At 37.7% G+C, this 1,153,433-nt stretch overlaps 2 protein-coding genes and 2 long non-coding RNA genes across 39 annotated transcripts; 1 reads left to right on the forward strand and 3 right to left on the reverse strand.

Annotated features, from left to right (window-relative positions):
- Positions 1-22,688: 22,688 nt before the first annotated feature.
- NOL4 (nucleolar protein 4) lies at positions 22,689-724,300 on the reverse strand. Of its 15 annotated transcripts, XM_084964462.1 has the most exons (18): positions 724,179-724,300; positions 722,537-722,633; positions 668,995-669,121; positions 638,264-638,464; positions 608,742-608,947; positions 526,425-526,574; positions 375,224-375,307; positions 364,967-365,116; positions 363,946-363,986; positions 338,641-338,752; positions 337,595-337,707; positions 332,407-332,539; positions 216,490-216,773; positions 145,020-145,199; positions 144,088-144,279; positions 126,772-126,885; positions 79,174-79,354; positions 22,689-23,085 (listed from the first exon to the last, which is right to left on the reverse strand). In XM_084964462.1, exons 10-18 carry the CDS (start codon positions 338,699-338,701, stop codon positions 22,892-22,894), a joined length of 1,452 nt encoding a protein of 483 aa, XP_084820588.1. In that variant the 5' UTR covers positions 338,702-338,752; positions 363,946-363,986; positions 364,967-365,116; positions 375,224-375,307; positions 526,425-526,574; positions 608,742-608,947; positions 638,264-638,464; positions 668,995-669,121; positions 722,537-722,633; positions 724,179-724,300; the 3' UTR covers positions 22,689-22,891. The 15 variants fall into 15 exon arrangements, with proteins under 15 accessions (XP_084820588.1, XP_084820586.1, XP_084820585.1 ...); XM_084964460.1 differs by lacking the exons at positions 526,425-526,574; positions 608,742-608,947; positions 638,264-638,464; ... (1 more) ...; positions 722,537-722,633; positions 724,179-724,300 and adding an exon at positions 475,202-475,343; XM_084964459.1 differs by lacking the exons at positions 375,224-375,307; positions 526,425-526,574; positions 608,742-608,947; ... (2 more) ...; positions 722,537-722,633; positions 724,179-724,300 and adding an exon at positions 476,161-478,100.
- On the reverse strand, positions 239,947-245,481 carry LOC146402798 (uncharacterized). The gene is made up of 2 exons (XR_014807846.1): positions 240,679-245,481; positions 239,947-240,391 (listed from the first exon to the last, which is right to left on the reverse strand). It is a non-coding gene; the product is annotated as an uncharacterized LOC146402798 (long non-coding RNA).
- Positions 724,301-750,841: 26,541 nt separating the features above from the next.
- LOC146402799 (uncharacterized) lies at positions 750,842-756,898 on the reverse strand. Its single transcript, XR_014807848.1, has 2 exons — positions 754,276-756,898; positions 750,842-754,132 (listed from the first exon to the last, which is right to left on the reverse strand). It is a non-coding gene; the product is annotated as an uncharacterized LOC146402799 (long non-coding RNA).
- A 167,898-nt stretch (positions 756,899-924,796) lies between these two features.
- On the forward strand, positions 924,797-1,143,244 carry DTNA (dystrobrevin alpha). Of its 22 annotated transcripts, none has more exons than XM_021096233.2 (23): positions 924,797-924,930; positions 1,004,720-1,004,787; positions 1,013,805-1,013,885; positions 1,039,855-1,040,068; positions 1,054,402-1,054,487; positions 1,061,129-1,061,283; positions 1,064,031-1,064,136; positions 1,067,026-1,067,192; positions 1,070,229-1,070,353; positions 1,074,678-1,074,761; positions 1,085,618-1,085,695; positions 1,086,252-1,086,344; positions 1,101,264-1,101,351; positions 1,103,543-1,103,640; positions 1,109,194-1,109,307; positions 1,115,585-1,115,681; positions 1,117,534-1,117,554; positions 1,125,568-1,125,727; positions 1,127,491-1,127,580; positions 1,129,093-1,129,261; positions 1,132,887-1,133,019; positions 1,135,511-1,135,559; positions 1,139,556-1,143,244. In XM_021096233.2, the coding sequence occupies exons 2-22, from the start codon at positions 1,004,721-1,004,723 to the stop codon at positions 1,135,526-1,135,528; spliced, it is 2,244 nt and encodes a 747-aa protein (XP_020951892.2). In that variant the 5' UTR covers positions 924,797-924,930; position 1,004,720; the 3' UTR covers positions 1,135,529-1,135,559; positions 1,139,556-1,143,244. The 22 variants fall into 22 exon arrangements, with proteins under 22 accessions (XP_020951892.2, XP_013854742.3, XP_084820584.1 ...); XM_013999288.3 differs by having other exon boundaries at positions 1,142,128-1,143,244; XM_084964458.1 differs by lacking the exon at positions 1,135,511-1,135,559 and adding an exon at positions 1,076,539-1,076,628 and having other exon boundaries at positions 1,142,128-1,143,193.
- The last annotated feature ends 10,189 nt before the right edge of the window (positions 1,143,245-1,153,433 follow it).

Genomic DNA, 1,153,433 nt, shown 5'->3' on the forward strand with positions numbered 1-1,153,433 from the left:
GCACTTTATGCCAGTGGCTGCTATTCTAGGAAAGCAGATTTGCCTGTGACTCTCTAGTATTGTGTCTTACTAGTGGCTATTTGCCCTGAGTTCTCAATTCTGAGTCCAGGAAAAGTCAATGATGTTCAGCTCTTTCTTGGTATTAGTATAAAAGGGACAATTTCCAAGCTTTTACATGTCAGAGCTAAAACAGGAAGTCCCTTGTCCTTAAGTTTTTGTTCTGTAAGATTCACTTTTTAGAACAATTCTGTCTTCATCCCACTGGTCTAAGTGGGGCACTCTTCCTTTTCAATGGTGGGACCTATGGGCGAAAATAATACTTTTTGTATCCTTCCTGAATAGAGGCTGCTGGAACTTTGAAACAAGATTTTCTAAAGACTTGAGGCTCACACAGAGAAATCATCATCACTGAAAAATTATCTGGTTTATAGGATACAGATTACTTCATTTACATTTAGGGTTACCTACAGGTGACCTCTTTGCCAAGTTTCCATTCTCCTTCTTTGTCACAAAGGTCATAATATCTCTTACTTCCTGGAGAATTCTCATATATTTCTACATTCATCAAAGTTCAAAGATGTTGAGAGAGAGAGGAGAGAAATCCTGCCAGGCATGTTGTAGCTAAAGATCTGGTCTTTTCACATGAAGGCTCCCTTCAGTGAGCAATTCACCCTACCATCTTGTATTATAAATGTGTCTCAATGTCCCAAGAGGTTAACCTTCCACAAATGGTAACAATCTATTTTAAATCAGAGGGAAATTAAAAAGAAATATATTTATACACCTGCTGGGTAGTAGATACCCAGTAAGTGTTGTTTTTTTAAAATTTATTGAAGTATAGTTGCTTTACAATGTTATGTTAACTTCTGTATAGAAAAGTGTACACACATTCTTTTTCATATTCTTTTCTGTTACTGTTTATCAAAGGATATTGACTATGGTTCTCTGCTATACAGTAGAACCTTGCTATTTTTTCCTTTTTACGTGTAGTAGTTTGCATCTCCCAATCCATCCCAAAATCCATCCCTCCCTCACCCTTGGAAACCACAAGTCTGTTATCTATGTCTGACTCATTTTCTGTTTTGAAGATAGGTTCATTTGTGTCATATTTTAAATCCCACATATAAATGATAACCTATGGTATTTGCCTCTCTCTGTATGACTTACTTCAATTAGTATGATAATCCCTAGGTCCATCCATGTTGCTACAAATGGCATTATTTTATTCTTTTTTATGACTAAGTAGTATTCCATTATGTATACCATATCTTCTTTATCTGCTCATGTATTGATGGACATTTAGGTTACGTCCATGTCTTGGCTATTGTAAGTAGTGCTGCTGTGAACATAGGGGTGCATGTATATTTTCAAATTAGAGTTTTGTCTGGATATATTGCTAGGTCATATGGAAACTATATTTAGTTTTTCGAGGAACCTCCATACTGTTTTCCATAGTGCCTGCACCAATTTACATTCCCACTAACAGTGTAGGAGGGTTCCCTTTTCTCCACACCTTCTCCAGCATTTGTTATTTGTAGACTTTTTATTAATGTCCATTCTGACTACTATGAGGTACCTTATTGTAGTTTTGGTTTGAATTTCTCTAATAATTAGTGATGTTGAGCATCTTTTCATGTACCTACTGGATATCTATATGTCTTCTTTGGAGAAATGTCTATTTAAGTCTTCTGCCCAATTTTTATTCGGTTGTTTTGCTGTTTGTTTATTTTGGAAATTAAGCCCTTGTTGGTCATATCATTTTCAAATATTTTATCCCAGTCTATAGGTTATCGTTTCATTTTATTTATGTTTCTTTTATGTGACAAACTTGGGTCCCTGTTGTTGATTTTTCTTTGATTTGTATGGTCGTGGGAGACTGACAGCAAGCATTTATGTAATCAATGAATGAATGAAACTATGTCTAGGAATTTGAAACAGAGGTAAATAGATTTGAGGTAAGATAATAAATTGGTTTTGAATGTTTTCTAATGGTCTTGATCTTCTAGAACACAAGAGGAAAAAGTGGAAGAGATGATGATGATAATAGGCAGAATTACAGCAATAACTTGCCTTTACAAAAAAAAAAAAAGAATGAAAATAAGGTTGTTGCTTTAACCACCATATTAGCTTAACTTGGATTTTTCACTCCCAACCCTACCCCCACCCCCCACACTATTTGCCCCACACTCCAATTTGTCCTCCATTGTGTACTCAGAATTTCTCAGTTTAAACTTGATTATGGACTGGAGAATAGACTTGTGGTTGCCAAGGGGGAGGGGGATGGAGTGGGATGGTTGGGGAACTTGGGGTTAATGGATCCAGACTATTGCCTTTGGAATGGGTAAGCAATGAGATCCTGCTGTATAGCACTGGGAACTATGTCTAATCACTTATGATGGAGCATGATAATGTGAGAAAAAAGAATGCATACTTGTATATGTAACTGGGTCACCATGCTGTACAGTAGAAATTTGACAGAACACTGTAAACAAGCTATAATGAAAAAAAGTAAAAATAAAAAAATCTTTTTTCCTAGCAACATCTATAGTCATCCCTCAAATGTGTCCTTCAGTATAAAATCTCACCGATTCCAACGTCAACCATGCATTTCCACATTTCCTGTGGCTACAACACTATATTTTGCTTGTTGAACTTCTATGTATCTCTTAAACTTGCCTGCTTTTTATGTCAAGTCTTTACTGAAGAGTCTTTCCCTTTGACAGGTTCAGTTTCTCTTTGTACACTTATTATTAAACATTTCGTAGTAAAAAACCAAATTTATACATTTTTATTGCTTCCTATGCATAGCTGTATCCTATAAAAAGCCTTTGTTTGCTGAGTACTGGGGAAGATGTGGTGTGAGAAGCAGTGTCCATGGCTAAGAACAAGCATAGCCTAGAGTGTCAGCTGCCTACACCTGAAAGTCTGCTCTGACTCAATTTGTATCATCTATGTAATTTTTGTCGTTACTTCACCTCTATGCCTTAGTTTCCTCAACTATAAAAATATAGATGATAATATTAAAACCTAACCCATTGTGTCCCTGTGAAGATGAAATGAGTCAATCCTTAAAAGACTCTTGGGCATAAGTACACGATAATGTTTGCTCTGTTCCTGACCACAAGGGTCATGACAGTAATGATGATGGGGAGGTGAAGAAGTGGGGGTACTGAATTACTTTGTCTAATAAGTAGTGGAGACATTTGAGTTTGGAGAAGTGAGAAGAATTCAGGAAGGAAAAAAAAGTTAGTGAGGCTGGGCAGAGAAAGAACACATTGTTGGTAGCATAGGAAGAATGAATTTTAGAACACAGACCCATCTAGTTAAGATTTTAAATATTTTGCTAGTAGTTTGTGACAGAACTACCTCCTAGCCCATCTTCCATATGAGATCACAAAATCTACTTTCCAAATAACACTTTTGGTGCTGTAGGATTCCTTCTGGCTTGAGAGATGTAGTGAGATCTATTTCAGAGTAGTGCGGGACATAAATACAGTATCATGTGGGGAGAGCAGACTTCAAACTGCAAGTCTATGTCCTCTAACAATGATTCCTAGAGGTCAGTACCCAGGTGTTATTTATACTATAAACAACATTTACTCTCCAGCTTTCACTGCCTCAGAGAGAATAACAATGGGGGCAGCAGGACTATTAGTATTTTTTTCTGAACTCTCTTAAGTGACACTACTGGAATCCCTGTACTTTCCCTTTCTACTTCTAAAAAAAAAAAAAAATCCCTTAATCATCACCTATGGGTATCTCTGCATGGCTCTCTTAGTCATGTTCTGGTGGCCCATAGTCAACAATGATAATGCATGTTTCTTGTTATTCCTTCTTTTATTAGTAGTAACCCTTTGCCATTATGATTCTCAGGGTCTTCCAGTAGGACAGTCTTGTTCCGTCAGTTTCAGATAATACCTCTTGTGTTTTAGCTCCTTTTCAGCTTTTTCTTTTCAGGCACATTCCTTTTGAAATTTAAAATACTTCCATAAGGCCAGTTAGAGAATAATCAAGCTGATACTTTTGTTATTCGTCCCCCCAAATCCACCCCCAGAATTTAGGTGCCCAGAGTAAAGCCCTTGAGGAGTGACCCCCATTTATCTGGAGGGCCCTCCCCACAGGGAAAGGAAGTCTTTGTTCTTCATTTGTGTCTGAGAGCTAAAGTTTTGAGGACATCTATCCATTTTGACAAGTTTTATCCACACTTCTTCCAGGAGGACTCTTAAGAATATCATGCAAACAATATCAATCTGTTCTGGTGAACTTGTACTCCATACTGGATCCCCCTTACACTCTTTGCTGGAATCAGTCTCTGCTGGGAGCTTGATTTCAGTTTATTTATTGCAAGCTCAGGACTGGTGGACCATAGCTGCTTTCTATTCCTAATCCATGTGAGTGCCAATAGGCATGAAAACCGATCAGCCCATTTGATTTTTTAAAAAGATTCACTTTATGTGGAGTTGTTAAACCATTAACAAGACTGTGCCATCAAAATATTCTCATGAAATAACACTTTTTTTTAGTTCTGGATTTTCTTGCACATAGAAGATACTCATATTCTAACATGTGCTTTCTGAAATTGATGTGACCTAATCGAATAGTATTTTACAAAGCAGAAAAGTAAGTAATCTTATCTGAAATAATTGGCCAGAGAGACCATGTTCAAATTAGTCTACCTTATTTATAATTTGAATTTTGTTCATTTCCTTAAAATATTTAAAGTCGATTTATATTAATACAAGTGACAGAAAACAGAGTAATTAAAATAAGTAAGTCAAGAAGAGGGAGACAGAGGAAGCAGGTGTCTGGGTGAGTCAGTTATACTAAAAGAGTGGAAGAGGCAGCTCTGCGTTTCCTGTCGACAGGGTAAGATGCACAAACAAATTTATCTTGTAATTGACATATTTGGAATGATTACTATGTATCAAGTCCAGTTCTAAGGGCTTTTTCTGAGTGAATTCTTTTACTTCCACAACCACTCTATGAGGCAAGTATTATCCACATCCACATTTTACAGATTAGTAAACTGAAAAAAGAAAGGTGAAATAACTTGCCCAAGGTAGTGTAGCAAGTATATAAGAACTGAAATCTGAACTCAGGCAGTCTGACTTCAGAGTTAATGCTCTTACCCAGAGTGCTTATTCTGACTCTCCAAGAGTCAACCAAGTGGTAAAAACTTCCTCTTGTCCAATTTTAAGAAAAATGTATTTCGTGTAACCTTATCTGGGTGACATAATCAAAAATAAACATCAAAACTTGGTTCTGCTGTAATAGCACAGGGAACCAAATCCAATCACTTGTGATAGAACATAATGGGAAATAATATGAGAAAAAGAATGTGTATATATACATCTGGAAATTTCTGTATAGCAGAAATTGACAGAATATTGTATATCAACTGTAATAAAAAAGTTAAAAAAAAACTCGTTTTCATTTTTGCATAGGAAAAAACATATTCTCCATGAGGCAAAAAATAAATAAATAGACAAAAAAAATTAAAGTTTGGGGATCAGCATTCTCCTATAATTTTGAGGCACATGCACATTGCTTTTAATGTAACTAAGCACAGATTAGGTTTTTGGGTTTTCTTTTTTTTTTAATTTTATTGGAGTATAGTTGACTGTTAATATGATACAATGACAATGTATTATATTCAGGTGTACAGCAAAGTGAATCAGTTATCCATATGCATATATTCATTCTTTTTTCCCATATGGGTTATCACAAACTGTTGAGTAGATTTCCCTCTGCAATACAGTAGGTTCTTGTAAATTATCTATTTTATACAGTAGTGTGTATATGTTATTTCCACCCTCCTAATTCCTCCTTCTGCTCAATGGTTTCCCCTCTGGTAACCATAAGATTAGTTTTGAAAGCTGTGAACTTGTTTCTATTTTGTGAATAAGTTTTTTTGTGTCATTTTCTTTTTAGATGCCACATATAAGTGATATCATATGATATCTGTCTTTCTCTGACTTCACTCCATATGATAATCTGTAGGTCCACATTAGGTTTTAAAGGTACTAGGAGTTCTCTCAGTGAACTTGTCTCTTAGACTGTCTTGCTCATATGGCAGATGTTTGAAGCAAGGTTTTGGAAGTGTCTGCTTGAAATCAGTATGGGTGGCTCATTCAGCCAATGCTTAAAAACACATAGTGCAAAGAGTTCTGTAGTGGATCAGGAGTAATGATACCCAACTGGTATCCATGAAAGTGCGGGTTAAGGATCCAGCATTGCCATGAGCTGAAATGATCAGGTCACAGACACAATTCAGATCTGGCTTTGCTGTGGCTGTGGCATAGGCTGGCAGCTGCAGCACTGATTCAACTCTTAGCCTGGGCATATATGCCGTGGGTATGATCCTAAAAGAAAAAAAAATACATAATGTAGGTTATTAATGAAAGTCCCATGTCTCTAGGACTCAGAATACTGGTTTGTGGGATGGTATCATCATCTGGATAAGCCCAGGATTACAGATTGGAAGGATTTGCTTTATCTCCTCGTGGATGTAGGGTTTGGTGGTGTGAACTTTGGAACTGGAAGAGACAAATTTGAAGAGCAAAGGACAAAATCAGATATAATCAATCAGTCTTATTATCTATCAAATAAACTTAATATTTATAAGATACATTGTTAAAAACCAGGTACTATATTTATATTACCATATCATTATATTTATAATATTATACATAAAGTTTACCCCATAATAGTTAAAGAGAAAACTGAAATAAATATAGGTTAATGTAAATAAATAAGTACTGCCTCTAATATTCAAAGAGAAGTTTAATTTTTAGCAGTTTAATTTAGATGATCCCTATAATTACCTTCCTCGAGAGAATGCCAGATGGTGAGAATTTATATAGAGAGAATTATTAAACAGCTCACATTTAAAAAATATTTCTACTCAAAACAGATTATTTTTGTTTTCAAAACGTCCTATATATGGGCTTTTTTTTTTTTAAGATTTTGCTGGTAGTCATCTTATATTCCCCCTGTTTATTTTTGGAAATAGACATAGAGGTGGAGGAAAGCAATTGAGGACATAATTTACTCTAGCAAAGAGAAAATTTTTGTTTCCAGATAACAAATCTTGAAGTGCTTTTTGGCTGGTTATCGTTTGCTGTTATTCTCTCTTCCAGGAGGGGGCAGGATGTTGCAGTCAGTGAACTCACAGACTCTTAAAGGGTTAAGTGAAGAGCAGTATCACATTCATTTAGAGTTACTGTTTACCTAATTCAAAAGCTGTTACTTTTTTTTCCTTATATATATTTTGTATTAAGTCCCTCAAAGAGACTGTGATCATTTGAAAAATACTGTATTTTAACACATCAATACCTTTCTCCTCCAGAGTTTCTGTGAGCTTTCACAGATTTCAAGAAAGTATTTTCCATTGTTGATTAAAAAAAAAAAAAAGGAAGTGGTCATCCACTATATACTCCTGTCTCTATCCATATGTTGTTGCATTTTAGAAGGAAAAGACAAAATGGGCATTTGTTATTAACTAATATGTAAAATAACATATCTAATACTTTGCAGCAATGCTTGTGCCTAGCCTTCTTCCAGGCATGGATTGCAGAAATAAGTAGAACAAACTCTTGTCTGTAAGAAGCCTATATTCTACTGAAAGAAGACAGAATATCCACAAACAAGTTACCAACTAAATAAAATGACTGTAGGCACTCATAATTGTTGGAAAGAAAAATAAATAGGTTAGAGAATGGAATAGGTTAGTAGCTTAGTAGTTGGGAAGACCTCTCTGGTAACTAAGAGGCATTCCCCAAATTCTATAAGAGCTGCTTGCCTTTTTTCTTTTTCTTTTTTTTTTTTTCTTTTTACAGCTACATCTGTGGGGTATGGAAGTTCCCCAGGCTAGGGGTCAAATCTGAACTGCAGCTGCAGGCCTACACCATAGCCATGGCAACACCAGACCCAAGACACAGCTGCAACCTGTGCCACCTATGCCGGATACTTCCACTGAGTGAGGCCAGGGATCAAAACCACATCCTCACATATAGTATATGGTCCTTAACTTACTGAGCCACAACGGGAACTTCTGGGCTGCTTTTAAGAGCTCATTTTTGGTCCATGGTTTGCCCCTAAGAGCTATTTTTCCCACTAAATAGTATAACCTGGTGATTGTATCCTTAAAATAGCTCATAATAGATCTGGAGTCAGGAAAAAAACACAACAAAGCAGTGTTTGAATTCTGGCTACGAAACTGGAAATCTATTTTAGACACATCTGACTTCTTGAAGACTTTCCTCAACTGAAATGTGGTGATCATACTATTAATAAGCAAAGTTATTTATGCCATTAAAAATCATTTATAAAAGGGGTCTAGTAGAGTGACTGGCCTAGGAGTAGTAGATATCGATAGTCTATAATATAGTGTTTACACCAGATGTTGACATTTTCTGTAAAGGATCAGACAGTAAATATTTTTGGCTTTATGGGTCATAGAGTCTCCATTGCATCTACTTTACTATTATAGTGTGAAAACAGCCATGTACAATATGAAAGTGAATGAACATGATCGTGGTGCAATAAACTTTATAAAAGCAATGCTGGATTTGACCCACTGACTGTGATTTTATGACCCCTGTTGTGGAAAACATGCATGGGTCCAAATGTATTTATAAAATTCAGTAATTGTAATTGTAATAGTACAATTACAGTAATTGTAATATATTGTAAATGGCAATCACCAAATATAGCACCAGTTCTGTGCCAAAAAACATTCAGTGATCTGAGTGTACCAGAAACCCGTCTGCCTATTGGAAAGATGGAAAAGACTGGGTGGTTAAGCACTGTCTGTTTTTGTTGTCAATCAGAAGGCCATGGCCTGGGGCCACCCTTCTATCAGAGCAGAGCTGCTAATGGATGGAATGGAGTCTCTTGGATGAGAGATGGGTGTTTTATTTGGGGGAATAGTAGGATCCATGGGGTTCAGAGCCTCTTAGTAGCATAACTTTCTAGGAATATTTCTCAACTTTGAGCTCAAGGTGTCGTTTTATTTCCCTTCAAATGTGACCACTTACTGGCCCATCTCTTCCCTTTCTCTGGTCTAGGCTAGAAGTTCTAAAACTTTCAAGTGCATCTGAATTGCCTGGGAGAGCTTATAACAAAGTTAGATGGCTGTGCCCCACTTACGCTGTAACCCCACTCTGCATGCACACCCCCATTCTGATTCCAATACAGCTGTGATGATGCTCTGGAGTCTAGATTTTTAACACATGCACACTGATAAAAGGTAAGCTGAGGCTTATTAAAAATGTTCTGAGTTTATTTAAACAAAAATCGAATTGACAGGGCAGCACCAAACTGGATACGATTAAAGGTGTTCTTCTAGATGTCCATGGTGGCCTAGCGATTAGGGACCCAGGTATTGTCCCTCCTGAGGCTCTGATTACTGCTGTGGCTAGGTTTGATCTCTGCCCTGGGAACTTACACATGCTACAGGTGTGGCTAAAAACAATTAATTAATTAAAAGAAACTTTTTTTTAAGTGTTTTGCCAACAGGAGCCAAGGGGAAAGACTTTACAGAGAAAATTGGAAATAGGAGATTATTGATTGGCAACTGCTTAAAACCTAGTTGACTGTTTGTGATTGGTTGTCCTTGGAGCTTGGACCTTGCAGCCATGAGGCCTTTAGAGGCTTAGATTTGGGTTTGCTTCCATAGGAGGCAGCCATGGCTTTCAAGCTTCCTCAGTCTACTGGTCTCCTTGTGTATTAATGCAACCCCCTCCCTGGCTCATTCAGCTGACACCTTCTTGAGAAGTCCTGCCCTAGGCGAAAAACTTGCTCGGCATCTGACAGGCAGATGGGCATAAAGATGGGCTTCTGTTTCTGAAGGAGAAATAAAAAGGGCTCTTTTGACCTCTTTCTCTCTCCTTACCAGGCAACTCTACCACCATGGAGACACCTCTCTTTGCCCTACCTAGTAAATTTGACATCCAGGGGAGCAAGCTGGGGAGCTGAGGGCAATGAAGGGATTTGGGAGGAAAGAGAAGAGGAAGCACACATAAAACCTATTTGTTGGATGGGGTGTTTTACCTTAGCTTGACCTTGAGGCTTGGCCCAGCCCACAGAGACTGGCCAGCATTGGGTGCTATCGATTCTTCATGGCTAGAGAAGCAATAGTTGTCCAATACCAAAAGAAAAAGCTCAAGAGAAACCTTAAAATTTTTCTCAGTGAAAACGTATCTTGCACAGTTTCACTCTGTCCTCTCCCCACAGAAAGGCAACTAACAGATCAGTCAAAATGAATTCAGCTGTCATTTTCTGAGAACTACCACACTAAGGTAAAGAAGTGTTTGTGGTCAGAGGTCTAGAATGGCATAAAAATGGGTATTTAAGGGCATGAAAAATGGCATAATTTTTTGAATTGGAGGATTCAAGGGATTGCATAAGTTTTGGAATTAGAGGATTTAGGCATGTGCATTTGTGTACTCATTTTATTTTTCATCATAAGGCAAGGCTTTCTTTATGTGTGTCTTGGGATTTTTCACTGATGTGAAATAAATTGCTAGAGAGGCAGGGTAGTGCGATAGTTAAGATTTGGCCCCCTTTTAGCTGAATGACATTGGAAAAACTCATTTTACCTTTCTATGCTTTAGGTTTCTCATCTGGAAAATGAGGATGATATTGCCTCCTTTTTATATAGGTTAAAACAGTGAGAAGTTACACCTGCTGACACGGCATGTTGTATACCACTGCTCAGGGGGTACTGGCTGTCATGGACCAGGGAATCATACTCTTGATCTAGTTCTACAGAAAATGGAGTCCATTCTGCACTGATTCTACTCTTTCAGTTAAAAATTTATGAAATAACATTTTTTTAAATTTTCTTTAGGGAGAGCTTCTTATGGAAATATGGAGTATGTAGCTCAGGTGTTTCAACAGAGGGGTCAAAATTTTGGGCCTTGGAGCTAGACATTGCCTCCAATTGTATCTTCTTACTAGTGTATCACAGTGGATAAGTTGTCAAGCTGCTGCTGCCTCAGTTTCTTCATGGACAAAAGTAGGATAGAAATCATGCATCTTTGAATTCCCAGTATGGCTGAGAACTAATAGAAAATTCCTGACTCCCAGTAAGAGCTCAGAAAGTATTAGTCATTGGCATTATTCCAACAAAAAGGGGTAGGTAACTGACAAAGGACAGAGTTGGGAAATGGAGGGAGTTGGAGGGAGAGGGAGAGTACTCTTCTGGATGATTTTTGGTTCCTTTTATAGAGAAGTGATGTGGGTTTGGGTCTGGATCAGAGTCTTAAAGAATTAGAAAAAGTAACCCACATAGGGTTTAAATGTAAATTGAAAGTTTTTGTCATGTGTCCAATTGCCAAATAACTGTGTCTAAAATGGAGTGAGCAAACAGATAGAAATTTTATTATGGCTCAAGTATGCCTTATTTTCTGAGTCAGTGTAGTTTTCATGTACATGGAAACCCACCTGGGCATAGTGGAAGCAACATCTGTGGACATTACTCTGCTGCCCAGGTGTGCAAATCAGGGCCGAGAAGCATGTTTCCTGTCAAGAACTGGGACAGGCTCTTTATGTTTTTAGCTTTCATTTGGTTATATTGGTCTGCAAAGAACTCTTCCTATTGTCTAAAATTCAACAACACTGCTAAGGGCTTGGATAGAATGCAAAGAAAGAGTAGTGCCCTTTAATTCTAAACTTTATTTGGTGTGTGCCATAAAACCTGTTCTATTTTCATATTTACTGCCATGCTCATATTTGTGAAAGAGCTGATTCTCATTTTACACATGGACAAACGGATATAGCCCAGTGGTTGTCAGCACAGGGCCTGGTGCCAGAATCCTTACTGGTGACCTGCAGGCCCTTCACAAGCATGTATTTCTTTCTATTGAAATCTCCCACCTCTGACGGCGAGCAGCCTAGGGTTCTGCAGGTTAGAAGCACTGCATACATTCTGGTTGAATGAATTTCCTAATGAATTTTTATTAGCAAAAAAAAAAAACAAACTTAACAGGCAAAGGAGGAGAGAAAATCAAAAGATATTCTGGCTTAATATCTCCAAGGTTATAAATGTGTCAAAGGATGGGTAATTGAGTCAAAAAACATAGATAAAATATATGTTTCTAACGCATAAAAGACAAAACAGCTCTTTGAAATGCAATGTGATATAGTGGGGCCAGGGTGGGGACAAGGAAAACATAGCAGAATTAGAAGCTGGCTTCTTGTCTTGGCCATAACAATTTGAAGAGGTCCCAAACTCTGAGCTTTGGTTTCAGAAAATGATTATAAAATCTTCTGTCTTCCCTGTGATAGGGATCAAAGAAATCAATGCATATGATATAGTGCTTTCTAAATTATAAAGCTCTCAAAATTGTCCACTAATAGTTCTATTTTTAAGATAAATATCATGTGCTGGAACTTACATATTAAGAATATATGCTCAAGGGAGTTCCTGTTGTGGCACAGCAGAAACAAATCCGACTAGAATCCATAAGGATGCAGGTTCGATTCCTGGCCTTGCTCAGTGGTTCAGGGATCCAGAGTTGCTGCGAGCTGTGGTGTAAGTCTCAGATATGGCATTGCTGTGTCTGTTGCGTAGGCCGGCAGCTACAGCTCTGATTGGACCCCTAGCCTGGAAACTTCCATATGCTGCAGGTGCAGCCCTAAAAAGGCAAAAAAAAAAAAAAGAATACATGCTCAAGAACAGAAACAGACTCACAGACTTTGAAAACAAACTATGTTTACTGAAGGGGTCAGGTGCATGGGGGAGGGATGGATGGGGATTTGGGATTGGCATATTCAGACTGCAGTATATGGCATGACTGGCCAACAGGGACCTGCCATATAGCACAGAAAATGCTACCAAATGTTCTGTGGTAACCTATGTGGGAAAAGAATCTGGAAAAGAATGGATCTGTATATCTATAATTGAATCACTTTGTTGTACAGTAGAAATTATCACAAAATTGTAACTCAACTATACTTCAATAAAACTTAAAAAAATGAAAAAAAGAATACCTACACAATTTCTTTTATTCTGCTTAGTATTCAGTTAGGTGTCCAAAAGGGGTTGATGAGGTGGTGAAGAGGGAGATAAAAGATTGTGTAAAGTAGTTGGCCAAGCTCAGCTGGGCTTTCCTTCCTGAGGGTCTATGATTGTATATTTAGGATTTATTTCCAGTGGGCAGAAGAGGTGGTCTCTTCTGTCACCACCCAGCAGCAGTGTTTAGATTAATGAGATGCTGTCCCAAAGGACTGGTGCCCCTGTTTTTGCTTTATATGTAGGCAGATGCCCAATCCCAAAAGTTCTTTTTCATTTTCTTGCAGTTTCTCCTTTCTCCCCAGGCTCCAGCATTACCCCATCTGGACATGGGGTCGCTGTGGCTAAAACCACTGCTGCCACCCCCCGGGGGCCCAAGAGTAGCCCTTACCTGGAGGGCTGAGCAAAATCACAACCAACCCAGCCTGCTCATAAGAATGAGAGGGTAGTTGCCTAGACTGTACGTAGCTCTGGGCAGAAGGATACACCAATTAACTTCTGTGGGGGGAAATTCAGTGAGAAAGAAATCCTCTCCAAACATGACATTGAATGCATTAGTGAGGAGTATGGCTTCCTCTTTAATTCTAAGATCTTGGGTAGAGATCTGAATTTGACCTTTGCCATAAGCAGTCTCTGTAGCCAAGCTGCATAATAATTGAAAGAAGGGGGATAATTGATTTACGAGTGGAACAGGCACATCCTGGTGTTCCTGCTGGTCTAAAATGGGCGCTGCTCTGCTCTGCATGGCACGCGTGGAGCACAAGTGATATATCACACATTGCATTGTCATGTCTTCTGAAAGAAACCCACAGCTCATGAGGAATTTTCAGTTCACCAGCACACAAACAAAACAAAAACTCAACATTCAGTCCATGTAAAGAGATTGACATATAAGTGCCAACAAGACCCACTCCAGTGCTAGGCTCACTAGAGAAACTCTGATTTTTTTTTTTTTTTCATCTTTGAAGGTGCCACATGCTCTCCTTGGTCTGGTGTGGTGTATAAGGCATCCTTCCTATCTCTCTTTCTACAGTGGATAGAAAAAATTTATCATTGCATACATTTTTTGCTTTTTTTTTTTTTTTTTTAAAGAGCCGTTGAAGCAAGATGGCTTATAATGAAAGGTTTGTCATAGGTGACATTGTTATAATTTAAGGTTGTCAAATGAAGTGAGAAATTATTTCCCTGGTCTCAGAGTTTATTGTTGCAAGCAAAGCATTTATTTGTAGAGAAAAAAAAATGTCTGATTGGAAGATATTTTATTTCAAATTTAAAAAAAAAACTTGTATAAACTGTTCCATGTCTGCCTGTCTGCCCTTCTTTGCTTTTGGTTGGCTATGTAGGGGCCGTGCTGTTTCTTTACATTTTATTCATATTTGTGGGTTATGTTCATTGTTTGACTTAACTGTTTCTCATAATAAGCTATGGTGAGATTCTCCCTGGCATCTCTTTCCCATTTTTCTTTTTTCATCTAAACTCACACTTCTCTTTGACCTGTAGCCTGAGAGTGAGGTATCTGAGTCCCACCTGCTTTGGTTTTACTGAGAGTATGGAGAGCGGGGTTCTGAAAGGTGATGGTGGCCATTGAGTTTGGGGCAACCTGGCTGTGATCATTGTTTTCTGCAATGTCATTTGTAGCCCAGTGTCATAACTCAGTGCACTTAGGCAGGACTCTGTGCTATCCTATATTTAGGGACAGAAAATTAAAGAGTCCTAAACTCCCAGTTTCAGGGTGGACTCTCTGAAACTTCTAGGGGTTGAATCAGAGCTTTAGCTGCCAACCTATGCCGTGGCAACACTGGAACCTTAACCCACTGAGTGAGGCCAGGGATCAAATCTGCATTCTCATGGACACTGTGTCAGATTCTTAACCTGCTGAGCCACAGTGGGACCTCCTGAAACTCAATGACAGAGGCAATGAGATCCAATAACTCATTTCTCTCAATGCCCTCCCCTTTTCTCCAGCACCTTTCCCTGTTTCCCTCTCAGAAGAGAAAATGAAATAAGGGAACCATGTAAGTTTGGGCTGCTGGATTGTTAGTCAGGGATGGGGAGGGAGGTTAAGGGCAGGGGAAAGAGGACAGGATGGGAAATAGGTGAGGGAGAGGCTGTGTTGAAATCTCCATTTCTTTTTGTAAAAACATACCCTGATGATCACTGTCTTCCTCTCTTTACTCTTCAACTTGTCTTTTTCACCAGAGGACCCACAAAATGGCAAGTCCTAAAAGTATTTCTAGTTCTGGAGAGCCCTTGTAAGAGCATCAAAGATCTTGGCATTCTCGAAGGGTTGTATACACGTTTCCAAGCTGGTCTACCCACCCCCTAATTCTCCTTTCTTCCAACCAGGGCTTAAATAGTGGAGTTTTCAGCATTCCGTTCCACTCATTCTCTTTCCTCAAGATTTGTTTTCTAAGGAAGAAGTCATATCAATTTGTGACATTGACTGAATTTTCCTGGTTCTGACTTTTCAATGGTTCTAGGACAAAGCCTGTTCCTTCCTTGTTTGTATGCTACGTATGTAATAATTTTTGCATCTTACTCTTAGGAGTTTTATTTACTTGGGGATGGAGGGAGGGCCTGTAGTCTAGCATTATTTCACCTTCTCCTGCGGAAGTTCTCACAGAGAGTCAGCAGAGGCACTGATGGACACTTAGAACTCCATGAGCCCATCGGTGTCTCTCCATCCTCTGCAGGACACAGCCACCTTCCTTAGCATGGCATATCAAGCCCTGTATGGTCTGGCTCCTTTACTTCTCTCCCAAGGACTCTTTTCATCTCAAACTCTGCTCTCTGGCAACACTAAACTGTGTGAGTGACTGCACACCACACTATCCATGCCTCCTCTGTCTTCTTGTGTCATCCTCTGCCGTTGAAAAATGTCTTTGACACATCTTTTATTATTTTCTTCTGTCCTCCCCAAACACACACATCAGCTTTGCCAGGTATTCCTCACAGCTTCATCTTTGTGACCAACTAGCCCCCTGCCCACCCCTCTACTGCCAAAGTTAGGGTCTTTGTCCTCCTTGGACCTGGCTGACCTGTTTCTATCATTACATATTGCATTGTTTCTCTTTATCCTTTTGTATTATAGCCATCTGTATCTCTGTCTCCTCTGCTTAGATGTGACCCCTTGAAGCAGGATTAATTTTTCTGTATCAGAGCCCAATGCCTAGGACATAGTAGATTAAAGAATACACTATTAAAATGGATGAAAATGAAAACAGCTAAGAGGCTTACTCCTCTATGGGATTTAGTTCAAGGCAGTCCTTAGAATTCTTCCACTAGCAACGGAACAAAAATTAAATAATCTGTGTGGAACCTCTGGCCACTTGTTTCATCACTTCAATGAAGTGTCTTAAGTAGAGTCATTTCTCACAGACAGCTGATCTAATCCATTCTTCAATAAACAAAGAATATGAGAAATAAAAACTTTCAAGGGAAAAAACTTATTCTAACTCCACACTTTAGTAATAGTATTTGCACTCTGTTTCCATGCTTTTATTGTCATTTTTTCTCTTAGCATTAAAAATGGTCTTGAATTACCTTTGATCTTCTCTTCTTTCAGCAGATAGCCAATGAATGGGAAAAAAACCATAGTAAATGAGGGTAATAAAAATTTTAATATGTAAATAACAATACAATTTTCTCACAAAGAAATGAAGGTAAAGAGGCTTAATTTTTAAACACATTTGATTATCCTACATTCAATAGATATATTATTGCCAAACCCTCCCTTTTTAAAGACATGCCATCTAATAACATTGAATGTTAATATATCTTTTGTTTGTTCAGAGTAAACAAAATGCCAATGGTAATTGCCACTAGAAGTTTTATGAATGTGGTTGATTTACTTACAGAATTTAATTTAAGATTTGGATCCTCTTGCACATATTCTGGCCTAATGAGATGGCCTTAAACATATTTCAAGGAATTTCTTGGGAAGAATCAATTTCTAAGAAATCAAAGTAAGGAAAGAGTCCAGAGGTATTTTTGTTTCATTTCCCTTGAAAGATTTAGCTGCACACTTACCACGTGTATTTGTTTATTACATTTAATTTGAATGTGAGCTATTTGAGAAAAATGCCATTAAAATAATTTTCAAAAGACTATACCTTTTATACAGAAGAAAATGTACAGATAGAGCAGCTGACAAATATTTGTAAAATGTTTGTGCTGCTGACTTAGGATCTTTACTACAGGTGAATGGACAAGATAGAACTGGATACAGAGAGGTATTCAATAGAAAAAAAATAGAAAAGGATATCAAAACAGAAATATACTCACAGACATGGAGAACAAATTTGTGGTTGCCAGGTGGGGAGGGGAGGGAATGGGATGGATGGGAAGTTTGGGGTTGGTAGATGCAAACTATTATATTTAGACTAGAGAAGCAATGAGGTCCTACTGTACAGCACAGGGAACTGTGTCCAATGTCTTGGAACAGAACATGATGGAGGATAGTATGAGAAAAAGTATGTATACATATGTATGACTGGGTCACTATGCTGTACAGCAGAAATTGGCACAACAGTGTAAATCAACTATACTTTAAAAAAAAATGTACTGTAATAGGCAGAATAATGCTCCCCAGAGGAAGATATTCACATCCTAATCATCAGAATCTGTCAATATGTTTTGTTACATGTCAAATTAAGGAATTAAGTTTGTCGATAGAATTAAAGTTGTTAATCATCTGACTTTAAAACAAAAAGATTGTCCTACTTGATCCATATGAGCCCAGTGTACTCATAAGGGTCCCTAAAGATGGAAGACATGGCAAAAGAGGTCAGAGTTACAGAGTTATTTGACGATGCTAAGCTTGAAGATTGAGGAAGGGGCCACCAGTCAAGAAGGGTAGAGAGCCTCTGGGCTATAGTAGGTGGGGAAACGGATTCTCCCCAAGAGCCGCCAGAGAGGAACACAGTCCTGCTGATGACTAGATTTTAGCCTGATGAGACGTCCAACGTACCAGACTGTAAAATCATCTGTGGTGTTTGTAGTAATTTGTTACATTGCAATAGAAGACGAATGCAGGTATCCTCATATAACATAACACTATGCAGGCATCAGAAATAAGAATACCTAATGATGTGGAAAGTATTCATGGCGTATTGTTAGTACAGAACAGCAGATGAGGAAACACCATACGCAGTAAAAACAAAAATATTTACATACCTGTTTAGATAAACTCTGAAAGATATATAATGTTATTCATGTTTTTTATGGATTATTTTTCCTTCTTTTCCTGTATTTCTCATTTCTTTTGCAATCAGAAAATAAAATTAAATGTTGAAATTGAGTGACCTTAAAATGGAGTTCCCATCGTGGCTCAGTGGTTAACGAACCCAGGTAGCATCCTTTAGGACATGGGTTTGATCCCTGACTTTGCTCAGTGGGTTAAGGATCTGGTGTTGCCATGAACTTGATGTAGGTCACAGATGTGGCTTGGATCCCTCATTGCTGTGGCTGTGCTGCAGGCTGGCAGCTACAGTTCTGATTTCACTCCCTAGCCTAAGAACCTCCATATTCCATGGGCATGGCCCTAAAAAGACAAAATAAATAAATAAAAATTTAAAAAAAAGACAAACAAACAAACAAAAAATACCAAAAAACTAGATAGGAGAGGAGTTCCCATCATGGCCCAGTGGTTAACGAATCCGACTAGGAACCATGAGGTTGCGGGTTCGGTCCCTGCCCTTGCTCAGTGGGTTAACGATCCGGCGTTGCCCTGAGCTGTGGTGTAGGTTGCAGACGCGGCTCGGATCCTGCGTTGCTGTGGCTCTGGCTAGGCCGATTCGACCCCTAGCCTGGGAGCCTCCATATGCTGCGGAAACGGCCCAAGAAATAGCGCAAAAAAAAAAAAAACAAAAAACCTAGATAGGAGATTAAATTCTACGAGTAGATAAACCTTTTAAAATCTTTTAAGAAAGGAGATTTTAATTATATTTAATTGGTAAAGTCCTGTAGGTTAGTTTAAGCTTAATCTTTTGCCAGAATTCTGTATCTCAAACACCATTTTAAAGATAAATTATGTGAATGTCTGCCTGCTTTATGTTTGGAATTTTTTTCCTGCAAATTAAAGTTTGGAATCTGGGCTATATGAAATTAGAAAATATTTTTGTTATGCAAAGATGAGTCTTTGAGTGATATTTGTGTTAATGGTACCAGGATTAATTTTTAAAAATAACTAGATAGGGAGTTCCCATCGTGGCTCAGTGGTTAAGGAATCCAACTAGGAACCATGAGATTGCAGGTCTGAACTCCTGGCCTTGCTCAGTGGGTTAAGGATCTGGCGTGGAAGTGAGCTGTGGTGTAGGTCGCAGACGTGACTTGGATCCCACATTGCTGTGGCTCTGGCATAGGCCGGTGGTACAGCTCCGATTGGACCCCTAGCCTGGGAACCTCCATATGCCATAGGAGCAGCCCTAGAAAAGGCAAAAACACCAAAAAACAAAACAAAACAAAAAAACAGTACCAGCATAGTGTCTAAGATTAGAATCTCAGGGGAACAAATTTACCTTTATGGGTTCAGCTGAATAACCCTTTTTATCTTTCCTTACTGGATTCACTACTGGCACCCATCATTGTTTAAAGAAGTCACTTCCTTCAGGCTTTCCTTCATGCTTTATGTGTTTGATTTTCGTTAGGTGGTCTGTTTTATTGTTGCTCTTTGCAAAGAACATAATTTAAAGGAAATTAAACCTGTATAAATGGGATAAAACTCTCCATGTTAAGTCAAATGCTTTACTTGATGTCAACAATATTTTTAATAACTATTATCTCTCTACACAAATAAAACTGTTAAACTTATAGAATAAAACAGGCCTGTTTCTGAGGCAGTGCTGAACTTAAGGATTTAGTACCTGGTAGGCAATAGAAGGCAGCAACCAATAAAGGGAGTTCCACATCAGGAGTACCTGGGTCAAATAATGGCTTTAGTTCTCACTGTTGCCAGTGAGATAAAAGTTACATCACCTTCTTACACCTCCTTGTAAAATGAAAAGTGACTTCCCCTATATCCTAGTGTTTCAGTAAAGCAAATAAAATGACTTTCCACGTGTAAATAATCTGTAAATGGTGGTAATTGTTATTGGAATGCCCTTTATACCAAGTGTTGTTACTTCACACAATTTAAGAAAATTCAGTAACTGCTTGTATTTGCATTCTCTATGGTTACATTCTCTGTGGAATGGTTTCTTGTTAAGTGTGATAGAGTATACTACACATATGACAAGAAACTTCTGCTGTATGAAGAGCTATCAGAAGTGACAGAAATTTCTATTTGATCTCTGTGTTTATGATAGTTTTCTATCACCTCATGTGAGTGAGAATATGAACCTGCACCCAGTTTCTCCAAAATGCTTTACAAAGGGGATGTGATCACTATTCTCTTGTGACAGAAGGGGTTAAAGAGGACCTGTGCTTTCAGGTACAAGTTGCAAAGGAAAAGAGAAACAAAATGGCCTCTCAGCTCTCCCAGAGAAACAATGGGAATCCCCATATCCACATTCTTTTAGATGAACGTGCAAAAAGCAAAAGATTGGGGAATTTAGTCCTTGATGGATGGGTGTGGGAGTTATAATTTAAGATGAAAATGAAATGGAAACAAGAGCACCTTGCCAGAACCCACGTTCTTTAATTCTTTAATCCAATTGCTTTATCATCACTATGAAGGAATTTTTATGTATATGCTGAACTCAAACCTGGGTATTACTTTGTGAAATAGTAACCATGCCAAAACTTCAGATACTATTACAACAAAACCCTAAGCATAAAACAGACACGTAAAATAGATGTTTCTCCCCAAATTTTAAATCAGAGTAAAACAGCCAGATTACTCATGTAAAAATGGGGAATAAAAGATAATAAATTCTTAAATCAGTTTTAAACAATCAAATGATATACCTATTGTATATTAATCTGTTTTACTCCTTCGTGGAATAAATTATTTGACTGACTGTGAAGACTCTGGGGGAACTTGTGATGTTTTTGAGAAATGTTTGAACTGTAAATTTTGTGCTATATATATGTACAAAATAACATCTCATATTATCGAGAAAGTTTATAAGGTTTCACAATCATTGTTTAACACAGAAATATGTTTATTAAAACCAACAAAACAGAAAATTATACCAGCCCTCGATTTTTGAATTTTCATTTAAATAAGCAAACTCTAAATCCACACCTTAAAAGATGTTTGTGCATCTATGTATTTTCAAAATACTCATATTTCAATAAGATTTTCACATTATGTTCACCAACAGTATCACAAAAGTTTTTTTTGTTTGTTTTTTGTTTACATAACTGTAAGGAACAGTAATTCTAGAAACACTAGAAGAAAAAAGCATAGCAATGTCCACAGTTACAATAAAAAGTGCACATTACTTGGTCACAATCACAGTCATTACTTGAAAAACTATATGTAACAAGTAGTTAAGAAATATCACTGATGCCTTAAACTTATCAAAAACCAAATGACATAAATTTTACATGAAATAAGGCAAATTCAGGAATGCACAAAGAATTTATAATCCAACAAAGCTAAACAACAGAAAAAAAATTGTACAAGAAGCATAAACTAATGTACTCCTCCCTAAATGTTTAAAAAATAGACTTGCCTCAATGCACAAAGAAAACACCATTCGTGTGTATCCAACACTATAAAATAAGAAAGAAGGGTGAAGTATGGGGAATAGGAGGGGACAGTTCACTGTGAGTTGCAGCTGCATCCACTGATAATTCTTTACATCATTTTTTTTCACCTATAACTGTAAATTAGACAAATCAGATCAGGAGAGGTAATGGTCTTTTTGGAAACTACTTCTGAAAGAGAGAAAAGAAAACTACACACGAGTGCACATTTTCAGATTGTCACTTGCAACCTCTTAACATTCAATCATCTACATCCAATTGCTGCTAGAGGGATGGCCGTTAAAACAGCAGCGGCAATCCGGGGGAAGCAGCTCTAAGAAACCAAGGTGTGATTTTTTTTTTTTTTCCAATGATATGTTCTTTTTAATAAAAATTCTGTGGTGAAAGCGGCTATGGCAAATCTGCAGTGCTGAGTGGGATGCTTGAGACTGACACGAGTGGAGAAATGTAGGCTTCTCTTAGAAGTCGTTCCTGATGTGATGATCTTAACGTAGGAAAGGGTTTTTTCTGTTATTTGTTGTTGTTTTTCCCCAGCATCAAGTGTTATTTTTGTAGAAGAATTTGGAAAGAAGAGAAGGCAAAGGGATGTGGAAAAGGTACTTAGTTTCTCAAAACAGTTTTCTTTTAGGACCTATGAAAAATTTACCAAAGTAAAAATGACACTTTTGAATGAAAAACAAGTTTTCTTTTTATAAAATTACATATATATATATATTTTAAAATACAAGATCCTTTTCATTGTTTTATCCTGTAGTAACAAGAAATTTTGGCTTTTTTTTTTTTTTTTTTTTTTTTTTTTTGCCAGATACTACAGCTTTCAGTCCAGTAACTCAGTAGCAAATTCCACTAATATTTCACTTGGATCTTGAACTATTTTTGATACCACAAGCTTCTTCTGTTTTATCCTTGAATTAGGAATATGCAGCCTTTTTTTTTCCTTTTTTTTTTTTTTTTTTTTTTTTTTGCCCCAGATATTTATGCTGGCACACTGAAATAAAAAGCAGTAGGCTGGACACATTAAAGTATCTCAAGTACTTCAGAGGTCAGAGTTCCTTTGAAGCACCTTTACACATCACTTTATGGATCAAGGACAATGTGGCATAATGGAAGTATTTTTCTTAAGACTGTGCAGTAAAACCAGATGCATCTCTGCCGGGAAATCAAAATGTCATTAGTGGAAACTGCAAATTTAGACCTCAGTGAAGAGGATCGTCATTTGACTCAGTTCTGTTGCAAAATAAGATTTTCCAGTTCATCGGCGGAACGCAATAAAAATGCAGCTGATTCTCGATATCCTGCAACGAGCTGTCTCACTGCATTGATTTCGGTTGGACTCAGCTGGGGTCTGGAGCTCGAACTGCTGGAGGATCCTGAGCTGGTTGCCAACTGCCTCTTCATGCTGAGATCGGTGGGTCCTAGAAAAAAAAAAAATCACAAATTTGAGCAATTTGTCTTTTGGTATCTTGAACATGAGCACTAAATAAATTACTGTTGATTTAATTTAGGTATTCCTTCGTGAGAAGCTACCGATACCTTTAATCAAATACACCGGCTGTCAGAAAGACTGACGACCACAACGATGGAAAAAAGAGAGGCTGGGTTTTCCCTCAGACCCTTTGTCTAGCCTCTGGAAGTCACCCTTTACTGTAGAAAGACAGTGAAAACCTCTTAACATGTGCTTTTTGTAATTTTCAGTGTTAATTCCACCTCCCAGGTGTCAATACTTCTCTGTAGGAGTGGAAATGATGGGAATCACATTTTTTAATTTGCTACATTCGTTAAATAATTTGGATACCACCAATTCAGAAGTCAAAGAGCCGACAGGGTGAGGTGAAAGACCCTATATTATAAACACCTCAATTTAGAACAAAAGCAATTGAGGACTCTGGGGATTCAATGACATGTTTAGAGGTCAGTAACTGAAAAGTGGCACAGTAAGGATGTGAGTGGTGTTTTATTTCCTTTCAGGCCAGTGCTTTTTTCCACCAGGTTGGTTAGTATTTAAAAGTGTGAATATATTAGACTAAAGTTTGCTTTTGAAATGTGTTATATGATTAGTACAAACAATGCCACAAAGAAACCAGGCTTGGAATACTGCTTTAGGTATTGCTAAAGTTGCTTCCATATTTATTTGCCCAAAACATTCATGTGTCTTTTTTCCCTTATATATACTTAAATCATATAGGTCTGCTTTTTGATGACATTTTGTAAATTTTTACTAGAATTTCATTTACGAAGTTGATTTAAAACTCTTCAAGTATTTGTGCTCAGATGCTTTGTATGATTATTCTTAGATTATGAAGGTTTTATTATATACCTAAGTATTCACTTTTATAGTTCTTAAGCTATCCCTTTAATTATTAAATTTTTGGTAATAAATTCAAATCCTTGAAAACACATTACTAAGCACATGACCAAAGGCATGCTTAAAAACTGTAGCAGCTCTATATCTTGACAATATTTTAACAGCATTTTTCCTAAACCTAACAATTTTTCAGATTTTAGTATGTATTTAGTGAACTAAAACAAGGGATATTATTTTACCCTTCTAGTTCTGCTTGAGGCAAAATAGAAACAGGTCAAGATCCAGCCCCCTCCACCTTCTGTCCCAAAGGGAAAATAGGACTTCTGTCAGCTAAGAGGCAGATGCCCCATAAGAGGGAAGTAGCTTCACTTGGAATTTAATTAGTCCAGACACAAGGGTAACACACAAGAACTCTGATAGTGGAGAGAAAATTATCTCCACCTCTGCCATGGCCTTCGAAGCTCTGATTTTCTAGCAGGAGCAATCTGCCATTTGCTCCGTTTACAAAATCATGACACAGACATAACAAGCTGAAAGGGGGAGATACAGGGATGTCACAGTTGCAAACAGGGACACTGAAAAAGCAAATCATCAACAGCAATTGTTTGGAAGATTCTGAGTGGATTTAGTCAGGCTCATGATATAACAGAAGTTTTGTTCTTTGGATGAACCAAATTTAAATTTTACTTATTTTATTTACATTTCAGAATGCTAGGACAAATTTTTTTTTTTTAACTTACGTATTTTTAGATTTTATCTTACTGAAGAATAGTTGATTTACAATGTTTGTGGTTCAATTTGTACACACACACGCACATATTACATATCCTTTTCTAGGATGGTTTATCACAGGATATTGAATATAGTTCCCTGTGCTATACAGTAGGACTTTGTTGTTCCTATCTGCTAATCATAAACTCCCAATCCAACTCTCCCCAACTCTATCTCCCCCTGGCAACCACAAGTCTGTTCTCTATCTAGTACAATTAAAAAAAAATTTATTGAAATATAGTTGATTCTATCTGATACAAACTTTTATGAAAGAAGAGTGAAAGAATTCCCCTCTCAGTTATGTAGATACCTATTATTTTATTGGCTGAGTGTCTTTATTTCATTAGAAAGCATACCATTTTGTGATGTTTTTTGCTGCCAAGCCAAGTTACTTATTGGCATCCCAAATGGGAGTTGAGAAAAGGTGGGGCTAGGGCTCCAGTTCTCTTTGGGGTGAGAGAGGTTGTGATTTTATTCTAATACTGAAGTTTCTGGGCAACTATCCACTTCTGGTTCAAAAGTATATACTTCCAAACTGAGACATGGCTTTTACTTTTTTTTAAAACAGATCATTATTAACATGGGTAAACTTAAGAGAGCTCAGTAATTTAGAAGCCATTCACAGCTCCTGTTACTTTTAGTTCTGGAAGAAAGTTGACTTCACTATCTTGGCTTCTTTTGGATCTACAGGATCAGGATTGAGAATATAAATCAAAAATATAAGGAATTCTTTTTGCTGAGTGTTTATTATTCAAAGCATCAAAGTTATGAGGTTGACTAGGGAAGCAAAAAATTAAAATATTCACAAATGAAACAACTGTTTGGCTAGTGACTACTCAAACAATGCTTCCCTGTTTGTCACTAGTATTCATTTCTGCCTTATTGAGTCAATGTCATACTTTACTGGATTGGCTTAACCCAGACATTTTAATGTAATTATAATGTACGTCATCATAAAGCAAAATTTCAAATTTTATGAAAATGCTGAATTTAAAAAAGTCGAAGTAAAATATTCTTAGACACCTGGTCAAATCACAGACAAGACCCCTGAAAAGAATGGTTTTGGAAGAATGGGACTAGTTAATAAGAAAATGAACAAGGATGATGACATATTAGATGCTTAAAGAGATAATGATTTGAATATCAAATGCTGAGGCATATATATTCAGGAAACTTGACAAGGCTCATTTCATATAAGTACAGCTGACCCTTGAACACATGGGGTGAGAGGTGCTGACTCTTTGCCATGGTGCAAATCTCCGTGTAAACTAGAGTCTGCCCTCTTGTATCCTCTACCTGTGCAGATTCAGGTAACTGAAAATAGTGGAATACAGTAGTATTGCTATTGAAAAAAGCTGTGTGTAAAAGGGGTCACACAGTTCAAACTCATATTTTTCAAGGGTCAACCGTACTTACATTTTAGCCAAAATGATGCAGACCTTCTTAATGTTCATTCTGAAAAGTTGAATAAGAGATAAAAGATATTTCGTGCTAACATGCAATGTTGTTAGAAAAATAAGCCCCACTAAAACCAAAGCTTGATTTACTTTTTAAAGGTTTTTGGGGAGACATTTAACTTATGCATAAATTTTAATTAAATGAAAATGTAGATCTATAATTCTTTTTATTTTTAAAATTAAATATCAGTTGAATACCTTCCCCCTATTTATGGTACGTTTCTGGTCCTTGGTTTAATTAGATTTACCTTTGTGGTCTTATTTTTGTGTCAATTACCCACAGATAATAGAGACCTCTGGACAAAGTTTAATTGTGTTTGTGCAAAGAAAATCATTATTTTTATTTCACAGATGTTTATTAAAAACCTACTATCTTCTAGCGTAGTCAAATTCAGAGAGACAAAAAGCAGCGTGGTGGTTGCTAGGGGCTGAGGGGAGGAAGGAATGGGGACATTGTTTAACAAGTATAGAGTTTCAGTTTTATAAGACGGAAAATTTCTGGAGATGGATGGTTGCACAATAAAGTGAATGTGCTTAAGGGCACTGTGTACTTAAAAGTGGTTAAAATGGCAAATTAAAAAACAATTGGAGTATAGTTGACTTAAGGTTGCGTTAGTTTCTGGTATACAGAAAAGTGAGCAGTTACACATATATCCATTCCTTTTCAGATTATTTTTCCATATAGGTTATTACACAATATTGAGTAGATTTCCCTGTGCTATACAGTAGGTCCATGTTACCTATCTATTTGATAGATAGTAGTATATATATGTTAATTCCAAACCTCCTCATTCACCCTCACCTCAGTGTTTCCCCTTTGGGAACCATAAGTTTGATTGCAAAATCTTTGAGTCTATTTTTTTTTTTTTTTTGTCTTTTTCTAGGGCCGCACCAGAGGCATATGGAGGTTTCCATGCTAGGGGTCTAATCGGAGCTGTAGCCGCCAGCCTACGCCACAGCCACAGCAACACAGATCCTTAACCCACTGAGTGAGGCCAGGAATCGAACCCATAACCTCATGGTTCCTAGTCGGATTCGTTAACCACTGAGCCATGACAGGAACTCCTTTGAGTCTATTTCTGCTTTGTAAATAAGTTCTTTTGTATCTTTTTATGAGGTTCCACATATTAGAGACAAATCAAAAGAAAAGTATTTTTTAAAAAACTTGGTAACAATTTTTATTATATATACTGAGGAGAAATGCAAGACCTATGAATGTGGGCACCCTTTGCATCTTTTTTACCACATTGTAGCTGTTGGTGGTGTATGGCATAAAGGCAAGGCTCAATAAATACTTGTGTAAGAAATGAGTGAGAAATGCCAGATATTTCTACAGCCGACACTCAAGAAATGGAGAATGAGTGATGTCATTAATAACACCCAATTATGGTTAAAAGGAAACTAGTTAGACATAAAAAACAGTAGATTTAGTGTAACTTATTTGAATAAAGTTACCTCTACTATATGAGAATATTATGTCTATAAAAGTTATCCAAAGTTGTGAAAAAAATAATCTAAGTAGAATTGCTTATCACAGTACTTTCTACATGAATTGTTGCTGAAAAAGAGAAAAATAGTTATGTTCATCTCCTACCACTAAATATTACAATGACTCTTGAGCTGGGTATAAAAAGGTCGTAGCTGTGTGTAAGCTTCTCCTACTCTCCCTCCTTCACCTAAAACTTCCACTCCCAAGTCATGCACTCTGAAATGTTGGAATAACTTGTAATTCATTTAACAATTTTAAATAAGTGAGTGACATTTTCAGATGCATGCTTTTAAACATTATGGGTCAGATGGTAAATATTTTAATCACTACAGGTCAAGAGGCATTTAGGTACCTATAGTTAAATTTTCATAAGACTTTTTGTGGACATATAACATTTATTTCAGATGTTCAACATAATGACTTGGTATTAGTAGATATCATTAAATGATCACTGCAGTAAGTCTAGTTAACATCCATCATTGCACACAGTTACCAACTTCTTTTTCTTCTGATGAGAACTTTTAAGGCTGATTTTTAGCAATTTTCAAATGTGCAATACAGTATTATTAATTCTAGTCACCAGGCGGTACATCACATCTCCATGACTTATTTATATAATGACTGGAAGTTTGTATCTTTTGATGACTTTCACCCATTTCATTCACCCCTGTACCCACCTGTTCTTTGTATCTGATTTTTTAATGTTTTTTTCCCAATTCTGCATGAATTGGAATCATATAGTATTTGTTTTTCTCTTATTTCACTTAGCATAAAGCCCTTGTAGTCTATTCATGTTATCACAAATAGCAATATTTCCTTTTATTTTTATGGCTAAGTAGTATTTCATTGTCCTTTTTTTCCCTCTTTTTAGGGCCACACCTGAGGCATATGGAAATTCCCATGCTAGGGGCTGAGTCGGAGCTGCAGGTACCAGCCTATGCCACAGCAACATAGATCCAAGCCACATCTACGACCTATGCCACATCTTGTAGCAACATAGGATCTTTAACCCACTGAGCAAGGCCAGGGATTGAACCTGCATTCTCACAATGGGAAAGCCTCATTGTCATATTTTTTTTTTCTTTCTATTTTTAGGGCTGCACCTGTTGCACATTGAAGTTCACGTGCTAGGGGTCAAAACAGAGCTGAAGCTGCCAGCCTATACCACAGCCACAGCAATGTGGGGTCCAAGTCACATCTGCAACCTACACCATGGTTCATGGCAACGATGGATCCTTAACCCACTGAGCAAGGCCAGGGATCGAACCTGCGTCCTCATGGATACTAGTTGGATTTGTTACCACTGAATCACAATGGAAACTCCTCATTGTCGTATTCTTAATCCACCTGTCTATGAATGGACAATTGTTTCCATATTTGGCTATTGTAAATAATGCTGCAATGAACATAGGGCTACAGTTATCTTTTCAAGTTAGTGTTTTCATTTCCTTCCGATAAATACCCAGAAGTGGAACTGTTGGATCATATGGCAGGGGGTTACTCAAATGTGTCTGATTCAAGATAAAACATAACATATTTTATTAGCAATTTCTTGTGAATTTTACTATTTTGACTTCAAACGAAGACCTTTTGTTTTTTAAAGATAAAAAAGAATCTGCTTTTATGGCCACATCTAAATGACTTATTTGGTTTAGGGTTACAATAGAAAGATCTTACAGTTTGGGGCGATGAGAGAGAAATGGCTGAAGTCCCTTTTGTCCCAGAGCTCCTGCTCAGGGCTCTATGAATATGGTGTGAAAGGCTATCTATCTATTTATTTCATATATATATATGTATATGTATATGTATGCATATATATAATGTTTAATGGGGTCCTTGTTTAATGAACAAAGTTGGTAGTATAGGTGAGGGCTGAGGGGCTCAGAAGAAGGGAGAAGCAAGGACTGTAGTGGTGAGCACGTGAGCAGAACACTGCCTCCCAGCACTTCTCTTTCCTTGCTAGAAACTCACACTGTCCCCCTTGGAACTGCGCTGCAGTCTGGTGGGTGAGCAGAGCACAGTAATTGGGCCCATTTTATAGTTGGAGAAACTGAGATTCACTGCCTTGCCCAAAGTCACACAGGGTTCCTGGTCCTTCCTTCTATACCACAGTGGTCCAGCTCAGAAGAAATATGAGTAGTTGGGCAGGGAAGGACAAATGCCCCCATAGGAATAACAAACAAAGATGTGGAGACAAGCAGGAGTGTGGTGTGTAGGGTGCTGGCTAGAACAAAGTAGTGATATAGCTCAGGGAGTTTTCTCTAAAGCCAGAATTTAGTTATATTTAAAAATATTCAAGAGACTTTAAAAATAGGCCTAATGGCCTATATAAAATCATACTAAGGTGGTATCTTTTGGTTCCTCCTTTGCCAGAGCTTCAATTTGATCCTGGTTAATTGCATGAGCTGATAATTCTAGTTGGTAGTGGCGATTTCCTCAGGTTCCTGATATCTTTCATTAGTGGCCATCAGTCTACAGCTCATACAAAAGCAATGCCAGAAACAATGGTGAAATATTTGCAGTTTCTACCTGAACACACTTCTTGCATTATTCTCTGAATAAAGGTCTTCTAATTATCAACTTTGGTAGCCAAGATCATGATAAGTCTCATCTGGTATTGGAAGAATACTGGCCTAGGAAAAATGAGTTTGGAAGTGTTCCCTTCTCTCCTGTTTTTTTTTTTTTTTTTTTTGGAAAAGTTTGAGGATTGGTATTAGTTCTTTAAATGTTTGGTAGAATCCAATGAAGTTGTATGGTTCTAGACCTTTATTTTTTGTTGGAAGATTTTTTGATTACTGATTCAATCTCCTTAACCTCCTTACCAGTAATTGGTCCTATTCAGATTTTATAGTTCTTCATGATGCAGTCTTAGCAGGTTGTGTTTTAGAAATTTATCTATTTGTTCTCAGTTGTCCAATTTGTTGGCATGTAGTTGTTCGTAGTAGTTTCTTATCATCCTTTGTATTTTTATGATATCAATTGTACTGCCTCCTCTTTCATTTCTGATTGCATTTGAGTCCCCTCTTTTTTTAAAGTAAGTTTGTCAATTTTATCTTTTCAAAAGAATAGCTTTTATTTTTATCTTTCTATTGTCTTTCTAGTCTCTTTTCATTTATTTTCACTCTGATCCTTATTATTTCCTTCCTTCTACTAACTTAGGGCTTAGTTAGTTCTTTTTCTAGTTCCTTGAGGTGTAAAGTATAATTGTTTTTATGAGATCTTTTTTTTTGTTTCTTGGTGGAGGCACGTATTACCATGAACTCTTGGGATAGCTTTTGCTGTATCTCATAAGTTTTGGTATGTTGTAGTTCCATTTTCCACTCTTATTAGTCTTGAGGTATTTTCTGATTTCTCTTTTGATTGCTTCTTTGACCTATTGGTTGTTAAGTGGCATGTTGCTCAACCTCCACATATTTGTCAATTTTCTATTTTTTGTAATTAATTTCTGGTTTCATAATATTGTGGTCCAAAAAGATGCTTGATATTATTTGAATTTTATTAAATTTATTAAAACTTGTTTTGAGGCCTAATATCTGATCTATTCTAAAGAATGTTTCATGTGCACCTAAGATGGCATAGTCTGCGTATTTGCATTAAAGCATTCTGATCTAACATGTCATTTAAGGATATGTTTCCTTACTGATTTTGTCTAATCTATCCATTCATGTAAGTGGGATATTAAAGTCTACTATTATTGTACTATTGTCTATTTCTCCCTTTAGGTATATTAACACTTGCTTTATATATTTATGTGTTCTTATGTTGGGTGCTACATATTTACAAATGTATCATTTTACTGTACTGACTCCTTTATAATTATGTAAAGACCCTCTTTGTCTTTTATTATAGTTTTGTCTTAGTGTCTATTTTGTCTGATATAAATATAGCTATTCAAACTTTCTTTTTATTTCCATTTGCATGGAACATCTTTTTCAATCCCTTCCCTTTCAGTCAAGTTTCTGTGTGTCCTTACATCTGAAGTGAGTCTCTTTTTGGCAGTATCTAGATGGGTTTCATTTCTTTAACCCATAACAACCTCTGTCTTTTTATTGGAGAATTTAGTCCTTTATATTAAAAGGAATTATTATTATTTAATTTTATTGGAGTATAGTTAACTTACAGTGCTGTGATAGTTTCAGGTGAATCAGTTATACATATACATATATCAATTCCTTTGCAGATTCTTTACCCATATAGGTTATTATATAGTATTGAGTAGATTTCTCTGTGCTATATAGTAGGTCCTTGTTACTTATCTAATTTATAGATAGAAGTATGTATATGTTAATCCCAAACTCTTAATTTATCCCTCCCTCCCCCCAAAGCATTTCCTCTTTGATAACTTTGGTTTTGAAATTTTTTAGTGTGTTTCTCTTTTGTAATTAAGTTCCTTAGTATCATTTTTTAAAAAATTAGATTCCACATATTAGTGATTTCATGTAGTAGCTGTCTTTGTCTGACTTCATTTCATATGATAATTTCTAAGTCCATCCATGTTGCTGCAAATGGTATTATTTTGTTCCTTTTTTTTTGTTGAATAATATTCCATTGTATATATTACCACATCTTATTTATCCATTCCTCTGTGGATGGACAGGTTGCTTCCATGTCTTGACTGTTGTAAATAGTGCTTCTATGAACACTGGGGTGCAGGTGTCTTTTCAAATTATGGTTTTCTCCAGATGGCCAGGAGTGGGATGGCTGGATTATATGGTAGTTATACATTTAGTTTTCTGAGGAATCTCCATACTGTTTTCCATAGTGGTTGTACCAATTTACATCACCACCAATGATGCAGGAGGGCTTCCTTTACTCCATACCCTCTCCAAGACTTATTTTTTGTAGACTTTTTGATGATGGCCATTCTGACTGGTGTAAGGTGATACCTAATTGTAGTTTTTATTTGTATGTTGAATAATTAGTGATGTTGAGCATCTTTTCATGTGTTTTTGGCCATCTGTCTGTCTTCAAAGAAATGTCTATTCAGATAATTTGCCTATTTTTTATTTTTTATTATAGTTAATTTATAATGTTCTGTCAGTTTCTGCTGTATAGCAAAGTGACCCAGTTATACATATGTATACATTATTTTTCTCACATTATCCTCCATCATGTTCCATCACAAGTGATTGGATATAGTTCCCGGTGCTATGCAGCAGAATCTCATTGCTTATCCACTTCAAATGTGACAGTATGCCTCTAATATCCCCAAACTCCGAATCCACCCCAGACCCTCCCCCTACCCCCTGGGAAACATGAGTCTGTCCTCCATGTCCATGATCTGTTTCTGTTTTGGAGATAGATCATTTGTGTCATATTTTAGACTCCACATGTAAGTGATATCACATGGTGTCAGTTTTTCTTTTTCTGACTTAATTCACTCAGTAAGAGAGTCTCTAGTTCTATCCATGTTGCTGCAAATGGCATTATTTTGTCCTTTTTTATGGCTGAGTAGTATTCCATTGTATATATGTACGACATCTTCTTAATCCATTCATCTGTTGATGGACATTTAGGTTGTTTCCATGTCTTGGCTATTGTGAATAGCACTGCGATGAACATACAGATGCATGTATATTTTTCAATGAAAGTTTTGTCCAGATACATGCCCAGGAGTGGGATTGCTGGGTCATATGGTAGTTCTATGTGTAGTTTTCTGAGGTACCTCCATACTGTTTTCCATAGTGGTTGTACCAATTTACATTTCCACCAAAAGTGTAGGAGTGTTCTCTTTTCTCCACATCCTCTCCAGCCTTTGCTGTTTGTGGACTTGTTAATGGTGGCCACTCTAACTGGCATGAGGTGGTACCTCATTGTAGTTTTGATTTGCATTTCTCTAATAATTAGTGATGTGAGCATTTTTTCATGTGCCTGCTGGCCATCTGTAGGTCTTATTTGGAGAAATGTCTATTTAGGTCTTCTGACCATTTTTTGATTAGGTTGTTTGTTTTTTGTTGAGTTGTATGAATTGTTTGTATATCTTGGAGATTAAACCATTGCCAGTTGAGTCATTTGCAAAAGTTTTCTCAATTCTGTGGGTTGTCTTGTTGTCTTTTTCATGGTTTCCTTTGCTGTGCAGAATCTTTTGAGTTTAATTAGATTACATTGGTTTATTTGTGTTTTCATTGTCTTTATTATAGGAGGTGGGTCAAAAAATATGTTGCTGTCATTTATGTCAAAGATCATTCTGCCTGTTTTTATCTATGTTTATAGCATCTTCTGCTTATTTTTATATATAAAGTGGCATGAGATGTTTGTATATTTGGGAGATTTATTCCATGTCGGTCACCTCATATACAAGGATTTTATTCCATTGGGCAGGTTGTCTTTTCCTTTTTTTATGGTTTCCTTTGCTGTGTAAAAGCTTAAGTTTAATTAGGTCCCATATATTTATTTTTGTTTTTTTAATCACTCTAGGAGGTGGATAAAGAAGATATTGCTCCAATTCATGTCAGTGAGTGTTCATTTTTTATTTTATTTTAGGTATTTAGTCCATTTTGAGTTCATGTTTGTGCATGGTATAAAAGAATGTTCTAATTTTCTTTTACATATAGCTGTTCAGTTTTCCTAGCACCATTTATTGAAGAGACTATCTGTTCTCCATTGTATGTTCTTGCCTCCTTTGTTGTAGATTAACTGACCATAGGTGTATGGGTTTATTTCTGGGCTTTCTCCACTGTTCCTGCTGATCTATATTTCTGATTTTGTGCAAGTACCATACTGGTTCAATAGCTTTGTAGTATAGTCTGAAGTTGGGGAGCCTTATCTCTCCAGCTCCATTTTCTTTCTCAAGATTGCTTTGGCTATGCAAGGTCTTTGTGTTTCCATACAAATTTAAAATGCTATTGGTAATTTCATAAGGATTGCATTGAATCTGTAGATTGTTTTTGGTAGTATAGTCATTTTGACAATACTGATTCTTCCAATCCAAGAACATAGTATAACTTTTCATCTGTTTGTGTCATCTTGATTTCCTTTATCAGTGTCTTATATTTTTTGGAGTACAGAGTATAGTTTTCAGAGTTGAGGTCTATGATACAGGCCTCTTTAGGTAGGTTTATTCCTCTTAGGTATTTTATTCTTTTCGATGAAATGGTAAATGGGATTGTTTCCTTATTTTCTATTTTTGATTTTTTGTTGCTAGTATATAGGATTGCAAGAGATTTCTGTGTTTTAATTTTGTATCCTGAAACTTTATTGAAATTTTGATGAGCTCTAAGAGTTTTCTGGCAGAATCTTCAGGATTTTCTATATATAGTATCATGTAATCTGAAAACAGTGATAATTTCACTTATTCTTTTTCAATTTTGATTCCTTTTGTTTCTTCTCTGATTGTCATAGCTAGGACTTCAAAAACCATGTTGAAAAAAGTGGTGGGAGTGGACATTCTTGTCTTGTTTCTGATCTTTAAAGGTATTATTGATATATATGTACTTATTGCTGCCATTTTGTTAATTATTTTCTGGCTTTTTTATAATTCCTCTGTATTTTCTTCTCTTTCTCTCTTCATTTGTGATTTGATTTTCTGTAGTGGTATACTTAGATATCAAAACTGATGAAGACACCACAAGAAAAGGAAATTACAGACCAATATTCCTGATAAACATAGATGAAAAAAATGTCAGCAAAAATAATAGCATACTGGATTCAATGACACATTATGGAATAACACATTAAGGTCAAGTTTGAATTATTTCAGTGATACAAGAAGTTCAACATCTGCAAATCAATCAATGTGATACACCACATTACAAAGTAAAGGATATAAATCATATGGTTATATTACCAGGTGAAGAAAAAGCATTTGAAAAAATTCAACATCCATTTATGATAAAAACTCTCAATACAGTAGGTATAGAGGGAATGTACCTCAATCTAATAAAGGCCATATATAATGAGCCTAAACTAACATCAGTGGTGAAAAGTTGAAAACTTTTCCTGTAAAACCAGGAACTAGACAAAGATGAACACTCTCCACTTTTAGTCAACATAATATTGAAGTTCCTAGCCAGAGCAATTAGGCAAGAAAAAGAAATAAAACATTCAAATTGGAAAGGAATAATTAAAGCTGTCACTATTTACAGATGACATAATATTATGTGTAGAAAAGCTACAAACTCACCAAAATTGTTAGGACTGAAAAAACAAATTCAGTAAATTTGCAGGATAAAAAAAGAATATACAAAAGTCTATTGCATTTCTTCTACATACTAATAATAAATGATAAGAAAGGGAAATGAAGATAGCAACCACATTTACAATTATATCGAAGGGAAAAAACATATTTTGTAACACAGCTCTACTAGCAAGAATGAACTTTTTTGGGGGGTAATATTTTGCTTAATTGCAGTTGAAATTTAGGGTTCCCTATAATCTAACTCAGTTTTAAGTGTTCTTCCATTAATTTGGTTCTGTACAGAGATTTTCTCTTAATTTGCCTATGAAAATATCAGGCAGATATACTTTTCCAAATACCGATAACAGCTCACAAGAATATGAATTTAGTTAAGCATATTCATCACTTGGAAATCATTTGTAGTATTCTGTTTGAGTTTTCTCTTGATACTTGCCATTTAGCATGTCAATTCATGCAGATTAATTGCTTCCAATTAAAGGTTAGCCTGGAAGCTATTCAAGTGAACACTAAAAAGGATTTTGAAATACGGCAAGTTACTTTGCACTTAGCACCGAGGTCCATAAAAACATCATTGAGCCTGCAGTATTTGCTCAGTAAATATATCCACCAGAAAATTGTGTGGGAATGGAATTTTAATTTCTTATTTTAACTTTGAGAGTATCACAAGTTTATAAATCAGGTAACCATTAATTGTGATTCAAACAATATTGGTCATCAGCAAAATGACTTTACCACAGCCTAAGCTTCACATAAGCATTGTTTTGCCTTGAATGTAGGTTGATTTTGTCATTGTCAATTCTGCAGTAAATGCTAATTCACAAAGCTATTCAGTGTTTGATAATAAAACGAGTCTAGCTCTTATTCAGAAAAATTTCAATCTTAGCCCTGACCTGAAAAATAATAGAAATAAAAATTGACCACTAATACATCAAAATGTGGTGTGGTAGAAGAAATTAGAATATTCAGATTCTGTTTCTGACAAAATTTCGCAGATGTTAGATGAGGACAAATGAAATTTAAAGCTGATTCTATTGTTTTGATAATACTCGATGGATTCAAATATTTTTTACAATGTGTCTGCTGATGAATAGTTCAAGGCATAACCATATGCCTTATGTAAAAGAAAATCTAGTAATTTTATCCAAATAATCCACTGTTGCCTCACAGGTCTTAGAAGATTCCACATCAGGTTGCAGTGAATTAGTTTTTTTCTTAACTCTGAAAATATACCTAGCTAGAGTTGTTCCACTCTACTATTCAGAGATGCCAATTCTTCTGTCAGTTCAAACTCAACATTGATTCCTCATACAACAACAGAGCAATAGGAGAAATTCCTCAAACAACAGCAGAGCAGTAGGAGAAACATCTCAACTTATTAAAAGACAAGGGAAACAACTTGGAAGTTGTTTATTTTTCCTTGGTTTTAACTGACCATTGATACTGATAATATCTTGATTTCTTCAATTCCTTAAGCACTTTTTTTTGCTATACTGATATAGTCAAATCAGTTTATTTTCTCTGGACGCATTTCTTCAGCTGCTATAGTCCAACGCAATTTAATAAATTCACCATCAATAAGGGAAGTGATATTTCTGGCTTGAATAATATATATATCACTTGGAAACTCTGGTTGTGGGTTGATTTTCATTTTATATTTTGATCAGGTGTTTAATAGAGATATATCATTGATAGTATTTTCATAGTCTTCTGCCAAAAAGTGAAAAAAAAATTAACCATTATTCTTCAGCAGTTTGGCTTAATTAGCTAATGTAGATTATAGCAGATACACATAACTAGATTCAAGGTGCTAATGAATTACATTTATATTCACAAGTGATTGCAATATAATTTGCTTTTATAATACTATTTTTGATGATAGGATTACAGTAGCATCAGAAAATATCCTGGATATTTCCCATTTATTTTTCTTTCCCTCTTTTTAGAACTTTTTCTCCAAAATAACGGTTATCTAGTTTTTGAAGTTTTGATAAAACTCTTTTGTAAAGCCATCTGGGTCTGATTTCTTGAATGGATAGATTTTTATAATACTGATTCAGTCTAATCATTTAGAATATCTATTCCTTTTTTAGCTGATATCGGTCAGTTATATTTTTGTAAAACAGTCATATCTCTAAATTTTCAAGTATACTTGCATAAAGTTATAGATTATTATAATTTTGAAATCTTTATTTAAAATTTTTTTTTAAATTTCCCCAATACAGTTTTTTTTCTACTGTACAGCATGGTGACCCAGTTACACATACATGTATACATTCTTTTTTCATCTTTAATGCTTCCTTCCTCTTAGTTTATTCTGCCAAATATTGTAAAAGTCCTTTCAAAGAGTCTGCTTTTTAATTTATTGATCTCCTGTATTATTTCTTTGTTTTATATTTAATTTCTCTGTTTTTCTTTCTTATGCCGCATTTTCTCTGATGTTTCAAACTTCTTGAGTTAAATGAGTAGCTCAGTAATTTCTATTCTTTTATAATGTGTGTGTCAAAATACCTTTATTTCCATCACATGAATTTAATGTGCAGTGTTTTTATCTTCATAAATTATGAAGACAACATTTCTGAACAAAGTATTATCAGCATATTAATGATACTTGGGTTGTCACCATTTGTTTAAGTAGTCAATACATCTGAGAGAATGTATATTATCAGATAGCTGGGACAGATTCTAGCATTTTTCAAATCCAAAGGAATTTTTTTCTATCCCAGCTTCTGAGAGAAGTGTGCTAAAAGTCAAAGGCTGTGATTGTGGCTTGTCCATTTCTTCTTGTAATTTTGCTCTCCTTTTATTTATTGATTTTGAGGTTATGATACTGGGGCACATAGTTTCCAGACAATTGTAACTTTATGATGAATTTAATTCCGCCTTCAACTTTCATCATTAGGTTATAAATCTTTTATGCCAAAACCTTTGTCAAATTTTGACTTACTAGTGTACACACACAAATATATTATAAAATATCCTTTAAACACTTCTCCAATATATTTTTATATGGGTCTTTTTTATCAATGTAGAATTATATTATGCATCTGCCTAAGAACTGAGCTGTTCATTTACCTCAAGTTTGAAACAGACAGGAAGGGTTAATGCAAGGTCTGGGATCACTCCATCTTCAGGCAACTCACTCTTCTGTTTAAGAGAGAAGAGCTGATACTACAATTAAGTGGAAACCATTTGTCTCCCTTTTAAAATATGTCAAACCGGAGATATTTTCAACATATTTGGGTCTAATGGCAGGCCTTATATGATTGTGCTTTGAAGTACTTAACTCCTCTTGACCTCATCACACACATTTGCTCTTCTCTACTTAATGAACACTGATTACCAGTATTAGACTACTAAAGAAGGGTTTTTATCTATAAAGCATACTAAAGAAGGGTGTTTATCTATAAAGCATGCAAAAGATTTCTGAGATACTTATTCTACAGATATCTAAGAAAAATGGTCTCAATATCAGGGCCAAATAGTTTTGTAAATCATCATGTAAGGGTGAAATGAGGAGTATGTGGATCACCCCTCTTCTTCTTTCAAAATATTCTCCTTTATAAAACTAAGGATCAAACACTGACAGCAACTACATTTTGAAATAGCCATCATAATATATTCTGATGCTGACTTGAAGGCAACTTTGATAGTTTAAACTGCAATCAATATCCCATACATTAAAAAAAAATTATACATGATTGTCCCAAGGCAAATTTAGCTGAGTCTTTATATAACTTCAAAACACAAATCTCTTGGACCTGCCTTTAAAAATTCATCTATTAAAGTTCCCCCTTACCAGGTCTTCTTATATTTCATCTTTTTTTCCCCCAAGAGATTAGACTCAATTTTCTACCTAATCAATCTGAAAAGACTCAGTCATTTTTTTTCCCTTTGGCCTACCTAATCTTTCTTCTACTTATATTAGCTAATTCCTGGTACTCAGCTCTATAAACCGCCTGAGGTTACTTAATGTGTGGTTGTTCTATTTGAGATTCAAATTCAATATTTTATAGATATCTGACTAAGCATTTTGATAAACTGTGGGATGACCTAAAAGTATTAAATACTGCCCAGCAGAGTCAGAAATTCGTGTGTTGGGGGGAAACTCTCAGCATGTTTCCTGCCTATTTTTTGCTTGTGAACAAAAATATTACAGCAAGGAGGGAGAAGAGTTACTTTTTAACTTCAGCGAACTTGAACATACTATATGATGACATAATGAATTACTGTGTTATTTGCTGAACTATTGGTTTCTGCTTTTTCTGACCACTGCAGTCTTAGTTTTCTAGCAATGTCTAAAGATTAGGAAGAAATATTATAAACAAGTGGCATGATAACATGAAAACATCCAGGATGCCCTAAGGAAAGACTAGGTATTTGTTTTATTCCTTTACGCTTTTATTTTGTTCCATTTTTAAGAGAACAAAAAACCAATAAGCCACAATTTTAAGTGTAGGTTGCAAAATGTATCTGTTTGTGTTTATTCAATCTATTTCAAGAAATATTTGAAGACCCTTGAAAGATGTAAATTAGATGGAAACACTACCTGTGTTATTAAAGTTCTGATAACTCAAGTAAATGGTTAAAAAATACTAATAAATTTGAAGTCAGGCATAAGTTTCTTCTCTAAATCATAAACACTCATTTATTATACCCATAGAAAGGACATGGCATATAATAATATTATAAAACTAGCAAGTGAAATACATGAGTTCAAGTCCTAATGCAGAAAACTTCTAGACAGGTGAATGTGGGCTAATTATTAATTTTCTCTGAGATTCCCAATGTTACTGAATACCACTACTACTTTTGTCTGTTTGTCAGGGTCTTGGAGCAGGGAAAATTAAATTGTAAGTGTTAAATGATCCAATAAGATTTTTTCTTAGCTAGGACCTTATCTTTGTCTTAACCCCTCAGTGATAATAAAGGATTCAGGGATTATTTCTGTTAAAGTCCAAGAATTTATTCAAGTTGATGTGACTTATGGTATTAATCAAGGTTCTCCAGAGAAACAGAACAAACAAGGTGTGTGTGCGTGTGTGTGTGTGTGTGTAAAATACATATCCAATAAGCAAGTGGCTCACTTGATTATGGAGATTGGGAAGTCCTATGACCTGCAGTGGGCAGGCTAGAAACCCAGGAAAGCTGAGGGTGTAGACTAGTCCTAAGGCCTAAGATCCAGGGAAGCTTATAAGTGCCAGTCTAAAAGTTGGCAGGCTTGTGACCAAAGAATTTCTGATATTTCAGTTTAATTCCAAAACCAAGAAAAAACCCAAAGTCCTAGCTCAAGCCTTTAGGCAAAAGGTTTGCTCTTTCTTAGCCTTTCTGTTCTGTTCAGGTCTTTATTTGATTGGATAAGGTCCACCCACATTAGAGAAGGCAATCTATACCTAGCCTATTAATTCAAATGTTAATTCCCCCCCCCTTTTTTTCTTTACTTTTTAGGGCTGCACCTTGGCATATGGAAGTCCACAGGCTATGGGGTGAATTGGAGCTATCGCTGCCAGCCTATGCCAGAGCCACAACACCAGAGCCACAGCAATGTAGGTCAATGTCTGTAACCTACACCCCAGCTCACGGCAATGCCAGTTCCTTAACCCACTAGGTGAGGCAAGGGATGGAACCTGCATCCTCGTGGATGACTAGTGTCAGATTCATTTCTGCTGTGCCACAAGAGGAACTTCCTCAAATGTTAATTTCATCCAAAAACAACCTCCCAGATATACTTGGAATGTTTAGCTAAAAGTCTGGGCATCTTGTTGTCAATCAAGTTGACATATAAAAAAAATCATATTCATTATATCTTATTCAAAATAATTTTCCCTCTGATCCCAAATGTCAGGTATTCTAAATACCAAGACAAATTTAACAAATATGTGTTGCCTTTTGTTTATATGCTCAGTAGGAAAATTAATTATTTTAAATTCCTAGTTATTGAACACATATTCAGGTATTGAGCTTATACCACAAAGATTAAAAACTTAGGATAACAGCCACCTTAGCAGAAATACTGATGGCTCCCTTGGTAAAACATATGGGAATCAGTGAAGTAATAACCCCTCTGGTTGGGATCACTAATAATTAACAATCAGAATGACAGTTAATATCTGTAATACTGTAATATTACAATAATATTATAAAAATCTAATATTTACCCTTAGCTTGGTGATTATATTAGAGAATAATTTTTTAGTGAAAAAAATTCTTAAAGTATAATAGTTTATTGTCTCATTGATTGTATTAAGGGACAAAATGGGAGAATATTTTCTTTTTTATAAATTTTTCAATATTCTCATCATTATCAGTAACCTAAAAATGATATAATTTCAATTCATGTTTTTTAAATCCCTTAAAATTCACTATAAATAAATAATAATTACAGAACTCATAAAAACTCATATATATAGGATCCTACAGGTATAAGTTATATATGTATATAAAAGTACAAAGGAAGTGGTTTAGTTTGATAAATTTGTTTTCAAAATTGTCAGAGATCTTACTATGTTTAATTTTTTGTGTGTGTACAGTCTCAAAAATTTTTATTAACACTTCCTTGAAGAAAAAGTTTAAATGGTACATATTCAAGGTAATTTTTCTATTTTTTTCTTTGGAAGTGAGGTGAAAATGGGATGGGTAGTACTGCTACCTATGAAGTATCCATTTTGCCTTCTATTCTAGTAATTAAAAGTTAAGAGAAAATCACTAACTTGAAACTAAAGTCAGCAAGCATGGCTATTCTGCATGTTTAAAAAGAATATCTAATACTATAAAACTGGATTGTGATGATCATTGTACAATTATAAATGTAATAAATTCATTGAGTAGTAAAAATAAATAAAATTTTTAAAAAGAATATCTAAGAGTGACACCAGCATCATGGTGACTTAAGATGTTCCTCCTTTTCATCCCTAGTATTGAACAATAAATTAGACTTTCATCTATAAACAAAAGCATATTTGTGGGAAATGCAAGATCCAGCACTATATGCTAGGGGGCCCTTGGAGAGCCTCATCCACCTGTGTGTCTGGTAATAGCAGAGCCAACAAACCTGCCCCAACTCCTCTAATGAGGCTGGGAAACAAAACATGGAGAGTGCTGACCTGGGCAGAATTTTCACAACTCCAGCCTTCCCAAGCATAGATTCCAACATGCTACTAGAACAACAACAATAAAAATCTGAGTTTGATTTGTAGTGGAGATGATAAGAGGAATTAACCCTGAATCACAGCTCCCCTACCACCCTAACCCAAAGCAACACTACAAGGAACATTATTGGACAGTGGCAACATCAATACAAGGAGAGTGGTGAGTAAGTACCTGGCTATGCTAGTTATGTGGGATGCTCCTGGAGAAACACATTTATCTTCAGCAGCACCCAGAGTACTGAGGTGAGACCTCCATAATTGTGGTGAGGGAGGAGACTGAGAAAGAGGCAGATAAGAATATCAAAGGGTATTATTATAGGGATGTGATCCTTGCTAACTGCACTCAGAACTTCAACAAGAAGTCCACTCCTGAGCTTCTCAGAGTACCCCACCTAAGGATCTCCTTAGTGAGTCCATGGGTACTACCAATACCACAAGTGATAAAACCACACCTCTCCCCACTTTGTACTCAAGAGCATGCACAGGGAGAGAGTAGGCTACAGTGTTGAGCACAAGTCTGGTATATGGAGTACTGTCAGAAAAGCAGATCAAGTTCTGTGGGCACTGCCTTCAAAGGTGGAGAAAACCCCATATATATTAGCACCAACAAGGAGTATACCCCACCTGAAGGCAATTGGTAATATAATTTTTCTCTTTTGGCTGTGTCTGTGGCATGCAGAAATTACCTGGCCAGGGATAGAACCTGTGCCACAGCAGTGATCTGAGGCACAGCACATTAGTGACAATGCTGTACTTTAACTCATTGTACCACATGGGACATCAGGCAATTAGTGACATTTTAAGGAGGTTTCTGTTCATTCAAATGTGAGAGCAGCCATACAAAACTACAAGGAACACTGAGTTCCTTCTGTGGCACAATGAGATAGGTGGGTCTTGGGAACACTGTGACGAAGGTTCGATCCCCAGCCCAGCACAGTGAGTTAAGGACCTGGCATTGCCACAGCTGTGGCTTAGATCACAACTATACCTCAGATATCTGATCCCTGGCCCAAGAACTCCACATGCTGTGGTGGGGGGGGGAATTCTATGAGGGAAATATGTTATCAAAAAGTAGCTATTCTCCAATAATGAAGCTCTGAGGCAGGGATTTTTGTGATCTAGCTGATAATTCAAATACATGTGTTTTATTTTGTTTTGTTTGTCTGTTGTCTTTTCAGGGCCACACTCCCAGCATATGGAGGTTCCCAGGCTAAGGGTCTAATTGGATCTGTAGCTGCCAGCCTATGCCACAGCCAGAGCAATGCAGGATCTGAGCCTCATCTGTGACCTATACCACAGCTCATGGAAATGCCGGATCCTTTACCCACTGAGCGAGACCAGTGATTGAACCCACAACCTCATGGTTTCTAGTTGGATTCATTTCCACTGCGCCATGACAGGAACCCCCAAATACCCATTTTTAAGAAACTCTGTGAACAACAAGAAAACCCAGAAAGACCATTCAATGAAATCAGAGGGAAAATGAAAAAAAAAAAAAAATGACAGACTTAGCAAGGAGACAGAAATCATAAAGATACCAAACAGAAACTCTGATTCTCTAATATCCAGCACAAATGACCATTTCCACAGAAAAGAAAATCATGGACTTGGAAAATAGACTTGTGGCTGCCTGATGGGAGAGGGAGGGAGTGGGAGGGATCGGGAGCTTGGACTTACCAGACACAACTTGGAATAGATATACAAGGAGATCCTGCTGAGTAGCATTGAGAACTATGTCTAGGTACTCATATTGCAACAGAACAAAGGGTGGGGGAAAAATGTATACATGTAAGAATAACTTGATCCTCTTGCTGTACAGTGGGAAAAAAATAAATTATAAAAAAAAGAAACTCTGATTCTGAAGAATTTGATGAATGAAATGAAAATTCCAGTAGAGAACACCTGTAGCTAGTACTGCAAATAGAATAAATAAATTATAGTATAAATTTTTGAAATAACCTGATTAGACCAGAACAAAGGAAAACAGCTAAATAGTAAAGAAAGCCTATGTGATCTATGGGATTCCATCAATAGAACAAATACTGGAATAATTAAGATTCCAGAAAGAGCAGAGAGAAAGAAAGGAAGCAGAAAACTTATTTAACGAAATAACAGCTGAGGATTTCCTAAGTCTCAGAAGAGACTTGGGCATCTGAGTTTGTGAATATAGCAGATCACTCTATTATATCAATGCAAAAAGGCTTTCTCTTAAACTCATTATAATTGGAGTTCCATCATGGCACAGTGGTGAATGAACCCAAATAGGAACCATGAGGTTGCAGGTTCGATCCTTGGCCTTGCTCAGTGGGTTAGGGATCCAGCGTTGCCGTGAGCTGTGATGTAGATCGCAGACACAGCTCAGATCCTGGATTGCTGTGGCTGTGCTGTAGGCCGGTATCTACAGCTCCAATTAGAGCCCTAGCCTGGGAACCTCCATATGCCGCAGGGGCGGTCCTAGAAAAGGCAAAAACAACAACAAAAAAACAAAACCTCATTATAATAAAACTGGCATGCAAATCTATGAAACTAGAACATACCCTCATACCATGCTCAAATATAAACTCAAAATAGCTTAAGTATTTAAATATAAGACGAGATACCATAAAACTGGAAGAGAACATGGGCAAAACATTATGACATCAACTTTACAAATGTTTTCTCAGGTCAGTCTCCCAAAGCAACAGAAATCAAAGCAAAAATAAGCCAATGGGACCTAAACAAACTGACAAGCTTTTGCACAGCAAAGGAAACCAAAAACAACAAAAAAGGCAACTTAGAGAATTGGAGAAAATAGTTTCAAATGATGCAATCAACAAGGGCTTAATCTCTAAAATATACAAGCAACTTATACAACTCAACAGCAAAGAAGCCAACAACACAATGGAAAAATGGGCAAAAGACCTGAATAGACAGAATTCCAAGGAAGATATACAGATGGTCAACAAGCACGTGAAAAAATCCTCAGCATCTCTGATTATTAGAGAAATGCAAATCAAAACTACCATGAGATACCACCTCACACCAGCCAGAACGGCCATCATTAATAAGTCCACAAATAACAAATGCTGAAGAAGGTGTGGAGAAAAGGGAACCCTCCTGCACTGTTGGTGGTAATGTAAGCTGTTACAACCACTATGGAGAACAGTATGGAGGTACCTTAATAAACTATACATAGAACTACCATATGACCCAGGAATCCCACTCTTGGGCATGTATCTAGACAAAAGTTTCCTTAAAAAAGACACATGCACCCACATGCTCATTGCAGCACCTTTCACAATAGCCAAGACATAGAAACAACTGAAATGTCCACCAACAGATGATTGTATTAGGAAGATGTGGTGTATATGCAGGATGGAATATTACTCAGCTATTAAAAAAGAACAAAATAATGCCATTTGAAGCAACATGGATGGAACTAGAGACTCTCATACTAAGTGAAGTAAAGTTGGAAAGAGAAAGAAAAATACCATATGATATCACTGATATCTGGAATCTAATATACAGCACAAATGAACCTTTCCACAGAAAAGAAAATCATGGATTTGGAGAATAGACTTGTGGTTGCCAAGAGGGAGGGGGAGGGAATGGGATGGATTGGAAACTTGGGGTTAATAGATGCAAACTATTGCCTTTGGAATGGATTAGCAATGAGATCTTCCTGTTAAGCACTGAGAACTATATCTTGTCACTTATGATGGAGCATGATAATGTGAGAAAAAAGAATGTATACATGTATGTGTAACTGGGTCACTATGCTGTACAGTAGGGAAAAAACTGTATTGGGTAAATAACTATTAAAAATAAAAATTAATAAAATAAAAAATTAAACTGGAAAAAGTGAAAGATGAGGAGAGAATCCTAAAAGCAGCCAAGGGAAGAATGATCATAACCTATCAAGGGAACCCTGTCTATGCCATCAGCAGATTTCTCAGGCCAGGAGAGAGTGCAAAGACATATTCAAATTGTTCAAAGAAGGAAATTTCCAGCAGATAATATTCTATCTGAAAAAATTATCCTTGAAAAAAGAAGGAAAAATGAGGCCTTTCTCAGAAAACAAAAAGAAACAAACAAAAGAAAACAAAATTTAAAAATATATGACTGGAGAGATTTTATTACCAGTAGAAGTGCCATACAAGAAATGCTGAAATAAGGTCTTTAAAAAGGAAAGAAGTAAATCAGTGATGAAAAGATATGAAAATATATCACATAATGGTAACATGAAGGTAAATAAATCTATAATAAAATTTAGCTACTAGAACTCAATAATGATATCAAAATACAAAAGGGAGGAGTACCCACTGTGGCTCAGTAGGTTAAGAACTGGACATAGAGCATCTGTGAGGATGTTGGTTTGATCCTTGGCCTTTCTCAATGGGTTAAGGATCCAATGTTGCCTCAAGAGTCATTGTAGGTCATAGATGTGGCTTGGATCCAGCATTATGTGACTGTTGTGTAGGCTGGCAGATGCAGCTCTGGTTTGATCCCTAGCCTAGGAACATCCATGTGCTGCAGGTGCAACTGTAAAAAGGAAAAAAAAATACAAAAGGGAGGAAAAAAATACAACAGGGAGAGTAATCCAGTGAAGCTTTTTAGGCAGTTGAAATTAAGTTGCTATTAGGGATGGGGTCAAGATGACAGTGGAGTAAGACGTGGTGCTCACCATGTCCCACAAACACATTAAAAAAAAAAAACCCATCTACATATCGAACAATTCACACAGAAAACCCACTGAATGCTGACAGAGGACCTTAAACCTCCAAAAAGGGCAAGAGACTCTCCACACAACTAGGTAGAAGAAAAGGAAAGAGAGAGAGAGAAAGGAATCAGGAGGGGACCAGCACTTCTGAGAGGAAACTGTGAAAGAGAAATGAAGTGCAGCAGCTGGACTCAGGAGAGCAAATAGAGAGAAGACTGCACAATTGGTATGATATCCTAGGACACTGCAGCATGAGACACTTGCGTGCAATCTGGGTGCTAACACTCTGGCTCCAGAGGTCAGTTCTGGGGAGAGGACTAGGGTTGCCTGTGTGGAGACAACCTGAGGGAGCTAGGGAGCAGTGCACCACAGCCAAGGGAACCTGGGAGGAGGTCTGGGCCCACAGGAAGCAAGGCAGCATTGTTGGGAAGGACAAGAGGAAGAAGTGTGGGATGCCATAGGAATATCTTTCTCCATGCATGTGTAGACTCTCAGAGGGAAGGTCTAAGGATAGCGAGGTGCTTCTCATGTGGGCTATGGATGACAGCCCCTCTTCTGCCAAGTATGGGCGGCAGCATCTCCTGTGGGGACTAAGTGTGATGGGGTGATTCTTGCAGGGTCTATAGGTGGTGGTGGCAAGTCACCACAGTTTCCTCTGACTCCAGAGGTGGGCAGGGACTGCCACCACTAGGGGTCCAAGAATAGGCACTACCTGTAGCTCCAGTTACCTCAGAGGTTGGCACAGAAAAGGACACTGTAAGTGAGGACCAACCATTGTTGCTCTATAGCCCCTGCGAATGCACACACACTGCCCTACCACTGCAAATGCTCTAGGTGCCACCTAAACACGCCTAAGGCTCACTGCCACTTCCTTGGGCCCTGCAACAAGGAGCAGCCTGTACCACCTTCCTGTGGGTCTTTTCTATTGTCAGTGGCCTAGAAAACAGGCACTGGATCCTAGTCCTACTCATTGCTTCCATCTAATTGGAAGGACATGCAGTACTCTAGGAAGGAGAAAACAGCCTGCATGCACTCAGGAAAAAGACAGCAAGCATCCAAAACTTCACACCCAAAATAAATAGCAAGCCCTCACAAAATTCCCAGGAGCACTCTTACATATAAATAGCCTTCCAAGACTATAGTAGTTGATTTCCCTAAACTCAGAGTAAGAAAAATAAAACAAAATGAAGAAGCTCAGAAACCAAAGAACAGGAGAATTGTTAAAAGAACAGGAGAATTGACCTGAAGGAGAAAACTGAAAGAGACCTCTGCAGTACTAACAGACACTGAGTTCAAAAAGGAGATAGTGAAAATACTGAAGGAATTATGTGTGAATGTGAAGGATTTAAGAGTGTATATAAACTGTAATGAAGACTACTTTAGAAAGGAACTAGAAAATATAAGGAGGAACCAAGAAATATTAGAAAATTCATTTGCAGAGACACAAACTGAGTTAAAGGCACTGAAGAGCAGAATGAATAATGTAGAAGAACGAATTAGTGATTTGGGAGATAGAATAATGGAAATCACCCAATCAGGACAGCAGACAGAAAACCAAATGAAAAAACATGAGAGCAATATAAGAGATCTAAGGGAAATTATAAAGCAGGCCAATCTGCTCATAATGGGGATGCCAGAAGGCAAAGAAAAAGAAAAGGGGATTGCAAATATATTTGAAGAAATTATGGCTGAAAACTTTCCAAATCTAATGAACAGATATCAAGGTATAGGAAGCAGAGAGGGCCCCAAACAAATTAAACCCAAACAGACCCACACCATAATAATAATAAAAGTGGTTCTTTGAGAGGGTAAACAAAATTGACAAACCTCTGGCAAGACTTACCAAGAAGAGGAGAGAAAGAACTCAAAATAAGAAATGAGGAAGGAGAAATCTCAATGGATATGGGAGAAATAAAAAAAAATAAGAGACTACTATGAACAATTATATGGCAACACATTTGACAACCTAAAAGAAATGGACAACTTTCTAGAGACTTACATTCTGCCAAAATTGAATCAAGAAGAAATAGATCAATTGAACAGACTTATCACTGGAAATGAAATTGAGTATGTAATATAAAACACTCCCTACAAATAAAAGTCCAGGACCAGAGGGCTTCACAGGCAAATTCTACCAAACATTATACAAAAAAGAACTTTTACCCATTCTTCTTAAACTTTTCCAAAAGGTTGAAGAAGGAATACTCCCAAAGACAGTCTATGAAGCCACCATCACCCTAATACCAAAACCAAAGATACTATCAAAAATACCAGTCTCCTAAAGCAATAGAAATATAAACAAAAATAAACAAATGAGATCTAATAAAACTTACAAGCTTTTGCTCAGCAAAGGAAACCATAAAAAATACAACTACAGAATGCGAGAAAATAATTTCAAACTATGCAACTGACAAGGGCTTTATCTCTAAAATACCCAAACAACTCTACAATAAAAAACCAAACAACCCAATTGAAAAATGGGCAGAAGACCTACATAGACATTTCTCCAAAGAAGACATAAGGATGGCCAACATGCACATGAAAAAAATTCTTGACATCACTAATTATCAGAGAAATGCAAATCAAAACTACAATAATGTACTACTTCACACTGATCAGAATGGCCATGGTCAGTAAGTCTACAAATAACAAATGCTGGAGAGGGTATGGAGAAGAGGGAACCCTCCTACACTTTTGGTGGGAATGTAAATTGGTAAAACCATTATGGAAAACAGTATGGAGGTACCTCAGAAAACTAGAACAGCCATGTGATCCAGCAATCCTACTCCTGGGCATGTATCCAGATGAAACTTTCATTGAAAAAGATCAATGTGCCCCTATGTTCATTGCTGCACTATTCACAATAGCCAACACATGGAAAAAACCTAAATATCCATTGACAGATGACTAGATTAGGATGTGATACATATACACGATGGAATACTACTCAGCTATAAAAAAGAACAAAATACCATTTGCAGCAACATGGATGGAACAAGAGACTCTCATTCTAAGTGAAGTAAGTCAGAGTAAGACAAATACCATATAATATCACTTATATCTGGAATCAAATATATGGCACAAAGGAAACTATCCACAGAAAAGTAACAAACTCATGAGCATGCAGAAAAGACATCATTGCCAAGGGAGAGGTAGAGGGGGAGGGAGTGGGATGGACAGGGAATTTGGGGTTAGTAGATGCAAACCATTGAATTTGGAGTAGATAAGCAATAAGATCTTGCTGCATAGCACAGGGAATTATATCTAATCACTTGTGATGGAATACGATGGAGGATAATTTGAGAAAAAAATATAAAAAACTGGGTCACTTTGCTGCACAACAGAAGTTGACAGAACATTGTAAATCGACCATAATTTAATTTTTTTTAAAAAAGAAATTAAGTTGCTATCAGCTAAAAATGGGGTGTATTATCTATGAGATATTTTATTTAAGCCTCATGGTAACCACAAAGCAAAAACCTAGAGGAGATTCAAAAAATATAAAGAGTAGCCAGAGCATACCACTGTGAAAAATCCTCAATTTAAAAATGTAGGCTGAAATAGAGAAAAAAAATAATTGAAATACTTAACCAGCAAATAATAAGATGCTATTAGGAAGTCCTTACATATCAATAACAATTCTAAATGTAAGACAAGAGGTCAAGATAGAAGAATAAGAAGATAACAAGCTTGATTCCACTCATATGAACACAGTTACAACTATTTACAGAGCAACTCTCTATGAGACTGAACTAAAACTGTCCAAAACCAGTGATATAAGGAAGAACCCACAATGAGGAAGGGCAGAGATCCACACCCCCAGGTGGGTAACCCACAATAATGAAGACTATCATGAGCCCAGAATTTCTCCCTGAGTAGCAAGGGATCCATGCCCCAAACAGGACTTCTAGCTCAGAAGCCCTGCACTGGGTTGATGAGGCCCCAGCAAGCTGACCTTTGAAAACTAGTGAGGCTTACATTCAGGAGTGCTGAAAGGCTCTAGGAAACAGAGATTCCTATTAAAGGGTATGCATAAAATTTCACTGCTCTGAGTTCCAGCACAGAGGCAGTGATGTGAAATGCACCTGAGTCAGACCCATTTCCTTATCTTGGAGAACCTTCCAGAAGAATATGAGACACATAAGCCTGCTCCTGGGGACAGATGGCAGTCATTGTGAGGATTTTATTCTACTACCTTGTGCTGGTGTACATTTTGTAATCTTCTCTCAAGACTACTAGGGACAGAGAGGCCTGAATCATCTATTAGCAGTCCTGTACAGCTAGCTGCATGGTCTGGGTTAGGGGAGACCAGTTCTTCCCACCAGCCAGCACAACCACAGTAGTCACTCAGGCTATAACAGATGAGTGCATGCAGCACACAAAGGGAACACTCTTGAGGCATCTAGCTCTGGTGACTAGAGGGAAGTGTGCTACTGGGCCACATAAGATAAAGGAGCCATACATAAGGCTACTTCTCCATGATCAGGAGACAAATGGACATACATAATACATTGAAACGAACATAGAAAATTAGGCAAATGAGGAGGCAGAAGAATATGTTCCAAATGAAGGATTAAAACAAAACCCCAGAAAAAGAAGTAAATTAAATTGAGATAAGCATTATTCCTGATATAGACTTCAAAGTAATAATCATTGGAATCTTAACTGATTTCATGAAAAGGATGGATACACACAGTGAGAACATCTACAAACAGAAAATAAAAGAACCCGCCAAAACTGGAGAATACAAATAACTGAAATGGAAAAAAAAAACACACTAGAGAGAATTAACAGAAATATAGATAATAGAGAAGAATGGATTGGTAATCTGGAAGACAGAGTGGTTGATATTATTCAAGCTAAATAGAAAAAAGAATTTTTAAAAAATAGTATAGTTAAAGGACTTCTGGGACAACATCAACCATACAAACATATGAATTACAGTGGTCCCAGAAAGAAAAGAGAAAGAAATGGGCAGAGAATATATTAGAAATATAATAAATGAAAAGTTCTATAAACTAATGAAACAGACATCTAGGTACAAGAAGCATCCCAAACAAGATGAACTCAAAGAGATCCACATCAAGACCTATTATAAATAAAACAGCAGGAGTTCCCGTTGTGGCGCAGTGGTTAACGAATCCGACTAAGAACCATGCAGTTGCGGGTTCGATCCCAGCCCTTGCTCAGTGGGTTGGCGATCCGGCCTTGCCGTGAGCTGTGGTGTAGGTTGCAGATGTGGCTCGGATCCCGCGTTGCTGTGGCTCTGGTGTAGGTCTGTGGCTGCAGCTCTGATTAGACCCCTAGCCTGGGAGCCTCCATGTGCCGTGGAAGCGGCCCAAAGAAATAGCAAAAAAAAAAAAGACAAAAAAAAATAAATAAGTAAATAAATAAAACAGCAAAAATTAAAGATGAAGAGAGAATCTTTAAAGCAGTAAGAGATAAGCAAATTGTTACATGGGGGAACTCCCATAAGACCATTACCTGACTTTTAAGTTTTAACTTTCAGGCCAGATGGGAGTGGCATGATATATTTAAAGTTCTCAAAGAAAAAAAAGAAAAAACCTAGAAACAAGAATATGCTACCTGGAAAGATTATCATTCATAACTAGAGGAGAGATAAAGAGTTTTACAGACAAACAAAACATACACAAGTTGATCACGACAAACCAACCTAAAAAGAAATTTTAAAGGGACCTCCCTAAGCAGAAATAAAAGGCCACAGTTAGAAATAGGAAAATTAAGAAAGAAAAACATATCATTGGCAAAGACAAACACACACCCTTATAAAGCTAGGAGGAAGTTTAAAAGACAAAAGTAGTAAAAGTAGTAAAATCACTTATGTCTACAATAGGTAGATAAGGGATACATGAATCAAAAAGATGCAAAATATGTCAAAACAAAACATTGGCTTTGATTTGCATTTCTCTAATAATTAGTGATGAGCATATTTTCATGTGTTTTTTGGCCACCCGTATGTCTTCTTTGGAGAATTTTCTGTTTAGATCTTGTGTCCATTTTTTGATGGAGTTTTTTGTTTTTTGTTTTTTGTTTTTTTTTTTTTTTTTGGTATTGAGCTGTAGGAGGTGTTTATAAATTTTGGAGATTAAATGCTATCAATTACACGTGGAATCTAAAAAAAGGACACAATGAACTTTGCAGAACAGATACTGACTCACAAACTTTGAAAAACTTATAATTTCCAAATGATACAGGTTGGGGGGTTGGGGGGGATGCACTGAGGGTTTGGGATGGAAATGCTATAAAATTTGGTTGTGACAATTGTTGTACACCTATAAATGTAATAAAATTCATTAAGTAATAAAAAAAGAAAGAAAACATTGGGGGGAGGGTAGTAAAAATCTAGGGCTCTTAGAATGTGTTTGAGTTTAAGAGATTGTAAAATTAAAATAATACCTCTCTCTATATATAGGCTGTTCTAAACCTCACAATAACAAAAAATCTATGAGAGGTGTACAAAAAAATAAAAAGAAAGGAATTTAAACATAATGATAAATAAAGTCATCATATCACAAAGACTCAAGAGAAGAAAGGAGCATAGAAAACTACAGAACAATCAGAAAATGACTAACAAAATTGTAGTACCAAAACTATCAATAATTACTTTAAATGTAAATGGACTAAATGCTCTAGTCAGAAGACATCAAATCCAGAATAAATGAGAAATGCAAGATCCACATATATGCTGCCTAAAAGAGACATACTTCATATCTAAAGACTTATGTAGAATGAAAGGGATGGAAAAATAAAGGCTGTGCAAATGCAAATGAAAAGAAAACTGGGGGTAGCAATGCTTAGAGAAAATAAGACTTTAAAACAAAGACCATTAAAAGACACAAGGACACTACATAATCATCAAAGGATCAATCCAAGAAGCTATAACAATTGTAAATACATATGAATCCAAAAGAGAAGCCCCAAAATATACAAGGCAAATGCTAACAGCCATAAAAGGAGAAATCAACAGTACCATATTAATAGTGGAAGACTTTAACACAATGGACAGATCATTCAGACAGAAAATCAACAAGGAAACATAGACCTTAAATAACACACTAGATCAAATTGACTTAGTTGATATTTATAGAACATTCGATCCCAAAGCAACAGAATGCACATTCTTCTCAAGTGCACATGAAACATTTTCCAGAATGGATTACATCTTGGGCCACAAACCAAACCTTGGTAAATTTAACAAAATTGAAATCATATCAAGCAACTTTTCTGACCACAAGGCTATACAATTAGAAATCAACTATAAGAAAAAAAAATGCAAAGAACACAAACACATGGAGACTAAATAATATGCTACTGAACAACCAATGGATCACTGACGAAATCAAATAGTAAATCAAACAATATCTAGAGACAAATAACAATAAAGAAACAACAATCCAAAACCTATGGGATGCAGCAAAAGCAGTTCTAAGACAGAAGTTGACAGCAATACAAGCTTACCTCAGGAAACAAGAAAAATCTCAAGTAAAAAATCTAACCATATATCTAAAGCAAGTAGAGAAAGTAGAATAAACAGAATCCAAAGTTAGTAGAAGGAAAGAAATCATAAATGTCAAGGCAATAAAAAAATGAAATAGAGACAAAGAAAATGATAGAAAAAATCAAAGAAACTGAAAGCTTGTTTTTTAAAAATATCAATAAAATTGATAAATCTTTGCTATACTCATCAAGAATAAAAAAGAGAAGGCTAAAATAAATAAAATTTGAAATGGAAAAGGAGAAGTTACAATGTACAAAGAAATATAAAGGATCCTAAAAGACTACTACAAGCAACTTTATGCCAATAAAATGGACAACCTAGAAAAAATGAACAAACTCTTAGAAAAATATAACCTTACAAGATGGAACCAGGAAGAAATAGAAAATATGAATAGACCAATCACAAGTACTGAAATTGAAAATATGATTTAAAAAACTTCCAACAAACAAAAGTCTAGGACCAGATGGCTTCACGGGCGAATTCTGTCAAACATTTAGTGAAGAGTTAACATCTATAATTTTGAAACTTTTCAAAAAAATTGTAGAGGAAGGAACACTCAGAAGCTCATTCTATGAGGACACCATCACCCTGATACTGAAACCAGACAAAGATACCACACACACACACAAAAGAAAATTACAGGCCAACATCATTGATGAACATGGTTGCAAAAAGCCTCAACAAAATATTAGCAAACTGAACCCAGCAATACATTGAAAGGATCATACACCATGATCAAGTGGGATTTGTCCTAGAGATGCAAGGACTCTTCAATATCTGCAAATCAATCAGTGTGATATACTGAATTAACAAATTTAAGAATAAAAACCATATGATCATATTGCCTGATGCAGAAAAAGAATTTGACAAAATCAGCACCCATATACAAAAAAAAAACCCTCCAGAAAGTGGGCACAGAGGGTACCCACCTCCAGATAATGAAGGCCATCTATGACAAAGCCCACAAATAACATCATTCTCAACAGTGAAAAGCTGAAAGAATTCCCATTAAGATCAAGAACAGACAAGGATGTCCAATCTCTCCAATTTTATTCAGCATAGTTTTGGAAGTTCCAGCCTCAGCAATTAGAGAAGAAAAGAAATAAAAGGAGTCCTAATTAGATAAGAAGTAAAAGTGTCACTCCTTGCAGATAACATACTATGCATAGGAAATCCTAAAGATGCTACTAGAAAACTATTAGAGCTCATCAATGAATTTGGTAAAACTGCAGGATACAAAATTAAGACAGAAATCCATTGCATTCCTATACACTAACAATGAAAGATCAGAAAAAAGAAATTAAGGAGACAATCCCATTTACCATCACATCAAAAAGAATAAAATACCTAGGAATAAACCAACCTGAAAAGACAAAAGACCTGTACTCTGAAAACTATAAGATGTTTGATGAAAGAAGTCAAAGATGGCACAAACAGATGGAAAGATATACCATGCTCTTTGATTTGAAGAATCAATATTGTCAAAATGACTATACTACCCAAGGCAATCTACAGATTAAATGAAATATCTATCAAATTACTAATGGAATTTTTCACAGAACTATAACAAAGAATTTTTAAATTTGTAAGGAAATACAAAAGACCCCAAGTAGCCAAAACCATCTGAGAAAGAAAAATAGAGCTGGATGAATCATGTTCCTAACTCCAGACTTTATTACAAATACAAGGTAATCAAACAATATGGTACTGGCACAAAAACAGACCTATAGATCAGTGGACCACTATAGAAAGCCCAGAGATAAACCTAAGCACCTACAATCAATCTATGACAAAGGAGGCAAGAATATACAATGGGGGAAAAAAGTCTCTTCAACAAGTGGTGCTTAGAAAACTGGACACCTACAGTAAAAAAATGAAATTAGAACATTCTCTAACACTATATACAATAATAAACTCAAAATTGATTAAAGATCTAAATGTAGGGCAGATACTATAAAAAACCATAGAGGAAATCATAGGCAGAATGCTGTCGACATAAATTGCAGGAATATCTTTTTGGATCCACATCCCAGAGTAATAAAATGAAAACAATTTCTCCTTTTATGTCTGTTAGTATTTGTCGTATGTATTTGGGTGGTCCTATATTACAGGCATGTATATTGATGATTGTATTCCTCTTCTTGAATGGATCCTTTTATCATTAAAAAGTGTCCTTCTTTGTCTTTCTTTATGGCCTTTATTTTAAAGTCTATTTTATCTGTTAAGAGTATTGCAACTTCTGCTTTCCTGTCTTGTCCATTGGCATGAAATATCTTTTCCCACCCCCTCACTTTCAGTCTATGTGTTCTTTGCCCTAAGGTGAGTCTCTTGTAGACAGGAGATTGTAGGCTTTTGCTTTTTTTAACCAGTCTGCCACTCTGTGTCTTTTGATTGGAGGACTCAATCCACTGACCCTTAAGGTAATTATTAATATGTATTTATTGCCATTTTACACCTTGTTTTCCAGTTGATTCTGGGTTTCTCCTTTGTTCCTTTGGTTTTTATTTATTTATATTTTTTTGGTTGGATGATTTCCATTTATTTTACACTTGCGTACTTAGATTTTGTGAATATAATGTTTCATTGTGGTTTCTGGTTACCTTGTTTTTTAAGTATGTTGTCGCCTTCCTATATCTGCTTGCTTTAGCCTGATAGAAATATAGGCTCAAACACATTATTAAAATTTAAAAAAAGAATCTATATTTTCTTACCTTCCTTTCCCACATTCTATGATTTTGTAGTCCTTTTTAAACATCTTTATGTTTGTCCTTTTGCTGTTCCTTGTGTTTATCACCACTTTTACAACAGTTTTTTTCCTTTTAGATTTAAATGATTGCTTTCCAATTGTGATTTCCCCTGTGAAATTTCTTATTTCTTTTTTATTTACAGAAGCCCTTTCAGTATTTCTTTTAGAATGGGTTTAGTATTGCTGTACTCTTTTAGCTTTTGTTTGTTGGAGAACTTCTTTATTTCTCCTTCTATTTTAAATGATATTCTTGCTGGGCAGAGTATTCTAGGCTACAAATTTTTTCCTTTTAGAACTTTGAATATATCTTGCCACTCTCTTCTGGCCTGTATTATTTCTGTAGAGAAATCAGCTGATGGCCTTAAAGGGTTCCCTTATAATTAACATTTTGTGTTTCTCTTGCTACCTTTAGAATCCTCTCAATATCTTTAATTTTTTTTCCATTTTTATTATAATATGTCTTGGTGTGGTCATATTTGGGTTCAACTGGTTTGGAGCCCTCTGTGCTTCCTGTATCTTGCTATTTCCTTTAGATTTGGAAAGTTTTCAGACATAATTTCTTCAAATATATTTTCAACCCCCTTTACTTTTTCTTCTCCTTCTGGGATTCCTATTATGTATAGACTGGCCCTGTTTATATTATCCCATAGACCTCTTACATTGCTTTCATGTTGTTTCATTTGGTTTTCTGTCTGCTGTCCTGAATGGGTGATTTCTATTATTCTATCTTCCAAATCACTAATTTGTTCCTCTGCTTTATTCGTTCTGCTCTTTAGTGCTTTAGCTCAGTTTGGAAGTGAATTTTCTAATTTTTCTTGGTTCCTCCATATATTTTCTAGTTCCTTTGTAAAGTAATCTGCATTACAGTTTATATACACTCAATTCCTTCATAATCGCCCTTAATTCCTTCAGTATTTTCACTACCTCATTTTTAAACTCAATGTCTATTAGACTGCAGAGGTCAGTTTCATTGTTTGCTCCTTCAGGTGAATTCTATTGTTCTTTTTACCTAGGAATGGTTTCTGAACTTCTTTATTTTGCTTATATATTTTTTTTTCTGTGAGTTTACGGAAACAAAGTTGTAGTCTTGGAGGACTATTTCTACTCAAGAGTGCCTCTTTGTATTTTTGGGGGGATACTATTTATTTTTGGTGTGGGAGTTTGGATATTTGCTGTCTTTTTCTTCAGTGTGTACAGGCTGTTATCCCTAGTGTGCTGAGTGTGTTTGCAGGGAAAAGGAGGCAATAGTAGGTGCCTGTTTGCTGGGCTCTTGACAGTATCAAGGACCTGCAGGAAGGTGGCACAGCCTACTCCTAGTTGCAAGGCCCTGAGAAGTGGTAATGAGCCTCATTCAGATTTAGGAAGTGCCCAGAGCATTTGGCAGTGGCAATGGCAGGGTGTATGAGTTCCCAGGAGAGTGAGAGCAACAACAGATGGTTTTGATGGCAATGCTCTCCTCTGTGGTGCCTTCTGAGATGACTGGGGCCTGTTCATGGCCCCTTATTGGTGGTGGGACATGCCCAGCTCTGGAGTCAGAGATAATTGCAGTGGTTTGCCCCCACCATGTGTAGACTATGCAAGAAGAACCCTATTCTGCTTAGCCCATGCAGGTGATGCTGCCCAGCCTGTTCCTAGTTGCAGGGTCCTAGGAAGTGAGTGATCAAACATGTGTGGGTGCTGCCTGGAGTAGAATGTAAAAGCAAAATAAACAAATGTAAAGCTATTAAACTGAAAAGGTCCTGCATAGCAAAAGAAACCATAAAAAAGACAACACACCAAGTGGGATAAAATCTTTACAAATGATGCAACCCACAAGGGATTAATCTCCAAAATATATAAGCATCTCACACAGCTTTATATCAGAAAACAAAATAGCCCGATCAAAAAATGACCAGAAGATCCAAATAGATATTTCTTCCAAAGAAGACAGACATATGGCCAAGAAGCACGTGAAAAGATACTCATATTACTATTAGAGAAATGCAAATCAGAATTATAATGAGGTACCACTTCAGCCAAAATGGCCATCAAGAATCTACAAACAATAAGTGCTGGAGAGGGTGTGGTAAAAAGGGAACCCTCCTATACTGTTGGTGGCAACCACTATGGACAACAGTAGAGAGATTCCTCAAAAAAATAAAAATAGAGTCACCATATGTCTAGCAATCCCACTCCTGGGTGTATACCTGGAGAAAACTATAATTTGAAAAAAATGCACCCCAATGGTCACTGCAGCACTATTTACAATAGCCAAGACATGGAAGGAACCTAATTGTTCATTGACAAAATACTGGATAAAGAAGATGTGGTAATATATACAAATAATGTTACTCAGCCTTAAAAAGAATGCAATAATGCCATTTACAGCAACATGGATGGACCTAGAAATTAAGATATTAAGTGAAGTTAAGTCAGACAGGGAAAGACAAATATTATATGATATTACTTATATGTGGAATATAATGAAAATGATACAAAGTAACATTTATGAAACAGAAACAAACTCAGAGATTTCAAAATTAAACTTAGAGTTACCAAAAGGGAAACTGTGGGGGGAGGGATAAATTGGTAGAATGGGATTAATACATATACACTAATGTATATAAAATAGATAACTAAGAAGAACATACTTTATAGCACAGGTAGGTCTACTCAATATTCTCTAAAAACTATATGGGAAAAATAATAGATATATGTATGTGTATATATATATATATATATACATATATATATATATATATAACTGATTCACTTTTCTGTAAACCTGAAGGTAATACAACATTGTAAATGAACTAAACCCCAATAAAAATAAAAGATAAAAAAGGACGTAATACGAGAAAAGAAAGGTGTTGCATAATTATAAAGGTGTCAATCCAATAGGAATATATAACACTATTAAATTTACATATACCCAAAATATGCACAACTAAATGCATAAGCAATTATTGAAAGACTTCAAAGGAGAAACTGATAGTAACAATAATAATAGAGGGCTTTAGCACTTCATTTGTATCAAAGGGCATATCATCCAGACAGAAAATCAATAATGAAATATTGGCTTTAAATGCCTTATTAGACTAGTTGTTCTTTATAGATTTATACAGAAGATTTTATCCAAAAACAGCAGAATGTACATTTTTTTCAAGTGCACATGAAACATTCTCCAGGATAGATCACATACTTGACCAGAATAGAAGCCTTAGAAAATTTACAAAGATAAAAATTATACCAAACATCTTTTCCAACCACAATAACATGACAGTAGAAATTAACCACAAGAAAACAACTGGAAGAAAACACACAAAAAAAACATCTGCAGTCTAAACAACCAATGACTCACTGAATAAATCAAATAGGAAATATGCAAATACCTAGAGATAAATGAAGTACCAAAATCTATGGGATGCAATAAAAACAATTCTAAGACACAAATTTATAGTGATACAGGCCTACCTCAGGAAATAAGGAAAAAAAAAACTCACATAAGTGATTCAAATTAAACCTAAAGAAACTAGGAAAAAAAAATAAACAAAACCCCAAGTTAGTTAAAAAAAAAAGGGAATAATAAAGATCATTGCAAAAATAAATGAAATAGATACTTTAAACATTAGAGAAGATCAATGAAACTAAGAGCTGGTTCTTTGAACAGATGGAACTGATAGCCCTTTAGCTAGACTCATTAAGAAAAAAAGAGAGGGGGCCCTAATAAATAATGTTAGAAATGAAATATTATTAGTTACAACCAACACCACATAAATACAAAAGATCTTAAAAGATTACTACAATGATATGCCAACGAATGGACAACCCAGAAATATACAATCTTCTAAGAATGACTCATAAAGAAATATAAAATTTTAACAAATTGCTAGTTATTAAATAACTTTTTTAATAAATAAAAATTCCAACTATGGTCCAGGAACAGTCTACTTCCCAGCTGAATTCTACCAAACATTTAAAGAAGAGTTTACACTTATCCTTCTCAAACTATTGCAAAAACTGAAGAGGAAAGAAATTCCTAAAGATTCAACCAAAAAACTGTTGGAACTAACAATAAATTCAGTAAAGTTGCAGAATATAATATCAACATCTAGAAATCAGTCATGCGTTGTATTTTTTCATGGTAATAAATTTGAAATTTGTTCTATAAGAAATGCGAAATCTCTGATTTTTTCTTTTTTTAATTCTTTTTATTTAAGATAAAAAGTGTTTCTATAACAATAAAATATGTGAAAATATTGAAAATGACCCCATTCTTGATGGTATAAAGACAATGTAATAATTACAAATAAATTATACCAAGTGAAACATCTATATAATGAAAACTTCAAGATCTTGATTGAAAAAATTTGAAGAAACAGTGGAAATATATTCCATGTTCATGAATCAGAAGAATATATTAATATTGTTAAAATGTCTATCTACCCAAAGCTATCTGTAAATCCAACACAATGCTGATCCAAATTCCAGATGCATTATTCACAGAAATAGAAAAATAATCCACACAGAAAACTACCCAGTATTCTGTGATAATCTATGTGGGAAAAGAATCTGAGAGAGAATGGATATGTGTATATGTATAATTGGGTCACTTTGTTATACAGCAGAAATTATCATAGTCTCTTAAATTAACTATACTTTAATAAAACTTAAAACCCACAAAAAAGAAAAATAATCCTAATAGCCAAAGCAATCATGAGAAAGAATAAAGCTTGAGGCATCACACTCCCTGATTTCAAACTCCACTTTAAAACTAGAGTAATTAAAACAGTGTGGTACTGCCCTAAAAACAGACATGTAGACAAATGGAACAGAATTAAGAATCTAGAAATAAACCTCTGCAAATACAATTACCTAACATTTTACAGGGGATCCAGGCCCACTCAATGAGGGGAGGAAAGTCTCTTCCACAAATGGTATGGGGAAAATTGGATAGCCACATGCAGAAAAATGAAATCAGAACCATATCTTACACTGCTCACAAAAATTAGCTTGAAATGGATTAAAGATGAACAAAAATTCCTGATACCATAAAATTCCTAGATGAAAATAGAAGAATTATTATTTGGATGTGATACCAAAAGCATAAGTAACAAAAGCAAAAGTCTAACAAGTAGGACTATATAAAACTGCACAGCAAAAGAAACCAACAAAATCAAAGGCAAACCACAGAATGAGAGAACATACGTGCAAACTACAGTTAGTATCCAGACTATAAAAACAACACATATAACTCAACAATAACAAGAAAATACAGCCCAATTTTTAAATAATGGGCAGAGGAACTATATACACATTTTTCCAAAGACGACATCAAAATGGCCAACAAGTACATTCCAATGCTGAATATCCCTTATCATCAGGGAATGGACAATCAAAACCACCTCATCACATATGTCAGAATGGCTATCAAGAAAACAAGCATGAGCAAGGATGTAGAGATAAGGAAATCCTTATACATTATTGGTGGCACCATAAATTGTTTCATTCACTATGGAAAACAGTGTGGAGGTTCCTCAAAAACAGAACTATCACATCGTTCAGCAATTCCACTTCTAGGTATATAGCCAAAGAAAATGAAAACAGGGTATTCAAGAGATATAACCACTTCCATGTTTATTGCAACATTATTCACACTAACTAGATATGGAAACAACCTAAGTGTCTGTTAACGGTATGTGCATACACATACATAGACACACACACATATACATATACACATATATATCACTAGTTGTTTATCCATATATATACATACACATATAAATGTATATGTATATATACACAATAGAATACACACAATAGAATATTATTCAGCCATGTGAAAGAAGGAAAGCCTGCCATTTGCAACTATGTTGGTAGCCCTTGAAGGTGTTATACTAAGTTAAACTTCAAAGATGCTAAGACATTAGGCTTAATTGTTTCCTACCCGAAAAATGAAATGAAAATTATTTGATGTTATGTGTGAAATATATCTCAAAAAAGATAAATGTCCTTGAGTTCCTGCTGTGGCACAGTGGGTTAAAACTCTGACTGCAGCAGCTTAGTAGCTGCTGAGCAATGGGTTTGATTCCAAGCCAGGGACAGTGGGTTAAAAGATCTGGTGTTGCTGCTGTGGTAAAGGTTGCAGTTGCAGCATGGATTCAAATCCCTGGCTGGTAATTTCCATATGCCATGGGTATAGCCATTAAAAAAAAATAATAAATAATAAACAGATTTTCAGTTTTTAAAAAGTCTATATTTAGTTTACAATATAGTTTATTATCCCAAACTATGAAGAAAAAAGTGACTTGCATGAAAGACAAAATATTTATACTGAAAAATTATCTTTATTACCGTTTTAGTCAGTAAACCTTGGAAGTAAAAATATAGATTCCAGAAATACAGACTTTTAAGAAGCAATGTTTGGAGATAAGAGTACATGTGCCTGTCTTCCCTCAGTAATTTTGTATCAAATATTCACTTTGTCAAAAATCTAGAAATGTTAAATGACTATTTTTATGAATCTATACAAAATATTTTTGTGTATGCGAAGAGTCCCAGCATTGATGAAATCAATCCATGGACGTTAATGTCCTCCTCCCAATATCTCACCTTTGTTTTTGCTGTATTAAAAGGAAATTAATATTTTACAGGAAACAATAAATCATGAGAACAGATCATAGTTGGACAGAGTGGTGGGAAATAGCCTATGGAAAGTGAGGCTATGAAAGAGGTGAATATATTATAAATACACAAGAACATGTCTGCTTGGAAACATCACACCAAAAATAAACATAGTATAACTTTTCTCATAATTATAGACACACTGTGTTTAAAATATGTTTCCAGGAACAGTGTTAGAAAACATAATTATCCCTAGAATATTGCTTTAAAGAACAAGAGAAATGTATATTGCCAGAAATAGGAATCAGAAAAAAAATTCCTAAATTTATTTATTTTTGTCATTTTTTGTCTTTTTAGGGCTGCATCCATAGCATATGAAGGTTCCCAGGCTAGGGGTCTAATTAGAGCTGTAGCCACTGGCCTATACCACAGCTACAGCAATGCCAAATCTGAGCTGTGTCTGCGACCTACACCAAAAATCACGGCATTGCTGGAACCTTAACCCACTGAATGACACCAGGGATCGAACCCGCAACCTCATGGTTCCTAGTTGGATCTGTTTCTTCTGTGCCACAATGGGAAATCTAAAAGTTCCTAAATTTAGAGTAGTGTACAAGCTCCCTGTAGATATATTCAGAGTATGCAAGAGGATTATATTCCCTAATGGATTTAAATTACCAGAAATAATTTGTTTCTGCCTGTGACCATTGAGATCTTGGTCAGAATGCTAGTCATCACACATTTAAGTTTGTAGTCTTTTGTGAATTCTGGATTTGAGTGAGTGGACCAAATAGCAACTCAGGAGGCAAAGCTGGACTGTGTAAATGCACCATCAGACACATATACTTCCAACAGTCCTAGCAGTTGTACCTGGGTGGGAGAAAGGGTTTCAGAAAAAAACATTTGTGGGTTAGTCAAGAGCCAAATATCATTTAAAACGACTGTGTGCCTTGAAATCACAAAAGAAATATTAGCTTTGTAATTGCAATCATACTTGGCATTTGAACTTTTTTAACATGAAAGAGGAAAAAAAAAAAAAAAACAACTCTGGCCTTTCTATCCTCTGAGAGTGTTTCAGGCAGACAGACTCAAGATCTCTAGGGAGGCTATGGAAGCAGCCTGGTGTCTGTTTTAGAAAGGTGCATCAATCCTGAGCCCAGAAAAGAGGGATATAGAAAGGGCTAATTCAATTTCCACAGAGAGAGGGATATTTCTGACTTCCTAGATAAGTAGAACATTCTGAACTCCCCATGAGAGCTCTTCCTGAGTAGCAGAGAGCTGGTAAGGCCAGGAAATTTTAACTGATTTGTTCAGATAGATTCTCAGAGGACATGTTAAAGTTCAAAGGAGATTGTTAAGAAAAATTACCCAAGCCAACCATAATGAACTCATGCCACCTGGAAAGCCCCTGAATGGTACACCAGCAGGCTCAAGAAGAAAGGTCCCAGAATACTAATGAAGTCTTTTTATTCTACCCCTTCAGTGAGTAGTCACAAACATAAAATTCTCAAGAGGATCTTAAGAGTACATAAGATCCACTGTACTGTAGAGAACAGGCTTTTAGGAAGCTGCTGCAAGAAAAGCCTGATCAATATTGAGCTATAAGACCAATTACATGTGCTGGGTAGTCCAGGAAAAACACAGGGTCACTCACCTCTCTTTTGAGAGCCCCTTCTCTGAGGCTCCCTGGCCTACAGAAACCTGCTAGAAGATGTAAAGGCTCAGTCAGGGAAACTGAAAGATGCTTCATTTTATTTTGCAGATAATTCATATCATATTCCAGCAATGGGATATAACTTCCAGTTATTAAAATTGGCAGCTAAGCATCATGGCCCCAAAACTCTATGTATTGAGATACATACATGTGCAAAAAATTCACAGTCTCAGTTGGATTTTAGGTTATTATAGGATATATAGAAAGGGCAGGGAAAAACAGAGTGATCTCAGTGTCAAAATTGTGGTCTTGTTTCAAATATATGGAGTTTGGGCTTGCTTTCTCTAAATGCAAAATTTCAAACTCTGTTATACCTAAATTCTTTCAAAATTTGTTTCTGGTTTTAAAGTAATCCAAGCCTATGCCAGAGATTTTTTTTTTTTTTTTTTTTTTTTTTGCTATGCCTGCAGCATGTGGAAGTTACCGGGCCAGGGGCTGAACCCATGCTGGAGTCACAGCTTGTGCCACAACTGCAACATGGGATCCTTAACCTGCTGAGCCACAAAGGAACTTCCCCAAAGAGGTTTTCAATACCTATGTTACAACTTATTAGCTCTTCTGAGACCCCTAAAATAACTAAAAGTTATTTAAAAGCTGAGCAGCTTGAATTAAAAACATTATTATTAAGAATCAGCATTTAAGTTTTCGTAAGGTTATTCACTGACCCCACTTATTTCATTGAGGAGTGAATGATACATAATTAAATGCAAGGAGCTGATGAAATAAATGTATAAAAGGTTTTCTACAATAATAAAACCATCCAAAGGTCAATATAGTGGTGTAGATGAGATAATTAGAGCCTTAGAATCAGTGCTATTCAATAGACATTTCTGTGGTAACAGAAATGTGTGCTGTTCAATACAGTAACTGCTCACCACGTTAGCAACTGAACACTTGAAATGTGTCCCAATGTGACCAGGGAACTGAGCTTTAAATTTCATTTCATTTTAATTTATTTCAACATCAATAGCCACATGTAGCTAGTGGCTATTGTACTGGAGAGCACAGACGCTGGTAAACTTGCATTTGAAAGAAATGGAGTTTTGTCTTATGTTTAAGTCTTTAAGCCATTTTGAGTTTATTTTTGTGCATGGTGTGAGGGTGTGTTCTAGTATCATTGTGTGTTCTAGTTTCATTTACATAGAGCTGTCCGGTTTTCCCAGCACTACTTGCTGAAGAGACTGTCTTTTTCCCATTTTATATTCTTGCCTCCTTTATTGAAGATTATTGGACCATAAGTGTCTGGATTTATTTCTGGGTTCTCTATTCTTTTCCATTGGTCTGTATGTCTGTTTTTGTACCTGTACTGCACTATCTTAATTACTGTAGCTTTGTAATATTGTCTGAAGTCTGGGAGAGTTGTGCATCCTGCCCTTTTTTTTTTTTTCCCTCAGGATTGCTTTGGTAATTCTGGGTCTTTTATGACTCCATATAAAATTTTGGATTGTTGAAAGAAATGGAAAATAATCAAAATAAGGATACAAATCAGTAGGATTTAAAGTAGGAAACTATTCTGATTAAGTCAAGTCATCAAAGGCACACATATAGGAGAAACTGGCTTACTAAGAATGGTCACAATAAGTTGGACATGGTGATGGAAAACTCTCTAGATACAAATGAAGTTCCCACTATGTGCTGTAGAATATGCTTTGAAGTTTACAGGGACTCTATTGAAATCTAATTACTGCATAGTCCCAATTACACTGACTACTATTAGACCATACAGTTACCTTTCTTCATACTATTAATCATCAGGTGGGTCTTCCCATTGTGTAAAGGGCATATGAATTAACCAAAGGGGATTGCTTAACTTCTATGAATTGCTTTCAGGCTCTCCTCTGTAAAATCATTATCTACATAGTTTTACATAAGAGACCATATGTATTTTTCACACCAGAAACACTTAGCTGGTTTCCAGGAGCAGTTTGCTTTCCTCCCCAGGCCTCTGCATTATTTCTTGCCATGTGGCGAGTGATCCAGAACAAGCTTTTAAGAGGGTAAGGTAAAAGTAAAAAGAATACCTTGCCAGTTCCCTAGATAATTATGGTAAACATTTGTTTCCTGAATCAGAAGACTTAAACTGAATACATTTTAAAACAGAATTTTACACGATTCGTGTAAAACAGAATTTACACGATTATTTCAAACTATTGAATATTTGATATGAAATACTTGTCTTCCAATATTGTATTCTCCAGGGTATTACGAAAAAAAGAACAAACTTTAATAAGACATCCTCAACTTCAATTGATTTTCCCTATTCTCGATTACATTTAATTAAGTTCTTTAAAGAGGCACAATATTTTATTGGAATGATTTCTTTCCCTGAGTCATTTATTTATCCACTATTCACTGGAGCACCAATATGAGCTGGTTATCTACTGACACTGATGATATGATATTCAAAAAAGTCACCTTGCTTGCCCTCAAAGTGTACAACCTAGTATAAAAAAGGAGCACATGGTAGACAGGTTGAAAATAAAAGACAGAAGCCTATAATATCATGGGAACATAAAGGAAGAGAACTTCATGGGTGAAGCAACTAGGAAAGAATCATAGAGACTGTAATAACTGATACAGATCAGTGCATGGGAGGGCATTTCTGCGTGAGACAACCCCAGAAACAGCCAATAATATCTGTGGGGATGAAGAATTCATTTTTAAAATAATTTAATATGAGGTTTCTTGGGATGCCTGGATGAAGCTGTGTGCGGGACAATTTGATATAAAATCTCAAGATCTGGGCAAAGCATGGGGGAGATTATGCAGCTTTCAGCATATTCTGAAGTTGAAACCATGAGAGGAGCTAGGGGGTTCTCCTTTCACTAGTGTGCAGAACGAGAGGATTAAGGGCATGAGGGCAGGATGCTAGGAGAATTCTAGCATGGGTAGAGGGAAAAGGCTCAGGAAGGCAGCAGGAGAAGAATTATCTGGTGACAAGATGATATGGAAGCAAGAGAGTAGATGTTTCAAGGCTTTAGTGATCAACAAATTCAAATATACCAGATTCAGATATACCCAAGAGATACGGTAAGATTAAGGGCAAAAAGCCTTTGTAGTTTAGTAATAAGTGGAATCACTGATGGACTGAACTTGAACAGTTTCAGTCAATTAGAGTGGATTGAAGAGTAAATTGTAGATGAGAAGTGAAGACAGGAAATTAACAGAAGCACCCCTTTGACAATTTCAGATGAGCAGTGATGTTTCAGAATGCTGATGCCTAGAGACAGCAAAAGCCACATACCAAGCCTGTCATACCAGTATAAACCAGCTCTAGTGTAGTGGTGAATCTTATGGCCAAGCTTCTTCAGATGCATAATTATAGGCTCTAATCCAAAGCATCTTTATAACTGACAATCCCTAATATTAATGAGGAGTGAAGAAGATCACAGATATAAAGATGCAGGCAAACTAGAAATTGCTATACAAATGTTAGTTATTATGGTCATTATTACTACAATTTAATCTTGTTAGATTTTGGTCTGTATATCAGCCCAGTTTATATGAGAGTTGAAAAACAAATTGAAAAGTCTGCCCAATGGGGTTTGTGGAGAGGAAACATCAGTAGTTAACTTATGCATTATGCATATAATTTAGACTCAATAGATCCAGTGGATAACTGCAGTGAACAATTGCCCTCTTTAGACAGCTCAATGTGAACTTCCTGATAGAAAAAAAAGCATTCCAAAGTCCTATGTAATTGGATGTGATAATAATGGGAGGATTGGCTGCTTGCTTGCTTCTCATTTCAGTGGGATAATTTGAATAAGTTCTTTATAAAAAATTGTAACTGCTGTCATTTTGATAACACTCCAACATGAAAATTTGGATTGTTGGGAGCAGAACCTTGCCAGCTCTAAACAAATGGAGGTTGGCTGATGAAGGATATGAAGTACACCCTTTCCATGCTATGAAGTTTCCAACATGGGCAAACTTTTCCTGTTACTGGTGTGTTCAAGCTTAAGCAGGAGTTGATAAAACTCTTTAGAGCCTTCCCTCTTTCACCCACAAAATTCTCAAGTTCAGTCACTCTGCTTTATCCATGATAAACCCTTTACCCTGCCATTCAATACAGAGCAATACTTTTGTCTTTGTCCTTTTTTGACTTTGGCACTGTTATTTTTTTAAAAAAATTATTCATTCATTAAGCCAATAGGATTGAATACTTACTGTATTTCTGGCATTATTCAGGGGATGTAGTAGTGAACAAGACAGAGTTCCTACTTTCAAGGGGGGCACATCTATTCAGGGAAAAATATCTGAGGACATATGTTACAATTTAATGAGATAAGTGCTAGAATAAAGGTATATTCAGGAGGATAATTAATCTTCCAAAAGGTGAAAGAGTGGCAAGGTGGAGTAAGGTTTCACATAGGAAATACTATCAGTCTTACAAAATTTTGATGTTTAGACAAGAGGTGGAGGAATATTTTATCTTTTTGATTTGTTACTTTCTTCAAGTCAGTGATTCTGCCTTATTCAACTTTTTGTCTCTTAACATAATGGAATGTTTACATCCCCCATCCCCTAAATTAATTTGCTGAAATCTAGTCTCCAATGTTATATTAGATGGTTGGGGCCTTTGGGAGGTCATGAGGTCATGAGGGTAGAGTCCTCACAAATGGGAGTAGTGCCCTTATAAAAGAGTGACCTCAGAGAGCTCCACTAAGTGAAAGAGATGTCAGAGAGCTCCACTAAGTGAAAGAGACACGGTGAAAAGAGGTCCCCTGTGCACCAGGAAGCAGACTCTCACCAGACACCAAATCTGCCAGCATTTTAATCTTGAACTGCCCAGCCTCCAGAATGGTGAGAAATGTTTGTTTGCTTAAGCCACTCAGTCTATGGTATTTTTGTTATAGAGGCTCAAACAGACTAAAAAAGTATTTACTACAGTGACTTGAACAGGAGAACCCAAAAATATTTGTTAAATTAAATCTAAATGTAGTTAACAGGATCCTTTTTTAATTCTTCTGCTTTCACATTTTTCTTGAACATAGTATAATCTGCAGGGTTCATGTTATTACATTAGTTTAGAAGGTTCTGCAAATATTGTATCTTCAATCTTTGCCCTCCTATGTATGCTACCAACCCATGCTATTTCCCAGTTTCTGCATTAATGGTATGAGTTCCTATCATCTTCATCTGCTTTATAAATTAAGCCAAATGTGTAGCTAATTCAGCCTGGTCTCTTGAAAGTTGTTGTTCCCTTCCACACTTTTCAGAAGATCTCCACAAACTCTAAAGTCAAGTATTCTCGGAGTTCCCATCATGGCTCAGTGGTTAACGAATCCGACTAAGAACCATGAGGTTGCGGGTTCAACCCTTGGCCTTGCTCAGTGGGTTAAGGATCCGGCGTTGCCATGAGCTGTGGTGTAGGTTGCAGATGCGGCTTGGATCCCACGTTGCTTTGGCGCTGGCGTAGGCCAGTGGCTACAGCTCTGATTGGACCCCTAGCCTGGGAACCTCCATGTGCCACAGGAGTGGCCCAAGAAATGGCAAAAAGACAAATAAAGAAAGAAAGAAATATAAAATAAAATCAAGTATTCTCAAACTTAGATTAACTGAAGTCATCAGCCATCATATAGGATGTTGGCATCTCACATAATGCTAATCTTCTGCTACGCCTTTTTAGCTTTCAAGATTTATGTATATGCATGTAGTTTCATTCTCCATAGCTCCAAATCTGTTACAGGGAATTACTATTCTGATGTCTTAAAAATGAAAAACAAGCTAAAGATAATACCATTTTAAAAAATCAGAATGTTTGGGGTTCCCAGAATTTATAAAGAAAGTTCCCAAAGAAAGGACATTGTAGGATTGATCAATCTTTCCATGGTTAAAATAAGCAAAACTTAAACAAAATCAAAAAAGCAGTAGCCAACAGCAGTGTTTAAAGGTAGAATGTGTTTTTGAGAAGAGGCGTTATTTAAAGCTCCTTCATAATATGAAATTAACTCTTTCCCTTGCTATCATTGCTATAGTTAGAGCCTTTTCTCAAATGTGAGCCAGAGAAATTTTCTTTCTTTTAGCTCTAAAGCTGTTAGTTGCTTATATTGGTTTTTTGCCTTTTAAAATTTTTTCTTTTCAATTACACTCAGCCCAAGACCATTGTTCAAAGAAATCTACGTCATTTTTAATTTTCCACATGCCATACTGGTTATTCTGCTACTTTTGTTTCTTTTGAGCAGTACACAGACAATCTAAGATGGTCAATATTGTTCTTTGCTGTGTCCTTAAGAGATCTTTATCTTATCATACAAAAGCCAAAATATGCATTATCTAAACACCCAAAAAGTCAACTTGTTTGACCTTGAGCAAGTCATCTAATTTACCTGGCCTGTTTCTTTCTTAATAGCCTTTAAAAAATTAATAGGTTGCTATAAAATTATTTTTTCACTCCTTTTAGACTCTATTATTCTGTGGTAGTGAGGTTTTAGGGGGAGAGAATTACAGACAAGGTGGACTTCATCATAGCACTGAAATATTTACATTCAAACAGCAAATTTATAGAAACTGCTTTCTAGCAAAACTGTTTTCTTCAAAAACTGCTCACTTATATGGCTGCATACATAATGTCATTTTTCTAAGAACAATGAGAGCCTGCAAAAGGGTTTTAGATAATGAAGTGATGTGATCAGGTTTTCTTTTTCTTAAAGGTTACCTTGGTTCCTCTGGGGAGAATGGGTAGATGGGCAAGAACCTTGCTTATTAAAAATTCACAGCAACATTTTTTTCCTTCAATTTCCCTCTCAATTTTCACTCTTGATTGGCAGTTGTTCCAAAGTTCTTCCCTCTCTTCTCTAAAAAAACTCTCTAAAAATATTCTCACTGGTTTCTGCAGTCTTCTCCCTCATTGTATATATTATCTTTCTTCTTATCAGTAGCTTCCTGCCTTTTTCATGAAAACTCAACTCTTCCTCCAACTTACTGAATAAATTAAAGAAGCAAAGTGGGACATGAAATATGGAGTCCCACAGGGTTCTGCTCAGAAGTGCCTCATGCTCTGTTTAATGCTCTACGTTCATCTAAAGACCTCACCTTTGATTTGGCATTGGGTTCCCAAAATTGCTTAGCCATTTATGGAGCAAATATAAATTATTTTTGTTGTGTGAGTATTGGTAAACATGTGCTCTATGTTCTTCTGTATGTCACTTCCATGTCCAAAAATTTGCCTACATTTCTTCATTTTTAGTGTCATGATAATCTAAGTTACCATTGTCTTTTCCTGATATTACATAAATAATTAATATTAAGCAAAAGAGACTTTTTAAAAAAAGTTTCTATATATAAAGAGGAATATTTTACAATGATAAAAAGATCAATCTATTAAGAAGATTTAACAACATAAACAATGTAAGTACCTAATCTCAGAGTACCAAAATAAATGAAACAGAACTGTCAGAATTGAAGGCAAAAATAAATAGTTCAACAATAGTTGGAGACCCCAATACTCTTCTTTCAATAATGGACATACAATCTAGGCAGACAATCAACGAGAATTTAGAAGACTTGAATATCACTGTAAACCAACTTGGCCTAATACATATTTACAAAGTACCCCTCTACCAGTGGCAGAATACCCATTCTTCTCAGGTACACGTGGAACATTCTCCAGGACAGACCATAATCTGGGTCATCCAACCAGCTTCAATACACTTGAAGAACTGAAATTATACAAAGTCAGTGACAGAAGAAATTTGAGAAATCCACAAACACATGACAATTAAACAACATACTCCTAAATAACCAATGGATCAAAGAAGAACTGACACAAGAAATTAGAAAATACTTTGAGGTGAATGAAAGCAAATACACAGCATACTGAAACTTACATGATGCAGATACAACAGTGCTTAGAAGGAAATTTATAGGTGTAAATGTCTAAAAAAAGACCTCAAATAAATGTCATAACTTTTCAGGTTAAGACACTTGAAAATAAGGGCAAACTAAATGTAAGCAAAATGAAGGAAATAATAGATATGGGAGTGGAAATCAATGAAATAGAGAATAGAAAAACCATAAAGAAAACAAATCTACAAACAATAAATGTTGGAGAGGGTGTGAAGAAAAGGGAACCCTCTTAACACTGTTGGTAGGAATGTAAATTGGTACAACCACTATGGAGAACAGTGTAGAGATTCCTCAAAAAAGTAAAAATGGGACTACCATATGATCCAGCAATCCCACTCCTGGGCATCTATATGGAGAAAACCATAATCTGAAAAGATACATGTACCCCAATGTTCACTGCAGCAACTATTTCCAAGACATGGAAGCAACATAAATGTCCACTGATAGAATAATGGATAAAGAAGATGTGGTACATATATACAATGGGATATTACTCAGCTATAAAAAAAGAATGAAATAATGTCATTTGCAGCAAAATGGATGGACCAAGAGATTATCATACTAAGTGAAGTTAGCCAGTGAAAGAAAATTATCATATGATATCACTTATATATGTAATGTAAAAAATGTATACAAATGAACTTGTTTGCAGAACAGAAACAGACTCACAGACTTTGAAAACAAACTTAGAGTTACCAAAGGGGAAAGGTTAGGGGGAGGGATAGCCTGGGGGTTTGGGATTGGCATATGCACACGGTGGTATATGGAATGACTAGCCAATGGGGGGGACCTGCATAGGTAACTCCACCCAATATTCTATGATAATCTTCATGGGAAAAGAATGGATATGTGTTTATGTATAACCGAATCACTTAGCTGTACAGCAGAAATTATTACAACCTTATAAATCAACTATACTTCAAAAAAAACTTTAAAAAAAAGTAACAAAAACTTTACCTAGAATTACGAAGAATAAAGAGGGGAGCACTCAAACAATAAGAATTAGAAATGACTGTGGGGGCATCACTACTGAACTTAAAAAAAATAAAAAGGATTATGAAGGAATACTATGAACACTTGTTCAATAAATTATGCAGGTGAATAGACAAATTCCTGTAAATACACAAACTACCTAATTCAAAAAGAAATAGACAATATAAGTAGACTTCTAAGAAGTAAAGAGATTGATTTAGGAATCAAAAACCTCCCAGAAAAAAACCCAAGAACAGATAGCATCCTTCCTGAATTCTATGAAACATTAATTAATACCACTACAAACTATTTCAAACAATAGAAAAAACAGAATGTTTTAAAGGAAACATTCCATCTAACATTGCATCCCAAAGGGAAATACTTAGCAATAAAATTAACAAAGTGCAAAGCTTGTGTTGCAAATACGATAAGACACTGTTGAGAGAAATTTTAAAAGATTGAAAGACATCTCATATTCAGTCTGTTTTTTCCTCAAAATGTTAACCATAGAGCTACCACATGTATGGAATAGCAATTCCCTTCCCAGATATATAGTCCATAGAATTGATAACACCTACATATGTATATATAAACTTTGACATAAATGTTTATAGCAGCATTAGTCATGGTAAACCAAAAGTGGAAAAAACCGAGGACCCATCAATTGGGCTAAACAATTGATGAATTGCTAAACAAAATATGACATGTCCATAGAATGAACATCATTTGGCAATAAAAAAATGAAGCATTGATGCATACTATAATATAGTCTAGTCAGGCACAAAAAGACCACATGTTGTGTGATTCATTCATTTGTACAAAATGTCCAGAATGAGAGAGTTTCCGGAGACAGCAGAGTTGCTTTACCAGTGGCTATCACTTACCTCAATACTTACTTCTATTACACAAATTGTTAGCTCAGTGGTTTACAATGTGGTCTTTGATGTCAGAATGGTTGTGTCTGAGTCCTGGCCCTCTCCTTTATTAAGGAAGGACTTTGGGCAAGTCACTCAGCTTCTCTGAGCCTTACAAAATAGTTTTCGATCATGTTAGAAAAAAAGGGAGTAGTACCTAGGAAAAATTTTTTCAAATGGGAGCAAATTCAGTTTTATACAAATTTCCCTCAAATTGCAGAATGCACTCCATAGGACTATATAAGGATTCAACAGAGACTACACTGAAACATCAGAATGACTCAGTAAGTGGTAGTTGTTATTATTAGTTAATGTCAAATAAATTTCAAAAAAATGAATGAATTTTTAAATCTAGAAGACAAAAATTTGTGCCAAATAAAATCTTTAATGACTATACCCTTTTTCCCCCAATTTTTTTTTCAGGGTCACACCTATGGCATTTTTCCAGGTTAGGGGTCAAATTGGAGCTACAGATGCCGTTCTATGCCACAGACACAGCAACACCAGATATAAGCTGTGTTTGCAACCTACACCGCAGCTCATGGCAACTCGAGATCCTTAACCCACTGAGATAGACTAGGGATCGAACCCACATCCTCATGGATACTAGTCAGATTTGTAACCCACTGAGCCATGATGGAACCCCTATCTAATTCCTACTTGTTACATAAAATATTTGTAAAGAAGAGTAAGGTTTTCTAGCCTTATAGGCTAAAAAAAGGCTTAACTTTTGTTTATGTTTTCATTTTCTGGTCTTGGACTTGCTCTTTGCTGCTGATTTGCTGTTCAAACAAAAATAAAGAGTTGAAAACAGCTGAGAAGGCTCACTAGCTGGCTTTTTTAAAAAAAACTGAATATACACTTGAAACTTAATTTTTTTTCTGAAGCAAACTGCTTTCTCTTTCTCTTCCACTTGAGGTACTGCTCTTTTGAGCGGGAGGGCAATTGATACAGACTAAAGCTCAGTGATCCTCTCCTTAGAGGACCTTTGATTTTAAGGTAAACCAAAGAGCCCCAGCCTTCCAGCAGAACACTCTAGAATACATGGGGCACATATTCCTACTATTGCAAGGTAACTGATTTTCTAGGCTATTTACTTATTTGATACTAATAATGGAATTTTATCCCAAATACATTAAAAGCTCACCAAACCTAATTCAAATTTTCAAATTAGTCTTTGTCTCCAGGAATTTTCAGGAGAAAAATAAAGGAAATATATATTTCTATTAAAACAAAACAACACTGAGGTCTTAATGATAGTACCAATTCAAATACAAGATTAAGGAGTTTTTGCTTAAACTTATTGATTTTGCATCTTTATCTATCTGACCTCCAGTTGAAAATCCTAGCTTTTACTGACACCAACATAATTACAAAATTTGCTTTAAACTATAATACACACACAACAGTTCCAAAATAATAATATGATTACTGAAAATAGTTTAAGGTTGTATTATAAGCTTTTATGCCGTGGAGTCAAATTATGAACTTTGAGATTACCTGGAAAATTTCCTCATTATGGGGCTATGCCAGCCACTCAATAAACAGGTAAAATTCATTTGCATCATTTTTCTATAATATTAGGAATTCTTAAAATCAGATTGTTTCATAATTATGTCACTATATAAATAATTTCAAGGTTAAATTTACAAAACAAAGTATAAAAACTAAGTATATTCAGAGAATTCTGTCTTATATTCCTTTCCTCATATTGTTCCTCCCCATTCCTGGTTCTATGTAAATTTAATAAAATTATATATATCCTTCTTTAGCATACTATAAGTATTTTTTCCTACTTCAGGTACAGAAAGATATTTTTTTGTTACTTTTTATAGCTTCATGTTACTCTCTTTGGCTACACTATAAATGAATATGGGGACATTATAATTGAATATGATGGACTTTTTTTTGGTAACCTTTTTTTTATTCCCATTTATAAATGACATTGCAACAAACTGCTTTGTGCATATGTCTTCCTGTATTTTTGCCAGTGTGCCTTTGAGATAAATTCCTAACAAGAGATTCCTAAAGAGATTGCTAGGCCAAATGTCAAATGAATGTTTAATTTTGCTAGATATTACCACATTTATTCCAAATTTTTGCATTTTTACCAGCAATGCATGAGAATACTCATTCCCCCCACAGCCTTCTCAAAGGAACATTTTGTAAATATTCAGATTTTTATTAATCTGGCAGATAGAAGCTGCATTTCTCTTATTAGGAGAGAATGGTTTTCAGTAACTTAGGTAACTATATTCAAGGGACATTTGCATTGCTTTCTATGAGAACTGTGTGTTCATATTTCTAGCCTTATTTTTTTAATATATAATTTTGATTACTCCTTTTTTTAAGAAGACTTTCATGTACTGGCCTATTAAGTATTGTATAGGTTGCTAATAATTTTTCAGTTTATCATTTCATTTTTATTTTTTTTACATTTTTTATCATGCAAAAGTTGTGTGTGTGTAATAAAACTTTAAGTACACTTTAGGAAAGCTTTCCTACAGCCCAGTTATAAGAAATTCAACCATTTAATTTATTCCTAATATATGAGTGGCTTTACAGTACACATTTAGACTTCATTCTGGTATATAAGTTCAAGAAATTCCTAATAATCTACCAAGCATGAGCCAGTAGGAGTTGGTTCCAGCATACCACTCATTGCTGGTGGAACATGCCATTGTCATTGACAAGCTGTTGGCTGGAGATACATGGGTAGTGTCTGCGTGATGTTTCAGTTTGTATCTTCTTAGGTATAATAACTGTGTATATTTTCATCAAATCAATAAAGTTCCTGGTGCCTCAAACTTTCCAAATTAAAACCTCTTTGAACACTGAGAACATGTGTCATTATTTTTGATGAAGTGTACAATATAGCTTCAAGGAAAAATGGATAACTACTTGGCAAAAAAATTTGTTATTCCTGTAGCTGAGATTTTTCTGGAATAAAACAGCAATCATTCAGTAGCATAACAGTGCTGCTACTTTTAGAAACAGCAACAGAATAGAAAGATGTTCTCGTAGGGAAAGGGACATTATGTACTAAATGGTCTTGTTTTTAGCAGACTGACACTGACTATATTGCTTATAACACCTTATTCACATTATTCTCTCCGGATTAGAGAATATAACATCCTCAAATGGACGCAAAGAAACATAAGATACAGTAAAAACTCACCACTACTAGAAGCATCATTCAGATTTAGCAGTCCCCCTCCTAGCCCTCTGTAACTATGGTAACTGTAGGTACCATTTCCATTGATATACAGCACCTCCTGTGAGCCTGAAACAGCTGAGGTTGAGTAAGTGCCTTGGGCCGCCTCTGGTTTACACTGTTTGTCACCTGGAGCAGATTCATCCTGCAATGACAATAGCATTTCATTATTTACCAAATCATCATACAATTTCACCTTGAACAGGAGTATCTTATTGTTAACTACATGTCTGCATTGAATAAGAAAAAAAGTAGTCAAGTTAGCATATATGCACATTTTTAACAACTTTGCTAAAAACTATTAAAAGGAAAGCAAAGTAACAATGTGAGACAGATTGGAGATGAGGCAAGTTCCAGTTTCCAACTGAAGTTAAAATTACATGAAGAGAGTTGTTCACAATAGCCAAGAGAAGGAAGTAGCCTAAATGTCTATTGACAGGTAAATAAAGAAAAGATGGTATAGGACTTCCCTGGTGGCTCAGTAGGTTAATGATCCAGCATTGTCTCTGCTGTGGCACAGGTTCAATCTCTGACCCAGAATTTTAGCATGCCATGGGAATGGCCAAATATACATATATATGAAAATATGGCATATAAATACAATGCAATAGTATTCTGCCTCAAGGAAAGGAGGAAATCCTGTTATATCCTACAATATGGATGAACCTTCAGAACATAATGCTAAGTGAAATAAGCCAATCACAAAAAGACAAAGGTGGCATAATTCCACTTATTTTAAATAAAGTAGTCAAGCATAGAGAAAGAGAAAGCAGAACGGTGGCTATATGAGTCCAGGGGTAGGGAGTTGTTCAATGGGTGATTCAGTCATGCAGGATCAGGGAGTGGTTCTGGGTGGGGGGGCGTCCTGTTGCACAAAAATGTATATGTGGTTGACAATATCGGAAATCATTGGGATGGTGAATTTTATACTAAAAGTTAACAAAAGCTCTAGTTAGGCTTAAAAAATTACATTGAAGAGAAGTTACGATTTGCAAAAATTGGTTTTCTTGAAATTTTTTTTTTTAAGTCTGCTCTCTGTAGCTCTCTATTTCATGGCCGTAAGAAAGATTTATGGTGTGCTGATCCCACACTAGACACATTACATGCATCACAACAGCCTTACAAAGATCTGAGTAAACCCAGGCAGTTTAGCTTGTTTTTCTTTTCTTTTCCCTTTTTTTTTTTTTTTTTTTGTCTTTTTGCCATTTCTTGGGCAGCTCCCGTGGCATATGGAGGTTCCCAGGCTAGGGGTCCAATTGGAGCTGTAGCTGCTGGCCTATACCAGAGCCACAGCAACACGGGATCCGAGCCACACCTGCAACCTACACCACAGCTCACAGCAGTGCTGGATCCTTAACCCACTGAGCAAGGCCAGGGATTGAACCTGCAACCTCGTGGTTCCTAGTCAGATTTGTTAACCACTGAGCCATGATGAGAACTCTTTGTTTTTCTTTTCTTAAGTTGCAATGGTACTACAAACTGTTCTTCAAAACTACTAAACATGTCAAGTTGTAAGGATACTGAAATTATAAGTGGCAATAAATTGTATATATGGTCATAGTAAAACAGATTGAACAAATTTCTCTTCAGCTGGGAGTTTCGAAAGGACATACAACATACATGATTTCGCTTGCCTATTGTATTGTACATCTTTTCTTCTTTTTTTTAATAAGAAGGAATTAGAAATGCAAATCAAAACAACTATGAGATACCACCTCTTAGCTGTAAGAATAGGCATCATTAATAAGTCCCCAAATAAACGCTGAAGAGGGTATGGAGAAAAGGGAACCCTCTTGCACTGTTGGTGGGAATTTAAGTTGGTACAACCACTATGGAAAACAGTATGGAGGTACCTCAGAAAACTACACATAGAACTATCATATGAACCAGCAATCCCACTCTAGGGCATATATCTGAGCAAAACTTTCTTTGAAAAAGACACAGGCACTCTCATGTTCAATGCAGCATTATTCACAATAGCCAAGACATGGAAACAACCCAAATGTCCACCAACAGATGAATGGATTAAGAAGATGTGGTATATATACACAAGGGAATACCACTCAGCCATAAAAAGAACAAAATAATGCCATTTGTAGCAACGTAGATGGAACTAGAGACTCTCATGCCAAGTCAAGTAAGTCAGAAAGAGAAAGACAAATACCATATGATGTCATTTATAGCATAAATTTAATATATGGTACAAATGAACCTTTTCATGGAAAAGAAACTCATGGACTTGGAGAACAGACATGTGATTGCCGGGGGGGAGGAGGGAGTGAGATGGACTGCAAATCTGGGGTTAACAGATGCAAACTATTTCATTTGGAATGGATAAGCAATGAGCTTCTGCTGCATAGCACAGGGAACTGTATTTAATCACTTGTGATGGACCATGAAGGAGAATAATGTGAGAAAAAGAATGTATTATATGTGTGACTTTTTTTTATATGTGTGACTATTATATGTGTGACACTTTGCTGTACAGTAGAAAATTGACTATATACCAACGGTATACCACTGTATACCAACTATAATACTATAATTAAAAAATCATTATTGAAAAAGAAACATTTCTAGGGAATCCTTAGGAGTTTTTATTTTCATAATCAGAAGTTTTTGCAGCTTATAAATTTAGAGTACATGTTTAGGGAAACAAATTTTCAAATACATTCTTTTTGTGGCATCAAGTATTAGAAAAAGAGGAAGCATGGGAAAAAGTTTGCTTTATGGATCCAGTGGTATTGCTACAGTCAGAGACAGTATAATCTTTCACATAGTGAAAGCATTGCCATGATTATCAAAATCATGCAGTTAATGACCTCGCTTTGTTCTTGTAATCTTTTCAACTATAACTGATCTATTCAACTCTATTCCACTCAGCTGTAGATCTTAGAACATTGATCTATAAGCATTTCACATTTTCATTTCTAAGACTATGAAATAAACAGCAAAATCCTTCAATGTAAATTAAACTGAAAATAAGAATTTTCCCAGCATTGCTTTTAAAAAAACAAACTGACAAATTAGTGTCTGAATTGCAATGTCTACTTGTAATTCTCTCCTGCCATTTAAACCTTAGAAATCCCTGGGAAGGTAAATTACTTTAGAGAAACACTTCTCCTGGGAGAAACTGCACTAGAGAAGGGATCCAGAATAGAATCAGATTTTACTGGTATCGCTGGCTTTACCATTTAAACTGGCAAGACAGCAAGTTCCAGAATTTTTTTTAATACTGAAAAGTTGCTCTTCGTGAAGAGAAAGTACCCAAAGACTTAGATCATGGACCAAAGAGGACAGGGGGATTCACCATTTTATCACTGATAATAGGGACTTTTTCTAAAGATATAACAATACATACATTTTTTTGTTTGGGGTCTTTTTGGTCCTATGATCAACTTTATATTACAGATAGTAAGAGAGTTTAAATATGCTGATATTGAAGATGATATTTCCAGGAATTTTTTGTTGGTGGAAGTGCGTGCCATAATAAGCAGGTCATATGAATTTATAGTGCTACTATAAAAAGCAACTATTAATAAAGCAACATTCATAGTACAGAAACAGAGCAATGTTTAGAATCTGTAACCAGCTGTCTTTTAATTGGCATATTATGATGACAGGGTGAGTGGGAAATGGTCAAACCAATGATGACTACTACCAATGATGACTACTTATATAGTATCTAAAAGTTTTGTTTTTTTGTTTTTTTTAAGGGCCACACCCTTGCCCTAGTTTCCAGGCTAGGGGTCAAATCGGAGCTGCAGCTTCCAGCCTACACCACAGCCACAACAATGCCAGATCCCAGCTGGGTCTGTGATTTACACACAGTTTGTGGCAATGCCAGATCCTTAACCCACTGAGCCAGGCCAGGGATCAAACCTGAATCCTCATAGATCCTACTCAGGTTCGCAACCTGCTGAGGCACAATGGGAACTTGCAAAAGTTTTTCATAAAGATACAATGAAATGGTCTTCCTTCTAGGTGTGCTAATCTCCTCCCTGCCTGGGGACAGAGATTATTATATGTATTATATATATACATACTTGAGTATGCGTATATATGTATGTATATTATATATAATACACACATATGTATATATAACATGTTATATAATATATAATAATTTAGAAAATTATATATCAATTATATAACAATTATACATAATAATATAATATGTATAATTAATATACATACATATAATACACACATATATGTACACACATATTATGCATATATAATATACACACATACATATATATGTATAATATAATATACACACATACATGTATATATGTATAGACACACACATATATATATACTTCCATTACAGAGTACAGATATGTATTATATATTCATTCAGTTTAAACTTATGAAGTAAGGAGTTCCCATAATGGCTCAGTGGAAATGAATCTGACTAGCATCCATAAGGATGCAGGTTCAATCCCTTGCCTTACTCAGTGGGTTAAGGATCTGGTGTTGCTGTGGTTGTGGCATAGGCTGGAGGCTATAGCTCTGATCAGACCCCTAGCCTGGGAATCTCCATATGCTGTGGGTGTGGCACTAAAAAAGGAAAAAAAATAAATTTATGAAATAAGTAAAGCTCAGCAGTAAATTGATAGATGAATCTGTGATATTTGCATAGTTTAATTTTTTTCATATATATATAACTTCTATTTCCTATAAAGGAGTATATTTTAAACTACTCTCTTTGGAACTCAAGGCTTCTAGGGGAAATGCCTCAGAGTCTTCCTGAGACTAGGGAGCAAGGGCACAGGGATATGCTTTCCCATTATGTCCTTCTTTACCCAGAGGAGCAGCTCTGCTTTGGTCTCCCTCTATACTCATAAAATCACCACATCTGAGGCATTATCAAAACCACTGGGCTAGGAGGTATTGTTTCTATAAAGACATGTAAGACATGTAGCTATTGCAACTCTGAAAGAAGCCAGAATATTCTTTCTTCAAAGCAGTTTTCAGATCATTAGAAAGAGGCTAGCCTCAATTCCACTACTAGTATAACTTCCCAGCTACCTGACTGAAAATGACTTGGGCAACATGATAAAATCTGAGTTTCTAGTTTGCAAAAATGAGTGGCTCTTATGCTTACATACCCAGTTTATCTTGGTGTGTTTGAAAAATGACAATAAAATACACCTATTGGAGAAGCTTCTTAATGATGATAAAAAAAAAGGGAGAAGGCCTTGTCTCCACAGTATTTTTCTCTTCAGTTCTTTGTATGCTAGAATTAATTTGTATTATTAAACATACTATTTTTTTCAAATTTGCCTCAGTCTTTTCATTATTAACTGTTATTCTAAACCACAGTAACTGCACTGAGCAGGCAGATAATTAATTCCATTAATAATCAAAACAGGCCTTGTAGGGAATCATTTGTATTCAGATGTAGGTTTACACTATTAATGCTTTGGCAGTCCACTATATGTTGAAAAATACAACATACAAAAATCCCAATAAAATCTGTTCTGCAGTGTATTTGGGGCAAAAGTTTAATATAAAGTTAATTCATGTTTTTTGTGGATTACTATTATTAGTTTCAAAGAAGCACAGATTTTAATGACATAAAAAATAAATATCCCCTGGAGTCATATTTTATCTCTGTAAGCAACTTTCAATAATTACTAGTTCCCAAAGTTCTCAAAGCTGACAGCTTGCCCCCTGGGTGCTATGAAGATTATTTTAAAAAGAGGATAATACTAATATGCTACAAGACTACATATCTAGGCAATGAAATAAATTTTATTCATCAAAATGTAGAAAAGTCCTATCTCAGCTTTTATGAAAAATATTTCAAAATTTCCCTAAATTTTCCATTAAAAAGGTAGTATCAACATGATGGAATGACCATCAGCATTGCACCAAATAATGCAGAGTTGTTTTGATTCAGATTTCCTTCATTAAAAATATACAACAGAGTAAACAGTTACAGTGACTTCAATAATTAGGCTCTGGTCTTATCGATATATATCTCCTTTATGTATATAAATATGTATTTCATATTTCCAAAAAAATGGGCTTACAATAGGATGGATTATTACTTACAGATGGAGGGTAAGATCAGGAATGATGTAGGAGAGCAGATATTGTTTACTCATGACCTTCTCATTTACACACTGTTTGGGAAGACTGGTCTGTACTCCTTTGTACCCTATCCATGGAAACTGGACAGGACAAACTTGAGTTGCTGAACCTAACCTGGTTCTTGGACCACAGAGACTGAATTCCTAACTCACTTCAGATGTAAAGGAATCCTTTATTCAGGTACCTTACAAAGATATGTTTTGTTCTTTTTCTTTTTTGGCTGCCCCATGGAATATGGAGTTCCTGGGCAAGGGATCCGATCTGAGCTGCAGTTGAGACCTACACCCGAGCTGTAGCAATGCCAGATCCTTTTACCCACTGTGGTGGGCCAGAGATTGAACCTACATCCTGGTGCTGAAGAGACAGCAGGAACTACAACATGGTTTTTTTTCCCCTTTTTTTTTTTTTTGCTTTTTAGGACCACCCTAGCGGCATATGGACGTTCCAGGCTAGAGGTCTAATCGGAGCTGCAGCTGCTGGCCTACACCACAGCCACAGCAATGCCATATCCGAGCCACATCTGTGACCTACACCACAGCCCACGGCAATGCTGGATCCTTAACCCACTGAGCGAGACCTGGGATCGAACCTGCAACCTCATGGTTCCTAGTTGGATTCTTTTCCACTGTGCCATGACAGGAACTCCAATGATGTTTTAAAAAATAAAATCTGATTCCATTAAACTTTTTAACAATAGGTCTTTAAAAAAATTGCCTTTATCGAGCTCCCCTCGTGGTGCAGTGGTTAACGAATCCAATTAGGAACCATGAGGTTGCGAGTTCAATCCTTGGTCTCGCTCAGTGGGTTAAGGATCCAGTGTTGTCAGTGAGCTGTGGTGTAGGTCGCAGACACGGCTCGGATCCAGTGTTGCTGTGGCTCTGGCGTAGGTAGGCGGCTACAGCTCCGATTGGACCCCTAGCCTGGGAACCACCATATGCCATGGGCGTGGCCTTAGAAGAGACCAAAAAAAAAAAAAAAAAAAAATTGCCTTTATATCTCCTAAGAATTCTACTTTTTCTTAGATTTTATTTTTCCTACCAACTGTTAATTATGCTGTCTTTTAAAATTAACTTTTCTCTGTCTATAAAGATTATCAGAAAACTCCAGTAACATTTTTTGCTAGATTCAATAATCCAATCTTTTCTTCTGTTTGCCTTTCACCTTACACTGTTATAGCAACTGGAGTTTTGCAAGGCACTGTTGCATCAATATGGAACAGTTCACCACTGAGGTGGTCAGAGTACAAGTGATGTATCTTTGTAGAAAAAGAAATACTTGCACAGATGGCACACAAATTTATCACTGCAAAAAAAAAATTAAACATGGATAATTCAGGCATCGATTTGCCTGAACTTTCTGTAATGTTGTTACTAGACTTCTATCCTTACATGTGCTTTGAATTCTGTATGATAGAAGCAGTTTTACTTAACTTACTGCTCTAAATTTCCCCTTTTGCTCTTTAAGTATAGATGAGGCCAGGGAGTGCAATTTATTTCACATATAAACTGCTGGAAAACATCTCTACCTTCTAAGAGCTTCGCTTCTTCCATTTGATAGCAAGTGTTCCAGAATTAAGCACCTGGTTAAGAGTTTCCAGGGAAATTCACACAAGATCTGAGAGAACCAAAGCTCCAATTCAAACTGCTTTCCTGCTAAGGAAAAAAAAAAAACAGACTGCCCTTAAAGTAAATGTGCTTATTACTTGGGATGATGAGAAGTGATTTATGATGCCATCAAAACACACACGCATACACTCACATCTATAGCAACACTCAGTAACTTTTTTTCATGTAGTTAGGAGCATCGATATAACCTCCACGTCTTGGTCACACGAATGATTAAGATGTTGACACAGATGTTGTTCTTTGTAAAGATGCTCCCAAACCCACTAGAAAATTAATAGGGAAAAACAGGTTTTAACTAAATCTAAAGAGCTGAATGATAAGATCTGAAATAATGGAGAAGCTGGATTTTGTTTCTGACTTGAGAAACCAAAACTACAGCAGGATAGCTTTAACCCATTAAACTCTTCCCAGAATAGGTTATTGTGTTAACCAACTCCCTTTGTAGCAATATTTACACATGCACTACCCACACACATGATTTTATAAATAATAAAGTTTTGAGAAACACTGACTTAAAGAAAAATGGAAAATATATATGGTCCTCAACCTGATATGTATGGATGCATGGCTGAAAAATTATAAACCAGTATACTGCAAAGCCATCTACTCCAAAATTCTTCCTAATGGACGTAAAGTTTTATTTCTAACTTTTTTTATTTCTAACTTTTTTTTATTTCTCTCTCTGCTAGTAGAGAGTTAGTATTTTAAATTGCAACCTTAAATTTAACACTTTTTTACTTAGCTATTGACCCCCCAAAATGGGAGTTTAAAAAATAGACGTCTTTTGTCTATAGGCTTCTAACACTTAATGTCAAGTTCCTTTGTTAATATAACCAAAATGAAAATTTAAAAGTAATGTTCCTGGAGTTCCCATTGTCGCTCAATGGGTTAAGGACCTGATGTAGTCTTTGTAAGGATGTGGCCTCGCTCAGTGTGTTAAGGATCTGGTGTTGCCGCAAGCTGCAGCAGAGGTCTCAGTTGTACCTTGGATCCGGTGTTGCTGTGGCTGTGCTGTAGGCATGCAGCTGTAGCTCCAATTTGACCCCTATCCTAGGAACCTCTGTATGCCACAGGTGCGGCCATAAAAAGAAAAAAGAAAAAGTAATGTTCCTTTGATGTTCTAAAATCCGACTGCAGATACAAATTTTTTGGTCATCAATTTCATGTGTTTCATGGTATTTTTCACCTCAGAAAAATCTGTCAACTTTAGTACAGCAATACCAAACTGGCAATTTTTCACATTCAATTTTACTTTAAGAATAAGAAATATTTTCTTCTAATTGCAGTATTTTTGTTTTTCCTGAGTTTTTATCTTTTACTTATTTTTTTAAATCTAAACTTAAACATCTTTGACTAAATCCCTTTATTGGCAATTGGGCTCTATTGATAAAAAAAAAAAAAACTTCCTTAAATCATTTATTTCTTAATCTTAATATTCTCTTTTGGTAAGATAGTTGCATTATTTTACCTAGTGATTCTAGGTAAAGTAATGGCAGGAATGGTTTCTGATATTACCCATATAATTCAATTCTCAAATTCTCACTTCTAGTTTCTGCCTTCCCTCTGAGGTTCATGCCTGAATTTCCTATTCCTCGGTTACATTAACTTAACATTTTGAAATTAAATTTATTTTCTCTTTCCTCTAGATACCTATTATAAAAATTTTAAATTAAAAATCAAAACAACACCTGTTCTATTACCAGAGTTTCTTTTTCTAGGTTTTGCAGCATGCCAAGATTTTTTTTTTCTCTTACACAGGCTTCCCTCATACAAGACCCAAGCCTTCTCAGCTCCATCTTGGAAATGGCCCTGGTTGTCAACTGAGAAACACTCACTGCTAATACAAAATTCAGAAACCCATAATTTCTCCTTTGGGCTATTGTGATCACCTCCTGACCAGTGTTGGTTCCTTTACATCTTGTCCACCTCTTTTCAAATGTATCTTTTGAAATCACTTATCATGTTGATTTCTCTTTAAAAGCTTCTGAGATTTCTTGTTTCCTGGAGAATAAAACCAAAGCTCCTGGCCCTCAAGAGTTTGACAACAATCTTGCCAGTGACAATTTCTGCCATTTCCTCTCACACACTCCATATTCTGGTCATAGCTTAAACTGAAAAAATAAATCTTACCAGTGTAATATTCTGAGTCACCTACATTGCCATGTATGTGTACTGATATTCAGCAAGTTTCTTACCTGCAATTATTATGTATTATATCCTCTGATGCTGGTTTATCATTTAATTTTTAATTTTACTTCCACAATTTTCACCTATATATCTAATGATGAATAACAAACTAAAGTTTTCTTTAGAGCGTTTTAGTACTTTTACTTTTTGTGAGATCAAAAATTGTTTTGTAGATAAGGCAGACTTATTCATGGCTTTTATCAAAAGTAAGGAGGAAAAAAGATGGCATTTTCCTTTTATGTATTCTTACTAACCTAAATTCCAAAATAACAGAATATTTTTCCCCCTAAATCTCTGCTCTATCCCCCAGATGCCCTCAAACAAAAGTAAAACCTATTTATTTTAAATTCTGTATATTCTTCTATTATATTCTGTCTTCTATCATAACGATAAAATTATCTTTATGAAAAAAATGCAAGAAAAGAAAATAGAGAATAAAAGATATCCTAGAAGAGAACAAAGCCTTCAATCATATATGTAAATTAGTTTTTTAGTTCTCAGATTACTATAGATAAAAGACCTTGGACCAAATATCCTATAACTGATGAGAAGTCTAAAAAGAGTGTCAACACAATTATTCTAACAATTAGAAATTTCTGCATTGTAGCAACATGGATGGGCCTAGAGATTATCACACTAAGTGAAGTTAGAGAAGGACAAATATCATATGAGATCACTTATATATGAAATCTAATTTAAAAATGATACAAAAGAACTTATTTATAAAACAGAAACAAACTCATAGATTTTGAAATCAAACTTATGGTTACATGGAGGGGAGGAATAAATTATGAGGATGGGGAGTTCCTGTCGTGGCGCAGTGGTTAACGAATCCGACTAGGAACCATGAGGTTGCGGGTTCGATCCCTGCCCTTGCTCAGTGGGTTAATGATCCGGCGTTGCCGTGAGCTGTGGTGTAGGTTGCAGACGCGGCTCGGATCCCTCGTTGCTGTGGCTCTGGTGTAGGCCGGTGGCTACAGCTCCGATTCAACCCCTAGCCTGGGAACCTCCATATGCCGCGGGAGCGGCCCAAGAAATAGCAACAATAACAACAACAACAACAACAAAGACAAAAGACAAAAAAAAAAAAAAAAAAAAAATTATGAGGATGGGAATAACATATACATGCTACTGTATATAAAATAGATAATTAACAAGGGCTTACTATACAGCATAAGGAAATATACACAATACCTGTAATAACCTATATGGGAAAAAAGAATGGATATCTGTATATGTATATGCTGATTCACTTTGCTGTATACCTGAAAGTAATACAACATTGTAAGTTAACTATACTACAATAATTTAAAAAAAAGGCATTTCTCCAAAACAATATTCTAAACATGATAGCTACATTAGAATATTTAGCTATAAAAAATTACAGCTAAAACCAAAATTCTGAAAAAATAAATATCACAGTTGTAATAAAAATTAATAACTATTTGTAGCAATTAAACTTTGAGTACAATGGAGATGGATAAGATATTTTTCAAAGAAGTTAAGCATTAACTACTACATAAGAATCCTATGAACATGATGATGTCAGAAGATTAGGGCTAATAACAGCATAATTAACAGCTATCTAGAATATGATGGGCACCTTGGAGAGGTTCATTATTTTATCTACAGTGTGATCAAATTTGATACATGACAAGGATTTCTAAGGGGATTTAATTGGTAGTTAATTCTAGTCTGATAACAAGACACTGAAAAACAACTTTTTTTTTGGCAGTGCCTATGGCATGTGCCACAGCACATGAGCCACAGCAGTGACAATGCCGAATCCCTAATCCGCTGAACCACCACAGAATTCCATTAAGACTTCATTTTTATTTTATTTTGTCCATGCATAATATGTATATATTTTTATTTCATGCTAAAATAAATACATAAGTTTTAATGCTTTTTTTGGTAACATTTCAGTTCAGACCAAACAAAAATAATGCATACCTCTTTAAAAGATAAATTAAGAGAAACAAATTGACTTTCTTTTCATTTCTATGAATATCAGTTTTCCCAAAGTACCAGATTAGGCTACAGTTTGTGTTAAAACTAGGGCTGAAGCGAGTTCCCGTCGTGGCGCAGTGGTTAACGAATCCGATTAGGAACCATGAGGTTGTGGGTTCGGTCCCTGCCCTTGCTCAGTGGGTTAACGATCCGGTGTTGCCGTGAGCAGTGGTGTAGGTTGCAGACACGGCTCGGATCCAGCGTTGCTGTGGCTCTGGTGTAGGCTGGTAGGTACAGCTCCGATTGGATCCCTAGCCTGGGAACCTCCATATGCCGTGGGAGTGGCCCAAGAAATAGCAAAAAGACAAAAAAAAAAAAAAACAAAAAAACAAAAAACTAGGGCTGAATACATTGTCACAAATGGCTACATAAACAGAAGTTGACAAAACTCAAGTCAAGTACTTTAAAAGTGACCTCTATGATGCTATTTATTTATCCCAGATGTCAGTCACCCAAAATCTTCTAAGTATAGTTCTGGGAGTTTTTACCATGGGCTTAAGAAAATTAGGCTCAACTGGGAGAAAGAATTTTGAAAAACACAATGAATGTTTTTTTAAAAAACTTGGCCATGGCAGACAATTTTCATCTTTTCATATTTCTTTTTGAGTAAGTAGAAAAACTTGACTAATGATGCTATTTCAACACCTATGCAGGAGGTAATCATAGATGGTTTCAAAATTAGAAACAGGTGTGCCGGCACAGTTGAATGAGCAGAACAACGAACAATCCCTTCTGAATGTCACTGTACATCACAGATTCCTTCACAGCTACTTTCAGTGAACATTACGTAGTAAATCAGATAGTAAACATAATTCCATCTAAATTGTATATCTTAAAGGAGCCATATAATTGAGATCTTAATCCCTACACATTGGAATAAAAGCTTACAGGTTATTATAAGTTAATTTAAACTGCATGTAAAAATTATCCATCCATTTTGATATTTCAAGTATATTAATTATGAAATAGTTGAACTAAGGTAATTAGAAAAGCCATCAAAATGGTGATGCCTGAATCACTGAGGGATAATGCTTTTATATTAATGTGAAATTAAGTTTTAAAGGGAACATGCAAGAGGCAACATAAAGTGATCTAAAAATAAATAATCTAGTGATGAATTTAAAGCACATCATTTAAGTCTGGCTACATGTTGGTGTTATAAGTACATATAAGTAAAATGTTTTTTTGGTAATAATACTGCTTGATATAACTTAGCTATGTATATTGATCTGATTTATCATGTTAACTATGGGTGTAAGATACATGGTAAGAAAAGAAATATCATTGTTTGGCATATTTCTTCAAATATCAGATATAAAGTTAATAATTTTATTTCCCTCTGCAATTAAAAACTCATTTCTTATTCAAGAAGTCATTAATTTTTAGAAGTTCTCTATTCTACCTTCTCAAAAATATACCTAAGTAAATCTATCAATGTTCTTTTTTTTGTCTTGGTTTTTTTTTTTTTTTTTCCTTTCTTTTTTTGTCTTTTCAGGGCCACACTGGCAGCATATGGAGGTTCCCAGGCTAGGGGTTTAATCAGAGCTTCAGCTGCTGGCCTATGCCAGAGCCACAGCAACACCAGATCCAAGCCACGTCTTCGACCTACACCACAGCTCATGGCAGCACCGGATCCTTAACCCACTGAGTGAGACTGGGGATCAAACCCGCAAGCTCATGGTTCCCAATTGGATTCATTTCCGCTGTGTCATGACGGGAACTCCCTCAATATTCTTGAACATACTTATATTTAAAGAGTAGTGGTGTATCTTTCTTAAGATATTGAATTATTTTATATCACTCCATAATAAATTTTGGTAGAAACAGACTGACTAAACTTCTTCAGCTTTTGCTCTCCTGGAGTCTGCTAATTTCTCTGCACAATTTCCCTACAAGATTTTACACCAAAGACCTAAATGTGTAGTTAGGACCTTTTCCCATGTCCACATTTTATGTGCTTACTGAACATAAATAGCTGCATGCCCCACAGTGCATCCTACTCAATATGTATGTCAAAATTATACACTTTATCTTCTCCCACTCTAACCTCTCCAGCCATAGTTTGCTCTGGCTCTTGAATTCTTTATTTCAGTGAATGACATCTTTATCTATCCAGTCTCCTGAGCTAGAGACCTGTGCCATATTCAAAAGCCATTTTTATTATTTCATATGTACATTCCAGGACAAAGTCTTATACAGCCAATTTTATTTATTAGTGAGTTATTCCAACAATGTTCTGTTAAATCCCTTCTTTTGTATGGGAGAAAGATCATCAGATCCCTGCCCTCAAGGGACCTATAGAGGTATGAGGCAGAAGAAAGACTAGACGAGGAAGAAATAAAACTATAAATTAATAAGTTCAGACAGTGATAATCAGCCAATCAGGCAATCAGCCACAAAATGGAATGATAAAGAGGCAGTTATATGAAGATACAGGGCGTGTGTGTGTGTGTGTGTGTGTGTGTGTGTGTGTGTATGTGTGTGAACACTGCATTGAAATCCATTCTACCCTTGATATGAAACATTCTTCAAATCCAAAGATCTCATTATCCCTATAATCCCTGGAGTTTGGTTAAATTAGGTCATATAAGCATTTACATAACTTAGACTAGAATTTGCCTTTGAAAAAGAAATCGTAACAACACATGCTTTTGCTGGTACGCTGAACATACTTAATTTTCCCTCTAGACACTCACTCTAACATTGTTTCCTGGGTGAATGGGTGAATAACCACCGTGAACTTAATCATCTGGGCTCACCTCCTCTCTGGCTGCTAGAGTTTCATCAACAGGAAGCCCCAAGAGGAGTTTAGAGAGGAGTGTGTTGGGGTATTTAACCCCCAGAACCCTTTCCGGCCACACGATGGTCTAGGAGCAGCTGTGTTCCTGGATGCAATCAGATAACCTTCCTACAGGGCTTTGGTTCCTATCTGGTTCTGCTAACAGTTCCCATCTACTGCTTGATTGACTTCTTTAGCCTATCCTGCACGTATGTAAATAGTTCCTTAATTAAACAGTCTTCAATTACTCCTTTGAATACATTGTCTCTCACCTGCTGGGACCTAGAATGACAAAGTGCTGCTCACCATTGAGCCAACCAGCGACTAACAAGTATACTTTCTTATCTATTTTATTCCTTCAATATTCCCTTTTTGTATGGTGTTGATATTCCAAAACATGACTTCTCATTGACCAGTATGTCAAACCACTATAACTTATCTACCCCAAATGCTCTAACATAAATATAAAACTTCTTGGAGTATTTTCCATATCACTAAATCCATCAGGTGTTCCATCAGCCCCATATTCCCCCTAGAAGCCTCTCTTCTGGACCTCTTTATTCTTTTATGCCAATCTGGAAAGAGGATTCTCTAGGACTGCTATGAAATCATCCTCCATAGCCTTCTCCGTCTCTCCCATTTCATATTTTCTTTTGGATTCACTAACTTCTTCCTTGAATTATGTTCTTTCTCCAGTGGAAACATTCTCCAATAACCTTGTGGGAAAGGCTACATGGAAGATGAACCCAGAAAATTATTATTTTTTTTTACTTTTTAGGGCCTCCCCTGCAGCACATGAAGGTTCCCAGGCTAGGGGTTGAATCAGAGCTACAGCTGCCGGCCTGCACCACAGCCACAGCAGCTCAGGATTCGAGCTGCAACTGTGACTTACACCACAACTCACAGCAACATCAGATTCTTAATCCCACTGAGCAAGGCGAGGAATCAAACCCTCAACCTCATGGTTCCTAGTCAGATTCATTTCAGCTGTGCCACGATGGGAACTCCAGAAAATTATTTTTGCTCTCATGCTTGACTGATAATTTGTCTGGATATAAAGTTTTCTTAAGAATTTTGCAGGTTTTGCTGCCATATTTTTAGTGTTGAGGATGGTTTTTGCTGATCAATGTGCTTTGGCTTTCTGATTCTTTATATGAGACTTTTTTTTTCTCCCTCCCTGGAGTGTTTAAAATTTTCTATTTCGTGTATTCTGGAAAGTTCATGATGATGTGATTGATATAGACTTTTTTTTTTTTTTTTTTGCATTTACTGTCCTGATAAATTTTTTGGCTATTTCATCCTGGTAATGCATGTTTTTCAGTTTTGAGTGAAAATGTTATTTTAGATCATTTCTTCCTCTATTTTCTCTATAACTTTTAGCTAGATGTTGACTTTCCTAAATTGATTATTATTTTTTTTAAATCTATTTCTTTTTTTTTTTTTTTTTTTTTTAGGGCTGTACCTGCAGCATATGGAAGTTCCCAGGCTAGGGGTCCAATTGGAGCTGTTGCTGCCGGCCTCCGCCAGAGTCACAGCAACGCTAGATCCAAGCTTCATCTGTGACCTATACCACAGCTCACAGCAACTCTGGATCCTTAACCCACTGAGTGAGGCCAAGGATCGAACTGGCAACCTCATGGTTCCTAGTCGGATTCATTTCTGCTGAGCCACGATGGGAATTCCTTTGTCTACTTTTTAAAGTTTCCAAGTAATTTCCCAAATGACTCTCCAAGTCTTATATTATATATACATATATATAATATATATATGAATATAAAAATATATATATGTGAATATAAAAATATTATATATATATTTGGTTTTTGGTTTTTAGGGCTGCACTTGTGGCATATGGAGGTTCCAAGGCTAGGGGCTGAATTGGAGCTACAGCTGCCAGCCTACACCACAGCCACAGCAACACCAGATCCTCAACTCACTGAGAAAGGCCAGGGATTGAACCCATAACTTCATGGTTCCTAGTCAGATTTGTTTCCGCTGCACCACAACAGGAACTCCTTAAAATATTTTTTACTATCGTGTATATTTTTTATACTCCAAGAGTTTAATTTTATTATTCTTTTTCATTCACTTTTATTTACTTATTTATTTCTCAATGAATTTATTACATTTATAGTTGTACAATGATCATCACAACCCAATTTTATAGCATTTCCATCCAAAACCCTCAGTGCATCCTCCTACCCCCTAACCTCTCTCCTTTGGAAACCCTAAGTTTTTCAAAGTGAGTCAGTATCTGTTCTGCAAAGTTCACTATGTCTTTTTTTCAGATTCCACATGTAAGTGATAGCATCTGATGTTGATGTCTCGTTATTGGACTAACGTCACTTAGCATGACAATTTCTAGGTCCATCCATGTTGCTAAAAATGCTGTTATTTTGTTCCTTTTAATGGCTGAGTAATATTCCATTGTGTATATATACCACATCTTGATCCACTCCTCTGTTGATGGGCATTTAGGTTGTTTCCATGTCTTAGCTGTTGCAAATAGTGCTGCAATGAACATTGGAGTACATGTGTCTTTTCGAGTCATGGTTTTCTCTGGGTAGATGCCCAAGTGTGGGATTGCTGGATCAAATGGTAGTTCTATTTTTAGTTTTCTGAGGAATCTCCATACTGTTTTCCACAGTGGTTGCACCAATTTACAATCCCACCAACAGTGTCATAGGGTTCTTTTTTCTCCACACCCTCTCCCACACTTATTGTTTGTAGACTTTTTGATGATGGCCATTGTGGCTGGTGTAAGGTGGTACCTCATTGTGGTTTTGATTTGCATTGCTCTCATAATGAGTGACGTCGAACATATTTTCATGTGTTTTTTGGCCATCTGAATATCTTCTTCAGAGAATTGTCTGTTTAGATTTTCTGTCCATTTTTTGATGGCATTGTTTGTTTTTTTGGTATTGAGCTACAGAAGACATTTATAAATTTTGAAGATGAATCCCTTGTCAGTCGATTCATTTGGAAAGATTTTCTCCCATTCTGTGGGTTGTCTTCTCATTCACTTTTGATATCAATAAAATATCTTTTTTTAAATCTCTCTAAGGATATGGACTATTTTGCGCCAAAATTTTCTTCTGTTCTTTGCTTTGCTTCTGATATTTGAGTGTCAGGATCTATAGTTCTTTTTCTCTCTGGCTCCTCAATTTTTGAGAGAAGAATTCTAATCTCCTCGGGGGAGGGAATAGCTATGCTGTCTCTATTTTTGGAGCTAAAAAGAGAAAAAAGCCATACAGCAGACATATATAATCTTCAGGTTGAAGAACTTATTTTGTTCATTTTCGGTATAATTTTCTTGCTGCTATATCTGACATCCTGGGTTTAGAGCCTTTTGCCTCTTTTTCTCTACATAATAAGCCTCTCATCTCCTAATTGGGTGGGGAGAGAAAGAGGGCTTCTGGTCATACAGATTTGAGGAGGGGACCTGCAGGTCTAATAACTTCTCAGATAAACCAAACCAATTCTTTTATTTTCATACATATGCAACTCCACTTTTTGTAATACCTGGTGCCCTCAGTTCTCAGACTTTCCAGGATCTCTAGGGATTGAATGACTTATCAGTATTTTCCTATCGTCACTTGGAGGTCAGATTTCCATTTTCCAAAAATGAGCTGGAATCTCTCACCCTTTCTTGAGTCCTCCTTCATCTTTTATCTCCTTGTAGATCTACACTTTTTAAATTTACTTACAATTATTTTAGTGGGATTTTGGAAGGAAATAGAGATGAAGGCAAGGATTCAATTTTCCATGCTAGAAGACATGTACACTTCAAAAGTTTAATGTATATATTAAATTACTGGTAGGAAAACTTTGTGAAGTAATACAATATGTTTAGGATTTGGAGAGATACATTAGGTATATCTCTTTATTTCAGATTATTGTCCTCTGAAATGGCTTCAATATATGCAATGGAAACCTCTATCTGAAATTCTCTTTGATAGAAAAATAAAATTTAAAATAGGTAAGCAGAGCAATCCCAGTTTCAATTATAATGGCAGTGTCATTAAAGTTTATAAAGTTAAAAATTATTAAGAAATAACTCATGCTAAACTTATATAACATTTTCTTTGTGAAAGAACTATTAATGAAAGGTAGATCAGGGTGATTTTCTGTCCATAGGACAGGGAATGTGACAAAATAAAGCAGTTTCTGAAAGTACTGTGAGGATGGTCCACATCCAGAGACCGATGAACATGTTGGTGCAAGTAGAAGAAAGAACTTTAGAAGGCGTGCCACAGGATTTTGTCGTAAATGCTATGCTATTCAGTTTTTAAATTGAGACACATATGTACATTGATGAAATATTGAAAAATTTGTGTGAAAATAAGAAACAGGATGCAAAGAATGAAGGGGGATGTTAAAAAAATGCAAAGTCATCAGCAACAGGATATGAACAACTTCATTATAGGTTAATATTTTATAAGATGAACTTAACAGGGCTAAAACTATAGCTTTACACTTAAGTCTAAAATATTACCTATACACACAAGGTGAGTGAAAAAAGTCATAAATTAGCATCTCTGCAAAATTGTACAGTTATAATTAAGATTTTATTAAAATATTTATTGAGTATACATGCAAGACACACCAGTTATAGTAAATGATCCAGATAGCATGTTTGCTTTCAGTAAACTCACATGTTAGCATGAGGAACAGGTAGCATTTTAGAATTTGTTATAATTGATTTAAGTCTAACAATGGAGAATGGTTAATATTAGGAATGTATAATAGGAGACCTAACGTACAATGAATTAGACAAAATTACCTAATGCTATCTTAGGCTTCATTAATAAAAGTATATAATGCCTAGAATGCTGAGCTTCTGGCACTTAACTACTCCTTAAATAAAGAATGATGCTAACTCAAAAAAAGAAATGTCATATTATCAAGAAATATTATACTATCAAGTACTGTACCATCAGGTAATAATTATAGTAACATTTACTATACGCCAGGAACTCTGCTAAATGGCTGTCATAGAATCTTGATCCACACATGTCAGTGAACTAGATTTTATTAAATTCTCATTTTGTAAATTGAAAAGACAGGCACAAAGATTGCTAAGGGACTTATCCAAGTTCACATAGTGGTAAGTTTAGGGACTGAGATCTAAATGTGGGAACTCTGTGTAGTTTTCAGGCTTAACTGATACGCTGGGCTGAGCAAGTCAAGTCTTCCTGGGAGCCCTGCTATGAGCTATCACAAGCTGAACCCATCCAGGTGGGGAAAAACTAGGATGCTAGAAGATCTCAACATTTTATAACAAAGATAAAGGAACTGGAAGTGTTTAACTAGAGAAGACATAGAGAAACATTCATTTGTTGGTGCATTGGGAATTATCATTATCAGGCTTACCCTGTCAAACACTGCTGGGGACTCTGTTACATGTGGCTAGAATGGGTAGAGGGAAATTGGTCACCCAAAGTAGATCTTACCCACTCAGTGTTCCACAGTGTAAGTTAATTTTGTTAGGCAGTTAAGACACAAAAGGCAGAAAAGAAAGACAGCTAGCTATACCATTTTACTATCTGATGCTAATTTATTTTAATGGGAAATAATGTAAAAATAGAATTGAGAATTTTTTCAAATAAAAAATACTTCATTTTATATCTGTTTAAGGACAGGATTAAGATGGCAGATTAGTAGGACTGGAGCTCAACTTCTCTCATAAAAACAACAAAATTACACCCAAATGCTGAGGCACTTTCAACCAAATGGACTGGAAACTTTCAAAAAGATATCCCACTCCAGAAGACAAAGAGGAGGATACATCAAGAGGTAGGAGGGGAGATTATGTGACATAAGCAACCCCATACCTCCCGGGTAAGATGCCCCACAGACTGGAAAGTAATTGTTTTATCATGGGGACTCACCTACAGGGCTGAGAGTTCTGAGTCCCACATCAAACCCCCATACCTGGGGATCTGTCACTGGAAGAAAGAGCCCCTGGAGCATCTGGCGTTGAAAGTCAGTGGGGCTTGTGTGCAAGGAGCTCCATGGGACTGGGGGAAACAGAAACCCCATCCTTGAAAGGTGCACACAGACTTTCATGTGCACTGGGTCCCAGGGCAAAGCAGGGGCTCCATAGGAATCTGGGTTAGACCTGACTGCAGTTCTTGGAGGATCTCCTGGGAAAATAGGGGGTGAATGTGGCTTGTTGTGGGGGAAGGGCATTGGAGGCAAAGCTCTTGGGAATATTCAGCAGCATGCCTTTCTCTGGAGGTGGCCATTTTGGGAAAATCTTACCCCACCCATCAGTGCTGAGAAGCCCCAGGCCAAACAACAATCCAGGTAGGATCACAGCCCCACTCATTGGTAAACGGACTGCCTAAAGACCCCATAGGCACACAGAGACAAAGCCACACCCACCAGAGGGATAGGAATCATCCCCACCTACCAGTGGGCAGGCACCAGTCCCCCCCCCCATCAGGAAGCCTACAGCAAGCCCCCATACCAACTTCAGCCACAAGAGGTGCAGACACCAGAAGTAAGAGAGGCTACAACACTATTGTCTGCAAAAAGGTTGCCACACCAAAAACCTATAAGAATGAAAAGACAGAAAACTATAACTCATATAAAGGAGAAAGAAAAAAACCCAGAAAAACAGCTAAGTGATCAGGAGATTCTCAGCCTCCAGGACAAAGGCTTTAGACTGTTGATGCTAAAGATGATGCAAGACATTGAAAAAAAACTGGAGGCAAAAATGGATAATTTACAGGAAACATTGAGCAAAGAAATACAAGATATAAAACTTAAGCAAGAAGAGATGCGAAATACAATAACTGAAATTAAAAAATTAGAAGCAGCCAACAGCAGAATACAGGAGGCAGAAGAATGAATCAGCAAGGTGGAGGACAGATTAGTGGAAATCATGGATGTGGAAGAGAAAAGAGAAAAAAGATTGAAAAGAAATGAAGGGAGTCTCAGAGAACTCTGGGACAATGTTAAATGCACCAACATCTGTATCATAGGGATGCCAGAAGAGAGAGAGAGGGACAGAAAAAAATATTTGAAGAGATAATAGCTGAAAACTTCCCTAACATGGGAAAGGAACCACTCCCTCAAATCCAGGAAGCACAACGAGTACCTTATAAGATTAACCCAAGGAAGAACACCCCAAGACACATATTAATCAAACTGACCAAAATTAAAGACAAAGAGAAAATATTGAAAGCAGCTAGGGAGAAGAAACAAATAACATACAAGGGAACCCCGATAAGGTTATCAGCAGATTTTTCAGCAGAAATTCTGCAGGCCTGAAGGGAGTGGCATGATATACTTAACATGATGAAAGGAAAAACCTCCAAACAAGATTACTCTACCCAGCAAGGCTCTCATTCAGATGTGAAGGAGAAATCAAAAGCTTACAGATAAGCAAAAGCTAAGAGAATTCAGCAACACTAAACCAGCTTTACAACAAATACTAAAGGAACTTCTCTAGGCAGAAAAGAAAAGGCAGCAACCAGAAACAAATACCACAAATGACAAGGCTCACCAGTAAAGGTATATATATACAGTAAAGATACGAAATCATCCACACATAATTATGCTACCACAATCAGAAATCATGAGAAGAGAAGGGTACAAATACAGGACACTGGAGATGCACTTGCAATTAAGAGACCAACAACTTAAAACAATCTCATATATATATAGATTCACATTAAAACTTCACAGTAACTGCAAACCAAAAATCTACAATTGATACACAAACAAATAAGAAAAATCAACTCAAATACAACACTAAAGATAGTCATCAAACCAGAAGAGGAGAGAACAAGGGAAGAAGGGAAGAAAAAAGAGCAGCAAAAACAAATCCAAAACAATTAATAAAATGGCAATAAGAACATATATATCAGTAATTACCTTAAATGTTAATGGACTAAACGCCCCAACCAAAAGACATAGACTAGCTGAATGGATACAAAAACAAGACCCATATATATGCTGTCTTCAAGAGACCCACTTCACTTTTAGGGATGCATACAAATTATATCCATTTAATAAAAAATACTTACTAAAATAAATGTTATATTTTTTTTTTGACATGCCTAGTACCAAACATATCTACTTTTAGGTATATCTTCAGATTCCATTGGCAAAAAATTCGAACATTTTTATTAATCTTTTAAAATTTACAAATTCCCCTAAACTATAGCTTCAAGTTCAAACATCAATTATCAAAGGGGTGTTTGTATTCTAAAATAGTCTTGAAAAATAAAATTAGGTAAAGTGAACAATAACAGTACCACACAGGTTATTCCTCCATGAATTCAGCCTTATCTTCTCCTCAAAATTTCTCTTTGATGGGATTTACTCTGTTTTAGCCCAGGCACTCTGTAGGAGGCTGGATTTGCTGATAAGCAGTTTTTCCATTTTAGTACAAAATCAGCAAGGTGATAAATAGTTTTGAATTTCTAGGAGCCTAAATTATGCAAATGAACTACAGCTTTTTCCCCCTCCTCTGTTGCCTTTTGTGGGCCCTTGCAAAAGGACTGAGGAAGACAGTCTTGTGTGTAAACCAGTGGACAGCACATCAGAACCCTCAGTAAAATGCTGAGCCCTTCCCTCCACCTTTTTTTGTCTCCATGTATCTAGATGGACAAAGGGGCACAGTTCTGTCTGCCTGCTGAATCCAACTGAGTAGGGTTGTATTAATCTTTGTAAAATTCTTTAAGTCCTTTTACTGAGAGTAAAATACTGCATAGGTACCATATTTAGCAACACTGCCACTCAAAAAGAAAACGATCATCTTCAGTTTTACCAAAGGCTAATTAAAAAATGAGGATCTCATTCTAAAATGTCTACCTTTGGCCGAGGGGGGGGTGTGGGTGTGGGGGGTTGCTTTCTGAAGGCTGCCTTTCCTTCTTGGGCTTGTTCACTCCTACTACTTTAAGTGTTTTATGAGCCATGGGCTTGCAGGATGCTTAATGCCAGGTATCTCATTTTAAATGACTTTTTAAATTTTTTGTTTGCTTTATAAATGTCTTATAATTCTAGCTTAGAGACTCTGGCCCCATTTAAAATAAATATATCTTTGACTGAATATAAATAATGTGTTTATCTCTTTGGGGACCCAGAGGCTTATCTTCCTTCTAAACTTACCAGGAGTAATAAGCAACTCAGTTCAAAACCACTATGATAGACTAATGCCAAGGGGATAAGAAAAAAACCATAGGCCCAATTGCCTTCCTTTTGTTTTGTGCCATTACTTGCTGCTGGTTTCAAGTAGCTCACAGAAGTCATGCAGAAGGAAATAAACCTTGATCCAGTGGTTGGTTAAAGACAAAAGTCCTAATTTAGCTTGAGTTTGATTTATATTTATATATTTTATCAATATATATTCATATACTCATAAATTCTGATATATGTATTATTGCTAAAATAGCAAGCATCCTCTCAAGAACAAAACCACACACTTGTCCATGTTAAAATATAGAGAAGAGCGAAATTTAAATAGCTTTCTTATTCCTATTTCCTATTCTTTAAACATAAGTTTCTATTCTGCCATAGAAATGTGTAGAGGAGATAGTATCTTTGCATTCATGCAAGTTGGAATGGATAAAACATCTAAAGACTGTCTTGTTTCTCATCCTAGGCTAATTATTTTTTTCAAACAATGAGTAAAGCTTTATTATTTTTTTTTTTCTTTTTACGGCCACATCTGTGGCACATGTAAGTTCCCAAGCTAGGGGTCAATTTGGAGCTGCAGCAGGATCTAAGCCAAGCCATAGCAATGCAGGATCTGAGTGCATATGTGTCAGGTTTTGGGAACGCAGTATCCTTAACTCTGTGAATGAGGCCTGGGATGGAACCTGTATCCTCACAGAGCCTATTTTGGGTTCTTACCTGTTAAGCTGCGATGGGAATAACAAAGCATTAATTTTTAAAGCAAAAACATTGGCACATATGTTTGGATGAAAAAGACTGAGCTAATACTGGCTAAACCAAAAGTCTTGATATACTACAAGATATCAAACTCAACTGCCTCTAGGGACCATGGGTGAAGAGGTCTGGATATAAGACAATGGGGGAGTTTGAGGGCAGTGTGGATGCAAGAGCACATGCCCCACCGAGAAGTGTTTAAATGCAAACATTTTGCAGCAGTGTTCAGGCCAAGTAAAACGTCTGAATTCTGCCATCCCTCCTGTATACTTTTGAAATAAATAGATTTAATGCACTGAGAAATTTCTTGATTCATTTTTTTTAAGTTTGTTTTTAAAATACTGGAGCAGTGCTTTTCTGATACATTGAAGCAAGTCACAGGTGAAAAAGCAGGGGAATTGAATTATTCCTGGATATGTGTAAAATCTAATGAGTGTGATTCATCTCTGCACTGGGCCCAGTGGCCACAGAAATAGCTCAGCCCCCATTCCTCATCTGTGTCTCATAAACAGCGGCTCTTGAGTTAATTGATGCAAAAGCTACCTTGACTTCATATTTGAGGTTTGAAGAACACAGGGCTCTGTCTTGTAACAAAGAACAGAAATGCAGGACCTTACTTCCTCCTGATTGGGTTGCTCAGGAAGGGATTAAGGGAGGGAATTTGCAGCCAACCAGCACTGGTGTTTATTCCCTCATCCTTGCAGGGATTCAACCCATTAAAGTGCTTGCCTTTATTGTAGGATACACACAACTTTCCAGAACATGCCTTGAGTGGGTGCCTCTATAGTTAATAACCTATTGTCAAATTTTCTACAGTGCTTTAGTATTCAGAGAAAAGCCATGAGATAAACAAAGAAACAGAAGACAGCAATATACAGAGAGAGGTTAATTTCAGTTTGATTTTAGAACAGAATATACACATTCAAAGCTTTCTCAGCACTGTAGAGCTAATGAATGGACAGTACTTTTTTAAAAGGAAGATCATGAATAATTGAATAATCATTAAGAAGCACTTATTATTAGTCTAATCAGGGGATATACACAGGGTCTGTACGCATGAATTGCTGGGTTCCAGAAGAGCTTTGTCTTTAAGGCAGAAAAAAAATCATTTAAAATCTATATTATACTCCCATTTTCATATGTAATATTTATTACAATTAAGCAAAATATTTTGGAAAAATAAAAGATAAAGATGTTTTTAAAAAAGAACAGATTTTGTGTGGGGGGTGTAAAATACTTATTATGTTTGATAGTAACAACACAATGGAGTATGTATGTATTTGTTACATTCGTGAAAGAGCAAAGCATATATCAATAGTCAATAGGGCTAATATTTATCTTCTTTTTAAAAAATTCCATTTGCAATATATGTACTCTTCACATCTATCATTGATTTCAGTTGACCAGCATTTCTTCACATTTTGCTACAAAATTTCTTTTTTATGAGTTTATTTACATTATATACAAGAGAGAATCTATACCAGTCTCTTGATGATAAAACTCATATAATTTAAGAAAAAACAAATACATGAAGAGAAACATTAGCCAAATCTCAAATCTTTAAGTAAAACTCAATATAATTTATAAATGCTTTTTCCCCTCATTTCAATAGAATTGGAGGTAGTTATAGATTTGCATTTATAGACACTTTAAATTCTATGCCTTCAATAGTTCTATTTCTAAATTTTTATTAGGTGTAACTCATGGGCATAAAGGCATACACACATTCTTCAAAAAAATGTAAAACTGAAGTTAGCTCATGTTATGGGTTGAATTTCCTAACACAAAGCAACCAGTTCTTGAAGATCTGGGAAATTTTCCAGATAGTGTGCTTTGGAAACAGGGTGTGGCCAGACAACTCTTGCCAAAGAGATTAGGTGTGTGAGTCATAGGTCCAATCAACAACCTCAGCAAACGCTAGAGATACAGAGGAGGTGATCCAGGAAGGATATGTCAAATAATGTGGATCACCTTGACATCCACAGATGACTTGAAAGGTTTTGAGAATTTTATACCAGCAAAAAAACAGCAATCCTGAATTGAAAAGGACAGAAATAGGGGAAATGAAAGAATGACTCCTAGGGCAAAGCCAAAGATGTAGAGATCAGAGAGGGCAGAACTTACTGAGCCCAGCCAACTAGATGTCTTAGTTCTTAGGCAGAGAGGGTAGCACCACCATGTAGGTTAGCCAAGTGGGTGGGGTTGCTGCCCAGGTGTACTGGGCGGACAGAGCTTAGAGACACAAATAAGTATTCTCAGGCCTTGAAATCTAATGGGGATTTAAATCTTGTTGGGTTTCACAGTGGCTTGAGATCTGTGACCCTTTTCCCCCCTCCCCATTTCACCCTTTTGGAATGGGAATGTCTATCCTATGCCTCCCCCATCTTTGTATTTTGGAAGCATAGAACTTATTTTTTAGGTTTCACAGGTCCACAAGTGGATAGGAATTTTCACCCAGAATGACCCATACTGGATTTAGATGGTTTAGAAGAAAAGATTTGAGATTTTTATTTATTTATTTTTAAATTTTTATGGCTGCCCCTGTGGTATATGGAAATACCTGGGCCAGGGATTGAATCTGAAACACAGCTACAGCAACACCAGATCCTTTGACCCACTGCACAGGGGCCAGGGATCAAACGTGTACCTCTGCAGCAACCAGAGCCACTGCAATTGGACTCTTAATGCACTGCACCACAGCAGGAACTCCAGATTTAAGACTTTTAAAGTTAATTATATTTAGGTGAGATTTTTGATTTAGAGCTGATTCTGGAATGGGATAAGACTTCTGTTGAGGAGTCCTCTTTCTGGCTCAGTGGTTAACAAAACCAACTAGGATTCATGAGGATGTGGGTTCAATCCCTGGCCTCACTGAGTGGGTTAAGGATCCAGCGTTGCCGTAAGCTGTGGTGAAGTTCGCAGATTCGGCTCATTTCCTGCATTGCTGTGGCTGTGGCATAGGCCAGCAGCTGTAGCTCTGATTTGACCCCAGCCTGAGAAATTCCATATGTCGCTGGTGGGGCCCTAAAAAAAAAAAAAAAAAAAAAGACTTCCGTTGAAGCTGGGATGGGTGAATGTCTTTTGCAAAAGGGAAAGACATGAATTTGGTGAGAAGGGGAGAAGGAAGACATTACAGGTTGAATTGTATTGAGGTACGAGATAGCTGGGCCCCAAGCTGATGGGTTGTGACATTTTGAGATATGACACCTACAGGAGCATTAGGCCCCAGTCAAGTGAAAGACAAGGTGACCACAATTTCCTCTCGCTCTACTTTGGTTGAGAAGGACCTTCCAGCCTGATGCATTCACAGATTAAGGTTTTCAATCTAGGGAGGAGGCCTGAGGTAAGAGGGTCACCAGCCCATAATATATCCTGCCAACCTCCCAGGAACCTTCACACTGGAATCCTTCTTGTCAAAAAGATGATTGTGCCCACCAGGAAGGACCCTGAGTTAGACCAAATATGGGTACAAATGAGATAGCTGGCTGGAGACAACCTCCACCCCTAAACCCCAGAGGACTGCCCACCCCCCAAAATAAAAGCAATCTAACCAACTCCTGTTGTGCACAGCTCACTCTGCAAGCTTACTCATGTATGTTCTTTTACACATACTCTGCTTCTAATAAACTCTGCACTTGCTTCATGGTCTTGGTCTCCTTGCTGAATTCCTTCTCCAAGGAAGACAAGTAACAAGATCCTCTTACTGCCTATCTCAGTATCATCAAAAACATATATGGAATCTAAAATATGGCACAAATGCAACTATCTACAGAACAGAAACAGACTCATGGACATAGAGAACAGACTTGTGGATGCCAACAGGGAGGGGAAGGGAGTGAGGTGGATTGGGAGTTTGCGGTTAATAGATGTAAACTATTACATTTAGAATGGATAAGTAATAAGGCCCTGCTATATAGCATGGGGAACTATATCCAATCACTTGTGAGAGAACATGATGGAAGATGATATGAGAAAAAGAATGTGTGTGTGTGTGTGTGTGTGTGTGTATGAATGACTGGGTCACTTTGCTGTACAGCAGAAATTGGTACAACATTGTAAATCAATTATACTTTAAAAAAGATCAAAACAAAACAAAACAAAAAATGCTAAAGTCCCAACCCCTGATACCTGCAAATGTGACCTTATGTAGAAATAGGATCTTTGTAGATGTAATCTAGTTTAGATAAGACCATACTGATAAGGATGGGCCTTAACCCAGTATGACCTGTGTCCTTGTAGGAACAGAAGAGATATAGACACAGAGTGAAGATAGCCATGTGAAGATAGACCCAGTGATGGCTGCTACAAGCCAAGGGATGACTAAAGCTATGAGAAGCTGGAAGAGGCAAGGGAGGATCTGCCCCTAGAGGCTTTGAGGGGAGCCTTGATCAAGGCACCCTTCCAGTGCCTTGATTTTGGCAAGGGAGGATCTGCCCCTAGAGGCTTTGAGGGGTGCCTTGATCAAGGCACCCTTCCAGTGCCTTGATTTTGGACTTTTAGCCTCCAGAGTTCTGAGCTAATACATTTCTGTTGTTATAAGCTACAGAGTTAGTGATACTTTGTCATGGGATCCCTAGGAAACAGCCCACTATAGTAAACACTGTTTTCCTTTGGACATTCAGCATCCGTCTCCTCCCCTTCCTTCCTTTAGTAACTATATCTGATTTTTCTTTCCCACTCTCATTCTATGTGCTGTGCATAGCCATGAATCCAAAACTGATCACGCAACCTACGAATATTCTGTTCTCCTGGCCTCAGCAGTTGCTTCAGGTTTGAATGTGAACCTGAAACATTCCAAGGGGAATATGGAAAACTGGAGCTGCTGCCACCATGAAGGAGAACCTGTTTAAGAATAGAAGCAACAAAAATGCTACAGAACCAAGAGATCTCTGAGAGAGATCCTATTTATCTACAGGACAATAAACCACATGTATAGCTGGTCCTACCGCTAGAATTTCTTCTTACCTAAGCTTATACATTTCCTTTTGATTAAACCATTTTTCATTAACCTTTTCAATGCTTTCACGTAGGAGATTTCTATGTGTTAGAACTCCTAACTCTTGGCACTGCTCTCCTTCAGTTGCTTTCAATGTCACTGAATGCTAGATCACGCTCTCCTGGGCCACTTCTAAACTTAAAATGAAAAATAAAGATTTTTGATCTTGTGTTTGATTACTGAATGAAAGAAATAACTAGAACATTCCTAATTCTAGTTATCTCTGAGAGAAAAAGCAAAAAAGATCTCTCCTCATCTCTAAATTTGTCCTCAGATATTTTCCTATATAATAGCCATTCTTGTCAGCAGAATATTGCAACATAGAGACAGTAGACAGTAGACAAATGTTCCTTAATTTCTTCCCAGGGGAATACCATGACGAGCACCTCTCTTCATATATAATATATGAATTTAGATTAGATAGTATATATCTTCAATTTTTGCGACATTGAGGTTAATATATTTTATGTTTTAACATACATTCTTAAAGGTAATGTCATTAGAGTACATTATATTTCAATGTTTACATTCTCTTGTGTCTAAACACATTGTGCTTCCAAGCTTTTTGGAAAACTCCACAATTTCAAACCTGATTCATAACAGATACAAAATTCAACTTTGACTCAAAATGTTAAATTAGGTTTACCATGTATTCAGATTATTATTTATGTATCCTTTTGTAATTTCTGAAATGCTGGTCTGAAATTACTATAGAGTCAATATCTCAATCTTCCACAAGCTTTAAGCAAAAATAAATTATCACTATTAAGATTATACTTCTATTTTTCCTTTGTCAGCAGCATTATTTATATTTTAATCAGCTCAAAAATATTGAATGAAAAAATGTAATTTTTCAACTTCTCCTAAAGGTGGAAATACATATTTATTGAGAAAGAGAAATAATACACCTACTTGGATGTGGGTCCTAAACTTTTAAAAAGTCTTCCTAATACTTATTCCTTAATTCTGTAAAGTCATGATTTAGAAAATATTTAGAAATTCTTTAAGGTCATGATTCTCTGCTGATTATATACAGATTCTCTGCTGATCATTTATAGTATTAGGATTTTTGTTCTTTTTTTGTTTGTTTTAGGCAGAATATTGTCACATATTTTATTAATCTTGGAATAGAAATCATATTTTTGCTAAAAATTTATGCATTTAACAGTTTATCTGAATGTTTAGAAATTATGCATGCATGAATTATAATTGTTTATAGAATATGACTACATAATGATATATAATTTAATGTTGCTTTTACAACCTCAGTTTTGGGAGAATACATCCACATTATACCAAATTTAGCCTACTAAACCAAAGGCAATATTTTAAAAATTCAAATGAGTACCCTTGTAACAATCCCCAAAGCCTTTTAAAACATATTGTCCTCTCTTTTATGTGGACATAATGCATTTACCTATACACACATCTTGTTATAGATAACCTTAACTAGCTATCTTTTGTATATAAAACACAGATCTAAAGGGGCATGCATATATTTAGGAATAAGCAAAGAGTAAGGACAAAATTATTTATTTGATGCCTAAAGACACAGCATACATAGCTTACAAAAATCTACATCCAGATTACAGCATTTGAATCTTTCTTTTGTTAGCAATGCTGTTTAAAATAACTTCTCCCCAAGGAACAATACCCTAGATACATCACTGCAAAGCCTCTAACTGCAGTCATTGCCATTAAACAAGGACTTCTTATGAAATGAGTACTTAAAATTAGATGAGTGCCAAGGAAAGGAGAGAGATGGTCACCACTAAGGAACAATTAATATTCATACTTGTATACATTAATGTTCAAATGTGCTGCATTTAGGGTGGAACTTCCTCCCAACCTAGCCTGCACTAGCACTTGTTTTCAGCTGCTCTATTCAGCTTGCTGCTATGACAACTACCCAAGGGCAAATGTCAGGTCAGCTCCCAGCATTTGTGTCTCACTCTAATTGCTTTGTCAGAAACCTAATAGCTGCCTTCTTTTCCTACTGAACACTGAAAAGCAATAGTGCCCAAAGAACTAAATGTTGAGACATTTTTTATCCTTTCCCCAGCCTATACCCTTCCTTCCTATCATATTGTATTTGTGATTTTCCCCACTTCATGCCAAAACTGTTTATTAAGCTGTCATGATAACATGTTAAAATGAAGTATTAATTCCAATGATTGCTAATATTGATAATATTTAGCCACATATTATCATTCTCAGGTTTAAGCATTCCTATTGTGTTGGCAGACACCTCATTAAAAGATTCTTTCCTTCCCTAAAACTAAACTTTTTGCCATGCTACATCAATGAATGGATATTTGTTCAGTGCTTACCCATCATCCCAGTATATAACTAGATATCTTGGGGGCTCAAAGTGTGAAAACCAAAGCTGTTTTAATCCCACAGAGTGACACAAAAGTTTAGAGTCAGTATTCCAAAAGAACCTAGAGGCCATTACCCTGTTAACTGGGTATATTATCAAGCCCAAAAATATGTTGTGCTCATAGTCTTTGCTACATAGAGAACTAGGACAGGGCCTTAACTTTGTGGGCTGAGCTTGGATTCAGGAGGCACTTAAGGTAGGTGTGCTTTGCGATGGGTGTATAGGAGTGAAACTAGCATTAGCAAACTACCTGGGCAAAGACATACTGGTGGAAAGAGGGTGTGCTCAGAGCATTAAAAATTCTGCTCAGAGTTTCCGTCGTGATGCAGTGGTTAATGAATCCGACTGGGAACCATGAGGTTCCGGGTTCGATCCCTGCCCTTGCTCAGTGGGTTAAGGATCTGGAGTGGAAGTGAGCTGTGGTGTGAGTCACAGATGCGGCTTGGATCCCGCGATGCTGTGGCTCTGGTGTAGGCTGGTGGCTACAGCTCTGATTCGACCCTTAGCCTGGGAACCTCCATATGCCACAGGAGCAGCCCAAGAAAAGGCAAAAAGACAAAAAAAAAAAAAAAAAAAAAAAAAATTCTGCTCAACATTCAGGTACTCCTAAGTCCCCCAAATGTCCTTTATATAAAAAGAAAACAGGAGCAACAGTGAAGCACTACATTTTCTATCTATGTAATTTTTAGCCATGAATAAAAATAGTAATGATGTGTACCTCACCAAGTTTTGGGGGGAAAATGAGAAAATTTATGTGCATGCAAATTAAAGTAGGAGAAAACATACAAACATTAGTATAACTATACGTGATGTGTTTCCCAAACATGCCTTGATTTATTTCCCAAATATAGTTGAGATGACACTTTGAATGGTGAAGAACTTAGCATTTAAATCCGAATCCAGGTATCTGAAATGGTTTCAACTACTTTTGTTCTTAGAATATGAAGTATCAAATGCATGGTAGTTCAGAAAGTTCCTTTAACATAAAAAAACCAGACAGATTTCTTTATTTTTCAAAATGACCTCAAATGCAGGATCTCACATAAAAAATTAAAGATACACAGATAACTGAGCAGTTCCCTGGAGAAGTTTTCCTCACACTCACAGAGACATATGGAGCTTGAGAGCTTCATTGAACTTTTCAAACTTACTTCATAGACAATAATAAAGGATAGAAAAATGCAACTGAATTAAATTAATGTGATCCTCTGAGTCCTGCAACCAAAACAGTATTCAAATCCTTGCATGCTGTATCAACATAGGATGGCCTTAAGATCTGGAATTTATGAAGCATTCTGATTTTCATTACTCACAACATTACCCTGAAATCAAAAGGGAGCTAAATTCTTTGTACCATATTGGTCTTTTTTCCTTCTTTTTTTAAAGAGAAATTCTGTTTTGGCAGTTCCCATCATGGCTCAGTGATTAATGAATCTGACTAGGAACCATGAGGTTGTGGGTTCGATCCTTGGCCTCACTCAGCAGGTTAAGGATCTGGGGTTTCCATGAGCTATGGTGTAGGGTGCAGACATGGCTTGGATCCTGCGTTGCTGTGGCTCTGGTGTAGGCCGGTGGCTACAGCTCCGATTAGACCCCTAGCCTGGGAACCTCCTTATGCCACAAGCGTGGCCCTAGAAAAGACCAAAAGAGAAAAAAAAAAAAGAGAAATTCCGTTTCTAGTGAAATATGAAAAAAATCACCAAAGAAAGCAAGCAAGAAGGAAGGGAAAAAAAAAAAGGAAGGAAAATCTAAAGTAAAAAAAAAAATTATATGAAATAAACTTATTAAACTAAATGGTCTATAAGATTCTCTATAGTCCTAATTTTTTTAAAATGAGTCTAGTATGTCCCACAGCAAAAATTATACTTTAATAATTTGAAAAATAGGCTCTTCTTTTGAAAACCTGTGTAGGTATTAGCAATCCCCTAGCAACTTTGTGTATATGCCCATATGTGTATTTGTGCTGCTTCAGAGTTTCCACTTTATTTTCCAAAGGCCTGAATCAAAGGCTACATTCTTCTTCTAAACATCTCAGGTCCCTTCACCTGAAAGCAATCATGTAGCAAAAATAAATAACCAATAGGAAAGAAACTGGCATACAGTAAAAAAAAAAATTGTTATTTATTGATGGAGCTCGTAATGCCTATGGGATTCAGATGAACCCTTCATTTACATCTACCTATTTCATTATTTAAGTTTACAATTTCAAGTATGGCCTCTTTTTGTACTTTTGCTCTTTGCCCTTTTTCTAGAACTCAGAACCATGACTTCTATTAAATCTCACTAGGATTTTCACAGAGGATTTGGGAAGAGGAGGCTAGTCTCAAACCTCAGGGATGAAAAAAGTGATGGTTCCAACCATGCACTGGGAATTCCCTGAGTGATCTTGAATATCAGCACAAGAATGCACTGATATGTTTTCTTAAATAACGGAACTGGAAACAAAACCAAGAAAAATAAGAACACAGAATGTTACCCAGAGGAATGATTTAATGAGAAGTTTGATCTTAATGAAGGGATACTTTCAACTGAATTGTTTCATTGAAAACACTATTTTGACCTTGTTTTTGTGTTCAAGAAAAAACATTCAAAGGAGCTTAAAAATAAATGTGACTTGGTATTTCATCTATATAAGCATCACCTTCCTCTTGATGAATGAGTACAGGTAAGAGCTCTTACAAAATAGCTTTGTGTGAACTCTTAAAAGAGGTAGTCTTCTTTACATTCCTTCAACAGGGTGTAAATAAGAACAAATACAAACAATCCTGTAGACATTGAGAAGCCATCACCTCCCAAGGCAATAGAAATAAAAGCAAAAATAAATCAATGGGACCTAATCAAACTGACAAGCCTTTGCAAAGCAAAGGAAACCATAAAAAAGAACAAAAATACAACCTATGGAATGGGGGAAAATATTTTCAAACAATGCAACTGACAAGGGATTAATCTCTAAGATATACAGACAACTTATACAACTCAACAGCCAAAAAACCAACAACACAACTGAAAAATGGGCAAAAGACCTGAATAGACATTTCTTCAAAGAAGATATACAGATAGCCAAGACGCATATGAAAAAATGTTCAACATCACTAAATATTTAAGAAATGCAAATCAAAACTTCAGTGAGACACCAATTCACACCTGTCAGAATGGCCATTATTAACAAGTCAACATATAACAAATGCTGGAGAAGTTGTGGAGAAAAGGCACCCTCCTACACTGTTGGCGGGAATGTAAATTGGTACAACCGCTATGGAAAACAGAATGGAGGTACCTCAGAAAACTAAATATAGAACTAACACATAATCCAAAAATCCCACTCTTGGGCATATATCTGGACAAAACTTTCCTTGAAAAAGATACATGCACCTGTATGTTCATTGCAGCACTATTCACAGTAGCCAAGACATGGAAATGACCTAAATGTCCATGGAGAGATGGATGGATTAAGAAGATGTGGTATATACACACAATGGAATACTACTCAGCCATAATAAAGAACAAATAATACCATTTGCAGCAACATGGATGGAACTAGAGATTCTCACACTAAGTGAAATAAGTCAGAAAGAGAAAGACAAATATCACATGTTATAACAAATCTAGAATCTAATATATGCACAAATGAACCTTCCACAATAAGAGGCTCATGGACTTGGAGATCAGACTCATGGTTGCCAAGAGGGTGGGGGAGGGAGTGGATTGGACTTGGAGTTTGGGCTTAATAGATGCAAACTATTGCATTTGGAATGGATAAGCAATGAGATTCTAATGTATAGCATTGGGAACTCTATCTAGTCACTTGTGATGGAGCAGGATGGAGGATAATGTGCGAAAAAGAATGTATATATATATATGTGTGTGTGTGACTGGGTCACTTTGCTATATAGTGGAAAACTGACAGAACGCTGTAAACCAATTATAATTGCAAAAACAAAAATCATTAAAAAAAAGAAGCCATTGCATGACTGAAAGGAAAACAAACAAAAATTGTTGACAAGGCAAAGAACACTGATAACTTAGGAGAGATGGGGCTTCTTCAGAGGTTGAGAGATTACATGAGAGACTGATCCATTTCAGCAAAGTTAATAGATAAAGATCAACTTTGCTGCCAAGCCTATTAGAAAGCCAGGTTCCCTTTACCATTATGAGAAAGAGGTAAATTGTCAATAAAGCAAGTTGATCTGCTTCAGAGAGTTTTCTCTAGGACAAACTCTTGTTCCTGCAGTACCTGTGACTGTAGCTAAGGCACTAATGTCAGCACCACATGATTCTTAGGAAAGATTAATAACTAAATCCATCTTTAAAAGTTATGCTCCAAAGTCTTTCATGAAATAAAGATGCTTTGATAATTTAGAAATATTTCCACTAAATATGAAAGTAAAATCATTTGTAACAAAGGCTAATTGACAGCTACCTACAATATCCAGCTCTGCAGAAATCCTCCTTTCCCAAAGTGCTGAATAACAATGTGTATTTCTTGAGGTCACCTGAGTCATGTCAAACTCTTTAGGATATATTTGTCAAGCTATGATATTATCAAATTTCATAATAAATTTGTGGCTATGACTAAATGTCCCCAAAACACATAAAATTACTGTTTTAGAGTCTCTAATAGTTTTCTGAAGTGGTTAGATTAAAGAGAAAAGACAGGACAAAGAATGAACAAATTATGAGAAATAAACTATAAAAATGAATACATTTGGCATAAACCAAATATCTCAGACTCTTCATTTATCTGCTAACCCTAAAATAACTGGTTTTGAAATAAATAATATTAACAAAAGTGCTATCTTCATGGAGAACTCAGTAAACCATATGTTCCTCTGACTTTGGCACTGACAAGTGTATCAACATAGTATGTTGAATTTCTCTCTCTGAATTCAAACCACCTACTCATATCCTGACGTTTATTCACTTGAAATTAATAACATCCTAAGCCAAAGATGTACCTAAAATTTTTTTAAAAAGTCATTTCTATACAAATGTGAGAGAATTCTCAATGAAGCTAGAAAACAAGATAGGAGAACAGAGTAACAGGAAGACCAAAAAATAAAAAATGAGGCAGTTCCCATTGTCCCCCACACAAACCCCATAGATGCCACCCAAAAGAAAGTTTCTCAGATTTCAGATTCCCCATCCATAAAAAGGGGAACCCATCTGTCATACTTCATAGTACTATTGAGAGTCCAAGAGAATCATGCACTGTACATCACTATTCAGATATAAATTGATATATCATGATAAGAAAAATACACATGATAGGGAAACATTTTATACAGAAGTAGCCTTACTCTCAATTTTTTAAAAAAAGATAAAAAAGTCATTGTTTGAGGGAAACCATAATGTCAGTTTGAGACATCATAAAAAGAGAAAAAGGATGAAAAATATTTATGATAGAAAGAACAAAAATCTTTGTATATATTTACCCAAGTTGAAACTATAGGAGGACATTAAACTTTGATTCCTCATTAGCTGAGCTAACACTGTAGCCGTGAAGAGTATGTATTCCCAAATCACTCATTTTTAGCTTAGAAATACCCTGTGGTAGATTAATCTTCATAATTACTTTTTGGCATGAGTTCAGATTTAAATATTGTCACATTTAAATAGCAAATCTAAAATGTAGATGGTAGAAAAAGTAATTCTTGCTGAACTGAAACCTCACCTTTGCCCTTAGTACACCCACACTTCATTATCCTTTAAATTCTGAAGCTTCCTAAAAATTGGACGTGTCACTCTTCCTCCCACTCATCTCTGTCATGTACTCCAAGTTAATAATTTAACAAAGTGCATGAAATGCCCCCAGTCTAGCTTAAACCTTCGCTTCCAATCCCCTCTCCTTTTATTTCTTCCCAAAGAAGCTCAGGTTTCCCGTACAAGAGATTACTGTTTTTAATACTGAGGAAACTTTCATATTCAGAAGGGCTCCATGTGTCTGGAATATCACCTGCTAACTTTTTTTGTCTCTTAAAATCTCCTGCATTTTTAAAGGTCTGTCTCAAACAGACAAACTCTAGGTAGTGTCTCAAATAGTGCCTCCGCTGGGAAGCCCTCCTGGATTCCACAGGCAGAATTAGGAACACTTTTCCTTGACTCTCAAAACATTCTAATCACACTCTTAAAATTTCACTGATCATGCTAATTTCACTTATCTTTAATATAATGTGAGTTTCTAGAGGATAGATATTATATTTCATCCATCTGCAAAGAGAAAAAAAAAAATACCTGCTCAGTAGCAAGTAACAGGTAAATCTTTAGGAAAGTTTCTCCATCCTTGTTTTGTATTCTCTGTACCAAGCAAAATGTTTTCCATATAATGAATATTTGCTAAATAAACTATTTTAGGGCTATTTAGCAGTAATTTTCTCCTATTAATCCTATTTTCTGCTGACAAAGATACATGAACTATTTAAGACACTACCTAGAGTAGTTCAAAAACCTTGGAAAAAATAAAAATTTAAAACTTTTGTCATTAAAAAGTTATCTTGAAAGAACTCAAGTTGGAAATAACAGATGTCTGAAGTCCAGCCACATTATTAAGTTAATGCTGAAAGGATACAGATTCATAAAGCAATTATCTTATTCATATAATATCAACAGAATGCAGGTCAAAAATTCTTTCAAAATGGCCATCATTAATAAATCCACAAATAACAAGTGCTGGAGGGGTTGTGGAGAAAAGGGAACCCTCCTGCACTGTTGGTGGGAATGTAAACTGGTACAGCCATTATGGAGAACAGTTTGGAGATACCTTAGAAATCTATACATAGAACTTCCATATGACCCCGCAATCCCACTCTTGGGCATATATCTGGACAAAACTCTACTTAAAAAAGACACATGCACCTGCATGTTCATTCCAGCACTATTCACAATAGCCAGGACATGGAAACAACCCAAATGTCCATCGACAGATGATTGGATTTGGAAGAGGTGGTATATATACACAATGGAATACTACTCAGCCATGAAAAAGAATGACATAATGCCATTTGCAGCAACATGGATGGAACTAGAGAATCTCATACTGAATGAAATGAGCCAGAAAGACAAAGACAAATACCATATGATATCACTTATAACTGGAATCTAATATCCAGCACAAATGAACATCTCCTCAGAAAAGAAAATCATTGACTTGGAGAAGAGACTTGTGGCTGCCTGATGGGAGGGGGAGGGAGTGGGAAGGATCGGGAGCTTGGGGTTATCAGACACAACTTGTAAATCTATTCTAAGGAGATCCTGCTGAATAGCATTGAGAACTTTGTCTAGATACTCATGTTGCAACAGACGAAAGGGTGGAGAAAAAAATGTAATTGTAATGTATACATGTAAGGATAACTTGATCCCCTTTCTGTACGCAAATGAGTAGATGGTTCAGTGTACACCTAGTCACACTCTAACGGTGAATGTACAAATAGTATATATAAATGATGGAAACTGATGACATGCATTTCTAAAGATTACTGAGCTTTGTCCTTTTGCGGCCTTATATTTGTACCTAACTGTTGGATGCTATGGGGTCCCTATTGTCATTTATAACATGGTAATTTAATTGATGGTGACTTCTAAATTAGAAAAGGATGTAACTGTAATCTCAGGAGATATTTAAAAGAGGGGAATGATGAATACAAAATGGAATTACAGTTTAAGAATAAAATGGGAATTAGAAATCATTTGTGGCTTCATTTTTTGACTGAGGCATAATTGCTATGGTCATTGACACTTAATTGCTTCGTCCTTGCAAAGAAATAAAATTATACCAAAGGGCCTGGTTATTTTTATCTTATACTATGCAATTTTTACTTTTAGGCTCTGGCAAATTTAAAAACAAAATGTAAACAGAAAGTAGAAAGAAGAATGGTGGGAGAATTCATTTGACATAATGAATATAAAGTCTAAGGAATACTGTGGGCTTTGAACCCCAAAGCCAGTCTCTTCAAAGTGGGAGTAACTGAGTTACAAGTTCACTATCAAGCAATAGATGTCAGAACCTATGATTCTCATTCCTACATTTAAATACTAGACTAGTCTGTCCATAGCAGTACTTTTTAAAGAGAGTATTACCACTCCTAGGGGACATTTAGAAAATATATAGCAGGACACGCAGGCATGAAGTGGGTGGGGGATCAGCTTAAACGGAAGCTGTGTCATGTTTCAGGTGGTCTCAATCAACTAAGAATTATCCCTGTTTCCCTGTGAATTTTAAAAAGTCCCCCTGGATAGTTTTAAGGTAAAAACCTGAGCTTAAAGTTTAATTTCATTTTGGGTATGAACACAGGGTTTTTGTGCATGCTTTAAAATATATGTCAATAAAACCATAAATCTCTTAAAAGAGAACATAGGCATAACACTCTTTGATATAAATCACAGCAGTATTTTTTGGATCTGTCTTCTAAGACAAAAGATATTAAAATAGAAATAAACAATGGGACCTAATTAAACTTAAAAGTTTTACACAGCAATGGAAATCATTGACAAAATGAAAAGACAGCCTATGGCATGGGAGAAAATATTTGCGAATGATATGATTGATAAGGGGTTAATACCCAAAATATATAGATAGCTCATACAACTCAATATCCAAAATTCCCAAACAACCTGATTAAAAAAAACAAGCCAAGGACCTGAGTAGATATTTTTCCAAAGAAGACATGAAAATGGCCAACAGGCACATGAAAAGATGCTCAACATCACTAATTATCAGAGAAATGAAAATCAAAACAACAATGAGATACCACCTCACCTGTCAGAATGGCTATCATCAAAAGGGATACAAAATAACAAGTGTTACTGAGGATGTAGAGGAAAAGGAACTCCTTCTACACTGTTGGTGGGAATGTAAATTGGTGTAGTCACTATGGGAAACAGTATGGAGATTCTTCAAAAAACTAAACATAAAACTACATATAAGCTAGCAATTCCATCACCATAACCCATAGTCAGTAGATTGGCTTTTTTGAATGTGGGTGAGCAGACCCAAGTTTGGCTCAGTAGCAGTATTTCTGTTTTAAAGGACTGGTAGACTTCACAAGTGAATCCATCTAGGTCTTTCTCTATGAAAAGGCTTTTAACTTCACATATGCATGCTATGGTATATGGAATGGATGGTCAACCAGGACCTAATATACAGCAAAAGGAAATCTACTCAAAATTCTGTGATAACCTATATGGGAATGGATATGTGCATATGTATAACTGAATCACTTTACTGCACAGCAGAAACTAACACAACATTGTAAATCAACTATATTTCAATAAAACATATATATATATATATGTCAAATTGTCTCAGGAATACACTACCATGTAAATCAAGGCACTATTGTGCTATGTTTTGTTTGGAATTTTACCTACAGTTTTTCACCATTTGGAAGGTTTGTGTCACCAAATGCTGTGAGCTACCACAATACAAATGTATAGAGGACAGTCACAGCTGTTGCTTCCTCACTGATCTGAGGGACAGGGATAAGCAGCTGGTGACTTCATTTTATCTTCTAGTGATGTGCAATCCCCACATTTCCACATCAAAGCACATGTTATTTGATTCTATATTATGTGTTAAATAAAAAAGTAATACTTACATTAAAATCAAGGCATTATACATACATATTTAAATTGTGAGCATAGATAATTTATATTAACCACAAATTGCATTTTGGGACCTAAAAGTGGGGCATTTTGAGGTGTTTATTATAAAAAAGAAATGCTATTTTCGAGAGGTTTAGGAACCAATGGTTAAGAATCAAAAATTCCTGGAAGTTAAAGCAATATTTTAATAGGCATATGTTTATAAAACAAACAGTAATTCCTTATTTTTTTTAGGAATAATGTATAAATTAAGGGCATGGACCTTATATGTATAATGAGCTTTTAAAACCTTACTGGTTTTTGACCCAATTCTTATAATTTATCCTAAAGAAATAACTGGCAAGGTATCATTCTACAGACAAATTATGGTAGAAAAAAATAAAATCAACACTTAATTTTTAGAAAACACTACATGACAGGATATTAAGTGCTTTGTAAAAATAATCTATAAGCATACATAGGGATACAGTAAATATCCATAACATTATGCTAAATGGAAGGATACAAAATGATACCGTTTCCTTTGGGGGGGGGGGTGGTTGCATATGGGGCATATAGAAGTTTCCAGGCTAGGGGTGGAATTGGAGCTGCAGCCACAGCCACAGCAATACAGGATCTGAGCCACATCTGCAACCAACACCACAGCTCACGGCAATGCTGGATGCTTAATCCACTGAGAAGGGCCAGGGATCAAACTCACATCCTCATGGATAGTAGTCAGGTTCATTACTGCTGAGCCACAATGGGAACTCCTTATTTTTCTTTTTAAAGCAGCAAGTTTTGTATAGAAAAAGGAGTAGAAAAAATTATACTCTGAAACCAAATGGTAGACCAACTAGTACATTGTATTTCTTCTTTATACATTTCTATACTTCCTACATTATCAAAAATAAACCTGTTGTCTGAAAAGACTTTATTTTTAAATGTTATTATAAGCATGGTCTTTTAAAAGTACAAGGATTGGATCCAGGTGGCGCTCCATCCTGAGCAGCTGTGACTTAAAAGCCCAAAGCCTCAGTTTCTCTGCTTCATTAAAAGCCATGACAGTTACAAGAAAATAGGCTTGCAACCCCCATGACACAGTGCTACATCCATAAATATTTCTGCTGCTGCCGCTGTTATAATATGATTATGAATGAGGAAAATAAGGCCCATTACAGTTAGATGACTTAAGAAGTATATTCTGTCTCAATTGCTTAAAAGTATATGTATTATAGAAGATATATAATACATTCCAGGAACTACTGTAGGTATTACTTTGCTTCTCTTACATAGTATAATTTCTCTTTTGGATAAAAGGGCCATGCTGAAACACGTTGGGACACTCAAAGGCCTAGTTTTTTTTTTTTTTTCTTTCCCTCCAAAATTTTCTAGACTGAAGCTAGATGTAGAATAAAAGCTGAAGGTAGTTGAGAGAAGAGGTAGAGGGATGCAGGCTTAAAGCCACAGAAATGAGTTTGGAGCCATAACTCAGTTACTATCACAATGTTGCATTTTAAATGTAAAATCCTATTGAAAACTATGTCTTTCAGTTATACATTTATGAAAGTTTGGAGTTCCTATTGTGGTGCGGCAGAAACGAATCCAACTAGGATCCATGAGGATGCAGGTTCAATCCCTGGCCTTGCTCAGTGGGTTAAGGATCCAGCATTGCTGTGAGCTGTGGTATAGGTCACAGACAAGGCTCGGATCCCACGTTGCTGTGGCTGTGGTGTAGGCTAGCAGCTGTAGCTCTGATTTGACCCCTAGCCTGGGAACTTCCATATGCTGCAGGTGCAGCCCTAAAAATAAAAACAAAAAAGATTATAAATTTCACCAAAAGGACATACAAATACAGGAGGAAATCTGAAAGAAAAGAGCTGCCTGTCTCAAAAACTGTCTTGACTGTGACATTTTAGATAATTTTCAAATACATATATGACAAAATCAAATTCTGTATTACAATTGTCACCACGCTTATGTAGCCATATTTTCAACCTTTACACCTATGATTATGTTTCTTTTAGAAATATGCACACTCATTAGTACCCTAACAGAACAAAGGAAAAAAAATCATGAAGACAGACAGGTGGCAGCAAATTCACTAGTGCTATCGAAAACAGTAACAGGAACTATGGGCTTACTAAATTCTTTTAGGTCTTGGGCTAAAGGTTTCCTGCTGGTTTGCTCACAGTGATTTTCTTTTTTAACTTAGAGATCCATCAGGTTTCAGTATTTTCCTTCCTGTTTTCTCACCTTTTAGTATGTTGCAAACAACTAACATGCCACTTTCCCCCCCACCCCCATGGTGCTCTTTTCAGTGGAGTCAAAGGTGTCATATCACAGCCTACCATGGATTTCCCATCTGTCCCAATCACTGAAAAAATCTGTCACCCCGCATTTATGCTGCATTGTCCTTCCTGAGTCCTGGATCTTCTGAGAAAGCCCTTGACCACTGGTTTTATGTGACCCTTTCCATAACACTACAAGCTAATTTAACTTGAAGAACTGAATAGAGAAAAGAACCCAAAGGAACCCTAACATTAATCAGAAACTTCAAAAATCCTAGGAATACAATACATGCCTTTCCTCAAAAACAGCAACAAATACTTACCTGTGGAAGATAAATCACCAGCAAGTGCTAGTCTAATCTCTTTCACTTTCTGCCTCTGTCTCTGGTGAGATGAATAGTAACTCAAAATAATGAGATTTATTTGTTTTTAAGGAAATAGTAATGAAATAATATCTAAATAATGAAGATGGAGAAAAAGACAATCTTTGAATATGAACTGTATCACAGAATTATGAATGTGAAGTCTGACTTTGCCCATCTCTTTGAATTGCCAAAGTGAGAAAGAATCTCTGAGGTAGTATAAAAATTCCAGATTCTCATGTTAAAAGAAAAGAAATGCTGAATATATTCTAAAATGCATTGGGGATTGAACTCAGCTCTGTGCCCTCTGATTCCTGATGAGGCAGTAGACTCCTGCCCTTGCCACTGGCTTGCTTCAGGGCTGAGGCTGCCTCATCTGGATCCTGGTGCAGGTGGATATACGAAATAGAGTATTTAACACATCCATAATACCTTTCATGTTCATAGCTCAAAGACCTTTATAAAACCCAATTAATTCATCAAGTTTCACAAACTCTGAAGGACACATATAATTACCATGCTCCACGCAGCGAACCAGGAGCAGCAAGTAGCCAGACGTGTGGCTGAACAGAATCTAGATTTTCATTGTCCAGTTTTTGAACTTTCATGCACCCACACAAAAGCAGGGGCACAATGAAAACTTTTTGAGTCACTGGAAGATTCTCAGAATTATGAGCTGGCTTAAGAATATGCCAGGAAAAGGATGATGACATTGCCAGCACCCAGAAGAACTCTGGTTCTCTCCACTTAGGCAAAGAGTGTTTAGATTCAATTAGGAGAACTCCCCCCCACCCCATCTCGAGGCTTTGGTGAAAAGTGCAAAATCACTTGGTAGAAGCCTTTGTGCTATACACCAAGTGAAATCTATAGAATTCATAGTAAGAAGAAACAGTTTAGATATTTTTCAATGTCTAGGTTTGATATATTCAAAAATACTAAACAGACACTACACTGGTGTTCACAGTACACAACCCACTCCCCAGATGAAGGGAAGCACTTTGGGGGGTTTGTAATCTTTTTTAAGCCCAAATCTAGATAAAAATGACCTGCTTGGGAGGAGCTGCTTACTGGGGAAACCTGGTTTGCTAGTTGTGGAAGAGTGCAAGAATCTCTGTGAACCAAGCAGAAGAGTCTTCCAACAGAAAACAGCACTGTCAAAAACATTGTGAGAAGAGGAGCCAATTATTTGTTTAAGGAGGTCCCTCCTGAACAGGGATTTTCTCTCAGGGAACATAATTCATGAAAAGGATCATGGCGGGATCACCAGTGTCAGCCTCGTGTAATATAAACATATACCCTGACTTGCCTGTGAAGCCCAGAGACCTTGTACAAACCATCCCTCTTGTCTGAGCCTCAGTTTTCCTTATATATAAATGAGACTAATGATACCTGCCCTTATGAGGTTGTTGAGAAGACTTCATTATAAAAAAAATTGCCAAGTGCCTATCAGGTTTCCAATAAATCACAGATGTGTTTTCTATCATTTCTTCCATATCTCCTATAAGTCCTTAACCCCCGTGAAGCATTTTAGGGCCTAGAAAGAACATTCCAATGTGGGATGATATTAGATATCCCCCATCCCCAAGTGACAGAGCCTTGTAATAATACATGACCACTATGCATGAGGACACGGAAAAATAAAACAGTTTATATGTGGAGTAGGGTCAAGAACCATTGGTTTCAACCCTAGAATTCTACCATTTCCATTTCTAGAATACTGATCTTTTCTCTAATGGACTTAGTCTGACTTTAAAACTCCTGTATCTGAGACAGTACAATTAAGGCTTCTTTATAGTTTTACTGATACCAATGCAATGACAGAAAAGTTAGAGCACTAATAAGAGTGGCTTTTCTAGAATTTTTTTATGCTTACCACATGTCAGGCAAATTGCTAAGTACCTAACATAAATCTATCATTTAGGGGTCTCACACATCCCCTGTAAGATGAGTAGAGTTATTATTGTTATTTTACATATGAGCAAACTGAGGCACAGAGAACTAGAATAGTTTGCTAAAGGTCACAGTAAGGGTAGAGCTGAGAATCAAAATCAGTTGTATTTAACGCCAGAATGTGCAGTCTTAATCACTGTGCTAGGTGGTATCGTACATTGGGCAATAACTTATTTAAGCAAGAAAAATTTTAGAGATATAATAATGATAAACTCTCAACCGAGGACATATATATGTGAATAAATATGTTTGGCAAAGAATGATTAACAAATTAAAAATTAGCAATTTCAAATCTATGTTAACTGAGCCTAATATCATACTTTTTATGTAACTAAAGACTTCAACTTTTGCACTATTCAGAATTATTGGTGCATGCTATTTTAAATATAAACACATACTGTTAAAAATAAAGCCATTCTAAAACATTTTAAAATATGCTAAGCCTGGAGTGGAAAAAAATTTTTATTCCATTTTCTTTGAAGTGCACTGGCTCACAGGAAAAACCAAACTGGGCTGATAATTTAGTCTCCTCACTCAATGAGAAATATGAAGCACCCATATCATTTGTTGTAAAAATAACTTAAAAGTCAGAATACAGCATACTCTACGTACAGCACTTAAAATTAGATGTTACACTTTAGTTCCTTATTATGGATATCAAGAGAGAGGGCTCAAGAGAAAAAGGAAACAGAGGAAGACATTCCAGACATGAGAAGGGGAGACAGATAGATGCAGATAAACCATGAGAACAACTGGGTGAAACATCAGTGAACAATGCACCAAAAAATACATACATCTACACGACATGGATATACGGCCTTAGAAAAGATGTGTAAAAAGATAGTACTTGATGGCTATATAGTAACTGATTTATTAATGAAAAAATAAGCCCAGGACATAGATTCCCACTGTTTTATATCCCTATTTTACAGCTTTCTGGTTTTCAAAGTTATGCTGAGTTTTCCACATTCCCTTCATAATCTATTGACATTCAGCAGTGGACCAGAGGAAATCAGAGAGAGGTTCACTTTCCTTTAAAAAAAAAAACCCACAATCAGGTCACTATCATAAGGCTCAGGCAAATTTACAAAACTATTATAAATGATCAGTTAGAGCCTCTTATTTAAATAAGTCATGAGCCTTGAGATTGGGTACTATACAGAATTATAACTCATTAATTTTACAATTGCACATCTTTCATCTCAGAAAATTTTTGTCATTGAATTCCCACTGATCTCATGGCCATTCATTTTCAAGTTTAAATTCACATCACAAAGACAAAAAAAAAAATGATATCTTTGTGGACTTTAAATCCATTCTGGAGAATTTGCTCTTCTCCATAAAGGAGATTAACTTAACTGTACATGCTATGATCTTGGGGACCCCAAGATGCCTCAGTACCTGCTGTCTATCCAGACGCATCCTCTTGGCGGCATTTCTACTCTCACTCTCACAGGCGGAAGCCAAGATACTCTCTGCAACTGCTGAAGTAAGGTGGGAAGGAATAGGTCGAGACTAAAAAAAAAAGAGAGAGAAAAAAACATGAAAGATTATTAACAGTATCATTAACAGATCAATGCTATTCTCAGAAGATCTCCTAGGATGTACAAGAGTATCCATTTAATTTCAACTGAACTGATTGCCATAGAAAGAGGAAATGGAAATTGCAAAGATGAATAATGAAAGCTAGTTAGAGGTTAAAGCTATAGTTCCTACACAGATTCCTTGTTCATTCCTGTAGTTCCTTTGTCACAAGTGTTTAGTCTGGGCCATTAAGCTGGAGTTTGAAGAGGCAGTGGCAAAATTGCTGACTGGGTTTTGTAAGTAAAACAAGTCCTTTAATTCTCTTAGAACACATGACAATGCACAACAAAACAAAACAAAAGCAAGTGACAGGGCTGAAACAGTTGGAAAAACTGACAGACATTCAGACTATGTCTAGCAATATTAATATGAAGTATTATGAATATTTACAGTCTAAGTTGTGACACAATTGATGTGAGTAAAATCTTTTTTTAAAACCTTACTTTTGCTTGAGAACAAACTAAAAAGTCAGGCTTAGAACAATTTTGCTATAAGAAAAATTCGGTGTTCTAGATGTGAGATGTCTGTGTGTTCTTACATGCTTTGTTTTATTTACAAAATATGTGTTAATATTGTTAATCTAATAGGTACATGTTGGAAATCCATCTTCTATGTAGCCCACATAGAAATTCATTAACCCCCCAACTCAGCTCCTAATTAACTACAAATTGTTTGTGATTTTCCATATCATTTGTGATAATCAGAAAAGTTTTCCATTTTTCCCCATAATTATATGCAAAATCATCAAACTGGAAGATGAAGTACTTAATGATACTGAACAGCTTTTTTAATTAAGATAAGCAAATGATAGATAAGAAATAACATAAAAATTAAACCAGATAACAACATATGAAATTACATAATAAAGGCCTTTTAGGAATCTAGCACATATAATGGCATGCCATCTTAGAGTTTTCAAAGCCTCAGTCCAAAATGTGTATGGATGCCGTACATGTTTATTAGAGGCCTCCAAATGAATAGAGATCTTTTAATTATTTTTTAAACGAACGTGAGTATGTTTTTATTGGACTTGAGTCATTTTGCTAACCCTGGGATGTATGATGTGTTTTAGCAAACTGAACCACAGCATTTCCAGCTCCAACGATATTCTAAAACAGCTAAATTCAGACCACAGTGTTTTAATATAAGCTCCTCAGTGGAATTTGTTTAGTGCAGAAAGAGACCAGGCTTTGACTTTATTTAACTAGGAAGCAACTTCTGCAGCCTATGCTCCCATGCTTCCACTTCCAAAGCAGCCTCTGGAGGCAAAAAGGTAGTAAAGGTATAGGGTACAGTCTCCACCTGCTAACCCTTTGAGGTGATGGACACTTTGACCGTAAAGCATTGGGATGTTTAGAATGCTACTTTTGGTCAAAGAAAAGAAAGAGGCTTCTGAGATAGCCGGAAAGATTTTAAGAAGGAAATTACAAAGCCAGAACAGTGTGCTGGGAAAGAGGTGGGTTGAATGGGGTGAACATTAAAAAAAAAAAACAAAAACAAAACCATTATATAAAGATATATATATATATATATAATTTCAAAACTCAGGTTGCTTCATTTAATTCTGTATCTGACTGAGTATGGATAAGATAGTCTAGCTCAGAACTGAAATACAGTAAGCTACAAAAACCAGTGTTTCATTAAAAGATGGTCATAGCATGGCTCAAATTTATAATCCAACCCCCATGGGAATTGGAAGTACAATGTTGTCTTTCTCAGTTGAATTATGTTTGGAATAAAAGTGTTAGAGGAAAAATGGGAATAAGAACACTCATTGTGAAAAAATAAAAATCATCTATTTGATGGTAGCTAGCATTATCCACATAGAAGTGAGAGTTCACATCTTTATAAATTACATCATTAGACACTCCATCTGGTTCTAGGGACTGAATTAACAGAAGCCAAGTAAAATATCAGCAGCCTCCATTTTCTTGATCTAGTTATTGATAGACACATGAAATCCAGAGACCTATTTCTGTTCTTCATTCCCTTTGATTTTTCTCTCTATCTGGTATCTCTAATCAGAATTAGGAATATATAATGCTATGGAACTTTATTAATCTGATTAAATTGTAGTAATAAACACATACATTCCTTAAATGCCTAAAAGTTTACTGAACAAAAGAGAACACCAGGTAAAATATCTCTTTAACTAAAATAGGTTGAACTGAGTCACCATTCTGTACAGTAGGAAAAAAAAATTGTATTGGGGAAATAATTGAAAAAATAAAATAAAATAAAAATAGGTTGGTAGCATTTCCTTTCAAACTCTTTAATATTTAAAAACAAAATGGGAAATGACTTTACTAGAACAGTATATGCTTGTGCCTAATAATGTATAGATTTTCCTTTTTGGAGAAAATGAAAGATTTGTGCCTTTCCCAGATAAGTTGAATTGGTAGTCTCAGAAACTTGAATAATATCTTGGTTGAGTGGAGCTAAAATATTTTTTAAGGTCATTGGATAACCTAATTATTTCAAGATTTTGGGAAAAAATTAACTTCAAGATAAAGCCATCATGTACTCTTTCCTTTTAAGTGGGGAAAATGAGTAGATTCAAAGACATATGCTTAGATATGACCAGAAGTTAAAACAGCATAATTTTGAAAGAAGAGTTGGTCTGAGTTTATTGTAGAATCATAATCTGATAACTGTAAATGGCCATAGAAATCATTCAGTACAAAATTCTTCTCTATGAGTTTGAAGAAACTTTTTTGCCTAAGGACAAACTGAGCTAGACAGAGAAGCCAGGTTTCATGGCTTCCAATTCTCACTTCTTCCACTCTCCTAATTATGTTGCATACTTAGTACTTTCAGATAATTTATTATTAATAATATAAAATATTTTAGGAAAAAAATTCTTACATACAAACTGCTGGTTCAACTGAAAAATAAGCAGACCAAAGATAGCCCTTTATGTGTCTGTATTACAGTCAAAATATCTGATTCGAGTTCATAGGGCAGAATGAATGAATAAAATCTATATTATAGTTAAATCAATATATATGTGTTTTTCAAAGCATTTATGATTATCTTTAATACATAATGAAATATATACCTTCAAGGGGAAACCAGTATTGTTCATCCTAAGCTAATTTTAAGGTAAATATTAATGATACCTAATTCATTAGAATGCTTAGATGTATAGACATGAATACAAAAGTCTTAGATTAATTATCTTCCAAACAAAACTTGAGAAAAGTACTTACATCAGTTATATTTTAAAGAAAATCAAATTAAGTCCTGTATAACTTGTCCACAATCACAAAGCTATGATGTTGGAAACACCTGAATTCATATTTAAGTCTGATGATAAACTGGGAATAAAAACTCTCAGTAAAGTTTATTCTCATTTCACAACCAAGGCCTCGGTGAGTTGAAATAAAGTTACAGTTTTTTGTTTTTGTTTTTTACTTATTTTTAAAAATTGGCTAGAGTTTTTAAATGCTACACATTCCTCCAGAGGGGTCCATTTACATCTTGAATTTAAGCAAAGAATGTATTGGGATCTCCCTAAAACCCTTCTCTTAAAGTGATCAAAATCCTCCTAGTCTATTTTCCTACTAATTCTTAAAACCTTCCTTCTTTAATAGCATGATAAAACAGAACTTATCTAAATTCCATCACATGTTCTAAACCGATACAATCTAAATTCAAAGTTATACAACCAAAAGTGCCAAGAAATTATTGTACATGAAACATAATAAAGCTTAGTTTCATGCTCCAAATGAGAATGAGAAGCCAGGCAGAGAAGTTCCTTCTCTCCTGTGAAGCAATCCTGGTAAAAATCCCCTTGATTCTAATACTGATAAGCCAGTAATAAATGCCAATGCTCCTCAATACACATGGGGCTGCTCAATGCCTTGTTATAAAATACTAAATATGAAACTCTTTTGCTTATTCTTCCTCCATAATTTGGCCATTATCTACTTCACAGCTCAAAAGTACATAGACCAAGAGCGTGAGAAGGAAATTAATCAATTTTGCTCCTTATAAAAACTATTTGATCACAGAGACACTTAAAACTATTATTTGGTCTGAGTTCTCCAATCTGTCTTCATGGGAACTCTTCTTTCCTTTATTACACTTATGAGTGGAGATCTCATTCTAAAGTGACCAATATAATGCCTTTCTAGCTGTGTGTTAAGGGCTGTAATCACAGATTCCACCAGGAATAAATGCTGAAGGGTCCCTCTTACACAAGTAAGAGTGGCCATAAAACACAAAAGCTTCCATCGTAATAACTTGAGATAATATTTCAACCAAAAATCAAATGCAAAAAATTCAATAATTTATGGAAAACAAAACTTATCCTTCTGGTTGAATAGAGCTCAGTAAATCTGTATAATATATATCCTAGAAGATCTAAAAATAATGATTCAAAAACGTATATAATCATAGATTCTACATGATCTATACATAGATTGAGATTTGTTATCTAGTTCTTTCTTGGATGTGAGATCATGCTAACTAGGCTTCATTAATTATCTCTTCATAATTAGCTGTCATCTTCCACTGGGATGAGCTGATCTTTCTCCAGCACTGTTCTTATTGTAATAATTATCTATGCCCAAATCAGTGGTGGTTGTTTCATTAAACAGATGGCTAAACAGTCACAGGGAGCTTCTGGAGTTTAAAAAGTCACATTTTAATTGGGGACTTAAGATTTGATAGTTGTTGGCACAATGTAAATGTGTCTTTCCTTACACATGCATGTAAAATCTACCACCACACCAACAAATTATTCCATTTTTTATCTTAAAACTAAACATTAGAGTCCTTTGAACTTTTACTATACATTTAAGCTGCTGTAGGATTTTTTTTATAGTGCAAAAAAGTAAAAATAAATCAAGAATGTAAGCTTCTGTTCCTGGGTTAATGTGTCAATGCTCTAGACTCTTGGTGTTTAAGTAGAGTTTAATCAAGTATTTGACAAACCAGATTGAGAACAACTGTGACATCCACCACAGATTTTAAGTAGAATGCGCTTTTTCAAAATAATTAAAGCAGTAATTCAGTAATCAGAGTTTAAGTAGGGTTCTTAATTAAGAAGATTTCTCCTATCTTGTTACTTTATAAAATACATAATTTAGAATTTTGCAGCTTAGATGATATGTATATTCATTCCATCACCCTCCAAATAGAATACTCCTCCCTAAACACATAATTGTTACAGTGCAAAAAGTTACAGTTCCCAAGAGATTTCTTCTACTGACCAGGTAGCTTCCTTTGTAGACATCAGTAGAATGAAGTAACTATTTAACAACTAAGTCAGACAGACCTGGATATTATTGTGAAATCATCTTCTTACAATCTGCCTTATTGATTTTGCTATTTAATTTCTCCAAGTCTCACTCATTCTGCCAAGTATCACTATTTCTACTTTTATGAATGGCAAAACTGAGGCTCAGTGAGTAAGTTATGAAGAGGAAAAATAATCTATCATGGGGTAGTTGTTAGAATTCCGTGAAGTGAGGTACATAAAGTCACTGATATCTTCACTAGTCTATTCAACAAATATACTTAATGAGCACTTTTAATATGTCAGGAACTGTGCCAAGTCTAAAGATTTGGAGATAAAACAAAATCAATACTATCTCTGTTATCATAGAGTTTACTTTACAAGTTAGTACAATGCCTAGCACACAAGGTATAGTGTACATGCAATAAAGTGTGTTAGAGACTCATAGCCTTTTATCAGCAATTCTGAGATCCAAAGACTGCATAAGTTGAAATATTACAAAAACTTAAGCCAAACTCATTTGGCAGAAGAAACCGATATGAGAATGTTTATAATCTTTATTTTTTCTTCTCTCTGTGAACACTCATATTATTTGTGGCATAAAGACAAATATATTTGTGCACGGGATGTTTCTCCAAACCCCAATGTGAGTGTTGAGCATTAAACATAACATGTAATTTGTCAGAAAATCCAAAATCCATGATCCAAAATTTTAGGTAAAGATGAAGATGTGGACTAAAATATTAGGGTCTGCCTTGACCCTACCCTATATAGTTTCGGTGGGTGTGATAAACAAAGTCCCTTATTGACCTAGCTTTGGCCACATACCTTAGTCTTGGACAATCATGGGAGCCCATCTCTTAGTTCCCAGTGACTCATTCAAGAGTTGGACATTTGATCCAGATAAGGCCAATCCAAGACCTTTCATGGAAATGGATACCTGGAGCTGGAAGACTGCTCTTGGAATGGGAGTTTTAAGAACAGATGCTTCTAGCTGCTGATGGCAACAGGTAGCAAGACTCTGTCTGAGAGGTGAACCAATACTCAAGAGAAGCACTGGGAGAGTGGCAAAACCCTGACATTTAAGCCCATAGATCCAGCTATGTGAGAATCCTTGGACTTTCCAGTTTCTTGAGAAAAAAAAAATCTCTTGACTAATTTGAAAGGAGTTTAAAAACATATTTTAAACAAAAATGCTAATTAACTTTCATCCAGGCTTTGATTATGAGTATTTCATTATGAATTAATAGTCTATGCTTTGCCCTTAATTTCAGAACGTTATTTTCCTTTAAGAATGATCTTTCAAAGTATGTGGGGCATTGTTAAGTCTTATAGTTAACACTAAAGCCCAGTTTAGCTAATGTCATATAACAATACATCTGACCAAGACAAGATAAACTAAATTTTCAAATAAAATGACATGTTTTCATTTTAACTGACTGCTTACTTAAATCTCCACTAGGAAACATCTTTTAATTCTGAAAATAAGTGATTATGTGTACTTATGCTTATTGGGGCTCGTGGCATCTTTTCTCCAAATAGTTTACTTGTGAAACCAAAAATATACACAAATTCCACTCATACAATTAATATCACTACATATTCACACTTATTTCCAAATAGATTAAAAAAATTTTTTAAATAGTGTTTTAAGAGCTAAAAAGAGAGTTAAAAATTAAACATTCTAAGACTGCCTTCTTTAGGGGAAAAAAAAACCCAACTCCCTAAAGACATAAAATACATTAGGCTAGATTTTCAGTTGTTAGTAGTTTTTGAAATTGAAATACCAATTGCAGAATACTGTGAAAAACAGAGCACACAACAAACACTAGCTTATTTCCCAACTAATTTCTACCACAAAGTAGCATTAGTAAATGTCCACTCATTCACTCATCTTTCATTCAGGAATTTTAATTCAACTGAATTGAACAGGGACTGAGCAACTTTCACAAGCAACTAATTGTACTTTATAAGACATAGTGGATGATACAAATATGAACAAGTTAAGAAGCAGAGGAAGTCAAAGAACGTAACTTCTTACTTGGGAGCTAAGGCCCATATATAAATAACAGCAATATAAGACAGGATAAAATAAAACTACAGAAGTATCACAAAGTACAATTTGCACATGGAAGAAAGAGAGATTTTAAGGCTGCTTCTAACTAGAAGTGAGGAGTAAAGAAAGACATATTTGATTCAGTCCTCCAAGGAATTCAACAGATTGAGGCAGCAAGGGTTTCCCAGCCAAGAGAGCAGTGGATTGCAATTTTAAATTAGACTGCATTTTATCCTGTGCCTCAGAGACCAGGTACCATGCGATGCGGGAGTTTTCATATTTGTTATTTCAAGTGCTGCTGGTTTTCATTTTTCACATAGTATAAGTGCTATTTGTTTCCATTTTTTCCCAAGAGGAATCCTAAGTATAAGGGATACAAGGGCCATAAGTAACAACTGATAAAATGTACCTAAGAACCAAGATCCACAGACAAAAATCAGGCTGCTTTTCTTCAAATGCTCACCAATGCTGCTAATTTTTCAGTGTCTACTTCTGAGTTGTTTCTGTTTTCTTAGAGTACATTTTAGTTCATCCAGAGACAGCTTGTAAGTGGTAATTTCAGTAGTTGCCTGAAGTTTCTCTTTCTTCTTCACTCTGGAAGTTGAGTTTGGCTGGACACTGATTCACAGATTAAAAGCAGTTTCTCTAAAAATTGCGTACTTTTTTTTTAAAGTATTTTTGAAGATTGTCTCCTGACATCTATTTTGAGGACAAGTATTATGGGTTCAGTCAGTTTTTCTGTTTTAGATAATTTCCTGTTTCTTCCTGGTGACATTTAAGAATTTCTTGGGTCTGCTATGGTTTCGCCTTGACATACATAGGTGTGACTTTGTTTTTATTTGCACAGCTCAGGATTGATCTATTTTCTGTATTATTAATATTAATGGTCTAATTAATCCTGAAAAATTCTTCTTCCACATTTGTTTGAATTTTGTCCTTATTCTAATTTCTCCTCTGGAATGTCTATTAGAGCTATATTATTCTATTCCCCAAGTTAACTTCTTTTATTTATATATATTTTTCCCCTTCTTTTCTTCTTTCTATGAGTAATTTACAAAATTCTGTGTTCCAATTTATTGATTTTTTCTCTTTGGCAACTTATCTGCCATCCAATAAAGTTTTAATTTCAATGTTTATAATACCTGCCATTTCTTTTTTTTTTTTCCTTTTTTCTTTTTTCTTCTTAGGGCAGCACCCATAGCATATAGAAGTTCCCAAGCTAGGGGTCAGGTTGAAGCTATAGCTGCTGGCCTATGCCACGGCCAGAGCAATGCCAGATCTGAGCCATATCTGCAACCTACACCACAGGTCACGTTAACACTGGATCCTTAACCCACTGAGTGGGGCCAGAGATTGAACCTGCATCCTCATGCATGCTAGTTGGTTTCATTACCACTGAGCCACGATGGGAACTCCTCATTTTGTGAAGATGTAATTTGATATTTCTAATTCATCTTTAATAGAGGAACAGTCCTTCTAGCATTCCAGCTTTATATACAGTTTTCTGTGTATGTTCCTGCCTAGTCACAGAACAAGATTAAAATTTCCAGAACTTCAGTTGGAATTCAGATCCCAGCCCTGACCTGCTTGGGCCTAAAATCACTTTTTTCTATCTCCCTACCCTATCAGAAAATAATAATTTTGCAACAAATTAAGAGTTTACAAGTCTGGCTGTGAGTTCTCTATTAATTTCAAGTTTTGGAAATTTCCTTTTCTTTCCCTTAAGCTTATCTAGGTATTTAAAATTGTTATATTTTACTCAGGATTTGTATGTATTTGTAGAAGGAAAGTGAGTTGGGTGTGTGAGGGGTATTACATGAGACTCAGGTCAATATTTTGCTTCAACTAAAAGACTGATCGGTGAGTAACTCTGAAAGCTATGATGGATACAATCTTTACATTTTAGTTACTTTTCAATTTTATTTCATTTTATTTTTTATTTTATTTTTGTCTTTCTAGGGCCACATCTGCACCATATGTAAGGTCCCAGGCTAGGAGCCTAATCAGAGCTGCAGCTGCTGGCCTACTCCACAGCCACAACAACCTGGGATTTGAGCCACATCTGCAACCTAAACCATAGTTCATGGCAATGTTGGATCCTTAACCCACCGAGTGAGGCCCAGAGATTGAACCAACATCCTTGTGGATATTAGGCAAGATCGTTACTGCTTATCCATGATAGGAACTCTGCTACTGTTCAATTTTAGTAAATAAGCTACATTTACTAAATAGAAAGAGTGGTACCCATGGACTCTGACTGAATCAGACAAAACCAGTGGAGCAAGAGAACTTACACTGGGAGGAGTAGCAGTCTCCTGTGACAAATGAAATGTTGAATAACTGTGCACATTATAAGAAATGGGGGAAAGGGGTTCAGATTCTATGCTAAACACTTTATTTTCATTTTTACATGTTAAGACCCCAACTGCCCTCTCTTTTAGAAAAATGGAGATTCAGCCACATCACATAAAATTGGACAGGAATTGAACCTAGGTCTCTCAGTTTCAACAGGCCATACTCCAACATACTATAGTTAGAAATTTAGAATTTGTCCTGAGATGACAAAAGTTTGACAGTATAAAAGCCAGAGTGGAGGAAGACGACTCCAGGAGCAAAGGTGAATCTATCATAAAGCCACTGAAGTTCAGACCACGGGGTCCTTCACCTGGATGGTACTATTGCTGTTTCTGGATGGTGGGAGTATTCTAGGGAGGGAGGGCAAGCCAAGTTAAAATCAAGAAGTATTTATCTGTAAGTGTGTCTGAAAATTGTCTAAAGATATATCTGAAGCAAAAGATTTGAATCTTCAAGATTTCTCTGTGTTTGGTAGTTTCAGTTGTGGTGCAGTGTAAATGAATCCGACTACTATCCACAATGATGTGGGTTTGCTCCCTGACCTCACTCAGGAGATCGGGGATCCCGCATGGCTATGGTTGTTGTCTAGGCTGGCAGATGTAGCTTCAATTTGACCCCTAGACTGGGAACTTCCATATGCCGTGGGTGTGCCCCTAAAAAGAAAAAAAAAAAAAAAGATTTCTCTGTGTTAAAAAATTTATGTAGAGTTTCCTGGTGGGCTAGCGGTTAAGGATGAGCCATTGTCACTGCTGTGGTGTAGGTTTGATCCCTGGCCTGTAAATTTTCACATGCTGCAGCTATGGCCAGAAAATAATAATAAAAAATAAAATTTTATGTGATATGTTTTCTAACTATAGATAAATATTTATCTTTCTACTTTATTTTTTACTCATAATTTTATATTACTTTTCTTTTGAATAAAGATCCCAAATTTTATAATTTTCATGCACAAACCCTAATTCCTTCTCTGCTTATGAATAGAGGGTAGGGAAAGAGTGTGAGATGAAGTTAGGGAGTTGAGTTAGAAGGATTATGACCATGATGGAAGATGAAAGAATGTGTATATACATATATATATGTATGACTGGGTCACTTTGTTGTTCAGCAGAAATTGGCATAACATTGTAAATCAACTATAGTTTAATAAAAAATAAATTAGAAAGATTGTGCAAGAGTATAGGTGTGAGGTGTGAAAGGTTAGAACTCAAACAATAGCTGATAAAATTCAAAATTATGGGGCTGATTTGGGAAACAGCAAAGGAAGAATAAACAGACTTTGGCCATTGGTAGGCTATAAGCCATAAGTATAGAGTCAAATCTCATTCCAAGGTTATGAACACTTGTGTAAATGACAATGGTAGTGCTATTCCTGGAAACAGGTAAAGAGGAATTTACTGATGATGTGGTAGCTGAGATGGAAGATTACTAGAGAGAATGAGTGATGGAGAAGCAAAGAATTCAGTGAGGATATAACAATACATTTGTCTAGCATGTAGCTGATGAAATACCACATGCTTTGTCTACGATAGGGATCTACTTTGAGGGTAGAGTACTGTATACAGGAGCAGACCTCTGCAGCCATGAGTAGGATAATATGCAGTAGATGGCCAGGCACAGAATCTTAAGAAGTGCCACAAATCAATAAAAGGTACATGAGTAGAAAAAGAAAAAAAGAGTCTTAAGAAAATGGGATAATTTATAGCTTTGGAACTGGTGCAAAGAACTAATGTCCTAAAAACTAATTCAACGTAGTGGTGAGACCAAGAGCCTGAATTTAGGGCTTCACGGGGGGAGTTGGTCATAACAGGGATGATCTGTGAGTATAAAATAATCATTCAGGGAACCTGGCAAAGAAAGACGGACTCATTAAGTTTTCAAGGAAAGATTACAGAAGAGAAGGTGTAAGATTCAATTTATTTCTTGGTACCTGGGGACCTTTTTAAGGCAGAAGAGAAGAAAAAGGAAGACTCATTGAAAAAGGAAAAGGTGAAAATACGACTTTAGGGATGGTAGATGGTAAATGAAGCAATGTTGTGAAGGAGGTGATAAGGGAGCAGAGGCATCAGCCTTATCCAGGGCAAATAAGACCAGGATAGTTTCTCTCTAAAGACAACAGGGAATACCTGAAAAATTTTAGGTGACTGAAAAATTTTAATATTGCTTGTGCAGGCTGTTTGAGTGAAAGTAAAGACTAAAGAAATAATGCTAATAATGGCTAAAGTGATACAGATGACTGAAACTGAGAAAGTGGAAGAAATAGGTTCAGAAGATTAGATATAAAAATTATTAAGGAGGGTATTTGTAGGAAGTAATTAAGGAGAAATGTGATGAATAAAGAACTTGGCGGATGGTATCAAAGCATCCTGGGGAATAGTAGATGACATCTATAAAAGAGAGGGCAAAATTTGGTACAAATAGCAGGTGGGGAATTCAAACAAAATGTGTTTGCTAATTAGCATCAATTACGTTAATTGGTCACAAAGAGAAAAATGTGGATAATTGTGCTCACACGCATGAAGAATATTATGAATAATAATGGCTGCACAGGTATAAAGTTCTTAATTAAGATTTTGTATGAAGGGCTTGGCATGCTTCTGATCAAATTTTTAGTTTAAAGTAGCACTTTAATTCATTTTTAATATAATGTTTCTATTTGCTAAAGGATGGATAGCAAGTGTCAGTGGAAATTTTAAAATGCCTAAGATATCAGGAAAGCTGTGAATTGAAGATGAATTCTGATCTCTCTACTTTTGTCTGCATCAAACAAATAGAGGCAAAGAATGATTAGTCTAATACCCTCAAAGATGTAGTATTTCCTAATCATTTAATATTTATTTTCTAATAAGAGAACTATGAAATCAGAAAGTCAGATACCAAAGTCACTGAGAAGGGTATTATAGGATGTAACTAAGAAGAAATACTATGAATAAAGAACTTAGAAGATGGTATGAAAGTCTGGTTTTCCCATTAGTTAATTTACACATTTGTTTTAAAATTTATATCTCTTTCCCCCTTAGATATCTGAGCCACTAAGGAAATATGTATGGTAAAACAGTTTAAACAAAAAGATAATTGGGGGTAGTTCCTACTGTGGCTTAGCAGGCTAAGAACCCAACATAGTGTCCATGGGGATGTGGGTTCAATTCCTGGCCACACTCAGTGGGTTAAGGATCCCAGCGTTGCTGTGTCTGTGACATAGGCCTCAGCTGCAGGTCCAAATTGACTCCTATGCTGCAGGTATGGCCATAAAAAGAAAAAAAAAAAAAAAAGAAGAAGAAGGTAACTGGGACCTTAAAAGAATTTTGGCTCTGAACTTCCTGACAGTCACACAAGTGAACATATTAAGTTGATAGGAAAATATAAAAGTACTCTATTTCTGCAGGAGGAAAACATTTTTTCATTACATGCTAAAAGAGGGTTTAGAAATGAGATATTTATAGCAGACATTAAGTAGCCTAGTAGACAAAGTCCCTTGAAAAATTTTACAAAATATAGCATGAGAATTAATTCTTCAAACAAAGATAGTCAATTACATAATCTTAAGAGACAAGTTAAATATGTAATTTTTTAAGAGGCTGGGCTTATGGAATTCAAATGTGTAGGCTACTTGATCAAACTTGGTATAGTGGCAAAATATGAGATACAAGAGGAAAGACAGAATGAAAGTCACTTAGACCATCTCCCCTAAATATTTTCACTTGATTTTATAAAAATACATCTAAAGGTATTCAGCATGGTAAAAGAGTCTCTGAACAATGCAAACTCAGAAAATTAAGAGAGAAATCATATCACATAACATAGATAATACTCAGGTATGGACCAACTCCACCATGTTCATAAAGCTTTTCTTTTATGGTCTTATAAATTACAGGTGCTCTTGAATTTAAGATAAGGAAACCTTGGAGAAATACATTTTTTTTTTTGAACAATCAGCCAGTATTCTTCAGAAATTAGCCAAAGTAATTTGAGAGTCAAAGCTGCATAAGAGAATCAGTCAGTAACTATTTGATATATTTGTCTAAGGATTATTATAATGGCTACTTAACTCATTGGTTATTAAAATCTACAGAAAACTAAGACAGCACTCCGTATCACACTTAGATTTAGTTTTCATAAAACATATTTTTATATTCAACACTGATGGCTTTATGATTTGAGATGAGGGAACAGTGAAATGGTGAAAATGTATAGAAAAGCATCACAATTTGTTTATCCTACTTATTTTAGAGACTGGAGCAATGACAGAAATTTTGGCCACTTATACAAATCTGACTAAGACCTTCGGGATCTTGATGATTCAAGTGAGATAAGAATGTACAAATACACACTCTAGTATCTGTATGCATTCAGTTAAGTCAATAAAATGTATCTGTGTTGTAAATTCTTAAGGGATAGTGTAGAATAATTAAACATGAATAGATTTTGTATTAACAAGAGCAGAAAATTAGTCAGAGGGAATGCTAAGATTCTCAACTATACCACTGCTATAAGCTGTGATAAACCACTTCTACGGGAATATCTCTTCGAATTTCTTAATCAAAGTCAGTAGGAAACATATAATTCAGGTTGTTGGCTTAGAAACTCTAAGTAACTGGATGAACTAAGCTTGCTGAATGTCCACTCTTCATTTTATAATTCAGAGTTTCCTATCAAATAATCGTACACTTTCCAATTCTACTTTACAAATATATTAAAAACTTCTTAACATTGCCTTGTTGACTTATTAAGCATTGCAAAATGTAATTAAAAGTCACCTACTTCTCAGGATAAAAATATCTCTCAATTTCACTTCTCATTTTTGTTGTTTTTTAAATATTCCATTAACATTTTGCCTGAATTTTCTCTTATTTATTTAATAAATATAAATATAAATATATTTATTAAATAAATATAAATAAACAGAATGATACAGCCTTCATATATTTCAAATTAAGAATCTGTAATTTCTCACTTATTTTATTCAAAAGGTCCAAAAGATCTTTCCACATGTCATATACTTGTAAAAATAGTCATATATTAAAAATAATATTTTCTTTATGTCTACCTTCAGCAAAAACAATAAAAGAATTTTTTTAAAATGTTGGTTCAATATAAAAAATCTGTGGATATTATCTTACATTAAAATTTAAAATCATGAGGGCAAAAACATTAATGTACAATATTTAGTTGTAACTACTATCTGCCCTAGTCATGCCTTTTTCTGCCTGTTCTAAATAAAGATGAGTGTGTCAAATTGAAGACACACTCCATGACAGAGAAGTGATTCATAAAATAAAATAAAATTCCCAGGGTCAACTAGATGGCAAATTTAATTTTTATTTCAGTAGTACATTAGTGAGTAATGTATTTTTTCTAATGAGCTAAACTATAATATCAATTTTCACGCATGTTTTTATTTAACATCATATATATATTAGGCATTATATTATTATTTAAGCACTTCCCTTCCTACGACTTGTAACCTCAGTGAATCATGATGATGAGGGATCATGTTAAACATCCCTAATTAACAAATCAAACATCTCTTGTATTTATTGCTACTTTGTATGATGTCATACATATTTTATATATATACTCAATAAATGAAAAATAGATGAATACGTGAAAATTGTTAAAAATACAATAGCATTTATTTACGGTATTTTCTCCTTCATGATTAAGTGTGTAACCCTACCTGATTTTATATTAAGTTAACTACTTTGCATTTCTCTATGCATAGCACAAGATTAACAAAAAAGAGATGTCCATATTTGGTAAATAAATACAAATAATAATAATAATAATAAAAACCTGTGATTATCTCAAATTTACCTTAGAGAAATTAAGAATTCCACGTGGCCATTTTTTTCTCTTCAAGAAAGATTAGTAAATAAAAAAAAAAAACTATATTATGGAAAACATGATACATTGTACTAAGGAAAGAATCTCTAGGGAGTTCCCATTGTGGTGGAGTGGAAATGAATCCAACTAGTAACCATGAGAATGAGAGTTCAATCCCTGGCCTTCATTTCCAAAGGAGAGGCTTGAGCCCAGGAAGTTGAAGTAACTTTCCTGGGTCACACAAGTTTCTAAAGGCTGGATCCAGAACTCCAGACCAGGCTCTCTGGGGCCCAAGCCTAGTGCTAGTGATCATCTTGGCAGACTGCCTTTCTATAAGGAACTGTCATTTTTCTTAAAATCTAAAGATATTTTTAGACACCACTGCAGAAAAACTGAAAATAGAATATTTATTACTTGTCATTCATTTTGGTTATGTCTGAAAAATGATTTTTCATATGACATACTCTAAAACCTTGCCTATATCTCCATCAACTCCTATTCCATCACACCTAATAAATTAGAGGTACTGATAACACTAATAGTCTTGGATTTTATGGAGCATTCTCAAAAGTAGAAATAAAATAGTTTCAGAAAATTTCTTTTTTCTTTTTTTTTTTTTTTTTTTTTTGTGTGTGTTTTCCTAGGGTCGTACCCGCGGCATATGGAGGTTCCCAGGTTAGGGGTCTAATCGGAGCAGTAGCCACTGGCACACACCAGAGCCACAGCAATGTGGAATCTGAGCCGCATCTGCGACCTACACCACAGCTCACAGCAACGCCGGATCCTTAATCCACTGAGCAAGGCCAGGGATGGAACCTGCAACCTCAAGGATCCTAATCAGATTTGTTAATCACTGAGCCAGGACTGGAACTCCAGTTTCAGAAAATTTCTAATACATATCTACTCACAAACATAAAAATACAAAGAGATTAAAAAATATATTGTAAAAACTACTTCTACATATAACAATTCAATCAAGGTGAGATAGAATAATGTTCAAATAACATTGCTAACTACTTTCCACCCTTAAATAATCAAACTTTGGCATAATATGATCATCCATCTATAAAGCCCAGGTGAATATAAAAGCTCATGTTAACCATCCATAAGCACACAGATATACCAAGTATACAAAAGCCCTATTGTTCACATAAAGATTTTCATTCCCTGATCTTTACTTTCAAGGACTGCTATTTGTTAATCTGCATGAAAATAGTATTACTTAGATGAATCCATCCATTTCCTTTTGTTCCAGAGAAAGCCATTCTCACATGCCTTCTAAAGCAACCAGTGGTGCTTCACTTCAAGGCTTGATTAACCTTAGATTTGCTTTAGTAGTAACAGAAAGAAAACACGCAGGAATGAGATGCTGGTTCTCACTGGTGTTCACTCATATGACCCTCATTTCCTAGGACATGGTACCACGTAGGCCTGTGAGTGCTGGTCTCACGAGGTATTCCTTATTGAATCAACAAAGGGGATAAATACTTCAGGAAGATGAAAAGGAAAAAAAAAAAAACAAACAAGCAAACAAAAATCCCTTGGACCTGACATTATGGAAAAAATTAAAAAGACACTAAGATGAAAAAAAATAATAGTGTCATGGTTTACATGTGGAATTTTGATGGAATCTAGGGCTGTGTTTTCATTCAAAACTCACCATCTCAAAACCACTTCTTTTCATCCGCCTGCAGGACTTGAGGTAAGTACGTATGCGTTTTCGGGCACGCTCTTGATACTCAGGGAATTGTCGCCTGCATGAGTCAATGATAGCCTGGATCTTTTCTTTGGGCTGCTTAGAGATTGGGACCATTCGGTCCAAGTTTTCATCTACAAACAGCCTGACAAACATCTGTTGGCAAGAGGGAGACAGAGGAGAAGGGTTTGGAGGGCTGCTCTCTGCTGTTCCTAGCTTCCTGTCTTGATTACTGATAGGAAAATACTCTTTTCTGGTTTATGCACCGGTGAACTTTGCAATGGACAACCAGAAATTTTAAGCAAACACCCTTTAAAGACTTTCTAAATGGCTGGATTAAAAAATAGAGAGAGAAAGTGAGAGAGAGAGAGAGAGAAAGGCAGACAGACAGACAGACAGACAGAAAAGTATAGACTATCGCGTAGAAAAAAAATCAGGAAATAACAGTAGACTGTGACAATTAGGCACCCCAGAAAATTTCTTTATTAATAATAACATATGACTTGTTCTATTGCTACCCTGTGCAGTATACTAATCTCTGATAACAGACAATTGACTCTTTTGTCATGCATAATTAGATAAGCTGGGAAAGCAAAAGAAATAACGGATGCTGGGCAGACTCTTCCAGGGAGAAGCTGAGGCCCCCTTCATCCGCTAGGTAAACATGCATACTCACACAACACAACTCCAGTTTTCAGCTCACATTTGGCTTTAAAATTCTAAACAAAACACAGCAATTCTGGTGTCTGGTTGGCAAAGAGTGTTTCATGTACTTTTTAAATCCTTCTGTAAATTAAACAAACATGTGTCTAAAATATCCACATTTACCAACAAGCAACAACATGAAAGTGAAGTGGTAAAAATTCAGCCACCCAGGGCAAGGTGGCGGGACTCACATTAAAAGCTTTCAGCCGCTCAGCCTCCACGCCATCGGTCTCGTTAACTTTCTCTGAGTCGTCGTGGTCATCATGGTCATCTTCATCCTCGTCGCCCCTGTTTAGAGACAGGTCCTCAGCACCCCGGTCTACGCTCTCGTTTTTGCCCGAGTCGTAGCTTGAATAGCTATGTGCAGGGGACTGAAAAGAAAGGGGAAAATCACCGCTTTGAAATGTCTTGCACAGGGTTATCCATTTTGTTTAATTTTTATTGTCCACCTTGTCTCAAAAGTCATGTTTAAATGAGGTGACAGTTCTTGAGCTGTGGCTCTTTTAATTTAAATCAAAATTAACTGAGATGAAATCCAATTCAGAATTCATTGCCTCCGTCACACCAGTCATTTCAAGTGCTCAATTGCCAAGTAGAACATTTCCATCACTGCAGAAAATTTTCCTGAATTTAGCTTTTAGAGAGCAATTACTGTTTCCATTCAATGTACACATTCCAAAAAAAAAAAAACCTTGTAATCAGTTTTGCAGAAGAAGCATCGAATCACATATTCTTTGAAATAGAAATGACCTCAGAGCTGAGTCAGTTTAACTGTATTAGTATTTTTAAAACAAATAAGAAAATTAAGGGGTAGGTATACTTAATTGTACAAAGACTGCACAACAAGACTGTACAAAATACTGAAACTAAGACTGCTATTTATAGGACAATATGCTTTAAAAGCTTATAACTTATCTATGATACTAAAGATGGCATCTGATTTTGGCTCGGAAAAAAAGGAGCTCGTTTTCCTCCTAATCATTGGTTAAGCTTAGTGTTTCATAATGTATAAAAGAAGATAAATGCCAACCAAGACAATTGTCACAAGATCTGATAATTATGTTCAAGACCAACCATGGGTCCTGCTGTGGTAACTCTTCTTTGTTAGCCCAGCACCTGTTTCCTTTCTGGATCAGCCCCTGCTTTACCAGGTGAAAATACCAATCCTATGGGTGCGAACCTACCCTAGTCATGAGTGCCTCAACTTCACTTCTAGGTGAAGAAAGCTTGCCTGTTATTAAAATAAGTTGAATCCAGCAGAGCTAAGCAGGATAGAAACAGTTCTGATAACATCTGAGCATCTAGTTTCAATGGTGCCTGAAATTAAAATAACTCATGGAGCTTTCAGCTTCATGGTACTATATCCTCCCTGTGCCACATGCAAGTGCCCAACCCCTCAACTTCATTTATATTTTTGCTTAAATCTGAGTTTCAGCCATTTACCATTGAGTCTGGAGTGGTACAGAAATCACTCATTAGAAGGTCAAATTAATGACCCTTTTGCACACACTGACTTGGACACATGGGTAGCTCTGGCCAAAGGGATAATAATATTTCTGTAAACAGTAGCTACCCTCAAATATACCATCAAATCTATAAAAGCTTTTGAAAGATCTTTACAATGGGAAATTTTAAATCATCAGTGTTCAGGGAGTTTCCATCATGGTGCAGCAATAATGAACTTGGCTAGTTCCATGTGGATGCAGTTTGATCCCTGGCCCCACTCAGTGGGTTTAGGATGTGGTGTTGCTGTGGCTGTGATGTAGGCTGACAGCTATAGCTCCGATTTGACCCCTAGCCTGGCAACCTCCATATGCCACAGGTGCAGTCCTAAAAGGCAAAATAAAATTAAATAAATAAATAAATCAGCAGTGTTCAAAAATGCCTCTGTGCAATGATAACACATGTTGCATGCTTTCAGGATTGCACTAGTATATTAATACTGTATAATCAGAGGAGCGGTAACAAAACTAGAATAGATTACTGACATTGAAAGCAAAGTTTCAAGTTATTTATTTAATGATTGATGAGAAAGAAGAGTTCATTGTGATAAATACTGCTAGTGCAGCAGGATGACCTCCTGATAATCAGGGAGAGCTAACATGAGCCTGTGGTTTTGTCTGTCTTTATAGTCCACGGAGAGAGGAGAAGTCTTACAATATACCTGCCGACCTGCTAAATGGTTGGGGAAAGAGAGGTCTTCTGATTCACTTGCTGGTTGGTTGTGGACATATAATGCCCTCATAGGGGTGAGGAGTGGACCACATACCTTTCCTAGTAGGGGGGAAGAAGAAGGCCAGGGTGCTCAAGGGGGGCAGTGGGGGGGGGGGCGAGAACTCTGTAACCATTACAATGAGATGAGTGGGATGATAAGGGTTTGGTAATTTTTATCTCTACCAGGGGCTTTTTGAGTTTTATCTCCTTAGAGAGGCCTTGAAGTTACAATTTAAAAACCAGTATATTTTTACAGTTCAAATCATTAACGAGGTAGAATTACCTAATAAAATATCAGGCAAATATTCCACAGGCTTGAAAAATATACCATATATGCTTTTTAAACAAATTTTTTAAATGTTATCATAATGCACTTATCTGAATACAAATATGCTGGACTAATTTATTCTTTCTAGACATGATTGGTGAGACACATAGGCCAGCCATCTGCTATAAACAGTATTACTTTGAACCATGAAGGATTTATAGCCCTAGTCACACAAGGTAAAGAAAACCTATCACAGGACGCGAGAATATTCAGGATCTAAGTCTAGAGCAAAATCAGTGTTTTCTCCTTCTATAATATAAACTGAAATTTTTGTAACTCTGAATTCTGTTTCTCAGATGGTGTGTCATTATTTGCTTGCCTCACTGTTGAAGATATAACCAGCTTTCAAGCCCAATCAGATTAAGTTCAATTTCCACAAAGATTCCCATTTCCACCTCAGTCTACTTCAGTCTTTCCCTTCCCTGTGAACTCTTTTTTTTTTTTTTTTTTTTGGCAGGGGGTAGAGGGGGGCTCGCCCATGGCATGTGGAAGTTCCTGGGCCAGGTATCGAACACATACCACAGCAGAGACAGAGGCACCTGCAGTGACAATGCCAGATATTTAACCTGCTGCACCACTGGGGAACTGTGAACTTTTAATATCCAATGGCATTTGACACAGAATTAAACTTAACCATTGCTCTCGACTTTTTGTGTTAATATGCACGTTCCTTCAAGCTAGTGTTAAATAGGAATCAAAACATATCCTTCTACTTTTCTCTCACAGCATCTAAGAAAACTTCTCTACAAAGTTGGCATTTAAGACTATAGCTGTCCTTTTTCTACAAAAATATACGGGAGTGAAGATAAGCCACAGAATGGAAGAAAATATTTGAAAAAGACACATGTACCCATAATATACAAACAACACTAAAAAGTCAACAAGAAAACAAACAACCTGGTTAAAACAGGGGCCAGAGACTTTAAAAGACACCTCACCTTAGAAGATATATAAATGGTAAATAGGCATATGAAAAGATGTTCCTATATCATCCATGTCCTTGGGGAAATACGAATTAAAACAATAGGATACTACTACAGACGATTAAATGGTCAAAATCTGGAACACTAACATTAAATGCTGGTGAAGATGTGGAGCAGCAGAAACTATCATACATTGCTGGTAGAAATGCAAAACAATATCACCATATTCAAAGATAGCTTGTGTTTTATGCTGAAACTGAACATACTCCTCATATGATCCAGCAGTTGTGCTCCTTGGTATTTACCCAAGGAATTAAAAATTTTGTCTGCACAAAACCTGCACATTGATGTTTCTAGCAGCTTTACTCATAATTGCCAAAACCTGGAGACAACTAAGGTATGCTTCAGCAGGTGAGTAAATAAATAAACTGTGGTTCATCCAGATAGTGGAATCATATATAACCCTAAAATAAATGAACTATCAATAGCCATGGGAAGACACAGAGAAACCTTAAATAGATGTTACTAAGTTAACGAAGCCAACTGATCTCAAATACTCTCTCATATTGTATGTTCTCAAATACATGACATTCTAGAAAAGGCAAAACTCTGCACGGTAGAAAGATCAGTGGTTGCCAGAGTTTAGGGGGTCAGGAAAGAAAAATAGCTATAGCACAGAAGATTTTTAGGGCAATGAAAATACTCTATATGATACTACATCTATGCATATAAGTCATTATACAGTTGCACAAATCCATGGAGTGTACAATACTATGAATGAACCTTAATATAAACTATGGATTTTGTGTAATTTTAATTCATCAGCATACATTTATCAATTATAATACATGCACTACTCTGATAAGTGATGCTGATAAGGGGGAAACTATGCATGTGTAGTAGGAAGAGGGTAGATAGGAAAGCTTTGCCCTTTCCTCCCAATTTCACTAGGAATCCAAAACTGCTCTAAAAAAGTCTTTTTTTAAACAAATGTGGGAATATGGGTATTGGGGTGATGATACAGAATCAAGCAATAAAAACTACTATAGGCCTCCTAATAACCTACAAAAAATATGAGTCATTGCCTCATAAACCTCTCTCACCTTCAGTAAAAACTTTGAATGATCATACCCTAAGAATCCTTCATTTCAGGAACAATTATTTTCTTATTCCCTGGGTAAATCCAAAATATCCAAATTAGATCTTAAAAAATACAGAGATATAAAGAATCACAACCTCTTCCCTAGAGGAGATATGCCCTTGCTTATCCTCAAAACGCAAGTATCGGTTTATGGGGCCAAGATTAGATTTTTGTCTGATTTAAATATTATATTCAATTTATTCCTCTTGAGATAATATGTGACCCTCCTTAAGAAAAAAACCTCCCTTTTTATTTTTTCCATCTTTTTAGGGCCACACTCCTGGTACATGGAAGTTCTCAGGCTAGGGGTCAAATTGGAGCTGCAGCGCTGGCCTACACCACAGTCACAGCAACGCCAGATCTGAGCCCTGTCTGCGACCTGACATTACAGCACCACAGCCCACAGCAATGTCAGATCCTTAACTACTGAGCAAGGTCAGGGATCAAACCTGCATCCTCATGGTTACTATTCAGATTTGTTTCCACTGAGCCAGCATGGGAACTCTAGCAAAAACCTTCTTGAACATATATTTGCACTTCCCTTCTGTCATATTTTTCCACCCTAACAGAATTGCCAGCTCTGGACCCAGAAAAATCCCTGAGAGGGATCACTGAGAGGAAGCATAATTTTACTTTTAAAGAAAGCTTGATCACTCTGCGTTCAGAGCATAGATTGGCTCGGATAGCAACATCAGTGTTCAATAGGAGATGCAGCTGGGGCTAGGGTCCATTTCTGACATACAGAGCCAAGGGAAAAAGACAAAACATTTTTATTTCTTCATTATGCCCTAAATAAGGGAGGAACCACATGAATTCAGTGTCAGGCATCCATGCTTTCATATATTTTTGTACATAGCTCTGCCATAGCTCTGATCATGAAGTATTATGCAAGTTAGCTTATATGTTTATATTTCACATAGACTAAGAGTTACTTGAGATTGAGTCACTTAGAGACTACACCTTTTCCATATTTATAACCTTGCATAATGTCAAGCCCATAATAAGAATAAAGTAAATGTTTTCTAAGTAGGTGAAGGCTAACATGCTGGAGTTGTGCAGAAGATGATCTGAATTAATTTTTTAAATTGCAATTTAAAAATTTATCTTGCCAGTTGTGTTTTTATTGAGGTATAATTGACATTCATTGTATTAGTTTTAGATGTACAACAAATGTTTCTATATTTGCAAATACATATTATGAAATGATCGTCACAATATTTTCAGTTAACATCTGTCACCAAATTTTTTCTTATGATGAGAACTTTCAAGATATATTTTCTTAGCAACTTTCAAATATGCACTATAGTATTATTAACTGTAGTTACCATGCTGTACACATTAATTCCTATGACATTCTGTAACTGAAAGTTTGTCTTTTCTAGTAACCACCAATCTTATGTGTTGTTGTTATCAATATTCCACATATAAGTGAGATCATATGGCATCTGTCTTTCCCTGTCTTTTTCACTTATCATGATGTCCACAAGGTGCATCCATGTTTTGCAAATGGCAAGACTTCCTTCCTTTTATGTTGAATAATATTCCATTGTGTGTATGTGTATATATATATACATATATCACATTGTATGTGTATATATATCACATCTTAAGCTAATCGTCTGTTGATGGACAATTAGGTTATTTCCATATATTGGCTATTTAAATAATGCTCCAATGAATATGGAGTGCACCTATCTTTTTGAGTTAGTACTTTTTTCCCTCAGATAAATACCCAGAAGTGGAATTTCTGGATGATATGACAGTTCTATCTTTAATTTTTTGAGGAACCTCCACACTGTTTTTCACAGTGGCTGCCCCAATTTACATTCCCACCAACAATGCACAAAAGTTCCCTTTTTGACATATTCTCACCAATACTTGTTATTTCCTTTCTTTTTGATAATAGCCATTTTAACATGTGTGAGGTGATATCTCATTGTGGTCTTGATTTGCATTTCCCTGATGATATGTAGGGCCACACCTGGAGCATATGGCAGTTCCCAGGCTATGGGTTGAATTGGAGCTGTGGCCGCTGGCCTATACCACAGCCACAGCAACACCAGATCCGAGCTGCATCTAAGACCTACACCATAGCTCAGGGCAACGACAGATCCTTAACCAAGTGAGGCCAGGGATTGAACCTGCATACTCATGGATACTAGTTAGATTCATTTCTGCTGAGCCATGATGGAACTCCTGATTAGTGATAGTAAGCATCTATTCATGTACCTGTTGGTCATATGTATATTTTATTTAGAAAAATGTCTATTCAGATCTTCTGCCCATTTAAAATTGGATATTTTTGCTATTGAGTTGTATGAGTTTTTTAAAGATTTTTATTTTTTCCTTTATAGTTTACAATGTTCTGTCAATTTCTACTGTACAGCAAAGTGACCCAGTCATACATATATATATATATATATATATATACATTTTTTTCACATTATCCTTCATCATGTTTCATCACAAGTGACTAGATATAGTTCCCTAGTGCTATATAGCAGGATCTCACTGCTTATCTACTCCAAATTCAACAGTTGGCATCTATTAATCCCAAACTCCCAGTACAACCTACTCATGAGTTCTTTTAATATATTTTGGATATTAACCTCTCATCATATACATGATTTGAAAATAATTTCTCCTTTTTAGTAGGTTGCCTTTTCATTCTGTTATTTGTTTTACTGTGCAGAAGTTTTTTTATTTGATATAGTCTCACTTGTTTATTTTTGCTTTTGTTGCCTTTGCTTTGGGGTCAAATCTAAAAACTCATCACCAAGCCTGATGTCTAGGAGCTTACAACCTGTTTTCTCTAGGATTTTTATGCTTTCAAGCCTTAAAGTCTTTGCTCAATTTTGGGTTAATGTTTATGTACGGTGTAAGACAGTGATCCGGTTTTCCCAACACAATCTACTGAAGAGACAGTCTTTTCCCCATTTTATTCTTGGCTCCTTTGGCATAAATTAATTGACCACTTAAGTGTGGGTTTATTTCTGGGCTCTCTAATCTGTTCCATTGATCTATGAGTCTGTTTTTATGTCAATATCATACCTCTAATTTTACTCTTCTTTCACAAGATTGCTTTGGATTTGTAGTTCCATATGAATTTTAGTTATTTTTCCTATTTATGTGAAAAATGCCTTTGGAATTTTGGCAAGGATTGCACTGAATCCATACATTGCTCTAGGTTATATGGACATTCTAAAAATATTAAATCCTCCAGTCCATGAACACGTAAGATATTTCCATTTATGTGTCTTCAATGTTTTCATCAAATGTCTCATAGATTTTAGCCCACAGGGCTTTCACCTCATTAGTTAAATTTATTCATAATTACTTTATTCTTTTTGACATAATTCTAAATGTGACTATTTTCTTAATTTCTCTTTCCAACAGATCATTACTATTACTATAGAAATGCAACAGATTTCTGTATGCTGAATTTGTATCTTGAAATTTCCCTGAATTCAGCCAGTTATTTTTTAAAATATCAGTTATTCATCACCTTATCCATTAGGCAATCTTAACACCATTAAAAGTGTGATGATCAGACACTGTGTGCCTTCTGATGTGATGCAAAATGAAGTATACAGCATAATTAAAGAAGCAAGCCTATATAAAAAAAAAGGATTTGAATCTAATCAAATCTCAGCCTAGAAACAGTGGTTTTCAAAGAGTGCCTATTAGATCAGCAGAATGCATATCTTCTGGGAACTTATTAGACATGCAGATTACTGGCCACCATCCTAGAACACCTGAATAGGACAGTTTGGAGACCCAGAATCTGTGTTTTAATATACCTTCCAGGGGATTATGATACAGCACAAGTTTGAGGATCACTAGTCTGAAGCTAACTTCCATTTATAGGAAATAAGACAGATAAAATAAGTTAAAAGACACCAAAGGAAGCAGACAGACAAATTCAAAATTTGAGACACTGTAAGGACAATTGACTTTGGTTCAGTAATACACTGGTGACAAAGGAAAAATAACTGACATGTTAGAAAGATTTAAAAGATTTAATAAAATGAATTGTGTTGACCTTGCTTGTATCATGATTGCATTAAATGCAAAAGAGACAATATTAAGAAAATTGGGAATATCTGACTATGGAGAGGTTATTAGATGATAACATTGAATTCTTATTAATTTTGTTAGATATAATGAACTAACATTTGGCTAAGTAAATATTTATGTAAGAAAACATCCACATTTGTTAGAGGCATAAATTGAGGACTGAAGGGATGAAATGACAAGGATATTTAGAATTTGTTTTATATACTCCAGTAAAAAGAAAGGCAAAAAGGTAAAAAAAAAAAAATGGAAAGTCAGTCACTATTGAATTTGAGCATTGAGCATTAATAGTTCCTTGTATTATAGTCTCTATTTTTAAATATATTTTAAACTTTTAAAGTGAATTTTTAAATGTTAACAGTGTGTAATTAGTTTCATATCTCCTTCATTTTGAATATTTTTAAATGACAACTATTCAACAACATTTAAAGAAGCATTACTTAAAGCATTAGTTTAGGCTCCTAGGATCGAATGGATCCAAAATTTTTAAGGTCTGAATGTTATAAAATTTGGAGTGGAATGTATTTTAAAAATTATGTGGAAAAGTGAATGTTTACTTAATATGAAAAAAATGACAAAAACTTAGAAGATTCTAAAAGCTTATAAATGCTACAAACATTACAAAATGCAGAAAAATAATATTTTAAAATTAAATAACTCCCTAGCTCATCTCTATAATACTGTTTTCTTTCCACATTTCTTGGCTACACATTCTTTGATTGCTTCTTTCAATGACAATGACTTTGTATTATCATATAGTGAATAGAAAAATAATTCAGTGTTCATGGAATGTTTCTTTTATTGTTGATGGTTTAGAAACTTTCTTCTTCAAATTAAATATCACTAATATCATGTAAATTGCTACACTGTTTTCAGTTGGGGAAACTCTTAATCAAGTTCCTTTCATATTTATGGCATCTTAAGTTTTCTTGGGAAGTGACTGATGTCTTCATTAGTGACATTTATGAGGTTTATATTTTCTTCATTGATACTAGTATTTTCTTTCAAATCTAATGTGAGATTTAAATCTTCCAACATGTTAATATAATTCATTTCTCTTTATTCACTGTATTTTTCTTCCTCCTAAAGAAATATTTTCTTTAGTAAGATGGGAAAATTTTTTAATTAAAAGTCACTTACTTCTCAGGATAAAAATATCTCTCGATTTCACTTCTCATTTTTGTTGTTTTATAAATATTCCACTAGTATTTTGCCTGAATTTTCTCTTATTTATTAAAAAATATAAAGACAACAGAATGATACAGCCTTCATATATTTCAAATTAAGAATCTGTAATTTCTCACTTATTTTATTCAAAAGGTGCAAAAGATCTTTCCACGTGTCATATACCATTGTATGAAGGGGACACAAGATATCTCTTGTGCAATATTACTTAAAATTGCATGTGAATTTGCAGTTATGCATTTGTAAACCATCTTTTTTTTTACTGGTTTACAATTGTGTATGTGCTTTCCCAAGACTATGATTAATTCTTAGTAAGCAGTTTTGGATAAAGAAGTCACATTTGACTTTTTTTTTTTTTTTTTGTCTTTTTAGGACCACCCTCACAGCATATAGAGGTTCCCAGGCTCGGGGTCAAATCAGAGCTATAGCTACTGGCTATCTCACAGTCACAGCAATGCAGGATGATAGCTACATCTATGACCTACACCACAGCTCATGGCAACCCCGGATCCTTAATTGAGCAACGCCAGGGACTGAACCTATGTCCTCATTGTTGCTAGTCAAATTGTTTCCACTGAGCCACCACAGAAACTCTTGACTCTTCATTTTGACATTTTCCAAGTGTGTATCACCAAATAGATCAAATCTGCATTACTTTAAAGATTCTCATGAAGTTTTCATTGTTTGAAAATCACTCCATCTCAACTTCTGAAAAGAAATCTCCCTCATTTAATAATATGAAAACCACAGCTACTTTGTTGGCTCTTCAAAATGATATTAAATCTTTTTTCAAGCTTGTTCTTCAAAATATGTTGGTTAGCACAGTGGTTCTCTCATTTGGGCATACATCAGAATTACACAAAGGATCCATTAAAATACAGAGTACTTGCCCCATTTCTCTCTCTCTCTCTCTCTCTTTTTTTTTTTTTTTAGGTCCACACCTGCAGCACATGGAAGTTCCCAGACTAGGGGTTGAACTGGAGCTGCATCTGGTCTAAACCATAGCTGCAGCAATGCCATATCCAAGAGATGCCTGCAACCTATGCTGCAGCTCACAGCAAGGCCGGATACTTAAGTCACTGAGTGAGGCCAGGCATCCTCATGGATACTAGTTGGGTTAGTAAGGCACTGAGACACAACGGGAATTCCTGGGCCCCATTATTATACATCTTCAGTGTGGCCCAAGAATTTTGATTGCTAACCAGTGCCCAGATGCTACAGATGCTGCTGGTCTTCATCCATTTGAGTTGCTAAAATAAAAACACTATAGACTGGTGGCTTGAACCAAAACATTTATTTCTCACAATTCTGGAGGCTGGGTAGTCCAAGATCAAGCTGTCTGATGAGGACCTGCTTCTTGGTTCAAAGATTATAAAATTTGACAACCACAAAAATAATTTAAGATTGTGGTTAACTGTTTAAGTCTAATCCAAGTATAATTGTTAAAATTTAAAAAATGCAAATTAGATCACAGATTATACTATTAAACTAAGTAATGGATATCTATTAAAAATCTAAATCATTTCCAATAAAGATAATATATTGAAACATTTAATGTTAAACATAAGTTTATCCACTTTTTATTTTTGGACTTTTTACAGAGAGGCAAAAGATGCTTGGGTCTATTAATAGAAGTTTTGTGTTACATTAAAAATTGTGCTATAAAAGCATCTATCTAAAAACTAAGTTTTCTATATTTTTAAATTTGTTAACCTACTATGTAGTGCTAATATAAAATAGGTCACAGTTACCTACTCCCTAATTTTCACTAGAAAGTAAAGATTATTAATAGTAAAAAATTTATTATGTAGACATCAAAAGATAATTCCTGAATTAGAAACACTCAAATTAAAACATGGAATGAGTCTCGGGTATATTGTTATAAAGCAACTTATATAGTGAGCAGTGATTGTCTACTCTTCACAGTGATTGAGTATAATATTAGAAATTTCTTAAATGATAATGATAGGAAATTGGTTAATGGTTACCTCATTTCAATTTTGAGGAGCAGTTTAAGTTTTGCTTATGATTTTCAGAGACATATGCAAGAAAGGACCCAAGTCAAGTTAGTTTTAACAAAATAAGCTAAAGCAAGCTTTGTTTGATTAAAGTGGACTTGTTTCATTAGGGAAATTTTAAGTTTTGTTGACATATTTTTTTAATACTTAGAGAGTGTGCATTCTTTTCTATAATTTGTCTTTAAAATCCAACACATGTTTTATAAATATAGCACATCTCAGACTAGTCATATTTCAAGTATTCAATAGCCACATATTCTATATTTGTACATATTGCAGTATAATCACCAAACCCAACTAGAGAGAAACTTTCTTCATAAGACAGTCTTTGTTTCCTAAGCCAATTACATTAAAGGTAATGATAAACAGACCAATATGCTAATAATTTTTGTACTTTTTAACAGGGATAAAATTAAATCCTAGTTTTGTATCAGTATGTTTTAAAAAATATATAAATAATTCTATTCAATATTAGCCAGATTTGACCTCACACATAAAAATTTCTTTTCCACAATTCTTCTGCAACTTTCTATATCCACTTAGCCCTTGTCCCCTAACCCCCCTTTTTTTGCTTTCTCATTTTGGAACAATCCTTATATATATATATATAAATTACATTTTCTCCCTTACCCAAAACAGACAAAAATACCAAAAACCCAAAACCAACCAACCAAAGAATGTCCTTCGTACCTTTCATCAAAAAACACATTATATTTTCCTTACTTCCTTTTCATATAGTTGTTTTCTTTCACACTTATTGTTGCTAGTTTTATTTTATATATTGCTTATATATTTTAATTATTAGTACCACTTTTAGATAGTGAGTCAGAAATATAAAAGACAGCAAACTCTCTTGCTATTCTAAACATAAATCTTTTCATTCTGATGAATATAATTTGATTTATTAATGATGGAAGTCGTCTATAACAATCAGCTTTTTTGAGGATGGGGGGCCTTAGAAACATGCATTGCAATCATACCAAGAGATTCAACACTATACATCTAACGAATTATGTTAGATATTTTCAAGCAAAAAAGAAGAGAAATATTGGTCAGACAACACAAAATCTGATGAAGCAGGGGCAGGGTAAAGGGTATAAGCTGTTATTCTAAAATGGGTTTAGAATAACTGCTTCTCATCACTATCTTCTAGAACACATGCCTAGTGTGCTGATGGTTACTGAAGTTTTTTTACCTGAGAAAATAATTGGTCATCATTCTGCAGATCCCATTTAGAAATGGAAGCCATACATCAAAAGCAACACATTTTATCTGAAGTTAATGTAGACTTCCATGTGAAAGAATTACTCCTGAGAGAATTTGAAATATATTTTAAACAATTTGCCAAGGCTTTTATTTTTATTATACAAATAATGACATAAATATGTGCTAGGAAAGACATTTCAGGTTTCTTTCAACCCCCCATGATCAGCGATGACACCACTTTTAAGAGGAAGAATCCAACAAAGTGTATGTTCTTGAAGCTTCTAGAGATCGATGTCAGGGATACTGACTTTATCTTTTGTTACAAAACAAGAATATAATGATGTTAGAGAAGTCTTTTAAAGATAACAAAAAGGTAAAATATGTGAATCCCTGATTTAACTCTTCTTTCAAAGTCTCTAACACAACTATTTAAGTTATTAGCCTATCACCCGGAAGGGAATCCCCAAATGGCAAAATTTACCTTCCAGTATCTAGCCCTATAAATAAAATAATAAAGGGTAAGTGCAGATATCAGATCTTGCAACAGCTATTGTGAATAATCATTAAATTCTGTTCAAATGCTTTTTAAAAGATGAAAAATGTTATGTATATTAACATACATTCCTTCACATCCAAATTTTACTATAATAACATCTCATACGCTTTTAGAATATTTTTTTTTTCTTCTTAGAGTTAAAATTTAGTTGAAAGTGAGATTTGGAAGTGAACTGAACTCCCAATCATTAATTCCATCACTAAAAATTAAAATGATTACAATACTGTACTGATTTTGAGGCATTATTACTATTTATATTTACAAGGGAGTAAAGTAATTTCACACAGCCTAGGATTTAGACAATAAAAACAATCGATGTTTGGTACAACTGTCAAGTCTGGTACCTATTATTAGAATCCTTTTAACTCACACGTTAAATAATTAATCTTGTTTAATTTGTCTTATTTTTAAAATAAATCTAGTAGTGAATGATAGCAATATCATCATCAATAGTAGTAATGATAATAATCAATGTGGTTAGTGGCTGCTATTTTGGGCAACATAGATCTTTATTAATGACCTCGACTTTGAGAGAAATGTCTTTGTATAGGCTAGGAGCTCTAAATAAGATATGATTCTGCCAGAGTATTTCAGAAATCTTAGCACTGAGGACAAATTTCATTTTAATCCTTGGAATTATATGTCAACTTTAGATCTGTTCATGGCAGTTGACTTCACTGAATGTTATCTAAATCCAAATATAAATGTTTTTTCAGTTACATGAATAATTTTCAGATCTTACAGAAATATGAGACTGTTTTCCTTTGATATTTACTTCTGAAGGGATGAGTGTGGGTAATGGTTGATGACAGAACAACAGTATGTAATACACATGAACTTTTAGATTATAGATGTAAAATCTGAAAAATGAGGCTGGAATAGACATTATAGCATACATATTTCTAGGCCTCTGGGACAAAATTAAGAACAAAATCCACCCCACATTCCCCTCTGGATGTAAAATCAGTAGAATAAGAAGGCAAGAAGATTGAGATAACTAGTACATAAAAGTACTATTTATCAGTTTTCTAATTAACATCTCAGATTTATTCATGCTCAAACAACATTCCAGATACAATCTTGTACTTTAAAATTGTAAATAGAATTATCTGTACACCTATTTTACTCATTCATTTAATACCCTAGCCATATTTCCTGACTCCATGTCTAGTTAATTACATAAAAATATACTATTTTTAAAATGTCCTGAATTATGAGATTAAAAATATTATTACATGTTCACATCTTTTATTTAAAAACTTTGGTCCTACATGTGTTTGGAACTTAGAAATTTTTTTGGATTCAGATAAAGCATGCAGACCATAAACTCTCTAGTTTGAAATATCCCAGAAGTACACTATAAAACATATTAGTATTTCTTCAGAAAATCATATGAATATGTACACCAAAAAGGGACAAATAAAAACCAAAATAGCTTCATGTCAATTCAGGTCAGGTTTTGCCAAAAATGAGTTTGTCACAAATTTATGCTAAAAAATTTATTTATGAGAGACTTTTTGTTTATGGATTGTGAAAAAGAAACTGTAGGCTTATAATGTATTGAAATCTTCAATGTTTAAATTAGATTTTATTTCTAAGCAGCCTGTTTATGAAGAAGTTTTAATGAATTACAATTATTTAACTACTTCAAAAACTAGATCTGAATATGGAAGGGATGGTGGCATTATCAGACCATTAATTTAAAACAACTATGATTAATATGCTAAGGACTCTAATGGAAAAAGTAGACAATACACAAGAAGAGATCAGTAATATAAGTAGAGAGGTGAGTTTTGATAAAGAATAAAAAAAATGTGATAGACCACATTCTAGGCCATAAAAATGCCTTAGCAAATTTTAAAGATAGAATCATATAATATATCATCTCAGACCATAAGGAATTAAACTAAAAATTGATAACAAAGATAGCTGCAAAATACCCAAATACTTGGAGATTAAGCAACACTCTTTTAAATAACACATGGGTCAAAGAAGAGATCTTGAAAGTTAAAAATACTTTGAACATAATGAAAGTGGAATACAACTTACCAAAATTTATAGTATGCAGCTAAAGCAATGATTAGAGAGAATTTTATTGCATAGAATGTACCTATTAGAAAAGACCAAAGATCTAAATTCAATTATCTAAGCATATACCTGAGGGAACTTGAAATACAAGAGCAAATAATATTCAAAGTAACCAGAGAAAATAAGTAATAAAATTGATAGAGGAGAATTCAATGAAATTGTAAACAAATAGATAATAGAGAAAAATCAATGAAACTAAAAGCTGGTTTCTTGAAAAGACCAGTAAAATGTATAAGCCTCTAGTCAAGATAATAAAGAAAATAGGAGAAAGACAAGTTACTAATATCACAAGAAAGAAAAGGTACATCACTACAGATCCCATTGACATCAAAAGGAAAATAAGAAAATGCTATAAACAACAATTTGCCCACAATTTTGGTAACCTAGATGAAACATACTAATTCCTTGAAAAACACAAATTCACATGAGAAGAAATAGACAATCTGAATAGGCTGGTAATCTGCTGAAAATTAAATCAACAATGAACTTTCCAAAACTGACAACGTGATACCCAGATGGGTTCAGTGATGAATTCTACCAAACATTTAAGGAAGAAATCATATGAATTTTCTACAATAACTTCTAAAAAATAGAAGCAGATATAATGCTTTCTAACTCATTCTATGCAACCAACATTTCCTAACCCCAAAACTAGGTAAACAAATGACAAGGAAACTACAAACCAATATCTCTTATGGACTTAGATGCAAAAATCTCCAACAAAATAATTAGCAAATTGTATAGGAAACCAATAACGTATAAACAGAATTATACACCATGATCAAGTTGCATTTATCTCAGATATGGTAGGTGCATTCGACATTTGCAAATCACTTAAGGTAACTCATCATATGAACAGATCAATTACATGAAAAGAAAAGTTTAATGATCATATCAATAGGTGCAGAAAAGGCCCTGGACAATATCTAACATTCATTCATGATATAAACTTTAGGCAAATAGAGGTAAAAAGAAAATCTAAAAGAAACGTGCAGCTAACATCATCACACTTAATGGTGAGAAACCAGCTTTCCTGATGACATCTGGACTAAGGCAAGTATATTCCATTTCACCACTCCTTTTCAATATCATACTGATTAAACTGTCTTTTTTCACAGATGAGATAGTTATCTAGTATAAAATATAAACTAGGAGTTCCCATCGTGGCTCAGCAGTTAACGAACCCAACTAGTATCCATGAGGACACAGGTTTGATCCTTAGCCACACACACACACAAAGTGACAAAAGCACTAATAAGCAATTACAGTAAGGTTGCAGGATACGAGATTAATCTGCAAAAGTCAGTTGTTTCCTCATATAAGTAATGAACAAGTGAAACTTAAAAATAATATTACATTACATAGAAATAAATGAAATATTTAGTTACAAATGCAATAATATCCATAAGATCTATATGAACAAAACTACTGATAAAGAAAATGAAAGAAAAATAAGTAAAACTGGGAGGTATTACATCTTCATTGACAAGATTCAATATGGTCAGGGAGGCAATTCTTCCTAAATTGATCTAGAGAATCAATGCACCCCCAGTCAAAATCCCAACAAGATATTTTTTGATTATCAATGAACTGATTCTAATGTCTATATTGAAAGACAAATGACTCAATGAGGACAATTCAGTATTGAAGAGAAGAACAAAGTCAGAGAACTGACACTTCCAGACTTCAGTACTTACTCTAAAGATACAGTAGTGGAGTTCCCATCATGGCTCAGTGGTTAACGAATCTGTCTAGGAACCATGAGGTTGCATGTTCAATCCCTGACCTTGCTCAGTGGATTAAGGATCCAGTGTTGCAGTGAGCTGTGGTGTAGGTCACAGATGCGGTTTGGATCTGGCATTGCTGTGACTCTGGCATAGGCCAGCAGCTACAGGTCCAATTAGACCCCTAGCCTGGGAACCTCCATATGCCACAGGAGCGGCCCTAAAGAAGGCAAAAAAAAAAAAAAAAAAGACAAAGAAAGAAAGAAGCAGTAGTAAAGAGAGTGTGGTATTGGTGAAAGAATAGATCAATGAACAAATAAAGAATCCAGAAATAGACAAACATAAATACAGTCAACTAATTTTTGACAAAGTAGTAGTAAAGGTAATATAATGAAGAAAATATAGTCTTTTCAATAAATGATACTGGAAAAACTAGACAACCATATGCAAAAATAGACACAGGCATTATACACTTCACAAACCTTAAAGCAGATAATAGACCTACATAGAAAATGCAAAACTACAAAACTCCTGGAAGATAACATAGGAGAAAATCTATATGGCCTTGTGCATGGCCATGACTTTGGTGATACAACAACAAAAACATAACTTATGATAAGATAATTGATAAATAGGATTCCTTTAAAATTTAAAATGTCTGCTTTGTGAAAGACATTGCCAAGGAAATGAGAAGACAAGCCACAGACTGGGAAGAAACATTTATAAATGACACACCTGATAAACAGTGTTATCTAAAACATACCAAGAGTTCTTAAAACTCAACCTAATAACCCAACTAAAAAATGGGCACAAGATCTGAAAAAGCACATCATCTAAGGAGATATATACAGAGAGCAAATAAGCATATGAAAAGATATTCAACATCATATGTCATCAGAGAATCAAAAATTAAAACAAAAATTAGACACCATTACATACCTTTTAGGATGGTGATAATCCAAAACATTAATAACACAAAATGCTGGGAAGGATTTGGAGCAAGAGGAACTCTTACTCATTGTTGGTGGGAATGAAAAATAGTTTAGTCACTTTGGAAGACAGCTTGTAGTTTCTATAAAACTAAATAGACTCTTATCATATGATCCAGCAATCAGCCTTGTTGGTATTTATCCAAATGCGTTGAAAACTTACATTCACAAAAATCCTGAACACCAATTATTAGAGCAGAATTATCTATAACTGTCAAAACTAGGAAGCAACCGTCATGTCCTTCAGTAGGCAAAAGGATAAACTGTTGTGCATCTGGACAATGGAATATTATATATTGCTAAAAATAAATGATCCATCAAACCACAAAAAGACAGGGAGGAAACTTAAATGCATATTACCAAGTAAAAGACGACAATATGAAAAGGCTATGCTGTACGGTTCCAACAATATGGCATTTTTGGAGGCAGCAAAACTGTGAAGATAGTAAAAAGAACAGTTTTCAAGGGTAAGGAGGAGGGAAGGACAAGTAGGCAGAGCACGGAGGATTTTTAGGACAATAAAAGAGTTCTATAGATACCATGATGGTGGATACATGTTGTACACATACATTTGTCCAAACCTGTAGAATGTACAACAGTAAGATGTAATCCTAATGTGAACTATGAATTTTGGGGTGATAAGTATGTGTCAATGTAGGTTCATCATTTATAACAAATGCTGCATTCTGGGGAGGGATGTTGATGAGGAGGTTATGAACATGTGGAGACAGGAGGTGGTGGGTGATCTATGGGAATTTTCTGTACTTTCAATCAATTTTGCTGCAAGCCTAAAACTGCTCTAAAATATTTTTTAATATATTTTTTTAAAAATATAAAACCATCAGTGCTTTCAAACTACTCATCAGATCCTTGGCTTTATTTTTTATTACCTTTCTTTCATTTCTCTTTAACACTTGGCTAAACTGTTGCCCTTTCTATTTATATTAGATTGAATCATATGAACTTACCATTTCTTATAAGTCAAAAAATGTCAAATATTGGCAATTTCAACTAGCTCAAATAAATAGTTAACAATAGAAGAAAATAAACTACAGTAAAAAGCTAGTACCTAGCTTGTAAAAAAATTTCTTAAAGATTAATTCTGACTTGTCTGTACATGATTTCAGTCAGAATAAAGAAGTTACCTGGGCATTAACCAAGGTATGGCCTATGGAAAAATATGTTCCACGGTCAAAGGAAACTGGGTCCTCATACCTTATACAAAAGATGGATTAAAATTTTTTTTTTTTTTGCCATAGGGCCCTATATCTGTCCAACAACAAGAAACAAAGGATATATTATCTTTTGACCAACAAATTAAATCACGGTAAATTAATGATAAATAAGAAATTATAAGGAAATGTAATGCAAGCCTAAGTTTAATCCAATTTTAACTCTTACTCTACCTTCAGCTCATATATACAGGGAAATATACCTCCAGATAGACTCATCAGACTAATACAGAAATATTCTTCTGGGTTGGCATACGTGACTTTGCGAGGTTCCCAAAGCTGCTAAATTTTGTCATTAAAAAAAAAAAAAAACAGAATAAAACAGCAACATAAAACCTAGTGATTTTTATTTATTTATCAACTCTGCAGAAATGTAATATGTCCTCACATTTTTACAAATTGTCAGCATTTGTTCAAGGGCTATCTTGAACTCAAGCAATTAAATTCTCCCTCCCACTTTTGCTATCTGTGTGACCTTACTCTAAGTCTTAGCACCCAGGTTCCTCAATAAAAACTGAGGATAATGATACCTCACATGACTGCAGTGAGGAATAAATGAGATGATGTTTAAAAATACAAGTGAATTAAAAATTATTTCCCAATGAGAGAAGTGATATAATACATCAAACAAGTGAACTAAAATATGTCTACAATATGATTAAATATTTAAAGACTAGTTTAAAAATTATTTTAAAACAAATTAACCCTAACTGGTTATACCTGTTATAAGATTTCACATGAGGTAATTTTTGAGATTGATGTTTTTGACAGCTGATGAATTGATACATTTGAAAGTATACTCAAGCAGTATATACCCTCTCATGGATGGGGAAAATAAAACCCTCAAGGCACTTAATTTTGAGTGCCTAAATATTGTACTGCCAAATATTTTGATTACCTGAGTTTTTGTATTTTGTGTATTTTAAAATGCTATCTTTTATGGAGAAAAAAGCTTTCATGGCTATGACTATATCAATAACTCACAGTTATTCCTAACCCTCAAAAATATTTTAGATACTTTAATTTGTTTTTATCTAGAGCAATATTTAAAAAACATCATGTCTTAGTATTCTTTATCATAGAGTAACATTAAATGAAACAATATTGGATGAATAAAATGCAATCAACTATTTTAGTTTTGCAGCAAAGACTGTAAGTTATTGGTTTTAGGTAAAATTCTAACCATAATCTGTCTTTGGTGTTTGCTGGGGAAGATATGAAATATACAGAAAGATATTTTAAATGAAGACAAAGTTCTCACCTCCTTAATCTCTCTAAATTGATTGGCTCATCTGTATAGACTTGGGCAGAGTCACATGGCCAATGGCTACTATTCACTTTGATTTTATAAAGAAACTCTAATAAAAATGCATAGATGAACAAATAATAACTGGAATTGGTTATAAGTCTGATCAAATCAACATTTCAATGCTTTATTACTAAGCCAAAATAAAATAAAATAATGAAAAACAAAAATGTGCCTGATATGAAATATTATTTTTACTTATGTTGCCTAGAGTATAGCACAAACAATGTTATATTCACTTATATTTATTAGTCTGAAACGTATATGTGTTAAAAACAGTAATTTTAGTTATTCAATATGTTGATTTAAACTCTATTAATGCTCTTTTAATAACTTTGGGACAAGACCAAATAATATTTCATTTTACTGAAACTGGCAGGAGCTGCAAACCAATGTAGGTACAATGGTGTCAATTTACATGAAACAAGTTAGTCCAAACAGCATTATGCTAAATGAAGAACTAAATCATGTATTTAATTTTTTATGAAAACAACTATTTTAAAGGAAAATTGAGTTTGAAACTCACAATTGACCTTCAAGTTTATTATTTCCATTGCATAAATCCTTATAGATTTAAATAAAGATATAATCTTTCTGGAACAGAAAGAAAATTGATCCCAGTTTCTCCTGTTCGACTCTTATTGTTACAAGAGAGAAGTTTAAAAGGCAAGTCTTGGTGAAATTATTGTCTTGTGGCAATTAATGATTAAAATCCATTTTATTGCTCTAAAATAGCTCATGATTTTTTTTCCCCAAAGTTCCAAGTCTACAGATTAGGAGTGCTAAGCTGTTTTTTAGGCTGATGTGGAATATTCTGTTATACAACAAAAGGATATTGATCTTTAAAATGAGTATAATAAGGATTAAAATATCTAAAACCATTGCCTATTACTTATTCTGCAGAATAGTCAATCCAAATGTCATAAATCTAGTATAACTCTTCAAATTATTCCTCAGCCTTGGTCATATCAAGATAAATTGATAAAAATATTTCCAATCCATTTAAAGGATTTTTAGCAGAGTATTAACAGCCAATCTACTAAATGTCTTAAAGAAGTGAGGAATAGTCGCACAATTTTACTTCTGTTTTTGGCTAGGGGAAACAAACAAAAAACGTGTGGTATTACATGATATTTTTTGGAGGAAGTAGGTTTTATGTTTTGGAAAATCATTATGATGGATTCATTAGGTATATGTTCATATACTTGATGTATAGATCAATAACTCTTCTTGATTCCGTAAGAGAAGAGAACACAGAGCAAATGCTGCCTCCAGAGAGAGAGGTGAATACAGGGATGCAAAGCTTAAGGGAGAACTGTTTCACATGCAGAGACCACTGAGGGAATCAGTGCTAGGGTAGGAAAACCTGGACTGCAACTGATGAATTACTGGAATCTCAGTGTTAACAACTTCAACAGTCAGAAACTCTAGAAGGACTCAATTACAGCCCACCCCTACCCCCACCCTATACTGTAAAAATTACCTTCAGGAGCTCAACCAAGATTCTAACACTAAATACTGGAGAAAAATCCATTCTTGCTTCTGGCAGAGGAAGAGGGAAAGGAACCGTTTTGAAATAAGCCAGAGCACTTTCCTTCTTAAATAGCCTGCCATCAGGAGAAACTAATTAATCAGAGCTTGACCTGCTGAGGTTTCAAAGCAGCCTAACTGATGCTGGAAAGGAAATAACCCAGCTCCAGCTCATTCAAACTAACTTGTCCCACGTAAGGGGGAGGTAGAAACTGAGAAACAATTGTGAACTTCACAAGCTGGAGGCACAGACTCACTTAAAATACTGAGACCTACAGGACTACGGAATACTTTCTCTCCCCCAACACTTAAAAACCACATTATCAAAGGCCCATTTACAATGTTCCTTATATGTAGTACATCGAGTCCGGCTATTAAGAAAAAAGTATAACGTGTAGCAAAAGGCCAAAAACACAGTTTGAAGAGACAGAATAGTATTAGAACCAGACATGGCAGGTATGTTAGAATTATAGACTGAAAATTTTAAAACATATATATATGAAAAATGTTAAGTACTCTAAAGGATAAAGTTGACAATGTTAAAATTAAAAAACCAAAGAGATCAGCTCTGAAAATTCCCTGAGCATACAAAACCAATGTAGTCATACAAACAAAGCTTAATTTAGCTTATTTTGCAAGACTAACTTGATCTGGGTCATTTGCTTATGTCTCTGGAAATCATAAGAAAAGTGTAATGTTTCCCACACTTGAAATGAAGTAACCACTAACCAATTCCTATCATTATCATTTAAGAAAATGATATTATGACCAATCACCGTAAAGAATAAACAGTCTGAGTTTTTGCTGTATAAGCTGCTTTATAATGATAAGCCTCTGAACTCATTCCATGTTTGATTTACATGCTCCCAGTTCATGAACTGCCTTTTTTGTGTGTGCACAATGTACTTTTACTGATTATCTACTTTGTTGATTCACTGCTTTTGCTTCTTCTATTTTGAACTTTGAAAATAGCATGCAAGAAGAGATGGTCAGTAAAACAGAGAGACATAAATCCTAACGGAAAAATTCTAGAGATTAAAAATTTGCAACAGAAATAAATAGGCTTTTTAGTAGACTGGGCATAGATGAGGGGGAAAAAAATCTCTGAGATAGAGGATATATCAGTAGAATCCTCAAGAGCAGAAAAACAAAAAGAATAATAACTTAAAATAAATGCAACAGAAATACCAAGGACTATGGGAAAACTACAAAAGGTATATTATACACATAATAAGAATAAGAAAGAAGAAAGAAATGAACAGAAGAAATAGGTGAAAAAATAACTACTGAGAATTTCCCAAAATAAATATCAGACACCAAACCACAGATCTGCTCATAAAACACCAAGCAGGACAAAAGCTCCCTCTTCTCAAAATATGCCTAGGCATATTATTTTCAAATTATGGAAAATTGAAGATAAAGAAAAAAATCTGAAATAAGTCAGGGGAAAAATAAACCATACCTATACAAGAAAAAGATAAGAATTACATCCAACTTCTTAGAAACCAAGCAAGCAAGAAAAGAACAGAGTAAAATATTTAAAGTATTGAGAGAAAAAAATCCACCAACCTAAATTCTGTACCTTGCAAAATCATCCCTTTAAAATGTAGAAGAAATAGAGATTTTCTCAAACGAAAATTGAGGGAATTTTTTGCCAGTAGAATTGTTTGCAAGAAATGTTAAAAGAAATTCTTTAGAGAGAAGGAAAATTATACAGGGTAGAAATTTTGTTCTTCATAAGGAAAGGAAGAAAATTGAGGAAGGAATAAGTGATGGCAAAATAAAAACTTTTTCTTAATCAATCTTACCTATAATAATTTTCTCAAAATAATAATATCAACAATATATTCAACTATGTATGCTCATATATATTACATGTATATGTTTATGTATGCTAATATGTAAATAAAATGAATGATATCAATAATATAAGGGATGGGAAGAAGGAATTAGGATATATTGACATTACAAGGTAGTCACTCTACTTGTGAAGTGGTATAGTGTTATTTGAAAGTGGACTTGGATTGGTTGTAAATTTATATTGCAAATTTAGGGCAACAACTAAAAAAAAAAACTTTAAAAGGAATAATTAATATACTAAAGAAGGAGAGAAAATGAAGCATAAAATGCTCAATTAAAACCTTAAAAGGCAAAAATTGGAACAAAGAACAAGGCAATAAATAGAAGTAGCATCAAATATGGCAGACATTAATTCCATTATGCCAGTAATCATGTTGAAAGTCAAAGTTTAAATGTACCAACTGAAAGACAGAAATTGTCAGAATGGATCAAAAAACATGATCCAACTACATCCTGTTTACAAGAAACTCTTTTTATTTATTTTGGCTGTGCCCACAGCATGTAGAATTCCCAGAAGAACCTCACATTAAATATAAAAGCATATATAAATTAAAAATAAATGGATAGTCAAAAATATAACACTCTAGCAATTAACAAAAGAAAACAAGAGTAGATATATTAATTTCAGACAAAATAGAGTTCAAAAATAAGGAAAGTAATAAGGGATAAAGAAAGGCACTATTAATGGTAAGAGGTCAGTTCTCCAAGAAGACATAACAATTCTTAATGTGTAGAACCTAACAACAAAGTATACTACTACATGAAGCAACAACTGATAGAACTGTAGGAGAAACAGATTAATCCACTTTTATTAATGTTGAAGATTTCAATACCTCTCTCTCAAAAAAAGACATATCTAGCAATCAGGAAGTCAGTAAGGACATGATTGAAATCAGCACTATTAAACAACTGGATATAACTGACACCTATAGGCTACTTCATGCAACAAAAGCAGAATATATATTTTTCTGGGAATTCCCATTGAGGCTCAGTGGGGTAAGGACCCAGTGTTGTCTCTAAGGATGTGAGTGCTGGCCCTGGCCTTGCCTAGTGGGTTAAGGATCCAGTATTGCTACAAGCTGTGGTGCAGGCTGCAGATGTAGCTTGGATCCCATGTTGCTGTGGCTGTGGTGTAGGCCTGCAGCTGCAGCTGCAGCTCCTATTTGACATGTCTGGCCCAGAACTCCCTTATGCCACAGGTGCAGCCATAAAAAGAAAAAAAAAAGCAAATTATACATTATTTTTAAGCTCACATAGAATATTCATCAATATAGAACCACATTTTGGGCCACAAACCACACCTTATCACACTAAAGGAATAGAATCACACTAAAGGAATATAAATCAGACAATATCTGCTCTCAGACTACAGAGAAATTAAACTAGAAATTAGTAACAGAAAGATAATAAGAAAATTCCAAAACGCATAGAGATGAAACAACACACTTCTAAGTAACACATGGTCAAAGAAGATAACTCAAGAAAACTTGAAAAGTATTTTGAAAATGAAAACACAACTTGTCAAAATTTGTGAGATGCAACAAAAGCAGTGCTTAAACGGAAATTTCTAGCATTGAATGTATATATTAGAAAGGAAGAAAAATCTAAAATAATGACATAACTTTCCACTTTAGGAAACTAGAAAAAATAAGTACATACTAAGCCCAAAGTAATCGGAAGAAAAGAAATAATAAAAATCAAAGCAGAAATCAATTAAATTTGAAAACAATAGAGAAAATCAAGCCAAAACATAGCTCTTTGAAAAGATCAATAAAATTTATAAACCTCTGTTTGGGATAATGAAAAAAAAAATAGGGTATACGGTATTAAAACTGAAAGAGAGGATATCACTAAAGATTTCACAGACATTAAAAGGATAATAAAGGAATACTACAAACAACTCTATGCATAATAATTTGATAACCTAGATTAAATGGACCAATTTTTTGAAAGACACATTTTGAAAGACACAAGTTCACTCTAGAATAAGTAAATGATCTGAATAGGCCTGTATCTATTAAATAAATTGAATCGATAATTAATAACTTTCCAAAACAGAAAGCATGATACTCAGGTAAGTTCACTGGTGAATTCTACCAAACACTTAAGGAGAAATTATACCAATTATTTATACAAATATTTAGAGAATAGAAACAGAGACAATGCTTTCTAACTCATTCTATGAGGTCCATATTAGTCTAATACGAAAATCAGACAAAGATATAACAAAGAAATAAAAATACAAACCAATATCACTAGTGAACATTGAGAACAAAAATCCTCAACAAAATAATAATAAATGGAATCCAAAGAACTATCCACAACAAAATGAAAGTTATCCCAGGTTGCAAGGCAGGCTCAACCTTCAGAAATCAATTAATATAGTCCATCACATTTGCAGACTAAAAAAAAGTCACATGATTATGTCAATACATGAAAAAAAGCATTTTACAAAATACAACATCTATGCATGATAAAAGTTCTCAGTAAACTAAAAACAGAAGGGAACTTTCTCAACTTGAAAAAACAATATATGAAAAAAACCTATAATTGACATCTTACTAAATGATGAGGAACTTGAAGCTTTCTCAGGAAGATCAGATACAAGGCAAAGATGGCCCCTGTCAGAACTCCTTTTTCAGCATTGTGCTGGAAATACTTGCTAATGCAATAAGGCAAGAAAAGCCAACAAAGTGTATACATATTGAGAAGGAAGATATAAAACTGTTGTTGTTTGCAAATGAAATAATAATTCACATAGAAAATCTGAAAGAACTGACAAAAAATTCCTGAAACTGATAAGCAGTTATAACAACATTGCAGGTTACAAGGTTAATACACAAAAGACAAATTGCTTTCCTATACATCAACAATAAACATGTGGAACTTCAGATTAAAAACACAATACCAGAAAAAGATATACCATTTACATCAGCACCAAAATAAATGAAATAGGTAAAATATAGAAAAATATGCACAAGATCTAGGTGAGTAAAACCAGAGATCTCTGATGAATAAAATCAAAGAGGAGAGATATTCCAGGTTCATAGATAGGAAGACAATATTGTTAAGATATCAGTTCTTCCAATTTAAGCTATAGATTTAATGCAACTCCAATTAAAATACCAGAAAGTTATTTTATGGATAAACTATAATGAGATAAAAAGCACATCTATTAGAATGATAAAAACAAAACTGACAATACCAAGGACTAGTGAGGATACAGAGCCACTAGAACTGTGATACTTTAGTGGCAGGAAGGCAAAATCATACAGCCAATTTAGCAGTCTGTTTGGCAGTTTTTTTTAAATGTAAACATACTTATTATTATATAAAAATCCCATTCTATGCATTTACACCCCTCCCAAATGAAAACATGTTTACACAAACGACTGTTCTGTAATGTTTATGGTGACATTGTTCATATTGTCCCAAACTGGAGAAAATCCAAATGCCCTTCAACTGGTGAATAATCAAGTTATGGTTACCTATACAATGCAACATTATTCAGCAATAAAAAGAAACTATTAAGAAATGGAGCTAAATTACAATCTTAAATGAGTTTTGCTGAGTGAGAGAAGCCAGATTCAAGGCTACCCACTATGTGACTCAGTTGATATAACATTCTGAAAAAGGCAGAACCATAGAGACAAAAATAAAATTAGTGATTTCTGGGGGAGAGAGGGGGGTTAGGCATGTACTACAAAAAGGAAAAAGGGAACTTTGAGGGGATTTTTTTGTCAATGAATCTTTTGGGTACTTATATAGGTATATATATCAAAACTTGTAAAACTATACACTAAGAAGGGTAAATTTTACTTTCTGTAAAATATCCTATAAAATAATACTGAAAATAAAACTGAGGACTCACTTTAGCTTTGGGGCAGTTAAAATGACCATGGCCATGACTGTAGCTTGGAGAAATAAGTCATTTCATAGTTGGAAGTGACCATGAAACTTCAGAAAATTATGTCATAGGAAAATGACGAATTATAACAAGGATGATTGGAAAATATTCCTCAGAGTTTCTAAGAATTATCTGGAAAGGAAAACAGCAGAAGAAAAAATTTCACTCCCTGTCAATCTGGCCAAGTAGGAAGTCAGAGCTTTTAACAGTGTGAGCAATAAAAAGTCATAACCTGATTTTGATTTCTTAAGATGTACAAGAACATATGTACTACATATTATGATTCTTTGCAGCTATGACCCCAAGCATAAATATGTTTGGGTTTAATATCTTCTTGATCCTTCTATAAAACAAAACAAAACAAAACAAAAAGCTGGAGGAGAGAATCATTATTCTCCTTTGTAAAATGAGTGATATTAGCCTAAGATAGATTTAAAAAACATTTTATTAAAGTATAGTTGACTTACAATGTTTCTTCAATTTCTGCTGTACAGCAAAATGACCAAGTCATACATATATATACATTTTTTTCATACTTTCATTCATATTCCAACCCAAGAGACTGGACATGGTTCACTTTGCTATACAGTAGGACCCCATTGCTTATCCATTCCAAATGCAACACTTTATGTCTACTAACCTCAAACTCCCCATCCATCCCACCCCCTCCACCTGGCAGCCACAAGTCTGCTCTCCATTTCCATGATCTGTGTCTGTTTTGTAGTTAGGATCATTACAAAAAGATACATGCACTCCTATGTTCATTGCAGCACTATTCACAATAGCCAAGACATAGAAACAACCTAAATGTCCACTGACAGATTAATGGGTTAAGAAGATGTGGTACATATACACAATGGAATACTACTCAGCCATAAAAATGACCAAATAATGACATTTGCAGCAACATTGATGGAACTAGATATTTTCATATTAAGTGAATTAAGTCAGAAAGAGAAAGAAAAATACCAAATGATATCACTTATATGTGGAATCCAAAATATGGCAAAAATGATCCTAGCTAAGAGACTTTTCATAATTAACCCAAAGCGATGCAACTAGCAGAGCCAAGACCCATTCCCAGGTCTCCTGAATCCAAATCTTTTTTTTTTTTTTTTAGCGAGTATATGAGTGATCTCCACCCAGGCACATGTGCACCAAGAGCCACCAAGAGGGGAAGTCATTATAATTAGTGGGTACCAATGGGTATCACTGGAGAGGCCCCAAGGTCCCCAGGAACAATAAAACCAGAATATGTCTACTTCTATCAGTGAAGCAGACTGCAATTAAAGTGCTCTGCCCAAGAAACAAGAAGAACCACCTTATTTGCTGCCCTTTCCTTGAGGAGGTCAGGCAACTCAAGGTGATGCAAATGCTCACCTAGCATATAAAAATGGGTTTCCAGGTCAGAAAATAAGGTTCAAAGTTGTTCATGAAATATAAAATTCTCATGCAGATCATAATGTAGTTTTTGAAAAAAAAAACTGTCATGGAGCAAAGTCTATTTTATATTTTTAGAGGAAAATAAAACCTTCTCAAAATAAGCTAAAGGGTCACAGTCAATTTTATTCTTCCAGGCTTCTCTAACACACATTGGCTACCACTAGACCTCTCCTCTCTCTTCTTTTGGAATCCCAGAAACTAGGTACAGGTGGAAAGCTCCAGAGTTTCAGAGGATGTCAGAATTATGAAACATCTGAGCATAAGAATGTACTTGACTCTTGATTGTTTCTTTAGAGAGGGATAAATGGCCCCATGAAATGGCCCAGTCGGAGTTCCCATTGTAGCTCAGTGGTAATGAACCTGACTAGTATCCATGATGATGTGGGTTCAATCCCTGACTTCGCTCACTGGGTTAAGGATCCAGAGTTGCTGTAAGTGCAGTGTAGGTCACAGATGAGGCTTGGATCTGACACTGCTGTGGCTGTGGTGTAGGCAGGTGGCTGCAGCTCCCATTCAACCTCTAGCCTGGAAACTTCCATATGGCACAGGTGTGCCCCTCTCCCCACCAAAAAAAAAAGAAATGGCCCAGACAGTGAAGCCCTGCTCACCTAAGAAAAGGCAAGTTACTGGGAACTGGTAGGGGGCATCCCTCTTTCCAAACATTGTGATCTTTGACATCAGACACATGTGGATATCTTCCCATGCATAACAATATTTGGGACCATGAGCAACCACCAGTATGGATGAAGGAGACTATGAGCCAATTGGAGAGTGGGCAAGATTGATCACTTATATTTACACACCTACCTCAAACTAGTATAGCTACACATGCATCCTATGGGAAAGGTAAAGAAGACATACATTTTATATATTGGAATTCTGTTGAAGACCAAAGAAAGAAAAAAACTACTTCTAAAATCTCTATACTATATAGAAAATCCTCCTTTTCATGGACAATGACATGAAGCACAATATGGAAAATTCCATCAGAAATATAAAATAGATGTTTAAAATCAAAGGCAAAAGTCACTCTGAATCAAAGCCTAAAATATAGACTGACTCATGATATTAAAGGGATTTGTAGCAATTAACCATTGCATCTTAGTGAGATGAATGATAGCATCTGTTAATAATTACAAACCAGCTGGAATCAGAGAAATACCAAAAAAAATTTAACACACAATATCTCTAAACAAAATGATGAAGATAGTTTGCCAGAAGCCAGACCAATAGATAAATAACTTTTAATACAGCTTCTATTAATAGGTTTTTAGAATAATTTTTGGACGGCATCAGACAAAAAGGATGTGTTTTCACAAATAATGTCTGGTCCAGCACAAAATACTATGGATATTCACTTAACCTTATTATCATATTTATTTTCTGTAGACACAGATGGTAAATGACATTATTATGCTCAGCATATTTCAATGATTAAGGGCAGATTTTTATAAAATCCAAAGCAAATCCCTTAGGGAATTACTAAGGAAGTGTAACAATTCATCGTGAATAATTAATGAGTTAATATTGGCAAAGCAATTAAAAAATTCCTGGCATACAGAGGCACTAAATGTTTGATAAAATACAAATAAATACCATAGCTAGATTAGGGATATTTTATTGACACCTCCCTATAGCTGTGGCATGACTGTGACATACAATATGTCATGTACAATGTCCAATACATTAGATATAAACCTTTCAGCCTTTTTTTTTTTTTTTTTGACTTTTTTTTTAGGGTTACACCCATGGCATATGGAAGTTCCCAGGCTAGGGATCTAATCAAGGCTGCAGCTGCTGGCCTACACCACAGCCACAGCAACACCAAATCTGAACCAGGTCTACAACCTATAGCACAGCCCATTTCAAGGCTGGATCCTTAACCTACTGAGTGAGGCCAGGGATTGAACCCACGTCTTCATGGATACTAGTCGGGTTGGTTACCACTGAGCTACAATGGGAACTCCCAAGCCTCTTTTAATTCCATTTATGATAACATGTAAGAATATAATGAGTAAATTATTTTGCTTACCAAATATTTATTGAGCACCTATTATGTGCCAGGCAATGTTCTGAGGACTGCCAATGTAGTAACTAAGTAAAACACAAGACCCTACTCTCTTGGGAAACTATTTTCTACTACGAAAGGATTATAATCAGGAGATAGTTAACCAAGATAACTTCAGATATTGATATGTATCATGAAAAAAAATCCAATAAGATCTCCTAATAGTGATGGAAGATTGAAGTTCTTGGTTCAATAATATCAAAACAACTTCATAAAATAATCCCTTTTGGAAAATAGAAGCCAGCTAATTTTTCATATCTCACTTCTAATTATTCTTGGTCACTACCTAAAAGTAAACACTTCATCCATTCTTTCAAACATCCTACTATGCTATGTATGTTTCACATAGTTTAACCACTCTCCTTCCACCCCATCTTTCCATAGCAAGAACACTCTGAGTCACTCTGAGCCTTGAAGAAGAGAACACACCTTCATCCTCTCCTCATGATATGTTAAGCACAGGCTTTCTGAAACCTATGCCTTCTCCGTGGAGCTTGTCAATTTATATTGCGCATTCGTCCAACCTCTACATTTGACCAAGTCCAAGACATTGGCCTATGCATTTTATATATTTTATTTTCCACATATTATGTTTTGACATCTTATTAACTTTTCTGTTTGAAGAGATACTGCCCCTCCCAAGCCTGGCCCATTCTTAGATCTGACAAATAGTTCAGCCTGGGTCATGCCTTTGACATGCAGACTCACCAACCCAGAGTCCTTTACCCTCTAAGGCTCATACACTCCAGGAGGCAATTTTCCTCTGCTTTAATCAACTCAGAGCCAGGTACCAGGCAACTAAGGACAACTTCTAGGGTTTAGAGTCTGCTGAAATTATTTAAGTTAGCCAATCCTAAATTTTTTTGTCTTCCCTGTCTTGTCTTTCCCCAAGAAATTCTAAGAAAAGACATGGCCTCCCCTTGTTCCTGCTCCTTTTTTGTCCTGTTGGATGCTGGTGCTTCATCATGTATCCTGCCTGGTTTGCTGTGCTACTGGTTCCCAGGATCTTTAAGTATGATAAAACTTTGTTTTCCAGAGCCTCTCCTGTGTCTCCTCTGGTGGCTGCTTATGACCAGACCACTTCCTAAAAAACAGGATAGGCTGCGGTGCTCTGAGGTCCATAATGCCCCTTCCAAACACTTATTTTTCCATTGTTTCATGAAAACAGCTCTTACTTTGAAGTCTGTCTATCCAATTTTGAGCCCCTAATCTTTCCTCATTTGCTGTTTTTTACCTGTTGTTCACTTCCCTATATTTAAAGATGTATTTATCACCTGGCTCACACTCTTCCTTTTCTACTCTGAGTGACTTTAATGTCCTTAAAGACGATGTATTCATCATCCTAGTCTCATAATTCCATCTACTCCTGAATTCAAATGATATTCGTTTTCATGCCATTTTAGCCATATTCATATAAGATATATCCTAGATCTTGATATCATAAGAAATTATTCTTTTGAAACATAAAACCTCGATTTTCAATTCCTTGATTATAATTTTTACTTTTATTTATATCCACTATGTCTGTTACCAGTCTTCATGAAGTTGTGTAATCCTTTAACCAAAATGTCTCCCAATTTACCAGTCCCTCCCCATTTTTATTACTTTGTCTATCTAAAAATTTAAACATAACCTCCCACATTGCCTCACCAGCATTTACAATTAACTTATCCTTTGATATTTAGCTGAATTCAATATGGTAAAGAGCTACCTTGCATCACTCATTGAACCAGTCACACTGGGAAATCTGGGAAAGTTATACAACTTTCAGGTTAGTGTCCCCTCAGAATTGTGTTTGTCAACCTCACCTAGGCACCATGTTTCCCAGTCATGCCTGTGTATGTCTCATTGGTTCTACTTCCTTAGTATTAGACTCAAAACTTTCCCAGCCTTTTCAGGTTCCTAGTCTTATTACCTACCTTTACTTCCCTTATCTTTCACAGTTAAAATTCCTGAACAATCTTGCCTTATCTAAATAGAAAACTTAATTCCTCTATATCCACCCTTCTCTTATTCTAGTTTAGGATTTCCTGTAGACTTTTAATTCTCTTTACTAACTGTATTGCCCTATGTTTGTCCAATTTGAACCCAGTTTCCATACAACTGCAAGACTACAACCACGTTAAAACAAAACTAAACCTAATAGTCCTATTTTGAATCCTTCAGTTACTGACTACCTTCAGGGTCAAATCCAGTATTTCTCCAGTGATGAAACTGTATTCCAGTCTTGTTTTTGCCTACATGCTCATGTCTTCCTGCCTCAATCTAAGAAGCCCATGGTCCTGCTGTACTGACGTGGCAGCATTATTTTGTTCTTACCATGTCCTGTTGCTCTTCTCTTCCTTATATACACTACTTCAGCTTTGTCAATTTAGTAAACTTCTCCTACAGCTGAGTAAACTCCTACTAATCTTTCAAAATTCATTGAAAGAAAATTTGAAGTCTTTCCCAATCCCCATCTGTCCTACTCAAATGGGTTAGGCGTCTTCCTGTGCATCCCCATATCATAAACATTAACACATTTTCTTTTTTTTCTTTCTTTTTGGCCACAACCATGGCATGTGGAAGTTCCTGGGCCAGGGATCAAACCCGCACCACAGGAGTGACCCAATCCACTGCAGGGACAATGCCAAATCCTTAAATTGCTGAGTCACATGGGAACTCCAACATATTTTCTCTCTTTCCTTTTTTTTTTTTTTTTTTTGGTTGGTTTCTTGGGGGGGTGTTTGTTTTTTTCTTTTTCGGTTTCTTTACCCATATAAATTATCACAGAAAATTGGGTAGAGTTTCCTGTGCTATATAGCAGGTACCCACTGGCCCACCATTCCATGTGCCACAGTGTTCATATGCCAATCCCAAACCCCCCATCCATCTCTCCCCACAACTGTCTCCTTTGGTAACCATAAGTTTGTTTTCAGTCTGTGACTCTATTTATTTGTAGTCTTTTTTTAGTTTCCACATATAAGTGATATCATATTATCTTTGTCTGACTTACTTCATTTGGTATGATAATCTCTAGGTCCATCTGTGTTGCTGCAAATGGTATTATTTCATTCTTTTTATGGCTGAGTAATAATAGTCCATTGTATATATGTACCATATCTTCTTTATCCATTCCTCTGTCAATGGACATTTAATTTAGGTGGCTTCCACGTCTTGGTGCATGCATCTTTTTGAATTATGGTTTTCTCTAGATATATGCCCAGGAGTGGGATTGCTGGATCATAAGATCATATGATCTATTTTTAGTTTTTTGAGGAATTTCCATACAGTTTTCTATATCAGTTGTACCAATTTACATCCCCAACAGCAGTGTACAAGGTTCAATTTTCTCCACACCCTCTCCAGTATTTATTGTTTGTAGACTTTTTTTTTCCTTTTTTGACTGCACCTGAGACATTTGGAAGTTCCAAGACCAGAGACTGAATCCAAGCCACATCTTTGATCTATGTCTCAGTTGTGGCAGTGCTGGATCCTTTACCCACTGTACTAGGCTAGGGACTGAACCAACAATACCACAGAGACAAGTCAGATCATTAAACCACTGCACCACAATAGGAACTCCCATTTGAAGACTTTTCGATGATGACCATTCTTACTGGTGTGAGGTGATAACTTATTGTAGTTTTGATTTACATTCCTCTAATAATGTTGAGCATTTTTTCATGTGCCTACTATCCAGGCATATGTCTTCATTGGAGAAATGTGTATTTAGATCTTTCCCCATTTTTTAATTGGATTGGTTATTTATCATGATATTGAGATTCATGAGATGCTTGTATATTTTGGAGATTAATTCCTTTTCAGTTGCTTAATTTGTAAATATTTTCTCCAATTATGTGTGTTTGGTTTTTATTTTATTTTATGGTTTCCTTTCCTATACAAAAAAATGTTTAAGTTTAATTAGGTCCCACTTGTTTATATTTGTTTTTATTTTCATTACTCTAGGAGGAGGATCCAAAAAGATATTGCTGTGGTTTATGTCAGAGAGTGTTCTGCCTATCTTTTACTCTAAGAGTTTTATAGTTCCAGGCTTATATTTAGGTCTTCAATACATTTTTGAGTTTATTTTTGCGTATGGTGTTAGAGTGTGTTCTAATTTCACTCTTTTAAATGTAGCTGGTTCAGTTTTTCCAACACCATTTGTTGAAAAGAATATATTCTCTCCATTGTATATTGTTGCTTCCTTTGTCATTGATTGGTTAACCATATGTGAATGGGTTTATTTGGGGGCGTTCCATCCTGTTCCATTGATCTATGTTTCTGTTTCTTTCTGCCAGTATCATACTATTTTGATGACTGTAACTTTGTAGTATAGTCTGAGGTCAAGAAGACGATTCTCCAAGCTCCATTTTTCTTCCTCAGGATTGCTTTGGCTATTTGGAGTCTTTTTGTTTCCATACAAATTTTAAAATATTTTGTTCTAATTCTGTGAAAAATGCTATTGGTATTTTGATAGGGATTGCATTGAATCTGCAGATCTCCTTAGGTAGTACAGTCATTTTGACAATATTGATTCTTCCAATTAAAAACAGTGTATCTTTCCATATGTTTGTGTCATCTTCAATTTCTTTCAAAAGCATCCTATATTTTTGAGAGTACCGGTCTTTTGTCTCCTTAGGTAGGACTATTCCTAATTATTTTATTCCTTTTGATGCAATGGTAAATGCGATGGTTTCATGAATTTCTCTTTCTAAACTTTGTTGGCAGAGTCTAGAAATGCGAGGGGTTTCTGTGTATTGATTTTGTATCCTGAAACTTTATTGAATTCATTCATGAGCTCTAGTAGTTTTCTGATAGCATCTTCAGGATTTTCTATGTATGGTATCATGTCATCTGCAAATGGTGTCTGTTCTACTTCTTTTCCAATTTGGATTCCTTTATTTGTTTTTCTTCTCTGAGTGCCATGGTTAGGACTTCCAAATCTATGTTGAATAAAAGTGGCAAGAGTGGACATCCTTGTCTTGTTCCTGATCGTAGCAAAAATTTCTTTCAGCTTTTCACTGTTGAGAATATTAGCTGTAGTTTTGTCATAGATGGCCTTTACTACATTGAAGTAGGTTCTTTCTATGCCCACTTAATGGAGGGTTTTTATTATAAATGGATGTTGGATTTTGTCAAAAGATTTTCTGCATCTATGATGATCATATGGTTTTTATTTTTCAATTTGTGAATGTGGTGTATCACACGATTGATTTGAGGATATTGAAAAGTCCTTGTTCCTGGGATAAATCCCAGCTGATGATGGTGTATAATATTCTAAATTACTGTTGGATTTGGTTTGCTAGTATTTTGTTCAAGAATTTTGCATCTATGTTCATTAGTGATATTGGCCTATACTTTTCTTTAAAGTATATTGGGTGGGATCTTTGTCTGGTTTTGGTGTCAGGATGATGGTGGCCTCATAGAATGAGTTTGGGAGTGTTCCTTCCTTTGCAATTTTTGGAATAGTTTCACAGGAATAAGAGTTAACTTGTCTCTAAATATTTGAGAGAATTCACCTGTGAAGCCATCTGGTCCCAGACTTTTGTTTGTTGGAAGTTTTTTAGTCACAGTTTCAATGTCAGTACTTGTGATTGGTCTGTTCATCTTTTCTATTCCTGGTTCAGTCTTGGAAGATTGTACCTTTCTAAGAATTTGGCCATTTCTTCTAAGTTTTTAATTTTATTGTCATATAGTTGCTTGTAGTAGTATTTTATGATCCTTTGCATTTCTGTGATATTTGTTGTAACGTCTCTTTTTTATGTCTAATTTTATTGATTTGAGCCCTCTCCCTTTTATTCTTGAGGAGTTTGGCTAAGGCTTGGTTCTTTTCAAAGAACCAACTCTTTATTTCATTGATATTTTCCATTACTTTCTTTCTCTCTATTGCATTTATTTCTGCTCTGATATTTATGATTACTTTCCTTCTACCAACTTTGGGTTTTGTTTCTCTTTTCTTTCTCTAGTTGCTTTAGGCATAAGGTTAGGTTGTTTATTTGAAGTTTTTCCTGTTTCCTGAGGTAAGTTTGTATTGGTATAATCTTTCCTCTTAGAACTGCTTTTGCTTTATTGCAAGGGTTTTGTATCATTTTGTTTTCATTTTCATTTGTCTCTAGGTATTGTCTGACTTCCTCAGTAATCCACTGGATATTTGGTAAATACTGTCTAGTTTCCACATATTTCTGTGCTTTGCATTTTTTTTCTTGTTGATTTCTAGTCTTATAGCACTGTGGTCAGAAAAGATGCTTGATATGATTTCAGTTTTCTTAAATTTAACAAGGGTTGATTTGTGGTTCAGAAAGTGATCTGTCTTGGAGAATGTCCCAAGTGCACTTTAGAAGAATATGTTTTCTGCTGCTTTCAGATGTAATGTTCTACAAATATCAATTAAGTCCATCTGGTCTAATGAGTCATTTAAAGCCTGTGTTTCCTTATTGATTTTCTGTCTGGATGATCTGTCCATTGTTGTAAGTGGGGTGCTAAAGTCTCCCACTATTACTGTGTTATTGTTAATTTCTATTTTTATGGTTGTTAGCAGTTGCCTTATACATTGAGGTGTTCCTATGTTGGGTGCATATATATTTACAACTGTTATATCTTCTTCTGGTATTGATCATTTGATTGTTATGTAATGTCCTTCTTTGTCTCTTGTAACCATCTTTATTAAAGTTTTATCTTGTCCAGTATGAGTATTGCTAATGTAGCTTTCTTCTGATTTCTGTTTGTATGGAATATCTTCTTCCATTCTCTCAATTTTATTTTGTATGTGTCCTTAAAACTAAAATGAGTCTCTTGTAGACAGCATATATATGAACCTTGTTTTTATAGCCATTCAGCCAGTCTATATCTTTTGGCTGAGGCATTTAAGCTATTTACATTTAAGGTAATTATCGATATATATGTTCCTCCTGTCATTTTTTGTTTTCAATATGTTTTTGCTGGTCTTTATTCTTCTCTTCTTTTGTTCTCTTATGGTTTAATGACTATCTCAGTGTTGTATTTGCATTTTTTTTTCTTGGTTTGTGTATCTATTGTATAATTTTGGTTTGTGGTTACATGAAGATTTGATACAGGAGTCTTTATATATACAGTATTGTTTTACATTGCTGATCTCTTAATTTCAAATGTATTGCCAATATCCTGCATTTGTACTGTCCATTTCTCACTATTATTGGTTTTGATATCATATTTGCATGTAGATGATTTCCTACCTTTACTGTATGTTTTCCTTTACTGGTGAGCTTTCTCATTTGTAATTTTCTTGTTTCTGGTTGTTTCCTCTTCTCTTCTACCTAGAGAAGTTCCTTTAGTATTTATTGTAAACATGGTTTGGTGTTGCTGAATTTTCTTAGCTTTTGAATGTCTTTGAAGGTTTTGATTTCTTTGTCAGTTCTGACTGAGAGCCTTGCTGGGTTGAGCATTCTTGGTTGTAGGTTTCCCTTTCATCACATTAATTATATCATGCCACTACCTTCTGGCCTGCAGAGTTTCTGCTGAAAAATCAGGTGATAAATTTATCAGGGTTCCCTTGTATGTTATTTGTTTCTTTTCCCTAACTGCTTTCAGTATTTTCTCTTTGTCTTTAATTTTGGTCAATTTGATTAATAGGTATCAGGGTGTTTCTACTTGGGTTTATTCTATATGGGACTCATTGTGCTTCCTGGACTTGAGTAATTCCTTTCCTATATTAGGGAAGTTTTCAGATATTTTCTCTTCAAATATTTTCTCCAATCCTTTCTCTTCTCCTTCTGGAACCTCTATAATGTAAATATTGCTGTGTTTAATGTTGTCCCAAAGTTATCTTTGACTACACTATCCTCATTTATTTTCATTCTTTTTTAAAATTCTGTTCTGCATCAGTGATTTCCACCAGGCTGTCTTCCATCTTGCTTGGTCATTCTTCTGCCTCCTGTAACCTGCTATTGATAACTTCTAGTGAATTTTTCATTTAGGTTGCTATGTTGTTCATCTCTCCTTGTTTGTTCTTTAGTAACAAGCAAATCTTCTATTTCTTTGTTAAACATATCTTATAATTTTTCAATCTTTGCCTCCAGTTTTGTTTTTTTTTTTCCCTGAGATCTTTCATCATCAATTCTATTGTTATTCTGAAGTATTTTTCATGTAGATTACTTATCTCCATTTATTTTAGTTGGTCTTCTGGGTTTCTGTCTTGTTCCTTTGTCTGGAGCATATTTATCAGACTTTTCATTTTGTCTAGTTTTCTGTGTTTGTGGTCTCCTTTCGGGAGGTTGCAGGGTTGTAGCTTCACTTGCTTCTAGTTTCTGCCTTCTGTTAGGTGAAGTTGACAGAGGCTTGTGGCAGGCTTCATGGTGGAAGGGACTTGTCCCTGCGCTCCAGTGGGTGGAGCTGAGTCTTGTCCCTCTGGTAGATGGGGCTGTGTCTCTGGGTGTTGTTAGAGATGGCTGTGTGCCTGGGAGGATTTTAGATGTCTTGTGATGGATAGGGCTATGTTCCAATCTTAATTGTTGCTTGCCCTGGGGCTTCTCAGCACTGGCCTTTGGTGGGGCCAGATTTCTCTAAAATGGCAGCCCCCAGAGGAGCGCATACCTATGATTATTTTCTGGAACCTCCAAGACCAGTGTTCTGCCCCCACAGTGAGACGTAACTGACCCTCTTCTGAAAAGACCCTCCAAGACCCCCAGGTGGGTCTGGCCTACGTTTTTATGGAGTCCCTGCTTTGCCCTGGGACCCAGTGCATGTTAAACTTTGTGTATGCCTTCAAAGAGTAGAGTCTCTGTTTCCCTGAGTCCTGTGGAGCTCCTGTGCTGAAGCCCCACTGGCCTTACAATGCCAAATATTCGGGGCTCCTCTTCCCAATGCCAAATCCCCAAGTGTGGGAACCTGACATGGGGTTCAGAACAGTCAGTCCTGTGGGAGATCCTCTGTGATATAGTTAATTTCCAGTTTGCGGATTGCCCACCTGGTGTGTATGGGATTGTTTACATCAAGAAAGTACCCCTCCTACTGTCTTGTTGTGGCTTCTTTTGTCTTTGGGTGTAGAATATCTTTTTTGATAGCTTCAAGTCTATTTTGTCAATGGTTATTCAGCAGTTAGTTGCAATTTTGGTGTTTTCATGAGAGAAGATGAGATCAAGTCCTTCTACTCTGCAATCTTGTCTCGAGTCCTCAATATATTTTCTCTTAATGAACTCTATTTTCTGCTGTATGAGCAATGCAAATTTCATTGTTTTGTTTGTAGCAGTGTCTAGGACCTACTGCAATTTGAAATACAAATGGTTATTTAACAACTAATAATGATAATTTTTATATGAGCAAAACTTTCATCTGTGTGTTTTCATACACTGTGTGATAACCTACTGTCATGTTGGTCCACATTTCTTGGACCTTTCATGTAAAAAAGGTCCACCTGAATAAAACTTTATCTATAAGTAAATGCCTATTTCCATTTTAAATTGCAGTTTACTTCAAAAGATGATTGTGAAAATAACAAGTATTAACTAAGTGGTCTTATCTATTCTGTTTAACAACCACTCTTTTGCCAGCTATTCAATAAGCTAGTGCACTTGATTTCTCTGGAATACAACTATTAATCCTATCTTACTTTTTAAAACTGAAATAATACCAGAGAAGTTTTTTTTGTTTTGTTTTGTTTCATTTTACATTTATGGGTGGTGGTGAGTATTAGTCTGTGTGTTTGTGGAAGTGGGGAGGAAAGAGAGGTAGATACATATGAACAAGAAAACAAGTTAAATGAACCAATGGAGCAGTATTTTCATAAACTAATTATTTTAAATCTCTCATGGCCAATACAATAGCTGCTAAGCAGTGTCTATTTTATTCCAAATTAAGTAAAATTAAAAATCTATTTCTTCTCGGCATTCCTGCTGTGGTGCAGCAGAGTCAAAGGCGAATGGTATCCATGAGGATGCAGATTCAAACCTTGGCCTCTTTTAGTGGATTAAGGATCCAGCATTGCTATGAGTTGTGGTGTAGGTTGCAGATGTGGCTCAGATCCTATCTTCCTGTGGTTGTTGCATGGGCTGGCAGCTGTAGCTCTGATTCCGATTTGGCCCCTAGCCTGGGAACTTCCAAATGCCATGGGCACAGCCCTAAAAAGTGAGCACACATGCACACACACACATACACACAAATTATTTCTTCTCAATACAAATTTAGTTCTTTAGTCATATAACCATATTTCCTATGTTCAATAGCCACATGTGTGGCTAGTAGTTCCCATAGTGAACAGTGCAGAACATTTCTGTCACTCTAGAAATTGCTGTTGGAGAGGTTTGCTCAAGCTACTTAAATCTACACAGCACATGGACAACTGTCTATAATAATATAATTTGAGGCTAAATTAAATCATAGGATTTTGCACGTTTAATACATCTACAAGTAAAATTAATAAAATCATTATTGTAAAATTAGTCATGTCCTCTCCAATTATAAACAGCCAAATTTTTCAAGCAGATATCTGCAAGCTTTTAATGAAAAACACTTGACATTACAGAATCAGAGGTTAATTCTCCCATCAGTGCATGCATAAATCTTCTATAAATATTAATAGCAGAATGTTAATGATACTCCAAGATCAACATGAGAATAGTTTCTATACTATGAAAATCTATTTTCTCTCCTTTCTATTCTACTTAACCTGAAATTGCACCTAGCATTTGCATAGCTTTAAATTCTGATTTATAATTAAATAAAACCCCATTGTGATGCCTTAAGCTCCAAATCTATTCTTTTTAGTCCAAGATTTGGGGTGGTATAGGATAAATTGAGATAGTCTCTTAAAAAATATTCAACTTAAACTCTAATTCCACTTAAACTTTCTTTTTTTCTTTTGTTCTTGTTCCTTATAAATGAATATGATGAGCCAAACAAAATATTTCTAATAGAAAGCAGTGATCTTTCTCCACAATGGGGTCCATGTAGGTGATAAGGAGAAACATTGCCTTCCTCAGAAGTTCAGTTTTGAATTACGTCTCCCATGCCATCTGACTGAATCTTGGTCATGTAAGACTTAACACAAGAGACATGATGAGGGGTTATGGAAATGAAAAATAATTAATTTCAGAATGAATAGAAAAGAAAATTGTAAAGAAAAATGAGAGGAATGGAAAGATAAACTCAAAAAGTATGTGCATCTCTTCAGGAAAAGACAGAGGCACTGAAGTTAAAAGAAAATACAGCCTCAGCTCTGTATTATTCCATTTAATAAAATACTAACAGAAAAATTAAATTCTTGTTCCTTTTGTTTTTACATTTCATTCCCCTATTTTTAAATTTCTTTCCTGCTTTTTTATTCCCATAAGCAAACTTTCAAAGGTGGATTGATGCCCATGATTGTAGAAGAGCGATGATTTATATTTCTCACACTAGGCTTGCTTCTATAATACCAGATCCTAAAAGATCTTGAAAGTCTTTCAAAATTAATTGAATTCATGAGTTGACAGGCCCAGAGAAACGTCTGGCAGGACAGCATTGGGATCTCTGTGAACCCATGACCCAAGAAAATAGACTGCAAAATTTGTGACAAACATAAAACAAACCAAAACCAAAACAACAAAAACAAATACCAAACCAAATACTGACATCTCTGGAATTGGTCCTACAGGAACACAGAAAATGAAGAAATATCTATTCAAACAAATCTATTACAATTTTGTAAAAAAAGTGAGAGTCTGTGAATTTAAATCAAGACCATCCCCACACTGCCCTCTTCCAGCTCAATGAGACAGAAATTCTACTCCAGACTGATGCAACCAAAAACACAGAGCTCCCTCTCCTTACTTGATGGCAAAAGACTGGATGCTTTCACCAAAGACTGGGACACAAACAAGGATGTACACTCTTTTTGCTACTTTTATCCATAATGATGCCAGAGGTTCTTGTCATAGCAGTTTTATTTTTTTTAAAAAAAGAAAGAAATATGATCCAGATTAGAAAAGAAAAAGTAAAAGCATCTCTGTTCACAGCTGAAATGATCTTGTACATAGAAACCCCCAAGGAATCCTCTGAAACGCTAATAAATGAGTTTGGTAAACTTGCAGAATACTGATCTTGCATTGATCTTATATACAAAAATTAATAGGATTTCTGTACAGTTGCAATGAACACGTCAAATAAGAAATTTTATTTTTTTATTTAGGATTGCATAAAAAGTATTTAAGAATACACTTTGAAAAAGAGTACAAAGGTTAAACTCTGAAATCTATAAATATTTTTGAAGATCTAAGTGAATGGAAAAAAAATTCATGGATCTTGTTCATGAATTTTAAGACTTAATATTGTAAAGATGGTAATCTCCTATTGATCTTCAGATTCAGATAAATTATTATGAAAATCCTAGCTTTTTCTCCCTCCCCCATCCCTTTTTTCTTTCCTTTCTTCTTTCTTTTTCCTCCCTCCCTTTCTTTCTTTCTCTTTCTTTCTTCCTTCCTTTCCTTTCCTTACCTTTCTTTCTTCCATTCCTTTCTTCCCTCCCTTCTTCCTTCCTTTAAAAATTGACAAGCTGATTCTAAAATCTATACAGAATTGTAAGGAACCTGGAATAATCAAACTTTGAATTAAATAAACAAAATAGGAGGGTAATTAATACAATGAATTAATGGCATAGGATAGACATAGAAATAAATGGAATAGAATCGACCGTTTCTTTTTTGTAGTACGAACATTATTCTCTTAAAGCTTTCAAGTATGCGAGATTGTTAGCTATAATCACTGTTCTATATACTAGATCCTGAGAACTTTCTCATAACTGAAAGTTTGTACTTTTGATCAGCATCTCCCCATTGCCCTCAACCTCCAGCCTCTATTCTAAATTCTTCTTTCTGTTTTTGTGAGTTCAGGTTTTTAGATTGTACATATAAGTGCTCTCATACAGTATTTGTCTTTGTCTTCCTTTTAAACTCCATCCATATTGCTGCAAATTGCAGGATTCCTTTCTTTCTCATGGCTGAGTATGTATTACGTCCATCAATGGATGAATAAATGTGGTATATATTTTAAGTGGACTGTTATTCAGCCAATAAAAAAGAAGGAAATATAGCCACTTGGGACAATATGGATGGACCTTGAGGACATTATGCTAAATGAAATAAGTCATACAGTCAAATAAATAAGAAAAATATCACATTATTTCACTTACAATGGAATAAAAATAAATTGAACTTGTAGATGCAGATAATAGGTTGGTGATTTCCAAAGGAGGAGGGAGGGTTAATAGGTGAAATGGGTACAGGTGGTCAAAAAAGCACAGTCAGTCTTCTAGGTGTAAAATAAATACCTTCTAGAGATGTAATGTATAGCCCAGTGACTATAGTTAATATTGTCAGAGAAAGGCAAGATGGTGGAAGAGTCAGGGGACGTGCTCGCCCTCTCCCACAAACACACACACACAAAAATGCATCTACATGTTAAACGACCGGCACAGAACAGCAACTAAACGCTGGCAGAAGAACTTAAACTTCCAATAACGGTAAGAATCTTGTGACATAACTGGGTAAAACAAGAGAAAAGAGGAGAGTGAGAGAAGGGGAATCAGGACTGGATGGGTGCTCCCAAGAAGGAACTGTGAAGGAGAAAGGGAACCCACACCCTGGAAAGTCACCTAATCGACAGAAAGATCAACCAAGTTGGAGGAATTTCCAGACACTGAGAAGAGCGAAGCAGTAGGTCTGAGAACTGAAAAACAGAATGAGAGCTGAACAGATCATCTGAACTACTGGCACAATCGCCAAAAAACAAGACGCTCATGTGGGGGCTGGGCACTGAGACTCCGCTCCAGAGGTTAGTCCCTGGGAGCAGGCTGGGGTTGGCGGTGTGGAGACAGCCTGGGGGATTCAGAAGCAGTTGGTCAGGTTGGCGGTGTGGAGATAGCCTGAGGGATTAGGAAGCAGTGCGTTGCCAGTAGAGGGAGCAATATGCTAAGGGCTGGGGAGTGGAAAGCCAAAACAGGGAACCTGGGAGAAGAGCTGGACCCACAGGAGAGACAAGGCACCAGTGTTGGGGAGGGGAGAGAAGGAGGGGTGGGCCGCCATAAAATACTCCTTGTGCCCCAGCAAGTGAGCTTGCCCACCAGCTAGCAGAGATCTGTGATTCCCAGTGCATCCCCCCTACCCCTACTCCACATGCACGCCTGACCTGAGGTCGCCTGCCATCAAGGAGGGCTGGCCTCACCACTCATGGGAAGCCAACCACCTCAGGGGCTTTCCCCGCCCTGGCCTGCCCCCCTTCTGGAGAGGCTACACCTCCGTGGAGCAGTGCCCAGCACCGCCAGCCCCCTGGAAGAGCCCCACAGCCCCAAAACACCACAGCAAGCTCTGCTTGGCCATGGACCAACTTCTTTCATTGCAGGGCGGTCCTGCCAATTCCAGCTGCCCTGGGGAAGTGCCCCATTGTCTCCCAGCAGCCCTGTTAGCTGCTCTCACCCTCAGGAGGTGCTGCACTCCTGCAAAACAGCTGCACAGGACCACCAGCCCCCTGGAACAGCTCCGCAGCCCAGAAATGCCAGAGCAAGCTTTGCCCGGCCACAGGAAGTCTGCCTCCATTGCAGTGCAGACCTGCTAGTCCCGCCTGCCCTTGGAAAGTCCTCCATTGCTTCACAGTGAACCTGCTAGCCCCGCCCACCCTCGGGAAATGCTCTGCAGCCTCAAAGAAAACCAGCCAACACCACCAGGCCTTGGGAAACACTCCACAGTAGTGCCAGGGCAAATCCTGCCCTGCCACGGGGAGTACACCTACACCAAGAAAAAGAAAATAACAAGCAAGATGAAGAAACTCAGAAACCATTCCTAGTTAAACCAACAGGAGAACTCACCTAAAGCAGTCAACAATGAAACAGAACTTTGCAGTCTGACAGACTTGGAGTTCCAAAGGGAGAGATACTGAAAATACTGATGGAATTAAGATATGAACAATAATGCAGACTTCCTCAGAAAGGAACTAGAAAATATAAGGAGGAGCCAAGAAAAACTAGAACATTCATTTGCAGAGATATAAACTGAGCTAAGGGCAGGAAAAACAAAATGAATAATGCAGAAGAACAAATTAGGGAAATGAAACATAGAATAATGGAAATCACCCAAATAGGACAGAAGACAGAAAACCAAATGAAAAAACACGAAAGCAATATAAGAGACCTATGGGATAATATAATGCAGGCCAATCTACACATAATAGGAATTCCAGAAGGAGTAGAAAAAGATAAGGGGATGGAAAATATATTTGAAGAAATCATCATTAGAAACTTCGCAAATCTAAAGGATACTGATTTCAAGATACAGGAAGCACAGAGGACCCCAAACAAGTTGAACCCAAACAGACCCACACCAAGACACATTATAATGAAAATGGCAAAAGTTAATGATAAAGAGAGGATCCTAAAAAGCAGCAAGAGAAAAGCAAAATGTCACTTATAAGGGAACCCCCATAAGGCTATCAGCTGATTTCTCTACAGAAACTCTATAGGCCAGGAGGGAATGGCAAGATATATTTAAAGTGCTGAAAGGAAAAAAAATTGCAACCTAGAATACTCTATCCAGCAAGAATATCATTTAAAATAGAAGGGGAAATAAAATTTTTTTCCAACAAACCAAAGCTAAAAGAATACAGCAATAAAAAACCCATTCTAAAAGAAATATTGAAAGGGCTTCTCTAAACAAAACAAAAAAAAAAAAGATAGAGACAAGAAGAACTAGGATGGAGGAAACCACAATCAAGTGCAGTCATTCAAATAAGCCAGCACACAGATCTAATCATGAACATGTGTATAACAATATAAAATTAAAAAGAAAAAGAGACATCAAAATCTTAAAATGTGGGTAAGGGCAGTAAGGAAATAAATAGCTTCTTTTCTTTTCTTTTTTTTTAATTTTAGTATGGTAATGAAGTATTTGAACCTACAGGACTATCAGGCTAAAACACACAGTTATAGGAAGGGGTTAACATACTTTAAAAACAGGGCAGCCACAAATCAAAATCAAACATTACATTTGCAAAAAGTGAAAAGAAAAACACTCAAGCAGAAAATAATTGGAGACCATCCAACCAAAAAAAGAAAGAAAGAATAAAGAATCATAGATTCAACTGTAAAACGAGGTTTAAAATGGCAATAAATAATTGTCTATCAATTATCACCTTAAATGTCAATGGACTGAATGCTCCAATCAAAAGACAGAGTGGCTGATTGAATAAAAAAGCAGAAACCTTCAATCTGTTGCCTACAAGAAACTCACCTTAGGACAAAGGATACATATAGATTGAAAGTGGGGGGGGGTGGGAAAAAATATTTCACACCAATGCAATACTCATATCAGACAAAATAGACTTTAAAACGAAAGCCATAAAGAAAGACAAAGGAGGACACTATTTAATGATTAAGGGATTCATTCAAGAAGAAGATATTACTATTGTCAACATATAAGCCCCAAATGTAGGAGCACCCAGATACACACAACAAATATTAACAGACATAAAGGGAGAAACTGATGGGAATACAATCACAGTAGGAGACTTTAATACCCTGTTCACATCAATGCACAGATCATCTAGAGAGAAAACCAATAAAGCAACAGCAATCCTAAAGGAAATAATAGAAAAGTTAAGACTTAATTGACATCTTCAGGACACTACATCCAAAAAAATCAGAATACACATTCTTCTCAAGTGCACACGGAACATTCTCAAGAATTGATCACATATTGGGACACAAAGCTAACCTCAACAAATTTAGGAGCATAGAAATTATTTCAAGTATCTTCTCTGACCACAATGGTATGAAACTAGAAATCAACCACAGGAAAAGAAATGAGAAAAAACTTACTACATGGAGACTAAACAACATGCTACTAAAAAACCAATGGGTCAATGAGGAAATCAAGAAGGAAATTAAAAAATACCTTGAGACAAACAATAATAAAGACACAACCTCTTAAAAATCTATGGGACACCACAAAAGCAGAGCTCAGAGGAAAATTCAGAGCAATACAGGCCTTCCTCAAAAAAGAAGAAAAATCTCAGATTGACAACTTAACCCAACACCTAAATGAATTAGAAAAAGAACGAAAAAGACCTAGAGTCAACAGAAGGAAGGAAATTATAAAGATCAAAGAGGAAATAAATAAAATAGAGATTCAAAAAACAATAGAGAAAATTAATAAAACCAAGAGCTGGTTCTTTGAAAAGGTAAAAAAAATTGACAAACCCCTGGCTGGACTCACTAAGAAGAGGAGAGAATGAACCCAAGTAAACAAAATTAGAAATGAAAAAGAAGAAATCACAACAGATACAGCAGAAATACAAAAAACCATAAGAGAATACAATGAAAAATTACATGCTAACAAATTTTGACAATCTGGAAGAAATGGACAACTTTCAGGACAAGCCTGCCAAAACTGAACCAAGAAGATATATATCAACTGAATAGACTGATCACTAGGAATGAAACTGAATACGTCATAAAAACACTACCTACAAATAAAAGCCCAGGACCAGGTGGCTTCACAGGTGAATTCTACCAAACATACAAAGAGGATCTGGTGCCGATCCTCCTTAAACTTTTTCAAAAGGTCAAGGTAGAAGGAACACTCCCAAGACATTCTATGATGCCACCATCACCCTAATTCCAAAACCAGACAAAGATACTGCCAAAAAAGAAAACTATCAGCCAATATCTTTGATGAATATAGATGCAAAAATTCTCAACAAAATTTTAGCCAACCGAATCCAACAACATATAAAAAAGATTATACACCACGACCAGGTGGGGTTCATCCCAGGTTCACAAGGATGGTTCAACATATGAAAATCAATCAACGTCATACACCACATTAACAAAAGAAAAGTCAAAAACCATATGATCATCTCAATAAATGCATAAAAAGCATTTGACAAAGTCTAACATCCATTTATGATAAAAACTCTTACCAAAGTGGGTATAGAGGGAACATTCCTCAACATAATCAAAGCCATTTATGACAAGCCCAAAGCAAATATAATACTCAATGGAGAAAAGTTGAAAGACTTCTCACTCAAATCTGGAACAAGACAGGAATGCCCACTTTCACCACTGCTACATTTTTGGAAGTCCTAGCCATAGCAATCAGACAAACAAAAGAAATAAAAGGCATCCAAATAGGAAGAGAAGAGATAAAACTGTCACTGTATGCAGATGACATGATACTATACATAGAAAATCTTAAGGAATCAACTCAAAACTGATCTGATCAACAAATTCAGCAAAGTAGCAGGATATAAGATTAACATTCAGAAATCAGTCACATTTCTGTATACTAACAATGAAATATTAGAAAAGGAATACAAAAATACAACACCTTTTAAAATTGCACCCCCAAAAATCAAATACCTGGGAATACCCCAACCAAGGAGGTAAAAGACATACGCTGAGAACTATAAAATATTAATAAAGGAAATTAAAGAAGATGTAAAGAAATGAAAAGATATCCTATTTTCATGGATTGGAAAAATTAATATTGTAAAAATGGCCATACTACGCAAAGCAATCTGCAGATTCAATGCAATCCCTATCAAATTACCCATGACATTTTTCACAGAACTAGAACAAACAATCCAAAAAATTTATATGGAACTACAAAAGACCCAGAATTGCCAAGGCAATCCTGAGAAACAAAAACCAAACAGGAGGCATAACGCCCCCAGACCTCAAGCAATATTACAAAGGCACAGTCATCAAAACAGTGCGGTACTGGTACCAAAACAGACATACAGACCAATGGAACAGAATAGAGAACCCAGATATAAACCTGGACACCTATGGTCAATTAATCTTTGACAAAGGAGACAAGAGCATAAAAAGGGGAAAAGAAAGTCTTTTCAGCAAGCATTGCTAGGAAAACTGGACAGCTGCATGCATATCAATGAAACCAGAACACACTCTCACACCATGCACAAAAATAAACTCAAAATGGCTGAAAGACTTAAATATACAACAGGACACCATCAAACTCCTAGAAGAAAACATAGGCAAAATATTCTCTGACATCAACCTCATGAATATTTTCTCAGGTCATTCTCCCAAGGCAACAGAAATAAGAGCAAAAATAAACCAATGGGACCTAATCAAACTGACAAGCTTTGGCACAGCAAAGGAAACCAAAAAGAAAACAAAAAGACAACTTACAGAATGGGAGAAAATAGTTTCAAACGATGCAAAGGACAAGGGCTTAATCTCTAGGATATACAAGCAACTCATACAACTCAACAGCAAAAAAGCCAACACTCCAATGGAAAAATGGGCAAAAGACCTGAATAGACATTTCTCCAAGGAAGATATATAGATGGCCAACAAGCACATGAAAAAATGATCAACATCCCTGATTATTAGAGAAATGCAAATCAAAACTACCATGAGATACCACCTCACACCAGTCAGAATGGCCATCATTAATAAGTCCACATCTAACAAGTGCTGGAGGGGGTGTGGAGAAAAGGGAACCCTCCTGCACTGTTGGTGGGAATGTAAGATGGTACAGCCACTATGGAGAACAGTATGGAGGTACCTTAGAAATCTATACATAGGGAATTACCATATGACCCAGAAATCCCACTCTTGGGCATATATCTGGACAAAACTTTCCTTAAAAAAGCCACATGCACCTGCATGCTCATTGCAGCACTATTCGCAATAGCCACGACATGGAAACAACTCAAATGTCCATCAACAGATGATAGGATTAGGAAGCCATGGTATATATACACAATGGAATACTACTCAGCTATAAAAAAGAATGACATAATGCCATTTGCAGCAACATGGATGGAACTAGAGACTCTCCTACTGAGTGAAATTAGGAAGAGAAAGACAAATACCATATGATATCACTTATAACTGGAATCTAATATCCAGCACAAATGAACCTTTCCTCAGAAATGAAAATCATGGACTTGGAGAATGGATTTGTGGCTGCCCGGTGGAGAGGGAGGGAATGGGAGGGATTGGGAGCTTGGGGTTAACGGATGCAAAGTATTGCTCTTGGAATGGATTTACAAGAGATCCTGCTGTGTAGCATTGAGAACTACGTCCAGGTATGTACATCGCAACACAACAATGGGAGGAAAAAATATATATATACATGTATGTGTAACTTGGTCCCCATGCTGTACAGTGGAAAAAATAGATAAAAATAAAAAAATAATAATATTGTCTTATATATTTGAAAGGTAAGGAAATAGCCCTCAGAAGTTCTCATTATACACAAAAATGTGTAACAATGTGTTATAAGGGATGCTAACTAGACATTGTGATGATCATTTTGCAATATATACTTATATCGAATTGTTATGTATATGAAACTAATATTGTCAATTATCTCAAAAATTAAAACTCGAATTGTACACATTAAATTGGTGAATTTTATCCTATATAAACCATATAGCAATAAAATTCATAAAAAAAGAAAAAGTTGATCAGATTGGTTAGCTGATCCTCCTCATGCATAAATAATAGGATCAGTTATCTAACCCTTTACCAATATACATGAGAGCATTTTCCCCACCATGAACCCTTCTCAGACTTATATATCTTTTGAAGTCATGAGTAACAAAAGAAAGAGAAAACATGGATAACAGACAGAGAAATAACAGGTAGAGAAAGAAAAATTCCACACCTTTAAAATATTTATGCCATTCATTTGCTAATCTGTAGGGAAAGAGTTAGTTTCATATTGAAAAATCAAGAATAAATTGGGTTGGAAAAGATAAAATTATTATGCAGAAAACAAAGAGATGAGCATATGGATGTTATATTTTTGTACATCAGTTTTCAAATACATCAGATTTAAAGAGCTCATGTTTTATTGATTAGAAGCACCTAAAATCGCATACAGGTTCAGTATTTTCATATGGTAAGTGTTGAAGAAATGTCTACTTGCTTGCTGAATGAATGAATGGGGGATGTGTCACAGAGAATCTGAGAGAGAACACTTCCCAAGTTTACTAGGTGCATGGTCCTATGTCTAGTACATAGTTGGCCATTGGCAAGTATTTATATTCCCCCTACCCTTTCTTCTCCTTCCACATACTTCTCGTACATTTTTCATCACAGTAGACTTAGAGGTCCTGAGCAGAATGTAAAAGAGTATGGAAAAGACATAGTTGTCTCGAAATATTTGCTAACATTCCTTCAGAAACTATAAATTGGATTTTGAGTGGTGGATTTTTGAGTTAAAGAGAACACCTCGTGCAACTCTATCATTTCTATTCTATTTAAATACAGAAAATTTAAATAGGTATGTAGTTCCTCATTATTTTTAGAAACATATTCAGAAAATGCTATTTTTTCTGAATTTAGTGTAGACATAAAATCACAAGACATTTTACGTCTTAATTTGAATATGACACACTAAGAAATATATTATAAAACAACATAATATCTAAGAATTACTTAGGGAAATTCTGAATGTATACATGTATAATGACTAGAGTTATTATGGAGCTATTATTACAGGTAAATAATTATTGATAATTGTCTTGACTGGGGTGGAAGAGGGAGAGTGGTGTACCTGTGTCAAATGAGACCAAATTTTCAGAGGCTGGTGATAGAGATTACTTTGGTCTAGATGGGGTTATCTCAGGTTTGGCAAATGTACCACTATTATCATAACCCAAATTCAGGATACACCTAATTAATCACTTTTCTTACTGAAGCTGGGCAAGATGTGTCTCCAGACCAGGCAGCCTTTACTAAGTATTTGAAACTGAAACAAAAGATGAAAGTTATTTGCCATTCCTAGGATAAAAATTATTCAGTTGTCATATTGATTTGGAATATCTCTCAGCTAAAACTGAGGATTAGATAGATAAGAAATAGTTTGGGGGACATAACCAGGCATTTAGCATTTATTCCGACTGTCCATGAGTGATGCAATTTCAAAAATATAATGTGGCCCTTATAGTCAACCTGTTCAAGACCTGGTTCCCTGCTGAAAGGGCAAGAAGTCAGGCAAAAAATGCTTACAAAACACCACCTGCTCTCTGATAACTATTGTAGATTGGCTTAATTCAGAATTTGTTTAAATCATTTATTTTACCATGACCTTAACACTGTGTTAGGAACTTAGAATTGAAATATGAACAAAATATTTTTCTTGCCCTTCAGATAGTTATAATTATTACGGAATGAAAAGATTGAAGTCTATATAGATTTTTTCACAGTCCTTTTTTTCCATAATAATTTATTTTTCATTGAACTTTGGCAAAATTCCTATTGAACATGTCAGTCCGTCTTAGTCTTGATAAGATAAAATTGGGAAAGATGTGTTATCATAATTAGATCAAGATCTCAAAGTTCCCAGCACACTCTTGAGATCTGGTGATGGTATCTACATTAAATCAAAGAATCCCAAGGGGGAAAGCTCACAACAGTGCGAGCACTTGACAGTGTGGGGGAAGGATAATGTCTGTATCTGTTCTCAGTGCCTGGAAACTCCTCTGCAGACATCATCAGATGCTAATCTATTTTCTCTACTTAGGAATAGTGACAATGCTGTCATAACAAAGATGTTCTTAAAATTCAACAATGACTTTGAGAGAGATGGTGATTTGATACTGAATTTATTTCCTAGAAGTAAGGAACTACAATCCTGAATGTAAAAAAGAATAGCAAAAACATTCTCTAAAACATTTTAACTCTGAAATGTGAGTTCCTCACAGAAAAAAGGATCCTATAAATCATAAGGAAAAACATATTCCTACATTTTATAAATCATGACAGTATAACCTGCATACATCAAGAATCTCAGCACAAATAAGAATTACTTTAATTCAGTTATTCCTAGTGACTATAAACCAAATGACTTAGAAAATTTAATCATTTTTATAGAGCGGATAACATTCAATACAACTTTTCTTTAATTGAATTCTTCCTCAACACTTATGAGAAGATTAACATCTCCAAGTACAACTTTTTAACACTACAAATGATGCTAACTAAATGCTAAAATCTCTAGTGTTCAATTGTAGATTTCTTTCTCCCAGATAATCCCAAACTACGTAATTGGCCTCCTCCTTTTTTTCTTCTCATATCCAGAACATTAGCTAAGAACAATATGCCCTTCACCATCGCCCAGCTGGCCTGGCTCAGTCAATAAACACTTCTTAGAAATTGTGCTAAATGTTAATGCCTCAGAGATGGATAATTTATGTTTCTTCTCTGTTTCAACATAGGAGAAAATCTTTTAAATGAATACTTAGAACCTAACAATGTAAATGGTATGACAGAACTATACACCAGATCTAACAGACTAAAGAAGGTGGTGCTATGCTTGTATCAGAAAAGACTTCACAGCACTGAACCAAGTTGTAAGAAATGGATGGAAGCACATCAGGTCAAGTGTGTGTGTGTGTGTGTGTGTGTGTGTGTGTGTGTGTGTGTGTGTGTTGATGGGAGGTGGGGGGACTGGGGTAGGATGAAGAAAGCAGACACAGTGAATATTCCAGGTACAGGAAGAGGATATTCAAGGACAGTATTTCTAAAAAAGCTAGAATTCAGGTTTCATCATAGTGCTAAATACTAAGGCTGAAATTAAACATAATGTTTAAGCACTAGAGAAAGAGGAGCAGAGGGCTATGGGAGCATGGATGAGGAGAGGCAAATATCCAAAAACTGGGTGTCAGTACAGCTTTATGGGTGACAATGACAGCTACATAGAGGCCTCCTTCAGTAATTTGCAGTACCATCTTCCCAGGTCCCCATTCCAGGAAAGAGTTAACCAAAACACCTTGGTTGGATCATTTAAAAACTTTCAAAAATGATCTTTTTGATCCCACTTTGGTTCATCCAGTTTTAGACCAATAGTCTAAGAGAGTCTAAAAATGAGTTTGACACATAGAAAATCATAAATATATATGACTAAATGAAGAATCCTAAGCAGAAAGGATTATTCTCTCACTTATGGGAGAACTAATTGAACTAATATGAGATTAAGTAATTTTGTTCAAGCATTCACAGTTTAGTCAGTTGCTGAAATCTAAGTCAACTTTCTTCCCTCTTTCTGGATGGAAACTCTTTTCCTTTTAAAATTCATGTAAAATAGGATGTTCCCAGGAAACTCTTTCCTGACCATCCTTAAACTCTCTACCACTCCTCTCAGTAAAATGAATCACTTATAATGCAGTGTATTTTCATTCTTAAATGAATGCATTTAGCAGACTACCATATAGTAATGTGTTTGTTTCCTCTCTTAATGTTCCTGGAGTAAGGACCTGTCTTTTTCATTTTGGCAATCTTAGTGCTTAGTATATAAGTGGTGCTCAAAATAGAATTTGCTGAATCCAGTTGAAAAGTTAAGATAATGTACTAAAATACTAACTTCAACTTATACTCCATTTTTTTTTATAACCATACTGTTACTTTAACCAAATGGAATTTAAAACATCATACAAATCTGATGACCCCATTTACCCTAAGTGCCTTATTATAAGGAAACGGTATAGTGACTCATACCTCAGTTCTCTGAGATCTACCATTCAGCTGAAGGCCTCCAGGAACATCCCAATCAATGGCTCCTTCCCATCTCCAACTCCAAAGAATACATCTTTAAAATGATCCATCACTTTCCCTTCTGGTACCTGAGTCTGGACATGCCAGGTTCTCTGTATTTTCTGGCTCTCTGTCAGCTTCATCTCAATCCCTCCTCTCTGTTCTCCCTCTTTTATCCAATAGAGAAAGGCTCCAGTTTGTTGGCTGCTAATTTCCTGTCTGATCACCTGCTGGTACCATGCTGATGACACCTACTTCTTTCCTCTCCATTCTTTCTCCTTAACGTTGGTCTCACATTTCCTCCAGCCAGCCAGTCATGCCTAACTGACCCTCTAGCACCTGAAATTCCTTAAGGTCAGAACAGACTGCACAGCTCTTGCCCTGGCAATGGCCCTTGTACCTCTCTCCCTGAAACGTTCCTTCCACCTCCTGTCTACAGCATTCTCAAACCATTCCATGTCACACTGACATATCCATCTTCTGCCCAAGGCTCGTGCTCCCTGCATATATTTCCATGGTTCCCCAAGCTCAGGGACACCAATCAAGTAGCACATCAGGACCAGCCCTGAGAAATGCCTGCCTTGATTTGCTTTTATGTGCTCCTTAGTTCATCTAAACTCAAAACTATGGTATATTCTTGTTTTTGTGACTTTATTCTCTGCCTTCCTTAAACGTCTCTTCTTTTAACTATCTTTATTCTTGGGTTCCTGCAGATGCTTTCCTTCACAAAACTGCCTTCAATTCTCTGCTTTGCGTTTTCGTGGAACAGTTCTGCACATAGGATTGACATTGATCTGTTTTCATTTTTCATTTTTATTATATCTTACGATAGCCCCTTCAGAGGCAATTCTGGAGCCTCCATAGTCCCTGGTAGGGGAACTGACTGTATAGAAACTGAGGACCCTTTGATGACTCAGACAATTCTGACCCAAAGACAATTTCCTCAAATAATCCTAGTTTTGTTTAATTATTTCAGCATTATAGAGGCATGTCTTATGAGAAGTCTAACACCAGGAATAACATTTAAATTATAATGTAGAAATAAATATCACAGGGTAATTCTGGTTTTAAAAAGTTTGTCTTGGAGTTCCCATCGTGGCTCAGCAGAAATGAATCTGACTGGTATCCATGAGGACACAGGTTCAATCCCTGGCCTCCTCAGTGGGTTCATATCCAGCATTGCCATGAGCTGTGGTGTAGATCGCAGACACAGTTGGATCTCACATTGCTGTGGCTGTAATGTAGGCCAGCAGCTACAGCTCCAATTTGACCTCTAGCCTGGAAACCTCTGTATGCCATAAGTGCAGCTTTAAAAAGACAAAAAAAAAAAAAAAAAAAAAAAAAAAAAAGAAAGTTTGTCTTAGGTGGTGGAGAGACAAACAAGGGGGAGGAGTTTTAAAGGACAGTGAAAACACACTGTAGGATACCATAATGATGGATGCATGTCATCATACATTTGTCCATAGAGTGTACAACACCAAGAATGAACCCTGAGGTGAACTGTGGACTTTGAGTGATTATGATGTATCAATATAGATTCAAATCTATCAATGGTAACAAATGTACTACTCTGGTGAGAGATGTTAATAATGAGGGAGGTTATGCAGGTGTGGAACAAGGGTTTTCTCTGTACCTTTCTCTTACTTTTGCCATGAACTTGAAACTGCTCTAAAAGTTGTCATAAAACTGTCTTATATACCAAGGTGAAACCAATTAGAAACACTTTTTTTATATTGTTTGTACATTTGAGAATCACAACATAAGACCTCATAAACCCCCAAATAGCTCCTTTACCAGCCTGCTACAATGATGTCCTTAATCACCAAATTGGAAATTTACTTCATTGGAGTCATTTTTTTATTTTTTATTTTATTTTTTTTAATAATTTTTTTATATTCCCACTGTACAGCAAGGGGGTCAGGTTATCCTTACATGTATACATTACAATTACATTTTTCCCCCACCCTTTCTTCTGTTGCAACATGATTTACAAGGAGATCCTGGAGTCATTTTTTTAAATTGAAATGTATTTGACATATAACATTGTATAAATTTAAGGTGCATGGCATGTTAATTTGACACGTTTATATATTTATAATTTGATGGCCACTGTAGTGATAATTAGCATCTCTATCACATCACATAATTATCATTTCTTTTTTCGATGGGAATAATTAAGACATAGTCTCCTTTTTTTCTTTTTAGGGCTGCACCTGTGGCACATGGAGGTTCCTAGGCTAGGGGTTGATCAGAGCCTCAGCTGCCAGCATACACCAGAGCCACAGCAACACTGGATCCAAGCCGCATCTGCAACCTACATCACAGCTTGTGGCAAAGCTGGATCCTTAACCCACTGAGCAAGGCCAGGGATCACACCTGCAACCTCACAGACCCTACGTCGAGTTCTTAACCTGCTGAGCCATAACGGGAACTCTAAGATGTAGTCTCTTAACAAGTGTGATGATTATAATACAATATAGTTTATATTCACTATACTGGGCATTCGATTTCTCGGAGTTATTTACTACTTGTTGCAAGTTTGTACCCTTAAACATCTGTTCTATCTTCCCACTCCCACCTACCCTGGTAACCATCATTTTATTCTGTTTATTTTTTTTACAAGTTTGTCTTTTTTAGATTCCACACATAAGTGATATCATGCAGTATTTGTTTTTCTCTAAATTATTTCACTTAGCATAATGTCCTCTTGATCTATCCATGTTGTCGCAAATGACAAGGTATCCTCCTTTCTCATTGCTGAATAATATTTCACGTGTGTGTGTGTGTGTGTGTGTGTGTGTGTGTGTGTGTGTATGTACTCCCCACATTCTACTTATCCATTCATCCACTGATGGGCACTTAGGCTGGTTCAGTATCTTGGCTATTGTGAACAATGCTGCAGTAAACAAAGGAGTACATACATATCTTTGATATCCTGTTTTCATTTCCTTCAAGTGTCTACCCAGAAGTAGAATTCCTGGATCATAAGGTAGATCTATTTTTTAATTTTTTGATTTAAAAAACTGTTCATATTGCTCTCCATAGCAGCTGAACCAATTTACATTCCACCAACAGTGTATTCCCCTCTCTCCACATCCTCACCAACACTTATTATCCTATGTCTTCTTGGTGATGAGTATTCTACTAGGCATGAGGTGATATCTCATTGCAGCTTTGATTTGTTACTTCCCTGATGATTTGTGATGCTGAACATATTTTCATGTACCCATTGGCCATTTGGATAACTTAACTGGAAAAAAATTCTATTTAGTGCCTTTGCCCATTTTCTAGTCAGCTTAGTTGTTTTCCTTTTTTTCTCACTTTTTTCTTTTTTTGCTATGTACTCTTCATATATTCTCAATTAACCCTTTCTGATACATGATTTACAAAATTTTTCTCCCTTTCTCTAGGTTGCCTTTTCATCTTGTTGATTGTTTCTTTTGCTGTACAGAAGCTTTTAAGTTTGATGTACCCGATTTATTTTTATTTTTATTGTTCGTGCTTTGCTGTCATATTCATTTAAGTCCCAGTTCATTGTGAAATATTCAAATGAGAATCTCTGGCCCAGGGAAGAAAGACCATGCATACATATTACTTGGAGTAGGACGTATTCATATTCCAGATTAAGGTCGGAGCCAGCTGCATGGTGGGGAGTTTGAGGAAGCAAGGAGGCAATGTGTGAGGAAACTGGTATTGAGGGAAAATGGGTGGGATTAGATTAATGCAATATATTCCCACATCACTGCATCTTTTCCCTTCAACAGATGTTTTATAGGGAACAAGCCTCACGTATGTAAATCATTTTAATGTGTGACCACCCTCATCCACCGTCTTATCCTCATTCTTCATGGATTATGAAAAAAAAAGAGGTTTTTTGGTTTGTTTGTTTTTTTTAACTGACCGAGGTATAGGTTAATGAAGGAAGGTGACATTTGAATTGAACAGATTCCAACAGGGTCAGGAAAGATTTTAACAAGCAGAAATTGCAAGGTATCTTAGCATCTATTTCTAGGAGTACATGTTACAAATTCACAGAAATGGGTCCTAGAATAAATGCCTATAAAATGCCTCTGGGAATGTATTATATATTCCAGATTCCTGGAAAATAGGTGTAACTAAAATAAAATAAAGAAGGAAATGGAAACAAAGAGAGGAAGAAAAGGAAAGTAGGATATACTAGTTGAAATAAATTAATATGCTTCTCTAAATTGTCAATCTAAGTAATTAGTGGGCTATTAAAAATGGATATCGAACTCCCCAAATAAACATTTATGAATTGAGAACACTTTTGCAAGATTCATCTAAGCTCTAAATTCTGGAGTCAATATCAACTACCATAGCAATTTCATTTATTGTGCACTTATGTGAAAAAATACACACAGCATTATTTAAGCTTCACAATTGCCTATAGGTTTAAGTATTATGATCTTCATTTTATGATGAAGTACCCAGGCTTAAAAAGTATAGACTTGTTCAAAGTCACAGAGCTGATAAGTATTGCTTCCTGATCAGGAAACAACTCTAAATTATAAAACAGAAGCTAGGGGTCTCAACATTAAGTCAAATTTGCTTCTGTTCATTTTAAAACCCTAATCCATGATCTCAACTTATACTGTAGTAGTTGAAATGTGAGCCAAATGATTTGGAGTTTAAATTCAAACAATAGAATTTAGTCATGTTTATAACTTCTTTGAGTCTTCATTTTCCCTTATGTGAAAAATGGGAATAATATTAGAGCCTTATTCCATTGTGTTGTTATAAGGATTATAGGAGTTAGTTTTTAGAAGAGTGCCTGGATAATAGCAAAGAACTCAATGAATGTTACCTGTCATTATTATTCTTTGGGACCAAGTTAATAACTTAGTTCTCCTTTTTAAAAAAACTCTGCCATTTGTTACCCTCTTGACCCCACCTAATTCCAAGATCTCTATTTCAAAAATATTAAAAAAATAATAACAAAGTTACAGATAGTTGCTCTTAGGGTTATAAGATTCATCAAATATTAATGAAAATTGTAAACTGTTATATTAGACAAATTAGAACGTACTGCTGTCTCTGACATTATCTTTTTTCTTCTTTCCCCAAATTTTGGGTCAGTAACAAGTGTTTCAAGGAGTGATATTCATACCCATTATTTTGAGACATGTATAAATCACTTCAAGGTGTTTCAACTACATTTTTTTCTCTTAGGGATCCTCCACCATTCTCAAGATACCTACAGGCAAAATTACAATTTTAACCATTTGACGTTACTCCAAATGAAAGCAAACCAAAGTAAAACAGACAAGAACACATACACAGATAAACAACAAAATACTCTCTAAAAACCTCAAAAAATCATGAACACAAGAACATTCAAGATAAAACTCCTATTTCATTTAGAGCTATGATGAATCATCAAATAAAGACAAAGATAACAATTGGTCCATTTTCTTTGTTTTGTATTTGGTCAGCAATACAGCCTATCATTCTAACCAGATTATCTATGAATGTATGGCCTCTATGGCTGAAGGACAAGTTGAGATTCTTACATATTTTGAAAGGAATTCGAGGAGTTCCCATCATGGCACAGAGGAAACAAATCCGACTAGGAACCATGAGGTTGCGGGTTCGATCCCTGACCTTGCTCATTGGGTTAAGGATCCAGTGTTGCCATGAGCAGTGGTGTAGGTCACAGATGCGGCTTGGATCTGGCATTGCTGTGGCTCTGGTGTAGGCCGGCAGCAACAGCTCTGATTGGACCCCTAGCCTGGGAACGTCCATATGCTGCAAGTGCAGCCGTAAAAACAGACCAAAAAAAATGTGAAATGAACTAACATGGACTGGAACACACATAGTAGGCCCTCAAAATGATGGTTCTATAATCCTTCTTTCTGTGATAAAAAATATAAGCATGTGTAATGGTAAGCATGATGACATAAAAATACAAAAGGACACCAATTTGGGTGGTGTTGGGAGTCACTTGGGTTGATCTCAATTTCTTTGTATGCAGAATGAAATGGTTCCTGATTTTTAAAATTATGTTATTCTACAGTGTAGTTAATTTTATAGTTCCTGAGCACAGCAAGCATTTTCTCCACAAAAGCATTATACATTTTTAAATTTAGATTGAAAAAAGGGTATATACCTCAAAACAAATATACTATATTATTCTTATAAATCTTTTGATATTCTTATAAATGTTTTGATTTAAAAAATCTGCTAAAAACAGAAGGAAAAATATGACCAATAGGAGAACTGAAGTTGCTGTAACTTGTAAGAATGAAAACACACAATATATCTGTATAATACATATGTAAATAGGTATGTATATATGTACATCATATAATATGAATGCATTTTTAAATTTGTAGATAACAAAATGAAAACATAAGCTTAAAATTTACCCTGGGACTTCTTAAAGACCCACTCTAACTCAGCTATCCATTTGTTTTCATTCATTCACTAAAATGATAAATGCATATTTTAGAGACTTGCTTAGGTTTTCAACAGAGGCATCTGGTATATTATTTTCATTCTGTAGAATAATTCACAAAGAAAGCAAAAAATATTTGTATAAGAAATGCCACTGCTAGTATTTGCCATTTATCAAGTAACTCTCCATGAGTTGTACTACATCTCTGCCTCTATGCATTGTTTGCCCATCATAGTCATTATATGGTCAATAAACATGACTGGGCTCATCCAACATCAGCAAGTATATGTGAAGTGAAAAGTAACATGGGCTGCAGATGATCTGGGTTCAATACCAGGCTTTATCACATAAGTGATAATACAGTTAATTTCAGTTAAATAGTTTAACATCCATAGATTTTATGTCCTTATGTTTCAGTGAGACTGGTAATTACACATGGTCTCCTTATCATCTTGAGTTGATCTAAATTATAAGCATTAAAGCATTATACAAATATTCATCATGATTAGAGTTGATATGGCATTCCAATATCACCATCCTTTCATCCTGTGGCTGTTAGTTTATTTTTCACCCAATTCTTTCCATGCAACATTCTCTCTATATATACATATATTTATTAGAGAGTTGATTTACAATGTTGTGCAAATTTCTGCCGCACAGTAAAATGATCCAGTCACACATGTACATACATTCTTTTTCTTGTATTATCTTCCATCATGGACTATCCCAAGAGATTGGATCTAGTTCCCTGTGCTATACAGTAGGACCTCATTCTAAATGTAATAGTTTGCATCTGCTAATGACAAACTCCCAGTCCATCCAACTCCCTCCCTCCTCCCCCCCTTGGCAACCACAAGTCTGTTCTCTATGCCTGTGAGTCTGTTTCTGTTTTGTAGATAGGTTCATTTGTGCCATATTTTAGATTCCACATATAAGGGATATCATATGGCATTTGTCTTTCTCTTTCTGATTTACTTCACTTAGTATGAGAATCTCTAGTTGTATCCATGTTGCTGCTAATGGCATTATTTCATTCTTTTTAGGACTGAGTAGTATTCCACTGTATATATGGACTATATCTTCTTAATCCATTCATCCACTGATGGATTAGCTTGGTTCCATAAACATACTAAATATTTCTTAAATCTCTGCATTTCTTTCCATCCCTACTACCACTTCACTAAGATAGGACCTCACCCTCTATTTACAGCCTTCTCCATTTTTATGACACTTAAAATCATCTTCTAACCAAGATGCCACAATGATGAAGCCCAAAACACAATATTACCATGCTATTTCCTATCCAACATCCTAAAGTGACTCCCTGTAAACTAGAGTGATGTTCAAGCTTTTACAAGGGCATCCTGAGCTCACTCTAATCTGACACCCAAACTACCTCTCTAGACCCACCTCTCACCACTTCTATCCTCAACATTTATAGACACTTACCTTAATGCCTTGTTCACTTCTCCCCTTCACTAGGTGACTAATCTCCTACTTAATTGCTAAGAATTAACTTGGGAACTTTCAAGGCACAGTTAAAAGGCCTAGAAGGCACTCTCATACAAACTAATTTTCATATTATAATAAATTTATTTATTTATGTGTCTATATTTCTGGTTAAAATGTAAGTTCTAGACCTGTTTTTTCTTCTTCTTTTTCCTCTAGCACATATTAGGCACATTTTTATAATATATACTGTTATTTCTACTCTGAACATCTGAGCCAAAAAATCTCTATACAACACCAAAAAGTCAAAAATCAAAAATTATCAAATTAAAACAATAATAAGCTGGAATATCCATATAGCAAAGACCAAAATTATATTGTTCTAAAAGTTAATCCAGAAGTTCCCATTATGACTCAGTGGTAACGAACACGACTAGTATCCATGAGGATGCAGGTTCGAACCCTGGCCTCACACAGTGGGTTAAAGATTCAGCATTGCTATGAGCTGTAGTGTAGGTTGCAGACATGGCTCAGATCCAGCATTGCTGTGGCTGTGGTGTAGGCCTGCAACTGTAGCTCCAATTTGACCCCTACCCTGGGAACTTCCATATGCCGCATGTGCAGCCCTAAAAAATATAAATAAATAAAAGTTAATCCATTGTTTTTATGTTTCAAAAGGCAATCTCATCACCCCTAAATATTTCAAAGAGGTAGACTGAAAAACCAACTATTCATTGTATCTAAATAAAATCACATAGCAATTATTAATGGTAATTGTGAGAAATATTTTAAAAACTTTAATTTTATGATACTATCCATTTTGCTACAAATTTAAAGGAAAGATTGAAAATAATGTCACATGGGTCACATTGAGGTAGAATATATTTTAAAGTGAAAACTGAAGGGTCCTGGGAACTGAGCCAAAAGCTAAATATGCAGCAACTATATTGACACATTAACCCTCAAACAGTAATTACATTCATACCACAGTTATTACTTGAAACATTATCCTTTCAGGGACCAATTTGGAATATTTTACCATATTAAGTAAAATGCAGCTGGGTCACAGATACTAAGAGAAAATAGAGAAAACCAAAAAGAAAAAAAAATCAACGATACAGTGTTTTTAAGTTATGTATTTCCCTCCATTAGATTTTTTTCTTTTTTGGTTTTCTCCATTTTCTCTTAGTATCTGTGACCCATCTGCATTTTACTAGTTTAACTAGTTCTGTTTCTGTTCTCATCTATTAATAATTTTAAACATATCTATATCCAGATTTGGGTCGTCTTGGCCTTTTTAAAAGATGAGTAGTCCTTTAACACTTCTTCATGAGTCTTATTTTCCAAGCGCTTAATCAATATTTCCACTTTCTTCTGAGCTCTAATGTTACTAGTTGTCCTCTAAAAATATGACCATCTGCAAGTAGAAAATAAGTATCTCCTAAACTCTTCTAATGTAATATATATATTCTTTAGACTGGTTAATATGATTCCCAGCTAGTCTAGTAAGTGAGTTTGCCTGGTAACAAGCAATTTGTAAATGGCCTCGTCCAGTTCAGCTATTCTTTTTAGGCATTTCCCTCACTGACAAGTTTTTTAAATAATTTATAATCATTTTTGTTTGATATTATTCATAATGAAATTGTGAAATAAGTCAATATCAAACTCACTGGAATCTAAGCTTCTCAGAGATACTACATGACTTAGCTTTTATATTTCTCCTAAGTAGAACAGAGGCTAGCCTCAAAAAGATGGGAGGAAGAAATTGGTAATAGTGTCAGTTTATAACTTTGCACCGAATTGAGAGAACATTCCTAAAGACTTAAAAAGGCAGCACTGAACAGATGAGGGCTCACCCTTTAGTATGAAGTTCCACTGTGAGCTCAGCATTTGGATTTGGATTGCAACGAAGAATTTCTGAAACAAAATCCCAGGCGCCTTCACAATTTTTTTTTTTTTCCCTTTGCAATTTAAATGACTCAGCTTTCCCATCTAGCCTGTACAACTTTCTTTTTCTTTTCTTTTTTGCTTTTTAGGGCTGTACCTGCAGCATATGGAAGTTTCCAGGCTAGGGGTCAAATCAGAACTGTACCTGCTGGCCTGCACCACAGCTACAACAACACAGGGTCCAAGCCTCATTTGCGACCTACACCACAGTTCACAGCAATGGATACTTAACCCACTGAGCAAGGCCAGGGATTGAACCTGCATCCTCATGGATACTAGTCAGATTCGTTACTGTTAAGCCACAACAGGAAGTCCCTAGCCTGTATAACTTTCTTCAATCCAATTTCCTACTAATTCTGCCAGTTCTTCTTTTGTCAAGAGTTTTGAACCCAACTCTTGGCATTAACTTTCGTAACCATCATCCAACTTTAGATCTATATCGCTTCACCTAAGAATTACTCCATCTAACCACTTATATGAATTTTGAAATCCCCTATATTGTGGCTTCTAAAATATCCCCTTTTCTTATCTGGCTGCCTTCATTTTCTTTGGGGGTTCTTTTACCCCCTCAAACTCTTTTTATTCCTCTTGCTTCTAATGAGTTTATATTCTGCAGGATGTTACATTCTGAGCTCATCTCTTCTCCATCTATGCAATTCTAAGGTAATCTTATCAACCACAAGAGCATCAGATAGCACCTCTCTGAAATCTATCAAATGTCTCTCTCCAACTTGGATGTTTCTTCTAAGCTGACACCTATGTCCCTAATAACTATTAAACTTCTCTAATGGATACTGCCTAAGTACCATAAACTTTACATGTCAAACCTGCTTCCTTCAAATGTTTCTCATTCTGAATCTTGGTAAACATAATCACCATCTACTCAGGCAACCACGCCCCACATCCTGGAGTCTTTCAAAATGTTCTCTGCTGGAGTTCCCACTGAGGAACAGTGAGTTAAGAATCCGACTGCAGGAGTTCCCATTGTGGCTCAGCTGGTTAAGAACCTGACATAGTCTTCATGAGGAGGCAGGTTCAATCCCTGACCTTGCTTATGGTGTTAAAGATGTGGCATTGCCACAAGCTGCCACATAGGTTTCAGATGTCACTTGGATCTGGTGTTGCTGTGACTGTGGCTATGGTATAGGCTGGCAGCTGCAACTCCAATACGGCCCCTAGCCTTGGAACTTCCATATGCCACAGATGTGGGTGCAAAAAGAAAAGAAAAAAAATAAAAGAATCTGACTGCAGCAGATTGGGTCACTGAGGAAGTGCAAGTTCGATCCTCAGCCTGGTACAGTGGGTTAAAGCATCTGGCATTGCCACAGCTACAGCAAATTTTGCAGCTGCAGCTAAGATTCAGTCTCTGGCCTGGGAACTTCCATATGCATTATGAGTGGCCAATAAAAGAAAAAATTCTCTGCTTTAGTTTCCACATTCAATAAATCATTATTTCTCCAAATTATTTGAAAAACTACTATGTACCAGCTATTAAGCCAGGTGCTAGTCATACTACAGTAAGCAAGGTAGACATCATTGTTATGCCCATAGAATTTACACCCTATTGGGATGTACAGAGGTAAATAGGCCATTTATTAGTAATCTATGTGAAACACATTCCCAGGAGTTTGGCAATATACAGCCTATGCAGTTATGTATATGGATATTCCGCAAACATAATGTCAAAAGAACAAAAGTATCATGTTCATTTTTTTTTTTTAACTATGCCTCTGCATAACTTTTTTCCTAGATTGCCACAATGGCTCTTTAAGAATTTTCTGCCCACCCACCCTACCAGTTCCTATGTATTCATTCACTACAATGTTGCCACAACAATCTTTCTATAATTTCAATCTTATCATGCTAAATTCTACCTACTGGATACAATCCAAAGTCCTCAAACTGGCCTACAAAGGCTTTCTGATGGAGCCTCCTTTATACTCCTTTCCTCCACATGCTGTGGCCATGCTAAGTTCCTTGCATGCCGAGGGTACTCTCACTGCTCTAGGCCTTAAAACATGCTCTACCATGCGGAATCCTCCCCATCTGAATCACTTCTACTTGACCTTCACACTTATCCTTGGCATCAATCTCTATAAAATTTTCCTTAAGAATCATCATGGTCCCATCAGTGCCCCACCTCCACTCTCATTTCACTCTGCCATAGGCCCATCATATTACTTATGGAATCAGATTATAATTACATGCTTGCCTCTCTTTCCTGCTAGACTGTAAGCTTTTGAGGGACAGGAACCCTGCCTTGTTCAGTTTCACATTTTTGCTTCCCCTAACAGTGCCTTGCATGGAGGAGTTGCTCAATAACTATTGCATGAATAAATTAATTGATAGCAAATAGTCTGTCTTGCATAGTAACATCAAGTTCTTCCTCAAATACCATGTTATGAAGTCATACCTAGCTCAGTATGGACAGTGGTTCCCTAGCCCAGGAGGCCAACACACCCTCCTTGTCTGCATTTTAAGCCCTTCACTGCATCTACTAAGAGATTCCTGAAAAACAGCAATCATACACTTCCTTCAAAGTACAAGACTCACTTCCTGAAGGAAGCCCTCTTTATTACTTCAATACAAAGAGTATATTCTTACTTAGAACTCATCATATTTTAACATAGGCTTAGATATTTGCCTATATTTTTTACTAGGAAACTTTTCTTTGCATATGTGTAATAGAGAAGAACGAATCTGACTCCATAATGGATCTGTTTTTTTTCACTTTAACCTTTATATTCTATTGCTTTTGCTACAAGTTAAAAATATGGCCTATATCCTGAAATATGCAGGTTAGCCCATTCTCAAGGCTGTGACCTTTAAAGGTATAACTCTTCCATTCACATAGAGATAAAAAGTTGTAGAATAGAGAATAATATTTTCTTATTGGAGATTTATAGGAACATTGTGAATGGACCTACTTGGACAGCTGCAAGAACAAAGGATTCCAGCACTAAGAAGTTTGCACCAACCAACTACATCCCTGCCCCTTTTAGTACAAAAGAACCCTGAATTCCAACTCTGGTATCAGGCTCCTTTGGGACACTAGTTCACCATCTTCGCAGTCTGCTGGCTTCTCAAAAAAAGAAAAAAAAAAAAAAGAAAAATCACTGTTCCTTGCCACGATATATCAATTTATTGGCCTGTTATGTGGTGAGCAGCAAGAGCTTGGGCTCAGTAACATATGTTTTCTCTTTACTATGACCATGTATCAGGGGCCTAGTGAATAAAGACTCTTGGACCTTTGCGTTGTCTCTACTATCTACTCATTGCTGTGACTATAGTAGGTATTTAGTACTCTTCCATTTCTTTTCGAAGAAATTCCCTTTGGATTATGGTCCCAACATGCTGCCATAACTATTTTTACATATCCAATTATTATCTATTTCATCTGATTATATTTCTCAAAAGTGTCCATCAGAGCCAACCATTCTCTTGAAAGATGGAAAGAAAGTAGCTTCCCTATTCTATGCCCTTCTGATTTTTTTCTGTCTCTCTGGCTACATCTCAGGCAGCTGTGGAAGCTGTTCTTTCACCAAACCATTTAACACTCATCCTCAGAGGTGTCTCCTTCTCCCCTGGGCCCACTTCCCATCTTACTCTTTGCAGCTCAATCAACCTGGGCTTTTTATCATTCCATTTTAAGAGAGGTAGAAAAGGAACTTCATTCTGTATAAGGTATGCAAGAATGTGTTTCAATGAGCATAGTTCCTATAGTAATACTGAACAGGGGAGGGAAGAAAAGAGCAAACCACTGGATAATTTTAGAAGGAAAAAAAAAACAAAAAAAACAATAAAACCTCAGCATATACATAGCATAAAAAGGACTTTTTGCAATTAAGTTCTATAAAGACATGGTTATGTGGAAGGCAGGGAAACTTATGAGTTATTTTGTTCTATAAAATGTGACAGTGGGAGTTCCCGTCGTGGCGCAGTGGTTAATGAATCCGACTAGGAACCATGAGGTTGCGGGTTCGGTCCCTGCCCTTGCTCAGAGGGTTAACGATCTGGCGTTGCCGTGAGCTGTGGTGTAGGTTGCAGACGCGGCTCGGATCCCGAGTTGCTGTGGCTCCGGCGTAGGCCGGTGGCTACAGCTCCAATTCAACCCCTAGCCTGGGAACCTCCATATGCCGCGGGAGCGGCCCAAGAAATAGCAACAACAACAACAACAACAACAAAAGACAAAAAGACAAAAAAAAAAAAAAAAATGTGACAGTGATACAGTGATTCAGATCATGCTAGTGCATATAAAACCGTTTGTGTTCACATGATCTGGCTTTAAACCACAGAAGAAAGTACTACCCATTTACCACAGCCTCCCTCAGGCACAAGTGCTTAAGTGTCTGATAATGTCTAGTGACTTGCTTAAAAGATAAAACAACACACCCTCAGGCAAGCAAGAGGATTTTAAACAGAGCCAATTTAGAAAGCATAGTGCTTTAGCAAATTCAGAAATTAATCCAGATTAAGACATTTGGCTTTCAGGATCTATTTCAAAAGACCAATATGACAACTATAATTTAGAAGTGGGAGCAGGAAGGGATTCAAAATATATATGCCATAAAAATCCTCACATGTTCAAAAGTGTACCCACAAAAATTAGAGAGCATAGTCATGAGCATGTGTTATTTCAAAATGATACAACTACAGCTTAATTTTTTAGAGAATAAATCAATTGGGAATGGGGAAGATTGTAATTTATTCTAATATAGAGAATCTAGGACTTTAGATAATATGTCTGAAACCAAGTTCTGCTTTTTGTGTCATAGAGTTTATGATAAACTGCTTGTTCAAGTAGTTATTTAATCTATACATTTCTTCCAGAAAATTGACACTTTTCTCTTGTGTACATGAAGTAAGCTACTGACCAAAGTCCCCAGGTCTGTAAAGCAAACCTGAGAATTTAATTGAAACTTTATTGCTATATACACCTATCCAGTCTAGAAGAAATTAGATAATGATCTTTTTATAGTCCAAAATTGTATCTTGAGAGTTAAACTTTCAATGTGAGTTCAACAAATTCCCAAAGACAGACCCATAAAATTGCATAAGTAAAACATATTCAATCAAGTGATTCTATGTATAAAAACCCACCACTTTGCCTGAGAAAGGATCCATTTTGCTCAATTACTGAAGTTTATTCTATTTATGGACACAGTATCTATCATTACAAGTTTCTTGAAAGCCCATGTTGGGATTTATTTAAAATATTTTCAGTGATGATAACTTTCATCTTTTGTATAAATACATTTTTTTTTGGAGGAGTGCACCTGCAGCATATGAAAGTTCCCGGGCTAGGAGTCGAATCAGAGCTGCAGCTGCTGGCCTATGCCACAGCCATAGCAATGCAGGATCTGAGCTGTGTCTGCAACTTACACCACAGTTTATGGCAATGCCAGATCCTTAACCCCCTGAATGAGGCCAGGGATCGAACCTATATCCTCATGGATGTTAGTCACATTGGTTACTACTGAGTCACAATGGAAACTCCCTAAACACATATTTCTTTGTAACCTTCATGACCGACTTAAAAATTCCTTGAAAATCATAACACAACCTTACCTTGCTTCCATTTTCTCTTGCTTCTCGTTCCATCTTGAGGTCGGAAATTAGAAGATTCTTGTATTTGTTTTTTCCATTACTGTTGGGGTCATCTATTCTGTATTCCGAAGTCAGCTGTGCTGAGAGGGGGCTGTCACTCAGGTTCAGTGGCTGCTCGTCTTGCTCCAGCCCAGTTTTGCCATCACCGTTAGAATCGCCCATCTCCCTGCTCTGTGTTCCCCCTGAAGCAACAGAACTGTGGCCCAGAGTCTCATTGCCATTAAAGCTCTCTGCCGCAGAATCATCTGTTGGAAAGAAAAGTTTATATATTTTGATTTTAATTGGCATGCTACCCAGTTTCTACTTCAACTAGTGTAACCAAGCAGGATCTCGTGGGCATTCCCAGAGTAGGCCCTTCCCACATGTCCTCTGCTTTAGCTCCCCTCTGAAATATAACATGTGTCTTATTGGAAATTTATAGGAACATGGTGACCTGATCTCTGCGAACATCCTCAAGAACAAAGGATTTATGCACCAAGAAGTTTGCAGTAACTAACCATGCCCCTTCCTCACCTTGCCTTTAAAAATGCTTTACAAGTTTGGTTTGGGTAGTTCGGGATATTTAGGGGACACAGGCCACCTGTCTCATGGCATGGCCTTACAATAAACCTTTCTTTTCTCCAAACTCTGATGTTTCAGTTTGTTTGGCCTCACTGTGCATTGGGCACACAGATTTGTCTTAACAATTTTGGTGAAGCCAGCCTAGGGGTCTGAGACCCTGGCCCATTGACCTCAGTGGGGAAAGCCCCTTCCCTGACCCCTCAACAGCTGCCAGAGCCTTTTTCTCTGGCGATCTTTGGGGAACTGTCCTCAACAGGCGCTGTCCACCCAGAGCAAGAGGCTGTTCAGAGCCGAGAAATGTCCAAGACTCTGGTCCACTTTCAGTGTCACTTGAAAGGGGGTAAGTCGCTCCACCTTGCTCAGGCTGGGAATTCTCTCACTCTGTTTGGGTCCATTCTCTTTTGATAGCTTGTCCAGTTCTGGAGATTTCCTCCATTTAGGAGTAGAAGCGGAATTTTAGCCTACATTTGTACCACTGTACCTTATTTGTTGCTTGTGTTTTTGTGTGTACCATTTGGGGGTGAGCAACTCATGGTCCATTGTTTTTTGGGAGCCAGGCCACTCTGGAGGCCTCCGTCTGGGAATGGAGGTGGAATTTCTGGGCTACTTGTCTGATCCCTTGTTGTTTGTATATGGTTGTCGTACCTGCAATGGTTAGTTGAGACATCTGTGTAACAGGGCTTGAGTGTGATGACACCAAGTATCCTTCCCTACTGCCTTGGGTTATGCCTATTGTGGAGCACTGGTTAGGATTTTCCCTTTGCAATAGAAGGGAATCTCCCTTTTTGGTGCTAGGTTACTCTGATCTTGAGTTATTCAGGCCATTAATAACTAAGTACAGATAATCATAGTTTTGCTACATCTTAAAGCCCCCCTAGGGTGTATTTTGCAAAACTGGGAGGTGTTTAGTATGCTCCTAGATAGAGAGAGAAAGATTTTTCTATATTCTTGAGACTCTGGAGAAAATTGGTTAAGATGAAACTCTTCTAAAATTTCAAAACTGATTCTTTCTGCATACATAGTTAGAGAAAACTGACTTGATGAAATGCTTTTTTTTTTTTCCAGAATTCTAAAACAAATATATAGTCCTAGGAAAAAGCTTGATATTAACTAAATAAATTTGTCTTATTCCAACTGCTGTTTTGGTTTTTCATTTGCCTGGTGAATTGCCATGACATGCATGTTCATGATTTGCTATCTTTCCATTTGCATGTTGTTTATTGTTAAAAAGAGGAATCCTTTTTTGAAAATGTTGAGGAAATTGTTGATTTTGCCTTTTTGTTTTTGTTCTATGAGAATCAGATTTTGTTCTTTATGTGTATGTTTGCATATATATATATACACACACATACACACACACACACACACACACACACATACACACACATATAAATTTTATAGCATATAGGTGATTCACAATGTTGTGTTAGTTTCGGGTATACAGAAAAGTGAATCAGCCATACACATACATGTGTATCCATTCTTTTGAAGATTCTTTCCCTCATTGGGCTGTTAGCATAATTCCATGTGCCAGACACACAGTAAGTCCATGCTGAAACTTGGAGTTTGGAGCAGAGAAAGTTTCAATCCAGGACTATGCAAGGAGAAAGGTGGCTTGTGCCCCAAAATGTCCTGAACTCCCTGAACCAAAATTACAAAGCATTTTTATTTATTTATTTTTATTAGAGTATAGTTGATTTACAGTGCTGTGTTTATTCCTACTGTATAGATAGTGACATAGTCATACATACATATACATTCTTTTTCTCATACCATCTTTCATCATGATCTACCTCAAGAGATTGACTATAGTTCCCTGTAGTACACAATAGGACCTCATTGCTTATTCATTCTAAATGTAATAGGTTGCACCTACCAACCCCAAACTCTCTGTCCATTCCACTTATTCCTCCCCCCGCCCACAACCATAATTCTGCTTTCTGTGGCTGTGATCTATTTCTCTTTTGTAGATATAAAAGGAACCCAAATTGAAAAAGAAGAAATGCAGGAGTTCCCATCATGGTTCAGTGATTAATGAATCCAACTAGGAACCATGAGGTTGTGGGTTCGATCTCTGGCCTTGCTCAGTGGGTTAGGGATCTGTCTGGCTGTCAGGTAGATAGCAGATGCAGCTCAGATCCTGTGTTGCTGTGGCTCTGGCGGGCTGGTGGCATCTATAGCTCCAATTAGACCCCAACCTGGGAACCTCCATGTGCCATGGGAGCAGCCCTAGAAAAGGCAAAAAAAAAAAAAGAAAAGAAAAAGAAGAAGTGCAACTATCACTATTTTCAGATGACATGATACTCTACCTAGAAAATCTTAAAAACACTACCAGAAAAGTGTTAGAGCTCATCAATGAATTTCATAAAGTTGTAGAATACAAAAATTAATAAAAAGAAATCAACTGTATTTCTTTCTTTTTTTCTTTTTTTCTTTTTTTATTACTCAAATGAATTTATCACATCTGCAGTTGTATAATGATCTGTATTTCTATATACTAACAGTGAAAGATCAAAAAGAGAAATTAAGGAAAACACCCCATTTACCATCACATCCAAAAGAATAAAATACCTAAGAATAAGCCTACCTAAAAAGACAAAATACCTGTACTCTGAAAATTATAAGACACTGATGAAAGAAATCAAAGATGACACAAACAAATGGCAAGATATACCATGCTCTTGGATTGGAAGAATCAATATTATCAAAATGACTCTACTACCCAAGGCAATTCCTATCAAATTACCAATGACATTCTTCACAGAATGAGAAAAAGATTTTTTTTCTTTTTATGGCTGCACCTGCAGCATATGGAAGTTCCCAGGCTAGGAGTTGAATCAGAGCTGCAGCTGCCAGCGTACACCACAGCCAGAGCAAGGCAGGATTTGAGTCGTGTCTGTAAACTATGTAGCAGCTTGCAGAAATGCCAGATCCTTAACCCACTGAGTGAGGCCAGGGATCAACTGCATCCTCATGGATACTAGCCAGGCTCTTAAACCACTGAGCCACAATAGGAACTCCTTTGAGAAATATATTTTAAAATGTGTATGGAAACACAAAATACCTCAAATAACAAAAGCAATATGGAAAAAGGAAAATGGAACTTGAAGAATCAGGTTCCCTGACTTCAGACAATACCATAAAGCTACAGTTGTCAAAACAGTATGCTACTGGCACAAAAAACCAGATATATAGATCAATGGAACAGGACAGAAAGCCCAAAAATAAACCCAAGCACTGATGGTCAACTTATCTATGACACAGGAGGCAAGAACATACAGTGCCAGAAAGGCAGTCTCTTCAACTAGAGGTGATGGGAAAACTGGACAACTATAGGTAAAACAATAAAATTGGAACACTCTCTAACACCATACACAATAATAAACTCAAAATGGATTAAAGATCTTTGTGTGTATATTTACATTTGCCTTGTGTGTGAGCATGCTTGCTATGTGAAACTCAAATTAGTTTCCCCATTGCAGCCCCTGTAGGTGCATTCTCCAGAAGTGGATCATTTTCAGTCTGGATATATGTTTACCTTATTATGATTATATGTCTGTCTTTGGATAATATTGCTGAGGTTAACTTGACTCTATTTAAGTGACTTAAAGTAAGCACTTACAATTTAAATCTTCATAAGAATTAGAAAATTGGCCAAAATGAATTTCAGGTCCCCATCATCTGGGAAATATTCAGTCCTGAGTTGATAGCTAGTAATGAACCTAGCTTAGGCTTGCTGGTTTGATTATTATGGACACGTATTTTAGAGAATTAAATAAGTGTTTCTGAAAAATAAGTATAGTTTTTGAGAGATGCCTTTAATTACTTAAGATGCTTTTAAATGCTTATAATATAAAACACAACTAAAAGTATGATAAATAAGCAGATGAATTCCTAATGGTCCCAGCATAGACTTAGTGACCCAGTGACACCACTGATCCAGGTTCTTACCATATTTTCCTCTGCTATTCTTTGGTATTTTATTTTATTTTTTTTCTTCTATGGCTGTTCCACAGCACATGGAGTTCCTGGTCCAGGAATAAGATCCAAGCCACAGATTCAACATATGCCAGCCAGGGATCAAATCTGAATCCCAGAGCTCCAAAGACACCTCTGATCCCATTGTTCCACTCGTCCTCTACCATTCTTAGTATGTCAGTTGTGTCCTCAGATTTATTTCCTCATGATGTTAAGAGAGCTTCCATGGCACCAGGCTACATCCAACAAGGACCAGATTTGGGAAAGTATGAACCATTTGTCCTTTTCACCTTTATTAAATCAAAACATTGCAAGAAGAAAAGGAATTACACCAGGATTGCCTTAACCTAATCCTCATTCACTCACTCGGGCTAAGGAGGGACTGATAAAAAACATGAGCCTAAGAAATGAACCATGTTGGCAAGGAAGCATGAGGGGAATTGTGGGTGTGATCAATACAGATACATCTTTTATTCTGCCTGGGTTTACTGCAGGTCAATGGATTTAATTGCTTCTGTTTCAGCGTTTGTCAAGAAAAATTAAAATTAGCTTGATGAACTTCCTATAAGTAAATTATAAGTAAATAATAAGTAAATTATAAGTAAATAAGTAAATTATAAGTAAATTAGACGCAAATGGGATGAGAGCTTTTGGGTGACCACTTTAGAAATGGTTATATTTCAGGAATGTTTACTTAAGGATGGTCTCTCCAGATATTGGGTGTCTTGAAATTTTAGAGTTGTGTTAGGTTGGGTTGGATGATGGGTGTTTATTGAATAGCTAGGTCATTCTCAGGCAGGGTAAGATACTGAAAAATTAAGTACTGAATATTGGCTTCCCTTTACAGAGAAGCTAAATGTGTCTGGAACTATGTTGGCTGCCACACTGAGATATTTTCTATGAAAAGCACATTAAAAAATCATTATTGGTATTTATGTTTACCAACCTGCTGAATGCTAATAGTTTATAATTGCTTGCTTTGGATAAAAAAGGGAGTTTTATACCTGGTTGCACTGGATTAAATTAAATTAGGTAAATGGATTTTGTTATTAAAAGTAGGCTGGTGCAAGACTAGATTTGGTTCCACTTTGCTAAGACAATAAGTTTACTTAGGATGCTGCTTTTGATAACAGACTATGAACTTACTTGTCTTTAAGTAATCTGTACTTATTCTTAAAATTCACAGTGAAAATGCTGATATTTCTAATGAACTTTCTATCAAATTTAAATTAAATTTTGACCTCCACCTAACTTTGTGGTGCTTTAGAGGCCTCCTGAGGCATCCCAGAGAGGAGTATTCAACTAGTATTATTTGGTATGTTGAATTACCTGAGAAACATTGTCAAATGAGTGATAAGCTTCCTCAGATTTTATAGTATGGATAAATGTCACTACCATAGATATTCTAGAAATTATACAGGGTTTCTTAAATTTGGATATGGCCTGGTATAAAGCTGTAATTTTAGTTATTATCTCAAAATGTTGTATATCAAAACAACTTGGTTAAGCTTCTTTGTCAAGAAGCATATGATCAGATTCTTAACCTTGCCGTTTTAAGTCTTTAATAGACACTTAAGCTAATACTTTGAAAAACTGCCACATCTTTAAGAAGAAGGACCTTTTCCAAAAACAGATTTCTGATAACTTCAACTAGATACTTTAGAAGTCTAATGGAAACTCTGACTTCATAGAACTATAGGTAAGAAAGATTGGTTGTGTAGGACAGAATAAATGGATGAATATGGTGATGATTTTTTGCTTTTGACTGAGATGTTACTGGCTGTTGGTCTGTGTTTCTTTCCAGATGTGAGGAAATCTTTCCCCTTGGGCTAGCTGACTTAGTGGATTATGCTTTTGTGGGCAGAGTCGAAGCATTTGTACTTTCTCTCTACCTAACCCCATCCAGAGATTGAAAACTACCAGGTTCCCAAAAGCTTTTTCAGATAAATTAGCAAGGCCACCTTCTAATGGGTACAAAAAATCTCAAGGTATTCTGGGGACCTCAAAAAGGGAGGAATTTATCCAAATCTATAAGGTGAAATCTGACAGTTCCTTTACATAGATTTCCTGATCCTGAGAGACCTTTTAAATTTCAGTCTGAGACTGAAAACAAACAAAAATTAACACAACCAGTTGAAAGGAGCCAATATGATCCATTAACCAGACTAATTTTGAAATCAATCTTAATTTGGCTAGTTTTGATTTTAAAATGAGGGTGTTTTAAGAGAGAAAGAAAATATGTTTCAGTCAGTATCCAATTCTGATTCTGTTAACTGAGGTCTGCACTTACTCTCTAAGGCTCACCTCACAGAGAGTTCTTTCATTATATCTGGAAAAGGGTCAGTTACCCTACTTGTTTAATCTTGTGCAGTAGAACAGCATGGGAATCTAGTATAGTTATGACACAGAAAGTTAATAGGTATGGGAACTGGAACCAAAAACCAAAAGTCCAATTACAAATTAGATAAAACTAAGTCAGGTTCAAATAACTGTAGATAAAGAGGGAAAGAGAACTGTGTTATTTACTAAAGATTTACTACTCCCTGCCCAAGGCTTATGAATTCCATTCCACAATCACCCCTCATTGTCCCAGTCCAGCAGGGAACATCCAGAGCGGTCGTTGCCCCTTTCCCATAAGACTGTGGAGTGGACACTGACAGTGGGGAATTGTAATAGGGAATAACAAATGCTACTCCATATCAGATATGTTTCTTTTACTTTAACTTTTGTATAATTTATGGCATACATAATCATTCATCTCACGGAACTCTTCGTCATGCTTGCCTGTTAAACTAAAATAACTTCATTCAGCTCACAGGGAACATCCTGACCCAGCCCACCCATGATGGCTACAGGAAAGAAGAAATTAATGCATTCTCACCAAAAACCAAGAGACATTTACAACTTAATGATTTATATTGCCTGTTCTACAGAATTGTTATTTCTTGCATTAACAAATGTGTGACTGAGCTTCTGATAATATATAGCTCTACTTGATATCCATAATTATAATCCTGTACCTCTAGGTAAACAAGAAGCAACAAAAGGGAATATTTTCTTGGACCATAAGAGGATAGTAAGATAGGCAGTCCAGAGATTTTTGGCTACTGTTAATAAGGCCTAGTCTAATAATCACACACTGAGTGGCTTATCAGTGAAATCTTTGCAATACCTGGGAATAAGCATTCCTAGTACCGTGGGATGAAATGGTCATGAAATGCCCCCCAAACCATGTTCAAGTTTATGATACTAAAGAGACCCTTCCAACTACAAATTGCCATCTGCCTCTACGAAGATTAGGTCACTAGCCACTGCAGTTGCTGACCTTCAGCACCCTTTGAAGGAATTCAGAATGGACATTAGGAAGGAGGTACTCTGTGCTCTGGGAAAAACTTACAACCAGCCTTCAGACAGTTAGATATTTTCAAAAGATTTCATGAGCCCAAATTCCTTCATCATCTTATATCTCGAAAAACACTAAAATCATTAATGGTGGTATCAGCTTTGGCCACTGAGGAGACAAATGCATTTGGAAGTAAAAATGGAGTAGCTATGTCAGATTCAGAGGCCAGCAGCCATTCTCAAAGCAGGTGGATGGTAAAACTGAGCAGGCACCTGAGGATATATCTGTTAAGTTTATGATTAGCCTCTTTATCTCAACATTTATTCCTTTTCTTGTCCAAAACTTGTTCTCCTCAAGTTTAAGGAGTATCAGAAAAGAGGAGGGAATCATAAGTGAGCAGGGCCCTATGATGCCTTCCCAGGGCAGGCCTTTCCCCCATATCCTCTGCTTTAGCTCCTTTTTGAAATATAGCATATGTCTTGTTGGAGGTTTATAGAAACATGGTGACCTGAGCTCTGTGGACAGCTACAAGAACAAAGGATTTTTGCACCAAGAAGTTTGAAACAACCAACTATGCCCTTCCTCACCTCGACTTTAAAAATGCTTTACAGTTTTGGTTCAGGGAGTTTGGGATATTTTGGGAGCACAAGCCACCCATCTCCTTGCTTGGCCCTGAAATAATACTTTCTCTGCTCCAGAATCTGACATCTCAATTTGTTTGGCCTCATCATGCATCAGGCACATGGACTAGCACTAACACTAGCATTTATTGAGCTCCTTTCGTGTGCTTGGTGTTATGCTAACTAATTTTTATGTATGATTTGTAGTTCATCTTTTGCAATAAAATTGTGAAGTAGCCATTTTTATTTTTAATACAGTAGGCATATTTAGGCACAAAAAGTGAGGTAAAATAATTAGAAGATGAAACAATAAGATAGCTCAATCTCAAAGAAAAGTAAATTTAAAAAAGAAAGAGAATAAGATAACTGCCAATTATTTTGCAAGTAGTTTTGGCTTTTTCAATCATCCAGAGTTGGTGAAAATTCTCTGGTTTTCTTTTCTTTTCTTTTCTTCCACTCTGCTAGCGTGGTACATATTGGTACAAGTTTATGGGTGCTTAATATGCATCTAAAACATTAAATGTGCCTAGAAACTTTGCTCTAGTCATTATGAAGACTTTTAAGCCTAAGGAGTTTAATCATTGCATGCATCTCTGTGCAGGTAACAAGACATTTAAACCAGTATTATTTATAACACAAAATTTAGAAATGATATGAATGCCCAAAAATAGAGATATGGCTTAATATATGTTGGAACATTTGGAATATTGTGGAATTAATGTCCCATTTTAAATATACAGGAAAATGGGAGTCATGGTGTACTAAATGGAAAAAGCTAGCTACAGAAGGATGTGGTCCATGTGATCCTGGTTTTGTAAAAAGAAAATATATAAACACAAGAGCAAGAAGACTAAAAAGTTATAGTCTAAACCATTAATGTCGATGTCTTCATAACTGTGTGACACTGGATCTTCTGATATTCTTTGTTATCTACTCTATGCATAATTGATAATATATAAATCTATCACTTATATATAATTAAAAATATATATAATTTTTCTAATAACAAAATGGAATAGCTATAGAAAAAAGAAACATGGAAGGAGAAGGAAAATTAGGGAAATGTTTCTAGCTTTAAAATACATAATAAGCTGTTTAGAAGGAAATATATCAATGAAAATGTGCTGAGAATAAGAAATAAAATTCTGTTTCTCTTAATTTCCTTTTTACATTTCTGACAAGAATTTGCTATTAGTTTAAGTGATTGTGATGGACAAAGGTTTAGATTGCTTCTGTTAGGGCAGGCTTATTGGTGAAACCATATAAATATCAGTAAGCAAGAGCAATAATATTTGCTGATTTTTTTCTGAACTTTTTGTTTGATCTTTTTTTTATTCTTTTTCTTTTTTTTTTTTTTTTTTTTGGTCTTTTTTTGTCTTTTCCAGGGCCGTACCCATGGCCTATGGAGGTTCCCAGGCTAGGGGTCTAATCAGAGCTATAGCTGCCGGCCTACATCACAGCCACAGCAACGCCAGATCTGAGCCATGTCTGCAACCTACACCACAGCTCACAACAACACTGGATTCTCAACCCACTGAGCAAGGCCAGAGATAGAACCCACGACCTCAAGGTTCCTAGTCGGATTCATTAACCACTGAGCCATGACAGGAACTCCTGTTTGATTTCTGATAGTCTTAAGTATGTTTTCCTTTTGTAGGGTGTAGTGAAATATTTGGTGCCTTTCTAATCAATTAAATTCATGGAAATAATGTTTATATTCTGAAGGAGCAGTATAGCTCACCTGTTCATTTGTTTATTCAACAAACATTACTGAGTAGCTATTCTTAGATGAAGGGGGGTTAAGTATTTGGCCAATAGAGATACCTGTGGCTTCACTGAGTTCACAGATAATTTAAAGAGACAGAAAAATAAACATGCAACTGAAATATAGAGCATAAAAGGAGCGAGGGATCCAGAACAAGGGATAAAGACATTACAGAAGGCTTTCGAAAGCAGGTGGCATAGAGGCTGATTTCCAGAGGGTGAGTAAGCCTTACCTGGGTACAGAAATTGGGGAAGAACATTCCCCATCTGAAGATGGGTAGGTGCAAAGTTACAGAGGAAAGAATATGCACATGAGCAATAAAAGTAGAGAGCTGAGTGCAGAAGAGAGACTGAAGAAAGGGAAACCTAGGGAGGGAGGAAGAGAATGCAGTGTGAAGTGTTCTGGGTGTCAAAGCCAGGATTTGACCTTGAGAGCAAACAGAGATAATTTTAATTTATTGTGAGAAGTAATGAGAAAAAAGTATGTTTTAAAGTGACCACTCTGTCTTTGATGAGAAGAACAGTATGTAGGTGACAAAAAGGAAGTGGAGAGACCTGTTAAGAGATGTAGAAGCCATTTAGGTCAGCATTGTTGAAAGTTCAAACCTAAAACGAGAGCAGTGCAGAATCAAGGGAGGTGACTAGAAAAATCTTAATAGAACAAGTAAAATTTACAATGGTTAGACAAAGGTCCAGGACAAAGACTAGGTTTTTTGGTTTTAGTTAAAAAAAAAAAAAAAAGAAAGAAAGAAAACAAAAGACAGTGAGTTTAATTTTTAGCAAAATGGTATTTTTAAACAATTTTCTGAAACAGTATTTTGTGAGAAAGTTAAAACACTTTCACAGGGCAAGATTTTAAATCACTGTTTATATACCCATTCAAGAAAAAACTCATGTAGGGAAAAAAACAAGAGAATTTAGGGAAATAGCCATAAGTAATATGATGTGGTAGTTTCTATAGCTATTAATTTGAGAAATAGATATTTCGATAATAAAGAAATCAAATTAACATTCTTTTAACAATGAAATATCTGAGGTTGGAAAATAAAATGAGAGGAATGATTTATATAAGTAATTTGGAATTTTATGGATGGTCTCTTAGGCTAAGTCTTATAGTTATGCTAGAGTATAAAGGGCCATTTCTGATTATTTAAGTTATTCCTTTCCAAGAAAATCCAAAGAGACTATAATGGACACATTCAAGTCCAATTATTTAATTCATGAAGAAAACTGATTTAATATTTATGTACTAGAATCCTTTAAAATATAATAAAAATTTCACAAGAATATTGTATCAAATACATTAAAAATACAATTCTAAAGATACATTTGAAAATTAAATCTACATTAGCATAAAATAAATCCAATATCAATTATAGTTAAAAATTAAACAGGTTACATCTATTTCTCTAATCGTTATCATTATACATATTTAGTAAATAGTATAGCATTTATTTATATTTCAGGTAAGAGAAACATCATTTATCAAGAGAGTCTTTAAAAAAGTCATATATTTATAATTTTGCTATAAAGCATAGACAATGAAGGAGAAAATATTTTTAGACAGAGTGGTTCACTCCAGATGTTACCAAGGTAACTGAATTCAACGGCATTACATATTTCATTCCTGAGTAAATCAGTATGTTTCATGAAGAACAAATTAATGCTTTACTCATTTGTATCCAAGACATATTCACAAATTTTATCTTGTAAATGGTAAAAGAACCAATGATCTCATGTGACATCATTTTATAAATAAAAATTTAAAAGAAAGTTTTTGAGGTCTATATTAGAAAAATTTACTATAAAGAGGTGAGCAGACATTAAGCTGAGGATACATGGATACGTTTTTTGTTGTCTAGTTTTATTAATGTTTTTTAGTTTCTCTTCCTTAAAGATACTTTTTTAGAATTTAAACCCAAAATAATCTCAGACTCTTTTTTATTGCACCAATTCACATCAGTGGATTGCTTTAAAGGGGAAATCTGCTTCCTTACCCAATAGAGTTTGCTCCATCCTGAGCGGCTGCTGGCATGTGGGTATAGGGCTGCTATACAGTGAGTGTAGTATTTAGATCTGGAGGTATGACCTTAGGTTCGTGGGCCCAGAATGATGGTGCTTCTCTCAAGTTTCAGCCTGGGTACCATAGCATTGGAACCGAAAACTCTGTGTTTGAGTCCCAAGGAAAAATAGCACCTGGAACTTTGGACATTAAGAGTGCCTGGGGTACCTAGCAACAGAAGAGAATGTGGAATATGATGACAGGTAGTGTGGAATCTAGTGACATCAGGAGGGCAGATGGATATTTGGGTTGCATTTATGCTGGGGTTGGTTTTAACGGGAAGAATTTAGGGTGGTCCAGATGACCTTGGCGTGACTCTTCTCTAGAACACTAGCATGAATGGCAGGCTATTTGTTTTCTTCCTTCTCCTTCCCTACTCCCCAGTCCCTCCACCAATTAGCATGGACCCTAGGAAGACTATTTGTATAATTATTGCTAAATCCCCAACAGTATTTTGTGTGAAGTAGTTTCAACAGCACTAGAGCCAGTGGTTAGTTCTCCCTTTATAAGAGAATTAACATATAACAGTAATGTATGGTGTATGTGTGTGTATATTTAAGTCTGTCTGTCTGTCTAGCTATCTATCTACATACATGTATATGTATAGCTATCTTTCTATAAATAAACATACATGATATATATATGTACATGTGTGTGCATGTGTGTGTATGTATGTGTGTGTGTGTGTGTGTATATATATATATATATATATATTTAAAACCTCCCAAAGCACCTGACCTACTTTCGTACTTTCAGTAGCTCTTCATTATAGATTTAGGCCAAGTGCCTTGAGCAAAATGAATAGGAATATGTGTGTGTGTGTGTGTGTGTGTGTATACCACATCCTAAGATTAATACTTGGAAATTTAGTCCTAAAATGCAGGTCAGATGCTTATAGGGTCCAAAGAACTTTTGTTTGCCCCCAAAAGCAACTCAGTCCTCTACCTCTAGTCCTCTGAAGCTTTCACCTTAGAAAACTTCCTTTTCATATCACACTTGAAAACTAACTTTTAAAAGGGTTTAGATGTAAATAACCTTGCTCCAAAAAATTAGTCCCCTAATATCAAAAAAAAGTGGAAAAATTTTAAAAATCCTTCAAAATCTATTTACAATATAGAATTTAGGTGCAAATCCCTTTATGACTCCTGATCTCTGCCCTAGGGTTACCTATAAAAAATGGAAGCTTATCCATTGATAGACTATGCCTTACATCTTTCACATAGCTCCCTCTGCTCTAAAGCACAGAGCACTCAATCTTGTCTGAACTGATCCTTTGTAGCTCTCCTGCCCTGTTCCCACCTGCTCAACTCCCTAACTCCCACCTTTATTGCCCTTTTGCCTATCTGCATTTATGACCTAGAAATTCTGTATTCATTTCTCACTTCCCTTCTTCAAATCCTTCTGATGATTAAAATATCTATTTTACTTATCTTCTATGATATTTTTTAAACTCAATTATACAGGCTTGCTCTGTGTTTTATCTTTTGTTTTATCTATAAAAATTTCAATCACCAATTACACAATTCCTATGCTTTAAAGTCCTTATCACCACCAAACCTTCAAAAAGATAATCAAAAGTGCAATTTTCTATTTTTGTTTGTATTTGTAAAATATAATCCATATCACATACTATTTAACAATGCTAACTTCAATTCTTGCAAAAGGATAAATGCTACATCTTGAAGTCAAAATGTGCAGACTAAAGAGAAGTTTACTGATGCAGATACATTTATATATGTGGTATATATGCACATATGACTACTGCTGAAAGGTTAAAGGACATTGATTTTTTTGTTTTTTTTTTTTTCATTGTATGGCTGCACACAGAGCACATGGAAGTTCCAGGGCCAGGGATTAAATCCAAGCCACAGCTGTAACCTATGCCAAAGCTTCAGTAATGCTGGATCCTTTAACCCACAGAACCAGGCTGGGAATTGAACCTGCACCTCTGCAGCAACCAGAGCTGCTGCAGTTAAGATTCTTAATCCATTGCGCCATGGTGGGAATGCCAGGAAATTGATTATAAAATGATCAAACTGATATTGGGAGTAAGAAAGTAACAAGAAGATTCAGTTTTGTAGTAAATTAGTTCTACAGAAGATTGTTATTCTTGTTTGGGTGCTCTTAATTCGGCCCTTGCCATTGGAAAAATGGGCTCTAATTAAAGTAGCAAGATAGTAAAGGCAGAGCAATAAGCTACATGTTCCAAAGCATATAACTAAGGCTTAGCATACTAATTAAATAAAAATAAATCTGAGCTACTGATGAGGAGGTAATATATATTCATTATATTATTCTGTTTACAAATTTTAGCCAAATAACCTATTATGTGCTAGATACTCTGCTTAGCACTGTGAGTCCACAGAGACTCCATAAGGAATTTGTGTTTTTTGTTTTGTTTTGTTTTGGGGAGGTTATTTTTTATTTATTTTTTTTTTTTGCTTTTTTTAGGGCCACACCTGCAGCATATGGAAGCTTCCTGGCTAGGGGAATCAGAGCTATAGCTGCTGGTTACGCCACAGCCACAGCAATGCAGGATCTGAGCTGCATGTGTGACCTACACCATAGCTCATGGCAACACTGGATCCTTAACCCACTGAGTGAGGTCAGGGATTGAACCTGCATTCTCATGGATGCTAGTCTGGCTCACTATTGCTGAGTCGCAATGGGAACTTCCTGGAATTTTTTCTTAACTTAGACTATAGCAAAAGAATTATGATGCAAGGTGGGAAAAAGCATCTGTCCCACATGAGTTTCATATAAGGAGCAATGAATAAACAAGATTCTTCAGAGAGAGAAAAGTCACCTGTACAGTACTAGAGCACATCGGAGAAGGCATTTTTTTTTTTTTTACAAGAGGTGCGATTTGAAGGAGGTGAGATATATGCAGGTGTGTGATGGTGATGGTGGAGGCTATTCTAGTTCAGGCTGTGTAAGAAAAAGAACCAAAGGCAGGAAAGAGCTAGAAAAAGACAGGAAATTGAGTACATTCTACATTTCTACATACTAATACAGGGAAATATATATTTCAGAAAGTGTAGTTATTTTACGGTATATTCCTTTTTCTGGGTCACATTTAAATCATCGATCGTTCTCCCAGGGTAGGTACTTGGAGAAGACTACTAATTAGGGGTGTAATTTGTGAAAAGTCTATTTCCGTTCCTACTGCAGAACCATGGTCAACTGACTAATAAAATACTCTCCCTGTTCTAAGAAGTCTCATGTTTTTTAAAATGGCCATTGATATAATAACTTATTAATGGTTTCTTATTGTCTAAATAAGTTATACACTGATTTTTTTCATACTTACCCTTTAACTTCTTTAGGATTTCAAGGAACTATGCATTTTATAAAAATGATATTCATATATATATATGTACAAAAAAATTTTTTTGGCTTTTTAGGGCCTCACCTGTGGCATATGGAGGTTCCCAGGCTAGGGGTCAAATCAGAGCCACAGCCACCAGCCTAAGCCACAGCCACAGCTACAGCAATGCAGAATCTGAGCCGCATCTGTGACCTATACCATAGCTCATGGCAATGCCAGATCCTTAACCCACTGAGCAAGGCCAGGGATTGACCTGCAACCTCATGGTTCCTAGTCGGATTCACTTCTACTGTGCCATGATGGCAACTCCCATAATATTTTTGATAATTCCAGTATGATTCAGAAAAGTCTCTGATTTATTTGCTGATGAAGTCACAGCTACTGTGAATACTGCATTTTATTGACAGCATTCATAATAAAATAAAATGTTTTTTGGTTGTTGTTTGTTTTGCTTTTTTCTTTTTAGGGCCGTACCTGAGGCATAGGGAAGTTCCCAGGCTAGGGATTGAATCAGAGCTGTACCTGCTATCCTACACCACAGCCACAGCAACTCAGGATCCAAGCCACGTGTGCAATCTTCATTACTACTCAGGCAACGCTGGATCCTTAACCAACTGAGTGAGGCCAGGAATCAAACACACATCCTCATGGATACTAGTCAGGTTCATAACCCACTAAGCCACAACAGGAACTCCCAAAATACAATAAAATGTTAAATTTTAGTTAGAGCTAAGTGAAAATTACATACGTATGGACACACACACACGTATACATATATACATATACACGTGTGTGTGTGTGTGTATCTATCTCCAGCTTGGTGATTTTATATAAAGTTGACATCATTCATTTAAATTAATTGATAAGACAGACAATGTCATAGAGCATATTGCACTAATGCAGCTGAGTTAGGCATTCATGTAGTATTAGCAACTCACCAAGGAAGTTATTTACTGCTACAACTTAAACCCAAACAAGCAGTACTGAGGGTTTCTTGATGTTCTGTCTCATACAACAAGCAGTATATATGATGATAAAATCTCACTAAATTTAAAGTAAATCTAAGACAATCACTATATAGAAGTTCACTGTTTTCCAAGAAAGCGACATCTAACCTTACCTTGGGCGGGTAAGAAATATTCCAAAAACACATTACAAGGGCAATGGAAACAAGAAAGAATGTCATAGACTATTATAATAAAGGTCGTCTATTAGAAAATGATTTGACAACTTTTAGAAGAAGTGGCTCAGGGATTTATCATAAACTATCTTGAACCATAAACTAAGTTAAATGGACAAAAAAATTCACAGATTTGGGGTAAGTGATTCTGAAAAGAAATGTTCTAATTGAAACTAAAATTAATGTGATCCAAAAGGAGTTTCCTCTAATTTGTCATTTAGCCAAATAAAAACTCAAGAGGTTTCTTTTTGCAGTGTCAATAACAAATCAGGAAATACTTTATCCTTAAAACTGAAAAGCAATTAAAAAATAAGGAAACCAACTATCATGAGCTTACTGTTTTTTGTTTGTTTGTTCGTTCATTCGTTATTCATTTATTTTTAGGACCTCACCTGGGGCGTATGGAAGTTCCCAGGCTATGACCTACACCACAGATCATGGCAACACTGAATCCTTAACCCACTGAGCGAGGCCAGGGATCAAACTTGCCTCCTCATGGATACTAGTCGGGTTCATTACTGCTGAGCCATGATGGGAACTCCTAAGCTTACTGTTTGAAGCAAGTGTCATATAGCTGGATGGGACCTTGTCTATCTTCAAATTTATCCTTACAGGAAGCACTGTAGGGTGTTTCCACTTCATGGAAGCTTCCCCCTCTGGGAAACACCCTTGATTCACAGTGAAAAGGTATCAGCAGCCATATTTCTGTTTTGTCCGTTATCCTTTCTGGATCCTGATGCCTTCACTAACTTGAACAAATCAGCTATTATTCTGCCTATCCCCTTTTTTCTGAGCTCCTGTCCACCAGGCCATAAGCCATTTTCTTTCATTTGATGCCACAGTAGTTCTTTGGATCTGCATCACAATCTAGTTCACAGGGGACTGTAGCTGCCACACCGTGTCCTACTAGACACCACTACAGTTCTACATACAATGAAACCATGCTGAAATTGCGGGAGCAAAAATGGTATAATTGTGCCTACCTAGGCAAGACATAATGATAAGGGATAGAAGATAACTGTAAAATATAAAGGTCTGCCTTCTGGATGAGGAGGAATCTAGTATTCTGGAGCACACGATACTCACCCCGAAGTGAAGGATATGGTCTTAATGCTTGAACTTTTTACCACTAAGAAGAGGGCACATCACCTTTCAGGTTTCTTCTGGTGTAGATCACAGTGAAAGTGGATTTTTCCACTTGACTTTCAAGAAGACAAAGCGGATCTGATGGTATTCTAGGTATCTGTAGCTGACCAAGATTGTGGATGGAGCTGGGGAGAATTTCTATCAAGACAACCAAGGTTTTAAGGTAAGGCAATATAGTCTTCCTTGGGTGGCTTTGCCTTTTGATAACAGCTCCTGATGCTTTATCCAGTTGGCCCTCATGAACCAAGAACACCTGGTCCATTAAACGTTGTATTTAGGCATGACCCGTAGTCTTTCCTCATAAAGTAAAATTGCAATACATATAAATGAGTCTTTCCAGCCTCAGTGGTGTACAAGCAGGTTTCTAAAAACTGCCACACAATGGTTGCTTCTTTAATCTTTACAGTCTTAAAAGAAATTCTTCATAAAAATTGATTGAAAAATGTTGGCCTCATTTCCAAGACTCTTTGAAACACTGAAAAGGTACAGTCCTTTCATAGAGAAATTCAAATAGAGAAGAAAATCCACTAAATGGACAGGACTTTAAGCAAGTCTGGTTGCATCTCCTTAAAACAAAGACAGTCTACAGTTATTTTTTACACTATTTCTTTGACAGAGGTCCAATGGTATAGAGACTTGAAAAAGAACAGTGTGGAGTATTTTAAAGAGAAGTTAGAGGAAGGATGGTTTGTTTTTGTTCTTTTTTTTTTTTTTTTTTTTGCTTTTTAGGGCCACACCCACAGCATATGGAAGTTCCCAGGCTAGGGGTCAAATCAGAGCTACAGCTGCCGGCCTACGCCACAGACATAGCAACACCAGATCCGAGCCACATCTGTGACATATACCACAGCTCATGGCAACACCAGATCCTTAACCTACTGAGTAAGGCCAAGGATCGAACCACAACCTCATGGTTCCTAGCTGGATTTGTTTCGGCTGCACCACAACAGGAACTCTGGAAAGGTGGTATTTGATAGAACTTTCACAATAGGCTCAGGGCTTAAAAATATTCATATCTGTATTAATTTCCAATAAAACCCCACTAGTATAGGAGGTGAATTTAACAATCAGGTATACAGTCTGATTTCTCCTATAAATATCAATCATCCTACCTGTAAATCCTGATTTGTTCAGCAGGATCATGAATAGAGTAGAGAATTAAAACATGAGTAGAGAATACATGTGGGCTGTATCCTCTGGAACTGGGAGCTTCATTTACCATGTTGATCTGAGTACACAGTTTTCCAACAAAGTACCAAACCTTAAGATCTTGATAAAGTACAAAACTCTTAAGAAGCTTGCCAACTTCTCTGTGGCACAGCACTTGCATTAAATGCCTTTAAGCAGAGAGTATAGTTACTTGTCCTCAGTAGATGGACACATTTTTGACTTGGTCTTGTATTTCTTGCCTATTCTTGCTCCAACACCACCATATATGAACCACAGAATGTTTTAAATACTACCCTTTCTCTTCCCATACATTGATTTTAATCAAGAAAATCACATCAGGGAGTTCCCATCGTGGCGCAGTGGTTAACAAATCACAGATTAGGCAACAAATTCTTGTTACAAAACTTTGTGAGAAATTCCAATGCCCCTCCAATACGTTCCCATTTTTTTATTATTTTTGATTAATATAGTCAGACAATTTTTAAGCTGAAAATGCAACTTTTAAGTCCACAAATAACCATTGCTGGAGAGGGTGTTGAGGAAAGGAAACCCTCCTACACATTGGTGGGAATGTAAATTGGAACAACCACTATAGAAAATAGTATGGAGATACCTCAGAAAACTAAATATAGAACTACCATATGATAGTAGTAATCCCATTCTTGGGCATATAGCCAGACAAAACTTTCTTTGAGAAAGTTACATGCATCCATATGTTCATTGCAGCACTATTCACAATAGCCAAGACATGGAAGCAACCTAAATGTTCATCAATAGATGAATAGATTAAGAAGATGTGGTATATATACACAATGGAATACTACTCAGCCATAAAAGAACAAAATAATGCCATTTTGCAGCAACATGGATGGAACTAGAGACTCTCATACTAAGTGAAGTAAGTCAGAAAGAGAAAGACAAATACCATATGATACCACTTATATCTGGAATCTAGTATGTGACACAGATGAATTTTTCCACAGAAAAGAAACTCACAGACTTGGAGAATAAACTTGTGGTTGCCAAGGGGTAGGGGGAAGGAGTGGGATGGACTGGGAGTCTGGGGTTAATAGATGCAAACTATTGCATTTGGAATGGATAAGCAGTGAGATCCTGCTGTATAAAACTGGGAACTGTATCCAGTCACTTGTGATGGAGCATGATGGAGTATAATGTGAGAATAAGAATATATGTGTATGTTTAACAGAGTCACTTTGCTGCATAGCAGAAAATTGACAAAACGTTGTAAGCCAACTATGATGGAAAAAATAAAAATCATTAACAAAAAGCCTTAACTAATGCATAATATTTGTTTTACTTTTTCTCCCCCTGTATCTTTGGCATGCAGAAGAACCTGAACCATAGCAGCAATCTTTGCCACAGCAATGACAATGCCAGGTCCTAACTGCTGTACCACAAGAGAACTCCTGTTTTACTTCTGAAAGAATCAAGGAACAGAAATATTAAGTGACTTGACTAGGTTCAGTTAAAAAATATAAACTATATGTTAAAAGAACTTGGACGTCATGAAACATAATATAGTCATAGAACTGGCAGATGCTAAACTTGAAAAGAGAACACTTTTAGAGGTTATTGCAATATTACTGAAATATAGTTTCATGCAATATTTAAAGATTTTAATATGTTTTTATTATCTATCAGAAGATTAAATGTTAGAAATTACAAAGATCAATTTTTCTGTGTGCCAATATGGGAAATCATTCTGGCAAAATTATCAAAAGTTCAAATAAGTTTATCTCTAGAAGTGTTTAATTATGAAATATAAGCTACTGGAGGGTGATTTCTAGTTTTTATTCCTTTATCAATGTGTGATGAGCACATGGTAATTACCCAATAATATCCATTTGTTGAACAGGACCATCACAGGAGATCACAATCATGTATCTATTTAGTATCTGCTTAAGAAATAGACTGTGAGTCTTTTTACCTCTTTTATGTGTCCATCAACTATTTATTGTATGCATTATTGCATTAGACATTTTAGTAGGAAAAATCTAAAATTGTCCCTTCTCCTAAGATTCCACATGCCAGTTCCTAGAACCTATAAACATGATGAGATATTACTCCTGTGATCATGTCATGTCCTCTGGCACAGAGGATGTTCAATTCCCTGAATGGGCCTGATTTAATTACATGAGCAGTTAAAAGCACAGAGCTCTCTCCAGTTAGTGGCAGAAGAAGTTAGAGAGATCCAAAGCACCAAAAGTTTCTCACTGTTCCATTGATGGCTTAAAGATGGAGAAGGTCACATAAGAGAGAATGAAAGCAGTATTAAGGGGCAGGGCTGACAGCTGAAGAGGAAACAGGTACTCCAGTCCTACAGCCATAAGGAACTAAATTCTGCCAACAACTTGAATAAGCTCCAGAATGGATTCTTTACCAGAGTCTCCAGTTAAGAACTTCGACAAGCTGGCACTTTGATTTTAGCCTTTGTGATAACCTGAGCTTAAAACCTACTTTAACCTGCCTCAACTTTTGACCTTTAGAGCTGTGCAATATGGCTGTTTCTTTAAGCTGCTAAGCTTATAATTTATCACATGGCAATATAAAATCAATGCAGCGACACCCATAATGGATTTCCTCTGGTGTATTAGGCTAGGTAATACCACTCAACATTATTCAGGTATATTTCAAGGATAGGTATCTACTGGTGTTTCCCAAACTCTAATTGCTTCAGAATTTATTGGGTAGACTGTAAACAGTACAGATCTACTTGGGCACTAAAAACCTCTAACCCAACAAAAACGAGAAATCTTGGTTTAATCTATCTTGGTCAGGGGCAGGAAACCTAGAAGCAATTCTCCTATAAGATTTTTGTGGCCACATGTGAGAAATTAATGTAGATTATATCCAACAACTAACTGGTTGAATACGAAATTGTGGGAGGTGACCATTAATACCAAAGGAACTAAATGTGACTGATAGCCCTAAAACCTGAGCTCAGTAAGACAGAATCTAAGCATATTTTAATGCCATTTAACAAATCTCTAGGAAATTTTCAGAAAAAGAGCCTGGTCAAATATTCTCTCCCTTGATCAAAATAAATAAACAAACACCAGTCTGACACCTCCCCCCTTTTAAAAAGACTTCTAAAAGGATATGGTTTTGCCCAACAAGCTCATCTCAAAATGAACTAAAGGTGTTATTTTGGGGAAGAAGAATCACTTTGATTAACTTGATTAACAAACTCCTGGGCAAGAAAGTCTTTACCAGGATAAAGTATATGTCTGCAAAATCAGGAATTTTCACTCTGCCTATAACACAGACTCAGTACCAACTATGGGTTCACATGTGCTGAAATCACTGTCAGTTTTTGTTTACATAGTAGGTAACAAGTAACATTCTAAGAAAAATTGTCAAACTCTTCCAAGTCTGTTCTCCAGGTCCCTCATGTTCTTATTCCCATCTTCATGGCAAATCCTCAACATATTTGTGTGTACACCGGCTCCCCGTTAAGTCATTTTTTTCTGAGAAATAGATTGACAGATTGATTGTCCCTTGACTGAAATTCCCTCACAGAAAAAAAAATGCTACTTTAGCTAGCCACTAGTAATTTATACCTTTTATTTCTGATTATAGAATGGAAGGCTTTTTCTCATGGTATTTTCAGCCATTAGCAAGCAGGTGAAGAGGTGTATTATGTTTGGGGATCGTGTGTAGAAGAAATCCTGCAATCATCTAGACCTATTTCATTCCCAGGTTTTCAGAGTAAATTAAAGGCAAATGATTAGAGTGCATGCTCTGTGATGATGTTTTCTCTTAACCTTCCTCCTCTCAAAACAGTCCATCTCCTTCCAGCAGTGGGTGAGAGAAGACCACTCAGCAAGGAAGCTGAAGCTCTTGTGCCCAACATTCCTAGACTGTGAGAAACTTGAACCACCAAGCACTTCTTGGACATATTAAGCAAACCTTACATTAAGTATTCTGAAAGGCAGAGTTTCCATTATGGTTGAGTAGGGTAAGAACCTGACATAGTGTCCGTGTCGATACAGGTTCAATCAGTGGCCTTGCTCAGTGGTTAAGGATCCCTGGGTTGCCTCAAGCTGCTGAGTAGGTTGAAGATGTGGCTTGGATCCTGAATTGCTGATGCTGTAGCATAGGTGATTCGACCCCTAGCCTGGGAACATCTATACTCTGCAAGTGCAGCTCTAAAATAAAAAGAATCCTGAAAAACACCTACTCCACCCCCCACACTCCTTCCTCTTAAAGCATTGATCATTGGCTGGTTTGCTCTCAGATCCATTCTTTTTGTTTTCTTTTCTTTTCTTCTTTTTTTTTTTTTTTTTTTTTTTTGGCTACTTTAGGGCTGCACTTGCAGCATATGGAACTTCCCAGGCTAGGGGTGGAATGGGAGCTATTGCTGCCGGCCTACACCATAGTCACAGCAATGGGGAATCCGAGCCATGTCTGTGACCTACGCCACAGCTCATGACAATGACGGATCCTTAACCCACTGAGCAAGGCCTGGATGGAACATACATTCTCATAGATCCTAGCTGGGTTCGTTAACTGCTGAGCCATGAAGGGAACGCCACTCGGACCCATTCTTTTCCTTGCTTTGCAAGCCATTTCCCAGGTTTCCCTGACTAATAGCTTATTGGTTCAAACAATGGGAGATAGTGGTAGAGACTGGGGAAGGGAGAAAGAGAATAGGTCTGGGTATCCCCACTCCCCACTCCACACATACACTCTTTCTTTTTTCTTTTTTTTTTTTTTTTGTCTTTTTGCTATTTCTTGGGCCACTCCCGCGGCATATGGAGGTTCCCAGGCTAGGGGTCCAATCGGAGCTGTAGCCACCAGCCTACGCCAGAGCCACAGCAACGCGGGATCCGAGCCGCGTCTGCGACCTACACCACAGCTCACGGCAACGCCGGATCGTTAACCCACTGAGCAAGCGCAGGGATCGAACCCACAACCTCATGGTTCCTAGTCGGATTCGTTAACCACTGCGCCACGACAGGAACTCCCCACACATACATTCTTTCTGATTCAGAGATCCTCTCTGTCTCCAGCTCAGGGCTCCTTCTAAGAAGCATCTCCTGTGAGTCTGTTTCCCACTGGGTAGTGCTGGTTCTTGGCCTCTAGTAATTTCAGCTCCTCCCCAGCTTTTCCACCTCTAGCTACAGCAGTAGCTTCCTTCTGTTATTAAATTCTGCATGGCTTTACATATTGTAAAGATTACTTTGTATTAAATCTTTCTAATGAATGACATGGAACTGACAACATTTCCAGATTAGATGCAACTGATACAATTCCCCTTACTTTGGCCTGGTTTTCTAGAATGTGTGATGTTATTACAGTCAATATTTTGTGACTTCTTTTTCCTTCATAATATTAATGCATTAATTGATATCCAAGAGATTTTCATCAGGCTTGCTCTGCTATTTCTACCTCTAAGGCTGAAATCCATCACTGTCAGTAACAATGGCATTAATTAACTTAATGGCCATCCCAAAAGATCTGAAGTCATTAAGAGTTTGGGGGCAATTATAAAAACCATTGTTATTTACACACTTGTCAAAATATCGATCTCTTTCTAATAAAGACTAAATTATTCTAATTTATTTAAACCAAAAGATTCATCTGAGTATATTAAGTGCTTTGAATCATTAAACATCTTAATCATGTAATTCATTTTGGCAGTCATTTCCTTTACAGTATTCAAAACAGACCTAGGCATAAAATAAGACTATCAGGAGTTCCCATCGTGGCTCAGCAGTTAACGAACCTGACTGGCATCCATGAGGACACTGGCATCGCTCAGTGGCCTAAGGACCTGGCGTTGCTGTGAGCTATGGTGTAAGTTGAAGACTTGGTTCGGATCCCCCGTTGCTGTGGCTGTGGCATAGGCCAGTGGCTACAGCTCCGATTGGACCCCTAGCTTGGGAACCTCCATATGCAGCAGGTGTGGCCCCAAAAAGACAAAAAAAAAAAGACTATCAGTTTTCCTATTGTAAAGAGCTTGCTAAAGATAAAGAACTTGCTCAAGTCATCTTGACAGTGACAAATATAGGATTAAAAACTGGTTTCCCCATTCCAGACCAATTTTTTTTATCTAAATCATACAGCTACACCTCAGCAGGAAACACATGTTTAGGTATTACGAGAAGAGGAGCCTGAAAAAAGATAAGTGATATGCTTTGTGGGGAAAGAAAATAGTTAACTCTCAATTTAGGAGGCTCTTAGAGACAGTATAAATTGAAATGTGTCATCTGGGGTTACCCATTTTGCAGTACTTCACAAAATCAGGAATCAGAGTGAATAGCAGGCTCACCCTCACCCTCACCCTCACTTAACAAAAGCCTTCTACCTACTCTTCTTGGAATTAGCATAAACCCCCACAGCATGATGTTTTTACAAATGCAGATGAACTTTCAATATCACCATGATTATAAGAGTGCAGGCTGACCAATGACATGATATTTATAACCAAAGAAAATTCTAGTTGACACTCAGGGCTGAATGATTTCAAATGACAGTATTTTAGGAAACTTGCTAAAATTTTGAATAATAAAAGGAAGTAATTTACAAATACATGAGATCAAAGAACACGAATATTAACATCAGTATTTAAAGGCTGTAGAAAATCCTTGAAGAACAGTAACCTATTTGTTACCTTTCTATTGAATAAGTGATTTTCTTCTCATCACAAGACAAATGAAATGTGTAATAACCATGATGGCTATTAACTAGTGTCATGGCTATCATTTTCACACCCTATACATCTATCAAATCATTATGTTGTACACCCAAAGCTAATGTAAGGTTGTATGTCATTCATATCTCAGTTGAAAAAAATAAATAAATAAAGGAGTTACCATCAGACCACAGTTCTGATCTATTCAAAGCACCATAAAGCCAGGGACACTGTAGCCATCTCAACAGAGTAAAGCTCATATTCTCACCATCAACCCTGTCACCCTGAACCACCAGAGTCTGGGTGAAGGACAGACAAGAGCCAATAGTCACACTCATGGGAAAGGGTGTGAAACCTGGGTGACCATGAGTGGCTTCATTGCTGTGAATGAGTATCCAGTAAGTGCATAATGTGCAGAAAAAGGTGCCAGATTGAAAAGGACTATGAGTAAATAGAAAAGAAATGGGGAGAAGGGGAGAAAGACCTACCTGTCCAACTCTAAAACAAACTCTGCAAAAACAGCAAACAATGAGTTTGCAAGGAAGAGCATAAACTGTAAGTCAGGGACGTTTATAGTAAAGTGCTCAACTTTAATAACAGCAGAAACCTAGAATACACACGAGTCCATAAAGCCCTCAGACATGTGTCACCACCCAAGGATAAAATAGTGAAAAATTTTCAAATCAGACATAGTACTTGCTCTGGCTGTATTAACTACAGGAATTTAGCAAATAGTAAAGATAGAAGAGTTGTTTTCACATTTTGAATTTCTATTTCACTCTCAAACTCAGCATACCTCAGTCAGTTTAAAGCTCTAATTTTGTTAATCCTGAATTAAATACCCAAAGATTAGTTCTAGGACTGATTTTGGGAAAAAGCTGGATCATGGTTCAAGAGAACTATGAAAGCCCACAAAGCATTTGAGTTTGACACTGAGCAAACTCTTTCAAGTTGTGGATAGCTGAGGGGCTGGCTCTAAGTGAGCAGCCTGGGCAACATTAGGGCAGCCATCCTGCCTTAGATTCTCCTCAGAGCACAGGCTCTCCCAAACCCATCCCTACCAATGTCCATGGAATAATGTTTGAAACAAGGCCAGCTGTTTTTAAAGAGGATCAAAGAGGTCACGCTTTCTGCCTGGGGTGGAGCCTAATAGGTTCCTCTCTCAACCCAAAAGCTAGAAGCAGCATTCTAGACCAACCTTTCTGAAAACCAACAACCAGCCAAGGCTGTGTTCTCTCTCTGCCGAGGTGAACTGCTTTATTTTGGAAGATGTTGTCTAGAACAGGAAAAAAAATAAGATAATTTTCATAATTGATCTAATAATACTCCAGGATGACCAAAGACTAGTAAGAGAGAGGATCAGAATATCTTTAATTATCAACAGGGCCTAATCTAGAAATCAGCATCTGAGGTGACATATCAACAAGAATATTCACCTGCTCTGCTGTGGCACAAAAATTAATCATGAAAGGTCTCTCAAACATTGGTCGAATTTTGGGCCAAGGGGAGGAACTAGGAAATAAAATGTTGCTTGCCTTAACAGTAAACAAAGGATGTCACAGTCATCAGCGATTGCAGCCACCTCAGAGCAAGTGAGGCCTGAGGGAACTCAGGAAGGAAAGAAAGGATACCTGCCATCTAGCAGCCATCAGACTGCAGTCATTCCTGATGGTGAGCCCTTAGGATGGGAAAGCACAGGACACTGGCCCCAGATAACTAAAGCATACATCAAAGGAATAATTCAGTGAGCCCAGCCACTTGCATCTTCCCATATACAGAAAAGAACTAAATTCCTTGGGATATCTGGTTTTCTTTTATTAGCAGTCATCTTTTGTTCCTATTGAAACTGACAGTACTGACAGTCTGAACCTAGCCAGAACCCAGATTGGAACTTGAACCCATGTGTCAGGACTCACACCCAGCCTAAACCCAGACTGGGACTTGAACCCATGGTTTTAAATTAGAATCACTCACCCTGTGTCTGGAATCACTGAGGTTCAGGTTCTTCATGCCTCTGCACAGAAGGAATTCAGCAAGAGACAAAGTGACGGGCAAGAAATAGATTAAGATAGGACACTTGTGAGAGATGCCAATGGGCAGGTATGGAAGCTCTAGGATCCGGTGGGCTACAGTTTTATCATCCAAGGGGAGTGGGGATCAGAAAGGACTGCCTTTTCCTCTTTCTTTGAGCTCCTCCTTAGTATCCAATAAGGTGTGCATTCAAATCAGCAGAAGGGTGGTCCTCAAACTCCTGCCCTTGGTCTGAATCTGAATGCAGGCCTCATCCCACCCCCCCACCCAAGGACCTGAGGCAATTCTCACACCTCCACTAACAGGCCTGCCTTGTTCTGATGGCTTTTTTGAGCAATTTATTAATTTACAGTGATCTCCCAACATCACCTTGACTTTCCTCTCTACCTCTGATCCTCTATTGGGACTTCTACAACCACCTGTGACTACTCCATCCTTATCACTACTACCTGACCTTTGTTGCAAAACTCCTACATATCCTAGCTCCCTGCTTGCCTCCTTGGAGCCATTTCTTAGAACTATCTGAAATGCTGCCTCCCAGGCTATATAGTCCTCATTTTGCCCCAAGTAAATAAAACTTAACTTCTCCCCCAAATAATTTATACTTTCTAGAGACCCATTGATAGGCATTGTTTGCTCCATTTTACCAAAGTGAAAATAGTTGAGACTTCAAATGATCTCAAGATTCCTCTAAAGGGGGCACAGCTAATGAATAACAAAGCTGGCACTTAATGATAGATTTCACATCCAGCCCTTGGAAACTTCTATGCTCTATTAGCTCTCAAGGAAGGTAGGCTTTACAGATGGTTTGAGTAGGGGGATAGTAAAATATAAAGACAGCAAACTAAGGAGGAAGAGGCAAGATGAAGGCAGTGTGGAACAAGCTCTAAAACTGGGAGCAGTCCAACAGGCAGGAGAGAAGATATTTGGTGAAGGGTTCTAGGGCCAGGAATCCTGGTATTAGGAAGAAATATCCTGGGGGCTTTTGGAAATCAAACAAAATAGAGTGATCACATGATCATTGTTAGTGTTCAAGTAAAAGGATACTGAAGTTGGAGAAATTATCTCCAGGGATATGTCCTTTTCCTCTTGGTCTGATGCTCAGATCTGCTAAATTACAGACAATGAAAGGCTAAGGTCTTTTTCTTTGCTCGATGCATTGAAGCTAACATAATTTGTGTGTAGTAGATATTCAGCAAATGCCTCAAGAATTTTAATTGATTTTAATTAATTAATTGAATTGAAGTAATTGAATTTAATCTATTGATTTATTGAATTGAACCAATTAATTGAATTTAATTGTTTGGGTTTTTTTTTTTTTTTTTTTTTTTTTTTTTTTTTGTCTTTTTGCCTTTTCTAGGGCCCCTCCTGTGGCATATGGAGGTTCCCAGGCCAGGGGTCCAATCGGAGCTGTAGACGCAGGCCTATGCCAGAGCCACAGCAACTTGGGATCCGAGCCGTGTCAGCAACCTACACCACAACTCACAGCAACGCCGGATCCTTAACCCACTAAGCAAGGCCAGGAATCGAACCTGCGACCTCATGGTTCCTAGTTGGATTCATTAAATGCTGAGCCAAAACAGGAACTCCAGTTAATTGATTTTAATTGATGATTCTAATCCACATTGATTCTATTTTCTCAACTCCTGCTTTTCATAGTTCAAAATGTTATACACGAATTTTTCACCCAGGTAAGAAGCTATTTTCCACCAAATGTTCATGGAGAATGTGGATCTTGTTTTAATTTCTCTTTGCATAAAGTAATATATAAAGTCACCAAGTAGAAACAGAATATTTTTTAAAACTCAGTGGGAGAACACATTTTGGGTTTTGCTGGTGTTTTCTCTATTATAGGAAAAGGACTGGCAAAAAGTAATGTCAGGGTTTGTGAAAAATAAAAATGACTAAGAATTAAAAGGATTCTCAGGTAATAAATATCCTTTTTACAGCAGTGGTATATATGTGTGTTTTGATTAATAATGTTTATCATAAATCATTGAATTCTCAAAATAAAAATTCTGTCTTGAGTGACCATTAACAAACAATTTCTTTAAGTTTCTATACTGATTGTACTCATTTAAACTCTGAATAATACTAAAATAAGAGCTCTTACAAAGCGATTATTTCTAATTAACCGAGTTGCTCAAAATACACCCCTCCCTCCATGCTACTATACAACATTATATAACCACGGCCGTCGATGAAAACATCTTTTAGATAAAGTGCAGGTGATTCTGATTTGAAGGCTCTAGTTTCTTGACTTAAACTAGAGAGGAAACATTTACTCAGCTTCAAATGGCCTATTTAGGGGGTGTTCAGTGCTGATGGCACTTCTTCATGATCCTTTTCAAGCAGGAGATAGATGGGTCTCAGGCTGAGCAACTGTAATCTGATCGCTGTGAACAGATACTTCAAGAAAAAGATATATAGCAGGGGCAAGCAGAAGCTGTGTCCTGCTTGGATAAAAGAAAGAGACTATTTCTCATTTTTGAGGTCAAAGAGACCTCTGGAACAGGACTACACATTTGCAGAAAGCTTTCTGAGGGGTCAGAGGAGGAAGGAGCACCAGACCATCATAGCACATCCTGTCAACTTCCCAGAAACCCTGGCAGCAGAATCCATCCTGGGTGGAACATGCGGGTATGCACAGAGGAGGGCTGTGAGTCAGGCCAAATGTGGGCCCAAGGCCCGACGAAGCAAAATGATTGGCCAGAACAAGCCCAGAGGACTGCCCCATACAAGTGATTTAAACCACCTCCAAAGCTCAGGTCACTCTCTTCCTCTGTTGCTCTTTCTCTCTGTCTCTATCTCTCTCTCCCCTCTCCCCCTCTCCCCAGCCCAGACCAACACAGCCTGCCTGTGCTTTCTCCACAGCCATCTTCTCTCTTACTAAACACTTATTTGCTTCACTGTTCTTCCTCTTTGCCCAATTCTCTCTCCAAAGGGACAAGTTCTGGGGACCTACCTCAAGTGGTGTAGGATTCAGTGTTCTCGCCCTACAGCTACCCAAGAGCATTATCTCAGTGGCTCTCCATTCAAAGAAACTAAACAGGACAATTAACTACACTGAATAGATCATTTTAGTGTATGGATATTCTCTCTATACTCCCTTCTACAACAAATAAACCTGCCAACAGCCTACTGCCTTGGTAGCCACAGGATTTCCCCATGCCAACACAGCTAAGGCAGGCACCTGACCAAAGTACCATCACATCATAAAAGGTCAAAACTACAACCAATGTGGTCAAACCAGAAAGGTGATTTAGGTCAAAAAGATTCCATCTGTTCAGTGTGGGGGGTACTGATAAGTAGCATTAAAATCACCTGTGAACTTGTTAGAAATACTGCATCTCGGGCCTCATCCCAAACCTACCAGATCAGAATCTGTATTTTAACAAGACTGCCAGTCATCCAAGTGCATGCACAATGAAATCTCAGAAGCCCAAACTTCTAACTTGGTTAGGAGTCACAGCGGAAGCAAAGTCATACGGAAATACTGGGCTGGAGAAATTACCAGGGCCCATGTTCAAGCTGAATTCAACAGAGGAAGCCTGAGTTGGGGACAGAGTGACACAGAAAAAAAGGTACCTAATAGAGGGTTTACATGGCAAGTTGGCCTCCACGGTCTTGGTGTTGGCATAATTATCACTTGTGTCCCCTTTGTCTCTCAAATATGTTCTGGCTTGGGCAATAGATTATAGAATAACCCTCTGTATAACTCAATAAGGTCAAAGTTAATTCAAAGCCTGCCTGTTATATACTTTCTGTTCTTGAATTCCTTAAATCACAGTCTCCCATACTATGATACCTCTTTCTTACAAACACTGACACCTCCCTTCTGTCCTCATTATTTGAAGTATATGATACAAAAATACTGTTTAATTAGTGCCTACTATGTACTACAAACTAATTAAAATTATGTGCTGGGAACTTAATCCATTATGTTTAATCCTCAAAGCAGGCCTAGGTAATCTAATTTCGCAGGAGTATATTCTGATTTTTTTTTTTATTTTACTCTGTTTAAATATTTTTCTCCCAAAATATACTTTTTTAAAACAGGCATTGGTTTAATAACCAATCTATGATAGTAAATATAATGATATAACAACCTAAAATAAATAAAGAATTAAAACAAGATAACATTTCACATTTATTAAACATGCAAATCACTTTAGCTATTAATTACACCTTTTTTGGGGGGAGGGTAGATCACACCTGTGGCATATGGAGGTTTCCAGGCTAGGGGTTGAATCCAAGCTGTAGCCACCAGCCTATGCCACAGCCACGTCTGCAGCCACATCTGCGACCTACACCACAGCTCCCGGCAATGCCAGATCCTTAACCCACTGAGCGAGGCCAGAGATCAAACCTGCATCCTCTTGGGATACTAATCAGCCACAAAGGGAACTCCTATACCTGTTATTAAGTAGTTTAGAATGTACCATGAGTGGTTTCATGCCTCAAAATATAGATTATTTTCTCCTTTTTATAATAAGAACACTATCCTAAAAGCAAAGGAAAGTTGTGGTTTAATTAAAATCCTAGTTTGTTCACATTTTCTGGCATTAAGAAAAGGGAATCATGACAATTGTACTTATAGTCCTGATAATAAAAGCTTTGAACTTCAACATCTACATGCTTCATCTTAATATTTTTTAAAAGGATACACACAAGAACAGTGCATGCCCACGTTAAATAACTACAGAGTCCTAAATTCCAATTCTCTTATTATTTTTGCTTATTTTTCCTTTTAGGGAGCGTGAAGAGGGAATGGAGGCAGGAATATAGTTGGGTATCAGGCACAATGCTTGCCACATAGTAGGGGTTCAATAAGTTCTAAATAAATCGCCCAATAGATGGATAAAAGAAAGCGAGAAAAGGAGGCAAATGGAAAGGAAGGTAGGCAATGCTCCTTGGTAATCAGAAAGCAAATATACTCCTCAAAAACCAGAATATTGAAATAGTTCTGGTTTTACTGGCAATGATTGATAATAAGATAATAAGCAGTTCTATTGAATGTGCTGATACAGTTTCTCAGATATATGAATCAGAGTAGGAGAAAAAAACAAATGAAAGATTAAGAGGGGCAGTGGGAAGAACAAGGGATGGCAGGGAGGTGAGAGAGGAGGGGAGAGATGAATGGATGGAGAGGGGCAGGGAGGGGAGAGAGAGGTGAGGAAGTCAAAGGGAGGGGAGGGGAGAGGAGGAAAGTGGTTGAGAAGGAATACCTATTTCAGAGTGAATAATAACAATCATTTAGAAAGGGTTTATGTGATTGGGGTCTCTCTGGGTATCTCAAGCTCTGAGAAAGCAAGGAATAGGTCTGTCTTAACTCTCTGTTTTACACAGCTCAGCTCCTATGCCCAAGTGGGACTACTTCTCAAACCATCTTTGAGAAAGAGTTGGGTCCTTTTATTTCCAGTCTCTCATGGACAAATAATTTGTAAAAAAAAATAAAATAAAAAATAAAAAAACAAAACTAGAATCATAGCATACAAAATGCAAACCCATTCGCTGTTAAATTCTGCAGACATAAACCTTCTCTGTTCCAAATCAATTATTCGCCAGGGACCAGTAACAGTCTGAGGACCAATACTGGTCTACTAACTGCTCCTTGAAAAGCCTAACCTGGTAGAAACTTATTAAAATCCTGTAAAATGTGGAAACAGTATATACATCATAACATAAGCAATTTAGCAATAAATTATAGTTATATCATGCTTTTTGTGGAATTTGATCTAAATTCTTTTCTTGATTTTACTGCCACCACAATTCTGGGGAGACAACAGGGTGGTTACTATGACCCCTATTTTAAATGGGTACATTGCTGACAAAAGAAGGCTCATTTACTGATGATCCCACACTGAGCAGCAGAACAGAAGGGGACTCGGTTCTCTTGACTCCCAGGCTACTGCTTTTCTCCATAGGCTTGGGTGGCTCCTTTTTCCTGCCTTAAATTGGACAGACATGTGGCATTAATTAGCAAGCTGTAAGCACTTTCGTTTTCACTTTTGGCTAGCAGACTCCAGTGAATCTCTAATTTACACATTTCAGCTCTGTAGACATTTGCAGACCAATGTTTTAGAGCTAGTCTTTAATTTGGCTTAGCCTGCCTTTCATTATCTATAATGTTAAGATGCGTATTCCATTGCCATTCTAGCAGAGACCCTAAAGCAATTAATCAATGCTTCCCAAAAGATGTGTGTGGCCAATCCCATCCCACTTTTCTCAGGTCTATAAATTGTTAGGTCTTTTGTGGTAACAGCTGGTATAAAACAGTTCGTATAAAGGCAATATGAAAGCAATGACAACTTTAGCAAATTACTGGCAAAATGTTCTTTCCAACCCGTGATTCAAAGTAATAATAAAAATGAAAAGCATCTACATTCAAATTCTTAGCTGCCATTATTTTAAAAAGCATATATCTGTTGATCTATTATTTGTCTATCTTGTTGGAAAAGTACATAGCAAACTGCTAACAAAAATTATCCACAAGGAGTGCAGTGGGTTGGGAGTGGAAAACACTGGGACCCTTGCTTTCTTTTATAATTTTTATACTTTTGGAAATTTTTCTCATGAATTGATATACTTAAATAATAATACATTGGTGATACAAGTAATTCTAATAAGTCTACATATTTTACTCATGAATACATAAGACAAATATGTAATATTTCATTACTACCTTTTATTACTCTATCCACTGAACTTTGAAATAATATGGAAGGCAGGTTCTTAGCCCTCCAGTAGATAGATGAGGAAACTACAGTGGATACAAGGTTGAGATTCTACGGGAAGTATGTGTGAAGCTAAAGTTTGTATGCTTCCCACTTCCCCATGCTGCCAGGCAATGAAAAATGAGTATATTGTATTGTGTAATGGCATCTCTTTGTGTTTCGAACTTAGATAACATGGAGTGGATAAACAACAGAAAGAACCTTGTGTGACAGTGATTCAACTCAGAAATCAGGATAGTCCTAAGCCAAAATTGTTCACATAAGTTTGGTCAGAAGTATATTTTATGCTTTCAGTACCCTACTGAATTTTCCCTGTTATTGTCAAATCAATAAGAGATTCGTTTTGTGTTTAACAGATTAGAAAAGGATGTGAAGACCATGTTGAGTTGGCAAGGACCATGTACCACACAGAGGATAATTTCACCTGACAGCCAAAACTATTTTAGGATGGAGAAAGCACCAAGCAAGTATTTGCCAGACTGTAAATCTAATTTTCTTAAACAAGCCTAGTAATGCATAATTTGCTTCTAATTGATAATTCACCAAAGTTCAAATACTTAAAATAGATTTAAAATAACAGTTACTAATAGTTTCATGCTAGCTTTATCATTGTTTCTCTTGACCAGTTAGACTATGATACAAATTTTAAGAGAGGAGAGTTCACCAAGAAAACTAAGTCTTGGGGTCATAAAGAAACAATTAACAGGTAAAATTCTAAACTCTAAAAAAACCTTAAGGGAAAAAATTGGGAATGATGCGAGGCTTTGTAATAAAAAAATGAAGAGAAAAAAAATCATATTTTTGAGGCTTTTTTCCCCCACTCCCTACTGTGAAGAATGGCAAACAGAGGAAAGAACTAAAGGCAAAGAAGATTCCCCATATTCTCTATTTGGCAGGTGGTAAGAAAAGCACGTCTCCTTTCTGATACAGGTAATAGTCATCCCTTGGGACCTTATTAGCTACAGTAAAAAAAAAAAAAATTAGTTATCACCTTTAAATTTCCTACTGGCTTAAAGCAGTTTCTAGAGAGTGGATATACATGTGCAGCATTCTCCATCAAAGTCATGGCTTCTGGGATTTTCTAAATTTTGAAACTTTTTTCCAACTATTAGAAAAGATATATATATATATATAATTTTTCATTCTTCTTCTTATTCTTTTTAACTAATAGGGGTGACCATTATTAAACCAGGTTGGAAGATATAGATAGCATCAATCAAACAATTTCTTATTTTCCTTTTAAAATCTACCTTAGGTTTGTTCCACAAATCATTATATTAGCTATAGGGTAATAAGGATTGCTGTTCTTAATATTATACAGGGCTAAACTTTATAATCCTGTCGTGAGCTTTCACTAAGAGGTATGAGACATCAGTGATTCTGTTATAGAAGACATAATAGCCTTCAAAGGAGTTTTCTGTGGCATAAAGTTTTGCATGTGATTGAAAGGTACAGAATCAGGCTGCGGGATAAAATTAGATACACATTCAGGACCAAAAAGTGAAAACCTTAGTCTACAGGTCACGAAGACTGAATACCATTTAGTATATGTTGATGTTTTGACTCAGTTATCGGTTACCCACAAATCCTTTGAAGACCTGATTATAAACTCTGCCCTTTCTCTGTCTTGAATTTTCTTACGCTTCGCAATACATTCAATGAAGCCTACGATGGAAATCTGCATAGAGAAAAGGCATGTTCCCCAGCCAACATTGGTAGTCACTTATAAAAACGAAAAAGTTTCAAAGCCTCCCTCTCACCAAGAGCCTTTTTAAGTATAAAAGAGAACATTGTGCCAGAAAACCTGATCATGTTTTCCAAAGTTTAGAGAGACATTTCTACCATTTCCTGTCCCACTCATCAATGAACTCCAAGGGACTCACGTGGAAGACTTTAACTCTTTTAATCCTTTCCTATAAATGCTACACCTGTCCCTGTTGTCCCTGTGAGAAAACTAAGGCTCAGGGGAGATGAAGTCCAAACCACCAACTTGTGATAAACCTGGGTTTGAAGATGTGTTTTTCAGAAGAGGACTAGATGCTCTGCAGACTTTACCTGAGATCAAAAGAGTTAAAGTCTGCAGAGCGTCTAGTGCCTGATATGCTGTATTTCAAGGAAGGGTTTAGTATCATCTTTGAGGGGAGAGACAGCTGATCTTCATTTTCCTGCTGTATGCCTATGCAGAAAGACATCCAGAGTAAGGGTTTTAAATGCCTGTTGACTGAGTGATGAATGAAGCAATGACTGGATGGATGAATAATCTTCCGAATCTCAGAACGGCATTCCATCTATTAAAACTCTGACTGTCTTCATCATTTTCCCCTTTTTGGAATAGAATAAGTTTCTGTTATCTTGAGTGACCACTTTCATTTATTAAACATTAAGTGTGGCACAAATTTCTTTACCCTAGGTATCTCCTTTAATTCCCCAAATAATTCCATGAAATAGTTATTAAACACGACAACTGGACCAGACTGTGTCCAACAGCCTGCTGCTTACAACACAGGACTTTTGTGTACACAGAAACCCAGGGCAAGACAATAAAGACAACTGTTTCCTCATCATTCTCTCTCTCCATGGAGGGTCCAAAAACAAGTTTTTACAAGGCCTCATGAGAATGTGAGATAAAAAGTGAACAGAAATAATCCTCTGCTATTAGTTATATGACTTTAAAAATATTCCTTGACTTCTCTGAGTTTCATAAAACTGGGACATAATAGTAATTATATGTGTCTGAGGGTATTTTGATAATTAAATGAGATAATGTATACAAAAAGGTGCAATGTATAAGGATTTTTTAAAAAATGAATTTTCTTTGAGGGGAAATGTGGCTGCCTCCCCACAATCCTGTCCTTAGGGCATCTTTTTGAAAATGTAAGTGTGATAAGAGGAACACCCTTTTGATTTTTAGTGTGACCCTTCAAACTGTACAATTCCTGTCTCCAGAATTAGCTCAGTGCTTTCTCTTGCAAGAAAAACTGGAGATAATCAGAGATTCATCTATTTATCTCTTAAAGAGATAAATCTATTATAATTCTTTTTTATTCTACTTTACCATATAAATGTATGAAATTCTGTCCAGACTCTGTAGTCACTTTCATGTCACTTTACATTCTTACTCTATAACAAATTGTGTTTCCTTTCTTTTATCTAGGTATAGAGGGGTCTTTGGAGGGCAGGATTATTTGTATTTCTCCAAAACTTATAACTTGTAGAGTGCCAAAAGTGTTTATTGTTGAGGTTGTTATTGTAATTATTATAATTACTATCATTTCAGGATTACGGTCATAAAAAATTCTGCAGTTATACAGATAAAAAAGGCAATATAAAATATTTCTGTCCCTGGGTAATTGGGTAAGCTCTACAAAAGTAGTTCTCTTAAAATTCAGTTGAATATATACTTTTTTCCTTTGTACAGAATTTATTTTTACCACATATTAATGCCACAAGCAGAGTACAAAAGTTCCTTAGTTAGAAATTATTAAATTTTAGAATTGTCAGATTCCAGTAATGAAAGTTAAATTTCCTTTTGATCACATTAAAAAGTTGTACTTCAAAAGGAAAATACATGTCAAGTTCTCACTAACCTAATCGCTATATACATATATTAAAGAGGAAGTAAAATAGAATCGTAAAATAAATGCTAAGATGCTATGAAATCTCATTCATTGATGTGTGACCTTCTAAAATACACTGCATTGTGAGTAACGTAACTACTGTAATTAAATGCAGTATTTGTTTTTAAGGCTTATTTATCAAACAAGATGTCCAGAATCAAACTCAGAGCTGCTTCCATTATTTCCAACACTCTCCTCACAAACCCCCTCTTTCTATTGACTTTTCCTATGTCTAGTAATGACACCCATAGGTTTTAGGTTTGAAGGTTCTTTAATGCTATCCAATCATTGGCCAAGTCTGTCTTCTGCTTGTTTCATCACACTGCTTACCACAAGATATTTTGATTTTCAATCTCTCATTGCCACCAGATTGTTTTTATGAATGCCTGAACTTAAGCATTTTGCTCTATAATTCTTACCATCTGTCTTGTCGCCTGCCACTTGGCAGAGGTCAAATAAACCTTGGTTGTATAAATTAACACATGAGATGCCATAGACTATGTGTCTATAATTTCTTTCTCATCGATTTCCTACTCTTGATTCTGAGTGCTTCTATGCTACCTGAGGCTCTCAAGCCTATTCACTCTCCCTAACTACTGCCCAGACCATCTATTCATCACATTTGTAGGATACATCTTCCCAGAGTATAGCTCATGTTTTTCACACCTGGTTCATAAATGCTCAGTGGCGCCCATCTGCTTTCAAATGTATATATTATCAAAGTACAAAGCCCAGACTGATGTTCTGGTCTTTCTATAACCTGATTTCAGTAACTGCCCTAGCCACCTTCCACATACACCTTGCTGCCCATTTGCTTACATGCAACCCTAAGAAAACAGAAATTTAGCATCTTCCTTATTTGTCCTGAGCCATAAGTAAAATTTAGAGAATATGAAGAGAAGATTTTTATATCACCATAATCCCAAAATATTAAAAAGAGAAGAGGAATCATTACCATACTACAGTTTGTTCAACCATGTGTCACAGACTCTAAGTTTACATAAATAGTCAAATTGAACCTTAATTTGATTTTTAAAAGCATGTGCAGAAAATGTCCATGTCATGGTATTACTTTTTTTTTTTTTTTTTTTTTGGCCACACTTGTGGCATGTGGAAGTTCCTGGGCCAGAGATAAAAATCTATGCCACAGTAGTGAAAATGTAAGTGTGATAAGAGGAACAACCTTTTGATTTTTAGTGTGATTGCAGTGGCAATGCTGGATCCTTAACCCACTGTGCCACAAGAGAACTTTGGCATTACCTTTTACGCTGAAGATTTATTACTTATTTATTTATTTATGGTGTTTTTGTCTTTTTAGGGCTGCGCCCACAGCATATGGAGATTCCCAGGCTAGGGGTCCAATCGGATCTGTAGCCGCCTAGGCCAGAGCCACAGCAACACGGAATCTGAGCCGAGTCTGCGACCTACACCACAGCTCATAGCAACGCCGGATCCTTAACCCGCTGAGTGAGGCTAGGGATCGAAGCCATGTCCTCATGGATGCTAGTCGGGTTCACTAACCACTGAGCCATGATGGGATCTCCTTTTTTTTTTCATTTTTAATATTTACCATAATATACATATCAATCATCAGCCATAGTGGATAGTTTTAGAAGTTATCCTCAGCTTACATAATAACTGACCATTATTAAATTATGTATTAAGGCATTTTGTGTGGGTTTATTTGTTGAGTTCTCCAACGGAAGTTTATATTGTGATCTTCCTGCATCAGTGTTTCCTCTTTCACTTTTCTGTATTCTGGTTTCCCATGCACGAGTTCCGACCATTCCCAGATTACCTACTAACTGCAGAGCTTGCAGAAGATCTTGATGTTCTTACAATTTTTATCTTTAAACTGACTCCTGGACTTTCTAAATGACATTCAAAACCTCTGATACCTGTCCAAGAATGGAACAACCTGCTCTTTCAAAGAATTCCTGAAGCAATGCCTTTCAAGGGATAATTAGGTTTTGGAGGATGACCTGTTCCTCTCCAAGTAAGACCTTGACAGACTGGGAGCCCAAACTCAACTGGCCTCAGGGATGTGACAAACCCCTACCAGGTTTCAACTTAGAGCATCTGGCTCCAGTTCAATCATTACTGTATTTCCAAATAATAATAACTATTATAAGTATAATAATAACTATTATAAGTACAATAATAAGCACAGAAGACAGGAATGGAATATTTCCAATGATATTAACAAGTTGTTTTGTTTTTTCTTTATACTGGTTAAAAATACCTCTCAAAAAACTTTGGTTATGGTAGTAAATAGACTAAATCCTGACTTAATACTTTTTAATTATTATTCAACTATATGTTTGTACATTTTATTCTGTTAGCTCAGTAAATGGTGCCCATTTTTTTCTTAGTTATCCTTCTTTATTCCCAGTTCTGTTCTAGTCATTTTGAGCTTAGCATCCTATAGTAGACCTGAAGTTTCTCTCTTTTTAGCATAAGGTCATTCGTCAGTTTTCTCACTTTTGCCCAAAGTCTACGAAGAGAGATAAGTGACTCTAGTTTGTTTTCTGCAGGGGTGGAGGTGGGTAACCAGGGAGAAACAGCAGATTTGTTTCTCCTCTTTGTGATTTTTTAAGGGTCCTATGCTGAACTATTGATAGAAATCATGGAAAAGAGGTTGTTGGAATAATTTGCAATCATTTACTGAAAGGGGCTCCTAACTTACTGCTTTGTCTCCATTTTCTTAAGAGCACCAGGCTTCTGAATAGTTATGACTTGAACGCTATTACGCCAAGTATGACCCTTATGGCTTTGTGCATATTTCCTGACATATGAAGAGAATAATTTTATGTGGCCTTTTAATACCATTGTTCCTTTAAATCTAAGACATGTAGTCTATTCTGGCATTAAGTTTAAGAGAAAAGGAATATACGTGTGATCGTACTCTGCTTTTACAGCAACACCCAAATCTCTTTCATTCTGATAAAGCAGCACATTTCAAATGGCGATTACATATTTTTTATGATAATGGCTATATTTAGCACAGACTGTGATGGTAGTTGTAGTGTGGTAGTACATTAGTAGCCTAGGATTTGGGACTTGGGAGCTAAAACTCAGTTCTTAAATACACACTGTACACAAATGGTCATGATCAAAACAACTGAAAACATGATAAACACAGCATGATACAATTTTTACCATGAATATTTAAATAAAAACACATACACATATGTATGTGTATATGTGTGTATATATATATATATATATATATATATACACACACACACACACTTTCGGGGTAATACACACTGATAGTCAAAACCATACAATTTACAAGTTAGTAATATAGTATGTAAAATCCTTATGGTATTGAAGATTTTTTTAAAAAAATTTTTGGATGTGGATTAAAGTATACTTTGAAGTAATTACATTTTTGAAAGGCTAGACATCTCCACATAGCTATCAATATCAAACATTTAAATCCATAACGACGTTTTCTAGCTCTTAAGCTAAAATACATGCAATCCTTGGTAATTATATAAAATATGTACAAATATAATCCAAGAAGGGGTAATCTAAATAAACCCACACAGACAGCCCCTCCCATAATAAAATTCATTTGAGGCAAGCAACAGAAAATCCTGAAAGATTTACACACTGCACATGCTTTATCCTGAGAAGTTGAAGCAGCAGCTCAAACAGTAGAGCTAAATAAATTAATTTTCCACAAAGAATACCTTTTTATAATTTTATAGCTACCTTAAAAGAATTCTAGTACTTGTGTGCTTCTAAAAGGGTTTTCAAAAAATGTATACATAATTGAAAAAGGACATTTGCAATCATAAATGAAATTCCATCACTTTTTGGTGTTGAAGAAACACACCTGCTTAGACATATAGATTTTTTTCATGAGTTTTTTAATCCTTTCTTTCTAAGAAATTTTAAATTTAAAGGCACAAAAACCTAAGGTAAATAAATTAAGTGCTTAAAGCATATATATTTTGCTTATCTAATTTTGATTTGCTCCCAGGATTTTAGATGGACATTTCAGAAGTATCTAAAATTTTTCCTCAAGTTCCTGATGTGGTCAATCCTTTAAATACCACCTAGACTAGGAAAACACTGGCAGTCTCATCAGAGCCTCCTGCTGTCATTCTCCTGCTGCATGGGACAGTCTTCAACAAGACTTAGACAAACCTCATTCATCAATATTCTACTCTGGAGGAGCTGACACTTACTGTGAATTCTGCTCTTCAACTTAAATACCAGTGTCTGTGGCAGGCCAATTCTATCATGGCAGAGACAGCATCCCTCAGGCGAGGTCCAACCTTTCTCTCCAAGTGCACCCAGGGATTAGTCTGACTTCCCCTAAATTCTCTCCTCTGCACAGTAAGAGCTAATCTTTCCTGTATGAAGCAGGAGATGGTGTTGCTATGACAACAGAGCACATTCTAGCAGTGGGACTACGGAGATGAGCCTTCAAAGACTCAGGGAAACATGCACTCAGTTTTTCTCCAGGGCTATGGGCTCCTTCCTATAGGATTTAATCCCCCAACAAGTTTACTGAGAGACCAGGTTGTTGATTATCTATGCATTTAGCCATGGGGAGATCACTGGTTTAGAACATGGCTGGAAGATCACAGAATTCTTCAATAAAAGTGCATTCTCAGTTATATTAAATTTCCAATTTTAAATGCTCTGTACAGTTGTTTTAAAACACTACCCTCTCTTAAATTTAAAGCATTCTACTTACTCTAAGTTTTTCTGAAATAATATTAATATGTTAAGAATGGCGTTCTCAAGGGGGAAAGCTTTGTCTTTTTCTTTTTTGTTTGTATATCATCACCATTGTAACAACTTGAAGGTTAGATACACACACACACACACACACACACACACACACACACACATATCCATTTTCTCTCTCCGGCATCAACTGTCTGGAGCCTTGAGGTTTCAGGATGGGGGAGGGGATATGCTAACATAAGCAAATCCTTGAGGCCGCATTTTGCATACATATATTAGCCGGAGAATAATCACAATAAGCATTAATCATTTAGAAAAATAATCATCAGTGGAACTTAAGAGCCTTTGCAACAGCAAGAAGAGATCTAGTATCAGGTCATACTATACGAGGGCAGATTTTATATATTATTTTCAAATACACGAGTTATATTTTTGGAAAATAACGATTATTAATGATTATTTCATATTTAAATGGTCATTAATGCATTTTAATTGCCCTAATTGTATCCTATTTTGAACATTCATTTTTCTTTAGAGACATTCCTGTGCATTCAAACTTGTCCATTTCTTTCTCTGGAAGGAAAGGATACAGGGTTGGAAAAGGTTTTCCCCCTCAGCGGCCAAGGTTCAGTTTGCTGTGAATAAGGATTTCACCCAAGGAATCACCCAAACTGTCATTTTTACTCCTTGATTTCCCCATTATCCTTTCCATTTCTCAGTCCTTTACATCAAGAGCAGTTCTCACTAGGCACCACCCCTCCCCCACACAGAGCTGTGATCACTCCCCTTTGTGCCTGAAACAACAGAATCTGCATCACCTGCATCTACTCTTCCCCAGAAAGAGAGGACAGGACCTGTGGATGTTGCTGTCACTCAGAGTGAGGAATCTATAGTTAAGATGAATTCAGTGTCCTCCTGGCCTTCTAAAAAATCATCAGGCTATCTTTAGTTATTTCTTGCTTATCAGCCAAATACGTCTGAAATGCTCTAAGGTGATAATGAGAACAACAATATTGCAAATAAGGCACATATTTACGTAGAGTAATTCATGTAAAGTGGGAAGGGCATTTTAAAACTCACTTTGATTTGTGTTTCTAATTTCTACCATACTAAGAAAAAGCAGTCATACTTTTTTAATATGTGCCTTGGGATACATCTCCAGGACATATACATACTCACCTCATAGGTATATGCAGGACATTTTTCTCGCCACGGTCCTACTCCCAGAGCTTATTCTGAAGATACATTCTCATAATTCAAAAAGTTATGGCACCTGTTTTCATTATGTTCATTATTATCTAATTAGTAAGAGGCTATTTTTTTTTTTCATTTTTCACTCTCGTCTTCAGGGAAACTGGATAAATGCCAAGACATGTAAACAACATATGGTATACTTTCAAAATCAACCAACCAGAATTACTTATTTCTAAAGAATCACTTAGCTAAAAAAATATGTTGAAGACATAATTTCCTGCTCTAATAGCTAATGTTTACCATCTGCTATTCCTTTAAGACTAACTACCTGGAAATCAATCATGTTATATATTTTCCGGCTCTCCTACCCCTAAAAACCAGTATTATTTATTCTTCCAAAGTTTTTTTAAAGTAGGTTATACTGAAAGTGCCATAACTTATATTCAAATGTTGAAAATGAATTATAACCAACCAAGGTTAGATGAATGCCAGCAACCACTACTGTTAGAAATTTGTTCATCATTATCTCCAACATATTATTTTTGAGGCTCTATTTTTCAATATAATAATCACTATATCCCCTAAACATAACAATGCTTGTCTTAGGGGAAGCAAGGATAGGGAAAAAAGGGGAGAGAGCATTTTTCTGGAAGCTTGTTTTGAAGATGAAACCCAAGGTAGTTCTGAGAAAGAGGATGAAATACTGGAGCTCACAGCAAGTGGAGCAAAGGGAAGTCAAAACACATTTTTTCTAAGATGCTCCATTTGTAGAAAAGGTTACATATAGCCTCTAGACTTTACTGGACACTGAGCACAGACTCCAATGACAAACTACATGACCAATCTCTCTGTACCTCAGTTTCCTCACCTGCAAAATGGGGAAAACACTAGCACCATAGTATTTACCTCATGGAAGTCTTATTAAAATTATGTCTTATAAAATTATCAAAAATATATATATATTTCTCATGAGAATTCCCAGCATAGAGAAAATGCTACTTAATGTTAGGGATTATTGAGGATTTGGAATACAGGGTCATCTTTGTTTCCCCTCTTCCTAACACAATGTCTGCTGTAGGTTATGTACACAATAAATGTACCCAAGGTATTTTCCATATCAGTTATGACTTTCATATGTAATAAAACAAAGTAACTATATAATAATTAGGGATTCTAAAATAGACCAGAAGAGAAATATATATGCTTATATAACTATTATAGGTTTATAAAGTTTAATAAATATGTAAATATGTATTCAAAGAATAAAATTTTATTATGTAGCACTCTTTCGTGAACTAATTCTGCTTTAAGAGCTATTTGCTAAACAATAGCTACAGATTACAATGAACAGGCTCGTCTTCGAATACGAACAACATAATCCATTTTGGTTTTACAAGAGAATGACTCTTCACTTATTAGAAAAACATTCAGCACCGGCTTTAATAGATACTATGTTGGGGGCAGGGATACTAAGACTACATCACCTGCCTTGTCTCACTGAGTTCACAATCTAACATAGGAAGCACATATTCTCAGTGCCAGGCACAATTCTGAGTGCTGGGGAGACAAGAAGAAGCCAAATAAAGAGAAATGCTTATTCTCAAGAAGTCTACACCTGCTCTGTGTGTGTGTGTGTGTGTGTGTGTGTTTGTGTGTTGGGGACAGAGAATATAAGTATGTAAGTATTGTATTACCACTAGAGAGGAAAATAAAGCCAGACTGGGAAATCGTAAATGCAGTGGAAACAGGGACAAGATTTTAATTTTCATCATGTATGTATCATGCATATATGATAAAGGGTCCATAAAAGAGCCACAAACAAAGGACTATGAGCGCCTTTGAGCATAGTTAAAAGGACTATGATTGGCTAGGAGCTCCCACGCTGGTATGGTGACTTAAGAATTTATCTGCAGTGGCTCAAGTTGCTGTGGAGGCACAGGTACTATTCCCAACCCAGCACAGCGGGTTAAAGGATCTGGCATTGTCATAGATGCTGCATACGTCACAGCGGCAGCTCGGACTCAATCCCTGGCCCAGGAACTTCCATATGTTGCAGGTGCAGCCATAAAATTAAAAAGAAAAAAATTTTTTAAACGGGGTTAACTAACTCTTCCCTAGGAAATCCGGGAAGGCTTCATAGAGGAAGTGGTTAAATTCCAACTTGGAAATTTAAAAATAAAGAAAGAAAAGTTCTGGTTTGTATATCAAATAGTATTCTTTCATATCATCTGTTTGAATTTAATACCTACTACCTCAAAAGGAATAAATACCTAGAAATACTAAAATATATCAGAAGCTAAATATAAATCTATTAATTAATAACTATGGGTTTACAAAGTTCAAAAACATTGATGTCAGTTATCTGTAATTCTAGCATTTGAAATGATATACAGTTGATCCATAGAAGTATTTTCCCATAATTTTGAAATTATTGTTATTCTCCTAAGATTAAAGAAATACTGAAAAACATAATTATAACTCTATTTTACTTTGTATAACAAAATAAATTCCAGATGGGTCAATGATTTAAATTTCTAAAAAGAATAAAGTGGTAAAAATATGGAAAGAAAATGGTGTTAAAAACACTAAACACTGAACTCTGAAATATCAGATAAACAAATCCTGTTTGACCCAGACATATACCCACACCCAATTTTAATTATTTATTAAACATGGGTTTATTCAGCAGCAATAATGTGCCAGGTATTGGGAATACAAAGAAAAATAAGGCAGTCTGCCTTCTAGAAGTAGAGAGACAGGCAGGTACATAGCCTTTACCATTGAGAGTGATAATTATTGTGTAAGATTATGCTCAGAATGCTATCAGGAGACCTAGGAGAGAACTTTGTCCTGGTACAAAGAGATAGAACTATGAAATTATCAAAGGGGCCAGAGTCATAATGAAATATTATTTTGGAGCAGGCCAATGCTACCACTGAGATTAACCAGAAAAGCTAATTTTTAAAAACATATGTTTGAAATCTGTCTGAAGCTATCAAACAGCTAACAGACAACCAGGATTTGAGAGCCCAGAATCCCTGATAGAAGGAAATCAGAGAACTGTGAACCAACATTCTCTAAGCAACGTTTCCCCTCAGGGCAAATGCCAATTTTCCTGTGAAGAGAGACAGAAATCTGAGTATACATTGCTAAGAGGCAGAGAAAAGGGCAGAACGTTTGGAAATCTCATAATACTGTAAAGAGAAAAATAAAGGATTTCATACTGAAAAAGGTAGCCAGGATTCCAAGAGTCAAGATGCCAGAGAGAGTGTGGCATACAGAAGTGAGACCACAGCTCATGGTTCTGAGCTTAAGAGCTCTGCCTATTCTTTTGTTTAAAGTTAATTCAGTAATTGATTGATTTTATTTATTAATTTTTATTAGAGTTGATTTTCAGTGTTGTGCCAATTTCTGCTGTACAGCATAGTGACCCAGTCATACATGTATATACCTTCTTTTTCTCATACTGTCTTCCTTCATGTTCTTTTTTTTTTTTCTTTTCTAATCCCAAGAGATTGGATATAGTTCCTTGTACTGTACAGCAGGACCTCATTGCTTATTCATTCTAAGTGTAAAGTTGCAAGAGCAAAAGGCAGAGATAAGCAGAAAACGGTTATAAAACAGAGCGATGTGTATTGTACTCCCAGTTCTGGACTGAAAAGAATAAGACCTATATGGAGGAAGAGCTTTTGTGAATAATCCAGGCTCTCTATTGGGACCTCAGAAAGGTTAGACCCTATGCGTTGAGTAAAAAACTCTTGCATTTGGGGTGGATAAGTAATGAGCTCCTGCTGTATAGCATAGGGAACAATATCTAGTCACTTATGATGAAACATGATGGAGGATAATGTGAGAAAAAGAGTGTGTGAATATGTATATATGTATTTATATATATATGACTGGTCACATTGCTGTACAGCAGAAATTGACAGGACATTGTAAATCAACTATAATACAAAAAATAAAAATCTTTAAAAAAAAAACAGTTGCAGAAAGAAGCTTATTATAAGAACTGAAAATCAAGTTCAGTACTTGATTTGATTCAGATGACTGGGGGGCCTCTTTATCTGCCTATAGAGGATAAGGGAAATTCTCCCTGAATCAGACAACATTTCTCAGACCCTATAGTACTTTTCATACCCAGAATTTAATTTTTAAAAATGACAAGGCATACCAAAAAACAGAATCGAGACAAAACATTATGCAAAAACAGACAACAGAAAGACATACAGATAACCCAGTTGGAGTTACCAGAAACAAATTTTAAAATAACTGTGATTATTATATTTAAGGAAATAGATGAAAAAAGGTGGGAATTCCACCAGAGTGGGAATTTGTAAAATAGAGTCAAAAAGAAATTCAGGAATTTTAAATATGAGATAATTAAAATTAGATATTTATCCATTTATTTATTTATCAGTCGTACCCACTGCATATGGAAGTTCGTGGGCCAGGGACTGAATCTGAGCCATAGCTGCAGCAATGCCAGATCCTAAATCCACTGCATCATGCCAGAGATCAAACCGATGCCTCAGCAGTGACCCGAGCCACTGTCAAGACAACATGGAATCCTTAACCTGCTGCACCACAGCAGGAACTGCTAAAATTAGCTATTTGTGATAGACTTTTCAGTTGTTTATAGTTGAAGAGAAAAGTAGAAAGATTTAGCGAATGGGAATATAGATCAGTAGAGAACATCTCAGTTGAAACACTGAGTGTGTGACAAGTAGAAAAGAGAACTAGGAAGCTATAGGAAAAAGGAAAATAACAGTATGTTTGATGTGCTGGTAAATGTTTAACAACTAGTTCTCAAAAAAGTATGCATATATTATAAATTTCATTGATGTAAAATATGTAACATACAATTTATAAACAATGGCAATAAAATGCACATCCTTTTCTACTGTAAATTCCATATAGCAAAATGATTCTCTTGGAATACTTGACTTCCAGGCAATTTCATAATGAAGTTCAAAGCCCTCATCATGGCAAAACAAGCATTAGAAATCACCTAGTATACTTACAACATACTGTATACATACAATATACATCACCCAGTGTGTGTACAACATACACCTAGCATATTTACAACCTACAACATATATATACATATCCAGAGACTTGATATAATTAAAGCCTCATAGCAACTCTCTTAGACAGTGCAGTCCCCATTTTATAAAATGCCCGTGGATCAAAGCCCTGCCTTCCTCTAAAGCCTTATTTTTCAGCATTTAGCAAAAGAGGCTGGACTCTAATCTCATGTTAAATAACTGGAAGTTATTAGAACACATCACACTCTTCAATACCATGTCATATTATGTCTCATGCCCATTCACTCTCTTTCTGCCTGGAGTATCCTTCTGTTCCTCCTTCACTGGCTAATTCTGATTTTCCTTTAAGGTCTAGTTCAGCATCCTCTTGTTCTTGGAAGCCTCGCCCAAGTACCTCCAGACTGACAGATGTCCTTCTTCAGTGTTTCCACAATACCCTATACATATCGTAAGCACTATTTCCTAGAATATTTGTCTTCAAAAATGGACCCAAATGATTTGTGCATCCTGTAATTTTCCCCTTGTGAAAGACCCTCCCTGAATCTGGACTGGCCTAGGACTGACTTTAACCAATTCAATGTAGAGGAAGTGACCCTGTGGAAGTTCAGGACCTACCTCTTAAGAAGGTCTATCTCTTTTGCGTTTATAGACCCCTGGACCATCAAGTAAGAAGTCTTAATACGTGTAGGAAGAACAATATGGAGAAACCAGGGCTAGAACCACCTTGAGGCAATAAAGACAAGAAGGGACACTGACACGTGGAGTAAAACAGGCCCAGCTGTACCAGTGACCCAATGTCCTGGTAAAACAAACCTCTAGCCTTTCCCCACCAAGGCATCAAGCATGTGAGTGAGCCACTTCCAATGGTCCAAGCCAACCAAGCTCCCTAGCCAACATCGGGAAGAGCAGAAGCACTACCAGTTAAGCTGTCAAACCATAGAATCGTGATATAATATAACGGTATCATTTAAAGTAAAATTACGCTTTGAGGTGGTATTTTTATGAAGAGATTGATAACTAGAATATCCTGTCTCTCAGTCTGAGCAGCCTGAGAGTAAAATCTGCACTCTATCCACCCTTGTACTCATAATTACTGGAGCAATACTTTGGACACATATTTTTGTTTTTTGGTTTTGTCTTTTGTCTTTTTAGGAACACACCCACAGCATATGGAGGTTCCCAGGCTAGGGGTCAAATCAGAGCTTTAGCCACTGGCCAACGGCACAGCCACAGCAACACCAGATCTGAGCCATGTCTGTGACTTACACCACAGCCTACAGCAATGCCGGATCCTTAACCCACTGAGCAAGGCCAGGAATAGAACCTGCATACTCATGGATGCTTGTCAGATTTCATTTCCACTGAGCCACGACAGGAATTCCCAGAATCATTTTCAACACATGCTTGCTAAACTGAATTAATAAATTCTGTTCTCTTCAATTTGAATATGCAAACCCCTCCCAAACAACTCTGTTTTTAGATTTCATTCTGAACCAAGCTTTAGTAATACTGCTTCATATAGGTGGGAACTTCAATTATTTCTGTACCAAATGGATTAACCTAGTTATGCCCCCACCCACTGCCTTACTTCCCCCTCACTACTTTTTTATTTGCATGTATCTCTCATCAAAATATTATATGTTATTACTATATGTTGTTTATTGACCATCTCTCCATGCCACCCCCTTTTTCTCATTAAAATATAAGTGTCAGGAGGACAAAGAGAGGATTTTTTTTTTCCTATTTGGTTTACTGATTTATTCCTAGTACGTAGAACAATGCTTAGTATCAGCAGATGCAAAATATCTGTTGGTTGAATTAATTCATCCTTTAACAGAAAATGGACATATTTGTGAGCCACATTATAGAGAAAACGAGGACTTAGAGAAGGCATAATAGTTGGTGCCTAAGGAGGAGAACTTCATGACCTAAGGCAAGAAATTTTACTTCTCTGTGTTTTGGCAATTACTGTGGAATAAAAATCTGGGTGGAAATGAGATAAATGCATATGGAACACCCTGACCTCCTCAGAATAAAGGTGCTATGTAGATGCAGAAATATATGACATTCTGTCTTGCTATGTGACTTATTCCAAGTTGCAAAGGTATTTCTAGAATTCTGTATTTTTCTTCAGAAAACAAAACTTCAAATTAACTTACAGGAATATACAAGTCTGACATGCTCTAAGTGACCCAAGTTGCACACAGAAATAAACTCTAAGATGTCTTATAAAACAAAACAGCTTTATGCTATCATGTAGCAATCATTTAAATATATTATGATACAAAAATGTCATATAGAATATAATTAAAAACTAGGAACATACACATATATTTTGATTAGACACTAGTTCATACCAGATATTTGGAAGATGTTTGCTAATTAGTGTTGGATAAATAATACTAATCTTACATACAATAATTTTAATAATAGCATTTTTTATTAAGACAATAAATGTGGAGTTCCCATCGTGGCGCAGTGGTTAATGAATCCAACTAGGAACCATGAGGTTGCGGGTTAGGTCCCTGCCCTTGCTCAGTGGGTTAACGATCCGGCGTTGCTGTGAGCTGTAGTGTAGGTTGCAGACGCGGCTCGGATCCCGCGTTGCTGTGGCTCTGGTGTAGGCCGGCGGCTACAGCTCCGATTCGACCCCTAGCCTGGGAACCTCCATATGCCGTGGAAGCGGTCCAAGAAATAGCAAAAAAAAAAAAAAAAAAAAAAAAAAAAAGACAATAAATGTTACCTTAATGGTGTTCTTCAAGATATAGTGAATAAGAAAATTTCAACGAGCTGTTATTACTGACATTCTAATACTTGAACCCTAGCTTTACTGAGATAGAAGAGCATTATTAGTCCCTTATATTGTTCATTACATTAGTTCTAAGTGGAGATAGCTCAAGAGTGCTTTGGAAGAATACCACGTACACAAGATGTCCTCGTGGAATGATGACCACAGTATTAAAATGTTCCCGCAAGAAGGTCGACCAGTAGTCTGACTAAACACATCCTTTCAAGGCACATATCTAGCTTGGCTAGAATTATACTATTGGGTTGATTGTAATGTTGGCTTAGAGAAGATATATATTTTTGTTTTCGTCAGTTCTACATTAGTTGAGCAATAACTCATAAGAACCATGAATAAATGAAGGAAAAGAAAGTATAGCCAGTTTATTATAATTTCTATAGATTATTTTATTTATATACCATGTAATATTTTTAACCAGCAATACTGTAAGTTCATTGAGGTAAAGAGACTGTATCTTAAATATCTGTTGTATCCTACAGCATTTAAGAAGAGTGAACAATTAGTAAACAGTTATCATTGTTTATCATTGCTTAACATATCTTCTAGATGTGTTGTGAGGAATTAACTCATTTTAATAACTAAAGGAAGTAATTGTGTGTTATTTAGAATTACATAAGCCAGAAAATTTATTAAGTCTACCATGATAGGAAAAAAGTAAAGTAGGGACATGGAGAAAAGTGAAATAAAGACTGGGTGAGGTAAGGGCAATGGGCAAAAGTGGGGAATTAAAATAAGAAATGGCAAATGTCAAAACCTGGAATATTAATGAGCAATGGAGATTCATTTGAAGGAACAAAAGAAAATAAAGAAGTTGTTGAAGTCTCATAGATAAGAGAGAATGAAAAGACAATAATTAAATATTTTAGAAAAGTAAGGAAATATAACACTGGCTAATGGACCTTAAATCTCAATTAAATACATGAGCCTCACCTGAGGGGCAAGGAGGGGAAGTGGCAGAACCTCAACGAGCATGAATCCTTCCTAAAGAAGCCTCTGCCAGAATATCATAAATTAGCTATAAAGTAGGATCCTCTCATAAATATGTAATATGCAAGAATAGTAATACATGCTATTTTCATCCCGTTTCTCATTCAAAGTGTTCAAAATTTCTAAGAGACAAGTTTAGTCAAGTTTTTAGGTGGAATGTGTCAAATTAAAGATCATTAGATTATCTGATTTTTTTTAAAAATAGTAATAATATCGACTTGCATATTCCAGAATTAGGAAAAGAAGTTACTAATTAGCACTATATCATTAGTTTTCCATCATTACTGAATCCCTGCTTATGAATTGACAGGGAAGATAACTTTGACCTTCTCACTCATTCCTCTATTGCTTGTACTTTTGGATGAGGCATAGAGAAAAGATGAACCAATGAACCCAAATAAAACAAATAGAGAAAGGAAACCATAGTCCAATCTTAATTTGATTTTTTCCTACCATTGGCACCCCACTTCACTCCAAAAACAGATATTTAAGTTATCTATATGGAATTATTTATATCAAAATTTGCCAATCATTAATTGACAATATAAATTGTGCTATAGGAGTTTCCATCACAGAGCAGCGGAAACGAATCCGACTAGGAACCATGAGGTTTTAGGTTCGATCTCTGGCCTTGCTCAGTGGGTTAAGGATCCAGCGTTGCTGTGAGCTGTGGTGTAGGTTGCAAATGTGGCTTGGATCTGGCATTGCTGTGGCTCTGGTGTAGGCTGGCAGCAACAGCTCCGATTCAACCCCTAGCCTGGGAACCTCCATATGCCGCAGGTATGGCCCTAAACAGACAAAAATAAAATAATTAATTAAAATAAAAATAAATTGTGCTGTAGAAAAAAGACTGAATATTAAAATGAATAGATTGAGGCCCTTTCTCTTGCACTTATTATAGGACACAAGTCATCTCTTCAAGTCTGAGCTTTTTATCTCTTACAGAGGCAAATGAGAAAACTAATTCAACAGAAGTGATTAGACTGTGGGAAATAAAGCTGAAAAGACAGAAAAACTTTGACATTGGCAGCAGCATGAAAAACAAAGAGCCAAAGGCTTCAAGGCAATGGTTCCCTTATAGGGGTAAGCAATGGACAAATATTTCCTTTCCCAAACTAAGAGGCACTTTCAGTCCTTATTATCCTAGTACTTGATGTACTGGACTTTACCCATTAACTAGCTTATGTTTTTTTCCTACATTGGCACCCCACTTCACTCCAAAAACAAATATCTAAGATATCATATAATGAATTATTTATATCAAAGTTTGGCTATCTTTAATTAGCACTATAAATTGTGCTGTAGAAAAAAAAAGATTGAGTAGTGAAATGAAGAAATAGATTGAGGCCTTTTCTCTTGCACTTGCATATGGGACATAAGTCATCTCTTCAAGTCTAAGCTTTCATATCTCTTAAGGGGGCATTCAAGGAAACTAATCCTGGGTATATTTTGTCTGAAGAAGATAATGTTGACAATGCACTTTATAAAACATTACATGCAACAAAAATATAAACAAACATTACTGTTTCCAGATATTATTACTGTTTGAATTATTATTTTAATACAATGATGGTTAATAAATAAACTACTCAAATCAATAGAATGGCACAGAATCTTACATTAAACCTCGAGTATTTTTTCTCAAGTTGAGAATGCCTTGCTAATTAAAAGAAATACATTCTAGCAATTCTACAAGCATTTTAATATGGTTAAACTAATGTACAGGAAGCCATTAATTCTATGTATGTAGTTGGAAACTGATACAGTTTCTTCCTTGCCATATACTGACTGGTATGATTCAATGGTGCTTGTGTTTAAAAAGAATTAACAATTATGAGATACGAAGGCCATCATATAAAGTCAAGTACATCATATAGAACAAAATCAGCACATTATTACCTATGACACATGAAACATTTACACTTTTATTGTTGTAAGATGAGCATTATTGAAGGATCAAATGAATCCAAAGAAAGTGAAGCATCAACCACTGGACTAAACAGTGCATCTATAGCCACCTTCTCTTATTTGTTGAAATTTTAATGAAGCAGATCAAAGAAAAAAGAAAAATGAAGGCTACAACACAGGATTATCATCAACACCTCCCACAAGTATTATTGTCCTTTTACTCAACGGACAGTATATTATAGATTGTATATAGCCCCAAGGCACATATATATTTCCTCCCCTCCAAATATAATATCATAAAAGCTCTGTACCCTATAACCTTCATTTAGACATTGATCATGGAGTTCCTGCTGTAGCATAATGGGCTAAAGATCCAGCATTGTCTCTGCAGCTCCGCGGTTTCAATCTCCAGCCCAGCATAGCGGGTTGAGGATTTGACATTACTGCAGCTGTGGCATAGCTGCAACCTGGATTCAATCCCTGACCTGGGAACTTCCATATGCCATGGGTGCAGTACCCCCAACCCCCCCAAAAAATGAAAAAAAAAAGTTCATCTGAAGTAGTAGAAATAAAGAGTCTGACATCTAATCATTCATAAGGATAAACTGTTCTTGAGAATCACTTGCCAAAGTATATTTATCCTGGTAGATTTGTATGTATTCCAAGTTATGAAATATCCAGTTTATGCCCCATATTGTTTTTGTTACAAAAATTGTCCTTTGGAATTTTAAAATGTGAAACAAATATGCAGTATTATTAATAGTACTAGATGTGATACATATACTTTACTTGTGAATTGTGCATACAATTCAATAGTATTATTAATTGTGGTATAAATTAAATATTATATAAATTTGTATAGTTTGTCTTTATGCATCATTATTTCTCCAAACTTGAAAAAGTTGATTCGTCTTACAAATATTCCAAACATATTTCAGATTGTCTATATTAGCATGATCATTCTAATGTACAAAAATTTTGAAAACCATGACTTTTATTCCCTATGGTGTTTTTAGCATATATATAATTTTAAAAGGTGTTGTTTTTATGCAAAAAATATTTAAAATACACAATATTTACTTATGTTCTAGACAATATAATCTATGTAGATAGTTTGTGGGTTTTATTAAACCAACCCAATAAAATAGGCAATTAACTTGAGTAAGAGTCAAATAAGAATATCACCAATTCTTTAGAAGAGAAAAAGATTTCAAAGTTAGCACAGAAATCTAGCTTAAAGCAGCTTTAAGAGGAGTTAACTTTGCAAAAAAAAAAGAAAAAAGAAAAAAAGAAAAAAAATTTAAAAGAAAAAAAAGAGGTGTTAGAAGGAAAATCAAACGCTTAAAAGGAACACACAACAGAATTTATTCTTTCAAATATCACTAATCTAATAATTTCATTTGATTATTTATCTTTGATATTTGGTATTTATTTATTTTATTTGGAAGTTAAAACTTTTAAGTAACTAAGAACCAATAATAGTTTATTAATCCTCACATAAACTGGCTTCTATCATACTATCAGTTAAATGCCCATTCTCCTTATATGCCCACTGAAGTTAAAAATATATAACAATGCATTCTAAAATCCAGATATATATATTTGAACATTAGACATGCTAAAAGCCTCATTAAAAGAAATTCATATTATGTAATACAGAAAAGAATCTGAAAAATAGATATATACATATGTATAACTGAATCACTTTGCAGTACACCTAAAGCTAACACATTATAAATCAACTACACTTCAAATAAATAAATAAATAAATAAATATTAGTTTCCTTTTTTTAAAAGAAAAGGTTAAAACGCATGACTTTCATCATCTGTAATACTACAAAGCTTTCGGCATGCAAATGAGTTCCTCCTCAAAAAAAATATTCTACAATGTATTGATAAACCATTATAATATGAAACTCACTGAAAATAGAATGAATGATTCTTCTTATTTTTTAATTGGAAAGCTTATACACATCTACATCTCCTCATATACAGCACAATAACGATTTTAAAACTTCGAATCTGTTGGCTACATCTGACGATAGGCAATAAAGCCTTAGGATTTGTGATAGGAGATTATAAGAAGTGCTATGTAATTAATTTTTAGCAATTTTCAGAACATTTATTTATTTGATCTAATGGAGAACTTTAACATTTGAGGAAATTTCCACACAGAAACTTTAATGTTTTGCTACTAAATGACATATAGTTATAAGACTTTCAGAGGTTTTAAATATATATTTTTCAAAACATAACTCTTAAGAGTTTGACTTTAGAACTGTTAATATTTTAAAAATATAAGGAGACTCTTAGTCTGAATTGGTTTCAATTATTAATTCTAACAATAAAAATAATTTTGAAATATGCTTTGAGATAAACAGAGATTGGAAGAAATGCCTGAATAAGATTTTAAAATAATAGCTATGAATGATCTAAAAAAGAAGGCAAATTTGGGACATATCTTTTTATTTACTGAAAAAGGATTATTATGTATTTTTTCTAGATGATTCATTCACTCTTGAGAATTATCAAAGTATCTCTAAAGAGTTTTTTTTATCATTTCATTAGATTAAAATGGAAAGTTCTTTATTGCTATTCTGAAACATTAGCAGTTACTCTGGGTTTTTTGTTTGTTTGTTTTCAATTTCCTTTTCCTCCAATTATTTTAAGAGTATTTACACCCAATTAAAATATGTTTACAGGTAACAATATAAATTTAAATATCCTTGGACGTACTATGAAGGGAAAATTTATTCTGTAACATTGTTATAAAAGTATTACATTACTTACATGCAATTTTGAAAATGTTCAAACTTGAACTGCAGGCCCCACAACATTTAAAAGCAGCATATAGTTGCCAGTGGAGAGGACTATATGAAAAATCAGCACTAAAGTATTCCAGAGCTATCTACTATGCAAAATACTTTAATTACTTATATATGAAAAGCGCTTTAACATTTACAAAGCAGTTTTTGGAAGATGGAACACAATTATATGTAACATAACATATATGTAACACTTAACCTTTGTTCAAGAAAATCATGTTTGCTTTTTCTATTCTTTTTTTTTTTTTTGTCTTTTTTGTTGTTGTTGTTGTTGTTGCTATTTCTTGGGCCACTCCCGCGGCATATGGAGGTTCCCAGGCTAGGGGTTGAATCGGAGCTGTAGCCACCGGCCTATGCCAGAGCCACAGCAACGCGGGATCCGAGCCGCGTCTGCAACCTACACCACAGCTCACGGCAACGCCGGATCGTTAACCCACTGAGCGAGGCCAGGGATCGAACCCGCAACCTCATGGTTCCTAGTTGGATTCGTTAACCACTGCGCCACGACGGGAACTCCTGCTTTTTCTATTCTAACTGTAACAATAATACCGAACTCCAGTACAATTAATATAACAGAATAATTTGAAGGGGACAAGGGGTCACCGAAAATCAAAGAAACCTCTTCATCTTTAGACTGTCATAGTGTAAAGACTCACACTGGCAACATGAATCAATAGCCAAGTTACAAAAGAATAGCTAGTAAAACATAGACACATTTCAAAATATCTTCTATGTGTCAGGCATTAGTCTATGGATATAGTATGGGCAAAAAAGGGAAAAAAATCCCTTTTACTCCACTAGGGGAGAAAATAAAACAAAACAAACAAACAAACAAAAAAAACCATCAAAGTAAGTTACATAGATAGTTGAAGAAAATAATGTTATTAGTTAAAATAAAGTAGAGAAGGTGTATAAGGCTTGCAACTTAAGTAAGCTGGTTTTTTAAGGCCTTACTGGGAAGATATATGAGCAAATCCTAAAAGGAGGCGATGGAGTAAACAATGGATAATCACAGGTAAACTTAACAACAATCACAAAGAACCTTGTGTAGCTGGCCCATGTGAGGTACAGCACAGAGGATATTATAGTCAGCCCACCCAAAGGACTTTAATATCTACTACTGAGAGATGGGGAGGCCCCTGAAGGGTTTTGAGCAAGAATGACATGATCTGACTTTAGTTTCAAAAGGATCACCCACATTGAGAATATAATGTAGGATAGGAACGGAGACAAGTGTGGAAGCAGAGAGGCTACTGAGGCTACTTTAATAAGCCAGGCAAGTGATCTTGGTGGTTTGGACCAGGAGAGTAGATTTGGAAGTGGAGTATAGTATTCAAATTCTGGATGTGCTTTAAAATAAAAGGAAGAAACAGCAAATTTTCTGACTGATAGAATGCTATTGTAGAAAGAAGGATGTCATAGATAACTTGTAAGTATTTTGGTCTCAGCAACCTGGAGGATGGAATTACCGTTAAGGTGGAAAAGACTGCAGGTGGAATGGGTTTTATTTTTTAAATTTATTTGTTCATTATTTTGTGGAGAGAAGTTCAATTTTGGAAGTTCTAAGATGTTTATTTGGTATCCAGTTGGAAATGACAAATAGGCAATTGGGAATACAAGTCTAGGGCAAAGGGTAGAAATCTGATTTGGAGATTTAAGGGAGTCATCATGGCACTGATGATATGTAAAGACACAAGTCAAGAAGAGGTCACCAAAGGAGTGAATGCACATGGAAAAAGAAAATATTTGAAAATATCTGAGCCACAAAGCACTGAAAAGTTAAGAAATAAAGGAAATTACAAAAAATTAAGGAATGAGATTTCCTTATGGCACAGTGGGTTAAGGATCCAGCATTGCTGCAGCTGTGGCACAGGTTGCAACTGCAGCATGGGGTTTGATCCCTGGCCCAGAAACTTTCAAATGCCACAGGCACAACCAAAAAGAAAAAAAAAAAGTTATAAAAAGTTTTTTAAAAAACCAGAAATGTAAACATAAATAGTTTATTTTTAAAAATTAAGAAACAAACTGAGAAGAAAATGCCAGTGAGATAGAAAGAAAATTAGGAGGTGAGCAAAGAGCTGCTACAGTTTCCAGATCTACAGTGGACATGAATGTGGGTGACCAGTGGAGGAGCAGACCCATGACAGATGGAAAGACTTTGCAGGGATGAGGAGAAATCAGCCAAGATGAGAGGATAATTTGGTCTGGTGGAATAGTTTAATAACTTAAAATAGCTCCAAATATTTTTTTAAAAAATAGTATGTCAATTTTCTTTCCTTCTCTCCCCAAATTTTATCAAGAAAGCAGCAATGAAGAGGAAACAATGCAAAGAGAAACTGCTTATTCCTAAGTATGCTTACAGTAATTGAATGCCAATATGCTTTGCCATTGGGATCAAATAGTAAACAAACATAATTGGGACTACAATACACTCTCCTCTCAGCCCAAATGCTGACAAGATGCAAAATTCCTGGGAACGTAGGGTTTGGCAAATCAAAGATGAACTTAATATTATTAAAAATACGGCCTAGCCATATGAGGAATATCTTTCTTTGCAATGCACAGACTCTCAGAGGTCAGGGCTACAGGTGGTGAGGTGCCTCTTGCACAAGATATGGGTGATGGCTCTTGTGCTGGATATAGGTGGTGGTACCTCCAGCATGGGTTAAGCAGAATAGGGTACTTCTAGTGTGGTATATAATTGGTGGGGGCAAACCACTGCAGTAATCTCTGTCTTCAGAAGTGGGCATGGCCCAAGATCACTAGGGGTCCAAGAACAGACACTATCTATGGCCCCAGTCACCTCAGAAGTTGCAAGAGAAGAGAGCACCACAAGCAAGCAAATTCCATTGTTGCTCTCACTACCCTGCCACTGCCCCTGCCAAACGCTCCAGGCACTGCCTAAACATTCCTGAGTCTCACTGACACTTCCCGGGGCCCTGTGAGTAGGAGCAACCTGTGTCACCTTACCATAATTCTTTGCTGCTGTCAAGGGCCCAGAAACTAGCCCTGCCCTCTGCCTTCATCTCCCTGGAAGAATATGAAGTACCCCATCAAGGGGATAACAGCCTGCTCACACTGAGGAAAGAGACAGCAAGGATCCAAAACTCTCACACCAAAAATAAAGAGTAAGAACTCTTGCATATAAATAGCCATCTAAGACTACAGCAATTAGTTTCCCTAAACTCACAGAATAAGAAAAATTTAAGCAAAGCGAAGAAGTTCAGGAACCATTTCCAGTTAAAAGAATAGGAGATTCGCCTAAAGGAGCAAACAATGAAAAAGATCTCTGCATTCTAACAGACACTAAGTTCAAAAAGGAGATAGTGAAAATACTGAAGGAATTAAGAGTAGATATGAACAGTAATGCAGATTACATTAGAAAGGAACTAGAATATGTAAGGAGGAGCCAAGAAAAGTTAGAAAATTCATTTGCAGAGATGCAAGCTAAAACATGAAAGCAATATAAGAGATCTGTGAGATAATATAAAGTGGGCCAATCTATATGTAACAGGGATTCCAAAAGGAGAAGGAAAAGAAAAGGGGACAGAATGTATATTTCAATAAATTACGGCTGAAAACTTTGCAAATCTAAAGGAAACAGATATTAAGATACAAGAATCTTGTACAAGATATAAGAATCACAGAGGGCCTTGAACAAGTTGGAACCAAACAGTCCCACACCAAGAAATATTATAATAAGCATGGCAAAAATTAAAGCTAAAGAGAGGATTCTAAAGGAATCAAGAGAAAAACAAGAAGTTAATTATAAGGGAGCCCTCCCCCCATAAGGCTATTGGCTGATTTCTCTACAGAAACACTACATGCCAGGAAAGACTGGCAAGATATATCCAAAGTTCTAAAAGGGAAAAATTTGTAGCCTAGAATAGTCGACCCAGCAAGGTAGAATTTAAAATAGAAGGAGAAATAAAGAATTTTTCCCAAAAAACAAAAATTGAAAGAGTACAACAACACTAAACACATTCTAAAAGAAATAATGAAAGGGGTCTTTTAACATAAAAGAAATAATAAGAAATAGGATGGAGGAAACCACAACTGGAAAGCAATCACTTAAATAAGCCAGTATACAGATCTTAAAGAAGGAAAAAAAAAAAAAACTATTGTAAAGCGATGATAATCACAAGGAGCAACAAAAGGATAAACATGTTAAAAAAAGGACATCAAAAACATAAAAGGTGGGGAAGGAAAATAAGGATGTGTTTGATCCTATATGACTATCATGCTAAAGCAAGCTGATATAGGAAGGGGTTAAAATATTTAAAAAATAGGGCAACCACAAATAAAAACCAAATTATTACATTCACAAAATCTAAAAAGAATAGGACACAAGCATAAAATAAAAGGAAATCACCCAACCAAAAAAAAAAAAAAAGAAAGAAAAAGGAATAAAAGAGAAACATTAAATCAACTGGAAAACAAGGCTTAAAATGGCAATAAATACATGTTTATCAATAACTACTACAAACATCAATGGTTCAAATGCTCCAATCAAAAGACATAGACTGGCAGACTGAATGTAAAAGTAAGGACCTACAATAAGCTGCCTAAAAGGCACTCACCTTAGGGCAAAGGACACATATAAATTGAAAGTGAGGGGATGGAAAAAGATATTTCATGTGAATGGAAAAGAAGGAAAACAGGAGTTGCAAAATTCCTATCTGATAAAATAGACTTTAAAATGAAGGCCATAAAAAAAGACAAAGAAGGACACTTTAATGACAAAAGGATTGATACAAAAAGGTGATATTATACCTGTCAATATATATGCCCTAATATAGGAGCACCCAGACACATAAAAGAAACACTAACAGACATAAAAGGAGAAACTGATAGGAATACAATAAGAGTAGGAGACTTTAACACTCCACTTACATCCATGGACAGATACTCTAGACAGAAAATCAATAAGGCAGCAGAGATCTTAAATGACACAATAGAAAAGTTAGACTTAACTGATCATTACATCAAAAAAAATAAGAGCATACATTCTTTTCAAGTGCACATGGAACAGTCTCAAGGATTGACCATATACTGGGGCACATAACTAAGCACAACAAATTTAAGAGTATAGAAATTATTTTAAGCATCTTCTCTGACCATAATGTCATGCCATGCATGAAACTAAAAATCAACCACAGGAATAGAAATGAGAAAATATTGACTACATGGAGACTAAAAAAACATGCTACTAAAACAATCAATGAGTCAATGAGCAAATCAAAAAGGAAATTAAAAAATACCTCAAGACAAATGATAATGAAAACACAACCACTCAAAATCTAGGGGATGCCACAAAAGCAGTCTTAGAGGGAAGTTCATAACAATACAGGTCTTCCTAAAAAAAGAAAAAAAATCTCAAATTGACAACTTAAGACCCCCACCTGAAAGAATTAGAAAAAAAAGAGCAAAACAAAACCAAACCAAACCTAAGCCAGAAGGAAGGAAATCATAAATATCAGAGAGGAAATCAATAAAATAAAGAATCAAAACACAATAGAGAAAAAATCAATAAAACCAAGAACTGGTTTTTGTTTTCTTTTAATTTTTTACTGATTTTTTTCCATTATAGTTGATTTACACTGTTCTGTCAATTTCTACTGTACGCAAAGTGACCCAGTCTCTCTCTTACATACACACACATACACATTCTTTTTCTCACATTATCCTCCATCATGTTCCATCATAAGTGATGAGATATACAGCAGGATTTCATTGCTTATCTACTCCAAATGCAATAGTTTGCATATATTAACCCAAGACTCCCAGTCCAGCCCTCTCCCTCCCCAAGGGTAAATAAACTCGACATACCTCTAGACAGACTCACCAAGAAGAGGAAAGAAAGAATTCAAATAAACAAAATAAGAAATGAAAAAGGAAAAATCTCAATGGCTACTACAGAAATACAAAAAAACATAAGAAAATACCATGAACAATTATATGCCAACAAATTTGAAAATCTAGAAGAAATGGACAACTTTCTAGAGATATATATCCCACCAAAACTGAATCAAGAAGAAATAGATCAACTGAACACACTGATCACTAGGACAAAATGGCTTCACAGAGGAATTCTACCAAACATATAAAGAACTTATACCCATCCTCCTTAAACTTTTCCAAAAGTCTGAAGAACACTCGCAAACATTCTATGAAGCCCCCATCACCCTAATACCAAAACCGGACAAAGATACTACCAAAAAGAAAATCATAGGCCAATATCTCTGATGAATATAAATGCAAAAATTCTCAACAAAATTTTAGCCAACCAAATCCAACAATATAAAAAAAGATCAAACACCACAACCAAGTAAGATTCATCCAAAGTTCACAAGGATGGTTCAACATATGCAAATCAATCATGACTTACACTACAAAAGAAAAGTCCAAAACCACATGATCATCTCAATAGATGCAGAAAAAGCATTTGACAAAGTCCAACATCCATTAATGATAAAAACTCTTACCAAAGTGGGTATAGAGGGAACATAACATAATAAATACAATTTTTGACAAACCCCCAGCCAATATAATACTCAATGGAGAAAAGGTGAAAGCCTTCCCACTAAAATCTGTAACAAGACAAGGATGCCCACTCTCACCACTTTTTTTCAACACAGTATTGGAAGTCTTAGCCACAGCAATCAGACAAACAAAAGAAATAAAATGTATCCAAATTGGAAAAGAGGTAAAACTGTCACTGCATGCAGAGGACATGATACTACATATAGAAAACCCTAAGGACTCAACCCAAAAACTACTGGAACTGATTAAAGAATTCAGCAAAGGCAGGATACAAGATTAACATTCAGAAATTGGTTGCAGTTCCTATGTACTAACAATGAAGTATTAGAAAAGGCATATAAAAAAACAATACCTTTTAAAATCACACCCCCAAAATTAAATAAATAAGAATAAACCTGACCAAGGAGGAGAAAGACTTATACACTAAGAATTATAAAACATTAATCAAGGAAATTAAAGAGGATTCAAAGAAATGGAAAGATATTCTATGCTCCTGGGTTGGAGGAATTAATATCATTAAAATGGCTATACTACCTAAAACAATCTACAGATTCAATGCAACCCCTATTAAATTAACCATGACATTTTTCACAGAACTAGGACAAACAACTCAAAATTAATATGGAACCATAAAAGTCCCAGAATTGTCAAAACAATTCTTAGGGGAAAAAAACCAAGCAGGAGGGATAGCTCTCCCAGACTTCAGACAATATTACAAAGCTATAGTATCAAGACAGTGCAGCACTGGTACAAAAAAAAGACATACAGACCAATGGAACAGAATAGAGAACCCAGAAATAAACCCAGACACCTATAGTCAATTAATCTTCAACAAAGGTGGTAAGAATATCAAATGGGAAAAAGACAGTCTCTTCCACAAGTGGTGCTAGGAAAACTGGACAGCAGCATGTAAATCAATAAAACTAGAACAAACTTTTACACCATGCACAACAATAAACTCAAAATGGCTTGAAGACTTAAACATAAGAGAGAAGTCACCATAAAACTCCTAGAAGAGAATACAGGCAAAACATTCTCTGACATTAATCACACCTACAGAACGAGAAAATAATTTCAAACTATGCACCTGACAAGGGCTTAATCTCTAAGTATACAAACAACTCAACTGAAAAAAAACCAACAACCCAAATGAAAAATGGGCAAAAGACCTGAATAGACGCTTCTCCAAAGAAGACATAAGGAGGGCCAACAAGCACATAAAAAAAATGCTCAACATCACTAATTATCAAAGAAATGCAAATCAAAACTATAATGAGGTACAACTTCATGCTGGTCAGAATAGCCATCATTAGTAAGTCTACAAATAACAAATGCTAGAGACAGTGTGGAGAAGAGGGAATCCTACTACACTTTTGGTAGGAATGTAAATTGGTACAACCACTATGGAAAACAGTATGGAGGTACCTCAGAAAACTAAATATAGAACTACCATATGATCTAGCAATCCCACTCCTGCATATATCTAGACAGAATTTCATTGAAAAATATGTATGTACCCCTATGTCCACTGCAGCACTATTCATAATAGTCAAAACATGGAAACAACCTAAATGTCCATCAACAGATGAATGGATTAAGAAGTTGTGGTACATACGCACAATGGAATACTATTCAGCCATAAAAAAGAACCAAATATGCCATTTGCAGCAACATGGATGGAACCAGAGACTCATATTAAGAGAAGTAGGTCTGAAAGATAAAGGCAAATACCATATGATATCATTTATATCTGGAATATAATATATAGCACAAGTGAACCTATCTACAGAAAAGAAACAAACTCATGGACATGGAGTACACACTTGTGGTTGCCAAGGGGGACAAGGAGGGAGTGGGATGGACAGGGATTTGGGGGTTAGTAGATGCAAACTATTGCATTTTGAATGGATAAACAATGATATCCTACTATATAGCATAGTGAACTATATCTAAGCACTTGTATTGGGACATGATGGAGTATAATGTGAAAAAAGAAAGAATGTATATAAATGTATAACTGGATCACTTTGCTGTACAGCAGAAATGACAGAACATTATAAATCATGCATAATAAAAAATTTAAAAAAAGAAAGCATCAAGTAAAAATTATGGAATTGGAGAATATAGTGTCTTTGGATGAATTTAACATGTAATTTTGTAAATGGAATATCAAAAGGAGAGAAGAGAGAAAATGGAATTAAATATTTCTTAGAAAGTAAAAGTATGAAAAATTAAAGAAACTGATGAAAAATATCAATCCACAGATCTAAGAACCTCAACAAATCCTAATGAGAACTTACACACACACACACACACACACACACACAAACACATGAGCAAATTGCTGAAACTATAAAAGAATATCTTAAGACAGAAAAAATATACATAACTGAGAGAATGAATATTCAAATGGACAATGGTCAGGCCAAATACAAAAATAGAACTCTGATCCACAACTGCAGCAACCATCCCAGGAAACCAACCTATTTCCTATGGTAACTACCCCAGGAAACCAGCCTACTTTCCATAAGTCATACTTTTAGGACGTCAGATGACTAGCAACCAGTCTAAGATGTCAAAAAATAACTTGGAAACAGCTGTTTTAAAACAGCCAGAAGCTGATTACTTACTTACAGCTTCACTAATTTTTATTCCCACCTCCAACTTAGAACTAACCAGAGAAAGACCTACGCACTCCTAACTACTTTCACAGGATATCCCATTTTTAGTTAGCCCACCTCCAGCTTACACATACCAATTACTTCCAATCAGGGCATATGTGAACCTTTCCTTTTTTAATTACAAAGCTTTCCTGCTCCTCTCTCTGCCTTTATGTCTTTGTCAAACCTAAGTGATGGTAGCTGACTCTTGCTATAACAATCTCTGAATAAACTGCCATTGCCTGCTCTTATTTGGTGGGTCTTCATTTATTTCCACATAAGGTACAGAACAGGAATGACTGCTGACTACACGAAATAAACAATTCAACCCAGAACACACAAAAAAACCCCACAATCTTTAAAGTATTGTAGTGAAAATTACTCACAACCTAGAATTCTATTACCACAAAGTCCTTGAAAAATGAATGCACAATATAGATATAGCCAATAAATAACAATTGAGAGAACTTGTCACTAGCAGAATCTACACAATAAAAATGATGCAGCAAACCCTTAGTATAAAGGTAAATAATTCCAGATGGAAAATGAGCCTAAAGAAAAGTGAAAGAAGTTATAAATACAGGAAATTTAAATTACTATTTTTTTAATATTTATTACCTTCTGTAAAGGGCTATTAAAAGCAAAAATTGTATTGTAAATGTGGAGTTTATAAATTATGAAGTGAATCATGAAAACAACAACACAAAGAAAGGAAACAATTGGAAATTCATGATTTTAAAATTCTTACATTCAAAATAAAATGGCAATGTACAAATTCAAAGTGTACTACAGTAAGGTAGATATATATTGAAATGTCTAGATAACCACAAAAAGAGTAGAGTTAAAAATATAACTAAAATTCTCCAATTAAAATATATTGTCAGGCTCGAAATATATACCTAGTCTGTTGAGAGAGGTGGTAGGTGACATTCAACAGTATGCTGTCATATAGAGGTATATTTTAAATATAAATAAAAAGAGAGGTAAAAGCTAAAACTATAAAAGAACAAAGAGATAAAAACCAGTAAGGAGAAGAAGAATCAAGATGTCAGAGGAGTAAGATGTTGTACTCACCTTCTCCCATAAACACATCAAAAAAACACATCTACATGTAAAACAATTCACACAGAACATCTACTGATTGCTGGCAGGAGAATTTAAACCTCCAAAAAGGGCAAGAACCCCTCCAAATAACTGGATAAAACGAAAGAGAGAGAGAGAAAAGGAATCAGGATGGGAATCAGCATTCCTGAGAGGGAGCCATGAAAGAGAAAAGGAACCCACACCCCAGGAAGCCTTCTAACCAATGGGGAGATCAGCTAAGACAGAGGGACCTTAAAGTTGGTGAGAAAAGCACAGAAGCTGGACTGAGGAGTGCAAAGCAGACTGAGAGCCGCACAGCTGCACAACAGCCCCAGACACCACAGCCCGAGATAGTTGGGTGGGGACTGGGCACTGAGACTCAGGCTCCAGAGGTCGGTTCTGGGGAGAGGACTAGGATTGGCTGTGTGGAGACAGCTTGAGGGGATAGGGAACAGTGTGCCATGGGCTGGGGAGCAGAACACTACAGCCAAGGGAACCCAAGGGGAGGTCTGGGCCTACAGGAGGAGCAAGGCACCATTGTTGGGGAGGGCAAGAGGAAGAGGGACAGAAAGCCATAGGAATCTCCCTGTATACATGTGGGCTCTCAGAGGGTGGTGAGAGGCCACTTGTTTGGGCAAAGGGAGATTGGGCACTTTTTATGCGGGCTAAAAATGGCTGAGCACCTCTTATGTGGGTTAAGGGCAGTGGGAAGCTAAGTGCATTGTGATGTCTCTTGTGTGTCTACAGGTGGCAGGGACAAACCACAGCAGTCATCACAGAAACCAGAGGGAGGCATGGCCTGTCACCTTTAGGGGTCTGTGAATAGGCTCCACCTGTAACCCCAATCAGCTCAGAGGTAGGAAAAAAAGAAGAAACTACAACAAAGTATCACCCGTTGTTGCTCTTGCTCCCCTGGGAACACACCCACCCTGCTGCTGCCACTGCCAAATGCTCAGGGGAGCGCCCACACATCCTTGATCACTGTCACTTCCCAGGACCCTGCAACTAGGAGCAAACTGTGCAGCACCTCCTGCATGGGCTAAGCAGGATGGGGTGCTTCCTACATGTTCTACAGGTGGCAGGGGCAAACCACGGCAATTATCTCTGACTCCAGAGGTGGGGGTGGCCTGCCACAACTAGGGTTCTGTGAACAGGCTCCACCTGTAGCCCATCACCTCAGAGGGGACCACAGAAGAGGGCACTGTGAATGAACACCACCTGTTATTGCTCTCACTCCCCTGGGAACTCACACTGCCACTGCCAAATGCTCCAGGCTCTGCCTAAATCTGCCTGAGGCTCATCGCCACTTCCCAGGGACCTGCACCTAGGATTAGCCTGTGCCACCTCCTGAAGGGCCTTAATACTATTGCAGGAACCAGGCACTGACTACTGGTACTACCCATTCCCTCCTTCTCCCTGGAAACACACTCCGCACCCTGGGGATAACAGCCTACTCACACTGAAAGCAAATATCCAAAGTCCCATGGCAAAAATAAATAGTAATCCCCCATAAAATACGAAGGGTGCTCTTGGATAGAAATAGCCCTCCAAGACTATAGCTTGGTTTCCCTAAACTCACAGAAAAATAAAAATATAAGCAAAATGAAGAAGCTCAAGTATCATTCCTAGATAAAGAAACAGGAGAATTCTCCAGAAGCAGCAAACAATGAATTAGACCTCTGTAGTCTAATAGACACTGAGTTAAAAAGGGAGATAGTGAAAATACTGAACGAATTAAGGCTGAATATCAAGGAATTAAGAGGATATAAAAAGTAATGTAGATTACTTCAGAAAGGAACTGAAAATATATGGAGGAACCAAGAAAAATTAGAAAATTCATTTGCAGAGACACAAACTGAGCTAAAGGCACTAAAGAGCAGAGTAAATAATGCAGAGGAACCAATCAGTGACTTGAAAGATATAATAATGGAACTCACCCAGTCAGGACAGCAGACAGAAAAACCAAATGGAAAAAAAATGAAAGCCAATATAAGAGATCTAGGGGATAATATAAAGGGGGCAAATCTATGCATAGTAGGAATTCCAGAAGGAGAAGAAAAAGAGAAGGGGACTGAAAATATATTTGAAGAAAATAAGTCTGAAAACTTTCTAAATCTAAAGAAAACAGATATCAAGATATAGGAAACACAGAGGGCCCCAAACAAGTTGGAACCAAACAGGCCCACACCAAGACATATTATAATAAAAATGGCAAAAGTTAAACATAAAGGGACAATTCTAAAGGCAGCAAGAGAAATGCAAAGCATTAATTATAAGGGAACCCTCATAAGGTTATCTGCTGATTTCTCTAGAGAAACACTACAGGCCAGAAGATAGGGGCAAGATATATTTAAAGTTCTAAAAGGGAAAAATTTGCAACCTAATATTCTACCCAGAAAGAATATCATTTAAAATAGAAGGAGAAATGAAGAAGTTCTCCAACAATAACAACAACAAAGAAAAACTCAAAGAGTACATCAATACTAAGCCCCTTCTGAAAAAAATACTGAAAGGGCTTTTCTAAATAAAAAAGAAGGAGGAAGAATCAGGATGGAGGAAGTCACAATTGGAAAGCAACACTTAAATAAGCTAGTATATAGCTCTAAAAGGGAAAAAAAAAACTATTGCAAAAGTGAAGATAAAGAACAGCAAAAGGACAAACATAAAGATGTTAAAAAAGGGCTTCAAAGCATAGAACTGGGAGAAGGAAATTAAGAAAATCTAGACTTTTTTCCCTCAACGTGTTTGATCCTATATGATTATCAGGCTGAAGCAAGCAGATGTAGGAAGGGGTTAACATACCTAAAAAAACAGGGCAACCACAAATCAAAACCACACATTACATTCACAAAAACTAAAAAGAAAAGTACGCTAGCATAAAATAAATGGAAATCATCCAACCAAAGAAAGAAAGGAACAAAGGAGAAACATAGAATTAACTGGAAAACAAGGTTTAAAATGGCAATAAATATATATTTATTGATAATTACCTTAAATGTCAATGGACTGAATCCTACAATCAAAAGACACAGAGTGGTAGATTGGATAAAAAAGCAAAAACTTATAATCTGCTGTCTACAAGAGACTCATCTTAGGGCAAAGGACACATATAGATTAAATGTGAAGGGATGGGATAAGACATTTCATGCCAATGGACAAGATAGGAAAGCAAGAGTTGGAAATACTCATCAGACAAAATAGAATTTAAAATGAAGACCATAAAGAAAGACAAAGAGGACACTATTTAATAGCAAAAGGATCCATTCTAGAAGAGGATATTATAATTGTCAATATATAGGCCCCTAACATAGAAGCACTCAGACACCTACAACAAATACTAACGGACATAAAAGGAGAAATTGATGGGAATACAATAAGCGTAGGAAACTTTAACACCCCACTCACATTCATGGACAGATCCTCTAGACAGAAAATCAATAAGGCAACACAGATCCTAAATGACACAGGAGAAAAGTTAGTTTTCATTGACATCTTCAGGGCAAAAAAATCAGAATATACATTCTTTTCAAGGGCACATGGACCATTCTCAAGGATTGAGTGTATACTGGGGCATAAAACTAAGCTCAACAAATTTAAGAGAATAGATATTATTTGAAGTATCTTCTCTGACCACAATGACATGAAACTAGAAAACAACCACAGAAGAAGAAATGCGAAAAAAATCTAACTACATGGAGACTAAATAACATGCTACTAAAAAACCAATGGGTCAATGAGGAAATTAAGAAATACCTCAAGGCAAATGATAATGAAGGCACAAACATTCAAAATCTATCAGATGCCACAAAAGCAGTGGTTGGGGGGAATTCATGCTGATGATACGGGCTTTCCTCAAAAAAGAAGAAAAATCTCAAATCAACAACTTAACACACCACCTAAATAAATTAGCAAAAGAAGAACAAACAAAAACGAAAGTCAACAGAAGGAAGGAATTCATAAATATCAGACAAGAAATCAATAAAATAGAGATTAAAAAATGGTAGAAAATATCAATAAACCCAAGAGCTGGTTCTTTGAAAGGGTAAACAAAATTGACAAATCTCTGGCCAGATTCACCAAAAACAGAGGAGAAAAAAAACAAATAAACAAAAGAAGAAATGAAAAAGGAGAAATCTCAGAGGATACTGTAGAAATACAAAAAACCATAAAAGAATACTGTGAACAATTACATGCAAACAAATTTAATAACCTAGAATAAGTGGACAACTTATACAGCCCACCAAAACTGAATCAAGAAGAAACAGACAATTAAACAGAACTATCACTAGAAATGAAATTGCAGATGTAATAGAAACATTCCCTACAAACAAAAGTCCAGGACCAGACGGCTTCAAAGGTGAATTCTACCAAACATACAAAGAGGAACTTATATCCATCCTCCTTAAGCTTTTCCAAAAGGTTGAAGAAGAAGGAACACTTCCAAAGACATTTTATGAAGCCCCCATCACCCTAATACCAAAAACAAAGATACTACCAAAAAAAAAAAATTATTGGCCAATATCTCTAAGGAATATTGATGCAAAAATTCTCAACAAAATTTTAGCCAACCAAATCCAACAACATATAAAAAGTTCATATACCATAACCAAGTGGAATTCATCACAGGTTCATAGGATGGTTCAATATCACAAATCAATCAACATCATATACCACATTAACAAAAGAAAAGTCAAAAATCACATGATCTTCTCAAAGATGCAGAAAAAAACATTTGACAAAATCCAACATCCATTTATGATAAAAATTCTTATATTAAAGTAGGTATAGAGGGAGCATACCTTAATATAATAAAAGCCATTTATGACAAATCCACAGCCAGTATAATACTAAATGAAGAAAAGCTGAATGTCATCCTGCTAAAATCTGGAAAAAGACAAGAATGCCCATTCTTACCACTTTTATTCATCATAGTATTAGAAGTCCTAGCCAGAGCAAACAGCCAAAAAAAAGAAATAAAAGATATCCAAATTGGAATAGAAGAGAAAGAAATTTGTCACTCTATGCAGATGACATGATACTATATATATAGAAAACGCTAAGGGCTCCACACAAAAATTACTCAAACTGAAGAAAGAATTCATCAAAGTACCAGGATACAAGATTAACATTCAGAAGTCAGTTGCATTTCTGTGTACTAACAATGAAGTATTAGAAAAAGAATACAGAATTCCCATCATGGCTCAGTGGTTAACAAATCCAATTAGGAACCATGAGGTTGTGGGTCCAAACCCTGACCTCGTTTAGTGGGTTAAGGATCTGGCACTGCCATGAGCTGTGGTGTAGATTGCAGATGTGGCTCAGATCTGGCATTGCTGTGGCTGTGGCGTAGGCTGGCCGCTACAGCTCTTATTGGACCCCTGGCCTGGGAACCTCCATATGCTGTGGGTGCAGCCCTGAAAAGACAAAAGACAAAAAAAAAAAAAAAGCAATATCTTTTAAAGTTGCACCCCAAAAAATCAAATGTCTGAGAATACACCTGACCAAGAAGGTAAAAGATTTATATGCTGAGAGCTATAAAACATTAATCAAGGAAATTAAAGAGGATTCAAAGAAATGGAAAGATATTCCATGCTCCTGGGTTGGAAGAATTAATATCATAAAAATGGCCATACTACCCAAAGCTATTTACAGATTCAATGCAATCCCTTTCAAAGTACCCATGACATTTTTCACAGAACTAGAACAAACAATCCAAAAATTTATACGGAACCATAAAAGACCCAGAGTTTCCAAAGCAATCCTGAGGAACAAAAACCAAGGAGGTGGTATAGCTCACCCAGTCTTCAGACAATATTACAAAGCTATGGTAATCAAGACAATGTGTTACTGGTACCAAAACAGACATACAGATCAATGGAACAGAATAGAAAACCCAGAAAGAAACCCAGACACCTGTAGTCAGTCAATCTTTGACAAAGGAGGCAAGAATATACAATGAGAAAAAGACAGTCTTTTCAGTAAGTGATGCTGGAAAAATGAAACTGGAACACACTTTCACATCATGCACAAAAATAAACTCAAAAATGGCTTAAAGACGTAAAACATAAGACAAGACACCAGAAAACTCATAGTAGAGAGCATAGGCAAAACATTCTCTGATATCAACCTTACAAATGTTTTTTTAGGTCAGTCTCCTAATGCAAGAGAAGTAAAAGCAAAAATAAACCAAAGGATATAGAAATGCTATCGATTTCTGTGTATTGATTTTGTATCCTGCAATGTTGCCAAATTCGTGGATAAGCTCTAACAGTTTTCTGGTAGAGTCTTTAGGATTCTCTAGGCATAGTATCATGTCATCTGCAAATAGCGATAGTTTTACTTCTTCCTTTCCAATTTGGATTCCTTTTATTTCTTTTACTTCTCTGATTGCTGTGGCTAGGACTTCCAAAACTATGTTGAAGAGTAGTGGCGAGAGCACACAAGATTATTGTTTAAGATATAAGGGTAGTTCCTAGAAATGAAATGAAATTGTAGACATATGAATATTTTACAGTTTCTTGAAACATACCAGCAAATTGCTTCCTAGAAAGAGTACACCAATTTACATTTTCATCAGTGTGGCATATAAACCTCAACTTTACCAAAATCATATCTGTATCATAAAAATTCCATTATTTCTTAAAAATATTTTCTAGTTTGTTGGGGGAAATAATAATCCTTTTATTAGTTTCCATTTTTTAAATTTTATTCAGTTTTTTACTTTTTGGAGGATTGACTTTATATCCTGTCATCTCATGACTACTCTAAGAGAGATATAAAACAAAATGAAATGATTTCTGGTTTCTAGTTCTACCTGTAAGGAGCCACTGTGTCCTAACAAACAATTACAAAGCCAAAAAGACTGAAAAATCAAGAAATCTTCTTGGATCCATAAAAGAGGGGAGGGCATGGGGCAAAGAGCAGCCCTTAAGATTGGAGAGTCAGATAGACAAATACAGAAAGATTTAGTTTAAAAGAGCAGAGACTCATAAGATGAAACCACCGTAAGAACCAGTGCCTGTGTAGGAAACTGTGAGTGGTGAATTGCTGGAGGTTCAATGTGGATGGCTCTGAAAGTGAAAAACTTTAGGGAGATCTAGTCTTGGAGGCCCCCATAATATTGTGAGATTTGCCTCTGGGAGCTCAGATTCCCATAGTAAATATCAGAAAAGAATCCCCTTAGGCATCTGGTAAGGGGAGAGGTAAAGAAATAAGTTTGAAATAAACCAGAGCACTCTATTCTTCTACACAAGCTTGCCCTCAAGGAAAAAGAGTTAAGAAGAGCAAAATATGCTTGAGGATTATCAGAGCCTAACTGACCTAGGAAAATAAAATACCCACTCTGACTAACCTGCTCACATAAGGAGAGAGAAACACTTGTGGAGTTCACAGTCCACAAGCTCAGGGTCACTAAAAGGCTGAGACCTACCACATAGCTATAGACCGCTTAGTCTCCTCTGTTGGGCTTCAAGTCCCTTTCACAGGGATTGAACCCAAAGCCAATGGCCAAGACAAAAATTACCAGACCCTTATCATTGCCCCACCCATCTCGCTATAATGGTCCTTCCCCCACCTTGAGCTACCTGGCCTACTCCTTCCTGGCCCCTACTAGGAAATGTGTGTGGCCTATCCTCACTTCACCCCTATAGGGGCATTATATGTCCCCGACCAACCAACAAGTGTTTCATAAGACCAAACCCTCTTTCTGATAACCAATTAGCAGGACAGCAGGTATATCATGAGACCTCTCCCCTCCCTGGCGTACAAAAACACATGGCCACATGCTCAGTGTTGGCTCTCCCTGACTATCAGCAAGTCATCCTGCGGTGCTTGCAATGTCTCTTATCTCAATAAACTCTACTTTCTTTCCACCTCATCATGCTCAGTAAGTCTTCTTTCTTTTTATCCAATACGAGTCTGGAAGTTATTTTTTAACCCACATGCACAGACCACGACATTCTCCAAAAAACACCTAACCATTTACAACAGTTACAAAAAGAACATTTATAACAGTTCCTTTTACCCAGTAAAGCCTGTCTGATTATCAAGAAAAAATCAAAAGGCATACCAAAGGGAAACAAATAAACAAACCCATAATTTGAAGAGAAAGAACAAGCATCAGAACCACTCATTGCAGGAATGTTGGAATTACCAAACCAGAAATGTAAAACAACTAGGGTCAATATGCTAATGGGTTTTACTGACAAAGACAGGTGCAAGAAGAGCAGAAAAATACAAGCACAGAGATGGAAATATCAGAAAATAACCAAACAGAAAAGCTAGAGTGGCTTTGTTTTATTCTTTTTTGGCCACCCTGTGGCATATGGAGTTCCTGGACCAGAGGTCAGGTCTGAGCAGTGGGTGCAACTGATGCCACAGCTATGGCAACACCAGATCTTCAACTTACTGTCCCAGCTGGAGATTGAACCTGCGTCCCATTTCAGCAAAGACACTGACAATCCATTGCACCACAGCAGAAACTCTGGCTAAAGATTTTTTAAAAACTACCACAACAGAAATGAAGAATGCATTTAATGGTCTGACTAGAACACTGAACACAGTTGATGAAAGCATTTCTGGGCTAGAGGATATATCAATAGAAACCTCAAACACTAATTAAATAGCAAAGAGAACATAGACTGAAAAAAAAAAATACCAAACAATATCCCAGGGCTGTGGTACAACTCCAAAATGTATAACATACACATAATGGGAATTCTAGAAGGAGAAGGGAGAATGGGGGGGGGGAGATATATTTGAAACAAAAATTATTAAGAATGTCCCCCAAATTCACATGAGACACCAAACCACAAATCTAGAAAGCTCAGAGAAAAATAAGCGAGATAAATGTTAAAGGGTGGGAAAAACTAAACATAGTCATATACTTTTCAAATAATATAAAGTCAAAGATAAAATTCCCAAAGAACCAAGGGAAACAACACCAAGTACATGAACCCCCAGAACTTCTGGCTTTGAAAACTAGAGGGGTTTACTTTCAGGAGAGCTAGAGGACTATAGTAAACAAAGATTCTGCTCTTAACATATGCAAAATCTCATATGCTTCAAGACCCAAGGCAGAGGCCGTAATTCAAAGGGTGCCCAGGTAAGATCCACCTGCTGATATTGGAAAGCCTTCCAGAGAGGAAGCAGGCAAGGAGACTCCCCCAGAGATGGAGACACTAGCAGCAGTGATTTGTGGGAGTTTGTTCTGTTATAATGACACCAGAACTGGCAAGCACAATTTTGGAGTCTCTTTATAGATTATTAGTACCTGGGCTTGTCCAGCCCACTAGCATCCCAGAGCAGCTGTACTTCACCAGGGTACACAGCTAGTCACACTGGGACCTAGTCCTACTCATCCGTAAGCCAACAGCAGCTGCATGGCCTGGTCTGAGTAGCCAGTTCCTGAAGACACAAACCTTGCCCACAAGCAGGCTGTAAGCAGCTGTGTGCTACTGGGTTGCATAGCCAGACACACAAGGAGACAGTCTTGCCAACCTGTGTTTCTAAAGCAGTCATCTGCCACCAGGCTACACAGCCAACCACGCAAGAAGTCTAATCTGCCCTCCAGCAGGCCCACAGCCACAATATGAGGCAGGCCTTGTAGTGAAAAAGATTAGAAACAGCCCCACTCACCAGAACACCCAAAATACTCAGCCCTGCCACAAGAGAAGGGTGCATGCAGCCCACACAGGAGACATCCATAGAACATATAACTCTGGAAACCAGAGGGAGAGTGTGCTTCTTGAGCCCATAGGATGTTTTGAACATAAGACCCTTTCTCCAAGATCAGAAGATATAAGTGACTTACCTAATATATAGAAATAAACACAGAGAATTAGAAGAATTGGGAGACAGAGGGATATGTTTCAAATGAAAGAATAAGACAAACCTCAGAAAAAAAAAAACAAACTAGTAAATAAAATAGAGATAAGAAATATAAGCAATAAAGAGTTCCAGATAATGATCATAAGATGCTCACCTGAGAAATGGATGATCACAGTCAGAATTTCAACACTTAGAAAATATAAAAAGAAGCAAACAACATTAAGAATATGACAATGGAAATTAAAAATACACTAGAAAGATTCAGCAGTAGATTAGATGACACAAAGGAAGAACCATCATTCTAGAAGACTGAGGAGCAGAAAATCATGCAAACTGAATAGAAAAAAAAAATTAAAAGATTTTTAAAAAATGAGGATTGTTTAGGAGACATCTTAGACAACATTGAGCTTACTAACATTCTGTAAGATTCTCAAAAGGTAAACAGGGAGAGAAGACAGAATTTATTTGAAGAAATAAGTTGTAAACTTCCCTAACCTGGAACATTCAATCTCCCAAGGCTGAATCAGAAAGAAACTGAAAATAAGAACCTATAATGAAACTGAATCACTAATCAAAAACTTCCTGACAAACAAAAGTCCAGAACCTTATGTTTCATAAGTGAATTTTACCAACATACCTCAACAGAGTAAAAGCCATACAGTCAACATAAAAAACATACAGTCAACATCATACTCAGTGAGAAAAGTTGAGAGCATTTCCTCTAAGATCAAGAATAAGTCAAGGATGCTCACTCTCGCTATTTTAATTTAACATAATATTGAAGCCCTAGACAGAGCAATCAGACAAAAAAAAAAAAAAAAAAAGAGAGAGAAAAAAAGAATGTAAGGGAATCAATTTCAAAAAGAAGAAAAACTGTCACTGTTTACAGATGACAATATACAATACATAGAAAAATCCTAAAGATGATACCAAAAATTATTAGAACTAATAAATAAATAAATTCTATAACATTTCAGGATATAAAATTAACATTCAGAAATCTATTTCATATCTATACACTAATAACAAACAATCCAAAAGAGAAATTAAGAAAACAATCCCACCCATTAAAGGAATCAAAAAGAATAAAATAACTAGGAATAAGTCTAACCTAATAAGTACAAGACTTGTACCCTGAAAAACATAAGACATTGATAAAAGAATCAAAAGACAGAAAATAATGGAAAGATATACCATAATTATGGATTGGAAGAATTGATAATGTTAAAATAACCATATTTCCCAGGTAATGTACATATTCACTCCAATATCTACCAAAATACCAATGGCATTTTTCATAGAACTAGAATAAATAATTCTGTAATTTGTATGGAAACAAAAAAGACCCCCTCAAAGTCAAAGCAATCTTGAGAAAGAACAAAGTTAGAGGTAACACACTCCCTGTTCTCAAATTATACTATAAAGGTACATTAATCAAAACAGTATGTTACTGGAACAAAACAGATACAAGATCAATGGAACAGAATAGAGAACTTAGACATCCACACTTATACGGACAATAGGAGGAAAGAATACACAACGGAGAAAAGGTAATCTTTTCAATAAATGGTGCTGGGAAAACTGGACAGCTAAATGCAGAAAAACGAAACTAGACTACTTTTTCACACCATATCCAAAATAAGCAAAATGTATTAAAGGATTAAATATATGACCTGAAACCATAACATTCCTAGAAGAAAACATAGGAAGTATGCTTTTTGACATAATTCCTAGCAATATTTTTTGATCTGTGTCCTCAGACAAGAGGAACAAAAGCAAAAATAAACAAATGGGACTACATTGAACTGAATGGCTTTTTACACAGTGAAGAAAACCATCAACAAAATGAAAAGGCATCCTATTGAATATAAAAAGGTATTTGCAAGCAATATATCCAAGAAAGGGTTAATATCCAAAATAGGCAAATAACTCATATAACTCAACATCATAAAAAGCCTAATTAAAAATGAGTAAAGGAGCTGAATGTTCATTTGTCCAAGAAAGACATTCAGAAAAATTTCACAACATCACTAATCATAAGGAAAATGCAAATCAAAACCACAATGAGTTATCAACTCACATCTGTCAGAATGGCTATCATCAAAAAGACAGAAAGTAAAAAGTATTGGCAAAGATGTGGAGAAAAGGAGACCCTCATGCACTATTGATGGGGCTGTTAATTGATGTAACTACTATGGAAAAAGATATGGATGTTCATCAAAAAATCTAAAATAGAACTACCATATAGTCCAGCATTTTCACTTCTGGATATTTACCCAAAGAAAATTTTAAAAACCCACTAATTTAAAAAGACATATGCACCCCTATGTTTACTGCAGCATTACTTACAATAGCTAAGATATGAAAGCCACTTAAATGTCCATCAATAGATAAATAGATAATGAAAACATTATTATATATATATGTGTGTGTGTGTGTGTGTGTATACATAAACACACATGTATATAAAATTCTCAGCCATTAAACATGAAATCTTGACATTTGCAATAACATGGATGGATGGCTCTTGATGGTGGATCTTACTAACTGAAATTCAGACAGAAAAAGGCAAATACTATAAGATCTTACTTGTATATGGAATCTAAAAATCAAAAGAAAAGAAAATATTAATAGACTCATAGATACAGAGAACAAATATATGGTTACCAGAGAGAAGGTGGGGGCGTTGGATGAAATAGGTGAAGCGAAATAGAGGTGCAAGACTCTAGCTATAAAATAAGTCACAGGGATGTAATATACAGCATAAGGAATATGGTTCATAGTACTATAATAACTTTGTTTGGATCAGATTATTATTAGACTTATCCTGGGGATAATTTTGTTACTTGTGCAAATGTCAAATCACTATGTACTAACATAAAATTAAAGTAATATTGTAAAACAACTCTGTTTCAACTAAAAAAGACACAGAACCCAACAATGTATGTTGTCTATAAGTAATCTAGTTTAAATATAAAGACACAAATACATTAAAAGTAAAAGGGTGGATTGGGTCCTATTTATTTTTGTTTTTATTTTCATTATGAGATGCATCAAAAAAGATATTGCTGTGACTTACATCAAAGAATGTTCTGCCTGTGTTTTCCTCTAAAAGTTTTATAGTATCACCTTACTTTAAAAGCTTTTGCACAGCCAAGGAAATCATTAACAAAATGAAAGACGACCCAAAGAATGGGAAAAAAAAAATCTTTGCAAACAAAGTGATTGACAAGGAATTAATTTCCAAAATACACAAACATCTCATACAGTTTTATATCAATAAAACAAACAACCAAATTAAAAAATGGTCAGAAGTTCTAAACAGATGTTTCTCCAAAGAAGACAGATGGTCAAAAGTCACATGAAAAGGTGCTCAACACACTGATTTTAGAGAAATGCAAAGCAAAAGTACAGTGAGGTATCACCTTACACCAGTCAGAATGGCCATCATCAAAGGTCAACAAAAACTTAATGCTTTATTGAGTATGGAGAAAAGGGAACCATCCCACACTGTTGGTGGAAATGTAAGCTGGTACAACTACTATGAAGAACAGTATGGAGGTTTCTTAAAAAGCTAAATATAGAAGTACCATCTGATCCAGCATCTATCCAGAGAAAACCATTATGTGAAGATACATGCACTCCAATGTTCACTGCAGCAATATTTGCAATAGCCAAGACATGGAAGTAACATAAATGTCTATCAAGAGAGGACTGGATAGAGAAGATGAGGTGCATATGTACAATAGAATATTACTTAGCTATAAAAAAGCATGAAATAATGCCATTTGCAGCAATATGAATGGACCTAAAGATTATCATATAAGTAAGTCAGACAGAGAAAGACAAATATCATATGAGAGCACTAATATGGGGAATCACTAATATGTGGAATAAAAACGATACCACAGAACTTGCAAAACAGAAACAGACTCAAAGATTTTTTGAAACCAAACTTACAGTTATCAAAGGGGAAACATGAGGGGAGTGATAAATTATGGGACTGGGATTGACATATATACACTACTATATAATATAGATGGGTAACAAGAACCTACCGTACAGCACAGGGAAATTACTCAGTACTGTGTAATAACCTATATGGGAAAAGAATCTGAAAAGGAATAGATATATGTATACATATAACAGATTTACTTTGCTGTATGACTGAAATTAAGACAATTTTGTAAGTCAACTATATTCCAATAAACATTTGGGCAAAGAGATCCTACTGTATAGCACAGGAAATGTGTGTGATTGGGTCACTTTGCTGTACAACAGAACTTGAAACATTGTAAATCAACTATACTTTAATAATAATTGTAAAAAGAAATATAAAAATAATTACTACACACAAAAAATAAAAAAATAAAAAGTGTGTGGGTAAAGAGAAATTTACCATGCTAATAAGAATCAAAAGTAAGCAGAATATCTCTATCGATTTTAGGAAGTACAGTGATTAAAGTAAGTAAAGTTATCAGAGGTAAAGAAGGGCATTACGAATGATGAATAGGCCATTTCTCCAAGAAGATTTAACAAGTGTCAACAAAAGTGTGTCCAAATATGTGAGGCAAAAACTGATAAAATTTCAAGAAGAAGTATTGGAGTCCTCAATCATTATTTGGAGATTTCAAGTTTTCTCTCTCATAAATGGAACAAAACCAGTAGCCATAAAATTGGTAAGACATAATTGAATTTAACACCATCAATCAAGTGTATATAACTGACTTGCATAGAGTACAGTCTTTTCAAGTTCACATGGAAGATACACGAAGATAGAGCACATTCTGGACATTAAAACACAATTTGAGATGTTTAAAAGAATAGAAGTTATACAGTGTATGCTCTCAGACCATCATAGAATTAAACTAGAAATCAATAGCAGAAAGATAACAGGAAAACCCTCAAACATGTGGAGGTTAAAGAGCATACTTTTAAATAACCCACTGTTCAAAGAAGTCATCTCAAGAGAAACTTCAAAATAATTCGAACTAAATTAAAATGAAAACATAACTTATCCAAATTTTGGAGAAGCAATGAAAAAAGTACTTAGAGTGAAATACCTAGCATAAAGTGAATAATTTGGAAAGAAGAAAGATCTAAAATCAATAATCTGGGCTTCCCATTGTGGCTCAGCGGAAATGAATCTGACTAGCATCCATGAGGACACAGGTTTTATCCCTGGCCTTGCTCAGCAGGTTAAGGATCTGGTATTGCTGTGAGCTATGGCAGAGGTCACAAATGTGGCTCGGATCAAGCATTGCTGTGGTTGTGGCTCAGGCCAGCAACCACAGCTCCGATTTGATCCCTAGTCTGGGAACCTCCATATGCCACCAGTGTGGCCCTAAAAAGACCAAAAAAATACAAACAAAATAAAATCAATAATCTAAGTTTTTACTTTAGGAAACCAGAAAAAGAAAACCAAATTAACTCTAAAGGAAGAAAAAGAAAGAAACAATAACTACAGCAGAGATCAATGAATTTGGAAATAGGAAATCAATCTAAAAATAAAGAAACAGTGAAACCACATCATGACTCTTTGTAAAGATCAATAAAATCAGTAAGCCTCTAACCAGCCTGAGGGGAAAAAAAAAAATGAAAGAGGACATATTCTACTAATATCAGAAATGAAAATTGGGACATCATGATAGGTCTGGTGGATATGAAAAAGATAATAAAATATTGCAAACAATTTATGCCCATAAATTTGATAATCTGGATGAAATAGAACAATCCTTTGAGAGAAACAATCTGCCAAAACTCAAAGAAGAAATAGACTATCTAAATAGGCTTATATCTATTAATGAAATAATACAAACAATAACCTTCTGAAAGAAAGCACCAGGACCAGATGGGTTTCCTGATGAATTGTACCAAACATTTAACAAAGAAATTACACCCAAATGGTGTTGGGAAAACTGGACAGCTACGTGTTGCAAAATAATCAAAGAACTACTCTCTCACACTATAATAAAAATAAATTCAAAGTGAATTAAAGACTTAAATGTAAGACCTGCAACCATAAAATACCTAGAAGAAAACATAGGCAGTAAGCTTTTTAACACTGGTCTTAATAATACTTTTTAGATACATCTCTTCAGGCAAGGGAATCAAAACCAAAAAACAACAAATGAAACTACATCGAACTATAAAAAGCTTTTGCACAGAAAAGAAAACTATCAAAAGAATGAAAAGGCTTCTGACTGAATGGAAGAAGATTTTTTCAAACAATATATCTTGTAAGGGGTTAATATCCAAAATACATAAATAACTCATACAACCGAACATCACAAAAACAAACAACCAGATTCAAAAATGGGCAGAATATCTAAATAGACACTTTTCCAAAGCAACAGACACATGAAAAGATTCTCAACATCACTAAGTCATCAGGAAAATGCATGTCAAAACCACAATGCCGTATCACCTTACCACCTATTAGAATGGCTATTATCAAAAAGACAAATAATAAGTGTTAGTGAGAATGAGAAGAAAAGGCAACACTTATGCACTGTTTGTGGGAATCAAAATTAGTGTAGACACTACGGAAAACAGTGTGGAGATTTTCAAGTAAGTTAAAAGTAGAATTACATATGATCCAGGAGTTCTGCATATTAACCCAAAGAAAATGAAAACACTAATTTGAAAAGATAAATGTACCTCTATATTCTTTGCAATGCTATTTCAAAGAGCCAAGATATGGAAGTAACCTAAGAGCCTGTTGATAGACAAATGGATAGAGAATATGTGGTATATATATAATAGAATACTATTCAGCCATAAAAATGAAATAATGTCATTTGTAACAAATGGACAGACCTAATGTACTAAGTTAAGTAAATGAGACAAAGAAAGACAAATATTGTATGATTTCACTTACATGTGGAACCTAAAAAAACAAATGAAGAAACGAAACAGTAACAGTTAAAGATACAAAGAAGGAACAAATGGTTGCCAAAGAGGAGAGAAATGTAAAGAGGAAAAAAGCAAGCGAGGGAGATTGGGAGACACAAACATCCAGATGCAAAAAAAAAAAATCCAGATGCAAAACATCCAGATGCAAAACATCCAGATGCAAAAAAAAAAAAACATCCAGATGCAAAACATCCAGATGCAAAACATCCAGATGCAAAAAAAAAAACATCCAGATGCAAAAAAAAAAAAAACATCCAGATGCAAAAAAAAAAACATCCAGATGCAAAAAAAAAAAAAAATGAAATGTATAGTGTGGGGAATATAATCAGTAATCGTGTAATATAATATCTTTGGTAACATGTCACAGCTAGACTTACGGTGATCATTTTGAAATGTATAGATATATTAATCACTATGTTGTGTAACAGGAACTATTATAGTTTTGCAGGTCAATTATACTTCAAAAATAAAGATATAAACTTATAGAAAAAGAGATTATTGTGGTGACTAGAGATAGGGTGTGGGGAGAGAGGGAACTGGATGAAGGCATTCAAAGGGTACAAACTTTCAGTTGTAAGATAAATACTAGGGATGTAATGTACAACATGATAAATATAATTAACACTGCTGTTTGTTATACATGAAAGGTGTTGAGAGAGTAAATCCTAAGAGTTATCATCACAAGGAAATTATTTTTCCATTTCTTTAATTTTTAATCTATATGAGGTAATAAATATTCACTACACTTATTATGATAATCATTTCATGATGTAAGTCATATCATTATGCTCTACATCTTAAATTTATATAGTGTATGTCAATCATATCTCAATAAAATGGGTAGAAAAATAAAACATTAAAGTCTGGAAAGAAAAGAAATTATACCAATTCTTTATAATCTCTTTCAGAGGCTAGAAACCATGGTAATACATTCCTATTTCATTAATTCATTCTGTGAGGTCAGCATTATTCTTATTCCCAAATCAGATAAAGGCATTAATTGAAAACTACTGATTAATATCGCTCATGAGCCCAGATGCAACAAAATATTAGCAAATAAAATTTTAAAAATGTATAAAAAGAATTATACATCATGACTAGCTTATCCCTCAAATGCAAATCTAGTTCTACATTCCGAAGTTAATTAATGTATTCTATCACATCAAAATAGTTTAAAAATGATATATCATATCAACGAAAGCCAAAAAATTTGACAAAAATCCAAAACCTATTCATTTAAAACCTCAGTAAACTAGGAATAGAAGGGTACTTTCTTAACTTGATAAAGTCTATCTACAGAAACACACAGCTAACACACTCTTGATGGTGTAAAATTCAAAGCTTTCTCACAAGATCAGATATAAGAAAAGGATTCCTCTTCTCACTTCTCCTTTCCAACATCATATCTGAAGTCCTAGTTAAGATAATAAGGCAAGAGAAGGAAATACAATATATACATATAAGGAAGGAAGGCCCAGAACTGTTTTTGCTTACAGATGACATGTCCATGTAATGTAGAAAATCTGAAGAGCTGACTTCAAAACTCCTAGAATTAAGGAGTGATTATATCAAGGCTGTAGGATACACCATTAATACACAAAATCTAGTTGCCTTCTAATATACCTATAATGAATAAGTGGAATTTGAAATTAAAAACACAATACTCCTCAAAATGGAATACTAAGGTCTATGTCTAACAAAATTTATATGGTATCTATAAAAGAAAAACTATAAAACTCTGCAAGAACAAAATCAAAGAATAAATCAATGTTCATGAGTATGAAGAAAATATTGTTGTCAGTTTTTCAAAATTGATCTACAGATTCAATTAAATCCCATTTAAAATTCCAGCAAGTTATTTTATGGAAATAGAAAAGTTTATATAGACAAGCAAACGACTCAGACTAACTAATAGAATATTGAAGAAGAGGAATGAAGTTGGGAAATTAACACTACCCAAGTGAAAGACTTATTCTAAGTCTACAGCAGTCAAACTAGTGTGGTATTGGCCAAAGATTAGGTAAACCGAAAAACGGACAAGAATAAAAGGCCCAGAAATAGACCCACACAGATTTACTCAATTGATCTTTGATAAGGGAGTAAAGCACTACAATGAAGCAAAGACATTTTCCTCTTCCACAAATGGTGCTGGAACAACTGGACATCGACATGTAAAAAAATGAATCTAGACACAGTCCTTGCACCCTTCGCAAAAACTACCTCAAAATGGATCAAAGACATAAATGTAAATCAAAAACTAGAAAATTCCTAGAAAATAACCTAGGAAAAAAAACCTAGACGTACTTGAGTATGGTGATGCCTTTTTAGATAGAACCTCAAAAGCATGAGCTATAAGAGAAATAGTTATAAGCTGGGTTCCATAAAATAAATATTTGTCTTCTCTGCAGAAGATGGTATCAAGAGAACAAGAAGACAAGCCATAGACTGGGAGAAAATATTTGCCAAAGACACATCTGATAAAGGACTGTTACCTTAAAGATACAGAGAACTCCTAAAATTCAATAATAACAAAGAAACTCAATTTAAAAAAAAATGGGTCAAAGACATTAATTGATGCCTCAGCAGAGAAACTAAACAGATGGCAAGTAAGCATTTGAAAAGATGCTCCAAATCTGTGTCCTTAGGGAAATGCAAATTAAATTAACAATGAGATACCACTGCATAACTATTAGAATGGCCAAAATCCAGAACACCAACTTCACCAAATGCTGAGAAGGATATGGAGCAACAAGAACTCTCCTTCATTGCTGGTAGGAGTGCAAAATGGTACAAGCCACTTTGGAAGAGAGTTTGGCTATTTCTTAACAGCCATGCATACTCTTACCAAACAATCTAGAAATAATGCTACTTCGTATTTACCCAAAGGAGTTGAAAATTTATGTCCACACAAAAACCCTGCATATAGATGCTTACAGCAGCTTTGTTCATGACTGTCCAAACTTGGAAGCAACCAGATGCCCTTCAACACATGGATAAATAGCCTCTGGTATGTTCAGAAAATGGAATATTATTCAATGCTAATAATAAATGAGCTAGCAAGCCATGAGAAGACATGGAAAAACCTTAAGTGTACATTACTAAGTGAAAGTAGCCAGTCTGAAAATGCTATATACTGTGTGATTCCATCTATATGGCATTCTGGAAAAAGTACTAGGTAGACAATAAAAAGGTCAGTGGATTCCAGGGGTGAGCAGCGAGACAGAAGAATAAACAGAGCAGAGAGGATTTTCACATGAGTGAAAATATATGTATATATATACTCTATGAAACCTAAAAATCCCAAGTTCTTATAGAGTTTTACTTACCTCAGCCAATAAAACTTTTAATTATCAGTGTTTACAGTAGTCATTCTTTCATGGCTTATCTAATTTTATAAACAATATTTTATAAATTACGAAACAAACTCAAGCATGAAGAGTCATTAAAGTGTATTTTATAATAGAGGATGAAAGAGTACAAGTTTCATAGGCAAGAAAGATTGATTTTTCTCAGGTACCACACATTTTAAAAAAGAGTAGAGCACAATATAATAAGCACATAGCTACTTCTTCAGACTTTTCCCTCTCATTTACTGAACAATTTTAATAGACAACTTTCTTTTCTTAAAAGAGAAACATGTATTTCTGATTTTTGTTGGAGGCTTGCCAGATATGCATGTATACAGGCCATAGTGAATCAAAGAAACTAGATGGCGCTTGAAGAATGACGCTAATCTAGGCTTGCCAAATAATATAAGACTTTCCCAGACCCCTGGGGAAAAGGGAGTGAGACTGGAAATGTACACCATACCAGTGGCTGCTTGAAAGCAAGTTGCCAAATACTCCAGATGTCCTGGGTGGAAAGCCATTGACATTCTTGTTCTCATGACCAGAACCCTAAGGGAGTTGGAGGAAAGGGCTTAATAGCCTTAAGCATAAACAATATAATCTTTCTCTGGAGGGTTAATCATTTATAGCATCTATGAATACAAAGGGTCTGTGCCTTGCATATCTGTAGCCTTGATCAGTAACACTGTAAATGACACATGTGATTCTGTACCTACAAGGAAGTAGAAAATAGCAAATAAAAATCATGACTTGGCTCAGAGGGTTGCTGTTGCCTCCCGAAAGCGGTAGCCCACCGATGCCCACTCTGTTTCTTCATCTCTTCTTTCTTAAATCTGCGGCACTGCTGACTTTGGGACCTGAGTTGATGAGGTCTTGTCAGATTTTCTAAGAAATAGCAATTTTAGTGGTCTATAGCTGTGAAATTGCAGCTGCAGCTCTGATTCACCCCCTGGCCTGGGAACTTCCATATGCCCCAGGTGCAGCCCTAAGAAGAAGAAAAGAAAAATAATCATTCACCAGAATGGTACACTGCTTTTTATCCAAAGATGAGCTTATGTTTACTCATCATCCCTAAAGTTCACAATTTACCTTAGGGTTCACTCTTGATACTATTCATTTTATGAGTTTGGATAAATGTGTTTATATATACACACATTATACATATATAGGATTTAGTGTTTATTGTATATCATATAATTAGGCTTTCTTTTGTTAGAATATCAATTCCACCAGTTCCACCAAAACTGATAATTAAAAGTTTTATCGGCTGAGGTAAGAAAAACTCTATAAGAACTTGGGTTGTCTGCCTTGTCCACTGCTATGGTCCCAGCAGTAAAAAGTGTTTGACTGATAGTAAGGACTTAATAATTAAGGAATAGATAACTTAATTTTAATTTCAGTATATTAATAACTGTTGTCTTTTCAATCACTTTTACTAAATGCTTCCAGAAGGAATAAGTGAAAAAAAGATTTTTCATTCATCATATCATGTTGATCAAAGTTGTATAAGAAAGGATAGAAGGGGATAATCTCCATGTAGTTTTTACCATGATCTTGGCACAAGGGGCATACATAGCCAAAGTGAAGCACAATTCTGAAAAAGTCCAAAGCATGTTTTCTTTCAATACTCTTCTTCCTCTAATTTAAACAGTTTACAAATGAATAATTCTTGAAGCCAGTAGTGCATTTTACTGTGAGTACATACATCCTCTATTAGTTTCTCTATTTGTGAGTATATATATTATGAATTTTGTGCGTCTATGTGTGTATATAAAATATATATATAGACATACACATTTTTTTCCACACATGTAAGAGTCTTTAAGTTCCTGTAGCGCCTTCCCAATTAGAAGCTGATCATTTAAATTTAGGTGTTCATTCATATTTACAAAGGTTTCATTTTGAGGGGTGTGTATTATTTTAATTTTTGATAAGGGAGAAAGTATAAGAACCTTCAGATACCAAAAGTGTAATGGTAAAGTCTTACCTACCAATGAGAGATAACTGAGGGTGATACTTTAGTAGGAAGCAGACAGTAGCATGTGCACAGGGTGCCCTGAGCAAACTACAGAAACCCTGGCTACTTGCAAATGGTGCTTCCTCTTGACAGATGAATTATAAAAAGACTTCCATTCCTCTGAGCAGAGACAAGTTTGCACCAGCACATATGAATCAGCAGAATATGACTTGAAATCAGCCTTCACCCACTCTGGGACCAGCAGTCTTTGTAGAGCACACAAAGGTCATCACTTTACACCCACATACAGTAGCCAAGGGGAGCCTGGCTACATGTCTGGCATCTTCCGAATTCTGAATCTCAATGATAACATATTCTGCTTACTCAAAAGATGACCCTGGATAGTGTAAAATATGATTATCCAGCAACATGTGGCAAAAAAGAATTAGTGCTGGCGAACAACACTGAATCAAAGTCATCCCTTTTCTGCATTCATAAGGGTGTCCCTGCGTCTTAGCTAGAGTCATGTCTGAAAATAAGTTCACTTCACTAAATGACCCCAAAATGTTGGTGAGATGTTTCCTTAGGTTCAGATTGTTTTCTCTTCATTGCAGATGTAGTCATTATTTTGGTTAATGGGAAAAGGAATCAAATAACTTACATATTTTCCTCACCTTTTTCCAACAAGATGACACAAACATTTCTAATTTCACTTTTCACCTTTGCGAGCATATGGGACTGGAGCTGGCATGGAATAGGAGAATTATGACAGTGACATTTCTACTAAGCTTTACAAGCTAGGACTCTTCAAAGTACTGTAGGTGCTGGAGACTCTTGGACTGGAGGCTGTTACTTAGATCTTTAAATGTCCCCTGTACTCAACTACAGACAGACAGAAAAGTCACTTGAACAGTTTTAACTGACCTTCTCCCAAGCATAAGAGTTCGAAAAGGGGCTCCTGAATTCTTTCACACATATTTGAATTGTTACTTTCTTTCATATAAAATAATGTAAATGGAAGATCCCACTGAATAGCACAGTAACATGTGATAATTTCGGGGCTCTCAGACACAAATTTCCTACAAAATAGTGGCTGGTCACATTGATTATTTCTAACAAATAGCATCATTTTTAGCAATGTGACTGATTACAGTGTGAGTGCTTGAATGGTGAACTCTACTCATGCTTGGTTTGAATGCACCTGGCAAACTCCCTGGAGGCGCATTCACAAGTCAATGTGAAAATGTGTAATACCCGAGAGTAAGTTCTTGCTTTAGAATCAAATGGAATTCACATAGTCTACTGAATAAAAAGCAAGGCACACATTTCTCTTTAACTAATGTAATAAAACACATACGTGCATATACATGTTTAATTAAAGTACCCAATGCCCACCAACCACTTAAAAGTTTTCCCAAAAATTAACAGTCATGATACAATATATAAATGCTAGAGAAAAACAAAACACAATTCAAACAAACAAACAACAACAACAAAAGAAAAACTGCCAAATATCCTTAATTTCAAGTGGAATTAAAGTCCAGAGAATGAAAGATACATTACAAAGGAGGGGAAAATCACTTTCATTCATATGAAATACTTAATTTTAAATATTTATAGACATGAAAGATATTGGTAGAAATCTGATATCAGTAGACCTCTAGTGGTTATTAGAGTAATTCATAGTTTTACTATTTTCCACTACTGCCTCTCTCAGTGTAGAAAAAAAGAAAAAGGGGGTTCAAATGTTCCAGGATATTACCTTCCATGGCAACACTGCAAACAGTAGCACATATCTATTCATATCTTTTGAAAAAAACAAACAGTAGCACATATCTATTCATATCTTTTGAAAAAAATAAAAATAAAAAAATAAAACCAACTTCCAAAGTAGGATGACCTCAAACTACCAAATAAAAGCAGTCTGTCATTGCTACATTTGAAAAGCCCTTTTAGGTTTAAAACTCCATCCAGGTAGTTATCTTTCCCAACACAAAATAACTTCCCTGAAAAGAGAAACTCAATGAGTATTTGTGTATTATTTCTTTTCATCTCAGAGAGTTGAAATATGCTCACATTTTCTTTAAGCCAAGCTATTTTAGTCTAAGTGTAAATATGTGATCCATGGGAGTTCCAGGCATGGCTATCCTGCATTTCTGTGGCTGTGGTGTAGGCTGGCAGTGGAGCTCTGATTTGACCCCGAGCCTGGGAACCTCCATATGCCACAGATGCAGCCATAAAAAGCAAAAAAGAAAAAAAAAGAAAAAAAGAAAGAACAATGAATACAAAATTTTACTTGCAAGGGAGACAATAAATACATGTTTTCTCTTTCTATTAAAGTGAAATAGATATCAGGTTTGGAGGATGATGGTCATAAACCTCTCAGCATTGGTCCTGTCACAGAAGTTCCCATTAGGCGGATATAAATCAGATCTTAGTTGAAAGTAAAATGTCTCAGATGAAGTTAATTTCCTTCCTCTAAATTTACATCACTGTTACTAATGATAGGTTTTGCCCTTTATTAATAATGACAATGGGCAAAGCAAAAGATGTCTTGAAGCTCTAGCACTCTTCAGGTGACACTAGATGTTGTGGTTTTAGACAATGTCACACATTCCAAATGCCACACTTTAACAAACCAACTATCTTCTACAAGTAAGAATGTAATCCTTTGCTGCCTATTACCAAATAATTCATTTTAAAAAGGTAAATGTAGGAAAAGGCAAAACATTTAATAATGTTCAAGATAATTATGCGTCCATGATGACAAGCCCATATGAAAAGCAGTCATTCAATAATTACTCATATGGGGTCAAAATATATAGTTTTAAAACATCTGTTTTCATTTGGAGGAAGATTTCTAAAATGCCTAGTAACCATCTGTAAAGGAACTTAGGTACAAAATGAACCTGGTATCCAATTTCCTACAGAGCATTTAAAAGGAGGGAAATGGATCAGGATGAAAAATTTAAAGTGCTGTGAAAGTACCTTAGAAATATTAACTTTGGGCTTCGTCCCAGACTTAATGATGATTACCACTGACACAGTCACCAAACTCAAGTGTGTAAAAAAGAGGGCATTTTCCTTTTTAACTGATTTCAGTTTATTTGCCCCACTTTTGGGGGGGAAATTTATGTCATATTAAAGTAATTCAGTCATTTCCAGTAAAAGTCTTTTTTCGTATAACTACTCAGTCTCTCTTGTAAACTACTCAGCATTCTAACCTCCACCAGCACCCCTTCTGCTTCTCCCTGGAAGCCTTCATGATGTAGTATTGTATGAAGCTTAGAAAGGATAGGTGAAAAGAGAGGCCAGTTTATTCTGTCCTCATTGTTCCCCATGGAAGAGTAGCTTTTTCATCATTTGTCTGTCCTTACTGGATCTGCTGATGATGTCCGTGACCCCACTGGGGTTTCTAAGTGATAATTTCAGGACTTTTTCATCCCAACCACAGAGATTCTTCCAGTGACCAGATGTCTTAGATGCTTCTTCCTGGCCTTCCATTCCATGCCGGTGCGTGTCTGTGAGACTTTTCTTTAACCTGTTATCTCGTATCTCATGCTTTTGCTATTGTGCCCTTCAGATACTATGCTAGACACACAGTATCTTTGAGGTCAGCCATCTTTCTGATTACCCTATGGGTAATAAGACCCACACCCACTCTGTTCTTTTATCTGTCAAGCACATTCCAATTACTCTGCCACCCTGACCATGGTCATTAGACTTTTCCCAGAGAACCCTGCAGCTCATCCCTCTAAATTGCTCTTTTCCATAGAGTTGGACCACTAACAACTTCTTTGGGGAGGAAAAAAAAAGGTTGTTTTATGGTTTTAAAGATATATATCTATGCTATTAATTTTAAATATCTACTCAAGTACTCAAAAGCCAAGCAATTGATTCTTTAGTCATTCTATAACATGCTTAGCCTGAGGGCAGTTCATTTGGAAAGCTCTGGATTCTGCTTGAGAGGCAATGTGGCTGGCAAAAGTAGAAGGATTTGAAAAACCAAGCACACACATTTCAGCATCAAAATATTGCCCCATTAGACCTTAACAGTTTACAATGCACACGGCCTTTGCACATGCTGTGGCTTCTGCCTGACGTGCTCTAGTGTTTTCTCGCCTGTGAACTACTGTTCATCTTCTGGATCTCTGTCACTTCTGAGTGGTATTTCCAGCTCCTCTGTGGCCAGGTTAAATCCATGCCACTACTATCATCTCTCATGAGGGAGTATCATCCTTTACCTCATAGAACTTACAGTTTGTAATTATAAATCTAGTCATGTGTCCCCACTCCATTAGACTCCAGATAAATGTTAACACTGTAGAGCCCTTTTATGTTTTGCACACTGCTGAAATTTCTAACACTTCATATAATCCTCACAGCTATGTGTAATGGTGATTTTTTTACTGTAAATGATTATATTATCTTATTGGTTCATATCATAGACTCTGTGAAGCTTTAAAGAAAATATTACCCCAACTGAAAATAGAGGGCTAACCGTATGTGAAACGGTGTGTGTCAGGACACACAGGTCATGTCATAGAACTGGGATCTAAACGTTGGTCCTGTGAATCCCCTGGTGTCCATCACCCCACATCCTTGTCCACTGTAACCATCATCTTTAATAATACTTTGGAAACTGGTTTATAAAGAATACTTAGCAAACACTTGCTAAACAAGGTGAATTACTTTTAGTAGCAAACAACAGTATGGTTTATCAGAAAGAAAACTAAAGATATGGTTTAACATTGCAGTGAGAATAGTATGTAACCCAATAAATTACTTTGATTATTAAACAGCCTCACAGTATTATTATAATATCACCATGATGGGGTAAGAAAAAAAAATTTTTTCCAAAAAAAGTGAAAATACCTAGTCCGCCTGGAACTTATTTATAAATTTTTCATACCCAGAATAACATTTTTGTAATCTTTTTAAGAAAGCAGGAATAGACCCCTATCTATAGATGTAAATACAGAAGCTGGCCTATTTACAGACTGGCTGGCTGACAAGCCCAACAATACATGTGGGGATATTGACAATTGTTTAACAAAAAATATGCCCAAGTGGAAACTGGGTCTATAATTAGGCTTTCAATTCACCAAATATAGGATCTCGGAGCCACAAGCTAATACAGCCATCTAATAAATTTTATTGATCTACTTGTTCTTTTCATAAATGCAAGTATTTTGAATTTATAATATTAAGAGGCTCTTTTGATGTTTGATGCTTTATTTTGAAATTTTGCTCATATTTGTATAGGGCTGAATATCTCATTATCATATAAGTCCACTTCACTTAATCTGGAATAATTTCCACTTTATGTACCCTTTAACATTCTTAATGTTTTCTTTACACTAGTATGACTATTATTGTTATACAAAGTATGCCATTTTAAGACATGTGACTTGTGTGATTGATATTTCAAAATAGCTTCTTCATCTGGATGCTTTATTCAGGAAAATGGTACTCTTTTTCAAAAAAGTGTCCATTTTATTGTTATTTCACACAAAGCAAAGCTGAACTGTTACCCCCAAAAAGCTTATAAGATAAAATAAATCCTCATTGGCATGAGTGGATGGTCATGAATGACAAGTAATTTGGGGTTTTTTTTTGTCCCCTTCTGCCAAACCTTGGTCTTATTAGTTAGAATAAAGCAGAGTAAAATAAAATAAAGAGACTCAAAATAAGGACTGTAGTAGAGGAGGCCAATCACAATTTCTCATTGTCCTTTCCATACAAGGGAAGAATGGGGGAAAGGCAAGAAATTGTCAAAAGTCAATTACATATTTAGCAGATAAAAAGAAATATGAATTTTAAACACAGGACAATTACTCTCAAGAGATATTATTAAAATAAACAGGATTTAAGTTTGCTACTCCTATTTTAGAAAGCCAGGCGAAACCAATAGATTTCAATGGCTAGAAATAATATTTTAATTTCTTTGTAACAAAGGAGAAACAAAGATTCATGCATGAAAATAGGGAAGTATGGGGAAACATCGACAAGTAGCCATTATAGACAGATTAAAAAGCACAGGCAATGGTGAAATATTAGTCTGAATATTCATGTTCTTTTCAGAAAATAAGAACTTGATGGGATGGTTGAGCATGCATGGCATAAAATAATGCATGTAGGTAAGAGTAGTTACAGAATATAATAAATGCAGTGGTTACAGAAGTGGGCTTGGGGCAATTTGGAAGCTCATCTTTAAAAGATGTAGGCTCCAGATCTAGAATCCCCGTGTTCCAATCCAGATTCTACCACTCAGCAATTGGATAATGATAGTGACTTAGCCTCAGTTTCTTCATCTATGCCATGAAAATAATAAGTCCCTACTTCATAGGATTGTTGTGACAATCTACAAAGTTAATTCTTGGGGCAGTGCCTGGCATTTTATTTCTCCCCATTTTCTACCGTCACTTTCATTTGGAAATATGTAAAAGAATAATCTGATTTTTGATGGTTGAACCCAAATGAGAGTTTAGATATTTTCATCAACTCTAAAACTGAGTTATGCACATGACATTTAGAAAGACAAACCGCTGATGCTGTTGATGTGTATTAAGAGGGTAAGTACCTTCTCACTGACACCAATTTAGGACACTGGCATCAATGTCCAGTGTACTAAAGTCCCCCGTACCTATATGATTTTTCTTCACTGATTTATGATAGATTTGAATAAAGACAGAACTGAGTAGTTATATTTTTTATTTTTATGACACTAGGATCTACTCTCCAAGATGTTATACTAAAGCAATAATGATATGTTACTGGATATGTTAGTGAAATAAATCCGCATGGTGAAAGACACACTGATTGACAATATTCGACTGTCAAAACACTCAAAATTTCTGAAATGTATATAGACATTTGAGGTTGTCAAAGCTTTAATGATTTTGCTGTTGAAGGAAATCCTAAGACCCTTCGGTACCCTAAGACCTCAGATAAATTTTACAAAGAGCACTTGAAGGAAAACAGTAATTATTTTTGAAAACACTAAAACTCTGATTCATTCATTCTCTCTCTTCCCCCCCACCTCTCTCTCTTCCCCCCACCTCTCTCTCTTCCCCCCCACCTCTCTCTCTCTCTCCCCTCCATCCTTCCTTCCTTGCTTCCCTCTCTATACACACACAGACCCACTCATACGCATATATGCGGATAATTATTATGCACACACATACGTTCAGGGAGGAAGAGAAATAAGGATTCTTATGAATGATGAACATAAAGAAGAAGAAAAACAGGGAATGTTAATTTCACATCTTGGCAACATCTATGAGTCTTTGTTGAATACAATTTCTCACTAAAGACACAGAAGATTGGCAGCAAAAAGAAGACAGAGAATGATTTTGGATGATGCTTGCAGTCAAGGCAGGAAGGAAAACTGGGACTGGGAAATCTGCTTCTCCAGCAATCACCCTGGTTCTTGAAGTACTCATCATATGTGTATCTTAGAATTAAAATGGCTCTTGAAAGATGGAAAAGGCTTCTGGGAGAAGAATGGGGATGTCTCCATCCTTCTTTAATCCCTTTCTCTAGTATGAGAAAGCACTTATACCAGTTTGGAGATTCATATAAAATTATGGAGTCCTGTTTATTTTTTAAAGCACAGTATTTTGTCAGGATGAAGACAACAGAAAATGTTACAGGTGAGAAAGAGAATCCTAACAGCGTAAACACTCCAGAGTATTCTGGAGCTAGGATGCATCTCGCAGAGCGGTTATCTAAACTTCTCATTTTCAAATGTAGTAATGGTGACCCAAAGATGTCAACAATTCTTAGATAAACACGCAAAATTAATTACTGGCAGAGCTGGGACAAGAAATCAGGTCTGAAGATTTTAAATTAAGAGTACATTCTTCATGTTGCCTTATAAATGAATTTACTTTTAAGTTTTCAAAGTTATTTTTTTTGTTCCATTGCTCTCTACTGGATTTGAGACGTAAAGGGAGATAGCATAGGCATCAGGAACTCCAAAGTAAGATGTGAAAAAGACAGATTACTCATTCATGGGCAAGGAAATCAACCACCTGTCTAATGTCTGGCAAGAAAGACTGAGTCTAAGGATTGAGTATGATTTCACTATAGCAGTGAGGAGACAGAGAAGAAATTTCAAAACATCATTTCAAATTAAAAAATGCATTCTGGGAGTTCCTATTGTGGCTCAGCCAGTTATGAGCCTGACCAGTATCCAGGAGGATGAGGGTTTGGTCCCTGGCCTTGCTCAGCGGGTTAAGGATCCAGCATTGCCACAAACTGAGGCATGGGTCACAGATGAGGCTTGGATCTGGCATTGCTGCAGCTGAGGTATAGGCCTATAGGTACAGCTCCAATTCCACCCCTAGCCCAGGAACTTCCATATGTCACAGGCCTGGCCCCTAAAAAAGCAAAATTTAATTTAAAAAATTTAAATAATAAAAACTACATTCTACTATATATAAAACACTGTGTTTGGCTCCAAAAGCAGTGTGGAAGGATGCAAAGGACACACTGTTTCCTGCCATCAGGGCACTCCCCATCAAATAAAGTTAGCCTGATATGAAAACAATTGTACTATAAATTTATAATATAACGAAATATCCTTTCAAATGCCTTAATATATTCCAACTGTTTTTCCCTTTCATCGACCCACCACCCCCATCATCTAAGTATAATCTTTGTAAACCTAATAAATAAATTTTTTTTATGGTCAGCTTAGTCCCATTTTTTACCTACTTTACATCTGTACAACTCTCATCCAACAACAGTTTCAAGGCCCTCCTCAACACTGAGATTATTTTTGCCTGAAGGCTAAAGCTGATTGATAAAAAAATGATAATAGCTAGCTGTCCCACATTAGCAACAAGAAATTTGTAAAGAAATACAGCATGGTGTTGGCTTTACAGTGAGAGTTTTTAAAGGCTAGCCATGTGATGGTAAAAAGAATCAAAAAAATTAGAAAAAAAGCGAATTGCTCAAGACTTTTAAGTTGGGAAAACTCAGGTGGTTCTGATTCTATAATATGGCTAGATTCATAGATTTATTAGTTCAAGTTTTATTTGAATAAATTCACAAAAGATGTGTACTTTCTAACGTCTCTCTAGCACCATTATAAAATTTTGAGCTTATGCATTATCAGACAGCCAAAACTCAGCAGCTGAGGACTAAAGGTCTCATCTTATGGTGGTTCCAAGAGAATTTTGGCATCTCCCAAAGACACTGAAACATTGAACATTGGATCTATGGGTAAAAAATTTATAAACAAAAATCTCAAATAGATTCAGAAGACCAGAATGAGGGCTCTCATATGCTGCAATGATAGCAGTGCCCAACAGGAAGAAGAAAGATTTCTTTTTTTTCCTAGCAAGGACTCAGCCAATGAAAACCCCTGGACTCTTTGTTTACTATAGTCCTCCAAACTCCCTTTTCCCCTCTGTAAAAGAGTTCTCCTTCCTTTGTATGTGAGGACTTTTATGAGGCTCATGGTTATAAACCTCAAGTTGCAATTCTCTGCTAATCCTAAATAAACCCATCTCTGCTTCAGAAATATCTGGCAGTCTATTTGCTTTAGGTCAATATTTTGGCGGCCATGCAGAGACCAGAGAAGACTCCTGAAGGCTCAAGAGTGGTACCCACAATCGAGTCCACTGTGGCTCACTGCTTTCTTGCCAAACCTAGAGTTTGAAGGTATACCTTTCTCCTAGATCTGAGTTCACAACGTTTTGTGTTTGAAGGTCTCTAGGCTTTATTTTGGACCTATTTTAAGTTTTGTCCATCTGGTTAAGGCCTTGATCTGTATGCGAGTACTCATTTAGCCCTCCAGTCTGATTTTGAAGTCAGACTGTTTCAACCCAGGTTGGCTGAGAAGCCATCTGCCCATTCCTTCAGAAGCAGGGGCTGCTTCACTAAAACTGCAAATCCAGCTACCTCACTGGCCTATCTTTTTGGAATAAAGGCAGTTCTCTGGCCACTGGCTGAAAAGCCTTTGTCCTTGCTCCTCCTGCACCAGGCTGTTTCCTTAGACTGGCTGGTATGAGGCCTAAAGGGTACTGGAGATGGAAACTGTTTCAATTGAGCCAATTTAAGCTGTAGGCTATTTAAGCTGTTTGAAAATTTTTCCTTCACTCTAGAGAAAAACTTGTGAGAAACAGGATCCCAGATATCTAAATATTTTGAGGGTGCCTCCCCAGAATCTGGCCAAATTTAAGTTTAAAAACTATGCTCTTGGAGTTCCCGTCATGGCTCAGTGGTAATGAATCATGAAGTATCCATGAGGAGGTGGGTTTGATAGCTGGCCTTGCTTGGTGGGAGAAGGATCTGGCATTGCCATGAGCTGTGACACAGGTCACAGATGCAGCTCAGATCTGGCACTGCTATGGCTCTGGCATAGGCCAGCAGCTACAGCTCTGATCAACCCCTACCCTGGGAACTTCTATATGACTGGTAGGCCCTGAACAAAAAGGTAAAAAAAATCCCCAAAACAAACAAAAAATATGGTCTTTCCTCACGTGCATTTCTAATTGGTATTTTGAGGTTTTCCCACACTATCAGGAGTCTAAAATTGCCTCCCTGCAAATTAAGATTTTCAGATTAACTGAGGCAAATAAATGATTAAAGAAAGACAAACCCTAAAGGCCTCAGGCTCTTTTTCCTTCAATTGTCTCAGAATTGTCCTCTGGCACCATCTTGTCTCCCTGGCTGCTCAAGGTCAGACTTTGCCTCTAGCACATTTTCCTCATTCCTTCATCCCAATTCTCTCTCTAACCTTGGTTCCCCATACCAAATCTCTCACTAAATGTCCCCCTTATTCTGAGGCTCTCCCCTCTCCCCCTTTCTCTGAATTTATTAGGTTCTGCCTCTTTAAAAGTAAGCCTTCTGGAGTTCCTGTCTTGGCTCAGTGGTAATGAAACTGACTAGTATCCATGAGGACACGGATTTGACACCTGGCCTTGCTCAGTGGGTTAAAGATCTGGCGTTACAGTGAGCTGTGGTGTAGGTCGAAGGTGCGGCTCAGATCCTGCATTGCTGTGGCTATGGTATAGGGCAGCAGTTACAGCTACCGTTAGACCCCCAGCTTGGGAACTAATATATGCTGTGGGTATGGCCCTAAAAAGACAAAAAAATAAATGAACTGAACTGAAATGAAATTAAGACTTCTGAGGATCCAGAGGGTACCTTAATTTCTTATATTCCCTTGACTAAAGCTGAACCCTCAGACTTTCTAAAGAATTTAATATAGTCATTTAAACATAGCAATCTGGTTTCCTGGATTTACATCAGTTAGTTCAGAAGCTTACTGGTGAAGGCCAGGCCCAGCACTGGATGAAAACCACTAATTGGGAAAATTCTGAAAGGTCTCTGGAATTACAATTGGGAGATCAGCCTGCTAATTTATTATACGATCAGACATGGACAATTGCTAGGCAACTTCATCAAGCAATCCCCAGGGTTTTTCCAAAGCTTGTTGATAGGAACAAAACTCAGGGCTGCAAACAAAAACCCAACAAACCTGTTCATGACATTACAATCAACTTTAAATTATTTTTAAAGAATTGATTTAGATTATTTTTAAAGAAAATTCCTTCAGATGTTGATTTCTTCCAGATAGCTTTTAATTCTATATTTATTAATGGGCTGAACTGAGACCTTTCCCTTATAGTAAAAAGGACCAGGATGGAATGGGAAACTACATCCAACTCAGATTTAGTTAATCTGGCAAAATACCTCTCTCACATGCTAGATGGGCCTTAGAAGTAGACTACCAAATTCTTAATCTTCAAATCTAGCAAATAAAGGCTCCTACATAATACCAAAACCCTCTTAGTTTCTGCTATTATTTTATTTATTTATTTATTTATTTATTTATTTATTTTCTTTTTAGGGCAGCACCCATGGCATACGGAGGTTCCCAGGCTAGGGGTCCAATTGGAGCTGTACCTGCCAGCCTACACCACAGCCACAGCAATGAGGGATCCCAGCCACATCTGTGACCTACACCACAGTTCAGGGCAAATGCCAGATCCTTAACCCACTGAGCCAGTCCAGTGATCAAACCCACAATCTCATGGTTACTAGTTGGGTTAATTAACCACAGAGCCATGATGGGAACTATTTGGGGGGGGGGGTCACTTTCTGCTATTATTTCAGAGAGCCAGGACTTTAGGGAAAGAGAATGTTACGAATTTAAGCACTTTAGGTGTTTTGTAACCAGCCTTTCCAATGTCCTTCCAATTCTCAATGACAAGGCTCCAAGGAACTAAAGAGCTCTTCCCAACCCTCCTTCCTTAATTGGCTTGGAGAAACATTTCTCCAGATTGGGGATGAGTCTCTTCTAATCCTGACACTAGAGCCACTTTCTTGGTGCTCTAACGCACTACTGTAAAGTTGCCCCTGCCTCAAGTACTGAAACAATTCTAGTGGGGATCACGAATGAACCTGTCTCTGAACCCATTCCCTCTTATTTACACCCTTTGAGAAATATACGCCCTTTTCTTTTCTCCTCAGTTCCTCAGTCTCTAAACATGTATTGGACTAAGAATTCTTAGAGAAGTATCATATGAAATTTCTTTTTCTCAAAAGGAGGAAATAATTCTAGGAGTTCACTGTAGTCATCAAGGTAACCAACCAGGTCAATTAAATGACACCTTGACATGTTTTATTTGTTGCATCTCCAATGGCATTAGAGCTGATTCTGGAAACACTCTTTGTTCCTACTGAATCAGCAACCACACTCCTTATGGTAAACCTCCAACTGATATTGACAAAATTCACAGCACATCTCCCATTAAAATTCAAATAGATTCCAAAATCAATTGGAACCTTGTAAGTAAATCAGCCCTTCAAAGCATAAAGCCTGTAATAGAAGATTTCAAGGCTGAAGGCCTTGTTATGTCTTGTACTAGCCCTTGTAACACTCCTATTGGACTAGTGAAAAAAACCTAAGGGCCATGGGCAAAGATGTGTCTGGGACCTCTAAGCAATAAACAACACTGTTATCCCTCCACACCTTGTTGTTACTACAATTCATTCCTACAGGAACTAAATTCATTTCTGTAATTGATTTAGCAGTATATTCTTTAGTATTCCAGTTGATGAAGCTGGTCAATATCTCTTTACATTCACTTGGGAAGAAAAATAATTCATCTGGACAGTAATGCCTTAGTGTTTCACTGAGTGCCTTTAATTTCTTATAAATCCTGAAGGCTGCTCTGGATGATATAAAGTTTCCTAGAGGTTCTATTTTGTTGCAATATGTGGATGATTTGCTTCTTTGCTCTCCTTCTCAAACCTCCTCACAAGAAGACAGCATTCAGTTGCCAAAGCTATTAGCTTTAAAGGGACAGGAAGTCACTAAAGAAAAATCACAGTTTGTCCAAACCCAGGTTCAATATTTAGGGCATGTAATACCAGAACAAGGGCTACACACAGGTACAGGCACGCTTCAAGTTGTCCTAAATTTCCCAAAACCCAAATTTAAATGTCAGCAGCAAGGCTTCCTCAAACTGATTAGTTATTGCTGAAATTGGATGCCACATGTCTCTCTTAATGCCAAGTCTCTATATGTTTCACTAAAGAACAACAACCCAGATCCTATTCTATGCTAAATGAATAGCATAGTCTTTAAGACTAAAGGAGAGTTTGATGGACCCACCTGCCCTTGGGCATCCCAGTTAGCAGATTACCTTTTTTTCTTTCTGAATATGAAAAGGAAGGAAATCCCCTTTGGGTACTTGCCCAAAAAACATGGGGACCACGATCTACCCACATTACTGTCAGCAACTGGACTCTGTGGTACCGGGATAATCCCCTTGTCTTAAAAATATTGCCATCACTGTTCATTTGGTTAAGACCATCAAGAAACTTGCTGTGGGATCTCCTTTAACCTTTTTTTTTTTTAATAAATGTTTGCACCAATTTTGTGCTGCTCCTGAATTCTCACCACACTCATCATTTCTCATTCAGCCACCTCACCTCCTGTGAAGTCCTTTGGTTAAATACTCCTCACATAACTCTTTTACATTGTAATAACCTTGATCCTACTATTTACCTTTTCCTCTGTCACTGACGAAGTCCCTCACAACTGCTCAGCACTGACAAATAACCTCCTGACTCTTCATGATGATTTACAGGAAACTCCTCTGGAGAAATCTCACTATGTGCTATCAGGGGATGAAGACCTTAAGGATCTTGTAATGAAGACCTTAAGCATCTCTTAATCATCGATTGGAAAAGACTCCTCCAGAAGAACTCAAATGTAATACAGATGTACCAATCAAGTACTTCTAACTAACCCATGTGCCACTAACTCCAAGAAATAGATTCTTAGATTGCTATGACACACCTACAGAATGCACTGGACCTCAAATGGATCTGCACATCATCTGGAAACTTGAAAAGTAAAAATTTCCTGGAATTAAAGCAGATGATATTTGATAAAACAGCTTTCCCAAGACATCTGGACCAAGCCTGTTGGAAGTGTGTCATCGAACTTTTGATGATGGCATAATGTTTAAGATTATCTCTAATTTCTTCAATCTTGATGATATATGGACCTCAGATAAAAAGTACCTGAGAGTTCACCTTACTACCACTCCTCATTATTCAAATGTGACCTTAATAGGTTTCTAACCTGCACACTTTTTCTTTGACATGAGACATTACTCCCAGGAAAGGTCCTTCCTGGCAATAAGAGACAGAAAGCCGATGAAACTAGAAAAACTCACTCTTGATCAGCGATGCTTTCAGAGGAGGAATTTGGTCAAAAGGGGAAAGTGGAAAAAATTGATCAACAGAAACCTCAATTAAATAGTGTTGGGAGCCTGGAAGAGGAAGCTCACATGCCCTGAGATGACAGAAGAGCCAAAGAGGAGGAAGAAAGACCTCATTTTCTTTCCTGGGAAGGGCTCAGCCATGAAAAGCCACAGACTCTTTATTTACTATAACCCTTCCAACTTCCTTTTCCCCTCTATAAAAACATTCTCCTTCCCTTGCCATGTGGGAACTTGCCTCATCATGACTAAAGAACCCGGACTTCAATTCTCTTCTAATCCTGAATAAACCCATCATCAGAAACAACCCAAATGTCCATTGACAGATGAATGGGTTCAGAAGATGTGAAACATATATAAAATGGAATACTATTGATCCATAAAAAAGAACAAAATAATTCCATTTGCAGCAATCTGGAAAGAACCAGAGATTCTCACACTAAGTAAAGTAAGTCAGAAAGAGAAAGACAAACACCATATGATATCACTTACATGTGGAGTCTAAAATATGGCACAAAGATCTACAAAACAGAAACATATCATGGACAATGAGGGCAGACTTGTGTTTGCCACAGAGAAGGAGGGAGACAGGGGAATGGATGGGGGAGTTGTGGGTTGTTAGATACAGACTGTTACATTTAGAATGGGTGGGTGAGGGGTCCTGCTCTATGGCACAGGCAACTGTGTCCAATCTCTTGGGTTAGAACATGATGGCAAATGAAAAAAAAAAAAAAAGTGTGTGTATGGGTGTCTGGGTCACTTTGCTGTACAGCAGAAATTGAAGGAACATTGTAAATCAACTAAAATAAAATTTTTAAATTCTAAATTAATTTGACAGCATTCACTGATCAGATTAGACTCTCTAGGCAAGTCTGGAACCAAGCCAATTTCTTTTTATTTTCCAGAGGCCCAAGACCTAGCTAAGACTGGACTGGTCTCTGGGGTGTGCAAACTTTGGAGTGAAATCAATAAGCTAATTTTGTATCAAGCACTCACTTATATGAAAAAGCACTTATGTGATATGAGTAAAGAATAAAAAAATGGAATTTTAACTTAAGATAAAACTTTCAAATAATATGATCCTAAATGCCAGAAGAATATACTATTCCCTAAAAAAGCGTATTAAATAAATGCAACCTCAGCACCTTTTTTCTGTACTTTTGCTTTATTTATATGTAAGCCAACTTGCTATTCCTTCTTCTGCTTTTGGAAGTAGAGAATTACTACTTAAAAGCAATTTCAAATGATTAAATATACACACACCAAGATACACACACATTCACAAGCATACATAATGTTACAAAAAAATCTAGCAATCAAAATTCCTCTAATTCACAGTAACATTAATTATCTATTTTCTTTATATAGCTTATAATGATACTTTATATTTCTGCAAATTATAATTACTTATAAAGCAACAGCTATGAAGAGAAAGCCCTCTAAAAGCTGCATCAGCTTAACTACCTCAATCCAGTAAAATTAATTAAATATTTCACCATGAGAATTATTTTTTTAATCTGGCATTAGAACAAGTTGAACTAAGAAAAAATATCAGTATTATATCATTTTCATCTATTTTAAGTCCATAAATATATGCAGCTTAAAAATTTAGAAAAAAAAAACACACTGTTAAGGATAAATTCAATTTTGGAAGTAAAAAACTTTATTACATTTATGTAAAAAGAAAATAAATCAAAATTCCTTTTTGAATTTTCACTTCATGAAAAATTTCCTAAACAAATAGAAACAAAACAAAAAGAAACAGTTGTAGAACAAAGAAAGTTACTTACACAAGACAATGCAACCTCAGTAGGGAATTTGGTGTTCAGTCTAAAGAAATTTCAGTAGCTTTCCTACTTAAAACTCACCATCATAAAAATTAACTACCATATTTTTCTATTAAGTACGCAGTTTTACATCATTTTTATTAAAAACATGTTTTATTAGATTTTCCTACTGAATTAAATAGTGAATAGTAGTTACTTCTATTGCTGGTTTGTATGCTTTAATATCAAAACTATTCTATTCAGCTAAATTAGATGCAATTTTAGTCAAAAAGATATTTTTGACTAAAATTGTATTCAAGTACACACAGAGCAGTTAGAATGGATTGTGTGTTTCTTAAATTAAATCCAATGTGTGCAATATACAGATAGATCAGACTGTAAAAACACATTAGACTAGTAGAAGGGTATTTTCAAAGTCATGAAGAATGCAGTATGTAGCAATTTTCATAACTAGGAAAACAGTGTTAACTGAAACTCAGAGACTTGCACAGTCCTTACTCAGAAGGTAACTCAGAAGGTATTACTGACCAAAAGCAGCATTTGAGCATGAACTACAACCACATGACACAATTCCATTGCTATCGTGATACTCCAAAACTGCCAGGTAGAAATGCAAGGAGTGTCCTTAAAAGCAGAGTCTGGAACACTGGTGTCACACTTTTTCCCACATGATAATCTTAGTCATCCCATCTGAGGTGGATCTCATAAATCTGTATTTTTTAATTAAATACATTTATGTTTTAAATACATATATTTTGATTTCATATTCTTCATGATCTATTTTATTCTAAATCTTGAGCTATTAGGTTGAATCGTTACGGTAATTTCATATGGTTTAACCTAATATGTCATGTTGATGTTGGGACATTAGAATGCAAAATGTTTACCTATTACTTGGAGATAACACATGCTTGGTTCCAGATCACCACAAAAAAAAGTGAATATCGTAATAAAGCAAGTCACATAAATTTTTGGTTTCCCAGTGCATGTAAAAGTTATGTTTAAAGTATACGGCAGTCAAGTGTGCAAAAGAATTATGTCAAAATTATGTACACACCTTAATTAAAAGAATACTTTATTGCTAAAAATGCTGTCATCTGGGCCTTCAGTGAGTCAATCTTTTTGCCATATTAATATTCTGATCACCAATCCTTTGCATCAAAGATCACTAATTGAAGATCACCATAACAAATATAATAATAGTGAATAGGTTTGAAATATTATGAATTTGTAAAAAATTCAATATTTGCAAAGCACAATAAAATGAGAGCAATGAAATGATGTATGCTTCTATTTAATTCCCTATAATATATTTATAGCTTACATTTTTACTAAATAGTTATATAACTGTTAGCAATGAAGACCTAAAAATTCTTTACAGTTTATTATAATTAATAGTTATAAGATTGTATGTGTATAAATATATATGTAAGATTGTATATAAATCTATTTTATATATACTATAAACCGTAGTCTATTATTTCTACGCAGATTAGCCACTAAAATCCAATTCATTGTTTCTTGCTTATCAAAAATGGCCTGACCAATTTAAGCATATCAAACAATTCTAGAATACAAATATTATAGAGAAAGGAGGAGTTTTTCAAATTCAGGCAAATGAACTACTCATCTCTTAAGTTCTATTAAAATGATCAAATATAACTCTGAATGAAAAAGTTACCTTGAATATACTACTTAAAAGTCCATCATGAGTGGAAACTGAAGTAAATGTTGATGAATGCTTTAAGAGATTCTTGACTCATAAGTCTTTCTCCCTCTTTTGTTGTTTCTAGACATTACCCCAACATTTTGTTTGGCATATAGGACGCTGCTAATTTTCAGTGTATAAGTAAGTTGTTGTCTGATACATGAATGAAGTACCAAATACTGCAAAAATGTACGTTAAAAAAAATCGACATTACTCCATTGAATCAAGAGACAATCAAGGGATGCTGAACACACTTCCCACAAGCAGTATATTATGATGTCACAATTAAAATCACACAAAATGAGGACCAAAAGGAAATGTATGCTTTTCTCTCCACTACAGTCTCTTACTTTTGCAATCCCTTAGCTGGTTAAGCTAATGTGCAAAGAGTTGAAGGGTGTGCTTCAACTTTCCTTTGTACTTATATAATCTTAAAAAAAAAAAAAAAAAGGCAAAAGGAGTCTGGGGTTAATAGATGCAAACTATTGCATTTGGAGTAGATAAGCAATGAGATCCTGCTGTAGAGCACAGGGAACTGTATCTAGTCACTTATGATGGAACATGATGGAGGATAATGTGAGAAAAAGGGATGTGTATATATGCGAGACTGGGTTATTTTGCTGTACAGCAGAAATTGACCGAACACTATAAACCAACTACAATGGAAAAAATAAAAATCGTTTAAAAAAGGCAAAAGAGAAAATACAATTGTTGTTACTTAAAAGTAGAGAATTCTTTGCTAATAATGATCTAATACTTTTGAGTTTAATAAAGCATAGATATTCCCTTAAAATATTAATAGTATACAATATAGCAATAACTCAGAAAAGCAATTAAAAGTGTTTTTAGAAAAGTAATTTTCTACCAGAAGTTGAATATTTATTTTACACTGAATCTTTAAGTCTCTTTCTAAATCTAACACTTTTGCCAGACATCTTTTAATAAATAACCCAAGACAACAACAGTAAATAAATCAGCTGTTCTTACAATGTACAAATTCAGAATAAATAACTAAGAAAAAAAGAATACTATTTTGAGCTAATCCATGTTCCCACAAATTTCTGGGATCAGGGATTAGAAGACAGAAGCCTTAAGTGACAGCATTTCTGCTTATAACCTATGAAATGGATGGCAGAAGAGAACACTTATAAACTGATAAACATCAAGCATCGTTCCACTTTTTGATCCAAGATTGCTTTTTGGAATTCCACAGACCACAATCACTGCGTAGCAAAACCTCTTTCACAATAAGTACTCCCACCTCCATTTTTTTGGCTGCTCCTGCAGCATGCAGAAATTCCCAGAGACCTAATATGCACCACAGCACTGACACCAGCCACAGCAGTGACAATGCTAGAGCCTTAACCCACTGAGCCACCAGGGAACTCCCCACAATAGGCTCCTTATTATCCATCATAGCTTCAAGGGCCTCATGTTTTTATGAGTAATTCAAAAGACCATACAATATTTAAATGATTTTAACCTAAAGACATTATAGTAATATTGCAAAAAAGGTTTTAAATAGCTTAATGTATTTTACAATGGGTTAAAGTGGTCAAAAGATACAAACTCCCAGTTCCAAAAAGTTCTAGAGGAGTTCTCATCGTGGCGCAGCGGTTAACAAATCCGACTAGGAACCATGAGGTTGAAGGTTCGATCCCTGGTCTTGTCAGTGGGTTAAGGATCCGGCGTTGCCGTGAGCTGTGGTGTGGGTTGCAGACTCGGCTTGGATTCCGCGTTGCTGTGGCTCTGGCGTAGGCCAGTGGGAACAGCTCCGATTGGACCCCTAGCCTGGGAACCTCCATATGCCGCAGGAGCAGCCCTAGAAAAAGCAAAAAAAAAGACCAAAAAAAAAAAAAAAAAAAAAGTTCTAGAGATGTAATATACAGCATGGTGACTATAGTTAATAGTACTGTACTGTATATTTGAAAGATGCTTAGAGTGTAGATTTGAATGTTCTCATCACACACAAAAAAAATTGTAACTATATGTGGTGATGGATATTACCTAGATTTATTCTCAGGATAATTTTGCAATGCCATATACATATATTGTTACGTTGTTCATCTGAAACTAATATGTTACATGTAAATTATTTCTCAATTTTTTTAATGAGGGTAAAATACTTCCTATGTAAAGATTCAAAGTTTCTGTATATTTTTAAAATTTAATATTTTCATTTAGTTAGGGGAGCATTATAAACATGAAATAAACAAAAGCAGCGGAATAGCACATCAGTCTTGACACATTCTTCTTTATCATATTCCTCATTCTGGTTTGCGTCTTCTCCATCTTTACCTAATTATCTAGCCTGGTGGCAAGACATTTTCCTTTTTCTCCTCCCTTTCCTCCATATGCACAATATTGTTATATCTCCAAAATGATCTGATTTTATATTCTTTCTTTCCCTTGGTAATGAACAGATTTAAAATCTTTCATAACCATAATGAGATGAAAACAGAAAAACTTTTTTTCTATTTTGTATAAATATATGTCCAATAACACATTGTTATACTTACCTGTGGTGTAATTATTGGGAAGAATTCCTTTAAAAAAATCACAATATGCTATTTAAACTTCCTTACAATAATATCTTAAAGTAATTGCTTAGTGTTAAAGAAAACAGAACATTTAAATTTAACTTTTAAAATTTTATATTGTTCATAATTTATGAATATTAAACTGGAATTTAGTTTCAAATGTTAAAATATAAATTTCTCTTATAATTTCTCCAAAGACTTCAGATACATCTAATCCAAGGCTGCAGAGAAAGGAATTTAACTGCCAAACCAAAATAGAACAATGTTCTAAAGCTACACTGTCCAATAAGTAGTCACCAGCTACATGTAGCTAGTAAAATATAAATTAACATTAATTAAAATTAAGTCAAATAAAATTGAAATTAGTCTCTCCTTTTCACTATCATATTTCAAGTACTCAAGAGCCACAATGACTAGTGACTATTGGATTGGACAGTGCAAATATACAACATTTCCAGAATCTCAGAAAGTCGATTAAGCAGGGTTTCCTAGACTTTCCTCCAATTTCCACTTCTAAGTTCTCCCCATTAGCCTCTTAATCTTCATTTTACTGGATTCTTACCAAAATGGTTCTTCTCTGCCTACACCAGTTGTTCTTAATTTGGGGAGATTTTGTGTCCTACAGGATATTTGCAATGTTTGAAGACATTTTTGATTGTCATGGTTGGGGGTAGGTAATACTGGGCTATAGTGGATGGAGGCCAGAGATGTTAAACATTCTACTATGCACAGGATGTGCTGTCACAGCAAAGACACATGTGTCAGTATTGCCCAGTTTGAGATACCCTGGACTAGACTACTCTAGATTGAAGCAGCATTCGGGTGTCCCACCTGCAACTGGACTTAGTACATCATAAGTCCTTACCTACTGACTACTCCTAAAGATTAATGCACATCAACCACAAGAAAGCAAGACACTCCCAGATCCAAGGTAAATCTAGTACTCAGAGTCCCCACTGATTTGAGAAAGACACAAACTAAAAGTTTAACTAGTATAAATTCTTAATTCTATAGTGGCAGGACTTTTCCTACATTAGTTAAAGGAACTACAGCCAAAAGTAAATGGTATTAGGTATACTTTTATTACTTTAGACTGTGTCTTAATTGAAGGTATAGGGACTATGTCTTTTTTGCTGACCATTATATATACATCTCTTAGCAAACAAGATAACCTAAAAGAAAAGTAATACTCAATGAGAAAAGCAAGATACAGATTAGTAAATTATATAAATCTATTTTTATAACACAAGGACAAAATATTCTGAATGTGTACATTGTGTGTGTGTATGTGTGAGTACAGAGAAAAATATGGGTTACCTATGACAGTGCTACTGTCAGGGTAAAGGAGAAAAGTAAAACAAAAAAAAAATATGTAAAAGTGATGTAACAAATCATGATTAAGGTGAAAAGTTATATTTTAATCATTTAAATAATGGAGCATTTAAGAACTATGTCAAACGGAGCAACAGAGAGGAAGAACCAAAGCATAAGAAGGTCCATTAATTAATAAGGTATTTGTATTATAGAAGAGAAATAGCTGATAAATAAGAACACTAATATTTAATACAGTGATGAGTCACCTGAAGAATGTAAAAATTTAGGTAATAGAGATGGAAGGAGTCATGAGATCAGGAAAGCTATCAGGACTCAGAGAGGTAAATATGGGACTCATAAGGGCACAGCATTGAAAGCCATGTGCTTTGATGTGATCATCTGGAGAAAAGGAGAGAGTTAAGAGTGGCACCCCAGCACACTCCATCATCTATAGAATAAGACCCAGAAAAGGAGCCCCAGATAGGTTCACCAGGAAGCCAACAGTGTGTTGTCCTTTGATGTGAGTAATGAGGGAGAAGAGGAATAAGGTCTCACCAGTGAATTAGGCAACTTGAAGACTGCTGGTTTCATATCCACAAGAGCAAGTGGAGTGAAGCGGTGAAGATGAAAGCCTACCTGCGGTGGGCCAGAAAAGTAGAAGAGGAGGTAGAGAGGATGAGGCAGGTCTGTCAATGAGTTTTGCTTGAAAGCCTGTTGTGTGGGTGGGGTGGAGAAAGGGGGCAATGAATGCAGAGGGCACCATGAGAACCAAAAAGACCTCCTAAAGGGGATATTTATTATATCATGTTTGTATGGCAATTCAGTGAAAAACCTATGCTGTAGAAGAAAGAAGGGGTAATTGCAAGAGGAAACTCAAGAAGTGTGAAAGAAAGGCATTTAACATGTAAGAGAAGGCTTTGGCTTAGGTTGGAGAAAGAACAACTAGATTATGTCCTTATCATGAAGTATCCATCAATACATGATGAGAAAATTCCTTTCTCCTAAGACGAAGTAATATTTGACATTATGTCACTGCATTTCATTAAAATCAATACTTGGAGTTCCCGTCATGGCGCAGTGGTTAGCGAATCCGACTAGGAACCATGAGGCTGCGGGTTCGATCCCTGGCCTTGCTCAGTGGGTTGACGATCCGGTGTTGCCGTGAGCTAGGTTCGATCCCTGGCCTTGCTCAGTGGGTTGACGACCCGGCGTTGCTGTGAGCTGTGGTGTAGGTCGCAGACGCGGCTCGGATCCAGCATTGCTGTGGCTCTGGCATAGGCTGGTGGCTACAGCTCCGGTTCGACCCCTACCCTGGGAACCTCCATATGCGGCGGGAGCGGCCCTAGAAAAGGCAAAAAGACAAAAAAAAAAAAAAAGAAAAAAAATCAATAGAGATTTTTATTATGCCAGCTGTCCCCTAGCCAAAGATTGACAATAGGCGACATTATTTTTTTATTTATTTTTTGTCTTTTTGCCTTTCCTAGGGCCGCTCCCGCGGCATATGGAGGTTCCCAGGCTGGGGGTCTAATCGGAGCGGTAGCCGCCAGCCTACACCAGAGCCACAGCAACGTGGGATCCGAGCTGCGTCTGTGACCTACACCACAGCTCACGGGCAACGCCGAATCCTTAACCCACTGATGGAGGCCAGGGATCAAACCCGCAACCTCATGGTTGCTAGTCAGATTCGTTAACCACTGCGCCACAATGTGAACTCCTACAACAGACAACTTTAATCAAGAAAACAAAGAATCTGCATCATGAGAGACATCCTTTTGTTATGGTCCCCCAAATTGAGGACTAAAAAAGCAATGGTATAAACAGGCAAAATACACAAATAAATATTAACAGAATGATATATATACACACATATTGTTTGTTTTTTTTTGTTTTTTGTTTTTTGTTTTTTTTGTCTTTTTGCCTTTTTTTTTCGAGGGCTGCTCCCGCGGCATATGGAGATTCCCAGGCTAGGGGTTGAATCGGAGCTGTAGCCACTGGCCTATGCCAGAGCCACAGCAACACAGGATCCAAGCCGCATCTGCAACCTACACCACAGCTCACGGCAACGTGGGATCCTTAACCAACTGAGCAAGGCCAGGGAACGAACAGGCAACCTCATGGTTCCTAGTCGGATTCGTTAACCACTGCGCCACAATGGGAACTCCACATATTGGTTATTATAGTGTCCTGGTGCTACACATTTTCCATTAAAAATCAAAATATGAAAATCTACTAATATTTTAGAAGAAAAAAAAAGGAATTTATTATCTATATCAGAAAAACTATAATCTTAGAAATTTCCCAAATAAATGTCATCTCTATTGCAATAGCTATTCTACAATATAGCAGGTAAAATGTGATTTTAAAACCACTGATGACTAATATGCCTCTCCTTCCTTTTAACTCATGCCAATAAGGACAGCAACATCTTTTAAACTCATCTGAAGTGGGGACAAAACCCCCCTCACCTTTTAAAAACTTTTTGTATGCGTAAAACCAAGGATTTCTCATTTGATGGATGACATAAACAGAACACTAACAGTAGCCAGAAATGCAGTAATATTTGCAAATAGTTTTTAAAAGCAAGTGTCAGAGAGAGCATAGAAAGATTTTTTTAATTAAAAAAATTTTTTTTTTTGCTATCAACAGCTGTAGGCACAAAAATACACAGTCAAAAAAGTTCATATAGGGAGTTCCCTTCATGGCACAGCAGTAACAAACCAGACCAGGATCTATGAGGATGTGAGTTCAATCCCTGGCCTCACTCAGTGGGTTAAGGATCCAGCTTTGCCATGAGCTGTGGTGTAGGTCACAGACATGGCTCGGATCTGGCATTGCTGTGGCTGTGGTGTAGGCCAGCAGATGCAGCTAGCTCTGATTTGATCCCTAGCCTGTGAACTTCCATATGCTGCAGATGCGGCCCTAAAAAGCAAAAAACAAAAAAAAAAGTTCATGTAAACTTGTTAATTACAGGAATAATAAACTAATTTTTAATAAAACTGGCCAATTTCCTTCCACTTGTAAACCTGAATTTTGAACCATAATTACACAAGGAACATACATTTACTTGCATACATAATTTTATAATTACAAAGACAAAAATCTACAAAGATAGTTTTCAAAGATCTCTGAATATATTAGACCTAAAGCATTAATTACCACGTCTATTCCCCCTACATATCCAGTTATCTTGACCTTGCCTGTTCCCTTTTCATTGGACCCAAGTTTTAAAAGATCACAATCTTTCTTTCATTTACAGCTTAATAAAGTAGCTCAAAAATCCTAGCAAAAATCTTCTCGCCTGGCCAAATCACTCTGTTAAAACCGTCCTTTTATACTATTTTTTGGCTATAACTTTGTCTTGTAGTAAAATTAAAACATCCAAATTAATCTTTCGATGATTTTTAAACTCTTAATATACAGTCAAGAGAATAATGGCCCAAGAAACCAAAGCTAGAAAATATCACAGAAACCCAAACAACATTGATAGAACTCATTTTAAGTTCAGGGAACAAAACATGAGCAAGCTTGGCTTTCATAATTAGTATTTGCAGTTTTAAACAAAGTACTTGAATCTAAAAATAATGAGGTGGCTAACATAACCAGAATACACCAATAAAAACCCCCACAAAAAAAACAAAAAAGAAAAATCCCCATAGAAACGGATAAAACATTAGCACAAGAATAAGAGGTTGTTGTTTTAATAAATTCTGACCCAAGATTTTATTGTCGTTTTGTTTTGTTTATTTGTTTGCTCAATTTGAAAGGCTTACCATCTTGCTGACTGTGAAGAGCCTGGGGACTTTGCATCCTTTCCTCAAGATTGGAGCTAAGATCAGAGTTCACAGCTGACATCCGTGTTGAATCACTCATATCAAATTCATCACTTTCTATTGAACTTTCATCCTGAAAATGGTTTCAAAATATTATCAAGTATCATAAAACATAGTATATTCAGATAACGACCATTTTATCTAAAAGGTTCCTTAGAGTTTAGCCAGTAAGTAAGATTTTACAGAACTCAGTCAAATATGTTACACATTAATAGATTCTGGAAATAACAACAGCATGAATTTTCCCTTTAAGAAGTTTCAAGACTTGTGAAGATTCAATGTATCTGTAAATAGGCAGATGTAAAAGGTAAAAAATGTATTTAGGAAGGATGTAGTTTGGGAATTATCTGAAGAGTTAAAAAAATGGATTTTTTTTAAATTAGTAAAAATACTTCCTAAAAGAGTCAATTACAAAGCCTAGTATCAAAAGAAATGTTTTGACTTTTAAAATAAATGACTTAATAAAATTTCATAAGCAAAAATCTTACAGTGCAATAAAAAAAATCTTAACTAAAAGTGTTTCTTTGGTAAAAAGAATACAATCTAATAGATGAATTTAACACTGCTACATCAAAAGTCCACATTTATTGAAGAACAAGTTAATCTTAGCACATCCTTTCTTTCCTTAGAATGGAATATAAACTGTATTGCAACCACAAAATGTTTTAGGTAAAAGTGTGCAAGATCCATTTTCTAAAAGCTGGTTGAGCAAATGGCTAAATTACCAAAAGGCAAGTTTGCCAAATGGTCAATTTATCAAAATCTGTCAAATACTAACTTAAACCAAATCTATGATAGGTTGCTATAATCATTTCCTTAAAGCAAACTCCTTTTGGACAACTGATTTTAAGGCAAATGCTGTGCTTAAGTAATGCAAATGTTTAATTGAAACCACCAGGTTTAACTTTAATTTATAAATATTTGATCTAAGAGTTTAACATTAATGTAATGACCAGCAATAGCAGTAGCAATAGTGCTGTTACTTATATTGCAGTCACTGTTTTTTTTTGTTTGTTTGTTTGTTTTTTAGGGTCGAACCTGTGGCATATGGAAGTTCCCAGGCTAGAAGTTGAATTGGAACTATAGCTGCTGGCCACAGCCATAGCCACAGCAATGCCACGGGATCCAAACTGTGCCTGAGACCTACACCACAGCTTATGGGAACACCAGATCCCCAGCCCACTGATTGAAGCCAGGGATAGAACCCATATCCTCATGGATAGTACTCGGGTTCATAACCCACTGAACCACAACAGGAACTCCCAGCAGGCACTGTTATTTTTATTTGTCCGCTCACCTCATCTCCATCACAACCAATGAGTTAGATAACAAGATTTACTCAGTTTTACAAACTGAGAAACTGAAGGACAGAGGAGTTAATTTATCATACTATTCTACACCAAAACTGGGATTCGTCATGATGTCATTCAGCCTCAAGAAAATAACTTCACTGAATAGGAAGGATCATCTTGACTTCATAAATGGCATCTAGGTATCAGCAAAGCTGCTTACAGTGCAATAAAAAAAATCTTAACTAAGATTGTTCTAGCAGACTCACAGTTGGTCTTCTTTCTGATCCCTAGGCGACGCCCAGGTGACATGGGTGCTCCTCCCTTAGCAAAAGTCTGATCATGTCTGGGAGTACTGAGAGGCACTAGCTCTTCATTAATTCAGCAAAGAAATGCCACCCTGTGAGGCCTCTGGGCAATCAGCTGCTCAGACTTCTCCCTACAGCTTGCCCTCTCCCTCGGTACCTTATGTTTTCTCCAATTCTAAATTCTAAGAAAACCCAAAACATCTGAAATAAATACGTATGTTTAAAAGGGAAAAACATAACAGAATTCAGTGTGCACATCCATGTTTAAAAAGTACCATAAACATATACATACATATATATGCACCCAATAGTTAGATGATACAGATATTCACTAAATACACTAAATACAGTGTCTGTAATATCAGAGTCTGGAGCCAGACTGCCTGGACTCAGATTTATGCTCCGCCGTCTATCAGATGTGTTACCTTAGGCAAGTTACCTAACATTTCTGTGCCTCAGTTTCCTCACCTATGAAGCAGGAATAATAGGAGTTCCCATTGTGGCACAGTGGAAATGAATTTGACTAGGAACCATGCGGTGGCGGGTTTGATCCCTGGCCTTGTTCAGTGGGTTAAGGATCCAGCATTGCCGCGAGCCTTGGTATAGATTGCAGATGCGGCTGGGATCCAGCGTTGCTGTGCCTCTGGCATAGGCCGGCAGCTACAGTTCCAATTTGACCCCATAGCCTGGGAACCTCCATATGCCACAAGTGCGGCCCTAAAAAGACAAAAAAACACACACACACCAAAAAACAGGAATAATAATAGTATCAGTCTCATAGGGCTATGTAAGGATTGAAGGGCTATAATATATGTAAAGTAGTTAAAACAATGTCATATATATAATAAGCACAAAACTGTTTGATATTGTTATATAGAATGTGTAACAAATACTGCTGTACATAAGATTCATATTTATTATATTACTTTAATACATACAAAACTAAATTTAAATATAATGGTAAAAGATGATCAATATGAGTTTGTAAAGTAGCTGTGGATACTATATGAATAGTCTTTATAAAAGCACATATTATATACACTACAAATAGCTAACTAGATGTAATCTAGTAAAATACTGTTTCCATGGTATGTGCATATGTGTGTGTGTCTGCACACACAACCATCTGAGATATACTGTATATGTGTGTGTGCATGTGTCTATGTGTAAAAAGTATGTGTGTGAGGCCATGTGTGTATGTTTAAAGAAAACTAGACACACAGAGTGAGGCTGCAGACTCTGTTCTATAGAATGGTTTATGTAAACTATGCATTATGGCTCATCAATGTACCTAGTGTGACTAAAGAACTGAAATTTTAATTTTAATGAATTTTAATGAATTTTCATTAAATTAAAATATCCCTGTATGGCTGGTAGCTACCATGTTGGACAATGCAGATTCAAGAGTTCCTCATTGTTGGATATTTTCAGTCATCACCATTAGCAATATAATAAATATCCTAATACATAAATTGTTTTGTACATCAAATTCCTTAGTATAATTCTCTAGTCAAAGCACTAAATAACTTTCTAAAGTTTTAAAATAATTATTGCCAAACCATCCCTCAGAAAGTTTATTATGGCTTAAACGCTCATCAACAGTTTATAAGAAGGTCAACTGATCTTACTTTGGATACAGTATTTTTAATTAAGGGATTCCCCATTCCTGGCCTTCTTAATTTCTCTTAATAGCATTTAGTACTGTCTTATATAAATACTTTCATTATTTACTTCCTTTATTGTCGATTCCCCTACCACCGCTAGAAGAGAAACTAAATGAAGGCAAGAATTCTGTCAATTTATTCAGCGTTTATCTCCATTATCTTCAAGGTTGGTGATTACATAGAAGGTACTCAATAAATACTGGTTGAAGGAATTGAAGAAACACCTATTAAAATTTAAATATAACATCACAAAGGAGTAACTCATTTGATCTCCATTTTAACAGGAGTTATCTTAACCATTTTCCGATCTTTCAATATACACAATTTCTAAAATTTTGTAAATAATCCCACTCATTTATCTGAATAGTTTCAAGACAGTGTATGCCCAATCGAGCATTTCTGAAAGGTAAGGATAAGAGTTATTTTCCTAGTTATTTATAATTTAAAGGATCTATTTCTCTTGTGTGAAACACTTTATGATTTTTCTAGAAGCCAGAAGGACTTAGCATATGTGGACTCCATTGTTGGCACAAAATTGATCTTACTTTTCGGCCTAGAAATAAACATATCAATAACAAATGAGTTTTCTACAAATAATTTGACAGCTCTAACTAGTTTATGAGGTTTTTTTTTTTTAAAGCTTTTCAACTATGTGATGAATCATGGGGATAATATTTTCATTCTCAGGGATGAATAAAACAGTAATATTTTCTTAATTGTCTTTCCTGTCTTTGAATGATTTTATTACTAGTTATTTAATCATTTATATGTAATATGGAATCTGATGCTGCCACTGCACTAATACAGATATTCTTACAGAGTGTACTTTTAATAAAGTCTTGAGATAGAACAATTTTGTGAATATTTTGAGATTAAACCTGCTCACATCAAGAGGAAAAACAAAAAACTTGATCTGAGTTTTATGAATAAAGTTAAAATAATTTATTTTAAAAGAATTTAATAATACCTCACCAAATAATTCTATGTTTAAAAATAAATATTTAATCACATTTCCTGTATAGAGAAATTTCAAGGAGGAGAGATTTATTAGCCTGAAAAACTATTCCTAATATAGATACTCTTAATGTGTACATTGACTAATGCTTCTAACTAGTTAACAAGGATTTACTAACCTCCTATTGTTATTAAGTATTTCGGGGGAATAGACATTGGGTACATATGTGATTTAGTCCCTGTCCTGAGGTACTGCAACTAAACTAATGTGAGTTAATTACTAGCCTAGAGAAGAATATTTAACAAATATGCCTTTAGTATCTAATATGTGTTGACAAGCACATTGCTAGAATCTTACTATACAAGTTAAATAGAATAATTTGAAACATCAAAACACCTCTAATTAAGAATCATCACTAAAAATCATAGAAAATGGAGAGAAATAGACAAAAAAATACATAGGAAAATGGTTAACTGAAAAATAGCTTTAAAATATACACAACATTTGGATGGTTGGGAAATGATTATACCTGAAAATAGCTATTAAATTGACTTTCTGATTTCCAGGTAAAATAGCCTGGTACTAAAATTTCCCTGGCCATATTTTAATTTGGAATATTTTCCTCTAAACTTTCTAGCCCTTTACCAAGGCTAGCTCGATGGTGGGCTATTAAGGAAAATGAGTCTCTCAGGAATGAACAAATTTCCACACAACACTAAGACAGATGTGGCAAGACAGGGAATCTCTGATGAGGACTGGGAGTTTCTGCCTGTTTCTGTGTGGTCCTAGTGACACTCCTTTCATTCAAAAAATAAATTATTATCTTCAAAATGCCATGATGCTTAATACAATAGTCACGGTTATCAAACTTCATTCTGACTTGTGATACGAATGTAGATATTTGCATTTTACCTCATCTTGCTGTGAGTTTAGCAGCTGAAGTTTCATGTGCTTCATATAGGCCATGGTAATTGGCATGTTGTAGTCAATCATGCTGGTCACCAAAGTGGGAGGTTTTCCATTATCTGTAATAAAACAGTTTTAATGGGTAATGAAAGTGATAATGCATCCTACCTGTAATTTCAGAATGATCAAATTTGTTCAATTTGAAATAAGATTCTAGATGCCAAGTGTTTATGAAATTGGAAGGATTAGAGATGGACCCTGGGGAGGGAGGGGGGGAATATCTGGTAAGATTCTACAAAGGTGTTTTGGGACAAATTAGCACTACAGATGAATTCACTACCTCCAACTATAGGGGAATTTTGTGATATCCTGGATAACAATGTGTAAAGCTAATATAGTGATTAAACAAAAGTATTGGTGCTTTTGTATTTTTTCTCCTTTGCTACACACTTACTTTCTATATGTACTATTTGAGTGCAAAAGGAAATTTGTTCTTTTTATTTTTAATTTTGCTGGTCTACTCATTCTCCTACACATGGGATTGGGCTAGCCTAAATGTATCTTTCAGATTCAGTTAATCTCAGGGAGAAACTCCACAGATCAAAAAAAAAAAAAAAATAGCTGAAATGATTTTTAATGAAAGCTAAAGCCAAATTACAACCTTGATGTAAAAATTTTCAGTGAAAGAATTTCATTACTCTTCATTACTTTTAGCAGTAAGGAATTGGGAGATTTAAAAGGACACAGATGGAACATCAATTTCCTTGCTGAATATATATAAAATATCATGAAATACATACAATAAATGAAAATTAAAACATTATTATAGGAAAAAAGTTATTTGTCATGGTCAAAATGATCTTTCTTCTGAGAGAGGACACTGAGTTACCCTGTAAGAGGATCTTCACTGTTCACCGACTCCTACTTGAATAAATGAGATGATCAGACTTGTTGAACTGTTTCGGTCCACCACATTTTTCTAAAAATGTGGAATATAAATTGCCATTATGAATAAAATTACTTTAAGTCTCACTATTTGACACTGCAGCTACCTTTATGATCTGTTCCATCTGGGTTTAAATGCATTCTTTTCTGGCACTCTGAGCAGCTCATTAGAAATCGTGTCACCGCTTCTCTTGGAAGGAAGGCATAGCTCTCTGAAATCTGAAATGATTCACAAAATAGAGGTGTTATTATATAAGCTGACTGGGCATGAGTCAACAGAAATGACCACTGTATTTTCCAATAGGACGCATTATTCCATAATGGCAGGAAGCACGATGAAAGCATGCACTGCATTTCATGCATCATTTCAAGAAATATCTATCCAACTTGATTGCATGTTTCTTAATAATAGCTAATAATGCGATGTGGAGGGAAAAATAAAATCAACCACATCTGGATGGATATCTGCTTATATTTCTGCATTTCTTTTAGGAAAAATAATCACAGTATACAGGTACTCTAGTGAATTTTCCTGGTTAAAATTTGCCAATACTGTTTCGGCAATTAAACTCATTGCTACGCCATCCAATTTTTATCTGATTTTACATATATTTTTAAAAATTTAGCCCCAATGAGAAACCATCAACTTTGGATTTTGCATTAATAAGCATTTCTTCATTACTGCTTTTTAAAGTATTTAAGTAAAAATAAAAAAGAATCCGAACAGAACTCATGTATCTATTTACTGCAGTGAATCATTCCTCCACAGAAAATGACACACCTGGAATGTATTTTGGCCACCTAGTTCATTTGCTATGTTATGTCAGTTTCTCATAATTTATGTCCACAGTAGTTCATATTGATTGTCAGAGCAAGTTTTCCCACTGCCTTCTACAGAACTTCTATTTTCAGAACCATGATCTAGAATCAAGTTAGAAATCAATACTCTTGTCAGTGACTCTTTAAATATTAACTTTTCAAAAACCAAGCCATTTCTCTCATCAAAGCAAAGAATTTCTGAAGTGAAACTGATAGACTGTTAAACCTTTCTAAACAAAAGCTGACACTGACTCAGATAGTGCTGCTAAGAAGTCTGATGCCGGGTGTTCCTTTTCCAGCACAGCTAGCACTGACACTGGTACATGAAATATGAGATAAGCAGGAAGAATAAATGAGTTGTAAATTAGACATAAGTGCCACAGACGATTCCTCAGATGCAGGCAGAGCTGTTATGAACACTGATGTATTTTACCTTTGTAGGAAAGAGGGAAATATGCACCTTGTGTATAATTGAGTATGAATCTGCTCCAATTCCATTAATGGTAATGGGATCAACTTTTGCTTATCCGTGATATAGAAAGAGCACAGCATCGAGGAAACCTCACATACTAAAACCCAGTCATTGTGAAGCCAATTTCCCCCTGAATGTAACATGAAAATCAGTCTGCATCACTCAGCCTATCTCTTTGACTCTTAGAAAAAAGAAGCCATAAGAATATCAAAGACAAGGAACAGGCCTACAACTAAAATCTGCCATGAACAATCCATGCACAGGTAATTTGAATTCAACTTGAGTAGGATTGTACCATATAAGAAATTGTGGGGGAAAATAAGCAGAGAAATTTGAAAGTATTTCATCAAAATATAGTCCTTGAATAAAGGAGTAAATACATGCAATTTAAATGTTCATTCATTCTCTGTCGCTCCTTTCTCTCTTTCTTTAATCACACCACACACACATACAAATTTGATTCCTATTTATCTATTTTACAGAAGGAACTAACACTTTTGCCTGTTGTATTTACCTCATTAGAGATCATTTTTTCTGACTCTTTGAAAACCCGTTTTCCAATAATTCAGAAGTCTATGATGCATGCTTTCTATTTTAACTCACACGGAGTGTGAGCTGGTACTAATAGAGCTGACCAATAAATTCATTAACAAACAGGATTTGAGAAAAATGCTCCATTGATTTTCACAGAGCATTTCTATTAAGGCTTTTCTCTCCTTATAGAAAATAGAAACCTTCAATTGAAAAAAAAAATTGCCAAATGATGGAGTTAAAGACCATTTTTTTCTGTGGACCTGATATTCTCCACAATGCGCCCTTTCCTCAGTGCTAATAAAACACCCTGTGGAGAACCCCTTCTAGAGAGGTTCATCACTGACTCAGTTGCATCATTTCTCCTAGCACTACTCAGCTCCAAATCAATTTTTGTCTTAGAATCATTAATCCTGTTACATTTTAAAAATAATTTTATTCTGAAAAACAAGTACCTATAATGAGCACACATATGTTACACAGGTGGACAAATATGCTATGTGTACCTGTGTGAATAAACGAATATAAAGTCCCACTCTGTGTCTTAGAAAAGACTATTGAGTAAGGATTGTATCACATTGTTCTCTGTGGTGTTATTCCGGGCATATCGCTATACGTTATTTAAGCGGAAAAAAAATCACTTATTGGGGGTTCTTTTCTTGGTGTTCAGAACCCATTTTATGGGGAGGCCTGCTGAGAAAAATCCCACTCTCCTCAGATCTCTCCTATCCCACCTCATGCTCACCGGTGCCCAAGGATCTTGTGGACTTTTTCGGCAAAAGGAGAAGAGATTCTCTGAATAGCTTTTTCAAGTTTCAAGTCTCACTTCTTTTTTGGGGGAGCCACCCCATGGTATATGGAGGTTCCCAGAGCTACAGGTGCTGGCCTACACTACAGCCACAGCAATGCCAGATCCCGATCCGAGCCACATCTGTGACCTACACCACAGCTAACTGCAACACCAGATCCCTGACCCACTGAACGAGGCCAGAGATCGAACCTGCATCCTTGTGGATGTTAGTTGGATTCATTTCTGCCGCCCCACAACAGGAACTTCCTCAGACTCACTTCTGAAACAACATTTCTCCTGCCATGGAGGAGAAAAGGGAATTTTTTTTTTTCCTATCTACTTTTTCCTCTCTAGATCCTCAAAATTAAGGACTCTAGGCAACCTTCACTGCTGAGGGTCTCAAAACATTTTTAAACAAAGAAGAAATGGCCTTTAAAAGTTCTAAAATTATGGTTCATTTGAACAATTACATTTCATAATCAAAGCCTGTAATGAAATACTGTGGTGGATTCTGTCCATATCCATACATAACCCCATTCAGAGATGACATGGAAAGTCTACATGAAGCCTCTATTGAACCTGAGGTCTGGGCTAAATGCCCCTATGGCCCTTGACCTAATGAATAGTCCTATTTCTGTGAATGTTTGAAATGCTAAATAGACTTTAAATAGATGTTCATAAATGGTGATAAAATTCTGACATATTCTTCTAGGCCTCCTATTCATCAAAGTCCTAACACCCTTCATACAATATATAAAAGCAAGGACAAATAAAATCTAGAAGATACAGAAGCTTAAAATATTTTGATTCACGGAGTTCCCATCGTGGCTCAGTGGTTAACGAATCCGACTAGGAACCATGAGGTTGCAGGTTCAGTCGCTGCCCTTGCTCAGTGGGTTAACGACCTGGCGTTGCCATGAGCTGTGGTGTAGGTTGCAGACGCAGCTGGGATCCTGCGTTGCTGTGGCTCTGGCACAGGCCAGTGGCTACAGCTCCGATTCAACCCCTAGCCTGGGAACCTCCATATGCCACAGGAGCAGCCCAAAGAAATAGCAAAAAGACAAAAAAAAAATTTTTTTTTTGATTCAGATACTTGAAATACCATTCTACTAATACTGTATTAATTAGATAAAATGCTATAGTTCATTCATAAATGTCTACTTCCTTGACCCACTTCTAAAATCTAATCACTTCTCTGTTTCTAGGACAAAAATTAGACTTTGAATATACAGTACAGAGTATTTCTAGAACACTAGTGAAGATAATATTCACTTGAAAATGCATTCTTAGAAATATATTCATATTTGGGAAGGATAAAGAGTATTTCCTTAGAATTTGTTTATCCACACAGAAACACTGTATCTTTATAATAATAATAATAAACATCACATGAATGAGTATTAACGTTGTTCTTTCTGAACTAAACACTAAAAAATACAACCACCACAGGACAAGCCCCATATATTGCTTGTAACAGAAAATAAACATCCAAAGGAAGGACTAGAACACCCATATTCAATCTTACAAATTAATGACCTCACATTATTTATCATTTAAATAATTATGAGGCATACCTTTCCAAGAAAAGTTACTTTGCATAAATTCACTTATTTTCTGAGAATAACACAATGCTTTATATTTTTCATTGGGTTTTGCATCCATTATTTTGGACTGTGGCTAATGCAGACTTTATGGTAATTTTTTGATAAGGGTTGACTGGTATAAAGGGATTAAATGAACTGCCAGTGTTACACAGTAGAGGGCAAAGCAAAAGAACTCAAACCTGAATCTCTCAAATCTTGGTCCATTTCTCCACATTGAATGGACCTTGGTGGGCTCTTCTAAAAGACAGATTAGACAAATGCTTAGGGTCCAAGGAAAGTAGGAACATCAAAGTAGGGTTTTTTTTTTTAATTTTGTATTCCAAAAAAAATACTCCAAAGTATCAGAGCATTCTCAAAGTCAGGATTTGGAAAAGTCCTTAAACTCGAGTTGTGGCTGAAATTTGCTGTTATTGTTGTTGTTGCTTTTTTTTTTTTTGTCTGTTAGGGCAGCACTCATGGCATATGGACGTTCCCAGGCTAGGGGTCAAATTGGAGCTACAGCTACAGGGCTACATCACAGCCATAGCAACACCAGATCTGAGCCGCATCTGTGATGTATGTCACAGCTCATGGCAACACTGTATCCTTAACCCACTGAGCTAGGCTAGGGATTGAACCTGCATCCTTATGGATACTAGGCAGATTCGTTTCCACTGAGCCATGATAGAAAATCCTGTTGTTGCTATTTTTAAGCTTTGAATTTGCTATGGTTGAGGGGTGGGAATGTTGTGGCACAACCTGATTTTGTCATTGCTTATCATTTCTAAAGACCTCATTTCATCTGCATATTGGACAACACTGATACTGTTTTCAATGAAAATACTGCATTCTAAGGCCATTAAGACTAGAATTCATCAGTAATGCAGAAAATAATGAATTGCATTGTTATTCTCTATTAGAAGTAGAAATCACCTCTCCACTTAAAAAAAATATGGCATATACTGCTACATAAAAATAACTGAACTGGAGTTCCCTGGTGGCTCAGTGGGCTAAGGATCTGGTGTTGTCACATCTACGGCTCAGGTCACTGATGTGGCACAGGTTTGATCCCTGGCCTTGAAACTTCTGCACAACATGGGAGCAGCCAAAAAAAAAAAAGAATAATAATAACTAAACTGCAGCATCTTTTGACAGACTAAACTTCAAAATCAGCCTCTAGGGCAAAGATATATGATATTAATTATCTAATGACAAACCCATCCACCTGAAGAAGGTCCAATGCTCAAGTCCCATAAAGGGCCCTGCTATTACTCTTACACTTGTGGGTTAAAATAAAAAGCTATTGGGAGTACATTTCTAAAAAGGTTTACTGATAAGTATTATAGTTGAAAGGAGGATGAGCATCTTCCTCTCTCCAATGCCCCTGTCTTTCTGAAGGAAGAAGAAACAGTGCTTTTTAAAATTTAAATCCGAATTTAAAGCCACATTCTGGAAATTGTCAAGCGCTAGTCACCTTCCCCTCAACAGCTTGGTTAAGGTAAAACTGTAACTTATCCAAAAGAATTGACGTGAAAAAAATCAAATGCAGTTAGTTTCCAAATCTCATAAATTTGATAATTTATAATTCGTAAAGTTTTCTTGCATTTACTTTTGAATAGTATAGTTTTAACTTCAGAAATAAGTCTTCTTTCTTACTTGGATCTGTACATATGAAGTAATACAAATATTAGAAAAAATTAAAAATCACTTAAAATAATTTACTAGCAAACTGTTGCTTTGCTGTACTTTTTCAGACTGTGTGTGTCACAATTACATGATGCAAGTTTATCTTATGAACTCAAGCCACATTTAATTGAGAGCAAAACTGATCACAGACAAGAGTTCCCATTGTGGTTGAGCAGGTTACAAAGCTGAGCAGTATCCATGAGGATGTAGGTTCCATCACTCAGTGGGTTAAGGATCTTCTGTTGCCACAAGTTGTGGCACAGGTCTCAGATGCAGCTCGGATCTGGCGTTGCTGTGGCCGTGGCATAGATTGGCAGCTGTAACTCCAATTGGACCCCCTAGCCTGGGAATTTCCATATGCCACTGGTACAGCCCCCCCCCCCCAAAAAAAGAAAAAATAATTAAAATAAAACAGGACTGTTTGTCTTGCTTTCTCAGTCCCAAGCTTTCTTCCTCTCTAATTTTAACTGTATTTAATTTCTAACCATTTCCAAGAGAAAGGTCATCAAAATTTACTCAGCTTATCCAGAAACCTACAACCCTCTGACTTCTGAAACAGTAGAGAACTGACAATTCCCTGAATTAAGAGTCTCCTTAATATCTGATGACTACTACTTACTTTGGCTCTCTTACACAAAAGGAAATGCTTCCTGAAACAGTATGTGCATGTTTGTTTCCCATTAATGCAAGCTTAATTAGAATTATGCTAAGTAGGAACTTTATATGGATTTTATCTATTAATCCTCACAACAGGTCCAGTAATTATTATCATTGCTATTATCATCTCTGTTTAACAGATGGGGAAACTAAGCAGAGAAGTTATATTATTTGTCAAACAATGAGAAGAGAGGACTTGCACGATAATCTGGTTTCAGAGACTTTTATTCACTTTTAATCACCATATTTTATAGCTTCTCCTCACTCGTCATCAGCATTTAAAATAGGAAGAGAGGGACAGTCTCATCCAAGAAGAGTTGGAATATTAACCTCACAGCATAGGTTAATTACACTAAAATGTTTATCATGTTCCCTGGTAGGAGGTACTTTTTAAGTATAAAATGTTCTGACCAGTTTGAGGTGACCCTTTTGAATATAAGGGCCAGTTAAGGCCTCACACCTTGTCTCAGGTTACAGAGTTCCAGGAGAAACACATCAGACCATGTACTAACAATACAGAGCTCCACCTGGAGGAAATTAACCAGCCATCTGTTCTGTTCTAGCAGAACTGAGGCTAAAGTGATGGCTGTGCCACAATGCTGTAATATTGTAACAGCCAGGATTAATTCAGAGGACTTCCTTTTTAACAGAGTAGACTATTTCTAAAGCAATAAGACTTCTAATTGCTAAAAGAAATTCACCAGTAGAGAAGTTATTGTTGGTTTCAGCTAATGGAATGAGCTGAAATAGACACATTGCACTACATATGTAAAATAATGACTCCTAGCAAAACAAAAAAACTAAAATCAAAAGACTGTCAACTGAAACCACACCATTCCTAAATTCACTAAAGTCCTAGGGAAAAAAAAAAATCAGACTAATGTTAGTCATTTGGGAAAGGAATAGTCAAGGGCTGAATTTCATAAGTAACATTACTCCACAGCGTGATGCCTTTGTATATATAGTGTGTTTCATTTCAGACTCTGAGCCTTAGAGCAAAACAATATTGGTCTAATCACATGATTTTTTAAAACTGTCTTCTCTACCTTCGCTTTATAAAATGTATTTAGAGAATAGAAATATTTACTAGAATAATAACATTAAAAACTTTATTTTTTGCCAAATATCATGCAGTAGTACACTCATGGAAGAATTTACTTCACTAGAATAATAACATTAAAAACTTTGTTTTTTGCCAAATATCATGCAGTAGTACACTCATGGAAGAATTTGCCTTTGGGGCCAGATTTTTAACATTTTTGCTTGTGAAACTCTTGAGATTACAAATAAAGAGTCTCCTAGTGGAATGTGTTTATCATACACTATTCAGTATTGTGATATATAACACCCAATATTGTGATAGTCTATCACAAACCACCTGCAGTATATGTAATTGGATAATAAAGATGTAGAGAAATTAATTTTTAAAAATTAATAAAATTAAAATATAATTGAACAGAGCCTATAAATCCAAATGCTATTAAAGACCTCACATGTCCTAATTCACAAGGACACCTAGTCCAAAGAGACCACTACCGGAGGTCTCTTGGAAGGGAAGTCTTGATTATGGGCAATATCTTCAGTTCAACAAGGGCCACTCTGTCTTTATCTACTTTACACACTGTATATTTTTTAATACATTTGAAGAGAGGTAATTAGAAAAGAACATCCCATAAACATATGACGCTTACAAACACTGTAATATTTGGCCCAGATATTTTTCTAGTTGTGTTACCAAACTGAAATGCTCAGCCAGTGGATTTAATCTTCTATTTATATGGGTTCTCTTTTACCCATTTCATGCATGCAAAAGGATAAGCAGTGAATATCATTATACTTCTACAGAGGAGCTTATTAATCTGAAGAGTTGCATATGGAAACAGCCTTGCAAAGATGAAGACAGTTTTCACCTAAACATTTATCTCTTAAACAAATAGCTATTAAATGCAAAGGTGCTATAATTATCCCTAAATATTAGATGTAGTTCTACACCACTAATGTGCCTAGGTATATAAAACTATTGGAACCACCTGCTGGTAATTGATCAATTTGAAGAGATTCCATAAAATGGTCTTGCTCAGAACTCAACACAAATACCCATAGGTTAAAAAGTGCATTCATAGTAAGATAAAAGGCCAGATAATTGGCCTGTCTAAGCAAATATGCATTTACTCTAGCCTTCAAAAATGTTTGCTTCAGAACCCTACTATTTCAGAATGACTCTGTGATATGTTGTATCTGTCTGACCTCTAAATATCTGTTAAATAACTGAATCCCAGTACCTTAACAATGTCTCCACTACCAAAACTAGGATGCTGCCAGATTTGCATTTTTGCCCCAAACACCACTGCCCCCTGGTGGCAGATTCTCACATTTTGGTTGGGTCCCTATCAATCCTGCCATATTGCTTGTTTTGCTATATCTGGTACTATCACTTACTCCAACACACTATTCAACAGTTCATATCACTGTTCCCTATTTCTTTTCCTTTGTTCCTCTCTGACCATTTTTACATTCAATCATTACACTAATCATCACCTCCTCTTGTCTTTTACATTTAGTTAAGTGGGGGCTACCAACCCAGTTAGGAATACCTTGGGTTGATATAAAGTAGGATGAATGTTCCTAGATAAAATTCAGCACAAAAAATTAAATGTGCATTTCAGATAAACCTGCAACATTGGGAATAACTTGTATTAAAATTATTCATTATATAAAATTAAAATATAACTAGACATCTTTTATCTTTGTTAAACCCGGCAACCTTGTAGGGTACATTTGTCCAAGATGAATGAAAATATGGGTTAGAGCCTGAAGATAATTTTATATTTGGAATACATTGTTATGTCAGGAAAATCTAAGAATATACCAAGAGCAAAAGTGAGACGCAGATTATTGGGGAGTCTGCAAGCAATCTGAAATCCCAGTGCCCACTGAAAGCAAAGTTTTCCAACTTTTTAGACCAACAGCACAGGTAGAAATATGTTTTACATCATAAGCCAGCACATATACACATTTCTACAATAAAATGGATCATTTTTATTCTCTATTTCATTTTTTAAAAGTTATCTTAACCCACAAAATTGGCCAGACAACCCACTAATGGGTAGTAATACAGAATGTGAAAAACACTGCTCTCAAGTATAGGAATGTAATCTGTCAGTCAGATGATACTTGCTGTGGTGTTGAGAGAAGATGGTGGTTATGTGGTCAAGTTAAAAATGAAAGCTGCAAATTCAAAGGAGGTCTAAAATAGGCAGGACAATTTTTGGACAGTTCAGGTCAAATTCTAGGCAGCTAAAAGCAACTTGGAAATCTGACACAAATGCTTCAAATGAAGTGTAAGGGGAATAAAAAGTGAACTAGTGCAGTCTGTGTCTTCCCAGGGATAGGGAAATGGGATAAGTGCAAGGCAAGAGGCAAAGACAGTGAACTTGGGCAATGCGGGGAGCCAAGGAGATGCAGGGACTCAAGAAAGGGACCTTGCCTGATGGCAGAACAATCCAAAGGCAGGTTTCTAGCCAAGGATAAAAGCCTGCCTGAATGGTAGGTACATGCCGAACGTGGGCTTCTGGTCAGGATAAAAGCCTGCCTGTATGGTACAAGCCGAGGGCAGGCCTCAGATTACACAGCTCTCATTTTGATGTTGATGGGGAAGAATTGGGGCTTTCCTGGGAAAACAATTTCCATGTTTGCACCAGAGAACATGGATTGTTTCTCCAGTGACCTAGTCTTTCCTGTTGTTTTATTTGTTATTCAGTTTTCCTCAGTCTTTCCTGATTATTTGCTTTTATTATTTCCCATTCTTATTTTCCTGTGGTGATTTGTGATTTAACAAAATTACAATAATAATATAATAAGAATTTCATCCTGAAGGACTTTCCCCTATTAAAATCCAACTTAATTAAAACATAGTGTTTGTCTACTAACTAGTTATACATTAAACTTTAGAATTAGGATTTTAATGAGGTCTATAGAAGTTAGACATATATTATTCTTGATCAAAAGAAACCCAGCTGTGAGTTTTGTCCTTGATTTTAGAAACTTTTAGTGGTAGCTGGCTAAGTTGATTGTATTTTCTCATACTGTCTCTCTGCCAAGGACACTTTGAAGATAGACACTAGTCTGAAGACAAAAATTGTTATGTTTGTGGCCTCTTCAGCTTGTAAAAATTGGCTGGCCATGAGATGGTTTGTGCTGGGTCTCCTCTTTCCCACATGATATGCTGTGCCTGTTTGTCCTTGAATTGTACTCACTAAATTTAGTTAAACTGAAGATTTTAGAACATGATGTATTGCTGCTGTACCATGTGATCAAAAAACAAAGCCTAACAGTTAACCAATGTACTTTTAACACTATGATGTAATCTGTAATGAAAACTGTCTATATAATCAACCACTTATGCCAATACAGTTTGAGCAGTCCAGCGCCCTGAAAGAAGGGACAAAGAGGCTGTCTCCGTGTGCACCCGCTGACACTGTCCATCCCCACAGGAATACCCTGGCTGCTGGAGCTGGACTCTGGCAGGGCTAAGGCACAGAAATCTACTACATGATGAAAAGAAACTAGAGGAGGTTGTTTCCATGTCTTGGCTATTGTGAATAGTGCTGCTATGAACACAGGGGTGCATGTATCCTTTTGAATTATAGCTTTGTCTGGATATATACGCAGGAATAGCCAGATTATGTGGTAGTTCTATATTCAGTTTTCTGAGGAAGCTCCATATTGTTTTCCATAGTGGTTGTACCAATAGCCAGATTATGTGGTAGTTCTATATTCAGTTTTCTGAGGAAGCTCCATATTGTTTTCCATAGTGGTTGTACCAATTTTTATTCCCTCCACAGTGTAGGAGGGTTCCCTTTCCTCCACACACTCTCCAGCATTTGTTATTTGTAGACTTATTAATGATGGCCATTCTGACTGGTGTGAGATGGTATCTCATTGCAGTTTTGATTTGCATTTTTCTAATAATTAGTGATGTTGAGCATCTCTTCCTGTGCTGACTGGCCATTGTGGGTATATCTTCTTTGGATAAATGTTTATTTAGATTTTCTGCCCATTTTCCTTTTTTCTATTTTTTTTTTTCTTTTTAGGGCTGCATCCACAGCATATGGAAGTTCCTAGGCTAGGGGTCAAACTGGAGCTGCAGCTGTAGGCCTATGCCACAGCCATGGCAATACTGGATCTGAGCCATACCTGTGACCTACACAACTGCTGGTGGCAACACCAAATCTTTAACCCACAGAGCAAGGCCAGGGATCGAACCTGCATCCTCAAGGACAATATTTCAGGTTCTTAACCTGCTGAGCCACAATGGAAATTCCTTCTGCCCATTTTCGATTGGATACTTTGTTTTATTGTTGTTGAGTTGTATGAGTTGTTTGTGTATTTTGGAGATTAAGCCTTTGTTGGTTGCATTGTTTGCAAATATTTTCTTCCATTCTGTAGTTTGTCTTTTTGGTATTTTTGTTTTATGATTTCCTTTGCTGTGCAAAAGTAAGTTTGATTAGGTCCTATTTGTTTACTTTTGTTTTTATTTCTATTGCCTTGGGAGACTGACCCAATAAAATATTGTATGATTTAGGTCAGAGAATTATTTGCCTACGTTCTCTTCTAGGAGTTTTATGTTGTCATGTCTTATGTTTAAGCCTATAAGCTATTTTGAGTTTATTTTTGTGCATAGTATGAGGGTATGTTCCAGTTTCATTGATTTACATGCAGCTGTCCAGTTTTCCCCACACTGCTTGATGAAGAGACTGTCTTTTTCCTATTTTATGTTCTTGCCTCCTTTGTCAAAGATTAATTGACAGGTGTGTGGGTTTATTTCTGGGCTCTCTACTCTGTTCCGTTGATTCATATGTATGTTTTTGTACTAATAGCACATTGTTTTGATTACTCCAGCACTGTAGTACCATCTGAAGTCTGGGAGAGTTACACCTCCTGCCTTTTTTCCCCCCTCAGGATTGCCTTGGCAATTCTGGGTCTTTTATGATTCCATATAAATTTTTGGATTATTATAGTTCTGTGAAAAATGTAATAGGCAATTTGTTAGGGATCACATCAAATCTGTAGATTGCTTTGGATGGTATGGACGTGTTAACAACATTAATTCTTCCAATCCAAGAGCATGGGATATCTTTCCATTTCTTTGACTCCTCTTTAATTAATTTCCTTGATTAATGTTTTATAGCTTTCAGTCAGGTTTATTCCTAGTTTTATTTTTCCTTGGTGTGATTTTAAAAGCAACTTTTTTTAATACTCCTTTTCTGATATGTCATTGTTGGTATACAAAAATGTAACCAATTTCTGAATATTAATCTTGAATTTGTTTATCAGACCAGGTAATTTTTGTGTGGAGTCCTTAGAGTTTTCTATGTATAGTATCATGTCGTTTGCATATAGTGACAAGTTTACCTCTTCCTTTCCAATTTGGGTACCATTTATTTCATTTTCTTGTCTGATTGCTGTTGCCAGAACTTCTAATACTATGTTGAATAAAAATGGTAATAGTGGGCATCCGTGTCTTATTCCAGATTTTAGCAGGAAGGATGTCTGCTTTCTCTCTATTGAGCATTACATTGGCTGTGTGTTTGTCATAAATGGCTTTTATTATATTAAGATGTCATTATGTCAGGAGATCCCATCGTGGCTCAGTGGTTAATGAATCCAACTAGGAACCATGAGTTTGCGGGTTCAGTTCCTGGCCTTGCTCAGTAGGTTGAGGATCCAGCACTGCCATGAGCTCTGGTGTAGGTCACAGACCTGTTTTGGATCTAGCATTGCTGTGATTCTGGCATAGGTCAGCAGCAACAGCTCTGATTAGACCCCTGGCCTGGGAACCTCCATATGCCATGGATGCAGCCCTATAAAGACAAAAAGACAAAAAAAAAAAGATGTCATTATGTCATAAATGGCTTTTATTATGTTTATCACCCACTTTGAGTTTTTATCACACATTTATGTTGGATTTTTTTCAAATGCTTTTTCTGCATCTACTGAGATGATCATGTTTTGGACTTTTCTTTTGTTAATGTGGTGTATGACATTGATTGATTTGCATATGTTGAACCAGGCTTGTGAACCTGGGATGGATCCCACTTGATCAAGGTAATGTATGTTCTTTTTATGCATTGTTGGATTTAGTTGGCTAAAATGTTGTTGAGAATTTTTGCATCTATATTCATCAAAGATACTGGGGTATAATTTTCTTTCTTGGTGGTGTCTTTGTCTGGTTTTGATATTAAGGTGATGGTGACTTCGTAGAATGTCTTTAGGAGGGTTCCTTCTTCTTCAATCTTTTGGAAGAGTTTAAGAAGAATAGGTATAAGTTCTTCTCTTTGTATGTTTGGTAGAATTTGCCTGTGAAGTTATCTGGTCCTGGATTTTTGCAGCGCTATACACAACAGTCAAAACATGGAAACAACCTAAATGTCCATCAACAAATGAATGGATTAAGAAGAAGGGGTACATAAATACAATGGAATACTACTCAACCATAAAAAAGAATGAAGTAATACCATTTGCAACAACATGGATGCAACTAGAGATTATCATACTAAATGAGGAAAATTAGAAAGAGAAAGACAAATACCATACGATTATCACTTATATGTGGAATCTAAAAAATAGCACAAATGAACCTATCTAAAAAACAGAAAAGAGATTCACAAACAGAGAACAGACTTGTGGTTGCCAAGGGGGAGAACAGAGGGAGTGGGATGATCTGGAAGTCTGGGGTTAGTAGATGCAAACTATTATATTTAGAATGGATAAACACAAGGTCCTATTGTATAGAACAGGGAAATATGTCCAATTTCCTGGGATAAACCATGATGGAAAATAAAAAAAGAATGTGCATATATATATGTATATATATATATTATTATAAAATATAAAAATATAAAAAATTATAATATAAAATTTAAAAAAAACTTATAAAGAGCAAACTAGTTGTTATTGTGGGAAGGGAAGGCAGAGGAGCGACAAATAGGAGTATGCAAGTGAGAGGTACAAACTTTTATAAAATAAGCTACAAGGATATATTTTGCAACATGGGGTATATAGCCAATATTTTATAATAATAACCACAAATAGAGTATAATCTTTAAAAATTGTGAATATCTATATTGTACACTTGTAACATGGAATAAATGTTAACAAGGATTAAAGACCTAGATATAAGACCAGATACTATAAAACTCTTAGAGGAAAACACAGGCCAAACACTCTCTGACATAAACGACAGTAACATCTTCTCAGATCCACCTCTTAGAGTAATGACAGCAAAAACAAAAATAACCAAATGGGACTTAATTAAACTTAAAAGTTTCTGCACAGCCAAGGAAACCCTAAACAAAACAAAAAGACAACCCACAGAATGGGAGAAAATGTTTGCAAATGAATCAACTAACAAGGGATTAATCTCCAAAATTTATAAACACATCCTATGGCTCAATACCAAAAAAACAAACAACTCCATCAAAAAATGAGCGGAGGATCTAAACAGAAAATTCTCCAAAGAAGACATACAGATGGCCAAAAAACACATGAAAAGATGTTTAACCTCACTCATTATTAGAGGAATGCAAATCAAAACCACTATGAGGTACCACCTTACACCACCCACAATGGCCATCATCAAAAAGTCTACAAACAGTAAGTGCTGGAGAGGGTGTGGAGAAAAAGGAACCCTAGTACACTGTTGGTGGGATTGTCAATTGGTGCAACCACTGTGGAAAACAGTATGGATATTCCTCAGAAAACTAAACACAGAACTACTATTTGATCCAGCAATCCCACTCCTAGGCATCTATCCAGAAAAAACCATGACACGAAAAGACACATGTTCTCCAATGTTCATTGCAGCACTATTTTCAATAGCCAAGAAACAACCTAAATGTCCATTGACAGAGGAGTGAATCAAGAAGATGTGGTACATATACACCATGGAATATTACTCAGCTATTAAAAGGAATGAAATAATGGCATTTTTAGCAACACGATGGACCTAGACATTATCATGCTAAGTGAAGTCAGTCATACAATGAGACGCCAACATCAAATGCTATCACTTAACATGTGGAATCTGAAAAATGGACACAATGAAGTTCTATGCAGAACAGATACTGACTCACAGACTTTGAAAAACTTATGGTTTCCAAAGGAGACAGTTTAGGGGATGGAGGAATGCACTGGGGGTGTGGGATGGAAATCCTATAAAATTGGATTGTGATGATCATTGTACAACTATAAATATAATAAATTCATTGAGTAATAAAAAAATTTATTTAAAAAAAAAACTAGAGGAGGAAAACAGAGTAGTGATGGCATTCCAGGGCAACATCAGATGAATTGGGCACAGCATCACTATACATTAGTAGGTCGATATATAAGGAGTTCCTGTTCTGGTTCAGCAGGTTAAGAGCCTCACACAGTATCTCTGTCAGGCTGGTCAATCCCTGGCCTCTCTCAGTAGGTTAAGGATCCAGCCTTGCTGCAAGCCGTGGCTTGGATCCAGGGTTGCCATGCCTGTGGGGTGTAGGCCTGCAGCTGCGACTCCAATTGACCCCTGGCCTGGGAACTTCCATATGCCACAGTTGCAGCCATAAGAAGAAAAAAAAAAAAAGATATAAGCAAACAAGAAACAGGATGTGATTTAAGTTAATTATAACTAATTCATTTTTATTAGAATAGTATTTGCTCCAATGATTGAACTTCAAATTTAGCTGCATTGCTTTGCACAAAAGAGCTTTATTTTCTTTTGTTTTATCCTATTATAAAGATAAACATTTTTAATTTGGTGTTGTATTTTGCAATAATTAAAATAGTCATCAACTGAGCAAATAAGACAATATCAAAAAGAGTCAGTCAAATAAACTGGAGACATATCTCTGAAATTGTGGGTAATGTTTTTGTGTTTCTTCTTATGTTAGAATATTTGACTGTTAAAGAACAGATAAGATAACAGAGAATTCTTAATATTAGATGAAAAAAAATGAGCAGAGACACAACGATAAAGGTTTCCTTCACACATGTTTCCTAATAGTAAAATAAAGAGAAACCCTAAATGTTGCTTGTAAACGACTCAGTAAAGCAAATATTTATGCAATAACGTGCAGCATGAATAGTTACATTAAAATTACAATTACACACAGAGACATGTGGGGAAATTACTTCCTGTCTTGATGTTTCCTGAAGAGTATATCTTCTGTAATACATTAGCATTTTGCTGGGGCTTAGGGGAGAACAAGTTGAAATCAACCTTTTGGGTTTAGAATTCAATGGCATGGCATGGTCAAGCCCATCCAGGCTCTTGCTGCAACTTCCTCTGTTAAAGTTTACCCTTTCTAAGCTCTGCTGGTCAGTGGAAAGGCAGCACTTCTATTAACTGGTAGCCAAGAATACTGCTACTGCCGTCACTAGAAACCAGCAATATTCAGCCATCTTAAAGGAAACGGAAAAAATATGGACAAGGTTAGGCTTCACTTTATTAAGAGTGCACTGAAAGTCTCACAACACTCATGTGTTGGTGCAAAGTACCAAGAATCCATGAGATGGTGACAATGTGCCATGGATGCAGAATTCCTTGTCTGGCTTCTTTGGTTGCTCCAAAACTGGCAAATAATGAAAATCTTTTTCTGAGATGCCGAGTAAGGTACTGGCCACATGGTTTCCCTTAGAAAACATCTCTCAACTTTGCGTATTTACTGTGTCGAGAGGTGACTTTGGAAAATAGGGAGCAGGGTGCACTTTGGTTAACACTTTATACTAACTGGGACTTGTGTTGCTGATACTTAATATTTAGGGGTTAGGGATAAAGTTTGGAATACCTGAGGCAATGCCAACTATTTGCCCCCTAAGTCCAGTGTCCTACTGAAAAATATTGCTCTAGACTATACACATAATTATGCAAACTAATGGATACATGTAACAAAAGGTATCATGTTTAGATATTCTTCACCGAAGAGTGAAAGCATACCCAGATAGAAATTTCTTGGTCAAAATTCCAAATTCTCAGAATCTGTTTCTTTCAAGAGCCATCTCTTTTCTCATAGTTGGGTCAAGGAGCAGAGACATGTTTACATATGGCTATGGCGTGTGTTGAGTGGGAGAGGATGTTGCCAGAAAAATGAAGGTGGAGGGGATGAGGAGAAGTAGAGTAGACAGAGAGAGAAAAAAAAAAAAACAGGTAAAGGCTGGTTACTTTTCACTTATCATGAAATGACTAAAACTGCTGCAGATAAAGCTAGTGAATAATACTTTCAATTCTGGAAAAGTCATGAATAAAGACATGGGTGTTATCCACGGACCAGTGGGGAGCACAGATGATACAAAGAAAGAAGTAGATCTCTCAGTAACTAGTTAGTATGGAAAAAAAGCTGTTTATAGCATCTGTCACCCCACAAACAACTCCATGTCTTTTTTTTAAATCATATTTCTATTTACCTTACTATAATGATAACATGTTTGAAGCAGTTATTACATTAAAACTTTTACATATATTATTTCTGAGCCTCAAAACAATCCTATAGATAATATATGCCCAAGTCACACATATAGAATTTACCTAATCAGGATTTAAAATCCAAGTCTAGCTGACATCAAAGCTGACATCATTTTTTCTACAACCTCATTCCAATAGCCCATGTCCTATTGTGCCTTCGTATTCTATTTTATCCCAATTAATTTATACAAGTGCGCACATGCATATAATGTGAGAAATTCAGGAGATTATCAATTACATCATCACAGAACCCAAGAATACCTAAATCTCTGGATTTGAATAAGAATCATATAGTAGTTGGCATTAATTGTCCAGAGCAGTTTTAAAAGCTGCATTGGCACATTTTCACCACTAGGGTGCACTGAAGTAGCAATTTATCAGGCTGAATATAAAGAGTTAATATTTCTCCAAAAGGTTAATTCCCTTTCAAGGAATATATCTATTTACAATAACACAACATTTATTAATGACAGGGTTAGTTGATGATAAACAGGTTTGGGTGAGTTATGTCTTTTGCTAGTCTCCACTACCAAAAAGAGAGCTTCCCAATAAAGAGTCTTTGCAGTTAATCTGCCCACCTGTGATAATTTTAACCTCACGCAGATGAGAAATACATCAATTCTGATGGATGGAAGTACACTAATTTTTTTGTTTCATGATTGCCATTTAATAACTGTCTTGCCACTGTTTTTTTCCCCCCTTCTGAGATGGTTTTATACATCTGACCGCTTAGTCTGAAGACTATTTTTATTTATCAAAAACAGTGAGACTGCTCCCATGTATAAGTGGGTTTAATATTATATGCACCATGTTTAAACTGAATAGCTGTTTTCAATATTTAGAAATCACCTTTGTAAAACCTATATATGTATGAGGGGAATATGTGGATGTGGGTGTGATACAGTAAAAAAATAATCCAACATGTGGAAATGTAAGTCATGTGTTTATAACCAGCCTCAAAAATGATAGCATTATTTAATGGAGCATCAGAATTTTCCCTGAAAAGCAACGGGAAAGTACTTCTGTTAAATGACTTTTGTTCACCTTATTCAGAGCCTGAAAAATTGCAGAAATCTGGGGTGCTATTCAAGATAAATATGAGTTGTGTAGTGCTGGGTCTTTTCAGCCATGACCTAAAACTCTGATCTTATTTCATTATCTCTATTTATAGTAACATCTTTATACCACTCAGTTGGTATCAAAAGGCAAGGACATCACAGAGACAAAGTGAACTTATTCAATAAGTATTTATGGAGTGTTCTACTATGAGACAGACCTTTAACAAAGCTGTGATTATAGAGTAGTATGAGAAACAGACATGGTTTCCCATCATTAGGGACTGCATGATTTTTTTTTAATATCGACTTTAGCTACAAAAATAGGAAAAAAAAAGAACAAAAATTCATCATTTGCAGCAACATGGGTGGACGTGGAGGGCATTATGCTAAGTAAGTCAAAGACAAAGACAAATACTGTGTATAGCTTATGTGTGAAATCTAAAAAATACAGCAAAATGGTGAATATGACAAAAAAGGTAGCAGGTTCACAGAGAACAAACTAGTGGTTATCAGTGAGGAAGAGAAGGTACAAACTATTGGGTGTAAGACAGGCTCAAGAATGTATTGTACAACATGGGGAATGTAGCCAATATTTTGGAATAACTATAAATGGAAAATCACTTTTAAATTTGTATTAAAATATAAATAAATGAATTGGAAAAAACAAAGCTCAAAAGTACCATAAAATACCTATAATTGAGTAATGTTTTACATTTATAAACTCTCCAAGATGAACTACTTATAAACTATAATTTTAGATGACTGACCTATTGTATAATAGTCTCGCTGAGTTCAATATTAAATAATGTCTACCAAAAAAGTTTGAATTTAGAATAACTTTAAGTTTTTTCTATCTCTATTTGATATCCAGAACAGTTGTTTAATTAAGATACTCTAGTTTGTAATAATAAAGTGAAATAAACAACATTGTCTGAATAAAAAAGACACAGACATATTTGTTTAACTGCTGCATGATTTTCCTTTTTTACATTAGGTCAAGAAGATTTTTTAGATATAAAATTAATTCCAAGCCCCAGAGAATATTTTCTTCAACCCTTTGCTTCAGAAACACCCTAGGCATGTACCTGGCTCTGGGGCAGGAAAAAGAAGAATTCACAATGGTGAAAGGAAGTGAGAAGGGATGCAAAACCACAGTATTCTTATATTCTATCAGTGAATCACGACTAGATAGTACTCTTACTGAGAAATCTATTTATTTTCACAGTTTTTTACTCTAATACTTTCTATTTCAAAACAGTACTCTCATCTTTTACAAATATTTCATTAAAAGAAATAGTGCCCTCCTCATTTGGAAAATATTTTCAGATGAGTTTCTGTAGAGGCTTTTTTTCATCCTGATCATGATAACATGATGCCAAACTGGGATTCATACAAAAATCAGGATGATCCTTTGCCATTTGGCATGTCAACAGGTTTATCTATGGAATGTCACACACTTCTTTCCTACATACTTCCCTATTCTTGAATTAAACCTAGCTAGATATGAGAGACAAACACATTTACAAAACATACAAAAGTCAGACTGCTAGCGGTCTAATTAATTTTTTTTAAATTTTTTTATGGCCATAGGTGCGGCATATGGTAGTTCCCAAGTGAGGGGTCAAAACTGGAGCTACAGCTGCTTGCCTTACACCCCAGCCACAGCAACACAGGATCTGAGCTGCATATGCAACCTACACCACAGCACACAGCAACGCTGGATTCTTAACCAACTTAGCAAAGCCAGGAGTTGAACCACATTCTCTCAGATACTAGTCGGGTTCGTTTCTGCTGAACCACAATGGGAACTACCCCTAATTTCTTCTTTAGCTTCTCTTGCCCAAGGATATTTGAAGTCCTATAAAGACGTGGAGGTCAATGGCTTAATCCAAAAAAAAAAAAAAATTAAACTCTAATTGGGAAGCAATTGATAAGGAAGGGAAATATATTTGAAGAGCAAGGCCTTGCTGGTCCTAACCATAGAACTAGATATAACCCCCTATTACAACAGTTTTGTAGACTATAGGATTGTAAAACAAGCAATACTGATGTTCACATGATCATATATGTTTTCAAGGAAATTGGAGGTGTGGTCACATCGGTTGTACTGCAACTCAAAATCACATTATAACTTAAGCAGCCCATTAGTTCATATTACTGTAAAATTTATAAAATTTCATATTACTGAAAAATCTGAACATAGTTCAGATTACTGTAAAATTTATAACAAAAATGGAGAGCAGTGAAAATCTGCTACACTGAGACATTTTAATGGCCTTTCTTCTTTGATTACTGTTTTAAAATTCTGGAAATTTGAAGTCTAATGACCATAGATCCTCTTTTTTTTTTTTTTTTTTTGTCTTTTTAGGTCCGCACTTGAGGCATATATGGAAGATCCCAGGATAGGGGTCTAATCAGAGCTGCAGCTGCTGGCCTACACCACAGCCACAGCATAGCTGGATCTAAGCCACGTCTGTGACCTACACCACAGCTAACAGCAATGCCGGATCCTTAACCCACTGAGCAAGGCCAGGGATCAAACCCACAGCCTCATGGTTACTAGTCAGGTTTGTTACTGCTGAGCCATGATGGAAACTCCCAGATTATTTTCATTATTATCATCATCATTGTTATTACTTATAGGAGAACTCTCTAGATGATAATGAAGCCAAAATCTTCTGTGTCTATGCTATGTTCAAGAGCCAATCTGCTTTTTCAAGAGCAGGAGGCATTTCCCTATATTTGAGCATTTCTTATGTCAACCAATTTGCTCACTTTGGTTACTATTTTCCTTGTGTCCCTTTGCACAGTAAAGGGACCAGCTGTAATTCCTTCAGAGTTTGAAGAAAATGGAAATATAGCTCCCTCATTTTACATGTGAGAAAACTGTGGCCTAAGCCAAAAAGAGGGTAAATGAATTGTTTGGAACTCCTGCATTTTAATATAGTGTTATTTTTCACATCACAATTGCTGCAAATTTTGCTCATTAGTCTCATTATAAGTTGACAAAAATTCTGGCAATTTTTACATAACAAACTAGCCCAAATGGTGCAAGTTAAAATATCCCATTTAGCAGGAGAGACACTGAACCAAAACACATTTATAAAAAGAACAGGACAGAAATGAAACTGACTAAAGTTTTGAGGTTAAATATTATAGACCTGATAGAATAGAGACATTTCCTTTTTAACATTCAGAGAAATTCTGCCCAAGATATGATTTTTTTCTATAGTACGTCCCTGGAAAGGAATATTCTATTCATAATGAAAGCAAATTCTTTAAAGGGAGCCAGTGTTTAAAGTTTTCAAAAAAATAATTTAAAATTAACTTAATAAGACTGAAAATCTGGCAAAAGAAGGGAAATAAATGAAGTTTTCATAAACTTCCTCTAGCAAAAGAGCTCCTCAATACAGGTACCCTGGCCTCCTTTCACGCTTCTATTCAGCCCAGTCAAAGGTTGGAGAACAGATGCACTGTACACTTCCAGAGAGAGTGACATTTATAAGATGCACAAAGAAGACTGCCTGAGTTATTACTATTCCTCTCTCTACCAACACAGAGGCATTGGGGCAAGCAGAGGAAATTACATCCATAATTATAATTAGGGCAACAACAGAACCATGTTGATTGTCCTGCTTGTCCTTCTACCTGGAACAGGACTAGTGTTTGGATAAAGGAAAATTAACAAAGCTGACCATAAGGCAAGATCTTTATGCCTATTAACTCATTTATTTCACCTTTGCCATGCATATCATCATCTGCCTCTAAACAGGAGGAGTAGGAAAAAAGTAAATAATTTGCCGAAAGTGACCCACATAGGACGTACTCAGTTTGAAATTTGAAACTGAGTTTGTCTGGCTTCTAGCCTGTTTTCTTTTAGTCACAGCATATGCTCTCCACTCAGAATTAAATGAATGTAATTATTGGCAGCTATGTAGTGAGTAATACATGTAGACTTACTGTATCACATTACAAGCTGTGTGTGTGTGTGCATGTGTGTGTGTACATACACATGCAGATGCATACTCTTCTCTCTACTGAAAACACTGACCTTCCCCTTCGTTCCTAGATTTCTACCAGTTACTTTTATTTTTCATGTAGCAAGAAAGAGCTCTGAAACTTAATATTTTAATCAGACCATAACTGAAGAAACCTTTCTGGAGAGGCAGTGTGCCTAGTCTGTGACAAAACACAAGAGAGAAAAGAGTGATATGTCCGTTGAAGATGGAATTCAGACAATAGTTGACAAGAGGTAAGGACTGGAAGACAACGTCCCGTATTTGTTCGCTTGTTTGCTTACAGTGTTAAAACATTAATTTGAAAGCAACTTTCCAAGTTGCTAAGTGCACCTGCATTCAATTTCAATTTTCAGCAGAAAGATATATTTAAGTTCCCCTCTTCTCCACTCTGTTAATGTAGGTAATCAAGTCAAAAATATTGAAGAAAACTCATTCAATGCACCAGTAAAGGTTTAACACACACAGGGATGAGTGAAGGGGGAAAAAAAGACCCAAAAGTCACTGGAAGTCAACTAAAAAGAGAAAAATTATAGTAGCCTTTACATATTCCTAAAATGTGTCATTTTATGTGGATTTTTTTTAAAGAGCTCATGAGTAATAAAATATACACCCTCCAATTTTTTCTCTAGTCAGATCAGATTGCAATAAAATTTAAGTTGTGTAATGACTAGATATTTCAAGGAATGATATACTGCAGATAGGTAAAAACAAATAGCATTCAAAAGTTAATCCAATATTAAAGGACCACCATTTCCTGCAGAGTGAAAACATAGAAAGATTTGCAAAAAAGGCAAAGTAAATAAAATGACCACTAAATCTACTGATAATATTATTAAGACAATATGACACGTTTTAATGATTAGTTGTATAAGTATGGTTTCTTGGCCATGTAGGATAAGGGAGAAAAGAAAGTCAGTAAACATAATCATGCATGTTCTATGAGATAATGTGTTAGAAGCAAAAAAATCATAATCTTAACGGGAACCATTATAATTGCAAGAGATACCTAAGCTAATTCTACCAATGACTAGCCAAGTCCAGCATTAGTATTGAGAACTAAATTCTGACCCAACAGTCTAGGGCCCCAATAGCACTGAATCATTTCATTTCAAATTGCATTTGGTTTTATGCCCCATTAGTTGAACATTTATATTAATTTTTAACATTAGACTTAAATTCATTGTACCATCGTGTGCACAGTTTTGCTGGCAATGAAACAGTGTTTTTTCTATGATGCGTTATTAATCCATAAAATGGAAATGTTTTCTCATCAGAATTCAAAAGGCAAAAGGTTAGATGATAAGAAACCTTCATGATATTAGGAAAAAGTGAGAATACTTTAGATGCAGAAGTAAAAATTAAACTTGGGAAAGAGAGGATCTTCAAGAAGGACATTCTCAGGAGGGAATGGTTGATGTTCCAGATGCTATTTACACATTCAAAGTTGGTATCTATTCCTATCCCAAAATGCAGAAAATGTCTTCAAAATGTTAATGCAAAATGATATGTGTTTGAAATGTGTTTACTAATTTATTGGAAGTGTTTAGCATGCATTATGGCAATGGATCGTACTTTTTACATTTAATTTAGGAAAAGCTAAGGTGAGATATTTGGGTCTATGTCATATTTTCATTTTACTTGAAGGTCACTAATAAGTGCATTTCAAAGGCTAAATCATTTTAAATTGCTTTTGGCACCTAAACAGATTTGGCTGCCATTTTGCTATTACTGACAATGAAGCCATTTTTTTTTTTTTTTTTTTTTTCAGTTTGCTTCTGTTTAGCACAACTGACCTTACAAATTCATACCTTACAAAGTCCTATAAAGTTCAGGTAGCTATTTCATGAAAATGAATTATCATAAAAGTAAATAGTTAGCAATATTAGTAGATATCTATATAATTTTTTCCCTATTAGTATCCAGAGATACAGCCCTGACTCAGGAGACAGGCAAAATGAGTATGTTCAGTAATATTAGTCTGCGCAAATATATCTTAAGAAGCTAGGTCACTGTCATTAGTCATGAAAAAAATGTCTCCTAGGATAATGTAAGTCAAAAGAAAGTTTATGTGGCAGAATTATGTAAGGAAACTTACAATAGTGCCTGCCCACAAACCATGCAATTTGGAAACAGCCAAGAAACAAAACCATAGAGAAGGAGAGATAAATACAACATGTATTAGGGGTTATTATGCAACTACAAAGATTCAATATGACCCTGGAAATATAGCAAAAAATAGTTATGGAAAAGAAGCTATTTCTTATGCTCAGTAGCTAATTTTCAAACATATGTACCTGTATTTGAAACTTTGAGCATTTCACACATTTTTCTGTATCTGAAAAAAAAATGGATCCAGACTGATATTGTGTATAAATATAGCTGAAAACAGTTAATATAAAGGTAGCCAAAAGCAAAATTCAATAAGAATTCTAAAAAAGGATATTATTCTGATTGCTAATAAAGTATTTCTGATGTACACTTTGCTCATATTGGAATAATTTACTGTTCAATTTTCCTAGAAAGGATGAATTATCTATAGAAAGATGATTTCATAAAATGTTTAATCAAAAAACTAAAGTGTCTAGACCAAACAGTAAGTATAATTGAAACTTTAGAAATAATATATAGCTCAATTTTGACAAAATATATTTCAATATATAACAGTTAATTAAATCTGTTTTCTAGATAATTTACCATAAAAACATTATCTTCATTTTAAAATGTTCAAGGGCACTAGGTCTATGAAAATAACACATATTTTTAAATAATCTATACTGGAAAATAAATGTGTACCCTTCAGAGAAAATGTATTTAACATAAGGTAACATAAGAAAAGCACATAATTTTCTTACCCCTGTGACTATAAGTATTAAATAAGAAATACCTGAATATATTAATATGATTTAAAGGGGAAGGACTATTAAGACAATAGTGATAGTACAAAACTTCATATGTTCTAGTACAGAACTTATACGACTTGATTATGTATTATATACTGAATATATAACACAAATAATCTTCCCATTTGTAGGCATTTGACTGAGACTACCACATTTTATGCTTATTTAGAGAAAATAAAGTGGTAATTCTAGAAACAAGTTTAAATTATAGTCAATAGACTTAGTGAACATACAACCAAAGCAGAATCAGTAATAATAATAGTTTAAATGTTGGGTATGACCATGACATGGTCTCATTTATGTTGAAGTCAGAATATTCCTAATTATTTAACCCATCTTTAATAAGCATATAATATGAAATTTTAACGTGCACGCCTTTTACTTTTTTTTTCTTTTCTTTTTTTTTTAAACTTACTGCTTTGTAAGTTCTCTTTTGTCCAGCATGTTTCCGAATTTGTTCTCCATTTGGCCCTGTTTCCACATGCATTGAATAGATGATGTCAAAGAAATCTTCAACAACAGCTACCCGCCGCAAAGACAGCTTCTCATCTACCCCTATGCCATCCTGGAAACAAAACCAAAAAAAAAAAAAAGAAAAGAAAAGAAAAGAAAAGAAAGGCACAAGATTAATAATAAGGGAGTACGTATTAAATATATAAAATTAACATGTAAAGTTCATTAGACAAAAATATTTCGATAAACTGAACCAAATCATCTAGATAGGAAAGTTTAAAAATTCATGATATAATATCTCATCATTTTGTACATTTTTTACATATAAAACTTTAAGAAATATAAAAAATGATAACAGGCATAGTTAATCATGCTTACTCATTAACGTCATCTTTTAGATTTATAACAACTTATAGCCATCAATATCACTTTCTTAAATTATTCTAAAATGTATTTTTAAGGCCCAGTAATTAGAATCAAAAGAGAACACTCTTTAACACCATATACAAAAATAAATTCAAAATGGACTAAGGACCTAAGTGTAAGACATGATACTATAAAACTCCTAGAGGAAATGATAGACAGAACACACTAAATTGTAGCACTTGTTTTTGGATCTGTCTCCTAAAGTAAGGAAATAAAAGCAAAAATAAACAAATGAGAGCTAATGAAACCTATAAGCTTTAGCATAGCAAAGGAAACCATCAACAAAACAAAAAGACAGTCTACAAAAAAGGAGAAGATGCTTGCAAATGAAGTGACTGACAAGGGATAAATCTCCAAAATAATACAAACACCTCCTGCAATGCAATATCAAAAAAACAAACAACTTAATAGAAAAATGGGCAGAAGATCTAAAGACATTTCTCAAAAAAAGACATACAGATTCCCAAAAACACATGAAAAAATGCCCAACATTGCTTCTTATTAGAGAAATGCAAATCAAAACTACTACCATGTCTCACCTTACACCAGCCAGAATGCCCATTATCAAAATACAAATGATAAATTCTGGAGGTGTGGAGAAAAGGGAACCCTTTTACACTGTTAGTGAGAATGTAAATTGGTGCAACCACTGTGGAAAACAGTATGGAAGTTCGTCCAAAAAATAAAAATTGAACAACCATATGATCCAGCAATCCCTTTCCTGAGTATCTATCTAGAGAAAACCATAATTCAAGAAGATACATGTACCCCAATGTTTATTGCAGCACTATTTATAACAACCAAGACATGGAGGCAACCTAAATATCCACTGACAGAGGAATGGATAAAGAAGATGTGGTACATATATACAATGAAATATTAGTCATAAAAATTAAATAATGCCATTTGTAGCAATACAGATGGACCTAAAATTATCATACTAAGTGAAGTTAGATGATAAAAGACAAACATCATATGACACCATTTATATGTGTAATCTTAAAAAAGGATTCTTTTTAAATTTTTATAAATTTTTATTTTTAGTTTATATTTTTCATGAAAATCATCCACTTCACACGATTTTACATATTTACTGCATACATAGGGTCTCGCAGTGTAATCTCTTGTATTTTACTGTTTGATTTTTGTACCCTTCCTCTTTCTTTTTTTTCCTTTTTTAAAAATTATTTCCCCAATACAATTTTTTTTCTACTGTACAGTATGGTGATCCAGTTACACATACATATATACATTCTATTTTCTCACATTACCATGCTCCATCATAAGTGACTAGACATAGTCCCTGGTGTTACACAGCAGGATCTCATTGCTAATCCATTCCAAGGGCAATAGTCTGCATCTATTAACCCCAAGCAACCCATCCATCCCATGTCCTCTCCCTCCCTCTTGGCAACCACAAGTCTATTCTCCAAGTCCATGAGTTTCTTTTCTATGGAAAGTTTCATTTGCACCATATATTAGATTCCAGATATAAGTGATATCATATGGTATTTGTCTTCCTCTTTCTGACTTACTTCATTCAATATGAGAGTTTCTATTTTCATCCATGTTGCTGCAAATGGCATTATTTTGTTCTTTTTTATGGCTGAGTAGTATTTCATAGTGTATATATACCACATCTTCCTAATCCAATTATCTGTAATGGACATTTGGGTTGTTTGCATGTCTTGGCTATTGTGAATAGTGCTGCAATGAACATGCAGGTGCATGTGGCTTTTTTAAGGAAAGTTTTGTTTGGATACATGCCCCAAAGTGGGATTGCTGGGTCATACAGTAGTTCTATGTATAGATTTCTAAAGTACCTCCATACTGTTCTCCATAGTGGTTGTACCAGCTTACATTCCCATCGACAGTGCAGGAGGATTCCCTTTTCTCCACACCCATTCCAGCATTTATTTGTGGACTTAGTAATGATGGCCATTCTGACTGGTGTGAGGTAGTATCTCGTGGTAGTTTTTATTTGCATTTCTCTAATAATCAGTGATATGAAGCATTTTTTTCATGTGCTTGTTGGCCATCTGTACTTCTTCCTTGGAAAAGTGTCTATTCAGGTCTTTTGCCCATTTTTCCATTGGGTTGTTGGCTTTTTTGCTGTTGAGTTGTATAAGTTGCTTGTATATTCTAGAGATTAAGCCCTTGTCAGTTGCCTCATTTGAAATGAAAGTTTTTTTAAAGGACAAAACTTTAGCTTTACTGACCAAGAAAAAGAGGGAGAAGACTCAAATTACTAAAATTGGGAATAAAAGGAATATCCCTACTGACCTAACAAAAACTTTTTTAAGTTTAAAAATATTATAAAAAACTGTATGCTAATAAATTAATCATATAAATGAAAAATTCCTATAAAGATACAAATTATTGGGATTAGAAAAATAGAAAATTTGCATAAGTTTGTCACAAGTAAAGAGACAAAATTAGTCATGAAAAAAACTTTTCATTAAGAAAAGTTCAGGTTCACAGAGTTTTACTAGACTAAACATTCAAGGAATTAAGGTCTATTCATCACAAAGTTTTCTAGAAAAATGGATGAGAAAACACTTCTCAAATCACTCTATGGGTCCAAGATTACTTTTATATCTAAACTAAATACATCACATAGAAAAAACTATAGACAAATATATTTATGAATATAGATATAAAAATCTTCAAAAAACTATTAACAAATAAAATCTAACCTTTTGTACCACAACCAAGTAGGATAATCCCAGGTTGGTTTAATATAAGAAAATGAATTAATGTAGTCTATCATAATAATAGAATTAAGGGCAAAAAGCATGCAATCACCACAACAGATGAAGAAAAATATTTGATAGAAAGAGTATACTTTTCTTAAAAAAACTCAGTAATCTAGGAATAGAAAAGAATCCTCAATATGATAAAGAACATCTTTAAAAACCTCACAATTAATATTTAATGATGAAAGACTGAATCATTTCCCTCTAAGGAACAAGACAAGAATGCTCGAGCCACTTCTATGTAACATTGTATTGGAGGTTCTAGTCAGGACAATTAATCAGTAAAAAGAAACAAAAGGCACCTAGATTGGAAAAGAGGAAGTAAAACTATATTTAAAGATGACATAATCTTGTATATAAAAATCCTAAGGAATGCACTAAAAAACTGTTAGAGCTAATAAATGAATTTTGCACAGTTAAAATTCAAAATCAATATACAAAATCAACTGTATTTCTATTAATTATCAATGAACCATAAATAAGAAAAAAATAATTTTATCCACAATTACATTAAAAAAGAACACTAGTTATAAATTTAGATTTTGCAAAGTTATCATTAGCAAAAGAAGAGCAAAACTTGTATATTGACAGCTGCAAAACATTATTTATAAGAAATTTAAAATGATTTAAATAAATGCAAAGACATCCTATGTTCATGGATCAGAAGGCCTAGTATTGTTAAGATGGCAATATTCAAAAACATGATTTATGGGAGTTCCCATCATAGCACAATGGAATCAAATCCGAGTAGAAACCATGAGGTTGTTGATTTGATCCCTGGCCTCACTCAGTGGGTTGGGGATCCAGTGCTGCCGTGAGCTGTGGTGTAGGTCGCAGATGAGGCTGGATTTGGCATTGTTGTAGCTGTGGCATAGGCTGGCGGCTACGGCTCCAAATAGACCCCTAGCCTGGGAACCTCCACATGCTACAGGTGCGGCCCTAAAAAGACAAAAGACAAAAAAAAAAAAAAAAAGACAAAAAAAAGATTTACATATTCAATGCAATTGCAATTAAAAAGGTATCTAGCTTTTCTGCAGAGATTGATAAGTTAAAATTCCTGTGTAACTGCAAAGTACCGAGAAAAAACAAAATAACCTTTTAAAAGAAGAAAACTGGAGACCTCACACTTGATTTCAAAACTTACTATAAATCTAAAGTAATAAACGTAGCATAGTACTGGCATGAGAACAGATATATAGATCAAAGGGATAGAAATGAGATTCCAGAGATAAACTTGTTTTCCATTCAATTCCAACACAAGTGTCAAGATAATGCAATGACGAAAGAATAGTCTTTTCAACAAATGGTGCTGAGATGATTGGATACCTAATGCAACAGAGTGAAATACAATCTCTATGTCACATCATGAAAATTAAACCACAATGACCATAGATCTAAATATAAGACCTAAAACTTTAAAGTCTTACAAGAAATCAGGAGTAAATATTTGTAATCTTTTTTAAGGCAAGGTCTTCTTAGTTATGATACCAAAAGCAAAAGCAGTAAGAGAAAAACTAATAAATTGAACTGCACCAATTTTGTAAAATCCATACTGCAAATGCTATAAACCAAAAAGTGAAATGATGACCGATCTACAAAAATGGGAGAAAATATTTGAAAATCCTATATCTAACAGAAGATTTTCATCCACAATACATGAAAACACTTACAACTCAGTAATGGGAAGACAAATAATCCAATTAAAATTGATTAAAAATTTGAATAGACATTTCTCTAAAGAAGATATTCAAATGGCTTAAGAACACACAAAAAAAGCTGCTCAGTGTCATTAGTAATCAGGGAAATATAAATCAAAACCTCAATAAGATACTGAGTCACACTCACTACAACTGTCATAAATAAAAATAAATACCGGTGAAGATAATGGAGAAATTAGAACCCTTATGCATTGCTGATGGGAATGCAAAATGATGCCGTTGCTTTAGAAAGTTTGGCAGTAACGTGGAAAATTAAACATAGACTTACTAGATGACTCATAAACCCATGCTTTTGTATATATTAATAGAAATGCAAATATACACTCATATAAAATATTGTACAATACATTGTATTATGTATTATACATAATACATCAGCATATTCATAATAGTCAAAAAAGTAGAAACAACTGATGAATATATATAAATACTTTATATAAAAATAATCATACAAAGAAGTAAAAGGAGAAAAAGTAATGATTCATACTATACCATGGATGAACTTGGAAGAGATCAAGATAAGTAGAAGAAGCCAGACACAAAAAAATCACATATTACGATTCCTATCATATGAAATGTCCAGAAGAAGCAAATTTACATAAAGTAAATTATTAGTTGCTTAGGACTTGGGAGGAAGAGAGAATAAAGATGACTGCTCATGGGTACAAGTGTCTTTTAGAATGGACAAAAATGTTCTAAAATTAGGTGACAGTGATATTTTTATATCCTACAAATCTGCTAAAAATGCTGAACTGTACACCCTAAATGGATGGATTGTATGGTGTGTGAGTTACATCTCAATAAAGTTGTTAAAGTACGTGGTCTCTAACAGCTTAGGATCTTGAGTTTAAAGATGCCAAAAAATAAAAAACAGAAGAGCAGCTCATATAATACTCATTCAAGCAGTCTACATCCATGTAAATAGAAATGGTTCAATCACCAAGGCTCACTTGTGGTATACTGGAAAGTGTTTAACAACTGTCTCAATAAAAACAAAATTATATAAACACAAAATGTTATAAATTTTAATGATATAAAAGATTTATAGTATGTAATTTATAAGTAATAATACAATATACAATATTTTTATTGTAAATTCCATATAAACAATTGGCTCTCGTGAGCTAGTACAACCTAGTTCTAGGATTCCACTGTTTTTATGTCATTCAAGATCAGTGAATGACATATATAATGAATTAAGTGAATATTTTACAGTATAGTTCCTGTGTTTAACCACTGATAAAAAAAAAGCCTCTGATAACAAAAACTCAAAAAATTAACTTATCTAACACAACATTTCAGGGTGCTATAAAACATACAGCTGGCTACATTTCTTTTCTTTCTTTTTTTTTGTTTTTTTGTTTGTTTTTTTTTTTTTTTTTTTTTTTTTTTTTTTTTTTTTGTCTTTTTTAGAGCTGTACCCATGGCAATAGAAGTTCCCAGGCGAGGGGCTGAACTGGAGCTATCGCTGCTGACCTACACAACACCAGATCTGAGCCGCATTTGCGACCTACTCTGAAACTTGTGGCAATGCTGAATCCTCAACCCACTGAGTAAGGGTAGGAATAGAACTCGCATCCTCATGGTTACTAGTTGGGTTCATTACCGCTAAGCTGCAATGGAAATTCCAAAAACTGGCTACTTTTGGAAAAACTTTGTATTAAAGCTTAAATAATAACACAACTAATCAAGTTTGTAAATTGAGTCTGTGATGGCAAATCTACTCAAATAAAAATTTTTTTTAATGCTTTTACTGTATTACATTGACACCAAAGTGATATTGAGGGAAAACAACGGTTAAGCTCAAAAATGAGTCACCCTCACTTCAATTTCTGCTAGCTTTCTGATTGCCAATTGCTGATATAATACATATACACATAAAAAATTAAGGCAATGCTATGAAATTAATCCATGAGAGATACCAAGCTTAGAGATGCTGACATTATTACAATGAAATCAAAATGTCATTCATGTTAAAAGATTAACATACAGTTCTACCTGCCTCTTCTTGGCTTTACAGGATCTACTGGGGAGATACTATTCCTGAGTTACAAATTCAATTTCCATTTCCAACTATATTATGAAGTCAGATAAGAATAACTGATGACAAAAGAACCACTGTGGGGTGAATCTCTCTCTTGCAATCCTTCCTGACTCCCATTCTCCATAGGAGATTGTGTCTGCTTGGGAGGTAACACAGCAAGAGATGGATGACACACTGACACTAGGATTCCACTCAAGAACACTTTCAGGTCAAAATAGGAGCGTTTATGCCAGTTTTTCACTCAATTAAAAAAAATTATAAGCCTAAAATTTGATACATCAAATATAACATCTACTGAAATAATTTTCTTTTCAGTTATAATAGAGAATTTAAACTCAGACCAACATAGCACATTTACTGCCTAGGAATCAATGAACGAAAATAATTATCATGTTTCTTCCTCAGTCCAACTGTTCTGAAACAGATATTCTAACTGCCAAAATCGTTATCATAAACTAATTGATGTGATAGACAGCATCTTTAGTGAAATATCTAGAAAGAAAAGTAGTATGAAGAGCTGTCAATTCATAATCAATGACGAAAACAACATAGTAAAAAAATGAGATTGTGAAAGATAAAAATCATTAATATTCAATTTTCAAGAGTCCTAGTCTCAGGGATTCACAGAGACCATCTATAAATAATCTAATCTAACTTTTACCAATATATTTGAGGTTCTGAGGGTTACCCTTGCTCCTACCCAATTCTGTTGACTCCATAATCTCACTTTCTCCTGGCAGATTAGTTGTCCCAGGCTGAGATACTGTGATACGGGATGAAAGATGAGGAGGATTCAGTCTGGGAAGACTAAAAAGCATCCAAAACAGAGCTGATTGCAGCCATGTAAGGACACCTAGATACTGTAGAATATGGTTCTGCAGGATAAATGCAATCAGGAAGTCCAGGAGTGGTGCAATATGCAGAGATACAGGTATTGACAAGGCTTAGGAATTTATCTCCACTATGTGCAAGATACTATGATAGATTTTTAGCTGACTTTTTAACTGATTGTTCTCAAAGACAACTGAAAAGATGTTTTTCCCATTTGAAAGAGCTTGTGGTCTACCACTAGAAGTTTTGACGACGTATGCTGAAAGAGACTATTATTAACAGAGTATGATAAAGTTAGTATGCTCCAAGGCTGGTTGCCAATCTTGGCTATACATTGGGATCTTCTGGTGAACTTTAAAGGACAGTATGTCTGATGTCTAAATTCCTCCCCGAGATAATGTGACCAAATTAGGTCAGAAATGCACCTGGGCATGGGTTTTTTAAAACACCTCCATTGGTGATTCTGACATATAGCAAAGCTGACAAATCAGTAGAGGAGTTAGTTACAGGTGAGAAAGGAAGAAAATGCTGGGCTCATGGGTGTCAGACTCAGTAGTCATTCATTATTTTTCATGCAGGGGGAATCCATTCAGGGTTCGTAAATGTGGGAATTCCAAAATAGATCAGTACCCTAAAGCAACTCCGGTAGTAGTAAAATGTAAAGTATATCCAGAGTGAAAAGGAAGGTACTGACAATAGGGGAAAGGAAGGGGCAGTTGAGAGAAAATTTGAGAAGGTAAAATTCAGCCATTGCTGGTGACTATTTAAAGGTAAGGGTTATACTAAAGAAATTAATGGAGCTGAAGATAAAAAGGAGGTAGGAATGGATAAAGATGTGGTACACACACACACATGCGCATGCACGCACGTGCGCGCGCACACACACACACACACACTGGAATATTACTCAGCTGTAAAAAAGAATGAAATAATGCCATTTGCAGCAACATGGATAGACCTAGAGATGGTTATACTAAGTAAGTCAGACAAAGACAAATATCATATGAGATCACATATGTAGAATCTTAAAAAATGACAGAAACTTACATACAAAACAGAAACAGACTCATAGACTTCAAAAGCAATCTTAAGGTTAACAAAGGTGAAAGGCGGAGGGAAGGGATAAGTTAGGAGTTTGGGATTAACATATATACATTACCATATACAAAACAGATAATCAACAGGGACCTACTGTATAGGATGGAAAGCTCTTTTCAATATTCTGTAATAACCTATATGGGAAAGAATCTGAAAAAGAATGGACATATGTATATGTATAACTGAATCACTTGGCTGTACACCTGAAACACACAACATTATAAACCAATTATACTCCAATATAAAATAAAAATTATTTTTTTTAAAAAAGGAGGCAGAGACGTGAATGAAACCAAAGGGAAAGAAAAAGAATGAAAGAGGGAAGTTGGCAGGTGACATGGAAGCCATGGGTGTGAGGTCAGAGGAAATGAGCAGTGCACCCTCCACTGCACCCTAAGCCAGGCCCACCTTGGGTGGTCCCTGATAATGTGGTGCACACGTGGTCCTTTACCCTCATAGCACTTCCTGAGGCCTGACACTGCTGTTATTCCCAGTTTACATACAGGACACTGGACACAGAAAGCATAAGTAACTTCTGCAAGTCACCAGATTGTGCTAGGATACAAAGTCAGGGCTCCAGAGCTGAAACAGTTACTCCTATGAAGAGGAAAGTGACATGAAAATACACATCTCCACTCTTATTGAAGCAGAACTTGCCAATTTTCAAAGTGGTCATCTTCAGCCAGAAACTCTTTTTTTTGCGTGCCACACCTGCAGCATATGGAAGTTCCCAGGCTAGGGGTCAAATCAGAGCTGCAGCTGCCAGCCTACACCACAGCCACAGCAATGCCAGATCCAAGCTGCATCTGTGACCTACACCACACAACTCACAGCAATGCTGGATCCTTAACCCACTGAGCAAGGCCAGGGATCGAACCTGCAACCTCACAGACACTAGTCAGATTCATTTCCAGTGAGCGACAATGGGAACTCCGGGAAACTCTTTTAACATTAGGGGAAGATTCTGCCATTTGGCCCTCAGGGCTTTAGTTAACTTAAAAATTGTATATTTAAAAACAAATAACCACAAAACAGCAGATAAACTAATGTATAAGAAAACTTCAGCTAAAAAAATCCAATTTTATGCATTGATTATTGAAGAAATTTACCCTAATTATATGTAAAACATAGTATATTTATAAAAAAAATTAAAAATAATGTTTCAGGGGGAAAATAGTATGACGACAGTAATGAAGAGAAAAATGAAGTATTTCAACCTAAAATACTTCACTCAAAAAAAATGTTTTGTGAAATCTCTATACAATTTATTAATTTTGTACCAACAATTTATTTGCAAAAAAATAGAGAAAATTTAATTCTACTTCCTTCCAAAATTGTTTACTTACCCAAGAAAACAGCACTGAATTCCAAGTTTATGTCTCTTCAATGAGAAGACAATTATAATCATTTATATGGAATATTCATTTTCTCTGCAGCATAAACAAAAGTCCAAGTTATTAGGAGGCCAGTCTCTGCCAGCGCAAAGAAGTCTGGGAAGACATTGCTTTGCCATATATTCAGATACAGGCAAAAGGAGCTTTCCTTGTCAGACACAGGAGAAACTTTTTACCACCTACCTGACACATTGTTGCTGCCCTTGAAGTAGAAATAACTTTCAATTTTGCGGTACTGATTAACCAATTATTATTAAGTCTGCATGTTTCCTTCTTTTTTCATTATTTCCCTGCATTAACATCTATTAAATGGTTTATGGAGTAAGCAAGAAAAAGGTAAAAACTATATTTCTATCCTTAACTGATTTGTTTAATATAAATGTAGCATTCATTTGGAGATTTAATTGTCTGAGCTGTCTCTTTTAGTCATTGTGGATAATTCAGTATTTGGCTATGCCTGAGAAGTCCAAATGCATCTTCTTGCATTTTCTCTTAATTATAATAGTCATAATCATTACCTAGGAAAGTCCCTTCTATACTTTGTTACTAGGAACCAGAACAAGGCAAATAAAAAGTGAGTTTTAGAGATATTGCTAATACCCATAGCAAACTTAATGATAAAATAAATAATAAGTTGAAAGATATAGCATCCATGGCTAGTAACCTATTATGCATAAGTATATTTGGAGGAAAATGCTGACAGAAAAAAAAATCATTTAAAGTTCTTTGCAAGACTATTTACAATAGCCAAGACATGGAAACAACCTAAATATCCATCAATAGAGGAACAGATTAAGATAGATGTGGTACTGATATACAATGGAATACTACTCAGCCATAAAAAAGGAAATAATAGCATCTGCAGCAACATGGATACAATGAGATTCTCATACCAGGTGAAGTCAGAAAGAGAAAGACAAATACCATATATCATTTATATGTGGAATCTAAAATGTGGCACAAATGAAGCCATCTACAAAACAGAAACAGACTCACAGACATAGGGAAGAGACCTGTGGTTGCAAAGGAAGAGGGTGGAAGTAGTGGGACGAGCTGGGAGTTTGGGGTTGGTAGGTGCAAATTATTACAATTAGAATGAATAACCAATGTTATTCTATAGCACAGTGAACTATATCCAATCCTCTTGGGATAGAACATGATGGAAGATAGTATGAGAAAAAGAATATATATATATATATATATATATATATATATATATATATATATACACACACACACACACACACACACATATGTAAATGGGTCACTTTGTGTGTACAGCAGAAATTGGCACAACACTATAAATCAACTATACTTAAAGAAAAAAAAAACTTTGGGGATAAGAAGACTAACTTTTGGGTCATAATCTGAGAAAAAAAGGAAGGCTTTATTTTAGGAAAACTCTGAGATTAGCACATTGTGGTACATCTGGCCATAAAGCAAGAATTTCTGACCTAATTAGAAGGCAAGGAATTAAAGCCTAGAAAGAAAAACTCTTCACTTTCTAAACTGATCAGCAGAGCTGTTACAGAATTTCGCTGGGAAGTAAACATGAAAATTTAGCTAGTGAGGTGTGTAAGTGAGATCTTCATTAAAACTTTGCTATCACATTTCCCCAACACTGCTATGCCCTATATTAATTATCATTACTATTACAATATTTTGATGAATGGTATTGACACTTAGGTTGGCAATCTAAAATTATCAATCTTTCTCTTATCCAGTAATCAAATAATTCTACTTTGGATTGGGTCTCCAATCCACTCCTACCCCCTTTTCTACTGGGGCTCCTGATTTACTGGCCCAGGAAATGCCCTCTGGAGTCCAGGAATTACAAAGAGGCTTAATAACATTGCAAAATCTATTTTTGATAAAGATTATCTTGTATGTAAAGCCTTGATTTGGGTTGATGAAGAATAGTGTTTTTCTGAGTTAGCACTGCCTACCATAGACTCAAAAATACAAGGTGACACAGGTACTGAGCACTATGTCTAAGTACTAAGTACACATACTGAGTTCTAAGCCAGCCCTGGCTCACACTATGGAAACAGCATTTTCTTTATCATTTTATCATTAATTGCTGTCCTTAAATTACTAAAAGTCTTCCTTAAAAATTATAACCATAAAAATTTACAATTTAAATTTCTACTGGACTTTTTTATGACTATAAGGTAAATATTAAACTCCTTTATTACACATTTAAATCTTAATCTGATTCCAATTAATTTACCACAGTCCACCTTATCTCTCACCATCCAACACATTCTGATCACAATGAACTTTTCAACTTTCCCTGAAAATTCCATAAAATTCATGAGTCATGACTTCCCCATTAGGAGCTAAGCTTTCTGCAGGCAAAGACTGCTTGTCTTTTTACTGCCAAGTCATAAGGACCTAGAATTGCACCAAGCAGAAACTAAATGGATTATAATTTTTGAGCAAATGAATAAATTAAGGAATTAATAAATGAATATTCTCTGCTTTCTCTTTAAAATGTCTTTCTTCAAATGGCAAATTCTTGTTCACCCTTCAAAATCAATGTCCAATATCAATGATGTTTTCCCTGATTCCTTAAAGCTATTCACTGATTCCTCCATGTTTGTACTTCCCTTTATTCATACCTGTTTTTAGCACAGTTTTTAGCATTTAAAATGCTATTTGGATTTTTAAAGTTTTTAATAATTTATATAGAGCGAAATGCTCAGATCTTAAGTATATTGTTCAGCCAGTCTGGGAAAAGGCATCAAACAAACATTTCAATCATCCTAGAGAGTTCTTTCATAACTCTTCTTAGTCAGGCCCTTCAGAGCAATGACTAATGATTTCAATCACCAGAGGTTAGTATCTGCCTATTCCAAGTGTTTTTTTAAGTGGGATTACACAGTTTGTACTTGTGTACTTGTTTGGGTCTCATTTCTTTTATTTAACATAATGATTTAGAGATCTATTCGTGTCTTTGTGCACAAGAAGTTTTTCTTTTTATTTCTGAATATTCCATTGCATGGCTAAGCCATGATTTGTCCATTTTCCAGTTGATACGCATCTAGGTTGATTCCTGTTTGGTGCTGTTATGAAAAAAAAAATTTGCTAGGTTGCATTTTAAACAATCTCTTCACTGTAAGATTCTTAATCTGAAGTTCCTATTGTGGCTCAGCCGACTAGTATCCATAAAGATGTGGGTTTGACCCTTGGTCCTACTCAGTGAGTTAAGGATGTGACATGCTGTGAGCTGTGGTGTAGGTCACAGATACAGTTCAGAGCCTCCATTGCTGTGGCTGTGGTACAGGCTGGGAGCTGCAGCTCTGGTTATACCCCTAGCCTGGGAACGTCCATATACATGGGTGTGGCCCTAAAAAGCCAAAAAAAAAAAAAAAAAAAAAATCCTTAATCTTCACAATGAGTTAATCAAGAAAAGATGCTTGGTGATAATTATTTTGAAAATTTAACACCTAATGTTAACACCATATGTCCATGGCATATAGTATTTGATCAGTTAAGATCCAAAGGAGTATAAATTGTATTTCCATAACCTGGATAATTTTTAGAATCTCTTTGCCAAACAGCTGGCTCATGCTGTAAGTACTGGGAAGTAGTACTACATTTTTATCTCTTTGAAGCAAGCTACTGTATTCCACCATTTACTTTCTAAGTTTCTTTATGAAATTCCCTTACATTTCTCCGGGCTTTGATTTCCTAATTTGAAACATGAAGAAAATTATTGCCCTTACCTCTTTGGCTCAATTTGAGAATTACCTGAACTTTACATGGAATTTAATAAGCACTGAACAAAGGTTAGTTACTTTATTATAGATAATATATGTCCTTCAAATATCTGACTTTTATATAAATAGACAGCTTGGGGGATATTTTCCTAAAAAAAATGTGGGAAAAATTAAAAGGTACTCAGAAGAGCTTACATGATGTTGAAGGAGAACAAAGTCAGAGGACTGACACTACCTGACCTCAAGGTTTACTATAAAGCTACAGTGATCAAGACAGTGTCAGATCGGTAAAAGAACAAATAGATCAATGGAACACAATATAAGATACAGAAATAGACCCAACTAAATATAGTCAATTGGTCTTTGGCAAAGGAGCAAAAGTAATATAATGGAGAAAAGACAGTCTTTTCAACAAATGCTACTGGAATAACTGGACATCTACATGTTAAAAAAAAAAAAAAAGATCTGGACACAGACCTTACAATCTTCACAAAAATTAACTGAAAATGTACTGTAGACCTAAGTCTAAAACTCAAAACTATAAAAGCTCTTAGAAGATAATATAGGAGAAAAACTAGATGGCTCTAGGCATGACAATGATTTTTTTGGTACAACACTAAAAGTAAGAAATAACTGATAAGGTGGACTTGGCTAAAATTAAAAACTTATGCTATGTGAAAGACACAGTCAAGAAATGGAGAAGACAATATCTGTAAAAAATATCTGACAAAAGATTGTGATCCAAAATACACAAAGAACACTTAAAATCCAACAAGAAAACCAACAAACTGATTTAAAAGTGGTCAAAAGACCTGAACAGATAGGTAACTGAAGAAGATATAGAGATGGAAAGCAAGCACATGAAAAGATGTTCCACATCATATGCCATTAGGAAAATGCAAATTGAAACAATAAGATAATCCCCACATGCATTTTAGAATTGCCAAAATCCAGAATGCTGACAATGCCAAATGCTGGTCAGGTTGTGGAGCCCCATTTATTGCTGGGGGGAGGCAAAATGATACAGCCACTTCGGAAGAGAGTTTGGCAGTTTCTTAGAAAACTAAACCTATTCTTACCATATGATCCAGTAATTGTGCTCCTTGCTATTTACCCAAAGGAGTCAAACACTTAGATCCATGCAAAAATCTGCACATGGATGTTTATAGCAGCTTTATTCATAATTGCCCAAACTTGGAAACAACCAAGATACCCTTCGGTAAGTGAATGGATAATGTGGTAAATCCAGTGCTAAAATAAATGAGCTATCAAACCATGAAAAGACATGAAGGAATCTTAACTGTATATTACTAAGGAAATAAGCCAATCTAAAAAGTCCACACACTATATGATTCAGACCATATGACATTCTGCAAAAGGCAAAAACTACTGAGATAAAAGAATTGTTAGTAACCAGGGGTTAGAAGGGAGGAAAGGAGAGATAGGCAAGGAACAGACAATTTTTAGGGCAGAGAAACTATTCTTTATGACATTGTAATGATGAATACACGTCATTATACATTTGTCGAAACCCACGTATGTATGCCAAGAGTGAATCCTCACGTAAACTATGAACTTGGGATAATAATGATGTGTCAGTGAACAAATGCACCACTCCAGTGTGGCATGTTGATAATGGTGGAGGCTATTCTTGTGTGAGGGTAGGGACTCTATGGGAAATCTCTGCAGTTTTTGCTCAACATTGCCATGAACATAAAATTGATCTAAAATAATTTAAAATGTAATTATTTTAATTATATTTTAATTAATATACAAATCAAATAATTATTTTAAGTGTATAAAACACAAAATTTAAATTTAGAAAAATACATGTAATTTAAAAATACATTTCAAAAGAAAGAAAAGGGAGTTCCCACTATGGCGCAACAGGATTGGCAACATCTCTGGAGTGCTGGGACTCAGGTTTGATGCCTGGCCTGGCACAGTGGGTTAAGGATCTGGCGTTGCCACAGCTGTGGCCTAGATCCCTGGCCTGGGAGCTCCATATGACGTGGGTGGCCAAAAAAGAAAAAAAAAAAGAAAAAAAGAAGAAAAGAAGTAAAATGCCATGGACTCCTTTTAAAAGTAAAAGCCTTGTTTTACTGTGTGATACAGTGGGAAGTTATTCAAGGGGACTAGGGGATCAAAAACCAGCTGAAGACTTTTTTAAAATGATTTTTATTTTTTCCATTATAGTTGGTTTACAGTGTTCTGTGAATTTCTACTGTACAGCAAAGTGACCCAGTCATACATATACATGCATTCTTTTTTTTTAATGATTTTTTTGGTAAAGTAACTTTGGTCAGTTAAAAAAAAAATCAATGAAAATTCACATAAAATTTAACCTAAAAATCTATTGTATTTATTTTAATTACATATATTTCTAAAAATATTTCTTCATATTTTTAGAAAAATTCATATGGAAAAAAATAAAATCTATCAATGAAAACATTCAGCATTCAGTTCCATTCCTTTTTAAAAAAAGAAAGAAACTCTCCACCATAAAACAACTAGAAAGGATTAATAGCAAGCATATTTTAAAATGCAGAGCTCTCAAAAAAGGCAAATTTCTGGGGTCATGTGAGCAAAACAGAAGTCACTACCAAAAACAGGACCTTCAAAAAGGAGACAACATAGGTAGTGAAAGGATGGTGTAAAAACAGTATCTGCTCATCTGTAAACAGAGGTGACAAGGTGACTTGTTTTACTTTCATCTGCCTCTTTATTCAGAGAAGAAGACTCACTTTTTGGAGAAATACTGAAGGAAAGTTGATAGAACTATTAGCCCACAGATTTAAGAAATATAAGAAATACCTAATAGGATAATTTTGTTTTAAAACAATCCACTCTTGAATATGTCATAGCAGAACTTCAGATAGCCACAGACTGGCCATATCAACAAGCAGCCAGAAAGATAGGAAGGATCACCAAAGGACCAATTCCGTGCCTGAATGCAAACCTCTCAATAGTCACAAAGTAAGATGACAGTAGACTGGGAGCTTCGTGATTCTGTAAGCAAATGCATATCAATTAAGAATTGTATAATCAGGTAAATTATCATTCAAGAATGAGAATTTTCAAGACAAACAAAAACCAAAAGCATTTACCGCCCTATTAAGGGAACTTAAAGGAAGTATTTTGGTTATAAGAAAATGGCTAGATTAGTCTAGAAAAGAAATAGCAAAATTAAAAAGTGTAATTTATTTGTAACATGTTTTGAGCAATTTTCCCCAAAGCATTTGTTAATAGATATCACATTCTTAAAGAGTCAACAGTCAGGAATTATTACTATATATATATGCTTTTTTTTTTTGTCCTTTGTATATTTTTAGGGCCGCACCCATGGCATATGGAGGTTACCAGGCTAGGGGTCAAATCGGAGCTGTAGCTGTCGGCCTATGCCACAGCCGCAGCAATGCAGGATCCTTAACCCACTAAGCTAGGCCAGGGATTGAACCCACGTCCTCATGGATACTAGTCAGGTTCATTGACCACTGAGCCATGATGAGAACTCCTATCCCCTGTATTTAAGGGGCATGAGAAACATGGGATGATTAAAAGAAATATGCCAAAATTAAGAGCTAGTTTTACAAGACACCACACAACTCCTAGAAGAGAACATAGACAAAACATTCTCTGACATCAACTATACAAATGTCTTTATGTCAGTCTCCCAAGGCAACAGAAATAAACACAATAATAAACCAATGGGACCTAATCAAACTGAAAAGCTTTGGCACAACAAAACAAACCATAAAAATAAAAAAAAAAAAAAAAAAAAAACAACCTACGGAATGGGAGAAAATAGTTTCAAACAATGCAACTGACAAGGGCTTAATCTCTAAAATATACAAACTTATACAACTCCACAGCAAAAAAACCAACAACCCAAGTGAAAAATGGGCAGAAGAACTGTATAGACATTTCCCCAAAGAAGACATACAGATGGCCAAGAGGCACATGAAAAAAATGCTCAGAATCACAAAATATTAGAGAACTGCAAATTAAAACTACAGTGAGACACCACTTCACACTGGTCAGAATGGCCATCATTAACAAGCTAACAAATAATAAATGCTAGAGAGGGTGTGGAGAAAAGCATAACCTCCTTCATTGTTGGTAGGAATGTAAACTGGTACAACCACTATGGAAAACAGTATGGAGGTACCTCAGAAAACTAAATATAGAACTACCATAGGATCCAGCAATCCCACTCTTGTGCATATATCTGGACAAAACTTTCATTGCAAAAGGTATAATATGCACCCATGTGTTCACTGCAGCACTATTCACAATAGCCATGACATGGAAACAACCTAAATATACACCAACAGATGAATGAATGGACTAAGAAGTTGTAGTATATATACATAAGAGAATACTATTCAGCTATAAAAAAGAATAAAATAATGTCATTTGCATAACATGGATGGAACCAGACTCTCATGTTAAGTAAGTCAGAAAGAGAAAGACAAATACCATATGATATCACTTATAACTGGAATCTAACATACGGCACAAATGAACTGATCTATAGAAAAGAAAATCATGGACATGGAGAACAGACTTGTTGTGGCCAAGAGGGAGGCGGAGGGAGTGGGATGGACTGGGATTTGAGGGCTAGTAGATGCAAACTATTGCATTTAGAGGATAAGCAATGAGATTCTTCTATATAGCACTGGGAACTATATCTAGTCACTTGTGATGGAACAAGATGGAGGAAAATGTGAGAAAAATAACATTTTATACATACATACATTTATACACACACACTTATGTATGTATGACTGGGTCACTTTGATGTACAGCAGAAATTGACAGAACATTGTAAATCAACTATAATAGAAAAAATAAAAATCTTAAAAAGAGCTAGTTTTGCTCCTGTGGCTTAGAGGCAATTGAGTTGTTTACATTTGTCTATTAATAAATAATGCTGCTGTGAATATTTTGTTTATAGTTTTGGAATGCCCATGCATTTACTTCTTTTGGTTATATAACTAAGGGCAGAACTGCTTAGTCATCAGTATGTTTATGTGATTGCACTATTTTCAATATTCGTGAAATAATGACAGATTGCTAGAAGGCCTGCAGTCATAAAACAAGAAGCACTAGTCTTTTCAATTTTCTTAACTTGGATTTCCCTCCAATATACATTGATCTTCTGTGCCATGCCTTTGCTTAGCTCCATAACATCATGAATGTATATTAAAATTGTTATGTGACAATAAGCTTATATCTTTTAAGTGCTTAATACTTTATGTGTATTACATCTTTTCATCTTGATAATAATTATTTGTTATTCTCATTTCACAGGGAAGGATGCTGAGGCTTATGGTTACATATAAAGGAAATGCAAAGTACTGCGAGAAATAAAATACCAAATATGGCATAGCCTCGAGGTCATTTCATTAGGAAATCTAGGAAACCTCTGGAAAGAGTGATTAGTCTCAGTGCACAGAAGCACAATGGTGTGGTTGAGGTGAGATAGAAACTTCTTTGTCTCTCATCTCAAGTCTAGTGGGCCAGGACCAGCCTGGTAGCTCTGCCATCGGAAGCATGTGACTTCTGAGGATTCTCCAGACATCGCTATTTCCCACCCAGAAGTAAAAGCATAGGAAGGAAATAAGTTGCCTTCATCACAACCACTTATGTATCATCAGTCCAAAATTAATCACAGGACCACATCTAGAGGCAAGGGAAACTACAAAATCTAACCGGTAAGATTGGGCAAAGGCAGTCATGTTTCCAGCTGAAGTTCAGAGGGTTCTATTTCTAAAAGGAAGAAAATAATAAATATGAAGGACAAGTGGAAGCCTCGGCCAGATTTACTAATCAAATCTGATGGAAACACAGGGCATGTGCAAAGTTATAGGTGGAATGGCCCGGAAAAGTAGGTTACAATCCAATTGGAGGGACTTGAAATTCAACCTGATATAGTAGTTAATGAGAAGCCTGTTTGTTTGCTTGTTTGATTTTTCTTATGGCTGCACCTGAAGCATATGGATGTTCCCAGGCCAAGGGTCAAATCAGAGCTGCAGCTGCCAGGCTGCGCCACAGCCACAGCAACACCAGATCTGAGCCACATCTGCAACCTATGCTGCAGTTTATGGCAACACTGGATCCTTAACCCACTAAGTGAGGCCAGGGATCAAACCTGCATCCTCAGGGAGACAGCATCAGGTTCTTAGCCCACTGAGCAACAACAGGAACTCCGAGAAGCCTATTTTAAAATACATATTTTAATTGGAGTATAATACAGAATCAAAAATGCATGTATCACAAATGTAGAGCATAATGAAGTCATACAAATTAAACAAACCCATGTAAAGATCACTCAAATTAAGAAATATAAGAGTAGTGGCATGCCCACAAGCTCCTTCATCCCTCTTGCCAATCAGTAACCTTGCTCATCTCCTCCAGGACAAAATCACACCTTAACTTCTCAGCATACATAAGGGTGCCTGTCTTGTTATGCCATTGTGTTTGTGGGATTCATACATGTTGTAGTGTGCAGCAGTATTTTTTATTTATTACTGCTACATAGTATCCCATTATAAAATATGCCATAATTTACTTAACCACTGTCCTCAAGATAAACATTTGTGTTGTTTCCAGTTTTCAGCAGTTAAAAATAACACTGGTATAACAGTTCCATTCATATTTTTTGGTGCACCCATCACCGAATTCTATTTGGTATATACCCAAGGAGTAGAATTTTCTTCTTTGATTATTTGTACATTCAATTTCTGTAGATCATGCCAAGCATCTGTATTAACTGTCCCTCTGACAGTATCTGAGCATCCTACTTGCTCTACATCTTACCAATGCTTGGGAGTGTCATTCTTTTTCCTTATAGCCATTCTGGTGAATAAGATTCTCATTTCTCTGATGACTTTCTAGTGCTTTTAATATTCATTCTCTGATGACTAATGAGATTGGGGATCCTTTCTTTCATTTATTAGTCAATTGTAGAGCCACTTTTGTTGAATATCCCTCCTAGTCTCTTGCTCAATTTTTTTATTGGATGGTCTTTTTCTTTTAATTTATAGTTCTAAATACAGTCTGTGTACACAGTTCTATATACAGTCTGAAAGTTGTTAGTTTGTAACTTTCTTCTCGGTGAACAGCTTTTGAATTTTTTGAATGACAGAGTGACATGAATAGCTGTGTATTTTGAGAACATTAATCTTCCATGAATATGTAAAAGTCAAGCAGAGAGATTTTTAAAGATAACATATATTCCTGGAGAAAGGGAATAAGGGCCTAATTTAGACAGAGGACATAATAATAGAAAAGGAAGGAAAATGATGAAAAAGATACTTCATAAAGGATTAATTCATCCATTTATTTATTCAATACTGAGAGGCCTTGATAACTGATTTGGAAAATTGTAGAATATAGGCCATTAATGAAGGACAGTGATGACTTCATAAAACAAGGCAATCAATATTGGCAGATGAGAATTTAGAAAAATGAGAGTTTGGAATTACTAAGGAGCCTTTAATATGGGATCAGCAAGACAAAAAAAAAAAATAGTAGCAGAAAGCCGGATTTTCCCCAATTTAAACACATTCTATTGGTGTTCCCATTGTGGTTCAGTGGGTTAAGAACCCAACTAGTATATATGAGCACATGGCTCAAATCTGGTGTGGCTGTGGCTGTGGCTGTGGCGTGGGCTGGCAGGTACAGTTTCGATTTGACCCCTAGACTGGGAACTTCATATGCCTCAGGTGTAGCCCTAAAAAGACAAAGGGAAAAAAGATATTCTATCATTCTTGCCATGATTAAAACTTCATATTAGGGAGTTCTCTTGTGGTGCAGTGGGTTAAGTCAGTCACTGCTGTGGTGCAAGTTCAATCCCTGCCCCTGGAACATCCCCATTCCCTGGGTATGACCCCCAAAATTAAAAAAACTAAAAAAAATAAAATAAAATCCCACTTTCTGATCACTCAAACAAGAAAAAATAAAATGGAAAATCATAGGCTTAAAAATTTGAATGGAACAGAAAACTCTTTTCTCAAGGTCAGTTTTTCCAAGAAGAAATATTTAGGGGGCAGAAACTTTAGGATGCCCATCTGTCAAAACATTCCCATTTCCTCCCACCCTAAGGATTGGCCATAATGCCCTTTCTCTACCAATTCTTAGACTCACGAGTAAATTAAAAGTAAAGGCTGTAGAACTTCCCCCAAATTCTTATGTTAAATTGTTCATCAGAGTGAGATCTCAGGTTGGCTCTCATTATCGTCAGTATCAACATATCATGTAATATTTATTGAGCTCTTCCCATGCACTGTATATCATACACATTACTTAGGTCATCTAAAGTCCTGTAAATAAGGATTTTTACTATTAATCCCATTGCATAGATAGAAAAGATGAAACAGAAAGATCAAGCAATTTGTCCAAAGTGACACAGCCGTTAAGTCAAGGAGCTTGGATATGAGCCAAGGTAGCTCAACTCTAGACCCTGCTTTCTTATCTACTGTTTCCTAAGCCCTACCTGTCCGAGATCATGTAATGATCATGGACAGGTAAGACCTTAAAAGTATTGCTAAGATTCACAGTAATTAGGATTCAGTAGTCAGGACCTGGGTTTGGGAAGCGCCATACGGCACAACACACTAGGGACAGAAATCGAGATTGAGACCCAATAAAGGGTTTTCTTGATAAAGAAAAAAAGACCACTGAAAACACTTCATTCTTGTTCCCTTAGCTCCCTCTCCAGGTCCACATCCCTATTCTTGCTAATCTCGAACACTATTATAGTCCTTAACATTCTTTCCACCTCCAATCTGTCATCATCTCCAATTCATTCTCCACCTCATGGCCAGAATGATATTTTAAAATTATAAAAGCATTCATGCTACTCTTCTTAAAAATATTCAGCGGCTTCCCCTTGCACTTAAGAGAAAATCCAAACTCCTCAGCAGGTTCACAAAATCCTTCAAAATTTTCCCCTCCCTCCCGTTCATTCCACTCTCACTGCCCCTCCACTTTCCCCTTCCCACCACACACACTGGCTTTTGCATTGATTCCCTCAACCCAACAAGTGCTTCTCTACCTCCGGATCACTGTGACAGCTCTACTTTCTGCCTGGCCTGTTCTTTTTCCAGCAGCTTAAACGTTTGGTTTCTTTTCATCCTTCATCTCAATTTAACACACAGAATTCTGCTTTGATCATCCCATCAAAAGTGCTCCTCCCACCTTATTCTTTGTCATATTACACCCCCACTTAGTTGTGTAGCAGACTTTCCCCAAAACTGTCATTTTATTACTCAGCTGTAAGTGTAGCCAAGTGTCTTTCCCACTAGAATTAAGCATCATGACAATGTCTGCCTGGCACGTGCTAGACGCCAATAAGAAATTTGATTAGATGAATGTTAAGAATCAATAAATGGCCCTCATGGTTCTTATCTGGGGGGACAGTAGGGTCACTTACAGAGATATGAATACAGTAGGAAAAGCAAGTTTTGGAGAGGAACATAGTTCAGGAGAGAGAGGTTGAATTTGAGATGCCCCCAGGTAAGACATATAGAAATGCCCATGAAGTAGCCAGAAATGGGGTCTAGGGTTCAGAGAAACATCTGCACAGGATAACATAGATTTAGAAAAGAATAATGGAGCAGATGAAACTATGGATGTGAATAGGGATGGCCCAGAAAAATACGCAGAATGGATAAAGCAGAGGAACAACATGTAATAATAATAAAAAAAAAAAGAAGAAAAAGAAAAGGAAAAAGTAAAAGACAGAGCCTTCAAAGTGGTCAAATAAGTGCCAGGAGAAGAAAGAGATTTTCAAGGAAAATGATAGGTAGGTTAGATCAAGAAGATCAAATTCTTAGCAGAAGATAAATAGGATGACAAATGATAAGAAGGATTCAGATTTACTGTTTAGGAAACCCTGCTGACCTCTGAGAGAGGTTGCAACAAAGCAGATTTGGACCCCGAAGACAAAAATGTTTCCAATTCATAGCTTTGTCTAGGGCTTGGACTATATAAAAACCTCTTTCAATGGCTTTGAAAACCCTGTGACACAGAAAGTATGACAAAACAAAATTATGAAGTATCTCACCTATCAGCTTTAGGAAAGATATAGTTAGCCTGCATTGTTGGGATTTTTGAAAGAAGTACCATTAAAATCGGTTGAAAAGGCTGGTCTATTCAAAACTGCAGAACCATGTGAGGAAACTCATGATTATCAGTAGCAAAAGCTACGAGGGTGCTTTCAGAGTGAAAGCTGTACCATATGACACATTAAACAGGAAAGACATTTGAGAGGCAAGAGGTTGTGACCAATAGCAGTTCACAGAGGCTGCCAGGTTATGGCTGGCAATTCAAGATTACAGAAACCTCAATTTGCTCTAATCAGGGAGAATCCTTCTTGCTAAGCACATTCATGCTGGTAGTCGGTAGAGATGCAACCATGCACTAAATTTTGAACCTGAGCAGAGTGTAAGTATTCTAGGGTATTTAATTTATACCCCCTTCTCTCTAGTTCAAAGGCAGACCCATGCTAAAATAACTTTCTTTGCAAAGCCAAAAAGTGATCTCAAACATGGATGGAATAGAGCCCAGAAGAAGAGAGATTTTAGCATTGGATTGGCATAAGGAACTGAAAAAACAGGGAAGGGGCTTCTGAACAACCCATTCTGTCTCTATTATGTCCCCAGATATTCTGACAAATAATTATTCCCCTCATTTGTCCCAAAGTGGTTAATTTCAATAAAAGGACATTCCAATAAATATTATCCATATCTTATAAATGGAAACTAGAAATTTCACTTATCTATTGTTATTTAAAAAAACAAAAAAACTTAAAATCCTTTTCTGTTGATAATTAGATTTGGCCCAGGACAGTATTCTACACAACTAAATAAGGAGTGAAGAAGAGGTGTGGGGTGGACACAGTATAAAAGGAGCCGCTTTTTCATCCTCTAGACTGATTTCTATGGAAGATGCTGACATACAAAATTCTGCGTGGAAAACTGAATAAAGGAAGGCACGGTAGAGGAAACCAGGGCGAATTTTGGACGTCTGCCCTCAGTTCCTGTTTGTGGGAGGCAAGCAGTGGCAGCTGCTGGTTTGGAGTTCCTAGTAAAGACCGCTGGGGCAAAAAAAAAAAAGGGCTCCAGTTTCTGTTTCTTTTACTTAGGCAGCAGTGGCTATAGCAGCCAGTAGAGGTGAGGGTGCCCTGGCGGTCTCCATGGCAACAGTGGATTGGTGGAGGTGAGACAGGAGCCCCCCATCCTGCAAACCTCTTCCTTGCCTCCTCAGACCTCGTGTTCGCTCTGGGCTGGTCTTCCAACCACGCAGGCTCTGTGAGGGGGAGCGGAGCTCCAGCCTCCCTGGCGTCCACAGCCAACTGCACGGTTGCCTTGGCAACAGTTGGAGGAGGGAGGCCAAGGCCCTTTTCCCTCCGGCGTTCCAGTCCTGGTGCTCTGAGTATGAGGGCTCCTAGGCGATTTGAGTCCTCCCCTAGTGAGGAGGTGGGCCACGCTCCGTACTCAGCATAGAGGGCGACACAGGCTGGAGACCCCCTCCTTGACTCGCCCTGCAAGCTGACAGCTCAACCGCCAGGCCTTGGAAAAGCATCTCTCTCCTCACCCCTCAGGGACAGAGGCACAGCCCTGCTGAGGCTGTGCTTTTTATCTTCCAAAGGTCTGAGAACCGGAAAAAAGCTTGCCCCACCCCAGTCTATCTACACATCCCCACATGTTAGTGGAGAAGAGTCAGCCTTCCTAGAAAGTAGAGGAGTCCCTCCTGGCCAACGACTCCCCTCAGAATTCCCTCCAGTTGCAGCAAGTTTGGCAACACCCTCCGCCGCCAAAAGCCCCTTCCATCCAGTTAAGGTTTTCTCTAAGGATTAGGATACTGAGTCCTCTCCCTTTTTTCTGCTCTTCCCCAGCATTTGGAGAGCAAAGGGTAGAGGCTCTGGGAGCATGCGGAAGGTGGCCAGGGGTCCCTCCAGGCCCCCGGGCTTCCTGCAGGATTGGCAGATTCCCTGGCCAAGGGCTCCCAGGGAAGAGGATGTTTTGGGCAGGGGCGGGCGGCGGGGGGGGGGCGGGGGGGGGTGTTGTCAGCAGTGTCCTACCATCCCAGCCAGGTAAATCATGTCCAGGATAGGCACCCCTGATGGTGATTCAGTATTGCATACAGAAAGTGATTTTGCTGAGAGCCTAAAAGGACTGAATTATATGTTTATTTACTGGAACAAAACAAGCACAGGTGGAGATGGGCGTCTCTTCTGGCAGCTAAGTCAGTGGACATGGTTGCCTTGCTTTTGAAGGCATCAGAAAACACTACGAGCTGAAAAGAAATAAATCTTATTGTTTAGGTATAGACAAGGAAAGGCCAAAGAAACTACTTTTCATTTTCCAGTTGAAATTTTGAGGACAATTCTTCTATAACTTATAACTTGAATGTCTTTTTCTTGAGCAATAATTGATATTTTATTGCTATAACTAGGAGTTTTTATAAAGCCTTTATTATTATCTTTTTGATAAGATGCACAAAATTTGAAAATTAAATTCATAAGCAATACCTGTGTGGCTGAATATACAATGTATCATTGATTTTTCCTAATATTCATGGAGATGCTTGATGAATCAGCTTATTGTTAAATAACTGCTTGTTACCTAGCATTTACAGCAAAGATTATCTTTAACTGGAGAAAATATGTAGGAAAACAAAAAGCATTGATCAATAGAATTACACCTAATAGTTTGCTTAAGAAATTTTGAAGTGATTTGTTTTATATGGATACATAATTTCTTATAAATATAAATACATTTGGATGCTAAATAAATATGGCTACAAAAACATAGAGGAACTTTGAATTAAATTTTTGAGATTAGATATATGCCTTAAAATGGAAATGAGACTATGTATAACTGAATTACTTTGCTATACAGCAGAAATTAATACATATGAATTAACTATACTTTAATAAAAAATTTTACAATAAAAAATTAAGGGACTATCAATAATAATGCAAATTGAAGTGTTCTCTGATTTTAACCATATATGTCCTACTGTCCTTGCATTGAGATATTCAACTGTATAAGGCAGTTACTTCAAAAGATGACTTTTCCAAAGAATTTCACTTTAATAATTAATAAAAACACTATACCTTTAATTGAATAGCCTTCCAAACTGCCAAACTACTTCAAATACTACTGGCAGAAAAATTTCTGCTATCTCCCTAATATTCCCTAAGAATATTATCCATTCCCTTAATGCCAAATTTGTTCCTTTTAAAAACATTTTTGCCCATATTGATTAAAAGGCAAATGAATATTTCAACTGGGCGGCAGATCTCACAGAAGAAGGTTGGTGATCAGAGCACAGCCCAATACAATGTGAAATTTAAGTGAATGGAAAGTGAAAAGAAAAGCTTTTAGCTTTCTGAACTGTTTCTTTTGCCATTTGGGAAGGTTAGCCTAGTTTCTCACCCTTACTATTTCGCATGGTATTAGAAACTCTCAGCAAGTCGGGGGCACTTTCAATTAGGTGTCAATGTTTGTATATTCAAGTAGTGTTCCATTTTCACAAGGTACATTATAGACTGGGGCACTAAAATATAAAACTTAACAGAAAGCTGTTAACTGAAGCTTTAAAAACAAATAATTTTCTGATCATTTAATATTACTGTGCACTACAATCAAGAAAGTTGGGAAAGAAAAGTACATTAAGAAAATGATTTTAAAGAGACATATACCATATAATTAATATGTAATTTTTTGTTCATAGATGTCTCTAGATAGTATAACCAGAAGTGATTTTTTTCTTTTGTTTTTCTTTACTGTTCCATAAAGTAAACTATATGGAACAATATAGTATAACTGTTATACTATATAACTATATAAAGCAGTTATTAATTTAATAATAGACATTAATATTGATAAATATCTACACTTTTAAAAGCACATCATATGTTTATTTTAAGGTATTAGTTGCGAGAGTGTCATATTTTTATATGTTAAATCTTTAGGTTGTACTATGTACCAGAAAAAAAAAGCAACTGAATAAAAAATTATAAAATATGTCCTTCCAAGAGCTGGGAACTTTTCGTAGGTTCTTAAAATCAAATATAGAACCAGATAAACTTGTATATAAATTGCCAACTTACTCATTAAACAATTTATATTATGAGAAATTGTTACATTTAAAATGTTCCTTAATCTTATTACAGGACTGCCAAACCTCCAAAGCATCATGTGATGGAAAGCTGACAGTTTTTATCCATTGCTCTGTCAGAATATAATCACATCACAGCTTATCTGAGCCAGTAGATACCAACTAATTTATAAGTTGGAGTTCAAGTGTTTGATAAGACATTAATAAAACATAAAAGGACACAACATAAAAATAGCCACCTTGTAATTCCCACTTCAACAGGGGTATACCACTTGAATTTGAAATAAATAAACTGATTCTGTCATAGGTGAGTAGGGAGGAATAGAAAGATGTTTGTCTTTTACAAAAAAATAGATTATGCAATAATTTGTCTATTCCATTTCCCCAAAGTCCTATTAAGAGGTATATTGTTTGAATGTGAGCTGATAATAAATATCCATAAATGCAACAGTGTCTACTAAAGCAATAAAACAATATTAACTAAAGAGTATAAATTTGTAAGATTCAAGCTGTTACCCCAACAGATATGTAATAATTGACATATAAAGTTCTTGTAAGCTTTAAAACCATCATCTTTGGTTTCTTACACTTCTCATATATCCATATTAAACTGTTCTCGAATTTGCTGATAGTTGCCTGTATATCTTGCTTGGTTTATTTATTCAATTTACTTTTTTGATTCTGACAATTCATTCTTCTCAGAGTAGCCAAAAGTATCTTTCTAAAATGAAAATCTGAGATTACGTTCTTTTTTTTTTTTTTTGGCTTTGGAAAATTCACCATGTTGATAAGTAGTTTATTCATTTTCACCTTTGCAGTGATTGAATTCTCCACATTTTGTTTAAACCATTCTCCCATTGATGCATATTTATATCTCCTCCAATTTCTCAGCTATTGCAAGCAACACACATTCTTGCTTATGTGTGAGATATTCTTATAAAGCTTTTTTTATGAACCTTAAATACTTCATAACAACCACAAAACATAAAAAGTAGCATCTAGTCATTACAGCCAGATTAGCTTCATGCTTCATGTTCCCTCATTCGATGTAGTTTGTGTTATTTCTTATAGGAGTTGATAATTTTAAAACATTAGAAGATGATAGACTAGAAGTTAAAAAGCCATTTAGAGGATAATTTGGTCTCTCTGAATTTGTCTTCTGAATACCTAGGAGTGGACTAGTAGGGTGGTACATGTGAAAATATTTATTCCACTTTACTTACAAAGGCTCTTCAAAGAAATTCCTATTTCTACTGTGTTTAAAAACTCTGGTTCCTCCTTTTTGTTTGTTTGTTTTTAGGGCTGCACAAGCAGCATATGGAGGTTCCCAGGCTAGGGGTCCAATTGTAGCTACAGCTGCTGGCCTATGCCACAGACACAGCAACGGCAAATCCGAGCCACGTCTTCGACCTACACCACAGCTCACAGCAGTGCCAGATCCTTAACCCACTGAGCAAGGCCAGGGATCGAATCTGCATTCTCATGGATCCTATTCAGGTTCATTAACTGCCTGAGCCATGACAGGAACTCCCTGGTTCCTCCTTCTCTTAATTTAATTTTTATTTTCTATTGGAGTACAGTTGATTTACAATGTTGTGTTAGGTTCAGGTGTAGAGCAAAGTGATTCAGTTATACATGTATACATATATCCCTTCCTTTTCAGATTCTTTTCTCCTATAGGTTATTATAGAATATTGAGAAGCGGTCCCTATGCTATACCGTAAGTCTTTGCTGATTTTTTATATATAGTAGTATATATATGTCAATCCCAAACTCCAAATTTATCCCTCCCCTCTACCCTTGGTAACCATAAGTTTGTTTTTGAAGTCTGTAAGTCTGTTTCTGTTTTGTAAGTTCTATTTTATCATTTTTATTAGATTCCATATGTGAGTGATCTCATATGATATTTGTCTTTGTGTGACTTACTTCACTTAGTATGACAATCCTTAGATCCACCGATATTGCTGAAAATGGCTTTATTTCATGTTTTTTTAGGGTCGAGTATTATTCCATTGAATATATGTACCACATCTTCTTTACCCATTCCTCTATCAATGGACATTTAAGTTGCTTTCGTGTCTTGGTTACTGTAAATAGTGCTACGACAAACATTGGGGGTGCATATATCTATTTGAATTATGGTTTCCTCTGCATAGATGTCCAGGAGGAGGATTGCTGGATCATATGATAGCTCTAGATTTAGTTTTTTAAGGAACCTCCATATTATTCCCCATAGTGGTTGCACCAGCTTACATTCCTACCAACAATATAGGAGGGTTTCCTTTTCTTCACACCCTCTCCAGCATTGTAGACATTTTGATGATGACCATTCTGACTGGTGTAAGGCGATACTCATTGTAGTTTTGATTATTTGTATTGCTCTAATAATTAGTGATATTGAGCAATTTTTCATGTACTTTTTGGCCATCTGTCTGGTTTCTTTGAAGAAATACTTATTTAGATCTTCTGCCCATTTTAGATTGGGTCAGGTATTTTGTTGATATTGAACTGCGTGAGTTGTTTGTATATTTTGGAGATTAATTAATCCCTTGTCAGTCACATTATTTGCAAATATTTTCTCCCATTCTGTAGACTGTTTTTTTATGTTGTTTATGGTTTCCTTTGCTGTGCTAATCAAGAATTTACAGTGGAGAAAAGACAGTCTTTAGTAAGCGGTGGTGGGGAAACTGGACAGCTACATGTAAAAGAATGAAATTAGAACATACTCTAACATCATACACAAAAATAAACTCAAAATGGATTAAACTAAATTTAAGACCAGATACCATAAAACTGTTAGAGGAAAACACAGGCAGAATACTCTTTGACATAAATCACAGCAATATCTTTTTGGATTCAACTCCTAGGGTAATGAAAATAAAAACAAAAATGAACAGAAGCTATGAGACTACCTCCCCAAGTATTATGCATAGATAGATGGAGAAAGAGCAAGAGAACACAAGCATTTTAAATGCATTATAACTCACACATAAGTATGGGAAATTCTTAAGGAAAAGACCCAACAATTTAAATTTAAAATGAAACCAGAGGAGTAAGCTATAAGAAAAAAACCCTAAGACTTAGGTTTCTCTGGAGTAATTTCCTCTACTAGGAAACTATAGCTTCTGGGGATTGGAGGGAAGGGAAAAAAAGACTAAACCTTGGATTCTGGAAAAATAACGAAAATGAAGTAGATCTATAGATTCAAGGAATTAGAAGGAAAGAAATAAATGAAAAATGACTGCACTTGGGGCAATATCTGCACACCCAGATTTCAGTTTACCAATTCTCTTTTCAATGTTACTAAATTTTTATTGAAACCTTTGAGTTTCTACTTTCTAAATTTTTCCTCTCTTTTTATTTTCTTTTTTTTTTTTTAATTTTATTTTTTTGTCTTTTTGCCATTTCTTGGGCCGCTCTCGCGGCATATGGAGGTTCCCAGGCTAGGGGTCTAATCGGAGCTGTAGCCACTGGCCTACGCCAGAGCCACAGCAACGCGGGATCCGAGCCGCGTCTGCGACCTACACCACAGCACACGGCAACGCCGGATCTTTAACCCACTGAGCAAGGGCAGGGATCGAACCTGCAACCTCATGGTTCCTAGTCGGATTCGTTAACCACTGCGCCACCACGGGAACTCCCTCTTTTTATTTTCTAAATTTCTCTATTCACTTTTACACAACTCTTTCTCCGTTAATTTAAGAAGATAACAAAAATTTCTACAACTGATAAAAATCATGAATCCAGAAATTCCAGAAATGCATATCAAAAAGAATAACTATTTTGAAATCTGCACCTAGATACATTGTAATGAACCTGTAGAACACCACAGAAAAGTTAAAAACAAAAAAAAAGTGAAGACATTTAAGAAAAATGACAGATAATCTGCAGAGAGACTAGGACTGAGAGTATATTTCTTAACAGGAGGTATAATAGAATGCAGAAAACAAAATGACCAAATGACCCAAGTAAAAGTTAAGACAATAGGTCTAAATGAAAATATTTTCAGCTATAAAATTAAGAAACTTAACCACTCATAGACTTTAAACTAAATCAACATCTAAAGCACTAATTTTGGCGGGGGGGGGGATGCCTCCAGAGGCAAAAACCAACAGACCAGATAAATAAATATGGAAAGAAACTACTGAATTTGGAGATGAGCCTAAAAACAACTGGGTTTATAAAATAATATTCATATGCTACATATATTTAAAAGAAATAATTACATAAAAAACGAATAATAATACTGCCTACATTCTAGGGTTCAGAAGAAAAAAATGAACTAAAAAATTATAATTCATGAAAATATGGTAGAAGTCAAATGATTAATGGGAAAATCAAGATGTGAATTTTAATAATTATACATGGACAAATGCAAATGGAAATCATTAGGATAAATCTAGTGTATAAATTTCAAATTAGTACATGGGAAAAATGTAAATTAAAAAATAATTTTAAAATGTCAAGGTAATGGAAAGGGGAACATTTTAAAAAACAAGGTAAATAAAAAACAAAAAAATGAGATATTAAAATATATAGACATAGGAGAGCTCCCATTGTGGCTCAGTGGTTAACGAATCTTGACTAGTATCCATGAGGATGCAGGTTCGATCCCTGGCCTCATTCAGTGGCTTAAGGATCCGGCATTGCTGTGAGCTGTAGTGTAGGTCTCAGATGTGGCTGGGATCCCAAGTTGCTGTGACTGTGGTATAGGCCGGCAGCTGTAGCTCTGATTCGACCCCTAGCCTGGGAACCTCCATATGGCACAGGTGTGGCCCTAAAAAGCAAAAAATAAAATAAAATATATAGACATGTACAAATAATCATAATATCATTTTTTTTTTCTTTAGGGCCACATTTGCCCTAAATATGGAAGTTCCCAGGCTAGGGGTTGAATTAGAGCTGCAGCTGCCAGCCTACACCATAGTGACAGCAACACTGGATCCACGCCTTCTCTGCACCTACACTACAGCTCATGGCAATGCCAGATCCTTAACTCACTGAGTGAGGCCAGAGATCAAACTCGCATCCTCATTGATATTAGTCGGGTTTGTTACTGCTGAGCCACAACAGGAACTCCACAATATCTTTCTAAGATGAGGACAAGGGACATTGTCAGACATACAAAGCCAAAAGAATTCATTACTAACAAACCTATACTAGAAGATATGCTAATATTCTTCAGACAGAAATGTCTTTCATGCAGAAGGAAATGATACCAGATGGAAATACGGATCTATAAAAAGGATGAAGGACACCAGAATGGTAACCACAGGGCTAAGTATATTAGAATACTATTCTTATTATGTATATCTTTAAAGATAATTGATATCTGAACAAACTAACAATGTATTATGCGACTTATCACATATCTATAGGAAAAATGTATAATAACAATAGCATAAATGTCAGGAGGGGGTAAATGAAAGTGTGCTATGGTGAGCTTTCTGAACTATATAAGTTGTATAATCCTTAAAGTGAGACTTTCGTAAGTTAAAGATATATACTGCAAACTCTTCAGCAACCACTATATTTAATTCAAAAAACGCAGAGAAAGTGGAAGAATCAAGAACTCATCAGATAAATAGAAAACAAACAGCAAGATGATAGACTTAACCCTATCATCATCAATATAAATGTTCTAGTGAATTCTCAATTACAAGCCAGACAGTGTATTAAAAATTTAAGACCCAACTCGGAGTTCCCGTCGTGGCGCAGTGGTTAACGAATCCGACTAGGAACCATGAGGTTGAAGGTTTGATCCCTGACCTTGCTCAGGGGGTTAAGGACCCGGCCTTGCGGTGAGCTTCGGTGTAGGCTGCAGACTCGGCTTGGATCCCACGTTGCTGTGGCTCTGGTGTAGGCTGGCAGCTACAGCTCTGAATAGACCCCTAGCCTGGGAACCTCCATATGTTGCTGGTGTGGCCCCAGAAAAGGCAAAAAAAAAATAAAAAAAAAATTTCAAGACCCAACTACATGCTACTTACAAGAAATGCACCTGACAGTTAAACTTTGAACAATGCAAGGCTTAAGGCATCTACCCCTATACATAACTTTATAGTCAGCCCTCCGTATTCATGGTTCCACAACTGCAGATTCAACTAACAGTGGATCATGTAGTACTACAGCATGTATTTATTGAAAAAAATCCCAATAAAAGTGGACCTTTGCAGATCAAATCTGTGCTGTTCAACTTTAAACTGTATATTTAAAGTTACAAATAGTTTAAAAGTAGAAGGATGGAAAACATATACCATGCTGATACTGGGGGTGGGGGTGGGGCTGTTATCACTGGAATGCAAAGTAGATTTAACATTTGAAAATCAATTGTTATTCATCATGTTAACAAAATAAAAATATGCTCAGTTCAATAACACAGAAAAGGTAATTTGACAAAATCCAACATCTATTTCTGGTAACAACTCTTAGGAAAGCAGGAATTGAAGGGATTGTGCTCAATAGGAAGGACATTTTACTACATTTTATATTTGAAAATGCACCTAAGTAAAATACATACTCCTCAGTATGAACTACCAAACCAGTCACAGCTTGGCCCTGTGAATTCTTTAACCTTGTCTCTCACAAGTCTCCCTTTCTCATTCCACTTAGCACCCATGCAGTGTTTTTTTTTAATTCTTAAACTATTTTCACTCTTGCTTCTTAGTCTTTGCACATGCTGCTTCTACCACTTCACCACTCCTCACTTTCTACACATCCCTTCCAGAGGAGCTAAGAATCATTTCTTTGCCTTTTCCACTTTTAACAGGCCACCTGCATTCCTTGGCTCACGGTCTATTTTTCCATCTTCAAAGTGCATCAGTCCAACCTCTGCTTTGGTCCTATATCTCCTTCTTTAAATCTAGCCCTTCTGCCTCCCTCTTATAAGGATCCTTGAGATTACTCCAGGCCTACCTAGAAAGTCTATCTCAAGAATCTAAACTTAATCACATCTTCAAATCCATTTTGCCATGTATGGTAACATATTCACAGCTTCTGGAAATTAGGATAAGAATATCTTCTGGAGACCATTATTCTGTCTACCACTGTGCTCAAATATTCTTGTTGAATATAGGAAGTTAGGTTTTATATTTTCTAACATTTCAAGCTATTTTCAAGTACTCCATATAGAAAAAATAATATCACTAGAAAATATCAAAGTAAAATTAACAAACTTGTCAACTACAAATTTGTTGGAAAATGTGTAGTATACATACAAAATAATAATTAAAAGAAAACTTCTAAGACTGTTAATCTACAGCCTAATACAGCAGCCCACTGTCAATAAATAGCACTGATGATAAAGCTTGCCATCTCTATGGCAACTAAAATGGATATTATTCTTGCTACATTTCCAGCTAGTGTACTATATTATTTATCTAGTTTGAAACCTCTGAACACGTTACTAATTCAGGCACTGAGCAAGCCATTAAAAGGAAATGTCAAAGCCAGATAGAGAATTAAGTGTCATAAACATATAATACATCAAAACCATATGTTTTCTCTTCCAGGGATTGTGCAATCGATATGACTTAGAGAGGATTTATAAAAAGAAGGGTGCTTTATAGCATTTTACAATATAGAAAATACTCAAGCATTATTAATCATCCAAACTGCATTTTATCATGCCATCTTCAACCTTTCTTGGAGAACCAAAGGCCTCGGTCTATTGATGGGTGTAAGATACAGTCTTAATATTATCTACCATTTCTTGGATTAATATATTATTTATTATTGTTCCCATATTACTTCAAATGTACATATTTTCTCTTTCACTATGGATTTGGTACTCCTTGAGACAGAAAACAAATATCTTATTTAAAACACCATTAATTTCTAACCCAGGATTTTACATATATGTGTGTGTGCATATATATATACACATTCACATATATACACACATATATATATAATAAATTATGATAAAATATAATTTTGACAATCCAGGTAAAGTTCTGTTACGTATCTGAAATTATCAAAGTAAATCTCCTCTAGGTCACCACCCAGCATTATAATAGCAAATGAACTAAATATTTTTGGATAACTACATCAATATTAATATGTTAATAAATTAATCTACTAACATAATTTTGAATCATCCAGTTTTTTGGGGTTTTTTTTGTCTTTTGTCTTTTCAGGACTGCACCTGTGGCATACAGAGGTTCCCAGGCTAGGGGTCCAATCAGAGCTACCGCTGCTGGCCTATGCCAGAGCCACAACAATGCTAGATCCAAGCTGCATCTGCAACCTACACCATAGCTCATGGGAATGCCATATCCTTAACCCACTGAGCGAGGCCAGGGATCAAACCTGCAACCTCATGGTTCCTAGTCAGGTTCACTTCCACTGTGCCACAACGGGAACTCCATGAATCACCCAGTTTTAAGTGCTATTAAAACAAGAAATAGTCAAACTTCCAAATCATTTAAAATGTTATTTTAACATTTTTATATAAAAATAAAAAGGTAAATATTTGCAAGTAAAAAATCAGTTTCTCTGTATCCACCAAATAAATGGTGAGGAAACATTCACAATATCTCCTTACTATTTACAATAGCCAAGAAATGGAAGCAACCTAAATGTCCATTAACAGAGGAATGGATAAAAAAGATGTGGTATATATATTAATGGAATATTACTAAGCCATAAAAAGAATGAAATAATGCCATTTGCGACAACATGGATAGACACAGAAATTATTCTTCTGAGTGGAGTAAGTCAGACGGATGTCACTAATATGTGGAACCTAATAAAGAATGACACAGGGGAACTTGTTAATAAAACAGAATCAGAATCAAAGATTTCAAACCAAACGTGTCAGCAAACGAAAATGTTGGGAAGGGATAAAATGTGAGGTTGGTATTGATACATACACACTACTATATATGGAATACATGACTAACAAGGACCTAATGTATAGCCCAGGGAAATCTACTCAATACTCTTGTAGTGACGTATATGGGAAGATAATTTGAAAAAGAATTCTTATTCATGTTGCTGTAACCTGAAACTAACATAACATTGTAAATCAACTATACCCCAATAAAATTTAATTTAAAAGAAGATATCTGCTTAAGGGGCCCAAATTACTAACCTGCTCTGAGGCTCCACAGATCTTGATCTATCTTCAGAGTATTACATGAATTCTTGAACGGCAAATCTTTGCCACATTCACAGATATTACAGATGTATCAAAATCAAATCTTGTCAGTGCCATGTGTTATCTGAATGTGCCTGTGCTTTTACTAAAGAAAAGCATCCTCTCAACATCGATGATATGTTCATCTTTTTCAATATGAAGGGTAATCTGTGTTTTAATTTCAATCATAATTTTTAAAAAGTGTTCATTTCCTCATTCGGGAACTTCCTTTGAATGTCAACTTATCCTTTCTATTAACTACTTCAAATAAGGTTTAAATACCCCTTGTGAAACTCATGACCTCACAGAGGGAAATGAGAGCTCCTAAATAGTACAACAATTAGGAAGGAAGATTATGGTCAACAAATCATCTTGTGTTATTCGGTTAATGTCCTACCAACTTGCTTGCCCCTTTAGAGTGAACTAAATTGCCAGCCTAATACTCAAAAACTTTGGTAAAAGCTTAAACCATACTATTCAAATTCAGTGTATGGAAGTACTGTCAACAAAAATGGAAGAGTAAGTACCTCCGAAAATCTGCTCTTTCTATAAACAATGAAAAATCTGCCATCAATTGTTAAGATTCAACAAAACACAAGAAACTCAGCAAGGGCTTACAACAACCCAGTAAGCCTTTGTTAAAGAAAAAAGAGATGACTCTTAGAAAGAACAGAGAAACTTACAGTGTTTTAACTTCCTCTAGTTCCATCTCCTAGTATGTTGCTCTGCAGTAGCTTTGAAAAATAACAGTCCCCACATGTTAGTACAGCCTTGTAGCCACCAGAGGAAAGAGAATGCAAGTGGAATTTTTTTTGAAGTCCCAAAGAACATTCGCATTTTTTATCTGTCTAGTAGTTTCCTGGAAGATTCCACTTAACAGGCTATCTGCAGTTGAATGACTCAGAACTCACCTAATGTGAAAAGACTTCCCCCAGGAGCACTTATGAAAAACAATTACAGAGAGATGTTTTATTTTTACAGCTGCCTAAGCCAATGAATAGCATTTCAATTAAACAATAGACTAAATAAAAGTTTAAAAGTAAAAACTATGGAATGAGACTTCCATAAGGTTTTGAAAGGCTCCACATATTCCCTAGGAATCCAGAACACTCACATAGAGAGAGATATTTTCACCCTAAGGGAAAGGTCTAAGAAAGCTCTAGTCTCAGGTCTAGCTGACCTTGACACTCTGCACAAGCAGGAAGTAAAGGTTAGGAAAGAGCTGTCAACTACCCAACTGAGTGTCAAACCTTTGCCCTAACACATAAATAGCCCCTTAGCAAATACTGGGCAATTTACTGGTTCCAGGAATTTAGCAACAAAGATTTTTATGTTGTGATAAAAATCCAAGCTACGTAAATAAAAAGGATTACAAGGGGATACTATGAATAGCTGTTTAAAAAAAAAAAAAAGGAGGTATAGTTGAAAGTGGACAAATTACTAGAAAACCACAAACTACCAAAAGTGACTCCAGAAAAAGGCAAAAAATCTGAATAGACACATAACAGAAAAAGAGACCAAATATCAATTTTTTAAAAAAATATAACAAAGATGAGCCTAGGATCATATGGCCTCACTGGTGAATTCTACCAAATGTTTAAAGAAGAATTAATATCTTTATTTTATACATACTCCTGAAAAACAAAAGAGGAGGAACTAGTTTTCAACTGATTCTGTAAGGTCAGTATCACCCCAATACCAAAATCATGCCATGACATCACAAGAAAAGAAAATTACAGATCAGTATCTCTTATGGACACAGATACAAAAATCTCCAACAAAATAATAGCTAGCTAATTTCGTCAGCATATGAAAATTATGTACACAATGACCACATGGGATTAATCACAGGACTATAAAGCTGACATAAAATAAACCCTGTAAAAATCAGTCTTAGAGAATACCCTAACAAATCCACTGAAAAACTGAAAGTATTAGTACATGAGTTGAGCAAGGTTGCAGGACACAAGATCAATATAAAAAATTCAGCTGTATTTTATACACTAACAATGAAAAATATGAAAATGAAATGAATAAAACAATACCCTTTACTATAACATAAAAATATGTAGAAATAAACTTACCAGACATGATGACTTGTACACTAAAAACTTCAAAATATTGTTGAAATAAATGACACGTGCACCCCTATCTTACACCATACCCCAAAATCAACTCTAAATGGATTAAAGACTTGGGAGTTCCCATTGTGGCACAGTGGAAACGAATCCGACTAGGAACCATGAGGTTGTGGGTTAGATCCCTGGCATTGTTCAGTGGGTTAAGGATCCAGCGTTGCTATGATCTGTGGTGTAGATTGCAGACGTGGCCCAGATCTAGTGTTGCTGTGGCTGTGGCTGTGGCTGTGGCTGTAGGCTACAGCTCTGATTCGACCCCTAGCCTGGGAAAGTCCACATGCTGCAGGTGCAGCCCTAAAAAGCAAAAATTAAAACAATAATAAATAAAGGAAAAAAATTCTGCATGACAAAGGAAATCATCAACAAAATGAAAAGGCAACCCCAACGGGAATAATAGAAAACACCTGCAAACCATATATCTGATAAGGGGTTAATATTCAAAATATGTAAAGAACTCATAAACTTAAAAGGAATAAAAACAAAATCTGATTTAAAAATGGGCAGAGGAGTTCCCACTGTGGCTCAGTGGTTAACAAATCCACCTAGGAACTATGAGGTTGAAGGTTCGATCCTTGGCCTCACTCAGTGGGTTAAGGATCCGGCGTTGCCCTGAGCTGTGGCATAGGTCGCAGATGCGGCTCAAATCTCGTGTGGCTGTGGCATAGGCAGGCGGCTACAGCTCCGATTCAACCCCTAGCCTGGGAACCTCCATACGCCACAGGTGCGGCCCTAGAAAAGACAAAAAAAAAAACCGCGGGGGCGGGGGGTGGCGGCTGAGGATCTGAACAGACATTTTCCAAAGAAAACATCCAAATGGGCAATAGATATATTTAAAGGTGCTCAACACCGCTTAATCAGTAGGCAAATGTAAATCAAAACCATAGTGATAGTCATCTCACACCTGTTGGAATGGCTATCATCAAAAAGACAAGAGGTGGGGTTCCCAGCATGCCAGAGTATAAACGAATCCAACTAGGGACCATGAGGTTGCAGGTTCAATCCCTGGCCTCACTCAGTGGGTTAAGGATCCGGTGTTGCCATGAGCTGTGGTGTAGGTCACAGACATGATTCTGATCTGATGCTGCTGTGGCTGTGGTGGAGGCCAGTAGCTGTAGCTCTGATTGGACCCCTGGCCGGGGAACCTCCGTATGCCACTGGTGGGGCCTTAAAAAAAAAAAAAAGACAAGAGGTAACAAGTGTTGACAAGGACATGAAGGAAAGGAAATGTAAATTGGTGCAACCATTATGGAAAATAAAATATTATAATTTTTCAGAAAATAAAAATTCTGTAGTCCCTGTTGTGGCTCAATGGGTTAAGGATTCTGTGTTACAAACAGGCATAGGTTGCAGATGAGGTTCAGATCCTGTGTTGCTGTGGCTGTGGCACTGGCCTTAGCGGTAGCTCCGATTTGACCCCTAGCCCACTAACTTCCATGTGCCACAGGTGTGGCCATAAAAAGAAAAAAAAAATAATTTTAAAAATAAAAATTCTATTATTTTCTAATGTCTCTTATGATTTAAAAATTCATGATATTGAACCAATTATATTTAAGTCAATAATAGCACATTCATAACAAACAAACCAACCAACCAGGTGTTTTCCTTAAACTTGGAAGTAAGGGGTGAAGGGATTTGAAAAGACTTGGCACAAAAATTACTTAAGTACAAAATTACTTGATTACAAAAGTACTTTCAATATAACATGATTACATTTTTTATTTTATTTTGTCTTTTGTCTTTTGGGGGCCGCACGTACGGCATATGGACTTTTCCAGGCTAAGGGTTGAATGAGAGCTGTAGCTGCTGGTTCATAGCTGTAGCAACGCTGAATCTGAGCCACGTCTGCAGCCTACACCACAGCTCACAGCAATGCCTGATCCTTAACCCAGTGAGCAAGGCCAGGAATCAAACCCATGTCCTCCTGCATACTAGTCAGGTTTGTTAACCACTGAGCCACAACAGGAATTCCTGATTACATTTTTAAAATTATTTTTTTTTCTTTTTTGGCCATACCTATGCCATATAGAAGTTCCTGGGTCAGGGATCGAATTGGAGCCAAAGCTGCAACCTATGCCACAGCTGCAGCAATGTGAGATCCTTAAACCACTGCACCAGGCCAGGGATTGAACCCATGCCTTAGCACTACCTGAGCCACAACAATGCAGGATCCTTAGCCTGCTATGCCACAGTGAGAACTCTGAATATAATTACATTTTATATTTCACTGTTAAACAACCTCTACTTGTTTTGCTTTCAAAGTACTACAGCATGATTTTTTTGTTGTTGTTGTTTACATGATCTCTTTAGGAGGGAGAACCAATTTCATTATTCTAGTTACACGACTTTGAAAAACTTTTTTGAAAGTACAAAGAATGACAACAGGATACCAGGCTTTTGAGCCAATACATTGCAACTGTAATGTAAAGCACTGTTAAAAGCTGTGTGTCAAAGAGGATACCAGTAGTTTCAGAGTTTGACATCTCAGTGCTACTGATTCCTTCAGCTCATCTTAACACTGACTCAAACTTAGAACTAAAGCTCAGATAATATTCAAACAAATGTAATATATGCTAAAATATTATGGGATAATTTAGAAGAATTATATAGTCATTGGGCAGATTTGTCTCTTTATTAAATATAATCTAACATCCTGATAAAATGGGACACATTTATACTGCATTTTAAAATTTACTTCAGGATAGTTACACCGAGTTTTGAAAATTCTGGTAGCAGTACTGTCTGCCAATCTATGCTGATATTATTTAAAATGAGTAAATAATTCTCCATCAAGAAATAAATCTTTAAAGGGAAAAAGGGAAAAAATAGAACTACCATATGATTCAGCAATACCCCTCCCGGGTATATATCCAAAGAAAATGAAAACAGAATATTGAAGTGACAGCTGCTGTCCCATGTTCATTGCATTATTCACAATAGTCAAGATACACAAAAACCTGAGTCTATCAATGGATGAATAAAGAAGATGTCATACACACACACACACACACACACGTAAATATTACTCGGCCATGAGAAAGGAGGAAATCCTACCATTTGTCACAACATATTGGACCTTGAGGGCATTATGCAAAATGAAGTAAGTCAGACAGAAAAAGACAAAAACTGCACAGTATCATTTATACATGGATGGTCAAAAAGATGGTCAAAAATCATAGAAACTTTTGGTAGAAAAAAGTTTTCCAGGGACACTGCTTAAAGTGAACAAATTTTCAGCTATAATATGAATAATATCTGAATCTCTAACATAAAGCATGGTGACTACCATTGATGATACTGTATCTTATAACTGAAATGTACCAAGAGAATAGACATGTTTTTCACCAAAAAAAATTAAGCTGATGGATGTGTTAATTACCTAGATGGGTGAAGTCCTCTTACTATGTGTACATATACAAATCACCACAATGTACACTCTAAATATCTTACAACTTACATGTAAACTTACCTCATAAAATTGAATTTTTAAAGAAAATACAAATAGAAAGATTTTCCAGGTTCCTAGAAGACTTAATATTAAGATAGAAATACTCCTCAAATTAACCTACAGATTCAACAAAAACTACATCAAAACTCCAAATGCCTATTTTAAAAAGGTACAAATTATTATGTATAAAATAAGCTACAAGGATATATTGTACAACATAGGGGATATAGTTGATATAATAACTATAACTGGAGTATAACTTTTAAAAAGTATGAATCACTATAGTGCACACCTGTAATATATAATATTGCACATCAATTATACTTCAAAAATAAATAAGGTTAGCAAAAAGAAATTGGCAAGTTGGTCCTAAAATTCATTAGAAATGCAAGGCTCAAAAAAGCTATACCAATCTAAAAAAAAAGAAAGCTAGAGAAGTCACTCTTCTTGAAGTCAAAACATACTACAAAGGTAAAATAACCAAGACAGCATAGTACAAGCATAAAGACAGACATACTGACCAATGGAGTAGACCTGAACATCCATAAGTAAATCATACATTCATAGTCACGTGATTTTTGACAAGGGTGCCAAGACAATTCAATAAAGGAAAGAATAGTCTTTGACAAATGGTGCTAGGACAACTGGATATGTACATGCAAAAAAATGATTTGGAAGCTTATCTCATTCCACATTCAAAAAGTAACTCAAAATAAAGCAATAACCTAAGTGTTAGAGCTAAAGTTATAATATTCTTAGAAGAAAACATAGGTGCAGATCTTTAAGACCCTACTTTAGGTAACAGTGTAGTAAATATGATAGCTATAGAATAATCAACCAATGATAACCAAGGATTTAGACAGTATCAAAACTAAAAAATTTACATGTTAAATAATAGATCAAAGAAGTAAAAATTCAAGTGGCAAAAAATATTTGCTCATATTTTATTGGATAAGGACATAGTTCCAGAACATACAAAGTCTACAGCTTTACAATAAACAAACAATCCAACTTTTAAAAATGGGTAAAGAATTTGAATGGACATTTCCCCAAAGAAGATACACAAATGGTCAATAAGCACATTAAATGGAGGAGACGAGATTAAGATGGCAGAATAGAAGGACTGGAGCTCAACTTCTCTCCTAAAAACAACAAAATTCACAACTAAAGACTGAGCAATCTGCACCCAAATGGACCGGAAACCCATACCCTACTCCAGAAGAAAAAGACGAGGCCACATCAAGAGGTAGGAGGGGTGATTTCGTGATATAAACAACCCCATACCTCCTGGGTGGGAAGCTCCACAGACTGGAAACTAACTGGTTCACAGAGACTCACCTACAGGAGTGAGAGTTCTGAGCTCCACATCAAAGCCTCACGTTCTGGGATCTGGCACTTGGAAAAAGAGCCCTTAGAGCCCCTGTCATTGAAGGCCAGCTGGGCTTGCGCGCAGGAGCTCCACAGGACTGGGGGAAATGGAGACCCCATTCTTAAAAGGCGCACACAGACTTTCACGTGCACTATGTCCCAGTGCAGAGCGAGGTCTCCACAGGAACCTAGGTCAAACCTGACTGCAGTTCTTGGAGGAAATCCTAGGAAACAGGGATGAATGTGGCTTGTTGTGAGGGAAGGACATTGAAGGCAAAGCTCTCGGGAATATTCAGCAATTGCCTTTCTCTGGAGGAGGTCATGTTGGTCAGTCAGTGCTGAGAAGCCCCAGGGCAAACAACAATCCAGGTGGGATCACAGCCCTGCCATCAGTAAACAGGCTACCTAAAGACCCCTCAGGCACACAGCTGCCCCTAATCCCATCCAGAGACTAAGCCCCACCCAACAGAGGGTTTAGAATCGGCTCCACCTACCAGTGGGCAGGCATCAGCCCCTCCCATCAGGAAGCCTACAACAAGCCCCCATACTGACTTCAGCCACAAGGGGGGCAGACACCAGAAGTAAGAGAGGCTACAGCTCTATTATCTATAAAAAGGTCACCACACCAAAAACCTATAAAAATGAAAAGACAGAGAACTATAACTCAGATGAGGGAGAAAGGAAAAACCCCTGAAAATCAGCTAAGCAATGAAGAGATTCTCAGCCTCCAGGAAAAAGACTTTAGACTGTCGATGCTGAAGATGATGCAAGACATTGGAAATAAACTGGAGGCAAAGATGGATAACTTACAGGAAACACTGACCAAAGAGATACAAGACATAAAACTTAAGAAGAGATGCAAAATACAATAACTGAAATAAAAAATTCACTAGAAGCAGCTAACAGCAGAATACAGGAGGCAGAAGAACGAATGAGTAAGGTGGAGGATAGATTAGTAGAAATTACAGATGCAGAACAGAAAAGAGAAAAAAAGATTGAAAACAAATGAAGAGAGTCTCAGAGAACTCTGGGACAATATTAAACGCACAAACATCCGTATTATAGGGGTGAAGAGAGAGAGAGAAGGGGACAGAAAAAATATTCCAAAAGATAATAGCCGAAAATTTCCCTAACACGGGAAAGGAGTCACTCATTCAAATCCAGGAAGCACAACGATTACCATATAAAATAAACCCAAGGAGGAATACACTGAGACACATACCTAATCAAACTGACCAAAAGTAAAGACAAAGAGAAAATCTTGAAAGCAGCTAGGGGAAAGAAACAAATAACATACAAGGGAACCCCGATAAGGTTATCAGCAGATTTTTCAGCAGAAACTCTGCAGGCCAGAAGGGAGTGGCATGATATACTTAACATGATGAAAGGAAAAAACCTCCAACCAAGATTACCCTACCCAGCAAGGCTCTCTTTCAGATTTGAAGGAGAAATCAAAACCTTCTCAAATAAGCAAAAGCTGAGAGAATTCAGCAACACTAAACCAGCCTTACAACAAATACTAAAGGAACTTCTCTAGGCAGGAAAGAAAAGACAGCAACAGGAAACAAAAATTCCACAAATGACAAGGCTCACCAGTAAAGGTATATATACAGTAAAGATACAAAATCATCCATGCACAATTGTACCATCAAAATCAGAAATCATGAGAAGAGGTGGGTACAAATGCAGGACACTGGAGATGAACTTGCCATTAAGAGAACAACAACTTAAAACAATCTCATATACATATAGACTCTTACATCAAAACTTCAGAATAACTGCAAACCAAAAATCTACAATTGATACATAAACAAGGAATCTCTGGAGAAGAAATATATCTCATAGTAAATAAGTGCATAATCCACCATGAAGGGGGTCATTTGACATCATTCTTGGAATGCGGAAGTCTTACATCTGATTCTGATTTCCTTTCCATCAAAGAATTTATGATAATTATAATTAAACAATGCACTGAACAATTAAATAATACGGTTCTACAATTGTATTATTAATAACCATTTCTCTCCATGGTACAATGTAAAGTCTATAATGTCTTGTTTATCACATCACCTAGAATGGTGTAATGCCTATATTGAAGAATCAATAAGAGGTAACAAATTATGAGGGAAAAAAAAAGTACATTAAATGATACTCAATGACTAATCATTTAGGTAAATGGAAACCACAAGATGATACTACTCCATATCCACGAGGATGACTATAATTTTTAAAAATGGGTAAGAGCAAGTGTTGGTAAACATGTGGAGAATTTGGAAAGCTCCTTCATTGCTAATGTACATTTAAACAGTAAAGCTATATTTTTTAAATAATGATTTTTATTGTTTTCCATTATTGCTGGTTTACAATGTTCTGTCAATTTTCCACTGTACAGCATGGTGACCCAGTTACATATACATGTATACATTCTTTTTTCTCACATTATTATGGTCCATCGTAAGTGACCAGAAATAGTTCCCAGTGTTACATGGCAGGATGTCATTGCTAATCCATTCCAAAGGCAATTGTCTGCATATATTAAGCACCCCATCCATCCCACGCCCTGCCCGTCCGCCTTGGCAACCACAAGTCTATTCTCCAAGTCCATGAGTTTCTTTTCTGCAGAAAGGTTCAATTGTGGAGTATATTAGATTCCAGATATAAGTGATATCATATGGTAATTGTCTTTCTCTTTCTGACTTCACTCAATATGAGAGTCTCTAGTTCCATCCATGTTGCTGCAAATGGCATTATTTCATTCTTTTTTTATGGTTGAGTAGTATTCCATTGTGTCTATATACCACATCTTCCTAACACAATCTTCTGTCGATGGACATTTGGGTTGTTTCCATGTCTTCGCTATTGTGAATAGTGCTGCAATGAACATGCAGGTGCATTTGTCTTTTTCAAGGAAAGGTTTGTCCAGATATATGTCCAAGAGTGGGATTGCAGGGTCATATGGTAGTTCTATGTATAGACTTCTAAAGTATCTCCAAACTGTTCTCCATAGTGGCTGTACCAGCTTACATTCCCACCAACAGTTCAGGAGGATTCCTTTTCTCCACACTCCCTCCAGCACTTGTTATTTGTGGACTTTAATGATGGCTATTTTGACTGGTGTGAAGTGGTATCTCATAATAGTTGTGATTTGCATTTCTCTAATAATCAGGGATGTTGAGCATTTTTTCATGTACTTCTTGGCCATCTATATATCTTCCTTGGAGAAATGTCTATTCAGGTCTTTTGCCCATTTTTCCATTGGGTTGTATGCCAAAAAATTTGACAATCTGGAAGAGACTTACAGTCTGCCAAAGCTGAATCAAGAAGAAATAGATCAACTGAACAGACTGATCACTAGAAATGAATTGACTATGTCATAAAAACACTCCTTACAAATAAAAGTCCAGGACCAGATGGCTTCACAGTCGAATTCTACCATACATACAAAGAGGAACTTATACCCATCCTCCTTAGATTTTTTTCAAAAAGTTGAAGGAAAAGTAACACTCCCAAGACATTCTATGATGCCACCATCACCCTAATTCCAAAACCAGACAAAGATACTGCCAAAGAAGTGACAGCAATCAGGCATGCGGGTATTGCCCACAGCATTTGGCAACGGCGGCAGCAAGGCGGGTTGTTTAGTCTACATGTAGTTGGTTTTTTCTCATTTCTTTTCCAGTGGTTGATTTCTACTTTCATGCCATGTGGTCAGAGAAGATACTTGAAATAATTTCTAAACTTTTAAATTTGTTGACATTAGCTTTGTGCCACATTGTGTGATCAATTCTTGAGAGTTTTCCATGTGCACTTGACAAGAATGTATATTCTGATTTGTTTTTGAATATAACGTCTTGAAAATGTCAATTAAGTGTAACTTTTCTATTGTGTCCTTTAGGATCTCTGTTGCCTTATTGGTTTTCTGTCTAGAGGATCTGTCCATTGATGGGAGTGGGGTGTTAAAGCCTCCTACTATGATTGTGTTCCCATCAATTTCTCCTTTTATGTCTGTTAGTATTTGCTGTAGGTATCTGGGTGTTCCTGTATTAGGGGCATGTATATTGATGATTGCAATATCCTCTTCTTGAATGGACCCTTTAACTGTTAAATAGTGTCCTTCTTTGTCTTTCTTAATGGCCTTCACTTTAAAGTCTATTTTTTCTGATATGAGTATTGCAACTCCTGCTTTCCTGTCTTGTCCATTGGCATGAAATATCTTTTCCCATCCCCTCACTTTCAACCTATATGTGACCTTTGCCCTAAGGAGAGTTTCTTGTAGACAGGAGATTGAGGGTTTTTGCTGTTTTATCCAATCTGCCACTCTGTATCTTTTGGAGCATTCAGTCCATTGATATTTAAGGTGATTATTGATAGATATGCGTTTATTGCCATTTTAAACCTTGTTTTCCAGTTGATTCTTTGTTTCTATTCTTTTCTTTTTTTGGTTGGATGGTTTCCATCTGTTTATGCTTGAGTACTTTTCTTTTCAGTTTTTGTGAATGTAATGTTCGGTTTTGCTTTGTGGTTGCACTGTTTTTTAAGCATGTTAAACCCTTCCTATATCTGTTTGCTTTAGCCTGATAGTCATTTAGGCTCAAATGCATCATTAAAAAATAGATAAATAAAATTAAAAAAGAATCTATATTTTCTTACTTTCTTTCCCCACATTGTATGATTTTGATGTCTTTTTTTTTTTTTTTTTAAACATCTTCATGTTTAGATCTGTATGCTGGCTTATTTAAGTGATTGCTTTCCAATCGTGGTTTCCTCCATTCTAATTCTTCTTACCTATTTTTTTTTTTCAATTTAGAGACTCTCTTTCAGTATTTCTTTTAGAATGGGTTTCATATTGCTGTACTCTTTTAGCTTTTGTTTGTTGGAGAACTTCTTTATTTTCCCTTCTATTTTAAATGATATTCTTGCTGGGCAGAGTATTCTAGGTTGCAATTTTTTTTACTTTCAGCACTTTCAATATATATTGCCACTCCCTTCTGGCTTGAAGTGTTTCTGTAGAGTAATCAGCTGATAGCCTTATGGGGGTTCCCTTATAATTAATGCTTTGCTTTTCTCTTGCTGCCTTTAGAATCCTCTCTTCATCTTTAACTTTTGCCACTTTTATTATAATATGTCTTGGTATAGGCCTGTTTGGTTCCAACTTGTTTGGGGCCCTCTATGTTTCCTATATTTTGACATCTGTTTTCTTCAGATTTAGAAGGTTTTCAGACATAATTTCTTCAAATATATTTTCAATCCCTTTTATTTTTTTTTTCCTTCTGGAATTCCTATTATGCATAGATTGGCCCACTTTATATTATCCCATAAGTCGCTTATATTGCTTTCATGTTTTTTTCATTTGGTTTTCTGTCTACTGTCCTGATTTGGTGATTTCCATTATTTTATCTTCCACATCACTAATTCATTCCTCTGCATTATTCATTCTGCTCATTACTGCCTTTAACTCAGTTTGTATCTCTGCAAATGAATTTTGTAGTTTTTCTTGGCTCCTCCTTCTATTTTCTTGTTCCTTTCTAAAGGACTCTGCATTAGTGTTCATATCCTCTTCCTTCAGTATTTTCACTATCTCCCTTTTGAACTCAATGTCTGTCAGACTGCGGAGGTCTGTTTCACTGTGTCTGATTTAGGTGAATTCTCCTGTTGCTTTAACTAGGAGTGGTTTCTGTGCTCCTTCATCTTGCTTGTGTTTTTCTTTTTCTGTGAGTTTGGGGTAGCCACACTGTAGTCTTGTAAGGCTGCTTCTATGCAAGAGTACCCCTTTGTATTTGGGGGAGGTTACTATTTATTTTTGGTGTGGGAGTTGGAATATTTTCCATCTCTTTCTTCGGTGTGAGCAGGCTGTTATCCCCAGGATGTTCAGTGTGTTTTCAGGGAGAAGAAGCCAACAGGTAGAGCCAGCAGTCAGTGCCTGGTCGCTGGGCTCTCAACAGCAGCAAGGATGGTGGTACAGGCTACTCATAGTTGCAGGGCCCTGGGAAGTGCTCTTGAGCTTTAGGTAGATCTGCAAGATGACCAGAGCATTTGACAGTAGCAGCAACAGGGTTCGTGAGTTCCTAGGAGAGTGAGAGCAAGAACAGCTTGTGTTTGATTGCAGTGCCCTCCTCTGAGGTCACTGGAACTGCAGGTAGTGCCTGCTCAGGGACCCCTAGATGTAGCAGGCCACGACCGCCTCTGGAGTCAGTGATAACTGCGGTGGTTTGCCCCCACCACCTGTAGACCTTGCATGAAGCAACCTGTCTCACCTAGCCCAAATAGGAGGTGCTGCACAGGCTGCTCCTAGTTGCAGGATCCTGGGAAGTGACAGCAATCAGGCATGCGGGTATTGCCCACAGCATTTGGCAACGGCGGCAGCAAGGCGGGTTTGTTCCCAGGGGTGCGAGAGCACCAACAGGTGGTATTTGGTCACAATGCCCTCTTCTGTGGTTCCCTTGAGGTGAACAGGTTTGTTCCCAGGGGTGCGAGAGCACCAACAGGTGGTATTTGGTCACAATGCTCTCTTCTTGGTGCCTTTGAGGTGAACAAGGCTGCAAGTGGTGTCTGTTCATGAACCCCTAGTGGTGGCAAGCCACTCCCACCTCTGGAGCCAGAGATAACTGCAGTGATTTGCCCCTGCCTCCTGTAGACCATACAAGAAGCACCCTGTCCCACTCAGTCCACACAGGAGGTGCTGTACCAGCTGCTCCTAGTTGTAGGGTCTTCAGAAGGGACAGTGACCAAGTGTTTGGCAGTGGCGGCTGTTGGGGGGGGGTGTTCCCAGAGGGGTGAAAGCAATGGCATGTGGTGCTTGGTTGTAGTGCCCTCTTTTTTTCTTTTTTGCTAACACGAGGTGACAGGGGTCAAAGGTGGAGCTCGCTCACAGGCCCCCATTGGTGGCAAGCCATGCCTCCCTCTGGTCTCTTGAGACAACCACTATGGTCTGTCCCTGTCACCTGTAGATCGTGAAAGAGGCACCACGACACACTTAGCCACCTGATGCCCTTAGCCCACACAAGAGGTGACTGGCTACTGGTAGCCTGCACAAGAAGTGCCCAGTCTCGCCTAAATGAGCAAAAGATTTTTGCTGCCCATAGCCTGCTACAGAGCCACTCCACCCTCTGAGAGCCTGCAGGCATGTGCACACTCCAGAGCTGGGAGTTTCCTATAGTGCTCCACCCCTCCTCCTCTTGCTACCCCCCCCAACAATGGCACATTGCCTCTCCTGCAGATCTGGACCTTCTCCAGGGTTCCCTCTGCTGTGGTGTTCCCTTCCCCAGCCCTTGGTATACTGTTCCCCCACCCGTGGCACACTGTTCCTTAGCTCCTTAGGCTGTCTCCACAGTGCCAACCCCAGTCCTCTCCCCAGGACTGACCTCCAGAGCCTAAGTCTCAGCGCTCAGCCCCTGCCCGAGCATCTCAGGCTGTGGTATCCGGGCAAATGGTTCAGATGATCTATGAGGCTGTCACTCTGCTTTGCCATTCTCAGTCCAGCTGCTGTGCTTTCCTTGGTGACTTTGAGGTCCCTGCAACTTGGCTGATCTTTCCATCAGTTAGGTGGCTTCCTAGGGTGTAGGTTCCTTTTCTCCTTCACAGCTCCCTCTCAGGAATGCTAGTCCCACTCTGATTCCTTTTCTCTCTCTCTCTCTCTTTTTTTTTTTTTTCTTTTATTCTACCCAGTTATGTCAAGAGTTTCTTGTCCTTTTTGGAGGTTTAAGTTCTTCTGCCAGCATTCAGTTGATGTTATGTGTGAGCAGTTTTACATGTAGATGTGGTTTTTTGATGTTTTTGTGGGAGAAGGTGAGTGTGACCTCTTACTTCTCCAACATCTTAAAAGGTTGATCCAGTAAAGCGATTTTGCAAACAGCTTGTCGATTCCTAAAAAAGTTATAGTGACCATATTACCCAGTAACTCCACTCCTCGGTATATAACCAAGAGAACTGAATGCACATGTCCACACAAAAAAACTGTACATCAATGTTCATTGCAGCATTATTCCTGATAACCAAAAGTAGCAACTACTCAAAGTATCCATCAACTAGTGAATGTTTAAACAAAATTTGTCATATCTATACAATGTATCATTCATAAATACAAAACCAGTGTACTAACACATGCTGCAACATGGCTGAACTTTGAAAACATTATGCTAAGTGAAAGTCTGACATCAAGGCCACATATTGTATCATTCCATTTATATAAAATGTCTAGAATAGGCAAATCCATTAAGATAAAAAAGCTGATTTATTTTCAGGGGCTAGGAGGAAGGAGACATGAAGAGTGAATGGTAATGGATGTGAGTAATTATTTTCAGGCTGATGAATATATTCTGCGATTATGTAGTGGTGATGGTTGCACAGCCTGGAGAATATACTTAAAACCACTAAATAGTTCGTGGTAAAGGGTCAATTTCATGGCACACAAATTTATTGGTAAAATAATAGTACAAAAATACATTTGTGAATGGTTTCATATTTTTACCAATTTACTGTAAAGTTAATGCAGGAAGAATAAAGCATGGAGGGAAACACATCAACGTGTTTAACAGTGGAAATTATAGGGCAGTGGAATTAAGGGTTTTTTTAAATTAAACTTCCTCTTTCTCCTTTTTAAAAATAATTCAACATCTAAGGATAACCTGACCCCCTTGCTGTGCAGTGGGAAAATAAATAAAAAAAAATAAATAAAAAAATAAAAATAATTCAATTAACTTTACACCTAATAATATGAACTTGATAGGACAAAAATGGACATCCATTTGCTAAAGAACACATGAAACCTGACCCACTCTTCCTACTGTATTAACGCAAAATGAATCACATAACAAATGTAATGTAAAAGTATGAAATATTTTCAACAGGAGAATATCTATTTATACACCATGAATAAGTGGGATTTGATCCAGGTATGCGAAGTTGGTTAATCAATTAATGAATCCCCTCATGTCAACAAACTAAAAGAGAAAAAAATGTCACATGGTTATATCAATAGAGGCAGAAAAAACTATTGACAAAACCAACACACATTAATGCTAAGGACCCTCAGGAAACTAGAAATAGAGAGGAACTGCCTCAACTTGACAAACGCTATCTGAAAAAAAAACAAAAAAACAAAAAAGGTACAGCTAATGTCATATTTAATGGTGAGAAACGCAAAGCTTTCCCACTAAGAACAGGTACAAGGCAAGGATTATTCCACTCATCTCCTTTACAACATTTTACTGGAAGTCCTTGCTAATGCTATAAGGCAATAAATGATATCCAGATTGGGAAGGAAGATGTAAAACTGTTCTTGTTCACAGAAGACATGATCTATATAGAAAATCTGCAAATACAATAAACAACACAAACCTCCTGGGGATTTATAAGAAATTATAACAAAGTTTCAGGATACAAGTCTAAATGTATAGAAGTCAACTGATTTTCCATATACTATCAATAAACAACAGATTTGAAATAAAACAGTATCAGTTGCATTAGCACTAAAAATGAAATACTTAGATATAAATCTAACCAAATATGTACAAGATCTATCTGAGAAAATTTGAAAACCTCTGGTGAATGAAATCAAAGAACTAAATAAATGGACAGATATATTCCACGTCCATGGATAGGAAAACTCAATTCAGTTCTTCCCAACTTAATCTATATATTCAAACAATTCTAAGGAAAATCCCAGCAAATTATTTTATGGGTAGCAACAGTTTTAAAGTTTACATGAAGAAGCAAAAGACTCAAAATAGCCAACACAATACTGAAGAAGAAAAAGTTGGAGGAATGACACTACCTGAATTCAAGACTTATTATAAAGCTGAAGTAATCAATGCATTGTGGTATTGATGTAACAATATACAAATATAATAATGTAACTGAATATAGAGCCCTTCTCCATCCCCATAAATGTACCTACCTAATCTTTGGCAAAAGAGCAAAAGCAATCCAATGGAGAAGAGATAGTCTTTTAAAAAATGGTGCAGAAACAACTGGATGTCCAAATAATGAATCTAGACACAGATATTATACTCTTCGTAAAAAACTAACTCAAAATGAATCATAGACCTAAAGGTAAAATGTGAAAATATAAAAACGCAAGGAGATAACACAGAATAAAACCTGGATGGCATTGGGTATTATGATACCTTTTTAGATATAACAATGTGAGCACAATCCATGAAAGAAATAATTTATAAACTGGCTAGATGAAAATTTAAAATTTCTGCTTTGCAAAAGAAAACATCAAGAGAATTAGAAGGCAAGCTGTAGAGTGGGAGAAAATATTTGTAAAAGACACATCTGACATAGGATGGCTATCTAAAATAAACAAAGAACTCTTAAAATGCAACAATAAGAAAACCAATAACTTAATTAAATCATGAGCCAATATCTTAATAGACAGCTCACCTAAGAAGATATACTATGGAGTTCCCATTGTGGTTTAGCAGTAATGAACCTGACTAGTATATATGAGGATGCAGGTTTGATCCCTGTCCGTGCTCAGTGGGTTAAGGATCCAGTGTTGCTGTGAGCTGTGGCGTAGTTGCAGACACAGCTCGAATCTGGCATTGCTGTGGCTGTGACATAGGTTGGTGGCTGCAGCACCGATTTGACCCCTGGCCTGGGAACTTCCACATGCCACACCGCAGCCCTAAAAAGAAAAACAAATAAGATATATTAATGGCAAATAATCATTATGAAAAGATATTCTGCATCATATGTCATCAGAGAAATGCAAGTTGAAACAATAACAACCATACACCTATTAGAATGGCCAAGGTCTAGAATACTGACAACGCCAAATGTTGAGCAAGGATGTGGAGCAATACAAACTCATTCATTGCTTGTGGGAATGCAAAATGGTACAGCCATTTGGGAAGATGGTTTGGCTTTTTCTTATAAAACTAAACATACTCTTACCATATGATCCAGCAATTGCACTCCTTGGTGTTTACCCAAAGGTGTGAAAACTTCTACCCACATACAAAAAAACCTGTGCATGGATATTAACAGTAGCTTTGTTTATAATTGCCAAAAACTGGAAGCAAGCAAGACGTCCTTCAATAGGTAAATGGATCAATCAACTGTTATACACCCAGACAATGGAATATTCAGCACTAAAAAAAAAAAAAAAAAAAAAAAAGGATCTATCAAATAATGAAAAGACATCAGCTAGGGGTGGGGAGCTTAAATGCATGTTACTAAGTGAAAAAAGCCAATGTGAAAAGGCTACACACTGTGTAATTACATCTGTATGACTTTCTGAAAAAGGCAAAACTACACAGACAATATTAAAGATTGCTGGATATCAGGGGCTGGGGAAGAGAGAGATGAATAGAGCACAGAGAACATTTAGGGCAGTGTGATATTATAATGATGAATATATGTCATTATACCTGTGTCCAAGTCCACAGAAAATAAAACACCACAAGTAAACCCTAAGTTAAATTACGGACCTTGGGAGATTATGAGGCGTTAATATAGGTTCACCCTTAGTAAATTTTTTTAAAGTACCATTCTGGTGAGTGGTATTGATAATGAAGGAGGCTATGCATGTATAGAGGTATGGAATAAGTCTCAAAAAAGAGAGTATCTGTTTAACCTTGGTTTAAGCAAAGAGTCCTTCAGTATGACACCAAAATACAATATGATCCATTGAAGAAAAACTGGTAAATTAGATATACAGCAAAATAGAAAACATCTGCTCTGTGAAAGACACTGTTTAAAAATGTGTAAAGACAAGACACAGCAGGGGAGAAATTATTTGCAAATCACATTTTTTTTAATGGCTGCACTACAGCATATGAAGTTCCCAGGCCAAGGATTGAATCTGGGCCACAGGACCAACACTGGATCTTTTAACCCACTGTGCCAGGCAGGGGATCAAACCTGCACCTCTGCAGCAACCCAAGCCACTGCAGTCAGATTTTAACCCACTGTGCCACAGCGGGAACTCTGAAAATCACATTTTTGATAAAAGATTTGTATCTAGGGTATACAAAAACCTCTCAAAACTCAATAATAAGCCAATAAATGCCCCAAATTAATAAACAAGTAATGATCTAAATGAACACTTTACCAAAGAATATATATGGATGCAAGAAGACAAAGGAAAAGATGCTCACTATCACTACTCATTAGGAAAAAAAGGAAAGTAAAACTACAATGAGATACCACTACACATCTTTAGAAATGGAAAAAATAAGCTGGCAATGTCAAGTATTAGGAGTAGAGCAACTGGCACCATATACTTTGCTAGTGGGAATGCAAATGGTATTGCCACTTTGGAAAACTGTTCAGCAACTTGTGATAAAATGAAACACACATCTATCATATGACATTGTATTCCCATTCCTAGATATTTATCCAAGAAATGAAAGCATATTCACACCAAAACTTGTATGCAAATGTTTATAACAACTCAATTCATAATAACTAAAAATTGGAAACCTTTCAGATGTCCTTCAATAAAGTAAATGGATAAATTACAGTATATTCACTCAAAGAAACAGCACTCAGCGACGTAAAGAAACAAAGTATTGATTCATGCACCATGAATAATCCTCAACTTAATTTTGCTAAATATAAGAAGCCAGAGCCAAAAGTCTACACATTGTGTGATTCCATTCATTTGGTATCCTATAAAAGGCAAAACTATAGGGACAGACAATGGACCAATGGTTTCTAAGTGTAAGGAGAGAAAAAAGGAGTTGTCTAAAAAGTAAAAGAATGGGGAATTTCAAGGGTAATGGAACCATTCCATACTTAAGTTGTGGTGGTGATTACATTACTCTATGCATTTGTCAAAACCCAAAGAACTGTATGTCAAAGAGAATTTTACTCAATGTAAGCAAAATATAGAAATAAAAGTCAGTAAAGACTATCTCAGAAGAAAACAAAATAAGTAATTAGGAAGAGAGTACAAATATTAAACAAATGTAACGAAGGAATTCTATCCCAATTCATACATGGACACATAAACTTATATACACATACTGGCCTGGAGAGAAGTGTGGTTTTTGTCAAAACATTGAACACATTAATTTTTATTTTATTTTACTTAGTCTTTTTAGGGCTCCACCCATGGCATATGGAAGTTCCCAGGTGAGGAGTCAAACTGGAGCTGTAGCTGCCAGCCTGCATCACAGCCATAGCAATACCAGATCTGAGCTGTGTCTGCAATCTACACCACAGCTCAGAGCAATGCCAGATCCCTAACCCACTGAGCAAGGCCAGTGATCAAACCCTTGTCCTCATGGATATTAGTCGGGTTCATAACCACTGAGCCACAACAGGAACTCCTCTAAAGTAATTTTAAATCTTCAACTGAGTTCTTGTAACTGCAAAGGAAAATTTGGTGCTAATTTTGAGTAAGTGCTGAATTCTCTGAATAAGACATTACTATTATTACCACAACAATGTTTTCATATTATACAAATTATATGTTAAGTATATACACTATATACATATTATATAAACACAAAAGCACTTTATGTTTCTGAGAGAGATATGTAAACAAAACATAATGGTGATTTTAACTTACAAATTATATATTAAGTATATATACTATATATATATAATATTATATTTAACAGCACATTATAATATTTCTGAGAGAGATATATAAATAAAAAAGATGGAAGATTGGAAAGCAGTAAAAAGAGGAATCAAAGAGCTATAAGAGAATAACTGATACTTGGAAATTGCCTGCATTACTATATTCCCCCCCCCCCCCAGTACTAGTAAATCTGCAATAAAGACTGAGTACATGGAGTAGGCAGGTGTCAGGAAGGAACTTATGGAAGGGACTGAGTTCTACCTTTGAGTGACATCAGTCTGAAAGGAAGAGTCACTAGGGACAGAGTAAATAGGATGAATTCTGAGGAGGTAGGGATTCAGATCCAAAGGTGACATGGAAATAAAACCTCCCCACAGATGCACAGAAATTTGGGGGAGAGTATTTGACTTTTCAAAATTCAGACTGGAGGCTTAAACCAACCTGTTAGAAGGGAATTTCTAGGTGACATGTGGATTACATATGGGGTACTGGGGAGCCATCAAACTGTTCATTGTCAAATAATTTAGAAAAATTAACCACTAGAAACCAAGTGTTTGCATAAAGGAAGAAGGAAGAAGACAGAGAAGAAAGGAATTGGTGAAACTGACACTGGAGAAACCAGAAGTCAGAATTCAAAGACAGTGAGTAGAAACCTCTGTAAAGGCTAAGCAGTACCACAGACCAAGGATTCAAAATTTTTGTGCTCTCCTGTTACCTGTTCTCTCTCTCCACTCACTATTTTGTTTCTCATTAAGAAATTAAGACATAGCACTGCCCTATCTACTTTATAAATCTACTTTTCAGTTTCAACTTGCCTCCTTACTAAGGTCCTCATGCACAACCATTAAAACACAGTGTCTATCTTAAAATTTGGATAATTCTGTTAAGAACTGTGAAGGATGTGAGATTTTCCCCCTACTTGCAAGCTAATTCAGCTTGCCATAATTTAAAGGATGGTGGCATAAGACACAAGATCCCTGCATTAGTGACAAATGGCCACTGGCCATTATAGGAATACTAGTAGCCAGAGGATCAGAATTTACATTAGTTCCCCAAGCTACAATACTCTCAGACCACCAAGGAGGCCAGTTGTTACCTGCATATATAGTGGGATGTATTACAGGAAAGAAACCCCAAGCTTAGGGAACCTGAATCTTTTATAATGGATAGTAAGACTGCCTAGAATTTGCCCTGGAAGAAGATATTGCCTTTATTATACTGAACAGTGAGCAAACCTACCCTTTGTCCCAAGACTGTTCATTCTAAAAATATTCTTTGAGGATAGTCCCAAAGGTGCCTCAATACACAAGACGTGCAGAAATGCTAGCAAGCTCTCAACGCTCCCCAAATTTTCTTTCTGGAAAATTATTAAATCATACCTTACAGCATCCTTTGTGAAAAAGAATTTCAGGTGGCCCTCATAAACACTCATCTTTATTTTTTCATCTTTTGTCTATATTAGAGATATCTGACTGCTTACCTCTAATTCATAGAGAACTACTGATAATCTGAAAAGGAAGTCCTCTAAACCCTTACTACATGACTGTTCCTAACTGAACAAAGGCCCCCTTCCCAAGAAACTGAGCTTGAGACAAAAGACTGAAGCAGCCAAGAATTGACAGCTTGGCAAGACAGTGTCATATGCAAACTAAAGACACAGAAGACAACTGGAAAAGTCTTACTTTTTAAAAAAGGTAATCTTTCAAGAGCAGATGGAACACCCATGCCAGCAGAAGCATTTCCAAGCCATCATACAATTCCACAGAGTGAAGAAAACCAAGGTTTTTAGCTCCAATGAGACCAACTCTACTCTCTTCAATTGTATTCCATGAAAATTTCTTGTTTCCCAGGAAGTTCCCTATAATATCCCCAAGTGGTTTTACATTTTCTTTGACTTTTTAGTGTAGGTTTAATAGTCTGCATCTAACAATTCTTGAATAAGTCTTAAATACAATTAACCTTCCTAAGGACATCATTAAGCCACTCAAATTACAGCCCAATCTTCTCCTTCTTCCTTAAGAAGATCGAGACAATTGTCATGAGCTCCTTTTACTCTCCCTCAAAAGACCTATAATACCAGCCATCTACCTAGAACATATATGTGGTAGCAATTTCCTTTTACACTGTATGCCTAATATGATGTGACAACCAGCAGTCCTTTGATCAAGGAAAATATTTTACCCTGACGTTGTGTTAGTTATTAGGCTTATAAATAACTTCCCAACATTATCAGAAATGAGCATGTTTGTTTTGGCAACACATGTTCAGCTCTGAAAAAATGTCACTGTACTTTTGAAATCTTTTTGGCCATTCATGACAAAAACTATCCATTTTATTAGGAAAAATCTTATTTTACACTTCCTCTGAAATACAGCTTTGACTGCTTTACAAAGACAACACTATGATTTCTTTTTTTTTTTTTTTTTCTGGAAAGTTAAGCAAAAACTTTCAGGATGTCAAGCACTGTTTTATAGTTTCATCATTGCCAATTTGCAAGGGAAAGCGTAGGAGGTTGAAACACAGTCAAAATACAATTTTCAGGAGTTCTCATCGTGGCTCAGCAGAAATGAATCCGACTAGGAAACAGGAGGTTGCAGGTTTGATCCCTGGCCTCGCTCAGTGGATTAAGGATCTGGCATTGCCATGAGCTGTGGTGTAGGTCGCAGACATAGCTTGGATCTGGCATTGCTGTGGGTGAGGTGTAGGCCAGCAGCTATAGCTCTGATTAGACCCCTAGCCTGGGAACCTCCATATGCCACAGGAGTGGCCTAAAAAAAAAAAAAAAATCCAATTTTCAGATATTCACCATTATATTTTCTATATAACTCTACTTTTTGAGCTCACTGAATGAAATAATACAAATTTCTATCCATTATCCATTTGTTCTAACATAGATATACCTGCATCCTCTATTCTGTTTATTTGTGAATTACATTACTCTCATACTTTGACAAATCACTTTATTTCCCTGGCTCACTTTTGTAAATTCAGGATATAATTCAATAAAATTATAGGCAAATTTCACAAATATAAATAATAACACAAAAGCACTTTTGCCAAGCTGACCTGCTCCCTCTTAACTGATAGTTAACCAAGACCAAATGAGGATATGTCCCTCATAGTACCTGAGCAATCAAGGATAAAATAGTCACGGATTATTATTGAGAATGTAAACAAGAATGTAATCTGATGATATAAGTAATCCTACACTTCGTATTTATTAAATGTATTTCAAACCAGTGTTTAATCCTTTTTCCCTCTGGCACAGCTAAACTGCCTGTGGACCATTTGATACTCAGCCAGACTGTAAAGTAGGTCAAAGATTTTGCTTTGATCTGTTCACTGTCTGAAGGCAAATATTTTCACCCATTTCTTTGACTACCACACACCTAGACCATCTAAGAACTAATATTTTCCCAAGTTCACAGTCCTTAACTGTGTATGTTTCAAATTTTGTCTTTTACTTTACTTGCCTCAACATCCTTTTGACTCCAAGGAGACAACTTTTATAAGCACGCCTTTTCCACCTAGTTTGGCCTCTCTAAATCTCTAACCCTCACTGCTATTTCCTTGGAAAATTTTTACTTCTGTGGTTAAAAAAAAAAAAAAAACTTTCAATTTTAATATTTCCAAGACAAACTCATTGCTATGTACTACCTAACATCAGAAGAAAATCTGCCTCATATTATCCCTGCCATTTGTCACATTATTGCACTAGCAACCCAGGCTCAACTTAAGAGCCTTTTATTTCCTAATTATTTTTTATTTATTTTAATTTCGTATTTACTTACTATTTTCAATAGTAAAGGTATTTATTATTTTTATTTCCTATTTATTTCCTATCTTCAATAATAAAGCCTTATTATCCTTTAAACCATGTTTATTTTATTTACAATTAGGTTTAAATTACAACTGTAATATGGGCTTCTCTTAAGAGCTAATATGATCCAAAGCTGCATGATAAAATAGTCGATACTTCAACCTCAACCTTCACATCCATGTCCTTTCACAGTGTTTCAAGATTACTATGGCACAACTATTGACATCGCATTGATTCTTGAAGCCAAAATTCATACTAAGTCTTTCTTTCCAATTCTACTGCAACTGCCTTAACTCAAGTCTGCCCTATCAAAATGACACTGTTTTTCATGTTTGAGCCTCTCTACTTTGTCCACAATCCACTCTATTCACAATCCACCATATTGATCTTGAGATCATGTTCTATTTTGCCACTTTCCAATATTAAAAACAAAACAACAATACCAACAGCCAGTTGAATAAAGTCTAAACTCCTTATTTCAACTTTCAATGTTAAGTAAACTAATTCATTATTAATTGTTATCCTTCCTCTAATCTTCTTTCTTCATCTATAGAATGAGGAATGCCTTATATCAAACAAACATTCTCACTGACTGTGAAATTATACAAGTCTACCTTTCAAATCTTAGCTTCCATTACTTCACTAAATGTTCTCTGCTTTTAAGTCCAGTGAAACTATAATTAGCCCTTGAACAACATCAGTTTGAACTGTGTGGATACACTTATATGGGGATTGCTTTCCAATAAATATGCAAAAATGTATGTGTAGAATATTATGTGCAAGACATATTGCAGTAGATAGTCTACCCTCACATAAACATAAGCTGAGTGACATTTGATATGAAATAAAGTGTTAGTTTTCTTACTATTTCATAATTTTTCTTTCAAAGAGTTACACTACCATATAGAAAAATTCTCTCTTTTTCAGTTGGAGAAACTTCATATCAGCTTATCATCACTGGGTAAGAAATTTTTTAATGTAACAAGGTTTCCAATACTGTATTATTACTATGACTATAATACAGTATGTCATAAAAACTGATAATTATTCATTCATTAGTGTGCAAGCCAGGCTATCATGAAGCAATCATAGGGATTACAGTAGGCAATCATAAAACAATATTGCTGCTCATTCATTACCAATGCATGAATTGCTACACCTGTAAATAAATACCAGGTTTGTTTTCACATTATCTTTTAATTTTGATGTGTACCATTAGTAATATATATAACATCTTGGAAGGAAGTATCAAGATGGCAGAGGAGTAAGATGTGGCACTGGCCTTCCTCCATAAATATATCAAAAAAAAATCTACTAGTAGAAAAATTTGCACAGAACATCTACTGAACACTGGCAAAAGACCTTAAACCTCCAAAAAGGGCAAGAAAGCCTCCACATAACTGGGTTGAACAAAAAAAAAAAGAAAGAGAGAGAGAGAAAAGGAATCAGGACAGGACTAGTAGCCCTGAGAGGGAGCAGTGAAAGAGGAAAGGAACCAACACCCTGGGAAACCATCTAACCAACAGAGAGATCAACTGGAGGTTAGACATGGAGGGACCTCAAAGTCACAGAGAAAAGTGCAGCAGCTGGACTAAGGAGAGCAAAGCAGAGTGAGAGCTGCACAGACCATCTGTACCACTGCCTGTGGACACTACAGCCTGAGATGCTCAGGTAGCAGCTGGGTATGGAGACTCAAGCTCCAGAGGTTAGTTCCAGGGAAAGAACCAGGGTTGGCTGTGTGGAGACAGCCCAAGGGGCTAGGGAGCAATGTTCCATGGCATGGGGAGCTGAATGTCACAGGCTGCAGAAAAGAATACCACAGCCAATGGAACCCAGAAGGAGGTCTGGGCCTGCCGTAGAATCAAGGCTCCATTGTTGGGGAGAAGGGACAGACTGCCAGAGAGAGGATGGAGTGCCTCTGGCACAGGCTACATGGGGAGGTACCACTTGCTCAGGCTATAGGCAACCAGGCACCTCTTGTGCAGGCTACGGGTGGCCATGTTGTGTGGGCTAAGGGAAGCAGGGGCAATGGGAGATGCAGCAGCTCTTGCGTGATCTATAGGCAGTAGGGACAAACCACAGCAGTCATCTCAGACACCAGAGGGAGCATGGCCCACCACCACTAGGGGTCTGTGAACAGACATCACTTGTGACCCCAGGCACCTCAGAGGTTGGTAAAGAAGAGGGCACTGCAACCAAGCACCACCCATTATTGCTCTCATTCCCCTGGGAACACACCCATCCTGCTGATGCCACTACCAAATGCTTTGGGCACTGCCTACACATGCATGATCACTGTGACTTCCCAGGGCCCTGCAACTAGGAGCACCCTCAACAACTTCCCACAGGTCCTTGCCACTGTCAAGGGCACAGCAACTAGGCACTGGCTACTAGGCTGTCCATTGCTTCCACTGCCCTGGAAACACACACAGCACCCTAAAAATAAAAAGTAAGCCCTAACAAAATACCCAGGGGTGCTGAAGCATACAAATAGCTCTCTAGGACTACAGTATTTGTTTTCCCTAAACTCACAGAATAAAAAAACTATATACATACATATATATATATATATATATATATATATATATATAAAACAATGTGTGTGTGTGTATATATATATAAAACAATGTGTGTGTGTGTGTATATATATATATATATACAAATGAAGACGCTCAGGAATCATTTCCAGTTAAAGGAACAAGAGAACTCACCTAAAGGAGCAAATAATGAAACAGACTTCTGCAGTCTAACAGACACAAAGTTCAAAAAGGACAGAGTGAAAATACTGAAGGAATCAAGAGTGAATATGAAGGAATTAAGAGCAGATATGAACAGTAATGCATATTATTTTAGAAAGAAACTAGAAAATAGAAGGAGGAGACAAGAAAAATTATAAAATTCATCCGCAGAGACACAAGCTAAGCTAAAGGGACTAAAGAGCAGAATGAATAATGCAGAGGATTGACTTAGTGACTTGGAAGATGGAATAATGGAAATCACCCAGTCAGGACAGCAGATAGAAAACCAAATGAAAAAACATCAAAGCAATATAAGAGATCTATGAGATAATATAAAGCAGGCAAATCTATGCATAATAGAGATTCCAGAAGAAGAAAAAGGGGATTGAAAATATATTTGAAGAAATTATGGCTGAAAACTTTCCAAATCTAAAGGAAACAGATATCAAGATACAGGAAGCAGAGAGGTCCCCAAACAAGTTGAATCCAAACACGCCCACACTAAGACATATTATAATAAAAATGGCAAAAGTTAAAGATGAAGAGAGAATTCTAAAGGCAGCAAGAAAAAAACAAAGAGTTATTTATAAGGGAAGCCCCATAAGGTTATTAGCTGGTTTCTCTACAGATACACTGCAGGCCAGAAGAAACTGGCAAGATACATTCAAAGTTCTAAAAGCCAAAATTTGTAGCCTAGAATACTCTATCCAGCAAGAATATCATTTAAAATAGAAGGAGTTTTCAACAAACAAAAACTGAAAGAGTATAGCAATACTAAATCCATTCTAAATGAAATACTGAAAGGGCTCCTTTAAATAAACAAGAAGTAAGAAGAAATAAGATGGAGGAAATCACAACTGGAAAGCAATCATTTAAATAAACCGGGTTACAGATCTAAAAGGAAAAAAAAAAAAACCTATTGTAAAAGTGATGATAAACAAAAGGAACAGCAAAAAAACAAACATGAAAACGTTAAAAAAAGAACTTCAAAATCATAAAATGTGGTGAAAGAAAGTTAAGAAAATCTAAACTATTTTTTACAGGGGTAGGGGAATGCAATTGATCCTATATGACTATCAGGCTAAAGCAAGCAGATATAGGAAGGAGTAAACATACTTGAAAAACATGGCAACCACAAATCAAAACCAAATATTACATTCACAAAAACTAAAAGAAAAGGACACAGCATAAAATAAAAGGAAATCATCCACCAAAGAAAGGGACAAAGCAGAAACATAAAATCAACTGGAAAACAAGGTTTAAAATGTCAATAAACACATATTTACCAGTAATTATCTTAAATGTCAATGGACTGAATGCTTCCATCAAAAGACAGAGAGTGACAGAGTGGATAAAAAAAATGAGAACCTACAATCTGCTGTCTACAAGAGATTCACCCTAGGGCAAAGGACACATATAAAGTGAGAGTGAGGGAGTGGAAAAACATAGTTTATGAGAATGGAAAACATAGGAAAGCAGGAGTTGCAATACTCACATCAGACAAAAAAGACTTTAAAACAAAGGCCATAAAGTAAGACAAAGAAGGACACTATGTAATGACAAAAGGATTGATTGAAGAAGAGGGTATTACACCTATCAATATATATGCGCCTAATATAGGAGCACCCAGATGCAAACAAAAAATACTAACAGACATAAAAGGAGAAATTGATGGGAATACAATAATAGTAGGAGACCTTAAAACCCCACTCACATCAATGGAAAGATCCTCCAGACAGAAAATCAATAAAGCAACAGAGATTATAAATGACACAATAGAAAAGTTACTTCATTGACATTTTCAGGACATTACATCCAAAAAACCAGAATATAAATTTTTTTCAAGGACACATGGAACAGTCTCAAGGATTGACCACATACTGGGGGCACAAAACTAACTTCAACAAATTTAAGAGTACAGAAATTATTTCAAGTATCTTCTCTTATCAGAGGAAAAGAAATGAGAAGAAACTGACTACATGGAGATTAAACAACATGCTACTAAAAAACCAATGGGTCAATGAAGAAACAAAAGAGAAATTTAAAAATACCTTGAGACAAATGATAGTGAAAACACAACCATTCAAAATCTTTGGGATGCTGCAAAAGCAGTGCTTAGAGGGAAATTCAGAGGGAAATACACACTTTCCTCAAAAAAAAAAAAGAAAAATCTCAAGTTGAAAACTTAACCCACCACCAAAAAGAATTAGAAAAATAACAACAAATAAAAACTAAAGTCAGCAGAAGGAAGGAAAGCACAAAGATCAGAGAGGAAATCAATAAAATAGAGATTTGAAAAACAATAGAAAAAATAAATAAAACCAAGAACTGGTTCTTTGAAGGGGTAAACAAAATGGACAAACCACTGGCCAGACTCACCAAGAAAAGGAGAGAAAGAACTCAAATAAGCAAAATTAGAAATGAAAAAGGAGAAACTCAACAGATACTGCAGAAATGCAAAAAAAAAAACATAAGAGAATACTATGAACAATTAAATGCTAACAAATTTGACAACCTAGAAGAAATGGAGGACTTTCTAGATATATACATTCTACCAAAACTGAATCAATGAGAAATAGATCAATTGAAAAGACTGATAACAAGAAATGAAATTGAATATGTCATAAAAACAATCCCCACAAACAAAAGTCCAGGAACAGATGGTTTCACAGGCAAATTCTATCAAACATACAAAGAAGAACTTATATCCATCCTCCTTAAACTTTTGCAAAAGGTTGAAGAAGAAGGAACACTCCCAAAAACATTCTATGAAGCCCCCATCACCCTAATACCAAAACCAGGCAAAGATACTACACCAAAAAAGAATTTTATAGGCAAGTATTTTTGATGAATATAAACACAAAAGTTCTCAACAAAATTTCAGCCAACTGAATCCAACAACATATAAAAAAGATCATACACCATGACCAAGTGGGATTCATCCCAAGTTCACAAGGTTGGTTCAACATATGCGAATCAATGTTATACACCACATTAACAAAAGAAAGGTCAAAAACCACATGATCATCTCAATAGATGCAGAAAAAGCATTTGACAAAGTCCAACATTCATTCAGGATAAAAACTCTTACCAAAGTGGGTACAGAGGGAACATAGCTTAACATAATAAAAGCTATTTATGACAATTCCACAGCCAATGTAATACTCAACAGAGAAAAGATGAAAGCCTTCCCACTAAAATCTGGAACAGGATCACGATGTCCCCCTCACCACTTTTATTCAACATAGTATTGGAAGTCCTAGCAAACCGCAATCTGACAAACAAAAGAAATAAAAGATATTCAAATTAGAAGAGAAGAGGTAAATTTGTCACTCTAGGCAGATGATATGATACTGTATATTGAAAACTCTAAGGACTCCATGCAAAAACTACTGGAAATAATCAAAGAATTCAACAAAGCAGCAGGACACAAGATTATCATTCAGCAACTGGTTGCTAACGAGGATATATTAGAAAAGGAATATAAAAATACAATACCTTTTAAAATCACATCCCCCAAAATTAAATACCTAGCAAGAAACCTGACCAAGGAACTGAAAGGCTTATATGCTGAGAACTATAAAACATTAATGAAGGAAATTAAAGAGAATTTGAAGAAATAGAAATATATTCCATGCTCCTGGATTGGAGGAATTAATACCATTAAAATGGCCATACTACCAAACCAATCTACAGATTCAATATAATCCCTATCAAATTACCCAGGACATTTTTCAAAGAACTAGAACAAACAATCCAAAAATTTATATGGAATCATAAAATACCCAGAATTGCTAAGGAAATCCTGAGAAAGAAAAGCAAAGTAGGTGGTATAACTCTCCCAGACTTCAGGCAATATTACAAAGCCACAGTAATCACGACAGTGTGGTATTGGTACCAAAACAGACATACAGACCAATGGAACGTAATAGAGAATCCAGAAATAAACCCAGACAACTATGGTCAATTAATCTTCAATGGAGACACAAATATAAAATGGGAAAAAGACAGTCTCTTTAGAGGTGGTGCTGGGAAAACTGGACAGCTGCATGTAAATTCATGAAAATGAAACACACCCTCACAACATGCACAAAAATAAATTCAAAATGGCTTAAAGACTTAAAACATAATACACTAGAAAACTCACAGAAGAGAATATAGGCAAAATATTCTCTGACATCAACTGTACAAATGTTTTCTTAGGGTAGCCTCTCAATGAAACAAAAATAAAAACAAAACTATCCAATGAGATCTAATCAAACTTAAAAGCTTTTGCACAGCAAAGCAAACCATAAAAAAATACAACCTATGGGATGAAAGAAAATAGTTTCAAATAATGCAACTGACAAGGGCTTAATCTCGAAAATATACAAACAATTTACACAACTCAACAACCAAAAAAACCAACAGCCCAATTGAAAAATGGGCAAAAGACCTGAGTAGACATTTCTCCAAAGAAGATGTAGATGACCAACAGGCACATGAAAAACTGTTCAACATCACTAATTACTAGATAAATGCAAATCAAAACGACTATGGTGTACCACCTCACACTGGTCAGAATGGCCATCATAAACAAATCAACAAATAGCAAATGCTGGAGAGTGTGTAGAGAAAAGGAACCCTCTTATTCTGTTGGCGGGAATGTAAAGTGGTACAATCACTATGGAAAACAGTCTGGAGGCATCTCAGAAAACTAAATATAAAACTACCATATTACACAGCAATCCCACTCTTGGGCATATATCCAGACAAAATTTTAACTGAAAAAGATACATGTGGAGTTCCCACCATGGCTCAGCAGAAATAAATCTGACTAGCATCCATGAGGATGCAGGTTTGATCCCTGGCCTTGCTCAGTGGTTAAGGATCTGGCATTGCCATGAGCTGTAGTGTAGGTCATAGACATGGATGGGATCCTGCTTTGCTATGGCTGTGCTATAGCTCCAATTCAACCCCTAGCCTGGAAACCTCCATATGCTATGGGGGCAGCCCTAAAAAAAAAAAAAAAAAAAAAAAAAAAAAAGGTACATGCACCTGTACGTTCATTGGAGCACTATTCACAACAGTCAAGACATGAAAACAACTTAAATGTCCAAAGACAGATGAATAGATTAAGAAGAGGTTGGTATATGCACACAATGGAATATTACTCAGCCATAAAAAAGAACAAAATAATGCCATGTGCAGCAACATGGATGGAACTAAAGACTCTCATACTGAGTGAAGAAAGTCAAAAAGAGAAAGATAATTACCATGTGATATCACATATCTGGAATCTTATATATGGCACAAATGAACCTATCTACAGAAAAGAAACAAACTCATGGACTTAGAGAATAGACTTGTGGTTGCAGATGGAGAAGGAGTGGGATGGACTGGAAGTTTGGAGTTAGTAGATGCAAACTATTTCATTTGTAGTGGATCAGCAATGAGATCCTGCTGTATAGCACAGGGTGCTATATCTAGCCACTTGTGATGGAACAAGATGAAGGATAACGTGAGAAAAGGAATGTACATTTATATATATATATGACTGTGTCACGTTGCTTTACAGCAGAAATTGACAGAACAATGTAAATCAACTATAACAGAAAAAATAAAAACCTAAAATAAATAAATAAATATATATATATGTAACATCTCATGTTTTGTATCATCTGGATAATATTTTTGTTGGTACTGGTAGACAATTCATCTTGTAAACATAGGACATAAACCTAGGTTATCAATAAACATAATACAGGATTGTATTTTTCTCTCATTTTCTTAATATTTTCTTTGTTTAAGAGTGCAGTAATATAATACACACAACATACAAAATATGCAGTAATCAAATGTTTATGTTATCAGTGAGGCTTCCAGTCAATAGTAGGCTAAATAGTTGGGAGGGAGTCAAAAGTTATACAAAGATTTTTCAACTGCATGGGGCCAGTGTTTCAATCCCTGCACTGCTCAAGGGTAAAGTGTATATGCATTTGCTAGCACTACAACTGCCAAAGCTTTTGCCCTGGCCATTCCTCTCTGCAAGCAATATTGATCTCTACCCTTAATAAAATGTTATCTATACATCATCATTACATTTTTCAGAAAATTGTGCTTAACCAGAATAACTACCTTCTATAAATTCCCAAAGCACGTAAATCTTGCTCCTCTTACAACACTGCAAACTTTTATAATATAGATATTTTAAAAAATCCTTTATGTTTTAGAGAAGTTTTAGGTTCACAGCAAAACCGAGTGGAAGATACAGAGACTTCCCTAATACTCCCTGCCCTGGACAAGCACAGATTAACCCATTATCAATACCCCCCGGCGAGAGTAAGTGGTACATTGGCCACAATCAATGAAACCACTCTCACTCAGAGTTCATAGTTTACATCAGGGTTCAATCTTTGTTGTTGTACACTTTATTGATTTGGACAAATGTTTAATGACATATACTTATCATTATTATACCATACAAAATAATTTCAGTGATAAAGTTAATGATTATCAAGATATACATTTCAGTTTTTCCCCCTATAGCTAATAAAATATTTCAAGGTCATATGCTATTCAATGTATGTTAAATTAATGTTATTTTAGTTTATAAATAAATCAACCTGAACAGAATAAAGCTAAAACCCTTTAAGCCAAGATTAAAATATTTACTTTATTTCCTTCCTTCATTTGCAAAAATAAATAAATATATTTAATTTCCATATGCTTATAAGATATATGACTCCAGAAGACTCACTTTGACATTTGGACCTGAAAATGCATTTTTAACCTTTTTTTTTTTTTTTTTTTTTGCTTTTTTGTTATGACCTCATCAGCTTTACCATCCAACTATACACAGGAAGATTTTTTAAGTTAAAAAATTATATAAAATATTTACTCCATACATATAGTATCCAAATGAACTTCAAAAATCCCTGTTTTGGCAGGAATTCAGACTTATAAACAAAGGCTTCTGTCTGCAATTATAGTCTATTTAAAGAGGGAAAACAGATTGATTGATAGTCATTCATCGTGATTTACAAGAGCTGAGATTGCTTATCTCTTGATAAGGATGACTAGAGGCCATATGTAACAGATCACATGCAAATAAAAGCTTGGAATATAAATGAAAATAATCTCAAAATACAATGCAACTTGAAAATGATATATATTATATGTATGATATATATAATATTTATCCAATGCTCTTCTAAAAATAATTGTCAAATAGTTACAATTTCAATAAAACTCTGTGTATATATTTAATATTTACATGAATGAATGTGCTGTCCTTTTTATATGAAGGTAGAATCACCCAGTAACTATGAGTAAAATATGCTTTGAATCGTTGGTAGGATTTATCAGTTTATAGTAAGTCATAGTCCTTTAATCCTTTTTATGGTATATACTCATAAACTGGGTGTAATGAGTCAAGGAAAGAGTTCACAGATAGTGTTAATATACAAAAACAGTGAGTACTTTATATTTCAAAACAATTATAAGTTGTATAATAAATAATTATAAATTATAATTGTATGTTTATACATAGGTCTGGTACACAGTGCAAAACTGTTTCACACACAATCATACAAATATGCTAACAGAGCCAAAGAAGTCCAATGGGGCCCATGATCATAAATATCCCATGTTATTTAAAATCCTTGTATAAGCTAATACACTCTAGCTTGAAATCATAGAATAGAAGCAGAGCTCACAAACAAGAACCAAACTTTAGCTGTGTTTTCCTGAAGCTACAGCTATATAATGATGGCACACAGTTTCAGAAAGTCTAGGACATATGTGATAAAGTAGGAAAATTCCATAAATACTTGAGTGTATCTCCACTCAATTCTTATAACTTCATCATTTTAGAACATACTGTCAGTTGAAAAATTGTAATTAAGTTGCACTCTTTTCATTCTGATTTGTCTAAACATTTGGAAAAATGAATTACAGAATATTGAAGGAAAAAGTACATACACACACACACTTTTCTCCTGCAATAATTAGCTGCGTAAGGGAGAAACTTTATTATGATACTCTAAGATACCATATCTCCGCTATATCCAATTGTAACGAGAACTCTTAAATCTTGGCTGGATTTTTACCTACAAGGATTCAGAAGCCTCTCTTGGCATCTGCAAAGACAAAGAGTCTTCACAGGTTTGTAGCCCTTAAAAAAGGAAAAAGATGGAGTTCCTGTTGTGGCTCTGAAGGTTAGGGACCCAATGTTGTTTGTGTGATGATGTGGTTCATTTCCTGGCCTCTCTCAGTAGGTTTAGGATCCAGTGTTGCCACAAGTGCAGGTCTCAGACATGGGTTGGATCTGGCATTGCTAGATGCCTTTGTTCAAAATTCAAATAATTAAAATCTTTTAACATGTTTTGTTTCATGTACTTACTTTCCAAGAGTTAATATTGGAATATTAGCTCTTTATTAACATCAGCTATTTTATTTTCTGCAGCTTTTGGATGATAGGGTTGCAGATAATTTTTGCATGTAATTGATATAGAAACTACTCACCTAAATGCAAATAGCTTTTAAAGAGCTAACATTTAACATACAGATATTTAGCTGACTCCAATTAATTCAAATTAATGGAAAGTTTACAGTGAAAAGGGATTGTCAAAGGACTTACCAGGATCTTGTAATTATAGGCTTGTGTTAAATCAATTATAAATAAAATTGAAAACAATACTTTATCAGAAATTACTGAGGTAGTTTTCATGAAACACTAAAGCATGACAGCATCATCTTTCTCAAATGTACATTTTATGGATTTTATTACTGACAATTGCCATCACCTTTTTATACTAATTACCCTCTCAAAATTGAAATTAATAAAAAGAAAAACCAAAGGATAAGTCACAAATAACAAAATTAGTATTTCTCAATATAGAAAACCAATCAGCTAAGTAAAACAGAAGTTGTAAATCTTTTTTTTTTTTTTTTGCTTTTTAGGACCACACCCACAGCATATGGAGGTTCCCAGGCTAGGGGTCGAATCAGAGCTGCAGCTGCCGGCCTATACAGCCACTCGGGATCCATGTATCGGCAACCTACACCACAGCTCATGGCAACGCCAGATTCTTAACCCACTGAGCAAGGCCAGGGTTTGAACCTGCATCCTCATGAACCCTAGTCAGGCTTGTTAACTGCTGAGCCATGAAGGGAACTCCAGAATTTACAAATCTTGATGATTCTCTTGATGCAAAATAATGAAAAGGCCAAACTTAGTTTGTATAAATTTTATGTTTGTATTGAAACACGATGACCTTTTAAACTCATACTGCCATGTTTTCCTTTGTCTCAGTTTTTGTAAAAGAAATGTTAAGTTTTTTTCCAAAAGAATACTATTTAACTTCAATAAAGCCATGCATCTATGTGTGCAAAAACAAGATTTTGTTTTTTATTTATTTATTTATTTATTTTTGTCTTTTTGCCATTTCTTGGGCCACTCCCGCGGCATATGGAGGTTCCCAGGGTAGGGGTCTAATCGGAGCTATAGCCACCAGCCTACGCCAGAGCCGCAGCAACGCAGGATCCGAGCTGCATTGCATCTGCAATCTACACCACAGCTCACAGCAACGCCGGATCATTAACCCACTGAGCAAAGGCAGGGACCGAACCCGCAACCTCATGGTTCCTAGTCGGATTCGTTAACCACTGTGCCACTACGGGAACTCCTTAAAAAATAAGCTTTTATGTTGACATTGCATTGAGGCCAATTATGCCAGTTTTAGAAGTGGTTGTATGCATTTTATTTTCCATGAGCAATGGTCAAGATATTTAAGACTTTAATAAGTGTCGCCTTGTCTGGAATTCTTCACTAGCATTGCTTCGATAAGGTGAAATAGCTTGGCGGTGGCATGAGGTGTACAAGTTCACCTATTTTTTTAAAAAAATGCTTTCCAAGGAGTTCCCATTGCGGCTCAGCAGAAACGAATCTGACTAGGAACCATGAGGTTGCAGATTTGATCCCTGGCCTCGCTCAGTGGGTTAAGGATCCCCGGCATTGCCATGAGCTGTGGTGCAAGTCAGACATGGCTGGGATCTGGTGTTGGGCTGTGGCTCTGGCTTAGGCCAGCAGCTGTAGCTCCGATTAGATGCCTGGCCTGGGTACCTCCATAAGCCGAGGGTGTGGCTCTAAAAAGACTAAAGGAAAAAAAAAAAAAAAGCCTTCCAAAAGATAAATTCATTTTTCCACTCTCCTAGCTACTGTTTATCCAGCTTTCTCACTTAAAAAAAAAAAGATAACCGCAGAAAATAAATATATTTATGAAGACGCCAAAAAGATATTAAAATCTCATCTGACAAAATAAAAAGGATCATTATGTGAGTGCACCTTTTCTTTTCCTCATGTTTGAAGAAAAAGCATTAATTTTTAATAACAGATTCCCTTCCCAAAGGTCTACACTGAAAACATCGTTTCCCTCAACATTCCTTGAGGACACAGAGAAACTTATTTGTACTATTATATCTGGTTCACAAAATCTTAAAGCTTCTGGAGATGGCTGTTCAAATGTGTATACATACTTTCCTTCGTAGAAATACTAAGGACCATCAACTAGATTACAAAGACTCTATCATCTGGTTTTAATCAAAGTATGAAAACATCACCACATCTTATGGAAACTACCAATAAGAGCCACATGAGACATGACTGGAAACCATACACATGCACAACGTTTAGAGTCAGAATCACAAAGTGATTTTAAATGACAGCATGATTGAGTAAATAATAAAGTAAATGTCCTACCTATCCCAGAAGTGAATCTGATGTTACTGAACTACTGGTGGTAGAACATGAATTTTGATTAGATGTTGACAACAAGGATTCGAGGGCCCTCAAGCAAACAGTTCTGAGGAGATTTATTCACACACTGTTAACTGCAAAATGTCCACATTTGCAGAAACTTTCCACATAATGGAGAGATTACTTGGCCTTTACAGAATCCAGCGGGAAGGGACTTACCCTTTGCAACAATTTCACGTATTTTCCGAGCACTCTGGCCTTTCTCCATGTAGAAAAGCCACACTGAAAAGTTCGAGAAACTAAATCATATTCAACAAATGAGTATTTTCCTCTAAACTGAATGATGTAGTTTAATTACATATAATGAAAAATCACAACTTTAGAACTTTGTAGATGTTTCTGAAAATATTTGAGGAAGGTTTTGCTAAATTGCTAGGTAGATATTTTAGAACTTTGGGGGATGGAGTTCTGCTACCTTTGTAGTCTCTCAAATGTACTTAAAGAGTAGATATAACTAAGTATATAGTTAAGTAGATATCTAGGCCCTGGATTTTTTGGTGGGGGGAGGGGGCAAAGATGTAGTGATGAATCTGTAGAGAGCCATTATGCAGAAGGAGAAAATAACACAAACAGCACTAACTCATATGCATGAATTAAGCAAGTTTCAATGATAGTCAACATATTACATTTAATTATGTCTTTACAATTAAGAAAATGTGAAGAAACTTTGAAACAATCTTATTTATCCCTTTTCTTATATGTTCACCCTTTTAAACCAAGAGCAGATGACAAACGGTACTTCGGAGTTGAACACAGGTGAAATGTAATCCAATCTCTTCACTTCATACTTCAGCAAGGTGAAGTTGAAAAAGAGGCCAATTAATATTTGACTTGACTGCATTAAACACATGCATGATGACTGATAATAGTCTAAAGGAACAAACAATACTCTAAAGGAACAAAAAAAAGTAAATGTTTTATTCAGCATTTACTGTGTGCTTGCTTTGTGCCAGGGGCTACACCATAGTGGGGAGAAAGTTAGATTCTGCCTGTTCCATGAAACACCTCATGGGAATGACAGGGTTTAATTAATTACACTAACATATGTATTATCAGAAAGTGTGGTTAAGTGCTGAAGAAGGAGTATTAATGAGACCAAAACTTCTCTTAGGTCTTAAAAAGGCATTGCTTGAGAGAAAATCTGAAGAATGTATAGGAGAAAACGAGTGATAGAGGTTACGGGGAAGGTGGTTCAACTTCCTGGGAGAGGGAACAACATATGCAAAGGACTTTGTGGGGGAGAGAGCATCATCACTTTAAGGACATGAATAAATCTAGGTCTACAGAAATCACCTAATCTGAAGAGAAAGAAGAAATGGATGGAAAAAAATAAACACGGCTTCAAAGATTTACAGGAAAACATTGTGTTCCATCATACAAGTAGCTGAAGTTCCAGAAGACAGGGAGAGAGAGGGCAGGATGAAGAAAATATTTGAAGAATTAATGGGCAAAAACTCAAATTTGGTGAAAGATATAAACTTACACAAAATATTACAAGACTCAATAAGTTCATCAAACCCCTATATGCAAAGAAAACCCCACAGAATCATGTCATAGTGAAACTGCTGTAAACCAAAGATAAAAAAAGATCATCTTCAAAACACGTAAATAAAAAACAATACATTCCATAGAGAATAGCAACTTAGATTTTCGTGAATTTCTTATTAGGAAGCATGCAAGTCAGAAGCTAGTAGAAAACTATCTGAAAGTTCTAAAAGGATTTATCAGTTTCTATTTATTATTTATTTATTTTGATTTTTTTTTTTTGCTTTTTTTTTTTTTAGGGCCGCTCCCAAGGCATATGGAGGTTCCCAGGTTAGGGGTCTAATCAGAGCTGCAGCTGCCGGCCGCAGCCACAGCGGCGCCAGATCTGTGGCGTCTGCAACCTACACCACAGCTCACGGCAACACTGGATCTTTAACCCACTGAGTGAGGCCAGGGATCAAATCTGCAACCTCATGGTTCCTAGTCGGATTCGTTAACCACTGCGCCATGACAGGAACTCCTGATTACTTACATTTTTAGCTTCTTAGGTTTAACAGGATAGCTCAGTGATTTCAGTCCTCCCATTCTCTATAAAGAGAAACACTAAAAGTGACAAACACCATTGAGGCTACATCAACTGGTTTCCATTATTACTCTTCAGATGTAAGCCATCTCTTAACTGTTCTTAAATAGTCATTTTTTTCTGTCTGCTTATAAAATTTTTCTCCTTGTCCATGGTTTTCTGATATTTCACTACTATGTGTCTAGTTAGGAATTTCCCTTTTATCTCTCCTGTTTGATATTTACCATATTTCCTGAATTTGTGAATTCTTCTCTTCCAAAGATCCTTGGTGATGCTAAGCAAATATATATTTGAAAAGCTCATCTCCTTTTATCTTCTGGGCCCAACCTTTTGTTAAATGGACATCTGACCATCTCGATGTGCCCTAATCCCTCTTTCCTATTTGCTATTACCATATCCATCTACTACATTCAAAGAAATTACCCACATTTAACTTTCAATTCACAAATTCCCTATTAAATTGTGTCAAATTCACAGTTTAACTTCTCAACTGACACTGGGAGAAGGCCATGTGAAGACTGTCACAGCCAGTGAACACCAGCAGAAGCTGGAAGACAGATTCTCCTTCCCAGCCCTCAGAAGGAATCCACCCTGCCAACACCTTTACTTTGGACTTCTAGGCCTCTAGAACTATTGAGACAGTAGCTCCTGCTGTTTTAAGTCACCCAATTTTATAACTTTTTTATGGTAGCCTTAGAAAACTGGCAGAATATACTGTAATAGTTTTTTTTAATATTTTCAGAAGATTCTGATACTTTTGCAAATTTTCCTGTCTTTTAAAAAACAAGTATCTCATTTCTTTCTTATATTTTGAGTCTATATGTTGTTTGTTTTTTTCATTGTTGTTGTTGTTTATTTTTGCTTTTTAGGGCTGCACCCACAGCACATGGAAGTTCCCAGGCTAGGGGTAAAATTGGAGCTACAACTGCCGACCTACACCACAGACACAGCAACTTGGGATCCGAGCTACATCTGTGACCTACACCACAGCTCATGGCAATGCTGGATCCTTAAACTACTGAGGAAAGCCAGGGATCTGCATCCTCACAGATACTAGTCAGATTTGTTTCCACTGAGCCACAACAAGAACTCCCTTGAGTCTATATTTTGAAAGGCATCTAAAACATATTCATCATATATGCTGTACCCAATAATTTCAACATCATAAATTCTTGGAGTTATTAATTCTCTTGGCAATTTTTGTTGATACTTAGTTAAGGGTGTTTGTTTGCCAATTTGTAATTTTGGCAAATCCTATACAGTTGAACTTTATCTATGGGAATCCTGGGAGGCAGGTGATTAAAACAGATCATTCTAAAGAAAGGGTGCATCAACTTCTGCCAGTCATTCTCAGCTGCTGCCAACCCTGATTCATTTATGGGTAATTTCTTAGATTGGAATCTCCAAGACCACACCTCAGATCAATATATATGGAAGGGGGGTCTATAGTTATGAATTATCCTAAGAGGTTTTCTTTCCTTTCCAGACCCAAGTCTGAGTAGAGAGTTTTCCTTGTTAAATATATCCTAGTCCACTATTCACTGAGAATGAAATTCTTTGATGGTTTCACTTTATGAGGGGTCTTAATTTCAATCTCCCACCTTATCGGATCCCAGGGGCCATATCTTCTGGCCCATAGACAGCTGTGAAAGTGTCAAACTCCAGTTTAATTAGGATCTTAAGAAGATGAAATCTGGTTAAAATAGGATCGTAGCTTTAAATGAAAAGAAGAGTGATCTAAAGAGGATTTGAAACATATTCGGGTTCACCTGCCCTCACACAAAAAATAATCCTTAAGGGAAAAAAATCTAGATTTATTTATCTCTGTATCTATAGCATTAAATATAGTTTTTGCTACATTCTCAACCAGACCAAACCATAAAAACCATACAAAACTTTTATATAACACCGGAAGATGAATCCCTCAAAATTCAGTAAATTTATAGTTCTAGTTGTCAGGGCACAAGCATAGAAATAATTGGCCAATAATAGGTCAAGTATGGGTCTGAATATTGTGGAAGGTTCTTTATCATAGCATAAGGTTAAAAAAAAAAAAAACAGTAACATTCGTTAATTCTAGGTGGTGAGAAGTCTTCCTACAGTCAAAAAGCACGAAACTTTTAAATTCCTCCCTACAATCACAAACCACCAAACTTTTATTTGTGTTTTAAAATTTTTTTTTCAGGAGTTCCCGTCGTGGCGCAGTGGTTAACGAATCCGACTAGGAACCATGAAGTTGCGGGTTCGGTCCCTGCCCTTGCTCAGTGGGTTAACGATCCGGCATTGCCGTGAGCTGTGGTGTAGGTTGCAGACGCGGCTCGGATCCCGTGTTGCTGTGGCTCTGGCGTAGGCCGGTGGCTACAGCTGCAATTCAACCCCTAGCCTGGGAACCTCCATATGCCGCGGGAGCGGCCCAAGAAATAGCAACAACAACAACAACAACAACAACAAAAAAGACAAAAAAAAAAAAATTTTTTTTCCACATTAGCTGGTACAATTTGGAGAGGGAGGAGGAGGATTTCTGTAAATATATAGAGAAAATGGTGGCTAACCTAACTAACTCTTTCTAACCTAGTCACCAACAATAACAGCAGCAGCATCTTAAATTGAGAGGGGAAAAAAGGGTACATATTAACCATTCCTTTTCTAATTTCTATTTTTTCCTTCAGTTTTCATTTTAGTAACTGTTAGGTTGTTTTTCAGCCCCGACACCATCTACAGATTATCGTCCCAGCCATAAGCAAAATAAGAGTTGACAGGGAAATTAGTGTGTTACTTTTCATTAGAGGAGGAGAAAATACTACTGGGAGGAAGAGCACTTTAGAAATTTCACTTTGAGTCATGTCTTCTAGCATTTTATAAAATGGACCACCAGCGATGTTGATTTGACAGCACTTCACCGGTTTTCTTTTTATAACCGACAAATCTTTAGAAATAAATCAAAAAACATGTGCCCATAAAGAGACGTGGTTGTCCTGGTTCTGGTACCAATCCATGATGTAGTTGATACCATTTGAGGAGAAATAATAAAGTGAAAATGAAGTGTTTTTCTTTAAGTTAAACTTATTTCATTTAAAGAGCTGTTTTAGTTTGGTTTGTTGTTTTAATGGCCTTACCTGCAGCATATGGAAGTTCCCTGGCTAGGGGTCAAGTCCAAGCTGCAGCTGCAGGTCCACGGCACAGCCACAGCAATGCCAGATCTGAGCCACATCTTCGACCTAAGCCACAGCTTATGGCAATGCCAAATCCTTAACCCACTGAGCGAGGCCAGGGATGGAACCCATATCCTCATGGATACTATGGTGGGTTCTTAACTCAATGAGCCACAACAGGAACTATTAAAGAGATGTTCTTGATTCTCACATTGTCCTTCACACTTTTTATTGTTAGGTTAAAATATTCTTATTTTGTAAAATGTTGGTATAATGGGTGACAGAGTTTTCGTTTTGTGTTTCTAATGTTCTTATACCCTTATACGGCAAAACAAAAATTTGGCAAATTTATTTCAGTCTCAGCTTTAATTTTTTTTTTAATTTACTAATCTATGAAATGAAAAAGTCTCCAGGAACCTAAGAAAGCAATATATTGATATACTGCACACAATCCTAATCCATTCAGATCAGACACCTAAACTATGCCACAGTGGTACCAAAAGTCAGCTACTAAAAGGAAAGAGCTGATCAGTTCAAAGGAATAAAAACCTTTGTTGGAATAAGTAAACAGCTAATTTAGGGAAAATATTCAATATAATAATTCTATGTGGCAAGAGGAATTCCATAAGGGGATTTTTTTTTTTCCTAAATGATCCTAACCAACAGAACAGTTCCTTATTAATAGAGAACATTTCAAAACTGAAGATAAGCTTCTGATTAAAAACAAAGTTTCATTTTTGTATTGAAGAAGCTAACCTTCATAACATATTTTTTCTTCTAAGTTTCAACCTATCTATATGGTTGAAATAGAGAGAAATTAAGAGAAATAGAAACACAGAAGAAAAATGTAGACAGATACACAAACACATACACACACATACACACAAAGACAGAAGAAAATGATGTTCTATTGGCTTTTTGCATTATCATTTCAAAACACACAGCTTTTAGTCAGAAATTTTGCTTCTATGACATGTACTATGCACCAGGAATTTCTCTAGAGTTTTACAAATATTAACTCATTTAATATTCATAAAAATTCCATGAAGTTTATCTATGAACAAAACAAAGCACTGATGTTAACTCACCAAAAGTCACTCAGCCAACATGTGACAGAGATGAAAATCCAACCCAGGCAGTCACCTTCCTTTAGAGCTCAATTTCTTAACCATTACCACTGCTGCCACCATGAATTAATAGTGGGCACTACAGTTCCCAAGAATCAGAAAACCAAAATAACCATATCTAAGGATGGTATAGAGCATATCAAATAAATCCTAAATATTTAATACTTTCTCTCAGCATCCTTGTTCCATTGACATTAAATAGTATGTCCCTCACAATTTCTTTCACAGTTCTACTTGTTCCCACCTGAGTGAACACTGGGCCATGTCTAATAAATTTCTGAGTTTAGACACTTCCACCTAGGATTCGCATTCAATAATAGTCACTTGGAAATTTTCAAAATTCTTTCCAGGCCGGAATCACAGTTTTAAAATTCTTGTAAATTTGGAGCGACTGTTGTGGTTCAATAGGTTAAGAACCTGAGAAGTATCCATGAGGATATGGGTTTGATTCCTGGCCTCTTTCAGTGGATTAAGGACCAAGCCTTGCCACAAGATACAATATAGGTCACAGATGTGGCTCAGGTTTACTGTTGCTGTGGCTGAGGTGTAGGCCTGAAGCTGAGGCTCCGATTCAACCCCTACCCTGGGAACTTCCATATGCCATGGGTATGGCCCTAAGAAAAATAAATTAATTTTAAAAAATAAAAATAAAACACTTGTAAATTTTCCATTTAAATCTATAATTTATATATACAATATGTATCATAAATGCAAATATTATACTTGGCACCATGAGAATACCAGCATTCCACCCTGATGTTCTAGTTAAGAATTAATCCTCTCCTCTCATCTCGATTCATGTTTAATCAGTACAGAAAACTTTCTCATTGCCTAGATTTGTGTAAACATATTTTCTTATCAATGCATATATTTGCTTATTTTATGTTTTGGAGCATTAAAACAGTTAACATATTATTAAATTATATTTGACTTGAGTCCAGTGACCAAATAGACTTGGGACTGACAAAGTTGATTTCTGCTTGTATCGACCTAACAAAAGGTCAAAATCCCACTTTTGCTACAATCATATTTTTTAATTATATATTTATCAAGCTCTTACTCTGGGATAGATACCACACAAACTTTAGGGATACTGAGATTAATCTAAGTATGGCTACTGTTAAGATGCTTATGTTTGGGAAATAAATTTTGACATATCCACTGAATCTCCCAGACTGAAATTGTTTGCTAACAATTTACAAATCTATATAATTTATTGTCATCTAGATGACTCACTTCAGTACCTTTGTCCTAGAGTTAAAAATCAAATCCTTCCTCCCACTGCCTGTAAACATTAGCATAATTGTTTCTAAAAATTCCTTTTTACAAAGATAGTTGCTGGCTGGGTGGTTGCACATGTTGATTTCTCTAATCCTGACTATATAGGTGAGCACTGTTGGGAAACTTTTCAAAGTAAGTGAAGTCCAACCATCTAGGTATTAGATATTAATGTTGGTGATGAATCAACTCAGTAAATAGCCATGACTTTTATAAAGTAAAAATTGTCTGAGAATATATTACAATGATACCTATCTATGGTCTTGTCTATATCTATGACAATTACCCAGAAAGACCAACTGGATAACTACTCAAAGATAATGTATCACCTCCTTAATGTTTTTAATTGGTATAAGTCATTATTGCCATTATACTGAAAAAATGGAGAGGAGGGGAAACTGCAACCTGCATGTAGCTGATCGGAAAGTAAAATGGTACAGACATTCTGGGAAACAGTTTGGCAGTCTAGCAAACCAAACATGCACTTACGCTATAACACATCAGTTGCACTCTTGGGCATTTATCCCAGAGAAATGAAAACTTATGTTCACACAAAACCTGTACACGAATATTTATAGCAGCTTTATGTGTAACAGCTCCAAACTGAAATCAGACCAGATATCCTTCAACAGATTAATGATTAAACAAATAGTGGTATATCCATCCTGTAGAGTACTACACAGCAATAAAAAGATACAAACTATTGATACACACAGAAACTTGGATAAGTTGCCAGGCAATTACACTGAGTGAGGGAAAAAAAAAAAAAAAAAAAAAAAAGCCAGTCCCCAAAGGTTATATATTGTATGGTTTCATTTTGGAATCACACATTTTAGAAATTTAGTATAGGTTAATGACCACCAAGGGCTAGGATTACAGGTCACAGGGGGATGAAGGGGTGGGAGAGAGGTGGGTGTTATAAAACGGTAGATTGCAGGATTCTTGTGTTGGAACTATTCGGTAACTTGAATATGGTAGTAGATACACAAACCCACATACAAAGCTAAATTGTGTAATATTTAATACACACACAACGACTACAAGTAAAACTGGGGAAATCTAAATATGATTGGTGGATTGTGGCAATACAATTATCCTGGCTGTGATATTATACTACAGTTTTGCAAAATGGTAACTAGCAGTGGGATGTGAGTACAAGTGAGTCAACAATTATCTCAGTTTAAGTTTCCATTCAGGGTCCATCGAGCTGAGGTGCCAGTGTGCAGTCATTTAGTCATTTCCCATTAGGAACTCTGATCTGAAGGGTGGTGAAAGGCCTTTGAAAGCAGCACTCTGTGAGCAAGTGAAACCAGACTCTGCACAAAGGATAAAACCTTAATATGTCCACTTCCCTGGGTTTTTAAAAACCCACCCTCTTGACAGGGGAAGAGAACAATGAAACACTTTACCTGAGTTGCCCCTGGCACCCATATTATAGCCTCTAGGTTGTCCACGCAGAGATCCAGGATCAAGATGGTGGAGGAGTAGATGTGGCACCGGCCTTCTCCCACGACCCATCCAAAAAAATCTACATATAGGACAGTTCTCACAGAACGTCTACTGAATGCTGGCAGAGGACCTCAGACTTCCAAAAAGGGCAAGAAAACCCCCAAATAACTGAGCAGAACAAAGGAAGAAAAAATTGAAAAATGGGCAGAAGACCTGAATAGACATTTCTCTAAAGATATTCAGATGGCCAACAAGCACATGAATAAATGCTCAAATCACTAATTATTACAGAAATGCAAGTCAAAACTATAATGAGATACCACCACACACTGATCAGAATGGCCATGATTAATAAGTATAATAAACAAATAACAAATACTGGCGAGGGTGTGGAGAAAAGGGTACCCTCTTTCACTGTTGGTAGGAATGTAAATTTGTACAACCACTATGGAAAACAGTAGGGAGGTAACTTAGAAAACTAAATGTAGACCTACCATAGGATCCAGAAATCCCAATTTTGGGCATATATCTGGACAAAACAAATATATATGTCTGGGTCACTTTACTATATAGCAGAAACTGACACAACAATGTAAATCAACTATAATAGAAAAATAAAAACCTTTTAAAAAAATAGGGAAGAGAAAAACAGGAATCAGGACAGGACTAGCACCCCTAGAGGGAGTTGCAAAAGAGGAAAGGAATCCATACACTGGGAGGCAACCTAACTGATGGGGAGATCAGCAAGGATTGAGGGGGAGCCTCAAAGCCTCAGAGAAAAGCACAGATAATCATTACCACCACCAAGGGCACCACAGCCTGAGACACTCAGGCAGGGTCTGGGTGCTGAGTCTCAGGCTTTGGAGGTCTGTCCCAAGCAAGAGGACTATAGTTGGCTGTGTGGAAACAGCCTGAGGGGGCTGGGGAGTGGTGAGCCATAGCCCAGGGAGTGCCAGGAGAGGCCTAGGCCACCAGAAAAGCAAGGCACCATTGCTAGGGAGTGTGAGAGGATGGGGGCAGGCCCTCCACAGAACTTCTTTCTCTGTGCATCTGTGGACATTTAGGTGGCAGGGTGCCACTTGCTGCGCTACAGGGGAAGGTGCAAACTGCTGTGGCCATCTCAGACTCACGCAGGTGTGGCCTGCCACCATCAAGGGCCCATGGCCAGGCACTACTTACTGTCCTGGCCTCCCCAGGGATCCCCACAGAGGGCCCTGCAACTGAGCACCACCCATTGTCCCCACCTCCCTGGGAATGTACATGCCCTGTCAGTGCTGATGGCAAGGGCTCTGAGTGCCACTCCCAACTCCCCAGGGGTCACTGACATTTCTGAGGACCCTGCAATCAGACACACCCTGCCATCTTCACCTCACCATGGGTTGTTGCCAATTCTAAGGGTCATGCAACCAAGCACTGCCTGAAGGTGCTGCACATTAACCCCATCTTCCTTGAAGCATGTTCAGGCTATGCTTCTACACACCCCCTATCAAGGAGGTAATGGGCTGCACATACTGAGAATACAGCAAGCATCCAAACCAAAAGCAGCCCTCATGCCAAAGAAATATAGTAAACCCAGGAGTTCCCATTATGGGTCAGCAGATTAAGAACCTGACTAGTATCTATGAGGATGCGGGTTCGATCCCTAGCCTCACTCAGTGTGTTAAGGATCCAGTGTTGCCATGAGCTTTGATGTAGGTTGCAGATGTGGCTCAGATCCCAAGTAGCTGTGGCTGTGATGTAGGTCAGCTGCTGTAGCTCTGATTCAATCCATAAACTGGGAACATACATATGCCACTGGTATGGCCCTAAAAAAAAAATAAAGCCATATAAAGTACCCAGGGATGCTCCTGTATATAAATAACCCTCCAAGACTACAAAAGAGAATTTTTTCCTAAACTCAGAGAGTAAGTGAAATATAAAGCAAAATGAAGACGATTCTCAATTAAAAGAATAGGAAAACTGGCCTGAAGTAGAAAAGTGTGAAACAGACCTTGGCAGTCTAATAGTCAAGTTGAATTCAAAAATAAGGTAATGAAAATACTGAAGGAATTAAAAATGAATTTCTACAGTAAAGCAGATTACTTTAAAAGGGAACTAACAACTATAAGGAGGAACCAAGAAAAATTAGAAAACTCATTTGCCAAGATGAAAGCTGAGCTAAAGGCATTGAACAGCAGAATAAATAATACAGAGGAATAAATAAGTGATGTGTAATACAGAATAATGGAAATCACCCAGTCAGGACAGCAAACAGAAAGCCAGATGAAAAAAAAAAAATGAAAGCAATATAAGAGATCCATGCAATAATATAAAGCAAGACAATCTACACATAATAGGGATCCATAAGGAGAAGAAAGAGGGAAGCGGATGAAAATGTATTTAAAGAAATTATGGCTGAAATTTTTCCAAATCTAAAAAAAGAAGCACAAAGAGTTCCAAACAAGGTGAACTCAAATAAACCTATACCAAGACATATTATAATGATAATGGCAAAAGTTAAAGATGAAGAGAGGATTCTAAAGGTAGCAAGAAGAAAATCAAAAAGTTAATTACAAGGGACCCCCTATAAATGTATCAGCTGATTTCTGTACAGAAATACTATAAGCAAGGAGAGAGTGGCAAGATTTATTTAAAGTTCTAAAAAGGAAATATTTGCAACCTAGAATATTCTACCCAGCAAGATTATCATTAAAATAGAAGAAATAAGAATTTCTCACACAAGCAGAACTAAAAGAATACATAAATACTAATCCTATCATAAAAGAAACATTAAAAGGTATCCCTTAAATAGGAAAGAAGAAGATATAGAATGGACGAAATCACAACTGGAAAGTAATCAATTAAAGAATCCAGTGTACAGATCTAATATAAAGAAAACAAAAACGTATTTGTGAAAGCAATGATTAACACAAGGAAAAGGAAAAGGATAATCATGATGTAAAAAAGGACATCAAAAAATCATAAAATGTGGGGAAGGAGAGTAAGAATATCTAGTGTCTTTTTTTAGAATGTGTTTGAGCCTATATGATTACCAGGCTAAAGCTAGCAGATACAAGACTATATTAACATATTTCAAAAAACAGGGCAATCACAAATCAAAAACAAACAATACATTCACAAATTAAAAAGAAGAACAATACACTCACAAATTAAAAAGAAGAACACAAGCATAAAATAAAAGGAAATCATCGAACCACAAAAAGAAAAAGAAAGGAACAAAGGAGAAACAGAATCAACTGGAAAACAAAGTTTAAAATATCAATAAATACATATTTATCAATAATTAACTTAAATGTCAATAGACTGGATGCTCTAATCAAAAGATTCAAAGTGGCAGACTGAATAAAAAAACAAGAGCCTACAATATGCTGCCAACAAGAGACCCACTTTAAAGAAAAGAATACACACAGACTGAAAGTGAAGGGATGGAAAAAGATATTTCTTGTAAATGGAAATTACAAGAAAGTGGAAGTCACAATATTCATATCAGAAAAAAGAGATTTTAAAACAAAGGCCATAGTAAGATAAAGAAGGACTCTATTTAATAATGAGAGGATCAATTCAAGAAGAGGACATCACACTCATCAATATATATGCCCCTAATATAGGAGCAACCAAATACATAAAACAAATACTAATAGACATAAAGGGAGAAATTGATGAGAACACACTAACAGTAGGAGTATTTAGCACCCCACTGACATCAATGGACAAATCTTATAGACAGAATATCAATAAGGCAACAGAGATCCTAAATGTCACGATAGAAAAGTTAGACTTAATTGGTATTTTAAGACCTCACATCCAAAAAATCAGAATATTAGTCTTTTCAAGTGCATATGGAACAGTCTCCAGGATTGACTACATACAAGGGCACAAAACTAACCTCAACAAATTTGAGTACAGAAACTATTTCAAGCATCTTTGCTGACCATAATGGCATGAAATTAGGAATCAACCAGGAAAAAAACTGACTACATGAAGACTAAACAACATGCTACCAAAAAAACCCAATGGGTCAAAAAGGAAATCAAAAAGGATGTTAAAAAATACCTTGAGACAAACAACAACTAAAACACAACTACGGGATGTTACAAAAGCAGTTCTTAGAGGAAAGTTCACAGTGATAAGGCCTACCTCAAAAAACAAGAAAAATCTCAAATTAACAACCTAATCTACCACCTAAAAGAACTAGAAAAAGAACAAACAAAACCTAAAGCCAGCAGAAAGAAGGAAATCATAAAGAGAGGAAATCAACAAAATAGAGATTAAAAAAAAATAGAAAAAAATCAATAAATCCAAGCATTGGTTCTTTGAAAGGGTAAACAAAAATTGACAAACTTCTGGCCAGACTTACCAAGAAGAAAGAAAAATCAAATAAACAAAATAAGAAATGCAAAAGGAGAAATCTCAACAGATACTGCAGAAGCAGATAAGAGTATACTATAAACAACTACATGCCAACAAATTTGACAACTTAGAAGAAATGAACAACTTTCTAGAGACATAGAGTCCACCAAAACTGAATCAAGAGGAAATAATTTGAACAGATGGATCACTATAAATAAAACTGAATATATAATTTTAAAAATACTCTACAAACAAAAGTCCAGGACCAGATGGCTTCACAGGTGAATTCTACCAAACATACAAAGAATAAATTATACTGATTTTTCTTAAACTCTTCCAACAGATTGAAGAAAAAATAACATTACCAAAGACATTCTCTGAAGCCACCATCACTCTAATACCAAAAGCAAAGATACTACTGAAAAAGAAAATCATAGGCCAATATCTTTGATGAATATAGATGCAAAAATTCACAACAAAATTTTAGCCAACAACATCTAAAAAGAAAATCATACACCACAACCAAGTGCAATTCATCCCAAGTTCATGAGGATGGTTCAACATACTCAAATCAATCAACATCATACACATTAACAAAAGAAAAGTAAAAAACCACATGATTATCTCAATGATACGAAAAAGCATTTGACAAAGTCCAGAATCCATTCAGGATAAAAACTCTTACCAATGTGGGTAAAGAGGGAACATACCTTAACATAATAAAAGCCATTTATCACAAACCCACAGCCAATATAAGACTGAACAGAGGAAAGTTGAAAGCCTTCCTGAGAAAATCTGGAACAAGATCAGGATGCCCACTCTCACCACTTTCATTCAACATAGTAATGGAAGTCCTAGCCATGGCAATCATACAAAAAAAGAAAGGAAGGAGGAAGGGAAGGAAGAAAAGATATCCAAATTGGAAGAGAAGAGGTAAATTTGTCACCATATGCAGATGTCATGGTACTTTATATAGAAAACCCTAAGGACTCCACACAAAAACTACTCAAAATGATTAAAAAAAAAATTCAGCAAAATAGGATACAAGAATAACATTGAGAAACTGGTTGTATTTCTGTATACTAACAACAAAATATTAGAAAAGGAATATAAAAAACAAATAAATTTTAAAATCACACACAAAAAGAATACCTAGGAATAAACTTGACCAAGGAGATGAAAGACTTTTTTGCTGAAAACTATAAAACATTAATCAAGGAAATTAAAGAGGATTCAAAGAAATGGAAAGATATCTCATGCTCCTGGATTGGAATAATTAATATTGTTAAGATGGCTATACTACCCAAAGCAATCTACAGATTTAATGCAATCCCTATCAAATTACTCAGGGCATTTTTCACAGAATTAGAACAAACCACCAAAAATTTATATGGAACCATAAAATTCCAAGGATTGCTGAAGAAATCCTGAAGTGGGGGGCGGGGGTGGGGGGGAGAAGAGGCATGGCAGAAGGCATAATTCTTCCAGACTTGAGCTAATACTACAAAACTACAGTAATCAACATAGTGTGGGATTGGTACATACATACGATGGAATATTAGCCATAAAAAAGAACGAAATAATGTGATTCTCAGCAACATGGGTGCAACTAGAGATTATCATACCAAGAGATACGATATGATTTCTCTGCAGAAAGAGCAAGACAGAAACCATATGATATAACTTATATGGGAATCTAAAATATGGCACAAATGAACCTATTTATAAAACAAAAGACACTCATCGAGAACAGACTTGTGGTTGCCAGGGTAGAAAGGGGAGGAAGTGGAACGCACAGGAGATTTGGGGTTAGCAGATGCAAACTCTTACATTTAGAATGGATACGTAAGAAGATCCCACATGTAGCACAGGGAAATATATCCAATCTCCTTGATAGACCATGATGGAAAATAATATTAAAAAATAATGTATATACATGTATGACTGGGTCATTTTTTCTGTACAGCTGAAATTGGCACAACATTGTAAAGCAACTATACTTCAATAAAAATTAAAAATAAAACTTCAATTTAAAAGTGGTGATTAGAGAGCTAAAACAATCTCTCTATCCTTTCTCTATCTCTGACACACACACACACACACACACACACACACAACTTTCTGCCTGGAAAGCAGCATGTCTACAAAAACTAAAGCCACTCCAGCAAGTGAGGCTGAAAGCTATATTAAAAATGGCAAACATGAAAATAGGAGCCTTGGTCCCTCCCTTTATGACATCAGGACTTTGCCACATCATCCCCTGAGTACCTAACTTAGCCCCTTTTTTTGAAGGAGTGGAAAAATAAACTTGTTTGAAAACTGAACAAACACAATGTTTCAAGAGCTAATAAGGCAGCACCGGCAGGATATCCCTCTTCTCATTACATCCCATCTCATTTGATATCACCTTGTACAATAGTTCTGAGTCAACAAAAACGCTGTATGCTTCTAAAGTTGTTCTCAACAAAACCTAAATCTGTGCATGCAAAAAACATATCCTACATACATATGACACTCTATTGCTCCACAACAGCATACATGAAATCTCTCCCAGGATCTCTGCAGTAAGAGAATCTGTACCTCTTGACCATGAGTTCTAGACCTTTTACCACAAATAATACCACCCAGTGATTAGTTCTTGTGGCCTGCAATAAGCGTTTTTAACACACTGGTCCCTTTATAAAGATGTTCTTTATAATAAAACTCTTTATAATATTTGTCATATTATCCCTTTTTATCTCAATAGTCTATGGTTCCCTAATCTTGTGTTTTTCACATTTAAATATAGGTACTTTATTTCAAAGTAATCATTGGTTTGCCTGAGGAGACTTTTTAAATGTATTTTGGTCAAAATCTGTCTTTGTCTTGGGTGATGGGTAAGACAAAGATAGGTAAAGGAAAAAAATCAGTCTCTATCTCTCCCTTGGCCATTTATGTTCTATTCTAGAGTCCTAAGCTTCTCTTCAACATATTTTTCTGAGTTTTTTCACATAATTTAATAAATTTTAAGACATTACAGACATAGATGCTACTTCAGTGTTGTACTTATTGAGAAAAGGAAGAGATAATGATAAGAAAAAGGGGAAGAATTAACATTTAAATTCACACTTGTCAGAAACTGACACATGAATCATATGTATTGACTCATTCAATCATCACAATAACCATGTGAAATAGCTATCATTCACTCTCCCCCTTTTTCACAGGTGTTGGGAGAACTTTGAAGTGTTAACTGCTGTCTTTCATTTGCATTTCTATGTGTGTCTTAGTCCCTTCCCCAGGACAACCAGGTTGTTAGGGCATTCCATAATACTGCTTTGGGGAAAGGTTATGAGGATGACATACATGGTTTAAAAATGTTCAACTCTTGGATTTTAAGTTTCAAAAGTTTACTTGGACTTGCAAGAGCCTGAGTTTTGGAGCTTTAGCAACCTAAAACCTGGAGCTTCATCCCATAATGTTTGTACCATAAGACAGAGACCTGAATAAATGTTGATGAAGTAATGAACAGTTTTCATACTTCCTGTGAAATGACAATTCTCTCACTGGGTGAAGACAGATGTGGAAGGAAGGAAATATAACTTTCATATTCATGAGTTCCTGAGAAGTAGCCCTGCTCTCTGAGCCTCACTAAAACCTAACTCTAACGAGTTCCAGGAAGCTAAACCCAGATGGTTTTGGGAATTCCTGCAACCCCAAATATAACGGGTAGGTGGCATATTTTCAATTTTTTTTCTGCATCTAACGTAGTTTGTGAGCAATAGAACAGAGGTAGCTGAATGCCAGTGCATATTAGTGTGAGACAGTCTCTAGGCTCCCACAGAAGAGTAGGTGAATTTATCCCACGATGGCAAGAAAAATAACAAAAGATCTGAGTCTTTGCACATCTCCTCTACTCAGAAGCAAGATGCACCACATTACCAATCTACATAATGGGAGCAAATGAATGGAGAAATGCACATCTCAGCAGATACTAGTGCTGTCAGCAGATAACCAGGGCTGTGACACTATGTAAACCATCCTTATTCCTTAGAACCCTGGGCAAAGGGCTACTACAGACTTACTGAAATTAACAGGAATTAACTAAAATTAAGTTTCCATTGGGTTTCATTTGCTCTTCTTTATCTAGTTCCTTGGGTGGAAGTTTAGATTATTGATTTGAGACATTTCATTTTTTGTGATGTAAGTGTATACCACCACTAAGTTTCCTCAAAGCCTTGCTTCCATAAATTTTGATATGCTACACTACCACTTTCATTCTGCTCAAAATATTGTCTAATTTTCTTTAGGATTTCCTCTTCCACCCACAGATTACTTAAGAGTATATTGTTTAATCTTTAAATACTTGGGGAGCTAACAGATGACTTTCTTCTATTGATTTGTAATTTAAACCTTTGTGGTCAGAGAATATCCTTTATATATTACATACAGTTATATGTATCACATGTAGATTTTAAAACACCACCAGATAATGCTATAAATTTTGCTTTTGAGTCATATATTTTAAAGAATATAAAAGATGAAAAATAGTCTATTTATAACTTTTTTTTTTGGTCTTTTTGTCTTTTTAGGGCTACACTGGCAGCATATGGAGGTTCCCAGGCTAGGGGTCCAATCAGAGCTGTGGTCACCAGCCTATGCCAGAGTCACAGCAATGTGGGATCCGAGCTGCGTCTGAGACCTACAGCATAGCTCACAGCAATGCTGGATCCTTAATCCACTGAGCAAGGCCAGGGATCAAATCCACATCCTCATGGATGCTAGACAGGTTTGCTAACTGCTGAACCATGACGGGAACTCCTAAAAAAAAAAAAAAAAAAAAAAGTCTATTTATAATTTCTGTTCCTCCTTTATTACTGAAGTTCCAAATTTCCTTCTTGTATCATTTCTCTTCATTCTGAAGAACTTCCTTTAGATTTTATTTTATTTTATTTTATTTTTTGGGGGGCTGCACCTGCTGCATATGGAAGTTCCCAGGCTAGGGGTCAGATTGGAACTGTAGCTGCCAGCCTACACCACAGCCACAGCAACACAGGATCTGAGCCACAGCTGCGACTTACACCACAGCTCACAGCAACACCAGATCCTTAACTCACAGAGCAAGGCCAGGGATTGAACCCGAGTCCTCGTGGATACTAGTTGGGTTCATTACTGCCAAGCCACCACAGGAACTCCCTTTTAGCATTTATTTTAGAACAGATGGAAAATGATTCATAATTTTTCTTCATTTGAAAATGTCTTTATATCACCTTCCTCCCTGAGGGATATTTTAATGGATATACCACTATTTCAAAAATTTTTTTAAAGTGTACCATCTTTTCTGATGAGAAGTCTATTATTTAAATTATTATTTAACTACATATATTGTGTTGTTTTATTTTAGGCTGCTTTCAAGATAGCTTTCTTTCAATACATTCATTATGATGTGTTTTATAATATTTTTTGAGATTGTTTGAGTTACACCAAGCATCTTGAACTGATCTGTCACCAAATTTGGGAAACTTCAGCCATTATTTTTCCAACTATTTTTCTTTTCTATCCTTTCTTTCTTCCTATTTTTTTTTTTTAATGGCCATACCCTTGGCATACAGAAGTTCTCAGGTCAAGGACTGAATCTGAGCCATGGCTGCAACATATATGCCACAGCTGGAGCAACACGGAATCATTTAACACACCACTAGGCTAGGGATTGAACCCGTGCCTCCACAGTGAACCAAGCCACTGCAGTTGGATTTCTGGGGGGCCACCAGTGGCATATGGCATTCCCAGGCCAGGAATCAGATTTGAGCCACAGTTTCGACCTACACCACAGTTGTGGCAAAACCAGATCCTTAAACCGCTGTGCCAGGCCAGGCATTGAACTTGCACCCCAGTGCTACAGAGATGCCACCAATCCCATTGCACCACAGCAGGAACTCTTGCAGGCAGATTTTTTTTCTTTTTTTTTTTTTGTCTTTTGAGGGCCACACCCATGGCATATGGAGGTTCCCAGGCTAGGGGTCTAATCAGAGCTGTAGCTGCCAGCCTACGCCACAGCAACACTAGATCCGAGCCACCTCTGTGACCTACACCACAGCTTACGGCAATGCTGGCCGTAACCACTGAGCGAGGCCAGGGATTGAACCCGAAACCTCATGGTTCCTAGTCAGATTTGTTTCCACTGTGCCATGAAAGGAACACCATATATATATATATATATATATATATATATATATATATATATATACTTTTTTTTTTTTTTTTTTAGTGTCCCACCCATGGCATATGGAAGTTTCCAGGCTAGAGTAGAACTGGAGCTGTAGCCACTGGCCTATACCATAGCCACAGCAATGCCAGATCTGAGCCGCATCTGTGACCTACACCACTGCTCACAACCAGGCCAGATCCTTCACCCACTGAGCAAGGCCAGGGGTCGAACCTGCAACCTCATGGATACTAGTCAGATTCCTTTCTGCTGAGCCATGACAGGGAACTCTGCAGTTGGGTTTATTAACCCACTGAGCCACAGTGGTAAACCAGTCCAACCATTTTTCTTCTATACCAATTCCTTTCTTTCTTTCTTCTATGATTTCAGTGTCAAAATGTTATATATTTTTAATACTGTCCCACATATCCCTGAGGTTTTTTTTTTTTTTTCCAATCTTTTCCACCCTATTTCTAAGACACGATAATTTCTATTGATCTATCTTTAAACTTACTGACTCTTTCATCTGGCATCTCCATTCTACTCTTGAGCCTACTCAGTAAATTTTTATCACTTAATGTATTTTTCAGTTCAAATCTTCACATTTTATTCCTTTTTTAAAAAGAACTATAGTTCCTTTTCCTCTACTGAGAATGCCTCTTCTCTTCATTTCAAAAGTATTTGCATTTTCTACATAGAGCAATGGTTATAATAGCTGTTTTATTTTGTTTTTTTATTGTAATCAATTGCTATTTCCCCAATACATTTTTTTCTTTTCTACTATACAGCATGGTGACCAGGTTACACATACATGTACACATTCTTTTTTCTCACATTATCATGCTGTTTTAAAGTTCTCCTAATTCCAGCATCTGACTCAACTCAGAGTTGGCATTTATTTTTTCTCTCCAATTTTCATCATTGTTATATGTGAAATAATTTTAGGTGGTATCCTAAACATTTTTAATATTATGTTGTGAGACTCTATAGTCTATTAAAATCCTCTGGAAAGTGCTATATGTTTACAGCATGCAATAAACCCTGCTAGATTCAGACCATAAGCACAACCTGACTTCTCACCAATAATCCCATTGTCAGTTAAGTTTTTAAATTTTACTGTGCTTCTTTGGGTCTACCCTGCATACAGGCAGTCCAGGAGTTAACTTGGGCCTTGTGCAGTAGTCTATACCATTCTCCAGTTCTCAAAGACTTAGCTGTGGTACTTTGCATATGCTCTTCACATTCACAGTTTGACAATGAATTCAGTTCACAAAAAGATTTAGGGAATCTCCTGTCTGGTATTTCCCTCATTCAACATCCTTTTTTTCTGATTCTGCTAGCCTGAAAATCTCAGTTCCTCTCAGCGTTTTAGCCTTCTGCACTTTGCACAATTTCAGAAGACTGCAACCATCTTCAAGAAAATAAGAGAGAGAGTATAATGGGATTTCGCATACACTCATTAGACCACAGGGGCCATTTCCCCCTGTCCCTCTGACCAATAAGAAAGGTATTCCAATCAGAATTTTAGGTCCCTCTCTGCCAGCACTGCCACTACACAGTAGCAGTGAAGCTCGGTGACTGAGACCACCCTTCAATTAAATCTAGGAGATAAAGGAGGGAAAAACAAAAACAAAAGCAAAACAAGAAACTCATCCCTTGTATTGTTGTGCTTGCAGTTGATATCCATCCCTATTCTGCCTTTTACTGTCATTTTTCAGAGTTCTCAGATAGTTGTGTTTTGTATTCTCTCTCAAGTTTTTAGTGTGATCAGTGGAAGAAATAGTCCATACCTTACACCATTCTGGCCAGCACTGGAAGCCCATATGACAGGGTTTTATTTATTTTTTTTTAGAAACATAGAATCATGAGCCCTCTCCCGACCCAGAATCTCCATTTTAACAAGATCTCAGGGCTAGAATACAAGAATAAGGCTTACAAAGCTTCTGAAACCTAAGAAGATTGATGTAAAGTCCTTCAATCAATTCTAAGACACATAAACATATTGTTTAAATGAAAAGATAATTATCGCAATTAAGTGGGAAAGGGAACTTAAAACAGTAAAATAAAATATGTCATACGGAAATGGTAAATTAGATAGAAAATGATGCTAACAACAAGGACCTACTGCATAACACAGAAAACTATATTCAATATCTCATAATAATATATAATGGAAAAGAATGTGAAAAAGAACGCATAATTGAATCACTTTGCTGTACACTGGAAACTAATATAACTTAATAAAGAATAAAGTAAAATAGAAATGGGCAAAAGTAAAATAAAATGTTTTAAAAAAGAAAGTTATGGTAGATATACTTGATTAGGTATTTGTAAAGCCATAAAAATAATCATCACGTCGACTATGTATAGTAACACAAAACTGATCAGTAACAAGGACCTACTACACAGCTCAGGAAAAGCTGTTCAATAATCTGCGATGGCCCACATGGGCAAAGAATCTGAAAAAGAATGGTTATATATGTATATGTATGGGTGGTTCACTTTGCTGTACACCTGAAATTAACACGTCATAAGACACCTATACTCCAATAAAATTTATTTTTAAAAAAAAGGGGAAAAAAAAGACTATTGAGAAGATCTTAATAATTTTAAATGAAAAAAGCACAATTCAAAGTTAAATAAAACTAGTATCACAACCCTATAGAGTAAGCCAAGTACCATATTTTAGAAAATAATTTAATCAGAAGAGAGCAACCAGGATGTTAAGGGAACTGGAAACTAGAATGACTGCACTGAAGGAAGAATTCTAAATGAGTTGGATAATGGACCCCCTTTTGTTTGCCTCCCTAATACCCATTTCCCCTTCCCTTCTCAACAGCTATTTTGGAGATCTCATCAGTTGATTAGACATAAGCTGATTAGACATAGACATTGTGAATTCCATCAAAACTCTTAAGGCATTATAGTATAAAAATCAAAATTACTTGGGATTTCCCATTCTGGCTCAGGGGGTTAAGAACCCACCATGGTGTCCATGAAGATGTAGGCATTCGATCCCTGGCCTCACTCAGTGGGTTAAGGATACAGCATTGCTCCAAGCTGTGGCATAGGTCACAAATGCAGCTTGGATCTGGTGTTGCTGTGGCTGTGGTATAGGCTTGCAGCTGCAGCTCTGATTCAACTCCTAGCCTGGGAAGTTCCATATGTTGTGGTGTGGCCATAAAAGAGAAAAGAAGAAAAAAAAAAACCCTTAAAATTACTTAATTTATACTGAAAAATTTAACAAATATTCTGAATATTGGCAACAGTTTGACCAGCACATTCTCTCTTTAGTCAAGTCATGTAGGATCCCAGGTAATCAAAAGGTGGCTTGTTAGACGTGGGTTTAAAGAGGGCCTAATAACACCACATAATTAAGTTATAGCATCTGGCTCATCTGGATGGAAACATTTTCTTCCATAATAGGGACATACCTTTGGGAAGCACCAAGTCTTTTGTCATTAAGGACTGTATATTATTTTATCAGCGCTGCCTATATGTGTATTTTTAACTCATATTTCCATGGCTAACCAAACATCACTTATTATAACTTTCTATATTAGTGCATAAAGCTCTTGGTATCCCTTTTGAAGCTGTTCAGTATATTTAAACAAAATAGTTAAAGTTGGAGGGGAGAGAAGGTAATCCATACACACGTTAATATCAAATTGTCATTTAATACATGCTAACATAGAATTACTTGCTAAATTCCTGTGATAAAGGTCTATTCCTTAAGTAAGGGCCTACTTACTGACATTCCAAGTATGTAAGCCCTCAATAATATATTGCCTATGACTTCTAGTTTCAGTTACTTCAAATCAGAATGAGAAACTACTACTTGCAAACTAGTAATCGAGGCTATGCAGAAACCTAAGTTTTCTTATTTCAACTTCATTTTTCCTAATTGTATATTTTAGCAATTCACATTTACTTCAAGACTTTCTAAAGCACTGAATTTAAGTTCATGCACTAATTTCACCAGTTTATGAAGTATTTAAATCATATATCATATAATGATAATAATTGAAACTCACAAAAAAGAATGTAGGACAAAACATAACTAATAACATGCCTACAACCCAATGTTATGCACACCAGAGTGCAAGTAACTACAGAATAGATGGCTATTAATGAGTCTGTCTACACCCTGAGAAGAGAGAATGGACCAAACTAAAGGATTCACCAAAACAATGTGGTGAATTGATTAGGTAATGAAACCCTATTAAGAGATCTTTTATTATATTTTCAAGCAAAATACTAACTAGTCTTGATTTGAAAATCCCACCTAATTAGGTCAATTGGTTAGAATATGATGTTATTATGACCAAGCTAGACATCAGATCCTTATGTGTGCCAATTAGCCTTGCTCCATGTTCCTAGATTAAATCCCTAAAGCCCTACCACCATCTGGCAACTGCAGTTAGGTCCACCTAAAAGTATTCTCGTTTTACTTCCTCACCCTGGCACCCTACCAAATAAAAAAGAGAAACTTCAAAAATATTGGCCAACCTTATCTCAATGACTGCTATCTTTATACATAATGATAAGACCAAAATATTCAAGTAATATTTTCTGAAAACACATTATAACTTTTAAAAAGGAAAATTACCACTAACAACAGAAACGCCCGGTCTCTGCTGCAAGGGAGTAAGGCAAGCTATTCCTTCTTATTACCAAAATGAAGTTTCCAACATCCTGACATTATATTCTGAATCTCCTCCTCAACCTTCCAGTTTTCTAACAGCTCCAAACCTCCGAAAAAATCTGTAACTGTGATAATAACTACCACAAATGAATACTTGATTAAAATTAGGAAGAGTGGAACATAAGAGCCTTTGAACAAACCTCAGATAGAAAGGAAAAATATATCAAAATAAAGATTTTTTTTTTCTTCTCAACATAGAGAGGAAAAAATGATTTCCAGTTCCTGCTAATATTTTAAGCAGAAGATAGAAGAATACTTATTACTGTTAGTTTCTATATTCTATTCCCCAAATATTAGGCAGGTCTTCTTAAAAATGTATAATATTATAATGTAATAATTATTTAAAAATAAAATTATAGAATGGTTATTTCTAATAAATTATAAGGAATCTATATATTTTTATTTCTCTAAGTACTCAAAATACTTAAACATACATTAATTATGTGAATAATAATCATTTGATATGTACATTCCTTCAGCTCCATCCTCCCAACCTAAAACAGTAAGCCATCTAACATTCCATTTAGAAGACAGATGGAATATACTGAAATAAAAAAAAAATTTAAGTAAAAACATTGAGAAAAATCAAAATAATGTATATGTATTATGTATGTGTATATGTAGCATTAGTAGCATATATATTATTAGAAATATCTATATTCCTGATGTGATCAATCATTAAATATTTCAAGGGATCTGTCAGAAATTACATATTTTACTAAATTATGGACCATCTCATCAAAAACAATTAAAATGGCAATGCATCAGGCACTAGGCCAGAATAACATTTAAATTGTTCCCAGCTGTATCTTAAACCACAAATAGCCTTAGTCAAATGCACTTTTTAAAAAGTTGTTCTAACTGAGCAAATGCTTTTCAGGAAATTTACACCAAAAAACTATGTATCCATTTTCTTTTGCTATATAACCACAATTGGGCGGCTTAAAACTTCACAAACTCATTATCTCACAGTTTCTATGGGTCCAAAGTCCAGTACATTTTAACTGGGTTTTCTACTCCGGTTCTCATTAAGCTGAAATCAAGGTGCTGGCCAGCTGCATCCTCACTTGGAAACCCAACTAGGGAAAGATCCACTTCCAAGCTTCCTTTGGTTGTTGGCAGAATTCATTTCCTTGCAGTTGTAGGACTTAGGTACCCACTGTTTTGCTAGCTGTTAACAAAGCATGCTCTCAGCTCTGAAGCACATGGCCCCCTCCATCTTAGCAACAGAGAACTTTCCTTGCACTAGACCCATCTCAGGCTTTGAAACTCTCCTTCTGTTATAACACAGGGGAAAAATTCTCTGCTTTTAAAAGGTTCATGTGATCAAGTCAGACCCACTTGAAAGAGCCCCCTTTCAAGTCAATGTGACATGTAACATAATACATTCACGGGAGTGAGAGCTCATCATCTTCCGAGGTTCCACTCACACTCAAAGGGAAGTGAATAAAAAAGTATGAGGATCATTTGGGAATCATCTTAGAATCCTACCTAACACAGTATAAAAAAATTGAAGAATCACAGGGAAGACCCTTACTGGCAGAGACATAAATGTGGACTTAAAATCAAAGTCTGAGGAATAAACACCTTGGAGTAATATTTAGAATACTGCCGTAAAGTAGAAACTCCATGTGCTAAGCAATATTTGAAACATTAACATAACCTTGAAAAGGTCTGTGCTTGAATAAGTATTTCATATAGCTATCTCCCCTAGGTTTTTGGAATGATTTCTCTGAGAAATCTTTGTAGTTGTGGAAGTAGTAACAACTAAGAAGTAAATAATTATTTCTCCGCAACTCCAAAAACAAACAAAAAAATATAAGATGATTTGATCTCTATTCATTTTAAGTGCCCTTAAATCTATGCTTTCTTATATTTCACAGAATCCTGTTTTTAATATTTTATTGGAATTAGTGAAGTCTGAAATGTATACAGCCTGATTCGATCACAAGACCAAGCTATTGAGTTACTGTTCAATATTGACTTACTGCTTGGTAATTTGATTTCAAAATCTTTATAATATTTCCTTATAACCTAGTATTTCCAACAATATGTTGTGTCAAAGGTACTATTTAACTGTTATTCTGTATTCATCTGATTTATATTCTGCAGCATAAACCACAGAGAGAACTCCATCTGCACCTATAAAACCTAAGCAATAACATCCCTGTTCAATTCTGGTAGGTGTCATTCCCTATAGAATGAAGACCAAACTGTTTAACAGTGCAGGAGAGGCTTTCCGTAATTCTGCCCCAGCCTACTTTTCCACTTCATCTTCCACCGTACCCTACACTTCAGTTAGCCTTGACTGTGTATCATTTCCTTAACTTACTTGTCTTTGATGAAATAAACTCTCGCCTCATACCAACACCAAATGTGTATGATTGTTTTATGGATGTCATGAATTTGTATGGCTAAGAAATCATTTTAATGTTGTGTTGATTAAATACAGAAGCACCCCCCTGTAAGAGAGGTAATATTTTAGCTGAATTGTAAAGTCTCCTCTTTTTTTTTTAGGGCAACGGCCATGGCATATGGCCAACGGCCATCGCAGGCTAGGGGTGGAATTGGAGCTGTGGCTGCTGACCTACACCACAACTCATGGCAACACTGGATCCTTAATCCACTGGGCGAGGCCAGGGATCAAACCCGCATCCTCATGGATACTAGTCGGGTTTATTACCACTGCACCATGACAGAACTCCCTGAATTGTAAGGTCTTAAACACAATGGTTTACCATGAGGCAATATTATACTATGGATTAGAGTAACTGTCTCCAAATCGGTACATGCACACCCCAGGGAATGCTGAGACAAAGAAAACAAATTAAAGTTGATGTTTATATATATTTAATATAGTCCTACATATTTCTATTTTTAAATATACGTTGCATTAAGTATTGATACAGAAGTGTATCTGTGTAAACATACACATATTGGGGGAATATTCACATTTCTTTTGTTGTTGTTGTTCTTTTTTTTATTTTAGGGCCACACCACGGCATATGGAGGGTCCCAGACTAGGAATCAAAACGGAGCTATAGCTGTTGGCCTATGCCACAGCCACAGCAACACCAGATCTGAGCCATGTCTGTGACCTATACCACAGCTCATGGCAACGCCAGATCCTTAACCCACTGAGTGAAGTCAGGGATTGAACCTGCGATCTCATGGTTACTAGTCAGATTCTTTCCCAACGAGCCATGATGGGAATGCCTTACATTTCTCATAACGAGAGTGCAGTACTTAAAAGAATTTGGAGACCTAAGCAAGGACTCTGGAATCCAAATGAAATAGTTTTTTGTCCCAACTCTAATACTTGGCAGCCATGCGATTTTAGAAATCTCAAAATCCTCAAGTATGTAATAAAAAGTGTTCATAATAGGACTATGGTCAACATTAAAAATGAAATTTTAAGGTACTAGTGCAATCCTTAACCTACATTAATAAAAGGGATAGGTAACAAGGATCTACTGTACAGCACACGGTAACCTACTCAGTACAGTGTAATATGGGAAAAGAATCTGAAAAAGAATGGATATATGTACATGTATAAATGCTTCACTTTACTGAACACCTGAAACTAACACAACTTTGTAAGTCAACTATAAAATTTCTAAGTCCAATAAAATTTATTTTAAAAATTTGTTAAATGTACAGCATCAATACAATACTATTAATTGTGTTAACATTCAATACTTGCTGTTATTAAATAAGAAATATAAGAAATATGCTATTTCAAGAGCTCTAAGTGACGAGAAAAGTCACCAGTTTCTCAGCCTTAAAAAAGAGCCCACCCTTACGTGCTATTGGTGGGACCATAAGATGGCGCCACTGTTAATGCAATATAGCAGGTCCCAAAAATCTACTATGCTAGAACTACTATGTGATCTAGCAATCCTACTTGAGGTTACACACCCAAAAGAATTGAAAGCAGGGTCTTGAAAGGACACCCTTCACACACCCATGTTCAGAGCAGCACTATTTGCAATAACCAAAGGTGAAAGCAACGCAATGTCCACTGACAGATGCATAAACAAAATGTGGTAAATATATACAATGGCGTATTACTCAGCCTTTACAAGGAAGGAAACCCTGTCAGATGCTATAGCGTCGATGAATCTTGAGGACATTATGCTAAATAAGATAACCACAAAAAGACAAACAGTGTAATTCCACTTATATGAGGTATCAGAAGTACTCAGATTCACAGAAACAAAGTAGAATGGTGTTTACCAGAGGCTAAGGGGGAGGGAAAAAGGGGAATTGTGGTTTCTGGGGTTTAGAGTTTCAGTTTTGCAAAAAGTTCTGGAGATCCATTACCCAACAATGTACATATACTTACTACTATTGCACTATACACATAAAAATGGGTAAGAGAGGACCTGCCTGGTGGCTCAGTGGTTTAAGAATCTGTGGCTCAGGTTGCTGCTGTGGTGCAGGTTTGATCCCTGGCCCAGGAACCTCCACATGCTGTGGGTATAGCCAAAAAATTTAAAAATATATATATAGAATCAAGGAAAAACAACCACTACCAGACAAAATTAAACCAGAAAACCATTTTTTAAAAAATGGTTAAGATGATAAATTGTTATTTTTTTTTACTATGTTAAATATATAAATATAATTTAAAAAAAAAAGAGTGCCCAATATGGCTATGAAACTAGTTGTGTGGTGGTAAATAAGAAGGGCCCATCTGTGGTATCAGGCTGGGAAGTGATTTTCACTTATTCCATTAATACTGAGCACCAGTGATATATTAAACATTATACAACTACTGAAGATCAACTCTCTTCCTTCAAAACAGGTTTTGGAAAAAATACCAAATTATCAAGTAACAGGCATATTGTACGGTATGATGTGGTATGGTATGGTATAGTACGGTGTGATAAAAACATGGTCCATCTGAGAGATGTTAAATTGGTTGAATCCACAGACTCTGTCACGTAATGACTATAAGGAGGGAAGAAAAGGAAGAAATCAAGCATGTCACCCAGATTTTTGGCTTGGATAGGTGAGCAAATTGTGTTGCCATCTGTAGAGAAAGAAATTTTTTTAATTAAAAAAGAAAAAAAAGAGGTCAGCTAACAGGACCTAAGATGGAGGAATGGAGAGAAGAAAAATTCATATCTGGTATGTTCAGTTTCAGATGCTTTAGGATATCCTGATGGACACATCTAGTAGAAAACGCAAAACACAGATGTGAACCTCAGAAGATGTGCATTAAGTCCCCAGAACAGAAACACAACTGAAGCCACAGACCTAAGTACCATCACTCAGGAAAAAGAAAGAGTGAGAAAAAGAATTCAAAATGTATCTTAGTGAAATTATTTATTTCAAGGATACATACATAAACAATCCATGAAATTTAGAAAAACATGTTTGTGTTAGAATTTTCACAGAGCTAAACACAATACGCACAATGTTCTGGTAGAAAGAGTCAAAGAAATTACACCTAGCTATTTGTCCTTGAGGTATAAAGGCAAAGGACAAGTGTTTTCAATTGCATATAAAACTCAAAGAATACTACACATAAACGCTTCTTTAGAGGAATAAAAAAAAAGATGGTCAGGAATTATAGCTAATCAACGAATGAATCAAATCAAAGAATTTAGAAGAAAACCCGGTAAAAGAGTAGATGATCACCACACAAATACAACAAAGGAAAAATAATTGCAATAAGCAAAGTACATACTATAACATAAATACAAAAAACCTTGACAGTAAAAGCAATTGTGCAATATAATTGATATAATACAATAACATATATAACAATTCTAATATAATAAATATAATCTAATATAAACAGGGAGATAGCAAGCAGGTGAGAAGTGAAGACGTATTTCCTCCATATGTAGCCTTGGGGAAAGTGAATTATATGGTATAAAATTGAAATTTGTAGCTGAAAAAAATAAATGTACTTCACTCTCAATGTTTTTCTTAATTTTTCTATTAATTTCAGGACTAAATACCTCTGTGAAGAAGTCTGTATCTAAGCAATTTTTGAATTTTGTGTATTTCTTTTTCTTTTATTTTGTTAATATTATCTTTTATTATTCCTATTTAAATTGGCACATAATTATCATCCTAGTTTCAGAAAATTATTTCTGCTGGTCCATATACAGTATGACTATCAATCATTATATCTAATCTTCTTTTGGGATACATGTTTAGAGGGACATCTGTACTGGTGCTCATAATTAGCTAATGGTAGTTACATCTGGGCAGGAGATTTAGCATAAATTTTTTAGCTGTTTTTTTTCCCTTTTCACTCAGATTTTTGAAATAATGAGAATGCACCACTTTTAAGAAAAAATCATCTTTATTTTCTAAATCATTTCTATTTTCTATGGAGCAGGTAGAAGAAATATGAGGATATATATACAAATGTATGAATCCTGCATTTCAACTACTTGCTACAGTATGATTTTGAGTTCATTATAAATAATTATAATTGCATCATTTTTGTCTTTGTTAATAGCTTCAATTTTTAGCATTTATATGTGCCAGGCATATGCTATATATGCTACATGCTTATGAGTATGAATGATTATTAATTCTTATCTAAAACTAATTAGGGAAGTAATATTACATACGTTTACAAAGAAGAAACTGTGTCTTTAGTTAAGAAACTTCCCCTAACTCACAGCTCCAGTAAATGTCAAATCCAGGATTCAAATCTTGCTCTAAAATCTATACCCTGCCCCCATGCCACATTTCCTGCCAACTATGCTGTCTGTGAAGTTTATCCTGTTCTGCCGAGACTATGAAAATAAATGTAACCTAAAACACATTAGATTTCAGTTTACTCTTCCCAGTTCGATATACAAAGTCTTGGCAAATACACTATGCCATTGGCGAAAGGTCTTTATGATCTTGATGTGGAGATGGAAGCTTCTGGAAGTTCTCGTGCCACATCCCCACATTTCCTTCCTCATCTTTCCTTGATCCTTTGCAGAAAGCCTAGAGTTAAAACCTTGACAAGCAGACTGAGCTGGCTCAGGAGGTTTACAGAGGGAATACATATATATTGCTGAGTCTCGCCCCTCACCTCTGCTGTAGGTATGAACAAGACAAAAAGAAGCAATGGAAAAGTCATGGATTGTCATCTTGGGCAATAAGAGTGAGATAGTCTTCATATACTTACAGAGGGTCTGATTTCCTCCTAAAATTCAGGGTTGGGGGGTCGTCTCTGTACGACCTCTGTTCCTTAATACTCACCGCCAATTGGCCTCTAGTAAAGTACCCACTGTTCCTTACAAAGGCTCTGTGCTAGAGACTTGCCATGAATTGATTCCTCACAACTGACAAGGAACCACTAAAGTCAGTTAATAAGCCACAATGTTGAGGATCATACTTGGGATCCCTTTGACCCCTGAAGACCAATGGTACAGAGGGTCCCCAAATCCCTTAAATGAAGAAAAAATGCATCACTTATCAATAGCAACTCCCACTGTGGAAGTATTAAGAGATATGCCAAAATGGGCTTATATCTTAATGACTACTAAAACAATTTGTTTCTGGGTCAGAGTTACAAAGTATCATCCTATACAGCTGGCATGTCCCTCAGCTTTGTTTTCTAGAATTTCCGCGGCACATTTCCAGATCAGGGTCTAATATAATTGACCTGTGCCCCAGGCATGGAGTTAGGCCAGATGAAAACATGCGGACTCGTTATGAGGAATTATTTCTTTCACCCTGATTGACATAAAAAAATAACCAAAACCATAGTAAAGAACTAAAAAAAAAACACAGTAACTGTTTATGAACCAATCCATGAATATTCATTCTAATCACGGTACAATAATCAATTAGTAGTATACACAGCAAGAACAATATGAAATCTGAGACTACAGATTGCAGAGCTGAATAAATCATCATTTTTAAAGGACACAACTAAAGATAATGCATTTTCTTTTCTGGATGAAAAATTCATTTTATGTTTTCTAGTGAAATAAATAAAAGGAAAAAATACACATGAATGGTAAAAATTAGACCAACATGACTGTTGCTACAAGTATAGGCAAGAAAAGCATTGCCCACATTATCGGATTTTATAGTTTGGCTATTCATTATCCTGTTTCCTTAAGACTGCAAAATAAACCAAAATGTGAGTTTACCAAAATTCCTAATGTTTTATACAGTGCAGCAGACTTTTAAAAATGCACAATTATGCATTAATCATATCGCTAACAGAGAGCTGTAATGAATTATCTTGTAACTCTCTAAGTTTACCTTCCATAATATCAAGTGGTACAATGTGGCTTGAATAGTTAAATTTTCAGTGTGATGTTTCAACTAATTGTTTCCAGAAAACAGAATGTCAGAATGTCAAACAGGATGCAAAGCTGCTAAAAACAAATGAAACTAGAACTATCAAAGATTCAAGTCACTATAGAGTGACCATAGTAATAATCCTAATTTAAAATGGTCACTGATTAAACATCTTTTTCATAACTGTTGTAACATTCCTGATTCTACGTTTCTAAATTTCTGACACCTTTAATGAAAGAACATATAAAAATAATAGTGATAGTATAGAAAAAAGCTTAGACTCAATGATGCTCAATAAACCACATGCGTGTGTACACACTCTCACATGCACACACGCATGCACGCACACACACACACACACAGTCCCACTCCAGACCTCAAATGGCTGAGTTGCAGGATGGTGTTGCCTGGTGACCAAATAGTATCTCCTCAGCCACACAGTAATCTAAACAGTGACAGATATGTTCCCTCAGTTTTAGGCATGGTCAGGATAAATATTAAAGGGTATATTTATCTTCTCCAATATTTTTAAGTCAGTTGTCACCTGCTTGATTTTTATCATCAGTTACGTTTAAACCTCAGGGGAAAAAGTATTTGCAAAGCTACATCTATTCTTTTTGAAAAACAAGACGTAGAATCAAGCTTTTTTTCAGACTGAAAGATAGTCCTGTTTCAACTGAGTCTGTGTGGTATGGATACTCTGTTCTGGTTCGACCTCCCAGTTGCTATTCGTCTCCCTTTCTTTGATTAAACACAAGGAGTTAATTAGCCCCTGCCTGTCCCCTTCCCTTCTCTCCTTCCCTTTTCACAGTAGTAATGATGTCTAATTATCAGCAGTAGTGGTTACTGCAACACCAGGCACAAATCTCTCTCAGTGACAGCAAAGCCAGCCATGAATGTTCAAACCTCAAAAAGCTAGAATGATTCTTAGTCCACTTGAAAACACCATTCAAACACAGTACTTAATGTCAATTGCTATGTCTTTGAAGTAAAATATATATGTTTATTGTTTTTCTGGTGACTGCACTATTGCTGTCATAAAGAGAAATCACCACACTTTTAAGGAAGAAATATTTTGAGATGTAGGGAAACAGAATAAAAGGGAACCTTTTATTTATTTTTTAACTCACTGAAATGATGATTGGCTGTCTCTCAGAGAAGGAGGAGCCTGTAATTCTATGTCGGGAGCAGCATAAAAATCTCACAAAGAGCAATAGGAGAGTTCATGAATTAAAAACCTCTTCAACGTTTCAAAACAGGCGTGAATGAAGATCAGAGCTCTTAACTACTCCATGGTAAACCATTATTCAAGAGCATCAGCTGAAGGATTACATTTTCTCGCGTAACTACATAAAATCTCTACTGAAACAAGAAGCACGTGTTACTTTATTATTAACCCTGGAGTTATTACTCTACTGTAGATATATTCGCAGCAGTTCTTGAACAACTCCGCATTAATTTTTGAATGAAAATGTAGTATCTGAGCATATGAATGCTGGTTTGAATTACTGGCATCCATGTTGATCTTAGTGCCTCTAGAATCATGTTAGAATTTTTAATTGATGTTTTTAAAAGACACACCTGTTTACACATACAGTGGGTGCAACCAAATCCATGCAAGTTTAAAGTCACTGGACCAATACACAGGTGAAGCTGACAAGTAAGCAGAGGCACCTGAGTGTAACATAAAAAATGAAAAACAAACTCTCTAGCAAGCAGTTAAAAAAAAAAACAAAACCAACCATATACAATCCTATTAAATAATATTTAGGTAAATTTATCTCAAATTATTATTTTTTTCATCAATTAGCCCAACATTGCCTAAAGGAAAATATATTTATGTTTTGAATTTTAATTTACTTTGTCTAACAGTAAGTTATTTTTAAAAATCAGGATGTTAACCTTTACTCCCAGTACAAATGAATGGAAGCACTTCATTCTCTATGACAGATTTCTGGCTCATGCAGATGTAAATAAACCTCAGTTCTAATCCATTCTCATCTACTCATTATTTGGTAAAGCAATTTCACCATTGTCTTTAGCCATGCCACATGTTAAAGGAGAAAGCTGCATTTATAGATCTATCTCCTTGAAGCTTTCCAACAATAGCACATTTTTTACAAAAAAAAAAAAAAACTTTTATGTGTGTTTCCATTTCACCTTTATTCCATTTCCCATTTTTCATATAAATTTCAAAAGAAATATACTTTCTTCAACTATCCCTAATTAATCTCAGAAAACCATAAGCTGCTTGCCAAACATAAAAGTCCTCCAAATAATCCTTGAAAAATTTTTCATGCACGTATTTCCAATTTAATATACCTCCTTTTGAGATAGAAGAATAGCCTTCAAGGCATCTCGTTTCTAGCATCCTCCAGGAATACTGCACGGGAAACAGTTGCCAGTAAGAGAGGGAGGAAAAGGCGCAAATGCTCAAGAAACCCCAAAGCGAGGCAAAAATGTACAGGATACCCTCCCCCACCCTTACTCCAGAAGATTACCCACCTAGCATGATGAAGAAAGGTCTTATGGATCTGATCTGCAATTGTACTTGTAGCTCACATTTCCCATCTCCTTAAAAAGAAAATAGACGCTGCTGCTGCTCCCCAACCTCACAGGCTTCTGCCTAGTGAGGCTGAGATATACTGAGCTCTCAATGCCAGCACCTTGCAGCGCCTCGGCTTAGAGCTTTGTGGCCATGAGACTAGAGCCATCCTAGAATGAGGAACCAATACATACACCACTTGATTGCACCCAAACCCATCTCTCTTTGTTGTTCGTCTTGTAGCTTCAGCTTTATTTATGAAAAGAGAAAGTGAGGAAGGGATGGAGTTGGGGGGGTGGGGTGGCGGGAGGAGGAATCTTCAGGACCTTATCTACAATCTAGAGTCCTGGCAAGATCTCCGGAGTGATCAAGGCGATCGGACCGCCCGGTGTCTCCCAGGCGGCGGTCTAACAATAAAACCTGATTGAGTCCAGGGGAAAACCCCATACCAACGACTAGAGCCACGTTCAGGCTTTGTGCCAATAAGGAGACACTGTAAACTATCGATCAGAATTGTCTTTTATCAGAGCGTGCGGCTGGCCTTTATGCGCGGTGGCGAAGGCGGGACACGCGCCAGGCGCCCAGCGAACGACATGGGACAATGGCCCAGCCCGAAGACGCCAGACGCCGCCAGATCCGAGGATGGCAGCTCCAGCAGCGGGTCCCGGAGACTGGAGGCAAGGAGGGCAGCGCTCTCTGGAGGTGCGCTGCCGCTTTAAAATAAAGAACCACAAAGACTCCACGTTGGGGGAAATGCGCCTGGCTCATGCTAGTGGGGAAGACTTGGGGAGGGGGTTGAGAAGGGGGGGGGCACAAGAGCCAACGGTAGCTCACGGTCCCCCCTATCTTCCCCTCCCTTCTCTCCCCTCCCCGCCAGGCTGCACGGGCAGAAAATAACACAGGAAGGAGAATCACTCACCGTGGTCTTGACCGGCACGTAGAGCACTTGCTTGGCGCCGCCGCTGCCCCCGCGGACCTCGTCGGGCTGGCCCAGCTGGAAACCCTTCGATTTGACCCAGAATTTAAATTTGGCGTTGTCCGTGGAGCTCGACTCGCAGCCGTTGAGGAGCTGGACGATCCGCTCGTATTTTTTACGGGTCACCGTCTTGGTCTTGCCTGAGTCCCCGTAAGTCCTGAGGCACCAGTCCTGGAACTGGCGGTACATGTCGCGCTCGCTCTCCATGTTCCCCGCTCGCGGCCGGATGCTCCCAGCGCACTTCGCACCTGTTCACCCCGGACTCATGAAAAATGCAGCCCCTGCCACGATGTAGGGACGCGAGGTCCCGGCCACTGCCAAAGCCTGCCTCGGGTGGGGGTGGGGAGAAGGGGAGGAGGGTCCGGCTGGGCACCAGCGATCAATGCCCTGTGCTACCAAGTCTCTGCTTCATTCGTAATTGCGACCGATGTCTTGGACGCTTTTCTCGTCCTCTTAGTGATGAGTCTCTTTAATATTGTGGGAGTAGGACCATCCTAACAGCATCTGGCCCAGAGGAGCTGGGTTTTGAATAATTAAAATCCCATTCCTTGGTTTATTAAAATCACAGTACTGACCTGAGGTGGTTCCTCGATGCCTCGCTCGGGCCGGCCGTGTATGGGCCAGGTAGGTGAAGCGCCGCGCTGCCTCCCCGCGAGCCCCAGAAGCTTCCCCAGCCTCTGGCCCCGCGGTCCGGGAGCGAGGGCTGCGCCTCTTTGGAAAGCAGCTGCCAGGCCGAGCGCCTGAGAGCCCGAAGGGCACCAGGGTCCCCGGGCTCTTCTTCCTCCAGGGTCCTGTTCCGCTTCGGCTTTCCCTGCGTGGGGCGTTCAGAGACTAGAACGAGAGAAAGTTCTTACCTGTCATGTTAAACCTATCCAATCCTGCTACACAGGAAATTTCTAAAGATATTTTTAAAATCGGCTTAAAATGTCATTTCTTCAGATGCATTTAGGCTAAATTCCAGCCCCGTAGGTAGGTTCCAGGAGTTAAGTCCCAGAATTAGCAAAGCAGTCACGAAGATTTGGCCATAGTTCTGTAGGACAGAATGTGGTACCCCAAAGAGATATCCGTTCCAAGGGGATGTGGGTAAACGACGGCAGGCCGCTGGCGGCGGGTCTCCCGGATAATGATGGGGTCCCCAGATAGGACTCCTCTGGTCTCTGCTGAACTGGGTAGAAGGCATAGAAGTAAGTTTATGATACAGATGCCTAAAACCTTTTGCGTGAAATTAAAATATAGCGATATATCATTTTCCCCTTGCTTGGTCACAGTTTACAGTTCACACGGGAGGTTTCGGGTGTCTGTTTTCCCCCTGCCACGTCATGGACACCCCCTCCACTGCTCAGAGTAGCCAAATATGAGTTCCTCTGGACGATTTCTCAAGCAAATGAAATCAGCGGTTCCTCCATTCAGAATTTCCATCCGTGTGTCACAGAGCTGGAAATAGGGGAGTTCCCATCCTCCTCGCGCTGCGATTGCGGCCGCTCCTCTTTATTCTACTCTCTGCGGAGGCCCGCGCCCGTCCCGGGAGGCGGCTCTACCAGAAAGGCGGCCCGACCCGTGCCCAGCGCCGGGCCCGTGTCCTAGCCCACCTTCGCCCCTCGTCGTCGTCTCCTAGACGAAAAGCCCCAAATGGGAACGCGGAGTGTTTGTACCCACTGCGCCGCAGCAGCTGGTCCCGGGCACTTGCAGAATGGTCAGTGGCTCCTGCTCGGCCAGGCTGAGTGTGCGTGTGTGTGAGCAAGGGAGCGAGGGTGTGCGGTGTGCAGGGGGTGCGCTGTGTGTGCGCGCGTCTCCGGGAAGGTCTCGCGGCGGCTGGAGCCGGGACTGACAGCCCGGGCGGAGCGCAAGCAGCTCCACACACTAAACCTCTCGCCTCTCCCCTCACCCCCACCCCTCCCACTCCCCTCTCCTCCCACCCTCCTTCCCCGGCCCCTTCCAAGCTCTCTGATTGGCCAATGGGACAAAAGTTTCTGTGGAGACGGCAGGGCGCTGACGTCACGGGCAGAATTGTCCCATTTAGGGATCCCGGGGGCAGTGCGCATGCTGCAGGCTGCAGGTTAGAGGCAGGAGGAGGTAGCAGCGGGCCCGGCGGCAGCCAGGTGGCGGAAAGGAGCACTCAGCATCCAGGTGGGGGGACGACTCCAGCAGGGTTTCCATGGAGATTCCTCTGGGTCTAGCCTAAAAACAGCAGATCAGCTGACACCATTAGCTCAGGACCTAATTACTGCTTATTGGAGCAACAAATGAGGGAGAGGGCCAGCTGCAAAGGAAGAGTTTTTATCCACCCCCCATCTCCTTTCTCCCTTCTCTCAGTGGCTCTAGAGTCCCGGGTGAATTCTCATTAACTTGCAAGATTCCTGCAACAACAGCTCCCCTTCTCTAGAGGCTACCCTGACTGCTTTTATTCTTTTTATTCCCTTCTTTTATATCAAAAAAAGCTAAAGTAAATCAGTTGTCCTGAGTCCTTTTTTTTGCCCAATAAATATTAGACCAGTAGAGCTCAGAGAATCCACTGACCAATAGAAGTCACAAGTGGATCTAATATAAAGGAGAGATCTCTTTAAATGTTTTGACTTGGTAGTTATCTTTAGGCTGTTCACATTTTTCAAAACATTCAATATATTAACTAGTTATTTGGAAGAAGCCATTGGACAGATAAATATCTTCAATCACCCTTCTAACTGTGGTATACTGCCCAGGAACAACTATCTTAAAAGTTTCCCTGTGATATCAGAGATAGAGATGTTCACAAGTGGAGAGATCTAGATTTTCTGGTATATTGGTCACCGGTTTCATGGAAGATTCTGGAAGTATAGTTGGTCATAAGATGGTCATTCATTCATGATTTTACATTCGTAGAGTTTACTTTCTCTTCATAACTCATTTTACAATATCAGGATTCTTTTTAGAAGCTCTTTCATTTGAGAAGTCATCTCATGTCCTCTGAGCCTGATTCAAGTACTTTTGGAATCGGAAAGCCTTTTTCTCTTAAGTTAAAATAATCTGTCTAAACTCCTCTGGATAGTGTCTTTCAAATATTTTTTTAACCTTATCTCAAGTAAGACATTTTACCTTGCCATAGAGTGCATACATACATCCGTCCTACAAAAATTTTATGAAACAGGTATTTTTAACATGTAATATATACCATGTGCCATTTTTATCCTATTTATCTTTGGTAAAGTATGGTCCTAACCTAAGAAATTTATTTTATGATCCAGCAAAGGATGGCTGGCAACCTATAGTTTGGAAAACATTGTTTTAGATCAAAAGAACTGCACTGCTCCTGGTACTATATTTACAGACTTTTTTTCTTGTCAGGGCCACACCTGTAGCATATGGAAATTCAGAGCTGCACCTGAGGTCTATGCCACAGCCACAACATCACCAGATCTGAGCATATCTTCCACCTCTGCTGCAACTTGCAGAGACACTGGATCCTTTACCCACTGAGCAAGGCCAGGGATTGAACCGACATCCTCATAGAGATTATGTTGGTTTCTTAACCCTCTGAGCCACATTGAAACTGACAGCACTAACGGCCTGAACCTAGCCAGGACACAAAGATTGGGACTTGAACCCACGTGCCAGGACTTGAACCCATGTGCTGGGCCTCAAACCCAGCCTAAAGCTACATTGTAACTTAAACCCATGGTTTTAAATTCGAGTTACCCTGTATCTGGATTCACAAAGTTTCAGGTTATTTATGCCTCCACGCAGAAGGAATTCAGTGAGAGACTAAGTGATAGGCAAGAAACAGATTTAATAGGATAGGACGCTGACAAGAGATGCAAGCCAGCAGGCAAGGAAGCTCTGTCCCAAGGATCCAGTGGGCCACAGTTTTATCATCCAAGGGGCATGGGGGGAGGGAAAGGCCTGCCTCTTCATTTCGGGGAGTAGTAGCTCCTCCTTAGTATCCTGTAAGGTGTATATTCAATTCAGCTGAAGGGCAATCTTCAAACTCTTGCCCTTGGCCTGAATCTGAATGCAGGCCTAATCCCATCCCCCACCCCATGACCTGAGGCAATTCTCACACCTCCAATAGTGAAGCAAGCCTGCTGTGTTCTTATGTCTTTCCTGAATTTTTCCTGAATTTACTGTGGTCTCCCACCATCTTCCAGGTTTTCCTCCTTATCTATGATCCACTGGGACTTCCACAACCACCTGTGCCTACTCCATCCCTATCAACATGGGAACTCCTCAAATAGAATCTTGATAACAGTTTGCATTTTCCTGTTTCCCAAGTAACTCCAACACAATGAACAATGCACAAAGTGCTTAATAAATACATACTGAGTCAAATCATAAAGGAAAAAGAGACGAAGGGAAAGAAGGAAGTAGGCAGGCGTAATCCTTGGCCATTCCCTTGCCTTTTGCTGTATGTTGTTTGGATGAAGTTGGATCCCACTTAAGGAAATACCAGAGCCTGACCAATTGCACGTGTTCATTCTATGTATGATTATACTTGAAATGCCAATATGTGGAAATTAGAACACTTGAGACATAAAGGATTCACAGAATACAAATGTGTCATCAACCCCCAGCTATATTTACTAAATTTGGTGTATAAGTGAAAAAACAACAGTTAAGAGAGATCATATAAGATGCATTATTTTTGGAAGGAAGAGGTAAAAGAATTAACATTGAAAGTGTATTCACATGGGACTAAAGGAATAGAGATTCCTAGGGCTCTAAGGGCCAAACTTCATGGAACCCTGTGGATTCTTTGGTCTCCAGTGGAACCAAAGTGTGCTCTGTTCTGCACTTGTCATTATTAATTGGCAGGCTGAGTCACCATCTTTTATCATATCTCTTCTACTTGAGAGCATAAACACTTGAAAAATCTAAAATCAGCTTTAGCAACTCACTCTGGATTCATTTTTCTCCTTTAAACTTCTCTAGAAGTTCCTCCCAACTCCACCGGGAGGGTCAAGTTGAGCCTTTTCTTCAGCTAAATTACTCACTGAACAGACTGCCCGGAATTTAACTGGCGTTTCCCCCAAGACACTTTCTTCAGAATTGTTTTTCTGCAGAACGTCTCTTTCCAAAAAGTGCCTCTTCATCCCCAGGTCTGAACACGGATGATCCCTAATCCCTGACCCATGGTTCTGCCTACTATTTATAGGAAGAGGAAGTCAGAAATTGTTATATAATAAAATTAGATATTAAAGATAATTCAGATTTTGAAACACAACATAATTTTATTGTGAAAGTAAAATTTCTTCCAACTTCATGGTCAGTTTGTAATATAAAGTTTAAAAAAATCTGGAGGGAGTTCCCACTGTGGCACAGTGGGTTCAGGATCAAGCATTGTCCTTATAGCAGCATTGGTTCATTCCCCAGCCCTGTGCAGTGGGTCAAGGATCCAACATTGCCACAGCTGTGGCATAGATTGCAGCTGTGGCTCGGATTTGATCCCTGACCTGGGAATTTCCATATGCTGAGGGTGCGACCAAAACCAAAATAATCTGGAAAATCTTGCTTTTTATATTAATCACAAATAGTCATGAAACACTACATATTCATCAGCAAAATGATACAGTGAAAACTATGGATAATCTGTAATCATAAAATAAAGGTTCAAAGAATAAGCCTTCATTCTTCCATTCATTTAATCACATTTTCAACAGATATTTGCTAAGCACCTATTTCTCTGATAGGCTCCAGGGTTAAATTAGTCAATAAGACAGATTTATGTCCTTATCTAATGGAACTTAAACTTTTCTAAGGAAAACATAATAAGCAAGGAAATAAATAATTAACACTCGAGGTAGGCGCTAGGTGGGAGAAAATGGTGTTACAATAGAAAAAATGACAAAGTAGAGGGACTTTCTGACTCAAGGAAGATCTATCTTCCTAAAGAAGACTAGTGCAACTGGAGTTTCTTGAGCTTGAAAGAGAGGGGTAAACTACAAAATGTGAGTATCCGCTGCTGCCATATCCTGTAGGGCACTTCTCACAGTGATAAGGAATTTGCATTTTATTATTGGTCCAGTGGAAAAATCAATTAAGTATTTAAAGCAGCAGAGTGATACATGAGATGCATTTTTTAGACTGTTCACTGGCCACTGTGAAAAGAGAAGGTTAGGAAGAGGCAAACATGGAAGCAAAATCTGTTAGGAAATTTGCGGTAGTTGTAGTCACTTGGGTGAAATATTATGGTGATAGATTAGAAAGGTAATGGTCAAGGTAAAGGGAAAGAAGTGATGGATTGAAGATGTATTTTAAACATACCAGAGGGCTTGTTGATGGATTGCATGTGGCAGGTGAGAGAAAAGATTGAGTTAACGATGACCAGATGGCTTCTGGCTTTAGTAGTATGGCTAGCGGAGGCCATTGACTCAGAGAGGGGAGTTTGAGAGAGGAACAGATTGGGAGTTGGAGGCTGAGGTAGGAGCAGAAGTAGGTTGGGATGGCGAGGCAGGAAGAAAAATTTAATTTCAGAAAAGTTAAATTTGAAATATAGAAAGAGTTGTTCATGTAGGAATTTGAATATAGAAGCTTGAACGACAGAGAAAAGTCTGGGCTGGAGATATAAATACAGGAAATTTAAAGCCATGGGAATGAATGACATCACTCTATCCACATTCCTCTATCCCCTCAAAGGGAGGGCTTCTATCTTTTCATATTGATTTTGTATAAACTAATACCCTAGGATTAAAATGGAATATCATGTCCTGAACAGCAGAAGTTAGCTCCTGTTGGCATAACAATGATGGGAATGTCTGAGAAAAATAGCAAAGCCATTTGAATCAGTCCTCGGTTGGACCTAAACTGTGAGTGAGTTCCAAAATTCATGTGGTCTTATCATTTAAAATTTAAAAAGGAAAGACAAATACCATATGAATGCCACTTACATGTGTAATAAAAAAAATACAACTAACGAATAAAACGAAAAAGAAGCAGACTCTAAAATATATAAGACAAACTAGTGGTTACTAGTGGGGAGAGGGAGGCAGGGAGGGGCAATATATGGGTATGAGAAAAAAAAAAGTTATTATGACGTTATATGAAATCATCTGTGTGAAACCCGAAAACTGTAAACTCTAGAATTTAAAGAATCTTTCATTCAATAAGTAATTAAATTTTTAAAAAATAGTCAAAAATAAAAATAAATTAAAATTTGACTTCTAAGAAAATAAAATTTTCAAAGGAAAGATTGAAAACTTTGGTTAGACATATTTTACTTTGGAACAGGACCTGGAGGCATGTTCAAATAGGAATCTACACTTTGAGGATGGCCTATGAGCAAATCTGTCACGGAATGGATGGGCGAAATATAGACTTTGTCTTCTGAGTCGAGACAGTAAGACAATTTGAGCTCTTTCTCTGGACTAAAGAGTGTGATAGAAGATCCTTGCTACTTTGAAACCTGGAAGTTCTATACATCCTTATGCCTCCCATGTTCAACCCTCTGCTAATAACTCTTCCAAGGAATTTGTAGAGGAAGCAAATGGCCAACTCAATCAGCAACTTTGTTACCATCTAGCATGGTAACTTTTCAAAATGAAACAGAATAAACAAAGTTAAAGCATAAATGTCCCAGTAGGGAAATTAAGGACTGACTTGAAAGTGTCACAAATCTGAATTTGTTAGTTAACTTCCATTCTATCGACTCTTTTTCCAAATAATAATGAAAAGAGCTTTCTTTAGTATGCTATAGCTATCCTTTGGTTCAGAAAAGAAATGCTTTTGAAAGAGTTTAAATTCCGTCCTGATCTTTAGGGCTGCCGTTACTAAGACACACACACACACACACACACACACACACACACACACAGAGTATTTTTTGAAAAAAAAAAAAAGGGTAAGCTATAGTATCAGTAGCTTTATTCCATTTTCTAACCAAAAGAAAAAACAGATTAGAAATTTATTATTTGTTGCTTGGCCCCAAATTGATTGATATATATGTTTGCTTGAAATGTTCAGCATTAAATATGATGCATTGGTCAGAACATAACCTCCAGATATATACTTAAGTGTGCAAACTAAGAACAAATTAGATTTGACAAGTCTAGCGGATTGGCTGAATTTCTCTTTAATTCCTACCTTTAACATCTCTATGTGCATAAGTCCATGGCACAACCATTTCCTGAACTTTAATAGCCACCTATGGATTCATTCAACATTCATTCACCTGACACTTTCATCTAGCTGTTAGATCTATGATAAAGTCCAAAGCTAAGAGTCTGGTGTTCGTGTCCCTTGTAACAGAGAAGAAAATACATTTATTTTTCTGGCCCCAAATATTGCTTTATTTCCAGTAGCCATATGGCTTATCTTTTCTTCCAAAATATATGTCTTAAAACAGTAATCCACATATCATCTTCGACTCAGTGGACAGCACGATTATAGAATCTCTACATTATTTTTAGAACAGTTATTTTGTCATGGAAAATAACTCTTTGGAGAAGAGGAAGAAACGCACCTCTGCCCAACTCCCATTACATTCTTCCACATTTCCAGTTTTCACTCTGATTTCTGTTGACTGAACTAATTATTACCTTACCATCATCATCTAGCCCTTATACCTTATTACGTATATTAGTAATCATTGTAGGACATTTTAACTTACATATTAAAAGTGACAAGAACAGACACAGATATTTCTTTGGCTAAAACCACAGGCTCTAGAAATAGTTTTCACAGGAAAGACATCTGAGTTCAAATATCAGAACTACAAAATAGCTATAAAAATGCTAAAATACTGTCCTTTGACAAAAGAGAGAAGTTAAGGGAAAAACTACCCCTAGTTTTCCTGGCACTATCCTGGTAGGCAATGAAAAACAAGGCAGAAAATGTTTTAGACTTCCCTTTTCTTTTATCCTTCTAAAATGAACAACTCCTATATCTTTAGAAAACTCTTTAATTAAAACTTCTTGATCAAAAAGCAGAGTAACCACTTAGAAGCTCCAAAAATTTAAGATCTTTTTACGGTTCATATTGAGTTTTGAAAATGAGAGTTAAATTTTAAAACATGAAGTATTCAACTTCTATACAAAAAATACATCTTAAGCAATTCAATTTAAACTGTCTACTTTGATGACTTTGATCTTGAGGGCTTGGAAAAGTAGAACACCAATATGGGGGTGACACCCTTCCATTTATCTTAATGAACTGTAAATTTTAGACTGAAGTAATATTCAAGGTAGAGTTTTACACATGTGTGCATGAGATACAAATTGCCTAACATATCACATAGCATAATTTATTAAGAATAACTTCACTAGGAGTTCCCACTGTGGCTCAGTGGTTAATGAATCCGACTAGGAGCCATGAACTTGTGGGTTCGATCCCTGCCCTCGCTCAATGAGTTAGGGATCCTGCGTTGCCAGGAGCTGAGGTGTAAGTTGCAGACCTGGCTGGGATCCTGCGTTGCTGTGGCTCTGGTGTAGGCCAGTGGCTACAGCTCCGATTCGACTCTAGCCTGGGAACCTCCATATGCCACGGGTGCGGCCCTAGAAGAAGACAAAAAAAAAAAAAAAAAAAAAGAATAACTTCACTAAGTACAATGAACCTATGAACCAACCAAATATTTAAGAGTCATTTTAGACATTAATTTGTAACTGGGTGTGATGAATGAAATAATCCTCCACATACTGAGGAAAGATGGAACAGCTCCTTGAGGGTCAGTGATTGAGAAGCGTCTACAAAGACAGCTTTGTTTCTGTGTATAGTTATGTGCACATATCTTCTTGTAGAAAAACAAATCAAACTGAATTTTGAAATAGCAGTAGTCCTTATAATCTCAAGATTTCTTTGACTCAAATAAAACCATCTGAGCATAGCATTTTGTTGGAGTATTAAATTTACTAGTCCCAAGTAAAGTAGATTTTATGCCTTATACTTTTAAAAATTGTTTCAAAATATTTATATGATCAATATTTTCTAAATTAGCAGAAAACTATGTAATTTTTAAGTATCGATCAGCTATTTAAGGAATACATAATGATGATATTGGCTGACATTTTACTAATATTCATCAAGGTAAAGGCATAGTACTGATTTATGCATTTTAAGAACAAAATTAATGTGGATTTCCACTTCTAGTGCTGTGGGCAACTAGGGATGCTAAGAAGACAACACAAGGATGCATAAGTTTTGACTGCTTGACTGGGCTCACAGGGAAAGTATCTCCCTCTCCCCTCCCACAAAAAAAAGTCCATTAAAACTGATCAGTGAGCAGTCAACACACCTAAGGAGCTAGATGTTCTTATGAGCAACATTAATATCAACATTATGGTAGAAAGACTGAACATTAGATCAGGAGCACAGTGTTGAAGCTGTTTTTGAAAATCCTATAATAAGCCAGAGACTCTTCAAGGGTGATAAAATAGTTATGAAGTTGGCCTTGCTACCTGGCTCATAATAAAGGTAAATATAAATTCTCTGTAGAGGAAAACATCCACAATGTGGGTCTGTCCTTGATTAAGATCGACCAAATATGACTATACAACCTGAAATGTCCAAAAATAAGAAAAGCAACTATCATCTATAAAAACCAGCATAAGTAACAAAACAAAAGTAAATTCACAAAGATTTTATTCAAAAACAAACAAAACTAATCTATGGTAGTAGAAGTCAGGTTAGTGGTTACTTTGGTTGTAGAGGACTCGAAGACAGTTTCTAAAATGGTAGTAACAATCTGCTTCCTACTCTACGTGCTAACTGCACAAGTGGTTCACTTTAGGAAAGTGTATTGAGTTATAGATGTATTACTAGCACACTTTTCACCATGTATATTAATATTCAGTTAAGAAGGTGACTTTCAAAAAGCAATAAGCATGAAAATTCTATGGAGCAATCACAATATTTTTAAAGTATACTTGATATGCTAAGAGAGGAGATAAAATGGAATCATAGAAAATGCTTAATTAAAACTAGAGAAGACAGGAAAATAAGACAGAAAAGAAAAAATAGAACAAAAATTTTAAAATATATGAATATGATCGATATTAATCCAATCATATCAATATAGTCACTTTAAATGTGAATGATCTAAATATGCAACTTAAAAGACAAAGATTGTCAGAGGGGATAACAAAACAAGATCCTACTGTGTGCTGGCTATAAGAAACTTACACAGACATAGAAAACAAACCTAGTGTTACCTAAGAGGATAGTGGGAGATGGGGGGATAAATTAAGAGCTTGGGATTTATATATACATGATAATATATATAAAATAATCAATAAGGACTTACTATATAACACAGGGAACTATATTGAATATCTTGTAATAACCTATAATGGAAAAGAGTCTGAAAAAGAACATATAGATATAGGTATCAAAATAGATATCACTGAATCATTTTGCTGTACTCCTGAAACTAACACAACACTGTAAATTAACTATACTTCAATTTGCAGCTGCAACCTACACTGCATTTGCAGGAATACAGGATACTTTAACTGCACTGGGTTGGGGATCGAACCCATGACTCTGCAGCAATCTGAGCTGCTGCAGTTGGATTTTTAACCCACTGTGCCATAGCAGGGACTCCTATACCTCCATTTTTAAAATGGTTATAAAAAAGAAACTGAATTTAAATATATAAATTCATATAGATTAAAAGTATAGGAATGGAGAAGTATATACCATGTTAACATAAATTTGAACGAGTGGACTTGAGGATAATATCATCAGGTATAAGGAGAGGCATATATAATTATAAAGTGATCAATTCTCTGATTACACATATTTCTTAATGTGTATGTACCTAACATCAAAATATATCAGGAAAAAACTGATAGAATTGCAAGGAGAAATAAATCCACTACTATAGCTGAGACTTCAACATCCCACTGCCAGTACTGGTAGATAAAGTGGGCATAAAATCAGTGAAGATACAGATGAACTGAACAGCATTATCAATCACCTTGACCTAGGTGATATTTATGGAACACTCCATCCAATAATAGTGGAATGCACATTCTTCTCAAGTCCACATAGAACAGTTATCAAAATATAACCTACCCTGGGCCAAATAACAAAACTTACAAATTTATAAGAATAACAATTATACAAAGTATGTCCCTATACCACAGGGAATTAAATTAGAAATCAATAACAGAAACATAGCCGGAAAAATCCCCCAATTTTTGAGATTAAACAAAACACTTAATAAATAACACATGAGTTAAAAAAAAATGATTGGGAGAAAAAATATGTATATTTTCAACTAAATGAAAATGAAAATTTATCTTATCAAAATTTGTGGGATGCAGCAAAAGTGCGGCATAGTGCGAAATTACACCGTTAAATACGTATTTTAAAAGAGAAGAAAAAACTAAGGAGTAAACTACCTTTCACCTTAGAAAACTAAGAAAGAAGAGCAAATGAAGCCAAAACAACAAGAAGAAAGGATGTAATAAAAAAGAGTAGAAATCAGTGAAATTAAAAACAGGAGGATAAGTGGGAGGGAGCTTGGGGTTATCAGACACAATTTAGAATAGATTTACAAGGAGATCCTGCTGAGTAGCATTGAAAACTATGTCTAGATACTCATACTGCAACAGAAAAAAGGGTGGGGAAAAATGTATACATGTAAGGATAACTTGATCCCCTTGCTGTACAGTGGAAAAAAAATAAATAAAAATTTAAAAAAAGAAAAAAATAATTAATTAATTAAAAAATAAAAATAAAAATAGGAGAATGGTGAAAATCAGCAAAATCAAAAGCAGCTTCTTTAGAAAATGCAATAAAAGCAGTACACCTCTAGCAGGCTAAGAAAAATAGACAGAAGACACAGATTACCTAAATCAGAAAAGAAAAAGTGGTCCTTACTACTTTTCACATGGACATTACAAAGATAATAGGAAATACTATGAAAAACCCTATGTCCACACACTTTATAACTGACTTAAAATGGACCAATTCCTTGGTAAACAAAAACTACCAAAACTCACATAAGGAAAAATGAACAATCTAAACAGACCTATATCTATCAAAGAAATTAAATCAACAATTAACAGTCTTCCAAAAGAGAAAGCTTCAGGCCCAAATGATAAATTCTACTGAGCTCTATCATTTAAAGGAGAAATAATTCTAACTTTATAAGCTCTTCTAAAAACTAGAAGCAGAGAGAATAGTTCCAATAGTTCCAAACTTATTCTATGAGGCCATTATTATGCTAATACCTAAATTAGATTAAGACATCTCAGGAAAGACAAACTGTAGACCAAGAACTCTCATGAACATAGAAGTAAATATTCTCAACAAAATGTTAGCAGATCACATAAAACAGTATCTGAACAATAATTGCACAACCCAACCAAGTGGGATTTATTCCAGATACAGAAGGTTGGTTCAATATTTGAAAGTCGATCATAGTTATCCACTATAGCAAGAGGCTGACGGAGAAAAATCATATGACCTTATCACCTGACACAGATAAAACATTTACAAAATCCAGCACCCACTTATTATAAAAACTCTCAGCTAGGTTGGAATAAATGGAACTTTAACTTGATAAAGGACATCTGCAAGCCTCCTAAAACTAACCTCACACTTAATAATGAAATCTCTCAAAGTTTTAGGTCCAGGCAAGAATGTCCCATCTCATCACTCCTATTCAATATTGTATTGTTAAGTCCTAGCTAGTGCAGTAAGATTTTTTTTAAGGAAAAGGAAATATACGTTGTACAAATGGGAAGGAAGAAATAAAACTGTCTTTTTCATAAATGGCATGATATCTATGTAGAAAGGTACACAATCTACAAACCAAAACTCCTGGAGCAAATAACCAATTACAGCAAGATTGCAAGATACAAGGTCAATATACAAAAGCCAGTCATGTCCATAAAGCAACAATTAACATTTTTAATTTGAAATGTTTAAAATGCCATTTATAATAGCATCAAAAATATATGAAATACTTTGATATATATCTAATGTATATATATGTATGTATATATGTTTACATATGTACATATTCAGGATTTATATGCAGAAAAGCAGTTATTTTGTAGAAATTAACAAATTTATTTTAAAATATATATAGAATGCAAAAGACCTAAAATAGTCAGCAGTCTAATGAATGAGGAGAACAAAGATGTAGGAAACAAAAGACTCAAGTTCAATGCTTGGTATAAAGCCATAGTAATCAAGACATTGCGATATTGGCTAAAGAATAGAACATATAGATCAACTGAATAGAATATATAGATCAATTGACAACCCCACCTCAAAATGTACCAAGGCAAATATACTGACTAAAGAGCAAAGGCTATTTAATGGAGAAAAGATATTCTTTTCAACAAATGGTTCTGGAAAAATTGGACATTCATACATGAGAAAAAAATAACCCAGACACAGAATTTATACCTCACATAATAAATAACTCAAGAAATATAGAACTTTATGTACTATCTAAAATCATAAACTTCGGAGTCCCCATGGTGAACCATGAGGTTGCAGATTCGATCCCTGGCCTTGCTCAGTGGGTTAAGGATCCGACATTGCCATGAGCTGTGGTGTAAGTCGCAGACGCGGCTCGGATCCTGTGTTGCTGTGGCTCTGGCGTAGGCTGGCAGCTACAGCTCCGATTCGACCCCTAGCCTGGGAACCTCCATATGCTGCAGGAGCAGCCCAAAGAAATAGCAAAAAGACAAAACAAAAATAAAAAAATAAAAAATAAAGACTTCTAGGTAATTCAGGCTTTATTAAAAATAAAGACTTCTAGGAATTCCCTTCATGGCACAGCAGTTAACGAACATGACTAGGATCCTTGAGGATGCGGGTTTGATCTCTGGCCTCGCTCAGTGGGTTAAGGATCCAGCATTGCTGTAAGCTGTGGTGTAGGTCGCAGACCTGGCTAGGATCCTGAATTGCTGTGGCTGTGGCGCAGGCCAGCCGCTGTAGCTCTGATTAGACCCCAAGTCTGGGAACTTCCATATGCTGTGGGTATGGTCCTAAAAAGCAAAAATAAATGAATAAATAAATAAAGACTTCTATGAGAAACACTACTGAGAGAGTGAAAAGACAAGACCCAGACTGGGAGAAAATATTTGCAAAACATATGTTTGATGAAAGACTTGTATTCAAAGTACACAATTCTTAAAACTCAACAAGAAAAAAAATTAATTGAACTTTAAAAATGGACCAAAAATCTCAACATACATCTCACCTAGAAAGATAAACATTTGGTAAATACACATATGAAAAAATGCCCCGCATAATTTTTCATTAATGAATTGTAAACTGAAACAGTAAGATTTCACCACACACCTGTTAGAATGACTAAAAATAAATAAATAAATACCAAAAGTTGACAAGGATGAGGAGCAATAGGAACTTTCATTGTCCATGGGGATGCAAAATGGTATAATACTTTGAGAGACAGTTTGGCAGTTTCTTATAAAGCAAAACACAGGTTTGTCACATAATCAGCAGTTGCAATCTTAAATTTCTACTCATTTAAAAATCTATGTACACACAAAAAACTACTTGTGAATGTTTCAACCATCTCTATCATCCCAAAACCAGAAGCAACCAAGAGTCCTTCAATAGCTTGTTGGGTAAACAAATCATAATACATTGAATATAATATAAAACTGTTTAGAAATAAGACAGATGAACTATGATTTCATTTTATAAATGATCATCCATACAATGGAATATTATTCACAAATAAATAAAATCATAGATAAATCTTAAACTTTGCATATTGCTAAGTGAAAGTCAGTCTGAAAATACTGCATACTGTCTCTTCCTAATTATATGATATTCTAGAACAGGCAAAACTATAGAGACAGTAAAAAAAATCAGTAGCTTCTTGGTGTTTGGGATGCAGATGGTTTGAATAAGTGAAGAACGGGAAACTTTTAAAATGTGACACTCTTCACCATGATACAATAGTGGACACAATAGTGGACAATATACATTTGTTGAAACCCATAGAACTTTATTACACAAAGAAAGAACCTTACATACGCTAATTTTAAATCATTTTGGAGGTCATGGGATCCCAGAATAGAATGCAGATGACAAAAAAGTTCTGTTACAAAATATATAGGAATATGATCTTACAGAAGGCAGAGGAGCTACTCATCTAAGTAAACTTGGAAATGAGTGCACTTTATGAAAACTAAGGCAAAAGGTAATTAATTTATTCAGGTGATTAACATATTGAAAGTCAGGGTTACAATTCTAATACTTCTGTACATGTACACTTGAATTGAACAGTTAAGTCAATGGATATCAGGGCTGGAACCGGGTCTCACTTCTGAAGCGGGAGCTTACAGGTAAGCAAAGGGAGAAGGCTAGAATGACCTAAGATTAGTTGAATTAGAGTTGGAGACACCAATATGAACTCCTGTTTGACCTAATATGGATACAGATGTTTGCACATAGAAACACTGATGAGTATGCATATACGTAATTAGTATATACACATATATATCTCCTTCTTAGCTGAGAGGTCCTCGAATAACAATACCCCAGTATCAGTGAGCATACCTAAAACATCTTGGTTTTTAATACTTTTCTAAAAGAGAAGCTACTAGTACTCCTTAGGGAAATAGCCGATTATTGGACTGCGGCAGGAAATAAAAAAGATGATTCTTGAACATTTTGTAGTATTAGAAAGTATCAAACAAATAGCAAACAACAGTAACAACAGAAGATGGGGTATGTCAAACATACAGGAACTAACTGCTAGAGCTCCCAATGGCCCAAGCTAGAAAATTTGAGCAAACATGAAAACCAATATTTTAGGTGTTCCTGTCATGGCTCAGTGGTTAGCGAATCCAACTGGCATCCATGGGGACACAGGTTTGGTCCCTGGCCTTGCTCAGTGGGTTCAGGATCTGGCGTTGCTGTGAGCTCTGGTGTCAGTCACAGATATGGCTTGGTTCCCGCATTGCTGTGGCTGTGGCGTAGGCTGGCAGCTGAGGCTACTATTTGACCCCTAGCCTGGGAACCTCCATATGCCGCAGATGCAGCCCTGAAAAAACAAAAACAAACATGTGATCTTGTCTAAAACAGCTCTCTTCTGGATAAAGGAAGGTCATTCCAAGACACTGTGGTGCCAAGTCAGTGTCTGATTCAGAATCAAAGTTGTCTTTGTAAAGAAGGAAAATTCCCTAGAAAAATACCCATTTCCTTGATGCTATGTAATATTTTACCTTGAAGTCTGCTTCAAGCCTTTGCAGAATGAAAGCCAAAACCTGTATCTCAATCACTTAATGCAGATTACTGATAAGTACAGAGAGTCCCCAAAGGAAAAGAAATATTTCTCTAAAAGAATATATTTTGGTGGCGGAGGGGGGGGAGATTTCCCTGGTAACTCAGCAGGTTAACGATTCGGTGTTGTCACTGTTGTGGCCCAGGTAGCTGCTGTTCAGGTTCAATCCCTGGCCATGGAACCTCTGCAAGGCCAAAAAAAAAAGCACTTAAGTTTAATAGAACAATGACAGTAAGAGACCATTTTCACATATATGCCATAATGCCTATACCTTGAGATTATTAACGCATAATTTTCCCATCTGAATATATGCATATAAAAGTTCTTTTCAGTCTAAGAGATACATAAAACAATAATATCCACATGTGGTACATTTGTCATTCCCTGCTGCTTTCCCTCTTGTCCTGCACTACCACCCCATTGAACATATTCTGGATCTTGATACACAAAATCAGTTTGAATTTTGGAGAATCCCCTGCCTTCTACATAGTTTAGTGGTTTGCGTTCATGGGATACTTAAAACTGTTTCTACACAAACTCTAGAAATATTAAACTAGAATTTAAAAAACAACAAAAGTCACCAAAATAAAAATCCTTGCATGTAACTCTAACAGAATATATGCAAGATCTATAAATGGAAAACTACAAAATTCTGATGAAAAATAATCAAAGTAGATATTAAAAAAATAAATATCTCAATTCTTTCCAGCTTGATCTATAGATTTTATACAATTTCAGTGAAGATCTGCATTAGCTATTTTGTAGATATTAACAAACTGTCTTCAAAATTTATGTGAAAAGTCAAGGACTACAATAAATAATATAATGTGGAAGAAGAACCAAGTTGGAGGACTTACATGAACTGATTTCAAAACTTATTATAAAACTGTAGTAATCAAAATAGCATGCATGCCATTGCTGAAAGAAGAGACATGCAGATCAAGGAAACAAAACAGAGCCCAGAAATGGAACAAACAAAATATAATTACTGATTTTTACAAAGGTGCAAAGACAATTCAATGGGAAAGGGTGGTCTTTTCAAGAAATGGTGCTGGAATAACTGGATATCCATACGCATAAATATGAACTGAGGCACAGACTTTACACTGAATACAAAAATTAACTCAAAATGAATCTTTCCATAGTTCCCGTCATGGCTCAGTAGTTAACAAATCAGACTAGGAACCATGAGGTTGCGGGTTCGATCCCTGGCCTCGCTCAATGGGTTAAGGATCCTGTGTTGCTGTGAGCTGTGGTGTAGGTCACAGATGCTGCTTGGATCCCGGGTTGCTGTGGCTCTGGCATAGGCTGGCAGCTACACCTCCAATTAGACCACTGGCCTGGGAACCTCCATATGCTGCAAGTGCTGCAAGTGTCTAGAAAAGACAAAAAGACAAAAAAAAAAAAAAAGAATCTTTCCATTCCAGCTCTCTTTGTGCTATTGATTTCTAATTTAATTCCTTGCAGTCTGAAGTCATATTTTGGATGATTTCTATACTTTTAAGTTTGTGAGATGTGTTTATGGCCCATGTCTGTAAATATTCCATATGAGCTTGTGAAGAATGGGCATTGGCCTTTTGTTGGATAGAGTGTTCTAAAAAATGTCATTTAGAACCAGATGACTGATGTTTCTGTGCAGGTAGTCTGTTTCCTGAGTGATTTATGCCTGCTCTATCTGTCCATTACTGAGAGAGGTTGAAGTATGAAACAGTAGTAGTACTTTTGTCTATTTTTTCTTCAATTCTCTCAGATATAGTGTCAGATATTTGGAGTATCTATTGTCAGCTATATAGCATTAGTGATTGTTATGTGTTCTTGGGGAAACTGACCCCTTTATCGTTATGTAATTCCCTTCTTTATCTCTGATAATTTTTCTTGCTTTGTTTTGTGCTTTGTCTAAAATTAATATTGGTACTTCAGCTTTCTTTTGATTACTGTTAGAATGGTATATATTTCTCCACTTCTTTACTTTTAGTCTATCTGAGCCTTTATATTCAATGTGGTTTTCTTATAGACAACATATAGTTGGGTCTTGTTTTATTATCACTGTAACGACATTTTTATAGTATATTTAGATATTCACATTTAAAGTGAATATAGTTGGATGAATACCTACCTATAGTAGATATAGTTGGATGAATACCTACCAGGTTTTGGTTTTCTACTAATTGCATTATTTTTTGTTTATTCCCCATCTCTTTTTCTGCCTTTAGTTTTTTTTTAATGATTTTTATTTTTTTCCATTATAGTTGGTTTACAGTGTTCTGTCAACTTCTATTGTACAGCAAAGTGACCCACTCACACACATATATATACATTTTTTTCTCACATTATCCTCCATCGTGTTCCATCATAAGTAACTAGATAGAGTTTCCTGTGCTATACAGCAGGATCTCATTGCTTATCCACTCCCAATGCAATAGTTTGCATCTATTAACCCCAGACTCCCAGTCCATTCCACTCCCTCCCGCTTCCCCTTGGCAACCTCAAGTCTGTTCTCCAAGTCTATGAGTTTCTTTTCTGTGGAAAGGTTCATTTGTGCCTAACATTAGATTCCAGACATGTGATATCATATGGTATTTGTCTTTCTCTTTCTGACTTACTTCACTTAGTATAAGAGTTTCTAGTTCCACCCATGGTGCTGAAAATGGCATTATTTTGTTATTTTTTTGTGGATGAATAGTATTCCATTGTGCATATATACCATCTTTTCTTAATCCATTCATCTGTTAATATTTAGGATGTTTCCATGTCTTGGCTATTGTGAATAGTGCCGCAATGGACATAGGGGTACATGTTTCTTTTTCAAGGAAAATTTTGTCCAGATATATGCCCAAGAGTGGGATTGCCGGGTCATATGGTAGTTCTATATTTAGTTTTCTGAGGCACCTCCATACTGTTTTCCGTAGTGGTTGTACCAATTTACATTCTTACCAACAGTGTAGGAGGGTACTCTTTTCTCCACACCCTCTCCAGCATTTGTTATTTGATGACTTGTTAATGATGGTCATTCTGACAGGTATGAGGTGGTACCTCATTGTAGTTTTGATTTGCATTTCTCTAATAATTAGTGATGCTGAGAACAGGCACATGAAATAATGCCTTTTTTCATTTTAATATAGCATTTTATTATTTAATTTTATCTCCTCTCTTAATGCACCAACTAGTCTTCTTTCAAACATTTTAATGGTGGTCCTAGCTCCCCAGCCAAGGAAATTCTATATGCTGCAGGTGTGGCAAACAAACAGACAAAAAAAACCGAAAAAACAAAAAAACATAGTAATTTCATTCATGAAGGATTCACTCTCAAGACCTAAAGTACTTCCCAAAGGTCCCATCTATTAATCTCAGCACATTGAGCATTAGGATTTCAAGGCTACCATAAAATGGCTTGTAGTTTTGCAATACTTACAGTTTAGCAACTGGGATAAAATGTAGTTTAAATTATATTTAACTATACACACTAGAAAAATAGAGATGTAGTGATACATTAATTCTACAATTTCAAACTATTATCTACAGCAGTGTTAAAGTATGGTCATCCCAGGACTAGTAGTGTCAGCCTCATCTGGAAGCTTTTTAGAAATGCAAATCCTTAAGCCCCAACCCAGACCCACTGAATCTGAAACTCAAGAGGAGGGAGCCAAAGAATCTTCATTTTAACAGCCCTCCAGTTGCTCCTGATGCTATCTCAGGTTTGAAAGTCACTGGTCAACACTAAATCATATTCACAATTGGAATTGAAATATAGTTACAATTTTTTAATTAAATTGTCTGTTAGCTTTGTACCTGTTGCCAAAAAAAGAGGCTACTCAATTAGTCATTATTAATGCTTCTATTACTCTGAAGACTATCTCAAGCAGTCACAAAATGAATTCCTAAAAATATACAAGGTTTGAGTGTGTGAATGGCAAACTTACAAGTTTTATTGTGAATGGAAAGGAAGGTTCCAGTTTATAAAATAAAATATTTTAAGTGTTTTATTGTGAAATAACTTTCTACTTGCAAAAACAGGGCAAAGATTTCCAACATACTCTCCATCCAGCTACTCAAACAGTTAACACTTTATATAACCATAGTGCAATGATTACACCCAGGAAATTTAAAATATTATTAAATAATCTGTAAACCTTACTAAAATTTCAGCAATTGTCCCATTAATGTCCTTTTACAAATATAAGCTCTAACTAGGACTGCACACTGCATTTAGTTGCCATGTTTCCTTAATCTCCTCTAATTTTGGATAGTTCTTTCTTGTTTTTCATGATTTTGAAACTTTTGATACATGCAGGTCAGCCAATTATTTTTGTATATATCCTTCAATTTAGTATTGTCTGATATTTTCTTGTAACTAAATTCAAGTCATTTGTTTCTAACAAAAACTTTGCAAATGAATCAACTGACAAAGGATTAACCTCCAAAATTTATAAACACCTTCTGCAGCTCAATACCAAAAAAACAAACAACCTCATCAAAAAATGGGAAGAAGATCTAAACAGACAATTCTCCAAAGAAGACATACAGATGGCCAAAAAACACATGAAAAGATGTTCAACCTAACTTATTATTAGAGGAATGCAAATCAAAACCACTATGAGGTACCACCTTATACCAGCCACAATGGCCATCATCAAAAAATCTACAAATAGTAAGTGCTGGAGAGGGTGTGGAAAAAAAGGAGCCCTAGTACACTGTTGGTGGGATTGTCAATTGGTGCAGCCACTGTGGAAAGCAGTATGGAGATTCCTCAGAAAACTAAACATAGAACTCCCATTTGATCAGGCAAACCCATTCCTGGGCATCTATCCAGAGAAAACCATGACTCACAAAGACACATGTACTCTGATGTTCATTGCAGCACTATTTTCGATGGCCAAGACTTGGAAACAACCTAAATGTCCATCAACAGAGAAGTGGATCAAGAAGATGTGGTACACATACACAATGGAATATTAGCCATTAAAAGGAACAAAATATTGGCATTTTTAGCAACATGGATGGACCCAGACATTATCATGCTAAGTGAAGTCAGCCATACAATGAGACACCAATATCAAATGCTTTCACTGACATGTGGAATCTGAACAAAGGACAGAATGAACTTCTTTGCAGAACAGATACTGACTCACAAACATTGAAAAACCTTACGATCTCCAAAGGAGATAGTTTGGGGGGTGGGGGGATATGCTGGGGCTGTGGGATGGAAGTCCTATAAAATTGGATTGTGATGATCATTGTACAACTACAAATGTAATAAATTCATTGAGTAATAAAAAAATAAATAAAATCACCAAAATATCTGTAATTAAAATGGAAAAAAAAGAATACTATTAAAATGATACTATGCCCTTCTCAGTGCTTTGTATCAATATGTTGTTATTTGAGTTCCCATTGTGGTGTACAGGAAACGAAGCTGACTAGTATCCATGAGGATATGATTTCAATCCCTGGCCTCACTCACTGGGTTGGGGATCCGGTGATGCTGTGAGCTGTGGTGTAGGTCACAGATGCAGCTCGATCCCTCATTGCTGTGGCTCTGGTGTAGGCCAGCAGCTGTAGCTCTGATTTGACCCCTAGCCTTGGAAACTTCCATATGCTCCAGATGGGGCCCTAAAAAACAGCAAAAAAATGTTGTTACTACTACTATTATCTTTGAACACTTGACTAAGGTGATATCTGACAGGTTTATTCATGGAAAGTTACTATTCTTCCCTTTATGATTAATAAGCATCTAATAATGGGGAAAATATTTTGAAAGTATGAAAATATTTTTTCTCATGATACTTTGCCCATCGATTTTAGGACTCACTGATGATTCTTGCTGCAACAATTATTCCAGTGGTATTTACCAAACAGTGAATGTTTAAAAATTCTGTAATTTCTTCTATACACATTAATTGGAGTTCTACTATAATGAAGAGCTATCCCTTACCTCCTTTCATTTTTGTGTTCAATTATATATTCATACCAGGACAAACTTGTAAAAATCTACTTTATTCTGTGGATTATACTCCATCACTATCACTATTTCTTTTGTTGTTCAAATTGACACCAATGTAGCCACTGAGAACTACAAGTTGTTTTCAGTGTCCTTTCAACATGCTGTTATTATCTTTTGAACACTTGCATACTTTCTGACACCACACGTTATTCCAGGCTCATTTTGTAATTTCCCCATCCCAACCCTGGAATCAGTATTTCTCCAAAAAACACTAGGTCATTAAAGAATGACATTTAGAAAGAAAGATGTGGACATGAGTTGTGCTCATTGATACTAAATTATCCTTGGTTCTAGGCACTTTTTTTTTTTTTTGGTCTTTTTGCCATTTCTTGGGCCACTCCTGCGGCATATGGAGGTTCTCAGGCTAGGGGTCCAATCGGAGCTGTAGCTGCCAGCCTACGCCAGAGCCACAGCAACGTGGGATCCAAGCCGCGTCTGCGACTTACACCACAGCTCATGGCAATGTCGGATCCTTAACCCACTGAGCAAGGGCAGGGACCGAACCTGCAACCTCATGGTTCCTAGTCGGATTCGTTAACCACTGAGCCACGACGGGAACTCCAATTCTAGGCACTTTTAATGGAAGGAGTTAAAGAAATATATGTACATGCACTTGAATGCACCCAAGTCTATTTCTCTGTCTACCTACCTGCTTCTATCTACCTACCTATCTAATCTATCTATCAAATCATAGATGATATTGACTCCCTCACTTACAATCTAATACCACATAGTTCATTCTAACTATACCCTCTTCCTAATTTGTAATTTCTTTTCATGAAAAAAAAAGAATTTGGCTTTCATTATTCACAATATACTTATTTTCTAAGTCTCCGAATATACCTGGAATAATTTCAGAATTGCTCACACATATCTCTGTTGAAAATAAATTATAGTCTAAAGTAGAGTATTTGTGTTCAATATATTTAGAACATATTGTAAACACCTTAATGTTTTACACTTAAACAGTTATATATTTCCAGAATTTTGTATTGCTATTTAACATAATTGAACATCTTCAGCTCAATAAGCATCAATCCAGGTGTACTATTTTTCACTTTTAGCACCTAATAAGTTTCAAGTATATAAATTTATCCTACACTTCTCATATTATTAAAGATTTTTATTTTTTTCTATTTTCCCCTTAGTTTATTTAGAAAAGAGAACAAACTGCAATAGTGTATAAGCTCCACAAGGGCAGTGATTTAGTGTTTCTGTTTCTGTTTTTTTCTTTTTCTACTGTAGTTCCAATGTCTAGCAAAGAACTTGACATATACTAGCCACTCAACAAAAACCGGTTGACTAGAGTATTCAAATAATTATACAAACAGTTGTATAATAATGGCAATTCTGCAAAAATTAGCTGTTGGTGGACAAACAATCACCACTAGGTGACAGTATAAAACATTCATACCTTAAGTAATGCAGAAATGTTCAAAACGGATCCATGAAAGGAAAATTAGGGATGTCACTCTGTAATATATATAGATTGACTGAGGAAAATCTAATGGTACCTATACAAAGGAAGCATTAAATCACATGTACAGCCTACTAAGTGCTCATCTGTGATAATAGGATGAACAATTTAGGAATCATAGTGGTGTTAGAAAAAAAAAAATGGATTGGGCCTCAAAGAGTTTTATCGTTAGTATTGGTGGACAGGAAGGAGATGTGTAATAGGAAAAGCACGGAATGAAGTGGAAGCTGCTTAAGCCACAGCAACAGTATTAAGATATCCATTAGGAGTTCCTGTCGTGGCACACTGGTTAACGAATCCGACTAGGAACCATGAGGTTGAGGGTTCGGTCCCTGGCCTTGCTCAGTGGGTTAAGGATCCGGCGTTGCTGTGAGCTGTGGTGTAGGTTGCAGACGCGGCTTGGATCCCGCGTTGCTGTGGCTCTGGTGTAGGCCAGTGGCTACAGCTATGATTCGAGCCCTAGCCTGAGAACCTCCATGTGCCGCGGGAGCGGCCCTAGAAAAGGCAAAAAAAGACCAAAAAAAAGAAAAAAAAAGATATCCATTAATCAAGGATAACTCCAGGATTCTAATGCTGAATGAAGCAGTAAGTCATTGCCAAGTTGAACAGTAAATTAACACGTAGGGAATATTGGTACTGTTTTGCGTGTTTTTAAGAAATAAGGATACTGAAATGCATGCTTATCTAATGTCACATAGATATTCTGATTTCAAGAATCGCTGATTTTTCTTGCTATTTAACATCCTGTTGCTCGTAAGTTCTTATTAAAAATAAATGTTGAATTTGAAATACTGCCCTAAAATTGTCCAAGTAGTGGGCTCTTAAAGTATCCTAAGAAAATCAGACCAGCAGCTGATTTTGTTTTGAGCTAAAATTATTTGTGAAGTTATTTTTGCTTTTAAGAAGTTTGTTTTATAATTATGTGAATTATAATACATGAATTTCATTGTCACTTCTTAATAAGTAAGAGTTCTTAGAGCTGGTCACTATTTCAATGAGAAATTAAAAATGTGAGGGTGAAACTAAAATATTCTTTCACTTCAAAGTGTTTCTTCTTTAGTGGGAACACAGAATCTATTTGAATAAGGTATGTTTAACCTAGAATTCTGATTTCCAGATATTCCTAGAGAGAGGACTTCAGTGCTATTTGGAATTTCTTTCCTTTGAAGGCTTCAAATGCATCTGCTGAACTATAAAGGAAAAAAAAAAAAACACATAAAATATACTGTTCAGATTTTTTTCTGTCTTTTTAGGGCTGCACCCATGGCATATGGAAGTTCCCAGGCTAGGGGTAGAATAAGAGCTGCAGCTGCTGGCCTGTTAGTTTCTCCTAGAGTAGAATCGATTGCCTTAAGGAAGTTAATCACTTACAAATTAAATATTATTTTAATTAAACAACTCTAAGAGTCAAAGACCAACTGGCAAGCAAGATTTGAAATAGAAAAAAAAATCAGAAAGTCATTATTTTAGGTCTATTTTTAAATATCAACGTGTTTGTCTAAACTAAATTTTTCTGGATATCGCTAAGGTTATTTGTGCTAGAAATGATCATGTATTTGGAATTTTAAAAGAATATTTGAACTTCACACATTTAGCACAGAACTTAGTATTTTCAACACAGACAGCTAAAACTTGTAATAGAGTAGTAACTAAAGACAAATTATCATTCTTCAGGAGTATTTCTAAATTTTAAATTAAAAAAAAATTTTTTTTGTTTTTTTGCCTTTTCTAGGGCCGCACCCACGGCATATGGGGGTTCCCACGCTAGGGGTCTAATTGAGCTGTAGCCTCTGGCCTATGCAACGCGGGATCCGAGCTACGTCTGTGACCTACACCACAGCTTAAGGCAACACCAGATCCTTAACCCACTGAGCAAGGCCAGGGATCGAACCTGAAACCTCATGGTTCCTAGTTGGATTTATTAACCACTGCACCATGATGGGAACTCCAGGAGTATTTTTAAATATAACTTTTTATTAAGTTTTGTCATTATATTTACATTAATTGCTATATTTTTTGCAAATATAAAGATATTACATAATTATTGACTATATTCCACACACGGTGCATTTCATACCTGTGACTCATTTTCTTTGCAGCTGGAAGTTTGTACCTCTTAATCTCCCTCACCTATGCTTTTCCTCCCCTCAATCCCCTCCCTCTTGCAACCACCCATTTGTTCTCTGTATTCATAATTCTGTTTCTGTTTTGTTATATTCATTCACTTGTTCTATTTTTTGGATTCCATATATAAATAAAATCATACAATGTTTGTATTTCTCTGTATGACTAATTTCACTTAGCATAATACCCTCTGGGTCCATCTATGTTGTCACAAATGGCAAAATCTCATTCTTTTTATGGCTGAGTAGTATTCCATTATAAATATGGAATACTACATTACACATGTATACACACATACACACACACATGTATGTATTTACTTACCACATCTTCTTTATTGGTTCATCTATTGATGGATACTTAGGTTCTTTACATATTTTGACTATTGTAAACAGTGCTTCAATACACAGAGGAGTGAATACATTTTCTAATTAGTCTTTTGTTTTCTTCGGATAAATACCCAGTAATAAAACTGGAGTACTATTTGTAGTTCTATTTTTAAATTTTAGAAAAATCTTCCTATTTTCCATACTGGTTACACCAATTTTCACTCCCACCAACAGTGTGCAAGGGTTCCCTTGTCAACATCCTTGTTAATACTTTCTCTGTTTGTTGTTGCTTTGATAATAGCCATTCTGAGGGGTATGAGTTGATGTTTCATTGTGGTATTGATTAGCATTTCCCTGATGATTAGTGATGATGAACATCTTTTCATGTGCCTGTTGGCCACCTGCGTTCTTAGAAAAGATATCTACTCAGATCCTCTGTCCATTTTTCAATTGGGTTGTTTGTTCTTTTGATGTGAAGTCTTATGAGTTCTTTGCATATTTGGATATTAACCCCTTATTGGATATGTCATGTGCAAATATCTTCTTCCATTTTGTTAGGTAGTCTTTTCTTTTGTTGATAGTTTCCTTTACTGTGAAAAAGCTTTTTAGTTTGATGTAGTTCCACTTGCTTATTTTTGCTTTTGGTTACCTTGCCTGGTTCCCTTTTTTAATATCCAGAAAAGTACTACTAAGATCAATGGCAAAGAACTTACTACCTCCTACATTTTCTTCTAGAAGTTTTATAGTTTCAGGCCTTATATTTAAGTTTTTAATTCATTTGGAATTAATTTTTGTGCATGGTATGAAAGTAGTAGCGCTGATAGAGCTGGGTCACAGGGTGGCTGTGCCCTCAGGGGGTCTTCAGGCAGCAGGGCTACTGGTGGATGGGGCCATGTTACTGCTGAGCTAGTTGCTTCTTCTGAGGCTTCCCAGTATAGGTGCCCACAAGCTGGTGGGTGGGTGGCAGGGCTGGGCCCCAAAGCTAATAAGCTAGAGGAAGGGTTCCACAATGGGGCTTGCCAGCACCAGGTGTCCTCATGATAGAACAAGTTCCCCAAAATGGTGCCTCCAGGGTCTGTGTCCACAGGGTGAGCTGTAGTTGGTGCCTGACCCTCCAGGAGACTCTCCAAGACCAGAAGGTGGATCTGACCCAGGTACCCTGGGTCCCAGAGTATAAGATTTTGTGTGTACCCTTTTCTTTTTTTCTTTCTTTCTTTTTTTTTTTTTTTTTTCTTTTCATTTTAAGGCTGCATTGGTGGCATATGGACGTTCCCGGGCTAAGGGTCGAATCAGAATTGCAGCTACCAGCCTATAGCACAGCACAGAATGAAGTGGAAACTGCTTAAGCCAGATCTGAGCTATATCTGCAACCTGTGCCACAGTTTGTGGCAATGCCATATCCTTAACCCACTGAGTGGGGCTAAGGATTGAATCCACATCCTCAGGAATACTAGTAGGGTTTGTAACCGGCTGAGCCACATCGGGATTCCCTTTTAGAGTGGAGCCTCTATTTCCCATGGCCCTCCAGCTCTCTGAAAATAAGCTCCACTGGCCTTGAAAGCCAAATGTTCTGGGAATTCATCTTCTCAGTGTAGGATTCCCAGGCTGGGAAGCCCGAAGTGGGGCTCAGACTCCTTGCTCTTTGGGGAGAGCCTCTGGAATTGTGATTATCCTCCATTTGTGGGTTACCCACCTCCAAGGGTATAGGTTTTGACTATGCTACCTCTCTGCCCATCCTGACTGTCTTGTTTTGGTTTCTTTTCATCTTTAGCTGTACAAGATCTATTTTTCTCATCTTCCAATCTTTCTGATCAATGGTTGCTACATGTAAAGAGTTGTAATTTTGCCCTGCCCAAGGGAGGAATTGAGCTCGGGGGTTTTCTACCCACCATCTTCCAGTTACAAGTTTTCTACAGTTGTTTTTATGAATAAAGCACATCCTGCCTAGAAAAAAGACGTAGTCTTAACAATGACAGATCCCTGTTAGTGGAGGATTAAGGGGAAAAAAGATGGTAAAGGCTCTCACGCAAAAAAGTATCCTGAAGTGGAATAAAATATCATTTATTCTGGAGTTCTCGTCATGGCGCAGCAGAGATGAATCTGCTAGTATCCATGAGGATGCAGGTTCAATCCCTGGCCCTGCTCAGTGGGTTAAGGATCTGGCATTGCCGTGAGCTGTGGTGTAGATTGCAGATGCGGCTTCGATCTAGCGTTGCTGTGGCTGTGGTGTAGGCAGTGGCTACAGCTCTGGTTCGACCTCTAGCCTGGGAACCTCCATAGGCCGTGGGTGCAGCCCTAAAAGACAAAAAATAAAAAATAATAAAATATCATTTATTAATAATAGAATAAGTGCAATATTATGTAATTTAACTCCCTTTAAATAATACATAAAAATAATATATTCTAACAAATAAAATGTGATAAATAAATGGAAACTCCCAGTTATGGAAAGATTAATATTACTTAAATTAATCATAAACTCATCCTTTGATGCATATCATGTATGCCATAACATAGTTAAAACATTCTAATAAACTAGAATCTAAATTATGCAAGCATTAATTTAATGCTTTGAACAAAGATCAGTTCACACACTGCATTTGACTATTTTCTGAAGGATATAGAAAATTACTAAAGTAATTGAATAAATTATAAAGGTAGACCACTTATAAATAACAACTTAAAATTATATTTGCCTATTATGTGCTAGGGATATATGTTAAAAGTACATGTCCAGAAAAACCCTCCAAAGTACTGAACAACTAAAAAGGATAGATTTTTTTAAAATTCCCAAAGCTTTAACGTGCTATACTCAATGATTACTTTTTCCAAAATATATTTTTAGCCTTTTTTTAAAAAAAATTTGTATTCAAAGTTCATGCTTACTATTTTTCCCCCTAAGTCATCCAACATTTTGAAGAGACTTAATCAATGTAAATAAAGTCCCACATTCTGAGATCCACATTTTCCTCACAGTGTCATTTTTCTTGTTTTTCTAATCCTCTATATTTCCTACAATCAGGAAATTAAATATAAAAGCTCAACTTGATTCTAGTGTAGCACTTTGAGTAAAAGTACCTAGTATGTCCTGTGATATTTCATCAGGAGGGATCAATGCCTCGTGGTCCACTATTAAGATTACTTCTCATCGTGTGATCAAAATCATGATTCCCACATATCTCCTCTGTAGATAGATGCATTTCTTCTCTGCCTGTTGAAATTACCGAGTGGTATTTTGGGGTAACACTCTGATCTCAGTGAGTATCCTGTTCCTCTATAACATTTCCCCTAATGATTTTAGTTTCCAGTGATGATATGTTTCTGAATTAGTTTCCTTGGGGTTACAAAATGGTCATTTTCTAATTCTATCATTACCTCTCTTTAAAATTGGCATTTTAAAATTTTTGTTTAAAAAAGAGAGGGAGAGGGAGTGTGCATTTTATCTCATTACCATGGGCTGAACTATATTTCCTCCAAAAGTTATGCTAAATGCCTAACTTTGCCTTTAATTACTAATTTTGAGGATAAGGAGTTAGTGTAATAGTCTCATTGATGGCAGGTCTCTCGCTCTCTGACACCACAATGACTTCACTGATTTTTACATATTCAGTGGTTACAGCCAATTATATTCATTATTCTTTCTGATGCTCAGATTGTTCCAAAACTAGTTCCTGGGTCCTTGTGACATATCTCCCTTCTTTAAGAGCTTGCTTGCTTTCTGGCACAACAAGATGTATCAGGCTCACTGTGTACATTCCCTGAGCCAGGCCTAAAGCAGCCATTTCTCCAAAATAGTGTCTAGAAACCACAATCTGGTCACAGGTGTGCTCACTGTAGATTTTAAAAATAGTGTTTAAATGCACGGCTGAGTTGGCATGGACATATGAGCTTTTGGAGGCATCTTGAGAGGTGGGAATGTGATTCTGACATATAGTTCTGGCTTTAATGAGCCCCAGGCATGGAGAAGAGTCAAAATTACTAGTTAGGGAGCACTCTAAAGGAAGGTGGAATCAGAAATCACAGAGAGCCTGGGATCCTGAAAGACAGAGCACTCTGCAGTTGAAATAGAAAGAGAAAAAAAGTACAGAGGGACATGGTGGGATATTTGCCTAGTTTGGCCATCCAGCTATACAGACCTGAAAAGACAAAAGAAATTTCTCCTTGAGATTTCCAAAATGTAAGTGAACCCTGATTTGAGATAGAAAGAAATTACCTAACACTAACTATCTGGCTTACAAAATCTGTAAGTCATATATTAGGTGATTCTTGGTTATTAGTGTACACACTCACCTTGGTTATTAGTGCTCAGCAGCCAGAGCACATTTTCTCTAAAAGGGTGACTTTTGGAGGGCTGTGCTCATGGAAGTTCATGGGCTAGGGGCTGAACTCACACAACAGCAGTGACTCGAGCCACACCACGGACAACACCAGGTCCTTAACCTACTGAGCCACCAGGGAAATCCTAAAAGAGTGACTTAAACCTCAACCTCACAAAATTCCCACAAGAAGGAAAGTAGCTACCATTGTAAAAAGAGAGGGAGAGAGAGAATTAATAGGAAAAAAAAATTTTTTTTTGTCTTTTTAGGGCTTCACCCATGGCATATGGAGGATCCCAGGATAGGGATCAAATTGGAGTTGTAGCTTCCGGCCCATGCCACAGCCACAGCAATGCAGGATCCAAGCCACCTCTGTGACCTACACCACAGCTTACGGCAACACTGGATCCTTGACCCAATGAGTGAGGCCAGGGATTGAATCTGCCTCATGGATACTAGTCAGATTTGTTTCCACTGAGCCATGACGGGAATTCTGGAAAAAAAAAAATTCAAAGCCTGAAGAATAATACACCAAGGATGAATATTATCAGGCAAGGAATATAAAACGAGTAGGTTTAAAGAAAAAAACGGGCAAGAGTCTGATACAGAATAAGAGATTTTCAAAGTTGACCAGGTACAGTTTTCAAGATTTCTAAATAAAACTTTTAGAAGTGAAAACTATAATCATCAAAATGAGCCACTCAATAGATGGTCTAAACACAAATTAACTCCTTCAGCTGAAGAGAGACTTCATGAAGGAGACTATTAATTTAACAAATTACCCAGAATGCAGCACAAAGTTATAAACAATGAAAATATGAAAGAAAAATTAAGAGATATTAAGGATAAAGTAAAAAGGTCACTCGGTGTCTATTCAGAGTCTTGAGAGAAGAACAGGGAGAACAGAAAAAAAGCAATATTCAGAGGGATAATGGGTGAGAATTTTCTAGAAGTAGTAAAGACACCAATTCTCAGGCTCAGAAAGCCCAATGAATTCCACAGAATTACTAAAACAAAATATACACCAAGACCTATGTGAACTGAAGATTGGCATTTACCATCTGCTTGTACGTGGACTGAATGATGAGCCACTGCAGCTACTGACCTTCAGTACACCTGAAAGGAGCTCAGCGTGGAGATCAGGAGTGAGGCACTCTGTGCTCTGTGAAAACTGGCAGAACAGGTCTTCAGATAGATATTTTCAAAAGATTCTGTGAATCTGATTCTTGCATCTCCTCATATCTAGAAAAGCACTAAAATCCTTCATGATGATGTCTGCTCCTTGTGACCAGAAGTCACCTTCACAAGACTAGCAGCAACCTTCTGCAAAATGTGTGCTTGGTTGCGTGTACTCCCCCCCTTCACCAAAATTACATATATACTGAAAGTCCCCCCACCTCTTTGGAGCGGTATTTCAGAGCTCTCTGAAATGCTGCCTTCCAGACTATAGTCCTCATTTTGCTCCCACTAAAACCTTAACTCACAACTCTCACATTGCGCTTTTTATTTTTTGCTTTTTAGGGCCGCACCTGCAGCATGTGGAAGTTCCTGGGCTAGGAGTCGAATCAGAGCTACAGCTGCTGGCCTACCCCACAGCCATAGCAACACGGGATCCAAGTTGCATCTGTGACCTACAGCACATCTCATGGCATCACCGGATCCCCAACCCACTGAATGGGGTCAGGGATCAAACCTGCATTTTTTTTTTTTTTTAAATTGACAGGTAACATAGGAGCTAGAGTAGAACTGTAGATCTATAAGGACAAAGAATTCAAAGAAAAAAGACACTTTTTATGAAGGAACATCAAAACAGACAAATTCTCAAAAGCAAAATAGAAGCCAGGAGACAGCTCAAAGAAGACTCAAGAGAAAATAAGTGGCAGCCAGAACTTTATCTCTACCCAAAACTATCATTTTAGGAATAAAGGTGATATACAGATATTTGGCAAACAAACCAAAAACACTAGTAAAGATGAATTAAAGATTATGTTTGGACAAAAACAAACAAAAAAGGCTTACTAAGAGAACAGTAAATGATATACTTCAGGAATAAGTAAAATGGTTTCAGAAAAAAAAAAAAACCTGCTAACTTTAAACTGTCACTTAAACATTTTAAAATACAGTATAAAAACCTCTTCAGTCAATCATTACTAAACCTAAAAAAAAACAGAAAAATACATTGGAACAGTGATAATAATGCTATATATCAAAAAATATGGGCTGCAGTAAGAGTTATTCAGAGGAAGACTTATGGAGTTAATGTTTTTTATACTTAAAAAAAGAAAAGCTGGAAATTAATGAGATAATAGTCTAGAAAATATACCACAAAAAGAGCAACAGAATAAATTGAGAATAAAATTAAAGACAGAAGAAAAAAGGGAAATAAGAAAGCACTGGAATTCATGAAAAATAAAAATAGCATGAATTTATGTGGATAGTAATTCTTAGAAAAGACCAATAATCTGATTATCATCTGGTATTACTATATTACTAATCAAAAGAAAGAATAGATACTAGAAATTTGAATTATGTAATAAATCTGTTACATTATTATAAAAAATATATTTCAATATACTCAGGTCACTATGTAACCTCATATTTTTTTCGTGTGTTTAAAAATATCACTTGATGAAAGTGTCCACAGACTTAATAGACTACCAAAGGGGTCCAAGGTACAAAAACATTATAAATTCTTTGTGTAATTTAAATAATGGATTAAAGTGTTTTAGGGCCATTATCTTCTTTTTTCCTTGGGATGCTAGGATACTTGAGCTTTTTTTTTTTTTTTTTTTGCTTTTACATAAAGCTTGTTATTGTGCATTATTTATTAATAAACTATTTTTAATTATAGTTGATTTACAGTGTTGTGTCAATTTCTGCTATATAGCATAGTGACTCAGTCATAAATATATACACATATATACATTCTTCATCTCATACTTCCATCATGTTCTATCCCAAGAGACTGACTATAGTTCCCTGTGCCGTAAAGTAGGACCTCATTCTAAATATAATAGTTTGCAACTACCAACGCTAAACTCCCCCTCCATCCCATTCCCCCTTCCCCTTTGGCAATCACAAGTCTGTTCTCCATGTCTGAGTCTGTTTCTGTTTTGTAGGTAGGTTCACTTGTGCCATATTTTAGATTCCACATATAAGTGATATATGGTATTTGTCTTTCTCTTTCTGACTTACTTAGTATGAGAATCTCTAGTTGTTTCCATGTTGCTACAAATGGCATTATTTTTTCTTTTTTATGGCTGAGTGGTATTCTATTTATATATGTATCACATCTTCTTAATCCATGTCCATGGACATTTAGGTTGTTTCTATATTTTGGCTATTGTGAGTAGTGCTGCAATGAACACAGGGGTGCATGTATCTTTTTGAATTGTAGCTTTGTCCTGATATATGCCCAGGTGTGGAATTGCTGGATGATATATTTAATTTCCTGAGGAACTTTCAGACACTTGAGTGTTTTTTATTGTTCACTTTTAAGACCTGCTAGATAGGTGGAAAGGATAGATAAAGTAACGGAGACAAATAAATGGACAGATGAATGAACAGACAATTGGATATACATATCTACAAAATGTTGGCCTATTGCCTTGAAAACACATTGACTATACATATTAGTCTGAAATTACCAATACATCTTAGATTTATTTCCTTTATTTACTTTAATAATTTAATAATTTATTTACTTTATTCACTTTAATAATTCTAAAATTTTCATTCAAATGTCTGTATTGTCTGAGATATTTTCACCAGTCTTTCCTCTTAGCAGTATTTTGCCCTGTTTTAGGCAATAAACTTACTGAATCTGGTCACTGATATAGTAGAATTTTTGAATTCTAAATGTACATTCCTTGTAATTAATGGGTATCTGTCATATACTCATCAGGGCTTTCAGTGGAGGATGTCAGATTTAATATAAACAACTCTCTCCACTCCCTCTTTATATATATATATATATATCTATCTTTTTAAACTGAAGATCACAGCTTTTAAAAATTTACAAAGAATGAGCCATCAGTAAACAAGAAAGCTTGAGAGAATCCTAGCTAATAAACAGAATTAGACGAAAGGGAAAAACAGATGGAGAAACCTCAGTCCTAAGCACTAAATGAAAGTATTGTCCCCAAGATAACCAAGGACTGGCTCCAAATTCTGACTCAACAAAGATAAAAATCAAGAATGGACCAGTTATTTAAAATGCTTTATAAATAATGTTTTAATTAAATAAGCCAACCCCAAGCAAAATAACTTCTAAAACAGGGAGTTGACCTGCCTGGGGTATAAACACTATTCGAAGCCCAAGAAAGAAGAGAAGAGAGGGGTTTACATAGACACAGCAGATGCTGAGGAAAGAAAGGGAAAAAGAGAAGTAGAAAGGGAAAAAGAGAAGTAGCACTAAAGAGAAAGATGCACTGAAGAGTTTTAATCTGGAATAAAGCCCTCTTTACTTTGTCTAATTATGCAAGTCCTCAGTCTGCTAGACAGGTCCATGCTCAGTAACCTACGGAGCAGTAGTAACTGACACATCCTATCCATGCAAATGGATCATTAATCATTCTAATCCTTTACTCCGTAAATACAGATTTTTATCTAAGGATCATCACATATTGGAAAAAAAAAAAAAAAAAAAAAACAAAGGCATCCATTACAAAAATCACATCGAATGAAACAAAGAAATAACCCTACTGGAAATAGAAATAATTTCAAAACCAAGGTAAAAGTTAAAATTATTTCAGTTAGTTTCCTCCAAGAAGTTTAAGAGGACACTGCATCCAGAAAAAAAGCATAAACTATTATTTCTTTAAAAAAGGAACTATTAGAGAATAAGAGTTTATGGAATTAAAAAATTTAACTTTGATTATGAAATACATTAGCCAATGCACTGAATAAAAGAATAATCAAGCAAGTCCAAGGTAGTGGAAAGATTATATTTAAGAAAAAAAAATTTTTTTTTGGAATTCCTGTTGTGGCTCAGCGGAAATAAATCAGACTAGAATCCATGAGGACTCAGGTTCGATTCCTAGCCTTACTCAGAGGGTTAAGGATCCTCCTTGCTATGAGCTGTGGTGTAGGTCACAGACGCTGCTCAGATCCTGCATTGCTGTGGCGGAGGCATAGGTTGACAGCTACAGCTCTGATTCCACCCCTAGGCTGGGAACCTCCATATGCCGTAGGTATGGCCCTAAAAATACCCCAAAAAATGAAAATTAAATTTAAAAAAGAAAAAAGAAAATTTCCACATTGTAGAATAGGTATATAATTATGTTATATATGAATAAGCACGATTTATTTATACATAGCATAAATATATGTACATATTGTCTTTCTTTAAAATGTTGAGGTTCAATTCCAGAATTCTAATGTTTAACTAATAGGAATTCCAGGAGGGGTTAATGATTAATGACAGGAAGGAAATAATCAAAGAAATAACAGAAACATTTTCAACTGAAAAGATTTATGGGGTATTGAGCTGGGTACAGAGCAGAAACTCACATATAAATATATTTTAGTGAAATATCAAGGCTTCAAGGATAGAGAGGAAATAAAAAAATCTTCCAGGGAAAAGATAATTAAAAAAAAGGTATGTACAATAATGAACCCAACTGATTTACCAAAATTACAGGCTCAAGAACAATGGAGAATACTACCAAATTTGAATGGGTAAATGATTTAAAATAATTCTATATATAGTTAATCTATCATTCAAACTTAAGAAAATAAATACATTTTAACATAAAAGGACAAGAAGGTTTACAAATCATTCCTACCTACTATGGATAAATAATGTTTGGAATATTACAAATCAAAGAAAAAGAAATGCAGAAGAAAGAAAGCCATGAGAGAAGAAAAGAATCAGCCTGAGTATGAGCTAGAAGAATGGTCCTCAACCCTATGCAAACTTAGAATCACACCTGAGCTTTTAAAATACTACTTTTCAAAGAGAAGGGCATTTAGGATACTCGTACTGTTCTATGTTTTAGATTACCAGTATACATATGTGTTCACTCTGTAATAATTAGTCACCAAAATTACACATGCCTAATTTCTACCCCAGATTTATTAAATAGGAAAATCTAGAAGTTCGGTACAAGTGTGGGCATTTTTTAAAAGTGCTACAGGTCTTTATAATTTGCCTCCTAAATTGAGTCCCTGCCCCCATAAGAGGCTAAAATGCAAAAAAGCTATTATTTTTTAACCCTGGTGCAGAAGGTTAAGTTAATCATGCTTCTTATTTCATAGCACATAAACTATCTTCTTGTTATATTCATTCATTAATTTATGTGTTACTTTATTTTCTTCTGTTAATCTCATTTTACATTCTTCCCCAGATAACCATCCTACTATTTTTAAGTATATCCTTTTGCTTGTAGTTTTATAAAATATGAAGCATTGTGTATGACTGTAATTTTAATTTATTTAAAAGGTATTGTGTTTGATAACTTTTCTGTTGCTTTAGACAGGTCCAGTTTAATATGATAAATCAAAAACTAGAACAATAATTATGAAATCTACTAATATAATGTTTAATATCAAAATGAACTATAAAAACTTTTTTAGAATATTTAATTTTAGAGACTAGAACTAGGCAAGGGAATAAAGATCTTTCATTTTACTAGACATTCGTTTTCCAGATGACTTCTTTCTCAAAAAGATCAAATTCTCTTACTTTTGAGGGTATGCAGTACCATTATGGCACACTGTATGCAATTTAGTTATTTTTATTCTTCTGAAGTTTTAATTTGAATATCACAGACATTTTTGGCTTATCAGTGTTGTGCTTTTAGATTAATTTTTATGTTTGTGCTTAGCACAGCATAGCATGTTTTCAAAACCCATAGAATGTTGTAGGCTCCTGTATTAAATGTGAAAACATTTTTTTACAAGTGATAGCTCTCTGTGATTACATTGCTTTGCTGAAAGAATTTAGTTTGCAACCAATACATTTGTGATCTCTTGAAAACAGCATCTTAAAAATATGGATCTGCCATCGGACAAGTATCATAATTTGATTTGAAATAACAGCACATATATATTGTGTGTACATACAAATATAAACACACAAGAATACATTTAATTACACATATTTAAACAGTAAAGCACATGTAAAAGCAGACAAAAAGGATAAAAAATGTAGAAAGATACAAATTCTTTAGGTATCTATAATATTCTGATCTCTCATGAACATATGTGGAATGAAAAGATAAATGCTTCCATTCTAAGATGCCAAAATATTAAGAAGAGCTTCCAGCTGCCATTGGGATTGACAGCTGCTACTCAGCCAGGGATGCCTTAGGAGTTGGCCAAGCTGGTCAGGTAGTGAGCATCGGCTTGAATTCCCAAGAAAATAAAAAGCAATTTTATATAGTCATTCCATATAAATGAGTGAGTTTCTTATTGAAAAGCCTGTATAACTGAAAATAAAGAATGTCAAGACCATGCAGTGATATGATATGGAAGATTAAATAAAAGAAAGTGTTTACAATATAGGTCAAAAGTACACATAGGCATATACATATCTGCCTGAAAATATTGGACTTTACATCAATGGAAATTGCTATCTTAATTTACGCATGTGTTACTGAATAATTTTTAACAGTTCTCATTGATGAATGAAGATGGTATACATCTTTGGATGCTGCATTACAGTTTCATTGGAAAAGTGAGTTAGCTGAAGCTGAATTCACAGGTATAAACTCACAAATGTACATTCATAGACACAGAAGGCATGGTCCATTTATAAAAATAATTTAAGGCAAGATTGAATCTGATGACTCTATTACCAACCTACATATCCTATTGTGTATATACTATAACAGAGAAAAAGGATGAAATTTTACACTAATTCAAAAAGATACATGCACCTCAATGTTCATAAGTAGCATTATTTATAATTATCAAGATACAGAAGTAATCTAAGCATCCATCAGCAGATGAATGGATAAAGAAGATGTGATACACACACACACACACACACACACACACACACACACACAAAGGAATACTACTCAGCCATAAAAAAGAACAAAATTTTGCCATTCACAGCAACATGGATGGATTTGGGGGGAAGTATGCTAAGTGAAATAAGTTAGAGAAAGACAGATATTGTACAATATCACTTATATGTAGAGTCTAAAAATTACAATAAGCTAGTGAATATAACAAAAAAAGAAGCAGGAATTCCCATTGTATATCAGTTGGTTAAGAGCCCAACTAGTATCCATGAGGATTCAGGTTCAATCCCTAGCCCCACTCAGTGGGTTAAGGGTGGGGCATTGTGATAAGCTATAGTGTAGGTCGCAGACATGGCTCAGATCTGGCATTGCTGTGGCTGTGGTGCAGGCCTGCAGCAGTAGCTCTGATTAGACCCCTAGCCTGGGAACTTCCATATGCCATGAGGGAGGCCCTAAAAAGCAAAGGGGAAAAAATATTGTGTATATGTATATTATATATGTGTGTGTGTGTGTGTGCGCGCGTGCGCGTGTATGTGTGATATATATATATATATATATATTATTCAGCCATAATAAAGAAAAGAGAATGAAGTTATGTGTATATACATATATATACATAAAATGTATATATAAACACACACATATATATATATATATATATATATATAACACTATCTTATTTCATCCATTCAATAACCCTGAAAGATAAACAGCACCAATGTTATAGGTGAAGAAACTAAGAGTGAAATAGATCAAATGACTTGCCTAGGATCCCGCAGCTTCAGATAGTATGAGGCATGAAGCCAGGCCATCAGAGTCAGTGTGACTCTACTGTGTGTCTTATCTTAACAACTTCAAACAACCACAGGAAGCCACTGCTCTATGCATATTTACAAAGTAGTCACTAGTTCTCTGGGTTTTTTCGGTTTTTTTTTTTTTTTTTTTTTTTTTTAGCAACATCATCTTTGATTCCAATACCCATACTGAAGAATAATTTCCCCCAAAGACGTCCGTATCCTAATCCCTAGGACATATGGATATGTTAAGGTTACATGACAAAGGGAAATTAAGGTTGATATTCAGCTGACCTTAAATCTCAGAGATCATCCTAAATCACTGAATGAGCCCAGTGAAATCATAAGAGTCCTTAAAAGTGAAAGAAGAAGGCAGAAAAAGACAATGAGAGGGAGATAAAACTATGGGAAAATGGTCAGAGAGATGCAATATTGTTGGTGTTGAAGAGGGTGGATGGGAGCCACCTGCCAAGGAATGTGGGCAGCCTATAGAAGCTGGAAAAAGCCAGGAGACAGATTCTCCTCGAAAGCCGCCAGAAACGGACACAGCCCTGCCACCACCTTGATTTTGGCCCAGTGGGATTCAATGTTAGACTTTACCTACAGAATTGTAAGATAAATTTGTGTCACTTAAGTTGCCAAGTTCATGGTAATTTGTTAGATGAGCAATAGAAATCAAATAAATATAACACCATATTAGTTTACAATAGCAAACACTTTTCTAATTTAAATACTTGAGGTCAGCAATGCAGCTGTAGTTCTGTTCAGTTCTTCTCTGTTAGCATTCTCATTCTGGAACTCAGTTCAAAGAATTAACTGCTATCTGAGTCATGCTATTTTTAAGTAAAGGGTAGGCATAAAAGACACAAGTCAAAACTAAAGCATATTCCAAGATGTGCTCAGATGTGGAATTCAGTCAGCCCTTGTATTGTGGATGCGGAATACCTGGATACAGAGGGTCAAATGTACCACCCACTTTATATAAGGAACTTGAGCATCCTTGCATTTTGGTACCCGAGGGAGGCCTGGAATCAATCCCTGGAGGATACCAAGGGACAATTCTATATCACATCTGCTCACATTCCAGTGGCCAAAGCACATCACATGACCAAGCCAAAAGTAACAGAAAGACAAGGATATGGCTTACTTGGCAAAAGTGATAGGGAAGTGTGATTGGTGATTTTTGTTTTTTTCCCCGAATGCTGGGGCATGCAGAAGTTCCCAGACCAGTGATCAAAGTGACAACCACAGCAGTAACCCAAGCGACAACAGTGAAAATGACAGGTCCTTGATTCACTGAGGCACCAGGGAACTCCAATTGGTGAATATTTAATACAATATATCACAAATATAAAGAACAATGATCTAGGGTGTGATATCTAAGCTGAATTTTCCTGTTTACCTTTTACTGAGCTAAATATGACCCTGGGAATGTCAAAGTAATTTGTTCTGGTCACTATTTTCCATGATTCCTCAGAGACAGAATGTGACTTAAAGAAAAAATAGTACAGATACATATGCTTTGATAGCTCCAGCTTCAGGAGTAAGGCAAACCTACTTGTCTATATTGTCCTACACTTCCAATTCCCTTTCCCTCTACATTATTTTCACTCAACCCATATTCACATGCCAGCTATTGTTGTAAACAGAATAGAGTATTTCTCTGCAGAGAATAATGAAACAAACGAGGGTGGGTGGGAACAGCTTATGAGGTTGATCCAAGGCAATGTTGCAAAGTAAATTAAATGTGGCTTGTCTTTGACACAGGCTTCATGGCTTCTGTATTCATTTTCCTGGCAGTGCTTCATTCCCGACACTGACCCCTAATGTTAGGAACTGTCTGTCTGTCCAGGCTCATGACAGTGCCCCATCCCACCCAGTCCTCTCTCATGGACATTCTGTGCCCACTAATATTTTCTTCTCCTTCTCCTTCTTCTTCTTCCTCTTCTCCTCCTCCCCCTTCCTCTACTTCTTCTTCCTCTCCTTCTTATTCTCCTTCTCCTCCTCCTTCTTCTTTTTTGGCCATGCCTGCAGCCTGTGGAAGTTCCAAGGTCAGGGACAGAATACAAGCCATAGGAGCAACCGGAGTCACTGCTGTGACAACACCGGTTCCTTAACTTGCTGCAACACAAGGGAACTCCATCATTCTTTTGTGCTATCAAACTAATCTGTCCTTTGTCCAGGTTAGTAGGGCTTTTTTAACAACTATGAATCTTTCTTAGTTGGTCCTTTCTCCAAATCTCCTCTTTAACACACTACACATTCATCAGAACCCGTTACTGGCAGCAAGGACTCCTATAGGCCCAGGCCTATCTAACTGAAAATGCAAACGTGTTTCCTAGGAATGGTATGGCTTCACCTCCACTAACAAGCCCACCCCATAGACATTTACTAAGCTTGCATCACATTTGAGGTTGTGTGGAATGAGCAGGGGATGCAAAGCCAAAGAAATGCAGTTTCTGACTATGGGCAGCTCATATTCTTTGAGGGGAAACACCTACATACACAAACCTGATCAGTTCTGTGTGCTGATCCAAGGCTGATTTGCACTCTGAGGCCTCAACCTTGCCTGGTTTTCTTCTACAGCACAAGTGGCCAAGACCTGCAGCATGTGGTTCTGCGGATACTCTGCCAGCTGACTCTCTGCTAGATTCAGCCAAAGGTAGGTGCTGACTAGAGATTGGAGGGTATTAAAAAATGATGAAAAATTGGGAGTTCCCATCATGGTGGAGTGGAAACAAATCCAACTAGGAACCATGGGGTTGCGGGTTTGATCCCTGGCCTTGCTCAAAGGGTTAAGGATCCGGCGTTGCTGTGAGCTGTGGTGTAGGTTGCAGACACAGCTCAGATCTGGCATTGCTGTGGCTCTGGCGTAGGCTGGCAGCAACAGCTCTGATTAGACCCCTAGCCTGGGAACCTCCATATGCCGTCGGTGCAGCCCTAAAAGACAACAACAAAAAAGAAAAATTAATGAATGAAAACTGGTTTCTGTTGTGACTCAGAGGGTTAAGGACTCCACATTGTCTCTGTGAGGATGTGGGTTTGATCCCTGGCCTCATTTAGTGGGTTAAGGATCTGGGGTTGCTGCAAGTTGTGGTGTAGGTGGCAGCTGTGGCTTGGATCCAGTGTTGCTGTGGTTGTGGTGTAGGCTGGCAGCTTCAGCTCTGATTCGATCCCTGGCCTGGAAACTTCCATATGCCTCAGCTATGGCTGTAAAAAGAAAAGGAAAAAAAATTAATGAAAACTGAGGCATGGAAAAATGAACAACTTGCTAAGATAACACAGGAGATGGCAGAAGTGAAATTTAAAACCTGAACTAATCAATAAAGAGCCCTCTTTCCCACCACCCTATATTTAACACAGTAATCTAACACTACCCATTGCCGCTGTGCAGAGCTATGAGGAAGGGGCGAACAGGAAGAGACTGACAGATAAGTTCTAAAGAGATGCGCAGACACAGAGAAGATCTTGAAGTACTGGAGGAAGCAGGAGAGAAGCTGTCTATGTGGGATTTTTCTGTTCAGTGTCCTCAAACAGTAAAAGAATGAGATAAAGGAAGGGAATTCAGGTAGGGGCAGTGAGGGGAAAGATGGGATAAGTTAGAAGGATGTGGCAATTAGGAGGTTCTTAGGGCTTTCCTGGTTATAGACGAGGAAGACTTAAGGAGGAAAAAAAACACAGAGAGGAGCACTGCTCAAATACTCTCAAGGGACCTCTAGGAGGTCCCTCCTAAAGAGGGAGAGGACCCTCCTAAAGGAGGTCAATGATGGCTTAGTGGTTAAGGACTCAGCTTTGTCACAGTTGTGGCTCAGGTTTGATACCTAGCCTGAGAACTTCCTCATGCTGTGGGCATGCCCCGCCTCCTCAAAAAAAGTGGCTTCCTAAAAGATGGGGATGTTACCAGCTCCATGTCCCAGGCAGGACCCCTGGCAATTCTCCTTTTCATGCCTTTATGCTTACCACCAATTCAGTCATGGGACTCAGCCACAGGGTCAGGTACTTTTCTCTGAGTACATATGTATAGTACATATGTATGAACAAACTCCACTGCAAGTGATGAGCCTGCAAGATGAAGCAAAGGCACTATGTGGGGTTACACAAAAACTAAAAATAGTCAACCAAGACTGTCTTTTTGGAGTTTAGGTGTTAGTTTAAAAAGAACAACAAAATAAGCATGGGTAAAATGATAAGTGCTTCTCTGTTTACAGAATACTGACATTATTGTAGTACCTTTGTCTCATCTCATAACCTTGCTTCTATTTCCCTGGGCATTTATTCTCCTCTCCACCTTTCTCCTTGACTAGGATGTGAGAAATGGAAGTGACTGTAGAAGATCGGTAGTATCTGAACAAATGGGACCTGATCAAATGTAAAAGCTTTTGTATTGCAAAGAAAGCCATTGATAAAATGAAAAGACCAGCTCCTGGAATGAGAGAAAATATCTGCAAACAATATGACTGATAAGGGGTTAATATCCAAAATATATAAACACCACATATAACTCAATAACAAAAAAATCAAACAACCCAATTCCAAAATGGGCAGAAGCCCTAAACAGACGGTTCTCTAAAGAAGACATACAAATGGCCAACAGACAGATGAAAAGATGCTCAACATTGCTACTCATCATGGAAATGCAAATCAAACTATAGTGAGATATCACCTCATACCTGTTAGAATGGCTATCATAAAAAGAACACAAGTAACAAATGTTGGTGAGGATATAAAGAAACCCTAGTACACTGTTGGTGGGATGTAAGTTGGTACAGTCATTATGGAAAGTATTATGGAGATTTCTCAAGAAACTAAAAATAGAACTACTGTATGATATAGCAATTCCACTCCTGGGTGTATATCTGAAGAAAATGAACAAAACTAATTTGAAAAGAAAGATGTACCTCAATGTTGAAAATAGTATTAATTACAATTGCCAAGATATAGAATCAACTTAAGTTTCTATCAACAGATGACTGGCTTAAGAAGATGTGGTATATATGCAAAATGAAATATTACTCAAACATTAAAAAAGAATGAAATTCTGCCACTTGGAACAATGAGGACAGATCTAGTGAGGATTATGCTTAGTATAATAAGTCAGAGAAATACAAATACGCTGTTATCGCTTACATGTGGAATCTCAAAAATTTTTAAAAATGAATGTATGTGACAAAACAAAAACAGACTCACAGATGCATACAACAAATAGTGGTTACCAGGGAGAGAGGAATGGGGAAGGGGCCCAAAAGGAGTGTGGGGTTAAGTGATACAAATTACTATGTATAAAATAGATAAGCAATGAGGATATATTGTACAGTACAAGAAAATATGGTCATTGTTTTGTAATAATGTTAAATGGAGTATAATCTATGAAAATTTTGAAGCACTGTGTTGTACACCTGAAAATAAAATAATGTTGTAAATCAACCATATTTCAATTTTAAAAAGCCAAGATGTGGAAACAACCTAAAGGTCCAACAACAGTTGAATGGATTAAGATGTGGTATATATACACAATGGAATACTACTCAGCCATAAAAAATAACAAAACAATGACATTTGCAACAACGTGAATGGAACTAGGGACTCTCATACTAAGTGAAGTAAGTCAGAAAGAGAAAGACAAATATCATATGATATCACCTCTATCTGGAATCTTATATATGGCACAAATGAACCTATCTACAGAAAAGAAACAAACTCACAGACGTGGAGAACAGACTTGTGGTTGCCAAGGGGAAGAGAGAGGGAGTAGGAGGGACTGGGAGTTTGGGGTTAGTAGATGCAAACTATTGCACTTTGAGTGGATAAGAAATGAGATCCTGCTGTATAGCATAGGGAACTTGTGTGTATAGCATAGTCACTTGTGATGAAACATGATGGAGGATAATGTAAGAAAAAGAATATACATATGTATATCTATACATATATACACACACATATATGTATGACTGGGTCACTTAGCTATACAGCAGAAATTGACAGAATATTATAAATCAACTATAATAAAAAATTTTTAATAAAAATTGTTTTGCCACTTCAAAAAAAAAAACTGTTACGCTTTTAACTCTTATTAATAAATGGAACTTTAGACTCAAATTAAAAAAAGAAAAGAATTAGTGTCTGGATCAATGTAGTTCTGACTGATTAACATGTCATTAAAACAGTGAAGAAATGAAAGTTGGACATACTTTTGTGTCTATATCAAATACAGCCATGGGAGCTGTTAGGCCCATACTTATTGGAGATTACATCTTATTAAACTGAAGAGAAGCCACTGGGGACACTACAAAATACTGCACATATACAATTCAATAATACATGAATAAGGGAAATGTATCAAAACAAGAAGCCCTGACTGTGCACTATACCTTCTTGGAGGGAGGAAGTTTGTTTCATCTGCACAAAACGAGTTTAAATATTAGGCTTAACCTCTGGGCTGGGCACTCAGCAGAGCAGGCCAAAGGCTGAACACCCTCATTCCTTCCTCTCCCTAGAGACTACAAGGAAAGCCGAGGAGTGGGTCGACCCAGATATCGGTGCACCACCATTACCTCTCCTGGCTGTTAAATCAGTAGCCATAACAAGCAGTGAAAACAACTCCACAAAAACCTCTGTCACCCATTGACTTTCAGCACCATAAGCCATGAACCAAATAACGTGCCAGGCGTTGGGGATATGATGGCCAGCAAGTTAGGTATGGTCCTAGCATAGAGGACTAATGAGGAAACTGAGGTTTAGAGAAATTATAGTTTCTAACCTGCCAGGAATCACACAGCTAGTTCCAGTAGAGCCAAGATTCACACCACCATCTGACTTTGAAAGCTCATTCTGGAGTGATGGTTGTGGCTCAGAGTAAACAAATCTGACTAGTATCCACGAGGACGAGGGCCTTGCTCAGTTGGTTAAGGATCTGGTGTTGCTGTAAGGTGTGGTATAGGCTGGCGGCTACAGCTCTGATTGGATGCCTAGCCTGGAACTTCCATATGCTATGGGTCTGGACCTAAAATCAATCAGTCAATCTATGTGTGTGTGTATGTATGTATGTATGTATGTATGTATGTATGTATATATATATCTGTCTATCTATCTATCTATCTATCTGCCTCATTCCCTCAGCTGCTACCCTAGTGACTAATTCTTTCCTTTATTCACTCTGAAACTTTTTCTCCTACAACTTTCAGGGCAATCAACTACATGGGACAGGTTGTCCAGTGCCTACAGAATGTTTCTTTAAATATGAATTTGAGGGTCCCTGGAATTGTAACCAGTTGCAATTTCATCCTAACTGATGAGCAGTGTGGGGCTGGGTCTGCCAAACTCTGGCTTGACTGAATGAATCAGCCTGAGGCTGTCCCAGGGAAGCCAGCAATTCTGCGGTGACTTTTCCCCTACAGATGGCCCCTCAGTCAGCTCTGAGGATGCAGGGGGAGGTCTGGCTGGGCATTTCAGCAGCAGCCTGGGTGGACAAAGGCCTGGGTGGATGCAGATGCCCAAGCAATTGGATTGAGTCTATTTCCTGTCATTTCAACCCAGTGTCATTTATTATTCAACTCCGAGTGTATTCTGGAGATTCAATTTGTAGGGTGTATGACACACACAGTAAATTGGTATGTATTATCTCAGTTCATTTGCTGGAGGACAGGTGTTCCCATCACAAGAACCAACAGCCCCATCGACAGTAATTGGTGCCTTGGCTGGCAGTCTGAGCCTAGAGGGCAAGGATTAAAAGTGCATGAAGAATGAACTAATAATCATTTCCACATGCGGGAGAGTGTTTTACTGGAGGCTCCCAAAGAACGTTTTAGGCATTCATTCACCCTCAACTCCAGACTGCCTGTGCTTGCTATTACTTTGCTGCCAAAGTCTGGAAAACAGAAAGAAAAGGATGGCAGACTCAAGTTCACAGAGGAAAACAATGGCAAGAGGAGGACTCAGGAGGCAGGAATCCTTGCTCTTTCTCCTTGGACTCTCACCACTTCCATTTGCCTCTCATTTATTATTTAACGTCTTAGCCAGGGTATTATTAAGGAACTCAGATGGATGAATTAAATCATGTTCAGGTTAATTAATTTCAAAATGTTTGCAAGTCTGCATGGTGCACTGAATCCCACTCAACGTAAAACAAACAACAACAACAAATGTATAGAGTTCTGGTAATAGTTACCATATGTTTCAAAAGGATGTAGCATTCAAACAATAATCACAACAAGCCACTGAATACACTTCAGTAAACACACAGAGAGTGTGACGAAGTATTTCTACATGAGCTGAGGGCAGTCAGTCTGGGTAGGATATAAAAATTTGCGTGAAGCAAAGAAACTCCAGAGCCTAAGTATTATCTTAACTACACATCTAATGTCATTTCAGAATACTCTGCATGCTAAATTCACTTACAAATATGAAATTAGGAATCTTGTCCTTGTGGGGTTTGCTAATAATGAGCAGGGAGAAAAATGGAACTTTTGCCCTGGAGCTCAGGTGAAAAGACATAATTAAAAATACAGCACTGGAAAAAGTGATTTTTACTTCCCAGGTGGCATGTGGTTTCTGCATACTTACAAAGAGCCATCTATAACAAAGCCAACACACTCAATTAATCTCCTTCCATTTATAACAAATACAGTTTTCTTTATCACCAGTTGAGAAACTCCAAAGGAAAAATTGAATGCATGGAAAAAGAGATTGACTACCATCTTCTCTTTTCAAGAGTAAGGTATGCAAACATGAAATAATTGGAGTTTTCTGACTCTGGGAAATTAAATTTGACCAAAAACATGATGAAGGTCTACAAAGTCAGAAGCCATGGGTATGCAGGCAGTACACAGAACACCTTCAGGGGTTTGTGCAGGTAGTGGTTCTGTACTCTATTTTGAAAGGATAAAATGCCTTGTATATTACATTCAACTTATCTACTTAATTGATCCAGTGGAAACAACATATAAAATTATCTAAATCCTTTCATAGAAGGTAAGCGATTGTCAGCTTTTGTTTGACAAAGATATCAATTTACAATTAATGATCACTACCAGCATAACATCTTGTTTATTTATTTTTGCTTTTTAGGGCCACACCCACAGCATATGGAGGTTCCCAGGCTAGGTGTCCAATCACAGCTACAGCAGCCAGCCTACACCACAGCCACAGCAATACCATATTCTTAACCCACTGAATGAGGCCAGGGATCAAACCTGCAACCTCATGGCTCCTAGTCAGATTCGTTTCTGCTGCATCGCAACAGGAACTCCCATCATAACATTTTTAAAGATAATTCTCATTTTAATCCAAAATGAAAGTGGAAAGAAATGAAAAGAGGATCCTCAGAATGGCACCACAGTGTGAGGAGAAAAATGGCTCAAAAAGAGGTCATTGGTCCAAATTACTCACCATAAAATCTAGAAAAACATGATTCTAAGGACCATGACTTTCCAATTCTGCATAAGTCCTTGAATTTCATACTACAGAGGTGTGACCACACTGTTTAATGAGCTTTCTCCCAAGCTAGGTACCATAGCTGAGGAGGGGAAGCTCCATTCGCAGAGAAAGCCACATCTGTAGCCCTGGGACCAGATGGTCAATGAGAACAAAAATGGAGTCAAGCCAGGAACTCAATGTCTCCCTAGCCTCATACTCTGCTCTCATGACTAAGCCACTGCTTTGTTCTGGAGACATAGTTCTCATGTTATATTTCATCGGCACTGACCACTTACTATATTTTTTGGTGTCTCAGCCCCTCCCATGAAATTCAGCATGCCTACTTTTCTCATTGCCTGCTCCAGCTCCCTGCCAGAACCTGCCTGGTTCTGGAACACGGCCTCTCCTTTGTCACCATGATCTCTGACTCCATCCAGCCTATCAACACCCGCAGTTGTCATCAGGGAAGCCAATTCCTCATTACGAGAAAGCGGAGCAATCGAGAATATTAAAGCAGGTAGCCAAAGGAATCGGTTTATAGTTACCTTCTTATCATTGGTATTCATTTCTGACATTTTTCCATTCGGTCTTTGCCTTTACCTCACTTGTTGGTGCCTGGAATAAAGGTGATCATTGAATTCATCTCCTGGCTACATGTGTCTTTCTGTTGGTCCCCTTCTCTTTCACTGATGAACACATTTATCTTCTACTCAGTAAGTCAGCTGGCGTGGGTTTGCAAGCATATGTTCACTGGAAGAAATTTAAATGATTGTGACCTTAAAATCACGAAAATGAAAACCTTAGTCATTTAAGGATTTTTAACATAGTGTGCTAAATGCCTATTAGTTTATTTGTAAAGCAGAAGTGTCTTTATTCATTTTAAGACTAAAACATGTCAAATAGATTTTGATGATTTCTATTTCCATTAAGAATAGAAGATAGCCTGGTACATGCTTGTCACATCTAGAACAGTGCCTGGTACATAAAAAGCCCTCCATAAGTACTTGTCTATTAGGTAAATAAAATGTATTTGGATGGTGGATTTCTTCTCAATAATTTTTTCTGCCTCTCGTATTTACCATAATATGAACCAAAGCTTCCATACAAAGGTGATGGTTGTGAAATGAATGTCAAATTGATGGATGAGACCCAATAACACCACTTATAAAATATTTGTATGATAAGATCTCAAATATGACCATGACAAAACATATAAGCATAAAAAATCATAATGGGAGATGCAGCCCAACACAAACAGCAATTATAGCTGTATTTTGTGATTATATTTTTTCTGTTACAATTTTTCTACAACTAATATGGATAACATATTACAAAAATTATTGTACTCATGATAAAAATAATTTAACAAATAACAAATTTGTTTAAATATAAATTTTATTTTCATCCCAAACCCTACTTCCCAAAGATAAATGTTATTAATGCTGTGTGGTGATGTCACACACAAATAATATATAAATATAAAATGGCTCCATCATACTATCTATACTATAGGCTAACTTGTTCTTTCATTCAATGATATGGTGTGTATACATGTGTGTGTGTATGTATGTGTGTGTGTATATATATATATCTTTTGACTGTAATATATGTACTGTTTCACCCTTGTTTAATTATTTTCTTATATGACATTGCTATGAACATACTTACAATTCAAGAACACATCTTTTTTCTCCAGCTTGAGATACAACTGACATATAACACTGTGCAAGTTTAAAGTATACAGTGTGTTTATTTGACATACTTACACATTGAAAAAAAAAATTGCCACTGTAGAGTTAGTTAATACAGCCATCATAACAACCATGTCTTTATTATATGTGTGGAACCAGTCCAGTTCTTCCTTGTTAATAACCTTACTACTGGTTGTTTTTCTTGTTATTGCTTTTCAAGAACATGCAACAATATATCATTGAAACCATGCAAGAACTAGACCTTCACTTCCAGTTAGAATTTATAGACAATCAGGTAGTTTCTAGGTCATGTTAATCTGACATGGTTATGTTTGTTTTGTTTTTACTAAATTTGTTTTTGGAAGGGTGGCGTGATGCAAATCAGTTTTCCTTAGTTATATGTGCTTACTTTTACAAAAATATCACCCTACTTTATTTTTATTTTACTCCTCACCCCTCCCCAAAAGGCTGCTATGATCAGAAAAATATAAAGGATACAGGCCTGGACAAAAAGAATGAAAGTGAGAAAGGAAGGAGGAAAATTAATATGAATTTGGAAACAGGACTCAAAGAACTGGATGGACAAAAGAATAGAGAAGGTCATGAATACGAAAACCTCAAGGACAACTCTAGTTTCTTTTCCTGTTTACCTGGGTAAAATCGATGAGCACTGACATTGACGAAAAAGTCAGGAGGGGGTATTCTTGGGGCATAGGAAGAAAGATAATGAATTCTCTTTAGAAACACAGAATATAAGGTGAAAATAGAATTTCCAAACAGATATGTCCAGGGCTAGTAGGAAGCTCTCAGGTAGGGCTATGAGTACACCTGTGCACTCTGAAGGAGACGGATAGGTGCTGAGACCACACAGAGCCTCCAGAGGGGAAGGAGAGGGTCAGAAAGTGCCCAGCTGGAGTTCCTGTTGTGGCGCAGTGGTTAACGAATCCGACTAGGAACCAGGAGGTTGCGGGTTCGGTCCCTGCCCTTGCTCAGTGGGTTAACGATCCTGCGTTGCTGTGAGCTGTGGTGTAGGTTGCAGACGCGGCTCGGATCCTGCGTTGCTGTGGCTCTGGCACAGGCCGGTGGCTACAGCTCCGATTGGACCCCTAGCCTGGGAACCTCCATATGCCGCAGGAGCGGCCCAAGAAATAGCAACAACAACAACAACAACAAAAGACAAAAAGACCAAAAAAATAAATAAATAAATAAATAAGTAAATAAAATAAAAAAATAAAAAAGAAAGTGCCCAGCAACCTGCGAAAGGAGGAAGATGAGTTGAGCATCAGACAAGTCAGAGATTGGATAAGAGGCAAAGATTCGGGCAAAGAGGTTGTTAAGACAAAAGTAATAGAAACCCAGACCCCAAGGATGGCAGTTCAGAGCCACAGTTTCATTCTTCAGGAGGATTCAGAGTCACTATCTAGATAAAAAATAAGGACTTGTGTGCTGGCATATAGGACACGAACCAGAAGAATCCAGATTCAAATCCTTCTCAATCAAATACAATGACATTCACTACATAATAATTCGCAAAAACATAACTTAAAACACCTACTTTACAGAGGTGAGCTCTAAAAAATAAAGTCATTTATGATCTTCCTTCAAAGTAAAAGGTCAGCAGCCTCAAAAAATATTTTATGCTTGTTTTATGATTTATACTTCGTTTTTGCCTCAGAAAATCAGAAAGTGAGAGCAATAGTGCTTGAAATAGTCACTCTTCCTGATTTGTTCTCCTTCAGTGTTATTAACGGCAGATTTGCTCATGAATTTCTTTTACTTATACTGTGACTTCTCGGTTTTCAGAGGTATCCGTAGCACCTCCTAATTCAGAATCATCTGCAAGTTTAACTAACACACTGGCCATTATTCCTGCTTTTTTTTTTTTTTTTTTTTGTCTTTTCTAGGGCTGCACCCACAGCATATGGAGGTTCCCAGGCTAGGGGTCCAATCAGAGCTACAGCTGCCAGCCTACCCCAGAGCCACAGCAATGTCAGAACTGAGCCACGTCTGCCACCCACACCACAGCTCGAGCAACGCTGGATCCTTAACCCACTGAGCAAGGCCAGGGATGGAATCTGCAACCTCATGGTTCCTAGTCAGATTCTTTAACCACTGAGCCACTTCGGGAACTCCATTTCTGCAATTAACATAGATGTTAAATAAGACAAGCTATGAAACCTGGATCATTAGCCATCACACTTTAACTTGACATTGCCATTTATTATTAATTTTTTTTGTCTTTTTAGGGCTGCACCCATGGCATATGGAGGTTCCCAGGCTAGGGGTTGAATCAGAGCTGTAGCCACTGGCCTACACCACAGCCACAGCAACACGGGATCCAAGCCATGCCTGTGACTTACACCACAGCTCACGGTAACGCCAGATGCTGAGCCACAAAGGGAACTCCTAACTGTTTTTTTATCCTTCATCCAGATTTCAGTTCTTGAGATGGTGCTTGAATCTCATCCAATTTTAATAAATTTAGTAAATAGATTTAATAAGACACATGATCCTGAATGTTACTCACATCATGGTTTAGTGTATGTTTATTATTTCCCCTTTTAATAGAATCGAAATGACAACTACATTTTATAAATATTCTTTGTGCTTTAAAATAGGGGCATTTGTGAACTTTACACAATAATTGTCAAGATTAATTATTAGCATCTGGTTATAGACATTGTTTTACTGTTTTTGTTTGCTCCATATTTGTAAGTTTCATCTACCGAACAAAACATTGTGTAATTATAAAATTTTTTATTAATTCATCTATTTATTAACATGCTTTAACTATCTAGTACTTGGAGACCATGTCGCCTTTTCTTTTTATTTATAAATATTTGATTTAAAAACATTACCAGAGATCAATTCACATCAAAATCCTCTATGAATATTTGCTTAAATATATGAGGAATTATAAAAGGGATATCATTTTCTTTAGAGAGACATCTTCCTCATTTTTTTTTTTTTCTATTTCTTCCATGGAGAGGGACAGTGAATGTTTTAATACTAAAAAATAAAACAAACTGTAATAAGGTATAACTTTCTACCAATTAGATCTCAATAGCTGTGCAGTGAGCAATAAAACTATCTCAACAGAAGCTGAAAAGTTGTCACCCTCATGATAAATATAGCTACCATTTATAAAGTACCTAATAAGATATGAGACCCCTGCCACCATTTAATTGTCATAAAAACCTAAGCAGTGGTGGAAACTGTGACTCAAAGAGGCATTTTACCCAAGATTATGTTAGTGACAAAGCTAGAATTCATACCCAGGTCTTTCTGAATTCAAAGTTCAGGGTTTCCCAATCCAAACAAAATGATAGCTATAAAATGGCTTCACACAGCAAGCAGGGAACTGAATTGATCCACTTCTACTTTGGCTTCACCAAGATTCTTTGTAGACATTTTAATGTAGTTCCCATCATGGCTCAGTGGTTGTGGGTTTGATCCCTGGCCTCGCTCAGTGGGTTAAGGGTCCAGCATTGCTGTGAGCTGTGGTGTAGGTTGCAGACGCAGCTTGGATCCTGTGTGGCTGCGGCTGTGACATAGGCCAGCGGGTATAGCTCTGATTGGACCCCTAGCTTGAGAACCTCCATATGCCATGGGTGCAGCCCTAAAAAAGACAAAAAATAAAATAAATAAAAATAAATTAGAGAATTTAAGGAACTCTTTATTAGGGCTAGGATTCAATAGAAGCAAATTAGCAAAATATATCAATCGTCAAATATTTTAAAACATTTGTTCTGGTTGGTAAATAGCATTGTCTAAAGTCCTCCCTAAAGCCTCCTTTAAGACATGGTTGAGGACCCTCAGGATTAAATTTTGATTCAGCAATTAGTGTGTTAATTCTACCCTATTAGGTTAAGCCAAAACCAGGGTCATTGGTCAGTGCCTGGACTTTACTGGTTGTTAAATATTCTGAATATCATGCTAATTGATAACTCTGTTGAATTATAAGTGGGCTAAGTAGAGGTTAAACTTATTCTGATGGAGAAAATTAGTCAATTGGAATAGAAACCGTTCATCAAAAAATTAAGTTAACTATTAGTTAAGAAATATGAAAGAGGCATATGTTTAAAAGGCTTAACAATGAAAAGCATAATTTAAATTATTCAGTTGCAGTGAATCAGAATAATAACTAAACAGCTACATAGTTTCATTTGTTGAAGACAGAATGGGAACTCTGTTTGAGGGAGGAGGTAGATAGGCCCCAGGCTGAGCAGCTGGAATCTGTCCCCTATGGACAGATACTTGAAGATAAAAGTAATAAGAGGAGCAAGGAAGGGCTGAGTCCTGCTCCAATAAAAGATAAAGAAACCACTTATTTCTCATTCTTGAGGCCAAGGAGACCTCCTAAACTACACTTGCACAGAAAGGTTCCTCAGAGGTCCGAGAAGGAAGGGGGAATCAGACCATAATAGGTGATGTCAACTTCCCAGAAGCCCCTTGCATTAGAATCCGTCTTGGCTAAAAGATGTACATGCACATAGAGGAGGACCCTGAGTCAGACTAAATATGGATTCAAAGATGGACAAAGCAAGATGACTGATCAAGAGGAAACCCAGAAGAACTGCCCCATACAGATGTAATCTTGGGGTACTTTAAACTGCTTATACGGGAATTTTTCTTTGAGCCCACCTGTGTGTCTATACACACATACCCTTTTTCTCCTAATACACATTTTGCTCTGCTACTTCCTGTCTCTTTGCTGAATTCATTCTTCAAAGCAGACAAAGAGCCAGGGCCCTACTCATATCCACCAGCCCTTGTGGTCCAGTAGCTAGGAGTGCCATCACCCCGGCCACCTCACAGTCATCCGAGATTATGTGCAACTAGTCCATGTTGTCTTTTTTTATTTTGTATGATTGCTTTTATCAAATGCATTAAAATTTAAATATTCTTCTATCAGTAATTTGTGTTAACTAGGAATCAGTTTCATGAACTCAAAACACACTCACGTTGAAGGTTTAACATCACAAATAGGAGAATAGCTCATTGTCTCCCTATGTTAATAGTTCTCAATATTGGCTACACATTGGACTTACCTGGGGAACTTGGCCAGGTGAAAACCATTACATCAAAGCTCCTGGTAGTGGGGGTAGTGGGACACAGGGAGTTCTTATAGCTTCCCAGTTTATTCTAATGCACAGCCAAGGTTAAGAACCACCACCCAATATCCAAAAAGCTACCCATTCCTTCCTTTTAGAGATTACGTCTCTTAATTTGGATCAACTTCTTTTTCCTACTTCTCAGGTTTCTGCTTTACATCTGCACATAGGCCCTTGGAGAATGGGGGGGGGGGGGGTGGCAAATAAACCAGGAACCAGGGTGAGCCAAATCCTGGTTTGTCAGGCACTGACAACTTCCCATGATGTAAGACTTTCAATATTAAAATCTTACCAGGAACAATTTCCTCTGCCCTTTCTCTGGAGTTTACTTAGGTCCACTCTCTGGGGTCTGGGATCAAGAAGTAAAGTGACAAAATTGTAAAGGGAACTGAACAATTTTGTGTCCCTTTATAAAAGAGTTTATGGTCCAGAAACAATATAGAAAGGGTGACACCCATGAAAACTCTGGAAGAGTGGAATTCGTCCGTCCATCGTCAGGGGTTTTATTTTGTAAAAGCCTAAAATATTTGTGCATATAATAGCAGTTAGCCTTTCCTTTTTCCTCTTAAGTTCTCAGGCACTCGATTCACTGGCCCCTGCTAGGCTGGAATTTAGCAAGCTTTGCCAAACTAGGGCAATTTCATCAGCATTTAAAAAAAAAAAAAAAAAAAAAAACTATTTAAGGGGCTAGAGATTGTTTTCAGTGGGGAGGGGAGGAAGCTGCAAAATTGTTCTGCAACTTCATGGCTTTCTGTTTTGTTTTGTTTTTTAACTGGTTACACCTAGAGTTCCAATGTTTTGTCTCACACCACTCAGCACCATTTGCATATAAAATCCTTTCCTTTTCCCAATCTGCACTGAGTGCAAAGGGTGGTATCTGCCTGCAGTTGGGGGAAGTTTTGAACCATGGTATAGGATAATTTTATGTGTGCTACCTGATTGCAGCTCCACTAACATCCACGCTACCCTATTAAGGCTATCTTTTCTCTGAACAATAGTGAATGGGCCACAGACAGCTGCTGGGTCGCTTTAAGCCTGACAGTGAATGCTGATGTGCTTTGAGACAATCAAATAGAACAGAAGTTAGCTTGCCTTCTCTAAATGTTTTCTATTGAGGTATATGAAGCCATCTGCATCCCTGCAGTGTTTTCTCCATCTTTCTCTTTACCATGGCACAATGATGCCCTGCGGAGCCATAGAGGTGAGCACCTGGGTGCCTTCTGAACCTGACTGCCATTTTTTTATTTTTTACTTTTTTTTTTTTTCTCCTTACTATTCCTTCTACTCTGTGGGGATCTGTTCTCCTTTATCTTGACTTCTTTCTCCTTATTTATTCATTTTTTTTGTACTTCCTATGCTTGCACACCAGCAACTTGGTTTTAAACTGAAATGTGTTTCCATCAGGTCAGCAAAATGACAAGTCACCTTAGGTCAGACACAATCTTAGATTGGAGCGTTTTCCCACTCTTCAACAATGTTGTTCCTTCCCTCCCGTGTCTGTTTTTCTGGTTTAGGCTTTCCAAGTGCTTTCAAGTTTCATGAAGACTGGCTTCCAGATTCGTGAGGCATTTTTATGTTTTTGTATTTTTAAGCATCATGGAATCCTGTTCTCTAGACAATGAAATGCTTATCTAATCCAAGGAAATATTTCTATATTCTGGGAGAAGATTCCAAAATTAAGTAATTATCCTCAAGTAGAAATGATGGATGTAGTAAAGATAATTTGTAGATTATTACACTTGAAACTGACAGCACTTATGGCTTGAACCTAGCCAGAACTCAGATTGGGACGTGAACCCACGAGCCAGGACTCAAACCCAGCTTAAACCTATATTGGACTTGAACCAGTTTTTAAATTTGAAACACTCACCTGGTGTCTGGACTTATGAGGGTTAGGTTCTTTGTGCCTCTGCACAGAAGGAATTCAGCAAGAGACAACATGGTAGGCAAGAAATATATTTATTAAGATAGGATGCTTGTGAGACATGCAAGCAGGCAGGCAAGGAGGCTCTGCCCCAATGTTTAGGTGAGCTATGGTTTAAAAATCCAAGGGAAGTGGGGCTGGGAAAAGACCACCTCTTCCTCTTTCCTTGAGTAGTAGCTCCTCCTCGGTCCGGTAAGAGAGTATTTGACCCTATAAGGTCAAACTAGGACGTCCTGGTACTTATTCAAATCAACGGAAGGGTGGTCCTTAAATTCCTGCCTTACGTCTAAACCTGAATGCAGGTCTCACCCCGTCCCCCACTCAATGACCTCAGGCGAAACTTGCTCCTCCACAGGTGGAGCAACCTGCCTTGCTCTGATGGCATTCTTGAGCAACTATTAATTTATACTGATCTCCCAAAATTCCCTAGGTTTCCCTTTCCATCTATGGTCCCTTTTGGGGACTTTTACAACTACTTGTGTAACTATTCTACTCCATCCCTAGCACACTTAGGTTTTGTTTTATTCCACGTGTATTCATTAAACACTGCTCTGTGTCAGGTACTGGGTTGGATGTTGGGAACGTAAAGCTGAACAGGCTATGGTTCAAGTTCTCTGTGAAACCTTAAGTTCATGGGGGAGATAGACCTACAGACAACTTAATATTTCATTTTCCTTTAAAGTTTCTATGTATTTATTTATGAAATGCTTTAAAAGCTTTGATTTTAATATGTTTTCTAAAATATCTTTTCTAACATCGTTAAGCATGAGACTTCAAAAATACTCTGAGAACGGACACTCTGCCTTTCATATATGGACATTAATTAGAGGATTAATTTTGAGGATTGCTTGATATTTAAATAATTTAAATAGAGAATATTTATAATTAATATCATGCCAAATGGATGGACATAGAGATTATCATACTAAGTGAAGTTAGACTCTGAAAAACAAACGCCATGTGATATCACTTGTGTCAACTTAAAAAAAAAAAAAAAAAAAAAACAGAACCTGAAAGTTGAGAGTTAAGTTTTATTTTGGGTAAAATGAAGACTTAAGCCCAGGAGACAGCATCTCTGGTAGCCCTGAGAAACCACTCCGAGGAGACAGCAGGGAGCTAGGATATGTAGGAGTTTTTGCAACCAAGGGCAGGTAGCAGGAACAAAAGAGGTCTGGGCTCACTAAAATCATTCCTTTTTTTTCCCCCTCCTTTTTAGGGCCATACCCTCAGCATATGGAAGTTCCTGGACTAGGGCACTGAATTGGAGCTGCAGCTGCCGGCCAACCCAACAGCCATAGCAACATGGAATCTGAGACACATCTGTGATCCACACCACAGCTCACTGCAATGCCAGATCCTTAACACACCATGCGGATCCTTAACCCACTGAGTGAGGCCAGGGGTCGATCCCTAGTTCTCATGGATGCTAGTTGGGTTTGTTACTGCTAAGCCACAATAGGAAATCCTGAAATCATTCCTTTCATATGATCTCTGCTCTCAGGGCCAGTATCCTGAGTTTTCACAGCCTGCAGGACTCACGACTCTCACCCTTGGAGGTGACTGCATTCGCAGGTGACTGTGACCTTCTTTGTTTTATCCTTAATTACAGCCCGGGTGAGGTATTTCAGAAAGCTCTGAAATACCACCCAAAGAGGAGAGGGGGGATTTCAAAATATGATAAAGGTGAGGGGAGGGTGTATGCAGCCATGCACACATTTTTACAAAAGTTTGTTGCTGTTCTCCTGAAAGTGACTACTAGTCACAAGGACCAGTCATCGCCGTGAATGATTTTAGTGTTTTTCTAGGTATGAGGAGATGCAAGAATTTGGGCACATAAAATCTTTTCCTAAAAATATCTGACTATCTGAAGACCTATTCTTCCAGTTTTCCCAGAGCACAGAGTGTTTCACTCCTGCTTTTCACCCTGAGCTCTGCTCAGGGGATGCTGAGGGTTGGCAGCTTAGTGGCTCATGATTTAATCCATGTAGAGTCTGATGGCAAGTGCCAAACTTCAGTTCACACTTATATGTGGTGTCTAAAAAAAGGATACAAATGAACTTATCCTAGAACAGAAACAGACTCACAGACTCTGAAAACAAACTTGTGGTTACCAAAGGGGTCAGGCCAGGGTAGGGGAAGGGATGGACTGGCGGTCTGGGGTTGGCATATGCACACTGAAGTATATGGAATGACTGGCCAACATGGACCTGCCGTATAGCACTGGGAATTCCACCCAGTATGTGATGATTTGTATGAGAAAAGAATCTGAAAAAGAATGGATGTGTATATATATATATATATAACTGAATCACTTTGTTGTACAGCAAAAATTATCACAATATTGTAAAACTTTTAAAAAAGAAAAAATATCATTCGTAAAATAAAATAAAGTGACATTTGTGATCATTGAGAATGTAATCTTTTGATAATGTTATTAAATGATAGGAAATGTATTACCTTGTGATAGAAATTTTCAATTTGTCTTTATTGATTCTTTTATGCTGCTTATACAAAATCTGACTCTACCTAAAAGCATAAGTCATGGAAAATAAGTAACCTAATATTTGAGGGAATGTAAAACTGTCATTGTTATTAAGAAAATATTGTGTCTGTCTGTCTGTGAGGTAGATGAGCAAAACACAGATACTGCAAATATCTGACCTAAAATGAAACTTAAACAAGTAAAAACATGGAGTATAAATCTTAGGTCTAAGTTGCATTATCATTCTCTTTGGGATGTAAATGAATATGTAGCAGATATTGAAAGAGCATAGCTTAATATCTTATAATGATGTTGGGAGGTTAAAATGTTTTAGTAAATAACCTTTGATATTTTATCCAAAAACTGACACACCGCCCTGGAAAAAGTGCTGAGCCTTCCTCAGATTTTTCTACGAGATATCTTGAAGGCCACTGATACTGGATTTCTCTGTGATTCTGACAGCTTACAACATATCTGAGTTAGCATCTTTCCACTCATCTTTCTGTTGGAGCTGTCTCTTTGGGCCTCATTTTGTGATAATTTTTTTTTTCGATGTTATACTTAAAATCAGATCTCAAGTTATTCCACTTGACTTACATTCTTGTAGAATTTTTTCAGCATCTCATTTTACCAGCCATTTATAACACACTCTGGTATTCATCACTTGAAAGATACTATTGAAGGGGAGCTTAATTAGATGAGATTGATTCCACCACACACATCATTACTCAGGCTATAGATATGTGTATATAGCTAAAGGAAAAACGGGGATATGCCTTTTCTCTTTCTGGCATACTATTTAAATAACACCATTAACTTATTAATCAGTACAGGGCCTACATGGAACGAATGGCTTTGGTTTTCTGAATTCTGATTGATCCTAAAAATCAAGTGGTGGCTCTTTTGAATTGCTAGTCACTGATTTAGAACAGATGCAAATCCATCTAGAATAAAATAAAATCTTCCTGAATAATCAATTCGGCACAATTATTTATAGAGAATCAGGCTGTGTCTCTAAAACATAAGTAATCACAGTATAGCAGGGGTAAACTGGTTATTTAAATTAGGATAGCCACATCATCTATATGATTATCCAAATATTAGACATCAATACATTCTAACACATAATGAATAGACCATAAATAATTTTTTTGCTTTTTAAATGGACACACAGTCCCAGTTTCTTCTAAGGATGGAAAATAAAGGGAAAGCATGAGAATTTCATCTCATAGATGCCTTCACAATTGGTTCTACTTTAAACACAGATGCCAGAGACTAGCATCTGGGGAAGTGATAAGGGGACATAGTAAGGCCTTCCTGGGAGGAAAAGAAATCTAGGACAGGGAAGAGATATAGGGCACACAGGGCAAAGCAAAACCCAGAGGAATAGAATAAAATGCACAGCCAGGGCAGGAGACTCTGAACACAGTTAATGACAAGCATATATAAGCATGAAAATACACCCTCACCTCCAGGCTCCACAAAGTGGAACCAAACAGAAAAAAAGTTAAATTAGAGGACATCTATTGTCTTCCTTTGAGTGACTCCACAACACTGAGCCTGAGATAAAAGCTTGCATTCAGGTAGTTTGTTTTGGAAACTGATCTCAAGGATCAAGAACAGAGGGCAGACAAGTCTGACTTGGGGAAGGATAAAAAGCATGTCCAAGGGATTGTAGCAAACTAGTTCCCATTGTGGGCACCTGTTGGGGACCTTCTGAAGCACTATAGAATGAGACTCAGAATGGTCTTCTCAGGGGAAAGGGAAATGTTTATCCACCAGCTCCTGCACCCAAAGCTTGAGTTTGTCTTTTGCACCTGCAAGTCTGCATAAACATCAGAATGGTTGAGTAGACTCCAAAATATCCAGGTAGAAGCAGAAGAGGACCCCATGTCAGAAAGTGAGGGATGCTCAGTCTGGGTAAATTAAGGTCCATTCAGATTACACTTGCACCTAAAAGGTAGCACAACTGCAACCAGGATAAAAAATGGTGGGCAGAAAGGATCTGAGGCAGGGCATGAATGGAGTCTAGTACAGCCATTCCTTGCACTGGTGAGACCCGCTTGGTCCTTATCCCAAGTCCAAGATAGTGGCCACCTGCAATATCTACAAAAGACTTAATACAGAAGTGGAACAGGCCACAGCCCCAACAGCTGTGACAGATCCCAATGCCAAATCAATACTGATCTTTCTTCTCCATTACCCATTTGGAACTGTCCTTTAGATCGGATTGCTTGACTGACAGAAAAACTCAGACTTTTATTCCCAAAGGGAATAGTTGCTTTACCTCTGTTGGGTCATGGATGATGACACTGCCCACTTACTTTTATCATCCTGTGTATAAGAAACAAGATATACTCCAGGGAGTTCCCTGGATTTCAGAAGTAGTTCCTAGTAGGAACTGCCTACTAACCATCTTACCCCTCCCTAGAAATCAGGTTCAAACTCTCACCTTTCTTTGCCTGAAAACCTGCTAGCACAAGGAGACAGAAATGACCAAGTGACAGAATTTTAGGTTCAGTGGAATCTTTATTGTGTCCCCTAATGAAGGTATCTCTCTATCCCAAAGAAATGGCCTAAAGTCGCTAGGACAGAAAGCACACATTTTATAGATGAGTCACTGAGGAGATGGTGACAGAGGCCAATCCTCTTGGCACCTGCTGGTTCTCACATGTACTTTCTAGCTTTTGGGGACACAGTGCCTTCATATCAGCTGGTGGTTGGTGCTCTAGCCCTGCATTGTCCTCAAACTGGTACCTTTGTGGAGTCTTTTTATAAATGATTCCTTCAATATTTTTCACTGTCTACTTCCAGGTCATGTAACATATGTTAGGACCAATGGATCTTAGAGTTACCCATTCACTGCTACCTTCATAAATTGTGAAGTATGAGATAATATTTTGTTGCATCCCATGTTGTTAAATCCAGCATATAGTAAGCTCTCAGGTGATGGTTAATAGTCCTGGTGTTAACAGTTTGTGAATCTGCTGCTCTGATTCTGAAACACATATGTATATAGGTAGAGATGGCATAAATTTTGTTAAATACAGCAACTATAAAATTTGTAAAAAAAAAAAAAAAAGGAAGTAAATAAACTTTCAACTTAAAAAAAGACAAATCGTTGTTTCTTGAGAGTTGAAGGAGTGGATGTAACCAAATTTCCATCAAGGAAGGAATGGTATCTTCAGAGTCAGTCTCTACTTTTTGTAGCTTGGACAATTAGCAGTAGTTGCAACCAGATCAGTCTTAGTGAAAGGGCCCAAGCTTTGGGACCTGGGCATAGCCTCCATCCCTGCCACTTGGGCTACTCCATTTGTCAAAGCACTAGGACGGCTAAGGACAAAGGCTGATGATAATCACTGGACAAGTCACCCCGTTCCCCTGGTTGGTGAATGCCTCTTCCACCACACATGCTCTCTGGTTGACATGTTAGATGGTGCAAAGGCTCTTATGCTTTGTGTCGATCCCAATATGTCCATTCCTGAGGGGGAGTATGGTGGCAGCCCATTTTCACTGAGCACCAACATATACAGCCAATCCATTTCTGAATCACATTTGGGTTTTCCCCCTCTATTGGTGATTAAGACACTGAACCCTGGACCATGAGACCATAGATGTAAATGGAGAGGGAGAAGGAAGTGGTACAATAGAAGTAAGGGATACAGGAATTGAACCTACTTGTTCATGTGGGTTAGATTCTGATCCACTGGGCCGAAGCTAAATGTACTATTTCCATCATACCACAGGGTTGCTATTGCACCTGCTCAACGTTTTTACTTGGCGGGTGTGATAACACTCACCTTAGGATGGGGAGCTTTAGTCACATAATAGTTTTATGTTCCATGATAAGGAATTCACCCTATACTAGGGCCCTGGAGCATACCAGAAGCTGTTTCTTCGAATGGCATACAGCTCTCTGACCCCTAAGGTATGGCCAGCATGATGTTTCTAGGCATCTGTGCCATGACTCTCCTCTTTGGACTAGACAGAGACTAGACACAGCATCAGATCTGCTGGTCACATGGGCCAAGATAATGCAGAGTCCTCTTGTACTCTGCCCACACCATGCCCCTCTCAAAGCAAATGCCTTCCAGGACACCTGATTGGAGCAATAATCCCAAGCAAGCATAGTACATCCAGGTTCCAAGATCTAAAAAATAAAAAAAAAATAAAAAAAATCTCACCAAGAGCAGTGTCTTTTTTTTTTTTTTTTGCTTTTTAGGGCCATACCCAGGGCATATGGAGGTTCCCAGGCTAGGGGTCTAACTGGAGCTACAGCTGCCAACCTACACCACAGCCACAGCAACACGAGATCTGAGCAGTGTCTGCGACCTACACCAACAGCTCACGGCAACACCGGATCCTTAACCCACTGAGTGAAGCCAGGGATCAAACCCGAAACCTCATGGTTCCTAGTCGGATTCATTTCCCATGTGCCACAACAGGAACTCCCCTTTTTGGTAGAAATACATGGGCAACAACTTGCCCCTTCTCTCAGAGAGAATGGCAACATGGGCCAGACCATCAGACTCCAACATCTTTAGTGATATTGCAGGTCTCTGAATCTCAATGGTGTTATTCGCTAATTTCCTGGCCCACCTGTGTCTTATTAGAGAACTGTATGGTACGACCTACTTCCTCATCACTGAGTCCAGTTTGCATGTTATCAATAGAGACAATGTGATATTCCTGAATATCAAATGGATCAGCGTCCATGAGAATTACACTGAGACAGAGAACAAGGGAGTTAATGAAGCTCAGACTAGAAAGGTGATGGTCTTCTTACATATTAGAACTATTTCGGATCTTCTTTACTCATGGCATTGGGAAACACACCAGTTTAATAGCCACATATGGAATTCTAGAGACTATTCTAGTAAAGAGTCCATATCTGGCACAACAACTGCTATTAGGATTAGCATTTGATTAAGTTTATACCAATCTACCATCAGGCACCAAAACCTACAGAGGTTTTGTGAGGGCCTTACAATTAAATGGAAGGAGAACATAATAGAAAACGCCACTGCTGCATTCTTCAAATCTATAATGTTGGCTCCAATCCTTCCAGTCCCTCACAAGGTATGATTTACCATCTTGGCTGGGCTGGGAGTTAGAGAGAGCAGCTGGAGAGTTTCTGGAGCTTTCACTGGGCCTTTCTTATAGTAATGGCTATTATGCCAAAGGTTGGGGAACCAATGTGAGGGATTTTCCAGAAGCTAAGTATATCCTCATTAATTATGTATCCAGGATATGAGTAAATAACAACAGAGTGGCCGTCTAAGCCCAACAAATCCAGTATTGGAGAGACTTGGGCCAGGACTTTATCTACCAGTCTCTAATCACTCCACTCTTAAAACTTTTGGGTTTCATGGGAGTTCCCATCGTGGCTCAGCAGAAATGCATCCAACGAGTATTCATGGGGATGCAGGTGCGATCCCTGGCCTGACTCTGTGGGTTAAGGATCCGGCACTGCTGTGAGCTGTGGTGCAGGTTGCAGACACCGCTCAGATCAGATCCCACATTGCTGTGGCAGTGGCACAGGCCTGCAGCTACAGCTCCAATTCAACTCCTAGCCTGGGAACCTCCATTTGCCATGGGTACAACCCTAAAGAACAAAATAAAATAAAATAAAATAAAATATAAAATAAAATAAAAACTGTTGAGTTTCTGAGTGTCAGATCAGATCTCATAGCTAAAAACCTCTCAAAATTTCAAAATATTTCCTCTGCATATCCCTTTGGGGAAACATTATGGGACTGATTACTATATGCATTTGCAGTAGCATTGCAGGGTTCTTGCTCAAGAGGACACTGCTTCTACCTCAATCAATAAGTCTGGGTCTGAGAACCGGTTTCGATCTAAAGTGGTGGTGTCATGCCCTAACTTATCAAAACATTCATAGGTGATTGAGCCAAGAGCAATGGAAGGGGAAGTGCTGGCTTTTGTAATAGTGGCTGCTTCAACAGTACAAGGACAATGGCAAATGCAAGGACTGTGGAGCTGACTGGTTTGTGTTGGTGCTTTGAGAGGCTTTGCAAATACAAGATTGCAAGCTTGAGTCAAACCACTAAGTAAATAGAGACACATAAAGGAGGCCATAATGAGATCTTTCTTATGCTCCTGCTATTGGTAGCTTGCTTATTTGGATATTAGCTTTCTAGCTGCCCTTATTATCCATAAGCTTGTAATATGTTGAAACTTCATGAATAAAAATACTAAAAATACCACAGCAGAAATAATTGATTAGCTCAGAGCCCTAATGACCACGTGTTCCTAATATGCATTAGTGGTTTTACACGAATGGCTCTCTCGTGTCAGATGGCCTGCTCCATGTCACATGTTCAGAAGGAACTGCATCTCCACAGTGCACCCTGGCACATGGCATGGTAGGTGGTAATGGTTCAGATGACCTCAAATGCATAAAGAACAAATGAATCAGTTGGAGAAAAGTCATGGTTTTATGTCTCAAAGCAAGGTTTAAGTAAATAGGTTTGAAGGTTGGACAAGCCTATTATTATGGGAGCACCTGTTGGATCAGGTTTGCTTTAGCTGACTGCCATTTGTGTGGCATATTGTCTAAAACCACAATGTGGGTGGAATCATTCCTGGGATGAAGATGCTGCCTCCCAACTTTGGATGATGTGGTACATGGCAGCTGTGAACAGAAATCAGTAAGGGAGACTTGAATGCTTCTATTAGTGTTCAGAGAGGTGTGTTCTCTATTAAAAATCAATCAGTCTCATTGATCACTAAAAGAGATGTAGTCTTTGTCTCAGAAGAAGAGGAAAATTTTTAAAGCAGAGGGAGAACGAGAGAGAGAGAATAGAACAGGAGCCAGCAGACCCAATATCATGCCAGCTCTGCGTGTTTGAATGGATTTGAGCCAAGGCTTTCCACTTTGTTGAGCCCCAGTTTCCACATATGGATTGAATGAAATGCTATGCAAACAATCAGAGACACTAGGAACACCTATCTCACGATGGCCTATCTTTGTATTATATGTACCTGCTAGAAATTTAGTTCTATAACCAGCGTGACTCAGGCCCCAAAAGCTTCCTTGTAATGGGAAGATAGCCATGACCCTGACTGGTATTAGAGGAAAACCTGAGTCCTATCTCTCATTTGAAAGCCTCATTCCTGCTTGCAGGGACCTGAACCCCTTTCTCATCCTCATTTTGTCTGAATATGCATCTCCCTCCCCTGCTCCCTGTTTATAATTTGCCTCTAAGGACAAATCAACACCCAGTTAGGGAATATTTTATCCAGCCTGGACCTTCCCTGATGGTCGAAGATTTTCAATAACTCATTCTTCCCAATGCCTCTGTGATAGCTTCCTCACTGTGGAAGCCACCCCAGCTTTTTTGTCCTTTGAATACTTTTTGGAAGTTTAACTTGCTCTGCATTTGGTGCATGCTCCCACAAAAGTCCCCTGTCCCATTTTCTGGAAAAGCAGTCTTCTCACCTCTATCTGAGCCCCTTGACTGGCCTCCTCTTCCCCGTGCCTCCCCCCTACCTTCCTGCAAGGCCCTCAATGGGATTTTAATGTCCTATTCATTGTAGCCCCTTGTCCTTAAGCACAGGGTGTCACTTTCCAGCTCTGTCCTGGTCAGCCAGGATATTTCCTGGGCTGCACACAGAGTTAATCTCAAAAGCCAACATATTCTGGACTGTACAGGAGACAAGGTGTGGCTCTCAGAACCCAGAATCCCAAGATATTCAGCATCTATCTCTTTTCCCAATTTTTTTTTTGTTTGTTTACTTCTTTCAGGGCCACATGTGCGGCATATGGAAGTTCCCAGGCTAGAGGTTGAATCGGAGCTTTAGCTGCTGGCCTACACCACAGCCACAGCAATGCCAGATCCGAGCCACGTCTGTGACCTACACAGAGCTCATGGCAATGTTGGATCCTTAACCCACTGAGTGAGGCCAGGGATCAAACCTGCATCCTCATGGGTGCTAGTTGGGTTCATTTCTGCTGAGCCACAACAGGAACTCCCTTTTCCCAATATTTTTATTTTAATAACCAAAGTACAGACTAAATATGCCACGATATAAAGCTACTTTAACACATTCCATTGCAAAGCCAGGGAGGTATCTGGTACTCTTTCTAATTAGCAGGTTCCCTGAATTACTGATTAAGTAACTGAGAAAGGCCCTGCTTATCCTGAAAGCTGGATGGGGCCTCAGCAGCCTCCCCTGCAGCCTGGGCCTGTGGTAGCTCTGCTCCAGGGTTTCCAGGAGTCCTGTCAAAGCGGTATACAAAGACTGCCTTCTGAGAACCAAAGACCCTTTTAAAAATGAGCCATCCAAAGCTTGATCATGTCTGACTTCAGATTTACATTTAGTGTTTCTGGATTTTTTAATCAGGTGTCCATGAAGGAAGAAAGGTGCTGCTTTCTTTTTAATACAACATCATATTCACATGCACAGATGAAAACGCATTCTTGATTCTAAACAAATAGGCTGCATCCTAGGTCTGGAATTTCGCATTTATTAAATCAGTACCTGAAACACAATATTTTGGTTTTGGATGAGAGAAAGAGGACTAAAATCAGGTTCAGAAATAAATACAAAAGCTCTGTTTTAGTAGAAGCCCTCTTGAATAGAAATCATATACCAGAGAGAAAGACAACAGATCCTTACAGCTCTGTGTGTATAACGAACACAAATAGCCATAATTATCTCCACTCCAGGGACTTAACCCCTTCGGGAAAAGGCCAGGCTTCTAGCCTCCTTATCAAACTAAAATCCTTTTGAAATATATTTATTGTGCCTTCTAGTCCTGTTTTAAAATGTTTGTAGATAGATACTGTTTGTTGTTTTTTGCTTTCATTTTGTATCCAGTGTTCACAAGGACAATTAAAACCCAGGCTGTAATAAGGCATCTGGTGTAAACAAGTATAGACAAAGGAAGCAATTTTTCTGGCAAGTAGGGGGCATGCGGAAACGTAGAGGACCGTGTGATAGAAAGCATAAATGATAACAGAAGCAAACCCCTCTTTACCTCCACAACCCCCCTGCATATAACTTGAGGATCTCAGTGGCTAAAATTCTCATTTGTGTAAGTTGTTTTTGGAAATGTTAAACAGAAAAAACATTGCTCATCTCCACAATGTGCATTGCTTTTACTTTTAGGGGTTCAGCCACATCCATTCATAGATTTTTCAAGGATCTGTCAATTTTGGACTCAGAGGAAATAAGTATCATTCTCCATCAACATTAATATATCCCGCTAGCTTCCTTCTGCACTTTTCACTCACAAATATGCAGGTGCAAAGACATGCACACACCGAACATACATCAACACAGAGCACAGAGGTGCTCACATACATGCAAGCACACGTACATAGCAAATCACACGTGCACAGACATGTGCACACCCACATACACTTGCATGCAAAAGCCTGTGCTCACAGAACCATGCTTGTGTGTGCACACTCACACATATATGTGCACACATGTACGCATACACACCTCCCTAGCTGGTCACCAAGAGAAGGGATCTGTCTTTCCTATCCTGCTTGAGGCCTCTGGGGTTCTGAGCTCCTGCTCATTTTCATCACTGCAAATAATCATCTTCAGCCAAACTCTCCTCAGTGCCTCAGGGAAAGTTCATCCCAATGATTCCTCCACACCCTCTTCCCATCTTAGACCCCACAGACAAATCTTTCCATTTAAAAGAAAAATCACATGAACAATGAAATAGCAAAAAAAGGAATTTTAAAAAAAATCTCTTTTAAAATCACACTAAAAAAAACAAAACAAAACAAAACAAAAAACCCAGGACTAAACCTTACCAAGGAGGTGAAAGACGTAGGTTGAGAACTATATAAACATTTGTAAAAGAAATTAAAGAGGATTCAAAGAAATGGAAAGATATCCCATTTGGACTGGAAGAAGAAATTTGTTAAAATGGCATATTGCCTAAAGCAGTCTACAGATTTAATGCAATCCCTATTTAATCACCCATGACATTTTTCACAGGACTGGAACAAATAATCTAAAATTTATACGGAACCATGAAAGACCCAGAATTGCCAAAGCAATCCTGAAGAAAAAGAAACAGATCAGGAGGCATAACTCACCCAGACTTCTGACAATACTACAAAGCTACAGTGGTCAAAACAGTGTGGTATTGGTATGCAGCAGGTGTGGCCCTAAAAAGGCAAAAACAAAAAACAAAACAAAGCAGTTTCCATCATGGCTCAGCAGAAATGAATATGACTATGAGGACGTAGGTCTGGTCCTTGGCCTTGCTCAGTGGGTAAGGATCTGGTGTTGCCATGGGCTGTGGTGTTGGTCATAGATGCAGCTCGGATCTGGTGTTGGTGGCTGTGGTATAGGCTGGCAACTACAGCTGTAATTTGACCCTGACCCCTAGCCTGGGAACCTCCACAGGCTACAGGTGTGGCCCTAAGAAGACAGAAGGAAAGAAAAAAAGTGTGGTTCTGGCACAAAAACAGACATATGGATCAATGGAACAGAATAGAATAGAGAGCCTAGAAATAAAGCCAGACACCTATGGTCAATCCATCTTTGACAAAGGAGGTAAGAATATCAAATGAGAAAAAAATAGTCTCTTAAGCAAGTGGGGCAGGGAAAACTAGACAGCTGCAAATAAATCAATGAAATTAGAACACACCCTCACACTATGCACAAAAATAAACTCAAAATGGCTTAAAGACTTAAACATAAAACATGATAACATAAAACTCCTAGAGGAGATCATAGGCAAAACATTCTCTGATATAAACCATACAAATGTTTTCTTAGGTCAATCTCCCAAGGCAATAGAAACAAAAACAAAAATAAACAAATGGGACCTAATCAAAATTACAAGCCTTTGCACAGCAAGGAAACCATAAACAAAAGGAAAAGACAACCTTTGGGAGGGACAAAATCTGCAAATGGTGCAACCAACAAAGGCTTAATCTCCAAAGTATATATATAAAAAACTCATAAAATTTAACAACAACAACAAAAAGCAATTAAAAAAAATGAGCAGAAGGGAGTTCCCTTCCTGGCTCAGTGGTTAACGAATCTGACTAGGAACCATGAGGTTGCAGGTTCCATCCCTGGCCTTGCTCAGTGGGTTGAGGATCCGGCTTTGCTGAGAGTTGTGGTGTAGGCTGCAGACTCAGCTTGGATCTGGAGTTGCTGTGGCTCTGGCAAGGGGCCAGCGGCTATAGCTCCGATTAGGCCCCTAGCCTGGGAACTTCCATATGCCACAAGAGCGGCCCTAGAAAAGGCAAACACACACACACACACACACACACACACACACACACACACACACACACACACAAAAGAGCAGAAGGAGTTCCCATTGTGGGGCAGCAGAAACGAATCTGACTAGTATCCATGAGGACGCAGGTTCGATCCCTGGCCTTACTCAGTAGGTTGGGGATCCAGCATTGCTGTGAGCTGTGGTGTAGGTTGCAGATGCAGCTCAGATTCCTCATTGCTTTGGCTGCGGTATAGGCCAGAAGCTGTAGCTCCATTTTGACCCCTAGCCTGGGAACTTCCATATGCCATATGCACATATGCCACAGGTGCAGCCCTAAAAAGCAAAAAAAAAAAAAAAAAAAAAAAAAAAAAAGTGCAGGAGATCTAAATAGACATTTTCTCCAAAGAAGACATATGGATGGCCAATAGGCACATGAAAAGATGCTCAACATCACTAATTATTAGAGAAATGCAAGTCAAAACTACGATGAGGTACCACCTCACACCTGTCAGAATGGCCATCATTAATATGTCTACCAATAACAAATGCTAGAGAGGGTGTGGATAAAAGGGAACCCTACTGCACTGTTGGTGGGAATATAAATGGGTACAACCACTATGGAAAACAGTACAGAGGTGCCTCGGAAAACTAAATCTAGAATTACCACATGATCCAGCAGTCTCACTCCTGGGCATACATCTGTACAAAACTTTCATTCAGAAAGATACATGCACCCCCTATGTTCACTGCAGCACTATTCACAATAGCCAAGATATGGAAACACCTAAACGTCCATCATCAGATGAATGGACTAAGATGTGGTGCATACATATGATGGAATACTACTCAGCCATAAAAAAGAATGAAACAATGTCATTGCACCAACATGGATGCAACTAGAGATTCTCATACTGAGTGAAGTGAGTCAGAAGAGAAAGACAAATACCATATGATATCACTTATAGATGGGATCTAAAACATGACACAAATGAAACTTTCTACAAAACAAAAACAGATTCAAGGACATAGAGAACAGACTTGTGGTTGCCAAGGAGGAGGTGAGAGGGAGTGGAAGTTAGGAGTTGGTAGACACAAACTATTACATTTAGAATGGATAAGCAACAAGGTCCTACTATATAGCACAGGGAACTATATACAATTTCCTGGGACAGACCATGATGGAAGATAATATAAAACAGTATGTGTTTTGTATTATCTTACACACACACACACACACACACACAGACACACACACACACACACACAACTGAGTCACTTTGTTGTGCAGCAGAAATTGGCGTAATATGGTAAATAGATTATACTTTAATTTTTTAAATTATTAAAAAAAACAAAACAAGGAAAAATCACTAACCCCAAACTAGGCAGCCTCTCTCTGGAGCCCAGAGAGGACCTGCTTTGTGCATCTTTCACTGAGTTACTGGAAGCTCACAGAGCTGCTGAGCCTTCCTCTGCAGGAGACAGGTACATGCTCACCCTTTCCCTTGCCCTGACCCACTGGGAAGACAGAGGAGCAGCTACTGGAAAACTAAGTCCATTAACTCTATGATTGTGTGTGATTCATCTTTGCATCCCGAACGCCTAGCACAGTGCCTGTCAAAGAACAGAATCCAATAAAGAGCTGCCAAAAAATTAAATCCTAGCATTTATAGCTTTCCCCTCAGTTTCTCAAATTGGGTACGCATACTCATGCCTGTGTACTAGGCAGCCCGAGAAGTCTCAAAATAAACACAGTCCATCATGCTGGAAAGTTCAATTTATTTCTATTTGGTCACGTTTAAAAGATTATTTTTCAATCAAAGCTGACACTGAATATGGAGAATCTAATACATGTCATGTTGGCAGTTTTGATAAAGATCTTGGGCTTCTTTTTTTTAGGGCCGCACCCACAGCATATGGAAGTTCCCAGTCTAGGGATCCAGTCAGAGCTTCAATTGCTGGCCACAGCCACAGAAATGTGGGATCTGAGCCGAATCTGCAACCTACACCACAGCTCACGGCAAAGCCAGATCCCTAACCCCCTGAGTGAAGCCAGGGATCGAACCCATGTCCTCATGGATACTAGTTGGGTTTGTTGCCGCTGAGCCATGATGGGAACTCCAAGATCTTGGGCTTTGAAGACAGTTTTAAATTCTATACCTACCACTGATTAGCAATGCAACCTCTACTAAGTTTTAGAAATGTCAGAGTTCCTGTCGTGGCTCTGTGGTTAACGAATCCAACTAGGAACCATGAGGTTGCGGGTTCAATCTCTGGCCTTGCTCAGTGGGTTAAGGATCCAACATTGCCATGAGCTGTGGTGTAGGTCACAGATGTGGCTCTGATCTGGCATTGCTGTGGCTGTGGTGTAGGCCAGCAGCTAAAGCTCCGAATCGACCCCTAGCTGGGAACCTCCATATGCCGCGGGAGAGGCCCAAGAAATGGCAAAAAGACAAAAAAAAAAAAAAAAAAAAAAAGAAAGAAAAAAAGAAATGTCTCCAAACATTTTTATTCTCAGTTGTAAAATTAAGATAATAATAACTACTGTACAGCAGAAACTGGCACAACATTATAAATCAACTATAATTTGTTTAAAATATTTTAAAAAGATAATAGTAACTGTCTCATAGAGATTTGGGGATTCAAATAAGAGACTGTATTGTAATGGAAGTTAATTTAGTAGCAATACCAGAGGCAGTTGCCCCAGCAGTGAAAACAACAGTAGTAGGTTAGTAATATTGATAGTAGCCACAGCCTTGTTGTATATCAGCAGGGGAAAATTGTAACAGCCAGGAAGTGATTGAATAAACAAAGTAAGACAAGTTAACCTAAATGTAAGGGAGCCAATCTTTAAGGTCAGTAGCTACCAGTGGGAATCACTTTATCCCCAGCTTGTTGTACAGACAGGAAACTGAGGCTCAGAGAAATTAACAAAGGGAATCAAGTTTACCACAATCAGTGACAGCGTTATGTCTCAAGCCCGTTCCCAATTCCAGGTCTGGGGCTTCTAAGCTGCCAAATAATCTCTCATCTCTGAATATAATCATTATTCGGATGGTGGTTAAAAAGATATGGGAGTTCCCTTTGTGGCTCAGTGGCTAATGAACCAACTAGGATCCATGAGGAGGCAGGTTCAATCCCTCACCTTGCTCGGTGGGTTAGGGATCTGGTGTTGTGGTAAGCTGTGGTGTAGATCACAGACACAGCTCGGATCCCGCATTGCTGTGTTGCTGTGGCTGTGGTGTAGGCTGGCAGCTGCAGCTCCAATTTGACCCCTAGCCTGGGAACCTTCATATGCCACGAGTCTGGCCCTAAAAAGAAAAAAAACAAAAAAACAAAAAAACAAAAAAAAACAAGATATGCACCTTCGCTGAAGTGGCTTATTGATGGTTACCCAGCAAAATGAATCCAGCCTATGGAGTCTTGAGATCGAATTATACCTCTGCCCCTTCTTAGATTTCTGACTGTGACCAAGTTATTAAACCTCTCCAAAAACTGTTATCCACATGAAGAGTGAAGAGGATAATATCTACGTTGATGAATGAATTAGAGAAAATTATCCTGAGCGCCTGGTGGCATTACAGTACTGGTCACTAAATATTAGCTTTTATATATTTATCCATTTTCTTTAGCCTACCACTAATTCTTAATAATCCCTATGAATACACTTACCAATCCCATAGGAAAAATAATTATCATGTCCATAATGTATTCTGAACATGTCAGAAACTAAGGTGATAGAATAGATTAAAAACTCAGGGGCTTTGTGGCTTCATCATGAAAGTCACTAGAATATCAATGATCTTAATTATGGTATTTGACTCTTCTGTGCCTAAATTTCTTCACCACTATCGAGTAAGTAGTATGCATTGGGGTGGGATGTTGTAATATAATTTGAAATGTTAAAAGGCAATGAACTTTCTTAAGAACAACAGAGAATAATAACTAAAAAGTAGACTAAGGACATGAAATAGTTTCATCAAATATTTTCATGTTGCATATAGTTTTATTTTTTCTTCTTTTAAAAGATGTCTCTGACACCCTGAAGAGCATGACCTGCCCCACTTACATGCTAACCTGAAAATCAAAAGACCTGTAGGCTAAAAAATGAATTCTGGAGTTCCCATCATGGTGCAATGGAAACGAACATGATTAGGAACCATGACATTGTGGGTTCGATCCCTGGCCTTGCTCAGTGGATTAAGGATCCGAGGTTGCCATGAGCTGTGGTATAGGTTGCAGACGTGGCTTGGATCTGGCATTGCTGTGGCTGTGGTGTAGGCTGGCAGCTGCTCTGATTAGATGCCTAGCCTGGGAACCTCCATATGCCATGGGTGCAGCCCTAAATAAATGACAAGACTTAAAAAAAAAATGGATTCTGGAATGACCAAACAAATCATTTTTCCTGCCCTTCAGCTAGCTCATCTCTCACCACTACCAAAAAGAAAAGAGAAAAAAAAAAAAAGAAAAAAGTAGGCAGTGTCATCTCATCATAATGGGTGTCATTTAAATAAAAATTTTAGTATTATTAAAAACTTACTAATTTTTATCCTTTTCCTCATTTTCCCTCAGTCTGGTGAAAGCCCCACCACGAAGCAGCACTGGCTGATTGGAAGAAGCTGGAGGCTGGGACCAGATGTCAGAAGGCATTAGCCAGAGCCAGAAAAGCCACCCTCTGTGCGATCCTGAGTTGTTTCTGACCCTGTATCTCATGGTCTCCAATAGATAGCATCTCTAACAACTTTTACAGTTCTTGCTTATCCTCTGACTCAGCCTAAGAGGGTGCAGAAGGACTAAAACCATAACTCTTCCTAAGGCAGAGTACACTGGAAAAGCCACCCCCCACCTGCATTTCCTCCACCTCCCACCCCCTACCTCCCATGCCCCTTCTCCAACCCCTCCATCCCCACCCCCCACCTCCCACTTCCACCCCTACCCTCCTACTTCACCCCTGATGCCCAGCCTTGCCATGAGCTAATATCAGAACAGTGGCAAAGGAGTAGAGTTACAAGAAAGCAACTATTTTGAGACCACCTTCCAGGTATTCAATTAAACACTAATCTAGGTGTGGCTGTGAAAATACTTGGCAGATGTCATGAAGAACCCATATCATCTCATCTCAAGAAAGGGAAGTTAATCTGGGTGGGTGTCATCTAACCAATCATATGAACCCTTTAAATGTGGGGAGATTTTTTTCCCCCCTCTGGCTGGTCTTAGAGGAAGAATCAGAAAGTCATTTTCTGCCCAGCTGGGGGAAAAAAGCAAACACCATGTTGTGAATTGCCTACAGAAGCCACATGCAAGGAGCTGAGTGGCCCCAGGATGGCAGATACTTGGAAAATGTGCACCCCAGTCCTACGACCACAAGAAAATGTGTTCTGCCAACAACCACTGAGCTTAGAAGCTGATTTCACCTCCAGAGCCTCCAGAAGAGAACTCAGTCCTGTGGGTATCTTGATCAAATTTGTGACGCTCTGAACACAGAACTCAGTCGCGCCAAGCCCAGACTTCTGACGACAGAACCATGAACCAATAAGTGGGTGTCTTTACGCCACTCAGCTCATGGGAATTTGTTACCCAGCAATAGAAATCTAATACACTTCCACAACCACAGAAAATAACAGATACTTTAATAGCCTTTTCACTTATCAAAAAAAAAAATATTTCTCAAGCAAATAGCCACGCTGTGAACCACCTACGAAGAGGGCCATGTGGCAGAAAACTGTGGGCAGCTTCTAGCCCACAGTCAGCAAAAAGTCAGGACCTCAGTCCTGTGACTCCAAAGAAGGGAATTCTGCCAACAACCCAAATGAGCGGGGAAGGAGATTCAGCCTCAGTCAAGCCTCCAAAACGCAAGCTGGCAGACACTTTGATAATAGCATTGTGAGCTGAGGACCTGCACAGATGCTGCATTTAAGATGTCCCTTGGCTTTGAAAAACTTATGGTTACCACAAGGGACAGGTGTTGGGGGGTGGAGGGGAGATGGACTTGGGGTTTGGGATTGGCATATGCACACAGAGGTATATGGAATGACTGGCCAACGGGGACCTGCTGTGTAACAAAGAGAACTCTACTAAATATTCCATGATTATCTATGGGGGAAACAAATCTGAAAGAGAATGGATGTGCATACATGTATGACGGAATCACTTTGTTGTACAGAAGACATTATCACAACATTATAAATCAACTCTACTTCAATAAAACTTTAAAAAATGAAAATAATGCTTATAGCAAGGGAACTATATCTAATCACTTGTGATAGAACATGATGGAGGATAATAATAATGTGAGAAAAAGAATGTATGTGTATGTATAACTGTGTCACTTTGCTGTGCAGCAGAAAGGGACAGCACATTGTCAATCAACTATAATTGTAAAAAAGAAAAGAAATAAATAAATTACTCCTAAGAAAAAAGATGTGCCTTGGACTCCTGCCTGACATGTGGAAACTTTGAGATCATTGATAGCTTTTTTATATACAAGAATCAGAAAACACAACAACAGGAAGTGTATTGTTTTCCGCATCAAGAGTAAGTAAGTGAATACACTGAAATTGAATGATCTCCAAGACACTGGTATCCTGTCTCACTGTGAATTACATTAAAAAAACTCATGCTCTTTCTGACTTACTTCCATCCATGTTGCTGCAAATGGCATTACTTTATTCTTTTTTATGGCTGAGTAGTATTCCATTGTGTATACATACCATATCTTCCTAATCCAATCATCTGGTGATGGACATTTGGGTTGTTTCCATGTCTTGGCTATTGTGAATAGTGCTGCAATGAACATGTGGGTGCATGTGTCTTTTTCAAGGAATGTTGTGTCCAGATCTGTGCTCAAGAGTGGGATTGCTGGGTCATATGGTAGTTCTATGTACAGTTTTCTAAGGTACTTCTATACTGTTTTCCTTAGTGGTTGTACCAGCTGACATTCCTACCAACAGTGCAGGAGGGTTCCCTTTTCTCCACACCCCCTCCAGCATTTGTTATTTGTGGACTTATTAATGATGGCCATTCTGACTTGCGTGAGGTGGTACCTCACAGTAGCTTTGATTTGCATTTCTCTAATAATCAGTGATGTTGAGCTTTTTTTTTTTCATGTGCTGTTGGCCATCTGTATATCTTCTTTGGAGAAATGTTTATTCCGGTCTCATGCTGAGTGAAGTAAGTCAGAAAGAGAAAGACAAATACCATATGATATTTCTTATATCTGGAATCTAATATACTGCACAAATGAACCTTTCCAGAGAAAAGAAAATCATGGACTTGGAGAGCAGACTTGTGGTTGCCAAGGGGGAGGGAGGGGGATGGTCTGGGAGTTTGAGGTTAATAGATGCAGACTATTGAGTTTGGAATGGATAGGCAATGAAATCCTGCTGTATAGCACTAGAAACTATGTCTAATCACTTGTGATGAATCTATACATGTATTTGTAACCAGGTCACCATGGTGTAAAGTAGAAAATTGACAGAACACTGTAAGCCAGCTATAATGGAAAAAATAAAAATCACATACACACACAAAAAACACTCATGCTAAAAAGAAAAAAGAAAAACCTCTTGAACAATCAACTTATAATTTCCTCTTCATGTAGCTCAACTGCAACATTGCTCTGCCTCCTGTGAATTACCTAGCAGAAGTCCACAGGCCAGTTATGCTGATAGACCTCCCCTCTACCTTAAGGCAACTTACTCTTCAGAGGAAACACAGGCTCCTAGGAGGCAAAAGGCACTGCTTTTCCACAGCTTTCCCTATTCTAGGACTATATATGCTCTCTGCAGATTTGGAGTTTAAATTGGAATCCCAGGACTCCATCCATTAGACCTTAATTTTCTTTATCACACGAAGTAAGTACATCTTATTTCAGGTTGGTTAGAGCAAGTGAGCAAGCTATTGGCCCGCAAGCTGAGTGTGCTAGAAATTCCCCAGAGATTCATTTAAGGAGAGGATGACAGCGGCTGTGAATGGGCAAAGGAGGAACAGTCACAGAAAGGATTAGTATTATCTTCAAATCAGCCTCTGATTGTTCAGGATCAGGCAGTTTCCACCAGGTCTTCACCTTTGGGTCCTGGCAGCTGCAGCTGCAGGAGCCAAGGTCAAGGGCACCTGCAGGAGAATGAAACAGGGAGGATGGAGAGAAAACACAAAAGAGAACATCCCCCCCCCCCGCCCCATAACACCACTGAAAGCTGAGGAGTGGATGTTTTTGGTTTTTTAAACTTCATGTTCTGCCAACCCTTTTCCTAAAAAGAAAACGCCAGGATTTCACTAAAGGCACAACCAGAGCGCCACCATGTGGTAAAGCCTTTATGGACCAGCACACGCTTGCAGACAGAGTACTTGGAAAAGATGAAAACTTGCTAAGAATGGGTTGACCCATTGTGATAAAAGCCAGAAAATTTAATGCTAAAGATCATGCGTGCCTCTCAAAAGTTGATAATAGACTTTATTTTTTTTAAAGGTAATATTCCTAGAAGGTGTGACATTGACTCTCACTTTCATATTTAATACTACAAACTTAATCACTAATGTGATCTGTAAAGTGATTTTATTGAATTGTTTAATTATTTTTAAAAAGAAAGGATGTGACTAGCCCTAGCATTCATCATGGGACAGAAAAGCATTTATTCTGGTTTGAGAATCATCACATTTATGCAGTCTTCATGGCTATCAGCTCACACTTGAGTTGACGATGGTGGTATTGGTGGATTGGGGGTTGGTTTGTTTGATTGTGGGATTGTGGTGGTTGTTGATGATGTTTTTGAGCAGATAGGGAAAAAATGTCCCCCATTCCTCAACTGGAATGATTAGTTCCAATTATCTTCTGTCCTTATATCTCTTTGCTCTAGAGTTAAATTCTGGAGAAGAATGCTTGATTAGCTTTGCTTGATCTTCTGATCAACTTTTATCCAGCGAGCTTGACGTATAGTCTGATTAAGGCTACATGTAAAGAAGTAGTAGCCAAAGGGAAAACTAGGGTAATAGGAGCAAGGGGACAAGCACAAGACCAGCATTTCAAGGACCATTGCTGGATACTGCTACACATCAAAAGTGTGGCATATGCCCCATAACGTCCAGTGTCTACCTACTGATTTCATGATCAGTGGTACAGAGATCCTTATGATCTATCTGAAATCTTCCAGTCCTTGAGCATCCTGACAGGACAGGCTCCTCAAATACAGCTTCATCATGAGGTCACCTGCTACTTGATTATAAGCCTCCCAGAGAAGACATAATGTCTCAGAGCCACTTCAGACCTGAAGACACTCGTGCTTTCTTTTTGATGCTGCATGTTGACTTGAGTCTCAACTGTCCCCTACTACAATGGGAAACGTCAGGAAAATACCACACCATCCCCCGCCCCACAAAAGGACCTGAGGCCCTCTTGACACCACCGTGGAATGATTTTTCCCTTTTGCAAGAAGATTATGGCATCAAGAACACTGTCACTGCTGTTTTGGTGTCAAGTGTGCTAATGTCTTTGTCTCTTCTAAGAAAGAACTTGCTTATGATGAAAAAGACTCATATGGTGTTTAAGATTCCCTTAGGAAAAGTTTTTCTTTGATATTTATGCTGCCTTTTAAATGTTCTTTGCCGAGAAACCTCCCTTTCTTTGAGGACTATGACTGTTTAGTTTTAGATATTATATAGTGTACATATAGATCAGGGAGAACTCCTGTGATCAGTGTCGCAAATCAAGGAAGAGCACATTGTTATAAAGGGTCACTGTGGTCCCTTAGGTCATCTCCTGGATGAAGTTATGAAGGGAATCAGATCATTCCTGCCTCCCATCTCTGCTTCCCCAGCAGTTGGCCAATTGTACCTGAACAGCTTGGTTCATAGGTCTCCAGCCCTGCCCTGATGGTTTGCCCTCCTGGGCAGTTTCTCAGTATTTCATCTTTCCTATTTCTTTGCAGTCAAAGAATCAGTACATTCTGTCCTCAGAGGGTTGGCCTAACTTGCAGGCCTTCAGGCTGAACTAGACCTCCAGGCTTCAGACTCAGGCCACACCCCACTTCTCCATAGCCCTGCTCACTTCTCTTACTGATGTCTTCATGGCATTTACATTATATGTTAGAAAATCATAGAAATGAAGATTAGTAAAATCATGAAAATCAAAACTATTAAAATTAAAATTACATAAAATAATTATTAAAATTATTAAATACTTAATTATTAAAATAATAAATGTTAACTATTAAGATTAAAAGAGGAGTTCCCATTGTGGCTCAGTGGTTAACGAATCCAACTAGGAACCATGAGGTTGCGGGTTCGATCCCTGGCCTCACTCAGTGGGTTAAGGTCCAGCGTTGCTGTGAGCTGTGGTGTAGGTTGCAGACGCGGCTCGGATCCCACACTACTGTGGCTCTGGTGTAGGCCGATTCGACTCCTAGCCTGGGAACCTCCATATGCTGCGGGAGCTGCCCAAGAAATGGCAAAAATACAAAAAATAAAATAAAATAAAATAAAGATTAAAAGAGATATTTAATCATCCTTTAAACATAAGCATTTAAATGATTAAGTATATATACCTATATATATTTAAATGATTAAATATATACTATCAATTATCTTTAAAAATCTCTTTATAACCTACCGCTTTTAAGTTCAGCCAATTTCTGAGCAGAAAAAGATTCTAAGATTCTCTTGTATTACAGATTTTAAGTAGCTGACTTCAGAGATATTTCTTTTCTTGGAGAATTATTTTCTTAACTATCTTTAAGATAAATGGTCATATTATAAGATCTGCTAAGGTACAGGGCAATTTTTCCTCTCTGTAGTTGACTCATTTTTAGCATTTCATCTAAATAGTGTTCTCTCCAGTAGTTTTTTAAAAAATTTCTATAGAAAAGTCATTAGAGGGAGTAATTTTCTCCAAAATATCCCATTATTTCTAGGTGAGCAGCAAAAACAAGTTGTTGGCTGAAGACAGAATAGGCTGAGGGGATGTATCATTGATATATATGTGTACTGCCTTTGTCAGGTTCTCAGTAATTGCTGTGTAGGAAAAATAGCACACGATTGAAGAGAACAAAATTATAATGAGTCCAGTAATCTTTTCTTTTTTTTTTTTTTTTTTTTTTTTTTTTTTTCTTTTCTTTTTTTTTTTTTTTGTTGTTGTTGTTGCTATTTCTTGGGCCGCTCCCGCGGCATATGGAGGTTCCCAGGCTAGGGGTTGAATCGGAGCTGTAGCCACCGGCCTACGCCAGAGCCACAGCAACGCGGGATCCGAGCCGCGTCTGCAACCTACACCACAGCTCACGGCAACGCCGGATCGTTAACCCACTGAGCAAGGGCAGGGACCGAACCCGCAACCTCATGGTTCCTAGTCGGATTCGCTAACCACTGCGCCACAACGGGAACTCCCCAGTAATCTTTTCATGGCTAATGATTAAAAATGTTAAAAAGAAGTATTTTTATTCACCTTGCTCATGTTCTCCTAACAGACTTTCTAGCCCTGACTTTTGAAGGTGAACGAGTTGATTTACACCAGTTTTACAAGACAGAAGCTCATTTTGTGACTCCCCACAGGGTAAAAATCCAACCCTTTAAATTGACATATGAGGCATTTCCAAGGCAGCCTTAGTCACTCTTAATCAGTTCATTCCTGGCACTTTTGATTCAGATTATCTTCATGTTCCTATTACCCAGGGTTACCCAGGCTCTCTTCTTGCTTTGTATCTTTTATTGTGTTGTTCCCTATACCTGAAGTACCTTTATCTTACTCATCCCTCCTCACCTAGACCAGGGTCAGTAAACTATGGCTCATGGACCACATCTGATCTGCTGTTCTGCCTGTCGTAGTAGAATAAACTTTTATTCGAACACAACCACTTACAAGTGGTCTATGACTGCTTTCATACTACAACTACCCACTTAAGTAATCAGAACAGAGATGGTCTAGCCACAAAGCCTAAACTATTTAATACCTGGTCCCTTACAGAAAAACTTGCTGACCTCTGACCTTCATCAAGACCACTTTTCTTGTGAAGTAATTGTAACTGAGTAGGACCCTGCGAGGCCTTCCCAGAGTGGACCCCCACTCATGTCCTCCACCTGGCTTTTTTATCTATAGAAAAACTTTAGTCAAAGAACCAATTTAATCAGAGAAGGGAGACAACACAGAGAAAAAAGAACACAGTAACAATAATTTAGCCATTCAACAAAGTCAAGGACCTTCAGTCCTTCTTCAAAAAGTATAGATAATATTCTGAGCTATGTCCTTGGAGCTTTTTTTGCAGGTGTTGAAGCCCCCACCAGGTTGAAGAAGTCAACTGTGTGCCGCCCACAAGTACGCAGACTCCAGAGCAGCTGGAATCAGAAGGTTGATGACATTGACTCTCCATGACCTCACCACCCACCAATCAGGAAAATGCCTACAAGCTGATCACAGCCTGCTCCTCAAACACTGTAAGACTCCTCTCTACCCGCACCAAGGGGAACACAGGGCAAAGTCCTTTAGGCACTAGACTGCTGTGTTTCCCTCTTTGCCTGGCAATTAAACCTACTTTTCTGTTTCCTCCAACTCTGTCTCCATGTTTCTATTTGGCATCAGTGTACAGAGGCAGCTGATATTTCAGCAGCATAATCATTCCATCTTAGTCTCCTAATTCATAGATCATTTTGGTAATCCCAACGCATTCATGTCAACAGACTGAACAGTAATTGTCACTGTTTGCAAATTTGCCTACATATCTAATCCTGTCCAAAGCAACTGTTTGTAGACATAGGCTATTTTATTTATTGCCATATCACCAGTTCCTAGCGCAGAGCTTGAAACAGAAAAAGGGTAAAGGCACGGTTGTTGACAAGTGAACACAGTATTTGAGGAACCAGTGAAAACCCAAGAAGCAGAAAATGCGAAGGAAAGTAAAATGTTTTTCGCTTTATTTCCTTGAGTATGTTACTCATTATAGCTTTACAAAGATTATAGATTTCTTTGGAGGGCTGCTGTTCTCAAGCTCAGATGGCTTCCATAAAGTAAAATCAAACGATACTACAGTCAACAGAGGTCCAAAACTACACTACTTGCAGACAGCTCAATGTAACCAGGGCAGCTCTACAATATTGCAGCTGATTTTTTAAAAAATATCATCAAAATACCCACTAACTGAACATACTTTCTTCTAAAGAATTCCTTGTAGGAGACCACATACTTCTAGAAATCCCAGCATTCATTGAAATTTGTTCAAACTACCTGTTTAAGAAATTGCTCCCCCGTCTGTGGCACATGCATTTAACCTCTTCCAAAGGTGGTAAATTCCCAGCCTGGGGTGAAGGGACACATTTTTTAAATGCTCCATCATCATCTAAGTGACATGTGTGTTATGCATAAGAAAGGTAACAGAAGGTGGGAAATGCTCTATTGACTCCAATAAGAAGTATTATAAAATGGCAAGATCGACTTTCCTGTGCATATTTGTAATGCACTCATCCCACAAAGGCCAACTGAATTTTTACTGTATAAGGCCCTGTGTTCAAAAAGCAATTCCAAAGCAGGTGTTTCAAGAATGTCTGAGAATAGCCGCATCATAAGAATGTGGATAAGGCCCTGCAAACAGGAAACTGAGCAGTATCCAATGGAGCCTTCCCAGGAAAAAGCCTCCCCAGTACCCTCTGCTGTAGCTTCTCTCTGAAGTATCAAGATAATAGTATCTTATGTATATTTTCTGAGGTTTTTCAGATGCTAAACATCACCACCAAATGGAAGAAATTAACTACCTGATGATAAGGAGAGCACATAGGCTCCAGACCTTCTGGCTCCTAAGGATTTATAATGTTAACTGCCCTGTTACTTCAGCATCAACCAATCAGAATTGTGCCTGAGCTGATCACATACCCTGAGATGCATTTCCCTCACCTGGCCTTTAAAAATGCTTTGCTGAAACCTTAGGGGATTTAGGGACTTTTGTGCGCAAGCCATTGTTCTCTTTGCCTGACCCTGTAGCAAACCCTTATCTGCTCCAAAAGCCAATGTTTAGGTTTGTTTGGCCTCCCCATGGGTCAGACAGGAAGTTGTGTTCAGTAACACATATAAATATTTTACAAAAGAAATCCAGGAGTTCCTACTGTGGCACAGTGGGTTAATGATCTGTCTTGTCTCTGTGGCAATGTCAGTTTGATCCCCAGCCTGGCACAGTGGGTTAAGGAACCAGTGTTGCAGCAGCAGTGGTGTAGGTCACAACTGCAGCTCAGATCTGTATCTGATCCCTGGCCCAGGAACTTCCATATGCCTCAGGTACGGCTGAAAAAGGAAAACGAAAACAAAAGAAATATAGCCACACAGACTCAGATATGACTGGAGGACTGATGCAAACTGTCTTATAGTATGTATGAGACCATCAGATCAAAACTGGATAAGAAAGCATCAACCCTTAGACCATCAGATCAAAACTGGATAAGAAAGCATCAACCCTTCCACGGACAGGGATTGGGGGTAGAGTGACAGGGAAAGGTCCTCTTCCTTTTCAGGGACAAGAGCATAGAGACACTAGTTGGTATTTGGGAGCCAAAAACAGAACAGGTAGGATCACAGATGGCAAAACATAAGCTAAAAGCAGATCTGAAGATCAATTTGCAAAAGGTGAATCTAGAATTAGATCTCAAAGCCAAGTGTTAAACTGTCTGCAAGAAAGTCATAGGTCAGGAGCTGAGTGGACACAGAAGCAGGACAAGGGACAAGAGTGAGAATAAAGAAAGGTGGACCCAGACTTTGATTATCCACAAGGGTGGGGCTTTGAGAATGCCTTTACTGGGTGTCAAGGAAGTGGAGGGTGGAGGGGTCAGTGTGGCTAAAGGCACAGGAGTCAGAGCAGAAATAAGACTCCATGTCCAGATGGGCAGACACAAGCCATAAAAAATATCAAAACAATTTTTTTTTTTCCCCAGCTGTGCCTGGAGTATGCAAAAGTTCCTGAACCAGGGTTTGAACCTGCATCATGACAGTAACAATACTGGGTCCTTAATCACTGGGCCCCTAGGGAACTCCAAAAACAATCATTCTTAATAGGAACCTACTATTTCTATTTTGTCAAGTTGAAAAAATATTCTGTAATATAAATTTAGGCCGTTTTATAGGATACAGACTTTTTAAAAATTGGAGTATAGTTGATTTACAATGTTGTATTAGTTTCTGATGTAGGGCAAAGTGAATCAGTCATGTGTATAAATAAATCCATTCTTTTTTTTCCCATATAGGTTATTACAAAATATTAGGTAGATTTTCCTGTGCTGTCAGGAGGTTCCCATTAATCATCTACTTTACACAGTAGTGTGTATTTGTTATTCCTATACTCCCAATTCTTCCTTCCCTGCAATGATTTCACCTATGGTAACCTTAAGATTGGTTTTGAAGGACACAGTTATTTAAAGACCAGTAAACAGAAGATGCTTCCACAAGGAAACTTCTCTGATATTTTCTTCTCTGTCTTCCCTTTTTCTGAGCCCCAGAAAAGCCCGTTGGGCCAGATACAGATGAGAAATCTCTGTCAGGAGGCACTCCCTTTATGACCCATATATTTATAGTTTCAAGCACTGGAAGACATACATCTTCTCCAAGAACCCACAGAAAGATTTACAGTGAGGCCTCTCTTAAAAAGAAAATGCCTCACAGACACAAATCATTATCTGATTTTTATTTTGTGGGTACCAGTGCATTCCCCTGCAAGTGAAGTACTAAGAACTCTGCAATTCAAAAAGATCTGGGCTTACTGGTTACTTTTTTGTACTGACAAGGAGCTTCATACAAAGAGAACTGCAATAATGTTTACTTTCCTGGCAAAATTGTAATGTTCTTGCTGATATTCAACTGTCCACTGTCCGTAGCATTCCTGAAGTTGAGAGAGGGAAAGGAAAAAAAAAAAAAAAAAAAAAAAGACTAAGCCACAGATAAAGTGAGAAAAGCAATTCAGGACTTTGATATAAAAGAGGATGATGGAAGTTATCTGTTTTTTAAATACCCTGGGCTGTCTTAAACACAGATTAATTTATAGGGTAAAGAGGAATTTGCAGTGGGGTCAATATTAGAAGATAATGCCCACTTTATAAACTGGAAACCTTTTCTATAGCACCCTTTTCATGGCTCTCTCAGAAATAGCCACCTCTACTCCTGAACTGAACTAATTAATCTTTAAAATAATGATCGGGAGGCAGGAAATTTCAGAGGGCATCTGGAACCAAGCTAATTACCAGACTTCCCTGGGAATTATCAAAGACTACAGAAAGAATGAGAAATCTTTGGGCTCCACCCTCAGAGAACACAGAAACCTGGGGTGTGGCTCAAATTTTTGCATATCAAAGGACACCCCCAGGTGATTCTAAAGATCAGCCAGGTTTAGATCCATCCCCTTCTCTCCAAGCCTTGCAAGGCCACCCCTAAACCCACCCCCATGAAATAAAACTCCTTTCTTAAAGAAAAGGTGGCACAGCAGAAATGGGTCCGACTAGCATTCTTGAGGGTGCAGGTTTAATCCCTGGCCTTACTCAGTGGGTTAAGGATCCAGTGTTGCTGTGAGCTGTGGTGTAGGTTGCAAACACAGCTCAGATCCAGCATCCCACTTTGCTGGGGCTGTGGTACTCCAGCTCCCATTCGACCCCTAGCCTGGGCACTTCCTTATGCTGTGGGTGTTGCCTTAAAAAGATAAAAGAAAAAAAAAAAAAAAAGAATTTCTCTAGTTACTTGAACTTAACTGCCAAGTTGTGAGGTTTTTGTATGGAACATTTTAAAATTTATTAGTGTCAAACTGCTCTCCAAAGTACTGATCAGCAGTGGATGGTAATGTCCAGTTTACCACATTTTTACCAACAATGACATTATCAGCTCTTCACAAGTTGTGTGAATCTCATCATGTCTCAGAGTAGTTTTAATGGGTATCTCCCCAATTACTTATTGAGCATAATTTTATGTGCACAGTGTGCATTCGACATTCCTTTAACATATTTATCTTCTGAGCAAAACATGCCCTTAGAGAAATGCCTTGACTTGGTATTTTTCTGCTTCTCTTTCTGTTTTTACTATCCATTCACCTACTTGCATTTATTATCAATAATAATAGGTCCACCCAGGGCAGGAATTTATCACAATGCAAGAAGTCTGAAAACCATTCCATGAAAACACCCCATCACCTCAAACTATTCTACGAATATGTATCAGGCACCTACTAAAGGATAGCATAGATCATGGTCAAGTGTGACATCTTAGGATCTGAGCTACATGGTTTTAAATCCTGGCTCTACCACTTCACAGCTGGGTAAGCAAAGAAAATATCAACCTCTCTGAGCCACAGTTCCCACACAAACAAAATGAGGGTAATAAAAATCCCTAACTGTTGAAATTAATCTTAGATAAGACACAGGAGGCATTTATCTTAGTGTTCAGCACATAGTAAATATTCAAATGCTAGTTATTATCATCATTGTGAGGATGTTGTTAATGGTAAGAAGATGGTGGTGGTGATTGCCACCTGCTTTATTCCCCAGAAAGTAGACTCTAGGTGGAGGTCAGCATGCAGAAGGTTTATTGGGAAGCACTCTTGGGATCTGCGGATGGAATGGAAGGAAAGAAAGAAGTTCTGGCCAGACAAATGAGACCACAATTAATGCACGTTTTGCTATGACTCAATATCCATGCTTATGACTTAACAGAAATATCCAAAGTATTGCCCTTGAAGGATACTAATTATGAGAAGAAGGAGGAGGAGAAAGGGGAAAAGGAAGGGATAAACAAAGTGGAAGAAGTGGAAAGGAATAGTCCCTGGAAGTACTCTAAACATGTTACACATTAACTGATGTCATCCTCAAAAATTGGTAGATAATCTTGGGTTAAGAAATGACACAAATGAGAGCATTCAAATAACTAGCCCACACTCCAACAGCTAGGAAGAGGTGGAATTTGAATACAGGCCACAGAGCTTCAGAAATCATGTTCTTAACCACTTTTCATAAAGGACCACCAGGAAAAATGCCAACACTACCATCAGGCTTGATTAGTTTATCCTTATCACCCCATTATTGCTCTCCCAGACAATTTGCTAGGTGTTTTACTTACATTATGTAATTTAATCTCATCCTTAGAGTAATGCATGGAGGGTTGCATTTTCTCCCCATTTGGAGCTGAAAGATGCTAGGAAATGCCAAATTCCTTTCCCAAAGCCATACAATAGAGCCTGGATTTTACTCCAGGCTCCTTTGGCTCTGAAATTCAGCTTTCACTCCCATCATAATGTGGTTTTCTTTTTGACAAAGGACTTTCTTTTCCAGCAAACTGATGACTGTATCATACCTCTTATGTCACGTCTTCCCTTGGATAAATAACATCAACTTGTTAACTTCTTATTGTTCACATTGTCCCTTACTGGCATCCTCTGATTATTCTCCATGTACATGCCTTATTTAATTACAGAAGCAGAATTGAGCATGTAGAGATTTTGACAATTTTGAGTACCTAATGGGAAAGGTGCCAAGTGTTTCCTACATTCTGAATCCTCATTTAGCATTTCAAGGCCATAATTACCTTTTCAAGAACAGAATAGCTGTACTGACTCATTTAATATACTTTCTGAAATGACCAATAGACTTCTCTTTATGGTGCTCTTAACTCAAACTGCCTACATGTTCTGTGTGTATAATCTGCTTTAAAAGAATCCTAAGAATTTTTGCTCCTTATCAAGTTGGTACAGCTAGTACCCACTCTTAATTATCCTATTTTAAAATTAAAGAATTTTCCTGATACACAATTAATAAAACATCTTCAGAATCTTTCCTTACTAGATTTAGCCAAGAGAAAATTTTATATAGATAAGATATAAAATAAAGGAAGTTTACACAAATTCTAATATTTCTCTATTACTACCCATGTATACAGCTTAAAAGTTGTACTCTTTCTAAAATTTTATAATTCTAATGAGGTACTTAGAAGTGTGTGTGTGTGTGTGTGTGTGTGTGTCTGCATATGTTTATTCATTCACAAGTGTATACATCTGATATAACAGGACTCTAAGAAGCTACAACAGGAGTTCCTGTGGTGGCTCAGTTGTGTTAAGAACCCAACATAGTGTCTCTCCTCCGTAAGGATGCAGGATTCAATCCCTGGCCTCACTCAGTGGGTTAACTCACCCAGTGTTGCCAAAAGCTACAGCACAGGTCACAGATGTGGCTCAGATACAGTGTTGCTGTGGCTTGGGCCTGCAGCTGCAGCTCGGATTCCACCCCTAATCCGGGAGTTTCCATATGCTACTGGTGCAGCCATAAAAAGGAAAAAAAAACAAACGAAGCTGGAACAGTCCAAACAACTTGCAAACTTCAGCTTCCTAAGAATATGTTAAATAAACCTATGGGACAAACTGTCTTATTTTATTGGAAAACCACCACCATGCACTTTATAGTTTTTCATCAATAAAACAAGTGCTACACATTTTTCTTGAGGAAGAACTCTACCCTGTCCAAACTAATATAATCTAAATGCAACTGTTTCAGTCTGGGATAATGAATGAATATTCTGGGGAGTCAGGTAAATTAGGTCTCTTCAGACCTGGTAGTGTTGGAAAAATGTTGCTTTTCTCTCTACAGATTTAGACTCCCCTGTGCTTGCTTTTAGACACTCTTTTTAAACAGTTCACATCACAAAGATCTTCATATGGTCCTGCAGGTATATTCCTGGCCTCACACTGCAGGAGAGATAGGAGAAGCATGTGGACAGATATGTGTTTGATGCAGCATCCCACTGACAGATCTGTTGTTGACCCACCCTTCCCCCAGGACTACAGGAAAGAGTCTGAGGTCAGATTAGTTTATTCTGAAGAGTTTTGGGGATTCTAGAACAAAGCCATACCTCTCTAGTTAGGGGTGTAGTTTATTCTTAAGGGGATGAATTTACCTGCTGAACTGTCAGGCCTTTTCTATGTACATCCACCCTTAATGCCATCCAGTCATATGGTGTTAAATAAAATGTACACCAAAATCTCCACAGTTCAAACCTCTTCTTTAAACCCCAGATTCATAAATGAAATTGCCTATTCAAGACAGCCACTTGGATATTTAATACATCTAAAACTCAACAAATGCTTAAAGCTAAACTTTTTATCTTCCCAAGCAAACTTGTTTCTCTTTCAGTTTTGTACTTTTAAGTCCCAGACAATTCTCTTCTCCACTTGTAAATCAACAGCCTGGAAGACATCCTTTAGTCCTCTCTTTGTATCAGGCTCCACATCTGACACATCTCTCAACTCTACATTTAAAATATATTGATAATCTGATCAACGTTGCCCACCTAACTGCTACCACCCAGTCCAAGACACCACAATCTCTCCTCTGGATTATTGCAATAGCCTCCCAACTGATCTCTCTGCTTTGCCCCCAGAAGCTATTCTCAACATAGCAGCCTGGTTGATTTCATTCACATTAGTTATTCCTCTGCTCCTCTCCTTCCCTCTTGCTCATAGCACCTAACAAGCACCTACAAGGTCCCTTATGATCTGATTCCCCTCCTATCCTATGCCCACCTCCCCAAAAGGGTTCAACTTCATCTCTAATATATTTCCTCACTTTTTAGTATAGACACATTGACCTCCCTGCTTCCCCCCCCCCCCCACATACCAGAAATTCTTCCAACTCAGTGCCTCTGCACCTATTGGTCCTTGCTTCAGAAATGTTCTTCCTCCAGATACCACCTGCTCTCTTATCTTCCTAGATCTGTCTTAGATGTCTCCTGAGTGAGGTCTTTCCCAACCATGGTGGTTTAAACTGTAATTAAAATTAAATCACATCAACATCATCCCTTTAACCTACTTAATTTTTTTCCAAAGTGTCTATCACCATATATTAGCATCTGTATTTTTCCTTAAACATTTTGGTCATCATCTGACTTCTTCCCTCAGAATATAAGCACCATAAGGGCAGGATTTTTTTTTTTATGTAAACACCTTAATTAATTTTTAAAATTTTATTGCAGTATAGTTGATTTACAATATTGTGTTAATTTCTGCTATATAGCAAATTGATTCAGTTATCATGTATGTATTCTTTTTAATTTTCTCTCCCATTATGGTTTTTTATAGGATATTGAATACAGTTCTCTGTGTCATAGAGTAGGACCTTGTTACTTATCCATTCTGTATATCACAGTTTACATGTTCTAAACCCAAACTCCCAAATTTTCCCTCCCCTAAACCCCCGCCCCCATGGAAACAATAAGTCTGTTCTCCATGTCTGTGAGTCTGTTTGTTTTATAGATAGGCTCATTTGTGTTGTATTTTAGATTCCACACATAAGTGATATTATATAGTATTTGTCTATGTCTTTCTGACTTCCTTCACTTAGAATGATAATCTCTTGGTCCATCCATATTGTGGCAAATGTCATTATTTCATTTTTTCATGGCTGAGTAGTATTCCATCACACACACACACACACACACACACACACACACACCCTTTCTTCATCCATTCATCTATTGATGGACATTTAGGTTTTTTTCCTGTCTTGGCTATTGTAAATAGTGCTGCTATGAACATAGTAGCTTTTCAAATTAGAGTTTTGCCTGGACATCTGCCCAAGAATGGGATTGCTGTATTGCTTTATCATATGGAAACTTTATTTTTAGTTTATTGAGGAACTCCCATACTGTTTTCCATAGTGGCTGAAACAATTTACATTCCCACCAACAGTGTAGGAGGGTTCCCTTTTCTCTACACTTCCTCCAGCATTTAGTATTTGTAGACTTTAATGATGGCCATTCTGACTAGTGTAAGGTGGGACTCATTGTAGTCTTGATTTGTATTTCTTTAATAATTATTAACAATGAGCATCTTTTCATGTGCCTATTGGACATTTGTATGTCTTCTTTGGAGAAATGTCATTTAGGTCTTCTGCCAATTTTTTGACTGAGTTTTTTTTAAAGACAAAAACCATATGATCATCTCAATAGATGCAGGAAAAGCATTTGATAAAATTCAACATCCATTCATGATAAAAACTCTTACAAAAGTATATATAGAGGGAATATATCTCAATAATAAAAGCTATTTATGACAAATCCAGAGCCAATATAATACTCAATGGTAGAAAGCGGAAAGCCTTCCTACTAAAAGCTGGGACAAGACAAGAGTGTCCACTCTCACCACTTCTCTTCAACATAGCATTGGAAGTCCTAGCTACAGCAATCAGACAAGAAAAGGAAATAAAAGGCATTTGAATTGACAGAAGAGGTAAAATTGTCATTATATGCAGATGACATACTATTTACAGAATACCCTAAAGACTCCACACAAAAACTACTAGAATGAACAAATTCAGCAAGGTAGCAGGACATAAGATTAGTATACAAAAAATAGTGTCATTTCTTCACACTAAAAATGAAATATCAGAAAGGGAATGTAAACACATATTTCCTCTTGAAATTGCATAAAAAAATAAAATACTTAGGAAAATACCTCGCCAAGGAGTTTAAAGACTTATACGCAGAGAACTATAAAACATTAATAAAGGAAATTAATGATGATTCAAGGAAATCCTATTCTCTTGGATTGGAAGAATTAATATTATTAACATGGCCACATTAATCTACAGATTAAATGTGATCCCTATCAAATTACCTATGACATTTTTCACTGAACTAGAACAAATAATGCTAAAATTTATATGGAATCATAAAAGATCCAGAATTGCCAAAGCAATCCTAACGAAAAAGAACAAAGCAGGAGGCATAACCCTTTCAGACTTCAGACAATACTACAATACTACAAAGCAACAATAATCTAAACAGCATGGTACTGGCACAAAAACAGATATATGGATCAGTGGAACAGAATAGAGAGCCTAGAAATAAACCCACACCCATAATCAATCAATCTTCCACAAAGGAGGCAAGAATATACAATGGAGAAAAGACAGTGTGTCTTCAACATGTTGTGTAGGGAAAGTTTGACAGCTGCATGCAAATCAGTGAAGTTAGAACACATTCTCTCACCATACACAAAAATAAACTCAAAATGGCTTAAAGACTTAAATATAAGACATGACACCATAAGACCCCTAAAAGAGAACATAGGCATAACATCCTCTGACATAAATCATACCAATGTTTTCTTAGGTCAGTTCCCCAAGGCAATAGAAATAAAAGTAAAAATAAACAAGTGGGACCTAATCAAATTCATGAGTTTTTGCACAGCAAACAAAACAATAAACAAAGCAAAAAGGCACCCTATAGGCTAGGAGAAAATATTTGCAAATGATATGACCAAAAAAGGCTAAATTTCAAAAATACACAAATAGCTCATACAACTCTATAAGGGAAGGAATTTATGACTCTTTTAACCACTGGCTTCCCAAGACTGAGCACATAATTGTTCAATAAATATGCATTGAATAAATAATCCAATGACTCCTGGGGAAAAAAAATCTGGGATAGGAGATGAAGAGGCATCTCCAAGCTCATTTTGGGGGTCATTCTGATCTGTGTGTGCAGAGCACTCCCAGCATAGAGGTGGGGGTTGAAATGGGGTAAGTACTGAGAACAGGCCAAGTGATTTGGAGGGGAATCAGCTCAAAATATAAACTTTCAGATCATGCTGAGATTTAAAATGAAAAAACCTCTGAGCACGTGTTTTACTAGAGTCATGTACTACAAATGCAGAACTCTTAAATATAATTTGGAAATTTTAGATTTAGTTGGAACAAATTACTATGTGCACATTTTATTAGGGAAGCACAAACTTCAAAGACTTAGGGAGCCTCTGAATTTTTCTCATTAGTAAAGCAAATTCAGAAGGATAAATAAAGGGAGGCAATACTGGTACTTGAATCATCAGTATGGATATGGGAAATTGGTCTCACTGAAGGTATGACCCAGTCTCTTGAGAACAAATCCCTTAGCAATCAAGGTCCCAGCAGAAGCATGTTCATCACCACTGGTCTAAAGGTTTCCCAGAACAATCTGAGGGCTGGGCCAGAATCCATGGTCTTCAACTGCTTCTTGTGTGGGACCCTGGTCATAATCAGAAAGAGGCAGCCATATGGGTACTCTGACCTTTGCACATATTAGGTCATATTTAGAATAAAGTAGCTCCAGGGGAAAAAACTAAAAGGATATGTGTGTGTGTGTGTGTGTGTGTGTGTGTGTGTGTGTGTGTGTGTGTGTGTGTATGTGTGTGTGTGTATTCTGTGAAGATTAAAGTTCTAGCTTTTTTATAGTTATTCAGGGTATAAGAATTTTATGGCCAAGGTGGAGTTTTGAGAAAGACGTGCTGTACTCATGTAGCTGTGTGTATAGCCACATGAATGAAAAAACTTGATTAGCTACTGCCAAAGAGAAGGGTGTGGGTGTCTAGGACTCTGAACAATGGGTCTTAGGTAACCCAAGAGCTACCTGGCATTGTTTATTTCCCAGTTGGGGTGTGTCCATGGCTCTGGGAGTAAAGGGCATCTAGAAGCATCTCCTGCTGGGAGTACCATCTGCCATCAGCTCCCCTCAGAATCCAAATGCCATGGTTTTAGAACTGTAGCATAGTGCACTGCGAGCAGAGATTCTGAGAAAATTTGTGAAAGGGCTGGCCTTGTGTTCAAGGACAGAGAGAAAAGAGCGCACACAGATGCCAGAGCTGTTGTCATCAATGACCATAGCTAAATAAGGTACTTTATTGTTTTTTTAATTTTTAAATATTTTTATTGAAGTATAGTTGATTTGCAATTTTGTATTAATTTCTGCTTTATAGCAGTGTGACTCAGTTATACACATATCTACACTCTTTTTAAAAATATTCTCTTTCATTTTGGTTTATCACAAGACACTGAATATAGCTCTCCGTGCTAAATAGCAGGATCTTATTTTTTTATCCCCTCCATGTATAGCTTAGTTTGGCTAAGCCCAAACTCCCACTCCATCCCTCCTCAATCCCCTCCCCCACCTCTTGGCAATCACAAGTCTATTTTCTATGTCTGTGAGTCTGTTTCTGTTTCTTAGATAGGTTCATTGTGTTAAATAAGCTACTTTTATTTCACAGGGCAGTGACCCCTGGCTTTAGAGAGAGAAAGTGGGAAAGAAAGAGAATGAGAACATAAAGGAGACCCAAGTAAATAAGTAGTTTCTGACCTTTCATCCCAAGGATTCCCCCACAGCAGTTGTTGCCTTCCTCACTTCCAACCCATACAATTTTCACTATGGGAGCAATGAAAGTTCCCAGGAAGCTGTGTGGACACAAAGTCTCATTCCACACCCAGAGAACAGTTAATACTGTGCCTCTCATTCCCTTTACAGCTTCAAACACTTGCCCCTTAGGTCATCTCCCTCCTTCTACTCTCCTCTTCCTCCCAGCTGATGCATTCCTGACCTCAGCAACTTCTCACGTCCCATTAAACAATTTTGACCAAAACACAATTGACTGCCCCAATATGTTAGAATTAGACTCACTTGGTTTGGCACAGGGTCCAGAACTGGGTGATTTTTAAAAACCTTTTGGGTGACTGATTTTCACGTAGTCAGGTTAGAATTATCACCCTCCACTCTCTGTACCTTCTAGTCTTCTCTTAAACTTAAGTTTCCCCCTCCAAATATGCTTTCCTTCAACCTCTTTCACATATAGACTCGTTCTCAGATATCTTAAATGCCTCAGGACAAGAAGTGTTGATACCAACTTGGGTTCTTGGACTCTATATAATCAATAGAAATTGATGAGTCCAGACAAGGAATTCAGGTAAGACTTTATTGGGACTCAAGCCACAGCACAAGGGAGTGAAAACAAGTGCCTTTGCTCTTGGGCTGTCTCCTTAAATGGGGTGAGGGTTGGGGCAGATGGGTGGGTTTGGCTGGAGGGGTGGCTCAGGTGGTCTGCTTAATCCCTTGGTGGTACTGTGTGCAGGGATCATGAACAGTACCCTGCTTTTGCTCTCAACACCTCAAAAGTGGCAGCTGGTTTGTGGCCTTTTTGTATCTTATTGTTCATAATTTCCCCCAACTGTGCATTTTATCCCTTATAGCTTCTTTGCATTCTGTTGCTCAAGGAGATGCTTGTCTAGGTGCAGGCTCTGCAATAAAGGGTCCCAGGTCCCAGGTCCCAGGTCCCTTTCTCAGTGTCACTTGTCTTCTAGCTGCTAAATGTTGAATGAACTTCCCGCCTCCCTCTTCCAAGGAGATCTGAGTTACCTGGCTACTACACACTTTACCCTTCCTCATTGATATTATTTTTCCACCTGCTCATTTTCCAAGCCATTTTCAGCTATCATTTTGGGGACACCTATGAATATGTAAATCATCCATCTGTCACCTTGGCTTCATGGATATTTGAATTTCCAATTAATTCCAGTTATCCTCTTCTGCCCTTCTCTTCAGCATGACCACAACTCAGGCTTTGTCATAATTGCTCCACCTCAGAAAGCATATGCTCCAATACTCAACTTGTTCAGCACAATTTCCTGCTTTTCCAGTTCTTCCCTCCCATACCTCCAATCTCCAGCTAGTGTTTAATCCAGTCTCCGAACATCTCTGAATTCTCCTGTATCTCACCCTATGAAGGGCTTTACTTTTTTCCATATTCAGCCTAGTCCACTAAGCACATTATGTTAATCATTTCCTCACCATCCTTCTCCATCCCTTTCTGTTTATTTGGATGCATCTACCCTGCAAATCCCCAAACATTAATCAAGCCACCCATCAAATATGCTCTCACCTTCTATGCTACATACATTCATAGCATCCAATTTGGTTGTGTAGTCACAAAAAGGGAATAAATATATTCCTAATGCTTGCCAATAGTGTTTTCCATGAGCCAAAAAGGCAAATGTAGTATAATAAAAGCTTTTTGTTTGTTTTTTTAGGGCCATACCTGCAGCATATGGAGGTTCCTAGGCTAGGGGTTGAATCAGAGCTGAGCTGCCAGCCTACACAGGATCTGAGCTTGTCTGCGACCTACACCACAGTTTACAGCAACTCTAGATCTTAACCCACTGAGCAAGGCCAGGGATCGAACCTGCATCCTCATGGATACAAGTTGGGTTTGTAATCTGCTGAGCCACAAAGGGAACTCCATAACAGCTTGTATTTAATGTTTTAAACTGTCCCTTAATCTTCGTATCAAAGATAAGAGGTAGTTGCAGCTATCATTCCCATTTTACAGATGAGGAAAATGAAGCTTAGAGAGGTGAATAACTCACTTAAGGTCATGCAAGTGTTAAGTGGTAGGTCCTACATTCAAACCATTATCTGTTTGGTTCTTAAGTCTGAGCTGCTCTGTCTTCCCTACCTTACTGATCTCTATATGTGGAATATACCTCATCAACCTGAAGATTACTCACTTAAATATTTGTTTTCTTTAGAATTAGGTAACAGTGTTGGGAGTTCCATTCATGGCTCAGTGATAAAGAATCAGACTAGCATCCATGAGGATGCAGTTCTGATCCCTGGCCTCACATCAGTGAGTTAAGAATCCGGTGTTGCCGTGGGCTGTGGTGTAGGTCATAGATGTAGCTTGGATCCCGAGTTGCTGTGGCTGTGGTGTAGGCTGCAGCTGCAATTCAACCCCTAATCTTGGAACTTCTCTATGCTGCAGGTGTGGCCCTAAAAAAAAAAAAAGGTAACTGTGTTATAGATTCAAAAGAAATCAACCTCTCATGTCAAAACCATAAGGGTGGTGAATTCAGGTACAACTAAAGAACTGAAAATGGGAGTTCCCGTCGTGGCGCAGTGGTTAACGAATCCGACTAGGAACCATGAGGTTGCGGGTTCGGTCCCTGCCCTTGCTCAGTGGGTTAAGGATCCAGCGTTGCCGTGGGCTGTGGTGTAGGTTGCAGACGCGGCTCGGATCCCGCGTTGCTGTGGCTCTGGCGTAGGCCAATGGCTACAGCTCCGATTGGACCCCTAGCCTGGGAACCTCCATATGCCGCAGGAGTGGCCCAAGAAATAGCAAAAAGACAAAAAAAAAAAAAAAAAGAACTGAAAATGGCTTATATGTTTCAGAAACTGCTTTGGTTTCTCCCAAGAGAACAGGAATGGACAACTCCCCTATTTTGGGCTCCATCCATTTCTCAACAACCTGCCCTATCACCTATCCTAGCTCTTTTGTCCACAGTCACTCTGGTCTGTACCTTCTGAAGTGGCAGATATGCTAGTAATCACTCCGAATGTGAAGACCTAAGAAATGATCAAAGATAACGATACAAGAAAGGCATTTGGCTTCCACGCCCTGAGAGTAACTGAAACTAGCCACTAAAAACATGGGGACAGGTAGAAAGAATCTGGATGCTAGGCCCCATCCTGTCATACATGTGACTTTGGGCCATGCTATTTTAGCTCTCTGAACTTCAATTGTCTCTCTTCTTCAAAATGGGAGTAGAGGAAGTTCCCTTTGTGGCTCAGCAGTTAACAAACCCAGCTAGGATCCATGAGAACATGGGTTTAATCTCTGGTCTCACTTAGTGGATTAAGGATCTAGCATTGCCTTGAGCTGTGGGGTAGGATGCAGATGCAGCTCGGATTCTGAGTCGCTGTGGCTGTAGTGTAGGCAGCAGCTGTAGCTCTGATTTGGCCCCAGCCAGGCAACCTCCATATGGCACAAGTGTGGCCCTAAAAAGGAAAAAAAAAAAAAAAGAAAAGAAAAGGGAGTAGAATACTTTACCAATAGAACTTGGGTCAGTTTTTTTTTTCCTTGAAATATCTTTAAGAGCTCTTATGAGGTAAAAATAACAGAATGTCCTTCATACTTAAGAATGAAGTCAACAAAAGCCCTAGAAACAATTTCGCCCACGAAAAAATAAAGTTATTCTTTCTTTATATTCTAAGTACCACCTCGCCCAGGTTGATTTATCTTACAATTTTTCTAAAGACTGACTCAAATTGTCCAACTCTCTCTCACCATATCCATTTCATTCTTCCTGTTTCCCCCTTATTTTGAAGTATTTTCCAAAACAATGAAAGATAGATGGCAATAACTTCTTTGGGGGTTAAATAGTTAGTAAGAAAGCTATCAGAGGGCATAAAACAAAATCTCCAAACTTTAAATGAAGTGTTCTTAATAGTTATGCAAGCTGGATTGTGCAGACTTAGCCCATAGATTTTACATGTTAGTGGTGCCAACAACATATGGGCAGTGGATGATTTCTGCCTACACTTCGTGAGTAGCTTCCCTGATAAATCCCCAGCGTTAATCATGACAAAAAGCAGTCTTGTCTAGTCCCTTTAACAGCCTGAAGCAATTTGTTCAGCAACCACACTGCTAAGGTAGAGATAAAGGAAAGGAGCACTGAGGGCAACAAAAAGGGATCAAAAAATGTGGAAGGATGTGTACAGAATTCAAACAACGCTGACAAGGCATGATGGCTCATGGCTCATGTTATCTTATTACTCTGGAAATATACTGCTAGTTGTAAAGGAGAATTAGGATTCGAGAGTTCTTAGAGAAACACATTTTGATTCATTCCACTGTGCTGAAGAATTTCTGACTCCAAATTCCCAGTTCATTATTCATTCAAGAATTGCAAAATAAATGAACATTAAGTCTATATTCAGCAAATTGTACACTTAATAAAAAAAAGGGGGGGCAGAACACATAAGCATCATCTTCACATGAGTAAGCCACATTCAAATTGAAAAGGAAGACAAAGGTCCAGGGTCAGGGATTCTCCCATTCCAGGAAAACTCCTTATCCTCATTATACAGCAGCAACCAATTTCTCCTTAATAATCAGGAAAATTACCCCATCCAGTACAGTAACTCCCTTCTTTGTCTGTTGGGTCAATATCATAAGATGCCCAAAGTGGTCAGATACAAGTCTCAATTTCAAATTCAGTGGAATTACATCCCTTAGTGGAAGCATTCTTCCCTTTAGAATTATAAACTCTATTAAGCAGAGACCAAAGTTCAACCTCATGATTTCTGGACCCATAAATCTTGGCCATAGGAGAAACAACAGTACAAAATATTGGATGCTGATTTAGGACATATGCCACATCCTGGGGACATTTCTCAGGCTCCACAAGATATCGTACCCTAGCAGGTGCCATAACTAAAATCCTTCAAAGGCCATTCCACCACTCTATCAAATTAGTAGTTTGGGGTGAATATGGTGATGTTAGTGAAGTCCATGAGCTTGAAGCCCACTGCTGCGTTTATTTGGTATGAAGAGATTTCCTTGGTCATGAGCAATGTTTTGTGAATGCCATGTGGATGGAGAAGGCATTCTGTTAGGTCCAGGGATGATAGTTTTGGCAGAAGCACTGCCAGCAGGGAAGGCAAAGTGGAAGGCAGTGTGGGTACTCAGCAAAGGCTCTGGCCAGATGGGCCTAGGGGAGTGAAACTTCATGTCGCTTAGCCCATGTATAATATACCTTCCTGCCACCACAGCTTTTTTTCCTGAGCTCAACTGGTAAAGGACAACAGTGGTTAGGGAAGAAGGCTTATGACATTCAAAAAAAGAAAAAGGCATTCCATCTATCCATTACTATTATATCTATCTTATTACTGTCTATCTTATTACTAGAATCCCCTTCTGTTGAGATCACACTTTGGTGAGCATTCACATGAGACACAAATATCTTCATATTGGGTGCCCATTCAGATACATATACCCACCTCGCTTTTCTAATTGTATTCTTTCTAGTTCCCTGAATATCCAGGCAACCCTTTAGCCAAGTCCAGAAATAGACATATACCCATAATTTTGATCATCTCTATTTTGAGGGAAAAAAAATACACAATTTGAATTTTTGCCCTTTATCACCATCTTTCAGGGTCATCCTGCAGCCCCTTACCTTTGCATATTTTGAAGAACTGCTTGTAAAACCAGGCCCAACCTCTTCCCTAGTCAATTGATCATAGAAAACTCCCTGTGAGACCACAGGTTGAGAAGGTTAGGAAGAAAAAGTCAATGTGGTAGAAGTAGAGCTCATAGGCATCTGGTCCACTTCTTCATGCAACTTACTTGTGCCTTTAGGAACTACTTGAGCCTAATCTGGTGGATACCCCATCCATTTGATAACAGAGCACTAATGCGTGTGCCCAGATTTACATCTTGGTGGGTCAAACATCACCAGTTTATGATAGGCAGTTCTGGTTATAGGTAACTCGTTGGTCTGTGGCCAAGTGTTCTGTCCTGCTAAAGCTTGGTAGCAAACCAAAAGATGTTTCTTTCTTTGGTCTTTTTTGTCCTATTTAGGGCCACACCCGTGACATATGGAGGTTCCCAGGCCAGGGGTCCAATTGGAGCTGTTGCTGCCGGCCTACGCCAGAGCCATAGCAGTGCCAGATCCAAGCCGCATCTGCAACCTACACCACAGCTCATGGCAATGCCGGATCCTTAACCTACTGAGCAAGGCCAGGGATCGAACCTGCAACCTCATGGTTCCTCGTCAGATTCGTCTCCACTGAGCCACAACGGGAACTCCCCAAAAGATGTTTCTTAATAGAAGAGATAATGTGCTATGTCATAGAAAACAGCAAAGCTTTGCTCGACTATTATATCAGTCTTCTCTCTGATTCACCTATATAGGATCCTGGCAGAGATTCCAGACAGCATCCCATTTACCACTAACATTTCAAGTTGCATCCAATCTGCTGGAGGACCTGTTAAGTTGGGATTCCTTCTAAGACTCACTCACAGGGCTCTTGGCTGAACACTTCACTTCTTTGCCAACTGGGCTTCTCCACAGGACTGCTTGAGTGTCTTTCCCAAGAGCAAATAAAAAGGGAGTGAGCAAGGATGAAACAGTGATGTGTGTAATAACCTAGTCACGCACCATCACTTCTGCCATATTCTATTCAGGAGCAAGGCAGTAAGTCCTGCCCTCACTCAAAAGGAGGTGAGTTGGGCTTCATATTTTGGAGGGATGAGTTAAAAAATTTGTGGGCTTACTATAAAAACATTACCATAACTTATTTATATTCCTGAAATATAAAAATCAGTGGCCTTATACATAAATCTCTCAACATATTTCTCATAATTTGCTTAGACAAAATTCCTAGAAATTGGATTTCCCACTGTGTCGCAGTGTGTTAAAGGATCCTGCACTGCTACTGCTGTGGCATAGGTTGCAGCTGTGGCTCAGATTCAATTCCTAGACTAGGAACTTCTATATGCTATGGGTGTGGCTGGAGATTTTTTTTAAAAATTCCTAGAAATTAACCATGAGATTTAAGCATACACATTGCAAAACAATCTTATAATGAGTCTTTACAAAGTTGGATTTGTCCCCAAGTAATGGATGTTGTATGATTATTTCATTGCACATCAGCTTAGTATTAATTATTTCATATTAAAATATATATATTCATTTAAATATTTTTCAGAATTTTATTATTAGTGAAGTTATATTTTTTATATGATGATTAATATTTTGTATTTCTTCTTTTATGAACTGTCTGTTGACCAGTGTTGCCAATTTGTCTACTAGGATGTTTTACATACTTATTTATTTGGAAAAACTCATTACATATAAAATTATTGATCCTTACGTGTCATTTTTACAAGTAGCTTACCAATTTATCATTAATCTTATGTTTTTCTTCAGGTACAGAAGTTTTAATTTTTTGGAGTTCCCGTCATGGCACAGTGGTTAACGAATCCGACTAGGAACCATGAGGTTGCAGGTTCGGTCCCTGCCCCTGCTCAGTGGGTTAACGATCCGGCGTTGCCGTGAGCTATAGTGTAGGTTGCAGACGCGGCTCGGATCCCGTGTTGCTGTGGCTCTGGCGTAGGCCAGTGGCTACAGCTCCGATTCGACCCCTAGCCTGGGAACCTCCATATGCCGCGGGATCAGCCCAAAGAAATAGCAAAAAGATGAAAAAAAAAAAAAAAAAAAGAAGAAGTTTTAATTTTTTGAAATGTCAAATAAATCTATCACTTTCTTTGTAATTTCTTGCATAGCTTCTCTGTTGCTGTGTTATCATAAATCTCAGCAAATGTTTTAATGAAATTTTCAGTTTAATACAACTCCTTTGCTGTACATAGTAAATATTTTTCTTTAAAAGTTCAGAGCTGGTTACATCACTTGCAGGGCTCTGTGCAAAATGAAAACGCAGGACCCCTATGAAAAAAACGGGAAAAAAGTGCAGATAAGGGTTCTAAAATACACTTTTCTTGCTTTCATGGCAATTCTCTTAAATTGTCATGGTGCTTTTTGCTATTTATTGTTATAATAATTAAAAGAAAAATTTAAATGTTAAGTATTCACATAAATTTTATCATTTGTCTTTATGTTGTTCAATAGCAGTTCTAAATGCAAATATGAGGTATTTAACTCATACAATAAATCACTGAAATTATAATATTCATATTTATAGTTCATACAAACATCTGTGATTTTTCTCACCAAATGCTAAAGCTGATGTACAAAACTAACTCAAATGTTTTTATTATGCTTCTTTATAGGTACACACAATACCAACATTCTCTACCTTCAGAAAAGACCAAAAGAAAGGAGAATGGAATTCCCCCATGTGTGCCTTTCCCTCTGTGACATCGTTTCTCTTCCCTTTGGCTAATACGAGGATGGCCTGAATAAGAAACAGTATGATAGGGCTCCTTAGGTGCTTTTAGAATGTCATTGTCTTTTTTCTTTCTTTTTTTTCTTTTTGGGGCCACACCAATAACATACAGAAGTTCCCAGGCTAGGGGTCAAATCGGATCTGCAGCTGGCAGCCATGCCACAGGCAAAGCAAAACCTGATCTGAGCTGCATCTGCAAACTACACTGCAGCTTGTGTCAACACCGAGTCCTTAACCCATTGAAAAAGTTCCATGACGATGCAACTAGCATCCTCATGGATACCAGTCAGATTCTTAACCCGTCGAGCCTTAATGGAAACTGCCTTTTTCTATTTGAAGTTCCTGTTCCAATGGAAAGCATAGCCTTTCTAGCCCCTCAGGGCTGCAGCTTACTCTATGGAATGTGCTTAACTTTTCAGTCTTGCCGAAGCTCAACAAATCACAGTGCTACAAAATTATGTAGTTACAGAGCATCTTAAAGGTTGTATGCAGTGTAGTGCCAAGGAAAGGCAGATATGCATATTGTGCTTCTTTTCTCTGCTCACAGGCATGCTTCACTGCACAGCTGGACTTCACTTACAAGTCACACCTCCAAAGACACAGTTATTAAGAACTGGAACAATAGATCATGAAGCCAAATGTGAAGCCCCACTGAACACAGGGTCCCGTGTGACCATGTAGGTATCCTAATATCAGGTCTACAAGAACTGCAACCAACTTCAGGAAATGTTTCCCAGCAAAAATAACCACATGGAGTAAGGTAAATGACGATCATAACAAATAAAAATTTACTACTAAAAAAATGAAAAATTGATAATTTTTTTTTTTTTTGCCATTTCTTAGGCCACTTCCGCGGCATATGGAGGTCCCCAGGCTAGGGGTCGAATCGGAGCTGTAGCCACTGGCCTACACCAGAGCCACAGCAATGCAGGATCCAATCCGCGTCTGCAACCTACACTATAGCTCACGGCAACGCCGGATCGTTAACCCACTGAGCAAGGCCAGGGATCGAACCTGCAACCTCATGGTTCCTAGTTGGATTCATTAACAACTGAGCCATGATGGGAACTCCTAAAATTTTAAGTTTAGTGTCCACACACAATTAAAAAAAAAAACAACAGATTAAGAGGCATGCATAGACTGGCTGACACCATCCACCAAATGGTTTTATAATACTTCATCCAACAAAAGCAGAATATACATTTATTTTTCTCATGCTCATATGGAATGGTCACCAAAACAGACTAAATTTTGGCCCATCCACAATCTTCACCCACCATGGCTGTTTTTTACTCATCAACAAAGTCCCCACACAGAGATCTCAGACGCTTTCCTACCACCAGGCACATCAAGCCCCAGAGGGATCTTTGGACAGAATTTGGCCGTCTGGACAGACTACTGCCCTCGCCGTCAGGGTCTGGCCCTGGCCACACAACTCCATGTTCATGTCTCCTGGCAGGCTCAGTTACCAACACCTTCCTCAAAGTGGCCATAGGCAGGTGTGGGGATACCCCCACCTTGATGAGAAGTTCCCTGTGGTCCTCACCTCTGCTCTCCATGATCCAGGGAGGAAGCATCCCAAACCATCCACATATCTGGGAATGAATGAGGGTAAGGATTGAGGATTCCTCCATAGCCTGAAGGATCCCGTATGCCTCTGGAACATCAGAAGCCCTAGTTAGGTGTCCACTTTAGCAGGGATATGCCAAAGGGAGTCTCCCCATTCCGCCCATCACCAACCCCCAAAGTCAAGAAAAAACAAAAACGGTGGGGAGTCAGAGAAAACAGTCAGGTGGGGGTAGAAGCCTCTGGGATTGACATTCAAATCTGTACAAACATGGATATATTTGCATAGGTGTTGAGGCTTTTGAGGGTGGGAGAGGTATCAGTGTTGTACTTCAGAATCCCAACTCACTAGGCACATGGGTCAGATGAGGAGGTTGCACAAAAACGGGGTAGCAGCTGTGTCCACGCTGCCTGTCACTGTCACTGTTGCCCAGTGGGAGGTGTTTATGTAGGCTGCACAGTCGAGATTCAAGCGAGGGGTGGGGCACAGTCTCAGAATGGCCATGAGAGCCAGTGAACAGTGCTGTCTGTGAAGGTTCCGCTGTATGTGTCTGAGCCAACAAGGTTGGCCATCATTGTAGACAAATTTAAAAGAAAAAAAATCATACAAATTACTCTCTCAGGCCAAAAAGGAATTAAATTAGGAATCATTAACAGAAAGATAGCTAGAAAATTCAAAAGTGTTTCTATATTAACACTTCAAAATAACACATGGTTCAAAGAAGGAAGTCCTGGCCCATGGGATCAAGATGGCAGAGGAGTAAGATGTGGTGCTCACCTTCTCCCACGAACACATCAAAAAACAAAAACAGAAACAAAAACAAAAAAAGCCATCTACATGTACAATTATTCGCACAGAACATCTACTAAATGCTGGTAGAAGACCATAAACCTCCAAAAAGGGCAAGAAACCCTCCACATAACTGGGTAGAATGAAAGGAAAAGAGAGAGAGGGAGAAAGGAATCAGGTTGGGACTGGCACTCCTGAGACGGAGCTGTGAAAAAGGAAAGGAACCTATACTCTGGGAAGCCACCTAACTGATGTGGAGATCAGCTAAGATGGAGGGACCTCAAAGTCTCACAGAAAAGTGCAGCAGCTGGACTGAGGAGGGCAAAGCACAGAGAAAGCCACACAGACCATCAGTACCACCTTCCAGGACACCACAGCCTGAGACACTTGGAATGGGACTGAGTGTTGAGACTCAGGCTCTGGAGGTCAGTTCTGGGGAGAGGTCTAGGGTTGGCGGTATGGAGACAGCATGAGGGGCTAAGAAGTGGTGCATCAAGAGCTGGGGAGTGGAATGCCACAGAGGGGGGATCCTGGGAGGAGGTATGGGTCTATAGAAGAAGCAAGGCACCATTGCTGGGGAGGGCAAGAGGAGGAGCAGTGGCCCACCATAGGAATATCTTTCTCTGTGCATGCATGGACTCTTGGAGGGTGGAGCTATGGGCAGTGAGGCCCCTTTTGTGCAAGCTACAAGAGGCAGCACCTCCTGCTCAGGCTAAGTAGGATGAGGTGCCTCTCACATGGTCTACAGGTGGCCAGGGCAAAGCACTATAGTCATCTCAGACTCCAGAGGTGGGCATGGTCTGCCACCAATAGGGGTCTATGAACAGGCACCACCTGTGGTCTCAGTCACCTCAGAGATCAGCACAGAGGAGGGCAGTGCAACTGAGCACTACTCATTGTTGTTCTAACACCCCTGGGAATTCATACACCCTGCCACTGCCAAATGCTCCAGGTGCTACCTACATCTACCTAAGGGTCACTACCTCTTCCCAGAGCCCTACAACTAGGAATTGCATGCACCACCTTCCCAAAGCTACCAGCCCTGCCCAAAGCCTCCATCTCACTGGAAGCACACATAGCACCCTATCAAGGGGAAAATGGCCTGCACACCCTGAGGAAAGAGATAGCAAGCATCCAAACACTCATGCCAAAAATAAATAGTAAGCCCTCACAAAATATTCAGGGGCACTCTTGCCTATACATACCCTTCAAAGACTGCAATAGTTGGCTGCCCTAAACTCAGAGAATAATAAAAAATATAAGCAAAATGAAGATGCTCAGGAACCATTCCCAGTTAAAAGAACAGGAGAATTGCCCTGAAGTAGCAAACAATGAAACAGACTTTTGCAGTCCAATAGACATCAAGTTAAAGAAGAAAACAGTGAAAATACTGAAGGAATTAAGAGTGAATATGGGGAGTTCCTGTCATGGCACAGCATAAACGAATCCAACTAGGAACCATGAAGTTGCGGGTTCAAACCCTGGCCTCACTCAGTGTGTTAAGGATCTGGCATTGTCATGAGCTGTGGTGTAGGTTACAGATGCAGCTTGGATGTGGCTTTGCTGTGGCTGTGGCAAAGGCCGGCAGCTGTAGCTGATTTGACCCCTGGCCTGGGAACCTCTATATGCTGTGGGTACACCCCTAAAAAGACGAAAGACAGAAGACAAAAAAAAAAAAAGGGACTAGGAACCATGAGGTGATGGGTTAAATCCCTGGCCTCGCTCAGTAGGTTAAGGATCCGGCATTGCAGTGAGCTGTGGTGTAGGTTGCAGATGAGGCTTGGATCTAATGTTGCTGTGGCTATGGCTGTGGTGTAGGCCAGCAGCTACAGCTCTGATTTGACCCCTAGCCTGGGAACTTCATACATATATGCCCTGAGTGCAGCCCTAAAAAACAACAAAACAAAACAAAACAGAATGAATATGAAGGAATTAAGAGCAGATATGAACAGTAATACAGATTACTTTAGAAAGAAACTAGAAAATATAAGGAGGAGCCAAGAAAAATTAGAAAATTCATTTGCAAAGATGCGAATTGAATTAAAGGCACTGAAGAGCAGAATGAATAATGCAGAGGAAAGAATTAGTGACTTGAAAGACAGAGTAATGGAAATCACCCACTCAGGACAGCAGATAGAAAACCAAATGAAAAAACATGAAAGCAATGTAAGAGCTCTATGGGATAATATAAAGTGGGCTAATCTATGTATAATAGGGATTCCAGAAGAAGAAAAAGAAAAGGAGATTGAAAAATGCATTTGAAGAAATTATGGCTGAAAACTTTCCAAATCTAAAGGAAACTGATATCAAGATACAAGAACCACAGAGGGTCCCCCAAAACTGAATACAAACAGGCACACACCAAGACATACTAAAATCAAAATGGCCAAAGTTAGAGATAAAGAGAGAATTCTAAAGGAGGCAAGAGAAAAAAAAAAAAAAAAGAGTTATTTGTAAGGGAACCCCTGTAAGGCTATCAGCTGATTTCTCTACAGAAATATTATTGTCCAGAAAAGAGTGGCAAGATATATTCAAAGTTAAAAAAGGGAGAAATTTGCAGCCTAGTATACTCTACCCAGCAAGAATATGATTTAAAATAAAAGGAGAAATAAGAATTTCTCTAACAAACAAAAGCTAAAAAGTACAGCAATACTAAACCCATTCTAAAAGAAATACTGAAAGGGTTCCACTAAATAAAAAAGATTAAGAAGAAATTGGATGGAGGAAATCATAATTGGAAAGTAATCACTTAAATAAGTCAGTATACACATCTAAAAGCAATAATAATCATAAGGAACGGTAAAAGGATAAACATGAAGGCATCTAAAAAAGGACATCAAAATCATAAAATATGGGAAGGAAAGTAAGAATGTGTTTGATCCTATATGACTATCAGGATAAAGCAAGCAGATATAGGAAGGGGTTAAAATATTTGAAAAACAGGCAACCACAAATCAAAACTGAACATCACATTCACAAAAACTAAAAAGAAAAGTACACCAGCATAAAATAAATGGAAATCATCCAACCAAAAAAAGAAAGGAACAAAGGAGAAACATAGAGTCAACTGGAAAACAAGGTTTAAAATGACAATAAATACATATTTATCAATAAGTACTTTAAATGTCAATGGTCTGAATGTTCCAATCAAAAGACACAGAGTGGCAGACTAGATAAAAAAAAAAAAAAGCCTACAATATGCTGCCTACTTTACCTTGGGACAAAGGACACATATAAATTGAAAGTGAGGGGACAGAAAAAGATTATTTCATGCAATATTGGAAATATTGCCAGAGCAATCCTGAGGAACAAAAAACAAGCAGGAGTCATAACTCTCCCAGACTCAGGCAATATTACAAAGCTACAGTAATTAAGACAGTGTGGTACTGGTACCAAAACAGACATACAGACCAATGGAACAGAATAGAGAACCCAGAAATAAACCCAGACACCTATGTTCAATTGATATTCAATAAATAAATGAAGACTATAAAATGGGAAAAAGACAGTCTCTTCAGCAAGAGGTGCTGGGGAAATTAGTTAGCTGCATGTAAATCAGTGAAACTAGAATACACCCTTATGCCACGCACAAAAACTCAGAATGGCTTAAAGACTTAAACGTAAGAAAAGACACCATAAAACCCCCAGAAGAGAACATGGGTAAAACATTCTCTGACATCAACCACAGAAATGTTTTCTTAGCTCAGTCTCCCAAGACAACAGAAATAAAATAAATAAATAAATAAATAAATAAACCATTGGGACCTAATCAAACTGACAAGCTTTTGCACAGCAAAGGAAACCATAATAAAATGACAACCTACGGAATGGGAGAAAATAGTTTAAAATGATGCAGAAGGCTTAATATCCAAAATATGCAAACAACTCATACAACTCAACAGCAAAAAAACCAACAACCCAATTGAAAAATGGGTGGAAGACCTGCATAGACATTTCTCCAAAGAAGACATATGGATGGCCAATAAGCACATGAAAAAAAAGTTCAACATCACTGATTATTTGAGATGTGCAAATCAAAACTACAATGAGGTCTGACTTCACACTGGTCAGAATGGCCATCGTTAGTAAGTCTCTAGATAATAAATGCTGGAGAAGGTATGGATAAAAGGGAACCCTCCCACACTATTGGTGGGAATGTATATTGGTACAACCACTATGGAAAACAGTATGGAGGTACCTCAGAAAACTAAATATAGAACTACCATATGATCTAGAAATCCCACTCCTGAGCATATATCTGAGCATTAAAAAGATCCATGCACACCTATGTTCATTACACTGCTATTTACAACAGCCAACACACTGGAAACAACTTCAATTTACATCAACAAATGAAAGAATTAAGAAGCTGTGTTACATGTACACAATGGAATACTACTCAGCCATAAGAAGAACAAAATAATGCCATTTGCAGCAACAAGGATGGAACTAGAGACTCTCATACTTGTGAAGTAAGTCAGAAAGAGAAAGACAAATACCATCTAATATCACTTACATCTGGGATCTAGTATATAGCACAAATGAACCTAGCCACAAAAAAGAAACAAACTCATGGCCATGGAGAACTGATCTGCAAGACTCCCAAGGGAGAGGGAGAGGGAGTGGGTTGGACTGGGAGTTTGGGGCTAATAGATGCAAACTATTGTGTTGAGAGTAGATAAGCAATGAGAACCTGCTGTATAGCACAGGGAACTATATCTAACCACTTATGATAGAACATGATGGAAGACAATGTGAGAAAAAGAATGCATAGATATATGTATGATTGGGAAACTTTGATGTACAGCAGAAATTGGCAGAACATTGTTAGCCAATAGTAACAAAAAATTAAAAAAAATAAAATTAAAAATATAAATCTGCCCATTAAAAAAAAGTCCCCCCAAATTTTTAATAATGTTTTGAATAAATGAAAATGAAAATCCACCTGTCAAAATTTATGGGATGAAGCAAAAGCATTATTTAGAAGGAAATTTATAGCATTGCATACATGCATTGCTAAAGAAAAAAGTTCTAAAATCAGTAATCTAACTTAGTCTTAGGAAATTAGGAAAAAAGTCAATTAAATCCTATTTAAGCGTAAATAGACTATAATAAATATTAGATCATAAATAACTAAAATTAAAACTAGGAAATCAATACAGAAGAAACAACAAATCCCAAACTACTACTTTGAATAGATTGATAAAACTGACAAACTTTTAGCCAGCCTAACCTAGAGAAAAAAATTTTTTAAAAAATATAAAAATTTAAAGAGAAAACACAAATTATTTGTTTTGCTTTTGGTCATAGCCATGGCATGTGGAAGTTCCTGAGCCAGGGATGGAACTCACCTCACAGCAGCAGCAACCCAACCCACTGCAGTCACAATGCCAGATCCTTAACCTGTTGCACCACAAGAGAACTTCAAAACACAAATTATTAATATGAGAAATGAAAAAGGAACAATCACTACCAATCTCATGGATATTAAAAGAATGATAAAAGAATATTATAAACATGGCTATGACCAGAAATTTGATAACTTTGATAAAATGCATCAAGTCCTTGAAACACAATCTACCAAATTCATACAAGGAGAAATAATCTGTAAAGACCTATATAGATGAAAGAAAACGAATCAATAATTAATAAACTCTCAATAGAGAAAATACGACGTCCTGATGGTTTCACTTTTGAATTCTATCTAACATTTAAGGAAAAAAATGATAGCAATACTCTAAAATTTCTTCCAGAAAATAGAAGGAAACACTTCCAAGCTCATTCTATGAGGCCACCATCTGCAAAACACCAAAACCAGCCAAAGACATCACAAGAAAGGAAAACTATAGACTAATCACTCCTATAAACATAGATGCCAATATTCTCAACAAAATATTAGCAAATCAAGCCCAACAAGGTACACCATAATCAAGTGGGGTTTATTCTAAGTGTGGAAGACTTGTTCAACATTCAGAAAAACATGTTATCAACAGACTAAAGAGGAGTTCCCGTGATAGCTCAGTGGTTAATGAACCCGACTAGGAACCATGAGGTTGCAGGTTCGATCCCTGGCCTCGCTCAGTGGGTTAAGGATCCGGTGTTGCTGTGAGCTGTGATGTAGGTCACAGACCTGGCATTGCTGTGGCTCTGGCGTAGACAGGTGGCTACAGCTCCAATTGGACCCCTAGCCTGGGAATCTCCATGTGCCGCAGGAGCAGCCCTAGGAAAGGCGAAAAGACTAAACAACAACAATAACCAAAAACAGACTAAAGAAAAATTGTATCAATAGATTTTTTTAAAGCATTTGGAAAAACCCAACATTCATTCATAATAAAATCTCTCAGCAAAGTAGAAGTAGAAACAAACTTCCTCAACTTGATAAAAAAAAAATCTACAAAAACCTACAGCTAACATCAGACTTAGATGCTTTCTAAATCAGGAAGAAGGCAAGGATGTCCCCTCTCACCACTCACATTCAACATTATATGGAATTCCTAGCTAATAAACTACAACAAGAAATAAAAACATGGATTATGGAAAAGGAAACAGAGTTTTGTTCAGAAATGACCTGATGGTCTTTGTAGACAACTCCCAAGAATCAACCTCAACCATAAAATTCTTTTGTTTGTTTGTTTTAAATGAGAGCTGCAATGTTTATTTCAGGTTCTCTCTTGGGTTTTTTGGGGGGTTTTTGCATTTTTTTTTCTTTTTTGCAACACAGGCAGTATGTGGGAATTCCTGGGCCAGGGATTGAACCTATGCCACAAAGCAGCAACCAGAGCCACAGTGATGAGAACACAGGAGCCTCAACCCTCTAGGCCATCAGAGAACCTCCTCAACCATAATATTCTTGAACTCATGAGAAAATATAGCAAGGTTTCAGGATAGAAGATTAATATACTACATTCATATATATATATACAATGAACAACTGTAATTTGAATTTAAAAACACACCATTTATATAGCACAAAATGAAATAGTTATTCTAACATGTGCAAGATCTATATAAGGAAAACTACAAAGTACTGATGAAGGAAATTAAATATCTAAATAAATGGACAGATATTTCATATTCATAGATAGGAAGACTCAGTATTGTTAAAGATAACAGTTCTAACTTGATCTATAGATTCAATGCAATCCCAATCAAAATCCCAGCAAGTTATTTTCTGGATATCAACAAAATGACTCTACAGCTTTTATGGAAAGACAAAAGACACAGGATATCCAACACAGATATAAAGTGGAATAAACTAAGATAGCTGGTAGCTTTTAAGATTTACTATAGTACTCAAGAGAGCATGGTACTGGTAAAGGAATGGGCAAATAAATCAATGGATAAAATTAGAGAGGCCAAAAATAGTCCACACAAATATAGTCAACTGATGTTTAATGAAAGAACAAAGGAAGTTCAATGAGAAAGGATAGTCTTTCCAAAAACTGGCACTGGAATAACTGGAAATCCATACTCACTTAGTCTAGACATAGACTTTCTACTCTTTACAAAAATTAATTCAATATGTATTATAAGCATATACAACGTAAAATAAAAAACTACGAAACTCCTAGAAGATAACATAGGAGAAAATCTAGATGACCTTGAGCATGAAGATGATTTTTAAAACACAATTCCAAAGATAAAACCTGTAGAAGAATTAACAAATTGAACATAATTAAAATGTAAAACTTCTGCTCTGTGAAAGTCAATGTTAAGAAAATAAAAAGCCAAGCCATAGACTAAGAGAAAATATTTGTAAAAGACATATCTGATGAAAGAATTGCATTCATAATATATATGGAACTTTTGAAACTCTATAATAAGAAATAACCCAGTTAAAAAATGGCAAGGGTCTGAACACAGACCTCGCCAAAGAATTATACAGAGGTGGGTTAAGGATCCGGCATTGCCATGAGTTGTGGTGTAGGTCACAGACATGGATCAGATCCCCTGTTGCTGTGGCTATGGTGTAGGCCAGCAGCTCCGATTCAACCCCTAGGGACTTCCAAATGCCATAGGTGCAGCCCTAAAAAGACCAAAAAAAAAAAAAAAAAAAAAAAAAAAAGTTATATGGATGGCAAATAAGCATATGAAAAAGTGCTCCACATCATATATCATCAGAAAAATGCAAATTAAACAACTTATCAAGAGCATTTCTACACACTTATTAGAAAAGCTAAAACCCAAAATACTAACACCAAATGCTGGTGAGAATGTTGAGTAATAGGAAATCTCATTCCTTGCTGATAGGAATGCAAATGCAGCCACTTTAGAAGACAATTTGGCAGTTTCTTATGAAACTAAACCAATTCAATACTTTCCATTCAATCTAATTCAATACTCATAGGTGTTTACTCAAATGAGCTGAAAGTTTATGTCCATCCAAAATCCTGGTCAATAATGTTTGTAATAGTTTTATTCCTAATTGCCAAAATATTGGAAACAACCAAGATAATTTAAAACGTGAATAGGTTAACTGCAGTACTTTATACAATGGAACATTATTTGGTGATAAGAAATGAGCTATCAAGCCAGACAAAGATGTGGAAGAGCCTTAAATAAATAATACTAAATTATAAAAGCCAGTCCGGAAAGGATAGTACTTACTTTATGATTCTAAATATACGATGTTCTAGAAAAGGCAAAACTATACAGTCAGTAAGAATATCAATGCTTGCTGGGAATTTTGAGGGAACAAGGAAGGGAGAGATGAATGAATGAAGCACAGGAGATTTTTAAGGCAGTGAAACTATTCTGTATAATACGGTAATGGTGAAAATGTGGTATTACACATTTGTAATAGCGACAGAGTTATAGAACTATAGAATTGTAGGGCACAGAGTGATTCAATGCAAATTATGGACTTAAACTGATAATAATCTATCAATATGATTCATCAATTATATCAAATGTATATCACATTAATGCAACATGTTAATAAGTAGGGGAAAATGGAGGCAGGGAGTGGGTATAAAGGGAGCACATGGGAACTCCCTATACTTTCGATGCAATTTTTCTGTAAACCTAAAACTGGCTATAACAGAATAAAGCCTATTAATAAAACATTTAAAAAATAAATCTGTTAAAGATGGTCCTTACTATTTATTCAGAATCATAGCACTGCTAGAAGTATTCTAGTCTGTAAGAACTGAAAATGATCATTTAATACTGTATGTCTGAGAAGTGGACCGTGCATTCAGAGGACCCCTTGTTTAGTCTCCTTACTCAGTAAATCTCTTCTATGGGATACATATTAAAAATATAGAAAAAATTTAACATAATAATAAATAGCTAAAACCCCCTAAATAACAAAAAATGTAACACATAATCTAGGCTAAACAGACCAGTATCAAGACAGATAAAAAAAATACTTATAAATCAGAAACATGTTTGAGTATGCATGCCTGTGTTTGTATGGAGAAAGAAGAAAACAGATATCCTTGAACTCAGGGTTACCTTCACAAAAAGAAATATTGGAGAATTTTGGTGCTAATCTCTCTAACTTAGTTTCATTTCTCTGAGAGCAGTCCATTGAGCTTCACAAACAAAGAGATTGCTAAGGGCAGTAATGCTAGCCCTGGAATAAGAACTCAGGCTGAATCACTCAGAAGGCTTTCATCAAAGTAAGGGATAATTCTACATAGCATTTCCCATTGCTTTTTTAAAAAAATACAAGCAAACCTTACATTGAGTGTATTCACATGGGATTCCTAGCTGGTATTTGTTCAAGGAGGCATGAGAAGAATCTAGGAAATTTGCCACTGTCTGCAATATGGTATCAGATGGATACTCTTTGCCATCAAAATTCCAAGAGACAATACAGCTGAAAATATGCAGCATAACAAAAATTGTTTCACTAAGACTTACTTCTAGCACCTAAAATGTTAAAATGCAGATTCCCTGACTGAGCCCAGAAATACTGATTCAATAACTTTGGGAGAGGAGCTGATCACCTGACATAAACCTAAAATAAAACTACTCTATCCTATCTGGAAATCAGTAAAAATCCTGGTGGACTAGAGTAGGTAACAGCAGTCCAGGGCTGATATTCAAATTAGATCCCTCCCTTCCCTCACCTCCCCAGCTCCAGAACTATCCTGACAAGAGTGAGATACAGGCAAAAGTAAGTTTTCCCACTGGACTTCTGGGTAAATATTTCCCACCAACATGTCAGTTAAGACAACTCCTGGACAATTTGAAAAATTTCTATTCCTCAGTCACCATTAAGGGAGCTCCCTGCTTCTGCTCTCCAAAGAAAAGCAAATGGAAACAGGAAATGTGAAACTTTATATTTTATTCTGCACTGGCTTTGTAAGCTACCTACTGCTCTCTGATCACATGGACTCGATTCTCATGTGGGCGGTTTGCAGATCACACATTATTTCTTAAATGTCCCAATATCAATTTAATGTGCAAGGCATGCTATCTATACTCGTCCTCCCTAGCTCAACATGCTTCCTCTTTTCTGCTAGCATGTGTATACACTTAACGCCTGTGGTTTAAAATCACTCTTTATCTCAGGAACATTCAAGAATATGCAGGAACCTCAACTCTACCTTATTTAGCTTCGTGTTTCACAGGTTGAATTTAGGATAAAGTGCCTAGAACAGTGGCGATAGTATTTCTCTGTTGTTATTTATTTATAATATTTACTCTCTTTTGGCATTCATTTAACATAAATGATTCCCATTTGCAGAGAAAGTAAGACCAAGAATTTAGATGAGCTGGTTCTGCTTCAGCACAGTCCTAATTCAAACAAATTTCATTCCAGTGATAATATCGGTTCATAAGATAACAAAAACCTAAAAGAATATTTCATCTTCTGTGGAGATGTCCAGACAGGGCAGCCTCTATTCTGTTTTCATTTTCCAACAGTTCACACTATTCAGTAAACAAAATGTCTGCCAGGGGGCAGCAGAATGTAATACTTTCATTCCCGAGAGATTCCAGAGGGTTTTATGAAAGCTACAAGCGTATTATGATAATTAACTCAAAATTAAAGCCTTGTGATAACCATGTTACACTACATTTAGAAGTAAAGGTTTGTCAGAGAGTTCGTTATTTAATTATATTAAGGATTTCCGTAAACTAGACTATGTTTTTAGACACAAAAATCAAAAGGAAATCCTAATGGGTTGGTCAAATTATTGCTACCTAATTCTGTCCTTCATAACTTCCCCAAGATCCTTGACCTCTTGAACCATTTGTGGACAGTCATCTTGCTTTTCACAAGCAAAATAAGATATATTTTTAAAATTTAAGACTATCTAGCTGTGTTTTCAAAAATCGTGACTCATCTTGAAAAAAAAATGGGAGAGGCCATTTTTGTTGCTTCTGACAAAATAAATACTTCCATAATCTGCAGCAAATTACTTTAGAGAATGACTTTAGGTATATAAGAATTAGAGAATTGCACTGTATCAAGACTGCTCCAGGGCAGGAGTGGCGGGGGGGGGGGGGGGCACTGAGGGAAAGAGGAGCCACATTGAATCCTTCTGCAATCTTATTGTAAGTTCACATAATTCAGGATCCCTGGCAGGATGCTTTCAAGCACATCCTTTGTCTGTCTGTGTATTGTCTTTTGTAAGAATGGAATTAAAAAGCTACCTGGGCTAGTCCTTCAGGGAACTCCAGTTGTTGAAGCTAATATCCCAGATTTTATAAAGTAGGTCTTTGAACTCACCTCTTTTTAAGTCATTACTTTTAATCTATTTGAAAGGCCTATTTATTTTGTTTATGATATTTTGCTCTGAGTAATGCCCTTTAATAAAATGGTTTCTAGGGACATTTGATTAAAGATCCTCCACCAAAATACAGTAATCCTTAGAAGCCATAAAACCACAGAGATAAAAAGAAAAGGGGAATAACCAAAACAGAATTCTGGAACCTGGGAAGCAGATGGTTATGGGATAACTGCTTCGAAAACTTGAGAAAGATGAATTAAAAGCTTTAGTGGAAGTTGTGCAATAACATGAAATAATTACAGAACTTCCAAACAGTTTAGCAATTGATGGCAGTGCGAGTAATGGCGTGGTTAAAAAGCAGGGGATCATTCAAATGTCATTTGGGGAGCAGTCAGACCCTCAGGTCCCCGCCCTTATTTTGCGTATATAGGCAACTACTTTTGCCCCTCCTCAATAGAAAATTAGAGACTTATTCTTTGGAGATGAATAAAACAGAGGTCCTGTGAACAAGAGATTAGTAATCTAGTGGTATGTAACAAACCACTTCCCATTATATAGTGGTATAAAGTAATCATCTATTATTATAATACTTCATGGTTCTTATGGGCTGACCGGGCTCAGCTGGGCAGTTAAAACTGGGGCCCTCTGATGCCCTTAGAGACAGAAGGTGGCTGGGCTGGAGTCACTGGAGGGTAGATGTACAAAATGAAGTGTTAGCTCACATGCCTGGCCTTCAGCTGGGATGACTGAAACAGCTGGACGGTGACTGTTTCATGCCACATTTCCATGCAGCATTTTTGTCTTCATCACAGCGTGGCATTCTCTGGTTCGCTGAAATTCTTCCATGGAGGTTGGCTACTTCTAAAGCAAACATTCTAAGAAACCCAGATGAAAGCTACCAAGACTCTATGACACAGAGATAGAAGTCATGTAGCATCACTTCAGCCACATGGTAGTCAGAGAGAGTCACAGACCAGTCTACACTCAAGATAACTGGACTATATAGAAGTGTGAATACCAGGAGGTAAGGTTCATTGAGGCAGGGGAATTCATCTTTAGGTATTAGCTACCATGAGAGATCAAACACGAGGAACAGTTGAGGTATGGAAGATACTATAATTGAGAAATTAAATAAAATAGTAAACCTTTCTTCCCTTTTCTCACTGAACCCTCAGAATGTGTCGGACTATCCAAGATGGAATCACACTGATTGACAAGCTTGGAATACACACATGATACACCAACTCGGCTTTTTATTCCCTACTCCTAAATATGAGTAAATAGTTAAGGATCAATAAATAAGAAAATATACCAAGACAAACAACACAAGGAAAAGGAAGAAAATAAACAAAATGATAAAGAAAACTTCAAATCATAGCCTTCATATCATCAGAGAGAAAAAGGAATAAAGTATAATGCTGAGACAAAAGCAGAATGCTACAAAAAGTAATATTCATAGAGTGAAAATGGGAGGTAGACAATGGGTAAAATGAGGGATTGTGAGTTTGTAAATGATAGAACAAAATGACGAAAATATTGGGCGACACAGACTTGACAACAAAGACATGGAAAACAGAGGGAAAAGCTAAAATGCTTAGAGGATCATTTTGCAAGTTCCATGATCAAAATAACAAATGTTCCAGGGAGAACAGAACAAAAAACAGGTAGGAATTCTTTTTCTTTTTCTTTGTTGGGGGAGCTTCCTGTCAACTACATAAAAGTGGGACTCTCCCTGCCCAACCACTAAAACGTGGGACCCTGCCTACCAAATTACCTATGAGTGGGACTCTCCCTACACAATTACCTAAAAGTGGGGCCCTCTCTACCCAATGACGTACAAATACCACTGCTCAAAACCCCTCACGTGTCATCCTAACTGGCCAATTATCTAAATGAGGGACCTGCCCTGCCCAAGAGCCTACAAATGAAACCCTCTTTGCTGAACTGCAGACATGCAGTTCCCTCCCTGCCAAACAACCAACAACTGGGACCTTCCCTGACAACTGTTTACAAATGGAACCCTCCCTCCCAAATACCTATAAATGGGACCCTCCTGTCAAGCACCTACAAGTGAGACCTCCCTGCCCAACTACCTCCAAGTGGTACCAGTTACCTACATAACAGTTACCTAAAAGTAAGAAAAATAGACCCACAGAAAAGCACATGTCTGTGGAATCGAGGGAAATGAGGTCAGAGAGATTCTAAAAGCTCATGGAGAGAGGGCTGGGGAGACTAAACTACCAGTTAAGTGTTAGGGCAGAATAAAGACAAGTGAAATTTCAAATATTTCATTTCTTAAGCCTCTCTGGGATGACAAGGGGCACAAAAAATGAGGCATGAACAAAGAAAAGGAAACAGAACCCAGCCTGAGAGACAAAGAGAGTGTTCCCAAAATGGTTGTGAGAGGATTTTTAGGATGAGGGATAAGCAGTGGGGCAGAGAGCAATCAGATCAGTTTAGAGTATGTCAGATGATTCTAAAGAAGGAGGGAAGGAGAGGGAGAGAGAGAGAAACCCAATTTTTGTGGGAAATTTTCACACTTAATGACAGGGGCTAGTAGATTAAAAAACAATCCTTTGGTGTTCCTGTCGTGTCTCAGCTGGTAATGAATCTGACTAGCATCCATGAGGATGCAGGTTCGATCCCTGGCCCCGCTCAGTGGGTTAAGGATCCCGTGTTGGTATGGCTGTTGTGTAGGCCAGCAGCTACAGCTCTAATTTGACCCTTAGCCTGGGAACCTCCATATGCTGCCAGTGCGGCCCTTAAAAAAAAAAAAAAATCATTCAGGGAAAAGGAAAACTCCAAAAGAATTCCAAAGAAATAACAAAAGGTTGTGCAAGAAAAAAAATGAAATCATTCTCAATTACAGATGTAAATAGGATTTTATAGCCATATCAGTATAACTACTGAATTTGATTTAAATAAAAGTTATACCTCTAATTAGAGAATATAAGGGAGAATTTTGATAATGTGGGATGTGAGGCAAAGGAGAAAGAGTACTGCTCATTTTCTATCATGAAAAATGAGTATATAAAGCCTAATGTTTAAAAATAGAAGTATAAATATAATATTGATGGGTACAAAATAATTACCCCCTCCAGTGGAAAAGTGATTGCCTTTGGGGAGTCAATTGGAGGAGTAGGTAGGATATTGCTACTTCTCATCACAAGCTTTGTAGAACCATTCTACCATTTAAATATTATACATATAAGGAGTTTCCTGGTGGATCAGTGGGTTAAGGATGTGGCATTATCACTCCTGTGGCACAGGTTTGACCCCTGGCCCGGGAACTTTTGCATGCCTCAGGCGAGGCCAAAAAATAAAATAAATAAATAAATATTATGCGTATACAACTTTGAAGGAACTAAAAATTATTTAGAGAGAATTTCTACTGAATAATTCTGTATTTGAAGTGTAAAGATAAATCTATAGCTGTTTACTCTGGCCAGTGCTTCTCTAAGTGTAACAAGTCCAGGAATTGGCTTGTATGTTGCTTAAAATGCAGGCCTGAGTAGGACCCAATATTGTGTACTTATCACAACCTCTCCAGCAGTGCCAATCTTTCTGGTCCATGGACCACATTTTGAGCAGCAATAGGGCAGTATTTTCAACTCAAGCTACACATTTCAGGGACAAGAAGAGCTTTTTAAAAAAGTGAAAATGGAGTTCCCATTGTGGCTCAGCAGAAACAAATCTGACTAGCATCCATGAGGATGCAGGTTTGATCCCTGGCCTGGATCAAGGGTTTAAGGATCCAGCATTGCTGTGAGCTGTGGTTTAGGTCACAAATGCGGCTCAGATCCTGCACTGATGTGGCTTTGGTGGAGACCAGAGGCATAGCTCTGATTTGATCCCTCGCTTGGGAACCTCCATAAGCCGCAGGTGTGGCCCTAAAAAGACAATAAATAAATAAATAAATAAATAAATAAATAAATAAATAAAAAGTGCAGATGGTTTCAAACTTAAATTCCTTCAGTGACCCTCCATATTGCTTACAGCCTAGAATTTAAACCTCAGAATGACACACAAGGCTCCTTTTCACACAATCCCTTCCCTGCCCTGCTGCCACAGCCCTATTTCTACCAACAACTCTAAGGGCTGATGTTATACAAGCAGCTCAGAGTGCCTGCGGGTATAATTTAGCCATTGATGACCTCTGTGCCTTGGCCCCTAGATCGTTTATTTCTTCACAATAGGGCTCAATCTGTTAGCTCAAGAGCCAGCCAGTGCCAAATTCAAATTTTTAGGCATTTTTATTTATTTTATACATAATATTTATTTTTAAATTCCCCAAACAAGATTTTTCATCACTTAAAGCCTGCCTGCTTTGCATACCCCTACAACCCTCACCCCATATCAGCCAGCAATAAACAATATCAACCCTGAACCAGAGAGATCTCAAGCTACTGTTCACTTCCAATCTCTGAAACCCAGGGGTTCCCCATGCCGCTGATACATGAGTCCCTTCTGCACCTCTCTGAGCTCCCTCTGAGTTCTCTCTGAGTAGCAATCCAGTACTTTAACCTTTGGAAGGCTCCTGCTGTGAGGGACTCTTCCTCTAAGTCAATCTGCCAGGATCACCTATAAAGTTTGTGTGTGCTACTGTCACCTCATGGTCAGACTTTTCTCCCCCTCATGACAAGGCTTTAAACTGGCTAACTCCTCTTTATCCTCAAAGACTCACTTCAGGCTCCAAGTCCTCCAGGAAGCCTTCCGTGACTTACACCATGGAGAATGAATCAATGTCTTGCCTGGTGATACCTCTACATGAAACGTGATTGCCAATCAGAGGCTCCAAGAGTTATGTCTGCCTTCACTGAGCTTTAAAATACCATGGGGAAAGCTTTCCCTTACCTATGCATGAATGGGGTCTGGGGTTTCATCCAGTCAACCATTGTTTATTGAACAACAACTATGTACTAAATGTAGTCTCTGGACTGGATGTTCAATGGTTAGAAAAGATAATAATAGAGTTTCTGCTCTTGTAGGATTTAAGGTCAATTGAAGGAGGCAGGCAGTGATTTGTCACACAAAGAAGCATAAAAGTACAACTGGGATAAATACTCTGCAGGAAGGTACTCAGAAGAGATTATGGACCATAGTTCAGGTCACCAGTATAGAGTATAACACACACACAATTTTTTAAATTCATCCTCTATTATAAAGTTAAGACCCTTCAGACTGCTCTGCTCTTTCTAGACTATGCCTTTGGGTGTCCAGTCTAAAATCATCCTGCCTGTTCTGTGCAGTGTAGAACTTGGGGCCTTTGAATTTGTTTGCTTATGAATTGCACTGAACTCAGATGGACTTGTGAAGAGAACTCTTGGCACTGGTGCAGGTACTCTCTTGGCCAAACCCAGAGTGGAGATGAGGTTGCCAAATATCATCAACACAGACCTGATGAAGATGGTAAATTCTGTTGCTTTCATTTCAAAAATTCTTCTGATTATAAATATTATCCATCATAGAATACTTTAAAATGCAAATAAGTATAAAGGAGAAAATACCATCAACATCAACGTGTGAACATGGTTGAGAGTTTGCTACGCTGGCATACTTCACTTTATTGTACTTTGCTTTATTGAGCTTTGGAGGTATTGAGTGTTTTACAAATTGAAGTTTTGTGACAGCCCGGCATCAAGCAAGTCTTTTGGTGTCATTTATCCAACAGCATTTTCTTCAAGTCTCTGGGTCACTTTTTGGTAATTCTTGCAATATTTCAAAGTTTTTTATGTTATTGTTATATTTTTATGGTGATCTGTCATCAGTGATCTTTGATGTTACTACTGTAATTGTTTTGGGGCACCACAAACCAATCATATTTGAGACAGGGAACTTAATGAGAAATGTTGTATGTGTTCTGAATGTTCCACCAAATGGCCATTCACCTGTCTCTCTCCTCCTCAGGCTTCCTTTTCCCCTGAGATATAATATTGAAATGAGGGCAGTGAATAACACCACAGTGGCCTCTAAGAGTTTAAGTGAAAGGAAGGAGTTCCCGTCGTGGCGCAGTGGTTAACGAATCTGACTAGGAACCATGAGGTTGCGGGTTCGGTCCCTGCCCTTGCTCAGTGGGTTAACGATCCGGCGTTGCCGTGAGCTGTGGTGTAGGTCGCAGACGCGGCTCGGATCCTGCGTTGCTGTGGCTCTGGTGTAGGCTAGTGGCTACAACTCCGATTCGACCCCTAGCCTGGGAACCTCCATATGCCGTGGGAGCGGCCCCAAAGAAATAGCAAAAAGACAAAAAAAAAAAAAAAAAAATCAAGTGAAAGTAAAAGTCAACCAATGTGGCAAAGTTCATTGTTGTCTTATTTTTATTTTTAAAAATTGCCATAGCCTTTAGCAACCACCATCCTGATCAGTTAGCAACCATCGGCATCAGGACAAGATCCTCCACCAGCAAAAAGATTATGGCTCTCAATGGCTCAGATGATGGTTAGCATTTTAAATTCTTTTTTAAAGACATAATGTTATTGCACACTGACTAGACTACAGTACAGCATAAACATAACTCTCTCTCTCTTTTTTTTAATGGCTGTACCCATGGCATATGGAAGTTCCTGGGCCAGGGATTCAATCCAAGATGCAGCTGCTGCCACAGCTGCAGCACTGCCAGATCTTTTACTTAACTGTGCTGGGCCAGGGATCAAACCCAAGCTGTCATAGAGACAATGAGAGATCCTTAATCCACTGTGCCGTAGCAGGAACTCCAACATAACTCTTACATGAACCGGGAAACCAAAAAACTTATGTGGCTTGTGTTATCGTGGTATTTGCTTTATTGTGGTGTTCTGGAACCAAACCTACAATATCGCTAAGGTATACCTATTTTCTCTCCTTTATTTCTATGCCTCTGCAACAAAAGAGGATATCAGCTCTTGTTCCAGCTCAAAGTCCATTCTAACAACCATCTTGCTGGACATCTCAATCCTCTACAGGTTTCCAGAACCTTCAGTTAGTGGACTGCCTGCAGGTACCAGTTGGAAGGGGGCAGATATCCTGGGGCACGAGGCCAGTAAAACTCCTGAATTAGCAAGGAGAGAACTGCTTGGCTGTGAGGCAGCAAATGCCTTTAGGAAAATGGCACCGATAGATTTGCTTGGTACTTGCAAATGAAAGCTTTATTTTCCTCCCCAAGGATCAATGTCTTTTAGTTCCTTCCTCCCATCTGCTTCTTCTCTCAGGCTGCCTTTACCTCTTCACAGCTCCAAGTCTTTCAAGGAGTAGAAAAACCTGCTCCTCAAGCAAGCCTGTGAATATTTTTACACAGCACATCAGTAATCTGCAACTTTTGTTTTTGATAATTATAGTCTTCAGAGTCATTTCATAGGTGTGATCTATGCCTATAAGTGAAATTGAAACTGAGCAGGCCTCTGTTGGACCTTCCTAAGGGCAGACACCACCCTGCCTCTGTGTCCCCCACCTCATGTTTGTTTTAGAAAAGCTTTAGCCTCCTAGGCCTTCCTGAGGTTTCAAAGAGTAAATTTAATCAAAGAAGTAAGAAAATGCAGAATCAAAGGAAAGCAGTTAAGCAGGACAAAGAACAGTTTAGTCATAAAATGAAGTCAAGGACCTTTAGTTACTCCACAAGGGATATAGATAATACACTGAGCCATATCCCTGAGTTGTTCTGCAGATAGTAAAATCCCCACTGGGTGGAGAAAGTTAACTGCATGCTGACGTCCAGCACGTAGACCCCAGCTGAAACCTGAAGGTTGAAGATTAAGATTCCAGAAACATCAACCTGTTACTTCACCATCAACCAATCAGAAAATTGTGCACAACTGACCACACACCCTGTGACCCTCTCCCTCACCCTGTCTTTAAAAGCACTTTCCTGAAGGCCATCAGAGATTTTTGGACTTTTGAGCACAAGCTGCCCATTTTCCTTGGTTGGCACCGTACAATAAACACTATACTTTCTTTCAGCACAACCAGAGGTTGGTGGATTGGCTTTGCTGCTTGTTGGGTGAGCAGATCCAAGTTTGGTTCAGTAACAAAATGGGCTTGGAAACAGGCCTCTTGGAGTAAGAATAAGAGAATTCTATAATCTAAGGAAGAGAGAAAGATTCTAGAGAATTACAGCCTAATACAGATTAATAGTCCTGCCACACATGTACCTAACTTTTATTTTACATAATCAAAACATACATAGCCAAGAGTTCCTGTTATGGTGCAGCAGAAACAAATCTGACAAGTATCCATGAGGATGCGGGTTTGATCCCTGGCCTCACTCAGTGGGTTAAGGATCTGATGTTACAATGAGCTGTGGTGTATGTTGCAGACATGGCTTGGATTCCACATTGCTGTGCCTGTGGCATAGGCCCACAGTTGTAGCACTGATTCAACCCCTAGCCTGACTCCATACGCCTCAGATTCAGCCCTAAAAAGCAAAAGAAAACACATTGTCAACTTTGTGTCTTGATTTTCTTAATTGAATACTATTTTGTAAACATTTTACCCAATAAAATATTCTTGAGAACTCCATTTTGAAGTTTGAAGAATACTCCATGGTCTAGTCTACTAGCTGCTTAACTGGTTGCTAACTGATAATTTCATGTAGTTATAAAAGCTCAGGAATGGGATTCAAATGACAGCCTAGACTGCCTCAAGGAAGAAGAAATTTTCCTCTACCCTTCTAGGTTCTTCTGGCCTGTCTAAAAATTAAATTGACATGAGAGAGATTAACAGGAGACAATCATGTTAAAGTTTAATAACAAGTGTATGTAGAAGAGACCCAGGAAAACTGAGAAACTCACCAAAATGGATGAAACTCTCATCTTAAATACTGTCTTCAGCTAAAGACAAAAGAGGATGTTAGAAGTGGTGGTTTGGGACTTCAAAGGGGAGGAAGGCAACTGACATGGAGAGGAAAAGCAAGTGTTTGGTAAACAAAAGTGCTCTGGGCCAGGTAGAGACAATGGCACATGGAGAGGAATTTTAGCAGACGTGTTAGGTTCCTCCCTGTCTACACACCTAGCTGATACTACAGTTATTTACTGTGACAGCGCCCTTCCTGGAACAGGTCCTCTATATTCTTTTAGGCAGTTAAGGGAAAGGTCAAAGCTTGTTTCTGAATATTTTGGGCCGTAAAAGTAATCAGCCTAGGAAATCCGAGTTCCTGCTGGGGCACAACAAGATCAGTGGCTTCTCGGCAGCACCAGGGTGCAGGTTTGATCTGTGGTCTGACCCAGCGAGTTAAAGGAGCTGGCATTGCTGCAGCTGTGGCGTAGGTTGCAACTGCAACTCCAATATAATCCCTGGCCCAGGAACTCCATATGCTATGGGGAGGCCAAAAAAAAAAAAAAAGAGAGAGAGAGAGAGAAAGAAAAAGCAATCAGCCTAAATTAAATTAATCCTCATGCCAAAGAGACACAATTTAGGATGGAAAATTTGCTCCCCTATTGTTGGAATCTCACCCAACACCACTGGTGACCTTGAAGATACTTAACCCCTCCATGCTTTATCTGTAAAATGATTTCTCTGTAAATAGGGATTTTAATATTACCTGTCTCATAAAATTATTAGGTAATTTAAAATATACACAAACAGCTAAAACAGTAAATAGTACATGCAGTTGCTGTTGCTATATTTATTTGATTTTTAAATATAATTTTTCCTTTTTCTAATGTTCATAATTTTTCAGTTTTATAAACAACTACAAATATATATGTGTATATAAGTCTATGTTTTTTAAAGCTTTTTAGATAGAATTGTAGACGTTGTATTAACAGACCACAGGCTATGAATTTTTAATAGCTCTCGATACATTTTGCCAAATCATTTATCTGAAAGACTATGTAATTTTACACCCACGCACAGTTAAATGTTTTCCCTTCAATAAATTCTCCATCAGCAAGGAGAGTAATTTTTTAAGAAACAGACTGGAGCAAGTCCCTCCCTAAATCCATAGCCTGACTTTGGGAACCTCTATACTCTGCCCTGCCCTCACCTCTTCACCTCCCCTGCAGCTACCCTCCTCTGGTTCACTGTATTCCAGCCACATAGGATTCCTTTCCATTCGTAAACAAGATAACTCTCTTCCAGCCTCTGGACAGCAGGATCTTTAAGCTTCCTATTCACTCTGCCTGGAATATCTTTCCTCCTCTAAGCTACCTGCAACTTTGTCTAGTTAACTCTTGGTCCTGCACACACACTCTAGCATCAAAATGTGTTATTCACCCTCTTAAATACTCTTAGGACACTGTCCTTTTCTCCATAACACTTAATACAAATAGGTAATTGACTAATTGTGTGATAATTTCTTTAGTGGTCTTCTCTTGGCTTGTGTCTAAGCACCATGGTCAAAGAGGAACTGTGACTGGCTTCAGGATGATCAAGGCATTCTTGTCTTTTACCAGTCAAAGTAAACCCTAAATAAATACTTGCTGAGTGAATGAAAGAGGAAAGAAGAGATACATGATTGGATATTGTCTTTCCTCTGGTAACAGTTGTTTTGAAAATCTCCATTCACATGTTAAAAGTATTTTATAGCTCTCTCCTCTACCTAAATACCCTATCAGAAGCACAAGGTCTACTGGAATTAACTCAGGCCATATCCTTCCCACTATCCAGGCTAAAGACAGAGGCTTTCTCTCTGGAAAGGCTGAGCTGAGAGGCTCTTCCTGAGACCCAGAGAAAGGGCCAAAGGGAGACATAGAACCAAGACAAAACAGTGGGGTTAACTGACCCCTTTCTCCTCATCCTTATTCCATTCAGCTCACCACTCACTGGTAGTGAGCTTGTAGCCCATAGACATTAGAGGATTCTTCTCTGAGCAAATTAACTGGCTCAGGATCCTGACTTTTGAAGATGGCATTTAAGGTGGGAGGGAGCAAAACAAACAAACAAACATACTTGGATGAAACAGGAAAAACCAGACAGTAGCAGAAATATATAGAATGTAATAAATTTAAGATCATAAAAGAGAGAACAAAGAAGGAATACAGTTTTTGGAGACCATTTGAAAAATAAGAAAAAAACTGAGAAATTACACATAGAAGAGCAGAAATGAAAAATTCAGCTGAAATTTTAGAAGATGCATTTCAGAAAATCAATTGGGAAACAGGAGAAAAGTCAAAAAATAGAAAATAGGGAACATGATAAGAAAAATAGAGGGTCAATCTAGGATTTATCATCTAAATGATAACTGTTCTTCAAAATAATAAAAAATAAAACATTTTTAAAAAGAGAACACAGGCAAGAGAAAATTATTAATAATAATATACTGTATGAGGCTAGACTGAAATATTTTTCAGAAATTCAACATCTCAAGGATGAGCTCTTTCAAATGATGGAATAAACCAAGGAATAAGGTGACATGAGATGCCAGGAATAGAGAATTCAAGGAAGGAGAGAGAAGGAAGTTCCAGGGATAATGGTGAAGGGTGATTCCACAACAGCTGGGTAGCAGACTCAGAACAACCAGACCAGACTAGAATAGGGAGAGATATGAGGTAAGACCTGATGTGCTTGGCAATATTGAGAGAAATTTTACACTTTCTTTCAGAGTGTTTTTTGACAAATAAGTGACAGTGTATTTCACTAAATCTAAGATATTACAGATTCTCAAATGTACCACCAATAAGCAATACTATTCACAATAGCAAAGAAATGGAGACAACCTAAATGTCCATCGACAGAGAAATGGATTAGGAAGATGTGTTACATACACACAATGGAATATTACTCCGTCATAAAAAAGAACCAAACAATGCCATTTGCAGCAACATGGATACAATTAGAGATTCTCATACTAAGTGATGTAAGTCAGAAAGAGAAAGACAAATGCCATATGATGTCACTTATATGTGGAATCTAAAATATGCAAATGAACTTATCTACAGAACAGAAACAGACACACAGACTTAGAGAACAGACTTGTGGTTGCTGAGGAGGAGGGACATGGAAGGGAAGGATTGGGAATCTGAGATTAGCAGATGCAAACTATTCTATATAGAATGGATAAGCAAAGAGGCACTGTTGTATAGCACAGGGAACTATATTTAATATCCTCTCATAAACCATAATGGAAAATAATATGAAAATGAATGTATATACGTATATATGCATAACTGAATCACTTTGCTGTAAAGCAGAAATTAACACATTGTAAATCAACTATACTTCAAAAAATAAAATCTTAAAAATAAATAAAATGTACCATCTTTTTACATACTACAAAGAAAAAATGATTACAAATTAAATGACTATGTTTTCTTCTGTATTTATTTAAATTTAGACTTATGTAGACATGGATTTCTATTATGCTAACTATATATAAAGAGGAAATACAAACAAAATAAATTGATCAAGGACTTTATAAACTTTCATTTTTGGAGCTCTAATTTCAGACTAACATTAAAACCAAAAAAAAGAGCATGTCTTAGAATCCGTAAACTATAGTAGGAACAAAATTACAAAGTAAATGCAAAAACAATGAAAAACAACACTTTTAATATAAGAAACAATAATAGAACACTGTGTAGTTCACTTGGAATAATATTTATATAATTATTGTCATTTAGAATAACATCAAGACATGTGAAGTATATAAAATAGAACTGGATATTTTTTAAACATCTGTAGATATTGTTACCTTACCAAATGTGGAGAATATTAAAAGAATTCAGAATATTATCAACCAGAATAATCCAATCACATAATGAATCAACCTGATTTTGGAGATATGGGGGTAGAAAAATTCAGTCCCAAATTAAACTTAAAAATTAGGTAATTAGTTACTGGAATTCCAGGCACATGGACCAAGATCAAAATTGTTTTTTAAAGATTTACTTTAAAAATAATAATCATAGGCTTTGGCCTGGGTCGGCATTATCCATTGTGATAGGAATTCTAATTTGCTTAGAAAAAGGTAACTATTTCCTTTGTGTAATAGTCTTTAACTCTGAGAAACTTAGGGTAAAATATAAGATAATACATTAAATTCAGCCATTAACAAAAACATTCATACCTCTGTTTTAATTTGGTTTGTAAGAATCTGGCATTCCACAGTTCCTGCTATGGTCCAATAGGTTCAGGTCACTGCAGAGGCAAGGGTTCAATCCCCAGCCAGCACGATGGGTTAAAGGATCCAGTGTTTCAGCAGCTGTGGTGTAGGTCACAGCTGTGGTTCAGATTCAACACCTGGCCTGAGAACTTCCATGCTTCCATGTGCCACTGGTATGGCCATTAAAAAAAAAAAAAAAAAAAAAAAATTGGTATTCTAACAGATTATTCATCCAACGGATTAGCCCTAATATTCCAGAGTATCTGATTTTGTCTTGAGTGTTTTAGTTGGAAAGTGTAACAGAATTTTAGAAATATATCAGCTATGTTAGAATGTTTAAGATAACTGGAGAATTACACTATTATAAGTTTACTTGGCTAGATTTATTAGGATTGTTTAATTTCTTGGTTTGGGTTCTTAGTCACAAAAATGAAATACTTAAACACATTAAATAGGAAATAAAATTTAAAACTGCTTACAAGATTTTAATGAGTTAAGTTTGTAAATGGGATGAAACATTAGTAAAAGGCTCTCTTATAAACAACTATTAATACTAATCAATTAGGGATAGAATAATAAAAGTTGTAAGTTGAATTTCAAAGCATAAGGTAAAACACTTTAAACATTTTATAAATTATAACATTAAGGAATCAAATCAATATTTAAAATCCCAAATAACAGACTTAAATGTCCACACATAAAATGCCCACTCACTTACTTACAATGTAAACATTGTAATATTGACCTAAGCCGGAATTGCAGAAGAACTGTGTTGATGGGGGGTTAGAGCAGAAGCCAATAAAACATGTCTGAGGTTGAAAAATAAATAACACTATAAGTGTATTATTTCAAAATACAGAAGAAAATAATAGAAGAAACAGTTCAAAGTGTTGAAAGTGGTTGCCTCTAGAAAGCCTGAATCAAGGCTGCGGAAGAACAAAGCAGGCAAACTGCTGTTTTTCATAAGCTTTTTTTTTTTTTAAAAAAATTGAATATGTATTACTTTGATAAAAATAAAAGTTCAATTTTACAAAGAAGCACTGAGAAAGTCATTCAGTTTTGAATTCAAAGTACATCGGAATTTTAATCTATTTTGGTCACCCAAACCAAAAATTTCCTTTTTTTTTTTTTTTTTTTTTGAAGTCTTCATTCTTTTCCTATTTCCTCACCTAGGGATATTTCTCCTCTTCCTTCCTCTGGGTAATTCTAACCATATTACCAAAAACAAACCAAAACTCATGCTGGTATTTATCATCAATGAGCCAAATACAAGGGAAGGACAAGTAAAGTGCTAGTAAAGAGATAAATACTGGATGCATCTGGAGATGGATATTTCTACCCACAGGGCTTCAGAGTACAGCATGAATGTGCTGAAGCCTTAACACAATCACATCTACACTCTACCAGCTAATGCCAGATTTTGACAAATCAATAGAAAAGTTGATTTTACATTTGTAATCAAGTCAATAATACACCCTTGGATATCAACATGCTTATACTTTGTGTTTGGGCTGTTTAACTCCTTTCTCAGAGCCTATTCACCTGTTAATTCCAAGAAAAGTTTTTGATTTAAAAAAAAAAAGAACTATTCATATCCCCATAAGGGCTTCCTTTTTCCAATATAGTTACTAAAAAATTCATTACAAAGTCAGTCTTTTTATTCCCATCCATTACAAACTTTTTACACCCAGATACGTGAAAGAGATCTAAATCATTACAGTTTCTTATTTTAAAAATCACTGTTAATACAAGCCGAATCATGATGTCTCTATTCTCATTTATTCCTCTGTGTAGACTTTTCTCCTGTTCCCTACCTACTTGACAAACTGGTCCTTAAGTTTCAAGTCTTAACATAAATTTTGATCCCATCAGGGAGAATTAGCTCTCACTCTCCATGTATTCCTTCTGCCTCCCTCGTCCTACCCTCATTCATACTTTCACCCCAGAACTTCAGTATGTGTTGAGCTTTACCAGACTCTGGACTTCTGGAAGGTTAAGAGCACATTTTGTCCATCTCTTTATCCCCAGCACATAGCACAATGTCTTGTACACAGCAGATACTCAATACTAATTTGGGGAATGAGTTAATGATAGGAAGTGCAATAAAGTAGGAGGCAGAAAACCAAGGATCTATAGTGCTAGTTATGCATCAACTCTCTAAGCTTCAGCTTTTAATTTAGAAAGTGGGACTAATAACATGAGTCATTTTATAGTTACAAAGTGGTTGTGATTAAATGAAAAAATGAATATGAAAACACCTTGTACATTTTAAACAATTACACGAAGTATGATTACCTTACTTCAGCCATTCAGTCAACAATTTCTGAACACTTATTTGTTCTAGGCATTGTTCTAGGTACCAGGATAGGAAAGTGAATAAAACATAAACTATCCCTGTCCTGAGGAACTCAAGTTTGGAGTGGTGGGGGAGGGGCCAAGCAGATAATACTCAAAGCAGTAAAATGCAGAGTCTGATGAACAGAGATAACTATTCTAAAGAAAAATGAAGGAGAAAGGGGTGATGGAATATATGGGAATGGAATTGTACACAAAGTTGTAGAAGAAGTCCTCAAATGAAGAGTGACATTTGAACAAAGATTGGAAGGAACAGCATCCAGGCAAAGGGAACAGCAGATGATGATTCAGTAAAAGAGGAAATAACTGAAGTGGCAGGAAAGAAGGGAGAATTGCTGGAGGACCAAGCTTGGAGGATGAGGAGAGGATGGGATCTGGTAGAGGAATGAGATGGTTCACCCACAGTCCCAGAAGGGAAGGCAGAGTTACAAACACAGACACAGGTAGGTGGACAGAGGTGTTGGTGACCTTAAGGGAATCTTCCTTCAGTAAAATCAGAAGGAGGTATCAGTCAGAGGTGAGGAAAAGTGTGGTAGCATTGGATGTTCAAATGGAGTGGAGAAAGAGTCTTTTTGAAGAATATGACTGAATGGAGGAAAAATTATGATATAATTGCCAGAAAAGAGTAAGGAGCCCCTTACTATAGTCAGGGATCAGAGGTTTAAGGTATTACCAGTTGTCAAGGTTCTGTTTTTGTTCAATTCTGCAGGTGAAGGCACAGTGGAGGCAAAGTATTGGGATTTAGCTGGATTTTGACTTAACTAAAAGAGTAGGATAAAGTGAGAGGCAAAGGATTTGAGGGTACATGTAAGGAACAGTGAATGGTAGTAAGAACAACATTATTCATCTTCTATCTAAATAAAAATTATATTTTTCTAAATGCAATAAATGTAGATTTTCAGAAATAAAATATTTTCACTTTTTAAATTTTTTTTTTTTTTTTCTCTTTTAGGACCACAACTGTCGCATAAAGAAATTCCCAGGCTAAGGGTCAAATGGGAGTTGCAGCTGCCGGCCTACACCACAGCCACACCAATGCAGGATCTGAGCCACGTCTGTGACCTACACCACAGCTCACAGCAATGCTGGATCCTTAACCCTCTGAGCAAGGCCAGGGACCAAACTCGCATCTTCATGAATTCGTCACCACTGAACCACAATGGGAACTCCCTTATATCATCTTGTAACCAAATTAATTAGTCCTATAATTTGAGATATAAAATTGCTTATAACAAAAAAGAAGTGATATACAAAAGAACAGAAACTAAGATTTTATTCATTCCGCAAATGCTTATTAATCATCCATTATGTGCCAGACACCATGCTAAGTCTGGAGGTACACTGGGGAACAAATAATAGACATGGTTTCTTCCTTCATGGATGATACAGTCTGGTGGAAGAGATACATTTTAATCAAAATAAATTACAAACAAAATGATTACAAAATAACAAACTAAACAAAGAAATAAATTCACAAGAATTAATTACAAACTAAAATGAGCACTATGAAAGAAAAGAGCACTATTTATTAGAGCATTTAATACAGAAATGTAATTAAGTAATGGGAACAGGGAAGCACAAGAAGTTTCCTAAAGAAGTGATACTTCAGGAAACCATCAATAAAATGAAAAGGCCACGTAATGAATGTAAGAAAATGTTTGCAAATGATATGACTGATAAGGGGGTTAATATTCAAAATATATAAATACTTCATACACCTCAATGTCAAAAAAAACAACCCAATTAAAAAAGGGCAGAATATCTAAGTAGACATTTTTCCAAAGAAGACAAACAGGTGGCCAACAGACTCATGAAAAGATTTTCAGCACCCCATTCATTGGGGAAATGCAAATCAAAACCATAATGAGATACCACTTTATACCTATCAAAACAGCTGTCATCAAAAAAGACCTCAAGTAACCAATGTTGGCCAGGATGTGGGGGAAAGGGAATCCTTGTACACTTATGGTTGGAATGTAAATTGGTGCAACCACTGTGGAAAACAAAAAACTAAAAGTAGAACTACCATATGATCCAGCAATTCCACTCCTGGGTATATATCTGAAGAAAATGAAAACACTAAGTCAAAAAAACACACATACCCCAGTGTTCATAGCAGCATTATTTACAACATTTTAGATATGAAAGCAAACTAAGTGTCTATCAAGAGATGAATGGATAAAGAAGATGTATATTTGTATAGGAACACTACTCAGCCACAACTAATGAAATTCTGCCATTTGCAACAATGTGGATGGATCTACAGAGTATTATATGTAGTGAAATAAGTCAGAGAAAGACAAATACTTTGTTACCACTTGCATGTGGAATCTGAAAAACAAAACAAACAAATGTATGTAACAAAACAAAAAACAGACACAGGTATAGAAAACAAACTAGTGGTTACCAGTGGGAAGAGGAAAGGGGGAGGGGCAAGGTAGGGGTATAAGATTAAGAGGTACAAAGTACTATGCATAAAATAGATAAGCAACAAGGTTATAGTGCTCAGCACAGGGACATATAAGCATTATCTGGTAATAACTTTAAATGGAGTATAATCTATAAAAATTTTGAATCACTATGTTGTACACCCGAAACTAATATGGTATTGCAAATCAACTGTACTTCAACAAAAAATAAGCTAAATAAAATGAACTATACTTCTTATAAGATTTGCATGAGGAGTTAGCCATTGCAGAGGGAAGGAGGGAAAAGAGGAGCACATTGTAGGTGAAGGAGATTTTTAGAATATAAGCTCTCCTTCAATGATTAAAGTATAACTTTCTCCTCAACCTTCTATTGGGAAAAATATCCAATAGACCAAGTTACACAAAGCAGTAAGTTCCTTATAAAGCTTGACATAATGTCTTCTTTATGAGGATTGTGAAGGTGCATTTTTTGGTTTTGTTCTTAGAAGCGATGCTGTATGGTAAAAGCACAGAGTTGAAGTCAGATTAGCTAAATTCAAATCCCAGATTGCTATTATTAGCTTGTTATTAGCGGGATCTCAGAGAGCTCAATTAGCCTCTTGGTGCCTTAATTACTTCGTTTGTAAAATGGGAGTAGAAACAGAAGGCACTTGGAGTTCTTATTGTGGCTCTGCTGTAAGGAACCTGACTAGCATCCATGAGGACGCAAGTTTAATCCCAGGCAGTGTCTCAGTGGGTTAAGGATCCAGCGTTGCCATGAGCTGTGGTCTTGGTCGCAGATGTGTCTCAGGTCTGGCATTGCTGTGGCTGTGGTGTAGGCCAGCATCTGTAGCTCCAATTTGATCCCTAGCCTGGGAACTTCCATATGCTGCATATGCGGCTTTAAAAAGAAAAAAGAAAAAAGAAAAAAAAAAAGGCACTCTTTGTGCAGATTACATCAGTTAAAGCATGTGAAGGCACTTAGAAAAGGGCTAGGCATATCAGAGATAAAGTGTATTGAAACGGAATATTAGCTATTGTCAGGAATAGTTGGCTTTTTGTTAAGAATGTAATCTGCTTTTATCTTACATACACTATGAATTAAGAATTATGGTACAGATCAGAGGCATACTGGTGTATGTATCTATCTTTTTATTTAATGATAGAAAGCTTAAGACTAGTATGCTTTAACCCTCTGGTACAACATGAGTGTACACTATATTTTGACAAGCATTTAGACTTTTTTTTTATTATCATTGAGTACACCTGTTGTCATGGAAATATTTATCAAATGGAACATAGCAAATTGTTCAGTAGAATGTAAAGTGGGGTTCATCTTCCTTCAATAAGATGAGAGAGGCATAAGGAAAAATCAGGCTGGCACCAAAAGGAAGATTTTACAGAACATGCAAGATTTTTGCCCCATTCTTTCATAGGAAAATTAGGTGTAAGCAGTAACAGTTCTATTTAAGCAATGACTGTACTTAAGGACAATCAAGTTCTCTGTGATTGCTTTAATAAGAATAGGAGAGTTATACTGGGGCAGGGATTGTGATATAATTATTGCTGACATGATTAGTCTTGTTTCTGATTCATTTAATCCCTTCAAGAATGCCATCCAAAATTAGGATTTAAACCTAGAGTTTAAGAATCACCGACTTGAAACTCAAAGGATATGTATAGGACTTGATTAGTGTGCATTTTTCTGCTGGCTTAATTTCTTGACCATTCTATGTCCCTATCAATTTATTTCTTTGTTGTATTCTTTTAAGCTGTAGTTTATGTTCTTTTGCTAGTTTTATGTATTTCTAGAAATCATCTTATGGTAACCATAATAAGAGCCCCTCAAGTTGTCAACATCCTAATTCTTGGAATCTGTGAATATGTTATACTACATGGCAAGGGGAGATTAAGGTTGTAGATGCAATTACAGTGGCTAATAAACTGACCTTGAGCTGGGGAGATTATTTTAGATTATCCAGGTAGGCCCAATATAAACACAAGGGTCCCCAGAAATGAAAGACAGGCAGAAATGTCAGAGGCAGGATGATTTAATGTGAAAACAACCCATCTTCGTTGGCTTGTAAGGTAGTGGATAGGAGCCATGAGTTAAAGGAACACTGACAGCCTCTAGAAACTAGAAAAAGGAATGGATTCTCTTCTCTAGTTTGAGAGGGAACACAATCTGGCTGATACTCTAATTTAAGCCCAATTAAATCCATTCTAGATTCTGACTTCCAGAATTATAAGACAATATATTTCTATTGTTTTAAGCCACTAAGTTTTTAGTAATTCACTAGAACAGTAATAGGAAACTAATATAACCTTAAAACATTTTGGAACTTGGTATTTTAAAATAAAAATATAAATAAATTTTCACTGAAACATGGTCACCAACTTTAAAAATATGTTAAAATATGTCTAAGTTCAAATATTAAATCAGAGTAGGAAATTCAAAAAAAATTACATAGCTCTTAAATTCTTAATTACTTTAGAATTGAAGTTTTAGCTATTCATTTATTTACTTTAAGGATAGTTGATTATCCTGGAGACTTTACTGCCCCATCCAGCCAGTCACATTTTCATGTTCCATTATTCAAACTAGCAGTGATCTCTAACTTGGAACACTGAAAAGCATATTTTTCTTTCATTGCTTTAGGAAATTTTTCTCTAAGTGCCTGGAAAACTTATTGTTGCTTCCTTCGCTATTAACAGACACTTGCTCAAAGCCTTCGACTCATTCTGCCATCTGTATGGTTTGTAAATTTAATAGGGAAAAGATAAAGAAACAAGTGTGACCTTCAAACTGATACACTTCGAAAAGCTGTTTTGCTCTGGGGAAGGTAATGCAGAGGCATTTGCTTGGAGCCCACGTTCTGGTAGTGTTTTGGAATGTGGGTGGCATTAGCTCTGGTGAGCCGAACTTATTCTCTAGGAAAAAGAGATCCTCAGATTTGAGAAGCCCTGAGCTGGCATATTTCACCAACTTTAAATTCAGCACAAAAACTCAGTAAGAAAAACATTAAAGGACACCTCCACAGAAAATCCTAGGACCAAACCCATGGGCTAGAACATGTATGGGTTGGACTGGGTCTCTGATAAGATACACATCCTCTTAGATCCCTCAAAAACCTTCAGGCATCGGGGACAAGAAACTATGTTTGCCACCCAGTTTGGGTCTGCTTAATATTGTTTGCCGTGTTAAAGACAAATTCAGGATACATTCCCTGCAATTTTAATAAAAACACACGCACAATAAAGCATTGTTCTTTGCACACCCTCACATGCAAAAATCAGTGTGATCACATGCCTACAATCTACACAGCAACCAGGCCCAAAATAAAATTGGGAAGCCTGGAAAATTCAGAGATAATCACAATCCTTTCGATCAGGATTTCAGATAATGGTATTAAAGTGAACATTTTTCATGTAAACTTTCCATGAGGAGTTCCCGTCGTGGCGCAGTGGTTAACGAATCCGACTAGGAACCATGAGGTTGCGGGTTCAGTCCCTGCCCTTGCTCAGTGGGTTAACGATCCGGCGTTGCCATGAGCTGTGGTGTAGGTTGCAGATGCGGCTCGGATCCCGTGTTGCTGTGGCTCTGGCGTAGGCCGGTGGCTACGGCTCCGATTGGACCCCTAGCCTGGGAACCTCCATATGCCGTGGAAGCGGCCCAAGAAATAGCAAAAAGACAAAATAAATAAATAAATAAATAAACTTTCCATGAGCTGTTATGTTTGAATAAACACATAACCATTCACAAGTCTGTTCACGTGGACACTGGTAGATAGTTACTGGGTACCATCACATGAAGACTCTACAAAGAATCTGGGGATACACAGTTCCAAGAACACAGTCCTAGATCTTGTGGGTCTAATCAAAGGACAAGTTAGACAAATTTTGTTACAGAGAGAGGTGTTATTAAAGAAATTTTCACAAACACCGGTTACTGAAGCAGAGGCATGAGGAGAGGTAGACATTCATTACTCTTTTTGCTATTTGGCATATGTCTTGAGTTCCTTCAGAAGCTGACCTTGAGCAAAAGATCCAAGTACAAGGTGATCATATGGGAAGTAAACATCCCTAGGGGAGGGGAATTGGATGAGGGCAAGGAAGGCAGAAAGGAAAAGGTCTATTATCAAGCCAACTGCCACAGTGAGAGATTAGAATCCCACTTGTAAATTCTAAGAAATGGCATAAAACACACATCTCCTTGATATCCCACCTAAGGAGAAAGGGAATAAAGAGGAAGCTCCTAACAGTCGCTGGTTGAAGCCTTCTTCTGAAGCAATTACTTCACCCTGGCACTTCCATTCAGCCTTATGAATGAGCAGAGCCCTTTACTGGCTTTGGAAATAGCTTTCAGGCAAAGACAATGGCAGCTGGAGGTCAAGGTCAGCCAGAGGACACTGAAAGCGGTAAAGTTCAAGGGATATGAATGAGGCATCCACAGTTTTTTCCTATAGCATTTCAACTACTTCCTAAATTTGGACAACCCCCAATTTTATGGGCCTTGGTATGATACAGAGACTACTTAGTGTGGGACTTCAAGGCCTCTCCAACAACATAAGCTCAAAGAGCCTCCTGCAGGATAAAAATTACCAGACCCTTATCATCCCACCTGTCTCATTGCAACTGTTACAAAGTTCTTGATCCCCCTCCTTCCCTTCAGCAGCCTGGCCTACTCCCTTATGTCCTGTATTAGTAAAGGCATTGAGCCTACTTCTCTTCCCACCCCTGTAGGGAAATTATATGCGTGCAACCAACCAGCCAGCAGATGTATTGTAAGACCTCTTCTCTCTCCTTTGTCCCTGGGCTATTTAAACAGACATAACCATGTGCTCAGTGTCAGTGCTCCCTGATCATCAGGAAATTGTCCTACTGAGCTAGCACCATTTCTTGCCTCAATAAACTTGACTTTCTCTTCATCTTGCTCTGAGTCTGGAAATTCTTTTCCAACCTGTGCATGGACCACACCACCTAGCACTACAGAAACAAAATGTATAATGTTTGCCTCCCTTGCAGCTTGTAAGCCTCCCTTACAGACATATGAATTAATCTCTGAATCAGAAACACTTGAGTAATTTAAGCAGAAATTTCAGCAAAACTATCTTCTCCCACTTGAGGTGATGGTACTAACTTATAAAAGTCAAATTTAGCACATCAAAACATGGATTTCCCAAGTGTCCTCTTTCTCAAACTTTTATTTCTCTGCTGAACACACTCATAAAGCCAACTGCAAAATTTGTAGGACCCAATGTTAGGTGAAAATACAGACTTTTGTTCCAAAAGCAGAGGAAAGCTGGAGTTCCCTGTTGGCTCAGTGGGTTGAGAACCTGGCACTATCACTGCTGTGGCTCTGGTTACTGCTGTCGTGAGGGTTCAATCCCTGGCCCAAAGAACTTCCCCATCCCATAATCATGGCCAATAAATAAGTAAATTAAATAAAAAGAAAATTTCCAAAAAAAAGTAGAGGAAAATACAAGAATTAAAGATATTTGTAAAGCAATTTTCCTGGCTCTCTCTCTCCTTCTCTCATCATGTAGTTCTGTATTTGATAATTGATGTCATTCCAAATATAGTCAAATTAAAAAGTTAAACTTTTAGCATAAATTGTATCATTCGTATTGATATTGTGTCATGCTAGTTTTAAACGCAAATGTATTTAACTCATATGTGACATCAGAAAAATTATAAAATTCACATTCTGTGTCTCATCCTCAGAGGGTGTCTGGAGATAGCCAAAAGAGACAAATTCAGGCCAGAATCAGGAATGTTGGAAAGAGAGGCTCCCTCCAGTCACAGAGCCTTGAAATGAAGACCTTGTTCACTAAAAAAAATATGCACCAACATAAATTTGAGAGGTATGTTTCATTGAGTGGACAAAACTCAATAAAATGAAGTTTTAAGGCCAGGACACAGCAGCTCAGATCTTTCTGAGAGACTGCTCCAAGGAGGCTAGGGGGAAGCTAGGATATATAGGAGTTCTGCAACAAAGGGCAAGTAGTCAGAACAAAAGATTACTGTCAATAAAAGAAAACTAGAAATCTCAAGTTAAGGAATTTAGGGGTTTTTCTTTGTATGGGAAGATGCCAGAGGTCAGGACTCACTGAAATCATTCCTTTGATATGCACCTCAGCTACCTGGGGCCTGTATCCTGTGCTTCCACATCCTCAGGGCTCACCTTTGGAAGTGGCCGAAATCCAAGGACTGCTAGATGGTAGATATTTTTTTGTTTCCTTCCTGAGTTCCCTCAGGGATCACCAGCTCACCCTTGGAGGTGGGTGCAATTTCTGATGACTGTACCTCCTTTGTTTACCAATATGGCAGGCAATATTTTATTTCTCAACCCTCAGAGGCATCAGGGTTCCTGCATTACCACACAGGCATGGGCATTTGCATTCCTTCCAGCCTCAGCATCACCTCAGTCCACACGCTACAGCCCAGGGAGGGGTATAGTCTGGGAATGTCTAGCCACTCATCTCCCTTTCCCATAGGTCAGTCATCCCCAACCACAAAAAATGGTTGAAACCCATTTTTTTAAATTTATTATTTTTTTTGTTATTTTCTTAATATAATTTTTTTAATTCTGTACAGCATGGTGACCCAGTTACACATACATGTACACATTCTATTTTCTCACATTATCATGCTCCATCATAAGTGACTAGACATAGTTCCCAGTGCTACACAGCAGGATCTCATTGCTAATCCATTCCAGAGGCAATAGTCCGCATCTATTAACCCCAAGTTCCCAATCTACCCCACTCCCTCTCCCTCCCCCTAGGCGACCACAAGTCTATTCTCCAAATCCATGATTTCCTTTTCTGTGGAAAGGTTCATTTGTGCCATATATTAGATTCCAGATATGTGATATCATATAGTATTTGTCTTTCTCTTTCTGACTTATTTCACTCAGTATGAGAGTGTCTAATTCCATCCATGTTACTGCAAATGGTATTATTTTGTTCTTTTTATGGCTGAGTAGTATTCCATTGTGTATATATACCACATCTTCTTAATCCAATCATCTGCTAATGGATATCAGGGTTGTTTCCATGTCTTGGCTGTTGTGAATAGTGCTGCAATGAACATGCCGGTACATGTGTCTTTTTCAAGGAAAGTTTTATCCAGATATTGCCCAAGAGTGGGACTGTTGGGTCATATGGTAGTTCTATGTATAGATTTCTAAGGTACCTTGATACTGTTCTCCACAGTGGTTGTACCAGTTTACATTCCCACCAGGAGTGCAGGAGGGATCCCTTTTCTCCACACCCTCTCCAGCATTTGTTATTTGTAGACTTACTAATGATGGCCATTCTGACTGGTATGAGTTGGTATCTCATGGTAGTTTTGATTTATTTTTTTAAATTATCGTTGCTTTACAATGTTGTGTCAATTTCTGCTATCAAGCAAAGTGACCCAGTCATACATATATATACATTCTTTTTCTCATATTACTTCTTTTAAAATTGAAATATAGTTGATTTACAATGTTGTGTTAGTTTCAGGTGAATAGCAAAGTGATTCAGTTATACATTTTTTATTTACTTAGATAGATATATAGATATAACACCCATTTTTTTTGATTCTTTCCCTTTATAGGTTGTTACAAAAATTTGCATATAGTTCACTATGCTGTACAGTAGGTCCTTGTTGATTATCTATTTTATAAATAGTAGTGACCCAGAGACATACAAAACAAACTTACAGTTACCAAAGGGAAAGGTGGGGGGAGGGATAAATTAGGGGTTAAATACCTGGATCCAAGATGGGCTATATGTTAGTCTTTACTGACAAAGAGTCTCTGACCAGTCACCCACTGAACACACCATGAAGCTGCCAGCCCAGGTTGGGCAGCTATCTCCATTCCCAGCCCCAAGACATGGCAGGATATACATATCAAACCCTGACCCTTCTCAGGCCCATGTGCAGGCTCCTTCTCAGGGCAGAGGCAGCAAATTGTGGGGTGGCAACAGAGAGGCAAGTGGGCTCCAGGTTGGGGACCAAGTAGCAGAGACCCTCTCCTTGAGAGGAGGGTGGGAGGTAGGGGGAGGCAGGGCTAGAGAAGCGTGAAGGCCCCAGTGTTTGTTTCACTAAGAGCCCTCACTTATAAAACATAAAAGAAGAGTTCCTGTCATGGTGCAGTGGAAACAAATCTGACTAGGAACCATGAGGTTGCGGGTTCGATCCCTAGCCTAGCATTGCTGTGAGCTGTGATGTAGGTCGCAGATGTGGCTTGGATCTGGTGTTGCTGTGGCTGTGGTGTAGGCTGGAGGCTATACCTCCGATTAGACCCCTATCCTGGGAACCTCCATATGCCATGGGTATGGCCCTAAAAAGACAAAAAGACATATAAATAAATAAATAAATAAATAAATAAATAAATCGATAAATAAAAGATAGAGTTAAGAATACCAAGACAGCAATGGAAGAGCATTAAACCCCAAGCTGGTGTCCTTCTGAGCCATGGGATCCTGTGTTAATGTCCTATACACACACCCATGAAACTGGCTCTTTGTATATACACTCAACTCCCCTGACCACAGGCAGGCTTCTAGAAAGAATAACTCACACTCACTATCTCTTCCTCTCCTCTCCTATTTATATCTCAGTTCACCATATCAGGCTTACATCTCCAAAATCAGTAATGGATCATGCATTTTGGGACCTAAAGCTTATACAGGTTTGAGGCCAACTTTAAGTAGGCAAATTATGAAATATGACCATGAGATGAGGAATATAAAAGAGAATTTGCATTTGAGTCATCCAGATGCTGAAACTCCAGTAGTTTCCTCATACATCCTCCTCTGCCCATCATTCCTCTCTAACTGCTCCCCCCATTTTCCCTCCAGTTGTCAAATCTAATGGACCATTTTGAGTCTGCATCTTACATGATTTCTCCCCTGTAATTAATATGAATGTCACTGACCACTTGCACCTTGAAAACCTCCAAGCTGGCTTCTATTTCCTGATTAATTCATTCATCATCTTTCATTGACTTTTGCCTTTGTAATTCTTTTGCCTGCAGTACCTAAATAACTTTCAGTGTAAATGTTTGTTTTAAAAGGAAAGACTGCTTAAAACCATGATGATATAATATATGTGGAAGAGCAATGTAAATTGTAAAGCACTATACAAATATGAAATATTATTGTTACTAGGTGATTGAGTCTATGATTTGTTCAACAAACATTTTATATTGATTTTCCAAAGGATCTTTTTATATCTTAAAAGAAATACATATGTAAGGGATCCATGCAAGCTGTAGAAATGACTTTATGATTTATATAGTATTTTTATGGGTTCTACATATTTTGTACTCCCTATTCCAAAATAAATAACACTGAAAAATTAAGGGAATGACATTTATTGTGTGTATATTTCTGTTTCTCCCGTTATATGAGTGAAATTTTTATTTTTATGGAAATTAGTTGCATGAAACTCAAGCAAAAGTATCTAAATGTGGCAGATATATTTCCCTAACCAGAAATAAATCTGTCCAAAAGAAAAACAAAACAAAACACAAGATTTCTTTTTCCTTATCTGATTCTGCTCTTTAATGCCACTCAAAATAACATCTTGCTATAAATTATTTTTCTGAATTTTTTTAGTAGTTTTATCTCGGCATTAATAAAAACCAAACAATCTGAAGGTAGAGATAACATAAATTGTTATTATCTTCTTATTTCAAAGTTAATCACAATTTTAAGAAATATCTCTATCATAAAAAAATCCACTTAGGATTACGAAGGATTTTATACAAGAAAATTTTAAAAAATGCTTCATGGCTAAGATAATAATTGCCAAGAAGAGAATGGTAGTTTCCTATTTGTAACAGTGATGTGTTTTTTTTCTCTAAAGAATGGACAAGGCATTCATGATTTTCTATTTGTAAATTCATCATTATAATTGAAAAAGCAAGTTTTTGTGTCATTCTTTTTAAAATTACCATTAAGAGTGGAAAAACAAGTTTTTTCATGGCAAGAAATTCTTTTAAAAATTCTTTTAAAAATAAACTTTAAATAAATAAAATTTTAAAGCCTACTGCTGTCTTTTATTATAATATTTGTTCAGAATTTTGTTTTTATTTTTATATCAGGAAAACAAAATCTATTGGTTTCCCTACCAGTAGATTTTCCAGAGATATCTGGCTTCAGTGCCTGGCTTGTTCATCTCTTGCCCATAAAATAATGACTCATGTTTCCTTAACACTCAGATTAGGATGGTTACTTCCTGAACAAACCAATGAGTTTGGGAACTCTATCATGGAAGAGTAACAAAGAGAAGTTAACAGCATGGGTAGCTATTAACATTTCAAATTCTGCTTCTGGACTTCTTTAACAAGCCTATTTTGAGTGACGGCATGATACCAATTATATTGCATCGGATTATGAAAAAGTTAAATTTTCCAAGCACTGTTAACAAGTACAGCTTTTGGACCCTCTGATGCACATGGATATCTTAGCAAAGCTGCAAAAACATCACTTTGCATAAGGCTGGAATAATTATGGGGTTTGACCAAAATAACTACACACATTGACTGATCCCTTAGCTATAAAATCACCAGCAGAACTGAGGTCATATCTGTAAACAGTCAGAGCTCAAAAGCACTGGTTTCCCTGAGTCTTCCTGAGTTGCAATATAACACCTGGCTTCCAAACAAATATTTCAGCCCTTTCTAAAAAGAGCACGAACTGACCTTATCATAAATTCTCAGTCCTAGAGAGGAGGCCGACAAAATTAGCAAGGAATTTTTGTTCAATAGTGTTGGCTTCTAGAAAAAGCAATATTTCAGTTTGCCCAATCAATTATTCAAATAATCACTGAGCTCCTATCATGTACAAGGTTATACTATAAACATATTTAAGTTAGAGAAATTCAAATTCTATATATTAAATATTAAATATCATAATAGAGTATAAACTCATGGGGTACATTTAAGGGGGTTAAACTTGGCCCCTAAAATGCAAGCAAATTGGAATCTCCATTGTGGCTCATTGGGTTAAGAATGCAACATAGTATCTGTAAGGATGTGGGTTCAATCCCTTGCCTTGCTCAGTTGGTTAAGAATCTGGTGTTGTTGCAAGCTGCAGCATAAGTCACAGATGTGGTGGCTCAGATCCAGTGTTGCTGTGGCTGTGACTGAGGCCAGCAGCTGCAGCACCTTTTTGACCCCTAGCCTGAGAACTTCCATATGCTGCAGGTATGGCCCTTAAAAAAAAAAAAAAAAAAAAAAAAAGGCAAGTGATTTAAAGCAAAGTGTCTCATATGTTCTGTAGCCCATCATCTGTTTCAAAGCTGCAGGAAAATCTAACCATGCTGGAATTGCTGAAAGTTGTTATATATGCCTTCTGATTTTTTTTTTTTTTTAGTGATGTAATATATTTTAACAGCATTTTCACAGGTTCAGTTATATATCAACTTTAGAACATAAACCCTCACTCCCTGCCCCCAATCTGCTGCTGACTTACCATTTACATGGAGATTCCAACCTACTTTGTTAGATATTTAGCATGGGGGAGAAAGATTTTAAAACATCCACTCTTTGTCCTCAACAAAAAACTTGTAAATTAGAGGACTATATATTTTGTGAGCTGGTTCTCTAGGTGAAGAAATATGAATCTGATACATTCAATACAGAACAAGGTCCCAAGGATCTCAGGGCCCACCCTCTGCCAAAATCCATTTATTTTATTTTTTAAAGAAAATGGGATTTTATTTTGGCTGTGCCCATGGCATGTGGAAGTTCCAGGGCCAGGGATTGAACCCATGCAACACCAGCAACGCAAGCCACTGCAATGACAATGCTGTATCCTTAACCTGCTGTGCCACCAGGGGACTATGATTTCATTTTTGAAAACTTTTTCCGCTAAAATTTTGGTAAAAAAGAAAAACTATACATAATGAGAAAGCTTAACTGTCACACTACACATATTGTGAGGAAAAAAATTCTAATGTTTTACTTATAATTTCATTGGGCTGGCACTCATTTAAGCATGCACCTCTGCCTGCTAGTATAATAATGGGTATCTAACTTGAGCAGATAAATTTTTACAAATAAACATTCTTGTGACCATCTTCCTGATAGGCTACAAAATTCCACACACAATTACATATATTATATTCCACATTACATATTGAGAAATATTTCAATTTAAAAGTTACATAGAAAGTCTCTGGGCACCTGTCTTCCTTGTCAACTTCATTTAGTATACTTAATTCAAACAAGATGTTGCTGCAATTTATGCCAATATGTTCTTTTTTTTTTTTTTTTTTTTGTCTTTTGTTGTTGTTGCTATTTCTTGGGGCGCTCCTGCGGCATATGGAGGTTCCCAGGCTAGGGGTTGAATTGGAGCTATAGCCACTGGCCTACAGCCAGAGCCACAGCAACGCGGGATCCGAGCCGCATCTGCAACCTACGCCACAGCTCACGGCAACGCCGGATCGTTAACCCACTGAGCAAGGGCAGGGACTGAACCTGCAACCTCATGGTTCCTAGTCGGATTCGTTAACCACTGCGCCACGACGGGAACTCCTATGTCAATATGTTCTGCCTGTGTCTTCCTCTAGGAGTTTTATAGTATCTGGCCTTACATTTAGGTTTTCAATCCATTTGAGCTTATTTTTGTGTATGGAGTTAGAGAATGTTTTAAATTCATTCTTTTACATGTAGCTGTCCAGTTTTCCCAGCACCACTCATTGAGGAAACTGTCGTTTGTTCACTGTATGTTCTTGCCTCCTTTGCCATAGCTTAGTCGACTGTAGGCATTTGGGTTTATTTCTGGGCTTTCTATCCTGTTCCATTGATCTATATTTCTGTTTAAATGCCAGTACCATATTGTTCTGATTACTGTATCTTTGTAGTATAGTTTGAAGTTAGGGAGCCTGTTACCTCCAGTTCCATTTTTCTTTTTCAATACTGCTTCAGCTAGCCAGGGTCTTTTGTATTTCCATACAAATTTTAAAATATTTTGTTCTAGTTTTGTGAAGAAGTCATGGGTAATTTGATTGGGATTGCACTGAATCTGCAGATCGCCTTAGGCAGTATAGTCATTTTGACAACATTGATTCTTCCAATCCTCCTAGATATTGACAATAAAAACAAAAGTAAATCAATGGGACCTAATTAAACTCAAAAGCCTTTGCACAACAAAGGAAACCATTAAAAAAAAAACAAAAAACAAAACAAAAAAAAAAACCAGACAATCCAGAGAATGGAAGAAAATCTTTGCAAATGACGCAACTGATAGGGGCTTAATCTCCAAAATATACAAACAACTACCAAAACTTAACAACAAAAACATGAACAACCTAATCAAAAAATGTTCAGAAGACCTAAATAGACATTTCTACAAAGAAGACATACAGTTGGCCAATTGGCACATGAAAAGATGCTCAACATCACTAATTACTAGAGAAATGCAAATTAAAATAATGATGAGGTACCACCTCACATTGGTCAGAATGACCATTATTAACAAGTCTATAGACAACAAACACTGCAGACAATAAGGAGAAATGGGAACTCTTCTTCACTGTTGGTAGAAATGTAAATTAGTACAACTGATATGAAAAACAGTTTGGAGGTTCCTCAGCAAATTAAAAATAGAACTAACACATGATCCATTAATTCTACTCCTGGGCACATATCCCAACAAAACTATAATTCAAAAAGATTCATGCACCCACGTGTTCATAGCAGCACTAGTCACAACAACCAAGACATGGAAACAACCTAAATGTCCATTGGCAGATGAATGGATTAAGAAGATGTGGTACATATATACAATGAAATGCTACTCAGCGATAAAAATGAGATAATGCCATTTGCAGCAACATGGGTGCAAGTAGAGATTCTCATACCAAGTGAAGTACATCAGAAAGAGAAAGACAAAAACCATATATCACTTACATGTGGAATCTAATATACGGCACAAATGAACTTATCTACAAAACATAAATAGACCCACAGACATAGACAACAGATTTGTGATTATCAAGAGGAAGAAGGGAGAGAGTGGGATGGAGCATGAGTTTGGGCTTGGTAGATTCAAAATATTACATTTAGAATGCATAAGCAATGAGGTCTTACTATACAGCACAGGGAACTATGTCAGAATGTTCTTGGGATAGAACATGATGGAAGACAGTATGAGAAAAAAGAATGTATATATATATATAGATATATATATCTATATATCTAGATATATAGATACATGACTGGGTCAGTATGCTTATAGCAGAAATTGGCACAACACTGTAAATCAACTATAGTTTAATAAAAAAATTAAAATTTTAATAACTGCAAAAAAATACTCTAATCATAAAATGAGAAATCACTTTTCTAACTTGATAATATGAAAATTTAAATCTAGACCAGCATTTGGATATACTTTTTTTTTTTTTCTTTTTGTCTTTTTGTCTTTTCTAGGGCTACTTCCCATGGCATACGGAGGTTCCCAGGCTAGGGGTCGAATCGGAGCTGTAGCCACTGGCCTACACCAGAGCTGCAGCAATGTGGGATCTGAGCTGCGTCTGTGACCTACACCACAGCTCATGGCAACGCCGAATCCTTAACCCACTGAGCAAGACCAGGGATCGAACCTGCAACCTCATGGTTCCTAGTCGGATTCATTAACCACTGAGCCATGACAGGAACTCCATGGATATACTTTCTTATTTCTGTTACCTACATAAGTTTTAAAGACTGATGTGTTTTTGATGAGCTATAAAATCCAAGAAGAGGTAAGGCAGAAAGAGCCACATCTTGTTTAATTTTGCACAATTGAAGAGAATTTTTTTTTGGTCAACTTCCAAAGAGTTTTCCCCCTGTAGATTAAAAGGAATGCATATTTTAATGTACATTCTAGTCAATTATATGCTAGATCCCACTCAGCCAGTCACTAATTTTATCTTTCATTTGGTTTATTTTCTGTTCTCATCCAAACACTTCTCCCACATCACATATTGAAATTTTTCTGTCTGTGAGATGATTATCTACCAAATAGGACTCGGTTTCCAGCTGTCCTTTTCCTTAATGACCTCATAAAACAAAACAAAAAAAATGTTAAATGGCTTTATATGCCAAGGAGGCAGAAATTTAAAAAGAGATAAAACATAATCCATTACCCTAATGAATTGTAGATAAACACAAATACACAGTTGCAATAGAGCATGAAAAGTACTAGAGCAGAAATATCTAGAAGATATTTAAAGCACATGAAAGAAGATGTGATCAACCTCCTTCCCATTTATGGTATAAGGATTAGGAAACACTTCACAGAAGATGTTGATGAAGCTTATCTTCTATTTCGTCTCCACTTAGGTTAAAGTTCTCCCATATAAACAATAGGGCCACGTCAGGCAAAGCAAAAATGTGCCTGAAACTTCAAGGCATATTCAGTGCTCTTTCAGAGACTTAGTGTGAGGGTGGGCAAACTGGCTTGCCCACCACCGGTTTTCAAACAGCCTGTGAGCTAAGAATGCTTTTTAAATTTTTAAATGTTGGGGGAAAGAATCAAAAGAAGAAGAATATTTCATAGTACATGACAATTATATGAAATTAAAATGTTAGTGCTCATAAATAAAGTTTTATGGGAATAATCCATGCCCTTTCCTTTATGTATTGTCCATGTTGCTTTTGTGCTACAATGGTAGTCATAAAGTTGTGATGAGGGCCTTTCACCCACAGAGCCTGAAATATTTATTCTTTGGCTCTTTACAGAAAGCATGCTACGTCTTGGGTTTAGGGGGCTAGAGGAGAAAGTCTTGAGGAAGTAGTGAGACACGATGGAAGCAGAAGAAATCATGGGGGTTTTCCTTCCTTGATGTCGTGCATGTAGACTATAGGTGATGGAGAGCCAGTGAAGCAGTAAAGTTTTAAATAGTATAGTAATAAGATTGGATTTCCAATACTCAATGGAGAAAAGCTGAAAGCCTTTCCACTAAAATCTGGAACAAGACAAGGTTTCCCACTCTCACCACTTTGATTCAACATAGTATTGGAAGTCCTAGCCACAGCAATCAGACAAACAATATAAATAAAAGGTATCCAAATTGGAAGAGAAGAGGTAAATTTGTCACTCTATTCAGATGAAATGATACTATATATGGAAAACCCTAGGGCCTCCACACAAAAACTACTCAAACTGATCAAAGAATTCAGCAAAGTAGCAATTACAAGATTAACATTCAGAAATCAGTCAAATTTCTGCATACTAAAAATGAAATATTAGAAAACGAATACAAAAATGTAATACCTTTTAAAATCGCATGTCAAAAAAATCATTATAAATTATGGCAATATCAACTTCACAGTTTATAAGTTACTCTATTCTCCTTCTGGACGTGAACAGAAAAACAATGTCAGGATTATTTTCTGCATGTCATGGAATATTATCATAAATCCAATTATAAATTAAAGACAGTAATATCTCCCTAAAAAAATTTAAAAAATCATACCCCCAAAAATTAAATACCTAAGAATAAACCTGACCAACAAGGGTAAAGATATATGCTGAGAACTATAAAACATTAATCAAGGAAATCAAAGAGGATTCAAAGAAATGGAAAGATATTCTATGCTCCTGGTTTGGAAGAATTAATATTATAAAAATGGCCATACTACCCAAAGCAATCTACATATTCAATACAATCCCTATCAAATTACCCATGACATTTTTCACAAAACTACAATAAACAATCCAAGAATTTATATGGAAACATAAAAGACCCAGAATTGCCAAAGCAATCCTGAGGAACAAAAACCAAGCAGGAGGCATAACTCTCCCAGACTTCAGGCAATATTACAAAGCCACTATAATCAAGACAGTGTGGTACTAGTGCCAAAATAGGCATACAGACCAATGGAACAGAATAGAGAACCCAGAAATAAATCCAGATACCTATGATCAATTAATCTTCGACAAAGGAGGCAAGTATATAAAATGGGAAAAAGACAGTGTTTTCAGCAAGTGGTGCTGGGGAAACTGGACAGCTGCATGTAAATCAATGAAACTGGAACACACCCTCACTCCATGAACAAAAATAAATTCAAAATGGCTTAAAGACTTAAACATAAGACAAGACGCCATCAAACTCCTAGAGAGAACATAGGCAAAACATTTTCTGACATCAACCATACAAAGGTTTTCTTAGGTCAGACTCCCAAGGAAAAGAAATAAAAGCAAAAATAAACCAATGGGACCTAATCAAACTGACAAGCTTTTACACAGCAAAGGAAACCATAAAAAAGAACAAAAAATGCAACCTATGGAATGGGAGGAAATAATTTCAAATGATGCAACTGACAAGGGCTTAATCTCTAAAATATACAAACAACTTATACAACTCACAGCAAAAAAGCCAACACCCTAATGGAAAAATGGGCAAAAGACCTGAATAGACATTTCTCCAAAGAAGATATACAGATGGCCAACAGGCACATGAAAAAATGCTCAACATCCCTGATTATTAGAGAAATGAAAACCAAAACTACTATGAGGCACCACCTCACACCTCTCAGAATGGCCATCATTAATAAGTCAACAAATAACAAGTGCTGGAGAGGGTGTGGAGAAAAGGGTAACCCTCCTGCACTATTGGTGGGAATGTAAATTAGTACAACGACTATGAAGAACAGTATGGAGATACCCTAGAAAACTATACATAGAACTACCATATGACCCAGCAATCTCACTCTTGGGCATATATCCAGACAAAACTTCCCTTGAAAAAGATACATGCACCCGTATGTTCATTGCAGCACCATTCACAATAACCAGGACATGGAAACAACCTAAATGACCAGAGACAGACGAATGGATTAAGGAGATATAGTATATATACACAATGGAATGCTACTCAGCCATAAAAAAGAACAAAAGAATGCTATTTGCTGTAACAGGGACAGAACTAGGGACTCTAATACTGAGTGAAGTAAGTCAGAAAGAGAAAGACAAATTCCACATGATTTCACTTACATCTGGAATACAATATTAGGCACAAATGAACCTTTCCACAGAATAGAAACTCATGGACTTGGAGAATAGACTTGCAGTTGCCGAGAGGGAGGGGGAGGGAGTGAGATGTACTGGGAGTCTGGGGTTAATAAATAAAAACTATTGCATTGGGAGTGGGTAAACAATGAGAGCCTACTGTATAGCACAGGAAACTATACCTAGGCACTTATAATGCAACATGACGGAGGATAATGTGAGAAAAAGAATGTGTGTGTGTGTGTGTGTGTATGACTGAGTCACTTTGCTGTACAGTAGAAATTGACAGAACACTCTAAACCAACCGTAATGGAAAAAATAAAAATCATTTTAAAAAAAGGCTGGATTTCCATTTTTGCAGTTGGAAGAACAAAACTAGAAACAAAGGGAACTGTTAGATGGCTGGTACTGTGAAGGTAAAGGTCTGAACTGGAGCAATTACAGTAGAAGCAAAAGGGAATGTTTGGCAGTTATTGCTTATCAGTTATCCCCAGACATAGTTAACTATTTTTTTTTTATATGGTGGTGATAACATTAAAGAAACCAAAGTTACTGAGGGTCAACCAAGTAAAGAAAATCCAGGTTTAAAGTTGAAGCCACAACCCATTGTAGAATACTGATTTTCTCCATACCTTATTGCAAAAGCATGAGTTAAATAGTCAATGTAATATAGAAAAACACCTGCTTTGCCAGGTTTGCTATCTTCATCTATGAAATAAAATCCCCACCCACTCTGGAATAACATTTATCTAACTAATATTGGATTATGGGTTCATGTATGCTAGGTATTAGCCACACTCACAAGAGAATTAATGAAATTTCATGGCGAATTCAATATAAAGGGTAAAAGGAAGAAAAGATCTTAGTTTCCAATTTGGTCTCATGAATACTGGTGGTGCCATTAACAAAGACAAAGGCTAAATCTTTTCTTTTTTCTATCATTTAGGCTAACTGTATATATACATACATATACACACACCCACATATATACAAATGTGTATATGTATAATATGTCCCAGATTCCATCCTAGAGATGCTCAAACTGATGTGTTACAACGACGAAGTTCAGAATACTAACAAAAACATCTACAACAACAACTAAATCATTCATGGGAAACATCAAACAAGACTCAAGCGGGAAACTATAGCACGTATCTGTAAGTGTGGGAAGGGTAGGTGGTAAGGGGAATGCTTCAGGTAATTGAAATAGCATATGCTGAAAGCCAAAGGACTGAAATACAAAAGATATCCCATATATTTGGGGCTCATAGTTTAAGGTGGTGAATAGGAAAATAATAATGAAAAGTTCCTTGGTACCATATCACACAAAGACTTGTTTACTAAGCAGAGTTTAAAGTTTGTCCTGAGAGCAATCAGAGTGGTTGAAAATGGAGAAAGTTTAAGTCAGAAGTAACTTAATCAGAATCAGATTTGCAAAATATCACTATGACTGTGATTTAGGGAATACTGGGTGAAAGGCAAAGCTTAAGATAAGAAAACCAATTAGACTATTTAATAATGTAGATGAGACATGACCTTAGGTCTGGCCCAAACAGAGGTAGTGGCAAAGGCAATAGATAGGAGGGGGAGCATTTGAAAGTGTTAAGAGAAGCAACCATAAAAAAGAATAAAATAAATGCCATTTGCAGCAGCATGGATGCAACTAGAGATTCTCATACTGAGTGAAGTAAGTCAGAAAGAGAAAGACAAATACCATATGATATCACTAATATGTGGAATCTAAAATATGGTACAAATGAACATATTTACAGAAGAGAAACAGACTCACAGACATGGAGATCAGACTTGTGGTTTCCAAGGGGGAAAGAGGAAGGTGTGGGATGGACTGGGAGTTTGGGGTTAGTAGATGCAAACTATTACATTTGGAATGGATAAGCAGTGAGGTCCTACTGTATAGCACAGGGAACTATGTCCAGTCTCTTAGGATAGACCATGATGGAAGAAAATATAAGAAAAGAAATGTGTGTGCATATATGTATATATATATATAAATACATGACTGAGTCACTTTGCTGTATAGCAGAAATTGGCACCACATTGTAAATCAACTATACTTTAATGAAAAAAAGAAGAAAATATTAAGAATAGGGACTGAGTGGCTGCTTATGCAGCGAGAGGGTATAAGGCAAGAAGTCTGGACACCTCAATATAAGGAGCTGTCATGCACTGAAATGAGAAACAAATTTAGAGGCAAAGATGAGTTTATACCTCGATGAGGTCGAGGTATAAGTGGGTCTGAATTTAAAAGCTGTCTGGTCTAGACAGAGATTTGGGCACCATTAGTGCAGGATTTGCCTAAATATGATCACTCAGGAGGAGTTTACAAGTAAGGAGACAAACAGGCTGAGTCAGTACCCCACAAAGTACCTACTTTTAAGAACAGGGTCTTACAAAGGAGACTTCCAGCTGAGGGAGACTTTAGGCTTAAGATCACTTCTAGAATTCTAAGACACTGCCCTTCTCCTTCTCATCACCAGAGAAAGAGATGCCCTCCTCATGTTTAGAAAGGGTTTATCTGGTCCCAGTGTCATCCTCTATTTCTAGCCTCTGGTGACAGGAAGATTGTCGTTCCTTGTCTTGGTGGTTGTCTTCAGCTTTTTCTACTGATAACCCTACCAACTCTCAGAGCTTCTGTTTTCTCTGCACAAAGTATGACAATCAATAGGTTGGAGGCTAGCACTTACCAGTCTTTCCTGATGATTCAGCCCCTATCTCACGTCTTAATACTAAGTCTCTGGACTCACTTAGGGGAATCCCCAAGAGGCATAGCAGCTCTTAATTCACAGCTATCTTCTGTACCTGGTTTTGGCCCAGTGGGCTATTTTGACCTCCATTTTGTCCCACAGGAAGGAAAGACTTGAGAAGGCAATTCCATCTCTCCATTCTCACCACCTCTACTCTGCCAGCATGTGGGCTGGCTGCAGTATTGCCTCTCCCCAGAATTCAAATCGCCAAACCCATCTAGGACTTCTATTCCTCCTCTTTCTCCCAGCTTCCCCTCTGAAGAGGCCAGAGGATGTACTAGAACTTTACACTGATCTAAATGTTCTTTCTGATCTTACCAATGTTCTTCAGACTCCACCCCAGTTTGGAATCTGCTCTCTGAATAGTGGAAAGCTATTTTTTTGTTGTTAACCATTACTCTCTTCTCTGTGATTTAAGAAATGGAACTCAGTGCCCTTATTCAGCCAGACTTTATACTTGACATGCAAAGAAAGGTCCTTAACATTCCAAAGCATTTTTCCTTCTCAAGTGCTTGCCTCTTGGAATTCAGAATTGCTTTTAAGATACTGACTGCCATATACTTATCAAAAAACACATACATAATGACACTCAAAAAAATCCCTCCTGATTCTTCATTCCGCTTGTGTTCTTTTCCTCCCTTTTCTAGATAATAAAGCTTAAAGTCCTTTTTTAAAAAGACTATACATATATATATATTTACATTCATTCAAAATATCCAAAGCACAATATGTTAAGGGTCCATTTTGTAGTCTATATAATATTAAGGTTTACATACACACAGGCATATGAACAAATGTTACTTTGCTAGAATATAGGTTTAATAACTTACTGAGACATGTTGGTTTTGACACCCAAAAACTTATGGCAATAATTATGATTTTAGACTTTCATTAAGAACTTTTGCACAATGATAGAAAATGTGTAGAATATAAAGAAGATAGTGAAACAAATGTATCTTTCTTACACAATGACACTGTGAATAATATGGTATTATAAATTTTACCAAAATAGTCTGTTCAGCCTTGTCTGAAATGATGAAATTAGCAGAAAAATTCCCACATCTTATTTATATTGTGCTTTATAAATAAATTCTTCTCTTTTTCTTCTATGTATCTTAAAAATAAAATGGTACAGTAATGCTTTTCTTTAAAATAATTCAACAATAAATAATAATTGGCATAACTTCACAAATATATTTTGTCACTAGAGTAGAAACAAAAATTCATTTTTCCTTTACTTAAGCATTCAGCAACAACTACACTCAAAACAAGAAACTGACTTACTGATTATAACTTGATAGTTTATTTAGACTAACATGAAATGTATTCAAAGTCATTATGGTAATATGACCTTAAAATATAACATTGGACTTCTACAGAAATGTAGGTTTAAATTCCAGCTGTTGGGAGTTCCCGTCGTGGCGCAGTGGTTAACGAATCCGACTAGGAACCATGAGGTTGCGGGTTCGGTCCCTGTCCTTGCTCAGTGGGTTAACGATCCGGCGTTGCCGTGAGCTGTGGTGTAGGTTGCAGACGCGGCTCGGATCCCGCGTTGCTGTGGCTCTGGCGTAGGCTGGCAGCTACAGCTCCGATTAGACCCCTACCTAGCCTGGGAACCTCCATATGCCGCAGAAGCGGCCCAAAGAAATAGCAAAAGACAAAAAAATAAATAAATAAATAAATAAATAAATTCCAGCTGTTTGACTCTGAACCTAGATTTCTTTACCCTGATTTCTTTCTTTAACTTGTCCCTCCCCTGGTAAAAAAAAATAATAAAAAAAACTGTAAGTATTAAATTTGACTCTTAGAAGATAAAATCATTTTTTTTAAATCCTTAAAAACAGAAAAGAAAGAAAATAAAACTAAATGTGTATCCTTTTGGTGGCATAATCACATGGAAAGAAAATATTCCAAGTGACATTTCACTGCCTATTGAGATATAATTTAAGAATAAAAAATTGTTAAAAGAAAACAAGATCTTAAGCTCCTTGCATTAATCATATTGTTGGCATATTGTTGGCAGTAGGGTTGCTAGTTGGCAAGCTGGTGTTGTTATATTGGGACAGCTATATGTGGACTGTGGAATAAACCAATTGAGTAATTATGTGATATCTAGTTATATTCCTGGAGTGGTTATAAAACCAGAATTCTTTATTCTTATTGTGGGGGGGCAAAAGAGGTGCAGATAGAAGATGTTAGTTGAAAATAAAATAAAATTTTAAAATTAAAAAAATTAAAAAACACAAATAACAGCAGGAAAAAACTGTAGTCCTGAATTAGATATATAAATAAAACTCATTCATAGGCATATACAGTCATATTAATAACTAGTCATATTCATGAATATATATTTTGTGTGTGAATGTATTTTCTCACTTCATCAACTAAAAAAAAAAAAATTGAAAACAATAATGACCCCAGTCACAATGAGCACCCTTAGCACCCAGATTGTGGTCTCTAAGTACATTTCCTGCTAAAAAGAAAGAGATCTTTAGAAAAAAATGACTAATTCCACATTTGCAGTACGAAAAGTATAAAATAAATCTGAATGATTTTGCCATACCAGAGAGTAGGGATTCCAACAACTACTAAGGTCATGTCAGTAGGACTTAGGAGTCAGCCTAACAAGGTATAAACTGCCCAGAAAGTAGGATATGTCTAGTTTCAGAAATGGTAATAATTACTGTGGATGGAGAAACCAAGTATAGTTCAGTTCATGACTTCAAAGGATGTTAAAAAAAAATCCTAATTGATCACCTTTGGGGAATGATGGAGTATCCATTCACTATCTTGAACATAAGTATATTTATCCTGTATATCCTATGTGAACTATATCACTGGGCAAAACCAAGTAAGAGATGCAGAGAATAAATCTGTGTAAAGTATCCCAAGTAAAAAAAATAAAGAAAGAAAATATAGCTTGATATTTTTGGAATGTCACCATTTTCTAAACTTCCACTTGAACTTAGGCACTAAGTATTAATGGTTACTAACATCACCAAAAGAGAAATAGCCAGACATTGAGTGCCTCCTGATGGAAGAATTCACCGTCTTGCTAAGGAAATCCAACCTGAATCTGATCAAACCTCTAGAGATACTTACTTCACAACACAGGGCAACATGTTAAACAATTCCACAAGGATACAATGTGCACCATCCAGACTACAGGAAAGTCTACAGAGGCATGTCAACCAGTCACAAAATATGATTTATTTAAATCTTAATTTAAATAAATGGAAAAAGAAAAATAGATAAGCTATTATGATGGCTATGAATAATTAAATAATGGGTTAGGTCAAAGACCTCCAAAGTTTCTATTTTCCTGTGTTACAAAAATATATGCCCACCCAAGGAAAACATAATTTTAGTCAGAATTGTAATTAGCATGGTCAGTATAAACCACATCCCCATAAAAATATAGGTTTTTTTTTTATCTTAAGTTGCCTGTGGAAGCATTTTATTAGTTATGATAATTTATGTTTTTAATCTTTTCAGTTAATACACCCAGAGGCAATGAAATTGGAGCAGCTAAGAAGGCAGAAATGAAAACAATATTATGCATAAATCCAAAAGCATTAAAAAGCAACTCTCTGCTTTGGTTTCTGAAATCAAGTAGGTCAAACTGTTTAAAGCAAATGATAAAAACTTTTATTTTCCTTTTTTTGATCACTAAGTTTTGCTATAACATTATAAAAATCATGATTTTAGTGGATAAATCTATTGCTTATCAAAATGGGAAACCTGAACCTCAGATTAGCAACTCCCATTTAAAACCAATTTACTGCAGAGTGTCAATTAGACACTCCTTAAAAGTAATGTAATTTTCTTACCTGTCTAGGAAATTATCTTCCTGAATATGGTACTCTTCCAAATCTTACAGCTTCAAACTTGAAAGCAGTTTCAATTTTCCAATAACTTATTTAATTAAAAATAAATACTCCTCACAATGAGTGACTTACTCTGTTTTTCTTTGTTGGTAATGAGAAATGCCATTAGGTGTCTCCCCTTGCTCAGATGCCTCATCTCACCAGACAATGCTGGCACTAGAGTTTCTGGATTTCCGATTCCGAGCCTCTGGATATTTCAGGCAAAGGTAATTGTTGTTGATTCTGAGGTATCAAGCCAATTTTCCCTTCTTTACTTTAAAGCTGTCTTTGTAACTGGAAGGAAAAAAAAATAGCCATTATTTTCCTACCAGAACTCTCCTTTGATGCAAGAAATTAAGTGTATACATCAAAAAGATATTAAGCTCCTTTTTATTTTATTCCATAAGGAAATAACAGTCCATAGCCATACTCATGCACTGTTTTCACCTGATTTGAAATCATCTTTAATTTTGTTTGAACCACTCAAATACTTTCATGCTGAGAGCATGGCAAATTATAATCTTTATTGGTAAATTATATAATTTAAACATTTCTCCTAATGTCAGACTAGCTAACTTGCGAAATCTATTGCAATAATACCTCATTTGAATAAGCCTTTTTTTTTCACATTTTGAAGGATCCATTTAAACCTAAAATAATTTTATTTTTCTAGGACTCATAGACAATGATACTGTGGTCCCCTTTTAGATAGAGAATTGGATAATTCTTCAGTGTGACCATTTTCTCCCTTACACAATGTATAAAGAGCTAAAATTTCTCTTAATGAAACATAACCCATCTTTTAAACTCATTATTACCTATTTACTAAACTTCACCATTTTGGTGAATTTTTAATTATTTTCAAAGTTATTAATGAAAAAGAATAAAGAGACATAACAGAGATTAGTAATCAAATATTTAAAAACCACATAATTCTAAGAGTCATGATTCATTAATATTATGATAATGTCTGTTACATAGTACACAGTACAAGTTCAAACAATCTATACTTTTTTTTTTTTCTATTTTTGGTCACCCCAAGGAATAGGGAGTTCACAGGCCAGGGATCAGATCTGAGCCACAGTTGTGACCTACACTGAAGCTTCGGCAACACCAGATCCTTTAACCCACTGTGCCAAGCCAGAGATTGAACCTGTGTCCTGGAGCTGCAGAGAGTTGCTGATCCCATTGTGCCAGTGGGAACCCCCAAACGATATATTCTGAAGGAATATGTGACTAAATATTGTGGCAGTTATTGCAGTGTATAATACAATGGGTTTTCTATATAGTACATTTATCCAACCGCATTGTGAACTCCAGGAGGGCAAGAAACGTGTTGCATTGCTAAAACAACATCTGGAATGTAGCAGATAATAAATAAATATTGAAGAAACAAAAGAAATGAGCAAGTATCACAAGAAAAAAATATTCATTCATGTTTAGACACAATCTTATAGTAAGGACTACCTTTGACTTTATAATTCGCTTTTACATGATGAAGTGCAATGATTATTTTGTACAAACCATTCAATTTTTTATCAAAAATACACTGTAACTATTACATTACCTTTGGACATTTTTAAATGTTTTCCTAATTTTTCTTACCATTAGAGAGATGAGGAATGCATTCTATGTATAATTTTACATAGAATAGTCTGTGGATGTCCAGGTGGATTTAGTTGTGTATTTATTTCAGGTTTCAGAAGTGCCACCCAATTGTGCAGATTCCCGAAGACTTTTGGTATTGAAGATACCCACAGAGAGATCAATGCAGAAAAGCCCATGGAGGTTAGCTTCTGTCACAGGTCTGGGAGTAGACAATTAATGCAGATGCATACTAATTAATAAGCATTGAGCCGAATGAATGATATGATGAAATGGAGAGTTAGCGATAAGGCAAGCAAGGAGCAGGGAGTTTGAGAATGGAGTTGTCCACGTGCTCAAGAAGCAAAGACAGGAGTTAGATTACAGGAATGTAAATATAAAAGATATGGAAAGAGCTACTTGAGTATGTGACAGGTTAAGACAAGATGGAGGTGATGACATTAGAGAAGCAGACAGTTCACGGATTCCAATATTCAACAAATGCTAACGAATGTCAAGCAATGGGGACATAAGATAAACAGTGGTCCAAGTCATCCACTGGCTTATGGTCTAGCAACCAAATTTAAGTCATCACCATAGTCTGCTACAGGTTCTATGATATATTTCTGCACAGAGCAAATGATAGAGCAGAAAGTAGAGAACACGAACTGTTTCTAAAATGGGGGGAGATTGATAGGAAAGACTTCCCACTTAAAACCCAGTGGAAAAAAACAGTGAGCAACTAAGGTACAACATAGTAAGTGATGCGAAAAAAGTTCCAGGATGCATGCTATGATTACTAAATCAGCTTGTGAAATTAAGTTATAAAGCAGGAAGTTTAGATGTAACTATTAAAGGCTACAGACATTTTGTATCCTAAAATTTTCACCTTTTCAAAATTACCCAACAATGTGTGCCATAGATGCCATTATATCCTTAAACATGAAGTTTTAACACAACTAAATATCATCCCATCCCTGAGCCCTAATCTGAAATACAGAAATACAGGGATTGTCTGAGTATATGGATTGAATGACTGACACAGATGAAGTATAATGCTTTGGCTTCTAGGGTTTTTGGTATCATAGAAAGATATTTGGTCTTTGTCCCTGGTGCTTGGTACAGAGTTCCCAAAACCCTTGGAATTTTCTGAGTAATAAGGGTGATAAAAGTATCTTTTTTTTCTAATGAGTTTACCCTTGACAAGCCCCTAGGCAGCTTTTGGCTAATTACAAAGAAACCAAGTCTTGATCTCAAAGGAGCATGAAACTTTCAACCTCCAATCTCTAGGGAGGTGAGAGGGACTGGAGATTGAATTACTCACCAATGGGCAATAATTTAATCAATTGTGCCTATGCAATGGAACCTTCATTAAAAATCCTAAATAATGGGGTTAATAGAGCTTCAGAGTTGGCAAACACCTCTCTGTACAGGAAGAATGGCACACCCCAAATCCATAGAGACAGAATTCTGGTTCTCAGGACTCTTCCAGACCTTGTCCTGTACATCTGCTCATCTGACTATTCATTTGTATCCTCTAACAAACCAGGAAAAGTAAGTAAAGTTCCTTCCTAAGTACTGTGAGCAATTTCAGCAAATTATTGAAACTGAGGAAGGGGTCGTGGGAATCTCCAGCTCTTATCTGGTCACTCAGAAGGATGGGTGGCCCAGGACTTCTAATTGGTGTCTGAAGTGGGCACCATCTTCAGGACTGAGCCTTTTAACTTCGGGACCTGATGCTAATTCCAGGAAGTTAGTATCAGAACCAAATTGAATTGTAGGACCCCCAGCTGGCATCTGGAGAATCAGGGAATTGATTGCTGATGTTGGAAAATTTGGAATGTCAAAATGTCTACCCAAATCAAAATGTCAGGCACCAGAAAGCCTCTCAGTGGGCATGAGCAGAGTCCTGAAGGATGACTCAGATTTTGGCCACTTGAGGAGGTCAGGGGAGGTGGAAGAAAGCCATAACAGGCAGAAGGAGAGGTCATTATACAGGAATATGGAGCATGTGACTTGACCTGCTCTGTGTGGCAGACCTATGGTAAGCCAGGGCAGGGACACAGAAAAGATGAAATTGGAAAAACAAACAGGGCTGGAGTGGTTAGGGCTGTGTGTTATGTTCTCAAATAAGTATGATTATCATCTTGAATACTCCTAGAGGATTGTAAGGAAGGAAGTGGAATGCCTATATTTTTGTTTTACAAATACGAATGAAAGATCAAAAATCCCTCCCATCTCTTGGTCAGAGATATATTTATCATTCACATTTATTATGGATCACTAGCTACAACTGTCATCACAGGTTTCCAAGGATTTTGCAGTGGAGCCCCTTCAAATGGAAACACTAAGCAGCAATTTGAAATCCCTGAAAGATTTTTCACTCATCTCTAGAAAAACCTTAGCCTTGCCAGTACCAGATATTTGCTTGAGTCTCTCTCCTGCAGCAGATGCTAGGCTCTTTCCATATGGAACTTGGTTCCCAAGAAAAAGGAAGTAGAATTTTTTTTTTTTTTTTTTTTTTGGCTATGGCTCAAAGAAAACAAATCCATAGCAGAGCCTCTCTTGGTTCAGGGATTTTGATCATCCACTTGAATACGTGTAGCTTTTGCAGTTGAAACTAAAAAATATATACATACTCAATACTGACAAACCTACCAGATATCAGAGATAGAAGGATAGCTGAGATCCTGGATTCCCAAACCCTTAAATCTCCCATCAGCTTCTGTAATACCATGCTGCCAGCTCAGAGAACATACTCACACTGCAGGTAGTCCTCAAGGGGTGGTACAACAATCCTGGGAGGCCCTGAAACCCATTCAGGGAGTCCTCGAGGTCAAAACTATTTTCATAATAACACTAACTTGTTGCTTGCCTTTCGGCATGTCGATATCGGCACTGGTGATACAGGAACAATGGTTGGTAAAACTACTGTTGCCTTAGAGCTAGTCAAGGCAGTGGCAGCGAACTGTGTCAGCAGTCACTGTGCTCTTCATTTGCAATGAAAAAATGAATACGAGGTTCACTTAATACTGTCGATTATGAAAGTAAAAAATATTAAGATATGGTTATACTCAATGCATGAGTACACGGCTTTTTTCTTCTTTTTATAGCCACACCTATGGCATATGGAAGTTCCCAGACTAGGGGTCAAATTGGAGCTGTAGCTCCCAGCCTATGCCACAGCCACAGCCACAGCCACAGCCATATGGGATCCTTAACCCACTGAACAAGGCCAGGAACCTGCATCCTCACAGAGACAACACCAGGTTCCTCTTGCTGAGCCACAATAGGATCCCCTATAATATTCTATATGACTAAATGAGAAGCACACATGGAGAGCTTTTGCTACATCCCAGAATATGGTGGTAGTTGCAAGGAGATGCCGTTTGAGTGTCTGGAGCTCAGCTGACTTTGGAGACAGAGCAAACTGAGCTGTTGTATGTCAGAGAAGCCCACTGAAGCAACAAGCCCCAAGTGAAAGAGTTAATCACTAACCAAGATGGTATAAGCAAGAAGCTTAAACAGGAAGAAATGCCAACTCTCTCTGTTCTGTTTTCCCCTGTGGAAGGGCACACCCCACCCACATCAGGAGGATGAGCACAGACCTGTGGGTCGTCTCACTGTTGAGGGAGCCCCGAACAAAGGGCTCTGGCTGTCTTATGGACTCTGGGGTCAAGAAGGAGGGCTCGGGGTCGGGCTTGGAGTGGAAAAGTCCTGGTAACCAACCAGAGAAGGGAAAAGGCTCTTGAAGAGTTTCCCCTCCTCCCTTGTGAGCACAGGCACCTGAGGAAGACCTTAGCAACGAGGCCTCAGATAAAGGATCTAGGAAGGAAGGTGCCCAGGCTAGGAAAGTAAATATTATGCAAAGGGCATGACAGACCAGGGGACCTGAGTCCTTGTTGCAACTACATTCAGAGTCTACAGGTGACCGGCTGTGTACCAAGTGCGGTGTGGGGCAGAGCAATCTCCCCTGCAAAGCTTATCAGGCAAAGCCTTTATAAAGGCCTATGGTCAGGCCTGAAAAATCACACACAGGTTTTTCATCAGGAGCCTGACTCATTACAGATGTCACAGGGAAAACAGATTGAGTTGCAAGCTGAACTAGCTCCTTTTTTTAAAATGGAGCACCATTTTTACTGGACAGAACAATGGACAAACTGTGGTTATTGAAACACAGGTATTTGGCAGACATTTGCTTGAAAATGAACAAAGTGAGCCTGTGGTATCGAGGAAAATGACTGAGAGTATTCGTTGCTAAAGACGGAATGCAAGCTGCCAAGTAAAAATTAGAAATCTGGAAAATGTGTATCAAGGTGAACATGGCCACTGCACAATGACTGCACACTTCGGGGACTGAGTTCAGTGGTGATGTTAATGGGTGCAGTTGTTAGGGCCTGAATTGTGTCCCTTCAAAAAGGTATATTGAAGTCCTAACCCCCAGGACCTCAGAATGTGGCCTTATTTGGAAATAGGACCTTTACAGAAAGCATCTAGTTTAAATGAGGTCATTAGGGTAGGATCTAATCTGAACTGACTGGTGTCCTTATAAAAAGGGGAAATTTGGACACAGAGACAGACACACACACAGAGAAGACAGTGTAAAGATATCCAGGGAGGAAGCCCTATGAAAATGCAGTATTGGAGTGATTCATCTGGAAGGCAAGGAAGGCCGAGGATTGCCAGCAACCATCAGAGGTAGAAAGGGGCAAGGAAGGCCTCCGCTACAGGTTTCGGGGTGGGGGGTGTGTCTCCACCGACATCCTGATTTCTGACTTCTAGTCTCAAAACCTGAGACATTAAATTCTGCTGTTTTAAGTCACCCAGTTTGTGATACTTTGTTCCAGCTCTTCTGAGAAACTAACATGGCATTTTTTTTTTTTTCATATTGTAAAATGAAACGTGTTAGCATTTGGAAGATCTGTATGTTAAGGTGAAGTCGTATTCTGAATATCACGTGTTAAGCTACAAAATATCATGGATAAAAGATCCATTCAAGGATTTAATGGGTTTTAACAGACTGCTGGTTTGACATCACAATGAAGCTTTAAAAGACCATCCCTTGTTAGCTCTTGCTATCATATCAAAAAAAGTGGTATTTTTTGTTTTTGTTTTAGTTTTTGGCTTTTTAGGGCTGAACCTGCAGCATATGAAAAGTTCCCAGGCTAAGGGTCAAATCAGAGCTTTAGCCGCTTGTCTATGCCACAGCCACAGCAATGCCAGATCTGAGCTGCATCTGTGACCTTCACCCTAGCTCAGGGCAATACTGGATCCCCAACCCACTGAGCAGGGCCAGCATCAAACCCACATCCTCATGGATACTAGTTGGGTTTGTTTCTGCTGAGCCACAACTGGAACTCCTCAAAAAAGAATTTTGACCATTATCTAAAAAAAGCTATTAAAATATTTTTCCATTTTCAAACCACATATCTATGTGATGCCACATTTTCTTCATATATTTAAAACAACAAATTGCAACAGATCAACTCTAAAAGCTGATAAAACATTGAGCCAAGCATTAATGATATTTACATCAGGTGTAAAAAATAACACCTCCCCTCTCACTATTTTATTTGGAAAAATAGGTAGTTTTTCAAATAAAAGTATGCTAATTATGTTAATATAATTAAGTTGGGTGGGTTTTTTTGGATGAATTTATACCTTTAAGCTTCCTCAGTTTTGATTTCTAATACAGCCAACGATATATTAAACACAAACAAAAGCTTTGGGGATCCTCAGTTATTTTTAAGAGTATAACAGGGTATCAAGATGAAAGAGCAAAGATGTGGAAACTGCTCTTCTAGCAACTGCTCATTGTTAACGACTCTCTGATGTTTGGTTACCTAAACCCTGTCTAATCTCCCACCCCATGAACTGAGTCAAGCCAGTTGTGAGACTACAGTGTCCCTTCCTTTCTCTTTTGTGGATCCGGTTGTGTTTTCAGATTCCGCATGTGCCATGTGAGAGATGTGACTCAGAGAGTGAGCCAAGCCTAAGTGGAAAAAGCATTTTGTGCTTGTCCCACACCCAGCACACAGTGGGGTCCCAGGGATTTTTTGTTTTTTTTTGTCTTTTTTGCCATTGCTTGGGCTGCTTCCTCGGCATATGGAGGTTCCCAGGCTAGGGGTTGAATCGGAGCTGTAGCCACTGGCCTACGCCAGAGCCACAGCAACGCGGGATCCAAGCCGCATCTGCAACCTACACCACAGCTAGTGGCAACGCTGGATCCTTAACCCACTGAGCGAGGCCAGGGATCAAACTCGCAACCTCATGGTTCTCAGTCGGATTCGTTAACCACTGAGCCACGACGGAAACTCCCCCAGGGATTTTTAGAGCATCTCCTGGCCATAGAGGGAGGGAAGGATCCTAGGAGTCTTTCCATTGTTACCACCACCAACAGTGGATCTGACACAGATTCCCAGGATCCACCCTAAGAGATCTGAATTAAACTCTGGAATCAGTATTTTCAACAAGTAGCTCAAGAGATTCTGCAGTGGGTGGTCCCTAAACCACATATGAAAAACAGTACCAATGGGTAAGGGGTGCTTCTAACTGTGACCAAATATGAGAGAAAGGTACTGGTGAGCTCCATGCTAAAGCCAAGGCGATTATGGAGAGTAAGGGATCCGTGGCATCCAGAAAGAATGCTTGCCTCATGATTTTACTCAAATTAAGAGAGACATGTGCCAGATACCAGCAGGACCTGACGATTGATCTGGTTAACTCTGAAAGGAGGAAAAGATGGATTTTTCAGGCTGGGACCAGAGCTGGGAGGGTGGGCCCTTGAAATAGACTCACCCAGAAAATAAAGGTCATGTAAAATGAACGTCAATTACCCAGTTGCAGAGGGCTCATTCATCTTCACTTTTTTTTGACCCATCATTTGCTCTGTTACACTTTCATAAAGTGCCCATGACAGTAATGTCTGAGTGCCCTTTAGACTCAAGAAATGCACACTTCGTTGAACTGTCCAGTGAAACACAGCCGCTGTTTCTCCTCACACAGAAGCAGAATGACAAGGCAACTGTGGGGGAGAACCTACGTGGGAAAATCACTAACACTCTATTGTATCCCCATATAATGTGTGTGACTGCTTTTTAGAAAAGGTTGGGAATATCAGTATTGCCTGGTATAAATAGCATCATTACCTTATCACAAATAAGCAAAGTAGCATTTTGCTTTATAAATCAGTCTTTTGTGTTAGGTTACTGTCCTCAACTTGGAGTCTAGCAGACCATCCTATTAGCTTCTAGGATTTACCTTCCATCCCTACCCTCTTCTCTATTCTGTATATCAGATTTATCTTTCTAAAGTGTATTTCAGGGCTCTTTATACTGTGCCATGCTATCATGCTGCTTTTTAAAAATTTTTTTAATTTATTTTTTTGGTTTGTTTTTGGCTCTACCTGCAGCATGTGGAAATTCCCAAGCCAGTGACCCAAGCCATGGCAGTGACAATGCCAGATCCTTAACCTGCTGAGCCACCAGGGAACTCCACTGCATTTCTTTATTGAGCACCTCCTATGTGTTGGGCATTTGATCAGATAGTTTTTAACTATCATCATCGCTTTACCTCACCACAGACCCATAATGTTCGCCTTATTCTCCCAATGTCACACTTGAAGCAAATGGAGCTCAAAGAGTTTAAGCCCATTTATCCAGGTAAAGAAGTAGTACCTGCTTGATCTAGGACTCTGGTCCAGTTCAAAGTCCTGGCCCATAAGCCCATATCCAGCCCTTCTTTCAGCCTGAGGATGCTTCATAAATTGATAATATCAATATCATGTTTCCAAATCAGAAGAGCTGAGATCGGTTCCCTTGGCTGGTAACCTGTGAAACTTACAGCTGCCCTTGTCCATTTCCTACAGCAACACAATGGGATTCTACCAGATATTAAACCATATAGCAGGACTAGTTAATCTGGCTTCACTAAAGTCCCGTCAGATCACTGAGTAGAGTTGAAACTCTTCAAGCAGTGCCAAAGATAGATTTGTGTCAAGCCATTGAATCACACAGCAGCACAATAAAAATAAGAATGACTAATACTTTTTGGTCTCTGTCACGTACTCTGCCAAATAGCAAAAAATAGAAATGTTCCCCAAACTGTCACTTTAGGAAGAGTTCAGAAATAGTTCCCCCACCGTATGTGTAAATATTATTTCAGAATCTGAGGACTGATGCTCATATAAAGATGAACCTGAAAATCTTACTGTTTTTAAGTCTTTAAGATTCTGTAATCTAATATGCTGTGCCTTTTGAGAACAAACCCAAGCATTAAGCTTGAGGAATTTAAGTTACTGGAACAAAAGGTGTTTTTCAATGTATTTTCTAGTGCTGAATTGGATTTTTTAAAATAAATTGAAAATGATAGTATTTGTTTATTGCTTTTTTTAAAATAAAAAAGAATGTCTATAGTAAAACAAATAACAACAAAACAGAATATGGATGTCCTTTGTAGGTGGACTCCTAGAATTATTCAAAATCATCCTGAAGTTGTCTTCTGTTAACATTCTTCAAGCCAAAGCACTCAAGAGTAATGAGTCTCTTTATATCTATTACCTAATCAATAAGAAATAAAACTTCCAAGCACTAACAAATTGCCATTTCAGCAAAAAGAGATTTATTTTGCTCGGATTGTATTTCCTCATTAGTAAAGTAAATGCAAGAAAGTCTGATTTATCTGGATTTTTTTTCCCCACTGAACAAAAAGTAATTTGGTGAACCTAGAGTTTTATTTTTCATTGTATTGTATTTTTTAATTAAAACTGGCCAGTGGAACCTCTCTAGTCCCAAATCACTGTATGTATTAAATTTCAAGGAATCCTAAAGCAACTAGAGAGAATTTCATTTTTAGCAAACTGCAAGGCATTAAAATCAATAAATGGGCTGATGATGCAATTAATATGCTAGAGGCCTTTAATGGAAAAAAGGAAGATTTAGTATTAACAACCATTGCTTCTCTCAGTTAAAGATACTTCTCAGCCCGTATTTTACTAAGTAAACTATGTAATCAGGACCACTGAAGGGTAGTTGGGTTTTCATTATCATTAATGTTAATTAGTCTGTTTACTTGGGGTGTGATTATCATTAATTTAGAGATTTGGATGCTGTTCCCTGCATAGCTTCTGTATATAAGTCATAGCCAAGAACACATCCATGGGCATGGCCATGCTCTCCAGGAAGGCTTTGATTCACAGAAGTTAATGCAGGATAAGTTCATTCAGAATCTTGTCAGACAGGGATGCCCACTCTCACCACTGCTCTTCAACATCGTTTTGGAAGTCTTAGCCACAGCAATTAGACAAACAAAAGAAATAAAAGGCATCCATATAGGAAGAGAAGAGATCAAACTGTCACTGTATGCAGATGACATGATACTATACCTAGAAAACCCTAAGGACTCAACCCCAAAACTCCTTGAACTGATTAATAAATTCAGCAAAGTGGCAGGATATAAGATTAACATTCAGAAGTCAGTTGCATTTCTGTATACCAGCAATGAAACATTAGAAAAGGAATACAAAAATACGATACCTTTTAAAATTGTACCTCACAAAATCAAATACCTCGGAATACACCTGACCAAAGAGGTAAAGGACCTATATGCCGAGAACTATAAAACTTTAATCAAAGAAATCAAAGAAGATGTAAAGAAATGGAAAGATATTCCATGTTCCTGGATTGGAAAAATCAATATTGTGAAAGTGGCCATCCTACCCAAAGCAATCTACAGATTCAATGCAATCCCTATCAAATTACCCATGACATTGTTCACAGAACTAGAACAAACAATCCAAACATTTATATGGAACCACAAAAGACCCAGAATCGCCAAAGCAATCCTGAGAAACAAAAACCAAGCAGGAGGCATAACTCTCCCAGACTTCAAGAAATACTACAAAGCCACAGTCATCAAAACAGTGTGGTACTGGTATCAAAACAGACAGACAGACCAATGGAACAGAATAGAGAATCCGGAAATAAACCCTGACACCTATGGTCAATTAATCTTTGACAAGGGAGGCAAGAACATAAAATGGGAAAAGGAAAGTCTATTCAGCAAGCATTGCTGGGAAACCTGGACAGCAACATGCAAAGCAATGAAACTAGAACACACCCTCACACCATGCACAAAAATAAACTCCAAATGGCTGAAAGACTTAAATATACGACAGGACACCATCAAACTCCTAGAAGAAAACATAGGCAAAACACTCTCTGACATCATCATCATGAATATTTTCTCAGGGCAGTCTCCCAAAGCAATAGAAACTAGAGCAAAAATAAACCCATGGGACCTCATCAAACTGAAAAGCTTTTGCACAGCAAAGGAAACCCAACAGAAAACAAAAAGACAACTTAACAGAATGGGAGAAAATAGTTTCAAATGACGCAACTGACAACGGCTTAATCTCTAGAATATATAAGCAACTTATACAACCCAACAGCAAAAAAACCAATCAATGGAAAAATGGGCAAAAGACCTGAATAGACATTTCTCCAAGGAAGATATACAGATGGCCAACAAACACATGAAAAAATGCTCAACATCACTGGTTATAAGAGAAATGCAAATCAAAACTACCATGAGATACCACCTCACACCAGTCAGAATGGCCATCATTTATAAATCCACAAATAACAAGTGCTGGAGGGGCTGCGGAGAAAAGGGAACCCTCCTGCACTGCTGGTGGGAATGTAAACTGGTACAGCCACTATGGAGAACAGTTTGGAGATACCTTAGAAATCTATACATAGAACTTCCATATGACCCCGCAATCCCACTCTTGGGCATCTATCCGGACAAAGCTCTACTTAAAAGAGACACATGCACCCGCATGTTCATTGCAGCACTATTCACAATAGCCAGGACATGGAAACAATCCAAATGTCCATCGACAGATGACTGGATTCAGAAGAGGTGGTATATATATACACAATGGAACACTACTCATCCATAAAAAAGGATGACATCATGCCATTTGCAGCAACATGGATGGAACTAGAGAATCTCATCCTGAGTGAAATGAGCCAGAAAGACAAAGACAAATACCATACGATATCACTTATAACTGGAATCTAATATCCAGCACAAATGAACATCTCCTCAGAAAAGAAAATCATGGACTTGGAGATGAGACTTGTGGTTGCCTGATGGGAGGGGGAGGGAGTGGGAGGGATCGGGAGCTTGGGCTTATCAGACACAACCTAGAATAGATTTACAAGGAGATCCTGCTGAATAGCATTGAGAACTATGTCTAGATACTCATGTTGCAACAGAAGAAAGGGTGGGGGAAAAAACTGTAACTGCAATGTATACATCTAAGGATAACCTGACTCCCTTGCTGTACAGTGGGAAAATAAAACAAAAAACAAAAAAACAACAACAACAACAAAAAAAAAAGAATCTTGTCAGAGATCATTCTCCTGTGTCACTTCCATCAACTCCTATATTGCTCTTCCATAAAGATGGCAAGCATAGAGGCATTTAACAATATTTTCATATTTACTTTGTATTCTAAAGATATTCAGCTGTTTTAATGATTACAAATCAAAATACAATAGGCTTAAAGTGACAGTGAGACACTGCAAAGCTGGTGCGGAGATGACGTCAACTTGAACCCTGGTATGGAGGAGTTTACAGTTTTGTGGAGGTGATGAGCTTTCTACCCAAATGCTTAGAGGTCATTATAATTCTGAGATGAAACTCTGTCCTTTAGAGTAGGGCCAGGCCTGGGTCTACAGCTTAGGTCAAAATTCATAGTCATAGGAATTTGCGCAAATCACTCTGCCTCTCAATGTCTCCAATTCCCATTATTATTATATGGAAATAACAACTACCATGAAACATTGTTTTGACAATTAAATGAGATGATGTGCATCAAAAATTCTAGTATAGTACCTATATATCCATCGACAGATGAATGGATTAAGAAGATATGGTATATGTGTACACAATGGAATACTGCTCAGCCATAAAAAGAACAAAATAATGCCATCTGCAGCAACATGGATGGAACTAGAGATTCACACTAAGTGAAGTAAATCAGAAAGAGAAAGACAAATAGCATATGATATCACTTATAACTGGAATCTAACAAATGGCATAAATGAACCTTTCCACAGAAAAGAACATGAACTTGGAAAACAGACTTGCGGTTGCCTAGGGGGAGGGGGATGGACTAGGATGGACTGGGAATTTGGGGTTAACAGATGCAAACTATTGCCTTTGGAATGGATAAACAATGAGATCCTGCTGTATAGCACTGGGAACTATATCTAGTTACTTGTGATGGAGCATAATAATGTGAGAAAAAGCATGTATACATGTATGTGTGACTGGTTGACAGAACGCTGTAAATCAGCTATGATGGAAAAAATAAAAATCATTTAAAAAATAAAATAAAATAAAAATCAGAAAACAAAGCAAAAGAAAAAAAAATTCTAGTGTAGTGCCTTAGAAATAACCAGTGTTGGAGAAGGAACCTATTCCCCTCCTTCATACCAGGTCCACCTCGCTCCAAAGTTCAAACAGTTTCACTGTAGAACACATGTTCAGGTCATCTCCTTTATCCTCAAAGGAATTCCCTGAACTTGGATGGGAACAAAAATACACTGCATTTTTACTAGTTACTTTCAGTCGGAGAACCTAAATTTAGCATTTCCTTTGTCAGTGACCATAGGGAACAAGCCACAGCAGTATTGGCTGAACCTATGCCTTTTTCACCAAGTACATTACACCTAATTTCTATCACATAATCCTGTTGCTAAGATCTTAAACTATCATTTATATTTATCATTATTTTGAAATTAAAGGAGTTATTGGACTCTGATCTTTTTATTTAATGTGTTCATCAAGAACCACATACAAAACTATGATACAAATTTTAAACATTTCTTGGTAACTGTTTTTTATATTATTGGTTCATTATATAATTCTATATACTTTATGTATTTAAAAAAGCATTATTCTCCTGAGCAGGTGGTCCAAGATGGTGATACAGGAAGATCTTGAACTCACTTACTCTCATGGACACACCAAATCTACAGCTACATATGGAACAATTCCCCCTGAAAAGGACCTGAAGACCAGCTGAACAACCACTTCACATCCAATGAGAAAAGGACCACATCAAGGTGGATAAGTTTCACCCCAAACTCTACCTCACCCCCGTGAGCACCCACCATCAGGAGGGGGCTCCCAAATCCAGAGCTTCTCCCTGGGGGGTAAGAGTTTGTATCCCATGTCAGCTACCCTAACTTTAAGTGAGCACCTGAGATACAGGTGCCCCAAATACCTGGCTCTGAAATCCAGTTAGGATTCCACAAGACCCAGGTGGCTGTACTGAAGAATGTTCTTGAAAGGCTTGAAGGCAGACTTCCTCACTGAAGGGCACAGCACAGAGGGAGCAGTTTGAAAAGTTGCCAGACGATATGGAAAGGAGATAGATTTGCTAATAAAACCAAGCAGGACCTGTGGGACTCTTGGGCATAAGCCTTTCTGTGTACCCCATTTCTTGTTTTTAGGGAATAAACTTCAGCCTCTGTGAGCTCCAAAGGTCAGGTTCAAACAGTTGCTAATCAGGGAAGGGGAGAGAGCAATGCAGAGACCAGGGATGAGCAGTCCAGAAAAAATAGGGCAGCCTTGGGCACGGTCCTGGTTCCTCTTCAAGGAATATACATAACAATTTCTGAGTTCTTCTGCACAACTAAAGCCCCACCCCCCAAAAGAAAATCAGAGAGGAGGGCCACCAGAACCAGTCCTGAGGTCACTAAACACCAACTCTGAAGAAGCATGAAAGCTTGCATCTACTCTGATCCTTATCTGTGGCCCTATGTTTCTACTCCCAAATATAAAACCACTTCCCATTCTCTCCCAAAGGAGGGTACTGTCTTTAGTGTCTACTGGAGGGACAGAAACACTGGTAGGTGCCATTTTTGTGTTCTCTCTCTTCCATGCTCCACAGTCTCTCCCAGAGGGGAAGTTTTACACAGGTCTGATACCCCATTTTTTTTATGTCTGGTGTCCCAATTTTTTGCTTCAGCAGCCCAGAGGACACTCCTAGAATGCTTGGCTCTAGAGCCCTAGGGAATTGTGTTCCTGGGTCCCAAAGGACTGTAACAATCAGAGAGAGAATTCTTGGTAGAGTACTATAGCCAAAACTCAGCCTCTGCACACTGATGCTGAATAGAAATGCAGAGACAGAATTTTGGGAGAAGGAGAAAAAAGGAGTTTTATTGTTTTGCCAGGCAAAGGGGGCCCCGGCAGACTAATGCCTTAAAGACTGTGTCACACTATGGAAGGGATTAGGAGGTGGTTTTATAGTTTGGGGACTGGAAAATAGGGCTGCAGATAAGGATCAGGGTAGAGGCAAGCTTGCACTTTCTTTCAAAGCTGTTTAGTGGCCCCCAGAACTGGTTCTGGTGGTCTTCCTTTTTTTCCTGGAAGAAAGAATGCTTCATCAGGTAGTTCTTCCATTTTGGGCTGGGGGTGGGGGATAGTTCTACAGAAAGGCTCAAAGATATTGTTATGCATATTTCTTGAGTTGAGGAACCAGGACCCTGCCCCAAGGTTGTACTATTGTCTCTTGACTTCCCCTCCCCAGTTTCTACATCCCCTCCCTTCCCTGATTAGCAACTGCCCTTTGGAACTCAGGGAAGGTCACAGAGGCTGAAGATTATGCCCTAAAAACAAGAAATGGAGGACACAGAAAAGCTTGTGTGCTCAGGAACCTCACAGGGCCCTGCTCTGTTACACTACCACCTCCAGGGCACTGCACAGAGAGCAAAATGAAACACACCCTGTCTTTCTGATAAGAAGGAGAGCTATTTGCCTGGTCAGGACATTTGCCTGAGGGCAGACCCCTGGTCTGGCACACTTCTAGAGGCCTGTGGAAGTGCTCTCAGGGAATGAAAGCCCACAGACACAATCTTTGTGCTCTCCTCCTGCCTCACTTCAGCTTGCCAGTATCTCCCAGAAAGGAGCTTAGACCTTGGTCTGGCACCTTGGTTTTTATAGTTGCTGCCAAGGGTCACCTCTACATCATCTGGTTCTGAAGGTTAGTGGGGTTTATGCTCCTAGGTCCCTCAAGACCACAGCCAAGGAAGAAAAAGTTCTTAAGTAGTTATACCCCCAGGGCACAGCAGGAGGCAACAGACACAGGAGCTCAGTCTCCCTGTGAAAGAAGCCTATTAGCTTCTCATCATAGCCTAGCCTGAGGGGTAGGCTTCTAAATGACCACACATCTAAGTGCTAACTGTAAATCTTTCCAGAAACCTTGGAAGGTGGGTGCTATCTTCACACACTCGGGCTCTCTTCTGGAAGGGAGCTCTCACATGTATCTGGTACCCCTTTCACATCTGGTGCTACAGTTTTGGGGTCTACTACAGAGAGGATGCTCTTTGATCTTCTGCTTCTGGAGGCTACAATGGGGCTTACGTTCTTGGGTCCCACAGAACTGTAACAATCAGAGAGGTAGGCTAATGCCCCCAAGGCACTGCACAGACAGAAGAAATGAAACACACTCCCAGTCTTTCTATAAAAGAGGCCTATATATTTGTCCTGAAGCTTCAGCCTGGGAAGAAGGCTTCAAGTTTGCTACATACCTAGAGGCTACAGAGATGCTCTCAGGGAATGTAGGTCAGGGGATGTCATTTTTGCACAATCTCTCTGCCTCTACAGCTCACCACTGCTTTTCAGAACAGCTTATACACTTATATGGAGCCTTGATTTTTGCACTAACCCACAGAATATGCCCCAGATCACCTAGTCTGGAGGCCAGCAGGATTTACAATTGCTGTTCCACAGGACTGTATATATTTACATACTTTAAAAGTTGCTGCCTGAGGGTCTGGTTTCCCATCACCCTGAAATGAGGAAATGAAGTGCTGCCTGAGATTCCTCCCCTTGAAACACTGACAGGTCTTGGCATACCCTCAACAACTGGAGCTATTAAAAATAAATCAGGCTGCTTGGACAATCATAAAGGTTGAGAGACAACCAAGAACTAGAGCAAGATGAACATGAGGTTCAACTCCTACCCGAGGCCACTCCTTCAAGATTGAGAAAGTAGCTGTCTTGCCTAATACTTAGCAATGAACACAGAGAATCAAGCAATATGAGGAAACAGAGGGATATTTTCCAAACAAACAAACAAGATAAAACTCAGGGGAAAAAAAGGAGATAAGTATTTACCTCAAAAAAGAGTTTAAAATAATGGTCAAAAAGTTGCCCACTGAATTGGGAGAAGAATGAACACAGTGAACATTTCAACAAGGAGATAGAAAATATAAGACCAAAAAAGAAGTCACAGAGATGAAGAATACAAAAACTGAATTGAGAATGCACTAGAAGGGTTTAACAACAGACTTGATGAAGCAGGGGAAAAGATCAGAGAGCTTAATAACAGGGCAGTGGAACAACTCATATATACAGAGCAGCAAAAAGAAAAATAAACTTAAGTGGAGACAGCTTCAGGACCTGTGGAAAACATCCAGCAGACTAACATTCACATGATAGGGGTCCCAGAAGGACAAGAGAGAGAGAGAAAAGGACAGACAACTTATTTGAAGAACTAATGGCTAAAAATTTCCCTAATCTGGGGAAGGAAACAGACATTCAGACCCAGGAAGCCCAAGAAGTTCCAAATAAAATAAGCCCAAAGAGATTCACACCAAGACCCATTACAATTAAAATGTCAGAAATTAAAGATAAAGAGCAACTCTTAAAAGCAGCAAGAGAAAAAACCTATTATGTACAAGGGAACCCTCATAAGGCTATCAGCAGATTTTTCAGTGAAACTTTGCAGACCAGAGGGAGTGGCACATATATTTAAACTGCTAAAAGGAAAAAACTTCCCACCAAGAATACTCTACCTGGCGAAGTTATCATTCAAAATTGATGGAGAGCTTTATAGCAAGCAAAAACTAAAAGAGTCATCATCACTAAACCACCCATATAAGAAATGTTAAAAGGTCTTCTTCAAGGTGAAAAGAAAGGTTGCTAATTGGTAATAAGCAAATAAGCTAACATATGAAAGCATAATCCTCACTGGTAAAGGTAAATATATAGTAAAGGTAATGGATTAATCACATGCAAAGCTGATATGAAAATTTAAAGAAAAAAGTAATGAAAATAGGAGTTCCCATTGTGGCTCAGTGAGTTAAGAACCCAACTTAGTATCCATGAGGATATGGGGTCAATCCCTGTCCTCACTCAGTGGGTTGAAGTTCTGGCATTACTGCAACCCACAGCATAGTTCTCAGATGCAACTCAGATCCATTGTGGCTGTGGCTGTGGCATAACCCTGCAACTGCAGCTCCAGTTCAACCCCTGGCCCCATTCACCATAGGTATGGCCATAAAAAGAAGGAAAAAAAAAAGGTAGTGAAAATAAGTGTAACTACAATTAATTAACTAAGGAATACACAAAAAAACATAAAATGTTACATAAAAACATAAAACATGGATTTCCCATATAGCTCTGTGGGTTAAGTATCTGATGTTGCTGTAGCTATAGTGTAAGATGCAGCTGTGACTTGGATTCAGTCCCTGGCTTGGGAATTTCCATATGCCACAGGTGCAGCCAAAAAAAAAAAAAAAAAGCAAAACATAAAGCATGGTTGAGAGAGTAAAAATATGGTTTTAGAATGTGTTTGAATTTCTTAGCAACATAAAATATATTGTTTTAATATAGGTTGTTATATGTAGGCCTTGTGGCAACCACAAGCAAAAAATCTACACTACATACATAAAAGATAATGAAAAAAGAATCTAATTATCACACTAAGAAAGTCATCCAACCACAAAGAAAAGAGCAAGAGAAGAAGAAACAGAAACTACAGAACAGCCAGAAAACAATGAACAAAGTGACAGTAGGTACGTACCTATCAATAATTACTTTAAATGAAAATGGACAAAATTCTCCAATCAAAAGACACAGAGTGGCTGAATGTAAAAAAGTCAAGACCCATCTATATGTTGTCTATAAGAGACTCAGTATGAAAGCAAAGGGATGGAAAAAAAATCTTTCATGCAAATGGAAACCAAAACAAAGTTGGATAGCTGTACTTATATCAAACAAAGTAGATTTTAAAAAAAGACTGTAGGAGTTCCCGTCGTGGCGCAGTGGTTAACAAATCCGACTAGGAACCATGAGGTTGCAGGTTCAGTCCCTGCCCTTGCTCAGTGGGTTGACGATCTGGTGTTGCCGTGAGCTGTGGTGCAGGTTGCAGACGCGGCTCGGATCACGCGTTGCTGTGGCTCTGGTGTAGGCTGGTGGCTACAGCTCCGATTAGACCCCTAGCCTGGGAACCTCCATATGCCGCGGGAGCAGCCCAAGAAATAGCAAAAAAAGACAAAATAAATAAATAAATAAATAAAAATTTAAAAAAGACTGTAATAAAAGAAAACGAAGGGAATTAATGATAAAAGGGGCCAATCCAACAAAAGGACATAACATTTATAATGGATAGATCATCCAGACAAAAAGTCAATAAGGAACTTCAACCTTATAAGACACATTATATCAGATTGATTTAATAGTAGAACACTCCATCCAAAAGCAGCATAATATACATTCTTCTCAAGTATACATCTAACATTCTCCGGGATTGATCATTTATCTGGCCACAAAACAAGTCTTAATAAATTTTAAAAGACTGAAATGATATCAAGCTTCTTCTCCAACCACAATGGTATGAAACTAGAAAACTGGAAAAATTACAAATATGTGGAGATTAAACAACACACTACTGAACGATAAATGGATCAACAAAGAAATCAAAGAAGAAATCAAAAAATACCTGAGACAAACAAAAATGGAAACACAACATACCAAAATTTATGAGATGCATCAAAGACAGTCTGAGGGAAGTTCATAGTGACTCAAGCCTACCTCAAGAAATAAGAAAAATCTCAATCTAATATTACTCCTTAAGGAACTAGATAAAGAAGAACAAACAAAACCCAAAGTTAATAGAAAGAAGGGAAAACAAAAATCAAAGTGGAAGTAAGTGAAAAAGAGACTCAAAAGACAACAGAAAAGATCTATGAAACTTAGAGTTGGTTCTCTGAAAAAATAAACAAAATTGATAAATATTCACCAAGAAAAAAAGAGAGTCTAATAAATAAAATCAGCTATGAAAGAGAAGACATTATAATTGATAACACAGAAATACAAAGTATTATAAGAGATTACTATGAATAATTATATGCTAACAAGTTGTATAACCTGTAAGAAATGGATAAATTCCTAAAAAAAATACAACCTTCCAAGACTAAACCATGAAGAAATAGAATAGAATAATTGCTGGTAAGAAGATTGAATCAGTAATTGAACCTCCCAGTAACTGGACTTCATTTGTTAAGACAAACATTTAAAAGAATTGATACCAATCTATCCCAAACTCTTTCAAAATATTGATAATGTGTCCCAACTCATTTTACAAGGCTAGGATTACCCTGATACCAAAACCAGACAAGAACACCACAAAAAAGAAAATTACATGCCAACATCCATAATGAATATAAATGCAACAATTCTCATAAAATATTAGCAAACTAAATTCAACAATATATTACAAAATTATCCACCATGATCCAGTGGTATTCATTCCAGGGTTAAACCAATCATTCAATGTCAGGAAATCAATAAATATGATAGGGAACATTCACAAAATGAAGCTCAAAAATTACATGATCATCTCAACAGATGCAGAAAAGAGCATTTAACAAAATTCAACTTACATTTAAGACACTCAACAAAGTAAATGAAACTAGGCTATATCATACACAAAAATAACTCAAAAAGGATTAAGGATGTCCCTCAAAAAATTAAAAATAGAACTACCATATGGTGCAGTAATTCTAATTCTGGATATTTATCTGAAGAAAATGAAAACACTAATTTGAAAATATATTTGCACCCCATGTTTATTGTAGCACTGTTTACAATAGCCAAGATATGGAAACAACCTAAGTATCCACTAATGGATAAATGGATAAAGAAGACACACACACACACACAGACACAGACATACACACGCACACACACACAATGGAATACTACTCAGCCATAAAAAGAATAAAATCTTGCCATTTGCAACAATGTGGATGAACTTTGAAAGCACTGTGCCAAGTAAAACATGTCAGACAAAGGGACAAACATTGTGTGATTTCAATGATATGCAGAATCTAAAAAAGCAAAACAAATCAAAACAGAACAGAAACCAAGTTCATAGGTACAAAGAAAAAATTAGTGGTTTCCATGGAGTTGGGGTTTAGGCAAAATGGGTGAGGGAGGACAAAAGATACAGATCTCTAGTTATAAAAATAAGTAACTGATGGGGTGTAATGTATAGTATGGTGACTATAATTTATACTACTTTATTGCATATTTGAAAGTTGCTAAGGGAGTAAACTTTAAATGTTCTCCTCAAAAGAAATTAAAATTAAAAAATAAAAGCATTATTCTGAGAAGTGGCCCCTAGGCTATAACAAAAAATTTTTTTTCATATCCCAGGCTAGGGGTCGAATCAAAGCTATAGCTGTCAGCTTATGCCACAGCATAGCAGGATCCAAACTGCCTCTTCGACCTATATATATCACAGGTCATGGCAACACCAGATACTTAACTCACTGAGTGAGGCCAGGAATCAAACCCACGTCCTCCTGGATACTACTCGGGTTTGTTACCACTGAACCAAAGCAAACTATGGAGTAAGAACTCCATACCAAACTTGATAAAAGGGTCCAGAGTGGAAAACAGCTAACCCCCACCCCTGCGTAAGGTAACCAACATCTAGATTACTCTAAGAACTCTTTTGGTTCAATAAAAATAATCAATCTACAATATGAATAATTGGGAAACAACCTTTCAAGATAGAAACAGATATATCAGGTGACTGTAAGATCTCCAGACAGATTTAAAGATAAGACCGGGAGGATAGAGCCCAGAATACTGACAGCGTTTTTGGGTGAGTTTTAGGTGGTACTCTTTGTAGGTCGCAACTTCATTCCTTCAGAGCTGAAGCCAAAAAATTAGAATCTTTGTGACTGCTTTCTCTTCACACCACACAGCCAATCTATTATCAAATCCCTGTTTCTGTATCTTCAAAATATATCTAGATTCTGGTCATCTCATCCAATTCACCATTGTTATCTGGCTCCACGCCACCATCATCTCTCACTCAGATAATTAAATAGACTCTCAACAGCTCTTGCTATTTCAGGCAAGGCCTGAAACTTTCATAAAGTATCAGAAGCACATGGCAAAGGCACAGAACTAAAAATACGTCTTGCAAAAGTCTGCAGAAGTCTTCTAATAAGACATCCCTTGGGTTCAAAGGAGAAATGGAAACTAAAAGGTTCTGAACATGATGCACAAAAAAAATATACCTCAAAATAACCATCAGCCTGGGGCTGCTGGCATTGCAAATTTTTTTTTTAAATTGCAATAAGTCACCAAGTCTCAAAGCCCACTCGTGATGAGAGATGACAATATGCACAGGTAGAATTTCATTCCCCAAACGTGATGAATTTCTCATGCGAGCTCTCCCAGGAATTTCTTTGCCAGACACCATCTTCAGACATCTGGCTTAAGACCGACTGGGATTCTGGAGAAGCAGAAATCAAGTTCCCCCTGTCTACCCTCCTTCCCTCAGATCCCACTGTCATCTCTTCTTTGCCAACATTAAGTAACGGGTTCTGGCAACATGTATTTGCCTGGGACTACTTCGTTAGCATTGGCAACATGTGTTTCATTTTTAAATGTCATGAGTGATAATTATGTGCGACCTGGGAAGTCTTTACTAGTGAGAGACATCAGAGCCCAGAAAGAACTGTACCCACTGTAGTGAACTTCAGCTCCAGGTACAGCAAGCGAAATATTCTGGACATAATTTGGAAGGGAACAGAAGAGGGAGTGAGGTTGCAGTTTTGAATACAAAGTAGCCCTGGAATGTTTTAAAATAAAGCACTGTTTAGGCATGTTTCTGGGTCTTCTGATCCAATATATTTACCCAACAGCCTTCCTGGGGAACTCCATAAAGAGTGATGTTTCAGAAGTAGCCTCTGGAAGGTGGGAGCAGGGCTTCCCAATAGGATGCTGATTAGCTTTTCAAAGGAGGATAGACATGCCTAGACATGGGTAAGCAGGGGCATAATGATGAAGTCCAATGGGTTAAGAAATCAAAAAGCTAAATGCTATTGTGGGGCATGCTGTGGTTTCATAAGGAAGAATTATTGCTAAATAGTGCTCAGCTCTTGCCTTATTCCCCAGGTTTTCCCACAACATTGAAATAAATTACCTAAGAGTGAGTATGAGAGAAGAAACTGAGTATTCAAATCCATTTCCTTTCTTCCTTTCCACACAGAAGCATAGAATGGAGTCTTCCTACACACCATAAAATGTACCAGAGCAGTACTGTCGGTGACGACGTGGGTAAGGAAGGCAAACAAGGCATGTTTTTGCTTTATTAGTAATTTAAGGGCTTTTTGATTCCCATATGTTGGATTCATTTTTCATTTGGTTCAAAACTCAGGTAGAAAAAGATAGCTGTTATATACAGGAATCCCCCAAATCCTATGCATTAGCTGTTTGATAAATAGCTTCTTTTAACAATCCAAGGTGATATGGGTAAAGAGCTATGATGACTGAGACAGAAATAGATCCTCTTCTTGGGTTGGTGGACAGAAAAACAATTTTTTTTCTTTTTTTTTTTCCTCTTTTTACAGCCACACCTGCAGCATATGGAAGTTCCTGGGCTAGGGGTCGAATCAGAGCTGCAGCTGCAACACTGGATCCAAAACCCACTGAGTGAATCCAGGGCCTGAACCCACAACCTCATGGAGACAACACTGGGTCTTTAACCTGCTGGGCCGCAACAGAAACTCCAGAAAATTTAACTGAGGGAGTGAAACATGAGGTGGTCCTTGAAGAGAGGTCTCTCTTTACACATGAGGAATTGGGAAGAACAAAAGCAAAAGACAAAAAGCTTCAATAGTAGGATCCAACCACTTGAATAGAGGCCTGAAAGCATGAGAATGTGGAGCATTCCATAAACATGGAGCAAAAACCAGTTAAGTTTGACTAATACACAGCAGGGTCTTGCAAACCACCTCAGTCTAAGGACACTGAATTTCAGTGAAAAATAAGGAAGTACTAAAGACATATCAGCAGTTCCAAATGTAGTGGGAATTTATCTTTGGATATCTGTAAAATATAAAAAGAAATCCTTATGAGAGTGTACTTATTGGCCATACATAGTAAAGTTGGAATAATATGAATAAAATAGCATGGCCCCTATTTAAAGAAACTGAAATTCATAAAACTCAATGTTCTTTTAACATAGATGATCAATTTCACACAATTAAATACGACGCAGTCCTTAAGATGATACTTTTGAAAAGTACTTAGTGAAAGAAAAATCCTGAAGATATATTAAATACGAAAAGGAGGACTCAAAATATCGGAGTAGAATCTCAACGTTTGAAAGAAAAAGAGAAAAAAGAAAATATATGTGTATGTGTTTAGAAATGCAAAAATTGAATATAATAAAATGTAAGATGCATTATTTATGGAGCTAAAATTATGAGATTGCTTTTATTGTTTTCAAATTCCCCACAAATTCATAATGTTGTTAACAGCATTTGTAATGCCTTTCAAGACACAGTACTACTAGTTTAAGAATCATTTACATATCTGATTTTGGATGACAAATTGATGACATTCTTACTACTACATATTTCTAAAAAATTCAGTGGGTATATATTAGTGATAACAATAGAAAAATAATGGCTTCCATGTATTTTCAGAGAGCTTTATCATTTATATACATTCTCAAATGGCATACAGTGTCTCCAGGGCCACTGCGTATATTTGGTTTCATGCTAATAACCAACCATGTGCTTGACGAAATTGTATTCCAGAGAAAAGTCTTCTCATCTATAAAGTGTGGAGAATAATTCCTACTTTATAGGACTTGTGTGAAGATTTAATTAAGTAATGTAAACAAAGCATTTAGCACAACTTAGGAGCTCAAAAAACTATTTCTATTCCCTTGTTCTGCTGAGAGTAGAGGCTAATTTAGAAAATCTGTAACTGACAGCTCAGATATATGTATCCTTTATTCAGTGGCTAAAAGAAACATTTAAAATCTGTAAACTTGATTATTAGTACCAGGCAATAATATAAATACTATCTTTTTTATTGAAGGAACCAAACTGGTTCTAACCTTTGGAATTCCTATGTACATATTTTAAACCAATATTGGTGATACACAGTCATATAAAAAGTAGTGTGTTATTTTAGATGTACTAATTAGTCTATCTATCTATAATTAAGGGGAAAAGATTTTATTTATGCCCAAACACCTTAATGCTTAACGGTGATTAAATGATGCCGAACATTAAACTGAAAAATGTAAAATTCGAATATTCAGATGGTTGCAAATCCACAGTAGTCTTGTGTTAAAAAACTGAATTCTCAATAGATTTTTTTTTCTTTTTTCCCCTTGTTTTGTCTAAAATTTTGGTCCACATACTAATAAAATTGAGTTTAATTATGTCAGTTTTCATTAAAATGTGCTCTAACATGCTATTTTGTGGTATAGAAAATTCAACACCATTTATTTTTGAAAAATAGTTACTATGGATAGGAGATCCTTGATTGATACATACAGTTTTCTCTCACTTTGAATATGACCTCTGTTGCTTCTGATGAGAAAACAGATATTGAATTAGGAGAATTTCTTTATACATGATGAGTTGTTTGACGTTTAACACTTTGGCTTCACTATGATAATGTCTGCAGAGTTCATATGTTTGGTTTCTTTAACAACTACATCTAGTTAAATGATTATTTTAGGGTGAGAGGGGTCTGCCAAGCTCATCATTCTGCCCTTCTGGAAATCTTGCCTTCCATGATATGGTCTCTTACTTGCGAAGAAAAAACAAATCACAAACTGTAGCATGTCATTTGACATACCATGTTATCAATTCTGCATTGAGTTTTTTCATGCTATGATGTGTGATGTCATTAGTTCTTGCTTTATTTTAGTTAACATTAAGAGTCACCATTCTTGAATTTTTTTTCTATATGTATATCCAGAATCTATCATTGGCATAACTTCTCTTTTTCTTTTGTCAGGATTGTAATTGCTTGGAGTTCCTGCTATGGCAGAGTGGGTTAAGAATCTAGCTGTAGCGGTTCAGATCGCCATGGAAGAATGGGTTTGGTCCTCAGCATACTTCAACTGAGTTAAAAGATCTGATGTTGCTGCAGCTGTGGCACAGGTGGCAGCTATGGCTGGGATTCAACTCCTGGCCCAGGAACTTCCATATGCCGTGGGTGCAACCATTGAAAAAAAAGGACCGTAATTGTGACACCTCCTTTGATGGCTTCTGCTTACTTCCAGTCTTCAAAACTCAGCATCGCTGTATTAAAACAGTGTGCCCTCTGCAAGTCTATTAACCTCTCTAAAAATAAACTTCTTCATCTGCAAAGTGGGATTGATATTGGTAACAACAAGGATTATTGTGAAGATTAAATGAGGTAAAATGTTTAGACCAATGTCTCACACACAGAAAGTATCAGTAAGTGTAAACCCTTAGACCCTTAGTAGATCAGGCTTGAATCCTCAGATGGATGAGAAAATTATACATCATTCATTTGTGAGATGGGGTGGAGTGGTATTTCCCATAAAAACCAACAATTTACTCACAAAAGCACATATGCTTAACACATACCAATTTCTATCCACAATTATATACGATGAGAAAAGGTAAAATTAAAAATCAATGACTTAGTTACGATGGTGGATTAATGGTGGATTGAATTGATTTTAGGCTTATTACATAAAATGTTAGTTTTTTTTTTTTTGAAGCTTCTTTCACCTTGAAATATTTCAAATTTATACACAGTTTGTCCTCCATCTGCTACAAGCCTATTCTCAACCAGTGTTAATTAAACAGTCTTATCTGTTCTCAGCATATACAGGAAGAAGAAATTACTTCTGGTTTCTTCAAGAAAAGTTTTATCTAGCCTTCCCAGGTCTGAACCTCTACCATGCCCTCCTTATTGCCATATCCCTGATGTAATCATACAATTTATTTGTCAGATCAACTGGGTACATGAATTACTCATACATGTGCCTAAAAATGTATTTACACAATCTGAGAAATCACTCCAAATAAATATTAGGTTCATATTTCTCTTTATACACTTGAAGTTCTCTTTCAGTATAATCAACAGCATACATCTCTCCATTGGGAATCCATTAGGATTGGTAAAGCGTGACTTTTATTTGTTATTCTTTTTTTTTTCCAGAAGAGTTAGTATTTTTTACTTAAAAAAATTATTAGAGGATAGTTGATTTACAATGCTGTGCCAATTTCTGCTGTACAGCAAAGTAGTTACCCAATAATACACACACACACACACACACACACACACACACACACACACACTCCCTTTCTTATATTCGCTATTCTTACGCATAATAAAATCTTGGTGCCTCTCTCTAGCAATAAAAGGAATAACATATAATGTTTGCAAATTCTTAGGAAAAATCTACCTAGAAACTATCTTTCCTTGTTATTTTAAAATTTTCATGACAAAATAGAAACAAATACGACTTAGGGTCTGAGAGTTCTCAATAAATTTAACCCTTCAGGTTTTCTCCCTGAATTCTGAACCAACTATGACAATAGTAAGGCATACGGGGAAATAAATAAATGTCTTTCTTTTAGCTTACATGGAGAATGGGACTTACATCTGTATACAAGACAGATAGGAGACACACTTGAGCCTCCAAATCTACATCTGAGTAGTGGACGAATGTTGGTGCAGACTTGAAAACCTGAAAATTTTCTCCTAGAAGGATCAACTCAGTAAAACTCAGGGAGGAGTAAACCAGAAGTAAGGCCTGGCCTAGAAAATGGAATTGGACCTGATTCTCTGCTTCTGAAACTAACCCAGATTCCTGCAAAGGAAACATCTATGTCCAGAAGAGTTGAAATCACCCTGATGATCCACCCATTGACTGATTTCTAACCAAGGCCTCTATGTCACAGCCAAAGATCCTTTTCCTTACCTTCCTCATCTCCCTTCATTTTGCTAGTGCTATTTCTTTCTTGAATGAAAGAAAGTGCATGAAACAGTTTTCAAAATGAAACTCATGTACTGTACTTAAATGCATGGATGATAATAGTAAACTTTTTTTTTTTTTCTTTTTTGGCCACCTTATGGCACGTGGTGTTCCTGGGCCAGGGATCAGATCCAAGTTGCAGTTGTGACCTATGCCGCAGCTGCAGCAACACCAGATCCTTAACCCACTGTGCCAGGCCAAGAATCATCCCTGAGTTCCAGAGACGCCACTGATCCTGCTGCTCTACAGCGAGAACTCCAGCCAACATTTTTTTGTATAGTTTCACCATGTGCCAGACACTTTTCTAAGCATTTCCACATATTAATAGAGTTAATATACATGAAAAAGCCCTAAACAATTGGTACTATATCCCCATTTTACAGATGAGGAAACTGAGGTATAAAATGGATAAGGAACTTTCATTAGGTTACATAGCTAACAGTATGGGGCTCAGATCAAACAGTAAGCACCAGTCGAAGTTCTTAAGCATTATCCTTTACCACCTCTCCTAAGAGAGGCTGATAGACAGATCATAGATGCCAGATGCAGAGATATCAATTTATTCAGAGCATCAAATCACAGTACATGACTTTAGGTCATTTAAACTATTGTAAATAAATAAGAGCATGCATAAGAATTCTGAAATAAACTGTGAAACACATAGACAATGAAAATGATAGGGAAGGGGTGCTTATTACTGGATTGTGGCAGAAGTGGATCTTTCCAGGGAAAGGCATTCATTTCTTTTCCTTGATTTCATTTTCTGACTTAAAAGACTATTTCTCATTTTTACATTGCTATAGAACAAAGCCAAGATTTATGTTTTATAATTTACATAGCTATTTCCATGTAGATTTAATAGTAATTAATTTAAAAAAATGTCTACCCATGGGAAGGAAGAGTTTGGAGTTTCTAGGAGTTCCTGCTGTGGCACAGCAGAAATGAATCTGACCAGTATCCATGAGGATGAGGGTTTGATACCTGGCCTCAATCAGTGGGTCAGGGATCTGGCATTGCCTTGAGCTGTGGTATAGGTCACAGGCATGGTTCAGATCCCATATTGCTATGGCTGTGGAGTAGGCTGGCAGCTGCAGCTCCAATTTGACCTCTAGCCTGGGAACGTCCATATTCCACAGGTGTGGCCCTAAAAAAAAAAAGAAAAAAAAAGAGTTTGGAGGGTCTAGAAGTTTGTGGTGCCTCTTCTAGTTATGTATCCCCTCTCTTTCTATGCTTTTGCTTGTAATATCTTGGTACTTACATATAAGTTTTAATAGCATAATGAGGGAAGAGCTTAACCTTATCTATACAGAACTCTATTTCATTGGTTCTTTTCTATCTAAAAGTTTGATACAATGCTGTGGAAAAATGTTTGTGTGCAGTCAAGAAGAAATTTCTTGACTACTCAGTGTAACAAATGCAAAAAAAAAAGTTTCATTTTTAGTTAAATCCTTTTACTTCATTCTGTGAGTTTTTCATCCCACTCATCAGTAATCTCAAAAAGTTACACTTACTTTCTCAACTTGCATAGTTTTAAGGAGATTAGGGCAGCTTTTATCTCTTCCTTTTAAATGAATCTTGCAGAATGCAATCATAAACAGCTTTGAGAAGTGGGTATAGTTTTAGACCATTTGTTAGAAACTAATAATAAGCCTAGTTACTAGATTTCTTTGAAAGTTACTATTGCTAACTACTCTCACTTGTGTCTTAGGAGTTTCTGAATTTCGTGTTATAAGAATTAATGAACTTAATTCCTCCTAGAAGCTCCCACTGGCAGTCCATATCTTTTATGAAAAATAAATAAAACACACAGAACTAACAATTTACCATCTCACTGTTTAGGAAAATATGAGCATAAAAAGTGTTTTTCCTCTAGTGTATGATAACTTTTAACAAGAATAATTTGTTAGTAGGAAGCAGATAATTTTTTTAATTAGATCACATCCACCTCAGTAGTTCAGGTTCTCCCCAAATAGTAACAATTCAACTTAAATCTTTCTTGACAAAAGGAGAAATAGTACACTTGTGACTAAATTAAATTAGCCCTGAGAAATGGTTATGTCTTCTCAGTCACTAAATATGAGAATTTAGTACTCACCTATCTGCTGTGGGGTCAAAAAAGGAAATAAACATTCTGGATCCACACAAACTTCAGATAAAGGAACATGGATACAAGATGGCAAGTTGCTCTGGCCATTTGTGAAAAAGGTGTTTTCTTACCCAAGCTGTAAACAAATGGAAATTCATTACTAGATCGTCTGAGAAAGACAAATTACCTAGAATTTATGGGAGAGTAATTTCTTTCCTTGAAGTCATGATAATGAATCTCCATTATCCAACATTTTTAGTTTACCCTCCATCCTCAGAAATTGGAACAATGATTAAAGTCTCCAGTGAAAAATAACTCCCATCTTCTTTCCTTGATTTCTCTTACATACCAGGAAATGGGATTCTCTTTGCGCTTACCTTTGCTGAGTATAGGATTTTAGAGATGAATGTGCCACCTGTTAATGCTATTTCTAAAAGTTATTCACTAGTCTATTATTATTAATTAAGTTCTGGAGTAAGAAATTGAAAAGCTAAGCAGTTCTCAACTTAAAAGCACATTATGGCCCCAAACATTATCCTTTGACTTTGCTTTATTTAAAATTTTAAATATATTTTTCATAGATGTAATATTATAGTCATCCACTTCCCAATTAGAACCATAAAAGCTTAGTTATTAGGGTAACCAATCAATAAATATATAGATTTATAATATCAATAATACACTCACTACTTGGTATTACATTTTTGTCCTTCTTTTTTATCTACTAGCATACCCCAGGACTTCTTTTAAATAAATACCCAAATGAAACTGTGACATCTTTAAAAGACAATATATATATGTGTGGATGTTATCACTGGCATTGTCTGTAGTACCAAAAACTTGGAAACCATACAAGTGTCTATTGATAGGTGAACGGAACTAGATTTATATAAATGTGTAAATGCTATGAATTAGAATATTTGTAAAATAGTATAGCATACTAACTTTAAAGTAAATGAAGTAAATCTACATGTACTAACATGGATAAATCTTAAGACAAATTGTTGAGAGGAAAAAAGAAGGCTGCATAATAATACACATAATATAAATAATATTAAATATATAATTTAGATAATGTTTAGAACCACCCAAGCTGGCATATATTATTGATCCATACGTGCATATATAGTAGAAGTATATGAACATGATGATAAGAACGCACACCCACTTGGGGATGCGGGCCAACTCTAGAAGGGAAAGGAGGTAATAAGCTTTAGATTGGAGGGGACAGAGTTTCACATATATCAGCAATATTCTCTTTTTAAAAAAATCTAGTCACTTATGATGGAGCATGATAATGTGAGAAAAAAGAATGTATACATGTATGTGTAACTGGGTCACCATGCTGTACAGTAGTAAGTTGACAGAAGACTGTAAACCAGCTATAATACAAAAAATGAAAATCATTATTAAAAATAAAAAAATTAAATCTATAAATGTTTCAAAACAAAACAAACCAAACAAAAATCTCACCCTTTCAGGCAGTCCATAAGGTGAAAATCATTTTCTTAATAATTCTAAGATGTTACTTTTTTTCCATTGCACTGACATTTGCACAGATAGTTGAAAAGCAATGTGAATAAAACCGCTGGCACCTTAGTGTGATTCAAGCCAGTGATACCAAACTGTACCCATAACCCATTCACAGCAAATGTGCCAAATTCACTAAAAAAAAAGAAAAAAAACACCATTTAAGAAGAAGAAAAAGTGTAATGTCATTAAATCTCCAGTCCTGAGTGGACATACTTTTTGTATTTTATGTGACAAAAATGGGAAATTCACAGAAAGCTCTTTTGCGAATTCTAGAGTATGAGGACTGTCTTGAGGAAAAGCACTCGTGGGATCATTTGAGCTACAAGTTGAACTAAGTGAATTTTTTGTGGAACACTACACTGGCCTTTCTTTAGATTCTTTCTTAATTTGATAAGCAAAAAATTAAATCTGGTATATAGTTATTTTCATTTGTATATACTAGCTGCAACTGGGGTTTGATTATGTTGGTGCATTTATGTCATTGCATTTCTTCATCTATGCATAATCTATTTGTGTCATTTATTCATTTTGAAGGGGAAGGTTCTTGTCAATGTATATGAATTCTTCATATATAAAAGATGTTATTCCCACTTTCTGTCATACTTATCACAAACATTTTCCCTTAAATCAGTATATTTCAAAAGCCAGTTGTTTAAAGTGTCCAATGACTGACCCATAAGATAGTTGAATGTTCAGTATTTAAATGACTCTAAAATAATAGTGTGCCACAATCCGTTAAGTTCAGAGCAAGGTCAGCCTAAGAATGACCTATTTTGGAGTTCCCGTTGTAGTGTAGTGGAAACAAATCCAACTAGTAACCATGAAGTTGTTGGTTCGATACCTGGCCTCTCTCAGTAGGTTAAGGATCCGGTATTGCTGTGAGCTGTGGTGTAAGTGGCAGACATGGCTCGGATCTGGCATTGCTGTGGCTGTAGTTTAGGCTGGCAGCTATAGCTCCAATTTGACCCCTAGCCTGGGAACCTCTGTATGCCATGGGTGTGGCCCTAACAAGCAAAAAAAAAAAAAAAAAAAAAAAAAAAAAGACATATTTTCAAGCCATTTTTATTTATGTCCAAGCTAACCTGATTTTATCTATGCTGCATTATTCTCACTCAGATGCCAATATACTTTTCTGATGGGAAGAAAAACAATGGAGTTAGTAGCCTTGATGATAATTGAACATAACCTTAACTATTAGTCAAATAAGTGGTGTCTCAGTGGACATATCAGCTGTCAGGGAGCTTATGGCCGAAAAATAGTTGAAACTGCTGTTTTAACTAAAAGAACTAACTCTTGGAAGGCACGCGTACTAAATGATGAGCCTTTATCACACTTTGTGGTTATTGGTTGTATAATTACCTATCTTCTCTGCTAGACTATAAGCTCCATGAGAACAGGTTTGACTTGTCTTGCTCATGCCTGTATCCCAGCACATAACTGTTGAATGCATGGATGAATGAATATCAAGAATAAAGCAACCATGTGGCATATTTCACTATGTGCTGCCTTAATAGTTAAGAGCAACGGGAAGTGACTTTTTTGTTTGCCTATAAGTGACTTTGGTCATGCAGCTTTGCCATGACTGTTTAAATGAATCAAATGTTACAGAAACAATCTCCCAAACTCTTGAAAATTTATTTTATTTATTCTTTTTGCTTCTTCCCTCTTAATGTGGAAGACACTTTGAGCAGAAAATTTTATAATCTCCTGAGAAATCTTGCTATCCATGGTGAATTGTTTTCTTCCCTATAATACAAATAAACTTGATTTTTGTCAAATGAACAGAAAATATTGAGTTCTGACTTAAAACTAATTACACATAAACCTTCAGATAAGGACCTATTATAGCTAAAGAACCCAGTGGCTGTGCCATAGTTACACTGCTTTATTTATCTATTTCTAGTGGAATGTCTTGACCAGGGATCCTGAACACTGTCTGAATGTGTTGTAACACGTTATTTCCTTCTTTGGTCTTCTTTGTAAAATGACAATTGCCTTTCCCCTTCTCCTACTCTCTCTTATATTAATCATCCCAGTACATGCAACTAAAGAGGGAGGTAGCAGGATCTCAGGCATTCCCTCTCAGATGATCCCCACTGTGGGGCAACCATCATGGTTACCATGCTTGGACACTCCTGAGCTGATCTAGGACTGTAGTTTCATTCATTCTCCTTGAAAAGATAAGTCTCAAAATTTGTCAGACTCACCATCTGGAAACCAGAATGCCAGTTTCTTAATTTGAATTAGAAGACACATCAAGGAGTTCCCACTGTGGCTCCATAGGTTAAAGACCAGAATACGTCTCTGTGAAGCTGTGGGTTCCATCCCTGGCCTCACTCGTGGGTTAAGGATCCGGTGTTGCCACAAGCTGTGGACTAGGCTGCAGATGCAGCTTGGATCTGGTGTGGCTGTGGCACAGGCCTCAGCTGCAGCTCCGATTTGACTCCTAGCTCAGGAATCTCCATATGCTGCAGATGCAGCCATAAAAAGAAAGAAAGAAAGAAAGAAAGAGAGAGAGAGAGAGAGAGAGAGAGAGAGAGAGAGAGAGAGAGAGAGAGAAAGAAAGAAAGAAAGAAAGAAAGAAAGAAAGAAAGAAAGAAAGAAAGAAAGAAAGAAAGAAAGAAAGAAAGAAAGAAAGAAAGAAGGAAGGAAGGAAGGAAGGAAGGAAGGAAGGAAGGAAGGAAGGAAGGAAGGAAGGAAGGAAGGAAGGAAAGAAAGAAAGAAAGAAAGAAAGAAAGAAAGAAAGAAAGAAAGAAAGAAAGAAAGAAAGAAAGAAAGAAGGAAAGAAAGAAAGAAAGAAGGAAAGAAGGAAAGAAGGAAAGAAAGAAAGAAAGAAGGAAAGAAAGAAGGAAAGAAAGAAAGAGTTAAAAAGAAAAAAATAACACACATCAATATTTTTGCCCATCAGCCAGGTCCTATCTTTTCCTATAAGCTAGACATTCAAGAAGTGAATTACAAAAACTTATTTGGTGATCATAAAAGAACAGATGATTAGCTGTTCTTGAAAACTATTTCACTTAAGTTGTAGGGAAGTCTATCCACACCTTAACATAGAGAAACCCTCTTTAGAGACAGTGCTCCAGCCTGCCAAATTAAAACTCTTTCCTCTCTCCTCTTAGAAGGCTGTTATGTATGCATATACATTCTGCCATTTGATTGCTTTTAGTAGACACAAAAAAAGCAACTATATATAACAAAGCATAAATCAGTGCACATTGTTAGTAGATTACAACATCCCATGCATCACTAGCTTTTGGGGTATTTTTTTTGGTATTTGTATTTTGTACATACATATAAGTAGTCAGTAAATGTTAGCAGCCATCATTACATTTTTGCATATCAATGCCTATCACAGACCTATAATTTCCAAGGTAGAGATCAGGGTCAAATAAACTATCTAATAGGATATTTTTCTTACTAAATTACCATTGTTAAGCAATGCATTATCATGCACATATAGAAAAAGTATACAATGCTTTATTTGTAAGTTTTATCAGTATTTTTAGATCTTTGGGAGTTCCTATTGCGACTCACTGATAATGAACCTGACTAGTATCCATGAGGATGTAGGTTTGATTCCTGGCCTCGTTCAATGGGTAAAGGATCTGGCATTGCCGTGAGCTGTGGTGTAGGTTACAGACATGGCTCAGATCTGTTGTTGTTATAGTTGTGGCACAGACCAGCAGCTGCAGCTCTGATTTAACCCCTAGCCAAGAAATTTCCATATGCCATATGCCAAAGGTATGGCCCTAAAAAGCAAAAAAAAAAAATTAGATCTTTATGTTAGTCATGTTTTACAGTTCAATTTCAGCAATGAAATCATATTTATCAATCATTTGAAGACTGTCTTAAATTTTGACACTCAGTTCTATAATGACAATGACTATAATCATTAATAATTCATCCTCTTCTAGGATTGTGATTTTATACTAAGTAGGCTAGAAACAAAAATCACACTGTGTACTCTTCACATCATATGGAAAATGGAATAGTAACAAGAGAGTTTAAATTAACTCAGAAGGCATCTTTAAACCAAATCTAAAACACTAATTTGGCATTCATTTCTTTAAGTACTTTCATTCACTGTAAAGCCAGTTCTCATGATCATTTAGCTAATTCTACTATACAAAATTTCTCATAAGTATAGCTAAATATTTTCAATCTTAGGAGATTTTATTGTAATCAAAGTTAGAATGGTTACAAATAAATTTTTTGCCACCTTGGCATCCAATCCTCTTCCCCACCAAACAATACTCTGATTTTCTCTGGAGAGTTCACTCCTCCCAAATCCTTAACCATATATGGCTGGGATGGGACTAACTCCCATGTTCAGCTGATTGGTTCAAGAATGGAATTTTTCCCATTGGGGGCCAATAGCCAGAAAAAAGCCCCATGCACGGCATGTGCACAAGCTACAGTAATTGATATCATGCCTTTAAAGTGTAAGGCTTGCCTTAGGCATTTTGTGACCAGAAAGGGAGCCATTAGGTAGGGCTGAGGATAAAGCTGACAGGAGTGGAGGCAGAGCAGAGAGACAAAGAGAAGCCAGATCTTGGCAACATTGTTTAAACAGCTGGCTGGATCAGTCATGACCCAGAGCTAGCTCCACCTACCACTAGACTTTTAAGATAAAGACAGTGTATAATTTTTTTCTTCATGTGTTTGTTTTACCTGTTTGAGTTTTATTTTCCATTGCATGGAATTAAAAAATTTCTAACTGACACGGAAATGAACATGGAAATTGACTTCAGAATTATATGGAGTTATAATACACGTGGTTTAAGAGGTAACACAGCAGATAAATTCATTTCTGCATTTAAAAATATTTGAGTATTTATTCCAGGCAGTGGAGTAGTGCAGAGGATACAGGGGTAAACAAAACATGCATGATCCCTTTCCTAGAAATGCCCTGCTTACATTCTAGCAGACAAGGAAGACATTTAAAACCAATTATACGTGAATTCCTTCAATTTTGCAAGGACTCTGAGGAAGAGGAATAGACTCTCATGGCGGCTCATCACAGGGGACTAGATTAGTCTGGTGTGTCTTAGTTCCCTAGGGTTGCCAAAAATAAATAAATAAATAACCACAAAATGTGGGGGCTTGAAACAACAGAATCTATTCTCTCACATTCTGGAGGCCAGAAGTTCAAAATCAAAGTGTTGGCAGGGCCCTCTGAAGGCTCTAGGGAAGAATCCCTCCATCTTCTCAGCTGGTGGTAGTTGCCAGCAATCTTTGGCATTTCTTGGCTTGTGCCTCCAGCACTCCACTCTCTGTGTCCCTTGTCATATAGGCTTCTTCCCTGGGTCTTTGTGTCTCCAAATCTCTCTCTTCTTAAGGGATTAGGACTTTAACAGATCTCTTGGAGGAGCCAAGTCAATTCACAGCAGGGGGCCTAGGAAAAATTTCCCTGAGGAGATCATCTCCAGCTGACATCTAAGGATATGGAGAGAACAATAGGGACATATATTCCTGGTTTATGCTGCCATTTCCTGCTGGCCTGATATTTCTGCCATGGCCCATGGCTGTCCTATGTTACCTTCCAGTCATCTATCTTCGCATCTCCATTGACACTTTATGGGAGAGAACCTGTACAAGGGCAACTCCTAATAATGATGGTGATAGAACCTCTGGGGCAGTCACTAGGCCACCTGACAAATGAATCCTGCTTGTGCTTTTATTCATTAAAAATAGTTTTATCTAAAGCGTGGTAAAGCAACTAGGAATATCTATTGCTCTCTCTCCACACACACACACACACACACACACACACACACACACACACACACACGAAACTGTATTTAATGTTTCTGGAAGAAATAAGCAGACAATCTATTTCCTACCTTTAATTTTCATTGCTAATGTTAAACTATTAGCACATAAATTTTGTTAATTGCAGAAACCACTTTAAAATTTTCTCAACTAAATGTTCTCAAAACAAAATTTAGACACACTGCTATTAACATTTCCAAAGGAACCCTGGGTTTAGTCAGTTTAAATCAGTGAGTTCCCTCAGTGACTAAGAGTTTTTATTCTGAACATAAACAGCCTTGTCCCACATAACCTTCTCTCCTTCTTCCCACCCACTGGTGGCTGAATTCATTGTCTTTCCTTCCAAAGATGATTAGTAGATGAACTTTAACATTGTAGGAAGTTCCCACTGTGGTTCAGCAGTAAGGAGCACGACTAGTATCCATGAGGATTTGCATTTGATCCCTGGCCTTGCTCAGTGGGTTAAGGATCTGGCATTGCCAGGAGCTGTGGAGTAGGTCACAGACACAGCTTGCATCCTGTGTTGCTGTGGCTATCTTACCTACCTGCACTCCTGGCCCCAGTGCCTTCATTCCTAGGTCTCTTCATCTGAGGTCTTTTTCAGGTGCCTCTATTTTTTTTTTTTTTTAATGGTTGTACCTGTGGCATATGGAAGTTCCAGGGCTAGGGGTCGAATCAGTGCTGCGGCTAAGGCCGATGCCACAGCCATGGAATCATCAGATCTGAGCCACATCTGCAACCAACACCGCAGCTTGTGGCAATACCATGTTCTTAACTCACTGAGTAAGAACAGGGATCAAACCCACATCCTCAGATGCTATGTTGGGTTCTTAACCTGCCGAGTCACAATAGGAACTCCTCAGGTGCGTCTATTATTTGAACAAATCTCACCATGATTGTAAAACATTTTATTAGGTCATGGGAACAAAATATTTTAATTATGACATGCGTATGGAATCTCACTATTATTTATTGAATCAGGTATTTCACTACACTCATTTTGCTGTGTATTTTCACAACTTTATAAATAAGGTATTATTACTTTGCTTCATGGATGGAGACAGCTAATCCCCAAGGTCACATAGCAAGGAGATATGTTCAGGTAGAGAAAAAAAACCTAAGTTTGTCTAACTTTAAAGTTTGTGTTTTTTCCATTAATGCCACTCTTAATCTTCCCCCAAATCTCAAAAACAGAGAAAATAACACTTACATACTTTTAAAAGTATGTCCTACATTCTTCTTTTAGTTTGATATCCAATAGCTCATGGAGCAATACTCTTAGTTTTGTGCTTCCATAAAACTAACATTCCAGGAGCAAGTTTTCCTCATTAACATTAGTGAGCATATCTTTTTTCCTTTATTTATTTATTTTTAGTTGAAGTATATAGTTGATTTACAATATTGTGTTACAGGTATATAACAAAGTGATTCAGTTATATATATGTGTGTGTGTATATATATATATATATATATATATATATATATATATTTACATTTTTTGATTCTTTCCCATTATAGGTTGTTACACGATATTTAGTTCCCTGTGCTATTCAGTAGGCCTTAGCTGCTTATCTATTTTTGCCACAGTATGTTGAAGTTCCTGGGCCAAAGATCAAACCCAAGCCATAGGAGCAACCCAAGCCACTGCAGTGACAATGTTAGGTCCTTAACCCACTGCACCACAAGGGAACTCCACTTACCTATTTTATATATAGTAGTGTGTATCTGTTAACCCCAAACTCCTAATTTATTCTTCCCTCTCTTCCTCTTTGTTAACTATAAGTTTGTTTTCTATGTCTGTGAGTCTATTTCTGTTTTGTAAATAAATCCATCCATACCAATTTTTTACACTCCACATATAAGCAATATCATATGATATTTTTCTCTATATGACTTACTTTGCTTAGTATGATAATCTCTAGGTCCATCCATGTTGCTGCAAATGGCATTATTTCACTCCTTTTTATGGCTGAGTTATATTCCATTATATATATATATACACATACATATATATATACACATATACATATATATATATACACACATATATATCTCACATCTTTATCCATTCATCTGTTGATGGACATTTAGGTTAATAAACGTACTTTTTAGCACCTACTATGTACCTAAAAATGAACTCTTCCAGGGAGTTACAATCTTCAAAGAAAGTCAAGATATAGAAGATCATTATCTTAGAAATCTTAATTGACTACTGTTTTCGAGGTAAGGTCTAAACTCAATAGAACTGCATGATCTGGTTTCGCCTCAAATTTTTAGCTTTAGTTTTTGCCAACAATAATCCTCTTTCCCCTACCCAAAATTTGAATATATAGTCATACTAAAATTCAAGCTTGTGAAACCCTATTTCCACCCTCACCTATATCTCTGCCACCTCAGGCAACCATTTGACTGGATTTTCTTCTATTATCTCTGATTAATTTGTAAGGCCCACCCTGACAGTGCTTGGAACATAGACTATCCTCCACAGTTTATAGATAGGCAAAACCAATAATGCTTTTGTTGTCTGATTGTTGGTGGGTTGGGTATTTGATTGGTCTTTCAATGAATTCATTTATTGAGGAACAGATTTTTCTATAAGTAAGCATTTCAATTCTGTGACCTCTGTGACTGTATGCACATCAGGGAAAAGTTTGCAATTTCTCTTCCTAGAATAGCCAATCACAGCAAACAAACAAACAAAAAGCCTTTTGGATTTTTTACAAAAATTGGTTTTTAAAATAATCATAGGTAATCAAAGAGAAACTATATCATTAAAAAAGCTAGGGACTAATCGTACAACTTTATAGATTCTACATTAATTAAAGTGATATTTATTCATCCTTCTACCTCCCAGGCAATATTCTTCCATAAACACGTTTTAAAAATTTGCTGATCTACTAATAATCCTCTCTCGTAACTATTAAAATGCTAGTTAATAATAATGTGATAGGACAATTAATGCAATATAATTCCAAGTTTGGAATTTTGGGGGTGAGACCAAATGTTTAAAGTTTTAATTTATTATTTAATGGTTTGTCTCTTTTCTGAATGTTGGCATTGTATTTCTTTTAACGAATGGTGCTATGTCTGGGCATGAGGCAACCAACTTTAATTTGAGTTACAATATTTAATATCACTAACAAAATATTTCAGTGGAAATACTCTGCCTCAGACTGAACCCCAAAGTCTGAGAAAACAATAGCTCCCAAATATGTTCCAGATCTTAAAGTGAGAGGTTCTATACAAATTATGCTCTGCCAAAATCAATGTGATAAAAAGAATATATATATATATGACTGGGTCACTACTTTGCTGTATAGCAGAAATTGATAGAACATTGTAAATCAACTATGATGAAAAAATAAAAATCACATTAAAAATCAATAAATCTTTCAAGTAAAAAAAAAAAAAAAAGAGGGGAGGAAAAAACTCCTTTGGAAACAGTTCTTGAAGTGCTGAAGGCGTCCCTCTCACCAAGCTAAGGGAATAATCTACAAAGTAGGGAGATTAACAGAAAGTGAGTGAGAGCAGCTGCTGGTGGGCTAAGAGTTTCCTCCACCTCCACCCATTCCCAGCTGGGAAGGATGAGTATTAACATCACAGGGCCTACAAGGGGATCACTCTGAGAGTCTGATGTGTGTCCTTTGGAATTTTAGCTCAAAGCAGCAAGCAAAACAAACAAACAAAAAAAACCATGCAAACAAACAAAACCGCAATATTGCTAGGGAACTCTATCTTAAGAAACAATGTGGAGTTCCCTTCATGGCTCAGTGGTTAATGAACCTGATTAGGACTCATGAGGATGTGGGTTCCACCCCTAGCCTCGCTCAGTGGGTAAGGATTTGGCGTTGCCATGACCTGTGGTGTAGGTCGTAGACGCTGCTCGGAGCCCAAGTTGCTGTGGCTGTGGTGTAGGCCAGCAGATGTAGCTCTGATTCGGCCCCCAGCCTGGGAACCTCCATATGCCGCAGGTGCAGCCCTAAAATGGAGAAGAAGAAGAAGAAAAAAAAAAGCAAAGAAAAGAAACAATGTAGCAATGAAGCATACATTTCCCCTCGGGTCCAGCAATTTTTGCTGGTCTTTGGGAAAACACAAACCTGAGGTCCTGTTAAATGGACTTTCCTCCAGAGGATGAATTTTCTGAAGAACAAGGGGAGCCTAGAAAGGTAATCTGTGTGAGAAACCAGAACATCAGTAGGTGAAGGGAGGGTGAAAAGTGACCAGCCATAAGAGAGGCACTTTCCTAGACAAAAGATGCCCTGACGAAATCTCTAAAAAACACAAAAAGTGCATTCCTGCAAGTTCAGCAACTGTGCCTCAGTCCCCAAAGAATCAGCCATGAAATGCAGTACTTTCCCCCAAATCCTTCTTTCCCTGAGCTCAACCCTGCTGGGATCAGAAACACTGGCTACTAGACAGAGAAAGGCTATGAAGCCAGGATGAGGGGGGAAGAAAAAGAAATAAGAGAAGTCAGTTCTGCTCCCTTCATGCCTGTAGGTTTGAGCTGAGAAGAAACTTGAAGTTGAATGACTAAAATTTTGCTTATTATACTTATGCCAGAGAGACATTTACATTTGCTCAGATGTGCTTTGTTCTTTGACTAAAAAGCATGAGAAAAGTTATGAGGCCAGTGGGAGATTTGATGTAGGGAAGAAAAGGAATGAATTCACTGAGTTTAATGGGCAGTGGTAAAAATAAAATAGAAATTATGCTCTCTAGCCACACCAAGTTCAGTAAAACAATTACATGTTTATCAGTCATTTACTATGTACTAGTCATGGAGTTAAGTGATTATATATATATATATTCCCTTCATCCTCTTGGAAGATAGTATTATTATCCACTTTTAAAGGTGAGGAAATAGAAGAGTTAAAGACAGTGCTCAAGGTCATCTAGATATTACTATGCCACTCTGCAGAGGTGATATTCCTACAGATGCAGCCTCTAAACTCCACCTTAAGCTCAGAGTATACGAGGTGATGAAATAGATATTCATCATTTTGTTTCCAGCTCTGTAATGTTCTCCTGAAGCACAGAGGTAAGATTTTGCATCTAATAATAAATGCACCTATATTCAGCCTATATACAATGTACCAGCATATAATATGCATTATATATTAACTCTAATATCCAAAAGTTCAAAAGGAATTATTGATTTTATTTTACATACTTACTCAAAAAGGTTGAATATCTTGCCTGAGATTTTATAGCTAGTCAATAATGATGCCAGGATCCAAATGCAGTTCCGTTTGATTTCAAGAATTGTGCTCTTTCCACTATTCCCTACTATTTCTCATTATGATACAATTTCATACTATTTTCCATAAGACTCCTCAAAAAATGAAGACTAGAAGTACCATATGGTGCAGATATTTCATTTCTGGGTATTCTCCCAAAGAACACAAAAACACTAATTTGAAAAGATACATTCACTCATATGTCCATTGCAGCATTATTTATTATAGCTAAGCATTATGTATAATGGAAACAACCTAAATGCTCATCGATGGATGAATGGACAAAGAAAATGTAAATGTAGTATTTATATAGAACAGAGTAACACTCAGCCAAAAAAAAAAAAAAAAAAAAAAAAAAATGGGAGTTCCTGTCGTGGCTCAGTGGTTAACGAATCTGACTAGGAACCATGAGGTTGCGGGTTCGGTCCCTGGCCTTGCTCAGTGGGTTAACGATCCGGCGTTGCCCTGAGCTGTGGTGTAGGTTGCAGACGCGGCTCGGATCCCGCGTTGCTGTGGCTCTGGCGTAGGCCGGTGGCGTAGGCCGGTGGCTACAGCTCCGATTCGACCCCTAGCCTGGGAACCTCCATATGCCGCAGGAGCGGCCCAAGAAATAGCAACAACAACAACAACAACAACAAAAAGACAAAAGACAAAAAAAAAAAAAAAAGAACTCTTGCCATTTGCGACAACATAGATGGACCTTGAAGGTATTATGTTATGTGAAATAATTTAGATGGAGAAAGACAGATATTATATGACTTCACACATATGTGGACTATAAAGAAACAAACAAAAACCAAAACAAACACATAGATAGAGAACAGAGTAGTGGTTCTCAGAAGGGTAGGAAATTAGGCAGAGGGTAAAATGGGTAAAAGGGTCAACTGTATCATGACAGATGGAAACTAAACTTTCAGTGGTGAACAGGCTGTAGTGTACACAGAAGTCAAACTATAATGTTGTACACATGAAATATAATGTTATAAACCAATGTTATGGTAATTTTAAAAATTTATAAATTAAAAGAAGACATACAAATTCATGACTGAGGATACAGAAGCCAAAGATTTTGTCAATCAAGTTAAAATGGCCCACTTAATATTTTTGCATAGATTAAATAATTTTTTATATTTAATATCAGAAATATATGGGAGAATTATTACTTTACTGATAGGAGTTATAATCCCACAAAAATGAAATGTCCATGGACGCAAAATAAATGAATAATGCTGGCAAAACTACAGCCTATTTGCATGCTTTCTCGGCTTCGCAATATCATTCACAACAATGGAGGTCATTGGGTGGATGTAAAAGAACAGAAACTCAGATGGTGGTTGTCAAGATTAAAATGGTGAAAGAAATAGTGCCTTCTTTACATTTATTTTCCCAAAATAATAAGAAAGCAATGCATAGACACAGCTAACACACTTTTAAGAACACATCATGTCAATTTACAAATACGGAAAAATCATAGTAGAAAACTGCTAGCTAGTTACCAGTTATAAAGTAAGTATGAGGACAAAGTGGGTTTTTCCTTTGTTTCTTTTTTGGTTTTGTTTTTTGCTGCACCCACAGCATGTGGAAGTTACTGTGCCAACAACTGAACCCAAGCCATAGCAGGGACCTGAGCTGCAGCAGTGACACTGGATCCTTAACCTGCTGAGCCCACTAGGGAACTCCAGGACAAAATTTCCTTGTAATGTTTAAGGTATAAAGCACTTTCACAGCCATTTTACTTGCCACTTTGTTAAGAGAGCATTTTTTTTTTTGACCATAATAAAATTCCAAGATAAGAGGTACTTGGTGTCAAAATATTTTGTATCCAAGATCTTAACAGTTGCATCATTTCCATCAGAGCTTTTTAGAGCAGAATTTATAAGCCATAATTATTACAAAGTAATCTGAGAACAGAAGTTAAAAAGACAAAAATCACCTTTGTGATTGGTTATTACCCATATTTACCCATTATGTAACTATGATTTTATATATGTTTAAAAGCTGAATTATAACCAAACAGCCACAATTACATTTACATTTTCTCTCCTTCCTTATAAGAAAAATAAAATATAAAGAATATGGAAGTTACAGTCATCATCCAGATTTTTGAATCGCTTATCTCCTAAATCTAATGCTCATATTATATGGATAACTCTGAGGGAAGAAAATAAGCACCACATTTATTCATTCCTCATGTAATTTCCTTCATGATTCATTGATCAGGCTATTTTCAATTAGTTGGAGTACTTTCATGACTGTTTGACTTTGCAAGATAATATGATTCATACCTATTTGAAATTTTGATGCTGTTTGGTTAAAATGAATACGGGCTAAACAACTATATTCTCACCAATGAAATTTGTTCTCATTGATCTGCTTTATCTTTCAAGAAAATATTTTCAACCCACTTACAGAAAACTAAAATTTTAATGTAATTCATATTTTGCCACAACTCCCAAATTTTGTTGTCTTTTTTAAGTTATAATAATAACATTACTGAAAATTAAGACCACTTTACTTTTTCCTCTGCAATTCATTTTTCTTTTATGTATTTTCCTGCTTTATTACACTGGCTAGGATCTCCAGCACCATGCTAAATACAAGTGCAAGGAACTGATAGCCACACATTGTTCCTGACCTTAAGAAGAAAAAAACCAGTCTTCTGCCACCAACAATGATGTCAGATATGCCCTTTATCAGGATTATGAAGTTCCCTTTTATTCCTAGTTTTCTGAGTTGTGTTTTTGTTAAAAAACAGGAATGAATATTAGATTTTGCAAATTTTTTTTTCTATGTTGAGACGATGATATGGTCTGTTGATGTTGTGAATTGATTTTTGTGATTGATTTTTCAATGTTAAATAAATCTTACATTCTTGTGACAAGCCTCACTTTGTCACAATTTATTATCTTTGTTATATATTGTTGCATTTGATTAGCTAACCTTGTGTTAAACATTTCTGCACTCCATTCCATGAAAGATATTGGTACAGAGTTTTCTTTTCCTGTGATATCTTGTCCAATTTTAGTATCAGGGCAATGTTGGCCTCATAAAATTAGTTGAAAATAATTCCTATTTATTCTATTTTCTGGGGGACTTTGTGTCAGTTTGCATTATTTTTTTCCTAAAAGTTTGATAAAATTCACAAGTAAAGCCATCTGAGCCCAGAGTTACTTTGCAGGAAAGATTTAGGTAAGTAGTTAAGTTTCTTAAATAGGTATACATTTATTGAGATTAAATAATTCTTTACAAGTGTGTTTTGGTAGTGTGTCTATTTCAAGAATTGTCCCATTATATCTGACTTGTTGACTTTATTGTCATGCATTGTTCAGAATATTTCCTTATTATCTTTTGGATGATTATAGGATTTGCAGTGATGTTTCCTCTCTCATTCTTGACACTGTTTTCTTTTTTCTTGACTAGAAATTTATCAATTCATTGATCTTTCCACAGTTTGGTTTCACTGATTTTCTTTTATTATTTTCATGTTTTCTATTTCATTAATTTTTGAGGGTTTTTTATTTTTTTTAATTTCTTATCTCTACATCTTTGGATTTAATTTGCAATTTGATAACAGTATGTCTTTGATTTTTGGCATGGTCCTCTCCAGTTTATTCTCTGAAAATATTTTGGTCTGTCTCTCTCTTTGCATCTCTATCTTCCATGGTGCTGTGGCACAGCAACCTCTGCCTCCCTGAACATCTGTTTCCTAAACTCAGCAAGTCTACTGAACCTGGCCTGGATTTCTCTTTTTAAAATGCAACCCGAAAACAGTATCCAGGTAGTAAGTCAGGGGCAGTTACAGCGTAACGTCATCTGTTTCCTTTCTTTCAAGATTTACAGTTCCCTGCTCTTTCTTTCCCAATGTCTGAAAATCATTGTTTCAATAATTCTGTTCATTTTTCTTGTTTCTGGGAGGGCAATTCCCATAGCCATTAATTCTTTGAGTTTTGAAGCAGAAATCTTATCAAAAATACATTCAACAAACAGAATTACACAAAAATAAAAACCAGAAATGTTCTTCTTTCTTTGTGCCCAGTGGCAATTTCAGCATTTTTTTGAAATTTTGTTCCTATGCAAAATAATTATATATTTAGATACTTTTTGTTTCACAAAGATGCGATTATAAAAGGTTTTCCTTTGAAATATAGTTATTTTTCTTGCCAATGAGCATGGATAAAATTTTATTTCAGTATACACAGCTGTGCTGTTAGATTTTAGACTACTGCATTACATTCTATTGCATGTCTTTTCCTCATTTTACTTAACATTTTAATTATTTCCATTTTTCTCTATTAAAAGTAGTGGTACAGTATGCATTCTTGCATTAATGCTTATATACTTTTTGTCACATGTACATGAATTCTAAGAAAAATTCTTAGAATTACTCTATCAAATATTATATGAATTTACAAATTTAATAACTATTGCAATTTTCAATTCTTCTCTCTAATGTAGTTATGCTTCCTGTGAATGGTAGAACAGGTTATAGGATTTTAAAGCAGTTGCTTAATGCTCTTCATATACTCGGCTGAATAAAACAAAATCAATGTAAATAGTCTTATCCATTAATTCTCCCTAAGTACATAGCCTTCACCTATGTAAGGTTTGCATATAGAGAGAGAGAGAAAGAGGGAGAGAGAGTGAGAGAGTGCCACTGATTCAATATGGTCCATTTTAGAAAGTCACTCCAAATGTGCTATCAAAAAAATTTTTTTAAACTAATTGTGGGTAGAAGAAATTTAAGCATATGATAAAGGTGAAATTGATTCACATTCTCGAAAACCTTGTTTTTAAACATCATGTTACCACTTTATATTTAGGTTCACATTTCTTAATATATTCCTTTCCTTTTGTAGAATGGGTTATTCTACCAAAAACAGTGTATCTTAATATATCTCTTTATTTTAATAGTACCTTGCACTATTAAAAATAGCTTCACTTTTTATTTTATCTCAGAGCACTATATATAAACCTGATATCTCACCCTACATGCATAACTAATTCCTTCATTAAGCCAACTGGAATTTAAGGCTTGAAGACTGAGCTGAACTAAAGCCATGCTAAATCAATTCTTACTAGTGTCCCAGTAGTATGTACAGAAAAAGAGAGAGAGAAAGAGAGGAAGTATGCTAACTTCACCTGGTTGTTCAAGGTGTAGAAGAAAGATCAAAGAAGATAAGACATGACACTGTTATTTTATTAATGCTACTATGAATTGTCTCATTGTCAGTTAGGAAATTTCTGCTTTACATTCAAGGTGACAAAAAAGGAGCACACATAGAAAACCACCACTAAAATCATCCCTTCTGACACAAGGGGGGTATAAAGTAATGAACAAAAATATATGAGTTTAACTAACATCCACTTAGATATTAGATTTTCATTTATGCATCTCAAAAGATTTTTCAAAATACCCCCAAAACAGTTTTTGTTTGTTTGTTTGCTTGCTTTTTAGGGCAGCACTCTCGGCACATGGAGGTTCCCAGGCTAGGGGTCCAATCAGAGCTACAGCTGCCGGCCTACACCACAGCCACAGCAATGCAAGACCCAAGCTGTGTCTGTGACCTACACCATAGCTCATAGCAATGCCAGATCTTTAACCCACTGAGTGAGGCCAGGGATTGAACCTGAAGCCTCACGGTTCCTAGTCAAATCATTTCTGCTGTGCCATGACAGGAACTCCACCTCCAAAACTTATAACAAGAATTTATATTTGTTCATCTGAGACAGTCATTCATTCGAGAAATATTTATTGAGCATTTATGATAATCCAGATACTATTCTAAGCACCAAAGGGATACAGAAGTGAACAAAACATACGAAAATCCCAGTTCTTACTAAAATTTCATTCTAATGGAGGAAGATACACACACACACACACACAACTTAACAAAGACATTTCATGGTGTTTGTGGTAGACAGACTCCTAAGCTGTGTCCCACTGACACTTGCCCTTGTGTTATCCTCTCTTGGGCTGGAGTTGAGCCTGTAAAATGATAGAAGTCACATCTGTGATTGCTATCTTAGATGGTAGATGTAATTAATTCACAAATCAGTTCAATTTATGATAGGGAGATTGTTTAGATGGACCTGACTTAGTCACATGAACTCTTGACATTTGCGTCTTGAGGTTGGAAAGAGGAAAGCCGAAGACTCAAAGTAAGGTAGGATTTAATGCAAGAATTCTCAGATGCTGCTAATGAAATGGGGCCATATGGCAAGGACCTAAGAGCATCCTTAAGAGCAGAGAACAGCCATTGGCTGACAGCCAGCAAAAAAAATACTGGGACTCATTTCTACAACTGTAGAGAATGGAATTCTGCCAACAGCCTGAATAAGCCCCCAAGCAGATTTTCTCTGGAGGCTCCAGACAAAAGTTCAGCCTTGCTGATACCTTGATTTCTGCCCTGGGAGACATTAAGCAGAGTATCAGCCCCACCATGCTTAACCTGAGTTAGATCCTTTGCTAAAAAGTTAGTATTGTTTTGCGTTGCTAAATTGTGGTGTACTGCTATGCAACAACAGAAATCTAATACAGGGAAACTGGGTTCAAGATGGTGATATAGCAGGAAACTGAACTCACCTTCTGCAACAGATAAAACACATTTACTGCTACATATGGAATAATTTTCCTCTGAAAAGGACATGAGAGCCAGATAAGCAGGCCCCCACAACAGAAGATAAAAGAGATGCATCAGAGAACACAGGGATGAATGTATCTTTTTGAGTGAAAGTTGTGTTCACTGCAGCACTATTCACAATTGCCAAGGCATGGAAACAGTCTAAATGCCCATCAACAGATGAATGGATTAAGTGGTACATATGTACATGGAATACTACTTAGCCATAAAAAAGAACAAAACAATGCCATTTGCAGCAACATGGATGCGACTAGAGATTCTCATATTAAGTGAAATGAGTCAGAAAGAGAAAGACAATATCATATGATACCAGTCATATGAGTAATCTAAGAGGTGGCACAAATAATCCTATCTATAAAACAGAAAAGGATCATAGACATGGAGAACAGACCTGTGGTTGTTGGGTGAAGGGGGAGGGAGAGGAGGGAGGGGGAGGGGAGGGGGGAGGAGAGGGGAGGGGATGGGGAGAGGGGGAGGGAAGGGGAGAAGGGGAGAAGGGGAGGGGAGGGGGAGAGAGGGGGAGGGGAAGGGAGGGGGGAGGGGAGAAGGGGAGGGGAGGGGGCGAGTTTGGGGTTGATAGATGCAAACTATTACATTTAGAATGGCTAAGCAATGAGGTACTACTGTGCAGCACAGGGACCTATATCCAATCTCTTGGGGTAGAGTATGATAGAAGACAGCATGAGAAAAAAATGTGTTTATATATATATGTGTGTGTCTGTGTTTGTGCGTATATGTATGTATGACTGGGTCACTATATTGTACAGAATAAATTAACACAACACTGTAAATCAACTATACACTAATAAAAAATTTAAAAAAAAGAGAGATGCATCAACATGGGTAGGAGAGACAAAGACATGCTGTCACCTGGTTGCCACCCCACGAGTGGTGACCCATAATCAGGAGGGATTCCCCCAAATATGCAACTTTCCTTCAAGGAGTGAAGGGTTTGAGCCCCACACTGGACAACCTGACTCTTGGGTCCAGCACCACAAAGATGAGCCATCCAAACATTTAATTTTGAAAATCAAAGGGAATATGTCCAGGAGAACCACAAAACTGTAGGGAACAGAAAATCCACTCATAAAGGGTTGGTTTACAGACCATCTGCCCTGAGATCCAGAGCAAAAGTCACAGTTTGAAAAGCACACTGATCATAAGCGATCTTAAAGCACCTGCTAGAGAGGCAGGAACCCAATGGGATGTTCTCTGAAGTCAAAAGCGCTGGCAGGTGCCATCTTTACAACCTCATTTAACATGCTGGTGATGGAGCTGGAGCTGGCAAGTGCCATTTTTGGTGCCCTCCCCCAAGCCTGCTGGCACCATGGGCATGCTTCCTCCCACTACACTGAAACTCAACAGTGAGTGTCTAGCCTAGATTTGGTAACTTCAGAAACAGTTTCTCTAACAAGTAGTAGAGGTCTTGTTAGAGATCTCAAAGCTGAGACCTCAAAGAAGAGTGTTTTCCAGGAGAAGAGGGCCAGTGTTTCCCAGGAGAGGAAACTCCAGTGTTTCTCAGCAGAGGAACCTACCACGTTCAAAGGGCCTAAACAGGGATAGAGAAGGCTCCAAAGAGGAACCACAAAGAGATCAGTGCCTGGAGCATGGAGGATAAAGGACATGGTATGGGGAGAAGTAGGGAAATGGTAAAAATAAGCTTGGGAAAGTGGGTTGGAATATACAGGTCTTATATAGAGGTCAGAATATACAGGTCTTTTGAGCCAGGTGAATGAGTTTAGATTTGTTCCTATGCGTACAATAAGGCCACCAAAGCATTTAAACGTGGACCTTGCCCTTTAAAATGATTGCTCTGGTTGTCACACGGAGTATAGATGTTTATGAGCCAAGCCAGGAGAGAGGGAATCTAGTTAAGAGGGAGGTCCCACTAACCAAGGGAGAGGTGGGGAGCACGTTGGCAGAGACCTTAGAAATAGACAGAAAGGGATGGATTCAGGACAGAGTTGGAAGGAAACCGATAAGAATATGCTGATTAGAATTGCATCAGGTTCCCAATCTGACTGTTAGATTTCCAATTTGGCCCACTCTGTGGATGCTATTAACTGAACTGTGTCTGATATATTTTAATTAGTTGTATAATCAATGTGAGTGGTACTGTGTAAGCACTGTGGGAGTTGAGAAGAAAAGAATTTGGACAGGGTCATGGTTGGAAAAGCCTTCTGAGAAAGATGGGGCTTTACTGGGACTTCAAGATGGCATCTGATTGTAAGAGGGGTGAAAGGAGTATACTTCTGTTGAGTGGAACAGCCCGAACAATGACAGAATAAGAAATATGACTATAAGAGAGCAGTCAAGACAAGCTGAAGGGTGCCTGTGGGAGTAAGATCATTTCTCTAAAGAGGGTCAGATTACAGAGGAACTTCAAAGGCAGGCTATGGAGCACTGGACAGGATCCAGTTTGGAAGTGTGGTTGGTCAGTAAGAAAGAAGCAGCAAAGCAAGAGCTGTGTGTTTTGAAAGTTAGTCTAGTTTCAGCTGACTGGACACTTCGAGCACAGAAAGGGATATCTGCATGCAGGGAAGAGCGAATAAGTTGTTTCAGAACTCCAAGGACAAGGTGATCATATATCAGGGCATGTCTCCTAGTCCATTAACCAGGAAGGAAGGATGGACAAATACAGTGAGGGTTTTGAACCAGGACTACACATTTGGAAGGACTAGACATTGAGCAGATATACCTAGAAGCATATGTGGGGTGGATTCTTGTACAGCAAAGAGAAGTTCCACAAGGCAGTTCACATCAAGTCATGCCAACACAGACCAAATGAGGTCTGCAAATGAGTTAGTGAGGAATCCAGGATCATCTCATACTTAGAGACCTGAGCATGCAGATTAGCCACACTGGTGGTTCATAACAAGAAAATCTGCCCATGGTTGCCAAAGCTCCAATTAGCAGGCAAGGGTTGAGAAGAAAGACCCAGCATTTAGAAGAGATACTGTCAAGAGTAAAGCAGGCACCTTGGTCGAGGAGGGACTTGATCACCAGGCGGATTATTAATGCAGGGACATGAGGACAGAGAGTAAAACCATGATCCACTCACTGTAAAGAGGGATCATGTGAAAATCGGGTTAAGGAAAGATATAAAGTACAGTTCAAATTCAGGACACATAATCCAAAGAGAGAGCAAAGAGTATGGAATAGACTGGTGGCCGAATTTCTTTATATTCATCCTAGTTAAAGAGAAAATGGAGATTCGGACTTGTTAGAACCAGTCATGTCTATTGGTTAAGTGCCAAGAACTATTAAAAGAACAAGAAGAACACAGAGTATTTGGAATCAGCTTATGTCTAGCACGGTGTCAGGACCTTTATTATCCTTAGTACATATATAAGCCTTGTAAGGAATGAATGTTACCTAGATTTTCTGGTGAGGAAACTCTAACAGCAGAAAGATGAATTCATTGATAAATCACACAAATAGTAAATAGCAGAGCCAGAATCTGAACCAAGATCTCTGTGGTTTCAAACCCAATCTCATTCCAGCAGTAGATACAATATGGCTTGGGTGTTAAAAATGTTGCACACTCTCTGGCACGCAGTGGCGCTGGCGATTAAGGAGTGAATCCAAGAAACCTACCTGAAGGAGATACAACTGATTACAGACAGAAGAAGCTGCAAGGGAAGAGAAGGAAGAATCACAGATCATGTGACAGTTTTTGGCCTGGTAGATAAGATTGGGAGATACAGAAATGAGAAACATTGGGGGAAACTGTTTTTTGTGGTATGTGTCTGGGTTGCTGATGGGAGAAGAAAGTCCTTTTGGATACAACTAATTTCAGTGAAAGTATTTTAGAATAATTTCTAAATAACAATATTTAAGAGGACATACATATTTAGAAGCACATTTTAATTTGAGTCTATTCATTAACATAGCATCTCGACTGGAAGAAATTAAAAATATGTGGCCATTTTTATGATTTAGACTGTGAGAAAATTCCTATAGATATGTATCAGTGTGTTTGCTGCCTTTAGGTGACACACCTCTAAGAACGTACAGTTAAATTGTACATATATGAAACTGTTTACATACTACCTGTATGCGTGCATTGTGTACATAAGCATTTATAAATGCCCACAGAATATTTTCAACTAAATTAATTATCTCCCAAAATTGAGTCTGTCTTCCTTTTTTCCTTCTCCCACCAGCAATCCCCCATATACATATAGTACATACTTTATTATATATAATTTGGCTTTATATCCTTGATTTATACCAATATACATATATATATGCTCTAGGGTATAATTAATGTATACGAATATGTATACGAATTTGTTTATATACCCACATACACTCTGCATAAATTAAAATACAGTCTTTTAAAATACACTTTTAAGAGAGTATCAAATCTATGTAAAAATTCACCAGATTTTAATATTTTAAAATTTCAAGGATATGTGCAGAATTAAGGACATATGTATTAAGGTTCAATGCACATGTAAGACAAAAGATGTGATAATTAGAAAGATGTGCTAAGACTCCTATCAGGGAAGACTTTGATTAGCAAAGTACAGTCTTGTCAGATGTATCAGGGATGTGCCACTTGCACACAGAAAGAGGCCCTTTTCAGGATTCCATTCTGTGAGGGGCACTGTTCAGTACTCTAAGTATTAGGATAAAATGCCAGATAATTGCCTTTTATTATAAAAGCCGTAAATTTTTATGAATACACAGGAATTGAAGGAATAAGGATTTCCCATCCTGAGAAATATACTCAGGAGTGAGGTTCAGATAATAAAGTCAGTGAAAAAATATCAACACAAGGACTAGTGATTTGAATTTGCAATCACGTAAATATTTTACTTAATCATGACATTAAATTTTAACAAAGAAACCAAAAAATGAATATAAAATGAAACAACTGAACCTAAATGGGGACACAGTTTGTGGCATAATTGTAAAAAAAGGCACAATTCCAAATGACTTCAAAGCACAGTAATTCAACTAAGATATAAGCTAAGACAAAAAGAACTGCTGTAATAACGATAATTAAACTGTTTTAAGAAATAATGTTGCTGGTGGTAATGCTGCTACTGGCATTCTGAAATTGTTATATATGTATTTTTGGACTACAAAACAAAATTACGTAATGCTCTAGTTCTTATTCCCAGTGAACTTGAGACCTACATTTTGTGCAAGAGAAAAGTGATTCAAATGTACATTTAAATTTGAATTGGAAGCATAAATAAGAACCCATGATTTTTTTTCTGAATTCTGCCAATAGAAAGGCCTATAAACAATGAGCAAATTAATGACAACAAAACTCTTAGTGCTCAGATTTTGATTTTCAAAAATCATTTTCCAACTTAAAAAAAAAAAGAGGGGTTCTTGAAGATGAGGCTTATTTCAGATCTGAGGTCAGACAGATATATATGAGTTTGAAATACCAGATAATAAGAAAGTAATCATATGTCAATAAGACTTAGAGCCAACTTGAAGAAATGCCCATCAGCCAAAAATGGGACAATATGACTCTCAATAAGGGCAACAACTGAAACATATCAATATATTTACTTTTTTCTTTTTTATGGCTGCACCTGCAGTACATGGAATTTCCTGGGCTAGCTGTCAAATCAGAGCTGTAGCTGAGGCCTACACCACAGCCATAGCAATACTGGATCTGAGCCACATCTGCAACCTATACCACAGCTTGTGGCAACACTGGACCCTTAACCCATTGACTGAGGACAGTGATCAAACCCACCTCCTCATGGAGACTACACTGGGCCCTTTACCTGCTGAGCCATAATGGGAACTCCATATCAATATATTTAAATTCATAAATTCATAATGATAGGGAAATAAGCTAATTGGTCACCACTGGAAGATATGGTAAGTCTACTCAAAATTTTGAAAATAGTGAAGAAAACCCAATATGAATTATACCATTGGATAATCAAATAGTAGATGAAGAAAAAAAAATATGCTTTTAGATTTTTTTTAACAGAAGTATTCTAGACAATAAATGAAGAAGAAATAACACAAAATTTTATTATCATTGCAACTCCAAATGGCTCTAGGCTTTGAAAATCCATGGCTACCAATATCCCTATAAGAGAGGGAACTAGAGATTAAATGTTTCTTTCTTTTTTGTTTTTAGTAATAACTGTAAATTTGTACCTTTCTGATGACCTTCACCCATGGGCAAAGGTACATGTTTCTTGATGGTAGAGTTCACCACCACTTGTGAAATGGTCTTTAAAAACAAAACACAACTAACCTGAATTTGATAAAGCCCTTACCACTTTTCAACTGCTAATTTATAAGAAATACAGAGTTTAGAGAGATACATAATAAAATACTGTGAAGATGCAAATAGCAAGTTTCACATTGTGGGAAATTCTTCAAACAACTGACCCTAAGTCCTCAACAAACAAACTGCAGGCAAGAAAAAGAGAAATGAGTGAGGAACCTACAAATTCAAAGAACATGAAAAGACAAGATAATGAATTGAAATGTACAGATCTTCATTCAAACTATTAAATATGTAATATAAGACAATTGAAGTTCAAACACTACACATTTGATGATATTAAGGAATCATCACTATTTTTTTTCTCTATAATAATGGTAGGTATGTGGCCACTTATTTTTTGGAGGAAGTGACAGAATCTCTAAGATTTCATCAAAGTAATATGGGAAGAGAGCAAGTGGGTGGTGGGATAGATGAAATAATATTGGTTATTTGTTGATAATTATTGAAACTGAGTTATAGATTTAAATGGGTTCATTTTGTAATTCTTTGGTATATGTTGGAAATTTTCCAAAGTAAAAAATATATATATTATTTTGGGCAAGAGTTTAGCCTGCACAAAACAAGTGGTGAAATCACTAGACATAGGCTTAAACTTCCCAGTGTATCCTTACTAGAAAGAATTATAGCTATAACATATGCCAGCACTGATTGGCATGTATCTGATCCATGTGGAATAAAATAAGTAGATTAGGTGGAATCTGATTTTCTAAAGAAGAGGATTTGGATCAAAATCAAGAAAGACATTTTTCTTGCTACTCTTAGATTAGAATGTCATTAGTATTCTAATTAGAAGTTGTGCCCAGCAGTGTCCTGGCAAGAAACAGATGAGATACCCAGAATCGTTTAGCTGAGGCGATTTTAATAAAAGGGCTACTTGCAGAAGAGTGGACAGAGTGACAGGGACCCACAAAGTGTAGGAAATACCCAGGAAGTACAATAGGGGTAGAGCGTGGGAAGCCCTGGGCCTCGAGGAACAAAGGGAGAAAACTAGACCCTGAATCTCCTGAGAGCTGGAGCTCTGCAGATGGTCTCTCCAACAGGGGCTGTGGTTAGAAGCCAATGGGCTAAAGGGGCCAGCATGATACAGTCCTTAAAGTGACCCAGGGCAGGACATAAGAAAGACAAACAAGGGAGCTAGATGGGGACCAGCTGACAACAACCAGAATGTATTGTATAAATGTGTGCACACATACTGACTACATAGTTTCACATACTATATACATATGCATGTGTATATATATGTGTGTGTGTGTTCTCTATATAACATATATATGTAATATATGTATACATGTAGTACATATGTAATATATAGAAACACATATAAACTCAGTGTGTGTGTGTGTGTGAGAGAATGTGTGGAAGAGAAATCGATGCAGAGTATGGATTCATTTCACCTTTACATCTAATCCTTTAGTTTTAATACATTAAAAAAAAATTCACAGAAAGTAAAATACAAATGTCTAATAAACTATAAAAAGATATTCAACATTATGAGAAATCTGAGAAATGCAAATGTACATGACAAGATACTATTTTTCACCCATCAAATTGGCAAGCAATTAAACATTTAAAAATAGCAAATATTGGTGAAGGGAGTGGTGATGGGAACTCACACACATTACTGGGGAGAATGCAAATTTGTTTAGTTCCTTGTTCACTTTGGTGGTGTCTGTTATAGAGACAGTACAGCAACAACGTGAAAAGCTCAGGCAGACACTGAGTTCAGCTCCCTGCTCTGCTCTTTAATCTCCATATAATCTTCAGTGAATTACTTAATCTCTCATACTTCTTATTAAAAATATTTACCCTCCCTCAGTTTCTCTACCTGAAAAATGGGGAAGTAACAGCATTTAGCTCACACTAATAAGAGCAAAAGCACATAAATGCTCAGTAATCATGAAAAATGCCCAGACACCATAGTCAATCATTTCATTCTTCTCTGTTTGCATAAAGAAGCTGACACAGAGTTCCTGATGTGGCTCAGTGGCTTACGAACCCAACTAGTAACCCTGAGGATGAAGATTTGATCCTTGACCTCACTCAGTGGGTTAAGGATCCAGCATTGCTGTGAGCTGCAGTGTAGGTCACAGACGTGGCTCGGATCCCGCGTTGCTGTGGCTGTGGTGTAGGCTGGCAGCTGTAGCTCCAATTTGACCCCTAGCCTGGGAACTTCCATGTGTGCAGGTACAGATCTTAAAAAAGAAAAAAGAAAAAAAAAAAAGAATCTGACACAAGGATATTTATTTCACCATTATTTGTACTGTCGGTTATAGAAAATTAATGGAAACAAGCACTTGTGCTCACTGCTAGCTATGGAAAAATTCCTGATACATAATGTTGAGTGAATATAACATCAATGAAAAAGATATGCTTTCCATGGTGCTCTATTTTTGAGCTCTGTTATAGCTCCTAACAGCTATAATATATTTGCATCTATATCTATATAAACCTTTTAGAAAAACTCTTGGGGGAACATATCCAATCTGACAACCACAGTTATTTCTGTGAAGGGACTGGGATTAGGGGTGGGGAAAGATAGTTTAGGGAGCTTTATATTTATCTGCTGTGTTTGAATTCTTATCAGGAATGTTTATTCATGAGGCACTTATATGATTAAAAATTAATACAGTGTTGAAAAAGAATTCAGGTCCACCTATTTCAAAACCAATGCATGTAATCACTATGTATTAGAAAACTCTTTTTTTTTCCGTCTTTTTGAGGGCCTCACTCATGGCATATGGAGGTTCCAAGGCTCTGGATCGAATTGGAGCTGTAGCTGCTGGCCTACACCACAGCCACAGCAATGTGGGATCCAAGCCTCTCATCTGTGACCTACACCACAGCTCATGGCAATGCTGGATCCTTAACCCACTGAGTGAGGCCAGGGATCAAACCTGCTTCTTCATGGATGCTAGTCAGATTTGTTTCCACTAAGCCACAACAGGAACTCCAGAAAACCCTTTTCATTTACCAGAAAAGTCTTTCGTCCGTGGCTACTTCTTTTTTTCAAACCATAAATCTGTAGTCAGGTTTAAAATTGTTTTCATTGGCTACCTTGCTGGAGTTTTTATGTTAATCATTTATTTCCCATTAAACGTGAGTCATACCGAGATGCATGAATGGTAGCAATGACTTATGTCTTCCTTGAAAAAAAGTAAAGAATGACAATAACTAGCACAAATATACTACGGTTTATAGGTACAACATTTTCTACAAATAACAGTGATTTTAGAAACATGACTTAATAATTTTCCCCTAAGGAACTTTAAATAAGATTTACAATGTAGATATGGAGTTAAAAAATCAGAGATAGAGATAGAAAAATTTTGACTGGTGCAAAGTTCTAAATGAGTGATTATCCAAACTTTCAGATGAAATCTGAAAAAAAAAAAAAGAGTAAGATGGAAAGCAGATGAAATTTGGTGAGAAAGATACGAAACTTTAGTTAGATGTTTGAATTTGCTTAACAAGTTTTCTGAATAAATTATCAAAATACATAAAATGTTAGAAAGTAGACAGCTGATAGTTGCTATTGTTTCTTTAACAATGACACTTTATGTTGTAGAAAAGGAGAAAATGATACAATTCTATGTTTATCATCATTTTTCCCTTTGGGATCTCCAAATCAGGGAAAGAATATGTGTTTTTTTTTTAATTTTTTTATTGTTATTTCCCCAATATAGTTTTTTTTCTACTGAAGTAAGTCAGAAAGAGAAAGAAAGAATGTGTTTTGAAAACAACTATGATCTGAAAGTTCATCTAGGGGAAGCTTCCCAGACTGAGGTCCTGAGGTTTACAAGGAAATTGCCTCATACACAATCAATGAGGACAAGCAATATATTATTATATTGGATAGCACCACAATTTTCTGCCAGCTCAACTCATCCCTTAGATGTTGATGTCCTCCTTTGTATATTATTAATATAACAATTTGAAAACTATAAATCATATGATTTATTATTCATTGACCTTGACATCAGTTTCATTTTGTTTCTCAAATTGATTGGTTATTTTTACACAATATAATGAGAGTATTATATTGTAGAATTAATAATGATATAATAAAACTTCAAACTCCACATAACTTCTTGATTCTATGTTTTAGTCACTCATTATAGTTCTTTTGTATTAGTTAACCATAATACCATAAAAAGTACAGTTCTCTCTTGGATTATCTCCCTAGCCCTCAGATAATTTTCCTCCACGAAAAGAGCACTAGTATTAAGACTAATAATTTCAAGTTGAACTCATTTAAAAACATGATGACATTATTAAATATATTTTTAAGTGTAATCAGTGAATTCTAGCAATTCATAATCACCATACTTGGCAAAACAACTGATTTCATTAGGGATGGAAAGACCTTAAAATAGATATTTGACTTAGTTTAACATGCATTTAATCTGCTGAAAGAAACTGAACAAATTCCAAGGAGCTGATGTAAGCAAATATCAAAGTAATTGATTTCACTTTAATTTAAAACATAAATAGGTGGGTAGATCATGTGATACTTTCCTTGACAGAAATCAAGAAGTACCGCTCTAGACTGATGGGTCATCTTTTCATCTTTCCTTCTTCTACTCTATCACTGGAATCCAGCGTTTTCTCATTGCTGCCACAACCTCAAGGACCCCACATCCTTCAGGCAATGCAGATAAGGAAGAATTTTTAAGGAGGTGAGAAAGTGTTCTCTGGGAACCAAACTGTGACTCTGAAGGATTTCTGGAAGGATTTTTGTTTTGGTCAACCCATTCTCATTTTCTGTTTTCCTATTTGCAGCCCTCTTTCCTATCCAAGCCCCAGATATTATTTTGTATCACTGGATGTGAGCCACAATACTGCAAACCCACCACAAATTATTCAGAACCAATACATCTTTTTATTTTGTTTTCAAATTTCCAATAAACTATTCTCTTTTTTTCTCTTTCTCTTTCTTTTAGGGCCACACCTGCAGCATATGGAAGTTCCCAGGCTAGGGGTCAAATTGGAGCCACAGCACTGTCAGATCCAAGCCGCATCTGCGACCTACACCACAGCTCACGGCAACACAGGCTCCTTAACCCACTGAACAAGGTCAGGGATCGAACCTGCATCCTCATTGATACTAGTTGAGTTCGTTAACTGCTGAGCCACGAAGGGAACTCCCTATTTTCTTTTTAAATATTAAGATGAAAATACAAAAATGAAAGTAAAAAACACCTTTAACATCATTACCCAGAGTCATTCACAAGTAACATTTTCGTGTAAAACTTTCCAGAGTGTCTTATGCACATATAAACACATAGATATTGGGACTTCCCGCTGTGGTGCAGTGGAAATGAATCCAACTACTATCCATGAATATGAGGGTTCAATCCCTGGCCTTGCTTGGTGGGTCAGGGATCTGGCATTGTGTGAGTTGTGGTGCAGGTAGCAGACACGGCTCAGATCCCACATTGCTGTGGCTGTGGTGTAGGCAGGCAGCTGTAGCTCCGATTTGACCCCTAGCTTGGGAACTTCCATATGCTGTGGGTGCGGCCCTAAAAAGCAAAACAAAAACAAAAACATAGATATTTACTGTTTTTTGGGTTTTTTTTTTTTTTTTTTTGCCTTTTCTAATGCTGCTCCCATGGCACATGGAGGTTCCCAGGCTAGGGGTTGAATCGGAGCTGTAGCCTCCGGCCTACACTACAGCCACAGCAACACGGGATCCGAGCCTTGTCTGCGACCTACACCACAGCTCACGGCAACGCTGGATCGTTAACCCACTGAGTGAGGCCAGGGATCCGACCCGCAACCTCATGGTTCCTAGTCAGATTCGTTAACCACTGAGCCACGATGGGAACTCCGATATTTACTTTTTAACAAACACAGAAGTACTTCTTGTGTGTAACTTACTTGTTCACTTAATATATTATTTATAAGTAAAACTGATTTATAGGCATCATTTTAATAGTGTCATAGTATTATATCATATATCATATGTAATACATTCTATAATATATAATATGCAATATGTAATATGTGCATAAATGAGATGTTAATATATATACATATAAATTTCAAATTTTGTACATAAAACTTAAATTTTAAAAAGTGTTTCCCAACCTTAATGTTAGCTCTTAGAAGGATGGATAAATTTTACTTAAGTTATCCCATTTACTCAGATCTGAAAAAAAGTCTTCACAGAATTATGTAGCCTCTGGTGTAGCTACCTTCTCCTGCTTCTGCTGGAGCTGGGACTGGGGGCAGAATGTACTTAGAATCTGCCTCTGCCTGAGTATCTTCACCATTGAGAAAACTTAGTGTTTTCCTCTTTTGTTCATTCATTCATCAAATATTTATTGATCCCCTAAAATACAACAGTGTTGACATCGCATTGTTGAAAACTGATTAGTATTACATTTTACCTACTTACTCTAGTTCCCCTGGGAAGATGCTGGTAAGCCTAGAAGCCAATAATTGTGATTTAGAGAGAGGTTAAAAAAGCACAGTGATAATAACCAACAGGTTAAATAAGGATGAAAAAAAAAAAATCAACCAACTAGAGGAGTTCCCGTCTTGGTGCAGCAGAAATGAATCTGATTAGGAACCACGAGCTTGCAAGTTCGATCCTTGGCATCACTCAGTGGGTTGGGGATCCAGCATTTCTGTGAGCTGTGGTGTAGGTCACAGATGTGGCTTGGATCTAGTGTTGCTGTGGCTGTGGCACAGGCCAGCAGCAACAGCTCCTATTAGACCCCTACCCTGAGAACCTCCATATGCCACGGGTGGAGTCCTAAAAAGACAAAAGACAAAAAAAAAAAAAAAAATCAGCCAACTAGAAAACAAACCAATTAAGAAGAGCAATACACATTTATGTAGTCAGCCATTTCTTCACCCAGCCAACATCCTTGAGTATCTGGTAAGTGCCCGGAATTGCGCTAATTCTAGTCAGAAGAGACCTCTACAGTCAGGTGACAGGTAACATGACAGAGGTAAAAAACAGTAGCTAACCGCACTATGAAAGCTCTTAGAAAAGGCACTGGCCCAGAATAGAGGTAGGAAGTGGTGGTCCAAGAGGGGGAGTTCCAAATAAGGAGAGATCAGGCATTTGGAGGGTTAAATTAATTCCACAAGAAGGCCAATTAGACTGAGGTAGCTCTGAGGCCATGGAGCCTATATAAGAAAACCAAAATCTAAGCCTATAAATGCCCCAAGGTCAGGAAATCAAAACCTAAGGACAACCTATCAAAAATAAATAAATAAATAAATAAAAAGGCCAGCAAGGCTTTAAGCTGTTGCCAATCAATAATTTCCTGACTATGCTTCCCTCCTTTTCTGTAAAAGTCTCTCCCTGAGCTTCTGGGGGTGGGGGGTAGGGAGGCACTCCTAACCACTTCTGGTTTGGCACAGCCCTACTCTAATCAGATTTTACTCAGATAAACAATTTTTTTCCATTTTTTACAGTTTTATTGAAGTATGGTTGGTTTACAATGTTAGGACAACCTCTGCTGCACAACAAAGTGATTCAGTTATGCATGTACATGCATCCATTGTCTTTCAGATTATTTTCCCACATAGATTATCACAGAATATTAGGTAGAGTTCTCTGTGCTACATAGCAGGTCCCTGTTGGCCAATCATTCCATATACTCCAGTGTGCATATGCCAATTCTGAGACCCCAGTCCTTCCCCTATACCTGTTCCCTTTGGTAATCACAAGTTTGTTTTTAAAGTCTATGAATCTGTTTCTTTTCTGTATATAAGCTCATTTGTATCCTTTTTTAGATTCCACATATCAATGATATCACAGGATGTTTGCTTTTCACTGTCTAACTTCACTTAGAAATCTCTAGGTCCATTCATGTTGCTGCAAATGACATTTTTCATCCTTTTTTATTGCTGAGTAATATTCCATTGTATATATGTACCACCTTCAAGGCAATTTTTAATATGCCTCAGTTTATCTTTTAACAGGAGTTAGAAACTACTTATTGTTCCTTCACACCCATAGGTTTTGAACTCCAAAGGCAGTCACTACAGAAATGATCTGGCAGCAGAATAAGGAAGTCCTACTGAAATGCAGATGCATGTTTGTTACTATTATCTAGTATCTGAGAAACTATCAAAGAAGTGTCACGCATGGGAGAGGATTTAAGTCTAGACTCTGCCATTCGCTTCAGTTGAGTGGACTCTCAGTTTTATCTATTTTACAGGATTGTCATGAGAAAAGAAATTAAAACCCATCATGCATGTGCCAGCATTTCACAAACTGTTAAGGTTGCCAATGTGAAATCTGCTACAGCAAACACTGCAAGAGCAGCTTGAATGCTGACACCATCTAAGCAGTGAGGTATCAAAACTACGTTTAACACTATGTATTTTGTTCTGACAAAGTGATGAGGAAGATATGGGACATGTTAATCTATTGATCGAACATTTTATAGCCTTTAACATTAATTTAAAATACCCTGACTGTTTATATTCTTCTGCTCTCCTCAGAGACTCTCCCTTAGACATGTTAAGCCTAATCTTCTTTCCAATTTAGTTCATTTCTAGTTAAAAAGAATATGGTAGAATAACATAGATTAGACAGCCATTAACAAGATATTTTATTATTTGGGTATATGCATTCACTTCCCCTAGAGTCAAAATTCTGATGACCATCTGTATGATCAGATCATCCCTTGCTGGACCAGTCCCTGCTTCACCTACACCCTACCACATAGGGTGACTGATCTTCCCTCTTAGTCATAGAGCGTAATCAGTAAATGCCTACATACTTGCCTCTTGGTCCCAGCTAGTGATTGTCCTAATCTCTAGATCAGAACTCTCCACTAGAAGAGTTCACCAAAGGTTATCAAAGGAATGGTGAGGGGCGTGCTCCCCTGCTGGTTTCCCTGGAAACCAATAAGCCAACCTGCCATCTATTCCCCCTTGTAAACTCTGACCTCCCTCCTTGGGAAGACTGCTGCCTTGTCCTGCCTGCCCTGCTATCTTCTATCCACAGTGGGGTGTCTGTTGATTCAGGACATCCTTGCTTCCAACATATAAGATCCTCTACCCAATAAACCACTGCTGTCTCATTCCCTGACTGGGCTCTTTCTTCCATCTTGTGGCTGGGTATTTACTGGGCTTGCAGGCATGCAGGATATAGCCCAATCCCATAGGTCTCAAGAGAAACTTGTGCAACCAGAAGAAAGAAAGTGAGTTTCTGTCAAGAATGTGCACAGAGATTCCCCATGGGGGACACTCGGGGATGCAGAGACTAAGTCCCTATTGAGTATAGTTGAGAGGTAGGGTTCTCTTTCTGCCCAGACCCAACCAGGAGAACAAAAGCTCTACCTTGAAAGTAGCATGCTGGGAATACTGGAGAACAGTTGCCTTCACTCTGCTGTGAAGTGGAAATTCCAGGCCATGAAAACAAAGTCAAAAGGTCCCCCGGTTGCCTTCTGCCAGCCATTGAGTGCTCAGCTTCTGGAGTTGGTGTGTCAGTCAGTTAGAACATTGCTTGTGCTTGCTATTCCTACCCTCATCTCCAGAGCCCTGGATCAAAGACAGCCTTGGGGGAGAAATGGGCCATAAAACAGCCTTTAAACTTTGCCCCAAAAAACCAACTTCATTTGCAACAGAGAGTGAAGAAGTTCAAGCCCAAAGGCACTCTGAAGAAAAATTGAGGTTGGGATGAAAGGATACTGGGAGGGTATTTAAGATACAGGTTAAACCATAAACCAGTTGGTTTTCAGGAGAAAAGAGGAAATAGGACAGCTGGGAGGAGATCTTCTGAGGTCTGAACAAAAATCAAACCCCATCCTGGGGAACTATTTCTTCGAAGGAGCCAAAATTTGAATGGATATCAATTCTTCTTGAAATGTTCAGTGGAATTCACTGGTGAAACAGCTGAGGCAGTGATTTCTTTTTCTGGAAAATTAGTAACTATTGATTCAATTTCTTTGATAGAGACAGGCCTATTCAAATGAGCAAAGTTTTCTTGTTGTATTAGTAGTTTGTGTCTTCCAAGGAATTGGTCCATTTCATCTTTATTATTGCATTTATTTTTTATTTATTTATTTATTTTTTTTTTTGCTATTTCTTTGGGCTGCTTCCGTGGCATATGGAGGTTCCCAGGCTAGGGGTCGAATCGGAGCTGTAGCCACTGGCCTATGCCAGAGCCACAGCAACGCGGGATCCGAGCCGCGTCTGCAACCTACACCACAGCCCACGGCAACACCGGATCCTTAACCCACTGAGCAAGGGCAGGGACCGAACCCGCAACCTCACGGTTCCTAGTCGGATTTGTTAACCACTGCGCCACGACGGGAACTCCTATTATTGCATATATGGGCATACGTCTCTGGGCTGTGACCCTCACAAGCTCATGTCTATAAGATGAGTTTTCTTGAATCTTCAGCATGAGAAGCTAGAGGAGCTCCTGGAAGTAATAGCTCTGAAAGTATGGAGGTCTCCCTCAAGAATTTCTCACTCTCACAAAGGCTACCTTTGGCCTCTTCGCAATTCATCACATTTACCAGTTAAATCTTCCTGCAGGTTTACAGCTGTGGTGGCTTCTGTTCCTCATAAGTATATCTTGGCTATGATTCTTATTGCCTGTATCTTCAGATTTTATGGTGATGGTATGCCCTGCAATATCAGCTCTCTGATGGGATCCAGAAAAGACACTGCTTTTCAATTTGTTCAGATTTTTGCGCTTCTTTTTGTCTGTTTGGTTGGTAGTTTTGGTTTGTTGTTGTTGTTTTTAATATATAAGAACATACGTGGTTCTTCCAAGCTCTTTATATATTGGATCTGAAAAAATTCATTCTTTTTTGCTGCTGAGTACTATTCCATTGTATCAGTTTACCAGTTTGTCTATTCAGCCTCCTCCTCCTCATTTTTAGGGTTGTTTTGAATTTTTGTCCATTATGAACAAAGCTACAATGAACACAGTGAATTGGCTTTTGATGGTCACAGTAATCATTAATTCTAGAATTTCTGATGCAAATTAAATAATGAATCACAACAATGCACCTATCCAGCAAGTGTATCACCCACAGCATAACTGACTTTATAACTTACTCAGCAGTGGCTGAATAGACATTCTGTACAGAAAACGGACTTGAGTAGATGCTAACTTAGTGTTGGTGGACTTCAGCCTGGGAACCAACACAAGCCATGAACCTGAGTTGGCATGAAAGGTTATTTTCCTAACCCTACATTTCTGTTGATAAATCATTTGACTTTGTGACAGCATATGCAAGCTTAGTCATTTCCAAGTAAACTCAACCAGTCAGTAAAGATTTCATATTCTTACTCATCCCCTCCACCCAATTTCTCTTCCTAATCCCAGGCTCTGAAGTGTGTATCGTGCCATCACCTTGGTAAAGAGACGACATCGTATTGTGGCCTGTGCTGGCACTGGCTGAGATAGACAGTTTTCTAAAGGTGCTGTTAGATGGGTGTGCTTTCTTTTCCGAAAATTTACACACTGTTTTATTATACTTTGTCAACTGAAAATATTACCTCCATAAACTATAACAGGTTAAAATCAAATATCTGCAATTATTTTGTATTTGAAATTCAAATCACAGTACGTAGGTTGTCTGGAAAATCCTATCCCTTCTAACCTCAGTTTGCAGTAAATCATCATGAATACCCATAGCCAATTCACTTGATAGGAGTGCACATGCCTAGCCAAATACTGTGCTGAAAATAAAATCATCTGGAATAGATTATTTCAAGGTCACCACAGAATATGTTTTAATTCTCAATCCTAAAAATGTTAACATGTATCTCTATTTATCCTCAGTATAGAGAATAAGTGCCTCTCTCATTTTCTTTCCGAATTAAGGGCTCTTGATTTGCTTATTTTTTCTTTTTAGAGCCACACCTGCAGCATATGGAAGTTCCTGGGCTAGGGGCTGAATCAGAGCTGCAGCTGCTGGCCTACACCATAGCAATGCCGGATCCTTAACCCACTGAGCAAGACCAGGGATTGAATCCCCATCTTCATGGATACTAATCGAGTTCTTAACCCACAAAGCCACAGTGAGACCTCCTGATTTTTTTTTTTTTTTTTTTTTTTGTCTTTTTGCTATTTCTTGGGCCGCTCCCACGGCATATGGAGGTTCCCAGGTTAGGGGTCGAATCGGAGCTGTAGCCACCGGCCTACGCCAGAGCCACAGCTACACGGGATCTGAGCTGTGTCTGCAACCTACACCACAGCCCACGGCAACACCGGATCCTTAACCCACTGAGCAAGGGCAGGGACCGAACCCGCGACCTCATGGTTCCTAGTCGGATTCGTCAACCACTGTGCCACGATGGGAACTCCCTGATTTTTTTTTTTTTATGATCAGCCAATTTCTGCCTCCACTCCCCTCTGCTAATACATACACACTAATAAATTTTGAGAAAATTTTAAATGCTACTTAAAGCCAAGCTTCTGAATTTTTACTAGACTCATCCTGATATTAGCAAGGCATAAAGTGTGCACACTGCTTTATTGGGACCAGAAAAATCTTAGATTGAAGGAAAAGTTAGTTCAGAACTTGTAATTAGCTGGTCCAGAGAACACGTAGGAAATTGGGTTTCATCTGAACCTCCTTGAGATAGTTTATGATGGTCAAATTTAATACATTTTTGTTCTTTATAAAAAATTTTCAAAAATTTGATTAATATGGTAGATATGAAGTGAATAATTTTCATAATAGCCAACTAATGCAATTATCCATATAGTGGCTTATTAGACATTGGTAAGTCTGAACTTACCTTTGTATGGTTCTTAGTTTCTTAAAATGATGGAAGAGTTGAGAGGCTAAACTACATTAACCTGAACACTTCTTACCAAAGATTCTGCAGTTTTCACTTAAATTTATTTCTTTATGGACAGAGGAGCAGGGAATGCCTACAAGGTCAGGGAAAAGGCAAAAGATAGAACAGCTGGAAAGTATATGTTATGTTTGGGATACAGAAAGTCAAGCAACTTGACTAGAGCAGAGGGTTGATGTTGGGATTAGTATAAAGTAAAGCGTGAAAGATAGATTGGAGCCTGAATTACAAAGAGCTTTGGCTATTAACCTAAATAATTCGTATTTCATTCTACAGATAATGGAGAGCTATTGTAAGGATTCAAGTGATGGTGAGCCTAACATTGGCTTTAAAAGGCATGATCTGGTGTTAATTAGGGATGGAGAAAAATCAATAGAGGGGATGTTTTCTAAAATAGGTGAGCAAGAGTGATGGCTTAAGCAAAGCTGATCTCATAAGAAGCACAAAGCATCAAAAGCATGTGGAAAAAAGAATCAGTAAAACTGGCTGACAGGACATATAGAGCTAATAAGAAGAGTCAAAGACAATTCCAATGTAATGTGAGGAGAATTAGAAAGCATTTAGAGAAAATAGAAAATGAGTTCAGTTTGAGAGACTTTTCATTTGGAGCCTGAGTAGATCATCTATGAGAGGAAATGCACTCTGTGCTGTGGATACTGTGGGACTAGGTGGGAGGTCAGGGGATGTGTCCATTTTAATTTTAAATAAAAATTCACTGAAAAAAAAGCAGGCATTAGAAATACAGAATCTCAGGCTCTACTCCAAACCTACTGCATTAGAATCAGTTTAACAAGATCCACAGGTGATTCCTATGCATTTAAACTTTGAAAAGGGTTGGTACACAGTCCTACTGGATCTACATCCAATGAGTGAGGAAATTCACATCACCTACCTATGGAGATGCCACCTCTGTCTTATCTTCAGCTAATCACATTTTATCATGCCACTTGCCCTAATGTCACATGCTTGGTATAAGAAGACAGGTGACCCTGAAGAAATTCTTCACAAAGGAAGCAGACTTAATTAGATTTCATACAGGAGTGGTAGAACCCATTCATGGGAGCCTCCCCAACTCTAGCCAAGGACCACCTGGAAAAACTTAGTTCAAAATCTCAGCCAAGTGTCTTCACTATATCCTGCTTTGTTCACCAGGGCACAAAATGACACTGGAGAGCTAGACAGAAGATACATATGTTCGTCCTCATTTTGCAATAAATGTTCCCCTCTTTTACAATTTTGCTATAGAAATTGCTTTAAGTCATACACAAAGGACTATTTCTTGCTTGGGCTTCACCAAGCTTTTTAAAATCTAAGGTTGCAACGATGCTTGGAAACAAGTAAACTGAACTGAGAAGAGTACTTGTTTGATTCCATGTGAGGGATATAAAGGGGAGGCAAAAAATTATTTCTTGAGCATCTACTTTGTACTAACCACTACACAAGATGTTTTGTATAAAGAACCAGGGTCTCCAAAATGTTAAGCTTGAGATCTGTTCTCTAAACATATAAATACGGTATTACTGTGATCTGTCACAACTATAAAACTATAAAACTATTTTCAATCATTTAATAATTTATAAAATTCTATGTGTTTAAAACTTAGCTTTATTATAAACTATTAACACCTCCAAACCTTCCCCATTTCCCCAGTTAGATACTATTAAGGAATTATCTTATAAAAGTAGAGGTCAGATGATCGTGTTCTAACAATATCCAATAGTGCCTATCTTTGAACTTCAACACACATAGAGATCTTATCTGGGTTCCTATGACAGTTTTTTATCTGATTGTGGTCCCTGAAAGTATCTTGGGACCATAATTGAAATCATTTTGCAAACTAAGATTAACCATCATGGAAGATATTCTTTCTTTTAATGCATATCTATGGATGCCTATTTGTCATACAATTTTGACAGCACCATGTGAAAATAAGTAGGTAAATAAACATAAATCAAATAATTACAAATTGTGAAAAGTTCTACGAAGGATAAATACACGAAACCATGATAGAAAACTACCAGGAGACAGGTTCCTCTTCTGATATGGACAAAAAAGATCCAACCAGAACAACTACCCTTGAGTTTCTGCTGTGGCAAAGTGGGTTAAGAATCTGTACTGCAGTGGTTTGGGTCAGTGAGGAAGGGCGGGTTCAATCCCCAGCCTGGGGCAGTGGGTTTAAAGGATCCGCGTTGCCCCAGCTGCAACCTTGAATTCCATCCCTGGCCTGGGAACTTCCATGTGCGGAGGGTGTATGGCCATTAAAAAAATACATAAATTGCAAGGGAAAAAAAAAAAAGAACAACTATCCTCTAGCAATGCAGATTCTGAACAAAGCCCTGGCAGTCTTCATATTGCACAATACTTATTGATTGAAACTTGTTCGTATTGGAACCATGTCCTTACTTTACGGGCCACTCTACATAGCAGCAGTTCCTATGCAAAGTCAGAGCACGTTTACAACATTCACAGGTTTTAGTTAGCATGCACTGGGCCTACAAAGACTGCCTACATAACAACCACCTGAAGGCACTGGAAGGCAGAAAAAAGCAGGTGGATGTTGGAGGGGGTCAATATTTATTAAAAAAAAAGGAATAACACAGAAGTGTTTACCTTTTATACAGCTCTTTGCCTAAAAAAATGCTTCAGGAGGCACCATGTACAGAATGGATAAAATTCCTACAGAACATCTGCAGACTTTCTGACCCAAACAAACAAAAGACAGACTTCAAGGAAACTACAACTTCTGCAAGGGAGGGACTAATCCTCAGAAAGAAGAGAGACAGAGAAAAAGACTCAGTTCTACACACAAAGTGTACTCATCTAACTGGCAGGACCCTAAATCGTAGATGTGTGAAGCAGACCACAGAAGTCAGCTAAGGATGAAAGAACGGAACTGACACTTGAGATTCAGGGACAGTTTACAGTTTTAGTTCAACCAAAACTAAAGCAGATGGAAAACAAACACACACCACTCACTGGAAGGATTTCAAAGAAAATATGTTCTTCACAAACTTACAGTCCCAGTGGCCAGATAAACTCTAAAATTATTGAAAATACAGAGAAAAAGGAAGAGCTTGATTCATTTTCAAAAGAACTGACAAGGAAACCAATCCCCACGTGACCCAAGCATTGGGATAAATAGACGAAAAATTTAAGCAGTTATTCTAACTATGCTCAGTGACATAGGAAGGTATCCTCACAGTGAATAAAAGAAAGGAAATCTCAGCAACAAAGTAAAAGAAAAGTCAGAAATAATTAAGGTTAAATTGTAAAAGTTAAAAAAATACAATACGTGAAATAAAAACACACAGGATGGGCTTAAGAGCAGAATGGAGACAATAGGGGAATGAGAAAGTAAACTTGAAGGTGAATGAATATAAATGATCCAATGTGAAGAATAGGTTGAAAAAAGGACAGAGTCTCAGGGTCCTGTGGGACAATGAGGTTGAATATTCATTTAATTCAAATGAAGGATGACTAAGAGAATGGGGCAGAAATAATATTGAATATATAACTGTTGACTAGTTCCAAAATATGGTAAGATATTTATATTTATAGTTTCCAGATTCTCGGAAAACAAAAACCAGGAAAGATACGAGGGAAAACACTCATCAGCACTTAAGTCAAAATGATGAAAATTAAAGATTCAGAGAAAATCTTGAAGGCAACTGGAAACTGAGATAATAAATATGTGTTGTGGTTTTAAGCCACTAAATTTAGGGGTAACTTGCTATGCAACAAGACAACTAACATACCTATTAGAGTTGGAGGTATCAACTTCTCTCAATAATTGACAGAACCAATAGAAAATCAGGATATAAGAAGACAAAAATATCAAGTAATTTGTGCTAAATGTGGTTTATAAAACCTTTCAGGCAATAACAAAAGAAAGTGAATTATTTTAAATTTTTTTTATTAGAGTGTAGTTGATTTACAATGTGGTACTAATTTCTGCTGTAAAGTAACACAGTCTCCTCCCTCTGTCTGTCTCTCTCTGTCTCTCTCTCTCTCTCTCTCACACACACACACACACTCCTTTTCTTATATTATCTTCCATCATAATTTATCTCAAGAGACTGGATATAGTTCCCTGTGCTATACAGCAAGATCTCATTGCTTATCCATTCCAAATATAATAATTTGCATCTACTAACCCCAGACTCCACATCAGTCCATCCCACTCCTTCCTCCCTCACCCCTGGCAATCACAATTCTGTTCTCTATGTCTGCGAGAATGTTTGTGTTTTGTAGACAGGTTCATTTGTGCCATATATTAGTGATACCATATGGTACTTGTCTTTCTCTTTCTGACTTACTCAGTATGAGAATCTCGAGTTGCATCCATGTTGCTGTAAATGGCATTACTTCATTCTTTTTTATGGCTGCTACTCCTAACACTTTCAAACGCACCCCCTCTTATCCATCCCTTTGCCACTACCTCAGTTCAGGCCATATCTAAGGTCGTGTCTCCTCTACATTATTAAACAGTCTAATTGTTGTTGGTGGTGGTTTTTCTCTTATATCTTGCTTTTAAACCAGTATTCCAGACACCACAGTCAGAGTGATACTTTACCCATTTGGTTCTAATTAAGTTACTTGTGACTTAAACATTCTCCATTTTCAACCACTCTGCTCTCAGGACAAACTTTAAACCCCTTGCTTGGTAAACAAGTCTTTGTGTGATACGGTCCCAAGTAACTTTCCATTTACTTTCTTATTCACCACCTTAAACCACGAGCCACAAGTATATGCAACATCTTTTATATTTCAGAGTCCCTTGGCTTTCTGCACATGCTATTTCAATTACCTGAAGCATTCCCCTCACCACCTCAGAGTAGTGTTTCACTGCGTATATGTACTACATCTTCTTAATCCATTTATCTGTTGATGGATATTTAGGTTGCTTCCATGTCTTGGCTATTGTGAATAGTACTATTATGAACATGTGGGTGCATATATTTTTGAATTATAGTTTTGTCTGGATATATGCTGAGGAGCGGGATTGCTGGATCATACGGTAGTTCTGTATTTAGCTTTCTGAGGAACCTCCACACAGTTTTCCATAGTGGTTATATTCCCACCAACAATGTAGGAGGGTTCCTTTTTTGCCACATCCTCTCTAGCATTTGTTATTTGTTGACTTATTAATGATGGCCATTCTGGCCAGTGTGAGGTGGTACCTCACTGTAGTTTTGATTTGCATTTCTCTAATAATTAGGGATGTTGAGCATTTTTTTCATATGCCTAGTGGCCATCCTGGAGAAATGTCTATTTAGGTCTTCCGACCATTTCTTGATTGGGTTGTTTGTTTTCTTGTTGTTGTTGAGTTGAAAATGAACTATTTTCAAGTGAACACAGAATATTAATTAAGATATGTTTTGGAACATAAGATAAACCTTAATAAATTTAACAGGATTGAAATCATTCAAACTATGCTTTCTGTCCACAATGGAATTAAATGAAGAATCAACAACAGAATAATGTCTGGAAATACCCCTCATGATAAGGACATTAAAATGACACTTTTAAATAAAGTCGATCAAAAAAGATATCACCAGAGAAATTAGAGATAATTTCACTGAATATAAATGAAAAATAATGCATAACCATGAGATGCAGGTAAAGCAATGCTTAGAGAGAAAATTATCACATTAAACCATAATAGTAGGAAAAAAGAAGGGTATCTAGTTAACAATATGAATTTCCACCATAAGAATCTAGAAGAAAGAGTAAACTGAACCTCAAATAAGCAAAAAGAAGAAACAAAGGGAGAAATCAATAAAAAAAAAATGACCCCCAAAGAGACAATCAAACCAAACTGGAAAAATAAAATTGATAGCCTCTAAAAGACTTACCAAGACTTCATGAAAGAGAAATGAAAATATAGACCCCCAAAATAAATAAATAAAATAAATAAATAAACCAACCAGGCATTTAGAGACCCTCAAAAATGCAAATACAAAACCTTTCACAGCAGCTTTATCCATAAGTGTTAAACACTGTAAACAACCAAAAGGTCTATCAACAGGGGATTAAACTCAGCAATAAAAAGGATCAACTGTCCATACACACAATGACATTGGTTGTGGTGCATCACACAGACATTTGGCTGGGCTGAGAGAGACACAAAATATATATACTGCATGATTCCATTTATACCAAGAAGTTCTAGAAGAGACAAATCTCAAGAGTTGGCAGAGATAACGAAACATGATTATCTCTAGGTGGAATAGTTAGGCAAGGGTTTACTAGAAAGGGACAATAAGGGAGTTTTCCTGGCACCCTGTGTCTTGATGGGTGTGAGTGGGTTATAAGGGTGTATACACTCATCTAAGTCATCAGACTGTTCACCTATGATCAAACAGAAACAGAGAGAGAGAGAGAGAGAAGGCAGGGCACAGAGAGAAAGAGAGAATATGAAGGAATAAAATGAAGAAAAGAAAAAAGGCTAGCCAGTTCTTTGGGGGAAAAAATTAATCTAGACCAGGTCAAAAGCAGAGAGGAGTTACAGAACAAGACAGACTTGGAAAACACTAAGGTAAGGAGCAGTTTCTAGAGAATGGACAGGAGCCTCCAAGATGACCAGTATTTATTTACCCTGTATCTAAACACGTGAACTTGTAATTGTTTGTGTGTGTAATATATACTTTATAAGTAAGCACACTGGCTTTAAGTATGTATGTGTGCAATAAGAACCAAATGAAGGAGTTCCCTGGTGGATCAGCAGGTTAAGGATTCGGCATTGTCACTGCTGTGGCTTGGGTTTGGGGTTTGATCCCTGGCCCAGGAACTTCCACATGTTGCCAGCATGGCCAAAACCAAAACCAAACCAAACCAAACCAAAAAACAACGTTACGATCTGTAAGGTCCCCAAACACAGAAATCAATATTATAGTATCCTGCCTTAGCTACCCCTAAGATATAGATGAATGGGTATGCGGAAGATGTAGCCATGGGTTAATAATTGCTACAGCTGGATAATGGTATCATTACATAAGTTTGAAAGAAAGCTAAAGAAAGAAAATCTTAGTGACCATATAATAAGTGTACTAAGTTCAGTGAAGTTTTTATTTACTTTTCATGAATAACTACTTTGAAGCTTTAAAAAAAAAAATCTTTTAACTGTGTCAGTATTTCTGTTGCTAATGTTAAAAGCCCACATATAGGGTACCCATTCGTTAGACTGAAGACTGCTGCCTGTGATCTATCTCGGGAAGGTTTTACAGGTTAAGGATGCCCCAGGGGCAGTGCAAATAAAAGCTAAGAGAGGGGGTCAAATCCTTTGTCACTGCCTAGGAAGAAGTGTTCCAGATAACAGGAGAAAGGACCAGAAATATTTTCACATCAGATGAGGTGAAGGTAGCAGTGGAGCAAGTCCTAGTATATTTAGTTTTTCCACTCAGGACATGAAGAAAATCATCCTTGAGAAATAAAACATAATTTTAGAAATAATAACTAAGGTAGAAAATTTGAATTTTATAAAACATTATTGATTGTAGATTGCAGCTTTTTGGTAAGACCTATTGTTAAACAAATATGTTTAATATATATTAGGAAATTTATAAATATTTTCAGGTGTTGAAACATTTATTCAATTTCTTTGAGCAAATATAAGCAATTCTGCAGCTATGTTGAGCATATAATCAGAAAAATAAATCAGCTTGAAATTTTTGATTATCAGAAATTTACCATACTGAGGAAAATTACCAAGGAAAGGAAATCCTTTATACTTAATTACCTCCATATTTGCTTTTTAAAGTTTCTTAAAGTAAGAAGTAAAATCACATTGCCCCCAATGAATTATCCTGCAGTCATTGTTCCTGGTTAAAGAAGAAACTTATGGGATCACAGGTGGCAGGATCACTATTTGCAACAAAAAAAAACAAACCCATTTAAAAATTGTTATTGGAGTTCCTGTTGTGGCTCAGTGGTTAACGAATCCCACTAGGAACCATGAGGCTGTGGGTTCGATCCCCAGCCTTGCTCAGTGGGTTAAGGATCCGGCATTGCCGTGAGCCGTGGTGTAAGTTGCAGATGCAGCGCGGGTCCTACATTGCTGTGGATCTGGCACAGGCGGTCGGCTACAGCTCTGATTAGACCCCTAGCCTGGGACCCTCCATACGCTGCAGGAGCAGCCCTAGAAAAGGCAAAAAGACCCACCAAAAAATTAATTAATTATTTATTTATTTTTACTGATTGATTTATTTACAGATATAGATGGAAGATTTCTGTAATGAAACTTTAAATCATTATTATAAAAATTTAATTATCTACTAGGACTATATATTTAAAGACTTGGAAATGCACACAGACGAACAATAGAAAAAAAAGATATTACTCTTACATTTGGGGCAACATCATGTTAAAATAGTAATCTATTTTCAGTTAATCAACAAAGCCACCAGCAAGTGTTTACTGAATAACTATAAGATGCTGTGAAATGTACAAGACATGCATAGGATGAAGTTACAACCTTGATGAAGGAGCAAACAATCATGATGTCCAATACACATGAAATGACTAGATAACACAACACATTACATGAAGAAGTTTCAAGACAGGGTTTCCGCAAGTTAGGTCTTTCATAAGAGCTCAAGGAGGATGGATGACACTCGGCTGAATAATGTACTTTGATGATGGTAAGAACAAGACAGAAAGAATTTGGAACAGAGTACTCTCTGCACAGCATACAATCCTTAAAGTATTCACTCCACTGCTACTATAAAACATAAATTGTTTCTATCTTCTTTGAAATAATAAACAGATCTTAAAATATCCACTATTCCTTTCATGTAAACTGTAAAATATTTTTTTCAAATGCAAAGAGTTTTACTCTAAACATTTAAGACATAGATAGAGACCAGTGGAATTACAAGTATGTTTGCTAAATTGAAGAAATATCATTATAAAGAGAAATATACTACCTTGATATTGATGGCAAGATGTAAATGAATATCCTCACATGGGCATAATTCCATCATCCAAAATTTGGAGGGGTTGTTTTAAACATACAAAAAGAAATGTTTAGCTACCCCCAATAGTAAAAGCAAGGACAGCCAATTCAGTTTATCATGTAAAACATACCAAAATATGCTGTTCCAAAGGTATTTAAAAGCTTAAAAGAATTATTTCCATATGCTGCATGGTGCCAGAAGTAAATATTAAAATTTTTCCTCACTATCAGCCTCACTTTATACCTACAACTATTCTCCAAGCACCTCCTAGATGAAATAAACATACCTGAGTCCCCAGGGAGAGAAGAAAAAAAAAAAGGAAAAAAGGATGATTTCATCATGGTCTCTATCCTTGAGAATCTTAAAATGCTTTCTGCTTTACATGCAAATAAAAAAAATAACTTGAAAAATCAAGAAACTTTCACATGTATCTAGTGAACAGCACAAATAATGTTGATCATAGATTAGGAACTGGCTACAACATAAGGCTTTTGGTTTTGATAAAATATTGTAAAATCTCTGCTATTCCTGTTCCTTTCTGACAAGCTGATTAACATAAAAGAGAAAGGAAAAGGAAAATGTCAATGAAAAAGTATTGAAATCATTCAGAAAGTTCAAGCTGATCTGGTGATACAGGTCAGGGACAAAAAGGAGTAAAGGATGTATATTTGTATGACTGGGTCACTGTGCTGTACAGCGGAAATTGACACAACACCAGAAAACAACTATACTCTAATAAAGATTAAAAAAAAAGAATTAAAAGAAAAAACTGAAGGATCCATTATGGATAAAACAATCTCATTTTAACTTGATTAAATGTCTGACATCCTAAAATGGAATCTTTTCATGGAGTTTTCTGCTTACTATCATTTTTCTGGTGATCTGTTGCTATAATTCAAAGTAACCATAATCAATATTCTAACAAAGTGTGTTCTACATGGAGAAGGTACAGATTTTCCAAGAGAGTGTAATCTGCAATCTGGATTCTGGACTAAAATCGGGATTTAAGATTATGGAAATATTTTCAGAAAATGCCCCCCTCACCCTAAGCTAATGTGCACTATCATTGATACTAAGCAAAATCTCAGAAATAAACTAGAAGTAATCACTTGATGAGAGAGAGCATTTTGATGAAATTTAGGTACTAGAATGCAGTGATATTAAGTGAAATATGTTAAAATAAACTATAATCTAAGACATTGTACCAATGATTAATAAATACTTTGCTGATACAAATTTTGAATTATAAGGGATTTCAGACAGGTAGATTTAAAGGATAATATTTAGTAACTGTGTTTTCAAAAAAGTAAAAGAAAAGGATATTGTACTATAAACAGACGAATATAATGATTCACTTATTAGACACACTACTATGTTAATTAATTTACCTTTAATAAAGACGAAAATTTTACAGTTTGGGAATATAAAAAAGGACAGGCGAATCATACATGATATGTGTAGCCCAAAGAAAAAATGTGCATCTTAATTAAGAAAACTTGCATATTAGTAAATATATTCATAGAAACACTCTGAATTATGTCAAAATACATCCCCTCAAATGTAAAATACCATTATTTCCAATAATAAATTTTAATTATGGATCTACCCATATATTTGTTATACATTTTAAAGATTATAATGTGATTAGTTTAGTTTCATCTCTCCCCCCACCACTTTTTCATTTAGTTTTCTATTATAAAAAACAAGGCTTCACAGCATCAAAGAAATCATATGCCATTTACTGTAGGGATTAAATTTTAAATTAAAATGCGTGCTTGTTAACATGGTCCCTGGCCGTCTACAGGAGATTTGGTCTGTGTCTATATGATATGTAAAGATTCATTTCAGTGGGAAATAATTAAATTAGGCAAATGATTTCACATAAATAAAAGTGTTTTGACTACGCTTTTCACTTTGTAACAGGTTTCTTTGGTATTATTAAAAAGAGTAGGCTTTATTTAGAAATCATCAAAGAAAAAACTGACATTTCCTGAAGATAATGTGGAGAGAACTCATTTTCAATAAACAGCACTTTCTTTGTCCTTAAGCATTTGGACTGGTCATCTATATCAATCAAATTTGTTACTGACATTTCTGCCTTATTCAACATTATTCTGGATTATGTGTATCAAGACATTCTATATTCTTGGGCAAAACAAAAACATTCAACCTAAAAGCAAATAAAAATAGGGTCAAAACAGTTTAAGCAGCAAAGTAAGTAGATTATAAGCCCCTTCTAAAAAGCTGTACTCTTGAGCCGGCTTTTTTTGCATGTCTCCACTGTGACAGTACCCTTAAGTTCTATCTAAAATATCTGGGTTTTGTCTATCTTCCCTTGAGAAAACAGACTCTCCCAGGAGTAAAGGGTGCACTGGTGAGATGTAAACCACCATAATATATTTAATGAATTGCCATTATAATGTGGAATCACAGCTATTTAAAACAGTAGCAGATTTGTTTATCTAGGAATCCTACGAAACAAAATACACTTGACCACCTAAACTCGTTCCTACGCTATGTTCTCCCCTTCAGACCATCGGAGGAGAACACAGGAGAATGCAAATAGCATTTCTCCTGAGGATGTCTGACAGGAAGATCAACCGAGGAGACACTGCGAGAAAGCACAACAGGTGTTGCCAGAAGCAGCTGAGTTCTGAGGCACTCAGTCTAGGTAAAGGGGGGCAGGGAACAGAGATGGGTGCTCTCCTGGCCTTGCAATTACTCCCTGACAGGTGACAAGAGCTTGCCTCAGTGCAGAATTTCGCAGGCAAACAGATACTAAGTGTAACGATATAAATATGCATCCTGAAGGGATGCATGAGGAGACTGAATGAACACCCTTGGTGTTTATTAATACAAATACATACTTACATCTCTCAATTTTCATGATTGTGTAGTCACAGTTTACACATTTCAGTGGAGGTGAGAGGACACCGTTCTGTCTGAGGCTGATCAGTTCCAAAACAGTGGTATCTTGGAATGACAGAGAATACCAAAGGGTTCTGACTACCCTTGGAAGCCAGAGAGAAGGCAGGAAGAGTGGACATTAAAGACAAAGGAGGAGAGAAACAAAATTCGTCCACTTCATAATTCTGCCCAGAACCTGCCATGGCCTCCAAGTTTGGTAGTTTTGACACCAAAAAAAACAAAAAAACAAAAAAAACTAAGCAAGAATCCCCTACACCACAATTCAATTGATCCATCATCATGACCAGTGTTGAATTGCTAATATACTTTTCATTCTTGACAGCTAATCAGTTTATTGAGGGAGCAGAATTTACGTGTGTTTTGTGTTCTTCAAGTTCCCATATTATCCTTCTCTGAAACAGTAGTCTACACTAAGGGAGTATAAGCATTTTTAATTGATAAAATAGTGATGCCTTTATTTCTTTAGCCCTTTGGAATCCACTTTCTTTTAAAGTTTTGCCATTTAAGTCTTTTAAATACTCCAAAATAATTAGTTCCTCATTCCCTCAAACTACGACCAGATCATAGGTGGTAGTAATCATTCTGATTTGACTATAACACATATACACACCATATATCACTGTTAATTAAAAAAAAACACATACACACCGTTTCATGATAACATAGTGAACATTCTGATTTTGCCTATGGCCATTCTCATTTCTACTGTAACCTATTTTGAAACTCAGAGAAAGGCAAATACCATACGATGTCTCATATGTGGAATCTAAAAAATGATACAGATGAACTTATTTACAAAACAGAAACAGACTCACAGACTTCATAAACAAACTTATGGTTAAAAAAAGGGAAAAGTGAAGGGGAGGGATAGATTGGGAGCTTGGAACCGGCATAAGCACACTATTGTATATGGAATAGATGGTCAACAGGGACCTGCTGTATAGCACAGGGAAATCTACTCAATACTCTGCGATAACCTACATGGGAATGGATATGAGTATATATGTATAGCTAAAGCACTTTAAAACAGAAATTAACACAACACTGTAAACAATTCTACTTCAATAAAATTTTCTAAAAAATCACGGAAAAAAATTAATTTAAAAAACTCAAGAAATTATGAGTAAAGTAGTAAATATCAGTAAATTATTTTCCATGGTAAAGAGAGTATAAATTAGTATAAACTGTAAATACAGCCCTGTTAAAAATATTTTTTTCCTAAATGAAGGTATTTGGACATAAACTGCTAGTAATTCTTGAGCCACTGAAGTCGTAATGCATTTCTAAAACACATGTTATAGTCATCAAGCCTAAATATACCTCTAATTAAGACAAATCCTGCCAAGAGTAGGCAGATCAAAAGGAAAGGGCTCTTGATATACTGCTGCTCAATTTAGGCCTCCACCCCTTGTGTAGAAATCTTGCAGAGATACAGCAAAGCCATTAGACTCTGCTACATGCTAACGCTTCTAGTTTAACTCCAATAGCCTGTGTAAAATCCCAGATTATAAATCACTGTTGTGATCTATGCCCAGGAATCCATTTAGCTGAATTGTTTATGAGAAGGATTGGAGGAAGGTGTGCTGAGCAACATCTTTAGGGCTGATTGATCACAAAATATAAATGATATTTCCAAAACAATGAGTAAAAATGTTGAGCACTTCTCCAACGTGTGAAAACAAAAACAATAACAAAGGAGGATTGTTATATTCCTTCAAAATGAAACCCACAGAGGTGACCACCTCTAATGAGTATTAGGCTTAATAAAGACTATGAAAAGCACTTCAAAAAATCTGAAGTGCTGTTAAAAACAGAGGATATTATTATTATTTTCCTTTAAATATTACAGGTCTAACTCTCTTTTGCCCACTTTAACATATGTTGGTCTTTGGTTTACCACATACCTCCCTGAATTTCAGTCTTAACTTCTTATTTTATTTTTGTCTTTCCTAGGGCCGCACCCGCAGCATATGGAGGTTCCCAGGCTCGGGGTCTAATCGGAGCTGTAAACGCAGCGCTACACCACAGCTCACAGCAACGCCAGATCCTTAACCCACTGAGTGAGGCCAGGGATCGAACCTGCAACCTCATGGTTCCTAGTTGGATTCGTTAACCATGAGCCACGACGAGAACTCCAGTGTTAACTTCTTCTGAAACATGTTAAATATATCATGGCTATTTGATCCCATTGTCATTTTTATTATGTCATCATATTGATACGTCAGTCTATTTACTTTAGTGGATCCTGCACGGAATTATTAAAATTGAGATCACTCAGGGTAGCCACTGCAGGCTGACACCTGGTTTCTTTACCATCAAAATTTCATAAGCTTATCAAGAAGTATTACTTGACAACAACTAAAAAGTCTGATTTCTTAAACTTGTTTTCCATGCAGTAAAATTTGGAAAATTTGAGCTTTCCCTTGAATGCTGACTTTCTTTTATTTTTTTCTCTTTTATCCCCCTCTTTTTATAACTTCTTAATTCCCTTTTATTCTTCCCTTGCTCCCACCTCTTTTCTCTGCTTCTCTTCTGTGTTCTCTTTGACTTTTTCTGTTTCTCACATTTCTCCTCTCTTTGAATTATTAGGAGGCTGCTAAATTTTTCTGTGTGCACTTGCACAAAGTCTATCCCAGAGTGCTCTTTGTGACAAATTTTAGAATATTAAAAAAAGACCCATTTAGTGTTTATGTGAGCATGGCACATTTTAGTGAAGGGCAAAATAATGTATTACCTTTGCCACTGAGATACCATAGGGTCAAAGATTAAAATCTGGAACACAAAGACAGATGAAATAATTTTAACATGGATCAGATACTAAGAAGGTGAAAAGAAGAAGAGTGTATTGTGTACTTTCTTTGTGATAATTTATAATTCCAAAAATAATAAAGCATTTCATCTGCCGATCATTCAGCAACAATTAGCTGTAAACTAATGGAGAACAGGTTCCATGCATTAAACTCCTTTATACCCTTCAAAACATAGCACAGCGCTTCATACACACTAGGCAGTTGAAAAGGGATTGAATGAAATATAGAAATCACTATGAAATCAATGACTATACCAAAAGCATTGACTAAAATTGCTTGATATTTGCTATGTATGGCGTGCAAACTACTCAAATGAATGAGTACACACATATGCATGCAGAGATGTACAACACTCCCAGAAAAGAAAGAAAATAAATGAAAATATGAAACTGGAGAGACACACAAATATACAAGAGAATATTCTATGGAAACACTACAATAGAAAATTAATTAATCAATTAATTTTCAATCTTAGATTGTAGGTCACTTAAAAATAATCAAAATATCTCCATTATTTTTCAGTACCTTAAGTTCCCAGGAATTGATTTTAGTGAATTAGCAATCTGTGAGTAGCTGTACAATTAATATTTACAGGGAAATACTGACTTACGTGAACTTGGATAAGTCATGTTATTTGACCTATGTTTCTGTGTCTCCGAAGTGACAGTACTAGTTGCCTTCTCATCCACCTCCTCTGCAAAGATGTTCTGCAAATAAATGAGGTAATGTTTGGGAAATGTTTGCAGCTTGGGAGAGAAACCCACTGCACACATCTCAAATGTTACTATTCCATAGTCAAGCCTGGTATGTTATTGCCTCTGTTTTATTTTTTTTAATCACTCAATGAATTTTATTACATTCATAGTTGTACAATGATCATCACAACCAAATTTTATAGCATATCCATCCCAAACCCCCATGCCTCTGTTTTAAATTGAAAATTGTACTGTTTGAGCCCTTGGGTTCTAACCAAAATCTGGGTCAACATAAGATGATGATTATTTTTAATTTTAATTCTGAAGCTCTGTTCAGCTCCCTTGCACGTGTGAGGGCCAACTGTAGGAAATAAACAAAGCACATAAATCAAGGTTTGAAAGAGAAATATCTTTATCCGGAAGAAAAATTTTTTTTTCTCTCAATGAAGACAGTGAACACTGTATTTCCCTGAAAGAATATTTCGGTCCAGAAAGGAGGATAGTGCATGCAGCGTGAGCGTGTGTGTGCATGTGTGTGTATGTGTGTGTGCTGTGCGTGCGCGCCCGCGGAGAGAAGGGCGGGGGAGGCGGATGAGGAGGATGAGATCATAGTTTCAGGATCCTCAGGAAACCCTGGTACTGGCAGCAGCCAGCCTCTGCTGTGCCCACATGACCCACAACTCTGGCAGCGGACCCGGCACTTCCAACATTATTAAATAATAAGAAAGCGGCTCGGACTCCATGCCCAAACCTCCCTACAAACCGGTGGACACCTTCTAAGAGTTTGGCGAGTCAGCGACTGAGGCGCCCGTCCATTCTAAGGTGTGTGCAAGGCGTTTTCTTCCTTGACAGCTCCCTAGTGGGGGAGGGCGCGGGAGTGCAGGGGGTCCGGGTGGCTGGCGAAGGGTGGGCACGGGGCCCGGGTGCGGCGAGTTGCCCCCCGGCCGCCCGGTGCAGCGGCGATGCCCGTGACGCGCAGCCCCAGCTGCGCAGGGACCGCAGCCGCCCACGGCGCCGGGGCGCGGGCACGGGAGCTTGGCCGCCGGAGCAAGGGCAGGCGCCGCGCACCCGGCAAAGTCAAGAGTGGAAACGGGAGGCGAGCGCCGGCTGGGGGGAGGGAATCGCCCTAACGCCCACTCGCGGGGTTCCCACCTGTGCGCGGGCGCCGGCCGCCGGGAGCGCGAAGCATGTGCCGGGCGCCGCAGCCAGGACTGCGGCTCGGCGCCTCCCCGGGCGGCGGGCGGCGCCTCTGGCCCGCGGGGCGGCGGGAGTGGCTGCGGCAGGATGGCCCGCCCGGGGGCGCGGGGCCGCGCAGGTAAATGCCCGCTGCCTGCCGAGGCCCGGCCACGCCGCAGCCCCCACCCCCACCCACACCCCTACCCCCCACCCCGCCACCGCTGCCGCCGCCGCTGCGCCGCTCCCGGGCGGGCCATGGCAGCTGGCTCCCTTGCGCCGCAGGTCGAGTTGTTTTTGTGGTCACTGCTACTGTCTCGGTGGTTCCCGCGGGCTGAGCTGCTGGGAGGTGGCGTGGCCACCTCCATTAGGGATGACACTCACGTGGGGAGCAGTCTAGGGGGCTATTATCGACCGGGAAGTCCGCGGTGGGGTCCTCTCCAGCCGGCGGCGTCTGCGCGTGTTGCAATGCACTGCGGTGACCGGGCGGCGGGCCGGGTGGGAGTGGGCGCCCCGTGCTGGGGAGCGGCGCGGGCCGGGCGGGCGCTGGGGGCGGGGTGGGGATGGTGAGTATTCGGCTTTTATAGCCTGTTGCCCACTTTGGAGTTTTCCGCTGGACGGACGGCGGACGCTAGGTTCGTTCTGGTAAGGGAGTGAGAGGTGGCGTGGTGTCTGTCCAAGAGACCAAAGCCAAGGAGAGAAGAGGGCTGGCGGGGCTGGGCCCAGTGGGACCACGCCTGGACTTGGTAGCAAAACTTTGGTCTTTGGCAGGCTTGGGGTATGGCTTTGAGGAGGTAAGTGTAGAGCTTGAGTAGGGCTGGGGGGAGAAAATGGACACATTCTGGCGGTGAAGTTCGCTGCCATTGGGTTCATTGTTGGTCTAAAAAAAAGGTCTTTTGATGTTTCTTCTTTTGATGTTCAGGTTTCCTATTATCTCTTATGATCACTTGGTATTTAATGTGTGTTGTGTTTCCTATGTATCAGTTACCTATGTTGCTAAAAGTATACATAATCATTCATTTCTTTTACAAAAAGGACTTATTTTGCTTATTCCAAAGGTAGAAACTTTAGGAAAAAAGCAGCTTTCCATAATGTTCCAGACACAGTCCTATGAACTTTAGCTTTATTCACTCAATTGTAGGTTTATTCACTAACCTTATGGTAGTTAATTCTTACACTACATAAGGGGTGGGTAATAATACTGTCCACCTTTCACCCATGAGGAAATCCAGATACAGAGGTGAAGTAATTTGCCCAAGGTCATTAAATGTTATTAAATGTTCAGAACCCAGTTGAGCTTTTGTACTCTAAACCAACTTTCATATATTTTTTTTTAATGAAATAGGACCCCATTGTTCCTGAAGTCTTCTCTCTATTGGCTGTATTGACCACACCACTCTACCAAGATGAACATCAACTATGTGCTACATGTTATAATTATGGCAAATATCCTTTGAGTTCTTTCCTTTTCCCACCCTTGACCAAGTTTCCTACCACAATTATAAAGAAGTGTTTATCAGTAGAGTTAAGCTTTTCAGCAGTTAGGATTTATCAGCAAAGTGTATTGTGATAAAGCAGGCGGCTGAATCTGTATGTTTGTGCTTAATTGTAAACTTCCTAAGGTATCAGTCTGTTCTTTGCTCAAGGCAGGGCCATCATTTTCTTCAGAACACCATCTTGCAGAAATGTTGAGCAAGTTTAATCATCTTTAATTCAATCACTCTGACAAGCACTTAGGCAGTTTTAAAAGAAGAATTATGCAATTCTCATTCAACTATCAGCAACTAAAAGCAGACTATATTGTGAGGGTGTTCGTGGATGTCATGCGTTTTCACCAGTTCTGTGTACTTAACACAAAGTTGGGTGGCAATGAAGTTGAAATAGTGTAAATATCTCCACTTGTTTTAAATGAATCATGATGTGAAGAAAGGTCTCAGTGGGGTGAAGTCCAACTGCAACATATTTAGAGAATTACTTCTCATTTGAGCTTATCAGGGAGCTCTCATAATACTCATTTTTATTGGACAGATGTCTCTCTTAGGTCGTCATCTGTTATCTTTTCAAGTAAATTTAATTGCTTCCCATAACGAGTTTCAAAATTATTTTGACATTCATAGATTTCCTTAAGTCTTCTCTTTCAGTTTAATTAAATTCAGTATACATATTTCACTTCCCCCTTACCTAACGTGGTAAGTGAAAAGAGGCTAGAATCCAACTGAACTATATGGAAACCTAATCTCTGGATGTGAAAAAGAATCATCCCACCCTTCAGTGGTTAAACTCCCCCACACCCCAAATTATGGCCCCCATCTTGATTTGGGGGTGTGGGGTGCCAGAGTGTAGTGCTGCGGCCGGGAAAGTCGCAGGCCATTAGGCACAAGTGTTCTTGGTATTGAGAGTGATTTCTAAAATGTAGGTTGTTATTGTGGCATAAATCCTGTGGTCCATACATATATCTTTTCTTAACAGACTCAGCTGTTCCAGTTTTCTAGTTTCTGTTACTTATTTTAGAAAAAGACACTCCCTCGATACTTTTATCTCACCTGGGGGATTTGACACGACTTTTTCCTTTCAAGTCCCCTGCCTCTAGTTTGAGGAGAATCGTGCTGTCTCTGCTTTTGTAGAGGCCCTCCATTCCAGATGATGGGCAGAAAACTGGAGATCCGGGATGAGCAGAAAGGTGAGGGCACCCTGCTGGCACAAGGGTTAGACTTGAAGAAAATAATCATACAAATAAATGTTGATTTACACACTGAGGTGAATTCTAAAAGAAGGAGTTTTGTAAGAATGTGTAATAGGATTCTGGACCAAACACAGAGGTTAGAACAGGATGCCCTAGCATATTTACAGAGGCATAAGGTATTAGGCGTTTCCTAAGTCAGGTGGTCTTAAATGCTTTCATTGGTGTTTGCTGAATCAGAGCCTTGTCTCACATTCTGGTCTTCTGTTCACTTCTCTGTTCACCAGCAAATATACTCTTTCCCTTCCTTTGACACCTACGGACATGGCTTGGGTTACGAAACTCCTGTCAACACTTTTCTATAGCATGTAGAGCATGCCCTACCCTTATCTGGTGATTATCCTATTTTCGAAGAGTTATTTAAATTTCATGAAGTATCATCATCTTTCTTTGCCTTAACAACTACTTTCAGATTTTAAAAGTTATTTGTGTGTGTGTTTGGTTGTTGAAGTGGCAGGGTGTCTCAAAATGGAAAGATAATTGATTCATCACACCTCCCCAAGAGTCCCTGAAGTGTCGGTAGGAAGAGGAGAGGCACCAGAGTAAGGGAGGTGATGTTAAGTATTGAATATGTTGGGGAAATGCGTATTAACAATTTAAAGCAAACGTAATAATAACTAAATGTATTGACCACTTACTGTGTGCCAGGCATCATTCTATGATGCCATATAAAGTAACTTAGGTACTCTTCGCAATAGCCATGTGAGGGCTGCCTATGTTATCATTATCTCCATTTTATAGAGGGAGAAAGCGAAACACAAGGAGGACAGAAATCATGGCCACTGTCTCATAGGTAGAGATTCTGACTCAATTGTTGATTCCATAGTCCATACTGTTAACTATTTACATGTGACTATCTGATTCATGATTGTACTGATGCACAATTCAGTACAGTTGAAGTTCCTATCACTATTAGAAATCATAACACCTCCTAATTTGATCTATTGGTTACCTTTCCCTCAATACAAACCAGTGGGAAACCTTGTAATGTCCTTTATATCAATGCTTCTTGCCCCGTTTTACATGTAAAATACATAAAACAAGGACAGATACGCAAATGCCTAGACAAAGCCTGGTTGGAGTTTGGAGAATTTCTCATTATGTATTATATAGTTTTAAAATTCAAAAAGAGTAACTCCTGTACCATTGAAACTATTGAGATTCTTAACATGAAGAGTATATACTTTAGCATTTCAAATAAATAGGGAAATATCTTTAACAAGATATTTATGACCTTTAATAAACTTGAGAATTTTAAGTCAGTTGTTTCATCTACCCCCAATGACTTTGTCCAGAGTACTGTGTACTACAAAGAGGATATAAAGTATGACATAAAAACACCTGTTGAATTATTTTGGTAAAATTAAAAAGTACCTGTTAGTTTTACATTGGGAACTTTTGACATGACTCATAGTAATTTTATGATTAAAAACTTAATAATTTAAAATATTATCCAAATAAAAACACACGGCATATTAGCAAAGTAAAGTACTCCTTAGCTAGGTGTGCTGATGCATATAAAGTTCTACAGTCTCTGTAAACGTCAGTCAATGTTGTTTCTCCCTGCAAACGATGGGTAATATGCAGTTGATATGATTCGTGTTGATGTTAACCATGAATTGCGATTCATACCCAGAGCACATATACAAATATCTGACTTTCTTCCTTGAAGGTGTTAGAAATGTTCTAGGCAGTGCATACATTTTCTGTGACTCATGTGTCCATGTCAAGATTGTGATATGTTATTTCTTTATATGCTCAGCATCACACAAAGCTTGTTATCATGAAGTAACTGGTAGGCTATTGTTCCAGTTAATACCAAAAGGAAAGAGATGCAAGAGCTGATTTGACTGTGTGTGTGTGTTTGTGTGTATTATCAGAGTGGAAGATTCCATCAAGTACAACAATGAATAATTCATGAACTGTAGTGTCCTATTGCAACTGTAGTGTCCTATTGCAAAGAGTTTTGTGTATTTAATGTAAATACAAAATATGTAATATTTTATAAGTTGTATTAATCAGTTAATAATTTAGGCTATGCAGTCATAGCAAACAACTCTAAAATCTCAGTTACTGTAATGAATACAGATTTATTTCTTGCTAATGCTGTGTGCCCATGCTTGTCAGTAAAAGACTTTAGTTTACAACTTCCTCACTCAGGGACCCAGGATCATAAAGCCCCTGTCATCTCCAGCATCCTCATCATTCATTCATCAAGCACAGTGGAACGTGGTGAATCACCCACAAGTTCTCAAAAGCCAGAAAAAAAAAAGTAGAGTCTAAACTTAAAATTGATGGTACCCGTTTTCTGTCAGTGGAGGTTGTGTTGAATCAAGGAATGATGATAAAGCTCTGGTTTATTTTGAGAAAATGCAGGAGATAACCTTTTTGACAGCAACACCAGCCAAGAAAGGTGCCAGGACCTGCAGTACAGCTGTGTTTTCTGAACAGATTTGATTGTGTCAACATGATACTGAAAACTGAATAGCTATATGTGTATCTTTGTCACCTGCACCAACATGAATAAAAGTAACATATGTGCTATCATATATTATTGTAAAAAGTAACCCAGATAAACATATAAATAATACTGTATGACTATTTTACATTGACAAGCATAATCCAAAAAGTTAGAATATATCCAATCCATGTTTTTAGTGCCAGTAAGTTTCCCTGAAGCACTGATGTTGCTGTCCCATTCGTTTTGATATATTGTATTTTCATTTTAATTCAGTTCAAGTATTATTTGAAAAAAAATTTCTCCTGAGATTTCCTCTTTGACTCTTAGGGTTATTTAGAAGGGTAGCATTTAGTTTCCAAATGTTGGGGCATTTTTCTGTCATCTTTCTCTGTTTTTGGTCAGAGAACCTCATTCCCTGTGTTTTCTTTCTCCATTTTGGTCAGAGAACACTGTTTTCAGTTTGGGGTTTTTTTTGGATTTTTTTGGTTATTATTATTATTTTTTTAATTTGTTGAGGTTTATGTTATGGCACAAAATGTTGTCTGTCTTGGTGTATGTTCCATGGGCACTTGCACAGATTTCGTATTTAGCTCTTTTGGAGTAGGGTGATCTATAAATGCTCATTAGGTTCTGTTGGTTGATGATGCTGATAAATTCTTGTATGTCTTTACTAAGTTTCTATCTAGTTTTATTGACTGTTGAAATCATTTATGAAGTTTACAAGTATAATTGTGGATTTGTCTATTTTCCTTTCTCTTCTGTCAGTTTGACTTGATACATTTTGCCATTCTATTATTTGGTATATGTAGATATTTAGGATTGCTATGTCTTCTTGGTGTATTGATTATTTTATCATTGCATAATATTCCTCTATCTGGTAATTTTACTTCCTCAAAGTCCACTGTATGGAATATTCCTTTTTTCTTTGATCAATGTTTGCATGATATTTCTTTTTCTGTTCTTCTGCTTTCAACTTGCCTATATTGTTATATTTTATCTGAATTCCTTGTTCTTAAAATATAGGCAGGTTACATATTTTAATCCACTCTGCAAATATCTTTTAATTTGCATATTTACACCATTTACATTTACTGTAGTTATTGGTATATTAAGGCTATGTATGTCTGCCATTTTATTTTGGGCTTTTTTCCCCCTGTTTTTATTTTAGTTTTTCCGGGTTTGTTTGTTTGTTTGTTTTCATTGCCTTCCTGTAGGTTACTTGAGCATATAGAGATTTCCATTTTTATTTATATGTAATGTTTTTAAGAGTATCTATTCATATAGATTTTTTAGTGGTTGCTCTAAGTATTACATCATATACAAATGATTTATCACTGCCTACCATTGTCATTTTATCAATTACAATGAAGCATAGAACCTTTACCTTTCATTATGTAACTTTATCCACTTCTACTTAGAGTATAGTTGTCTTAAACATTTCCTCTACATGCATCAGAAAATGTTATCATTTTTGTTTCTACTGTCAAATATAAGTCAGAAAGTTCAAGAGGAGCAAGAAAATCCATTGTGTTTATTGATATTTTCACTTACCATGTTCTTCCTTCTTTATTGATATTCCACCATTCTTTTATTGTTATCTTTTTGTTTTGAGAACTTCTTCTAGTCATTCTTTAGAGCAGACAGGTCTTCTTGTGACAATATCTTTGTTTTCCTTCATCTAAGAATGTCTTGATTTCCCCTTCATTCCTGAAAGATCTTTTTATCTGGACATAGGATTCCGGGTTGGTAGTTCTTTAATTTCAGCACCTTAAAATGCTATGCCACATCCTTATGGGCCTCCATGTTTTCTGATGAGAAATCTTCTATTGATTTTTTCCCTATAGGTAAAGTGTCATTTCACTCTAGCTCTTTTCATGATTTTTGTTTTTTTATTTTTAGTTTTCATAAGTTAGTGCTGTGTCTTGATATTCTTTAGGTTTTCTGTTTCTCATTCAGGTTCATGAATCTATAGATTTATGCCTTTCGTCAAAATTTGAGAAATATTCAACCATTATTTCTTTGAGTAATTTTTGATCCCTGTCCATTTTCTCTTCTTCCAGGTCCAAGACATAAACATTAGGTCTTTTGTTATAGAACCACAATGTATTAGTTTCCTATGGCCGCTGTAACAAATTACCACAAATGGGGTGTTTTACAACACACGTTTATTCTTATAGTTGTGGAGACCAGATGTCAGAAATCAGTTTCACTGGACTCAAGTAAAGATGCTGGGAGGGCTCATTCCTTCTGACAGCTCCAGAAGACAATACAGTTCTTTGCCTTTTCTGGCTTCTGGGAACTGCCAGTATTCTTCGACTCACAGTCCCTTCTTCACTTGACTTCTCAGTCTCTTGCTTCTGTAATTACATCTCCTACTTCCTTTTCTGTAGTCAAATCTCTTTTTTCCTTGCTCTTTTAAGGACACTGTGATGACATTCAGCCCCGCCCCCTGATAGTCATCATAGTCTCCCTATCTCAGGATCTTTAATTTTATCACATCTACAAAATCCCTTTTGCCATATAAGGTAACAGTCACAGCTTCCAGGAATTAGAACCAACACAAATATCTCTGGAAGCCTACATGGGTGGTTTCTTAGGCTTTGTTGGTGGTGGTGGTCCTTTTTCACTGTGGTTCATACTGGGTAATTCCAGTTCTATCATACAGCTAACAGATTCTTTCTTCTGTCATTTCCATTCTGTTATTGAGCCCACCCTCTACATTTGATTATTGGTTGGTGTTTTTTTCCCAGTTCTAAAATTTCCATTTAGTTGTTTCTTGTACATTCTGTTTCTTAGCTGACACTTTCTACATGTTGCTCCTTTCCTGGTCCTTCGGTTGAAAGAGGATGCTTTTGTTGGCTTACCGTTTTTTTTCATCTATGCCTCTTGGCATTTCTGGGTTTCTGCTTTCTTTATATCCATGTCTGGTATATATGGAGAAATATGAAAATCTGGGGAACTCATCACCCTGTCCTTGGGTCCTGAGGCCTCCTGGCTGGTTTGCCTTCTCTCTAAACTTGCAAAGTCTTTGTATATTTATTGGTGTGCAGCATCAAGAGTTTCAAGTTGTATTTAGTGAAAGGAAGAGAGAAAATTACTTCTGCTCCAACTTCACAGAAGTCCAATCCACATTTTTTAATGCAAATATAAACTTAAAAATATCACTCAACCTTGATTTTCAGAGGATGAATCTGAGGGGATTACTACTGATCTGTTTCTGAATAATAAGCACTTTCCAGATTAGTGGGATGAAGGAGTACTTGGACAAGGATGCAAATAGGATTACAGAACATTCCATTAGTGCAAAGGTTCAGGGATCACGTGGAGGTGCTCTTAGTCCTTTAAACCAGTGCTTTCTCCTCCCCTGGGAAACTGTTATTGCATGCTATAGCAAGGTTTGAAATTCCCCCCATTTCACATAGACTATTTCTTTTCTGGCAGGATTCTACAACTAACTATCCCATCCCTTCCTGAATTCCCACTAAGTGTTCTTTATCCTGAAGAATATTATCCATCTGAAATGCAGTTTTTAACCAGAAAGCTTGTAGGAAAATGTGGCTAAGCTAAGAAGAAAACAGGGAACACAAAATCCACATTTAAATGCTAAGTAGCACCTACCAGCAAGAATTCATGTTAATTTCCTTTGATATAAAATTACACATTAAAAATAAATGTATTGACTTTGTCAAGTTGTTTGATCACTACTCAATACATTAAGTACAAGAGAGGAGGCTAAGAATTTTCTGCTTCAAACCAGTATTCCGAGGAATAACCATTGACAGGTTGGCAATGGAAAAGAATATCAGTCTAGGGAAATTCTCCCCAGAGACAAATCAAGTTAATGACATTGTAGTTAACCCCAAAGTTCTTGTGACAGTAAAATGTCAGTTTTCAAAGTGTGGTCCCCAGACAGGCGGCATCATCACCACCTTGAAACTCTTTGTGAATACAAATTTCTGAGACACTCTGAGGACAAGCCCTTGTGACAAGCCCTCCAGGAGCTTCTGATGCTGCTACAGCCGGAAACCATGGACTAGAGAAGCCCTTCCAACCATTGCCAGATACACTAAATTTGTGCTTTTCATGATTCTTGACTCATCAGTTTAGGTTTTTGGAAAAATCTCTTTATCATAATTAACATGCAGTGTTGTTTTAATTATAAATATTTTTCCAAGTAAATTGGGTGAAGAAATTAAAACTTTACAACCCCAGTCTCTGTAGTGAAAAATGTCTTAATGATGTACACAATTGCTTTGTATCTTTAACCAGAATAGTCATAACTGCTCCGTGTCTGATCTTATGGTTAAAAATTTAGCCGTGCCTCCACTTCCCTGCCTTTGTTCCTCATAGTTGCCCAGTCATCCATTCATTGGTTTTTCCAGCTGTTTTCACGTTCTTTTCTAGGGCTGATACGAGGCATGAGGAAATTTGGAGGCTAGGGTTGGGGCATCTGTGCATCACTTGAAGAAGATGCATTTTAAGAGATCTTGTCACATGGTATTGCTAGAGACAGATGCATATGCAGATGTCCAGACTCATCATTGTCATGAGCACATCAGCTCTACCATGGGGGACTCATTGTCGGTGGCTGGCATTTTCCTTTTGGGTCATGTGAGATTAAAGGAAATCATGGCTGCAAGGCTGTCCTAAGGAAAGAGAAGCTACTTTCCTGAATAGAGATTTTATAATTAGGCTCCAGCTACAAACCCTAAAATGGGATAAGACAAAATCAACTAAGAAGTAAACAGTTAAAAGATAAAACAAATGTTATATGGTTGTAATAATATATAGATTAATGAAGATTTGAGAAGTAGTCTGTGGCTTTTAGTCCTAAATATGGTTCAGTTTTATTTTATTTTGCAGATGTTATTTTCTTAACAATTTTATTGAAATAAAATTTACATGCCCTTCAATTCAACCATTTAAAGTATACAGTTTAATTTTTTTCAGGATCACTGATTTTGAGCATTTTGCCACATTTACTTTTAGTATGTATTATGTATATGTGTTTATCTATCTACATAAAGATGGTATTTTATATTATTTTACTCTTTCAATTAGAAATTCACTAAACCTGGAGAACATAATGGGTTTGAGTTTACTTGGGATCCATCACTTTGGCTTACTCATATTTTAGATTTTTGATGAGTTATTACATTTTATTATATGTAATTTTTAGGCGGAACTTTTTAGTTTCTATCAATCATTAAATTCAGTTCCGTATACCTTTTACACCATACTTATTATTTTTGGCTGTGCCCATGGCACATGAAAGTTCCCAGGCCAAGGATCAAACCTGCATCACAGCAGCAACCCAAGTCACTGCAGTGACAATGCCAGATACTTAACCCTCTGTGCTACAAGGGACTTCCCCATACGTCTTTTTAAAGGTGCCTCATTCTTGAGTAAACCAGGGAAATGGCTCACAGACAATTTATCTGCTTTTGATTTAAAATGACACACATTCTTGGTCCAGAAAAATATTATTCTCATATCCTTTCAATATCCCCCACTACCAGTTGTATTATGTTTTTCATCCCTTCTGTTCCCTGTGTGCATTCAATCTGATTATATTTCTCATTTACTCATTTTGCTTGGGTATTTAAATGGTTGTGCCTCAGCAATGTTTTGGGGAGAAGATTTTTCCAACCTTCATTATACAGTGTTTGTTAAATAACACCATTTGGGCAGGTTGGAGGAACCACTCCCTTTGAAAACATATTTTTAAATGGGGGAGCAGATGTTTTCTCTCACACACTCATCCTTTATAAAATAAAGGCCCCGTAGCCCGCAGGACTAGTCAGATGTCTTCCTTCTTAGAGTAATCACTCCGCTGGCATTTTTAAATGTGGTGATTAAATCATCACCAACATGCTTAGGTAAAGCTTAAATGTGAAGACAGGTAGTTCTTAATAAATGGGGCCAAGAAAAGGGGGATTCGGGAAGGTAAGTGTCTGGTGCAGGCCATAGTCCAGATTTTCCCCTACAGCGTTAGCTTCTACTTATGAAGACAAAATGTCAGGTAATTTTTTTTTCCATATGCAGATAAATTCTGCCTCTTCCTTTTAACCTAAACACTACCAAAGTAATGTTTACCATTAGAATGCCTACAAAATAGTACTTTCTGGAGTTCCCTTCATGGCTCAGCAGTTAACAAACCAGACTGGGATCCATGAGGATGCGGATTCGGTCCCTGGCCTGGCTCATTGGGTTAAGGATCCGGCATTGCCATGAGCTGTGGTGTAGGTCACAGACGCAGCTCGGATCCCACATTGCTGTGACTGTGGTGTAGGCCAGTGGCTGCAGCTCCAGTTTGACCCCTAGCCTGAGAACTTCCATATGCGCGTGCAGCCCTAAAAAGCAAACAATAAAGAAGCAAAATAATTCTGTTAATGCTGCTAGACAGCTTACAGAAAGTGATATATGAGTCAGGTTGATTTTTCAATATTTAATCAAACTATGACTCAGGTTTTCAAAATAGGAAAACATTTCAAAGCATCTGAATGTTCTTTTTGGTTTTCTTCAGTGTCAATATCATCTACTGTTTGTTCATGTTTTTTCTTTATTGGTTTAAGAATTTTTTTTCCTCATATGCATTATTTTCCAGGAGTTTATGGTATAACAGCTGTAAATGTTCTCATTTTCTAACTACCTCTGATATTTCAGATGTGAGAGTGAGAGTTGCTTCATATTTATACAGTTTGAATCCTTGTATAGACAAAGAAGGAAAACACCAATCTCTGCTCTGGAGTGGTTATAAAGGCAAAATAATCCAGCTTCACCCAACTACCATAGTCTAAGGGGAAAAAATAGCCCTGTGATTTCATGTGATTGAGCATGTGGAAAATTTTTTGGCTTTGATTTTAGGGTTTAGTTGGTGGTTAAGGGGGGGAGAAGTTGACAGATCTGAGTGCTTCATTTCTTTCTTAGCCTTAATCCTTCTGCCCATTTGTGAACAGATGATAATCTATACCAATTACCGGTGTTTGTTCCTACCAGTTTATTCTCTCCATCATTTTTTTGGTTGTGTTTGTTTTGCTTTTTTCTTAGTTTCCCTCCCTTGTACCCCAGCCCACATCTAGCTGAGCTGAAAGGTCATCATCATCAGTTATGAACCTAGAAACATGTTAGTCCCTGGCTTGTGCCTCTCCAAGTTCCCCCGAAACCCATGGCAAGAACCATATATATATATTTAGTTTTCCTTCCTCCCGGGTCTGTCAGTCATTCCACATTATTCACTTGGATTCAGTGATTTATCATAGTCTGTGGGAGAACTCGCCTTTGCCATAGTTCATACTTACCGTACTTTCTACGGGACCCTCTGGCTCAATGAGGCTATGAAGTTGGCCATTCATTTTTGTTTTGTTTTTATCAAATATGTTTCAGGGACCACCTGCATCAGAATTGTCTGGGGTGTTTTAAAAGGGCAGGTACTTAAATCCCAGCCTAGATCCACTGAGACAAAATCTCTCTCTAATGTTCAGGCTAACATTAATTATGGGGGTTTAGTACAGATCTATGCTTATGACCCAGGGCAGCTTTTTAAAAATCAGAATGCATGGATCCCATCCCAAGGTTGTAATTTAAACAGGCTAGGGTGATTCTAACATGCAGCCTATGTTCACAACCAGAAAATGAGCTGTAGAAGTTGGAAGGAAAGAGAGGTTGGTCTTGACGCAGAAGCATTGTTTTGGTGAATTCATCAAAGTCCAGAGATTGATCCTCATTTATGAATTCAGAAACCAGATCTTTTTTTCTCAAGAGCATAGTCACATTAAGCAAGCTTATGGAGACTGAGCTATAAATAAGAATGCCATTTTTAGAATTATCATTGTCACCAGGATCAGCATGACCAGGGCATTCTTGCCCTATAGGCAGAAATCTCCATGGGAAGAAAAATTACCATCAGAAGTTTCCTACTAGAGTCTGGAGTCAGTCTAGAGGAAATGAGTTGAATAGAAGTGAAAACACTAAAGAATTACCAGGTGTCAAGAACTCTCCTAGACAGTTTGTATGTATGATTTCTTTAATCCTTCTCAACAGCCCTCTGTGGTGGTATTACTCGTTCTGTTTTCTAGATTAAAAAAAAAAAAAAAAAGTAGGAAAAGAGAGGCAGTATAACTTGCTCAATACGGCAGATCTGATAAGTAGTAGAGTCAAAATTCCCAGGCTCAATGACTAAGTTACTAGTGAACAAAGAAAGAAGCTACTAGCTAACTTTAGAGTTTCCTGGGCCTGGTCATCTAAGTAAGTAATCAAGTGGGGGCAGAATAGCTTCTAGCTGGTGGAGAATAAAGGAATGTGCAAACTACTTATTTGTATGGATAGGATGCTTTCAAGTCCTGAGTAATGAGGATAAGCAGCCACGGGGTGGATGAAGAATAATGCCTTGGTCAGAGCTTGTGGCTTGTTTAACTGATCTCTCTTTTCCTTTATGATTTTTATTTTTTTATTTTTTGCTTTTTTTTTTAGGACCACACCTGCGGCATATGAAAGTTCCCAGGCTAGGGGTTGAATCAGAGCTGCAGCTGCCAGCCTAACACCACAGCCACAGCAATGTGAGATCCAAGCCACATCTGTGACCTACACCACAGCTCAGGGCAATGCCAGATCCTTAACCTACTGAGCCAGGTCAGGGATCGAATGTGCATTTTCATGAATACTAGTTGGGTTTATTACCACTGAGCCACAACAGGAACTTCACTTTATGGGTTTTTTGTTTTGTTTTGTTTTGTTTTTTTAAAGTATAGTTGATTTACCATGTTGTGATAACTGATCTCCCTTTAGTTGTAATTAAGTGGGAGATCCACACAATTGGGTTTTGCTCTCAAATTTTCCTTTTTTTTTTTTAAGACATCTCACAGCCATATACAAATAGCTAGTCATACAGATTAATAAATAGTGATATAAACATATTTAAAGATAGTAGGCAAGTTTGCATATGTCAACCTCATGGATGTCCCCAAATCCCAAGATAACCTTGTCTCAGAAAATACAAGTGAAGTTGGTTTGAACTTGTACCAGCTCCAACTTGAGCATGCTTCCTGTTATTTGGGAAGATTTTCATGGAGCCTCCCTGAGTCTCTTTTCTGAGTTTTTGCACCTTTTGAATGCCTCATCACCACTGTGGGTTTTGTTTCCTGAGCCTAATGCCAGCTTGCCCAAGAGGTCACCCTGCCATCTACCACCCTGAGCCTTTTCTTCCTCAAAGTACCACTGGTCCAGGCTGCGTGTTTGTCAGATTTTGCTGTAGGATCTGAGCAGTGGAGTTGAGTTATGGCACGGAAATATTAGATACCCCCAGTATTCCACCTTCCACTGCCAAGGTGCATATTATTGTGAGTTCAGCCTATTATACTAATCACCATGTCCATGACCCCAGAAAACACTGGTTGAGATGGATGCAAACCCAGAAAATAAACAGAAAGCTTAACCACAAATATAATGTGAAATTTGCCTAGAATTATTGCAAAATTTAAAAGATTATGTGGTCAAAACATGTGTCAGTCTTTACAAAGAGATAGACTGAGAGGAACATAGAGCATATCTCAGATGCCAAAGTAGTAGTTTGCTGCTAACATCATTTTCTTCAGCAGTACCTGAAATGCTGCTCGGGCTCTGCCAGGTGCTGAGCTGACAACTGAATGATTTGCTCTAAGTTCTCATTAGAGACACAATCAGGCTCTTGCAAAGTGATGTTCTGCTGCTTAGGTATCTTACAGAGGGATTGGAGCAAGGTGAAGGTGTCCATTTATTAATGTCTGTGTGAAAGCTGGACCACTCAGAGCAGGAGGAGAAGTATCACTCCCTTGTCCTCAGGGAGCTAACAGTATACTTGAGAGATGCAATTAAGAAGAGAAACAAACAAAAAAAGAATGTATATATATATATATATATATATATATATGTATGTGTGTGTATCGCTGAGTCACTTTGCTGTTCAGCAGAAACTGGCACAACATTGTAAATCAAATTATATTATATATAATATATTTTTTAAATCAATATATTGATAATATATAATAAATTATAAATCAAATTATATTTGGGATTAATAGATGCAAACTATTACGTTTGGATTGGGTTAACATTGAGATCCTGCTGTGTAGCACTGGGAACTATGTCTGGCCACTTATGATGGAGCATGATAATGTAAGAAAATAGAATGTGTACATGTATGTGTAACTGGGTCACCATGCTGTACAGTGGAAACTTGACAGAACACTATAAACCAGCTATAATGGAAAAAAAAATCTTAATATTAAAAAATAAATAAAATTTAAAAATAAATAATAAATTTAAAAAGAAGAGAAACATGGAGTTCCTGCTGTGGTGTGATGGAATGGATGGTGTCTCTGCAGCACCAGGATGCAGGTTCAATCCCCAGTCCAGTGCAGTGGGTTAAGTATCCAGCATTGTGGCATAGGTCGCAACTCTGTTTCAGATTCATTCCCTAGCCCAGGAACTCCATATGCTCTGGTGCAGCCAAAAAAGGGAAAAATGATTAATAAAAAAGAATGAGAGAAAGAGGGAGGGAGGAAAGAAAGAAAAAACAGGAATAAAGAAGAGAAACAGTGAAACAACATGACATAATGGTAAAATTGCTTTGTTGTATGAAAGCTGAGATATTTGGGAAATTACATAGAAATTCCATGAAGTAGGAAGGCTATCAGGAGTTACGTGACAATGTCTCAGTAGTTTCCTTGGATTAGAAATCGACAACAGCATGAACAAGTGGGTCTCCTGTTAACTACTGTCTGCAAATCCCTGCAATGAGAACTGAAATAGTCCTCCCAAAACTAGACGCACAGGTTATAAAGGGGAAGACCAGATAGCAATAGAAAGGGAGCAGACATCAGGTCCCGGACTCCTCTGCAGGATTTCATGCATTGTGCTTATGTCTTTTTCCAGAAGGAATCTAGTAAAGAGGAATGAGAATAATAGTTTTAAGTTTATGTGTGTGCAATGAAATATGCCCTGCACAGCGATTTTCCCATATAGTGTCTTGGAATTAATGGTTCCTCACTCCTTTACATTCAGAATTGTGATTTGTCAAAAATCTTACAGCTAGTAAATGACCGAGAAGGAACTTGAATCCTATCTGGGTGCCCTGTGATGCTGTGTTCTTTGCCCACACCCTAGTGTTGGAATTATGACTCTTGACAGGAAAGATTGTTCTGCCTGTCAGGGAATAGGGTAGGTGGAACAAAAAATAAAATCTGGCCCAGATTATGCCTAGAGATTCTTGTTGATCAGAAGTTCTTCCACACTGGATATTTAAGGACTTTAAAGTTTGCTCTCACCTCTCACAGAATTTTATGTGGATGAAGGATCAATTTCCATTGTTAAGGAAATGTGTGCTTATATGATCTTTGTCCTAATTCCACATCAAATTGGAGAAAAGTTTGGGATCCAGGAGATGTATATGTGTGTAATTGACCATGAGCCTTACATGCTCTATCAGTGGTTCTCAAAGGTTCGGTTCCTGGACCAGCAGCATCAGCATCACCTGGGACTTGGGTTAGAAATGCAAATTTGTGGCCCCCATCCCAATTACTAAGTCAAAAAATCTGGGGGTAGGACAAGTAGTCTGTGGTCAAAGGCACTGCAGGTGATTCTGATGCATGCTAAAAACTTAAACCACTGTGGTAAATTATACCTATTTCATTAAACCATCAGTCATTTAAACATAATATCTAAGGCACCCCTGAAGAAGTGGGAGACTGAAGTGAGGCCAGAGAGGTGTTTTAGTAGCCTATGAAATTCACCTTGTGGTGTGTCTTGATATTGTGAAACACGGGGTTGGTAGGGTGGCAGTGGTGTTCATGGGATGATTATCCTGGAATACATACTTATAAGCATTTGGGTTTTTAACAGTTCTTCAGTCAGAGCAGACATCTTTCCCCTTGCTCAATGCCTTTTCAGATTCCTGCTCAAAAATACCCCCAAACAGCTGGCTCGACCTGCTCCAACTACTTCTACCTGAGGTCAGCTCTAACTAAACCATTCCAAATGGGATTTTTCCATGTCATTTGCCAGCAGGTTCACTGGCTTGGTTCACCTTGTTAGATGGCAAAGTCCAGGAAGAAAAGACATCCTCAGTCTGTCTGGACTCTTGGTCAGCTAATTCCTGGGTTTCTAATTGTTCAGGAAATCTGGGTTACTGTGCCCCTCTAGCTTCAACCTCCAACATAGACCTTCCCTTGGGGAAAAAAAAAGCTATGATGCAAAAGGATGCTAATTCATCAGTCAGTTATTTTTAAAATACTTGCACACATGCATGCAGGCACAACAAAACCATTTTTGAGAGTGTCTTGCTAGTCCAGATTCATAGTTGTATTTGTGAAATAAGCTTTTTCTTCAGTTATATTGCAGATTGTACCATTTGCCATAGTGTACTAAATGTATGTCACCATTGTTCTCCTTTACTTGTGTTTTACTAGGATATTGTTGTATCATATTTCTAGTTTTCCTGAGACAGTGTTCTCAGGCAGTGTATATTTGTCATATGTATCCTATTTCCAGAAAATAAAGTTTCTTATCATCAACTGCTGTTCTAGAACCACCTTAGTAGCTTTACCAAAGGGAAACTTATTTTTGTGTCTAACCAGATCCCAGTGATAATCTTTTTTCTTCTTCTTTAGAACTCAACTCTTATTCTCTACCTCTGACTTAGGGCCAGGATGTGCTTGTAGTATGTTAGTTATCCAGCTCCACAACTCTCCTCTGAGAGAAAAACTGAAGTGAACTTCCCAAGGCCACACACTGTGTTGGTCACACAGGCAATGAATAAAGACCACAACCTCTGAGCTTTCAAAGCAGTCTTTTTCTACTACTATATCTGCAATTTTAACTGAAATAATGGAATTTAGCCATCTCCATGACTACTGGATGTAATTAACCAAAGCAACTATCTTGCTCAATAAATTATGGAAACTTCTCATATTGAAGCTGCTCTAATGTGGTATAATGTTCTTAAATGCCTTCACTTAAAAAAAAAAAAAAAACTTTCAGTTGCATCCATGTTGCTGCAAATGGCATTATTTTGTTCTTTTTTTATGGCTGAGTAGAATGCAACTAGAGACTCTCATGCTAGGTGAAGTAAGTCAGAAAGACAAAGATAAACACCATATGATATTACTTATATGTGGAATATAAAATATGGCACAAATGAACCTATCTACAACGCAGAAACAGGCTCATGAACATAGAGACCAGACTTGTGGTTGCCAAGTGGGAGGAAGTTGGTTGGATGGATGGGGAGTTTAGGGTTGGTTGATGCAAACTGTTATGTTTAGAATGGATAATAATAAGATCCTACTGTATAGCACAGTGAACAATATACAGTCTCTTGGGATAGGACATGATGGAAGACAGTACGAGAAAAAGAATGTGTGTGTGTGTGTATATATATGTATGTATGTATGACTGGGTTATATGCTGTACAACAGAAATTGATACAACACTGTAAATCAACTATACTTTGTCATCTTGCTCTACAACAGAAATTTAAGAATGCTGTAAATCAACTATAATAAAAAATTAAAAAATACTTCTTGATTTTGAAATATATATTCACATGCCGTTGTAAGATATAATATAGAGGTCCCATGTACGTTTCAGCCAGTTCCCCAATAATAACATGCTGCAAAAGTGAAGTGCAGTATCATGTCCAGGAAAGTTTTATTGGTGTGATCCACCAGCCTTATTCAGGTTTCACAAATTTTACATACACTCACACGTCTGTGCGTGTCTGTTTAGGTCTGTGCAATTTTATTGCATGTGTAGATTTGTGTAAACACCACTGTAGTCAATAGAACAGTTCCATCACAACAAGGTTCCTAGTCCCACCCTTTAATAACCATACCCAATTCCCTTCCCCTCTCCCTCTCCTTCACTCCATTCCTAACCCTTGGTAACCATGAATCTGTTCTTCATCTCTGTATTTGTGTGATTTAAAAAATGTAATACAAATGGAAATGCAGTATATGTAACTTGTTGAGTTTTTTTTAAAACTTAGTATAATTGTGTTAAGATCCAAACAAACTTTTGCATGTATGAATAATTCATTCTTTTTTATTGCTGAGTAGTATTCCATAGTATGGCTGTACCACACTTTATTTAGCCATTCACCCATTGAAGAATATCTGGGTTGTTTCCAGTTTGGGGCTATTGCAAACAAATATACTGTGAACATTCACATATAAGTTTGTGTGTAAATATGTTTCCATTTCTCTTAGAAAAATGCCCAAGAGTACAATTTCTGGATGTTTAGCTTTGTAAGAAACTGCTGAATCATCTTCCAAGGGGGATGTGCCATTTCACTCCCCCTCTAACATTTCACAAAAGAGAAAATTTATAGGTGTCCTCACCAGCATTCAGTGTCATCACGTTTTATTTTAGCCATTCTGATATGTGTGCAGTGTTATCTCGTGGCTTTAATTTGCATTTCCTTGATGACTAATGATGTTGAACATCTTTTCAGGTGCTTATTTGCCATATAGTATACCTCTTTGGTGAAATATCTTTTCATGTCTTTTGCCTATTTTCTAATTTTATTGTTTTTTTTAACTGTTGTTTTGTGTTTTTAATGTATTCTATATGTTATATACATAGTTTGCAAATATTTTTTTCTTTCAGTCTGAAGCTTGCCTTTTCCCTTCTTTGCTGGGTCTTTCATAGAGCAAATAGTTTTAATTTTGATGAGGTCCAGTGTATTCATTATTTTTTTATGGATTGCACTTTTGGTGTCAAGGTTAAGAACTTTTTACCTAGCCTTCAATCCTAAAGATGGTTTCCTGCATTTTTTCTTAAAGGTTTCATAATTTTACAATGTACATCTAATTCCAAGATATGTCTTAATTTTTGGATAACATGAGAGATTTAGGTTGTGGCTCATGTTTTAGCCTATGAATGTCCAATTGCTCCAGCAAAAATGCCTTTAGTTTTGACATATCTTTTTTTTTTTTTAATCCGACGCACATTATTGTGAGAGACTACCCTGCGTGAGACACTATAGGCCGTAAAGGCGGGAAAATTAATAGATGGTGACCCCTGAAATATCTCATAATTGGGGTGGTACATATGAAAATACTTTCACATTTTTAGGTTAAATTATAAGGCAGAGGAATACACAGAGGGACTTGAAGGATTCAAGAGACTGCCAACAGAGTAGGTGTAAGCTACTGCAGTAGTTTAAATGAGAGACCATTAAAGCAGAGGTATAAAGACAGAAGGGAAAGAATACATATAGAAATAATTATGAAGGACATTTATCAGAGCCAAGCAGAAGGTGGCTTAGGGAGAAGGAGGGATCAAAGGTTGACAGTGTGGATGGTGGTTTATCCAAAAATAAAAAAGAAAGGAGCAGGTTTCGGTGGGGGATCATGAATGTGTCTGAAACTTCTTGAATTTGAAGTAGCCATTCAATATTTATGTGTAACTGGCTTAGTCATAGTTTTCACATATGGAGCTAATATTTCATGGTGAACAGGTTGTGAAATTTGTCCCAATTCATTTAAAGCCAAGATGCCGTACATTTAAATCAAAGCCAGAAATCACAGAATTCTGGAAGGAAGCACTGTGGATAATGTAAAGCCTTTGTGCTCTGATGCATTTCAGGCTAGAGTCTGAAATAAAGAGTTTCTGATTACAGATTGTGTTAGCTAAAGAAGTTTTGGGTTTTTAAAAAACTCTGCTGAGCCTCAATTTTCTCATCTAATAAATGGGTACCTTTGTAATCCCAGAGGCTACAGAATTGCAGTGAGGACGAATGAGATTACCAAAAGCCTAAAGTATTTATCTACAATGAATGCTTAGCACAGCAGTTCTTTTTTCTCTACAAGGTATTTTTGAGAACATTTCGAATAATGTTCAAAGACATTGAGGAGAACTCCTCTTTCTTTTTTTTCTGGTTTTTTTAATTTAATGATTTTAATTTTTTTCCAGTATAGTTGGTTTACAGTGTTTTGTCAATTTTCTACTGAACAGCAAGGTGACCACTCACACATACACATATACATTCCTTTTTCTCACATCATCATCCTCCATCATTAGTGACTAGATATAGTTCCAAGTACTATGCAGCAGGATCTCATTGCTTATCCATTCCAAAGGCAATAGTTTGCATCTATTAACCCGAAATTCCCAGTCCATCCCACTCCATCCTGCTCCCCCTTGGCAACCACAAGTCTGTTCTCCATGTCCATGAGTCTCTTTTCTCTGAAAGGTTCATCTGTGCCATATATTAGATTCCAGATATAAGTGATAACATATGGTATTTGTCTTTCTCTTTCTGACTTACTTCACTTAGTATGAGAATCTCTGATTCCATCATGAAGCTGCAAATGGCATTATTTTGTTCTTTTTTATGGCTGAGTGATATTCCATTCTGTATATATACCACATCTTCTTAATCCAGTCATCTGTCGATAGAAATTTAGGTTGTTTCCATGTCATAACTATTGCAAATAGTGCTGCAGTGAACATGCGGGTGCATGTGTCTTTTTCAAGGAAAGTTGTGTCCAGATATGTGCCCAAGAATGGAATTGCTGGGTCATATGGTAGTTCTATGTATAGTTTTCTAATGTACCCCATACTGTTCTTCGTAGTGGTTGTACCAGCTTACATTCCCACCAACAGTGCAGGAGGGTTCCCTTTTCTCCACACCTCCTCCAGCATTTGTTATTTGTGGACTTATTAAGGATGGCCATTCTGACTGGTGTGAGGTGGTATCTCATAGTAGTTTTTGTTTGCATTTCTCCAATAATCTGTGATGTTGAACATTATTTCATGTGCTTGTTGGACATCCATATATCTTCTTTGGATAAATGTCTATTCAGGTCTTTTGCCCATTTTTCCATTGGGGTGTTGGCTTTTTTGCTGTTGAGTTATATAAGTTGTTTGTACATTTTAGAGATTAAGCCCTTGTCTGTTGCATTATTTGAAACTATTTTCTTCCATTCTGTAATATGTCTTTTTTTTTTATGGTTTCCTTTGCTGTGCAAAGCTTGTCAATTTGATTAGGCAGCATTGGTTTATTTTTGCTTTTATTTCCGTTTCCTTGGAAGACTGACCTGAGAAAACATTTGTAAGGTTGATATCAGAGAATGTTTTGCCTATGTTCTCTTCCAGGAGTTTGATGGTGTCTTGTCTTACCTTTAAGTCTTTACGCCATTTTGAGTTTATTTTTGTGCATGGTGTGAGGGCGTGTTACAGTTTCACTGATTTACATACACTGTCAAGTTTTCCCAGCACCACTTACAGAAAAGACTTTTTCCCACTTTATGTTCTTGCTTCCTTTGTTGAAGATTAATTGACTGTAGGTGTCTGGGTTTATTTCTGGGATCTCTTTTCTGCTCCATTGGTCTGTCTGTCTGTTTTGGTACAAGTGCCACACTGTCTTGATGACTATGGCTTTGTAATATTGCCTAAAGTCTGGGAGAGTTATGCCTCTTGCTTGGTTTTTGTTCCTCAGGATTGCTTGGCAATTCTGGGTCTTTTGTGGTTCCATATCATTTTTTGGATTGTTTGTTCTAGTTCTGTGGAAAATGTCATGGGTAATTTGATAGGGATTGCATTGAATCTGTACATTGCTTTGGGTAGTATGGCATTTTTATAATATTGATTTTTCCAATCTAGGAGCATGGAATATCTTCCATTTCTTTGAATCCTCTTTAATTTCCTTTATTAATGTTTTATAGTTCTCAGCATATAAGTCTTTTACCTCCTTGGTCAGGTGTATTCCCAGGTATTTGATTTTTTGGCTACAATTTTAAAAGGTATCATATTTTGTATTCCTTTTCTAATATTTCATTGTTAGTATACAGAAATGCAGCTGATTTCTGAATGTTAATCTTATATTCTGCTACTTCGCTGAATTTGTTGATGAGTTCAAGTAGTTTTGGGTTGAGTCTTTAGGGTTTTCTGTATATAGTTCATGTCATCTGCATATAGTGACAGTTTTATCTCCTCTTCCTATCCGGATGCCTTTTATTTCTTTTGTTTGTCTTATCGCTGTGGCTAGGACTTCCAATGCTATGTTGAGTAAGAGTGGTGAGAGTGGGCATCCTTGTCTTGTTCCAGATTTTAGTGGGAAGGCTTTCAGCTTTTCTCCATTGAGTATTATATTTGCTGTGGGTTTGTCGTAAATGGCTTTTATTATGTTGAGGTATGTTCCCTCTATACCCATTTTGGTAAGAGTTTTTATCATTAATGGATGTTGGACTTTGTCAAATGCTTTTTCTGCATCTATTGATATGATCATGTGGTTTTTGACTTTTCTTTTGTTAATGTGGTGTAAGATGATTGATTTGCACATGTTGACCATCCTTGTAAACCTGGGATGAATCTCACTTGGTCATGGTATATTATCTTTTTTATATGTTGTTGGATTTGGTTGGATAAAATTTTGTTGAGAATTTTTGCATCTGTATTCATCAAAGGTATTGGCCTATAGTTTTATTTTTTGGTGGTATCTTTGTCTGGTTTTGGTATTAAGGTGATAGTGGCATCATAGAATGTCCTTGGGAATGTTCCTTCTTCTTCAACCTTTTGGAAAAGTTTAAGGAGGATGGGTATAATTTCCTCTTTGTATGTTTGGTAGAATTTGCCTGTGAAGCCATCTAGTCCTGGACTTTTATTTGTAGGGAGTGTTTTTACAACGTATTCAATTTCATTTCTAGTGATCAGTTTGTACAGTTGATCTAGTTTGTCTTGTTTCAGTCTAAGTCTCTAGAAATTTGTCCGTTTTTTCTAGGTTGTCAAATTTGTTGGCATAGAATTGTTCATAGTATTCTTTCATGGGTTTTTGTATTTCTGCAGTATCCATTGGGGTTTTTCCTTTTGCATTTTTTTTTTTGTCTTTTTGTCTTTTTAGGGCCACACCCCCAGCATATGGAGGTTCCCAAGCTAGGGGTCTAATTGGATCTGTAGCTGCTGGCCTATGCCAGAGCCACAGCAATGTGGGATCCAAGCCACACCTTTGACCTATACCACAGCTCAGGCAATACAGGATCCTTAATCCACTGAGTGAGGCCAGGGATCAAACCCACAACCTCATGGTTCCTAGTCAGATTTGATTCTGATGTGCCACGATGAGAACTCCTCCTTCTGTATTTCTTAATTTTGTTTATTTGGATTTTTTTTCTCTCCTCTTCTTGGTGAGTCTGGCCAGAGGTTTGTCAATTTTGTTTACCTTTTCAAAGAACCAGCTCTTGGTTTTATTGATTTTTTCTATTGTTTTTTTGAATCTCTATTTTATTGATCTCCTCTCTGATCTTTATGATCTCCTTCCTTCTGCTGACTTTAGGTTTCATTTTGTCTTCTTTTTCTAATTCATTTAGGTAATGGGTGAAGTTGTTGATTTGAGATTTTTCTTCTTTTTTGAGGAAGGCATGTATTGCTATGAATTTCCCTCTGAGCACTGCTTTTGTGGCATACCATAGATTTTGAGTGGTTGTGTCTTCATTGTCATTTGTCTCGAGGTATTTTTTAATTTCCTTTTTGATTTCCTCATTGGCCCATTGGTTTTTTAGTAGCATGTTGTTTTGTCTTCATGTAGTAAGTTTTTTCTCATTTCTCTTTCTGTGGTTGATTTCTAGTTTCATGCCATTGTGGTCAGAGAAGATACTTGAAATGATTTCTATAGTCCTAAATTTGTTGATGTTAGCTTTGTGCCCCCATATGTGATCAATCCTTGAGAATGTTCCACGTGCACTTGAGAAGAATGTATATTCTGATTTTTTTGGATGTAATGTCCTGAAAATGTCGATTAGGTCTAAGTTTTCAATTGTGTCATTTATCCAGGATCTCTGTTGCCTTTTGGATTTTCTGTCTAGAGGATCTGTCCATTGATATGAGTGGGGTGTTAAAGTCTCCTACTATGATTGATCCCATCATTTTCTCCTTTTATATCTGTTAGTTTTTGTTGTAGGTATCTGGGTGCTCCTATATTAGGGGCATATATATTGACGTTTATAATATCCTCTTCTTGAATGGATCTTTTAACCATTAGTGTCCTTCTTTGTCTTTCTTTGTGGCCTTCGTTTTAAAGTCTATTTTGTCTGATATGAGTATTGCAGCTCCTGCTTTCCTGTCTTGCCCATTGGCATGAAATATCTTTTCTCATCCCCTCCCTTTCAATCTATATGTGTCCTTTGCCCTATGGTGGGTCTCTTGTAGACAACACATTGTAGGTTTTTGTTTTTTTATGCAATCTGCCACTCTGTGTCTTTTGATTGGAGCATTCAGTCCATTGAAATTTATGGTAATTATTGATAAGTAGGTTTTTATTGCTACTTTAAACCTTGTTTTCCAGTTGATTCTGTGTTTCTCCTTTCTTCCTTTCTTGTGTTGGTTGGATGATTTTCATTTATTTTATGCTTGAGTACTTTTCTTTTTAGTTTTTGTGAATGTAATGTTTGGTTTTGATTTCTGGTTGCCCTGTTTTTTAAGTATTAGTTAACCCCTTCTTGTATCTGCTTGCTTTAGCATGATAGTCATATAGGCTCAAACACATTTTTGAAAAAAAAGAGAATCTATATTTTCTTACTTTCCTTCCCCACATTCTACGATTTTGAAGTACTTTTTTAATAGCTTCATTTTTGTGCTTTTGCTGTTCTTTGTGTTTATCATCACTATTGCAGTAGGTTCCCCCCCCCCCGCCCCCCACTCTACAATCTGTATGCTGGCTTATTTAAGTAACTGCTTTACAATTGTGGTTTCCTCAATCCTATTTCTTCTTTACTTCTTTTTTATTGAGAGAAGCCCTTTCAGTATTTCTTTTAGGATGGGTTTAGTATTGCTGTACTCTTTTAGCTTTTGTTTGCTGGAGAAATTTCTTATTTCTCCTTCTATTTTAAATGATATTCTTGCTGGATAGAGTATCTAAGCTGCAAACTTTTTTCCTTTCAGAACTGTGAATATATCTTGCCACTCTCTTCTTGCCTGTAGTGTTTCTGTAGAGAAATCAGCTGATAGCCTTATGGGGGTTCCCTTATAATTAACACTTTTCTTGATATCAGTTTCCTTTAGATTTGGAAAGTTTTCAGCCATAATTTCTTCAAATATATTTTTAATCCCCTTTTCTTTTTCTTCTCCTTCTGGAATTCCTATTATGCATAGATTGGCCCACTTTATATTATCCCATAGATCTCTTATATTGCTTTCATGCTTTTTCACTTGGTTTTGTCTGCCATCCTGATTCTGTGATTTCCATTATTCTGTCCTCCAAGTCACTAATTCATTCCTCTGCATTATTCACTTTGCTATTTAGTGCCTTTAGCTCAGTTTGCACCTCTGCAAATGAATTTTCTAATTTTTCTATGTTCCTCCTTATATTTTCTAGTTTCTTTCTAAAGATATCTGCAGTACTGTTCATATTCTCTCTTAATTCCTTGATATTCAACCTTAATTCCTTCAGTATTTTCATTATTTCCCTTTTGAACTCAATGTCTGTCAGACTGCAGAGTTCTGTTTCATTGTTTGCTGCTTTAGGTGAATTCTCCAGTTCTTTTACCTGGGAATGGTTCCTGAGCTTCTTCCTTTTGCTTATGTTCTTTTTCTGTGAGTTTAGGGAAGCCGAACTCTAGTCTTGGAGGGCTACTTCCATGCAAGAGCACCCCTTTGTATTTTGTGGGGTTTACAATTTATTTTTGGCATGGGAGTTTGGATATTTGCTGTCTCTTTTTTCGGTGTGAGCAGGTTGTTATCCCCAGGGTGCTGAGTATGTTTCCAGGGAGAAGGAGGCAATGGATGCACCAGTAGTCAGTGCCTATTTACTAGGCTCTTAACAGCAGCAAAGACCTGCAGGAAGGTGGTGCAGGCTACTCATAGTTGCAGGGCCCTGGGAAGTGGTAATGGGCCTTAGGCAGATTTACGAGGTGCCCAGAGCATTTGACGGTGGCAGTGGCAGGGTGTGTGAGTTCCCAGGGGAGTGAGAGCAACAACAGGTGGTGTTTGGTCACAGTGCCCTCCTCTGTGGTGTCCTTGAGGTGACTGGGGCCATAAGTGGTGCCCATTCAGGGACCCATAGTGGTAGTGGGCCACGCCCACCTCTGCAGTCAGTGATAACTGCAGTGGTTTGCCCCTGCCACCTGCAGACCATGCAAGAAGCACCCATCTGACTTAGCCCACACAAGAAGTGCTGCACATGCTGCTCCTAGTTGCAGGTTCCTGTGAGGTGACAGTGATCAAGCATGTGAGCACTGCCCAGAGTGTTTGGCAGGGGCAACAGAAGGGCAGGTATGCTCCCAGGAGAGCGAGAGCAACAACAGGTGGTGTTCGTTTGCATTGCCCTCCTCTGTGGTGTCCTCTGAGGGGATTGGGGCCACAAGTGGTTCCTGTTCACAGACCCCCTAGTGGTTTTGGGCCATGCCCACCTCTGAAGTCAGAGATAAGTGCTGTGGTTTGCCCCTGCCACCTGTAGACCATTCAAGAAGCACCCTGTCCTGCTTAGTCCATGCAGGAGGTGCTGTACCAGCTGCTTCTAGTTGCAGGGTCTTGGGAAGAGACAGTGATCATTTATTTGGGTGCTGCACATAGCGTTTGGCAGTGGTGGCAGCAGGGCAGGTGTGTTCCCAGCGGAGTGAGAGCAAAAACGTGTGGTGCTCAGTTGCAGTGCATTTTTTTTTTTTTTTTGCCAATCTCTGAGCTGACAGGGTAGCAGCTGGAGCCAACTCACAGGCCCCTAGTGGTGGCAGGCCATGCCTCCCTCTGGCCTCCTGATGACTGCCAAAATCTGTCCCTGCCACCTGCAGATCGCACAAGAGGCTCCATGTTGCACTTAGCCCCACACCATCCTTAGCCCACCTAAGAGGTGCCTGGCCACCCATAGCCCATTCAAGAAGCGCCCAATCTCCCATAGCCCGAGCTAGTGGCTTCTCACTACCTGTAGCCTGTGCCAGAGGTGCCCCGCCCTCTGAGAGCCCACGTGTGCACAGGGAGATTCCTAAAGCAGTCTGCCCTTCCTCCTTTCACCCTCCCCAACCATGGCACCTTGCTTCTCCTGTGGGCACAGACCTCCTCCCGGTTTACCTCTGCCATGGCATTCTACTCCCCAGCCCATAGCACACCACTCCCTGACCCATGGCACACTGCTCCTTAACCCCTGAGGCTATCCCCGCACAGCCAACCCCAGTCCTCTTCCCAGAACTGACCTCCTGAGCCTGACTCTCAGTGCCCAGCCCCCTACCTGAGAGTCTCAGGCTGTGCTGTCTGGGAAGATAGTGCAGATGATCTGTCCAGCTCTCACTCTACTTTGCCCTCTTCAGGCCAGCTGACATGCTTTTCTTGGCAACTTAGAGGTCCCTCCATCTTGGCTGATGTCCCCATCTGTTAGGTGGCTTCCCAGGATGTGGGTTCCTTTTCTCTTTCACAGCTCCCTCTCAGGAATGTTAGTCTCATCCTGATTCTTTCTCTCTCTCTCTTTTTCTTTTGTTCTACCCAGTTATGTCAAGAGTTTCTTGCCCTTTTTGGAGGTTTAAGTTCTTCTGCCAGCATTCAGTAGATGTTCTCTGCAAATCATTTTACATGTCGATGTGTTTTTTGAGGTGTTTGTGGGAGAAGGTGAGCATGACGTCTTACCTCGCACCATCTTGATCCTTTGCTGAGAACCCTTCTTTCATATGAAGGCTTATTCAGACCTAGGAAACAGATTAAAGTAAAGCTGTCTCCTCTTTACACAAGTTCTCAATTGCAACAACAATGTGGAACTGTTCGAAAATCATTAGCATCACAAGATCCTCAATTTAAAGATGAGAAAACTGGTTGAAAGGGTAAAGAAAATTTCCTTAAGTCACATGATTTGCTGGAGGCAAACCCTGGTCTAGCCTTCAGAATACTAACTGCCTATTATGAAATATCCTAAAATGCCATAGTATCTATGATTCAAATAACATTGACCTACATGTGTGGCTGTAGTTACAGTTCCAAAGGAAACTGGTGTGTAAATGCTCTATGAGGGGCAGCAACATTCCTGTGTCTTGTGGCCTCCAAACCACTATTCTGAAAAGCTAGCCTCTTTTTCATAGATATGTTTTCATGTATTTAAGAAATGGGCTTTCTGTACCCCCTTTAGATAAAAGGTGATGGTGATGTTCTTTTCCCCCTGTTCTCTTAATGGCCAGTGTTGGCAAACATTTTATATCTTAGAGGGTTTGGAAGATCCCTGGGCAATGGTTCCAAACATGGAGTTACCCAGGGAACACTTTTAAATAATTACATTCTGGGACTTAAGCCTTGAAGATTCTGGGGCAGTGGATCTGAAGTGGATCTTTTAGACTCTCAGCTTCTAGAGCTTCCCAGATGAAGTTAGAATGTGAGGATCATTGTCATCTTTTGAAACTTGCCTGGTGAGGCTAAAATTTGAAAACCATTGCTCTGTGGTATGCACAGCACAGGACCCCTCAAGTTGCTAGGCTGTTCCTTTAACGTTTCCTCTCTAGATAGCTATTGCTTTAAAACACTCAATCACTTTGCCCAGATCTTCTCTCTAACTCAGAACTAGGACATATCCTGTCCCAATACAGCCTCTTCCCATTCATCAAACTTTTTCCTCAGGTAACATCGCAGAGGCAAAAAGATAGTATCAGTTTGGCCGTAAAGACAATAACAACAAAATAAAACCTTACTTATTGAGTATTCATTATGTGACAGATGAGTTAGTGTTTTGCCTGTATTTTCTGACAGCAGAAATCTAAACCACAGACCATTATTTACAATGGTTTACTCAATATTTCAAACAGAACCTTTTTTTTTTTTGTCTTTTTGCCTTTTCTAGGGCCACTCCCGTGGCATATGGAGGTTCCCAGGCTAGGGGTCGAATCGGAGCTGTAGCCTCCGGCCTACACCAGAGCCACAGCAACGTGGGGTCCGAGCCATGTCTGCAACCTACACCACAGCTCACAGCAACGCCAGATCCTTTAACCTACTGAGCAAAGCCAGGGACCGAACCCACAACTTCATGGTTCCTAGTCGGATTCGTTAACCACTGCGCCACGACGGGAACTCCTCAAACAGAACTTTTGATTACTCTTTCCCCTGATAGATGCCCCTCTCCTAGCTTTCCTCATTCTGTCCCCAGCAGTCAGCCAGTTGTTCATGCCCAGATCTAGATGTTAACCTTGTCTCCCGTTTTCCCTGACATCCCCTAACCAATCTAGCAGTAAATTCCGTCATCCGTGCTGTCAAAATACATCCCAATCTAACCACTTCTCACCTGCTCCACCCAGAGCCATTCAATCCAAGTCACTATTCTTTCTCTTCTACATTATTTTGGCAACTGGCTGACTGGACTCCCAGTTCTACTTTGGCTTCCCATGGCTAGTTTTTCAAAGGCAATGCAAGAATTAGCAGATGAAACTGCAAATCAGAGCTGTTCATCCATCAGCCCAGAACCTTCTGTCACTTTCTATCACATTTAAGTTATAAATTCTTGTCCCTACCAGGTACTACACACAAGTTCTGTGTGACCTAGTTAGTCTTTCTCTCAATCTCCGGTCATATGACTGGATTCCTTGTCCTCCTCCCCTCTACTTCACTGCTGCTCTCTAAATAAGTTGAGCTTTTGCCTACCTCAGGGCCTTTGCACTTGCTATTTCCTGTAGCTAGACCACTAGAGCTTCCCATGCCTCACTCTCTTCTGTCACACAGGTCTCTGTTGAAATAGCATTCTCAGTAAAGCCTTCTCTACCCATTCTATCTAAAACAGACCCCCTATTATTCTCTATCCCCTTTCCCTTTGTCACTTTATAGCCTTTATGACCACCTAACACTAAAGATCATGCATGCATTTGATTGTTTCATCTCTCTCCCTCACTGGAATGCGAGCTCTGTGAGGGAGGGGATTCTGTTTGTGTCTTGTTTACCTTTGTATCCTTAGCAGTTGGCATATAGTCTGTGCCCATTAAGTATGTGTTGAATAAATGAATGAATGAATGAATGAATGAATAAATATGGCAGTTGCCCTTCTAGGTTCTCTGTAGCAACGCTTTTGATTCTTGCCCCTTGGAAGTACGTAGAATTCCTGTCAATTTAGATGACATAAGTCTTGATCTCTGTCACTCATTTTATTCATGATCTTGTTTGCCTTTTGTTACTGCTCTTTAATATTTATAAAGGCATCCATAGAAGAGTTTGTCATGAAAAATACTTCACTGTTATACTTCTGTGTGAAGTCAGTAGGCTTTGCCTCCTGGCCTTTGCTCAGTGCTGTCAGATTTAGATTGAAAGAGGGCATGCAACATCAGGTTTTCTGTGCCGCATATTCGGGGAAATACTCCTGCTACACTTACTGTCTCTCCTAGACCTGTATAGAACCGCAGGAGGGAGGGAAATGTACTTTTACATGAAATGATAAAAATATTCACACTGGGGAGGTCCCACTATGGTGCAGCAGGTTAAGGACCCCACGTTGCCACAGCCGTGGTGCAGATCACAGCTGCGGCTGAATTTAATCCCTGGCCTGGGAACTTCCATATGCTGTGAGTGTGGCCAAAACCAAAACAAAACAAAAACAAACAAACCAACCCAGAAACAAAACACACACACACACACGAAAATAACTTTCCTTTGACACAAACTAATCTTGTTTGCTTTATTTAAGAAGAAAAACTGCACTGAGACATCAACCTACATGCAGTTTCCATTCTAGATTGATCTTAGCTCTTACTGGAAGGAGAGATGAGAGGGCAGTGAATGGGCCATAAGAGCTCCATTTGGGGCCCCAGGATATGCTCTTCAAACAACACACACACACACACACACACACACACACACACACGGAAATAAAAGCTCACTCTGGGACCTCCAGGCGAATAGTCTTTGTAACTTGTCCAATCTCTATACAACTAGACGATTTTCCCTCCTCTTCTGTGCTGGCCCATAGGAGCCATTTTCTACAGGAAGTTTTGCATGTGGTCTGTGTTCACTGATGCCTGAATTACTAGTGCAGCTCTGTCCTCTTTTTTTTTTTTTATTCATGCTAGGAGCATTTGTTTTATGACACATGCGAGCCAGCAAGTGTGGTCAAGTGCAAACAGACCCATATGTAGGCTGGATGGAAGGGCTCCTTGCGGAAAGCCAGCTCTCACCACAGCTCACCCACTCACAGACCCTTGGAAGGCTGGCAGCTCTGTTGAAGTAGAATGGGCCAGCTTGCCAGCGGGCAGCTTTCCATCAGAACAGATGGGCTCAAGCAGGGGCAGCCCACGGAATACACATGTCCATTCTGGGCACGTGCATATTTCTCGTTTGTGTCTTTAATTTACAGGAGACAAATTCTTGCACAGAAAGGCTAAGTTTACAACATGAGAGTCATGAAGGATGAGCTTTCAGCCCTTCAGGAAAACACTCAAGCAAAGAAATCAACATTTTCATCTCATTCAGTAAAACTTAGAGAGTAACTCAGACCCTCTTCAATCATAGATCCTCATCATTGAAGGGAATGCCTTGTCTTGTTCCAGCTGTTTGTCACTTGAAAATCCACTAAGTAGTCTCATCTTTTTCAAAGAAGTCCAGAGATTTCGAAGAAGCACTGCGTGCAGTGAAACTGATTTTACCAGCATCTTTGTTACTTGAAACTATTATTAGAATTACTTTCCAAAACTATTTTTCTCTTTTTAATTTTTTGTTTTGATATAACGAGTACTCAGTTTCATTTCTTTTCCTGCTAACATCAGAAGATGACTATATGGTGACATTATGCAGCTCAAATGGCAGCAGAAGCAAACATATTTACGCTTTGAAAGTTTTGATATTACCTGTGCAGGTGCCCAATGGAAAACTTAAAAGAGAGAAGAATAATTGTGATTACTAAAAAAAAAATACACAGATTTCCTTAAATGATTTATAGGTATTGTATCCATCTAAACAGCAATGAAAAAAAAAAAAAAAAAAAAAAACAAATGCATCTCTCACCCAGACCCTACATGTATTTCCTGGGCATATTATAATAATGCTCACTTTTATATCATACCTTATATTTGTTTGAGCCTCACCATTACCTTGTGGGATAAGTAAAACAGGCCTGTTAATCTCACTTCACAGTTGAGGAAAGAGCATTATGCAGATAGAAAGACAGGAACCTCAAGATCATTTGTCTTTTATCATTCATTAGGACTTCATTTGAAAGGGGGAGGGGAGCTTTTACAAAATGAGAAATTATCTCCTGGTGGCTTCTAAATTTTCAGTCTTTACAATCTTGCTTTCTATTTTTGATTTTATTAATGAAACCTGACAATGGAGACATTAAGGAAGCTCTTATATTTCAAACACCTTGGCCATTGACTGCTGAGTCAGCATTCAGGGGCTACTAAGTACCACAGTCAAGTCTTCTAAGGCTTTGAGTAGGATCCTGTGTGTGTGACATTTTGAACAATTCTGCTAATGATTGTTCGTGATTTTTTTTTTTTTTACTGCATTATCTATCAATTCCATTTAGAGATATTGAAACAATAGCACTGCTCAAAGGAGCTCTGGGTGGAGCCATATAGTACTTTTGTTGTTTTACAAACTCAAATGGTAACTGCCAAAATCACAGCCATAAGTAGAACTCTGTGGTAAATTGCTGTCCTCTGTGGATGCTTCATATGAAAATAATCCTTGTAAAAAAAATAGAAATTTAATTTTGTACCACTGTGCTTGACTTCATGATTTTTTTTCCCAAGTGATAATGCTATGTTCTTATTTTGCCATGCTAACAAACAACAGGCCATAATTACTGTTTATATTTAACCATAAAAATTTATCGATTTTTGCTTTTGGACTCAAAGCCAATAACTCAATTTTCTAGTCTTAAGAACCAATCAAAAATCTTTTGAAAGTGAGCTCACTTAAAGAAACCCAGAAAACCACTCTCCTCATGAAGCTTGGTAGGATATAATATGATTCCTATTATAAATAGCCTGTTTGAAGAGATAGCACTAAGTTAAATTACAAACAGTGTTCCCAGTAATTGATATCCATTACTGGATTTGGGCAGGGCAGAATTATTTTTTTATGGATGCTTGTACGCTGGTATGCAGAGAGAGTATGCCTTTTCTGTTGTCAATGGCTTGCAGAAAAATTGTAGTTTGTAAGACTTTTCAGAGACGCAAGAGGATTTAGGTTTTTTTTTTTTTTTTTTTTTTTTTTTTTTTTTTTTTTTTTTTTTTTTTTTAGGTTTATACATTTCTTAGGATCTAAGCGAAAAATATTCCAAGAAGCTGTGACAGCCCAACCATATGGGTCTGATCGAGGACTAAATTTAATCACTTGTGCGGAGAGCCCAGCACTCAATAGCAAGGGAGTTTGGAGCATCCTGAAGGTGTATGTGTTAGATGAATTATAGCATAAATTGGCTGACATCTAAATTTCTAAAACCCATTAGTTCCTAATTCTGTCTTGAGGTCACAAAAAGCGAAACAGTTAAGTTGAACATATACCTAAGGTGACACATTTCTGAAACAAATTGGATCTCGTGTCAGCTTGGTAGTACACATGCAAAGAGTCACTTTAAAGGGAACTGAGACAGAGTTCTTTGTTGCTCAGCCCTCAGAGTTTGCGTGAATCTGCAAAGAACAATGAGCAAGCTGAAAATGAGTAGGCACTCTACACCCAAAGGCATCAAGTCATCAGGGTGTCCAGCAGTATAGGCAGGTCTACCACATTTGCTTCTCTCTCTCTCCAAAAAAATAATACAGGCTGGGAGTTACCACTGTGATGAAGTAGGTTAAGAATTCAACCAGTATCCTCGAGGATGCAGGTTCAATCCCTGGTCTTGCTTAGTAGGTTAAGGTTCCAGGGTTGCCATGACATGTGTGGTATAGGTCACAGACGAGGCTCAGATCCCATGTTGCTATGGCTATGGGTGTAAGGCCAGCAGCTGCAGCCTGGAACTTCCACATGCCAAGAGTGTGTCCCTAAAATAAAAGCCTGGGAATTTCCACATGCTAAGAGTGTGTCCCTAAAATAAAAATAAAACTAAAAAAATATAAAAAGAATACAGGAAAATATGCTGAACGAGACGGGCAAGGATGCCATTCCTCTACTATCATGCCTTTCTTCGCTACTCTCCCATAGCCATCTTTCCACTTCCTCACATTTTCTGTCTTTTCTCCATTTCCGTTCCACCTTTCACCCTCTGCTGCTTTTGCAGCCCCTTCTGTCTGATTCCTGGAGTGTATCAGTGCTTATTTTACACTATTCTGAATGTGATCTATCCCTGTTTGAGGGAGTATTTAGACTTTAAGTACATCCATTTTTAAAAAGAGCATTATAGGAGTTGCCATCATGGCTCATCTGAAACAAATCTGACTAGTATCCATGAGGATGCAGGTTCAATCCCTGGCCTCGCTCAGTGGGTTAAGGATCTGGCGTTGCTGTGAACTTCAGTGTAGGTCACAGATGTAGCTCAGATCTACCTTGCTGTGGCTGTGGCTGTGGCATAGGCCAGCAGCTGCAGCTCCGATTCAACCCCTACCCTGAGAACCTCCACATGCCACACACAGCCCTAAAAAGACAAAATAAAATAAAATAAACAAGCATTATAGACCAGAGGTTCTTCATCCTTCAGATCTTTGTTAAAAGAGGTATATTCAGCAATCATCTTATTCTATAATAGGCTGTTCCATTGTTCAAAGAAAACCACTCCTATGATGCAAAGAACTAGAAATAAATAATTTCTTAACACTGATTACTTCAGAAAGAGCCAATAGATTTTAGTGGACACCAAAGAGAATGAGATATAGAATAACCCCCATGGAATTTTATTTGAAGATCATGAAATCCAAAAAAGCAGTAGATTGACTAGGCAAGGTGCTACCAAGAATTTTAAAGTCTCCATGCATCCATTTTCTCATTCATACCTTCATCCTTCCTGAAAACAGGTTAATACCTCCATATCACCAAGCTGAAGCTAGATTCCATTTCCCTGTGTTCCTTCTTGTAGGTTACTAGGTGTTGTAGCATTATACTGGCTGGCACATCTTGAACTCAGCACTCCTTTGGAACACTGAGCCATGCTCAGTAGCAGAACGTTTGGTAGCAGAAACGAGTGGTTGGTGATAGAAGACAAAAGAACACAACCCCGCAGGTTCTGGTTAAACGCCAAAGTTCCATTATTCACTTGGGCTTTTGCTATTGGAGTCCTGAGAGATTTGCACATCTTCTTAAAATTTGGTTTCACACAAAAGTAGCAGGAGACTTAAAGAGAAATAGTTGTGATTTAATAGCTTTTGTTTTTTGTCTTCTTTGGTGTACTGACCTTGACTTTCCACCCTTTAGCTTAAGATTGATTGATTAAAATCAGTGAATATAAACCACTCTTAAATGGTAGTGCAGTGTCCTGGTAGGAACAGATCTTGACCCACATTGACTGAGCTCATATCTCAGCATCTAACCCTTAATGAATTGTGTACTCTTGGAAAATTTTGCTTAGAGATTTTCACATATGAAAATGAGAATAATAATTGCAGCTGTGTCATAGGGTTATGGTGAATCTATGTATACTGAATGTAAAATGCTGATAACAGGAGTTCTCAGTTGTGGCTCAGTCAGTTAAGGACCTGATGTTGTCTCTGTGAGGATGCAGATTCGATCCCTGGCCTCACTCAGTGGGTTAAGGAGCTGGCATTGCTGTAAGCCGTGGCATTGATTGCAGATGCAGGTCGGATCTGGTGTTGCTGTGGCTTTGAAGTAGGCTTTAGCTGCAGCTCTGATTCAACCCCTGGCCCAGGAACTTCCATTTGCTGCAGGTGTAGCCATAAAAAGAAAAGTACTGAAAGCAGTGCCTGGCATTTATTTTAAAAGTATTTACTGTTATTATTAAAATTAACCAATAAAAGAAAACTGCTACATCTCTATATTTAACTCATCAGAGAAATATTAATTCTAATAATAGGAATGTGTAAAATTATAGTTTTGTGGAACTGTACTTTGTAGGGTTGATTCAGTCCTATGCAAACAATCTCTGACTATCTCCAGCATAAAGAGCTGAACTGTCTTTTTATTGAAGGGTATACAGTTTGTATTTTTTGCCCATTCTTAAAATTTTGAGATTTTCCCAATGAGCAGGAGAAGAGAAACCATTTCTATGGAGGCAGTTGCTTTTTCTTGGTCTACTTTTTTTGCTTTAAAGTTGGAATGTCATTTTGCAAGTGTATGTGGCTTTCGTCTGCAAGGGGTATTGGGGGGATCTGTTGGTTCCACTAATAAGGAGCAGACACTAAAATCTCAGGCAGGATTGAAAGGAAATCTCTGCTTGCTTTTCCTGCTCTTTTTCTCAGCCTTGCCACTTTTTCAGCATCTGGTCATTACTTTTTCTCTACCTCTCCCTTCTCTCTCCACATCTGTCCTTTCTGTGACTCCTCCCACTCCCCCCACCTTAGTACACATAGATATATGTATACATGGAAATGTGGTATGTTTATGTACATGTATGTACATGTTTTGCCATACCTGGATCTACTAGGTGAGTTCTTTCAGCCAAAGGAGGGTGTCAATAAGACTGATTGGACAGGAACTCAAAAGGTCATTTAGTCAAACCCTTTTATGTAAAGTAGCACTTCCCCCAAACCAAGGAGAATTGTCTATTCATCAAGAAATAGATTTCTTATCTTCCCTGAGTTCTGTACAAAAGTGTATTTTTAGTGGTTCACTAGATGCAGCCAACAGTTAATAAAAAATGGCATTTTAATTGTAGACATTCTAGATATAGACAGAAACCTCAGTGAAACAAGACAATGTTTCATTTTGTTTTTATTCAAGGCCCTGTGCTTCCTACAAAAAAGGTGAAATCATTTAAGTGGCAAAACAAATCTATATTTAGAGTAAAGACACATTGTTACTGGTTTAATTTCTCCAGTTTGTGACTTGTATATTTATTTGATCTATCATTTTTAAAAGTTATTTTTATTCTACCGAACAAAAATAAAAGCCTTGAAAAATATTTCTGTAAAGTCAACTGCCTATGCCAAGGTCAGAGAAAAATCATTGGTAATACTGAGATTGGAACACCTAATTTTCAGTTATTAAACTGTTACTTAGACCACTAAACCATGATAAGTAAGTCCAGACACAAAATGCCAAGTTTTGCTTGAGGCTCTATCAGGCTCAACAAAGTCACCTATTTTGGGAAATTCTTTGTGAATTCCTTCATGAAGTAAAGTTACTTAGATCCCTATTATCCACTGAAAGTTCTCTTAAGTGCAGACTTTAAAAGAAGATTTGCAAGGTGAGTGTTTTCTTTTTTTGGAGTCCGCAAAAATGTTAATATACTAGCTACTGTGACTGATTTGTTATTTACTTCTATTTTTATTTCCTCGTTTAATGAATTCGAGTCTCCATACTTCTGTTTTAGAAACTCATCTGTTTCTACGTGGTTGCTATGAACATGCCCTTGAAACTTGGATTTCCTCTACAGCTATTATGCATTAGACAAGATTTTGAAATTAGACAATTGACCGAGTTGAGGGAACTTCTGTCACATCTATTAGAAGTGACCATCAAAGTTACTTGGAACCAAAGAAGAGCATTAACTTAATAGCATAGAGTTTGGTCCATTAAAAATTCTAGAATTGTCAATCCAACTGATAGTGCCTACTCTAAACAGATGAACAATTGTGCATTAATTGTATTGGCTCATACAATGGGGTGTGGCTGCAAAGCAGAACATGAAGGTCATAGTAACGACAAAAGTCACATACTGCTTTGTTAGTTTCATCTTCACAACCACCAACTACATTCATATATCATTTCTGATGTAAGTAAAGCTAAGTAAATGGTGATTTGCACTCTGCGAAACCAGAAAGTTTTAGGTTAACTATTTTCTCAAAGAAAAGAACCCCTCCCCACCCCCCCCGCCCCAGAACCGATTGCATTGTGCTGTGTCTCAGAGTGAGATCAGTTTTTTTGTGCTGCAGGGCTTTATTGTCTAGGGAAAAAATGCCTTTCCCTCATCGAGATATGTTGTACACCTTTAACAAACCACCAGTTGGGTAAGTGCTTCTTTATTTTAGACATGAGCCTGTATTTTCCTCAGAAAGCTTGAAAATAGAGAGAGAATGTGACTCAAATTTGAACTGATGGTTGAAACCTTAGGATCCTTTTAATGAATTGCCATATTTCCATGATTGATGACTGTGGCAGAATTTATGTTGCCACACCCAGTAGCTAAACCATACTCATTTGCCTGTCCCTACTCTATAGGTTGTACAGCTTATAGATTGTCTTGTCTAGTCTCCTTTGTAAGTCTGGATGACAACGTGACACAGTTCTAACCACTGAGATGTAGGCGGCTGTTCACTGGCTTCTATTCCTTTCATCCCATTTTGATCAACAGCATCATTAAGGGAGCTGCTGCAGCCATCACATCACCATGAGAAAAAGACTTTAAGAATTCAAGAGATAGTACATCTAATATATTTGAGAACTAAACCCATACTAGTGACTGCCTGCTTCTTGAATCCTTGTTATATGAATTTTTAGAACCTTGTATACAGATTGATATGCCCTCTGTCCTTTGTCCTATTAAATATCGTGCTATAACTTCATCATCATAAATACTGATTCATTCACTTATTCATTCATTATTCATGATGTTATAGCATATGACTGAAGTCAGCATGCAGTATGGCAAGGTAAAATAAAATTTTAATGATGAGAAATATAGGGCAAAGAGAATATAATGGTAGAAAAGTGAAATAAAGTCAAAAGAACACAAATATATATCTAAAAATTTTATATATATATATATTATATATATGTATATATATATATTAGAGATTAGACAGAGATTTGGCTCAAAGATTCCAGCATCCATCACAAAGGAATGCACATGATGATTTATATAATTTAAGTGTCCATAAGAGAAAAACAAACCAGTTGCTCAGCAGACGGCTGACTGCTGCTGAGTAGGAAATGATAGACATTTTCCCCATGGACAGTCACAAAGTAGTCATTGTGTCCTGTAAAGAACAAAATCTTCAACTGTTTTCATACAGTTACATGTTTTGTAAGTTTCTTCTCCTTGTGCTGTCTCTTAATATAAGCTGATGTTATCTGCCAAATTGCACAGCAACAAAAACAACTTTATAAGTCACCAGGATAACACAATAGTAATTCAGGATTCTCCGGAAGTCTGGTTTAATCCAGCATAAAGCCGAGAGTATTTAAAAACACGAAATGGGAGAATGTGCTTCAGAAAGGACCTTTTTCAGTAGTTTCTCCCAACCAAAGTTTGGTAGCTATTAAGAGACACTGAGTCACAAAATATTTTTAAGAAATATCATTGTCAGGGCCTTCGTGGATTCTCTGATAGATAAAATAGCATGTTCCTTTCACTCTGTAAGGTTATAAGTGAAGGAAAGAGATGTACAGATATCTCTAACCCACTTTATCCTGGAGAAAATATTTGTTGATCTTTCTCCTTCACAAAAAATGAAGTGGGAATCCCTGTTGTGACTCAACAGGTTAAGGATACGACGGTGTCTCTGTGAGGATGTGGGTTTGATCCCTGGCCTTGCTCAGTAGGCTAAGGATCCTGCATGGCCATCAGCGGCTGTGTAGGTTGCAGCCTGCAGCTACAACTCTTATTTGAACCCTGGCCCAGGAACTTCCATATGTCACAGGTGTGGCCATAAAAAGAAGAAAAAGAAAGAGAGAAAAAAGAAATCACGATAAAATGATGGCATATCATTACTTGGAAATCCATCTCCAGTATCACTTTTAGTCTCTTCTGACAAATACCCTTCCTTTCCTTCAGTCGTCCTATCTCCATTTCCACCCAACCCCCCCCATCTCTGCTTTTTGATATATTATCATACATGGAAAAGCAAAATTAATAGTTCTCTACCAGCACTACTACTAAATAGCGGCTAAATTATGGGACATTTATTAAGTACTAAAATCTTGGCTGAGCCCTTTTACATATATTATATCATTATTTAACCTAAGTAACAATGCTATAAAGACGATAACTGTCTTTATCCCAACTTTTCTGATAGAGAAGACTTTTGGAAGTCACACAAAATAGTAGAACCAAAGTTCAAGTCCAAGCTGTCTGATCCAGCACCCCAGCTCTTAACCACTTTGCTTCTAGATGTTCAGCTGACAGTCAGCATAGAACAAAAGTTCTTTGTCTCCATGAGCAAGGAATCAGCAAAGAATGCCTCCTCCTAATGTATCAGCAGCTCCTCATCTCCTCTGCTCTCCCCACAACTCCCCTCCCAGAACACTGTCTATTTTATGTTTCAAATGTCCAACTGAACATTTCTCTGCAATCATACAGTAGCTAGAACATGTGCAGTTTACTTTTCTAATGCTTTAAAATTACAGTGGCTTCTAGAAAGTCACTGATAGAAAGAAGGTAGAGGCGATTACATAGTCACTTAGGTCAAGAGATGAGTCTGAATGGGAACTTAGTGTTAAAATCGAAGGACACATAATTCCTGCTGTGGTGCAGTGGGTGAAGTATCCTTTGTTGCTATAGCTGTGGTGTAGGTCACAGACGCAGCTCAGATTCGATCCTGGGCTGTCATGGGTGTGGCTAAAAAAGGAAAAAAAAAATCAATTTTATCTCAAAATTGAAGGACTCATAGAAACAGGAATTAGCTGAAAGTCACTTCAGCTTAGAAGTTGTGTGTGTTTCCACTCTGAGTGTCATTTATGATGCTTTGTTGGAGGCATCAAGTGCCAACACTATTGAAACCAGCAGAGGGCTGATGATCAGGAGATAAGGATTCCAGTCACCTTTCCCAGATTTTCATGTGACTTTAAACCAGGATTTACTTCCTTATCTGGCTCAGAAATATTCATAACTGCTTGGGAGTTCCCTTGTGGCTCAGTGGGTTAAGGATCCAGTATGTCACAGCAGCAGCTCGGGTCCCTGCTGTGGTACAGGTTGGATCCCTGGCTGGGAACTTTTGAATGTGTTGGGTACAGCCAAAAAAACCAAAAAAGTGTTATTGCATTAGTGTTATGAAGACATGGTTACATAATCTGTTTTTTTTTTTCTTTTGAAAATTTAAAGCTATGCCATAAGTAAATGATAACGAAAGCATTTTACTCTCCTCTGGCCTTTCATTTGCACATTTGTTGTCCAGGTTATAACTTTCTACTCTTTTTTGTTGTTATTATCACTTCATTCATTGGTCTATAATCTGTGTAAATTATTCTACCAGTGCAAAGCAGTTTGAATACCTCAGCTAGTTTATGTCCAGTTTTTTGAATTAATCTAAACTTCATTCATTTTTCTCTGTCGAATCAGCTAAGAATTTGGAACCATTTCTGACTGTGGGTTTCAACAATTTTTAAAAAGCATCTGAAAAGCCCTGAAATGAAGAAAGATAATACTTTGTATTAGTTTCATTTTTTAAATTTTATTGAAGTATAGTAGATTTACACTGTTGTGTTAATTTCTGCTATACAGCAAAGTGACTCAGTTATACATATATATGTTATGTATAGATTATATATAATATATATATACTTTTTCATGTTCTTTTCCTTTATGGTATGTCTCAGGATTTTGAGTTTAGTTCCCTGTGCTCTACCGTAGGACCTTATTATTTCTCCATCCTATGTATAATGGTTCGCCTCTGCTAATCCCAAATTCCCAGTCCTTCCCTCCCCCACCCACCTTCCCCTTGGCAACCACAGATTGTTTGTATTAATTGTAAGTAGCCAGACGGATGTCTCTTCCCCCTTTTTGTTAAAAATCCTCTCCCTCAGAGTTGAAATAAAGAACATGAAATCTTCAGGCAAAAGGTTAAATCTTTGAATAGAGGACCTTTGAGGGAAGTGCCCAAAGATCCACGAAGAATAAAAATGCTTTCTCAACCATTTAATATAATTGAATTCAGCAAGCATTTACTGAGCAACTCCTAGGTGTCGGTTATTGTAAAAGCCCCTCTGGGGAACGCAGAGATGAATGAGCCACGGCAGCCACCCTCCATTAGCCCACAGGCCTGTGGAAGAAAAAGACGCCTGCATACGTCACTCTCAAATGGGGCCAACTGGGTAACTGGCCCGAGGAAGAAGGAGTGATGGGAGGGAGAAGGAAAAAGATAGGTTAATTCTGACTAGGGCGGTTTAGCAGGCTTCATCGAGGAGGGAAGATCATTTAAGCTGTTGCGTGAAAAATATTAAAGGGATAGAAGGCCATTTCAGGCTGAGAGAACTAAATAAGCAAAGACAAAAGTTCTGGTGCCTGGCGTCCTTTGAGGAGCCCCACAAAGACAAGATGACTGGAATGTAGAGTGTGGGAAGCTGCTGGACATAGATCAGGCTGCTTTATGGAAAGTGTCAGTGCCTGAAAATTTCAGACTGCAGCTAGGGAATTTGGAACCCACAAACGCAATAGGAAGCAATTGAAGGTTTTTATTTTTAGCAATTAACACCTTGAAAGGAAGGCTTTGTTTTTATGCCCCTGTCCCTTATCCATGTTACTGGCGCCTTCCCGAATGCCGTTGACTCTTATGCATACCAACAAAAACAGTGTGTAGCACCATGTGTTAAAACTGCCTACTCACTTATCTATTGTCCTGCTAGGCTGTAAGCCCTATGAGGGTGGGATTTGTCTATTTTTGTATCATTAACATCTCACTAGTACAATAGGAGGGCAGTGAGTTTCATGTTAAAGGTGTTCATGGAATGAACACATTAAATGAGGAGCCAAGTAGTCAGGGTTGTGTTTTAGGAAAACAAATTTGATGGCCAGACGTAGGATGAATGGGAAGATGGAGAAAGGCAGAACTGTTGGATACAGGGGAGGAGTTCGTACCTCTCGGGGGAGGAAGAAAGAAGGGCTCAGAGCAAGATATTGAGGATGCCACTTGGACAAGTTTTGGTGATGATGAAAGGAGAAGGAGCAGAGGGAATGAAGTTGTTTCTTTGAGTTTTGTCGTTAGCGCAACAAGGAACTGACTATGCCATTAGCTAGAGAGGGAAAGACTAGAAGGGGCAGGTTTCAGGGACACAGGGACATGGAGAATAATTCTGTTTTGGATATGATATATGGTGAATCAGAGGGTTATCGCATCAATGGCTACTAAAGTATTAAATCTCTGTCACTTATGGAAAGTGAAATCCAAGATGAAGAGCAGAATTCAAACACCAAAATAATTGTTTATTGACCTGTAATGTACCACATGCTTTTCTAAGCAATTCATACAGGTATTAAACTCATTTAATCCTGAAATAATCCAGTATATTGAGTATTCATATTACCCACCTTTTACAGATGAAGAAATGGAGTCCAGCAGAGGTCACAGTATTTGCCCAAGTTCATGCAGTGGCTCAGTGTTAGAGCCGAGACTAAAACCCACGCAGATTAACTGAAGGGGTTCAGCTCTTCACCACTCTGTGATGACGTAATGCATGAATGAAAGAAACTTTTGTTGGTGAGATAATGTAGAAGATTTGGGGAGATGAGCAAAATGATAGGTTTTTGTTCTTCTAAAACCTGGCTTTTGGTAATAGACTCACAATCTCATCGATCTAAATACATAGCATGTGAGACGATGATTCTTGCCAAGTGTAATGGCCCTGAATCGGCCATCTTCCACACTGCTTAAGCATCAGCAATTAATTATCAGCAACTACACTCTGCTAAGTCTAGTTAGTAGCACTCAAATGTTTGTAACTGGGACCAGAGGATAACCATCTACCAAGAAGAATGGCTGAAAGAGGAGTTCTCGTCGTGGCGCAGCGGAAACGAATCCAGCTAGGAACCATGAGGTTGCGGGTTTGATCCCTGGCCTCACTTAGCGGGTTAAAGATCTGGTGTTGCTGTGAGCTGTGGTGTAGGTTGCAGTCTCGCCTCAGATCCTACGTTGCTGTGGCTGTGGTGTAGGCTGGCAGCTGGAGCTCTGATTAGACCCCGAGCCTGGGAACCTCCGTATGCTGAGCGTGGGAACCTCCGTAGGCCACAAGTGTGGCCCTAAAAAGCAAAAAAAAAAAAAAAAAAAGAAAAAAAAAGAATTTTTCAGTATATTTCTCTGCAGAAACATCTCCAAAGACTTGAATTGATGTGTTATAATTTAGTGACTCATTTATGGAATGTATTTTCTGAAAATTCATTCCTTTTCTCAAGGAAAAACAAAACAGAAATCATTATAGTGAGAGAGAGAGAAATATGAAAATGTACCTGGTAAAAGCCTGAACCATACCAGAAACCAAGTATCTGTTCCATGTGTGAAGAAGATCTGACTCTGTTCTGGAGATTATATTAAAAGATCTTGATTGAGGCACTTTCTGGTACAGATGAAAATCTGTTGATGGTTCTAAAAATAAGCCAACAGTTTAGCTTTTCTGTGTTTCTTAAATTTGGTGAGACATTTTTGTTTGGAATATGCAGGAGCAATTTAAATGACTTTGAGAAAATGAGAATTTTAAAAAGAATAAAGATGTGCTTGGTTATCAGTCTTTCTAAGAACTTACCATTTGAAACTCAGTTTCCTCAGCCCAGAGTGGCAACAGAACAGACTTCAAAAACACATCCTCTCTTGGATAATTAAGTAAATAGTGCTTGAAGAAAACATTTTTATTCTGGAGAAAGGCTTCATATATAAGGCTTCAATTATATGCCCTAGGTAAACAAGTAAACTAGATGGAAAATACATCTCTTCACTGCTTTCCTTGTCATTACAGCTAAGATAATAAGATCTGTTAAATATATTCAAACAGAAGAGCAGAGAGGAAAGATATATTAGCCCTCCAAAGGTATTTGAGTATTAGAAAAGGGCCAAGAATGGATTAATTCATTTCCTTCCTCCCACCTCCCTTCCACCCCTTCCCTTTGTGATTCTATGAGTGCCCCTTAGGTTGAGATATTTGTGTTGGCATTGGGGATGCAGCAGTGATCAAATCAGCCATGTCAAAACTCGCCTTTCTCCTTCTCACCCTACCAAAGTTGGCATTCTTGCTGGCTTGCTTCAGAAAGTGGAATTCCAGCCTTGTCCAATAAGAGGTGCCACGATTGGGGTTTTCCTGATACCCTTCGGTTTTTAACCATTTATAAGCAACAAATGTTTCATATTAGGCATTATGCAAAAAGCTGGCCTTTATAGTAGTCAAAAGCATCCAGTAGGTGAAGACTCTCCCAAAATATACCTCAGTAATTAACAATCTGTAATTAAACAGGAAAGTGAAAAGAATGGCAGTTGACTCTTGGATCAGTTATGGTGAAATAATTTGTATGGTTGTCTATGTCAATATTTCCAGAATTGAATTTTCCATTTACCCCTATAGCCTTTTATTCTAAAGCTTATTTCATCACTTTCCTTTTGGCTACAAGCCAACCTTAAGGACTAGTGTTTAAATATTACTGGTTACCAAATCAATCACTGAAAGAACTGCCAGCTTTGGAATAAACTGCCTCAGCCCCTTTCTGTTTTCTCCACTCCACTTACCCTTATTCCCTTTCTCAGTGACCTAGGCCAGGGTCTAAAAAGATTACTCAAAGACTTGTCAGTATTTTGAGGTTTGATCCATGTCTAGCCACTAACAAGCAGTTGATATTTGTCATATCCCTTGGTTCTTAGTTTCTTCCTGTGTTAAATGAAGAGGTTGCACTAGGTAACTGAATTTGTATCCAACTTTAAATTGCTCATTCTCTATTTCTCTGGACTCAGGCAAAAATTAACCCCATTGAACCCTGTTTCTTATATTTTTCAGTCAAGTTGGCTAGTCAGACTTCTGATTTGAGGAACTCCAATTCGTGAACCTTACAAATTCAGAATACCTTGTTACAACAAATATTTGCTCATGCCTTATACGCTCCTGAAATAAAATTCATATATACACAACTAAAACAAAATATCAATATATTCTTTAAGTGAACCATAAAGGAGAAATTAAAGGGAAATAATTTAGACTAAAATAATATGTATTGCAACATGTGTGCTCAGACCTCACTACATAAAAAATATGAAATATTAAGATACTTCCATCTGGTCAAAGACTCCCTGTAGATGTGACAACTACAATTACAGATTCTCATTTACCTGTGTTGATACAGGTGGGTTTTATTGATAATTCAGTTAGTGCTAGTGACATTGCTGTTGGTGATGTGGTCTTCCAGAATGGTAAATAAGATTTGGTCACTTTCCCAAAAAAGTACAATCTTCTTTAATCCCTATGGTAACTGTGTAAAATCTACTTTCTCTAATCCCTTTGGTAACCGTATAAAATCTACTGTGTGTGTGTGTGTGTGTGTGTGTGTGTGTGTGTGTGTTTAAGTGTGTGTTTAGGTTATAGGCTCAGAAAATAGTAAACTGGTTGTTCATTAACGTGACTGTTCTAAAGGACATTTAAAGATTTGGGGCTACTCTTCTTGTGAAGAAGTGAGCCAAGTGTATTATAGCTCATCGAGAGTCCTTGACCTTGGCTTACCACATGGTTAAAAGGAGCGCCCCTGCTGTGAGAATCACTGGAGGTGATGAAGTGACTCATTGACTTGCTGCTTGCCTTCAGATTTATTTTGCTTAAAGAACTTATCATGGTATTGAACTGCATATTTAGTTTACTTGAACTTTAGCATGAGTCTGCCTTGCACCATCTAAGCGATACGAATTCGGTCAATCTTTTAAGCTCTTGTGTCCTCAATGTCTCACATGTTAAAAGATCAAAAATATTTGATGATTAAAAGAAAGAAAAAGGAATTCCCATTGTGACTCAGAGGGGAAAGGACCTGACCTCGTCTCTGTGAGGGTGCTGGTTCCATCCCTGGCCTTGGCTCAGTGGATTAAGGAAGCAGCATTGCAGCAAGCTGCAGCATAGGTTGCAGATGCAGCTCAGATCTGGTGTTGCCATGGCTGTGGCATAGGCTTCAGCTGCCACTCTGATTCAACCCCTGGCCCAGGAACTTCCATATGCCAAAGGTATGGCTATAAAAATGTAGGAAAAAAAATAGAAGAAAAAAAAGGAGGGAATGTATCTTTCAGCCTTCATATGAGTTCTGTAAGAAGACTAAGGTAAACAACAAGTTGTTGAATTACTATTGAATGGACTAAAATACTAGCATTTATAATCAAAAGAGACTAAGGAAAGGAAAATATATAGTAATATAGGATTGAGAAAGACATATTGAGAATGGATGGGCTAAGATGGAAATTTTGTGGAGAAGGAAAAAAATTTTTTTTCTTAATGGAAAGGATAAAATAGAAGCTTCTGCAGACATATGCCTTTAGCATTAACAATAACTATTAATATTTACATAGGGTTTACAATGTGCCAGACACTTTTCTCAGTGCTTAACACATATTATGTCATTTCATCTTCACAGCCATGCCCATTTCACAGGTGAGAAAGCTGAGGTGCACAATGTTTAGTACATTGCTCGAGGTCATAGGTCATACAACTAGAGTGAAGGAATTGTGGTTTGAACATAGCTAGTCTGAGGCCATACCTGAGTTTTCAACCACTCTTTCATATCATCGAGGCTTATGCAGTGGTTGCTTAATATAAAACTCTAAAATAATATTTTTGCTGAGTAAATTAGTTTTACTATTATAAAGCAATGAAAGGTTTAAAATAATGTGATTGGGAGAATGAAAGGTCAGGACAATTCTTGGTTGTGAGACAGTGTCCCACACACTTGGGCAGGATGTCAAGCATCCTTGACTCCTGCCCACTAAATACCAGAGTTCTGCATTTTAACAAGTACAAGTAGCACATGAAGGCATTCTCATGATAAAAATATAAAATATAGAACTTTATGGAGTAAAATCCCCGTTCTTCACTCTTCTAACAATTCCTCCCTTTTCCATAAAAATACAGTTTGAGATGTTCCTGCTTCTAAGAATTTATGAATAAGTACACACATATACACACATAGTTTCCTAACATAAAATGGCTGTGAAGTACATACATCTTTTCATTTATCCTTGTCATTTTTTTCATACCTAAATACATGGACCTCTCTAATTTTTAGTGATTGCTTAAAAACCATAAATAGATGCTGGTAATTTATAAATCATTATCCTAATGATTGATATACTACTTAATTTTAACTTTTTAAACAAAAGTTATGGATTTGTCTTCCTTGAACAAATATATTCATATTCATCACCAGCTTTTTATTTATTTTTTAAGTTTTATTGAAGTATAGTTAATTTAACAAGGCTGTGATAATTTCTGCTGTATAACAAAGTGACCCAGTCATACATATATATATATATATATATATATCCATTCTCTCTGAATCTCTCCCCTCACAGATTAGCACGGAATACTCGGTACAGTTCTCTGTGCTATACAGCAGGTCCCTGTTGGCCAGTTGTTCCATATACCTCAGTGCATCACCAGCTTTTTAAAAATATGGGCTTCTGGTAGTGAAATTCACTGGTACAACTAACTCTTCCTCTAAAATGTTTTTCCCAAGTTAACTTACATTAGGAATGAGTGTGTCATGTTCTTGCCCTTGGGCCATCAATGCACATAATTGATTTTTTAAAAAACGTTTTGCCAATTTGATGTATAAAATGTGATAACATTGTTTTAAATTGAATTTACTAGTGACAGTAATATCTTTTCATTTTTAGCTATTTGTATTTCCTTTTTATAGGTATTACTATTATATTGAATGGTTTTTCTCTTAGTGTGGCATTTATTTCTTTCCTTTAGTGTCTCTTGTGGGAAAGAAAATTAAATTACAAAGAAGAAAATTTTTCAATCTTTTCCTTTATGGATTCTGGGTTTGATATCTTTAAGGAAGTTCCTCTCCACCCAAGACTGTAATCATACAATGATGTATTATTTTATAATGCTTATTTAGCTTTAAGTTTAGGTCTTTATACTATATGGATTCATTTATGTGTCAGGTAAATATTGTCTAAATAATACTGTATTATTTATAAATATTGTATTATGTTTATTGTAACATAAATATGTATAGGATATTTACCACACACCAGTCATTGGGCTAATTATTTTAAATGAGTAACCAAATTAAATCCTAACATTCATGCAAGACACTGCTATTTTCTTATTAAAAGCATATGAAGAAATCAAAACACAGACAAGTTATCAACTTTCTTAGGGTCATGAAAGTCAGTGAGAAACAAATTTGAACTCAAGCAGGTTGACTGCATAGAGAGTCAAGCATCAGAGTTCATTCCACCATGGATATCTAAGGATTCTAAGAGTTCTTCTTCTTTCTCAAAGTACTTTATTAGAATGAAGGATTATCCTAATAAAATCCTGTGATGCATGATCTTTGCTCTGATTCCACATCAGTTTAGAGTGATGGAATTTAGGACTCAGGATACATAAAACATTTGTTCCCAAACTTGAACAAGCATCACAATCCCTTGCACGGTTTATTAAAATACAGATTGAGGGGTCCCATCCCAGAGTGTCTGATCCAGTAGGTCTGAAGAGGGGCCTGAGAACTTGTGTAACTAACAAATTGCCAAGAGATGTTGGGGATTCTGAGACATGATAAACCATTATGTTACATGTCTTAATAAATAAGTGAGTTGTCCAAACACGGAGCTAAGAATAGTACATCCTTTAACTGATCTGAAATGCCACTGCTTTCTATGAACAAAATTTCTACATGTGACAGATTTCTTTTTTAACCATCTTCCATTCCATGAATGCATTTGTCTGTTTTTTTAACCAGTACTACATTGTCTTAGTCACTACACCTTTATATGGTACATCAGTATTGGTACCTAATGGGGCAGTTCCCCTCTATAAATAGGAAGTGCTTTTTTAAAATAATTGAGGTTATTCTAGTCTATTTTATCCTTCCGATAAGCTAGAGAATTATCTTCTCAAATTCCATTATGGGTTTTTAATTGATACCATGTCAAATTCACAAATAAATGTGGATGTAACAATATCTTTCCAGTATGGTATCTAGAAAAATTGTATGTCTATCTCCACATACTATTTTGGTGTTTTATTTCTGTCAAAAGACTTTGAGGTTCTACTTCATAGAAGTCCTTAATACTTCATGTTCGGTTTGTTTATAAGTATTTTATATATTCCTTGCACTACTAAAGGGATTTATTTTACTTTTATATTTTGATTGGTTATTTTTGGTGTAAAGCTATTGATTTTTTAAAAATGCTGCTATTACTTTCTTATTAGTTCTAATCATTTTATAGCAATTTATATGGGATTTTTTTGGTCAACCATATTATCTGCAAATAAGCATAATTTAAATGTGTCCCATTTCTAATTGTTTTGGACAGAATTTCCAAGTTGATGTTGAATAGTAGTGATAGTGATGGGCATCTTTGACATTTTCTTGATTACTTTGGAATGTTTTTAGTGTTTCATCAGTAAATATGTTACCGAACTAAACTTCAGTCCTGTCAACCATGCCCACTAAAGCCAAATCTACTGGCCCTGGGTTGTGGTGAAGGAAAATGCAGTGTTTATTGACAGTGCCAAATGAGAAGTCTCTGTGGCTAATACTCAAAAGCCATGAACTCCTTGATGGCTTCCAGGGAAAGGTTTTTAGGGATAGACTGAGGGAAAAGAGTTGCCAGGCACGTGATCAGCTTGTAGACGTTCTTATGGCTGGTTGGTGGTGAGGTAGTTGAGAGTCAACATCATCAACCTTCTGGTTCCAGCCAGTCTGAGGTCTACAAGTTGGTGGTTGGCATTCAGTTAATTCCCTCCAGGGGTTTTTGTATCTTTAAAACACTTCGAAGGATATGGCTCAGAAGACCATAGCCCTTGAAAAGGAACTAAAAGTTCTTTGACTTTGCTTAATGGCTACACTGTTATTATTTTGTCTTGTTTGTTTCTACATTTTTAGTTTCTACATTTTCTGGTTTCTCTGATTAAATTTACTCTTTGGAACTCAGGGAAGGCCCAGGAGACTAAAGTTTTTCTATAGAGGAAATGGGACTGTGACTGTGTCAGAAGGCAAGTTGGGTCCTGCTTGATTACAGTTGCCTCTTTTTCTTTTTTTACTCCTCTATCCTGAGGGGAAACAGATGAGGAACAAGAAAGAGAATAAAGCTTTGGATAGAGAGGTTAATCATAAATTGGGTGGAGGAACTCAATCTTGGGGGATTTGATTTCAAATACCATGCTTGCTATTGATTTCTCATAGGTAGACCTTTTGCAGGGAAATTTCTTCTATTCATAGGTTACAGAGAGTTTATATCAAGAATTGGTGTTTTTTCATTAAATAGTGTCTCAACAGCTGAAAAATATTACTGTTATTAATACAGAAAGGTTTCTTCTTTTAATTTACTATTGCTATATATATGTGTGTGTACATATATATATACACGTGTACACACACACACACATACACAGTCGCTAATTATGCTATTTTGGTATTCTGAGAAAAAGTTTGCTTCACCCAGTATGTTTGTTCTTCTAACACATAACTGAACTCCGTGCACTTTATATTTCAGATCCTTACAGTTTTGTGCATAATTTATATTGTGCTGATGTTTTCCCTACTATTTTTCACCTGTGCTTGAAACTACTGTCATGCTATGGGACTACCTTTTTCAGTGATTTCATGTAGGGAGTATTTGTTCCTGTATGAAATATGTTCCTGTAATTTCATATAGAGCGTTATTTCATTTGGAAGTGTTTGTTCCTATGTGAACCTCACTTTGAAAATTGTCTGGGTGTGTAAATTTATAGGTGTAGATTTTTGTCCGGTTTTCAACTTTATCACTGCAGTTCTTCCCTTGAATACTTCTTTAAGCATATTCCGTAAGTTTGAATAGGGACTGTTCCCATGATGATTCATCTCAACAGCAAAAATGTTTACATTTTTTTCAACTGAGAAACTTTGGGCACCAGACACATGAAATAGAGCAGAAAACAAAACCATCCATGTCCCCTCTCTGCTGGAGTTTACATTTTAGTAGGATGAGGTGAGGCTGAAGAAGTAAACACACTAACAAGATGATATCAGATGATGATAAGTACAGTGAGGAAATGCAACAGGGAGATGTGATGGGGACAAGTAGTAGCAGTGGCTATTTATATCAGTGCTCCAAGGAGGAGTTCAGGAAGCTATGGACTGAATGAGGAAAAGGGGGATGATATTGTACACAGACATCTTAGTTTTCTTTCATATGATGGCTTACATTTTAAATAAGCATTACATTCTAATATATAATACATTTTTCTTAGATTTCTTTTTTTTTCATGAAAACACTTTTGAGAGGTTTTATGTGCTACAAACCCATCATACAAGGATCTAAGAGAAATGGGAGATGGATGGAACCACATGGTGGTCACGGATGGTGACATAATCAAAGAAGAGAGAGAGAGGATGGCAGGAATAAGTCCATTAATTGTACTTTTAAAGTCTGCTCTCTCCTTAATTAATAATAATTATGTCCAAATTGGGACACATATGAGGGGGAAAGGGAATGCTATTAATAATTGCTAAGGAAGAATAGTCATAAACTGGGACCATCAGACCAACCAGAACATATGGACACCATCTTAATTCTTTTCCTCTGTACTTAGTCTGTCAGTTATTGAAAGATGAGTATTGTATTAAGATCAACCATCCTATTTGTGGTTACTCCATTTCTCCTTGCTTTCCAATGAAATGAAATTAAAGGGAAAGAGCATTTATTCACTCTAATTCTCTTCCCCTCTAATTTTATTTGCTTCTGTATTTAGACCACCAAAACTGTTCTCTTTTTGCCAGCACTTGCTTGGTTAACCTTTGAGTATCCCTTTGTTTTCAACTTTTCTTTGCCATTTTGCTGAGCATAACTCTTCTAGACAGCACAGAGGTATTTATCCAGACTGAAAAGTCAGGAAACTTATTTTGTTTTTCATATTTGTGATTGCTAACAATTTAGATTCCAAGATTACATTTTTTTATATTTCTCATACTTTCTTGTTGCTTCTTTTGCTAAGAAAAAATTGAAAAATATATCTTTGTTTTTATTTTTCCCTTTAATGATTCCAAAGTTCTGTATCCTACATACAATCATCCTGTAATTACTCAGAGTTTTACAAATACTTTTTAATGTATATAATCTTTCATCAAAGTCTAGAGTCAATCTGTTTTCCTCTCCCCTTCCATATACAAATCTTAGCACACTTTTTCTTCACTGAATAATGCCACCCCCTTTGCAGGATACCAGCTATGAACTGAAGTCATCTGAAGTTATGCTTTTAGGTTATTATTAATCTTACTGCAGACCTTTCCTCTGTGTGTTGTACTATTGCCATTCTTTCTTAATTTAATGCATTGATCACTTGAAATGCTTACAATTTCAGAATGTAAATGTTTAGAATTATAAATTACCTTGTAAGGGGTATGATATTGTAAACATACTTCTCAGTTTTCTTTCATATGATGTCTTACATTTTAAATAAGCATTGCATTCTAATATACACTACATTTTTCTTAGATTTATTTTTTCCAAAAAACAGTTTTGAGTGGTTTTATGTGATATTCATAAATACTCTCTTCTTACAATATTCATATTTTTATTTTCAACATTATAGGTTTTTCTTTCAGTAGGTTGTCATGCTTGCTATGTTGGTAAGAAAGAGTAAGTCAATCAATAAAAAATTATAGATAGATACCATTACCTTAAGAATACATTAGATATTCATATTTTGAGTTAGTAGTAATATTATTATTGTATGATGTATTAATTTGTCTAAGCCCTTTACCCAAAGGAGTTTATAAACCAGCATTGCAAAAATTTAAAAGGACATGGTTTTCCCCTAATGGTCATGTGGATTTAGACAGGTATAGCTGATAATCTGTCAGTTGTTCTAATAGTTCATAGACTAGAGTTCAACTTCAAGGGAGCGAAGGAGATAATATCTTTTATTGTGCCTGCATTTTTTCATTTATTCATGTCACTCTGCTATAATAAAAGCAGCTGGCTGACTTACATTATCTCTGTAACTGAAATTCAACAAAGGCAAAAGACTTAAATCCTCTTTCTTTTCCTCCCATATCATTTACTGTGCAACAAAAGAGAAAATTTTAGCTCTGATATATTTGATTTTAGCTCTGATATATTTGAACAGTCTTATACAAGCATTGGGAATATTATTGTTATAGCATGAGAAGAGAGTACATTGGCATATCGGTTTTTATGTAGTTTAGTAAATGAGTAGCACACATTTCTCAGAAGCAATTGAAAAAGAAACCCAAATTAGGTAATAGCTTTACTTTATTACATGATAGAAAATTGTATTTTTCCTGGAGTTAAACTAAGAATACATACAGAGGATGTGTTTGTAATACTCAGGGTTGAAAGAAATTTGTTGATTTTCACATTATGAGTCAAAAGTAAGTTTGAAGAAGATACGTACCTAGAACTCATTACTATTACTCAAGAATATTTTTATTTAAGTTTATTGGCATATAGTTGACTTACAATGTTGTATTAGTTTCAGGTGTACAGCAAAGTGTATCAGTTACACATATAAATATATTCATTCTTTTTTTACTCAGGAGTATTTTTATTTGATGATATTTAAACCACAATAAAAGTTATCTCTGGATCTGGGTAATGGTCAATCTGTTTGACCATTCTCCTTGCCTTGGACCGTGATAGACTTCACTCATGCCATTTTATAACCCTAATGTGCCATGGATGCGACTCCAGAATCATTCATAACCTATGGTAACCACTATCAGTTGAACAGATGTTATGGAGGATGAAAAGCCTTTTGCTATGAACTTATGTTGGTTAGTTAGTGAGTACTACCAGGGAAAGAGAAATTGATAGGGCTAAGATTGAATGATGAAGGTGTTCAATACCTGAGATTGAATGAGTTTAGGACTAGATAAAAAATAAAAATCATTAGCAGCATTAATGCCTGAAACAATTTTCTGTGATTGTACGCTTGTTTCTGGGATTTTGTGTTGTGTGAGTAAGGAATAGAGATGAGGTGAATGAGACTTGTGTTGAAAAACATGAATAATTTGCATTAAAATGTCCATCCTTTACTTAAAAATAAGAAGCAAGAACACTAGTGGAAAGAAGGCAGTGAATGAAAGAAAAGAGCTATGAGGTTTGATTTTTCAAAGAGAGGTTTTGGCTGGGGTAGAGAGGGGCAGGGTGTTTGGGAGATTTGGAGAAGTAACTGCCCTCCATGAGAATGGCAGCTATCTGGTATTATATGGCTTTGAAACCACTTAAAACATAATGCTATATGGCCTTCTTTCCTTAAGAAACTGAAAGGAATTGTTCTCCATTGCCTGTTTGGTTGCCAGACTTTATTTAGATAGAAATCCACACATTATCTGAACTATATGAAGCCTTGGTTATATGTGGGTTACACTATGGGATTGTCCCTGACCCTGGTATGGATTTTGAATTTACTTATACATCCTAATAAATTCAAAAGTAAAGGTTTACAAGTAGGTACTTTGGTTGATTTAAGTAAAAAAGTTAACAACTTTATGCCTCTAGGAGGTGTAGATGGGAGTTTCACTGCAGGTACTCTTCTACCCATGGAGAGATGATACAAGAAACATTTGTGCATAGAAGTTATTGAAATACCTGTCTTAGAAATCCTTACCAAATAATAGTATGAAAAATTATACCAAATAATATGTGTCCCTTTTTGTAAATTAGACACAACAACAAAATATTAAAGATGTAGCGGTAAAAGCACTAAATCCTAATTTCAGAGATTAAACTAACCTTAACCCTAATGTAGGGTTCTGGGCCTTTTTTCAAAGTATTTTCATGTATTTCGGGTCATTCTTTATAAATATGTCTATGGCCTAAATATTTTCATCTGCTATATGACTATTTTTCCATTCTATTAAAATGTGTATAAATGTAAACTAACATTTAATGTTACCTTATGTGAATATAGCATATTCTCATAATGTATTCTACTGCTTTGTATTCTTTAAGTGTTAAGTATTTATACCAAACTTGCCAAATTGGGGAACAGACTTTGGTATTATAACAAAGAGACCCCCAAGTACAGGGAATGAACTAAGTGAAAAGTTGATTTCTCTTCTTCATGTAGTGGTAGCTAAGCTGTAGGTGGCTGGTAGACACTTCTGCTCTCCTCGATGTATTGTATCTACCTGTAGGCTAAAGATGTTCTGGCCATCGTCCAGCTTGGAGGAGGAAGTAGATTGGAGAAGTGCTCACAGTTGGTTTAAGGACAAGTGGTACACCTCAATTCTGGCCACATTTGTAGGACTCAGTCATGCTTGGCTCTAAGGAAAGCTAAATTTTGTGTTGCACATTCATGTATTAGTGTGAAATATAGGATAAAAATATTAGGTGACTGCTAGCAGTTAATTGCACTTTGAAACAGAATGTTGTGGGACTGTCCATAAATTCGGGAAGTGGAAGCCAAATACAAGTTGATGAAGGATTATTTTGAATATCCTCTCACCATCACATCACTAAAATTCCTCTAAGAAAATTTTTAACATGGATTCTCTTTTATGACTTGGTTAGTTACTGAAAACTCGTATTTATTTTTGCCTTAATGGATTACAGGTTTAAGGATGCTTACTCTGGATGGACCTCTAAATTTTATTCTAGTTTCCTAAAGTTAAACTGGAAAAAAATAAATGACTACTTTTATATATCCACTGGAAATTTTATGCGCTATGAAAGCAGTGTCAGTTCACTGACTTGTTAATTTGGAAGAATTTGAAGCAATCTACACTTCAGGTTTCTTTCAAGTAATCTAGTGAAAGCTCGGGAGTAGAAGTTCCAGACAGCCCAGTTCAGTGTGATTACCGCTATCATCATACTTGGGATTTTCTTTCTCTTAACATAGCTGCTATTGCCTTTGACCTTGGAAGCAGTCATATTGTTTGCTACATCAGTCTTGACTTCTAGTTGCTAGCAACAGTTGCTTCTCCATAAATACATATCTTTTTCTTTTAGGTCAGTGCTTTTAAAGATATAAACCTTTGGCTAAAGAGAATTAAAAATGCCATGAGTTGGAATGTGCTGTCTTAATACTAAGTCAAAATACATAAACCAAAAAAAAAAAAAAAAGGTTGTATCTATCTTTTTATCTTCTTCAAAAAGAATTTTTTCCTTCTTAAATTACTTTTTTGACTGGTAAAATTCACTGTTGCTGCGTGTTTTTAGAGCTTCGTCTTTATGTAGTCACTATGTTTTATTAATCCTAATCAAGTGACAAATCTGATAAATATTGCTGTGGTTTTGTAATAATTATTATTTAAAATCTTGTGTATCAATATTAAGTTGCTTTAGACTTTACAATTAACAAAGCACCTTTACAGAAAATAATAATAAAACCTAAAATTGAAGCTATCCAAGAAAATGAGAAGTCTCTAAGTACTGTATTTTTTACTTATGTCCTCCTCCCTTTACTACATAAGTAATTTGACGGAGTTCACATAATAAAAAGGATTTTTTTAAAAAATCATGAATAGGAAAGCATAAAAGTTGAGAAAAGGAGAGAATAGAGCACAAACATCCAAGCCATAAGGTTCTACATGACCCCTAATGGTTGAAATTAACATTTGTTTCTGAACTTCCTGTTGGCCACAGTAAAAAAAAGAATCATTATCATTTATATGATTTTCATGGTATAAAATATAGAAAATATACTGAATCTCTATGGGAAGAGAAGTTTTTTTCCTGGAACATAGTCTTATTGGGGGCTTTGGACACTCAGATGCAGTGGATGAACAGTGACCTTATTACCATCCTTACAACATACACATTACCAGATTTCAGAAACAATTTCTAATATTATCTTTCAATAATATTTAAGGTTATGGCACCAAAGCATATAACTAAAATAAAAGCAAGCCTGTGGGAAGCCAAGATGATATGGCCAAGGACCTTCCGATAGTCTGGTTTAATCCACAGGAAAGAAAATATAGACCATTAAGCAAAATCTAAATTCTCCAGAAAAAAAAAAAAGTAGAATTCATATCTTTCAAATTCTTTCCATAAATACTACTTCTCTAAACCAGACTAATGATGTGTTGGACAGCAAAGAGTGTGATGTTCTTTTATGGTCATGGTACCCACTTGAAATATTAAACAGTTTCATTAGCTGGTTTGCTCCTTGAAGGCAGGGACTTCATCTTGCACAAGCTTGTCTGCATCCAGAACAGATCTGAGTACCTGCTAAGCCAGCTCAGGAATAGTGACCAGAGTCAGCAAAATTCAATTTCTTGTGTGTTGTGAAAATAGATTGTGCAGCAAAACATAATATTCTCCAGTGTTGTAAAACAAATGAAACTTTAAAAACATTGTAAAAAAATTAATCCTTTATCTGGCCCAAAACGTCATAAAATTACTTCCATTAAAAGTTCAGTTTTTTTTAATTTTTAATTATAGTTGATATTACAATGTTGTGTCAATTTCTGCTGTACAGCAGAGTAACGTGGTCATGCACGTATATATATTCTTTTTCTCACATTATCTTCCATCTTGTTCTATCACAAGGGATTGGATCTAGTTCCCTATGCTATACAGCAGGACCTCATTGCTTATCCATCCAAAATGTAATAATTTGTTGCAACTAATAATCCCAAACTCCCAGTCCATCCCACAAAAGTTTAGTTTTGAAGACAAATTTTTATATATGTCAAACACAGCACAGTTTTACGAGTCATGATACCCATGTGGTAAATAGTAATTTGATTTTATTTTAAGCTCTTTTACTTCATAACTTTTTGTCATACTACTGAAATTTCAGTCTTATAAAGAAAAAATATGTTTATTATACATGTGATACATTACAAAATAGAATATATTAACTGTCAATATTTCATAGAATATAATGATGTCAGAATTTAAAATACAAATATTGGAGCTCCTGTTGTGGTGCAATGGGATTGGCAGTGTCTTGGGAGCACTGAGACACAGGTTTGATCGTTGGCCTGGCATAGTGGGTTAAGGATCTGGCATTGCCACAGCTGCAGCTTAGGTTGAGACTGGAACTTGGATCCAATCCCTGGCCCAGGAGCTCCATGTGCTGCAGGGCAGCCAACAATGAAAAGAAAATTGAAAAATATCTTTGATAATCCATAATCCATTCACTTATTCATTCGTCAAATATATTCTGATTAACTACCATATATGACACCACAGTGAAAAAAACAGTTATAGTCAGTCTGACTGTGCCCTGTTGGAGTCATGGAAATTTTGTTCTAATGGAGGAGACAAATCAAACAAGTGAAAAACAAAAAACAAAACAAGACAAAAAACACCTGTAAAAAGACATAGGTACACATACACATGCATACACACACTCAGGTGCTGATAGATAATTTTCTTTAAAGGCAAGTAATTTGTTGGAGAGTAACAACAGGCATTATTTATATAAAGAAGTTTTATATATATATATAACTAGATATATATATATATATATATATATATAAAACTAGATATATATATATATATCTCCCTTGCAGGGTAGAGACTTTAATAAAACGTAGACACAAATCACCTGAATTTGTGGGGAAAGGGTATTTACCAGGAATCTCTATTTGCAAGAGTTCTTGAGAAAAGAAAAATGCTTGAATTTTTCAAGAAACCAAAAGAAGGCCTGTGTCAACAGAGCAGAATGAACAAGAAGAAAAGAATAAAAGGAACTAAGTGAGAAACAAGGATCAAAAATAAGTTAGGATAGGGAGTTCCCTTCATGGCTCAGTGGTTAATGAACCTGAATAGGAACCATGAGGTTGCGGGTTCGATCCCTGGCCTCACTCAGTGGGTTAAGGATCCAGCATTGCTGTGAGCTGTGGTGTAGGTTGAAGATGTGCCTTAGATCCCATGTCGCTGTGGCTGTGGCATAGGCCGGTGGCTGTAGCTCCCATTCAACCCCTAGCCTGGGAACTTCCACATGCCTCAGGTGTGGCCCTAAAAACAAACAAACAAACAAACAAGTTAGGGTACAACCTCATAGCCATGATAAGACATTTGGATATTTTTGTCAGGTGATGGGAAACCACTGAAGAATTGGGAGTAGATGATTGATGTGATGTAATTCATATTTTTAAAGGCTCATTTGGGCTAGTATGTGAGAATGGGTTTTAGGTTGGAGGTGGGGGTGGGAGTTGCAGCAAGAGGGCAAAAATGAAAAGCTAAGAGATCAATTAACAGGCTGTTTTAAGTTTCAAGTGAAAGATGATAGTGGCTTGGTCTAGAGTTGGAGAAATGGAGGTGGTGAAAAGTGGTTAAATTCCAAATACATTTTGAATATAAGAAACACAACATGATTTGCTGGTGGATGGGACATAAGATATGTAAGAAAGAGAATGGTCAAAAATTTCTTCACGACCTGAATAACTAGATGATTTTCTGAGATGGAAGAAAAAAAATTGTGGAATGGAGGAAACTTAAATTCATAGTACTAAGTAAAAGAAACCAGTTTGAAAAGGCTACATACTGAATAATTCCAACTGTATGACATTCTGGAAAAGGCAAAAGCGTGGCAATAATAAAAAGACCAGTGGTTTCCAAGGATTGGGGGTGCAGGATAATGGATAGGTAGAGCACAGAGGATTTTTAGGTCAGAGAAGATACTCCGTATAATATTATCATGATGGGCATATGTCATTTATACATGTCTCAACCCAACGAATGTACAACACCGAGAGGGAATCGTAATGTAAATTATGGACTTTGTCTAGACGTTGAGTGATTATGATATGGCACTGCAGATTCGTCAGTTGTAACAATTGGACCACTCTGATGTTGATAATGGGGGAGGCTGTGCATGTGGGGGGAGCCTGGAACGTATCAGAACTCTCTGAAACTTCCTTGCAATTTTCCTGTGAAGTTAAAACTGCCCAAAAAAAAAAAAATTCTTAACTTTAAAAATTAGAGAAACATGGGTTAACCAACAGAAATCCCATTCAATAAAGGTTAGCCAGAGACTGAAAGAAAAAAAAAAAAAAGCTGTGGGAAAAGTTGGATGGCAGGAGAGTGGGGGTCAAGAGTCCAGTTTTGAACTTCTTAAATCAGAAAATCCTCTTAGACCTCCCAAGGTGATCATGCCCAGGCAGTTATATACACAAACCTGGATCCCTTGGGAGGTATATGGCTCAAGTCAAAAATGTGAAAAATATCTGCCTTTAGATGCATGAGTTGGACTCTTGGTGGGATAATCTACTGAGTATGTTTAGAGATGAGAATGAAGTTTGAATGAGTTCCTGGACACCCCAACGCTTAGATATGCTCAGGAGCTCCAGCCAGCAGGAGAGTCTGAGAAGCCAAGATAAATGAAGTAGGAAGATACTTAGCTGAGGCATGTGTTTCAGCAAAAAGGAAGCAGGTCCAGTTCTGTGAAAAGGTTGGGTATGATGAAAACTGAAACGTACCGCTGGGTTTGGGATAATGATGTTAACTGATGCTGTTAGGAGCTGTTTCTCTGGAAGGCGGGGATGGAAGTATGATTACACCAAATTAAGGGGGGATGGGAAAGGAAAATTAAAGAGAAAAATTGAGGTTCTGCTGTAAAATGAGACATAGACATGTGAGAGTAGCTGGTAGGGAATATAGGATTAAAGGATGTTTTCTCTGTTCATTTTTTAAGGGAGGAATATGATGAAATGTTTCTTTATAAGCTGATAGGGATGATTCAATAAAAGGAGGAAGTTAATGAAAAAAGGAATAATTACAAACATAAAATTTTTGAGGGATGATAATGTTTAGATTTGCAGATGGCTCCAGCTTGAAGTAGTAGTTCTGACAATGTGTCCAGTATAATGGGAAAGAAAGCAAATTATAGAGCTAGGGATGCAGCTAGATTGGTGATGGGAGAATGACAATGTTCTTTTCTGTTGTTTTTATTATTTTAGTGGAATAAAAAGCAAATTACAGGAGTTTCCATTGTGGCTCAGTGGGTTAAGAACCCGACTAGTATCCATGAGGATGTAGGTTCCATCCCTGGACTCGCTCAGTGGGTTAAGGGTCCAGCGTTGCCACAAGCTGCAGCATGGGTCACAGATGCAGCTTGCATCAGGTGTAGCTGTGGCATAAGCCAGCAGTTGTGGCTCCAATGCGACCCCTAGCCCGTGAACTTCCATATGCCACAGGTGCGGCCCTAAAAAGAAAGAAAGAAAAAAGTAAACACTAAGTGGAAGAGAGGACTGAAAAGAGAATGTATAAGATTGAAGGAGAAAGGAGATGGTATTAAATACATGGAAGTGACAGTTGACCAGAGAAAAGAAGCAAGATTGCTAGGCAGTGTTAAAAGTCTATTCATAGTTATAAATACTGAGGGAATAAGCCAAGGCTAAAATCTTTAGCAAATGAAGGTAGTGACCAGAGCAGTAGTTAATTGTACCAGGAAAGGTGTTAGGTCCTATAACCTGATGGCATGTTCTCCAAAGGAGCTGGGCTTGTTGGCTCATAGTTTGTTTGTTTTTAAAGAGGAACGGAAGAGGGCTTGTAAGAGGCAGTCAGTTCAAGATTTCCTGAAGTCTGGGCCCAAAGTGGAGAAGTGTGTTCTAAAGGATAATCATTTTAATTGGTGCAGGAAGGTTGAGAACATTCCCAAGAGAGATGAGAATATAGAGGATTTTGTGATAATGAACCCAAAGGAAGTGTCTAGGATTCATCAAGTATTAAGGGATAAGTTCAGACTAGAAGAGTTCTAGGAAAAATTGTGGGGAAAAATGTCCCGAGAAGAGGAGTCTTTTGGAAGTCGTGGCTTCACAGTCGTGACTGAAACGAAGAGCTGAAAAGTATGGTGAATACAGTCCTGGAGTCATTTAAGGGATGGAGGGTAAAGCAGTCCTAACGAATGGCTCTTTCTTGGGAATAAGCAAGTCATGGGAAGTTTGTGGCTTGGAGGATGGGAAGAATCCAGGGACAGTGGGGCGGGAGCAGAGGAGCGTGTTGGTATCACGGTCCACACCCTCCAGTCTAGCTGTGGACCATGTCTTATTTAGGCTGGAGGATGTAGGGCGGGAGAGAACTTAGCAAGAACATAGAGTAAATAATTTCATTTTTTGCCTGCCATTGATTTCCACCCATTTCTTTCCTTCCTATTTTAGAAAGATTCCTCTGATCATCCCAACCTAGAACTCTTAAAAATCACTTTTATCAATGTAATTTACCCCTGAGAATCCACAGTATAGGGCAGTAATCTGATTTCAAATTGCTTCAGTGATGCATTGTTGAAGATTTCCAGCTCCTGGAATTGAATCTCATGGAATTCATGAAAATCTGGGAGTCATGACTGATGACACATTCTCTTCTCCTGGGGACAGTTTTCCTCTCTCTGAACTGAGTGCTTCTTTGCTTTAATGCCTACTCCTTAATGCTGCACAGGAACTCACTTCTGACAAAGCCCTGTCTACATTACCAAAATGTTTCATTTAATATATCCAACTGAGGCAGAAGTGAAATGTAAGGTATTCATGATGAGTCATTACTTGATTCAGGTTACTGATTTATTCAAGCTGCTCAAGAAATGTCTAGAGACAATGGTCATTTTTCTCTTTTGTAAAAAGTGCAAAAATTAAACAGTGGAATACTACTCAGCCATAAAAAAGAACCAAATAATGCCTTTCGCAGCAATGTTGGTGGAACTAGAGACTCTCATATTAAGTAAAGTAAGTCATAAAGAGAAAAAAAATACCATATGATATCACTTATATCTGGAATCTAATGTATGGCACAAATGAACCTATCTACAGAAAAGAAATAAACTCATGGACATGGAGAACAGACTTGTGGTTGCCAAGGGGGAGGGGGAGGAAGTGGGATGGAGTGGGATTTTGAGGTTAGTAGCTGCAAACTATAGCATATGGAGTGGATAACCAATGAGATCCTTTTATAGCAGAGGGAAATATATCTAATCACTTGTGATGGAACGTGATGGAGGATAAAGTGAGAAAAAGAATGTATATATATGTATAACTGGGTCACTTTGCTGCACAGCAGAAATTGACAGAACATTGTAAATCAACTATAATAAAACAATTTTAAAAAATAAGAATTAAGGGTAAGGAGGTATTGTCAGTTCAATGAGTGTTAACAGACTTTGGGGGTTCATACATCTGTATTACTTTTTAAAATTACAAATGGACAAATGGCCACAGGGTCACCATTTAAAAGAACACAACTGACACCTACTTTTGCCAACATGTCATTAAATAATTGGTATATTTTTACACTTTAAAAAGTGAATGCATTTCACATTATAAGAAATGTATCACGTTTTCTCCATCTTTTTTCTTTTTGTAATGTACCGATGAACACCTCAGCATAGACCTATCACAAGCTATAGACCAAAGTTGAGAAAACTGAGGTGTTCCCTTATGGTGCAGCAGGATAAGCGGTGCTGTCACTGAAGCAGCACAGATCGCTCCTCTGGTGTGAGTTCAATCCCTTGATCCCCGACTGGGAATTTCCACATGCCAATGGTGTGACCAAAAAAAAAAAAGAAAGAAAAGAAACTGAACAAGCTAAGCTCTGAGCCCTTACATTACAGACATGTATACCATGATAATATTATTTGGTGGAATGCAAAATTGTGTATTTGCTTCTCTATTATTTAGTCTGATTCATTAATCCAACTTAATTTTCAATAAAATTTCCAAAAATGATATTGGAATATATATGTATATTTACTTTTCTATGAGGTATTCAGGCACTGCTATGAGCTTTGGTATAGCTGTTCAATCTGCTCAATATATAGTATTTAAATATAATAATTTAGTGAAAACAGTGTAGTATGGTAGTGAAAGAAAATGGCAAAAAAAGTACATAATTTGTAATCTTATATTAATATCTTCTTTTTGCCTATTTCCTAGTATTTTTTGAATAACTTCATATTTTTGCATTTTGTTACCATAAAATAAACATGTGCACACCTATTAGCAAAAAGTATATGCACAGAAAATAAGAAATCTACTGAGTCATGGATCCTCAGGTCTATTAGATACTTAAAAGCTTAGCAATTTTAACCCCATCAGATGGGCCCTTGAGTTTTTTTAATAGCCTCACTTTGACAATGTTTGGTGATAGAGAATTCACTATTTCTCCATGAGATCCATTTTATTATCTTCCATCTCTAAACTTAACTTTGCATTTCATACATATTGCTTCCAATAATTTTGACAAATGTATCCTTTTTTTTCTGGACTTGAATCAGATAGACAAACTCATCACATTTCCATGTGTTGGCTTTTCAACCTCATCCATCCTTCCTCCTTCCAGGTTCTCTCCAGGCTCAGTATCTTCAGTTTGTATGATTACCATTCCCATAAGGTATTCCAGCCCGCTTATCAGTCTGTATGCGCTCCATGAAGTGTCTTTCAAGCTGTCAGTTTGACACCACTCAACACAGTATAGCTTAACCAGCACCAAATGTAATAGAACTAGCACTTTATAATTTGGTGTATAATAATATAGTGTAAGATCTGATCTCCTTTCTTTTTTTTCCCAAGCCACACTGTGGCTTAATTTCAACTAATATCTTCATATATTTCCCACATTTTTTCTACTTTTATATTGTTCTATATGGCAGATTTAATTAAAACCTCATTGTTAGATTTAACCATTTTTCCAACCTAAAGACACTTTCGATCTCCTTTCTCCAGGTCTCCATCTCTTCAGGATCTGTTACTTTTTTTTGTCTTTTTAGGGCCACACCTGCCGCATATGGAAGTTCCCAGGCTAGGGTCAAATTGGAGGTGTAACCTCTGGCCTGTGACACAGCCTCAACACCAGATCTACACCACAGCTCATGGCAACGCCAGATCCTTAACCCACTGAGCAAGGCCAGGGATAGAACCTGCGTCCTTGTGGATGCTAGTCAGATTCGTTTCCACTGAGCCATGACAGGAACTCCAGGATCTGTTGATTTTACTAACTCGGGTGGTAGTTGTTTTCAGTGTCCTACCCAGCCATGAATGGCTGACATGACAGGTTGAGATGAAAGCATCATCGCTTGCCACACATAGAAGTTCAGTTACCTCTGTGTTGTTAGAGATTCATTCATCAGTGCCATAGAGATAAAATCTCTCAAACTCTTTCCTTTCTGTCAGCATAACTCATGTAGTACTTTAAATTTTTCTATAATTACCTATCTATACAAGGTGCTATGGACTGTTAAAGTGAATTGTGAATAGCATTATGGTATTCTACTAAATATTATAATAGACCCTATCTCTACCTATAATATATGCCACAATTGCATAAAATGACTGGTTATCAATTTTATTGTCAATTATTTGATATATAAGGAGCAGAAAAATTTAAATCCAATATGCCTTTATTGACTATATTAATATTTATACATAATTTCCTTTTAGATCTTATGTGTGTACACACATGTAAGGATGGAGAAAGTTCTATCCCTGCCCTTGAAGAGCTTACAGAGGCTCTGTCAGGTCTTGGAAATTTCAGATTAATTTAATCCACTGTGTTTTCCCATCTTGAGACTTTAGGAAATAAAATCAGTTTGCACTGATTTTTTTTTTCTCCCCAGCAAACTCTTCCCTGTTCCTCATGACTATGTCTTCCTTGATGAAGTTTCATAAATTATCAATCTGATTATGAGACTGTGGTCTGCATCCTAGAGACAAGAGTAGTCTTTTGACCACTTATGCCTGACATAACAAAAAGAAGCATCCATGTTATTGATCACATTGACCACATTTATTGACTGTGTAAGTTGTTTTCCTGCATTATCTTAGTTGGACCATATTTCACCACTTTATCAGTACTCCCATGTTATAGATAATAAAAATGAAACTCAAAATGGTCAAGTATGCACAAATGCATAGAGCTACCAAGTGGTGGAGTCAGGATTCAAACCAGGCTGAGTCCAAAATCAAAACTTTTAAAAATACGACTCTGCCAGAGTTCCTGTCATGGCTCAGTGGTTAACGAATACAACTAGGAACCATGAGGTTGCAGGTTTGATCCCTGGCCTTGCTCAGTGGGTTAAGGATCCAGCATTGCCATGAGCTGTGTGTAGGTTGCAGATGCCGCTCGGATCCCGTGTTGCAGTGGCTCTGGCGTAGGCTGGCAGCTACAGCTCTGATTCGGCCCCTAGCCTGGGAACCTCCATATGTTGCAGGAGCGGCCCAAGAAATGACAAAAAGACAGAAAAAAAAAATACGTCTCTGCCAATTCAAAGTCTTACATACAGCTCAGGGAGAGCCCAAGAAATACAAAGCCATAAACCAGCACGTGAACAACAAATAATATCCCCTCAGAAAAGTGATAAAGATAATAAAGGAAGCCCTGAGGAAGTCGTCTTTAGCAAACAGACGACTTTAGCAGACAGAAAACCAAACATGTGCAAGTATCATGAAATTATAAAAGCAGCTGAAAATCCATAGTGTTGTTAGCACCACACGTTTGTTCTTGGCTAGAAAGTTGTTCTGACACAAGTACTTTATCTGCTTTGTGGACAAATTACACCTGCACCTGTAACCAATTTTTATGGTTGTTTAACAGCATGGCAGAATGTTCTAAAAGGAACCAGAACCCTGTCTCTTGCCCAGTGCAGCTACCTGCTCATGACAGTAAAATAAAGTATGTGAAAGTACCTGGCACAATGTCTAGAACTTAACAGGCCCTGAAAGAATGTTGATTGATTCAGTCATGATATTGGTGCCCTGGACTTGGAAAGTATGGGCAATGGAGAATAATAGAATATCTCACAAAATGAGAACCTCGCACAAATACCGTGCACGCCACACACACACAATGAAATGCTTCAAAAATAATACTCAATTCATGAAAAGTGCTCATTAACCTTGTGGCAGAGCCAGCAGACATATGGGAAACCACGTCTGAGAAAAATTAGCCCGAGCTATAGCAATCGTGATGGAAGGATGTGAAGGAGGTGGGGAGGTTGTACAAAAATTTAGGGACCAGCTGTTAACTTCAAGAGATGGTTGCAAAGAATGACAAGTGTGAAAGAGATAGATTTTTCACAGAAAAATCCAGTTAGTTTTGTGAGTGTCGGAAATATTAGCTGTGCAAAGTGAAAATTGAGTGTTTCCTTAGAGAGATTGTACGGATTAGTATTTTCTAGCCACTGACCACGTGGAAACTATCATCAGTGGCATCATTTACAGGTATAAGGAATAGCAGAGACGGGGCAAGCCTGGGTGTTTTTTTCATGTAAATCATGCTACACTCCATTTTTACCTTAATTTAAAAATACATAATGTAGCATACTACAATGCTATTGTATATTTTCAGTCCATGTCTGTGGGTAAATAGATTTTTTTTACATGTCCATGGAAACTCTTGCTATGCAAGAAGCCTATTGACATAATTGAGTAATATTAAGAAAGACGTGTTTCCAAGGTCACTAACCCTTGAAATGAGATAATACAGTGTTCAACTAACTAAACAAAATCATACTCAGAAACTGCCTTTGATCTTAGACTAGAAAGTCTAGGAATGTAGTCTCAAGGAAATTTTCCATGTAATTGTGAACCTTTTATGGAGCGTTCAAAAGCTTGGTTCATATATCAGCATTTTAAATTAGAGGATGTGTATGTTTATAATTACATTGACATTAGAGCTTTATTTGGAAAATTAACATCTGTTTTTTTTGTTTGTTTGTTCGTTTGTTTGCCTTTTTTTCTAGGGCCGCTCCTTCGGCATATGGAGGTTCCCAGGCTAGGGGTCGAATCAGAGCTGTAGCCACCAGCCTATCCCAGAGCCACAGCAGTTCGGGATCTGAGCCACGTCTGTGACCTACACTACAGCTCAGGGCAACGCCGGATCCTTAACCCACTGAGCAAGGCCAGGGATCAAACCCGTAACCTCATGGTTCCTAGTTGGATTCGTTAACCACTGTGCCACAACGGGAACTCCAACAGCTGTTTTTTGTAGCATGTTTAGAACTTCATAAGTTGAAGTTTCAGCTATCTTCCTAGGTATTCATGAGGAAGAGTCTTGTTGTATGTGCATAGCTACAATAATCGCTAAGACTCCGCGAGGCAAAAAGAGTGCTGGGTCCTCATGTGGTGGGAAAAAGGCTGAAGACTTGCATGGGGTAAAACTGATTACCAATAAATACCCAATGCCTAAAAGAGACACTTAGATAGTGTCAGAAACACTTGGTACTGACCTGGTTATCCAGACTAGCAGGTGCAGCCTCAGAAAAACATGGTGTTGAATACTGTGATTCTGGCAGGTGGCAAGTATAGTTCAAGGGTAACTGTTCTTGGCCAGCAGGATTCCCTGCCAAGTGAGTGCAGGAGGCACAAGTGCAGAGCCCTTTCATAGGAAGGGGATGCACAAGTCTTTGGCAGGATATCAGGTCTACAGTACAGCTTGATGAGAGCTAATGGGAAGGGAAAAAAGTTAAGTACTAGTCAGGGAAGCTAGTCAGAACAGTAAAGGATCTTACTGGCAGTAGAGGTAATGGTAGTAGTCACATGAAAAGCCCTGAAGTCTGTTTCTCACCAGTGGGCATGGCTCTGGAGTCTCAGTTAATCTCAAGTTCCTTTGGTGCAGAAGGGAGGAAACATGGTGCAACATTGCAATGGAGACAAGGATATCTGTGAACTCAAAGTTGTATTCTGACTAGGATATCGATCCACAGAGAATTGTTAAAGTTATTATTATTATTATTATTATTATTTATTTTTTCTTTTTACAGCCATACCTGTGGCAATCGGAAGTTCCAGGGCCAGGGGTCAAGTCAGAGCTGCAGCTGCAGGTCTACACTTCAGCCACAGCAACGATGGATCTGAGCAGCATCTGTGACCTACACCACAGCTTGCAGTGGTGCTGAATCCTTAACACGATGAGCGAGGCCGGGGATTGAACCTGCATCCTCTCGGACACTATGTCAGGTTCTTAACCCACTGAGCCACAATGGGAACTCCTGTTAAAGTTTTTTTGTTAAATGTCTCTGTTATATATTAGCTAAATGTGTAATCAACTCCACCAGGTACCACAATCATTAACAAAATTGCATTAATTGTTTTTTACATATAGAATATTTCACTTAAAAAATAGATGTAATGGTTTGGTTTCATAGTAACATGTGAACTGTTGAAGTGCTTAAGGGTATCCTTTCTTTCTACACTCCTTGTTTAAGCCATGTGTGTAGCAAAATGTCAGATGCACAGGTTTCTCCCTGGTAGACTCAATCTGCCCAAGTCTAGGGTTTCCTTCATTACATTTAATAATACGAAGTTTTTAAAATGTTTTTTATTATAGAAATGGCAGTAGGTGGAGTTTAGCACAGCTTGTTTGATGCAGTATCTGTTTCTTTCTTTCTTTTGTATAGCAAGAAGGAGAAAATACTTCTATTGGTTTCTCATGACAGGTTGTAGAATAAGGTCAGCAGGTCATGGGATCAGTTTCTTCTGTGTCACCACTGTCTCAGCAAGACACTAGTTCCCAGTGGACACAGCTTTCTCAGAGCCCAGAGTGCCAAGCAGCCATCCAGAGATCATTAATCAAGTATCTCCAGATGTTCAGCTCTGCTCTGCACTGTATACTGCAGGTGCAGGAGGAATGTTTAAAATACAACTTTCGGAGTTCCCGTCGTGGTGCAGAGGTTAATGAATCCAACTAAGAACCATGAGGTTGTGGGGTTCGATAGATGCCCTTGCTCAGTGGGTTAACGATCCGGCGTTGCCGTGAGCTGTGGTATAGGTTGCAGATGTGGCTCAGATTCAGCGTTGCTGTGGCTCTGGCATAGGCCAGTGGCTACAGCTCCAACTGGACCCCTAGCCTGGGAACCTCCATAAGCCGCGGGAGCAGCCCAAGAAATGGCAAAAAGACAAAAAAAAAATAATAAAATAAAAAATAAATAAAATAAAATACAACTTTCCTCTAAATTGGCTGCAAGTGCATAAGAAATGACCAGATGCCTTCAAAAATGATTTTACTGACCCATGATAAGAAAAGCTGGGGTTTCCCCTATTCACCCCCCAACCTCACTGTAAGAAGATATTTCTTCTGGTGTTCTGCTCCCTCTTCCCAGCCTCCATCTAACCAAAGGTATGAATGTCAGCCCATCCTAAATGAGGACCGGAATTCACTCTGGCACCATGGATCAGTGAAACTAGTTAATTTACATCATGTTCCCTATATTTAATTTACATGGAGATTTGTCCAATAAAGTGAGCCCAGTTAATCCAATACTCTAACCATAAGCATTCAAAACCACTTAGGAATCATTGCATCCAGCATTCTGCTTCAATCAGTGATACCACAAGTAAATCAGGGAATAGCAACTGTTTTTCACACTCTAAATGTTGTGAGTAAGCTCTTATTTACCCATCTTGCATCCTACTAGACAAGGGTCATTCTGACCCAGCTTAGGATTTCAATAAACATCACCAGTTCACTTTGATTGTTTGTCACTCTGAATTAATCATGCCTCCTTAAAAGGTGAAAGGAAGAGTCTCAAAAATTGCCAAAAGGATCTAGGATCATACATGACTTCCTACTTGACTAACTCTATGCTGGCGAATATGCCAGCAAAAAAAAAAAAAAAAAAGTAAAAAAAAAAAGAGTCATGAAAGTTCCATTCTTCAAGAAACTCAAAACCCAAGATATGATCGATGGCCTCCAACATTATCTCTCAAACATCAAGTTCAGCACCTTTAAAGAAAGCATAAGTGGTTTTTTTGTACATAAAATATGTGCCATTTAGAGAAGAACCACGGGGAGAGTGAGGCTACCTAGTCTCATTTCACTGTAATTTTCATAGGATTATAAATTGGTTATTATGATATTGTATAAAATGATTCAGAGGAGTTCCTGTTGTGGCGCAATAGGATCAACAGTGTCTCTGCAGCAGCAAGGATGTGGATTCAATCCCCGGCCCTGTGTGATGGGGCTAAGGATCCAACATTGCCATAGCTGTGGTATAGGTTGCAGGGTCAGATTTGATCCCTGGCTCAGGAACTCCATATGCTGTGGGGTGGCCAAAAAACAATAAATGATACAACAGAAATAATCATAACAAATTATAATATGTTGATAGTTGTTACAAATGTGGACAATTTTCATAAAGATTGGAGATTTTTACAGAAACATTTTAAGAGAAATTGTTTTCTGCTTTTAGTAAATTTGATCATCAGGCTCTGTCACTCACCAGCAAAAGAAAATGTGTGTGTGTGTGTATATATATATATATATATATATATATATATATATTTCAAAAGCAGAGCAGGCCTATTTTTCTTATAATGACAATTTTTAAACTATTAAATTTCTAACTCTTTATGCCAGGACTCTCAATCAGCTTGTCATCTTCTTGCCTTTACTTTCCCTCTACCTCCATCAAAAAAAAAAGAAAAATAGTTATAAGCAGCAGAAATTGATCTTGCTATGGATTTTGCTCTGAGCTGCAACCAGCCAAGGAATTACTCTATTGTACATGTCACTGCAAGACGTCCTGGGAGAAGTCCTACAAGGCTAGAATTACTCTGTGCGATGACCTGTCTGTATGAGGCCCTACTCAATGGAAATTACAGGCTGCTTTGATGCAGACGAGTTTATGAAAGACATCTATTATTATTTTTCAAACACTATTGGGCTCTTAGAAATACCTTACCTTACTGTTCCCCTTGAATAAGTTGTTTTCACCTTTTCTTCTTTGGAAACAAAACATTCCTGCTTATGTAAATTGTGTTCTTTATTCGTAGGAGAGCAAACTCAACATTTGAAAAATCACTTCGCTAAAAACATAGGACTAATCTCAGATGACAAAAGTTGGAAAAAATTTAGAAGAAGACAATTGGGTATTATGTCTTGTCTTTTAAGATTGTGAATTTTATGCAGCAACATGGATGCAACTAGAGATTACCATACTAAGTGAAATAAGTCAAAAGAGAAAGACAAATACTATATGATAGCACCTATATGTGGAATCTTAGGTATGGCACAGATGATCCTATCTACAAAACAGAAACAGACTCACAGACATAGAGAACAGACTTGTGGTTGCCAAGGGGGAGGGGGAGGGAGAGGGATGGACTGGAGGTTGGAGTTAGTAGATGCAAACTATTACATTTAGAAGGAATAAGCAGTGAGGTCCTACTCTATAGGACAGGGCACTATATCCAGTCTCTTGGAATAGAACATGATGGAAGATAATATAAGAAAAGGAGTGTGTGTGTGTGAGAGAGAGAGACTGGGTCACCTTACTGTACAGCAGAAATTGGCACAACATTGTAAATCAGCTACAGTTTAACAAAAAAAAAGAATATGAATTTTAATGTATCCCAGATACAATGTGGTGTCAGCCCAATTGTCATCACAGCAACCAAAGTAAATGTGAACCCAGCCAGAACCTGTCTTGGATGGTTTTGAAATAAATGTAAAAGAAATGAAATGAAACAAGATTACTGAAAGATGAAAAGAGCATTATATCAATGTAATGAAATGTTAATGATTGAGGAGTGAATATTGAGGGAAGTTGTTGCGGCCTTTTAAAATCCTCTGTTTTCTTGAGGCTTGAGGGATTTATCTTTTGGTTACTGTTTGGTGGTGAGGTTGATTTTCCTCCTTTAAAGAATGACCTCCTTCTCTTCCATGCTGCCTCAGATGTGTTTCTCTGCTATGAACTTGATGATTGGACATGTGGTTAAGAAATACATCGTTATAACAACAACAACAACAACAAAAAGACAAAAAGACAAAAAAAAAAAAAAAAAAAAAAAAAGAAATACATCGCTAACCCTGCCTGAACAGACAGGCCTCCTTTCCTATAGGTGGCCTGGGTTCCTTCACTGTGGTTATTCATGCGTTTTAGAGGCATGTTCCCCAGACAGAGAACCGGAGCCAGAGGGAAAGGGGTCACCAGGCAGTCCAGAGAGGCAGGCTGTGTCTCTCTTGCGCTGAATTCTTTTCCTTTTTCTGTATTTTCAGTAGAAACCATCTAAGGTGAAGAAGACAAGAGCATTTTACAGTTGAAGCATTTCTTTCAGCCTTTAAAGATTAAGTATTCAAAGGAAGGTATCAAGTCATTCAAAAGGAAATCAAACCATGTGCTTTGATTTCAAGGGTTTTAAAGAAATATTTGTCATTTGATTGTATTTGTGCACACTCCTTTCTGACACCAAGATACTTACTGGGCCTGGGTTAGTCTCCTAAGTGTCCCAGGCCAGGAGTCAAAATTCCCAATATATGACTCCACCTCCAGTTTCTCTGAGAGCTTAAACCGCCCCCCCCTCCCTGAGCAAAAATAACTTCAGACCCTAACAGAGGCATTTTAACATCATGGATGGGGGAACTGTGCAATGGCATTGTCATTGTGCCTCTGTTCTTCCTAATGCCTGGCCAGTCAAAATTGTTTTACCTTGGAAGAGAAACAAAAAGTAAATCTGAACATGTTCTGGACCATTTTGATTTTGATTTTTTTTTTTTTCTTGTAAGTATAGTTGATTTGCAACGGTGTGCCAGTTTCTGCTGTACAGCAAAGTGGGTCAGTTATACACATGTATGCATTCTTTTTTATATTCTTTTCCTTTATAGTTTATCCCAGGAGATTGGATATAGTTCCCTGTGCTATAGAGTAGGACCTTGTTGTCTCTCCATTCTAAATGTAACAGATTGCATCTACTAGCCCATGAATCCTATCTCTAGAATGACTGCAATTACCATGCTAAAGACGATTCTTCCAACAGTCTTTATCACTATGATGTTTCTTCCCCTTATCCCCATCTTAGAAAGGGGTACCACCTTGTAGCAAATCCTTTCCAAACCAAGAACAAAAGTTATCTAGAGCCCCTCCTTGGACGTGTGTCTCCTGATGATTTTTTCAGACTCTTCCTCTCTCTGCTCCCACTATGGATATAGTCCCCAGAGTCTGGTCACTTCTCTCTTACAAGTGACAAAATTCTTCGGCTTTCTGTTCACATTAGAATCAGAGAGGATCTCTCTAGAACATAAATCTTATATCAGTATCTTCTCTAAATCCCACTGCATGAAGCTTCCCCATAGTTTAGAGGAGACCATTCAAAAGCTCCAGTCCAGCTCACAAAGCCCTTTAGGATCTGAATGCCTTCCTAACTCTGGCTTTTTTTTCTTTTTTTTTTTATGGCTGCACCTACAGCATATGGAAATTTGCAGACTAGGGGGCCTAGGGGTCGAATCAGAGCTGCAGCTGCAAGCCACAGCCACACTGGATCCGAGCCACATCTGCCACCAGTACTGCAGCTTGAGCCAGGGATCAAGCCCACATTCTCACAAAGACCATATCAGGTTTTTAACTTGCTGAACCACAGTGGGAACTCCTAACTCTTGCATTTTTTAACTCCCTTTAGCCTAGTTTTACTGAGGTGTCTGCATTACCAGAGCTGTTTATGTTGCTCCGACCCATAGTTCTGTCCTACTGATAATTCGGGCTCCACTCAGTCATCTTTTCCTTTGCAAAACTTGCCCTGACCCCAAGGTGAGTGAGACAGCCCTTCTTTGGACTCCAGTACTCAGCACCCCTCTCTGTCCAAGAACCTGTCAGAGTGTACCTTACTTCTTAGTTTGAGTTACTTGCACATCCATTAACATTAGGCATCTTTAGGCTGTCCTCCAGGTATTTGTCAATTTTGAATAATTTATGAGTTATTTTGTGTATAAATCTGATATTCTATAATTTCCATATTTTTGGTTTCTTTTCCTATTAGCTTTCATTATTTCCTTGCCTTTTGCTGATTTTTCTTGACTTGCTTCTCTGAACGTTATTTTACAGCCAGAATAGATAAGATCCTTTATTAGCCAGTAGCAACTACTGTTTTCATTTTTTTTTTTTTTTTTGGCTGATGATGACTCTAGTTACTTTGAAAGTTAGTTCTTAAAAGGCGTCTCCCAAAGGGTAACTTTAAAATTTATCTGGTTGGGAGTTCCTGTTATGGTGCAGCAGAAACGAATCCGACTAGGAACCATGAGGTTGTGGGTTCAATCCCTGGCCTCAATCCTCAGTGGGTTAAGGATCCGGCATTGCTGTGAGCTATGGTGTAGGTTGCAGACGCAGCTTGGATCTGGTGTTGCTGTGGCTGTGGTGTAGGCCAACAGCTGTAGCTGCGATTAGACCCCTAGTCTGGGAACTTCCATATGCCATGGGTACGGCCCTAAATAAAAAAAAATAAAATAAAATTTATCTAGTGATTTGTATATATGGCAGCTGAATCATAATTTGAAATTGAATTTGTCTTCATGAACTTTGGACACTGAAAAATGACTTAAAAGTATTATCTGATTCCAAATGTTGTCTTTTGCACCTGAGCTGTTACTAAAGAAATGGTTTAGATTACCCTCTCTGCTTTAAAATCTAAGTGTTCTCCTAGAAAATTAGTAAATAACTCCAGAAAGCTTCCAATAGTACTTTATCCTTTTATTCTGTTTGACTAGAGTGCCAGGTTAGTTGAGGCTAATTGTCTGACATTTCAAAAAAAATGAACTTGCTGCATTCATTGTTATCATAAACTAGAAAGTTGTATGAATTGGTAGGATAAGGGTGGAGTTTTCTTAGAAATTCTGCAGTCAGTCTTTCCCATATAGTATTTTGCAAGAGAATAATAAGCAAAAAGTGTTGCTGAGGCCATTAAAATATACATGGGGCTGGTTGGTTGCCATATGGTTTTAGGCCTTGAAGATCTACACATACTGCTGAACTGGATCTTTCCTGCTCACCCATAAGATGTTGCATTATCAGAAAAGAGTCCAGATGTTAATTTAGTATTTAAGTCACATCAGGGTGGCAAGTTGGTGAATAAACATATTTTAAAACAGATTTGCCATTACCATCTAGTTAAATTCTTCAGTGCTCTTTAAGCCTAAGAATTGCCACTTGGACTCTATATGTGTTTTAATGTATAACCCCAATTAATTGCATTGTTAAAAGAATTAGAAAATTTGGAGTTACTGTTGTGGCTCAGCAGGTTAAGAACCCAACATGGTGTCCATGAGGATGTGGGTTTGATCCCTGCCCTTGCTCAGTGGGTTAAGGATCTGGTGTTGCCACAAGTTGTGGCATAGGTCACAGAGGCGGCTTAGATCCAGTGTTGCTCTGGCTGTGGTCTAGATTACAGCTGTAGCTCTGATTCGACCGCTAGCCCAGGAACTTCCATATGCCACAGGTACGGCCTTAAAAGAAAAAGAATAAGAATAAGAATAAGTAGCTCTAGTTGTGTTTGCCTAAAAATCATTAAGATATCAAGTGATTTCAATTCTAGGTTCATTGTACTGTCCATTCATGGAGCTTTAGTTTTCTTTCATTACTTTCAAGATACAATAAAAGCCAAAATAGCTCTGAATGTATCTTTCCCAATGAAAACTAAATGCAATTCTTTGAAAGAAAACATTTCCATGTTCCTACTATATTAGGTTCTATCTTCATTTCTCCTGGTCACTGTATTTATTTTTATGACTCGAGTTAATTGCACAGCTTTCTTTGCTGACTCTGCTTGTATTCTGCATTGTTCAATAGAGGCTGTCCTTGGGCACAGCTTTTCGTCTCAGAGTAACTCAGATTTCTTTTAATCCACACTGCAATGAGGCTCTTATTTCCTTTGCTGTAGAATATAAGGCCATCTGTTGAGTCTGGGCTGTTATTATTTTTATCATTACTATGACCAGACTGGACTCCATTCATGCTCTCGTGATGAATCTAGCCTGTCAGCCCTCAGAACAAAAGAGATTTGTTTTAGCTCTCCTATCTTATTTCACAGCAATTGATCATTTCTCACTCAAGTTCTTAACAGTTTGTGAGTTATTGATACAAAGGCACTCCCTTGCCTGCCCAAGTGTAGGCCAAATGCAAGTCAAGTGCTTCTGCCTCCAAACAATATTCCACAGGTGTTCACCTCTGCACAGCCATGTCCATAGCCATCACTCAAATCCAGGTCACAAACATCTCTACCTGAACCACTGTAGTGTCTTACTTAAGAGTCTTACCACTACAATGCACTCTTTACACAGCTGCCACAATATCTTCTTGTTTTACTTTTCACTGGGGCCTTTTTTGTCTGTGCCTGTTGGCATTTCCATGTTTGCTTCTCCAGGGCCCAGTCTGGGATGTTTGAGGCAAAAAGAAAACCCAGTGGCCTCATTGCTGTTTCTTTCCTCAGGCCCCAAGGTCCCTAGCCCTGTCTGTCTTCTCTCCAGCATTCAGAGTCTTATTTTGCTGGGTGTATTATATCTAGGGTTTAAACTATACTTAGCAAGAGGAATAAGTACAAGTGCATCTTCTCTACCTCATCTGGGCCTGAAAGTCTGGAATATTATTTAAAAACTTCTATTCCTATCCTAAGTTTAAAACTTTCAGTGGCTTCTGGTTGGTCTTGGTATACAGTGCACACAGACATTGCACACAGACACAGTGCAACCCTAACCCTAACCCTAACCCTAACCCTAACCCTAACCCTAACCCTAACCCTAACCCAAGATAATGTGATCTTGGCCTGTCTTTTCAACAAGTACCTTATAGCAGTTGGTTACCATTGCATTCAACTGGCTTTTTATTTCCTTGAAAAGACTCTTTTCTGACTTATATCCTTATGACCTGTCATTCTTTGTCATCAATACTACTCTGCTTGGCTCTATCTCAGCCTTCAGTTGAAACGCAGCTTTGCTAATATTATCTTCCTAATTGTTTTACATTTAAATTTTCTGTAGGAATTAACAAAAATCAGAGTTTTTCGGCCATTACTTTTCATTGTTCGTCTGTGCGAGCAGGAGTACAGCATGGCCATTGTTGTTTTGAAGATGCATTTAACAAATACCTCACGTGGAGGATGCCAGCGAACTCTTTTATAAACAAACACCAAAAAATCCCTCTGTTGTAAGTCAGTATGTCGTCACGAGCACTGTTCCTGATTTTAGTTTGCTTGTTTTTGATTCATTTATTCCTTTACTATTTACCAAGTGCCTATTAGGGATCATGCAATATTCTATGTGTTGGAGAGACAGCTTTGAACAAAACTAAAGTCCCAGCTCTTATAAAAACTACATTCTAATGAAGGAAGAAAAACAATACATAAATTTGAAAGAAATGGATAGTATGCCATGTGATGGGGGTAAAAGGTAAAACAGGTTTAGGGAGGAGAAAGTGGTTGGAGCAGGCAAAGAACAGGAGAAGGAAGTCTTTATCTAGATTGGTCATGTAAGATCTCTTTGTAACAAGGTAACATTTGAGCAGGGATCTAAATGAAATTGAGGGTCGAGCCATACAGACACCTAGGGGAAGCAGAGAGAATAGCAAGGACAAATGTTCTGAACCTGAAATGTATGTTCCATTATTGACAGGCAACAGGACCCTGGTGTGGCTGGATCTTAGGTAGGAAGGAGCAGTGCTGGGAAAGTAGGTCAGAAGGGGAGCTTTGGAGTAAGATCACTGATGGAGTTCATTGACAGACTTTGACCATGACAAACGACCTGTGCTTTTTACACCTGTCTGTCTAATGCTCTCTTACATCCTACCCCTTGGAACATGGCAACAGTACCACTAATAGAAGGAAGCTGTATGGTGAGATTTAATTCAAACCATTATTTGATAGCTTTAAGTTCTAATAAGAATATTATAAGCATGACGCCTATCAAGCCCGATTTCCCTAGTTGACTTCACAAAGGCAGAGAGAGTGAAGAGAAAGTAAAGATAATTAGGATGAACTATAAATATTTTAATTAGAAATAGTTCTGAAAGGAAATGAACTAATTGTTTCACAGTTATTTAAAATTCCAAACTCACAATTGTTTAATTGCTCTCCTGTATCATGGTATAACCAGTGTAAGCAGCTGAACCAAGATCTGTGGGTAAGTGAAGAAAACAATAGAAAATCAAAGTATTCTGGAAATACTGAATGACAATTAAATGCATCCAATCTTTATTTTTTAATTGAAAATTGCACTTAGTGCTTATACAGAGTCATATTTCATCCTGTAGATATGGGATAGGGACTCAATGTCACATCTAATACTACAAAGAGTATAAATTAGTGTCCTGGACAGGCGATGCAAAAGGAAAAAAGTGGCCAGTTCCTGCTTTGGGGTACTCATCAATTTCATTCATTCATCCAGGCTCATATAATGAAGGTTTTTAAGCAGACATTGACATCGATTGAAACAGAAAATAAAGATTTCATGTGTACTTTTTCTGACTGTACTCCCTTCTGAAATCTGAAGGAGAGCCACTTTCTAGAGGTCTTCAATAAACATGGTTATTCTCAGAGCTGACTGCTTCCTTTTGCTCCCTTACTATTCATCTCTTCCCTAATAACCTAGGATTAATGTTCCATCTTCATTGTCATTACATGCACCAAACCACCACAAGGTATGTACAGAAAAATGCAAATTACACAGTGCTTGAAGACATTTTGCCTCATTTTGTAATTATTATAATCATGTACTAGACCATGGTCACCATAATAAACCACTAGAGACTCTTTCATTTCCCCCTCTCTTTTTCACTCATAACCCTTCACATAGATGGTTCCCTTTATTTAGAATGTCTTGCTTCCCCACCCAAATCTCCTTTTGCCTGACTAACTCCCATTCATCTTTCTGAGCTGAGGTTTTAAGTGACCTTTTCCTGTAAACCTTCCCCAAGCACTCCTTCTTGGTAGATAATTCTTTGCACTTGAGCTCCATGTACATCTATATTATTGAATTTAACACACTGTGACGATTTTTGCTTTAGGTATGCCTTCTTTAGAAGACAACGAACCCATCAAGAGCAAGACCATGTCTTAATTTTTCTTCTATCCACTATATGTAACACAATGCCAGGAGCATGGCTCGGCACTATAAATATTTGTTGAATAATTGAATGAACACAATCTCCAAACAAACATTATAACATTTAAATATAATAATGAGAAAGTGATAGTAAATTCTAAGGTTATGAAGGTGTTTACTGCTGAGACTTCCTTTTAAAATAAGTGCATTCTGGTGTTGTCATAATTGAAATAAGCCCACATTTATATTTTACTCGATTATTTTGATGTTCGTTGAGATGACTCTTGATTCCACTGAATATCCTGAATGTACAATACCTCCTGCTTTTTCCTGGTAATCACTGAAAATCTATAGCAATTTAAACTTCGAATAAAATTTCTCGATGGTACTTTTTTTTTCACTAAACAATATCAGTGAGCAAAAACAATTAAAAATTATTTGATGTAATATATTAAGTACTGTATTTTCATTTCTTATCTATTCGAATTCAATGCTAATTAGAACCTGTACAATAAATTTGATAGTGTTCTTTCATTTGGTAATGAAGCGAGTGGTCTTACCAGAAAAGAGAAAAAAATATATAGTGCATTTTTTACTTTTCTTCAAGATGTAGCAACAATCATGTAAACACATACACAGCAAACATGACTATGGCAATATTCGATTTTAGCATCACTTTCAAAGATGAAATAGGTTTCCCTAAAAATACTCCTCTTCTAACATCCTTAAAAAGAAATTGATATGAAATTTTAAATACTCACTGGAATCCTTAAGAACTTTACAGAAGCCCTCAGAACTGAAACTACTGCAATCTAGGGATATATTTGCCTGTATTTTAAAACACATACTCTAGTAAAAGATTATACTCTTCAGAATTTTGAAATATTACCGAATGAACTTGTTTTCCCTTCTAAATTATATACTTGATATCTGGTGGCTTCCCAACTTTATCATTGAGTCTACCAGAGTAATAATAGCTTTCTCACCATGCTGTTAAAATATAAAAATACCTTGATAGCTTCAAAAATCAATGATTCCACTGTATAGGAAATAATGCATCCTTATTGTACCTCATAATTGATAACTAAAATCTTAAGATTTGCTGGACATGGTAATTATGTTAGAGGAAAAATTATAAATGGGTACTTTTAGCAATATCCCAATTTATAATCCTTCTTACATTGGCAAATTTTTTGCACTTTGCGATTTTTATTGATTTCAGAATAAGGGTCATTTTTGCAACTATATTTATCTGCCTGTCCTTGTACAGAGGAAAATTCAGAATGCTATATCACAACAATTATCCAATTATAGCAAATTTCACATAAAGTTAAATAATTGTATGCATTTTTCTATTGTGCAAATCACTGTTATTTTTAATTTAAGATGTAAATACCATTTTCTTTTTTCCATATACTAGAATTTCTGGTAAAGTTATAGGGCCATGTTTATGGTGTTTTCTGTAAAAGCAGCCATTAATTGTTGCTTCACTGCTGAGAGACATTCATTTATTCAGTAACTGTTTCTTAAAGTGGAAACTATCACAACAAATCAGTGTTGCTAAAAGCTTCTTTTAAAAGTACACACACACACACAACACCTCTAACTTAGTAAAAGAAAGTAAACCATGTCTGTAGTTTCACCATATTTATTACTCTCCCCTGAAGTTTGCCTTAATTTCACCAAAATTTGAAGGCACTAGGTATGTTCAGAAAATGTGAGGAAAAAAAATTCCCCTACTTTTCAGACATGAATTATAGTTCTTCAGGCACCCAAGATTCACCAAAGATTGGCAGAATTGTTCTGCCTCCTTCTGTCTTTTACTTCTCCATCAGTCTGAAGTTAATAATAGATGTGTTATACCACCAGAAATGTCCTCTTCCTCTTTTCTTTCATCGCTATTGCTTTCTACTACTTCTCTTCACCTTTAAGAATTAGTGTAGAAGGATGGAGCTGGATAATGAGGGAAAAGATCTTCCTTCCTGAGAATAATAGAGACTCTTACCTGTTGATCATTTAGGACATCGAATCTCAAACTGCAGTCCCCAAGCATCAGCATCTAGATCACCAGGGACTTGTTAGAAATATAAATTTCTAACTCTGAGAGTGGGGCTCAGCAAATGTCTTTTAACAAGCCTCCAGGCGCTGGTGCAACATGCTAGCGTTCTAGGACCACTGATTTAGGGACTAATTACCATGACAATCACTCTGGAGAGAGTGCACAGAAAATTCGGTGCTATCCTCGAAGACCTTCCCCAGATTATTTGCTTAAATACAGGAAAAACTGATGTCATGAGGCACCGTGCCTTTGGATATATTGTAAATGAAGAAAATGTACCCTAAACAACTATGACTACCGGTCATTTATCTCACAAGTTACAATATGAAATTTAAGAATTTGAAAGACTAAAGGATTATGTTGGATTGAATGGTCCCCCCCACTCCCGGCAATTCATGTCTACCTGGTGCCTCAATATGAGACCTTACTTGGAAACAGGGTCTTGGCTGATGTAGTAGTTAAAATGAGGTTAAGGATTAAGGCGAGCCTGGCATTCTAGAGAGCAGGTCATGTAGAGAGGTACCCAGGGAAGAAGGAGGCAGAGATTGTAGTAACGCTGCCACAAGCCAAGGAACATCAAGGCTTGCAGACAACTTTGCTAGGAAAGAGGCATGGACAATTTCTCCCCCAGAGCCTCCCCACTGGAGCCATCCTGGCTGATGCCTTCATTTTGAAAATCAGGCCTCTTAAACTATGATAGAATAAATGTCTGCTGTTTTAAGCCAACCAGTTTTTGCTAAAACTGTTATGGCAGCTCTGGAAAACTAATACAGGGAACTCATAAGGTTTAAATCTTCAGAATATTCTTTGACTTACTCTTGGACCATAAAGACTTTCTCATGAAAATAGATTCTATAAGAAGGCTGCCCTGCCATCCCCCTGACCCCACCCTCAGTCAGCTCCATTGGTTCTACCCCCCTCCTCTGCGCATCCCACCATCCTTTTAAAGGACCTTTGAAAAGTCTAGCTTTAGCTGTGAAAGTCATATTTACTGTTGGAGGAAAAAAAACCTCTCCGAGAAAAAATATTACATGCAAAAACTCTTTTCATGTGGAGAAATAATGCACTTGTATATTTTTAGTTAGAAATTATGCCTATTATCTTCCATCCGTCTTTCAGTAACATTTGAGGTTCATGTGGATTATGTTTTTAAGCTGCTTTATACTCATTTGTTCAAATACGTACCAAGCCTTTTAATTGGATCATTTTATATGCAAATAACTCTAATACTATTAAGTGTATCTGTGTCTCCTTCTGTTGCTGTTTTAGTTGTGTCTTAAATGCTCTGACCCTCCACAGACAGGGTTAATTAGTGTGTGAGTGTGTGTGCGGGTGGAGGCTGGCAGCTGTAGATCTAAGATAAAAAATAGAGATTTACCAAGCAAAGCTCTTTGTGTCTTAAAAACAAAACACATGTAATGATGAATATTTAAGGAGCTGCCTTAAGGATATGGATTTGCATTCGCTGTACATTATACAAATTGCTCTGTGCTCTCCTTTGCAACATTTTGTTTTCTCAAATGATTTAGTAAAACCTCTACATTTCAATGTACAAATATGTTACAAAGTCATACAAATTGAAATACTTATTAACAATAAAGCTTTGGTAGAATAGCTTAAAAGATCTATTTTTTTAATGTATGAAATTTATTTTTTAGTGATTTTTTTTGTTGTAACATTCCTTAAACTTACTATGTAAAAACACAGAATGTTTAGGAACATGATTTTTCTGTGCTTTCGTCCATTTTTCATTCCTACAGCTCTCTCTCTCTCTTTTTTTTTTTTTTTTTTTTTTTTGGCTCTGCCTGTGGCATAATTAAGCCCATGTCACAGCAATAACCAGAGCCACAGAAGGGACAACCCTGGATCCTTAACCTGCTGAGCCACCAGGGAACTTCAATACAGCTCTCATTTCTAAAGCTGCTAGTATTTGTTTCCCCTAAAAATTTTAACTTTCTTGGTCAGTTTGTCAACATTGTCTTCCAGTATTTCTCAATTATATTTGATCCAGCATAAAGACCTCAAAGATATTTTTGAGACAATTCCCTCAACACAAGCTCTGTATACCACATTCTAATCCAAAAAGGGTAGTGCAATTCAAATTCCATGCTAAGGAAGCTAGAGTTGGCTTTTAAAAATCAGTGCAGGTGATAAATATTTCTGAGTAAGGGGTGAGCATAAGAAGTGTTAGACTGAATCTGAAGGTATTAAGCAAGACTGCTTGAACTTCTTGATTTGTCTGTATTCTGTGTAGATTTATGCTATTTCTATACCAGTCATTAAAACAAACAACAACATTTTGTTTCATTCTTTTGGTATATTTTGTGCTAAGTATTAGGGATAGAGAAGAAATTCAAAGTCCTGCTTTCAACGAAGCGTAGTATAACAAGAAAGAGGGACAATAAACAGACAACTCAGTCAGCTTAAATATAGACTTGGGGCACTTGGACTTGAGGAAATTAAGAACATGTACTCTATTGGCATCCTAGGGTGGTTGTAACAAAATAGCACAAACCTAGTTAGTGGCTTAAAACAACAGAAATGTATTCTGTCATAGTTCTAAAGGCTAGAAGTCCAAAATCAAAGCCCAGCAGGCTATGCCTCCTCGAAAGGCTCTAGGGATCCTTCTTGCCTCTTCTCTTCCTAAGGCCACATAAGTCCAATCTGCTTCCATCTTCCTATGACCTTCTCTGTGAGTCTCTCTGTCTTTTTCTTTCTTGTCTTTTGATTTGTAATGTATCATTGGATTTAGGGCCCACCCTAATCCAAGATGACCTTATATCAAGATCTTTAACTTAATTACACTTTTAAAGACCATTTTTCCAAACAACATTACATTCATGGGTTCCTGGTGGACCTGTCGTTCAGAGACCACTGTTCAACCCACTACAGCTCCCCAGAGGAGGGGACACCTTTATTGTGGAGCAGGTTTGAGGGGAGAGAGGAGGCAGTGTGAATTCCTTTTAGGAATGGACAATGCGACATGCCCAAGTATTTTCCATTTTTAGCGCAATGCCTGGCACACAAAAAGCACTCTGTGACTGTGGGATCCTAATCATAATAATTATAATAATCCCACATGAGATGTACTCATGAAAACCTTCAGCAGGCAGGTGGACATAGACGTCTAGAGATCAGAAGAGAGATCTGAATCAGGAAAAAGAATGGATTTGATGGCCCAAGGAAGCTGTGCAAGAAAAGGAAAGAGCAAAGCAAGGACAATCTTTGAGGGAAATCAAGAGGGAAAGCTGGAGAGAGGAGTGACAAGGAGGCAAGAGAGGAAAAGAATCTTTAAGAAGAAAAAAAAAAAAAGGTGTCATGTTAGATGAAGGTGATTATGTATTATAAAGCCTAGATTTGGAGACTTTGATTCTACAAGCAATTTCAGAAGTTAAGAAGCCAGCTTTCAGTGGTTAACAATGGTAGATTTTTAATGGATTAAAATTTTTTCTAGAGTTCCCCTTGTGGCGCAGTGGAAACGAATCCAACTGGTATCCATGGGAATATGGATTTGATCCCTGGCCTCACTCAGTAGGTTAAGGATGTGGAATTGCCATGAGCTGTGGTGTAGGTCGTGGACTCAGTTTGGATCCCTCACTGCTGTGGCTGTGATGAAGGCCAGGCAGCTGTAGCTCTGATTTGACCCCTAGCCTGGAAACCATATGCCATGGGCGCAGCCCTAAAAAGAAGTTAAAAAAAAAAAAAAATCCAACCAGTGAAACTAAACCAATACCTAGGCTTCCCCCCATGACTTCTGGTTACATGTTTCAGAAAAAGGTTTTAAAATTTTTCTGTGTGAAAACACATGTCCGTGACCTTTTTCCTTTGATCTCAGAGACAGACTGGGCAAGTTGTTCTACAAGTTAGGATGGCTGTGCTGTCTTCCACTTGTAACCTGTCTGCTGTTGTGGAGCATCTAATCATGCTCTTGATGGGAAAACGCAGTTCCCAAACTGCAATTGTGACTCGGATCCTCCATGTAAAAGAATGTTCTTTAGGCATCCCACTGAATCTGCTATAATACATCAGTCAGGCATAAGTAGCGTGGACTCAGAGACCCTCCTTTTGAGTAGTGTGAAATATATTAAGAAGAAAACCATGTTTCACTTTCACGCACTAGAGATTCATAACCACATTTTACTTTGATGCCATCATCAGTTTTTTCCTTTACAGTGGCATTTACTATAAAGTGAGGATTTTTTTTTTTTTAAGTTAGTCACTGAAATACCCTGGTGGCTATAATCTCATCTGATTATGAGGACTCTGAACCAACTTCCATAGCCTGGGGTCCATATACCACAGATTTGGCCTTTTCAATTCCATGTTAAGGAGCAAATGAACATTGTGGTTTCTTTTTGTAATTTATATTGCCCCACAACATTCTTGAAGTAGTAACAAAAGTAACTATTATATTATATATTATAGTATAATAATAAACTAGTTCATTTGTGACAACTCATTCTTTTTTAATTAAGGAGAGTAAGTTTGGACATTTTGGATGTTACTTTAAATGCTAACAATAATTGACTGGTTTTGAATTATTTTCTCCGCTTTACAAACTGAGATTATAGCAGTGTGTTCATTTCAAAAACTAAAAATCAACTTACCATTACTTACCTTAACAAGCAGAGGTTTAAAATCAGGTCAAATTTTTTTTAAAAATTACAATGAACTCTTTAACTGTTATAAATATTTTAGATTGAGAAAGTAAGAATTTGGATTTGATCTTTAATGGAATTATTTTAATTTTTAATAGAGATTTTATTTTAGACTTTATAAAACAGAATTAGAAAGTATATAAATCAACAGGAAATTAAGTTGAAATATTTATAAAATCTGATTATGCTTATTTACTATGCCATTTTTAACTGATATAATTAAAACTTACAAACTTGGGATTTATACCAACAGGTTAATAAGTAAACATAGCCTTTATCTTAAGGTTAAATGACATAGTGTTACAGATCTTTTATTGTTCTACCTGCTATTTTGATATGAAGTTCAATTAACACATGATTTTTAAACTATTCAAGTATACTTTAATTCAGTGATTATTTTTATTGAAGTATAGTTCTTTACAATATTATATTAGTTTTAGGTGTGTAGGATAGTGATTCAGTAATTTTATAGTTCATATAGCTCCATTAAATCATTACAAAATCATGGCTGTAATTCCCTGTATTATACAATATATACTTGGGTTCTTATTTATTTTATACATAGTAGTTTGTATCTCTCAATCCCAGGCTGATAGCATTCTCCTTCCCTCTCCCCTCTGGTAACCGTTTTCTATATCTGTGAGTCAACTTCTGTTTTGCTATATACTTTTGTTTGTACTTTTTTTTTTTTTTAGATTTACACACAAGTGATATCACACAGTATTTGTCTTTTTTTGACTTATTTCACTATGGATAATATTTTCTAAGTCCATTCACACTGCTGCAAATGTCAGAATTTCATTCTTTTTCATGGCTAAGCAATATTCCATTGTGTATATATACCAATGGAATATATTCATGGTGATTTTAAAATATACGTTACAGCATTGCTGGCTACTCAGGTTGCATGTTGGCTTATAGCATTATATAAGATTCATGTGTGTAATATTTCAACTTCTTTATACAACTGTGCTTACTACCAAAATTTTAGTTTCTATTCAAAATTAATACATGATTCTAAGACTTCTTTGGCCCAGCATAGAAAAATCTAGCAGTATATTTTCTCCTCTTTTAGCATTTATAGTCACACACTACATATATGTATCTAATTAGAATTTAATAAGCCTTCCACCCAAGAGAGAATTCTGATCACTGCAAAGCTTTTATCCTTGCCCTACTTATAATGTCACCATCAAGGTTTTATTCTTCAGGTTTATTTTTTTAAAGGTAAAATTATGTGTTATTTTCCTCCATGTTACATTTATGCAGTTTTCTTTACATGACTGTTTCTTTCTGGAGCAAATACTCTTTGAAATATTAGGGAAATAAAAACTATTGTTTCTATAAAAATAGGAATATGCTATATGAGAAGTAGATTGGAAAAAAAGAGGCACATTCAACATGAATCTGAGTCTTTGTTGTTCACACTGAATGGAGAGTAATTTTCTAAAAATAAAGCTAAGAAAACTGAAATATGGGATTTTACAGTTTATTGGAAGTCAGACATTTTTACTGCCAGTACTTAAGCATAGTGTAGCCTAAAACCACACTTTACACTGTTGGGAGGTGGGGAAGGTGTGCACTCTGTATGGATTGCTGTGATTTGTCAAGGCAGTCTATCATTACGCATTTGAGAGGGAGAGAATTCTGCTGGAATGTGGTTGTAAGTGATGTTATTTTATAAAGAGAAGGACATTCGGGGTGTTAGGTGAAGTAATCTTTTTAGTGCTTCTTTTCCGTGCTTTTTTCACTCACATCTTTACTTTGTCTAAGATTTCCTTTCCTCCTTCTCATTTGTACTTTTTTTTGGTCTTTCTCACTCACATCTTTGTCTCAGATTTCCTTTCTTCCTTCTCATTTGTACTTTTTTTTTTGTCTTTTGTCTTTTTTCTATTCTATATGCCATGCCTACAGCATATAGAGGTTCCCAGGCTAGGGGTCAAATCAGAGCTGTAGCTGCCAGCCTACACCATAGCCACAGCAATGCTAGATCTGAGCTGCATCTGTGACCTATGCTGCAGCTCATGGCAACACCAGATTTTTAACCTACTGAGTGAGGCCAGGGATTGAAAATGCGTCCTCACGGTTACTCATCAGATTTGTTTTTGCTGAGCCACGACTGGAACTCCCCTCATTTGTCCTTTTATTTTTCCCACTTCTTTCTCTAGCCTTAAGTTCCCCCATGAATAATCATCAAGGCTTCCATTTATTATTCTTTTTTAAAAATCTATCTCCATAAAACACCATTAAGTGATAATTCAGTTACTCAGAGATGTCAACCAATCTCTTGATTGGCCTGACAAAACTCAAACGCTCATGTTACTATTCTGAGTCTGGATCCTTTCCACAAAGCTTTGACCATTAACATTGATTCCAGCAATGAAAAGCCATGTACAAGGTACCCATCTTCCTGTGGAATATCTGGAAGGATCTGAACTCATTGGATCTAACCCACCAGGAAATGAGGCTATGTTCACGAATGTATACATACACACACACACACACACACATCTGACAATGTGTGAGTATGCACAAGCTTGAGCACAACTGAAGAGAATGCAAAGAAGCTCCAGCTGTGAGAGAGGAGATAATTATTGAACTAAACTCTAAAAGGAGTGCTTAAGATGGATCAGGAGCCCAAGCAAAAGACTGGTCACAGGAAGGAAATGGAATATTTTTCCTCTGAAACAGAAGAGGAGGAGTGATCCAATAAAGATAAAGGGGTACCTTTGAGGTAAATGGAAAGGAAGTTGAAAGAAATCATGTGGGATGACGTCTATTTCTCAGTGAAACAGAAGCCAAGGATGGGATTTCAGTCTTGAGAAGAACAGGAAGAGATTCACGAGAACCAAATGCATAGCATATTAGTATTCTGCAGAGAAACAGAACCCATAGAGGATGCATGTGTGTGAATGCATAGATATATAAATATAGATATATAGAAAAAGAGATTTATCTTAAGGAATTAGCCCACATGTTTATGGAGGCTGGAAAGTCCAAGGGGCCTCAGTCCATCTGCAGGGCAGGCTAATAGACTGGAGACTTAGGAAGAGCTGATGCAGTAGTTCAAGTCCAAAGGCCATCTGATGCTCCAGAGAGGTGATTCATTGTTCTATTAAGGCCTTCAACTGATTGAATGAGACCCACCCACATTAAGGAGGACAGTCTACTTCAGAGTCTACCAATTTCAGTATAAATCTCATCCACAAACACACCATCACAGAAATATCTTAAGTAATGTTTGACCAAATATCTGGGCATCTTGGGCACCTGAGTGGATACATAAAAGTAACCTCATACACATATTCTCTTAACTGCCTGATTAACTTCATCTTCCTCAAAAATTAGTTCTCCTGTCTTTTCCTAGAAAGCCTTCCCATCAGCCCTCTTCAGGTGGGAGGAGGTTGTTTTCCTGAACTAGATTCCCAGACCACCGTTCTGTAATGCTCCTCACTGGAACCTAGTCCCTGAGCTTGGGATTTTGGTCTTTTTGGTTCACATCTGTGTCTCCATCACCTAAACTGTCACTAGCTATATTGTAGGCACTTCGTAAAAAGTTGATGAATGAAAGAGGGGATGAATTGCATTTAATTTCTGTTTGTCAGTTTTACTGCAGTGTAAACCCCTTGAAAGCAGAGATAGTCTTAACTACATTTTGTTCCCAACACCTAGCCCAAGTTAGGAGCTCAATAAATCCTTCCTGAGAGAACAAATGCTTGCTTTGTAGCTTTCCTTGCTCCTGATTACTTTTATTATGTTCCAATAATTTCAAAAATACACTTGGAAGAATTTCTACAGATCTGAGTTCCTATATGTGTGATGAGATTATCCTAGCAACTAGGATTACAAGTCAGAAATACTGGTGGTAGGAATCAGACATCTGCAGTTTTTGAAGTCCTGCAGGTGATCCCAGTAGTTGGGAATCCCTGTACTGGATACAATGAAAGTAGGAGGATGTTAAGGAAGGTAAAAACAGTGGGTATCTCTGCGGAAGGCATGGCCAAATGGGGATACCAGGAAGGAAGCTTTGAATGGGCTCCAGAGGAAGAGGGAAGGATGCGAGAGAGGCTGAAAAGAAAGTTGAGGTGTTTTATAAGCACTCTGTTTACCATACAAGGCACCATACTAAGTGCTTTACACACATTGCCCCTTGTCTTTATCACAGCCTTGCAAGTTATACTGTGCTATGTTCATATAGTTATTAAGTTCAACATCAAGTGTACAGGACAGCAAGGTTTTGTTTGTTTATTTGTTTGCTTTTTAGGGCCGCACCTGCAGCACATGGAAGTTCCTAGGCTAGGGGTTGAATCGGAGCTGCAGCCACCAGCCTGTGCCACAGCCACAGCCACACAGGATCCAAGCTTCATCTGCAACCTACACTACAGCTCACAACAACACTAGATCCTTAACCCACTGAGTGAGGCCAGGAATCAAACTCTTATCCTCATGGACACTAGTTGGGTGCATTACCAGTGAGTCAGAACTGGAACTGCTGGAACAGCAAGATATCAAGTCTGTGATTATCTGGCTACAAAGTTTATCTTCTTTCCAGCATGCCAGTGGTTCTCAACCCTATCTGCACAGTAGAAGCACCCCAATTTATGCCCTACTTAAGGTCTGTGCATCAGGGTCTCTGGGAAAGAGGTCCAGGCATCACTGTTTTATTTTAAATCCACAAGTGTTTCTAAAGTGCTGCCAGGCTTAGAAACGACAACCACAAAACCAATGGACCCTCTACCACTTTGCCAACCCTCCCACCGTGGGCTCAAGAGGCTCTCATCCAGGAAAAGAAGAGTCAACTCAATCAGTTTATAAATGGCTGCCCTCAGTTCAGATAAGGGAGCCTGAATGGTCACACATTTGCCAGGTAATTTGAAGTGCTCTTAATAGGTATCTGCTTTGATGTGAGCGAGAGTTTTATCTCCCGTTGTTACTTTGAGTTAATAAATGGATGACGCCATGCCTCCGCTCCGACTCTCCACAAAGGGGCCTGCTCAGTGCCACTCTGGCTTTGTGGGTTTTATGACACAGCTGGTGCTTTACACCTCCTACTTCATTCCAAAAATAGTTAGGTAACTCTGGGACACATACGCACACACATGCCCCACAAATGAATCAGGGCATGGTAGCTGTCATAAAGCAACTGTCAAATTTAATATCAGATTTCCTTCTATTAATTTTGGGGGACACAAAACTCATTGTTCTTGGCATTATAAAAATGTGTAGCTAATGTCCATGGCCACTAACTTCACCCGAAATAAAGTACCTGTGTGCAGGACCCTGATATCCAGATTCGGTCAGGTGCATTGATGCATAATATGTATGTCAAAGATTAAACTGATCTGGGAGTTCCCGTTGTGGCACAAGGGAATTGAATCCCACAAGTATACAAAACAGTTGATTACTAATCGTGTATTGAAAGCAGTAAGAGGTTCCATGACACCAAATAAACCAGTTCTGAGGTTTACCCCAAGGTAAAGTTTAACAGCTCCAGCTTCTTCAGTGTTTATCAAAATACAAAAGAAAAAAGTAGAGGTTATCATTTTTGATGGCAAATCTAACCCCTGCAGGCTGAGGGCATGAAAGCACATGTAGACAGGTGCTCCGAAGGGATGGGGCTCTAGGATGACCACCCATGCTCCTGCTGGTGAGAACCCAGAGAGCCTGGAGCAGGCAAGCAAGGGAACTGCAGGGCTTTCACTCCAGCCAGAGCGTTCCAACCAAAGTGCACATGTTGACTCAAGAAAAGGCCAGGGTTCCTCCAAGGGGTCTGAGAGCGGTGGCTGCAGCTCTAGTCTATCTCCTGGTCTGCTGTGTGAGCATAAATACAAGCAAAAACACAGTGTGGTATGGGATGACCCAGACGGTATCCATGATGTGGGTTCAATCCCTGGCTTTTCTCAGCAGGTCGGTGATCTGGCATTGCTGTGGGACAGCACCAAGTCTTCAAGATTCAAGAAGTACTGCTAGGTGGTGAAGCTGTTTTGGAAAAGGAAACTTGTATTTCTCAATACAATGGGAAAAAAAAATGGAAGGCTTGGAATCAGACAGATAGAAGATCAAAGCTATGTTCCTTTATTTACAATCCTAGTTATCTGAGTAATTTAATCTGATATTCAATGTCTTAATCTATTAAATGGAGATAATACTTAAATCATAAGATTTTAAAGGATTAAGTGGAATAAAATATATAAAGATCCTTTGTACATAGTAAACACTCAATACCCATGGATTGCCTGTCCTTTAACCCACCTCCCCTTTCGCATATACTATTAACTCTGCACCTAAGCATTGTGATCAGCTTCTTCATGTCTGTTTTCCTTTATTCTTTTAATTTCAGTGTTTAAGAGGCTGTATGGAGCAGCCAAAATTGTGTATAAAAACAGTCTACCAGGTAAATTAATGAGCTACCTACAAAACTGTAGGGCCGTAAAAAAAAATTAGGAACAAATGCCTCTAAAATCTCATAAACACCACCCCTTCACTACCAATCTATCCAAATACCTAAAATCTCCACCTTCAGACATCAGCTAAGGAACTGTTAGAAGAGATTGCATTTGTCTAAATGAAGCATGTATCCCCTTATTTTGCTTACAGCTTTATGTTGGTACCCCCATATGCCTTTATATCATTAAGTGCAAAATGAGAACAGGTGAAGGGCTGGGAAAAGGGAAGATTCATTTTTCAAAAAAGCAAATAAAATCTTACTTGAGCACACTTCAACTATAGTCTTAAACTATAGGGTAATAAAAGGTTTTGGCAAGCCCGAATAGCCTTTAAAGTTTCAAATGTGGAATTCCCATTGGGGCTGAGTCAGTTAAGGACCTGATATTGTCTCTGTGAGGATGCTGGTTTGATCCCTGGCCTCACTCAGTGGCTTAGGGGTCTGGCATTGCCACAAGCTGCAGCATAGTTCGCAGATGCTGCTTCGATCCAATGTTGCCATAGCTGTGGTGTAGGCCTCCAGCTGCAGCTCCAGTTTGACCCCTAGCCCAGGAATTTCCACATCCCGCAGGTGTGGCCTTAAAAAAAAAAATGAATGAATGAATGAATAAATACATAAAATACAGTTTCAAATGCATCTGGTTGGTGTATTATTCATGAAAAAAATGTCTTTTTTCTTAATAGTATGGTAGTCTGGTTAATCAAGTCATAATATCATACTTTTACTACTTAAAGAGTGCAATAAAATGGAAATGATTCTTTTCTATAGGTATCTGGCTCTTCAGGAAGGCAGGGCTGATACTTCTATCTGCTGTGGAATATTTCTCCTCTCTTTCTAGACTCTTTCTTCTCTGTACAGTTCATTTCTTATGAGGTTTATTTCATTTTCTTGATACAGTTCAGTTATTAGTTTCTTGTCAAGCTTCTGAACCTCACTTTTAATCTCTACATTTTCCGATTCTAAAATGTACAATTGCTTTGAAGACTTTGCATATAATATGTAAGTTCTTTTATCTTCTCTGGCTAATTTACTACATATTCAATTAATTTTTTAACTTGTAAGGAAGCATTTGCTCGATGGTATATGTGTCTTCAAAGCTTCTCATTCAAGTGGTCCCCAATTCTGACCCTTTTATCCAGTTCCTAGTGACAGTCATCCACATCAACTGGCAAACAGATCTGTCTTCTTCAGCAAGCATTCAGATTCTGGATCTAATGATCATTCTTATGTAGAGATTTTTTCCAAACATACCTTTGTATTTTCAGCCTCCCCCATACACACCATTCATTGAGTTTATACACTTTCCATTCTTTACCTTCATGCGAAAGTCGTTTTAAACTTTCCTAAAGAAACTTTACTTCAATAAGATTTATAGTTGTGTCTTAATCTTTTTTTTTTTTTTTTTGTCTTTTTGCTATTTCTTGGGCTGCTCCCGCAGCATATGGAGGTTCCCAGGCTAGGGGTCTAATTGGAGCTGCAGCCACTGGCCTACACCAGAGCCACAGCAACATGGGATCCGAGCCGCATCTGCAACCTACACCACAGCTCACGGTAACGCCGGATCTTTAACCCACTGAGCAAGGGCAGGGACCGAACCTGCAACCTCATGGTTCCTAGTCAGATTCGTTAACCACTGCGCCACTACGGGAACTCCCCAGTTGTGTTTTATTCTTCTGACGTAAATTTTAATATTACTTTGGCTTAAAAAAAAAGATTACTTTGGCTTAAATCACTTGGGATTAGATGGGTTCCAATTTATCCTTCATTGACTGTGTTGTATCTTTCTTGTAACATTAACTATCACCTATGAAAGAAATCAAAGTTGACACAAATAAATGGAAAGATACACCATGCTCTTGGATTGGAAGAATCAATATTGTCAAAAATGACTATACTGCCCAAGGTAGTCTACAAATTCAATGCAATCCCTATCAAATTGCCAAGGACATTTTTCACAGAACTAGAACAAAATAGCTTAAAGTTTGTTTGGAAGCATAAAAGACCCAGAATAGCCTAAGACAGCCTGAGAAAGAAAAACGGAGGTGGAGAAATCAGACTCCCTGACTTTAGAATATACTATAGTCATCAAAACAGTATGGTACTGACACAAAAACAGAACTATAGATCAGTGGAACAGGATAGAAAGCACAGAATTAAACCCACACACCTACAGTCAACTCATCTATGACAAAGGAGGCAAGAATATACAATGGACAAAAAACAGTCCCTTCAATAAGTGGTGCTGGGAAAAGTGGTCAGCTACATGTAAAAGACTGAAATTAGAACACTTCCTAAAATCATACAAAAAATAAACTCAAAGTGGATTAAAGACCTAAATTTAAGACCTGATACTATAAAACTTTTAGAGGAAAACATAGGCTGAACACTCTCTGACATAAACCACAGCAATATCTTCTCAGATCAACAAATTTTGTTGTCTAAAGTAATGACAACAAAAATAAACAAATGGGATCTTATTAAACTTAAAAGTTTTTGCACAGCAAAGGAAACCCTAAACAAAATGAAAAGACAATCCACAGAGTGAGAGAAAATATTTGCAAATAAAGCAACTGACAAGGGATTAATATCCAGAATATATAAATACCTCCTGCAGCTCAATACCAAAAACAAACAAACAAACAAACAACCCCATCAAAGACTGGGCAGAAGATCTAAACATAAAATTCTCCAAATAGGACATACAGATGGCCAAAAAAAAACACATGAAAAGATGTTCAACGTCACTCATTATTAGAGAAATGCAAATCAAAACTATGAGATACCACCTTACACCAGCCAGAATGGCCATCATCAAAAACTCTATAAACAATACATGCTGGAGAGAGTATGAAGAAAAGGGAACACTCTTACACTGTTGGTAGGAATGTTAATTGGTGCAACCACCATGGAAAATAATATGGCTATTCCTCAAAAAACTAAAAATAGAATTACCATTTGATTTGAACCAGCAATCCCCTTCTGGGCATCTATCCAGAAAAAAACCATGACTCGAAAAGATACATTACCCCAATGTTCATTGCAACATTATATACAATAGCAAAAACGTGGAAGTACCCTAAATGTCCATCAGCAGAGGAGTGGAAAAAGAAAATGTCTTACATATACACAATGGAATGTTACTCAGCCATAAAAAGGAGTGAAATAATGGCATTTGAGCAACATGGATGGACCTAGAAATTATCATGCTAAGTAAAGTTAGTCAGACAGTGAGACACAAATCCTATCACTTATATGTGGAATCTAAAAAAACCATACAATGAACTTCTTTGTAAAGCAGAAACTGACTCGCAGACTTTGAAAAACTTATGGTTACCCAAGGAGGCAGGATGGACGAGGAGGGATGGGCTGTGGGTTTGGGATGGAAATGCTGTAAAATTGGGTTATGTGAATGTTGTATAACTATAAATATAATAAAATTTATTGAGTTAAAAAAACATTATGGAGTTACCATTGTGGCAAAGCAGAAATGAATCTGACTAGCATCCATGAGGATGCAAGTTCGATCCCTGGCCTTGCTCAGTGGGTTAAGGATCTGGTCTTGCTGGGAGCTGTGGTGTAGGTCATGGACACAGCTTGGATCCCACGTTGCTGTGGTGTGGCCCTAAAAAGAAAAAAAAAATTAAAAAATAAAAAATAAATTAAAAAAATTAACCATCACTTCATCTTGTTCTGCTTATTTAGTTTTCTTTCCCCCTCTTTTTTTTTTTCTTCTAGCAAGTCTATTTCCACTTCAGTTAAAAGGTAGGACTTATTCCTTTAAAAATATCTGCCTCCAGACTCAGCATTTCAAATAACTTTGTTTAAAGACTGGCCTCCAACAAAAATTTTTCCAGTGCTTCATAGTCTTTTGTAAAATGTTAGCATCTACCATAAATTTTAGCTTTTTCTTCATCTAGGACAGAAAATATTCTGTCCAGTTCTTTGTCCTTATTAGCATTTAGCCTTAAGGAATCCAACGACAGCTGGAGTCTCCTGCTGATTCAGCAGGTTAAGAATCTGGCATTGTCACTGCTGTGGCTCTGGTTACTGCCACATCACTGGTTCAGTCCCTGGCCTGGGAACTTCCATATACCATGGGAATGACAGGGAGGGGGGGAAGGAAGGAAGGAAGGAGAAAGGAAGGAGAAAGAAAAGACTGAAACTCATTGACAGCTCCCCAAACATCATCTCCCAGGGGAAAAATCTCAGAGGCCTGGGCCTGGACCTGGACTCACACAGGCACATGTAGTGTTCATAGCCTTGCACAGCATCTCCAGGTTAAGCCTGTAGTAAAGTTGTGTGCCTGATAGTGTGACCTCTGTCTTCTTCCATGAGGAATAATAAGTAGGCGCAAGTGCTTCAGAGCTGCAGGTGACCTATTGGTCATAACAGTCTGCTGGGAACCCAGAACATGTCACTCAGAACCAAGTCAACAATTTGCAATCAAGACAAACCTGCAGAGAGAGGGTCAAAGATGTGGACTTCTTCCCTCTCATTTTTATCCTATAATATAACACAAGAAAGTAGTGATATTTGTCACCTCCAAGGAAAACAGGTGAGGCTCTTTCTGACCCACCCTACTTGGAAGCCACAAAGGATAAACAATCCATGTATTGTCATACCTTACTATGAACCTTCCAAGCTTGCTGACTGTCCAGAAACTCTCCTGCACATCTCATATGCTAAAGCTCCTTTTTCTTTGTATCAGACAACCAGTTTTCAAGAGATGTATCCTGCCTTGAGAGATCTCCCCAAAATATACCCCACCCTCTTATTGCTGGCCACTAATTTTGTGTGTGTGTGTGTGTGTGTGTGTGTGTGTGTGTGTGTGTGTGTGTGTGTTGTGATAAAAGCATTAAAAAGGGGTTTGCTTGGTTTTATATAACAGCTATAGATTTATCTTTTCTCCCTTTAATTCAGCCATTTTTTTTCAGCTGCACCTGCAGCACGCAGAAGTTCTAGACCCAGGGATCGAACCCGCACTCCAGCAGTGACTTGAGCTATAGCAGGGAAAATGCTAGATCCTTAACCCACTGAGCCACCAGGGAATTTCAAATTCTGTCAATTTTTGATTCATGTATTTTAAAGCTCCTTTTTATTTGCATGTCTTCTTGATGAATTGATCCTTTAATTACTATGAAATGTCCCTCATGATGTGTGACAATACACCTTGTCTTAGAGTCTAATGCGTCTAGAGTGTTTTAATATATAGACACAACAACATTTTATGGTATATCTTTTTGTATTCTTTTACTTTCAGCCAATCTGTGTTTTTATATTTAAAGCATATTTCTTTTGTAAAAAGCATATAGTTTGGTCACTCTTTTTAAATTCTGTTTGATAATGGAGTGTTTATTCCATTTATATTTAATGTTATGTTTGGTATCATTAGGCTTAATCCTGCCATCTTGATATGTGTTTTCTTTGTCTTATCTGTTCTCTGTTCTTGTGTTCCTAATTTCTTTGCCTTCTTTGAGTTAACTGAATATTTTACTATCCCATTTTATCACTTCTATTGATTTTTTTTATTATATCTCAATATAATGTTTTTTCAGTAGTTATTTCTTGAAATAATACAATATGCATCTTTAACATCATTTTCTAGTTTCAAATAATATTGCTAAAAGTGTAGTCTAGAACCTTGCAAAAGTATAGTTCCCTTTACTTACTTGCACTCCTTATTTTTCTTTTTATCATATATTCCTTTATTCAAAGGTAATAAACACAAAATATATTAATTTTGCCTTAAATAGTCATTAGTTTCTATGTAAATAGACTATAATTTGTAAAATGTCTTTAATACCCAAATATTTATTTATCCATTCTAGTGCTTTTCCTTTGTGTAGATCCAGGCTTCCATGAGGAATAATTTCCTCTTAACTTATAAAACTTCCTTTTTCATCTCTCATAGTGCATATTTCTGGATATGAATTCTCTCAGCTTTTGTCTGTCTTATTTCATCTTCATATTAAAAGATATTTTTGCCAAACATAAAAGTCTGTATTAACAGGTGCTTTCCTTCAACACTTTGCAGATATTGCATTGTCTTACAGCATCCAGTGTTTTAGATGCAAAATCCAACATTATTCTCAAAGCTGTTCCTCAAATGTGATGTCTTTTTCCTTATACGTTTAAGGTTTATTCTTAATCTTTGTTCCTTATCAATTTAATTATAAAATGCCTTAGTGCATTGTTGTTGTTATTGCTAGATTGGTTGGTTTCTTTGTTGTTACATTTACCCTGCTTGGGTTTCACTTAGGTTTTTATCATACATGGATTGAATTCCTTCAGTTTTTGACAATACTCCCCTATAATCTTTTCAGATATTTCTTTTTCTCACATCCTTCTGGAGGTACAATTACATATATGTTAGACCATTGGATATTGTCTTACAATCACAGATTTTCTGTTCTATTTTTTTTTCTTTTGTTTCAATTTGGATGATTTTATCGACCTGTCTTAAATTTTAGTGATCCTTTCTTCTTCTGGATTCGGTCTGCTACTCAGCCTACTAAATGGATCCTCTATGGTACTATAATTTTTATTTTTATCATTTTCATTTGGTCCTTTCTTACTGTACCCATGTCTCTGCTGAAATCCCCCAACTGTTAAATGTGTATTTCTCATTTTTTCATTATATCTTTTTAACATATTTAATACTTGTCTGCTAAGTCTAATATCTGGACCATCTGTGGTTCTGCTTCTATTGCTTATCTTTTATTCTCATTAGGGGGTAACATTTTTCTGCTTATTTGTGTGTTCTATATTTTTGTAAATCTGTCTTCATGGGTAAAAGCATAGTTGTAAATATGACACTCCTTCTGTCAGTCAGGCTGCTAATACGTGTGCTGGGGTGGGTGGTGTGTGCAAGGGACTGAATCAGTCTAATATATTCTAGATCTGAACCAGGGCTTTGCCACAGCTTTAGTTAAATTCAGTTCATCATTGGTTTTGGATGTACTGAGGGAGGAAATAGGACCTTTCCTTTAGCTAGTCAACCTTGGTGATGATCCAGAGATGTCTTCATGCCTAACCTAACTGCCAACATTTCTAAACTTGAAGAAATCTCTCCCTCCTTTATATGCCAGCTCCCAGCTGCCCAGGCTTAAAGACATCTTTCTCCACCATGGTGCCCTGAGGCCTAGCAGCTGCAGTGAACAGAGTGAAGACATCATGCACCTTGGGTGGATCTTTGTCAGCCTGGCAACTACCTTTCCCTCACCTTGCAGGAGACATGGCTGGAAGAGGCATTATTCTCTGTAGTTACTTACCTAGAGAGGCTACAAACTCAGCAGTACTGGAAACAGTGGCAAGTGGGGTGGAGGTGTAACATTGAAATCTGCAGATGAAGTGGAAATCTGAACACTGAAGAGTGATAAGCTTCTCTTCAAGCCTTCTTACTCAGCTTTGCTCCTAGGACACTGGCAACCCTGCTTGTGCCTCTCAGATAAAACATGAGAGCAGACTTGTTGCCAAGGGGGAAGGGAATGGAGTGGGATGGACAGGGAGTTTGGGGTGAGTAGATGCAAACTATTGCATTTAGAATGGCTAAGCAATGAGACTTTACTGTATAGCACAGTGAACTATATCCAATCTCTTGGGATGGAACATAATGGAAGATAATATGAGAAAATAAAGTCACTTTGCTGTACAGCAGAAATTGACACAACATTGTAAATCAAGAATAATTTTTAAAATAATTTTTGGTTAAAAATTAAACACACACACCCAGACACACACATACACACACACACAGAAAAAAAAAAACACCCCAAAACATGGAAGGGAGCTTCTCTAGAAGATCTGACTACCCAAGGGAAGAGAAATCTAACTACCCTTGAGGATGTTTCAGTGAAGGCTCAGCTTTGTCACACAACTTTTTGGTAATATCCTAATGCCCATAACATAATGACTCAGCAGAAAAGCTAAGGAATAACAGAGGTAATGGAATGTCTCTAACATAAATGAGACCAAAACAAACAAACAAGAAATTGAAGGAAATGAAGATTGCAATGAAGAGATGAAAGCTTTTATAAGAAAAAAAACCCTGAAATATATATACTCATTGACATTAGAAAAGAAATTGTGTCCATGAAACAAAATGTGGCATTATGAAAAAGAAACAGTTAGAGACAGAGTTCTTAGAAATTAAACATATGTTAGCAGAAATAGTTAACACAAGAGAGATGAGGAATTATTCCAGACAGAAGGTAGCTGAAAGATGAATATAAAAGATGATAAAATTAGGGGATCAGTCTAAGGGGTCCAACATCCAACTAAAAGGATGAAAGTACAGAGAAAAATAGAGCTCAGAAATTGCTAAAGAAATATAATAAAATTTTCCCCAGAACTGGAAGAGGTGAGTAAAAGTCCCTTGAGTTTCAAACACAATGAGGGAAAACTGGGGACCACATCAGAGAGTATACTGTCCTGGGATATTAGAACATCAAGGATAAAGAAGAAATAAATGGGGAGTTCTCTGATTGCCTAGTGGGTTGAGGCTCCTGCGTTCTCACTGCTGTGGCTCTGGTTGCTGCTGTGTGATGTAGGTTCAGTCCCTCGCCTGGGAATTCTCACATAACTGCCTGTGTGACAAAAAAGAAAACACACACACACACACACACACACACACACAAACCAAAAAACCCAAGAGAGAACCTGAAATAAATGTTGCAACTCTCTTTAAAAAAAAAAAAAGAAGAAGAAGAATAAATAATGTCTGGATGATGAAATAAATGAGTTCTCACAAAAACAGTGCTTGAAACCTCAAGACAATGAAGAAATTCCTTGAAATTTCTGAGGGACAGATTATTTCTAAGCAATGAATTCTCTATCTAGCCAAGCTAACAGTTAATAGAAGAAGAGAATAAAGATATGTTCTACCATTCAAGTTCTCCAAAAATTTACTTGTCCCAATCATCTTTCTCGGAAAGCTACTGGAGTTTCTGTTCCCACGAGGGACTTCATTGAAAAAAAAAGAATAAAGAATCCAGCACAGGGACTCAATACCACAGAGAAGCAAAGGGCAGTTCTGGGGTGACAGATCAGAAGCACTGCTGCAAAAAGAATTGGTGTTGTGGGGGTGCTGAAAAAAATAACAGATATATTTGTCTATATTAAGAAGAATGTTACATATCTCTTGAAGATCGTGAAAAAAAAATCTAATGATGGGCAAATAGAAAATTAAGCAAACAAAAATATGGCACAGCTACCAATGTCAGGAAAAAGAAAACTGTGTAAAAGAAAGGAAATGCAGTCATACATTCCATGAGGTTCATGTGTGAACAATATATGCATAACCTCGATAATGTAAGCACTCATTAGTGCGTCCCCTGAATTGTGGTGTAATTAACTTGGGAGGATTAAGGCAAGGTAAGCATGTGTTTGCGTGTGTGTTTGTGTGTGTGTAAATGAGAAAGAGGGTAGGGGGAGAAAGAGGTTAAGAGCACATAAACTAGAGGAAGTATGTATATGAACTAAATTCTGGAGTTCCTATTGTGGCTCAGCAAATTAAGAAGCTCACTAGAATCCATGAGGATACAAGTTGGATCCCTGGCCTTCCTCGGTGGGTTAAGGATTCAGCATTGCCACAAGCCATGGCGTAGGTCACAAATGCAGCTTGGATCTGGTGTTGTTGTGGCTGTGGCATAGGCCAGCAGCCGCAGCTCTGATTCGAATCCTAGTCTGGGAATTTCTGTATCCCTCAGATGCGGCCCTCATCTAAACAAAAAGCAAGAACTAAATTCTTGGAGTTCCCTGGTGGCATAGCAGGTGAAGGAACCTGCATTCTCATTGCTGTGGCTCAGGTTGCTGCTGTGGCTTGGGTTCAGTCTCTAGCCCAGGAACCTCCATATGCCACAGGTGCAGCCAAAATACTTAAAAATCAAAAATTAAAAATGTTTTTAAAAAAGAACTAAATTCTTACCTTCCCTAGTAGGAGGACAATAGATGGTAACAACATTTGAAAAATAAAAGAAATAGATATACAAGAGCATCATTTAGGAATGCAGAATGATTATCATAATTAACAGGAGTTGAACATGGTTTTCTTTAGGATTCAAGGGTGAGAAGGGGTGGGGCTGGGATGGGGCATTCTTCTAAGCTCTAACATTCCATATGGCTTTTTAAAATACAGGCATTCTTTTTTTAATATATAAAAACTACACCTTTACAATAAGCTGAATGCAGTAGAGCTCAGCGGTGCTCAGGCTGTGCTTCTCAGATTCCCAGAGGTTTCTTCAGGGACTGCTTATGGAGGAGGGAAATGGGTAGGCAGGGCCACAGGTCTCACACCTGAGTTTCTGCTAAAGGAGATTTATTGTTTTCAGTGAACTCTTTCCTCTTGACAGAGGGTTCCCTAGCAAAACAATACCACCACCACCAACCGAGTTTGAAAAGTACTGATACACTACATGCTCATTTGGAGAAAAACTACTCTGGAATGATTAAACTGGTTGTAAGAACCTCCAGACTCCATCCTGCTTGGCCATCACCTGTCATTTGCTTTTATCACATACAATAGAATTGTCCTCTTTCCAACAGTTGATAATCTCAAGAAACTTGGAGTAGAACCAGTTTGTTTGGGTTTCCAATATGAAAACGTACACAGGTTTGAAGTCGTGATGTTAAAAAAAATTTTTTTCATTTTGCTTCCAACCCAGATTGCACCCTCACTTCTTAAAAGGCATCAGGTATGGTTCTTGCTGCCAGAACTCCAATAAGTGGATCTTTGTCCTGAGGATGAAGCGGGACATTCTAGTTTTTCCCAGTAGTTGATGTGTTTCCAGCTGTGCTCTGATTAGGGTTGATTTGGGTCCCACAAAGAAAAAAAATACCCCTACCCCAGTTGAAAGGAAAACATGCAAATATTTTTTTAATATTGAGGTTAATACATATCTTGTATAAATGTGGAGTATTGATTGTTCCCTGGACTATATAGCCTATCAAAAAACCCCAAAAATCCTTAACTCTGTGAGTTTGATTTAGTGCAAAATCAAATGCTTAAACAGATACTCCTGAGGAAGCTTTTCCCTCAACCAGTCTCTCTCTCACCATCTCTCCCTCTCTTCCCCCCGCAACCACTTACACACAATTTAAATTGTTATAACCTCTTTTGTGGGCTTCCATTATTTTTCAGCCTAAATAACTAACAGCTTCTCTGGAAAATAACTACATATAATTTTTATAAAGTTTATATAAAATATAACATAAAATGTATTTACTCATATACATCTTGCTTCACATGTATAACTCACATGATGTTGACAACAACTCTGAAATTTGTATGATTATTCTCATTGTAGAGATGAGAAAATAGTGGCCATTGGAGTTTGTTCTGTCCTGGGTTGTAGGGCTAATGGGGTGAAATGCAAAAAGAAGTCTGGGGAGTTCCTGTTGTAGCTCAGAACATTAAGGAAATATGACATTGTGTCTGTGAGGATATGGGTTTGATCACTGACCTTGTTCAGTGGGTTAAGGATCTGGTGATGCCATAAGCTGCAACATAGGTCAGAGATGCAGTTCAGATCCAGTGCTGCTGTGGCTCTGACATAGGCCTCAGCAGAAGCTCTGATTCAATCCCTAGCTTGGGAACTTCCATATGCACAAGCTGTAAAAAGTAAAAAAAAAAAAAAAAAAAAAAAAAGAAAAAGAAAAAGAAAAAAGAAATCTGTATTTTCATATTATCTATCATTCTACTTGGGCTAAATACCTCTTAATAAAACAAATAACTAATCTTTATCAAAAACATATACATACTATAAAAATATTCTAGATTATATACATAGTACAGCCAACTAGTCCTGTGTGCCTGGAACTTTCCTGGTTTTAGCACTGAAAAATCCTGCATCCCAGGAAATCCCTCAGTTCCATTCAAACAGGGGTGGTTGGTCACTTTACATGTGGTGCTCATCCTAAGAGGCTGTAATAGACCTTTCCTGGCAACTGAGAGAAATATAAGAAATGAAATGCAAGTAGAGGAAAGCAATCAAAATAGTTTTATTTAGACAAGGATGAAGATGATTTCTTACCCACATCAAAGAAAATCAATTTTAGCAACCACTACCCCAACATGAAACAATTACCACAACTTTTAAAAAATGTTGATGTAAATAAATATCATCTGCAGCTTTAAGATACATGGCAATATCATGCAAGACATACAAATTCAACACTACCAAACCTTGAAAAAGAAACGTTCTATGAGAAGAAAGCACAAAACACATAGCCAGATGTTCTAAGGCCAGACATCCTAATCCTCCCCTCTAGACCTGGCTGTCCTCAAAGTCTAACTCATCCAAAGAAGTGGCTTCCCCTTCTGGTGTACAGTCTGATCCCTGCTTCTGCTATACCTGTGTCTGTTCCCCCATCCCTTCACTGTTCTTGCTGGTTCCTTTGAAATCGCTCTTTTTCTTGGGTATTTTCCTCCATGCCTTCTTTACATCAATATAAGCCCCTTCAAGCTTCTTCTGTGTCTCTTTCCACATTGGAGAGCCTCCCTATGTCCCTTCCACTCCCCTCCCAACCCACCTGCCACACAGAGACCAAAAGAAGAGAAATAGGGATGCCTCTCCAAAGACAGGGAGAAGAGAAAGAGAGTGAGGAATGACTGCAGTTATTCCTATGTGAATATTTTTGGTGTGTGTGTGTGTGTGTGTGTGTGTGTAACCATGAATCATTTACATAAAATTCCTTTTGGGCTTTACCTTTCCTTCGTGCTCTCAGATGTTCTAATATAGATGAAATCATGATGCTATGATTTTTTTATTACTCAATGAATTTATTACATTTGTAGTTGTACAGTGATCACACAATCCAGTTTTATAGGATTTCTATCCCACACCCCCATGCATCCCCCGACCCCCCAACCTCTCTCCTTTGGAAACCATAAGTTTTTCAAAGGCTGTGAGTCAGTATCTATCCTGCAAAGAAGTTCATTGTGTCCTTTTAGATTCCACATGTAAGTGATAGCATTTGATGTTGGTATCTCATTGTATGACTGACTTCACTTAGCATGATAATTTCTAAGTCCATCCATGTGGCTAAAAATTCTGGTATTTTATTCCTTTTAATGGCTGAGTAATATTCCATTGTGTATATGCACCACATCTTCTTAATCCACTCCTCTGTTGATGGACATTTTGGTTGTTTCCATGTCCTGGCTATTGAAAATAGTGCTGCAATGAACATTGGAAGTAGATGTGTCTTTTCAAGTCATAGTTTTCTCTGGATAGATTCCCAGGAGTGGGATTGCTGGATCAAATGGTAGTGTTATGTTTAGTGTTCTGAGGAATCTCCATACTGTTTTCAACCAATTTAAAATCCCACCAACAGTGTAACAGGATTCCTTTTTCTCCACATCTTCTCCAGCACTTATTGCTTGTAGACTTTTTGATGATGGCCATTCTGGCTGGTGTAAGGTGGTACTTCATAGTGGTTTTGATTTGCATTTCTCTAATAATGAATGATGTTGAACATTTTTCATGTGTTTTTTTGGCCATCTGTGTGTCTTCTTTGGAGAACTGTATGTTTAGATCTTCTGACCATTTTTAGATGTTTTTTTTTGTTTGGTTGGTTTTTTTTTGTTGTTGTTGTTGTTGTTGTTGTTGTTGTTGTTGTTTGGTATTGAGCTGCATAAGGTGTTTATAAGCTTTGGAGATTAATCCCTTGTCAGTGATTCATTTGCAAATATTTTCTCCCATTCTGTGGGTTGTCTTTTCGTTTTGTTTAGGGTTTCCTTTCCTGTGCAGAAACTCTTAAGTTTAATTTGGTCCCATTTGTTTATTTTTGTTTTTACTGTCATTACTCTAAGAGGTGGATCTGAGGAGATGTTGCTCTCATTTATGTCAGAGAGTGTTTGGCCTATGTTTTCCTCTAAGAGTTTAATAGTATGTAGTCTTAGATCTAGGTCTTTGATACATTGTGAGTTTATTTTTGTGTATGGTGTTAGGAAGTGTTCTAATTTCAGTCTTTTACATGTAGCTGATCAGTTTTCCCAGCACCACTTACTGAACAGACTGTCTTTTCTCCATTGTATATTCTTGCCTCCTTTGTCATAGATTAGTTGACTGTAGGTGCATGGATTTAATTCTGTGCTTTCTATCCTGTTCCACTGATCTGTATTTCTGTCTTTGTGCCAGTACCATATGGTTTTGATGACTGTTGCTTTCTAGTATAGTCTGAAGTCCGGAAGCCTGATTCCTCCAGCTCCATTTTTCTTTTTCATGATGTCTTTGGCTACTCTGGGTATTTTGTGCTTCCAAACAAATTTTAAAATATTTTGTTCGAGTTTGTGAAAAATGTTCTTGGTAATTTGATAGGGATTGCATTGAATCTGTAGATTTCCTTTGGTAGTATAGTCATTTTGATAATATTGACTCTTCCAATCCAAGAGCATGGTATGTCTTTCCATCTATTTGTGTCATCTTTGACTTCTTTCATCAGTGTCTTAGAGTTTTCAGCATACAGGTCTTTTGTCTCTTTAGATAGGTTTACTCCTAGGTATTTTATTCTTTTAGATGTGATGGTAAATGGGATTGCTTCCCTAATTTTCTCTTTCTAATCTTTCATTGTTAGTATATAGAAATGCAGTCGATTTCTGTGTATTAATTTTGTATCCTGCGACTTTGCCAAATTCATGGATGAGCTCTAACAGTTTTCTGGTAGAGTCTTTAGGATTCTCTAGGTATAGTATATTGTCAATTGCAAATAGTGATGGTTTTACTTCTTCCTTTCCAATTTGGATTCCTTTTATTTCTTTTTCTTCTCTGATTGCCATGCCTAGGAATTCCAAAACTATATTGAATAGTAGTGGTGAAAGCAGACATTCTTGTCTTGTTCCTGATCTCAGTGGGAATTCTTTCAGCTTTTCACCACTGAGAATGATGTTTGCTGTGGGTTTGTCATATATGGCCTTTATTATGTTGAGGTAGGGTCCCTCTGTGCCCACTTTCTGAAGTGGGCTTTTTTATCAGAAATGGGTGTTGGATTTTCTGCGTCTATTGAGAGGCTGATACGGTTTTTATTCTTCAGATTGTTAGTGTGGTGTATCACACTGATTGATTTGTGGATATTGAAGAAACCTTGCATCCCTGGGATAAATCCCACTTGATCGTGATGTACAATCCTTTTGATGTATTGTTGGATGTGGTTTGCTAGTATTTTGTTGAGGATTTTTTCATCTATGTTCATCAGTGAAATTGGCCTGTAGTTTTCTTTTTTTGTGGTATCTTTGTCTGGTGTTGGTATCAGGGTGATGGTGGCCTCATAGAATGAGTTTGGGAGTATCCCTTTCTCTGCAATTTTTTGGAATAGTTTCAGAAGAATAGGTGTTAGCTCTTCTGTAAATGTTTGATAGAATTCGCCTGTGAAGTCATCTGGTCCTGGACTTTTGTTTGTTGGAAGTTTTTTAATCACAGTTTCAATTTCAGCACTTGTGATTGGTCTGTTCATCTTTTCTATTTCATCTTGGTTTAGTCTGAGAAGATTGTACTTTTCTGAGAATTTGTCCATTTCTTTTAGGTTTTCCATTTTATTGGCATGTAGTTGTATATAGCAGTCTCTTATGATCCTTTGTATTTCTGTGATGTCCATTGTTACTTCTCCTTTTTCATTTCTAATTTTACTGATTTGAATCCTCTCTCTTTTTTTCTTGATAAGTCTGGCTAAGGGTTTATCAATTTTGATCTTTTCAAGAAATCAGATTTTAGTTTCACTGATCTTTTCTATGGTTTTCTTCATTTCTTTTTTTTTAATATTTTTTTTTATTTTCCCACTGTACAGCAAGAGGGTCAGGTTATCCTTACATGTATACATTACAATTACATTTTTCCCCCACCCTTTCTTCTGTTGCAACATGAGTATCTAGACAAAGTTCTCAATGCTATTCAGCAGGCTCTCCTTGTAAATCTGTTCTAAGTTGTGTCTGATAAGCCCAAGCTCCAGATCCCTCCCACTCCCTCCCCCTCCCATCAGGCAGCCACAAATCTCTTCTCCAAGTCCATGATTTTCTTTTCTGAGGAGATGTTCATTTGTGCTGGATATTAGATTCCAGTTATAAGTGATATCATATGGTATTTGTCTTTGTCTTTCTGGCTCATTTCACTCAGGATGAGATTCTCTAGTTCCATCCATGTTGCTGCAAATGGCATGATGTCATCCTTTTTTATGGCTGAGTAGTATTCCATTGTGTATATATACCACCTCTTCCGAATCCAATCATCTGTTGATGGACATTTGGGTTGTTTCCATGTCCTGGCTATTGTGAATAGGGCTGCAATGAACATGCGGGTGCATGGGTCTCTTTTAAGTAGAGCTTTGTCCGGATAGATGCCCAAGAGTGGGATTGTGGGGTCATATGGAAGTTCTATGTATAGATTTCTAAGGTATCTCCAAACTGTTCTCCATAGTGGCTGTACCAGTTTACATTCCCACCAACAGTGCAGGAGGGTTCCCTTTTCTCCACAGCCCCTCCAGCACTTGTTATTTGTGGATTTATTCATGATGGCCATTCTGACTGGTGTGAGGTGGTATCTCATGGTAGTTTTGATTTGCATTTCTCTTATAATCAGCGATGTTGAGCATTTTTTCATGTGTTTGTTGGCCATCTGTATATCTTCTTTGGAGAAATGTCTATTCAGGTCTTTTGTTCATTTTTCCATTGATTGATTTGTTTTTTTGCTGTTGGGTTGTATAAGTTGTTTATATATTCTAGAGATTAAGCCCTTGTCAGTTGCGTCATTTGAAACTATTTTCTCCCATTCTGTAAGTTGTCTTTTTGTTTTCTGTTTTCTTCATTTCTATTTCATTTATTTCTGCACTGATCTTTATGATTTCTTTCCTTCTACTAACTTTAGGTCTTGTCTGTTCTTCTCTCTCAAGCTGCTTTAGATATAAAGTTTACTTGTTTGTTTGAGCTTTTTCTTGTTTCCTGAGGTAGGCTTGTATTGCTATAAACTTTCCTCTTAGGACAGCTTTTTCTGCATCCCATAGGTTTTGGAGTGTCATATCTTTGTTGTCATTTGCTTCTATGTATTTTTTAATATCCTCTGATTTCTTCAGTGATCCACTGATTGTCTAGTAGCATGCTGTTTAGTCTCCACGTGTTTGTGCTTTTTGCAATTTTTTTTTTCTTATTGTTGATTTCCAGTCATATAGCATTGTGGTCGGAAAAGATGCTTGATAATGATTTCAATTTTCTTAGAATTACCGAGGTTTGATTTGTAGCCCAGGATGTGGTCAATCTTAGAGAATGTTCCATGTGCACTTGAGAAGAATGTTTATTCTGTTGCTTTTGGATGGAATGTCGTATAAATATCTGTTAAGTCCATCTGGTTTAATGCCTCATTCGGGGCCTGTGTTTCCTTATTGATTTTCTCTCTGGATGATCTGTCCATTGGTCAGTTTGATTAATATGGGTCTCAGTGTATTCCTCCTTTGTTTATTTTATATGGTTCTCATTGTGCTTCCTGGATTTGAGTGAGTGGTTCCTTTCCCATGTTAGGGAAGTTTTTGGCTATTATCTCTTGGAATATTTTTCTGTCCCTTTCTCTCTCTCTTCTCCTTCTGGCACCCCTATAATACAGATGTTGGTGTGTTTAACATTGTCCCAAAGTTCTCTGAGACTCCCTTCATTTGTTCTCAATCTTTTTTCTCTTTTCTGTTCCACATCTGTGATTTCCACTAATCTGCCTGCCACCTCACTTATTTGTTCTTCTGCCTCCTGTATTCTGCTGTTGGCTGCTTCTAATGAATTATTTATTTCAGTTATTGTATTTTGCATCTCCTCTTGCTTAAGTTTTATATCTTGTATCTCTTTGCTCAGTGTTTCCTGTAAATTATCCATCTTTGCCTCCAATTTATTTCCAATGTCTTGCGTCATCTTCAGCATCAACAGTCTTAACTCTTTCTCCTGGTGGCTGAGAATCTCCTGATCACTTAGCTGTTTTTCTGGGGTTTTTTCTTTCTCCCTTATCTGAGTTACAGTTCTCTGTCTTTTCCTTTTTATAGGTTTTTGGTGTGGTGACTTTTTTACAAATGGTAGAGTTGTAACCTCTTTTACTTCTGGTGTCTGCCCCCCTTTTGGCTGAAGTTGGTATGGGGGCTTGTTGTAGCTTCCTGATAGGGGGTACTGATGCCTGCCCACTGGTAGGTGGAGCTGATTCCTATCCCTCTTGTGGGTGGGGCTTTTTCTTGGGGTGAGGTTGGAGGTGGCTGTGTGCCTGGGGGATCTTTAGGCAGCCTGTTTACTGATGGGAGGGGCTGTGATCCCACCTGGATTGTTGTTTGGCCTGGGGCTTCTCAGAGCTGATGAGTGGGGCCATATTTTCTCAAAATGGCCATCTCCAGAGGAATGCATGCTGATGAATATTCCCAAGAGCTTTGCTTCCAATGACCTTCCCCCACAACAAGCCACAATCCCCCCTGTTTTCCCAGGAAGTCCTCCAAGTACTGCAGTCAGGTCTGACCCAGATTCCAATAGAGGCTTTGCTTTGCCCTGGGACCCAGTACACATGAAAGTCTGTGTGCACCTTTTAAGAATGGGGTCTTCATTTCTCCCAGTCCCATGGAGTTCCTGTGCACAAGCCCCACTGGCCTTCAATGCCGAATTCCCTGGGGGCTCTTTCTCCTAGTGCCAGATCCCCACATGTGGGGGTTTGACGTGGGGCTCAGAACTCTCACTCCTGTAGGTGAGTCTCTGTAAACCAGTTAGTTTCCAGTATGTGGGGCTTTCCACCCAGGAGGTATGGGGTTGCTTATATCATGTAATCGCCCCTCCTACCTCTTGATGTGGCCTCCTCTTTGTCTTCTGGAATGGGATATCTTTTTGAAATTTTCCAGTCCATTTGGTTGAAGATTGCTCAGCATTTGGTTGCAAATTTTGTTGTTTTTAGGAGAGAAGTTGAGCTCCAGTTCTACTATTCTGCCATCTTTTTTTTGGTCTTTTTGCCATTTCTTGGGCTGCTCCCGCGGCATATGGGGGTTCCCAGGCTAGGGGTCTAATCGGAGCTGTAGTTGCCAGCCTACGCCAGAGCCACAGCAACGCAGGATCTGAGCCATGTCTGCGACCTACACCACAGCTCACGGCAACGCCAGATCCTTAATCCACTGAGCAAGGGCAGGGATCGAACCTGCAACCTCATGGTTCCTAGTTGGATTCGTTAACCACTGCACCACGATGGGAACTCCAGCTCTGATTTTTAACTTAAGCATGAGCCCATGTCTTTTTGTGGTCATCATTGTTCCCAGATTTTCTCCACCAAATATATTATAATTAGTATATTTATACAGTAATCTTTTCCTTAATTAGGGCTATTTTCATACCATAGTCATTCAAAATGAGTGTCCATTTCATTCAATTCTGAAATCAAATAAGGCATTTAATAAGGTTTTACATAGCATGCTCTTGTTTTGAATCCCTTCCATATCTGTTGTTAGAGAGTGTGTGTGTGTGTATAGTTTTTATGCTTTTTTTTTTTTTTGTCTTTTTTTGTCTTTTTAGGACTGCACCCACAGCATATGGAAGTTCCCATGGTAGGGGTCCAACCAGAGCTGTAGCCGCCAGCCTACACCATAGCCACAGCAATGTGGGATCCAAGCCATGCCTGCAACCTACACCACAGCTCACCATAATGCTAAATCCTTAACCCACTGAGAGAGGCCAGGGATTGAATCTGTGTCCTCATGGATACTATTCAGGTTTGTTACTGCTAAGCCACAATGGGAACTCCCCTTTTCTACTTTTCTTGGACAGTGTCTAATTGCTTTTCAAACAACTACTACTTGGATTTATTGATTTTTCTATTTATCCCCCTTCTTCCCTCTCACTTGAAAACAAACTCACGTTTGTATAAAGAATGTCTTAGTCCATTGAGGCTGCTACAACAATATACCATAGTCTGTAAAGCTTTATAAACAATGGAAATTTATTCTCAAAATCTGAAGCCTGGAAGTCTAAAATCAAGACTGGGAATTTGGGGTTAATAGATGTGAACTATTGCCTTTGGAATGGATAATCAATGAGATCCTGCTGTATAGCACTGGGAACTATATCCAATTACTTATGACGGAGCATGATGGAGGATAATGTGAGAAAAAGAATGTATATATGTATGTGTGACTAGGTCAGCTTGCTGTACAGTAGAAAATTAACTGAACACTGTAAACCAGCTATGATGGAAAAAATAAAAATCTTTAAAAAAAAAAAAAGACACCAACACATTTGGTGTCTGATGAGGACCTGCTTCCTGGCTTACAGAGGGTCATCTTTTTGCTGTGTCCTCCCATGGCGAAAGGGACAAAGAAGTTCTCTGAGGGTCTCTTTCCTAAGGGCACTGACCCCACTCATGAGGGCTCCACCCTCATGACCTAAGCACCTCCCAGAGGCCCCACCCACTCATATCATGACATTGGAGAAGGGGTTTCAACATACAAATTTGGGGAAATACAAATATTCAGTCTATAGCAAATGGTGTGTATATTTTTAAAATAATGATATGTAAATGACCAAAAAAAAAATCATCCACAAAACTATCACCATGAGAATACAGCTTATGTCAATGTCTTAAGGATTCCAGGGAGAAAAAAATAACAGGGAGCATTTGCTTTTCATTGACCAAGTTCTTCATACGCACAGATGCCTCACAGATCAGCTAAGCTAAGACCTAAGTTTGAACACCCTGTTCGCCCCAAAAGGAGACTGCTACCAGCATTGGCTGTCCACACAACTGTGCTGAGACTGTCTATTTCTGTAGAACAAAGCAGAGATTAACTGCTTGTTCATGATAAATCAAGGGTATTTGATTTGCCTGTTACATGCCCAGTTTTCTTTGGAAGCAAGCCCTGGAAGCTATTTTTCTGATCAAATCCTACCTCTCATGTTAGTGCATATGAAAGAGAAAAATAACATTTACTCATGATAAAGATTGAGTTCTAGCCATTATATATCTTATCAATTGCCTCGTGAGGTTTAGGAGGAAAGAAAAGAAGAAAAAAAATCCCTGTCTGCTTACTTAACCTTGGATTTGGACTCATGCTGCCACTACTGTCGCAGCTGTCCTGGAATTTTTGTGACTGAAACACATAAAAATATTAAAGGAGATAAAAGTTAGGAACATAAGGAGATATTTGATTGACAAATGTTGTAACAGTAAGGAATAAGGCCAGTAACAATTCAATAAAGAAAATCTGTATAGTCTGCTAGTTAATATGAAATATTGGAAGGGCCTAACACTTCCTTTTGTTTTCCTCATAGAAGCCATCGAGATCAACAGAAATAAACTTAGCAGAATTTGCCATGTTGGTATTTAGAGTCATTCACTTACACAGACACAAAATGTATAATGATTTTTTTTTCTTCAGTGAAGGTGCTCAGTGCCTGATACACCTTACATATAATCTTTTGGTTAATGGTATGAAAAGAGATATAATTTTCCCCCCAATCATTAAGTAAAATACAAAATCTATTTATCTATAATGTAACCCAACAGATAACCATTTTCCATAGGTTAAAATATGACACTTTTACACAAGCAGTTCTTCAGTTTCTACCAACATTTCTTGAGTGTCAGTTATGTGCTAAGGTTCACTCAAAGGTACAACATAAGTGAATAGTGTGGCTGAATGTGAACCAGATGGCCTGCCGCCAACTCTGTCCACTCTTCTTAGTTCACACATGTTTTGACATCATCCATTAGCCTTGGGGAGGAATGTTTCAATAGAGGGAAGAAGAATCACAAAGACAGGGTGTGTGTTCTCTGGGCAAACGGTTATTTCTGTTTATTTCTGAAGTCACACGAATGCCCTTATCTATCAATGTTCCATAGAGCTTGAAATTGGCCTAAGATAATCAGCTTTGGGAATAAGAATAAGGAACTGTTCTTCCTCCTCTCCCTCCTTCTTTTAATCGTTATTTTTAAAAGACAGCTAGTAACAGGCTGAGGAGTGAGCAGATTGGTAGGAGGCCAGCCGATATGGGGCATCAAAATATCACTGAAATGGAATTCCTGACATGGCTCAATGGTAACGAACCCGACTAGTGGCCATGAGGACACGGGTTCGATCCCCAGCCTTGCTCAGTGGGTTAAGGTGTTGCCATGAGCCGTGATGTAGGTCACAGATACAGCTTGGATCCCACGTTGCTGTGGCTGTGGGGTAGGCTGGCAGCTTACAGCTCTGATTCAACCCCTAGCCTGAGAACTTCCATATGCCTCAGGTGCAGCACTAGAAAGCACCCCCCCAAAAAACAGACTGAAGTAAATTAATCATACAATGCCATTTAATCAAGTGTTCACTCACGGTTCCCTAAAATGGTCTTGTTCAGATATGGTAAACATCTGAACAAGAGCAGAACACTTAAAACCAACCACATTCCCACCAACAGTATAATGTGGGGAAAGAATCTGAAAGAGAATGGATGTGTGTATGTGTATAACTGAATTACTATGTTGTACAGCAGAAATTATCACAACCTTGTAAACCAACTATACTTCAATAAAACTTGAAAAAAATGAAAAAAATAATAAAAAATAAAATACACCAAGCAACAGCTACTCCAACCACAAACAAGTAACGGAACAAAACAAAAGAGAAAACTTTCTTCTCGGAGTCAAACTTTTGCTGTTGGATATTTTTGAGATGGCTGTCCAAGTTACAAGGAGCAGCTGTGGCCACACCACCACCCTGAGTCCAGGCAGCTGACAGTTGCCTAGGGTTGTCAGCGACAGCCAGATGAGATCTGGAAACCCCAAAATGCCTAGGGTTGTGGTCTGTCTGATTGCTGAAATTATAAATCCTCTATCAAGCCTTTCAAGAAGTTGTCTGGTCCATAAAATTGCTTGTAATACATTCACCATTTTGAACAGGGAGTGAGGTAAATTATTTTCAGTGGCAGATCTTTTGACCCCAGTGACCACTAAATAAATATTAAACACAATTTTATGAGTAGTGATCTGAAGGCACTCCACATTATTAATTTCTGTCAGATCGTGTTTGAGAAAGTGTATTTTTTTCCTTATTTCCATTTCCTCAATTTTTTGTTTTTCTGATGTGGGACGGGTTGTGGGGGTGGGGGGGGGGTGAATAGTACATGTCCACTTTCTCTCCCAGTCCCCGTGAAAGTTTGCAAGACAGTCCTCGAAAAGACTTGTCAGGGACATGGATGTGTTTCTTGCACCCTCTCCTCCAGCTGTCTGCAGTATAAAATATAGGACAATTGAAATCAAGTGTTTTCACAATTCCTGTGAGCGAAGATTTTCTCCCACAGAAAAGCCACGGACTGAACAGTTGCCCTTCAGAATACTGTCAAGCAGGCAGTGTGACTGTTGCTTTTTCTATGGGGCCTGACTCATTGGCTAATAAGGAAATGCAGCTTTTAACACAAGGTTTGCCATTTCACTTTTGGTGCATCCATGGCCATTGGGGGTAAAATTGTATCTGAATATTAAAACTTAAATGCTGTGCAACAAAGAATATTTGTCATGCCCCCAAATATTTGCCCCTTTTCTCCTTAAACTTAAGGGAAAAAAAATCTAGAAAACTTACTTGTATTATGTGGATACCTGGGAAGTTTTTCACACTGGGTAACAGAACAAAACTTGAGCTGCCTTGCTTTCTGCTTCCAGGAATGCCAATCAGAGAACATTCTTTTTCAGACAGCCAAGTTTGGAAGTCAGTTGGTTTCTGGCAGTGAGGAGGGGGAGGGGATGGCGGTGGGAACAGCACAGTGAGTCCCCTGGGCAGATCTTCAGCTTCCAAAGGTTTCGGTAATAGCCATCAATGAAAGCACCTCCTCTTACCCACGCAGAGGCAGGTAAAAAGACAGCTGAGTAAATCAGCAGTACATGCAGCAGCGGAAGCCTGGTCAGAGCGTAGAGGGGGGTGGAGGGGGTGGAGGGAGGGCGTTTGACAGCCTGCCATTGGTGAGCTTACCAAAGGCATCTGCCAGTGGGACTTCAGTGGAATGTGAAACCAAATCATTTTCAAGTTAAAGATAGACACAGTATACACCAGGATCTAGAAGCTGGATTTTAAACTCGTGACTTTCCCCAGAATTTGAGAGAGTCCTTCTTGTGATCTCTGTTGTAATGAACCATTTGGTTCAGGTTTGTTCTTTATGTGAACGTGCTCAGCATTCCTCTATGTTCTGGATGTACTGGAAATAAAAGGATTTAAGAGATCATGGTGTACATCCCCTAGGGTAAGTGAAAAGATTGGTTTTAGGCACGTGTGGCTTCTCTGGGAAGGTTAATGTTGCCTTTTTTCTTTTTATTTGTGGGATTGAAAAAGTGGTCATGAAGATTTTTCCAGTGTTGTCACTTTCTTACCTTTCTTGAGCTCTTTCGACATTTTACATTTTGTGAAGTGAGAATATTTCAGCTCAGTGTTGAAGTTGACCCTGCGTGGCTGTAACTTCAGCTTTGCTTTACCTTTTCCTCTATTAACTTCTCTTGAAACTCCCGGTGTTTCTTGAATTACAATGTCAGTACTTACATGTCACAACACTGACTAAATGTATCTATGTCCGCAATACCATTGGATGTGACTGTATCATTATGAGATGGGGTTATAACCCCTGCTTAGCACTGTGACATTTTTTAAATTTAAAAAACAAAGAATGAAAAACATACTAAAAGAAGGAGAAAAAAGATGGTATTAAAGTACATAAGGAGCCTTTAGAAGATATTCTGTTAAAAAAAAAAAAAGATGAGAAAAACAGGCAATTTTCCATTGAAGAGAACCATTTATTAATAGAAGTTATTTTTTGATGTTGCCTCATTAATTCCAAGCAGGTCCTCCTCCTCCCCAAAAGCTGATATTTTGCTAAGTGAATGAAGGCGCTCCGATTATACAGAGCTTGAGCGTGGAGGAGGGTCAGGTGTCTGATTTGCTGTTGTCTGTGTGTTAAGGATTTCAAAACTCTCTTCTTTAAAAGAAAGATTGGCAAACTTTAGTCCTCTTCATGTTTTGCCCATGTATAGGTTTTGTTTCTTGTTTTGTCCAGTGACCTCTCGGCTCTCTTAGAGACAGCTTTTCCAAACTTGCACAGCATTCCTTCTGAGTAAATACTGTCCATAATAGTCACAGACTACATGGTATGAATAGGAAATTCTACTTTATATGGGGAAAAATAAATGTGCTGACTTGCTCATTACAGAGTGTGGGGATGAACGGTTGTTGCATGTAACTGGCCAGGTTTTGTTCTGTCACATAGACCAGATTCTAATGGACTAAAAAGTTGGCTGAACGGGGTACAGCTTTGATAAGAATAAATAATATGTCATGTTACTCTTCTCAAGTGAAAAACAAACATAATACTCATAGTCACTTAATTTTAAAATTTTGTTCAATCATGGATAACATTCCCTAATACTTACAGTTAACCCACTAGGTTGTAAAAGTTGCAGTTAAGTGTCACTTCTCCACAAGTGGATGGTACCTTTGAACATTTTCCCTGGTGTCATTGGACGCCTGTCACCCTTGCTTTATCAGCTGTCTTGAACTGTTTGCAAGAGGATGGAGCCTGGCAGCGATCATAGATACCTCCACAGAATTTGTGAGAGCATGCACATGCGTGCTCACCACACACACAAGGACACACACAAACACTTATATGTAAACTTACCCTTCACTTAACTACTCTATTTCTGATTGAATTATACAAACAAATAAAATTATATTAGGCTTATCAGTGTGGGGCTTTGCCTCTGTTTTCAGCATGTCAAGAGAAAACCAAAAAAGAATACATTTTAAAATTCTAAAATGTAGGAATTTTAAATTATGTGGCCAAACAGCATTGACCAGAAAAGGAGCTGATGGATATTTCTCTGCTACTGTGATGTCACCCACCCTTTCTTGTTCCCTGCTGGGATTGTCAAGCATGGATTTTATTTCTTTGAACATAGTAAGTGTAGTTGTTTTATAATATCTGTCTGCTAATGTTAATAGCTCAAGAGTTACTGAGCTCTGTTTCTATTATTATTGTTCCCACTAGTTCTCACGCATGGTGGCTTGTTTTCTTGGTTGCCTGGATATCTTTGACTATCTACAGGAAATGTATTTTTAAAATTACTTGTAAGAATAAGTTGAGACCTGGTGGTGATGATGGTTTCCTCCAGAGAGGACCTGGGTTTGCTTCTGCCAGGGCCCCTGGGAGCAATATCATCTTAGTCAAAGAGCAACACCAAAGGTTCCCTGAGTCACCCATGTGCAAGAAGCAAGGCTGCAAATCTGTGTGAGGAATGGTTTATTAGGGCCTCATTTCTACCCTGAGGGAAAATAGAGACTTTTGAGGTCCCAAGTGAAAGTTGGGTTAGTTTATTAAAGCCTTCACCTCAGGACCACAGGCTCTGATGTTCCCACAAAACCCATAGGGCTGCCCAGCATGCAGCTGGTTTCCCAGACTTTTTTGTTCCTGATACTCAAATGCCCAAGAGCAAATGCTTTCAAAAATGAGTGTCTTGGAGTTCCTGTCATGGCACAGTGAAAATGAATCTGACTAGTAACCATGAGGTTGCGGGTTACATCCCTGGCCTTGCTCAGTGGGTTAAGGATCTGGCGTTGCCATGAGCTGTGGGGTATATCGCAGACGCAGCTTGGATCCTGTGTTGGTGTGGCTGTGGTGTAGGCTGGCAGCTTTAGCTCCTATTCGATCCCTAGCCTAGGAACCTCCATATGACACGGATGCAGCCCTAAAAAGACCAAAAAAAAAAAGTGTCTTTTCTCTGATTCTGCTCTTCTCTTGAATTTTCCATGTCTTCACTGTCTTATTAGGTCTTTGCTGTTTTTTATATTTTAAATATTTTTGGTTATCTCAGTGAGAGTTGGTCCAAATTATCTCATTACTTTTACCAGAAATGGAAATTCACTCTTGTGCTCTTACAGTCATTAAAAAAAAAAAAAATACTCCTCATTCTAGAGAAGATAGCAGGTAGTCTGCTGATATCATTGATAATTCCAGGTAGTGTTTCTGATTTTTGGTTTTAGTTGTGGCCTGCTCTGTGTAGGCTTTGGTGGAGAGCTTTGCAAATGCAGATTTCTGATGAGAAGATTTATGTGTTCCAGCCCGATTTGAGCTGTCAACAACACTTAACAGTCCTTTTATTTGTCCCTAGCTGGCCCCTTTTCTTAGTAATCTCCTTAGTCTCTCTAAGCCACCCCCACTGTCTTCACTGTCAGCTGTTGACCTTGACTCTTCTTACTTTCTCTTGGCCTATATCCAGCATCTCTACATTTAACAAATTATCATAAATAAATTCCTTCCTTTTCCTTCTCTTTGCAGCTGCTCTCCCTCAGGCCTTCATCACCTCGCTTGGGTAATATCATGGCTCCCAGGTGTTCTCCTGCCTCTAGGCTCTACCCTCCAACACATCTCCCATGCTGGAAGCAACACACCCATCTTCTAAAAATCATGGACAGAATGGATTGTGCCCCTACTTAAAAATCTCTAGTGGCTCACCATTCTCTGCAAAATGCATTCCTTAGTATGACTTAATATGTCACAAAGCCTCTGCTTGTTTTTCTAACATCATCTCCACTACTTCACTGCTTATCACCAGCACTTTAATCACACATCATTGCTGCCTCCAGAATATCCTATACATGATCATATGTCTGTGCTAACCTACCTGCTGGTTTGTTGCGGGCTTTTACCCATAATGCCCATCGTCTGTCTCCTTGGTGGGCAAATCCTACATCTCCTCCAAGGTTGATCCCCTAAGTCACTTTCACGGTACTTGAACTGTGTAGCTCACTCTATTCTGGGAATCGCAGATGGCAGGCATTGTGTCTTAACTAATCTTTGTCTTCTTGGTAACAGGCATGTAGAAACCATTCAATACATATTTAAAAATGGACAAATGACTATTTTTGAGGAAGTTTTCCCTCAACAATTCCTTTCTCACTTTATTCTTCTTTTTCTGCTAAACATAATGATTCTTTTGACCTTAGATTCTGTCTAGAATAGTGATCATTCATAGTCCTTGATGTCAAGTAGAGTCAGTTAAAAATATTTGCTTGGAAAAAAAAAAGTTTGGTTATTGCTGTTTTGGTTGAGGGGGGTGGATCTATTTTCATTTTTGCCAAAAGAGACTGTATAACTTTATTGTGATGACAGAAGATGTGAAGGAACTATCTATATGATAAATTAGCTGTATATTATCAGAGTGTTCATAATCAAAAAGAAAATCATAGGATTTCTTGTTGTTGTGCAATGGGATCAGCAGTGTTTCTGGAGTGCTGGGACACAGGTTCAATCCCCTGCTAGGAACAGCGGGTTAAGGAAACGGTGTTGCCATAGCTGCACCATAGGTCACAACTGTGGCTCTGATTTGATCCCTGGCTTGGGAACTCCGCATGCCTCGGGGTGGCCTAAAAAGAAAAAAAAAAAAAAAAAAGAGAGAGAAGTAGATCATAGAGTTGGAAAATAGGCATGTTTCAACAAATCTAGCCCAGAAAGCTGGGGATAGCACAAATAGAAAAAGTGTCACACGGATAAATTAAAACCATCCCATTGCACACAACCTGAATCTGAACCATCAGAAAACACTGGATTATTTTATGACGTAGGGTGGTCAAAAAAAAGAAGAAAAAAAATAGCATATAGTTGGTGGGAATCAGAAAAAGAGGAAATGTAGCTTATTAATTCTAAGAATGTTTAACCAATTTCGTATTCCTCAGATCACTTATAAAATTTTCACACAGCTATTGTATGCCTTTGATATGCCAAATCCTGAGACTTACAAAAATAAGAAACTTGGTTTATATTTTTTCTTATGTAGGGCTCTTTTATCTCCATGAATACAAGAGCCCTAATATGGATAGGATCAAAATTTATCTTAAATTTGTCATCAAATGTTCAAAGTCAATATTTAGATGAGAACCCAGATCTCTCTACCATAATAGATGAAAATATAATGCTATTGGCCTTTTTTTTTTTTGCCTCAACAATGGAAGAAATTAAGAGCAGCTCCTGAAAACTGGCTGATTTTAAATTGTAGTCTCCAAGTATCTGAGCTAATTTGTCTTATTAATTCAGCAAATCCCTATTAAGCTCCTACCTTGTGCCTTAACTGTGTTTGTACCAGACATTTAAATTTTTTTTAGTTAGCCCCCTTCACTAGACATGGACAGTGGAGTATGCTGCATTAAAACAACGAGTGTAATTTACAAATTGCTTTATATTTTTCTCTCATTATTATTCTTAATTTATTCATACTAATCTCTACACTTGTTTAAAAGTTACTTTGCCATTCCTCAACAATTAGTGTTGTTTTCTCAGAAAGCTAAGTTTTAAGAATTTGGGGATAGTTTTATTCTTAAAAATTTCATATTTCACAGATATTTTATTATGCAATACTTTAAGAGACCTAAATAAATCCTTAAAAAAAAAGGAGTTAATGGAAAATGTATTTTTACTGCATTGGAAACTGTGCTGTATCTTAACATAAAACATAAGTGCATTTATTTGCATAAATAAAGCTGGACTTTGCATTCTTGCAAAATAAGTATGGCAAAAGGATGACTCAGAGACACCCTGAGTCATGAAAGCTTTGGAAAGCTCCGTGTATTTTAAAGAGAGCCATAGAGTTATTTTTATTTTTATTTTTTGGTATCACTTTTGTGCCTCATTCCTATTTAATGTGGTAGTGCACAGGTTTATGAGTGGTGAAAGAAGGAATTCGCTGAGTTAATCATAGTTCAAGAATACAGATGCCTTTATTAATTTTATTAAAAGATGCAGGTTAATTTTGAATGAAATTTGTCTTTTCGTGCATATGAACTTTCCAGTCTTCGATGGTTCATTACTACACATTTGTAGAAACATATTTACTCATCAAAAGATGTTGTTTTTAACACCTCAGTTAAGTGTAACAATTCTCTTCTAAAATGCATTCAGTGTTTCATGCTATTTTGTGGGTAGGAGACATACGTTGTTATTTTCTTTTATGTATGATAAAACTAAGATGCATACCTATGAAGTGATCCGGATGTACTATATATATGGTCTCCTGAGGTAACAAACAACCCCTGAATCTCCGTGGCTTAGAAAAGCCCGGGATTCCTTCCCATTCATGCAAATTATTCATAAGAGGTTGACTGAAGGCCCTTTTCCCCATTGTTGCTTTCACCAGGAAATGACCCATGTTCCTTAAGCTCACATATCCTTGGTTAAAGCATGCCATGTGGTCACACCTAACTTTAACTGGATGGCCAATACAGTCCTACCACTAGCCTGGAAAGAGAATGGCCTACAGTATTTAGGAAGAGCTCTAATGAATTCCACACTCATGAATAATAGGCAGCCCCCCCCGCCCAGAAGAGCAGAAATCTAGATTCAAACCCTTATATACCTTTAAGCAGAACTCGGTCCATACTTAGTAACATGTAGGCACGCTCCCTGCAGTCTGATGCTAACATCTCGCCTCTTGTCATGCTTTTTTTTTTTCTTTTTTGGCCACCCCACAGCATATGGAGTTCCCGGCCAGGGATCAGATATGAGCCACAGTTTCAGCTTACACTGCAGCTGCAGAAACACCAGATAAGTGCACTGGGCTGAGGATCAAAGCTGTGTCCCAAGGCTCCCAAGACACCACCGATCCTGTTGTGCCACAGTGGGAACTCCTTGTCATCCTTTGACACTGAGCCCCGTTGAGATATTTTTTTGCTCTCTAAGTCTGTGCAGTTTCTGGAGTGTCTATGACTTTTCCTGTCACAGCTTCTCCAGTCCTTCGGAATCCTAGCATTTTACCCATCTTCATACTTATTTGTCACAGAGTCCTGTCCAAGGACAGTTCTAGGAAGGGAAAAGAGCCTCCCATAGGGCAATCTCTATAAAATGAAGAGAGCCAGTGTGCAATGCTAGCATTTTTCCCATCTCTAAGAACTGATCATATGTAGCAAAGAAATGGAGAAAAACAAAGGGAATTTAATGCACTTCTAATTCCCAGCCCCCACTTTTTCTAGGAGGCAAAAGAAAAGGACTAGGATGAGGGAAAATGCCACCGAGGAATGTCAATCTATACTATATGTGAGAAATGCATATAGTATAATGCATATATCACTCTGATACTCTACTTTTTGCATTGCATTTAGCTTTAAGCATTAAGAAGTTAAAACTGGGGAATTTGAAGATTAATGAGACTCTTAAAACTTAAAAAAATTATTAAGCCATATTTTAAGGTCTTCTAGATTTTAATTTAAATCATCAAATCCAATTTATGTTCTCAAGAGCAATAATTCTAGGAAAGAAAAAGAAAAAAACATGAGGATCCTGGTTTAGATGAATTTGGGAAATGCTGTACAGCATATTGCTCTCTTGAAGATTTAAGTGATATTTGCATTAAGTGCTCTTTAAGCTTTACATTAAAGAGACATGTTTGATTTTCTTTAACCCAGTATTTCTGTTCATTTGAATATATGTATAATATGAATATATACATACACATATATATCAACATTATTTATATATCATTTTTAAACATATACTTTAAGACACTTGGTAAATTCTGGATTAAATCACTCCTAGTTCATTGTATTAATAATTAAAATCTGATAATGTGGTAGCTCATGTCATAACTTTGATCACATAAAGTTGAGAGTTATAAAGACTTAAAAAAATAGTTTTACCTTTGGGTACTGTATATTGTCTTCTTAATCATGACATTGATTTTAAGCAATAGAAATCAAATCTTAAACTGATAGGGCATCAAATCACATTTGTTTAACTTTATTCAGGCAAATAATTTGTGATACAGCCACTGGTAGGGAGCCTGAATGTATTCATCGGAACCCAGAACTCAAAAGGGATTTGCATTATTTGACCCATATTATTCAAAGCTCTAAAATTGTTACTCCATTTTAGAACATGATCATCCATTAATAATTTATTGGACTCAGTTATCATTTCTTTGTGAAGACCATATAGAGAGAAAAGTCATCTTCAACTTTATTTTCTTCCTTTTTTTTTTCTTTTTTTGCTGCCCCACAGCATATGAAGTTCCAGGGCCAGGGATCAGATCCATGCTGCAGCTGCAACCTGTGCTGCATCTGCAACAATGCTAGATCCTTAACCCACTGTCCCAGGCCAGGGACTGAACCTGTCTCCCAGCACTCCAGAGATGCTACTGACCCCCTTGGGCCACAATAGCAACTCCAAGATCTGTTTCTTCATCTTGGTGGGAAAGAGGGTCACCTGCTTTTAGTTCAAAATTTTTAAAGCTGAAAAGGAAGAAAGAAACTCTCGGGTTTCAAAAGATGCTCTACTAAAGTTACCATTTATGGGAAATTTTCTGTGCAATAAGAAGGATAATAGACTAACAAGAGCAAAATGTCCATCTTTTTCTTCAGCATGGGCGTTACATTCAATTAAGTATTGTGACCGCTTCGAATGAACTGATTGGTGCATGAACTTTTACATCACCTCTAGTCAAAGAAAATCTTAGATATTAGGTTCACTTATAGGTATCAGGATGCTTAGGTGTGTCCTTTTATCATCTTGTCCACCTGGTCATGTTACTCTGCTTTTCATTAATTTGCATTTCATTCTCCTCCCTTGATTTTAAGAAGATGAGATAAATCAATACATTTTAAAAAAATAAAATTATTTGGGAAGTATACCTTCATTCTGCTCCATAGAAAGAGAAATCATTCTATCTGAAGTGAGGCCAGCATAAACTCTTAACACACATTTTTCCTCTGATTGATTTTTGTATGTATTTTCCCCTGGGGCTATCATAAGATTCAAAAACTATAATGTCACCAACAACTCCAAAAAGTCACTGCAAGAGGTTCTGAAGGTCCTTTCTGAGCACTGTAAGGCTGCTCCTTTGGAGCTCTGTGAATAACCACAAAGCAGAACTTTACTTCTACCTCAATGGCCAAGTTATGAAGTCACATATATCTACATTCTGAAATTGCCTGGCACCCACACATCTAGAATGCTGGAAAATACTCCGTGTAACCATTTACCAGACACCAGACCATAAATCTAAGTAACTTAGATTTACAGTATTATAATCTCTCCTTAAAAATGACATGAGGGAAGGGTTTAACTTAATGAAGCGGAGGATCCTGGTGTGCGACTTACATTGTATTTTTCATTTCAGGAGAGTAAATTATTGCTCCAATCTCCTGTATGGTACCCCAGTGGCCTCAAAGATACAATGTAGCTTCCAGAAATTCCTATTTTTGTCTTAAGCAATAACTTACTCCACTAGCCCTGAGCTTTCTGAGAATTACCCATAACATTTCTTGCAGGTAGGCTGAATTTCTTGAAGGTCATTCACAGGTACTAACTGAACTTGACTTTTATTTTTTAATGTAGGGCCATTGATGTGGTAAGTCTGCATACATTACTATACCGAAGGGAAAATGATGAACATTTTCTTTCTAAAACTCAAAAATAAGCAAAAACTTCTGAGTAAGAAATGCAATTATAGGACATAAAATTTTTTCTTAGCACTAGAACTCTAATGTTGCTAACTTTTTAAATAAAAAAAGCTCAGCTCTTTGCTGTGGTCCATAAAGATTTAGGACTATAAGAATGAAATATATAGTTTCATATTTGCAAAAAAAAAATTGTTACCCTATACTGAACACCAACTGTATGAATCTAATTTTTAAACGAGCCCTTATTTTCTATTAAGGTAAGATAGGAATTTAATTAAAACAAACCAAAAAGCCCCTCACCCATCAGTGTTGCAGCATTTGGGTAAACATGAGAGCTTTGACAATTTTCAAGGCAGAGGCATTACTCCAGGCTTTCTGCCAAGCCATTGCTGGTAATCAAGAGACGAAGCACACAAAAGTAGTGTGCCTGGCTTAGTTAGATATGCATTTGCTAAAAGAGAAGCCAACGCATTTCTTAGGCAAACCATCAAAATTACAATTTAGGAACACACACATAAGGCTCTTATAAGTCTAGGAATATACACATTAAGATACAACTTGTGCTTAAGCGGAACACAGTAGCAGACACAGCTTGTGTTAACTGGATCCTTTCTTTATCTTGAGTGGTCTTAATATCCAGCAACATTTCTCTCAATGGCAGCAATGGAAGGAATTAAATTACTCCTATCTGAACAAGATTTAGGATTGCCCTATGTGGTTAAATTCTAGCGATTACTCAGACTCTCATTGATGAATGGGTGGTTTGGGCTGCTGTTTTCTGTGGTTTATTTAAATGATATGAATAGACATCTGTTTTCTCATAGTGCTAAAAACCAATTTATGTGATTTAATAGTAATATAAGAAGGTAATCAAAGCAAACATTTTCTAAAAGGAAGCCTGAAATGTTTAAAGTTCTTTGAGGAAGGGAATAATAAGTAAATAACTGAGCATTTGCATATATTATTTTGACCACTGGAGGGCTCTCAGATTTTTTTACTTTAATTCTTTAGATATCAATTTGATGTTATCCGAGACGTCAGTATGACAAATTCAAATCCTGGCATTATAAAGTCTATATAGTCACACTTTTAACATGGTACACATTCTCAAAATACAACATAAAAGAAAAATATGATTTAATTCACTGTGTACTTTCACTGTTTCACAACAAACTAATTTCACAACAAAGGAAACAGAAATGAACCATGTGCCTGTTTTTTGTAATCATATCATAACTAAGACTCATGTCAAAATTATGTATCCCTGTATATTAGAGTAAAAGTTTCCTAAATCTCTGACTAAGACCCTGCCGTTGATGTTTTAAACAACCTACACCTTTCCAAGTCTGTCTTGGAACAGCACACTGGGAAGCTGGGAACATATGGTGGTGGTTTAGTCATATGTCAAAAGTGATGGGTAGAGTGTTAAGGTACCCAAAGACGATGTCCTGAAGGAGGTGACCATATTGGATCTTGACAGGTGAGTAGGAGTTACCCAGATAAAGAATGATGGGAGGGCATTTGAGATGGAGGGACTAATATGAGGGAAATAGGATAATGCATGGTGTGCAGAGGGGTGATTGGTAGTTTAATATCACCTGAGTGTGAGGCTCAAGTGAAAGGAAATGAAATTGAAGAGACAAATAGGTACCCAGTCATGAAAGGCCTTTTTTGTCATTGGTGGGGGAAGGGTCTGTATTCCTGAGAGTACTTATTGCTTCTGAAATCCACACCTCTCCCCTGAAGTAAACAAAGCCAAATAAAAGAATTAAGTGCATGCTCTCAGGATGGATGGCCTGGAGCCAGCGTCCAAAATGGTCAGTCACATATATCAAGTTCTTGGAATTCTCAAGCATTTGTCTTTATCCATAATCAATCTTTATTTCATTCAGCCTAAAAGTATTTTTCTCCAGATTTCCAAGAAGATATACCCTGTTTATCCATTCTCCCAAGTTGCTGCTGGAATTCTTTAGGATTTCCTTTGGTTACAAATCTCTTTTGCTTGAGAAGCACAGCTGTAAGTAGTAAGAGTGGCAAGAAATGCCATTCAGATACATTGATCATACTGGATGGTGATTTTAAAGAAGGCCACGATGGAGGCAGACAAGAGAGGGATTCTTGCAACAGTCTGTTCATAAAATATTACAAGGTTTAACTGATTCCATAAAGCCCATTTAGATGGAATATTATTTTGACAAGAGGTGAGGGTTCATACACACACACACACACATATATATAATTATAGTTGATTTGCAATGTTCTGTCAATTTCTGCTATACAGTAAAGTGACTCAGTTAACATATATATACATTCTTCCTTCACATTATTAGTTATTCTTCAGAAACCTGTTTGATATAGCCAAATATTCTCTAGCCTGTTTCCAAAATGGATGTTACAATCAAAGCATATACCAAAAAAAGTCTGCACTTCATAGTTTTCTCATAGTTTTGGCCCTTCTGCAATATTGTGACTACCTACTAGGAGAGATGGAAATAATGTTTGTCTCTGTAACCAGCACTCAGCCCAGAGGTGTTTGTCCTGAAAGGCAGTCCCTCATCTATCTTCTGACGACCTCTTGACTTCTTGTGGACGTCTCCCATAAACATAAAATCCTGAGTTTTGCTGGGCCTTTCTTCACCAGCCCACATAGTCCACTTTATCCAACATCAGTAGGTCAGAATATACACAAACCAGAGAGGAGAAAGGAAAAAAAGGTACCATTTTGATACTTCGTGAGAACGATGATTTCCAGATGGCATTGCTTAATAAATAGTGAAGAACAAGGTGGAGGATCCTCACAGTGCTTAATCTGGACGTAGCAATGCCCCCCTAACTCCCTATGATTTGAATCTTAAGCAGCTATGATGACCATTAAGGGGAACCCAGAAAGCTGAAACTAGCCAAACATTATGCTCTTGGGACAGATTCAGTTACAATTTTAAATCTTATTTAAAAAAAAAAAAAAAAAAAAAAAAAGCTCTATCACGTCCTCCACATTTTATAGATCTAAATAACTGCATTGGTATTTAGGTAAATTGGAGACCTGTTCATGTCCCCAAGCCTACAGAAATATAGGCAGCCTGAGCCATGATGATGACAGTTTTGCTGTCACAATCAAGAGTGGCCTTAATAAGTAGCTTTGCCTTTGACAAATTACCACCTGGAAGAAAAACTTTACCTCAGCAATGCTAAAAAAATAAAAAGAGGAGTTCCTGTTGTGGCTCAGCGGTTAACAAACCTGACTGGCACCCACGAGGATGCGGGTTCGATTCCTGGCCTCGCTCAGTGGGTTAAGGATCCGGCATTGCCGTGAGCTGTGGTGTAGGTTACAGATGCGGCTCAGATCCCGTTGCTGTGGCCCTGGCTTAGGCTGGCGGCAGCAGCTTCAGTTGGACCCCTAGCCTGGGAACCTCCATATGCCACAAGTACAGCCCTAAAAAGAAAGACCAAAAATAAATAAATTAATTAATTAATTAAAATTAAAATACACATCCTCTGGCATTCAAGTGAATAATACTAAATATACTTATATTTTCTTTTTCATATTCTTTTCCATTATGGTTTATCACAGGATATTGAACATATTCCCTGTACTATTCAGTGGGATCTTGTTAGTTCTCCATCCTATATATAAGTTTGCCTCTGCTAGTCCCAGTCTCCTAATCCTTCCCTCCCCCTGGGCAACCACAAGTCTGTTCTCTGTGTTCGTGTGGCAGTTTTTGTATTGTAGATCCATTCATTTGTAGCATCTTTTAGATTCCACATCTAAGTGATATTATATGGTATTTGTCTTTCTCTTCATGCTAAGTCAGGCTTCTTCATTTTTCCATCAGAATGCCCATCTGCTGCCTTTTCACCTTTTATGTAAATGTATAGATCTTTCTTCAATCAACCACATAGAATATTGGCTCTTCTAGCAGCTATCAGAAGATTTAATCTTGAATTGACTTGAATAGGAGTGTGTGAAGACATCTTCTCCAAGTTCTCTAGTAAGTCGAATCATATGCCTAGAGCTCATAGTCTTCACATTACATGTCTTCTTCCCTCCTGTCTCTGTATAGACATAAGGTCATTACTAAGTAACCTTTTCACTTTGTGCCCTTGAACACTGTTCAAGTTTACTCTAAGACATGGCACTTTGGGAAAATAAGGAAAGAATGACATTGAAGGACTGCAGTCACATTGTGTTAAATGTTACTTGATGTCTTCAGAATAAGGAGCTGTGCCACACAATTTTCATAGGAATTTGTACCAGATATTTATTTCTTGAGATCAATATGTAAGCTTTTTTTATTGTACAAGGAAAACTATGTATCAGTTTCTTTTTTGTTGTGACTGCCCAGTTTACTTCCTGTTTCATAATAATACTCACCTATCTCATTGGGGTGTCACCCGTTCTTTCCCTACTGGCGATCTCTGACTCAGTGATACTGCCTCAAACCCACTGTTTCTCATCATCGAGCAGACAGTAGTATTGTTCTTAACATTACTTTGCACTGTTCAGAATATTTTATTTATTTATTTATTTATTTATTTTGTTTTTTTGTCTTTTTGCCATTTTCGGGCTGCTCTCATGGCATATGGAGGTTTCCAGGCTAGGGGTCCAGTCGGAGCCTACACCAGCCTACACCAGCCTACACCAGCCTACACCAGAGCCACAGCAATGTGGGATCTGAGCCACGTCTGCAACCTACACCACAGCTCACAGCAACGCCGGATCCTTAACACACTGAGGAAGCCCAGGGATCGAACCCGCAACCTCATGGTTCCTAGTCGGATTCATTAACCACTGAGCCACGATGGGAACTCCGAATATTTTTAATAATGAAATTCTCCATTTTGAAAATAGGAAGTAAAATTTCAAACCATCAGGAATGATGAATGAGATGAATGAAGAATAATGGAATAAATGTAAAGAGTAACATTCCTTAAGGGCATTTGAAACCCATTTTTTCCAAAAAGCTTGGTGATAGCCATTTTTTTTGGGGGGGGGGCAGATATCCTCCACTTTGTCCCAGAGTTTATATTTTATTATTATCAGTCAGGTTACATTGTTTTTTGTGAATTTTCTTTTCAGCAAGTTTTAACTTTCTTGGAGTTTGCATTAGAGAACTCTTAACAGAATAGTTAAGCAATGAGGTTATACTTGATGATAGTGTGTTTATGTCATCAGTTTGTCCTATTCAAGCAGCCAAGGCTATTAGCCAAGTACATGAGGAGACTTCTATAGGCTAAATAAGATCTTGCCTATGAGGCTATCTTTATGGGAACAAGAATGAGTCAGACTAACCATCACTCTAGGGCTGATGTTTACCTCGTGGAAGTCTTTGGACATCTTAGAAGACTGAGACTGAGAGATTAAGTAAATGTCAAAGACCAGAACAAATCAGCCTAATTGACAGTCTATACCCAGGTCTTCTGATTATAATCCAGAACTCTTTCTGATATTCCGCAGATATCTTGCATAGGTTCTCTGAAACAATATATTTTTTTAAAAAAAGGGAAAAAAAGAATGACCCAGCATTTCCTTATTGTTGAGATGACCATTCAGAGCATGATTTTGGGGTTTTGGGTTTGGTCCTTGTCTTTGGAGCCAGTGGTGTAGATAGTTTGCTTTGAGATATACTCAAAAAAATGGGTAGGTACAAGGAAATGGAGATGGGGAGGACATCATGAGTAATAATGCACCCTCAAAAAAAGAAAAGTTAAGAAAACCATGGTAAATCTGCTCGATAAAATAGTATGTGGTCTTTTATGTGTTTAAGCTTGTACATTTCTTTGATGAGCTAAACCAGATATCTTCATGTAAACTGGTGCTGTTGATTTAACTTCTTTAACTTTTTATTCTCATCTGTTAAATTAGGATAATAATAGGGCCATGTTTTAGGATTGTTGAGAGGATTACATGAGATAATCCATGTGGAGAATTTATGAAGGCGTTCCCATTGTGCCTCAGAGGTAATGAACCTGACTAGTAACCATGAAGACATGGGTTTGATCCCTGACCTTGCTCAGTGGGTTAAGGATCCTGCCTTGCCAGGGCTGTGGTATAGGCTGGCAGCTGTAGCTCCAATTTTACCCCTAGCCTGGGAACTTCTATATGCCTCAAGTGTGGCCCTAAAAAAGAGAGAGAGAGAATTTATGACCTCAGCATTTTTCACATAGTAGAATGATATATGTGAAAAGTGTTAATGATTTGGGGAAAATGGCTGTAAATAACAATGAGAACTCAGAGTTGTATAGTTTATCGTTATTATGTGGATTCATTGATAGAAAAAGCCTAGAAGGAAACATCAATAGCAGATTTCTTTTTTTTTTGTTTTATTGAAGTATAGTTGATTTACAATGTTGAGTTAATTTCTGCTGTAAAGCAGAGTAATTCTGATATGAATATACACATACTTTTCATATTTTTTTCCTTATGGTTGAATGTAGTTCCCTGTGCTATCCAGTAGGACCAGATATCTTTAAATCTTGAGATATAGGAGATTACTTTCTTCTTTATATCTTCTATATTATATACACTTTCTATAAAGTACATAAAATATGCTTAGGAAAATATAAAATTTATAAAACTGCATCTTAACCCACTAAACTTTCTTCTTTTGGAGCTTATCAATTCTTGGATCCTCGAAGGGAACTGGTGTGGATTTATTTGCTTACAAACACTTACTTACTACTGTACATATCACATACACTAAGGAAATAGTGTATTCTAGTCCAAATGCTTTCCAGCCTTATAAGCCAGTTTATTCACTTGTACTGAAAATTTATCAGTAGGGGAATATGATCTTGTTCTTGGAAGTTTTCTCCACTCTCGGGTATTGAGATCTATAAGTCTTGATTCATCGTTGCTTTTTTTTTTTTTTTTTTTTTTTTCTCCTGAACCTGTGTCCCTGTGTCAAAGAAAAAGCCTGGAAGAAATATTGATCCTTGAAAGACATAGGGGTGTCTAACTATAGTAAGGGTGGCACCTAAGACCACAAGCATATTCTCTAGCACCTCATCACTACAGAAATCAAAAGAACCAGAGAGAATCTTCTCTACCCATGCTGTGATTAGCTGTATTGAGGAGCAGTAAACAAGGAAGGTTGTTGTCATCAATTTTGTCACTTACACTCATCAGTAGATGTTATTCCACTTTGACATTTTCAGTGATGCCTATAAACTAGTCCCTACCAGTGTGCCTTGCTCTTACCTTATAATTATGGAGCACTACATGTATTCATCTAAATGAAGATTTTATACCCATGAGAACTAATCGTGACCGGGAGAGTTCTCAGGGTGTAAATCAATTATAATGAGTCAGCCTTCATGCTATACTCCACTGCTCTTAAAAACAAGGATGCACAGTTGTATGAGATCTTACTCCTCTGCCCACTCCCTCACCTCTTTGATAATGAATTTTCTAATATGATATTGGGTCCAGAGAAGCTCTCCTCTGGATTGTAACCAAAAGCCAGAAGTAGGCTTAGACCTCACCTAGTGACTAGAACAATCCTTTAGTTTGACAGAAGTAGGCTTAGACCTCATCTAGTGACTAGAACAATCCTTTAGTTTGACAGAGGAGGAAACCACAGTCTAGAGAGATAGCTTTGTCCAAGGACCAAGAGTAGCACCCAGTTCTGTTTTGGTACATCTTGGGACCTTTAAAAGTTCATGACAGGAGTTCCCGTTGTGGTGCAGTGGTTAACGAATCTGACTAGGAACCATGATGTTGTGGGTTCGATCCCTGACCTTGCTTAGTGGGCTAAGGATCCCACGTTGCTGTGAGCTGTGGTGGAGGTCGCAGACGTGGCTCGGATCCTGAGTTGCTGTGGCTCTGGTGTAGGCCGGTGGCTACAGCTCCAATTAGACCCCTAGCCTGGGAACCTCCATATGCTGCAGGAGCAGCCCTAGAAAAGGCAAAAAGACAGAAGAAAAAAAAAAGTTCATGACAGCTCTTCCTTGGCCCTTACAATAATAACTTTCCAGCTTCAACTTCTTTCTTTTACAGAGGTCATCCTGCTTTGGAATATTTGTAGACCATATCATGAAATCATTTCTTATAAAGAAGAACTAGGGATAGAAGGACTCAAAATTGGTCTGTAAAGCATTTTAAATCAATGGTGACTATACAATCACTGCTTTAGGCAAACACAGTACCAGATAATTCTCTACACATAGAGCAGGCAAATGGAAGCATGTCCTTCAGAGGCTGGAGCAGATGGGTCATAATTCTGCAACAAGCATTACAGTCCTGCGTGTTTCTCAGTCATTTTTCCTTATTGCTTTCTGCCTGTGTTGCTTTTAGAAGCTTAGACCAAACCATTCATTGTTTAGGAAGTAGTATCTTTGATGTTTTCAAGGGCTTCGTGCTGCAAATAAATAATTTCCAATAAGTGTTACATTGGAACATTAAAAACAACTATACAACATTGCAAATCAACTGCACTTTGATAAAATAAATTTTAAAAAATAAAAAATAATGACTTGCTGTTGTGACATAGCATTTTTCACTGTCATAAAATCATTGGTCAACTGAGTGATCCTTGATAATGAAGAGAGTCTATTTTTTTTTTTTTTCATTTCATTTTTCACTCATTCACCATCTAGTTTGGTCGCCAACCATGCGCCACTTGCTGCAGATCTATGGATGCAGTATCTGTCCTCAGGGAGCTCACAGAGTGCAGGGGAAAGCCATATACATAAGGAAGTCATCATGATTTCATGTGACAGATGCCACAGTGTAAACGCAAAAGGCACAACAAAAAGGGTAGAAGATTAATAGAGGGAAACATAAATGAGCTGAAATTTGAAAAATGACTCCAAAGTGTGACAGGTAGACTTGGGGGAGGGGTGTACAATATAAATGCCAAATAATATTCTGAAAGGAGCAAACTTCAGTTTAAAAGTGTTGGAAGGGCAAGGGAGTATGATATTCTTAGGGAACTGACGATGGTTTAGTATCACTAAAGCAGAAAATGTGTTATAATAAGTGGCGCAGACTAAGACCAGATAGAAATATCATTTAAGGTCTTCAAGACTACATTAAAGAGGTTAAATTTTTACTGATACAGTGAGAAACCACAAATTAAGATCAGGCAATGGATTAGTTGATCTGAATGTTAGAAAAACCACTCTTGGCACAGTCCTTAAGAAAAGCTAGAGAACGGAGAACCCCAAGCCAGAAGAACAGCACAAAGGCCAGACACTACAAATCCCAAGCAAGAAACATTAGAGCCTAATGTTCTAAGGAAATTGCAGTGAGAATCCCAGTGAGAAGGAAAAGGGAGAATAAATCCAAGTGCTATTTAACAAATGGAATCAATATGATTTAGAAATTGGGCAGGAGACCTGGAGAAAAGTGAGAGATCAAGGATGGTTCTGAGATTCAGGTTCTGGCAACAGGATGGACGGTCATGTCATTCATGATGATAGGGAATGTGGGAAAGACTAATGTGTGGGGAGGGTGAACACAATGGCTTTGCACATTTTGAGTTGGAAACTTTTGTTGGACATTCATGTCAAGATGTCCAGTAGGGCCTCTAGACTTCTCTGGTGCCAGCAGCCCCCAGACCAGAGTCCTGGGGCCATGGGCTCAGCCCACTACCATGGGCTCTGGATCAAACCAGCAGTTTGCATTTGGCTGCACCAAGGCGCCAGAAGAGGTGCTGGAGGATGTGGCCCTGGCAGCCAAGGAGTCATTCGTGTCCATGGTTGCATTCAAATCCTGGTGGATGTCTTTCTGCACCAGAGCAAGCTGCACATGGGAGGCTTCTGGAGCCTGAAGGAGGGTGAGGCTGTGGAGTTCACCTTTAAGAAGTCTGCTAAGGGCCTGGAATCTGAGTCACCAACCCTGGTGGGGTGTTCTGTATCAGAAGTGAGAGGTGGCCCAAAGGGAAGAACATGCAGAAACACAGATCCAGGGAAGACAGGTGCTACAATTGAGGAGATCTAGACCATCATGCCCAGGAATGCAAACTGTGTGCAAATGACATATATTGTGTATTTTAACTTTTTTTGTCATGTAAATATTCTGGTTTTATATTTTTGTGTATTTTAACCTAAGGCCCTCATTCCTGCACTGTGTTCTCAGGTAACATGAGCAATCTCAGGGGTAAGTCGGCAGCAGCTCCAGGTCTACACAGCAGGAATACTGTTTGTTGCTGTATCACCAGAGAGAACAACTATTTGGAGTGTATAGCCTGTTGAACTACCTCATTTTTGCCAATTAGAGCTGGCTTTTCTGCCATAGTATCAAGAGGGGAAACCAAGATTAGGTGAAGCTCATCTGTATGTGTGATAACAGATTCCTGTTCCAGACCTCTAATCCCAGGGCACAGTACTTGCCTTAACTACCAGATCCATCCTTCACTGGATTGGGCTAGGCCTAAACACACAACGGAGTGTATGCATTTGTAAAAAATGCGAGTTGATAAGGACAGGTTTTAAGAATGCTGCCTCTGTATCCACCTTGAGCTGATGAACCAAGGACAAAATCCTTAACTTTTAACAATTCTGGGCTTTTTCTCCTTGACTTCTAGAGAGACCATCAGCGATGGTCTCTTTGTGGTTCCCAGAGCCAGTGTCCTGCCCTGTTGCAGCAGTGATAAGTGTCATAGTAGCTAAAGGAGAAGGGGGGGGGGTCCTTTACATGCTGTGAGATCAGTGCAAACCTACCTCACTATGTTGATGGAGCAAATGCAATAGAACTCATTGGGTGCTGTGTGTCTTATCCTGGGTTCTTGTCTCCCCCAGTTGCTGCCCCCCTCTAGTTATTGCATTTGTCTGGGTTTTGTAAGACTTCACAAGTACCTGATTTGGTAATTGCTAGGTGGCCTAGTTTGTGTAAATATAATATGTTGGTCTTCTCCATGTTCTTTTGGGGTTTTATTGTTTACAAACTTCTTTTTGTTATGAGTAAAATAGCCAAAGCATCTTTGACAGAAGGTTCTGTGCCAGGAAAAAAGATCTGAAACATAAGCTTGGGGACCCCTCTTCTTGAAGTGGGGGTCTTGAACCACACTTTCATTTGTGTTCCTCTACCCCATTTCCTATTTTAAACAACAACTTCTATCCTAAAAACTAGATTCCTATCCCCCCAGTTGCCGTACACCTATCCACTAATTTGTGGGGTGTCTGCAATTCTTAAAGGATTTGTGCAAAAATCCTAAGAAGAAGCTGAGACCGCTCCATCCCTTGTTCCCAGTCTCCTGAGTCAAGACCATTCCTTGATGTGATTCATGCCAAACAGACTGCTATTTTTGGATAAATTAAAACCTATTTCAATCTTTAATCCTAGGGTAGAGAGAAGCAATGAAGGGCCCTTCCACGTAGAAAGTGGGGTTGGGATACCAAGAAAGGAAAGACGAATGTATATCCAAGTCACTCAGGAACTTTTATGCAGGTGCAAGAAACTTATGTCAAAGTGGCCACAAGATTGTTTAATAGGAGATGGACGAATGTAACTCCATGTTTACTGCTAGAAACCAAAGCCTTGTGTGAAATCTTGAGTTTATGGAAGGAGGGAAGGAAAGCATGTACCCGTCTGTTCTTTGCCTCTTCCCTTCCCTTCATTCCTGAACTGCAGGAGACTGAGCCTTCCTGGGCTTTGGTGACCCTATCTGGGGAGTGTTTATTTGATGGTTGATTTTGCTGTGCCAGGTACTTCCTTTCCTATTTTACCATCATTTTGTAATACATATGCTGACTCTTTTCCCTTCCCCTTCTTTTCCTGGAAAAATACAATGAATAAAGACGTACTGGTACTGGAAGAAAAAAAAAAAAGATGTCCAATAAGCAGTTGAATAAATGGGGCAAAATGGGTAGAGACACTGATTTAAAAGTCATTGTATATACTGGTTTAAAGCTATGAAAAGTGTGAGCTATCCCAAGGAGATATAAACTAAAAGGAAAAGAAAGCTGAGGAAGAACCCAGTGAACACTAGTGATTTGAGTTGAGGAAAAGAAAGAGCATCTTCAAGAGAGTTTGGGAAGAATTAGCCAGAGTAATGTCCCCAGCAAGGTGGCCTTGGTCCCCCCCAACAAAGAACAACAATTAGCTCTCCATGAGCAAAAGCAACTCTGGGAGAACTCTCAGGTCCACTTAAGGAAACTTGAGCAACACAGTGGAACAAAACACCTGAGAACCTCACAGAAAGGGAAGGGAGACAGCTGGTTTCATTTGCATCATCCCATCTCCAAACCCACTTTGCTCCACCCCAAGAAAGGAAAAGTGGGTAAAAAGACCAGCTTTCAGTTGTTGTTGTTGTTGTTTTTGGGGGGTGTGGGGGGCTGGCCAAAAGGGAATGCCAATTGAAGGACATTTAAAAATATATATCACTTTTAAATAGCACAGACTTGAAATATTTTAATTGTTTTTATGAAAAAAGTTCATGGAAATGGATAATTTGCAGACTCTGGGAAGAAAGGGGGAATTGATAAATTTGAAGAACAGACTGAACAGAAGAATCCATAGAATAGGCATTTGTGTACAATGCAGCACATTTATTACGAACCAAGACGCTCACTGCTGTTGTGTTTGGCCTATAATTTTTTAAATTTGATTAAAAGAAAAACCTGGAGTTCCCATTGTGGCTCAGCAGAAATGAATCTGACTAGCATCCATGAGGACGCAGGTTCAATCCCTGGCCTCACTCAATGGGTTAAGGATCGGCATTGCTGTGAGCTGTGGTGTAGGTCGCAGACACAGCTCGGATCTGGTGTTGCTGTGGCTGTGGTGTAGGCTGGCAGCTGCAGCTCCAATTGGACCCCTAGCCTGGGAACCTCCATATGCCACGGGTGCAGCCTTAAAAAGACAGAAGAGAAAAAAGAAAAACCTATTTGAAGTCACTGAATTGCTTTGGGGGCTCTTTCATGAAAACGCTATTTTTAAAAAACTTCAACTATTTGTTGCAAATTTCAGATGCTGTTTTTTTCTTGATCAAGGGAAGTTAAGTAGATATAATGATAGCCTTTGGTCCAGAAAAAATTTCCTGTTCTCACTTCTACAAATGATCACATAGTGTCAGAAACAAGATTTCTTAAAGATCTTATGTATTATGACAATATATATTCAGCAGAAAACATTTTTAGAAAGAACCAAATAATGTGGGAACTGACAGTGCATTCTTAATAGAAAAAAAAATCAGAATGGGCCTCCAGATGTTGCAACTCACTCATGTTATCAACGAGTGTGTGTACTATCGAAAGAACAACTTGAGGAGCACCCACTGTGGCTCGGGTTAAGAATCTGACAGCAGCAGCTCAGATTGCTGCAGAGGTCCAGGTTTCTTCCCTGGCAAGCACAGTGGGTTAAAGGATCTAGCATTGTAGCAGCTGTGGTATAGGTTGAATCTGTGGCTCGGATTCAATCCCTGGCCCAGGAATTTCCATATGCTGCAAGTGAGGCCATTAAAAACCAAGAGTAACAACAACGACTTGAATCATTATCAGTAAGCCACGCTGGTTGAATCCGAAATGTCAGTTTTGATATACATGATAGAAGTAACTTGGAGTCTCTAGAAATGTGAAATATTTTTCTTCTTAAAAAATACCATGGGAGGAGTTCCCGTCCTGGTGCAGCGGAAACGAATCCTATTAGGAACCATGAGGTTGCGAGTTCGATCCCTGGCCTTGCTCAGTAGGTTAAGGATCCACCACTGCCATGGTCTATGGTGTAGGTTGCAGGTGCGGCTCGGATCCACTGTGACTGTGGCATAGGCCAGCAGATATAGCTCATATTCGACCTCTAGCCTGGGAACCTCCATGTGCCGAGGGTGTGACCCTAAAAAGGAAAAAATATATATACCATGGGATAAAAAATGTGGCTGTATGTTCAGGCTTCATGACAGGACCACCGCAGGATGGATCTCTGCAGGGCATCATACATACGAAATCCACTGGATCCACAGAACATGACAGCCCTGCCAGTATGAGACCAAGGGTGAAAAGATGTAGCCTTCACCAAAATAGGGAATAACAATCTAATTCAGGAAACATTCTGAGCTTCGAATAAGATTAAGGAGACAGACTTTGCAGGGCTTTCATGTTACTTCTGCAGGAGCTGCAATAAACCTTGGAAACATATCAAAGGGAACTCCATTCATACCGTATATTCCTTAGAATCGGATTTTTAGAGAATGTTCTGGCAGTTGGAAGCAACTTTTCTAAAAAAAAAAAAATGTATATTACAACAATTTTTCTTTTCTTGTTTGCACAAAAGCCTTTAATTTGTCTTTCTGGATCTTCTGTTCCTTCATTCAGTTTTCACTAATTAGTCATAGGATCTCCAAGGCATTATATTAGACCATTCTAATCCAGAAGCAGTAACTACTGTTAATACAGGTAGGAAAACATAAAGGACTAAGGCAAGGGGTTTCTATCCTTCAGTCATTTATTCAAGAAATGCTTTTGAGCTCTTGTTATGTGGCAAGAACTGTGCTGTATTCTGGCCATCAGCCAGACGAAGAGACCAAGAGTAAGCTCATGGTTGAGGGTCTTAAGCACATGCTCAGAGAAGGCAATATGTGTGGAAGACATGCAGTCACATCAGTGAGTGAGGGATCAGTGTTGTTTTCTGAAAGTTGCATTTTTAAAGCCATAATTCTTGCAAATGTGTTGAAAATTGTCCTCAGAAGCTATTTTAACTTTACACAGACACAGCGCTTTTATAACAGGAAAGTGCTCATATTTTCAGCTCAAGTTCTCAAGTGGGGACAACATGGCAAACGCTTTTGCTAAGCTTAAGAGATGGATTTAAACTGAATTTTAATTAGAATTGCTCAAAGGAATGGTGAAAAGTTTTCTCATGATTGTCCAAGTCCATCAAAGGTTTTGCCTCCCTCTAAAGAAAGACAGTGTCATCCTTAAAATAGAGGAGAAAAAAGAGAAACTAATGTTATTGGTTGATGATATCATGAGGTTTCATTAAATGCTACAATAAAGTGAATTTTGATTTTACTTTTGGCAGTTATACTAACTCATAAAGAGAGTAAAGTCAAGAGATTAACACCGACGTACAATCTAATACTGGGAAAAGCATAACACACTACTGTATGAACATTTTTAGAACAAGCACCTACTGACCATGTTCAGTATCTTCTTCTGCATTTTTTATATAGCAAATGTCTCTTCAATACTGATGGTCTGACAACACAGCTGATTAAATTATATTTAAATTTAGATGTCAACATTGTTTTTGAATGAATCAATTAAGAAAGCCTGGGAACTATGTCTAGTCACTTATGATGGAGTATGATAATGTAAGAAAAAAGAATGTATACGCGTATGTGTAACTGGGTCACCCTGCTATACAGTAGAAAAAAAAAATGTATTGGGGAAATAACAATTGATTACAATTTAAAAATAAAAAAATTAAGAAAGCATCAAACTGTTATTCTCACATGCCAAATGTCAACATAATTTCTTCAAGTATAATCATTTTTAACTGTGGAAATATTCCTTCCTCAAAAAGAGGGCTATGGGGAATGCTGCCATGTTGAACAAAGTTGCAACTTAATAGAAACTTAATTAGCAACTATTGTTCAATGCTTTTTATAAACAGTGTTATCTTAGGTACTTTGAGAGATAGAAAGATGAATTAGATGGGACAGCAACTCATCTAATATACAGAGCTCACAATATACAGTGGAAAACAGCTGTGACAAGTGTTTTAATAGCCGAATAAACAACATCCAAGCTGAAATTACTGCAGGGAGCAGAGAAATTAATTCCAGTTGGGGAAACCTTTTTAATTAGATACACCATGTGGAGCATTCAATGCAACAGGGGACAATAATACAAACATAGGACACGGCCTTTTCCTTCAAGGAACTTACTGTCTTCTTGGTGATAAGAATTATACATAAAATAGAGGATTCTATAAATAGAAAAAAAGTATTATAAAATGTGCAATTACAGAAGAACGAAAAATCTCTAATAAAAAAATAAAGGCTTTGAGAGTTCAGTAGAGGGAGAAATTGGTATCGACTGGAGAGAGTAAATGATACCTTGGAGAAGATGAACCATGATCTAGGCTAGAAAGTGCTGGAAATATTTGCAGAAGCAGCAGAAGGCAAAAACTGAAGTCATGAAAACAATGAACATAGGGCTGATTCCACCTTGTTCTGTGACCTTCAGAGGCTGGCCTGGCTGAGGAGTGTTGGAAGGATAGAATGACTGCATAAGAAGCCTAGGATGGAGGTTTTCCATGAAAGCCAAGATTAGGAATCCAGATTCGATTGTATAGGAACAGGAAATTCCTGTAGTTTTTCTAGCAGTCCAGTGACATAAGGAAAGCAGCTAGAAAGGCATAGTAGGAAGATGAGTCTGGCAGTTACTGCTTTTCTGAATTATCGTTTTCTCTCAAGTTCCTCCAAACAGTTTGGAATCTGTAAAGCGTTAGACAGATGGACGATGTTATTATTACCTTAGACGCATACGGAGATCTAATGAGTGTGTCTACAGCCCTAACACTCATAGAAAGTGTTCTGTAGAACTTTGCAAGACTTAGAAGAAATCATTTGCTCAGCCTGCTCTACCAAAAAGGAGTGGATGAAAAGCAGATATAATGGATTAGCATTTGTTAAAACAATGTGAGAGAAACAGAAGTGGAAATGTTACATGAACAGAAAGATTTATGTCCAAAAGCATCTGTCTCAGATATTTTAGGAACCTGCAAAATGTGCCCTGTAGTTGAAAAAAAGAAAAAGAAAGAAAGAAAACTTCGTTTTGTCAAGTTTTTAAAAAGGGAGAAATATCTTTGGGAATTACAAACTGGTCCTCTCGACTTTAATGCCTAAGAAGAGACAGTCTTAACAGGTTGCCAGCAACCAGCAGAGCATTTACTGTGGGCAGTCATTGACAAGACCTTATGAAGGTAGATCAATTCAATTTCCGCCTAAGAGAGAGAAATAGATCTTAGTGATAAGGAGGTTATAATGTGGCTGAATTTTTGTTAAGTCTTTGGTGTCTGCTCTACTTGACATCCTTTTTAATAAGCTGCCTGGATACAGTCTGTGGGTCTTGCACGTGGGCACAGCTAATGGGTTTCTATTCATACATTAATTATTAATTAAGGATATCTCACCATTAATATGGAACCATCTTTCTGTAGCTGATAAACTCAGTGGTCAAAGGTCTGTGCTAATGGTGTCAAAGTAATGGAATTGCCCCCAAAGTGGACTCACTTTGTCCTGGAGCGACTTCCTCAGGTGGCTCACTCCTTTCCACTGAATCACAGTGCATGTTGTTGTCACTCAAGGAACCAGACAAGAATATGGAACAAAATGAATCCATCATCATGACTAGAAGAAAAAGTGCCCTTAAATCCTACCTACTTAGGCAAGAGTCCATGATGGAAAATAATATTTTAAAAGATGTATATACACACACACATATATACAGACATATATACACATATATATCTGAGTCAGTTTGCTGTACAGCAGAAATTGGCACAACATTGTAAACCAGCTGTACTTAAAAAAAAAATAATAAAGCCTCTAAGCACAGATGGGTCTGTCAGTCAAAAAACCAATTGGTTCATTCAAAATACCTACTGTATCAAGAAAGCTTATGGTTTAACTGACTGGAACTTTTTTTTTTACTCTATTAGTCCCAACAAACAAACTCACCCTTGAGACCAACAGTGTGTGTGAGAATATGTGACACTGGGGATCCACACCAAGTAGGACCTGGGCAAATTGTGTTTCCTTTCTCTTATCCTATTATTGAAATCTGCACTACTCTCTTTGACCCAGGAGAGCTCATTCTCTGCAGCTCCCACAGCTTCTCCAGCCACTCCTTCCAGGCCCCTATTGGTTTCTAATACATTTTATGCCCTATCGCTTCCTCCCCACTAATGCCCACATACCCATTCAAGACAATAAATTTAAGTCTATAGATGCCAGTGAGGCCTTCGAGGTCATAGAGAGACATGACCTCTTCAGTATTCAGGAAGGAAATGGCTCTCAGGCTCATCTGTATAATCTCCTGTCCCGTGTTCTTTGCCCTTTGTGTCACTGGGGCGTGGTGCCCCACCTTGACTTCCTGTGTCTGGGAAGGAAAAACACCATACTTGACCTGTGCCAGTGCAGCTGTGCTTACTGAAAACTCCACCCACGGCCCAGCCTCTCTTTTGCATGTGTGCTCAGCCTGGGGCAAAATATGAAAGATTTTCTTTAAAATTTTTCATTCTGTTCCTTTATTATTAATGACTTTCGAATGCTGCTAGGATTCCTTCTAACATTAGCTCCTTTTGGGAGTTTCTTGGTACATTGTCTGTTGGGCTATGTTCCTGTTTCTAAAAATATGAATTCTAATCTTTAAGAATAGTCAAGTTTTCTATAAGTGTTAATAGCTACTAGACACTCTTTTGGTCATTTCTCTAATTTTAATAAAGGGCGTATAAAATTCTTCTTCTGCATTCCTTTTCTGCTAATCATCATCTATAAATCATTTTGCTTTTAATAAAACAGTAAGTTAAAAGATATAAAAGAGCTCTGTGGCAAATAAATTCTACTGAGATGCTTATAAGTGTTCGAGTAAAGGATTCACAAGTTCATATGACATGTAATTTATTTTGATTCTCTTGTGCCATAAGGATCTTTAGACATGACACACAACTTTATCAAGAAAGCTAACCATCAGATTAGTGGTCCATTTATAGAGAAAGACTCATTTCTCTTAGCCTCTACTTACGCAATGTTCAAATTATACTATGTTCTTTGAGGTTGTTTTTTTTTTTTTTATTGATCCAGATAATTCTTGCTTGATGCCTTTTCAATTAATGTTAGAGAATTTTTAGTAACTTTCCGACATTTTAAAATTGCATATACCCTGGATAACAATTTTATTTGTTGTAATTTGAAAGCTTCAAATTTCCTAAAGATACATCAAATGCAGAAAGACAGCTGTGTGAAATATTAATGGCTACCTTAATTTCAGCCAAGCTCTATACTTTTCCTTTCTCTCATACTTGAACCTGTTTGTCACACTTAGTAAGCTTATATATCTAAACCGGTTGAGACATTTTATACTTACTGTATTCATAGTCTATCAATGATTTAAAATGTAAAATATTCACAATATGATGTTTCCTCCTGTTAATGTTAATAATTTATCTGGTAATTTTCTTCTTAGTAACATAATCTCATGTTTTATTACTAATCAAGTGTTTTATTAAATTATGAAATGGCAATATATAAAATATTTTAACGATAAAGAGTTCTCACTTGTTTTGACACAAACTTTTTCAGTTTCTTAATAAAGAACAATTCAGTCATTACATCTCAATTTCAGTTTCAGCTACAAATACCAAAATCTTACCATTTTATTTATGTTAAGAAATAACAGATTATTCTCATCTCAAACAATTTTCGGAGGCATATCAGGTTAAACAGGAGCAACAGAGATTTTGATGAGAATAATGTGATTTCAAGATTGGACACTAAGCTGGGGCTTTTACTGTCTGGGAGATGAGCTACCAGGTGCCAATTTATGCTCCTAATCTGAGCTGTGTACCAAAGCCTGCCAGGTGCGAACTTGGTCATCACCCAATAGGGACAGTGCCTGGAGGAGCTCGCAGGCGTGATTTCCTATTACATCAGTGCAGCAAGGCAATTGGGCTATTGTCGCATTTAGTCTGCTACACTCCTAGTGGGAGCTTTACAGTTGTGTTTATTTTTATATTTAAACATCTGATGAATTTTAGTTTGAAATCCATCCACTCTGACCCGTGCATTACCTTGTTTTTTAATCACAATTAAACGGATCTATTCATTCCACATTTTATAGAATTGAAGGGGTTTTTGGGGGGTTTTATTGTGTTTTTTGTTGTTTTGTTTTGTTTGCTTACTACTTTGCATGACCATCATTAACTTTATTTAACCAACATCCTCTTGTATGTCTCATAACATTTTCAATTGAATATGCTTTTAATTAAAGAAAATAGAATTTATGTCAACTTCACAATAAGAATTTATATATCTCTTGGCCTCAGAAGCAGATAACTTGGCATTATGCTTTTCCTTTCTGCACAGACATAAATGGCTTGTACATTTGAGGCATTTTGTGTCAGCTTCTCTTTACCAGTCCCTGAAGCTTTGGTCCCCATTGTTACGATGATTTAAAGGGTGGATCATTTAGAAAGCAAGCCAAGTGGTCCCTATTGCATCTTGGCTCTTTGTTGCTTGGTAGCTGCAAACTATGTTGTTATGCTTTGTTGTAGATTTCTACATAACTCTAGGCACGATGCCTTATTTCACAGTTCCCTAGTGTTATTTTGGAAAAGTCCTCTACAAAAAATGCCAGAACTCAGCTTGAACTCTTGTCCCCTGTCAGGGAGAATCTTTCTATCAGCAGGATTTCTCAGCTGTTTAAAAAATCACTCAGCGCTTTACTAGTAAATTTTGTTCCTGTGGAATATGCCAACTATATAGCTCACCCTAATTGTTCAACCAAAGAGCTTTAGAAGCAAAGTATTTTATCAGGAAATTTCAGTCTTTGCTACAAACATTTTTATGCACAAATTTTCATTTTAGTTCACTAAAAAATTTTCCATTGTTTTTCAGTTCACCATCGAAAATGTATGAATGCTGAGATTTTCATTCATTGAAATGATGTTTTTGTTTTCCTTTAGGACAGTTCCACCTGCAATTAATAACAATAACCTTCTAGGGAGTTCCCCCTGTGGCCCAGCGGAAACAAATCTGTCTTGTATCCATGAGGATGAGGGTTCGATCCGGCAATGCTGTGAGCTGTGATGTAGGTCACAGATGCGGCTCAGATTCCACGTTTCTATGGTTGTGACGTAGGCCACCAGCTGTAGCTTTGATTAGACCCCTAGCGTGGGAACTTCCATGTGCCACAAGTGCGGCCCTAAAAAGCAATAATAATAATAATAATTTTTTAAATCAAGAGTCAGTATATTTTTTGAGATATTATATACAGCTAGACAGAGCTGACAAAACTGAGACAGAAAGGGGAAATTTCTTTAATCTAGTAATTAGTAATCTAGTAATTAGTAAGCCTGAATAGGCTCTGTGCCATATTTGATGAATGAATAAGGAAGATCCAGCATTTTGCGTCAATATACCTCATTTGTGATAAAGCAGTGGTAACTAATATCTGAATAATATCTGAATGAAGACAATTCTCTACAGACATTTGGAGTTCCAAGAATCCACTGCAAGTTAATTACTTGGAATTCAGAACACGATGCCGCAGAAGGCTGGTGCTCTGACCAGCCCACACAATCCCATTTAAACTCTAAGATAGTTGATATATAATGTATTTATGGTAACTAGTGTGGAAGCTATGTTGCTGCAATGTCAGAAATCAAGGAAGACATAAAAGAATAAGAAACTTAAAAAAATCTTGAATAGTATTGCTTGGATAATTGTTCAATTTAACTATAAAGTGAAAAGGTACATAAAGCTCTTTTGTAGGAATAGAGGACCTGGATTACAGAGCATAATAATATTTGATACAAGAAAAACTTGGAGGTTGAGAAATAGAGGAGACAGGTGTGAATAGGAGAGAAGGAGCTTGTATACAGAAAAATGTTTAATTGCACACAACGTTAACAGGTCATCTACTCAAAGGGCTCCATACTTGAAGAATAGAATATGTTTCATGGAGAAATACACACACACACACACACACACACACACACACACACACACACACACACACGCCACATTTCAGCTTCCCTCTCTGAGCACCCATCATTATGTTAATGAGAGTTGGACTATAGTCCCAAAGACACCCACACCTCAAGGACTGTCCCATAGTACACAGTTTTCTGAGTTTTCAGCCCAGGAAGGAAAAGAGGAGACTGAATGGGAAAACCAAGCCTGCACTTCTTAAAATCCAACCCAATGTTTGGGAATATCAAAATTTAGTTTTTGTGGGCTTAAGCAGGAGTATTAGCAATTCAGTTAATTAATGAGATAGTGTAGGCAAAATCCATAGTAGATTGTGCTGCACATAGTAGATGTCCAATAGTTGGAAGTTAATAGTATTACTGGGAAAAATTGAGGTGCTTACCTAACCTCCCACCAGAGGAACAAAAGAAAAGATAGTGGGTGTTCACTTAGTGTGTCTTAAGGCACTTGTTTTGGATTTCAGTTTGAGATTTAGACAATATAACATCCAATGACTTTGTCTTTCATTTTTTGTAGTTGAATTTTTCATCATCCTTTCTCTAAGGCATGTACATCTTTTAATCAATTCATTTCTATACTTCACCCATTCTTGAAATTTTGAGTGTCCAGTCCTCTTTATGATCTTAAAAATCATTCATTCCAAAGAGCTTTGGCTTATGTATGTCACATCTATTAGTATCATCTAAGTTAGAAATCAAAACTAAGAAATGTTTTAAAATGTGTCAAACATTTTGAATCACAATTTTAAAAAGTTTATGCTCCATTTATAGTTACTATAAATATTGACTATATTCCCTGTGTTGTACAATATATCCTTGCAGCTTATTTTATATGTAATAGTTTGTATCTCTTAATCCCCTAGTTTTATATTTATAAATTCAACCCACAATAACAATTTACATATTAATATAAAATATTCTGTATCAAAATTTAATTTATATATAAAAATTAGTAAGAAAAGTGGCACTGTTTTACGTTTTTACAGATCTCTTTAATATCTGACTTAATAAGAGATAAATTCTCATTTCTGCTCCTGCACTTAGTCTATTACAATATGCTGTATTGGTTGAGGTATATGAAGAAAATCCAGAGACACATACATATGTAGTTGGAAAAGGCCATATTTTGATAGCCTTTTCAGAAAATTATGGATATTCTTTGATATGACACCTAAACTCAACAAGTCATTGTTTTATTAAAGGTGAGTTGCAGTGTGGAATCTTAAACCATATTGATAAACGATTAAAACTCATTATCCTCTTCTTACTTTGTATAGATTTTTTACCTTTGTATGATTTTATGACATCACACATTGGTCATTTGGAAAAATACTGGTTTACCAAGTTATGCAGATCTTTCAAATGTTGACACATTTCACTTTAGACTAGCAACAACAAAAACAATTACTTTTGTTAATATCACAATCAGTTTTATCTGAAAAGTCTTTTAGATATTGGGAAGCTGTCATGCTCATGGTACCAGATGCAAGCTTTCCAAAATTCAGATTTTTGCTTGAAAGCTACAGTTTTATCACTGGCAACAAACACTGTCATTTGTTTTTACTTGAAGTGACAGCTTGCTTTGTTCATTTTTGAAAAAAAGATGTTTGTGAAAAACTGAAGCCTGCATGACCATAGTTTGTCAGTCTTTCTTTCGCTTGAAATGGTATTCCAGGAAAAAGCAGCTAATCCAGCTCACAGACAGTTGAACAGTCTTTGATGTGCAGCAAATATACTTCATGCATTCTTCTCGTTTCATCACACAGAATTTTTAAAAAAACATGTATTTGAGGGATGAGATTTAATAAAACTGATAGTTATTTTTATTGACCCAACAAGGAAATTCTTCAGTGAAGCAAATGCTTTTTTTAATAAACTGCAGTTTAAAACCACTAGTCCATTAGTGCAGTCTGATGTAACTCCCTCCATTCTTGCTAAGGTGCACCACCACTGCAAATGACAATGTAAGCCAAGCCTATAATATGTATGTATTGTTATGAAAATAGTATTGATCCCATCCAAAACCCTCCAGGGGCCCATGGACCATATTTCGAGGAATGCTGCTGTACAAAATACCTCTTTCAAAACTGATCTAGTATTATCTTATGTTAAGGTATCTCCTTCCTCACCTATAGTTTTTAAACCATTAAGTTACAGAATCCAAAGTCATGGCAATGTCCTAAGAAAATGCAATTTTCAGCTAAAATGCAGAGGATTGGTGTGATTAAAATGAGTTTATTTTTTTGATGATGGTTTTTATTTTCGTCTTTTTTTTTTAGGGCCACACCCACGGATATGGAAATTCCCAGGCTATGGCTCGAATTAAAGCTGCAACCGCCAGCCTACGCCACAGCCACAGCCACGCAAGATCTGAGCGGTGTCTGCAACCTACACCACAGCTCACGGCAATACCAGATCCTTAACCCACTGAGCAAGCCAGGGATTGAACCCGCAACCTCATGGCCCCTAGTCAGATTCATTTCCGCTGCACCACAACGGGAACTCCTGGTGATGGTTTTTAAATATTGTAGAAGAAATTGATATTCAATGGATACTTAATGGGACACTTTATCATTGATCCCAACTTCTAGATCATTTCTTCTGAATTCAGCCCAGAAATGAGGATGTTGAGGAGCTGTTTAGGAGCCTCCAAAAAAGCTGGATCTTCTAAATAATGCCACTCTTACTTAAACAATGCCCTGCATGCTTAATTGCTGATATTTTCCCCAAAACTTGTTCCAAGAGGAGGGAAATGGATGGAATTACATCCTAATATTGTGCCAGGAGCAAAGAAATTGAGTATATCTTCAGCCCCAAGCTAAGTTTGTCTAACAGCCCGTCACTGCTGCCACCAGTGGCATATTCTTTTTTTTTTTTTATTGCATATAGTTAACTTAGAATGTGTTAGTTTCAAGTGTACAGCAAAGTGCTTCAGTTCTCTCTCTCTCTCTGTGTGTGTGTGTGTGTGTGTGTGTGTGTGTGTGTGTGTATTCTTTTTTGGATTCTTTTCCATTATAGGTTATTACAGGATATTGAGTAAAGTTTCCTGTGCTATGCAATAGGTCCTTGTTTACCCATTTTATATATAGTAGTGTGTATATGTTAATCTCAAACTCCCAATTTATCTCTCCCCCCAACCCCCAACTATCCCCTTGGTAACCATATATTTGTCTTCTATGTCTGAGTCTACCTCTGTTTTGTAAATTAGTTCATTTGCGTCATTTTTTGAGGTTCCGCATATGTGGAATTAATTAAACCAGGTTTTAGTGCACTTCATCCACCCTTCTTTAGCATCTCTTATCACTCAAGCCACTGTTGTTGCCTAAAAAAAAAAACTTCCTCCCATGTGGGGTAAAATTATAGGAAAATATATTTCCACCCCAGAATGGGAAAGAAAAGAAAGTCCCCAAAGGAGAACATATAGAAACAGGTGAACCTCCTACATGTGTAAATCTGATAAGTTGGTTAATTACAGTGCCACTCTCTTTGGCCCTCAGCTTCTATTAAGCCAAAGATTTCAATAGATCTGAGTCTTTACTTCACAAAGCCCCCAGTCCAGTGGCTAATGGTGTTTTCTCTGAACAACATTACTGTGCAGGGGATAGACCTCCTGTAATTAACAGTGCAGAGTTCTCTCTCAGAGATGGGCTCCTGTTGTCCAAGCTCACAGAGACTAACTTATGAAACCACAGAACACTTTACTAAATGTTATACAGTAGACACAGAGATATAAGATATAGATCTAGGAAATTCCCATTATAGCTCAGTGGTAACCTGACTAGTATCCATGAGGATACAGGTTCAATCCCTGGCCTTGCTCAGTGGGTTAAGGATCGGGCATTGCCATGAACTGTTGTATAGGTCACAGATGTGGCTCAGATCCCAGATCCTGCATGCCTTGGCTGTGGCCTAGGCTGGCAGTTGCAGCTCCAATTTGACCCCTAGCCTGGGAACTTCCATATGCCTTAGGTGCAGCCCTTAAAAGACAACAACAACAACAAAAAAGATATAGATCTAAGCGCTAAATGTCCATTCTTCAACTGTAGGCAGATGTAAGAATGTAAATAGAATCAGAGAGTGGTTTAAGATTAAATCCATTTAAGGGAAGTCAGCCATGCCATTCAACTATTAGAGAGCACTGAGCTGAGCTAAGCATATCTTTCCACAGCAAATAGAAATATGCCATCAGAATCTTCTCCATATGGATTGGTCATTGCCATTTTTAACTGGGCAGCTACTCTTGATAAAGTGGAAAGAGTAGGGTAGGGATTGCCAAATGTTAATGGCCCCAGGCTTCTTAATAGCACTTTTTCCTGATTTCTGACCTTTGATTAGCTATGTACCCTCCTTTAGTTAAGGATTGTCCCTGAGCATTAAATGAAGTCATGTATATAGAACACAATAAAATGCCTGGCATATGATAGAAGAGCTACAAATATCACTTCCCTCTCCAACTCTTGATTTCCACTCCTCTGTTGCTGACTCCCTCTGTAGTTCTCATTAATACTTTATCCCTTTAGATCTGCTAATCCCCCAAGTGAACTTTTAGTTCAGACTTATAAATCATGGCTACTATTCTCCAAGGGCTCACTGGTTTTAGACATTGTATTTACCAAGTCACTTGAATACATTGTCTCATGTAATCCTCATGACAACCCTGTGGCAAGTGCTGTAGTTATTGTAATGTTATAGATGGGGAAACTGATGCATAATATTCAGCATATTTCCCTGCCTGGAAAGTGGTGAAGCTGAGATTGGAATTTAGTCATTGTAACTCCAGAAATCATAAGTTTACACGGTACTCTACACTGCCACTTAAATGAAAATTGCCTGGGCACCATTGCTTATCTTCAAGGACACCTCACATGCTTTGGCGCCATTGCATTGATTTATATTTTAATTCTCAGAGGACATCTTTTCTCTTCTTTGCCATTATGGTATATTACAGGATATTGAATATAGATCCCCATGCTATACGATAGGACCTTGTTGTTTATCCATTCTATCTATAGTGGTCTGTACCTGCCAATCCAACCCTCCCGGCACCCCTGCCCCTTGTCAACCACAAGTCCATTCTCTATGTCTGTGAGTCTCAAAAAAACATCTTAGTTCCTACACTTCTATGTTCTTGATGGGAACACTCCACCATCACCTTAATTTATAAGTATTACGTTGACAGTTGGTAAGTATACAAAAATATGGTACTCATGCCCGTGGTGAAAACAAAAAGTTTATTCCTTTATGTGGGAAACTTGGCTTGAACAGTTTTCCTTGATGTTTATTCATATTTTTAGAAGTACTTAATTGATCACCTACCAGTTTCCAGGCATTGTTCTAAGAACTGGAGATAGAGCCTGGACCAGGGATTCTCAGCCTAGGCACATTGACATTTTGGGCAAATAATACAATGTTTAGCAGCATCCCTGTCATATTTTGACAAGATACCAGTAGCATCTCTCCTCCCTACTTGTGACAACCAAAAATGTGTTCAGACATTGCCAAATGTTCCCTGAAAAGGGACAGCAAAATCACTGTTGGATGAGACCACTGGCCTCATCCCTCCTTTCATGGAGCTTACATACTATTGGGCTAAAAAAGGAGAAAAAGAGATAAATAATTCAATTTCAGGTAATATCAAAGTAAAGTGATAGAGCATGATGGAAAGGAAGCCTAGTTAAATAAGATAATTAGGGACCCCCACCTCCAAGCTTTCTCACACTCCCAAAACACAGCTAAAACAATACTCTTTCTGGTTGATAAATGGCAGAGTAAGGCAAAACTTCATACTAGCAAAGACCATTTGGGGCCAACTTGGGTTGAAATAAATCTACTCTAGCTTTAAATCTGGCTCTCCTTGACCTACTCCTGCTCTCAGAAGGAAAGAAATACAAATTAAATTGAAGTCAGAAGGGGTGAAGGTGTGTGAGATCTGTTTATTCTCATTCTGCACCCACATTGCCTCAGCACTTCTCTCTGCTTGGAGACAGAGGGGACCACAGGGTCTGCTGAGAGGCTGGCAGATCTGTGACAGCCCGAGCTCCATTTTCCCCCACTTTATAAACTGTATGAGTTCTTTGGGGGCCAAACAACTACAGATATGGAATATGTTCAACTTCTGCTTTGCTTTTATTTTGACACATTTCTCCAAGATTTCCTGAGATAGGATTAGGATTAGTTCAGAGGCTGTTTTCTGCACAGCCCAGTGAATACTTGAAAATAAACTATCTTTTAAGGTATAAATGAGGATGTTTTAAAAGTTCCAGTGAAAAACTTTGATGCAAATATCTGCTGGTCTAAGTTTCAAACTCTGTCGAAAATTGCTCTTAACTGCAGTTAGGGGATAATCAGGGATAATAATCCTTTTAATATTTTCATGGTATCAACACCATTTTGTTAGCATCTCCCTTCTATTTGTATGTGGCCTACCATTTCATTACCTCTCGCAACAGGGACAGCTCCTGCCCATGTGTCCCTCAGCTTAGTTCTGCCTCCCTTTTTTCCTCACTCTTAGGCAGAAGCACAAGCATCTATGGATTTGAAATACTTTCTCCTTGGTACAGAGACAGTTGTCCTGATTTTACTCTCTGTTGCTGTTCCAGCCCAGTAGTTGCTCCCTGCCATCCTTCCCAGCCTATAGTTCTGTTCTTATGGGACTACAGCCTCACCAAGAAGACCTGATGCCCATAGCAAGGACCTCCTACTGCCAATTTGCAGAGGTTCTTTCATTCATTCATTTATTCATCCTATCAACATTTATCAAATGCTCTTATAATCCTGGCTGCATGCTAAATAAAGTACGTACCTCTGATACTACTAACAATATTTCTAGACCTCTTGCTTATTTCCAGATTTCCTGAGCACCGTGCTTTGCCCACATGCTGGAAACGTCTCCCAATATTTGTTCCTCAGCTCAGCCTGATTGCTTCATCTCTATTAGTCAAGCCAGAGTTTAGATTCCTTCCAGCCTTCACCTAACCTACCCGAAAACTGGCTACTCTCTTTTTATATTAAAATTTCAAAGTTTATTCTTAAAACAAAAAGTTGTTGTTTTGGGGGGAGGAGTTTCATAGACATCTAATGGCTGATTTGGTTTTCTTGGGGTTTTTTGTGTTTGGGGGTTTTTGGTTTGTTTTTATTTGTTTAGGAAGGAATTTGTAACTTTATTAGATACCATCAATTTACATCACTCTGGGATGGGGATAAAGACTTCATAAATAGTCAAATAATTGATGTGTTAATATAGAACAAATCTTGATACTAATATAAATATCAAAATGAAAACATCCTAGAAGATTTCTAGAATTCACAGTAGATAATATGTGAACCTAAGGGTAAGTCAGTGATGATAAGTCTTCAAACTATCCAGCAAATCATTAGAATCTCAAAGATCTAAAGGAACATATTAGTCTTTTATAAAGTCCCATGCCTAAAAGCAATTATAATTATTAATTATGTGATAATGAACATTTGTTGAATAACTTCTGTGTACCCTGTTTTGAGCAAGGCATATGATTTATCAATTTAATTTAATCCTGGAAAATTATCTTTTCCAGTGCTGGAAATTCACCATTGACTAGGACAACCTAGATTTCTGAATTGAGTTCTTCAGGTTATTGTGTCCAGAGCTTCTACCCTCAGCCTCGTCATTCCCCCCAGAACCTCGTTAAATAGGCCTGTTCTTTCTTCCACGTGATAGCCCTTTAAATCATTGAAAACAACAGTCATATTTCCAGAGTCTTCTCTTCTCCAGGTGGAACATTACTAATAATTCATTTAACCAATCTGTCTTCTAATAACATGAGACTCTTTTTGGAGGGAATTCTGCCAATCCCTTGCCTCAACCCTTTCCCATCAAATATCCCTGCTTCTAAACATGTGGCGTAGATCATCATACACTGTGTTTCAGGTGTAAGCAGAGCTGAGAAATCCTCTCTTTGGTTCTGTATTGAGTACTTTAATGTAAATTAAGTTGACATGAGACATTGCTTAGAGTTGAGTCAGAGGTGAGTAGCAAGGACAAGAGCATTGTGTACCAGAAAATTATGTCAGATAGGTTATATTTCATAGTTTCATGTGTGCCAAGAGAGAAATAGCAATCCCTGAAAAACATTCACATAGGGAAAAAAAAAAAAAAAAAACATGGCAAAACACAACCCACCAAATAAGCATCAGGATTCCTCCTAGCACCATTACTATAAAATGATTGTAATTCAGAACTCTCATTTACTTATTGTTCTTTTGGTGCGCCCATGGCATGCAGAAGTTGCCAGACCAGGGATCAAACCCACACCCCAGCAGCAACCAAAGCTGCTGCAGTAGCATCATCAGATTCTTAACCCACTGCACCCCAGGAGAACTCCTTGAACTCTCATTTAATACTTTATATTTGCCTTTCAAGTAAGACATGTTGATTACCCACTGGAGGTAAGCTTTCCAATGAATGTCTCACCACGTCCTTTCCACAGCAACAGTCTGTGAGGGTTCACTGAGGCATTCTGGGAATGCTCTGGAACATCCCAGAACAAAATCAGATGTGGCCCCAGAACTATAAGAATAAAGGTGCTTAGGGCTGCACTGGGGTCCCCCTCACTGGTTATCCAAATAGAAGCTGGGTGCATGTAGGCGACTGCCAGCCTCCATGTGAGTATTTATGGGGCTGGAAGGGAGTCCACTGATTTGAGAAGGAGCACCGTTCTTCACTATTTAAAACTCTTGAATGCCATTCAAGTATACACTGTCACTGCTTTAGTAGAGGGCATTCAGTCTCCTGACAGGAAAACAGCTTGCACATTCCTCTTGACTTCAGGCCGGCTTTCCTGGGGAATCATGTTGCCTTGGCTTCAGTGCTAAGTCCCTTTGCCTCAACCCCCCCTAGAAATGTCACAGAAGCACTACCCTGTCCCAAACTTGTTGAACACTAACCTGGAATCCACACCAATAACTAGCATGCCATAACAGCAGCAGGCTGTTGCAAAACATCTCTAGGTATTAAGTTGGGCTGGAGACTATGACAAGGAAAAAATAAAAAGGGATTTGGTGACTATGTCTGGTAACATTCTTTTAACTGGGATAGAATGAATATGTAACTTAAAAGCCAAGTGGCAGGAAATATCATGGAGCTTAGCCCCTCTGATCCCCTCTTATGTTTATGTGCTTTTAATCACAATCAGAACCTGTGGTTTCTCATCTTGGTGGTAAAACATGTGCCCCAAATATTTTGAAATATCAGTATTAGAAGAATGCAGGATATTAGTTTAATTTTAAAAATTAACACTCATTAAAGAGTATGTGATTTGCATAAGCACATTCTTATTTTGTGACAAGAATCTCCAGGAATCACTCTTAAATGATAATAACCTATCCCCAGCTCCTGAAGTTAAATACAGCATGACAAAAGATTCCTCAACAATGTGCTAATTAGTTTTGGTTCATGATAAAAACAATGAAATCTATTTAATCTTTATTATTCTGTGCAGAAGTTTTGTATATTCACTGGATGAACCAGAAATATTGGCAATAATATCACCAAGATCCAGAAATTCATTGTTTAGAAGTATCTGACTATTATCCCAATTTAGTCTATCTACATATTTTATTTTATTTTATTTCATCTTTTTTGGCTATGGCAGACAGTGGCTTGATGGGGGATCTCCGTTCCCAAACTGGGGACTGAAGCCAGACCACAGCAGTGACAGTGCTGAATCCTAACTGCTAGACAACCAGGGAACTCCCAATAAACATATTTTATTTTGGAGTTCCTGTTGTGGCTCAGCAGTAATGAACCCAACTGGTATCCATGAGGACATGTGTTCAATCCCTGGCCCTGCTCAGTGGGGTAAGGATCCAGCATTGCCTTGAACTGTGGTTATAGGTCACAGGCACAGTTTAGGTCTGGCATCACTGTGGCAATGGCATTGGCTGGCAGCTTTAGCTCTGACTAGACTCCTAGCCTGGGAACCTCCATATGCCATGGATGTGGCCCTAAAAAGGAAAAAAAAAAAAAACCACACGCACACACAGAATGAGAAGAAAAAGAAAATGGGATTGAAAGTATATTTGAAGAAATTATGGCTGAAAACTTTCCAAATCTAAAGGAAACAGATATCAAGATACAGGAAGTACAGAGAGCCCCAAACAAGTTGAACCTAAACAGGCCCACACCAGGACATGTTATAATAAAAATGGAAAAAGTTCAAGGTAACGAGAGGATTCTAAAGGTTGCAAAAGAAAAAAACAAAGTATTAATTATAGGGGAAATCCCATAAGGCTACCAGCAGATTTCTCTGCAGAAACACTACAGGTTGGAAGAGAGTGGCAAGATATAGTCAAAGTTATAAAAGGGAAAAATCTGCAGCCTAATATACTCTACCCAGCAAGAATATCATTTAAAATAGAAGGAGAAATAAAGAATTTCTCCAGCAAACAAAAACTAAGAGTATAGCAATAGTAAACACGTTCTAAAAGAAATACCAAAAGGGCTTTTCTAAATAAAAAAGAAGTAAGAAAGCATAGGATGGAGGAAAACACACTGGGAAAGCAATCACTTAAATAAGCCAGCATACAGATCTAAAAGAGGAAGAAAAAAAAAAAAACTATTGTAAAAGCAATGATAGACACAAGGAACAGCAAAAGGACAAACGTGAAGATGTTAAAAACAGACATCAAAATCATAAAATATGGGGAAGGAAAGTAAGAAAATCTAGACTCTTTTTTTCTAGAATGTGTTTGAGGCTTTATGACTATCAGGCTAAAGCAAGCAGATACAGAAAAGCGTTAACATACTTGAAAAACAGGACAACCACAAATCAAAACCAAACAATACATTCACAAATACTAAAAGCATAAAATCAAAGGAAATCATCCAACCAAAAAAAGAAAGGAACAAAGAAACAGAATCAACTGAAAAACAAGGTTTCAAATAGCAATAAATACATATCTATCAATAATTACCTTAAATGTCAATGGATTGAATACTCCAATCCAAAGACATAGAGTGGCAGACTAGATTAAAAAACAAGAGTCTACAATATGCTGCCTACAAGAGACTCACCTTAGGGCAAAAGACACATAGATTGAAAGTGAGGAGATGGGAAAAGATATTTCATCTGAATGGAAAAATCAGGAAAGCAGGAGTTGTAATACTCATGTCAGACAATATAGTAAAACCAAGCCCATAAAGTAAGACAAAGAAGGGCACTATTTAGTGATAAAAGGATCCATTCAAGACGAGGATATTACACTTATCAACATATATGCCTCTAATAGAGGAGCACACAAATGCATGTAACAAATACTAATAGACATAAAAGGAGAAATTGATGGGAATGCAATAATAATAGGAGACTTAACACCCTATTCACATAAATGGATGGATCCTCTGGATGGAAAATCAGTAAAGCAGCGAGATCTTATATAACATAATAGAAAAGTTAGACTTAATTGACATTTTCAGGACATTATATCCAAAAAATCAGAATATACATTTTTTTTTCAAGTGCATGTGGAACATTCTCAAGGATTGACCACATTGTGGGGCACAAAACTAATCTCAACAAGGAAGGCCAGAATATACACTAGGGAAAAATCTCTTCAGCAAGTGATGCTGGGAAAACTGGACAGCTGCATGTGTATCAATGAAACCAGAGCACACCTTTACACCATGCACAAAAATAAACACAAAATGGTTTAAAGCCATAAATATAATTCACCATAAAACTCCTAGAAGAGAACATAGGCAAAATATTCTCTGACATTAACTATACAAAAGTTTTCTTAGGTCAGTCTCCCAAAGCAATCGAAATTAAAAGAAAAATAAACCAGTGGGACCTAACCAAACTGACAAGCTTTTCCACAGCAAAGGAAACCATTTTTTAAAAAAAGACAATCTACAGAATGAGAGAAATTAGTTTCAAATGATGCAACCAACAAGAGCTTAATCTCCAAAATATGCAAACAACTCATACAACTCAACAGCAAAAAACAAACAAAACCCAGCTGAAAAATGGGCAGAAGATCTAAGTAGACATTTCTCCAAAGAAGACATAAGGAGGGCCAACAGTCATATGAAAAAAATGCTCAACATCACTAAATACTAGAGAAATGCAAATCAAAACTACAGTGAGGTACCACCTCACACTGGTCAAAATGGCCATCATTAATAAGTATGCAAATAACAAATGCTGGAAAGGGTGTGGAGAAGAGGGGACCCTCCTACACTGTTGATGGGAATGTAAATTGGTACAATCGCTGTGGAAAACCGTATGGAGCTACCTCAGAAAACTAAATACAGAGCTACCATATGGTCCAGCAATCCCACTCCCGGGGATATATCTAGACAAAACTTTCATTGAAAAATACACATGGGAGTTCCCGTCATGGCGCAGTGGTTAACGAATCCGACTAGGAACCATGAGGTTGCGGGTTTGATCCCTGCCCTTGCTCAGTGAGTTAACGATCCGGCATTGCTGTGAGCTGTGGTGTAGGTTGCAGATGCGGCTCAGATCCCATGTTGCTGTGGCTGTGGTGTAGGCAGGTGGCTACAGCTCCAATTTGACCCCTAGCCTGGGAACCTCCATATGCCGCGGGAGCGGCCCAAGAAATGGCAAAAAGGACAAAAAAAAAAAAAAAGAAAAGAAAAGAAAAATACACATGCACCTTTTTGTTTAGTGCAACAGTATTCACAATAGCCAAGACATGGAAACAACTTAAATGTCCATCACCAGATGAATGGATTAAAAAGATGTGGTACATATAGACAATGGAATACTACTCAGCCAAAAAAGGAACAAAATAATGCTATTTGCAGCAACATGGATGGAACTAGAGAGTCTTATACTAAGTGAAGTACATCAGAAGGAGAAACACAAATACCATATCATATCACTTATGTCTAGAATCTAATATATGGCACAAAATACAGAAAAGAAACAATTCATGAACATGGAGAACAGACTTTTGGTTGCCAAGGAGGAGGTAGTGGGATAGACTGGGAATTTGAGATTAGTGAATGCAAACTATTGCATTTGGAGTGGATAAGCAATGAGATCCTGCTGTATAGCACAGGGAACTATATCTAATCACTTGTGATGGGACATGATGGAGGATAAAGTAAAGGAAAAAATGTGTGTGTGTGTGTATATATATATGAATGACTGGGTCAGTTTGCTGTACAGCAGAAATTGACAGAACATTGTAAATCAGCTATAATAAAAAAAATTTTAGGGTGTTCCCACTGTGGCCCAGTGATAATGAACCTGACTGGTATGCATAAGGACACGGGTCCGATCCCTCGCCTAGCTCAGTGGGTTAAGGATCTGGTGTTGCCCTGAGCTGTGGTGTAGGTCACAGATGTGGCTTGGATCCTATGTTGCTGTAGCTGTGGCGTAGACTGGCAGCTGTAGCTCCAATTCAACCCCGAGCCTGGAAACTTCCATATGCCGCGGGTAGGGACCTATAGAGACCAAAAAAAAACCATTGTTTTGAGTTTGGAATGGATTAGCTATGAGATCATGCTGTGTAGCACTGAGAACTATGTCTGGTCACATATGGTGAAGCATAATAATGTGAGATAAAAGAATATATACATGTATGTGTAACTGAGTCACCATGCTGTACAGTAGAAACTTGACAGAACACTGTAAACCAGCTATACTGGAAAAAAATAAAAATCATTATATAAAAAATAAATTAATTAAAATAAAAATAATTTTTAAAGTTCTCCTTTTTATTTTTATTCACAATAGTCAAGCTAAAAATTTTTTTATTTCTTTTTAGGGCCACACATGCAACATATGGAAGTTCCTGGGTAAGGGGTCAAATCTGAGCTACAGCTGCCAGCATATGCCACAGCCACAGCAACACTAGATCTGAGCCACATCTGCGACCTACACCACAGCGTGCAGCAATGCCAGATCCTTAACCCACTCAGAGAGGCCAGGGATGGAACCCACATCCTCATGTCTATTCACTGGGTTCTTAACCCACTGAGTCACATTGGGAACTCCCCTGGTAAACATATTTTAGATTAAATGATAGCAGCTATCTTTGTTAAAAACTAGGATTATATTTTCTGCTCTACATTTTAGGGTTAGTTGCCAATATAAAATCTCAATAAAATTTATCATTATTATATAATACACAATAATCAGATTGTATATTCCTTCAAGACATGATTTGTGAAGTCCTCATCGATCATTAAGTATCATCTTTATACAACTGTAAAAATTGTAAACTTCTGTGATGCAAACCTAAATTGCACGAACAAAATGCTACAACTCATCAAATACTAGTACCTCCTTCTTCAACTGTATATTAGATTGTCATCTCTAAATTATCCTTTTCATTTTGGCTAATGTGATTAGAATAGATAATAGAAAATAAGGATAACAGGTATTTGAAATTCACAAATAAACCAAAGCTCCCTTGAGTAAGTAGTTTCTGCCTTTTCTCACCAGATCCTTAGTCTAGTTATGCCCTTTCACTGTCCTCTTCATCTTCTAGTGGAATTCCTAGTAAGCAGTGGAAATACATAGAGAGAGACTAAAACTATAGAGAAGGGAGCTTGGTGAGTCCAAATAGCCCCAAAACTGAAGGATTTCTGGGACATGTAGGAATTTGGCTGTACTATTATCAAGAGGATATTTTTATGAATGTTAATTATTTATGACCATTTATAATCTTTGTGTTTATTAGTTGAGGTATTTGGAGAATAAAATTATATAGCAGCTAATAAAATAACATTTTTAAGCTCCCAGCTTAAACACAGTCATCATTTCAAAAGACTCTCTGAAATGTATTCTAAATCCTACTGGGGAACTAAAAGGCTCTCCCAGGGTTTATAGTCACTTGAACATCAACTTTATTCTCGAGTTTCAGGCTTGGTTTAGTCACTGTTGATTTGTGTACTGGTAATGACCAGGAATATTCTAGAAGTACACAGTTTGGCTCCTCACTTTATAATCTGAAGAGACCATCACTGATGTTTTATAAAACGTTTGAGCAACAGAAAAGGATAATTTGCAGTTCACTTCAACGCGTCTTTTTTCTTCAACCTAATATGGATATAAAATGTATCTGGCATTAGTGTTTCCTAGTATTGCCGCAGCTTGCCAGAATATTTGGATCTTTGCACAATGAATCCTTTATTACAGTAAATATAAAAAGACATAAGATTCAAAACAGCTCATCACATTTCTTCTAATGTTCCTTGTCCTCAAGAACATATTTTAATATATACTAAGTATTTGAATTGATTTTCACATTTGGGGAGGTTTTGAACTGGATGTTTTAATTATGATCCCTTTCACACTGGATGAAAACTCAGTCTTCTGAGGTTGTCAAGCTTATTTACTACGTGGCTTTTTGACATAATGTAGGAGTTATCTTAGACATAGAGGTTATCATGAAACCAGGCCCTTGCCAATAGATACTGATTCTGCAAGATCTTAGAAGATTTTTCACATTATGTGAAGGACCAGTTAAATGAATGGTGTGATTTTAGATGTGTTTACTACCCTCAATATTGAACACTTAGAGGACATCCTGGATATACCCACTAGTAAAGAGCACTGTTAATAAGGTTTGCATGTGGGTTTTTTTGAGCCTGTTCAGAAAACTGGCAAAGGTCGAGAGTGTTATTAATCCCACTCTGCAATGTGGGCAGGTAATTAAGAATTTCTGTTGACTTTGGGAAAAGGAAAATGATTTTAAGCTTTATTAAAAGGATACTAACTTTAGGGATACAGCAGACCGTCTCCATTCTAGCCATCTCAGCTCATAAAATAATCTATATCATATCTCTATAGGCAGAAGGTAAAGAATAGACCTCAGTATGGGGAGGGCTGAAGAGCTGTGAGACAAGAGGACTTTTTTAAGCTATTGGGGAAGGGTTTTAACTCCCACCTCATGACTTCCTTAGTTACCTGGGTTGCGAAGGCTATGCAAGTAACCCAGGTTCCCAGAGAATCAGAGAGGTGGCCAAAATCATTTGGGTGAATGAATGTATCTTTCAATGTCTCACAGATCCTAAGTTTTGCCTGGTCCAGAGTGATGTCAAGTGGTCCTCAGTGTGGTCAGTCCTCAGTGAGTGGGTTAAGAACCCAATGGGTATCTTAAAAAAGAAGAAGAAAGGGATCTGAAACCATCAAAAAAAAAATAGACCTCAATAAGAGATCAGTTTATATGGATGCTGTGTGTCTACTGCTAGACACGTGCATGATTGCATCAACACCGACAATGGAAAGGAGTTCCTAGCCCAGGCCTTTGAGGGAGCACATGTGGTACATGTTATTGGAGCAAATGGAGAGACCCTTCATTTTCCCATGGTGTCTTTTCTGGAAGGCCGGAAGAGGGGGGAAAAAACCCAAATAATTTGGATGCTTCCTCAGCTGTATTGACTCTAGATGCTGGCCAACATCATTTTCTACTCTTTGAACTCATTTCCTAGTCTTGTTATCTATTTTGTGAAAAACTGGGTCTCATTTACTAATAGTTTCTCTAAGCACATTTTCATCCCCTATTCCCTTAATCTAATCCAGAGATCAAGAATCAGAGGTGGAGACATGTATCCCTGACACCCTACTCCTTCCTGTTGATTTCTCTCCCTTTCTCTCTCTTTGTATGGCCGTACCCACAGCCTATGGAAGTTCCTGGGCCAGGGGTTGAATCCGACCACAGCTGTGACCTACGCTGCAGCTGCAGCAATGCTGGATCCTTTATCCCCACTGTGCCAGGCTGGGAATCAAACCCATGCCTCTGCAGTGACCTGAGCCACGGTAGTCAGATTCTTGACCCATTGCCACAGTGGGAACTCCCTGCTGTTGCTTTTAACTGCATGGGATATGATTATTTTAAGTTACATTGACTTGGAGTTCCCGTTGTGGCACAGTGGAAACAAATCCTACTAGGAACCATGAGGTTGCGGGTTTGATCCCTGGCCTCGTTCAGTGGGTTAAGGATCCAGCGTTGCCATGAGCTGTGGTGTAGGTGACAGATGTGGCCCAGACCCCACACTGATGTGGCTGTGGTGTAGGCCAGAGGCTACAGCTCCTCCCTAGCCTGGGAACCTCCATATGCCGCGGGTGCAGCCCTAAAAGGACAAAAAGACAGAAATAAATAAAAATAAAAAATAAATTATGTTGACTGGATATGTATTTGCTCAGTTGGCTTTTTTTTTTTTCCTAGTTGAGTATTTCGAGGTATATCTGATTGTGCTTTCAGTTTTTTCAACAACCACTACCCTTTAAGTATTTTTAAAGGGCATTGTATCAGTTATTTCACAATGACCCAAATAACAATAAATCACTCCTCATTAGATGATGAAAAGTCATAGTAAAAAACTGGGCATGTTACTTAAATTTCTGTTTCATATTTGCCTACACTAAATGCAAAAATTATTTATGCTTAGGAGTTCCCTTGTGGCTTGGTGGGTTAAAGACCCAATGTTGTCTCTGTGAGGATGCAGGTTCAAACTCTGGCTTTGCTCAGTGGGTTAAGGACCCACCATTGCTGAAAGCTGTGGTATAGGTCACAGAGGCAGCTCCCATTTGAACCCTGGCCCAGGGACTTCCATGCTGTAAGTGCAGCTGCAAAAAGAAAAAAAAAAAATGGTATGCTTAGGATTACCAATAAAAAGTACATTTTTAGATATAAGCATTTTCAACTGAATAGTTTTAAAATTAGAGGGGTGCAGCTCATATGAAAAATAATCATACATGTCGTATTTTGTACTTTATTGGGAAAATATGTGAGTTTTATGTGCAAAGTTATTTCTATTTATATAACGTCCAAAAATCAGTTTAAGGTAATAAGCAAAAGACATTAATTTACTAGAGCAGTCATCACCAATTTTCACTTTTAACCATTTGATTTACAACAAGTGAATGCCCTGGATAAACTGGCCATTTTAGATTGCTTTTATTTTAACAGGCAACATGACATCGGAAGTGCCAAACTTTGTGCCAAAAAATGTTTAAAAATATAAACCACAGATTCAAATTATTTATTGTATTTACAGATCTCTGTTTGATGTTCATAATTTTTATGCTCAAGAAAGTCACAGAGGGCGTTCCCATTGTGGTGAAGCAGAAATGAATCCGACTGGTATCCATGAGGACATGGGTTTGATCCCTGGCCTCGCTCAGTGGGTCAGGGATCCGGTGTTGTCATGAGCTGTGAAGTAGTCTGCAGACGTGGCTTGGATCCTGCATTGCTGTGATCTTGGTGTAGGCCAGCAGCTATAGCTCCAATCTGAACCCTTGCCTGGGAACTTCCATATGCCACAAGTGCAGCCCTAAAAAGCAATAAATAAATAAAGAAAGAAAGAAAAGAAAAGAAAAAAGAAAAGAAGGTCACAGAATTCTGAGAGGAAGTAAGGAAAATCTCTGCTCTGCATTTGACTAAATAGAGGAGGAACTGTCCAATGGCCTTCTCTAGGAAATACATTCAGGATACAAAATGGGAAATGCACAGTGGCCACTTTGGCTAATATCCCTAAATCCTAATATTTTTAGAAAAGTCAGATGTCTAACAAATTAGGTAGTAATACTTTCCATTATCACAAATATAGCCCCAAATTTCTCCTTCAAGTACAGTTTTTGGTAGGCGTTCTGGGTCAGCAGGTGACTTTCCTCCATGTAGTGATTCAAGAAACCAGGCCCATTTCATCTAATGACACTGCCATCCTCTTAAACTACAGAGTTCTCTGTTTTCTGGCCAACAGGAGGGGGGAAAAAGCATAGGTGAGCACAGTAGTCCTTATAGAGCAGGCATTCATGTTGTTTCACATCCCATTGGCTAAAACTTAATCACCTGACTTAACTGCAAGGAAATCTGGGAAATGCCCTATAGCTGTGGCCCAGGAGGAAGACGACACTAGTGGTCTTTGCCATACCTACAATTTCCTATGTTCCTAAAAATGAGGAAAAGCACTAACTTACTGGAGACAGGCTTCTAGGACTAGCGTTGTCACTAAGGAATTGTGGAAAATTTAATAGGCTCTGACCTCTTTACATTTTGTATTTTTTGGTTTCATAGAGTTCATGGTCTAAAAGACAAGACAGACATCAAATAAATACACAAATGGGATAGGCTGTGATGGATGATAATATAAGAAAGGGAATGTATATGTATGTATGACTGGGTCATACAGCAGAAATTGGCAAAACATTATAAATCAACTAAACTTTAATAAGTCAATGAACAAATATTTTAATAAATACACAAATAAATGTACAATTATAAATTAAGGTAGGCTCCATGAGCACATGGACCAGGCCTCTCTGGCACCTAAGACAGTGCCTGGAGCATAGTAGGTGCTCAATGATAATTGTTGAATGAATGCATGGGTAAAGGTATGAATGAATGAAAATATATGACAGAAAAGAATAGACTATGAAAGGAAGCAGTAAGGGAAACTAAACTGTTCTGGGCAATTAAGGAAGGCCTTTCTGGGGAGATAATATTGATGTTGAAACTTGAAATATGAGTAAAATTTAGCAAAGAGTGTGAGTTCCCATCGTGGCTCAGCGATTACAAACCCAACTAGTATCCATGAGGATGTGGGTTTGATCCTTGGTCTCAGTGGGTTAGGGATCCAGCGTTGCCATGAGCTGTGGTATAGGTTGAAAGCTGCAGCTCCAATTCAACCCCTGGCCTGGGAACTTCCATATACTGTAGATATAGCTCTATAAAGAAAAAAAAAATTAGCAAAGGGAAGAGTTGGGTGTTAGACTTAACTTGTCGGGAGGGGGACTGTCAACTTCAGAGGAATCTGAGTTGGGAAGAGATTGATACATTCAGGAGTTTAGAGAAGGCTAGTGTGACAGGAACCCAGAGGGGCCAGGAAGTGATAGTTCAAGTCAGACTAGAAAAGTAGGCCAGACCTCTACCAGGCCAGAGGTCTGTAATATGTTCAGCCTTTTGGTCTTTCCTGCAGGCACAATGGAAAACCAGTGAAAAGAGTAATGAGGGCAAAGGGGTGATGTGAACATATTTTCATTTAAAAAATCATTCCAGCTTTCTGTGAAGAATGGATGGAAGTGAATTAAGAGTAGAAGCAGAGAGACCAGTTAGGAAGCTATTTTATTTTTTATTTTTTTAATTGTTATTGAAATACTGTTGAATTACAATGCTGTTTTGAACTTATTTACAAAACAGAAATAGTCTCACAGACAGAGAAAACAAGCTTCTGGTTACCAAAGGGGAAAGGGTTGGGGGAAAGATAAATTATGAATTATATTTCAACCCACATAAGATGACTTAAAGCAGGGCAGTGGTTTAGAACAAGGTGGAGGCAGAGAAGCTGGAAGGCCTTGAAATACACAGTGTAGGTGAAGGGAAATTAGAGCAGATGAACATTTGCAGCAGTGGTGTCCTCTGGTTCTATTCTTCATTCTTACTCTCTGAAATGTCCTTACAATGACTTGCTACCTCTCAAAGGAAACCTTTCAAGATACTTAGTTTTGGAGTTCTCATCATGGCTCAGTGGTTAATGAATCCAACTGGGAACCATGAGGTTGCGGGTTTGATCCCTGGCCTCGCTCAGTGGGTTGAGGATCTGGCGTTGCCATGAGCTGTGGTGTAGGTCACAGATGAGGTTCAGATCCCACGTTGCTGTGGCTGTGGCGTAGGCTGGTGGCTACAGCTCTGATTCGACCCCTAGCCTGGGAACCTCCATGTGCCGCGGATGCAGCCCTAGAATAAAAGACCAAAAAAAAGAAAAAAAAAAAGATACTTAATTTTGCTCCCTTCACATTAGTTTTGCTTCCTTCAGATTCTATTCTTTGTCCCATCTCTGAAGATTTGCCTAAAGATTAGTCAAATAATAGGCATTTAAAGTTTGACTACGTTCTTGAGGTTCTTGAAAACTTAACTCCAGATTATGTTTTATCTCTGTTTGTCTTCAAGAAATTAATTTTGCAACTAGCATATTCAAAGTGGAGGGGTTTTTCTTGTGTACGTGTAAATGTATCCTTAGGGTCCAAATATTTTATCCATAAATTTTTTAAAAGGTAAATCTTGGATCATTTTTCATATCTTAATGTGGGACTGTTTGTTCTGTTTTCATTTTTCCATTTAATGTCTGAGGGTGTAATCCAAATATTGTAATAGTGATAAAACTTTATACTTGAAGCCAGTGTTCTGCCATTTCAGAGTTGGTTATAATGGCTCAGGACTTTATTAGAATTTCCATAGAGATAAGAACGCTCAGTCCAGAGGACTGGAAATTTGATGCTCCTGAAGTGCATTCTGCTCTCCTCTGCCTCTTATTCATTCTTGGCTTGCACATTTATCTCTGTCTGTATTTGTCATCTTGAAAATGGCCATCGTAGTGATTTCCCAGCGGTATTAGGAGGGCTCTTTTAGTGTTTATCCATCAGTTTTTAAGATGATCTGGGCAAAGGAATATTATGATATGTCTGCAAAACATCTTCTTCGCAAGAGTAAGAATTGCTATGAATCCTGGCAGATTTCCTTCATGGACATTCTACCTGCCTTCAGTGAAATGCATCCAGTAGGTTCCTTGCCTCGTTCTAAAGATAGAGTCTCATTTCTGGGACTCTTCTGGCAACAACATTTACATGTATGTAATATTTCCATTTTACATAATTTGAATAGGAGTTCCCATTGTGGCTCAGTGGGTTAAGAACCTGACTAGTATCCATGAGAATGTAGGTTTGACCCCTGGCCTCACTCAGTGGGTTAAGGATCTGGCATTGCTGCAAACTGCGTTACTGTGGCTGTGGTGTAGGGAACTTCCATATATTGCAGGTGCACACATAAAAAGAAAAAAAATAATAACTTGAATAATTTTCACCCAAAATTGTGCTGCTTCTGCTACAAGTCAGAGATAAAATTGATGGTTTATTGATCTCTGGAGAGAAAAAAACTGGGGAAATGGGATTTTTACAAAGAAATTTGTGTTTGTTTCTGCCAAGCACATCTATGTTTATAACCTTTTGTTTTCATGCCATGTCTATTGTCATATTCTTTACTCTCTCTTTGATATATGCCCCATGCTGTTTAAAACATTTTCCCAAAACTCTTTAAAGCCATTTCTTTGTTTTTCCTTTGTTCTTTCCTGCCCTCATTCCAAGATTATGCTATATATGAGCCAAAGCAACCATAGGAAGTTGGAAAATCCTGTAAATTTGCTTTGTAGTTCTGATGGTAGTTTGTATGTGGAAGTGGGATAAGAATACAAAAATGACATAAAGTTTGCATTCAAATTCCAAGGTATTCCTTATAATGCCAGCCAGGTATTTGCATACTTCACTTATCACAAAACTGGTTCTTCTCACCCTACCAAAAAAAAAAAAATAGTCCAGGACTCTGAGTTTCAATAAAGTCAATTACACAGGAGAACTTAAGAGTCAAGGGAGTCTTGCATTTTTAAAAAGATTCCCCACCAGGCAGAACAGCCAGGCAAAGTTCAGATTACACTACATTCTGGCATCTGGCACCCGGCACAGAAAATGAAAATCCTCACATCCTAAAAGCAAAGTGATCAAAGAGAAAAAGTTGACTTTCCAAGCACCTGAAATTTACTGCCAAAGCTCTAAAAACAAACCATGAACAGAAAAATTGTGAGTCAGGTAAAGTCTTGATTCTACTTCAAGATGAAGTTCCAGTTATGAATCTACTGAAAACAGTCAAAGAGGTGTGTGTGTGTGTGGTGTGTGTGTGTGTTGTCTTCCCTGCTGCTACACACCTGCTTTGCTCCTCTGCTGCCCTTGGGACACAGTCTTTTTATAGTAATGATGGTAATTAGATCCCTTCCTTTTTAGATGCTCTTAATCATCATTTGGATTTAGAACCAATTTCTCTACCTCAAAATAGAATGAAAATTCAGGTTCTTATTTAGACTGGGGTACCCCTGGTCACTCCTAGTATTTAATGAATGTTTACTGAGTTTAGAGGCAGACACTATACTAGGCCCGAATGAAAAAGCTGCTGCCATTGAATAAAGAATATAAAATTGGTGCATCAAATCAGAATCTTGTTCCTGTTGAACATGTTTTTTTCTGTTACAGTGGCATCAGGAGATGTGTTATGAAATAATGTAGTCATTCTTCTTACTGTCAGATTAAGAATTTGCCTCTCAGAGTTCCCACTGTGGCTCAGTGGGTTAAGAATCCAACTAGCATCCATGAGGATGCAGGTTCGATCCCTGGTCTTGTTCAGTGGGTTAAGGATCCATAGTTGCCATGAATGTGTTGTAGGTCTCAGATATGGCTCAGATCTGGTGTGGCTGTGGCTGTGGCTGGCAGCTGCAACTCTGATTCCATCCCTAGCCTGGGATCTTCCATATGCCACAGGTGTGACCATAAAAAGAAAAAAAAATTGCAAAAAAAATATCCTAATGTCCGTTAGGAATTTATTACAGCTCCATGAGTCATTTGAAAGATTAAAAATTATTTTCCATTTTCAAGCTACTCCTTAGTAATATTAGGAGTACATTCTTATGGATCTTAAACTTGCCTCTTTGAAGTTTCAGTGAGTTTCCAATGGATAAATCTGTCACCTTTTCTAGCTCATTCAAAGTTTTATACAATTTAGATCTTTTTTAAAATTGTTTGGGTTTTTTAATTCAAGTGTCATTGATTTACAATGTTGTGCCAGTTTCTACTGTACAGTAAAGTGACCCAGTCATACATACATATACGTTATTTTTCTCACATTCCACCATGTCCTATCCCAAGAGATTGGATTTAGTTCCCTGTGATATACAGTAGAACCTCATTGCTTATCCATTCTAAATGTAATAGTTTGCATCTACTAACCCCAAACTCCAAAGAGGAGGAGGGAGAGAGTGGGATGGACCAGGAGTTTGGGGTCAACAGATCTTCTGTTTAATACCCTATAGTTTTTTCCGTCTGTCTTTATAAGGCTATCTCCCTATTCCCTTTAGATGTTTCCTGTATATCTTATGAGCTATGATAGCAAGAACCACGAGTGATACTTAAGGGATAGACACAATGTTTTTGCAAGGGGGTCAGATTTTATTTATGTACAATTGAATTTATGATTTCGTTTCCTTATTACCTTCCCGACAACGATGAGGATTAAATGAGATAATGCTTGGAAAGTAATTAGCACAGTACTTGGCATGGTAAGGACTCAATCAGTGTTAATTGTTACTATTGCATTTTACGATATCTTAATGACCATACACCATGGCCAGACACTTTTATTTTTAAGACCGGGCTCTCCTCATTCAATAATATGGGATATGCTCCAGTCTGATTAACATTCCTAATACTCATGTCTGGGCTTGTCTGAGTCATTCAACAAATTCTTTTAATGGGTATTATAGGGACTGAGCTAGGTACTGGGAATACAGTTACCAAAAAGGCAAGGTCCCTGCATTTGAAAAGCCCACACAAACAGGGAAGACAAATAATAGATAGGTAATTACAATAAAATGCCAGGAGAGGTGCAAGATCAATGGGACAGAACTGATGGAGGGGCTAACCTAGTTCAGTGGGCAGCTAGGCTTCCTGGAACAAGTGATGGGAAAGCTGGGACATGAAGGTAAGGTCACACAGAGGGGTGGAGGAGAAGGACACAAGTGGAAAGATCACCAGAAGGAAAAGTCATGTAATACGAGGGAGTGAAGGAAAATGTTGTTTACTGAGGAACTGAACAAAGTCCAGCATAAATGGAGAGGGGAGTAAGAGACAAAGAAGGCATGAGATGTGGGCTGGCACCAGATCTCAGAAGCCTTGGGTTTCATGTCAGGGACTTCGGACTGTGTCCTGCACCATCAGTGATGTCTCTTCATCCATCCGATAGCCTTCATCCTCCTGAACAAGATGCTGTGTGATTTAGCACCATGCACCTTTTGAAGCCTCTTTCCTATTAGTTCCCCCACAGAACCCTACCCACTGACCTGCCTGTCTTATTTCCTTGACTTAGTGCTTATTTCACTGAAATATCCTTCCTCAAATTCTGCAGTTCAATTCAGGAAGCATTTGTTGAGTTACTGGTATGGGCCAGGCATTGTTAGCTTCCGTCCCTCCAATGTCTTCTCATTCATTCATTCATTTATTCATCCTATAAATATTTATTCATATTTGTATGAATAAATATAACATGTGAACATGTTAAGGGAGCTGTGCTATGCTTAAATGCCAGTTCTTCTGAGAAGGCCCCCAGACACCCTAACCGGACTAATCTCGTTCACTTCTCTTCATCCTCTGAGGTCCTTTTTTCTTTCTTTTAATGGCTGCATTCACAGTGTATGGAAGTTCCCAGGCCAGGGGACTGAACCCAAACCGCAGCTGTGACCAACACCACAGGTGCAGCAACAGATCCTTCAATCCACGGTGCCACACCAGGGATCAGCAGTGACCTGGGCTGATGCAGTCAGATTCTTAACCCACTGTGACACAGCAGGAACTCCTGAAAACCTAGTATATATATTTTTGTCTTTTTATGACCTCACCTGCAGCATATGAAAGTTCTCAGGCTAGGGGTGGAATCAGAGCTGCAGCTGCCAGCCATGGCCATAGCAATACCAGATCTGAGCTGCATCTACAAGCTATGCCGCGGTTTGTGGCAATGCTGGATCCTTAACCCACTGAAGGAGGCCAAGGATCAAACTTGCCTCCTCATGGACACTATGTCAAGTCCTTAACACACTGTGCCACAGCGGGAACTCCTGAAATCCTAATATCTTAAATGTGTCCTTCCTCTGGCTCTTGGTACACCTGATACTGCATTATAGCTAATTACTTCATGGTTCCGCGTAATGAGTAGTGAGTCTTCATTACTCTACAAGATCTCTGTGTTGTAGGGGACAAGAGTCCAGGTCCAATTTATCATTGTTTTTCCTAGAACTCATAACTTTTCTGAGTGGCAATGTTCATAATAACTCTATAAACAAATGAATACTATAAACAAATGAATACTGAAAATGGATAATAATATCCTTATTTTGATACTTCTGATGACCCACATTGTCAAGAGAAATTAAGTGATTTCTTTCAAAGTGATTAAGCCTAAATCTAGTACTATAACTCCTCTAAAAAAATTGCTATTTCTTACAAGAGTCCAAGATTTACATTAAAAACCCCATAGGTGGATGGTATGTTATTAAGGCTTATACATCTAAAGTATATGAAACTGTATTGCCTCTATTATCAGCTCTGTACTGTGCATTTACTTGTGCTTTTTGTATATTCTTATAATTACACTAAATCAGAAAACTAGTCTTCTACCTGTTGATAGTTAAAAATCAAATTTTCCTCGCCCTAGCTTTTCGGTTTTGCAGCTTTCTGCGTGAATTTACAGCTAGCATTTTTAGTGATTACTGCTGCATTTCCTAGGCACACCACTTGTACTTCTATCAGGTTCTGTGATTCACCGTGAATGATGGAATTGAATCCTGACTGTCTCCATGGTGAATGCTATAGTTGAGGCTTGATTCTGTTTGAATAAAAGGACAAGGAAAAACCACTTAACCCTAAGGAATTTTAAAGTACCACTGTGGAATCTGTGCTAAAATACCAAACAGCTTTGAACTAGAGACCCATGATACATGTCTTCAGATACATTGGTCACTTCAGCCTGTTTGCACTTAGCCAGGCTTGCTAATGCTATTGGAGCTTTATTTGAAACCGTACAAAAGGGTCTGAGGGCTTTCCTTGTTAGCTCTCAGAGGCCATTTCAGATAATCTGCTGAACCCAGCATTCAGAGTGTTCTTCTGAGAGGAAGTCTGGGGTAGGGTGGTGGCTCACCAAGGAACTGGGGACTTAGCTATGGGCTTGGGTGGCCTCTGTCATTCACCTGGTCATTTTACTCAATTTTCTCTTCCATGATTGGATAACCATCTTCCAAATGGATTAGTGATATTCTCAAATAGTTGATATAACAAGAGTTGTTGCAAATTAACAGGGAGGAAATTTTTACTTAGGAAATGACTCTTTGTGGGAAAGTAAATTGGTGCAGCCACTATGGAGACAGTATGGAGGTTCCTTAAAAAACTAAAAGTAGAGTTTACCATATGATCCAGCAATTCCACTCTTGGGCATAGATCCAGAAAAGAAGAAAAGTCTAATTCAAAAAGATACATATACTCCAATGTTCATAGCAGCACTGTTTACAATAGCTGAGATATGGAAGCAACCGAAGTGTCCATCAACAAATGGATAGGAGTTCCCGTTGTGACTCATTGGTAACAAATCTGACTAGTATCCATGAGGATTCAGGTTCAATCCCTGGCCTAGCTCAGTGGATTAAGGATCCGGTATTCTCTGAGCTGTGGTGTAGGTCAAAGACAGGGATCAGATCTCGCGTTGCTGTGGCTTTGGTGCAGGCTGGCAGCTGCAGCTCTGATTCTTTCCCTAGCCTGGGAACCTCCATATGCTGCAGGTGTGGTCATGAAAAGAAAAAAAAAAAAGAATGGTTAAAGAAGATTTGTTGTATATATATACAATAGAATATTATTCAGCCATAAAAAATGAAATAATGCCATTTGCAGCGACTTGGATGATCTAGAGATTATCATACTAAGTGAAGTAAGTCAAAGACAAATACATGTAGTGTCACTTATCTGCGGAATCTTTAAGAAATGATAAAAAGGAACTTAATTACAAAACAGAAATAGGCCCACAGACATAGAAAACAAGCTTATGATTATCAAAGGGGAAAAGGGGAAAGGATAAATTAAGGATTTTGGATTAATAGATACACACTACTTTATGTAAAATATATTTTAAAAGACCTACTGTGTAGCACAGAGAACTATATTCAGCATCTTATAATAACTTAGAAAAGAATCTGAAGAATATATATATATAGTAACTTAGAAAAGAATCCAGTGTGTGTGTGTATATATATGTGAATCGCTTTGATGTACATCTGAAACATAAATCTACTATACTTCAAAAATTTTTTTAATTTTTCAATTTTAGAAAAGAAATGACTCTTTGGAAATGCTCCTATGCTCACGTTTCTATTTAGTTACTTCCCACTTCTCACCCTGATTAATAATCCCTGAGCAGTTACCAGTTACTGAGTACCTAGCTGTGTGCTAGGTACAATACATTTATTATCTAAATTAATCCACAAGATTACTCTAGGTAAGCACTATTATTAACCCTCCATTAAAGATAAGGAAATACTTTTAGAGAAAATAAGTAAGGACTGTAATTCCATGATCTTGGCCACTGTGCTGTAGTTCTGCATCTTGCCAGTGTGTATTCAGAGCAGGCAGTATCTTTAATACGAGCTGGAACACAACTGAGTTGTGAAAGTTAATCTCTTGGGTACATTCTGTAAACCAGCCTCATACTCTAAACCCCCAATACAGAAGATTTTGGAACCCATCTTCCATGTAGAATGTTCTTCTACTATGCATATATTTAGAAAGTTGACTGCATCATTCCATTTTATATATGTGTATATATATATTATATACATTAAGGAATTTTTTTACTAATATATGTAATTTTTTTCAGACCCCTGTAGCATGCTGGCAACATAGGATAGTCTATTTTTCAGCCAGGCGAAGTCTGGCAGGCAGGCAAGTAAACTGCTGGGTTTAAGAAATCACCTTGCTGGAGTTCCCTTTGTGGCTCAGAGGGTTAAGAACCCACCATAGTGTTTGTGAGGATGAGGATTCGATCCCTGGCCTCACTGAGTGGGCTGAGGATCTGGCATTGCCACAAACTACCATTGGCCTCAGCTACAGGTCTAATTCAACCCCTAGCCCAGGAACTTCCATATGCCACAGGTGCAGCTGTGAAGAAAAAAAAAAAAAAGAAGGAAGGAAAGAAGGAAGGAAGGAAGGGAGGACCTTCTTCCATACAGCCACCCACCACCCCCACCCCGCCAGCCTCCTCTGGGTCAGTTATTGGTGATACTTTGGAGGAAGAGGAAGATGAGCATCACCCTAGCATAACTCAGATTATTGCCCTTATCCAGCGCCTCCTCTCCCCTCCCTTGCACCATCATTTCCCTGCCTAAAGATGCTCAGAATCTTACTTGTTTAACTTCATCTGGTAAAGGCAGCAGTGGTTAAAGGCATACTGTGCAGGCAACTGTTTTTGAGCATTATATTCATTGTTATTAATTATTATTAAATGAGAAGGGAAAACTTAGGTTAGCAGACTGTTGTGCACTGTGGCACTTCAACTATTGATGTTCTTTCGTGTTTCACTTTTTAGCACAGAAATTTTATAGGTTTAATTTCTCAAAATATTCAAAAGTCACTAATCTGATTCTTTTCGCCTTTTTTTTTTTTGCTTTTTTTTTTTTTTTTTTTTTTTTTTTTTTTTGCTTTTTATGGCACACTTGCATCATGTAGACATTCCCAGGCTACGGGTCAAATCAGAGCTACAGCTGCTGGCCTATACCACAGCCACAGGAACTCGGGATCCAAGCTGCATCTTCAAACTACACCACAGCTCACAACAATGCCAGATCCTTGACCCACTGAGTAAGGCCAGGGATCGAACCTGCATCCTCATGGATACTAGTCAGGTTTGCTACCACTGAGCCACAACAGGAACTGCACTACTCTGATTAATTGATGTTCTCTTTCCTATAAGTACTTAGTTTGCTGTTAATAAGTAATAATCAATTTGTCTAGAAGGTAGATTGATTGAATATTTTTCTAAGAACTTGATGCATTTGAGTACAATAAAACTCTTACTTTGTTGGAGTGTGAATGAGCCAGTCTTTCCAGGAGTCTTAAGATCTTACCGTGGAGTAGATAGACTCTCTGGGGAAAAAAAGTCAATATTCATATACACAAATTAAGTTGTCAATTTACCTTATTCTCAAACCTATTAACTTTCATATTCTACCCTTAAATGAGCAGATAAGTGATGCTTCTCACAACACACACACACACACACAATATGTTTATACACATCCTCAGTAATATTTAATTGTTGACTGTTTCTCTTGCTGCAGATGAAAGAATTAGGTTATACAAAGGGACTTTATGGGAGTTCCCGTTGTGGCTGAGCGGTTAACGAATCCGAGTTAACTGCTGGGTTTAAGAAATCACCTTGCTGGAGTTCCATGAGGTTGCAGGTTCGATCCCTGGCCTTGCTCAGTGGGTTAAGGATCCGTGTTGCCGTGAGCTGTGGTGGAGGTCACAGACGCGGCTTGGATCCCACGTGGCTGTGGCTCTGGCGTAAGCCGGTGGCTACAGCTCCAATTAGACCCCTAGCCTGGGAACCTCCATATGCTGCTGGAGCGGCCCAAGAAATGGCAAAAAAAGACAAAAACAAAAAAACAAAACAAAACAAAAAAAAAAAACAAAGGGATTTTATGTTCTTGACCATAATTCTCTGCTATGAGGAATCCCCTTACAGGATGGCTTATATCATTGTCAAATTTTAACACAGTTCATAAGCTCCTTTTATAAAGCTAGAGTTATAAATTCCTTTAATTCCTTTTTATTAGACATTTCTCTGTCATGATATTATTTCCAATTGTAGTGTCACTAAACATTAAGCAGACTGTCAATCCTAGAGAAGAAGTAAGCCCTTTGTTAAAGTAACTCATTTTGGTGGAGCCATAAATATATTACGTTTCAGGTCTTTCTCCATTGTGAGTTATTACAGTTCTCCGTGCCATACAGTATGTCCTTGTTGTTTACCTGCTTTATATATAGTACTATGTATCTGTTAATCCAAAGTCCCTAATTTCCTCCCCCTTTCCCCTTTTATAACCATAAGTTTGTTTTCTGTCTGTGAGTCTATTTCTATTTTGTAAATAAGTTCCTATGTATCATACTTTAGATTCCACATTTAAGTGGTATCATATGATTCTTGTCTCTGGGTCCATCCATGTTGCTGCAAATGGGATTATTTTTTTTATATAATTTTTGGGTTTTTATTCCATTATAGCTGGTTTACAGTGTTCTGTCAATTTTCTACTGTACAGCAAGGTGACCCAGTTACACATACATGTATACATTCTTTTTTCTCACATTATCATGCTCCATCATAAGTAACCAGACATAGTTCCCAGTGCTACACAGCAGGATCTCATTGCTAATCCATTCCAAAGGCAATAGTCTGCATCTATTAACCCCAAGCACCCCATCCATCCCACTCCCTCCCCCTCGGCAACCACAAGTCTATTCTCCAAGTTCCTGATTTTCTTTTCTGTGGAAAGGTTCATTTTGCTGTATATTAGATTCCAGATATAAGTGATATCATATGGTATTTGTCTTTCTCTTTCTGACTTACTTCACTCAGTATGAGAGTCTCTAGTTCCATCCATGTTACCACAAATGGCATTATTTTGTTCTTTTTTATGAGTAGTATTCCATTGTGTATATATCCCACATCTTCCTAATCCAATCATCTGTTGATGGACATTTGGGTTGTTTCCAAGTCTTGGCTATTGTGAATAGTACTGCAATGAATGTATGGGTGCATGGGGTACATGTGTATTTTTCAAGGAAAGTTTTGTCCGGATATATGTCCAAGAGTGTGATTGCTGGTTATATGGTAGTTCTATGTATAGTTTTCAAGGTAGCTCCATACTGTTCTTCATAGTGGTTTTACCAGCTTACATTCCCACCAACAGTGCAGGAGGGTTCCCTTTTCTCCACACCCACTCCAGAACTTGTTATTTGTGGTCTTATTAATGATGGCCATTCTGACTGGTGTGAGGAGGTATCTCATGGTAGTTTTGATTTGCATTTCTCTAGTAATCAGTGATGCGGAGCATTTGTTCATGTGCTTGTTGGCCATCTATATATCTTCCTTGGAGAATGGTCTATTCAGGTCTTTTGCCCATGTTTCCATTGGGGTGTTGGCTTTTTTGCTGTTGAGTTGTATAAGTTGTTTGTATATTTTAGAGATTAAGCCCTGGTCAGGGTGTCATTTGAAACTATTTTCTCCCATTCAGCAAGTTGTCTTTTTGTTTTCTTTTTGGTTTCCTTTGCTGTGCAAAAGCTTGTCAGTTTGATTAGGTCCCATGGGTTTATTTTTGCTCTTATTTCTGTTGCTTTGGGAGACTGACCTGAGAAAACATTCGTAAGGTTGATGTTTTGCCTATGTTCTCTTCCAGGAGTTTGACGGTGTCTTGTCTTACATTTAAGTCTTTCAGCCATTTTGAGTTTATTTTCATGCATGGTGTGAGGGTGTGTGCTAGTTTCATTGATGTGCATGCAGCTGTCCAGGTTTGCCAGCAAACCTCACTGAAAAGACTGTCTTTTTCCCATTTTATGTTTTTGCCTCCTTTGTCAAAGATTAATTGGCCATAGGTGTCTGGGTTTATTTCTGGGTTCTCTATTCTGTTTCATTGGTCTGTATGTCTGTTTTGGTACCAGTACCACACTATCTTGATAACTGTGACTTTGTTATATTACCCATCCTCCTTAAAATTTTTCAAAAAGTTGAAGAAGAAGGAAAACTCCCAAAGACATTCTATGATGCCACCATCACTCTAATTCTAAAACCAGACAAAGATACTGCCTAAAAAGAAAACTATAGGCCAATATCTTTGATGAATATAGACATAAAAATTTTCAACAAAATTTTAGCCAACCGAATCCAACAACATATAACACAGATCATACATCACAACCAGGTAAGACTCATCCCAGGTGCACAAGGATGGTTCAACATATGTAAATCAATCAATGTCATACACCACAGTAACAGAAGAAAAGTCAAAAACCACATGATCATCTCAATAGAGGCAGAAAAAGCATTGGACAAAGTCCAACATCCATTCATGATCAAAACTCTTACCAAAGTGGGTACAGGGGGAACATACCTTAACGTAATAAACCATTTATGACAAACCCAAAGCAAATATAATACTCAATGGAGAAAAGCTGAAAGCCTTCCCACTAAAATCTGGAACAAGAAAAGGATGTCCACTCTCACCACTGTTTTTCAACATAGTATTGGAAGTCCTAGCCACAGCAACCAGACAAACAAAAGAAATAAAAGGCATCCACATAGGAAGAGAAGAGGTAAAACTGTCAATGTATGAAGGTGACATGATACTGTATATAGAAAATCCTAAGGACTCAACCCAAAAACTGCTTAAACTGATCAACAAATTCATCAAAGGAGCAGGATATAAGGTTAACATTGAGAAATCAGTCACATTTCTGTATACTAACAATGAAATATTAGAAAAGGAATACAAAAATACAATACCTTTTAAAATTGCACCCCAAAAAATCAAATACCTGGGAATACACCCGACCAAGGAGGTAAAAGACTTACATGCTGAGAACTATAAAACATTAATCAAGGAAATTAAAGAGGGTTCAAAGAAATGGAAAGATATTCCATGCTCCTGGGTTGGAAAAATTAATATTGTAAAAATGGGATATTACCCAGAGCAATCTACAGATTCAATGCAATCCCTATCAAATTACCCATGACATTTTTCACAGAACTAGAACAAACAATCCAAAAATTTATATGGACCCTCAATTCTGAGGAACAAAAACCAAGCATGACGCATAACTCTCCCAGACCTCAGGCAAATGGGATTATTTCATTCATTTTTTTAATGGCTGAGTGACATTCCATTGTATCTATCTACCACATCTTTGAAAGCTGTATACTTTGAGTTTTATCTTCTGCACATTGTCCTGCTAGGAATCACACTCAGGAGAACAGAGAATTACCTTAAGTGTCAGAGAATTATTTTTCTTCTTCTGTTAATGGCAGTGTCATACTAAAAGGACCTGAGGTGAGCTGTCCATCACCATTAACCCTGTTCTTTCTGAACTTCCCGGTCAGGGAGCAATCTTTTTACTTTTTTGTTTTTTACTCTCATGTCAACTCTTCCAAGCCCTGTCAGTTTTCCCAAACCACATTTTAGAGATGTCACAGCCGCCATCAATGGCATGACTTTTCTTTGTTTGCTTTCTCTGAAAGAGTTTGGTCAACAACCCATAAAAATCTTAGAATATGTAGGAGTCCTTAGTTGTATAATATTTCTTAGCAATAAAATCTAGAATAAAATCAAGAGAAATTCTATTAGATGGTGAAATATTTTGTGTAACACTGTAATGCAGTTATCTAAAAAATTTGTGAAGTTAAGGCAATCTATTTCACACAATCTTTCCATACTAGCATTCCTATTCAACATCTTTTAAATCCCAACTATTGGAATCAGACAATATGAGGTTGTTATTCTACAAATACCACAGCTTCTCTGAGCTTGCCCAAAGTTTCTTGCTTTTGTATGTTTTCCAAATATAGACACTTTTTAAAATATTGCTTAGAAACACTTTTCAGGAATTTAGGTAGAAAAAAAAATACACTTGACAGAAAGTTAAATGTGATAGAAATCAATTTCCTTTCACTGTACAAACTGAAAAGTTTAATTACCCAAAATAGTGGTTAAAGTGGTTATTTAGTTTTGATCCCTTGTGAAAACATTCATATTGTACCACTTAATGCAACATTCAACCTTAAATGAGATAGCATGTATATATAAAAAATACTTAAAAATTATTAAAAATACAAATCTGTTGATTTTTCTTTGAAGTATTTCTGAAACTTTAAATGAATACACTAAATTTTGTATATATCATTTCAGAGAAAGAAGAATACTAGAAAGAGGTTTTAGGGAGGCATAATGAGCCATTCTCCAATAGAAGTCCCCCCAGAAACCTGTCTCAGGTTCTGAATTTGAAGGACAAAATTAGGTTGATTATTTGGGAAAGAGGGGAGATATTGCCTAGCTTTAAATGAAGCTTTAAGGAAATTCACTTTTTCTTCAACTAGTTCAGGAGCCAAGAACACCACCACATTTTTATTGCTAGAATACACCATTGGACAGACTGGCCTGCTTACCATTAGTAAACCCTCTGTTCAACTCTTTGTTTTCCAGCTGTGCTCATAAAAAATAAAGTCATTTTTTATGGCTGAGTAGTATTCCATTGTATATATGTACCACATCTTCTTAATCCATTCATCTGTCAATGGGCATTTAGATTGTTCCCATGTCTTAGCTATCATGACTAGTGCTGCAATGAACATATGGGTGCATCATTTTCTTTCTTTTTCTTTTTTGTCTTTTTAGGGTGACACCCGAGGCATATGGAGGTTCCCCAGGCTAGGGATCCAAGAGATCCTACTGTATAGCACAGGGAACTATATATCTAATCACTCATGATGGAACATGATGGAGGATAATGTGAATAAAAGAATGTATGTCTATGTATGTCTGGGTCACTTTGCCATATAGCAGAAATTGGCACAACATTGTAAATCAATCATAATAAAAGTTAAAGAAATGTCAAAAAATAATAAAACATAAAGTCAATAGTTAAAGTTAAAATGGATGAAGGAGAGATTTAAGGTTAAGAGGTGAATGACTTTGGAGTCCCAAATTGGCATCTGTTGGACTCCAGGATCCAAAGTCGCCAGAGAGGATGATAGAGAAGATGAAGATGAAAGAAGCTGGGTGACCTATCTGATTCATCATCTAAAACTAAAAAGGATGGAGCAACAAGGTACAGGAGAAAGGCTGCTAGGAACCTTTCAACACTAGCCAGAATTTAGGGGGATAATTTAGTAGCAAAACACACGCACACATGCAAAAGCACATTCAGGCGGATCTAGACAGTATGATTTTTTGTTGGTTGATTGAAATAGCCAAGCTAGTGTCTGGATTTTGCTTTTACCAAAATCCTTATTAAGTCAAAGTTTAGTTTGGACCACCATAGTCAAATCATTCTTGAGAACATTCATGTCCAAAATAGGTTGAAAAGTTCAGGAAATGACCTCAGTTTCTTTCCACAGAGCTCATTTTGTTCTTCTCTAAGAGTGAAGGGGTGAAAATATTTTCATCATCTTTGGTTGTCCCCTTTTGTTCTTAGCAAAGTGTCCAGAATTTAGATAAGCTGTGACAAATGCCCTTTTACCCCTGGACTTGAAGTTAAGGCCCATTGGAAAATTAAGGCAGGATGACTTCCAGGGCTACTTCTGTTGTACTCATCATTGGTAGAGATCTCCAAATCAGCTTCTTGAATGGAATTTTGAAGCCTCTAATTTTTTTTTCTTTTTAAGGCTGCACCCACAGCATATGGACATTCCCAGGCTAGGGGTCAAATAGGAGTTACAGCTGCCAGCCTATACCACAGCCACAGTAATGCCAGATCCAAGCCATGTCTGCGACACCTACATCACCGCTCATAACAACGCCAGGTCCTTAACCCACTGAGCGGGGCCAGGGATTGAACCCACATCCTCATGGATGCTATTGGGTTCATTTCTGCTGAGCCACACTGGGAACCCCCTGAAGCCTATACTTTTTAAATGGTCAACTCTCATGGTCCCCTTCCTATCCTGTGTGGTGTATGTGGCGGGGAGGGGGGGCTGGAAGGAGATGAAATTGAGTATCTTCTAAAGCAGCATTGTCTGGTTGAAATACAATGCAAGTCACATATGTAATTTTTTTTGCCTTTTTCTTTTTTCATTTTTTATTAGCTTATAGTTGATTTACAATGTTGTGCTAATTTCTGCAGCACAGCAAAGTGACCCAGTCATTCATATATACATTCCTTTTCTTATATTATTCTTCCATCATGGTCTATCCCAAAAGACTGGATATAGTTCCCTGTGCTATACAGCAGGACCTCATTGCTTATCCAGTCTAAATGTAATAGTTTGCATCTACTAACCTCAAACTTCTAGTCATCCCACTCCCTCCCCTCTCCCCCTGGCAACCACAAGTCTGTTCTCTATGTCTGTGAGTCTGTTTCCATTATGTAGATAGGTTCATTTGTGCCTTTTTTTTTTTTTTTTTTTTTGGCCATGCCTGCCACATGTGGAAGTTCCCAGGCCAGGGATCGAACTCATGCCCCAGCAGTGATCTGAGCTGCTGCGATGACAATGCCAGATCCTTAACTTACTGTGCCACAAGAGAACTCCACATACTTAACCTTAAACTTTTTAGTAGCAACATTAAAAAAATTTTAAAAACAGGTGAAATTAATATAAATATATTCCATTTGATCTAGTCTATCAAAAATATTACCCTTTCAACATGTAGTCAATATAAAAAGTTGTCCAAGAGATATTATTCATTGTTTTCAGTTCTGTATCTTTGGAATCCAGTGTGTATCTTACACTAAAAGCACATCTCAATTAGGACTGGGCACATCTGAACTGCTCGACAGCCACATGTGGCCAGTGACTATTGGATTGAACAGCTTCGGTCTAAAACATGACTCCTTCTTAGCAATATTCTATTTGAAATGTCTAGCTTCTGACATTTCAGCTCTCTATCTGAAGATGTTTTTCTTTACAGAAGAAATCCATGTGTACAGATATTGTAATCCAGGTTCAAACACAAACACACACACTCACACACACATGAACATATCCATACAAACTAATATCTAAGCTTTAATGACCTGTCCGGATTTCCTTCTCCATAAACCTGAAAGGTGAACCATTTCCTCCCTCCAGTGCTTTCTGAAGGACCATGGCTACAGGTTATCTTGCCCATTAATGGGTTTCCTCCTGTATTTAGTGTTGTCAGAGCTGCTGACTCATGGCCCATCCTGCCCTGCTGCCCACGGCGATGCTTGACAGCATGCCAATAACGCTGCCTCCAGCTTCTGAAAAGCTGACCTTGTAACAACATCCACATTCTTTTGGTTGGTTTTGCTGACATACTCTCAATTCAAAAACTGTTTTTTAAACAAAAGTATAATGAAGTATTGAGCTTCTGAAAGTCCATTGTACTTCAGTTCATTAAATTATCTGAGAGTGTCAAGGAGAGCAACACAGCAAGGAAATGAAGACGTGGAAGGAACCATCCTTGAAAGCTGACATTTGAGCTAGAGGCATATAACACTTGGGGACAGTGTTCTAAGACAACATGGGCACCCAAGTAAAAGGGCTGTCACGGGATCTACTTTTCAACTTTCTCAAGAACCGTTATTCTCTCTACATTACCAACCTATTTGAAATTCTCTTTAATTTTTTCAAAAGTGCCAAATATATCTCCTTCCCTACCCTAAAAATGTTTTCCCTTAAGTTCAGCTTCTAAACAAGAGGATATATAAGATGTCCTCCATTAATTAATAAATGATCTAAGATACTATCAGAGTCTTAAAACAGGGATCAAATTAGCCAGTAACTACTAGATGCAGCTCTAGCTGGTGGAGAAAATGATCCTTCACACAACACTCATCTATCCACGTAAAATACAGTATATACCTTCCAACCACTAGCATGTGTGCTGGCCCTGCCCTCTGTTAGTGCACAACCTTTTGGCTTCTTTTCCTGGTGACTAGCTCTTGTGCATTGCCTCCAGCCTTTTGCATTGTCTCTAGCCTCTGCTTGAACTGACTCCCTCTTTCTGTTGCCTGTTATCCCAGAGTCTAATCTGAGCTAGAAGTACCATTACCACGTGGTTCACATCTCACACCAAATAGCCAGAGTCTGCTTTGCTGATTTTAGTGAGTTTCCAATAGATGAAAGTTTTCAATAAATAAACGGAATGGAGCAGTGTTTAGCTAGTTGTTTTGGCATGCTGTGACCACTAGAGGGCGGTAAAGGCCCCTTTCTATCCTCTCTTCCCACCTTGGTAAACCCAGAGTGGGGACGGAGATAGTCAAGTCCACTGTACATTGACCCATGAAATGGAGGGGAAGTGAAATTATATCTTTGGAGAAATCCAAAATATGGCAGCCTGCAAACCCTGCCAACAAGTTTTGTTTGAGCTATCCATTTATAAATTTGAAGAGTCCTTATAAACATCTGGATTTCCACCCTGAACGGGAAAATAAGAAAACATAGGAGTTACTTGTGGCGTAGCAGGTTAAGGATACAGCATTGTCACGGCAGCTGCTGGAGTCACTGGTGTGGCGCAGGTTCGATCCCTGGCCGGGAAACTCCCACATGCCACGGGTGTGGCCAAAAAAACAAAGTAGGAAAATATGGCCATCCTTGTTGATGCTTGTTCATGAGACAGCCAGAAGGAACTGCTCTCTTTCAACAGGCACACACACATTTATTTCAGTTCCATTACCAACATGTTCTATTATTTTTCTAACACTGAGACTGAATAGCATGTGCCACTTATAATAGAGCTTGCATCATTGTTTTCTTGCTGTTAGGAGCTGTCTGGTTTTGGATTTTTCTTTTGTACTCAGGTCAATATCAAAAGTGTTAGAAAAAAAATAGACCAGGCGAACCACTTATAATTACAAGGAAAGTAAGAGAGACCATATGTCTTTGAAATGGTAAAAAATATTCAGAGGAGTAAAATACAGGCAGAATGTGTCTGAGTCTCCTTGACTTATTCTACCCACCTATTTTTCCGCATTGACATCAGTTAGATAGGCCTATGAGCTTAGACTTTTCCACCCATCAGAGTCTCTGCCGAATTCCTTTTAGGGAGAGTGTGACAGATGTGTATGTGTGTGTGTGCGTGCATGCGTGCATGTGCAGCCGCCTCACCTTTTATTGTGGCAAATACCCTTGTTTCTTATTTTTTCATTAGAGACCATTTCCTTGAATTCAGTGTTTTCTCCACAAAGCGGCAAAAAGACTGAAAGGGGGGCAAGAGTAAATGTATTTTCTAGGCCTTGGGTAAATGGGGCCCCTGTGACTCCTTGTGATCTGATCATAGTTAACCCGCTGATAGCGTCCACTTCCCTCTCATGACTGTGGCAGGTGGCAGATCAGAGAGTGAGATCGCGGATCCCCTTCAAAATACCATTGCTCATTCATCATCACTAGCTCTTAACTACCAAGAAAGCTCTCATAACTGACTATACATGAATTTGCAAAATCAGCCTACGAAGGGCAAACTATCAATCTCTACTCAACATAGTTGGAAAATAACTATATCTTCATGTAGCTTGCACTCACAGAAGAAATGTAGAACTAAACATAGATTGGTATAGCATAAACAGATTCCCACAGACACAGCTGATACTCTGACTTACATCATTGCTTCTTGATCTCAAAAAAGAAGTGACAATATAAATATTAGTAACCATAGTTAATATTGACGTTACTGTGTGTCAGGCACTGTGCTAAAGGATCTCCTTTAATTATTCCTAATTTAGAGGTGTGGGACATGGGGCTTGGAGTGGGTACGTAACTTGCTCAATTGCGTAGAGATGAAATCAGTAATGGGGTGAGATCTACCGGTGGCCTTGTCCCAACCTCAGAGCCTTTACTCAACCACTTTACTATTTTCCCATCCTTTTAGGCCAATGCTTCCCAACGTGTAGTCCCCAAGACACTCTCATGGGGTCCTGGAGGTCAAAACTATTTTAATAATGCCTCTACCACATTATTTACCACTTTGTGTGGACATTTGCAATGATGGCGAAAAAGGAATGGTGGATAAAATTGCTGTAATATTGTTACGAATCAAGCCAATGGCAGCAAACTATACCGTAGCAGTCGTCTTCCTCACTCCCATGCAGAAAAAGTAAAACCACAAGCAAGGAACAGAAATAATAATCTTTTCAGTCTTGCAACTCTGATGCACATTGTTTTAATATTGTGGAAGGAAACAGGATATGAACGTAGAGTACTCTTGAAATAGATTGAAGGACAGTGGGCATCTGAAAGTAAGACTGCTTGGTGTGCAAACTGATCAAGCCACCTCTTGCACAGAACAACCTGTTTTCTTGAGAGAACCACTGGCAGACACACACACTATGGTTACTCAGACATGGTATTCAGCAACAATTTCCTTGAAAATGAATGAAGTGAGCCTGTCTACTGCAGAGAAAGCTAACAGTATTCTCTGACCATGATAAAATTCAGACTTTGGGAGTTCCTATCATGGCTCAGCAGAAATGAATCTGACTAATATCCATGAGGACACGGGTTTGATCCCTGGCCTCATTCAGTGGGTTAAGGATCTATCATTGCCATGATTTGTGGTGTAGATTGTAGACACGGCGCAGATCTGGCATTGCTGTGGCTGTGGTATAGGTTCGCAGCTATAGCTCTGATTCTGATTCGACCCCTAGCCTGGGAACCTCCATATGCTTCCAGTGTGCACCCGCCCAAAAAAAGAAGGAAGGAAGGGAGGAAGGGAGGGAGAGAGAGAGAGAGAGAGAGAGAGAGAGAGAGAGAGAGAGAGAGAGAGAAAGAAAGAAAGAAAGAAAGAAAGAAAAAAACTCAAACTCTGAAGTCAAAACTAGAATTTTGGAAAGCTGACATCTGCCCGTGAGTTTGACAGCTTCCCAATACCTAAAAGATATTTCTGATAAGATTGATGGTGATATTAAAAAGTAGACTTTTTGTTACTGAAATGCATTGACATTTGGGAGATCTGCATAACTCTGTGAACTGATACCTCCCAAATGAGTGATTCATGATGTTGTAAAATCATGCATAAGTTAAAAAAATCTGTACAGGAGTTCCCGTAGTGGCGCAGTGGTTAATGAATCCGACTAGGAACCGTGAGGTGGCGGGTTTGATCCCTGGCCTTGCTCAGTGGGTTAAGGATCTTCCATTGCTGTGAGCTGTGGTGTAGGTTGCAGACTCGGCTTGGATCCCGTGTTGCTGTGGCTGTGGCATAGGCCAGCGGCTACAGCTCTGATTAGATCCCTAGTCTGGGAACCTCCATATGCCATGGGAAGTGGCCCTAGAAGAGGCAAAGAAGGCAAAAAGACCAAAAAAAAAAAAAAAATCTGTACAAAGTGTGAGATAGATCATGGATTTTCATATAATGGACCACACGAAGCTGATTACTATGGTTCCAGGTTCCATGTGGCAATTCACCTTGAAGAAACAACCACCTGAGTTTCAGAGTCCAGTCAAAGCAAAATATCCACAATCATCTGACAGGTTGTGAAAATACTCTACCTTTCCGAACCATACAATCTATGTAAACTTGGAATTTCTTTATATTCTTCAATCAAAACAACATATTGCAATAGGTTGAATGCAGAAGCCGGTATGAAAACCCAGCTATCTTCTTTCAATGAAGCCAGGAATTAAAGAGTTTTCTAAGAATGCAAAAGCATGCCATATGTCTCACTACTGTTTTTTTGTTTGTTTTTTTGGGAAAATATTACTATTTTATTTTTTTAAAGATATTACTTCTGCCACATTTAAAAGGTTTATCACTATTATGTAAATAAATTTATAATTTTTTTTAAATTCCTAAGTGAATTTCTTTCTTTCTTTTCTTTTTTTTTTTTTTTTTTTTTTTTTTTTGGTCTTTTTAGGGCTGCACCCACAGCATAAAGAAGTTCCCAGGGGTGAAATCGGAGCTGTAGCTGCTGGCCTGTGCCAGAGCCACAGCAACGCCAGATCCGAGCCACTTCTGCAACCTACACCACAGCTCAAGGCAATGCCAAATCCTTAACCCATTGAACAAGACCAGGGATCAAACCTGCATCCTCATGGATGCTAGTCAGATTCATTTATGCTGAGCCATGATGGGAACTCCCCCAAGTGAATTTCTAATAAGGTAAATACTGATCAATATAACAGACATAATCACAAGCTCTTTGGGGTCTCCAAAACAAAGGGTTTGAGTACCTATGATGTATAGTATAGTATCATTTTTTTTAATTCCAAGTGGCATGGAAATTACTAATACCCAATTAACTGCTATATCTTTTATCTCCATTTTTTTTTATAAAGCCACTCATCCCTTTTGAATCAGATGAAAATGATAAGTCAGGCTCTCAGTTGTCCTCAGGTGACAATAGGGCATGTGACATATTCAAGGCCATCAGTCAAGGTCAAAGTGCACCCCATAAGGACAAGGCTTGAACGTTGGCTCCCAGAATTAGATCCTTCTGTCTCTTTATGATTTCCAGAAAAAGCACTTCTTTGTCTAAGAAAACACTCATCCATGTTTTGCACTTAATTTTTTTTCCCCCTGGGGAAGTAAGATATACAAGATATAGTGCAAGCCAAAAAAAAAAAAGAAGTTTGTCACTGAAATCATATCCAAACAACTGCTATGTTTGCAGACAGACTGATTTATAAGACTTTATGGTTAAGTTTTATGCATATTAGATAAGAGTAATGTTTAAAATGTGGAATTCTATCCACTTAGTACAAAATTTTAATTCAGGATATTTGTGGGAGGTATGATACTCTGCATGGAAACATTTACTCCTGAATGTATCCATCCTTTTTTTAAATGTTACTAATGTAACTGGTACAAGTACTAGAAAAAAATTTCTTTTTAGTTTGGCTTTTTTCCCCTGGTATTAAGTTTCATGACTTCTTTCCTTCCTCCCTCCTTCTTTCCTTCCCTTCTTCTTTTCTGTTTGCTTCCATCTTTACATCAGGGTAAAATCAAACAGATATATGTCAAGTCACAGTGCATCGTTAATCTCTTAGAAGTGTGCAGGACTTTACCAAATGAATGAAGATAATTTGGAGCAAGATATTGATGGGTACATACTATCAGTGAAATTTCAATAGAATCTATCATATACCTACATGCAGCTAATTAAAATTTTGTCTTTTTAAAAACTAATTGGAGGAATCTTTGGCACATTCTGATTTAACCCTCCAAGTTTAATTTCATTCTTTTTCTGATCAATTTTCCAGGTGCACTGAAAGACACAAGGCTGAGCTTGTGTAAACCTTTTTTTTTTTTCTGGTCAGCAAAAATATGTTTATCTTTCTGCCTTACTAGGAATTAATTTCAACATGCAGAGTTTAAAGTTTTAATGAGGTCATCACTAGGGGTAGTTTTTGCATTCATTCTGTTTAGTTGCATATTGTTCATAAAAGGAGGTTTCCGTTTAAGGATATTTTTGAGAAAGTATTTCTGAGAGAGTTCCCGGCTGGCTCATTGGGTTAACGTGGCACAGGTTTGAGTCCCAGCCCAGAAACTTCCTCAGGCCACTGGCATAGCCAAAAAAAAAAAAAAAAATTAAAAAAGTATATTCTGAGAGTTCCCACTTGTGGCACAGTGGGTTAGGAATCCTACTGCAGTAGCTCAGGTCACTGTGGAGTTGCAGATTCAATCCCCAGCCCTGCACAATGGGTTAAAACATCCTGCATTGCTGCAGCTGCCATGTAGGTCGCAGCTGTGGCTCAGATTCGATCCCTGGCCCAGGAACTGCCATATGCCATGGGTGCAACCATAAAATTAAATATATATGTACGTGTGTGTGTGTGTGTGTGTGTGTGTGTGTGAGAGAGAGAGAGAGAGAGAAATGAAAGAAATAAGTCCTTTTTTTCTGGTATTTTGGGAAACATGGGTTTTGTACAATAGAAGTTTCTATAAGAAAATACTCACTACTATAAAATAAAATGACCTACTCCTTTATTCTGAAATATAGTAGAAATGTTCTGTGTAGATATGAGTGCATATAAAGTGCATGAATATAAAGAAGCATTTGGTGACTGTGGATGCCTCCTACCTTCATATGTCATATCCTTTAATTAGCAAGGTTTTTTTTTTTTGGTTTTTTTTTTTTTTTTTTGGTTTTTTTTGTGTTTTTTTTTTGGCTGTTTCTTGGGCCGCTCCTGCGGCATATGGAGGTTCCCAGGCTAGGGGTCCAATCAGAGCTGTAGCCACCAGCCTACGCCAGAGCCACAGCAATGCGGGATCCGAGCCGCATCTGCAATGTACACCACAGCTCACGGCAACGCCGGATCCTTAACCCACTGAGCAAGGCCAGGGATCGAACCCGCGACCTCATCATTCCTAGTCAGATTCGTTAACCACTGCGCCACAACGGGAACTCCTAATTAGCAAGTTTTATAAAATAGTTTCATAGACACAAAAGAGGAAGTATTTATGCTGAATATATTGGATCACTAATAATAGAAGCATACAAAAAGTAAAAGTAAAATTTGAAATAAAATTATATATATATATCTTCTAATCCCTCAACTTCATTAAAAAAATATATATGCAAATATATATATAAATAATTGTAAGTAAATGTATAAAATCTTCATAGGGATGGCCTCTGGATGGTGGAACGTGGATGATATTGGTTTTCTTTATACTTTATTGTATTTTCCACACTTCCTAAAAGTAAAATTACTTTGATGATTTTTAAAAATTTGATTATTAAAAAAGTTTTTAGCCATCTCTTGATTGTTTATTAAACTTGCTTATTTATGAATACTAGCCTGTAGCTAATTATTTTCACACTTATTATTTAAAAAAAAAAATGATGGACACGCAAGTGAGTTCTCCACAATTGAGCTCCTCTGTGAGGGACACTGCCCAGGCACAGTGCAAATCATGAAACATATGGGAACTGGGTGGGAAATGTTCTTTTAAAATGCATATATCATCTGGGTAAGCAACGGCCTTGGTCTTACAGTGAGATGCAGCAGGTAGAAACACAAAGGCAATCCCTCTGAAAAACATGCTGTGCAAGGAACAGCGCTGAGGAATCATTTATAAACCACCTTCTTCCTTCTCAGCACCTTTAAAAACAGTTGACTAAATGCTCGCCTGAACTGGTATTGACAAGCTTTTTTTTTTTTTTCTTAAGAGTTTCTGGATGTCAGCAAGCATCTGGCTTTTTTTATGCTGGAAAAAATTCTACATTCACTGCAGAATGTATATGTCCATTCCTTCTGACAGCTATTTCATCCAAAAACTGTTGTTCTGTCTGCTTTATCTTACTTTAACCTTAATGATGAAGTATGATTTTTTTAAATCCCTGTTTATTGGTAAAATATCAAGAGGGAAATCGAATACTCTGCAACTACCTTCCTCTTGCTCAAATATTCTCCTGCACTCTTGTTATGTGTTATGGGGGTAGGAAAGCAGGTGACTGAGGTGAGGCAATGACTCTGCTTTCCCTGTGTATGGGCCTAGGTTTTTAGAATTGTGAAGTACAGCACATGTTTCTGTAATCAATGGGGTAGAAGCTGATAGAAATTACAGATACATGACTCCCTCTGAAGTTAGATTCATTTCCCTGATTATTTGGCCAAAGACTCACAGAAATGAGGTGTCTATCCAGCAAGAGGCAGATGCAGCCAGTTTCAGTGGTGCTTCCCTTGGCGCCCAGAATCCCTGGTGGGATCCTACTGCTTCTGCCCTTCGTGATGGGACCACATTGGATTGGAGCAGCTGGGCTCTGAGTGCAACAGCCTCTTTATCCTCTGAGCTTGAAGCAGCAATCTATGCCCTTAATAGGAAATATGCTCAGACATACAAGACCTTCCTGGTTCTCAGGCTGAAGTCTGTGTCAACAAGAACAAATCCTTGGAATGGGGAGGATGCCCAAGTATCCATCCCTGAGCACTAAGTCTGTCTCCATCTTTAAAGCATCCAGAAAGGCCCATTTCCCAATAGCCTCCATCCTGACTCTGACCTAATAGCTTTGTGTCTGTGGTGATTCTGAATTTAGTCCAGGAGCCACAATCACAAATCCACTTACTCTAACTTCCTAAGCCACTTTAATGTTCTTAGGCTAGTAACTAATAAACCAGTGAAATGAGCTAAGTGAGCTTACAGCACAACTCTGTGTAAGAACCAAGTGAGAAAACTCTGAGCTTTGTTTTTGCTAATTGTGTCACCATCAGTTGAATGAATATTTAGTGAGGAGTATTATCCATTGTTAAAGATGACACGCTAAAGATGATGAAGAAATAAGCAAGACAGTCCCTGTCCTCAAGTTGCACATATTTTTATAGAGAGAAGAAAGTTTATAGCACTTTGACATGGTAACATGGGCTACAATGAAGGAACACAAAGGATGGTGTGCAAACACCAAAGTCTGGATATGAAGGAGCTAAGAGAAGAGCTGGGAGGTGTAGCAGGAATTTGATGTACTTGATAGAATGGGAGGTCACTTCCAGAGGGGAATTAGGCTAACCTTGTGCAGCTCCAGAGGTCTGAAGGGGACCAGTGGTGCAATTATAGAATAGTATTAGGACTGAGAGGGACCAAACCACTGTTTCTTAGCCTCAGCATTACTGTCATTTTGGACTGGATAATTCTGTTCTGTGGGGGGCTGCCCTGTGCATTGTAGGATGTCCAGCAGCATCCCTGGCCACTACCTACTAGATGCCAGTTGCACCTCCCCTCCATCCACCAGCAAAAGTGTCTTCAGACATTGCCAAATGTTTCTGGAAAGTGGGGACAAAATCACCCCTGGTTGAGATGCATTGGTCTCAACCGATACCTTCGTTTTACTAATGAGAAAACTGAAAGCCAGTTAAGTGTGAATGATTTGCCCAGTTAGTTAGTGGGAGAAACAAAAATAAAACCCAGGCTTCCAATCCTATTCAGCCTCCTTTCCATAACACCAGAAGATGCTTCAGGGACCTTTCAGACCAAAGTGTTCCCTCTTCTACCAGCCTCATTATTGTTAAGGATCTGACTGATGTTGTGTTTGTGGTTGAAGAGGTTATAGCCAGAGTCCTGAGCTCAGCCTCTTCACTGGCATGACACCCTATCATTGTGACTAAGGCAGCAAAGAGTAAAAAGCAGGACCTGTTTAAGTTGTTGGAGAGACAACTTAAACAACAGTAATTGTTTCCCAAGTGACTTTTTCTATTGTTAGCCAAATCCCTTAATAACTATAACAACATACACCAATTAATAATGTTACATACCAGAAAGGACCCACATTCACGTTAATGAATGCAGTTCAGCTCTCCATCTTTGCATTTTTCTGGCACACCCTTCCAACTGTCATCATCTGTAAATGGTCCTCAAAACACTGAATCTGATCTGAAAGTAATCTCCATCCTTACCTCAGAAGTCTAGAAAGCTGGACTGCAGTGCTGTAGTCTCCCAAGCACAACTAAAAATGAAGAGGGAGTTTCCACTGTGGCTCAGTGGGTTAAGAACCCAGCTAATATCCATGAAGATGCAGGTTCCATTCCTGGCCTCACTCAGTGGGTTAAGGATCCATCATTGCTGCAAGCTGTGGTATAGCTCACAGATGCAGCTCAGATCTGGCCTTGCCATGGCTGTGTTGTAGGCTGGCAGCTGCAGCTCTGACTCGACCCCTAGCCGGGGAACTTCCATATGCCACAAGTGCAGCTCTAAAAATAAAATTAAATTAAAATTAAAAAACAAACACCTAAATGCACTAAATACTCCTTTCTCTGTGGTACTCTGGGGTAAGATATTGACTCCTGACTCCGGTCCAGGCAGTGACTGAAAACTTTTCAGGGAGCCAGATGATGGAGACAGAGTTTATTTTATCCCATGACACTAAATTTTAACTTCAGGTCACACATTAGACAAACTAGAATTTGCTAGCAGATTTGACTTAGTATTTAAATGAAAATTTAAGTGACAATTTAAAGAGAGAAAGGAATCATTTTTCTCTTCTGCTTCAATGCTCACATGAGAATTTTGCTTTGCAAGTGTCCACAGGGCTGCAGGGGAGCGTTGGGGTGGGGTGGGGTGGGAGGAATATATGCCTTTAATTCCCTGGCAGTTTGGAAGGCGGCCACCCTCAGGCAAGAAAGTAGAAAGAATTATAGATAATCAGTTCCACGTACTCTGCAGTGGTCGCAGGGGACAGAGGCCAGGAGGGGTAGGTGTGGATCTGCCTACCAGGAAACTTGTTTGGACCCCTGCCTTTGAGATACAAGTTGAGACAGGGGTCACTTGCTGGTGGAGGAGGAAGAAGAGCAAAATCTAAAGCTGGCTTGTGATGACGTTAACATCCAGAAGTTCCCATTGTGGCTCAGCGGTAATGAACCCCACTAGTATCCATGAAGACTCAGGTTCGATCCTTGGCCTCACTCAGTGGGTTAAGGATCTGGCGTTGCCGTGAGCTGTGGTGTAGGTCACAGACATGGCTCAGATCCGGAGTTGCTGTGGCTGTGGGATAGGCCAGCGGCTGCAGCTCCGATTCAACCCCTAGCCTGGGAACTTCCATATGCTGTGGGTGCAGCCTTAAAAAGAAAAAATAATAATAATAATATCCAAATGGCAACTTTCATTGGCATCCTAGACCCCAGTTCAAGGCGTGTAAGGTGGGCCTCCCTGTAGGTCCTTTCATACAGAATCTCTATCTGAGCATTGGTTCATCTCCCTCCTGGTCTCCTATAGTCTTGGATGACCCAGGGACCTGGGAAACACAAAAAATGCAAAACATCCTTCCCCAAGTTGCCAGGACTGAGGAACGGTAACCAACAGCACAATCTTAAGAGGTGCCCAGGCCCAAGGGATTTCTTGAGTGATTCTCCATTGCCAGATACAGCCGGGTGTAAGTTATCTACGTATGTAAACTTTACTATATACATATATATTATCTTATACAAAAGTGTATAAGATTGTGTAAGATTTCCATTCATTCCCTGATGCTCTGGCTTGGAGAGTTGCTTTCACAAGGGAGAGATGATATTTTTAATATATAATCTGTCCCCAGGTGCTTAAGTCTAATTTACCCACACTCCAATTTTTAAAAACTTAGTAGCCTGTCCATTAAGGCAACAAAAATATCTGGAAGTGTCTATTGTAATAATATATTTAATTCAAAGAATGCTAAATACATGCATGTACCTCGAATCTGAGTGAAAGACTATTGGGTTCTAATGCGACAGAACAAGGGTTAATTGTGTAGTGAAAATGTCTTCATCTCCTGTTAAGTAAATGTAATGCAATCACAGATATAGCTGAGAACTTGGATTAGAGGTGGGAGGAATTATTGTATAGAATTTTCTCCATGAACCCCAAAGTGTAGGAGACCTGAAGCCGTGAAAGCTAAAATAACTATTGCTGGGAGTTTCCTGGTGGCTCAGTGGGTTAATGATCTGGTGTTGTCACTGCCGTGGCTCTGATTGCTGCTGTGGTGAGGGTTCAGTCCCTGGCCCAGGAATTTCTGTATGCCACAGGTGCACCCCCCCAAAAAAAGAAAAGAAAACTAAAATAATTATTGCCATCATTTTAGATAACCTGGGACAAAGAAGACAGTTGGGAAGGAAAGTGCAGAGTGAGGCTGGAGACAGAGACCACCTACCACCAGCCAGGGTGCTGAGCGAGGCTCCTCTGTCCCCTCCTTTTCCAACCCCACTCCATCAGACACCTTCTTCCCATTCTTTTCCTTCATCTTAAACATGAGATTTTCTGAGCTTCAAATTTCTGCTGCTTCAAGCCACCTAGCAGGTGGGATAGTAACATCTAACCTGTGTGTTGGTGAGAAAAAGAAAGGGGGGAATGGAAGGGGAAGAAAGAAAATTGGGAAAGGCTGGCTGATGGGAGATGGTGGGTGGAGGACCTGGTCATTTCCACGCAGCAGGACAGGGACTCTGCAGCAATTGCTATGTGGAGCCTCTTTTTCCATTCTCTTCTGTGAGTTTTCTCAAAAGAAAGACGGTAAAAATTGCTCTGCTGGAGTTCCCGCTGTGGAACAATGGAATCAGCGGTATCACTGCAGCACCTGGATGCAGGTTCAATCCCCAGCTCAATACAGTGGGTTAAAAGATCCCACACTGCTGCAGCTGTGAAGTATGTTGCAACTGTGGCTGGGATCTGATCCCCAGCCTTAGAACTTCCATATGCTGCAGGGCTGCCCCCTTGCAAAAAAAAAAAAAAAAAAAAAAAAAAAATTCTGCTTTATGAAGAAACACCAACAGACAACCTATTAACTCTTTCATATTTGTGTCATTGCTACACACCCTCATGTGAGTGGATCATGAGGGTGCCTCTGTGCTGGTCCAGGTCCTGCAGAATTTCTACCGATGGAGAGAATGCTGGTCTGAGGAATCTACCCTCAACTGTCTTCTCTTTGGCTTTTGGAGAAATTGTGGCGAGACAATATTCCAGAAAATTACCAACTTGGAAAATGCAGAGGATTCCCTGTTTCCCATTTCCATGTTTTTAATCAACCAAAATCCAAAGGTGATGTGAGGAGCCCAAAGTTCAAGGCCACGCTCTGTTACTCACCAGCTACTCAACCTGGAACAGTCATTTTACCCCATCTGGGCCTCACTATCCTCATCTGTAATGTGACTTCTGGCACAAACATCTATTTTTCTAAACATTTCTGATGGTAAATGAAAACCATGGTTCTGAGTTGAGTATGACAAATCATTCTCAGTGTATGAGGGGATTCACCAAACACCATATGTTCTAGATCTGCCCATTCTGTTTCTATAACAAATGAGTAAGAATGTGTAAGTGTAAGTTGCTTCGTTAAATAAAAGTGTATTTTCTCATTGCAGATAAGTGAGATTTACCTGCCCCTGGATGAAACCCTTGGAAAGTCTTTAAATGCCAGAGTCGACTGCCATTTCAAAGAAAAGAAAATAGATGGTTTTGGAAAGTTCATGCTATTTCTTCATTGAATTTTAGGTAAGTGAGTCTGAGACAAAGAACTTAAGATGAGCATTGAATTATTTCCCCTGTAAATGTTTCTCTCCTCTGCATGAAAATGGGGTGAAATATTATCAGGGTTTTATATTTTTGAGTGAGGTGCCACACCGGGAAAGACGTCGTTTCTGTGCCTTTTGTCTATTTTTTTAAATCAGAAACCTTCTGAACTGTGAGGTGCGAGATATAGAGACGACCTTGACATCGCTTCCTGATTTCTATTAAGCAAATGCAGTAATGCCTCATTCTATTCTAAAGACCATCTAATGTTTTAAATATATAAAAGTATTTAATAATCAGAGTAAGAAGCCAAAATGAGACAAGTCCATGTTGTAATGACATAAATGAGAGAGAAATGTGATGGTGGTAATGACAGTTTAATCATTATGAGTCTGAGTGTGAGTTAAGGCTAACATTTCCGAGCCTGCCCATGGGGCGATTTTTTATTGCTCAAATCAAAGCAGGGCATGGGTTAGGTTAGGTTTGGTTTGAAGACTGCTGTGTACCATTAAGCACACACACGTGCTCACACGTTAAGCTTCATTGTGCCTGGCCATGAAACAGATGGATAAATATGTTTTACATCACCCTACATAAGTACGCTTCCACGCTGCAAAAGATGTGAGCATACGAATTGCTGCTTTTCTATTAGTCTGCAATAGGCCATTGTCATTTCTCAGCAGTACGTAGACGAATAGAAGAAGTGAGTGGTGGTCTTATTGAGGAAATTGTGTGGTTTTCCACCTCTTCCTAAATCAGACCTGTTTTCAAAGGATGGTTTTCTTTTTTCTTTTTTTTTTTCCCAGTACTTCTGCAATTTTATTTATTGTTCCTGCCACTCCTGGGGCCTCTCCATGTGGGAACCTCTTCGTTATTGATTAATCCTGGGAAGTAGTATTTTATTTTTTTAATTAATTTTTTTCCATTTTTACTGTTCTTTATTTTCTTCCCCAATACATTATTTTTTTTTTCTGTTGTACAGCATGGTGACCCAGTTACACATACATGTATATGTTCTTTTTTCTCACAGTATCATGCTCCATCATAAGTGACTAGACAGTGCTTCACAGCAGGATGTCATGGCTAATCCATTCCAAAGGCAACAGTCTGCATCTATTAACCCCAAACTCCCCATCCATCCCACTCCCTCCCCCTCCCCCAAAGGGTGGTTTTCATTATCTACTTTGGAGAATGGTGATTTCCAGAAGATCAGAATGTACCACTGTTCACAATTCTGAATAAAACAACAAAAAAATAAAATTAATGTTCAGTAACAAAAAAATAATATCAGATATAAATGTAATTTCTACACGAATTACATGAAAGAATAGATATAAATAAGTCATTAAAAAGTGGGGAAAAATGCTACTGACAAAGCACTGAGCACTGCCTAAATCACATCCAAAAAGAGAGTGATGCTTCCTTTCTACTTTTTATTAACTTCAGAGTGAAGGTGGATTGTTGTCTCATCATCTTAAGGGTGTGTAAATGTGGTTCACTGAGGTCATATGTGGAACTAAAATGGTGATTTCATTTATTTACAATGAATGCAGTTCCCAGGTTGAATGCAGTTCCCAGGAGCTAACTTAATGTCCTTTAAAAATATCAGTAAATCAATTTGCCACGTGTAACAATGCTCCGGAGGAGAAAATGAAAATGGAAAACTTATTTACTTAACTTACTCAAGTCTCCATTTTCTGACTGTGCCAGTTTGTACCTGTTTTTAACTTTTGCCCAGCTTCTTTTCTCCTAGTTCCTTGGAAGTTGACCCCCATGGGCTAGGTTTTCCAGCCCCCAGATTACCCTCAGTTGCCTCCAGCTTCCCCCAGTGACCTTGAACTCTGAGCTCCAATAATATCACCTCTTTCCCACTGTCCCCTGAGACCTGTGGGTGGTGGTGTCTGTGGCTTCCTGCTGCCTCTAATCTTCAGGTTGATTCACTCTCCTCAGTTTAGCGTCTCAATTCTTCCATCACCTGTGTAACCATTTTCCTGAATTAAATTCCATCCGTTTTAAATACATAGACTGTTTTCTCTTTTCTGGGTTAGGTCCTAACTGACCCATCAGTATTTCATTGATTTCTCCCCAAACTATTAGAAGAAAAATGAACAGGGATGATGTGCTCCTCCCAAGAAAAAGAAATAACTCTCAGGAAAGAAAGATTTAAGCTAAATTGAAAGCTGGATATTTTTACACACAAAAAAAAATCCTTTAACCTAGTCTATTTAAAGCCCCTTATTGTAAGCTATATGATGTTGTAGCATTAATTTTTTGCTGTTGACAAAATCACTGTTAATATTCCCATTTTGAGTATCAAACTAATGGGAAGATTTTTAAATTTCCAGGCATGTACCAGATATGATTGTTACTGTCTTAATATTCACCATTTCGCAAATTTCTGTACATGCAATGTAAGAACTTCTTCTTAAGGCATCAGTCTCATTCCTGCAGTCACATTTAAATCTCGAGCTTCAAATTTATTTTCTTGTGGATCTGACCTCTCTTTCAGTAATGGTTGTTTGCGAGTTGAAGATGCCTTATGGTCTGAACACTTCCCATTTCCCATAAATAAATACTGAATATATTGGAAAGCAGAGTGCTGAAGGATGCCACTGTCTTTTTGGACAAGTAAACAATTTACCACCATCCCAACAATCCCCCTCACTCTAAAGGGCTTCCTGGTTATTAGAGAAGCTTTTAACTTAATCATATTGGCACTTCACTTGGTTATTTTAAATGCAAGTGCCTCGCTGTTTTCATTTCCTTCTCATTTATTTATGGAGACATTTTCCTTTTCCGTCTTTTCTCGGAGGTCATCATGACTGCTCATCTGTCCATTTCAGTGTATTGTGGGTACGCTCAAAAGGACAGAGTGTCCCTTCCAACCAACAAATTTTATCTATCCAACCCATGTCATCGTTTAAACCTGCAATGCCTAATTGCAAATCCTTTCAGATGATGTGAAAATGAGGTTGTGAGCAAAATTGCTTGGACCCCTTCATAACCTAAAATGGAGAGACACAGGGATGGGTAGCGCCATGGCGTGGTTTGCTCAGATGCAGTGTATAACTGGTACTCTCAAATCTTCCAGAGTCTGGTGAGCCCTGAAAATTCTAATCATTAACATTTCTCTCTGGTTTACGGAAATGAGGCTTTATAAAGTCATATTTTAAAAAAATACTCTTGGGAAGAGAAATACCGCCATTAATAATACATACAACATCACACATAAGTCTGATGAATTAGTGAGGAAGAGATCCCTGAGGCGGTGATGCAAACACTCAGCTTCTGAGGGCTTGGTTCACATAATAGGTGGAGACTACCGAAATCCTTCTCACTGACTTCATGATGCTGCCTGGTGGGTCAAGGGCAACACATATCATAAAAGATAACTTGGCTGAGCACATCTTAGCATCACATTGGAGGATGGGGTAGAAGTGGAAGTGTTAGTCCTTACACTAATAAGCAATATGTATAGAGGTGTGTTTTGATTGTTTGTTTTTTGCTTTTTAGGGCCGCACCTGTGGTATATGGAAGTTCCCAGGCTAGGGGTCGAATCTAAGTTGTAGCTGCTGGCCTATGCCACAGCCACAGCAACTTGGGACCCGAGCCACATCTGTGACCTATACCACAGCTCATGACAACACTGGATCCTTAACCCACTGAGCAAGGCCGGGGATTGAACCTGTGTCCTCATGGATTCTAGTCAGGTTTATTACCGCTGAGCCACAGTGGGAACCCCACACCTGTTATTTTTGATGGACCGTACTGATACTCTCAAGGTCTTCTTGTTATATGTTATTCTAAATGGTCCTCCATATTTTGGGATCTTATAGATCTTTCTTGTAGTTTTTAGTCTCCTCTCAGAGAGAAGTAATCTTCCTCTAGTCAGGTATCTGCCCCCTCTTACTCTCTAACCAAGTCCAAGATCCTATAGCTCACTGCCTGACAGGCCAATAAATCAAGGCACAAGATGTTGGGGCACGGAATAAGGACTTTATTTGGAAAGCCAGTAGACTGAGAAGACAGTGGACTCGTATCTCAAAGAACTATCTTACCTGACTTAGAATTCAAGCTTCTTTTGTCATTAAAGGGGAGGGAGTACATATTTTAGCTTAACACTTATTACCTGGGAGGAGCAGTGTTCCCAGCGATATGCCGTTATGTGTCATTGATGCTTAGAGGCAGTATCCCTTTAGCGACTATCTTGTAATAGAGGTTCTTCCCTATTGTGTTTGCATCCCTGGAAACAAGCACAGTGCTTGGCACACTAGAGATAATTTCTAAATAAACAATTAGTGGACAAAGACAAAGGCACAAAGCAATGCCAGCTCATGCTTCCTTGGTTCCTCCTACTTTATACCAAACACTGTTTTATATACACATGTGCCTCATTTTGTGCTTAAACACAAACAACCCTGTGATATAAGTAATATTATTATCTCCCTTCATTTTTATAATGATTTTCATTCTCTCCATAATAGTAGGTCTACAGTTTTCTGACAGTGCACAGTAAAGCAACCCAGCCACACACACATATATACACTCTCCTTCCCACACCATCCTCCACCATGCCCCACCACAAGCAATCAGACACAGTACCCCACTGCCCATCCACTTCAAATGCAATAGCATGCATCCACCAACCCCAGACTCCCAGTCCATCCCACTCCCTCCCCATCCTTCCCCTCCTGCCAGCAGCCACAAGTCTGCCCTTCAAGTCCACAAGCCTTCTTTCTGTGGAAAGGTTCATTTGTGCCATATATTAGATTCCAAACATAAGTGCTAGCGTGTGGTATTTGTCTTTCTCTTTCTTTTTTTTTTTTTTTTTTTTTTTTTTTTTTTTTTTTTTTTTTTTTTTTTTTTTTTGTCTTTTTTGCTATTTCTTGGGCCGCTCCCGCGGCACATGGAGGTTCCCAGGCTAGGGGTCTAATCGGAGCTGTAGCCACTGGCCCACGCCAGAGCCACAGCAACGTGGGATCCGAGCCGTGTCTGCAACCTACACCACAGCTCACGGCAACGCCGGATCATCAACCCACTGAGCAAGGGCAGGGACCGAACCCGCAACCTCATGGTTCCTAGTCGGATTCGTTAACCACTGCGCCACGACGGGAACTCCTTGTCTTTCTCTTTCTGACATTTCACTTAGTATGAGTCTCTAGTTCCATCCATGTTGCTGCAAATGGCATTATTTTGTCCTTTTTTATAGCCAAGTAGTATTCCATTGTATATATACACCATATCTTCTTAATCCATTCATCTGTCAATGGACATTTAGGTTGTTTCCATGTCTTGGCTATTGTGAGTAGTGCTGCAGTGAACATACAGATGCATGTGCCTTTTTCAAAGAACGTTTTGTTTGGATATATGCCCAGGATTGGGATTGCTGGGTCATATGGTAGTTCTATATTTAGTTTTCTGAGGTACCTCCATACTGTTCTCCATAGTGGTTTTACCAATTTTTATTCCCACCAATGGTGTAGGAGGGTTCCCTTTTCTCCACACCCTTTCTAACATTTGTTATTTGCGGACTTATTACTGATGGCCATTCTGACAGGTGTGAGGTTTTACCTCATAGTAGTTTTGATTTGCATTTCTCTATTATATCCTTTCTTAAAGATAAGGAAACTAGGACCCAGAATGTTTAAATGACCTGCCTGAGGTTAAGGAAGTTGGGGTAAAAATTCAAATCCAGGTGGTCTGGCTTAGAGCCTGAGCTCGTAATTATTATACTGCACCCTCTGTCATGAAATATAGTCATCAAGTAACTATAAAACACAGAAGCAACATGGTTTATTATATAAAATTTATGTCATTCTAGAATAAATCTTGCTCAAATCTTGCTAGAAATCTTGCTCAAATCTTGCTAGAAATCTTGCTCAAATCTTAAACAGCCTCACCTGGACCACAAATTCCCTGTTTTCAGTGTTCCTACTCTCCTTTCCTTTTAAAACGTGACTGCCTAAACCACCCTCCTAATTGAGATTCAGATCTTATCATTTCTATTTTTTAATGGTTTGTTCTAAAATTAATATTTTAAAAACCCTATTGCTCTTTCATGCCATTTGCTTAATTGAAAAGTGTATAGTCTTGAGCAGCAAGTTACATAAGCTCTCTGAGCCTCAGATTTCCCCACCTGGAGAGATATGTCTAATTTCTTGTAAAGGCCAGAAAATAATATCCATGAAACAACAAAGTAGTTTCTGGTACCTAATGGGTCCCCAACAAACAGTAGCCAATATGATCTAGTTAACTTCGCCCACTTCAATCTCAAAGTTGGTTGGCCCATCAGCTGCAGAGCAAAATCTGCCTCCTGAATCCCTTAGCATGTCATAACATAGGCACAGCAGACCCTAGGACTCAGCACCTCCCTGTGTTCCTCATTAGCTGACCTTTGCTAACATAGGAAAAATCTGCCTTCTCTGAGCCATGCTCTTTGTGCCCTTACTTTTAGAAACCATCTCATTCCATCACTCACAGTCTTGTGTTATAATTTCTCATGTTAGCTGTCCATCTTCTCTGAAATTTTCATCAAGGACAAGTGACAAGTTTTTCGGTTAATCTTTGAACTTTCTTTACCAAGTTCAGAATAGTCCTTGGTCTGGAATGAAGTAGACAGGGTCATATTTTGAGATATGCTTGAGTGTTGTTGGTGTGGTGAAGATGATAATGCTCCATCGGCTATTACAAGCATAAGGAGCACCAGGGAAAATGGAACCTTACAGAGAGATTCTGTACCATTTTGTGCCAAGCACCAAAACAGATGCTCCACAAACATTATCTCATTTCATTTTTACCACAGCCCCTCACATTAGCCATTATTTCCCTCCTTTTTTAGAAGATTGCTAGGGTTCTAAGAGTTTAGGTAAGTTTCCAATGTCATATTTCTGGTAAGTGGCAGAACTAGAATGCCAAGTCTTATCTTTCTCCTGCAGCAAACTGCCACTCCAAAAAGACCTTTCCAACTTAATCCTATAAGAAGAATATGTATGTAACATAATGCTAGAATTTTCCATCGAAAATATTTCCTGAGAGTAAGCTATTTATAAGTCCACAGATCTTTTTCTCATGGCAAATAAGTTTATGTTTAGGTTGAGGCTAAAATTAGCACTACTTCTGTTCAACAAGAGTTTAAAAGATATAGCACCTTGTGGTTCTGAAACCTAATTTATGCAAAAACCTTATTTATTGATGTGAGCATAAGCCTGGAAATGATGTCTCAGGCTGTAGTCTGATAGAATTTTAGGGCTAAATGGTATACAGAATCATCACTAGACCTGGGGGCTTTTTAAGGAAAGGATTTCTCTCCCTCTTTCTTCTTAAGAATATTTATGAAATGACTATTTATGACTAATTATGAACAGATTTGTTTTGGATGTAAAATAAAAATTTCTCTAGACAGAGTGACACTTTTAGCTTTTCCTAAGAGAGTACATAAACTTGTCCTGAAGTTTTTTAACTACATGATTCAAACACCACATATAAGAAGAATAACTGATATGAATAAAACTCAGTTTTCAAAAAGAGAAAAACAAATATCATATGATACCACTTAAATGTGGAAGCTAAACAAATGATACAAATTAACTTGTATACAAAACAGAAATAAAATCATACTGAAACAAACTTACAGTTACCAAAAGGGAAGGGGATGGGTATAAATTAGGAGTTTAGGATTAACAAATACACCCTGTTATATATAAAATAGATAACCAGCAAGGACCTACTGTATAACACAAGGAACTATATTCAATATCTCGTAATTATATATATATATATATAACTTTGCCGTACACCTGAAACTAACACAATTTAACACAGCATTGTTAATCAGCTCTACTTCAATTTTTAAAGGCAATGTTCTGACTTCATTTTAATTGCAAAAATCAGTATCCAGAGAAAGATTTCTTCCTTTTGTGAAAATCCTAAGGATTCTTAAGCCACACTTATACCTATAATTATCATTTATTTATTTGTTTGTTCTTTAAACATATATCACATTTCTCTTATGTTCCTTGACTCTGCACTAGGCACCCAGGAGGCCTGAGACAAGGTATAATTATTCCACGTAATATCCTAGTTAGATTTGCCCCAGATTATGTCTTTGATTCTTAGATTCTTAGACATTAAGTATGAGAAGGGATATTTTAGGTTGTCTAACCTAGACCCCTGTTCTTGTCTGTTTAGGCTGCTATAATGCAATACCAGAGACTATGTATCTTATAAATGACAGAAATTCATTTTTCACAGTTCTGCAGGCTGCGAACTACCAGTGTGGTCCAATTCTGGTGAGGGCCCATTGCCTGGTTCATAGCATGTGCTCTGTCTGTGTATCCCCCTAGGCAAAAGGGGCCTGAGTGCTCTGTCTGACCTTTCTTATAAAAGTACTCATCCCATTCGTGAGGTCTCTGTCCTCAGGACCTAATCACTTCCCAAAGGACCCACATCCTAATACCATCACATGGGGCATTAGGATTTCAGCATATGAATTGCATGTGTGGGGGACCACAAACACACAGACCATAGCAACCTCCCACATATATGTTTAAGGAAACTGAGACCCAGAAAATTTAAGTGCCACCCCCCAAATTAGCAGCAAAGCCACACCTAGGACCTATCTGACTCTCTTACCACCTAGCTCCTCTCTGCCAGAAAATAAACTAGCTAATATCCCTAAATTCTTGGTCTTACTTTTCCCTAAGAGAAGTTTCCATATGTAAGGAGACAAGACTAAGAAAAGAAGGTTGATTGGGGTTTCATTTATAATACAGAGAAGCAGGGTTACTATTCATCAAGGACTTACTGAGAATCAGCTGAATATCAGGAGCTTTACCGGTGCTGGACATCTGGTCAAGTAAAAACAGGAATATCTTCCTGGCCCATATTCTGCTTACTGTCTTGTGTGCATGTGTGTGAAACCCCAGCATAAAAACCCAAACTGCCCTTTAATGGAAATCCCAAAACAGTCTAGGTGATGACAGACATAATGTGATGCTAAAAATGGCAAGGAGAGTGATTGTAACATATTTTCTGGAATTTATGCAACCCATAAGGACCTTATATATGAAAACAAAAAGATACTTGTCTATATCTTTGGTTTCTACTCATGTATAGATATCAACGTTCCAGATGTAAAAAAGAATTGTTTAAAATATGAGCATATGTGGTCTGTTGATCTTTGAGTAAGATAAATCTATAGTATCTTGGAAAAAATAATTCTATTCACATTCTCAGATGATGTCCCCACCTGCTGTGTTATCTTTCATTGGTTGATTTCCCCTTCACTTCCCCAGAAGTGTGCCGAATGCTGTTTATCTTTACATAAGTATGATTTGAAAAATTGTGATCATCACAAGAATAGATGGAACAATGTTTTCTTATGAAAAAACTAAGGGTTATTATGTTTGTAAAAGTTTATAATGATGTGCTTTAATGTTACGGCATTCTTATGAGTGACAGTTTATCATTTTAGCCTATACTTTAACCATCAATGGATTTTTGTAACTTTTAAAACCTGACTTTTAAATCTGTGCAGAGTTGATTTTTAGCAAAACCTTAAACTGTGAATCTGATAGTTCCAAGCCATCAAAGCAGATGAATAAAGTAGCTTTCTATTCTGTCAATTTCTAAACAATTCTGTAACCATGAGCTAGAAATTTTACTATTGATGTGTCTAATATGCTTTCAGACTCAGATAAACACTTGCCATAATTTTTCTTCCAATGGTGACTACCTTTTTCTAAGAACATGTTATTATTATTATACCATTCCTTCCTAATATATACAAATAACTCCTGGTATCACATGGTTTTCCTTCTGAAGTTGGGTTCCTTCCCAGAGCAGAAGCATTCACAAAAGCACATTTGGAAAGAAAAAGGCTTATAAATTTCCAGAGGAGACTATATGCTTACCATTCAGCCACAGAAAATAGGCCCCTCATGGCCTCAGTTTAATGAGCCCCCAGATTCAGCCTCCTTCAATTCATATACCTCCTTCAGGGCCAGTAGTGCCACCTTGAGTAACATGGAGCGAGCCACCACCTCAGTCCCTGCCACATTCCTGCAGCCCTTTGAAGTCTCTCTTGGCGTGAACATTTGCACACATTAGGCACACTGATAAAGTAACCCTAATAGAAAAGCCTTCCATTTTCTCCTGCTTTTTCCCTTCCTACATCCCAAGGAGTGAAAGGGCCTGAGCAGCAGGGCTTATAAATCCCCATCCTGAATTCAGTTCTTTTTTTTTTTTGTCTTTTTAGGGCCACACCTGTGGCATACGGAAGTTCCCAGGCTAAGGGTCGAATCGGAGCTACAGCTGCCAGCCTATACCACAGCCACAGCAACCCCAGATCCAAGCCTCATCTGCGACCTGCACCACAGCTCATGGCAATGCCAGATCCTTAACCCACTGAAAGATGCCAGGGATCGAACCCACATCCTCATGGATACTAGTCAGGTTCATTACCACTGAGCCACTACGGGAACTCCCTGAACTCAGCTCTTAACAGGAAATTCCTCCATCTGATAAAAAAAGGACTCCTTTGAGATTGTCCATTTTGTCCAGCTCTGAGGCTCTGTCTCCTGTAAGCACGGAGGCTTTTTAGTAAAATAGTAGTCATCCACTTTCTGAAAGATAGGAAAGGCTCTTCTCATTTTTTATCTTACCTAGTAATAAAGACAATAGTCCAGTTCAGTCCATGAGTACCTTCTCATTAAAATGTTTAGGTCCTTTTCCTACTCGCACATGGAGTTCATGCTTAATGTATACTAACTGCAATGAGTTGTGCTTGGCTGGTAATCAGCAGAGGTGTGTCCCAGAGTCTGAAAAACATGAATGAATAATTGAGCCATTGACATTAGTTTCAGCTGAGTGACCACGACTTATTTCCCCACAAGCCGTCCCAGGTGGTTCTAATGGACTGGTAGAAGAGTAGCTTTCTCAGACATTGTTCATTAAGTCATAAAAATGAGAATTAGGGAGTTCGCATTGTGGCTTAGCAGGTTAAGAACCTGGCAAAGTCTCCATGAGGATATGGTTTCAATCCCTGGCCTCACTCAGTGGGTTAACCATCTGGCATTGCCATAAGCTGCGGCATAGGTCACAGATGCAGCTCAGATCTGGCGTTGCTGTGGCTATGGCATAGGTCAGCAGCTGTAGCTCCAGTTCAACCCTTAGCCTAGGAACTTCCATGTGCTGCAGGTGTGGCTCTGAAAAAAAAAAAAAAAGAGCAAGAGAGAAATAGCATTTAACGTAATGTTTCTCTCTATGATCTGATAGGACTTCAGAGAAGGACCACAGAAGCAAGAGGACTGGATACTAAAGTCGTTCACAGTCTTTATAGAATACAAAGGAAATGTCTGACAGGACCCTTGTTCTCCAAGAGCTTGTTCCAAATGCTTAAAATTCTCTTTTAGAGGGACATTATTTCAGCATTTATCCCATTCTTTGATAGTATTACATTTTTCAAGTTGAATTTTTAAGGATTCTGAAATATTTCTCCCCCTTTTGAAAGGTCATTGTTTAAAAAAAAAAATGTAGAAGGAAAAATAGGTAAAATAATACTTTGGAGTTGCCGTTGTGGCTCAGTGGTTAACGAATCCGACTAGGAACCATGAGGTTGCAGGTTTGATCCCTGGCCTTGCTCAGTGGGTTAAGGATCCAGCGTTGCCGTAGGCTGTGGTGTAGGTCACAGACTCGGCTCGAATCCTGTGTTGCTGTGGCTCTGGCGTAGGCTGATGGCTACAGCTCCAAATGGACCCCTAGCCTGGGAACCTCCATATGCCACGGGAGTGGCCCAAGGAATGGCAAAAAAAAAAGAATACTTTTAGAAAGCAAACAATTCACTTTAGCCAACACTTGCCAAAAAAGAACCCCATCATCCATAGCAGGTAGAAAGAAAACAATGACTTGACTCATAATTCCCTCGCCCTCGTCCTTCATCCAGCCTAGCATGTGCTGGTTTTCATCACTCTGGGCGTGGCAGGCTGCGTCCCATAGTTTTTCAGGCTCTCCTTGGGCCTTGACTCGCCAGTCAGACAGCCTGTACCCCAGCCATACAGAATCATCTGCCATTTCCTCATGCACCAAGTTTTCTTTTCTCCCCGTGAGTCTCTAATTTTGAGTGAAGACACCTGTCCCAGAAAATCCCTTATTGGTTTTCTTAGGGCTGCTGTAACAAATTACCACCTACTTAATGGCTTAAAACAACAGAACCTTATTCTCTCATAGTTCTGGAGGGGAGACGTGTGAAGCCAGGGTATTGGCAGAGCCGTGCCACCTTGGGTCTTTAGGGAAGAATCCTTCCGTGCCTCTTCCCAGCTGCCAGTGGCTCCAGCAGTCACTAGAATTCCTTGGCTTGTAGCTGCGTGACTCCAACCTCTGCCTCTGTCTTCACACGATCTTCCCTCCGTGCATCTGTGTGTCTCGCCATCCTTTCCTCCTACTTATAAGGATACCAGTCACTGGATTTAGGGCCCCCCTTCCCACTCTGGTATGACCTCATCTTGGTCCTTAACTAATTACATCTGCAAAGATTCTGTTTCCAAATAAGGTCACATTCTGAGTTTCTGGGTAACTGTGATTTTTTTGAGGGCCACTACTAGTATGAGTCAGAGTTCCCCGGGGAAAGTGAACCAATAGGATACATCAAGAAAGAGATTTATTATAAGGTATTGGCTGACACAGTTATGGAGACTGAGTCCCCACATCTGTAGTCTGAAGGCATGGCCGGGAGAGTCAATGGAGTAAGATCCAGTCTGAGTCCAAAGGCAGCAGAAAACTACTTATGTCCCAGCTTGAAGGCCATCAGGCAGGAGAGAGAAAAGTCTCTTTCCTTCTATTTAGGCCTCCGACAGATTTCATGAGACTCACCCACACTGAGAAGGGCAGTCTGCTGTACTAAATCTACCAACTCAAATGGTAACCTCCTCTAGAAACACCCTCACAGACACACCCAGAATAATGTTTTATGAAACACCTGAGCACCTCACAGCCCAGTCAAGTTGACACACAAAAAATTAATCTCACATTACCCAGTCCACGCCAGACACACTTCAGAGGGAGAGGTGGGTTCAGTTCCAGACCGCCACTATGGAGCGAATATCCAAATAAAGCGAGTTCTGTGAAGTTTTTAGTTTCCCAATGCATATAAAATTTATGTTGACACTGTAGCCCATGAATATGCAGTAGCAAAATGTCTTTAAAAACCATGTGCAAACCTTAATTTAAAAGTATTTCATTGCTAAATAACTGCTAACCATCATCTGAGCCTCCCGCAAGTCATAGTAGTAACATCAAAGACCACTGATCACATATCACCATAGCAAACATAATAATAATGAAAAAAATGGGGGATCTGTATCCAATCACTTGGTATAGAACATGATGGTAGTATGAAAAAAAGAATGTGTGTGTGTGTGTGATGGGGTCCCTTTTCTACACAGCAGAAATTGGCACAACATTATAAATCAATTATAATTTTTATTTTATTTGTTTATTTTTGCCTTTAGTCTTTTTGAGGGCCGCACCCACAGCATATGGAGGTTCCCAGGCTAGGGAACAGCAACATGGGATCTGAGCCAAGTCTGCAGACCTATACCACAGCTCGAGGCAATGCTGGATCCTTAACCCACTGATGGAGGCCAGGGATCGATCCTGCAACCTCATGGTTCCTAGTCAGATTCATTTCCGCTGCGCCACAACAGGAACTTCCAACTACAGGTTTTTTTTAAAGCTTAAAATGTTTCAAGAATTACCAAAATATGACAGATACAAAGCAAATACCTTTGGAAAAATGGTACCTCCAGACTGGCTCGACACAGGGTTGTAACAAATTGAAGAATTTGTTAAAAAAAACGCCATGAAACGAGGCACAGTACCCCTCTATATTCCCCTCTCCAGTAGATTTTCCTGCAAATTTTATCAGCATCACTGTCAAGGAGATTGCAATAGCAGTGATTGACTTAGACCTTTCTTTGAGAACTGCAGTGCAGGCATGGGTAACCATTCTGCCAGCAAAGAAAAATGGAAGAATGACTATTGCGTGGGTAAACAACAAATCTGTTCCATTTCCATATACTTCCTTTTTGTGACACAGATCCATCCATATTAGTTTATGCTTTGTGCTTGCCAGTGACAAAAAATAAAATAATCTCTTAGGCTAGCTTGACACACCAGGGGCAGTCAGACTTCAGAAAGTGTAGATTCAGGGGATCAAAGGTTATGCCCAGGCCCTTGTCTCTTTCCCCTTTCTCATCTCTGTTTTCCTCTGGTGTTGAGTTAATATTTAAGGAGGCTCTATCCATGCAGTGGTGAAGAAAGCCACTAGCAACTCTAAGTATATACAATCTACTCAGACACGGATCACCGAGAAAAGAGCTGGACTCTATTTCCTACAGGACTTTGGTTGGCTCTTCCATTGGGTCCCATAAATATCCCTATTACAATTCTTATCTCCATCCTTGATTACTCCAGTATGCCAACAGATGATCCATCAATACCTTCCTTATTTATATCCGGAAAAAATCCTCCATTTGACCTCAGCCATTAGTTCTTAGATGTCCAGGAGCTAGTTATTCAGAAACTGAACCACTTCCACAATCAGAGAGTGATCCCACTCTCTGAATCCCATAACCTACCTTTCTAGCCTTCTTGCTCTCATCTCCACATTTGCAATCCTTTGTTGATTGCCGGGTCTTTTGGTCCCAGTACTTTCTCATCAACAGAAAATCTAGGGAGTTCCCATTATGACTTAGTGGGTTATGAACCCAGCTGGTATCCATGAGGATGCAGGTTCAATCCCTGGCCTTGCTCAGTGGGTTAAGGATCCGGCATTGCCATGAGCTGTGGTGTAGGTTGCAGATGTGGCTTGGATCTGGCTTTGCTGTGGCTGTGGTGTAGGCCGGCAGCTACAGCTCTGATTCAGCCTCTAGCCTGGGAACCTCCACATGCTGCAGGTGCGGCCCTAAAAAGACCCATTGCATCCAGCAGGCAATAGTCATGCCATGGATGCACCCACTCCCCTGATGTACCCAGGCTTTTACCTATTAGTTGAGCTTTGCTGGAAACCACACAATGGGTCATGCTGGTCTCATTTTGGACTCCTGACCACCCCTTCATATGTGCTTGCTCCATGACTAGCCTACTATTTCAGCTCACTCTCCTACTCCTCATGAGAACAACCTCTTTTTTTCTCCACTTGTATCAAACCTTTTCTCTATCCTTCATTCTAAGCTCGAAACTTTGTGTCTTACTTCAGTGAGAAGATAGAAACTGTTAGGAACTTTCCATTCCCAAACTTGCAAACATACCTCCATCTCCAGCCTTCACTTTCTTCTTCCTTCACATCCCGTGGCAGTTTCTGCCCACGTGTACTCTGAACCTCATCCCCTTACTCTTTCAGACTGAATACCTTAAGTCAGTCATTTTCTTTCCCCCTCATCAGTCTCCGCCTTGAGTGGACCACTCTCCTCAGCATGTAAACATTTTCTACAGCCTCCTATATTCGAAATATTCCCTTGATGTTATTTCTTTCAGTTGCCCTACGTCTTTGTTCTCCCCAACAAATCCAACTTTCTCCAAAAGAAAAAAATTTTTGTTTAGAGAGGCTGACTTCACTTCCTCGCCTTCCAAAAAAATGTTCTTATTAAGATCATTATTCTCTGCATATTCTGAAGCTTAGTGAATGCTTTCTCTATTCTCATCTTAGCCTCTCAGAAACTTTCAACTCCAAGACCACCCCTCCCTACCTGAAAACCTCCCCTGTCTTAGCTACCACTGAAACACACTCACACATCCTCCTATCTCCCAGACCCAAACCTCTTGGGGGAGGCATCTTGAGCACACTTTTCCATGTATGGTCTCCTTTTCCCATGGCCTTTTAAAAAATCGCTTTGACTTAACAGCTCCCACATGTGTGTCTCCATCCAAGCCCTATCTCCGGAGCTCCAGGCACATATAGACATACCACTGCTTAACCATCTCAGAAACATCCCAGATTCAACCCTTTCCCACCACACACCTCGCCCCACTTCACATCCCTCCACATGCTCCTGCGCCCAGCTTCCACATCTTTGTCAGTAGCACCTCCATTTATTTCAGAATGTGGAGAGTTTTCCTTTATACTCTCTTCTCACTCATCCTCTCACATTCAATCTATGAATGATTCAGAGTTCCTGCTATGGTACAACGGGATCAGTGGCGTCTTGGGAGCACTGGGACACAGGTTCAATCCCCCACTAGGCCCAGTGGGTTAAGGATGCGACATTGCTGCAGCTTCGGCTTAGGTTGCGACTGTGGCTTAGATCTGATTCTTGGCCCTGGGAACGCCAGTGCTGCAGGGCAGCCAAAAAAAGTATCTTTGAATGATTCCTATTAGTTTTGCGTCCATAATATATTTCAAATGTGTCTACTCTGTGTTTCCATTGTCAGTGTTTTAGTCTGGAATCATCAGTCAGCCCCCAGACTGGTTTCACTTTATCCACGCTTGTCCCTCTCCTGTCCCTTTTCCATATCATAGCCAGGGTGCTTTTTTTTTTTTTTTTTTTTTTTTTTTTTGCTTTTTTTAAAAAAAAACATATTATGTTATTCTCATTTTAGTTGTAGGAAAAATAGGGCACAAGAGGTTTGTCATGTCCCAGGTCTCAGATGTGTCCTTGGGACTGACTGCCAAAGTAAGGGTCCTTGGCCTCGTGCAGAAAAGAATTCAAGACCGAGCCTCAGTAACGTGAAAGCAAGTTACTGAGAAAGATACACACTCCATAGGCAGAATGCACAGACCTCAGAGGCAAGAGACGGCCCCAAGGCATGGGGTCATCTTGGAAAATTTGAGTTGATGGGGTTGTGAGGGTGGTTAGTTTCCATGGGCTGAGTAATTTCATAGGCTAACTACTGTGGGGACAGGATGAGGCAGGGAATTTCTGGGAATTGGGCCGCCACCCACTTTGGGGCCTTTTATGATTGGCCTTAGAACTGTCATGGCACCTGTGGGCATGTCATTTAGATGCGTATGTATTATAATGAGGATATAATGAGGCTCAAGGGCTCCTGGAAGTAGAATCTTCTCCCATCTTGGGCCTAGTCAGTCCTAACCAGTTTTTGTACCCTGTTTGTTCTTTTAATGGTTGTGTCATTTTTTTAATGGTTTTGCCCCCTGCCTTCCTATCTCATTTGGAATCCTCCCAAAGCTTCCCACTGCCCTGAGAATACGTTAGAGAACCCCTCACATGGCCCACACAGCCCTGGTCTCTGCCAACCTTTTAATGCACTGACCTTCTGCCCCTTACACAGAGAGCTCCAACCTCACTGGTGCTGTATTCCTGGAGTACATCAGGCTCTCACTGCCTCAGGGACCTCACATATGCTCTTTCACCTGCCTGGGAGGTCTCCTTCTCATTCTCCACAGGCTCTGTCTCAAATGTCACTTTTTCAGAGGGGACATTCTTTCTGATACCTCATGCCAAGCATGGACACAGACTTAATCACTCACTGTGAAGCTGCGAATGGTTCTCAAAGCTTTCCTAAAGTCCTGATAATAACAGAGAGGCATTATAAGCCAGATATTTAAAATAAGACCTCAGCATTTTTCTTCCTTGAACCAAGGTCACAGCCTTTAGAAGGGGTCCCATCTTGGCTCCTTCCTCAAGACCCACCTTGTTTTAGAACCTGCTTCCCTTGAGATAAGAATTTCCTTTGACCTAGACCTTGCTCCCCATGTCCAGAACTCCAACACTCATTCTCCCTGAATATAGGCCCCAGACACATCCCCATTCCAGTTAATAACTCATCATAATGAACACAACATTTTTGAGCCACTTAGTTTTTCTGATCTTTGCCATTGTCTTTCAGGCTACGTTATGTATAGCCAATAGGCCCATTAACATTTATTCCAAAAATAGAGCAGTCTCGAAGATAGTCATGAAGTTTGTAGCCTCCCTTAGAATGTGGAAAAAGCTATAGTTTGAAAAGTAACAATACATTTTAAAATCAAGCTGTATATTTACATAGAGATAGATATGCATAGGTAAATAGAAACATCAACTGTAGTTGATGGGATTATAAGTGATTAGAAAATATTTTTGCTTGCTTTTTTTTTAAAATTAGTCTTCAGTGTTCAGCAAAGATTTCATAAACTCTGAAATAGATGAGACAGTGTTTGTGTTTAATACTTTGTATATTATTGCTACAAGGATGACAATATGGGTGGGCAATCCAAACCACAGGAGATAACATGTAATTTAAGGGTTTCCCTCTGCTCAATGTGTGTGAATAGGAGTGTATAAACACATAATTGTGGCCTCTCCAGGATGTCAAGGGTCTTTACATGTACAATGAGTATGAGTGGCTGATATCCTCCAAAAACACTTTCATCTCTGATGAACAATGTAGAATGCTAATGCCTTTCTGCTTTGTAGAACTTTTAAGTAAGTAAGCCACTATTTTGATATATCAGGATGTATTATTTTATATATTTTTTAAATTTGATATATATAATATTATTTTGATATTATATCCTGAAGTCTTACCTGCCAAAGCATACTGTGGTGCCTGAAAACACCTGCTCACCATTATTTACATGCAGATATCCTTTCAAACACTCAACTGCCTCCCTCACAGGCTTTTATGCCACTTCCCTTCCTGTGCATTGTTCACCATATTATGACTAATGGTCTCTCCATTTCACATTTCACTGTGAAGCCATAAAAGAAATGCAGTGGCCTGATGAAGACCTGACCAGTATGAAGTGAGGGCTAAGGATAATCCCTCCCAGAAGGGCTCCAGTGAACCCCTGGGTATCCTGCATGGGAACCCCTGAAATATCAGGTGGGTGGCCCTGCTGCTGCAAGATTTGCCACCATAGTCACCCAGAAGGGTCCAAAATGCCCCAATTTCTTTGTCTTATGAATCGATTTCCATAAAATGTGTTTAACAGCCATGTGAACTTTTTTCGTTCATTCCAATCATGGAATTCATTCAAGTGTGTATGTAGAATGGAATTTCAGATATTAGTTTTTTACTCATCTCAGTTAATTCATTATTCGCAATAATGGTTTTTCTTTAGTATTCTTTTTCTCTGACTCCCTAAATAATGTCGCCATGTGTTCCTTTGAACCACATAGACTTCTCTTTTAATCTTTCCCCCCAAATCACCTTGTATCCTTTTCCAACTGTTTGTGTTTGTTTTTCCAAAATAATTTATTCTCTATAGTCTTGCCTTAAATCCCCCCCGCAACTTGCTTTATTTTCTCATACCCTTTATTTTTACCATAGTTGTCATTAGTAATTTACTTTTTCTCAGTGCCCACAAGGTCCAGAACATGGCATTTGCTTCCTGGTCTCTCCATCTCATTGCCTATGATCAATATCCTTGTACTACTGGAGGGGCAGTTTCTGTCCACCTCCCCCTTCACCTCGTCGCCAATCACTTAATTACATGTCCTTTCCCAGAGGCAAATTCCAAGGGAAGGGAGAAACTCAGTAGCTTCTATCACTCCTACGTCTAATCTTGGTCACCAAATATGCTCCCAGAATTTGGTGTTGCAAATATGCATCCTTCTGTACAGCTTTAGGATGCCTGCTGTGTGGACATATTCTGAGAGCCCCAAACACAAAATAGAAGAATCTGGGAAAACACCCATAATATCCCAAAAGTAAATGCTTTCCAAGCTTAGGGCACCTTGAATGGGTGGTTTTTGCCCCCTCAATTTTGTGCTTAAATTGACCTAATTTAAATTACCTGTCTACTCTCAATTCCATTAATTATATTTTTTTCTTATGTATTATATCTACAACTCTATTTTCCTTATCCGTAGTCTTATCTGCCCATCTAGTTATCAGCCATTTATATTTCTTTGCCTATATCTAATACTGTAGGTGCTTTTAAGAGGCATCGAATATTTATTAAATTAGAATAAGGCATCTAATTTTAGAATAAGTCACATGAAATAGACTGAGAAAATATAATCTCTGTGTACTGTGTACTCACACTAAGAAAATGAATTATTTTATGAGTGAGGCCTCAGGAATCAGCCTGTTTCCTTGACTTCACAGGAAGACTTCATTTTTAGAGATGTTCTTCCCTTTTCCCTCTAGCTGAAAAATAATATATCCTGTCAAATGGAGACTTCATCATGGCTGTGCAAACATAACTGAATGTACAGGTTATGAGACTGTCAAGGACCAGACACACATTTATCCCCCTCCCCCCGTGAGTTACCTGATAATCTGTCACTCGAATCATACAGCTCTTCTTTTATACAAAACCATAGAAGAACTCAGATACCATCAAAGAACTCTGCCTCATTTTATACCAATTCGAACTCACTGAGTATATGAGTCTTCTCAGTTCTCTTGGAATCCTCCTCCGTCTTGTTCTCAGGACAGATTTTAGTCTAGGAGAATATATGCTTCTTTTCAGTATCCACTCTACTTTGCTATCAGTGGAAGGTGGCTTTAGAGATACTGCTGTGTGGATTGGCCCTGACAGAAAAAATAAAACCAAACCAAAAAAAAAAGAAAAAAGAAAAAAGAAAACCCAGTATCACCCATTGCCAAGTACCTCCCATTGCTGCCTTGGGCTCCTAGTACATTCGTGGAGTTTCACAGATGGTACCTTGGGAGGGAGCATCTCAGAGATGAAGTGTCATTTAGAATCAGCATGGTGAAATTACAGAAAGCTAAGTGGACTCACAAAGAACCCCAGTTTCTGTTCCAGCACCAGAAGAATTTGTGGTAGAACTTTGAGCCAGCTCTTGTACCTCACTGAATCTCAATTTTTAGTAAAAGGAAGTATTATACCAAATCATATATGTCTGGATCCAAAAATTCTATGCTTAGATTTTTTTTAAACCCAATAATCTCTCCTCCTCCACAAAAATCTATTCTAAGGAAATAGCCTAAGATATAATCCAAAGTTTATATACAAAGGTATATCACTTATAATGAGAAACCAGGAAAGATTAAAAATTTATTTAAAAACAAGATAGTTAAATAAATTCTGATACATCCAAATAGAAGAATTTTATGCAACTATTATTTTACATGTCTTTTATTAAGCAAAGAAAGAAGTATTCAAAAGTACCCAAGATTTTTAATATGCAAATTAAAGAAATACATCAAAATGTCAGTATTGGTTACCTCAGATAGTTGAACTTGCGTGGTTTAAGGTTATTTCATACATCACATTTTTAAACTTCTCTATATTAGACATGTAGTATCACCTTTTAGTGGGAAAACAGACAAGTGTAACTTTTTATTATTAAGTTTGAAGACCAAAACTTATTCTGGAAAAATCCAGAATATAACTGTGTAATTATGAGTTTCAAAGAGATGAAAAACACACAAACAGAAGTTTGGGAATAAATTTGTTTGAGTAGGGCAAAATGATTCCAGGTTTATAGGAAGTTATCTTTAGGTTACCATCAATTTCAGAGTGCTATTTAAGTGCAAATATTTAAAAACATTTTTTGTGATGTGTCGATAGTAGAAAAACACAAATCTTTACTATTTATAGCAACATAAATACAATACAAAAGAGGAGTGCCTGTTTTGGAAATATCTTAAGGGTAAAATAGAATATCTTGATATTGAGTTATATAAATTGAAGTAGTCTTATTCTTTCATAAGGAATTTTCATGAATAGAATAGATACTAATCCGATTAATATTTTTTAGGTCAGCTGCTCAAAGCAGCCCAAGAAACTCTGTGCTTGCAAAAATTGTTCACTAGATCACAATCTTTTTTCTGTTGCTAAGTTTTCTTACTTGATTTAAGCCAGCACCCTCCAATGAAGCACTTTGTGGTATTATAAAATAAATAACAGTTTTAAAATATGACCTGAAAAAAAAAAAATCACCTTTGCTGAGGTTCAAATCCTTTTGTCTTGTTTTAATTTCATTGACGTTAGCAGCTGTTTTTTTGTAGCTAGGCTGCTTAATTCAAGCTCCTGACCTCTGAGCCCATGTTGTTACCTCAAGTTTGTGGGAAATTAGGTGCCCTCCCATCTGAAGAGAGAGCAGTGAAAGCAATGAAGCAAATAACCTTGTAAACTCCCTCTCATGTCTCCGCGCCCAGGGCTTGGCAAATCTGACTTCCTGGCGTACATTCTGTAGCATGATGTCACAAAAAAAAAAAACTGTTTCTCTTTCGGTGATTGAATTCTTCATGTAAAATTAAGTGGGTCACAACAGCACAGATTATGTTACAAATTTTGTTCACACTGAGGGAGAGGTTAATCTTAACGTTTGCAAAAGGGGATTTAAAACGTCATGGCACCAAATATACTGACATCTTAGAGAGAGACTCAAACAAGTCACTTTAATACCTCACAAAGGATGTTTGCTAATCATATTAAATGCTGTGGTGGCAGTACACATTAACTAGATTAACAACAGGATCTTAAATTTAGAAAATGAAGAACAATTCAATATTGTAACCAATCTGTGGGAGGGAAAAAAAAGGCACGCAATAGAGACTTCCCAAAAAATGAATGCCAGCGGTGAGTTTCTGTTCACACAGCCACACATGAGAAGAGTTATGAATTATTCAAATTGTGATTCTATTAGTTTCTTCTTCATCAGCTGTCCTGCAGAGGATTAGGGGTTGCTGATTTTCCAATGGAGGCACTTCTGGCCTGTTTGCCTGTCCCCACCTCCGTTACATGCTTTATTGGATGGTGTCATCATGCTACACAACACTTAAGGATTTTTCAGAGTTGTAACAGTGCCAAAGCTATTTTAATCATCTCTACCGATTTGTTTGTAGTTTTTTTTGTTTTTTTTTCCCCAGCGTTAGAGAAATCTCACTGTGTGCAACATTCATTCTATTCTTTCTGGCAACTTCCTGAAATGGAAGTTTTTCTCTCCCACTTTTTTTTTTTTTTTTTTTTTTTTTAACCCCTGGCTGCTTCTTTGCACTATAAGTCTTCAAAGGGATTTTGATGCTAATTTTCCAGTGCAGTTGGCTTTGGTGTCAGGTAATTTCCTGAGTTAGATGACTGTGGAGAAAAAAAAAAAAAAAAAAAAAAAACCCAGCTAAAAGTCTGAATTGGTGAGCAATTTACAGCCCTTGTTACAGATCAAGGTGACCTTTTAAAGACTACTTACTCCAACATTGATAAATTGTTTAAAATGTGATCTATGTGTATAATTTCTGATCTGGAGCTCTTTGTGATAAAAGTTCTTTCTACCCTGTTTTAATTTGGAAAAAAAAATCACTCATAAATAATATACAGAGCATTTCTTGAGAATCCAATATAAGTATCAACATAAACTGTTTTCCTTCATGTGTTTTTCTTTCATATTAAATAAATCTTAATTGACTACCAAGTTTAACACTCTTCCCACAGTTGATTTTGCCCTGGGATTGCATATAATTTTCAGACTGGTTATTCCCCTCTAGACGGTTTGTAGGGAGGAACAAACAACCCTAAGTATTTGCCTGAAATGATCTCTATATTCATGCTGTGTCATTACCCAAACTTATACTAGGAAGCAAATGATTGATATTGTGTATCTGGTTGAAAATGACAGTTTTATCAGCAAAAGAAAGTGAGGTATCAGTGAGCTTTCTCATCCCTCTTCTTCAAAAACCATAAACAGCTTTACTAAATAGTACTAGAAATGATTTGTTAAGCATTTAGTATATTTTAAGCTCAGTGCATCCTGCTTCCCTTGAACTATCTTATTTAATCCTTTTTCGTAACTCTTTAACTAGGGACTTTACAGGAGAGTAACCCGAATTTAGAGAGGTGACGTAATCTATCCTAGGATCACAGACTAGCATGGGTGTGAGCCGGGTTACACACCCATGTCTGGGTGGCTCCATGGCTGATCTTCTTAAAAGCACTGAGTTCCTCTTGCCTGACTCCTTTTCAGTGTGGAATATTAAGGGAAAATTTGTGCAGTCCCCTTAAGGGTTTAACCACGGGTTTAACCACAGGTTTATCTTTGAACACAGTGTTGGAGGAGCCGAGGTTTCCTCCACTGCACTAATATAAAACATTCATTTCCTGCTTTATCCATTCAAGAAACAGCCACCGAGCCCTCCACTGTGCCAAAACAGTGGCTAGTTACTTGGTATAGAAAGATAAGTCATGCATGAAAAGATGCATAGTATCACTAATTATTAGAGATGTAAATCAAAGCTACAATGAGGTATTGCCTTGCACTGGTCAGAATGACCATCATTAAAAAGTCTGCGAATAGGAGTTCCTGTCATGGTGCAGTGGTTAACGAATCCGACTAGGAACCATGAGGTTTCGGGTTTGATCCCTGGCCTTGCTCAGTGGGTTAAGGATCCGGTGTTGCTGTGAGCTGTGGTGTAGGTTGCAGACGCGGCTCAGATCTGGCATTGTTGTGGCTCTGGCATAGGCCGGCAGCTACAGCTCCGGTTAGACCCCTAGCCTGGGAACCTCCATATGCAGCAGGAGCAGCCCTAGAAATGACAAAAAAGACACACACACTCACAAAAAAAAAGTCTGCAAATAATAAATGCTGGAGAGGGCATGGAGAAAAAGGAACCCTCCCACACTGATAGTAGGAGTGTAAACTGGTGCAGCCACTGTGGAGAATAGTACAGAGATTTCTTGAAAAACAAAAAATAGTTACCCCATGATCCTGCAATCCCACTCCTGGGCACATATCCAGAGAAAACTCTAATTTGAAAAGATACATGCTTGCCAATGTGCTAACAACACTATTTACAGTAGCCAAGACATGGAAGCAACCTAAGTGTCCATCAATAGATGAACAGATAAAGAAGATGGGATATATATATCAGATGGGATATATATATCAGAATATTATTCAGCCATAAAAAGGAAATCCTGTGAAATTGGATTGTTATGATCATTATACAACTACAGATGTGATAAATTCATTTGAGTAATAAAAAATAAAATAAATAAATAAATAAAAATAATAAAATAACTCCATTTTCAGCAACATAGATGGATCTGGAGATTATCATACTAAGTGAAGTAAATCAGACAGAAAGACAAATATCGTATGATGTCATTTATCTGTGGAATCTAAAAAACAAAAATCACACAAGTGAACTTATTTACAAAACAGAAATAGAGACACAGACATGGAAAACAAATTTATGGTTACCAAAGGGGAAAGGGGAGAGGGAAAAATTAGGGATTTGGGGATTAATAGATGCACACGACTATATAGAATAGGTAAACAACAAGGACCTACTATATAGTACAGGAGACTATACTCAATATCTTGTAGTAACCTACAATGGAAAAGAATCAGAAAAGGAATATATATATAAAATATATATATGAAAACAGGAATTGCTTTGCTGTATATTGAGAGTAACACAACATTGTAGATTAACCATCCATCAGTTTTTTTAAAAAGATGAATAAAACACCATATTCCCTTCCTAGGAGTGTCCATATCTAAAGAGAGAAGATAGATACACAAACAAATTATTATGAGCTAAAAGCCAAATTTGGGAAGTAGCAAGGCTGCAGAAGCAGTGAGGGGACACTGCAAGGCCTAGGAGACAAAGCAGTCAGTGGCTGGAAGCAAAGCACGGGATATCAATGAACGAGGTCCTTGGTGGAAGAGGGAGGAACAGCGGATGAAATGAGGTGAGGCCCCAGTGGCCCAAGACTCCCTTCATCAGCCTTCCTTAAAGTACTGGGAGTAAAATGAAGGTGACTCTTTACATCTTAATTATGTAGCCATTGGTTTGGGGGTCCCAGGATTCTTTGAAATTGTTATTGCCCCAACTCCAAAATCTCTACCCCTAATAAAGAGCCCCCAAATATAATTTGTTTGGTTCTTGTGGGCTGTGTCATCACAGATCCAAATCTATTAGCACTTTAAATACAACTGAAATCTGATCTGTTTAAATAACAAACACAGGGTTTTGATGAAAAGAAAATAAAGAATTTTATCTCCCACCTCTGAGCTGTGATTAGAAGTTTGCCCTAGAAAAGTACTTTGAGACTAGTCCTTTATATACTAATATAATGTTTTCAGAATCTGTGGTGACTGAATCATTTAATGTATTTTTAAAAATATTTTTCCATATGCTATGAGATTAATGCTGCACTTCCTATTGAGTTAGTAGCTGGCATTTCAAAATATTTGGTTGGCAGACATAGTAGATAATGATCAGTATTTCAAGGAATTAGTGGCAACTTAAAAATCCATATAAGTATTTCAATAGTCAGTTTTAATGTTCTGAGAGCCCTTTTATGCTTTTTATCTCTGCTATTCATTTTTCTTTTTCTTTTTTTCTTGTTCATGAAGTTGAGTCAGCAACAGAAACATATTCAAATTAGACTTGTCATACAGAAAAAAAAATCTGACTTTGTCAGGGTGGGTGGAGGGGAAAAAGCAACTTTTTGTCAGTCTTTTGTATTTCAGCAGCTGGATTCATCGCTACCATGGTAACGGACCACATGATGAGGTGTATTAGATTGCTCTGTGTTGAGCACAAGGGGGAAGAATGAACACAGCGTTTTATTGAAGTTAAAGGTTACTTTGGAGTTTCTTCTGCGGAAATGTGTAAGGTCAAATACTATAGCTTTCACCTTATGTAGTACTTTAGAGGAAGAATTAGGGGCATGTTGCTGCGTTTCACTACAAAACCAGGTAAGGTTCAATTGAATCTATGAAACTGGCCTCTTACTTCTTCTGTTGCAGTGGCATAACTTGTCGGGTAGAATTTCACTGTCACCTCCACCCCCACCCCGACATGGGCACAGGACAAATTTCTTCTGTCTCCCCTACCCCAACGCCCCCACCTCCAATTTCATCTGTTTTTAATCTGAAAGTCTGAAACGCTGTGAATTTTTATGGTTCTAACGAAGTGTGGGTGAGGGGGTGTGTGCAAACACAGGAAGGAAAACTGGAAAGGAAGTAACAAGAATGCTGTAATTAGCGTCTTCGGATCAGTGTAAAACCGAGCAAAGTATTTCCTTGTTTTCTTCTTTGAAAATAGTCCACTTTTCTTAGAGGACACCTTATGAGTGGCATTGGTCCAGCGCTGCTTGTCTCTTGTATTAAATGAAGCAGAAGTTCTCCAGCATGTTACTCAGTGGATTTATTTTATCTGGGCTTCTATTCCTTTCTTCCTATTACTACCAGCCTCATCCATCATGGAGAGTTTGGTTTTATCTATAATTTTTACAACAGATTTAATTTCCATGAATACTCAATCCTTTCAGACCTTGTGGTCGTCTGTGTCTTTGAGGATTTAAAAATAAAAGTAAATACAATACGGGGTAGTAGAAAATGAGCTCTTCTGCTTGGAGGCTGGTAAGAGCGAATGTAAACAATTCGGTGTGGCTCCGCGAAGCATCAATTCCCAGAGCATGGGAGCCTCCTCTTTGCATTGCTTACTTAGCACCCTAGCAGCTTGCTTCAAAAGGGGAGGCTTTGGTATGCGCAGAGCAAGTGAAAGAGGAAGACAATTTCTTTTTGAATAACCGGCTTTGGTTTCTTGTTTGTGGTTTCTGCTGATGTGCAATGTTTAGCTTTCTCATAAGACATTAGGGTTTACTTTCATTTTTTAGTTAAGAGCTGACCTAGGCAACTTTTTGTCTGTTGGAACAGCTTCAGAGAGAAAACCTAACTAAAGAGTAGTAGAACCCATCGTCATTCACGTGTATTCGCTGTCCAGTATTCACTGGAGTGTTTTCATATAGGAGAGGCTTGTAAAAATACTTTCTTAGATGAAAGCAATTTATTTGCCACTAATTGGCACTGAGTGGGATAAAAGCCAATCAATTATCCAAAGGTTAGTCATATACCACTCTTTCTTCAAAAAGGGACACTTAGATTGTTTTAAAGTTGTTTATGCTCTGTGATTTTCCTTGCTATTTTCTTAGTCTCTCTAGTTTTCATATAGTCAGGCTGTTTTATAAATTTGAGCAAGGAGTCGTCATTATTCAGAACAAATTTTTTGTGATGACTGCAAATAAAGGGAACTATTTCCATGATAACAAATATAAAAAGCATTATAATAGCACATTTGTAACATCTGTAAAATGTCCATGCGTGTAATCAAATTTTCTTTCTTTTTTCCTTTGGTTGCTTTGAATATAGAACAAGGTATGGGCATGTGCTCTGAATCAAAATATTTTCACAAGCCTAAGCTGTGATTACTCAAAAATAATAGTTACCTATTACCAAAAATCGGAAGTCACCAAGTGAAAGATAGTACCTGTTAAGATATTTTAAAGTGCGAAATTCTCAATCCTGGTAGTACCCGAGGTAGAAAGAGGAAGAGAGAAAGACAGACACAGAGAGAAGACACAAGGAAAGGAAGGTAGACAAAAAGTAAAGATAAAAATGTGAATGCTTAACCAAGCTTTCTTCTTTCGCTGGGCACAAGAATGTGTTAAATAAACCTCTGTATACAAAAGAAGAGAGATAGTGTAGCGTGGGTGAGATGGAATTTGCTAGCATTCCACTATCCTATGTTTCCACTACATAGTAAAGCATGGATAGTTCCTTTTTATTAACTGAAGTGAAAACACATTCCTATAGTTGAATTTGTTTTAGTCACTGTTTGGGCTAAGGTATCAGCTAGCTTAGACATTAGAGCTAAAAGTATGTAAAAATCAATATATACCCCCTTTCTGTGACTTTATGCACCTGACACTAGGTCATATGCACATGTCGAATTTCAAGGTTAGAGTAATTGGGAGGCCCATAAGATGGAAGCACCTTTGAAATTTTATTTTTTTTAATCAGAATCTTATATATTTAAGGTATACAGCATAATTTGATGTACAAACATGTAGTGAAATGATTACTACAGTCAAGTGAATTGGCATAGCCACCTCCACCATTTACCATTTTGTGTGTGTGATGAGGGCACCTGACATCTACTCTCTTAGCAAACTGGTATTATAAAATATACAGAATTAGTAACTGTAGCCACTAGGCTGTGCATTAGATCTCTAGACTAGTTCATCCTGCCTTGTACCCTTAGACAATATCTCCCTGTTTCCCTCACTCCCTGGTAGCCATTGTTCTAATCTCTGCTTCGGTGCATTCACCTTGTTTAGACTCCTCAAATAAGTGAAATTATACAGTCCTTTCTGTGTCTGGCTTATTTCATTAATGTCTTCCAGGTTCATCTATTTTGTCACAAATGGCAGAACCTTCCTCTTTTTTAAGGCTGAATAATACTCCGTTGCATCTATAAGCCACAATTTCTTTATCCATTCATCAGACACTTAATTTGTTTCCTTATCTTGGTTATTGTGAATAATGCTGCAGTGCACAGGGGAGCACAGATACCTCTTCCAGTGCAGATTTAATTTCCTTTGGGAAATCCACTCAGAAGAGGGATTGCTGGATCATATGGTAGCTCTATTTTCAAGTTTTTTAGAAACTTCCACACTGTTTTCCATAATAGCTATATGGAACCTCCTTTTGGAGTTGATGTGATACTTACATTCTTAGAAAGTGAGATAGGTTTTGATGTTCTTGCCTTAACTTCAAAGTTTTTCAGAGATGTTTTTGTCAACCCTTATTTAATCACACTTTATTGTTAATTTTGAGTGAATAGGAGTGTTTCTTAATATTTTAGCTCTAATTACTAGAATTCCCTAGCCTCTCAGACAGATAGCTAATTACCTGTAAAAAATTACCTCTACTAAGGAGATAGATGTTCAACAGTCATGGTAAAGAAGAATCATATTGATTATTATAACCTCTTCAATAAAATTAATGATAATTTTTGGACCCCACGGTACTGTTTCTGAAATAGATGAAGATCAAGACAATGAATGATGACAGTATCAGCTAGATATTCCCCTTTTAAGAGGTGCTATTTTTAAACCTATGACTTTATTAAAGTGGATTTTTTAATTGACAACCAGGTGATTTTTTTTGTATGAAAAGAATTGGACTCTTTTAAAAATATTCAAATATTTCAAATGAAAAAAAGTAATGGTCCCATGATCATGATGATGTTAATAGCAATAATGATTAATTCAGAAAGAAAGAGACTTTATTAGAAAGCTCTGTGCTCAGTATGTAGTCAGAGGCCAATGTTTTTAGAAAGAAATTGGAAATTCCTAATAGGTGGTATGATGTTCAGATATTTACTCCCAACCTTAATTCTATTAATAACATTTACAAGTCACTAACAGTACATGTGCTCGTTATGTTCTTCTCAGAGCTTATTGTAAAGGATGTTGACTTTGTTCAATAAGCAATAGAGGCTTTCATCAATAATAATTAAACTTACCAGAATTGTACAATATGTGAGCCAGTATCTGATAGGAAAAGAGTAAACATATTACTAGGAATGAACAATTTGTTACATTTTTAATATATAAAAAGGTACAATCAACTGGTTTCACTTTCATGCTAATATTAGCTTAAAATAATTTAGAATGATATTATAATTCCCCTCTACCTCTCATGCACATTGTAAACTGTTCACTATTGACATCATTTAGATGATTTAATTATCATCTAAATTTTTAAATTATTTGTCTTAAATAATGATATTTGATGTCCAAAACTTATTAATTTGGGTTCATTTGGGGAAAAATTATACTCAGAAAAACCACTTCCTCTGCCTCCACTCACATGGGAAAAAAGAAAAAGCAGATTAATGATCGATGGGCAATTCCATTATAAAATGTGGACCCGGAGTTCCTTTCATGGCTCAGTGGAAACAAACCCAACTAGTACCCATGAGGCTGCAGGTTCAATCCCTGGCCCCACTCAGTTGGTTAATGATCCAGCATTGTCGTGAGCTCTGGTGTAGGTTGCTCAGATCCCACGTTGCTGTGGCTGTGGCATAGGCTGGCAGCTGTAGCTTTAATTTGATCCCTAGCCTGGGAACTTCCAGACGCTGCAGGTATGGCCCTAAAAAGCAAAGTAAATAAATAAATAAATAAATAAATAAATAAATAAAATGTGAATTCATCAAAGTAGTAGAAGAAAATATAGGACTTGAGATAGAGAAATATGCCTTCAAAGGCAGAAGCCATAAATGAATGGTTATATGAAAAATTATTACTTTTGGAAAATGCTATAAGCAATATCAAAAGACGACTAGCAAACTAGAATCAATATTTGCAACGCACATGAAAGAGAAAAGTTGAGTATCTGTCATATACAATGAGGTCTCATAAATCAAAAAGAATGAGAACAACACTAATGATTTTGAGACAATTTTTTAGTGCAGTTTTAGGTTAGCAACAAAATTAAGGGAGTGGTGCAGAGATTCCCCATACACTCCTCCTTCCCCCACTGGGATAGCCTCCACCATTATCAACATCACTCACTAGAATTGTACAAAAATTTTTTTTTACCAAGGATGAACCAATATTGACACATAATAATCACCCTAAGTTCATAGTTCACTTTAGGATTCACTCTTGGTGTTGTACATTCTATAAGTGTGGACAAAGGTATATATCCACTGGATATACATATCCACTGTTACAATACACAGAGTATTTTCACTGCCCTAAAAAACCTCTGTGCTCTGCCTATTTATCTCTTCTCCCCCCCCACACACCCCTCACCCACCATATCTTAAAAACCACTGATCTTTTCATTGTCTCGATAGTTTTGCCTTTTCCCGAATTCCATATACTTAGAATCATACAGTATTTAGCCTTTTCAGATTGGTTTCTTCCACTTTCTAATATTCATTGAAGTTTCCTCCATATCTTTTCATGGCTTGATAGCTCATTTCTTTTAAGCACTAAAAGCTCATTTCTGTTGTTTGGTTGTACCACAGTTTATATACCCATTCACTTACTGAAGGATATCGTCGTTGCTTCCAAGTTTTGGCAGTTATAAATGAAGCTTCTATATAAATATCTATGTGTATATTTTTATTTGGACATAGTTTTCAGTTTTGGGGGTGAATAACAAGGAATATATTTACTGGAACATGTGGTAAGAGCATGTTTATTTTGGTGAGAAACCACCAAACTGTCTTCCAAAGTGGCTGGACCATTTTGAGGTTTTTTGTTTGTTTGTTTGTTTTTGGTTTTGTTTTGTTTTGTTTTTAATTTTTAATTTTTTTAATTTTGGGTTTTTTTTGTTTTTTTATATATAGTGATTTTTATTTTTTCCATTACAACTGGTTTACAGTGTTCTGTCAATTTTCTACTGTACAGCATGGTGACCCAGTTACACATACATGTATACATTCTTTTTTCTCACATTATCATGCTCCATCATAAGTAACCAGACATAGTTCCCAGTGCTACACAGCAGGATCTCATTGCTAATCCATTCCAAAGGCAGTAGTCTGCATCTATTAACCCCAAGCACCCCATCCATCCCACTCCCTCCCCCTGCCCTTGGCAAACGCAAGTCTGTTCTCCAAGTCCATGAGTTTCGTTTCCGTGAAATGGTTCATTTTGCTGTATATTAGATTCCAGATATAAGTGATATCGTATGGCATTTGTCTTTCTCTTTCTGACTTACTTCACTCAGTATGAGAGTCTCTAGTTCCATCCATGTTACCACAAATGGCATTATTTTGTTCTTTTTTATGGCTGAGTAGTATTCCATTGTATATATACACCGCATCTTCCTAATCCAATCATCTGCCAATGGACATTTGGGTTGTTTCCAAGTCTTGGCTATTGTGAATAGTACTGCAATGAACATGTGGGTACATGGGGTGCATGTGTATTTTTCAAGGAAAGTTTTGTCTGGATATATGCCCAAGAGTGTGATTGCTGGTTGTATGGTAGTTCTACGTATAGTTTTCAAGGTAGCTCCATACTGTTCTTCATAGTGGTTGTACCAGCTTACATTCCCACCAACAGTGCAGGAGGGTTCCCTTTTCTCCACACCCCCTCCAGAACTTGTTATTTGTGGTCTTATTAATGATGGCCATTCTGACTGGTGTGAGGAGGTATCTCATGGTAGTTTTGATTTGCATTTCTCTAGTAATCAGTGATGCGGAGCATTTGTTCATGTGCTTGTTGGCCATCTATATCTCTTCCTTGGAGAATGGTCTATTCAGGTCTTTGCCCATGTTTCCATTGGGGTGTTGACTTTTTTGCTGTTGAGTTGTATAAGTTGTTTGTATATTTTAGAGATTAAGCCCTGGTCAGGGTGTCATTTGAAACTATTTTCTCCCATTCGGCAAGTTGTCTTTTTGTTTTCTTTTTGGTTTCCTTTATTGTGCAAAAGCTTGTCAATTTGATTAGGTCCCATGGGTTTATTTTTGCTCTTATTTCTTTTGCTTTGGGAGACTGACCTGAGAAAACATTCGTAAGGTTGATGTCAGAGAATGTTTTGCCTATGTTCTCTTCCAGGAGTTTGACGGTGTCTTGTCTTACATTTAAGTCTTTAAGCCATTTCGAGTTTATTTTCATGCATGGTGTGAGGGTGTGTGCTAGTTTCATTGATGTGCATGCAGCTGTCCAGGTTTGCCAGCAAACCTCACTGAAAAGACTGTCTTTTTCCCATTTTATGTTTTTGCCTCCTTTGTCAAAGATTAATTGGCCATAGGTGTCTGGGTTTATTTCTGGGTTCTCTATTCTGTTTCATTGGTCTGTGTGTCTGTTTTGGTACCAGTATCACACTATCTTGATTACTGTGGCTCTGTAATATTGCCTGAAGTTTGGGAGAGTTATGCGTCATGCTTGGTTTTTGTTCCTCAGAATTGCTTTGGCAATTCTGGGTCTTTTGAGGGTCCATATAAATTTTTGGATTGTTTATTCCAGTTCTGTGAAAAATGTCATGGGTAATTTTATAGGGATTGCATTGAATCTGTAGATTGCTTTGGGTAATATCCCATTTTTACAAAATTAATTTTTCCAACCCGGGTGCATGGAATATCTTTCCATTTCTTTGAACCCTCTTTAATTTCCTTGATTAATGTTTTATAGTTCTCAGCATGTAAGTCTTTTACCTCCTTGGTCGGGTGTATCCCCAGGTATTTGATTTTTTGGGGTGCAATTTTAAAAGGTATTGTATTTTTGTATTCCTTTTCTAATATTTCATTGTTAGTATACAGAAATGCGACTGATTTCTCAATGTTAATCTTATATCCTGCTCCTTTGATGAATTTGTTGATCAGTTTAAGCAGTTTTTGGGTTGAGTCCTTAGGATTTTCTATATACAGTATCATGTCACCTTCATACATTGACAGTTTTATCTCTTCTCTTCCTATGTGGGTGCCTTTTATTTCTTTTGTTTGTCTGGTTGCTGTGGCTAGGACTTCCAATACCATGTTGAATAACAGTGGTGAGAGTGGGCATCCTTGTCTTGTTCCAGATTTTAGTGGGAAGGCTTTCAGCTTTTCTCCATTGAGTATTATATTTGCTTTGGGTTTGTCATAAATGGTTTATTACGTTAAGGTATGTTCCCTCTGTACCCACTTTGGTAAGAGTTTTGATCATGAATGGATGCTGGACTTTGTCCAATGCTTTTTCTGCCTCTATTGAGATGATCATGTGGTTTTTGACTTTTCTTCTGTTAATGTGGTGTATGACATTGATTGATTTACATATGTTGAACCATCCTTGTGCACCTGGGATAAATCTCACCTGGTCGTGGTGTATGATCTTCTTTATGTGTTGTTGGATTCAGTTGGCTAAAATTTTATTCCTGCCAGCAATGAATGAGAGTTCCTGTTGCTCCTCATCCTCCCCAGCATTTGGTGTGGTCAGTGTTCTGGATTTTGGTCCTTCTAATAGGTGTGTAGTGGTATCTCGTTGTTGTTTTAATTTGCATTTCCCTGATGACATATGATGTGCACATTTTCCACACCTATTTGCCATCTGAATATTGTCTTTAGTGAGGTACTCATTTGGTGAGGTATCTCATTTGCTGAGGTCATTGGCTCATATTTTAACCAGGTTGTTTGTTTCCTTATTGTTAAGTTTTAAAGACTTCTTTGTATATTTTGGATAACAGTCCTTTATCACTTGTATCTTTTGCAAACAGTTGTCTTCCAGGCTCTGACTTGTCTTATTTTTTTGATATTGTCTTTCACAGAGCAGGGCTTTTAATTTTAATGAAGTCCAGCTTATCATTTATTTCTTTCAAGGATCATGTCTTTGGTATTGTAGTCACTAATTATTATTAAAATACCTTCAAATTAAACAAACACCATTGGAATCTTTAGCAAATTAGAAGCCAGAGGAAGAGAGGGAGATTATGCCCAGTGATAGAGAGATATGAAAAATGTGAACTTTCCCTGGCTGCTATTGAGAGCACAAATTTATACAATGGGGGGGGTTAACCTCAAAATGTAGCAAAGGTTTTAAAAATTACACACCCTGGGACCCAACAGTTCTACCACCAGGAAAATATCCTAACAAAATAAGGAGTCAAACTTCAATACAGGGCATTTCATTGTTGTGATGTTTATAAACAAGGGCAATCATTCTGAAAAAAAAATCTGAAATGTGTAACACACCAGCTTCTGCTTCTGCTCTGATAAGTGTAAAGCTATAGAATGTCATAGACACGGCTCTGTGATTACCTAGAACCATATCTGCTCCACCACTCTATTTTTCATTTAGAATGTGTATAGGTAGCATAGGTGTAGAGAAAAGGGTCTTGGCATAGACTCAGAATGCTTGGGTCCTGCTGCGGCTTAGGTGAGTTCATCAAAGTATGCAAATATAAGACATCACTAAAATACTAACGTTAATGGGTAGAAAAGTGTGTGGATCCCTCTATCCACATACATGCATTTTTCTTCACAACTGATTCATGTACTAACCCCAAACTCCCAGTCCATCCCACTCCCTCCCCCTCCCCCTTGACAAGCACAAGTCTGTTCTCCACGTCCGTGACTTTGTTTCTTTTCTGTAGGTAGGTTCATCTGTGCCATATATTAGATTCCAGACATAAGTGATATCATATGGTATTGGTCTTTCTTTTTTCTGACTTACTTCACTTAGTATTAGACTCTCTAGTTCCATCCATATTGCTGCAAATGGCATTATTTACTTCTTTTTTATGACTGAGTAGTATTCCTTTGGTATATATGTACCATATCTTCTTAATCCATTCATCTGTTCATGGAAATTTAAGTTGTTTCCATGTCTGCACTGAACATAGGGGTACATGCACTGAACATAGGGGTGCACGTATCTTTTTGAATGAATGTTTTGTCTGGATATATGCCCAGGAGTGGAATTGCTAGATCATTTGGTAGTTCTATATTTAGTTTTCTGAGGTGCCTCCATACTGTTTTCTATAATGGTTGTACTAATTTACATTCCCACCAACAGTGTAGTAGGTTCCCCTTTTCTCTGCAGTCTCTCCAGCATTTGTTATTTGTAGACTTATTAATGATGGCCATTTTAACTGTTGTGAGTTGATAACTCATTGTAGTTTTTATTTGCATGGAATGCCTTGACTTTGATAGGAAACAGCATGACATTTTGAACAGGGTATACCTCCCAGTTGTTATTGTTTAAATTCCATTCAAAAGAAATTTCTGCTCATATAAGCATAGCAGAGAATAGTTAGTGTTCACCATACCCTGGCATTCAGGTGTAGTGGAGATGGCAGAAATATAGAGCAGTACTGTTCAAAGGAAATTTCTATGGTGTTAGAAACATCTTATGTCTACACTGTCCTGTGCAGGAACTACTGAGCACATGTGACTGTTGAGCACTCAGAATTAGACTAGTGTGACTAAGGAACTATATTTCTAATTGTATTTAATGCTATGTAGTTTAAATTAGCCACATTTAACAAGTGCTGTCCCATTGAACAGTGCAGCCCTAGAATCAAGCACAACAGATCTGATCTTTAATGTTGATGATTTCATTTCAAGCATAACGGATAAATTAGGGTGACATAGGACAAGAAGGTGAATAGTATTTAAGAAGTTTCCTTTCCATTCATTGAAATACCAATCAGGGAGATTCTTTGATTCTGGAGGCTTCAAGTCCAAGGTTTTCCAAACTAGTCTTGGTCTTAAATATTCCACAGCCTTGCTCACTTGAAAATTCTAATTGTTCATTCATTTTCTCATTTATTGAAAAAAAACTTAGGTTGACTTTATGTGTCGATGTGTATGAAAAATGCATTGTTATCCGTTATTCTTACACTACTACCTCATTCACAACACTTCTGACACCAGACGTGTGGATTTTCCACATCAAGCAATTCCAACTGCATAGAGTCAGCATCAGATCCCTTAGGTTAAGGGCTCAGCCTCACAGACCACCCCACCCCCTCTCACATGCTAATTGCACGTCCAGGTTGTCTTGTGTGCTTCTCACCAACCAGCTACGAATTGAAGGTTCCCACGACCACCTCCTCAGGTTTGCTAGCACAGCTCACAGAACTCAGGAAAACATTTACTTATGTGTACTGGTTTATTGCATAATAAAGAATATAATAAAGGTTACAGATGAACAGCCAGATGAAGAGATTCATAGGGTGAGTTCCAAAGGGATCCTGAACACAGGTGCTTCTGTCCCTGTGGAGTTGAGATACAGCACCCTCCCAGCTGAAGAATGTGTTCACCAACCCAGAAGCTCCCCAAACCCTATACTTTTGGGATTTTTATGGAGGCTTCATCATGTAAACATGATTAATCATTAGCTCAGTCTCCAGCCCTGCTCCTCTCCTGGAGGATGAGCTGGGGCTAAAGTGACAAGAACGCTAGGAACATCTTTAGTTCTAATATTTGGTTTTTGTTCCTGGTTCCTTATACAGAGCTCCTAAGTCCTTTGGGATTCTCTAGGTGATAGGAAGGTCTTTCGTTTTAATGAGGAGACCTTGATGGGCTCCCGGGTAGCTCTGAAGTGACAACTGGTCACCAGAGAGACTAAGCCATGATTAGAAGCTTGGAATTTTTAGCCCCTTTCATTAAAATCTTATTGTGCTTTGATATTGACAATTAGTGACTTGTTTTCTTCCCAACATACAAGAATTTTTAAAATATATAAGCACAGCTCATTTAGAAAGTTCAAAGGACAGTTCCCTTTATCATTGTGAAAGCTGTCTTCTTGAATTTCTGATTTGGGTACGTTATTTTTCTCCTGCCTGGGCCCCATGTGGGTAGATGTTTTTTTTTCTTGGCAGTACATCCAGGTTCATCTATGGGTGGAAGATAGTAGAAGCTGGTCTTTCCAGCATTAGAGATGCCAGGTTTTCTGAGATATTTTTTCTTATTTCTTCCAAAGTTTGATGACTTCAGGAAAATGCAGAAAAAGAAGGTGGTGGAAATGGAGTGTAGTCTTGATGATGAAGAGCTGGGGGGAGGAGAAGGTATTGCTGAAGGGAAGGTACATAACTTGGCTGTAAGGAGGACTTTGGCAGAAACTGCCATCTGAAGGGATGAGGAGGGAATAGTAGCCACTTGGCCAATGCATCAACCTTGTAATTCTTTCCAGAATGTTGGATGGCAGTGGGAAACCCAAACATACAAGAAGATACACAGAAGAAGCACATTAAGAAGCACATTGTAGCAGTTCCCGTCGTGGCGCAGTGGTTAACGAATCCGACTAGGAACCATGAGGTTTCGGGTTCGATCCCTGCCCTTGCTCAGTGGGTTAACGATCCGGCGTTGCCGTGAGCTGTGGTGTAGGTTGCAGACGCGGCTCGGATCCTTCGTTGCTGTGGCTCTGGTGTAGGCCGGTGGCTACAGCTCCGATTGGACCCCTAGCCTGGGAACCTCCATATGCCGCGGGAGCGGCCCAAGACCAAGAAATAGCAAAAAGACCAAAAAAAAAAAAAAAAAAAAGAAGCACATTATATGAGAGTTTTGTGACTTCTCTGACGTAATAAAATAGAATACTTTCTAAGTGCCAGATGCTGTTCTAAGTGCTTTTTGTTTAACTCATTTAATTTTAACTTAATTTATCCGCATTAAAGAACAATGCCTAGAAGTTCCCTGGTGGTCTAGTAGTTACAAAGCCAGTGTTGTCAGTGCTGTGGCTTGGGTCACTGTTGTGGTGCAGGTTCAATTCCTGGTCCAGGAACTTCTTCAGGCCACAGGGGTGGCCAAAAGAAAATTAAAATAGGGAGTTCCCCTCGTAGCTCAGCGGAAATGAATTGACTGGGATCCATGAGGATGCAGGTTTGATTCCTGCCCTCGCTCAATGGGTTAAGGATCCGGCATTGCCGTGAGCTCTAGTATAGGTTGCTGAGGCAGCTGGGATCCCACGTTGCTGTGGCTCTGGTGTAGGCCAGTGGCTACCACTCTGATTTGGCCCCTAGCCTGGGAACCTCCATATGCCACAGGTGTGGGCCCAAAAAGACAAAAAAAATAAATAAATTAAAATAAATTAAAATAAATAAAATTTTAAAAGAAGAAAAAAGAATAATATCTAGCACATACAGAAATCACTGAATAAATATGAGTAGTTATTATCTTTCTGTTAATCCTCACAACAACCCCATGAGTCAGGTACTTTAATCATCTTTATTTTACAGACAAAGAAATTAAGTCCAGAGAGGTTAAGTAATTTCCTCAAGGGAATAATACAGTTAATGAGAAAGAGAGCTATAGTTAGTGTGGTTCAACCACTATGCCAACCTGCCTTAATCTAGGTAAAATCTATCATGCGTAAAGAGATAACACTTGTAAATTGCTTACAAAGTAAGCTATGGTAAATACCTAAAGATGTTAGCAATTATATTTACGTAATAAGATTTAGAAGATGTTCTGGTATTCATGTTGTTCTACACGACACTGCTCAGATATAGTAAGATTTTTAGGGCAGCTTTGGATTTTTCTTGTGTAAGTTTGAGTAAAGCTTTGATTATGAGCATGCCCATTATAAATTGGAGGAATCTTTCGACCCTAAACACTGTCCATCAGTTTGACTGGCACCACTGAAGGTTTCACCTCAAATAATGTGCCTCATAGAAATGTCCCCCATAGACAACTATGTGGCTCTGACCTTTTGACAGAGAATGATTGCTGCTAATGGTACTAATGAGAGCAAGTGAAATCCCCTTCCACGCTTGGTATTTGAATAATGTGTCAATTTGTTCATTGCCATCTTGTTAGGAATTAAATGCTCTGACATTTGCATAACCTAAGGAAGCTGGTGAGAGATTGGCAGCCAGGAAGGGGAATCAGGCCAGAGGCTGTAAAGGCATAGTCACAGGGGATGGATTGGTAACAGAGCCCTCAAGGTCACGCAGTGGTTCCGGGCAAACCCAAGAAGACCCGAGAATAAAGTTAGGTGCAAACTTGGGTTCTGATCTCTTTTTCCTATAATATAGGTTAATTGAGAGTAGGTGGATGGTCATCCTCTTTACAGAAAGAATTTTGTGGAAAATTAGGTGACGCAAAAGCTAACTGAAGTAAGAGTGTCAGCAGACACAGAATTTTGTCTTTTTTTTTCCTCTTTTTTTTTTTTAGGGCCGTGCCAGAGGCATATAGAGATTCCCAGGCTAGGGATCGAATCAGAGCTATAGCCGCTGGCCTACGCCACAGCCATAGCAACTTGGAATCTGAGCCACATCTGCAACTACACCACAGCTCACCACAATGCAGGATCTTTAATCCACTGAGCAAGGCCTGGGATCCAACCTGCATCCTCATTGATGCTAGTCAGATTTGTTAACTGCTGAACTACAACAGGAACTCCTGGATGCAGAATTAAAGATACTTCCACATCATAGGCACAAGAGGTGCAGGAGCAGCAGCCATAGTGTGTGGGAATTCCTGGATAGACTGATGCTGCTCTGGGTGGTGCATGAGGAATGAGCAACAGCCAGGGCAGAGGAGGTTTGAGGACGGCATGGCTCAGGATGGCAGAAATGTGGGGACTTTAGTGGAGCAGGATTCAGGGGCGTGCGGAAGGGAGAGAGCAAGGTGAAGCCTCAAACTGGGTGATGAGCAGTTGCCTGGTCACTCCTCTGGTTCCTAGAGTCTTTTAGCTGTGACCTCAGATGATTGGAGGTAATGAGGTCATTGGTCAAGGCCAAAAACCCTAATAAGAGGACAAGGAAAGAGACCAGTAGACCTCCCACCACTGTGCTATTGGGGAAGGGTACCTTGGAGGGTGGGTGGGAAAGTCTCTCTCTGGATATGTCTTCTACTATGGCCCCCGCATCCCAGTTGACTGCTTCATCATGAATTTTAATGGCAATAGTTTCTTTCAGCTCTTAAGGAGTATGTTGAAAGTGCTAGTGATCCGCAGAGGCACTGACTTAGTAAGCAAAGCATAAATCATTTTTTTTAATTTTTCAATTGAAGTACAGTTGATTTACAATGTTGTGTTAGTTTCAGGTACAGCAAAGGGATTCAGTTTTATATATATATATTTATTTATTTATATGTATATATATTCTTTTTCAGATTCTTTTTTATTGTAGTTATTACAAAATATTCAATATAGTTCCTTGTGCTACACATCGGTCTTTGTTGTTTATCTATTTTATATATAGTAATGTCTATCTATTAATCCCAAACTGCTAATTTATCCCTCCCCCACTTCCCCTTTGGTAAATATGTTTGTTTTCTATATCTGTGAGTCTAATTCTGTTTTGTCAGTAAGTTCATTCGTATCATTTTTAAATTATTTATTTATTTATTTATTTTTGTCTTTTTTTAGGGCTGCACCCATGGCATATGGAGGTTCCCAGGCTAAGGGTCCAGTCGGAGCTGTAGCCACCAGCCTTTGCCAGAGCCACAGCAACACGGGATCCGAGCCATGTCTGTAGCCACCAGCCTACACCACCTCATGGCAATACCAGATCCTTAACCACTGAGCCACAGCAGGAACTCCCTGTTTCATTTTATTTTTAGATTCCACATATAAGTGATATCATTGTCTTTCTCTGACTTACTTCACTTAGTATGATAATTGCTGGGTCTATCTATTCAACTGGCATTATTTCATTCTTTTTTATGGCTGAGTAATATTCCTCTGTGTGTGTGTGTGTGTGTGTGTGTGTGTGTGTGTGTGTGTACAACATCTTCATTATCCATTATCTGTCAGTGGACTCTTAGGTTGCTTCCATGTCCTGGCTATTGTACATAGTGCTGCTATGAACATTGGGGTGAGTGTGTCTTTTCAAATTAAGAGTTTTCATCTTTTCTGGATATATGCCCAGGAGTAGGATTGCTGGGTCATAAGGCAAATCTACTTTTAGTATTTAGTTTTTTAATTTTTTAAAGGAACTCCATACTGTTCTCCATAGTGGCTACACCAATTTATATTCACTCTCACCGACAGTGTAGGAGGGCTCCCTTTTCTCCACACCCTCTCCAGCGTTTATTATTTTGTAGAGCTTTTGATAATGGCCATTCTGATGGTGTGAGGTGATTCCTCATTGTAGTTTTGATTTGCATACCTCAAATAATTAGTGATGTTGAGCATCTTTTTGCATGCAAAGCATAGATCTTAATTTACTAATTTACTAACCCATGCTGCTTCACTCAAAGCCCCTCTCATCTTTATAAGTAAAAATTTCCTCAGCTATTTGCCTTCAGAAACTTGCTGTTATAAGTGAAGAACTCTTGCATTTGTTCAGATTATTCAGATTACATCCTCTTTTTGTCAATACTTTCAAGTCGATGTGCACAGTATGTATGTAATGGGTGTTAACAGCCTGGTTAATGTTTCTTTGTACTCCTCGAAAGTAATCATTCTGATTCTCACACATCCAGTGAAAAGAGTATTTGGGAATACAAGAGAGTAGTCAGCAATTATGATTCCCAATATAGGAAATTAAGGTGAAAAAAAATATGAAGCCATTTTTTTGAATTTAAGAAAATGATCTAACCTCTAACATCTAAATGAGCAGATTTAAAAGAACTCAAACTACCCAAGCCAAAAGACAACAAAGCAGACACTTTATGCCTATGTAAACCAATAAAAGGAAATTATTCTGAGAGCCCCAAACTCCCTCTCTCGTATTCTTACAACAGCTAACAACATACACTTTAATCTTCCAGATGCAGTGCCCTGCTGTGTTTCTGGGTGTGTATATTGTCTTCATAATACACACCGTCTGTCTTCTACACAACCTTCTTTACCCAACATTGCCTATGAGTCTAGCTATCTTTCTTGTCTATTAAAGATATCAAAAACTGTCTTTTCCTGGCCAATTCTCTGTGTGAACCAGTGATTAAAGTCTGGGCAGGAGAAATAAAGCCAGAGTGTCTGATCATCAGCAACAGTTTGTTTGTTTGTTTTTTCCAATTTGGCTAAACTGAAGTTGTTTAGTGAATATTGCTGCTATTGGGGCTTCCTTCTGCTTACATGGTTCCTTAAAATGTTAAAAAAAAGAAAAAAAGAAAGCCATTCTGAATTGCAACATTCATTACCTTCGGTATTTTAATTGTATTAAAATAATCCTTTTGGGTTTAAATGTTCTCTTCTGACAGTAATGCTAGGATCTGAGACTCTTGTTTAGGATTAGGGTAAGGCAAGGCAAAGATATTGAAATGAAGGATGGCTTTTCTTATCAGCTATTAAATATATTATAAAGCTATAATTATAATTAAGTTGAACTATAATTAAAGAGGTTGTTTATATAGATAAAATCCTGGAGTATAAACAAATACTAGCATATGTATTTATATATGCTCGACAAGGCACTGGAGCAATAGGGAAAATGACTAATATTATGCAATAAGTCTTATGGAGATGGAAGAGGTCTTCATTCATACTACAAAATAAATTCCAACTAGATTAGACTTAAGTCCTTAAACTAAGTCCTCAAACTATAGGCATTAGAAGAAAATATTGAAGGGTATTATAAAGAACTTTATTGAGATACAACTGGTAATAAACTACATTATTCAAAGTGTACAAATTAAGTTCTGACATAATATGTATATCTTTTAAACCAACTCTAGAATAAAGATGGCAAACATTTCCAACATCCCCAAAAGTTTCTTCGTGCCCCTTGGTAATGCCACTCTCCCAGTTCTCTCCCATTTTTAAGCAACCACTGATCTACTTTTGGTCACTATTCATTGATTCGCATTATCTAGCATTTTCTACAGTGGAATCATACAATGCATACCATTTTCATCTGGTTTCCTCCCTCGCCGTAATGATTTTCGGGTTCAACTATGTTGCTACATATACCAATAATGTATTCATTTTTATTGCTTTACTGTTTGTTCATTCACACGTTGATGAATGTGGGGTTGTTTCCATTGTTGTGGTTTTTTTTTTAAGTATAGTTGATTTACAATATTATGTTACTTTTAGGTGTACAACATAGTGACTCAATATTTTTATAGATTATTCTCCATTTAAAGTTATTATAAAATCTTGGATAATTCCCTGTGCTGTACAGTATATCCTTTGCCTTATTTATTTTATACAGAGTAGTTTGTACCTCTTAATTGCTCTCCCGTACCTCTCCTCACATGTAATCACTAGTTCGTTCTCTTTATCTTTGAGTCTGTTTCTGTTTTGTTATAGTCATCCAGGTTTTGACTATTACAAATAAAGCCCCTATGAGCATTTATATGAAACTCTTTAAATGCTTATGTATCTTCTTTCCTTTTGAATATGTACCTAGAAGAATTTTTAAATGATCCGTGAAAGGGAAATATTTTATAGTATAAAAATGAAGATTCCTAATAGAAAAAAGTTATATTTGACAAAAATAACGTTTTAAAATTCTGCATATCAAAAAAGTCATTAAAATTACAGATTAAATGATAGTCAAGGAAAATATACAATAATGCTCATCTTAAATATAAGATGTTTTTTGATAGGCAAGACAGGGAAAATTGTGTATCTGATGTATCAGTTAATCTGCACAACAGTCTTAAAAGGTAGATGCCATTATCCCAGTTTAAAGCGGTCCAGAACTTAAAACAAAACTCTATGCCTCCCCATGTGAAACAGGGCATATATTATATGCCGACAGTATACTTGTCAGGGAAAAGTATATACTAATGTAGAAAAGTATATAAAAAACATAAAAGAAATAATTCATAAAATGGAAATGTCTGATATACATATGTGAGATAATAGGTAAATAACCTTAATGTATAAAAAAATGTATAAAATATGTAAGAAAAGACTAAAACAGAGGTAAAATGGGAAAGGGACATAAATAGGTAGTTCACAACCGAGTGAAAGTAAAAATTATGAAAATATTAAACTTCACTTTAAATCACTGAGATTAAAAATAGGTAAGACTGTAACCCCTTCCAAATTAGCAGATATTTTTTAGATGTTTTGTTGTTGGGTTGCTTTGCTTTATTTTAAAAACAATAATGTGTAACATTTGTGAGGTTGGTAGCCCTTTTCATACTTTATTGGTAGAAGTCTAAATTAATGCGGTTATTCTGGAAAAACAATTTGAAAGTGTCACTAAGTATCAATGACTTTGAAAGTAATTATACCCTTTGATAAAAATGTTGTTCTTGAACTCACCTAAAGAAATAATCTGAAATGATACAAAGATTTATGTACAGACATCTTTCCTTTTTAGAACTATTTATAGCAGTGAAAAAATTGCAAACAGCCAAATGTCCTATAACAGGAAAATGAATAGCTAAAGTCATTCATTCAAGCTAAGAAATCCTATGCAGCTACCAAACTATGGCATAAACTGTTGGCAGAAGTGGAAATTACTACAGATTTTCCAGAAAGTAGTTTGATAATATTTTTAATTGACTTAAAATGCTTCTGAGCATTGACCTAATAATTCTACTTTTAGGATTATCTAAAATGGAAATGCTTTTACATGAAAATTTATAAACAAGGTTTTGAATCACCATATTATTTAAAATAATGAATTTAAGACAACTAAATACCCAACAATGGACAAAGATTTAATAAATTTAAGAAATTATTTAACCAATTAAATTATGATATATCTATTTGATGGAAATGGTTTAAAATGTCTTATAAAGGTGTTTCGTGAGAGAGAATGTACTTTTTATAAAATACCATCTACCATTAAATTCTGATATTGCAATTAAAAATAGAGGAGGGAAGGGAGACAGAGAAAGAGAGAGAGAGGAAGAAGAGAAAGGAGAGAGAAATCAAATTGTTGATAATGATTAATCTGTGGGTAACAGATTCTTCTTCTTCTTGACTTTCCTGTGTTTTCTGAATTTTCATCATATGTACCACTTTTTCAATGCTGTGATATAAATTAGGTTACAAAGGCAGAATTTGAAATTGAATACTCAAAGTGAATACAGCTTTGTATATAAAGAAGCAAGAACTTTATCAACCAAGCATTGACAGTATGGTTTTTCATTTATTTTCTATACTTTTTTTTTTAATTTTTCTAAAAATAAGGAATCAGGGAAAAATTATTTTTAGAGGGAAAGAGAAACATAAGGCCCTCTCTTAATTGTGAAAAGTAATGCAAGAGAACAGAGGGAATTGTAATAGACTCCTCCTGCTGCAGAAACAAGAAATACCAACTACTCCAACCAATTTAAAGGGAGGACTCAGAAGATGTAAAGAAAAAGGGCCCACATACACTTGGCCTGAGAACTGTTTAGATCCAAAGACTCAGAGGATGTCCCCAGAGCTCAATCTTTCTGCTTGCTTGTTTCTGCTTAGCTTTATTCCCCATGAGTCCTACTCAAACACAACCAGACCATGTGGCCCCACCAGCTCCTGAACAAGGGTGTTCCATGCCCTCCAGGCCAGCAGCCCCAAGTCACATACCAACCCCTTTGTATCCCCAGCAGGGAATTTTTCACTAACTCACAAGGGCCCAGCCAGTAAGTGGCAGAGTCAGCTTCTGCTGTGTGCATAGCCCTGAATGGTCGGGGTGTGGGGTGTTCTGACCTAGTTCAGTCACCTACTTCTGTGTCTGAAGGGAAACAAAGTCAGCCCCACAGCATCACCAGAAATAGATTCCAAAACCCATAACAGGAGAAAAGGAGGAAAGGGAATGTTGGAAGGACAGTGAGCCAGTTGTCAGTGACAGAAACTAATAGGTCCAAAGCCAGACATTCGACAAAATTACCTCATTCAGTCCTCATGGGATTCCATAAGGAGGTAAACTCTCTTTTAGAGATTTCAAAGAAGGAAATTGAGAGTAAGAAAAACTTATTCGCCCCGAGAACATGCAGGTGCACATGGCAGTGAAGAGATTTGAATTAAGATATGCCTAACGCCATGGCCAAACCTTCCCGCAAAATTGTTTGTCCTCCTTAAGCTCCTCTGGCTGCTGCATCTGCAATCAAGAGACACAGACATTGTGTTTCATGTGTGAAAAATGGCAAAATAAATGCTTTAATGCCTTCCGAATTATGCATCTGAGTGACCAGGTGTTCTAGCTCCCCTAAGATCCCTACAGTGAGAAAAGCTAACAAACATAATAACACATCAGAGCGTATGCCTTACATAAAATAGTGGATATTTTCCATACATTAAATTTGAGTGTAGGAGTTTCTGTTGTGGCTCAGCAGAAACAAACCAACTAGTATCCGTGAGGATTAGGGTTCGATCCTTGGCCTCACTCAGTGGGTTAAGGATATGGCATTGCCATGAGCTGTGGCACAGGTCGCAGACACAGCTCAGATCCTTCGTTCCTGTGGCTGTGGTGTAGGCTGGCAGCTGCAACTCTGATTCCACCCTAGCCTGGGAACTTCCATATGCTGCACGCTCAGCCCTAAAAAGCAAAAAAAAAAAAAAAAATTGAATGTAGTATTCAAGTATATTAAAAGAATTCCACACTCGAATTTTTAAACATTTTTTTGGAAAACTGTTGGGCATATTCCATATTTGGCATGCCAGGAATATTTTCCACAGCATACTAGGTACTCTTGAAGATATAAATAAAAGTATACCTAATCTAAGTAAGGACGCAAAGAAAAGACAGGAGACCGGAAATTCAAGGTGGAAAGGCATAAATGGCCACCTGGGATAATGGCCATTGTGGGTCTGGCAGTTCCCCAGCCAAGGCAGATAGTCTAAAAGGCACCTAAGTTGATTTATACCCCCTGAGGATTTACTCTACCTAGTGATTAAGCCACCAGGACACCCTAGATAAGTTTAGTAGAGCTTTAAGACCTCAAGGTTTGCATTTCCTTCACCTTCTTATTTCCTGCCCTTGGTTCTGCATGAAAAAACTCATCTCCTCACAGTTCCAAGAAACAGTTCCAAAAATAAATGTAGGCATTTGCTTGAGCCAGGACATTATGTCCCCATTTTCTCTCCAAAGCCTACAGGACATACAAGTTGCTGTTGAAGTCCTTGCACCAGCTCAGCAAATGCAGGCTCCATATCTGGTCCCCTGTATAGTAGGCACAGCAGCACATAGTAAATAATGCCCATAAGGAACTGTTAGATACTTAATTTATAGTAAAAAAGCACTTTAAAAAGTTTTATAAAACAACTACCTTAGGATTTAACACAATTTATTTAGTTCTTCATTCAAAAGAAGTAATATTTCATACATTATGTAATGTATATAAAAGTGCTTTGAACACTCAGCATTAAAGCAGTACACAGTTGCTAGGGATTTTGACATGAGAAGGGCCAGCCTGTCCCTTGATCGGTCTAGACCTAATTCTTCCCAGAGCTATAAAGGATGAGTAGTATTGCCTCGTGGCTCCCTGGGCCCGTCTTGACAAAATGAAGGAAGCATGGCAAAGTAGGAAGAGTACAGACCTTGAAGTCATTTAAATTCAAGTATAATTTTTACATGATAATTAGCTCTGGGACCTCTCTGAGACATGTCTTCATCTGGATGATCCAGTTGTCAGCTGGGACTTCCTATCCCCTTGGGGAGACAGATCAAGTTGGTATAAACCAATGTGTAAGTCTAAAGGCTACCCACAACCTCTGGGGATTCTTGGGGATTACTGTCCCTGAAACTATTATTTGTCTGGCTCCAATAGTAAGCAAGCTGTGTTCCCTTCTTCACTTTGATCAGATTGCAAGTGAAACTGCCTCCTCGCCAGTGTCCACCAGAGAATCCACTCATACTAAGTATCTCATAACTTTACTGAAGGTTTGGGGTTGGCGAGGATTGGTTAGACTGTGTGGGGGCAGGGGAGCACACAGCTCTTTTCATCTCTGCAGCAACCTCTATCTCACTTCTGCCTTGTTTCATTCCTCACAGCAGCTTCCAGATTGTTTCTTAGAAACTACAAATATTTCCCTCTCATGATGCAGAGATATTTAGCTCTCTTTTATTCTTGTTCCAAACTTCCATTCTCAAATACATCAAGATGCTTGCAGAACAAAGGGTCTTCCAGTGGCCTCCTCGGAAGATAGTCCAGGTTATATATACACTGAAAAGAGGAAGTTTTCCGTTATCTTTTAAAAATAGTCATAGTAATACCTACTTTGCTCCTTTCCAAAATTGGTTTAGAATTTTAGGTATAAGGGATATAAAATACTTTGCACCTACTAAGTGCATAATAAATGATGAAGGTGATGATTCTGTAATTAAATGATGATGTAGAACCAGTGTTTGCAGTAACTGTACTTCTCTGGCTCTCACGTATCACAATTATAATAGTTATTTTTGCAATCATATTTTAATGTCTGTCTCCCCCATAAGACTATAAATTCCCCAAGGGCAGAAATCATGTCTGTCTTGTTTACCACAGTGTCACCATTGGCTTATACAGGGCCTGGCCCACATAGTTAACTCTTCACTGCATTCATGAAGAGATGAATGAATTAATGGAGAGATGTTGGGTATGAAGGATTTTTTTCTTTCTTTTTTTTTTTTTGAGCTTTTCACTTTTATTTTTTTAATGATTTTTATTTTTTCCATCATATATGGTTTACAATGTTCTGTCATTTTTCTACTGTACAGCAAAGTGACATAGTTCACATCTATGAACCCCAGATTCCCAGTCCATCCCACTCCCTCCCCTTCCCCCTTGGCAACCACAAGTCTGTTCTCCAAGTCCATGAGTTCATTTGTGCCATATGTTAGATACCAGATATAAGTGGTATCATATGGTATTTGTCTTTCTCTGTCTGACTTACTTCACTTAGTATGAGAGTCTCTAGTTCCATCCATGTTGCTGCAAATGGCATTATTTGGTTCTTTTTTTTTTTTTTTTTTTTTTTTTTTTTTCGTTTTTAGGGCCTCACCACGGCACATGGGCATATGTAGGTTCCTAGACTAGGGGGGTCAAATCAGAGCTACAGCTGCTGGCCCATGCCACAACTGCCACAACGCCAGATAGATCTGAGTCGTGTCTGCAACCTACACCACAGCTCACAGCAACGCCAGATCCTTGACCCACTGAGCAAGGCCAGGGATCAAACCCACAACCTCATGGTTTCTAGCCAGATTCGGTTCCACTGCACCACAACAGGAACTCCCTATTTGGTTCTTTTTTATGGCTGAAGTGACAGAGTGGGTAAGGGACAGAGGAGGCATGTAAGATGTTCTGGGAAGGTTGTGAACTCACTAAGAGTTTGTGAAAGATCAACAGAGCCTCAGTTTTCTTCATTCCCTCCTTGTCTCTGCATTTTCTGCTCTTTCCAGTGTTAGTCTCCTGCCTATTCTTACTGAGTTTATTAGTCTCTCTGAAGCTGAAACAAAGACAATAGAATATTCATCTGCCTACCTCCATCTGCCTCACTACCACAATCCACAATCATTAGGTTTTCAGACTAGTGTTCAGGAAAACCTGTCTTACCCATAATTTATGTGAAATAGTTGGGTTTTTCCCCTAATATTTTCCTGTGGCAGATAATTTGCTTTTTAGTTCCCTTGTGAGATCACCTAATAATCTAGCTTTAATGTTCCAGCATTTTCTGAATGGGAAAATGGTCTCTGTGCTGTAATGAAAGTTGTAAATTAACTTTAGGTACATAACTCATTCCTTTACTGCACAATGGCCTCTATATGCAGTGACAGCACATTGCAAAGCAAAGATACTGGATTTACAGTCACCCTCCTCTGTGGACCTCCTTTTCTCATCTGAAAATGAGGAGTCTGGCCTAAGGAAATGGATTTTAAACAGTAGCAAAGGATGGAGCCTGAGTTGGACTGAGCTTTGTCCTCCTTGCCCTGCCAGAGCCATTCCCTGCTTATGTAGTTTGTGTGTGTGTCTGTATGTGTTTCTTGTTTTGGTTTTTCTCTTTAGGGCCATACCTGCAGCATATGAAGTTCCCAGGCTAGAGGTTGAATCGGAACTGCAGCTGCTGGCCACACCCACAGCCATAGCAATGCCAGATCTGTGCCACATCTGCAACCTACACCACAGCTCACTGCAATGCCAGATCCTTAATCCACTAAGCAAGACCAGGGATTGAATCCACATTCTCGTGGATACTAGTTGGGTTCTTAACCCACTGAGCCACAACGGGAACTCCTTATCTGTTTTAAATACTTGGTTTCAGTTGAGTAATTAATTTGAAGAAAAGATTCCATGGCAAAAAAAGAAAAATCAGCAAGCTGGGGAAGAGATGCTTCTGTAATCCAAAGCAATGAAAATTAAATCACCCACTAAATATTTTCTTAGTCTAAAGTTCTAAGTTAGGAGTTCCCTTTGTGGTTCAGCAGGTTAAGAACCCAACATAGTGTCCATGAAGATGTGGGTTGGATCCCTGGCCTCTCGCAGTGGGTTAGGCAATCTGGCATTGCCACAAGCTGCAGTGTAGGTTTCAGATGTAGCTTGGATCTGCTGTTGCTGAGGCTGTGCATAGGCCTGTAGCTGCAGCTCTGATTTGACCCCTAGCCTGGGAACCTTCATATGCCACAGGTGTGGCCGTAAAAAGAAAAAAAAGAAACTGCTAAGTTAGTAGGATTGTGAGATAAAAAACAGGATATGCAATTAAATTTCAACTTCAGATAATAATAAATATTTTTCCTTATATATGTCCTATACAATATTTGAGACGTGTATATGTATATTGTGTGTATTTTTTTTTAATTTATTTGCTAAATCTAGCAACTTTATGTACTAGGCTTTTAACACCATTAGAGAATAAGGGGTTGAGAGTTCCCTTGTGGCACAGTAGGTTAAGGAACTAGTGTTGTCACTGTAATGCCCTGGACTCGCTTTTGTGGCCCAGGTTCAATCTCTGACCCAAAAATTTCTGTATGCTGTGGGTGAACCTGAAAAAAAAAATAGGGGTAAGCATTTTATCCTAAGAAGAACACAAAGACTTTATAAATGAAATTGAATATTTTTGCCATTGATTTATTATTTTTTATTATTATTATTCATTAAATAATACAGCTCTTAAAAACTCGTTGCATTGCTTCTTTGCCTTGTCTCATGTTGGAACACACACACAGTCATTCCATTTACTAGTCAGTGGGCCTGGCTCTTCCTAGGCCTAACTTTTAAGGTGTTCTGTCCACACAAGTTTCTATAACAGTGCATGAGAAACTGGCCACTTTCTTACCTTCATCTTTGCCTCTTTTTATTATATCAGGCAGGGTCATCACTCCACCCCACCCCCAAGGATACTTCCTATGACCTTACTACTTCTGGCATTTATTTCTCAAAAATTGAAACCAGGAGTTTCCGTCATGGCTCAGCAGAAACGAATCTGACTAGCATCCACGAGGAGGCAGGCTCAATCCCTGGCCTCACTCAGTGAGTTGGGTTAAGGATCTGGCATTGCTTTGAGCTGTAGTGTAGGTCGCAGACGCAGCTGGGATCCCGAGTTGCAGTGGCTATGGCTGTGGCTGGCAGCTACAGCTCCAACTCCACCCTTACCCTGGTAACCTCCATATGCCAGGAGTGCAATCCAAAAAAAAAAAAAAGACAAAAATTGAAACCAGTGGGAAGATAGTGTTCAATATAGAGAAAGTTACTTTACAGCAAACATACCTAGGGATCATCTATGCCGTGGAGTTGGAAATTCTAGTTCAATGCCCTGCACATGGATAATATTCATAAACTCTAATGGTGCAGTAAGTACAATAATTGTACCTTCAGATTGGCTGTTAACACGGATAAAAATTGATAATTGCAAGAGAGCAAAACCACACTGAATTCTGAAATGTTACTCTACCTAATGAGCATTTGCATTCACATGCACGTCTGCTATTTATCATTTGTTTCCATTGGTCAGAGACTTCATTTCTAAAAACTGTAGGAGAATCCTTTCAAATAAATTATACATGAGCCTTAATTAACATGAAGACGTCTACTCAAACAAAACATTTTAAGATATACATTTCCCACTGTTTTTATAGTAAGCAATTGTCACCAAATGAGGAATTGAATTGTGTTCCATAGCCATTGTGTCATGGATTTTCAGAAGAAGTCATAGGTAAGGGAAGAAAAATAAAAGCTGATATAGATAGAATTGAACTCCAGGTTCTAAAACCACTAGGGGAGTTCCCGTTGTGGCTCAGTGGTTAACGAATCCGACTAGGAACCATGAGGTTGCGGGTTCGGTCCCTGGCCTCGCTCAGTGGGTTAAGGATCCAGCATTGCCATGAGCTGTGGTGTAGGTCCCTGGCCTCGCTCAGTGGGTTAAGGATCCAGCATTGCCATGAGCTGTGGTGTAGGTCGCAGACATGGCTCGGATCCCGAGTTGCTGTGGCTCTGGCATAGGCCGGTGGCTATAGCTCCGATTTGACCCCTGGCCTGGGAACCTCCAGGCCAAGAAATGGCAAAAAGACCAAAAAAAAAAAGAAGGGTATGAGGTGTTACAGGCAACACTTTTCACTTTCTTTGGCTCAAGAAGAAATTAGCTCTATTCAAAATTGGAGAGTGGTAAAAATTAATTTGTATTGATTTTCAACAATTGTATAGTGAAAGTATTAGTATTTGAAGGATATTTTTGGCTTCTTTGAAAATTTTCAGAGTTATCCAAAATTGGGCGTGTGTAGCTTAGCTGAAATAAGACTGTGTGGTTTTTTTATGCACATAAAGTCGATCTTAATTATCAAAAGGTTAACCAACATTTATTAGAGATATTGAGTCAGATTGTACCTATGAAAGTTATCTAAGTTCACATCCACAGACAGCACAGAATTTAATATTTTAAATGATATGTATGTGCACAATTCTTTTGTGACATAACCATGCAACTTCACTTATTTAGGTGAATTCTTCATTATTTCTTTTGGTCTGCTGTTCTTCACCATGCCTCCTCATCTCTTAAAAATACACTTGAAGCCATCAGAGTGGAAGTGAATGATTTTTCTCATTTTATTCCTAAGTAGTTTCTCTTAGCAACAACCGAGCCATCAATTTCATGGCCTCCCTCTTACAGAACATACCCCACGGGCTGCTCAGAGAGGAAACCTCCCAGCTCTTGGGAACAGGTCTCAGATGGGCGTTCCACTGCCAGTGCTCCCAGGTCAAATCCTCCAAAGCTTTTTAGCCTCTCCCCTTCCCCAGTTCATCCCTTTGTGTGCTTACTGTCAGGTTCATAGTCTGTAATCACTGCTTGCTGTGTTTAACTCCTGTGCACAAGAATCTAACCACAGCTCCTTCTTTTCTCCTCTAAGAAGTGTAAGCCCTCTTAAATGGCCTGCAGTAAACCCTCCTTGATTGCATTCACTCTAGGCAGTAGTGGTACTGTTACTGAACCGAACTGGGTCTACGCACCCTTGGACAGTAAAGCCCAATATACTGTCACTGGGTTGTGGTGAAGGAAAATGCAGCATTTACTGCAGGCACCAAATAAGGATTGTGGGCAGTTAGTGCTCAAGAAAACCCCAACTCTCCAATGAGTTTCAGGGAAGAATTTTTAAAGGCAGGGTTAGGGAGGCAAGTCACAGGGTATATGATCAGCTCGTGCACAGTTCTCTGATTGGTTTATGGTGAGGTAACTGGGCAGTGCAACGGGGTTAACATTATCAGTTCTCATGCTTTAGCCAGTCTGGGGTCTGTGTGCTAATGATCATCATGTAGTTCTTCCATTTGATGGAGGTTTTAGTATCTGTATAACAGCTCAGGATTGTGTATCAGATGCTGTTATCTGTGTACTTCAGGGAGGAACTAAAGATTCTGTGACTGCCATATGGCTGATTTGCTGTTTATAAATTGTTATCAGTTCTCCTGGCCCAACTGCTATTTTTGTCACCACATGTTCACATCCTTTCAATCATTCATTCTTGAGCCAGGCTTTTCTCATCAGAGGAGGCTTGGGACACTATTGCTTTTCTACAAGCAAGAGTCAGACAGAGGACATGGAGGGAGGGGTCTGTCCAGGAAGGCCCCATAGGATCCTGCTTGGTTATAGTACTAATGAACATCTCTGAGATGGTACATGCCTTCATGACACTAATAGTCTTATGAATGATACAGACATCAAAAACAATTTCATAAAATACTATATAAGTGTGGTAACAGTTCTAAAAGCAGATCAGCAGATCATGAGGGCATTATGAAAGCAGTTAGCTAGGGTGTATTAGAGAAATTAGGAAAGCCTACCCTGGTGAAGTGTTGCTGATGGGAAGCTGGCCAGGACTGGGGCTGAGAGGGGTTGGGACATTCAAGGCGAAGAAAAAGAGAATATTGCAGGTGAAGACAATGCAGCAAGTGAGCAGAGTGACATGGGCCTAGAATGAATGTAGGAGCTAGATCACCCAAGACCTACAAAGCCATTTAAAAGCTTTAAATTGAAGTCAGTGGGAAGTCCATCCCGCTTTACTTGCCAGTTTCCAGAATACATCTTAGTTTACTACAGAGGCCATTAGACACAACAGGCATGTCTACTAAATTAGCTCATGTAATCACAAGCTGTCATAATGGAAGCACGGCACTGAAACCAAGGAAGGCACATGATACAGGCTCAGCTAGTGAGGAGGATTATCCAAACCTGAGAAATTAAACAGAGGAATGTGTCTGCTTCTTTCAAAACAAAGGTGTCCATAGTGATTGTTTGCCATTCAAAACATGGATTACTAACGATTGAGATTAACAAGCAAACCATGTCAGCCTGGACAGCTTTTTGATGTTGAGTCCACCCCCTCCTTGAGCTCCTCTCTGTTTCTTGTTCCCTCTTCCTACACCTCACTCTCATTATTCTCTCCTTCTAGCAGCTGTCATGATCTGCCAAATCCCTCCCCTCTACTGTTAGACTTCTACGGTGTCTGTGAGAGGAGAGCATTTGACAGTAAGAACTGCTGACCCAGGAGTCATGCCCTTATATCTCGAGTCTTGTGCAGAGTTCACCGTCCTGGGAGGGTCCTGAGAGCCCAGAGCTGTGAGTGGCACATCAAATGATTAGCACAGAACAACTATGCCAAAGAAGGTTTTTCAGATCGGGTTTACAAGTAACTCCCGACAATTCCTGCAAGAGAAGCTGCATAATTAGCTTGAAATTTTTGGACTTAAAAAAAAAAAAATTGCCTTACTCTGATTCTGTGCCATTAGGATATAGCAGACTTCATAGTGAAAAAAAAAAAAAAAAACATATCTGTTACACTCTGACATATTTTAAAAACTATAAATGACCATTATTTTTTCCTTTTTGTTTGGGGGTGAGAGGTCCAGTTCTCTATTTATTGGTCACCATCACAAATAGTCTTTCTTCCCCATAAAATACTGGCATAATCCTAAACTTTGAGTGAACCAAGGCACATCAAACTTTTTAAAAAGCTCTGTCATTTCAAGGTTTCATTAGCTTGGTTGCTTTGCAGACTATTAATGGACTTTGGAGAACAATAACTCAAGTTTAAAACATTTTCAGACAGATGGAGCCACAGGGCAATGACTTGCTGGCTTGGAAGGACTTCTGTGGACCCCACTGATGGTGACATTCATGAAATTCAAGATTCTCACTCTTCATTCCCCTTCCCTTCCCTTACACCCCATATTCATTTCTTGAGAGGAGTTCTCTGGAGAGTTTTTTCACTCCAGGGACTGGCTCCAAGGAACAGATCTGTAAAGCCAAGAAGAGAAAAAGTGGCATAAACTGGTGAAGGCAATTCTACTGAAAAGCATCTCTAAGCAGAACCCAATAATCTTACATTTTTCTTGTCGTTTTTTCTTTCTTTCTTTTTTTTTTTTTTTTTAGGGCCTCATCTACAGCATATGGAGGTTCCCAGGCTAGGGACCCAATCAGAGCTGTAGCCGCTGGCCTATACCACAGCCACAGCAACGCAGGATCGGAGCCACGTCTGCAACCTACACCACAGCTCACGGCAACGCTGAGTCCTTAACCCACTGAGCAAGGCCAGGGATCAAACCCTCATCCTCATGGATACTAGTTGGGTTTGTTAACTGCTGAGCCACGATGGGAACGCCAAGAATCTTACACTTTTGACTTTGCTACTTCACCATTCAGGCTTGGCCCACTGTCATGTGACTTCTGACTGAGTGTCCTTGTTCTCACCAAGCAAAGCCACAAAGTGTAGAAACAGCAGTACAGACATGTACCGCAAGTCGGAAAGTCATGATGAGGAACGGCTTGGTCTGACTCCTGGATTTACACACCAGCTTTGTTTGCCCCAGCAATGTTGTGCAGGCTCTGGCTTTTCTGTTTGAAACGCCCTGATTTTATGTAACTGTGTTAAGGGACAGGATGGATGTACATTTCAAGCCTAATAACGTAACAGCTCACAGCGGGAAGGGAACATTTCTGAGATGGATTTCTATGCTCTGTGAGCTCAAAGGACACTGTTGGTCACATGCAGTACACTTCCTCAGTCCCAGAATCCCTTTCAAAAGCTTTTCAGAGCTTTTTTTAAAAAAACGGGTTTTCTGGTAGTTATTTCTCTCAGTGCCTAATCATTTCCAGATAGTCATTTTAGGCTCATTAAGTCTTTGAAGTCACTAAGGTGCTTTTAAATGCATCACTGCCCCAGTGTGTTGAATGACAGTGAAATGGTGGGGGCTCGTCTGTGTGCCCAGAGCATCAGGAAATGGCTTGAGTGCCCCTCAGCCAAAGCCTTTGTTCAAAAAGAACTGCTTGTTCAGTCTGGGACACTGAGCCTGCCGCTGATTACCCTTTGCTCTGTTCTCACGAGGGTTTGGGGATACTTGTCTGCATAAAGGCAGACACTGGAGCGTGAATCAGGAACATTCACTTTCAATATGCACAGACTCACAGGGTGAACGCAGTGAAGCATCACAAGAGTGATTTTTACAGTCTCAAAACTGTGTCCACTGCAGTGTTAATGCTATTTGACTCAAAACATTTTGTTCAGTTCTGACTTTGCATCACTGTTTCTAGTGGTAGGTCTGTGGACTGGGGGTTACTTTGAAATATGGACAACATGAGTCAGAGAAGCAGAATGTGTGTGTGTGTGTGTGTGTGTGTGTGTGTGTATGTTATTTGTTCCATTTACAAGTACTAACTTGGGGGATTATGATTCAAAAATTAGCTGTGTTTTCTTGTTCTCTGAGCAGGTCTGTTTTCTCCATAATTGTATATCACTTTGTCCTTTATATTATCATAAGAATAATATAACGTAATAAAAGGATGTGATCTTTTAATTGGGTTAATGTAATTCATTGTGGTACTGACTTGGGGATCATAAAGTTCCCAGTAGAAGGCACCTCATTTTCACAGCTTTCCGTTAACTAGCTACTTTTATGTTTCAGAATATTCTTTTATAACCATCTCCCAGGAAGATTGGTTTTTGATATATGATAGATTGGGAGTTTCAGTTATTCTTCTATTGTGATAGTATTCTGTATGATCTTGTATTTTAATAATCTGAAAATATTCTTTACTATATTTACCTCTGTTAAGTTTGACCATATTAAGCAATCAGAGCAAATTCAATCTATGAATATAGATAGGATCAGAGTGTAGAACAGTTATTTCTAATTAGGAAGTCCCTGAGATTAAAAGGGCTTGTGTCAGTGGATTCTACCACTAAGCCTCTGGAGTGGGCTTTTCCTAGAGCATAGCTGATATAGTGACTCCTGTATAAGCCACTTTGATGCATTCAAGAATTACAGAGGGCAGGAGTTCCCACTGTGGCACAGAGGTACCTGTGGTATCTCTGTAGCGCCAGAACACAAGTTTGATCCCTGGCCAGGCACAATGGGTTAAATGATCTGGTCTTTGCGCAGCGTCAGTGTAGATCTGATCCCTGGCCTGGGAACTCCATATGCCACAGGGCGGCCCAAAAAAGGGGGAAAAAAAGGAATGACTGGGATTTAGCAAATGCTCAATAAATGTTAGTCCAAAGTATGTGGCAGAAGGATGAAGAGACTCAAAGTTTAGAATGAAAGTCAGGCTTTAAATTTCAGCTCTTTAAAATACCTAAGCCTCCCTTTCCTCATCTGTAAAATAAAATGGGGATAATAATGCTACCAGAATTGAAGATTAAGTAAGACAGTGAAAATAAGGAATTAAAAGTAGATTTCAACAAATGAATAAATGGTACTTAGGAGCTAGTAGAGTCTGAGATAGAACAGAGAGATTGAACAGCATATATGGCCTCTGGAGAGACTTTTTTCCTTTTTTTTTTTTTGGCCTCACCCTCAGCAGGGGGGAGTCCCAGGGCCAGGGATCGAACCAGCACCACAGCAGTGACAATGCCAGATCCTTAACCCACTGAGCCACCAGGGAACTCCTGGAGAGACTTCTGAAGTGCAAATTCTGGTTTGTGGCTACCAGCAATGTGACCTCATAGAAGTTTCTTACTCCCTTTCAGCTGTGTTAGGTCCCTATTGTTGCTGTAACAAATTATCACAAAACTGGTGGTTTAAACAATGTACTACCGTACCAATCTGGAGGTCTGGAAGTCCAAAATGAGTCTGACTACCTAAAATCAAGGTGTCAGCAGGTTGTTGCCCATTTAGAAGTTCAAGGAGAAATCATTTCCTTGCCTTTTCCAGCATCAAAAGAGGCTGCCTGCATTCCTAGGTGTGTGGGACTTTCTCCATCTTTAAAATGTCTTTCCTTCCTTTATAATAAGGACGCATAATCATTTTGAGCCCACTCAGATAATCCAGGATAATCTCCTCATCTGGAGATACTTAATATAATCACAGCTGCAAAGTCTCTTTTTCCAGACTCATAAATCCTGGGGATTAAGATGTGGGCAACCTTGAGGGGGCATAATTCTGTTTATCTCATCAACCTTAGTTTTCTCATCTATAAAATGGAGTACTATATGACCTATCTTAGAGTTAGGATAAAAAATAAATAGGATCAGTGTTCCTGCTGTGGTGTAATGGGATCAGTGGCATCTCTGGAGCACTGGGTTGTTAAGTTCCGATCCCCACCCAGACACAATGGGTTATGGATCCAGCACTGGTGTAGGTTGCAGGTTGCAAATGCAGCTGGGATCTGATTCCCTGGCCTGGAAACTCCGTATGCTGCAGGATGGCTAAAAAAATAAATAAATTAAATAAATAAATAGGATAATTCATGCAAAATGCTAAGTTCAGAGTCTCCTCACGCATGGTTAGCACTTAATAAATGTTGACTATTACTGTTATTATTATCAATGAATGAATCTCATAGTCCCTTCCGGTTCCATAACCCAGGCATTCATGAGTCTGCTTCAACAAGATGATTCAGAGGGTCTGCCTGATTCAAGACCCAAAAAGAAGGCTGTTCTCACCAGCTATTCTTCCACACTCAGATTCTTGGCAGCTACCAACTGAAAGCCATGGCTCTCCCAAGAAGCAGAGATTTCTTCCAGACGTCCTTTAATTTCCAACAAAATTCTCTTCAATGGAGTGGACCTAACTAAGAGCCTTATAATTCACAGAAACAGATTCAGTGGCAAGAAATAAGGGCTTCCTCTGTTTCTTCTCTTTCCATTCTGCACTCCTGTTGTACCAGTCAACCCTCCACTCAGGGAAAAGACCCTGGTGTTCAGAACCAGGGAACATGCAGCCATAATTTTTGGCTGCTCCTACGCTCTGCCTGTTTTTTCTCCATGTGGCCTATTTAATTTTGGCATGTGTCTTCATTAACCCCACATCCTTGACCATGCTTTTATTAGACTTCAAATAAGCATCAAAAACCCTCCAATGTCATTGGTGTTTTCTGCCTTGTTTTATATCAGCCTGAGATAGTCTCCACTGAGAGAATTTGGGAAAAGGGAAAAACAGCATGATATTAATTAATTTAATATTTAACAATGGGTTAGCCTCTATTTCACTTTTTACTGACACCTAAAACTAGATTGAAAAGTTGTTGCAGGTGAGTTCCCTGAAGTTCTCATTTTTAATGAAAACAAAAGAATTTTTCCTGCCATCTAGAATTCTTGAGACTTAGCCTTTGAAAATACTTCTTCTGTCATACATAAATTTTCAGAGACATATAGAAGAATGAGTAGGGAAGAAGGGATTTTCCCTTAATGCAGTACATTCCCTGTGATCTTTTCATATCCTTCATGGGCTGGACTTGGACTCCCATGTATTTCTCTTTTGTTGTTTTTTGTTAGTTTGTTTTCTCCATTTTATTTATTGGTTTTTGTTTAATTTTTTTCATTACTCAATGAATTTATTACATTTATAGTTGTACAATGATCACCCAACAACCCCAGCACATCCCCCCAACCCCCAAACCATCTTTGGAAACCATAAGTTTTTCAAACTCTGTGAGTCAGTATCTGTTCTGCAAAGAAGTTCAGTCTGTCCTTTTTTTCAGATTCCACATGTCAGTGAAAGCATTTGATGTTGGTATCTCATTGTCTGACTGACTTCACTTAGCATGATAATTTCTAGGTCCATCCATGTTGCTAAAAAATGCCATTATTTCGTTCCTTTTAATGGCTGAGTAATATTCCATTGTGTATATGTACCACGTCTTCTTGATCCACTCCTCTGTCAATGGACATTTAGGTTGTTTCCATGTCTTGGCTATTGCAAATAGTACTGCAATTAACATTGGAGTACATATGTCTTTTTGAGTCATGGTTTTCTCTGGATAGATGCCCAGGAGTGGGATTGCTGGATCCAATGGTAGTTTTATGTTTAGTGTTCTAAGGAATCTCCATACTGTTTTCCACAGTGGTTGCACCAATTTATAATCCCACCAACAGTGTAATAGGGTTCCTTTTTCTCCACACCCTTTCCAAAACTTATTGTTTGTAGACTTTTTGATGATGGCCATTCTGGCTGGTGTAAGGTGGTATCTCATAGTGGTTTTGACTTGCATTTCTCTAATGAAGAGTGATGTTGAACATCTTTTCATGTGTTTTTTGGCTACCTGTATGTCTTCTTTGGAGAATTGTCTGTTTAGATCTTCTGCCCTTTTTTTGATGAGGTTGTTTGTTCTTTTTGGTAATGAGCTGCAGGAGGTGTTTATAAATTTTGGAGATTAATCCCTTGTCAGTGGATTCATTTGCAAAGATTTTCTCCCATTCTGTGGGTTGTCTTTTTGTTTTGTTTAGAGTTTCCTTTGCTGTGCAGAAACTTTTAAGTTTAATTTGGTCCCATTTGTTTATTTTTTGTTTTTCCTGTCATTACTCTAAGAGGTGGATCTGAGAAGACATTGCTATCGTTTATGTCAGAGTGTTTGGTCTATGTGTTCCTCTAAGAGTTTTAGAGTGTCTGGTATTAGATCTATTTTGAGTTTATTTTTGTGTGTGGTGTTAGGGAGTGTTCTAATTTTATTCTTTAATCCATTTTGAGTTTATTTTTGTGTGTGGTGTTAGGGAGTGTTCTAATTTTATTCTTTAATCCATTTTGAGTTTATTTTTGTGTGTGGTGTTAGGGAGTGTTCTAATTTTATTCTTTTACATGTGGCTGTCCAGTTTTCCCAGCCCACTTATTGAACAAGCTGACCTTTCTCCATTGTATATAATCTTGCCTCCTTTGTCATAGATTAGTTGGCTATAGGTGCATGGATTTAATTCTGCACTTTCTTTTTTTTTTTTTTTTTTTGTCATTTTGCTATTTCTTGGGCCACTCCTGCAGCATATGGAGGTTCCCAGGCTAGGTGTCTAATCGGAGCTGTAGCTGCTGGCCTGCACCAGAGCCACAGCAATGCAGAATCTGAGCCACATCTGTGACCTACACCACAGCTCATGGCAACACCGGATCCTTAACCCACTGAGCAAGGGCAGGGATCGAACCCGCAACCAAATGGTTCTTAGTTGGATTCATTAACCACTGTGCCACGACAGGAACTCTTAACTCTGCACTTTCTATCCTGTTCCACTGATCTATATTTCTTTGTGTCAGTACCATACAGTTTTGAGGATTGTTGCTTTGTAGTATAGTCTTAAATCAGAGAGACTGATTCCTCCAGCTCAATATTTTTTTTCAGGATGTCTTTGGCTATTCTTGGTCTTTTGTGCTTCAAAACAAACTTTAAAATATTTTGTTCAAGTTCTGTGAAAAATGTTCTTGGTAATTTGATAGGGATTGTATTGAATCTATAGATTGCCTTGGTTAGTATAGTCATTTTGATAATATTAACTCTTCCAATCCATGAGCATGGTATATCTTTCCATCTATATCTTTCCATCATCTTTGATTTCTTTCATCAGTGTCTTAGAGTTTTCCGCATACAGGTCTTTTGTCTCTTTAGGTAGGTTTACTCCTAGGTATTTTATTCTTTATATGTGATGGTAAACAGGATTGCTTCCCTAATTTCTCTTTCTGATCTTTCATTGTTAGTATATAAAAATTCAGTCAATTTCTATGTATTAATTTTGTATCCTGTGACTTTGCCAAATTCATGGATGAGCTCTAACAATTTTCTGGTAGTCTTTAAGACTCTCTAGATATAGTATCGTGTCATCTGCAAATAGTGATAGTTTTACTTCTTCCTTTACAATTTGGATTTCTTTTTATCTCTTCTCTGATTGCTGTGGCTAGGACTTCCAAACCTACATTGAATAGTAGTGGTGAAAGCAGACATCCTTGTCTTGTTCCTGATCTCAGTGGGAATTCTTTCAGCTTTTCACCATTGAGACTGATGTTAGCTGTGGGTTTGTCATATAAGGCCTTTATTAAGTTGAGGTAGGGTCCCTCTATGCCCACTTTCTGAAGGGTTTTTATCAGAAATGGGTGTTGGGTTTTTATCAGAAATGGGTGTTGGATTTTGTCAAAGGCTTTTTCCACGTCTATTGAGAGGATCATATGGTTTTTATTCTTCAGTTTGTTAATGTGGTGTATCACACTGATGGATTTGTGGATATTGAAGAACGCTTGGATCTCTGGGATAAATCCCACTTGATCATGATGTACAATCCTTTTGATGTATTGTTGGATGCGGTTTGCTGATATTTTGTTGAGGATTTTTTGCATCGAAGTTCATCAGTGAAATTGACCTGTAGTTTTCTTTTTTTGTGTGTGGTATCTTTGTCTGGTGTTGGTATCAGGGTGATGGTGGCCTCATAAAATGAGTTTGGGAGTATCCCTTCCTCTGCAATTTTTTGGAATAGTTTCAGAGGAATAGGTGTTAGCACTTCTCTAAATGTTTGATAGACTCCACCTGTGATGCCATCTGGTCCTGGACTTTTGTTTGTTGGAAGTTTTTTAATCACAGTTTCAATTTCGGCTTTTGCGATTTGTCCGTTCATCTTTTCTATTTCGTCTTGGTTTAGTCTTGTAAGATTGCACCTTTCTAAGAATTTGTCTCTTTCTTCTAGGTTTTCTGTTTTATTGGCATATAGTTGCATATAATAGTCTTTTATGATCCTTTGTATTTCTGTGATGTCCATTGTTACTTCTCCTTTTTTGTTTCTAACTTTATTGATTTGAGTCTTTCTTTTTTTCTTGGTAAGTCTGGCTAAGGGTTTATCAATTTTGTTGATCTTTTCAAAGAACCAGCTTTTCGTTTCATTGATCTTTTCTATGGTTTTCTTCATTTCTATTTCATTGATTTCTGCTCTGATTTTTATGATTTCTTTCCTTCTACTAATTGTAGATCTAGCTTCTATAGATGTAAAGTTTGCTTGTTTATTTGAGCTTTTTCTTGTTTCCTGAGGTAGGCTTGTATTACTATAAACTTTCCTCATAGAACAGCTTTTTCTGCATCCCATAGGTTTTGGAGTGTTGTATCTTTGTTGTCATTTGCTTCTAGGTATTTTTTTAATTTCCTCTTTGATTTCTTCAGTGATCCATTGGCTGTTTAGTAGCATGTTGTTTAGTCTCCATGTGTTTGTGTTTTTTGCAGATTTTTTCTTGTTGTTGATTTCCAGTCGTATAGCATTGTGTTCAGAAAAGATGTTTGATAAGATTTCAATTTTCTTAAAGTTACAGAGGTTTGACTTGTAGCCCAGGATGTGATCAATCCTAGAGAATGTTCCATATGCATTTGAGAAGAATGTGTATTCTGTTGCTTTTGGATGGAATGTCTTATAAATATCTATTAAGTCCATCTGGCCTAATGCTTCATTCAGGGCCTGTGTTTCCTTATTGATTTTCTCTCTGGATGATCTGTCCATTGCTGTAAGTGGGGTGTTAAAGTTTCCCACTATTATTATGTTATTGTCAATTTGTCCTTTTAAGGTTGTTAGCAGTTGCCTTATATACTGTGGTGAACCTAGGTTGGGTGCATAGTTATTTAAAACTGTTATATCTTCTTCTTGGATTGATCCTTTGATCATTAAGTAGTGACCTTCCTTGTCCCTTAAAATATTCTTCATTTTAAAGTCTCTTTTGTCTGTTATGAGTATTGCTACTCCAGCTTTCTTTTGATTTCCTTCTGCATGGAATGTTTTCTTCCATCCTCTCACTTTCAATTTGTATGTGTCCCTAGAAGTGAAGTGGGTTTCTTACAGCATATATATGGATCTTGTTTTTGTATCCACTCAGCCAGTCTATGTCTTTTGGTTGGGGCGTTTTGTCCATTCACATTTAAGGTAATTATTGATGTGTATGTTCTTATTGCCATTTTATTAATTGCTTTGGATTTGTTTCTGTTGCTCTTTTTTCTTCCCTTCTTCTCTTGTTCTCTCCTATTCTGTTTGATGACTATCTTTAGTGTTGTATTTGAGTTGATTTTTCTTATTTGTATGTGTATCAATTATAGATTTTTGGTTTGTAGTTATTCTGAAGTTGTGAATTGTTTTAAGTTGTTGGCTCTTAATTGCAAGTGCATCTCCAGTGTCCTGCATTTGTACCCACCTCTTCTCATAATTTCTGATTTTGGTGGCATAATTATGCATGGATGATTTCTTATCTTTACTGCATATATATATATATATATATCTTTACTGGTGAGCCTTGTAATTTGTGGTATTTTTCCTTATGGTTGTGGCCTTTTCTTTTCTGCCTAGAGAAGTTCCTTTAGTATTTGTTGTAAAGCTGGTTTAGTGTTACTGAATTCTCTTAGGTTTTGCTTATCTGTAAAGCTTTTGATTTTTCCTTAAAATCTGAATGAGAGCCTTGCTGGGTAAAGGAATCTTGGTTAGAGGTTTTTTCTTTTCATCACATTAAGTATATTGTGCCACTCCCTTCTGGCCTGCAGTTTCTGCTGAAAAATCTACCAATAACCTTATCGGGGTTCCCTTGTATGTTATGTTTCTTTTCCCTAGCTGCTATCAATATTTTCTCTTTGTCTTTAATTTTGGTCAGTTTGATTAATATGTGTCTTGGGGTATTCCTCATTGGGTTTATTTTATATGGTACTCATTGCACTTCCTGGATTAGAGTGAGTGGTTCCTTTCCTATGTTAGGGAAGTTTTTGGCTATTATCTCTTGGAATGTTTTTTCTTTCCCCTTCTCTCTCTCTTCTCCTTCTGGCACCCCTATAGTATGGATGTTGGTGTGTTTAACATTGTCCCAGAGTTCTCTGAGACGCTCTTCATTTGTTTTCAATCTTTTTTCTCTTTTCTGTTCCACATCATCCAAACCTGATGTCTCCAGACACCCAAGAACCATTGTTATTTCCTTTTCCCAGTCAATCAAAATTGCTGTCCACTCCCTGTGTTTATCTCAGCCAGGTACTAAGAAGAAACCAACTAAATTAATTATACTAAGGTGAATTTTCTCATTCTTCCAGGGAAATTTGCATTTTAATGTTTTACTTTTTTTCCAACTTTATTGCTCTATCATTGATAATAAAATTATACCTATATTGTACAGTGGGATGATTTGATATACGTGTACTCTGTGAAATGACTCCCATAATTAAGTTAATTAACATATCCATCATATCACAGTTTTTTTGTTTGTTTGTTTGCTTCTGGTGAGAACACATAAGATCTACTCTCTCAGGAGTTCCCGTTGTGGCGCAGTGGTTAACGAATCCGACTAGGAACCATGAGGTTGCGGGTTCGATCCCTGCTCTTGCTCAGTGGGTTAAGGATCCGGCGTTTCCATGAGCTGTGGTGTACGTCACAGCCTCGGCTCGAATCCTGTGTTGCTGTGGCTCTGGCGTAGGCTGGCGGCTACAGCTCCGATTAGACCCCTAGCCTGGGAACCTCCATATGCCACGGGAGTGGCCCAAGAAATAGCAAAAAGACAAAAAAAAAAAAAAAAAATCTACTCTCTCAGAAAATTTCAAGTTTAAAACACAGTATTATTACCTGCAGTCGCCATGCTGTACCTTAGATCCTCAGAACTGATTCATCGTATAACTTTTTCTTTGCTCACTATTCCTGCCTTGATCTTTCTTTCTCAAGCTAAGAACTGTCTGTTTGGTTGGTTTGAGTCACATAAATGAAGAAAGTGAATAAGGGAGCAGAGTTAAGGAAAGGAAAAGAAAGAACAAGAAGGGAGGTCTAGATCAGAGAAAGAGGACAGACTGAAGAAAATGAAGGTCAGATAAGGAAAATAGAGGCATTTTATGACATACAGGTCTCTTTTCTTAGCAAAATTGCAGCATCACACAGCCCATTCACTCCATCCTGCCCAGCTCCCCTTGGCATCCACTAATGTGTGCCTTCAGTTATGCTTTAGTCCATTTCAGTGTGTGCGTGTATGTGTGTGCATGTGCACACACACTCACACATATAACATCCCACCACAACTACTCGCTGGAAAAAAGAGCCATTCCCAGGAGTTCCTGTTGTGGCACAGTGGAAATAAATCCAACTAGTATCCATGAGGATTTGGACTCAATCCCTAGCCTTATTCAGTGGGCAGGGGATCCGGTGTTGCAGTGAGCTGTGGTATAGGTCACAGATGCAGCTCGGATCCTGTATGGCTATCTATGGCTGTGGTGTAGGCTGGCAGCTGCAGCTCCAGTTCAACCCCTAGCTTGGGAACTTCCATATGCCCAGGTATGGCCCTAAAAAAAAAAAAAAAAAAAAAAAAAATTCTGTTGTCTTGAGTCTTACTCCATACTATTCTATTTTGGTCTTTCTTAAGAGGTCCAGTGGACTCTATTGTCAGACATGCCTGGTTTTAAACCCTAAATTTATTACTTGGGCAATTACTTAATCTCTCTGAAGCCCCGTTTCCACATCAGTAAAATGAGAATAATAAATACACCAACATATGGTGTTCTTATGAGAACATAATGAGAAAATTCCTTCACAGTGCTCAGTACCTACTATGCTTTTTTGATAAAATATTTAATTATTTTAAATAGTATCATGGCAATTCTTGTTGGTAGTGGTATTACTATTACTGTTTCTTCTCCCAGAAAAAGTCTGATTTTCTTGTCATATTGCAGAAAACAGTATACTTACTTGCCTCTCCCTTTTTTCCTCTCAAAAATTCAGCACTCCCCAACCGTGCAAAATAAAAAATGGAAAATTTAAAGGAAGCATGCATCCCTGGCTTACATCTGGATGCTCAATTCTCTGCCCCCCCCCCCTTTTTTTAAGGGCGACATCTGCAGCATGTAAAGTTCCTGAGAAATCCTACACCACAGCCACAGCAATTCGGGTATCCAGCCACAACAGGAACTCCCCTGCCCTACACTTTTATTCTCACCCCCTTTCCCAGTTTTCTTCATGGAAATCACCTTCCTAGAAGTCCAGATAACAATTAGCTAGTGATCAGTGATAGCCCTAGTTTTCTTTTGTTTCACTTTCCCAGAGCATCAGGAATGGACAGGGGAGGACCTGATTCTTTCTACTACTCTTTTTAAGATCTTTCAAAACAAAAGATGAGTTAGAGCCTTTCAAGCACGGGGACTCATGCCAGTGATGTCCTCAAACCCCTTGCATTTCCAGATGTGAGTTTCCGCCATCATGACACTTGGGTATTGACGTTGTGTATCCAGGTGCTTTGGTTCCTACCACATGCATCATCACGGCTCCATCTCCATGTCTTTCCTATTTTCCTGGCCTTAGGAGACCACCAGGAGCTTCTTCCCCTGTCCTCTGGGCAGTTGCTCTGTAGATGCAGCCATTTGGCTGCTCCCTTTCACTAAATGTTGGTGGTCCTTTTAAAATAAAGCTGCCTTAATTCTCACCAAGTCCTGGCTTTCATCCCTAAACTAACCCATGCAAGGAACTATATTTCCATTGTTTGTGTATCCAGGGACTTGAGCATTTTGGTGGAGTGAATATCTTTTATCAAATCATTGAAAGGGAGAAAAACTTAGAAAAGAATTATAGACGGGATAACATTGCATTGCTTAATCAGCGAATCTCTCTACACTGAGATGCTAAATTTAACTCAGTTACTTGAAAAAATGTATAATTACAATCTTTAAATTTTTCCAAATTATTTTACTTATATAAATGTGTATATATACACATATTTTACATATGCAATAAAATAACATATGGTATATATAATATATATAGTATAATCCCACTATAATGAGATAAGTGGGGCTCAGAATCCAAAACTCAAAAACTTGGGGTTGTCTTATTGCAAGATTAATGGAAACAGGCTTTTTATTATTGGGGGGGATTTTCATTTTTAATTTATTTGTTTTCACTTATTAGATATGTAGGGTAAAGAAACAGATCTATGTTTATAAACAGTGACATCCTATGCTGAATTGAGAAGCTTCCAAATGGCTGGAAGGCAGTCATTTTCAGCACCTGCCCCCAAGAAGCTAAGAACTTGGCAGTCCCAGTAGGAGAGTGATGACTTTTGCTGCAATGTTAGGGTCGCCCATAGTTCCGCCAAGACCAAGTGGGTCTATGCACATAACATTACTGCTCTTAAGAAATACAGATGTGCACACACACAGCTATTGTCCCAAAGACGCATCATATTGGATAAAACGTGGTTCTCTAGGAGTTCCCACTGTGGCTCAGTGGGTTAAGAATATAACTGCAGTGGCTTAGGTCGCTGCTGAGGTGGGGGTTCGATCCCTAGCCTGGTGCAGGGGGTTAAAGGATCTGGCATTGCCACAGTTGTGGCATACGTCCCAACTGCAGCTCAGATATAGTCTCTGGCCCGGGAACTTCTATATGCTTTGGGTGTGGCTGCTAAAAAAAAAAACAAAAAAACAAACAAACGTTGTTCTCTAACAAAATCTTAGGTCCTAGTGTGGTGCTAGAGGCAGCAGTACAGACGAACCCCTCTTTAGGATTTTCTCCCCCTGAAGACCCTTGAGGTCCTCTTGATTAAGCTCTTAGGCAGGCCTCCCATTCCTTCAGAGACATTCTAATAATTTTGAACTTCACATGACAGAGTCTGAATTTTGATCATCTTCCTCCCAAAAGGCTACTTTTTCCCCAGGGCTCCCAGCCCTGCCTTGTAGTCTTTAAACCCTGACTAACAGGAGCAGGTGAGGGTGATACCAGCTATTGAGGAGAAGTCCTAGTTGACCAAATGAAGTCAGGCAAAACCAAATGACCTTCAACATCATGCATACTCTGACCTCAGAACAGCAGGTTCCTTCCCAACTTGAAAGTACCACTGATAGTAGTTCTTTCCATACGAAAATGACTTTCTCACTCTTTAATGGCATTTTCTGTTTCTTTTTTTTTTTTATCATTACATACCCACGTCAATGTATGTTTATGTATATTTACATTCCCCAAAGAATTATATCCTCCCTTGTCTCAAAGTACATTTTTTCTTCTTTTTAGGGCCACACCTGTGGCATATGTAAATTTCCAGGCTAGGGATTGAATCAGAGTTGCATCTGCAGGCCAATGGCATAGCCACAGCAACATCGGATCCAAGCCACATCTGCAGTCTACACCGCAGCTTGCAGCAATGCCGAATCCTTAAACCACTGAGTGAGGCCAGGGATTGAACCCTTATCCTCATGGATACCAGTCAGGTTTTTAACCACTGAGCCACAACAGGAACTCCTCGAAGTACATTCTTGTCCCCTTTTTCGACTGAGACAAGCTGGATCATTAACCCACTGTGCCACAGTGGGAACTCCTCAAAGTATATTTTAAAATAGGTCTTACAAGCTAGAGAAACATATTACAAAGCAACATAAAAATTCCAACCTAGGAGTTCCCTGGTGGCTCAACAGGTTAAGGATCTTGTGTTGTCACGGTTATGGCTTGGGTCACTGCTGTGGCTTGGGTTTAGTCCCTGGCCCAGGGACTTTCACATGCCTCAGGCGTGGCCACAAAAGAAAAAGATTTTCAACCTAATGTGCAAATAAGTTCAATAATCGTACTCAACTAGCATCGCATTTCTAGTTCAATCTGACTACATATCAGGAGCACCTGTGAGCTTGTTTAAAGCACAATGCTCCATTCCAACCCAGATTCAGTATCTCCAGGTAGTATTTATAACTTTGATAAAATCTCTAGGCTGGTGTGATGGGCAGTCATGGGCAGTCATAGCCGAGAACTGCTAGGGTAGATACCTTTTAGGAAAGATCAAATCCCTGATAACACGTCCAGCTGGTCATGACATTAAAATAGGTGAGTTCACACCCCTTATGTCCCCAAAATAAGACTCAGGTTCCAAGAGCAGAAGATGATGTTCAGGAGTTCCCGTTGTGTCTTAGCGGAAACGAATCTGACTAGGAACCATGAGGTCACGGGTTCAATCCCTGGACTCTCTCAGTGGGTTAAGGATCCGGCATTGCCGTGATGTAAGTTGCAGATGCGGCCCAAACCCCACGTTGCTGTGGCTGTGGTATAGGCCAGCGGCTACAGCTCCGATTCAACCCCTAGCCTGGGAACCTCCATGTGCCACAGGTGTGCCCCCCGCACCCCCACAAAAAAAGATGATGTTCAAAGTAAAAGACAAAATCAGAAACCCATCATAGCCATTTATTTTAGTGACAGCATTTTCCCACTTTCAGGGGTTCATCTAGATAAAGGACGAGGAGGGGAAAGCCAATGCAATTATACGTTGCCTCAGGAAAGAGCTCTGAATCCTTTTCTTATTATATTGCCAGCGATTAGAAGTAGAATGTAAATCTGAGAAAGTCCTATCAGAGGCCTCTTTCATTAACAAAAATGGAAACAGGCATTTCTATGCCACCATAAATCAATTAAAGGTGGAAAGGAGCTTGAAATGGCCTTCGCTGCTGTTATTAACTTTGTGGATTACAGCAGTTGGCTGTGGCTGAACCCAGTCTGTCATCCACCTGGAGCAAAGCAGAGGGAAATAAAGCCTGGGGAGAGTCCCATCATCCTAAACAGGAAATCTGCAAGTCTTAAGTGTTTGCTAAAGTGGCGCAGAAGCAAAGCAGAGCCAGCCTTTTCTCAAAACATTGTCAGTTTTTGTGCACTTACAGTGTGAGAGTGTGAAGCAGTGTGTGAGTTGGTTGGTATGTGTGTATGTGTCTGTGATTACAGAAATCTGGACGCTGGGAATTATTTTAATCTCGATGATAACTGCCAGTACAACCATGTTTTAAAATAAGAGGATTCCATTAAGAAGTAACATCCAGAGGAATTTCTCAGTGACATTTTTTTTTTTAAATTTTATAGCTGCAGCCACAGCATATGGAAGTTCCCAGGGCAAGGACTGAATCCAAGCCACAGCTCTGACCTACGTTGCAGCTGCGGCAACACCAGATCCTTTAATCTACTGCGCCAGGCCAAAAATCAAATCCATGCCTCCACAGTGATCTGAGCTGCCACAGTCAGATTCTTAACCCACTGTGCCACAGCAGGAACTCCTCTCAGTGATATTTGAGAGAGCTGTGGCCCCTTTCTCTCTCGTCTCCTTTTGGGGATGAAGATATTAATTTGTGTTGAACAGTGGCAGCTGGAATAAGATTACTGTCTAGCAAAATACACACTAGCCAAGGAATTTCAAAATTAAAAGCAAAAAATATGTATTCAAGTTTCTGCCCTGCCATAAAATGCTTTATGTTTTGGGGGGCAGCCATTTCACTGCCTGAGTCTCAAGTTCTTCAGCTAGAATTTGGGATAATAATACTTTCCAACCTCCTCACCAGGTTATAGGGAAAAGTTTTCTAATCTTCAGAAAGCTATGCAAATGGAAGACAGCATTAGTTTAAGCTTCTACCTTTAAAATGTCTTATGTGTCATGTGCAATGGAAATGTATGTTTATTACAGATGATGTTTGATTACAGATGTGTCGAGAAGGATGTGCTCTTTCAGTGTGAACCTCGTCTTGCTATGCCAAAATGAAATGCACTTGTCTTCCCACCACTCTGTGCCCTACATTTGAATTTGTTCTTTTTTTCTTGCTGGTTTCCATACTATCCTACGCTGTTATTTCAACCCTCCCCCATATATGGGGGCTAAGATCAGAGCCCTCCCTGTCCAGTTTTCAGCCTCTTAATGACTATGCCAGAAGAAGGGTGGCTTGGTGACCTCACCTCCTACAAATTCATTACTGCCGCAGCAGAGCAATCCTAATATGTGTGAAGTGCTGCAGGAAAGCAAAAGCCAAGGGCTTCTCCTCTGCCATTCTCCACACAACCTGCCAATCACCAAGTCTTATGGAATGTGTCCTAAAGCTCTCTCAAGTCAATCCTTTAGCATAGGGAGTTCCCTGGTGGCTCAGCATGTTAAGGATCCAGCATTGTCACTGCTGTAACTCTAGTCATTGCTGTGGCGTGGGTTTGATCCCTGGCCAGGAAACTTCTGCATGCTGCAGGTACAGCCAAAAAAATAAAAATTCTTTAGCATAAGACATATTATTTTGGGGAGTTCCCATTGTGGCTCAGTGGTAAGGAATCTGACTAGTATCCATGAGGACGTAGGTTTGATCCCTGGCCTCACTCAGTAGTTTAAGGATCTGGCATTGCTGTGAGCTCTGGTGTAGGTTGCAGATGTGGCTTGGATCTGGCGTTGCTGTGGCTGTGGTGTAGGCCAGCAACTGAAGCTCTGATTCAACCCCTAACCTGGGAACTTCCATTTGCTGCAGGTGCAGCCCTAAAAAGACAAAAAAAAAAAAAAAAAGACATATTATCCTCAACCTGAATCACAGAAGCATCCAGGTAACTGGACTCTTCCCTTACACGTGGGTTTTTACCCCCGACACTCCTGCCTACCCAGTCTTTCTTCCACTTGACATTCTGGAGCAATCTTGCCAAAAGCTCAATCTATGTACATCAATTCCCTGCTTAAACCTTGGCTGGCATCCAGCCTCCCAGAGGAAAGCCCTGTACTGTTAGACTTGGTAAATCAGGCTTTCTAGATCGAATGCCTTTTCACCTCCCCAGTGTCCTTGCTCACACTTGTACTCCGCAATACTGAACTATCCCCCAATTCCCAAATGCACCACATACCCTTTTTCAAGCTCCATGCTTTTTGTAATGACTCTTTCTAACTATAATTGTCCTCCCTCCACTCTAATCTATCTGAAAAATTCCTGTTCATCCTTTAAAACTCTGCTCCAGGGAGTTCCCATTGTGGCTCAGTGGTAACAAACCCTGCTAGTATCCATGGGTTTGATCCTTGGCTTCACTCAATGGGTTAAGGATCTGCTGTTGTTGTGAGCTGTGGTGTAGGTCACAGACTCAGCTTGGATCTGACGTTGCTGTGGCTGTGGTGCACGCCCGTGGCTACAGCTCCAATTTGACCCTTAGCCTGGGAATTTTCATATGCCCTAAAAAAAAAAAAAAAAGACAAAAATAAATTAATAAATAAAACTCTGCTCTAGAGTCACCCTTTCTTAAACGTCTCTCTCAGACCTTCCCAAAAATAAACTACTATCTGTAGCAGTACATCCTTCCGTTATTGTTCATATTATATGAAATTACACTTATTTGTTAGAATAATTTGCTTTCCCTTCTGGACTGTGAGCTTCTTAAGGGCAGGGATCGTGTCTTATTCATCTTTAGTTTTGTTTGTTTGTTTTTGGTGTTTTAGTTTATGAGGAATTGTGATTTTTTTCATTTTTTTAAAGTTTTATTGAAGTATAGTTGATTTACGAGGTTGTGATTTCCACTGTACAACAAAGTGATTCAGTTATACATATACACACTTCCATTCTCCTTCAGATTCTTTTCCCACATAGATTATCACAGAATATTGGGTAAAGTTCTCTGTGCAATACAGCAGGTCCCCATCTACCAATCATTCCATATACCTCAGTGTGCATATGCTGATCCCAAACCCCCAGTCCATCCGTCCCACCTCCACCTGTCCACTTTGGTAACCTTAAACTTTTCAAAATCTGTGAGTCTGTTTCTCTTCTGCAAATGAGTTCGTTTGTATCCCTTTTTTTATTGTAGATTCCACATATAAGTGATGTCTTGTTTATCTTTGGATCTCAAGAATCTAGCAGAGTGTCTGACCAATTATAGCTACATTGTAAATATGTCTTAAGTAAAGGGATGGATGGATTCTCAAAAGTGAAAACACAGGCCCTGTCTAATCTGTAATCCTGAGCAGTAGTAAAAGAAACATCTGACAAGGCTTATCATTTATTTATCTTTGCCAGTTCTTTGTGATCTTTTGACATTTCTGCAATTTTTTGGTAAATTCTAAAGTATCTCATCGACATGAAGAAGCAACAAAAACTGGTCAAATCAGGCTTGTTGCTGAGCCATGCACCTTGTGACATTAGTATTATCACAGATGGTGGATTCTCCCCTTCATCTCTCTCTATATATGACTTTAGGCAGCTGTTGTTATAATGAAAGCAGGCAAAACTGAGCTCCTGGATATTTTCAGAAATGAAATGGCTCCTAAAAAAGTGTACCCCCTTCCCCTACTGACTGTTTTGCTCTTCTTTCATTCTAAAGCCATGAGAATGTTGTCAGGAATTGTATATCTCAAAGCCCACTGATCAGAGTTAAATTGAAAACTAACGAGCCCCCAGTGGTGTTTCTTGCCTGTTTGATTCATGAGCCCACAAGTCCTTCTGTGGAATCAGTGTGAGCTGTAAACGAGTGTGTCCTCTTCTTTACTGTTATGACTGCGATCAATGGAAATAAATGAATATTCTCCATTGTTTCTAATAGTGCTGCTTCCCAGGAAACTCTGGGGGTAAAACGAGAGGTATATTATTATTGCTTCTATATTTGTAATTATATTCCAGGCTCTCTGTTATTTCACAGCACTGAGATTTTCTTTGTTTTCCTTATAAAATACATGTTTTACTTAGAAGTTAGAATTAATGCCTGTTGTGTAACTAATGATGGCTCTTTTATGAGTTAATTAACCAACATGGTGATGTTGGTTGACCAAAAGGGGACATGGATGTAGTTTGCATATATTTCCACTTCTGTTTCTTAAGAAAAGATTTTGGGAGTTCCCATCTTGGCGCAACAGAAACGAATCAGACTATGAACTATGAGGTTGCAGGTTCGATCCCTGGCCTTGCTCAGTGGGTTAAGGATCCAGCGTTGCCGTAAGCTGTGGTGTAGTTCACAGGAGTGGCTCAGATCTGGCGTTGCTGAGGCTCTGGCTTAGGCCAGTAGCAATAGTCTAATTAGACCCCTAGACTAGGAACCTCCATTTGTCATGGGTGCGGCCCTAAAAAAAAAAAAAAAAAAATTTGCTTTAAGATGCATTGTCCTAGATTATTTTTTTTAAGTGAATTTGTTTCTCTCATTCCAAATAATTAATCTTTTAAAATAATACAATTGGAATTTCCCTCTTCTATGAGTCGGTTTTTGAAAATAGAATTGAAAGTCCATTTTGGGGAAAGAAAATTTATTTTTCTTTCCTCTCTCTTCCCTCTTTTTTTTCTGTTGTATTCATTTGTTCAGTAAATATTAACTGGACAGAATGTTTGTTGATTGGATTTGGCTCAACACTGTGAAGAATTTAAAATCTTCAAAGTTACTGCCCCCAAAAATCTTAGAGAGAGAGACACACACAAAAAAATTAACTAGAAAAAGAGATGTTAGGGGGCAGTACCAAGTAAGTAGTAACAGGCAGTAAGTGCCACGCGTTCACAAGCCAGTCTTTACCTCCCTCACATGTTCATTAAGAGCCTTCCAGCCTGCCATCCTCTGTGATTTATTTTTAATGGTTCTTTTCATCCCATTCCAACTTATAGACAGATGCAGGAACATATCCTTGTTCTGTCCCCTAAGTCTCAAGAACTTTACTTCTGAGCTTTTGGAATAAAAGTTGGAAGCTATACCCAGACTATTTTGCGAATGTCCCATTATTGTCTAGCCACTTCCTCTGGAGGAAAGGAGATGGGTATGTGAGTCGGGAAGGGTGTGTTTCTCCCCACATCTCTATATCTCAACCATACTTGCACATTTAAAATCTCATAAGGGAGTTCCCATTGGGGCTCAGTGGGTTAAAAAACCCAACGTTGTCTTTGTGAGGATGCGGGTTCACTCTCTGGCCTCACTCTGTGGGTTCAGAATCCAGCACTTGCAAGCAATGGGATAGGTTGCAAATGCTGCTTGGACCCAGTGTTGCTATGGCTGTGGTGTAGGCTGGCAATGCATCTCCAATTCAACCCCTAGCCTGGGAACTTCCATATGCCACAAGTGCAGCAGTAAAAAGAAAATGTTTTTCATTAAAAAATTAAAAATCTCATAGAAAGAAAGTATTTGACTGTGTTCAGCACTGCATCGAACAAAACAAAACTGTGATTTCATCACCATTGTGCACCCAGAGTTCAGTTTGGTTCCTAGAGTACAAGTTGAGGAAGCTTCATTAAAACTCTCTGCCTTTCCAGTTACTATTGAAGCCTGGCCCTGATTATCTTATGACTCATTGTGAATGGATATACACTCTTTCCTTAACTCTGTAAACCAAGGCTGTTCCATGCTCTTCTTTTCCTTCCAGGCAATAGGCAAATAATTCTTAACTCAGAGAAGCAACTGGAGAGGCTGTTTGGCCAGCTTGTCTGACATCACATTTTGTTTCACTACCAATCTTCTTCTTTCATGCTCCAGTGAGTCATTTTGTACACAGCCCCACCATCTTTTGAGCATCTTCTGCAAGCACAGGGCACCCTCCATACCTGTGGGATCCACGCTAGGGAATCAACCAGTCAAAGGCAGATAGAGGACCAACTGTACAACACTGTTCTATATAAGGGACTTTAGCATTCAAGGATTTTGGTATTTGAGGAAGAGGGGAGGAGCTGGAACCAATCCCCTATGGAAACCAAGGGAGGATGATAGCTCCCTTAAATTTACCCCCAGGCAATCAACCTCTCTCACACTCACATGGCTTTCTTTCCACTTCCATGACTATAACTGCCTCATGGCTTTTATGCATCTATGTCTCTCCTACTAGAGAGTAAGCATCTTGAGGGCAGGAACTGTGATTTCATCACCGTTGTGTACCTAGAGTTCAGTTGGGTTGCTGGAACACAGAAGGCACTCAGTAAAGTGCCTTTGTGAAGTGAATGCTCAGTGTTGAGAAAGGCATAGCAGACTCTGGAGGCTCAGAGGAAAGGCACCCATCCCAGCCAATCATAGCGTTTGGGACAATTTCAGAGGGAAATAAACCTCATCTTAGACCTGAAGGATGACTGCAACTTATCCATGCATAGGGTGAGGGCAACCCAGACAAATAATAATAGTAATAGTAATAATAACATGGGCAAAATTCATATTTGAGAAAGAACAGACAAAAAGATCAGCTATGCCTTCTGTTACCATGCCTGAATCAAACCATAATGGTATAGGAAGTTCTCTGATGGCTCAGTGGGTTAAGGATCCTACATTGTCACTGCTGTGGCTCTGGTTACAGCTGTGGCATGGGTTCAGTTCCTGGCCCAGGAACTTGTGCATGCTTCTGTAGGTGTGGCCAAAACCAAACAAGAACCAAACTTAAAACTTTTTTTTAATGTATAATGGTATACACACATACACATATATATACACTTATATACAGATATATATGTACATATATATTATGTATGTATATATAAGTGTATATGAGTGTATGAGAGAGAAAAAAAATTTTAAATAAAAATTTTAAATTTAATTTAAAAATTTAATTAGATTTATCAAAAAATCAACTCCATCAACCTATAAAACATTTGATATTTAGCCCACAACCTTCTGTAGGGCTAAACAACATTTCCATTACCTTTCCCATTATTTTCTTTTTACTTAAGTCAAATTTTAATTTTTCATCTTGTTTTATTCTCCATTTTAACGGTTGGTTAAAGTCATTCCATTGCAGACAATAGAATGGTGATGAATAGAGAATAGAATAGAATGAATGAGAAGAATAGAAGAGAATGAATAGAATAGAGAGGTGAGCCTAGCCACTTTGCATGGAATTGTTATGTATAGAAAACCTGTTGCAGGTTCCAAACACTTAAATTAGAGATAAACATTTAGAAAATGGCCTGCTTCTAAATTGAGGCTTTAGGTGCACACAGGACAACTTGCAATGGAATGTAGTGGAAAGCAGACTGGTTTTATTTTTTTATTTTTGTTTTTGGTTTATTTATTTATTTATTTATTTATTTATTTATTTATTTATTTTATCACTCAATGAATTTAGAGCCCACTTACTAAGGCCATGAGACTCTCGATCACTTCTTGAATGGGATCTGCAATATCAGCTCTATATTCTTTGTAGGTATTCCCAAAATTGAAAATGAAACCATATGTGAACAGGACCACATAACAGGTGATAGACTGTTATATTCAGTTATAGCACAAGCTCATCTGCTATTGTAGTTATTTGTATGTTAGAAAACAAAAATTTTACAGCTCCTTCCAGAACTACAACAATGTTATATATAGAAAATATGTACCACCATTTAAGTTAGCCAAAGTAAAGCTATTCTTTTTAAATATACACTTTTAAATACTTTGTCTCTAGGTTTGTGACATAACTACAGCAAGTGTGTTTATATAGAAATGGCTATTTGCCTCCTTAGCATGAGGCTAATACACATTGTAACCATTTTGTCTCATAGAATGATTGAAGATAGTGGGAAAAGAGGAAATACCATGGCAGAAAGAAGACAGCTGTTTGCAGAGATGAGTAAGTACAGAACTTTTAAGGAACACCCTGCAGGTTCCATGAATACTTATGGAAAGGCTAGACATAACCACTTAAACCTTATGGCCTTTCTAATTTACCTTAAATCATAAATTCTTTACATAAAATATATATTTTGGCATTTTTGCCTCCTCTTGGGTGAGAATTAAATTAGTCAATGAATCATCATAGTCATTGTTACTAGGACTGTATATCTTATATGAAAGAAAAAGGTTCATGGACCAAAATGCGTGTATATACATATGGATGCTTAATAAACCCTATTTAGTGTTGGCTTAATACAGTCCATTAAACTTCACAGTTTGTGTTCATTTCCCTCCACTGTCACAGGGTCTGGCACGTTGCAGGCACAAGGTAACATTTTTGAAATGAACCATTGAATGTCTTAACTACAAAATGATATCATATGTTCATATGGAAAAGAGGAGTCAGGCACAATTACCAGACCAAACTATAAGCTGTCATTTGGACTTCATGCAGAGGAGGAGAATCTGTCCTACAGACTGGTTTCCAAAAAGTGAAAAGGAAAACAACGTTTAAAAAGAGCTTGAAGGTGACCTGCTGTACAAGGAAAACCAAACCCAGATGATATTGACTGACCCCAGTGGAGAACTGTTTAAATAGAGGTTGTTGGTTTATGTAAATGCAAGATTGCTATATGAGTAATTGGGTGGTAGTATCTCCTTATAGACCATTTTTCTTATTCATAAGGAAGAAGAAGTTGACACTGAGGGGAAAACACACATCTCAAATTAAATGTTACAAAGAAAAAGGCACAATTCTCTTGTTGTCTTTTTATCTCTCCTTCCCTGCCTAAGGAATGAGGAGGTGCAGAAGGAGTCATAAGCCTTTTACTCTGAGAAGTCAAGAGACAAAATTAGGTTCTCCTGAAGATTGGGACTATTTGGCAAGAATGAGGGTCGGAGCAGATAAAGGAAAGCCCCAGATAATAAGATTTACAATTGCCTTTATCATTTCCCAATAATCTGGAGGCACCAAGACAGATTAGTAACTAACTAACTAACTAACTAAAATCGATGTGGGGAATCACATGAGCAAAATCAGTTGTGCTCCTTGCTTTTCCACTTTTAGAAACATGTCTAAAGAGTCTATGAGAGTTTCAGCCATGACCTTTCATGTTCCTAGGCCATACCTGGTACTGTAGCTTCACTTCAGTCCTGATCAGAGACCTGGAATTTTGACTTTTGTTGATACTAGTCTAACAGAGGAAGTGACATAGTTACTGCCTGCCCATCTAAACAAAATCCAGAGCAGCACAAATACTTTCTCATATATCATAGACTCTTAGACTGAAAAGGCAAGAGGCATGTCTATCAAGGGCCAGTGTTTTGTCCAAAAAAGAAAAAAAAAGTTTAATATTTAACATAGAAAACCAAGAAATCCTTAGGGCAAATCTTTGAATTTATCATCATTATGTTAAAGACTGCATCAGCCAACAGACTGTAAGAATTCTTATGTCATGATTTTGTAAACATTTATCTGAATTTAAGTACATTATTCCAGCTCCTTCTGCACCTCAGGCAGTGCCTGGCACAGACAAACACATGTGTCACAAATGTCTTTTTTTTTTTTTTTTTTTTTTTGTCTTTTTGCCATTTTTTTCTTGGGCCCCTCTCGCGGTATATGGAGGTTCCCAGGCTAGGGATCTAATCAGAGCTGTTGCTGCCGGCCTACGCCAGAGTCACAGCAACACCAGATCTGAGCCATGTCTGCAACCTACACCACAACTCATGGCAACACCAGATCCTTAACCCACTGAGCGAGAGCAGGGATCGAACCCGAAACCTCATGGTTCCTAGTTGGATTCGTTAACCACTGCACCACAACGGGAACTCCACAAATGTCTTTTGAATTAAGTTATCCAACTCAAAGAAAGATCACCGTAAGTTTTATAGCCATAGAAACAGAAAAGCTCTACATTTTTCAAGCGAGAAAGACTTAGGAAAATTATGTATTCACTTCCTAAATTAACCTTTTCATAGGCCATGCAGTTTATTAAATCATTTTGAGTTCTCCAAATTTAGTGATCAAAATAGTTAAGCAAAACACACAGATATGTATCTTTCTCCCTTTCTTCCTCACTTCAAAAAGAATACAGCTGACCTTAACAATCCATTAGCAAGCATCATGTCCAGAGTAACACTAAGTAGGACATGACCATAGTAAGTATGATTGTGCCAGAGAAAACAATTGGCTGATTTCAAAGGGAGAAATTGATATTGACTGACTGTCAGACAAGAAAGGTAATCTCATTGAGAATGTGTTAAATATTTGAAATATATATGGGTTACCCTAGTTCTATCAGCAGGACTCCAAAGAAAGACAAGGAATCTATTATCAGAGAAGACTGACATTGAAACTTGGAAAATAACTTCTTCCAGGAATCTGTGATATCTAGACAGGGAGCTAAAAAAGAAGAAGGAATTTGTAAATCTGGTCAGCTAAGTACTACTTAGAAGTAGTTCTTTTTTAAACACCAAAGGAAAGTGCCAAAGAGATTCTTGGTTTTAGAAATTACAAATGCCAAAGGAAAAAAAAAAAAAAAAAAGGAGTTAAGAATGCAGGGAAGATTTTATTCAAGACTATTGCAAGAGAGGAGAGAGACTGAGCTCAACTTTGCTGGAACCAAAGACAGGAGAGTTTCTAAGCACTGGGGTGAGCCAGAGCAGAAGTCCTGAAAGAGGTTAGAGGGGAAGTTGGTCAGTTCTGCCTACGAATTGTCACAGTGAGGAAGATAGGCTCCTACCTTCAGTGATTACATTTCCAAGGAATGGCTCCCAGTCCTTGAGACAGATATTTCCAGGTAACAACAGGTTGTAAAACTGTCAGAAGACTGAGAGGTTTACATCTTTAAAGGAGCAAAGAATTTACAAAAGAAAGTTTTCTAAAGTAAGCGCTCTAAGATAAGAAGGTAGGGGGGAGTTCCCTGGTTACCTAGTGGTTAAGGATCCGATGTTGTCACTGCTGTGGCGTGAGTTCCATCTGTGACCCAGGAACTTTTGCATACTGTGGGCATGGCCAAAAAAGTCTTTATTTTATAAAAACAAACAGAAGAAGAAGAAGCGAGGGAGGGAGAGAGAGGAAGGAAGGGAGGAAGGGAGGGAAGAAGGAAGGAAGGGAGGAAGAAAAGGGAGGTCAAAGAACTAGAGTCTGGAAGAATCTATTCTAAAGGTTAGTTAAGCTGAGCAGAAGAACATGGAGAAAAGAGTAACAATTAAAAAGAAAAACAATTGGTAAAGAAATTTTAGCAAATTCAGGTGATTGCAGCATCTATACGTGTTAAACATCGATTCTGAGTTCATAATCATAAGGAGCAGAAGCAAAAAAAAAAAAAAAGAAAAATGAAAAAAGAAGCAAACAAAATTAAAGTTTACATGGACTCACAAATAAGCCACAAAACGAAACAAAACAAAACAACTTCTATGGCCACATACTTTGATTAAAGAAATTTGAGGCAAGCTGCCCTAAACCCAAATTTCCCCTCAGTATAATGCCCGAATTATCAGTTAATTTAGTACCTTAGATTAAAGCTGAAAAGACTCTAGTTAAATGTAATGCCATCTTCACCTTGGGCTCTTCAGCCATCATACAAGTTTATCAGCTCAAATAGGTTTATCTCACTGGCTGTTGGCAAAATAAATTCTTCTTAGACTCCAGCTCCCTTAACTGTGTTTTTCTGCTCTCAGAGTACATTTACTCAGCTTTGTACGACACTTCCTTGTGGACGTGTCCATGTCACTCAGTCACATGAACTCCTCCTTTGGGACAGACCCTGGACCTTTCCCTTCAAACCCACTCACCTTAGGTGCCGAATCGATGCTGGTTTAAAAGCCTCAGGGCAAAGGGCAGGTAGCTTTCAATGAGAGGAAAGTGATTGGAAAGCACTCTTTCAGAACATGGAAGGCTGCCCAACAAGATGAGAAAGGTCCTGGGGAGAAAGCAGTGTGATGCCATTGGCCTCCAAGTGGAGGAGGGACCAGAAATCAAAGCCAGGCAAGTAGAGGTGCTCAGCAGACCCTGTTGAGTGGTTCCAAGGCAGACAGTCCTTCGGAATGTTGACTGCAGTCAGCACGTGCATAGTTTGAATGGAGCCTAGAGCAGAATTGTGCAGTGCACACTGTGAGTTCTAGGAAATCTGATTTCAAAAATTCAGGAAAATGACATGAGTGATCCCAGTCCCATAAGCCGTGGTGGTTAGTGTGACTGCTTTCACCTGAATCTTCATTTCTTATGCTCTTCAGCATCTTTGGGATGTCAACATGATGGGTCACCATCCTGGAAATTCTCCCTGAGTCACCACTGTACTCCAGTCTCTTGCTGTTTCTGACCACTTTGCTTCTCTTTTTCTGTCTCTCAGTAGCCTCCAAAGACCTGATTCAACCCCAGCCAGGAAATTTCCATATGCTGCAAGTGTGGCCGTGAAAAGAAAAAAAATTTTTTTTCTTATGAAAAACTTTAAATATATACAGAAATAGAGAAGATAGTATTCATCTCTACCCTTAATTGTTTACCCCCAGCCACACTGTATAATGATGAAGCAAATCTAAGATATTACTTAGCTGAGCCAAATCTCCATGTTTTAAAGAATTATATACCAGAGATATATAATAATAATGGAAAACAGTACTATATTTTGAAAAATAATAAAGAGGACATTGCAAAAAATAGATAGGGAAGTACTGTACTATTTTTTATTAAAGAGGAAAAACTAGAGTTTTGAAAGTATACAGTATGAGCTTGATGTAGATTTCAAGAGAAAATGGATTTTTTTTTCAGATCTTGGACAAAACATAGTGGTAATCCTAGACATTTCAACATGCCAAGAGCAAGGATGGCTCTCTTGACTTCATTTCCTTGTTTATTCAAATTCCATCTTTTTTTTTATAAGTGAATTAAGTCAACTAATTTCCCTTTTTAATAATATTACTAGACTGCTAGCTCAGAAAAATACCATAGGATACAAATGAACATTAATTTCAGCAAGATGCTGACAGAGTCCCTTAGGTTGTACACGAGCTGGAGAAATGTGAGCTGGATCACTGTACAGTTAACCTAGATTCAGAGGTACTATTGTGACCATGCCTGGATCATGTAAGTAATGTAATATATGTAATGGATCAGTCAACCTGGAGGGCATCATTGTGAGTAATGGATCAATCAACCTGGAGGACAGTCCCCAGTTGTATACTGGAAACTCTGTTTGTGGCTCTAGCTGACCACAGGTCTTTGGTTTGAGGCAATGACTTAGACACAGAAGACATGCAATTAATTGCTCCCTAGGAAGGCCATGAATTTATAGACTTTCAAGAAGAGACCACACTTGTAAAACTGAATTAAGTTCATGGTTATTGGGCCAGAGACAAAGAAATTTATGTCAAACGAGGTGGGTAACTGGAGCAAGAACCTTCACAGCCTGTCTCAGCACAGCTTTTAGGTTCCAGAGTCCATTATGGATCCTGTGGTTGCCACTTACCTTGTCTGTGCGAGGTAGTGTGGCTGTATCTGAAAAACTGAACTTCATTGCACACCACATCCCTTTTAATATTCAGGGCTTACATCCTCAGCCAGGAAGAACTTTCACAAATTGGAGACATTGACAGACCTCCAAGACCCCTTCCTGATGCTTGAGCACAACAGAGGGTCCATTCAGCCCACATGGTGATAAGGCAGAGGAGAGTAGTCAGTGCACCCCTGACCCTAAGCATCATCTCTGCATTGCTGTTTACTGCATCCTGGAGAGGGGCACCTCTACCAAAGGCTCCCTAGGACCACTATGAGAGGGAGGTGCAGAGAAGCCAGCACTGCCTCCTTTCTGCTTTCAGAGGGTAAGGTCTTGTCAGTACTGAGAAATGTAATTCTGTGCTGCATCACAGTCTTTTCACACCTGGGGCTTCAATCATTACTTTTGAAGAACTTACACAAAGTATCCATGTCCCTAATGTCTTCTTTTAAAGGATTATTGACAGATATTGGGATTCTCTTGATTGTTGAGCCAAACTCAGCATCACTAAAATGATATTCTTATCCTGGGAAAAAGGCAAAGAACTAGCATTCCTGTATTTGATAGTCTCTATATCGCTGATTGTCCAGCATCCTAGACAGATTATTTCCCACCTGAGCCTCTCAGATTTACAGAGGACTTGAAACTAAGGAGCCCCTTTTAAATGCCAGTGACAAAATCAAAAATGTTTTAAATATCAGAAAGGTTAGAAGCATGAGCTAAAAAGTAAAAGAAACTAAGATTAAATGTGAAGTCATACCTAGCCCGCAAATGAGCATTTAAATAGAAAATAGAAAAGATCTGACTTAATACGAGTGCGTTTGATTTTTTTAAAGCCAGCTTTTTAATGAACTACTAGCTTCATAAGAGCCAGAAGAATGAGCCATTTTTTAAAAAAATGCATTAGTAAGTGTCCTTATTAATGGTGGTTTTAGGTTTTTCTGTACATTTCACACAGGTAAGGCAATTGCTATGGCGTTTGGGTTAGTTTTATATGTCTTATTTCAAGGAGATATTGGACAACCAATAGAATAGGATCACTAGAATGGTTAAGGGTCTCAAAACCATGTCTGATGATAATGAAAATAATAATAGCTACATCCATATATTGAAGCCTATTGTGTATCCCATTCTGTGCTAGACATTGTATTTGAGATGGCTGTGGACTTGGACGTCTTCAACCGAAAAAAGTCAAGAAGCTCCCTGCATGCCAAAACTTTAAACTCCATGAAGACAGGGACATTTGTACATAATGTTCAGATGGTAATGAAGATGCTAACAATGATCATGAGAGCTGCTTCCCAATCTGAAAAATAAATTATCAAATGGAAGGGAGGAAAGGTTATATGGCTTCAGAAGGGAAACCAGCTCCAGTGGATTGAAGTTACAGGGAGGCAAACTAAAGCCCAAATATAAAAAAAGAAATTCCTACCATTTATTGGTGCTCAGAAATGGCCCCAGAAAACCTTGTAAGGAGGCCTACCTGCTATCAAACACTCATTAGGTACCATCTACAGAGGTTACCAGCTGGTAGAGTTGATTCTATTATCCTCATTTTTCTTATTTAGGAAGACATTGGATGTCAAGTAAAACCTCGTCAAAGTTCACACAACTTGGAAGTGAGAGATTAAGGGTTACTAGCTTTAAAACTCTTATATTTTCACTAAATGATAACCATCCCCATCATTGGACATAATCTTATCTGGCCGTTGGTTAAATGTTCACCTGTTGAGAATGCGTTTAGGTGAATTCCTGCCTTGGGTGAAGGTGAATCCTACCTCTTTGAGCCTTCAAGCACTTAGTATCAATTAGTCTGTTTGTCAAGTAAAAAACTCTCATAAGAATGAATGTTTAATAATCTGCCTTATAAAACCATAAAGTTTTAAAATAGCAGTATTTTTAAATGACTCTAAAGAGATCAGTTTGAGGGAATGATAAATGCACCCAATGAGGGACATCCACTAATTGATCTTGAGTTTCGTTAGGAAGGCACTTAATTGGCCTCCTAATATATTTACTTCTAGACCAGTTATTTTACTTGCTATTCTAATTCTGAAGCATTTTTGTAGCATGTTTACTGGTAAAGAGGAAGTGCCATACGTGTCAAAATAGAGCTGTGTGCCTTAATATCTGTTATGAACTGTAAACACGGGCTTGAAGAAAGCCAAATATTTAAAAGCAGAGAAAAACAGACATTTTTTTAAGTCTGTTGTGTTCTAGACACAGTCTAGAAGTTAGCCCACAGTCTAGAAGTTTGTCAGGGGAGAGTGGAAGGATGACTGGGAACTCAGGTATGGTTGTATCAAGCAGCCCATCCTCAGAGGATGGTGGGGAGATGAGCTTGAGCCTGGCAGAGGTGTTAGAGAGCAGTGGGAAAGATTGTCAAGAAAGTAGGATGGAAAAGGCTGCAGAGGGGCTTGGATTCTTGTGCATATCTGGATCCCAAGAATTCAGCCTTGGTGCTGTGGATAGCTGAAGCCATACTGGATTCTTGAATAGAAGGGTGGAATGAGGAAAATATTTCAAGAATATGGGGGACTACCTGTGTCAGGGAGAAACTGGAGGCCACAATGTTTGAAAGAGCAGTGGTTGGTTTTAGAAAGAAGTCTCGGAGTTTCCCGTCATGGCTCAGTGGAAACGAATCTGACTAGCATCCGTGAGGACACAGGTTTGATCCCTGGCCTCACTCAGTGGGTTAAGGATCTGGCATTGCTGTAAGCTGTGGCATAGGCTGGAGGCTACAACTCTGATTCGACCCTAGCCTGGGGACCTCTACCATGGGTGAACCCTCAAAAGACAAAAGGTGTGGGGGGTGGGTTTCCTCTGAGATTGACAGGAAGTTTTGCAGCACAGACTCGGGTAGTAGTGATGAGTACTCACATAGCATTTACTGTGTGCCAGGCAGCGTTCCCAAGGCTTTAGGCTGCAGCCTCTCATTTATCCTTACAACACGTCCTATGAAATAAGTAGTCGTATTACCATCAGTTTCATCTTCCAGAGGAGAAAACTGAGGCTTCTGAAAGCAACTGGCCTATGGTCATGAAGAAAAGACACCCAACATTGAGCCCGTGCTTACCACAGAGCCATACTCTAATGACCAACCTCAGTGGATTTTAAATGATTATTTGATAATGTTACATCCGGTTGTTTTTAAGTCATGCATTTGGCTGTTTTAAGTCACAGCTTGAGCAGACTGTTCTCAGAAGCGGCAGACACCACAGGGCTGAGCTTGTGTTCCTTGGCCCAGGAATGTGGTTGACAGCCTGACCACCATGCTGGATACACGTACTCCTTTCTCCCCAGAACCTGAGGACTATGGGACAGACATTTTCAAGTCGTAAAATTAAACTTATATTCTAATAAAAATAGAAATCAGATTAAGTGTATAGTTAAGATCTGTAGTTGCTTTATTTATCAACATTATCTGTTCCTTTTCAGACACATGGCATTTCATATGTGTGTGTGTTTCTCCCCCTAGGGGCTCAAGATCTGGATCGCATCCGACTCTCCACCTACAGAACAGCCTGCAAGCTGAGGTTTGTTCAGAAGAAATGCAATTGTAAGTAAGCCAGTTGTTTGGAGTAATTACCCTCTAATTTACCTTAGTTAATTTATTAAAAGTAGGCTTTCTTCACGTATTGGTAAAAATATGTTTGCACAACAATAAAAGGAGTATAATGATAACACACATGGTAGAAAGACTACTCTAAGTAATTCAGAAGGCCAAATGGGTCAGCCTCTGGATGTGTATGTAATCCTGCCCTCGGAATGGTGTAAACCTGGATGGATATTTTTCTTCTTTTCTCTAGCTTTGTTCTTGTAGGTGCAATGCCACCAAAATGGTTTCCAAAAATTTTAGAAAATATCAAACATCAAGTCCTCCTTATGTTTGTATTTCCTTTACAAATATAGGAATAGGAAATTCCTTAAAAATATAGGAAAATGTTTACACATTCCTGGAAAACATTTAAATTTCTTTCCAAAACTATAAAAATTAGCCCTTTGTATTCAGAGTATTGACTACATTTGCCTACATCAGACAGTAGCAAGAGACAAAACAACAATCTGAAAGAAAAACTTGCTTCAACTTTTTCCCAGATATTAACGTGTCATCAGCAAGCTAAGTCACTATTCATAGTGAGCAGTTTCGCATTCCCTGCCAGGTCAGTGCTTTCATCAGATCGTCACATCGCTTTTCTCTTGGAAAGAAAAATTCGTCTTCAAAGTTTATGTCTATGAACTTACTCTTTGCTTTCTATGAAAACTGACTTCTATGAAAAATTAAGTACTGTTCTCATTTTCTAATTAGTATTAGATGAATTAAAAAATGAAAACCACAATGTTCCCCTGAATACGTAGACAAGTTCTCCAATGTGTGGCATGAAGATTTGGCCCTTGGTGAGCAAAGAAGCCAGCCATGTCCACATCTGTGCCCTCTCAGAATCTCTGGCAGGTGCTTCCTGGGGCCCTGGGTGGACCAACCGCAGCCCTAGGGGCCTTGTTTTGTGTCTGATCATGACTGTGGGGATGGGGAGGGCACAGCTACTCCTCAGGGTGCTCATCTGCAGTTCATTCTCCAGTTTTAGTAGCTAGAAATGGAGCTGAAGTTCAGAGCAGGACAAGAAGGGAGAAAAGACATAGGGGGGTCAGAAGATGTGTTTGGACTAAACTAATTCCCCAAAATGGAGTGAGAAAAACACTACAGATGCAGCAAGGAATATTGCAGTCCTGGGTATGGACAAGACATAAAAGCTCTTTCTAGGACTGGTGTTAAACGGCAAGAAAAATACTCCCACAGAACGAAGGCCTCCCCCACCCCAATCCCATCACCCACATGTCAACAAAAGGAAGGATCTCTGTGTTTTCAGGTATGAAAAAAGTGATGGGGTTCTCCCACGTCCTTTTCTCATTTTCACTCCACTGGCCCTCAAAATAGAGAGAGGGGGAGATGGAGTTCTATCTCCCCCCCCCTTTTTTTTTTTTTTTGGTCTTTTTAGGGCTACACCTGCAGCATTTGGAGATTCCCAGGCTAGGGGTCTAATCAGAGCTGTAGCCACTGGCCTACACCACAGCCACAGCGACACCAGATCCAAGCCGTGTCTGCAACCTACACCACAGCTCATGGCAAAGCCAGATTCCTAACTGATGATCGAGGCCAGGGATGGAACCCACAACCTCATGGTTCCTAGTCAGATTTGTTTCCACTGCACCATGACGGGAACTCCCTGTTTTTTTAAGTTCTGTCCCCTTAAAGCTTCGCCAGGCAGAACCTTTTCTAGGCTACTTTCAGAGGAGAGGGGGAATTTTTAAAAGACTTTACAAAATAGTAAGGATGAACAAACAAACAATAAAGAAAAGGAAGGAAGGGAGGGAAGGAAGAAGGAGAAAGGAAAAGAAAAAAGACCCATATTTATTTGGCAACCCCGTAGCCAACATTCCATCACAACACACTGTTGGCCCAAACCTGGTCTAGCAACCCACAGGCCACATCCCATCCCTCCTGCTCTCTGATAAAGGCCCTTTCTCATTCTTGGGCACCTCCTTTTCCTTGTCCTCTTTCTTTCTGGCCCTCATCCTTATTATACATCTAGAATCATGTCATAGTCTCATTGGCCCTCTTAGAAAACAGTGGGGGAAGCTGTAACCTTCTTGGAAAATGGTGTTGGTCCATCCCTGGTTGAAAAAATCAAACCTTCATACTTGTCCAATTGCCCTTCCAGGCATCCACTCACTTACCCCTTAACTTAGGAAGCTTATCATGCCCTCCTGTTACAGGTTTGCACAGTTCTAGGTACCAAGGATAGAGCAACTGTGAATAAGATGTGATCCCTGCCTTAAAGTTGCCCAGAGTCTAATTGGGTTGATGTTTTCTTGTGTGTGTGTGTGTGTGTGTGTGTGTGTGTAGGTATGTGGGGGGTGGGGGGATGGGGAAGAAAATTGGTAAAATTTATTAAATTGTATCTTATTTTAGTGAAGGGATACTTTATTTTTCATTTAATTTTATTGGAGTAGTTGACTGATTTTTAAGCAAACATATAAAACAGTGTGATGGTATGATGATAGAAATAAGGCACAGTGTATGCGAGCACCAAGAAGGCAGTGCCCTGACCTGGGAGTTTCCTAGAGAGGGAGCTATCTGGGCTGAGTCTTAAAGAATTAGTAGGAATTCCTATTGTAGCTGAGCAGGTTAAGAATCCTACTATTATCCATGAGGATGTGGGTTTGATCCATGGCCTCGCTCAGTGGGTTAAGGATCGGGCATTGCCACAAGCTGCGATGTAGGTTGCAGACGTGGCTCAGATCTGGCTGTGGCATAGGCCAGTGGCTTTAGCTGTGGCATAGGCTGGCAGCTGTAGCTCCAGTTCAGCCTCTAGCCTGGAACGTCCATATGCCATAGGTGTGGCCCTAAAAGGGAAAAAAAAAAAAAAAAAAAAAAAAAAGAATTAATAGCCATTAAGCAGAGAAGTGTTATTTGCTTTTACAAGGTACCTTATAAACAGCATACGTTTTAGAAGGGGAAAAGATATGACATTCTCTACAAACTAGAAAGAACTAAGGCTCAAGGAAGAATAACAAGCATATGTTGAATGCTCTGTTAAAGTTAAGTTTCATTTTAAAATTGTTTCTACCTTGATCGAAAGTTTTAAGTGTGGATTCCGTATGTGTTTGCTGAGTTTTCCTTCCTGCCAAAAATAAAGAAATATATATATACATAGCCCTTGTGGTGTTGAGGTCCTTGCAGAATGCTAACACAGTTGGGCCTGGTTTATCATAAGGAAAGTTAGAACCTTCCTTTTAGGAAGATAACCAGAAGCACTGATGTTCATAATATCATATTAGCCAACATCAAATGTACATCTCTGTATTAGAGGAGGATAATTTTTGTCTGCAGTAAAACCTAGCCTACAGTAAATTATGGTGCCTAATTATTTTACACTACAATAAAATAAATAAGAAACAAATCCAGTGGTGTCTTTGTAAGAACATTGCTTTATTGGAAACTTACAGAGTAGTAACTTCATAGAAATCAGTGGATCTTAACTGAGAATAGGTTGTTTATTTTGGGGCCCAGACCTATTTACAGGTAAAACTTATTTTGTGTATTAATAAAACTAAGCTTAAAAACTATACAATGGGAGGAAAAGCATAAAGACTGTAAAGTGGTCACCCAGAAAAAAAATGAATGTTGTCTGGATATGGCATGGGGTGTATAGATTTTTAGAAGAATTCTTTTTTATCTAATTTCAAAGATCAAAGTGTTACTTAATTCCCTTTATTTCCTTTGCCACAGCCCAGGCCTACTCTGTTTCCAGAGTATTGATTTCTATCACTGACGTTCATGTTCATTCCATTTAATGCAGTTCCTGCAGGATGCTAGGAATAACTCCTTTCCAGTGTCCTAAAAAAAACTCTAAGGGATTTAGAGAGCTGAAAACTGAATAGCCAGCATCTACTTTGTTTAGACATCAACTAAGAATAGTCCACAAATGGGTATGTGTAACCTCTTTGATAATAGGGAACATGAACTTGCAGCCCCAGTTAAGCCAAACATTATTGCCCTGAAACAGTTCCATTATTTATATTGGTATATGTGCATTTTTATGTGCCTTTTTTTTAAAATTGTACTAAACTGTATTTTTAACCTCATAAAGTTAAAATGTTTGGGAAACTTGTTTTCGCTACATAATATCTGTAGAGTATTACTATATAGTATATTGGTGCCTCCTGGTGCACACACACAAAAAAAACATTTATAAACCTCTGCTAGAAAAGGAGAGTTGGGGAGTTCCACTTGTAGGTCAGCGGTAACGAATCTGACTAGTATCAAAGAGGACGTGAGTTCGATCTCTGGCCTTGCTCAGTGGGTTAAGGATCCAGTGTTGCTGTGGCTGTGATGTAGGCCAGTGGCTGAAGCTCCATTTCGACCCCTAGCCTGGGAACTTCCATGTGCCACAAGTGCGGCCCTAAAAAGAAAGGAAAGAAAGAAAGAAAGGAAGGATGAAAAGGAGAGTTATATATAGGAAGCCCATCTTCAGCAGACTCATCAATACAGAGAATAAACTAGTGGTTACCGGTGGGGAAAGGGAAGAAGGGAGGGAAAGGAGGTACAAACTATTATGTATAAAATAAGATACAAGGATATGCTGTACCACACAGGGAATATAGCCAATATTTTATGAAGTTTTATAACCTTTAAAAACTATGGATCACTGTATCATACACCTGTAACGTATATAATATTGTACAGCAATGGTAATTCAGGTTTTTTTAAAAGGAAGTTCATCCATTTTTTTCAGGCAAAAGATTCTTCATTCCTTCAACTTTTTTCTGTAGGCTGTATTTCCCTAATCTGCATCTCCTCTTACCATTCATCTTTGTACTCAGTCATGGCCTCCCTCTCCATGCCACAACTAGCACATTCTCTGATAGAATAAGGGAATGAATACCTCTCAAAATTAGGGGACAAGGGAGTTCCCTGGTGTCTCTGTGGGTTAAGGATCTGGTGTTATCACTGCTGTGCTCTGGTTGCTGCTGTGACATTGGTTTAATCCCTGGACCAGGAACTTTTGTATGCAATGGGAGCAGCCAAAAAATAAAAGTGGGGAACAGCAAGTTGGCTATTTTATTTTCTAGAGGGAATGGGACAGAATAGGGAATAAAAATAACATTCCTAATAAAACTTCCTAATCAACAGCCTTCTCTTTAGCTTCCAGGTGTCCTGGTAACTTTCCATTAAATAAATACTCTAGATTCGGTTTATAAACATGTGTGAAAATGCCAAGATCTCAGCCTTTTTTTTTTTTTTTCTTGTCTTTTTAGGGCCACCCCTGTGGCATATGGAAGTTCCCAGGCTAGGGATCGAATAGGAGCTATAGCTGCCAGCCTACACCACAGCCACAGCAATGCAGGATCCAAGCCGCATTTGCAACCTACACCACAGCTCATAGCAATGCCAGATCCTTAACCCATTGAGCGAGGCCAGGGATCAAACCCGAGTCTCATAGATACTAGTCGGGTTCACTACCACTGAGCCATGACGGGAACTCCCTCAGCCTTTGTTTTGAACAAATAACCCTTTTCTGCTAAAACATTATTTCCTCAGTCAGCATTGACATGGTTAATGACTCAAGTGCCCTGCAATGTCAGCAGATCTTTTTTCAGAAAGTGTTTTGGAATCAATGAAACACAGCCTTAAGTTCATAAACAACAAAAGGCAGCAAGAGAAATCAATCAGAAATCACTAATCCATCCTGTTTATTAGGAGAACAAAGCAGTAAGGAGACAAAATGACCTGCTCCCCCACATCCACAGCTGATGTTGCACCATCTTTACTTCTAGTTACAGCTTGAATTTTCTTTCTATCCCTCATAAAAATTAAAATTGAAATAAGGAGTTCCCACTGTGATGCAGCAGGTTAAGGAGCTGGCATTGTCTGGCAGTGGCTCAGGTTGCTGCTGAGGTGTGGGTTCTGTCCCCAGCCTGGCACAGTGGGTTAAGGATTCCGCATTGCTGCAGCTGTGGTGTAGATCTCAGCTGTGGTTTGGATTTGATCCCTGGCTGGGAACTTCCATATGCCACAAGCATGGCCAAAAAAAAAAAAGAAAAAAAAGAAAAAAAAACCGAATTAAAAGTTTGTTTAAAAGAAAAGGAAGGAGTTCCCATCGTGGCTCAGCAGAAAAGAATCTGACTAGCATCCATGAGGACACAGTGTCAATCCCTGGCCTCGCTCAGCGGGTTAAGGATCTGGCATTGCCATGAGCTGTGGTGTAGGTCGCAGACTTGGCTTGGATCTGGCATTGCTGTGGCTGTAGTGTAGGCCAGCAGTTACAGCTCTGATTGAACCCTTAGCCTGGGAACCTCCACGTGCCTCGGATGCGGCCCTAAAAAGAGACCAAAAAGAAAAAGAAAAGAAAGGCAAAAGTTATATGTTTGCCTCTGAGATTTCTCAAAGTATCTTTCCCCTAGTAAATAAACATTTTTTAAAGTACACTTCATTTGGATATAATTTAAATTTAGAACACATGCTTTTGTCTGTAACATATCGAAAATTCTTTGAGTTCTTGTGAAGCAAAAAAATGCAGTTACCTGTTTACCTAAATGTTTCTCTATCACTGCAAAATGAATCCAAATGCTATCTATATAATAGGTCCTAAGTAAATATTCTTCTATGAATGAATAAATATGTCCCACTAGATTCATTCTTCACCACCCAAGTGACTAGCCCTATATTACAGAGTAGATTTTACATGTTTCTTAATAACAGATGTTAATACCCCATTAATTGTTCTTTCAGGCTAGCATCCTAGCATACTCCTCATCTCTGCCTCATTTTTAAGTAAGTGGTTTTCTGGCTGCCTGGATCAGTTTTCTGTCTTGCATAACAAATGTCCACACACTTAGCAGCTAAAAACGACACACATTTATTATCCCACTGTTTCCACTGGTAGAAACCCAACCAGCATGGCTGGATTCGCACTTCAGGGTCTCATGCATGACATCAAAGTGCCGGCTGGGTCTGTGGTTCTCATCTGGGGCTCTGGGCCCTCTTCTAAGTGAACTGCTATTGGCAGAATTCATTTCTTTTCTTTTCTTTTTTTTTAAGGATGCACCTGCAGCATATGGAAGTTCCCAGGCTAGGGTGGTCCAATAGGAGCTGTAGCCTCTGGCCTATGCCACAGCCACAGCAATGCAGGATCCAAGCCATGTATGCAACCTATACCCACCTATATCTCATGGCAACACCAGATCCTTAACCCACTGAGCAAAGCCAGGGATCAAACCCACATTCTGATGGATACAAGTCAGGTTCATTACTGCTGAGCCATGATGAGAACTCCAGAATTCATTTCTTTATGGTTGAAGGACTGAGGTCATTTTTTTTCTGATAGTCAGCTGAGGACAACTCCCAGGGCCACTCACATTCCTTGCCACAAGGCTCCCACAGGCTGTTCAGAGTTTGAATGTCTGCTGTTTCCTACATGTGTTTTTCTAAGTGCTTCCTCTGTGACTAGCCAGGAAAAAACTTTCTGTTTTTAAAGGACTCATGTGATTACGTCAGGCCCACCCAGATAATCTTAAAGTCAACTGATTTGGAACCTTTATTATATCTGCAGAATTCCTCCCAGCAGTACCTGGATTAGTGTTTGAAAAACTGGGACAAGGTGTATGCTCTCCATATTCTAGGAACTTGGGCGGGGGCGGGCAGAGAGGGCATCCTAGGATTCTGCCTACCACAGTGCCAAAAGTTTAAAGTAAAAACTCGGGCAACTGTTAACCCCAAATTCCCAGTCCATCCCACTCCCTCCCCCTCTCCCTCCCTCTTGGCAAGCACAAGTCTGTTCTCTATATATCCATGATTTTCTTTTCTGTGGAAAGGTGAGCATGATAATGTGAGAAAAAAAGAATGTATACATGTATGTGTGACTGGGTCACCTTGCTATGCTGTAGAAAATTGACAGAAGACTGTAAACTAGCTATAATGGAAAAAATTAAAATCATTATTAAAAAAACAAAACATCAGGTAAAAGAAATAGCTCTCCCACAAAGAGATGTATTTAAAAGAGAATGCTAGAAGGGCTGTCTCCACTCAAGGAGTTAGAAGGAAGAGCAGGAAGGTTCAGTTAGGAAAATAAGTGACAGATGTCAAACCCATGGAGCATAAGTATCTTCCTATCATTCCAGATGTTTTTGATACACATTTTCATTCCTAGTGTTGAATCATTCTAGACACTTGTTTAGAATAAGGAGTAAATCACGCTAGGATACAATGTTCCCACAAATTCCCTGCAGGCAAGTTGGTGGTGGCAGCAGAACATAAACAAACCCATTAAAGACGCCAAAGCACCAGGGCAATGGAAACATGCTCCCCTCTGGGTACACCGGACCAATGGCTAAAAGGCCTCCCCTGAATCAGGGCAAACACCTACTAAATGGCTGAGATTTTAAGCTGATTTTAAGCCCCAACGCTTATGCTCTCGGTTTAATTAAAGCTCCTTCTTCCCTTTCATTGCTTTTGTTTTTAAGATATTAAAAAAGCTGGTATTTTGTTTTCTTGTCAGTATTTTTGGTTTTGGAGACTGCCGGAAACTTTGTCCGCCCAAGCAGCTCCCACTGCTTATACAACCTCTGAACTAAGCTGACACCTGTAGTCTTATTTCCAGGTGTCTGGCTGTAACAGCCATCAGCTTCCTTCCCTCCCCCCTGCTTCTGCCTTATGCCAGGAAGCCCTGCCACTTTTACTCTCCCAATTAGAAAAGAATATTTTCTTTGATGGCCCAGTCAGTTGGGAGAGAGTAGTGTGTACTGAGGGGCGACAAAGGAACACCTTTCAAGCATCCCTAACTCTGTCTACTGGGGGCCAAAGGCAGGTACAGCGACCTCCCATTAGTAGGTCCTGCCAAGCTATGTTCCTGAGAGCCTGCCTGACCTGCCCAGAGCCAATCAGCAGCATGATGAGGGGGATCCCAGAGGGTACTGTCACCACAGCCTGGCTTCCAAGATCACGGGGCTCTGGTGAACACTGAGAGAAAACAAAAAGGCATTCACTCACAAGGACAGGGATGGAAGAATTGTCCCTCCCATATAACCGCATCTGGGATCCTGAGGAAAGTTCCTCCTGCTGCCACCTTGATTCACTCCATGGTGAAGCGTTGCTGTTATTCTCAACAATCACGAATATAATCATTTATGCAACAAATAAGGACTGAGATTTATTGGGTTTCAAGCATTATGCTAGACCATGGAGAGGAGAAACGTGTGGTAATATTCCTTAGTATACGAATGTAGTATTAGAACAACTTCAAGTTTAGAATTTCATTATGCATTCTGTGTGTTCGAATCTTCTGATTTTGTGACTATCAAATAATGGATGCACTCGAAAACTTTACAAAAATAAACTTAGGTCTAAACAATTTGTCCCCTGAGCAAAGTGTCATTTTCTGAAGAAAAAAAAAATTACTTGTAAGTTTGGTGCTTAAAAGAAACCAAGTATAGCTACTGAAATAGATTAAGTTCGTAGCTATTTTTAGTCCTTCATAAGTGTTGGGCTAGGACTTCTGCTTTATCTCCTTTTCTGTCAGGAATTGTAAGTTCTGTTTGTTCCAGATGAGCAGAGCATGGTGCAAGAGTTGCTGAGTGGTTTCTCTTGGAAAAACACCAGATAAAATCATGTAACTGAGAACTCAGCTTCTTAGTTTCAAATATTCGCTAAATGCCATCGTAAACAGAGTCACTGTCCTACAATGTCTGTCAAGACTTGCCATCAAGAGGCAAGCATGAGGACCACTAGGCCTGCTGCAAAGCTAATAATAATGGCACCAGCCCTCAATTAGCTTAGTTTCCCAGAAAAAAATAATGAACTTCAATGTAAGATCAATTGTAAGTACAATTCATTTTAACTTTCAAATTCAACACTAATGAATAAGACAGGGATGATATATCATGAAGAAGGTTAAGTGGGGGGAAATTTGTGTGTCTGAACAGTATCAGAATCTACCTTGAACATGGTCATAATCATCATTGTCTTCTCATTTCTTTTATTGTCAATCAGTGATGGGTGGGGACTTGATTAGAGCCATTGCACTAGCCTGTGTTTCCCCAGAAAGCAGATGCCATGACAACACTTGGGTGGAAGCAGCTCATTTGGAGAATGAACCCAGAGCAGAACAAGAAAGGATGGCCAGTGGAGGATGGAGGTACTTCTAAGGAACCTCATGAAATGCACCCCAGCACTGTTCCCCCAGAGCTGAAAAGGGGGAGGCATTGATCCAGCCAGTCTATCTGGCATTGGTCAAGTGCAGGCCAGAGGAGTCAAGGCCCCCAAGCCTCTGGGTTCCACCTGTGTGCGTGTTAGGCAGGTTCTGGTGTTGGTGCTGAGATGTCAGAGGTTCACAGCAGGAGCTTGAGGCTGAGTGCTGTCTGGTTGCAGCTGCACTGAACCAAAGTCTGTGTTGTGATGATCACTCCTGCAGAGGATGGAGAAAAAGGTGGAGCCAACGTTTTGGAAAAGGCACAAAAGAGATGTCTGAAACATCACTACTGTGCACCTTGGCTTTCTGCATTAGAGGTTTCCTCCTCTGTATTTTCTACTGACTTTTTAAAAGGTTTTTCTTTTTTAACAAAAGATATTCTTCCTGTTTTGGTTTTTTGGTTTTGAGGTGGGGGGGTTGGCCTCACCTATGGCATGTGGAAGTTCCCAGGCCAGGGATCAAATCTGAGCCACAGTTGTGACCTACACCAAAGCTGTGGCAACACCAGATCCTTAATGCACTGGGCCAGACTGGGGATCTAACCTGAGTCACCACTTTCCATTTCTTGATCTCACTCAAGATACTTGTAGATAATATGTACTGTTGATTAAGTGTCTAGAGATCTCTTCTTCCCAGATGCTAGCCCATGCCCCAGATAATTTGCCATGAACTAGGAGACCAGGCCAGCTATTTTCTGAATGAATACGTGAAATGCATTTTTCATTTTCCATCCCATTGTTTAGTCTCATTGTACAATGACAATGGATTATATATTTCAACAGTACAGACTGAGTGCAGAAAAAGTAACAATTCCCAGTTGACCTGCTCACCCACTCTTCAAGGGCCCTGTGTACTTTGTCTGTTAGTGTTCATCTTGGCCAGATAAGCACATGATGCAGGGTCATGAGAGCAACCGCTCTGAAGAAAAAGTAGAAGACCATTCTTCATGGTTGCCAGCCCTGTGGGTGCTCTTTCTTTGGCATCTTGAGGACCCTGGCCATCTGCTCAAGTCGTAGTATGTAAAGAATGATAAAGGTGCTGTGAAAAACCATGCTCAAGGAATCTCACTGAGCTTTCTTAGAATATTGAAGTAAAGGAAAGCTTTTAGGGATTTTATATAGTGTCTGACCAACAGTAGGTGCTCTACCCTATTCCATCCCTAAGCATTATCCACCCAGTTTGAGCAAGCTATTATGCAAGTAGCTAGAGGAATACAAAGATGAATAGGGCAGGGTCCATGTCTTCAAGTTGCTTATAGTTTAGTGCTGTGGTTTAACTTTTCTCTCCATGTCTCCTTGGGAGAACCTGATGAAAGCCACAGACCCTTCCTCCCAAAGCACACGTGACCCTAATCATAAAATGTGCTTCATCATTTCAAGACCCTCCCCACCCCTCAAATCCAATCAAGGGCTTATCTAAAAAGTAGCAGGAGTAAGTTGTCTATTGATAACTGTGGGAGGGAGTTCCCGTCATAGCTCAACGGTAACAAACCCATCTAGGATCCATGAAGATGTGGGTTCAATCCCTGGCCTCATTCACTGGGTTAGGGATCCAGTGTTGCCAGATAGGTCACAGATGCCACTAAGATCCTGAATTGCTGTAGCTGTGGCACAGGCCCACAGGTGTAACTCCAGTTCAACCTCTAGCCTGGAAAGTTCTGTATGCTGCAAGTGCAGCCCTAAAAAGCAAAAATAAAAAATAAAAAATGAAAAAATAAACCCTGGGAAATACAGAGTCATACATGGTCTAATAGATGTGTGAAGGTGTCTGGAAGCAAAAAAGGAGAGAGAAGTTCTATCCGAAAGTATCAGAAAAGGCTTCCTTGAGGCACACATGTGCATGACACTTGGAAAGATCCTGGACTGAAGACTATGCCAGTGAAGGGAGTGGGCTGGGTAAAGGCTCCTCCAAGAAGGTCAAGGACATGTTCCAGGATTGTAAGGCATCCCTCTTGGCTAGAGCAGAGGACTCTTGGGAGAAATTGGAGCTTGGTGGAAGCTGAGGGTGAAGATGATGAGACTCAAGTCCAGATTTTGCTTTTCATGTTTAAAAGCTTGGTTTATCCAGTTGGCAACAGAAGCTGGCATGACCCAGACTGAGTCGCATAACCTTTCTTAGGACAGATGGAAAAGGGCAGACACTGAAGACGAGTGAGGAGACTTGCTGTAAAAATCTAAGTAGAAGGCAATAAAAGCCCAAAAGAGGGCACTAGAATATAGAGCATACTAAGGACATGTTGAAGAAGCTCATGCAGAGTTATCCAATGAAATCAAAATGACTATCCAGAGGGAAGATAAGATAATAGAGCCTCTTGCTTCTGAAGTTATTAAATACATTCGAACAAAGTTAAACACTGGCAGCGAGAAATTACTGTTCAGATCTTTCTTTTCATTTACCTTCTCTTATTATTTTTACAGTAATCCTTGGTACAATACTTTGAAAAATAATAGGCTTAATAAATGCCTGTTCAATTGAATGTAGTTAAACGTAATTTATAGGATGGCAGCTATTGAGCCCACAATTATTAGACCTCATTTTGAATAATGATGCTAGTCTACAAACACAGTTTAAGGAAAACTGAATACTTTTTCCTAATAGGCAGTGGATGTACTGCCAGGGCCTTAGAGGACTGGCATGATATTCAGTTTGATTTTACACCAAAAATATGTTGTAGATCTTTTCCTGAAGCATTATGGTATTATCTGTTTTAACCAGGAAATTAATGTGAAATGAACATGCTATGTTTGTAAGATATGATCTCTCCAAGGATCCCAACAAAGAGAGCTATCTCAGTGATGAAGGCATATGTTGGGAGCAAGATAGATGTTGAGTTTGGAAGCATAAAATAATTTAATGAGCTACTCAGTTATTGTTTAGATTCATATTTTCATGGCTCACTAATGGAGATCAAGTCTAAAAATTGTCTTTTATTAACATTTTCTTTCTGAACTCAGAGTTTTGTTAAGGTGAGTTATGGCTAATATCTTCAGTGTAATCACAACAAAATACACCTGTTGACCCTGCCAAAGCATACCACTTACCTGAGTTCTCCCACCCTAACCCTAGTGTTTAATAGTTTTTAAAACACTATTTTGTCACCATCAGAGGCCTGAATAATGGCATAAAAATAAGTCATTTGCTTGAAAAATCTTAACTGGCTAATTTTCACGTGGCTTTCTTGACCACAGTGTTCCTGGGATTCTCATGTACCTTTTAATAAATCCCTCTGACTCAAATAACTATCAATTTCCTCTTCTTCCTGTCTCTTATCTCTCACCATCCTTTAAGTCATGCTCCATAGCAATGGCTCTCAAACTTCCTTGTCTTTCAAAATCACCTAAGGAGCTGCTTAGGGATGCCTTGGCCAAACTCCAGACCTGTGGAATCAGAGGCCAGGATTCTGCTCTGAAGATCACCTCTGGTTTTTACTGCTGGGCTGGTTGGCTGTAGCTAGGGATCTGAATTAGAGATGGTGGTTGGAAAATGAAACTAAGCCTTAAACTTTGCAGTATGCAAATTCTCAATCTATTTACTCACTGAAAAATTAGAGAAGTCTTATATAATGGGCAATAGAAAAGGTTAAAAGGTTATAGCCCTGCTCTCTGGTAAACCCCAGCACAAACTCCACTGGCTCAGTCAAGGTCAATACAAGATCTCATGACACCATGTTCACTCACTGCTCTCTGCCACTGGTCCTCCCATCTCCTTCCTCCCTCATCCTTGCCTCATCTCCACATATTCGTATCCTGCTGTGATCCCTCCTCCCCTAAATCTTCCCAAAGTCTCCAGCCCACAATAGCATCCCTGTATGTTGAGCTCAAGTAGTTCTTTTTTTCTTTTTGTAGCCACACCTGCAGCATATGGAAGTTCTTGAGCCAGAGGTTGAATCAGAGTTGCAACTTCAGGCCTACACCACAGCCATGGCAACACTGGATCCTAGCCACATCTGTGAGCTAACACCACAGCTTTTGCAACACTAGATCCTTAACCCACTGAGGGAGGCCTGGGATCAAATGCATGAACTCAGAGAGAGAGTGTCAGGTGCCTAATCCGCTGAGCCACGGTGGGAACTCCTCCAGTATTTTTTTTTAATCTCTTCTATGAATGTGGGGTTTTGATAACATAGCGTCTCATGCAGGGCTTCAGCTAGGCGTTCTTAATGTGTCTTTCCCTTGGGAACTACAAGCTCTTTTATGGCCATACTCTCATAGTATGATAAATCACCTATCACATCAAACATGTAATATATTGTAGAATCTTTAAAATTTCCAGTTGGATTAAATTTCTTTTGGAAATACTATGGAATCTCATTTCTTGCTTCCTTTCCCACCTCTTTATGTATAAACATATGGCAGTCTTTCTCCATATGTTAATGCCTGTACGTTAACAGATGTATGGTAAATAGTGAGGTGCTGAATTTTTTTTTCTCAGGAGCTGATCCTCTCCAAATGTCAAGGTAAGTATTTGATATGAAAGTAAACTAAAATAGTTATCACTGTGGTACCATCTCTCACGGATTTTTATAACATTATCATATCAGTTAAGAGGAAAACAAACCTGAAATTATGGAAGAAAGCTTGTATTAAGGGACAGATATCTTCGTAACTGATGGCGTGGAGCAAAGAATTGAAAGAATTTGGAGGGGATTTTTATCATTCTAACTGAATATAATAGTTATATTTTAATGCCTGTTTTCTCTCAAAATTAAGAGTAATGCTTAACATTTTACTAAGTGTTTTCAATTTGTGTTGTTCCCAGAACACCTATACGATAAGAAAGGTAAATATTATTATTATTGTACAAATGAAGAAATACTTGGGTCTAAGTTTGTTATCTTTAAGCCCATTTTTTCTCTATAAGAGAAATTAGCTTATTGTTGCATGTTTAATGCACTTGCTTGCTAACTATCTCTATTCATCACCACCCATAAGTTCTGCATTAGTTCACACTAATTCTAGAGCCCAGAAGAGTACCGCTGCATAATAAGGACCGAAAAAATGTAGGGTGTAAACAAAGTTTTAGTCTCTGAAATTAAAAAGCTAAGAAAGAAGGCTCATTAATTGGCTTGGGGTAATGACTTTGAAGAAGACCCTGAAATTGTTCCTGGCACTCACAAGAGGATACATTCCTCTTCCCACCTCTGCACACCCCACCCCTGTGGTGGCCTGACCCATACGTGAAGCTGCTTAAAAGCATTTTTACTTAAAAGCTACTACATATGCAGAATGCTGAATGAAATTTGCCCTTCGAGAGCTGTCATAGAAAAAGGCAATGCTTATATGTGTGTTCATGTTTTAGTGCCTCAGAATTTATTGGACAACTAAAAGAATAAGACTCCATAATTAACTTTTCTACAAGCCCATAAACACATTTCAGAGACCTGCTATGTGAATGAACCCAATTTGGCCCTCCAAACCCACAGCATAAACTAGTCAGAAATACCTCCTGAACTTGGTTCTCAAACTCTGAAGAATGTGGTAACAGGAAAAACAATTCCTGCTGAGAATTTTCCTGAAGGTCAGGAAACTTAGGTTCAGGGAGGGAAGAGTTTCTAGGAGAAACAAGTTATTTCTTTTGCAGAGGGATTTAATGAGTGAATCAATAGCAGAACTCTCCCTGCTTTTACCCACATATCTCAGAGGTGGGAAAAACAAGTCATAACAAAGCCTCAGATAACAATTATCATCACTTTAAACATTGGTGGCAAGGATAGGAGGGATTGAGAGGTATGTGCATGGGCATACACACACACACACACACAAACACACACACACACACACACACACACACCATCTGTAACTAGAGGATATATATGCATATTCCAATGGCATATGTATTTCCAGTGGCAAATTGACAGATTATGTTCAATTCCCAGCCTAATTTCAATTTCCTTTGTCCTAATTCAGAAACCACATCATAATGCAATGAGCGACCTTCTTATAAATCTCTAACCTTTCTGAAATAGTGTATCAACCTAAAGGAAAACACACAGCTTAAGACTTGTAAGTTTAAGTTTTATTCAGGGTCTTACTGAGGATTATAGTCCGGGAGAAAACTCTGGGGAACTTATCCAAAGAGGTAGGAGAGAAGCTCTTAATTATATATATAAATTTTTTGGCTGGGAAATACATGCTGTCAAGCATACATCTTTTTTTTTTTTTTTTTTTTGTCTTTTGTCTTTTTTGTTGTTGTTTTGTTGTTGTTGTTGTTGCTATTTCTTGGGCCGCTCCCGCGGCATATGGAGGTTCCCAGGCTAGGGGTTGAATCAGAGCTGTAGCCACCGGCCTAGGCCAAAGCCACAGCAACTCAGGATCCGAGCCGTGTCTGCAACCTACACCACAGTTCACGGCAACGTCAGATCGTTAACCCACTGAGCAAGGGCAGGGACCGAACCCGCAACCTCATGGTTCCTAGTCGGATTCGTTAACCACTGCGCCACGACGGGAACTCCTCAAGCATACATCTTGATAAAAGATTGCTGCTAATCACAAAGAACAGATATATCAAATTAATAATTTTTGTGTTTTTCTATGTATGGGAAGATGCAAGAATCCGTGATCACTGAAATTCTTCCTGAGATGTGCATCTTAACTATCTAGGTGCCTCTTTATCCACGGCACTGAATGCCTCATCCTGGTTTTTCTTCATTCGTTTGTTTTTTCTACGAATTTTTTTCATACATATATATTCCCTTTCTTATATTCTCTTTCATTATGGTCTGTCCCAGGAGACTGGCTATAGTTCCCTGTGCTATAGTAGAACCTTATTGTTTATCCATTTTAAATGTAATAGTTTGCATCTTCTAACCCCAAACTCCCAGTCCATCCCATTTCCTCCCCCCTCCCCCTTAGCAACCAAAATTCTGCTCTCTGTCTGTGAGTCTGTTTCTGTTTTGTAGATGGGTTCATTTGTGCCATATTTTAGATTCAACACATAGGTGATATGATATGATGTTTGTTTTTCTTTTTCTAACTTACTTTACTTAGTATGATAATCTCTATTTCCATCCATGTTGCTGTAAATGGCATTATCTCATTCTTTTTTATGGCTGGGTAGTATTCCATAGTATATATGTACCATATGTTCTTTTTTTTTTTTTTTCAATAGGCCTAACTTCTTTAAATGTACCATATCTTCTTAATTCATTCATCTGTCAATGGACATTTAGGTCGTTTCCTTTACATAGCTATTGTGAATAGTGCTGCAATGAACATAGGAGTGCATGTTTCTTTTTGAATTATAGTTTTCCCTGGATATATGCCCAGGAGTGAGATTGCTGGATCATATGGTAGTTCTATATTTAGTTTTCTGAGGAACCTCCATACTGTTTTCCATAGTGGTTGTACAAATTTACATTCCCACCAACAGTGTAAGAGGGTTCCCTTTTCTACACACCCTCTCCAACATCTATTATTTGTAAACTTATTAATGATGGCCATTCTGACTGGTAGGAAGTGGTACCTCATTATAGTTTTGATTTTCATTTCTCAGATAATTAGCAATGTTGAGCATATCTTAATGTGCTTACAGCCATCCATATGTCTTCTTTGGAGAAATGTCTGTTTCTGTGACCAGGATTTCCAATACTATGTTGAACAAAAGTGGTGAGAGTGGGCATCCTTTCTTGTTTCAGATTTTGGTGGGAAGGCTTTCTCCATTGAGTATTATATTTGCTGTTGGTTTGTCATAAATGGCTTTTGTTATGTTGAGATATGTTCGCTCTGTACCCACTTTGGTAAGAGTTTTTGTCATGAATAAATATTGAATTTTGTCAAGTGCCTTTTCTGCATATATTGAGATGATCATGTGGTTTTTTACTTTTCTTATGTTAATGTGGTGTATGATGTTGATTAATTTGCATATGTCAAATCATCCTTGTGAACTTGGGGTGAATCCTACCTGGTCGTGGTGTATGATCTTTTTTATGTATTGTTGGATTTGGTTGGTTAAAATTTTGTTGAGAATTTTTGCATATATATTCACCAAAGATATTGACCTATAATTTTCTTTTTTGGTAGTGTCTTTGGTTTTGGTATGCCTCATCCTATTTTTTCATCCCCCAGGGCACACTGTCTGTAGCTGACTACAGTTTCAACTTAACCCTTGTAAAACTGGATGTTGAGTAACAGACATTCTTTGTTCTTTTTCCGTTCATAAATATGTATTACATAATTATATAAATTATTCTTAAACTGCATAAGTTAATTGCTAGTTTCCAGCTTCTTGTAACACAGCTCATAATCTATTGGAACATAGGAGGCTGTCGTGATGCCAGAGGACTGAGAACTGCTGCTTTAAAGCAATACTTCCCATACTTTCATGTGAATACAAGCTGCGTGGGGATGTCGTTAAAATGCAGAATCTGATTCTCTAGGTCTGAGGTGGGGACCTGGGAGTCTGCATTTCTAACAAGCTTAGTCATGCCTTGCAACTCCAAGTATGGTCCTGGACAAGGAGCAGCAGCATCACCAGAGCACTATTTTACAACCTTGTAGGTGAGTCCAGTGTGCAACCACAGTTAAGAACCACCACTCCAAAATAACTGAAGGGAAGTCAGCGGAAGATAATTAGTTATTGACCTTTCCCAGCTGCAAGCCCTTTGAGAGCCTTCTGAAGGTTTGTAAGTCAGTGATCGTCAGAATCACATGGAGAGTTTTGTCAAAACCCTTTCCCACCGTTCTAAATTTTGAAATCAAGTGGTAGAATCTGGGCTTGGGAATTTTGAGGAGCTCTCTTTCATGAAGTGTCTTTTGATTGTCCTATCCTTTCTGCACCCTATCTACTATATTTTGCTCCATGTATTTGATTCCCCTACTACTGATAAAGTGTTTGACATCAGTCATTTCTATCTAGGTATAAAGAAGTATGGCATTTTTGCCCTTGTCTGAGAGATACTTAGATTTAAATCATATCTAGGTGTGAACTAAAGAGTCTATCTCCTATTAACACAGTGTGGGACATCAGCAAACAGATAAGCAAACTCTTCTCTACCCATGTGAAGCACTTCTTCTCCCCCCCACCCCCTTTTCTTCCTGAGATTGCCTGGATTTAGGCAAAATTGAAGCTTTGTATATTTTCATTTATTTATAAAGGCAAACTGTGAGGTATTAATAATAAGTGTCTGAAAATAACACATTCTTTTTCAGAGTTTGTGAAGTACTAAATACTGCTTTTAAAAAGCATTTTGTTTATTCTTGATATGGTTAATGTTAACTAAATAATTTCATTATACATGCTGATACCTCATCTAGTATATTAATATAAAATGTATGCAGTTATATGGATGAGGAAATCCTACTTCTTATCACGCTTGCATAACATCAGGAGCTCTGTGATGGACAATTAAAGCTTGATGGATATTTAGTAAAGTGTCCACAGTGCCACCTAGTGTTACACAGTCATCATTGCATGATCTAAATAAATTCCTTATTTTCTAAAATGATTTGATAGCTCAACAGTAACATATTTATACAACTGTCAGACCTCTAAAACAGACCTATTAATAACTTCCTAATGACTGTCAACTTAGCACATTTCTTAATGTTCCAATTTAATTAGGTAAAATGCTTCTGATACTTATCTTTTCAGTAATAATTAACAGGTATTGAGTGCTTATTATACGCTAAGCACTGCGTGAAGTCTTTATCTGGATTACTTCATTTGCTCTCCACAATAACCCTGTGATAGAAAAACTATTGTTGTCTACATTTTACAGATGAGGAAACTGAAACTTGAGGACATGAAGTGACTTGCTCAAGGTCATAAGTATAGCCCGTAGGGGGACCAGTCAGCTGCCCAGGAATGTGTTCTACTCACCCACATCTCTCAAAGCAGTTACCAGTGAAATAAAGTTTCCAAGAAATCTTTTTCTGTTTGTTTTTTAAGGCCGCTTCTGCAGCATATGGAAGTTCCCAGGCTAGGGGTCCAATCAGAACTGCAGCTGCCAGCCTATGCCATAGCCACAGCAATTTAGGATCCAAGCCACATCTGGGACCTACACCACAGCTCACGGTAACGCTGGATCCTTAACCCACTGAGCAAGGCCAGGGTTCGAACCCACATCCTCATGGATACTAGTTGGATTCATTTCTGCTGAGCCATAATGGACACTCCTCAAGACATCTTTATGAAAGAAGGCCTTTCTTTCCAGGTCTCTAATAATCAAATATAGTGAAATTAATTCAAAATCCACTAACTCAGAATATATGACAACTGAACTAATTAAGTTTTTGTGGCTAGGATGTGGTTTGTACTTCTTTTGTATCTTCTATATAATATATACTCAAAATTGTATGTTAGTTTATTGAATTTGGAGGACTGGGCTTAACCTTAGGTTTGAATTCATAATAAATCTTGTAAATTAATAACACCATAACATGGCTGCAGATCAGAAGGTATTTAATTATTTTAACACTAATAGCTCTCATTTGTAAAGCATCTATTATGTGCCAAACCCTGTGGCCAGCATGTGTATATGCATTTTCTCTTTTATCTTTACTACCACTCCCTCTGGGTGGTATTAGTTTTCTCATTTCTAGAAAGGGAATAATAAAATGTTATTAGAGGCGAAGTAACTTGCCTACAGTTTTACAGTTATCAGTGGATCCTCAACCTTTGTGACAGCAAAATCTGTAGCCTTTCCATTCTGCCACTCCTAGAAAATAAGTACACATAACGTGCATGATTACAGTTTTCCTGTGTACCACCCCCACGCAAAAATGCCACTATCTCTTACTTGGACTGGAGCAACAGTCTCCAACAACTTCCACATGCATGCTCCATTTCCGTTCCTGTCTTCCTTCATGGTCAGAAATGATATTTTTAAGCTCCATTACCTATACTATACTATTTTAAGTATAGTATACTATTTAAGTGTAGTATACTATTTATATAGTATACTATTTATACTTATTTATTTTAAGTATAGTATACTATTTTATACTATACTATACTATACTATTTTAAGCTCCATTACCTATACTCTCCTATTTAAAACCCAGGTCTTGGGAGTTCCCACTCTGGTGCAGTGGGATAAGGATCTGGCTTTGTCTCTATGGCAGCATGGGTTTGATCCCCAGCCCAGCACATGTAGGTAAGGATCTGGCATCGCCATAATGAAACATCCATATGCCATGAGTGTAGCCAAAAATAAACATAAAAATAAAAATAAAACCCATGTCTTCATACTCAGTGTAAAGACCAAAATCTCTATCATGGCTTCAGTGCTTCTCCACCTTATCTTATTCTTCTGGCCCCTTCACCACCATGTCTGTATTAGGCCTGTCTATGTCCCCACCAGACTATTAGCCCCTGAGGCAGGAACCACATCTATATGGTTTGCCATTGTGGACCTACCACAATGCCCAGTGCATACGTATGAAAACTTTGTTTTCTTGAAGTCATTTTAAAGCTATCTATTCTCATAGCCAAAATTCACATCTTATTTTTCCTTATTCTGAGACCTTAAATGTGTAAAGGCACAAATATGGAACATACTTATTTTTAATAACTTTCATGATTTCTAGATGTTTTGTCTATGATAATAGGCTCTTATTATTTCCTGTGTTCCATGCCCTGTTCCAAGCATTTTACAGGCACCATCGTGTTCAACCTCCATAGTCATCCTGGAGAGTAGGCACTGTTATCAGCACCCCTTTACTAAGATGAAGATCAAGGGAAGTCAAGTAGTTTGACTGACAATTGACCCTAAGATTCAATCCAAGGCTTGTGTGATTCTTCGTGAATATACTTTATTGCCTCTTTAGCAATCAAATGCATCCTTAGAAGACTGTTTCACTATTGTCATTCCCTTGTCATACACTCACTTAGCCAACAGATATTCATTAAGCTCCTATAGCATATGAGTCCCCTTGACAGTGCTGGTGTGTGAACAGTTGTCCTGACAGACCATCTCTTCCTGTGCATGTACGATACAGATGGGGAAACAGATGACTAGCAGGTCTCTACAGAGAGTCCACTGAATGCTGTGATGAGGCAGAACAGGGTTCTAAGGTGCAGGTAGGAGGGGTACAAAACCTAGAGACAAGGGATCTAGAAAGACATCCTTGAAGAAGTGGTGGGTGAGGGATGAAATGTAGATAAGAAGTAAGACCAGATCAAAAAGAACTTTGCAGGACATGTTGAAGAGTTTGGGTTTGAAATTAATGGGAAGTTATTAAAGGACTTCAAGCGGCATACAAGGGACAGTTCAGAATTATCACTCTGGCTACAGTGCATAGAAAGAATTGGAATGGAGGAAGAATAAAGAGAAAAGAACTGACTCAGTCAACAAGTAAGAGAGGCTGGTGACAGTAGAGGCGATGGAATTGGGTAATGGGAATATGAGTCCATGGAAATGGAGGCATTAAAGTGACATTCAGGAGATAGAGATACAGGACACGGTCAGTGATGGCATGTAAGATGGAAGTACCCAGGGCTGAAATCCAGATTCTGGCTGGAGCAGGAGGAGGGATGGGGGTAGGGCCATCCACTGAGGAAGGGAACCCCAGAAAAAGTGGGCTTGGAAGAGAAGGGCTGGACAAGCAGAAGCTAAAATGCCTAAGGAAGCTCCCTGTGGGCATGTTGACCATTCTGATGGACCTCTATTATTCTGACCTGTATTATTCCACTACTGGGAATCCTAAGAGCCTCCTTATGCCCTACAAGCTCTCACCAGGAGAGACCTCGGTATCTGGATGATCTCCCTCCACCAGCAACCACTTCTCTTTCTTGGCTTGTAGCCATCTCCCTCCTGTGCTCAAGTTCATGACCCATATTCCTCTGCTCCCATGCCTATTTCACATGATCCATAACCAGGATCCAGATCACAATGGGTCAGTAGCCTGCTTCCTGTGGTTACCTGGGCATAGATACCAGTCAAGACAATGAGCCAGATCTCACCATCACTTCTCTTTTTGTATCCTGCACCCAGACATATCCCCAAGGACTGGATCCTGAGGACTTGTAGGTTGAATAGATAGGGAATAATTATAGGAATCTCAACTCATTTCCTCAAGAATTGTAATTAATAAATAAATTCAACTTGTAATACCATCTTCCTAAGAGTTCCTTGCTTGCTAAATTGAAAAAAAAAGAAGATAAATTATATTAAGAAACACAAATAATGGATTAGGAAGATGTACATATACACAATAGAATACTACTCAGCCATAAAAAAAGAATAAAATAATGCCATTTGCAGCAACATGGATGGAACTAGAGACTCTCATACTGAGTGGAGTAATTCAGAAAGAGAAAGACAAATACCATATGGTATCATTTATATCTGGAATATAGTATATGGCACAAATGAACCTTTCCACAGAAAAGAAAATCATGGACTTGGAGAGTAGACTTGTGGTTGCCAAGAGAGAGGGGGAGGGAGTGGGATGGATTGGGAATTTGGGGTTAATAGATGAAGACTATTGCCTTTGGAATGGATAGACAATAAGATCCTGCTGTATAGCACTGGGAACTATGTCTAGTCACTTATGATGGAGCATGATAATGTGAGACAAAAGAATGTATACTTGTATGTGTAACTGGGTCACCATGCTGTATAGTAGAAAATTGACAGAACACTGTAAACCAGCTATAATGAAAAAAATAAAAATAAAAAAAGAAAGAAAGAAAAAGAAACACAAATAATGCCCTTGTTGTGTGATATATATACAAAGTTGCAAATTTGGAATCACATAAATCTGAATTTATCCAAATCTAGTAAATATTTAAGTGATTCAGGTGGAAAGTGATTTGTATTCCTCTGCTCCAATCAGAGATTTGCTCAAAAGTTTTCCTTTAGGCATGGCTCACATTCATTTGTTCATGTGTAATGTATTATCTTTACGTACCAGGAACTACCACTTTTGATTTCGTGCATTTTTTCATTTAATGAATGCCATACCCATTCTATAGATGAGGAAAGTGAGGCTCTAAGTCAAGGCTAAAAGGATATGCACTTGTGGTAGAAGAGCCAGATTTGGATGTAGGTCTTTGGACACCAGGTCTGGTGCTAGTTTCAGCTTCAAGTCTGGGAGCTCAATAAGTGTTAGTTTTTGGTTTTCAAATACTTATCAGAAGTGAGCAAAGAGATAGTCGTTGGTAGAAAAGTGTGTGTTGGAGTGTACAGTTCTCAAGAACTAGACTATAAGTATATGTTCCATTGAAAAAGACAACATATTTCTTTCCAAATACCAAATAAAACCTCAAACTTTATGAAGATGTAGAGAATCTGGAATCCTCACGCATCTAATAGGAGTGTAAAACAGTACGAGTACTTTGAAAAACACATTGGAACTTTCATAATTAAACACACACCTATCATACAACCAAGCCACTTTGTTTCTAAGTATTTCCCAAGAGAACTGGAAGTATCTGTCTACACAAACATTTGTACATGATTGTTAATAGCAGCTTTATTCATAATAACCAATAACTAGAACAACGCATTTGTCTGTCAACAGGTGAGTTGATAACCACCTGTATCTATGTAACAGAATACCATTTAGCAATAAAAAAACTATTATCATGCAGTAACATAGATGATTCTTAAAATAGTTACACTAAGTAAAGAAGATATAGACCAAAAAATAAAAAATAAAAGAGTACATATTTTGTGATCCCAGCCTTATGAAATTCTAGAAAATCGTGATGGAAAGCAGAAGATCTATGGTTGCTGGGGATGGGGAGCAGGATGGATCAGAAGGTGCATGAGGAGATCTTTGGGGGTGATATGCAGGTCCATTGTCTTGATTGTCTTGATTGTGGTCATGTCATAACAAGACCTCAGGGTGAACAGGGAAGAAATAGACATGGATTCCTTGACTATCCATGTGAAAGTAACCATGACTGTGGCGTTCTCTTGAGGCTCAGCAAGTTAAGAACCCCACATAGACTCTGTGAGGATGTGGGTTCAATCCCTGGCCTCTCTCAGTGGGTTCAGGATGTGGCATTGCCACAAGCGGAGGTGTAGTTTGCAGATGCGGCTCGGATTCGACGTTGCTGAGGCTGTGGCATAGGCAGGCAGCTGCAGCTCTAATTCGAGCCCTAGCCTGGGAACTTCCATATACTGCAAGTATGGCCCTAAAAAGAAAAATAAATCAGTCAATAAAAATATGTAAATAAATGAGAATGCTTTTAATACTCAAATGCAGTTTTGATAACTTTTCAAACCTGAGCATTTAAGTGTTGGTTTTCTCTTTTCTTTGTCAGGGGTCCGTGTATGAAGTGGGAAAATACTTTAAAGCCAGATAGACTTGTTAATTTTAGTCACAAGTACTCTATACTTCAGGGTTGCTAAGAAACTAGATCTTAAAAGTTCTCACCACAAAAAAGAAATGGTAATTGTGGGACATGATGTGTTCACTAACACTATGGTGGTAATCAAATTGCCATATAGGAATGTATTAAATTAATATTAAGAAGTATCAAGTCAACTTGTGAAACTTACACAATGTCATATATCAATTATATCTCAGTATTTTTAAAAGCCAGATAGACTTGGATACCAATGCCAATTAACTTGCCTTGGACTTGTGCATTTGCCACTTAACTTCTTTGATCCTCAGATTCCTTACAGGGTAAGTATTTCAAGAGCCCCTTATGAAGATTAGTAATAACTCTCTCTTTGAGATCCTGCCGTAGGTACTTTTACTGATGTCAACTCCCACCAACAGTGCAAGGCACCTCAATGAAACAGGATGGATGGTACATGTAAAATAAAGAACTTATCTTTCTATGCACTCTGGGCTGATGTGTTCACTCTGCTTTCATTCTCCGTAGTGCACCTGGTGGACATCTGGAACGTTATAGAAGCATTGCGGGAAAATGCTCTGAACAACCTGGACCCAAACATAGAGCTCAATGTGGCCCGCCTGGAGGCTGTGCTCTCTACTATTTTTTACCAGCTCAACAAAAGGATGCCCACAACTCACCAAATCCAGGTGGAGCAGTCCATCAGCCTCCTGCTAAACTTCCTGCTGGCAGCCTTTGATCCGTAAGCTCCCTCTGAATGCCTGTTACTATCTGTGTGTTTGGGTTCTCCTTCCTTGTGTCTTCCTTGGTCTTTATTCCAAAGAATTTTCTAGAGTACTCAACTGCTTCTTTTTTCTTGATCAGATACTTATCTCAATAAAGTTTCTGTGAGGTTAGCATGAATTTCAAGTGCTCTGGAAAAGACTTAGAAAGTAAAATAGCACCACAGCAAATGGAAGACTGTTGTATCTTATGTGTTGACCTTTATTTAACTCATCCCATGCTTCCTAGAAGCTATGGATGCTTGACAGTGTTGCGTGATGGCTTGACGGTGTTGCGTGATGGGATGCCTGTAGGGTGATTTAATGAAGCATGATGTGGGAAGATGTTTTTAACTCCTCCCTTTGCAAATTGTCTAAGACAGTGTTTCTGAGGTGTCTTAACAAGACCCCAAAGCAAACAGAGAGACACTGAAAAGGATTCCTTGACCAGCCTAGTGAAAGTAGCTGTGACTTGTCTTAAATGGATTTGTCGATAACATACCACATTAAACTGTGTGATGCCATCCACATGCCACAGCTGAAACTCAGCTTCATGATCTTGTAACTTCCCCTCACAGACTCAGAGAATTTCAGAGCTATCTGAGACCTTAAAGACTGTGCTTCCAGACCTCTTATTTTACAGATGAAGGACCCGAAGCACAGAGAGATTGTCACTTGTCCAGGGACAATCAGCCTGTCCAGTATCAGCTCTCAGCATGATAGTGGCAGAGTAGGGACTTAGAGATTCAGCTTTGATTCTTTTCTGAGGCATATGTGGCAGTCCTGTGAAATGTAAAACCTGCCCTGAATCCCATTATCAGCTGAAAATTTCAAAAGGGCTTTTGCTGATCGCCCCAGTCTAGATACACTATCAGCACCTTCAATTTTACGACTGGTTTTGAATATTAAAAGAGGAAAATTGCTAGCTTGACCTTTCAGCAATCACATTTTAAGACTCTTAGAAGATCTCACTTAGTCTCATTGTCTGGCCAATGCTTGGGAATATTTAAGCCTGACACTGGAGATGTTCCAGCCAGGCTAATATCATTATGCTGCTCACTTACTGAAGTCACCAGCTGTCACTTTCCAAATTAGCATGGTGACAGAATTGCCCATGTTCATTTTGACCAGTATAGATTATTGTCTCCATAATGTTTATATTTTAAGAAACTCTCGGAGTTCCCGTCGTGGCGCAGTGGTTAACGAATCTGACTAGGAACCATGAGGTTGCGGGTTCGGTCCCTGTCCTTGCTCAGTGGGTTAACGATCCGGTGTTGCCGTGAGCTGTGGTGTAGGTCGCAGACATGGCTTGGATCCCGCGTTGCTGTGGCTGTGGTGTAGGCCGGTAGCTACAGCTCTGATTAGACCCCTAGCCTGGGAACCTCCATATGCCGTGGGAGCGGCCCTAGAAAAGGCAAAAAGACCAAAAAAAAAAAAAAAAAAAGAAATTCCCAAGTTGAAATAAACTATTTGAAAACAAGCAATTCAGCCCAACAATTTCCATGCTTATTCTCTGAAGACTTCAGAACTGATTGCCAAGAGGCAGGGCAAGGAGAAGAGGTTGTAGTTCCACATGACAGGTGGCAGCATGGAACCAAGCCGTGGAATTTCTATAACAGCATTTTCATCCTATCACCTTAACAAGAGTATGGCAGCTTTCAAACCTGCCATTCAAGTCTTCAGGAGACTCATTTGTTATAAGTGTGACAGTGGAAAATGAAAACAGAGAGAGATCTAATTTCCTACTAAATCTTGGGATATTGCTAGAGGATTTGTAAAGAATCAAACCTAAAAATAATTTGGACGAACTCGAAATATAGAAATGGGGCCCACTTAGCAATAAGGATGGGTACTTTGTGAAATAGATGAAGCTTAAACAAATAGAGTTAGATTTTTCACTTTTGTTTGGAAATATTGGGAAGAACATTTCAAAAAACAGAGTTGTAAATGTTCACTAAATAACTCTGATCTTGTAGTTGAATCATTTCATGGCTAAAAGATGCTAAGCTTAAGGGCCATACCAAGATAAAGAACAGTTGACACAAATGTGCAAAAGAAGCATTTTGTTCCTATTTGTCTTACAGATAGAAAGGCCTCTGTATATTGTGTATATATTGTATTCAATGAGAAATCTCATTGTAGCAGATTTATGATCACATCCACATACAGAAACCTCATTTTAGAGATTCACAGACCAGCCACAGAGACCCCAATCTGCAGCACAATGAGTACAGGCAGTTCTACTGAAAAACAGATTTTCTGTCTGATGGATTTTGAAATTTTAGACAATTTGAGAGGTGAGCAAGCAGGAAGTACCACTACCTGTAAATACAATTTAGAAGTGTACATAAAAATAGAAACAAGGGAGTAGGGAGGAAGATGGGATTAGTAGATGCAAATTATTACATTTAAAATGGATAAGCAATGAGGTCCTTCTCTACAGCACAGGGAACTATATACAATCTCTTGGGATAAACATGATGCAAGACAATATGAGAAAAAGAATATATATATATTTTTATATATGACTGGGCCCTGCTGTACAGCAGAAATTGGCACAACATTGTAAATCAACTATATTTTAATTAAAAAAATAGAAAATAAGAATGGAAACAAGAATCAAATCAATGTCCATTTTTATCTTTTATAATAATAAACTTCTAATTATCCAAATGAGATCCAGTATGGAAACCTAGATCACTTCCACCTTTCCCAAAACAGAACCCAAGTATTTAAGGGAGTCTTTTGTGTTTTCAGAGACATAAAGGAGCCTGATACGAGTAGATTAATGATGTGCTATTGATGTTACAGAATTGCTGAAACACTTAGGAGATCTTCTCATTTTCTGTATTTTAAATGGCTGTATTAAGAGGAAAAAATGCAAAATAAAAATTAGAATTGCCTTAAGAATCTGGACTCTAAAGAGATAATTTTTCAAAAAAAACAAGGAAAAACTCAAACCCTTGGAGAATAAGAACATACATTCAGAGAAATATGGTCATTATTTTGGTTGTGCCTTTACAGTTCACTAGCCCCAGCCAGTTGAACTCTGCCGAGAAAAGTGACCTGAAATGAGAATCAAGGCCTACTTCACTTGGGCACATCCCTGAAAGCCAGGCTCACCTTCCCACAACCACAGTTCCCCAAGAACAGCTCTCTTCCATTTCTCTTCCTCCACCCCCAGAACCACCTGGATCTTGGTGCTCACAGGGTGTGCTTCCTGCAGACCATAATCAATTTCCTTGCTGTACATTTTCTCTGATCTTTGGCCAAGTCAGCCTCAAGATACAGTACATCGCTACCTACAGAGGATGATTTGTAAACCGTGGGAGTTGCATTTGCCTCCAGTGGCCTATGCCGTGCTTGCCACTCTGTCACTGAATAGCCAACCCCTTCAGTCTAGGAGGGTTTCATGGGCTTGTTTGTTTTACTTTGGGAGGATTTTGCTTTGTTATATAGTTGGCTTACAATGCTGTATTCGTTTCAGGGGTACAGCAAAGTGATTCCATTTTATATATGTGTGTATATATAAATACATACATACATATATGTATATTCTTTTTATAGGTTGTTGTAAGATATTGAGTATAGTTCTCTGTGCTACATACAATAGCAAGCTTGTATGCATATAGCAAGTCCCTGTTGGTTATCTATTCTGTATATAGTAGTGTGTATATTTTTCCCCTTCTTTTTTAATTACTCAATGAATTTTATTACTTTTATAGTTGTACAGCAATCATCACAACCCAATTTTACAGCATTTCCATCCCAAACCCCAAGCACGTCCCCCACCCCCCAACTGGTCTCATTGGGAAACCACACGTTTTTCAAAGTTTGTGAGTCAGTATCTGTTCTGGAAAGAAGTTTATTGTGTCCTTTTTTTAGATTCCATGTGTAAGTCTTGTGTATATTTTAATCCCAAATTCCCGATGTATCCTTCCCCCACTCCTTTCCCCACTGGTAACCATAAATTTGTTTCCTATGTCTGTGAGTCATCTCTGTTTTGTAAACAATTTCCTTTGTATCATTTATTTTTAGATTTCACACTAAGTGATACCATATGATCTTTGTCTTTCTCTGTCTGACTTCCCTTAGTATGAAAATCTCTAGGTCCATCCATGTTGCTGCAAATGGCATTATTTCTCTTTTTGTTGCAGGGTAGTATTCCATTGTGTGTACATACCACATCTTCTTTATCCATTCATCTGTCTGTGGACACTTAGGTCGTTTCCACGTTTTGGCTACTGTAAATAATGCTGCTATGAAAGTGGGGTACGTGTGTCCTTTAGAGTTACGGTTTTCTTCGGAGGTTTTTATTGTGACTACTTTCCTTCTAAAGATGACTGCCTGAGAAGTGGTCACCCAGGGGGCTATTGCTAACCAGCTTCTAAGCAGACCCTTTCCACCCCTCAAAGCTTTCTTCTCTAAGTGTCTCTAGGGAAATGGAGAAGTGTGCTTGGAAAGCACGAGAAAGGAGGAGCTCTCAGAGGAGGACAGCAGGGGCTGGAGGGAAGAAGAAAATGAGGACATAACCAGAGCCTTGAGCTCGTCTCTTCCTCTTGTCTTTTCTCTTCTGTGTCCCCCCTCCCTGCACTGACCCCCCCCTTCCCCCGGAACTGACCTGCTTCCTTCTTGTATTTGCTAGCAGGAGCTTTACCCCTGAGGCTGACTCCTTCAGAACCCACTAACTTAGCAGTGCTTTTCCTCTCACCTCTCATCCATATCCCAGTGGGGGGGAAAAAAAACCTCTTTGATGTGTTCTAAAGACTTTTTTTGACTGTTATCACTTTTTAGAAAATTGAAAGTAACTAAAGAAAAACAACATGGTGGAAAGTTACAAGATGAAAACAATTCTTTAAAAAAAATTATATTGTGATATAATTGTTACCTTGAAAATAATTCTTCAAAGCTGATGTGTGGCCTTTTGGAGAGGTGGGGGGGGCGGCGGTCACAGACTGTGATACACTGTGAAGCCCTTCACCTCTCCTGGTGGAGCTGACTACCCTCCCCAGGGCCCACACTTCCTTGCATGTGACTCTGATGGTCTCCTCGAGATAGAGTCTCCTGCCTCGCTGCTTATCCTGCTGCCTCCCACAAGCTACTTTCAGGTGGGACCCTGTCATTTCCTTTTCCTTTTTTTCTTTCTTTCTTTCTTCTTCTTCTTCTTCTTTTTTGTTTTTTTTTTTTTTTTTCTTTTTTACAGCTGCACCTGCGACATATGGAAGTTTCCAGGCTAGGAGTTGAATTGGAGCTGCAGCTGCTGGCCTACCCCACAGAATCTGAGCTGCATCTGGGACCTACACCACAGCTCACAGCAACGCCGGATCCTTAACCCACTGACAAGGCCGGGGATCGAAACTGCATCCTCATGGATACTAGTTGGGTTTGTTATCACTGAGCCACAATGGGAACTCCAATGGACCCTGTCTTTTTCTTTGGATGCCAGCACCTGAGCCAATATCGAGCTCATAATGAATCCAGCTCAGTGAATAAATGAACGAAAATTCAAGATTGGCTTTTCTTGGCTCTTATCACACTAATTTCTTTCGTTCTTTTTCCGAGGTTAAGTCCCCCCTAACCTCCAACCTATTACTAAACCTAGCAAGTCAAAGTTTGGTCTGGCCCCTAGACCCATATGCTCTGTTCTCACCTCTGCTCCACAGAGAAAGACAGCTAGACATTCTTGGTTCCCAATATGAGTGATCTTGTTTTCACAAAAGACTTTGATAGGCTTCTTTTTACCCTCTTCCTACTTCCCTGGGAAACACTAACATAGACTTTAATCATTTGGCTTCATCTCATTTCAATTCAATTCAGTCTCTTCCTTCTTGGGACAATTCCTCATAAAGTAGTTATGTGACAGTGGCTTTGCTCTTAGCAAATACTATTTTCACATATATTCAAAACTCAGAGTAAGACATTGATACATATTAAAAGAAAAAGTGATTTTCCTGAGACATTGATACATATTAAAAGAAAAAGTGATTTTCCTGTTTTTGGAGGTCATTTCTTAATACCAGTTTTCCGATGATCATGATGATAATAATAATAATAATAAAATGCAGAGTTCCCGTCGTGGCGCAGAGGAAACGAATCCGACTAGGAACCATGACGTTGCAGGTTCAATCCTTGGCCTCACTCAATGGGTTAAGGATCCATCATTGCCATGAGCTGTGGTGTAGGTTGCAGATGCGGCTCGGATCTGGCCTTGCTGTGGCTGTAGTGTAGGCTGGTGGCTACAGCTCCGATTAGACCCCTAGCCCGGGAACCTCCATATGCCGCGGGTGCAGCCCTAAAAAAACAAAAGACAAAAAAAATAATGATAATAATAATAAAATGGTAACAATAGCTAAGATGTACTCAGCATTTACTGTGTGCCAACAATCTTCTGGTTTTGTGCTCTAGTATAATTTTCCAGGTTGAGTAAGTGACAAAAGAGAGACATAAAAAGGTTAGATAATTTTCAGGTCATACAGCTTCATGCTGGATGAGGGGAAAAAATGTTTTGTTTCAGGCATCAGTTTAAGTTCAGCTCTATTCATGCTTTCTGTATCATTTTTCTAAATGAGAATTAATGTACCTTTTTTCCCCAGACTTTCCCTGCTCATAACATTCCTAACCTTTCAAGTATGTGATATTTAGACATATCTGACAGAGTGTATGTGAAAGAGCTATTTGAACTTAAGTTTTACATTGTAGATTGAGAGTCAGTTTTATGACAGCCACTCAGTGCCAAATTCATGGTATAATAGTCACTCAGAGAAATATAACATTCTGGAATTTCCATCTCTGTTTGACATATCAAACCTTGCTGAGCTATTTGAATATCCATTCCCACTTCCAAGCCCCCCACAGGACAAAAGATACCACAGCGCTATTTCATATGCAAGGATATGAATAACCCTGGAGCTCTGCCAAAATCTTTCTGCCTTTCAGTTTTAAAAATGATTCTGATGTTTAATGCAAGATGCACTACAAAGTACACAACTGTTTCTCCACAAACACCAACAAAGTATCTTGTTCGTATGTGAGGATACATGGATGTGTGAGAACAGAGGAAAAAGAATTGAACAAAGCCAGAGTTCCTGTCGTGGCTCAGTGGTTAACAAATCCGACTAGGAACCATGAGGTTGTAGGTTCAATCCCTGGCTTCACTCAGTGGGTTAAGGATCCTGCATTGTTATGAGCTGTGGCATAGGCCCACCACTACAGCTCCAATTAGACCCGTAGCCTGGGCACCTCCATATATCCCCGGTGCGGCCTTAGAAAAGACAACAAAAGAAGAATTGTACAAAACCAGATTTCTCCACTTGTCTTTTTATTTTATACATTCCTAAAACTCAGTCTTTAAAATTTACTTGGCTTGGTGATTTTCTGCTTAGCACGTCTAAAATCCAAAATGTCCACACCCTCTAAAATTTTGTTCTGGTGGAAAACACTTTGTTCCAAGATTCCTGTATGTTACTCAAATGGAATCTCTTTCCAAAAAATTTTCACAAATTTAGATAAATTGAACATTTTTCATGTCACTCATCTTCCTGTTGGACATCCACTTTGGATAAGTGGCAGGTGAGTTTTCATGGGAGTGAGGAAGACATGTCAACAAATTTGGGCCCTTCCATTCTCCATTGTGGACAAACTCTTGGCAAACCCACCCGGCCCAGCGCTAGGAGCAATTCTTTCCCCATATGTTTTGCTAACATTATGCAGAGCCCGGTGATGCCAGGGCCAAATAAGGGACTTCTATATGTTCACATGTTAACCTCACTATCCCCCAAACAAGTGAAATTACGTATGTGATCCCTTCTAAATTCAACCTATCACATGAGTGCACAAGCTAAGACTAAGGGCCATAAAGTCAACCTTTGTAATTTTCCTCAAAGACTTAGTATTGCTCAATATAAAACTTAAGTGGTAAATCAGAACCTTTCCCTTGAGCATTCATTAATTTAACTAGCATGTTAAGAACTTGCTATGTGCTATGTGCCATGATGAGCTAGAGGTGATAGATGAGGAAGAAGTGGACTCTGCCCTTAAAATGGGTTGTATTAAAACTAACTAGTTTTTCATCTTTCCCCCCAATAGATGATGTGGAAAAGGAGGGTAGGAGACACATCTAATTCATTTTTTTATATCCAGCCTCTGAAGCATTGCTAATAAATATTTATTGAGTGAATTAATGCATGATCCATATGAACAAAATAATTCCCAGAGAGAGAAATGTGTTGTCATAGAGGCATGTTATGGAAGACAGAAGAGGAAGCAATTCTCTCAGTGAATTAAGCTACCACAGTATGTGGAAAATGAAAGTGTGAGTGCTGGGCCTTTGCTTATTATGAATGCTTACCGAATATTTTGGTAAGATATGTTGGTAAAAGAAGAGCTTCTGGTTTCAGTATTCTTTTTGTTTGTTTTGTTTTATGGCCGCACCTGCAACATATGGAAGTTCCTGGGCCAGAGATTGAATCCAAGCTGCAGCTGTGAACTATACTGTAGCTGCAGCAACACCAGATCCTTTAACCCACTGTGCAGGGCTGGGGATTGAGCCCACACCTCCAAAGCAACCTGAGCCACTGCAGTCAGACTCTTAACCCACTGCATCATAGTGCCAACTCCTGGTTTCAGTATTCTTAAACAGAGAAATAATTCCTTCACCCTGTTCAAAAAAAGAATCAGTCTGAATTCAGCCTCACTTTCAGGGACTTGAAATTTGTCATGGGGTTCTGTAATTTTAAATAGGACATTCTCTTGGGGACTTGGAGAAAATTTATATTCTCTTCTGTTGACCTAAAACAAATAGACTGCCAATTACTTCTCCAGCAGTTAGGGGTGGGGGTAGGGGGAGTGGGAAAAGCTTTATTCAGGATCAACCAGGAATTGTTATTTAGGGTCTGCAATTCTGGAGAGTCCAGGCAAAACAAGGAAAGGAGAACTCTTTTGTAAAGGGGAAAAGGAATTTGGGAGAGCTACAGTAAACAAAGGGTCCAGAGCTTTTCATTGGCTCAGTCCTTGTCAGGAAGGATGAGGAATTCTTCTTCTTGTTGGGCTTTGTTATCATTGCAGAGTGTGAGAGCTCCCCCTGCTGGTCTTCTGACTTTGTTTAATTGAGGTTTCTGTTTATTAGTTTTTTACAGTTCCAACCTCAGCCCTCACATCCCAGACCTACCAGTATCTATTTGTTCTTTTCTTTCTTGTCAAAAGTAGGTTTTCTGGGAGTTCCCCTCATGACTCAGTGGTAAAGAACCTGGCTAGTATCCATGAGGACGTGGGTTTGATCCCTGGCCTCACTCAGTGGGTTAAGGATATGGCATTGCTGTGGCTGTGGTGTAGGTCAGCAGTTGTAGCTCCAGTTCAACACCTAGCCTGGGAACTTCCATATGCCACAGGTGCAGCCCTAAAAAGCAAAAAAAAAAAAAAAAAAAAAGTTAGAAGACATCCGTTTTTCTCTTTCCTAGTCATGGAAAACTCAGCCTAGCATAAAGCAAGTTACTTTCTATTATCATGAGTCAAACTTTGAAGTAATCCATGTATTTAAGGCAGACACTCTACCAATCTCCAAAAAATATATATATATATGTATATATGTGTGTGTGTGTGTGTGTGTGTGTATATATATATATACATACATATATATGTATATATAGTCTTTTTGCCATTTCTTGGCCGCTCCCACGGCATATGGAGGTTCCCAGGCTAGGGGTCCAATCGGAGCTGTAGCTGCAGGCCTATGCCAGAGCCACAGCAACGCGGGATTGGAGCCGCATCTGCAACCTACACCATAGCTCATGGCAACGCCAGATCCTTAACCCACTGAGCAAGGCCAGGGATCGAACCTGCAATCTCGTGGTCCCTAGTCAGATTCGTTAACCACTGCGCCACAACAGGAACTCCTCCATATATATTTTTTTTAACCAAAGGATAAGTGCTTTCCTTTTTCCATTTTCAATCAGGTGTCCCTTAGGAAAATTTGAAAATTCTCAGAAGGAGCAAGCAAAGTATTAGGGGAAATAAGATTTAAAGAAACATTGATTTGTGAAGCAATTTTAGTTTGTAGCTTTGATAATTTGCCAGTTCTCTTAAATATCCTCTTAGGTGTTAATTAAATACCAATATAGCAATTTAATTGGGTATGTTTTGATGTCAAACTAGAACAGGAAAGTAAAATATACAGAGGCAATCACTTCAGGATAATTGGCTTAAAAATAGAATATATTTCATGATGTCAAATAAACAAATAGTTGGGGGGGGTGAGTAAAATATGTAAATGCACTGTGTTCTCACTCTACGTTGAAAGAAAAAACATTGAAATAAGCAAATTTTTGTCTTACATTAAACATAAAATTATTATTTTAACAAAAAACTATAGGCTTGTGGTAAATTTATTTTTAAAGCTTTTACACTAGCGTCTTTCATTCACAAAGAAAAGCTTATATGGTTATGTCATTGATCACTGATTGTAAGGCTCTACCCATCCCTAAAAGTTGGTGATTCTAAAGGCTACCCTGTGTGCTGTATCCAGTATCCACTGTGCACAGTACTGTCAAACACCTTCAGCTCTGTTGCCTCTTTTTTATTTATTATTTTTTGAATCTCAAAGTACTATGGACTTACAAAGTGTGCAGCACAATGATTCAGTTCCTTTTCATATTCTTTTTCATTATGGATTATCGCAAGATACCGAATGAAGTTCCCTGTGCTGTACTGTAGGACCTTGTTGTTTATCATTCTCATGTGTAGTAGTTTGTATCTGCTAATCCCAGACTCCTAATTTATCTCTCCCTGACCCCTTTTCCCCTTTGGTAGCTATAAGTTTGTTTTCTATGTCTGTGAGTCTGTTTCTGTTTTGTAAATAAATTTCTTTACTTATGTATTTATTTATTTTTGACTTTTTAGGGCCACACTCACGACATATGGACATTCCCAGGCGAGGGGTCAAATCAGAGCTGTAGCTGCCAGGCTACACCTCAGCCACAGCAACGCCAGATCTGAGCCACGTCTGCAACCTACACCACAGCTCACGGCAACGCAGGATCCTAAACCCGCTGAGTGAGGCCAGTGATGGAACTGGCATCCTCATGGTTACTAGTCAGATTCGTTTCTGCTGAGCCACGATGGGAACTCCAATAAGTTCATTTATGTTGTATTTTAGATCCACACATAAGTGATATCACATGATATTTGTCTTTCTCTGCCTTAAGTTCACTTAGTATGATAATCTCTAGGTCCATCCTTGTTGCTGCAAATGGCATTATTTCATGTTTTTTATGACTGAGAAATATCCCATTATGCATAAACACCACATCTTCTTTATCCATTTATCTGTTGATAGACATTTAGATTGCTTCCATGTTTGGCTATTGTAGATAGTGCTGCAATGAACGTAGGGGTGCGTGTATCTTTTTGAATTCTAGTTTTCTCCGGATATATTCCCAGGAGTGAGATTGCTGGGTCATATGGCATCTCTTGCCTCTTTCTTTAGTTGGCAATCCAGAGTGTGCTGCTGTAGCTTTTCATAAAAGCAAGGCAAGAGTATAGATATATACATGTATCGATTCCTTTTAAAATTCTTTTCCCATATGGGTAATTACACAGTACTGAGTAAATTTCCCTGTGCTGTATAGCAGGTCCTTGTTACCCATGTATTTTATATGTAGGAGTGTGTACTTATCAATCCCAGCCTCCTAATTTATTCCTTCACCCCATGTTTCCACTTTAGTAACAAGAAGTTTGTTTTCAGAATCTTTGAGTCTGTTTTTGTTTTGTAAGTTCTATTGAGTCATTTTTTATTAGATTCCACCTATAAATGATCTCATATAGAAATTATCATACTAAGTGAAGTAAATCAGATAATAGGGTTTTAAATAATGAAATACTGTCATCCCTTGGTATCCACAGATATTGGGTCTAGGACCCCCCTGCTGATACCAAAATCCATGGATGTGTAAATCTCTTACAGGGGGCCCACCGCATCCACCTGTCATTGATTCAATCCACGAATGCAGAGTGGCAGATACCGGGCACTGACTGTAAAATATGGTCAAATCTGTGATATGAGTGTGCAAGCAGAGAGCTCATTTAGGAATTTGTTACAGTGTTAAAGCAAGAGCTGATGGAAGCAGTGGCACGCAGAAGGAAAAGAAGGAAGTAGGTTTCATATACAATGAAGTGGGTGTATCTGAGTCCCTCAAACATTTATTCGGGTGGTAGTGAATTAAGGAAGAGCAAAAGGTCAAGGGTGACCCCTTCCCCAGGATTTGTTTCTGGGTAACTAGCTACCTGGTAATTTTGACAACGGGAAAGGGACTGTAGGAGAAAGAACAAGTTAATAGTTAAGTTGGTCAGAGTATTATGGAAGGGTTTGAAGAGTTGAGTTCTTCTTTGAAAAGAGTTGGTTTGATATGGGGTATCCAAGCTATACTATATGTAATTATGTAAGTCTGGTGCTTAGGCTTAGAAATATAAATGGCTCAGTGGGTTAAGTACCCAACATAGAATACATGAGGATACAGGTTTGATCCTTGGCATCAGTCAGTGGGTTAAGGATCCAGCATTGCCACAAGCTGCAGCACTGGTTGCAGATGCAGCTTGGATCCTGCGTTGCTGTGGTTGTGGCATAGGCCAGCAACTGCAACTCAGATTCAACCCCTAGCCCAGGAACTTCCATATGCTGCAAGCATGGCTATAAAAAGAAGAAGAAGAAACATTAATGAGAGAGTCACTAGCAAAGGACTGGGTTAATTTTGCATTCTAGCTAGCTGTTATTTCAGGTATTGTGCTAAGAATGACAGCAATAAAGATGAATAGCAAATGCTCCCTTGAGTCTAGTAAGGAACAGGAACACAATAATTTATTATGTCTTTTTCTTCTAATATGTCAGGTATATGAATCTTAGATAAATTATTTATTCTATGTACTAAACCCTTGTCAATACAGACTCTACTTACCTTTCAGCCACGTCTTTTATTTTAAATAACTCTTGATCATTCTTTTTTTTATAAAGATTTTTATTTTTCCATTATAGCTGATTTACAGTGTTCTGTCAATTTTCTGTGGTACAGTAAGGTGACCCAGTCACACAAACATGTATACATTTTTTTCCTCACATTATCATGCTCCATCATTCTTAAAAGCAGCAACTACCAAAGAAATGAATTACTGATATAGCACACAGGATATAAGAATAAACAGGAAGTTCCCCTGCAGCATAGCATGTTAAGAATGCAGCATTGCTGCAGCCGTGGCCCAGGTTGGCCCAGGTTCAGTCTCTGGCCAGGGAATTTCCACATGCTGCAGGTGCAGGGGGGAAAAAGGATGTAAGAATAAACAGTTTAGGAGGAGGGGGAAGGGAGGAGATGGACTGGGAGTTTGGATTAGAAGATGCAAACTATTAATGTTTAGAATGGATAAGCACTGAGGCCCTACTGTTATAGCACAGGGAACTATATCCAGTCTCTTGGGATAGACCATGATGAGAGATAAGAAAGGGAATGTATATATACTTACCACTGTGTCACATTGCTGTGCAGTAGAAATTAGCACAACCTAGTAAATCAGCTGTACTTTACTTTAAAAAGTCACTATTTAAAAAAGAATAAACTGTTTATTCCAGCTGGAAAAATTATTTAGCTGAAATATCCTACTTCTTAGAATATGCCTTTTATATCACATTTTGTGAAGGACAAGTTAGTTTTACTCCTTGATTTGGCAGCTCAGGTGTCATTTAGGGTAGGAGATCTACATCAAAAGAGCTCTGACTTTTGTCCCTTTAAAATACCAACTCCCTTTGAAAAGTAAATGTATCACATAAGGACAGTTGGCTTGTGGGTAGGAAATGATGAGTGAAAAAAAAAGTGTGATGAAAAAGTCTCCATATTTACCCTAACAAAATTCAGGAATTATCTGACCAAAAAAAGAGATTTTTCTGAAGCCTCTTTTAAATAAATTAGAGTCTGTAGAATCATCATGCATAAAATTATTTTATGAAACCCAAAGTGGAAAAAAAGTTCTGTTATTTTAATCCACAGTTAAATAGCACATAACCCTTTGGCTACCTACCAGTCCATGCTTTGAGCAAGTGACATGTACAAAGAATAACCTAAAGATTCTGCTATTTCTTGAAAAAGGAAACAGCAAATAGATAGTTTTTCTGGTACGTCTGTTGAATTGTATTCACAACCTTTTTTTAAAAAAACGATGTGTTCACATAATGCACGCAATTCTGATGTCCTATGCTTTCTACAGAACAGAAAATGTCAAGCCATGTTATTGGAACTTCTCAAAATGACATCTCTTTTTTTCTGTTATCATTAAACAGGGAAGGCCATGGTAAAATTTCAGTATTTGCTGTCAAAATGGCTTTAGCCACGTTGTGCGGAGGGAAGATCATGGACAAATTAAGATGTAAGTCATTCTCAGCCTTATTCTCGCTGTGCTTACCCCTCCCATATACCACATTGTCCCCTATCCCATTCCTGCCATGCCCCCCCCACTTGTGGTTTTCCTCAATCTATGAGAGTTGTTTGAAATATAATCTTCATTGATCTTTGGGTATTTGTCTCAGAAATACTTCGATATTAGATAAATATCAATGAAATGAATGTTTTTCTCCTGCGTATGAATTGTTATCATTTGTAACCTGTTGAGTATCACCAATTAACTGTTCATGATGCTAAAGTAAGATACACATTCTTTCAGGTTCACTGTACTGTACGGCCTTATAGGCATAAGTCCATCACCGTAGGGAGCTGAAGGCTGCATTGGGTAACCTTCCTTTTTTCAGTCATCTAAAGCCACACTTCCCGGTCAATTTCCTCATTCTTCTCAGCCAGTGCTGTTCGGATCACTGGGTACTCCAGAGGTTCTGAAATAGGCATTGCTCAGATGCAGGCAGAGGAATTACATACATACACCAGAGACTGAGAATTAACTGATACCAGTAAAGACATACGAGTAGCTAAAATGCACTGAGTGATTATGAATATTTTGTGTAAGTTTTGTCACTAAGGGTGGTAGCTTTTTAACCAACATAACAGTGGGAGTTTTTTGGTTTGTTTGTATGTTTTAGGCAAAGAAGGTGAGCGAATAAAGTAAATCACAGATGGTACCAGGAATTGGACCCTGACTCTTTTTCCCTACACCAGTGGCTCTCGAATTTTAATATATATGAAATCCTTTGGAGGGCTTTAAACAAAACAGATTTCCACATCTCATTCCAGAATTTCTGACTGCGTAGACCTAGGGTGGGGGCTATCAGGCCAAATTTTTCATTTCTCACTTGGTTTTTTTTGCTTTTTTAGGGCCGCACCCATGGTGGCATATGGAAGTGCCCAGACTAGGGGTTGAATTGAAGCTACAGCTGCCAGCCTACATCACAGCCAGAGCAACACGGGATCCAAGCCACATTTGCAACCTACACCACAGGTCAAGGCAACACCAGATACCCGGCCCATTGAACAAGGCTAGGGATTGAACCCACATCCTCATGGATACTAGTTGGATTCGCTTCCACTGCACCCCACCAGGAATTCCCTCACTGTTTAAAATTGTGTATATGTTGCTGTTTCAAAGAAAAAGTGCCGTGTAACCCTCTCGCTTCCCCTAAATATTATGAGTTGCAGTTATAATGCCCTACAAGTAAGAGCGCCGTTGTAGGAGCTGAGAGGCTCAGGTTGCAAGCCCAGCTATGTGACTAATTTTGCTCAGTTATCCTATGGTAGTTCCTTCACTTCCTTTGTCCTCAGCTTCCTTCTCCATTCTAAATTCGGAGATTTTCTTAGATATCAGTAGCATCTCTGCTAGCTGCAGTCGTTTGTGACTCACAGCCTATAGGCTCTTCTGTCACCTGCAGCCTGTCAGCTGCTAAATGTAATCTCTTGCCTCTTGATGCACCAACAAGGAAAGAATAAAAATACATATAGAAGAAGGGGGGAAAGAAACCCTCTATTCCTTTGGAATTTTCCCTAGACATGCTCTGAGGAAGAGCTATGTCATTGGTGCTGTAGATAAGGGGACAGTACATGGAAACCCACATAACCACACATCTTCCCTCACCTCCAGGAGCTTCCTTTCATGGACCAGCCAAGTGAAGTTAGGATACAGAGAAGCCCAGGGAGATGCTACGAGGGCCAGTTTAGTCTCTTCATGTAGCCTGAAGTGATGTTAGCAATTAAAACTATCTACCTTGGTGCTTTATTGAGGGTAACAGCTAAATTAGAAGGGGTCAGAAACAATGTCTATATATATACATTATATATATATATATATATATAGAGAGAGAGAGAGAGAGAGAGAGAGAGAGTAACCCCTAGGGCATTTCCTTCAGGCATAGGCTGGAAAGAGAAAGTTTAGCAACATGAACCAGGACAGAAGGGGAAACTCGTGAAGGCCTTGCCGGCTGATCTCATGTCACCATTGACCACTTATGCTGAGGACAGTAGAGAAATTTTTTTTAATCTTTAGAAATATGTCCAAATACTTATTCAATATTAAGCACCTAGACAAAAGGGTCCCTTAATAAAATATGTCTGAGGGAGTTCCCATCATTGCACAGCAGAAAAGACTCCAACTAGGAACCATGAATTTGCGGGTTTGATCCCCGGCCTCACTCAGTGGGTTAAGGATCTGGCGTTGCTGTGAGCTGTGGTGTAGGTCACAGACATGGCTCGGATCCTGCGTTGCTGTGGCTGTGGTGTAGGCCAGCAGCTGTAGCTCTGATGCAGCCCCTAGCCTGGGAACCTCTATATGCCATGGGTGCAGCCCTAAAAAGCAAAAATAATAATAATAATAATAAAATAGTATAAAATATGTTTGAGGACAACTGAGAAAACCGGTTTTCTGCACTTTTGAATTCCTCAGAGCCTTTCACAACCCAGGTTAATTCTATGCCATCAAGAACCAGGTGCTTCCCATCTTTCTGCTCAGCTTTCCTCTATGTCAGATTTTCTTCTCCTGAGGGTAAAGGGGCAGGTACAGCAGTTTCAGGAGTCACATCCACTCCAGAGGCCCCCCAGCCCTTAAGACTCGTGGCCAGGGTGACATCACAGACCAATTACTACAGCACTACTGGCAACAGGAGAGAAATGCCACTGTGGCCATATCATCATCCAGTATTTCTCACGTCTTGGACTGAGAAGGGCTGCTGCTTTCCCTTAGCCCAGAAAAAATTTGGGGCCAATAAAGATGAAAGGAATGGTTGTTAGGTAACCAACAGAGAGCATTGGCACAGATCCAAAATTCAAGATTTAACTAAGTTTTTGAGCAGATCTTTACCCATTGCCAGATCCTTCAAGGTCACTTGCCAGTCCAGGAATCCAAAGTCCTATTTCCTCTCCCCCATCCCATCATTCACTAAATAAGCCCATGGCCATTGAGCATCCAGTGGCCAAAGTAAATCCTCTTCAGCACAGCGAAATAAGTGATAAATGCACAAATCCCTCTGGAAGGAAACCGTGTTTGTTCTCTAGTCTGCAGAACTAAGCTTCACTGTCACAAATGCTCTAGAAAAACAGGGTGATCATGATATATCACATTGCCTTCTTCTAGAGCAGAGGAAGTGAATCTCAGCCTAATGTGCCTCCAGTCCTCTGACTGAGAAATCACTCTTTGAAAAGTTAATCACAGGGAGGTGGTTTTAATGGTTTCCAGGTAAGTCAGCTGAAAGTAATTTGGCCAAAAACAACTTAGCTAAAAGCAGTTTGGTTGGAAGAACCTCTAAAATGTGTCAGAAGTGAATATCCTTAGTCACCAATATTTCAGTGATAATTGTTGAGCAAATATGGGCAAATCCACCCACAGCCAGCAGTGGCTGACTCTTGGTGAGCAGGACTGTAGGCGTTTTCTCTAGTCTTCTTTTCCTGACTTGCATTTAATCCCAAAACAGGCAAAGTAGTGATTTTATAATAAGCATTGCTTTTATAATGAAAATAAAATGAAAGGACATGGAATGCCTCAGGATTTGAGGGATTTGTTTTTCCTTCTTTCAATTCCGATTCACTTCGAGCCAATATGCCAGTTGTGCTTGTTTGGCAATTTTTCTGTTTTTGCACCTAGTGGTGAAAGATATTTAGTTCATTCCAACTTACCCCTTAATGTTGGAGACTCAGAGTAAGAGTGATTGGCTGAAAATAACTTAAAATTTTGAGAAGCAAAAAAGTAGAAAACAGCAGAAAATGTAAAGCTGAGTTTTAAAAGCTGCTTTAAATGCATTAAAAGGGACATCAGCTTCCATGTGGCACCCCCATTTCCAGTACTCAGGCGAAGTCTAAACATATGAGCTAAACGGCAGAAAAGTGTGCTGTACAATTAATAATAAAAATAGCTTACAATTCTGTACTGAGTACTAGGTGCCAGGCATCTGTGTGCTTTTCACCTATTAACTAATTTAATCCTTGAACTAGCCCTTTATTCATAAACACATATATTTCATATTATAAGCACATTATATATATGAATGTATATGTATGTGCGTGTGTGTATATATATATATGTGAAGGTATATATGTATGTGTGTGTATATATGTGAAGGTATATATGTATGTATGTGTATATATGTAAGGGTATATATGTATATGTGTGTGTATATATGTAAAGGTATATATATGTGTGTGTGTATAGGTAAAGGTATGTGTGTGTGTGTGTGAAGGTATATGTGTGTGTGTGTGAATGTATATATATGTATGTATGTGTGTGTGTATATATGTAAAGGTATATATGTATGTGTATGTATGTATGTGTATATATATAAAGGTGTGTGTGTGTGTATGTAAAGGTATATATATTTTGGTGTGTGTGTGTGTATGTATATATATATTCAGAGGACTCAGAGAGTTCTCATGTGGCTCAGTGGGTTAAGAACCTGACAGAGTGCCCATGAGGATGTGAGTTCAATCCCTGGCTTTGCTCAGTGGGTTAAGGATCGGGCGTGGGCATAGGTCCAGATGCAGCTCTGATCTGATATTGCTGTGCTGTGGTATAGGCCAGCAGCTGCAGCTGCAGCTCCAATTCATCCCCTAGCCTGGGAACGTCTATATGCCACAGGTGCAGCCCTAAAAAAGAAACATAAATAAATAAAACAGAGGGCCCAAAATTAAGTTACAAATACACACCTTGTTGAGAGCTTCCCCAGAGTTCTCTCATTTCCTTTTAACCTGAGTGGCCATTAACAGCCACTTCCCTTTAATCCCAGTGACCTAGCTCTAGTTTGGCTGTTGCTTAGTAGAATTTTATCAGTACAGATTAGTTTAATATTAGCTTCAAGTTGGTGAAGGATCACTGTTGGTACCCCTGCTTCTACTCTAGTTAGAGACGTTGTTTAAAATTATTTTAGTGGGAGATTTGAAAAGCCTAAACTACTTTTCAAAATGTGCCCTGGCCTAGAACATCCAAGCCTAGAAGATCATCAGGACAACCAAATTATTGTTAATCAACCTGCCCTCAAACAAAAAAGATGGCAGTTCTAATAAGAAAGTCCATTTAGGAGTTCCTGTCTGGCTCAGCAGTAACAAACCCAACTAGTATCCTTGAGGATGTGGGTTCAATCCCTGGCCTTGCTCAGTAGGATTAAGGCTCTGGCATTGGCATGAGCTGTGGTGTAGAACACAGTCAAGGCTCGGATCCCAATTGCTATGGCTGTGGTATGTATAGGCCAGCAGCTACAGCTCTGATCCAACCCCTAGATAGAACTTCCATGTGCCGCAGGTGTGGCCCTTAAGGAAAAAAAGGGGGGGGGTGCAGAAAGTCCAGAAACAGAAATATTTCTTTTCCCCCTTTTGACTGGAATTCTTGAGTTTCTAGGAATTACATGAGTTTTTTTTTTTGCTGTTGGGAACTTTTTTTGACTAGTTATAATGAAACAAGATGAAATTTACTAAGTAAACAACATTGTGAGAATGGATGAGAGCAACATTAATTTTTGTTGCTCATGTAGGTTTTCTACAGCTTCATAATTGATAAATTTTGGAAACACAATAGAAATCCTTTATAAGTGGAGTATTTCAAGAAATAGAGAGCCAATTCATGTCCTCAAAACATAATCCAATAAAACCCTGTAACATGCTTAACATCTGACTGTGGTGTAAAAACAATATCCCCAGATTACATTCTGACCTTGAAAAATTAAGTATATAATGAGTGGAGGTATCTCTGCACTGACTTTACAACAGTTTATCCCAGCATTTCTGCTGGCCTAGTTATAATCTAGCATGGTGACAAAGCATATAATAGCATATCTTTTCCCTCCACTAGTGATTTCCACAGAGGAATTATAGAGTACCTTGGGAAATTATGCCATTAATATTCATTAAGTGGACATAGTGGCAGAAACTGACGGAGAAAAAAAGGGTTCAATAAAGCCAGCAGCTCTGCTGAGAATAATCTGGAGCCCTGACTTTACCCCATTGATCATCGGCAAGGCCAGGCCTCCTCTTGATTGCATGAGGCAAGAGACCCTTCCCTGTAAATCAATTGTCTTCCACCCAGGACACCATGATTTATAGGAAGTTTTCTGCTTCTGTGGGGAGTTAATCAAGTGTTTTCATTGCATCCTTATCCCCATTATGTCTTTCATTTTTCAATATCCTAAACCAGAATCCTGAAGTTTTAATGATAATATGGCTGGGTACATAGTTAGCTCAGTGGATACACACACACCCCAGCATTATTGTCGCATTTTCATTGTATCTTTCAAATGAGGTCAGCATATTTCTCACATATACAAAAATTCTTCCCACTGAGTTATATATGAGTTGATAGTTGACTTCAAACTAAAAATGTAATGTTCTCTGTCTTATAAAAACATGCCAATTTTATCCAAAGTACTAGTTAATGCTATATACCAGCATTATCTACAGAAAGACACCACAGAAAACATCATGCCAGGAATATCTCTGCATAAGAATTAGCTTTCAAATTATTCCTCCATAATTATATATTTAATTTCTGCAAATTAAATTTAACATTTTTTGTTATTTGCAGCAGATGTGTTGAACTAAAACACTGGGGAATCTTTATGTGATAAAAAAAATCTTTCCTTTTCCATCCATCAGATATTTTCTCAATGATTTCTGACTCCAGTGGTGTGATGGTTTATGGACGATACGATCAATTCCTGCGGGAAGTTCTCAAACTACCCACGGCAGTTTTTGAAGGTCCTTCATTTGGTTACACAGAACAGTCAGCTAGATCCTGTTTCTCTCAACAGGTAGGAAAAAAACCTGTTTAAGGAAGTGGCTCTTAGTGGTTGCTCTTCTGTGTGTCACTCCAAGCCACTGCTTCTTCATGATGACCTGCGGTGTATCTTTCAGCTGCTGACAAATGACCTCTGAATCAGTAATGACACTCAGCATAACTGGAAAACAATAATAGGTGGTGTTTCCCAACCATGAGCCAGGCATCATGCTAAATTCTTTATTTGCATCGTCTAATTTAATCCCTACAACAACCCCATACCCTCAGTATCTTTATTATTATCACGCCATCAAAAAGACTTAATTGTCACTAGCCTCACATGAAACAAAGTCAGACCCAGCAAACAAGCTTCAACACAGTTTGTTTAGCAAATGAGACAAGAAAGGAATCATAGCCCATGCCAGGTGCAATCTGAGAGGCCCTAAATTGTCCACTAAATTGGAATTCAGAGCTACATGTTTTAACTTGGGTTGATACAAGTCAGCGAGGGAAGCCACTTAGTTTGGGTGGCTCTCCAGTTTGTGTCCAGTTTATAGCCAGTTTATATCCATGTTTCTACCTCTCCAGTCATGTGGAAAATCTACATATCTAGAACTATTCTCTAACACAGCAAAGTGGAGATTTATAAACCCATAAATTGAAGGTTTGTTTACAATTTTTTAAATATCCAAACTATGTCCTCTAAAAGGACACCTTAAATTAGAATCAGTGCATAGCATCCACTGAAAAGCTGCATTTACTGTCCAGCTAATAAACCTCATCTACCCATTTACTTGGTGATATAAGAGGTCAAAACTGCCTCAGGCATCTCTGTGGGTCATGGGTTCATTTATAATGTATCCACACATTCAATAATAGATGGAATGGTTTGATCCACTAAGTATCAAACTCTACTTCCCCAGGGGAAATCTCACCCAGGTAGTCTCTCCGACCCTTCCCATGCCCCCACCCCCAGCCCGGCATAGGTGTGTGATCTCTGCCCCCACTAAAGCATGCCCTCTTTTGAGTTGGTGACATCAGAATGGATCCATTCACCTAAGCCTCCTTCTATACAACTTCTTCACCCAGAACTTTTCATCAAACACCAAGTCCTACTGATTTCCCTTTCTAGAAGGTTCTCAGATTTCTTTCCTCATCATCATCTCTCGTCTGGCCTGTTGCATTAAATCCCAAACTGACCACTCTGTCCCTGGAATTGTTTGTACATTTACTGATTTTAGGTAGTGCATCATGGAATCCTCAGGAAAGATACTAATGCCCCAGAATATTTCTCATTACAAGTCAGCTGGAATAATAAGACTTTTTTAATAAGACTTAAAATAATAATTCCTTTTTTAATGGGATCTATAGATTCAAACAGAATTATAAAGATAGTGCTCTTGCTCAAAATTCCTTTTGAAATATCCTATAGGTATTATATAATTATATAATGCAATTATATGTTAAATAATCTTTTGTATATTCTTGATGATGAGAACTTTATATATGTTGAAAATCACAGTAGCACTTTTGACTTCCAGGAGTGATTTTTAGCTAGTGTGATGAATGGTCAAATGGATAAAATTATGTGAAGTACAAAAAGAGGAAATACAAGAAATTAAGATGCTTTTGTTTTTGTGCTTCATATACTGGCTGTAACAGCAGTTTGAATGAGGAAATTCCAAAATTGTTTTAATTGCTTCATAGAAAGCCATCCCAAGTGATTGTTTTGAAAGACAGCAGTATTTTAGACATGATGTAGTAGCTTTTTAAAAAAATACTGTCTCGTTGCTTATACTTTACATAATTTATCTCTTAATAATCATGTTAATAACAACCCAATAAAAAGCTTAAGTTATTTAGTATTATGAGATAAAGCTAAAATTGTAAATACCTTCTGATAAAAAAAATTAATAAAATTATTTGCAAAGTAGAATAATTAGTGTAAAGTTTAAGCCTTTAAAAGGCTTAAATACACTTCAATACTGATTTCTCATCTAAAAATATAAAACCATGCCATCCACCTTGATCTTCTAATTCAAAATTTTAAATAAAATAGTGGCTTTTGCATGTAAGATTTTGTTAGTCATACTGTTACAATATCATTTTAAGAAATATTACTGTACCTTCTTAATTTTGTCATTTTGAAAGAAACAGATAAATTGCATTTCTTTTATACATCAGAAAGCACCAGGATAATGACACAGAAGCAGACTGAATTGTGAGAAAAGAAATATAAAGAAAGGAGAGAAGGAAATTTTTTTTAAAAATTTAGACTATTCTTTTCTGACACGGAAGATGGTTCCCTCTGAACAGGATTCCCTCCTAATCTTGTACAGCAGAACTATTCACATTAACCACAAAATAGTCCTTATGGAAGTTGGGGAAGTCTGAAAGGGAAGCTATTCCACAAATTTAGAATAGTAACTGATATGGGAATTGTGGAATGTGCTATATGATGCACTATTTGGGTAAAATGTTTTAGAGAACGTCTACTCTCCATCTTTCCTCATCATTTTCATGTATGGAAATGATCCTCTCATAATGGTTTTTCTCCTTGTGATAATATTGACTCGGGCTCAGTGGAGATAATTCAGTCCTATGTATGCTTAAATACAGAAAGCAATTAATCTTTTAAATTCGGAACTAGTTTCAAGCTCTGTTTCTTGATGTATGAGGGGTTAATTGAATGTCTCGTTTCTTCTATCTCAAATGATATTTACATAGCAGGTATATTAAGATTATTCTCTGTTCTCAATTTTTATGGGTTTTTTGATGCAGAAAAAAGTCACCTTAAATGGTTTCTTGGACACGCTCATGTCAGATCCTCCCCCACAGTGTCTGGTCTGGCTGCCCCTTCTGCATCGACTGGCAAATGTAGAAAACGGTGAGTAGTTACTATTGGGCCAAGGCAATTTTTTTAATTAGTGAAATTAGGCCATCAAGTCTTTAGCTACAAAGCCAAGGTCATTGTTTTGGGGAAATAGTTCTGAGTCTTCATAGAACTAACCTCTCTCTTTGATCAGTAAGACCTTATGGATGCATTGCAAAATTAGGACTGTTTTAAAAACTTATTAAATCTCACACACAGTCTGTCTCTCACAAGTCAGGTGTAGCTTAAATATTTGCTGTAACAGAAGAAGAATCTTAATAAGAAATATAACATTTTCTAGTATTTTTTTAGGTGTGACCTTCCACTGTTGGTATACCTGGCATTGACTCTTTCTTCACTGTTGGTATTCCTGGCACTCGACCAGGTAGAGGAGATAGGAAAAACAAAACAAGACAAAACTGTATGATAGCACTTTGCTAATCTTTAGTCTTATGCTACAAATTGTAAGCTTTCAACAGTAGTAGTTACATAAAAGAAATGAGTAATGTGCTTTTTAAAATAAAAGCAAGTATTTATATAATAAAAGTAATTCGTTTTTGCATATCCAAACTTCAATATGAAATACAGTTCAGAACAAGACTTAAAGAAATTTAAACATAAAACAATTCAGTGCCTCCATCTGATCTTTAGATGTTCTTATTTATTGTTTAATTTAACTCTGGGAATTCTCTAGCATTAAAAATAAAATAATTTATCTCCTCTTACTGGAATCCTAACTTCTGAACACTTCTTTAATATGCAATGGGATTAAAGTTAGCTTTTTTTTTTTTTTTCTTTTTTTTTTTTTTAGGGCCATAGGTGTTGCATATAGAAGTTCCCAGGCTAGGGGTCAAATTGGAGCTGCAGCTGCCAGCCTACACCACAGCCACAGCAACACAAGATCCAAACCACATCTGTGACTTCTGCACTACAGCTCACAGTAATGCCGCATCCTTAACCCACTGAGAGAGGCCAGGGATGGAACCCACATTCTCATGGATCCTAGTCTGGTTAGTTAACCACTGGGCCACGAAAGGAACTCCCTAGCTTATTTTTATTTATTGGCCATGCCCATAGCATAGGAAAGTTCCCAGGCCAGGGATCAAACCTTCACCACAGTAGCAACCCAAGCAGCTGCAGTGACAATGCCACATTCTTAACCCACTTTGCCACAAGGGAACTCCTAAAGTTAACTAATTTTAAATACCCATTTAGAACAGTTAGCATCTCTTCTTATTATCTCTCTTAAAGTTAAAAATGTATCCTGTTCTGCTCATGAAGACAATTTAAAGAATGAACTTACTAGTTTCTCTATAATCACTACCAATCGTAGATTTTTTTTAAGTGCTTCTTATTCATCTGCAAGAGCAGAGCAGTCAAGGTCCAGATCATGCAGGATGAGTTCATATTACTGTTTGCAGTTCAAGAACTAGTCATTTTCCAATTATAAAGTTGTCATTTCATTCCTTCTGGCTCTGTATTTCCTGTCACAGGAAATGAGTTCCTTAGGCCCCGCCCCAGAACATGTCCCTAGATTCAGGTCTTATTTCAGCCTCTCTCAGGAGCCAGAAAAGGAGGATGTGATGCTGGTTCAGAAGACAACATGTTCAGAACTGGTTATATTATTGTTTTTACAATTTAATTTTCATCTTTTTTTTTCCCTTTTTTGGCTTCCCCTTGACGCATGGAGTTCCCAGGCCAGGGATCAGATCTGAGCCATAGTTGTGGCTTATGCGACAGCAGTAGCAACACCAGGTCCTTTAACCCACTGTGCTGGGCTGGGGATGGAACCCACATCCTGCTACTGCAGAGATGCCACGGGTCCCAGTCAGTGTGCCACAGCAGGAATTCATTTTTATTTGCATTATTTTCCCTGCCTGGTTAGCCAGAGACTAACTTTACCAAAGGCTAGAACTCTTGGTTGTCTTTAGCTCACGGCATGAAACTACTTGGATATGATCATTGCTTAGCTTCAGATCTCAAATATTTTACCTTACCTGCTTTGTAATTCAAATTTCCTGCCTAAGAAAGTTAAGCGTCTCTTGAACTATCTGAATTAGAACTGTATTCAGATAATTTACTCATCTCTTTGAACCCTATCTATCTGCCTATCAAGAAAATTTTTTAATCTATTTTTTAAACAAAGGCAATGTCATTCATTAAATAAGCCCATTCGCTACTCCATTTTTCTTTTGGCTGCGCCCCAGCAGGCAGAAGTTCCAGGTCCAGAGCTCCAACCCAAGCGGTAGCAGAACCCAACGCACAGCAGTGACAATGCCAGATCCTTAACCCACTGAGCCACCAGGGAACTCTGCTACTCCATTTTTCACAAAGTAACTTGATACTCTCATCCAATTTTTCTACTCTCCTTCCATTCCCCTTCTTTATCCTTCCTCTCATTTTCCATTTCTCTAATATTTGCTCTCCACCCACTGGACAGTCAGCTGTGTTCCTCCATTGTGCTTCTGCATCTTCAGTGCGCTGTGCTGGTCTCTTGGAGACAGAGAGCAATTTGGGGGAAAGGCGAGCCAGTTTGAGTAATTTATATTCTTACAGTGTGAGAAACGGGAGTAGAAAGAGCAAATGGCATGACAGAGATGTGTTGTTAAAAGAACTCCCATCCTCCATCTCATTTCATTTCTTCCACACCCCCACCCACCCACCCCCAAGTACATGTGTGTGTGCACACACACACATACACACACACACACACACACACACACACACACATGCTTGAAAAGGGTAGTGAGAGTCTAGGAATAAACTTAATGCTTCTCTCAGCCAAAACTCTCATTGGAAATCATGGGGTGCAACAGAAAAATGCAATTTGTTTGGGGCCGTATTTTTCCTTATTCTGGCTCATGCTTTTGTTTTCTTGTTTTTCCTCATCTACTGCCCCCTCAGTCTTCCATCCAGTTGAGTGTTCGTACTGCCACAGTGAGAGCATGATGGGATTTCGCTACCGATGCCAACAGTGTCACAATTACCAGCTCTGTCAGGACTGCTTCTGGAGGGGTCATGCCGGTGGTTCCCATAGCAACCAGCACCAAATGAAAGAGTACACGTCCTGGGTAAGGCAAGACCCAGGCCACACTTACAGTGGGATGTGTGAGCGCCATCCAGAAGGCAAGGGGATCACAAGGATGGTGACAGAATCGAGAGGCAAACTTACCTTCTAATCTAACATTTCCTCCTTTCCCCTCCCACTCCTCATCTTACTGGGATCTCTTACTAATTGTGTCCGAACCCAGCGTAGCTTCCTAAGACTTAAAATATAGGAAGACTCAGACTATATTACTTCTTGGAATACAGTTTGGGTTTAGGTAACAACGAAACAGCAAACACCATCTGGACCATAATATCATTTTCACAGTAAGTTAAGGTTCCTTTCAAGTTGGGGTTGGGGGCAGGCGGCGTGTTTGCGGCAATTGCTTACAAATTATTTTTCGTTCCTTTTTTCTTAGACTGTGGAGTTGCTAGTGGTGGTTTTTGTTTTGTTTTGTTTTTGTCTATTTAGAGCCACACCTGTGGCATATATAAGTTCCCAGGTTAGGGGTTGAATCAGAACTGCAACTTCCAGCCTACGCCACTGCAGTGCCACTCAGGATCCAAGCCACATGTGCAACCTACACCACAATTCACAGCAATGCAGGATCCTTAACCCACTGAGCGAGGCCAGGAGTTGAACTCACATCCTCATGGACACTAGTCAGGTTCATTACCACTGAGCCACAATGGGAACTCCCTGGAGTTGTCTTAAGTGCATGACTGGAACATGATGGAAAGACTTGTGAGTGTATGGGCTTCATAATGCAGTTCCATTTTACTTTTTTGGAAGAGGGGAAGATTGTGGCTCTATTAGAAAATCATCTTTTCAGAAATTGTGCAAGCGACTAACTTGCTAAAGGTAACCTGTCCTTGTGACGGAAGTGTTCTCAGGAGCACTTGGCACTGGGTCTGTGGGAGGAATTTGACTCAGGGAGCTTGCTATTCAAGTGGCTTACAGTTTGCTGACTTCTGTCTCAGTTAAACCCAAAAACCAGATCCAGTGATGTTGTTCTGGTGCGTCTGCCAAAGTATTGCTCTATATACAAATTGGTTTCTGTGAGCTGTACTGTCAGCCTTGCTAACTCCTCTTGGAATAGTTCTATCATAAGAAAAGGCAAACTTTTTAGATAGTTTTTTCCTACAGTTTAACATATCTCAAATCAATCTATAGTCTTTTACTTAAAGAGTAACTTGTTTTCTTTTCTTAAAAAAAAAAGATAATCAGAATATGTATTTTAAATCAGAATGCTCTTTCTAGGAATTATTATTGGGAACTGATATTCAGTGTGAATGTATTAATCGTTTAACACATGTCAGATTCGGAGTTCAAATAAGAGTTCCTCACTCAGGTACTGCGTATCAAGGGCTGGGTGAGAGTTCAAATGCCACCCGTCACTGTTGCCTGCATCACGTGCTAAGAATAGATAAACAGATCATGAAATACAATTTAGTAGAGAAGGTAGGAGAAAATACTGTCTATTTTCTTATTGTCAGCATGTTACCGATTTTCAAATATGTTTTATCCCAAATCCAAGAGGGTTGGTGTTTGAAGCCTAATCATTTTTAATTATTGTTGTATGGAAAGGCTAAAATCAGATAAGGAGCCTTATTCTTAGGGGTTGTGGACTCTACAGTTATATGGCAGGGCAGTGTCGCTACAAAGTAGGGTCAGACTCCTCACCAGGACAAAGGAGCCCCAGTAATTACGGGGTGAAGAACTGTTGTTACTGCTGTTTTGTGTTCTAAGAATTGCATCTCCTATCAGTCCAAGAGGGATTTCTTGAACAATGCTCCCATTATTTAGCTTTTAAATGAAGAGGACAAAAGCTACTTCATAATTTTGCCAATTATGGACTCTGCGTAAAAGGAAAAGGCAAAATTCTAAATTGCTCCTCACAGAAAGGAAAACTTGAGGTAAAGATTTCTTATATGCGATAGCCTGTTTTGATAATCTTGGCTGTGAAATATTAAGATAAACATTCCATTAGTCAAAATGAAAAAGAGATGGCATGGAGTTCTCTTGTGGCACAGCAGGTTAAGAATCTGGAGTTGTCACTGTAGCAGCATGGGTTCGATCCCTGGCCCGGGAACTTCCGCATGCCTCAAGTATGGTCGAGAGAGAGAGAGTGGTGGCATGATGCTCTAGAAGTAACATGAACTTTAAATTCTAAAGACTCTGAAGTTCTGCTTTTACTTCTAACCAGATATATCCAGCCACCCTTGAAACTTCTTGCTCCTGGATTCCTGCAAAACCTCCTGCTCATCTCCTTCCTCCCACTCCTAGCTCCTCTAAAACTGATTTCTGTTCTTAAGGAGAAGCAGTCCTTCTAGAATCAGATATGGTCCTGTCACCTCTGAGTAGCTCTTCATTGTCTCCCTCAGCCTTTGACATAAAGACCACAGTCCTGGCCCTGGCATATAAGACTTCAAAGCTCTGTTTCCTGCTTTCCTCTCCAGAACAAGGTCCCCTGTTCTTCCTCCATCTGGAATTACCTTCCAGTCCCCTGAGAGTTTGTCAGGAGAACTCATGCTGTTCATGAAGTCCCAGCTAAGATGTCTTGAGCAGAATAACTACTTGCATTTATCACAGCATTTGCTGAAACTAAGCAGCCGGAGGCAGGTCCCCTCGTAGCATATTCCGAACACTCTAGTCCCAGCACTGAGCCAACTCCCTGACTTAGAATAGATTCTCAGAGAAGAGTTCTTGAATGAATGAATGAATGAATGAATGCGTATGTCTACTCTGAATGCAAAGTATCTGATAAAATGTCACATAGGTGTTGGTTGTTGGAGTTCCCGTTGTAGCTCAGCAGGTTAAGAACCCGACTAGTACCCATGAGGATGCCGGTTCTATCCCTGGCCTCACTCAGTGGGTTAAGGACCTGGCATTGCCCTAAGCTGTGGCATAAGTCATAGATGCAACTCAGATTTGGTGTGGCTGTGGCTGTGGCCCGGATTTGATCCCTAGCCTGAGAGCTTCCATATGCCGTAGATATGGCCCTAAAAAGAAAAGAAAAAAAAATGTTGATTCTTATCTCGAACCTTCCTCTTCCTTCCAGAAATCACCTGCCAAGAAACTCACTAATGCATTAAGCAAGTCTCTGAGCTGTGCTTCCAGCCGTGAACCTTTGCATCCCATGTTCCCCGACCAGCCTGAGAAACCACTCAACTTGGCCCACATTGTGTAAGTATCTCTGCCTTACAGACTAAGAGACATCTTTCTTCATTGACACGAGTGTGGATCCAAGCAAAGACAATTACTTTGGTATCAGTTGTCCAGGACCAAGCTTTAAGTTTTATTTTCTTAAAAAACAGAGTGAGGAAGTTCCCATTGGTCTGATCCCTGGCCTCGCTCATGGGTTAAGGATCTGTTGCGAGCTGTGGTGTAGATCATAAACGCACCTTGGATCCTCAGTTGCTATGGCTGTGGTGTAGGCCAGCAGCTGTAGCTCCAATTTGATACTTATCCTGGGAGCTTCCATGTGCCACAGGTACCGCCCTAAAAAGACATACATACATACATACATACATACATACATGTGAAAGTCATGTTATTATCATTTTTTTCTTGGCAAGGTATGCAGTACTCCTGTCCAGATGTACACATCTGCAACACTATATAATTCACCTTGAAGTGGAAAATATTCAAAAAGCGTAGTTATAAAATAAGGCTATTGGTATTTGCACAATTGGATGTTACTAACCAGTGGGTGAGGAAATATTAAAGCACACTGTACCTTCATGTCAAATGTGCTTTGAGTCCCAAATAGAGAAGCCCTTTGTTTCTTTTCTCTGCAGAGCCCATCATCTTAAAGAGGCCCCAAATCTAGAAATTGTTGCTGTCGTTGTTGTTGTTTTATCCTGAGCTACATAACTTTAGAAAAATCGTGGCCTGTGCAGAGGAAGGTTGAAGAGGTGGGAATCGGTGGCGAAATTCATCAGATGATATAAAAACAGACTTTAAAAAAAGTCTCCTTGGAGTTCCCCATTGTGGCACAGGGGAAACGAATCCAACTAGGAACAATGAGGTTGCAGGTTCAATCCCTGGCCTTAATCAGTGGGTTAAGGATCTGGTGTTGCCGTGAGCTGTGGTGTAGGTCACAAACGTGGCTTGGATCTGGTGTTGCTATGGCTGTGGTGCAGGCCAGCAGCTGTAGTTCTGATTCGACCCCTAGCCTGGGAACCTCCATATGCCATGAGTGCGCCACCCCCCCCCCAAAAAAAGCAAAAATAAAGTCTCCAAAGTATGTGTGACTTTGAGGAGCAGAGAGAATTGGGCCATTGAGCAGTGCTACCACCCACGCCTTCCACCTCCTCAAAGCCTCATGCCCTGGGCCCTCTCTCAGGCCCAGAATATGGAGGAGGCTTAGGTAGAAGAAAATATTTCTTCCTGGGTGTTATCTTTAAAAAAAGAAACTCATTGCCTGCCTCAGGTATGTAGTCTCAGGTGCCTCGGGAAGCCTCTAGAACAGGCGGTTCCCTTCCTTCTGAACTGCCCTTCATTTTGCAAAGTTCAACACAACCTCCTGCACTGCAGGGCCTGTGTTTGCTTGTTGACATCAAGAAGTGGGTTGATGAGGAGTTCCCATTGTGGCTCAGCAGGTTAAGGACCCAATGTAGTCTCCATGAGGATGCGGATTCAATCCCTGCCCTCAATCAGTGGGTTAAGGATCTGGCGCTGCTAGCAACTACAGCTCCTCTTCAACCCCTAGCCCGGGAACTTCCATATGCAGCAGGTATAGCCATAAAAAGAAAAATAAAATAAAAAATAAAAATGAAAGACAAATTTTACAAAATGTTTGATTGTTGAAATAACATACAGAAAATTCCTGATACACAATGTCCAATCTGTATTAGAACAGATTTTTTTTTTTTCTGTTAGCTTTGGACATTTTTCTGTTTGCTATTCAAATGATATTTCCCTGAATGGATAGTCATGTCTTTTTTTTGGCGGGGGTCAGGGGGAGATCTAAGACTTCTAATCTTAAACTATGCTGTCCATTTAGCTGTTCTAAATTATCATAGGCACATAAAAGCCAGTTAAGTGGTGATATTTTGATATTTTGCTTTTGTTCTTAGCTACTGTATTGCTTGTAAATGTTACCATGATTAACTGTCTCTATTCTATTCAATTTTTTGCTGCCCAAAGAGATACTTGGTAAGTAGTTCAGTAGTCCCCAGTGTGCTAATAAAGATTTGTCATCATAATTATAAGTGGTTATGAGACATAAAACAAGTGAGAGACATGAAACTAGTTTATAACTAATTCTGCCTGATGCTGAGCACTTTCAATTTATGAAAAGAATGCCAATTTTATAAAAATGTCCTTTGTGAAGGTCTCGTTCAAAAGGAAAATTTTGTATGAGTCTCTGTGACTTTATCTTCTGGAGCTACTTCTTTTTCATAAGATTAAATATGTTTAAAATTCCCAAGGTGACCTGTTTATTAGATAAAATAACTTGCCATTTGATTGTGCAGGAAATAAATCCCTTTGAAAGCCACTATTTGGTGCCAAGGTTAGCCATTCTGTGTCCCAAGTTCAACATTTTTATGATAAACCGTAAAGGTGAATCCATTTACTAAGAAACTGCAATTTCGGCTTTGTGGAAACCAGATTCAATAGAGAAAATTTACCAGACTAGTTAAAAAGTGTTCCGTTTTATAGAGATGTTTTCTCATTATAGAGATCGAGCAAGATGGGAAAGTTTGTAAAAAGACACAACCAGAAATGTTGGTCAAGTGGATTTTTTTTTCCACTTCTTGCAAGGTTAAAGTGAAGATATTTCATTCAACTGTTTTAAAAGCTGATGTATCTAACTTTTCGAAATTCACAGAGCACATTTGTTTAACATTAGCATTCTTCTCAGAAAGTGAAAGTGTTCTGCTCAAAGCAGAATTAGCTTTAAACTGGTCTCATGCATCAAAGACACATCCTAAATAAGTAGTATAAAACACTGAGATAGTTTTCAGAACTTCAGCTAATATGTTAGAGCAGATCAAATAGAGAACCTGCAGTTTTAACCTCACTCGACAAATTTGTTCTCAAAAAAATCTGAGAACACAGTTTAGCACCAGGCCCTGGGAACCAAAAGTTTCAATGAAGTTTTGCATATAGTGCTGACATTTTAAAGCCTAACTAGAATCCTGTCCCCACCCCCCATAAATACATTGGGATAAACAAGTCTGCCTTTTTTCCTGGAGTCTCTCCATTGTAGAATCTATAACTAATACTTGGTTTCCTAAGATAAAAACTAAACCATTACAGGAATTCCTGTTGTGGCTCAGTAGGTTAAGAAACTGACATAGTGTCTTTGAGGATATGGGTTTGATCCTTGACCTCGCTTAGTGGGTTAAGTATCTAGCATTGCTGCATCTGTGGCATGGGCCAGCAACTGCAACTCGGATTCGAGCCCTAGCCCTGGAACTTCCATATGCCACAGGTGCAGTCCTAAAAAAGGAAAAAAAATTAAACCATTACAAATTTGGCTCTTAATCAAATTGACACAAATAAATTCTATAGGCTACGGCGTTCATGTTTCGTCTTCAAAAAATTCTATACTATCAAACCCAAATATAAAATTATAGTGAAACCCAAATTTCCCCCAACTCAGAATGCTGCCCTGCCTCCATCATCTACCTCTGAACTCTAAATCCCATCTCATCATCATACCACAGAGCATCTGACAGTGAACCTAAAATAAGACTGAGCACCTCCTGGAGATGAGATGGGGATCTCAACTCCATCATTTTACCTGAACTAAGACACCAGTGATAGGGAAAGAATGACAAGATGAAATGAAAATTAAGACCTGGATGACACACCATGTGATGAGCTTGATGTTTAGGGTCTAGGACAATTCCTAAGAATATTGAACCCTGTTTTCTTTCTCTGGCCATATGAAAAAAAGTGTTAAGGGGATACCTTGCATTGTGTACCCTATTATTTAGATCATCCAGATAACAGAGAGTCAGTAAATGCTTCTGTTGCTGACTTGCATCTTAGAGCAAAGAGCAAAGAAGGCACAATATTGTTTTGTAACCGGGTCCTTACAAACCAGGTATACTTTGGGGAGCCATCATCATGGGAACACAAGAAGAAGTTTCCAAAGCCTTAGGAATCCTCCTCTTTCCAAGAGGATGCAGATTCTGATTATCAGCACGTTTTCAAACTTCTCCCTTTAGAAAGCAGTAGCCTGCCCCCAAATACTCATTCCATTCGAAAATATGACTCAGTGAAACCCCAACGTTCAAAGCTTGTGAATGAACATTCCTGTGAAGTCCAGAGATCTTTCCCCCAGTGTTTAACAGACACTCTTCTTCTCAAGGAAATGGAACGTCCCCAAAACACTTCAAGAATTTAATTGCAAAATGTAAAATTTCATATTGATCCTGGGGACAACAAGAACTCCGATCTTCCCAGCTTCTCTCCTTGAGAGATGATGAATAGTTTTTAACTTGTGGTTTTTCCTTGTTTTAACTTTCCATCCAACTTTTTTTCTTTCTTTTAGGCCGCCCAGACCTGTAACCAGCATGAACGACAGCCTGTTCTCCCACTCTGTCCCCTCCTCAGGAAGTCCTTTTATTACCAGGAGGTAAGTTCCAATCCCATTATAAAATAAACCCTGTCTTTGGTAATGAGCCGTGATTCTGTGGCCAGGAAAAAATTTTCTAATATAGGCCAAGCACAGAAGATTATTGTTAGAAACTAGTTTGTAACTGTCCATCACAAGTGTTCCCTTTCATTCATTTAGATGCATGCTAAGAGGGCTGGGATGGCTTTGGGAATTAATGTCACCCCTGGAAACTTGCATTTACAATCTATCCACAGTAAGAATGCAGGGTATGTTTTCATTTTACTGCTGACACACATGCATTCTGTCTCATTGAGAAAGCCCCTTTTACATGCATGCATTCTATCTCATTGAGAAAGTCACCTTTATAGCACTTGGAGTGGCCCATTGCAAGCCAGGGAAATGGAATTTCAAGATGCAATGGGGAATTATCATGGGAATTCTGAAACATCTCACAATGTAAAGCTCCAGATATAAAAGAATCTTCTTTTTAGTGAACTCTTATATTCCCGAGGCTAGAGGCTCAAGACCAAGTTTGAAAATACAGTTTCTGCAAAAGTAAATCATGGATAATAACAGGAACTTTTTTTCAAAAGAGGGTGGATCTGTGTCTCATCTTTTTGCACAACGATCCACTGCCATGTAAGCGAACAGGTGAAGCAGATATTGTTCTTAGAACCAGCAGAGTAAATATGCAGGGGTCAAGAGGTACCCCAAGTCATTTGATCAAATATCACAAATAAAGCACCGGGGAATTCTTTTAGAAAAACATCACAGGAAAGCAGAAACAAAGGTAAGAAAATTGGAGTGAGTAATTGAATGTAAGATTGCCGATGCCTTTAAGTAGAAAAAAAAAAAAAAAAGGCGGTGGCCTTATGTTTCATAAAACAAAGATAATCAATAATTTCCCCCAAGAGCTGCTGAGGTACCAATTTCCCTGTAATAGCCTGGTATGTTCTAGTGAAGATTTGCAGACAGTGAAGCTCAGAAGGCTGCTGATTTTTTTTCCCCTGAGTTCCCAGATTTGTCCATCAGCAGGAACCTGAGATGAAGATGTTCCCCATAAACGTAATTAGCAAGACAAACAGAATGTGGCTGTTCATGGTATTTCCATCCTATGAATTAAGCAAGTCTGTAACAAGCAGAAATGGGAGGCGATTGAGCTACAGAACATCCACAATGAAATCCTAGGGTTGAAAACCCCCAATGTGCTCCTCTTACACTCCTTTTCAGAGCCACCAGCAAGTTCAACCATCTTTTCTAAAACAAAATCCAAAACTGTAAATTCTGTTAGAAACACGGATCTGTGCCTGTATCTTGGGAAGATCTGGCGTGATGCTGAGAAAAATGCACTTTTATTAGGATGCTCTGCATTCTGCAAGTATCAAGCAGAGATAGACCCCATCCTTACTGAAGATCATTTTATATCATTTCAGCTCGGATGGTGCTTATGGTGGAATCGTCTAGATGGATAACATGGCTCCTTCTACTCTAAAATATTCCTATAATACTCTGAACTGTTCTGATTCCTTCAGAGTGCACGCTACTCATTAGCCCAAAATATGATCATTTCCCCTTTTGCCCCCATTTTTAGTCCTTCTGGAATGTTTCCTCTGAACCACAAGCACGTTATCTAAAGGTTGCAGTTCATCCTATCATCACAGAGGTCGGCCTCTGGTCTCTGTTTGAAGGGTGCTGTTCAATAAAGCTGTGTACACTGAATGTCTTTCCTCTCTGAGTGGGCCTTGCTCTGTCTGTGGGAGGTTTTTAATGAGGTCTCGTTATTTGCATCCCTCAGGCTGCCTGAGGGAATAAGTGTATCCAGCCCAGTGGCTGAGGAGCATTCACTCCTAAAGCTGCATATAAATCAGCTTGACCACAGCACATGGTCAGTATACCAACCCTAAAATCACTATTCCTATTGGTAGTTGCATAGCTAGACTGACGGCCCTACTTCATGAAAATCCTCTTGTATGTGCTGGTGGAAAGAGGTCTTCTGGGTTTTCACGAGATTCCATTAAGAATTTCCAACTTGAGCTGGACTGCTCAGCTCTTTTCTCTCTTTACCACTTCTTTTCTTGATTTTCTGTCTTCACACCTGTATGTATAAGATGAATATGTGTGAAGAGCACCACTTTGGATCCCTTCTTTGGACAATTCTCTTTTGTACAGTCTGCAAGACCCCGAATGCTGATTCCTCAGACTCTGGAATTAAAGAGCCTCTTGGAATGATTTTAGCACTAACTGGGTGAGGCCAGGATACCATCATTTAGCTGGACCATAATGCAGCAACAGACCTGAGGATTTACACCTTTCTGTCCCACTGGACTTGGGCCATTCCCCATACCCCCAGGTAGGGCAGACTGATGCCTATTGAAGCAGCAACTTCAAAACCAATTTCATGCTCTTCGTGCTTAATTTCTACCATTTGATAATGCCAGTGTGATTCACTGTTTATTTCCTAGCCATGTCCACAAACTAAGGTTGATAGAAATCCATCATGCCAAATGTAGGCATGAGCTAAAGGCCCTCTTTTCCTACAATTAGAACTGAACCAAAGAAATAGGACCTAGAGCTCTGCCTTCACTCCTACCCCACCCCAACAACCCTTTTAAAATCAGATGAAACCTAACATCTAAACAAGCCAAGAATGGTGCTGGGCAATGATAAGGCTGCATTTAAAAAGTAAGGAAGTTTGCCAAGCAGATATTTTATTTAGCCTGAACTTTTGGTCTTTTGCTTTGTGACAGATCTTACAAAGATAAAGCAGAATGAGAAAGAATTGGAAATCACCATTCCAGAATCCTCACTACAAACTCCTGGCATTCCTCACCTAGAGTCCTTTACAAGCATACCACTTTGATCTTCAAAAGGCACCAGGCTCTATCTTTGAAGTCTTTTGACATCCTAGTAACCTAACACAGAGATTTATGAGGGCATAACTCTGGTTACCACACCATCTGTCCCATCCTGTGTTCTGATATGTGTTTCCAACTATATTCTTGATTCATTTCTCCCTTACTTAAAAGAAGAGGGACAATTCTCAAAGGCACTCTCCCTTAACCCTTTGAAGTCTTCATGTGTGTATGTGTGTGTGTTCACACTCAGTGCTGATTAGCAATTTGGTATAATGCGGGTCAAATAAGGCAATTTGTGGACTAACTCCATTCATTTTCTTGGTCATAGCTATATCCCTAAACCTAGATTGTTTTCTTATAAGTACATGAATTTATACGAAAAAAATAGCTAGGCCAATAGAAATTTATCATTACTGATAGGAAAAGAGCTCCAAAATATGACATATGCTGGGACAACAAGGTTAAGCTTGTGAAAGATAACCTGCCATATACTGTTGCAGGACCTGACCGCAAAGTCAGGTCCAAAGGCCCTTTCCCCATCTCACTGCCCACAGCATTCTGGCTCTGAGCATTTGCTGTCTTTGTTGGTATCATATTCCCTTTGCAAAACCCAAATTTTCTTGCCAAAATCCTTACCTTGGTTATGTGAGAGAGCAAACCAGTCCTTTCCTGTGTAAAATGCATTGCATTAATTACGGCCATTTCTTCATTAGCTGTAATAAGGACATTGCAAAAGTCTGAATGACTAGATTTTTTTTTACCTCCAATTTTAAAAGCATCTCTTAAAGGTCTTACAGATATTTTTTATAAATACAACCTCTCAAGTCTCAACCACTCTCAAAAGGAATCAAACACTTTGGCTATTATATATATCATATCTAGCCAGATCTGATCAGTCTGTCAAATATTAGAACATTGCTTATGATTCGGATTATGTTGAACAGTTTGATATGGTATTTTCTGGTTTGTTACAATGTCGTTTGGTTGATGCCTAATACTGTATTAGGTCCAGCAGTGCAGACAGGGAAGACATACCACCCGCCCCAAACACCCCCAGTTCTTCACAATGGTACAGCCTTTGTGAGTTATTTTTGTTGGTTGACTGGTTGGTCAGTTGGTTGATTTGTTTGGGTCTTTAACCCCAGAAAGGCTAATTTACATCTTTTTCAGTTCTTTCAGATACTTTGCTTTCCCAAAGAGTCTTTACCTAACAACCTATATTTTCTTAATCTGACATGTAATGTTCATACTGAACTTTAAGCTTTGGTGCTTTGGTAATCAGAAGTGAAGAGAAATAAAATTGAGGTACTGAATTCAGCCTTTGCTTCTGAAAATCAGTTTTCTCCATGGTTAATATTTTCTAAGATTAAAGCCAATCCCTTTTTAGTCAGGAAAGTAGATACATTTATCAATCAGCATCATAAAATAGATTACACTTCTAAATCAACCACCCTGAAGAGTTCTTCATTCTTTTCACACTTTATGGGCATGTTGTATGAAATTGGAAATGAACACCCTCTGCAAATAATTATTTATTCCCTGTAGCCCCAGAGCTCCACTAAGATGCTAGATTTTTTTTCAAATATGCATTAAACTGATCTTCAAATTCAACCCTATTTCCTGAACTAAAATGTTAGTGCAAAGTTACATCTGCTGTCATCTCTTCTTCATTTCAATAACTTTTATTCTCTTACCAGAGTTGTTTTAATTGTTGTCTGTACATGCCCAGAACCCAGCAAACTTCTCTAGAGCCTCTCTTGGCAAAAAAAATGCAATTGATACCACTTGATAATATCTGGGGAATGACACAGTAAATGTAGTGAATCAAATATGACCTAAGAATTCTTATTTCCTTCACGGTACTTGCTTAAGATGCTTCGACTTTCATGCCAGCCTGAATTGATGACAACTCATTTTCGCACTGAGACACTAAGCTATTTTGTAGGTTTGTTTGCTGATTTGCATGTGGCAGATATTTTATGTTTCAGATCAAAGGTATTGAAAGCTAGAAAAAGAAAGGGAAAATAGGGTTTTTTTTTTTTCAAGAAATTATCTCTTGACAAAACTGACTTGTAGACTTGTAGACTCCTTTGTTATTGCATTTAAATTAGTTTGATGACCTCAGTATAGACTGTGTTAATTACACAGTGAGAAGCAAAATGTTATTTATAAGTGACAGTCAGCTAAGGAGGGAGACAGTTTTACAAGCATCGACTTCACAAGCCCAAACACCACACAAGTCTATCAACTATTTAAGAATCAGTAAAAAAGGAAATGTCTGTTCTCAATTTGCCATGGTTTAAATGTTATTTTCTGTTTAATCCCTGTGATAATAATTATGCCAACTTGATTTGCTTATATAATGCTGTTGCTCTGTGAGACTGCATCCAGGACTTTTATCTAAATCACTTTATGTTCATGTCCAATAAAAGGGGGAAAAAATTATCTAGCCAGAGCTAATACAGTAACATAGCATAAGCAGAAGAGGCTTTTAAAACTATATTGCAGCCTTAAGCAAAAATCCAGGGAGCATTTGGGTATGATTTCGTTACCTTAGAATCCCCCCACAATGCTCTCACTTTAGCAAAAATATTGGCATCCATTGACAGTCTCCAAAAATTAAAAGCTGAATTTAAATAAAGAAATATGAAATATTTTGAAATTGTTCTATCCTTCCAAAACCCATTGTGTCATTGTGTATGTATGTGTGTGTATAAAAAATTTTAGGCCATTTATCTTTATATGTGCTCTTTTCTAGAGTATGAAAAGGAATTAGTGGAAAAATAGAGATTTTTTTTTTCTTTTTTAGAAAAGGATAATCTAGGACTTTCCATCAGGGCTCAGCAGTTAACGAACCCGACTAATATCTATGAGGACATGGGTTTGAGTCCTGGCCTCACTCAGTGGGTTGAGGCTCCAGCGTTGCTGTGAGCTGAGGTATAGGTCACAGACATGGCTCAGATCCTAGGTTGATCTGGCGTTGCTGAGACTGTGGCACATCCCAGCGGCTACATCTCTGATTCGACCCCTTGCCTGGGAACCGTCGTATGCTGCGAGTGCAGGCTTAAAAATAAAAAAAGAATAATCTAAAGGAAAATTTCCTGCCTCTCTTCTTTCAGCAGAACACATGAAATTCAAATTCTACTTGTCATACCCTCCAGGGTATGACTGTCACTGCACCCTATGGTAATGATAATGTGTCTGCAGACAGATGTGCTTATGCATTGGCAGGGCCTGGTGAAAAGAAAATAACAATAATAAAAAGAGATTTGTATACACAGAATTTTAGGGATGGTAGCCTTGCTTCTCCTTGAGATTGCGATTAGAAAAGATTCATTACCCAGGGTCAAGAGGAGCCCCAGGTAGTTCCCAATTTCAGAGGCTAAAAGGAAGACTGCAGTTAAATTTGAAGACGAGGCATGCAGAAGAAAGAGAAGCTTCCAGAGCTGGAGTCACAGGAAAGCCATTGTAAGGTTCTGATATACCGACATGCTGTAAGCACTGTCTTCTTGATAAGGTTCCAATATTGCCTGATCCCAAAGCCCAGGACAAATTGGAAATATCACCAAGCTTCTCCAAGCAAACTGCCAGAGCTACAAAATGAAAGTTCAAAAATATAAATTATTCTATAAATTGTTGTGAGAGGAGTTTCCACTGTGGAGAAGTGGGTTAAGAATCTGGCTGCAATGGCTGGGATTGCTGCTGAGACATGGATTCAACCCCCAGCCTGGTGCAATGGGTTAAGGAGCCAGCTTTGCCACAACTATGGCATAGGCCACAGCTGCAGCTCAGATTCAGTCCCTGGCCTGGGAACTTTCATTTGCTGTGGGTGTGGCCAGAAAAAAATTTTTAATTTAAAAATGAAATATTGTGAGAGTACATTGCTTTGAAGAGGTCATAATAAAGTACCTAATCTCACCAACTTCACTCAGGAGAAAAATTTTTCACTTTTTTTCCCTTCTTCAAGCTCCTTGGGAGCTGCAAACAAAATCCTGATAAAGACACTTCACATGAGGAGTTTCCGTCATGGCTCAGGGGAAATGAATCTAACTAGGATCCCTGAGGACACAGTTTACATCCCCGGCCTCACTCAGTGGTTAAGAATCTGGCGTTGCTGTGAGCTGTGGTGTAGGTCACAGACGTGACTCAGATCCCATGTTACTGTGGCTGTGGCACAGGCTGGCAGCTACAGCTCCCATTCAACCCCTAGCCTGGGAACTTCCATATGCTGCAGGTGTGGCCCTAAAAAGACGAAAAAGAAAAAAAAAAAAAAGGATACTTCACATGAAAAGTCTTAATAGACCCAAGTTTTAAATGAAACCTGCCTCCTGGTCAGCTCTCTAGGTTCTTGATCCATTTGATTTAGAAAGAGTGGGGTTTTTTCCCTTGTTTTGTTCATGTGCTGGGCTTCTTCAATCCATGGTCATATTTTTTGGCTTCCCAGAAATAGATTATGAGGAGAAGAATTTGAGGCTAATTCGAGATAGTAGAGAAACTATGCGGACACTGAGTACCAAAAGTCACAAATACTCCTGGCACCAGATTCTAAGAGCTCTTGCAAAATGAAATAAATGGTTTATTTCCACAAACGCATAAATACAGAGAATGTCATCCCATATAGTCCAAGAACTGGTTTTCCCAAGGATTCATGTGAGAAAGGAAAGGAACATGAAAAGATTTAAATGATCCCTTTGAACCACCAAGGGCCAAGGCCAAGAAAATGACAACAAAAGGACAAGAGAGACAAGAGATGTGTGTTCATAAACAACTGCTCATCCTTTGAGGAAGGTAGGGACTGGAAAGAACAGGGGTTTATTTATGGGCTTTCTATCCTGTTCCACTGATCTATAGTTCTGTTTTTGTACCAGTGCTGCACTGTTTTGATGACTGTAGCTTTGTAGTATAGTCTGAAGTTAGGGAGCCTGATTCCTCCAGCTCCATTTTCCTTTCCCAGGATGGCTTTGGCTCTTCAGGGTCTTTTGGGTTTCCATACAAATTTTGAAATGTCTTGTTTTAGTTCTGTGAAAAATGCCATTGGTAATGTGATAGGGATTTCTTTGAATCTGTAGAGAGAATCAATGTGTGTATATGTATAACTGAATCTCTTTATTGTGCAGCAGAAATTATCACAACTATATTTCAATAAAACTATTAAAAAAAAAAGAAAGAGCAGGGGAGACAGGCAAGTGGAATAGAGGAAGGAGAGAGAGGACAAAGAGTTGGAGAAAAAGAGAATGAGCCACCAAAGGAAAATCTGGGCCACTGCTCTGTCCTGCTGCTGACCCTGTATCATATTGGTGTCAGTGGGGCTCCTCCAGTGCTGGTGCTTGTCCCACAGTTGTCACAAAAGTAATTTGTAACAAACACATCCTCCTGGCTGATCCACCTGTGTTTCTTTTCTTTTCTTCTTGCATGTCCATCATCAGAGGTTGTACCTGTGTAATTATTAGGCCTTGGATTTAAGGAAACATCACAATTTCTGGGGTTCAAGGGACAAAGTAACATAGTAAGAGAGAGAAATGGTTTCATTTGGAGGGAGGAATGATTACTACTTTGCACAGTGTTGTGAGTGGTTTGACAGGGATCTGAAGTCAGTTAATATAGTGGGTAGTTCTAACTTGTGTCATAAAAAACTTCGGAGAGGGGAGACCAATAGTGAGTAGATAATGAACATAGAGGGATATGCTTTGGGGATACACTCCCTTGGTGGGATGGTGGAAAGTATCAACTCCAGGGGCTTAAAATGGTTATTTAGCCCTGATAGACAGATTTCATAGTCTTAGAAGGGGAAGACAATATGCTTTAAAAAATTAATTTCAGGAGTTCCCGTCATGACACAGTGGTTAACGAATCTGACTAGGAACCATGAGGTTGCGGGTTCTGTCCCTGCACCTGCTCAGTGGGTTAAGGATCCAGCGTTGCTGTGAGCTGTGGTGTAGGTCACAGACGCGGCTCGGATCCTGCGTTGCTGTGGCTCTGGCATAGGTCGGAGACTACAGTTCCGATTAGACCCCTAGCCTGGGAACCTCCATATGCCGTGGGTGCAGCCCAAGAAATAGCAAAAAAATAATAATAATAAAAAATAATTTCAACAGGAAAGTAAATTCCCTGAGAACATTATTTTTCTTTTCTTAGGACCACACCCACAACACATGGAGGTTCCCAGGCTAAGGGTTGAATTGGAGCCACTGGCCTACACTACAGCCACAGCAATGCCAGAGCCAAGCCAAGTCTGTGACCTACACCACAGCTCTGGCAACAACGGATCCCTAACCTGCTGAGTGAGGTCCGGAATTGGACCTGTGTCCTCATGGGTAGTAGTCGAGTTCATTATCACTGAGTCACAATGGGAACGCCTAATTTCATTTTTAAAGTCCATTTTGTTCAGATGCAGTTGTCCTTTTTAAAGTAGTAGGTGCATTCCTGAAAAGCCGAGTGAAGTCATACATTCAGTAAGTGAATATTGAAATTTGAATGCCTATTCTATACTAGATAGTTTCTTTATAGATCAAATTTGATTTTAAATTTATCAGGAGTCTCACTATTTAAGGAATCTTGTCATATATGCCATTATAAAACAAGATTCCAATTATAATATGCATAATTCCAATATGACATTTATAAGTTTCTGTATCTTTTACTTTGTGGTCTAAAAAAGTGGTACTTTGTAGTAAAACCTTAAACCTTGCAGTTAAAAGTTTTTAAGACTTTATTAGCCATCCTTATACATGTGTGTTTTGTGTGTGTGTGTATTAGATTTAGAACTTCTTGAAAAGTTAGGGAGGTTTGTGGTAAAAAGTCAGATAGTTAATTTTTCTATTCTCCATGAAGAGAAAGAAGAATAGTTTTAGGTACACCACTGTTGAAAGGCAAATCCTTAACCTACAAAAGAGCAAACTCTCTTTAAGCACATTACAAGTACAGTTATAATTCTAAGAATCAATACTGTATTTCCAGGTGAAGCATGCCTATTCATTACAGTAAATCTTGGGTGATTTTAGCTTGGTCACACTTATTATTTCTATTCCTCTTTATCCTTTAATATAATGACATTAAACTTTTAAATTATTAAAATTACTAATTAAAATGAGTGTTCTTCCTGATAAATCTAAAATGATAAGAATTTCCTCTACTGATGAGACTTCACCAGTTATAGACACAAGGAGTATGAATATATATTTATGAGGCTCAAAAGTTTATTCTCTTTTTTTCCGAAAGTTTTCTTTGCAGCTTCACAGCCAAAGTCATGTGACTTCTGCTCAAAATAGCAAAACACTTTCTTTTTTTTTTTTTTTTTTTTTTGTCTTTTTGCCATTTCTAGGGCCACTCCCACAGCACATGGAGGTTCCCAGGCTAGGGGTCGAATTGGAGCTGTAGCCTCCGGCCTACGCCAGAGCCACAGCAACACAGGACCCGAGCCGAGTCTGTGACCTACACAGCTCACGGCAACGCCGGATTGTTAACCCACTGAGCAAGGGCAGGGATCGAACCCGCAACCTCATGGTTCCTAGTCGGATTCGTTAACCACTGCACCACGATGGGAACTCCCAAAACACTTTCAATATGACACCAGTCTCTTAGACTAGGTAATTTTCAATTCTCTCTTCAACACAGGAAGTCAGAGAATAGAGGGCAGGCTGGAGAAGTAAACTTTTTGTGTGGAATCTAATGGCTGGCAGGACTTAGTGAGATGTTGGACTGTGTACAGGATAGTGTGTAATGAATGCTGAAAGAATTTTCATTGTGTCCAGGCGTATGCCTTCTATTTGTTAAGCAAATAGCAGAGGTCAAATCTGGGATCATGGTGGTTTGTGTAATTGTAATTATGGTTCTCAGTCCAGGTTTCTACTCCTAGTTCAACTCTGTGGAAATCTGAAAACATCTTGAACATTTCAAAGTAATGAAAGAGCCGTCCAAGTGTAGCTCAGATGTAGACGTGGGGTTTTCTGTTGCCAGTTTCTATTCTTGAATGCATTGCCGTGTTTATGCTCTTCTTGGCTTTCCCATCTTATTAACCAGCTCTCCTCCCAAGGACAGTGAAGTAGAGCAGAGCAAACTGCTGGCTAGGGCTGCTCCAGCTTTGCTGAAGGGTAAAGGGTAAGTTAAAGCCAGAGAGTGCTGGAACACTGAATTAACTGAACTAAAAATGCAGATTTGTGTCAAAAGTGCTTTGTGTTTGAAACACCGTTTTGATGTAGGCAGAGCAACTCTGTTATAACACCATTAACAGCACCAAGGAGTTATTGTGAGAAGACACTTCTGTGTTGTTACTGACTTTCCTTAATTTCCTTCTCTCTTTTTTAAAATGACTGAGCTTCAGATTTGATTTTCTCAATGATTATCTTTGCTTGCAACTTATTTCAGTGTATTTACTGTACAGATGAATTTCTTGGCCTTAGTGGTTTAAAGAATGCAAATCTGTTTTCTTGAAAGACCTAAGTGGAAATCTTTATTTTTGAAGAGAGTGAAATGGAATTGAGAATTTCATTGCTTGGATTTGGCTTGTGTTTTCTTCATAGAACGTCACTAATTTTTCCTGTACTTGCTTGGTTTTCTAAACTTCTGTGCCACCACAAACTCTCTCCTACCTGCTCTGCCTATTTCTCTCTACCTTGCCTAACAACACCCTTTCTCTCCTCCTACCCTGTTTCAGGATACAGTACAGCCTGAATGTGGCAGACAGGCTAGCTGATGAACATGTTCTCATCGGGTTGTATGTCAACATGCTCCGGAACAACCCATCATGGTTAGTGCAGGTTTGGCTGCTTGACTGTCCTGAGAGAGGGGAACAGTCTGATCTCTTGAAAAGCAGTCTCAGCAAGGGCCAAAGTCACTGGATGCCAGAAGTGTCACTAAGCACTTGTTTAACTGATGCAATTAAAATATCTTGTGATATTACTTTGGACATTTCCCGTCATTGTACCATAGAATTCACATTTTTTGTTTATGTCTTAGTTAAATGGACAACTTGTGTAAATGGATGTTGTGCTAAATATTAGCATCTAGGGTGATGCAGGACTCCAGCTCCCGTGAGTCGGTTCTGTGTTACATGTGCCATGGCAAATTACCACACAATGGTGACACAAGGATTTGTCTTATTCTGAGGACTTGTGTGTTTCTGTTGATTTGGAGAACAATGCTCCATTCTCTTAAGATAAAAGTGAAAAAGAGGAAAAGTGATAGGATGGGATCATATCATGGAAATCATTTTCCCAATGACGATATCAGTGCGATAAATTGTCTTTCATCTTCTCTTACAAATATTTCAGGGTAACCATTCTAATAGAGCCTAATTTCAGGTCCCACAATGTGCAAAGCTTACTTTCAGGTGTGTTAAATGTGTGAATTCAGATAGCTTTATGTATTAGAAAAGGCATTCATAGAGTTTTTCCCTCTCTATTTTAGTTGTGACATAGGAGATTCTTCCTTTGGTTAAAGTGAGTTAATAATAAATGTACATTTTCAATTTGAATGGAAATAAATGGGTAAACTGTACAAATATCATGTTTCATCCTAATTTAGGCAAGTGTTTTAGAAACATGTTTAGCAAACCAGTTCCTTATAATTCAGTTTTGCTTAATAACCTTAATTTTCTCTAAACTCAGAGCCTATGGATTTTTTTTTGCAGTTCTAACTATGAAGTGAGGCAGTGGGTTAAATTGTCTTTAAAATCAGTCCCCTTTACTATGTCACAGAAAGCATCCCTCAAACATTTAGTGCTCGTCACCCTCGGCACTTAGTATTTTGGCACTTGGTATAACAGTATTTTGTTTCTAGAACTTTCCGCCTTTGTTTCCAAGGTCCCTTCCTATTCCTGTCCTAATGCCTTAGAACTATTTTTTTTTTTTTTTGGCAAGGTTAATATATGAGATGATTTTAGGTGATAGGTTGATGAACATTTATTTGTTTTAATAGTTATATATTTATTCTAGTGTCTATTTTAATATATTAATACATTTATTAACATTTATATATTAACTTACTAATATTTTAATATATATATAACCAGCAAACTGGTTTAATTTTATACTGCATCCTACTCTTTCGGGAGGTAAAAATGCACTCTTCAGCTAAGCTCATCTCTTTGTTCAATTTTTCCCAGCTTGCAGATCGAACAGTTCCTCTTCTTTCTCACCTCCCAGCCTCTAAAAACAGTAGGAAGAGTCATTGTTTTAATCTTATTCCCAATGAGTTAGGTTCCCCAGTGTTCTATGGTGGCTGAAACAATAGAAATAAATACTAAATCACGCCCTAAAAATTGTCGAGAGTCTTCAAAGAAGGATCTAGTCGATAGAGATGCAATCATGTGTGAAGGCAACGATGTGCTCTCACACGGAGTCCTCTTCCCCGTAATTCTAAGCACATACGGGTTTTTCCTGCCACTCTTCACTGACCTTTTTTTAATTAAAGTTGTAACAAAGAAGGCTCTAAAGAGGAGAGTTCAGAGTTTGTCACTCCCAGCCGTTTTCCCTTCTCAAGCTGTTAATCATGTTAATTTGATGATCACTTAAGCCAGTAAAACTGTCTCAGCCGGAACACCTTACAATGACTTGAAAAGCTAGGGGTGATTCGTATTTTGAAAACACAGCAGAATTTAAGACTCATCCATGAATCCGACTCCGTTTTAACAGCTACTGCCCTCCATAATTCTCATTGCTTTTGTTCATCCTTAAAAAATTCCAAATTCTCTTTTGAATTTCTTACTTTTTTCCTTCCCTTTCCTTTATGACTAATTAGAGCCTAACAATTCCCCACACCTGCCATGATGATGTAAGTGGCGTAGTTTTTCTCATCATTATAGTTGTAATAATGCTTTACTGTCACTCAACTCTGGTGACATGTATAAGGGTAGTAATCACAAGAGTGATAATTTTTAAAGCATTTGCCTCACGATATGCACTGTGCTTAAAGCCTTTATTTACCTAATTTCCCCTTGTCTTTGGGTAAGCCTGTAAACACCATCATCCCCATTTTATCGATAAGAAGGTATCAATTTAGAGAGTTTCCACGACTCTCCCACAGTCAGACCTACTGCACAGTGGAGCAGGGATTCCAACTTTTATCTCCCTGATCCCAGACTCATAACAACTATACTGCATTGCCTCTTATAAAACTTACATGACTGCATGCCCTCCAGAAATCTTTTCTGGACACTTCTCCACAGTGCATTCACCACATCTCTACCTATGGCGATTGCACATCTTGCTATATTATTTGGATTTCATTTTAACAAATATTTCAAGCACTGGCTAGTGATGGGAATAATGGTTGTTTATAAGTTACCATTTATGTATTTGGTTCTATGGTACTTCAAAAAGACAGGGATTTTCTCTTTAGCTTCTTGTACCTCATCCCAGCAGCCAGAATGTGAATACTAAGTTTTTGCATTTATGAAGTGCTTCAGAAATTACAGAACTGGAGTTCCACTGGGGCTCAGTGGGTTAAGGACTGAGGAAACAGGTCTGATCCCAGGCTTTGCTTAGTGAGTTAGGATCCGGCATTGCTGAAAGCTGTAGCCTAAGTCGCAGATGTGGCTCAGATCTGGTGTTACTGTGGCTGTGGTGTAGGCCAGCAGCCACAGCTCCGATTTAACCCCTAGCCTGGAAACTTCCAGATGCCACAGGTGCGGATAAAAAGAAAAAAAAATACAGAGCCCTTTCCCATACATTTTTTATTTTGCTTGTCAAAAGCCCTGTACGTTTGGATGTTATTTCCATTTCACTGATAAGAAAATGCCAGTTCCAGGACATTAAGTGGCTTCTCCAAGGTCCTCTGCCAGCACAGTCTTCTGACATTGAGTCCCATCTGCTTTCCACCTCGTTCTTCGGCCTTCCTGCCTGTGCACACTTCATAAGATGGTCTATAAACAGGAACCTAATCATTATTCCTGATTAAAAAGTGTGTTTTTGTAGTTATTCATATATGCTCCTGATTCACTCTACGAGGAGACTTCCTCCCCTGTATAAACTACTTAGCACAATGGAAAATGGACTCACGTGTAAATAGTCTGCTGCTAGATTAAAGATATACTCAGGTGTCCTTGCTGGTTTTGATGTCAGATAAGCCAAATAAATAAACTGTAGCTCAGGGGACAATTCCTGCTGTCTTCCTAATTCCTAAGTGAAGTTTTAAAAGCCTCAATGGTTTTCCAGCACCTTCTTCAGTGGGGGAGGATGGTCTCAGAGTTAGACAGTGAAGGTTTGTTCTGCCCTCCCAGAAACCTTATCAGGTCTTGCCAGTAGTTTCTAGGACAGACAGTAGTAGGCAGACCAAAGGAGATCAGAAACCAGCCCAGAACTTCCAGCTCGAACCATAATTATAAGCCTTGATACTTACCAGTCAGAAGCTTCTGGCATGTTTCTCTCAACTCTGGAAATGCCCTGTGTTAATAAGTTACAATGTATATTTAGTAAATGGTATTGTTGTTATGTATTTAGTAAATGATATTATTATAAATAAGTTACCATTTATGTATTATGTGTGTAAGGGAGAGAGGCAGTACGGTTAAAAGCTACAGTCTATACTTTGATGTCATAATCAACTGCTGTCACTTTATTAGACCCCTGATCTCATATAACTAGGTTAAAATTTGTTCTGCTTCTATTTTTCTCAAGTACAAGAAATTAGACATTTGTTGCCTATTTCTGGGTTGTGCAAATGAGGTCTAAATTGTCACTGGCTCACTTGCTTCCTTTAATAGCTTCCCAAGGCACTTCGTGCACAGCCTGGACACCTCCCCAGGGCTGCAAGCCTGTGTGTGGTCTAGCCCTCGCCTCTCCCCTCTCAGCCTCTGCACTTACTGAGGTCTGCCACTCAACCACAATACTTAGTCATATCAGCTTTTGATCAGTTCCTAAGAGGTTCCTAAAACTGCCTGAAAGACTATGGCACTAGTTCTTCCCTTTGCCTAGAACACTCTTCCCCATTTTCCATCTGCCTTTTCCTTCCACACACCCTTGAACTGACTCCTTTTCTGACTTCGATACTCTGATTAAAGGCCCCTACTGGAGTTCCTGTAGTGGCTCTGTAGAAATGAATCTCAGGATGAAGGTTTGACCCCTGGCCTTGCTCAGTGGGTTAAGGATCTGGCACTGCCATGAGCTGTGTTGTAGGTCGCAGATGCAGCTCAGATCTGGCGTTTCTGTGGCTGTGGCATAAGTGGGTAGCTTATGCTACAATAAGCTCCAATTGTAGCTCCAATTCAACCCCTAGCCTGGGAACCTTTGTATGCTACAGGCTCAACCCTAAAAAAGGCAAAAAAAAAAAGCACCTACCTCCTCAGATAGGTCTCCCATATTACTCTAATCATAGGGTACCATGTATTTCATTCTTTCTTGTGTTTTTTTTTATTTTTTAAATTTTTATTATAGTTGATTTACAATGCTCTGTCAATTTCTGCTGTTCCTCAAAGTGACCCAGTCATATATATATATTATTTTTCTCATATTATCATCTATTGTGTTTTATAAGTGATAGGATATAGTTCCCTGTGCTATATACAGTGGGACCTCATTGCTTATCTACTCTAGATGTAACAGTTTGTATCTGCTAACCCCAAACTCCCAGTCCATCCCAGTCCTGCCCCTTGGCAACCACAGGTCTGTTCTCCATGTCTGTGTGTCTGTTTCTGTTTCGTAGATAGGTTCATCTGTGCCATATTTTAGATTCCACATATAAGTGCTATCATATGGTATTTGTCTTTCTCTTTCTGACTTACTTAATATGAGGATCTCTAGTTGCATCCATGTTGCTGCAGATGGCATTTTATTTCATTCTTGTCATAACTGCCATCTTTAATTGGTTGGTTAGTGAACCTTGTGAGGTAGACCTCCTCTGACTTACTCACCACATCCCTGGCACCTAGAACAGTGCCTGGCATACAGTGGGTGCCCAATACACACTTGCTGATGTTGGAGAATATTGATAGTGCTAGAGATATAAAATTCCCCCTCACTCTAAAGAACATTGTTAGGAATACCCAAAAAAAACCATTTTTTTAAACTAGAAAAATAATTTTTGCTATTCAAAAAAATTGCCTGTTATAAATTAGCCCTGAAGTTGAACATTTAGGGTAAGAGTATAAAGTAGGTGAAAAAGTAGAGTATTAAACTTGATGGAAGTGGAGATGATAATTGCGGATAAGGACGAGCAGCAGCAGCTCACTGCTGTGGCACAAGTGACTGGTAAGGGGCCAAAAAAACCTGAAAGCAATATTGGGCAAAATTTTTGTTTCCACTTGGTATTAGTTTACTAGGGCTACTCTAACAAAATACCACAGACTGTGTGGCTTCAACAACAGAAATTTATTTTCTTATAGTTCTGGAGGCTGGAGGTCCTCCAGGACCGTGGAGCTGGCAGGACTATTTCTCCTGAGGCCTCTCTCCTTGGCCTGCAGATGGCTGCCATGGCCTCACCTGGCCTTTTCTCTGTGCACATACATCCCTGGTGTCTCTCCCTTTTCTTATAAGGACACCAGTCATATGGATTAGGGCCCCACCCTTATGACCCCATTTAACCTTAATCACCATCTCCAAATATGGTCACATTCTAAGGCACTGGGGTTAAGGGCTTCAACACATGAATCTGAGGAAGGACAGTTCAGTCTATAACATACTTCAACACCAAATCCACTAAATGGTATGCCTTTAATATTTTAGCCTGTAGGCTAAGGTTTTATTGACTCTTTTCAGTAAGTGTTATGATTTTGAAAAGTTTATTGTAACCTGTTGAAAAAGAAAAACTGTTATCCACACATATGGAAAGTATTCTTCTTTTATGAGTTTTCATTTCCTTGTTAACACTATTCTTTTCTCTTCTGTAAGATGTTTAAGACCTTCAGTGATAGAACTAGACTTCTGAGAAAGATACTTCCTTAAAACCCTAAAAAGATAAACCTGAAGACATTCTTACCATCAGTGCATATATCTGCATGAGCTGCCTTGTGCTTACAGAGGTTTTCTTAGCAGAATCAATCAGATCGTAAATTGATGTTTTTAACTTTTTGGGGGGATGGGGACCATAGCATGCAATGGCTTAATGTAGCATCTCAGTTCCCAGACCAGGGATTGAACCTGGGATGCATGGGTGAACACAGTGAATCCTAACCACTAGGCCACTAGGAAATGCCCAATAAATTGATTTTAAGATGAGTTCATTTTAGGAGTTCCCTGGTGGTCTCATGGTTAGGATTCAGTGCTTTCACTGATGCAGCCTGCATTCAATCAGTGGTCTGGGAACTGATAACCCACATCAAGCTGCTCTATGCTGCATCCCAACCCCCCACTCCCCCCAGAAGAAGATGACTTCATTTCCATGTTATAGATTTTAACACATTTTAAGTTTCCATGGAAAATGAGAGTGATACTACCAATGTGATGAAGTAGTGGATGTAAATGATCTAGCTGGTACTGAGAACATGGGAATAACTCTTAGTTCCCCCACTTAATTTTTGAATAGTGTTGAAGCACTTAATAAGTTAGATTTTAAATCCTATTTTGTAAAACTTGTCCATTATAATGTGGTATAAATAATTTGATAGCTCATGGATGTTCATCAATACTGTTCAATGAATGAACTTCAGAGTACGCTTTCTCCAGATGTGCTAAAATAAAGAATTCAGAATGGGACATGGACTCATATATTGCTTTATAAGTTGTAAATTTTTAATAAAAATTCATAGCAGTTTGCAGCTTTGCACAGAGGAGCAAGGAGAAATAAGAGAAGCCTATCACAGTTAAGCTTAACTCCCTCCTTTGTCTAGGGAATCAGAGACCTAAAGACCACCCATTGCTTCTGTAAAATCCTTCATTGATTCAACTAAACTATTATAACCTAGAATACTGGCCATAAGAAGTCACATTTTCTTGAGCAAAAAGCTGATTTGTAGATAAGGAAGTGATGGCAAAAAAAATACCAAACACTATTACCTGCTTTTTGGAGGTAGGAGTAAAAAAGAATATTTGTAAATGCTGTGCATGGTAATCCTCCCAGTAAGCCAGGAAATAAGTTACCACTGTAAGCCTGTTTTATAGATGAGAAAATTGAAGCACAGAGAAGTTAAGTGACTTTCCCAGAGTCACACAGCTAGGAAGTGAGAGGGCTAGGGTTTGCATCCAGAAATTATCCCACCCACTCTTATATAACAAGAAATGTGTAAGCATTTCTTTTGAGCGAGAGCTTACATCTTTCAGACATCATCTGCTTTCCTGTTTGTTTGTTTGTTTGTTTGTTTGTTTGTTTTTGTCTTTTTAGGGCCACACCCGCAGCATATGGAGGTTCCCAGGCTAGGGGGTCAAATTGGAGCTACAGCTGCTGGTCTACGCTACAGCCACAGCAACATGGGATCTGAGCCATGTCTTTGACCTACACCACAGCTCATGGCAACGCCGGATCCTTAACGCACGGAGCAAGGCCAGGGATCCTACCCGCATCCTCATGAATACTAGCTGGGTCTGTTAACCCCTGAGCTATGACAGGAACTCCTTCCTGATCTTTAAAACAACAATAAAATGTGAGCCAAAAGAGAATTTGCCGTGATGGGGAGTGGGGAAGATCTACTGTGGATAAATATGAATGAGTATAATGACATTTCTATGAACTTTAACACCTGAAGCAGATAAGGAATCACTATGCAGCCACAGAATGTATCTGGATTCTTAACTCAGCCAAACATAATTAATTTGTTCAATTTTAGATGGCATGGCTAGTGTTAAGGTACAGGATGTTGTCTGTATGCTTCTGATTTTTCCCAAGTGTTGAGGATGCATGCAGAGCCAAGCAGGATATAGAAGAGTTGGGGCAACAACCAGGACATTGCAAGCCTAAGTGAGCTAAGCCTTATTTGTTCTTTGGTCCAACTCATTCTTGGGTGGTTCCCGCTATGTTCCATGTACTGTGCTAAACACTCAAGTTCTAATGGTGAAAAGATGGAACCATTCTTTCCTCAGAGGAGTTACAGTTTAGTGAAGGATAAAGACAAGTGGAAAAGGCAATTAAATAGCAAAGAGATAACACTATAGCAAGTGCAGCATGCTATGGAATAAATGAGGAACAGTGGATCCGAATTTGGAGGTCGGACATGAGGGCAGGAAATTGGCGGCCAAAGCGAATACTGGAATGAAGAGGAATTATTAGCCAAGCAGAAGATGGTGGAAGAGGCAAAGAGATTGTTCAGGGCAGAGAAAATATGGTGCATTGGAGGAACTTAAGTGCGGTTAGGCTACGAGGGTAAAGCATGAAGCTAGATTATGCAGGCCCCTATTAGTCTTATTTAGGAGTTTGAAAAATGAGAACCTATTGAAGAATTTTTATGCATAGGAATGTTACAGCCAACTTACTTTTTGTCAGGAAGGGAGCACACCTGTGGCATATGGAAGTTCCCAGACTAGAGGTGGAATAGGAACTGCAGCTGCTGGCCTACGTCACAACCACAGCAACGCCAGATTTGAGCCGCATCTGCAACCTACAATGAAGCTGGAGGCAATACCGGCTCCTTAACCCACTGAGCAAGGCCAGGGATAGAACCCACATTGTCATGAATAGTAGTTGCATTCTTCCAGTGAGCCACAGTGGAAACTCCAACTTCACTTCTAAAACATTGCTCTCTAGGAGTTTCCGTTGTGGCTCAGCAGGTTAAGAAACATACTAGCGTCTATAAGGATGTGGGTTTGATCCCTGACCTCTCTCAGAGGATTAAGGATCTGGCATTGCCACAAGCTGCAGCATAGGTCGCAGATGCAGCTTGGATTCAGTGTCACCATGGCTGTGGCACTGGCCTCAGCTGAAGCTCCAAGTCAACCCCTGGCCTGGGAACTTCCATATGCCATAGGTGTGGCCTGGGAAAAAAAAAAAAAAAGAAGAAGAAGAAGAAGAGGGGAAAAAAAGGTTGTTGTCTATAGGAGAGAAAATAAATTGGACGAAAGAATAACTCTCAAATCAGAACGATCCATTGGGAGTTCCCGTCATGGCTCAGTAATAATCAACCCAACTAGTATCCTTGAGGACACAGATTCAATCCCTGGCCTTGCTCAGTGGGTTAAGGATCCGGTGTTGCCCTGAGCTATAGTGTAGGTCGAAGATGCAGCTCAGATCCTTCGTTGCTGTGGCTGTGATGTAGGCTGGCAGCTGTAGCTCCGATTTGACCCCTAGCCTGGGTACTTCCATAGGCCGAAAGTGCAACTCTAAAAAGCAAAAAAAAAAAAAAAAAAAAAAAAAAAACAGAATAATCTATTATGAAGACCTTACACTCATTCAGGATAAGATGACTGTGGCCTGAGGCACATCAGTGACAGCTGGAATAAAAGGAAATGGAAGAATTTGAGAGTCCCCAGAGGTAGAAATCATGGTCTTGGTGGGCAATTATAACATAGTGGGTTATCAAAGTCAGGTCTTGATAAAAGAGTTTGAAGCCACCCCTATAGAGAAGCTATTGTTATGTTAAATTTTATTATTATTATTATCATCATCATCATCACCATCCATGAAGAGTCCTATGGCATTTTGCTCTCAACCAACTTCAAAAGATAGGAAATACCCTGATAAAGTAATCCTCCACTTGAATAATAACTAATACTACCTTCTCAGGCGGTTATCCTCCTAATAGCTATTTGCATTTTAATGGAAGACTTGTGACACTTCATGACCTTAAGAATTAATCTCTAGTGATAAAGTTCCTGTTACCATTCAGACAAATGGAAAAAAAAAATATTCAGAAAAAATGAAGAAGTATTTCTGGTGCCCTTTGGATCACCTTGTTATTTGGTTGACGGTCCCACCCTGCAAGGCAGAACAGGCCTCAGAGAAACCAGAGAAATGTGAACAAGCCTGGAGTTCCCAGTAATCCCTACTAAATCACAATTTAGGGAGCCATGGCTTAGCTGGGAATGCTTGAGTTTCCCTGATGCCATATTTGAAATCACTAGCAACAGACACTGGCCATGTATTTAATATAGAGAGTGGAGAGCTTTGAAATAAGAGATTTCCCCATTCTGAAACTCAGTCTGCACAGCAGCCCCTTTTTTAATTCATTATGGTCTTGTAGCAAGATCACTGATTATCAAGTCTGGAAATGAATAGGGAGGGAGGGATAAAATGTTGGAAGTGGTATTTCTTTAATGATTTAGGGATTATTGGCCATTCATTTTCAGCTATTGGGAATTGAAGTCTTGAAATAGGAGAATGCCTCATTCACCCTTGTATACCGTGAACCTACTGGAAAGGCACCCGTAAGCTCATAAATCGTTTGTGTGCAAAAAGGGGTAATATATCATGCCACCCCTCATTCACTCAGCGTCGGGGGGAGGAAAGGCATGAAGTATGAGTTATGGCTTACTAGACAAAATCCCATAACTTCACGTCTTACATTTCCAGGAGGCTTTTTTTATATAACCTTCATATTATTTATACTTGCTGTCATTCATGATAAAAGGCACTTTTATCATGAAGGTGTTTTATCAAGTTTTTTTAATTATTTATTTCTCAAAACACTCACAAATGTTTTTGACAAAGTCACTTTCAGGCAAACAGATCATCGTCCTAGGCTTGGAGGAGTAGGCCCTGTTGTCTGCACAAGCAGTGTTGTATTAGGCCTCCGGTCTCTTAATATACCATCCAGAAAATGATAAATGTGTTAAAATCAAATTAAACTGCTTCTTTGTGGGATGGCTTTATGTTTAAAGCAAGGACAGTGTAACTTTCTCTTTCTTATTGAAGCTGTAACAAGAAATTCAGTTATTATTTTTAACCACTGCAGAGTGCAGATGTGTTTTATCACACATCTGCTTTAAACATCTGTTTTAAAGCATCAGTTGTCCAGAACTAATTTGGCCTTTTGCTGGTAAAAGTAATTTCTTATTCCAAGTCTAAATTTGCATGCTGATTAAAATCTCTATCCATAGAGATTAATCTCAATCCACAGAGCCTTGAATCCTAGAATACCTGTCTTAAGGGGATGTTTATAAAATATCACAGTGCTATACGGATATGAAAAATGATCTCTTTTATATGGTTTATATTTGGGATTCATTTCAGCGTTTAACTTTTCCATTTTATTTTCAAGATTTTCTAAATCCTTGCTACTCAAAGTGTTGTCCTTGGACCAGCAATATCAACGTATCTTGAGAGGCTGTTGGAAAGGCAGATTCTAGGATCCCATCCTACCATACCAAGCCCCACTCCAGAATTAGAGACTGCATTTTCATAGGATGATATGTACACAATATACACTTCTAAAATCTGAGAAGCCCTGCTCTAGATAGTTGTTGGATGGTAGGTGACATTTTGAAACAGACAAGAACTATTAGTGAATCTGAACAGGTTACTTAAGAGGCAAAAAATTACTTCCCACTGTGGCACAGTGGGTTAAAGGATCCACTGTTACTGCAGCTACAGCACAGGTCATAGTTGCAGCTCACATTCAGTCCCTAGCCCAGGACATTCCATATGCCATGGGTGCAACCATTTAAAAAAAAAAAAAAAAAAAGTCAGCGTTCCCATTGCGGTAGAGGGTTAAGGTCCCCACATTGTCTCTGTGAGGATTCAGCTTCAATCCCTGCCCTTGCTCAGTGGGTTAAGGATCTGGCTTTGCCACAAGCTGTACCATAGGTCACAGATGCAGCTCAGATCCCATCATCATGGCTGTGGCATAGACCTGCAGCTGCAGCTCCAATTCAACCCCTAGCCCGGGAACTTCCATATGCCATATGTATGGCCGTAAGAAGAAAAAAGAAGAAGCAAAAGAATAATAAAATTGCAGTAACTAATATCTTTGAGCATTTAATGTATTTTAGGCATCATACTAGCTTGATGCTTTTTACATGCATTATAACATTTGGGGAACAGGAAAGAGAAGACTTTCTGATGATGGAGAAATGACTTGGTAAATGGAGAAATTTACTTTACTACTAAGGTAGTAAGTATATGGTAATTTAAAGAATGCAGATAAATCTAGAATGGCAAAGTTCAAGAACAGGTACATGGAGTTGTCTTGCTGCGAAGGAGGTTAAAGATCCAGTATTGTCCCTATAGCAGCTCGGGTCGATGCTGTGGCATGAGTTCAATCCCTGGCCTGGCCAAAAAAGAAAAAAGAAAAAGAACAAGTACAGTTTGCATATGTGAGGCATGTAGAATAGAGCAAAGATAATGGAGACAAGTATCTTCCAAACGACCAGAAAAAAAAGTTACAGTAATGGATTCTGCCAAGGAGAGAAGAGCTATTTGAAAGTGACATAGCTAATATGCTGAAAGCATATGATGATTTTCACTCATCTTCTCACTTTAGAACAAAAGTTAAAAGACTATGTTGCAGGTTTACTGTATATGTAAATGTACACATAACATAAACTGTATGTTACTGTATATGGAACCAAGTCTTTTCAGTGGATAACTCTTACTTTTTTTTTTTACTTCCTTAAATGATTTTTATTTTCCCATTATAGTTGGTTATAATTCTTACATCTTTAATATTGGCATAGAAATGTGTCATTCTTTTTTTGTGTGTCTTTTCATCTTTTTTTTTTTTTAGGCTCGCACCCTTGGCATATGGAGGTTCCTAGGCTAGGGGTCAAATCAGAGCTGTAGCCTCTGGCCTGCACCACAGCCACAGCAACGCCAGATCCTTAACCCACTGAGCAAGGCCAGGATTCAAACCCGCAACCTCATGGTTCCTAGTCGGATTCATTTCCACTGTGCCATGACAGGAACTCCAAATGTGTCATTTTTAATGAATGATCATGAGTATTAAATTTTTTTCTTTAAGGAACAAGTTTAAATATAAGAGCCAATGGAGGAGATTACAAGCCTATTTGGGGATTGAGAGGAACTAGTTTTCTTATCTTGAGCCTGACCTGATACCATGTTAATTGATAAACCAAAGTATGACCAACTAGTCTGTTAACAGGATTAGTGTTACTGGTATGTTTCATAGAATATTTTTAGTGGCGCTGAAAACTTAGTCTTAAGTGAAGCATTTTCTTAAATATGGAAAACTTAATAACGCTTTTATTTGCATTAGTTTGTTAGAGGATCAGATTATCCTTATTCTAGTAGGAACAATTTTTATAAGTTTAGAGGAGACACTAAACAATTCCCATTTATGTCATTAGAAGCCACTACTTATTCTACTTTCTGAAAGTAAATATATTAATGACATGTTACCTGGGTAATAATATTATAGTTGAGTATTATATTCATTATGTATTGCTGCATAACTAATAACCCAAAAGCTTAGCATATTAAAACAACAAACATTTATTATTTCACAGTGGGTCAGGAATCCGTGTTTGGCTTAGTTAGGTGTCTGTGGCTCAGGACTTTCATGAGGTTCCAATCAAGCTGTCTGTCAGCTGGGCTGTGATGACATCTAAAGGCTCACCCACAGGGGATCCAGTCCCATGGTTATTAGCCAGCTGCAGTTCCTCCTCACGTGGGCCCTTCCAAAGAGCCACCTGTAACATGGCATCTAGCTTCCCACAGGACAGGCAATCCCAAAGAGCTCAAGAGAGAGAGAAAACATGCCCATGATGGAAGCCAGGGTCTTTTTATAACCTAATCTTGCAAGTTACTTTCCATTATTTTTGCCAGTTCTATTCATTAGAAGTAATAAAATTCATTGAGTAATTAAAAATGAATAAATAAATAACCTTAAAAAAAAAGAAGTAAGTCCAGGAGTTCCTGTCGTGGCTCGACGGTTAACAAACCCAACTAGTATCCATGAGGATGCGGGTTCGATCCCTGGCCTTGATCAGTGGGTTTAAGGATCCGGCCTTGCCATGAGCTATGGTGTAGGTCGCAGACACGGCTTGGATCCAGGGTTGCTGTGGCTCTGGCATAGGCCAGTGGCTACAGCTCTGATTGGACCCCTAGCCTAGGAACCTCTATATGCCGTGGATGTGGCCCTAAAAAAAAAAAAAAAGACAAAAAAGAAGTAAGTCCATAAGTCCAGCCCATACTAAAGGAAGAAGATTATGCACAGGAGTGTGAAGCCAGGAGGTAGGGATCACTGGAGACTGATCATATTTGGTTTCTTCTTCCTTCTTGCTTCCATATTTTCTAGCATGTCGATTTCGGGTGTGTGTTACTTGTGTGACAAGGAAATAAAATTCTTAAAGGCAATACAATCTAATTAAAGAGAAAGGATTCTTTCATCAGAAATGTAGATCTGGAGAGTTCCCCTTGTGGCGCAGCGGAAACTAAACCTCTAGTGTCCATGAAGATACAGTTTCCATCCCTGGCTTCCCTCAGTGGGTCGGGGATCTGGCGTTGCTGTGAGCTGTGGTGTAGGTTGCAGAAGCGACTTGGATCCTGCACTGCTGTGGCTGTGGTATAGGCCGGCAGCTGTAGCTCCAGTTTGACCCCTAGCCCAGGAACTTCCATATGCCATGGGTGTGACCCTAAAAAGCAGAAAAAAAGGAATGTAAATCAGAAAAGTCATTCCTCTATGGAGATTTTTTAGCAAAACAGGATTTATTAATGACCTTCCTGGCCCCTATTACATCATGTCAGAATCCAAGCCTGATAATCATTAACCTAATGGGATTGCATATAGCTTTCAAATTTTTTGCACTGAAAAATTGAAATAGCAATCCTCCACCCCCAGCCCCATGCGAGTGTGAATATGTCCATCTTTCTCAGTTGCCTAACTGGCTCCTTCTTGCTCTCTTCTCAATAGTATGCTGGAGAGCTCCAGCCGGCTTGATGAAGAGCATCGGCTGATCGCCAGATATGCAGCAAGGCTGGCAGCAGAGTCCACTTCGTCTGTAAGTAGTCTGAGTGGGAGGATGTCATGTTCACTGGTATCCTAATGGCCGGTGCCACAACAGCAGAGCTGACTAGTTGATACTGTACAGTCTGCAAGACCTAAAAACAATTTGGCCTTCCGCTGCTTCCATTTTTCACCTGTCAGCTATCCTTCTAGTCTAGCAAGCATCAGAGCTTGAGCTATTCTGTTACAGCATTGCTGAACCAGCCTAACACCTGATTTCTCCAGGTAATTCCTAATCAATTAACACAGAGAACAAGCCATAATTCCAATCCACAATTGACTGAGATAAATTTCTACTGTTATCAATACGTAAAATATAGACGAGAAAGAGAAAATTATGTCATAAAATCAAAAGGAAACCCTGCTTCTATCATAAGCTGCCATATGCCAGATTTAGCTATGGAAGACCACTCAGGATATAAAATATAGGACCTCAACATTCTTCACTAGCAATACAAATAATTTCTATGTTAAAAGAAATGCTGATTAAAAATAATAGAGAATCGTTTTAGAAGCCAGTTAATTTTTTTGAAATTAAAAATCAGGCTGAGTTTCTCTAGGTCTTTGGGCTTAGGTAATGAGTGCTAGTTTTAATTTTTTATTTTTTATGGCTGCACCTGCAGCATATGGAATATCCCAGGCCAGGGACTGAATCCGAGCCACAACTGGATCCTTTGACCCACTGCACCAGGCTGGGGCTCAAACGTGCACCTCCTCAGGGACCCAAGCCACCGCAGTCAGTTTTTTAACCCGCTGCACCACAGCAGGAACTCCCATTGACTCCTGTTTTTGAAAGCTTGGCATTCTTTGGTAGAAAGATTAGCTGTGATTTTTTTTAATTTGTTTTTAAAACAATAAAAATTGACATTGAGGACTTTCTATAACGTACTAGAGAGCAAAGAAAACAAGGCACAGGGAAGTCTACATAATCTGATCCTGTTTTTATAAAACAATGTCAAATAAGTTCTTGACTAAATACACATACACATGTATATTCACATATATAAATATGTTATATGAAACATAAACAACTATATCTTACATAATCATATGATATGTAATCATATATAGTCACATATATGATTCTTATTTAATCATATTCTTATATATATGTGATTATATCAGAATGGAGGAAATTATGACTGCATATATTTAAGTTGTTAAAGCTGGTTTCAATCCATAAATGTGAAATTACATATGTGGGGCATTCCTATTGCAGCTCAGCAGGTTAAGAAGCTGAGGCAGTTTCTCTAAGGATGCAGGTTCAGTCTCTGGCCTCACTCAGTGGGTTAAGGGTCACAGATGTCACTCAGATCTGCTGTTGCTGTGGCTGTCGCGTAGACTTGCAGCTGCAGCTCTGATTCAACTCCTAGCCCAGGAATTTCCCTTTGCCACAGGGAAATCATAAAAAGAAAAAAAAATCACATATATGAATTTAAAAATGAACTAAAAGAGGGAGTTCCCATCGTGACTCAGTGGTAAAGAACCCAACTAGCAACCATGAGGACTCGGGTTCGATCCCTGGCCTTGCTCAGTGGTGGGTTGGGGATTCAGCATTACCATGAGCTGTAGTGTAGGTCACAGACGCAGCTTGGATCCTGCGTTGCTGTGGCTGTGGTGTAGGCTGGCAGCTACAGCTCTGATCTGGCCCCTAGCCTGGGAACCTCCATATGCCACAGTGTGGCCCTAAAAGGCAAAAAAAAAAAAAAAAAAAAAAAAGGAGAAGAAGCTAAAATTATGTTGACCAAAAGAAAAAGAACTATGACTTTAAAAGTATACTATTTTTAATTGTATATTATACTGGTTGAACAGTAATTCTGGAGAGTTACCCCAGCAATGAAACATTTTTTAACCCCACCTTTATTGAAAGTGTAGTTGCAATGGGAACAGCATGACAAGAATGAACTAGCTCTCCAAAGACTTCAAGTCAGAAAATCTAAAAAACAATGTTTCCCATATTTTGTATATTTGCCTGCCAAAGAATTCTGTTCTGTTTTCTACAACTTAGATGTATTCCAGATGCATTCACACAAAAAATTGGTGAGGAATGGCCATTTAATCTTATGGATTTGCTTTTTTTCCATAGAAGCAGTTACTTCTTTCTTGTGCATATCACACAGTTCCTGTCTTTTCAAACACAGGTTCCCATTCCCAATACTAAATAGTGTCAACCACTTATTTTACAGCAGCCAGCTCAGCAGAGAAGTGCTCCTGACATCTCCTTCACCATTGATGCAAATAAGCAGCAAAGGCAGCTGATTGCAGAACTAGAAAACAAGAACAGGTAAGGCTTGTTCAACATACTGGCTTTTTTGATCAAGGTATGCTTTCATTAGTAACCTATAGTCATGCTTCTAAATGTTCAGGTCTTTTCAACCTGTAGGCATATAAACATAAGGGAAGACATCTTAGAGTCAATGATGCTGACTTCTGAGAAGGTAAACTTTAAATTTCAGATCTTTAGAAACTTCATGAGGGGGAAAACATGTCTCTGAGATCTCAATGCAGTTACTGCTGTCTCCCTAGCTGTCTCATTTCCCTTTTCCTGACATCCATTTTTTTTTTTTTTTTTTTTTTTTTTTTGCTTTTTAGGGCCACACCCACAGCATGTGGAGGTTCCCAGGCTAAGGGTCTAATCAGAGCTAAAACTGATGGCCTTCACCACAGCCACAGCAATGCGAGATCCAAGGGACCTATACCACAGCTCACAGCAACGCCAGATCCTTAACCCACTGAGTGAGGCCAGGGATCCAACCCGAAACTTAATGGTTCTCACAGAGGGAACTCCAGACATACTTATTTTTGTTAAAAAATGTCTAAGGCAGAAGAGCCCTCCTGGGCACTAGGAGGAAAACATCTCAGTCATCCAGAGACAAGTCTTGCCAGGGAGGCTGTGAGGATCCCAGCCAGGCTAAAGAGCCATTTGGAGTGACACCACCATCAACCAGTTATTCGAGCCAAACTGTTCCACATCCAGTCCATCATCAGTAAGTTTCTCTTTATTCATCAGAGATGGATTCACAGTCCTCCTCCAGGGCAGTTCCCCCAAACCATGCACTTCAGCTCCACCATTACCACTCAATCCAACCTGTCTTTTACAAAAACATAAATTGGAGCTCCTGTTGTAGCTCAGTGGGTTAAGAATCTGGCATAGTATCCTTGAGGATGCAGGTTTGATCCCTGCCCTGGCCTCAGTGGGTTAAGGAACCAGTGGTGCAGATGCAGCTCGGATCCAGCTGTGGCGTAGGTGGGCAGCTCCAACATGATCCCTAGCCTGGGCACTTCCATGTGCCGCAGGTGTAGCCGGAAAAAGAAAAAAAGAAAAAAATATATATAAAAACATAAATCATATGATGTTATTTCCTGTTCAAAACCCTCTGCTGATTTTCCCTCACAGTTTGAATATAACCCACCCCTCTTACCATGGGCTGCAGGTCCTACCTGACCCAATTCCTGCCTCTCTCTCCAGCCAAAGCCCACCTTGCTCTTTACACTCCTGCTTCTTTCTTTCTTTGCAGCCTTTAAAGTACTGGCTGTTCTTGCAGCTTAGAAATCTCTCCCTCAGGTTCTCGGCATAGATACTTCCTTCTCATCACTCAGGTTTCAACTCAAATGTCACCTCCTAAAAGACCACCTATCTCATCTTTCCCGCTACCTCAGACCCCAGGGACCACTCTCTATTACACCTCTGGGTGTGCTATGATTTGTCTCTATCTGAACGAAATTGCATTTTAAGTGTTTGTTTCCTTTTTATTATCCGTCTTCTTTGACTGATGTGGAAGTTCTTTCAGAACAGAGGCCATGACAAATGGCCCCTGGGTTCCAGAACCATGCCTAGTACATTGTAGAAGCTCAGAAAATATATATTGAGTGAGAAAGTAATAAAGAGCTGAGCCAGATCTCGAACTCAGTGCTGAGTAAACCCCACACAGAAACAACTTACATGTCTTATATTTCTTGAAACAGCATCAGAATGTCATAATACTTAATCTCATTTTTAAACACTTATGTCACTTGTGAGATCAACTGGTAAAGGAGGAGGTTGTGATCACTGTTTCATGCTTATAGAGTACAACCTGCGAATTTGCGGTAAATGGTCCAAGAATTCTTTAAAGTTCAATAGGAACAAAATTGAATGTACAGATTTTGTTGGCACATTCTTTATTATTAGAAGAAAAAAACCAAAAGACCAAAGCAAAAACTCATAAGCCCACAAATATCTTGGTTGCAGTGTTAACCAACTCTTCCATGTCTCTAAAGCATTGGTTTTTTTTTTTTTTTTGGCTTTTTTTTTTTTTTTTGCCATTTCTTGGGCTGCTCCCGCGGCATATGGGGGTTCCCAGGCTAGGGGTCCAATCGGAGCTGCAGCCACCGGCCTACACCAGAGCCACAGCAACACAGGATCCGAGCCGAGTCTGCAACCTACACCACAGCTCACGGCAATGCTGGATCCTTAACCCACTGAGCAAGGGCAGGGATCAAACCCGCAACCTCATGGTTCCTAGTCGGATTCGTTAACCACTGCGCCATGACGGAAACTCCTCTAAAGCATTTTGTCTTACCTTCCAAACCTCTGCTTCCACTCAGCATGGGGATAGCACACTTGAGAGGAAATTGGGACTTCCTTTAAAGAAACACCTGGGGATACCTGCCTCCATGTGGGATTCTAGAATCAGAAAGAAGCCCCATAAATTGGCACAACATTGTAAATCAACTCTAATAAAAAAAATTTTTTTTAAAGAAGAGGAAGCCCCATGAATGTGCTGGCTGTGCCATGCTACCACTCTAACTGCTTGTTTCTAGGGCATTTTTGGATTGCTCTCTCTAAAGTCATGTTTTTAGAACCAGAGGGAGAATAAAGGAATGGGAGGGAGGAGAAGTGGCAGGAAGAGAGCATCATCCTGTCCCTGAGTTCTTTCCCCACCCCATGCCTGAAAGGGCATCCAGCCCATCCTGAACTCATCTCTCTCAGCCAATGGCCTCGTGCCCTCCAGTGACCCAGAACCATGTCCCAAAGCTTATCTAGGTTACATTCCTGCACCATGGAAATCCACCCAGCCATCCCATGGTCTCCAAAGTGACAAGTAACCCAGAAATCAGATCTCTGGCCTTCAGAGGGGTGATAGAGTTCCTCACTAGGTCATTCATGCACATTTGAACAATGATCCTTAGAAGATAATGCTTCCTTACAGCATCCTTGGAAGAGCCAATTGGAGTTAGTATTCGGAGTAGCAGGAGCCTTCAAATTACACTGTATACATGACAGCCTAGGCTAGACCTGTCAAACCACGTATCAGAGATTGAGTCCCTATATATGGGCTTTGGAGCAAATCAGCCTGAGTTCAAATGACCGCTACCACCACTTGTTATTGAACTTGGGCAAGACTTTTCACTGGTTTGTGCTTCGATTCCCTCATTCATGAAACAGATAATGGTAGTAACTATATACAATAGAATGGGTTACGAGGATTAAATAAGACGGCACCGTTCCTAGGTGTAGTCTGAGCACTCAGTGCTCTTTACATATCTTACCATTATTATCTTTTTTCTTATTGTAGCTGCTGTCCTAGTTCCCTTCCTTGAATTCAGTGGCTTTGTCATGGTTCTGTCTTTGGAACTAACAAGAAGAACTAGCGGGAGTCACAGAATATCAGGACATTAGCCCTGAAGATCTTGGAAGTCTCAGTTCACTGATTTTCATGCTGAACTCCCTGGGTCCCCAGAGGCTTTTTTGGGGAGCATGAAGAGGAAGGAAGAAGAGCTAGCAGCACAAAGGGCACCCCCCTTTCTTTAACCAGAGAAGTTCCTTCTTCACTGTTTGATGTATTACGTTTCCATGGGAGATTTCTCTTAAAGAAAATTTCCAGAGTTCCCGTCGTGGCACAGTGGTTAACGAATCCAACTAGGAACCATGAGGTTGCGGGTTCAATCCCTGGCCTTGCTCAGTGGGTTAACGATCCAGCGTTGCCGTGAGCTGTGGTGTAGGTTGCAGACTCGGCTCGGATCCTGTGTTGCTGTGGCTCTGGTGTAGGCTGGCAGCTACAGCTCCGATTAGACCCCTAGCCTGGGAACCTCCATATGCCGTGGGAGCGCCCCAAGAAATGGCAAAAAGACAAAAAAAAAAAAAAAGAAAAGAAAAGAAAATTTCCCAGGTATTCCTGTCATGGTGCAGCAGAAACGAATCTGACTAGGAACCATGAGGTTGCGGGTTCGATCCCTGGCCTCACTCAGTGGGTTAAGGATCCAGTGTTGCCGTGAGCTGTAGTGTAGGCCGAAGATGTGGCTCGAATCTGGCATGCTGTGGCTGTGGCATAGGGCAGTGGCTATAGCTCCAGTTAGACCCCTAGCCCTGGGAATCTCCATATGCCACAGGTGCAGCCCTAAAAAGACGAAAAAAAAAGAAAAAGAAAAAGAAAATAAAATTTTCCACTACAGAACACCAAGGGAGACCAAAAAAGTTGAAAACCACTGAATTATGGTTCAAGCTTCTCACCATACCCATGGGAGGTGTAGGGACTCACTGGTAATTAGCCTCTTGATTCAGGTGTATCTTTGAAGAAGGAGGTTGTAAATCAGCTTTTCAGATGGAAAGCCACCCATCCCCCTTGCTCACCAAGTTCACCTTCCATTCTTGATGCTTTGTTCTGCCTTATTGGCTCTTCTGCATTTTGCTGGATGGGAGCCTGACCCCCCCAACCCCCGCCCCGGCCCCCAGGAATCCATGACTTGTAACCTTGCTTAATGGCTTCTAACTCACTTAGGGATAATTTGCCTTGTAGCTGTCCCCTATCCTTTATAGCCAGCCTAATGTTCACCCCAACGCAGGGCAGCCCAGGCCCCAACATCAATAACGACCGACGTGTCTCACCCCTGACAGAGGTCACATCAATAGCACTCATGTCACAGACTCAATTATAGTGAGTCCTCTTAAAAGCACTTTCCTTCCAAGGCTCCCTTCATTGAGATCCATTGTTGAGACTGAAAATGGTAGGAAAAAGAGAAAGAATTTTGCTTATCTGAGGGCTCCTCTGATGAATTCAGTGAGAGGGGTTTCATCCTCAGTGAGAGAATGGAGTTATTTAGTTTCATAAAATGGGCATCACTTATCCCTATTTTCCTTCCAAGCACCTCTTATTTGGTAGCTGCAGGTACTTTTATGGGATCAGACTGTGACCTTAAGATGAAGATTCATTTTCGTCTCTTAAGCAGTGCACTTTTCAAAGCGGAACACATTACCCCAGCATTTATATTACTGACTAGAAAGATGTTCAGGTCCTGGCGAGGACCCTCGGCTTTAAGGCTCCAGTGACGTACTGTAGTGTCTTCCTGGTTTGGATGTACTGGAGAGGAAGATGGTCTTTCCACATTCACAGCACTCAGCTGGCTACAGCCTACACCTCATAAAGACAGTCAGTTAGGAGTTCCCGTCGTGGCGCAGTGGTTAACGAATCCGACGAGGAACCATGAGGTTGCGGGTTCGGTCCCTGCCCTTGCTCAGTGGGTTAACGATCCGCCAACAGCTGTGGTGTAGGTTGCAGACGCAGCTCGGATCCTGCGTTGCTGTGGCTCTGGCGTAGGCCGGCGGCTACAGCTCCGATTGGACCCCTAGCCTGGGAATCTCCATATGCCGTGGGAGCGGCCCAAGAAATGGCAAAAAGACAAAAAAAAAAAAAAAAAAGACAGTCAGTTAATGAGGCTCAGTTCTGCTCCCAAATAAGGGAAAGAAGATGCTTTCTTTCTTTCTTTGCTCTGGTGGCCCTGATCGGCTCAGATATTAGATCTTGGTATCCTGGAAGTTAACTGACCTGGGTTTCTTACCTTCTTCCTCTCTCCCAAGAGAAATCTTACAGGAGATCCAGAGGCTGCGGCTAGAGCACGAACAGGCTTCTCAGCCCACCCCAGAGAAGGCGCAGCAAAACCCCACCCTGCTGGCAGAGCTCCGGCTCCTCAGGTAAGGGAAGGAGTCTAAGGTGTCTCGGGAAATACAGGGGTTTGCGATCTACAATAAAGTCTAATAGTGTCCCCCAGGAAACACTCTCTACCCATTATAACCGCTGCCATTTGTTTGCTTTTTTAAAATAGCACACACCAGAGTTCCCGTTGTGGCTCAGCAGGTTAAGAACCTGACTTAGCATTCATGAGGATGCAGGTTAGATCCCTGGCTTCACTCAGTGGATTAAGCATCCATTGTTACTGTGGCTGTGGCGTAGGCCAGCAGCCGAAGTTCCAGTTCAGCCCCTAACCTGGGAACACCCATATGCCGCAGGCGTGGCCCTAAAAAAGAAAAATAATAATAAGTAAATAAAATAAAATAGTGCACACCTAATTGGGGAGGTCTGGGAGTGTGGAAAAAGGCTCTTTATTTATTGTTTTTCTTCAACACAGAGAAAAGGAAACAGTGTTCTTTAGGTCCCGAACAAATGTTTCACTGCAAAAAAAAAAAAATTTATAGTGCATTCTTTTTTTAATCAAAGCATAGCTGATGTACAATATTATATGTTATAGGTGTACGTGATAGCAATTCATAATTTTTAAAGGTTGTACTTCATTTATAGCTTTTATAAAATATCGGCTGTATTCCCTGTGTTGTACAATATATCCTTGTAGCTTATTTTATACATAATGGTTTGTACCTCTCAATCCCCTACCCCTATGTTGCTCCTCCCGCTTCCCTCTCCCCAGTGGTAACCACTAGTTTGTTCTATCTGTCTCACTGGAAAAAAATAGCACTCCACTCTTGTTTAGCTACTTGCATTATCAACGATACCTTTATGATAAAAGTGGTCAACAACGACTTCCCATGATGGCGAAGTGGAAACAAATCTGACTAGTATCCATGAGGATGCGGGTTCGATCCCTGGCCTCACTCAGTGGGTCGGGGATCTGGCATTGCCATGAGCTGTGGTGTAGGTCGCAGAGGTGGCTTGGATACCCAAGTTGCTGTGGCTCTGGCATAGGCCTGCAGCTGTAGCTCTGATTCAACCTCTGGTCTGGGAACTTCCATTTGCTGCATATTCGGACCTAAAAGCAAAAAAAAAAAAAAAAAAAAAAAAAAAAAAGTCAGCAAAACAAACACATAACTAAATAATCATCATGGTTTTTTATTTGAAAATTTACCTGTCACCTATGTATTTTCTCTAAATCTTGGTCCCTAATTGCTTTATATACAGATCTTCATACTTTCGCTCCTTTTTATTCTACAAATGAATTTAAAGGCCTGATGTTTTCTAGTCTGTCATCATGGAATTCTTGAGTTGGGGGGGGTGGCCTATAGGGAGTTGAGGACATGGATGAAGTCTTTGGTGCCTCCAATTTGCCCACCAGCAAAAGGAGAGTCACACCCTGGGCTCCACGTCAGACTTACCATGCCTTGAATATGGCACTTACCCAGACTGATCTGTGTGGAAAACAACACAGACATAAACTCAAGATACTCCCTTGTGGAAATGTGATAGTTCACAAAGCACTTGTAGTTAGCAAGTAGAACATTCCCATTCCTTCCACCTTTCTATTTGGAAAGTATATTCCAGGTGCAGCTAACTTTGAAGCATCCTTTTTGTAAGAACTACAGATGCATCTTCTGAGAAATCCTCATCAGGATTGGAGTGCCACTTACTTCCTCCATACAAAGAGACTAAATTAAGCAGGTTCTGTGTGGGTGGGGTTTTGTTTGTTTATTTGTGTGGAGGGGGTTGTTTGTTTTGTTTTGTTTTAGCCAAGTCCCTACTGATTGTAGTCATGGGATGTTCCGGGGGGCTCCACTCCAGCCCTGCTCTTTGGACATGTTAACATGTGAGCCCTTGGGATACCTGGCCAGGCTGCAGGCCCTGCCTCTGAGCTGGGATCCAGTCTTCCCAGGCTCATGCACCTGGCTGCAGGGACTGACCCACCAAAGGCTTGAGCTATGGAAAGACAATGGACAGAACCTGCAACTTGTGGCGGCTACTTGATGTGAAGAGATCACGTCATACTTTAGAAGACCACGATAAATTTCATGGGAGAAACAGAAATTCCTCCTTTTCAACGTAGGTTCATCTACCTTCAGAGAGATGTTGTGGAAATCCTTCCACATTCTATTACACTATCACTCCAAAGGGATGAAAACAGAAGGGAACAGTGATGTTTTACATCCTGCTGCTCCTCAAGGGCATATAAAAGGAGATCACAGCTTGAAAGCATCTTTTGCCAAATAGAATTATATAGGCCCTCCAGACTCATGAGTTAAGAAAGTGAAGTCTAAGGTACACAGAAATATAACTGAATAAACCAACTTGGAATTAGAGTCGTCATTCATCTACACCTCAGGACACCCTGTCTCTCTGCCTGGCTTGCTCCCTGTACCTCTTCCCCTGGTTGTCCCATTCTCTGATGGAAGAGTGATGAGTAGGAATTTTTATAAGCAGTTTCACTGGTTCCCCCAAGTTAGTATTTGCTTTCCAAGGATTTGGTTCCATTTGGATGACACAGTCTGGGAAGGCATCATGATGTGCCTGGTCCACTGATGATGAGTTTTCCAACGGGTATTTCTTCCCTACTTGACATTGCTCTCTTGGAACAGACTGATAATTCTCACCATCCTCTGCCCTGACATGTGGGCCTTCCCAAGACCCCAGCCAAACTACACCAAGGAGTCTGGCTGTGCAAAGAATTTCTCTGCTTTTGGCCCTCACAGTCAGCAGGCAGCCTCCACATAAAGCTTGAGGCCTGAGGCCTGAGACCTGAGACACCTAGACCCCAGCTAAGTTGCTTGCCTGCCTCCATACTCTACACATTTCTTCTGCCTGGAAGAAGAAGGACCCTCCCTTGAAGGCTATTTCTCTAGGTGTTTATGGACCACTCATACTGTGCTAAGCACTTTCACAGTTTGGGGATTTCATAGAAACCCTGACATCCCAGGTTAAGAAACCCTGCTCAAGGTGTATTATCCTTTAGTCATTCCATCCTTTCATCATTTCAGATTTCCAGAGAGCTCCAAAACAATAGAACCTTGAACAGTTACTTTGACCTTAGTTCTCATTGAGGGGTGACCATGTGATGCTGCCACAGGAACTCCTTATCATGGCTTTGATAGAGGTCTGCTCCATCCTTTCCAGGCCTCTTCTGAAGAAGCCAACAGGAGAAATTTCAGCTGGGGGAAGGGAGAAAGATCAGAGTTTGGCTTTTCATGCATGCAGTTTATTTTTATCTTAAGAGCACCACCATGGCCTTCCTAAATGATCATATTTCCACTTTTGCTTTAGCCACAAGAAAGCTGACAGCCAGGTTCACAACCCAGATCTGTCAACTGAATAGGATTTGAGGATAAGCAATTCTGTTGGCTAATCTGACACTTCCTAGGCACTAAGGTCTGCATCACTGTTCCTGTAGCAAGCCTGGGAGATGGACACTACTATTAGAGTCACTTTATAAAGAAACTGGGATTCACTCAAGTGCCTATGCAATGAGTAGCATAGGTAGACTCCACTTCCTTTTCTTGGGTTTTAATTATCTCCTGCCTGCACTATTGTAAGCACTTAATTGATTCCCAGCCTCTGGTCTACCTATCAGATTTACCTTTCTTCATTTTATTTTTCATTTAGTTCAATTCCACAAATATTTCTAAAATGCAGTGTGCAAAGTCCCTGTTGTGGCACAGAGGAAACGAATCCAACTAGTATCCATGAGGATGTGGGTTCCATCCCTGGGCCTCGCTCAGTAGGTTAAGGATCCAGTGCTGCCATGAGCTGTGGTGTAGGTCACAGACTTGGCTCGGATCCACAATTGCTGTGGCTGTGGTATAGGCCGGCAGCTACAGCTCTGATTCCACCCCTAGCCTGGGAACCTCCATTAAAAAAAAAAAAAAAAAAAAAAAAAAAAAAAAAGCATTGCTTTTTTGAATATACTTAGCTCTATGAAAATAAAATATGACTTAGTCCTTTTTTTCCTCAACTTTCCTTGGAACATTAAAGATTTGTTATCAAACCCACATTTACTAACATTGGTGTAAATACTTATAGAGAAGACATTATTAAATGAATGTTTTTTAATTGAATTCAATCAAATGCACGAAAGAGTAAATGTCGTGTTTTGAAAGAATGCTGCCAGAAAATAAATGTATAAATAAGGTTTTTTTCAATGTTGATTAATTATGGATTAATAACAGCTAACTCTTTCTGATAGTTTTGGGATGCCTCCCTTATGATTTCTTACCTACAATATTAGAAGTTTGGTCAACCTTCTCTCAACGTGCACCTGGGATCAAAAAGCCAAAAATTACAGAGCAGTATCTAGAGAAGAACTGGAAATAAATCAGAAACATCACCTTTCTGCCAGCTCTACTGAGGATATACTTGGAACACCATGTACAGACAAGGTCAAAGAAAAAAGAACTAATGGATTTGTCATTGAAGAATGTTTTCGAATTGGGCAAGACTTTCAAAATCAGAATGCTGCAGACCACAAAGACAAAGATTAAAATATGATACCATTAAAGTCTGTTAAAGTATGATGTCCCTTGTCCTCGGGATTTGAAAAAGAGGCAGTGGTAAAGGAAATGAAAGGAAGGCTTGCTCTGGGAACAAACTTTAAATGGCAATAAAAGCCAAAAATATAAACATATTCAAAAAGAATGAAGTTATGTTTATGCAGTTTAAGTTTATGATTCATCATAGAGAAAGCCTATGTGAAAGCAAATTAAAAATGTTTCAGTTATTTCCATAATCTGGCCTCCCACAAAATCTCTTTTAATTGAATGAGTCATTGACCTAACTCAAAGTGACGTTTTTGTGTTGTCAATTTTTCATTTCAGAGCTTCTGCTATAGCTACACTTAGTACTGTGTCTGAGCCATTGTGACCAGTCGTATCCATTCATATATTAACACATATGCGGTTAAAGCATCCACTTATTTTTAAAAATATAAGTTTCACTATTTCAAAATCAGACAGAAGCCTTTGAGGAAAGGAGGAAAATTGTATATATTAATTTTTCACTAATGGTCCTGAAATAATAGATTTTAAATTGATTTAAAAATGTATACCTCAAAAATATGAGTGATCAATATTCTTCTCCATACTGTTTAATTTCTTTCCCATCCTTTAAAGATATTTTGGTACCTCTTAGTATTACAACAATGATAGAATACTATCCTTCTTGCTGACAGTTTAAGAGAAGTTCTACAAAACAAAACAAAACTAAACAAACGCAAACCTTATATATTATTTTCAGTTAGAATAATTGTGTATGAACTCCTTTATTCTGACTTCACTCCATGATGCCAAACCCAAACCAGAAAATTTAGATTGAGTTTAAAAACTATGTACCATAAATATTTCACCTCTGAAAGGTACCACATTGCCAACTAAGAATTGAAGACATGAAAAATGTACTTTCTAAATCTGATTTCCAGACATTAAGGTAATCAGTGTTTTCTGTGAGGTTTACAAAAGTGTTCTTGGGTTTGGAGGATCTGTGGGATTGGCCTTTCTCAGTAACAGTTTGGTTTCTGTTTATTATCTCAAGGGGACCCCATGGCACAGCACAAGGGTCATGACATAATAAGCATTCAGAAAAAAATTTCAGGAATTCCTGTCGTAGCACAGAGGAAGCGAATCCAACTAGGAACCACGAGGTTGTGGGTTTGATCCCTGGCCTCGCTCAGTGGGTTAAGGATCCAGTGTTGCCATGAGCTATGGTGTAGGTCACAGACGTGGCTCAGATCCCACGTTGCTATGACTGCTATAGGCTGGCAGCAACAGCTCTAATTCGACTCCTAGCGTGGGAACCTCCATATGCTGTGGGTGTGGCCCTAAAAAGAAAAAAAAAAATTTCTACAGAAAAAAATTTCTTTAAGTGGTTAATTTGGGGTAGATGGGAGAGAAATATCAAATAAGGTTTTAATTCTGTTAGTACAACTTTCAACAAATAAACATACATCCAAGCTATAATTGTTTATTCAGGAGTTCCCCAGTGGCCCAGTGGTTACAGATCTGATGTTGTCACTGCTGTGACTGGTTACTGCTGTGGCGTGGGTTCAATCCTGGCCCTAGAACTTCTGCATGCTGCAGACTTGGCCAAAAAAAAAAAAAAAAAAAAAAAAATCATTTGACAACATTCACTTGCCTGATAACTTTATCAAAGACCCAGAGATGCCCTTTCTCTTCTGGTCCACGAATGGTGCCATGAGACTGGGAAATGTGATTAGCTCAGTGAGTTGAATGCTGTTTCTGATGACAACTGCTTCTTTCTTAGACAGCGCAAGGATGAGCTGGAACAGAGAATGTCTGCCCTCCAGGAGAGCCGGAGAGAGCTAATGGTCCAGTTAGAAGGTCTCATGAAGCTACTAAAGGTAAGATGCTTCAAATAAATGTTTCCTATTCTTCCAACTATGGCATTTCTTTTTAAAAAAATTTGCACATAATATGCAATGGTTTTTCCAACTGCTATATGTGATTTCCTCCAAAATGTGGTTTCAAACTCAATTATAAACTCTTTTCCTAGACACATCAAATGATAGCAGTCAATTACAGGGCTCACTCTTATCCATTTCCTGGAACCAAATTACTGAGGACCTTCATGGGACAACTTATTTCCATTTGGCTCATTTCCAGTTCCTTATGTCCTTGAAAGTAATAAAACTAGATTTATTTAGAAATATTTTACAGTTCATGCCCTTCAGCAATTCTGACTAAATTGAATAGAAGCTAATGTCTAATTCAGAAAATGAAGATATAGCCATTAAGTAATTTGGGTGATTATTGTTTTATTAAGGGGAGCAACTTGGTTGATTTCAGGAAATTTTATCAAATCTCTGTGGCTTTGGCAGCAAATCACATAACTTTTATGGGTTTCAAACACAAACTATAAATGGAAATATCTCCTTACTTTTCTGCAGGTAAAGCATTTAATAAGATGATCTATAGAAATCCTCTGCAGAGTATTATAATAATAATTCTCATTCAGAAGTGGCATTCTTTCTTTCATAAATCCTTCTGCCCTTCTTCAGTATACACTAAATTGCATTTCAAGTCAAAAGTAGACTAATTATAGCCACATACCCATAGTTGCTCCAGTAGAGGTTTCAGTGCTCTGTGGTGATCCTGCCTGGTATAAACAAGCATGAACCAGTATGGACTGCACCTGTGACAATGCCAACGACAGGAACCAAAATTTCTGATAGAATAACAAAGGCAGAGTCTCTGGGATAGCTCCTTTGTGAGACAAGATGTCCTGCCTTTCAATCCGTGGACCCCCCCATGCCCCTCACACCCTATTGTTTATTGTTTCTGTATTGTCCTTTCTTTTGTTCTCCCTTTCTTTTCTTTTCTTTTCTTTTCTTTTCTTTCTTTCTCTTTCTTTCTTCTCTCCTTCCTTTCCTTTCCTTCCTTTCTTTTCCTTTCTTTCCCTTCCTGTGTTTTCTTTCTCTCTCCCTTCCTTCCCTTTTATTTACTTATTTTTTAATTTAAGAAATTAAATATTTGATAAATATTTGTTGAAGCCTACTATGTCCCCAGGCACTGATATAACACTTTTTTTTCTTTTCTTTTCTTTATTCTTTTTCATTCCTTAGAAGACTTTTCCTGCCATCAGTGTCGAGAATGCTTTATCTTTACTAAACAAAATTCACTTTTCATTGTATCAGACATGTAAAGTGTAAGATTCAGTTTTTGTTGTACTATCCATGCTAAGACAGGACTAGGTAATTCGTACCCTCTTGCTGTTTCTGCCCTATGATCTGATTTGATGATCCAGAAAAGCTCTTTCTGTTTTCCTTTCCAAATGTGCCAAATGAAGAGGGCCCCTCCCAACTTTCCCTCCACTGAATGAGGAAACCAGACAGCCCCTTGCTTCTATTGCCATAGCTTCTGTCACTGTAGCAATGAGATAGGAGTCTGTTTACCACCAGCTATCTCGGCGTTAATTAGGCATTAGCCTAATTGAGCACTGTCTACTGTATCAGGATGTACCAATAGCAGGAGGGAGAGACAAATCATGTTGAAAGATGGTTGGATGCATGGAGGAAAGAGATGGGTCTGTTATCTCAAATATCTGAATAGACTAAAGTTGCCAAGGTAGAAGAGGCTTGACCTGCCATCAAAGCCACATTGAGATTTTCTCCCACCTTCCTTCCTTCACGCTGTGTACATGCTCTTATTGGAACCCTGGGTAATCTAACTATTATTGATTCAATCTTTCTGTAGGAAGAAGAATTGAAGCAGGGAGTAAGTTATGTCCCCTACTGCAGGTCTTAACTAACAGTGGAGGGGCCTGCCATCCTGCTGTTTTTCTCATTGCTTTTGCCTCTAATGTATGTTCATGCTTCAGTTTGGAAAGAGGAAAAAAAAATTATACTAATTTGCTTCCTTTTCAATGTAGTGCTTGACTTGAGACATGAAAGTTAGCATTTTTTATAACTATTACTACTGTTGACATCAAAAGAAGAGCTATTATGTCTTTCAGAAGAGGGAACACATTTGAATTTGTTGGAAACTTTTCAGATCTCCAGGGGTCTATGTTTCAAATCAGTCTCATGCTTTTCTGGGTTGCTGATCAGACCCTTTTCTTAACAGAAAGACATTTACCACAGTCACTGAAGTTACACTAAGTAGAACCCATAGCCCTCAGAAGCTAATCTTGACATCCTCTCATGCTGTGACTATTTGGTTCAGTTTCCATTTTACTGAAAAGGTGTGGAACTTCTTTTTGTAAAAAATCAGCCAGTTACATCTCCTTTCATTGCATAATTTTTAAGCCCTGCTCCCCACTGCTCACATTATATGCTCAGTCTAACAAGAGAAAAACTGTACTCTGTAACCATTCACATCCCAAATCAGAATCCCTACCGTTGGTTGACAGTCATCTCCAACCAATAGGCAACCTTCAGCCTTTCTCTTATCACCAAGCACTTTTCTGCTCTGGGAGTTCACAAGGTGTTTCATACATCTTGCCTGGAAATAGGAACCTTGTGACTCTGTAGCCTGAAACTGAAGCCCCTCTGACCATGTGGCCATGTGCAGAAGCCAGCAGAGGGAGCCGAGAACTCAAAACATAACAATAATGAAACAAAAGCAAAATAAAAAGCAGCTTTCCTTTCAATGCATGTACCAAGCTGTGTATGACAATATATCCCACTTGCTGGTCTTAGCAAAAAGTTTTACATTCTTTCCATGGATCAATTAGAACCACAGCCCGTCCAATTTCAACGTACCTTTTCATTCTTCTGTATTCTCTTTCCTATTATTCATTGTGTGTGTTTGTGTTTAACAAAGAATGTTTGCAAAATGCTGGACACATTTTTACCCTTCATTCCCACAGTCTGTAAAAAAGGAAAGTGTACAATGAATCTGTAATGTCAGACAATAAAGACAATGTATTACATTATTTGTATTTTGTGAACAAAATTACTTGAATGAGAGACAGCCCCCCTGGGTAAAGGACACACTTTTGCTGCCTGTATAATTGCCTATAAATGCATTCATGGGATATTGCTATTGTATGTTCGACATACTTAGATCATGGTAAAGAAAAATGCCATCTCGTGGTGTTTCTCTGCAAGCAGCCTCTTTTCTTTCCTGTCTCTTACTTGGCAAGTGCATAGAAAAAAGAAATACAGCTCAAATATAACCTTCCTCCTCCTAGTGGACAGAGAGGACAACCATTCTATAGTCAGTCAGCCTTGCTTTTAGTCATTTTCCCTGAGGGACCCTTACTCTACCATTTCCAAGGCAACACTTTCTTGAAAAGCTCGGTGGATCAGGAAGTTCATAAGCAGATGGATGCTTAGAGCCAAACCATGGCAGCGCCCATAAGAGCATCACTGCCTCCTTTCCCTCCACCTCCCCCCCCACTGAACCGTAAACAGTTGCAGCATCTTTGAAAGCCAGCCAACAGTGGGTACTGTTGCATAGGTACTTAAGGGCCATTATTAGTAACACCCAGATGTCTGCACTGCTTTGTCTGGGTGGGGAGAGAGTTTGTGGGTCTTATTTGCTTACATATTCAAGCTTCTTTTCAAAAAGCTCCCAAGGCAGCTTACAACAAAAGACATAAACAATGACTTCATAAAATAGAAACAGAAAAATAAGAAAATGCACATATGCTAATCATAAGGGACAAGGGTGTTACTCTGAGCTTTGTAGCAATGAGGCAAAAAAAAAGGAAAACGTAATTGATGGTTTTTCAGAACAGAAATACCCATTCTCAAGGGAGCAAAATTTCTGTTGGCATAAAATATAAAAAGAAAGTTTTCACTTGGAGCTTTAGAGAAGGAATAGTGAATAATAAAAAGGGACAACACAGCGGTAGATTTCTTGTGGCTGATTCTTATACAGACCTTCAGTTAAAATTAAAGACAGAACCCCCTATGTCCCGATCCCATAGAGGCAGTTCTACAAGGAAATAAACAAATGCCATCCAAATTTATAGATTTCTCATGATATAACATGATCTAAGGAGAGAATTTAGAGGTTTAAGTCTGGCATCTCCTTCTAAATTCTGTTTTTATTTATGAGCCTTTCCCCTTTGGGGACATTCTCTTTGTAAAATCAGATTTAAGACACCACACGCAACAAATTGTGCTTGATTTAATAACCTCTACTTGCTTTATTATAAGTCTGTGTGGTTCAATGTATTTTATTATATTGGTATACATAATTCCTACTTATACTGTTTCTTGTTAGAGGTAATGCATGAATTTATTCCCCTTGAGGAAAGAACATGAATTTAAAAAAACTAGTGCCTGTAATATAATATGATGATTATGGTATCATAAGCAATAAATTTTGTTTACAAACTTGAATTAAAATTATCCTACCCTCTTTCTTCTTTGTGTATTTTAAAGATTTATTGAAGGAACTATAAAAAGAACACTCATAAAAAGTTTAATAATGAAGGCGGCTGGGATATAATAGCAGTGACAATATGTTCCAGAGTTTCTGGTCTGCTTCCAGTGCCAAGTATTATGACCCGGTCTAAAACCAAGTATCCTGACTTTGAGTTCAGAAAACAAGATCTCAGTGATCATTTTCTTGGATTACTGGAGTTGGAACCTGACTTACGACGGGCCCGGCTCTTCACTCACAGCTCTAAGACCTTGAGCAATTCACTTGACTTTATAGCAGTTTCTTTCAAGCACACTGATAATACATGGCTCACAGAGTTATTGTAGAGATTTTAAAAGGTAATGGATATGAAAGTACTTTGTGAAATGCTATGGGCATGTCAGATATAAGTATAATTGCATGTATACATGTATACACATACGCACGAGAATATATAACCTGTTCTAATCTGACCCACATTTTACATGTAGGTGCGTGTGCTCACACTTGCACACGTGCATTTGCGAGCACACACACACACACACACACACACTCTCTCTCATTCGCTTCTCTTTCTCACATTAACTATCAGTGTCTCAATCAAGGGAAGAAAGTCAGGCTTTCGAGTTCCGTCTTCTGCTCCCCTTCTCTTCTCTATTTACAAGTGGATGGCCCGATTAATTCAGGAAACCATCATCACTTGAGTTCCTACTTCCTCGAAACATAATATGAAATGTACACAGGCCAGAAATGATGGATTTTACCATCTTAGGTTCACTGTCCATTATTCCCTTGGCCATCCTCTCTGGCGGATAGTCTATGGAGCAGTGGAGTGATCAAGAATGGGGGAGAGGTAATTCGCATCATAAATAATCAACTGCAATATTAGGACTAACATCTAGTATTCAAAAGCATACCCTCGCTGTCTCCCTTCCTCTCTCTCTCACTCTCTTGCTCTTTCTCTCTCCTGTCTTTTTCTCACACTTCTTTCAAATTAGGAATTGATTAATTCTAAAAAAGTAAAAATTGTCTCTCTACTTTTTTTAAAGCCTTAAAAAAATAAACCCTCTAGTTCAGGATAAAGACTAAGCCCCTCTTATGACACTGGAGGCCCCCAAACCCAGTTCCACCTTTGCCCAGCCTCATTCTGCTCCACTCCCCATGGCAAACCAGGTGTACCCACCATACTGCCCTCCCCAGAGTATCTCCAGTGCCCCTCACACTCTTAGTACCTTACCTGTCATACTTCAAACCCCTGGAATGCTCTTCCCCCCATACTTCTTTTCTGCCTGGAAATTTCCGCTCTAAGATCCAAGTCAAATGGTGCCTCCTGTCTGACCAGCCAGAATTAGCCACCTCATCTGTACCCCACCACAAGCCCTGTGATGACAGTAAATATGTGTTGGAAGAATGGAGGAAAAGAGGGTTAAATGTAACTGACACTGCTTTCTGTACCTTCCCAGGCCGTTATGTAAAACCAGCCTGACTGCGCAGCCTTCTTAGCCAGACTTGAGAAGCTGGCTTTTCCTTCATAATCCCAATTACTCCTTCTCATAGTCACCTGCTGTGCCATTTCTCCAGGCAGAGCTGTTTCCATGGTTAGATATTTGGCCTTCTCCTTACAGCATCCTTCCTTTCTGGTGCTGAATGGGAACCCAAGTAATTCCTGGGGGGAAAAACATCAGAAAATTTATGGACCTTGTCAGACTTTTTAAAAATTGATACAACAGCAGGTTGAGTGGACTCAGAATGGAGGGTAAAAATAAATTTTTCATTTATTCTCTAGGAAGAGAGCTATTTTAAATTTGCCAAGTATGATGTATGTTTTCCTTTTTCCATAAATCAACTCTCTTCTCAGGAATTTGAGATCTATATATTGATCGGCACGGACCATTGTCCCTTAAGTCTTTGCTCCATTAATCATCAAGTAATTTCCAGGAAAGGATGCTCACAGAGATGATTCACTCTAACTCTTCTGGAGTTCTTAGTCGACAACCATGCTTCAGAACCAGAGCAGAGGCCACCGTTACCTGTGAAAATGATATCTTCCCTGCTCTACCCCAATGCCAAGAGGCAACTGCCCTTCTCTAGTGGTCCTACAAGAACAGCAAAAAGCCCAGAGGCAGTGTTCCCAGCAGTAAGTCTGCTATGCATCAAACTGGCCAGTGTCCTGACAAAGAGAGATGGGGCCCTGATGGCCCAGAGAGCCAGGGTTCTACCCCCCCCCCCCCCGCCCCTAGTCTGGGCAAAGACCAACCATGATGGGGTAATGACAAGTTGTGGGAAAGATGCAGCTGAATTCTTACTTCAGTTTGGAATCTTCCACCTAAATTCTTCACATAATCAGCCTGCTTGAAATTATACCAATTAGAGATCCATTTAGGATATGGTGGCTATTAGTCATGCACACATTTGTGTAATTTAGGTAGTGGTTTTTCTCTTAACACGTGACCACAGTTCATTATTTTTCTCTGAACACAAGACCACTAGTGGGAGATTTGAAGACAGGAAGCAGGCAGGAAGGAGTAGGAAAAGTGGACTTTGGAGACTTTTTGAAGGTCTTAAACAGGAAGAGGTGAAGCCAGTGTCGTATCCAAAAGGGAGGGGAGCGGCCCACACAAGCACCCTGTGGTACTCAAGCTACTCCCCATGACCCAGTAACTAAAGATGCTGCCTGGCCAGCAGAAAGCCCTAGACCAATGCTCCAATACCACTCCCCAGTGGGTTTGAATCCTACGCCTTCTCTGTCTTCAGATCGCTAAACCTTTCTTTGTTAGTGAAGCGTGTGATTGTTGACCCAGTGCCCACAATCCTGAGAACCTGTGGTGCCATGGGAAAGCCCTGGCCTTGTAGCCTATAAGCTTGGGAACCATTTTATCTCTGTCATTCACTAGCTCAGCGACTAGTAACTAGCTACACACTAGCTTGAGTAACCTAATTATCACCTCTGAGCCTCAGCTTGCTAACCTGAAAAACGGGAATAATAATAATAATATCTCATAGGGTTGTTGAAAAGATTAAGTGAGGTAGATGGGATTGACGTGCCTTCTAGACTGCAAATTGCTGTTCAAGTCTAAACTCCTGGAGTTCCCGTCGTGGCTCAGTGGAAACGAATCTGACTAGTATCCATGAGAATATGAGTTTGATCCCTGACCTCTCAGTAGGTTAAGGATCTGGCATGCCCTGAGCTGTGGTGTACGTCACAGATGTGGCTTGGATCTGGCATTGCTGTGGTTGTGGTGTACGACAGTGGCTACAGCTCCAATTCAACCGCTAGCCTGGGAACCTCCATATGCCATGGGTATGGCCCTAAAAAGACACAACACACACACACACACACACACAAATATAGCTCCTATCATACCTAGCACTGATTGGTGGGAGGTAAAACAGAGCAGTGTATGTGTTTTAGACACTGTAAATGACATCCTAAATGGAGTTTTATTATTATGGTGAACCTCCTATCACAGAAGAGGATCTGGCTTTCGGAGGTGAGAACATAACCCACACTGTGTAGCCAAGAGCTACACAGCTTCTTCTTCCAATCCCTCTGTCCACCTTCCTGTCTCCAGTCCCTCCTCCCAGCTGCACCTGGTTCCTTGGTAAAGGGACCAGATGAGGAGCCCTGCTGAGAACCCTGCCTTGAAAAGGATGCACAGGAGAGGTTGCCAGTGAGAGGCACCTGACCTCAGGGTATCTGCCCAACACCTGTCTCCTTTAAGGGACCCTCCAGTAGCCGTAGCCCAACCAGGTCCCCACAACCCAAAGCAGGCCGAGCATCCGGGCTCAAGCTGCAGCCCAGGCTCTCTAGCTCCATCTCCTGGGCAATTCTTTTCATCTCTCTGAGCATTGTGGTCCATAACCACACCTTTAGCGCAATGGGACCTCCTACAACAAATGAGGGTGCATGAAAACCCTTGTATGTGGCAAAGCAGGACGCAAACGTGAAGTGACTTATTATTGGCGTGGGAAGCAAGGAAATGCCCAGGTAGCTGAGAAGCAGAGGTTTCACGGTAATGACACTGAGCTGCCAGAGTTCGCTGGGGGAAACCAGACCCATCCTGGAGCAGGCTGGGGCGAGTGGGCTACAAAGCATCGCAAGCGGGCACACTTCTCTTCCTTAGGCCGGACAGGCCTTCCAAGGTACTGTTGTGAGTGAAAGAGTGGAATCCTCAGCCCCTCGAGCATCACATGAGTTATTTTCTCTTTTGCTTCATTTTTAATTCTGGGTTTTTCTCCATTCATATATTTGACTTTTATGTGTGATGCTGAGCCCTGGAAAGCTAACAGCATGGCATTTTGCAGGATTGATGTGTATTTTAACTGCAAGCAGCTGAACCCACAGCAAGGATCTAAATCCAATATTTCAGAGCACTGCTCTGATGGTGCATGCCTGGGGTTTGAGGGGGGTGATGGTGAATCTCTGGGCCTTGCTGTGGAAGAGTCCTCCCTCCCCCTGGCCAGACCTGACCAACTGGAATAGAATTTCTGTGCTGTTGTGTATGTGCTGCTTACCTTCTGTTATTCATACTGACTTGACTTCCTTTGTAAACTAATTATGAAAAGAGAGAAAATATTGCCCAGAGACCTCACCATAGAGACAAGGCTGTGAGATTCAAGGTGTGGCAGTCTCAGAACAATTTCATGCTGAAGGACTGGAGTGCAAAGATAAATGGCTTTTAAGTTGTTTCCTCCTATTTCAAATCCCACTGTTCTTACTGCTAGAAAGCTGCCTTTGCATAGGTGAAGAGAAGGACATTTCCTACCTGAAACATTACCCCAAAATTAGAAACAGCGATTTCTTTTATTTCCTCTTCCCCATTTGAATCCCTGCGTCACAGAGCAATTTGACAAAGTCGGAATTTACTGTAAAATAGGGACTAAACGATTTATGCCTCATTTGATTCTTAATTTGAGATGTAATATATGCAATATGGCATGACATGATTTGAACTATAAATTATCCTCTACAGATGATGCCAGGAGAGACCGTTGAAAATTTAGGAAGTACATAAACCACACCCACCCCAAATAGTCTCTGAGTTTACATTTTAAACTTTCTCCTATTTTTTTTTCTATATAGAACTTCCTTTAAAGAGAAAATAAACACACCTTGTAATTATCGCTAACTGTAGCTTCATTACCTAGGCAAACTCTCATATATTATAGAACAATGAGTGCTGTACTAATATTCGTAGCTTTCGATTTGTTACCAAAACTTCAGGTTCTGTACTCTAAGGTCCTAGATTATCTGCACCTGCAAATCAGATTTAGTATTATCATCTCAATTGCCTAGGATTTTCACCTGCTTTGGAATTCCATTGGCACCAAATTTTAACATTTGACTGAGGTATTGGGAATGGCATCTGGCACTTTCTTGGGAAAACAAATTAATGACTTGCATTGTCTCTCCAGACCCAGGGAGCAGGTTCTCCCCGCTCCTCCCCCAGCCACACCATCAGCAGGCCCATCCCCATGCCCGTCCGGTCTGCATCTGCCTGTTCCACCCCGATCCACACGCCTCAGGACTCTCTCACAGGGGTAGGGGGAGACGTACAGGAGGCGTTTGCACAAAGTAAGTGTCATTATTCCTTGCTGTGCTTTGCTTTTATGTGGCAAATAAGTATCAAGGATTTCGTGGATTGGAGTTATCAGAACCGCACCATGGATGTTCTAGGGTATTCCGTGGTTTGCAGGCCTGGCCTGCAAGACCTTTTAGAAACTCCTTACCCTGTTCTGTTCTTCCCTTCACCATCTTATCTTCTTTTGGCTTCCCTTGCCCTGCCCTGTTATGGTTTTGGCTTTGGTTTTTAATGTCTTTGCTCATTAAAGGAAGGGAAGGGAAATCCTTTCAGCTATACCCCAGGAAATTTGCAAAGGTAATGCATTTTAAAGTTCTGAAAGGTCTTATTTCCTGCTTTCTTCTCTTTACACCAAAGCAAACTCAAGCTTGAGATTAAACAATCCTATCTCCTTAGACTTGACGTGATCAAGAAAGATGTTTAAGGAATTCCCATTGTGCTGCAGCAGAAAGGAATCCAACTAGTATCCATGAGGATGCGGGTTCAATCCCTGGCCTTGCTCAGTGGGTCTGGGATCTGGCATGAGCTGTAGTGTGAGTCGCAGACATGGCTCAGATCCCGTGCAGCCCTAAAAACCAACAACAACAAAAAAAATGGATGTTTTCTCATTTTACAGACGCCTTAAAGAGTTGAATCATTGCCTCTGCGACTTGGGACTAGGAGGCAAGGCTATAGTTAATAGGGGAGGGGAGTTCACTGGTGGCTCAGCAGGTTAGGGATCCTGCATTGTCACTGCTGTGGCTCCGGTTTGAACCCTTGCCCAGGAGCTTACACATGCCATGGATGGAGCCAAAAAAAAAAGGAAGGCAAAGAGTGATGTGAGATAACACAACATTCTCCCACTCCTCTTCCACTTTTGTACTTTGGGGGGTAGGATGGTTCCAAAGCTAGTGACCTTATTCATTAAGAAATATTTTAACACTTTATAAAATAAAGAGCTCATCCTACATAAGTTCATCTGTAAGTCAAGTATTTGGAATCTTGAGGCTTTTTTCCCAAAGATACTATGGATTTAGTCCACTGTTCCATGTCTACCTGTCCCACTCCCAAGCCAGCCCACAAATACCCATTTAACCCTATTGTGATGGAAACCTCATCATAATCTTTCTCTACCATAGAGAAACATGGTTGAAGTCCCAATTCAGGGTACCAGGCCCATTCTTCTGCCCATGACTTGGCAACAGGAGCGAGACTCCTTACCCCTTTTCCGCACTCTGAGGACCTTCAGTGCATGGGGTTTCCATTCCCAGGAGGTATCTGAAATGATAGGGGGAGCTCAGGACCCTGATGGGAGTTAGAGGCGGCAGTGATAGAGATCAGAATCTGGTGTGCTCACAGCCACCAGGTAATGGCTAAAGCTATGGCAGCTGCTGGGAAGGCCCAGCTCTCATGGCAAAACCAGACTTTTCATCTGTGTCGGTTAGTCTGAAGATAGTCTTGACCATACAAGCTGGTTTACCTGGGACCAGTTCACACTATCTTATTATTAATACCGTCCCTTCACTTGTAAAGTTGTCCCAATTTGGACAATAAGTTCTAGGAACCCTGATCAATTGCCATGTCATCTTACATCCAAGGCCACTGCCCTGAAAAACTATTTGGGGGTAGGAATGAACCAAAGCACTTCTGAAAGGAGAGTCTTAGACTTTTTTGCTTTAGGATATCAATGGAAATGATAAACAGCATAAAAAATTAAAAAAAAATAAGAAAAAGGAAAGCTTTGATTTTTTTCTTCTCATTATCATTCTTTCTTAAGGTTCAAGAAGAAATTTAAGGAATGACTTACTAGTAGCTGCGGATTCCATCACTAACACTATGTCCTCTCTCGTCAAAGAGCTGAATTCTGGTGAGTCCCTGGTCCCCTCTCATTTGTCTGCTCATTGCAGAGAGACACATAAGTTTCTGTTAGCAACCTGTGCATTATCAAATATTAAAAGATTTTTTAAAGATCTGTGTGATATTTTGTTGGTATATCTGATTTTTTTAGGGCCATTTACCTTTTAGTGATAAGAAGGCTATGAATACATGCTTAAGGCAGAAAGTTTGAAAAATGCAAAAAAAAAAAAAAAAAGGAATAAAGGAAGATCTTAAAATTGGCTTGTAATTGCAGGATACCAAGTCAGCCACTGTTAAATATATCATGACCCAAAGTGACAGGAACCTAAAGTTATTTTATATGGTCACATGTCTTATTTAGACTCCGTTAATTTGGAACACATGGCTATTTGAATGAAGCCAAACTGAAATTTATCTTTTCAATATCACTAAAGAAAGATCTGCCCAGAAAATAAATAGCGTAAAATCGCAACACCCTTCATCCTAATAATACCACATGGAGTTTTAAAATTTTAACAGCATGAATAAGCAAGTAAATATCTTATACCAGTTACTAATACATCTCATCTATTCCTTAAAGCCCATCTAGCAAGATATCTCTTTGGCAGTGCTACAGTCATTTAGTTGAGATAACAACAACTGTAAGAAATAAAACTTCAAGATTAAAAAAATTTCTGGATTTAAGTTTCTTAAAGCCTTTATAGGGAGTTCCCATTGTGGCTCAGCAGGTTACAAACCTGATTAGTATCCATAAGGATGTGGTTCGATCCCTGAGCTCACTCAGTGGGTTGAGGATCTGGCACTGCCATGAGTTAGGGTGTAAGTCATGGAATCAGCTCGGATCTTGCATTGCTGTGGCTATGGTGTAGGCTGGCAGCTATAGCTCTGATATGACCCTGGCCTGGGAACCTCTATATGCCACAGGTGTGGCCCTAAAAAGACCCCCCCCAAAAAAAGCCTCTATAATTAGAATTAAAGCAATGAAAGTTGTTGCTGTTATTTTAGATTGATTACCGAATAGGATAAAAAGGACAATAGTTAATAATCATGATTAATGGCATGTAACCACTGCCCTAGCAAATGATGACTAAAATTGTTATTCTCATTATGGACATTTCAAGTACATTCAAAAGTTTATGCTCTTATAATATTTTCAAATATTAAGTGAATATTTTAGTCTTCTATGTCCTAAGTTAAAGTAATATTAAGCAAAAGCAACAACAGTTTTAATAAAGATTGTCGTAGAGGGGAAAAATAGAAGATTCGAGAATCAAGTCAGTTATGAACACAAAAATTCATGGCATTATTAAGCTAAAAAAAGACAATACAGTATATTAAATGATTTTATGGTAATTCGTATAAGCATCAATTCTCATTTTGAAAAAAAAATGAACACTTAAATGATTTATGTAGAATAACTAGTCAGTGTTTTATAAAGCACAGATTGGTTTAAGCCTAGCCCTTATTTGCCAATTATAAAAGAATCTAAGTCATTCTTTACTTTTTCAATTGTACCTAATAGAAGTGGGGAGTGAAACGGAGAGTAATGTGGATTCTGAATTTGCACGGACTCAATATGAGGATCTGGTTCCATCACCAACCTCTGAAAAGGCTTTTCTAGCACAAATCCATGCCCGAAAACCCGGGTACCTTCATGGAGGAGCCACCCCGAGCAGCATGCGTGGGGACGTGTGAGTATCTTCTCCTGGGGGATATTTTCTCTGTAACAGAACACTCTGCAGGGAGCATAGGAAAATAAAAACATGGTTGCTTGGTTTTTTATTTTGGAAAGGGACAATGCAGTTTCTTTTTCTGCCAGAAGAGGTAAAAGAGTACTATGTTTCAATTTGGCATTGTGGCTTTTTCCCCCCCTAACAATTTCCAGGGTATCAATAACCAAAACCAACCAATGCTTATTGAGAGCCTGGCTGGCCCAAGGCACTGTGCTAATTGGATATAAAATAGAGTTTAAAAAAAATCGCCCCCAGCCTCTCAGGACTTGTAGACTCGTTCAGGAAATAAATCATCCTATCTTATTCACTAGATAAGAATTTACTAGATTTGCTCCTAAAGGACCTGGTGGAGTTCCCGTCATGGCGCAGTGGAAATGAATCCAACCAGGAACCATGAGGTTGCGGGTTTGATCCCTGGCCTCGATCAGTGGGTTAAGGATCCAGCGTTGCCGTGAGTTGTGGTGTAGGTTGCAGATGCTGCTTGGATCTGGTGTTGCTGTGGCTCTGGTGTAGGCTGGCAGCTGTAGCTCCGATTGGACCCCTGGCCTGGGAACCTCCCTATGCTGCAGGTGCAGCCCTGAAAGGACAAAAGACAAAAAATAAATAAATAAATAAAATAAAGGACCTGGTGATCTGAAGAGGTCTCTGTTCAGAGTGGGAATAAACATCATGATATACATACTTGTGGTTGAAATAAGCAAATGCATAAAATCTCCTTATAAAGCAATCCAATTTACTTGATTTGTTGCATATGTATAAACCTGACCTTCAAAAACATTTTGCAGAGATTTTCACCCAATTAGGCTTCTGTAGCTTGACAGGAGCCAACAGAATCAGTGACATCCCCTCTAGACTTTCTGTGACCTTGGATCAGCTTAAACTAGTTGGGCAGAGGAAACCAAAGCTAGGAGAGACCTGCAGAACTCAGCTTGGGAAGGAAAAGAATAAAATGAAGGAAGGGAAGTATGTGGAGTTCTGAGACATGTGGGCAGGGGCTTACCAAGAGGCTGGAAAAGGGGAATTGATAAACAGTTTAAAACACTGCAAGAGTTCCAGTTGTGGCTCAGTGGAAATGAATCTGACTAGCAACCTGAGAACACGGGTTTGATCCCTGGCCCCACTCAGTGGGTTAAGGACTGCAGTTGCTGTGAGCTGTAGTGTAGGTTGTAGACTCCAGCATTGCTGTGAGCTATAGTGTAGGCCAGCAGCTGCAGCTCTGATTCAACCCCTAGCCTGGGAACTTCCCTATGCCAAGGGTGCAGCCCTGAAAAGCAAAAAAAAAATTTTTAAATTTTTAAAAATAAAACACTACAGAGGAGTGAGACTGCTTCATGTTATAAGTGCACATGACTAGTCTATGAAACTAAACTGGCTGTTTGAAAGACCCAAGGAAGAAACTAACCAGAGGCCTTTCTGGTGTTCTGGCTCTCCATCCAAGTAGGGAGTAAAAGACCAGTAATAATGGGGAATTATAAATAGATAGGATTTGAAAGCAAGCTGTGAAAAGGCAAAGCCTAAGATCAAAAGAAAAGTTATAATTTTAAATGGCAGGAGGGAAGCTGCTGCTTTTAATTTTAGTTTCCTTTCTTATCCTTTTCTCTATAATTCAGAATTATTTGATTTGTTGGTTGTTCAAAATAGTGAATTAGTTGTCATCAACTTAAGTCTGGTACATATCTATTTGATTTTTTGTAATTAAGCATTTACATGGCAGTGACCTAAAATTTTTTTCTTTCAATCCTAAAATCCAAGACTGTAACTAAAGCCACTCCCCTCTGCTGTCCCTGGCATGTTATTGACAGTATCAGCTACCACTGTGGCTGCAGTGGAGGGGGTGGGGGCAGAGGCAGGATGGGAAGAGAAAGTTCACTAAGGCCTCACAGACCTATTTAGGCTGGCCCCAAACCTCTAAAAATAACAAGAACATGTCATCCAGACATAAATAAACATGAACAATGGCATTTAGTTCCAACCCAGAAACTTCTACTTGACCACTCTTTTTATTTTAGGGGATGTTTTAATATCTGTACTATCTAAACGTGTCCTGTGTTTTACCCTGAGAATATTTCAGTCCTATGACTTAGGTAGTGATCTTTTGTCAGGCCCAGGAAGAGCTTTAGACATGCTGGGATGAAAAGATGGGGAGAGAGGGGTCACACATTAATGGATGGGATCATTCTTATCTATTTATTTCACCATAGAATTGGACAGTGGAAATGGAGTCCCTAAATTCAGAGCCAGTGAATTTTTTTTTTTTTTTTTTTTTTTGTCTTTTTAGGTCTGCACCACCTGTGGCATATGGAGGTTCCCAGGCTAGGGGTCGAATTGGAGCTGTAGCCACTGGCCTACACCGCAGCCACAGCAATGTGGGATCCAAGCCATGTCTGTAACCTACACCACAGCTCACGGCCTTAACCCACTGATCAAGGCCAGGGGTCGAACCTTCGTCCTCATAGATGTTAGTCAGATTTCTTTCCGCTGAGCCACAATAGGAACTCCCAGAGCTAGTATAAATTTTTAAGATCAAGAGCTATGGGTTAGAGTATTAATCTTCCTGACATCAATCAGCTGATATTCTGAGACTTAATTCTACCATAAAAATAAAGCACAAGGGTCCGTGTGTCTATATACATACATAACACAAAGAGGGTTAGATTATGAACAAATATCCTTAATCATTATTTCACTAGAGGGCTCACTTTCCTTAGAGAAAAGGTTCTTGATTCTATTTTTCGTTTAAAGCCCCCAAATTGGGAAAATTAACCATTGCATTTAGAATGGATAAGCAATGAGGTCCTACTATACAGCTCAGTGAAGTATATCCAATCTCTTGGGATAGAACATGATGGAAGATAGTATGAGAAAAAGAATGTATAAATATATGTATCTGACTGGGCCACTATACTGTATAGCAGAAATTAGCACAACACTATAAATCAACTATAATTTAAAAATAAAATATGTACTTTTTTTAAAAAAAGATAAATCTGCTTTTTTTTTTTTTTTTTTTTTGTCTGTTTTTAGGGCTGCACCCATGGCATATGGATATTCCCAGGCTAGGGGTTAAATTGGAGCTGTAGCCGCAGGCCTATTCCACAGCCACAGCAACACCAGATCTGAGCCATGTCTGTGACTTCCACCACAGCTCACGGCAATAACGGATCCTTAACCCACTGAACAAGGCCAGGGATCGAACCAGTGTCCTCATGGGTACTAGTCAGATTCATTTCTGCTGAGCCACGATGGGAACTCCAAGCCTGCCCTTTTTAAGACTGACAAACATTTAAAAGACAACTCCTTCCTGCAAAACCCTAGAAAAATATAGACAACATTGATCCCCAGACTGCCATAGGAAATTGCCCAGGAGAAAACCTTGATCATCTATTTCTCCAGCTTCCAAAGCTTTTCTAATGTTTTCCATTAGGTCAAAGAAGATACTGGATTAACGTGAACTGAAGCAAAGGAGTGAATCGGAGGATTAAATGAATGTGCCCCCCCCCCCCAACTATAGCTAACACATGATTTCCACTCATACTTTCCTTTTAAGATTTTCTCCAAAACACCCTCTGTGGTTGATTCTCAGGGTTACAGAAGATGGGGACCCCTACGTGCGGCCAGAGGATGAGAACTATGAAGATGACTCTGTCCGGCAGCTGGAAAATGAGCTGAAGATGGAGGAATACCTGAAACAGAAGCTACAGGATGAAGCCTACCAGGTACCGAGAGCTGGCCCCACACCACCCACCACAGCTGCCCCAGGCCCTTGGTAGCTGGATCTTCTCCATTCCCCCCAAATTCAGTGCCTTCTCCTTCCTTCCACCCTCCCTTTCTGGAACATTCTGACAGAACTCCTTAGTCCATGGATTCTAGACAAGAAAAATGTTCAGTACTTCTTCTGGCTGTCACTCACCATGTATTCTTATAAACTCTGAGCCAGAGAGTAAAAAGAGGGCTTCCATGTTAGTGGAGACATGGTGACCAACAGTCCAGAGTCCCCCAAAATCATTAGGAAAATGCTTTTTTAAAAAAGGTACATGAAGTTGCCATTGTGGCACAGGGGAAATGAATCCGACTAGTAGACTAGTATCATGAAGATGGGGGTTCGATCCCTGGCCTCACTCAGTGTGTCGGATCCAGCCTTGCTGTGAACTGTGAGGCAGATCGCAGAGGCAGCTCAGAACTCACATTGCTGTGGCTGTAGCTCCAATTTGACTCCTACCCTGGGAACTTCCATATACTATGGGTGTGGCCCTAAAAAGCACAACGAACACACCAAAAAAAGATACAGGAGTTCCCATTGTGGCTCAGCCAGTCAAGGACTGGATGTTGTCTCTCTGAGAATGCATGTTTGATCCCTGGCCTCACTCAGTAGGTTAAGGATCCAGCGGTGCCATAAGCTGCAGTGTAGTTTGCAGATGTGTCTTGGATCTGGTGTTGCCATGGCTGTGGTGTAGGATGGCAGCTGCAACTCAAATCTGACCCCTGGCCCAGGAACTTCCATATGCCACACATGTGTTCCTTAAAAAAAGAAGAAAAAAAAAATTTTAAAGATACAGTCGGCCCTCTATACCCACAGATTTGAAACCTATGGATACTGAGGTTCAACTATAAGGGATCTGAGCACCTGTGGATTTTGGTGTCTGCAGGGTGGGGGTATCCTGGAACCAGTCCCCTGTGGATACTGGGGGATGATTGTGCCGAAAACAAGAGGCAAGGAAGTTGAATACGTGTAAATATATCCCCTCCCTTGATTCATTGTCCTCAGCTTCCCTCATATCAAATGTCAAGGAGTTAAAAAGTAATAAACCTCACCAAGAAAAGTTGGGGGAACTGCAGGCCCATGTTCAGCAGGGTGTGGTTGGACAAACTGTCTTATCTACTGGAGCATATTTATCCATCTGAGAATCACTGGACATAACAAACACACACAATTGGGAATAAATGCAGTTAGTAACTCATCCTCAAGGGGATACATTTTCCCCATGAAGACTGTTCTGCTGTCATGTTTGTTTTCTTGTATGTTTCTCTTCCCTCTGTTTTGTTGGGGTTCTGGGAGTTGAGGGGTGTTTGGCTGGTTGAGATCTGCTGCCTCCCAGGCCCCTGTGTGTTATTGTATCATGTCAGGCTTTCTGGCCAATGGCCAGACAGCTTTCTCTACCCTTTTTGGCCAGCAGTAGCCCTCTTGTACTGTTTGTGAAGGAAAGAGAAGCAGAGAAAATAAATGATCTCTCCTTCTCAACTGTTTATCAATTAAGTTTGGAGATATTTTCCCAAAAATAAGAGAACAAAAGGGAAGCCCACCAACTCCACTTAGACAATATAACACGGAAGTTTTGCCTCTTTGGAATGTTCCATTATTAGCCTTTTTAGTTGAACAGCAGCATTTCAGGAGCCTATCTTACAAAACCAACAGTAGCCAGATACATAAAGCTATACTTCAACGCTACAGAAACAGAGATGCCTCCAGTGCAGACCACAAAGGATGCTCTTTCTTCTTGACTTCTATGGCCTGACCACAGGAGGAAATTAGCCCAGGTGCAGCTCCAAGGTATCTCTGGGAACTCTGAGAGATGGTGTTCCTAAACATATCTCATTTGGCTCTGCTGCATAGAGGGAGACAGAGAGTTAAATAATTGATATTCTAAATTATGCTGTTACAGGTGCCTGTTAGGCCTCCCTCTTTGAGCTCATATCAGTTTCTGGATTTGGGTGACAACAGAAACGAATTCTAGATTTTTTTTTAAAAAAAAAGGAGTCGTTTCATATGACATTAGATTTTTATTTATTTTAGTGAATTAGGACTTTCACCTGATATCAACAAAAGGAAGGGAAATTCTATTAATAGCATCAGCTCCAATTGGAATTCAAGATGTCTCTGGTGCCTCTAAGCTCCTTCTCTCCCTCCTCTCCTTTCCATGCCCAGTGACTTCCAGGGAAAGGCAAACAAAAGGGCTAAGAGGTTATAACGGGCCAGTGTGTTCCCACTCAAGATGTATGCCCTGGAGGATGTTGGAGTGGTTTTCCCTGACTGCACTGTGAGCGTATGGTTGTTGGATGGATCAGAAAGTTACTCTCATCCATTGGACGCTCTCTTTTTCTCTCTCTGCCTGTCTTTCTGCATGGCTTCCACCCAAATCATTCACCAGCCTGACTGCATCACAGACTTGACATGTCACCTTTCTTGTTTGTGTCCTTTGTCACCCGCAGGTCAGCTTGCAAGGTTGAATGCAATATCCTTTTATCACTCTCCTCTCAAGTAAGTACCTTCTTATTTAGGAGGAAATGTGGCCACCATACACCGAATTCTGATAACGTTTAACTTCCATGCACAGTCACTCTCTCTTAGGTTTTCTCTATGATAAACTATCCTCCTTCCTGCTGATGTCAGAGAATCATCCTGATCCATGAAGCATTTCATTATAATCCAGTGGAGGGTTGACTAGGAGTTGACTTTTTACTCTATTAATGAGGGAAATTGGCACAGAAATTTCTGTAACACCAAAGATGCCCCAGAAACGTGGAGCTGTGATGCCACATCACTGATCCATAACAACATCCAATTTTTCAATCTCTCTAGCACTTGAGAAAGAAAAGTCGAGGCTTACTTAGCACTTACAGAGATGAGTCAGCTCCTTAATCCTGCTGTATTCAGGGCCCACATGATCAAAGTGTGTACCTTAACAAGTGAAAGCGAAAGCATGTATTATGAAAGAAAACAAGGAAGCAAAACATAGAGGAAAGCATCTTCAGCCTTATATGTTTGAAATAGCTGATTCAAATTCACTGTGGAATTCAGCAGGATATCAAATAAGCAAAAAAAAATTTATGGAGTTCCCGCTGTGGTGCAATGAGTTAAGAATCCAATAGCAGCAGCTCAGTTCACTGGGGAGTACAATCCCCAGCCCAGCACAATGGGTTAAAGGATCCAGCATGGCTGCAGCTGTGACATAGGTTGCAGCTGTGGCTCAGATTCAGTCCCTGGCCCAGGAACTTCCATATGCGCATGGGTGTAGCCATTAAAAAAATTTTTTTTTTACTCATTTATGTGGCATGTGATTCCCCTGCCCCAAAGAGCTTCCTTAATACATGGGAAATCCCCAATGAATTTTTTTTTTTTAATGTAAAGAGAATAGCACTTGATTGACAGGATAACTTGACTGTAGTGGTCTAAAGCTTACATCTGGACTCCAACAGACTGATTTTAAATATGAGTTTCATCAAATCCTAGCAGCATGATCTTTGACAAATTCCTAGATCTCTGTGAGCCACTGTTCCCTCTGTACAACATATATCATAATACTAGCTCATAGAGGAATTGTATTCACTGGGATATAGTTTTTAAGGAGCTTGACATAGTGGCAGACACACTATAACTTTATTCTGAGCACACACATACATGCCTAGCACAATGCTCAGTGCTTCACAAGCAGTACAGTCTCTGGGAGCTGCTATAGTTATTATGTGAGTATATGAGAACCTCTGGGACTCAGAACTAGCTTGCTCACTCTACTTTGGTAAATAAGGCTGGGCCTCAGCTCTGTACAGTGATTTAATACACCTTCAGCTCCACTGTCCCAAAAATCTAGACAATGTCTGGCTCCAGCCAAGGGCCATTTAGATGTCCCGCATTACAATTCAAAGCTCACAGTCATCTGGCTGCACGGGCCCAAGGACATGAATCTACTTTAACTGTACAGTCTTTTCCCACCCATGGAATCCCCTAAGTCTATAGTGCAGTTATAGGTAACTGAACTCCAGCTGCTAAATTGAAAAAGGGATGTATATATCTCCTAAATGACATATCAATTAGTAAAGAAAACATTCTAAGAGTTCCCTGGTGACTTAGCAGGTTAAGGATCCAGCATTGTCACTGCTATGGCTTGGGTTGTTGCTGTGGCATGGGTTCAATCCCTGGCCCAGGAACTCCCGTATGCCGCAGGTATGGCCAAAAAACAAAAAGAATACATTCTAGCTCAAACACTACTGACCCCTTGCTGTCTTGGTCCTCAGGTTAAAACTAAGCAAGTAAAAATTAAGGTATAATTGTTATTGTGAAATATACTTTTGGAGCTGTGAGACCCTTTTGGTGTAAAAGGAAGAACATTTTTGGGGGCATTTGAGTCTGCCTCCTTGGACTTGAGAATGCTGTGCCACATGTTCTCCTGATTCATGATGACTACAGTGAAAAGAGTCCCAGGAGCTGTTTCTGAAAATATTCACTCCATTTATAGCAAATTTAGTCCCAGAGGAGCAAGGCTTTTCCTTTCATAGCACTTTGTTTTTCTGAGCTCCAGCAGTTTGATCATTTTTGTTCTGCACATTATTTCAACATTGTGGGTAACTCTTAGAAAAATATACTTTTGGAGTTCCCACTGTGGCTCAGCAGTAACAAACCCAACTAGTATCCATGAGGACACAGTTCGGTCCCTGGCCTCACTCATTGGGTTAAAGGATCTGGCATTGCTGTGAACTGTGGTGCAGATTGCAGATGCAGCTCAGATCTTGTACAGCTGTGGCTGTGGTGTAGTCCAACAGATGCAGCTCCAATTCCACCCCCTTAACCTGGGAACTTCCATATGCCGCACCTGAGGCCCTAAATGTACTTTTTTTTTTTTTTTTTTTTTTTTTTTTTGGACCATGCCCATAGCAGGGAGTAGTTCCCAGTCCAGGGAGTGAGCCTGAGCCACCACAGTGACAACGCTGAGTCCTTAACTGCTAGGCCACCAGGGAATTCCAAACATATATATGTTTTTAAAAACCTAATCAAAGGGCTTTTTAAAAAGCCCTTGAGGAGTTCCCGTCGTGGTGCAGTGGAAACGAATCTGACTAGGAACCATGATGTTGAGGGTTCGATCCCTGGCGTCGCTTATTGGGTCAAGGATCTGGCGTTGCCGTGAGCTGTGGTGTAGCTCGCAGACAAGGCTCGGATCCTGCGTTGCTGTGGGTGGCAGCTGTAGCTCTGATTAGACCCCTAGCCTGGGAACTTCCACATGCCACGGGTGCAGTTCTAAAGAGCAAAAAAAAAAAAAAAAAGCCCTTGACATCAACCCTGATAAAAAGTAGCATTTGATTCTTCTCCATAAACACCAAAGGTTTCAGTACTCTGAAAGTTCTTAGGCCATTTTTTTAGCCAATTTGGCAGTGAAAAATTAAAATACTTGTAACCTCTACCATTTACTGCATCCTATCCTATACCTACCTAGCTGGCATTCCACAGGACACTAAATATAAACCAGCCTGTCACTAAAATCAGGAAATCAGGCAAAACTCATTTAGGACCTGATAGAACACTGCAGGAGCTAGTGGCTTTTCATCTTTGTTGCCAGTTCTATCCTACTGTAATTTGTCTTGATGTAGCCAGGAAATACAGCTGAAATTGTACAACCATTTATGTTATTGAAATCTATTTGTTTGGACATTCTGGCCACACCACAGGACCAGAAATTATTCCAAAGGCTATGCCTCTCTTCTCCAAGCCAATTTTATCAGCTCAAAGTCAATTAGGCATCCACAAAGCAGAGCTTTACATGACTGAGGGGCAAAAGGTAAAACACCAGAAACATGGAAGACTCAGCCTTGGCTCAAGAAGCGCTTTAGGGCTCTTTGAAGATAAATATGCATTTACCAACATGCTAACAAGAGTGAACAGAGTGAAACCTGATTTATTGCTTTTCAAGTAGCCACGCTGGGAGCAACAGTATACGTGAAGGTTAGCAGTCAAATTAGAGTGCACCGAAAACTTCTTTTGGGTCCATTCACATCTTGGGTTGGCCCCTTTTCCATCCCTCTGGCCATGTGGTATTCGCCTTGGCCAGCACAACTTGAGAAATTGCAGAACTGGAAGATCAAAAGTGAATTTTTTTTTTTTAATCAGCGTGGCATTCTGATGGTGAGTCAGTGCCTTCATGTCCTTGTCCAAAGGACTATATATATATATATGTATATATATATACATATATATATATAGTCTGTTTATGTTGCTTTAAACCTCCAGATACCTCCAATACCCACCAGGGAAGAGGCTCAGTATAGAAGATTCTTGTCCTCTTTGCTTTCAGAAGGGACTGTAGCCCCATGTCCTAGGACATCTATTCCTGATTGTCATAGGAAGGGAGTGTGTGTGTGTGTGTGTGTGTGTGTGTGTGTGTGTGTGACTCAGGGGGAAAAGGGAGGGATGCTAAGCTTCATCACCCTACTTTAGAGAACAGTTTCCATCTTTAAAAAAAAAAAATCACACATTGCTTATTCCCAGGCAAGCTATAGTCAGATGAAAGTAACATGAGAGCTGGTGATGAAGGACAGAGCTGCACCCACCCCCACAGAGGAGAAGACGGCAGCCTGGCAGCAGCCTCATCTCACGGAAGAGAAGAACCACCACATGCAGCAGCTCCCGACAGACCCCCACCCCCACCCCCAAAGACATGTCCTGCTGACAACAGCGCAGCTAACTTTCTGTTCTAAGATTTGTAGTTCATAGGTGTGTGTTTTGAGAAGGAAAAAAAAAAAAAAAGACTTCTGTTCAAAGTTAACTTATCAGCTCCATCTTCTGTAACATGACTCATCCCTGGAAATGAAAACAAAGGCTAAAAACCCATGCTGCTGTTTACTCACAGCAGCAGTGTTAACAGGCATCTTAAACCTTTGCACATGATATTGAACCTGGTCAGTTTACAACAATATTAATACTGTTTATAGCTAGGAGTTTGATTTCTGAATTCTCTGAGATTTTAGCAAAACAATTGATTATATACACTGTACATTTTTTTTTTCACAGCAATTGGAAAAAAACAACCCCACTTGCAATTATTCACTAAGCCTGAAGGATTTGGTTCCTGAGGGTACAGACTCAGAGCCTCAAAGCCAAGAAGAGTCCTTGGCCTGCATGGTCTGCCTTTGGCTCCAAGTCTCTGAGAGCAGAGGCTTGAACCAAACATCCCAGGATAATCCAGTCTTTGGGGCTTCTTTCCAACTTGGGGTTGTTTTCTTTCAAAATACTCTAATCAGTCAGCCATAGAAGTTAGTGTAAATATTTTTTTTCCAAATAGATATCATATTCAAAAAAAAGGCAACATTCAAATTATATAGAATCTAGTTTTTAAAATCAGCACAGATCTTCTTAAAAAAAAACTGTGAACTCTGTTTTGAAATACTCGTTACTAAAGCTGTTTATAAACCACAGGTGCCATAAGATCCCCCAATGGACTCAAGTTATCTCTGCTCTTCCACGGGCTTGTTCCTCTCGGTTTAGCTTTAGGGAGCATGTTTCTAAAAGCACCGCTCATCCACCAGAACCCCCATCGGGTCGTTTGGAGGCCTTTCAGCTTTAAATGTACAGGCTTAAAGTGCGCTTGCAAACGTTCGCTCTCCTTGTATTTCTGAATGTGTATCGCCTTAGCTGGCTACCTGGCGTTCTGCATGCAGCCTCCTGTGGTCGCATGAGAGGAAAACAGGCTCTTCTAAACGGAGCAGGGATTTCGCACTCTGGGAAAAGCTGATGTGCAAAAGAACAGTCAAGGAAGGAAGAATGGATGGCTCTGTTGATGGTCCTTCCTGAGGGCCCTCTTTGGGGAGCACTGAAGACCTCCTTTCGGGATTCTGGGAAATGGAAAAAATAATCTCATTTCAAGATTTGATGAAATAAAAATCCTGCAACATAGTGGATACGTTATACATAAATTGGCAGATTCTCTCCATTCCTGTCTCTCCTGGAAAAGAAGGAAAAAAGAGAACATCCTTTTTGATCAGCGGTTCTCAATACGTGTTCCCTGGACAGACAGCATCAGCGTCACCTGGGAGTTTATTAGAAATGCAGATTCTTAGGCTGTAACCCGACCTACTGCAGCAGAGATTCTGGGGATGGGGGCCATTAATCTGCATTTGAATAAACCCTCCAGGTGATTCTGATGCACACCAAAGTTTGAGAACCGCTGCTTTAGAATAAAGTTGTATGATAAAGTCTCTGAAAAGGCCTTATTCAGAATAAGCAAGATAGGTTCTGAGTCAACCTCAAAGCTTCAGCAGTTTGATTTTGCTTCCAGGGCTGGCAAAAACCTTCCCCCACCCCACAGAGTCCGTGGTTGGTGGGTGCCAAGCTGAGAAGAGACATCCTGAGATCTTCCAGCTCCCTCCCCAGAGGACTCAGAGATGTTTGTGTCTCTGTCTTTGGTCAGAAACCACCTCCTTGGCTGCCCTCTGGAACAAAATCATTCACCTCGGGGATAGTAAAGCTCTTGGTTGGCATTAGCAAGGAGCCCATGCTGCCCACTTGCTATACTTAATCGTATTTCCCACCAGAGAACCATCCTGACAAATGTCCCTGAAAATAGGCTAACACCAAAGGGACACGATTGCACAGTTCTCAGACTTCTTAGCCCGGGTAGGTTTTATTGCGGGTTTTGTTGGTATAGCTTAACGTTCATCTCTTTCCCACTGCCCATCCTCTGTGAACCCGTACCTCTCTAGATGGAACAAGTGGCCACTGGTGCCTCATACTCAGTTCTTAAAACCACTACATCCCAGCTACCTACATGGCTGTCAGCTCTGACTCATAGCCGAGCAGTTCTTGAACTCAGAACTCTAACCCTGCAAGTGGCATTCAGCCACCGACTGGACCGGGCTGACAGATGTTGTCATCTTGTGTTTCTCCATCAAAACGTTTGTCTAAGGTTTGAACTCTTTTGTGGATAACTTTCCCCCGTCATAGCTTTCATTGCCAACTCCATCACACAGTTGTCGATAGCGTCTTACAAAGCCATTGCAAGGACTCTGGAAACTGCTGCCAATGACCAATTCCTGACTAACCAGCCACCTTTTCTTTCTCTTAGCTCCACGTCAGCACTGAGACCAGACTCAAGCACCCCTGTCCTGTAACCGAGACAAAATGGCGTGTGTTGTTTTGGGTTTTTGTGGTTTTGGGTGGGTTTCTTTCCTTGGCTCTCCAAATCTATTTCTGGGGCCCATTCTAATGCAAACCCAGCAGGTGTCATCTGTCCTGTCCATTAGATACCATTCTGTCTTGCGGGGGGGTATTTCTTTCTTGTTCCACGGTGAATTGCACATCCGTCTCCGTTTGAGATGATGGCCTATTAATGAGCACTGGTCCAACATAGCCAACCCTCCCCCACGGCACCAGGTTCATGGAGGCAAGGAGGAGGGCAAGATCTACTGTAGGGGATTCAGGAATCAGTCGTGGTTGGTCAGGACGAAAGTTGGGGTAAGTTTGGTTGGTCAGAGGGAGATGTGCTGGAGATTGTGAAAAACGGATTCTCGAATGATCTACTCTTAAGGCAGGGAAGGTTCATTTGTAAGTAGTAATGTGAACTGAATTACATAAGAGTGTGGCCTTTGTTGTGATATACTATGTATTTTCTTATATGCATGAGCCAAACTGTTGCATCATAATTTAGCACTGATGTCCGCTTTTATTTTGATCATCTTTGTCCACCCTTATTAGTTCTTGGCTGTTAACTGTAGATAAACTGTTGTAAATACGGCAACCTCTGGTTGCTGCTGTCACCTTGGTTCAATTCCGAGCAAGGAGCCACAAATAAGAACTCCACCGTGTCCTCAGAAGAAAGGGCATTTTTACCTTTGAACCAAAAAGAGAAAAAAAAAAATCAGAAGCATTACATCCTGAGGCTAATTAACTATAAGACATTTTTAACTCTGACTACTGTAATTTGACACCATTTGAAATAACCAATTCAGAGACACTAAAGATTTCACAACATTCATTGGTATGTAACAAAACTATTATGGTATGGGTTTGGTTTTTTTTGTTTTTTTTTGTATTGCTGTTAAGTATTGTTTTGTGTGTGTGTGTGTGTGTGTTGGAACCTCCTGGGGACATGTTATATTTTGAAGTGATTAAACTATTTAATTGTGTGTCTATATTTTGGAATGAAATTATTTCTTCATTAAAAAATGTTTTTAAAAACACTATATCTTGTGTATTTTGTTCCTTTGTTTCAATGAATTTTTCCTAAAGCAACATGACGTTAGTCTGCTCTAAGGAGAAAGATGACAGATCAGTATTTGCAGCATGAAACATGGACCACTGACTAAGGATCAAGCAATTGGGACAAAATATCTCACCTTTCCCTGCTTTTGGAGATGCAGGCTTTTTAATAAGACACTATCCTACTGCTCATAAGAAAAACTCATTATAATCAAGGTCAAACATCCACACATGGTCTCTTTTCTCCTCTTCCTCTTCTTCTTTCTTCTTTCTTTATTGGAAAAAATAACTAACATTTGTTATTATTTCAAAAAAGCTGTTTTATTTACATTTAATCCTCACAAGATCCACTTGAGGAGTAGTTAGTCATCTAGAAGTATAACCTAGGGAGCTGCCTTTGTTCTGAAAAAAATCTGAAGGCAAGGCTGAGACTGGAAGAAGACTGGGCACCCCATTAAACAAGAAACAGAGAGGAAATTTAAGATATTGCCCACTTTTGAGACTATGGTGCAGGAGTTCCCATCATGGCCCAGTGAGTAACAAACCCGACTAGTATCCATGAGGACACAGATTTGATCCTTGGCCTCACTCACTAGGTTAAGGACCCTGCATTGCTGAGGCTGTGGTGTAGGCCAGCAGCTACAGCTCCGATTCGACCCCTAGTCTGAGAACCTCCATGTGCAGCCCTAAAACTACAAAAAAAAAAAAAATATATATGGTGCACTTTTTAGGGGAGCTTCCAAAATTAGGCTTTTCCCTCCATCCAGGGCTGTGAAGACTTCACCTCGCCCTCACTAGATCTGACGTCAGCCTAAGATTCCCCAAAGGAGTTGTGCTCAATTCCTTAGCTTTGGTCTAATTCCTACTGCTGTATTCTGGTTGCCCTAGCAACACATGTTAAAGTTTGCACATTTTTTTTGTTGTAAACATTATCCGAGCTAGCAAAGGAGAACAGGGGGGCACTGGAAAGGTGAAAAGAGATTTGGGTATCAATTTTTTTTTTTTTGAAAGACATCATATTCTGAAGCAGGACTCTGATATACACCAAGAACCTCGCACTGCCCAAAACATTCCCCTAGCCTTCATTGGCATGAATCAGGAGAAATGGGACAGGTCGTTCTCCAACACTGGAGAAACTTAGGGCAAGAACCTTTTCTTTGGTTCATAGCCAACTTGGGAACAATGGTCCTCTGAAAAACAAAATCCTTTAGTCATTTTTAAAAAGTTGCCTTTTGAGGTGGGGGGTCAGTGTATGAGAAAAGGGTAATATTTCCCCTCTATTGCAAAGAGATCCAAGAAGCTTCTTTGATGTTGAAATATTTTAATGGGATAATGGGAAAAGTATACATTTACCAGAAAACCTAACCTAAGGCTAAGAAAAGACACTGAAAAACTGCATGTAAAATGTAACTTAACTTCCCAGTTCTCACTGTCCACGACAAATAAGCATACTTGTTTGTTGGCAATGGCAAAGATATGTTTTTCCAGCTATTGTGAAGGTCTCTGTGCAAAGGACAGTCTTTGATTTTTTTTTTTTTTCCCTAAAACACTATTTTTTCTCAGGATGTGGGGAAAAGGGAACCCCTTTGGAGGGAATGTAAATTGGTGCAGCCAAAGACTAAAACTCATATGACCCAGCAATTCCACTCCTGGGTATATATCCAGAAAAAACAAAAACACTAATTTGAAAAGATACATCCACCCCAATGGTCATAGCAGGATTATTTGCAATTGCCATGGTAGAGAAGCAGCCTAAAGTTTCCATCACCAGATGAATGGATAAAGAATATGCAGTATATCATATTTACACACACACACACACACACACACACACACAGCCATTTAAAAATGAAATTTTGCCATTCACAGCAATGTGGATGGACTTGGAGGGCATTATGCTAAGTGAAATAAGTCACACAGAGAAAGACAAATACTGTATGATATTACTTATATGTGGAATCTAAAAAACAAAACAAACTAGTGAAAATAACCAAAAAAAAAAGAAGCAGACTCACAGATATAGAAAACAAACTAGCAGGTTACCAGTGGGGAGAAGAGGAGGGGCACTGTGGGGGTGGTAGAGTGGGAGGTACAAACTACTGGATGAAAAAATAGGCTACAAGGATGTACTGTACAACATGAGGAATATAGCCTATATTCTGTAATAACTGTAAACTTAAAAAAAATTTTTTTGAAGTCCAAGTTATTTTTCATATGACTATTTAGCATAAATCCAAATTGCAAATCTGTGATGTTGAGTAGCGTAAAACTTACAGAATTTATTCCAATACTATAGCCTCCTCCTGACCTGGCCCAATGACGATGACGGGATTAAGCTTTGTAAATAATTGCTTGCTTACTTACTTGTCTTAACAGACTCTCTGCTGGTGGTGAGCAGCATCTGCCTTCATTTAGAACGTCCGCTGAGCCCATTGCCTGGTACAAAGCAGTTGAGCAATAAATAGTGATGAAATTAAAAAATAAGATACATCATTCCTCAGGCTACTCTTTTGAAAAGTAGTCATGGCCAGGATTTTTAATGGAAGCTTTGGAAGAGATGAAAGTCTATTTGGAGTGGACTCTGGTAAGCACAAGCTGTAGGAGGTTGATGGCCCACGCTTATGCTCCAAAGCTAGGAGCTCATCCGGAGAAGTGGAGAGGCCAATTCTATTCTGACCTCCAGACTGCAAAAAAGACCTGATAACAGAGCCAGGACTCCTCACAGAAAGTGAGTCAGCAATTTGCCTGCGACTGACCCAGTTTTAGCCCTGAAAGCCAAGTCCTGAGATATGCCTTGGTCCCAGTCAAATCAGAAGGCTTGGTTGCCCAAGAAAGCAAGTCAAGTGCCACTCAAACCCTCAGGCACAATTAAGTCCCACATGAATTGTGCTTTTGTAAAGCAAGTAAGATATTATCCTACAGAGGGACCTTTGGAGAACAGAAAATGCTCGTTCTACCGTGGATGTATCTTTGTAATCAAGGGTTTAATGTTTAGGAGGATGGCATTCCAATGATACTAGCTGAAGAATTTACTAAAATTTAGAGAACACCTGTGGGTTCACTTTGGAATCTCTGAAACGAGAGAGCCTACAGGTAAGAATTTTTTAAACATCTAGATGCTAAGAGTCTGCAAAAACTGAGTTGAATTTTGGCATAACTGATGCTGAGCTGCCTTTCTTTCTTCCTTTTTTCTTTTTCTTTTCTTTTTTTTTTTTTTTTTTTTTTTTTTGCTTTTTAGGCCTGCACCTGTGGCATATGGAAATTTCCAGGCTAGGGGTCAAATGGGAGCTGCAGCTGCCCGCCTACACCACAGCACAGCAACGCTTCTGCTACCGACGCCACAGCTCACAGCAACGCTGCCAGATCCCCAACCCACTGCTCGAGGCCAGGGATCGGACCTGAGTCCTCATGGATGCTAGTCAGATCTGTTAACTGCTGAGCCATGACGGGAACTCTCTTTCTTTTTAAGACAGTGGTTTACTATGAGAATCAATGTATCCTTGAGGCTACCTCAGAAATTTTGATCAGGTCATTAACTTGCTCTCACATTTCTTTGATAAGGGGACATTTTTCAGTTCATCGAAGAGCAGAATCAAATACTTTAAACATGAGTTCAGAGAGAAAGGGCGGAGACTCAGCCCTGTTTTCACCATTTCTTTGTTTTAGCCGTTTTCTCTGCTGTAATCTCAGTGGGGTGTTGGAACAGTCTCTGGAAATAAGCATATAAGTTTAGACTCTATAGAGGGAACATACAATCTGCCTCTTGGAGATTTTTCCATTTATTGAATCAGATACATGCTGTAAAAACTTGTGTTTTCAAAGTATCACCTAGTATGTATAGCTGAATCACTTTGCTGCACACCAGAAACTAACACGATGTTGTAAATCACTATACATCGGTTTAAAAAAATAAATAATAAAATGTACCACCTCGATATTTCTGGAATAGCTACTAACATAGAGTAGGTTTATATATATCATTATAGAATGCCCCTATCCTGCAATTTCTAGAGGAAACTTGTTCTAACATATTTTCTTTTTAATTCTCTAAATAATTGAAAGTTGAAAAAACATAAATCAGCAAATCCTGTCCACCCAGAGAAACTCTAGAACACGCTACAAATTATAATAAAGGTCCCTAAGTCTTCCTGGGTAAGATGCTTTGGTAGTTGCCTCAAGTTCACCTCTGATTGAACTTTCATCTTTACCAGTAGTCAATTACTCATTCAATTGCAACTGCCAATAAACTTTTGGCTGTAGATCTAAGCAAGTATAAATCAGTCTTACATCAGCTTTACTTGGCTTTATGTTCCAAATTGTGTGTATTCCTTGAATGCAAAAAAAAAAAGTATTAAAAATCTTGATATTTTTACATCAGTGGCATTATTCTCCTCATACATATATCAACCTATACATATAGCATACCCATTCATTACAGCAACCAAAGGCCACTGTAATCACAGTGCTGGTATGGATAGGACCCACAGTTTTCCTTATTTATAAGGCATCAATATACGTGGTCCTTTTGGAGTTTTATGTTTTAATTCCACTATTTTTGGCTGAAAGATAATTTACAAATACAAGGGGGAAGCCTTGAAATTTGTATTTAGATGTTAGGTTAGCGATTAGAAAATGTTACTAAAATCTGTAAATTACTCAATGATTGACATGGGAGCAATGACATTGGGGAAGGGGGAGAAATATATAAGTCCTCCTTGACTGTAAGTGGATGGAGAAACTTGAATTAAAACATAAGAAATGCTGGGGGGAGGGGCAGGGAATGTGTTGGAATACTCCTGTTTATTTTCTCTGAAAACGTTCATCCCTTGTGAATTATTCTAACCAGAACCTAAATCCTTGTATTTCCCACGAATCAGCATTTACTGAACAAATGTAAGAGGATAAATGATTATCATTCCCCCTCTAGGAACATCTGTTTCCAAAGGAATTTTGGCAGAGTTTATAAGTGATGTCAGACTGCCAGGCACAAGGATTTCAATCTGCTTAATTCTTGCCCTACCTCCAGGGGAGCCTTGTCTAAATTCACAAAAAGCAGGGTTTGAAATGGATTACTATACATTCTCACTGGAAAACAAACAAAAGGATGGAAGTAGGAAGTGCTCGGAAGGAAGAACGTTTTACAAAGTCTCTTAAATGTTTATATTCACCATCCCACAAAATATCCATTTGTAAAGATGTTTGGGGAAGTATAATTCCAAAGAGAAACATTTCCAGTCTTGTTGTTTACTATCAGCAAATATTTATTGAAGAACTAACTCCTTTGAGGTGTTAGAAGCCACTAGGCTCTTTAGGGCCCAAAGCAGACACTTCAGACACCTAGTTGGCTAATTGGGATTTCATAGGATCCTGTAGCTACTCTCTGTTCACCAGCTTTCCCTGCCTGAGTCTTCAGAAATTTGGTTACAAAAGGACTTTGAGTGAGCTACCTGGGCCAGGAAACCCAAAAACCACTTTTGAAGATGAGTCATTCCCTTGACCCTTTTTAACATGGATGGAAGGAGATAACATTTGGGTTTGGCTGTCACCTACAAAACAAGGGCTCAAAGAAATGTAACTCCTTTTAAGTTAAGGTGGATGGATAAGAAAGACTCAACCCTAAATTAACTCAAAACAGAATTAAGCATAAGACTTCACTGAAGTCAAGTGAAAAATCCGTCTTAATGACCAAAAACAAAGAATGGGAGAAGGAAGGTAGTGGAGAATGCACCCGCACTCTCTTGGAGCCAGGGGAAGATGTAAAGACCCTCCCCAGCCTTTGCTCTTTTTCCAGGTCAGAAACGAGTGAGTTGAAAAACCAGGCTCTACCTCAGAGATTTTTTACGGTATGACATGTAATGGTTTTATTGTATGGCAATTGTTTAATCATTCTGTTGTGGCTATTGGGCAACATCCCCTGAAGTCAGATGATACCCTGAAAAATAACATGGTGCTGGGAATCAAGAGACCAGGGTGGTAGGCTGGCATGTTTGACCTTGGGATGATCCCTTACTGTCTCATTCCCAACCAAATTTGCATTGAAAGTATGGATTCCTATTTTTACTTCTTTACAGATTTATTGTGTGATCAAACATAGTGTAATGAAATAAAAATATAACCGTATTATATAAATATGATATATTTGTATGTTAATATATTATAATATATAATATTTATATATTAATAATATTATGTATTATTATAACTATAAGCCATAATTTATTATAATATTTGTGAAAAATACAGTTCACCACCAATTATAAGGTATTGTTATCACACGCATCAGTTCTGAAGTTTATCTTAACTTTTTATGCTTGGGGAACTTACTGTGATCAATTCCCTTCACCTCTTCTAAGAAGTCAAGGGCACTGGTTTATTTCAACAAATGGCCGATATTCTTTAACTGATCACCACAGAGAAACGGGTCTGGTCTGCAGACACCAATTAACACATCAAGACCCTGGCCTAAGGCCTAAATTACCAACCCCACCCCCATCACCTCCTCTCTGGGTCTCATTCAATCAAGCCATTAGGATAAAGTTTACAAAATTTCAGCAGTTTCCTCTAATGTTGAAGATTAGGTTAGCTTGGTTTTCCATAAACTGGTGCCCAGTGTAACAATTTATTACAAAGCTGAAGTAAACTGCCCAAGGATTACATTCCCCCACCTCTGCTATGTGATAGGAACTGCCCAACTAGAACTACCAAAAAAACCCAAAAAAAACAAAAAAACAAAAAAAAAAAAAAGAGCTAGAAAGAGAAAGAGCATGCACAGGAAATTCTGACTCAATGGCAAAGGAATGCTGTCCCCCTCCTCCAAAGAAATACAAACGTGTATTTCGTGATGAAAGAACTGCCCAGGATGGTCAACAGGTAAGGAGCTGGCAGACCTGTCACTCACCAGCCCCGGAGTTTCAACGAGAACTCAAAGGACATAAGAGTAGAAATGATAGAGGGGTTTTTTTTGTTGTTGTTTCCAGAGTGAGATATTGAAAGCTGGCTCCCAGTCCATGGCTATGGGCCTTCCTTTCAAAATAAACAGCAGCAAGAGCTGAGAATGGCTGCCATACTTGAATGCCAAATAAACACAAAATGACAAGCACAGATTTTTGGCTTTGTATTAAAGCCTGGTTTTTCAACAACCCTTTTTGTTGCCTCTAAAGACAATAGTCTCAGTGTTTCTGAGCCAGATCCCGGACTCTGAGCAGGGCCTTCTTTGCTGTACCCCAACCCAATTCACTCCTCAGGCAGGGCTGGTGTCCCCTTGGGGTTGGGAAGTGAGCCATCTCTCCCCTCCTGCCCACTGCTGCAGAAGTATTTGTTTATTGAAGTGAAAGAGGAGCGGTACAGGAAACTTGGAATTTGCAGACTGAGCCCCAGGGGAGTTTGAGGAGGGAGGTGCTCAGTGGATTCTTATTCATTTGGGAAACAGTAGCTTCATCAGGAGTTCTGCAAAGAAGGGAGGTGAGGCTTTATCTGTGTCATTGGTTCATTGTAGGCTTGGTTTTTTTTAAATTGGTGTTTATTATTTTGGCTGTTTGTCACTTAGGAGGAGAAATAATTGACTTTAGACTGAACGAGTGGGCTTTTCATTCTCCTTCCCTACCAGCTGTTAAAACAGCCCCCAGTTTCTCTTCCATGGCTGGGCAAACACCTCAGGTATTTACATGGGTACATAACTCAGTGCAGACATATCAGCCATCCAAATAAGATGTCAGGTCGTGTATATCACCTCCTCCCACATCAGGGTTTCCAGGTTGTGTAGTAAAAAGCATTTAAATACCAAAGGTACTTATTTCTTACTTTTTCCTTATAATTTCACAAAGGATCCTCTTTGGTGATTTTTAACCTCAAGGAGGAGAATTGGATTCAAAATTGTACAATAATGTTTCAGTTATTATTATTTTTATCGCATGGTTAATTCTCATTCTAATTATTAGCTTGGGTAAGTTTAGCAAGTCATTAAAAGAAAGTATTTCAGCATAAACACAGTGGCTTTCATTACAAGGTTTCTAATGCCTCCAAATTTGTGACAATAAAAAAAAAAATAGACTCACAAACATGGAAAACAAACTTACAATTACCAAAGGGCAAGGGGGCGGGGTGGGGGTTATAAATTAAAAATTTGGGAGTTCCTGTTGTGGCTCAGCATTTATCGAACCCAACTAGCCTCCATGAGGATGCTGGTTCAATCCCTGGCTTTGTTCAGTGGGTTAAGGATCCAGCGTTGCCATAAGCTGTGATGTAGGTAGCAGATGCAGCTCAGATTCTATGTTGCTGTGGCTCTGGTGTAGGCCAGCGGCTACAGTTCCAATTGGCCCCCTAGCCTGGGAACCTCCATAAGCAGTGCCTGTAGCCCTAAAAAGACAAAAAGACAAAAAAAATTGGGGATTAAGAGACACATACTAACATATATATAAAATAGATAAACAACAAGGACCTTATAATAACATAATGGGAAGGGATCTGAAAAAGAATATATTTACAAATAATAGAGAATACATACATATGTCTATATAGTTTCTACATTAATTCATTGAACTATGGACCAGAAGCTTCATCAACAGCCAAATTCCTCTGTGTACATTTTATAAGTACCCTATTAATTGTTCCCCAGACAGTATTTTCTGAACAAAAGAAAACAGTAGGCCCCAGAATGATGGAGTGGAATAGGATAGTTACACTGGCAGTTGTAGAAGTCCCAATAAGGGACCATAAGATAGAAATGGAAAGCTAGGGGACTTTGGGAGATCACTGTAAGTTAAGAATTGCTCAAGAAAACCATCAGAACAAGGCAGGCTTGCTTGACTAGTGGAGTTGTGAGAACTGTAGGTGATGGGGTGAGGTCCACATTCCAGTTCAGACCAAGGGCAGGAGTTCAAGGACTATCCTTCTGCTGATTTGAAGAAGCACCATGACAGTGCTAGTCTGAATTTATAGGGTCAAATACTGGATACCAAGGAAGAGCTACTACTCAAAGAAAGAGGAAGAGAGGTGGTCTTTTCCCACCTCCACTCCCCTGGATGATAAAACTGTAGCCCACCTAATCCTCTGGGCAGATCCTCCTTGCCTGCCTGCCTGCATCTCTCACAAGCGTCCTATCTTAATACATCTATTTCTTGTCTATCATGTTGTCTCTCAATGAATACCTTCTATGCAGAGGCACAAAGAACCCGAACCTCAGTAAATCCAGACACCGGGTGAGTGATTCTAATTAAAAACTGTGGGTTCAAGTCCCAATCTGGGTTCTGGCTAGGTTCAAGCCTTAAGTGCTGTCAGTTTCAAGAGCATAGCCATAAGATAGGATTCCTCAGATTTCATTGTGTTTAAAGGACTGAGCAGTGATTACATGTAGATAAACTTCACATTGAACAAAACTGCAATTTTCAAAACAAAATGTCAGGCGAGAATGAGAGAAAAAAAAAATCTGAATGTTTGCTAGACTAGTCATTCTTGGTGATATAGCTTTAGTACATATTTGGGCCTAGAAAACTTTTTAGGTCAACACAATTTTCCTTAGGCATGACCTATAATTAACAGGGTGGGGTGACAACTCACAACTCCAGCCCTGACATCAGCAACCTGAAGAAGAAAGAAGCTGATGACCATATTTTCTTTTTTATTAGAATTCTTCTTTCCCTAAACACTTTTTTCAGACTCGGCTTAATTTTGTTCACTTCTGGGACTGTGACTTTTGCACTTACTCAAGAAAAAAATAAAAGTGCAAACAAGAATAAAGGACCCTCTTGAAGGGAACAGCATTCACTTAGGAATGCTAGAAATATCACTGAAGTATAATTTTGAAGGGAAAAATATGCCCTAGAAAGTCAACATGTGTCTCTTCCAAAATTATTCTTACAGATCTGACGTGTAAATCCAGTTTGTGTCATTTGTATTGCTAGCGATCACACACAAAAAAAGGAAAATCAGAGCCCTATACAACTAACGTCTTTTTTTTTCCACAATAACCTAAACTTCAGTAAAGTTAAACTTGACTGCAAATAGTTTAAAAAACCAAGGGAGGGGAAGGTTAGGTATGAACCCAAACTTCCCAAAGTTCCCTGCTGGGCACTTGTATTTGATCCTGTGCCTCCAACAGTTTCCTATAATCGTTTCTCCTTTCTCTTCTCAGAAACTCTCTTTAGAAGTCCCTACATGTCCCATCCCCCTCACACA

The sequence above is a fragment of the Sus scrofa genome, chromosome 6 (genome assembly GCF_054392235.1).
Source record: "Sus scrofa isolate SSC_HxYL_T2T_F1_AM1 chromosome 6, Sscrofa_HxYL_maternal_Yorkshire_Landrace_v2.0, whole genome shotgun sequence".
Taxonomy (NCBI): domain Eukaryota; kingdom Metazoa; phylum Chordata; class Mammalia; order Artiodactyla; family Suidae; genus Sus; species Sus scrofa.

Bases quoted from the DNA above. Each gene is read 5' to 3' on its own strand.
- NOL4 (XM_021096221.2), bottom strand. From the start codon at position 476,424: ATGGAGAGCGAGCGCGACATGTACCGCCAGTTCCAGGACTGGTGCCTC. The intron at 144,280-145,019 runs GTGAGTCCCGCC...TCTTGCCAACAG, and splicing joins AGCGGCTGAAAGCTTTTAAT to ATGTTTGTCAGGCTGTTTGT. The intron at 79,355-126,771 runs GTACTGAGGCAT...TTGTCATTGCAG, and splicing joins TGCGTCTGGATAGACAGCAG to GATGAATCTGCTCCAGGTGA.
- DTNA (XM_084964458.1), top strand. From the start codon at position 1,004,721: ATGATTGAAGATAGTGGGAAAAGAGGAAATACCATGGCAGAAAGAAGA. The intron at 1,067,193-1,070,228 runs GTAAGGCAAGAC...TCTTCCTTCCAG, and splicing joins TGAAAGAGTACACGTCCTGG to AAATCACCTGCCAAGAAACT. The intron at 1,125,728-1,127,490 runs GTAAGTGTCATT...TTCTTTCTTAAG, and splicing joins ACAGGAGGCGTTTGCACAAA to GTTCAAGAAGAAATTTAAGG.